The 1,153,433-nt window shown below is 37.7% G+C and overlaps 4 protein-coding genes and 1 pseudogene across 22 annotated transcripts; 3 read left to right on the forward strand and 2 right to left on the reverse strand.

The window, feature by feature from the left end:
• Positions 1-171,713: 171,713 nt before the first annotated feature.
• SLIT2 (slit guidance ligand 2) lies at positions 171,714-438,469 on the forward strand. Of its 5 annotated transcripts, XM_063336090.1 has the most exons (40): positions 171,714-172,480; positions 174,365-174,436; positions 175,648-175,719; positions 193,125-193,196; positions 328,326-328,397; positions 338,024-338,095; positions 341,996-342,067; positions 344,795-344,958; positions 347,264-347,402; positions 365,245-365,316; positions 365,982-366,053; positions 366,580-366,651; positions 368,559-368,702; positions 368,831-368,994; positions 369,746-369,769; positions 372,160-372,177; positions 373,283-373,433; positions 378,430-378,504; positions 381,589-381,732; positions 383,177-383,320; positions 384,445-384,611; positions 385,433-385,565; positions 388,608-388,676; positions 391,033-391,104; positions 391,331-391,402; positions 392,781-392,852; positions 395,381-395,544; positions 400,813-400,937; positions 401,071-401,168; positions 402,595-402,734; positions 406,782-406,808; positions 415,472-415,565; positions 417,484-417,621; positions 417,711-417,951; positions 418,287-418,417; positions 425,673-425,827; positions 431,087-431,375; positions 435,724-435,935; positions 436,271-436,359; positions 437,016-437,245. In XM_063336090.1, exons 1-40 carry the CDS (start codon positions 172,305-172,307, stop codon positions 437,106-437,108), a joined length of 4,572 nt encoding a protein of 1,523 aa, XP_063192160.1. In that variant the 5' UTR covers positions 171,714-172,304; the 3' UTR covers positions 437,109-437,245. The 5 variants fall into 5 exon arrangements, with proteins under 5 accessions (XP_063192160.1, XP_063192157.1, XP_063192158.1 ...); XM_063336087.1 differs by lacking the exons at positions 372,160-372,177; positions 436,271-436,359 and having other exon boundaries at positions 171,724-172,480; positions 437,016-438,469; XM_063336088.1 differs by lacking the exons at positions 369,746-369,769; positions 372,160-372,177; positions 436,271-436,359 and having other exon boundaries at positions 171,726-172,480; positions 437,016-438,469.
• A 23,987-nt stretch (positions 438,470-462,456) lies between these two features.
• On the forward strand, positions 462,457-477,101 carry PACRGL (parkin coregulated like). 4 transcript variants are annotated; one of them, XR_010071130.1, is made up of 9 exons: positions 462,457-462,788; positions 465,306-465,463; positions 467,081-467,148; positions 468,205-468,295; positions 469,418-469,552; positions 471,240-471,347; positions 471,430-471,485; positions 472,375-472,455; positions 474,644-477,101. XR_010071130.1 is itself a non-coding variant. In XM_063335363.1 (8 exons), the coding sequence occupies exons 2-8, from the start codon at positions 465,323-465,325 to the stop codon at positions 474,698-474,700; spliced, it is 681 nt and encodes a 226-aa protein (XP_063191433.1). In that variant the 5' UTR covers positions 462,457-462,788; positions 465,306-465,322; the 3' UTR covers positions 474,701-477,101. The 4 variants fall into 4 exon arrangements, 3 of the variants coding, with proteins under 3 accessions (XP_063191433.1, XP_063191435.1, XP_063191436.1); XM_063335363.1 differs by lacking the exon at positions 471,430-471,485; XM_063335365.1 differs by lacking the exon at positions 471,430-471,485 and having other exon boundaries at positions 462,457-462,682.
• Positions 476,137-929,401, reverse strand: KCNIP4 (potassium voltage-gated channel interacting protein 4). 12 transcript variants are annotated; one of them, XM_063335350.1, is made up of 9 exons: positions 817,040-817,255; positions 532,902-533,003; positions 527,253-527,377; positions 498,863-498,932; positions 493,198-493,268; positions 485,549-485,656; positions 484,365-484,469; positions 483,967-484,029; positions 476,137-477,718 (listed from the first exon to the last, which is right to left on the reverse strand). In XM_063335350.1, the coding sequence occupies exons 1-9, from the start codon at positions 817,125-817,127 to the stop codon at positions 477,671-477,673; spliced, it is 780 nt and encodes a 259-aa protein (XP_063191420.1). In that variant the 5' UTR covers positions 817,128-817,255; the 3' UTR covers positions 476,137-477,670. The 12 variants fall into 12 exon arrangements, with proteins under 12 accessions (XP_063191420.1, XP_063191426.1, XP_063191427.1 ...); XM_063335353.1 differs by lacking the exons at positions 532,902-533,003; positions 817,040-817,255 and adding exons at positions 883,057-883,205; positions 883,983-884,126 and having other exon boundaries at positions 476,144-477,718; XM_063335352.1 differs by lacking the exons at positions 532,902-533,003; positions 817,040-817,255 and adding exons at positions 883,057-883,205; positions 883,559-883,681 and having other exon boundaries at positions 476,144-477,718.
• A 99,774-nt stretch (positions 929,402-1,029,175) lies between these two features.
• Positions 1,029,176-1,086,949, reverse strand: ADGRA3 (adhesion G protein-coupled receptor A3). The gene is made up of 19 exons (XM_063336038.1): positions 1,086,590-1,086,949; positions 1,070,949-1,071,020; positions 1,064,554-1,064,625; positions 1,063,267-1,063,338; positions 1,062,306-1,062,377; positions 1,060,599-1,060,759; positions 1,059,500-1,059,713; positions 1,058,383-1,058,547; positions 1,051,616-1,051,817; positions 1,047,372-1,047,521; positions 1,044,477-1,044,638; positions 1,043,995-1,044,198; positions 1,042,836-1,043,049; positions 1,042,471-1,042,679; positions 1,037,582-1,037,706; positions 1,036,920-1,037,043; positions 1,034,925-1,035,070; positions 1,030,927-1,031,022; positions 1,029,176-1,030,748 (listed from the first exon to the last, which is right to left on the reverse strand). Exons 1-19 carry the CDS (start codon positions 1,086,871-1,086,873, stop codon positions 1,029,506-1,029,508), a joined length of 3,987 nt encoding a protein of 1,328 aa, XP_063192108.1. The 5' UTR covers positions 1,086,874-1,086,949; the 3' UTR covers positions 1,029,176-1,029,505.
• A 27,438-nt stretch (positions 1,086,950-1,114,387) lies between these two features.
• On the forward strand, positions 1,114,388-1,133,045 carry LOC134516711 (cytosolic beta-glucosidase-like; annotated as a pseudogene).
• The last annotated feature ends 20,388 nt before the right edge of the window (positions 1,133,046-1,153,433 follow it).

A 1,153,433-nucleotide genomic window follows, 5' to 3' on the forward strand; every position in this document is an offset into this window, starting at 1 on the left:
CCATAGGGAAAGCATATAAAGGCAATAAAAGTTTATTATTAATATACATGGGTTAAAGAAAACGAATCAAAGACATGAAGTGTTTTCCTTGTGCCTGCTCCAGGTCACTGCAGAATTTCACTTTCTGTCTTATTTATTAAGCAAAAGACAAATTACCCTGTTGTCAAGGAAATATAGCAGGGAGGAAAATGAAACAAGTGTCCAGTATACTTAAATATTTCATGTTGTTTTCCTGTATTTTCTTTTAAGTTTTGCTTTCACATTTCTTTAAAAAAAAATAAAATAAAAAAAAAAGGAAAACCAGACTTCGTGGAAGCATTTCAGCAACTAAAATTCCTCTTTTTCCTGTCAGCTTTAACAATCAAGGTTTGCAGCAGCACTGACATCAGTTCAGACTTATCAGCCCTTTGGCAACTTGTGCTTCCCAATATCAGAGAAATGTTGTCATAAAGTGGATCGTTATTATATTATTTCCCTTATTTTTTTCATAAAATCATAGAGATTAACAGTAGTAGAAATCAAAAGATCATCGTCTGACCTGCTTTATGTCATAAACTATTACTTTTCATACAGTTACCCTATTTTTGAACCCTGCTACTTCAACTAAAGTTTATATGTGTTTTCATAAAGCATCTCATCCAGAAACACATCCTGCCTTGATCTGAAGACGATAAAGAAGTCCAGTGCAGAATCCACTGGTTTCTTCTGACAGTTTGTTTTTCAAAAGTGCTAATAATTCCAAGCAATTTTTTCTAGATTTTGCTCAAAAGTTTGGGTGCCAGTTTTATTTTCCAAGACCCATACACGCATTAGTGTAAAAGTCCTAGGCTAGTTACTCCTCATTTTTCCTAATGCGTTCTTCCAAGACTTCTAATATCCCTTATTGTCACAGGCATCCCAAGACCTCCCAGCCTGCTGTGACTCCAAGTGCTTTCACAAATAATAATATTCCCTGTGCCTGCAGGTAGGACTACATTCCTTATTCTTATCTAATTTTTTGTATAACCAAAGTCGTCCTTTTTTCTTTATTACGGATTTATAAATTTCATTCATTCAGTAAGCTCATCTTGAAAAATTCTTACTTCTTAGCCACGCTTTTCTATTTAGGTATTCCTCTCTATTAATTATATTCCTAATTTTCATCAGAGGTGACAAACTGCCTCCTTTGCATCATGGCCTGTTTCTGTTATTTCTGCTGATTTTCTTTTATTTGCTTACATTGAATAGAAGTTATGATCACTAGCCAGCCATAAGTTTCTAGCCCAGTGATTATTACATTGTCTTTCGCTCTCGTGATGAAATTGAAAATACCTTTTGTGCTAGAAAATCATTCTGTGTGATTCCTTAAATACTTCAGTGTTGTTTAACTGCCTGTCTGAAACCTTCAACATTTATCTGAATGTGAGTCCTCCATTGCACATTTTTTTTCTTTCTGCACAACACGGACAGACAATAAAGACATCATGGGTTTGGTGTGAGTCTGTGGTCTGTCACAAACTCCTACAGATCTCCCTTTCTGGACAATGTTCATGAGCATGCTTATCTGCAGCTCTTCCAGGATCCAACTGTACAAACTATTAATAGTTTTACAATAGGCAATACCTGTCATAAAGAATGCCACCTGTTATGCCCTCTGTCTGCTCCAAATCTTACAGTCTGCTATAAATCTTACAGTCCATTATTTTAGGATAACAATCATATGAGTCACCCCAGCTGGTTTCACTGATTCCATCCACATTACATTTTTCTCACCAACAAGAATTTCCAGTTTGTCTCACTTTTCACCCAGATTCCTAGTATCTGGAGGCTGAAAAACACTCTTTTCTTTATATTCTTCATTGTTCATGATGCTCCAAGTCTTGGTTTGTACGTTGCTTGCCTTCCTCGTAATTTCATAGTGTGTAGTTAGGTCTTTGTGAAGATTAAAGGGAGTTTATAGCATAATGCTGCTTGAATGCCACAGTAACCACAGCAAAAGCTGTGAGATTAACGAGGATGTCCTGAAAATAATCTTTCTCTGGGCTCTGGTAGCAATGCCCACCTTCAGGATATGAAGACTACCAGCTGGCCTCCGCTAGGCAGGAGAATGAGGCTGCTTTACTTAAGTCAAAAGTCTTGGAGAGCGCCTCAAATGAGTAAAGCCCCTTGAGAGCTCAAGACTGAAAAAGAAAGAACTTGCCTCAGACACAAAAAGAAAGAACTTAAAGTTCTGATGTGGAGGGGGAAAACTAGTACTCTGAAGACCAATCTTAGACATCAGGACTCACATATACTATTTTCCACGTCCAGTACCTTAATGAAGAGGTGGGGTTCAGTGCCTGAGGGCCCCTACCAGATTCCTGTATGGTCTGGTGTATTTCTCTGAAAAGCACTGCTTGCATTCTGCGTTAGAAGATTTCTTATCCAGCTACACACTTTGTGTGCTTTTGCCTGTTGCTTACAGGGGGGCGGGGGTATGGGGAGGACGAGAAGGTGGAAGTGAAAAGGGAGACAGGATGTTTGCTCATGAACTGCTTACCAGAGAACTCGTCTTTCAGTAGCCACTGTCAGAACCTGGTAAAAACATGCCTTTGATTTTTCTTTTCTATCTTGAAACATGAAATGCTGCCAGCATACATTTTTCTCTGCCAAATATCCAACATATTTTACCTTTTGTGGAATGACTGAAACTGAAATCATCTCCCTGTACGACTAGGGTGATGTTCCCTACATTTTCAAATCATATTTGGACTTCTTCCATAAAGATGTTATCTGACTTACGCCAGTACCTACTGTGATGCCTGTTAGGCACTGACTTCCCACCTGACCATCGCCAACAGCTGCAGAGGAGTAACAAAACTGGCAACCCAATTCCAGCGAGTGGGAGGTCAATGCAACATCTGTCTTTCTTATCTTCTGCTTATTTGCACATGACTGCATTTTTTTTCTCTTTTGCTGGTCAAAGAGTCTTTCAAGCATTTCAGTAATGCTTGCTTCACTGCGTGTTTTGTTAGGTTGTCAGATTTCTGTAACTCATTTAGAACTTGTTTTATTTCAAACAGAGTGGGCAAAGTGGATGCAGATTTTTCAGCTTATGCATTTCTAGTATATCTCCCAGAGTTTAGATTATGATAATCGAATCAGTAGGAAGCAGGTTTATGCAATTTATGTGTACGAAAAAATAAGTAAATGTAGTTGCTACTTCTGCAGAGGTACATAGTTGAAAGCGTGTCTAATACAGCAACAGGAACACTAAGAAAGAGAAGAGTATATAAGTTAGGCTTTGTTGTTACTTGTCTGGTATATATTTTTCCCTAAAGCCTTATGCTCTGTCAGTGCTATGAACTGATAAAATAACATTTCAGAAATAACATTAAATCAGAGGAATCTGAGTAATATTGCTCACATCTCACCATTAAATATAACATGAAGCCTAATTACCCAGAGTTAAAGCACACAAATACCTTCAAAGATGGTGTCTCGATCCTCCATGTTCATTCAAAAAAAATTTGAAATTACTGAAGTTTAAATAGTAACAAGTTTACTTACCATTGTTGGTGCTTTAAGCTGTGAAAAAAATCTACCATTCTCTACCTCTGTATTGCCTAGAAAGCACAGTTGCAAAGGTGTGGTAGGTGCCAGACTTACCTCCCTGTCTGTGAAGCACTCACTTCACTACTCCTAGGATGCCCCTCAGAGCTGGCTGAGGTGTGGGTACTTGGGTGCATCACCCGTCACATTCACAAGGCAGCAAGGTGAGCAGAAGCAGGGTCCTGCACTTGGGTCACAACAACCCCACGCAGTGTCACAGGCTTGGGGAGGAGTGGCTGGAGAGCTGCCTGGCAGAAAAGGACATGGGAGTGTTGGTCGACAGCTGGCTGAATATGAGCCAGCAGTGTGCCCAGGTGGCCAAGGCGGCCAACAGCATCCTGGCCTCTATCAGAAACAGTGTGGTTAGTAGGACTAGGGAAGTGATCATCCCCCGTACTCGTTGCTGGTGAGGCCCCACCTTGAGTACTGTGTCCAGTTTTGGGCCCCTCACCACACAAAAGACATTGAGGTGCTGGAGCAGAGAAGGGTAAGGAAGCTGATGAGGGGTCTGGAGGACAAGTCTTATGAGAAGTGGATGAGGGAGCTGGGGTTGTTTAGCCTGGAGAAAAGGAGACTGAGGGGAGACCTTATCGCTCTCTACAACTACCTGAAAGGAGGTTGTAGAGAGGTGGGGATCGGTCTCTTCTCCCAAATAACAGGTGATAGGACAAGAGGAAATGTCCTCAAGTTGCGCCAGGGGAGGTTTAGATTGGGTATTAGGAAAAATTTTTACGCTGAAAGGGTTATCAAGCATTGGAACAGGCTGCCCAGGGAAGCAGTTGAGTCACCATCCCTGGAGGTATTTAAAAGACGGGTAGACGTAGTGCTTAGAGATATGGTTTAGTGATGGGTTTTGTCAGTGTTAGGTTGATGGTTGGACCAGATGATCTGAAAGAGAGAAAATACTAAAGCAAAGACTACAGATGAAAGTTCACAGAAAACACAAAGTTCTTAGGAAGAAATAAGAAAGTTTCTGAAGAGAATAATGAAACTGTAAGGACTGAATGGAATTTACCAAAACCAAAAGAGAGTATTTGACATTATTTTGACTGAAAAGTAAAAAGAAAGTGAGATATTCTACTGAGGCTGCTTGAAGAAAGAAACCAAAGCAGCTTGGAATTAAAAGTCAGAGTAGATAGGAAATTTCTCTACTAAATATTATCCAGCTATTTCTGCATCTAGTTTTTGAAAACAGGTCAATATTGGCAGTCAAGGGAATCTGCACAAGCTGCAGAGTGCAAGACATACTAGAAATATCTTCCTGATGGTAGTGGATGGTGTTCAGAACCTATTTTTCCAATGAGAAAAAAGAAGGTAAATGCAAGAAACCAAAAATTTATTCTCAGTGTCTGGGAAACATACAAGTATGACAGGTTTTATTAGTTGTGGAAAACAGTCCACCTGAGTAAGGATTTCAAAATTCAATTGAAAATAAGAACGGTGGAGTTTTGAGCAAGCATAGGTGAATATAAATGAAGAGGAGTAAGGAAGAAAAAAAAGTGAAAAGTAATAATGTAGCTACAGCCCTGTGCAGAAAGAATAGGTCTATGTGCCTAGCAGACCTATACAGGAAGCCATAGCTTAACAGTTAAGCAGAATCAAGATGGAAAGCATAGAATGAAGTAGGACAGGCATATACTTAAAGGTTTGAATGAATTTGTCTGTAATAACACAGAAATTGTAAAAACTAATGCATAGATATAGTTATATAGTTACAACTATATTAGAGTTAGAGTTATAGTGTTGGTGATATATTTGCTAAAATATGCGGTTTAATAAGGCTGGCTGAAGGATAGCAGAAAAGTTTTGGAGAGCATATGGAATGAGACCGAAAGATGGTGCTACTTGAGATGAGGACAAAGTTTGGATGTCTTGAGCTATTTATGATGGAAAATCTAAGATTGACTCACACCTGTCTGAAATAATCAGGAGGGCTTTGATTAAGTCTAATGAATCTTGGCTACGTTTTAATAAGCAAGTAAAGTTTGGCTATGTTTTAATCAGCATGACACACAATCAGACAAGATATCCAACACAAAACCAGAAATTATATACAACACAAAATAAGAGAGAGACTAAATCCAAAGAAATTTGAGGAGTACAGGAGCAGAAAAATGTCTTGTGCAACTGTCTGCATGAGGGACGCAATAAAGGGAGAAAAAAGTCTTTCAATAGTCACCTAAGTTGTCGAGCACAGACCAAGCACACTTTAGTCCTTACACCTTTTTGTAACTTTGCAGATTTCCAAGGTGGTATAAGTAAGTCTGATAGAAGTGAATGATGCGAGTTTCCCTGTAATCTGCTCCACAGAAACATCAATGTTAAATTTTGTTTAAACCACATCTAATAAAGACTTGTGGAAACTAATCAACTGTGAGGAGAAGGTTGTAAGATTTTACTTAGGTGCCAGGATATAGCTTTGATTAATAGGATATTAAATAACACTCGGTAATTTGACTGGTCACGAATTAATCTCTTTTCTTCCTGTTGATAGATCTCATACCTCACTTATCACTGTGTCAGACTTTTGATATAAGGTATTAAATCATTTTGAACATTTTTTAGATTACTCAATTATAAACCTTGTGACTGTTTTATCTCGTATCATTTGTTTGATGACAGCCCTTTACATTAAAAAGTCTAGAGGAATCTAATGACTCAGTTATGAAAATTTTGCAGTTAGCAGTAATTATCACAAACACCTGGTTGTAAGTAAAAGACAGAAAAAGAGTTTCTTAGGGAGATGCCCTTATTACAGAATAGAAGAAATACTGGGTTTTGCTGTTGGCAAAAATAAAAAAAAAAAATGTGCAAATCCAGAGAGACCACTGAAAAAGGTGGAAAGATGCATTGGAGGACACATCATATTTTATCCTGTAGTGCTTTGTTATGACAAACCACGAACACAAATAATAAAATGACAAAAATATGTGTCCATGGAAAGGTCCAGAATGTGCCAGAGTGGATACATTCCCATTCAAGGACAAGTCCAAAATAAAGGTATTTAATGGAGAAGTAAAAAGTGCAGTGAACGTGTTATTTTTCAAATAAAGCATGCATTCATATTAGACAGGTTATGCAAGTGAGTGGATACACTAATTTTTCAAGTAGGAAATTTTCAGCTCTATTAAGATGCACAGAATTTTGCTTCAGTTTGGGGATAGTTTTCTTAAGCACAGATTAGAAATGTAGCCTTTAATCTTGCATTTTATTTGACTGAAGCTGACTGTCTTTATCCTGATAGATCACCACTGAAATCAGCTAGGCCTGCAAATCTTTATGTAGAATGAAATGAAGGACCATGGCTTTTCTGCTCCAAGATAAGGAGAGGGGAAAGAGAGGAGAAGCGTGATAGGTCCTTATTATTTATATTGCACTGCATTGTTTCTGCAAGGGGGTCTACAAGGGATCTAGTACGGCTCCCAAAAAGATAAATGAGAGACCCAGAGACCCACACTCATCAGTTTTCCCTGTAGGCTCAGGATCATGATAGAAATTGCCAGTAAAGAGAACAAAAACATTTAAGAACAAACAAAAGTAAAATAGTATTAGAAATTCCATAATAATAATAACTAACACAGTTGACATCTGGCAGCAGTTTACATGTGCATAGAGTAATTGAGCTGACTAATTGAACTTGTGTTTCTTAATTTTCATGACAAGGCTTAGTATCTAAAATTTAAGCAAAGGAGATTTTCTGAAAGTACAAAAATATCCAGAATTTATACTATGATTTCCAGGAAGTACTGGAATGACTCATGACCTTGTGAGTTTACTAGTCCCAAAACATATAATTTGACTACATAGACAGTAAAATTACAGCTCAAAGTTGTCCTTGATTTTATCTCATTTCACCTTGCACACTCACAATCTTTATTTCCATTTTTTTCTCCTTTTTGCTGTCATGGGCCTGATTTTCCTTTGTGTAAATAAAGGCAAAGAGAGGATCTAGGCCTGAGAAAATATTATCCTAGAGCATAGTGTCCAAATTTAATTTCCTTGGGTAGTATCAACATAGAGCTATGTCGTACTGCTTTAGAGGCAAACTCTGATCTTGAGCTTTCGATGTCCAGCTGTTCTACATTTCCTCTAGAGAAAAGGCGGTGATCCACATTGGTGTGTGTCATTTTGAAATAATTTGAGTCACACACCACTGTTATGATAATCAGAATCTGGCATTAAATGTTTAATATGTTAGTCTAGAAAAGGAGAAAGTAGTTTCATAGTTTCATAGTAGTTTCATAGTATCATACATGATATTAAGCCAGGCTAAAGAGGAAATCTACTGCAAACACCACTGTCCAATTTCAGCAAATAGTGACTGACCCCATTCTGAGAAACCCATAACTACTAAATACATAGATATCTTCCTGGAGTATCTTTCTTATATACATCTTCCTCTCTGTTAAGAGAATTAGGCCAACCTAGTAACTTTTATGACAAAACCTTTATCTCCATATAAATAATGCTGAAAATACATCTACACAAGAGCTGAGGCTCTTTAGCATACATCCAGAGGTATAAAAAACACTCAGTAGCACTTAATCACAGAATTTTAGGGATTGGAAGGGACCTGTGGAGATCATCTAGTCTGACGCCCCTGCCAAAGCAGGTTCACCTACAGCAGGCTGGACAGGAACGCATCCAGGCGGGTTTTGAATATCTCCAGAGGAGGAGACTCCACAACCTCTCTGGGCAGCCTGTTCCAGTGCTCTGCCACCCTCAAAATGATTCAAAGAGAAACTCCATTCACCAACCACCTGTAAACAAACAAATACAGTTCACTGTCCCCCTCAGACTTAGTGGAAAACTTTCATCCATTTCCAAACTCACACACAACACACATGTTTTGCACTGTCCCCAGAAGAGCCTTTTAGTAGTATGTGGGAAAAATAAGGGCCAAAATATGTTGAATTTAGGGTAGAGGTGCTATAGCCTGATTCTTTGGGCTCTATAAAGCTATAGTAGTACAGCAACAGAGAAAGAGTACTACTTATTCGACTCATATGCTTTATGGGTCATAAAGAAAACAGCTGTTGACAAAAGGATATCCAGCTTGGATACCTGGGTTACATGTTCAGATAGGAATGCTTAATTCAAGCTCAAGATGCTACATTGTGGACCAGCACAAAGCTTTAAAACTATATCTTCATGTTGATTTTTCCTAATCTTGCAATAAGGAAGTAATAGATAATATGGCAAAGTTATCTGGCAGAGATAATTTCCAGTTAGAAGCTCCAAAAGCTAGTTAAGTGTATTGCAATGCAACTTCATTGAAAGCAGCAAAGACAAAGAGCTGTCCCAAGTTCAAATTTTTTAAACCGATGAAGACGTGTTCGGTAAAATGACTGATATTCCGCCTGTCATCCTTCATGTCCTTCCCCAAACCATCCTGATCGCATCAGTCTTATAAAAGTCAAGCTGAACTCATTTTTGTCCCACTTCTTGAACCACCAATGAGAGATTACGCTGATCTTTGTCCCAGCAATCCCTGATATGAGGATATGACAAGGTAAGCCAGTACAGCTCCCGGCAATGGTAAAGGCTCCTACTCTCCCAAGTCTTTCATCTGGTGTGCACTTACAAAGTGTAAAATTACAGAGACAAATTTCTTATGTATGATACCCATATTAGCATTTAACACACAGAATGTGGCTGGGAACAACAGAAGATGATGAACCGACAGACCATATCCCAACGAATATCAGCTCTTAACAAGGTTACAAGAAGGAAGAGCTTTTGATATAAGGTTGTGACATATATACCACATATCTATGTATAAGTGTGGCTCTGTAGTAATACAATGTAGTAAGGCAGATAAGATCTCCCTTTTGAGGCTTGTGGCAAATCTTCAACTGAAATTTATATAGTCTGTTTCAAATTAATTATTCTATGTATTTATATGTAACTCCAAGCTTAAAAGATGGTTTACATTAAAGTATCATTGCATTAAGAAGAAAAGCAATTAATTTAAAAATAGTTGTACAGAGTGCATAATTACCACTCCAGCTGCTCAGGGATGGGATTCAACAGAATCAACACCACCTTGGTGTTGTCCTCAAATTCCATTTAAACCCTCGGGGCCCTAGTATCCACTGTGAAGGCACTTAGGGGATGATTGTCCCTGACTAGCATCACCTGGGCCTTCCCCCACCCGGCCCATATCCCATGGCCCCATTTCAGCCCAGCTGGGGCTACCAGTCCCTGCCCCAGTGATACTGGAGGAGACCCAGTATCTGGTTCTTGTCTTCTGCTCCTCCTGGACAGATCCTAGGCCTGCTTTCTGCCCTTGCTGTGTCTGCTGTGGGACCTTGTCATTGGCACCCTTCTCTACCCATCATGGTCAGGTGCTTCTTGGAGAGGGCACCACTTGTGCTGGGACACCCTTGGCTCCTGGCTCATCCTCCCTCACGGAGCAGATGGCACACATTGCTCCCTGGCACAGTAGTCCAAGTCCTTTGAAGTTACCAGGATCATAGATGTTCATCCACTTGAATCCAAGTTGCCTTTGTGAGAACTTAGAAAAATCTGTTGAGTAAGGAACTGGGTATATACTCATCAAATTTCATACAGCTCTCAGGCTCCTGTAGGATTTTTTGTTTCATTTTAATCTTCTGGGGTCTTTTGAACTCCCAATTCTTTGGTTAGAAAGGGAAGTAGGAAAATTTGGTACGTTGAATGCTTTTCTTATGATTCATCAGTGAATTTATGCTTTAGGAAACTGTTTTATTTACAATGTGCTCCTTCCTCTGCTCAAGATGCATGTTCTCTGCACAACAATTCACAGTAAAAACATTATAAACTGCAAAAACACTGATCTGACAAGGTAGCTTATTGCCACTGGTATGTGATTGCCAAAGTAACAGGAAATATTTGCGTTTCTGCTATAGTTGTGAGAAGCCTTGTGGGATACTTTTCTTAAATAGGGTTAAACTACAATATGACTAAGATGAATTGCTACTTCATAAATAGTCTTAGATGTAAAAAGCGTTGCTTGATAAAAGGTCCAAATGTATGCCAGAGAAATGATGAGAGAAAAAGGAATGACATTACTCCAAACAGCTTCCAGCAGCTGCTGAACAATGAGCACCCTGAAGCCCCGTTCTTCAGCAGGCTCTCAGACTGCATATCTTGTAGGGTTAGAAAGAGGAAAGGCTTGGAAAAGAATGAATTGGATTTCCCTTCAGCCAAGAATAACACAGAGAACGTACAGCAGCATTACTGGATTCTGGATACTTAAGCACCAAGAGACTTCTTTCCACTAGCCTGAATGAATGGAAGAAAAAAAGGAACTTCTGCTCACTTTGAAGAGCTAGGATGAGAGCTCATAAAAAAAAGCCAAATGATCTCACCTGCCCTGTATACCATTACACTCATTGAGATGAACAGAACACAGTCCTACGTTGAGGAGGGAGTATTTCTCCACTGTTGTGTCACGTTTGGGTCAGCAGTGTGGCTCACTGAGAACAGTAGAGCAAGTGTCCAAGTACTGCTAGTGAGGATTCTGTCTTTGAGGGGATGGTACATCTTCCTACAAGGGCCAGAGAGCTTTCCACTCTTTCTCCCTATACATTCTCTTCTTAATGGCTAGAATATAGGACATGCAGATAAAAACTCACATATTTTAACAAAAACATTTTACTTCAGCAATACCATTTCTGTTTTGTGTTTGTCTAGCCGACTCCTTTTACTCCAAACTCTCTCCACTAGTGCATGAAAAATATAATTTTAGCTGCAAATTTAACATCAAATGGTTAAAATAAAGAGCAACAGAATGATGTGTTTGGCAGGGTGATAATGGTGGAGGGGGGATTATCTAAACGTCCTCTGTTAGTGCTAAGAATCAGGAACCAAAACCTTGGCTTTGTTATACAGGAATAAGAACAAGTAAACAAGATAAAAGAGGAAAAGGAAACTGGAGAACTGTGAAAAAGCTTGTTGGCATTACAGTGAATGATATTACAGTTTTGTGACCCAGTCATGTTTGTTATTAATAAAGTATAGTTTTAAAGAAGTATTTTAGATATAAACACATCTGTTGCATTAACAATGGATACCAGCTTTGACTTCTAGTTCACTCCACAAGACACTTTCTTAAACTTAAGGGAAAATATATTATGCCTACTCTTTCCTATACAAAGGTAAAGTTTACAATGAGCAAATTAATGCCATCTGTTTATAGTGTATTTTACTTTGTATTGCTAGCAGTTGTTTTATACTCACAACAGAATATTAAATAATGATAGAACTGTGGACCTAATATCTGTGCCTATTAGCGGTCATACCTTTTAATATATTTGACTTTGCTATAGATTATTAGGAAATATTCTGTCACCTGTAAGGCATGGAACGTGAAATGGTTACCGTTTGAATCTTTGTGGATTACTAATATAATATAATAGACTAAATGTGGCTACTATGAGATTGCCTCCGGCTGTGAAGGAACCAGCTTTGATATTGCTACATTCCCTTCCATTCTTATGTCCCTCTGTTTACTATTTTGGTACACTAATATAGATGAGACAGGTTTACTGAAGTGTAATGTCACAAGAATAAAGTAATTAATTTGTTGATGCATCTCAGAAGGAAAACACTACATTTCCTGTTCAAGCCAATGTAAATTAAAAATTAATTCCATTCATAAGGTAACTAACTATTTTGGGTGAGTACGAGTATGTAATTTGGTTGATATTAATCTCTCTGTTTCCATAGTGGGAACTGACACAGAGATTTTAAAAGTTCCTCTGATGGAAATAAACTATAAATTTATTGTTATGACCAAAATCGGTTGCATGCTTTACCAGAGTCAAGATATCCACACTGGGGAGAGAACTTCTTCCTTCTGTATAACAGCTACAACTACTCCCCAAGGTCATTCCTACTACTAAATTCACTAGGAGACACATTGATAGTCTTTTCTTGATTCAGAGAGGGATTTTCATCATTAGAAAATGCAATAGCATAAATGACTGCCCTGTCCTACTCCCACTGAACTCAATGGTTACAATAGGAGTGGGAGTGGATTTATATTTAAAAATCATTCTACTAGTTATGGCTTTTACACTATTATCTTTTGATCTCTACTACATTGGAGGTTTTTTGTTGAACTGTCGTATTTATTTAAAAACAATATTGTTATTAATACTGATACTCCCCAGTTTGGTAAAGTGGTTTCTTTCAGAACAGTACTGCTGAAGATACTAAAACTTAAAAAACCTTTGGTTGTTAGGTGTTCGGTTTATGCAGGGACCCAAGATTCTTCCTATATCCTGAAATTCAACTTTGAGGTTCTTGGTCCTCTTGATGTTGTGATTTCACAACATCTCGAAAGAGTCTTCTGAGCCTAATGGCTTAAAAAAGAGGCAAGCTCTTTCTAAAGAGCAAAGAAAATATGCCTACTCAAAACAACAAAGAAATCATTAGGTTTATGTTTTTCTTTAATAATAACCTTGCACATATTTGTAGGGCTACATGTTGAATAACTAGGAATAAACATCATTCTAGACCTCCCAGGAACATGCCCAACCTTGTTAAAATTATTAGGTTAGGTTCTATGACAATTATTATTTATCGTTAACATTTTTATTACTTTATTAAAATTTTTTAAGTCACGTGGATGTAAAAATTTAAAATGTGCATTTAAGTGAATTAATCAGATTATTTTTAAAGTAACTTGAAATACATTTTTTTAAACTATTATAGCATTTGTCCTTCTTTGGTAACAATTTCACATGTTTGTTTTGGAAGTTAATGGTGTAACATATGCATCTGTCAGTGCTATATCAACAAACTGTATTTATACTGCATTGTGTGTTCTCCTAGCCCACCACAGCTGAGGTCTGATTGAGACTATAGCCTCAAGTGACTATAAACCAAACAATTATTTTTGAGACTAATGTGCATGCTTCCTAACGATTCACAACATTAAACTCTCACTTGGCAAAAGAGCAAAATCCCTCCTTTTTTGCTCTAGGCATAAAGATTCTGCAGAGCATTTTTTTAAATGGTCGTGGGTGACCAAAATGCAATTTAAAACTTCAATGGTATTTGCTCAGGGTTTCTTGCTTACTTGTAATTGTTTCCAGAATGTTTGTTTGGAAATTTGTTAGATTATGTATCACACGCAATAACTCTATATGCCAAATTCACTGCTGTAATACTTGGCACTGCAATTGGTTATGCTTATTTCAGCACCACTTAAAATAGCTAGTTCTTTATGTAAGCAAGAATAAAGGTGATTTCAGCCTATGGTTCTTTTTTTCCGCATGTAATAGCATTAAACAAGTTGCAGCAGGAGTTATTTCTGACTATATGTTCTGCAATTTATTATGGTCACTTTTTCTCCTTGATAACAAAAGTAAATCTTTATTTTTTTTTTACTTCCTTTCTTTTTTCTTTTTTTCTTCCTTTTACTTTCTTTCTTTTTTCTTGATGTAATTTTTATTTTTATATTCATATCTGGAATAGGGTTCAGATTATTGTAACAGATAAATATTTACACATAGAAAATACCTCAAAACTACAGCAAGTTTCCTAACACCTTAAATTAATATACCTCCAACATGATTTGAGAGTAATTGATTTTGAAGAACAGCAGGAATAAGAGCGACATAAAAATTAAATTTGAATATTAATTTATGAAAAAGCGTATTTTTATGTTCTCTATTGACATTCTGAGCAACAATTACATGGCTATTGGAATTCCTACTGTTATCTGAATTTATAGTATCAGACTCATTTAGATTGGTAGCTACCTCTTGAGATCACCTAGTTCAATCCCCCCACTCAAGGAGGAGGCACAAGTTGCCCAGAGATGTTGGGAAGTTCTCCATCCATGGAGATATTCATAATCCATCTGGACATAGTCCTGGGCAGCCTGCTTTAGCTGAGCAGAACTTGTACAGCAACAAGGCTTTTCCTTTTTCCCACTCTGCCGCCCTGGCAAGTAGGCCAAGGGTGGACAAGAAGCTGTGAGGGGACACAACCTGGAGAGATGACCTAAATTGTCCAAAATATTCCATGACATATAATGTCATGCTCAGCAATAAAAACTTAGGGGAGATAGCCGTTGCTTGGAAATTGTCTGGGCATCAGTCTGCTTGAGAGGGACGACGTTTGCATCACTTTTTCTTTTTTTTCTCCTTCCTCTTTCCCTCACTTATCAAACTATCTCTATCTTGACTCATGCGTTTGCTCTTCCTGTTCTCTCCCTTGTCCCACTGGGGCTGGGGGGAGGAGTGAGCGAGCAGCTGTGTGGTGCTTAGCTGCTGGCCTGAGTCAAGACACCGCAGATGTCCACACTGTAAGTCCACATTTCCCATCCTGCTACCATTCTGATTTACAGGTAATAGAAGGTTTATATAGTTTGTCTCTCCAATTTTCTGTTACTCTTTTAATACACTGCTAAGAGCATGTAGTTTCCAACTGTATAAACATTTTATATAAGCAATACCTTTTAATAAGCAAAATCTAGATCTTTCAATTAAAAATAATCATAAAGATTTACTGTGGGTAACCTTTATATCACCTTTGTGTGGTATCAGCTAAGAGAGTTCAGCTTCTCTGTCAAAACTACTGAAATTGGAGGCAATTTACTAATGTGCTTTGCATAACTTTTCAGACTATAATAAATAAGTTAAATATGTATTATTCATGATAACCTACCACAGAAACATTATTGGCAAATATACACTTTGTTGATGTCATATTGACTTCCAGTCTGATATTCCCAATACAAACCTCAGAAATTCTTGGTTCAGAAAGAATAGATATAAGAGGAGTCAGAATGGGGTACTTGCCTTAAGAAATCTAGAACTTCAGTAACCTAGAGACAGAAAATTAATTAAATAGATAATGCATTAGGTGTTCACTATTCCCAAAGCTGTGCGATAAAAGTTATGAAGAAAATAAATTCATGTGTTTTAATGCAACACAAATATGCAATACATTTCATCACTTTATTGGTGCTATACAGTTGAAGAAGATTAAGCTTTTAGCTGAAGGAAAGTAAAGTCTATTAAATCCAGAATTCTGTACCTGTAGTCTATCAGGTTAGGAAATTTTACAAGCAAAGAAAGACAAAGCTTACAAAGCCTAAAGGGCTCTTCTTGCAAGTTGTATCAGGGCTTCTCACCTGAGAATATCCCTTTCTGAACAGTAAATAATCAACACATGAATGCAGTTTTCTTTCTCCCTTCTTTTAGATAATTTTAGACCTATCCACACCTTAAAATAAGGGAATTGAAGGTAAGCATTAACAATTTTTCCACGAACACAGATGAAACATTAAAGAAGTAGAAACCAAGCAAGAGTTAGTGATTAGTAGGGCACAATCCTAATTGTAAAATATGGTTTGACTTAACGGGAGTTGCAGAGTAGAAAAGACATTAATTAGTATTCTTCTGAATACACCTCTGAATGACAAAGGCGAAAGTAACAGTTCTTTTGTTTATTTTATCTCATGAAGGATTCACTATAAACAAGTTCTCATCCTTCATTACAAGTTACATTTGTGCAAATGATTTGGTTTTCCAAAATTGTCTACAAATGCGGCTGCATTTATTCACAGATGGTATTTATATATGAAATGGTACATTTCAGTGAGAGCATTCATAGTAGAATGTACTCACTTGTATATCTTGTATAAAAATGAAAACACAAAATATACAAAATGAATATAAATGATGACTTTCTCTTTGCCTTAATCGAGAATGCATACAAATATGTTTAAATGTGGTGCACAAATACACTTGTAATATATTGCTGCCTGAGCAAATGAAGATAGGAACACATTTTAAATATTCTGATAGTTGCAGGTGCTGCTTTTCACTTTCTGTGTTTCATTTTCTAATGATCTTGCACTTGCATTTCTCTTTGTAATGATTAGGTCCCTTTCTCAGTGACTATATGACCAAGCTTAGAATTTTTGCTACTGACCTTGAGGTTTGATTTTGTATTCCATCTACTCAAAGGTGAATTACCTATCAGGCAAAGACCATTTTTTCTTAATAATAATGAACAAATACATTTGTATAATCCACCATCAGTCTGTAGTTAACTGCAGAACATGCAGTTAGTTCAAGCATTCAGTTTCTAAGGTCTATGGCACAAATCTCCCTCTTCTTAAGGCGGTGCTTGATGGAGAATTTACTCTGTGAAACTTGCGTGGCTGGGATTGAGCTAACTTCCTTCATAGCAGCCTGTACAGTGCTGTGCTTTCCATCTGTGGCTAAAATGGGGCTGATAACACAAGTGTTCTGATATTTGCTTTCCCTATTAATCTGTCTTTATGACAATCCACACATCTTCTCCCGTACCTTCTATTTTCTTCCAGTCCCACAGGAGAGGTGTACAGTGAGGCTGGGTGGGTTTTGGCCGGGATCAAACTGCCAGAATTACATGACTTTTAACTAATCTGTAAATATCCTATGACTGGAGAAGAGCAGTACCTCTATTCAAAAACAGAAAAAAAACCACAAACAAACCCAACAGTGTCGCAAGCAATATTAGTCTGTTAGCTTGATTTCAATACTACTTTAAGTCATACAATGAATTTTGTAGGAAAGAATAATTTAGAATACGATGGTAAATAGAGTATGACGCATTTTCAGCATGATTTTATGCAGGTTATATTGTATCATTTTCTCTGGTAAAATTTGTTATATGGCCTGATGCTGTGGAGTTAATCTGTTTAAATTTAGGTACAGAAAATAGATAGTGCACTATAGGAGGTTCTTATTTCAAGTAGAAATGTCACGATTAATGAGTGCAACAAAACAGAGGAGATACCCAGAGAGTATGTGAGAATAGGGGACAGTTTTTATAATTTGTGAACTACACTAGTTGGAAGCTTCCACTAATACACAGGACGACAGGATCATTGTGTAGGAGGAGTTAAATGACAGTGTTGACTCGTGCAAAGTGGAGTGAAATTTAATAGTACAAACAGAAAAGTCATGCATTTTCTGTATTTTGTGGAGAGAGATTTTCAGGTTTACATGGCTTCACTTCTTAAAGCAAAGGCCTTAAAAAGAGATTATGATGGCATTTCAAACACTTTTGGAGGATAAACATCAAGATACAGATGAACTACTTAGGTTACAAAATAACACCAGCACAAGATCAAAAAAGTCATAAATTAGTCATGAATGTATTTTGACGGCAAATTAGAAGACAGTTTCTAACCATGTGAAGAGTGATATTCTGGAAGTGTTCCAATTAGACAAAAGAAATCTGAATGATTTTAAGATGGAGTTTGATATGCTTATGAAAAGGGTGAAAAGAGGTAAGAAATTAAGCGTAAAGTGGTAGTCTGCAGATAGCAAATCCAAGTCAAGAGGTTTGATTTAGAGACTGGGAGACTGGTGTTACAGTCAGGAAATATTGGAAGAGGGTATTAATCTCATTTGAGTGTAAAGCGTGGTCTATTTCCTCAGTTAGTCTGGGAGATTTGTTAGCAAATTCTTCACCTTTGTGGGGATCTAGGACACTAATGATAACTGTCACCTGTTCTGTCTTCCTATGATACATTAGCGTTGTGACTTTGGTCTTTTACTGCAGATTTAAGTTTGTTATAGGACATTGTGACATGCTTCATGGTCACTCTTGTGAGATGCTAAATAAAATAGATGTTTTGTGGTTCTTTCTGAACTATTGCATGTAGCGTGGTTGCTGGCCTATGCCTGATAAGCTCAGTGATGCAGGGTATCTTTCTTTCTTGCATTCTTTTACCATTATACATTATCTCTTATTTGTATTATGGTGCTAAGGAAACGAGAGCAAGGATCAGGAGTTCTTTCTACTACATATGGTCTAAGACCCTAATCTAAAACCAGTACCCTTTCAAAATAATTTCTAAAAAAATATAAAATGTGAACACAAGCAGTTGAAGAAGTGGTACTGTGGGATACTGTCTAGTTCAATTTTGCTTTATTTTATGTTTCACAGATAGATGCATTTTTGGAAATCCTTACCCAAGTGTTACCTGAGGGACAAGTAGATTTTGGAGTCTAAGAATAACCGATTATTTTACTCGTAGTCTAAACAATTTTGAAAATGCTGTAATCACTCAGAATTGTTACATATTTAAGTACATAAAAGGTAAATAATCTCTGAGATATATAAGCTATTAATTTTACTGAGCACTTCTTGCCAACATTTACACGCAGATAAGGAAATTTGTCTTACTTGAACTTAACATTGAAGTCAGAATCTGTCCTAAAAATGAGAACAAAAGGAAAATGTGCATCGTTATGGCTAAAGAGGCATTCACAGAAGTAAATATCTCCTGTAATGCCGTGCAGAAATGGAAAAAAGCTTTACTTACACTTCCTGGATTTCTTTGGTATTCCTACAGTATCCCATTTTGCACAAGTACAAAGGGTAAATAAGAGCTATACTCCTTTAAATGTTACCAGCCTCAAAAAAAAAAAAAAGACCCAAACAAAACCAAACCAAACCAAAAAACACACACAAAAAAAAACCCACAAAAAATCTGTTATCAATTAAGAACATTTTTAAAACTTTTCACAAGGATCTGATGTTTATAATATATGATGGAAAGTATTTTGGGTTCACAGAAAAGCTGCCTTGGACTTCTACTATCCAGCAGGAATACTTGAACAGCTTATACAGTAATTACTAGATTTGTAAGCATATGCATCACTGCTCTCAGGACTGCTCAAGTGTAAGTCTTAGGCTTGTCAATAGTTTGAAATTCTCTGAGACCAGCGCTATAGATCTGTGCTTTAGAAGACAGATTATCTGCCCTCTGGTCTAGCTTATGATATGAAATTCCCACCGTGCCTGGTGCCTGGCATGAGTAAGAGCCATTTCTGTAGTAAAAGCTAGCAGAGCACAAAGTCAGTGCAGGACAGAATTAGTACCCTATTTAGAGCTGGACTGTGTAATAGCTAGTATAATCATTTAACTGGAATATTCTTGACATAATATGGGGTCATCAGTGACCACAAATGTCAAAGGTTTCTGATTTCACAGCTTGGCTAATGCAAAAATACCTTCCGGGACATTGAACTTCCACCGGCTACATAAGATGATGTAACCTATTAAGTGAAAAGCACCGATCTTTTTAGGTTTCTCATGTTTGTTGGAGAACTTTGCATTGGATTTACATGTGAAAGTGCTGGCAGCAGGGGGGTTGCTGGGATGGCCTCTGTGAAACGAGACCAGAGGCTGCACTTTGCTGGACACAGCTGGTTCCAGCTGACTCCAACAGACCCACCGCCGGACACAGCTGAGCCCATCAGCCAAATGGGTGGCACCTCCGGGAAAACATATTTAGGAAAGGCCAAAACACTGCATAGCAATGTGTGGAATGAGGAAAAAAAAGGTGTGAGAAATATCAAGGGAGCCCAAAAGTCACTGAAGAAGGAAGGGGAGGAGGTGCTCAAGGTGCCAGAGCAGGTATTCCCCTGCAGCCTACGGAGAGGACCATGCAGCAAATATCCACTCTGCAGTCCATGGAGGACCACACACCAGAGCAGATGGATATCCCCTGCAGAAGACTGCAGCCGGTGGCCAGCCCGTGCAGGAGCAGGTTCTCCTGACAGGAACTGTGATGCATGGAAGACCCACGCTAGAGAAGATTTTTTCCTGAAGGACTGCAGACCGTGGAGGACCCATGCTGGAGCAGGGGAAAGGTGTGAGGAGGAAGCAGCAGCAGAGAGGAACTGCTATGGACTGACTACAACCCCCATTCCCTGACCCCCTGCCTTGTTCAGGGCAGGGGGGAAGTAGTGGGGATGGGAATGAAGGAGTGAAATTGAGCCTGGGAAAAAGGTGAGGGATGGGGGAAAGTATTTTAAGTTTTGTCTGTTTCTTGACATCCATCTCTATTTTAATTAACAATAAATTCAATTGATTTCCCCAAGACAACTCTCTTTTGCCCATGACAATAATTGATAAGTGATCTACCCATCTTTATCCCGACCCACAAGCTTTTCCATCTTATTTTCTCCCCCTGTCTTGTTGAGAAGGGACAGTGAGAGAGCAGCTGGGTGGGCATCTGGCAGCCAGCCAAGGTCAACCCACCACACACTTAAACTCAGATATTAATGACTTCTGAAACTCATAAGTGTTGCTTTTGTGTGGGTTTTTTTCCTGAAAGCTGGACAGATCAGACACCGTAAAGCTGCTAAACACCACAGATCTAGCAAAGCTTGCACTGGATTCACATGCCAGTGTTTATCAGCAGTATTTAATAGCCTGTTGATTGTAATGTGGAAGAGTAAATATGCTGATACTGATTGTCTTAATTGTGATTTTCCTAAAATAAGAAGTTCACACCCATAGTATAGTAAAAAGAACCTGCAAATTCCTACTTGCACTACAGAAAGTCCTGATTTAACCTAAAGCAAAATAAATCTGTATTTAAATAGAAATATAGAAAAAATCCATGGCAATCAAAGATAATTTTTAAGAGCAGGCAGGTCCTTGGCTTATTGGAGCAAATGGGAGAAGTGTTATTTACTTAGGTGAATCACCAAACGCTCAAATCTGCAACAGTGTATGAGAGTAAATTCAATATAATTTCTTTAGTACCCAGTAGAAGCTGAAAACGTTGTGCTTGTCCATGAGGCTTAAAGTTGAAAATATACATATTTAATTAACACACTTTCATTAGAAGAGATGTCTTCACTGACCACAGCTTATTACCTAAAAAGGATGATAACAACCCTCCTTAACCATAATGTTACAATACTGGATGGGCGGTCCAAAAGAGTGGTGGTCAATGGAGTTAAATCCAGCTGGTGGCTGGTCACAAGTGTTGTCCCTCAGGGCTCAGTGTTGGAACCATTTCTGTTTAACATCTTTATTGATGACCTTGATAAGGACATAGAGTGTATCATCAGCAAGTTTGCAGATGACACGAAGCTAAGCGGGAGTGTTGATCTCCATGAGGATAGGGAGGCTCTCCAGAGAGACTTGGATAGATTGGACTGATGGGCCAATGGAGTGTGCTTCAACAAGGCCAAGTGCCGGGTCCTGCACTTGGGCCACAACAACCCCATGCAGTGCTACAGGCTTGGGGAAGTGTGGCTGGAGAGCTGCCTGGCAGAAAAGGACCTGGGGGTTCTAATTGACACACGGCCGAACATGAGCCAGCAGTGTGCCCAGGTGGCCAAGAGGGCCAATGGCATCCTGGCTTGTATTAGAAATAGTGTGACCAGCAGAAGGAGGGAGGTGATTGTCCCCCTGTACTCAGTACCCTGTACTGCACTGGTGAGGCCACACCTTGAGTATTGTGTCCAGTTCTGGGCACCTCAATACGAGAGAGATGTCGAGGTGCTGGAGCAAGTGCAGAGGAGGGCAACGAAGCTGGTGAAGGGCCTGGAGAATAAATCTTATGAGGAGCAACTGAAGGAGCTGGGACTGTTTAGTTTGAGGAAGAGGAGGCTGAGGGGAGACCTCATCACTCTCTACAACTACTTGAAAGGACACTGTAGAGAGGTTGGTGCTGGTCTCTTCTCACAGGTGATTAGCGATAGAACAAGAGGGAATGGGTTCAAGCTGCAGCAGGGTAGGTTTAGGCTGGACATTAGGGAAAAATTCTTCACAGAAAGAGTGACACTGGAATAGGCTGCCCAGGGAGGTGGTGGAGTCACCATCCCTGAATGTGTTTAAGAGTCGTTTAGATGTGGTGTTAGGGGATATGGTGTAAGGGAGAACTTTGTAGAGTGGAGTTGATGGTTGGACTCAATGATCCCAAGGGTCTTTTCCAACCTAAATGATTCTATGATTCTATGAATAGATGTGGCAAGAGGCTAAGTGAAAAAGATGAGGGGGAGGTAAAAAGCAAAAATACTCAGATAGCAAATGCTTTGTAACTCTAACAAAAACTTGAGAACTTTAGGTGTTACTTCAATACTTTTATTTCTTTAGATAAATTGATTTTTGTTTTCTAAAGCTTTCTGTATAACAAAATATACTTTTCCAAAATATATAATTACTTATTTGTGTCTTCATAGTAAGTCCAAAGGAGAAATGTATCCAGACTTACTGGTTTGGATATTCTTTATGTAAACACTCTGGAAACAGGTTTTGGTTGAATACAGTTTTCTGTGAAATAACACCCTCAATGACTCCCAAGTGGTGGTTTGCCTCTCTTAATTTGAGCTTTTGTTTCCATGTCTCAGTTTTGTCCCTTCACAACGCAATCTTAATAACTTGGAAGGGAGCCAGGAGGTATGTCCTTGGTTTAACGAAGTAAAGTAATAAGAATATTAAAAGCACAACACTGGAATAACAAGATGATCTGTGAGAATTTTTCTAGTTCAATTGTGGCTTGGTAGCAAAAGTAAGATATTGCAGTACAACACAGCAATCTTTTCCTGATTAGAAGAAGAGTGAAAATCTGCAGAAAGTTTCTAATCTTTCTGTGTGATCACTTTCTTGTGGGCTTCTGGTCTTAGAAAAATATTAATATGAATCCTGGGAACTCTCCATTATCCTGAGTTCAGGGAGCTCTGCACTTCTGTTAATTTCTTTGCTGCCTTTCTCTTCTTAATCTTTTTAGCCACCAAAAAAAATTCCATATCCTGGAGTAAATTCAAAACTTCTGGTAAAGTTTACAATTCACTATATTCACCTGTATCTCATTGAAAAGTCTTACTTGTGTAATGCTGCTTAAAGCTACCCTGCAGGGCAGGAGGAGGAGTTGGATGGAAAAGAAAACGATTAACAAAAGAAAGGAAGACAGGACGAAAATGGGAAAATAGTAATTTGAACAACAGACAAAACACTGTTTTTCTTTTCGTTTTTATTGTGTGTAATAATCCACAAGTTAGTGATTGTCCTGAGCACTTAGCACTGGGGAAAATTCAGATCCAAACTCAACCTTGAAGTTTGAACTTCAGGCCCATCTCTATTCCAAATGGAGACCAGATCTTCCCACTATTCCAACATATGCAGAGTGCAAAAGAAAATTTTCATTTTCAGTCCCGAAGAGCCTGCCAGAGCCAGTACAACAAATTACGGGGTAAACAGCTGTTGTGCTCCTAACCATGGCAAGCAGGAGTGACATGCCTGCTGCCTTCCCCAAGGCACGCTGCCTTCTCTGAATGATAACTAACCGGAGCGGGGGGAGGAGGGTTGCTCCAGCATGTCAGCAGGCTTTGCCCACTCAGTCCAAACCCAATATAAGCCACATCAGTCGAGCGAGATGTCACTGGTCTGTAAAACACATCTGTGTCTTTAATTACTAACTTGGAAAAAACAACAGTGACCATATTAGTATGCTGGCTGCAGAGACATAAATGCTCATTATAAAATGTTCAAAAGTAATAGAAAAAAGAAATGGCTTGTGGTTAAAAGGCTTCCTCCAGGCTATTGAAAGCAAAGCGTAATAATTTACCTTGGTGAAATTAATTACTTTGTTCTCTCCTTTTGACTGAAATGTTACTTATTAATTTATTAATTTAGTAATTTATTAATTTTAGAGTAATAGGTGTTTAACGTCTTTCCAAACAGTGAAAATAGACCTAAGCAAGAGGATTTCAGGTTGTATTTGTTCATCTGTTTTTCTTTCCTCCAAGATCCTGAAACACGCTTTTGTAATTTTGTTGTTATTATTATCATCATTATGGCTATTGTTTGTGTAACTGTTTGAGGGAAAAATGTATGGATTTTGCCTCCACAAATTGTGTTGAATGAAAACAAAAATGGTCAAGTCATATAAGAGCACGGAAGTTAATTTTTGGAAGAACTGATTAGAATGTTCCTCACACTGAAATAGTTGCTCAATTTAAATTTAAATAAAGTTGATGAACCCAAGTGGAAGGCTTTCCTAAGGTACAACTTCTGTGAACTTCTGATTGAAGTATGGCTAAAAATGGAATTTTTAGAATGAAAGGGAAAATTCAAGGGAAAAAGAGTAGTACCAATATTGAATAATGCTATTTAATTATGTTTATATATTTTATACCCCTCATAATCTTCCTTGAGTCATATAGTTCTTCTGATTTCTTTCATGTCTTCATTTTTCCCTGCTACGCCCTCATCTGTTCATTTGAAATATCATCCTAAACTAACCCAATAAAGAACACAGCCAATACATGCCGCTTTTACAACCAAAAGTCCTCAATAGGATTAGAATACCTTTACTGTCACAGCTGTGCAATGCAGGATATGGAATATTCCACTCTCTCCAGCTCCAATATATTCATAGCTTAGCTTTGACGGTATTCATAATAACATATTTGAAGTATTACTTACGACACTCAGGAGGCCCACAGAATTAGGGGATTTAATAATAGATAGCTCTATCAGCCACATATAAAAGATCATAAAAATGCCGTATCAATAATATCTTGCCATATTGAAAGATAAGATCGTTTACATTATCGTGTCCACAGAGTTGCTATACTATATGGCTAGCAAGACAATGCGTGTGTATGCATGTGTGTGCACACAAGCACAAACGTAGATACATACACATAAAAGCACTTTTCACAGCTCCTCAGAAAATTCATGATCGCCATCTCCATTCTCTAGATACCAATTCTGGATCCTTATTCACTGTCAAATCTGAATAATCTCTTCCTGAAATCATCATTGACCACCAGTATGAAACAAAATCTCACTCAAACCATTTCATGATGCCACATAATTAGACAGTATTATCTGAATCCTGGTTTGGTTATGGATATTGGTAAACCTACAAAGTAGGCATGTGAATGTTCTTAGCACACCTAGCACTTTTTCCTTCAGTGAGTGTACAACGGTCTCCGAACTTTCTTTTCATAAGCATAATGCACTTAGAAAGTATCCAAGAAATGCCCATCTAATTTTAACAAGGAAGAGATCATTAAAAAATCCGCTGAGTGAAATGCTGATTTGTTACCAATATTACCTAAAAGTTTCATTCAATGCAAGGATTTAGAGGAAAAAAATCAATCCAATTGCTTTATTTTTTAAAATTACTAAGGTACAGATAATTTAATTCAGTTTGGGCTTTATCTTGATCTCTAAACACATAGCTGAGGAAAGAATCTAGTTCATTAGGTGATCCAAGAAAGTCATATTGTTTTGTGCTTTAGCTGCACAATTCACTGCTTGACCACGAATCTGTGCTTCATTAAGATGAAGTTGTAGAGGATGTGAGTTTTTCCAGTAATGGTGTATCATTTGCCAGCAACAAAGAAGACATTGTGCACAAAGCATAAGATAAAAAAAGACCAAATCTGAATCCATGAGGTACTTTTTGTTGTTCTTCTTCTTCTGTACTAAACTAGCAGTAATCCAGTGTAACAAGCCAATCTGCTTCCTCTTCATGGATACTTTAGCAATGAATTATTGATGTCCTTTTGCTCATCAGTTTAGGATTTTTAGGCAACTGAAGGGTATGATCTACCTTGTCATATGCCATAGTCAAGTAAAATAGCAATATTGTAATATATCCCACTGGGGGTGCTACTGGAGAGAAAATGAGAAATTAATATGTGGCTGTAATACATGCCAAGGTAGCATTTGCAGCAGTTAATAGACAGGAGATTAAAGTATAGAGAGCTGGAAAGATACCAGCTTTCACAGGTCCTGTTAATAATTCTTGCTTCATGTCACAACATTATCACTCTGCAAGAATTCCAGGATATGAATGCAGTAAGATCTTGTTCCTCTCCCTAAAGATATGGATTACATAAAAAGACTTTTTCCAGCTCAGCTTGGTGGACACATTTCCACTCTATCTCTTTTTCTTTAACTTGTCCTAACTTGTATCAGCCTTATAAATATTGAAGGGATACTGTTAAGACTGGTAAGCCTAAAATTAAATCTACCAACTTCATCTGGTTTGCAAGCATGACACACTGCCCCTCTGCTCTCTCTGTCTGTTTTGTTGCTGTGCACGAGAAGAAAAAGCAATGCGAATTGCAGGCACCGCTCTCTTGAAACCCAGTGGTATGTCAGCGTAGGTGCCAATGTGATCTGCGTATCTGCAAAACTTCAAAGGAATAAAGAGTGAGCAGAGTGTCTTTTAGTCTTAAATCTGTCACATTTTCATCAGTCTGCTTTAGCTTCCCATCTTTGTCTGTTCTTTTGTTGTATTCCAGGTATGACGCATCCTATTCTTTCCCCTTTTCCTTAAAAGCAGCAGCATGAACATTGAAACATGCAAGGAAAACATCTTCTTTCTTGTACCCAGAACCAAAGCAGCCTCCAGAAAGCAAGAAAAACATTACAATGAAAGTCCCGACCAAACCCTTCATTTCTGGGGCAGAGTACACTAAATTTCCCAGAAGAAAGAATCTTATTGCCATATAGGATCAGTCACAGTAGAGAATATGAAGTGTAAATACTCCACTGAGGAAAATTTAATCATCAGGGTTGAAGAAAACTCCGCTTACTAAGTGTGACCTGAGATTCCTCAGGGGGTTGCATTTCAGCAGAATTTTGTTCTATTTTCTTGAAGGTGGTAACAACGCCAAAGGTATTCTCTGGCATCAGAGTAAAAACAGTATCAAATCCCTGTGCCGTGGCACAAATTGATGCTGGAGTGTCTCCACAGAAATGTTGCAGTAACAGCAACATAACGTAATAAACATTTTATAAAGATGTTATAAATAATTTTAACTTAGAAAAAAACCCCACAAATCTTTTCACTAAACCTTACTCTAGAGTATTTATTTTTCTCAGTTTCATTAAAAAACACATCTTCCAGAACACTGAAAAAATTGGGAATGTTCTATAATACTTATTATAAAGTCTCATATCGGAAAGTTTCGGCTTGGCTGTTCTTAATTCAACTTAGAATAGAGGGACTTGACTATAAAAAGTGTTTACTACGGATGTTATGGAGAAAACTGGACTTCCTCTGGAATGAATCCATTTTGTCAGTCTCCCCAGCAACCTTCACTTTTTTTATACATATATATATATGAGAATGTGTGTGTGTGATAAATATATCACACACACATATATATGCATACATGAATGCTTGTATGTGTTTAGAACAATATGAAAAAAAAACGAGCTGAGTTAAGTTTTATACACCCAGACAGTCCTTGCTGAGAACTGCACATAATGGAATCAGGGAAACTGGAGAAGTCCTTAAACAAGACAGTCTCAACTCAGACAATAACATAAAAAGTAGCATGCTGCCTCTAAATCACAAATTAAAACACAAACAAAAAGAGCTTGCATAGAAAAGTTTAGTTAGATACTCTTCTCAAGTAGTGAAACTGAGAAGCAAAAAGTAGTTTTATGAGCAGTTGTATGCAATAAATTGAAAATAAATTAATTTAAACTTTTTTTATGGGAATGACCCATTCCAGAAAACAACATATATTTGTGAAGTTGGAAATTTCATTATGTTTGATAATTCTCTTTTGTAAACCAGAGAAAATCTTTAAATTTATTAATCTCCTTGGCAAAGTTCTACATGAAGCATAAAGTGGGATTTCCTATAGACTTTCTTCCTAGGTAGCTGCAAATTCTAACTAGAGTTTTTCTGAGTAGTTGGAGCACTTCTAAGAAGTCTGTTCTGTGTAGATTCTCAAATGCTTAATAATATCTGAGCTATGATGCTGGTTTTGCATCAGTTTAGAAAGTTGTGTTGGAGATTTAGAGAGTGTTCCTAAACACAGGCATGTAATGCTTTCTGAGGTATCCTTGTATCTGATACAGTCAGAGAGGGCCTATCTGTTACGGTAGCCGGAGGCTAGGCAAGAAACTCTAGGATAGCACAAATATTAGTACAACCCATGCTCAGGCAAGTAAATCATGCTGAAGGAGTTTCCCTCCTCCATCTAACATAGTTTTTTTGAAACTTGGAGAAATCTAATACATCTGAAACTTTTGTCTGTCAAATCTTGCTTAAATCTGTCTACAGTTTCAAACACACTGACATGATGGTGTCCCAAGACTCATTTTCTTATGAAATCATGCTCAAATGCCATGTTGAAATAACACGCAAACGCTCCCACATGTTACGTTAGGAACAAGCATGAGGAAAGAAGTTCCATTCAGCTTCTAGAAGTTCTCTGTGAACTGCAGATGCCCCTCTAACATCTGATTAGCCTTAGCAAACTGCAGATTCTCACGGAAAACTACAATAACAGCCCAAGAACTGGTTGGAGTCTCAAGGGTCTTTGCTTGGTTTTCTGTTTCCCTTTCACAGCAGTGAAGAGCTCATGTTCAGTATCTATCCTCACACCTCTCATTACTCAGACAGGATTGCCTGAGTCATTAGTGTGAAAAAATGAAATTTACACTTTAGGGGTACTTTCTCCCGAAAAGCTTGTGCCACATATCTCTTGATATGTTGCTTATGCATGGATAAGAGACCTTCACTTGTCTTAGGTGCCCAGGTCAACAGTATACCCTGCAAATAATGATGTTTATGTCATCGGCAATGATGCTTTATTCTCACAAGGCATCGATGCCTCCTGTTCGCTAATGCTTTGTAACATAAATAACAACAGACATCAGCTGCCCGCTCTCCACAGATCCCCAGCAAAACTCTGTAGTTTTGTTAACTCAACTAAGATATGTTATCTGTTATTTAATTTGGAAGATTTGGTTGGTTTTGGGGGGTTTTTTGTTTGGTTGGTTTGGGTTGGGTTTTTTTTGTGGAGCTAGTATTAACCTACTTCGATGTGTGACTAACTTATCACCCTGACCTAAACAATGTGACCAGGAGTTTTATGTGTTGGCACTATCAGAGCATCAATACAGAAAGAGGCAATTCTGTCTGCACACTGCCAATTAATTGAATAGCAAGATGTGCTGTAATAAAAAAATACAAAACAACCAAAGAGTCGTTTTGTCATGATTCCAGTTCTCTTCCTATGGTTTGGAAGGTGAAATTAAATAGCACACAAAAACGACTGTTTCTGAAGCAAGAAGCTGCAGGCTGTTTTATGGGAATCTTTAACCATAAACCACCTACTGAGCCCTGTAATTTACTTACGCTGCTTACTGAGAAGATGGTGTCCCAGGGATTTTAACCTGGCATCCAAAGCGTTCCAATGCCTCTTAATTATTTCCAGAATATTGTCAAAAATGTATGGGGAAGCAAATTGAACAGGAAGGACAGAATGCCCAAACAAACCAGTTACTTTACCAGAAGGAGAAAGTGTGACTTTTTTTTTATCACTGATTTACAAATTGTGAACACAACTGGTTTTTGTCAGACTTTCTGAGTTTTTGATCCAGTGTTTAGATTTGGATGATAAAGAAGTGGGAAATGAAAAGTAAAAAACTGCAATCTTGTTGCCATATATGAAAGACTTCTTAGCCTAGGGTTTTTCCTCACTATAAGAAGAAATAAAAAAAAAAAGACAAGAAGGCTACAGGTTTCTTCACTTGCTTGCACCAATGAGAACAGCTTCTGTTTTCTACACAGCAGACGATTGTTCATTTCTTCCATTTTTCTTATGTTTTCCTGCTAACAAATCCCCTTTATACTCCTTCCAGTCTAAAAGTTCCTATATTTTATTTTAAAACTTTCAATCTCAATAATATTTGTTTAAAAAAAAAAATCATAGCTCATTTCCTCTGAAAACTCTGAAAAGTCGTCAATGCTCATTCACTTTTTCCCAGGTTGCATCTTCAGACCAACTCACAAGGAGGAGAGCCTGGTACCCAACCCTACAGTGAACAATTTGGATAATTTATGTAAACAGACATAAATATCATGTAATGTTTAAAAACACTATAATAACAGTGGAACTGTAGAGAGAGACCCTAAGTCAATTGAATTGCCCTCTGGGGATGCCTATCTCTTTCAAGTAGCCTTGGATAACTGGAAGCACCTCCAACTGCCTCGTTTAAGTGCTTAAGAGTTAAGTGGGATGAATCCTGTCCCTGTCCTAAGTTTCCTACTGAAACATGGATATTTTTCAAATAGTCTTTAAATGTAGCTATGTAGTAAAGCCTTTCTTTCTTGCTCTGTTGGGAAAAATACCATTACCAGGTTGGAAAACAGGCTAGGGCATCTGATTAATAGGGCACAAAGAGGTCCCAAGACTTCAATGGACAACTTACATAGCTGAAGGCTGGCTCTTTTGCCATTAGATGTTTCCTGGATTTATATTTCTCAAGAATAATTTATATTAGCAACTTTTTCCTATTATCTGTCTGTTAATAATTTATCCCTGTTTTGGATGTGCAAAACAAAAACTATTTTTGAAAACAGTAAGGTAATCGTCTCTGAAATTCTCCACAAATTAAAGCCATATTGTGCAATGTCTCAGTTGATGTTCTGAATAACAGAATACGGATTTAAAATCTCTCTAGCAATCCAATTTTTTTGCAACTGATTGTGGTACTTTGGTCAGTAATATGTAAGAAAATGCTTTCTGGAGAGATTTCTCATACACAGAGACTAAGCTACAAGCTTATTCTGCATTCTAGGCAAGACTGCATGAATCACCTTTTTTTTCCTTCCTCTCTTTCTGGGTCTTCAAAAAGGTCTGTTTCTCTCACAGATCCAGAGCCCAGGGATTCACATTCTTTCCAGTAGTTTTGTTTTGTTATGTATTGACTTTCATTACATCTATTGCCTTTGCATGAAAGCTTAGTGATACACAATTGTTTTTAAGAACATACTGTATAAAAAGACATTAGTACTAATGCTTCATTCAGAGCATTCGTTTCATTTTCACAAGGATGACTAGAAACTGTGAGTTTACCATAGGCTAATCTAAATAACCATATGTTATATTTTGACAAACCCTTTGTGAGTTTTGAAGATGAGCGATATCCTTCGGTTGCCCTACTGGTGATTCTAGAGTTAAAATTTCAGACACAGATGACAAGATGGTGCAAGACAACTTTAGTTCCCCAAAGCTGTGACATGGTAAAAGATAATTTCCTGCATCTCAGGTAGCTGCATTCGAGACCAGGTATTGGGGAGTTTTTTGGGGGGGAGGAGTTGTTTTAATTATTACCAGTGTAGGCAAAGGCAAACTGAAAACTCAAAGCCAAATTTTGAGTGAGACACACATCTCCTCAGTAGTGTTCCCATTTAAATAGAGCTAAAATGAGTCACACTGGACTAAAAGCTAACTGAAAACCTATTCAAAACATAGGGTTTTTTCAAGCTATAACTAAATCCCAAGCCTGTATTTGACACTATTGTTGAACTTTAATTAAAACTGAACAAAGCAAGCAAGCAAACAATCAAACAAAATGGTTTAGTTTTTGGTTGAAAGCAACAGCATAGTGAAATGTTAATACCCTCTAAAAGGACTTTGTTTCCATCAGTGAGGGTCTGCAGAGTGCCCGTTAGCAGAGGGGCATCAATCACACCATCTCCCCCTCTCTTCCGCACAGTGCTCCATGAGCTTTACTGGTGCACTGGGGGACTTTCTGTGCAGCTCTGTCTGCCCCAGCAAGGACCTGCTCAGAACAAGGACGGAGGTCTGCCCAGAAGAAACTCTAGTTCAAACGAACCTAAGGAAAGGGTCTTATTAGACCCCTGCATTATTAGAACACATATTGAAATGCCTCATAATGTCAGAGTCTTATAATGTCATGATAGTAGGCTGTACCCTCACTCTAATTTCAAAATAAAAGGTTGCTCTTTGCTGTCCTCCTCTACTCCTTGGGCTGCTTTGGGTATTCCGTCTGTGCATAAGACCTCAAATCACTCACTTGACATCCTTTAAGGCTGGGTAAACATTTTAAAAAATCTACCAAAGGCACAATAAGTGTAACCATCCTTTCAGGCAAGAAAAGAGTTAAATACTGTGTTGGACTCATAGTATAAATGATTGCATCAACTGAAGTCTATGTCAAATACGATGTGATTTGCAGAGCTGCGCGTGAGAATGTCAACCTTCTTTGTTCCCCAGTGTAGTTTAGTGACAGTGACTTTATACAGTCTAGCAGCAGTGTCATGAATATTCTCAAGAGTAGGTGGGTGGCACATTCATTGAGAGATGTACAGTGGATTGCATACAAAACCGACAATATTTTTTGAATAATGTTACTAAAACTGTAATAAATCTGCCACCACTTTACATATTTTAAGCTCATTTGTCTCTATTTGAATCTTAACTATGTTTATCACAAGCCATTGTTTTAGCCGAGGCAGCATTATTTTCTTAGCCAGAATCTCTGAATTTGTTGAAAGAAATATATTTCAGGCTAATTTTTAACCTGAAATAACCCCCATACTATATAAACAAGTGATATAGCTGCAATAAAGCGTGATTGATCTCACATGTATTTTTGTTCAAAGTAAGTGTCCTTTGGGTCAATTATCAACCTTAAATGTAGCATCCACAGGAACTCTGTAAAATGCAGGTTCCTTCTAAAGAAGACATGAATTGTCTGGCCAATCTGACAATCTATATAAAAACCATTTAGCAAAACCAAAATGATCCAGTTCTGGCTTACTCTGTAATTTAAGACATTATAACCAGAAATCACTACAGTAGGGGTTTGGCAGATAAGCACGAGGAAGGGACTTGTGGTTGAAACATAGACCTAGAACACAGGAAAAGTGTTTTCTATTCTTGGTCTGTGCACTGACTTCTTCAGTCGCCACTTACAGCTCATGAAAGGTGAGTGTTCAGGGATCCCAGTGACTTCATCTGGGATGTGGTCACTCACCATTTCTGAAAAACAATCCCTTGCCTCTCTATAATTTAGTTTTCCTGTTTATGAAATGATGTTTAGAGATGGTCAGTTTGGGGGTGAGGGGAAGCAGTGCCCATTATTTTATCTCTCTTTAATAGCTCAGCCAGGGCACAGGAGTAGAATAGGAAAGATCGACATGCAACATTATTAAATAAATTATTTGCAGTTTATTTTCACTATTTATTAATGACACTACCAATACAAAATGTGCTGTTGATTCCCTCCTACAAACTTGGATGTTTTTTTCAATATTAGGCACAGCAGTGGGTTTATGCCCTTTCAGCAACCTTGTACTTCAGGAATCAAGCTCCTCTCCCAACTTCTCAGAACCGGAATTGAGAAACGGTGGTTTACGGTGCATTAGAGTTACAAGCACCCTGTTGGGAATATCTTTTATGTCTGCATTCTCTAGAACAGCCCTTTCTTAGACTAATACTTATAGTTATTCTTTAATATTACATTTTTTTCCAGTGTTCAGTTCATATATATGCTTTACAATTAGCATCCCACATTCACTCATATATACTCACACTCTCTATCACACACCCACACAGTGTAGGTGCATTTCTAGCTATAGACACATACAAAAAGATCTAACTTCATCTAGTAATGAAAAGTGGGAGACCTCTGGAGTACCTACTCTGGCTTTCTTACCAACTTTTCTACAGATACAGGATTATTTAATCAGCTTGAAATCCATTTACTTTGCCCTACTAGCATGCTTCTTACACAGTAAACTATAACAAAAGATTAGTATCTTGTCAGTACCTAAAAATCTTTGTATCTGATATTCCTTTTTCAAGAATCTTGCCCGTATTTTCAAGTGCCAATGGTAAGATTGTAAATATAGAATATTTTGTCAGTTTTGAGATTTTAAAACTTCCTCAGCGCCCTCTCAAAAGACTGTTACACCTTTATTAGCAAAGATCTTAAAATATGGAATGATATTTTAAAAACATTTACTGCCTAAGCATAGTCTAAATCACTTCAGTGCTTGATATAAGTCTCCCCAGAGAAAAAACATTATTAATAAATGTAATTAATTTGGTGAGGCAATGTATACAAAGATATGCAACAGTGAACTCATTAATTTCTGTTGAAATAATTATTTACAAATATTCATCTGGTTTCCCAAGACATGTTAATGAGTTGGAAAAAATGTTTATGTTTTATGATTGGCTGAAAAATGGCTACTGGCTTCTGCCTTCTAAAATAGTACTCCCTTTTTATGATTTCAAACAGAAATGCTAACTCAATTGCATCTGACTTAATGCAATTTTTAAAAGATAATTTATTTCCTGAAAACTGCAGCTTTGAGCCAGCTGAAATTAGTAATAGATTTACGTAAAAATTATCAAATAACTTAGGCTAAAAAAGAACACCTGTCAGAAAAATGTCATTTTGTCATTTCATTTTAAAGTAATATCTTCATTGGTAAGGTTGCCTACAGCTAATTTTCAATAGGGTTAAAAAGCAAATTAAATTTCTGTTTGTTATGCCTGAAATATGTTTGCTTTTGTTTCATCAAGGAAATTTTTGTTGACTTGATACAATTTTTAAAATATATTTTTTTCTGTAAGGTACAACATGAATCTTGTATTGTTTCCATGGTTTTGCAGCTTAGGTTATTTTCTGTTTTCTAGACTTCTCTTAGAGTAAACTGCTCCATCAGTAACATGCAATAGATGAGAAAGAGTTCCTTTGACTAATGTTTTCTTTCAGAAGGTATCAATTTGCTAACTCCATAGAGAATTTCTGCATAGACTGAAAATCTCAACACTCTCAAATGTTGAGACCAACACTTGAAAAGCACATTTTAATTGTATCCTTTCACCATCATTCTGCAAAAGGTTCTTTACACATAATTCTGCCTTTCCATTCAATGACTACTGGGAGTTGACAGTGTGAGAGTTTCCTTCTTTTTTGCGTTTTTGGCTTCCTGCTTCATGTTGCCACTTTTCTGGCATTTGCTCAGATAATTTTGTTTGGTGAATGTTGACCCAAGATCAAATCATGTTAATGGGCTTCATCAAGGGTCAGATTCAGTTGCCTAACTGCAGGCATCTCACGCCATTTTTTTACCCTCTAGGGTATCCAGAATATCTGCAAGGAGCTGGCAGATAGGTCATGGGCCCCTCAGGATACCCGTGCCTTTCTGGTGTGCCTGATGGAGGTCTGAGACACATCCTTAGAGGAAAATCCTAAACTGAGGAAGAAACAACATCCCTGATCGTTTTCTTGCAACATATATTTTTATATTTTTGACTCTCCTGCTGTAAAAGCACAATGCCATAATTTTGTCTGTTTTGCAATGTGTAATTATATTTTAAGGACCTTTGCTGATTCCTCAGATTTTAGCCTTATTTAAGGAAATGCAATCCCTATGGAAGTACCCAGATCACATTTAATGCTGATGTCAGTGATGACATAGATACTAGTGTGAGTAATAAAATAGGGAATTCCACTCACATGGGGTTTACCATGTTCATAGAATAATATGTAACCTTCACGGTCTCTTTACAATCAATCTTCCTCCTGAAAATTTTTCAGCATTATGAGGTCATATAATCATACAGTTCTATAGGATTTTGTTCACTAAAACAGAAAGCCACAGTTACAGAAAAGTTTGTGTTAGTAAAAATGAAATAAGACACAAGAGAACCGTTTGCAAATAAAGTATCATTAAGTCTCTTATGCATAAAGGCACTAAGTGACAGCAAGAGAAGGTAGAAAACAAGAGGTCAGGGTGTAATAAAAGTAAGCCACACTATTTTTGTTGAGTTTCAACATATGTACGGTAAGTTTTATGAATTTTAAGCATGAATGGAATGCTGTACTAGGCTAATTGGGGCTTCAGATTGGCTATGAGCCAGTCAGGACTATAGGGATTCAACGGCTAATAACACTACAAACCCGTCTATGTTTTGCAGCGCTCGCTATCCAGTTTTAGAAAATGATCAGAAAATTTGGGACTACTATGTTATGTTGAAGTTTCCACTTGACATTTGAAGATAGATGCTATTCATGTCTTCATTTTGTGTCAATTAATTATTTCAATTCCAAAGTCTTTATTCTTCAAGTCAGAAATTGTAAAGGCCATCAAAATTACGAACACACCTATGAAAAATTCAGGGATTTTAAGTGTTAGGCTGACAAAAACTGATCCGGATTAAAGATATCAATAACTTTGAAAGTTGGTATAGACTTTGCCAGAAAATTTGGGTTTGGGATTTTAATGAAGATGATATTTGAATCAAAATAAAGTAGGTGCTCGGAGACATACTTTTTTTTATCCAAAGTAATAAGAATTAAAGTCCTATTAGAGGTATTAAATACTAAAAATGTTTTGATTGTAAGATTTTTTTTAAGTGCCATTATTTCTTAAACTCCATTTCAGAGCCTTGCTTTTGTCTTAAAACTGGTTTTCAGTGGAATCAACAAAATCTAGTTTTCAGAAAACTGAAAATTCAGAGTTAGCTGTCAAAAATACAGCTAGAAACAGTAAGCAAGATTATGAAATTTTACAATTTATAACAATTACAAGTATTTCTGCGAGCTGCAATATTAGCAAAGCCAAGTTTCCTGCAGCTTTACATCTTTGGATGGCTTATCCTTTGTCTCACAAGGTCTGAATGTTCACAGCAGTTTTCTCCCACACAGATTCTCTTCTGCCTGATAAACTATTTGAATGCATGTAATACAGGATACTTTCATGAACTTAATCCCCCCACACACACATAAACATGCAAACAGCGCAAATCTCGTAACTGACGATTCCTTAGCAACAGGTTTTTTACATATAATCAGACACATTTCTTCTCCAAATATCTAACCCTAATTTTAATTCATTTTGTTGTTTTGTAATTATACCTAAGTCTCTTTTGGGTTCTCCAAATCAGCCATACAATTGTACCTTGATTAAAGTTCTTTAAACAGCTAAAATAATTCTGACTAATTGCGCTGCTTTGTTTAGAGGTAAAATCATAGCAAGGGAACAGGAAGGAAAAGAAATACACAGCCTTTCTACTTTTCATGGAGGTATATTCAAGGAAAAAGTAGAATCTGAAAAAGTTAAAATACTGGGAAGAACCCCACTGAAGGAGCAGCCAAGGCAATCTCCCGTGTCTCTCAGATGTACAACATCTGTACTGAGACTGGAGGACTTAATCCCACACAGCTATTCCTTTTTCTTGCTGTGGCATAATTTGTCAAAAATGCTAATTAAGTTGTATTTTTGTAGTGACTGTGACTGTTTAAAACAACATAACATGGGCTATGCTCTGTACATTGCAGTGGAGTTCAAATAGTAAAGCTAGGAGCAAAGCACACTCCTGAAGGTAGAACAAACAAGGAAACATGAATATTAATTTAGATATTAATGTGATTATATTGTGGATGTTGTCTGTAAACCAATAACAAGGATAAGGCTATGTACCAGTAGGGGCAATGGTGATGGGTAAATCAGTGTTACCACAGACTCACCGCTGAGGCATTCATTTGGTATTCAGATACAGCAGGGGCAAGCCCAAGTATCACTTGGGAAATGATGCCTCAGCCAGCATACAATGACATTTTCAACCTTTCTGCCTGCTCCCTCCTGCCCTGAACTTCTCATTACACCTCCCATTTAGCTCATTCAGATTGTATTACTGGTAATGCTAATATCTCCATATTTCCTCCAAAGCACATTTTAAAGCAATTATCAGAAATTAGCTTCCTATTTCACTTCTCATATCAAAGTACAAAGTACATCATTTTAATATAATTAAAAAATCCATTGGCAGTCAAGGCGTGCCACAGATGGAACACTAATCAGTTCATATTTTCCTGATGAGAGCTACATTTCTGCTCAATTTTAACCCAAAGAAAGTAGGAAAATGGACAAAATAATTAACCCTCCCCTGCTTTCCGTGAGGCTGGAAAGAGATGCAATGACATAGCATGAACAGGCGTTAAGACTTGAGAGGTGCAGACAGCACAATGACTACTCTGTGCATGGCAATGACACAGAACAAGATGACAGGATTAATTATATCCTCTCCACACGAATTCATGAACCTTCTCATTCTGTAAACCTCAAGAATTGTTAATTTGATATTTAAATGTTCAGTGAATTTTGCTGGTTTTCCTGGTTTCTGGTTTAGTTTAGAAAGAAAGATAAATCACAAATTCTTTAACTACCACTGAAAGGTAACACACAATGTTGTTTTGAGGGTTTTTTTTAAAAAGTTTCTCTATATCTGTCTTTCAAAATTACTGTTGTTTTCATGTGTGGGAAAATATGCAATCAGGGAATAGGCAGTTAAACACTGAGTAAGCTGATACCAGCAATAAATCTTGTGTGTACCGAATGAATCTTAAGCCTACGGTGAAATAGTAATACATTACCTGATCAGTTACAGAAACAGCCAAGCAGGATGAAACACAGGAAAGTAAATACTGGAAATACTAGATGAAAAAGGTTATAAACTGAGCAATTTTCTTGAGCGTATTGGAACTCAGGATATCAGAGTTAGAGATGAAATGGGTCAAGCTAAAGCATCTACCAGAACTGACATTCCTGGAGTCCCTGAGGAGAGATCAGGAAACTCAAAAGTGGGCCAAGCATCAAAAAAGGAACTATCTAGTCAACATCATTAACAATCATGACTTTATCATTGGTTCCCATTTTTATTCAGAAAGATATAAGAAAATAAGCAAATTCTTTATTCCACTATTCACACAGCTGTAAACTTTCCAATTCATTCTTTTAAAGCAAGATCCAAATGAAGAACAACTCATTAATTGCTTTCCAAGATACAACTCAAAAGTACAGTTTCCAGGAGAGGGCTCCAAAGCAACACTAGTACTCCAGGGAAACTGCATGGAAGTCACTGTCCCACTCTGAGAAACAGTGAATTAGTGATTAATTTAAGGGCTCATGCCCTTCTGAACCCTGTCTAAAAATTTGAGTGTGTCCTACACTAAAATGGAAAAAAGAAAGTTGTGAGCTAACGTGGGGTGTTAATGTTTTGAGTTAGAACCATATAACTAAAATGGAAATATGAAATGGAGGGAAAGATAATAAACCCTAATTTTTAAATGGTAAAATATAGATATAGAAGTAATATAAATATATAAACAATATAAATATATAAATAATATAAAAATTCATTACATACTCTAGAATAAGAAAACAATTATCCCCCATATATTTTCCGAAGCCATACATTTCTGTGCAAACAGAAGCTGTTTAGTTCTTCTAGAGGAGTAGCAAATAGCTAGACTGCAATTAACTAGACTGTAATCTATGCTCTTCAACAAGTAGAAAAAGGGAACACAGAGGAATTCAGATACACATATGAGTTATTTGAACAGTTTTTAACTAATGATGAGACCAAAATAATGGTTGAAACAAGCCTTTGAATGAAGCATATCTTTAAATGTTTTAAACATTTAAATGATATATAGCTTTAACGGAGATATACTTTTAAATCTTTTCAGGTATGCCATCTTTTCCCACTAATTCTACTACTATTGAGTTTAAGATTTTTTTCAGTAAATGGCCTGAATTTACACTTAGGACATACAGCCTCAGCCAAACAAATAAGATTTAAATTCAAATTTTCTTAAATGTTGAGTCTTTTGATTCTGTGTTTCATTTAGGCACAGCATAGCATCAAATTCAAGCCAAACAAGGATTTAGGTTTGAAACTAGGATCTAGGGTTTGGCCCTGTCTCCAATTAATTGCGTAAAGCTGGCTCAGGGATTTTTAAAAGTCTCTGCTGAACATTGTGAAAGATGGATGAAGTGAAATTCCCAGGCACAAAAAATAGAGAGGTGTAATATGTTACTGTATAATGTACTAAACTCAAAGACACAGCTTATTCCACTCAGACACAGCCAAAAGAGCCAGTGATGCCAAAAATCCTAAGGAAATATAAGGTTAGTTTTGAAATTTTTGGTTTACTTCCAAATATTTTCCATCTTCAGGCACACAGCTAGCCAGAGCCTATAAAAAGTGTGGAAACCTAAACATTAAGCCTGCCATGCTGACCTCCCGTTTGTAACACCCTTCATGTGATGGGAAAGGTTTCCCCGAGCAGTCCCTCCAGCCTCTGGAGCTGCAGGGTCTCTCTGCTGGACCTCACATTGACTTTGTTATGAGTTTGTACATAGCAGCTTGTAGAAGCAGGCCACAGGACTTCCTATTAAAGAAAACTGGGACACAAAATGTGCATGCCTGACATACGCTCATCTGTGGGCAACTGCTCGGAGGTGCAAATTTATGTCAGCTGATGCCTGAAGCAAGAGTAGAGTCCCTGACCTGCACTTGTGTCCTTCAGGAACATTATTTCTCTGCCCCTCTGAGTAGTGTTCTTGCCCATACACGTTTCTATTTATACATTTTGGAGGCTTCAAGACAGTCTCACCTAGCTTTTAGATGGTAAATTTCAAGTGATTGAATGTAATTTTGTGCTTTGAAAATCCCTTGTAGTAACAAGTATAACAGATGCCCTCCCAGACCTATTTGTGAAGCATGTGCATTTTATTAATGCTTATCTCATGATTTACAATGCAATACAAAATGCTGTGTTACCGGATGGGCGATCTACTAGTCATAATGCTGAATTCCAAAGAAAAGACACAGATGTTACCATGACAAAATCTATGTCTTCTGAAACATATTTCCTCATTCTCATGAATCTCAAGCTTCACTAGCACAGTCTAAGAAAACTAAAGCACGTTTCTAGGAAAACAGCTATGTCTCTTCAGATACTTCCAGACTTAAAACCCGACTCATTATAAAACGGCTTTGGATCATTTCAGTTCGTCTGGTGAACTGTCTATGAGGGCTGAGTTAATCCATCTGAACCGTTCTGCTCATTCCAACTGCTGTTTAACATTTTGATCTGACAGTTTAATGCTGTTTCATCACAAAATATATGTTCCCACTGAAAACAAACATTTTTCATATTAGCAATAGAGACAATTTCAAGGGATGAGGTTATCATGAGGCAATTATACCCCAGAGGGATTACAGGCACTTATATCATGATAACCTTATCTTCAGCGTGCCTTATTAAATAATTACAAGACTGCCACAGCCAAGTATAAGCTTCTCAGCTATGGGCTTATCACTAAATAAAGGTAAATGTTTATGTGAGCCTGGCAACCTCTACTGCTTGTGCTAAACCATCTAAACAAACCTCAGCTTTCCATTTTAATGGTGACAAACACTTAATGTTGAACTGGTTTTGCTCTAACAGGATGTTTGCCATTTGAGTGGGACTTGCACTGAAGACTGAGCTCTTTCTCAAGATTTGCAGAACCTTTTAGATTGGAAGGGATCCCTGCAGGCACACTCACTGCATTATGAATCCCTGTCGAAGTCCTCTGAATTGCATAGGCCTATGCTGATAAAGTTTATATTAAGAATGGCTCTGACTCAGAAAATCATTGCTCACAATTTTGTTTCCAGTGCTGTTTTCAATATCTGCACTGTTGCTTACTGTATAACAAACAATGCCTCCTCATTCCACCACGTAGTTTGGCACAAGTGTGGAATAGGTACTCCTGGAAAAGTAGAAATAAACATTTTCTATGCATACATATTCAAATTTCAAAACCATTGAATTTTTTTCATGTTGACAGCCCTTTCCTCTTCACTTTCCATTAAAATTTTAGTGACTGAATTTACTGGCAAAAATAAATTTTAAGTTTCAGTGATCCAATACCCACCAAAAATAAATTAGCAATGATACGTGATAAATCCAGCCTTCACTGGTTGATTTTATGACTGTAATTAAACAGGAAAATAAAATTCTAAATCATCCCCAACACTGATTTTTTAATGTATCCAGCCATGTAGTTATATTTCTTTTGATTAAAAACGCTTCTTTCCTTATATTATGTTAACAATATCAATAATAGGTAAGAGTAATAAACCATAGTAAGAACAATGCCACTAGGCTACTCCAGTTCAGTAAGGAAATTCAGATGCAACATATTTCCAAACTACTTTCAGAAAGAGATAAATGTCATAAGCAAGTCACAAGAACTGGGAATAGTAAATCAATCTGAGAATGGCTGGCACTGAGAGCAGACTGAGTAAAGAGCTGTTTGCGGCAAGTTTCCCATGTTCCATGATATACATAAACTAGCCGATTTCACAGAGTGTACAATGAGAAGCAGATTAGGAGCAGAACTCCTTTAGCTATCCCGCAGGCAGGAGTGGGGAGAAGAGAAAACTATTCTCATAAATGAGGAAAATGGAAAGAGAAAAATAGTTCATGTTCTCTTACAGAGCATAAGAAAGGCAAAAGAATACTCGGAGAGTAAGTATTTTGTTATACGGTGAAGGGCCTCAAAACATTGTGTTTTTATGTCTTATGCCTTCAGTGTTTTATAATACATCAGTAGATGTTAACACAATTTACAATGTGACCCTAAAAAACATAGTAAATGGTGGGAATTTGCCCCAATAAGCAGTGAAAATTTAACCTGTTTAAAATCTAAATCAAGGTAAAATGATTTGACCCCTTTCAGTTTCCTGTCAACAAATCACTGCCCTCTGGGCATGTGACATACCTGAACTTTTCAAGTAATTCAACATGGTGATAGGTTTCCCACATCCAGTAGTTGTTTGAGATAAAATATAACCATTTTATCAGCTTCAAGCATAAATCCTACTTGTTAAAATGGACACAAGTTTGAACTTATAGTCTATTCTGCTCCCAAATGTTCACTTTTTAAAGAAGATATGCTTATTCCTTTCTTAAAGACAGATCTGGTTAGCAGAGGAATATTTATGTATTGTATTTATTTTTCATAAATCCACAGTGCCTAGAACTGATCAACATATCCTCTTCTAATTGCTTACAGACTGACAGCTACCACCGTATTAATCACTCAGCTTGCTTGGTACGACAATGCAATTTACAGGTCTGTGGTCCCCTGTGTCCTCTTGTTTTCCTTACTGAAAATAACTCAGAGTGTAACAGCAATAATTTTGTCCAGGTTTGTTTTTTTTTTTACATTTCTTGACTAGACTTTACTGCAATGAAATCTCAGAAATAATTGACTCCTTTGCCTGTGTGTTCAACATTACATAGGAGTCTAATAAAGCTTTCCTTGCCTGAAAACCAAAATGTTTTCCTATTAATTCTTTTAAAGGATAATTCTGTTAGATTTAGACTGAGATTCCTAAACCTGGGTCACAACCTGACCGTCTTCATATCCTCTCCATGAATACATTAACTATGTTTGCCTATTTATACCATTCTGGAAAGCTAAATTAGACAGCTAAACTCCCTTGAGAAAGCAGGCAGTAACTTTGCACACCTATATAGTCAACATTGAATGTACATTCACTTGGGGGAAAAAAAAAAAATAAAAAGATTATCAGAAAAAAAAGCACATCTATCACAGATAGAATGAAAAATGTGATTTGACTTGCCCTGACCTGTAAGTTACCAAAGGGGAGCATTGACTTTTTTCTATGCTGCAGAGAATTTCTCTTGTCTTTTCAGCAGATGGTTTTGTCCAGACGTTTCTTCTCAAAGGCCGCTTTTGGAAGCACTGCCCATGATAACCAGAGAGCATGAAATGGATCTGAGCAGCATCAGTAGCTTGAGCAACCCCTCCCCCTCTCCCTGTCTGCATCATGGTGCTTGTTCCCTCCCTGTTACTACTCCCCCAGTGTCCTCTTGCTGCAGCATCTTTCTTTATAGTCAGCTGCCCAAGCTGGCTCCCTGTCCACCTGCAGAGACAGCAGCACTGGTGCAAGGGAATGGTGATGCACAGATAAGAAAAAACAGCCAGGCCATGGGCTGGGGAAGAAGGAAGAAAAGAAGAACAAGTGGTCTTGCTGCAACGCATCAAACCACAGCACACAAACCCCCAGACAAAGCTAGTCTGTAGAGACACCACCAGTATTTCCTGGGAAGGCAAACACACGGCACATGAGATGGAGTGTTTGTAAGAAGTAATATGCCATCCCATTATTGTCTCTAATGCAGTGCCACTTTTCCTATCAATCTGCTTTCCTTTGTACTACAATGTATAGTGGAGATAAAGTTTTCTGGGCCACTGACTCCTCTTTGAAAGAAAGGTCTGTCTATGGACTAGAGTATGCCCCTGATGGTTTTTATACATTTCTTGGTGGACCATTGATAAAAAATTAGATTGGTGCTACCAATCTTATAAGGCCTGTATTTTCATTGAAATAATACTGAAATTGTGTTTCATAACTGAGTTAGAGTTTAAAATAGCAAGGTGGAGTTGGTGGGAGTTAGGTGTGCAATTCTCTAGGCACTATTGGATAACATATTCTATGCTGTGAGGATAAAATGAGGAAGAGGAATGATCAGTTTTGCAAGCATCACGATATATTGTAGCACAGGCAGCTTTTGCTGCTTTGCTACACTATAGACTGTGACTGTGTCACAAGAGGATCAGTGTTTTAATTTACATCCTGAGGATTTTTTTTTGTTCTCTGAACTATATAAATAGATGCAAAAAAATGGAGAGACAGCATTTTTCCAGTATTGGTGCTATCCTGTATTGATTAATAGGGTGATTATGCAGGAAATTTAGGTAACAAGTTTTAAAGCTGTTCTGTGTAATTTTACCAGTATTCCTTCAGATGAACTGCTCCGCAGTTCAAACTGATGTGAACTCTCTCATTTTTCCCCAGCCCCAGTAGATCAACTCTCTCCTCCTTACCCTCAAGTACTGTACATATTCAGCATAGTCTGTAGGCCCAGCTCACAGAGGACCTCATTCATCATCTGTATCTTTTTCCCGGAGTGTATGTTCAATAATAACATCAGTCTTTCTACAAATAGCGTGCCTAACTACTCTGTAACTCCCCTCTTTCATAGCAGGCCCTTGCCTTATCCTACTTTCCTTGTGGGAGAAGGAAGGGAGACAGCAGCACTTTTTTTACTCTTCAGAATTTTCACAGCTTGGACAAATCGTTGGTGTTCTTGAAGACTTAGAAGACACTGGCAAAATGAGCAATAAGAACTTCTTATTCCTCCTTGGAGCAAGTACTGGCTAAAGCAGAAGAACCAGTGGGACCAAACCCACTTCTTTTGTTGGCCTCAGCTCATGTATTTTGTCTTTCAAGTAATTTTGTCTTTCAAGTAATTTTCTCTCTGAGGGAGGCTGGCAAAGAATAATGACCAGTAAAGCAGTTTTATGTTAAATAAACTGTCTAAGAGGAAAAAAACGTAAGGTCAAGAAAGCCAATAAAGCGATATTTTAAAGTATTAAGGATTTTGTCTGAGTAATCCTACCAATATAAAAATAGTAAACTATTAATTTACTCAAATTCTTTTCTATTGTGTAGAAAATGTTCTCATTTCACCCCTTAAAGAACATATATGTAAATCACATCAGAGGTTCGTACCATTGCTCCGAGGTATGACAACCTAAAAGCTTATCTATCTGAATCTTTAATTTTGTGAAGAACTGTACCATACAGCTTGGGAGTCACAATTAAAGGCCTGAAATGGAACAACGTGGGGTAAATACCTCAAATCACCATGCCTGAAAGAGTTGGTAGCAAAATTATTGCTTTGTTTCATTATTTGATTATCACAGAGCAGTTTCTGCTGTCCGATTGTCGCTGATGTCAAGAAACTACTCAGGAGTAAAGTTCAATCTATTGGGCCATAGTCTTTGTTGGCCTAACCCTTCTTTGTCTACAGTAGAGCTGCGGCAAAGAACAATGGCTGCAAATCTGTGCCTTGAGTAAAACCTGCAGAATTTGGTATGTTGTGCATTTGGCATCCCTGTGAGTCAATTTGGCTGTTGGTTCATAATCTGAATAAGCAGCAGCATCACAGATGTGGTTCCAAGAAGTTTTCCAAGTCAGTGAGAAACACTCCTCCTGCTCTCTATAGAAAGGAGCAGTCATTTTCCGATGGCTTTCAGCAGTAATGAACAATCACTCCTTATGTTGTCTCAGTTAACTCTGCCTAATAAAAAAAGTCAAAGTTTTGCCCAGCTTTTTGACTGACCATTCACCAGCTGCCTACCTAAAATAAGAGTGGTGCAGTCCACTTCTTTGGATGGACTGTTACTAGTACTTGCAGATTCTTGAGGGTGGTTCACGCAACTCAGATTATATTCTTGCCCTATGTATGCAATCATTTTCCTCACAGCAGCCTGCAATAGTATTAGAAGGGCAATCAACCTCGTTGGGGCTTTCATGTAGTAACTGTAGTGAAAAAACTCTCCAATAAATAGCAAAATGCAATTGAACCCATAACAAAAAAAAAAAAAAAGAGCAGCAAACTGTATAGCTACCTAGCTGACAATGTCCATTTAATCACTAAAACTCCTGATGTATATTTTAAGAAACCAGCATTAAAGTAGGACAATTTATTTTGGAAGATGCATGATAAACACATTAAAGTTTCAGCACGGTGCCTTTCACAATTCAGTCAAATATGGATTTTTTTCTGTCTTAGCTGCATATTTAGTTCTTTAAAGAACATCCATTTGCAATGTGTTTCTGTTTTTACATTCACTAGGGACCTGTGTGAGGATCTGGAGTACATACATGAAACATTCAGGACCAAATGGACCAAAAAGATTACAACACTAAGGAGGACACCTAAATTAAACATTTATTCAGCAATGATGTAATCTACTACTTGTCAAACAAGCACACACACAAAAAGTTGATTTAAAAACAGAAAAGATGACATCCAGTCTCACAGAAAGTGAAGGTTGTAGAACAATTTCAAGATAGTTATTAGCTAATAATATATGCAGAGGCATCACAAGATATTTTATGCATTTAGACATCTATTTTGATTTCTAATGCAGATGCTTATGTTGGTAACTATTCATTAATGTGAATAAAATGTTTTCAACCTGTCTCTTCAAATTTTGCTCATTACAGTCTAAAAGCTAACGTATTCACTCAAAGGGAGCATTTTGTATAAAATTTATAACAAATTAGTGATTTTGCAAACATTACCAGATGCTTGCCTCCAGAGCATATATATGCGGGTTACCTGCAAGATAAACAATCGCTTTCAATTTCAACAGCATATGATTTCAAGACAGTTCACTGTTCAGTATCACTGAGGGACAGGTTTAAACGTACAATACACATACTTGAGGCCAGATTTTTAGGAAGATCAATACTGAGCTCTTTTGACAGTCAGACCGCCTTGTTTGAGCTTGAAATGGGTACTGGGTCACCTGAAGTTTGACCTTTGAAAGGGCTGGCTAAGAAGTTTTGAAAATCAGAAGATGAACCCAAAAAGTGTGGCTAATTTTATACTTCCACAATAAGGTATATGGAATGGTGGTTGCTGCAGGATCCTGTGCCTGAGTTTAATCTAGCTTTAATTTTTAATACATTGTGGATGTGACTTTTAATTTGTGTATTTAATTTATCAGGCTTCTTCAATTTAGGATAGTAAAAGCTAGCGAAGCTGGCTATCTCCTTTGGCTGGAACCCATCCTTACGGACCCAGTTTTGTTGCATCACGTACTTATAGGCATCATTCACTTTCACATGTTTATTCAAGAGCAGCAGCTCTTAACATTCCGTACTATGCATCCAAGTGATCTTAAACCACTTCACAGAGCTACAGTGATGTTTTTTGTCATCTGACAGATGGATCATAATCTAAAGTAAGTGGAAGATGTAAACATGACTACCTATTTTGGTATATACAAACTGTACTAGTCTGGAGGCAATCCCCTTATTCAAGGAGGAGATATTAAATTCCATTACTTCCAGAAGACTGTCAGAATCACTACTGGATTCAGTATCACAGCTTTTATTGTGGTGTTTTTTTGCTTTGAATTTGCCAGAAATTTTGCCACTCTACCTGGCAGTTGAGAAATACCTTTACAAAAGACAACTATGTTTACTAGTCATTCAAAACATAGTATCCAAGGTTAGACCAGAGTAAAGTTAACAAAGCTTTCATGCATCTACTAGATGTGGAACAACCTATCCCCCCGAGGCCAAAAGAGCCAGAATTTCATTCTGTCCACTGTGGGAAGCATCAGCACTCTTGTCACCACCTCTTTTGTTCTTTGTTTCATACAGAACCTGGATACTTTAACATATTTCATTCTTTTCCGCCAAAAATCATTTAAGTGTAATGTTCTATCATATCACCTTATAGTGTATATGGAAAGTGACTTGATTACTAAGTGATGATTCTCATTAGAGCAGTCATTGTTACCAATATCACTCTCTCTCTTCAGCAAGAAAGAAACCTTTTTAATCTCAATAGATGATCAGATAAAAAAAGGCATAGAAGGACACTAGTCACATGTATTCTTCGCTAAAAAATAAAAAAAAAAAGGAAAGAAGAAAAGCATTCTGTATATTGTCTATGACAGACAGATCAAACCATGCGGTTGTTTTGAGTACTGGATCTGTTAGTGCAAGCACCGGATCTGTTAGTACAAGCACTAAAACAAAACACATCTAATTTCTTTTTCTGTGTAAGCTAAACCAGTACTGTATTTGTACTCTCAAAAAGTAAACAGTAGATTAAAAACAGCCTTCATATTTTTCATATATTTGTGGATCTTTTAAATGTACATGTGAAAGTGATACTTTGTAAACTCAGTTATAATGAGAGGAATATGCCAATTAAATCCCTTTTCTCTCATAAAAAAAATGTTGAAACAATTCCTTCATGTTCTACTGTTGGGTTAGCAACTTCACACTCATGCGATGTTGTTCAAGCCTTTTCATGCCTCACCTAGCAGTAGTAATTCAATTCAATGACTCTGTTGTACTCCACATTGCAGAATGTCAGAATGTGTTTCATGCAATGTCAGTCATGTGCTAATTTGACAAATTATTTCAGATTCAAATAGTGAGAATTCCTTTGAGGATATTTAAACCCAAAGTACAAAATACACATTTGCTTCCCAAAACTCATGTTTTTTAACCCCAGAACTAGAATGAGCAATGAGCAATGCCTATTTTGCTATAGATGTCAATCAAGTTATGCGGGGATTCTTGACCTCCCTTCTAGTACGAAAACATATCCACAGCATATATACTATATGCTAAAAAATCAGAGGACATTACTCATTTTAGGACACGACAACTCTAAGCTTTGAAGGAATGTTCTTCCTTCATACTAAAATGGTGTCCGAAAACAGTCCCTACCTCCTTGTAAAAGTTATGTGAACTTAAGATTTTTATTTTTTTTTTCAAATGTGATCCAAAACTCACTGAAGTCAAATGTAGCATTTCTATTTCTGAATGGAATACAAATAATTTGATAATATGAAAGCAGCTTTTTTCTTTTACTCACTGCTAACTTATTATTCTTGGTTACAAAGGAAACAACAACAGTTTTGCACAGTGCATTGACCTCTGACTTATTTTTCATCAGTTATTGCTAGCAAAGACCAACATCCATGTTTAAGTAAATTCATAAAAAAACCTCAGACTTACAACAAATGTTAAATATTTTAAGCCACAGATGCTTCACCAAGGCAATTAAAACTATAATAATTTTCTTTCCTGAAGAAATAGATGCGTCTGCAATAGGGACAAACTGGAGAAGAAATGGAACATACTTGCCATTGGACAAGGCAAAGCTATGAAATTGATGGATTTGTATTATATGGCGATTAAAAATTTCCTTGAGGAAGCAAGAGGAGGAGGGTATATTCTGGTAGCATGGTACATTTTATTCTTCAACAAGCCTCATATTCCCCATGAAAGACCCTTGTTTTCCTTACACAGCATCTGCAGACCCCCCCCGCAGTTTTTTTTCTGCACTTCAGGTTTTCCACATCTTGGGATGAAACAGGAGGCTTACATCGGATGCACCCCATCTTCTACTGTAGTGTTGTAAACTTTATGGAGAAAACTCTAGAGCTGAAAGGTTATAACTCAAACTCCTATTTCAAGAATGTAATCATTTATAGGAACTGCAGAAAGGTAATTTTCATAATAATAAATACAGTTTAACATGCTTATAGCACCATGAATCACCTTTCAATCTTTGGCATTATGAGCAACAACTGTACAGCCAACAGCATTACCTCTCCCAGAGCCATTGATTCCATATACAGCATTTATATCATCCAACAGCCTGACCCTGAAACACGTGTCATGGGATTTATATCAGATGTTAACTTGTAGGAAGTTTCATTGCATAATCAAAAATTGAGACCTGTAAAACTAACCTTAAATACCATTGACAGATCTGTTGTCCATTCAGTTCACTCTCACCTCATGAAGCTAAGTACAATCACACATATTTAAAAGATCTTGTAAAGATGATAAACACCACATAAGTGTTAAAAAGCCCACTAGGGAGCCATCAATTTGAAGAAGGGAACTTAAGAAAAAGCATACATGTATATGTATAAAACAAACTCAGCTAGAGGGAGCATATGATATATATCTAGCATAATCTCCCCAGATTTGTAAAAAAAACCCACACATCAGACTGAAGGGAAGTTGGTTTTCTCTAGAAGACAGCGCAGCTGGACATGCATAGTCATAGAAGTTCTGTTATTTGTGGATGGAATATATTCCACAATGGGAAACACTTGCTTTTCCACTAATGATTTACATCTGATGAGATGTTAAAAATTACACTGTGGGGGGAAATCCTCTTCTCTTCCTTAAATTTTATTTTTTTTAAATGACTCTTTTCAAGGTTAGTTTTAAAAATAATAATACAAAAAAACTTTACTTTGACAGAAGTTTTTGAAATGTCCTTTTCTGCTCATCACTATCCATCATATTTTCTAGGGTCATATTATGTCACATCTGACATAACTCAATGTGACATTACAGTTCATAACCCAATACACTCCACTGAGTGATACCATCCAATGAGTTTGTGCCAGACCTGTAGAGAGCAATGCACCAAATAAGCAAATTGGGTAATGAACAAAACCTTCAGAAGTCCTCAGATGGTTGCTGCAAGGTTCCCTGTGAGGACTTGATCTTTATTTCCTGCCTGAACAGGCAAAGAAATCAGAAATTCAATATATTTAGAATCACAAAAAGGCCAGTTTGCCAATATTCATTCGGTCAGCAGTAGGGGTAAAACTTTCACAGCAGGACCCACAGCTTTTCTTACATTTCATTATTAATTGTTGAAAACATCAATATGGTTTGCTCCTTTAGGAAAAAAAACTGGTACACTGTAGGCATGGGTCATTGAAGGACTACCCCATGGCTCTGCTATCTTCTTCTACGGGTCGATTAACTGCAAAGACCCTACAACACCTTTCTGAAGTTTTTTCATCTCCAGGACTTTCTGCAAAAAAGGGACAGATTTCCTTGTGCAGTCAACTCGCGCTACAGCTTCTAGTTTATAACTGAACAAAATGTCTCTGAACCCACCCCACAGCTGCCTCACATGGTCCCACTCTCTTACCTGGGATTCCAGATTTATACAGAGTGCAGACAGGCAGCAGTGGGAAGCATGCCATGCTTTCTATGATTCACCAGCCTAGACACAGGCATAGTCACCCCTAAAATAAAAGTTAATGTGGAACATCTCCAAAAGGAGCAAAAGAATAGCCAGATGACGGATGATTCCAGCTAAACCTCAAGGAATAAGGAAGGTTTAAGTAAACATTTCAATAACAGGGACTTCTTGGTTTCTCACCTTTACTCTTGAGAGCAATACCAAGCAAAAAGTCCGTGTCATTAAGGACCAGAGTTACAGCCATGCAGTGTTCATAGCTAGGTAGGATTTTTGAAGCAACGCAGCTGCAGCATCCAACAGCTTCTACTGTATCACCGAAAGCTAAATTTCCCAACGGTTATTTCAGTATCTGCTGAGGTAGGCATTTCTGACCAGGTAACCACTAATCTCGCTGTCTAATACATAACAAGGTATTTCTTAGGTTGTCTTAAGTCATACTAAGCCTGTCCCCTTATAGTAGCCTCAGTCCTGTATCATCTGTTTTGACCGAAAGCAGAAAGCACAAAATTTTTCTGTGAGTTAAGAGTTTTCAGTGCCTCAAAGTTTTTTATGCATGTTTTGTTAAAAAAAAAAAAAAAACGAACAAACAAAACAAACCAAAACACCACCATCAAAACACTGTTTTCATCATCTGGCTGTTGCTTTGATTTTCCATTCTTCATCTTACTGAGGCATGTACAGTTCTAAGGACTCCAACTTCAGAGTCTGATAAGGGAAGAAAAAAGGAAATTTTGGGTTTGAATCCTACTTTGGTTCTGCAGATTCCCAAGAATCAAAAGATCCTGGTAAGAAAAGTGTCTAAACTTGAGTTAGTTTCTATGGATAAGGTCCCTATAATAAAAACAGTGTTGCTAGATGTAGGTTAAGACAGTGACAATGTAAACCAAGATGTATTTACATCAACTTCTATTTTTTAGAATTACTCTTAAGAGCAATTTGAAGATGATATGAAAAGATATCAGGTCTTTATCAAATATAAACAGATGTGTATATCACTAGTTGTATACAAATATATTCATTACATATAACCTTAACATAAAGTTGTAAACAAATATTAATGCTGAGCAGATAGCAATGTTCATAGTAATTTCACGTATAAACAATAGTTTTGAAGAAACCGATGCTGAAAAAGTAATTTTTAGGTATGTGTTACAGTGCAAATTAAAATACAGTTCTAATAAATGCCCTTGGAAAAACATGAATTATGTATCTTTGGGTTTGGAGAAAGAACAAGTATTCACATGGTCTCCTCAAGCACTGGAATTTATCTGTAAGAAGCTTGCCAGAATAATAGTACAAGGAGTTGCTGATTTTTTAATGCTGTTGTACAGCACGGTTAGTGAATTATTCAGTGAATCAAACTGCCCATGGATAATTCAAAACTAACATCTTCTGGATACCAAATCCCTCATCCAAAGCATCCTTTCTGTTTTAATGGGTTATTTTTGTATTAATTTGAAAAATAACCAGGGTGACTTTCTTAAAAGAATATGTCTATATGTAGCTTCAGAGAAGAATATTATAGCGCAGACCTTATGGACTTTTTACCTACATTCCTCTCCACTGTTAAAGTAGTCCAAAACTGCAATAACTGGAAAAACAGTGAGGCAGTAAACAAACCAAGAAAGAAACAGATCCATTGCAGTCAAAGAAAACTGCATAGACAGAAAAAGTAAATGTTTGTATAATTGGTGTCATACAGCAAGGCTGTGTCCTGTCCTGCATTTAGGCCTGTTTCTAAGCCTGATGATTACCAGCTTAAGAAAGGAATAGTTCCCCGGCAATGACTGAAGTAAGACTACCAGCCTAAAGGCAAGTCAAACCCTAGGGACAGACCAAAAATTAAAGTCCAAATCAAGATCCACGTGTCCGAAATGTTTGCCTGGACGTGATATTATGGCTGTGATCCATTTCTTCCTTCAGCCTTGGTACTGAATTGCTTTATTTCAGGCAAAGTGAGCAGAAGTGAAGGGGGAAACCTCTTCCTTCGGAAGGACTGTGTTGCTGTATGGCTAAGCTGTTAAATTTTCTTATGGAATACAAACAACCTTCTGCTCCAGTCATAGCCTGTGTGGGAAAAAGCAAAACCACTGGATTCCTTTGCTAGTGTTTGTTCTCTTTGCACTATTGGATTAAAAAAAAAAAGGCAGATAGGTGTCAGATTTTCACACAGAAAATTCCCCAGACTGGAAGATTTAACAAGAAAAGCAGCTTAAGAAGCTTCTCTTCCTGTCACTGGATTAGGGATACATTAGGATGCTCAAAAAAGGAATGGCTTTTCTCTGCGTGGCCATTTAAGTACACACCCCACTCTTTGACTGACCTCACTTAAAACTGCTGGTAAAGTCCTGTGGGCCCTCCTCAGGAACAAATTGTAATTTAGCTAAAATGACAGAGACAGAAAACCAGGAAACGAATGGCGAGTGACGGGTTTCTGGATGTGTTATGACGAAATATATGGGAATTCTTCCCCTGGATTCAGTGTCCAAGTTTTCACCCAAAACATCTATGAAAATGACAAAATAAAGTGCAATACATCACATGTGAGTGAAGAAAGTAAACTTCAATCGCTAGAAGTCTGGCTCCTCGTTCATGCTAAAGGTAACTGTGCACTTTCCACAAATAGCTCTGACACCTCATGTTACTTGTGGAAAAAGAGGAAACAAATTCCCCGTTTTTTCACAACCTCCTGAGGTCTCTAGTTTGTATACTTCTTCATTATATTCAAATATTCACATAAGTAAAGAAGCATAATGAGGCTTCTCACTCTTTCATATGGTGATGCAAATTAGGGAGCAAGACTTCTAAAGTCACAGGTGGCATACCAGTGTACAGATGCTGCAAAGAAATATAGAATCAGCGATGTATTATAACAAGGGAAAAAAAAAAAAAGCACGCAAAGCATTGCAAGCAATAGGGCCATGAACAAAGAACATTCCAAGCAGATGTAGGATCGTTAGATTAAATATCACCAGCTAAATGGAACCACTTCGGCAGCCTAAATCATGTAGGAATTTTTGGCTTCATATCCATTTTTAAAAATATAAGAAAAATATCTATTAAAAAAATTATAAGTATATATTCCTTTTTCTTCTGGATGTCTGCAGTTATATATCACTTCTGACATTGGCCTCATTTCTAAAGTGCTTGCAGTTCCTACTAATTTCAGCCAAAACTGTCATTACTCAACTTGATAGTGTTTGTTGATGAAGTTGAAACAGATTCCTATGCCAGAAAAGATGCAACCAAGGAGAGTTTTGAATAAAGAAAGAAATAAAGAGCATATACATGTGGAAGGAGAAGGGGAGGTTCTGCAGAATGCCATGCCTGGCTAACAACACAGTCTGACTGGAATGCCATTTATTTGAAACCAAGATGTTCTGTAGTTGTTTCAGGGAAAGTTACAAGCACCCTTGAAAATCTGCCCTGTGAGGAAGCTGTGAATGTCCACCCTGTGAGAATATCACCTATGGGAGGAACAAGCACAGTGCTGGCCTTTTGTCCTAGCTAATAGACATAAGCTAGCAACTAGGTTTTCCACAATTAAGTCTTCCACTGTAATGGTCCAGCACAGAAGTATAATTGTGATACCCTTCACCACAATTTTTTTTCTACGGCATTGGCAGCGGCAAGAGTTTCTTTGTAGCGTGACATGAGAGTAATCTCTCCTCCAGGTTAGAGTCTCAGGGTTGTCTTTCACGCTTGCTTTGGCGAGCTTAATAGTTGCCTCCTCTCCAAGACCAGTAACCATTTTCTGATATGTTGTCAGACTTTCACCAGGATAGGGAAGCCACTCTACAAGTCTCCTCAATTCTCAGCAGTCCTGTGCTTTCCTCAAATTAATCTATTAAATGGGCAGTATTTAACATAAACAATTCCTACTCCAGAACATATTCATCTGCCAAACAGAGCAATTGCTGAAAGGATATACCCTAAATTTATCTACAGATGTCCTAGTTCCTTCCTGTTTAAGAAATGTCAAAAGATCTGAATAAAAATAAAGTCAAAATACGGACATAAACTTGGATTTAGGTTGCAGCCTTTTATGAGGCAATTTCTTACAGTTTTAGGTTTTATAAACGAAAAATGTTTCTAGATTCTAGCATTTGTATAAAGAACAGAATAATAGGCTACAACTCTAACTCACAAAAAGGAGTGACTTATCCTATAATGCGGCAGTAACACGTAAGCAGAGCACCTTCCCGTTATGGCACATCTGCATTGTAACCTGTCTCTGTATATTTACATAAGAAGCTTGCTGTACTATGGTAATTTCCCATCCTGGAGAAAAAAGAGATCGAAATATTTTATTCCTTAGAAAAATGGTTGCTTTCTTCAATCCCATGATTATGGTGGAAATCTCATTTTAACAGAAGTGTCATCAGTTCCATCGTGCCACTGGAAAACATGTGAAGTAAAATTTCTTTATAAGCGTAGCTGTCTTGTCCAGAACTTACCAGGGCATTTTGTTTAACAATAGGAGCAAAATTATTCTTATTCTTTAGGAGAAAAAATTAGTGGAAGTTATAATTAGATAAAAATTGAGTAATCATCATGTAACTAACACATTTGACATCACTTCTGACCTGTATTGTTTTTAATCAGGTGGCTATTATTCAGAATACTGAAAAGAAATTAAGCTGATTTCTTTAGGCATCATCCATTGTACCTGACATTTTCCCCCTATGTATTGCCACTGGATGGATGTGTATTTACAGTGCCATTTGACAGTATGCTTGATAGAACTCTCACCTCATGCCTCTGCTATTATCAAGGACAAGTTAAATTTAAATCCAACCTTTGTATCTGCATATGGAAGAATTATTGAAGACTCCTTTTGAAAATAAATGGAAGTTTTAAATATTAGAGCCCAAAAATATCATTTTGCTAATGACCAAAGTTATGAGATGTTAAAGACTGCTCATTAAGACCAGAAATTCAGACATCAGCAAACAGAAAATTATGCTGTATCATTTCAGCTCTGTCTGGGAAAAAGTATCGAACATTTTTTTAAATTAATGAAAACAGATTTTGAAACCTGTTCTAATTAAAGCCATTTTATTAAAATTTTTGTTGGACAGCAGAATATCATTAGATATATAGATATTAGAATATCTTTTCTGCTTGCTGTTACTAGAAGCCATAAAATGGAGCGTTGCAGAAGGTAGAGTGCTCAAAGTTACAATGCAGTAAACAATTAGCACAAAACACATTTCCAAAAACTCTTTCCATTTCATATAAGAGAGTGACATCTATTTCCATTCAATTGAAATCTTTTTAAGAATAAGAAGAATAATGCTTCAAATGAACTAAATTTTACTGTATGGCATCTGCAGAAACTGAAATTTAGATATATTACAACTGCAACTTGACGATAGTTTTCTGGCATTTATTAAAAAAGTAATTTGTGAGCATGAAGCTGAAATCATATGATCACAAAAAAAAAGAATGTTTTCTGTTTGAGTATAATGGGACAGTGACAATGTCATTCCCTGTCATTCCCCTGTCTCTAGAATGCCATATATTGTACCCATGTAGTTTCTTTGCTCCTGAGAAGCAAAAATTGAAATGTCATGTAAGTTTTACATTCAAAAATCATCAAAGTTGTACACTGAAGCTGAAAGTTACTCTTCTGAGCTTTGTATGAACAGCAGCCTTTTACAATCATTCATCATGCCCCCTTCACTGTGGACCTATTGATCAGGCAGATGTGTAAGAGAATAAAGAGAAGTGTAAGCCATTTCCAGTTACAGGTAAATTGATTCATTAAATCTGTCAAAGAACAAAATATTCAAAGGCGTGACAAGGTTCTTCAGTCACTGTTCAGCCCAGACAAGAATGTTATTTATATTATATATTGTACCAATTCAATTTGCTAAACTGTTTATTTGACATTAAAATATAATGTTAGGAAGATTAAAAAGGCCAAATTCTGACATCCTTGCTCAAAATGAATAAGGATTTTTCTGGAGGCAGTGAGACAATCTACAGCACAGAATTAATAGGCACAGGAAAGCTAAGCAATATATTAATGCGGAACGTGATAACAAACTGCAAATGTTTTACATTTGTAATTACTGCAGAGCGAAAGAAATTATTAACTTTGATAAAATGTTGTGTGTGTGTATTCTATAATCAAAGATTTTATAATTAGAAATAATGACAATAAATTAGAATGTATCAGGAAGAAACTGCTGACAATCATATTCATTATCTTACAGTAAATTCCTCAAACTGAGTACTTATTACATGGCAATTTCAATCTATTTTGGATAACAAAAAGGTAACAACAGTAAACCTACAATTCTGGTACTAGCAGGGAACTGGAGTCAATTTAATATACCAGATATTTTCTACCACCCTGTCATTAAAGGATGTTTGAGGGACGAATGAGGTATCAAAAAAAGTTACCATATTGAATTATCTTTTCATCATGTCATTCAGTGAATAATTTATCATCTAAATTTATTTATTACAAAAAAACCACCAAAACAACCTGGAAACTTCCTGTGTTGCTAAACCAGGCTGAATTCTTTAGCTATGGGATGGGAGAATAAAACATGAAAATGGAAGAAATTACTTTTAGTTACTTTTTTACTGGTCCTTATAGTGGAAAACAATTGAAAAACAATCTGAGTGATGAATATGGATCACATTTTCTTTTCATAGGAGGTACAGGATGCACTGCAGTAAAATCCTTTACTCAGCCATAAAAGTAATGTTACACGTTGTGAGATCAGGCAACCAATATAGGAAATACATACTGATAAAAAAGATAGGGGGACAGCATGGCTTTCTGGCTTTCCAGGCCTAGTATGAAAATTCAGTGTAGTAGAGCTCTAAACCAGTAATATTTACTGTATAAAAAAGTTATTCTCCTAAATTATATGGCCAACAGAGGTGGGTGATATAGAGGATGTAGGGAAATCTGTAGTCAAAACAGTCACTAGATCTTTTGCCCTCAAGCTCCCTCCTGCTGCTAGCAGGGTCACTTCAACTTCCCCACAGTGGAGTTATTGCTTTCAAGCACTTCATAAAATGAAGAAAAGCTGCAGGTGGTCATTTTCTTCTCTCTTCTAATACTTTTCTTGCTTTCACAGGAAAATCTAAGAGATATTACGAAAAACATGAAAAGCTTTGAATTCAAACCAATCTAACTTCATCAGCTCGAAGTGTTTTGTGAAAACACAGACTTAAGCTCCATTGGTTTGGATCCCAAAACACAGATTTATGGCTCACCAGGACCAAAGAGTAGGTGTAGCCATGACTGCAGCTAAAAACTACAATCCCAGTGAAACTGTTCTATTCCTCCTTAAAGCAAATAGATGTTCAAGATGTGCAAACCAGTGAAGTGAAACCTGGTCCTTCTGGGGTTTGGATAGAAGATTTGGCTAAAAGTAGACACACATGTTACATCTGCACTGCTGACTGTGATGCAGGGATACTGCCAAGCCATCTTCAAATTAGCCAGCTGAGATATCAGAAGCAGGCTTGCTGAGGCAACACGGACTTCAAAACCAGATGCCCAGCCCACATGAGAAGCAGACTCAGCCCACACTAAGTTCTTTGCTGCTTTGACTAAACTGTTTCTTGTCCCTTTAAGCAGACATGCCCTTGGGCAAAAGATAAATGACTCAATATTAAACCTTGAAGGTTAAAGGCAGAAGTACATCTGAGAACATATGGATGGTGGCTTTACGGGTAAACACAGTGATGATGTCTAACAGCCAATGTGCAGGTTGACATCAGGTGATTCTTTTCTCCAGGCCTGCAGCCTTTGTCTGGAGACCTTGGACAAATACGTTCACTTCTGCACTTTATTTTGAAGGTGGGATGATTGTCTACCTATATATCCCATAAATGTTTGAGAAAATTATTGCAAAACTTTTATGTCACACCAAACCCAAAGCATGTCTGTAGCAGGTGACTGGTAAGTGGTGTGTAGAGAAGAGCATAAGAACAGGATAAGTTCCCAGAGCTTTCTCACAGATTTTAGTAAATTGCAGACCCAAGAGGGCTGCCAAAGAATGTTTCTTCCATAAAATTTTGGGTCACCTTTTGAACACATACAAGCTTTTTAACATATGTCATGTCCTACAGTGAAGTTAGTGTTAAAAAGTACCTCTTTTTTATTATTTTTTATTTGCCTTAAACAGTTGTTTGCTGATTTTATTCGATGCCTCTCCAGCTCTTTTAGTGGAGGCCGTAAGGAGCAGTCCTTCCCTACACATTTCCTCCATGCCACTTTGGTTTTTACATTTTTCTATTATTTTTTTCATTGGTCTTTTCTTTTTCAATATAGAATAGGACATCCAGGCAATCTAAATAGAGCCCAAGTCCACTCAGCTGTTCCGTCTCATTGTTCCTATTATCCTTATCAAGACTTTTTCGATTCTCACACCTATTTTTTTAAAATGTGGGATGAAAACTGTGCATGTTACGGAGGATACTGATAAATGTACTCAGGGAAATTACAATGTCTGCCGTTCTGTTTTTTGACATTTTTTAATTATTACTGATTTGCATCATGATCAGTATTTTTCATTGTGCTAATTTTTCATAGAACTGTCTATTATAAATCCAAGATTTGATTCCTGAATAGTAACAATCAGTTCTGAGCTTATTACTGTGTACGTAAAATTGAGATTTTTTCCATCACTTTACATTTATATGTATTCATAATTTTTTATTCCATTTTATGACTCATTCAAAATTGTCTCCAGTGATTTTTTGATGATACCTCAATTTATCACCCTGATAACTTGATAATGCTGACAAATGTTTTTATCACATTGTTCATTCATTTGTCCAAATGTTGAAGAGCACACACCCAGCACAGATTCCTGAGACTTCATTCTCTCCTCTATGAAAACTGCCCTTTTATTTCTAGCCTTTATTTCGTACCTTTTAAATGGTTATCTTTCCTTGTGACTACATTCTCTCTATAGTCTCTAGACTAGCTTCCTTAAGAGCAAAATCTCTTAAACACCCCATCAAAAGGTAAGGGACATGGTCAACAGTGTTTTGTTTTGGTTTTTTATATTTAAATTAAAGTATATTGATCAACCAAAGATATATCTGAAACATACTATTAATACTGTAATGATGATGATGTAAGCAATCAGATAGATAATAAGAATGTTCCTAAAGCAGTCAGTTGGTCCATTGTAGTATCAAGGGGTGAACGAAACCATCAATAACAATAAGTAAGTTGCAAGAACAACACACAAACACCTTTAGCACTCTTAAACATTGAGGGGAGTGGTAAGATATTTAACCAAGGTGACTTCTTTCAGGCAATAAAAAAAGTCATCAATGGCTTTTGACTATGATCATGAAATGAAAGGTGCTTAGAATAAATTAAACAATTTAAAGTTTAGAAGATCACTATGATGAACACCATTTGAGTCGCGTTATCCATTTGTGAGCTCCACAGAACACAGTGGCAAACTCCTGGTGACAACGTACAGCTCTCATAGCCGGAAACACTGTACTTCTCTCAGGTAACCGCAAATATTGAGAAGCAGTCAGAAGACAGTTTCAAAAATTTATTTAATGTGAATATTCACAAAAAAATGCAGATTTAAATACACATTGTTATACTTTCTTTAGTTGTACATTGTTACATAGCTATACATGAACTGACCACAGACTAATCGTATGTAGTAGCAAACAAATTAATACATCGGCGTCTTATGACTGTCTATCACTCAGTTTCTATTAGAGGGATATTGCAACTTCTTAATCTTTCATTATTCTCATATAAAAGTTTATAGGAGACATAAACCATTCAGCTCTGATTCTAGATCATTCTCATCGAAGTGTGGTGTTGTGATGTAAGGACTGACTTCAGTATATCTACAGCTTGTTCAAATAGCATTGAAAAACAAGACAAAAGATGTAAAACTTCAATTTTATTTTCTGTGACTTAGAAAACATTATTTCTGCTGTATGTTTCACATTGGAGGAGAAAAATATTTCTATAAATAACTGCTGCAATTTCTTGTGCGCGCTTGACCAAAACTCCTGCAGACTGATTAGCAGCCAACACACTCCAATCAAGTTCTTGCAAAATTGAACTTGTGTATACACATACCTTTAGCACTTATCTAACAGGCAGATGCTGTGGCCCTAAACTGAGAAAGTTGATTTTACCTTTCTAAACTCGGTACTACATTTGACGGTTATCTGTATTCACTTTGTGATAAGTGAATTTTAGTTCACCAAAAGTGAGAGCAAAAAGATTATATTCTTGCCTCGCCTTGCCTCGCCTCGCCTTGCCTCTCTTACTCATACACAGTTTTGAAAAGTCCTGTTTCATTATGAAAATTTGGACAGAAATGGATCCTTTGAAAAGAATGTTAAGAATAAATCTTACATTATCAAGGGCAGCTGTCTCTTGTTTGTCTGTGAAAGTAATCTTCCTTCATATCCTGATATCTCAGACATAAGGAAATGATTCACCTTTGACACAAGAGAAAAGTGTTTAGTTCTAAGGCTGCATTTTTTGTAATACTGTGATATATGATTGAATTATATACACTGGTATTCACATAGCCATATGGGTCAAATAATAAAAGTAATTTTGTAGATTAACATAACAAATATTTATATATCTCATTGCTTTTGAAAGTGTAAGTTTCACAAGCACGTATTCTGTTTTATTTCAAATTCATGCTGTCCTCTTCCCATCTCTCCCAGGAGCTAAAATAAAACAACATCCAAATATTCTAATAATAAAACTTGTCAGGAAAGTGGACCGATATGTATTTGCTGGAAAACAATACTGTTTAAAGACTAAATCAAAGCTAAGTTCTGTCAGTCCAAAGACAGTGTGCTGTCTTTGATACTATCCACTCCCATAATCATACTTCTAAGACAGTGAACTGAATTTGATCTCTAGCAAGTAATTAAGCTTTTATGTTACATAAGAAAGCTAAAAAGTGATTAAAATATGCTATTAAATTGGTCTGTACAAAGCTGAGTTTTCCAAATTCTTACTATTGATTAATTTAAAGAGACAGATTTAGATATGAATTTAATGACACTTCAGGGAGCGTCTAAGAGAGATGTGAACAAATCAAATAAATGGTGAATTTAAGGAAAATACTAAAAAATACATCCATGGACTGATTTGGATAAAGACAAAGAAACATATCCTGATTAAATTAACTGGGTTGTAAATTGATTGTGCATTCCAAACCAATCACAGAATGCTTGGTAATTTAAAGGGAGCAACAAATCTAATATTAGAGCTGATTCAATGAATGTTTTCTTTAGTCATCATCCATTCCCTGCAAAGAATGTCTGAGACTACGATGTCTACTTTTGCAAAATAGTCAGCCATGGGCTTACATGAAATTTTTATTCAGAGAAAACGTTTGTTTAACCGAATGTTAATGATATTTTACTGACATGTCGTAAGCATTAGCCACGTCACCAACTAGAGCAGAGCAAAATGTAAATAACAAGATGGTCCGAAAAAAATATTAAGGGACATTTTGATGAGAAGTGTGAATTCACAGTGTTAAGTTGTCAGTCATGGTACGTCAAGAAGCTCCTGGCAGCTGGGGATTTGCAGCTTCATTCTGACTACCATCAAGGTGGTAGACTTTTTCTCTCACAAACAGGAGGAAGAAAGTGAGCATTTCTCCAGCTTCTAAATATAGAGTGGGGGCTTGTGTGTTTTCCCAGACGATGCTCCTGAAACACTCACCCATAAAGGAGGATACTTCCTCTGCCCCTTTTTTGCTCCCCATTTCCATTAAAATTCTTAGGGCTTCTACATTTAAGGTGTGATGTTGTTTGTGTTGCTTCATATGGCTAGATCTAGATTTTGAAAATTGTAATGGCGCCTTTTCCAAAATAATTAGAGTTTGGGAAATGGTATTCTTTCCCCTTTCTTCAGTTATGTAAATGGTAGACTTGCACGAAGAGAAACTCAGTACCAGTGGATTTAATTATTATGGTCCTAATTCACCACACTACGTCAGTGATTACACTGTTATCAGTTGTGTTCACGCTGATACAATTCAGTATTTTGCTGCTGAGAGCAATGGCAATGGCAATGGCAGGCGAGAGGAGGGAGGAGAGGAAAAAGGGAGGGAAGGGAACTGTTATTTAATTCAGCTGATGGTCTTTCCACTAATCATGAAGTATTTTGTAGAATTTGATATTTTACGAGCTTCTCACAGTCATGTCATCATTCCTGATGATAATCTAATCACCGAAATACCTAAACACATGAAAAACATTGCCCTTAATCAGAACATTGCCAAACCTTATATTTATTTTCATTAAGTACTTTTGGAATACAATATTCAGCAGAGGGACAGGGCAGGGCTCCTTTGTTTTCTTTTTCCTAAAATTATATTTTATTTTGAGAAAGTCATTAATCTGGAGAAATTATTTAAAAAATATGCAAGGACAATAACATTTATTGCATGTAGTAGTGATAAAGCTGAGAGAATGGGACTGAAAAACTTTTATTTAGCCTTTTGTTGTTGCCATAGTGCAGAGTAGGTTGGAAAAAAAAAGAATTATTTTCCATGCCAAATAAGTCTCTCCATACCACGCTGCTATTTAGTTTTTGGGAGACTTTTTCCCTCCAGTCACACTATTATTTGAATGACTTCACCCTCTCCATAGACGATTAGAGACTGGAACAAATTAGGATCCAGCTTCATATCATTCCTTGTCAGAATAATCAGCCTCACTGGCCATCTTTTCAGCAGAGAGCTCACCCAGTTCAAAACTGTTCAATGATATAGGCATGTGTAAGATACTGCATCTTCCCTAGCATGGTAATAACTGATGATTGCACTGCTCCCTTTTGATGCCCATGTGGAGGGTCTTCTGGAGTCATTTGTTAAGCAAGGCCTCCCAAAAGGCATTCAACTTCAACCGTGCGTGCCCTAATTTATTGCAGAATCAAGGCAATCTTTCTCAAAGTTTCCACTTTCCAAATAATAGCACAATTTCTTGTTTTCTTTGTTAACGAATAGTTTCCAGCTAAGAGCACAGATTTCTTTGTTATTCTTTATGCCTTCAATTCATAAGATCATGACCTTTAGGAGCACAGGCATGATACAGCTCCTTGCTGCCCAGCCATCAGATCCCTCTATCCTTCAGGGCAGCCCTTACTTGCCAGTGGCTCACATGCCAATTCATGCAACATGCCCAACTTTATTGTTCATTCCCTGAGTTTTTCAGCATCATCAGCCTAGATGTGTCCTACCACTAGCACGGAAAGAGAGAAAAAGACCATATTAGTACCATGAAACCAGAATTTTTGTACTGAAAGGAAGTACTGTTCACACAAAGCATAATTAAAGTGAAGCTCATTGCTACAGGATTTTATGGATACCAGAAGAAAGAAAAGGATGCAAAAGCAATTACAGAAATCCATGGAGGAATGGCCTATTGAGGGTCTACCTAGGAAACACAAAGGTGCTAGTTCAGTAACTCCACTAGCCACAAACTGCCAGAACGTACACTGGAGGAAATACTTCATATTTCCACTGTATCACTGTATTTGCCCTGTTCTTAAACTGTTTCCCCAAGTATCCCTCACCGACCACTATGAGACAGAATATCACCTAGACAGATATGAGAAATTCTCTTCTGGCCACTCACGCTTCAAATAATGGAAATAAAAACATATTTTTGCTAGCTATTCTTTGCAGGACTATTGAAAAGAAAATAATATATTGCCAGCTTGATTATCTTCATGACAGCAATGCAACGGTGTTAGGAATATAGCAAAGCATAAAAAGCCCCTTAGAATGCATAATATAGGAGAATATGCTACAGAAGTATCATCATTTGATCTGAAGACTGAGGAAAACAGTTTTCTTCATTTTGCTTCAAACGCCAAAAATGTTTCAGAATTATATTGCATTTTGTCAGGCTCGTATGGAAATGTTGAGGAATGTCTCCGTAACATACAGATGAAAGGATCCTAAAATCTTTTCCAACTATTAGAATAATTTTTTGGATATAAGGTAAGGATTTCTCAGCTGCAGCTTTGGATTCCTTATGCATGACAAAAATGGGAATGCTAGAAAAACATTTTCAGGGCTTAGTATTTCATTAACTAACTTGTTTATTAAAAATTTTAAAAAAACAGCAATCTAATATTGAATGCACTGAAGTGTATGTAGGTATTTTTTTACAGAAGGAAAACATTACAAAGAAGTATTGATGATACATACTTATGATTTTTCGTAAGTATAACTACCAAATCAGGGATATGTAATGTCAAAGGAGAAAGATGTAAGGAATTTCCATTCAATATTACACGCTATCATCCAAATATGTGACTTCATGGTTTGATTTTAACAAACAATTATTTTTATCTGATTCAGCCACTTCCTTTGCAAAAGTATGACTTTTCAAGAAATCATAAATAATACAGAAGGGTTGAAGCTTGTCAAAAAGTTGAATATGGAATGTTTGAGGAATATCGTGTCATGAAAGATTTAAGGAGGTGTGTGTGTATGCTTCAGCAGCTTAATGATAGAAATGTTCTCTCAATACCTTAAAACTTGTGATATTTATTATATTCACTGCTGTCACAAATGCAGCAGTGGAATATATACAATAAATACACATACATATATATGTTCCTTGTATAAATAGACTTGATGAGACTGCAGAAACCTACTAAATATTTATTCTGTTGGGGCTAAACTTTTAATTAAAGTTATTTTCCTTCTATCTGAAAATATTTTAGTGGATCTGTCTACTACATGTTTGTTGTTAGAAACAAAAATGTATTAGATATTTAAACTGAAAATACTACAGTTTTAAATTCTAAGTTGACTTTACAATAACCGAGTTGTGTAACTGAGGTCAAAAGATGGTCATCCGAAGGCAATGAATTCTGTATAGCTAATAGACCACATTTTGGAGCTTTTATCAGATTTCTTCTTTCACAGGCATTAACTTGCAAGTTTCACAGCGAGAATCATGTATTCAATGGCTCTGTTGACAGCCTGGCTATAGAAGCAAAAGCAAGTGAGAAGGATGTGTGTATTCCTACACGCACTGAATTGATTAGGGTCAGGCTCAGTGACCTGAGCGCACAGGCGGTTGTGCCTCCTTGAATTCTGGAGAAAGGTGGGCAGACTGGAGTGGAGAGAAGCACACCAGCACCACCTCTTTGCAGTCATGCTGCGGATGGCCATGACACTGCTCACTACGTCCAGTATTTCCCACTTGGGACTGGCAAGTGCTAGAATGAAAACAGGCCTGGCTCACGACCTCAGTACCCACCATTTTATCACTGAAATTGTTGCAACAAAGGCTTTTACCCCTTCAAGTCCAACCCCAGAGTGGCTGACTGTGTTACACAGATATAAGGACAATATGGACGTTAACACAGTCTAAAAGTCTGCTTAATAATTCTGCTATATGAGTGCTTTATTGACATCCTCCTTCAGAAATAGATGAATATTTGAACTGCTTGAGACTGCCTATTCCAGCCAAGGTGTACTTGTCAGAAAACCTTTGAGGAACTTAGTTCAAAGACCAACTTGACACAAACTCTGTTATGCAATGGTGGTTACAGTCTGAGTGCCACACAGGTGCATTGTGAGACAAATACAGGGCTTCCCATCTCCTCTGTCATGGGCAGATCCCCAGAAAATACCTCTCGCAGGTAATGTAGACTGTCCATCTGGATGTGGTGTTTTCACGGAAGGAGAAACTTTGAAGTAGAGCCAAGCTTCATGGGAACAATTCCTTAGCAGTTCAGAAGCAGTAAGGGTTCACAGGAAGGTAGCACAGGTGGAGTAAGACACAAACACAACTCTTTTGTTTTCCCTGTGTATTCAAGATACACGACTGTTGTACCTGGAGTCAAGTAGCTCTCTGAAAGCAACAAGAGCTCACCATTTCACCTAACCTTCCCATGCTACAACTCCAAACCAGGATGAGTGTAAGCAAAAATGAGTGGCCATTCCAGACAGTAGATTATTTTTTTTTATACACAGCTTGTTATATAGTGACAGCTTATTATGCTTTACAAAAGAAGGATGTGCTGAACAGCAATAAGAAAAACTGACTGATTATGTGACCTGGGCTGCTGCACTTTGGTTCAGGTCAGCCATTCTGGGAGGAAGGAAGACTGCTTCTACTTGAGAATAAATAATGGGCTTAGCTGGGAGATGCTGAATTTGAGAATGGGCCAGGCAGATTTGCTATGCAGGATGAATGAAAGGACATTGTTTAGAGTTCATTGGTAGTAGATTTGCTGGCAATAAAGACACAGCTAAGCCTCAGTGCCAGAGGAGAGAAGGACACATTCTTAGACACCCCGAGGAGACGATTTAAGGTTTATACTTTCAGAAAGCTACATGCAGCTGCTCGAAAGCCAGACTAGAAGAAAAGGAATTCTCTTCCAAGGGTACCATGGACACAACATAGATCTGTTTACAGTGGTTCTTATTTTATATATTTGAACTAGAAGGTTTGAGTTTCTTGCAGCTTAAGAGTTTTTTGTGTTCTACTTTAGTATTTTTTAGTATTTTAGCTAATAAAATCTAGCTTTAGGAATGGGAAGCCTCTTAAGTCTGTTCATTCTTCCTTGCTAATAGGAGAAAGCTACAGTGATGCTACTTTTTAGAAGCTGCATGAAGACATGTTGACAAAAACAGTGTTAAGACTTAAGGGCTACAAGTTAAGACTTCTAGGTCTTCTGGGAGGGGCAGAGTCTGACTTTTGGCATTTCATATCTATACATCCTTTCACAGCTCTATACTGCAAACACCAGAGTACCTTCAGTATTGTTCCCCAGACTTCCCAGTCCAGTCATCTTAGTAGCAACCCCACAGGCAACTCTGCAGGTTAGGAGCGATAAGTTAGCACACCTGGCATCAAGGTCGCAGATCAAAGCAGTCTTGTGTAGATGTAGCTGATGTGTTTCTGTAGGTGCCTGGCTGTTTTTTCTTTTCTTGAATTATTACACTGGTTTCGCATTGCTTATGCCTCGGTCAGCATGCCTCATTAGCATATAACAGGCCATGCATTTGATATGAAAAGTAAAATAAAAAACAATTAGCAGGACCAGATTTAGTTGCCACCTAAAATGGAGTTCAAGATGACACTGGTAAAAAGGAAACTCCTTCAGGAACTGGCACACTAACGCCAGAGGCTGTCTTCCCAGACTGTTTGTGGTGGGTCTATCTCTAGTGACTCTGCTGTCAAAGCGCTCGGAATGAGCTTTGGTACAAAATTAAATTAGCAATTTGTAGAAAACGTTTTATTTTATGAAAGAGACAGAGGGACTCTGCTTTTGACACTTTCTGTCAGACCATTTAAGATCACGCTATGTGAACAGAAAATCTTCTGTCCATTTTACAGGAGCATCTTCCCTGGAGCTCACTTCTGTCAGAGTACAGTGATCAGCCTGAGGTCAGATGGAAGCGGTCTCTGCTCCTTACCAGAACTGTTAATGCTGTGGTTCACAAGGTTTGGTTAAGACTATAGATTCCCAAATAACCCTCAGCTATAAGAACAAAAGAGTCTTATTATTTGCAATGTAAATTCTCAGGCAACATGTAACATGAATGACACAATGGAAATTTTCCACTGTGTGGGCTTGATGTAGTCTCTTGGGCTACTTAGAGGAATGGCTGCGACTTTGTGGGGTTTGTTGCAGTTTCATTTGCTCAAATGCCTTCAAAAGGAAATATTACCAAGTGTAAGATTTTTTCATTGGCTCTTCCAATTAATTGTTCCATTGTACTATCATTTTCTTACTGGTGAAAAATGGCAAGCGAAAGAAATTGGGTTTAGGTTAGATAAAAAATGTCAGTCTTACTTCTAGGGTGAATATATGGTAGAAAGATTAGCAAGGTATGCACAGGTTAAATTTTGGAGGGGACATAGAGAAGACATATAAGTAAAAAAGGAAATTTTTTTTTTCCTATGTGCAGATGTGGGGCTGCTTTCCAGATTTCAAGCCAGAAACTGGGCTACTGACGTCTATTACAAACAAATGCAAATTAAAATAATCTGAAACTTTCATAGTGTTCATAGGAAGGGAATAATTTACAGGCACTTATGATAAAGGTATAAGTATCTTTTTATTGAAGAGTGTTCTCAACTCTGAAGGTTTTATCATGTTTTAGTATTATTAAATATTTACCATTTATTTAAAAAAAATAAAATGAAAATAGCTGAGGTTTAAAGTTTCAAATTTTTGAGTCATGTGATGTCGTAAGAATCACATGTACCAATTAAAAAAAAAGTTTATATCACAACTTTAACTGATCTAAAGTATCAAAAATCAACAGAAAAATAAAAGTAACTTTTGATATATGTGTTAAGACAATTTTATGACTTTTAGATACCTGCTTTGACCTTTGAATATTTTGCATTAGAATTGTGAGACAGTCTAAAGAAATAATAGCAAAGATTTAAAACGTCATTAAGAAAAACTTTTGCAAATTAGTAAAGAAATGAATTCTTAAAATTATTTAATTCATTATTAAAATTATTAAAGAAACCAGTAATGCCTTAAATGTTTGTTACCTTGTTTTAAGAACATATATCAAAATCATTAAGCACAGTGATTCCAGATTATAGCCTTGTCTTTTTTCTTAACTTTTATAATGATATATGAAAAATTGATTCACGAACACATATGACTGAAGGCCAGATCACATTACTCTTCATCCATTTGAAGTACAAATTTCTTACTATAAATTTTGTAATGATACCTTGCCTATTAGTAGGCTGTCTTTGCCTTAAAAAAAGCCAGAAATTAATTTCATGAAAGTGAAGCACTCACAGGTGTGGGGTTTTAAAGAGCAAACTCATGTATAAGATGAGGGATACAGCATATTTGGTATGGGCCCGAAGTGAGCAGTTTTGCATCTAGCAGTACCACAGATAGGAGTGCTGTCATTATCATCAACTGTATTATATTGTTTTATACAAACAATATACAAATCCAGTCCATAAGCCTGATATGTTATGACTGAGGGGAAGCTAGCAAGTGAATCAATTGTTTTAGCATGTAAGTAGGTCTTAGTAACACAGACGGTGCTTTTTTGTTGTTGAAAACATGTTAACTAAACTATTTCCGTATGTTGATTAACCTGATTTTATTGCTGCAGATTGTAACACAGCCCTTGATGAGAGACAGAATAGATCTCAAAGCTCAGTGGGAAGATGGAAAATCGTAGCTACTGGTACAAGAAAAAAAAAAAAAAACACTTCTTGAATGTCTTGTGAAGATTGTATCAGTAGTATTTGTAATTTTGTGTTCAAACCATTTTAATATACAGCTTATTTCTTGGTATCAACATACCTTCTAACTGGCCTTGTTACTGACTTTACAAATTCCCATGAAGAATCCTGAATGACTGTCCTTTCATGCTGCTCTGCAGAGCAGGCTTATGCAACGTTACAAGCTCAGGAATCTTCATTTACAGGACATTCCTAATTAGTGTTGTCTTGAAGGCTTTTTTAAGTAGAGGGATCACGGACAAAGTTCCCAGACACGTTCTTCTGCCACCTTGCCTTCATTCTGGTTTGTGGGGAAGGCTTCCCCTTGGAATTGCCAATGGCTTTAAGCTGCCAAAGCTGTTCTATGGAATATGCAAATTCATGCAAAATTAGAGACACGAGTTTATGTCATTAAACCTGAAACTTTCAGAAGAGTTAACCAACAGACATGAGGCAGAAATAACTTTGAATCCCTGATGAGTTGCATGAGATTTACTATACCCACTTTACCAGGCTTGTAAAAAGAATTTGAAATCAAGTTGTTTTTTTTTTAAATCCTTGCTTGCAAAATCATGTTTGGGAAACAGGAACTAGATGTTATTGCCACTTGTCCCAGTTTCCACATTCTACAATGAAATGGTCTATTCTGTTTTTGGAGGCTGGTGTTGGTTAACCAGTATTTAAGAGTTCAAGCATCATTCACACTCACTTCTGAAACGCTATTTTACAATATAGAATGGGTACACTTATTTCTGGGTCCTTCCTAAGTAAGGTTCAGGTGACGTTAGATGTTACTGGATCTCATTATGAAGTGAAGAACCAAATAAATTCCCAAAAAGGGTTTTATTTGTTTAAACTGTAGAAGGAGAGACTGCATATAAATCATTAGGATTTGTCACTTGCATGTGATCTCAATGTTAAACTGCAGTATTGTGCCTTACAGTAGCAGATATATAAGTCTAAGTTAGCTCCAGCAGCAGTGAATTTGAGTATAGGTTTTTATCCTGATGAAGAAAAAGAATGAAGAGCAATATAGTCTCATCTATATATTTATATAGTCTCTGTCATACACAATTTGTTCTGAGAAGCCTTAAAAGTTTATTTCAAAATAGCAAATCAATAGCAATTTCATAACAGAATTAAACTAAATATTATGGCAGAAGTTCAAACTTAAAGAGGGAAGGAAGGGGACAGTTCTGTTATCAAACAAAATTGTATGACAATTTCACCTCAGTCTCAATTAAACATATCATTATATTATATTATTAATTGGGGATATGATTGATCCCTGGGGAAATTTAATAGAGACAGAACACTTTAACATATAAATTGGAGCAGTTGATGTGTGTGAGAGTATTCAAAATTTTTTTAAAAAAATATACATTCTCAGACCATCAGATGTGCAACTCCAGTTCTATTGCTCTCTTCGCATACAAGGCCTGCGGCAATTTGATCTCATAAGTAATTGGAATTGTAACGGTTCTCCTTGGAGCTAAGGAGAATCTTTTTGATTAAATATGTTTGTCATAAAGAGATCAATCAATTTAAAACATTTAAGAAAAACTATTTATTTTCCTCAAAACTTTAGTCATAAAAGGTTTGTGAGATCCATGATGAAGTCTCTCATCAAAGCCAGGTGCAAGCAAGTTAGTGGTCGATTACTCACAGTTTTTTTGTGGAATATGGATACCCCCTAGTGCCACCATCTTTGTCCTCTAACCATCCAGTAATCTTGCATTCATGGAAAATCAGAGAGATGCAGAAGCAGATGCTCAATGAATATTTCAGAATAGCCAAAACCAGAATAGTTAGAACAATTTTCTCCTCTGTTTCCCATACTGTACACTCCCTCTGCCCTCCAGTATAAAGCAAAGCCCTACTGTAGATTTTTGTGAAGATAAGAATTCAGCCTGGCATAAGTCCAACAAACAAATTAATAAAAAACTCTCAGCCACATGGACACAAGTGAAGTGTAATTAATGATAACACATTCAAGGTACCCAAAGGTATTATCCATGTTAAACCTTCCCTTGTGTCCCTCTTTTCTTCATTCCTTACTCACATCTACAGTCCTACCACATAAAACTGTGAAGTGCAAACTCAGATTTTTATGCACCCCATCTGTTCTTCCAAAGAGCTCAGGCTGTGATCTTACCATGTCTCTACCAGCATAGTATCTGTAGTATGTAGTGTCTCAAGGTTCAGTACAAGCTACCAATGGAAATTTTAAAGAGAAAAAGCAGGACATAGGACTTCTTAGCTCTCTAACTTCGATTTTTCCCAGTGGGGAAGTAGCAAAGGTCTTCTCTGCCCAGCCTAAATCCTCCAATAAATCAGTCTCTGGGATAGAGAGGAGTTCTGTATCATTCCTGCTGAAGTTTCTGTGTGAGCTGAGAAAAGTATGTCCATTCTAAACCACTGGAAAAGGAGGAAGAGGATATTACCAAGCAGCATGTGCTTAGAAAATCTATAACGGATGGCGGAAAACAAAACCCATAGAGGATGGAACATTTTACGGCAACTCTACTAAAAATCACTCACTTGCAATACAGCCTAATATATTTCAATTCCTTGGTTTAGTTTTTAATAAGGATATAAGGGTATAATAATCTTGTAAAATTTATTTTTTACAGGACTTCTTGATTCCAGTGCAAACTGGTAAGACCACATCACATGAGGATCATGTCACTTCCATATATAAATTTCCTTTTATACATTTGCCAGAGACAGTACTGTCCCTGATTTACTTATATATTTATTTTATTTAATAAAACACTTCTATTTCATGGTGGCCAAGGGAGACTGAGAAGAGAATTGTTCTGACAAGGAATCTAATACAACATGATGAATCCACCAAGCATTAGACTGGTTGTTTCGTGGTTTTGTTCATTTGTTTCTTTAGTTTCCTACAAAACTAGAGGTCAATAGGAAGGTAAATGTCTGGAAGAACACAGCGCCAGCACCATCAGCCAAGATAAGATCTGTGAAAAGGAGACAAAGAGAAAAAGGTGTTACAAAGAATGTGTGTGCTACTAGAAAAGAATAAGCAGGGGATTCACTTCACGAGATGCAAGTAGCTATCCTGGAGACATTAACACAGACATATAAGATATAAGGACCAAAATCAAAGATAATGAGCTAATTTACATATGACACTTTAAGTTTATGGTCAATACTCCCTCTCCAGAAGGACCACAACATTAGCAGTAATTAAGTTACTTGTTCAACCATGAAAGGTCAGTAGCAAAGTCAGCGGCAAAGTCAGCAACTTGATTCACATCAGTGAATTATGTAAATGTAAGACTAGGAAATATAAGGATTGCTGAGGAGCAGGTTAACTCACTTATGAGCAGGTGAGGACTTGGAAATATGTGGCAGAAAGCTACTAAAAGAGACTACTCTTATATAAAGTATGAGACTCTTGATGAAAGGGAAATAAGGTTATAGCAGCTTGGCTCCATTGCAAGCTAGGCTTTTGTGCCTAGTGCCTGGGCCAGTTATCAGAAGGGCAGAAGAAAAGAAACATGAGGGGAGTACAGAAACCTTCATCTTGTGCTGCTTCTCCTGTCCCTTAAACCAGCCACAGCCATAACCTGGCTGTTCAAGCCTGCCATGAGCAGGCAGGTAAAGCAGAAGGGAACACCGCCTGAGGATTTAGGTATGGTAGAGAGCTGGTATAATAAGACAACCGGAATAGTAATATAAAAGGAAGGAACTTGTCCTGCAAAGATGAACAGGGAAAAAGGAAGGAGTAGGGACATGGCAATATATATTATCTCCTAAGAGCACATTGTCTCTTAAGTGCAGAGAAAGTCATGGGCGATAGCAAAGGTGAAAGTACTGTATTGCTGTAACGGAACCCATCCCCTATATACCACCAGAGCCAGAAAAGGAAGTGAGTGAGGGGTTCTGTGAGCAGCAAGAGAGGTCATCCAAAAGACTGAGCTTACAAATAAATGTGAACTTTAATAGCCCGTAAGTCTGTGAAAAGGAAAATAGCAAAGGTAGCGACTCTCAGTTAACTCATATGCATCGATAACAATTTTTAAATATAAGAATTGGAGACATCCGTACAGAGAAAGTTCCTCAAAAGGCAGGAAATGGTTAAAAGCACCTAAATAGAAAATATCTTGGGAGAGAGTGAAATGATGGAGTTCATGATCCTTAGGAAAAGAATGAGGAACTATAAGAAAACAAAAACAAGGCATTTATAGAAAGTAAGCTTCAGTAAATTCATAGAACTGGTAAACAAGGAGTCCTAGGAGAGAAAAAAGAAATTAAAGTGAACTGTCAGCTCTGTAAAGAAACAATATTAAGGTCATGAGTGCAAAATATACTATTACAGAGTAAAGATTAAAGGTGCAATAAGAGATGAGTTTGATGAAATCATGGGCTTTTTGTGACTTTCAAACATAAAAAGAAAGTGGAAACTAGGTCTGGTTGCTGAGGTCAAATATAAAAAGTAGAATGAGCGCACAGGGAGAGAGTAAGAAGAAGATACCACACAAAACCAAAAGCCTTTAACTAGGTAACTAAATTATAAAAAGGAATCCTTCCATAAGAGGAAAGAGTTGGTTGATTACTTACTGTAGTGGGGGGCTATTACGGACTGATCCAGGAAAAGTGACGAGTTCAATACTTTTTTGCAAGTTATTACTGAAAATGCCATAGGGCTGTCATAATTAATACAAGTCACAGAGGGTAAGACCTCCTTCTCTAATAAGGAAGGAACAGGTCAAACAATATCTAAATGTTAGATGTTCTCAAAACAGTTTAAACAGCTGGTCTTCACTGCAGTGTAATTAAAAAGCTGTCTGATGAAATCACAGTATCATTTGTTGTTATCTCTGAGAAACTAGCAAGAATGGGGAGACAGGAAAACATACGGTTTGAAGAAATGGGAATGGGAATAGGAGAAACCAGAAAATAACAGACTAACCAGCTTAACATCAGCTTCTAGAAAAATACTGGAAGAGCTATTCAAATTGTTTTTAAAAACCTAGAAAGAAACAGAAAAATGAGTAACAGCTGGCATCCTATCAACAAGAAATAATGCCAAATCAATTTATTTCTCTCTTCCACAGGATAGCAAACTATACGGGTAGAGGAGAAACAGCTGATACATAGCTTGACTTCAGCAAGTTTTCAGTACTACTAGAATAATCTTCAAGAGCAAAGCATGGCCTCAATGAAAATATCAGAAGAAAGACACAAGTCTAGTCGTATCACATTCTGAAAGCAGTTATAATGAGTCCTGTGTCAAAATAAAAGCATGTAATTAGTGAAATTCTGATGGGGTCTGTCCTGAGTCAGTGTTCTCATTAGTTATGTGGTATAGGTTTATTAAATGTGTAGATAGTACGTGGGTGGGAAGACTGCCAGTATAGCTGAGGGTACATCTAGAACTCAAAACAATCGAGACAAATTGGAGGTGCCATCTGAAAGAAAAACAAGGTATTTTATAATGACGAGTGCAAGCTATTAATGCAAGTGAGAAACATGAGCTAGGCAGTAACAGTAAATAGATGTTTGCAATGGTTTTCAAATACATGGAAGTTTGCTGTAGGGAGCAGCAGAGCTGACAGTATTCTGTGTTCATTGCATGTAGAAAAGGAGTTAATGTAAAGCAGGTTTAGAAAAATACAAATAGTAAAGCATTGAAATCAAATTTGAGAAGTTTGTATCTTCACAACTTCATGAGCAGTGTCTTCAGTCTCAACAAATATCTGTCATCACTGACCTATGTAATTCTGCCTTGGACAAATCAACGGGCTAAATGATGCCTTGAGGTTACTTCCCTACAATTTCATGATTGTGTGTCTACCCAGAAGCTACTGCAGCCACCTTCAGCAGCTAAGAGGCAAACGCATACTGCTTTCCTACGTGAGAATCCAGCTGAGATGCAGGAATGCATGACAGGATCACCATATGCTCCGCTCTCTCACAGTACTATTGACAACAGTTCCTTCCTGCCAGCTCTAAAGTATACTTCATTCCTTCTGTATAAACCATATGCACAGGGAGAGTGCAGATAAGGAGACACCCTACAGTTAGTGCCAATAGGTTTCAGCAGATGATGCCCGCAGTACTTGCTTGTACTTTGGCTTTACATTTGGGATTCTGTAATGTATCTGCAATCACCAAATACAGCAGCCTGGCTAGGTAAGTTTACATAGATACAAGGGCCCACATAAAAAATGAAGACAGAAGAATATAGTAATGAGAGCAAGAGCTAAACTGCAGCACATGCAGAGCGCTCTCAGTTAATCCAGGTATAGATAGAATGTTCTCATATGCACAGCATGCCTTTTCCTTGTCATCTCTATAATCCTCAAAACATCTTTTCAAGATATTAGAAGATCAGTAGCTTTTAGCATCTGCAGTAATATAAGAAGAAAAAAAATTATAGGAACATGGTAGAATTTCTTTTAAAAAACAGATTTATATGTCAAATCTAACAGAAAAGACCCACTTGTCTATCACAATTAGGAGAGATATATTCCTCAAGAAATATTCAAATCATTAAAAATGTATTTTAAAGATTCTTTTTGATAGATCTATTACAGCCTGCCATTTAACGCAGGTACGCTTCTAAGATCTAGTAATTAACAAACTTCAGTAAGTCTTTTTTTTTGCATCCCTCTGATATCTGAAAATTAATAACAGCTAGTCTTAATTTCCTGTGTGAATAAAATAAACCTCTCTTTCCAAAGGTGTTCTGATTTTGAGCTTTAATCTATTGAAGAACATCTGAGCTCTTTTACATGAAGAAAGCTGAACAACAACATTCAGTCTAGATAAAATCTCTATACACATGTGTTGTTATAATGATAACATAACCAGTGGGAATATAAATTCACTGCCCGTGACTTTGTCACAGATATAAAGATCTTCTGGAGAAGGCATGTACATCAAGCATAAGAATATATGACATTTCTCCACCTCTGCAGGAATCAGTTCATCAGATATTCTGTTTAAGGAAATTCCAGCACTGTAATTTGCCTTTTTGCTTTTAAGCAACAATGCGATAATGCAGAAGCCGCGTTCAATGATTCAGAATGATTTAGTTTGCAGGAAGCCCATTAATTTAACCATATTTTCCCATACTTTTCAGCACCATGTCCTGTCATCTGGAAATAATAGAAACCACAGTAGTAAATTCTGAAAGCTAAGAAAAAACATGCAAGTACAGTTCACGTGGTATTTACTGGTATGCTAATGTTAGCCCAGCCTAACCAAAATGACAGTTTCTTGGTAAACCTGGATTAGCTTTCTAGTGAAAAGGATACTGAAGTGACAATCAAAAGCAAATGTGTCATAGTTCTATATTTGTTTATATGACAGCATGAACATAAGCTGGATATGTGGATCCTGAATCAAAAATATATGGTAAGTGAGCACTTTCTTATTGCTGCAAAGATATATAATACTGACTCTGTGAGTGCAAAATGGGAATAAGAAAGAGTATCATCTCAAGTGTCACTATGTTTTCTTTACCTCTTGCTCCTAAAAAATGTTACTCAATGTTTGTTTTTTTAAAATATATGTAATTACTACACCTTTATTGTAAAATTATCTTTTCTGTACTCTGAAAGAAAATTGTCAATAAAGTATTTGGACTTCACTGTGAGTAAATTTAGTCTCCTCGCAACATTTTTCAGTCAGAGTATCAGCCTGAAATGAAGCAAGACTTTCTAGTAAGGCCCATAACAAAGCTCACATGTTGGATTGTGTAGCTCAGCTATAAGCAGTAAATATATTTTTAGTTTTTGAAAATGGGAATGTGTTTCAGATGGATTTAATGTTCTCTAAAGGCAGTTCTCTTTCTTTAGAGTAGAAAATAGTCAATTAAATTGAAAAAAAAATCTCTTCACAAAAGAGAGGGGAAAAGAAAACAAGAAGAAAAGTTTTGCAAACCTAATGTGCTTCCACTGTTCTCATTACATCTTGTGATTTCTTGGAAATGGTGTGAATTGGAAAGTCTCTAAACACTGGGCCAGTTCTGATGCCAGTTAAGTGGCTCCTTGCATCCCCCAGTATATGTCTTTACATAAATATATATGTATACATTCACACATAAATATGTGTAATTTTTTGTCTATTTATATGAATATAGAGATAGATAGACAGAAAGACAGATAGATGGATTACATGGATACCAGTGTCAGACACTCCAATAGCTCTGTTTTGAATAGAATATGAAAGAAAGTGGAGGACAGGACAACTCAGAGGTGTCATAAAAGGCTGCAGCACTTTCCTTACTTACAGTATATAACCCTTAATGGCCAATTTAATCACAGACGTGAATCGTTAATATGCACTAATGTTAATTATATTAGAACAGTCAGAACGTAACTGCATCACAAACTTGATCTTTACTTTGCTTTGAAGTGAAAGACCTTTGGGTTCCTCATCGAATTTCTTACCAAATCACTGCAAGATCTGTAGTAAATAACAGTAAAGAAAGAAAAAGACTAACAGAAAAAAATTCCCAGGATTATTTGGCTTTATAAGGTGTACTTGATTCTTTCACACCTTCTTTTTTATTGTTTTCCTAATTGTTACTTATACCTGCGAATGTAATGTTGGTAGCAGAGCGGTCAGCGGAACTGATGTTAGTGTTGCTGGTCTTATAGAGGGGTGTGCAGCTACTCTGATCAAACCCCAGTTCCTGCTGAAGGGAATTTGAAATTAAACTCTCTCTCCATTTCTATGCCTGGTATCCTCAGATTGTTACAATCAAAACCTGAAACCTTTTATACTACTGAATTTTAGGCACATGAATAATCTATTTGAGAAGAGACTACTCGCAAGTTTAAAGTGATTTCCGAGATTTAGGTCCTACCCAAAACAATATGGAAAAATTGTAAAGCTGAGAGGATTAAAAGAGGGATTTTCCCTCAGGACTGTAAGTACAGCATCTTAATCAATAAACACTCAAAACCTGAAAAGTGAATAAAGGTGTGGAATAAAATATTTTATTTTCTTCTGTATTACTGTTTGACCAATACTCTCCACTAAAGACATTTACGGCCCATAAATACGCTTATGCTGATCAGAACCCCTAGCATGAAGGACAAGTTGACATATATTTTTATATAATTCAAGAAACTGAACTTAAATGAACTGAGAGAGGAAAAACAGAACAGACTGGAAGTTTTTCTGAAGATATTATATCTGTGTCATGGAAGTGGAAGACACTGTCAAATCAGAAACATGTAGTGATTTTTTTTTTTAAGTTATATTTGTTTTATTCACCTAACCTATGGAAATGAAGCATATGAAAACATGGGAATGTCTGCTATGAATTAGTTTGGGTTTTAGAAAAAACTTTTCTCAAATATTAACAATTATCATATTTTTTGAGCAGGAAGAAATAATTTATCATAATTAGTATAATAATTATTTGATCACTGCATCCATCTACATTTCACTCTTTTGCTCTCTTCATAAATAACAAGAAATTGAACGTATCCCTAAAATCCACAAAATATTTGATACACAATTCAAAGATGTAAGATGACAATGAAAATATTCGCATTGGATGCAGAATTGCAAACTATGGTTCGTTTGATCCTGTGTTCAGAGGCACACTTTGGTTTTAAAAGGATAGTCTAAAAAGAAGTCTAGGCAATGAAGTCTACTGAAACCAGAAACATCTGATAAAATCTAACTAAAATATATTTATTTATCATCCATTATTTTAAAGAATTTTGATACAAAATGAGAATTTGACTGCAGACATTTCTATAAAAATGAGAGAGGAAAATACATTTTCCAAACGAATAGCAACTTATGCCATATAAAGAATGTTGTATGTTAGTTTGAAAAAATCTGGTTTAGAAGGGAAAGAAAAGATTAAGGTACTAGTTTGCATGTGCCAAGTATTTAGATTACATTTATATCTTTGTTTCCTGTTCAGTAACAGGAACTTAGTTTAAGAATTCCTTTTAATCCTGACAGTCATAGTGCGTCAACAGAAAGAACCAGTCTCTGAGATACTGGGATCATAGGATTATGTTCAGCTTCAGAACTAATTATCAGGACTTAGAGCTAGAGGTACGGAAGCAGGCAGTATATGTTGTCCTTGTTGGTCCATGTGCTTGTAAGATCAGCAGCTGGATTCCTGGACAACTCTCAGTAGCCACAATTCCCTGTTTTTTTTTTTCTGAAGGACAACCCTAGCAACTCTAAACAGACAAAAAATCCAAAAAGACACTTCAGTATGCAGAATGCAAAATCATAGGCAGGTTCAGTAACTTACAGTAAAAATGGAAAACAAATACTCACAACAGACTCTGAAATCAGAATGCCACATACAAGCCCTTCATCATATACAGACTAAAATTAAATTTCATCCAGAATTTTTCCTTATATGTGGATTAGTATGCCTGGAAAATATCTTGGTCCTGATGCACAAAGGTGTAGTGTCAGACAACCTTCTGATCAACTTCTGACCAAATCTTAGGAAACAGCAAACATTCTGCCAAACAGTAAATACGAATCAATGAATAAAGAAGTGGTGAATTAATTTCATCCATTCTAAATAGTCTCCATCTGCTAGCATATGCGATAATGTTATTGAAGACAACAGATAAAATGGTGAAAGGCTGGTGTGTATGATTTCCATCCACAGTCCTGAAGAAATCCTCCTTCAGTACAGTGGGTGTCCTACAGTGAGCATTGTTGTCACTTCTTATTGAAATCAAAGCCTAGATGGCTGAGGATAAGCAGGCTGCAGGAAACCAGATGTTCCTGGATTTTACTGATGCCATATTCTCAAGAAAGTGAAGAAATAGACACATGATTATCTATGTTCCAGATAAAATAGCAATTCCCTGCTGTATACATACTGTAATATTAAATGCTGCCTCAAACATCGGTTCAGAACACTTGTCTGAGCACAGGTCCTCCCACAGACCTTCTTCTATGAGCCGTTTTTCTGGATTGTCCATGATGAGGTCAAACTGCACGTGGTAAAGCAAGCTGCTTTTCTCCAGCACCATCATATTTTTCATCCACAGGCAGAAAAGGAAGAGTCATTCAGATCAGAGTCAATCAGATCAATGACCTTCAAAGGAAGGTCATTCAGATCAGGACCTTTGTATTTGAGAGATTTCATAAATGACAAGGTGGAACTAAAGGTTACAGCCAGATGTGAAGCAGGATACTGACTGCTTTTAGTAATGGAATGAAAACTATCTGTACATCAGACAAATGTCCATAGCTGTTCAAGCTGCTTACTGGCCAGCTCAAACTCTACCTGTAAAATGGATTGAGTCACCTGTTTCTCAAGGCAAAGAAACTCCAACAGACGGTTAGTAGCTCACAGTCCGGATCTGTCCATAAAGGCAAGAAGCTCCAGTATGCATCGAGTACAGCCACCCAAAGGGAACAGAGATAGCCAAACTATTCCTTCCTATCAATCAGCGATTAGCGGCTTGGAAATGATGCTTTGGCTCGGAGGAGCCCATGAGGAAATGCAAGACCAAAGATGGAGAGTTGCTTGATCTCCTTGGGATGAATGTTTTGGAAGAGAGAGGGTTTCTGTTTAAAAAAAAAAAAAAAAAGCGCTGAGACTGGAGCAGTGGTAGGATATGTTTGTGTGTCTGCGAGTTACAGAAAAATTGTTTAGAAAGGAAATAAGCTGTCTGTGGCTGGTGGCTGGACATAGAGTCATGATATCAATATGGAAAACTCAAATTATTTTTTTGACAAAAGAGCATATTACAGTGTAGTTAACATTATCTGATCATTACACTTTCCTAAGGGAAACATTATCACTGGGCAGTGATTTTCAATGATCTTTGATCTGGTGAACCCAAAAACGTTTCCTAGGGCAGATGGAGGCCATTACTAGAAAGGTAAGATTTATGGCATATAATTATGGGAAATATTCTCTGCAATTAGGATTTCTGATGGCTTTTAGTAGATGGAGTGTAGAAATTTGATCTATCACCAATCACACACATTCCCAGTGAATGAAATATGGTGTATAAAATATCCTTGTAACAATGCATATTTGCTTTGCATATGTTAGTAAGAGTGTGAGGAAATCAAGCTGAAATAGCTGGATTCCAAATACTGTTTTATTAACAAGATGGAGATACATAAGGGCCAACTCTTGACGTAGCTAACAGCCCCACCAGTGTTTAGATGATTATAGTATTCTCAGGGGCCCCTACATTGTCATTTGTCATACTGCTGAATCTACAAATCTCCAGTATTGTTCTCAAGGGACAATAGTTAATTTTGCAGACTTGTATATTTTCTCTATCCCCTATTTCTGCACCATTTTGCTCTTGAACTGTATACATTATGAAACCATGCCTGACATTGAACTACACAGACAGTGAGTGTTTTCCACAGTAAGATTTCTGGTAAAAACATAGTTTTTCCTGCAGAGGCTTTGTGAAATTGTTGGAGCTCTCTGATATATTTAGTTAAAGGTATGCTTGCTTTAGGGTCAAACCAGACTCAAGCACCAACATTACCTTTTCATTTTTAATTTTAGACCAGATTTTACCATTTTTTGCTTGCACGATATTTTAAACTGTTATACACTTGACTTTGTTACTTTCTGCAATCAAATCCTATAAATAGCTTCATTTTTCTCCATGCTACCTGTAAAAATTACAAAGCTCTGTAGCCATTTAGTAGCTTGGGACAGGTTGTTTCGCAGGATTCATACAACCTCTGAAAGTATTCTCTTTTCTTGGTTAACTGAGCCATTAAAATGTGCAGCTGATTATAGGTTTTAGCCCCTAACAGAATCTGCCTGCTCTTTATATCATCAGTAATTTCATTAGCTATTATTGTTCAAAACTCTCATTATAAATGGCCAAGTCTTTCACTCAGCTGTCAATAATCCAGTGTTCCCCCAGCAAAGACATCAAAAGCTTTTCACTGAGTAGTCAAGTGTTACATGACATAGTTTTATAAATTCTAGCCCTACACTTCTCCATTTGTTTTTTTTTTCCTTTGCTGGCTTCCTAGAATAGATTCTCACCTTCTCTATCTGTGATGTATACGACACTTACAATGTAAGGAAACCACACGAACACATTTGACTTTCAAATTACCATGCTTATTAATTATAAACAAAGATACAGATCTATATGACATAAATAATAGCTGCTCTGCATGATTTAAAATTACAAATATAGTCATTCAGAGTAGAAAATTTAGAGGGAGCAAGGACAAAATCCATCCAGATGGCCTAGGAATTCAGAAAAAAATGTTTTCAGCAATATATAGAGAGTAATTTGGAGAACAAGAAGCTTCGTTTTCTGTTCCTCCAATTGCACAGCTAATTCTGCCTTCATAGCTGGATAAGACTCTTCATATTGTGTGTCACTTGTTTACTTATTTATTACTTTCTCCAAACAGCAGAAATGTTGACTTGAGGTTACAAATACCAGAGATAGGCAGGGAAAATTACAGACCATTTGATTTATATATGTTTTCCAGATGAAATGTTAAGAAGAACTCCTTTATTTGTACTGCAAGAATGAAAATATCAAAATGAATGACAGGCCTTCTTATTAGCTAAAAATTTCTACATTGCCTACTAGGAAAAAACAACTTTCCGAGGTATTGAATCCAGACCCCTCCTACAGTCACTGAATATGGCCAATATTCTCATTCAGAAACCAATCAAGTTCCTCTTTAATGCTCACTAGATATTTTGTACACCTAGATATTTTTATATACCCGTTTGTGGACTTTCTTCCTACCTTCCTTAAATTAGGGTGTAACAAGACCATTTTTTCTATGAAAGTCTATGTATAGATTCATTTCATAGATAACTATCATCTCATGAAAACCGCTAATGTATTGCACTGTAGGATTTTAAAACATTTTTTTTGTGATGACTCTCTGATCTAGTGAGTTACCTTTGTGTTCTCCAATGTGCAAACATTTTACAGAAAGCTAATTTTGAAAAGATTTCCATATTTTTAAAGACACCAGATATATGTAAAGTTGTCAGAGCACCAGCAATGTTCTTTCACTTGTATTTTGTATTTTTGGTAACATTGTATTTTTCATATGCTACATTCTTCCTTCGGACCAGATTTTATTTCTGATTTTGTTTGTTTGTTTGTTTGTTTGTTTTTTACTCATACTAGTTTTAATATCACATAGAAACCAAACAAATTGACATGAAAACACTGTGGGTTTTTTCCCACTTTACCTTTTCGCAAACATCCCTGAATGAAAAGAAAGTGCCATTTCTCCTCTCTAGCTTCACATGCAGTTTTCCATTCTGAAGTGGAGTGCTCTGTTGAAGCAGAGCTATATAGCAGTACAGTAGCAAGAGAACTGGTACCCTGGAAAACTAAACTTTTCTCCCTCACAGGTTCACAGTACAAAATAGAATATATTTTATAGCTTACTGGCAAAAGAGTTTCTTAGAGTATTTGGTAATATTTACCAAACCAACTGGCCTTCTTGACACTACATCAAATAAGATTACTTCTACAAGGGCCCAGATCACAGGTTGATATAAAATAAATGAAAAAGTTTCCTTGACATACAGGCACCAATTCATTCATCTACATGAAGCTTCAGGATATTAAAAAAATCTTTGTAAGTAAAAAGGATATCGCTTGCCTGTCTTGTGTACTCAAATTTTCAGCTCTTTAAATCAGTGTACGAACCAGCAAGAAGTTCATCTGTTTGCAGGGACCTTTGCCTAAGATGCATGCAACCAGTTTTAATTGGTAATTAGCGCTGCTGTAATTGATCATTGTTACAGATTGTCTTTGAAATAACGTCAGTTTATTTCGTACTATTTATCTCTTTAATATAAATTTATATGTGTGTAAATTTATATATGCATAAATTTATAAAGAAGAATAGTTTCTTTTTCTTTCTTCCTGTGATCACAACAAAGATAATGGCTTTTAAAAGGCGGTACCAGACAGAAAACATATGACACTGCATATTATATTTTAAATTAATCAGTTTGGCTAACATGATAATGCCTTCGCTCAGTGTGTCGTACTGTCAAGGACAGGATTGTTTTCTGCTTACAATCAATCTAGTTTTCCCAGAGTCAAGAATGGACACAATTCATGTGCAGGCAACAGCTCATCACTCTTTCACCCATCTTTTCTGAACTGTGATCAAGCTTTTATCTGGCAGCAACAAAGAGGAATCATTACAGGGATAATCACAAGAAAAAATGCACAATCGGTCTAGTGAGAATACTGGAAAGTACACACAAATCTGAAATACACATAACACTTTCCTGCCATATTTTTAGTCAAGATGTACAGAAATCTAAAATATAAGGGAAGACTGCAGATCTAATGTGGTTAGCTTTAAGGGAATAGCATTGGCAGAAAATGAGGTGAGAACTGATAATAAAAGGAATATTTGATGCAGAAAATTTAATGAACACACTACAAAGGCTTCACAAGTGCCATGGCCTTGCAAATATAATTCCATTATTTTTTATGTGTAGCAATAAAGATTTTGACAGCTAGACGGAGTCATTGCAAAATATGCTTTCAACCCTGAGGTAATTTATATTATTAAAGCATTGCCTCTGATAGACATTTAAGAGGTACAATAGTAGTCACACTTCGCATAGTAATATATTGCATCATTGCTAGGATGTAATTGTAGAAAAACAACTTGAAGATGAAGAGCTTCAAATAAAAGAAGCTTTAAAGTGACCGTGATTGCACGTATCTTTATCAGCACGTTCAAAAAATGTCATAATTGATCTTCACCATTGCCATATGTCCCATTCCCCTATCTGTATACCAAAAACTGTTGATGTGTCTAGTAAAACACTTAAAAACCTATTATTACAGACAGCTGTTCATCTGTTTTCTGCTTTCAAATTAATTTAACTTCAAATTTAGGGGAAAAAAATGCACAGATTGTAGACTTCCTAGGGAAAAATATGTTACTGTTTTAATTAAAGGAAGTAGCATAAATACATAAAATAGTATACTTAATTCACAAATAATATCAGTGTAGTCTTTAAGAAGAGTATGGGTCTATTTTATTGGTTTTTTTTTTTACTTATCTTGGGACCTGACAGAAAGCAGTCATGTAATTTGGGATCCTTCCTAGTAGAAGGAATATGAAAGGCTCATTGAAGTTCAATGAAATGGGAAAACTTAAGATTCAGTGAAAAAGAGAAGAGGCACATAGAGGAGTAGGGCCTCAGGGGAGTAGAGGGTCAGAACAGAAGTCTGAGTCCTAATGAATGGCTGTTCTTCTGCTTCCAGCCTGGAACAGAAAGAGCATCTGGACTCCTTGGGTTTTGCCTGCACCAAGTGAAGCTGGCAAAAAGGTCCTAACACTGTCACCAGGGAATGAAAAGAAGCCCCAAAATACAGAATATTTGATTTTTTTTTGTCGCTTATTTTTTTGATGATTTTGGAAGAGGAAAGCTTTGGTTAGCAAATTAAAATAATATGATAAGGCTAATTATGTCATGACCCCAACAGGACTGTGGACCACTGCAGGAACCCAGACATTATCTCCTTTTCAGCTTTTGCTCTGTGTTCAGCAACAATAGGTTCTGCAATACGTAACACAAAATAATTGTTGAACTCAGTGTTCTCCCAGTCAGAGAAGCAAACCTTCTCAAAGCCTGTGTTTGCACAGCTATGCCCAGAGATAAGCAGTGTATCATGGTGCATCATATGCTCTCACCAGAGACCTAGAGGGGTATCAACTTTCTTAAAAAATTCAGCTGCTGAGAGGTACAGATATTTAATGTCAATTGGCAGATTATAACTTTAATATCCTTTTATGACAGGGAAACATCTTGCTACAGCAACAAGCTGTACATATAAAAAAGGACAGGCATTACCACATGGTGCTATTCCCCTCACACCCACCCACCAGTAGCATCATAAACAGTTAAAATAGTAAATATAGCATAATTACCATGTTTCTTCAGAAAGCCTACTCACAAGAGTCCTATGGGAAGAGAGTCTGGCATTCATCTTAGAATAATTTTGTTCCATTTCAGAAACAAGACTTAACACGAAACCTTACAATATTCAATTTCAAAGAGATCAGAATATACAAACCATCAAAGACTGCTCTATCACTAGTATTATATAAATTTATGAAATATATGGACTCTGATTTTCTTTAATCATTAACAATAAAAAGCTGTGAGAATTATTGTATGAATTAAATGCTAATTTTCCTATTAAAACAAGTGGTCCCATACAGGTGACTAGATTAATCTATCTCAGGCTTACAAAACTGTCATAGAGCACATATAATACAAAAGATTTTGATCATCACAAGGAAAAATTGATATGATTTTTACTCAGAACATGGGGCTGAATTTTATCACAAATAACGCAATGCCTCCTACCGGCTGCTCGGCCTATAGCAGAGGAACACTTTTACCTTGGGTAAAAATCCAGCATGTTTGGACTTCTTTGCCATTTGCTTCTCCTTCTTTACAAAAATACGTGTTCTGTTTTCCCATATATACGCTCCTCCACACAACAGCAGATATTTCTTTCCAACGTATAATAGATGTAGTATTGTCCCTGACCCTTGGGTGTTCCAGCTGGATGCACTTGACAAGCTCCGGGAGAAGAATCTATTTGCATGACCTTAGAACTTGATATGTCGAATGTCTTAACTTCCCCATGATGCTGACAATCATGTTTTGATGGATAGGACTAATGAAACATAATTCTGTAGTTATGAAGCCCCCTTGTGCTAATAGTTGGGTTAAATCTCTTTGAAGCTGGTAGGCGTAATAGCTGCTGCTTAGAATAAATGTAAAGAGATATTGAGCTCTTTAATGGAAACAAATAGCTGAAACAATATGAGCCATGACCAAAATATGAGTACAAGGGAAGACTGCCGCAGAAGCTAAACCATCTGTCAAATCGCCAATATATGGGAGAGATAGTTTGGTGGAAAGAAATATAAATTTTGCCAAGGACACTATCACAGAAACATCCTTGAAGCTCTTGTGATTCTCAGGAAAAAACTATGGCAGCTTTGTAAGTCCTAACTCTAAAGAAAAACTTAAACGCTAAAAAAAGAGCATGGAGTGGTGACCACATAAAAGTTTCCTGGTTTTTTTTTCCTTAAAAAAGAAATATACACAAACATGGTAATCAAACTGATCTAATTTTAACTAATAGTTTAGCTCAAATAGAAGAAATGACTAAACAAGGATAAAATTTGAAAAACAAAGACAATGTAAGTAGAAGATAAATGACATGATAGTATTTTATACTTTTCACCTAGAAAATTTCCCTTCTGAAAGTTAAAAATAACCCCCAGAATCATTTTTACAACTCTGTCATAATGAAATGAAAAATAACATTACAGATTTTTAGATATAAATAACACCAAATTAACTGATTTACTATGATGCCAGCTAAGCTTAAAAGCTTGCTTCCAGAAAAAAAAAAAAAAAAGAGATCAGAACAGCTAGTAAAGAAACCTATTTTACTTTAAATTCTCCCCTTGGATATTTTTCAGTAACTTTCCAAGATTTCTCCTTTTAAACAAACACTAAGTATAAAAAGGTTCACTTCAGTATAGAGTTATTTCACTAACAATTTGCTAAGCCTTTTTTATTCTAATTTACCTGAACTGTTAACCTATAATTATTGAGTTACTATTCTGAATAAGAATTATAGAGATTGTTTCCTCTAAAATTGTTTTCAAAATTCTTAAAAGATGAAACTAGTAAAGTCCATATTCATTTCTGTCGCACAAGAATAGCTTAACCAGAATAAGGCACCACCTACCTCAAGGTCAAATTATGTTTTGGGATTCTTTCTACAAGGGTGTGGAGGTAGATGTCTGCCATGAATAAATGAAGAAAAAGAAATATTTTTGAAGATTTCTCGGTATTTAAGTTACAGGGAGCGGCACTGACTGGCTACAGCTCTGCATTTTAAGTTTCTTCTCTCTTTGCTAGTAGAATATCCACCTGCAAAATATTCACCCTGTAATACTGCTGCTTTAACCTTTAGAGATCTGATTTTAAATGCAAAAATGCAGGATTTTTTTTTATTTATTTTTATTGTTATTCATTCGAAGTACTGAACAAAATCAAAATATAAGCTGAGGACTAGGCTAGCAGCTTGCTGAGGAAACGCAGACCTACTTGTTTCATTAAAAGCAGAGACCTGAATATGTCCCTAGCTTTCCCTGTAGTGACAAAACAAAAATGCCACAACTCATTTACTTCAGTTTTGCAATGAATTTCTCCACAATACTTCATTGTTGTTCCTTGAGAGGCTTGACTGAGAGATGGAAGATCTGATTCAGAATGAATCATAACAATTTTTTCAGTCTTGATTTTTGCAATGGAGTGAACATGTCCAAACACAGAAGTGGAGTTCCCAACATTGATTCAAACGCATGCATCAATTCACTAGGCTTTGAAGCATACCCAGATGAGACCCTGTGAAAGACAGACTCACTGATTTTAACAAAAGTTTGATCTGAATTAAAAAATAAAAGAATAAGGAGCTTGTGATTAGTATCTCTGAATTTATTGCTGTTTCTTTTGAACTAAGAGCTCATTTAGGACAGGGGTATACTGTAGATCCAGATGTGTTGCTTGGTACACTGAGCCCTGATCTAGACTAGGCAGATGACTAGGTGGTGCATGTCATCATCCTGACTGATAGGAAGCCGAGATGTATCTAGCTATCACAAGCTGAGAAGGACTTCTACATCCTGCACTTTCGATGCAAACTTAGATTAATGATAGACAAACTGATACAAAATGGAAGGGTACATCACAGTTAAAAAATGCAAGTAAGGAAGTATTTCGCTCTATGACAAAATGAAAAATTCTTAAGTTCTTTTACCATAACATGCAAAAGTTCAACAGGTCTGATCAAACAGTGAATAAAAGAAACAAAAGGCATTTTTTCATCTGCAAAAGAAGCTGAGACACTATGTTGAAATGGAGCAAAGGGAACAAATTTGAACTATCCAATTGTACAACACTTCTGAGCTGCAGTTTGTGAAGCCTACAGCAATTTAACACATGTCATGGAGCACTTAGAGATGTAATAAAAATCCTGTTTATTACTAGTGCAGCTCTGGGCCAGAGCATTCATGTGAGACTCATCTGATCCTTATAGTTGATGACCTTAGAAACTATCTCCATCAGGAAGAACAAGAAGATTTATTGTTCTAGGGATTTTTATACCCTACAATACTTTCACAGGCAGATTTTATATAAATATGATTGTTTACTAAAGCTTAGACTCCTCTGTGTGTCTCAAAATAGCCCTCTGCAGATCTAATATTCTTTTAGAAAGATAAGATTCCACCGCAAGCACAATTTCCCCCTCCTTTTTCCAGATGGTTACCCTCCTCCTGAGGAGCAGAGACAAAGAATGGATAGGGTTGGGTGCCTTCACTCATAGATTTCAGCACAGAAAATTCAGCTGTCAGGTAGCACAGCTCTCCCCCTTTGTTCTCAATCTCCTCTTAATTTGTCTTCACAAGAGGAAGATATCCAGACAGTATAACATGACTGAACACAAGTGAAAAATCAGATTAATAGAATGGCTGGGACCTTAGCATAAAGGAGCCATAGGTAAACGTACACTGCAGAACTCGCCATCCCTCCAAACTCCTTACACTGTAAGAGTTCCTATATGAACATGAGGAATTTCACTACATGAAGCTTCTCTTCAGTATTCCAGCTTATTATTCCTTAAATGTTTCCGTACAGTATACCAGAACAAATACCCCAACAGTGAAAAACCTGTTGCAAGAGGAACTTGGGGAAATTTTCTCACAAATTCTTTTACACTTTTTCCAAAGTGTTCTCTCAGCAAACTTTTATTTATTAGAACTTTAAGTAGGAATGTAAAGCACCGGACTCAGGATATTGATAGCTGATCCTCAGATGCCCTTAGATTTTCACCTCAGCTGTTATTGGGGGAGCTCTTCATCAGCTGGATGTTGTTGATACAGTCGTGATCAGAAATCTGGTCTACCATGTTAGCTAATAAAATGAAAGCTGAACATGATGGGCTTTTGCAGAAGCCTGCTAGACAATAATGTTCCTATATTTCGGGGAATGACCCTGTAGGGGTCATTGCAAAGTAGATTTTGACTGGACCAACTGATGAGCATACGGTTAAACCTGAGACACACTCCAGAAAACCTTGGTGATCTATTAGGAATCAAAGAAGAAAGGCAGAATTGGGAGAGGAGGGAAGAATGACAGAATATTTCAATGTCTATGATCAAAATGCATATAGAATAATCAGTCTTTAAAGTCAAAAAAATGTGGAGTGTTACTTCTTTAGTAAAATGCACTGTATTTATTAAAAGAGGAGCTAGTACCATCAACATTATTGACAAACCTCAGACAGTTTTCTGGCAGTGGTGTAGAACAGGATCAAGTGAGAGAAACCCATCTTTAAAATCATAAAATAATTATCAGAATTTCACCTGGAAAGATTATTATAGTGGTCTACTTTTTCTAGTACGGACTACTGTATTCCTACATTGAACACTGACAAAAATGAGATGAGGCTGGCATTCCAAAAAGGTCCAGATAATACAATACCCAAAGTTTCGTTATTCTAATAAAAATTTACAACTACAAATACTAAAAGTTTTGAAAAGCAGCAGGTAAGATATTCAGCAGTATTATATCACTTTTAACAATTCATCTTTGTTTCTGCATTCGCTCAATCTTGGGTTTATAAATATATATAAACAAAAGGTCAAAACAACAGCTAGAAGATAAATTTCTTAAACAGAAAAAGGAAATGCAGTCACTTGTATGTTGATGAATGTATCATTTGCAGTGATGAGGAGATAAAAATATTTGATCACCTCCGGCACTGTATTTGAGGTGTTTGTGCATGTACACTTTGGCCTGTACCTCTCAGTCTTTCCTTGTACTTGCCAGCTGCAGCCTTTTTTTAAAATATGTCTTACTGGCAGACAGAAAAAGAAGTGTCTTTTTAGTGAGGCAGAGAAGACTGTTTTTCTGTAAGTTCATCACACACGTATTTCTATGGTGGTGCTGCAGAGTTAAAGAAAAACTTTTTTGAAACACCCAAAGAGCTGCACACTTCCTTAAAACGGACTATTTTAGGAAAAGAACAACAACTTTCTTAAGAGATACTGACACACCTCTTTAACCTATACTTGTTCTTTAACCTACATTTTCACTTTTTTTCCAAGAAAAGTCAAGACTTGGCACACTCTCAGAATTCTATTTGCATTCTGTATCTAGTGAGAAAAAAAGTATCTCTTCCTACACCTTCACCATTGAACTGCTGAGGTTTTCTTTCAAACTGTATGTTTAGCATTTCTATATTAGGTCACCCCTCTTCCTAAACCTGTCTTTTTCAAACCTTAAGTATAGTACTTCTGCAAATGTCTATTTAACCCTTCAAGTTAATTGGTTTCTGTTGGGCTTTGCCTATTGTTTTCAAGGAAGCAGCTTAGTTTGGAATTTTGGAGTGTTTTTCTAAAGCTAACATTCAGTTCCTAATCTCTCTTGATTGTTAAATATTAATTTATTGACAGACCACACTGAGTGTGTCATAATATATCTGATATTTCCTGTGCCCAGAGGGCCAACAAAAACTCAGTTCTAAGAACCAACGCATGCTGAGCCCTGCAGCGATTCTCCTTTTTTTAAATATGTGTTTATGTAACTGTTGTGCCTAGCCAGGTCAGGACCCAATTACATTAAGTGCTGTATAAATATTAGCATCCACTTCATCCTTCACAAGGTTCTCGACCACAACGAAAGGTGTGAAAGATCATAAAAATGGGTAGATTAATTGAGGACCTTGAAGTGATGTCATCGTGGTGGTATGCATAATTTACTGAGTAAAGGCAGAACAACATAGATGGTCTAAGATCTGTTCTAAAGGTTAGTCAATTCTTTTTCTACCTCCTCTTTTTTTTTTAACCATTGCCCCTCACATTAAGACTTACATCCACATCAAGTACTATAGCATCTTACAAGATCATTTATTTCTTCTTTATGCTGTAAATATTTTTGTGGCTTCTGCCATGAATTTGATTCACTTATTGCAATAAACCTTTTTTTCCACCATCCAATTAAAACTAGCTCTAGTCTGAAAAAAACAGTGTTCTTGCCAGGCAAGCATATCTAAGCCTTTGCTAAGTCTTCCAGCTTTACAGGAATTGATAAAGCTTAATTAAACTTGAGACACAAACATCGGTGAAAAAAAAATATTGGAGGAAAACTGAACAGCTACAATTGCTTTTTAGTCTGAATATTAAGGTAAATGCAAAAAATTATTCAGATGTGAATAAAATACGTTGGTGTGCTGTTTATTCTTACTATCTCACATTCCAGCTATCCTCTTATGTATTAATTGAAAGGTCATGTAGTTTCACTACGGCTTTGAAAGTGTCTGCGCTCTGCTGAAACTTCCTACAACAATACTCCTCAGTGAATGACTGTATCTTTCTCAGCTGCAGTAACCCAGGGAGACTCCTTTCTTGCTTTTCTTCAGATAGCAGAACAACATTTTCACAAACAGGTGACTGAAAAGCAAAGCTACACCGCACTGGCAACTGCCATAATTAATTATTTCTTGCACGGTGCTTTGAACACCTCAGACTGTGCAAAGTTATTGAGGACAGGTAGGTCTCTTTAGTGAGATTTGGCAGCAAATGAAAGTCCCTCTTAGGAGCCTGAACTTTTTTTATTAGCATTGTGCTGGCCTTGAAGGTCTCTCTCTTTTTTTTTTTCTTCTTTTTCTTTTTTTTTTAATTTCAGAATGAAAAAAAAGATTCTACTTCAAGATTCATTATTCTCTTGCATTGAAAATGACAAAATACATTAGTACATCTAAAATGCAGCATTTGAAGGAAGTAAAATGTATTTTGTTCAGTGTCCAAAAGATTTCAGTCTGAGAAAACAAAGGTTGGAAAGTATAAATGTACAATTTCAAACATCTTGTGAACTGTTCTAACCCTTAATCTTGAGTTTGATGATCTATTAATGCTCCCTCAATGAAGTGTTGTCAAACATTCCCAGTATAAAACCATCAATTTATTTGACCAGAGAGAATTTGCAGAATTTTTGCTAATTTGATATATTCACTTGATGTTCATTGGATATAATACTGGGGTTTCAGGTGAGGATGATTTAATTGTATGCTTTAATAACGAGTGGTCTCCTGATGTAAATCAGACACTATTTGAATTTTCAGTAACGAAATTCCTTGAAAACTTTTAAAACAGACAGGCATTTTTGTTATTCTCCCAGTTGATCCGCAAATGCCAGTTAGATAGTAAGGCATATAAGCATTGCCCCAGAGGAGTGACACTCATTTATGTTCAGCCAACAGTATAAATGAACTACTTAACTATTCTTATGCATTTTAAATCACAGTTTGGATAAAAATACAAGACAGAGCAATATTTGTTTTGTTGAGACAGTTAACTTGATTTCATTCAAACTCCTGGAAATATCTGCCTGTCTTTTTTCAGCATCATTAATCATTTTAGGAAATACAAAAAGAAGTGATGATATCTAGTAAAAAGACAATCGGAATTTTATTTTAACCATTCTGTAAGCATATGTAAATCATCGTCTCTGTTTTACTTAACTTTTGATCCTGAATTTATAATCTACTTTACTATTCATGTGCTTTTTAAATACTTGTGCTTTTAAAACACTTGCTAAAGGAAGAGATATACTGCAAGAATACTAACAAAGTAGCAGATTTACCTTTACCTCCTTTTATTCCAAAAACATTCTTAACAATTTTCTATTACTTTGACACATCAACATACTCTTACAAGGCAGGACAATCTGAAATTCACTGGCGCTTCTTACCCTGCCTCTGATGGAAAGTGTGAAACTAAAGTAATGCCTTCTCTGGGTGGGACAGGTAAGCTTCAACAGATTGTGGAAAAGGTATGGAAATGTCTGCTGGTGCCAAGCCATGTGAGGTAACTATTAATAATCACTTCCTAGTGCTCCTATTTCTGCTAGGCTGCTGTAATGCCAACAGGAAGCTACCAAAAGCTCTTTGCTACTACAAGTTGGCCTCTTCCTAGCACTAAAAGAATTATTTTATGGCATTAGGATCCAAACTATAGAGCACCACTGAAAGAACTTTTCAACTGCATCTCTCTATAGACCATAGAGAAGTGCTGGTAGGGTTATTGATATCACTGCCCTTCTTGATAACATGCCTCATTCATGAGAAATAATATTTATAAGCCTAGTAATGGAGGATGGGAATGGTTGCTATGAAGCACTCTTAACTAGATCATATATGGAACAGAGCTGGTGTTGCTTTCCAAGGGAGCTACTTACTCTGCTTGCTTGACTGGTTGCTATGGTTCAGAGAAAACAGCAGCTGCTCAAGGAAAAGGAGGGGGAACCTCTAACAAAAGGACATGAAAACCATTAGTCTAAAAATTGATTAACTGTTAAGGTAGTGATATGCTGGGCATATTCCTCTGGCAAAGTTGAGAGAGGAAACAGAAAACATGGGGGACAATAAAGGACAGAAGCATTATTTCATTCCATTCTGATACTAAAACTTACATTATTGATAATATCTCTCTCTGAGGCTTAAATGAATAATCAAAATGTGACAGTGGAGTAGTTTATCTTTCTATGTCCATATTGCTGATAGTTAGTAAACAAAGGTATTTGAGACAAAATTGTCATTTCCTGTTCTGAGCACTGGGAAACATGTGTGGTATTTCAGATGCTGCTGTATGGTAACTGTAGGAAAATACCATTTGTTTTACAGGAAAAAAAAAAAATCTTTCTTAAATAAATTATTACCTTTAATAGTTTCTTACTTAAAATAGCATGGCTTCAATATGAAAAATATCAAAGAATGCTGTGAAAAACCACAGCAGAGCAAAACTTTAGTTCGCATTTCCCACCATCAACAAGTAGAAAAGCAACTTTAAAGTGTATAATTTTAGTTTAGTTCAAGTTCTAATTAGTCAGTTCTACTCCAAACTAAACATGAGGTTGAATCAAGAAAAAAATCCAAAATATTTGAAGCTGGGAGAAGTGGATCATTTCTCCTTAAAGAAAGTGGAGAAACTTAGCAAAACAATAGCTGTATATGCTTTTTCATGTAGGAAGCAGTTAATTTTATTGTAATGAGAAACTTTCAAAAAGAAGACACAGGAAAGAAAAGCTGCTCAGAGGAATAGTTCATGATCTGACCTACAATCTTGGAAAGAGTGAATCTATTGCATGACTATTGTCACATTAAAATTGCAAAGAAAACTTTGTAATAGTGCCTGAGGGATTTCAGAAAATGGTTTCAAAGAAAGGCAACGTGTTCTAAAACCTCTTGAAATTTTCCCTAAAGAAACTATACAGTTATTTTAGCCATTCAGCCAGTTAAAGGCCAGTTATACAGTATTTGATCTTGTAGTTTTTTGGGTGATATTACTGTTGGAATTTCTACCACTTCTCTTGGGAAGATATTCCAAATGAACAAATATGTAGAGCTACCTGGAGATCTGTATCACTTAAATTCAAAGTAACTGAAAAGTAGGTAGATTGTATGACTATCTCTGGAATAAATGTGCAGTGTTTGCATTGTACTGAAATGAACATCAAGTATTTAATGGTACTTGCTATGGTTCTATTCACAGAACTGAAACAGCAAACATTTTAAGATCAGCTTATGAACTAGTGGAACAAAACTTTCACTGAGTTTTTCAGTTGCATCATGAATATCAAGAAATATTGAAGGTGTACTAATGAGCTTGTAAAGGCATAAGAATTGACATATAAAATGAAGCTGAGTCACCAAAGCAAATAATGTCATATATATTATTTTTTCTTTGATTCTATCCATAGAGGTTTTAAATGCTTACGGGTTTTTTTGCTTGATAGTTCTTTAACAACATGAAGGTAACAACAATTCTTTCATTTAATGTTAACTGCTTTTAAAAAGCAGTGCAGATTTCTTTGTTACCAGTGTCCACTGTTGCACCTATCTCAGTGCAGTTTATATAAACACCTTTTCCTTACAGATATAAAAAGTTGTGCAATTTTAGAGTTTTCTTTTATCCGTTTTTGATTGTTATGGCCTGCTAACCTGTTTCTATAGAGTTTGTGCATTCTTGGGAGGTTTGCAGCTGGTTAAGTAACCTGGGATTGGACCTACCCTTTCTTCACGTGTCCTGCAAGTAATCAGGGACTGACTTATTGGATCATGAAACATGCAGTGGCTTTTAGATACTCAATGACTGGTGATTTTTCCTTTTCCTTTTCCTTTTCCCTTTCCTTTTCCCCTCTCCTCTCCTCTCCATCTCTATTAAAGTCATAGGGACATGAAGATTCTTTATGGAGCATTTATACTTTTATCATAAAATAAGTTTGTGTTTTTTTCTAAATATCATCTCTAATTTACCTGAATTTTATTCAAATAGAATTAAGTCAAATTTGTCGTAGCCAAACTACTACTAAGATACTGGAAATACAAACAGTAACTGTGAGCTTCAGTATTTGCAAATATTAAATTCTTCAGTATATAGTAGTTTTGCCCCTCTGTTTTTCAAAATAATTAATGAACTTTGATGCTCAACTTAAGAGTCTTTAGTCACCTTGATTTTAAAAAAAATTTGAATATTCCTATCCTGTTTACTGTAAAAGTAACGAGTATTTTAGAAGTCAGATGCCTAAATGTCTTCATCTTGGAAAGAAAAAACAACAAAGCAAAAATATACGTTTCTGAAAGTGTTAAGAAAAGTTATGTTGGCATTTTTTCAGAATAATTTTTCTTAACAACTATTTTAAAAGTTTATCTAGTTTTCAAAGTGAAGAACCCAGTTGTCACTGCCCAGCATAATGCTCAATACTTTACAGGTATTTTTTACAAACAAGTCTGTAATTCTGTGATCCTGTGTATCATATTAATTCTGCCAAATAGAATGATGTAATAGAAGTCTAAGGTGATCTGAAGGCTAGCATACTTGCAACAAAATTAATCAGTAGTTTAATAACAGGATTGTCTTCTGCAGAAAAGAAAAACAACACAGAAAATTAAGATCTATACTTGTGTTTCTTCTCCTTTTGTTTACCCACTTCTTTGGGGTTTTTATATTTTCACTAATTTATACTTACTGCCTTATCTAGTTGGTGGTTGTGTCTTCTTGCACGCTTATATCAGCTGGTAGAAAAAGTGTAAGCACATTTGAGGAAGGTATTTACTAAAGTGTCTGTCAGAAAGTGGTGGGGCGGTGAGGCTTGTTCCCTTCCGCATACAGATCTGAACAAATGGGTCCAGCTGCAGCCGTAACATTTGCAAAGTATCATGAAAATTAGCAAATCTTTTGTCATTTTTCCAAGGACCCTCTCTGTGCTGTTCTTGTTTCAGTGAATATCATCTTTCAGTAATAATTTTTCAGCATATATCACTGCACTAGCCAATTAAGCTATCTTATTAGATTATCATGACCTCATCCATTCATGTAAAACCTATGACTATTTAAAATTAATGAAAAAAAATGTTTTACTTTAGTTTAAGACCTCCATATTATGTGAAGAAAAGATTATATTCATATAACTAGAATAGAGTAAGAAAAATATTCACCTGTCCTGGCACCAAAATTTCCAATAAACCTTAGGATTGTCTTGGATCTTTTGTTTTATGTTGATAAAGTAAGCTAAAATCTCTATTTTTTTGGTTCTCAATGGGGATCTTGTTCCCTTTGGGGTTTGTAGTCAAGATACCATCTGTTTCAATGATAATAAAAATAGTTCTTAAAAATTCTTATGGCCTGGAAATAATAAACAACATTTTAAGGAGCATGACCACACTGTGATTAAATCCTAGTTTTCCTTGCCACTGCTCAGTTATCTCTTTTCATTCTAGTGAGGACAGTTACCTAAAACGTGAAATCAATTGTAAGGAAGCTTTTGGTAATGGAAATTAGCACACAGAGGTGGCATAGCTGAATGGGAAAGATGCAAAAGAGAAATATTTGTTTTACCTTCCAAATGAAATTTTCTCAGGGGATACTTTTCTGTGCCAAGTAATGCCTCAAATGGTTTTGACATTAACCCATAGCATTTACTTTGAGGAGAAAACAATATTAAAATATTTAGAGATACTAGAAATGTTATACTAAGAAATATCTTGAATCCTCCTCTCTCTCTGTAACAGTGCACAGTGCACTGTTGCTGAGATATGTATGCTACTGTGGCTATCATGAAACTATGGAAAAGGGTTTTGGAGAAAAAGACACTGTGAGGAAAAGAACCCAAGGATAAGGCTAAAACTTGCATGGTTTTGCAGAAGTTGGTAATTCACAGGCTCGGAAATGCTAAAGTTACTCGTCAGCTACAAGACAATGAAAACTCTGGAAGAACCAGCAGAAAAATGAGAAATATTGGTGACAGCAGAAGAGCAAGGCTGAGCCTCTAAGACAGAAACATATTCAAATGACTCTCAAAACCAGCACCATAAACCTAACTTTGAAGAGTGCCCTATTTTTAGTCAAAGACAAGTTACTGAGTAGTTCTGTTTTTTCTCCAGTGTCTTTATACCAGATGTAGTGAAAAGTGAGACTACAGCATGACCATTTACAATTATCCCTGGTTAAGAGATGAGAACCTTCTTTTTAACACCAGTAAAGACTGCCAAAATGGCTTAGGAAATACAAAAGGAATCAAAGATTTCTAAAGTCAAATGGAGTCTCTGACTTCACTGCACTTGAAATTAAGCCCTGGTTTTGAAGTTTGCAGAAAATCTGTGTTTATAGAATTTAAGTGTTACAGAATGCTTGTGTTTGTGTTGTGGTTCCTCATCCTTCAACGGTGCAAGGAGTTTCTGCAAATCTTGCTGGGAATTTACATGGAACAAGGAAAGGACTGAAAGTTTCTGTAACTACACAATGATCAAATTATTAACAGGTAGCATTAAAAAAAGTTAATTTTTCTTTTGTCATAAAAACATGTTTGATCCAGAGAACCACTATTCTTATAATAGAAAAAGTAAAGGAATGAGAGGTTAAGGTTGCTGAAATGTGAAAAAAATACTCAAAGTGAAATATTATTTAATAGTTAATGAAGACCACTTCTATCTTCTCTTATGGGTTAGCATCAGGAAATTACCTCTGTCAAGGAAACTTTGAGAGGCAACAAAATTAGTTATTAACTGCTATTTTATTCAAACCCTACTGAGTCACAGAAGTTCCTCAATCTCTTTAGAGTGTCTCCTGTACTTCAGGAGTATTTCAGCAGACAAATTCATCATCGTAGATAGTGATTTATCTTTCTGCTTAACTCAAACTGAAACTGCTATCTCATATACAGTAAAAGTAGAGTTTTTGAACCAACCACTATTAAATGAATACACATTTTAAAATATTTTGTACAAATGCCAAATCAGTCCTTAATCATCTTTGTATCTGCTTACCGTATTTAATACTGTAGCTGACAAATGACGTGCCAAAAGACATATAAAGCCTCAGAGAGACTGGCACACTTGAGAGCCACGTAAATTTAAATAACCTCCTTATATCCTAAAATAAGTGGAAGTGGCATTCAGACCAGTCAAGTGCAACTTCACAGAGCAAAGAAATCGGAGTTAACTGTGAGAGAGTCCCAGGCCAGGAAGGATTATTTTGATTAATCTGTCCTAGGAAATTTTAAAATTCCACAAAGATATTTTATTAAATTACTAATAATCTGGGAGAGGGAGAGGAAGGAATTTTTCTTGCCATTTCAGATTGAGGACATTTTTCAGTCTTCTAACAAATTAAAATAGACAAATTTAAAATTTATGGCCTGAATCTAATCTGCATTTAATTAAACTGGAACAAATATTTTTAAACTGTTAGAAAACCTAAACAACTATGGTTTTAATTCTTTTCTCCTGTCAAAGGAATCCATGTACGCTTCCCATGCTAAATAAACAGTCACTGGCTAAGGTGTTTAAGAATGAAAAACAAAAATAATAACAATAACAAAAGCTCTTGCCAAGTTAATTGCAAACATCTGTAGTCTGATTTGTATTTCAACTCTTCAATAAACTTAGACAAGAAAAAATATCCAAAGAATTAACACTTTGTGGCATCCATTTATTGCTGAAATTTGCATGTCTGAAACAACCAAAACAATTTCAAATATGGTTTTCACATTTTTAGCAAGGCAGAATATGGAGGAAAATTGCAATAATGTCAAAGCAGTTCTCTTCAGAATGTTCAATAAAAGTTTCTGAAGAGGCAAGGAGATTCAGGCATTAGAGATTTCATATTTTGTAATTACAAAATGGAGTAAAAACAAAGCAGTAGAGAGCAGACACCACTCACTGAAACAGGCTGGAATCCAGCTGTCGTTTCATCCAGTTCAGTACTTTAATGATTACACTATGCAATGTCATTCTTATTCTTTTCCTGAATTAATATTTAGTTACATGAAGTAGAGACTCTTCAAAAGGAGACTGATATTTACTCATTCCAGAGTATCCTACAAGCCAAGAGTTATCATACTCTCTTGAGATGTGGAAGAGCCAAGTTCAAGTCTTTGCTCTAAATCAAGTGTAAAGAGAGTTTTGGTCCCAGTACTTCAGCACAGCAGCTAAGTGCTCTAGCAACTTTACAGGCTGTGGGTGGAAGTAACCACTGCCTCCTCCAACTTTTTTGTGAATGATATTGAAATCTGCTGGTGAATCCAGCTGTCTCTTTCCATAGTTGTCTTGCTTTTTTATAAAATTGCTTATGATGCATTAGATTTCACTTCATTCTGCTAAGATCTTTATTCACTGGGAAAAAAAAAACTGGACAGAACCATGAATAAGTACCAACACTTTTAAGGACCTACATAGATTAACAGATGAGTAGTGCATGTGTGACGGGTGGCTGTTCCTGAATAAGACTGTAGCCCATGATCACCATCAAAAGGTTAGTAAGCACAATACAGTGTTAAATAAGGTGAGTTTCTAACTATAATCAAGCCAAGGTTTAGTGAATTTAATTAGCTTACCTTTTTTTTTGAATGACTTAACCATTCTTAGTCCTTACGCTGATCAAGTCTGTGGACAGAAATGTGCTTTAGGTGACGGGAACCACTATGAAGTTTACTTTTCTGCATGAGAAGCATGAGGAGGAAAAAAGCCTCTTAAAAAGACTAGACAGGGCCTAACCTGGATAGGCACAGGAATTAAGAGAGTCCTAGACACAGAATTGAAGAAAAAAATAAGAATTTATAGATAGATTGAATGATGTCTCAAAACTGCTATCACAGCTGGCTGGATCTAAGGGAGGAACTTGCAGCAGACAGGCCAAAGTCTAAAAAAAGAACTGTAACTGTCATTATGCCAATTAGGTGTTCCCATAGACTAGTGTCAGAAAGCTTTGTCACTGCCTCTCTTCTGTTAGCTTCCATTGCTGTTAGTCCAACATATTCAAGGAGTACTTAGAGACAAGCATAAAGGAAATCTTTTTCCATTAATCCAGTTCTTTCTCTTCTGTCTTCTCTATGGGTGCTATTTTATAGGTGTAGAACTGTCCATGCCAAACATCCACGTAAATTTGCTTATAAGTATGGTAAACACTTCACAAATGAGTTTCTCCTACAAGTCTCTGAGATAATAAACAAGCCATCCTAGCAATTGAAACATGCTTTTGCTGTCTTTTGACTGCTGTTCAGACTCGTTTCAGCGTATAAGAACTGTTCACTCTTTCACTTATCAAGACTGTGTTTCTTTTTACTGCTCAGAGATCATAAATAACTATATGGAAAAAAACTTCCCATTGAAGAAGGAAGGTTAGATGAGGCTTTAAAATAAAATTTAAAAAAGCATTTTACAATGTTAACACAGATTATATAGCTTGAGATGTTGACTTTCTTGGTAACGGTTGCTATGTAAGGTAATCTGATTTGATGCCATCAGCTATAATGAGTGAATATTTCAGGATTATTGCACTACATTAAAAAAAGAATAATGCAGAGACTCTAAACAAATAAGTACAATGAATCTCAACAGTCAAATGAAGAGAAATACAATGGTGAGTTAAAATTACAAAAAGAGAGGAAAAAGAAAAGAAAGATGGGTGAAAAAGCAAAGATGTTAGGCACTGATTACACTTTGGAATTTATTTCAGGAAATTCTACGTAGAAACCATTATCAAATGATAAATACCAAACATGAGAAACAAACCATGATTCTGTCTTCAAGCATTTTTCCATTAACAAGACAAAATTATTTGGTGGAAATTCACTTATCCTTTACTCACAGATTTCTTCAACAACATTTTATTGTTCATTAGCCTGTGGATATTAGACTAAAATTCTCTGCATGTAAATTCATTAACAGTTTTTCAGTTTTTTCAGTGGCTCTTCATGAATGGTCAGCAGATACTGCCTTAACTTTTACAGCTTCCATTTGTTCACACTTACTGTTTTATCATTTGTATACAGAACTGAGATTTAGCTACATTTGATAAGGAGGTCATGATTCCGCTGTGGTTTTTGTAAACATTTTTCATTAAAGTCAATTTTTAAAAATCTATATACATAGTTTTGACATGACCTAAAAGATTCTCAGAATTGGTTTTCACCCTTATTCAAAGCTAGTATTACAAAATTATAGATGAGAAAACTCTCATGACTAGGTTTTCTTACAAGATGTGTGTGTCCTTACTTTGACTGTAATATAAAAAAGATACTCCTTAGAACTGTAATTTGATTCTACAGCTGGTGGGTGATACAGTATTCTGGTCATGGGAATATGTGAAACTAAAATATTGACTAAAAGAAAAAAAGAAAGATAAGAAAAGCTCTCAGATTTTTTTTAGGCTTGGTTTGAGGTGTTGGTGATATTTCATGTCAGCTTTCTTTTTTAACCACTTCATTCAGCTCTATACATTTTCAAATTATAATCTTTTAAGCATTTTACAAATTCTCAATTCTTCAAATATTTAGTTTCCTGCAGCAACCTTTTACGGTATCAAGTCTAATTTTTCATCACCATTGACCATTCACATACCAATAACTTAACTACATGGCTCCTTTCTTTGAAGTAAACAAATAAAGCTGTGGGTCTCTCTGGCTTTTCAAGCAGTACATATTACAGTGACTCTCAAATTATCCCCTTTCATGAACACTTCATGGTTTTCATACTTTGAAATGCCAGAGTAATGGAAATACTTTATTATAAGCATTGTAGTGCTTATACTTCCTGGTTTAGATTGTCATTCAGACCTACAAAGTCTTCAAAAGTTTCCTGTAATTATTTTCTTGGCATTTCTATCTTTCACTTCAGTCCAAATGGTTTATGTTGGCAGGAAATTTGCAAATGTCAGTCCTTTCTTCTGATATTCTCCTTTATACGTATTATACCACATGCTCCAGTCCTCCTGAATCACCCTTTTTAATGGGCTTTATATCTTTATATTTTAGGTCTCTTTTCAGACTAAGCCAAAAGTAATTTCTATGTAATTCATCATGTTTTGCTTAAAAAAAGAGGAGAAAAAAATGTTCACTTTATGCCTACATTTCAGCTACTGTGTTCTCATTATCCCTTCTTGTATCTGGAAAGAAACAATATTTCAAAGTGCTTTGGCTCCTTTTCTTTAGGAAACCACCATGTTTTTCTTTCTACTTGTTACTTTTTCCCTCATTACACAGTTCTGCTTTAACAACACTTACCTGCCATCAATTTCCTTCTGTCTCTTACTTTCTCATTCAGATGCAGTTCCTGTTCAATAGCTCTCAGCTTCTGCCTATGACTGGCAGGAAAGCTTAAAGTACAGCTCTGCACCTTCTTCCCCACAGTCTCAAGAGGAGATGTCTGAACCACGTTTTCAAAAGCTCAAATCTCCACTCTTTGTCATTTATACCCACATATACATTAGCTGCCTTCTCTTGCCATCTAAATTATCTTATCACTGAGCTGTCTAGGACTCTCTTTAGTGTAACAATTTCATTTCACAGCAAGTACTGCACTTTCCCTGTCAGCTCTTTAATTACGACGTCAGGAAAATTGGTGGAGGTTGAGGAGGAAACTACTATTTGTCTTCTGCTTCGAGGGTGGAGATTGTGTGTTGGGAGGGGGAAGAGGAAGATAAAGGCAGTGAAGGAAAAAAAAACAAACCCTGCCTAAAAAACGAGGAGAAAACATTTCTTTTTCCTAACAGGGCAATCACAAAAAGAATTATTTTTGTTCTTCCCTTCACTTTGAGACTCTCAGACCTAGGAAAGAGTCTGCATATCTCTAAGACCCTTTACAGTATCATTGATTATCCAGGTACTGCCTATAATTTTCTTGGCATGTTTTAACTTGTGCTTGGAAATAGGTTGTATAAACTTTCCTCTGAATACTTTCATCCAAATAAAAACATCTCACTATTCAACCAAACAAACACATTACAGACTCCATATGTCTCTTCTGTGAAGGGCTTTACTATTTTTTTTTCCAACTGTACAGTCTCTGCTTATTGAACTGATTCTACAATTGGTTAACTGAGAAGATACTGCAATTGTCCAGATCCATGATGAGTTTTAAATATTATAGTTCTCATCTTCAGTGTAAGTGATGGAGCGATGCCAGTTTGCATTGCTGAGGACTAAAGCAGCAGAGCTACAAACCCAGAAAGATCTGATGGCTTAGTTTTCTGTGTCACTAAGCACTGAATAAGATAATTTGAGAGTCAGATCTTTTGACCTTCCCTGGTACTTTTCTGATAATCATTCACAGAACATGATGCTGAGCAAGACCCTAATTGCAGATAAGAGATTTTGTCATTTACATTTGAAAGGGGTTTTTGCGCATATGAACCTTGCAGAAGGTACTGGAGAAGTGATGATGGAAGGATAGATCTGCGATTACAAACCGAGCCTTTTGCTCTTATTGTTCCCTTGATAGATAAACAAATAAACAAAAAAGCAAATGCATGCTTTACCCTGTCCTCTGTAAAAAATTGCTTCCATTTTTTTCCCTATGAGCATGAGACATTCTCTTTATTTCCTGTCTGTTGAGAGTGTTCATCTCTCTTCTCCTTTTGGTGATGATATAGTGAATCATACATATTCTGAAGCAAGACAATATTCTACCAATATACATCTTAAGAATTAGAAGTTTATGTGTGTGGTTTGTATGTAAGCATACATATTTCAAACTCTTAATTATTTACTTGCCTTCAGACCAGCAACAGTCCCATGCACACTGGGGTGGGTTGACCTTTACTAGACATCAGGTGCCCACCAAGCCGCTCTATCACTTCCCCTCATCAACTGGGCAGAGGGGAGACAAATACGACAAAAGGCCCATGCGTCGGGATAAGGACAGGGAGATCACTCAGCGCTTACAGTCACGGGCAAAACAGACTCAACTTGGGGAAATTAATTTACTTTATTAGCAATCAAATCAGAGTAGGATAATAAGAAATAAAACCAAGTCTTAAAACACCTTCCCCCCACCCCTCCCTTCTTCCCAGGCTCAAATTCACTTCTGAGTTTCTCTGCCTCCTCCTCCACCAAACAGCACGGGGGGACTGGGAATGTGGTTTGCCATCAGTTCATCATATGTTGTCTTTGCCGCTCCTTCCTCCTCACACCCTTCCCTGCTCCAGCATGGGTTCCTCCCACATGAGACAGTCCTCCATGAACTTCTCCAACATGAGTCCTTTCCATGGGCTGCAGTTCTTCACAAACTGCTCCAGCATGGGCCCTTTCCATGGGCTGCAGTCCTTCAGGAACAGACTGCTCCAGCGTGTGTCCGCCACAGAGTCACAAGTCCTGCCAGCAAACCTGCTCCAGCATCGTCTCCTCTCTCCATGAGTCCACAGGTCCTGCCAGGAGCCTGCTCCAGCACGGGCTTCCCATGGGGTCACAGACTTCTTTGGGTGCATCCACCTGCCCTGGTTTGTGGTCCTCCACAGGCTGCAGGTAGATATCTGCTTCCCCATGGACCTCCATGAGCATCAGGGGGACAGCCTGCCTCACCATGGTCTTCACCATGGGCTGCAAGGGAATCTCTGCTGTGGTGCCTGGAACACCTCCTCCCTCTCCTTCTTCACTGACCTTGGTGTCTGCAGAGTTGTGTCTGTCGCATATTCTCACTCCTCTCTCTTCCAGTTGCTGTTGCGCAGCAGTTTTTCTCCCTTAAATATGTTATCACCAAGGTGCTACCACAGCCACTGGTGGGCTCGGCCTTGGCCAGCGACAGGTCCATCTTGGAGCCAGCTGGCATTGGCTCTATCGGACATAAGGGAAGCTTCTAGCAGCTTCTCACAGAAGCCGCCCTTGCAGCCCTTGCCATACAAAGCCAACACACAAACAGAGCTCACGGACAAGATTATCAGAACCTGCCTCAGTATAACCACACAAAGGTGAGAAAGCAGTAGCATATAGTTTCTATCACAGGTATATATGCAGTGGTAGATATAAGGGCCGTGATTAGTTGTCAGTATTGTATAACGCATTCCTTGACTTTAGCTGGGTCAAATGGACAAGAGTAGGCACATCCAAAATGTTAAGTTTTTTAAACGAAGAAAAAAAAAAAAACTACACAAAAAAAATATTATGTCATACTACGGCAAACATAGAACGCGTGGCATATGATTTATGATATGTAAAGCATATCAATACAGCAGTGCTTCCCAGACATCACAGATCACTGAAAAATAGAAACTTAAAAGTCTGGTTCTGAAGTCCATGTTAGAACTGCAAGAGGCATTTAGATTTCAAAAATCTGTTATGACAAATAGTTTAAAATGATAATTTTCTGATCTAAGCACCTCTTCGAGTTACAGTGATGTGGATGGACATCACCCAAAAATGAGAAATTCAAAAGCCCACTATCAGCCCAGCATCTTATTGCTTGCTTTAAAACCTTACAGGCCTGCGTGACACATGAACTTTGAGCATTTATTACTGAAATTAAACAGTTGCACGTTTTAGTATTTTCAAAGGTATAGAAAGCTGGTTTTGAAAGACAAATTCTTTTAACTTCCTCTATTAATTATTTAGAATCTTTTTCCAGTGATACTTCTCCTTGATTCCTTGATTCTGATTTCTTGCTATTCTATAATTTGACTCTGGACACGATTTGCAGTTTTATTTTTAAATTAATATGTCAGTTTAAAAAAAAGGTGAGACATCTTTAAGGTCACAACAGTACCACGATAATTTATCACAACAATAATAGATTTAATATATAGTTTAAGGAGAAATTGGATAGGCTAAGAAGATGAATGAATAAAACAACATTTAAAGCAATAATACTTGACCTTTTTAAGGATGTTTAATAACTTATATGTGTAATCTTAAATATGCAAGCTCAGAATCAGAGCTGATATGGTTTATTCACATAATGTGCATTCTGACAGACCTAAAAGCATATGCCAATTAGTGCATACAGATGCCTTACTCAGTGCATATTAATCCATAAATTTTTTATGATCAGAGGAAGTTGGATTAAGTATTAGGACAACATGAGGGATTTTGAAGGCCTGAATTCCTTTCCATGTCCAAATAAAGGTTGAACATGAGCAAACTATTTAAAACCAGGTCTTCTTAGGTGAACATTTACTGACTCTCAGCAAATTAGAGGTTGTGATTTCTTTCTAGAAGTCCATAAATTATTGGTTTGCTTATTTGCTTATTGCCTTTTGTTTAATGTCCTTTTTTGTTTCATTTTGAGCTACCCAGATGCTTACAATTCTACCTTTGCACTGGGAAAGTTTAAGTCATAAACTGAGCATTTAAAAAAACAGGTACTTCTCAGGGACGGATCCAGCATGACAATATGTATGTACATGGCTATAAACTATTTTGAGGAACTTCATGCTACCTGCTAAAACTGTGACATGGTGAAAAAGAGAAGCCGAGGATCCCTGGTAAGAGGAAGCATTAGTCTAGCCTAGTGGTTAAGGTACTTTGGGTAGCACAGGAAGAGGAAAGAACAATTTTGGTTCTGATTCATACTGTAGGAATCCCTTCTACAATTTTTCCAGCGTCTACTTTACATGACATTCATACACAGACCTTGAACAGGGTCCGGTTCCCACTGCTTTCCCTTTTTGTAGTCTAGAAACTGCTCATCCGGCTAATCTTTCACTATATTTTTATATCCTTTTTATTTTACAGCACTAAGAACAGTTGAATATTCTTCTACAGGCAAAATAAACTCTAATCTGGTGATAAGAAATTTTCCAAAATTGTAGGATATATGGTTTCAAAACCCTCAATAGTTAAAATAGGATTGCCAGATGTCAAAACCCGTGCCTATCATGAAAAGAATAGAGCATGTGCTTTTCCCTGTGCTTTCAAAGCCTCAAGGCAGTTTTCCAGAAGCCCAGTGTCTTAGGATGGTTAGTTTCCAGAAAATATTACTCATGCAGATAAATTTTCCATGTAAAAAGTGACCACGTCCCAAGCACACTGGAACTTCAGTTATGCTAGAGATTAGCTACCCAGAATTGCAACAAATTACACATTTTAAAGCTAGCAAACTTTAATTAAATTTAACTCATTGATTAAAAATACATAGTTGCATGTCTTGAAAAAGAGACTGGCTCATGTAAGTGAGTTTTTAAGAGACTATCTAGATAGGGACCAGAGTTTCAGGCATAAATAGACAAGAAAATCCCCAGTGTACTCTAGTCTAAAGATTTAAAATGTATTTCAAGTGTTTATCGTTTGTTAGGTCTAGAAGTAAGAAGGCTACATTGGTTTGTGACCCACTTCCTTTCAATGAGCTGACTGTTTTGGGTATCTTTTTGAAGCATGCATCTCTTCTTAGAAAGCTTCTCAAAAGTTTTGGTCTAATTATATTCTGTTTTTTCCCTTTCCCATTTCTGTAGTGTAAGCTACACCAAATTCTACTCCTTCATGTATAGGTGGTGTTGCAAGGACAGGTCTCACAATCAAAGTTGAAGGACACCAGTCTATACAAATTTCCTCATATTGCATGACCTTGGCCCTCAATGTATGATGATACAGTCATCAGTGACTGCCTTCCCAGAGATGTGTGACTACATTCACCTGATCTGAATGAGTCAGCCTCCTTGGAGTGTGTAGCTCTGATTCTTCAATGTATAAGTCAAACTATGCTATTGACAAATTAATGCACTTATTTCTATTTATTTCTATGCAGGCTTTTACTGCATTGTGGCCAATGTTTTCAGCAGGGTTAAACCGAGACTAAAAATATCTTTTCTGTTTAACATTAAATAATCTGATGGATCTTTATTAATGGCAACTTTTCTTTACTCACTCTGTCATTGTAAGGTTGGTAGGTAGGCTAATTTATCTAAAAAAATGTCTTCATTCTGGAACTTTCCAGTAACCAGTGAGAGGTTTTGAAATGTGGCAACTTGGTGACAAATTCCTATTCTTGTCCCATTGCACTGCTGTTAAACATGGTACTAAGGTCAGTTGCACTTTTCAAAAGTAAACCTAGAAGGACAGAGTGCTGCATCAAAGATATAAGTGAATGGAAATTGGTCTTCTATTTTGATTTGGTGTCCAATATTGACTTTGCTGTTTACCATTCATAAAAATAAGATGGAAATATTTTGGTTCTGTGTAATTATGGAGCTGCATAAATATTGATTTTGGTCACTATTGGTAAAATATTAATTAAATTATGCAAATGCAAAAATGATTATTTTCTTGATTTTTATCTCAAAGTAGAATTTTAAAAGCTCCACAGTATTTTCCTAATTTGATAGTATTTAAAAAACACTGTAAAATAAAAAAATATAAACAACTTATGGCTAGTGTTAATAGCTTTTGAAAATCATTAGACATGGTTTTCCTTCTATTATACCTTTGGTAAAATATTTCTAGATATCAGTACTTATGATTATGTATATGCTTATGCCTAGAGATACTTTCAGTCTTTCCTCTGTTACGCTTTCTTTGGACTACAGAAGGGACACAATATAGACTATTTTGAAAGCCTAAGGCAAGTAGCAGAGCAGTCCATAACTCCTTTGTTTTTTTTGAGAAAATGAAGCACACTTTTTTTTTTTATTTATCCGTGTTTCTTCCAAAGTTTTATAAACAAAGAACAACAGTTTGATTTAGTAACAGCCTAATATGAGATTGTGCCTGGGGATCTGTGGTAAATGCCTATTAAATCTGTAGATCTTGATCCCAAGACAATGGAAAGACTTCTGCAGACCTGAAAGCAATTAAGACTGGTTCTGTTATCCTTAAAATTCTGAGCAGGGAAATTTTTCTTTTGGGGTGTCCTTAAATCCATATCTTACTCCAAGGTACAAAGTAGGGAAACAGCACAAGCCCACATAACAGCTTTGTGCATCAAGAGCAGAGGGTGGGAGATAAGCTGGGCCATTCAGATACTCTGCACTCATATGGAGCAAAAGCGTTGTGTTACACCACTCAGTTATTGACAAAGTGTTTTATTGTACACCTAATTATATATTGACTAAGTATATTGAGTATAGAGTATATTGGCCTGTGTTGACTGAGTATCCTGAGGTTCAACGAGTTGAAAGTCAGCAGTTCTCCTTTGCAGTGAAGGTGGCCAGCAGCATACTGGATTGTATTAGCAAGAATGCAGCCAACACGCAGAGGGGAATGATCCTTCTTGTGAGAGAGTACCTGAAGTCCTGTGTCCAGTTGTGGGGTCCCCAGTACCAGCTGGACCATGCCACACTGCAGTCAGTGCAGACAAGTGCCCAAAGAGGGTGAAGGCACTGGCACTGTACAAGGAGAGACTGGGAGAACTTCAACCCCCTGACATCATAGGATGTAGAGAAGGCAGAGCCAGCCTCTCTGAAGAGATGCATAGTGATAGGACATAAGGCAGCAGTCACAAGTTGCAAGATAGGAATTCTGGTTAAATATACGACATATTTTTTTCACTATGAAGATAATCGAACTTTGAGAAAGGTTGCCCATAGAGGTCATGGAAACTCTGGAGGTATTAAAAACTTGACTGGGCTTGGCCTTGTTCAGGCCCTCAGCAACCTGATCTATGTAGGTCATGCTCTGGGTAGGAGGTTGGACTACATGTCCTCTAGAGGACACTTTTAGTTATTCTATGACTGTGATGAAATCAGTGGAGTAAGCTGAACCTGAGAGAAGGAAGAGGTATTTCCTGATCTTACTGAGTCCTTTGCTTCAAGAGAGGGGAAAAGTGAATATTAATCTCGTTCAAACACTTACCCGTTGTCTCAATAGCATGCTAGGAAGTGAGTCCATCAGCTATGTCTCTTTGTCCATAAAAGACGTAATATTCCCTTATTTTACATACCAGTGCCCCATTCCACTGGGGATAGAGCCTCCAGATATATACTGGCCACATAGTAACTCTAATAAGTATGTGAGGAAAACACATTCTTGGCAGTTTGAGAAAAAAATTTTTTATCTCTACATCAGTTAGTCAGAACAGTTTAAGCATTATCTTAAATATTTATTGACTCTCCTAAACGTACCTTAGAGTTCTGGCTTAGAGTGTGCTCAACTCTGAAGTCTGCAGCAAATGGTAATAAATTGTGAACTTTTTTCAGTAGGAAAATTTAACAGCATGGTCCTTGGGACTTGCTGTAATATTGTGTCTAAAATACAATACTGCCTAAAGGGAGTGGCACTGGACAGTGTTTTAACTCTCTTCTTCCCCTGAAGTCTTCTAGAATTTTTCTATAAAATAAAATATTGTGACACCTCAGGTCTGATGCCTCGAGGATTTTCTGTTAGAGACAGAGTCTTACCTTGTCTAGTTGTAGGAAGTTCCTGCATCTATATGTGATTTTAAATACCATACCGTGTTATGCCCTTCATACTGTTTTCTCCATTGTAGCATAGGTAAGGGAATATTGGTACCGAATTTCATTTCGTAAAGAAATCCTGTCAAATATGCATGCTATTTAAAATCCTGAAAACTATCCTGCTGGTGATCGACCAAGATTGAATTGCATAGAAAAAGATTTCTCTGCTCAACCTCAGTACAATGCTTGGGAAAGAGGGAAAGAAATATTAATAGGCTAGTTACCATTTTTATTATAATTTATATTATTGATTCCAGTAGCTTTTTTTAGCATAATAATGAGGAATGCAGTCTAAATGAAGAAAATCTTTGGAAACAAAAGGCGTAGCGAATGCATATATAAGTAAATATACCACAAAAATTTTTTTCTTCCTATCCATTCATAACACATTCGATTGATTCGTAATTCAATCCTAATGGACTTTATGGGGTCTTTTCTCACTTTTCCTCAGTTGTAGGAATCTCTGCTTGGAGTATAACTATAACTGACAGGAGGAGGAAACTGGGTGCACTGATGAACTGAATGCTAATATTTATATATAATGGAATATATGTTGTGTGAGTGTGTGTGGATGTGTAATAAAAAACTTAAAACAATGTCACTCTATGCATGAATACCTGATGGGTGGTAGTTTTTTGTCAAAAAATGTTATTTAGGAACCAAAAATAAGCCAAATAAGAATGACAAAATAATATCAGAAAGCATATTACACAGGAACAGCCCATTTTGTATTCCACATATACCATGTATGTTTCAGAAAGATGACCGTTCTAGAATGTTTTATATGGTTTTTAAAATGCTAAAAGAAAGACAAGAATAACAGTCTTGCCTGTAAATCCCAATATTACAATCGCTAACATGAATCCAAATTGTACAGGGCACAAAAGGCACATAAAACTTCTTTAAATGATCCAAAGTAGCTACCTTCTTCCCCGACTTAAATTCAAAACTTAAAAACCTGATCAGACTGGAAGCTAGTTTCTGGAATCTCCTCTGTTTCAGTGAATTAAGTTTCATTTTCAAACCCAGCATGGGAAACTGGTATGGGACTTTAAAATGATACAGCCATAATGTCCAAAAAAGCTCCCATTGGCCCAGATTTGTACCTAATCGGGCACCAAGGAGATGTGAGGCTCTGTGGCAGACTGATTATTTTTTAAAAGAAAACTGCTTGAAGCTGCTGGGGATTTAGACAGTTAGAAAACATGTTCTGGTAAGGAAATTGATATTCACAGAGCAGATAAAGCAGAGAAAGTCCATATAAGTGAATTGCACAGTAATGCAGTAAGTTGAACTGTACAGACACTCTTTCCACCTGTGAATTATAAGACACTTATTAATTTAATAGATATGCAGTGTATTTGTAGATAGCATGAACATGACAAGCTTATTAATACTTAAATGCCACGGAGTATGAACAAATGCTTATAACCCTCCCTCTGACTCAATAAGGAGTATGGTTTCATTTGGCTCCTTTATCAGTAAAATCAACCACCGTGGACATTCACTGGACAGGCTTAGAAACTGCAGGAGTTAAATGATTCACCTTGGAATCTGCTTTCCAGCACCATATTATCTCTGTCAGATTTGCACATATTTTTTTTTCACATTTTGTTGACTTATTTTTCTGTGCTATTCAAGTTATTATGCTTATGAACATGGTATAAGAATGTTTTCCAGCTGCACAAATTTACAACATGATATTTATGTATCAAATGCCATTATTTCTTTTCCTTCTATCTCTACGGAGAAGAAATCAGATGTGAAAATATATTGTCCCAAGATACAGGGGGTCGGGGGCATAGAAGGACAAAGCAGCACTCCCTTGAGAGTGGCAATGAATGAAAAATATGGTAGTTTGAGATCTTGCAGAATTATTTCCATAATCCTTTGTGGGATCTCAACACTTTGTGGGGTCTCAAATCCTTTGTGGGGTCTTTGGGTGCATGATGGACATTCTCATTGTGACAAGGGACTTGAGTTGGCATCTGCCATTCTTCTATTGCTTCTCTTTGGCTTTTCCTGTGTTATTTTAGATAGTCTTACAGTCTCTGGAGACAGACTATAAAGCAAACCTCAAGATTATGAACATGATAGTGTAACAGCCAGTACAACAAACAGAGAATAAAGCAGTTTCTTTTCATGGCAATCAATATTAATGAGGATCATAACATTCTACCATGGCTTTAATTTGCTATCAGGTGAATGGCAATGCTGTGGAATGGACAAATACTTCTCATCAGGTCATATGGTCATGCTGACGACTGTGAAATTCAGCTATTTTTGTGAAAATTAAATACATGACTTACTGGCTTCAAGTTTTTGTAAAATCAGTAGTTTCTGTGCAACCTGTTATTTTTTATTTTTAAATAAGAGGTTTCAAAGACTTAGTAAAATAAATTTGCAATATTTTTCATATATATTAAATCCAGAAGGAACTATTTTGATTACAGTCCAAATTCTTGATCAATACAAGTATCTGATTCTTACTCAGAAAAATCTTACAGTCCTTATCTTCTATTTTGCTACGTAGCATGTTTTCAAAGCAACCTTTTCTCCTGGACGAAATACTTGAGGTGATGGAGAATCCAATGCTCCTCATCTAAATTTAGTCCAAAGTTTAATATCCTTAATTGTTAATAGAGAATTTTTTTAAAATTAAAAAATATAAAGAAATAAAGAAAAACAAAGAAAGGGAAAAAAAGAAAAAATCTACCTAAAAACTTAGTCACGTTTTGCATTTCTTCAATTTCTGTCTCTAGCTAGCTGGAAATTTTCCAGTGGAATACTTTCTTTTTTTTTTTTTTTAATTGGAAATGGCAGTTTGTCAAAGCCACAACATTTATTTGAGGCCTATTCCTTTTCTTAGGGAGAGTTTTCAGGTGCAGAATATGGAGAACTTAGAATAACCAAAACCCTGATGATTCAGAAATTTGCACTGAGTAACGGCGACATCAGTTTAAGCTCTCCATGATTTGCAACAGGGTTATAAACCTTAGTATGCCATATACCACACAGATGCATGAGACATACTGACATGTATTCATACCTTTTTCCAAATGACTTGTGAACGTTAATCCAAATACAAACAAAAAGAAAATATAAAAATAATGAAGTTTATTAAAATTACCCTTGCACTACTTCTGACCATTGCTTTTATACACACCTTCCCACCAAAGTTTGCCATCAAGTCTTTGCTCCATAAAGGGTCTGTAAATAAAAGACTCTCTAACTGATCAGGAAGCTGTGCAATGAATGCCAAGCAGCTCTTAGGTTATTTCGTGGATAGGCAGACCCAGCTTGATTGAGGATGAGGAAAATACTAGTTTAGAGTCAACTTTATTCCTTCCATCATTCAATATGCCCCAAAGACAGAATGTCATGCACCAGGTAAACGTACTCTACACAGACAGAGGATGTGAGAGAGGCAGACAATGGAAACTGTGGTTGCCTTAAGGCTTCGCTTGTCCCATCCCCCAAAGTGAATGGCCGGGATTTAGACAGCTGTGCTAACAAATAGCCAACTTCCACTTGCAATAGCTATTCAATATCATCCTGAAGAATGCGCTGCATTACTCAGAGTGGTATCTGTGAGTAAACTTGCTGTGGGAATTACTGCTACCTGTGAGATAGCTGAGCTGTGAGCTGCAAAGAGGCCCACTGTACTCTGCAGTACCACCCAGATAAAAAATCTGCTCTCTGTGAATATGTCATTTTCCTCACTTAGTGCTGAATTGGTTTTGTCTCTCGTGGACTGAAATGAGAAGATGGCATGACATGCTTCTCTGACATATGTATGCATCACTAACTTCCTGAAATAACAAGTACACTGCATGTCTGCACAGGGGCAATGGATGGTTCTTAAAATGCACATACATATTTTATAGCCTCATTATAGCAGACTGGCTTTATATTTCTCTTTTAAAGTCTTTTATTTTTAGTAAGGTATTTTCCCATTGTGACAGTGAATCTAACAAAGTTATGATAATTGGATTTATCAACATATCATTTGTTGCCCTCTGGGTGAAATACACATGCTCTCTAATGAACTGAAGAGATTGAATGAATCACATATTTCTTACATGTGAGAGAATCAGATATTTTCCAGTGGCATAAATATATACAGTTATAATTATTATACTTGATTTTATCTGAAATGTGGGAAGAGTTTATGTAAAGAAAGAAAATAACTTCACGTACCATTGCATTTTAAAATGAATAATTGCAGGTATAACAAAATCAGACTTATTAAGTTCTAGAAACCTGAAGAGTGGGTTTATGAATCCAAGGTTGAAAAGGTTTTCCTGGAAAATGTGTATCTGAATGTGCTGTCATAAGATTGGCACTGCCTTGGATGCCTTAAATCATGTGCTAAAGGTAAAGCTCACAAGAATTAACTTGGAGGAGGACCCAATTCATCAAGCACAGAGAGTCACTATATTTGCAGAGTTGCTATCAGTTTTATTTCAAAGGTGAGATTCTATAACAGGGAAAAAGTAGTAGCTCTGCACTGCACCTCTCTCTGATGGAATTAAAACATCAGGTGAGCCAAAGCAGAGAATTTAATCCACAATCTGAAAGACAGAAATTTCACTAAACAAAGTGAATAGTGAATGAAAACAAGCCTGTTATGATGGAAGCCTATCATAATGTTGGCTCGCTAGCCAATGTAGTAAATATTTGTATATTGACAGCACAAAATTGAAAACTGTGAGCCAGGCTTCAAAAATCATTGCGTCCACAGATCACAAGTTTTAATAATCAAGATTGTTATGAATTGGTCTGTTTTCTAATTTCTCAGGGGACTTCCTCTTCATATTTTCTAGTACAACACATATACGTGAATCATGCCAGCTCTTATTCATATGTATCTTGTACATTGTATAAAGTACATTGCGTCTCTCTGCTTCAGGGTTTCTTTCTTTGATGATCAAACTAAAATAGCTGACTCATTAGGGCTTTTTCTGTTAATAAATTTGCACAGCCACATTAAACCAACACCTTTTAGAGTAATAAGAAATTGTAAAGCACCAGTGTTACAGTTTAAGTTTGTTGCCCTAGTACCAGCAAAAAGACTGTATATGGTTATACATATACAAGCTGTACCCACAACAGCAGGACTAGTGAAGTCTAATTTCCAATATATCTCTGTCCTTTTTTCCATAAAATATGTCTCTTTGCCTATGCCTATTACAGTAAGTATATCTTCCCACCCTATCACCTATGAAACTTCCACAGATCAAGGAACAGCAGTATTGGTCTGGAACAATGTGCCTGTTAACTGGATGGCCACCACAAAGATGCAGACTTATTTGGGCATGTTGCCTTTACCCAGCTGAGGATAAATATCCCATAGCATGATTGAGTAACCACATCATCTGGTATGCTTCCTAAGTAAAACACATTGCATGTGAAATACTGTTCTGCTATATTAGCAGACTGACTTTCCTGTTCTAACTCAGATAACTTCATCCAAACTGTATGCGTCATAACTGATGAACGATGATGAGAGAAGAGGGATAAAAACTGATGTCTAGGTTGGTGATTTACAGCAGTTCTTCTAATTCATAAGGCAGTGAAAATGATGTAGACCTCTAACAGGCTTTCTAAGTATAGATTTTCCAAGAATAACTTCAGACTTCTATGATGAGGCAAGCCAGAAGAAGATATTGGGGAAACAAAAGCAAGAGAAATGCTGATATGAAAAATGGCATAGAAGTGGCAAGTCCTCTGTCCATGTCAGATCTTCTCTAATCACAAGGAACTAACTGAGACCAGCTGCACCCAGTTTTAACCATGAAGTAAGTAATTAAATTGGTACAACTACCCAATATATTTGTAGAGGTGTAGTTTTGTTTTAATGACAAAAAGATAAAATAATATTTCTGTCTTGAAACTGTGTTTCTCTGGCACTGATAACGTTTTCATGCAGATGTTCCCATCTGCAGGTATCATGAAATGCCTCATTTGTTAGGACTCTGAAGCTTGTCTTTCCTCAGTAGGCTAACCATCTGAATTTTATGGGACATTAGGACTTAGATATTTTAGATTTTAAGTTTTTTTTTCCTCCCTGTTAAGTTCATGATTATTGTACCACATGCATTCTTTAAACATTATTTGTATTTCATTGCTCCTTGTTCAAGACTTTAGCAAATTTCTTTTAGGCTAACTGATTTTGAATAGATTGGTTCTTTGGGCAGGTTCTTTCAACTTCCGTTGTCCACCCCAGGGTAAACAGAATTAGATTCCCTTCTCAAAATTCTCCACAATTCTGTCAGAGCTTCATTTCTGTACTTCAGGCATCTGACTGTAATGGTCAAAAATGCCCTCCATGAAAAAGTTCATAGCAGTGCTGATTACAAGAGGTGAGATAGCTGTATAGCTGCAGATAGCCACATAGGGACTTAAGAACACCTGAAACGATAAATCACAGCTATTGTCCCAGACTTGCCATTCTAACTGCATTATAGGAACAGACAAGCACCTACCATTCTGCCTGCTAGAGCTGAGCTGACATAAGACAGGTCTTACAACATGCCCCCTGTAAACAACTGCAGTACCTGACATTCCCTCACACTTGCTTTTAAGAATAACACTGAGCCCTTCTTGAGAAGCTACTTTTCATTGCTGTTCTAACATTGCAAAGCTCAAAAAAGGGGCCCTCAATGCAGCTGTCTGGGACAAATTCTGCCCCTGGATACATGTATCGGATTCAGACTGAGGTCAGCATTTTTTGAGTCTTAAAAGTAGATGGTGAAGGAATGTCTTATGTACCCTGAAATGAATCATCTCATAAAAAATAAATGAACAAAATTATCATCAAGGAACATTAAAATCTGCTCTTGAGGAGTACTGGGACAAGCAGAAGTCCAGCTTGCCAGCAAGTAATTGATCAGGAAAGCTTTGTTGTTGGGTTTTTATTTTTTCATTTGGTATCAGCATCTAACTATCAGATGTACATTTTCCAAATATAAGTGCCAATTCATGCTACTAGAAAACATCACATAATATATATTATTTTCTATTTTAATAAATAGCTTGAATGGGGATTCTCAGCCTTAAATACTCCAAGCATTAAAAATTAGTCTAAAATCTGAAATCTTTATTCACTCCTTAGGCAAAAAAATAGTAAAAACCTGCTCCTGTAAAACCTTGGTCTTTAGCTGCTTCACAGGACGAACAATGGTATTTTTTTCTAGTAAATGCATACAGAACTTTGACTTTAAAACCATATTTGTGGTAATAAAAAAAGATTTTTCTCAAAGTCATTAGGCACTTTTCTTATGCCTAAGTCTCACACACAGATAAAGCTGTATGTGCATGGGTTAATAAATTCTAATATTTTGAACTTTCAACTTAATGCTCTGTATAAGTCAAGGAATGTATATGGGAGGGAGATATTCTTATCTCTCTGTTTTTTCACAGATTGCAGTGTTTCTCATATATCCAAATGAAAGTCTTTTATTAAATGAAGTATTCCTTTTTTTAATAAATGTGGCAAGTGTTTTCATATCTAGGTAAGTTTATTTGTTTAAATAGCTCCCATATACAGTTGAATGATTTGAAAGGAAATAGGAAAGCTTGCATGATGGGATATGGTTGCTGAGTGATGTCTGTGGGGACTGCTTAGTGTTGATAAATAACTAAAGAATTTGTCTATCAACATTTTGCATAAATGTCAGTCATAGAATTTGTGGTTGGGTTGAGGCAGCTCTGAATGACAGTGTATTTCTCATTTACGTAAAAGCTTTAAAGGGGAAGACTAAGGAAGCAGAGAACTTATCTCAGAGCAGCATACATTTTTTGAATGTGGGTGTCCTCCAGGCGGGTCTTCTCCAATTGCTTCCTGTGAGACTGCAGAATCCAAACAAAACTCAGACCAGTTCATGCCTTTGGCAGGCTAGCAAAGTAATATGGATGTGTTCCATGCCTAAAATATTATATTTCAAAGAGTCCTTTACATTTAGTCTGGTATCAGATTTGTCAAGTCTATAGGCTTTTAAAAATGAGACCGTCATTCAGATGTGAGAGGAAGCTAGATGGAAAATGCACTGATAGCCTTTTTTAAATTGTACACTTATTCAGAAAATTAACAAGTTATATGTAAGAATCTGAAATTCCCAGATACCTCCACAGAGCTGGAACAGCAAGAAGAAATAAATACCGTAGGGATGGAACAGATATTTTAACAGACTATGTTTCTCCTTGTATTTGTGTAAAAATAGATCTTTCTATATTACAAGAATCTGAATCAGATCACCCAAAAGGCACATAGCTCTTGTCATCCTCCCAAAACACTGAGCCCACTCTGGGTTAGCTCTACCTCCAAAGCAGTTAGGAGCATGCATATAGCATTCACAAACAGGCCCCAGTGATAAAGCACAGTCTGATATTATTTCAGATTAGGAGGGCCTAGAGAATTTCTTTAGTATTCAACTTTTCCCTAATTAGTCAACTTAAAATAGCCTGAGATTGGTATGCATAGTAGTTATCACAACATCTTCATAGCACCAAACAACCTCTTTGCTTTTAAGATCCCTGGTAAATGATATATATGGGCTTATCTCTTCTTTCTTTGAAAATGCTGTAAAGCAGGGATAACTTGAGGTCGCTCTTGGTTTACATAAATACAAATGAGAGCAGAACCAGGACCAAAGGTCTTATGAGTATTGTCTACCAGACTGCAAAGCTACAATACGCAACATCACATAACTTGGCCACTGCTGGGCCTAAGAAGTTTCAGGAAGCTGGGCTAGAATTCCTTCTTTCATAATTTCCCAGTAGAAGAAGGGTTTTAAACTCTAAATGCCCCAAGACTCATCTTTTCTAGGTGAGCCCCAGCATTTGCAAACCCACAGAAAATCGTCTATCTGTGACTGTTTGAATCTAATACTCTTGCTACAATATAAAACAGCACAAACTGCAAAAGGTGAAGGTAGGATGTTTATGGGGAAGGATTCCTGAGAAATCACAATTAAATAATTCCATATATTAATTTTTTGCAGATATCTTAAAAAATACTACTGTTTTGGTTTGTTGGGGTTTTTTTGCAAAACTTCAAAGTGGAACTATGCCTTCAGAACCATATTTTTTTATTAAATGTAGGACTAAAGTGGAATTGATGGAGGCAATAGCACTCATAATACAGACCCAGATACACTAGCTCAATATAGAGAAAAAAATGATGCTGTGTTGCTTTTCCATGAAATTCTACAAGTGTTTAATTTTTATTTTTTACCCTAACTTCAGTAATTCTTAGCATCTCTAAACCACCATTGTTTCATTGATTGCCATGGAATTATTAAATTTAATAGAACAATGATACCTACTGAAAGCTTTTTACTCTCATATCCATTAACTGAATAAAAGCCTTGGATAAATCAAACAATGTTCAGTAATAGCAATGACTGCTTGTGCTCTCATCAAATCTTATCCCAAAGTCAGACACCTAAAAAAGGTCAACATGTGCACAAACATGTACACTCTGGTTTAGTGTGAACATTTTAGTCTGGGGAAATACTTTGCAGAGTAATCTGAAGCTTCAGGGAACAAAGGAAAAATACAGATTTAGTTAATTACAATTCAGATGCCAAAAAAAAAAAAAAAGAAATATTTTATTTGGCTTCAATACCATGGAAAATAAGACAATAGCTTTAGGAAGTGTGCGTGGGACTAGACATTTATCGAGACTGAGTTTACTGATGTACCTTTTAAGAATAACTGACAATGCTCTTCTTACTGCATATTTTTTTATCTTAGTAACTTTAGTTGAGTCAGATAAGCCCTAGCCTGAAAATACTGAAAACACTTCAAATACTCTGTTCTCTACTTAACTCTGTTGAGATACTCAGTACTTTTCTATACTCCTGTCTCTCCTGAAACTCAAACAAACATCAAAGATTAAACAGGAAACCTGTGTAAAAGGACTTACACCTCCCTTTAAGTTTATTTTCAGGTTTTTTTACCTTTTAAAATACTGCGTCCTTCAGTTACAGGCATTTCCTCCTAAGGAAATGACAAATCACTTCTCTATGGAATATAATTTCTGATATTAGAATAGTTCAACTAGAAAGCAACTCCTTGATATCTGTGGAAAACCAATTATGCACATATACATGTATTATACATTTCATGTCATACACACTTTCTCTCTTTCCCATTTGCTACGTATATACCGCTATAAGTTTGATTCTAGGTGCATTCTCCATTCTTACCTGATTAAGAATTCATATCATCTCAGTGGAAAATTGGTAAGGGAAGGAATTGTAATTTTCTTAAAACATTCCACCAATGATTAAACATGTCAGCTAAGATACTTAATTATAAATAGATAACTATTTTATTTGCTTACCTTCAGTCATTTAAAATAATCTTTTTTCTTTTTTTTTTTAGTATTCCTCCCCAGACACTGTGCATTGTACACATTTGTATTATCTCTAGTTTGTATACATTTTAGGTTTTTGAAAAAAAACAAAAAACATTTTAAAACAAGAAAAAAAATAATGACCTGATCTGAAACTTCAAAATGTTTTCACTCCAGTAGGCATATTCAATATCAAGAGCCAAAAAGCCAATGAAAACTAACTGGTAACAGCTAGTTAACAAAAATAACTCCGTTGAATTATCACATGTAAAGCGATCTTATTGTATCACTTAACCTTGCAGTGAACTAGAAAATGTATGTGGCCATTCTAAACTGGTTAAACCGGAAAATACATTTTATACAGATCTGTCTAATGTAGTTTTGTGACAGAGGAATTGGGTAAAAATCATAAGAGTTATACAACTGCAGTTTTAAATTAGAGTAATACCTTTAAATTAGTTTAAATCTGCCTTTTATTTTTCATTTTTGGTTATGCTTATCATCCTTTATTCATCATTTTAAAAGCTTTTACTTAAATGTTTCCTTTTTTCCTCTCCAAAGTCTTATCTTATTGTAGTTTTAAAAAAAGAATTTTATTCAGAATTGGAGAATTTTTTTTTAAATCTTCTCAGTACTGATTCATTCTCAACACTGATTATTTTCATGAAGCTCTGAGTGTTAACTGAGGATTTTCTCCTTTTCCCGTTGAAATCAGCCAGAGAATGCCTTTGATTTCCACATGACAGTACCCAGCACTTCTGAGGGAGCTGTGTCTGCCTGGTCCCTCAGAAGTTGTCCCCGTGAAGTGTCCCGGGCCAAACCACCTCAGCCGTGTGCCCGCTTCAAAACCTCGTAGCGCCACAGGCGCCCTGCAGTTGCCTTTGTTGTTCAGCAGAAGTGAGGCTTCTTTGTGGAGCTGGCTAGCGCATAAATTTCACATAAACTTTCACCTGATAAGGCCTTTAACAGCAGCACTATGTGGGCCCTGCCTGCACCACACGCTACTCGTGACCCTGCGTAAGGGCCGGTGAGGAGAGGATGTTTCCTGAGGCGCAGCTGAGCCCCCCCGCAGGCCGACACCACACCGCTACAGCAGCCGTAGTTAAATACACAGACGCTCATTTAAATTACTGTTACTTAAAATTTGAGTTAAGGTAAATTATGGCACTCAAACTTCCCTTTACCTCTGTCAATCCAGCGGTGCGTTGCCGAGCTACAGGTACTCTGTCGGGTGGTGTCCTCCGCGGCAGTGAACGGCGCTGGCAGCGGGTGGGCTGCAGGGGCGGCCTCCCTGAGGGGAGACCAGGGGGCGCCCTGTGCCGGACATAGACAGCTCCAGCCAGTTCCGCAATGGACCCACTGCCTATTTAAGAAAGGGCAAAATATTTAAGAAAGGGCAAAAGGCGCTGGGTGGGGAGAGGAGAAGGGAAGAAAGAGTGAGAAACATGAGCAGGAACCTTAAGATTAGAGATGGGGAGGGGGCACTCCAGGGCCTGGAGCAGGTATCTCCCTGCAGCCCATGGAGAGGACCACTCCAGAGTGGATATTCACACTGTAGCCCATGGAGGACTCCACACCAGAGAAGGTGGATGTTCCCTGAAGGACTACAGCCTATGGAGAGCCCATGCTGGAACAGGGGAAAAAGTGTGTGGAAGCAGAAGCTGCAGAGAGGAGCTGATATGTAGTGACCACAGCCCCCCCTGCCCCGCACCACCTGGGGGCAGGCAGAGAAACCTGGAGTGAAGCTGCACCTGTGAGAGAGTGGAAGGAAAGTTCTTGTTTTAGCGTGGATCCCCATTTCTCACTACCCAAATCTATTTGAAGTGGCGAAAAATTGAATTAGTTTTTTCCCAAGCTGAGTCTCTTTTGCCTGCACTAGTAACCGGTAAGCAATCTCCCTGTCTTTGTCTTGACCCATGAGCTTTCTTACCCCATTTTCTGCCCCTCCTCACTTAAGAGGGAGGGAGGGATGGAGTGGCTGGCTGGGAATGTGGCTGTTTGCCAAGGCGAAGCCACCACACAGTCCCAAGTTTAAATGAGCTGCCCAGATTACTTGGCAACTTGGAATTGGAGCAATCCACATTTGTGAGTTTTTTTGTTTGGGTGTTTTGTTTATTTGTTTGTTTGGGTTTGTTTTTTGACTAGCTTTTTGGTGACTTTCTGAGAATGATCCTGATAATGCAAGCAGATGAGGCTGGTTGACAATCTTCATTCAACCCAGACCCGGCATGTCTATGAGGGCAATGCAAGTGACTGCAGGTAAGTATACGAGTTTGACTGATCTTCAGGATGCTTCTAGATGCATTCTGTAAGCACCAGCATAGACAGACTGCCAGAGCTGGCCTTGGAGATGGATCAAAGCATGGAGGTAGGCTCACTCCAAGAAAGGAGTCTAGGGATTGTAGAGACCAAAAGCAAAGCAGCTCCCACTGTATTCTCTGAAGTTTTCTGAAAGCTGGCTGAAGCAATATTTTCCTCATTTCATTTTAGATGCCAAGAACAAACTCATGATTTTTTTGGCTCTCCTATATTAAGGACTATCTGATCATGATGACTGGACAAATGTGGTAAGGCAAAGGACTTTCAGGAGAGATAACTGCTGACTTGTAGTCAGCAATACTCAATATGCATTTTTGCCAATAGCTCAAATTGTTCAGGACAGGAGGATTGGAGAAAGAAATAAAAGTGAGAAGAGATCAGTTTTGGACAGATTAAACCTGGAACTAACCTCAGTAAACTCCTGAAGGAGTAATCCCATATTTTATGTAATGCTATTTCTGAGGAATTTTTTGACCTGTTTGGCTTGGAGACATGTTACGGAGACAACATGCTAATGTGAAAGCTGGCTAAGCTGAAACATGACCTAGCTCACCATAAGAGTGACTTAAACACTTAAGTTGTTAAACCATAAGTTTAAGCAGATGCTGTGTCTGTGCTCATCCTTCTAGGTTATTCTCCACTTGTCATTGCAGTGGAGACCTGGCTACTGTCAGGACTGTAACCTCTTGACTGTGTAGCACAGGGCATTCCTCTGAGGTATGGTGGTAAGGTTTTCCCCCCCTTGTGGGGGGGTGGAATTTGCCAGACAAGAATTAATGTATTGATGGTATTACAGAGTTTCTGAAGAGGTTCCCTGAGTATGAAGGTAAGCTGGTGGCAGGGTACAGAGTTGCAGGCTGTGGTGGGAGCCTCTGAGATAAGTGGTGGCAGATTCCAGGCACGACAAGGGCTTGTCAAGGATTGGGTACATTCGGGGTTTCTTCCCTTCCCAATTATAATCAGCCGTGACTCTTTCCTGATTCACTGGAAGAGTGATACTATTGTACATCCCCCCACTGATAATGTGGATGGGGCAATGACGGAAAAGAGGTGCCAAGAGTGATCTTACAGCACCTTGTTTGCAGTGTGGGCCAGACTCTCCTGAAATCAGATGGAGCACTTACAGGTATTTCAGATGTAAAGCATCAAGCACTAATTTTACTCAAGACAGCTAGGAAGTATTAAATCAGAACAGTTCAAATATACATTATGCTGTCCTGACAGTTTAGATGTTGCTGACAGAGGACTACCTACAAGTAAACAGGGGGATTTGGGGATGCTGTTTCTTGAAAAAGAATGAGTAATAACCCCCAATGGTTGCTTTTAAATGACTTCAAGAGTGGGAGTGTTCATTAGCTCAGCCATAGACCTGATATTTGTCTACCTACAGACTGCTGCCAAATTACATATTTTATGAACATGAAGTGGAAAGAAGGACTTTATGACTTCCTTTTTCTATTTACTCTCCTGGCACTTTGGAATCCCAACTACCCCAGTCCTGCCCTGCAGACAATTTTCCCAAGCATTTATTACATTAATTTCTTTAAATATTTTAAATACCTTTATATTTCCTTTTTGAAAATCAGATTGAATTTTCTGATGCATTTCTGTTGATGTTGCCTAGATCATTCAGCCCTTGAATTCATACTGAACTCATATCAATCCCCAAGACTCTCAGAATGATAGTGAATGCACTTGTAACTTTTTTTTTTTCAATTATCTTTTAGTTATATCAATTATCTTTTGGTGCATTTACATTACTTTTCTGGTGCTATAGCATCAGTCCACCTATTAACATATGAGGAATATTCTATACTGGCTGATAACAGTGTGCCCTTAGGATATGTTTGGATATCGAAGTCAATACCAGAGGCATGCTCACTTGCTTTTGGTGAGCACTGATTTTTAAATATTATGACATTAAATAATTTAATTACACTAATGGATGGGAGTGTCCTATGATCAATACAGTGATACTTTGATCTTAATCATTGATCCATTTTTCATAAATATGCAGATTTTTCAGCTGTCTAGTAACAATGATAATGGGAAAGTGCAGAGGTTGGTGGGGTTTTTTTTCTTCTATGGCAAAAGGGGAATAAAATAATTTCACATGCCTTAAAAGCATGATAAAATTGGCAGAGGGGTTATACTTACATCACATAAATGTATTAACGCGTTCTTGAAAAAGTAATAAAATATATGGTTATAGCTACTATTTGCTATGAAGGTATCTTATAGTGCCCAAGTCCTACAGCAATAAACTGATGAGGAATCACTCTGTATCCATAACTAAGAAACCATATCAAAGGTTCAGGTGACACTGTAAAGGAGATGAGCTCCATTACAGATGATACAGTTACAGTGAAATATTTAGGCCCAACGGAATGTTTTAGACCAAAGGAATACGCCTACAGGTACAAAACAAGCAACTGAAGTTAGTTAGAAAACAAATTTGCATCAGGCCTAAAGTTGGGCATGACTGGAGGAGGTGTTTACTAGCAGGAAGAGAGTCTTGGTGGTAAAATGCCAGAGGAAATAACAAGGAACAGGCCTTGGGTTTTACAGACACTGAGTTCAGCCAGGCTATGAAGTTAACCAAAAGGCTTACTCCAATGCTGATTAATACCCAAACTGAAATACTCTCGTGTGGCTTTGAAATGGGATGTATAACAAGCAACCATGTTGGGAGAAATTTTTGCTGAAAGAAAACTGAGGTGGTATAAAATTCTGAAGATGGACCAAGGGTGAAACTGTGAAAGTGCGATTTTTTTTCAGGCATGGAGACTAGCAGCTCTTGCTTAATAACCGCAGCCACCAGTTTGATGTCCTGCCTGCATACAGAGAAAAGCAGGAGCCAAGAAGCACCTGTAATCTCTTAATCTCATCAGTAGAATCCAGCTCTTGTATTTCTTCCCAACCACTTGACATTTTTTCCTAAATCTGTGTCCAGTGGTGACTAGCCCACTGTTATCATCAGAGGCCTTTTCCCTCTTCTCAGTTTCTTATGCCTTTCCCAACCGTCTCCTCAGTCTCTTTATCCTTCTACCTCTCACTTCAATTCTCATCACTTCTTTAACATTCATCTTCTTCTCCCTCCCTGAAAACTATAATCAAAACATTCAATTTATAGAAAGAGTTTCACACCAGCAGTGCCATCAGGTTGCCATAATCCCAGCGATTTTGTTGGTTTTATCCTTTTTTTGTTTTTATCCCTTGTTTTGGTCTTGTTCTTTGCACATATTTTCTTTATTTCCAATCTAATGCTGCTTTTTTTTTTTTTTTTTAGGAATTTGTATTATGTTTCACCTGAAAATAACACTTGACTATGATGTGAATAGGATGTGAAAATATAACTTCCAGATTTGATTTAGATAAAAATATACATAGTAAATTTAAATATTTATAAATTTTGTAAGTTGGAAAGAGAGGAGTAGAGGAGGTTTTGTACAAAGGAAAATCAAGGTTCAAATTTTGTCACAGATTCCAAGGCTTGTAAAAAACTTTATTATCATCCAGCCTGACATCATCTTTGATTGCTTGACAAGAGATGGAAGATTTTTTTTAATTAATTGATGTTTTAATGCTATGCTTTTTAGAAGGAAACGTTTCAATCTGTTTTTTAAAATGTGTGGCAGAGATGCACATACATAAGCTGTTCCAATTCTTAATTACTGTCAGTGCTATAAAAAATGCAGTGGTTTTTTCCAGTCTAAACTTGTCTACTTTAAACTCTTAGGCATAGGAATTTTTTATGCATTTATCTGATAAAGAACACTAATCGAGTTCTGTTCCCCATTAAATATTTTTACATCACTATCAGCCCACCTTATGAACTTCTCTTAGATAAACTTCAGCTCCTTTACTATTCTTTTGTAAGGAAAGGATTCTCCAGTCTCCTTTCCTCCTAATTTTTCCCTTGCAAATCTCCTCATTTTTCCCTCAGCACTTTAGCCATTCATATTAATATTTAAGCTCTTAAATATTACTTACTTGATTTTTTTAATGTCTTTCAGAGGTCAATAGAAGGTATGGAGACTTGGCTCCTTGACAGATCAGGCCAGGCTTTGTCACTATATTTGTGCATGTGAATTTAACCGAATTCACATGTTTTGGAGAGAGACGTTCTAGCTATGTATTACACCTGCAGAGAGTCTTGTGATTTCACCCATTTCCATGGGAGTAATTAAGATTTTTTTTTTTTTTTAAAAAGCAAACTCTTGCCATTGATCTAATCTCATTATAATGTTAATATTTAATTCACACAGACTCCTATCTCCTCTGTTTCACTGGTCTTGCTGCATTACTTTCAGTATTTCTGATAAGGAAATATCAGATTCTAAATTACTTCTACAAAGTAGAAGGGAAATGGATATTAAATGCTTTTTCCCCAAGGTCGCTATTTCACATCTAACTCCCATAAAATGCAAAGTTACAGTTGTAACCCTAACGCTGTCCTCTGGGTCTGCTTTGTTGATTCTGTTACTTCATTGAACAAAGATAAATTCATAACTCTCAAGCACTAAATGCACAGGTCTAGCCCAAGTTATTTTCTTTTGGTGTCGTTTTGTATTTAGAAGCCAATCATCATCAGGTTAAGCTTAAAAAAAAACGCAATAAAACACCACACCAACAAAAGTTTCCTAAAAGCTCCCAAACTTTTTGATGAATATGATAAATTTTAATGCTTTCTATGCAGATCTATAATGGTAGATATTATCTAATCTATCTGTTATCTACGCAGTTCTTAAAATCTTATAGTAAATATCAGCAAAATTGTAGGTATAAGTGAAGCTAGAGAGAGAGGGAAAAAAAGATACAGACAAAGCAACAAAATCAAGAATTAATTAATGCACAATTGCAACAGCTTACTAATAGATTATGGAGGAATGAATGTTAATGATCTCTTATATCATTACAATTGTTTTTATGGAGTACTTCTCATTGAGTAAGTTATTAATGTATTCAGGGCAAATGGCCCAAATATAATTTCGCTCTACATATATATATTCCAAAGGATGAATGGCTGGATATAAGGTACTGTGGTTGGATTGCTTAGTTACATTGACCTGAGATGACAAAATAGTGCCTCAGAGACTATTAAAAGGCGACATAACTTAAAGTAGTTTCCAGGCTGCTCTAGTTTAGACTGGGGAGATTAAATGATTCCAGGGCCTCTGGAATAAGGAAGGCAAAAGTAACTTGCAGCCACTTCTACCCTGATCCTCAAGTTCTGCGTCCAGGAGAGCCCGATCTGACTCAGAGATGGTAACCTTGGCCTGAAGACTCCAAGCTCGTGGCTTGGCTATTCATACCTGCATACAGATGGAGATCTCAGACACTGAATGCTGTGTAGGAGAATGACCAGTTCAGAAACACCTCTGTATCTTTTCTTCCATGTGTGACCTCTCCTCTCACACCGATATTCAAAGATATCTTGCTTTCTTTTAGTGATCTCAGTTATAAAATCCTTTTTAAAAATGTCTTCGACATAAAAGGAGAAAGAAATACTTTCTGGAATGCAAGTCATCTTCACCCACTTATTCACACCTCGTGGAGCTGTTGTTGTTGTTGTTTGTTTTTAAGGCCACTGGCTCAGTTCTACTGTTAATGTTCTTTTATCAAATACTTAGAAGAATAACCTATAGATAGATGTAAAGTTTCTCTGACACATTACAGTGCCAACAAAAGGTGACTTTAATAATGAACCGTGTAAGCAATTTCTTATTATTATTCGTGTTGAAGTGTGGCAAAAATTTCTTTCTTCTGCATATTGAACATCATTAATGAATGACATTTCTTCATGTATATTTCTATTAAAGTTTTCAGAAATAAGAGAGCTGATGAGAAATATGCCCTCATATTTTCTAGTCTTCCCAAATTTGATTAGCCCAATTGAATCCCAGGAAAGGATCCTTGTTGTCTTTGAACTGACTCTTTAAAGCTTAAGCAAATTAAGTGTTTGATGAACAGCATTTCTACTAAATTATTTAAAGCATGATTTCACAATAGGTGGTCAACACTCACCCTTACCCCACCCCCAAAAAAATTAGAATGAGTACAGGGGGAGAAATTTGCTTAGGCATTTCTATTTATCCCAAAGCAAAGTTTTTGAATACCAACTCTTGTTCCTAAACCAAAATAAGCTGCAAGAAATCACATATCATTTTACAAAATGAAGTGCAACGTACCATAAATGAGAAAACTAAGATAAAGCGAGGCAACATTTGTCATATCTAATATTGTCCAGAGGACACTACTTAATTCCTCAGAGCAAATTCATAGTATACACCCTACGTATATTTGAAACTGGAATATACTTAATCTCAGGAATGAAGAATGGATTAATGGATAAATACTCTGTCTCTGAGGGAAGTGTTCCTAGAAGCTAGCCATGGTGATGTAAGATATTGAGATAATTCTAATTCAGAAGGGTAATTAAGACCAAACATTTAAGGAAGACAAGAAATTAAATAAAGATTCTGAATTTCGTACCTCACCTTCATGTATCTTATATGAAATGCTATAGATAAGGAAGAGTTAAGGAAGCCACCATACTGATACAAAGCTATGACCTAGTTGCCATTACTGAAACTTGGTGGGACAAATCCCATGACTGGAGTGCAGCTATCAATGGCTACATCCTGTTCAGAAGGGACAGGTGAGGAAGGAGGGGTGGAGGCATTGCCCTCTAGGTCAAGAAATGCATAAAGTGTGAAGAGCTGTCTCCGAAGAATAGCCACAAGCAGGTTGAAAGCCTCTGGGTAAGAATTAGAGACTCAGGTAATAAAGGGAACATTGTGGTTGATGTCTACTACAGGCTGCCCCATCAAGGGCAGCCTATTGATGAAGCCTTCTTCCTCCAGCTATAGGAGGCATCACACTCACAGGCTCTAATCCTGCTGGACTACTTCAACCATGCCAGCATCTGCTGGAAAAGTGTCAGGGTGAGCTACAGGCAATCCGGGAGACTCCTGGAATGCATAGAGGATAGCTTTTTAAGCCAGATAATAAACAACACTACCAGAAGGGATGCGATACTGGACCTGTTGGTCACCAATACAAGTGAGCTAATTGGTGACATCAAGATTGGAGACTGCCTGGGCTGCAGTGATAATGCACTGTTGATATGCATGATAAGGTGATATGATCATGCACTCTCCATGATATTTGAATAGTCATGGCAGTCAGGTGAAGACACCCATGACTGGAAAAAGGGAAACATTTCAGTCCTTTTAAAGAGGGTAGAAAGGTAACTGGTAACTACTGACCTGTCAGGCTTAACCCCAGTGCCTGGGAATATCACAGAACAGATCCTCCTAGAAGCTAAGGCACATGGAGAACAGGGAGGTGATTCAGGACGGCCAGCACCTAAGACAGCCGCACCTAAGACAGCCGCACCTAAGACAGCCAGCATGGGAAGTTCTCCCTGACCAACCTTGTGGCCTTCTATGATGGAGTGACTGTAGCAGTGGACAAAGGAAGAGCTATCGATGTCATCTATCTGGACTTCTGTAAGGCCTTTGACACAGTTCCCCACAAAATCCTGCTTTCTAAGTTGGAGAGATATGGATTTCGTGGGTGGACTACTCAGTGGATGAGGTATTGGTTGGACGGTCGTACTCAGAGGGTAGTGGTCAATGGCTCAAAGTCCAGATGGAGGTGAGTGACAAGTGGTGTCCATCAGGGGTCTGTATGGGGACCAGTACCGTTCAGTATCTTCATCAATGACATAGGCAGTGGGATTGAGTGTACCCTCAGTGAGTTTGCGGATGACACCAAGATGAGAGGTGTGGTTGACATGCCCAAGGGAGGGGATGCCACGCATAGGCACCTGGACAAGCTTGAGAAGTGGGCTTGTGTGAGCCTCCTGAGGTTCAACAAGGTCAAGTGCAAAGTCCTGCAAGTGAGTCAGGGCAACCGCAACCCAGCTATCAATACAGGGCAGGGGATGAAGGGATTGAGAGCAGCCCTGCCAAGAAGGACTTGGAGTACTGGTGGATGAGCAGCTGGACATGAGACGACAATGTGCGCTCGCGGCCCAGAAGGCCAACCGTATCCTGGGCTGCATCAAAAGAAGTGTGGCCGGCAGGTGAAGGGAGGTGATTCTGCCCCTCTACTCTGGAGTAGTGTGTCCAGCTCTGGAGCCCTCAGCACAGGAAAGACATGGACCTTCTGCAGCTTGTCCAGAGGAGGGCCACAAAAATGTTCAGAGGGCTGGAACACCACTCTTATGAGGAAAGGCTGAGAGAGTTGGGGTTGTTCAGCCTGGAGAAGAGAAGGCTCTGGAAAGACCTTATTGCAGCCTTCCAGTACCTAAAGGGGGCCTATAAGAAAGATGGGGACAAACTTTTTAGTAGGGCCTGTTGTGATAGACAAGAGGTAACAGTTTTAAACTAAAATAGGGTAGATTTAGACTACATTTAAGGAAGAAGTTTTTTACACTGAGGGTGGTGAAACACTGCACCAGGTTGCCCAAAGACACAGTAGTTATCCCATCCCTGGAAACATTCAAGGTCAGGCTGGATGGGGCTCTGAGCAACCTGATCTAGTTGAAGACATCCCTGCTCATTGTAGGGGGGGTGGGAGCAGATGACCTCTAAAGGTCCCTTCCAACCCAAACTATTCTACAATTCTCTGTGATAACAGAAATTATTCTTTGTGTTTCAACAAATGCCAGACTGCTTTCAGAGCAGTGCTACTTCCTATCATATGAATGTCACCATATCATAACTTTCTGACACAGTTCATTGAATCTACCATCTCTCGTTCTAGGCTTAAACTGGTCACTGAAGTGACTGTCTAGATGACACAATTATTTCATTTCTCGTATCATGGAACCATATCTGTAGCATACTGTCTATACAAACGAGTACTAATAAATTATGAATCGGAAGAGCAGTTCATGGATTATCTCCGAAGTAAAACAACTACCATGAGAATATCTGATAAAACTTTCAGAGCATGAGATTATTTTTTATTGCTCTCTTACTAACATCTCTTTAAGTTTTTCTTTGTATCCAAACACAGTTGAATCAGTTGGCTTTCTAACAATGTATATATAATATAATTCTTTCCGGACTTTCTTTAAATATTCATCCAGTATCTTTCTGATGAACTTAAAATGGCCTGCTATTTTCTTTGCTTTATCCATGCAGTTAAAATTGTAAGCAAATTCCTGAGAGAAAGGAAGTAGGATAAAGAAAATAAAATCTCTTGAAATACACAAATGTGTTATACCAGAATAATCACAGATGCATTATTCTTTCCTAGACTTTATTTTCAAATATAATAATGCATTTAAATAAGAAGACATAGATTAAATTCCCTTTTTATTTTTTCTACTTTTTACTTTCTTATGTGTTTAAGAATAAAAAATGTCAAAATTCTTCTTTTAACAGATCAGAATCTTATTACAATAGATTGCTAAAATAATGATACCTCTCATGAACATATTTTGTGGGCACAAAGGTCATTTGTCTTATAAAACTAGTGAAATTTATTGTTATATCATGTATACTACACCATCTATACACCAAAAAGACTTTGAGAAAACTATTTTTTAATTTAGGAAACTATTTTTTAATTAATGAAAGAATTACTATTAGAAGCGGTTGTGATAATTGCATTAACAGTCTGGCCAGCACTGACCACATTCACTGCGTGTTCTGCAGATTTCTCCCCATGTGCCAGAGTTCCCAATTTCCCTTTTACTAAACCCTCAACTCTTTTGCGCTAGAAGCTTGTTTGCCTCTGCCAGTTTCCATCTGTCACGTTCTCCCTCACATCCGTGTTCCATCAATGCATCCTACAAATGCCTATGCCATTGTGCAAATTTTATTTATCCACGTCTCTCTTACACATGTCCACATCTTATAGTTACCCACATCTGGATTCCCTGCACTCCTCCCTTTCTACCTGTATCTCCATTCCTTGCTTTCCTTTGACATCTTCTTCTCACTGTTTTCTCCTGGAAATAAATAATTCAGGGACTGAAGATCTGTAAAGCGTTTGGGATAATGAATTGCAATAGTAGGTACAATGCTGTTAAGCCACTAGACATTTACAATTAACAATTGATTAGCTGACAATTATGCAGGTAAATGAAACAGATGGCTGTGCTAATCATGTGCAAGAGCTGCATACATTCCTCTTTTCTTTTCCATTTCTGTTTACACCAAAGTTGACTAGATTTTCTCCCCACTGTCTAGAACATCCCCTGTAGCTTTAAAATTGATTAGATAGTTTACAAAACTCACCACACTACTTCAAGACAAAAGAGAGAAATAACACCGAGCTGAGCCTCACCTCACTTTGCTGTATCAGACTGCACAGGTAATAAAACTGAGAGTGAAATAACATACGTAAATGTTTTAATAACACTCTGCCCTACAACTTGAAAAGGGTTAGGCAGCTGCTTCATCTCAAATCAATGAACATTGCCTGTGTCCTTATGAAAGACTAAATTAATGTATGGAGCTACCCTAGCATCTGTCCCTGCTTCTGCTGAACTCGGTGAAGAAACTTCTGCCAAGTTCTGGGGAAGCAGGCTCAAGACCTTAATATTATCCATTATAGTCACTGTTATTCATGGTTCTGTATTGATTAACCTGTCTCTAAAAAAAGGAAGGAGAAAACAGAGCACAGAAAGAATTGTATTAAGTGGAAAGTTGCTGATCCTAGATTCTGAAATGTGCATACACTGTTGACCAAATCCTGCTGATAGCTGATGTTAAGTAGTTGCAATGAAGCAAAAATTACAGCCTGAATATTCTTTTTAAGAACACATAGTTAATTTAATTACATCGAAAACTTACAGCCACAACATTTAAAAAATAGCTATCTGACTACTGTTGCTACATTAGCATCATTCAAACAGTATTTAATCTAAGAAAGAGGGTTTGTTAATGTCTGCTTTTGTAACAATGTTGCTGTGCTGGTTGACTGAGTCTTTCAAGGAAAGTTTTTCCCCGCTGAGAAAGCCAGTAACTTTGTTACACTGTGTAATAGGTCAGATTGGCTTCTTTAGTTCTTTTCCATTGTGCAGCTAGGAAGGGAGGCAGGTGATGAAAAATTTCCTTTGAAGAATAATGGAAGAAGGAAATAGCTGTGTTAGATTACTCAATTCCAGGCCATCTTCCCCCCCACCCTCCAAATCATTTCTTGTAACAAAGGGTCCTAGTCCTGACTATGAAAAAGCAGCGTGCAACATCCACTTTTCTTTTTAAATCAGCTTTTATAGAAATAAATGCAATAAAGCAAATGTTCCTTATGTCTGTTTAATGACCTATAACTCAAAAAAATGTTGAAACTATTATGCTGAAAACTTTTTTTCAGGAAGATTTCCTTCCAGACTTGCAAAACTACATTTTAGATCTGAATTTCTTCAGTACCTTAAAAACCTCAGTTTTGAACGGAAATGATTACATAACTCTATTTTTCAGGTGAACATAATAGGGAGATGTCTCTCTGAAACGAAGAAAATAACAACAGCATTGAAATTACTTCAATAATGCCCTAACATTTAAATGTTACGATTTAGAAAAATCATTCCATTTAGATATTAGACAAAAGTTAAAAACTTTTTATTTTCTGCAATGAATATTAGTTTTTCATGAGCTTCTTAAAATTGCTCTATAATGTTTATATCTGTGATTTCTGTGCTTTAAAGAGGAAAATCTTGGGTCAAATAACAAGGTACCTTATCTAGAAAGCCTGTATTCCAATATTCTTTTGCTCAGACTATATCCTCAACTAAGTGACCTGCATCTCCGTACATGTCTTCCTCAAATAAGTATAAACTTTCTTCTTGAATTCCATTTCCTGACAGATCAGATATTGGGAAGGCAGTTGAAATTCATGGATCTATGCAAGTTTATGCCAGCTGAGCAACTGACCCTAATCCCCCATTCCTCAGTTTATCTGAAAGTAAAAGACTTCTTTTCACACACCAGTTAAGTCTGCTAAGTGAGTACAGTGTCTTTATCCAGCACATCATTTACAAAACCCAAGTGCTTAAAATTGAGGAAATGAAATGTTAAGGATGTCATAAATCTTAGTGTTCACAAGGAGCCTGAACCAACCCTTACTGAAGTCCACATGAGTCTCTCCACTTGTTCCAGTCACAGCTGGACTGGGTCCACAATAAACAAGTATTTTGTCATATGTATGGCCAGATATGCCACTAACGGATGCTGATGTGTGCAAATGAATGGCTTAATATGGCAGAGGGAGTAGCAAGAGGGTGTTGTATTCTAGACATTTGGTGCAAATACAAACTCTATGGAGAGCCCAGGAAAATATGGTGTGGCTCTCAGCTATCTTTTTCTTCTCTGATTTATAGTTTTGCACCACTTACTCAGATCAAAGAATCTGAACACATGGGGAAAAGGCTGGCACTTGTTTCTTCTCACTCACCTAGAGTCCTTATTATCAAAGGTAAGAATGGACTATCACTTTTTGCTGCCTGTGCAATCTATATACTTCATACCCTTTCAAGGAAACAGGTTCTTTTTCAAACATTTGAATAATGCACAACTACATAATAAGAAATTGTAGCATAATATGTACAAAAGTAGTTCACCTTTCCATTAATTGAGTACTCAATTCACATATTAAACCCATGGAACTGGAGCACTCTTGTAATAACTTTATGTGAAGCTTTCTTATTCAAAATTAGCAATAACAAAGAATACGTACTCTCTACACGGCATGCCAGCACACACTAACTTTAAGCATCTTACAGCAACTAACCTTAACATTTTAAATGTTGGCAGAAGCCTTTCATCCTTATTCATTCTATTGCATGGCAAACTCCTATTAACAACATGATTAAGGAAAAAGGATTTGAAAGAATCTGAGCTTATTGCTTCTAAGGAAGAATAATTACTTCATTTTTTTTTTCTTAAGGATTGTTTTTTAAGATGTCATTGACCCTTCTAAATTCAAGTACTAAAGATATGATTAAAACAGAATACAAATATGCAAGCAGGACTCAATTTCATAGTTAAAATTTTGCTCTGTATGTGTAGACTGGCTTGCTAGTGGCACAAAGCTCTTGAATTAAAAGAAGTAATGGGAGAAGCACCCATAGAAACACCATTAAAATGCAGCTGGTCAAAACCTGTGAACCTGTCAAAAAGTAGATCAAAGAAACTTTTGTCAGACATTGGCAAAATTATTCCACCATAACTCAAATTACACAGGCCTGAAGGCTCTATTTTTCTACTATAATCTTGCAAAATTTGGTGGTCTGTATCAAACTCATGTTGCTAAAATATTTTTTTTCTTTTTCTTCTTCTAGGTAAATTGCTAAATTTACCTAGAAATTTCAGTTTTCATGATTTCTCTTGGAGGAAAAGCTAATATTTAGGAAGGAAAACTACAGGAAAAGATATTGTCCAGAACTGTTTGCATAATAGTATCATCAAATGATAATAGAACTTATACTTTACAGTAACACTGCAACTGGTTATATTTATCCAGACAACAGAGGTGGCTTAAGGCTATGATCTTCAACACTGAAACAGGTATATCCAGGAAAATAACAGATACTATCACAATATGCTGAAGAATTATTTTTTTCTTATGCAAATCACAAAGATGTTAGATACCACTTATAACACAGGAAATCCAGTTACTTCCTTAAGAAATAAAATAAATTCAGTCCCTGGCACTTAAAATCTGATTATAGCTTTCATACGAGTAGCGAGACAAGAAGAGAAGGTGATGCAACATACACATTCATTGTCTTCCTAATTTACTTACCTCCCACCCAGTTCCTGGTTTTATATGTTCAACTTATTAGCTCTGTCTCAGTACTAGACCTGTCAGACTACAGCTGGCTCCTTAAATCCATACACAATATATACTGTATTGTCCATTAAGCCTGATTCAGAGCACACTATGTTTTTACCTATTTGAACCCAAACAATAATTTTGAAGCACTCATTGGACATAGAGACAGACCTTGGTGCGTTGGGTTGGCTTGCTTTTGTCATGAATTTTAATGGTGAGAAAATCACATCTGTTCCTTACTGCCTTTCAGCTGTTAGTTGCTGCTGCGTAGCTGATACCAGAAACAGATGGAGAAGAGGAGAGTTCCTCTTTCTGTAATCAGGTATTGAACTCAGCTGGGACACCAGTGTGTGGAATTAATGGCAATGCTTTAGTATGCTTGACCTCAATCCCAAACTCAACACCCAGTGAAGAGTATCTGAGATGGCTCCGGTTGCTTGCAGAGTGCTGTACTTGAGCTAATAAGCCTCAGTGGAGATGGCACAGTTTTGCATGGAGTTAGTCCTTTTGAAGCAATTTCTGTACATGTGGAGCAATTAATCTATGATCCAGATAAACTATCCGTACTGACCTGTGCATGTTCGTACCTGTGAGTGTGTAGATGCACTCATTTGCATGAGTATCTATGTACAATAGGCAAGATTCTTAGCATTATTTATATTTAGTTTTTCTGCACTTTTACCAGATCTGATTTAATTTTTCAGATATTGTGATGAATGATATTCATTCTGCTTGTGAAGTCTGTTATGTTTAAAGAGAGCACCTGAGAAGCAGAGAGGAAAGTTGTCTGATGAATTTTTTGGATGTTGTACTTTACAGTGCTGTGGAGGATAGAATCCCCTGAAAGGAAGGGAGGGATTAGTCCTCTGCTGAGAGCAAATGAGCATAGAAAATTACTTTGAGTAAAAAAATTTCCAAAGCTTGGTGTCATGCAAGCTGGCAAAATAAAATATTGGGGATTACATATGCACAACCTGAATATAAAAACTTTTTCCAGGAGCCCAGAGAGGACTCTGGAATTGCTTATAACTTGGAAACCAATGAAAGGGTTTCTGGAATGATAGTATAACTTCTGGAAAGGTGACAGTAAATAAAAGGGAGACTTGGGTATGAATCCTTTTGTTTCTATTTTGTCTGACTCAAAATTCTCTTTATTCTGAGTTCATTGTGCACACTATACTCGTATTAATCCTAGCTTTACAGTTTTTTGAATATTTTTTGTAAAAGAAAGGTTCTGAAAGCACTGCTTGATCTGAATCTATGCACAGCTGTGTCAGACAGGGGGGATACGTACTTGTAGCAGCCCCAAGCCTGAGGTCAGAACCTAGTTTTACTATAAGCAAATAAATTTCCACTACTCTGAAAACTAGGGCTGAGACAAAAAAGAAAGGTATCATCAGAAAAGAACTTAAAACTTCTTAAATAAATAGAATAGATCTAAGTCTTTCAGTTAAGTAGCGACAGGATGGGAAGCAATAGGTTGTCAGTTTCAAAAGAACCTCTGAAAGACCTCTCAAGGAAAAAGCTTTTGCCATAAGTCTTAAATATATTTAAATGATGTCTCAAAATATTAAATTATAGCTTGAAGAAGAGATTAGTTTCAGGTATGCTTTTCTTTGGTAATGCTTTCCCATTTTCAAATCAAGAATTTAGCTCCATTGCTTTTCTGGTGCTGTACTACCCTTCTAAAGAAAAGTTTTCCCTAATATCTGATCTGAATTTCCAAGGTTCTATAAGTGAGATTTACCCATTGTTGTATCAAAACTTTGTTACATGTTAATATAGAGAGCTCGACTTCCTCATGTTAGTAGCATTCTTTTAAGTAGTTCTAGGGAGCCACTAGGTCACCCTTACTCTCCTTCTAAGCGAGCCCAGGTTCCACAGCCTCTCCTTTTAGCCCGTGTGGTCTAAGACCATAATCATCTTTGTAGGCACCTGCTGGATGCTCTCCAGTTTCCAGAAACCCTCGAGAGCAGGGGACTGGGGAGAAACTAGGTACATTTTTCCAGATGGAGCTTCACCAGTGCCAAGTAAATGTGACCATAACTTTCCTCAATCTGCTGGTGAAATGCCTCCTAACATAGCCCAGTATGTGATTTGCCTCACTTGCGATAAGAGCACATCCTTGCCTTATGATTCTCAACCTAGAGACCACCTTATCCTCCAGGCCCTTTTCAGCAAGCTGCTTTTCAACCTTTCACTTCTCAAACATGCACAGATGCATGGGATTTGTTCTGTGCTAGATGCAGGACCTTGAAAATCTTGTTAAACTTCAGGAGGTTTCCATACGTGCACACCTCAGTTTTCTCAGGGTAACTGTGGACTGAGGCTCTCACAATTGTGATGTTAGCTGCTGCCTTAAATTAAAATCATTCATAGGATGGTCCTGTGTGATCATCCAGGTAATTGATGAAAATGTTAGAAAAAAATGGGGCCCAATATCAATACTAAAGTGCCCTGCTGATAGACCATCTGCGTTCATGCCATTTTACTTGACATAGGCATTACATTTGATAACATTGTTAGTGGTTTTCATTTGAGGATTTCAATTACATTTTTGGGAATTTGATTTCGTGTGTTTGATTTTTTGTTTTGTTTTGGGTTGGGTTTTGTAGTGGTTTTGGTTGTTTTCTTTTTTTTTAATTAACTTATTTCTTAACTAGCCAAAGATGTTTTATTGCTGAAGATATTTTAAAGTCTTCTCTTTCACCCAGAAAGTTATTTTCTCTACCATCACATCCCCTCCTTTGTACAAGCTTTCCTCACTTCCTGACTTGAGCAATGTCTTTAATTGTCTCCGCAGTCTTTAGGGTTTAGGGCTCAGACAGCCTTGGGATGAAGATCTTCAGCTTCTGTGATACTCACTTTTGCTCTGTTCTGTCTAAACTTAAACTACATCTTTGAGAAGAATGGTTGGCCATTTGGTCTGGGGGTCCCTTTCACAGGAGGACTTAAAGGTATATTATGAAGTTAAAAATGGTACTGTGTGGTTTAGTATTTATTGGAGCTTGCTGCTTCCTTGTAACATAACTTAAATTTTCATGAAAAACAACAAATCTCTCTAATTGGTACCTCAGGGCAAATCAAGGCAGGCTGGAAAAGTCAGACTGGAGTCTTTGCTTTTCATCCATCACTATTACCTGTGAAGGCTTTAACACTTAGACAAGACCTCCTTCAGCGTGTGTGCTCATTTGTTGCTCAGTGAGCTTAACAATTACACTATTAAGCTATTTATCCATTTCCTAGTAGTATTGGCTCTACTGTCCTAAAAAGTATTTAAAATAAAATTTGAACAATGCATGCGCATATTGGGAATTATAAACTGATTTCTTAAAATCTCTTTTAAAAGTACAATAACAATTCAATGTATGCTTGAATTTGTCCTGTGGCCTATTCCTGAAAATAAGACTTTGGATTAACATCAAGCTTCTCTCCTCCAAATGGTGTGCTGTATTAGCCTTTGTTCAAAGGGTTTGTATTTGAGTGGTATGTTATGTAAGTGATTATAAAGTACTTCAGGAATTTTTAGATGGGAATTACTGTTCACTAGCTCTGCTTTTGGATAATTGGACATGTTATCCATTACTGGCCTTTGCTGCAAGTTCACAATGTAATACGTTCTGGTACATTTGCCTGATTGTTTCATACAAACCTTTTTAAGACTTAACTTAGACTAACAGTTTGCCTAAACATTGAACAGATTTTGGTAGCTTCAACTGCATCACATTTATATATATGTTATTTATGTATACTATGAAAGTAATACAATTCCCTCAGACTGCCATCTTTTATGCTGGTTCTTTCCACAGAGCAGGGTTCATATTTGCTTTGGGTAAACTAATGTTACCTAGACCATAAGCAATTTTCCCCATTTTGTGCAGTGATTTATCTATAAATTTTGTATAAAATGAGGAGGGGAGTACTGAATCTACAGTATGGCTCTTAGATGTAGTGAAATACAAAATATTTTTCAGTGAGATTAGTGAGTTATCCCCTTGACCTCAGAAAAACTCTTATTATTTTCATTTGATTTCCTACTACTTTATATTTTTGATTGTGAGCTAATTTATTATTTCAAGTCTTCAGAGGTTTGTAGGAGCAAACACTACTATCTTACTTGGGAAATTTTCCATTTGTGACAGAATTACTATGTTCTTTGGATGGTACATCACCTGCTTGCCTAACCCAAATTCTTTTTCTTTTACCTGGCACCTGTTTACTGTGTGGCAAATGCTTTCTTTGGTAATAAGTTCAAAGTTACAATGAAGTTCCCTGGAATCAAAATTGTATAAAAGCACAAGAGACTGTATACAGTCCAAACTACACTTTTTTAAGATAGTCATGGGCACGAAGTTGTACTGAAGAAATGTAATGAAATATTCTACTTTTGTATTTGTTTCTCTGTCTGATGATCACAACAAGAAGATCTCCTGTTGTTTCACAAAGATTTTCCAATTTTGCCTATTGTCATGAATAATATTTATCACCAAGGAAAAATGTTAATCATAAGAAATGACAATGAATTTATATTTATTCTTGTTTTATGTAAGAATTACTGAAAAATTAATATGGCTGCTTTCTATTTGCACTACAGAGAAAACCGATGTATTTCCAATAAAACTGACAGAATATGGCATTGACTTTTGAAGGAATGTTTACATCTGTGAGACATGACTTCTTTCTTGAGTGTACAAGAGGATTGTTTTATTAAAACGTAGGTAGGTGATTTTATGTCTAACTGAAAAGTAATTCATGTGAAGATACTTACAGCACTTTCACATCCTTTAACTCCTATGCCTGTGAGAAACTAAAAGAAGAAAAAACAAAACAAAACAACAACCTTACATGCTATACCTGAGTGAGATTATGTGCTTTAGGCTTTTACTATACAAAAGAAATTACAATTGCACATTGTAATGTCAAGGTCTTCCAAGGAATGGTAGTCTGCCCTTAGTGCATGTCAGAATAGAATGGTAAATAGTATCAAAATAAGACTCTACTCAATGAAATGGTTCTGGGCTGTGCTTGGATATACATGGCTTCTCATGACATATTTAAAAAAGGAATTTTAAAGAGTTTGGGTATTATCTAGGTTTTTCCCTTATACACATTTTTAGAGCTTGGGAGGGGCAAAAAATATGCAATGGTGATAGAATTGCAGAGCTGTTTAAAATTATAATGTGTTTTGGGAAGAGAAGCTACTTGTTACTAAGAACCTGACTTACATTTTTGGTTCCACGTGTGCAATCTCCCACTTATTTGCCTTACTCTTCTGTATAGTCTTACAGCAGTGGTGTTAGAGCAGCACACCACTTTGACAGAGCTGAGAATCAATTGCACAGATAACAGAGGTTGTGCCTGTTTCTTCCAGTGTGAGTTCTAGCCTGTAAGTTTACGTGGGGGGGATGTTAGAGGCTGGTTATTGTTAATTAGCCTGGCTGTTTGATTGGCTGGGTATTCTCTGAGACTCCTGTCCACCTGCAGACCTGTAACTACAGAATAGGTCGGTATCCCGGTAGCTGGGAGCTGCGTCCCACGAAATCTCCAAGCCAGCTGAGCCTAAGCCACACAGCAATGTCGAGAGGAAGTAGTGGGGGATTGCAGTGGGAGGCCCACTGCTGTCAGGGGATGGAGATCCCTGTCTGCTGATCTGACCCATCACCTGGGGAGGTTTGCTGGTAACTCATATCTGGGATGTGGGGGACAGGCTGTCAATGCTGTGCTACCCCATGCAGCGCTACAGGATTGGGGCAGAGTAGCTCGAAAGCAGCCCGGCAGAAAAGGACCTGGGGGTGTTGGTTGACAGCTGGCTGAATATGAGCCAGCAGTGTGCCCAGGTGGCCAAGAAGGCCAACAGCATCCTAGCCTGTATCAGGAATAGTGTGGTGAGCCGGACTAGGGAAGTGATCATCCCCCTGTACTCGGCACTGGTGAGGCCCCACCTCGAGTACTGCATTCAGTTTTGGGCCCCTCGCTACAAGAGGGACATTGAGGTGTTGGAGCGTGTCCAGAGAAGGGCTACAAAGCTGGTGAGGGGTCTGGAGGACAAACCTTATGAAGAACGACTGAGGGAGCTGGGGTTGTTTAGCCTGGAGAAGAGGAGGCTGAGGGAAGACCTTATCACCCTCTACAACTACCTGAAAGGAGGTTGTAGAGAGATGGGGGCTGACCTCTTCTCCTGGTGACAAGTGATAGGACGAGAGGAAACGGGTTCAAGTTACGTCAGGGGAGGTTTAGATTAGATATTAGGAGACATTTTTTCACTGAAAGGGTTATTAAACATTGGAATAGGCTGCCCAGGGAGGTGGTGGATTCACCATCGCTGGAGGTGTTTAAAAAAAGGGTAGATGGGGCACTTAGGGACATGGTTTAGAAGTGGCTTTTGTCAGGGTAGGTTAAAGGTTGGACTCGATGATCTTAAAGGTCCCTTCCAACCTCAGCAATTCTATGATTCTATGATTCTATGCTGCTTTGGCCCATGCGCTATTTACCCCCTGCAGTTCTTCTACTTGGGCACCATCCATACTGCTAGGTGGGACCTGCGGCATATCAAGAGTGACTGCATGGCGCAGGGAGTGAAGGCCAAGGACAAGACGGCCCAGGTGGTCTTCACCTCATTCCTGCCAGTGAAGGGGAATGGCTTGAGGAGGAGTGGATGAATTTTGTGGGTCAATAATTGGTCGTTGTTATGCAACTCATGTCAACAGCAGGGATTTAGTTTTCACATCCCATAGGATCAAGAACTGCTGGGAAGAGAAGGGATCTATCTTACCAAGTGAGGTGAAAGCATCTTTGACAATAGGCTGGCCTACTTGGTGAGGAGAGCTTTAAATTAGGAATAGAGGGAGAGAGAGAGGATGATGACCAGTTCAGTAAGGAAGTGGTGGTCAGGGTTGGCAAGCAAAGGGTACAAGGGTGGACAAGAGAGACCTCATAATCAAGAAAACAACACTGACAAGTATGCCACCCCAAGTCTTGCACACAAATAAGGAAATGCAGACAGGACAGCATGATGGGGAATGTGCTTGCCCATTTCCCAGGAAATCAAAATGAGTGGAGCCCCTCTAAAGTGTCTGTACACTAATGTACATGGCATGGGCAGTGAACAAGAGGAATCAGAGGAGCGTGCTGCCATGGCTGGACGTAGGATCTTTAGGAAGGGCAGGCCAGGATGGCATGAATGAGGACTCACCCTTCCCATGAGCAAGCAGCAGGGATGCATGGAACTCTGCCTGGGGAAGGGTGATCAGGGTTAGCAATCAGAACAGTGCAAGTGGAGGATGTCTGCTCCCAACTGCTTGATCAGGAACAAGTAGGTGAGGCCACTTTCAAACAACTGGAACAAGCCTCATGTTCACAGGCCCCGGTCCTCATAGGAACCTTTAACCACCCTGAGATCTAGTGGAGCAGCAAAACAATAGAGTGCAAGTAATCCAGGAGTTCTACACCCGTACGTGCTGGGGACCAACTGGGTGAAAGCAGCTTTGCAGAAAAGGATCTGGGGGTTCTGGAGAACAGGTTGATCATGAGCCAGCAATGTGTCCTTGTGTCAAAGAAGGCTAACACCATCCTGGGCTGCACAAGGAAGAGAGTTGCCAGCAGGGTGAGGGAGATGATCCTTCCCCTCTACTCACATCTGGAGTCCTGTGCCTAGTGCTTGGCTCCCCATGGTGGGAGAGACACGGACATGCTGGAGCGACTCCAGAGAAGAGCCATGAATATGATTAAGGGCTTGGAGCTTGGAGCATCTGCCATACAAGGAGAGGCTGAGAAGGCTGTGGCTGTACAGCCTGGAGAAGAACAAGCACAGGGGAGTCTTATCAGTGTGTATAAATACTTCATGGGGTGAAAAAAGAATATGGAGTCAGATGCTTCTCAGTGGCGGCCAGTGAATGGACAAGAGGCAATGGGCACAAACTAAAGCACAAGAAATTCCATTTAAATGAAAGAAAATGCCTTTTTTTCAATGTAAGGATGATCAAACACTGGGGCAGGTTGCCCAGAGAGGTTGTGGGTTTTCCCCCCTCAGAGATATTCAAAACTTGACTGGGCATGTTCCCAGGCTAACTGCTCTAGATAACCTTGCTTGAGCAGAGGGACTAGACAATGTCCAGAGGTATCTTTCACCATCTGCCATTTGGTGACTTTGTGAAATCGATCCTTTGCAGAAAATGGGAAAATAGATCTTGACATTCAGTTTATTTTGCAAGACCATGATCTGAGATGAATTTGTGAAAAATTATATTTTGTTTCCCAGGAAAAAAACAAAAAGCAAAAAAAAAAAAAAGCTGCTTGAAATGAAAAGAATTAAATGGAATATAAAATCTTTATTGAAAAAGTTGTGAAACCATAAACTAAAAGAGAATGTGTCGATTGCAGTTATACAGTAAATATTAGCCGGCTTTAGTGTATTTTCACCAAAGCATTATGTGTGTTACCATGAACGACTTGAGGGTGTGTCTCAAGATATAAATAAAGCAAGGATCTAGCTTTGTTTTACAACCAAAACATTTCTCATTCCTAGGAGACTGTGTGCAGAGATTAAGCACCTGCATAATTTAAAGGAGGAGAAGTGGTTCCATTGGCTTATATTGGTCTACTTTAATTAAAGTCACATCTAGGCATGTTTATAAGCTGAAACTTGTTAAAAATCAAAAATATATCATCTTCAACTTTATGTCTTGCTGTATACGATTACTATTTCTTTTTCCACTATCAAAAAAAAAAATCTTCTTGCTAATAATTCAAAAATTCAATTCTACATTTTTCAGTAAATCATTCCAAACAGCTTTTCTTCAAATATACATGCCAGTTTGAAATACAATAAATCTGATTTCAAAAAGGTAGGCTTTAATAAAAATCCTGTCTCAATTATTTAAGATTTTGTTGTTGCAGCTGATTATTTCCCTTGCCTCATTGTTCTCCATAGATAACATGCTTTAAAATAAAATATTGTGTAGAACTTCCAGCTCGATAGAATAGTAGAGCTCAAAATTACAGTAAGAAGTGTCATTCTTTATGTGTTAAAGCAAATCACAGACTATGGTGCAAACTTATACAATTTTAATATGCCCCATTGACAACAAAATATTTTTGCTCTATAAGCTAATTTAAATTTCTACAAGCACCGTATACAGTTTTAGATCCTTTTTCAGACAGGTGTATTGACTAATTAAGCCTAGCAGCTGATTTTAACTTAGGTAGTAGATTGTAACCTATTAATAACACCCTAAAGAGTATAACTAAAACAGATAAAGTATAGAAAAATAGGAATAAAATATAGATAGTCTAAGATATCTTGGGTTGAATAAATAAAAACTAAAAAGGCAATAAAATGAATGGAAAATATTATGGATGACAAACTTCTTTACTTATTTTTGTCAATAAACCAGTTGACCGTGAGCTACCTATATATATATAAGTATGTATGTATGTATGTATATGTTTATATGTGTACGTATTTGCTTTAAATCAGTGAAACAACTTTGTCTGAAGAAAGGATGGGAGAAGGGTTCCCCTTTCTATGTTTTTCTTGCACTGAAGTCACATTTATGCAGAATTTCTCTCCTGAAACTAAATCTCTGACCTGAACTAAATGACAGTAAATTTCTTCTCAAGTAAACTGGCCACCTGTTAGTGGCCTTCAAGGTAAAATTTAGCCAGTCTGAAAGCATATATTTAGATAATAAATGGACATAGATCTCATATCATTGCCTTGTATGAACTTTGTCATATCTGCATTTCACTGTTAGTTAGTCGAGACCTTAAAAAAAATGTATATTAAGTGAGTAAAGTTTGTTTTGTTTACTGCTGGCTTTCCTTGGAGCCAGCAGTTGTGAAACCCTGCTTTGCTCTTTACGGTGACCCTTGCCAAATATGTTAGTCTGTGATAGTGCCAGGAGAGTGGGCCTTCAGAGCAGATGAACTGAAAATATGTTTTTCTATTAAAACAGAAATAATCATAAAAGCTGAATTCTGAGGTTTTAAAACTGATATCTTCAGATCATTACAAGATCAAAGCAGCACTGGTTTTGTAAACATTATAAAGTTGCATTTCACAGGAAATATTTGTAAATAAAATATTTTTCAGGAGGAAAAATATGGGTGGAACACTCAGTTTAGGTCACCCATCTCTTTTCTTCCTCTTTGTGCAGGAGGCGATTGGTATAAAGAGAAGGAAATGGGGTTGCCAATCACTTAAGCCCACTGCCCAACAGATTCTTGGGTGACAACAGGTTGCACAACAGGAAAGGTATAAGGATAGTTTGCTTTGCGCCAGCTAAGTGTTGAAACAACAAACATTGAACCCCATGTGCTTCTAGCATCCTTCCTGAGCTAGATGAGATTCCTAGAAACCTTATGTCTAGCAGTAGGTACTACCATATGGCTCAGAGTGAGGTGCAAGAATTCAGTAATGCAGTGATGGAATAATCTGCTCATATGAGAAGCTTCCTCTGAGCATTTACAAGAGGATGTTCTTGGTACAAGTTCCTATGAATTCTGTTAAATAATTTATTTTAGTGACATCATCTGAGAAAGGCTTCACAAATTACATGAAGTGGAAAAAAAAAATAAGAACAAAAATCCTTTACAGAAATGTATTACATCAGTAAATGACTGTACCTAGAAACAAATGAGGCTTCCTGAGGGGAGAAATGATGCTTTTATATGTACCAGAGGAAATGAAAAGAGAGGTGTTATATAAAAGCAATAAACAATAAAGTAGGGAAGTATTCTTCTGTCTGCTATAGCTCTGAAAGAGAAAAAATTCAAGCGTAGTATAGTGACGATGTCATTATTCTACATGTGACTACTAAAACATTTACACAACCTATAATTAGATATGAGCATATTTTTAAGAAAGAAATGCATTTTGACTTGGTGAATCTGAATAAAGTAGAAGAGTTAGTTTGTTCTAATAAACATTCATAGAATCATAGAATGGTTTGGGCTGGAAGAGACTTTTAAAGGTCATCTAGTACAACCCCCCTGCAATGAGCAGGGATGTCTTCAACTAGATCAGGTTGCTCAGAGCCCCGTCCAGCCTGACCTGGAATGTCTCCAGGGATGGGGCATCTACCACCTCTTTGGAAACCTGCTCCAGTGTTTCACCAGTTTTGTCCCCATCTTTCCTGTAGGCCCCCTTTAAGTACTGAAAGGCCACAATAAGGTCTCCCTGGAGCCTTCTCTTCACCAGGCTGAACAACCCCAACTCTCTCAACCTGTCCTCATAGGAGAGGTGCTCCAGCCCTCTGATCATCTTTGTGCCCCTCCTCAGGACACACTCCAACAGGTTGATGTCTCTCTTGTGCTGAGGGCTCCAGAGCTGGACACAGTACTCCACATGGGATCTCACCAGAGCAGAGTAGAGGGGCAGAATCACCTCCCTTGACCTGCTGGCCACACTTCTTTTGATGCAGCCCAGGATGCGGTTGGCCTTCTGGGCTGCAAGCGCACACTGTTGGCCCATGTCCAGCTTTTCATCCACCAGTACCCCCAAGTGCCCCTGGGCTGCTCTCAATCCCTTCCTCCCCCAGCCTGTATTGATAGCAGGGGTTGCTCCAACCCAGGTACAGGACCTTGCACTTGACCTTGTTGACCTCAGGCGGTTCACACAAGCCCACTTCTTCAGCTTGTTCTAGGTCCCTATGCATGGCATCCCATCCCTCAGGCATGTCAACTGCACCACTCAGCTTGGTGTTGTCTGCAAACTCACTGAGGGTGCACTCAATCCCACTGCCTATGTCATTGATGAAGATACTGAACAGTACCGGTCCCCGTACAGACCCCTGATGGACACCACTTGTCACTGACCTCCATCTGGACTTTGAGCCATTGACCACTACCCTCTGAGTATGACCGTCCAACGAATACCTCATCCACTGAGTAGTCCACCCACGAAATCCATATCTCTCCAACTTAGAGCAGGATGTTGTGGCGGGACCATGTCAAAGGCCTTACAGAAGTCTAGATAGATGACATCCATCCAGGAAATCCATGTAGACATACATTCATGTAGGACGACTGCAAAAGACCTTGAGAAGACAATTACTTGATGGTTTAACTCATTGCTTTCTTACTTGACTTGTCTGTTCAGATACAGTTCTCTGAATTTTATCAGACTTGTTATTTTTAAAATTCTAGAAATTATAGATAAAACCATTTTTGAGTAAATTTTCTGCATGGAATTTTAAAAGTACCTTTCACAGGAAACCTTTTTAATTCAGCTGTGCTCCAGCTCTTCAATTAGCAAATTACTATAACCATGAGGACAATAGAAAAAAAAATCATCTAATTTTCTGGATCTACAGGAGAATTTGGAAATGGTCTGCTTCTCTATTGCACCCTAAGATATTGTTACATTGTTTGTGATTTTCAGCTACCCAGCCTGAATTCAAATGGAAAGCAGTATTACTAATTTGGTATAGTTATAAGCTACCTTGGAAATTTTACACAAATGAGGAAAATTAAACAGGAGAAATTAATTCTGTCATTAATTCTGTCAAAGAGACGCTTGTTCTCTTTGTGAGCAAAAAGTCAGAAAGGATCACAATGTGGAAGATACTGTTACCTGGAGGAGAAAGAGGTACTCCCGCAAAGTACTCAGGATGCTGTCAAATGTCACATAAACCTTAATTAATCTCACATAACCTAAGCATTTAAGTGAAATACCTGAGGAAAGAGATGATTCCAGCGTAGGAGTACTCCTACACTTCCTCTGTAGTCAATGAAGAGAGAAAGACACCGCTGAAGCTGAAGCATGACTCAGGTTTCAGATAGGATGACTCACTCTGAAGAGATGTCTTTCACTTTTTATTATTAACTATTTAGAAACACCAGGCTTGTAAATTGGCTGTCTAAATTTAGATGAGAGAAATCTCTTACTGAAGTTATCTAGTCAGTCAGTGAAAAGAGCTGAGCATCTCTGCAGCGTGATTCCTTCTACCCAAATAGCTAAGAGAACTCTCCAAGACACGTAGGATGTTTCACGTTCTAGAAATGTTCATCTCTCTGCAGTAGAGCAGTGAGAGCCTAGATAACTAGCTTAGGCTCTAGTAGTACTATGCTTTAAATAGCTAAAGTTAGGTGAGACTAATCTTTTCCTTTAGCTCCTTACCTAAGTATTTCACTGAGAAAGCTAAAGCTAAGGAAGACAAACTTCAAATACAATACAGGTGCTAGAGTGCAATTATTTTGTTGGAATAAGTTTGCCTTAGTCTAAGACGGTTGTCCACAATGACTGCTGAGTTTCTGAGGGTCGTGCATATTCTTGCATTTTTCCGAATGTTCAAATATGTCCATAATACTCACCAGAAAACCAAAAGGCTAAAAGCTATATTTTTTGAAGTGTTTAGGCCTCTAAAAATGTAGATACTTTTAAAAGATATCCTTAATCACCTCTCTGCTGCCTTAAAAGCTTCATTAGCTTTTAAAATCTGGTTCCATGTGGCTAGTTAATGCCCTTGCACTTTTTCGTCTACTAACTTCTTTAACTTTATGACCTTTGAATCAAAATTGAGCTATAGGTGAGTCACACTGACACGAATAAATCAGTTGAGAAAGAAATTCTCCCCTGTACAAAATTATAAAATATCTTTTAATTGTTTTTTCTCTGAAGGCAATCTTCTCTCCTTTCCCCTCCTCAGCAACAGAGCGTACTTCTCCTCCTAACGCAGCACGGTGACAGGTGTAGGGCTTCAATGTTGTCAGTTATAATCCTTTATATGTCACACCTTCAGTCATGCAATGGGCCATGCATTTTAAACAGAAGTCTGTTTTCTAGTCTGTGGCAACAGAGTGCCAGGACATACACTGTACAACCATATGGGTGTCTCTTTGCAGGACATATGTTGTACATCCTTAGGCACTAAAGCAATTAACAAGCAACTGTAAAGTAAATGTGATCTCCTCTGAAGAGCTCCAGAGCAGCTTTCAGTTTTTAAAATTATATTGCTAATTTATGCCATGAAGAGATTCAGAACGTCAGAGGCAGGTACAGTGATCATAAACAAAACCAACATTAAGAGGTAAATACGGGTTTCTTTTCAGAAACAATTACAGTTATTTTTCATTTTAGTAGAGCATTATGAAACTAAAGATGTTATAAAAAGTAGTAACATCCAAAGGATAATTCAGCATAAGAATATGGAGATACAGTAGCCGAAAAAGATGGCAAAAGCAGACTGCAACCATTGTGATCAACAGCACATTTTACTTGTTGGTCAGTGTTTATACAGAACAGCATGGGAGAAAGCTATTTTTATTTTGGACTTCCTACTGCCTTTGCGAAATCTACTGTTGAATCTGCTAGCAGTCACTAAATCCCACAGCTCAGCAGAGGCAGGGCTGCCACTGCTCCATCTGCCCAGCTCCGGTCCATAGTGGGCTGTTCCGCAGTTGCCTCAAGCCCACAGATGCAAATGGGTCTTCCTGGGACCTGGTCTAGACCTAAGACCTCACTGGTACCTCACCCCAAGCCAGTCCCTCCAGTACCTGTCTCGGACCTCCTATTTCCTCCAGTAGCCAACTCTCAAACCCTCTTGTCTCTCCAGTATCTAGCTCAGACTTGTGACCATTCCAATACCAGGCTCCCAAGCCTCTTATCCCATCCACTGCTGAGTCCAGCTTGGTATTCCCTAGCATCACGGACTGAGGTACACACTAATGCAAGGCATATGCACTCCAGCTTCTCCAGTTTTGCAGGGACACTGTGACCAGTGGTTCCCAGTCTAGGTGTCGGTGCTTAGACCTCCCAACACACACACGCACACACATGATACGCAGCTCCTCACACAGGAAAAATAGAGTTTAACGAGAAGATAGGACAGACTGCAGTGATCAGGCGCAGGGCATAGCCACCCAAGCATGTGGACCAGCAACCTGTCTGCACATACCTTTTATCCCTTTTTCTTTGTCTTTTTCCATGCTTTTTCCTCCCCAAACCACCATGATCCCTCCCTTTTCTCGCTTTTGATCCTTCCCCTAAGCATCCCATTGTACCCATTCCCCTTAACATCCCACTGTATATTGTCTCGTAAAATCCTCAAATGCCCCTTCCTACATCCCACAATGAGTCCCATAGGCAGTAACCCCCCCTCAGTCCAAAAGTAGTCTGGAGACCCTTTCCATTGACTCACCCTGATGGGCGTCACTGTCACCCAGGGGCTGACACTCTCCTGGGACAGCCCTAGTGGGGCTGGGTCTTGCTTCTCGGACTAGGTTATTGGGGTTCCCCCCAGCCATGCTGTGATACCTCTGCGGTCCTTCAGCTTTCTGTCACATAACTTAACATGCTTGCACCATAGCTATTGACAACTGTTGGCACAAAAAGGAAAAGCCATGCTGGATTAGACCAACAGAGAGTTTAAGACCACTATTTTGTCTTCATCACTGCCCCATTTTATTTACTGACAAAAATGTTCATCAATATTCTGTTGAAGGTAAATGCAAGCAAACCTTCCTTATGAAATAGATGTGATCTATAGTTAGAGATATTAAGCCAGTAATTTGAAATGTCTTCCAAAATTATGGTGTTACATTTTATTCTGGACAATCTTGAAATATGTATATGTAAATAAGTGAAGAGTTTTCAATCCTGCACGTCCTCAGAACTTTCTGTGACTAACAGTGCCGGTGAATAATTATGTACTATAAAAAAATACTTCTCATTGATTTTTAATCTGACAACTTTAACTTCAGTTGAATATGCTATTTTCTTATACTAGAAAAGAAGCTCCCAGTATGCCTTTCTTCCTACTACTCATTATTTTTTCTACTTTATTATAGCCTTTTATGCACTATTTTCTATGCAGGCAATCTTTTCAACAACTCTTCATGAACATTTTTTCGTACTCTTAATCACTACTGTTAGCTTTCTCTGAACCTTTTCTGGCATATAGTTGGGAAACTTGTGACCAAACATTCTTAGCACATAAATCAACATAGCACCCCCCATGCAACTGAGCAGAGAAAACATATAACATAAGAAGTGCATCATTTTGCCTCTAGGAAAAGCATGGTATAGAAATCAGATCATTTGAAAGATGAAAAATAAGATTCAGCAATTCATATTGGTGCTTGGTGATAAAACTGATATTAATTGATTTGCTCTACTTGTTGCACGGATAGAAAATGCCAGTTTTCAGGGCTGTGAGAAGACAGAGAGATGTATTTCATACCCAGGATGTGCAGAGTACAAAAGACAGGAAGGATGTGTGAAATTGGTTCTCTTCTTTTATGTGTTTGAAGCTAGGAAGATGAGAAGAGACTATTACTCACCAGCTTTTCTTGTCTGATGCTGAATTTCATTTCTGGAAACAAACTTTTGTCTTTAGGACTTCTAATTTGTCCTCCTCAGCCACAGAGTATACACAAAGTACTGTAAGCTAATGCTAATGTTTGCTGCAGCTGCAGTGGGGCAACATAGATTAGGAACAGCTTATAACTTCCAATTACAAGTACTGTTCTTCTAAAGATAGTTTTGTTTGAGAGAGTCCTCCTTTGCCATCCTCTGAGACTTCGCTCCCAGTGACATCCCTGAAGACACAGAACACTGATAAGCGTCCACATTATATTGTCTGTGAGTTTGTAATCATGGAATCTGAAGGTCCTCAGTCAGTAGGTTCACACCTCCAGGTGCCCAAACATACAATGATCAGATGAATGGCGCTTGGAAAACTAAACCCCCCCCATTAGGAGATTTACAAGGCCTCGCTTTACAAGCTTCACTTTCTGAAATGTTTATTTTTCTAAACTTTTCAAATGTAGCATGGAAATAACTTTGATTTTAGCTATGTATAGCTTATTTTTAATTGCAGAACAAAAATGCTTAACTTTCTCTCCATTTTGTGCTGTCTTATACTATTTAAAGAAAAGACTTCTGTGTATGAGGAAAAAATATTTACTCCAAAATTAAAAACATGTTTCCACATGGGTGTTCCAGGGTTCCTGTGGGCTGCCAGTTTTAGAAATATTTTGGCTGAAAATTATGCTGTGGCCTTCATGAGGTTTTGAAATTATTAAAATGTTTTAGCATTTTTCCATGTTTTAGTATTTCTTTTTAGGCATAATTTTTCCTTTCATTTTATTTTACTTTATGGCATTAATGTAATTTCTTATAAAGATTCCATTTAAAATAAAGATTGAGAGTGAGAAAAATTTACTACTACAGAATTCTTTTATAGGGGATTTCTATACTAGTGAAATGTCTCAAATGCACATGAATTTAAATAACAGCTAGAAATTAACCCAAGTACTCTGATGAAATTGAATTCCCATGAGGGACAACAAGAGTTTTACCACTGGCTTCAGTGAGGCCAAGAATTGACTCTATCATGAGTTACATCCCTGAGTTACAACCCTGAAACACTCCTGTTAAGCCAAGCAGGTAAGAACTACATTTAAGTATGAGAAATTGAAGTATTTATTCAATGTTGTGTAATCTTTATTAAATGAAGAATTAAAATGAAGTTAAGCACTTGCTTACATGGTTTGCTGACTTTGGTTTTTTTGAAATGGGCCGCATGAAGTGTAGCTAGAACAGAGAGCTAATGGACAAGAGCAGTCCGTTCCCTGCACCACCTACAACACGTGGCTCAGATCTTTTCTTCCCTCATGCTAGTCAGTTCCTCAGCTGAGCAATCGGTTCCTACGCTGGCTCCAAAAAAAATTGCACAGCTCCTCTTCTAGGTGCCTCTTTGTTCTCTCTTCCTTACCTTCCTCCAGTTATTTACTTCTTATTTTTGTTCTTCTGTCCTTCTAACGTCACTCCTTGCTTATCAGTCATGACAGCTGAAGTCCTTTATTCATGAGACTTAATGTCATCCTCATTGTTTTTGAAGCTAAAGGGAAAAGGGATAATTTATATTTATAAGCAAAAGCAATGATCTGTTTTACGCTATATACTCTTTCACCTGAAGTCTAATTATGTACTTCTGATCAGCAATTTGATGCCTTTTTGCCCTCTCAGCTACATCCATATTCTTCTGCCAGGACGGCTTGCAAAAGGAAACCAAAGGAGTGGATGAAGAGAAAATGAATGAGGTAGGTCACCTCTCCATAGGAAAGAGATTTAGATGGGTACCATGATTAGTTGAGGAATGGCATGCTGAAGTTTCTGGAAAAGGAAGAATGCTGCCTGTATATGGAGAAGTGAACACTGACTATATTTTTATATTACAGGCAGGGATGGTGGTCACTACAAGGTCTTCTTTACACTGCCATATAAACTTTGCTAGATTCCAGGCACCAAACCACACTTCATTTTTAGGAGCAGTTTTGAAGTTGTTTGGGATTTTGGGTTGTGGCTTTTTTCTTTCCTTCCCTCCCCGCCACCTCCCAAAGTTTTGGGGGGTTTTGTGGGGGTTTTTTTGAGGGGGGGTGAGGGGGAGGGCAGTAGAGCCTGATCTCTTTTGAAAAACTTTGTCGTCCATGGTTTGAAGGTTCGTCTTGAATTTCAGTCTTTGTGGGAGTAGTCCCTGTCAGAGGCAAGCCAAGAATATATATCTTCTTCTGTCTGAATCTGGATGGGAATCAGACATGATAAATCATTGAAAAATTGCTTTTTTATCCCTCAGATGGCACTGGATTGTTGCAAACCTTGTCCAGTGAGATTCTGAACCTCTAAATGGAAATAGGGGCTGATATCTCATGTGGGACTGCAACCAAGTACAGACAATGTGAAGCAGAAGTTGTATAATACTAATGACTAAAACTTCGGTCATATGCATCTCAAGTTGGTCACCTAAGATTTAGTAAAAACTTCGGACCTTAATTTCTCTGTGCATATAGAATGGTAATTAAATAGCAGCTTGTCATATAGTTGTTGTAAATATTTATGAAGTGCATCAGATGCCAGAGCGACAAGCAACGTGCAAAAACTCAGGATGAAATTCACCATTTTGTTTTCAGCGGAGGGTATGATTACTGTGCATACAAAAGCAACATGAGAGCTGAGAAATACTGCTGACCACACAATGAACAATAAGGGAAAAGCAAAATATTATTTATCCACTAAATACCACTTATTCTGTGTACCAAAAGAAGTGGAGCCCTGTGGAGAATGTCTTTGCTTATATTAGCACAATACATATACCCCAAGGACTGAAGTTACAGAGGCACTGGAGATTTTGCCTATGCTTCGAGCAAAAAAATATCTGTGATGATTCAGACACTACTGATTGCAAGTATGTATTTTTTTTTTCCAGCTGTTAACCTCTGTAGTGGTGATCTATAATTCATTGGTCCCACTGAGGTTTTCTGGGCTAGATAGAATATCAGAGTATTGCATCCAAATCGACTCCAAAGCATTGAATATTTTGTTCTGCCTTCTCCTGGCTACTGACAGTGAATTCGTGTGTTCAGAAAGGCTTCTCTTTAAATCAACACTCCTGTACAATAATATTGCCCCAATGAGAGACTTTAATAATACAAGAAACCAGCACGTTTAAATACATAAACCCCACAGTAGGACAGAGAAACCACAACAACCCAGCAGGCCCCTGCAAGAGCAGCAGTTACCGTACTGAGAGGAGGATCAAGGTGAAGACTGCCACATAAATTCAGCATTTATTAGCTCGAGGAAATTATTTAGTACGGCTGAGGTTGCAAAATGAGAGTGAGAGAAGTGGTAAAATGGAGTTTCCTGGCTGAAATAATCCAGGACTCTCAGCAGTTTGAAAATAATTTTTCAAGTCTGTCTCACTCTTCTTTTAATAAGCTAAGTCCTGATCAAAGGTATTATTTGGTTTGTAGATGTTGAAAGACTGGTTCTGGGGAAGTCAACATTCACAAAAACGGTTAAAAATGGTATTAGGGGAGCAAATACTTTGTAGTGTTTAATTTGCTGTTTATACACAGTAAAAAATGTCTTGTATTTCATACAATTTTCTTCCTGTTTCAAATGTAGGTGTGAAGTTCTTTTCATTCCTCATCACTGTGTTAATAGAGAGCTAAACATTTCTCTGATGTGGCGAAGAAGCATGCTGCACTGATGCCATGGACCATAAGAATTTCTTTCCAAACAAAGTGGTTAAGCTGTACTTTTGATTGTACTTTCGATTAAGATATAAGCTTTCGATTGCGCACTCTTTATACACTTCTCAAGAGAAACCTGAAGTATTTCTTTCCAAGTTGTTAAACTCCTGTTTTGGACTTTACATGAATTTATGTTCATATTTGTTAGAAAGACTATTGCAAAGTACCTATGATTCTGTGAGAGCCAGAAGAGGAGCCTCTTACTCAGAATTGAATTAATATGATGCCTTAGTGTCAGGCCCACTGGGCTGGTGGAAGTGATATATTTCAGATGAGACACATTGTTTTGCATAACTAAATTCTGGCAAATAGTACCCATGTTATCAGGACACAGGAGTATTTCAAATGATGAGTGAAATTATTCCATGATCTGTAATCCTACATGAGAGGAATGAGATTTGTCTATATTTTTAGTAAAAAAGGCAGAATCTCTATAGATTTCACAAAAAAGTATTCCCATGTTTAGAACTATACAAGTATCAGTCTTTGAAACACTGAACAAAGTCTGTTTAAAACTTCCATTTTCACCTAAAAATTGTAATAAAAAGTTGCAATTTCAAGTGGATGAAATAGTCTTCATTTTCTTATCCCAAATTTCCAAAACTACTTGTAATCCACTTCAGCAAAAATTAAGTATTCCTTATTACACCTGCAAGTTACCCTTAGAAGTAAGTTAACATACAGAAATAGTCTGATTCAGACTGAATTTTTTTCTGAATTATTTCTGAACAGAAATAATCTTGTTCAGCCAAGAAGCATAAGAATTTTTTCAAATGACCTTTTCTAATGTAACTTTACATCTTATCTGCTTTTTTCTTTGCAGTGAATTGCGGTTCCATAGTCATTCTGGTCCTTTTTCTTGTATCCTAAATGCTTATGTGTAACTACATGTCTAGTTTCATACCTGTGTTAACCTCTTCTCTATGACCAAGCTTGTACAAGCATAGACAATGTGGGGTTTTTTCAAGTATAACTAGAATATATTCAGTTTCACCTCACTTTCAGTGGAACCCCACTCTTTTCTCTGATCTTTATTTTTATTGATATAAACATTTTGCTCTTAGTTGGGAATTATAAAACATATTGAAGTCTGACTTCTCTGCTTTCATCTCACATTTTTTCAGGTGATTATTCACAAGTTTGGATCTGAAACCATTGTCCTCGGTCATTCTTACATCCTTGGAATGCAGATCAAAATAAAGCTGTCCACTTAAAACAATTTCAAGCCTCTCTTTAAGGAATCAGAGTTCGGAGATTAATCGAGTCCACAAACTAGTTTCCTGCATATATCAAATGATCCTATGCAGTTGGTTTTGTTTCTCTTCATTTAAGTTTAAAAGAATCAATCATTCAATCTACCGTTATATTCTATGACCCTTTTTTCTAGAAGTATTTCATAAAATAATAGCAAACACATCTAAACCAGTAGAATAATCCCTTGGTGGTTCAGGAATTGTTTGATGATGAAATTTGCTGCCTATCGCATTCAGGAATATTGGGTTCTTTTCAATATTAGTGGACAAGTATACTAGAATCACACAATTCTCAGTAGCGATCTTTCTCATGATGCTGAAGGTCTTTATGCAGTTCTGACTTCCACCCAAGGTGACTGTAACAAGCTCCCACCATTAACATAGCAAAAACTTCCTTCTTTACATACTTACCCCGGGTATTATGCAAAGGTTCTGCTTATAGATGCCTCAGGAGACTGGAGACTGGATTTATGTGACTAATTAATTTGAAGTTCAGTGGCTATACCAAATTCAGGGAAGATATTTAACATGAAAATTTGGGTCAATGTGAGGATTTTGCTTTCTTACTCTTTCTTGGGGGAGCAAAAAAAAATAAATCAATCAGGCAGCCAATCATCATTTCAAATGAAAAATCAAAATATTTAGGTTTGAGCATGTCAAAATAAAATTTGCAACTAAAATAAAGTATCACTTGTTATTTCAGTCAACACTGCTTATAAAATCATCTTGAATTCCCATATACCATTTGTTGATCAGAAACTGTATTTTTCAGTGAGAGAACTGTTCATCTGAAAAAACGTCCTTGTCTCTTCTCATCTTCATACCACTCTGTTTTCTCAGAACTACCTTCACAATTCTTGCTACAGCTGTGGAAAAACGTTGATATGCAATATGGACAGACTAAATATCTTTCATTATGCAATATTCTAAAGGTCTGCAGCGAAACTCGTACTCCATACTCTTAACATATGCTGTTAGCAACGGAGGTTTGGGTAGTGAAATGTTTTACAATTCAGAAATACAAATCACAATTTCTACCCTTTCCAGGGGGAAAAGAAGGTATCTACCTTTCTTCTCCGCTGTAGTCTTTGTTTTCTATCCAGCAGCTATAATGGAGGGGGAACAGTGGGGGAAAAAAAGGCCTTGATCCTTTCTCTTGCACTCACAATTTTTTCTGAAGAGCTGAATGCCGGACTGGCAGTTCCTTTTCTTGAGCATCTTGCTGTCCTTTGCTGGACATTTGAGTCCGCTTCGTTCCTCTCGAATACAAGCTGTTCAATAATCCAAGATACAAGTGTTAAAGGGCATGCATTCTTAACATTACTTGTTTTTAAATAAATATTTGCAGGTCACCCTCTGGCTCTGTTTAGGGAATCTCCTCCTTTCCAGAGCCTTTCCTAGTGGAACTGCTTCCACACTAAAGTCTTCGCTGTTGCTTGTGTGTTGTGTTTTCAGACAATAGAGCAAAGTGCCAGGTACACAAAAACAAAAGGAGGGTAAGAGGCAAAAATGTTTTGGTAAAAACACTGAGTCACCAACATGACTAGGAGGATACTTCGTGTTCCTAATAAACCACTGTTCTTCAAATGTTGTGGCTAATGAGTCAAAATTTGTTATGAATAGAATATACCCAGCTGAAAATATCTACCAGCTTTTATAGCTAAATATTATTTCTCGAGAAAATGTCTTTTAAGTAAGTTATCTACAGAGAGAAAGCACTTCCTTTCAGGAAAAATATGCTCTCACATACTCATTTTTAAGCAATAAGTGGAAAACAAAGATTGAGCAATATTCTCTCCAGGACTGATACAGTTTCAATCCTAATCTGATACAATTGAAATACTTTTTCCCATCCTATGTGGTGACAAAGAAACAAAAATAAAGAACACATACATAATAAAAATAGTATGTGTTAGAAAGTTTTTGTATGCTTAGATAAAAGCAGTTATAACAACTTTTTCTCTCAGGAAAACTGCCAGAAAAGTTTGAGAGATCTCAGCACTCAAAGTACCCTTATCAACTCAGACGTTTTACAAGCAGCCTCTCCTTCCTTCCTCAAAAAAAACCAAAAAACCAAAACCCTCTCCAAACCCAACTTTCTTCTCTCCTCTCACAAGGTATATACTCTACAACCCCCCAAAAACCAGAAATGTCCAGTGCATGTTAGGCTATGGCAAGTGGCAAGACCAGTGGGTAGAGTTATTTCAACTGTAATGTGTACTAGAAGATTTCAAAACAGATTTTTTTTCTTATTTTTTATTTTTTTTAGAATGGAGTTTTCAGAGAGAGTGGACAGAAAGCTCTGATTTCCTTGGTATGGACAACACAAGAGTTAACAGTGAACTGACTCCATTTTCCCTCACAGAGAGGCAAAGGGGAATGACACAAAGACTGCTCATGCTCGTTCACAATATCTTCCACTTAAAAAAATAAAAATAAAAAAAAGAACCAGCCATCTCAATTTAAAATTTCAGGAAAAGGCGCATCAAATTAATTATCTATAATTAACTATTATAATTAATTCATTGAATATGGATCCTGAAAGGGAAGGAAAAACTATATAAAATCTAAAATCTATTGTTTTCTAAGTCTTCAGTGATATTAACAACCATGAGGTGAATCTGGAGAAATCCTTTCCAATTACATTGGGACAGATATGTTTCTACAAAAATCTGAAGAGAAGCTGAGAAAGACTTGGAAAGGTCATTATGAAAAGATTAAAAAAATCAGTTGCAGCTTATTCCCTTGTGCCTGAAATAAGTGTTCTACCTCTGCTGCCAGATGACAGCGAAAGCAAGTTGTGAGTTGCGTTGATGGAATAGGTAACAGTTAATCTGAAGAAATAATGCCATTTTATCCTCAGATTCAGTTACAACAGAGGAAGCCTGACAAAATTAAAGTTGCAAGAAAGGGTATGTTGTCTGTTTATAACTACTTCAGGGTAGCAATCCCCAGGGAAGGAAAATAACAATTTAACTTAAAGACCAGACATTAACCCTGAAACAAATGAGTATAAAGTAGCATGTCTACGCTTGCTGGGAAAATTAGCTTTCTTTTTGCAAATAGCCAAAATGAAGCCAAACCCAAATTGTTTAAAGATTGAGTTTTCCTGGTTACTTTTGATGGCAAGAGACTAGATCCTCCACCCTGCCAGGATATGATTAGCTTAACACAAATTATCAGCCTTGATGCAGAAATATCAGCTTCAGTGGTCTGTCTCATGCAAAATGTCAGACTCGATAATTGGAATAATCCCTTTTACACTAAAGTGTAATGACTTCCTAAGAATTCGCACACAGTAAATTGGGAGTTAGGATTCTCAAATACAAATTCCTCATAAATTACAAGAGTTTCTTTTTCGTCGAAATGATAAAGTTCTTAAACTGCATGAGGTAGATGAGGTCCCTTGTGCCATCCCATGCAAGATAAGTAATATAGTGTGTTCATTAATCTATGTCATAGAAGTATTGAACATAAAACAGCTATCAGATTTTCTACATTTGATAGGACCTGAGAGGTCACTGGTTAGGGTTAAAGACTGTGCTAGCACAAATCACGAGACTTTTACTGGTAGGTGAAGATACACCATAAAAAATACTGACTATAAAACACTTCAATTTGGGGTTCAGGTAAATAATGAAATGAATTATCTTTTACGCAGAGCCTGGGGAAAAGACTGGCAATGTTAGACCAGTTTATCATCTGTTGGTTTTCTCTGCTGAAGCACTTCTTGAATTCTCCCTTTAAGTTTCAGTATCCCAATTGTTTATTCTTTGGAAATTCATCTTCTTAATACAGATTAGATAGATTTATCAACGTACGTAGTGTCACGTGAATATTGCTGGTTGGGCAGCCTTTCACATAGCTCCTTAATTTACTAGGAAGCATAAACAAAATTTAGCCTAGCTATCTTGAAATAATCCCATGTTGCCGTAAGAAATCTAAGCATAAGCAAAGCATATAACACCTGAATAAAGTAAAGTGCATACTCTGGGTCGTGTGATACGACTGTGTTCATCCAGCTCCAACACTTCCATTTCCTCCCTCCCCAGATTTTCCTATAGCTAGACATGAAGTATTGTAAATATTTTTCATAAAGGGGTAAATTCTTATGAGAACCCAGCTGTACAACAGGTCTGCATCAAGGACTTGAAGTTCTACTTATTTGAATAACTGGGATAAATCCACTCTATTCCATTAGAACAATAATGCAGTGATTCAAGGTTTTCATTTTCAGCTCCTAAAAACCAGGAAAATTTTCAAATAAATCTCCAGTCATACTTTATGGTAAAGCATTGTGAGACTCTAGATAGCTCCACAGGAGCCTAAAGGTTTTACATGTGTGAAATCCGTGACCTTAAAAATTTGATAGTGCCTCTTTGATATTGGATAAACCTCAGGTCACTCAGCTTTAGATTAAGGATACATTTCTGAAATATTTACTACCAGTTGTAATGTTTATTATGGGTGTTGTTTCAGAGAAGTCAAGAAGTTTGATCCTTAGCTCCCTTGGAGAAGTTGTACAAACACAGACATGGTCCTATACCCCCTTCCTGCCAGCTAGCGTTTGCTTTAATCTTGTATTTAATTTGGAGGCATTGCAGACCTGTTCAAAACTTGGCTAGCTAACAACTAGAGAAGATAGCCTAAATAAAATCTTCATTGAGCTGAAATCCTGTGTGGGTACACTTACGATTTCCAAGTTGCTCTTTAGGCTGCAGGCCACTGTGAAATATCAAAACAGTTAAAGCTCAGAAAATACAGGCTAGGATTAGTCCAATGAGACTGTCACAAGTAGCAAATGTTTGGAAGGATTCAAAGCAGAATACAATTTAAATAATATTTAACCACAGTTGCCAGTGGGTTGCACCTATCCTTTTGTATCTGTGTTGTAATAGACTCTTAGAGAGAAGTCCTTTGCTTTCACCTTTATTCAGCAATGCCATACATGGTTTCCCTATTCTTCTGTTGCAAGTTCATGCTTTTTGTTCTCACTGTTTGTCCCTATTTTTCTCCAGCGTCCTTTTTCTTTCCTACTTTTTTTTTTTTATTTATTTCTCCGTCACTCTTTTATCGTGTATCATGTATGTGATGCTAGCTTGTTGCTTGGGTTCTCCTCACGACTTCTTTCGCACTGATCATGGCACAATCTTCCTCCTCTGTCCTGATCTGAATGTCAGCATCATCCCTGCATTGCTTGCCGCGCAAGACCTATTCTTGCTTACAGGTAAAGAGCCAATGAAATCCACATTAGCTCAATAGACAAAAGGACTTAGTTGCCAGTTTTTAAAAAAAATTGTTTTGCTTTCCCTCTACCTTTCATACATCATATCTTCTTAAAAGGGGGCTTGTGACCATGTTTTTGTTGTACTACTCCACTTCCTAGCACAATTCTGACTGGAAGTACTGGATGATACTGAATTATAAAAGTGTGATAATAAATAATAAGCAACTAATACATACAGCCAGGTGTCCTCTTTGACAATGAATGTTACTGCTAGAAGGCTACTTATTTAAGAGCCCATGGAAAATCATAGCTAAAAAGAACCTGAAAGACCAATCAGCTAATGTCCCCGCTCAGACACTTCAGTGTAGTACAACTGGGTAATTCCTATCTAGAATGTATTTAATCTGTTTTAAAATTTCCAGTAAAACATTGGCTTGGAGGGATGAAGCAAAGACCAATATCGCCTTTTGGGTTTCACAGCCTTCTTTACTACCAGCTTTTCTGATAAACCTTCCTTCCTGAAAATGAAACCCTTCGGTGGTTGCGAATATTAACTGACCACCTTGCTGCTTACAAACGGGTTTTAATTTTGGGAAGTAGTATTAAGTCTCTCCTTTTTCTGGGTGGGAGTTTTGGGGAGGGTATGAGTGTTTGTGTGTGTTTGCTTGTTTGTTTTTAAACCAGCTAAGTGCACTTTTTTCAAACTTTTTTCATAGTTCATCTTTGTGAAAACTTTTATTCTAAGTTTTGTCCTCTGGAGTCTCTCTGATTTATTTACAGCATATTTTAGGAATGGTGTCCAAAATGGAACACTTTATTCTACCCATAAAAGCTGACAAAAGCTTTTATGAAGCTTTAGGAATTGGTAAGCATTTAAGAATGTTTACCTCCCTTATGTAATATATACCTCATCAAAATGATGTTTGCCTTTTGTAATGGAATCTCCTTTATCATGAATTTAAGATGACATGTTTTCATCTCCACGTCCTGCTCTGGAGTGCTGCTGCCCTGCTAGTCATTTTGTATTTACGCATTTGAATTTCTTTTTTGAATGTAATGTTATGTTCGTGCCTTCCTTAAGATTTACCAATTTCATGTGTTCTCTCCAGTTTATCAAAATAATTTTGAATTGTGGTTCTGCATTGCAAATTCTTTAAATCCCTTTCCATTCTGGTATAATCTGTTATACATAATTTTCAATGACTAATGGAATCATTCAGTGGCATAATAGTCTTAACAGCTTTTTAAAAGACTTTACTTTCTATGCACTCCCAGGCTGACCATCAACCATACTCAACGTTTGGGGTTTTTTTACTCACTTAAGTTGTCCACGTTCCAGCAATTAGGTTTTGACTATATTTAAGTAGATTGCTTAGAAGATTGTTAGTGTGCATGGTGGCAAATGACCTGCTAATATCACCATCTATCATGCTTTTCCCTTACCCACAAAGCTAGTTACCTTGTCAAAGAAGGAAACTACGTTAGTTTATACTGTTTATTCTTGATATTCTGTTGGCCGTTTTCCTATCACCTTGTTGACCTCCAGTTATTTACAAATTGATGAATCTTTTAGTTCAGTATCTGTCAGGCATACTGTCATTATAAAGCTGTAGTGATACTCACAGAGCTGATGTTCACCAGGCTCGTTCAGACGTACCTACACAGCACACAGCTTTGTGCTCAGCCGTAGCCGCTCTTACCAACCTCAACTGCGAGTAGCAGCTTTTTCTATTTTGATGTTCTGGATCCTGTTCTGAAGATGTTATCTGTCATTACTGACTTTGATCTCCTTATGCTAATAGTTCTGATCTTCTTATCTTTTTGAGTATCCCCTTAGACTATCCTCCAAAGGGTGGAATGTTGTACAATGAAATCTGGAGAACAGAAAAGTGCTTTTAGCTGCTGTCAGTGTTTTCTGAAACAGCTGTAAGAAAATTTTTGCTCTTCCACCGATGAATGTTTCTAACTGCTTTTCTTTTAACATATCTTGTTGTTGTAATTTTCCCCCAGCTTCTTCCTCTGTGGGAATATTTTCCCTTATAACTTTGGAAGTGGCTTAGAATTCATTTCGCAGGCAACTGAGGCAGCCAAAGGGCACTCTGGGGGGCAAGGTTCATACCCCAGCAGTGATACTATACCGTGTCTGACAGAAGGCCTCGTCCTCAGACATTTTCAGACATTGGGAGTTCTCCCATTAAAGAGTTTGGATCACAAAGAGAGAGTTTCAATGTGCTGGCAGGCAAGACACTCAGGAAAATCAATCTGAATGAATGAAAGGTATGCTTCAAAGGTGGGCATGTTAAAAATCAATGAACCCCCCAAATAGGAATAAAAATTGATCTTGCTTGTACTTAGTATACTTCTCTTTGAAAACAAAGTATATTAAATTAAGACCAGTTTAGATTTTAGATCAGCTCTGCATAGAGTTGTTTAGCAACATTTAGCACTTTAAGAATTGATTCAGATTTTCTGAGAATTACTACCTAAAAAAGATTTATTATTTCTTCTCTTTCTGTCTTCTGAAGCACTGGGCAAATTGCTGGTACTTGAAACAAATAATGAAAAATACTGAATGGTTAACACTTGTATTTTCTGGGTTTTGTCTGCCTGGAGTTATAAGATAAAGGATTTTAGTAGCAACATGAAAGCAATATGTTAGATTAAGTTCTTTTTTTCTTTCCTGTTGCTTGCTAGAAAGTTGCAAAATCCTTTCTAAATCCTTTGTAAAGACCTAAAACAACCAAATGGGAGAAAAGAGTGAAAAGCATTTATACATAGAGGCTGATGTATTCCACTTACAGTCACTGAATTCTCCTTGTCTCTGTATCTCTGCGTTTCTGTAAGACCCAAGATACCATTATCAGCATTTGAAAACAGTGCAACGATCATATTTTCTGGAGGTTGTTTAAACAAATGGATCAAAAAATAAAACAGGTTTTTGTAGGTATGTACGTTTTCAGCAGTTTTCATTTGGGCTGAATTTCTCCGGCAAGAGAAGTCAGGAGTAACTTTGCTGGCTTCCACTTCAGCAGATTAACTCGTATCTAGAATAGCGTTTCTCAGAACAGAATTTGTCCTCCTGGTAACGGGCAAAAAGAGACAGTAAGCCTCTTGTGGGGATTGTGCAGCAGAGACCCCAGGGATGAGGAGACTCAGCTGGACCCAGCCATATGGAAGAAACTAGGGACTCCCTTGAGCATTTACAAACTACACCTTGCTGAAGGCTTAGTCATCCCTGCTGGGGGCTGCCATCTATGAAAGACAAATCACTTTCACCTATTACCAGGGTCTCAAGAGCTGTTATAAATCGCACAGTACGGAATTCACAAGCAAAGAAAACTAAAACCAGTTAAAATTTATTTAAGAGGCTGATGCACTTAGTATTTTCCTAAGAATGCTGAAGACGGGCTGACAATAAACAACACTTCAGGAAAATCTATTTCAGGAACATTGTGTGTATTTAGAATACAATTTTTTGAAATGGAAGGTGTTTTCTAGACGAGCACAGCAGCGTTAATGTTGCTCCTCGACGTATTTTAACGTATGGAATAGCACTCGCCCATCGTATTTTGTTTTGAAAAAGAATTTATGAGAGATTCTGGTGAGTTTCACATCAAAACTACAACCGAAGGGAACGCCGGGGCAATCCTCGTCCTCCCTCCGTAGCGGCTGCTGCACGGAACAGAGGACGAGCCCCCCGGTGAGACGCCCAAGGTACCCTCAAGTGCGGGGGGCGAGGTTTCAGCCCCCCCCCCTCTCCAGGCAGAACACACGCCGGCCCCCGGCCCCGCTCCCTCCATCTCCCCCCCTCCCCTCGCGGGGCGCTTGACACCCGCCGGCCGCGGCTGCGTGGGAAACTCCGCGCAACAACTCCACGCTCCCCGCGGCGTGGGGGGGTGGGGGGTGATGGAGGGAGGAGCTCCGCCGCCCTCCCCGGGGGATGGACTGTGTGTGTGGGGGACGACCTGTCTGCCCCCCACCCCCTCAACTTTCATTCATTGTTGGCTTCGCCGCAAAGCGCCCCCCCGCCTCCCCCGTCGCTTCCCCTCCCCGCCGCCCCCCGCGCAGCCGGGCCGGGGCCGGGGCCGGGCCGGGGCGGGCGGCGGCGCAGCCAGTGAGCGCGGCGCGGGGCGCTGCGGGCGGGGCCGGGGAGGCGCGGCCCCGCCATCCCCTATATAGGGCGGTGCGTGGGGAGCTCCCGGCTCCGTGGGAGCGGGGCGAGCGGCGGCCGTGGCCGCCGCGTGGGGAAGGTCTCGGCGAGGGGCCGGCGGCGGCGGGGGGGCGGCTCGGCTGGCGGCCGCTGCTGCTCTCGGGGAGCACTTTCGGCGGGCGGCGGCGGGCACCTTGCGGCGGGGAGGACGAGCCGGCCTGCGTGCGGCGGTGCCATCCTATTGTTCAAGCGGAGAGACTCGGGGTGCGAGGGAAAGAGCCGGCGTGTCGCCTCCCTTCTCCCGCTTCTTCACCCCTCCCTCCCCTTCTCACCCCCCCACCCCCCTTCCCCGCCCTCTCCGCCGTTTCCCTCTGCGCCGGAGGAGCGCCGCCGCCAGGGAGCGGAGGGCCGGGTTGTTCGGCGGCGGCACCGACAGCTCAGGTGCACCGGCGGGATCGGGAGAAGGGGGCAAACCCTTCCCGAGGCGCTGTGCGAGGGAGAGGAGGAAAGTTGCTCCCTTTCCTGCGGCAACCCCAGGAGCTGCTGAACTGGCCTCACCTGGAAGGACTGAGCAGTTCCTACCTTTCCCATCAGGTGCCTTTGCCGCAGCAAAGCCACGGTATCCGGGAGACCACGGGGAGCAGAATAACGCACCCCCCCACACCCCTCCCGCTCTCGCCGCACATCGCTTGTTGTCTGGTCTGTCTCGCCGTGCTCCCGGGATCACAGGAGGATCTATGGCTGTGATCTGTCACCGAGGAGAAGGAGGTCGTGGATGAACTCCCTTCCAGGAGGGCAACGAATCCCTTCTCGACCTGCTTATTATTATCGTGCTCTAGGACCAGCCCTTTCCTGCTAAACTTGGCTTGGGAGCTTACAGCAGGAGGGGGCGCGGGGGGTGGAAAGCCAAGCCCAACATCATCTTGTGTGTTTGACTTTTTTTTTTTTTCCCCCTCTCTTCCCCTCCCTCCTCCTTCCGTGAGACAGTTTGATGAATGCCTGCGAGAGGGGTATGATTTGCTGAGGCGCCTCTGGCAGGGCGGTGTGTGCGCGGTGTCAGCCCCGCCGCCGCCCCCCGTGGGGCTGTGAGCGGCCCGCGGCGGGGGACGCGCGTGGGAGCGGCTGCCGCGCTGCGCGGGCCGCCGCGGAGGAAGCGGACGGGGCTCGGCGGCCTCTCTCCGGGGGCTCAGAGGGGAGGCACGGCTTTGAGAGGGGCGAGGAGGAAGATCGGGAGCTAGCCCAACTCCGCCGTACCCTCAGCCCGTGGGTTTGCTTCGCCGGGAGCGTGTGAAGACGAGACCCAAGTGCCGTCGCCTCTGCCCGCCACCCGACGGGCTAGCGAGGGAGGGCCCGGGCCCGGCCCCCCCGCCCTCCCAGCGAAGTTGCCTTCGGCCGCGGATCGGTGCCACCCACCTCACTTTGCCGGGGTTGTTTTCTTGGCGGAGCTTTGGATAGAAAGGACTTCGCTTTCTCCGCACCCCGAAAGTTGCCCGAGCGCTCCCCGCGGCCAGGAGGAGGGCGGCGCGCCCCGCGCCTCCCCGGGGCCAAGGCCGGCGGGCCCCGGCCGGGCGGCAGCGGGCGGTGATGATGTGCGGCTGGGGGAAGCTCACCCTGTCCCTGGGGCTGCTGCTGGCGATGGCGGGCGAGGTGGCGCCGCAGCCGTGCCCGGCGCAGTGCTCCTGCTCGGGGAGCACCGTGGACTGTCACGGGCTGGCGCTGCGCGGCGTCCCGAGGAACATCCCCCGCAACACCGAGAGGCTGTAAGTAACCCGGCCGGGGCGGCGGCGAGCGCCCTTCGGACCCCGGCGCCCGTCAGGGCTCCTGCCAGCCGGCGGGGCAGAGGTGGCCCCCGGAGCCGGCCCGGTTTGGGGTCCCGACGCCCTTTGGCGGGGAGGAGGTGGGGGGTTCCCTTCCCTTCCCTTCCCTTCCCCTGCCGCTGGCGGTGCCCGTTTCATGGCGATGCGAGGAGACAGGGGAGGGGTGGACGCTGCTCCCAGCCGCAGCCTTTCATCCAGGGGAAGCCGCGGTGAGGAGCGCGGTTCCCGCCGCCGCGGGGAGCGGGAGCGCGGGGGCGGCGGGGCGGGCACCCACGGCGGCCCCGGGGGGCGCCCCGAGCCGGCGGCGGAGCGGCCTCTCCCCCCCCCCCCCACCCTGCCGGCGCCCATTTCCCGGCAAAGTTCGCTATTGCGGCTTTTCTTTCCCCGAGGCGCTGGGGGGGAGCCGGGCCGCGGCGCCCCGCGGGCGCAGGCAGGCCCCGCGGCGGAGCTCCGCGGGCGGCCGCGGTGACTCCGCGCGAGGGGGGCGGGAGGCGGTGCCGCCACTCGCTGCCCTGGCGCGGAGCTGGAGCCTGGCTGGGCTCTGTCCCGGCGCAAGCACGGGTCTGCCTTTGGGCGAGGGCAGGCTGGGGGGTTCCAGCCTCTTTGCCTCTCACACGGCACCAAGTTGTGCCTTAACCGTGATCCCTCCGCCCCCCACCCGCTTCTTGAGACCATTCCTGTGCCCTCCGGCTGGGGTATTTTATAGTCTTGAGGGAGGGCGAGCATGTGGTCGGGTATCTATCATCTCAGGCTGCCTTTCAGGAGGGTCTAAGGAGTGGAAGAGGTGAGCAGGTTATTTCTTACTCTCTAATAAGTCATTTAAATGTTGGCATACCGAACGCTTGTCTCAAGTGATGAATTTCACTCAGGAAGAGTATCAGGGACACTGATTTCTGCTCAGGCTTGTGTGGTTTCTTTACAGTGGTGTTTTGGCCACATGTGGTATAAACACCTCCAAAAAATAGTGATTTTTTTTTTTTTTTTCCTAAATACGTTGGGAATGAGCTGTAATTGTTAGGGTAGTTTCCATGTAATGCCACTTCCTAATGGCTTACCTCAGGAATTGCAAAGTCTGGCTTTATTTGTAGCGATTGGAATTGAGGGAAGTTTATATCTTGATCCCAAATTAGTATGAAAAAGGGGCATATAACTCCAGAAGAGAAAGTAGTGCTGAAGTACCAACAGAAATGTTAGGGCCTAAATACAGTTATTGGTTGCTTTTGTGCGCTTTGCATTCTGCAGCCAATATAGCTTCCCGCTGGCAAGTGGCATTTAGTTTTTGTAAAATCATGTTTCCCATCACTTGCTCTCCAATAGTCTCATGATTGTTTGAAAGCAAATATTTGCTATAGGAAGGTAATCACTGTTCTGCCTTTGTGGCAATATTATGAAAGCTAGAAGTTGCTTAAAAATGTAGAAAATTGTCTTGATTTCAGTCACTTAGTTTTTGTAACTGTCAGTCAAATACTGTAGTGTATATATATATATGGTAGCTTTAGTGGTTTTCTAAATGCAGTTATAACCACGTTCAGACAGGTTTTGACTCTTCTGCATTGTTAAAGATAAATATGAGCCTTACAATGTCAGGCAGAACTGACTTTGTAAGGGTCTCTTATTACAAAGTTTGAAACTACAACTTTCAAGATAAACCTTCGTTCAGTCACTTGGAAATCAGGAACTTGCACGGTGTTAGTTGTAGGAATGGTTCGTTGAGTTCATTTACATCTCCTAATTTCTGCAAATGCTCTGCCCATGAAAACAAACAAAACAATTCAAAAATAACTTTTGAATGTTTTAATTTTGCTGCTTATAAATTATTCTTCTTAGGGATCTTAATGGAAATAACATCACAAGAATCACCAAGACTGACTTTGCTGGTCTAAGGCACCTTCGAGTTCTGTAAGTTTTCTTTTCTGTCACTGATACCTTTTAGGACTGATGCTACTGAGCTAGTTATCTTTCAGTTTATAAAATGGATGAGTTATCACTTTTTAACTATTGTGCTACTGCATCTGAACATACAGCCCCTCCCCCATGTGTTATACACCCATATTAATAAATTAGCAATCACCTTAAATATAATTTGTTTAAAATTTTTTAATCTCTCCTTAAGATTGTGTAACTTGAGGATTTCATTTGGCATGTAACTTACAAATTACAGTTGCTAAAATTGGTTGAATAACTGTTGGAGTGGCTTCAGTTTAAAGTTATCAAATTTACAATTCACACTGAAAATGGGTGCTCTCAACCTTAGAAAATTCATGAAGAAAAAAAGTTACTCCTTTACTGAATTTAAAAGCAAGTCCCAGGTGATGATTATTGGTTTTCTACAGTTTCTGGGCTAAAAGGAAACACTTTACCAGTGAATTTGAGGAAGGAATGATTTGGTTGGGTTTCGTGGTTGGTTTTTTTTTTTTTTTTTGTAAAATGCTTTTGTTTCAAGCATTAGGAAGCTTTTAAAATTCTGTGGCGTTTTCTTTTTTGTTGGGAAAAATTTAAGTACTTAGTTTAAAGTACTGTGGAATTTGCTTGGCTTATTTGTTAAGGCTGTTCGGTTTGAGCAAGCAGTCATATAAAATCCTTTTCCGTTTCTCTCTAGAACAGAATATGTTGTAGTAACTTTTATTTTAATTGTTGGTTTTTTTTTTTACAAATCAAAACTACTGTTACAGTTACAATCTCTGTGCAGTCTTTCACTGCCGTTTTTTTCCAACATCGCAGTTCAGTATTTTTGTTTTGTTATTCTCATGTGAGACTAATGTGCCTTCATACTGTTCAAACGGAGTCTTAAAACTTGCCGAAGAGCAATGATGTATGTGCATGTGTACACACAGCATGTATGCACATGTGTAACTTTTTAACTTGGGACTCTTAAAGTAGATGAGCAAATGTAATATCTATTCCTATTTCTTGAATGAGAATTATTTTTACCCTTTTGGGTATGTGTAAAGTGTTGATGACAGGGGTCCGGAAGGTTAAAGTGGATGTCACTCTAGAGTAACTATTGTGCTGTTTTAATGAATACGTGGTTGCCTTTAAATGACTACTGTTAATGCAACAAGTTATTTTGGCGCTATTAAAACGTATATGTAAAATTTTCTATATTTCAGTCAGCTCATGGAGAACAAGATTAGTACTATCGAGAGAGGAGCATTCCAGGATTTAAAAGAACTGGAGAGGCTGTAAGTATTTTTAATTCTAAATGTATGAGAATGTCTGTGTTGTTTTTTTTTTTTATCAAATCAATTGTGTGTTAAGGTACCCAGGCCTCTGATTTTTTTTTTAATTATTTTTTTTAAACTTGGGACATCAATCCTTATTGAGACACAAGATAAGTAGGAAATTCTCAAGCAGTATGTATGGGACTTGGCGGGGGGGGGGGGCGGGAGAGCTTTCATGAGCAGTCCAGATCTGAAGTGTAAACTGCAATTATTTTGTAGGAAATAGCTTGAATACTATCAAATATTTTCCCTTGAATACACAATGGCTTTTTCAAATATGAATACAGCTAAAAAGCCTGTTCTCTGAGGTACAGTGTTAGATGTTAGTCTTGGGGATGTTGGCTGTGTTATACAATGACTTAGTGGAAGTAACTGCTGGTTACAAAGTGTTGTCTTGTTACGTAGCATGAAAGTAGTAATTGAATTCCCCTTCAGTTTTTATATGATTAAAGCTTTTGCAAAGACTTAGGAAAAAAAAAATGAACTGTTAGCTTTCAAAAATTAATTGGATTTGGACTTTAAAAAAAAGATTGAGTGCTGTGGGGAGAGAGGATGGAGCAGGGATGAGAGGATCTTGTCTGGTGAAGTTGAAGTGCAAACACCTGCTTGGTTGCAGTTGGACATAAAAAACGAGTAATTCCTAAGCTGGTTTAGCTTTTTGTAATAGTTGCTTAATTTTCAGTATGCGCTGCCTTATTTTTTTGTGTTTCCTCAAATGAAAATATTTTTTAAAATGTATTGTACAACTTGGGACATTTGACTTGTTAAAGGCAAGATGCTGATTGTTGGATGTAGTTTCATTTTGGAGCTAGGGAGCTCTTAAGAATGCCACTGTATTTATGTATGTTCATACAGAACTTTAGTGTCTTCGTTATCAGGCACCTTAGTTGCGGCATTTGCATTATATCACCTTTTCTTTAAGCATGCCCCTCGGGTCTTGTTTAGTTTTTCATTTGGCGCTGCTTTAACTTCATAAAGGTATTTCTACTTCATTGAAAAGCGGCGTTGGCCTAAATATTCTGTTTGTCTGATAGTTGTGCTCTGTATCCACAGCTGCTATGCATTTAAAACAAAAATCCCACAAACCATTATGGTTTGGTTGGTCACATACACAAAGCTATTCAGGAGACTTAGTAACCCACCAGTGTAATTATGACATTTCTACAACAGTTGCAATATCATGTACTTGAGGTAATTACCTCATTTTTACAAATAAACCGAAGTAACTTTTTGACCTAAAAATTGAAAGTGTTGTTACCTAGTGCAACCTTTTCTGAATAAATTTTAATGAGATTGATTGTTCTTAGAAATGCATAGTCAGATTTTCTTCAAAGTCGTATTAAAACACTTAATGCAATGCTTTTTTACAATGTGTTTTAAACTTTGTACAAAGTATAGGGATTTAGTACAGCTTCTCCTGCTGGGGGATATATTGGAATAATATATACACATTCCTAAATTTGGTTTATAGGGTCTAGCTAAAAAATTAAACAGTATGTTCATATTGCAAAAGTACGTACACATACATGAAACATTAATAAACATTAAAAGATCCATGCTTTCACTGTGAAAGTGGTTTGACACTAAGATACCAAATACTTGCTAAGTTTTAAAGCAGTATATAGTCAACTTCATTTCTTGATTATCTTGAAGCAAGATCCTGCTATGTGATTTATTAATAATATCTCAAAAATTATTTTAACTTGTATTTTAAGGCATTTAGTGTCAGATTTCTGAAGTATAGAACTGCAATACTAGGAAAAAGGAAGAGAACTTTAGTTGTTAAAACTTAATTGTCTGATGTGTTTGCATTTTGTCATTACATTTTCTGGTGGTTTTTTTTTTCTTTGGTTTTCTCTTGGTAAGTCTGTAAAATCTTTGGAAAACAATAGGTGTTTTCTGCTTGTATAAGATACTAGTTCTGAAGAGAAGTTCTGATAATTGTGGCTACTTTGTGCGGGTTGTTCTTGTTCAGCCGTCAGCAGGCAAACTATGACATTTGAAAGTTTAGTCATTTAGACCTACAAAGTTAGATTCTGTTTTGCTTTTAGAATTATTTTGCATTTGCTCCAGTACTTGTCAGAGTTTCTTTAATTTGCTGGAATTCAGTCAGTGTTAGGTGTGTGGGTGACTTGTAATTTGAATATATATGCAGGATGTCTTTAAACCACCCCAGCTGTTGGCTAAGAGCAAATATTTCATATTTGTGAGGAAAAGCTGAGAAAATTCCTCTTGTTTACAACTGCCAAGTCCATCTGATGAAGGCGCATTGTTATCTGACAGCCAATTCATCTCCTTGGGATTCTGAAATTCAAAACGATTTCTCAGGCAACTTGTGGATACTTCCTTCAAGTGTTTTCTTTTATACATTAAATAGCAAGCACTTTAAAGCTTTTTAGTTTTTTTTTTTTTTCAATGTGTAAGTGTAGGATGTAACATTTCCACTGTAAGTGTAATGTGCCAGGCTACTGTCAAAGAATACCTGATGCAGTCCTTCTAGTGTGCCAATGGAAGGTATAAGTGAACCCTACTGCAACTTAAATGAACTCAGTTTGGTTTATAAGATTGTTTACATGTAATATTTCTTGTGTTGGAATATCTCGTGCTGACACACACAGTCTGAATTTTAAAATGTGTTTCCTGTAGTTCAGTAATCTCTTTAATGTGAAGAACAGACTTTTCACAGTAGTTTCCCTTTGGGGAAAAAAAATAAATCCATCTCTCTAGGTGAAGTGGTGTTCTTGGGTTTTTTGTTTTTGAACTGGAATTTCAGTTACAAAATCACTGATTTTTTAGACCAGTTATTCTGATTTCCAAGGAACTGTTTGGTTGATCAGTGAGTTACTCGTCGTGAATACTCATTTGTAGCTCTAATCATGTGAAATGATGAATATCCTCAGCTCCCTCTAAGGGAAGTGAAGACCTGAAGCACTTTGCAAAATTAATGTGAGAGAAGAAACTCCTCAACCTCCTTTTCAGACAAGAACTACTTAAGATGCGATTTGATTAAATCTGTGTATGCCTCTCTTGGGTGGATAGAAATGTTTCTCCCATTAAGCAACAACAAGTCTCTAGCACAGTAGATATACGTAGTAGTATGTACACAAAGCTATTTAGACCTAATATGCTTCACAACAGGAATTTTGTCACACCAGTGTAACTGTAGAAGTGGAATGGAAACCAAAACCACAACAAATAATGCTGTAACAAGTGATTGTTACTACAGCAGCCTTGCTGTAATTTTAAAGCAAAGATGTTCAGTTAGCAATAAGTAATCGTATAGCAGTGCCTACTATTTAAGAACTGGGAGGGAAAACAAGATGGAAACCAGCAATTTAACCAGATAAGTTTTAAGTTTGTAGAAGCTTTAGTTGCTGGAGAGACCCTGGTGAAGCTGAAGGTGATTTTGCTATAAGCTTTTTAGTTGGATACTTCTCTGAAAAGTCTTCAGAGAATACCTGAATAAATGGGTACACATCGCAGTGTTCACTTAGTTACAATCCCTGACTGTCTTGGCTGAAGACTCATCTCTTAAGCGGGTACTAGCTCTGGTCCAAACGGGTTTGGTACAACATTGTCTGAGCTAGTACGTCTGCTGTGAATATGGCTTTCTTCACAGTCTGTATTGTGGATGGCTGAATCACACGGTCTGTTGTGTTGTGTAAGATGCTCTGTCTGCTGAAACAACCCTCTTTCCATGGCAATACATGCAGCCCATTTTTCAATCCATGGGACAGCTTGTACCTTTGTGGACATCCTGAAGCAGTGTCAAAAACTCTTGGATTAACTATGATCTCGGCTTTTGTGTATTTAATGTCTGCAAGACTTTCTATATTAACTAGCAACCTGCATGATGAGCCCACGTTCCTATGAGTAGGGCCTCTAAAGAATATATGGCCATTCAGTGCATGGTGGGTCCCACAAAGGAAGGACTGGGATGTGACCTGTTAACGTTGTCTGAATCTCTCTTATGTAGACCATAGTAATGTATCAGTGGTGGGTTTCAGTATGCTTCATGGCAGGAAGGCACAAAGGGTCAAGGTATGGAGAATTTCCACAACGTTTAAGACTTTCCAGAGACCACTGCTTATTATGGGAGACAAAACCTTTTGAAACGATTCCTTATGAGAATGTGAGATTAAACACTTGTTTCTTCTTTCTTTATAAAGCTGTCATCTTGGGTGTGATGTTTATAATAGTGTGAAATAGTCTCAAGAAAACAAGATGAAGATAAACTGAAAATCTCCACTTTCTGAATACTAACAGTATTATTAGACACAGCTTTAAAAATGACTTTTAAAAAGTGTAGTCAATTGTTATCCCCAAGACCACCTTCTTCTGTGGTGCTCAAAGTATCCCTGTGTATTTACAAGCTATTGTTGTCTGGAGGGATGTATAAAATTTGGTTGAAGACAGACAGCTGCTGTAGACTGTTGAATTGGTTCTATTATAAGCTGTTTAAGTCTAAATTTTCCTTGCAGGTCTTTGTACTCCAGAAAAACAGTGCAGTCAGATTTTGAGGGCTAAATATACTCTTTACTTGTTTACATAGCGGAGCAGTTACCTTTTCATTTAGGAATAAATGTTTTTTGGCTGATAGGAACATAATTTTTATCACAGTTTTTCTGTGTCTAGTAGTTGAGATGCCAGCTATGATCATTCTGAGACTATGCTAAACATCCGAAAAATGTCAGAATAGGAAGAGGTTTCTGCAATAGTTTGAAAACTACCCACATTTTTCTTCCTGTATTTGTGAATAATCCATTGAGGCAGCAGTATGCCCCTAAAATGCTAATTTGGAGTCTGATTCTGCAGATATTTACCACGTGAATAACTTGGTTTGCATGAGTAGTCCCACTGATTACTCTTGTGAGAAAGGTTACTTGTGTGGCCTAGAAAGTTTCTAGGCCAAGCCTCTACACTTTTGGTACTTGAATTAATAGAATTTATTTCTAAAATGTCCATTTATTGTCTTAGTAGCTCTAAAGAGCTATCTCTGTAGACCTAAAAACAAAGAACAAAAAACCCCCAAACAAACACAAAACCTACTTCTGCTGATAACTACTGTGGAGGTAAAATGTTACTCTTACAGGCTCTGGAACAATTGCAACTTCTGATCTAAATATCTACCCCCCCATATCTCCCCCAAAAAACAGCCCCCCTGAGCTACATGGTGTGAGTAAGCTGAAATCCTGAGTTCAAGAAAAGAATGCTGTAAGGGTTGAACTTCAAGTTGGTACTTGAAATGGCTTTTAAACTGAAAGCTATTTATGTTGTATTTTCACGCTTCTTACAATGCATCACTGAATGATGGAGAAAGAAGTATTTAAAGAATTAAATGTTTTGTAACAGTTCATACATTTCTCTAAATTTTTACAACACGATTCTAAAATAACAAACTGAGGAATTGTCTGTACTTGCTATTTATTGGGGCTCCATCTCCACAAGTACATCAAAACAAGTTATTAATATTTAAGATGAAGAGAGCGTTTTCTTAGGAGTGTGCTTATGAGTGTTTGAGTAGTATTGAAAATTATTAAAGTTTTGTTTATGCTGTGTGTGAACAATTGGAATCTTATAGATGTGTCACAGCACAGAAGGAAAAGTATATTTCAACTACATAGTTTCAAGGAAAAGTTTTTTTTCTACTTAGTAAACAAGCTGAGTACTACTTGGATTTCTTTTCTGGATATAAATCTGTATGTGGAATTGCTGTGTTTGCAGCTTCTGCAGCAAGGGCTTAATTTTAATCTCAATACATAGGAGTCAATCTTGTCAAAGATATTAAACAGGATTCACTGTAATAGTGGGTTTTAGCTGTATTTCACATATTACGTGGTTAGAGTTATCTGTTTGGGCTCTAATCTAGTCTGATAAATGTGGTAAATTCTTAGGCTGTATTAACAGGTTTTGAAATTGCAAAACCAAAACTCGGTTATGAGTTACTGCGATCTCTGGAGATATGGTGTTTTACAGAGCATCTCATCTTACAAAGGCATGCATAGCAGACTGGACTAAGAAATAAAATTTTCCATCTAAGATAAAAACAAATACGGCTTGTCTTGGGCAATACTGCCTGCCAGGCCTGGGCAATTACTGGGGGAATTAGCGGTTGTTTCAAAATAGACTACGTAGACTAGTACTGCTCTTTTTGTCCAGTATAGAAAAGGGCCACACTATGTTAAGTGTATGTTCTTTCTCAGAGTGTGGACTTACTGTATCACTGATGGGATAAAACATGCTTTACAGAGATTAAAGTAAACCCGTGTGCCAACTTTTTATTACATATTGATATGCAGCATGGGACTGCAGTTTTATTCCAATTATTTGACTAGATCTATCCATAAAATGTAAATTCCATGTAGGAAAATAGTAACTTTTAAAAAGAGGGATAGCAGGATTTCCAATGATTCTTTAAATGTGAGCTGCATCAATGTTAATTCCAGAATAATTAGTTTTGGTCTGAACTTTTTTTTTCCTGGGTTTTGAAAATTTGATAGAATATAGCCCTTTCAGTTGCAGAAAACAGGCATTAAACCCCCCAGATTTCACTTCTACAGAGCTACATGATGAAAGTTCAGGAGCAGAAACTTCTGGAAAAAATGCCAAATGTTGCAAAAGTTCATCATAAAAATAGACAGCTTTAACTGAAGCAAAATCTGATTTTTTTTTTCCAATTAAGAGGCTGAGATGTGAAATTTAAAGGCTAATGTGGAATATTAGGACCCCTGGTGAAAAATGCTATGTTATATCAGTGGAGTCACCACTAGTGTTCCAGGAATCATTTGTATCCCTATCATACCTAAAAGAACAGCCAATAAATGATACATATTTCATCTTGTTGAGCTTGACTATACATAATATCAATAAATGTAGCTTTTTTTTGGCAGTTTGTCCTTGTATAGTGTGGAAGTTGTACTGAGGTCTTAGAATGAGTTCTTAGCTCTTTAGCTAGAGGTTAGTCTCCAGTTTCTTTTCTCACTGAATCCTGGTCTTTATTTTGGTGTGCAAGTTCATTACTGAAGCCTGAGAATTATTTTTTCAGTTGGGGTACATTCTGAACAGTTTCTGACTACTGCAGCCAGGAAGGTCTAAATTGGACTGCCTACAACCTGAGGTGCTAATGCATACGCTTGTTTTTTAAGGCTGTCTGGTGTTTTGACTTTTCTCATGCTTAAAGCATTGATGCTTAATCACCTGTCTGGCTTCAGTCTGAAAATCTGAGCATTTGAAGGGTTAATGCCTTAGCATACCTGTGTTAGGTAGCGGAAGAATAATGAGTTCAGGTAAAGAATACATATTTGAACACCCCTGAAGGGGGTGAACAGTTATTCCTTGTTAATCACGGATGTGAAAAATCCTTCTCTTAGCTAATCCTACATAGTTAAGGGCAATGCATAGCGCATTCCTCATTTTAGAACAAGGAGGAGACCACAAAGCCTGCGGTGCTAATCACTTACCAAAGGAATGCGAGACTATCATACTTGAATTGTACTGGGGCACCTGTATTTTTAGTTCAAAAATAATAATAAAAATTGCTAGAGTAATTATTCTGTATTAGCAGACTTGTGTCGAAGCCACTACAAATATCTTCTCTATAAAAATTTCTGGTAAACTAGAAATAGACAAAGGCCATCTTTGAAGACAGTATTTAAAAAGATGCAGTGTTCTACTAGCATTTTAAAAATCGTCTCATATAGCTACACTTTGATTGCAGAATGCTACAAAATGTTTGATAAAACTTGAAGTCCAAGAGCGATGTTCTTTTAAAAGCCTTGTAAATGTTCGCTATTATTTTTAGTATATTTTATTCATCTGAGTGTCTTTTCTCATGGGACTCCTTTCATAGGTCTAGAAGTCAAATTGCAGTGAGAAGTCCTGTTTGCTCTTTGCAGACCTTTTTACAAATTCCAGGGCAGGAAGGCTGTTTATTTTTCCCACATCTGTTTTGTGCTCATCCTTTGTGACATTGTTTGCTGGATGCTCGTCTTTCTTGCTTCCTCTGAAATGGGTAATTTGCGCTGTTGCAAAATGTTGAAACCAAATCTAATTCTACAGAACTGTTGTGTCAATGTTTTTGTTTCAAATAGTGTTCAGAATCTATTCTAAATTGATGCTATAGAGCACTGATATTAAAGTTAAAGCTATATGTTTTAGTTTTATTCTTTAAAAATCATATCTATCTGTTGCGGAACCAGTTCAATATTTAAAAAAAAACAAACAACAACCAAACAAACATTTAATGTTAGATGGCCACAGGTAAAAACTGAGTTGTCATAGCACATTACATTTTAATATAGCATATTTCAGAGAGCATCTAACATGCTCCTTAACTGCAGAAGCCACAGTTCTGTCTGGAATTTTACAGTTAAACTCCAAAACGTATGAGGGATCTGCCACTTCAGTGACTCACACTGTTATATTACCTCATCTACGCTGAAGAGTCTGGTTAAAACTTCAGCAGAAGAAATGTTTTATTTTCCTTCATATTATGTAGTACATTGTGTTGGCTTGTCTTTAATAATAGTCTAGACCGATAATCAAATACAATGTGGCAAAGTCTCCCTTAATTTTTTTAAGACACATCAGCCTTTCTGAATTTAGTTTGGCAGGATGCCTGTACAGGTGCTACAGGAAAATACTTGAATGAAGACTTACTGTGGTGACTTGGTGCCAGAAAGGCAGTTACAAGCCTACCTAGACTATTTGCAGGCCCTCCTTGCTTTTCTAAACAATCTGCCCAAACTCTAGCTAAATTCCATTTAATAGGTCAACTTCCCCTCCCCTCTTTCTCTCCCTGTGTTTTTCTTTGGAAGTAATCCCAAGTGTTGTCAAAGATCATCCTTGCTTCATCTGATACTTGATCCTATATTACTTTATGGAGGTTTTATACTTCTGTTTCCTTCTTTGTGGTATACTTTATAGAATAAAATCCAATGAATTAGCCTCACAGGATTGTAGAGGTTTAAAGGAGCCTCTGTAGGTTGTCTAGTCCCACGCCACTGATTAACACAAGGTCAATCAGAGCAGGTGGCTGAGGGACGTTTCCATTTGTGTTTTGAACGTCTCCACTGATGGAGAATCTGCAGCCTCTCTGGGCAACCTGTTCCAGTGTTTGACCACCCTCACAGTCAAAGAAAGACTTTTCTTATGTTTAAATGTAACTTCCTGTCTTTTGATTTGTGCCTGTTGCCTCTTGTGCTTTCACTGTGCACCCCTGAGAAAAGCCTGTCTGAGTCTCCCTTACTTGGGAAGGAAGTGCATCACTTATTTATACATGTGATGTATTTATACACGTTGAGATCCCTCTGAGCCTTCTACTCCCCAGGCTAAACAGTCCCAGCTCACTCAGCCTCTCCTGCTGTGACAGGGGCTTCAATCTGTCTGCTTAATCATCTTCATGGCCCTTCTCTGGACTTGCTCCAGTTATGTCTATGTCTCTCTTGTAGTGGGAGTCCAGCACTGGGCACACTCTCCAGATGTCTTACCAGTGCTGAGTAGAGGGAAAGGGTCACCCACCTTGACCTGCTGGCAACATTCTTTCTAATACAGCCCAGGATGCTGTTGGCCTTTGCTTCAAGGGCACATTGCTGGGTCCAGTTTAATTTCTTGTTCACCAGGACTCCAGGCCTTTCTCTGTAAAGCTGATTTCCAACTGGTTATTCTCCAGCATGTGCTGGGCCATGGGGTTACTCCTCTCCAGGTGCAGGACTTTGCATTTCCCTTTTCTTGAGCTTCATGATGTTCCTTTTTGACCGGTTCTCCTGCCTGTCCCAGTTCTGCTGACCTGCAGTGCACACACCTGGTGCATCAGTGATTCCTTCCAGTTCTATATCATCTGCAAACATGCTAAAAGTGCACTCTGTCCCATCTTCCAGGTTGTGGATGAAGATGTTGAACAGTACTGGCTCCAGTACTGAATCCTGTGGTATACCAATAGTGACTGTTCTCTAGCTGGATTTTGTGCCACTGATCTTTGATCTTTCCATGCTTTGAACTTGGCACTTCAGGCAATTTTCAGTCAACATCTGCTTTTGTAGCTTGTACTTCATCAGTTTGTCTATGAGGACAACTGTTACGAGAGATAGTGTCAGAAGCTTTACTGAAGTCAAGATAAACAACATCCACTGCCTTCCCCTCATCTGCCAAGTTCCTTATTCATTGTAAGAGGCTATCAGGCTGGTCAGGCGTGATTTTCCCCGTTGTAAATCCATGCTGACTCTTCCCAGTCATCATCTTGTCTTTACTGTGTCTAGAAATAGCTTCTGTTTTGCACTATCGCCTTCCTAGGTATTGAGATGAGGCTGCCCAGCCTGTAGTTTTATGGGTTTTGCTTTTTTTTCATATTTCTTATAATGCCATAGGCAGAATTAATAAGAGTAATGACCAGCTATTTACAGAAGTATTGTTTCTGTTCAATCAGTAATACAGAAGCTTCCAGAAAACAACAGCCTCCATTTCTCTATTTTATTCATAGCAAAAAAAAACCAAAACCCAAACCCAAACCCAACTGAACAAAGAGCTTGTCCTAGCTCTGCTCGTATTGGAAAACCTTTTAAAAAAAAAAGCAAATTGAGTATAGACTCTTGATTCTCTGTGTGAAATAGTGTTCTGCATAATGTATGGAGAATTGATTGGGGTAGTGGAGAAATGTGGTAGTTTTGGACTTGACATCAATGCTGTGTGAGGAGAAAATGAAGGACAGAAAATACATTAGGGTTCAAGCAGTGTACACTAGTACAATGTAGTACCATAGTTTGCAAAGTAACTTTCGCCCTTTCCTACACAAGTAAGAAACTGAGTTTGCCCCAGTGTCTGTCCTGCTTCCTTTCAGATTTTTTTTTTTTACTGAAACAAATATCTAATTGGTATTTGATATTAAATTGAAACTTACATCTTTCTTAGCTAGTCATTATTTAGCCTGGAAAATGGAGCCCTGAGTAAATGGTTCTTGTCCTGGGGAAAACTTTGACTTAGGCATCCAAATGCTGTAAGATCAGCCCTGAACTTCTCAGATTCCTATTCTTATTCATGTGGTCAGTAAACTTGATATTGCTAGGTTTAATGAGATTATGAGTAGTTTGACTAGAGACGAGAAGATCTTTGCAGGGAATTCTTAATGGAAAAACTGGCACAATCTTTTGCTTAGCTCTTAGTTCTTGTGCCGCCTTCTCACTTGATGACATGTTCGTGCAAGTCACATTCACAGACAGCAGTTGCCAGATGTGTTGAAGTTCTGTAGATTGTGACTTTGGACACGGATGCACAGATGTTCGCTGCCTCTGGCATATATAGCAACATGTTTTTTGTAAAAAAAAAGTAATAAGGCTTGCTTTCCTTGCAGGCATAAGCCTAAGTCAAGCTCCATATAAAGCTCTATGGTGGGGAAATAGGCATCACTTATTCTATGTCTATTATTCTGACCCTATGTATCTGGGGTCAGTTTTTCAGGACTTGATGGTTAAACCAGTCCGTGGAGATGATTTGAGTGCTGTGCACTAGCTTTCTGTTTTAAGATACTTGGATAATTTTGTAGGTTGATTTTTGTATTTCCTGGGCTCATAAAGCCTGATCCAATCTTAAACCTTCCCAGCAGATGCATACCCCTGTAACCTCGCGGAACTACTTGAGGAGCCTGGTGGGTTCTCATTGTGAGTAGACAGTGCTGTTGCGTGAACACTCAGCAGTTTGTTTACTGACACATCCTTTCATTTAAAATTGACGTTTAGTGTAAAAAATGTTTGTGCTTTTCACATTTATGCATATTTTGCAAATGAGCTTCAGTGAAAAGCTGTTACATGGTATTTTTAAATGGGTGTGATAGTAATGTCTTCTGCTGATGTGTGGATGTGCTTTTTTGAAGAGCACAATTTCAAAGCTATACAGTCCTGTGTGTTACTATGTGCAGATAGTGTATTTACTTCTCGCAGCTAAATTCCAAGAAGGAAATGAAAAATAATTACTTCTGCTATCATTAACTTTGTGTGAGTTGGAAGCCTTCTACCCTTCTTCCTGAAGTGATGGTGGTAAAATAAAATGCATCTGTGCCTTGTATTTAGAGTTTTGGAAGGCTCTCAGTCTCTATGCACCCAATGGGATAAGCTGTTTCTAATTAAAGAGTACAGCTGACATAACTTATTTGGAACAACTCTTAATTTCAAGTTATCTTTGAGGGCTTCTGTTATTTTAGGGGGCCTATGGATAGAATTGCATCTACTTGAACTAAAATCCACTGGAAGACAATTTGTGGGAGGAAAAAATAGCAGCCTTCCAGTACCTGTGAGTTCGTTATTGAAAAGCTCAAGCCAGGCTCATCGCTGTGGTGAGACTACAAGCATGAATTGATATGAGAGGTTATGACTGCGTATAAGGGCAAAACTTCTTCACTGTGACGACAGTCGAGCCCTGGAACAACTTTGTTGCCCAGAGAGGCTGTGCAGTCTCACGCAGCTTCTCTGGCTGTATGTAGTTGATCACAATGGGATCACAAGCAAGTTACAGTGAAGGTTATAACAAGTCTGGGAAACAAATACAGACCTGCTCATGAATTATAGCAATTGCAGATGATTACATTGCAGACAGTGTAATTAAGAGTTGTTTTTTGTTTTTTTTTTCTCCTATCCTCCCCGTGCATGATTGATACTGGATCACAGTTATTGCGGCATCAAAACTCGAGAGACATCAGAATGGATTGGTGGCATGGCCAGACTTCAGTGGGTTAGGATATGTGTCACTGGGAGCATAATGTGCTCTCCCTGCAGTTTACTCTGAGATCCTCCGCATATCCTCTGGCTGCATGCAGAAGACAAGTAAAACCTAGATATGCACCTATTTCTGCAAAGCTAGCCTGTTCCCTAGAACCAGTAACTTAAATCAAGCCATTTTTTTTGCTTACCTTACAGTTGTTTACTTCACAGTGGAACCTGTTACTTGTCTGTAGCTACTTTTCATCTGCCTATTTGTGATTGAGCTTACTTAAAGAGTACTTTCACCTGCCCATCTGTCATAGATTTTTTTTCTTTGTCTTTAAATTGATCCTTCTGTATATTTCTTCCATGTCTTCACTTTGAAGACGCTTTTCTAGTCTTTACTGTGTTTAGAAGACCGAGCTCTGGGAGCTTTAAGCTGACATATTTAAAATACTTTGTGTACCTTTGATAGTATGTGGACTTTGCTTGAATTCATCATGAAGAGCTCAAAAATTTACCTGTGCCAGTCTCAATTTGCCCAATCTCTTCCTAAAGGTGCATTCAGTAACAGAAGAAAAAGAATTTTATATATATTTTAATTGCAACTGTGCCTCAGTTTTGTTAAATTGAAAGAATTCAATGATGTTGGACCCTCATCCATTTATTTCTGTCGACTACCAAGGGACTTTACGGTTCAAGGTATCGTAAAGTTAGAAGAGATTCTCCCATACATTTTCTGTTGCTTACACCACTAACACTTCTCTTCTGAGCTCTCTGCTTTTGCTTGAGAAACTCAAATTTTTCTAGCCCAGTTGGGAAACTGAATGGCAGCAATATGGAATATCTCATCGTTGTTTCTTCAGTGCTTCACCTTGAACTTCATGCCAGTTCTGGGAGAGCAGTTCAGTTGATGCAACTGAAATTTCTCCTCTCGTATTCTCCTGGGGAAACACTGGCTGTGAGCTAGCTGTGGTGAGGTCTCTGCCAAGACACACTGAAAGAAAATGTGGCGGAGTTTTACTCTGCAGTAGCTATAGTTCTTTGCAATCTATAATCATGGATTTTGTGATCCATCTGTGCTTACCTTGGGTTTCAGCTCCAGGGAGAAAAGGGATCATGCCTGTCTCTCTTGTTCCATTGTGTCTGTGTGTTCTGGATAGGTATTGCTATTTCAGGTGATCATGAGATCACCTGAAAAAGTGGAAATCTTGTACAACCATGTACATTAGTGAACTGTTTTAAAATAGGAATGTGTTTTCTGGGTTCATTGTGTGGCTCTGTCTGAAAGACTGAAAACTCTTCATAGTGACTGTTGAACTGGAAGCTGTTGTGTGCTGTGATACTGGTCTGTGTAGTCCAGATTTGCCCTGCATCCTTTCTCATGTTCACTTATATGTGAATTCATAGCACTTTTTTTAAACAGAAATATCTGTTGTAGTCTTGAAAAATTCATTTCAATGAAGTCCAATTAATAAAAAAACTCCTTGTAGAAAACTTAAGAACAGTAAGTTGACTCCTTTGAAAGCATCTGTTATAACTAGCTAGATGTAAAGAGTAGCTGAAGCTTCTTTCTGAAGTATGAGAAAGGACATATTTCCCATTATTGTTTTCATGAAAATTGGTAGTGTTTGATATTCTTAAGCACAGGCGATAAGGAATGGTCAGATTTTTGGTAGAGAAAGCTTAATTCTAAAAGGAACTCCAACGAATGGGATGAAATTATTCAAAGTGGAAGCTACAAAATACAGGATTCATTAAAGATCAGTGATTTGTTACACTTGTGTGAAATAAATTCAGTTCACTCAGTCAAAGAACAAATGTTTTGATTTTGTGAAAGGGGAAGTAAAAATGTAGGTTGAAACACGAGTTCTAAGTGCCAAGCTCACTTAGTAGGAGCTGTTGAGTCATGACGGTAGTGCAATTTATGGTTAGGTTAATTTATGAACTTGATTTTGTTGTCTATAACCTAGATTGTAAAGTCTGTACAGCAGCACATGCATCAGTATGTTAACAGTATACTCAGTGGTGTGGACCATGTGAAGCATGGGTAATAACAAACTCCTGATCTAACGTATTAACTGCTTGTATAGAAAGTTATATACTAGCACAAGTATTTTGCCTGTGAAGGATCCTTCTAAAGTGATGCTAAGCGTGTCCTTGTAAGACTGTTGTTGCCTTTAGCGAAAGGCAGCCTGCCTGAAGAACTTTATCTTCAGTTAATTTTATGTCATTGTACCATAGTGCCTTTTTTGTATTATACAGAACTACAAAAATACGGATACTGAGTGATTTCATTGCCCCTTCAGATACAGCTCGCCATTATTGTCTAGTATCTGAACCTAATAGAGTGCTTAAATATCAACAGAAATTTTTGTCCCAAATAGCTTATGATTAGACACTAACTTCCCAGAATCTTTACACTGCATGTTTTCCCACGTACCTTTTGATATGTAATCATGGACTTAGAGGTTTAAGTCTGAACTTAACAAAAATAATTTAACAGAACAAACAGAATTTAAAGAAGACCTTAATGAAGTCTGAATTTAACAAAGAGAAGCAATGAATTTTATTTCTCTTTTTATTTAACCATTTGTTCAGGTTCAGTGTCTAAGAATTCTGTTTTCACATTATTCTTTTCTGATCACAAATGTTACTGTTACTTTGAAACAATTTTCTTCCTACTACTTCAGTTTCATGGTCTTAGTATATACTTTTATACGTAAATTTACTAAAGGTAAGAAAACGTCTATTTATAAATTACCTTATTTTGAAAATACCTTACTTTTGAAAATAGATCCACAAACACTAAAATACACTGCTTTCTTGTTTATGTAGGCAACGTTCAAATCAAACTTCTTCCTCTAGTCATTAACTTCTTTATAGCTCTATCCTTCTTTTAATATAAAAACTTTCCTTCTACTGATTTGGAAACATGACTTGCAAGATCACAATTCAGATTTTTTTTTTGTTGTTCCTGAATTAAGCATTTTTTCTGTTTCTTACTAAACTGCATCTTCGCTCATCTGACTTACCCCAGTACTGTAGTCCTTCCTTTTCAGGTTCTCTTTCATTCACTCTAAATTCCCTTTAATCTTACGAATGTGTGATTTAAATTTCTTCTGCTGAAAGAAATCAGAATTTCTGGTGCTTGACTAACAAAAAGGAACCTGACATTAAAGCTGGAGAATTATGGATATTTAGATCTCAAAGCTAACTGCTTGCTTATGGTTTGAAATGTGGGAGCAAACCTGTGGGTACATAAGAATATTTTCTCAGGTTGTTTTGCTCTCATCATTGTCACATTGAACTTTAAAGGAGGAATAATTAAGTGAACTAAACCATAGAGCTATGTAAAACTGGATCTTGAGTGTGTGAGTGTCTGTATCTATATGGGAATTTATGGAAAAAGCCTTTAAATTGGAAAAACCTTTAGATGGAACAAAATTTATGAAAAATGAGCCCTGAGAGGTTAAACAGGCATAATTGTTTGAATTTAGCCCTAAGGCTAACAAACAAGAAATTCTGAAGCTTTATGAAATTTGAAAATTTAATTTTGTGAAACTGTCCAATATCTTTTTTTCAGCTTTTTTGAATTATTGCATTGAGAAGCACCATGCATTGCAAACTGGGACTTGTGATGAGGTTGATGGGACAAAAGAGTTTTTTCAGTACATTGCTTTTCTTCAGTAGCAGGTGGCGTGTGCGGTGCATTGCTTAAAAACAACCAAAAACCTGTTTTGAGCTTGAATTCTTGACTGGTATGACTTGGTGTTCCAGGGCTGTCACTTACACACATTAGAAAGAATAATCTGCATTGTATGTTTAAAAAAAGATAATGAAGATGGAATATATTTGTCCTGGGTAGTGGTTGTTCTGTTGCCTATGGCTATACTACGGTAGGCTTTGAACTTGTCACCTCAAACTAAGTCGGTTTGACCCTGGTCAGCGTGTTTGGTGAGAAACTTCATAGACAAATGGGTACCTCCCAGATTCCAGTTGCAGTTTTTCCTTTTGTACTGTCTTATGCGCAACTGATTGTGCTTTATTTTTTTAATTTAAATTCTTTTTGGTGTATCTCTACAGCTATGGAAAAAAACTGTATAGAAACCCCCCCTCTGTAATGTCAAATATAAGCTGGGACTTCTTGATTTTTCATGAATTTTATTTGATCAGGGTTTCTGTAACAGTTGTTTTTTTTTTTTTTTTTAAGAATAGGTTATATCGATCTTTGGATATGTTCACATGACTTAACTAAGTGTATGCATTTGGTACATATTCCCTCAAACCTTTTAATGGTCACAAAATGTCTGTTTGCTTCATTATACCAGGAGAAAGACAGAGTTAGTGGGGAATTGAAGTTATACTGCTGATTTTGTAATTTTAGTTTTCTGGTTGTTTATGCAGGATAGAGTCCTGACTTAGTGATTGATTCACACGACAGAAATTCAAAATCTTTCATAAAATAGGTAATACGGCCTGTTAGGGAAACCAGAAAATGTAATTAGTCCATGGTAAATTTACTGCTGGACCATGTCTCCGCTAATGGACCGGCATTACATAGCCTTTCTGGTCTTTAAAATCAGCTTGTTACAGCACTGGGATGCCTGCTCAAAGTGGTTGCATTGCACTGTTGTAGCATTTGTAATTTAACACAACTTTTTCTTTTTCTTTCTGAAGGCGCCTAAACAGAAATAACCTCCAGTTGCTTTCTGAACTGCTCTTTCTGGGGACGCCGAAGTTATACAGGCTGTAAGTAGGCACAACCCAATAGCTATTATTCTGGGAAATTTGGAATTGGTCTGTTATTGTGTCTTGCATTAGGCTTTTTTGTGTCTTGCCTCAAATAGGGTTAAAATGCATCTGTGAACATTGATGTTTTGTTTAAGCTGAGTACTTTCCTTGACTGCTTTGCAAGATTTCTTATTTCTTAAATCTAGGTTAGATACTAATATTGTTTCATCCATTCCCACTTCTGTAATGAAGTTTTGCTGAAAGAATACTTTGGCGTTCCTTTTCTCCTGTTTGGTTTTTTTTTTTGGTTTCTGTGTTAAAAGAAATAAAAAATGTCTGTGGAGTTGTTACCCAGAGGTATAGCACTGTGTAAACACTTTGGTTTTGTGATGTGCTGTTTTTGTGGCTGTGCACACTTGACCAGAAAAGTCATAGCACTGGCAAATGGTAGGTCTCTCCTGTGTCACAAGGGTAGTTAAACTCTGGGAAGAAAAAACTATGAAATGTTTTACCTTAAAAACTTTATCAGATTGGGTAATGAGTTTTTGTTTTGATCATATTCTTTGGTTTGATAATGTTTTACTCTTGGCATTATTTTTAAATTAATGTTTTGACCCATTGGCCCTTTTAAGAATCCACTTATTTCTGTTGCAGTAAAAATGTGGAATGAAGTTTAGGTACTGATTTCTGTATTTATCTACATGATTAGTTATTGTAACAAAATAAATCTTAAGGTACCTTTTAAGTTACAGTATGTGGTGTGGAAGGGGTACAACTTGACGTGCTTTGACAAGGTGGTATAAATTCAGCCCTGTTTTTAATTGGATACGTATTTGACATATTTCTGTAGACTTTAGGAGAGATTTCTGGTATTGAAATTGCTGATTTTATTGAGTTTTTTCCCTTGTGCGCTTTGAAAAAGAAAGTGAAGGTGTAAGAAGGTGGGGTTCCTCTGACTTGTTTCCACTTTAGTATATAGAAATATTCTTGAGAACAAATGGTATAATGAAGTTTTTATTTTTAGGAGCTGATTTCTGTTTTCATATTGTGAAATAATAGTTCTTTTTACCTCTGTCATAGTGATATGAAATGGTAAACTGAAAATTACTCTGTTATTAGTGTAAACATTTAGTTCTGTGTATTCTTGTTTCTTTCCTTTGCTTTGGATGTATGCTTTGTTTCCAGAACTTCCCTGTAGGTGCAATGAGTTGCTACATTACTAGGCCAGAAAGCTCCTGAAGGCTTTTGTTCTGACAAACAAAAATGTTTTACTCTGCTATAATAATATTATAATATATTCATATGTGGTTTTCTGTATTAATAGTTGAGTCTCTTTTATAATTTCCATCAGGCATGATAAAGATATTGCTTCCATCGGGAAGGAAAATGAAAGGGATTTATGATCATTTTATTATTCCACCTATAGTGCAACGGTTGTTATCTAAATTCATATAAAATAGAAATGAGCCCTAATTTGCAGGCAAAAAATGGATGCATGCTTCAGGCAAAAATCATACTTGAATATATTTAATTCAGAATTGTATATTTGATAGATGCTCATCTTAAATCTGTAATGTCCTTTGACATAAAGCACACAACTGCTCATAGCATATATGGTGGAAAGTAAGAGATCACTGGCTTCACAGTATTAAATTTCCTCTGCCTAAGGGTTATTGTTGATCAGACCATGAAAGTGAATGTCTGGTTATAATGTATTCACGATTAAAAGAAAATATGAGCAATACTGAGAATCTGCAGTTGTTTAACACTAAATTTGTAATAAAAAAAATGTCAGGCCAACAAAAGGATTGATGCTAGTTAAATGTTCTTGGTCATTTTTCATATTATGTGTAGCTTGATCACTATGAAGAGTATGAAATGATTTGATTTTTTTACATGTATCATTGTATATGCTTATATGTATTTACATCCAAATAAATATATATCTAAGGAGAAGAAAAGTTCCCTAAACATGATCAATAAAATGCATAATATGCTTTAGTTTTAGCATTTATTTTTGGCATTTAACAGCTAATCAAACAGGGTGTGCACTGCGAGATTTCAACATAGTATTGAGCTTCTGTGAATAATAATTACCATTTGACCCTTGGCTGTAAATGAGATGCCAGGTGAAGAAGCACATATGCTTGTTGTGTAGCCTAAATGCAATATAAAAGAAAGAGGGTACACTCTATATGAATTATGATTAGACACAGTTGGTTGCAGCCAGCGGCCGGCTATGCTTTCCCTTTGCTGTCTGCTCCAATTTCTCTTTGGACGGGTTGAGAGAGCACTGCGTGTTCAGGTCAAGATGTTTGCCTAGAAATAGTAGTACAGTTGCAGCTGTGTTTGCTGGAGCAGGAGACTAGTTTAAATAGCATTACCATTTATCCAGTCCATTAACAGAACTCTGTAAAATAATACCAACTCTGCATAAACTACAGGACAGTGTAATAAAATTACAAGCACTTGTTGACAGATGGGAAGTGTAAGTAAAGGAAAGCGATAGGTTGAGAGTTTAAAAGAGACAGTGCGTTATTTTCTGTGTCTAAAGATACTTGATTTTCAAAGGTAATTAAAAGAATTACTTTTCAGGTTACTTTCCTTCCGATTTAGCAGCCTTCCAAGAAATGTCCTGGAACTAGTTAAAATGAATAATTTTAGTCAAAGCAGGAACTGATTTTTTCCCATTAAGAGTTATCTGCGAAGGTGTTTTGACATAAATATTTCAATAGGAAGTAGTTAATGCTAAAAATAGCCTAAGTAGCGCCGTAGGGTATATTAATCTTACCTTGCAAGGTATCTTTCAAAGCAAAATGTACATGAACCTCTGTTTTGATCCAATACTGTTAAAATAAAGGTGCCGTTGTAAATCCCCTGGGGTAATACAAGTCCTTGTTCAACAAGTATCTTCCCTGCGAGAAGGGGATGCGTTGCTTTCCGTGACACGTACGCCCACTCACACTAACTTGTCTCGCCTCAGCGCTGGTACCTTAGTACGGAGAACTCCTACAGCCTCGTGAGCGCTTACCTGAGGCAAATGGATTTTGACTGCTTACTTTGGCTGGTTAGATCACAGGTCATTGATTGCCGTTTGCTGCAGGATACCAAGTGCTGGATCCAAAGCTGTTTGAAAATTTCGTTTTAAAGGATACCTTGATTAATCAGTGGCATGTAAAAACTATTGAATTCCATGCATGAAGCTTGTCCCTTTCGACTTACATTTCTTGTGCTTGGAATGAGGTTAAGTTTCCTTACTGACCAATATTTGCTGTGTAAGTTAGGCAATATTAGCTTTGAAAAAACAATTTTTCTTGTGGCTGTGGTCTGATATTAGATACATTTTTCTTTCTAATATCTATACTTGAGAAGATATGCATTGTGAATAAGATGTTTCACCTCTAAAGGAAAAAAAATCTTACTACAGTCTCATTACACTCAGTTTTGAGATGTCTGTAAGTCACTTTAAAAAAATCTCTAACAGCTAATAATTAAGGGAAAAGAAAACACTGAACATCAAAAAAAACTTTTTTTTTTTAAATAATCTTAGGCCAGAACAGCAGTAGCAACAACAACAACAAAACATGCTGCATGGGGGGCCCTTGCAAAAATTCCTCCTGAATTAATTTCTGCCAGCTATGATTAAAGTGTGTGGTACTAGATGTGTCAGACACCATAGTTCTCCGCTTCATTTTACTCTTGGCCTCTTTGGCCCCTGCCACAATAAATCCCACAATGGTTAGGCAGGAATTGCAGGTTACAGTTGCCAGGGTTACCGTTGTCCGGTCGGAGCGACATCATTACTCATCCAGCCCTGCTACCCCGAGCGCCGCTGCCCGCTCCGGCGTGGGGAAGGCTGTGGGCAGCAGACGCAAAGAGGAGGAAAGTTCTCTGGGTGACGCTGGTTTTCAAGCTGCTGTAGGAGAACCTGGGATTTGCATCATTTGTTGAGCATTGGGTTTTGTGGGTTTTTTTTACCTTTGCCAAGAAGAAAAAAAACAAACCCACCAAAAAAACCAACAAACCATCAGCTAGGAAATAAAAAAAAAAGAAGATGAATGTAAGGTGATAAAACAACTTCAAAAATATTTTTTTATGTGCTGGTCTCCTTATTAAGGCAGCTCCATTTGAGGCTTAATTTATAGTTTTGTCATATTCCATTTAACAGTAATCATGGCAAGCGAGACACAGTTTTGTAGAGAATATATTTATCTGCAGTCTCAATCCATTCTAACAGCTCTGGAGAAATTGCTTATTAGAAAAGCGCTCATTATCCCAGAGCCTCTGAAATCTTACTGCAACTGCAACCAGGTGGCCGTGGATGTTAAAAACCCAATGAGGGGCAAGAATGAGTTTCCTCGTTTTCAAAAGGCAATATCGGTGAACCTCTCTCCTTCTGCAAGTAGGTCTGCTGTTGGATAAGAGCAGTGGGTCGGTTTCCCCTGTTGTATGTGCTGCAATAACATTATGGTGCGCTCCACCTTGTCGCGGGAGTGCGCTGGATGTGCAGCAATTACAGATTTATTTTAACATGAATTGTGAAGCCACCTTGTTGCTTGACCCTTCCCCAGAAAGCGTGTCGGTTTCTTAGTCATTTGTTTCAGTTTTTATGATTTGTTATGGGACATTCTAGCAGCTTGCGTACATGGACACTTGGTTATTTTTTTGTATGACTTTAAGTCTTATCCTTTTAGAGTTAAATAGAAACAAACAAGTCTTCCACACATTGTGTCTACCCTGCCAGTGTTATGACTTCTTGTGGTTTTCTACCACAGTGGTTTAGTTCAAATACAATGTTTAAATTGTTTTATCTAAACAAATAATATGCTCATGAACAGAAAAGTTGGTAAGAACATACCAATTTTAATATTAGTTAGTTTTTGATTACGGCATTGTTTTATTAGCATCACTTTTGAACAGTGACTATAGTTCTTAGAAAATAAGTATCTTTCAAAATTATTAACTAAGAGCTACTGGATATAGTATATGTATAAAACGAGTACACAGTTTTGGCTTTGTGGTATTGTAACCCAGTAACTAAAACCAAATCCCTAATTTAATACATAACAGTAATTACTACTCTTTCTTGCAGTGTGGAAGCGCCACTATCATAATTTTGCTATGTCAGTGCATTGTTAGTAAGACAAGGTGTTACTGCCTCAGTCGAGGATGTTTTTGGAGTGAGTTTGGTCCCATATGCTGCATGTCCACTGTCAGTTAGTTCTGAGAGTTTTATTTTTGCTATAATTACAATCCATAGATGAAGATAGGACTATCTAAAAACAGGTATTAAAGACGTTTGTCGAGGTTCATTACCTGTAAGAAGAAATTAAAATAACTAAAACCATTTTGCATCTGTGCTAAGTTTGTCATACCTCATCTCTGGCATTCATTTTTTGTATGGAAGATCTTTGTCACCTGCTCATTTTTTAATCTAGAGAGAAATGTCAATTAGGAGCTTGAATATTGTATGTAATCTGGCTTGCCTGTGCATCTCTTCTGTTGTCCTATCATCACTTGCTTCTACCTTCAGTTCTCATTCTCTGTTAGATGTTTCAAAATTGAAAACTTAGTCGTCCTTTATAGTGTCGCGAGCAAAACAAAAATACCACTGCAGCTTTGCTTCAGACATAAACCCTACTTATGTAGGGTAAGAGATGTCAAGATGACTTTTCAGAGACTTTGGAAGTGCTGCGAAAACTTGTTCAATTCATCAGGTGATTTATTTTTGAGCACAGAAGCAAGAATTATGTATAAGCATTTGGTGTACAACTCGCAGTACTTATATCCTAGCAACAGCAAACATTCAGCCTTAGATTTAGCTGAGTGAAAGTGTTGGTGGAACCAGAATGAACTTTTGAAATGTAGTCAGGAAAAAAAAAAAGTAAAACGTATTATCACTGTATGTAATTATTGGATTCAAACTTCACTACATTACTCTTCCTGCCCTTTGTTTTAGAATCTCTTAATCTGTAGGCTTTTCCTGAGCTATGCTTTCTTTTTGTATTTTCACAGCACCTGCCATGATGCTGTGCAGGAAAAAAATGGTGTACCAAATATACAGAAATCAGATTAAATGTTATTACTTGAAGTAATAGTATGGGTTTTTTTAAAATTCAAAACAAACTTTTTTTTTGTGAAATGGCTCTCTCAAGGTGCTTGTATTTTTAATTTTGACATAATTGGAAGGTGTCTTTTAATTGCAGTTAAGTTTGCCTTACTTTAATTATAAAAACATAATTTCAAGTCTTTTTTTCACAAGAAATACTTCCTTTGTTATGGCATAAAATGGCAAACTTCTGGGGCCGTAAGCTAATTCTGCTACCGGGCAGATCACTAATCGTTATGTAATCTCTATTACCAAGTGACAGAGTTCACTAATTTCAGCTAAAGGCATCTGTAGAGATACTTAGAACTATTGATTTTTCATTAGAGCAAACACTCCAAAACTGTTTATAGTCACTTTGAACCTTAATTTGAAAATCATGTTAAACACCAAGCAAACAAAAATGTGGTTTAAGAGTGATTCTTCTGGACCAATGTAAATATCTGGCATGCAAAATCTTTTATGCTATTAGGTGTTGATACTTAAATAAGTCTAAGGCAAAGCAAAGAATCATATTAATAATTACTTAACTTACTCAATCTGAAGTAACTTAAAATAACGTGGTGGTATTCAGAGTAACTGAGAGATCTACTGTAGCTATTATGGCTTTGCTACCTTGACCTGTTTGGCCCCAAGCATAAATAATTATTCTCTGTAATTTTGTTGATATGATAGCAGTCAAAGCAGAAAACTGAGATAATTGCTTTTCTAGTATGAAAATGAAAGTACCTGGGTTTGTGTCACCTGTAACCATATTCACGTCCAGTCTGAATCAGTCCCTGAGTTGTTCCTGGAGGGTTAACCTTGAAAGCTTTGGTAAATTGTGATATAGGAAACCTTTTAGGCAGGAGTTAAGTAGGAAACTGAATCTCAGTGAAGGAAGTAATGAAAAGTAAAAAGGCATGTCGGAGGAAATGCCATTATTATGTGGTGCAGAAACATGGTGTGAAATGTTATAAAGAGGACATCTGTAAGTCTCGGCTTGCACAGAGTGGACGTTTAAGTGCAGCCATGTCATCCTGATTAAAAAAAGAATAGAAAAGAGTAGTAAATCAGGCCAAGGGACGATGTGAAAGTATAGAGGCTTGTCCCTATGATGGTAGGTTTCTTCTGCAAGTGGAAGATTAAAGCCTAAAGTAACTGAATAGCTGAGAAAAGTCCAAAGAAAGGTTGATTGCTTCCCCTCCAACAGTTCCAATTGATTGAAAAAAGCCTAATTTAAAGTTCTGTTTGTTCTGTGTCTTAAACCATCAGAATTTTCTTTTAGAACTGGGGGAATGCTCTGGAAGAGAAAGAATCCAAGGATAAAAAGTCATTGCAGGCCAACAATTGTTCCTAATCCTCACAAAATGCTGCAGAAATTAAATTTATTCTTTATTGCCCAAAGTGTTACCTAGGTCACTGGGCGATGGGAAAATTGAACTGGAAGTCGAGTAGGCACAATCTTTGTTTTGTGTCTAGATGCTTAACCTTAGACACGACAAGGCATCTTAGCGTGTTGTGGGAACTTGGTTCAGAGTATTAACACCAGGACGTTTATTACCCTGGATTTATAATAGGCTATGCTGTCAGTAGATGAAAATGTTGTGTTTACATTTCAGTGTTAAATGATCATTTAATTAACACCTAAGGAAAAAAAAAAAACCCTTGTGAAATTCTTAGCAGCTTTTATTGTTGGTTTCCTTGGAGGTTTTAATATCCAAGTTACGCTGCCGTTGCTTCTATAAGTACAGCTAGAAAAGACATTTATGAATGTAGTCAAGAAGGACAGACAGTTTAACCCCTCTTGACCCTTCATCCTGAATGTTGATTTATATAGCATTTTAAATGCATTGAATTTGTTTTACAGCTTCTCTAAAATTACTCACACAGCATTCAAGCACATGTATTTTTCTTTTTAAAATATTCCCAAAATGTACAATTTTATAAAAGCGTAGTTTTTTCCTAGAAAATTAATAATACGTATATAGAATGTATCAACAAATATTTTACAGTAATAAAAAAAGATTGTTGTTTTACTTGATGTCTGTATGTTCTTGATAAGAATATATGAGCTTTTATAAAAAAAAAAAAAAGGTTTGAAACAGGCAACATATCGTGCACTGGTTGTAGTAGCCACTGTCTGAATTCTTCAAAAGGAGTAGGAAATTGGCAAGGGAAACAACATTACTGCAAAAATGCATATCCACTTTAACCAGCACAGATCTACTTTCATATGTTCCATTGTATCAAAGAAAGTCAAGGCTATCTAAAAGCTTTAATTTTGCTCTTGGTTCTTAATAATGCTTTTTTGTTGTAATGCTGATCTACGAATGCTTTTTGCAATAATGTTGCCCTACAAAGCATGTTTGAATAGTTTTTGCATCCTAGAGCTAAAGCTATATGAAATGTTCTTTGTTAAAGACCAGCTGCTCTTCAACTGATGTGTTTTTATAAACACGCTGTAGTAAAAACTGAAATTACAGTTAGGTTTAGAGATTGGGTTTTTTTGGTTGTTTTCTGGGGTTTTTTGTGTGTGGTTTTTTTTTTTTCTCAAAGGGTGCGTTTTTAATCAGTCTCTGCTTAGGGTATAAACCACCCAACTTTAAAGCATGCTAGATTAATAATAAATAACTCTGCATAGCTTAACTCAGTTATTGATGACCCACAAAGATTTTGGTATACTTTTTGTTTTTACTGATGATCATTTCCTTTACGCGTGTCAATAACCGAGCTGGAAAACTTAGGAATTTGCTGATACAGTAAATGTTCCTTTTTTCCACACAAATTACATAAACCATCCAACACTTGATGAAATATTACAGCTGCAGTGTGAGTTCTATCTGCCAGTGGGATCTCAATGTTTTTCAAACTTGCTCTGAATATATTTATTAAGTTGAAATTTAATATTCAGATAGAGACTTGACAGAGGTACACTTGCTTTTGTGTGAAATATTTGACCACTTACAATTAAAGCAGCGTATCACCATTTGAGTACATTTTTTCAGTGCTTTTAATTGGGGAAAAAAAAAAGTCTGCAATATCCATTTCTTGAATTGACATGTCAGATGGAGTGCTTAGGATAGATAAGAGAGGCTTACCCTGTACCACGCTTGGATTACTCTCTCTTCCCTTCGCAGTCCTGGTAGAGATTTTAGGTTTGCCGAACTGGTGAGTGGTTAAGATGAGTAGTGTGTGCAGGAAAACACAGGCTTCCCACATGCAGACCCATAGACACTGGTTGAAACTATAACTGTGTGGGACTGAGTCCTGGTGGGCAGGTCGCATCAATTAACCATGTACCAATTGAAGGGGCTCTCATTACGGTAAGGAAAAGTGCCGAGATACAAAGTGGTCTCAAGGAGGAGAGCTGAAGCAAGGGCTGCAGTGATGAACAGCCCTGAGTGTTGTCCTGATCCTTGTAAGGATGCTGGAGCCAGGGCTGGTGGTTTTATTTGGGAAAGGCTGCTGGTGAATACTGAGAGGAGTTTATTCTCTCCCTCAGACACTTGAGGGGCCTGCTCTGCTAATGGCTGTTCAGACCCACCTCGTGGGGAATAAAGCTGGGACCTGCTGAACTCTTTTCATCTTTACAGCCAAGCCCAGGTGCAGGCCCTCCCTGGCTCAAGGGTGTTTAAAGGACCAAGCTCTGAAGGCTTCTTTCCCTGGCCCTTAATCTTCAGGGGAAAGAAAAAAAGGGGTTGAAATGGGGGGGTAAATCTTTTGGTTAAGTACTCCTTGGGGATTTGCAGGGCAATATGTACAAGAGACAAAGTCCTTGCTTCTTTCTTTTCATTTCCCCTTCTGTCCAGACAGTTCAATGACATTTTTATTTTTGCTGTGAATGTGTAATCCATACAGTTGTAAGGAAGGGCTGCTTGTACTTTATAACGCACCATGTAAGAGGGGAGGTTTGATAGCGGCTGTTCAGTGATTTTAGTACTTTAATATGGGGGAGATAGAAGAAATAGAAACTCTTTTTTTTTTTTTTTTTTTCCTCCCCCCTTCTGTGGACTTTTGTAGGAGTGGTGGATAGCTGGAAGGGATTTAGATAGTTGATTGACCTTGAAACTGAAAAGGTTGCATCTCAAGTTTGATAAGGCCCACGGGGAAGGGTTGCAAAGATAGGATAACAGCTAATGTAATGAAGGGGTATTTGTACTAGCTGCTTCTCACAGTATAAAGATATGAAAGGCTAAATGGAGAAATGGAGTGCAAATGTGTGTCTTAAAGTGGGAGGAAGAAAACCTGAAAAGCTTAGCAGAACTGAAGAAATTTATGTGAACTAAAAAAATGACACACTCAAACACGTACACAGTATGTTGCAAGAAAGCAGTGATCTTTTCTGAGATTGGAGAAAATTCCTGTCTGATCCTTACTACTTATACATTCGTGTTAAATCTACCCCGTGATTAATTGGTTCTGTCATATTCTGTTTCTTTATGAATTGTACATTCTTTGTAAAAGACAAGATTGATTGACTTCCTTGATTTTAGTCATGTGTCTGTAAATTCAATTGAGCAAGTACTTTTGTGTAATTCTCTTCTGCTGTAACTTGTTATAGCAATGGTACTCCCCTCATCATTTACGACCCTACAACACAAGAACAAAATAAATATATCAATCAAAAAAAAATAATCTCATTTTCTAGGTCACAGTGACTTTTAAAAATGAAAAACCAGAACCCTTACAAAGTGGAGAGCCTACCAAATCTATGCAGGAGTGCTTTGCTGCTTGATCTCCAGTACAGTGTTCATGTCAGAGATGCAGAAGCCAAAACTTCTGATTTGACACGGAGTGCAGAGATGTTTTCTCACAACTAAATTTTAGTTTTGTATGTAGGTTTGGCAGATGTCAAACTTAAATTTCATCTAGAAAAAAGAGTCATAACCCTAGTGTTGCTATTCCTTTGGCTCACCAATGAGGATAGCCAAACATGTTCAGATTTGAGGGTCTAACTGCTAAAGTATGTCATCTTCACCATTTTGGCTTATGACAGTGCCTTTATCTGTGCAAAAGAAGAGAATCTTTCACCATGTTGTAAGACTTACTGGGCTAGGAAAGAATCAGAAAATTGTAAAACTGTTTTAGGATCCAAAATAAAGATTACTTTTAGTTAAACTTGTTCAGCTAGCATGCCTTATTAAGGTGAAAGAATTTTACAACACGCATTGTAGAGTCACCTTTACTTTGAAATTGTGCGCATAAAATTAGGTTCAAAGCTGCTAGGGTATGGCTGGTTGTGCCACATACTGTTGAAGTTTTAGGTAAGGTACTGGGGTGAAGGATTTACTATTGGGTCCGTTGTTTTGTAGCCCGTTGATTACTGATCTAAACTGGGTAAACAGCACACCAGTAAATTTTGTTAGAGGAAATGATACCGAGGGATTTAAATAATAAATAAAGTGTGCCAGAATTGTTTGTCCTGTGGATATGGACTGGAGAATGCGGGACATGCAAACTACTTACAGCAAAATCAAGATTGTGATCACTGGGGAGAAAACTATTTTAAGAAAACTATCACGGTATTAATAATAATAATAGTCTTAAATGTACAGAGTGGAACAATATGATCACATAATCTTATGCATATGTATCAAAGACACTGCAGGACATGGAAGAAAAAATATTTTTAATTACCCTATGTAGTTTTGGAAAACCATCGGCAAGGTGGGTTGCTTTTGTAGCTAATGTTGTGGGATGTTCACTTCAAATGCATTTTTTCCATTTTGTTGCAACATGAGAAACATTTCACTGGGATTTTGGCTAAATGGAGTTTTTGTCTGTTCTTGTAATCAGGTTGCAAAACATATTGTGTTGGGTTTTGTTTTTTCTTCCCCTCAGCCAAATGAAATAAAACCGAACTGGATTCGAGTTATGGGGAAGGCTTTAGAATGGGTATGTGCTGTTAGCTTAGTTATGTAAGACCGGAATAGCGGAAGAATGGCAGTATTGTGTGTGCGCATATATGGGGGGAACAAAGAGCAAAACTGGGAGAAATGTAATTGAATTAGGAGGTTGATTGGTCAAGAAAAGATTTCTGCAGCAAGTTGTGAGTCTTTGAGGTGGGTGACCTAAGAATGATCATTTGGCATATATTCGGTACTCTAGTTAAAATACTAGTAATGCTTCCAGATATATGAGTTCTTATTAAAGACATGGAACTTGACAGTTTTCTGGAATTACAAATTCTCAAGATTTAACATTTAGTAGTAACAGTGGATGTTGGATTTTCACTGTAGTAGCAGAAAATCAAAGCTTTTTCTGCCACTAATTTTATTCACTGCTGGTCTCCTAACTGCTCTGTTACAAGCTGTCTTCATAGTGATTTTACCCACAAAGGTGCCAAGTGGGGAGAATGGCCTAATTCTATTTTGCAGTATGACAGCTTGCGCTATTGTGTTTCATCTAATGTGTTTGACTAGGATGGTGAAATGGAGTCAGATGGAGCACACATTGCTAACAAGCAGTAGTTCTTATACCTAGATAGACCCTAGATGGTGAGTTGGTTCATTTTCTGAAACATGAAAAAGCTAACACTTAACTGAAAGTGGCAAATACCGTACTAGGAATCTGCTGATTGCTGATTTGTCTTCTCATCCAGGGAAGACTATTTGTCTTACAAGAGGTGTAGATAATCATCATAGTTTGTAATGTAGAATTCAGTCTAGAAAGCCTTTCAGTACTAGCGGAAAAGTGTTGAAGTGTTATCAGCATATTATTTCACATGCTTACTCTAAAGAAATTTAGATTAAGGTACACAAGAATTGTTGCACATTTTAATAAACAAAAGTAGAAAGCATTTTGTGTTGGGGAAAAAATAAAAAAGGTATGGCTATGTTACTGTTGCTGTAAAAGACTTCAAAGTTTGTTTCCTGAAGTAAAGCACTGTTAGCATACTCACTCCGTTCTGTGTGTTCCCCGGAATAGGAATTTGAGCATTCATAACTCTGTATTTCATGCATACAGAAAGGCCTTAGCATGTGATGTGTGGATATGCAAATGCATTAACACCGGTAATTCTTTGTGCCTTAATTGTTGATGCTTAAGATGTTAATGTATTAAAACAAACAAAAAAATGGACACAAAAACCAATGCCAAGAAACAACAAGTAACCCCAGTTTTTGAGAAGCAGTCAAAGGGAAAATGCAATAAAGCTAGAGATGCCCGTCTCAAAAAGTTTTATTTGAGTTTGCCCAGAAGAAAGTAGTTAAGAAAAATATTATCTGTCTCCATTAAATTTTGCATTATTATTTGATGAATTAGAGGTACGCATTTTGGAGAAAATTCTTACATTTCTTAGAAATGTAAAACTATTTGACTACGTACTTTGTTGAAGTGGAACTTAAACTAGATTCCTGTAACAATATTCAGTGCCTCTTTTTTTGCATGATCTAGCTGTGGGTGGGATTGTTTTGTAAGAAAGACTGCTGTTCTTAATCTGTCTCTTTTTGTTCACTTTACTTGCATTTTTTAATTATAGTTGTATGACTGTATTTGTCCATTGTGTTGTTATTTTGGCTTCCGAACTCGGGATGACTTTCTAATTAGTTTGCTAAATGTGAATGTTGCAGAAAGCTCTTTTTAATGGTGTAACATCTCATTCTGCACAACAATAGTGCAGGTCCCATGTGAATTTGGCAAGTATTTAAACAAAAAGGGAGAGTAGTTTTGGTATGCCCAAAGGAAGATATAGACAGAAGATGATTAATGTATCCCTACTGCTCAAGTGTTTGCTCATCATCGATTTAGTACACCATGGTTAATGAATTTGCCTGGATCTGCTAGGAATCTCTTTCCTTCTACATCAAGATATGGAAAACCCTGGGTCTGTTTTCTGTGAATGTAGATAGAAGAAACAGTGCACACAGAAAGCTATGACCAGAAACTAAAAAAAAAAAAAAAAAAACCAATCAAGGAATAAACTTGGAAAATGTTTCAGTTTAAGTTGGGTGGTCCAGAAGAAGATTGAAAGGATGTTCCAAATTTGGTTTCAGCTCCTCACCAGAGGAAAATATTGTATAACTAGAAATCACATATTAATTGGTGCTTTGTTTTGCTTTATCCTTAATTACAATATCCTGCTGGGTGTAGTTTTATCAGCAGTGCTTTTGAGATTGTGTAATGTTTAGAGAGGATTACACTACGTAAAATTTTCCAAATATGAGACTCTTTTAAAAAAGGAAATGTGGTGTGAATTAACTGTAGTTTTGAAAAGGAACATGGTAAGCTTTTGGGGGGAGTTTAAAGCATGTATGATAAATATGTTGTTTTGGTCTGTTTTATGCTTTTAGTTTTGTTCTTGGATGCTAGCTTGGAGATGTGAATCTGTAGAAACTGCTTCAGAAGATACGAACTGTAAAGGGAAAGTAAGGAAATATTTATTTGTGCTGAAGTTTTATATGGAATTCGTACTCTGAAATAAGCCTAGGTAGTGTTTGAACACATGGGAATTTCTTAAAATAAACACAGCCATGAAGGGAAAATGTGATAATGACTTGATGATGATGAGTGTCTGCTGTTACGGGTCCAGTGAGATGCAAGTGCCAACACCCCAGCCTCTACACCATGATCCAAATTGTAACGAAGGAATTTGGCAGCTCTGATGCCTTTATGTGAATGTATTACCATGGCTATGAAGATAAATAGTACCAAAGTGGAAATACTAACAAATATTTAGTCATTTCCAAGCAGATTAGAAGTGAAAACAGGCCTACTATAGGAATCAAGATAAATAGGAAATATATCTTCTGAGTATGTGTGTTCCATTCCTGTTTCCCTGGGCTGGTTCTTCCTTTTAAAAATCAGTGCATTTAGACAGATTGTGTGTATTCTCTTTGTAAAGGTCACATCCCAATTTCTTAATTTTTTCCAACTTCCTTCCTGCTCTTACCCTCCCGTGACTTTCCTCTTATGCAAACATTGTCCCTGATTAAAGCCTAAAGCTTGCTGAAAATTTTCTGTACTAAATTGTAGGCTGGTGGGCTGTCTGATAACCACAAACTGTCTAATGAAGAGCAAGAGTTCAGATTTATTCTCAAGGGCAGGCTCCCCCTTGTGGGTGCTGAGCCGGTTACTTCCCAGCCTTCCATGAACTTCCTAGCACTGCACTAACTTAACCTATAATTCCATCCTATTTTTTTTAATATTTGTATATAATTTTAAAGTAATTTTTGCATACTCAAGTAGTTTTTAAGCTCGACTGGCCTGAAAACTCTTAATTCAGAAAGCAGATCTGTAGAGTGGGAAAAACATTGCCAGAACACACAGATTTTAGCTTTTTTGCTGTTCCTGCTTTTGATGCAATCCTGTCTGCTGCTTTTGGATATAAACAATTCTCATATAAACTGGATATATTTTCTTTTTCTGAATGCACTGCTTAGCTTCTCTGCTAAATAGGTTCATGTCTTGTAGTGGATGTCTACCATATGGTACTGATACCTGTGGTGAGCATCAGCACTGGCGTCTGGCGGATTATTTTCCATCAGGTTCTTAGGTTCCTCTGCCAAAGATTAGGGAGAGCTGTATTGCTTGGGTGGAATGAGGCATCTTTTGTTTGTTTTGAATGATGATGCAGGATTCTGCAATGGAATCTGGGCTGTGGCAGAATTCAGAATTTCAGAATTTCAAATTCAGAATTTCAAGGTTAGAATTTCAAACTGAGGTGAAGACAATTTTCCTGCGCTCTCCGCTTGGCTGACTGTTTCTTGCAAGGTGTTTAATGCAGCTCACTGAGTTGACTTCTTTAGACGGGCTTAAGAGGCTTTTCTCCTTGCTTGCTAGCCCAAGCTGAATGACTCATCTGAGATCAAGCTGTTGTCAGAAGAGATGCTTTTGGAGCTGCAGATGGCACTGCCAGCATCTTAATGAAATCTGGTGCCAAGGGAAGCATATGAAAAATGTAGGAAACAATACTGTAAATTGTATGTGAATCTTGAAAAATAATGATGTGTCTGTAGATGAAAGATGTTGTGCATCTTTCATAATGATGAGGAAATAAATCTTCCCCACTTTTTCCCTTCCATCAGTGCCAGCTCTAGCCCTGAAGATTTCTTTATGGCCTACAATTAATTGGGCTGATCAATACAATGTCCTAGTATTTGGACACTGTCTCTGAAGTGAATGACAGTCTGGTGGCAATATGCTTACCTTTTGAAATTCAGAATTCTCCCGGTCCTTCCAGTTTCCTCTTTTCCTATAACAGTACTAGCCAGTACTGTTCTAATGTACATATATGGGATCCTGGCTAAGGGAGCTAAACTCTGTAACTGTCCTTTGTTCTCAGATAGTTCTTATTATCTAAGTTGTTGTTTGCTGTTTTCACACATTTTTTCAGTATGAAAAGGGTAAGATAATTCTGTAAGAAGAAAGTGGCAGACTATACAACAGGCAAATTATATAGCTTCTTTTCATGGTCACTTGAAAATGCAGATTATAATTCCCAGGAATGTTGGTTAGATATAAAATATTTGTAAAGCATTCCAGAGATGAGAATTCACCTGAATTATGACAGGTCTTACTTACAAAATCATCATTGGGTTTATATTTGAGAAAGATGTTTTGGTTTCCTCCTGGTTTTGTGGCCAGATATTTCGTTTGGCCAGCTGTTAGAGTTGCAGCATTTTTTGTTTCTTCAGGAAATGCAAGCTTGCCAAACCTGAACCCAGAGTCACAGGACAGGGAATACTTCAGTGCAGAATTTTGTATTTCCTCACTGATACAAACTCTGACTGCATATTGCAATCAAGCCCATAATTTGACAGTGTTTCAGATTGAGTTTCCTGGGCAGTCAGGAGGAACTTTAAGCTAGTCACATCCCCTCTTTTAAATGTCATGGATCAATGAAAGAAAAAATTGTGTGTGAAGAAATAGAGGATCATTTAATGGATAAGATATCTGCAATAATTTCTGATGACACTCGTTCTTCTTGTATAACTTGTCAGAGCTCAGGGGATATCATGTTTAGTCATGCTTCTTCCATTCTTCAGTTATCAACTTCATCAAATTCTTGGGCACAGTGAAAGCTTTTTGTCTTCTCAGTTTCTTCAGCATAATATTTCTTATCACTGTTCTGAACCTTGGTCTGACCTTACTTGTTGGTGACTTGCACTGTAATCTCAGCTAGTAGACATTGTGATGTCTAGACTTCTGTCTTTTCTGAAGATGGCTTTTTCTCCTGAACAATTTTCTCTTCTGCGTTCTTAATGGAAAATCCATTTTTAATGGAAAATCTTAGTCTAATTTCTGTACTGTAAATGATTCCAAGATGCTTTGTGTAAAAGAAAGTATTTTCTTATTTTTTTCCATGGGAAGCATGCAGTGGAGGAGAAAAATAAAAATTACCTGCTGACTCTGAAGACACATGTGCTTTTAATACTTTTTTTTTTAAATGGAAATAATACCTGAAAAAACCCCCGCGTTATTTCAAATAAATACTATAGGAGATTTTTTTACATGTAACCTTCCTAATGCAGGAATGTAACCATGACATTACTTTTTGTTCCTTGTGCATGTTAGTGGCTTTAACTTAGTAGATTTGCTAAATGTGTCCATCATTGTGTTAAAAATTTTAATTACTGAGGCCTGTGTAACTGCTCCCAAATACAAGGGGTATTTGTAGAAAGCTGGGTAGATTGACAAGTGATTGACAGGGTAAACAGTCCCACTGTGTTCTGATATCCCATGCTGTGGTACGATGCTACAGATACCACATAAGCCTCAGGAAGTAGCTGCAATCCAATTTTTATTAAACTTTTACTGCCAATGTATCTTGACATTATTGTTAATTAGGAAACTAAGTGTACCACTGTTGTCTTTTTCTTCCTTTCTTTAGAAAGCTTCACTGTTGTGTTGCATTTCTAAAAAGCCTTAGTATGATATAAACTAATTGCGATATATTTGTCCGTATTAATAAAAGCAGTGTTGGCAAGAGGAAATTCAGACGTTGCACATTCCCATATTTGATTCGGATAACTTCATTCTCCTATTCTTGTAATGTGAAAAATTGTTAAATGAAAAAAGCCTTGTTTAGTGTAAGAAGTGTAGAGTAACACCTATTGTCCTAATATGCCTCCGAAATAAGACCCACCTAGAAAACAGCTATCAAGTCTGTGTAGCCCTTAATGTTTCCTAACAGAGCGAGGTATAGCTCAACCTTCTTCTCACCCTCTTCTCCCTGCCTCCCCCTCTCTGCCATACAAGAGAGAAAGGGAAAAAAAGCCAAACCAAAAAATCCTGTGGAAAGATAGATAGCTTCCTTGGTTCACCCTTGAAGATCTTTGCTTTGTAGCATGAGGACGAGATTGGTAAATTCCCAGATCAAAGGATCATAATGAGAAATACTTTGTTTTGCAGCTGAAGATGATTATTGACACTATAGCAAAGAACAATAACTCATGCTTTGCAGCTTTAACTTAATACCTATATTTCTCCTAGGGAGCCAGGAGGCAGCTAGTGTAAAATTTGGGGCAATGCTGCAACTAATCTTGAGGTATTACATGTGTATTACATAGACACACATCTATCACATCGTTCCCATCTCAAGTTAAGGGGACTGGTGACTTTATCTCACTAACTGGGTCTTTTCGTGCCAACCAGGCTCCATATTTGTTCTCAGACTAGGCTCTCATTTCAAACAGCCCTCTTGTCCATGGTGGCTAGGGATTTCATGCAGTTTGGCAACTTTGCTTTTCCTACTGAATCTGAACTGAGTGCAATGGCCAACTATTAAACTATGTTAAGACTATGATAAGAAGCATTGTAGTCGGGGTGAAAACTTCTCTTCACCTTTTTTAGTGCAGAGAAGTCAAAAATGTCAAGTGAATAGAGCCTTCTCAGGGTGCTGTTTTATTTTAAAAAATAAATAAATAAATCTTTAGGTTTTACCCTTTTAAGCATCTTTCTGTTAAACATAATCAGAATTTTCACTTTACTTCATAAAAAGTCAATGTCCTGCTGTAACCTTGCCATATAGTTTAAGAGATTTTGCTTGTGGACGATTAGATAGTGGCCTGCATAGTGGACTTGGCCCTAAAAGTATCACTTTTGTGGTTGTGCTAAATGAGCCAGCGTATATGGGTGAACTCTGAACATAGTACAGAACATACAGCAGCAAAATTTGGTATGACTGAGTTAAAGGGAAAATTGATTTTGGGAATGAAATAAAAACTTCCTTTACACAGTATATTCTACTATCTTCCATTGGACCTGTCCATTACCTTCTCCAAGTACTTTGCTGAGTAGCAGCAAAACCTACAGAACTAGGTCAGGCTCATTCTGCTGCCTCTTAGGAAACTACTGGGCAACAGCAGAGATGTCTGGAGCTCTCAGGAGAATGGAGGACACAAGCAGAAGGCAAAGGAGGAGCACACTACCATTCGTGCCCTTTTTGCTTATGAAGAAGCAAAGATATTTCTGGCAACAGGGAAGAGGAAGGCAAACTCTCCTTTTTTACAGTTACTTTTCAGCTGCAAATGTTTTACTGGCTCTCAAGGAGTTTTTAGAAAAGACCTTTCCAGGACAAGCTGAGGAGAAATATTAGCTGTCTTCCGACTTCTGACTGCAAGTCATTGTTGCAGAAAACTGGCTTCTTCATTTCTGTTGCCTCTTGGATGTGTTGGGCTTTGTCTTTGAATGTTTTTGATCCACTACTGCTACTTCTTCAGATACAAGGTAGTAGTAATTGTAAACACCAAGAAAGAAGAGGATGACTGAATAAATGAATTGATAATAGGGTAAGGAACATTTCACAAGAGGTATAAAATAGAAGAGACCAGTAAAACTGCATCTAGAAATTACTAAATTGAGAATTGACCAACTTAAGTGTGGCAGTTAGGTTCTGGGTCTAATTTTTAATGCTTTGGCAAGAGTTTCAGCATATAGAGTACTTTTTACTTTGGTGGTAGATAGTAGGATATTTCTTATTGCCTTGTTTATTTGAATCTTTCATAACAGAACTCAAGTATTTTAAAATTTGGAAAACTCCAGAAGCATTTTTTTATAACTTTTTCCAGCTTTATGTGCATTAATGCCTCTACCATCCAAACATAAAATCATAGAATGGTTTGGGTTGGAAGGGACCTTTAGAGGTCCTCTAGTCCAAGCCCCCTGCAATGACATCTTCAACTTGATTAAGTTGCTCAGAGCCCTGTCCAACCTGACGTTGAATGTTTCCTAGGATGGGGCATCTACCACCTCTCTGGGCATCATATAACTTAATATGAAAATAACTACATTTTCAAAAGGTTTTAGGCCAAGTACTCTAAGTTATCTTTAACCCGCAATAAACTTAGCAACTAGCAACGCTTTGCAAAAAAGTATATGGGTTTAGAACATAGAATTAGTATGAATAATTTCTTGCCCTTCAGAATGATGCTGGAACTAGTACTAATTCTTGACACTTTTTGAATCTGATTGCATTGGTTAAGTTGGGCATTTAATTGATAAAAGAATTTAGAATTCACAGACTGGATGAAATTTAAAAATAGTTTCAGAAGCTATTTTGAGTTAGCAGAATCGGTTTGCCTGGTACATTGTTACCACAGGCTATTTTCTGAGCAAAATAATTTGCTTTGTTTCTTTTAGATTATAGAATATTTTAGTTTTAGAATTTGTAAGCTAAAACCTGTTATTTGGGACTGTGCTCCTCATTCAGTGCTATTTTTGTAGTCTGTATTTTTGCCTATGGACAAGGTTTAATAGGTAGTGACTGCTGTTCTGTTCTAAAATTATAGAATTGTCCTACTACTTTATCACTCATCCTGTTGATCGCATGTATTAATGTAAAATTATGTTGTCTCTTAATGTTCAGATAAATACCTGCCTGATTTCTAATGAAAGTATTTTTGTTGTGCAATAGTTACTTTAGGTGTTTTGTGGGAAGGTAGCTGTAGTTATAAATAGTATTTAATCTTCTGATGACTTGCGTTAATCTGCTGTTATTTTATTCTTTGTGCTGTAAAAATACCTTTAATAAAACATGACTTTAAAACTGCTTTTTTTTTTCCAGTGGAGTATTCTAAGATTCATATGTTATGTCACAAGTGTTTGGGGAAGAATGTCCTGGATTCTGATGAGAGTTGGATAATAAAGCAGATTATTGTAATTGCCACAGAAGGAATAGCTTGGGTTGAAGGAGAGAGGGAGAAAAAAAGTTTTTAAAAAAATAAATAACATATTCGTTGAATTTCCTTCTGCTTTCAGTGTTCCCCATTTCCGCTTGCCTTTTCCAGAGGCTAATATACCTGCCACCTTTCTGGAAGTCTAAGGGTTTCCTGGCAGCAAAAAATCTTTTTGCAGACCTCACTCTAAATTTGGCTTCCCTCACCCCTGTCTCCTGATCTGCTACTGGTCTCTTACTTCTCCCAGTCTGTGTTTTGAGTTAGCTAAGTAAAATGATTTTTCTATATGTATTTGTGAAGTCTGGCCCTATCTGGGACCAATCTGTTCTCAAATGAAAAGGGCAAGGCTGGAAGGGTCATGTCATAAAAGCTTCTTTCTGGCTCCTTAAATGGATTTAAGGAGATGGGAGCAGAGACAAATGGGCTATCCCCTACAGTACATTACTTTGATCAAGCTGTCTTTGCCACCACCTATCTAAATGATGGTGACATTTTAAAAATAAATTGTGGAACTCAAATGCTTCAAGTGAGTTTGGTAGCTCTGGGCTACTAATGTTTATATGTAAGTGTGCATTTCTGCTTGAAGCTCAGTAGTGCAGTTAGGATGAGGGTAGGGCTGCTGAGAACCAATGTTGTTGCTAAGTTTCTCTCCAGTGAGATGCAGCACGATGTTTTTCACGTGTTTGTGTCTTAACAGTGTAAGGCCATGTTGCACTCCAGTACGCTGATGTACAGTCATTTCATTGACGTCACTAGTTTATGCCCTACTTTTAAGTGTATGTTGCATGGGAATGAGACATGAAAACTGGCCTTCTAGAAAAAGGTAGAGCAACTGATGTGACCTACGTACTATTTGTTATTTGTTCTGGTTCCCGTGGCATTCTCATAAATGGTATAAGGAAATAAGATTAGATAGAACACTACCAGCTATCCTTCTAGTTGAAACATCTCTCTTGGGAACACTTCTTAACCATTCATTGTTAGGCTGAGAAGGTGCTGTCCTAGATCTTCTTATGTTTTAACTAGCTGGGTAATGGAGTTAGCCTACCTTTGTAACATACAGGGCTGCAGCCATGTGGGTGGTGAGTGGATGCTGCAAACACCTTGGTTGAAAGTGGAGTTCATGGCGTCTGTGATGTGTTGCATAGATGATCTGAAATAAACTCATAAAATACAGTGAGGACTAGTGTTGAGAAGGGGAAATGAAATGCAGAAAGCATAGACGGGTAGCATGGCAAAATAGAACGTGTGAGTGGTTTGGGGGTGTCACAGGATGAACTGAGTCCTAGTTCTGTTGCAAAAAAAGGGCATATACTGTCTATGACCTACTAAAGGTCCCGCTGTATATAAGAAGCTGGATGTGATTTATCCTCTTCTGTTTGGTAATCACCTGTGTCTACTTTGGGGAACTGTTTTTAAGATTGTAGAAAAATGAGTCTAAAAAAGACTATAAATGACTGTTACACAGTTTAGGAAAAGTAGCTTATGAGGAAAATCTTGCAATAGTTAGGTTTGCTTATTCTAGAGGGGAGAAGACTGAACAGTAAGAGAAGGACGTTACAAAGTTATTGGCAACTAATTGTTTTTTTCATTTCTCTCCAGCACCTTAATTTGGAGTGATGAATTTAGGTTGAAAACTAGGAAACACTTTGTAACGTATGAATTAGTGAAAGGCTACCAGGGATCTTGGAAAATACACTTCAGTGGATATTTTAAAGAATGGGTTCATAAGCATCTGGTAGTGGGTGGTTTAGCTATGAACTGATTCTGAGGCAGAGTGATGCTTTCCCAAGATAAGCATTAGAGTAGCTTTTTTTAAAATATTTTTCTGAAATTGTAAGAAAACTGTAGTCCTTTTAGTAATTATTGATGATGTTACCATGTTTAATATGAAATGATATTTCATCATACTTAATATGAAATGATTTCTTATACAAACTTGGTTAATTCATAGATGAAATCTTCCAGATGATAAACAGGTTTTTTCTTCATTTTAGTTTCATCTTGCTAAGCCACAAACTAGGTTATAGAAAAAACTGAATTATTTATACTATTGTGACTTCATTCCTATTGCTCTTGTTAATAATGTAACAGAAGAACGCAAATTTATTTCCTGAGCTGTTAAAGGATCTTAAGCCATCTTTTTTTCCCTTCAATGGACTATTCTTTTTTTGATCTGCATGTAAGTTACAGCATCGCTATATTAAGTGCTCTGATCTGTCATATTTTAATTCTGTTGTTGAATACATGAACTACTACCTTCCTGAAGTAGTAAAAGGTTTTAGTAGGTGGAACATTTCTTTTATGGAATATAACTATGAAAAGCTATAGAATGGCTTTTGACAAAGCTAAACATAGTGTTCCAGCAGCAACAGAGAAGTTAGGTGGCCTTTCAACCCATTCATTAAGCTCCTGCTTTTGACGGAGAAAACATCATTAACAAAGAACACCACTTTTTATTCAGAGTAGTGCAGAAATGCAAACCTTCTGAAATACTTCAATAGTGAAAAGAGGGTGAAAGTGGAAAGAAAGGCTCTATAATATAAAAAAAAGGTTAGAATTTTTCCTGAAATTCCTCAGCTATTCCTTATTTAAAAATTTCTACCAAAGTTTATGTTTTTCTGCTATGCCTTTTATATTTTATTATGACTGGAAAAAAGAGATCATTTGAATTGGCATTAGAATCATAAAAAAAGGTATCCAGTTGTTTTTATATTTACTGGCCTCTAATTTTTAAAATCTCACTCCCAAATAATGCAGTGTGTTCCACTGAAGATTTTCAGCTAGTTTTCAGGCTATTGTTAGTTAGCTCAAGGATCTGGCAGTTTCTGGAATGGAGGGGGTGAACCACACAAAACCACAACCCGACACAACCCCGCCATTCATTTATGTATAGAGCATTCTATTTCCATCCTTCCGTATATTTCATTGTGAGAGATGCAAATGTTTTGCGTTCTTCCCCAAGTGGTTTGAACAGTGATATTTTGTATCACCGGTTATCTGTTTCAGATTATTTACGGATTAACATGTAGGACTATTTTCGGAAGAGCAGAGCACTCAATGTTCACCCATTAATTTCTTCTGTTTTCTTACAAGTTCAATAATTTCCTTTTCTTTCTGTAGCACTTAAAACATTTTTTCTCTTTTCTGATTGATTTCCTTGTCTGAGCCTTGATTTTCAGCTTCTTGGGATGCTGAAAGAGAGGTGTATTGTACCTGTCTCATCAGCATCAAGTAGCATCTTTTTTACAGCAGCCATGACATAACTTCAGGCTTTACTTGTGGTGTTTTTATTGCATTGTGATTCTGAGATCTTCTGTACTAATGTGAAATCATCCTGTTCTCAATTCTTATTAACTATTTTGGGTTATGATCTCGTCTTTGCATTTAGTCTACAGAATACCTGAAAAAATAAAGTAATCTCCCTGGCACCTTGTTTTAGCAATAACATTTTTCTTTGTGTAAGAATTATTATGATGGGAAGGATTGTTTTTGTTTTAGTCAAGTAGAACTTTCTAGAACCTATTTACAGTATACTTCTGGGATTTTAATTCTGCTCTTCTGAAACGTAGAGGTGAGGGAGAAATTGTGGTCATCTGTAGTACGGAGCGAATACAGCAGAGGTGATATAGCAGATCTGAAACCGAATACAGGGATCTGGGATCACGTGTTTCTAGTCTAAAATGGCAAAAGAAGAGGTCACTGTTTACATGCTGCACTGTAGGATTTTGAGAAGACAACTATCTTCATGTCTTTCCTAAGGCAAGGAGGCTAAACGTTTCTTAACTTCTTGAAGGCTGTCTAGAACAGTCAAGATGCAGGGTTTTCTGAGGTGTTTCACTACTTAGAGAATCTACAGCAAACTGAGTCAATGTAACGCAGTGTTTTAATGTTTAGTCTACAAGATTGGGTCTCTGCTCCCTAGCCTTTTCAAGACTGGGGTGATTCTTGGCATGAATAAAGGCAGAAGTGTGGTTGTGTGATATATTACAGGTAGTGTGGTGCCTACAAAGTTGAAGTGGCAACTGAGAATGATTTAGGTTTGCGGTTTGCACCTACATGCCTAAATTTTTCTTGAAATCCCATATTTTTGTGGATTTAACTTCTCGCAAGTCTTGAGTTGGTACCCAGGTCTCCATGTTTCTTAAGAATTTTCAAGCTGGCAGGGACTGATTTAAGAAAACCAGTAGGAAATGCTGAGGGAAGCAGCATGGCATAAGCCTTCTCCTTCCAAACCAATTGGGTGCCTCTCTCTCCTGTGCTTTCTTACCAGTGTATTTTCTCTTGATGTTGGGATAGCCATGCTTTTCTCACAAAAAAAAACCCAAGAGAAAGCTAAACAAAAGTTATCTTAACAGGAGAGATGGCTTCTTAGATTTACCCACTAGAGGAAGAGGATATTCCCATTGTTGGCTTGTTTTCAGATGCCCCCGTATCTTGAAGAGACATACAGTGTGTGCCGGGACTTGGTTCTACTCAGGTACTCAATGGTTTGAAATAAGTTCTCTTAATGTTTAGTTTTGAAAAAGTTCCACTTCACAGCAAAAATGTAACTGTGGCTGCAGCATGGTTTTAATCCTTCTTTCTGGCATTGTAATACTATTGGTAACTCCCCTCTCCTTCTTTTCTCCATTCCTTCTACTGAGTAATTGGCTGCTCTTGCAGAGTAAAGTAGTTTGTACAAGAGGAATGAAATTGAGTTCAGAAGCAGCCTGGTGGTTAGGGCAACCTCCTGGGATAAAGAACATCTATGTTTAAATAAATTTTTGAAAATGGTGATTTGAGAATGACTGTGTGGCCTCTCCAGACACTAAAATCCGCCTGAATACTGATCTGTTCCTTGAAACAGAGTGATCTTCTTATGCCTAGCTATATTTTGCACAAAATTGGTAGTTTGGGGAGGGAGTTGCTTCATTTTGTCAGGCACTAGAATGGGTGCAAGTGTCTGAATGTTAGAACTCAGGTGGTCTTGTACATAAATACCACTGTCGTGGAGGTTTTAGTTGTGTAAAAGGTTAGATTGCAGTTGAGCAGGAAATTTGAGGACATCAGTGACATCTGAATATTGGTACCTGGAACTAATTTTGTGGATTTAGCTCTTGGTGTTTCTTACTAATTGACGTTATTCTTTAAAGCCCAGCAGTTGGAGTCCTTTTGTACCTAGAAATCTTCATTGTTTTGTTATTAACATTAGAAGAGCTTTTGCAGTTTGTGATTTTAGAAGCTTTATATGGCTAGCCTGAAAGATGATGCCATCTTAATATATCATAGCTTTAAGATACTTAGATTCCCATCATACTTACGTTCCTTTATTGAGATGGAATGGCATCGGTATTTATGGAGTTCATGACTTATTAAAATGTTGTCATATGTTCATCAGGTCTTGGAATAATCTATTTTAAAAGAAAAATCTTGTGTCTAATAACTTAGCGCTAGATATGTTATACAGGAATAAGTTTTTTTCCCCATATTTAATAACATTTCACAAAGAAAACATACAGAATGTATTTATAATAACAGTTCACTGTATGTTTTTATACTACTAATAAAATACTGGTATTTGACAGAGAGCTTTCAGGTGCTAGATTTATTAAGAGCTTTTTTCTTTTCTTTTTCTTTTTTTTTTTTTGAAGGCTAGTTTTGGAAGAAGGCCATTTTGAATTTTATGAGGAGAAATTTGTTACAGTTGGGCCAAGATGTAATATCTGTGATGCAGTGTTAGAAATAGAACCACTAGCAGAAGTGTCTTAGAGTATTTTTTAGGAATTGAAAGAGTTTTGGTTGTTTTTTATTTTTTTTAAATGTATATTAGAAATAACTTTAAGTATTGGAGATTTTGCATGAAATTGTGTCTGATTTTTTTTTATGATGTCTGAGGGCTTACAGAAAAGGCATAGAGTTTCCCTCCCTCTTTCCCCCCTCACAACTTCTAGTGCTTTAAAAAAGCACACTAAAAAAGACATCAGAAGAACAGGGCCCAATCCTGACACTTGATTTGTGCATTTCACAGGTAGCCTAAGGCACTTCAAAAGTAGGCAGCAGCTCCCATCCTCACTCAACACCAGCTGTTCTCTCGGTGTAGCTCTCCATTAAGTTTTGTGCTTAAATTGCGGTTCCTTCTGCTTATGTGAGTGAGTTGGTCCGTACGTGCCACCTTCGTACATAATAACTCTCTTTATTGATGCAAGCAGTGTATTCAATGTTGTATCAATGTAATTTTTCCTCCCAAAATTGGAAATACCATTCTCTTGACAAAGGATAAGGTTTCTGAACGTAAGTACTGTATCACGTCTGGAATTTTTATGGCAGTGTGGGATAACTGTGCAGAGTCAGTTAATCCAGAACTGGGTTAACATTCATACATTTCAAAGCAAAAGGTAGGTTTTCAAAGCCCAAGATAGCTTTTACGCTGAACAGTTAATTATGCTGCTACTACTTTGGACTTACGCTGTGCCTTTCATCCCGGGATTTTCAAACGTAGAACCAACATTAGCCTCACAACATCCATGTCATTGATGTAGGTAACAGTAATAAATCACTTAGAGGCTTGATTTACTTTTTTTGTGAAGTAGGTAAATGGGCTTGTCCAAAGTATAAAGAACTTAACTTCTGATCAAGAACTGTATACAGTCCTGATTCTCAGCTTCCATTTGTATAACTTCATGAAATATATGTTCTCAAAGAAAGATTTTGGCACTTTCAGAGGCTGGCTGAGTTGATCTCATTTTGTGTTCTCAAACAAACTTTGCGACATATCTGCATCTCAGGTGTCGAAAGTGCAGCTTCGGGCACCTCAGCTTCCAGCAGTGGGAAAACTGTATTAGACTACATACAGATGCATTGATTTTGTCTGCTTTTTTCTTAGTGGAAGAGTTTGTTGAAAAAACAGCAACCAATTTAAGAAGCCAGCCAGTTGACCTGTTGTCTGCTTAGGCCACCAGAATTGCCATGTTTAACAAGCAGTCCCAGTGGGTTCATGCCTGGAAAATGGATACATCTCTTAGCAAGACTTGACAAATGGTAGCTTGTCATAATATTGATTCTCTGGATTGGTCCCACTAAAAAAGAGGTTTCCTATGAATAGCTGGTGGTTAGTGCCACACATGAAAATTCCGAATTAATTTAGTTTAGTGATTTATTCAGCTTGTAGTGTTTTGCAATAGGTATTTCTGGATTTGTTGCATTGACTTGAACTGAACATATTTTGTTAACTTAATAGGAATTTTTAGGTGTTACGTAAATAATGTGGGTGTTCATTCTGGTAGTATTTGGATATCCCTATGCCAGCAGAGATATGTAAATGTCACTTTTACTGACATCCCCCTCTCAGTGCTATTAGAACGTAGATTAGTTGCGCATTTTGAGAGATTTGAGTTGATAGGAAGGCTGAGGATAGTGCCTTTTCAGCACTTCGCTGGTTCCGGGTAGGTATCTTGAGTTATTATCTGATTATGTTTTCTTGTGAAATTGTGGTAATTTGGCTTAAATAATGTGCTTGTCCTCACTGGAATTGCACTGCAAACTCACCCTTTACCAAAAATAATGGGGGAGCGGAAGCACTTTTTTCAGTAGGAACAAACTGAAATTATAGCATACTGTTATTTTGGCTGATTCTGTTTCTTTATCTGAAGCACAAGATTAAAAAATAATAATTGTCTTCTGCAAGATTCCCCTTCAAAAAAAGAACACAATACCCAGAGCATTTTGGGGTAAAGTGAGTGGTTTAAGCATAAAAGTACGGTAAGTGGAAAAGATATGCTTCCAATCCAGTATCATGTACAGAGACAACCATATGAGAAAACACCTGTGTCTCGTTCTAGCCAAAGATGAGCGTTTTTAATCTGAGAACCCATCTTTCTCTTCCTGCAAAACAATTAACTCAGAATTTTTAATTGATACTATTTATCCAAAAATGCTTTCAAAATTATTTTCAGGTATTTGTAATTGTTCAGCATGACATGATAGAGTCTAGTTTAAAGGAAATATTGTAAGAGATGCATTTACTTTTCAGAGATCACCTTCACTTGTATTTGTCAATGAAAAAACATATGTTTTAGAGTCTCTGCTATAAAGTCTTGGTTTAGATTAAGAAAAAATACAGTCTGAGAAATGGTAGAAATACTAACTTGCATAATGCCAGTAGTCTTAATGCAACTACTTTCTTGAAGCTAAATCTGTGTCACCCTGTTAGTTTATTTCAGATTGTTCAATTCGAAGGAAGTTATGCAAGTAGATTAATATTTGTAGATCTCAGTAAATACTTGCCATTTCTTTGCCAGGTGAATCTTTGATCTGGATCTATTTCAGGATGAGCAAGATGAGTAATACCAAAGTCTATAAGTTTTCTGAGAGCAGGCTATGTGTCTGGTCTGGCTTGCAGCCTCCTGCACTGCTATATGCTAGACATTCAATACCTCTCTGCAGAAATTTGCATGTTTTTTGCATTTTTAATTCCAAATTTTTTGAAAGCACTGCCTTCAAATTATTTTGATTCAAAATCCTCACTTCCATAGTGTTGTCAAGAGCACAATAAAAATAAGGACATACATGAAGAGTAATAAGAATTTTAAAAAGATTTCAAGGGAATGAAAAAGGGAATTTTCCGTGTGTATGTCATTCTCATTCTTAAATTTTAGGTTTTTCCTGTGTTTCACATGGCAATGCATTATTTCTGTGTCTGAGCACAGCTGTGGATGTTTTATTATTTTAGTGTTGAAACTTGTAAATGGATATGTATCTTTGTGCCATGTAGTGTTGTGTGTCAAATCAATGACATGACTATTGAAGTTCTTTAAAAAAAGACAAATGGAAAGAAATGTAAGTACTGTCTAGATAAACATTATGTGATTGATGCTGTCTTTTATTCCAGCCTTTTCCTTCAACAGATTATTCATGTGGTTACAGTTATTTATAGTGGTTTTGATTGTACGGTCATAAATATTGAAGATCTGGACACTAGGTATCTCAGACCTATCTCAGAAGAAGGATGCCTTTCTCTGTATTCCAAACCGACAAATTCAGTTTATCAGGTGGAATTCTTGTGGAACTGTAATGCGGGAATTTCCTTTTTACAAGTTGTAGGCTGCACTAATTTGCATGCACAGAACATGAACCCAGTTTGTCATTGATGTATTCAGGGCCACGTTCTTGCTTGGGTGTGTTTGGCTTGAATCTTTCCTTTTGGCTATCGCTGTTGTAGGATCAAAGAATAGTTGGAAGGGACCTTTAAAGGTGATTTAGTCCAAACCTCCTGCAATAAGCAGGGACATCTTCAACTAGGTCAGGTTGCTCAGAGCCCCATCTAACCTGACCGTGAATGTTTCCAGGGAGGGGGCATCTACCACCTCTCTGGGCAACCTGTTCCAGTATTTCGCTGCCCTCAGCATAAAAAAAATTATTCCTTATATCTAGTCTGAATCTACACCCTTTTGTTTAACAATTATCCCTTGTCCTATCAGAACAGATCCTGCTAAAAGGTTTGCCACCATCTTTCTTATAAGCCCCCTTTAAGTACTGAAAGGCCACAATAAGGTCTCCCCAGAGCATCTCTTCTCCAGGCTGAAGAGACCCAACTCTCTCAGCGTGTCCTCGTAGGAGAGGTGCTCCAGCCCACTGATCATCTTTGTGGCCTCCTCTGGACGCACTCCAACAGGTCCATGTCTCTCCTCTGCTGAGGGCTCCAGAGCTGGACACAGTACTCCAGGTGGGGTCTCACCAGAGCAGAGTAGAGGGGCAGAATCACCTCCCTCGACCTGCTGGCCACGCTTCTTTTGATGCAGCCCAGGATACAGTTGGCTTTCTGAGCTGCAAGCGCACACTGTTGGCTCATGTCCAGCTTTTCATCCACCAGTACCTGCAAGTCCTTCTTGGCAGGGCTGCTCTCAATCCCTTCTCCCCTAGCCTGTATTGATACCGGGGTTGCCCCGACCCAGGTGCAGGACCTTGCACTCTGTGCAGATCTGTACACTCTGTGCATATGCAGATACACTGGAAGATCGAGAGATGTGTAGTAATTACTGTAACTTTGGGTAAGAATCTTTCTCTTGGCCCATGTGGCCAGCAGCCGGGTAATGCGTTGACTCAGTTGTAGTGGATAATTGCTTGGAAAAGTCAGATAAATTTTCTTACTAAGTTGAGAACTTAAAAGGTAATTGTAGTGTTCACTGCATGACTAAAATCACTATTATAATCAAAACAATGCCTTCACAATTGTATGCATATATGTGTGTGTATCCAAACACAGTGTTCATTGTATTCCAGGAAACACAGCATCTCTTAACAGCAAGTGTGTTTTTACGTGCCTTTTTCACATTAGAATCAGTTAATGTGTGACCAAAATTTTCAGGAGTACTAGTGACTTGGATATTTTGCCTTAAGCCAATTTATATTCAGTCAATATAGCATAAAACTGAAAAGAACACACAAATGGGAAGCAGGGAGGTTTTGAGAACACATTTCAAGTTCAGAGGCTAAGCAGCTCACAAACAAATAGGGGAAAAAATAAAGGATGAGAAGAGAAGGAAAAAAATGGTTAATTCTACTATATATATATATGAAAAAATACACACTTTGTCTGACGTGAGCATTTTGATTAAAAACATGTAAGGAGTGCTCTAGAAACACTAATACTTGAAGGTGGTTTGGTTTTTTAAACACTATCAGATTTTTTTGGCAGACGCCTCCGTTTGAAGTTCAGAGATTCTTTTATATTAAATATCAGGTGCTTAATTAGAATGGTTTAGAATTGGAGGAGTTTCAGTGTAAGCAAAGAGGAAACTTTAAAATGTTAAGCTATTCATTTTTCTTTGTGTATTGTCTTAAAGCAGTAACTGTTGAAGATGGAATAATTTCAGTTTTTTATTGAATCAGTCCTCGCTTATGAAAGTTAAAATGGAAATCACTGAGAATAAAATGCGTGTGAATTTGTGCACATTTATTTATAGAGTAATGATTTACTTTATCTTTTTTACATCACATGATAAGCAGTCTTGTTTTGTGATTATCTATTTTAATTAAATGTTTACATTTTTATCAACCTAACCCACATTTCATTTGTAGCTTATACAATGCCAATATAACGTATGTTTGTAATAAAGACTTGCTTTATGAGGGCAGAGTAAGAAGCAGAGTAACTGTTTTGTCACCATCACTGTGGAGTACTCTGAGTACTGTTAGTTATTCAGACAAAAACCATATTTCAGGAGCAATACTTTGCGTTACTTTAGTGGCAAATGTTTTTCATAAGTATGTTATCATTGAATGAAAGGAATTATAATCTTATTTTGATATACCAATTTAGGCAAGAAGTGAAGAGCATAATTAGAACAAAGATGGCATTATAGTGAAGTAAATTGGAATTCACTTATTTCTGTTGTAATCAACCACACTTTTTCTTTTTAATCTGTTTGTGCATAATCTCTGTATTATACATTTTGCTACTCTTCAAAACAAGTTCCAAGTAATATTTAAGGCTAATAGCTGAATATAAAATCAAACCAAAACAAGTGAGTTTAGGTTTATTTACTGTTGTGTGAATCCTGCCCATGACTGGTAAAGCAATCATAGAATTTATAGGATAAATCAGGTGTACCTTTAGCCCAAAGCAAAAAAAACAATGATTTCTGAGCACGTTGCTCAGGGCTTTATCCAGGCAGGTGCTGAGGACCTTCACGGCTGGCCATCCCGCAGCCCCCTGGGGCAGCCTGGGCTAGTGCTTCACCATCCTCAGAGGCCTTGCCTATGCGGATTTTAAAGAAACTACTTATTAATTGAAAGTCATAATGCATGAGTGACATACCCTGTTTAAGATTTGCCCTAATTTCATCTGCCTGACTATTAATGTCTGTGTTTCGTTTCACTTTATAATAATTCAGTAAAATTAATAGCTACACCATGATCATGGAACCTGCTTCCTTCCCTACAGCAGCAGTATGTCTCTATTAATGAATTTTGTATTTATTGGTCATTATATCAATCAAGTTGAAATACTTTAAAGTTTAATAAAGCATAGCTGATTAGGATGAAATCCATTCAGAATTTTTCTCCTGCTATTTTTCTATTCCTTGGTATGGGATGGCATGACTTGAGTCTTTTGTTCATTTAATACTTTGGACTGCTACTTGAATTGTGCTACAAAGCTCAAAGTTGTTATGAACTGACAAGACTTTGTACCTTTACCTTCAGATTTTCTTTGCTTTAAATTGCGCATTGATATAAAGTCATTCAAATTCACCACAGACGTGGTTGGGTTCCTTATCGGTGATTAAATGTGCTTGCATTCCTTCCATTTTCTTCGTTACTTGGTTATCAGTTGCATTTATTGCATCATTTGCTATGATGCGTGTCATTCATTATTTTGATACATGAGTATCCTCTGACTCGGTGACAGCTTCCTCATACCCCTTCATCAAAGGGGACAGTGCATGTTCCAGCTTGTACTTACAGTCAGGTGCCCGTTGGCATCAACAGGTCCAACTCCTTAACTTTGGGATACTGTGGTTATTTCCATCCTATTCTTTTCCTACCAACTTTTCACTTTGCTCTGTGGGTACTGGGAAGAGTCATGCAGTAGTTGTTTCCATTCAATATCTTTATTGAGCTAGTTTGGTGGTTTGTGCCAAGGGATTAGTCAGTCCTACAAGGATTTTTTGCTCTTCTGCCCAGTGATGTGTCTTGATTGATTTGTGCTTGTATCGTTTATTCTCTTCACAATTCAGTTTTTCATTTCAAAGACATTTTTCTCATGTAAAACTTGTATTTCTCTATGCCAAGGCATATGGAGGAGTTGTTGCTCTTTCTTCTCTTCTCAGGAGTATGTTATTGTGCTGACCATTTAACAAAGCCCAGTAGGTTCCTTTTCACACTATTGCCAGTTCACTGGACACAGCTTTCTCTAGTTCAAAGAATTAATATCAGGTGTTTGATAGATATCCAAAATAACAAGCGGTTATGTTATATGCATCTTCCAACAGAAGCATTTTTCCTATATCTCTTTCTAGTATGTAAGTTCAATGTACTCTCCCTCATGTCCTTCAGAGATCAGCATACTAAAATGAGGTCACCCTTCCCTAAATGCCAACATGAATTGGCCAGTTTTATTTTGCTTCCTCTTGCTGTTGTTGAAAATGTTTTAATTTTGACCTTTCTTCTCGCCCTTGTAAGCAATTAATAATTCTATTGAGACGCAAAAGAGGATTCTGTACTACCGTTGCATCCCAGTTTTATTTCTGATTGAAAGAGATTGGGAAAGGGAAGTACACTTATTCACACAAGTATTGAAGAAGCTATTTTAAAAGTAGGATAGGAACACTTGGAGGAAAAATTGCATCTTATTACAATTGTATTTTAATGTCAGACAAGTGAAAATTGCTCTAGTATAGAATTCCCTTTTTAATATTAACTTTTATTTTTAGACAGCTTGATTATTTATTTTTTTCATGGTAACAAATAACCAAAAGATTAGTGAATATGATAGAATTGAGGCAAGGAGGTGAAAAGATAATAAATCTAAAGATAATTACAGAAATCTCCTAGAAAGGCTTTTAGCAGTTCATGTATTTTAGCCCGTTCCTTTGTTACTTTGAGAAAGTTAATACGCTGCTTAAAGACAAAAGAATGGGACTCCTTAGGTATATTGAAGAGGAACAGTATAAAGGGGAACATCTATGAGGCAGGCAGTGCCTCTTTACAGAGCGTTTCTCTGTCTCTTGTCATCAGTCCTAGCTCATTGTGTTCATAGGGACACTGCAGCAAAAGCCCAGGGACAGCTGAAGGTCTCTGTGTCAGCCTGTAAGCCTCATAAGTTACCTGTGAAAAATTGTTGTTGTGTTGTTTCTTAGTGGGTTAACTCTGAAAAATACAAAATAATTCTGTTATCTGTGATACATAATTTTTTCTCGGTGTCCTTGAAAACCAAGTTTAAGATTTCTTCCTTTAGAGCAATATTGCATTTCTGCTGCTCAGCTCTACTTACTGGAATACAGACACATTACAATTTCTGTTTCCTTGTTCCTCTTCCAAGTTGCTTGCCTGCAAAAACCGCTGTGTAGCTGCACAACGGAGAGTGGGTCTGTAGTCAGAAAAATGAGGGTATTAGGTCAGTGTTAGTGACATATCTGGGCCTATTTATGTGTGTACTGCGTATGAGATGTCAAAGTGGTCCACAGGGCAAAGAATTGATTACATGTCAGAAAGAATGCTTTTGGCTACTGCAACCAGTTTGCTCTATTCCAGTCAGCTTTTTAGAAGATGTAGCAAGAATAAAGGCAAAAGAATATACACTGTATACGAAGTTTTTCATATTGTTTGTCAAAGACTTTTTTTTTTGCTTTCAAGAAATGGCAATTTTTTCTCTTTTTTGTGTTTTTAGTTTATCTTCTATGATGCTTAATTTATACTTGAAGTGCTAGCAAAAAGACTATGTTCTGAAATTTAAGCCACAGAGAAGAAGCCAAATTAAAGGAGTAATATTCTAACTCTTCAATTTTCTTAAGTAGGTTATTTTCAGTCCATATTTATCTCACCAGTAGATGATAGGGTAGCCAAACATGTAATTTATTTGTCACACATGGATGCAATTTTAAAGAAATTCAATTTTGTGTGATCTTTCTGCACAACTTTTTTTGAGTGTTCTGATAAATACATTTTAAAAATTAGGGAAGAGCTAACATATTTTAAGAAAATACTAGAACATCCTTAATGAGAAAAAGGTAGGCTTATCAATGCAACTGTATCACTTCCCCTCCCTTAAGGAAGAAAATCTCTCAGGCAGAAAAATGAGAAACCTTGTTATATATCTTGAAATACCATTAGTGCATTAATCATAAGTGCATTATAGTTGCTTTTGGACAGAGTTTGAGAGAAAATGAGGCCACGCCACCAGAGATGGGAGGAGAAAAAACCTTTAGAAACTCGAATCTGTTCTGATTTGTTAGAATATATGAGTAAGGGACAGTGTGGAAGGAGTTAACCTGTTACGCCTTCTCCTATCCATCCTTCAGAGGATCCAAAGTCTGAGATGCAAAATGTGAGATACTAAGAAGATTCTAATTTTAAAAGCTGGGGAATCAAATTTGGTATAAAGATCTTCTACCCCTGTTTAAATTAATTGCCCAATTTGCAAAACTGCTGAGAGTTCTCGGTACTCAGTCTGAGTCTTGCAAAACCAACCTCTAAAAACTAACAAAATTCACTGAGTTCATTTTTCCTGTGCTAGGAAAATTACCGTTCCATGTGTGAACTTCATTACTTGTGCAGTCATAAAAGCATCATTTAAATAATGATGCTCTTTTTAAAGTAAACACAGAAGACAAATGTCTTAAAACCTGTTCCTGTTAACAGTTTAAAAACACTTCAAAAAAACAGAACCTGTCTGCAGTAGTCCGCTTCAGCTATGATTAATGTTAACTCTTAGACTTGCACAACTTTTCAGTAGCTGATCCAATTTCAGTTCATCAAGACAGAATTAAAACAAAAGCAAGTTATATTTAGAAACCAAAACTGTAGAAATGTTGAATGATGCTTTCCTGTCTAGTTGCGTCTTGAAGAAGCTTAAATATGGTCCTTAAAATACGCTGGTTTGTGCTATTAATATAAAATAATCACTGCTGAAGAATAGGATTTCTGAAGAAGGTTAGGAAGTTTTCTGTAGTTTAACTAGCATATGCAGTGATTTACTTATGAGTTGGGACTACATTGAATACAGTTATATTCATTTACATTTATAGCATCAGAATTTTCCACTGTGCCAGGTAGTTTGTCAGAAAACTTGAACTCTTATATTTGCAACTGGAAATAGTAATGAGCATCTTCATCCATAGCAGAGTGTTTGGGAAGATGTACTTGCAATCTGAGTCAGCATCCCAAATCACAAAGTGTGCTCAACCTGGGCTTTGTTAATTTGGTTTTTTTCATTTGTTGTTTTTTAATTTTGTACAAGACAAATTTTAGTGATGGATTTAGGGAGCATAAGAGGAAACACTGAAGCAATCCAAAAGGATTCTGCTAATATTTTCAAACTTGATTTAATGAGGTTTGAGTTCTGACTGGCCAGATAAATGGATATGTGTTGAGAAACCTCAGATTCCACTGACTTTAATAGAAATTCGCAGCATTTAGCGCCTTTGAACATCAGGCAATTCACTGGGGATGTAAAACCACAGTTTTTTACAAGCATGCTTGTTTCTTCCAGTCTTCATTCCTAAATTCAAGATAATTAAATTGCTTGTGTCTAGAATAAAAGAGAAGACAAGACTTCCTTTATACCATTTGATCACTTGCAGTTATCTGTTTTGTCCTTTTCTCCAAGTTTGCTGATCTTGTCAGGAGTTCATGATGAGCTTTTTGGGGAGGCTATTTGTCCATTTTCATGTATTCTGTATGGCTCTGAAAATGTGAGTCTGTATGAAAAGCATGTAGTGTTTGCCTTGTTCTTACATCAGAAGAATTTTTTCTTTTGTCCATTTTATGCTTGTTTCCAAAGGCTTAAAATGCAAGCTTTGTTTCTGCAATAATGGCTTAGTGTAGGCTTACATTGTTGATCCCCTCAGTAGATGCAATGTAATCCACTTTGGTAATGTGAATTTTTAAACAATCATCAGCCTTTGCTATTAACCCTGCTATACTAATGGTAATACCCTAGAAGAACTACAAAGGAATTTGGTGCTCAAGCTTAACATAAGACTTGAAGGACACTTAGCGGCATTTACATTCCTTAGTCTAGTCTCAATGAATTGCAGAACTGATGTTGAACTTGATTGGTACTGTATTCAATATAAAATAGTTGATTGTGAAGCTGATGTTGAAATACAACTTTACGGGGGTTTTCTTTTGGAAAATATGAAAAATTCCTTGAAAGGTCCTTTGCAATTAAATGCTACTGGAAGACTCTTCTGTCCCTTGCTTTTCTTTGCTATTTAACTAGGTCAGTAGCGTACTTTTCTCAGAATGCTTGTTTTTTCATTAAACTAGATACAAATACCTGCTGAAAAAAGGATATGCAAGAAGTATTCAGTCATTTTTTTTAATTTGTAAAGCTATTTGAGAATGACTTTTGGATATAAATAGGAAAAATACTTAAGACATTCCTTTTCCTTTTAATTAGTCCTGTTACATTTTAGTAGTAGATCAAAACAATTTTCATTATGCCTAATAATGTGATTTTTTTTTAATGCAATTTCTCTCCATCTTTTTTATTCTTACCTGTTAACCGTTCTCCCTACCTACCTCCGTTCTTGTTTGAGAAAGCTGATTAGCCAAATAAAAACTGACTTGATTATATTGCGTATGACCTTTATTATGAAAAGAACACGGATGATTGGATTTTGTGTCTCAGCAATCAGAATTACTGCCCTGGGTTTCAATAGTCCCACTGCAAAGACCTATCAAAGTTAATCTGTGCATTCTGTCTCCCCTTGGAGTAGTTTGGGTATCTCTTGAGGTGCAGTAAAATGAAGAGCTGTCTTCTGTTTCAGCGCACTGTGGGGAAACTACTCCATGTTTATTGGGACCCAGGTTTTACAAGGAATCAGTGAAGGACTATTAACAGTGTCAGTAACTTAGCTCACATCCTCACTGCAAAATTATTAGCTCAGTTTTGTAAGCTGAACTATCTCACAATCAAAAAAAAAAAGCCACCTGGCTTTGTTGAACAACTCAGTTCGTAGTATGATTTTTGTGTTTTGGAAGGTAAGAGCAAGAGGTTAGGCCCAGTGCAAGAGGGAAGACTAATTCATCAAGAAACATCAGCTCATGTAGTGCAGATTTTCACTATGGTCTTACAGTGTAGAGAGTAACTCAAAACAACATGCACCTTCAAAAACTTTAAGAAAAATTGTTAGTGTAGTGTTTTTAGAAATTAGCATAGATCATTAGCAAGGACAGTGCGAGCCCAAACAGCTCCAGTCTTAGAGTACCTGAAAACAGCTGGACAATTCAGAAGATACAAAACATATGCTAGAAATAAAACTTCCCCCCCGCCCCCCCTTCAGACTGCACCAAAAAGGACAGTCATTATGGGATAATCAAACAATCAAGGAGTCTGCAATAAAGTTAACTAATAGGCTTTATTTTACAGCCTATGTGAATGGACCAGCGGAAGGCAGAAAGAGGGATGTCTGTAAAACTGTGCTCCATAATACAGGAGTAATCACCAGTGGGAGATTACTGCCTGTGAGACAAGAAGTTTTTTGTCCTCCCATAGCTATGTCTACATAAAGTGAGTTTATTATTTTGCGGTTTTCAGTTATAGAAAACTCAAGTTCCCTTACAGTTTAGTCTTTAATTAAAAAAAAAAAAGTCTATAAGGAGAATATGCTGGGTGGGAATTAGTTGGTTGTAAGTTCTGGTCTTGTTAGTTGGTCTACAGATGAGTTTGAGGAACAGAATAAAATTTTCATTCTAAAAGGAAACATTTTCTACCTAAATAAATTGAATGGTTCGTGGATTTTTTTTTTAGTCCTGCTTAAATGTTTTGAAGTTTTTGTTTTATAGCAAGAAATTAAACATTGCAAAAGCATTTTGCCTCACAAATGCAAAGTTATCGCATTGTTTAGGTCTTAGATCCTGTGAAAATGTTGTATGTAATATTTATTAAACTTCTGTCTCTCAATTTCAGGAAATAATAAATTGGTGAACTGAGGAATTCTCAAAACAAAAAATAAAACTAAGTGTGGGTACCAAAGCATAGGGTATTTTGAAAAGTTGTTCCTTACTCTTCCATTATTGCATAATGAGTAATACCTATAATTTTTTTAAACTTAAGAAGAAAAATGAATACTTGAAAAGGCACAAATAAAAAAAACAAGAAATTCCATTTAGAGATTAAAAAGTTCTTTACAATAAAGGTGATAAGCACTGGAACAGGTTACCCAGGGAAGTACTGGAGTCTCCATCCTTGGGGATATTCAATACCTCACTGGACCCAGTCCTAAGCTACCTGCTCTGGTTGACTCTGGTTTTGAGGTGGGTTGACTAGATGATCTCCAGAGGTCCTTTCTAACTTCAACCTCAATTCTGTGATCATAAGCACAGATATTTAACTTTATAACCAAGCAAAGCAAGTAGGGTTCTATTCTAGCTCTAATGAACGTCGGAACTCCATGTGCCGATTGTAGGCTGCTATGCGCGGATTGGTTTGAGGCAATCATCTAACTGTGGAATAAACATTACAGTAACTGTCTTTTTCTTTCTTTTTCTGAAATGTATTCATTTTGTCTGTTATGGTACGAAGCACTTAATTTTTTATGATTATAGGCAAAATAAAATTTCTGGAAAAAACAGCAAACAGATTAGGGTACTAAAAGGTCTGGATTTACAAGGTAGACTGTATAGGATTAATACAGCTGAGGGATCTTAGAGGAAATGTGCAATAATCAGCCAAGCACACAATTAGCCATTACTGTGTGCTAACATATCCAAATGCTGGCTTCTAACTTCAGTGAGTAGGTTTTGGAAGGTATTGGAAGAATAGGGAATTATTTTGGAAAAAGAAGTAACAGTGGCCCATTGCTTTGGAGCAGCATCTTCAGAATCCAGCTCGGAAAGCAAAAACTGTCTGATAAACCTATGCATTACATTTAAACAGCTTTTTAAACTAGTTCAACAGCATCCTGAAACTTAAAATATGTCAAGATAGAATTCATTTCTCAGATACCTGGGCAGAATAATTTTACAGCTACTGTCTTTTGTTGTAGAAGTTGAAAAGGTATAAAAAAAGCTCTGTGTGTGTTTAGCAAAGTTCTGCTGCATTAGGTGGTTCTGTGTCGTGGTTATGCCCATGGCAAATGAATTTTAAAAAAATAAACATAAGGGAAACCAATTAGGATTTAATAAAGGATTTCATGCCCCACCCCAAAGTCAGTTCTCTGTTTAGGACCATGTCTACTTTCACACTTAGGCAAAACTTGAGAATTGTAATGATTATGGAAAAGGAATAATCCTTACAGTGTAAGGCTCAGTAAATAATTTTGTTTCTATTTATTCTTTAAAAGTTGTTAGTTCTAAGAAGATAAATAAAACAGTCAAAGTAAGCATCACTGGATTAATTGTATGAATGTTATGCTGGTAGCCAAATACTGTCATTAATGTTGACCGGCAGCTTTGGGTTGTTCGAATCTCATGATTTAACTTCAGAAAACAAGAGAATATTTTAAGTATTTTGCTAGTGTTCATTTTTGATATTTTTTCACAAAAGGCTTATTTCTGAAAGAAGGTGTAATTTGAATGCCAGTTAAGATAAAGGTGCCAAGCTTGTTTTACAGTGCAACCTGAAAGGACATAGATAATGGAAACCTTGTCAGTAGTTGGAAGTACTGAAAAAGTTCAGATCTGGGTGGCACTGGTCCAGAACAGCTTCAATATAAGAAAGATTGAAACTTGGAATTTGTGGATCTGTGTGAATATGTATGATAGTATTTCTGATTTTACTGTCACCCTAAATGTGGGTATTGCGCATGTTTTGTCTCTTGATGCTCCATCCTCTCTGTGAAGTCTGTATAAATTCTGGAAAAAGATTTATGGAGTGCCTCTCCAAATGGATTTTAGTCCTGTAAAGTCTCATAAGCTGTTACTACCTTTGGTGAAGGATGGAGATGATAGGGATATGTCTGAAAATTATAGCCAAGGGGTGATGAGTTGTGAATTGTTTCTGGTTTTATACCTATGTTTGTCAGAGACTCTGTGTGCAAGGGAGACTACAAATGAGTATGGTACTTTTCCTGCTTTTTTTTTTAAAAATGTCCATTCTATATTCTAATTCCTAAAAGCAGTTATCCAGAGCTAATAATAGAAATATTTAAAACATCATGAGCTTAGTTACATGGATTCAGCCTTGTATGATTTGCTGGTTACTGCCTAGACAAATTATTCTGCTTAGTTGTCATCCTACACAAGCAAAGGATTACACATTGAGAAAATCTCATCACCTGAAAGTGATGATCTGGGGTTGCATAATGTGAAAAATTATATTTAAAAGAAAGGGATAATCACTGGCTGTTTCAGGAGAAGAGGCCAGAGGGGGGATCTAGCTGCAGGACATCCTATGTTTTGAGGTGAATCCAAGTATAGGATGGGTAAAATAAGAAAAGTAATGCTAGACTTTGTGAAAGGCGTCTCAAAGCATTAAGAAAGGAGTGAGATTTGATAGGAGTCAGAGAATGACAAAATTGCTGTGTTGCTCGATGAAGACCTCCATTTCTTCTGCTGCATGAAATTCTTCAGGAGATAATACTTGTGTACAAAATGATGTCATTAAACTGAAACTATAAATAATGTTTATAAATGGGGGAAAAATACTATTAAGAAATGCATTTAATGAAAGATGCTATGTTTAAAAGGGAAATGACAAATGCACTTATTTTAAGTGTATGCAGCAACAGTATCCAGGATATTAGTGCCTTGCTGCATATTTAGCCAGGATGTTATTCAGAAATGCAATGTTTTTTCTATAAATTGTATTTTAGACTATAGGGTACAGTATATGCATTTCAGACATAAAGTAGACACAGTAGGCTATTTATTCCAGTCAGTTTGCTACTGGGGGGATGTCAGTGTTGTGAATTTAGATTTACGATTTTGCCAACTACACCAATTTGCAAATCTTGATTTTACACAACTTTGAGTTAGCAGCAATTTAAGATTTATTGACATTGTTATCGTAAATCACAGGATTAGATTGTGTGACCTAAGTAACAATACTTAATGATTAGCCAATCAATAGAGTGATTTAACAAAATTTGCGGTAATCAACACAGTGACTTCGAGACTCGAAAATGGCAAAGTCTGGAGCCCCCAAGATAAGAAGGACACAGACCTGTTGGAGTGAGTCCAGAGGAGGGCCACAAAAGTGATCAGAGGGCTGGAGCATCTCTCCTATGACGACAGGCTGAGAGAGTTGGGTTCTTCAGCCTGGAGACGAGAAGGCTCTGGGTAGACCTTATTGTGGCCTTTCAGTACTTAAAGGGGGCTTATAAGAAAGATGAGGACAAACCAGTGAAACAGTGGCACAGGTTGCCCAGAGAGGTGGTGGATGCCCCATCCCTGGAAACTTTCAAGGTCAGGTTGGACGGGGCTTTGAGCAGCCTGATCTAGTTGAAGATGTCCCTGCTTAATGCAGGACTAGATGACCTTTAAAGGTCCTTTCCAGACCAAACTGTTCTATGAACACGATGTTGGCTTACCCTGACATTGCAATGTGGCCCAGGGGAAGATGCACCACTATAGTCAGAGTGCTGTAGCCAGTTTCAGTAAACCTCTCTGGCACAAAGGTGTGGACAAATTAAAAGAGGGGTCCAGTGGAGAATAAAATAAGTTGGAGGTTTAGGAAAAGCAGTGAATTGAGATAAATTTGAAAGAATTAGTTTTGTTTAGTTTAGAAAAGATAAGATTCAATGGTAATATAGCAGCTTTCAAACATGAAATCTTGAGGGAAATCTGGTACTTTGATCAGGAGGGGAAGCAGGAAGGGTATTTAAGTTAAACATAAGAGCAAATAGAGTTGATTGCTGAGATAAGCTGGTTGTGAGGAATACCTACTCAAGACTACTGAAGGTGGACCCTTCTCAGTAGAGCTGAGCTTAGAAGAGAAGTTAGGAAAACAGGAATTCTCTAGAATGGGTAAGATATACTGGGATGTTCTTGAGTTCCTTCCAAATCCTTTATTTGCATAATTTTTCATATTTTGTTATAACTTTAGAGTCATACAGCAGGATGCTATTACAGTAATGATTTCAGATTATGCATTTTAATTGTATTAATATATATTATGTAGGAAAGAACGAATTTTAAAGATATTACACAGGAAGAAGATGAGAATTTTTAGAGAAAATTGGGAAGAGGCACTCTTAGCTACCACTGAAGAAGAATTATGGTATTAGAAACGTTTGCAAAGCTCTCTGCTAAGAACGTACGGGTTCAACGTGCCTAGTGTTGAAAAATAGTGTTGACAAATTGGGAGCTTGTCATACGTACTGTGAACTGTTCCTACTGTATGATCCAGAGGACCCCAGACTGGTTGGAAGTGACTGCTGATCTCCAGTGTCCTTTCTTTTTTGCTAAACGAAGCACTAGGAACAAGCAGCAGAGGAATACTGTCACCTTGAAGAATTAGAGTTTAAAAGATTGTGTGTGATGATGTTGAATCTATTTGAGGGAATAGAAATCATCAGACAAGTAATGGGCTGGATGTTTCAGCCTTAGATTTTAGAGCTTTCTCATTCATTTTCCCCTCAAACTACTCTTACTCTCTTCACTTTTTTTAATCTTTCTCCTCTTTCTGTTGTTGCTTCAGTCTGTTTGGCTACCATGAGATCCTATCTGCTATCACTCTGCTTCTTTTCATGTTTTACTTTGGGGTACAGATGCTGTAAGTGTAGTTAAATCCTGTGTATTCAGTGGTGCTACTCCATTCATTAACTGAGTATAGATTTTTTTCTTCACATGCCAGAGAGATCAATATTCCAGTAGAAAGGATAGAGAACTGTAGCAGTTCGAAAGAGGTGCCCATCATAGTACACCATTGATGGGAATTTAGCTTGGTTGGAAGTATTGATGTGCCACTGGTATTGCATATCTACCATCTTCATAAAAAGTTAAATAACAAACGAACCAGGTAAGATTGCATTAGTTAAAAGAAATATAAAATGATAAATACAGATAACTTACATAGCTTACTCAGTACTATATGTTCTGTGTCAAAATCCGGCAAGTTGCTATTTTGTTTCACTTGGCCTTTATCTTGAGCTAGGTATGAGTAGCATGGAATGGACATGGGGGAGGTTGTTGATGTTTGGTAAGGCATTATAGTGAGAACTCTTGGTTATGGTCGTCCTTATCATAGGTTGGAGAAAGTGCCAATACATTGAAAAGTCTTGTCTTTTTTTGTGCACTTGGGTTTTTTATACACAGTACAGATTGTCAAAGCTTGAAAAAGATACTTTTCTGTGTATGTCCTGTGCTAAAGTAGTATTTAGCCATATGAATACATTGAAATATGACAAATGTAATTAAATTGATAAAATGGACTTCCCATACCTGTAAACCCATTAGGAAGGATGATCATCACTTCAATTTATATTTTCTGAATAAAAAGTATCATAGCAAGCTAGGAATAGTTGTAGCTAAGTTGAATCTTTAAAACTCTATAAAGTTGAAAAAGTCTTCTTTATGATAGCATGATAGAGTAGTTCCTTCAGGTGGCATAAACACAACGGGGGAATATGGCATCTCACTGATTTATACTTTAAAACATTAAATTAATTACTACCCTTTCTTCTGGATCAGTATGATTGTTTCCAGTAATGTCAAGTGCCTACTCAACACTTCTTGTTTATTGGTAATTGAACAATTTTGGACAAGTCCCAGATTGTTTGGTATTCATTTTTTTCATCCAACAGGACTGGTTCTTGATCACTTCTCTAATCTTTGTCCAAACCAAACCAGCTAATTTTACACAAAGAATCAGTGCAGCTGATGAAGCAGTGATCTAATATAGCAGAAGCAGAAGTGATGAATGACCATATCAGCACTTGGTATTCAGAGGATGAAAACATAAGAGTGAAGTTGTCACTAAGAAATACAATACTGTGATAAATTCAATGTCAGATGATGTATGTTGTGATTTTTCTTAAAGAAGAAATAAATGCTTGTAAACTACAAAATGGCAACGTGTTACTACAGTTTCTCCTAGCATTCCCTATTAATTAATCATTTTCATGTCAGCAGTGTCAAGCAGATTTTCTGGGCACACAAATGAGGAAAAGCCTTATCAGATGCATGGCATATGTACCTGATACGCAGTGAAGAGACAGGCATAAGCATCAAAGGCTTGCCAAAGCTGACTTCCATGTTAATGTTTTTAAACAGAAATTCAACTCTGTCTACCAAAGATGTTTCAGAAATATAGAAGAGAGAATGAATCACTTAAATGTGCACAAGTTCTCATATCTGCCAAGGATGAGAGTTCATTTACAGGGGTAATTGCATATGTGGGCCTGAAAAAGAACCATTATTTATGTAGGACATTTTGCTCATTTATAAATCTTAAAAACCACTGAAACTACATTGTGACTGTTTATTAGAAAATGTAGACCTGTAACACAATAACCTATTTAGTATGCTTTATTCCTCTCATTCAGTGCTCTGGTCTACCTTTGGCAGTACACATAAATATCAGGGAATAAAAGTGCTAAATACAAGATTTTCATAATACATTTTCTGAACAATGTTGTGATGTTTTTTTGATAATATAGGTCAGTTTGCTAGGAAGTTATTGCATATTTATATGAAATGCAGAAGCGTTTCAGGTAGACAGAAGAATTGCTAGACAGTGTGTATAATCTTCACTTTTAGACTCTACTGGCTCAAAAAGTAGGATTGAAACTGTAATGCTGGTGACTTTTCGTGCTAGCCAGCAGCCTTCCCAAAGAAAGAAATTCAACTGTGACACCACCATAACCGTAATAGCTGGATGATTTGGACACCACTCAAAAATGTTTCTGTCTTAGTGGCATACCAGAAGAGACTTTGTGTCGGTGACTTGTATGTGCATGAGTACTGCTTTGTCAGATGTAATTTATCTGGAGATACTGGGAATAACTCTCCCTTGCATTGCAAGAATGCAACCCAGTTTGTTTCCCCTCTTTTAAGCCCAAGTCATTACTATATTATTTGTATTATGTTAGAGACGCCAGTGGGTTTGCAGGGAAATCCACTTTTCTGAGCACTTGGCAACCGTACAGCGAGACAGTCCACAATCTCAAGAGCATGCATAGATAATATGGGAAGTAAGAACTCAGGGAGGCATTTTGATTTGTTCAGTGTCATGCTGCTCATTCATGCTGGTCAGAAGTACTCATGTTCTTCACAGTTTACAACCCTGACAGTCTACTGTGTTGTCAGATTTTCAGGCTAAAAACAATTTATTTGAACTTGAATAATGCAGCTCTGCTGACACAATGAAACTTAAGGGTCTAAAAAAAAATAATTGCAAATGAAAACAGTAAAGCTGTATAGTTTACTTGTGAGCTATATAGTTTACTTGTGTACATTTTGGAAAGTTGAAGGACTACATTCTATTCAAGGTAAAGGTGGTTTGCAGGTGGGAATTTGTAATTTTTCAAGACACCTGAATAGACTTGATCCACTAATGGAAAAGGTATTTATTCTCAGTTCTTTTTTCTTACTCTCCATAAAGGCTAAGATGCTTTCTAAGTTTTTGGGGGTTTTTTTTGTTTATCATTTTAATCTTTCTTTGGAGATGCAGCTTGGCATATGGCTGTGTTCTGATATTTTAATCTCTGTCCTTCTGCATGCTTCATGTTTTGACATGTTTTGTGAACCAGTAGTGACAGTAGCATCTCTTGGAGGTAGTTTTTATTGCACCTTGAAGAAAAGCCATTGACATTTAGCAGATTGGTTAAGTTGGTTGACGCTTGTCAAAAATATATTTAGGGCCATGTCTTGACCTAAGAGTAATAAAAATCTGGATGAAGCAAGTATGTAGGTTAAAGAAAAACAAGTAAGTAGAAGTAACCAAGCAAACCCACCCAGCTCAGTGGGATTTTCTAGATGTTTGGGGTTTTTGATTGAGATCATTGCATTCTAATCGCATAATTTTACAGGGCATGATTTTAGGCTCCCAGAACTGATAAAATCTCAATGACTGAGTTTGTGGAATGCGGATATTGTTAACACTAAATACCCTTAATGAATTTACTTTTCTTTCCTTTTCTTAACTTTTCTTTATGATCACAGGTTTTTTTTTTATCCTAGCTGTACAGACTGGGGACATGGCACTCAATCCTCAACTCCATTCTTATTTTTAATCTTTTTATTCTGATTCATTGATCCCTTTTTTTTCATCATCTTTTCTTTTATGGTATATATTGGCCATCTACTCTTTCTTCTGTCTCTGTCTTGGTGCTTCTTTTCTTGTATGGAGGAGGGAAACTCTTTCTGATTTCTGTCTTCTTCCTGATTATCTTCTTGGACTGAGCTCCTAGCAAATTTATTCAGGAAATAATTTAACCTAACTTAATCTCCCACAGTGCTTATGTTCAGGACAAAAAAATTTGCAGGGTCTTCTGAGGAACTCAAGAACAGACCTGGTTATACCAGTGGTCTCATCAGTGCAAGATGGAAAAAGCTAATGTAAAACATTACTGATTATTAGAATTACTATAATTTAATGTGTCACTGAAGCAGATATATTTTTCTGTCAGTTAAAGCACGTTAGCCTTTAATAACCAATTAAGGCTAGTGTTCACTTTGGCTATTACAGCTATTACAGCAATCCAAGGAACTTTGAATTTCCTTAGGTAAAATATGCTTTCGGTGCCATGAGTGGACTTTATTATTGCCTTAGATTTGTTTTTACAGGTCTTGGTTGTGACAGCTAAAATCAGTGAAGCAACCAGATAATGAAAAAAGCCAGCCTACATAAAACTCTGCTTTGGTCTGGTAGAAACGAGAATTGTTTTGAACAAAAATTTAGTAATTCATTAATTCTGAAAGTGACTATGTTTCTTTCCTTTTTGAAAGATAATTCATAAAGCTTTCAATGCATTACTCGGATAAAGCCTGATAGGTACAGCTGAAGTTTGCTATCTAATTTTGGAATTTTGACTAAAGCATTTGTGTATTTAGGTAATTTTTTTCCTAGCATATTCTTCTTTTTCTTGAGAAAACATGCTTGAACTGTGTACCTCTTCAACAAGGCTTTTCTATTTGATATGTTTGCCGTGATGTTTAATGAATAAATGGTTATAATCAGTCTTTATTAGAAGAAGACAAAAATAAATGCTGGAAAAAAGTCATCCTTTTTTCCAGTAAAGGAGTGCTAAATAAGCAGGCTTCCACTGAAAGGCACTATGTGTCAGAATGTACCCCCTTTTAAATGATCAGATTAAAGAAAATTTATAATTGCCTTTTGAGTGGTTTTGTATTCATCCCTGCAATTAGCAGTGCTGTGCTTAATAGATAGGTTGGCCATTCTTAATGGATCTAAATGTTTGCATTTTTTTTGAAGGTTGAAAAATGGTTAGGAGGTGGAAGTAATAGTGAGTATATCTCAGGATCTGAATGTTTTTAAGGTACCCTCTTGAAGTCCAGATACAGACAAAAAAACTTAACACTGCTGTTTGAATTAAATAAGTGCTAATAGTGGCATTACTGCTTTCTGATTGCTCGTATTTAGGGAGCAACATATTTTGTCTTACCAATTGACAGTAATTGGTCAGAATGCCCCCACCAACGCTGTCTTCCTGCAGAATTTAGGGGATCTGGAGACTGCCAGTAGCAGGTGTTAAGTTTATAACTTTCCCTATGGCCTTCTTACTCTTAGCTAAATTGTGTCAATTTTGTACCCAGCTGTTTTTCTTGTTTTCTTTTAATGACCTTCATTTGCACTCTTACTTTGTAAAATCACCTAACTTGAAAGAAAGGTGAAGTTCTCCTGGTGAGGTTAATATTCCTCTTGATTCGATCTGAACTACATTACTTTTTTCTCTCTGATCAAATGTTCCTTATTGTTTGTTAGAGTACAACAAAGCATTCAAGGATAGCCTTACTCAATAAATCAATGGTTTTTTTCTTTTTTTAGCAAAGTAAGTGTCTTCTGGTAAATTGGTTTAGAGCCTTTGTATGACAGATCACAGAGGTGGTGCGCAAGTATCCTTGGTGTTGGCCATGGGGCAAGGAATTAAATGGGGCTTTCGATTTGTCTGAATGCTGGTGGCTACTCTCACTTTCCCCATCATCATAGCCAATTGTGTGGAAAATGGGCAAAATTATTAGCTCATTTGGATGAGCCAACAGTCTCTTTTCTTGTGTTGATCACACACTCGTGCTTTCAAACATTCATCAGCTTCTGGCATGGCTGCCTTGTAGTCCAATTTAGAGCTATTTTTACAAGATGAGCCCCTTGGGGATCGCATGGGGTAATTCCTCTGGAGTTCTTGGTTCCAACGCATTTTCACCTTATAAAGCAGATCCATGCCTTTAAAATACAATTAAATCATAAAGGTATAAAACCGTATTAAATAAACAATATAAATAAATCTTAAACAACTGCATCTAGTGATTTGGCAGTGTACCTGGGATGAGAATAGCTGATTTTAGCATCTACGCCTACCCCACTAATTCTCAATGTTCTTGATTGATTGCTTTCAAAAGTTTCCATTTTCCAAACATTGGTTTAAACAGCATATGGATACCTTTCAAAAGGCTACCATCCGTCTTATTCTCTCTGCTTCCCATGGAAACTGTTGACTTTTATAACTTAATACTGCAGTGTTTTGACTTCTTTTACATAGATGGAGTTCAATGCTTTATTTCATAGAACATTTGAAAAAATGCTTTCAGTGAAGGTTTTCTCTTGTCAGCCATTTGTACTCACATAGCGGTCTAGCGTTACTGATCTCGTAACTGTTGTACTTCGATACTAAGTCCTGTAGAGAAGTAGGACATGAAGTAGGTACATACTATCAGTCTAATTTGCCACATATAAATAATACATATTATAAATTTATATAGATAAAAATAGTTAAGGAGACATCCCTCTCAACCCTTTTTACCATCTCCCTACAAATAACATTATATTTAGATTAATTTTAAATTAATATCATATTTATAGTTTATATTCACAAAGCAGTGCATTCAAAATCTGGCTAAAAATGTCTCTTTATGGTTCGTGATCTTGCATCTCTTTTCCTACTTCCAAGTATTTAACTCACCCCCGCCCCTATCAATATATTACCAGTTAAAATTCATTATTCACCTTCAGATGTAACATTGTGAACTTTTGTCCAGTTGGTTATTACCTTCCCTTGTTTGTATTCTTTGTATTTTAATATACTTCTTTGCATGAGTTTTTAAAATAAGAAGTGGTCTCAGTATTTGTCATTCTTTATTTAGACAGGAATTAACTTCAGTAGAATAGCAAATGGATAAAATGAGCTGTTTTCATCCAGCCAAAAGTTTAATCTAGCGGAACACTACTGATTGTATTCACTTGACAGGGTTAGTAATTATATTTAGGGAAGGCACATTGTTTCTTTCTGCCGTGCTGCCATAAAAGAAAGGTTTGTTGATTGTTGTTGCAAAAATCGTCCCTCTTTGTATTGTAATATTCTAAAAATAAAATTGAAGTTCCTAGCGGAAGCTGATACTCTCTGGGCAACCGTTATGGCTTATAGCAACTGGTGTCACATAGATTTCTGAAATTATGCCCATGTGTCGAACACCCAGAATTTTCAGGCTTCTTTCCATTTTAATCAAAACCAACTGTGTCATTACTCTGTTCCCTCTCCCTTTTCCGACCAATGTTTGGTTTCTGTTGCATGATTTATGAGTACCTGTTGTAGTCTTTTGTGTTGATACTGTTTACCCATCTGGGCTGTCTTAATTTTAGCCCAGCACAATGTGTCTTTTGGCCAGCTCGCTCTGTGCTGTCGGTCTCTGTTTCCTGAAATCAAAATGCACAAGGAATTTAGCACCTGTGAAGTGATTCCAGAAGGAGGTAACATCAGTGAATTCATTACTTACTCCTGTTGTTGTTGCAATAAAGTAATGCTTAAGATCAAGAAAAAGCACAAACCCAGCGATTTAACAGTCAGTAGGAGTAATTTAAAAGAATCAGGATTTACGTCTTGTTTAACATACCTAAAGAAAAAAAGCTTTCTTCTCATGAAGTTAAAACGATTTTCTCTGTATGTTTCTGTATTTTCCTTATTGTAGTCTATGAGAAAGGATATTTTCATTGAAGGGTGTTTTTCTGTTCTGTGAAAGTTCTGACTATTTTACTGGAAAATAGAAGAAATTTATATAAAGGTGGAACGCACTCTAGATGACAAAAGAAGCTTTTCACACTCAGATGTGAATTCAGTGAGCCAGATTGCATTTAGAAGAAAAGAGCTTTATATATATCCCTTAATTCACAAACTTATCACAGACTCAAAAATCATGAGGTAAAGCACCCCTTCTTGTATTTGAGTGCCATTGTGCATCAGAGGTAATCACTGATGATCTGGTTAAATGGTGATGGATAAATATCATCTGGAATTGTTTGTTGGATGGCAATTTTGCCTGTCTTTCCTAGACCATAAGGTTTTTCTTCTCTACGTTTGCAAGCTTTGATAAATGAAAAATGTACATGTGGATAAAAAGCAATATGAATTAGATTACACTAAAAAGTTGTATAAATGAAGAAAACTTAACATAAGCACTTCCTTTACTCTTTACCTATCATTCAGTTTAAAGCTCAGAAAGGAATGGTTTCTTTCTTCAGAGTGCCCCCAAATGACATCTCTCCAGTGGCTGAGCCAAGGAACCTTGAATCTCTTTGCTTGGTGATATTGCCTAGTGTTTTTTAAATAAACCAACCTCTTTTTGTAAGCATTTTAATGTTTCTTTTAAAAAAATCCCTGCATAGGTTTTACATAGACTACATATTTATTATACATATAAATGGGATGGAAATAGGAAATATCTACAGAACTTATTGAGAGAGGATGCTCAATATCTTTTCATTTTATCAGGGAAACAGCAATTCTGCTAGCAATGTTTTTTTCATTGTAGCATGGGAAAGATCTAAGAATTTTTGAATCCTCATTTGTTTTCTTTGAGGAGTTGGTTGCAGTACATAATACTTGGTGTGTTGGTATATTTACACACTATATTTATTTTTGCGTTCATATAGGTCATAGGTATGCTTATCCTTATGCACCCTAGTTGTTTAATTTTTTACATCTTTGCTGTCTTTTAATAAGCAAGTATGTCTTTTAATAGATATCTGTAGAAATATCTTCACATTGGTATATTGTTTGGTTTTTTTTTTTTATTTAAAATGCCTTCTATTTATATAAGGCTAGGCAGATGGAAGGGAGTACGGCATATTACTGGGGCCAACATGATTGAGTGTTTTATCGTACACCTGAAGAAGCAGATAGGTTGTATGATGAATCTAGTGACTAAACAGACTTAAAAATATTCATGCTGTAATGATCTGAACCTGATTGATGATATGAACCTGATTGTTTATCTGCGCCTTTTCAAGAGATTTATGAAAAATTCTAATTATCCCATTCATATGAAAATATTACATTTAAGACTCATCTTCATTTACATCAGATGCGCATTATCAAAAGATAAACATCTGGGATTACTTCTTTTACAAAGCCAACAGAGTTTATTAGCAAAATGCTTGAACATTTCTGACACTAAGTATTTTTAAAAAATACAGCTAAATATTATGCATTAATTATCTTAAATATTAAGATGTGTGTGTACTGTTTTGTCCTTTATCATCAGCTTCCCGTGTATGAAGCTGTAATAGCTTAATCACATCATAGTTACAGTTTATTCTCTAGAAATTAAGCAAGTATGTCATTCAAAAACAACTGTTGAAGTTGAGAAATTCAAGAATTTTACAGTAGAAACATGTTGGTTTTCCCAGGATATGCAGGTAAATGCAATGCCTTGAATAGATTTGAAAAGTCAAATTTTATGAGCATAAAGTACTGTAGGAGCAGTGCATGCCTCCCAGTCAACTGTTCAAGGAAATACTATAAAGCTTCCTGAATTGTATATAGTAATTCAAATTGAGTCCCCTCTTACCTACACCCAGCAAGTGTTTCTTGAGGATCCAGTACATGTCTTTTTCTCTAAATTTCTTGGCTGCTTTATCTTTATTTGTGTCATGGAGGTTGTGAGCAGTGATCCTCTCTACTGCTGTTGGTACGTGTTTGGGGAACGCACATTCTTTCTACATGCTACATTCATAAAGAACTTTCATTAGTGTAGGCCCTAAACATGAAATGTGCTGCTTCATCCTCTAAAGCATCCTATCACTTCATTAGTTATTACTGGTTATTTTCCTATGGAGACCTGTTGAAAAGCATACTCTTTTAGACTTACTGGGTTGTATTCGTAGCTCCCTGGCAGTGTTGCTTTCTGACTTCTACAGACAAGGTCAGTCTGTGTTTCATCTGCCCCGTCTCTCTGTCTTGACATTTTAAATTTGTTTTAATGAGGAACACAGTGGCATCTGCCCTGTGAAAAATAACTGTTATATTTGTTGCTTGTAGTTCGCTTTTTAGTGAGTGCAAACACAACCTTATCCTTCAATGTGAAGCTTCTGCCAAGCATCTAAGTTGATATTGAAGCATCAGTACTTGTATGTGGTGTAAGATGTGGTCTTTGTTTCCTAATTACCCGTTTGTGGGCTCAGGGCATGACCAAAGGACTAAAAGTCTGGGAGATGTGGCTTCACCATCACCTGTACTCAGTCACACAGAGGTAGTCCAAAGCCATACCTTGTTCTGGTAAAGGATCAATGAAGCAGATACTGACTTTGCTTAAATTGAGATCCTTGTAATCAGTGTTTGTATTATATATGCAAAGTCCCCTGCTACAAAAATCGCTTGTGATATAATTTCTGTCTACACTGTTTGGATTACATCACATCTCAATAGTGATATTGCTGCCAATGGGATTTGGAGAAAATGAGAATTTTGCATGTTGATATATTCACTGGATAAATTTCCGAACCTTCTTCGTTGCTGCCTCTTTGAGAACATGACATTAATATCTGTCATTATGTTGGGCTATGGCTTCTGTATTGCTTGTATCTTTTAATTTTTGTACAAAATTAAAAGGACATAACATCTGCTTTTATTTGTTGAATGGTCTCCCCGTTGCTGCTGGCACAACACCGACATATAGATATTGATATCTGTGTGAGATTTTTGTTTGCTTCTTCTCTATCAATTTCCTTCCAGCTTTTGGTGCTTGATTGCACCAGTGTGTCATAGTGATTGGTTCTTGGTGTCAGTTCACAGATCTGAAAAAAACACATTGCTGTAGCTCATTTTGCTCTTGCTCTGCTGAACCTGTCCAGTTCCTGCTCAGAATGTAGCGGAAAGTTTTTTTCGGTGGATTAGGGTTTATTTAATACATATGTCTTCTCTGATGATATTTTTTTACCTTTTGTATAGTCACAACTTTGCTAGGTAAAAGTTTAAAGAGGTTGCGTGATTTTATTAGTATGTAGAATGAGTTGTAGCAATTATGCCTAAAGATTATGGCTATATAAATGTGTCAAATTAAAAAAAGAAAATTTATTATTCTTAAAATAAATTATTCCCGTGAATTATATGCTTAGACTGTTTTTGTGTTTTAATGCTGTTTAAAAGCTTGTGGATAACATCTAATATCTTTACTGAATTCTGAGCACCATGGTATCTTGTCACAGTACTTATTAAATTTTAGAAAGTAAATTTGTGAATAGAGATGAGCAAGAATCAATTAGTTCTCGTTACTTGGCTCTGACTTCTGACCAGGCTCACGTACCCTCTGCCAACCCATGTCACACACAGGTACAAGAAGCGTGGTAACATGAGAGTCATCACAACAAAAACTGTTTTCTTTTTTATATACAATTAGCAGAAAATACATTTTGTGCATTTGTAGAGCTTCAGATTTTGGAATGCATGCATGTCTTACTCCTCAGTTTGCATTGGCTGCCTTATGTTTGGTAGGTGGACATAAGGCAAGGGAACGAACATTTCACTTCTTTCCTGGGGAAAGAATAAGGAATATAAATAAAACTGACTTTTGCAACATAGCATTTAAAACTCAAAGTAAGCTTCTATTTTATTTATGTTATTATTTTTTTAAATTTTATTTATCTGAGGATAGAATTGTCATCTTCCCATTTTCAGTTCAAAGAAAAGCATTGAAAACATTAGCCTGTGTTTTCTTGTGTTTTAAATTCAGCTGACATTTTCGTATTTCTTACAACAAAACATTTTTTGGCTCTAATGATTAATTCAAATTCAGTTCTGAAGGTGGTACTTCCTCAGGAGTAAATAAAGTAATACAGTATGGACAAGAATGAAAATGCCATGTTTTCTTTTATAATGAAAACTGAACATGTCATTTATCTGTGAGAAAAAAAATAGTGCATTCTGCCCTACACAGTGCTGTGCATCATGAAGTATCAGAAATTAATTTCAAGTAGTGCCAACAGCTTGTGAAGAAAAGCAGATACAGAACTGATAAGATTTTGTTGTCATTATTTCTGAAATGAGAGTTATTTTTCCTCTAACTTTCAGTGCGGTACTTACAGCTCATGACTGTAAATACTGGAGATCAAGGATTCCACTTAAGAGGATAAAAGCTTTGATGACTAAATGAATATATTGCAAATATGTATACAGTTTGGCTGAAATTTTTCTAAATAGGTACATTAATAGGAAGCAAGGGCACTCCATTGCAATTACAAGTAAATCAATGACACGTTGAGTAATCAACCCTAATGTTTTGAGGATCCCTTCTGGAGTTGAAACAATACCATGGCATCTAAATGAGCAATCATGAAAGTGAGCTTACAGAAAGTGAATGGTCAAAGATGCTGTTGACATACACTTTGTGAGCAATAAAGCATTTATTTCTGAAAGTGTCTGTTGGGTTTGTTTGGGTTTTTTTAAAGTAACTTATTAGCCTGAAAGGCAAAATTTTGACAGTGACTTGTTAACTGGAAAAAAGCTCTTCCAGTTCTGATGATGACTGTGGGAAGCTCCCCACTTTGTTACGTGTTTTCACACTCCCTTAACTTTTAAACGGGGAAATATTGTGCAGAGAAGAAGCAGGAAGTAATGACAGGAATGCCAGACGTTTTGACAAGTGTAGCCAAAGTGGAGCAAAAGTGCTTAAAATACCTATTTCTTTCCTTCTTTTTCTTAATTTTAAAAATGGAAGATTAACACTAAACACAGGTAAGCACTTCTGAGTGGTGCATATAAAGTAAGTACAGCTGCAGTTGCAGTTATTTAAAGAATGGGATGCAGCTGGCTTCCCTGTCTTGTCCATGCCAGATAAGGAAGTGGCTTTCCTTGGAGAAGAGGATTAGGAATGTCTCTCCTAAAAGAGAAAGGAAAACTAGAACCAGATTTCTTTCTTACAGACAGGAAGAGCTTGCAATGGGTATACAAACCCCCCCCCTCACTGCTCTGAAATAAAAAGCTATGAGCAAAGCTGTAATGCCATATATTTTTATTATTTGCCAGATTTCCACTTTCTAATAAAAGCTGTGGTAAAGCTGCTGTTATATTATTGTAATTTGATTAAGACAATATGAGCTGTCTGTTACTTAACGTATATTTTATGTCATTTTAAGTTTGTCACAGTGATTTTATGAGCATCTCTGAGTTACAAAGGAATAAAAAGTCTGGAGTAAAGAATCTATAATTTTTTCCAAACATGGAATGTATCTTTAGAGTGTTTGACAAAGAACACAATATAATGGCTCTCTAGTCCAAATGATTGTTATATATTGTAAAAATAATTAGACATTTAGGATGAGTTTTCATTGATGTATTCTCATTATATTGCCTTTACCCACTCTTACAGGCCTGTGATAATAAAAATGACCCTACACATGGCCTTCTAATAAATTGTAGTAGTTCTAGTGAAGTTGTTCCCGATTTTGTTCAAGATACCAAAAGTAGCGCTATGGGGGTGTTTTGGTGTATTTGAGGGGGAGGGGAGAAAATATTTAGCATTGGGTTTGCTTTCTATTGTCTTTTTTTTTCCTCCTTACAAATAATTTGTGGTCAGTGGAACCCAGCAAGGAGTCTCCTTTTCTTCCAGATGGTTGTGACATTTGAGTAAACCTTGGAGGATTAAAGGCACTCTAGTGAGCACTCACTGCAAACTCCTGACGCAACATGACAGTCCTAATCTGGGTTCCGGGCTGATTAGATGGCTAAGAGCTCGAAGGGGGGGGGAAAAATTCCAACTGTGCAGTAACTATTTACACTGATGAAAGACACTAAAAAAAGTCCGGTATCCTAAGTTAGGACTAAAGATTCAATGTATTTACAAACTTAGACAAGTTAAGTTTTCAAGTATAATAATTTAACAACTCGCTTTACAATAACTTCAGTTTGTGTAAAGCTTTTCTGTGCGTGCCTGAACGAGCACAGCTTGATGCAAATGTCTTTTCTGTATATTAAAGACGGTTTGCAAACAATCTAAATGGTTAAATGGTGGTAGAAAATACAGAAATTGATCTGAATGAGACTCTTAAATCTGATTATGCATCATCACCATCTGCTGTAATAGGATAATAGAAAGATAGCGAAAGACATATTCTACCTTTATTTGGAATAATGCAAAAAAAAAAAAAATCACTGTTTAACATTTGTTATGCAAAGAGAACTTGTTTGCATGATGGCAAACTCATCAGAAATTATGCTCTTTATCGCTCAATATGATTCTGAAGATCTAAGCTGAATATTTGATAAATTATTATTTTGATTTGATTAAAACAAGAAAATAGGGGTTAAAAAGATCCCCTCGCCCTCCGAAATTTAAAAGAAGGATATTGAACTTTCAAGCAACAGGTGTAATTATTCAGCATTACACATGTCTTGATTTATTTGTTTTGGCTGAATGAATGTTAAATTGTACTGCTCAACACCTCTCCTGGTACAAGAACGATGCTTCAACCGCAGCTTCTAAATTGGCCTCACTTATCTATAGATTATTTTTACTGCAAAGCAACGGACTAATTTGTTCCTTTGTGTTTTTTCTAAGTCTATCAGTGTATGACAGACAGTCCAGTATTTTATTTACAAAGGAGAACCTGTGATATTTTCAGTTTTACAGTCTCTAGTTTTCTCAACTCTTTTTTTCTTCGAAGATATTTTAGCACTGTGGTAAGGTGTACCACAAAAATACTTGCTGAGAACAGGAAATACACTTGATGATTTATTCTCGCAAATATAATTCCACTGACATTGTAGGAAATCGACTACCCTGTTTGGAGCCAAATACAAACCCAAAGGTAGTACCAAACATTTCAAAATCGCATTTATTTGTTTGGTATTACAAGATTTTGTGTTTCTGAAAGGTGAAAAATTCCCTAGTTATGGTTGGGTATTTGCTGAAAAGAAAACCAGTTGCATAGAAGCTGTGAGAGTTCAAAGGAAGTCAGGTTGGATTAAGTTATTTAATGAAATCTTCTAAATTATTTCTCTATATACTGAATTTCCTTTACAAACGTTTCAATTAAAACATCAGGCTTCTTTTCGAAAAGAAAGAGACAAGCTTCAAGGCTTATGCAAATTAATCACAAATGCTAATGGTGCAAAATTGTAGGATTTCATATTAGGTTGCTTCACATAACATAATTTGCAGTGTTTAAATGGAAATGCTCTTTAGCAGTTTCATTAAAACCATGTCTGTAAGAAGTAATAATAAAAAAAAAATATTTCGCCGTATTCTTTCTTCTTCTACCTATCTTGCAATTTGCAGTCTAAAGCCACTGAGTAGCTCTCCGGCATCCGAGTTGCTTCTCTTCAGAACCACCACCAATTCACTCACATGTGTGGGCTGGATTTCTTAGATTTTGACAAAACCTCTGTAAGCATGAGATAAGAACAGGAAAAAGACAAGCCTGACCTGCCTTAAAATGTCCCAGCAAGAATCTAAATTATAGCTTTGAGGGGTTGAACTGGTAATGCGTTGTGAGACAGATTGGCAATTTCGCAACACCTAGTTATCTTTGCTGTGTGTCAGGACTGGGCTTAGACCAAAACTCCAAATGTGTTAGAAATAGTATAGTACAAAGTTTTGTGCTTTAAGCAATGCTTTCTAGTCCTTTTACTGTATTCTGCAAGAACTGGAGTTAAAACAATGCTAAAAATTAGTCAGTCTGCACAGCCCTCTGCTCACTCCATTCCCAGGTTTGTTTTCCTTTTATTTCTTATTCTATTTAACGTGGCCTGTATTTATAGCCGCTGGTGGTGGGAATACAATGGTGTTGCTGCAGGCTTCCCTTTAACGGATCCTTGCCAAAGATAGCCATTGTTCCCATTGCTTGAGGCTGCTCAACTGTGCAAGGTTGCTTGGAAACCCTCTACTGAGTAAAACCTTCCAGTCACTTTCCTTTACCTCCCAAGTCACACCAGTCGTCGAGTGCTTAGGGATTCAGAGGAGGATCACAGTCAATGTGGTTGCTTTTTGTGACCTTTTTGATGCTAAACCAATGACCTCTTAAATGCAGCAGTGTAGCTGCACATTGTAGCGTGCACGACTATCTACCTAAAAAACAAACACTGCACCAGCCAGGACGTAACGTCATCGGATGCCCACAAAGGCAGATAGCTCATGACTTAAAAAATGCTGGAATAAGTCAAAAGCCTAACTAGTAGGTTCTGCTTTAGATTACACTATTGGGAAAAGCATTACCTTTAAGTTGTGCTGAGGTGGTTTGGCTTATGTGGTCTGTAATTCATGCTAAAACAACACAGTCTGGCCCCGATGCTCAATATACCCAGGTTTTCCCTAACATACACTTCTGTTTATCATGTTGTTTCCTTTTCTCCCATTGCAGAAATCAATTGTATTTGATACACCATATCAAGTGAATCGGTCATTATTATCTTCAGCAAGTTGGTCAACAGGACAAATCAAATCCCATGCTTATTTAGGGCATTTAATTTGACCCACTCTTCTAAATAAGTGATATAAATAATCTCACTTGCTTTTTGTCTGTGATGTTAAAGCAATGACTGTTCTCAGTATCTAGTATGCTAAATCTTTTCAATTGGTTTATAAACACGTTATTTATATATATGATAACTGCTGTGGCACACCATCTCACCATCTTGCTAGTAGTTATCCCCTTAATACTAAAAATACAAACAGTCTGTTGTAATATTATTAGGTGAAACATTGGCTGGTATTGTATTTTCTCGCTGGGGAATTGAATATTGCCATTGCTGTTCTCTGAGTAGCACGAGCTAAAGATCTGTGGAAAAAAAGATGGGTATTCCTACACGATAATTTCATGTTTTCTATTCTGATGGTTTTCAGTTCTCTCTCTGACACTATTTTGAGTTAGTGGATTTAAGTATTAGGTTATAAATACACTTTGTCCTGTGTATCAGGATGTCACTGCTAACTTGGCTCCATGAGTTTTCAGGAATAATTTAGTGCTGGCCCAGACGTCAGGACATTTTGGTTTCTTTGGAATGTATTTGCCTTGTGCGTTTCTCTTCTTCCTGACACCCAGCCTTTTCCTTTCTTCTTAAGGCTAAACCTTTACTGATCTAACTGGCAAATATGTATTTTTTATGCATCCTTAATCTTAATATTTTAGGAACACAGCATAATGCTGTGCATTGAGTTCTGAAATTATAAAAAGACGAGTGAATAACGCTTGAAGGATTGTAACTAAAGGATAAATTACACGTATTGCCTCTTTTCACCTGCACCCAAACTTTTCATTAGTTCACAGAAGCAAAGGGATTGGGTCTTTCCCCAAAAGAAATTCAGTCCAGTTATAAACATAAGGTAGCAAGTTGGACTGAAACAGTAAGGCTTTTCCTGGATATGAAAGAAGAGAGAGCTGAGTGACTCAGAGACTTCCTAGCCTGGTTATAAGCTCTGCATGAAATGGAAGAGATAAGCTAGATTTAGGATGTGCTTGTTTCTTTCCATCATCTCTAATGGAATAACGGTTGTGACTTGGGCTTCCTAACCCCCAAGTTTACATAGTCACATGTAAAGTCTAGTCATATGTTAGCCAATAAGTATATAACAGAGAAACAATGGATTTTAAAAAATAAAACTAGAATAAAAAGAAGATCCAGCATAGCTACCTGTCCCACTGCTGGTGTGCTGGAAACTTTGTCCTGCAGTTCCTCATTGATGCAATTTAATAAGATATATGGGGGTCCATAAGCAGCACAGATGCTTGCTTCAGAATGAGATTCACAGCTGTTGTATCAAATGCTTCTAACTTCTCAAATCAAAAGACTGTCTTATAGGAACATCTTTTGTGTCAGTAAGAATCCCAAAGTGATTTTGTTATCTACTGCCTGGGAGATTGCCTGCAGCATAGCTCCAGGTTACCGGGATAACCAGCAATTTCTGTAAATGTGTATGGACAAAACGCCATTCTCTCTTTTTTGTTTTGGGTTTTTGTTTTGCTTTGTTTTGTTTTGAATTCTGCTAATTTTGAGTGTAGATTTTAGTGTCGTTAGTCTATAACTGTAGTAGCAGCAGCTTAGTATTTTGTTTTGCTATAGATAAAACCATGCTTACCAAATCTTTACTTAAGTCCTTTAACTGTTCTTTTAGGCACTGTGAAAATAATAACTTAGCAGTGTAATGTCATGCACAACTTTGTGAATAGAGCAGGTTGTGCTCAGCTGGAAAGAGCAACTATGATGCTATAAAACTTGGGACCTCTTTGTTCTTAAGTGGTGCCTGTTAGAGTCCTAAACGGTCACCTGTTTCTCTCTGCTTGTCTTGTGTATTTATAGGATGTAATGATGTTTACTTCAGTATCTAAATTAGCCTCTTAATTTCATTTTTTTTTTTCCTGAATTAGTTGAATAGTACTTTGCGTGCAGGAAAATTGTAACAGCGTGAGTGAACTTGGAAGGCTTCAGTCACTCCAGCTGCATGAACCCCCAGGTGCTAAATGCATTTTAATACAGAAAATGCAAACCAATAGTTCTAGGACCCAGAAACCATCACGGAGAAGCTGGGCTAAATGGAGCAAAATCCATTCCTTTACTGGGAACCAGGGGCTTAGTCTTGAGGGGAAAAAAAGAAAGCTACACATGCAATGCAGACACGGCAGGGCTTATCGGGAGTGGGAAATATGAGCTTCAGGCCCCTCATGGAAGCTCCATGTGCTGTATTTCTTGCTGGTTTGGAGGCTGAGCAGAGAACTGTAGTGACTATAGGATAGTACAAAGACTGTAGTATAATCCTATCGGTCCAACAGGATTAGTTGTTTAGCAGAGTTATGGAGATTGGACCGTTAGTTGCCTTGAATTTACACGGAAGTCATGAAACTAAGGGAAATAATTGATGCAGTGGATTATGTGATTCAACAAGGAAGCTGTTGAAGAATTCTTGGTCTCAAAACATAGGTCAGCATGCCTCTAAATTTGAGAGGGTTGAGAGATATTTGTGGAAAATCAGAAAATAAATTTCTTGCAGTAGATACTTAAGGTGATATAGATGGTTGCATTGGAAAATTTTTTTTTCTCAAAAAAGTATTCTTCTGTTAAAATGAAATTTGTTTTCACAACTATTTGTTGCCTTAATACCATTTTATTTAAAAGTGTTCAGAAAGCTAAATGTAAGAATATAGTTTCAGGTTTTTGCGTCAATTTTTTCTATCTTAGTGTATATTTGGCTTTTTAGTTTTTCTGAGTGATTTTTTTTTTTCCCCAAATAAGTAGTCTGTGAGAACAGTCAAGCTGTACACCTGATTTTTCACAATGAACTAACTTTCAAAAAAAATACATTACAGGAAACAAGTTATTTTTGGATTTTTATATAAACCCCTCAATTGTGATATTCCATATCAAAATGACGTATCTTCCCTCCAGAGTCACTCAAAGCACTATTGACTGTGTGCGTACATAAAGTAACTTTGTTCAAGAGAATTCACTCTTAGAGACAAACAAGAACTGAAAGAAAGGGAGATTCACAGACCTTCAATCAACCTGAGCCATTGTATATGCTGTCATTCTTGAACTAATCGTCAAGGTTCAGGATCTATCTTTATTATTTTTAATCACTAAAAGAGTACCTGGGAGATCTTGATGGTATAAGCGGCTCAGACTAATACATTCATTATCAAAGTCTTCACCCTAGAGTTTAGTGATGCTCCAGGTGAGGAGATGGGATGGTGCACTGAGGACCAAGGTTCAGCTGAGAGAGGAGTGGTACAGGAGGAAAGCTGACAAGGACGTTTATATATGAGAGTATAGAAGAACACAATGAAAGAGGCCTGAGACTCAAAGAATGACAGTATATATATATACAGGCAGAAGGGTATAAATGAAGTAGGAATTAGAAAAAGGAGGAATGCAGCTTGACCCCATGAGTGCTGGGGGAGGAGTACCGTTTTGTGTTGGGAGTTGAGTCACTCGTTGTGACTTCCCAAAACGGAAACTATAGTTTCCAATGCCCAGATTCACACTTTGAACGCTGAACATTATTTCTCTTTATTGCTTTGTGTGCATACGTGTAAACACAAGAATAAAAGCAGCACATCTGTGTAAAAATGCAGGAAAATCTCTCTTTTTGCCCTGCTGTGTGGCATGAGAATGAAGTCCTTTTTACAAGATAAAATAGTATTTTAAGGTGGTCTTTTTCAGTCATAACTTTGCCATTACCCTAAAAGTATCTTGGCATTGGGTGATTGTTTTCAGCTATGATCTCATACACCTTAGGTCTTTTATTTTAAAAACTTGCTTCTATAATTCTCACGGTAATGTGCAATATGTGTGTTCCTGAGTTTCCTTAAGAATTTCCTGTCATAAAGGTACTTCAGTTCTCTGGCATTAGGTCTTAAATGACATATAGTCCCTAGATGAATTTACTTTTATTGTCAAATACAACCTTTGAGCAGTACTCTATGTGTTTATACAAGCCAACTTGGTTTCTGATCATCTATCAAGACTTAGTAGGAAAGTTTTAACAATGTGCAAGGAGGCTTCAATCACACTTTATTAACAGTTGTGAAATTCTCATGGGGTGTGTGCTTCATGGCATCCGCAGAGTCCAACAGGAATAGGTATGTAATGCTCTACAGTTGAAGAAGTACAAGGAGACAAGAGCAGATTTCAGCCCTTAATTCAGCAAAGATTGGAACAAGCATTAGGGTCATTGCCCTGAGCTCAGAGAGGTCTGTCAGTAGAAGTCTAATGTTTCAGTAAATGTCCCGTTGTGCTGATGTTGCACAAGGTCTTATTCCGTTGATTCCAGTAGGATTACCTGAGCGTGCCAAGGTATCACCCAGAACAAAAAAAAAAATAAAGTCTGGTAAGAATAAATACAGCAATACTTTGAACAAAACATTTAATTATTTTCTTATGTAGTGGAAAAAATCTACTCAAAATAAATCCAATATATTTTTGAAAATGGAAGTGAAATCACTGATAGCTCATTTAAAAAACTTTGCTCATTTATTGTCAGTTAAGGAGGAAAAGCTGGAATATTTTAGCACTGAAAACAGAGCTTCAGTTAGTGCATTTTTTTCTTCCTATACACACATATCCTTGGAAATACTTAATGCTGGCAAGGGAAGGAGAGTCTACCTCTGGTTCTGCTTGCTGTTGAATTTACTAATGAGCTTGACCTGCACTACTAATTTGAATTCTAAATGGATACATCTCACATCCTTGCAAGATAGAATCGGATTAGCATGAACGCCATGGTGGGGGGGGGAATGACATATGAAAGTATCAAACTATCACAAAAAAAATATCGAATAGAATAACGTATGGATTTCATTTCAGAAATAAGATCTTCTAAACCATAGGTTATTCATTATGAACTTGAAATCTTTGTGCAAGAAAAATGAGTCACTCTGCACCCAAAAGCAAAGAGCTTCTGAACTGTTATGAGAGGAGTTTAAAGGAAGGCAATAATAGCTCTGTATAGTTGTGAATGAAGTTACATTAAAGCTCTGTTTTTTAAATAAAACTGCAGTTACACATTCATTGTATGCCAAATTAAAAGGTTCATTTTTAACTGGAGTAATAGATATTGAAGGCCAGATCAAAGAATTGTCATTAAGCATAACTGTATTCAGAGACCAGAATTTCATGAAGTGATTCCCGCGTTAAACTGTATTTTGTACTTAACTGAGATAAAGTGGTAGAAATGGTCCAAGATAAGAGTTTTCAATTAGCCTCCTTGTCTTTTTTGTCCAAATGAAGAGAAAAGGCAGTGTGTGTTTTTAGAGTTGGGAAGTCGCAGTTAAATGTGCACCAACCCTTGAAGCCGTTTCTGCTCTCTAAGCCTCCATTGTCTGAAACAGTGGGAAGCAAGATTCTCAGCAATCGAAAGATGTAAGAAAGAAAATAATCTACATTCATAGAGATTCCAAATAGCAGTGAATAAAAACTGAGCCATGGATTTTGCTCTTGGATTTAGCCTCCATTAGCTGGAGCCTATTTGGATTTTTTAATCTCATACTTCTGTTTTTATTGTCAGCTTTGGTATGGCAAGGAAGCTTTCCAATGGAGATTAATAGAAACAGTGCAGGTTTGTTAGAAAAAATTTCTTTAAATGCATGTGAATTTAAAACAACTAAAAAATGGATATTATGAACAATGAAATGAAGTGAAACTTTGTGGATAGCTGTTGCTCTGATGTCTCATATGAGTATGAAATGTTCCGCTTAAAAATAAAAGGAAATCTTTAGGATTAAGTTTTTTATTAAGTGAGAGAGAAATATTAGGGAGCTATTAGTTGTACAGACTAAACAATCCCAATACTATAAAACAGAATCCAATATGTGTGGTAATTTTTTTATAATGTAAAACACTTGCATAATGTACAGCATAGTCTGTAGGTTAAGAAAAATTGGAAAAAATATGTAGTCTGCGAGTCTGTACAAAGAAAATGAGGAAAGAATTGGGGTCATGCATGTATCATCATTGCTTTAGATTTCACACTAGCAAAGAAAATATACTTGGAAGAATTTTTATCTGCTATTCTTAATTTTGTTTTGTTTTTTTCTTGAGCTTTAGTTGTGTCCCAGAGTGATGACTAAAATTGGGGCCACCTGTTTTCCACTGGGCCCTTTTTAGTTTCCGTAAGTTCATAATACAACATGCAAGTATTCCTTTCAGAGGCATATAGGAAATCTGTTGCGAGTTAATAAAAAGTAGATAAATGAAATAACAAACCACTCTTCTTTCTAGGTGGCAAGGAACACCCTACAAAAACGGTTGCTTTACAGTAGAAACCAGTGATGTTTGAGGAAGAAACTTGTTTAGTGGCATATGAAAGATCAAGAGTGTTTTAAAAATTACATCAAAGTATGTTGTTTTACTAACCTGGATTTTTTTGCTCTTATTTTGCAAGGGTGCAATGTGAAGCTCAGCCTCCCTAACTTGCCAAAGCAGCAAGATTTGAGAATCAGGGTATTGCCTGGGGGGGAGGTTTGGAATCCCCCATCCAAAATCTCACATTTGGTATTTGAGTTGCTGAAGACATTGGGGTATATTTTGGAGTGATGTTGGGGAGAAATAGTTGGCTGTTTGTGAATCCTGTGGGGCTGGGCAAATAACATTCAAAGACTTCCTGGTATGTCAAGTGGCAGTTTGTGTTTCCTGGCCCCTTGAGTTGCAAGCGGGTGCAGGAAGAGGATGGGTTGCAAGCTTCTCCTGCCCAACCCAGTGAAGACACAACTTTCTCATCTCACGAAGTCTCCATAGAAAAGGCAGTCTACTACAAAGTCACTCATGAAAAGGAAGAACTTGATCTGTTTCTAGGAAGTTTAAATGACCTATGTAAGAATTCACATAGGACCATATCTTTATTGAAAAAAATAAGGCTATGTAAGTCAAAATTGTTGAAAATAAGTTTTGGTAGTCTGAAACACAAACCTTTCTCTTGAGGAAATAAAAAGGAAGAGGAGCTATGTGCATGTAATGTTAATGTGAGGAACACTACGTCAACTGCACGCATGTCTTTTGCTCTGCTTTTTTGAAGGGTGGTGCTATACCCTGGGGATCACTTTTAAATGAAAGGAAGAAGCTCAACCAGTCGGGTACTGCTACTCTGTCACAACCATGGAGGGGTGGAGGGGTGAGGGGAGGAAGAATTAAAGGTAGAAAAAAGAGAAATTATTGTGAGTGAATATTTTTATATTTTTCCTAAAGTTAGGAATAACATCATTTTCAAGGTGTTGTTACTATTTTGCTTAAAAAGAGAAGGATCGTTCATCATATCATATGGGAAACAGAACTTGGAAGTGCATCCGTGATATGGTATGAAACTTTCTTGAAATTTCACTGAAAATCTGACTTACCCATCAAAAATTCTCAAATATTATATTAAATAAAGCCGGGTTTAGTTTAAAATAATATTTTTGAAAATTATATTTAAATTCAAACTTTACCTTATGGGTTTTTTTGAAGTTTTTATTCCCATTGTATCCTGCAATTGTCATTCCTTAGAGGATCACAGTTTCTGTAATGCTATAGAATCATAGAATTGTTTGGGTTGGAAGGGACCTTTAAAGATCGTCTAATCCAACGCCCCCTGCCATGGGCAGGGATGTTTTTCACTAGACCAGGTTGCTCTCAAAGCCCCATTGAACCTGACTTCACACACTTCCAATGATGAGGCAACCACAACTTCTCTGGTCAACCTGTTCCATTGTCTAAACACCCTCATAATAAACAAAAGTTCTTCCTCTAATTTAAATCGACCTTCTTTCACTTTAAAACTGTTACCCCTTGTCCTGTCACTACAGGCCTTGGTAAAAAGTGTCTCTCCCTCTTTTATAAAGCTCCCTTTTGATTAGTCTTTACATCAGATGAAATATGGGACATAGTGGCAGCTGCAGCCTAGCTAATAGAAATTGCTGAGGTACCAGCTTCAGCCAGTTGCTGTATTTCACTTATTTCAGTTCATGACACCATTTTCTGTCCATGAGTAATGGTGAGTGGATTGCTGAAGGAAAGGATCTTGGCCTCAGCACTGGATGTTGCAATTGGCCATACCTGAAAAAATCACAAATTGGGAAGAAAGGAAGTTCTGCAGGTTGAAATAAAGGACTTGGCAAATGTTCAATAGCTGGGAACATTAGAACACTTGTGAATGGTTTTCAGTTTTTTTTGAGTTCTGAAGTTCTACCTAAACATGAATATGAAGATGTAAAACACGTTGAAATGTCAAAATTTTCTGTAACATGGAAAACTTCTGTGTTCAGTTCCATTTTGTTCTGTTTTGTACATCACTACTCAATTTGCTTTTCTTTCAAATATATTTTTGCATTTGCAAATGATAGTGAAACGTTTCACAAAAGCCAACAGTCGTCTTTAAATTTCATACTAGTTACTAGTTCTCATTTGGTTGATAAATGACATTTAAAAGTAGTATCTTTGGTTAATGTTAAAGTTTAAAAATCTGTTTTCATTGATACTTATGATCACACACGATTTTGCTGTAAATTTTGGTTCCAGTTTTACTCACTTAAATGTTAATTAGGTATACAGGATTTTTGTTTCTTTTTTTTTTTTTAATAGGGAAAAGAATTGATCAACTGGTGTTTTATTTGATGGGTTAATCTGTGGATTGCATGAAATACGAATAGCATTGGTAAAGAGGGATTTTTAGTTTCACTCATCCTTACAGACGTGTATCTATGTATGGCTGGGGAATAGAAATTCTTGAGTTTCTCAGTTCTCAGTGAAATACTGTCACTTCCCACAATTTTCCTCTTTACAGAGAGGTTTTATGGAAGCAGCTGAGGTAACAGTTACTGGCTGAGATCCAGTTGCCTGTACCATACTGTATTTAGGCAATAAGACATCTTTATCTGCTGTTAGGCAATAAGTAGTTATTTGTACTGAAATTTTTGCATGACGGGATGTAAAGAGGGAAGTATCAGTTATACTGATAATTATTTATATGAGCTGGAGTTGTCTCCCTCTACTCTTTAAATCTTCCAAGGTTTTCTATTTAAGTATTTGTGGTTTATTTCTTCATATAGGAGATAATAGCAAACACCTCTTGAGAGAGCTTTAGGGCTTTTTTATCATTCTCTGACTCCTTCTCAGATTTGGCTGCTGCTAAAACAGCTGTGAGAATTTGCTGCATTAAGAGCTAACTTTCTTTACTGATTTAAAAAATGATAGCAATAAATCCATGAGCTTACCTATGTCAAATTTATTTGAGAATTCAGTAGGATTAGCGCATCAGAACTTGTATATTTAAGGAACTTCTGTGTCTGCACGTTATAAAAAAGAACTTCCAGTCATTAATGCACTCTAGGTATATCCTTTCATCTACCCTTAAAAGTAGATGTAAAACGTTTAGTCCAGATGAGCAGTCAGTAACACCTGATATAAAGGTGGTGTGTGGGGTTTTTTTTGCCACCTTACGGCTTTTTCCTAGTCAAATAGTATTCTCTTTGTTTCTATATGTGCAGGGCCCTGAACAGATCCGGGAGCTGATAAAAAAGTTAGTGGTCTTGAAGTGTGGTTGCACTAAGACCCATAGATGTCAAAGTCCTATTGAAATCAAACAAAAGTTCCATAACTAAGTGAGTTTGTTCTTTACAACTGAATTTAATTGCTGGATTGGAAAGGCAAGCTGCCATGAAGCCTAAGGAAGCCCAAGGAACAGAGTTGTTCCCTGCAATGAAGACATCTGATTTAGAGCTATTCATCTAAGCTCCTTTTAAGTCAATTGGGAGAAAAAGGAATCAAAGGTATACGTGAATAATGGGATAATTTGTCTGATACTGAGAAAATCTGAAATTGTTTTCATTATTTGCATCCTCTAAATTTCTGTTGCTCTCTGATTATAAAAGAAACATAGATTAGTCACCCTGTAGAAATCCACATTACATACACTGAAAGGTCAGTGAGATATCTTTGTTGCTCACTTGTTTTCATAACTAAACATCCTTTTGCACTTAGATGTCATATTTCCCTGTATAAATATTGGTGGGGTTTTTTTTTTCTGATCTGATACACAGCTCTTCGTTTTTTTTTCAGTTTCTGTATAAACTCGAATTTTTTTGTTTGTTTTAAACTTTTCTCTTTGGAATGTATAAAAAGTGCACACTCTTAATGCTTCCTTATTTTCCTTCCTGAAGAGAATGAAAACCATTTTAGATAAAGGTTTACAGATTAATCTGTACTGAGTGCAGAAAATCAGAGTCTACCTAGGAAGAGAAAAGGAGGGATGATATATAGTTGTTGATGTCATGGTAAAAATGCCATGTAGTATAGCACACACAAAGAGCTCACTGGAGCATTCAGGTATAAAGAGCGAGTCTGAATGCCTGTTAGAGGACTAAGTACTGCTGCCTCTGGGATATTTAATACATGCCTTGCATTTTCACATTTCAGCAGTTCATATGAGCTATATCTAACCCCTAGGGTTTAAAGAGGGGAGGTTCATTCTAACTATCAAGTTTGAAGATTAACAATCTTTTGAATTAGTGAATATCCCAAATGCCTTTGCCTTTATATGAGGTGTTTTTATTGCTCCATAGTTAAAGTTTCACTTGGTTGCATAAGTGATTCATTTACTTAATCAGCTCTTAGTTCTGTGCACTATACATCGTGCCAACAAAATCCAGTTTTCTTTAACCCTAATGTTGTTTCTGTTCTATTTCATGGCTATTGTGCGTTAATTTTTCTTATTTATATTTTCAAAAAAGTTTGTTTAGTTGGGAGATTCGTACTTCTTATCTAGAAAACCTCTTTGCCAGCAATTCTGGGGAGGATGGAAGGTTGGGAGCGATGATTGACTTTTTGTTACAACTTCACCTAGTCATCATCGACCTGCTCGACGGTGAGTAAGTAGGTCGATGCTGTTGATAAAGAGCTTACAGAGGCTAGACACATTCATTTCATCCTTTTGCACTTCTTAAAACTGTAATGGGGCCAGGAGCCTATTTCATGGGAGCTTGCTCTGCAAGAGTTTTTGGCTGATTCTGCTTTTGAAGACTGGCTTGGGGAGAAACAGAAAGAGAAGATGACTCCTTTTCTCACATCCCAACTCTTTTGTAAGTGATCTTTCTGTCCTGGCAAAACTTAATGGTCCTCATTCACAGAGACCCAGAATAGAGTCAGCAAATCGCTTTCTAAATTTAAAACGACATTGCTTGTTCACAAGTCACTGTTCAGGAGCAAATGACCTCAAAAGTGTTAGAATCTGTGGTTTAAACAGTTACGGGTAATATTAGACAGTGGTCAATGGTTGCTACCAGCTACCAAATCCTAAGTGAGGATGTCTTACCTTGTTCATTAAACATCAAAAAAATCAGTGATTATCACAAACTGGTTTTCATTTCATTGATAACTGAGGATGGTGGTAAGTTATAGCTGCTAAAAATAGGTGTTTTTAATCTGCAAGTACAGATTACTTGCATCTAAGTTTTTTACTGCTTTGATGAGGAACTCTGTTGCTTTCAGATACATCATGAAACACTAGGAAGCTGCAGTAAGCAAACTAATTTTTAAAAGGATAAATGGATTTGCACCTAAAATCAAGTTTGTAAGTGGCATTTCTTCTTAGGATTATGCAGTTTGCAAGTAAATCCTGAGGATGGTGTTGGAAAGGAATGAGAGATGAGAACAGTGCTCCTTTTGGCTTTAATACTCTGTGAAGCTGTGTTTCAGGATCCCAGAGAAAACATGGAAGGCTTGTTTTTTTAATAAAAGCACTTAAACTAACTATTAACTTCTTTCATTTTGATGAAGAGTGAACAGGAGAATTAGAAAGGGTCTGATACCTGAAACTATCCTGCTAATAATTTGCAGATCTCTGTCCTATAGTTATCTCAAAGTCAATTTAAGTTAATTTATTTAATGGTATTTCAAATAACGCTTAATTGTCTGAAGGTTGTCTGATCTTCATCTCTGTGTGGATCTGGCAGCCTTACAAAACATTATAACAATGTGATGAAAAGTTTGGCAGAAGAGATAAGCTCTACCCCAAAAATATAATTTGGGGTTAAAAGCAATTTTGTATCTGAAAACTCTTTCACCAAGGTGGCGGGAGGGGGGAGGACGAAGCAACCAAAAAACCCTAGATCATTAGATTAGATTGTATGTATTGACATAGCTCCAGCAAAGTCTGTGAGATGAAGATGAGTCTTCCTATAGGACTTGAGCTTCTTGCCTGAGCTGGGTTAAAAAAAAAAAATGTATTTTCACCAGTGAAAATTTCATTATTTGCAATACTCCTGAGAGCAGCATCAGTTAAATTGTTTAAAGCATAATACAAGTCCTTCCACCAAGCATCTACTGTCTTTGTGTTATCAGCAAACTGTATTGACAAAACATCCTCAAATTTAATAACGAGCAGAATGCCTCAGATAGCCAAGAGGCCTATTCAGCATCTCAGTAACCTGAGATGCAATTTGTTTTTTTTCCTGCTTCATGCTCTGTTTTAGTTCTTCTCAGATCATCTGTTCAGATCTTAAATACATCCTTTATGTATTCATGTATTCTGTGGAGCATTTTCAGACACCCATAAGCTCCTTTATAATAGTGCAAGGGAGATCTTACAAAGAAATTAAGAAAAAACACTGTCATAATTTTTTCTACAATATTGCTCCATTGCCTGAGTCATTTTGACTTCTATGACAATTTTCAAGCCCATGACATCATAATTTCAGGAAAGAGGACAGAAGGAAAATAGAAATGTTTAATCAAAAGACCTTGCACGTATATAATTTGAGATGGATTTTTTATCTTTTCTCCTCAAGGCATTCACGTGTGCTATATAAACAGATACAGTTCTCCTTGCCGAAGGTTCTTAAAACTTCTACTAACTTCTCTGCTCTATGATAATGATACTTTTTTTTCTTCAAAAAGCAATCTCCTGTTGTTGTCTAAAGAGGGTTCCTTTAGGTACAGTCATTCATGAGTCAGTCAGTAGGCAGTCCCAGGCACATAGTGGGCAGCTGACATTTCACTCATGGTCTATCTACATCCTTTACTAGGAGAAGATTGCAAAGGGGGAGCATTTCAGTTAGCAAATTGAAAACTTCATTCAAATGCATACTTATAAGTGGAATAATGCAGCTTTTTTCAATATGAAAATGATTTCCAAACTCAAATTAAGGTATCTTTTAATTATTTATTTTTAAGCTCTGAATTCTTGCTGCAGACAGAGGAATTTGTTGGTGCTGTGGAAAAAAACCCTTCAAGCTGCTTAATTTAAGCACCTATAAATATGCTGGCGGACATGCATAAAAAAATCTCACCACGATAAGCTAAATTTCCATATTAATAAAAGTAAAAGGTTAAGATACTAGAGTGGATATTTAAACAGGTTTTTGTGTAGCTTTTGCGTTTGAATCAGAGAAGGTCAATATAATCATGGCTAAGACAAGGCAAAGCATTTCTAATTTATAGTAACACATGTAAACAAAAACTAGATTGTAATTATTAGACACTTTTGCATATTTACAGGAAGATTTTTTTTGTCATTTTATGCCAAGTGAGTTATTTCACTACTTGAATCTTCTCGTGTTCTGTCTTCTATGACTGCATTCATTGCACACACATACACAACACAATTCAGTGTCAAGTAGTATATTTATGTTTACCAATATGGTCATTCTGGCTGTCTACATATGTGTACTACATATTTATATGGTTGCTTAATACCCCAGCCCCGGGTATTTCATATAAAAACATCTCAGATAGATTGCCAACTTTCTATGTTCTTTCTGGGGATCTTTTATTGGCTTGTGGAGAAGATGCTCTGTGGAAATCAGAATGAATTGACTGCTTTTTCCGTTCCACTTTTTGCTTAAAAAAAGCAGTCAAGCAGAGCTTCTACACGTGCTAATGTGTCGTCAGGTCTCTGAAAGTGTGTAGAAGGCAGAATCCTATGCTTCTGCTGCAAGCTGGCAGTCTCCAGCATAATAATGTCTAAATACAAATTGCTTCTAAGTTGCTGTTGAAAATAATGAAACCTGTTGTGTGTTAGTACAGCGGTGAACTCTTCGTTTGGATGGAGATCTTAGAACTGTCTTTTGATTTACATTTCAAAACAATCAGAAAATGCAAAGGTTAGTAAAGCCATTGGGCATATCTACCTTTTTTTGCTCCAGCTTTCAAGTGGAGGCTTGAAAAGACCCTTTCCACTTGGATTAAATAAATAAAGAAATAAAAATTATTTCTAGAGTATGCTATATTCCTATTCCCCGTAGACTGAGCATTTGAACTCAGCTACCGTTGTTATGATAGCTGTGTCCCTCATCTGATTTCTAAAGGTTAGTTTGTGTTATCTTTATCTCTGCAGAGATTTCCTAGGAAGGATCATGACATGGTTCAGTGATCACAGTGGGGTTTTTCCTTCTACAATTTGTAATATTAAAAAATACCAGAAGATTACTGTATAGACTTTATCTATGTCCTTTAGTATGTACAAAGAATAGCACAATTGTGGTTGTGCATTGGTGTGCAGTGATATGAAACATGAGCAGGATTTGAAAAGGTAGCACTGCCACAAGGAATCTATGAAAAAAATGATGCATATGCATCAGATATAGTATTCTGGTAATGTCCTGTGGCACTAGTTTTCATCTCTGAATACAATGATTAATTAACAAATAACTGTGAAAAACTCCGTTAATAATTTCATTTTGTTTGTTCATTGTACTGGGACCTCAAATAGTTGAAATACAGTTTGTTAAATCCTGACTTGAGCGAAGATTACATTTGAGTACTGGGTATTTCCCTTGAACCTTCTCAGGACTTCAGATTTTTAAATGACAAAAATTAGTAATGATTGTTTAAACATATGGCCGAAATCAGAGAAGTAAGTATTGTGGTTTTTTTTCTAATTCACCCGTCTTGTGCAGGTGTTGCATGCATTGAAACCTTAACTCTGGAGAAATTGTGTTAAAGTATACATGGACTGCAACGTCTTATGTTTATTTTCAGAATTGGGTTCTCCCCGAATAATTTACGAAGTATGTTTAAATCCTGCAGAATATTTTCAATGTATAAGATTTTAATATTTCTAAAAATGCATAGGAAGATTATCATTGTATGTATACAGAAAGTTTATTGATCTTTTTAAAGACTTCTGAAGAGGTACTGCTTGAACAGTAGATACACTTACATAGAAAATGTCCCTGAAAAATTCATTACTGCGGGTAGGAGGGCTTCTGGGATTAGTGGACACCAGCTTTTCGCTTCTAGCAAAACAACTGAGTTCTGATTTGGGTCAATGGTGACAGAAACTCTTACTGGGATCCCACCCTGAGCCCATTAAAATCAATGTTGCTGTGTCACAATTTAGTCGGAGTAAGGATGAGGCCTCGGATGCAGCACTCCCGTGCCCGTGTGCTGTTAGGTTCTGACAGCTCATCGCGGCTTTCCTTTTTTCAGCTCTGCAAGTGCAAAACAGAATAAGCTTGCTACAGTATGTGTTAACAAGCTTAACGTTTTTGAAGTTAGTTATTTCACTGCAGTGTGATCCTCTCTATATTTAGAAGTCTTTAATGACTTTTACCATCCTTGTGTATTTCTGTCATCAGAATAATTTGATAAGCTTTCGTGTCATTCTGCAATTTGTTTTGTGTGCACTTTACATGAGTAGTTTTGTGACCTTTCTATTTTTGAGAGGTAGGGCCGTAGTGGTAATGTAATTGTGCTCTTGCGTACGCTTTGTCAGTGCCTTGGGTGTGGGCAGGGGTTAGAGCTGGGAGCAGCTCCGCTGAGAATAACACGATGTGCAAGAGAGAAACCTTAAGAATTCCTGTGCAGTTCGTTAAGAGGGGGAAAAGTCCTTCTGCTCTTAGGGGTTCACCTTCCTAAGTCGGGAGTAGGACATGCTGGTTATTCCCTCAGCAGAACAGGCTGGTAGCTGATCGTATTGCAGGTCACTGGATACTTGCCTGCTATTCACTTGGTCTTTCTTGGATTATTTTGAACAGCTCTGTGTGTTCGGTAGCTAGCCGATGGGGAGCTCTGAGCACTTAGAGCTTGTTACTGCATCTCAGCTGGATACCAAAAATTAGACTTCGTGGATTTGTCTTCTGCTCCGCTGGGAGCTCTGTTGAGAGGATGTGTTTTGGGTTTCCTTTTCCACTTTAGTTTTTCCTTTCTTGTTATTGGCATGGTTTTTAAATTGCTGTGTGCCCTCTGTTTTCTCCTCGGGAGAAGATGCTGTGCTGTCTTTTACCCCTTTATTGATTATTCCATAAAGTCTTTCCCATGAGTATACTGGCTTAAATACAGACATTCAGGGGTCGAAGATAATGTGGTATTTTGTTCTAGCCTATTGATATTAACAGTTCACAACGTACTTTGTAGGTACTCATGCAAAAAACCTAAAACCTGTTAGAGGTTCTGACAGTAAGGCATAAGCAGGGTAAAAGCTGGATCAAGTTAGGCGCTCACAGGAGAATTAAGTCTGCTAGTATTACCTGAATAATGTGGTTTACAGTTGATTTCAGAAAGGAAAGGAGGTAAGTCTGTGTGGTCCTGAAGCACAGTGGATGATGTTGTTCTAATGCATGTTTTTATGAATAACATTTCAGTGGATAACGTTATGAGCACAGCGTGCATTAGCACATCGTTGTAGTTGATCCTGTGTTCATGTGATTTACTACCGCATATTCCTGTGGCAAGGTTTGGTCTGCTGTTTGGTTCAGTTTTGCTGGGGATATAATTTCCCATGGTGATGGATCCAAAATAAAGGCACGTTGCTTCTAAAAGGTGGTGTTCCTCTCGCTTCTCAAGCCTGTGGCCATGCTCCTGGTGCTCAAAAGGTGGCATAGCCTGAGCTGGATCCGCAGACAATTCAAAAGAAAACGTAATTTGTGTTTTTTCTCTGGATCAGCGATCTGATCAGACTGGCTGCGCGTTTGCTAGGTCTGATGCAGGGGAGGTGGCTGTAGGTAGGTACATGGGTACCTACAGGGTCTGCAGGGAGAGTCTCCTTTCCGCAGTCCACAGTGAGACTGGCTTAAGCGTAGCGTGAAACTTTGCTCTCTGTTTGTTATTAAACAAAAGCTGCAAATAGTTAGATCCCAGTGTAACAATTACTATCTCAATTAGCATTCTGTAAACAAGCAGATAAGCTGCTTTCGTGCATCCGTGTGTCTGTTTCTGCAGTTTTGCATTACCCATGTAAAACTTGAACTGATGGTGGTTGTGGATATCTATATGCACAGCTCTACATACAGACTGTATACATCTATGTGTATTTCCCATGATTTAGGTACGAATAGGGTTTCAAGATTGGTACTTGAAAAAATCGCATAGCTATGAAATTCATGCAATGCAGAGAGCTTAAATAAGCATGACTTTTTTTTTTTTTAAATATTCTGCTATATAAATAATACTGAAATGGATCTTAGGGTCTTTTCTGCTCTTTGAACTGAGGTTAATAGAATTCTGTCAGTATTATTTTGCACACTCCTATTTTTATTGTAGATGTATGTGTATTTCTACAGTCTGTTGTGGCATAGTAGTGAAACATATAAATATTGAAAGATTGCTTTTCAACAACTTGCTTTTTCTACTGAGAATTTTTAATGCCTGTTTCATTCTTCAGACTGCCTAAAGAGCAAGGTAAAGGATATCATACATTTGGAAAGAGATAATATAAATGGCTCTGAATTATATGTTAATTAGTGTTGCGTATTTATAGGTATTCGGTTGCAATATTAGCAAAAAAGGGAAAGTGGGATACATAATTTTCTGCTTCAAGTTTTGGAATATGTGTTTGAAGTATGTACGTGTGCTGCCTTTTGTGTTATTTTTTTTAAATTTTTTTGTGGTTGGGTTTCAGAGCATATATTACACAGTATGCTGTAATATTTGAATTGAATGATTCCTTGTGGAAGTGCTCATCAGGATTGGTGTTAAGCTAGGAGGAGCTGTAAGGTGTGCAGGCTGCTAAAAATTTAGAACAAAATCATCCTGCTTCTGTCCCATTATAAATTGAAATTAACCAGTATAATTTCTAACTTAATCCTATTGGAACTTTTTTGATAAACTAATGTACTTTTCTTATTCAGACAATCTTGCACACAATTTTCAGTTTTGTATTTCTATCTACGCTTCCCCATAAGTCCTCGGAGTACTTTCTGCTAACCATAGTTAGATTTTTCTTTCATAAGAATTGTATTAGTCATGGTTTGCATTAGATTTTTCCATTTCCCTGTTCCATGCTTCATTGTAAGCCAGAATGATTGTACAGAGATAAGAGCACTGGGAGGAGGCTTAGAAGTTGTTGGATTTTTGGATCTAGTCTGGCTCTGGAGTACACCCCCACGTACCTGAAATTGTCTATGCAGAGGGCATTGTTCTACACAAAGTATGGCCTCCAGTCTGTTTTCTGGTTTTGCAGCTCTTAAGGGCTGACTGCAGGCAAAAAACCATTGATAGTGGAAAGCGGATTCCTTTGTGCGCTAGAAGTGGAGATTCCCCTGTGTCAGCCAGGTATACCCACTGCAGCCTTCAGCCAGTTTTCATGAAGTCTTTGTCCTTAATCTGAAATGACAAAGTATCTAACTTCAAGACAATTAGGGACCTTTGGCAAGAGGTGGAACTCATATTGGCAATTGCCAGAAACAGCAGAAGACGCAGCTGGCAGCTGAATGGGATTGAGCAGCGTTATTTGCAGTTAGAGGTGGAGGCGCTCTGTTTTTTGTCTGTCTCCCTTGAAACTACTTGATAGTGGTAGTCCAAACCTGTTGATTTAAAATTTAACACTGAATTTAATCTCTGCAGTTTTTCACATTTTGCCAAAAATGATACATTAACGCTGCAGACGTTAAGTACTAGATATACCTGAATGTAATACATTTGATAAGATTTTACTTGTATTAAAATACCGAAACCTAGCTTTTTAAAATTGCATTTATTAGTGGAAACTTTTATATTAGCTCTACAAAACCCCAGCCCATTAAAAAAAGGTATTTTATTCATAGTGGTTTGGATAGTGAATGCTGTTCTGTCAGCTTTTAAAGCTAGTAAGTGCTGTCCTCAAATTTATGCAGCTTTGGAAGTGAAGAAACATTTTCTAGTTGTCCAGCTTTAGATGAGCTGGTCATTGAACTAAATTACTTGAATAAATTAAAATGAAGGATTTTTATATCAACTGACAAAAATACAGAGACGCAGTTGGACAGTTGGCATGTAGCAATAAGTTGGTGCTGCAGTAAATATTCACCCCAGATGCTTAGCTGGAGTTTTCAACAGCTAAAACTCGAAGTGCAAACACACAGGTATTACAGCGTAGCCTCACTGAGAGCTGTTTTCTAAGAAATTCAAGGAGCTGAGTTTACCTTTGCTGGAGAAGGACTTTGCGGAAAGCTGCCCGGTCTAGTTGCTGCTGCTTGTCGAGGTGCTGTATTCTGTACCACAGGTTGCAGCAGTACAGAGTTTACCCAGTTTTTCAGTTTCTTGAATCTGTGGAATATGTAAAGAAGCTTTACAACTGCACTGCTCTTGATGTGGCATCACGGCGCTCTCCCCCATCCCTGTTCCTATTCAGATTGAAGTCGAGGAGAGTTAGATATTTGTTGTATAAGATTTGATTTTTGGCTGTAACTAGATACTACGACCTAGTACGAGTAGGTTGTAATAATTGCTTTCTGTAACTTCATCAGTATCCAGTGATAGATCATAGAGACCAAGGTTTCCTTTAATGTTTAGCGTCTTTAATGTTTTATTGTCTGTAAATACATTTATCGGAAGCTCAGGTAACTACATGAACTCAAGACTAAAACACTAGACTACTTAATGTTTTTCTTTTAATAAATAAAGATACACTTAAGCGTCACTTAATAGTAACATGCTCTTTCTTAGTGTGTGTTGTAACCTGTTTTAGAGTAAATAAAATTTTGCTGATAAGTATATTCAGTTTTGGATTTGGCTGAAATTTCTATTTGGGGATTCCCGCCAAGGAGAGGTTAGCCCCGTTCTTCCTTATGCCTCAGGGCATCATCTCACTGGGAGCTCTGGTTTGGCTCTTGTACGGCCCTTCTGTGATTATATGTAATGACCACCTGATTCAAATGAGTAACAGGATTTCTTCTTTCAAAGGAAGGGCACTGAGCTGCTGTTTGCTAGACTACTTCAGATGTAGAGAAAGACAAGATCAAACTTCTTTTCTGTTTAAGAACAGACTATCTAAAACTAGAGAGCAGAGATAATCTTCCAGCCACTTCCCATACTGGAGGAAAAGCAGTTAGCATTTTTTTTCTCTCTCCCTTTTTCATTTCTTGATAGAAAGAAAAGACAGACAGAGTTGGAGAATCTCCTGTAATTTCTCTACACAAATACTCATGTCTGCTGGCACTTTTTTCAGTATGTTACATGCCTGAAGTAAACAAATATTTAACTTGGTCAAACCTCCCATGGTGTGGAAATATAAACCTGAGACAGTTATTCTGCTTAACTACATGAACTGATTGTTTTAGAGTTAAAACAAACCTTTACATTCCTTTTGGAAAAAGCATTATTATTAGACCAGTAGAAACTGAAAAGCCCGCTTTTCAAACCATTCAGATTAATTCAGTTAATGTTTTTCCCTCAAGAGTGTCAGTCAGTGAGACACTGCTATGTAGATAAATGTAGTAAAATGCTACACCATTTCATTTGCAGTGTCACAAGATTTGGACCATGAATATGAAAATACACATATATATACACACAAATATAGAAACAGACTGATTGCACAGTAAGAATATTAGGATGCATGCCACGCAGTCTTTGATAACTGCTGGCACACGGCTTCAACGCATGAATTTGAGTTCCTAAAACCACCTGGTAGGTTGAGTTGAAAAACCTTTTGAAAAATACATCAAAAAGTTGCTATGGCACTGCAGGGGATACTTATGCATAGAATAAAAGAACTAGTGTAGTGTTCTGTTCAGCGATTCTTCACCCACAAACATTTCTGAATTCTAAAAGCATTTTGATACTTCTGTGTTAAAACACTACTTAGTGTTAGTGCTTAGCATTTTCCTTTAACTCTTTTAAAGTAAAATCACAGTCAAACACTTACTATTAGGTTTCTTTCCTTTTTCTTTTGCATCTTTAAAAATATCTTGTAAAAAGTTTTGGACAAATTCTCTGGTTCCTTTCCTGAAAGGCAGTGTGGGTGCCTCTGAAAAGTAGTAATCTTTGGCGTTCTTTTAATAGAATTCTGATTGTATTGTTGGGAAAAGGGAAATATAGGTACGTATATGAAAACCAAGGAGAAGGGAGGTTTTACCAATTCCATATGGTAAAGCTATCTGAAGATTGCAAGGGCCAGAATTACATGGCTGGGTGTTTCTGTCGTTGACTGCAGGCAGACTTTGCGTAAATCCAGTTTGAGATGGGGGTGAGGAAGACCGGTGGGATTTGCCTGTGGCATATCCAATGGCCCAGATCATTTGCATTGAAATCATAGAAAGGACATCAGTTGTTTCTCTGCTTCATTGATAGCTGCGGAAAGCGTAGATGATATTGAGGTTTTGCATTGGTTTACATGTCTATGCAAATTGCTTTTTCTGCCTCTACTCTGACACACCTAATTTTTTGGAGGTATTTTTGGCTCAAAATTGAAAATACCAAAATAAATTTAAAAATTATATTTCTGATTCTGACTCCTTTCTTGGAATTTGTTTTGCAAACATAAGTAGCATGATCATCAGGTAACTTGTAACTAACTAGTAGCAAAGGCAGATATTTTCTGTATTATATTACGAAATCATATGTGTATTCCAAGTTGTCATTTATGTCAATGTTTCAGTCCTTTCTTAAAGTAAATTGGTATAATGTACAGACTCATCCAAGAACCATCACAATTTTCTTGATGCATGAAATGACTTGGATAAACAATAGGAACACTGTGTGGTATGGACATGTACCAGACAGGAAAATAGAGAAGTGCTGAGACCACCAAGTGAAATCTCACTAGCCTCATTGCTCCAAAAATTAATAAACATGAAAAATAATACATTTTGGCATAATGCTTTTTTTAAAGAGGTTGGTTGCATTTTTTGTTATATGTCTGCTGCTGATTGTTTATACGAGGCAATTTTACTGGACATTTTAGGCAAGAAGCATAAAATCTCAGAATCAGCTGGTAGAGTGTTCTTAAGTACCTAAGTGGTTCTCAGCATGTTTTCAAAAGGGACATTAAAAAGAAAGTGTTATAAAAAGAGAAGCTTTGTTCATGTAAAGACTTCATGAAAAGCTGCCTTTTCCCCAGTAGGCTTTTCCAACATCTATTTATTGTTTACTGTTAAAAATGTACCTTGTTTTCTATGGGTTATCTATATTCAGATTCCAAGTATAGGATCTTTTTTAAAATTTTACATAGTGTCAGTGTTCAATTAACCTTCAAAACTTCTCAGTACGCAATTCGAACATCTAAAGTATTGTAGTTACAGAGCCTGCTTTCTAGATCTCATTTAATTTAGTTTTCTCTTTTTCATTTTTTCAACACAGGATTTAGAAATGTTGCAACCAGAAATAGTGTATTTGCAGAAGAGTTTCTTTTATGCCCCAAATCATAGTAGTGTCACTGCCTGCGTTACACAGAGTTTACAGAAGTCTCTTGCATTAATGCCATTGTCTTTGTCAACTGATCTGATGGGTCCATCAGACAGGATGTTTTGACAAGAACTTTTTTCCAGAGAAGTCCATCGGTGGGGTGCATTCATCGTGTTTGCATTCTTCATATACAGTTTCTCTGTGTGTTAGACTGAATTTGAAGTCCAGAATCAGGTGAAATTGTGGTCATTGTTAAACAACAGAGAATCTAGGACCTAAAGCATTTTCTAATTAAGTAGCCAACATCGTATGACCATCTCGTTATTTAGAGCAACTGTCCACTTGTGTGGTTTAACTGTCGTTTAAAATGATGCCAAATGCAATTGAATGATGGTCTGAAATTTATGAGATATGCTTTCAAGCCATTGTTTAAGTGGTTCTCAGACCAAGCTTTTGAGTGTGGAATCTATTGTAGATAGAAATAAAGCGATCATCTGAAGTTCCTTGAGCTAATAACTGTTAATAGGCACACAAATGTGAAGACTATAGGGCAATAATTAGTGCCCCTGACAGCTGTCATACAGAAGGATCATCAGACGTAAAGGACACTTGCATGTTCTTACAATAAGGACAGCAGCCTATTTATAGTTTTCGGAATCTCTCCTCCTCCTTCAAGGAAAATTTAAGAGAATTAGTAGAGAAAACTGGTTCTATCAGGATGAATGTAATCAATCTAAGGTTACAACTCCACTTCCCATCCTTTCTACTGCAATGTATGAAAAAAGATCAGATCCCAATATTCATGTGTGTAAACTTAAACCATCATCTGATATGAATTACTGGTATAACCTGCTATTAGCAAGATGTTTCACACAAGTTTCTGTGTCATTATTTCTGCTGCTTTGCTGGCATCTGGAAAACCTTAGGACTGTGATTATGATGTTTGTATTATATTTACATACTCTCTGTTGATCCACGTGAGGCACTCCAGGCTTGTATTCTCAGCCCCACCTGACACAGTCTCTTAGAGTTGACAGCAGAGCATCGTGCCTCAGAACGTAAAGTAAATTGTTACGGCGTGTAAGTTTAGGAGCTAACCTTGTAGTCTAGCTCAGGTTTACCTTCCTCTCATCATCTTGCTTGTGCTGTCACACGGGTCCTCCTGCCAGAGCACCCTACAAAAGGACTGAAGTCAGCATCATTTCCTCTTTGAAAGGTAAGAGTTGTTCTAAACAACAAACGTCTTTACAGAAACCAGGTTTTCATGGAACGTGATGGTTAGCGGTTGCTCCCGTTAGGTTATCTTCTTGTCTAGCTTCAGTTTTGTATCAGAACAGCTGTGTAATTGATCAAATCACTGTGGTGATATTCTGGTTGTGTTTGAATCGAAACTCAGATTTCCAGAGTAAAAGGAGACTCTCGCATCCAAAGGTGCTGCTTTGATATCTTCTATGTGTCAGTCTTACAGCAACAGCATTACCATTAATACTCTAACTGCTAGTGCTGAGTTTAGGATGCATCATCTTCTGTGACTTTGTTCAAAGAGCCACATGTATTTGCTCCATAGAAACGCTCAAAAGATTTCAAGATGCTGCAAGTAAATAATGACTTTTTAAATTACAATAAGCTAATTAAATAAAACAGAAATTCTAAAACCTCTACAGGACTGATAAACAATTAAAGTGTTATTTCTAGACAGACAACACAAATAGTCTTCACTTAAACGTTTCAGTGCATGCTTTTGAATTAAAATTAAATTAAATCTATTCTTAAGGCCATAAAATTAAATATAATTATCTAAAGATAATATTCTGTGAATAGAAATCATCGCTTTAATCATTCTTTCAAAAGAATGCATTCTCTCGTAAATTGACTGCGTTATTGTTCCATGCTATTTCATCCCACATGGCCAGAGAGAGAGGGAGTGCAGGATCAGAGTTTCATGAAAAGGTGAAGCTTAAATTTTCTTCCCTTTCTCTCTTTTTAATGCTCTTCGGGATTGAATCCATTAGGAGCCAAACAAAGCACATCTGTGTTGTTGTCCCTACTGACTGTCAGCATACAGTACATTCAAATATTGCAGCCAGAAGGCGTTTTACAAAAACAGCTTTCAAGATGTGCTCTTGAAATGCGTTTGTGTACTCATTATGCAGCGCTATCTTTTGTCAGTGGGGAGTTCTGTAAATAAAGCACCAAGGTCTAATATTGCAGTAGCTGATAGCAATAAAGTAAACTAAAATAGTCCGCTTTTCTATACGCAACTTCCTCGTTTACAACTGTGATCAGTGTATAGAAAAAAAGTATAAAAGTCTTTTTTTTGTTATTTTTTCACAACCTTGGCATATCTAAAGTGGCTTTACAAGAGGAAACGCGGTAGATGATTATAAACATTACAGGATTGACATCAGTCTGCTACATTAACTACCTTATGTTTGACCTGTTTGAGTAAAACAACTACCTTGCATCTATATATGCAGTCGGAAAGAGTACAGCTGCCTGGAATTTATAGTCCTTTCTGTTCCCCAACTCAGAACTGTTAATCCCAGAGTCCCGCTGCGAGGCTGGTAAAAATGAGTTGTGTAATTCAGATTCTATAGGTTAAGAAAACAAAATGGGTGCTTGAAGATTTTGGGGACATTCATAGGACTATAGGTGAAAGTTTGGAGTTTAAACAGTCTATTAGACCATGTTTTCTTTTGAAACATATTATTCTGGCATCAGAAACAGCGCTTGCAATTTATAAAATTAGCATTCAAAATATAAAGGAAAAAACCTAGCACAGGTGCATATATTTGCTCTGAGTGCTGCCTTAAAAATGAAAATTAAATGCTGTCTATTACATTACAGTATTATTGGATGGCATTGTAAGAAAAAAGTCTTGTTAATTATTTTTGCCACATGTTTGTAAAACAATACTATGTAATAAGCACAGAACATGAAATAATACTAAGGTTTCTGAATATTGAAACGCTTTAAAAGATACAACCCAACAGGTGCAGCACTGCACTTTGACTTCCCAGAGAAATGCTTGCTTAAAGGTACTTACCTCTTCAATAACTAATTTAAGAAGGAAACATTTGGATGAGATGAACTTCTTTTGTACAAGGAGCGTTCATTAGAGACCTTACAAAGGTGGACTGCTTCTGCTGCATTCACATGAATGAATCTGGCGGTACGGGAACATCCCCTTGGCTTTTCAGTACTGCTGCCCTATTTTTATACTCAGTAAATGTGCTTTTGCCGAACCTAACAATAATATCTACTGGAGACTGCCTTACAACTGGGCATTGAACTTCACTTTTTCAGACCTTTGTTGGTGGGACACTGCTTTCTGGATTGCTATTCTGTTAGCATGATGAACTAATTGACCTAGCAGGACTCCCTGTGGAATTGCAGCTTCTGCTTAGATCATCAGGAGTACAATTTGTTGTTTCATTTCCTCTTCGAGTCCCATCAGGGAAATTGAATTGTGAAAAGACTACCTACTGGGAGCATTCAGCCCTCATGACTGAATAAGTAACTTTATTTTTTTTTTTTTTTTTGGTACTGTCTTAATTAACAACAAAAAAGAGACTTTGTTATGAGGGAGTCTGCTGTGATTCTGATACAGATGACTAACCCCAGTTATAGGAGCACTTGATCCACATGGCCTCCGGGAGGCTGGGGGCCCCGTGCAGGTGCAAAGTTAACACAAAGCTTCAACAAGCTCTAAGTGCTGCATTCAGGATAACTCCTCAAGTGTTACTAGACCATCACCGAGACTCAAGTCTGCAGGTATTAACTGTTGGGCAAAAAAACATTCCAGGGTGAGAGGTCTGGCTTGTCTAGACTTTTAATTAGTACTGTTAATTAACATTAATTGCTCGGAGCAGTTTGTACGTATCTGTGAAAAGATACGGCCCTTAGAGTTTTCTGCGCTCTGACATCGTAAGACAGTGATGTGATCTTATTATTGAAAAGGCTGCCTGGCGCCTTTTATTAACAGGACACACACATTTGCACATCTCTCACTTTTTCCTGGCCCTGACCTATATTCTGTTAAAATATGCTGACAACAAATCTCTTCAAATTTTTCTTTGCACTATTAGACTTATTTTTCCCCCAGTCTTTTCAAGTTCACTTTTGCGTACAGGTGAAAAAGAGTGATTTTGTAGCAGTTCACTAAAAGGAAAAATTCCTAGGTTTTCCTTAAGGAAACGGGGGAATAAATTCTCCTTTTTGGAAGTTTAATGCTGACAAACCTTTTCAAGGTACCAAATTCCAAAGCAAAAAAGCAGAGGGAAAATAATATTACAGAAAGCTATCTTGGCGTGGAGGCAGTTTCTTCAGCATAGATGTTCTCTGTATTCTCAGTTGTGAAATTTAGTGTTTTGAAGTAATAATAACTTTGAAAATGTAATAGCTGCAGATTTACTGTGGGAAGCTGAAGGCCAAGGAGAGATGTCATTGAAGAGACCATATCCGTCATATACTAATCAGTCTTCATAATAAAATGAAATTTACAGGGAGGAATCAGATTTTATGTTTGTTTGGCACAAGTTCACATTGCTAAGCTTATGAGGTAAAAATAATCTACGATGTTGTGTCATTTTTGACTTCTGTGCTGATTTTTAGAGGTTCTGGGACTGAGACTAGCATGAATAGCATGCGGTTTATCGAGGGAAGGCTTTGCCGGCACAGAAGAGGGCAGATCCTACCTACATCAGTAGAAAGACAGTAGCAGCCATCTTAATTTTGTTCGCTTCCGTGCCTGAATTTGGTCTTTGCTAATGTGATGTTGAATTCCAAAGTAAAATAATGCATTCATTTTTCTTTCTTTTCCTGTTTGTTCTCCCTGTGCTTTTTTATAATCTTTTCTCATTATTTCTGAATGTTAGATGTGAACATACACAGAAAATACTGAAATGTCTCCAGAGGGGCACCTAACTGACTTGTCCATCACATAAAGGCGATGCACAGAGTGCCAGCCGCTGTGCGGGGGAAGGAGCAGGACCTTGGGGCTGGGAAGTAGGAATTGGGGCAATGAAGCAGTGAGGCTCCAGGAGAGCAAAAGGTTAGGAAAGGGTAGGATGGTGAGCAAGACCAGCCTCATCTTTGTGTCTGAAAGGATGGCATTTTTTGAATATTCCTGGAGAAGACAGAATACAAGCTTCTTCAAAGGCAAAGAATAAAGATACGAGTTAGCTTCTGAAACACAGCATTTTTTTGCCATGCTTATTGGTCATGGCTCAAAATCAAATGTGCTTATTTGGATGTGATAGTTTAAGGAGTACCATTTCCAGAGATTTGTAGGTAGCCATTCTCTGAGTTTCGTGTTTGTTCCTTTCCCTTAGATCCCTGTGTTTTCATCCATAAAATATACAGATATTTAAAAGCAGGGACATATCAGAAAAAATTCTTTGGTTGCAAAGGCTGGAAAACTGCCTGTAGTGCAGAAGATGGGATTAGAATTTTGTTGAGTGTAATTTAGTGATGGCTGTGGTGTACGGTGTTTGGGGTTTTTTATTTTTCTTCTATATTATTCCAAATGGCCGTGTATGTGCTGCTGAGTTTCAATGCCTATCAAAAGACCCTCCAACAATGTAGCTGGCAGCTTTTTGTTAGTGTTACACGACTTCCCCTGTATTTGGACCTTTGGGCTAAATAGATTTTCATCCCAATCTGTGGTATATACAAAGATCCAGGAATACAACACAGGCAAACGTTCTTTTCAAAGGAGACAAGCATCTGATAGAAGGTAATCTTTGGCCACAATGAAAGTGTTCTTCCCAGCCTGAGTTACACAGAATTATATGTGGGCCGCTAATCGTGTTCTTTTCTTAGAAAAATTTTCCTATCATTTTCTTTAGATTTGAATAGAAGTTACATAAAATATGAAAATTATTTGGCTTCCATGTGATGAATAGGTGTTGCAGACATTTTTCATGTAAAAAATTATACTGATAAGTGCAATCTTAGTGAAACCAGTGGATCTCTTGTAGGTTCACTTTTCTAAATAGTAGCAGGGGTTTTCACTCCTATAAATTGATACCTAGTTATCATCCCCTTCTCAAGCAGCTTCAAAACTGAGCAAGTTCCCTGTTCGATCAACTCATTGAATGTCTTTTAAGATTTCAATTTCAGGATAGTTGAATAAACATGTCTGGCAACTTTATTAAACAGATCTGTCATAGACTGAGAATGCATTTATATCAGAGAATTTCGTTTTTTCATTTTATAAAGGAAGGTTGACAATCTAGGCTTTTTGCAGAGAAGGAGAATGTATGTGTGTGTCTGTGTGTATCTATGCACATATATCTAAATATAGACATATAAACACACATGTATGCACACCGTTTTAAACATGTGAAGCACAACTTTTTGCCTATATCAAGTTTATCAGTTTCATAAAAACTTCATTATCTCTAGGTTTCGTGTTGCCAAATAAAACAAATGATCCCAGTTCCCAGGCAAATATTAGCAATCCAAAATAGCCCTTTGAGATCTGGACATCCTCAGGCTCAGTCTGCGGGTGAACCGTTATACATTTGAGTGAGGAATGATGTCTTTAAAACATATTTACTTATCCTTGGTGGGGGATACTCAGAGGCATGACTGGTCTTGGTGAAAGTTAGGGAAGCCATTGCGTTCCTTAACATTACGTTGCATCTGCTTCTGTCCCAAGTAGTTGTATTCCTAATACATCTGTCTCTGTGGTGGAAAATCTTAAATGAGAATGCGGATCTGGCTAGCAGTACTGCACAGTTTCTAATTAAATCTTGTACGTCACTTCTACGATACACAGATTGGGCCACAGAGACATTTTTCTTTTTGATAATTAGTTCAGTCTATATGCTGCCTGCGGCGTGGCTGGTTTATAGAGGTGCAAAACAAACATATACTAAACTACAAGAAATCTCTATGTAGGGAGTTTTGGGAAGTATTAATATTGTTTGCATATATGATGGAATTTTCCAAACTGTCTCTTTTTGCTGCTGCTGCTGTTGTTTTTTCTTTTCCCTGGCTCAGAAGAAATCTGCAGCTGAAATTCTGATGTAATTGTATTTTAATTTATGCCAGTAATTTTCAGGCGCCAGGATAAGAGGTGCTTTAAAAATTACAAAGGAAAAATAAAGGCAAATACTTGCTATTGTATAAGAACAGACATTAATGTAAATAATGCTATTAAGAAATCTACTATGTTTATGCACACAGGAGGTTTTGTTGCCAAAGAATTTAATATTCAATTTTCATTTTCTTTTTCTCTTAAATCAGATACTTTGATCAAAGCAGGCGGCTTGCCAAATAGCTTTTTATCTTACAACAGAAAAAATAATGTAAAATATGAAGTAATTAAATTTGAAGCACCTCATAATGAGGTGAAGAAGTGTATTCAAGAGGTACTGTGAAATGAATTAATTATTCATGCGCATGGGATACTTCCACTGCCTTCTGTGGCAGGTATTTGTGTTCCTGGAAGGTCAATGTCAGTAATATTAAAAGTTGCCAACTCTTTTTGTTTCAGATTTTAAAGTTTTCTTTCTCTATTTTTATGACAGTATTGTTGAGAATTAGTATATTCCTGGTTTGAAAAATAGAAGTCAAATGGGAGAGGATCCTTTATAATGCGTATAAAAATGTACTGAAATTGCAACTTCCTTTCTTATAAGTCTTTTTAATGTAATTTTACATTCCTCGCCAACTCATCTGTAAAACAGGATTGCATTCCTGCTAAAAGAAAGCTATGATGCAATTTCAAAAAAAAAAAAAAAAATTAAAATTGTGTGAGTGCTAGTGTGTCTGAGAGGACTTTTAAGACGCTACATAACCATCTGTACAATGTAGCTTGTCATTACTGGGCTCTGTTTTTTACAGCTTTTTGCCTATGGAAATTTTTAAATATTTGCATAGAGAGCATTAATAGTAACTTGCATCCTAGTGCTGCAGTTGTGTGATTCTGAAGTGAGTCATTTGTATGCAGAGCTAGCAGAGTTCATATAATTGTTTCCTCCTGTATTTGATACAGGAGATAAGAGAATCTTTCAAGCCAGGGGAATTCCCAAATAGTAGTCCTTCCCTTACTAATTACAAGTTATTTCTCAGTTCAGAATTTCCTTCCCCTCTTCCACCTTAGTCTTGTTTGATTTGGTTTCCCTGAACCATCCCCCCTGCCTCGCCCCCCAAAGATTAGCATCGTTGCGATTATTTTATATGTAATAAAACAACTGGGTTGTGCAGGTACAATACTCGTGAGAGCTGTGAAGTCTTTTGAGACTGGTCAGAATAACTCCACCACAGTCGTCTTGTCTCCATTCAGAGACAGTCTTTCTGCAGTGTGACGGTTTTTTTTCCCTGAGTTGTTACGGTGGGCTCTGCTTGGAAGGCTTTGAACCCACAGAAGCAGCCCCACACCAGAGTGGGCAATCTTCGTAACCTGTGTTTTGTATACGTGCTTCTTTAATGTTATTTCATTGTCAAATTGAGTGGACATCTTTGAACCTTTTGGATGTAATGTTCTGTTAATTTTTGTTCACTTCTATCAACATTGTAAGTATTTAGTCAAACCTCATATACCAAAACCCAAAGATATTGTATTGTTTTGTATTAGTGCTTAGATGCTTAATGTGTAGACAATTTGGCTTCCATAAACAAATAAAACCAAAGAATCTAAATGGCATTATTCATGTAAACATGATGAGAAAACAGTTTCTTACAGTACTTATTCTTACATATTTATTTATTTATATTAAGTTGGTTTCTATCGATTTTTGGCAGGCTCGAAAAATAATAGGTTTATAAGTGAAGGAGAGATACAAAGGCAAAAGGAGCTTATATCTGTGTTTTACTAAATTAGCAGCAGCTGTTGGTTTAAATTGTGTTGCTGTAAGTACAAATAGACATCACTGCGGTCATTACTTAGAGTTTGCGGTGTGTAAGAAGGCATAGTGCTTAAGCAGGAAATATTCCTGAGTTCCTGCAAAGTAGCACGGACAGGCAAAAATGCTCAAATGTTTTTAAATTGTAGGAAAGAAATTTGTGACTCAGCATGCGTGTTCTTTTGTTTGAGACTTTTTTTGCTGTGATTTTCTTGCGTGTTTTGGCTTGAACTGAACATGTTTCTTTGCCGCCTCTTCCTTCAGCCTCCCTTAGACAACTGTTTTCCTTCTGTTCTGTCTCACAGCTATTCAGTCTGAGAAGGATCCTCCTTAGCTGATCTGCAGGAATATATTACATGTCATGTGCAGTATCCCCTGTAGCGAGATCAAGTTCCTGCAGATATATACATAGTTCATATTGAAATAGGTAGTGCCCACAGATTGTTCTGTCTTGTACTTTCTGTGCTTTTGGTGGCTTGTTCTGTACTTCTAGAACAGTGCTATCACTCTTGCATTGATTAACTGATGTTTCAAGCTGATTGGGTAAGTCACTCAGATGAGCATTTTAAAAAGATTTAATTTAAACTCCAAATTACATTTTCATACACCATTAAGTGCCAGTTGCTATGTGAAATAATACTATGTTGGAGATTAATTTGTTTTAAGAATGCGTTTGAGGGAAGTATTACGAGCATAATGCAGTGGAGTATATTTAATCTTAGACATAGTAATCCGTGCTACCTCTTTCTGTACCGATAGAATTTTGTTGGCTCCTTTGCATCTTTACCTGGATTTGCATTTTTTCAGTTGTTGATAAAGTTCTTCTTGCTGCCTAATTTTCGTTATACATTTTAAACTGTACGTACACTTTGGGGCTGCACGAGAGAGTTATCCAGGCACGGCTTTGAGAGGGACAACTGCATTTTGAATTTTTGCATGTTATCCTATAGAGATCGTCATCCTAGGTTGAAAGGGAAAATCTGGTACCTGGACCTTCAGGGGAGATTCGTGCATGCCGGCTGGGGGGGCTAAGCTGTCTATTAAGCAATGGTAGCGGCAATAAAAATTAGGGTTGCATTCCTGACCATCTTTGAGACTTCTGGCACGGACAACTTCAGTTTTCTTTGCTCTTGCTTCCCCTTTGCTTTTTTTCTCTCATCTACCTGAATCCCTTGCTTGCTGTGCATTTGTTAAGTGCTGCCAGGCACTTCTGCCTTCCTTTCAGTTGTGGCCTCCAGATGCTACTGGATCCAGGTGAAGGAATAACAACCTTATCTATAAATAGAATATGATCTAAGCAGAAGTGAGCTACCTTAGTGTTACATGTGAAATGTGTCATATACATATAGCTACGTTAGGAATCAAGACCACCCAGTGCAACAATTTTCAAATGCCAGTGATTGTCACTAGACACCATTCAACTAAGGCGGGGGGACCTTTAAGGCAAGGCAAATGATTAGCAGAATACTAATTTGGCCTAAAATGCATAATTGTAAAGCAGTAATTCAGTAGCCAAACTGGTATTTCTATCTATCTACCAACTCACCTAACAGCAAAGGACTATAAACCATTAACTCATATTTGTACTAATCCAATTCCAGGTGCATGCTGCGTATTTTTGTAGTAATAAATATTAAATGGCATATATTTTAAAGGGCAGCATTCTTGGTAGGAAAAAGGAACTCATAAATTTTAGTCCTGGCACTGCCGTTGATTCACAGCATTGCTATGGGCAAGTCACTTAACTTCTGTCTGTGTTTCTTTAGCCATAAAATAGGAATAACACTGCTTATTTTCTTGCTTCCCACAGGAATTGAAAGAAATTTTAAATTTGTGTAACTCTTCGGAGAATGTTAATTTAATGTCCATTTAAGCTTTTAGCTGTATCCAAGATAAACACGTCCAATGTTATTTTAAAAGAAATTACTTACAATACTTTTACAAATTTATTTGGTTTGATATTTTACCCAAGTAATGGTAATAGAACATGGTAGGTTTTTGTAAATAAGAAAGCTAATTAACCTGAGGGAAAAAATGAACATATTCATATTCTGTGAATAAAATAAGAAATGAAAAAGTCAGATTTTTGACATTTCAATATTATATGCATCAATTCCTGTAAATGATACTGCTGTGATTTCAGAAGAGTATGACCATACAGATCATTGTGTATGCAAAAAAGAGGATTTTAGATATTTCAGTTATTCAGCTGAAAATGGATAAAAATAACATTCCTGTTATTCATGCAGATTTTCAGAGGATTGCTTACTGCATACTTCTTTCTTGAACCATATATTAGTAGTGAAGAGATTACTTTAACCTGCAGCTGGAGATGGAGACAGGACTAGGAGGAAGATTCTGGAAAGTTCATGTGGGTTTTGGCATATGTGTGTAGAGTAGCAGTTTGAGGTCTACATACATACGTAGAGGGTAAAGGAAAGTATCAGTAAGATGTCGCGGACGTTTGTATTAGTAGAGTGAAAAATTTGGCCCTGGAAATGGTATTGGATAGAATGAGAGCTGCAAACGCTTGAGGGAACATGAAAGAATATGTTGAGCAAGCAAAGTTACATTTTGAGTGGGAAGCCCTCAAGATGACACCAAATAAGTTTCCCACAAACGTTGGCCCAGGAATAGCCCAACTGTGTCAAAATTAATAGCTTCATAATTGAAATAATACTTAGAGTCTGTATTCTGCAAGTCAAAAAGGTCAGTAGTGTTGCCCACTGACAGGTTGACTTATGCATAAAGTTGGTGAGATGATCTACAGCAACTTAAAGTTAGTTTTTAGTTCTGCATACTACTAAAACTTGAGAATGTGAGAATAGGAAAATGTGGATCTGGGAGCTGAAAATTGGCATTCCAAGGAATTGGCTAGGAGAATACTAACATCATAAACTTACTAGATTTCAGGAAATAAAATTTTTGCAAATCTTAAAATATGCACTTGAACAGCAGTCACTGGGTAGACCGAAAATCACCTTTGTAAAATAAATACTTGTATTTTAAGACTTACTAAGCTGAGCACATCAGCAAATACAGTTCTAAAAGGTAGTAACTTTGTTCTGGGAAAAAAAAGGAAGAGGTAGTCAACATGACTTGATGAAAAGAGCTCAGTTGACTGGAAAGGGAATCGACTCCATTAATTTTGAAACGAAAATGAGGTGAAAAAAAGGAAAAGTATCGTGAGCTTATGTTTTTGGGTTTTTACATCAGTTTCCAAAAACATGAGGATTAGAAAATTTAAATTAGTTTTCAAAAGAGATGCTGTAAATTTTCTTCTCTCATCCTTTCCTCTAATAGACGCTTGGCAAGTCATGTCCTGTTACACCTGCACAAATCCAGTCGCACACGTATTGCTGAAAACACTTTATTTCTGTGACTGAAACTAAAACAGCAACAGAATGAGGAAGCAAGAGAGTGAATACTTTTTTCCCCCTCGTTCTGTTGCTGTTTAAAAAAAAAAAAGGGTTTGAAAAATTTTGTAGAAAAACTTGCATTAATAAATACTAATGAATATATCGTTCTTGCAGAGTTATGTGTAGGTGCCTAAAATTAGCTGCTGTGATTAATCCAGTGTAGCTGCTGTGAATCAGAGGATGAAATCTTGGTTCAATTGAATTCAGTAATAGAAGTCCTGTTGAGTGCATACAATGAAATGCTTCCAGGATTAGGACACTCAGAAAATATTTAGAAAATTTGAACATCTGTCTGTAAGGTTCCATTTGATGACACTCTTGCAGAATGTCAAAATTAGCATGTATTTGACTGCTTTACTGTACCAAGGTCTACTTCATCTGCTGTAGCTTACTTATATTCAGCATAGTACCGTAATGAAGTTAACAGTTTTCTGTAGCTCTGAGAATTGCGTATTGAAATCACAGGTTTACTAGGGAAGTGAGGGGGGGGTCGGGCGGGGGAGAGCAAAAAAAATAGTACTGCTAAAAAAAAAAAGGGTGTGGTTGGGCAGAAGAAGTTACAAATCAAGTCATATATACCTGTCATCTAACAAACGTTTCTAAAGCTATCAAACAATAGGAGAAAAACCTGACCTTATTTTCAGAGCACTGAGTACTCGCTGTTCCTATTGACTGCAGAGAAAGCTGCAGGTCTCAGACTCTCGGTGAGCAATTGACTGCCATAACTGGGCATCTGTATGTCCAGAGTTCTTTAGAGTAAACAATTGTAAAGAAGTAATCTGGTTAACAAAATCTAAATACAGGTTAAAGTTTCTTTTTCCACAACATGTTTTTTCCCCAAAAAAAGACAAAATCCTTTTAAACGACTGCAGATACTGGAGTTAAACACCCCACTTTCATGAACAAACTTTATCATTTTCTATAGAACTTCTATGGTACTTCATCAAAATCTTAAATGATGCCTGGACATTAGTTTTAAAACAATTTCTTCAAGAGCAGTGGAAGCAAAGATTTCCCTTTTTACCGAACATAAATGCAAACACATTTAAGTATCGCATGGCAAATTATTCACTTTTCAGACAAGCCTTGGCAGTAGGCAAGCACATCTGGCCTCTTCACCAGAATCACTGGAAATGCCTAGTTCTTTTCTTCTGCTCTTAGAAAAATTGTGTGCTTTATACTGCTGCAAACAGTAAACATTTTAATGCCAATTGCCACTGAAGGTGGAAGGAGCGAAATGGTTTTAATTTATCCTTGTCTAGCTTAACTGAGGGTTGTATAAAGCTTCAATGACCTTGAAAGTTAAATCCTGGTCAAGTTCCAGGTGCATGGGAGAAATGCATCATTTAGGGTGAAAGACATCTGAAAATCTGAAAAATCCGACAACTCTTGCTGAAAGTGAAAATTCATATACAGTAATGTTGTCAAAGATCAGTCTTGATTTTCTTCAGGGGAGCCCTAAGGAAAAGTGAAAAGGTACTGAAAGGCCTCGGAAGTCACACGTGCTTTCAGTTTTTCCATCTTGTTTCATGACTATATGCGGTTCTGAGAAGTTACTTCCATTTAAGTTGACCTGTGATGAGTAACAGTTAGAGGAAATAGTTTAAAAACAAATCCCAAAATGTACAAATAATGAGGCTTGAGCATTACTTTGTTCTTCTTTTAATGAGATGATACTAATTTGTAATTGGTAATAAGTAATTTGTAATTAAATAAGTTTAATTTATTTTCTGTTAATATATAATCTGACCTCCAAGGAAGAGACAGTTCATATGCATTGCTTTCCCTATTCACTTTAAAGTCAGTCCGCCAGTCGTGAAACTTGATATAGCAAGAAAAAAATAATGCAGAGAATTTCAAAATAGACCTGATTCTGCAATTTTTGTTCACAGATGAAACAACAAGTTGCATCAGGGGAAGTTTTGTATGTAGCAGGATTAAAGATCATGTCCTAAATCTGAAGGGAGATAAAAGGGCATAGAAATGCTCTAGCAGTCCTTTTGAGCTAACCTTTAATGTCTATCAGTGCTAAGATTGTAAAATCAAGAGAAAAATCTAAATAATTTTAAAAGCATATTTTTTCACTCATAAAAAAATGGAAAACAATTGCTCATGGATCTGTAATGGAATTTGGTTGTTCATGGTAACAGTACCACATATAAAAGACCCATGCAGAATGTAATTTAAACTTGATTTTATGGATGTGGGAAACTGGCCTTTGAAGTGATCTCCATAGAGATTCTATTTGGCATTCATAATATCTTGTGAAATGGTCGTCTTAAGGTCTTACTTATCTAGTGCCTATAAGATGTAAAATTGGGATTTTTTTTTTTAAATTCGATCGGCATGTTAACATCCATAGCATTGTTTGGAACTGTATTCTTTATGACCATACATAGTAGTTTATTAAAAAATTCTAATCAATGTTTTATTTTTCTTTAGATTAACTTTGAATCTTTAAAATACTTAATTATGAAAATGTGACCCAAAAGATGACACAGATTTTCAAAAATCTTGTAGGATACTAATGCTGTCTTCCTTCTAGAGTGTGTTTTAAAGCTGTACTTCAATCAGCCATCTCTTCAAACGTGTATTCTCAAATAATCCAAAAAACTGTGTCCAGTTTTGGGCTCCTCGTTAGAAAAAGATCACACCCCAGTGGTTGGGAGCTGGAGCAGATGAGGCAGAGGGAATTGGGTCTATTAAGCCCAGGGAGGAGCAAGTGAAGGCAGACCTTACTGCTGTCTGCAACAACCTGGTGGGAGGATGCAGAGAAGGTGGAGCCATGCTCTTCTCAGAGGTGCACAGCGATAGAACAAGAGGCAATAGAGAAGCTGAATATATGCAATTCTGATTATATATTAGGGGGGCAAAAACTCACCATGAAGGATGGCTGAACACTGGAGCAGGTGTCCAGACTGGTTGTGGGATCTCTTTCCTTGGAGGTGTTCAAGACCCAACTGGGTGTGTCCTGAGCAACCTGATCTGATTAGACCTGCTGTGAGCGGGGAGTTGAACTAGAGACCTCTGAACATCCCTTCCTGCCCAAATTATTCTATATTTCTAGAAGCTAAAATAACAGAAAACAGCAGTGGAGAATATGTGTTAAATCATCTAACTCATTTCACTGCCAGGTGAGGACTTCTCTTTGCTGAAACTAATTTAAAATAACAAATTCTAGGGTGAAATATATTTATGTTATGTCAGAACTATTTTCTGTGTACGTCTCACAAGACACTTAGGTCATTACTATTTCCCAAACTCCTCTCTTTCTGTAGATGATTGCCAGAAACCCATATGGTCACATCCTTGCCTGTGGTGTTCTTTTTTAAAAGGATATTTTTCATTATCTTCAGAATATGTGGATTCTGCATTTGTTATGACTTTTGTTGGTAAATCTTCTCCAGGATGACATTGACAAGCTATACAATCAAGAAGGCATTACGTATGTATTGCTCGTCCGTTCCCCCCACGCTATTGCAGCCTCAAATAGTTAAGCATCTTAGTTGCTTAAGGTACAAAGTTATGTACATTAAATAACTTCCTAAAATTACAAATGCTGTCAATGTCGTTTCTGTATACAAATTCCGGCTTCAGAGCCTCTGCTTTAACTCTTTGAGAGGATTCCTCATCTCTTCTTCCACAGAAATTGATTTTATAGCCAGTTTTCCTTTATTCTTACCGAATTCAATTTGTGGGCAGTTGCAGAAGCTTTACTAAACCCCTTCCGTGCAACTGTGTTTATAGTTAAGCAGTTTTGTGGATTACGGAAATTATTTATTGTGTAACACCTGACGCCAAGAACAAGCTTGAAGAAAATTGGAACAAATGGACTCATGGCTGAAGATTTATTTAGGGACCGTAAAATATTAATTTGATTAAATAATTTTTTAAGTACAGTTCTATCTGTGCAGATTTGAAATAGAAAGGAAAAGAATAAGAATTGTAAATTTTCAAGTGTGTTTTCATGAGGTTTTGGAGCAAGATATCTTAGAGCTATTACAAGCATATTTATTTGCTATGACATGCCGAATATACACGTACTAATGCATCTGCATATATAGCAAAATATTGTATATGATTAAGTGATGTAGTTGGTCATGGGTCTACTTCTGTGGTCACCAAGTGCAGCACTTCTGTCTTTTTCCTTCCACGTTAACTTAGAAAGCTTTTGTGCTGCTTTGTGGAAAAAAATACTGTAATGATTCACAGTCTGTGAACTGTTGTCAGTATGGGCTATTGGGTATCCCTTATAACGTGTATCAGACTTTAAAACTGTGTTTTACAGCGCAGAGGCATTATTCTGAAATAATGATTTTCTCGGTTGTTTGTTGGTTTGTTTTTTTGGTGGTTTCTGGTTTGTTTTTTTTCTTTCCCCCCAAATGTCACTTCCTTGTCTCCTGATACTGCTTGGTCAATTTATGACAATAGAGGTGTCACCTCCTCTGAGCTTACAGTAATGCTCTTTCCTTCATTAGCTCACACTAATTACGTATGCAATGCCTCACCAAGGAAGGGCCTTTGGAATCTCATTGAATGGCCGTGGTATGAGAAGCACAGCACCTCAGTTTGTGTCTTAGGAACTGATGAATCTTATAGCAAAAGGAACATAATCTGGTTAAAATCTGTTAAAGTATGTACTACTGGAGTTGATATAGTGAGGCTATAGAGTTGGAGATGAGAAAAACATTTTGAAACCAAAAGTGCAGGTTTCTTTCATTCAATGCAGTAATTGATATGGAAGCACAAAGACAATACACAGCCCAGGCATTAGGAAATATTAAGAATTTTCTCTTTAGAAGTTGTTTACCTAATCTTTAACTAGTAAGATGGATACGTTATTCCTTACTTTCAATACATTCTCATGTGCCCACTTGCAAATCTAAATAACGTAGTGAACACTATTCCAGTTAATTCACGTACGTGTATAAGCAATATAAGTTTGCTAAGCCAGAGAAATAACTCCGTGGTAGCTTCCAGGGACTGGCAATGAAATGCTCCCTTTGAATACTTGGCGTAATACTATTTCCTGTTCTTTGAAGGCATAGCAATACTTATGGTAACTGTGGTAATGCAAACCTCTCCAAATCCGAGGATTCTGAGCTGTCTGGCTTTTGGCATCCGGATTGAGAAGATGAACGCTCTGACACTGGAAGTGAAGGATGAAGGCTGATGTTACAAAGCCTGACCAGAGCTGCTGCTCAACCAAAGCCTTCCGAGCACTGCTTGAACTCATTTATGTCCAGAAATTTATGTCCAGCATTTCCAAGAAATGCACTGAAAGCCAGATGTAAGATAACCTCCTAGAGATTGACATTTTAGGAGGATAATAAGATAGCTGTTTATTTTCTTCTGGCGTATGCATTGGTAGAGATAAAGATGGGAACATTTTGTACAAAACAGCTTCAAATACAGAATGAAATGAAATCGCATGTGACCTTTTTTCTGAGGTAGCTGAAGGGCTTAGGTCTTTGCACCTACTTGGAAATCTGTTTTTATAAGTAATACAAGAAATATATCACTAGGGTTGTCTAGTGAGATGAGAATTCTTTCTTAACCTATAGAAAAGATCTACAAATAGCGTCTTAAAAGTGAAAATTTTTTTTATTTAGATCTCGAAGCATGTAAGTCACTGATGGCAAAGGAGAGACAGCTCTTTTGTGAGCTCACTGGTATATATATTCATAGGCAAAATTTTCTTCAGTCTGAGAGGAGCATGAATCCTGTCTCGGTTGATATTTCAACTTCTGACAGTCCATGGTTTTTTAAGAAATACTGTTTTGTGTTCACCAGTTCCAACTTTACCAGTGTCTTCTACCTATGTAGATACCCTATGAGGAGTAATGTAAATTTTAAATATACTAATAATTTATAGAAAAGCCATATTTATATGCTGGGAAACTGTCATGCTTTTAATATTTAAAACCCCTTTCAGGTCTATATAATGCTCACTTAAATAGGCCATATATAATCAAACAATTTGTGTAATCCCAAAGCATGTTTTTCTTGTGTCAAAAAGAGTGGGTTTTATAATGCCGTTCAAGGTCCCCTTTGGTAGTCAGCCATTTGGGCCAAGTTAAATGGCTTTCACACACAACTGATCTTTGCAAGAGGAGCAGAAGAGAACTTGCCAGTGTTTTAATAGTTTTAATTGTAAATACCACTAACCTGCATCTTTATAATCGCATTATGTTTTGTCTTCCTTCTCTTTTTGCTTTAAATTCAGCTGTAAATTCTCTGAAAGAGTGGCCGTATTCTTTTGCACAGTATTTTCCGTGCAGTGTGTGACAGCATAGAAACAGCTCTAGTTTAGGGCTATGAAGGGTTAGAATTAGATAGAAATAGGGATGTGGTATGGTTTTATAATAGCTGTGGCATATAAGTCATTTCTGGGTGCGTCCACAGTGCGCAATTTCAGTGTTCCAGGGTGACTTATTAATTATTGTGAATTTGCTAATGATGGTTTCTTCATGGTATTGATAGGCACCGTCCAGACAGACACAGTGCCATAGTGTGTGCCAGAGAGCTCACAGAAGGGAAATAAAATCAACAGGGAAATATTTCCAACACAGTAGAGCTTCTGTGAGGATAAAGTCATTAATGTTTTAAACACATTTGAGGATTATCAGATAAGGGGCACGATGTAAGTGTGAAGTAATAACATATGTATGTGTATTCATAATGTAAAATACATTAGAGCAGTTCTGTTTCCATTAACTATCTTATGTATGTTAAGTATTTTCCATGGGGAAATTAATCCTCATTTCCATTCTGCACTGGCATGAAATTTTTTAATTTTATTTAAGTTAAGGTAGGATCTGATGAGTATTCTCTTTCTGAATTAAAAACTTCGCTATTAAACTGTAAAATAAATCCATGTGGAATATTAGTTTTGGAGAATAACTGTGAAGACTGTTAATAATGGCCAGGAAAGGACTTTGAAAGTCTTACAGTTATTTTTAGGGACAACTCTTTGTAATAGGGAAAATAATACTAAAAATGTTATGTAATTCAGTATGGAAATTTATAGTTTGACTCAGTTGGAATTTGTTACAGATTTCCTTGCTACCTGCTTTCATTCCCACTTTGATATACGAGGAGGCATTCTGACAGCTCGGAGAGCCACTCTGACAGCTACACTTAAGTGATTTCCATGGAAAGTTTTGCAAGGGGACGCATGTGCTTTTCCCCATTTTCCCTTCCTCCTTGTGCACCCTCGGGAAAGGAAGAGGGGAAATCTCAGCAGCATGGTGAAATCTGAAATTGTGGTTGTTTTAGGGAACAATGTGAATTTTACAAGACTCCTTTCACTTATAAGATCTTCAGCTTTTTGAAGAGAGAGCTTGAGGGCTTGTAAGCATAGAATCATAGGATCATTTAGGTTGGAAAAGACCCTTGGGATCATCGAGTCCAACCATCGTCTCCACTCTACAAAGTTCTCCCTTACACCGTATCCCTTAACACCACATCTAAACGACTCTTAAACACATTCAGGGATGGTGACGCCACCACCTCCCTGGGCAGCCTATTCCAGTGTCTGACCACTCTTTCTGCGAAGAATTTTTTCCTAATGTCCAGCCTAAACCTGCCCTGCTGCAGCTTGAACCCATTCCCTCTTGTTCTACCACTAATTACCTGTGAGCATCCTCCAAAGAGCTGTTACTTCTAAGGACCTGGTATCCCTGGTCCTGGTGTTTTCCATCTCTTGCCTGAGAAGTTCCCTGGGAGCTTAAAAACCACAGCTTTGCTCAAAGACTGCTTTTTCTCCATGTTTTGTGGTCCACAGCAGCCTCTCAGCAACCCTTCCAGGTTAAATCTTTGCCTCTCTCCCTTGGACACATTTTGTTTGCGAATTTTTTCCCATGCTTCCCTTTTACGTTCCTTTAAACAAATACAGGAAACTTGAATTTACTTTCAGTCAATTACTTTCAGTCAGGCACTTCCAGGAGAAGTAATCTAGGCTCCAAGGAGAAAATACTGAAATGTGGTGTACTTAACTCTTCATAGCAATCTCTGGGCTCTGGGAGAAAATGTCAATGGAGCCCTAATGCTCTGCTCAAATGGCATTTTTATGAATGACCTTGACTTACATAGAATCATAGAATGGTTTAGGTTGGAAGGGACCTTAAAGATCATCTAGTTCCAACCCCGCTGCCAGGGGCAGGGACACCTCCCACTAGATCAGGTTGCTCAGAGCCCCATCCAGCCTGGCCTTAAAAACTTCAGTAATGCAGTCGGATTTTTTCCCAAAGGTTTATTGGGACAATGGCAGTCATCTGATGTCTTGATGCTTTGAGTAAGTCCTGCAGGTTTCTGGTAACACATCAGCATCTTGTAAAAGCTTAGGTTTGGACAGGTCTGTGGTTTATAGTTGATGCAAATAAGATGTGTAAGGTCTCTGCTGATTGCATGTGTAGGCAGTTTAACTATGGTCGCGTGTTGACACGTAATCATATTGTGTTCAATGTTTTTCTCAGATTCTCTGAGCTGGTCAGTAATTGGCTAATCTCTTTGTCATTTTGTGTGCCAGATTCAGGCATAGCTTGGTTTCAGTTCAACACCGAGAGCCCATATGATTCTGATTTAGATACTCAGTGCTTTCGGGAGTTAAGTGGTGGCTGGCAATTCAGATGTTTTCTATACAAGATCATTTCCCAGGTAGAAGAGACTTTAACCACGAGAACTAGTAGACTCGAAGGTTGGGGGACAGATTTGCTTCTAAATTTTGCATTGTAGGCACAGGCAATCATTAACAATACATGCCAAAAAGGCAGTTCTCTTGAGTCTTCTGGTTTTCCTTCCAAGGTTTTTCCTCCGTCCTTTTTATAGCCTGTGAGAGGGAGGGGATCTCCCCTATTTGAGGCTTTATAGAAGTTACTAAAACACTAAAAACTTTTGAAAACACTATTCAGTTCTGTTTTCTTCTGAATTGTCTTGTTAGAGCTGGTGGGCTATCTCATATTGAATTGAAATACATATTTTACAGTCTAACTTTGTAGTTTCTGTCTCTGAGCCAGTTTTTATGAAATTGAGGAAAACAATTCAGTCAATGTTAAGCAAATCTATATACTGCCATAAGCCATGATTATAATTCAACCAAGTAAGGGTCCTACATAAATAATTAGGCTAATTATCGATGGCTTTACACGCAGTAGAGGTTTGGGGTTTTGTTTGTTTTTTGTTTTTTGTTGGTTTTTTTTTTAATTTTTTTAATTATTGCTCAGTATAATAGTACCTCAGGTCCAGAAATCAAGCACAAAATTGTATGCTGAAAAATTCCCATGTGACTCATACTCTCACCATGTCACACTACAGAGACTCAAGAATTAAATTCTTGAATGGAAATTCCTTTCTCAGAGAAGCAGATGCATGCTATTCCTTCCTCTCCTCCACCCTCAACGACAACTTCAAAACCTCTGTGTTTCTTGGTGTTATAGTGCTCTTTGAAATAGATTAGAGTTACAGGGTGAATTTTATTATTTCCTAAACTTGTGAAGTAGAGAAGCATATCACAATCATCTAGAATATATTTGCATAGAATTCTTAATAATATGCCATCTCATAACATTCTTTAAATAAATGAGAACAAAGCTGAGAGATCAGTTATCAAAACATTCTATAGTTTGCTAGGTTGTAAATATTGAAAGAGTTTGATATTAATGTTAGGAAAGTACTTTTATTTAGTATTTCAAAAACTTTTCTTCTCTACTTAAGCTTACATGCTGTCCTTGGAATCACTATCAAACCTCAAAGCTAACTTAGTTTTTAAGATTTTTTTCTTAATGTCTAGCAGTTTAAACTGTGTTTACCTTACTACAAATTGAATCCTTTAGGTCAGTACTTGCTAGGCTGGCTGCTGCTGCTCAGCTCTAGAGTAAATTTTCAGTTTAAAATTTTTTAGCAGAAATACCCTTGGGTTGAAGTATGTGGGAAACAGGGTTGTAACTGAGTAGACAGAAAGGTGAGATCAGAAACCTTGGTACTGACTGCAGTTTGTCTCTAGGTCCCTGCATGTGGAAAGGTTATAATGAAGTTAATCTAAAGGAATGTTTATGACTGTTTATTCTCTTTGTTGGAAAGATAGATGCTAAGTACAGAAATAAGAAATATTCATTTTCAGTTTATCATTTAGCTTTCCATTTTTTTCAAGTTGTGTATTCTTTCCTGAAGATTTCAAAAATAAAAATGGAAATAAATTATTTTTTTCTATTGTGGACAGGAAAGAGAAAACCTGATTTAAGCTGATAAGCATCTTGTGATTCAGTAATGTAGTATATCAAATCTGCCACAGACAAAAATTGGTATGAAGTGATCTGAAATTCCCCTTGGCAGAGTTTCCTTTTTCTTTTGCTGCTTTTGTAGAGCTTGCACATGCCCTCATGGCACGTATGACACATCTTTGCTCTCATTTCAAAACTCATGATTGCTTTGCTTTTCCATTGCAAGACAGATCACTCTTTTCAGAATCCAGCAGAAATTGTTTTCAGTGTTTTGCTGTTGGTATCCCATCAAAGCTTGTGGCTGTTAAAGGAACATGTTAAAGTCAAAATTTGGAGTTTCATTATTTTCACTTGTGCATATTTGTCATTTGTTTTCCTCTGATGACTTCAGAATGGTGACTTCTCTACAAATTCTGGTTTTTTTTCTCTAGAAATAACTCTGTGGACATACGTGTCGAAATTAGACTTGTTTTATTATGAAGCAGAATATCCCTGACCGTTGTTGAAGGTGTTAGCATGACTCCGGTTGTTGCTTTCTTTTTCCATCTCTCTCATAAATAGTCAATAAACAATTCAGTATGGAGCTATGAAAGCAAGTTTCGAGGAATAAGACATATTCACACGGTTGCCAACCTCTTGGGATAGAGCTCTGGTCACAATGCAGAGCTCAGTTTAAACCATCACATGGCTTCTGATACTGCATTTGAAATGTGAGGGCAATTAGTTTAACATTGTGCAGATACAAGGGATAATTATGCCTTGCAGTACTGCTGAAATCGCCAAAGAGCTTTCATGCCAGGATCCCTGAAAAGTTGATTGCTAACATGGAATAAGTAACAAAAGAATTATACATAGGAAAACAATAATTATTGAAAGAAACCTCGTAAATTTTCTTGATGATATTTACTTATCACCTCTCTGTGCAATAACTTCCTATTGCTTGTTGGAACAGGAAATTAGGCTGCATTTACTCTAGAAAGCTGTTGGTTACCCATAAAAAGTATTCTCATGATTGTTATGATATCTGTGGCATGAAACATAATATTTGTGCAAGTGACCATGAAGCCATGATTGTTGAATAGCGGATTTTCAATCTTTGCTTAGTCAGTTGTGTGACACTGTACGACGCTATTGACATTCGGATAAATAGGCTAAGCCTGCACGGTGCTTAGCTGCATGAGATGGAATTAGCATCCCCCAGTAATGGAGGTGCCTGCTGTAATAGTTGCCCTGTTTTAAATCTAAACCCAGGAAACAACACAGAGGAATAATCCAGTAAAGAATGCCTGTTCCTTAAAGAACGATATTTTCTCCTCTCATTCAAGAATTGCTCATATTGACAAATTTGTACTGATGTTAAATCATGCATGAATTAAAGAATTAGCGCATTTTTCATATGTTCATTAGAAATGAGTACTTCAAAACATGAATGGAGAGGTTGAAGTTTAAACAGATTACCACATGTTGACAGTCCTATTGGTCTGAGGACATTTTGTTCATTATCTTTTTATTCAGCTTAATCAAGACTGATGCTTTCCAGGAGCTGGTGAATTGGGCCCCTCAACCAGATTATGAGAGTTAGTAGATACTGCCAAAATAACTTCATAAAATATAACATGCTTGCTTTTGTAAAGAATAATGTATTTTAAGGTCATGTAGTGGGTTCATTAAATTAATTAACTTTACAATAACTGAACTTATTGTGGCTTTCACTGATGAAAAGAGCTGTATCTAGGACATGGTGTCTTTATTAACTTCAGATAAAACAAATGTTCCTCCTAAATCACAAGTTTCTCCTATATTTAGCTCTGTTACTGTTCAGATATACATTTTGCCATCATATAGGAAATATGTCATATTTTGCATTGCAATAAAAAAGGTCTGTTCTCTAAAGAAGCTATTTGCTTAATACATCTTACATTTGATGTACACTGTAATTGTCAAATGTTCTCTTTCATGCCTGCAAGTATGTTTAAGACATAGAACACTTTTATCATTGAAAGTTCCATTATAGAATTAAAACCTACATTTAGTTAAAATATAAAAATATTATGAAGTTAGGCAAGATGTTGTTTTGCCCTTCTGTAGCTCTCCCACTCTCTTTACGGGTAGCAAAATGCTTTGGATTTTAAGTAAAGAGTTGTGGCCTATTTTTACCAAGCTTAATTAAAATCCTTGGGTTACTTATACAGAAGAAATTGTAAAGGACTTGCTGTAAATACTGACAACTTTTTAGACTAGAATAATTGTGAGTCGCTCAATAGTGTCACATAGAGAAACATATGAAGACAGTAGTATTGAAAGGACTATTTATTTTTTTTTACTTTTGTTAAAACAAAGGTCCCTATTCCAAAAGCAGTAAAATTCCAATACCAATAAAGTGCTTAAGGAAAATAAAGGGAGATAACTTACACTATGTACTACTGGCTAAATACTCATCGTGTATGGGGAGGAATGCCAATCAGAATATCCATCCTATTTTTATGGACAATGTATCCTACATACATCAGTATGGGAGGGTAAATAAATTTTAATTTGTTGCTTTAGTTGGCTGATACTCCTTTTGGAAAAAGACATGAGATTTATTGAAAGGTTTCAAAAGTATCTCTTTTTTTTTTTCCTGTTAGAGTCACTCATACATGTCTGAAATGCTTTTAATATTTTGAATAAAAATACATCTTTTTCTTTCTTGATTATGTGTTTTTAATTTTGAAATGTTCTGATGCTACACAGAACCAAAATAAGGGGAAGGGTGTGTTAGAAATAAAGGCCTAATGATATTTTGAAAGTTCATTTTGAGACTTTGCTGCTAACGGATCTTCTTGTATCTTCTATTTTGAAATATTTTTATTTTTTTTTCTCAAAGAGAAAGCATAAGCTAGAGGTTTTTAAATTACTCCTGGAAGGTCCACCCCGAACATTTTTCCAGACTGAAAAGATTCAAACTATTATGTTTGACGGTTTTTTTTTGCAGGAGACCAGAAGCTCCCATGGCTGCCCTACTCCCAGAATTTGTCCAAAAGCCAGATTAAAACCCCCCCCCACAACTAAACAAGCACACAAAAGCAACCAAATGCAGCCCCCACTGTCATATTTTAGTGCAATTTCACCAGAAAGGAATGTTTCCATAAGTTGACAAATGCTGCAATACAATATAAATAATAGGTAACAGGTTCTCTCTGTTAGGAAGTCCTTTTGGCCAGCTTCCGGTGAAAGTTTATGTGGGCATTCAATAGCATTGTATTTTCTAAATCTTAGCAATTTCTCGTCATATTATATGGATGGAGTTCATTTGCAGAAAAGGAATGGTTTTGAGCTGGAAGTGGTAAGTGGATTTGCAAGTTCAAGCACTAACTGTTGATCCACCTATAGATTTAAATGAAAAATTTGGCTGTATTGGTGACTTAAGTGCAGGTCTGACTGGTAAATAGTACCAAATGCTACAGGATGCTAATCCCGGCCAACTCTTGAGAAATGGGTAGGTCGTGTTGCTTGTATTTAACATAAAGATATATAGAGCTGGTGTTTGTTTAAAAGTTCTCAATTAAATGTCTCAGAGGAAGGGGGAGTAAGACTTTGTGGTAGCTGACAAGGCCTCTAGCATTGAGCAGTTGTGGGTTTCCTAGTACAGGCTGGCCTTCTGTCATATTTTAAAGCAGTTTGAGGAGTTCAGGAGACATACGTAGTTTGGTTAGAGGAAGACAGAGTGCTGGTTTCTTTCCACTACTCAGAAAAATCCTGGGTCATAGAATCATAGAATGGTTCGGGTTGGAAGGGACCTTAAAGATCAGCTAGTTCCAACCCCCTGCCCTGGGCAGGGACACCTCCCACTAGACCAGGATGCTCAAAGCCCCATCCAGCCTGGCCTTGAACACTTCCAGGGATGGGGCATCCACAGCTTCCCTGGGCAACCTGTTCCAGTGCCTCACCACCCTCACAGTAAAGAATTTCTTTCTGATATCCAATAAACCAGTACATTAGAGAATGCCCTCTTATAATGTCCCAATACTTAGGGAACTGTCCTGGTATTTTGGAGACATCAGTTCAGTGCATGACCGACATGGGCTGCTTTCGCGACCTTGGCTGGGCAGGGTGCCAGTCAGTCAGTCTGTGTGGATTTCTAGCTTGACCTTCCTGAAATTGAAGTGCTGAGTCCAAGCTCACTTTCAAAACTTCTTGTATTCTCAAATGCGGAGACAGAGACGGAGCCACCCTTCTTCTAAAGGTGCCTTCACTGTTCTGTAGGCACCTAATTTAAGACTAGATTTCTGATTTTCAGTTGGCTACAGAGAGGTGAGATGACTCCCACTTTTAGTCCCTTGGCACTGATTTCTTTTTTTCCCATCTTGAAAGTATTATACTGTATTTTGTACTTTGCAGGGGGAATGTTCATTTTATTATTGTTTTATTATAAAAGTATTAAATATGTATAGTATTTAGGCAACTTGATAACAGCATTCTGCAGATGCTCAAGATAGACAGCAAATTATCCTTTGGTGGCTGCTTTTCTTTTTCATGTACAGTTTGCTTGGGTTGGACAGAAACACTGTATTTCTCCACATTTATCTATATATAATTCTTGGTAGCTCTAATAGTATTCCTAATGCAAATTCTGTTATCTGAGAAATAGCATATCTGACACATGGAATATCCCTGGATTTTGGGAAAAATGGCCTGGATTTAAATACAGAAGGTAAAGCTTATTATGGTAGAAGAGAATTTAAGTCTCCTGGGCTTTTCTTGTCATCCGCTAGAACAGTAGCTTGGATTCATAAACATATTTCTGGTTTATTGTTGATTACAGCTTAGAATATTTGGCTCCAACATAAATGGGAAAACTATCTTGCATAAGGTGATTGATTACATGGTAATGTTTTTTCATCTACCAGTCCAGATAGGCATTTTAACCCACTGATAACTTCAACTTAAAAACTAAACTTCCGTTGATACTCAGTGATATTCCTCCAGAAACTAAGGAAATCTGTACAGTAGCTATAGAATCTGAAATCTGTGAATTCATCTCTGATGTGTGCTGAACAGACACTCGCTAAGATCTTTACTAAACACTGTTAAGGTATTTTTAGAGAATCACATGAGAACCTATAGAACAGATACCTAAAAGAGTTCAGCAAATAACTGGGTTTTTTTGTTTTTCTTTTCATTTCAACAAGGTTAGAAATACTGAATATCCATTCCAGGCTATGTATGGTACAAGGACCGGAACAAGTACTTCGCTGAGTGAGTTAGAAAGGTTCTCTGGAAAGCATTACTTGCGTTATGAGACTGTGCGTGTCCAGAGAGATAATACCTTTCAGTAAAGCAGCTGATCTATCTGGGAAAAAGGGACAAGGAGTCAGGCATACAGACCCTTCTTCAGATCTGAACTGGATCACATAATTGAAAACTAATGTAATGTATGCTCACGTAAGGCCAAACTGAACGTTTAATAAACAGTGCTAGCTTTAGCTTTCATTAAGGAGAGAATGCTTTCTGTGCAATAGAAACATTCTCATGACACAGATTTTTATTGTTATTTAATCCTGGTTTTAAGAGTGTGGTGGTTTTTAATTTGTGTCCAGTAATAAAGCCTGTTGAGATCTTTATACCTATAACCAGTTGCTCCTTTCATTGAAATAGGCTCCTGCCTTTGGAACACTACAGTACCACTGTAAAAATGAAATATATATTTCATAACTGTAGGGCCGTACAAGATAGAAAGAAGTGTTGGTTTATGTGTAAATTGATTTGTATTTTTAAAGTAGTGAAAGGGGGTTTTGCTTCTTTTTCTTTTTTTTTTTTTTTGAGCCTTTACATTGTAGGTTAAAAAAGCTGAAAGCATATGGTAGCAATTTTTTAACCTCTCTACATGAGGTGCTTGTCAACGGAGGTCCATACGTCCAAAGCTAGTTAATAACAGCTGCAGGCCAAAGTTCCTTTAAGAGCTATTGCCGTGTTCCAAGATTCTCAAAGACTTTGAACAAGTGAAGTTGGCCACAAGGGAAAGCAGCAGGTCTGCATTCTGCTTGTTAAGTGAACCCTGTTTGAACAGAAAAAAATGTGGCAGAAAGTCAGAATTTTCATACTATAAAACTTGACCATAAAATATCAGATAGGATTGCCTAGTAGGCTGCTGCAGTTTAGTCTAAATGGACCATTTGCTTCGATCTAAAACTTTATTTTGCTGATTGCTTCAATGAACATATTTAAGGTTTTTTGAGGAAAATTTGGAGTACTAATTATACCAGGTACTTTTTTTTTTTTGAAAGAATTCAGAGAATCCCAAAACATAGGAATACGGTTCAGTTTCTGTTTACATTTTGTACATATAAAATATGAAGTAGAAAGGGAAGAATGTATGTGAAGAAGAAAAAATTGCAATTCTCTTGACCTTGTGCTGTTTTCTCAGTTTTATGTTCATTTCCATTTTTACCGTGTTCTTTTCAAAGCTGTAGTGAATTATAATTAAGAGAATTCCCTCCAGACAGCTTTCCATGCAGTTTGTAGTTGCTTTGCAGTTTGGAAAAAGTCCAGACTTAAAATGTGAAATCACTTTCTCAAAAGATATGGTCTGTATATTTTTGCCTATCGGTTGAAAACCTTCATGGTATATTAAAGCCTTTATCAGAAAAAGCTCTTTAGAAGCGTTTAGGGGGAACAAGGCTGTCTGGTTGGTTATCTGCCAGTAATAAGGTATCAGTAAACAATACTCATCATTGTTGTTCAAGTAGAATATAAGGCAGGATGCTTGACAGAGAATATGTTCTGTGCTCTGCGCACCAGAATGGTGCTGGATCAAAAACTGAGATTTGCGATACATTTCTAGGACGCTGAGTGCCCCTAGGTGGTCACAACTAAAAGTACAGCAGGAACAAGTTTTCCCTGCTCATCTCGTCCCTGCTGATGGACACCTAACCTCTGCTGGGCACTGGGTGCTGATCTCAGCCTCTGTGGCACATTTCTGGGAGGCGTTGCTGTTAAAGAAGCACTTCCCTTCCTTTGATAAGGCTCTGCTTTGCAGAAGAGCGTTTATGTGGTATTAATTTTAATCTGGAAATTGCTGACATACTGAAGTGGCAATCTATCATTACTCCCACTTCTGGCTCCAATTTATCCCTTGTCATTGCAGTTGTCAGTATCAATTGGGGATTAGATGGGGTTATGGCACGCAGAGCGGACGGTCAGTGGATCAGCACCACTTTTCATTCCTTTTTAACACAATCTTTTTATTATCAGGCCCATTGATACAATTTTCTTACTGCTTTTCATTTTTTTATATACATAAAATGTTTTGGGGATAAACTGCTTGCGGAGTTCTTCTTGGATTCTTTGCGTTCCATTTCTCTACTGTATTTGAAATATGTAAGTAATAAAATGACACAGAAGTGGTACCACTTCTAAAATACGCATTTGGTATTCAGTCACACAGTCAGTTTTTTTGGAAATGCTTATTTATAATGCATTTTTCCTTAGAAAATGTGTGCATTGTAAGACTTATCCTTCCAACTTGTACACAAATGTGTTGTTGATTTGCAATTGTAAGGGAGGCAAACATTGATTTCCAGCGATTACAGAGACAATTTCAAATATTAAGGGTTTTAAACCAAATAATGGAGTGCTGTGTAATGATACAATTTATTTCAATCTTAATCAGATAAACGATGTCTCAAATCTCTTAATTACAGTAGGTGAGAAAACAAACTTTGTATTTTATCCTAAGAGTTAGGTTTTCACTGAAATCGACATTTCTGAAGGGAAGGAGGGGAGAAAAAAGGTAAATCTTTCTCTTGCTCTCTGAGAATTCTGGTGAATTTGCTTCTATGGTAACCAATTAGCCAGAGCTTATTACTCATGTAAAACAGGAACTGTTTGCATTTTTAAAACCTTCATTTGCAAAACAGCATGTCTAAATGATAAAGTTAAATTTCTTTCCCAAGACCACAAGTCGTCTTTGTAGGTGGAAACAACTAAGTTTACAGTTTAAAAGGCAAACGAAAAGGCGCTCCTAGGCAGCCGCATCCATCCACGCTAAAAGCAAATATTTGTTTTTGGAGGAGAGAATGGCTGTCCCCGGAGCAGCCAGCTTAGCAAAAGCAGGAATGGAAGGGCAGAGCTCATCTTTTATGGAAGTCAGATAAATTTCATGCTCTTTAACATCGACTGTGACTGCAGGCTTTTCACTGAAGCCTGGCTCCTTCCCCAGTGTGAACAAAATAGGAAAAGTGATTAAAGTTCACTCAGTACTGGACAGCAGGAGGCAACCGCTCCGGTATCTTCAGCTGAGGGAGAGGGCGAGAGGGCTCTAATAAGACTTGTGAGGCTTCTTTGAAGAAAAGAAATAGGACTCGTAGGGCCTATAGATGCCTACACCAACATTCATTCATTTCCTGTACTTCATATGGCTTCTTTGACACATTGTAATATTGTCATCCCCTTCATTAAAATGTTCATTATGAAAGGGGAAAGAGGGAAAATGTAACTGCTAACTGGAGTCAAGGGTCAGCAAGTTCTGCTGCGAGCAAAGGGCTCGGAGCTGCCTCGGATAATAGCGGCAGCTCTGGGGCAGATGCGACAGACAGACGGAAAATGGAAATGCGGACCTTACAAATTGTCCCCTCTTGTGACGGATGGGAGCCTTGAGCGTCCTGACAAGTCTCGAAAGGCTGAAGTGGCCACCAGATCCTCCTGGATCCTGCCTTTTGGCTTTTTCCCTCTGTCTCTGTCTCTTTTTCTGTTTCTCCCTTTTTAAAGTTGTGCAATCAGTATTCACACATTCTTATAACTAATAGGATTAGAGGCGTTGCAAAGGGATTTGAACAAGATAATTAGTTTACTGCTTAGCCCACAATATAACAGGCAAAACCCCTCTGAGAAAAGGCAGACAAAATGGGTCAGAAAATGTGTGGGAAATGAGGTAAGGCCTCTCAAACAGGGCCTCAATCAGCTGTACCATTATGAAAGGGTCCTGGAGTATTCATTCATTACTGCAGACTGTTGACTTTTTTGGCTTGGCCACCAGAGGTGCCAAGGAAAGAGGCTGAGCCGAGCAGTGGGGAGCGTTGCTGGACACCAAGGAGTCTGTTTCAAGTGCTTAAATGCAGTTTCACGTTCTTTGCTACCACGCCACATACAGCAATGCTGGAAAATCAAAGCATGCAGCCTCAAGCACTTTCCAGAGCTGAGACCATAAAAGCAAAGCTTCTTGTCAACCGTGGGCTGGGTCGCATGCTTAGAAGGAGACGGGCATCTGAAATATGGAATCAGAAAACTTACTCTATGTTTAATATTTCGTTTGAACCTCTATCTAGCAGAATTATTTTAAAACATAAAATTTCTAGCAGTGGGTTGAAGTGTTCCATTTAAATATATCTTTTCTTCTTTTAAGGTGTGCCACGCATAAAAAGGCCCCAAATCCAATCCCCACTGTCCCTCCTCAGGGAGACCAATGTGGTGTGTGAATTACTAAGTGATGGTACTTGGTTTCCAAAGGAGCAGCAGGAAATACTTCAAAGTTCCTGCCCAGTTTTTTTTTTTATTTTTTTTCCCCCCCCTGTGAAACTTGCATGAACCACCAGCCTGATCAAAGCTGCCAGAAGTTGTTAGGGGACGTGTCAACCTGGGCTTGCCTGTGTATGGTAACTTAGAGGTGCCTCCTCTTCGATGGAAGAAACAGCGGGAGATGCCCTAATGAACTGTCCGGCAGCTCCATCTTGCAGTGTGTGTACAACCAGGGGTGAGAAGAGGTTAATCCAGAGGGGAACTGGTTAGGAAAGCAAAGAGAAAAATACCAGGGAGTTGTATGACCAAAATTCGACTTGAAGTCAAAGATGGTTGCTGACATTTTCTGTTTCTTCTAATGAAACTCTCCTTTCAACCTGTTGCTTTTTGTGTCAGCTTGTAAGTTTTAAATACTTCAGCCGCAGTGCAGGAGCGTGCATAATGTACAATACAGAATGTCATGTTGCCTGTAGCAAATTGACTTCCCATTCATTTTAAATACCTGTATCTTATTTCTGATGGAGATTAGATTCCTAATCTTAAGATTAGCCTCACTTTTATTTCAGCATAGGGGTTTATTACTATAATCTTTATCTGCTTATAAATGTAAAGAAGACAAAGACATTCACTATTAGACATGTACATACCTGATAGTAATATGAAATCCTAGTACTGTAATCCTAGCTGTTGTGATTTTCACCATTTAGTACGTTTACCCCAGAGTTTTATCCTGTTTTTATTTTTTAAAAAATCTGGCAGTTTCCCTTTGTTATTTAAATGCTTTTTCTGCAGTTCCCTGTTCAACTGCAAGCTAAGATGTCACCTCTGTCCCACTGCTGGGAATCTCTATTTTGTGTTGCTTATTATTGTATGTATGTATGGAAAAGGGAATCGTGAATATTGAAAATACTGTGGAAAACAGACCCTGTGAGATATTTGCTGGTTCTTCAGGTCAGGCATTGTACCATACATACATTTAGATACATGGAGGGTCATTTCCCACTGGGGATGAAGTGCGTCCCTAATTAAAAAACAAAACAAAATGAGATCTTGGCATAGGTATGCAGGGGAAGTCTATATAAGACTCTTCTTCCTGTTCTATATGAAAAGAGGTGTTAATCAACGATGAAATTTCAGCTACGTTGGAGGAAAAGGAAAGTTAAAATAGAAATTCAGGGTAATAAAATATATATCTTAAAGTTCATCAGCACATTTATTTTTAAGCATATCTATAAATCAATACGACTGACACACAAACTTATAGTTTGTTTAGTATGGCCGTGCTGTTTTGAATACTGGCTTTGAATCTGGTAAGTCCTTTTCCTTGGGGTACCAGGATTTTAAGTTCTATTTAGGATAGGATTATCTAATGTCTCTTTTCAAGTCTATGTTTCTATAAGATTGTTTATGTTTGGTTAAACTGTTCAATTAGTACAGCTCATCAAAACATTTCTGGACGTATTTTCCCTTCAAATATTTGTGTAATACATGATATCAGTGAGGAAAATTTGGCCCATTTTCATTATTTATAGATGTGGATGGGAAGATGGTTAACAGAGGGCAAAAGAGATATGGAAGAAGAAACTGCAAAAAACCCTATAAATTTATTCTGCAGATCAGGGCTTAATTAGATATTCTGTATCTCTGCTGAATGCTGAATTTGATCTTTTCGTTTTCACAGATTGCAGACCTTTCATTCTCACCCACGGTCTAGTTAAAATTGATACTAAGGGAAAATATTTGAATATTTTTATCCCTGTTTGGAGCAAACATTTGCAGACATATCCTCATGACTCCTTGGTTCCTTTGGTGTTTTAAGTGTATTTTTAGTTTGCGTATCCAAAGCACTCAGTACCACCGCAGTCCAGCTCTCAGACTTAGTTGTAAGTCAGGGATGAATCCTTATCTACATTTACTGCAGTTCTTCCAGAGTATATTTAACTATTTCTGATTTTTCCCGGAAGACCTACCGCCTGCCATGCTGTCCTTGGTAGCACAGTTGTTGTGTTACTCTACAGGGACGCAGACCTGACGTAAGATTTTGAAGTATAGTATTGCCTTGAGTGGTCAGTCCTCCTGAAGTACTGACCTTCTGCCCCAAAGCTTTCCTCTACCTAGCCAGGAGCTGGAGGAGATTTCTTTCTCTGAGAAAAATCCTTTAAACATTGTCGTAAGGAGTGCTGGGAAGAAGCATGTGAGGACTTTGCAATTTCAAAATGAAAATCACCATTTTTTTACGGGGGTAACTGAGAACTTGGCAAGATCCACCCCCAATCCCCCAGAGAAAACCCCAAAAGCGGCACCAAATCCCTATGTTTTGTTAAATGTAAAATATAATTTTGTTAAGGACTTTTACATGGTCCAGTTGCCTCAAATGTTATTTGTGGTGTCACAATGATAGTTCATCATAGGGTAAGATGAAAATTCATAGATTATGGAAAAGAAAACTATTTTCTTACTTTCCTGTTCTCTCTCTCCATCTGAGTGGGATTTTTTCTTTGTTCCTATGTGCTTAAATTAGGGAAACCTATAATTAAAATGTGTTCGCTGCTGTTTTTCAGTAAGTAAGTAGTTTGTGATTCAAAGATATATTTGATCACATGTTTAACACTAAACTTGTGAGTAGTTACAATAAATTTCATGAGATTTAAGCACATACTTTAAATTGTTCAGGCTTCAGTGCTTTCCTGAATTATGATGAGAATATTTGTGTGTTTGCAGTTTAATAAGAGCTGTGTTAGTGTAATTTTCCATCCTACACCTCTGAAGGTGCTGTATCATAACCTATATACTTCGTGTTGTCACAGTCCATTTTACGAGAGTGTATTAGATTTTTATGTAGTTGATAATTAAGAGCTTTGAAGAGTAATGCTTTTTTTTTGTTTTCAGAACTGGTGGGGATAAGGAGCATTTCCATAAATGTACTTCATTCCTAACATACTAAAATTAGGGTTATCGATTATTTAAAAAAAAAAAAAAAAGAAAGAAAAGCAAACCAAAAAAAAAACCTAGAAATTATCACTAGGGAGTTTGGGGTTTTTTTTGAGTTTTGGGTTTGTTGGGTTTCTCTTAGGGTCAAATAATAGTAGCACTGTTTAAGTACTCCCTGTTTTTGTGAGTGAGGAATGAGAGGTAAAGGACTGGCCCAGGCACGTCTAGGGGTGGGGGGGCAGATGTGCAGCAAGTGGTTTTGCCCATGCGATTGGAACACGTATTCATTGAAAAAGTTTTTCACTCTGTAAGAGGTAGGGCAGAAGCTGAACTCAAACTTTTCTGCCTGTTTTCAAGACAGACGCTTTCTGTCTTGAAATTTCTTCAAAGGAGGTAAAGAAGTTTCTTCCAATACTGGTAAATAGTAGGTGTATATAGAAACTACTTACCATCTCTATCTTTCTTCCAGATCACCTTAAACATGTGGAATAGGTAATTCAAACAAAAGTGTGACTGACCTGAATTTACTATAAGCATCTTGGTTTTAAATTAGGAAGATCAAGTGGTGTATTTCTTGTGCACTGGTTAAGAATTAGAGCAGGAAAATCATGCTGACAAATGAAGTGAATGGGAATGGCATACAGAGTTACTCTGTGATTTAATACATTGTCCTAAATATGTTAGTTGTATATCTCTATAGAAATTTTATCTCTTTACTGCCATAAAGCTGTGACTTTCTTAAGTGATGTATCTTCAATAATTCTACAGTATTTTTATTCATAAAAGTTGAGTAGATTGGAAGGGGCTTAAAAAATGCATTTTAGTAGGCCTTTTGACAGATATGATTTAAAAGCTTAGAGAAAGCAATGCACCTGTCACTTTTAATTGCAGAAAGCTTTCCATCTATTAACTTTATTTTTCCAGAGCCTTCTAATGAAAAAGTTCCAGTATCTAATTTAATTTAGTTTTCTTTGGGTTTGCCAGAAGAGCAATTAATTTTTAAAACTTCCAACTATTAAGTTGTGCTTCAGAAAGCAGCCTCTCTATCTTATATACCATTAAGTTTCATCATATGCTTGTCATACCTTGGGAACATCTTGATATCCTTGAAGAAACGTGGCAGTGAAATGTAGACATATTGTCTGTAGCACCAGGTAGGGTTTACAAATACAAATGTTCGTATGATTGGGTTATTCCTATCCATCATTAGATTGCATCTCTCTGGAGCTATAAGTACATCTGTGCCTGGCAGGCTTGTGTTATCACCAGTGCATATGGGGACCATGTGTCAGTCTTCCAACAAAGATATATAGCCTTGTGTAGAAGCAGGGTTGGATATGCTTGTGTTTCAGCCTCTAAATCAATTTCTGGGACCTTTGCTACAGATGTTGGAAGCTGCAGGTCTGTAAAACAGTATACTGTAATATGAACTGCAACAGAAGAATAAGCATAAGAGGGAATTAGCCATATGGCAATAGATAGCGAGTGCAGTGGAGCCTGTGTAGAAGCAAATCCTCGCACCTTCTCAGCTATCTGTGTAAATATCGTTTAAATTCAATCACCTCAGAGCTCTGAGCTGGCCCTGTTCTCAGAGGAGATCTGTTCTTACGCAGCTGAAAGAGTGAGTACAGATACATGCGCTTGCTCTTGTAAGATACATGTCCTAGGATTTTTGAGCTGGTGAAACTCTTACTGATTTCCTTAGAAGTGCAAATGGATTTACACAGACTGCTTTAGCAGAAAGCCTGGCTGTATAGTGCCGAGATGTTGTTGTTCCCTTTAATGGCTATTATTGATATGAGTGCAATGTCATGTGCTCTTACTTAGGCTTATTTCTTAAATCCCAATTTTTTCTAATTTATGCTTTGAACAAAATGTAATTATTTTAAGTATTTAAATGTTTCATGATAATATTTCAGAATTAGTCCTCAAGCAATAGGGAAGCTTATGCATTATTTGTTGGGGTATATATTTAATAGCTCTTTCTGTTACCTCATTACGATAACTGTCCTCATTCTCTGTACGGTTACCTGGACCTCTCTGTCCTGAAGTCATCTGTTTATTCACCACAAGAGTGTATAATAGCTTGTGAATGGGGACATCAGTGTCGCCCTTATTCATCCTAAGTATGCTGGGCTGTCATTTGATTGCAATTACTTGATTGATATCCATCCCATCCAACTGCCTTTCTGCCCCTAAATAGCAAAACAGAACAACCCCCCCTCCTAAATTGAAAACACCTCCATACAACAAAAAGCCCCCACTCCACCACACACACAATCACTTTTTATCCTCATTATTAGAGCCTCTCAGTAGGATTTTCTGGATATTTACTTGAGCAGAAGCTCCATCAACTACTTAGATGAGCCTGGAAAATGGTTGAAGGGAAAGAATTTTGAATGGAAGCAATTTGGAAAAAAAAAAGACGTGAAAACCTACAGATAGAGGAAAAAAGTCTGAAGGAAGGAAGGGAGATGAGTTTTTAAAGTGCAATTAAGAGCAGCCACCCTTTGATGGTGTCAGTGGAAAAGTGAGGTCTTGGAACAGAAAATCTGAGCTTTGTGGACTTCAAGGTTAAAAAGATGTCTGAATGAAAATTATTACTAGTGCAAGCAGCTGAACTCTTTTGTAACTTTGAGGGGGGAAAAAAGAGATAGATATGGCAGAAGCAGCAATGCAATTTAAGCTTTTCTTTAAATAATATGAAATTCAACATTGCATGGATTATTTTATAGATGAGTTTTCCTAGAACATTTGAGTGTAATTTATGTACTGGTGTTGTGGCAATAGCGTACAGCCAGGGCTGTAACATCCAATGGGATTTTGCACATTCTTACACTTGGGAGCACTCTGATCGAGTTTTTTGTCCTGGATTGTTCTTTTCAGTTTGCTGTTGATGAAGAAATTGGTTGTGATCGGTTCGTTCTGGAATTACCAGTTTCCTTTTCACTGCTTATGTAGAGTTTTACCATTTTTACAAGGGTTTTCAATTCTAAATGGCCCCAGCGTTCAGCAAGGGTACACTGTTCTTGTTTTACAGATGATTGTACTGTCTCTGCTGTATTCTCAGCTCCTTTTACTAAAGGAAACCGTGTCTTGTAATTCTGATTCTTTGCACGGCATTGAGAGGAACAAGACTGTGGTGAAAGGAGCTTGGGGGAAGTGGCTGGAACAGCCACAGAAGGAAGAGACAGGCTCAAGAAGAAAGAAAAGCGTGGAGCCCTTGAATAGAACCTTCTGAGGTGCTCAGCTAGACTATTAAAGTCATTTAATCCTGGTCAGTGCAAGTTTTAGTTCCAGAATACTTGAATATTAATATCAGTAATTGCCCTGAAGTTTCCCAACAATTTTTTTCCTTCTTCTCCTAAGAGCTTTTAATTGACTTGTATTAACCAGCCCATATCGAACACACAAGATGTAGAATAAAAAAAAAAATCCAGCCCAAAAAAGCTATCCAGTTGCTCAATTAATTCAGCTCGTTCTTTCTGTTTTGTTTTTCATTATCGGTGAAGTGGAGGATGATCATAGAATCATAGAATCATAGAATCATAGGGTTGGAAGGGACCTCTGGAGATCATCTAGTCCAACCCCCCTGCCAGAGCAGGGTCACCTAGAGCAGGTTACACAGGAACACGTCCAGGTGGGTTTTGAATGTCTCCAGAGATGGAGACTCCACCACCTCTCTGGGCAGCCTGTTCCAGTGCTCTGCCACCCTCAGGGTAAAGAAGTTCCTCCTCATGTTTAGGTGGAACTTCCTATGTTCCAGTTTGTGCCCATTGCCTCTTGTCCTGTCCCCGGGCACCACTGAAAAGAGCCTCGCCCCATCGTCCTGACACCCACCCTTTAAGTATTTATAAGCGTTGATAAGGTCACCCCTCAGACGTCTTTTTTCCAGACTGAAGAGACCCAAATCCCTCAGCCTTTCCTCATAAGAGAGGTGTTCCAGTCCCCTAATCATCCTCGTAGCCCTCCGCTGCACCCTTTCCAGCAGTTCCCTGTCCCTCTTGAACCGGGGAGCCCAGAACTGGACACAGTACTCCAGGTGCGGTCTCACCAAGGCAGAGTAGAGGGGGAGGATGACCTCCCTTGACCTGCTGGCCACGCTCCTCTTGATGCACCCCAGGATGCCATTGGCCTTCTTGGCCACAAGGGCACATTGCTGACTCATGGTCATCCTGTTGTCCACCAGGACTCCCAGGTCTCTTTCCACAGAGCTGCTCTCCAGCAGGTCAGCACCCAACCTGTACTGGTGCATGGGGTTGTTCCTCCCCAGGTGCAGCACCCTACACTTGCCCTTGTTGAACTTCATAAGGTTTCTCTCTGCCCAGATCTCCAACCTGTCCAGGTCTCTCTGTATGGCGGCACAGCCTTCCGGTGTGTCAGCCACCCCACCCAGCTTGGTGTCATCAGCAAACTTGCTGAGGGTGCACTCTATCCCCTCATCCAGGTCATTGATGAATATGTTGAACAGGACTGGACCCAGTACTGACCCCTGGGGAACACCACTCGTCACTGGTCTCCAACTAGACCCTGTGCCCCTAATCACAACCCTCTGAGCTCTATCTTTCAACCAGTTTTCTATCCACCCCACTGTCCATTCATCTAACCCACACTTCCTAAGCTTCCCTATGAGGATGCTGTGGGAGACCGTGTCAAACGCCTTGCTTAAGTCAAGGTAGACCACATCTACCGCCCTCCCCTCATCTATCCATCTAGTCATGCCATCGTAGAAGGCTATCAGGTTAGTCAGACATGATTTCCCCCTGGTGAATCCATGCTGAGTACTTCTGATAGCTTTCCTTTCCTCCACGCGCCTTGAGATGACACCCAGAACGAGCTGTTCCATCATCTTTCCAGGGATGGAGGTGAGGCTGACCGGCCTGTAGTTCCCCGGCTCCTCCTTCTTGCCTTTCTTGAAGACTGGAGTGACATTGGCTTTCCTCCAGTCCGCAGGCACCTCGCCTGTTCTCCAGGACTTTTCAAAGATGATGGAGAGCGGCCCAGCAATGACTTCCGCCAGCTCCCTCAGCACTCTCGGGTGCATCCCATCAGGGCCCATGGACTTGTGAATATCTATGATATGAACACGCATGTTTCCGTCATCCTTTTCATTATTAGTTTACTCTCATAACAGCTTAAAGTCCGAGTACTTTGGGCCAGAAACCCAGTGGTGGTAGGCACTGACTGTCCAAACACAGAGTAAAAAAAAATTTAAAAAACAACCAGCACTCCATAAAACAAAACAAATTGTTTCTGTGAAAAATATTACAGTATAAGAAATGACAGATGGGTGTGAGCAGATGGGTGAAGCCCAGGAAAACAATGATATAATATTGGTCATCTTGATAAGCAGTAATTATGACGGTAGCTTACCCGTTGTCAATTTTTTTAATCATCCATGGTAATCCTTTTATAATTTGCTTCGGTTTCTTTCAGTGTTCTTAGCGTACTTTTTGGCACTGACAGGCAACAGCCTCAAAGCCCGAAGCATCAGTGCTTCACATATATTACGTGACAACACACATATTGTATAAAGCTAAGACTGTACAATAAATCTGTCTTGTTAAGCAATCAGCCCGTCTCGAGAGACAATGCCCAAATTGCATCATTCGACTCAAGCAAAGGAAGAGTGAGCACAGTGCCATTCAACATTAATGATCTGCAAGATCATTTCTAGTTCACTCTCCAAATTTTGGCTGTCCCTTGACAAACTGTTCAAGGTTAGTTTTACTGTTAGGAAACACTTGGAGTACTCAGCTTATTATTAGGCTAACAGTTTGGAGTTATGCTTGATGAAAAATGTCTGTGTCCAGGGATGTAATTATTACTTACCTGAATTGGAATAGCAGCTATGCATAATGGGGCTGGATCAGGAACCCGCTCTGCTCCGTTCTGAACAGAGAGAAATGCCATAGTTTGCTGAGTGATAGTTCAGAAGGGAATATACAGGGTTATAGACTGTGTAGTGAAACTAGACAACATACCAGACGACCTTTCAATCAGTTTCTAAAAGTGCTTACGGCTTCAATTCCAAAGCAGATGAAACAATATTAAATATTAAAGACATGTTGACAGCTGTAAACTCCTGCTAAAAAAGAAGTTTTGTTAGAGGGAAAAGTAGTGATAGGTTTTTCAGATACTGTTGAAGAACTTAACTTTTGGAAAGTTAAGTATGCCATCTCATCTATTCTTAATGTGAGCTGATCCCCAAACCAAGCCAAATGGATGTTTCAGCCATGCATATGCTGAGTGTGTAACGTACCAGAAGAAGTGAAAGTTACCTGGCAGCATCTTGCTTTATCTCTTTTAAGTCCTTAACTTGTAGGGCATTTTCAAGTCTATCAAGTGTAATAGTTGATTAAAAATTAATGACCAAATCACCTTTTGAAGACTGGTTGAATTAAAATAGCAGAATCTTCACACTTTTCTTTCTTAGAAAGAAATGGTCTTTTGTGGCTTTGTATGAAATAATAACACATAAAGGTTAAAGTTATTTTCTACTTTGCCTTCAATTCCAACCTGGTTAAATAAAAAGGAGGGGGAAATGCATGAACAAAAACCATATATGCTTTACAAGTTATTGACTGGACTAAATTTTCATTTTTGAAACATTACATGAAAGATATGCATCCATATGAATAAAAGGCATTTTCCACTCTGCAAACTCCGAGCAGGGTTGTAGGTCAACGGTACCCTCACATTTCACAGCTGTGCTGCTGTCTCAGGCATTGTTAAGGGAATGGTACTGCCACTAGAAATGCATGACAAGCAGCAGTCAGTAAAGGTTGCTCAGTATCTTCCTTCAGCTTGACCAATTTGAGACTCTATGGCAGATAAAGAATCATTTTTTCTTTTGGTGGAGGGGGGAGAGTGTTCTTAAGAGCTTCAAGTTTTTCTTTCAAGGGTCTTTTTCTATCCAAAGGATTACATTGAAGCCAAATTTGAAGTAGTATTGCAATTCCCTCTCTTTGAAATTGTGGGTGGTCCTTTCCTCTTTAGGAGCTACACTGTGTAATTATTTCTATTTTTTATTTTGTAGCCCTAAACAAAAGAGAGTTACATATTAATTTAGTGGAACAGACTAATAAAGACTGCTTTCCTTTTCAAAAATAAATTCTAAGAGTCCAGTAAAATACATGTGTGGTCCTAATACTTCTATTTTATTTTACAATTAGCATTTGCCACACTAGGACACTCTAGCACAATAAAGAATAACTGCTGAAGCTCCTTAAGCAATTATTTTCAAATGGTACCAGAATATACAAATTGATTTAAGTGAACTGTTGGAGACATTGTAGAGTAGAATTGATTTTGCGGCCCATAGATTAACTTTCATGCCAAGACTGAGATTGGAGGGTTTGGCTTATTCCAAACCCAAAATGTGATCCTATTAAAAAGTCAGACAGGCCCAGTACTTGTACTCTGTGCCATTTTCATTCCGCAGAAATTACCAATTACTACTACTCAAAATTATAAACAAGTTAATATCATATGATATTGGATAGTTATGAAGAGTCGGGCTGTTTCTCAAACAAAAAGGGCTAGTGCTAATTGTCATTTAAATTTTTGATGACTTATCCTAAATGTTAAGGTTGAAGGTACTGATAAACTCTCAGATTATCAGGCTGGCAGTACTCCTATTGTTGCGTTAGTTAGTTTTACTCTTTTTTATATATATTCTGTACTGATACATAAATTATCTGCACCTCTGCTTTAATAAATAAATAGGTAAAATGGATAAAAATGTCTGCTACTTAAATAATACAGATAATAATATATGAATAGCCATACTAAGAAATTTTAGATAGATAAATGGATCATATTTAAACATTAATAGTAAAAGAAACTTCATTGTTATCATTAAAAGCAGTATCATTAAAAACTGAGAGATGAAAGTGAGCAGGGAAATTTAGTCTGAATGTTCTTAGAAAAGTGGGAGATTCATTCCTTACCATAGAAGTCGCTGTGACTCACATCGTTTTGTCCATATTGCAGTGGTAATTGCCCTATGTTGTGAGATATGGAATATTCGCTTGTGCGATGTAGCACATGGTGGCACAGGGAGTGATCCTGCTTTAGCGGGGGAATAGATTATGTGTCTGCTGTGTACAGCATCGGAATCTCTAGGGAGTCAACAGAGCAAATGGAAATCAGTGATGCAGAGAGAACCTGAAATTCTGTGGTCTAAATTTTTCTCATGTGCTTTGTGCTCCCCAGCACGGTACTGGTACATACTACCACTGATATATACTACCTTGATTTCTCCATCTGTAAAAGGAGGTTAATAGTACCTCTCTCAAACGTGAAATTTTATTCCTCTTATGGGAAGCAGGTTGGAATGATGATACGACCAGCAATAATGATTTACAGAACTAATGCTAGGATTTATAATTCAGATTTTTGATCTTCACAAGGAGATAAATATGTGCCTAGAGCCATATCGGCCCCTGCTGATACTATTGGACTCTTGTTGTATCTTCATTATGAGGAGAAATAGCTGCATTGGATGCTTTACTGAAGAATAAAAAAAAACCAATTGAAATCAATAAGAGGCAAAATTGTTTATCGCATATCCAAAGAAAAATCATACAGCAGAAGTCGTGGGTTTGGTGTTTTTTTGGTTCTTTTTTGTTTTGTGGTTTGGTTTTTTTTCAGAACAGCAGTTTAGACTGAATTGTTAAGCATATATTTTTTTAAACATTTCCTTGTTCTGTCTGTCTTACTTTATCTGTAGACCAGCCAAAAAGCTATGCCTTGCTAAAAGAACATGAGAAGCCATTTGGGTATAAGATTATTTTCATAAATAAGTGATGCAGTACAGTAACTTGTTATACGGTAACTCTATAAAGCCAAACATATGTCAGTATTGTATCAATTAACGGGATAAGCCTCATTTGACTGATGGGAAAGGTACTTACTTGTTTGACTATATTAATATATTTGCTGAACATGGGATAAAAACCTGTTGTGTTCTAGATTAAAACATTCGCATTTGTTTAGTAAGCTTATGCTACAATGTGATACTTTTCTACCATGATGGAATTCTAATATGCTTCAAGAGGTTTGGTTCACCCGAGCTATTAATTCTAGAGGATACTCTCCCTGCATTTACACCGTAATGTAATAATTCAGTAGTAGCATCTGTATTCTTGAAGGCTGTACTTTTTTTGATTCTTGTTACATAGTTCTGAGAGTAATTTTCATGCTTACATACCTTATCCTAATACAATAAAACTAGCGGTTGCCAAAGCGTGCCTTTGTAGCATTCAAAAAAGGTCTTAGATTAAATTCCTAGTCATATTGCAACTTTGCAATTTAAAAGTATGGTTGTGTGATGATAAATGAAGGTTCATGAGCAGTAAAAAATATCTGATCAAAAGTTTTCCCTTATATTGCAAACCACCTAATACGGAGTAGAAGTACATATTTATTATTCAGATCAGAAAGTGGAAAACTGTCTGGCATTTTAGGAGTGAAATCCAAATCACAAGTCCAGCAAAACAAAAAAAACCTACTTTGCTGTTTCATTCTGTCCTCTTTACATTGGAAAACCCACTGCTACAGCAGCTTTTGCAAATAGAGGCAGCTGCCAGCGTTAATCATATTAAATAATCTCTTTCCATCCTTCTCTTGAGACATACAAAGACACAATTGAAACTTGGGGCCGTGGCTCACTTCTCTTATGCGTCACGTCGCAGCGTGCTCTCGCCTTCCGGGAGCTCAGGTTTTACTGCTGGTGTCTTCACTGCCTCCCAGTGAGGCAGAGTACTTCGTTTTCCATAACATCCAAACCAGGGGAATACATAATAGCTCTTGCAAACCTGGGTCTTGCTTTGGAATATGTTCATGATTTTAGATGGCATGCCTCATTAAGGTGACTGTGGCTGGAGAAGTAGGAAAGCCATGGACCTGTTGGAGCAGGTCCAGAGGAGGCCACAAAGACGGACGGAACACCTCTCCTGTGAGGACAGGCTGAGATAGTTGGGGTCGTTCAGCCTGGAGAAGAGAAGGCTCCAGGGACCTTTCAGTACTTAAAGGGGGCTTACAAGAAAGATGCGCACAAACTTTTTAGCAGGGCCTGTTGCAATAGGACAAGGGCTGATGGCTTTAAGCTAAAAGATTTCATGCAGAATATAGTTAGCTAACATTAAAACTATTATTTTCCAGTAAGAAGAAAGTACTAAGCAAGGCTTTATTCGTGTCAGATATATTTAATTATTAAGGATGCTGATCATGGAATAGCCACCTTCTGAGCTGTTTTTATGAATTGGCGTAAATAAACTGATAAGTATTGGATGCTTAGTTTGACTCAGTATTTCTGCCTTTTCCTTTAAAAATCAAAACACATGACTCATTCTCAGTACACAGTATTTTACAAAGTAGAGAATGGCAGTATAGATTTATGATATCGCTGGTCAGACACAGAGGGAGGTTAAACCATAGAGGAAAATAAAATTACAAGCAATTAAATTTAGAAGCAGGTTTGCCATCTTCAAAAGATTTATTGTTTCAGAACAAACAATGGTTTTAGCCACACAAGAAAACTGTGACACAGCCGTAACATCATATGATATAGATATTACATGTGGTGTTTCAATTTATATAATTAAAAATTTAGCACTCCTTTTAAGGGTAAATGCGATATTCAACTGGGAACCATACATGGTGAGTAATAAAATAGCTGCAATGCAGTGCTGTCTGCATTTTTTAAGAGCTGAAGCACTCTATCAGGCTCATTAACATTGGGTTATCTGAGGGCTTTATCCTCAGATAAAAATGCAACAGTATATATGTTTTCGAGGTTTTCTATGGGAATAAGTTATTATATTCTATTGGTATGAATTTCAAATGTTAGCAGGATTCTAGGCTGGGGTTTTTCTCTCTGATATACTTCTATCTACTAACCCCAGTAAATATGATAAATAGAAATTTCCATCCTGTTCTTAGGAAGAATTCAGTAGTAGCAGGGTTTTGGCAAGGTCTTTCTGCTATTTCCACAAAGCATAATGCATTATGATTACTAATGTACACTGGAGAAAAAAAATAATAATTAACTGAATACATAAAATGAAGCTGATTTTGGGGGGAGGGCGGGGATGAGAATTTTGATTATTTTTTGTTATTGTTGTTATTACTTTTTTCCTATTTCATTGGCTTGTGAAATACAGAAATCTACATTCTTTTGGGCATAATTTCAAATTAGAAAAGTTCTACTGTAGTGTCATTGAAAATATCAGAATTAAATCCTTAATCTTTGGAAATCAGTTTAAAAGCTGAGGCATATACGATTGTCAGTATACATAGCATGTAAATTGCCTTGACCTGGTTTGTTTAAAAATAAATTATATTTTATGTAAGCACGATAATTCCAGGACTTACTTGATCACGGATCTTAGAGAGGCTATAGTCTTTCCCTGGCTTTATTACTGAGTTTGAATACTTGGATAGACTATGTTAATTTAAAAAAAATAAATATTTAGGTGCAACATATTTAATCTCTGATTTAGAAACACACACCTGACCTTCTGTGAGGGGAAAAAAAAAAAAAAAGCATGCAAGTTTTTCAAAGAATCACTCTAGTTGGGCAAGAACTCAGAAATCTTTGTTCATTTTCCTCTGTGTGTCTTCAGCTTTGTTTGGTATATGGATTTGGTTTTCTTGTTTTGCTTTTGAGAACATGGGATTTCAGACAGAATGTTACAATTCAGAATAAGGCTTGTCATGTACTCAGCTTAAATATATCTGAAACAAATCACTAGAAACGTGATGGTACAGTTGGGTCTAGAGTAGCTCAGGTGCTCATCGGTGCCTTCTCTGAAGAGCCTCTTTCAGCTGCTCCCAGGCTAACTTGCCTGGATGGCTTTTTGTGTGAACATCTATTTAACCCCAATTACGGTGCCACCTTTTGTCTTGAGGACATCTCGAACTAAAAGTGACTGAAGTTATTACGCGGCAGTTCTGGCCCCGCGCACTGTTTTGGTAATGGGTGAGTGGGGCTGGGAGGTTGAAGGTGCTCTGCTGGCAAGTGAATGTAATGAATGAAGCCCACAAAGTTGCACTAATGAATTTTCTTGAAGGGTCAATGTCTATAGTACTCCACTTCAGACTTAATAATTTGGAATTTATCTCTCTAGGAATGATACAGTAGAGTCAAAATATTTTAGTTGAAAGAAGGCTGTAAGACAACTAGAATCTGCATAAAGATGAATTCATCAAAACATCTTACTAGACCATTGTGTTTTATTAAAAAAAAAATCTTAATCTTAAAAAATCTTGGCTTTTTTTACTCTACCTGTATACAAAACCTTTTAAAATCAGTCCTGCTGTTCCAGAGGAATGCTGGATTTTCATGTAAAGTCGTGGGCTGTAATAAAAATGGAAAAGAATTTGTTCCAATTGAAGTATCTTGGTCAGATTGCTCGTTTCAAATGTGAAGACAGGTTCCAGCTTTTTCTTTCAAAAATACAGATTTGTTCTTGTAAAAGTAGGATGTTCTGTTGTTTAGTGGCTTAAATTTTACAGAAGTGCTTAGAGGCTCTTTCATTTTAGGGGTACCAAGTGCCATCATAAATTATACCCAATATCCAAATGCTGCCTGTTTTTGAAAAGGGACGTGAAGTTCATAGAATTATTAGTGCAGGAAAACAATGACCTCAGGCTGAAAAGGGGTTTGCACCTTTCTTCACTACAAAATATAAGCCGTAAAGTCAAATCAATGGAACATAATGGCCTGCAAAATTGCCTAGTTTTATCTACAAAACAGATACTTGCCCCATTTCCCCAGAAAGTCACAGTGCACCCTGTGCTGCTTGTGACCTTCTTTTCTGTGAGCAATCTAAGAATTGCAGTGGAACAAGTTAAAACATCATAAAAGAAGACCACACAGCAACTTCTTACCGAGTCCTGGGTCTGCAGTGTGAAATGTAGGTGTAATTTATGCAAGAAGAAAAAGTTGAATGTTTGTTTAAGCCCCTCAAGGTTTTTATAAGGAAAACTTTTTAGACTGAGCAGATGAAAAGTTGAAACAATCAATAAATAATTACTAAAAATTTTTCCCACTATAAGTAGGCATAAATTGTGAGTTGAAAATCAGTTGTTATAAGAGAGGTAGAATTTTGCAATGAAGGAAGGAATGAATAACTTACACTTTTGTTAGATAAACAATTCCAAGAAAGTTTCATAAACCAGCAGATGCGTTGCAAAAAAATTTCTCTTGGAAAATGACATTTGCAACGTAACTTAGCTCTCCCCATTTTAGAGGGATGCTTTAAACAAGTGCCTTGCACAGGAAGGTTGGGAGCCTTTGCAGTCAAGTAGTTCATATTTCAAATGTGCTAAAATTAGCAGGGAACGGTGTACTTTAGTCTACATGAGCCTGTCCTGGTGTTGACTGTGTGGCCCCAGGGGTAAATGTGGCATGCTGTTAGTTTGCTCTCTTTCCCCTGTGCATACACACAGACATATGTATGCATACATACAATCACGGAATTTTTCAGAGTTGGAAGGGACCTCTAGAGATCATCTAGTCCAACTCCCCTGCTAGAGCAGGATTGCCTAGAGCACATCACTCAGCACTGCATCCAGGCGGGTCTTGAAAGTCTCCAGAGAAGGGGACTCCACAGCCTCCCTGGGCAGCCTGTTCCAGTGCTCTGTCACCCTCACCGTAAAGAAGTTTTTTCTCATATTAGATTGAAACATCCTATGTTCCAGCTTGTGCCCGTTACCCCTCGTCCTGTTACTGGGAACCACTGAAAAGAGTCTCCTTAAACCCACCCTTTAGATACTTGTAAACATTAATAAGGTCTCCCCTCAGCCTTCTCTTCCCCAGGCTAAAGAGTCCCAGCTCTCTCAGCCTTTCCTCATAAGGGAGATGCTCCAGTCCCTCAGTCATCTTTGTTGCCCTACGCTGGACTCTCTCCAGTAGTTCCCTGTCTCTCTTGAACTGGGGAGCCCAGAACTGGACACAGTATTCCAGTTGTGGCCTCACCAGTGCAGAGTAGAGGGGGAGAATGACCTCTCTTGACCTGCTGGCCACACTCTTCCCTATGCAGCCCAGAATTCTGTTGGCCTTCTTGGCGACAAGGGCACATTGCTTGCTCATGGATAATTTACTGTCTACCAAGACCCCCAGATCCTTTTCTTCAGAGCTGCTTTCCAGCAGGTCCACCCCCAACCTATACTGGTGCCTGACATTCTTCCCCCCCAGGTGCAGGACCCTACACTTGTCCTTGTTGAACCTCATTAGGTACTCCTCTGCCCAGCTCTCCAGCCTATGTCATGCTGGATGGCAGCACGGCCCTCTGGGGTGTCAGCCACCCCACCCAGTTTGGTATCATCAGCGAACTTGCTGAGAATACACTCTGTCCCCTCGTCCAGGTCATTGACGAATACGTTAAACAATACTGGTCTAAGTATTGACCCCTAGGGGACACCACTGGTTACAGGCCTCCAACTTGACCCTGCTCCATTGATCACAACCCTCTGAGTCCTGTCACACAGCCAGCTCTCAATCCACCTTGCTGTCCCCTTGTCTAGTCCACACTTCCTCAGTTTCCTAAGGAGGACGTTATGAGAGACAGAGTCAAAAGCCTTTCTGAAGTCAAGTCTCAGTGCATTGTTTATTGAGGACCCTGGCTCAATAGCTCTTACTTTTGAGTCCTTGCATTCATGCTAAGATTTGCATTTAGTCAAGAAAAGAAAGTTTTTGACCATTGATATTTTTTATTAGATTTTAAAAAATAATTTACATATTGTCTCAATCTTATTAATCTTCTTTTTTTAATTATATAAAATGGTGAATGGTGACACTCTATTATCTGTCATAAAAAGCGTAATGCACCATTACCCATACCTCCTGCAGTATATATTTATGAGTATGGCAGTGGTTTACGTAGATACATACATATATCTGTGTTATAAACTAATCATTGATCATTATAAAAATCACTACTGCTATCTTAACTGCTTTACGGAAAATTTTTATATAGCTAAAATGTATTAGTCAATTAAACAGAAGTGTAAATATAGATATTTGCTGTTTATACTTACAATGGAATTTTTTTCAAAGGAAGTAGGCTGTTAAATCATGTTGCCGTAACAAATGCTGAAGGCTGCTTTCTCATTCATTGCCATTGAATTTATTGTCGGAGCAGTGCAGTCATATCCCATTTCAAGATTACTTAGGTGGCTTGAAAATTAAATCACAGCTCACAGATTCTCTTTTTCACACATGGTTAATAATAGTAAAATTGGGTCTAGTTTTAAATACACCTTGCAAGATATTGCAGTGCAGTTAGATGAGTGAACTATGAAGGATTTAGTAAATAGAATGATTTTCCATAAATTCAGAGTGAATTGGATAAAACAAAGTTGCTGTCAATGTATGTAGAATTATTTTCAAAGGGATTATGTTGATATAAGTTTTGTTAGACTCAGGCAGTGTGGGATTTTATAAAGTCCTCGAATTATTTTTTTTAAGTTCATAAATCTGAATGAGATCTCCGGGAGTGATTACTAATAACTGGAAACATGAGCTCATGCTAGATTACGTTTTAGGGAAAGAATATGTTAAAAGCATGACTGTTTATATTTAATCAACAAAATGATTCTTGCTTATTCACTTCATCTGAGTTAGATCTCTTATATCTATGCACCATTTTGTAATGTTTCTTCTAAAAGCTGTCTCTGAAAAGGTCATCTAAAAGATGTCTCTAAAAAGCAAAACATTGGACAATTTTACTTCTCCTGTTAAGGGTTGGAGTGCATACGATGTACTTTTGGAGCGAAGGTCCTGATTTGGTTCTACCAAAATGAAATCTACTTCTGCTCTGCAGACTGGCTGAAAACCCTAGTGTAGACACAGCTTGTATGCATCTGATTCATTTCTAAATTTTATTCCGATGCTCAAGTAAGCCTCTTCATATAATTTCTCGTATTCTTGTGTATACGTTATCTATAGAGATATGCATCTCTGAATGCCTCCAAAAGAAGATCTGATTTTATAATTTTAAGACTACAAGGCAGATAGGTCCTTTTGAAGGCCATCAGACATTTCTGAACCATCCGAGTAGTTTGATCCAGGGTGCCAAACTATAGTCTGAAGTTAAACCTTCAAACTGCACTAACGACTTTAATCCACTGATCATGTCACTGAATTAATGGGGTTAATAGGGTATAGCATACATGAAAAGTACTGGATTGTCGTTTAGGTTTGTTTTCCTTTTTTTTTCTTTGTTTTTTTTTTTTTTCTGTCTCTTTTGCTACTGTCGTTACTTCAGTTCTCTAGGTTCTATTTCCAATATGGAACTGCGAAGGCCAAAAGTATTTCTAAAATTTTAAAAAAAGTTTGGTTGATATTGCTAGCAAAAAAATATTCATGAATATCTCTCTTTCAGAAAACACACTAGTTTCAGTTGGCCGGGTCAGCTGGTCATGAAGGAATTTTGGGGAGGAGCATTAGGTATCTGGTGGAGGATGGTTTTTAATGCCTTCTTTTAACATCTATGGTGCTTGCCACTGAAACAAAATTCAGAAATATATTTATCTCAGATGTTATACAGATTGATAGCTGTTTCTCAACAGCTTGCTACTTGTTCTTTTTGCTTGTTTTCAGTCTTCCTTGCATAAAGCTGAACATATGATCAAACATTGGATGTCATGGGTTTGGAATGGGTTGAAAAGTAAAATCAAACAGTTAAAAATTAAATCAGTTTGGCCTTTGTTGTTAAATTATGTAATGCTTCTTTTGTTTGGCATATATATTGTTGCTTTGTAAAGGAGATACTTAGTGCAAGACAGATAAACTAATTTGGGTATTATTGCTGCTCCTATTTCTTCAATTACAAATCAGTTAAGGTAATAAAATAAGCTTCATTCAAAACACTGACTGAACTGTAATGGCTGAAATTATTTCCCTACATGTTCTTTTTCTTATATACAGAAATAAATATATATGGCAGATTCTAAGTTTAATTTAATTTTTTTTTTTTTTTAGTGACCTCAGTGAAAATCAGATTCAAGCAATACCAAGGAAGGCATTCCGAGGAGCTGTAGACATAAAAAATCTGTAAGTATTTTCCTCCTTCATGCACGTATTCTGATGGTAATGCTTTGTCAATACAATGTGTTTTCGTTGTATCAGATCTCTGTTTCCTAAGCACTTTTATAGCTGCTTAAGGAATCTCTGCATAAAATCAACACGTACCATTTGTTTTGGCAAAATACTTTAACGTATCTTAAGCATCCTAAAATTACCCTATACAAAATCTAAAACATTGAAATGGAGTTGAATGCAACAAGGCATTATAACTATTTGCTTATGGTAACCAGAGTTTAATATTTGAATGTCAGGCTATTTTAAACATTTCATTGTTTCATGTGGAAAATTTCATTTTGCTGTGGGTCTAAGAGTTTGCCTTTTGTCAGGTTGTATAAAAGAAAGAAAGAAAAATCGTGCTATTATCTAGTTTTGCTAGCATATATTTTTGTACTTCTGTGACTACTTTTCTTACGCAATTTTCTTCTGTGGCAAAATAAGTCTTTTCTAAAAGACAGATATTCGTTTTCCTGGAGATAGTGACCCTGAAGTTCATGGGCAGGTTTTGAATTCTTATGTCTTCTAAATGTGGAAGTATGTGAGTTTCAAGACAAAGGAAAGCAGTGACTTTTCGACTTTCTGTTTAGAGTGGTAGATCATTTTAGTGGACTGAAAGACCTGAACGACCTGAAGACTGTGATGAACTTGCATAGTAGGAAATGTAAGGTCATGCACTCAAAAGCTATAACCCCTGCTGTAAGCTGAGGACTCATCACTTATAAACAATCAACAAAGACAGAGGACGTATACTAGTGGGTTCCAGAAAGACTATGGAGCTGCCAATGTGGTGCAGCTGTGAAAAAATATAATTGCTATCTTATGTGGCATCAATGAAAATAGAGAAGTATTAGGCTGTTATATGAGGGTTTCACATCATTTCTATTGAAATACTTTTTATTAATTGAAGTTGCCGGGGTTAAAACAGATGAACTTTTTAGTTGTATTACTTGGAAAACAGACTGCTCCATGATTACGAAGGAAACGACATGATGTCATATCCCCAGTAGGAGGCAACTGGACAGGGAGCCCTTTGCATTTCCATCTTCCTGTGATGGACTCTGCTTCATTTTGCACAGCACTGCACAAAATTCAGTTAAAAGGATGTCTTTTCAAAGATTTAGCAAAATGCCCACGAGTTTGGCCTAGTTGACAGGATATTTAGAAAATTTTAATTTTTTTTATTTAACCATGTTTATGATCTGGTTCTTCCCTGCAATGAAGTCCTACCACTTCTTAACGGAAAAAGCACTATGTTCAAATCTGTTCTGTTCAGAAACATGCAAACGCTTCTCAAAGTAGCTCTGTTACTTTCTTTAATTGATGTTTTATGAGTTTGTATTGAGAACTGGTCTGGTCATTATTTATGGTCTAAAAGGGGCTTGGCTACAAGGAGAAGCCTGCATTTTTCTGTGTGATCTTTTATATTTGAAAATTGATACAGCTACAGAAAGGAACTTTGGTAGTAAAAATAACAGCATCATCGAGAATTTTCTAGTGACAGGGCAGTAATTTAGAATGTAATAAGTATATATGGGTAGCTAATTCCAGACAGGCACTTAATTAGGATGCTAATCTTTAGCTAAGATAATATTTATATCTTGGTGTGCATTTTCAAGGTAAGGATCCTGAATTATGCCTAAAACATGCATAAAACAGTAGATATACCCTTTAAAGTCTTTCTCTTTTGGGAGATAATAAAAAAACCACATTCATAAAGGCCATTGCATTGCCACAAAGGCCAAATCATGTCTGTGGCATATAGTTTATTGTGACAGCATAAATACTACAGTTACATCCTTTATGGGTGGTCCCAGGGAGACCAAAAAAAAGGAAAAAACGATCGGAAATCTTTATAATCCCACTACAATTGAAGGTCCTAAGAAATACATTTCTCTGTCTTGTAAATGCTAGCTACGCTCCTGGTCATTCAGGAAGAGCACCTTATATTGTGTGAGGTGTAGATGTGAGCATCAGAATGACGAGTGAGTTTGTGGGGTGAGTCAGGTGGATTCTAGCACAGCATTTATGTAACTAGATCAGGCCGTGGAGCCTTTTCAGAAGCTTGGGCAAGAAGATTTGAACCTTAGCCTTCCATTTAGCCTTGGACATTACACTTAGAGAAGGGTGATGGCTAGAATTGTGCTATTTTTATTTCATTGTTGAAGAAAATTGGGACAATTTGTGAGTGATAGCTGTAGAAAGCATCATTCTGCAAAAGAAGAAAACTATGAAGTGTAGGAATTTAGGATCTATTGGGTGAGTAATTTAAGGTCCAGGAACGAAATATTTGTGTATACTTACTGAGAACTGTCATATCGGAATGAATATTTGTTCTAATTTCAGCATTTGTTCTGTAATTGCCTAGTGGTTGAGCATAATGTTAAAGATGTTAACCAAACATATAGAAGAGATAGGTGAAGGTACAACCTGTATTAAAACATGTTGTAAATTCAGGATTTGCTTTTTGTACCAACATTAATTACATCAATTTCAATATAAATTACAGAGACCTTTTTTTTAAATGCAGTGAGTGGTAACCATCCCATCTAGTAAGCTTTTTCAAAGGTAGTTAACAAATCTTACAGAAGTTGACCTGATTACATGTTTTGTTTTCCTCAATGGAGACTCACTGTTTTCTCACTCTCTCTAAGTATTTCCCCATCCAAACCAGGAGTTGGAATATTTGGAAAACATTCCTTCTAGTCTTCACAGATTAAAGGGAATTAGATGTTAACACAGCTTATCTGAAGGAAATTGCTTCCTTTAGGATTGATGATACCACTGTGATCTTTTGATTTCCTGCTAATATGTTAGCTCTAGATGTTTCTCAGAAGAAGCTGTCTAGTTTCCATAAAACGAGGCCATCATACTTCCTTTCTGGACATCTTCTTAATAACATTCACAGTATAAATTCTGTAGAAGATAAAAGCAAAATGGTCAAGGTATTATTAGAATTGATAAGACAGGAAACCTGCCACACCTTTATAGTAAAAATAACAAAATCCCGAGGAACCATTAGCCCACACAAACCAACTTTATATCTAATTGGAATTTCCCATTTTCCCTTGTTTCTTGCCTCTTGTCTTATAACTGAGAAGAGTCTGGCTCTGTCTGTACCTTTCCTTTAGGCAATTGTACGCAACAATAAGATCTCCCCTTCGCCTTCTCTTCTTAAGGCTGAACAAATGCAGTTCTCACAGCCTGTCCCTGAATGTCACCTTCCCCAGCCCTCCCATCTTGGTTGTCCTGGTTGGACTCAGCCCAGCATTATCAGTGTCTGTCTTCTACTGGGGAGACTGAGACCATGTGCACAACTCAGATGTCATCTCACAAATGCCAGACAGAGCATCCCAGCTTCACGCTCACCCATACAGCCCAATTATTGGTAATGAATCAAGTTCTTCAGAAGTGACAACAAATGAATCATAGAATGGTTTGGGTTGGAAGGGACCTTGAAGATCATCTAGTTCCAACCCCCCTGCCATGGGCAGGGATACCTCCAACTAGACCAGGTAGCTCAAAGCCCCATCCAGCCTTGTCTTGAACACTTCCAGGGATGGGGCATCCCCAACTTCCCTGGGGAACCTGTTCCAGTGCCTCACCACCCTCACAGTGAAAAATTTCTTCCTTATGTATTACCTAAATCTACCCTCTTCCAGTTTGAAGCCATTATCTCTTGTCCTATCACTACATGCCCTTGTGGAAAAGTCCCTCTCCAGCTTTTTGTAGGCCCCCTTCAGGTACTGGAAAGCTGCTATAAGGTCATTTTGCACTGGGCTTCCAGTCTGAGGAATATGGGATACTGGGAACTGGAACAGTCTGAGGAACTGGAAGCCCAGTATCCCATAATTTGGGAGTTCAAATGTAGGAAAAAAGCTAGCTATTCTGTCTCAAAAGTCTTGATTTTCTTGTTCAAGGGCAATGACTTGAAGAATTATCCACTTTTAATATAGATGCTGATCTGGGACTTGACAGAAATTAGGGTGCAAATTCTGGAAATATAATTCTGAAAGTTACTCCTAACTTACTACTTTTTCAGGGAGAAAAACATGCACCAAGAAGCCAAGGTCTTCAGAGAACACAGGGGCACCCACTGTTTTTTAAAAACAAATAGAAATTATCATATAAATTGGAAATTACATACAGATTTTTTAATATACATGTTAATTATGGTTTCATAACCCTTCCTGGTGATACAATGCTCACACTGGATGTGAAAGATGTTTAAAATCTCCCCAACCTCAGGAATCTTATTTAAGATGGTAAGAAAATGCTTTAGTGGCACAGATTTTAAGTTTGGATGGGTTGTTTCTTGAATCTGGTTACTAGGAAAAAAAGTAATTAGGCTTGAAAAGCAAAGAAAGAAAGGGGTGTACACCACTGAAAGAACAATAGTGCTATGCTCCGTTTTTGAGAGGTAGATTTTTGCCCCTGCTCTGATGATTTTGATAAAATTATGTGACAATGTTAGTTGAATAAAACCTAAGCAGCTGAAGTAGGTGTGGTTTCATCTGCTAAGAAAAGTGCCAATACTTACACAAAATTTCACATGGTGTCTGAATTTACCCTAATGAAAAATGTGGCCTATGCTTTTACAAGGAAAAGTACCAAATGTTGCAGTGGTTTAGGTAGTTTCCCATAGATTTTTCTGTGATAATACAAAGCAAACTGCGGTAGATTAATTTGAACTGAGCTGATACTCTGTTGTAGGAAGACTTGGATTCAATCTTATCCTTAACTTTTATTTGGTTATGTCAAGTACTGAGAATAACGTAAATCCTCTTTGAAGATTTGAATTGTAAAGAAAAGCAGTTTATGCTTCTGTTTAGTGTTAAATTCTCATGCAAAAGTTAGTTGGGCTCTCAGGAGCCTTTAGGCCCTCCTGTATCTATGTGGCCTTAGGAAGGGAGGCTGCTCTGATTTACTAAGTAGGGTGACATAATCACGTCAAGGAGACTTGCAAGGAGGTTTGTTGACATGTAGAGTAACTAAGGAGAAATGGTTCTACAGATTTTCTAATAAATATTTAAATAAACTACTCTAACAGAATTTTCATGGAATATGTGCTGAATATGGCTTCCATGCTAGAACAGGAATATATTTGCTCCCCATGTTATAATAGCCTTGATGCTGTTTTTCATCTAATTGCTAAGTTGCATTATTTCTGGGAAGTCATACCGATGTGATAGTATCTTTCCATCACATCATAGTTTACAGATTGTTCATTCTGTGTTCATCCTCCTTTTCATGGCATTCTCCTGTTTCATTTTGTTCTCCATATTTTTATTTTGCTCCTGGAATATACTTTTTTTTTTAATTTGCTCCTGGTTTAGCCAAGTAGAGTGCTGGATAATTTTGAGGGCACAGAGCTGTTGAACTGTAGATCCGTTCTCCCATTTCTTCTAGTTTATTCAGTAAGTATGCCTTACTTGGAAATATTTGTAAGTCTTGCTTTTTAATTTTGGATAAAAGAAAAAGGTTAATCATTTACTATATTATGCATATTAGGAAAAAAAAGCATTCAAAATGTTTTACAGAGAAAATTTAACAAAGAACAAAATGAACTACATTAGCAAAATAAATGATGAGTAGAAAAAAAGCACTTGACTTCCAAATTGAAGAATAATCACAGTAAGTAGTAATAGTCATGGAAAAAAACAGTTCTCTGAAGTTTGATAAAAAACTTAGAATAAATTCTTACATGATTTTGTTACATCTTTCTCAACTAATGCCTCTGAAGTTATTGATTCCTCTTGAAATTGAAATTGAGAAGGGAATTGAGAAATAGGAATCATAACTCAGTTCTGTTGTAAAAAATACAAGGAGACATTAAAAACAGTGACTGTTTCCAAAAATTTTGTTGCAGTGATAAATATTGTGCACTCTGTTCTTTTCCTAAGGAAGAATTTTAATGATGCAACATCCAGCGTATAATGTGCTAAACTGGAAACATTTTTCTAATTGTTTTTTACTGGGAAGGAGGCTATCGTAGGGATCTAGAAAAGCTTCTGACTTTTTCTCATGACTTCTTAAACAATGTATACCATTAAGTTGATACACTAAGGGAATGTAATTGTTTCTGAACAAAGGAGAACGTAAAGCTGCACAGTGCGTCTCTTGCATGGGACCACGGAGTGTCCTCAAGCCGTGAAGAACAGGAGAGGAAAGCAGACAGATCGGCTGAAATTGCCCCAACTTTTAACGCAGCCTCTATGAATGAGTAAAGAAGGGGTTTTGTCAGTCAGATAACAGTTTTTTCTGTGTGAGGGTAGTAGTTTTCTAATGTATGCAACATCTTCTGTTAGTCACTAAATGCTCTTCTTGTGGTATAACACAGTTTATTTTTAGATATTTATTTATCATTATCTGGTAGACAACATATGCTAAAAGGGAAGAAAATGTAAGTTAGCAACATGTTTCTACAGTGTAAGATGCATCAGCAAAAGTAATAAATGAAAAGCATTTTAAAGCAGACATTTTCTTATTAGGTGAATGCTTTTTATGTAGCTCTTACTAGTTCTTATAGCTGAACTCACATAAACATTAACGTTTCAAATAGCAGAAGATTCATAAGCATACGAAATACCCACGTAATGCTGCACATATGGGTGCAAAATCTTTTTAATCCTCTGTGACAACGGAAAGATTTTGAATGTGACTGCTGGTTTTTGGTGTTTTATGAGCCTTCACAGGAATGGCACTGCCAGAGGTAATCAGCTGGCCTTGTGGGAGGAGGGGATAGAAAGGAATAGTGACTTTCCAAAGGGATGGAGAGATCCCGCACAGGAAAGATCCAACATGGAGATGGGGCAGAGGGGAAGGTGATGAAGAGAGACTCGGGAGAAGGGAAGTATGAGGATGGGCAAAGTTCCTGGTCCATCTCTGATCAGCTTCTGTTCTCAGGGTGTTTTAATAATTTGAAAAGAAGAAAAGAAACTCCTAGGGGAAAAAGCATACTGGTATGTTCAATAATTTAGTGGTGAGAAAAGTTTCATTATAGTATTGTCGATTTTTATGTGTGGTTTTGAAAGTCATTATGCTAAAACCAAATTATAAAACATAACTTAAAATTAGAGAAGTGTGTGCTTTTTTTCTCTAGTATTCTTGTTTATGTCATAATTCATAGCACTCACACAGATTTGCTATCAGGAACCATTCTTATCCAAAAAAATTCAGACTGCTTCAGTATATCTGTTAGAGGGACATCATAAGTTAATGATATACTGGTCGTGAAATATTGTCCAGCTTTCCGTTTGGATTATATATGCAGTGGATATCTTTACCTTAACACAAATACCATAAAGTACTATTCAAGCCAGGCACACAATCTTCAAAGTCATGTACCTTTCCTGGCTTAAAAAATATATATCATGCCAATTGTTCTTCATGGTGTGTGTCTGATCGCTTTATATCATGGTTGTAACTGATGGAAGATCATATAAAACATAAAGATGGTAGTATCTTTCAAAGCCAGTAATTTATAAAACTAGGAAACATTTCTCCTCTCTCACCCGCAAAATTCTTTTCCCCCACACCGAAACCAACTAATTAGTTCAGTGCAAACAAAGTAATCTTTCTGCTAAAAAGATTTAAATGAAAGCAACTCACCCTTCACTAAGGTAGTGGTCATGGTGACTCATTAAAGGAAGAAGTCCAAAAGTTTTCATGTGCACCACAACTGCTGCCAGTCTAGTGGAAGAAATCTGCCTTTCAGTTTGTGTAGGACAAGATTTGCTCAAGTGCTTTCTCTACTGTTAAAAGATTTTCCTTTGTGTATAATATGGATGATTTAGAAGAAGCTGTGTCAGCACTGATTTATACATTGACAGCTAAGGATAATAAGATATGGGCAAACATACAGCTCACCCTTTTACAGATTAACCTGCAGACTGCATTAGGCAAATTTGATGGCATTAAAAGATTTTTCCAATTTGTCTGGAAACAGTTTCTCTTTTGTATCGTGTCAAGGGTAACATTTCATGCCATTGTACTAATTTAAATAGCTTTGATAAATTGTTCAAGAGGTTAGAGAATTGTACAGTGTATATATTTTACCTCTTTAAAATAAAAAGGCTATTAACTTAATTGTTAAATGAAATTCATTAGTAAAAATTGAAGGAGCCTGAGAAAGTAGGCTTAAATATTCCAACACTGCAGCACCGGTGCTGTAACATTGCACCAAAATGATTAAAGATCATATTCAGGAAATGATAGTTTGCTTTTAGCTTTCAGTGTACAGAAACACAGGCACTGTTACAGTTATGACAATATTTAATTCCTGTGTAGTAGTAATTCAGATGAAAAATGTGGATGAAACTAGAAGAACTTTATAGAAGTTGGTACATTACACTCAACAGTGGGTGTGATGATTTATTAATAAAGTAAAGCATTATCATAGATTCTGAAGAATCACAGAAAATGCTTTAGTAAAAGCCTCATTAGCCCTGCTAGCTAATATATAATTGAAGACAGAAGGGCAGAGTTCATTTGTATTTTGTTCATTTTCTTAGTATTGTTCACACACATTTACTCATATATATTATCCAACACTGACAAGTTACTGGCTTGGAGAAGATCTTTTGGTGGTTTAAAGTGAGGTTGTATCATCTTTGCTTTGCAAGACGTGCCCTGAAATGCGCAAGGCGTGTTACAGTATTTACAGGAAATCCTTTTATCAGCAGAGAAACCGGGATTTTGTATTTGCAGATGTGTTAATCTCAGCAGACATTTTTTAATTGGGCAGTGTGTACTGTATCAATGTTTTGAATTGAAAAGGTAATAATATTCTTCAGGGAAAGGAATGTAAATTTTTCATAACTTCATACTTAAAGATTAATAATGTATGGGATGGATTGCTGAGTTTTATGTCCAGAATTCAAGTGCTCCGTTGCAACATCCTATCTGCATATAATTGCAGAGAGCACAACATACTGAAGGTTACAGCAGAAATACTAGTTTCATTTGGAGCAGAATTAAAGGCGATAAGTACCCAAGTAGGTAAATGCCGTGGACGCTATTATTTGTATGTTTAGAAATATTCCAGAAGGTAATTATTCTAACGCACACACACACACCCATCACGCCCCCGCACCTCCCACCCGGTCCAGGCGTGCACACACGCAGAGGGACCCCTAAAAGTGGTGTCTCTCGCCGGTCCCTGCCGCGGCGGGTGGAATTAACATGCAGCTGGGCTGCTCTGATAAATGGATTCTGTTAGGTCACCGAGGGGATGCGTGTGACATTAAGTGATTTACCGTCCTTTACCTTAATGAAATTGTTTCAGCAAGATGACGCTGAGAGCTTTTAATGGATAGCTTTTCTTGATGTAATGAAATTGCATTCCTTTGGCATTTAATATAAGGTGCGGTTATTATTTACTGGAGCTTTCCCAGAGCTGCTGTTTTTGCGCAGACAGTTGAGAACAAAAAGGGATTTCTGTGGCAGCATCCAGGCCAGCGCGCGGCGTGACAGGCTCCAGCGTGAGAGCGGTTTTGCGAGAGCGTTTGGGTTCCCGTGGCCCAGCTCTGCCACCCCTTCCGCAGGGCTGCCGACGACGCTCCTCTCCCTTACAAATACCTTCCTAATCTCTTTAACAGGCAACTGGATTACAACCAGATCAGCTGTATTGAAGATGGGGCGTTTAGGGCTCTGCGCGACCTGGAAGTGCTGTAAGTATTCCTCTATCTCTTACTTGTAGCAGGAGCTCAGTATCTGGGGAGTACTAATGTAAAAGCTTATCTACGAGCTGCAGCCTGGTGTCAGAATAGTCTCGTGAAAAGATGTCTTAAAATAAGCCACTGCGACGTGCTATAAAATGGGAAAAATGTGTGGAGAGGCAGAGATATTCCTCTACTCTGCAAGACAACCATTACACACAATTTAAAAAAAAAATAAAAATGCAGATGGCAGATACTGTAAGAAAAGAATATATTTCCTTTTAAAATGGGGGGGGGGTAGTATTAATGAATCCAATTAATTTTGTAAATTATCCATCACTGTTGAAGTGCTGAACATTTTCAGGATTGCCTTTGTTGTGTATTCTGACATTGATTTGATATTTCAGGCTCTGTTTAAGGAACAATATACTAGGCACTTTTCTATCAAACACGAGTGTTATGTGTTAAGATGTTTAGCATGTCCACATTAACTCCTTTTTTAAACATTCTAAACCTTATGTGTATGAATATATATATATATATAGGTAGAAAAGTACCCTTTTTTGTCACTGAAGGTTAGTATTGCAATACACTTTTGTATACTTTTTCTCACTGTCTCGAAGTGGCCATCAGGGAGGTTAAAGGTAACAACATTATCATCAGTGACCTCTGACCTGAAAACAGTTACTGTAATGAGCAAAGTGCCTCACTTCCCAAAGAATTTGAGGCACAGGACACATTCCTGAAATATTTGCTCTGTCAGTCAAAATGTCACATTTATTCTGGTCTTTCTACATGAAGAGAAGTGAAAGACTGTGTTTCGGTGAGTTACTTCATGGTAGTTTGAATCACTTAGTAAATCACAACAGCTTGTGAGGGGGTGAGGGAAGGTGAGGGTTTTTTGTTTGTTTGTTTTAAGATTCTGAAATAAAGAAGCTTCTCTGGCAATAGATAGTGTCTGTATGTCCAAGAAACTAAATATGTGAGCTGCTGGCGGTAAAGTTTTTTATTATTAAGCAATAGTTGCTCTTTCTTATGAGTGAATGGATCTGACAGCTAAATTTGATTTTTTTATGTTGTAATTATAGAATAACAAGCCTATTGTTAACTTTCTGGTATAAAGCCGTGTAAAATCTACTGTAGGTTCAATATTACATCTAGTTGTGAAGTTGATGAATTGTTGGTTGTCTGTCAGTAAACCTGATGTTCTGTGAGCTTTTTACCTTCAGAACTCATATATATGACAGAATAACTTTTCCAGTGATGGCTTCATCTGGTTATTATGTTTTTTTAATACAAGCCTTTCATCACAAGTGAAAGTGTTAAATGTATATTTAAAAAAATAAACAAATATTTTCTGCATTTTTTAATGCTTGCAATTTGTGGTGTTCTGAAAAGGTCATCCTTGACAGTTGAAGTCAGTGGTGAAATTTTCACATCGATTTCAATGAATGCAAAGAAGGAAAAAAACTTTGTTAAAATAATAATCTGCTGCAAAAGTAGGCTGTTAGAGTTTTGTGAATGAATATACATAGAATATTAGCATTGTTCACATATGGAACTAAATGTTCACTATCTTGAATTAGGTGATAACCAATGATGTAAAGATTAAGTTTTTAAAAAATTGAGATGGATATTTCAAACAGTACTGCAGAGTTTGTATCTAATTCAGCTTCTTTCCAATATGGCTTAGAGAATGAAAGATCAGACCATAATGTATATGCACTGAGTAGCAAATAAAACTACATATTTTGTTTTCATTTGGAGCTAATTATTCTACCTAAGCCCAGAATTTGTATATTACTTCAAGCTACAAGTATGTGATAAAGCTTTTAAATAATCTTTAAGGTTACTTAGGTTGTAATCCTGTTTAGTGACAGTTTGAAATGTTTTCCAAAGTAACAGGTCTTATATATTGGTTAAATAATTGCGGAATCTTAGAGGCCGTTAGTGTTAAAGGTACAAAATCAACATGAAATCTGGACAATTCTGAAAGACAAAAGCAATTATAATCCTCCCTGTGAATTTCTGTGAAATTTTGTTTTTCCTTTTTCTCTTTCTCTTTCTTTTTGTCTTAAGAGAAAATCTGCTGTACTGGGGAAACAGTGAATATAGGAAAATATATAGTGCTGTCATATTAAAAAAATGAAAGTATCTGTGAAATTAAAAAAATGTCTTTCAGTCATCGCACTCTTTGCAATAATATGTAACACTTAGGAAAAAGTATTGAGCCAACTTTTTTTAATTACATCTCTGTAATGTAATTAAGCGTTTTCATCATTAGAAGTATTTACAGAAATTATTTAATTTCTTGTGTATCCCTTACATCTACTGCTGATACGTTTCTGTACCCTTGCAAAAATAAATTAATAGCTCATATATACAAAATAGGGAGGCAAACATCAAAATCTAAAATTGAAAATTAAAACATTTGTAGATATACCTTCTTTAAACAGCTAACAGCTACTGATTTCCATTCCCTTCATTGAAAAGATATGATTTTGAAGCCTTGTAAAAAGTCATGCAGGAAGAACTAAGGGAGCTGTCATTTTTCATGGGGACATTGTAAGAAAATCCTGCCAACATTTATGGATTGTCATTTACTCATTAAGAGACCTTTTGCGGATATACCCACTTGGCCATTTTTTTGTTGTTTCATTTTTGTTCTGTTTTGAAAAGGGCACAATTCTCCCTTTTTCTTCGTCTTTTGATTATTCTCCTCTTTGTTTATGAAGCCCTAAGGGCACACAGGGGAGATCCCTTATGCACAGTGAAGAAAACATTTAGGACGTGGAATGAGTAAGCACACAAAGGTAAAATGCAGCACATTGCACCAGTAATTAATTGCTTGGTTAGTGTGGAGGTGGGTAGCCTGATCCTGATTGGGGTGCTGCGAATTTACCTTTCTGTGTTTTAAGATCAGAGTGTACTTCAAAATTTATTCAAAATGAGCAAAAATTACACTTTGTGGTTAAAAAAAAAAGAAAAAAGTCAAACACTGTTTGTTTCAAAAGGGAAAAAAGATTTGGTCCGTGGGAATTATTAATTTTTAGTGCCACAGTTACGTGTTTAAAATCCCAGAGCACATTCTTCATTCTGCTCAAATGAGTAATCTCTAAGTCAAAACTGTAAATTCTATCGCTTGTTACCTTGTTCTGGAGTCAAGCTTGTTTGCATTTTATCTGCAGCCTAAAGAAAATATTTAACTGCAGGATCATTCATAAAGTTTCATGATCTTTACAAACTACACTCACAGAGTATGACAGGTCTGTGTTAGCCAACAATTGGCTAAGATTTGTTCCTAGTTTCTATATCAAATTCCAGGGACCTTATCTAAAACTTAAATTATTAGTTTACTAAAGTATTAAGATGCCTGACTCCTTCCATTGTGTAGCAGAAGCTTCCCTATTGTTTGTGCAGCTCTGGATCATCTATAGCAGCTCTGTTCCATATAAAATCTAATTGCAGCCCAGAGTTAATCTTTTCCTAAAAATCTTGAAAAAACAGGATCCTCTTACATCCTCTGTCAAAAAATACAGACTCTCAGAAGCTAGAAAGAGAAACCAGAGCCCTAGAATCTAGTTATTTTCTCCAAGAACTCTCTTTTTTACATCAAGATGACAAGCTTAGCTTGAATGCCATAGATGTTCTCAACATTGGTGGAACCTCTGTTTAAGCAAGTCATAGGTTACTGGGACCTCACATTACTAAGGATTACTAATGGAATGGTCAAACCATAGTGTTTTACCAAGGATTGAATAGGGAGGGAAAGTATATCTAAAACCATGGTTTTTTTCCTGATACCTATCCGTAAAAACAGTACACTGTGATCTTCGTGAGCTATGCCTTTTTTAAGTGTCATAAATGTGACGTAACTGTAACATGTTAACGTGCTTCTTCTTGACTTCGCAGCACTCTCAACAATAACAACATCACTCGACTGTCCGTGGCAAGTTTCAACCACATGCCCAAACTCAGAACATTGTAAGTAGTCCCAATGAAACTGGCTGCCATTTTTATCAGTCCCGTATATCATTTTTACCTCTATCAAGTTTTGTCAGTGGTCTATAAATAGGTATACAGGCAAAGAAAGCTCAGTTAAAACAATATTAAGGTAGCATGAGGTTGATGAGTGTGAAGTCTGTGTGTGCATGGCAGCTAATTCTGAAAGATAAAGCTAACAAGTGACCCGAAAGCTGATACTTGGGGCTCAGGAGATAAAGAAGCAGTTGCATCCTTTTCCAGCTTTTTTAGGATGTGGGGTGAATTAGTCTATGAAAATGGTTTCATGGCCTTTTCCCAACTGGGTTTTCCATAGTGCTGTATTCAGTCACAGAAAAGCTTCACCTTCTAACAAAAAAGATGGGTGCAGGGGGGATTCTCTTTTGTATGTTACAGCTCTATAGAGAAAGAAATTGATGTTTTTTGAAAGTCAAAAATTTGTTTTACTTTGAGCTATTGAATGGGTCACATTTCATTTAGGAACATGGAAGGATCTTTGATTGGCTGTCAGATGTGATAAATGGGAAATCTTTATGCTTTTATTACTGTACTGCTAGCAGACCTAATTAAACTAAACTGGCTCTCCAACATTCTTTGTAACATAAAATTATAGCATCATCCGGTAGTGCTATTATAATTAAAGTTGTGTCAGCATTTACAATAAGGTCCCCAATTTTAGAGGTTATGACTTTCACAGAAGAACACTTCAGGCTTCTAAAACAAAACACAGTGAAAAGAGTGTGTATGCAAGTGTTACAGTTTGGCGTTATTTCTTTTGTGTGTTTATACTGAACTAAGAATAAACGTATATTGTGTTGAGTGGCAAAACCAGAATGTATCACGGTTTAGTCCTGAGACTCTCTTTCAAGCAGGTTTTCCAGTGAAGTGGGAATCAAAAGTGAATTGGATGTTTCTATCAGAGTTCAAGAGTAGCTCTTACTGTTAAAAAAAATACTTTTACAAAGAGCCTGTCCATTTTCTTTTATGCATGTTGGGTTGCACAAATGTTCTGAAATCAATAGGGCTATTCACTAGAGTTAACATACCTTTCGTAACTGAAGAGACTTCAGTGAGTAGTTCAGTTGATTTCATAACAGAATTGTAACTATTCTTGCTCGGACAAATACAAGAGTACTTGAATTATGGTGACCATGGACTTTTGGTGGCCTCGGTTATATTTTGAGAGTAGAATTTCATTCCACTCTTTCGGGTCTGAGACTTCAAAATGTGAATGTTTGTGCCTCTTTCAAACCTTCAAATACAGTTTATATTCTGAACCACAAATTACAGTGAATCAAATTAGCAACTTTTACACTTTTTTGGTGGGATATTCCATCTTTTGAAAATCTGGTTTAGAAACGAAAGAAAATGGACACACAGAGTCCTAGATTATAGCCGTACCATCCCATTTGCAGTCAGAATAGGCTTGTATAACTGTATTGATTTCAGTGGCATTAGTTCTGATTTGCAATGGTGTTCTTGCCTACAGCTGGCCACAGATTGCACTGAATGACTGTGCCGTATTGCGAGCTGTGTTTGCAAAGCACCCTCCCAAGAATTAGTACAGGAAAATACATTGCCTTTAATTCCTAGTCATTTATGGGGAAAAAAAATGTAAGCGAGTTAAAATCTTTTGTTTATGTTGGTTAACCATTTCATGTTGCTTTACAGTTGGCTTTTTAATGGATTTATTAGACCCCTTGTCTAAATTATGATTTTCTTGCACTTCCTTTCCAGTTATTTAGTCAGGATTGAGCACATTAACTAAAAGGGACCAAAATGACATTACTCTTATGGATGATTCTGAGTAAGGATTTGATTTATAGCAGTGGACATCCTTTTCTGTAGTTTGAGAAAATGTAAAAGCCAGAGAAAAGTAATTTACCTAATTCAGTGAATACATTTGTCTGATATTTTATCAATGGCAAAGTGCTTTTTGCCACTTGGCAAGGAGCCATGGTCTTGTGTTGGACCCTGCCAACAGAGAGGCGACTTACTTAATTCCATCACTTGCTGCCATTTGGTCTTTTAATTTCAGGCGTTGCTTAGAACGTAGGTCCCTAGGAGCCAAAAGCAGCTAATCCCCCTTTCTGTGTTTAAACAAAAAGAGAGGAAATCAGAAGAGGGATGTGAAAGAAGGTATTTTATATTGAGTTATTACTCTGTCTTGTTCAGCAGAAAATGAATATGACCCGTTAAAGGGATTTTGCAGGCTGTTTCTATAGAGACTAATAATGGCCAGACTTACAGATATATCTAATTGGAAACCAAATCTTTTATTAACTCTTTTTTTCTGACAGTATATTATCACTACAGGGCAATTTACTTGAGCCATTTTTTTCTTATTCGCTATTCGTACAGATCTGGTCTAAAGAGTCCCACGGTAGCTTTCAAGCTCTTGTATATTTACTTCTTTCTCGTAGACAAGAGAAGAGAAACCACGGATAGGTTACTTTATTAGGAAGCCTTCTTTTTTTTCCCAATTAATTAAACCACAAATAAGAAGTAATTTTGCTGCTTGTATAGTTTTATTTATTAGCATTTAACTCCCAGGCTTTCAATGAAAGATGTGAAAAATTGATACCTCATTCACAATTTTTATTAATAAATCGGCATAGTTGCTTGCTGGAGGGCGGGGCTGGGAAAATGGGTTCCTTTTCTGTTTGCTCGTCCTAATTTGAAAGTCTTGACCTGTTTCTTTCCATGCAGTCGTCTTCACTCCAACAACCTCTACTGTGATTGCCACCTGGCCTGGCTGTCCGACTGGCTGCGGCAGCGGCCGCGGGTCGGCCTCTACACCCAGTGCATGGGGCCGTCCCACCTCCGGGGACACAACGTAGCCGAGGTCCAAAAACGGGAGTTTGTCTGCAGCGGTAAGGGAAACGGATTCACACACCGAGTCCTCTTTTAACCCACACCTACCGACAGCTCAGCCGTGATTGCTAGTGCTGCATGGTGACTTTTGCTAGCTTTCGCATAACCCGAGCATTAATGTTTATTTAAAAATAAACTAAGCATTTTTATCCCTATTTGTATCTTGTGTGGGGGTGTTGCTGGCCTTACAAATTTTGTGTAAATGCTGCATTCACATAGATTATGTAGCCTTCTAAAAGTGTAATTATGGGGGAGAGATGTGGAAAACGAAATAAAAGGTGCACTGGCTGAGAACATAAGGCCTTCAGTAATAAGACATTATTCTGTTTTAGCTTTACAGGTTGTTGCTTTTTCTTGTTATTTTCTGCAGTTTAAATAATATTATGAATCCCTGAGTAACTTTCTGAATGTTATTGGATTGCTTTAGTGCATCAGGTTATTTTCTGATATGAAATAATGAAATGACTAACAGTTCATTACTAATCAAATTTCTCTATTCAATTTTTTTCCTTTATTCGTATCTTCTAGATGAGGAAGAAGGCAAGTTTATTTTTCTTACTTAAATATTTTTTGACTCAGATTGAAAATTTTCTGTAAACTTTGACTATTGTTTCCTCACAAATGTTAAAACCCAACATGAATACAGCTATCTGTCTTTTCAGTGATTCGGCAGGGTTGTTTCTATGGGCTGATTTTCTGCAGACCCCCAGAAGCCTATTGCCAAATATGCCAAAATTTGCACAGATCTCTGCTTAGTCCTTATTAAACAGCCTCTGACATCAAAGTGTAAGGCACTGCCATCTTTGCATGGCAAATGCTAACACTATTCTTACCATTAATTCTGGTCTTATGTACACTTTAAAGGGTTCCTAACAAGATCACTTCATGTATCTTGGGCTGCAGAGCCCAAGTGTCAAGAACAGTTTTATAACTTGGTCATTATAATGCTGGTTTTGAGGAAGGTGAATAACCATGTTTTCTCCCTGGATCACTATATTTTTGTTTAATAAAAGCAGGTGAAATATTTCCTGCCTCTTAGTATAAAAAGAGTTATATGTGTTATTAGTTCTGGCAGCTGTTCGTACTTTTGTAATGCATAAATAAATGTGAAATCAAATTATTATATTTTAAACTAGTATCTCAAAAGACCAACCTTTTCAGTAATTAAAAACTTGAGCAGTTGTCATTTGAGGTCGTAAGTAGGAACAACTCTGGCTGCAAATTACATTATCAGTGAACTCTTCCTATGTTAATATATGACATTAAATATAGTAAGGGAGATCTTAGGTTAAGTTGTGGTTTCATAGTCAAGAAGTTTTTTTCCTTGAAAATTTCAAATCAGTCTCTAGCTTTTTTTACGTTAGTTAAAAAAAAAAGAAAGAAAAGAGGGCTTCAAGCCTTTCTCATCCCTTTGTGCCTTTCTGTATCATTACAAAACAGCAATTCTGTATCATCAAATCGGTACAAGAATGGTGCATTAGTATATTTTAAAATGTGCAATCTGTCTATTTGCAGGAAAATAGAATAGGTTGTTAACTTTCGAAAACATACCTAAATATGAAGCGATTATGTTTAAATGCAAGTATAAATGCAGAGTTTAACATACAGCACAAGAACTTGGCGGGAAGGGGCAGTCATATAAATTAGCCACCTGAGTTAGTAAGAATGGCAGATTGTGGGAGGAAGAGGTCTGCTGAGCTAACACAGAGAGTGAGAGTATGAGCTGGGAAGGCAAAGTTTTATTTATTCTTGTGTGACTGAAGGAAAACGTCGTAACTCCAAAATTGTCATAAGTGATATATAATTGAAGGACTATACTCAAATAAGTATTTGTAGAACAGAACAAAACAAGCAGGACACCTTCGGTCTTTGTAGAAAAGTTCATTCCTTTCTGTGGACAGGCATTTTTAATAGTACACAAAATTCTGAAAACGAAATAAATCAGTAATTAATTTTTAAAACCACAGAATAAATAAAATATACCTGAAAAATGGATCACACTTAGCCTTTTTTAACAAGATGATTTTAAATGTGAGTTGCTAAAGAAGCTGAAAAAGGATGTAATGCTAGCACAGTAATCGAGCACTTGTCTTTCATTTCTCAGTATTGTATCAACATGTTGCTATTAATTGGGTATTTAAATTAACGCAATTCAAAAGTATTGATAGGCAACAATGTTTATTTTAGAAGTTCTGCCTTAAATCTTTCAAGAGAGTGAAAAATGTGATGTTATACTGTTGAGCTAAACTGGACTACTGTTTGACAGTATTGTGCAATTTTACGTAAAACTCTTTTCCTTTGCAGGTCACCAGTCCTTCATGGCTCCATCCTGCAGTGTCTTGCATTGCCCCACTGCATGCACCTGTAGTAACAACATTGTGGACTGTCGTGGGAAAGGCCTTACTGAGATCCCAACAAACCTTCCAGAAACCATTACCGAAATGTGCGTAATCTGACTTTTTTTCCATGAACTTGCAGAAAACATTTTTTCCTATACATTCATTTTTGTTATTTGTATAAATTCATGAATATGAATATGAAAATATTTAAGACATATGTTCTCTTCTGAGTTAGTTTTGTATGTACTACTCACAATCCATAGTTAAAACTGCATTATGAGCTGGTTTTAAAAGAGTCTGGGAATACTTGCTTTTCTGCAAGTGGGTGGCTTTTCACTGCGGGCTGTAAACCCCGTTGCCTTCAGGCTTGTTCGCTGTGATGGTTTTGGCTGGCATAGAGCTCATTTTCTTCATAGGAGCTGGTATTGGGGCTATGTTTTGAATTTGTGCTGAAAACAGTGTTGCTAACACAGGGATGTTTTACTGCTGAGCAGAGCTTGCACGAAGTCAAGGCCTTTTCTGCTTCTCACACCACCCTACTGGCGAGCAGGCTGGGGGTGCACAAGAAGCTGGGAGGGGACACAGCTGGGACAGCTGACCCCAACTGACCAAAGGGATGTTCCACACCATATGACATCATGCTCAGCAATAAAATCTGGGGGAAGAAAAGGAAGAGGGGACGTTCAGAGTGATGGCATTTGCCTTCCCAAGTAACTATTATGTGGTGGAGCCCTCCTTTCCTGGAGATGGCTGAACACCTGCCTGCCGATGGGAAGAAGTGAATTAATTCCTTATTTTGCTTTGCTTGAGCACACAACTTTTGCTCTATTTATAAAACTGTTTTTATCTCAACCCATGAGTTTTCTCACTTTTACCCTTCTGATCCTCTCCCCATCCCACTGTGGGGGCAGTGAGCGAGCGGCTGCGTGGGGCTGAGCTGCCTCCTGGGGCTAAACCACGACACTTGCTTTCAGTCACTTTATTCGTCAGACTCCCTATTCGAGAAGCATATCTTTGCATGAAAGATCAGCAACCTATACCACCCATAATAAGTGTTCTGCTAAAGCGGTGTCCTCAGCGGGTAATCTGAGAAGGCAAAAGTAACGTGGTTGAATGGGATCTGTGGTATAGTCTTTGTGTTAATATCATAGTACCTGTGGATAGAAGAGCATGCATGCTGATAAGCTTCTGTGACATGTCATCTACAGCAAAAGCATTTACAAAATGTATGACCATGTCCTGACCATAGAGCAGAGTCGTAGCAAAGGTGCTATAGGGCCTGCAGGCTTCAAGGGTGACGGGACTGAGAGGTTGTGTGGGCACAGAAGGAAAGTTACTGCTACATTGTCTTCTGTGCAGGGGAGGAACAAAACCAAAAGGCGAGCTTGCCGGCAAGACGGGCAGGGACTCGGCAACCTTGAGCATCTTTCTAAGCGGGGGACGGCAGAGGGAGTGTTTTGGAAGGGAAACTGGGAATTCCCTTTAGGGAAACAGTGGGAAAGTAGCTGTGCCTTCAGCCTGGCAAGGAGTGTCTGGCTAGAAGTAAATGAGTTAGAGAGAGTATTCAGAATGAAAACCTTGTGAGCACCTTGATGTTACAAGATGATGTTAAGAATTTCGGGTAAGGAAGGCGAGGGGGTGCCTGAAGTGAAAGTACCTCTGTCTATCTGTTGTATACAAGATCTTCTTAAAAGTTTAAAAATCAGGCCTCCGCAATGAGATTTTCAAAGATAAAGTAGAATTTTACAGTTTTATGGCAGTCCCATGTCTTGTTGATATCTGACCTGTATTTTTGAACTTCACAGAATTAGAAATACTGTGGTTTCTTCTTACAGTGTGAATAATAATCACATCTGTCAGTTCATTATTACCGCTGTTAAGACTGACCTGGCTGACCTTACCTGACCCAATTCAGTCATTCGGCTATATAATACAAACACTCTTCTACCTTTCACCCCTCTCAGAAAAAAACCCACTCTGCTTGCAAATAAAGGGACTACTTAGAAAATCCATGCACAGTGCCTGGGAAGGCTGCACAGAATGTTTTCTTTATTTAACTAGTTGTGTACTGGCTTTTTTACTTGCATATGTACATCTGTGTGCATAGAGAAGAGGGAAAATTATTACAAGAAAGAAGTAAGGAGTATGTCTCAAACATTCCCCGCTACATTTGTGCTGATAACTAGTGCTAACCACTGGATTTAACCACTGAATGGCAATCACAGATACTGGAAGACTGAGTTTTGCATCACTATCTTCTAGACCAACATAGTTCAGTGGATGTACCTGCTGTTAACATCTGTACTCCCTTGAGAAATTTGGTGCTAGAGATTGCAAGGGTGTTTCTGAATCTTTATTTTAAGTGTCATCACTCCCAAAGAAATCATAGAATCATAGAATGGGTTGGGTTGGAAGGGACCCTAAATATCTTCTAGTTCCAACCCCCCTGCCATGGGCAGGGACACCTCCCACTAGACCAGGCTGCTCAAAAGACCCATTAATATAGATAAATATGTGTGTGTGTGCTCATATAAATACGTGTAGTATATGTAGTGTGCTACTGTGTATATAGTTTATAGTGTATATAGTTTATAGTGACACAGTGTAAACTATCTGATACCTATCTGTATTGTGTCTAGTTTGTAAGTGCTGGCTAAAAAAATAGCAGATCACAGTCTTTTGCAGAGTTAAATAACATCATTCATGCCATGAGGCATATGAACATACGTTCATTCAAAGTCTGGTACCAGAAGAGACAGAACATTAGAAAGCCAAACCAGTAATTATTTTATGTTAAATAGATACATACCAGTGAATGCCAGTGCGATGAGAAAACTGGACTCCAATGTTTGACTTCGCTTTTAAGTAAAGTAGACAGAAGGATTGAGATATGATTTGAGCCAGCGGTAGGCTGCACTTACCATACAGTGAGACCAAAACTTTGCAGTTGAGTGGAAGGTAAGGAGAGAAATGTACAGGAAAACAAAGAAATAAAATAAGGCACATGAAAGGCTCGAAACTAAGGGATAAACTGAGTGGAAGAATTACAGTAGAGGATCTAGTGAGTATTTGACAAGATTCACGTGATCTTTGCTGCTTCCTTGTCAGTAGGTTGAAGAGGAGTTGAAATTTTTACAAGCATATATTTAATGGTTGTAAGGGAAAGTTTTACACTGTACTGATTGCTTTAATGTGAGGAAAATAATTAGTGATAGGTTTTTTATGAATGTCATGGGTAGCAGGTATATTTACTATCTTAGCATTGAAGAAAATGAGAGAGAGAGAGAGAGAGAGAAGAGGCTGGAGAATGAATGTTTTATGGAGTAAAAAGGATTTTATCGATAATGGAAGTGAGGGAAGTGTACAAGGCTGGATCAAACCAGCACTCCACCCTGGCCCACATCAGTTTTCCCTGAAGAATGTTTTGGAAACAGCAATATACAACTTCAGAAGTAAAATACCCATAGGACAAATATTTTTCTTGTTCCCAATGTGTGTTGGAATTCTTTTTCTAAAACTTGAAAATTTGCATAGCTTTCAGCAAAATAAGGTTTTACTTGAAACATCCAATTTGCCTTAAACCCTGTTCTTAATCTTCACGTTATTGTAAGCTAATAAATTTTGGGGGAGGAGCTGCACTCAAAATCTTCCAGTTTAAAATATAGTCTTTTAAAATTCCATTAATTTTCCCTTGTCTTTGCAGAGGGAGGGAAAATGCATTTAGGTTCATAATTTGTCCTGCCACCTTCTATTTAGCATGCTACCTTCATTCATCTCTTCTCTAAACTAACTGTTCCAAATCCATTCAATCCTTTTGGATGCCAAAACCTTTCATGTCTTAATTAACCTCTTCCTTTTTCTCTGGACTCTTTGTTTTCTGAATTTTTTTGACCTGCAATGACCGGAGTTGAATACAATATTCCAGATGATAGTGAACCATCACTTTATATTAATGCAATTTGAGTTTTCTTTCACTTGCCTTTTGCAACCTAATATTCACTTTAAATGCTAGTACATGTTGCACCATGTGTTCCATTGAACTATGCATGGATATATATGAATTTAGTTCCATGAACTATCCATGAAAGGTCCTAGGCCTTTTTTCTTAGCTCTTACAGTTTTGTCAGGAACCAGAAGTTCCTAGATGTAATCCTCTTATTCCATCCACAGACATTTCTGAACATTGAATCCAGTTGTATGTTACTTTTTAAAGCTGCTCTATGAAAGACTTCCGTCCTCTCTGCTTTTAACGAACTTCAATATGCAAAAAGATTATGACATTCCTATATTGTTAGCATACAATAAAAAATGTTTTAAAGCTTCATTTTTAAAGTCCTTTGCAACTGTTTGTTTATAGTAACCCCTTGAGATTAGAATAGAGTAGAGTAGAGTAGATTAGATTAGATTAGATTAGATTAGATTAGATTAGATTAGATTAGATTAGGAAGAATTCTTTTATCCCATAAAATAATCTGTTTTTTCACTTATTCCTTATGCGATAATGTTGTCGGTGTGCCAAAATGGTAGCTGACAGTAAACATTTGAAGAGATGAGACCATGCTGTCACGGTAGCATGGAGAATGCTGAGGAGCTGCTGAACGCGAGGGAGAAGGGTACAGTGGGCACTGTGTTTTCACCACCGATACACAGTTCCCACACACGTGGCTTCATTATCTTAATCACCATTTTAAGCACATGCTTTGGCAGGAGCTCCCCAGTTCTCAGGGAGAGAGGGAAAGAGAAATGTGCTGGATCCCTGTTGTTTCCTGAAGGACGTACAGGCTTTAACAGCCAAATTATTATTTATTCACTTATCTTTATAATACTACCATTACCAGCTTCTTGTGCACACCACAAGAAAATTGGCATTGTACTTCTATTTTACATGTGCCAGGTGTTGTCCAGTCTTTTCAGTACTTTTCCATATTTGTCAGTCTTTTTCTGCATTTTCAACTGAACGTGGTCATCTGATTTGCTAAACATTAACAGGAACATTTAAAAAATCCATGATATTTTCAAATTCTCTTACTCTGGACAGCTTTCTCAGCCCTACAGTGTTGTGACCTGTTTGTAGGCTGCATTTGCAGAATCCAGAGCTGAGTACTACCAACCTGGCATGTTATGCTTCAGCCAGCTTCATGTTCCATAAACACCTCTGGGCCCTGCGTCTTTCCTGCCTTTTGTCTTTGCTTTATTCTCATGTGAATAACCTGTTCCTGTGAAGCTGACATTACACTTTATTGTCAGCCTTCCTTTATAGAGATACTTAAAATTTCACAATTTATTTTTGTGGGATGTCATTTTTCCATGCATTTCTAGCTCTTATTTCTTTGTTCTTATCGCCTTCATCACATGCTCATGGTTTTGTGATGTTTTACCATGCTCTCCACGCATTTCTTCCATCCTTTGTCTCAACGGGAAGCCTGACCTCATTCAACTCCTCAGCACCCTATGAAGCACTGATTTCTTCCTCTTTGCCCAACACAAAATTCTTTTACATAAAATGTTGTCTGATCTGTTTCTGCATGAAAATACTTTTTGTTTGTTATGTTGTCAGTCCATCTGGGACAATGCTGCATAAAATCTAAGTGGTGTTAATAATGTTGTTATTCTGTGTCCTTCTGGTGTGTATAATTAAACTGCAGGTTTAAAGTGTGTATTCCATGTTGACAATTTTATGCCTTTTTTTTTCCCAGGGGGTGGATAAATTAACGTGTTTCTAAATAATGTGCTAAAATCCCCTTTAAATGGAATATTGAAATTCTTAAGTATTAAACATTGATAGTTTCAATTCAGTAAAATGTTGCATGTTGAAGCTCTGAGTTAGCACTTCCAGGAAAAGTTAAAGAAAAGGCTTTCTGTTTTGAGTCCAATTCTTGATGTCATGACTTTGCATTGCCTTGATAGTTCTGCTGGACAACTCTTTTGGGATGACGTTTTAAGACAGTAGGAGCTGTCTTCTCCGCTGACGGCTACTGCTTCTCTAGCAGAGCTGGCCAGGAGACTATGTGCTTGCACTGCACTGCAGCCTCCTTGTCTCTGAGTTTGGTGTAATAGCCTAAACCACTGAAGAAAATGAGTTTGCGCTGGAAGCTGATGTGGTTGAGGAACAGCAGGTGTTCTGTGAGGGTGGGAGTAGGAGGAGGCAGAGCCAGTTGCCGAATGCTGTTTCATTCCAGTGCAGCTGAATTTACCAGTAAGCATCAGGGTGTTGCTGAGAGGGTTTTGTCGTACCGCTCTGTCTGACTTCTCAATTGGTGCAGAAGTCAGTTGGCTAAAACTAGCAATTCTCATTGCGTGAAGTCAATTAGCAGGCAGTGCATTGTCTGCCGAGTGCCTCTTGGGAAGATGCCTTCAGTAACAGCACTGCTTATCTCCAGGTTGCTGCCAGTGGAAGTGGAAGGGGAATAAAGCCTGTGGTGGTCCTCTCTTTTTGCCTTCTGGTGTGATAAAGCTCAGAGCAAAATTAAGTATTCAGCATCTCAGTAAATGTAATTCTTAATCTTTATTGACTTAGTACAATTGTATCTGTACCAGTTACACCCTCCCTGCAAAATTAATTCTCCTTTTTATTATCTACATAAACTCACACACAGCTAAATAAGAATACCTACGCTTTTTTTTTTTTCCAGGGTCTGTCTGATAAATGTGATATTATTTGAGAAAGAAATACTTTATATTCCATATGGATTTAAAAAAAATATATCATTGGACTCCCCCAGTTTTTTTAGTGCACCTACTAATTCTGCAGGAAGCACAGAATTAAGAAGGTGCAGAGATGCACCTTTGCCTCTGGGCCAAATGAAAAGGTTTCATACTTTGAGTGACCTACAAGAAACATCTTGGGAACTTAAAAAAATTTCCCATAGCTCTATTATTTGTCTATATTGTAAACGTTATGAGGTAAAATACATTCCCCATAAATGTTACATATTAATAGTCTTCAGCTATTTGTTAGTTAGCATGCCTTACTTTAGCCTTTTTCCATTGACTTAAGCAAAGCATGGTACATTTATTCATTCATTAGAAACATCATAATTTGAGTTGATTTACATTTTTTGTTTAAACCTCTCCCCTTTTCCAGAAATTTTTATGTGATGCTCTTTCAGTGGCGTGTTCAGTCTATTGAGCTTAACCAACTCCAGGGGTATAATGCACCTAGCGCTTTCCTCCTTTGTCATACAGTTCATATATTAAAGCCATTAAAGGTCATTCTTAAGGTTCAAAACTATTACTTTAATTGGTTTTAGAAAGTATAGCCTTTCTAATGGCGATAGCATTTATCAGCCTCTATGCAGGCATTTCTTCCACGTTTTAGTTTTTCAGCACCGTTAATCTCTTTTCACTTGGTTGCATTTCAGAATTCACCTTCTGCGTGAAAATTCATTGAATGATCGGCAGAAATAACTCTGGTTCCCTTCAAACAGAGGCTTTTTGCCACGTGTTCAAACAGACGATCAGAACCCTTACAAATAGTCACCCAGCAGCAATTCTATTAGTTGTACTGGTACCTTCTCTCAGAATGGTGTAAGTGACAGGCTCTTATTTCAAAAGAATAGGCCAAAAAGCCATTAATGAGCTTGGACTACCTTTTGAAAATGCTGCTCTTGCATTCTTCTGATTTTCTGTTCTCTTCTGTGGCTTGAATACCAGTCAAAGTGGTTCTAAAACCTCATTCCTTACTGTAGTATTATGAATTAAAGAAAATAAATACAATCGCAATAAGTGTTTCTAAGCAAGGGGGGGAGGATTACCTGCTCTGATGACCACAGCTTTGTATAAATGATTATTAAAGCAAACAAGCATGGAATTAAATTGATTTTCATTTATATTAAACAGCTTAAGTAATCAAAGGAAGAACTTAATTAAATCTCCTTGTGTTTTAGAAGGCTAGCAGTCACTACAATGGTGTTTTGGGGAGGAGGAAGGTTTGCTGGAGGGGAGGGTGACTGGAGCATTGCCACTGTTAACTAAGCAACAGTTGTATAAATAATTTTAGTCTTTGTCAGGGGCAGAAAAGACCCTAAACCGCATAATATATGAAATGAAAAAAGCAAATAGGAGTGAGGAAATTTAACAGTTCACCTTCATAATCCAGCGTAGCGGAAAGTCACTGGCTTCCTAGTGACCATGGCCTTCAGGATAAAGTTGTTCTTTCTTGTGAATGGAGCTTTCTAATGTCTGAATGCCAAAACTAGAAGCTGTACAGTTGTTTCATGATAACTTTATTTACATTTCCCATGAGTTTCCTAATTTCTCCCCTCAGTCTTGTCTCATTTTACCTTCCTGATTTCTGCTATTTTTCTTCATGTTTTCATCTTCCTCCATCTCATTCTCCCTTATACTTTGTTTTCATAAGTCTGTTGATTAATGATTGTGTATTATGCCAAGCACTCAACTACACCTTTGTGAGCCATGTGATATTAAGCAGGATTAAAAGCTCTTGAGATTGCTTCTCACAGTAACACTCAAATTATATTAAAGAAGAAGGGGGGAAAAAAAAGGAAAGGAGAGAAAGGGCGAAAAGAAGAAGGAAAAGAGGGGAAAGGAAATGAGATCTGACAGAACTGAACTTGACAGATGGACTTAACCAAGATAGAGTGACGAGTGACCTGATCACACTGCAGACACTGGGGAGGTGCTTTGCGTAAATGCAGAATTTTATTTGAGAACTGGGAGCTCTATGTTTGTATCTTTTCCAAGCTAAGCTTGGCATGTGTACAGTTTCACCATTTCTTTTGTCTTTTAAAATTCATCCTTAGCTAAAAGTCCCAAGTACAGCCTTCAATAAATAAATAGTGAGCAGAGAGACTCTTACAGTGAGATGCAAAGATGATTCTAGGGATGACCCTTTACAGAGAAAAGTCACTTGGGAAGGGTTTGGACACATTTATTGAAGACAATTCAAAGACTCGCAGAGCAGGAAAACTCTGAAACGTGAGAGATAAGGCAGCTTTCTCTATTTTTAGCAGCTCAAAGTGTGATTTGGCTATCTACAGTAGCCTGACAGAAATGAGAGCGAACCCTGCATCTTCGCAGCTTGGAAGGAATGGGTCTGAATGCTGAGGGGCGGATGTGATAAGTTACAAGACATTAAATTGATGATTGTTTTCCAGTCTCTGCATTTGTTTCTGCTTTCTAGTTTAAATCAAAACATTGATCATTTTGGGACTTATACAGAACGTTAGCTCATAAATATCACTTACCTCTTAAGCAGTTAAGCTGTCAGCCAGAAGTCTTACACATCCAGTGAAGTTCTGGAAAGGTTTTGCCAAGTTGGTCTGTATATATATACACACACACACATATGTATACATAGTCATTGGTCTTGTTTCATTGTGTATTGTTAAGATTTTTAGTAGGTTGCAAGAATGCTCTCCAATCGTATTTATCTTTTTCCAGAAAATATGTGTTAATCTTCCAGTGCTGCCCTAAAGAGATGGGTCTCTTTGGTCCTACTGTAAAATGTTTCACAACCATTTCATTTTTCTTATGGATCTTTTTGCAACTTTTCTGATTTATCAAAATCTTTTCTTAATTCCTGACATAACAAATGCATACATATAATACTGCCGGTGTATGCAGGTGTCAAGTGAAAAGATGATGTCTACTTATGGATTAAAAAAATATGATAATTATTATAGTATTCATTTCCTTATGAATACAGATACATACTTTGGTCAGTCAGAAGCCAGAAAAATGTGACAGTTTTTGAATTTTCGGAAATTGCTGAATTGAAATAAAGTGCATTAAAAGATGCATAACTATGTACCTTGTGGAGACATTACTATTCGTGAAGTGCCCCTTTGACAAATTCACGTGATCTGGCTAATATTTTCTCAGCTCTTAATCCAACATTCCAAACTTTTGAGAAGCTTCATATAGCTGCCATGTTTTTAAAATTAACTTTTCTTGTATATGCTTCTTTTCAACTGTACTTCATGTGTACTTTTCTTCAAATATTCTCTTATCTTCCTCCCTTCCCAGAGATTTTTAAGACCAATGTTTTTAGACCAATCCTGACTAATGCATTGGACTTGATATTCAATTTTTTACCAGTGGACTAGGGAGGCATTCTGCTTTTCGGTGAAATATAGAGCTTTTGCTTCTGTTTTGATTAAAGTTACTGCATTTTTATGTCCAGAAGCTTATATCAAATAAGAGCATATGATTTTCAGATGCATTATTATTAGTTACAATGTATTAGTTATACTCTTACCTTTTCCCTAGAAGTTTTTTCAAAAGAATTCACAGGAGTATGGCTTTACATATGGAGGAGGACCAAAAAGGGAACCCAATGAAATGGAAATATCTGGTGCGAAATAGCTGACATGAAACTAAAATTTTAGTGTCAATATACACCATGACTGAAGCTTCCCACATACTGCTGCACCTAATTTTAAAGGCCACCCTGTTTAGTCTGTTAAGGCAAATACGGCCATTAACTCTGAAAATCTTTGCATGAAAATAAACCTAACCCTACTTTATAATTTTGCTAGAAAGGTTTTATGACTTGCCACTCCTTATCCTAAGTGACACTCGGTTTAGACTGGTCATCTGTGGCATCAATGGTGTGAGTAGAGTTCTCCCTATACACTTTCTTTTTGATTGTGGGAAGGTCAGTGTTTTTTAGTAAAACCAGTATTTATGCTCATTGCAATATAAAACGTTTGTTTTCTTTATCAAAAATGTGGAAATTTCCTGAAATCTTAAGAACTTTCATATCATATATGCATATTAAAACACAATCATCACATGTGAATAATGAAAAATGTATTATCCGTGGCAGAATGTATTGAATAATTGTGAAACGAATTAAAATTGGGCGAAGGAATCTATTGAGGTATTAACTTCTTTACCTTATTATGTTTAATTTGCCAATACAGATTTCATTTAACTTCCCTTTGGGTTTCCTACCTTAATATTTCGTAGGCAAAACTTAAAATATATTCCATTTGACTGCTTCAAAAATAGATGGTTTTGCTAATTTGATAGCTAATCCTGTCTGCTTAACACGCACGAGAGAAATGATTTGTCATGCTCTTACTCAAATGTCTTCCTAATCTGAAAATTACTGGTAAATCATGTGGCTTTATGTTTTTTTGAAAAAAAAAAAAAACCAAACAACAACAACAAAAAAAACCCCAACACCTTTCTTATTTTAGTTGTCAGACATAGCAATTTTTGTAGGTAGAATATTTAGTCTGTTGTCTATTAGCATGTGTTCTATGCTGCCATAGTTCACGTCTTTGATTTCGTCATACCCCTGTGTCCTATCTTAAAAACTAATTAAATTCAGAGGGCAGAGGATAAGATAGAGCATAAGAGGACGTAGAGACACAGAACACAACAGGAGAAGAAACATGTGAAACCAGTGCTGGTTTCCAGAGACGCTGGAAGTAGGTACTGGCTAGAATGAACACCGTTCCACCTCTGGGGGTTTTGTGCAAGTTTCTGGTGGGTATTGAAGTAGAAGAGGCACCTTGAGGGACTTCTCTGTACTCTGCCGAGGGAAAGAAAATAACTCAAGCATGGAATAAGTGAATATTTTATACAGCATGAAGGGAAGCTGGAGAAGGCCCATCTAGCTCTTCCAGAAAAACCCTCCTAGATCTCTGACAGCTGTGCCACACTCCAAAGGTGTTGTTACTCTTAGAATTTGTTTTCACATATGGCTCTTCACCACTGATAACTTTTCCTCAGCGATACTGTGAGTGAAGCTGCTGTAAAAGAAACTATGGATACTGACTTCTCACTACTTTTTGTTTCATCATCAATGAAATGCTTTCTTCATTATTTACATATTGCTAAATAAATGGTCCAGTATGCAGCAACCACTTGTGAAAAGTGTTCTCAGTTAGAAAACTTTATTTACATTTTTGTGGCAAATGTATGGTTTAAGTCCATGTATTGTTCAACAGGTGGTAAGGACTCTGCCACCTTGTCTGTCTTGCACAACGGTGGGATTCTCAAGTTAGTGTTTCTGCTCAATGAGAAGAGGTTGACAAGTCACTGCTTGTGATAAGCCAAGAGCATAGCAGGATTACATCTATTTCTTGTGAACTTAATGCAGTTCTCTGAACAGCTTGAGTAGTTTTTGTACTATAACAACTCTCATCAAAAATAGGCTAATTAGAGAGGCTTTAACTTTAGGTGACTCAGGCTAATTTCACTGAAGCCACGCTCTGACAGATGCCAAAGTACTGAGCAAGTAATTCTTTAAGAAGTGGTGCGTTTTGCCTACAAAATGAATCTGTAACCATTAAGGAATGTAAAGCCTATCATCATTAATGGTGCTGTAGGGTTCAGAGCACGAGACGGACCTTTCTGTGATGAAAAATTAAACAAATGCAGGTTTGGGACTTGCTTTTGAATAAATGCAATGAATTGTTTAATAGCTTTAGAATGACAATTCTTGTTACTTTTTTGATGTAATGCAGACTAAGGAGTCATCTGTCATTTACAATCAATCCCTTGAGGAAATATTTGATAGAACAATTAGGCTGGATGTTAACAGTTTGGCAAGCTTTAGGGCAACATTGACAGTGATCCTTTATATGCAAATATTTAGGAAACTGTCAACCAGATTTATTAATACACAGAATTAGAGCCTGAAATTCTAAAGCGCAAGTAATACAGTCGTTCAAAATGCATCTTTTGTTTTGTTAGACATGGATGATATCACAGATTTCAACAGAATTCTTTTGCTGCTAAAGTTAGAAGCAATGTTTAGTGGATATAAGCACTCTGGAGGTGCAGTTGTTAAGAAAGAAAAAGAGGTACTTTGTTTAATAGCCTCAAGGATTCCTGTAGCAAAGGGAGACCATTACTGTTTCCTTATTTTAAAAACAAACAAAAAAACCCCAAAACCTGGCAGATGTTGCACATGATGAGAGATGTGTTGGCTGTGTACTGCAGTTCTTCAGATTCAGGAGCTGCACTGAATCCCATCACTGAAATCTATTTTCTGTTTTCTGACAGCTGTTTTTGCCATTTACTTTAAAAGCAGATGGGGAAAATGCAAAGAAGAGCTGTCAATTTTATTACCATGTATAATCAGCATCTGTGCAATACATCAGACTCATTGCACAGCTTACACTTTCTTCTCTGTGGTAAAAATTCTTTTGGGGTTTCTTGACAAGCTTCTCGCAGACTTTTTGTAGATGAGTAGATGCTGGCATTAAAAGTGTAGATTAATTAACTGCTAAATCTACTATCGTGTTGGCCAAATTTACTTAATTGAGATGTTATATTCTGATTGTTTAATTATAAAATATATAAAATTAAATAAATATATATATAATAAATAATAAAAAAATAAAAATAAAAATAAAACTATAAAATATATGGCTAATTTGCCATGTTCAAATTTGTGTTTTCTTAAGGAAGATGTTTCATTTTGTTTTATCGTTACAAAATGCTTTTTTTTAGATATATGTCTGACCCCCTAACACCCATTTAGGTGCAGCACATCTCTGTGCAGTATTTTTTACCTTTTTGTACTGAGCAGGCTTAGTATACTGTACCCCATCTGCATGACTTAAAATAAAAATGATTCTGTGGAGAACAGGGTGTTCTTCATTCCCTGTCTGCCTTCTTTCCTGCTGCAGAAGTCTTTCATAGAAATGACTTTTTATAGTGGGAAAATAAGCTAGTTTAAAAGTGTCAGTATAAATAAGGATGTTGTCTGTCTCTCTAAGTGCGGAAGGAGTAATCAGTGATGGTGTGCTGCGGGCTCGTAGTAGGGAACAGCATCCTCCTGGAAAGTGTCAAGTGATTTACATGTCACAGGGCTCTCTGGGGACCGGGTGGGAAGAATCCGTCTGGTGGCTGGGGACCTACTTTGATTTGATTTGATTAGGTTGGAAGTCACAACTGCAGAAGCACCTTTGTTTCTTAGAACAGTAGGTGGTTGTACATTACGGCGTCTGCAGTGATAAGCAGAGGGGAAAGTTTTAGAAAATGAAATGCTCACAGTACATTTCCTAGATAGGAGAGATTAGGGAATAGTCTTCAAAAAAGGTTTCAACCAGTTTGGCAGCGTTAAAAGACAGTAAAACACTTATGTATTGATGCAGGACTTCTTTGAAGTGAAACACTAAAAGGAGCAGGAGACTTAATACTAAGAGCATTAATTAGCGTTTGCGTGGTGGTGGGCAGAGTACTTCTTATACACGAGGCAGTGCAAGCTTTGATGAAGCATGTACTTAACTGTCTTCCTCCATTATCTTATCTTATTAAATATGCTACTAAAATTGACTGTGGCTTTTGAAAAAGAAACCACCGAGGCACTGTTTATGATACATAGATGATCATTTATAAAAAAGAATGACTTCTGGGATGACTTTGAAAGGGGATGTTGTGTACAAAATTTAATACAAGTTCCATGGAAAAATACTGATATTAGCTTTTTGTTCTTCTGTAATATAATAGTACTCCTGGCCATGTCATTCGTGAGCACTTAATAGCTGATTTTTTCAGTAATAGATAACTACCACCCATACTATTCCAGAATTAAAAATGTTTCATTTAATATGAGGAATTAATATAAAGGATTTTTTAATTACTGTGGGTTTTATCAGTAGAATGCAAATTTCCTTTAGATATTAGTGTGTCTGTGCTTTGTGACCCTGGAATATATCTAATTAGATTTTCTCTGGAATAGTGGATGCAAATTTGCACTCTGTGAAATTCAGCTGATTCTAGGAAGATAAAGCAGAAGATTAGAGGATAACAAAGCTTGAAAATGTGAATTTGATTTACTTTCTTTACAGACAAAGTAGGATATAAAAGATTTTTCTTCTGTGTTTATATAATCTTCTTTTTCCTTTCTTACACTAATCTCATTTTCTAAAATGTGATGTGTCTTAGTACGTACACTTTGGCGTGAGTTAAGAAAAGACATACTTAGATGATCCTACTATAACAAATCCTTTATCCAGAAGAGCTTGTAAATTTATCCCAACACTGCACAGTCTGTCTATTAGACTATAAATTTCTCACTAAAAGGAAACGTTAGGTAAAGTTGACATGGAGTTCATTTTACATATCCACCAGTGAATTGGTCGTTCGCTCTATTAGAACTGCTAGAAAATTAGCTTTCAGAAATATACTGTAGTAGTACTTCTTCAGGTTTTGGACCAATGTAATTTGTAGACAAATTGGGCAGCAGTAAATTAAATCTGCTATTTCATCTTCTCATACAAAATGGCATGCATGTATCCTGTAAGGTACTTCAGTGTATAGAACTAACATCTATTTAAATTAAGAGAGTAAACTGGAAAATACTTTGTGTCTTAATTTAACACTAGACCTTGTCTTTCTCGAGTTACATGCCACCGCGTGTCTAGTTAAGAGCATTATATGTTTAAAGACAGGTGAACGCAGACTGGAGCCCCTCCAGCGCTAGGTCACAAATCTCTACATCATGGGCTAATAAGCAGCACTTATAAATGAGGCTTGTGGCAGCCTTATGTGGGAGCACTGCCGCTGCAATATCTATCTTTTCCAATATACACTGAGGCATTTTTCCCCAGTGACTCCCTCCAGCAGTTCAGGTCCTCCTCTGTAATATGGCCTAACCCTTCCCTGTCCTTTTTACCGCCCCCTCCCCTTTCCAGTCCTCTGTGTGTGCCCTACGCGTTTCCCTTTCTTTGGCTGGTTTTCAAAGCCACACACCTGATAAATATCTGGTCAGGCTGTCCCTGGTGGTTAGGCAGTTGGTTGCTGCCAAATACAGTGTGTAACAGGGATGGATGGATGGCTGCCATTCCCTTCATGGATGGGTTAATTTGGTTTCTCAACTCCTTCCCATTGCTAAAATAAGGAAATTTTTAGAAATTTATTATCTGAACGTTTTACCTCTCTTTGACCTAGCCAGCTGAGTAGAAAACTGTCTATCTAGATGATGAGCGTGCATAATCTTTTTTTTTCTGTGGAAACTAAGCTAAAAATGTAGCGCAAGAACAAAAAATACTTGGGTTTGGTCTAACTTGGTGTTGACCTTTAACTTAAGCAAGTTTGTATTTATTCAGATGTTTTTACATCTACTCAAGGGTACTGGAGAAGGGTGACCTTGTTCCGTTATGGCCTAGCCAGTATTCCTGGTCTGATGCAAAATGTGTTTCATGGGTCCAAAAGGCTCAGCCAAGGTGAAGAAAGCGTCTGAAAGAATATCGTGTTTATGGAAAAACTTAACAGTCTTGTGCCATGCGATTCCCTGCAGTGTTTAAAATGTACCTGAAAACTGTAGCAAGGTCGCAACATTTTCCTAGTTAAGGACTTTTTTTAAATATGAGCCCTGCCTAAAACAGCTCCAATGAAGTGAGATTTTCTGTGTGTTAGGAAGATTTTTTCGAGGCTTTTTTTTTTCTTGGCTTCTTTATAAGCCATTTAAGAGCAAATTCGGCTAAGGTAGAGCATGGTCAGACTTAAAAGAGATTTTGAGTATTAAATGTATAAGTATCTCCATCTGAACAAAACTTCACAAAAGCAGTAAAAAAACCTTAAGAGTTTTTAGCTGAACTAAAGAGTTCAGCTATACTGTGATCTCTGGAGAAACTTTTACTTTTAAGAAATAATTGTTGTAAGAATAGTTTCTTGGAAAGACTTACTCAAAGTGAATATGTGAGGTTATTAGTTACACTGTGCACACACAGAGACTGGTACGCCTCTCTAGCAGAGCAAAAGTGAAACAGAAGAGAGTTAATAGTACAAGGGTAAAAGGAAAAAAATAGGCTAATATTCCTGCATCTAGATTTAAAAAGGCTTTTTGACCTTAGATTCTGCATCAATGTCTGAGTGATTTAAAATAGTGCAGTAATTTCTACAGAATTTCTATTCTTTATCTGAATTAGATTTTTGGCATTGTCTTTAAGTACTTAGATGACAGTAAGAGTTGATACCTGTGCATGGAAGAGGGAAATAGAAAGCTTATTAGATAAGCATGGTATATACATTTGAATAATACTGCCTTTTCCTGTTGTACCTTTTTGTATAAATAGTTTCATTCCTTATGTCTACATAATAGAAGTTCTTGCACTGCCATAACCATGAAATACTGTGGTGAGAAGAAGTAGCTTCTATTTTAAATGTGCTTATTGCTGAATCTTTTGAGTTGTTGGCAAGTGGGCCGTAGGTCTGTATTAGCATAGATTTCCCATATGCAAAGCTCTGGAAGTTGAAAAAATTCTTGGAAAACTGTTTCCACCAGCAAATTCACACTTTGCGGTATGGCAAGTTTCAGTCACAGTCACTATACATACAACGCAAACGTGGCCTACAACATAAACTACAATTTTAGATAAAGATAGTTGTGTAAAAGAAGTTAGAAGTGTCTCTGTGCAATCCTAGTATTATATCTTAAAGAAAATGTGTTACATAGTGTATCTAAAGAAATCACGTGCACATGTTTAAAAATACGGCATTTGCCTTACTGCAGGTAGCAACGTATGTTATTTGTTCTCTAGGAACATTCCTCTCTCCTTTCTTATGGTTTCCATATTTGAATGATTAACTCACAGAATTCTTTAGACATTTCTAAATAAAACTTACTATAAAAATTGCTCTATGTGAATAATACATAAAGTGTCAACTAACACTAACTCAAGTCTGACTTTTTTAATGACAATTCTAGCTTAAATTTTACAAAAATCTTGTGTGCTCTTAAAATAAGTTTTCTTTAGATACAAAATCAAGATTGGATTTTAATTTACAACATTTTAATTACACTCAATTAGTTAAAAGGTTTGGTTTTACAGACAAAACCTGATTTTTTGTAATGCAAACTGAAATAAAATGACCTTGTTTCTCAAGATGAAAATTATACTGAAAAAGAAAGCAAAAGCAGCCTTCTTTATTAAAGTCTATCTGTTCTATTTTGTTGTGGCTTTAGATTGCTGTTTGGCTTTGGGTTTGTATTTTTATGTTGTTACTATTCTTTTGCAGACGATTAGAACAAAATTCAATCAAGGTCATACCTCCTGGAGCTTTCTCACCATATAAAAAGCTTCGAAGAATGTAAGTACCCAGTAATTTAGATTTAATTTTTTATTTTCATATACATATACACACACAGAGAGATATATATAGATAGGTAGATAGATATATAAAAAACAAAAAACAAGTCGAGGTCATACAAGGAACTGCAGTCAATGTGTGAGCATTTAAGAAAGTTTGACTACTGGAAGATGAACTGATACGGCAGCCTAGGTATTAAGACCATATAGCATCTTTGTCACATTAATAATAATTGTGTTTTTACACAATTGAAATTATTTAATATTGTTCTGCGTAGAAGAAATATGCTACTGTAGTGAATGTTCTATTAAAAAAATTCATTAATGGGGATAAGCCTCTGTTATTTCAGAATACCTTTGAGGCAATATAGTCCTGTAGCCATGGCAAACAGAGAATTCTTTATAAAACGTACTGAAGCAATTAGGAAAAGTAAATCCTATTGTAAGTTTTTTTCAAACATTTGAAAGGTCGATTTTTAACCATGCATTTTGTTTCAGTGTACTGGCAATTTTAGTGGTTTTTTTATTAAAATTCTTTGGCAGTGTCTCACATAAATATTTTAATTTCTCTATCTCTTCCATGACTAATTCTAATTACATATTATTTTAATGTTTTCTCTTTTCAAAATAGCTTGGATTAATTGAATCAAATTTCATTTATTTCAGTGACCTGAGCAATAACCAGATCTCTGAAGCAGCTCCAGATGCTTTCCAGGGCTTACGTTCACTCAATTCACTGTAGGTATCTGTTTGACATGTAAAAACAGAAGCAAATTTCTCACATTCTTATAGTGAAATTATTCTGGATTTTTGACTCTCTGCAGAATTTTCATATGGATTTGATCAATTCAGAAAGCTGTAAAAATAATTTCAGAATGTTAGAGTGATGACTGAATATTGTATCACAGCTGGACACTAAAAATGTATGTTTTTTTTATAAATACGTTCATGGCAAAGAGTTGAACAAAAGCAAACATTTCTTTTATTCCCCAGTTAGTTGTTCTTACAAACAGCAAATCCACTTACCAAGGTCCCTTGGTAAGGCTGTAAACAGTGAGGTGCTGATTCTGCTGAGAGCTCTTTGGGGAACACACCTGTTGGGACAATGCGTGACCCTGCTACCTCACAGGACCGCAATGCATCAAGTTGTTGCTGTTAAATTCCCTTCAGGAAAATGGAAATTTCTTTATTTTTAAAGTCAAAATCTCATAGTATATGCCTTTTATAATGGCGACTTTATTTGCTTTGTTATTTCCTGGTGCAGCGTCCTCTATGGCAATAAAATTACAGAACTTCCAAAGGGCCTATTTGAAGGACTCTTTTCTCTGCAATTGCTGTGAGTATTTATTTATTTTTTTAATATTTATTCTATTTTTGGATGACTCTGAGGGGTAAACTTGATATATGCCTGGAGAAGTGGCAGAAAATCCTGTATATAAGATCAGAGTATAATAAAACCAAATTACGTTAAAGCCAAAGGAGTCAAGAGTGTTGTAGGCGAGCTTGACAGTCGTCCACAAATTTCATCATATCTCAGTTCACGTGTCAGCCTAAAATAATTAAAATGAAACTATTCTTTTGCGTGGAATTGATAAGGATAAAACATGTAACATACTGTCTTGCCCTGTAAACAGTTAATAGTATGTATGAAGTTGTGTGGAAACCATAGAAGGAATATTGGAATGTTTTATACAGAGAAAATATGTAGGGGGAATGCTATGTAATTGTATTTCTCGTTGTACCCATAGAAGAACAGAGTTGCAGTACAGTTTCATTGATGACTTTTAATGTTTTCTGACACTCTTCTCTGTACAATTTTTTCACTCTGTGAACTTCAGATGCTGTTTCATTTAGCACTTCGGAAATGTTCATGTATAGTCTTATAAACCATTTCTATTTAGATTTAATACTGGGAATAAAGAAGAATGTCATGCTGATATGTTTACCAACTATTTTCAATATTTAGCAGAAGAGGCTGTGCATTAGTTGTACCATGTAGAAGAAATTCTTGAAATAGGCCATAAAAAAATGGTGGAAGAAGTTGTCCCAGAATAACTGACTCGTTGATTTAAAACTTCTTCCTAAAGAATTTAAGACTTCTTCCTGCTTGATTCGAAGTATTTAATGTCCAGACTTCATAGTGGAGTGATTGGCAAAATGTCTATTACTAACAACTCATGGAAGATGGCAGATCAGTAAGCAAACACAAAGAAAATGCAAGTTCTAGCACCACCTAGAGGTTTACTTTTTGATTTATTTTAGTCACAAACTAGTATAGTAGTGGGCGGTTATGCATTCCTGTTTTCCTTTAAAGAGATTTTAGCTATAACAACATAATTCAGGTTTTGTATAAAAAAAAACAAACAAAACCAAGAAGAGACATCTCTGAGCTTCTGTTTATTCTGTATGAAAAAAATGCCCATAGCTTGATATACTTTGCATAGACAATACATTTCAGTCTAAAAGTAAATTTCTACTTGTGTGGTGAAACTTTTTATCAGAGCATTGGTTTTTAACTCCACCAGTCCATTCCATTTCTGGCTGGAAATAGGAAAAAAATCAAAAATATTTGGTTATAAAAATGCATCCAGTTGAATGACTTTGTTGGTGTTTTTTTTCCTCTTCAAAAGCATCAAGGAGTTGGTTTAGATTGGCGTGTTTGTTTTAACTTCAGAAGTCTGGGAGGTACAGGGAAGAAAAGGTTCCCTTTGAAGATGGAGAGGAAAAGGGATCCAAGACAGATTTGGATATATTCCATGCCACCGGTTTTTACTACAACTCTGTTAATGCGGCAGCATGCTGATTAGTAACATATAATTAAAAGTGCCACTGCACATCTCTTCCAGCTAATGAACACAGTGTTCAGTACCCTTTTTGTTTGTTTATTTATTTGGCAAAAGGAACTAGTTTTCCTTGCAGATACTTGATTTTTTAAGCTTGTTTCTGTGCACAGACAAATACCACACACACACGTTCTTACCGACACACACAAGAAATGTGATTTTGGCTGAACAAACCCACACATTTCAACCCCAAGCTGCAAACATATAGGAATAATTACAGAGTACCTAAGTAAGATATTTCAATTCACTGAAATCCCTTATGTCACCATCAATTAATATTTGTTACTATGTCTCTTGTTCTGGTTACAAATGTGCACAAAGACTTATCTGTGACAAATGCTGAAGCTGCAGCGACACTGAGCGAATTCTTTCAATTTTATAATTGTATTCTATTAAACAGATTATTGAATGCCAACAAGATCAATTGCCTGCGAGTTGATGCTTTTCAAGATCTGCACAACTTGAATCTTCTTTCTTTGTATGACAACAAGCTTCAGACCATTGCAAAAGGCACCTTCTCACCCCTACGTGCAATTCAGACCTTGTATGTATGCTCGTGTTTGTGGTTGTCTTTAGTATGACTTCCTATTCTACGGTGTACTAAAAATATCGGGAACTGCTGAGACCAAAGGGAAATAATGTGTGAAATTATTATTTTTTCCTTCATGAAAGGCATTTGGCTCAGAACCCATTTATCTGTGACTGCCATCTGAAGTGGCTGGCGGATTATCTTCATACAAACCCCATTGAGACCAGTGGTGCCCGTTGCACCAGTCCCCGCCGTCTAGCAAACAAAAGGATCGGCCAGATCAAAAGCAAGAAATTCCGCTGCTCAGGTAATTTTCTTCATTCAGCTGCTATTTTTCTTTTATTGGCAAACACCGCGGTTATAGAAGTTCTAATGAAGGCAGCTGGCTCTCTACGGAATTATTAAACATTGCAGAATCTTTTTTAGTTCTTTGACTGAAGGGGGGGAAATCATGGAAGTCATAGACTATTGGATCATGGAACATTACTATAGTTAACACATTTGGCACTATTTCTGAGTAGCATTAAATCTAACAAAAGAAATGCAATATATAATACTTCAGAATGAAATGCTAAAGTTATTCACTACAAGTATCACCAACATAAATCATTTTGTAAAAGTTCCACAAGGCTCTGGAGTATGCGAAAGATCTAAAAATTTCTAGCTAAATATGGAAACATGACATATTCGTTTTATAACAGGGAGCTTACCTCATACTGAAATTTACTGTTTTCTTTTTCTAATCTTATTCCATTTCCTACTTACATTTCTCTAAATGCTAACTTTTGTCATATGGTATCCAGCTGTTCCAGGTGCATTTCACATTCTACAATTTATTCAGTCTCAAGTGCAAATACCAGATGAGAACTGTTTGCTATCCATGTTCCGGATACATTTATGACTATTCACACTTTGTTGTTTATCAGCTCTCGTTGTGAATACACATTTTTTCACTTAATTATCTGTAGTTAACTGTAGTCCATACTTAATCTAATAAAACTCATTCTTTGCTTGCTGACATTCAGGTGCATCTTCTATTTTTTTTTCTCTTTATTTAGCTAAAGAACAGTATTTCATTCCAGGTAGGTTTGGCTCTGCAGTGAGATTGACTAACTGCAGATACTCTCTCCCTTTCCCCAAAAAAGCAAAGTTTGTTATAGCTTTTAGGAAACTGATGCATGTGTATTAACATTAGTCAATACCTGTAGCTAGACATAGTTTTCCTTTGTAGATTACTAGTAGCTCTGTTTTCTGAATACTAGAGCTTAGCATGCAGCTCCATTTACTTTTTTTTTTTCTCTCACAATTTTGCACAGAACCTACCAAAAAGTTATACCTCTGCTTAAATTATTTAGAAGGTTGCACCTGCTAGTTCATATTACAATTGACACCTTTACTTACCTTGTACTTTGCCTTTCTGCCACTACTGTCTTTAAAATGTAGCTCTCGAGCTGCTTTTAAACACAGGAAGCCATACTACCATCAAAGAGCTAGTACAACTTTAAGAAACAAACATTTTACAAATGAACATTTACTTGCCTTGCTTTCATGCTGTACACTGGCTGCAGCTACCGCTTGCTCGCCCTCCTTCCGTTTGGAAAATCGCAGTGGAATGCTTGGAAAAGAAAGCTGATATTCTTCATTAAAGGCATTCTGTGGTCACATGGATACAGTGAATCAGAAATGCTTTCCATTAAAGAAAATGCGACTTCAGAGTTGGGGTGAAACAGCAATTTACACACCGCTTTGAGCGACAATAAGTCTATGATATTTTCACAAAAGATTTACTGATGTTGGCCCTAGCTCTTTGAAATATGTTTCTGTCTTTATTTTACCTTGCTTGTCAGGTGTGTGCACTGATTTCTTAATAGAAAAAAAAACAACGATGCACTTGCATTATGTTCCTAACAGATTATAAATGATTGATTGGCAAAATAAACAAGGGAATAATGAATCTATTGATGAATTACAGTATGTGATTTGCAAGCAGGGTTTTCTACCGTAGTTTAATATCTAGAAAAATATCTACAATAATTGATTATGACACCAGTGCACTTGTTCTTTCAAGTACTGCAGGTATATTGTCATTCTGCACTGTCTGAAGTACTGATTTATTGATTGGTCTTAGTCTTTGTCTTTTAAGCTGGTACGTTTCACAGCTCTTCTCCTAATGCTGTGTGATGTATCGCCTAAATTTGCAGCAATCACGTGAAGTTCTTCATGCCCTCATACTAATATGTTGGTTTGAATATGAAGAAAAGACAAAATGAAACACAAAATAAGGCAGCAATTTGTCAGCATTGGCAGCCGCAAAAATGTGTTTTAAAGCAGCATAAAACAGAGGGGGATTCAATTTCTCAAACCTGTAGTACCACTCAATTCCTTAATGAGTAGAACAGCTGTATTCCTGCCACAGAGTGACTTCTACTCAACCTTGCCAGCACAACTTTTGTCTCTGAGTTAGAAGCATTTTCTTGCCAGCAAATGTCTTCACAGCCTGTTTGTGATATGGCCACACATGCAGTTTCGGTTTGTTTACGTACCCTTTAAAAAATGCTATTCCTGGGAAAAAAAATAATTAAATTAATCAAAAAGTGCTACAGACTTGCTTCTTGAAATACAGCTTTTGTGCTTTCTCTTTCTATTAGGTTATCAGGGAGATGCTGCATAAAATTCTTTTAGTTGCTGAAGACCTGGTCCCTGAATATTTTAGTTGTTCACTTGAAACTGCTAACAGTGATTTACTCTGGATGCAGGAGGAAAAAAATGTATTTGTAGCTTTGGTTTTGGGTAATAAAAAGTGCTAAAAAGACTTATTTACACTTCAGTAAATACTATAAAAACATTAGCATTTCTTTAAAAACTTAAATATTTTTATATTTGTTTTAAATACTTTATTGGGAGATCTTGATCTTGACAGTAGGAAGTCTTAGAATTTCATTAAAGTAATTTGGAAGACTAAAGTTTATACAAGTATTAAATCATTAATTTGAAAAAATATCATTTGTCAACTAAATCATAGTAATATTCCATGTAGTTATATCACGTGTGTTACTTAGACATTTACAAACTCTAGAAAACATTATATGTGATGACTGTTGGGTTTTTTTTTTTCTCCCCTGAGGAATCTGTTTCTCCTGTGTTTCTTTGTTTTATTAAGGTTTTAAGTGGCATGGCATATATGTATGTTCAAGGGAGAAGCTTTTAAAGAATACATTCAAAATAGTGAAGAATGATGCATGGGGGGCATTATCATCCTATATGAAACCTGTAATTAACCCCAATCTTTTCTTCATTTTTAAATGCCACTTAAAATGAATTATTCTTTCTCTCTGATGAAGACGGTGCCCCTTAGCAACATCTTCTAATCAAACTAGAGTTGAGTAGAGAACATGAGAGCTTAGTTCATGTTTTTGTCTTAATTGGGATTACTCTGTCTTTCTTTCCTTCTTGGCTATCTTTACTTTTGCAGGAGTTCACCATTTTGGCTGTAAGTAAAGTTCAGTGTCTGAGCTAAATCACAATGTACCTCCCAGCCCTGATGCACCTTCTGCTAGTCTCAGTCTTTTCACCTTTGTCCAAGAAGAACCCACAGGTCCTTTCAGCTTCTCTTTGTTTTCTTTGTCACCCACCCTCAGTTCCTTACTGGATGTTTTCTCCTGATATGTTTAGGACGTTTTCTTTGACTGACTCTGGGAAATGGTGGAGGAAACTTTCCATGTGGTTCATTTTTTTTTTGGTACTTTTTATTTAATCTGTGACAGTAATACTGTTACTCTGGCACTGGACATTCAGTAATAAGAATGCCATGTCATGTAAGCAAGTATTAAGCTTCAAATGCTTCTGTAACTTATACCTACTCCTTCCTCTTTTCCCTTGCTCTTATCCTTGGCCTAATGGATGCAGTTTTGATAATGTAGCGAGATTTTCTGTTGTGCTTGATCTAACCATGTGGTTGTGAGGTATGAGTAAAACATGGTTCTGTCAAGCACCATGGAACGTCACGCAGCTTTCTACAGCATGGCAAGCTGCTGAGGCTTAAGTCAGGATCACACATTTTTTAAATTAAAGCTGAAAACAGGGCTTTCAATCTTACGTGTTTCAGACGATGTGGGGTATCAGGACTATTAAAAAAAAAAACCCAAACCCAAACACAGAGGTTAATGAAGTCCGGTCAACAATACAAATTTGTAACAAGAGAAAGAGAAAAGGTGGCATTCAGGATCTATTTGTTATTGATACAGAGAAAGAAAATAAATTCTAAAAGAATCAGTGGCATTTGTGTGATTAGCTATGAACAAGGCTAGATTGGCTGACAACATAATCAGCAGAAAGTACAGCTGTGAAAAGCTCAAGTTAATGTTATCCTGTTACGTGAAGTTGGTCACAGTTTCTTTTTCCAGCATATCTTAAGCCCCTATATTTAACCCTCTCTTGAAGCCCTTGTGTCTGTTCAGTATCACAAAGTTTATCATACATTTCCCAAGTTGACCACCCGTTATCTGCATTGCAGACATCTTTTCAACCTTCTCACAAGAAGCAAATCGTAGACTTTATTGACTCAGTATCTCTGTTTTGACTTGACTCTTCCACAGGCACTGAAGATTACAGATCCAAATTAAGTGGAGACTGCTTTGCGGATTTGGCTTGCCCTGAGAAATGTCGTTGTGAAGGGACCACAGTGGACTGCTCCAACCAGAAACTCAACAAAATTCCTGATCACATCCCCCAGTACACAGCAGAGTTGTAAGTTGAACCTGTAATAAAGCATTACTTGCTTATGGAAAAACTAAAATTTTCAAATGTAAAGGCACAGCTTTACTTTTTTGAACGACAAAAAGTAAATGTAAACTCTGTGGTGCACTTCAAAGGACTAAATATTAATAACATTTATTTATGCATCATTTCAGTACCATGTGGCCTTAAAAACTTATCGTAAATAAATAAGGTAATTATTCTATGTTTCTAGTTCTCCAGTACATGAGCTACCCACTTGGATTTTTTTGAAAGGTAGTGGGGTTTATTTTGCTTTTTATTACAACTACAAAAGCAAGTAGGACATCCAGTAACCAGGGGTCTGTCTTAACAAGTGCGACCTAGGTGTTTAATAAAATGGAGCTGATTCTTCTTATGCAAAGCACACATTATGTGTGTCAGGCAGCAGACCAGAGGAAGATAAAGCAGACAAACAAGGCAGAGTTAGGTTAAGAAGATGAGATAATAATATAATGAACAGAGATGAGCAGAAAAGAAGTCACAGATTATTACTTGCTTAATAAGTGCCATATGGGAATGATTTGTAGGCATTACAACTGAAGTGGTCTTCAAGGAGGGATTGAAAGATAAAATTAAGGCAGCTTTACAAGGTTTTCCCCTGTGCAAAGCATAGTATGAAAGGGAATGCAGAGATGCTCGAAGGATCAGCAGAAAGGCAGGAGATTTAAGTGGCCGTCATTGGCAGAGTAAAGGCAGGAGGAAACAGCTGTTTTTCCTAGGAGATTTCATGTAAAGAACAAAGCAGGGACAGAGATTAGGAAAGACGAGTACTGTGATCAAGTTGTGACTCACAGGGGTGAGAAGCGCAACAGCATGGCACATCTCTTCAAAAATGATCAGTCTGCGACTGGCATCAAAGCGACAGTCCAGCAGCAAAGGTATGAAATAATGAGACCATGGTTAAGGATTTGGACTGTCTGGACAGGAAAAGGGACCTGAAACTGAAATATTGTGTAAATAGAGATGGAGATTTTTGTCTGTCTCTGAGCTGGGAGAGAGAGTTGAACTTACTGATGTTCTAATTACAAATCTGAGTGGTAATTCTAGTTGTGCCGAGAATGATGGCAAATTCAATTGAAAAAGTGACATGTGGGAAAACAAAAGTTCAGCTTTTGGCCGTGTTCACACTGCTGATTTACTGTTCATAACGTACAGCCAGTGAAGAAAAAAATGATACACAGTCTTCAGTAAAGGGAGATAGATTTCAGTGGAGAAATACATATTTATTTATTTTTCATATAGGATTTGCTAGAGAAGAACCAAAAATGAGGGGAAAAGAAAGAATATTTTAGTGTGGAGGAAAGTCCACGAGAGGACAGAAAATACTCATCGAATATATATAATGTTATGCTATAATATTTTGAGATAAAATTACTGCAGAATAAAAGCTGATGGAATGTGTAGCAGGTTAAAGTGTAGGAGGAGATCATAAAGTAATGGTTGTAAAAATTATAGTTACTAAACCAAGAGATGAAAAATGGAGTTCTTGAACTGACAAGCATACGTTGTCTTGATTCTTAGCAGGATTCATGTATAATTCTTTCTGCTACGAAGAAATAATAATCTTAGTTTACTATTTTAATTGTTGATTTTCATATTCATTTATTTACACGGTGGAAGCTGTCAAGTGTTCTCTTTCTATAATTATGATTCATACATATTACATTCAGAAGAAACAATTAAATCATCAAGCCTCATCTGATGTGTATCCTAAACTCTCAAAATTCAGTCAACAAAAAAATTGTGTTTGACTAAAGCATAATTCATGTTTGGTTACAGCACTTCTTTCAGAAACCATCCAGTCTTGTTTGAAGGTATCAGTGGATTTAAAATCCACCATTTCCCTGACAGTGTTACAGAAGTTAATCATCTCCCTTCACTTCTGTTAAAGTCTTTTAAAATGTGAACTTTTACTTCCAGATGGAATCTACTTCTCTTCAGTTTCCATCACTGCTTCTTTTATATTTTTTTTCTGTTAAAGAGCCCTTTTCTATCCAGCACTTTACCCAAGTAAAATGGTTTGAAACTGTAACAAAGTTACAATTGGACCTCCTTCTTGATAAGCTGTACAGATTGTTCTTCAAGTATTCTGATGTAATAAAAAGGAGGACAGAGGGAAAAGAGAAATTATTTCTGGTTTTTTTTTTTTTATTTCCTCTAAAATCCCAAGTGCTGTAGCTAAATAGGGTTGCCTCACTGATGCAAGAGTTCCAGCTCTTTCTCGTTTCCTCCTGTTATTCCTGGTCTTTGGTGCGCTGCCGTTGTTGCTCCTCTTAGGACTTCCCAGTCTAGTTATAGGGCTGATCTGTGATTTCCAGTCCACAACATTTACTGGCATATGGGAGAAGAGCAGCTAGTTAACCTTTCTTTTACCTACAGAATTTGAGATAAAGGTACTTGTTAGAGTCAAATGACATTGATGCCTCTCTAACAGTGATGAGGAAGGCTGGATTATTCTCTTCAGGGTGTTGTTTGGAGCAAATATCTTACCCATCGTGTTAATAAAACAGGAAAAAGCATCAAATAAAACAGAGAACAGAATATTAAGACATCATTATCAAATGCTTCTTTGGTTTGGTTTTTTTTTTGTTTTAAGAATGGCATTTCAGTACTTTTCAAAGAAAAAAACAGATACAAGTATTTTTAAGATCTTTTTCATGACTTACAGATAACAACTACCATTATTGCCAAAATAATGGTATTAAGATCGAGAGGGAAGATATCACTGCATCTGTTAATTTTCCAATAATCTGTAATATTTTTGAATTCTCTCTAGATTTTTAGCAATTCTAGATCTAAAGCCAGCAATCTCCAGCTATAGTAATGCCATGTGATCCATGTGGTCATTCCTCTGACCACAAACCCATAATTTGTAGCTCTTGGTGTCCCTTTATCTGTGGATCTCAGTGATGATGCATGAATTGTGATATCATGGTATACACAAACTTAGAGAGAAGAAATGATTTGTGCTACAGTTTTAACCAAATTGTGATAGAGTGATTCAACCCATGCTTCTTTTCTATCCTAGAGAAGTATGGGGAAATTTCTCAAACACTGAAAATCTTCAAAACACATGGAAAATTCTTAAAATTTTTCTGTGCTGTTGACAGTAGACAAAGACTAGTTTAAATAAAATAAAAGTTCAAATTCTACGTATGGCGTTTGGTAGGACTAATTAACACCACAAATACAATATTGAGGAATAACCAGCAAGTAGTTCAAGAGAAAAGGCTACGGTGGTGTTATCGTAAGTATTAAAGATAAAGGAGTGCCATTGGGTGCTGCTGCAAATATCATTTTGGGCTGTATGTACTGGAGTGTAGTATGTAAGTTATATGAAAGAATTGTTTTACTGTACATAAAAATAGTAAAATGTCATCTGGAATACTCTGTTAGGGACTTCGCTTTTCAAGGGGGATATAGATCACCTGGAAAAAATTTCAAGGAGAATAAGAATCATCTAGAAATGAAGACTTCAGAGGAAAAAGTGAAAAGATAGAATACATTTGTGTGATGGAAACTTGAGGGAGAGACAAAGTGAATTATTTTTAATATATAAAGGATTATTGCGAAGAGGAAAGGAACAAATTGTTTCAGTGGAGTTAGAAATGAGCACAAGGAAGAATTATTAGATTCAAATGTTTTCACAAACAAACTTTGTTAATTGACACTGTGCAAAAATTCATTTGATATGGTCCCACTAAAAATCACATTAAGTCATCTGGCTGATTTTCAGAGGTGGTAACATCTTTAGAAATTCATGTTTCTTGTACTTCAGCATGGTATTCAAATGTTCCATGTATATCCAAAAAACTCTTCCTGTCTTCTCTCAGTTTGGTTCCGTGCTGAAACTCTTGTACAGCCATACTTTCAGATTTACAACCTTAATTTCCCTTCTGGCTATCATTGAGAACAAGCAGGAAGAAAGGTTGAATGAGCAGCTTTCTTTTATTTTCTAGGGGTTTTTTAATCTTGTCTTGCAATAAGGCAATTCTGAAAAGCATTCTGGGTTTAGAATTATGCTGAATTTCATTTCATGGTGATCTTGTCAGTCATCTTTTTTCCTTCCTATTTAAGATCTCTAAATAAAAGCTGGACAGACTCCCTTCCTTAATAAGAATGACTCCATTAAAACATATAAAGAATCTAAGACTCGTAATTTCCGTTTTCTTTTCAAGAGAGGAAATAGGGAATACTGTGTCAGTGCAGATATTTTTTGAAATATAGACGATCCCCTAACCTAGCAGCTGCTAAAGGTATACTGTGTAGGAACAGCCTTGATATCTGGACAGGAAAGATCAGTATCAGCTAGGTTTTGTTGCTCGTTGTGTACCTTCGTGTAGTGTTACAAAGCAACACTTAATGCTTATGCTTATGCAATATATGCGTGTTAGGGGTAGTGGTCTGAAGATAAACCATGGTCAGAGAAGCGTTTCTAAATTCTCGGGAAGACCTACGCAGTGTATTTCAGTCCCTATTCAAAAGAAGCACTGAGAAAAAGTAATTATTTCATTCTTGTAAATAGTGTTCTGTGAGCACCTCCAGATGTCTGGCAGACCCCACCTGATATCCTTTAAAGAACAGTAAACTAATCTTCAGTGGTTTATATGTACTTCTTAAAGATTTTTATTTATAAGTTGCCATGGAATCCTTCCTTAGTTACATTTTTGTTTTTCTTCCCTTAAAAGAAAAATTAAAAACATTTTCTTATATTTCTCAGTAGTTTTAGTTGTATGATATTTTGTGATCTGGTTTTGATTCTGTTTGTCTTATGTATGCCTAAGTTTAACTAATGAGAATGTTCATTCACAGGAATTACCAGAATTAGAAATATACAGAATAGTTCTTCAGCTACCAGTTGACTACCAACTATTCAGTTAAACCAGTCTGAAAAGATTATTTATTGTGGAACATTCTGTACCAGTGCCTGAATATTTTTTTCTGAAATCGATATCATTTCTTCTAGGCGGCTAAATAACAATGAATTTTCAGTCCTGGAAGCTACTGGAATCTTTAAGAAACTTCCTCAGTTGCGTAAAATGTAAGTGCGACTTCAGTGACCTTGTCTATTCAGATAGCATGTTAGCTCCTTGCTGTGTTTCTCCACCTTTCCTCGTTCTTATCTATAAAAGATTCAGTATATTCTAATCAAAAATCAGGAATGGGTTTAAATTAATCACGGAGGTAGATCAGAGTTGACAGCTCTTCTCTATGGGACCAGGCACTGCCAGTAACAACTTGACGTGGCGTATAGCTCCGGCACCTTCACTGCAGTGTCCAGACAGCTGGGCTGTTACGCAGCCACAGCAGGGAGCTCACAGTATAAGCTGCTCAAAAAAGGTTCCAGTAATCTTTTGTAACTTCCTGTACTACTTTCTAACCAGGCAATTTTGCCTCTTTCAGCACATTCAAGACATGCCTTTGATTCTGTGCTTCATTAAACTGTCATTAGATGAGGGGAATATCAAAATTAAATGACTGAGAAAAAAATGGTTTGATAGCTCATCCATGTAAGTCCATGTTCACAGTTCATGTTCTAAGAGGAGTTTATAATCTTACCAGTCACAGATGTTATTAAAAATAAATCTATGAAAAGCTTTTCTTTCAGTTATGTAAGAGACATATTTGAGGGTACATCATTTAGTTAGGCTTAGTGACTCTGTGCTCAATCTTTTCAGGATTAAATCCAAACATAAATACTAAGTGAAGAAAAATCCAAGTAAAAATAGATCAATGAAAATGATGCACTGCTTTTTTGAATGTAGTCACCAAGTTACTACCATTTGTAAAAGTTCAGTCTACATTACTAGTGACCAAAATCTCAGGGCTAACAATAGTATTACTTAAACTATTGTTAGCCTTATCCAGATCCTTGCTGGCAGCTGTCATGATCACAAATAATTAAATACTTATTACTGATTATTTTTTTTTCAGTTAGTAGGCCAAAGATTAAAAAAAAAAACCAAAACACCACCAAAACCCAACTTTGCTTTTGACCTATCCACTTAGTACACCTTGCAACTTCGTATTGGGCTAAGATACTTAAAAAAAGAACGTAGGAATGTCTGACACAGCAGTGTTCTGGTGCTATACAGTAGATAGCCGGCTCTCTTCATTCCTCAAGGATCTCAGATTAGCCCTTTTTACAGCTACAGAGTGCCTTTAAAATAAATGAAGTACTTGATGCAGCATACATACACATGCACACACACATATCAGTTCTTTGTATTTAAAGAAAATGGGAGCAAGGGAATACTGTCAGTAATTACATATTTTCAGGCTATAAAGGTAGCATAGTAAACATTTCATGTCATCTAAAGCTAGTTTGCTGCTTTTTAGTTAAGGAGTCATTCAAAATGAAAGAAAGAAAAGGAAGAATATTAATCAGTCTCAGTGTAGCTGTCTGCCGGAACTCCCAAGAGCTTTGAAATGTGGATAATTGAGGAGGAACAAAATTGAGAAAACGTTAATGAAAAGTTAACATTTTGAATAATACCGCTCCGTAACTTCCTAATATACTTATCAGTTGTTACAACATTCTTCAATTTAGAGAATAATACAGTGACTGGTTAAGCATGACTGGAAAGCAGTGAAGCAGCGATGTTAGAGGGACACCAATACGAGTGAATTCTATATTTTTGTGGAGCTCATATTTCTTCTGGAGGTTCAAATAGGTGCAAGGTCTTTCTGCACAGATGACATTGAAAAATTGGGGCCTAAATGTTTAATTGATTTGATGGTTCCTCAGTCATAAAGCACGCGTATGTACTGCATCACTGATTAGCTATGCAGCATTAATCCTTAAAATATCCCTGTAAAGTAGTATCCATGTTACACCGGGAAAAAACAGGATTTTAGGAAACTAAGGGATTGACACAGATAAGCCAGCTGAGATGAGAAATAATGAGTTTCTTGCTTCCAGTCTTGTGCAGCACCTTACAGGAGACTCACAGCTCCATTGTGAAACAAAATGAAAGCGATTATTATATCCTTCATCACAGGCAATGTGTATGTTGAATTACAGCTAGGCTAGAGATTAGTAGTCAGCACTCAAGATTAAGCCACAACTCCTTGTTTTCTATGGCTTAGATAACGGCACCAGATCATTCTGGCAAGCATATGAATTTTCGTTGTGACAAATAGTATCTTGATTTGAACAATTAAAATGCTGTTCTAGAAGCTGCATCAAAGAACATTTGCATTTCTTCCCAACACCATTAATTCCATCAAATAAGAAGTTTTTGGCTTCACTTCATTTTGCGTTGTCTCAGAGCATTTCTAAGAGGTTTTCAAAAATAACTAGTGAATTATAACACTGTTTAGCATGTAGATAATGTCCTTCTGTAATACATATAAATAGTTATCTGAAACAAACAGAGCAAAAGGAGGCAAGAACAATATGAAAAATCTTGAGAAAATGTCTGTTGTTGAGTATGTATGCTTTTGTATATAGAGTACATCTACTACCCGTTTGGAATGTGATTTCCATATTTCAACTAAAAGCTATAAACACTAAATATTTTGGCAGTGTTTTAGGTCATCTTCCCACATTTTAATCTGCTTTGCATGTGAATTGCAGCTAAATGAACTCTCTTGCTTATAAACCCTCCTTTTTAACTAATGTCATAAGTGATTAACATTTCATTTGCTGTTTACATTCACACATTTCATTTACATATGTTGCTGTTTATACTGTTTTTTCATATTTGTGTCTACCGAAATGAAATAAAGAAATCAGAGTGGTTAGTTGTGCTGGTACTCATACAGTATCATTTTGTTGTTAATTCATCTAATAATGCTACAAGGACCAAACACATGAAAAAAATACACAGTCACTGACAAGATTCAAAATTATGAAAAGATGTTTTTGTGTGGCAGCAGCACGGACTAGGTAATTGCCATTATTTAAAAACATCTTCCAATGATTATTTTAAAAATCTTTACTTCTTTATTAGCAGGGCATTGAGTTTTGCTTTTATTAGTTTGAAGTTGAACAATACATTTGTTGCTTTTACACAGTAACTCAGTATCTTGAAATCTATACAGTCTGCAGAATTTAACAGTTTATATATAGGGTATTTGAAAAGAAAACGTGTTTTTCTCTGCCTCTGTTAATGTGTAATAGAAACCTGAGCAATAACAAGATTACCGATATCGAAGAAGGAGCGTTTGACGGAGCCTCTGGTGTGAATGAACTATTGCTCACAAGCAATCGTCTGGAAAGTGTTCGACACAAAATGTTCAAAGGCCTAGAAAGTCTCAAAACACTGTAAGTGTAATTATTTGAGTGGTTTTATTCTTTCTGCCACGTATTTTTTAAAGTAATACTCTATCTAAAACCTTTGCTTTTGGAGGATTAGCTATGGATTATTCAAGTTTATCTTAGTTTTTGTTCCTATTTTTACAAAAAGTTTATCAGAAATTATATTAATTCATTAATTATTAATTATGGATATAATGTAGCTCAAATTCTTGTTGTGGTTACTTGACTACAGAAATAATGAGTCCTCTAAAACGATGAAGCGGTTGAGAGTGGATAAACATCCAACTGCAGCAATAGGAATGGGAATAATCATCTGCTTTAAAGTAACACAATTTTGCATGGGAATTACACATTTTACGTAATGGAGTCTGATTTAGTGCAGCTCAACCATTACTGGGAATTTTGCTAGAGGAAAAAATTATTCTGGTGGATATTGAAATGTGGGAAATTATTCTCAGTCCTAAGTAATTTTAATGTCATTTCAACAGTGAAGGGAGGAGTAAAGGCACTATAGCTCAAACTCATTTCATTCTTTCCATGAAGGCAGTTTAGCTCTTTCCACTAAAAAAAAATGTTTATACAATCCACAGCTTCTTGGCCTTCTTCAGAGGGCCTGTCCTTCTGATCAGCAAAGCAGAGCCAAGACTAAATGGTCTTTGGGGCTCCAGCTGTCTATAGACGTCAGGTATTTTTAATAAATTAGGCCTATAATTTCTAACTTTGCATTTAAAGCTGCTAAAATTGTTAGAAGCAGCTATTCTTAGACAAAAGTGTGAGGAAAAAAATACTCCTCTATTGAAGAACAGGTAGGAAAACAGCAAACTTCAAAGCCCTTACAATTTACAGAAATATGACAGATTTTAGAATAGGTGTTTCTTGATTAGTAGTCCGAAATTTTTACTAAATCTTAGAGTCATGCAGAGAAGGAGTCAGGGTAGCCTGATTTAATTTAATTGAAATGCTTGAGAATGCAGTCGAAGTGGTTTCCAGAATTTATCATAAGAAAACTCAGGTTGAAGGGGCCTCAGGAGGAGATCAGCGGCTACCACCTTCTGCTCCATCAGAATAGCAGTTCTGGAGTCATAAGGCTTGGAAACATGAAGAAGGGGCTGCTGTGTATCTCTGATTTGGGTAATTTCAATCAGTTTAATTTGTTGTCAATTAACGAACTCATAATTACTGATTCTGGTATTGAAAGGAACAAAAAAATGCAAATTATTAGGGGAAACACCCTTTGCCTCTTGTGAAACCTCTCCACGCCCCCTTTCTGTTTTCCAGTCCCCTCCACACACACTGCACTCTGTCCCTTCAGTGAGGGGACGGGCGGCACAGGGGTCACTGCGCTGTGGTCCCTTTGGACTTGTACCTCTTGGCCCTTGCTCGGGCCACCACTTCAGCTCCAGCCCCTGGCTGGGGCTAAGCTGAGAAATGCCGGTCCTTCCTTTCTCAGGATGCTGAGGAGCAACCGGGTGAGCTGTGTGGGAAACGACAGCTTCACGGGCCTGAGCTCAGTCCGCCTGCTCTCCCTGTACGACAACCAGATCACCACCGTGGCACCCGGCTCCTTCGATACACTGCATTCGCTCTCTACGTTGTGAGTCGTGTTTTACCTTACCCAAATTTAAACCTCTAAGGTTTTGGGGACATTTCTGTTAATCGTTTACTGTATAATTTCATGGCTTGAGGTAAACTTAAGGGAAAAAAGAGTTCATAGAGGGGTTTTTGAGAAAGTTTATTTTCTGGACCATCTTGGACACATCAATGGTGCCCTTTGATGCAGCATTAGAATGGTTTCCAGAAGTGCCTGAAAAGACAGGAAGAATGTCCTGCTCACCTCCCTTGCTGAAGCTCTCTGATCTGAGCCAGGGTAGAAACCCACATTTTGGGTAGGCATTGCGCAGTCATGGCTGGTTGAATCACCACGTTGTCTGTCTTTTTGCCCTGTGCCATCCAATTATCTTAAATTTCCTCAGCCTACTGAGGATCTTAATTCGTATATGTTTTATAATGAAGCTTCAGTCTCATTTTCTATAAAAAGAAGCATCCCTTTTTATATTTAAATGCGATGTAATTTAAGGGAAGGGAAAACGGTGAGTGAAGCAGCCGCTCAGTTTACCGAAGAAATGCTTTTTGTAGGTAGCATCATTCAGGAAAGTACTTAATCCCCCTTTTACATAAAAAGTGACACTTTGCACCAAGTGACTAATTTGTGCATATTAAGGATGACATGTTTATAAATAATGGAGTTGTCGATAGGTTTGTGCTGAAGTAAGGAGGTGCCAAAAGTAGTGAGACTTCTAGAAGTAAATTCATTTTTATAACTGGCATGTAATCAACTTAGCTGTCACTTCAGATAGGAAACTTATTCTCTGGAGCAAATAAAAGATGGAAATCTTGAGATGACAAATTAATGGAATAGCTGTTGTCAGGTTAAAGCTAATAATGTAATGTAATCGGCCTTCATCTCTATATGAAATTATTGCATTATCAGTACAGAGTGGCTTGACAACAAGTCAGGTCTTTGACAGTTTTAAATTATTTCTAAATGAGTTCTACCAAGATTCACCGCACAGAGCCTAAATTACAGCTTTCACCTATGGTATGTACATAGTATTGTTTGAAGAACGATATTTAAGCTTAGCTTTTTGAAAAATAGAAATAGAATAATTAGGATGAAAAAACGGTGTCATCTGAAGTAAACTTTCCTGTGGTTCTCAGAAACCTCTTGGCCAATCCCTTCAACTGCAACTGCCATCTCGCGTGGCTTGGAGACTGGCTAAGGAAGAAACGCATAGTGACGGGGAACCCTCGCTGCCAAAAACCGTACTTCCTCAAAGAGATTCCCATCCAGGATGTGGCAATTCAGGATTTTACATGTGATGATGGTAAGAAAATTATATTTGAACTTTTTAGAATTTCAGCTTTCGTATGTATAACTGCATGATTCCCATAGGTCCCAAAGTGGTTTCCTTTAAATAACTTCACCTGCGCTTCATGCTCAGTTTCTATGTCGGTTTAAAAGTCCGTCACCCATTTTTGTGGGTGATCAGCAAGCACGCGGCTATTGTATACATGTTTTCCAAAGTTTTTCTTGCCTATGTTCAATACTGTAAATCATAATATAGAGATAATATAAAAATTAAATAAACTGATCAAATGATGTAGTTCAGACAAGAGTAGTTTCAAATGCTGATGCTTGAATCAAGAACTCTTTCAGGTTACTTGATCAACTAACGTGCCATTTTGCTTAGTTTGTGACTTCCTCAACACAATAAAAAAAGAAGTCTGCTATCTTGCATCTCTGTTACACATTTCCATTTATTGCATTACTAGTTTGTCAATTTTCAAGGCTGTACCTTTTCTTTAAAAAGCCTCTGTTTATTTTTAATAATCTCTTAATTTTGAAAATCAGCATATTTGCTTTATTATCTTTAATTTTAAGTTTTGTTCTTTCTTTAATGATCTTTGTTTCCATATAATAGAATTTTTACCTAGTAAAACAGCATTGTACTAAATAAAGTGTCACTTGAAATGTAAATTCTTGGAGCGGTATTTTACAGAGATGACTTAATGTTTTCCCTACCTAGAGATATCATAATGCAGAAATGTCATGTTTGCTTGTACGAATTCCAGGTGGGATATTATGGCTAATACTGAAGTGACATTTGTGTAGCAAGCTTAGCATCTGTTTGTTTTTATTACCCAGGAAATGATGACAATAGTTGCTCTCCACTGTCCCGCTGTCCTGCAGAATGTACTTGTCTAGACACAGTAGTTCGCTGCAGCAACAAAGGCCTAAAAGCTTTGCCTAAAGGCATCCCAAAAGATGTAACTGAACTGTAAGTGGCACACTTTTCACTTTTATGAAAATCAATGTCAGTTTTATATTGTCAGGTTTAAGAACGAGGGGAGAAGAAAATGAAGAATTAGATTTAGGAGATCAGTTGAAATTAATATACAGCTTTACAGACTTACACGGTATCTTGAGAACTTTTGAGGTTAAGTTTGAATTAGCAATGCTCTGTAAGTCCCAAAACACTCTAAGAACTACCTGTTACTGGAAAGTTTTAAAAATACATGTATATAAAACTGTAATCACCCTCAGAATTTATATCCCCAACACTGAACCATCATATAACTGAACGTGGATGTCCTGTAACAATGGGTTAAATTATGGGCAACAGTGAATCTGATTAGTCGATGGTCACTGTTTAGAAAGGAATGAAGAATTTCCGTTATATGAAAAAGCGAAAAGCAAATAACCTATTAATGTGTTTGCATATTTTCATAATGAACATGGTTTTGTGGTATTTCAAAAAGACTGATTCTAATAGGAAGTCTTACTTTTCATATAGTCAGTCTTGCACAATCTGGGATATTTTATTAATATCTTGATAAGTTTTTATGTGAGAAAAATGGTTAAGATTACATTTTATGAAAAGATACGATCTGAATATGCAGATGGACAGTAACATTGATATAAAAAAGAGCTTGCTACCTCACATACTGTTTGAAGATAAGAACTGAATAAGCTACTCATAATAGTAGATAAGTCAATTTTTATTCATTATGAAGGGGAAAATATAAACCTACAAATTGTGTTATTAACCTGTTTTGAATCTTGAACAGATAGGTCACAATATTGAAAGAAATAGATAGAAATTATTGACAAGAAAAAAAGTTTGGCTTGTGTTACATGTGGCCAGTATTTAATATTAAATTACTAATCTTTCATAACGACTGATTAATGGAGTGCTTTTTCAGAAGACATCATAACTGTATATCTTAAGTCACGAAAACAGTTTTATTGTTTTACCATTTGGTATTATATAAAAGAGTCTGAAATGTCCACCACTAGTTTGCTGCTTAATAGCATCCAAAAGGCTTTCGTCATTACTGAAGAGAAATTATTAAGAACTCAAATTAGCATACAGCTATATAAACCTATAACTTACTTCATTAGGTTTTGGTGGTGGTTTTTTTTTTTCTTGAGTAGAAGATGACTTAATTAAATGTAATCTGGCCTAATAAATACAATTTGACAATTTAAAGGCATCAATTCAATGTAAAATTAAGCAGCTAAAGAGAGATACTTTTGGAATTGCAAGTGGAACCCTGACTGTGACTGAAAACTCATTTGTGTACAATTTTGTATGCTTTAATTAGTGTCTAAGCATGCAATTTAGCATATTTTTCAAAAGGATAATGGAGATGGTTCCTGGTAGCACTTGCATACTGATTGATTCTTCATGTTCATTTGCATTCATGACCCTTCCAAGATGTACTCTTGGTGTGTTTTATAAAATATCTTAATAGTTGCTTCATTTGAACAAGGAGGAATTTTTATCAGCCAAGTGGATACTTGTAGTACTTCAATTCTAATGAAGCTAAAGCAATATATCCTAATTTATCTGTTGCTAAAAGAATTTTCTCAGAATACTTACTCCTTCAAAAAGTTTAAGTGTTGTTGGTTTCTTTTTTAATAATTAAGTAACATGAGCCCATGCTCCATTCACCAGCATTTATGTAATGCCATTAACATACCGTAAACATAAAACTTCTTGAGACGTATATTTTGGATTTGGCAAGCAGCCCTAAGGAAGGCATGGTCCAAGGGAAGAAAAAAAAAAAGAAAGAAAAAGCTTTTTGATTAGATGTAGATAGTTATTTCATTAAACTTAACTGTGTTTCAGCCCATCCATTTAGTCAAGAGTTTCCAAAGATGCTGCAGCGTACTCGAAGACATTAAGCTCAAAATTAATCTAAGAATAGCTGCTCTTAACTCAAGTGTGTTCCAAGTATTTGGATGGCTAAAGTATCTTCTTTGTATAGGGAAAATGAGGGTGTAGTTTTTACTTGGGTTCCAGGAGACAAAAGTAATACCACCAAGCAGCAAGTCATTTGCTCTAGTTGAGAAACTAAAGACCTTTAATCTTCCTGCCAGTCTCTGCTCTATTTCAGAGAATCAGGTAAATTCAGCACTTATTACCACCTCCAAACTACTTGCCCATGTTACGTGAAGAGCCAGTCCACTTGCACTTTGTACTGACTGGCTGGACACTGGAAACTTTTTAGGCAAGGCTTGTTACCTTCCTTCGCCTGTAACTCCTGTTACGCCTCTAACGCCTGTGACTGGTACAGGTTGATGGCTCTGTACCTGTTAACTCTAAGGATGAACAAGTCTGTTACTGAGAATTATGAGCATGGAAGAAGAGCAAGCAATGTAATTAATATAGGAGGAATATAATACAAAGAGGGGAAAAAAAAATATCTAACTTTTCTCATGAAGGGTAATTGATTACTGTCTTTAGTCCCTAACATACTCCATAGGAACTGGCTTGTAGAATGTCATGCTTGATGTATCATGAAATAAACAGGAAGAAATTAGGGAAGATGACCTGAACTGCAGGCATGACAAATTAATTTGCTGTTAGAGCTTGGACCAGCCCTCGCTGTTTCTACTGTAAAGGACTAACTCTGCAATGTCAGGGTCTGTTTCTGTTTACAATAGCTCAAAATCCACACTTAATGTTACTTGCAGAATTCAGATTTACTTTTCAGCTGTAGGTGTGTGTGAAGTGGAGATGATAAAGACCTTTTTTTGCAGTCTTTACAAAATAGTAGAAAGTACTATGTAAGAGTTGGTTGTTATTACTGTTACTTCATAATATTCAGAATATCTGATACAATAGCATTTGGATCTTAGGCTACAGGTCTTCAATTGTGTGTCTAAAAACCGAAATTTGTATGCAAGGTTTCTTATAAATGGAAATATTACGTGTTCGTTACTACTTTTACTGTTGGATTCTAAGATTAGTGAATGAAGATGGTACTGTTTTAATGAAAAACATAATGCTCTATGTTTTATTTTTCTATTTTAGTTATTTGGATGGAAATCAGTTTACCCTTGTTCCAAAAGAGCTCTCCAACTACAAGCATTTAACACTCATGTAAGTAGTTTTAGAGCAACATTCTCTACTGAAATGAAAAAAAAACCCAAACCAAACCAAACCAAAATACCCAAGTCCATTATACCTGGTTTTAGTTATAAGAGAAAAAAAACCATAAAATGTATTGTATTTTTTAGCAAATAGGATACCCAACCATATTTTATAATGGAGGATGTTTTATTCTACTTATCACATCCTACATATAATATAGTTAGTTGGATTTCCTTCCAGTGGTTCCATCACAAACAGGCAGAAATTATAGTTAACCTGAAAAGAGATGTATGATCGTAAAAAGTTGGGGTAATTAGGGTGAGGTGTTAGGGGAATACAGCATTTTGTTACGCTTCACCCCATGGTATGCTTCACAAAGGAATAGCACATAGTGTTGCAACACTTGAGTGTAACCCCTTCTGTTTCTCCCACAATATACGGTCTAACGACTCAAGAAGAGAGCTTCTCTACAACACCTTACTCCCACCTCTGTTGCTGACTCACTCTGTGATTTGAGGCAAATCACTACCTGCTCTTAAAATTTATTACCTCTACTTCATGAATGATTTGCTTATGATTTCTGAACCTCTTAAGAGTACAGTGAGAGAAGCAGGAACGTGTTGATGTAAATGGCTGTAATTCCATGGCCTTTGTTAGGACTATAAAAATTTATACCAGCTGAGGTTGAGCTGTGTAACATTCTGAAAGCAGTTTGTGGTTTCATTATAATCAGAATAAAAAGTGGAAGGGAGTAACAAAATCCCTTAAATTTAGAGCTTTGCTGCAAAAATTGAAAATGGTTTGGCATTCAAAAACAAGAACTTGATTTCCTTTTATTTACCTCATGCTAGAGAAAAGTGGTCGTGGTCACAAATTTAGAAAAAATGTGTTTCCAAAACTTCTTGTATTTTGCAAACATCAGGAAAATTCCTATAGGAAATATTTGTGGATTGTTTAAGGAAGTTATACAAGGTCTAACTTGCAGCACACAGAAAATACAAACTTTGGAACCTCAGTACAAGAAGTAAGTGTATAGATTGGACTGTGAGCAGTAACAGTATTGGCGGAGACTAGATATACGTCTGGAGATTAGGTTAATTAGAGGCATAGTGACAAGGCTACCATCACAGAAATTAGGTACTCACGGTCTATTTTTGACAAATGCAGCCAGAAATCATATAACTTTACCTCCTAATCAGAAAATACACCCAATCAATTTAGCAGACAAATGTGATGCACTAAATTATAGATGAACAGTAAATACAATGCAAATAAGATGAGTATTAACAGTCTCCATTTATAAGACCTGTGGGGCACATTATTGTAATCTCTTCTGAATGTATCCTCATACTGCTGTTCTGAAGTTGAGAATGTTCCTCATCTGTGTTTGGAAAACCAAAACGCTATGCATAGTTCTTCTGTGGCCAAACAAGGAATTACACACAAGTCTCCCAAATTCCAGATTAACAAGGAAAATGGTTTATTTCTAACTTTTTCTGTCTCTTTTGAATAGATTTCTCTGTTGTACTCACCTACTATGTTTATTATTATGAGTCAGTGGTCTTACATGCTTTAATGAAATTTCAAGCAGAGAAATCCGTATATTGCATAGCTATTCAACAATACTCTTAAGTTGAAATATCAAGGTCCCCTCGGAAACAAATGCTGTATTTCACCACAAAATACAGTAAACAATAGTGAAATAGTCAACATAAAATGAAAACTAAAGCACAATATGAGAATAAAGAACTAGCAGTATTCACATTTAATACAGCAACTTCAAAGCTTCTTTGAAGCTACCATCTTTGAAGCTACCAGCGTACCACTCCAGCTTCCATCATACTTATGCTTAGGATTTTGTTCATTAGAATATCGAACAACAAGAAAGATGTTAAGGTTTTCTGTATAAATCTTAGATAGTGTTCTTTATAATAATAGCTGTGGGCTTTGATGTTGTCAGCATATAAGTGTTAAGTAGAGTATTAGATGATATTTACTCAGGTGTCATTAGGGACATGACTAGAATGATTCCCACTTTAAAACATCACTTTCATTTCTATACTGGGGTTCCTGTAGGATTGCATTATTAACTCAGGAGCATGATGGACATTGCTGTTGTATAAGAATGCATTGCGCTGCTTTTTCATCTGTGTTGAAATGAAAATGCTTTTCATTGATCAAGCCTAACACTTGCTGGGCTTGTATATGGCATGTGAGAATAAAAATATCTGCTGCTTTATATATTGATACCAATGATGATACTACTTCTACTAATAAAAATAATGTGTCTGTCAGTTTAACTTACAGTGTTTCAGGACTGGGGCAGTCATTTTAAGGTCTGAATTTCTGAATTTATTTTTTATAGAGATTTAAGTAACAACAGAATCAGCACTCTTTCTAATCAGAGCTTCAGCAACATGACTCAGCTGCTCACCTTGTAAGTTTAAACATGTAACAGTGACTTTTTGGAAGCATTACAGTATTTTTTTTTTGTCGTGGAAAGAAAGGACATTTAGTTTGTATTAAAGCTTGCTTGTTGTGGAGGCTGTAAAATAACTTGTTTCCTAACTACCTATGTGTGCAAAAGCTGGTTTTGGTCGTGCTCTGCATTTTGTTTACTGAATGGCTGGTATACTTGCTGACAGTATTTTATATATTTTCAGAATTCTTAGTTACAACCGCTTGAGGTGTATCCCTGCACGGACTTTTGATGGGTTGAAATCACTTAGGCTGTTGTAAGTATTATTTTTCTACCCATTGCTATTTTCCAGAGTTTTAATTTGTGTACAGCAGATAGCAAATCTGTAGGAAATTACTAGGTTTTCAAACCTATCAGGTATTTGAGAAGTGATAATTACGTAGCCTTAAAAATCTAGGTGGCTTATTTCTGGGGAATTATATTCTCAAAATGCTGCACAAGAAGTTATGTGACCCTGGACAACATTGTATATACAGACATAGGCTTTTTACTTTTCTGCTTTTTAATCATGGCTGTATTTCTTTTTTGTGTTATGTTCTTCCTTGTTACAGGTATTAAAGTCTAACAAAAATGCCGTATGCATAAATTCCTAAGTGTATATGAGAGGATTTTGCAGTTGAATTTTGAATATTTGTATTCCAATGATAAATTTCTTTCTTTCTTGTTTCATTTAATATGGGAGTATTTCCAAATCCATTACATCATGGTTAACTATTGAAAATCAATAATATTACTTTTTGCTTCCAAGAAATCTTTCCATTTTACCACTAGGAAAAACATGGTTGAAAGAGCACAAAAAGGGACAAAGGAAAATAAAGAACAGTCAGTCTAGTTTACTGCTTCCCTTTGCCATTAAGAAAAAAAAAACTGCAAAAATTCGTTCTCAAAAGTCCCCAGCAGGACATGTAATTTTTGCCCCCATTTGGGTAGTTTATAACTATTCAATAGCTTAGTTGGCTTAAGTATCTCAAGCATGGTATTATTTAAGTCTGCTCACGTAACTTCAATTATTTTATATAAATATGGATAATTTCAAGAACCATAATTGTATATGTGTTAGATAAAAATGTAACTGAATGGATTTATAGAAAAAGGAGATATATTTTTGTGCAGGTTTGCTTCAAGGGAGATAACACGAGTCCCAGTATTGTTGCTCAATAAGGTCTTTAGTTCTTTAACTTTACTATCAATTTAGGGCAACAATCTTAATACTTATATTAGTGAACAGTCAATGCCTGTATTTTCCATTAATCCATGAAAGATTAAAAAAAATGTATGAACATACTTAATGGGAATTTCAGGGAATTGCTGAAAAAATCAGAAATACTAACTTTTCTGCTACCCCTAAATCCAGCCGTTACTTTGCAGAAGTGTGACTACTTTTAGCAACCTTTATTCTTTCGGTTTAAAATAATTGTATTATTAATATTTCTTAGGAAAAATCAGGATGAAAAAATCAAATGACGAGTAGGCTGCCAGTTAGAGCTTAAAAAAAATCACAACATCTGGAAACACTGAGGACTGGAAGAAAAAAAAATGTGAAAAGCTGAAAACTGTTAACAGAAGATGAAATTTGCAAATTTAACCTGCTGATTTTTATACTTATATATTATTCTGCTTGTTTTCTTTTTAAGGTCTTTACATGGCAATGATATTTCTGTTGTTCCTGAAGGAGCTTTTAATGATCTTTCAGCTTTATCACACCTGTGAGTATTTAGATGTACTTTTTATGGCATGTTTAGCAAATTTCATATAGTTGAACTAAGCCAAAATGCAAAGGTCGGCTCTGGAACAAGCTCATGCATCAGTCCAGGCTGGGGACTGGCCAGAGAGGTAGCAGCTCCGGAGAAAAATCCTGGGCCTCCTGGTGGGCAGCAAATTAAACGTGTCTGCCATGTGCCCTTGTGGCAATGAAAGATAAAGATGCTCTGTGCTGAATTAGAAACCGAGCAGCCAGGTGACTGAGGACAGTGGTCACTCACTCCCTTCTGCTTGGCCCTCCTAAGGCCACATCTGGTATATGTGGTCCGTTTCTCCAGTACAAAGCAGATGTGTATGAAGCAAAGCAAATCCAGGATAGGGGCAAGCACGGTGGGGAAGTGGCTGGATCCTATGAGCTGTGAGGAGAGGCTAAAGGCTATTTAGCCTGGAGAAGGAGATGCCAAGGAGGGACCTAATAGTCTTTAAGCCTCTAAGGGGATTAGAGCAATGATGGAGACAGATTTTTCTTAGAAGTGCGCAGTGAAGAATAAGAGTCAAGAATCACAAGCTGCAACAAAGAAAGTTTGAACATAATGAAAAACTCTTCACTGTGAGTGTGGTTCAGCGTTGGAACGAACAGGTTGCCCAAAGACGCAGAAGAATCTCCATCCCTGGAGATTTTCAGAGCTCAGCTGGAGACAGCCCTGAGCAATCCCGCCTCTGACTTTGAAGTGGGCCCTGCTTTGTGCAGGAGGTGAGACTAGATGACCTCCAGAGCGCCTTAAATTATCCTATGATTCTGTGTCAGCTAAGTTGACATTAAATACATGGCATCTGATTTCAGAACATAATTTGAGGCAATACTTTTCCTGATTTTAATTTGCAGTGGGAACCTAGATTAGAACAAGTTACTATCTATAAACTTCATTGTGTTTATAGATAGTTATTAAATCCTTGCCTGCAATTGAGGAGTAAGTTGACTAGTGCCTTTAGGTGTATCTGGTTTTTGTGTTTCTGAACAGCTGCAGTTGTTAAAAACTTAATTATCTGTTTCTAGTTCAGTATTAGACATTTACATTTAATTTACCATTTCTCAGAAAACTGATGATACTGATTAAGCTTTAAGTCATTGACAATCCATTCAAATGCCACTATTAAACTAGGTTATCTGCATGAAACATCAGTAAAACTTATATAGATTTGATTACCGTTGCTGTTATTTGTTTCTTAATGGCCACCAGTTACCCTTGCTAACATTCTGATTTTAGCAGAGCAATGGTGTTATCTCCATTCAGGCTGGCATTCAGTCTGGCAAATGTGGAGTGGACAAGTTCTATGTGTTTCTCCTTGCATGGCAAGTTTCCTGTCGCTAGGTCTGATTTTGTTACTACTCTGGCTTAAGCCTAACTAAACAACTAGATATATATTTTCTTGTGTTCAGCTGGAATTATGTAGCAATGCTCGAGAGGGATTCCTGCTCAGTGTGGCAGAAAAGAGTGTTTCAGCGGTGGTAGTTTCTACCGCTGTTGCTTGTCAAAGATTTTCTTGTATCTCTAGAAGACCTATCGATCCAAAGTTGTGGAACAATCTGAAAAAAAGCACTGAAACATCTGGACAATGAGGGTGTTCTAATATTGCCATTTGACAGTGCGTGCACATGTCAAGATTATCTGTTGAAAGTTCTATGATTACTGTATTTCTTAAAAGGAATATGAGCACATCTTTAAAGAATAGCACAATGCTTCGATCCTCCAAATTAACTACACAACATATCATTGTTCTCAGAGTTTTAAGACTATTTATAGTTTCTAGCAGAGAAAACAGACACTTAAAGAGCCTTTACAGAAATTAATTCTGAAAATCTCTAGCTAAGCTAAATTATTTTTAATTTAAAAAAAATCATATTTATTTAAAGAAATGGATTTGCTTTCATAACAAGGCAATTCTTATGTAAATATCACAAAGCTAGGATAATGTAGTTTTATTTACTTACGCAGCAGAGACCTCTTACAGAATTCTGCACATAGCTGTGAGTTCAGTGGGAGAGCTCCAAATAGGAAATAATTAAATCAAATTTGGAAGCTTAGAAACAGATGGTTTGTACCAGCCTGGGAGCCATAAACTGAAAAGGAAAAATATCAGGGTGGAACTCTGTGGGGTTGCCTTGGCTGCTTCGGAAGAAATACTTTATTCTTGCTAACTTAATTTCCCAGTATCAGTTTCATTCCACTGATGCAGCTGATCTTGGCCATTACATGCCCAGGGTGAAACAGAGCTAGTTAGTATTAACTCTGCAAAGTTCACACATAATGCAGCTAAGAATAGCTAGGTTTCTGGACCAAGTTTAGTGCTAAAACCATCACTTCTTGATTTAGAACACAAATACAGACACTTCATGCTCTTAGGGTCAATGTGGTGGAGGGAGGGCAGGTTTGTGCTTTGAAGGTCTTTTTGCCAATCGGTTTTCTGGCTTCCCTTTTTAAAAGCAGCCATTTAAAACTTTATTCCCTTTTTGTTTGTCTGTTTTCCACAGGGCTATTGGAGCAAATCCTCTGTATTGTGATTGTAACATGCAGTGGCTATCTGACTGGGTAAAATCAGAATACAAAGAACCTGGTATTGCACGTTGTGCTGGTCCTGGAGAAATGGCAGATAAACTTCTTCTCACAACTCCTTCTAAAAAATTTACCTGCCAAGGTATTGTTGTTGTTTTTTTCTCTTTGAGGTGTCGATTTTGAATTTTTACAAATAGTTGAGCTGTGAAATAAGAGTCCCGTGTGCTCTAAATACAGTTATTATAGCATCTTCACCAGCCTTGTCATCATTCCTCCTCATATTAGGGATGTAGCCATTGGTTCCATTCAGGACCTCTGTTTATTTTAAAGACTTCAATACCTATTGCTTTTCAGATAGATGGAGAACAAAGTCTTTGGACTTGCAGTACAGTATTCCCCAGCACATGGATGTACAGAGGTACTTGGTACTGTCTCAGTCATGAACTACAGTTTAAACGTCTACAATTCCCTTAGTCCTTTTCCTTCAGACTGTTTACAGTAAAAACTGTAAATACATCCATAATCCTTGCAGTCTGCAATTAATTGCACCAATATGTCCAGAATGCTTCCTTTGATATTCCAGAAGAAAGCATTAAAAAAAAAAATTAAAAAACAAAACCCACCCTGTAGATAAAGGGATGTGATTACCTCTATAGAGGTCTCTTTCTAAAATGTTGTTATATGGGGAGGTTTCCCAGGGTTTGGACCAAGACTATTTATGTCCATGTTGATACCAATGTTGCTGGCATTTATATCACAACTAATATTATTGTCTGTTAATTCCTAGGTTCTTTTTCTGGCCCTTACTATTTTTTTTTTTTGGTTAAAAAAGTACCTTTTTTACTCACGTGGAGAGAGAACTTGGTTTGTTTTATCGTTTAATCTTCCTCTATTCCATCCATTTCTGCCTTCTTAAATATGTTGAAAACACAGAAAACTTCTGCTGTAGCTTCATTTTTCATGGTCCTGATTTAGAAACATTGAAATCCCCAATTGAAAAAAAATAAAAACCAAACCAACAAAATTTACATGTCCTTATACTTGTAAGCTGTTATTAAGTTTATAGTTATTTCTGAGGCATCAGATAAATATGATTTTAAGTCTTGTAGAAGTCTCGCAGTCTAGATAACCTTCAGGCTATTTTGACTTACTCATCTCTTAATGTATCTTCAAAGGTGAGCTTAATCGCTTTGTAATTTTTTCCATAAAAACACAATGGGACTTTGTCGGAGTTTGTCTCATCCAAGGTTGTTCTTTACTGCATGTTCATCCTATTTAGTCTTCTTAGGCTTTCTGTCAAAAAACTTTTTTGTAAGCAAAAATCACTGGAACCCATTTTGTTGGTTGTGGCACCAATGAATTATCCCTCCCTCCAAATCCTTCTTGCAGTTTTTCAACAGTACGTCTCTGAGGTCACGCCAGTGTTCATTGCATATGACGCTCATCTGTTGCAAAATCTCTTAGTCTGATTTCAGATATTTGCTGGCCAGGCTGATGGTTTTCTCTACAAGCATCCACTGAACACTATTGCAGATATGCTCTTATTACACCCTGTTGAAGGAATATAAGTGAAAGAATATTTGCATGGACATGAAGGACCTGTTTGGTTATTTTCCAGCTCTGTCAGTTTTAAAAACTGTACCACCCCTGCCTACAATCATTGTTACATTTCTGTCAGACAATCCAGCAAATACATCTTAGTCCCCCTTGCCCACCAGAAAATATCCTTTATATTATTATGCAGGGTAAGAACTGTATTTGTTTCACTTCCAAGAGTGGAGATCTGGTATTATGGATACCTTTGAGAGAAAATAATTTTCCTGCCACTGTCCTATGAAGATGCTCATAATTACAGATTGCAAATCAGCAGCTTTTCAATGACATGATGGCCCTGTAAGACATTATGTGTCTGTTACTCAAAGATAAGTAAATTTATCTTTTGCTTAAAAATGAACTGCTGAATGGAAATTAGGAAGATGCTATATTCCTATTAGAAACAAAATTTCAGGCTACGAGTGAGAGGGCTGTTTTTGGAATATCTGTTGATGGTCTGCTATTGTGTATATATTTACAGGAAAAGAGTAGCGTGTTATTCCTTCTTAGCAGTACCTCTGGATTCGACTGAAAGTGAAATGGATGCTTGAATTTTACTTACATAATGAATAGTTCCCAGTGAAAATGAGCATTTTAAAATGAAGTCTCATATCAGTTATAAAGCTCCATAAAATCACTGTACCTTACTCTAATTTTATGAATTTTTTCACTCCAGGAATCATTCCTTAGTATTTTCTTCTTTCAGCTGTTTTTCTACATTTATGGGTGTTCTTTTCTTTTTTTATGTGGCCTCTAACAGATTCTCAATCTTTTACTTTTACCCCTTTACCATCCATGCCCTGCTTCTAGAGATTCCAGGGCCTTGTGGTTTTCTGATACCAGGTAAGGTTGTAAGTAGATCTGGAATGGATCATCTGCTTAAGAACGGACCTTCTGACCTTCCTTTTGTGTACCTCAAGCAAACTTCTTTCCTAAGACATGCATGTTTATTGTTTGTTTTCCCCTTTGATGAATTTACAGCTGACTCTTCATGATATATCATTTAACGTATTGTATGAACAGTTTTGTTCTTTCAAAAGCCTGGGTTTAAGGTCTGAAAAGTATCTGAAATGATCGTTTCCACTGCATTGTACTAAAATCAGTGATTTAATTAGCAGCTTTAGTATAAGTGAGGCAGTGTAGATACTGATTTTGAGGCCATATGCAAGAGAGAATAGGACTCAAAAAATGTCAGAGCTCAAAGTTTTTCTTGCAACAGGTTTATCTAGAAGTTGGTTTTGGGAGGGTTTGTGTCATGTTTTTCTTCAAAAATAGTAGATAGCTTCATGTGTGTGTCTATGTCAGTAAAATACAGTTAGGTTTTCACTGTTTAGAAAAGAATACTGCATATTTTTTTCTTTTATTTTAAGGATTTTTTTTCCAGTTAGGGCTTATTCAAAAATATATATGTCTACATATGAAAAACTAAACAATTCTTCTTCGTATACAAGTCTTTTAACACATGCAAGCAGAAAGAGGAATGGAATGGTGTAGTGCAAATCAAAATAGGTTCCAGAACGGCCTTTTCATTAGACTTCTAGTAAAAATATCTGGAACACTTCAAATTTTTGATCTTAGAACTGAAGAATGATGAATCAAAATGTTATTTTTTATTGGATACTACATATATAATAGTTTGAAATAAACGTTTACAGCACAAAATCATATATAGTGTTGCTTAGTATCTTGTTGAGACTTAGGTTCCCATTTTCTGGCTCTGTTTTGGAAGTGAGATGTAGATTGCTAATCTGTTTGGGAAAATAACCATAGTTACTGAATATTTTTTAATTCATGCCAAATAATTAGCATTTTATTGCATGAGACGTAGACAAGAGGATGTAATGTTCAGAATAAACAGTTGACTCAAGGAAGCATAGACTTCCAAGCTACAGCAGTGTTACAATTTATTTTTTTTTTTTTACAGTATGTGCCTCTTGCACCTTATTTTTTTTTTCACAGAACCTCTTAATGTACTCTAGCAATAATCAGCAATAGTCTAGAGTACACAGGCAGGGCTTTCTAGATACTATGGTGTTTGTTTCAACTTTTATACCTCTGCTGTTTGCTGGTCTAACAGAAACTTTAATTAGGTATAGATTTCTCTTTCAAAATAAGGTAATAAAGACAAGAATAGTCAATGATTCATACAGATTGTGGCTTTGGCAATCTTATCACAGATTACCGTGTTCATCCCTTTGGATTTGCCTGCAAGCTGTGACATAGAAGGAAACCAGCAACTGCAGATTTTAAAAAAAAAAATTAAAAAAAAATTTCAACCTCTCATTGTTTAACATGCCCTAATGAATCCTTATAATCCCATGGCTTCCTTCCATGCCACATCCTTTACAATGGCTTATCTGAGATTAATTCTGTAAAGATAGTTAAGAAATCTAAGTTTAAAAAATACAACCCCAAAGCCCAATGTCTCAGTAAAAGTGCCCTGTTAGCTTTGGGAACTTTGCAGTCTGGCTCTTTTTGTGTTAAACCTGTTATGGGGCAATCAGGCAGTTCCACCAGTAGGTCTCAGGAGTTTGGCGTTTGTGTCTAGTTAGAAGAAAACACTGGTTATTCCTTAAAATGTGCAAATCACTTGTGGATAACTGAAGTTTATTTTTGTAGGTGAAATTAAAATTAAGCTGGAGGCAGTAATGTCATCAGGCAATAGAGCTGGCGATAGTAGAGAATGTATGTTCATCCTCTTAATAGGCATTTGGACAAGTCACACATTTTCTTTTACAGTAATCAAACTTTTTTCTATCGCAAAGTGTATGAAAATGCATCCTTATTTATATACAGGTGATTTCTAAGTTTTAACAAAGAACCAGCGATTTCTTTGACAAAAAAAGAAAAAGACAAAAACAAAAAACCCCAAACAAACAAAACAAAAAAAAAACCAAACCAACCTGATGGTTCCTAACTTGAAAACTCATCATGAAAAGGCATTTCAAAATTGTAAAACAACAGCAAAATAAAGAAATATGTCAAATATATTTATATAATAGCGATAAGATTTATGTAAGCCAAAGCTCTAAGTCTAGCTCCTGAAACTTAAGGTTTTGTCAATATTCATTTCTGAATTCTGTTGTTATAATCATTAATATAAAAAAACTAGACTGCAAGCATAGATTGCAGCCCTCATTTGCACATAGATTCACGGTACAGTTTGCATTATTTGTGGGCTCAACTAATGCAGTAATGCACAGAACTGTGGCTGACTCCATGAGGGAGCAAGGAGCAATCCAGAGCTATTTACAGTGAGATAGCTTGGGCAATGCAGTTTACGTTACAGTTTATAGATGTTCACCCAACTTACAGGTAATTTTAGTGGTTCATTTTGTCATCTCTGTGATCCTGCAGATAAAAAATAAATTAAAACAAAAATACATTCAAAATAGTGTTCTCAGTAAGACCATCGAGGGAAGGATTGCAAAATGTGATAGCCTTTTTTCTCCTGGGCAATTTTTACCTCCTAAAGAGACAACAGCTGAAATCGTATTCTTCATTTTGTTAATACAAAGGAAAGGTAATTATCATGATCAGAAATGTACAGATTTCAAAGACTGGGGTTATGGAAATGGCTTTAGAGTCAGCTTCTTTTTTTTTTAAAAAAAATGATAATTAAACCAAAAATCTAACCCCAAATTTATTTGGTCACGTCAAAAGAATGAAGGACAGCCCAGCATTCCATTCATATAGAAGCACCACAAAGTCTAAAATATAAATTTCATTTTAAAATTTAAAGCAACATGGCAGATATATCCTGTCAAATATAAATTATTAGTTGATTGTTTCTGACTATCCAATTTCTATTTTTAAGGGCCCGTGGATGTTAATATTCTCGCTAAGTGTAACCCCTGTTTATCAAATCCATGTAAAAATGATGGAACCTGCAACAATGATCCAGTTGACTTCTACAGATGTACTTGCCCATATGGTTTCAAGGTAGGTACTGAATGAAGAGGAAAAAGCTTACTGAAATGTAAGCTTCTTCTTATCAACCTTTAAGTTTTTTTTGACTCCCTTCAACTAGTCTTTGCATTTTCTTCTTAAATTATAATTGTTGTTCCCTGCATAGGGTCAAGACTGTGATATTCCCATTCATGCTTGCATTAGTAATCCGTGCCACCATGGCGGAACTTGTCATTTGAAAGAAGGAGAAAAAGATGGTTTCTGGTAGGTTATTTTTAATTGTAATAACAGGATGAAAAAACCACTGAGTTTTATATGCTGAAATAATTTTGGTGTTAATCTTTGGGTTCTCTGTGTTTGCTGGTAAGTGCACCACAAAGGCAGATTTTTCAGTGCTTCTGAAGTTTTCAGAACATGTCATCGTCCTTGGAAGGCTTCTAAAGCTTTGAAACTGTTAAAAACAATAACAAATGATTGTGATTAGTTGAGGCATATCAGGTCAAGACAACATAGTATTGACTTCATTATGCTAATTAATAGCTAGCTAGTTCCCTGCTGAAAAAATCTCACAATTCATCTGTTGTCGTCTGTATTACTTCAACAGACAGCATGTAAATGATAAAATGTAAATCCCAGTGAAACAGAAAATTAATGATTCATTTGAAACTCACTATGCCAGCAGATAAACATGCTGTGAGCGTTTTTAATCTTGAGTTATTTAATCACACAGTACAATTACTCCAGATGTACTTCATGAATTATGAAATAAAGTTCTTTAGCATTCTTATGTGAAATTATTAGTCATTTAATAATCTAGACCTCAAGCTTGTTAGAAACGACACTTCAAAAAGATACAATTCATTATCCTGCAATTCATTATGACATTATTCTTATTTTTAAATCCAAATTCTGCCCAAAGATTAAATAGTTTTCTATTAAAAATTAAGTGTATACATCTTAATATTATGCCTCTTGAATTTGAAGTGATGTAGTCATGCGTCAGAATTTGACCTTTTTCATTTATTTGTTTAAACACTACATATTTTGAAAAGCAAAGCACTCTCATAATGAAAGCTGCAGAAATTATAGATAGTGCATATTACATGAAAATGTATGTGTAGTCATGTTTAGGTGATCTTTTACATTTACTATCTATTTTGATGTATTGGTTTTGTATAAACATACTTAAAAGTAAAAAAAATTACAGCTTCGAAGACTTTATACAAGCTTTGTTTTTATCTATTAATGCATGTATTGTGCATGGAATGTTAAACAGAGCTTTATATTGGTGCTTTTAACTGAATGACGGTGGAATACTACTATTACATCCTAATCCCTGATTCCAGTCTTTTCCACGTGTTTAAAACAACAAAAGCATCACTTTCCATAAGAAATATAATCTAATCTTATAATATATAGGTAGCACGCTTTCAAAAGGAATTTTAAGTGACTTAATTTAAGAAGCTCCTTAAACTAAAGATTAAGACACAAATTTAGAAATTTTTTTTTGTAATTTAAAAGTATGAAAAATATTTTGGTAACATTTATTATATCCTTTTTTACACTATATCAACCACATTCCTTTATGGGATCATGATTATGAATTATTGTACCTATTAATTTTAGAACTTCTTGTCTGGTCTCCCCAACTAAAATGTCCACGTGGTTAGTTTTGTCTTCTGTATTACAGGTGCACTTGCGCAGATGGATTTGAAGGTGAACACTGTGAAGTAAATGTTGATGACTGTGAAGACAATGACTGTGAAAATAATTCTACTTGCGTGGATGGAATTAATAACTATACTTGCCTTTGTCCACCTGAATATACAGGTAGGAGTATAAGAGAAAGTACAGGAAAATGAAGGATTGCCACCAGAACAATATTATTTTTCAGTTTGTAGGTGAATTAGTAGCTACTCTACAATTGACTTAAAGCCAGGTTTCCCTCCATATTTTTCACCTCTATGGTTCGTAGTCAAAAGTAGACCTAATGACCACTCATTAATTCCTTTGTTAATTTTGAAATGACAGCATTTTGATATTCAAAAGATCATTCAAAATGCGTCCCTCCCTACTGTTTACCTAACCCAGACACCCCAATGAAGAACCTCTGTACCTGCAGAAATCTGAAAAACACTCTGCTGTTATCCCGTATACCTCATGTTACTAACAGGCCAGAAAAGGATCTGTCTGCCAGTAAGGAACTGAATTTGGCACCCCTGGATGCTTTCCTGCCCTCCGTTAGAAATATTAATGCAGAGTGTGATGCCTTCTGTTCTAGCACACACACAAAAAAAAGGAAGGATCATTAAAGAGTGTCTAATTATTTGTTTCTATCAGTTGGCGGCCAAGCCAAAGCACTCCCTTCTCTTTAAGACAGAGGGTTTCTTCCTTGCTGTCATCATCCCTGTGGGAATGGAGGATAGTTAGAACAGCAACACTGGAGAACAAGAAGTAGGATCTATTGTTTACATTGATCTGGTTTATAGTTTTACTAACTAGACGGATCTATTTTCTGTCAGCTAGTTGACCACTAGGAGAACACAGAGCTTTAATTCACAAAACCATGATTTGAAATGCATAAAAAAGAAACGTAAAATCCACCATAACTTGAGAATTAACTCTACTCAGTCGTCCTATATCTTTACTTTAATCAATCAATCAAATTGGAGCTCTGGAAAACTGAGAGGAGAGGTGAATTCCTGAATTAATTTCATTTATTGAAAACACAGCTAACTCCTTTTTAATCCAAGGTATTTTCACCATTAGTTCTACAACCTACTGGATTGCTCAAATGTTTTAGGGTATTCAAATTTAAAGTCAATATTTAAACCTTGGAAACCTGCAGTGAGTGGAGATGATAGAACACAAGAATAAGAAGTACAACTTCATAATCTAATATATGTATTCATCCAGTACTTATGCTGGATTAATGTTTGGTAGAAATTTCCCCATACAGATTAAGCTACAATACCTACAGCAATACAGGTTAAAAGTATAAGTAGCCAGAATAAGGTATTTAATAATAAGTGGATGGTCCAGGTCTGGAAGAACAGACATAATCTTCTGCTTAGACAAAATACTGTTTTGCCAAGCACTGATACCTTAATACCTAAGAGCAATTGACAAATCAAGCCTTAGAAACAAATAACAGGTAACAGCATCAATAAGTAAAGACAGGTGTTTGCTATTTCTCCTATAACTAGTATTTCAGCTATATGTGAGATAACCTTCAGCTCCCCCGGGGTCAGTTGCTATGTCCTTTAAAAATGGGATCAGATATTCTACTGTGTAGGCTGGCAGAAAGCAAACCAAAGTCCCATCAGTCCAGTATTGCTGTTCCGTGGCTTTGTGCTAAGAGGTTTCATAGATCCATTGGATAGTGTACAATTCATTTGCAAGTGCATTCTTCTTCTGCAGCTTTGCAGGTGTTTTTACCTGTGTCATTCATTTCTTCATTTTCGACAGTGCTCTAGGTGCATTTAACTGCTAGAGTCGATAACTTCTTGTATTCACAGTATGCCATGGGGGGGACTGTTTTGTATTAAATATGCATGGAGTGGACACAAAGGCTTGTTTATATGTGCTAGCCTAAAACTTTGATTAATTGCGCTGTTGCATTTCTGTAATATTGTAATTGAAATGTACATTTTACATTTACAACTGAAACGGCAATCGTAGCATTACTCTACACATCTATATGGTTAGAGCAAAAAGGAGAGTGTAAACATCGGTAACGTCTGATGTTTGTATTGCGGTTGTACTTCTTTAGTCAAAATACAAGAAAGTGTATTTTTAATTTGATTCCTATAATTCTAAAAGGACAATACTATGAGTTTGCATGGCAAGTGTTTTGTTTGCTAACTGTAATTCTTTCAGAAAAAGAGATTCGCTTTTGCAGATGCAATGACTGCTCATAATCGCTACCAAAGTCAGTAGGTCATGTGAGTAGGTGAGAATCTTTTCACCAACTCGAAAATAAACCAAAACAATCTACTTGTAATCAGTAAGTTTAGCTGTTCTGTTTTTTAAAAAATGGTGAGAATTTACACTATCTCATCGGATTTTTTTCAACATGTTATCAAATACAAAGACACGTGTATTTTTAAAACATACAACACCAGAGCCTCAACTCATTTTATTGATGTTGGGCAAAAATTGTAGCAAAAGTTCAGGTTTTTCAATCCACAGGATACTACAATATGCTATCTATCTTACAAAGCATCTGAGGATAGGACACAATGGGCGAGAGCATAAGTCATTTTTGAGATTAATTGTAAGGAGAAAATATAAAACATTGAGCTAGTCAAGAGGTCTTCATGTCCATCATCCTTGATCTTGCATAATAGTTAAATAACCTTCAGGGTGAAGAATTAAACTGACAGTAGCCTGGACACATCAGGATCTAGAAATCGTAGTGTTCAGAATAAAACGTAATCCTACAGTTGCCTCAGGTGTGTACGAGGTAGCAAATTATTTCTAGGATTTTTTTTTCTCTGGCCTATAGTCTGATTTGACGGATAAATAACAATCGCTGTCCGGTATGGATACATCAATTTTCATGAATGATTTTCATTTTCAAATCTTATGTAAACGTTTAGATTTTGGTATCTGTTCTAACAGGTTAAAATCAGATATGTGTATTGCTAATGTGTTTTCTTACGAAAGGTATTTTTCACTAAATGAATTAATGTACTAGCTGGGAAAAGTAGGTTCACAATCAGGAAAAGAGGCTAATATATTCAGTAGGAAAAAAGATTTTTAAATTCGGAGAGACTTGTCTCTAGCTCAGAAAGTCCCTGAGCTGTAAATTGTTGGAGACTGGGACGGCATCCCTACCAGGAAAATACCACCATAGGCTTGTCCGGTTCTCTTTTCATTCTGTTGGCAATACTTCAAATTGTCTGTGTTCAAGATGTCACAGCATATATGTACTGACTGTGGAAGTGCACCAGATCACAATATTTTTCTGTGTGAATGCTTATCTGCAAATACGCTTTACATTTCAGTAGCAGAGTATAAGGAAAAAGTCAGCTGAAACCTGCTGCTATGAAATGTAAATCATTCTTCTCTAAAGTTTTGTTTACATGTGGAGGCCTAGTTAGAATCTCAAATTAACTCTCAAAATACATATAAAAACTACAAAAACTGTTGTAAAGAATGTTGCAGTGAAAAACCAAACAGACACTTTTCAACTTTTGTAACAATCCCTTCAAAATAGACACTTCGCAAGGGCGCACTGTTGATTTAAAACCAAACAATTAAAAAAAGCTTATTATGTTGTTGCCTCAGAATCAGTAATCCATTTTTCTCTGCCTCAGTTAAGTTTTACAGTTACCTCCACAGTTACAGTTGGCAAGACAAAGAATGGTATTTGCACTATACGATGAGCTTTCTTAAAATCACAGACTGTAAGCGTGAAACAACAGTAAGCAAAAGGAATCAGCGGACACTCAGGGTGTCTGATGAAGCCTTGAGAAATAAAACATTTAAAATACCCCACTATGTCCTGCACTCTTTAACCTTGCTATTCTCTTAACATTATCATCTCCTTTATTTTAACCTCAGCCTAATAAACTTCAGGTCATTTTATGTACATTCTATAGATTACAGATGATCATTTCTCTTGCTCATTATCATCAGCCATTAGATCACAGATCTAATTGATCCAGAAGTAAAGCCTTTCTTATGCCACCGGTGGCACGTACTTCTTACCTTTTCTGTTTGTTTTGCTCCGCTGTAGGTGAGGCTCTGAAGCTTGCTTCATTTTGCTATATCAACCTCTCTGCTGCTATAGTTGTGCATTAGCTTAATGTGCTCTGCTGTTGTATTACAATGTAAAAAGTCTCTTGTCTCTTCTGTCTTTGTCACTGCAAGCTGCTAATCTGAATGAAGTGGAAAAAGGTCAGTTGTCTTTTAAGCCTATTTTCACTTACTTTGGTTTCTCACTTTCCTTTCCTTAAAGGTGCATGGATTTCAGTTCTTACAAATGATCAAATAAATCGTATATAGGTATAATTTAGAAAGCTCACTGCAAATCCTCAAATTAGGCTCTTGCTGTGAATACATGTCAAAAGAATGTCGTTGAAGATACAAATCACTGTGCAGGACTACTTTAATACTACCTTCATTGTCTTTTTTTCAGATGTATTAAAAATTTGTGCAGACACTGGTAGAACTAACAAAAAAGTTTACGTGGTGATCTTCTGAAATCTTTCTTCTCATCACCTTAAAGACGTACCTTGGTTCCATTTTAATGTATTCTCTGTTGTATAGCACTGTCTTGCTTTAATTTCTTCATTAGATTATGGTACTGGAAAGCAAGCTGGAGTATAAAATGGCAATCTTCTTGCTCGTCATTTCTGTGGCTTTTTTTTTGCTGTAAATACCTAAAGAAACTGAAATGACCACATTAAGCTGAGGCTTTGGTACAAGAAAGGTAATAGTGGAGAGATTTATGACAGTAACTTTGGGTGGTCCTGACTTTAAATTTGTTTTAAAGTCTCTGCGTAACACCTGTCTCACTAACAGAGATAAACCATCTTCTGTACAATCTGATCATCTATACAATCTGGGCGCTAACATAATCAGTGACGACATATTTATGAAGTTACATATTTAGTTTTAAAAGCAAAGGAATCATCTTGTGGAGTATTTGCCATTAATTTAACTTGATAAATATATTGTGCAGTCTATAAAGCAATATAGTATTTCACTAGTAATAAAAATATGTTCATTATCCATGAAATAACATGTTGAGCAAAGCTGCAATTGTAACATCTATGTTGATTAAGTTAGACATCTGATGAATAATTTCTTACAACTTAAACTCAGATCCCAAATTCTCTCTGTAACTGGCAGAGAGAACTGGACATTTCCAGAAAGTTATTCCAACCACAGGTGTTCCATACTTAAAGCTGTATTTCATTTAGACCTGTTGCCATGTTTGCATTTTGTTATTACTTATCTGGACATCAAAGATAGCCTCCTGTTTTTCTTTCGCCTTGTCACTTCCTGTTATTTTTTCTACATTGTGCTGTTGCTATTGCAGTACGAAACTGGTTGATTTTGTAAAAGAGTACTTGTCCCTAGAAAAACAAGGAAAAGTTCAGTCTCAGTATAAATAAATATAAAAGTTGAGTTCTTTGTTATTCTTGGTTTTAGTCAAAAATAAACCAAACCAACCAACAGACAAGCCCAAGCAGATTACGATAACTAGTTCGACATCTGTGATTCATGGATAAAATTTTGCTTTGTCACTGATTTCCAGTAGCGTAAATTACAGAATTTCAGGATTTGCTTCTGGAAATTAATAGAAAAACTTAATTTCTATGTTCATGAAAAATAGCTTTTCAGATGGAATGTAAAGGGAAGAGGCTACTATGAAGAGACTCCGGTCTCCATTTCAAGTTGAAGCAGCTGCTACCTGTGTATAATTAGTCTTCTGATAGTTTAAATGTCTTTTAATGTGATTAAAGGCAATGAATCCTAAACAGAACTGTATTCACTGTAAATGTATTACACAAGTGTGAACTATAACATATTAAAATTATTGATTATATCAAGAACACATTCCTCACAAACAAATTATCAAACACCCAGTGGAGGTGAACGAAGTTCAGCACCAAAATTAGGCAGATATGTATGTGATACATACTTGTATTAGCTTGCCAGCTGAACATGAAAGTTATTAACGGTCTATAAGTTGCTTGGAGGATCACTCAGTTTTATCATGCCAGACATGTTTTGAATTGTGACAGTAGTAGGGGAAAAAAAAAAAAGGGAGAATTTTAAGTAAAATCATCTCAGTTTAGGCAAGCCATAGACACAGATAGATATATATATGTTTCAAAACTTCATTACGTGGCCTTCTTGCTACTACAATAAAGAAGTTGAGTTATTACTTTCAATTCGCTTGGTAATCAAATAATTACCTGCCTAAAATTTAAGCATGCAAGTAATCAAATGCAAATCATGTCATATCAAACTTGATAAAATGTTTTATTATTTCATTAAATTGAGATCATAATCCTCATTCTTGTAAGAACTACACGTGTTATATCTCTTAGAATAGAGATACCTTTGCTACTCTTGCTTTTCATCACTCATTGTAAAATTTTCATCTAGCTTAATATACTTCAAATGACTATTCTATATTAAAAGCTCAGGTATTGAATTAATTTTACTTCATTTTCATGAAGGGGGCATATATGTTATATCCTTGACAAGCTGAGCTACTTGCTACTAGCTTGATCCCTGCCATTACTAATTCTGGTCTATAATCTATCCTTTTGTTTTCCTTAATTGTCTTAAATCTTACCTGCCTTAAAGTTACTATTTCTTTGTTGTTGCCAAACGGCATATGTAAAACTAGAAATGTTAAACTAAATAAGCACCACCTTACACTAAGATCCATAAGCATGATGGATGGGTGAACAGAGTTAAGCAATGGTGAAAGATAGGAACAGTCCAGCAATTAATTGGATCTAGAGTTTGACTTAAAAATTAAATTCAAAAAAAACCTTCAGATTTGTGGTTATAAACTGCATCCTACAGTGCCTGTGAACTTTTTTTAATTGTCAGCAACTTTGTCCCTCATATAGTAGATATTTTTATTTGCCTTTTCTGAATAATGAGCTCAAGACTTGACATAATTTATGTGGTCTTCTGCTCATCAAACTCAAGACTTCATAAAAATGCAGCACTTTTCTGTTTGTTAAATGGCACTGACATTTCCCAACCACTCCTACACTCTATTGGCTATTTGAGTCAGAAGTAATTAAACAGAGACCTCCAGTCAAAGACTCAGATAACAATACCTGATTGATAAAACATAAATACTGCAGAAGTTGACTCACAAAATATTGCAATCAAGGTCAGAACCTGGAATGTACATATACGTACACATATAAAATCCTGCTATTGTAGCAATTACCAATCAGTCTGTAATATATATTTGTTATTTTAGCTTTGAGACAGTGAATAATTCTTCTAGCAAAAACCTGATTTTCATAATTAAGACCATTCTTTCTTTTGCATTCTGTTTCTAGTTTTTATTCTAATATCATACTCAGCTTTACTAATACACTAGTGATTTTAAGCTTGTTTCTTCAGTAACCTTGCCTGTAATTTGTAATGTGCTATTATATTCAGAAGCCCGTGTCCATTTGTTTCAGAGCTCTCCTCTTCATTCAGAAATACAGTGGCTGACATTGCTTTATTTGACTATATTTTGAATTTATTGCCCAATTATTCAAAATAACAATGATGTAAACCCTTTTTCACCTCATTGCCTTGTTCCTCATTATTTGTTGTACTACATGTATTGGAAAATCCAGAGTTAAGGGTCTGTTAAAAAGGGTCTGATAAAAAGTTTTTTATCACCATGTTTCAGTATTTAAAGTGTGGCAACAAAGAAGACGGAGACTTCCTTTTTACAAGGAGTCACATGGAAAAGACAAGGGGTAATGGATACAAGTTCCTTCTGGGGAGATTCCAATTGGACACAAGAGGAAAATTTTTCACAATGAGAACAATCAGCCATTGCAATCATCTCCCCAGGGAAGTGGTGGATTCCCCATCATTAGACACTTTTAAGATTCATCTGGACAGAGTGCTGGGCCATCTTGTCTAGACCGTGCTTTTGCCAAGAAAGGTTAGACCAGATGATCCTTGAGGTCCCTTCCAAGCTGGTATTCTATGATTAAGTTTTTCTGTTATTTATGATTTCATCAAGTCATAAGAGTGAATTAGCATACACAGAGGAAACACAAACTGACCTGGGAGTCTAGCAAACTTATAACTTTGGTTACTTTATCAAGGATTACACGCAATTCATCATCAGTATGTAGTAGTGTTGTCTGGCTGTTTAAGTCTGCATCATCCTCTATATCTAGCTGCAAAATCTCAGTAAATATTCCAGTCTTGACTTTGGAGGGTTTTGTTCATTTGGACTGTGCCAACCACGCAAAATTCCGCTGGTTGCAGTGTTACTCCATACCACAATTCAGACTCCCTAGATTAATTAAGCAAGATGTCTTATGAAAAGAGTTATTGCTGGTTCTAATTAAACTTTGGAAGCTTTTCATAGGATTTTTGACACTTTATCCACTGCTTTTTTTTAAACAAACTAGTCTGTTGCTTATTTTCCTACATACAGAAATGTTCCCATCTTTCAAAAACATAATTACTTAGTCAAGTGCTTACAGAAGCCTCAGTTACAATATTATTAGATGAATAAAAGAATGTACACACACATTGGTGTCAAGCTTCCTTGAATTGAGACATTTGTTTCACAATCTTTTTTCATTATTTTGAAGTATTTGGTTTTTTAAAACATTGCATTACGCTTCCCAAATCAGGGAACTCTCTAAGATTTCCTTTCAGTGAAGCCAAGGAGCCTAACTTGGTAAATCTGATATTTCCTTCAGTGAGTGTTTCACTTTCATCACTATCTTTCCAACAAAATTACTTTCTCCCCTTCACCTTGTCTCAGTTAAATTCTGAATAACACGTTGGTTATTCAGTATGCTAAGAGAGATGTTGCTTGATCGGGAAACTATTCTTCAGGGGTTCGGATTCCATGTCACATATTTTTACTTACCTTTTTTATTAACTTTTTTGCAAACAGTAATATTTTAATTATGGGAACGCTCCATTCAGAATATAAATCTGTTAACAGTACAAATTAAGACCTCAGACTTGTGTTATTTTGGTTTTTTCTTCTGGTATTTGTATTTTCATTCAGAAATTCAGTATCAGATATACATATTTTGGATTCCATCTTGAATTTTTCTTCTTTTTACTGATCCTCTGTGCAAGTCTGTCATGAATGCTGCACTTTCTTTGTAGTGAAAGTTTGTACTTTAGGTAAAACTGACTTTTTTGTTCATAAGATTTTTTGCATTATTATTTCATTACATGGACCGTCATGCTACCTGGTCCAGTGGGAGGTGTCCCTGTCCATGGCAGGGGGGTTGGAACAAGATGATCTTTAAGGTCCCTTCCAACCCAAACCATTCTATGATTCTATATTTACCAGGTCCTTTTCTTGAGTCCTGTTTCCTTCCCTAGGCTAGTCACTAACAGACTCAAACTGAAAGCTCCCTCCAGTGATACGATTCTGACTTACTTCACAGTTTGCAAATGCCAGGAGACACTTTCCTTCCTTTTATGCTGTCACAGCACAAAAAGTCCTGTCTTTTAAAGACAAGGGGGCTTTTGAATCATTGTTTCTCTTCTTTCTCAGTCTGCGCATTTTTCTACAGAGTGCTCAGATCAAAGTCTGACCGTAATCTCAAAAATACCTGCTGATGTTTGCAAGCCATTTGGCTGCAGGAGGCCTGGTAGAGAAACACTGCTCAATAAAGCTGTTTGCCACACAGGAAATTTCAGAGGTCTGTGCCAGTAATAATCTAAGCCATGGCCCAATTACTACGCTGTAGCAAAATCAATGCCAGTTCAGTAAAGTGGACAGCAATGGTGACATTGCTTGCTTCTGTTATGCCAGTCCTAAATTGCCTTTTTCTAGGTATTTGGGGAGTTTTCCACTGAGCTTTTACTGTGAATCTATCTAGAGACGGCAAACCTCCAGCCCTGCTTAAAGATAGGCTCAATATGTCACTTTCAGAAAGTCTCTGATATACTGTTAGAATTAATAATCTTGGGAATGTTTAGAGGTGTTTTTCTCCAAGTCTTGTAAGTCCTGAACAGCCATATTTTTATTATTTTTAATTGGGGTGTCACATATTTTTCAGTTCTGCATGTAATTTAATATAGAATATATGCCATAATTAGATATTTGTATGGGAGGGGGGTGTATATCTATGCATATATACACATATATGTAGGCACATATATACATTTCTAAGCCATAGGAATGTGTATAAACTAGGTTAAAAAAACAGTTATTTTTGCTTATTCTACTCCGTGTTCCTGGAAATCTGAATTCTCTGTTCCCATGTTTATATCTCACTTTCAAATGTTGCTGGCCTTTGAATGGATTTCAGCTATTACAAGTTCTGCAAATTGACTAAATGCTATGTGAAGAATTACTTCCTCTTGTATATGTATTTGTTTGAACAAAACCCTTTGAAAAGAGAAAGGGATCTGGGTTTTGTTTGATATATCGTGGGACGCAAAGAATCCCTGGTATTTCAGGATTCCTTGTGCACTGACCTAGTCATAACAGTTGCACATTTCCAGACTAGTAAGTCCATTGAGAGTTTGAAGAGGCTTTGAGGACAGAATTAAAATCCTTTGTATTAGTCATCTTCAGTGGCCTGCATTTGATCGTCATTCAGTTTCCTATATATATTGACTAAGTCACATTGTTACTGACAGTTTTTCTGAGGACTGTTAAGTAGCCTGTGCTTGAAAGCCATTTTTTTACATTAACTCAAAGCTTTATTTGGTTTTGTAAGGAAAATGCACTACTTGCGAATTGGTAATGTGCTATCAATTACTTTTTTCTTTTTCTTTTTTTTTTTTAAATCTTTGTGGAGAACCAGTCTGGATGGCTGCAAAGTACTTGTTGAGCTGGTGTTGGCCTCTCCTCTCATTTTTGAAGATGTGGAGGTCCCATGTCTTGTCACACTAAGCATACATGTTTCAGATGTGTTTTTAGCCAGCATAACCATCTTTGACTCTGGTTCAGTTTTGCCTTCTTCTCTATCCTTGCTTTAATGTAGACTCTTCCTCAACTCTTTTAAGTTTTTGTTTATTTGTCCATCATTTGAAAGAAGTTCTACATACCCTAAGACATAAGTCCTGGCAATAATATCTCAAGTCCTAGGTAGTCAGTATTCATATTCACAATAAGCAGTTTTAGACACTAGTATGTAAGCACACTTGCTGTGGAAAGGACAAATTTCTCTGGAGTATCTGTTGAACCTGTAAAAAAAAAAAGAAAAAGACAAATAGACCTTTAACCATCTACTATTGCTTTCAGTTTATTACGATGTGTACTTCTATAATTCCAGAGAAGCCCATGTAAGCAAGAAGGCAGCTTCTGTGTGGTGCTAAGTACTTGGCAAGGAGCCATGTAAAATGTCAGAAACCTTATTGCTTAATGACAGTAGTAGCTGATCAGCTGATACACATACACACGCACGCGTGTGTATGTATTCTGGAAGATATCTTCACTCATATACTCTCTCCAAAATCTCCATTCCAATGTTATTATCCTGTACCTTTCTCCCTTTTGCCAATCTACCTGTTCCTGATTCTACCCTCATTGTGTCCCTACGTGGTCTGTCCTTCTTTCCCCATACCCTGTTCATGGTGGTGCTGCCCTCATCCTCAGTACTGAGGACAGTTGCAGGAAAGAGGTGAGGCCACTATACGCTATTTTAACCTCGGGCTGCCCTCCAGCACATACTGATTCTTCAACTAACTACACTGCAGGCCACGACCACACTCAGATAAGCAAAAGTGAGGGATACCAAATATTGTGCCTCTTTGAAGGAAAGTTCAACTGGAGCAGTGAAAGTCTTTGCTCATCCACTGCTCTTCTCTTCCTCATTTTGGTGTACGGTTCTACTTCTCTTTGCTCACTAGCTCATGTTTTATTGCTTGATAAATGACAAGGGGCAACCCTACTCCTTTCATAATTTTAGGGCCTCATAGACCTGTGAGTCCCTGAATTCAGCAGTCATAGGGTTTATACCCATTGATTATACATATATGCTTCATAAGGATGCTGGAATAAGTATATCTATCTTACAAACCAGAGATAAACTTTGTGAGTGCACTGTTCATGGCATCTTCTGATTAGTTAGTCAGGGAACAAGACATTGTTGATCTGTTTACACACTTGTAAGTGTTTTCTTGTCATAAAGTTGCAAATAAAATCATAATTTAACCATATTAAAATATTTTATAGATTATACAGCCCATGTTGGAAATTAGAACCGCTGCTTCTAGCAGCAGGGATGGGTAGACATTTGACAGATTTTTTTTGTTTGTTTTCTTTTCACAGAGCAGATTATAGATAATTATGATACATTAACAATGCAAACATTGGAGAGTCATATTTAAGAAAAAGTAGAAAGCAAGTTTTCATTTTGGGGAATTGGAATTGTATTGACAGGCAGTGATAATAACAGGTTTTTTTCAGGTAATAGATTATTTATAGTGCAAATCTGTGTATTTCTAATGTCCTTAGAAATAAGTAAGAGAAAAGCATATTGATGGCTTGTTCTAGGGAGAAGAGATTCAATCAGTAGTGTTTTGCTATACAGCAGAGCTAGATAAATATTGCGAAGAAAAAATATTTTTTCACAAAATTGTCATTTATATCCATAGATAGATGATTGACATTGAACTAATTTATTTTTTTAATAAAGGAGTTATCAGACAGACTAGTATTTATTGTTATTATATATGTATTAATATTTATTTATTTATTAGTATTTATTATAAAGGTAGTATTTATTATGATATTGTGAAGTACGCATTTTTTCAGTGTTAACAAAAAAGAGTTGTAGCAGTTACTTTTAACATAGAAACAGCTATTTTCAGGCCACTGTGGTATTTTCACTGAATTGACAGCATACATTATATTTCAGGTGAGCTCTGTGAGGAGAAACTAGATTTTTGTGCTCAAAACCTGAATCCTTGCCAGCATGACTCAAAGTGTATCTTGACACCCAAAGGATACAAGTAAGTCCAAAATATTGTCACAGTCCAACTGAATCTAAATTTCTATTTTTTTATCCTGCTTAACTTCTTCTCCTTTTGTTTTAGTGGAAACACATTCTGTTCTCAAAATACTAATTTCAGTTATTACTAAGCATTATGGCAGAATAGACCATTATTTTCCTGTAGATCTATATTATTATTTTAAATATGTCTTACTGAATTTTACTTATCCTTAACAGTTCTAATTCCAGTCAGATTTTAAATAGGAATGCAGAGTAGAGCAGTGAGTCTATGTGACAGTCTATACAAAACCCTTTTAGTAGCTTGGACAGTAGGAAAATAATTGCATTTAATTGAAGTGGAATAATGATATTGCTTTCGGAGAAGTAATTGTGAAAGAGAATATTAGGAAGGAACACTGGAAAGTATGAACTGAAGTCCATCCCCAGGAAAACTAATCTTTAATTAAACCATATCCTTACCATAATTAATTAGTATGCACAATTTAAAGTGTTTTTAATAGGCTTTAGGTTAATACAGAAAACCTGCAGCTTTCAATTGTTGTGATAAACATCTGTTTTATGCACAGCATGGTCTTGTTCTAAAATCAGATTATTTAGTATCATCCCTACTACTTATGAAATGACATTTTAAAGTACAGCAAAAAATATTCAAATATATTAAATATTCAAATGAACATGAAATCAAATTGATAGTTTTCAGCTGGAAAATAGAAAACTTGTTGGAGTTCAATTGTTGTGTGTTGTGTTTATTTTCTTCACGCCATTTCAGTAAACCTACTTTGGCATCTTATACTTTACTGCCTAGTTCATTAATCTTCACTGTTACTTTCTGACATTTTAAATCAGAAAATAGCACATGCAGTAACTTCAAGAATGTATCTCACTTAGTCAGCTTTTTAATAGCACGCTTTATGTTCTTTTTTCACTGCTCTTATTCGTATACGTTGTTGAATAAAAACTGAGACATAGTTGATTGAAGTACTTAATTTAAAGTTACACAGTTATTTAAAATCACTCTGGCCACTTTAGAGCAAATTTTAGATACTAAAAAAAACAACACCAAGGAGGGAATCACAAGATCTAATGAAATCAATTACATACATATTAATTAAAAAAAAAAAAAAAAAAAAGAAAATCATGTGGATGCATAAATTTGTAATCTTTTCCATTCATTTTTCATGGAGTTATGGACATTCATGCAGTCTAATATATGAGAATTCCCTGAAGAAGTGCCACTAGCATTAACAATGAGAGTTGCCGGGGGGGCGAGGGGGGAACAAAACCAAAAAAAATTATATAGTGTCATGAGGATATGCTGTTTCTAGTTCAGTGGGGGCTCAGGGAGGGAAGAGGGTGAGTTTTGAAACTTTGTTTGTTCACTAACCATGGAACTATTTATGGCTGGTGGAACTTCGAGGGGAAAAAAATTATGCATAACCTCTAAACTGTATAAATGGATGATTGGTCTATTCATAGCTGTTAAGTCGACAAAGAAAATATCCATCACTATAATACAAACCTTGGATTATTTGTCTCGGTTTCAGCAACTAAGCATATTGATTATTTTTAGTGTTCACAGCCACTTACAACATGCTGTAACATTCTGCGTTACTCATAAATTCCAAGAAGAACTGTCAAAATGATTCATGGAGGCTCTCTAGATTTAAACCACAATTCTTCAGTATGATGGCAGATGAGTAAGCATGTGTAACTAGCAAACCTGTATTCATTACATATGTAGATTCCCCAAATAATAACATAATTAAGCTAGAAAGTCTTTACACACAAAGTCACACTAATACTTTTTTTTTTTTCTTGAGTTTTAAACAATTCAGTAGTTCCTTAACTGTGTCATAAGCACACTGTGTTGTTAAAAGGCACTGTGCTCTCTCACTTGCTTTCCTGTTTTTTCACAGATGTGATTGCACACCGGGATATGTAGGTGAGCATTGCGATATTGACTTTGATGACTGCCAAGACAACAAATGTAAAAATGGAGCACAGTGTACTGACGCAGTCAATGGATATACATGTATTTGCCCAGAAGGATATAGGTGAGAAAGATCTGAAGAAAGTACAAACATATGTCTTCTGTAAAAGTTGGGGTTTTTTGGAAATACTAATTTTTTCTGTTTGCATTTAGTGGCTTGTTTTGTGAGTTTTCACCACCAATGGTTCTACCTCGCACCAGCCCTTGTGATAATTATGAATGTCAGAATGGAGCCCAGTGTATCATAAAAGAAAGTGAACCAATCTGTCAGTGTTTGTCAGGCTACCAGGGTGAGAAATGTGAAAAGCTGATCAGTATAAACTTTGTCAACAAAGAATCCTATCTACAAATCCCTTCAGCTAAGATACGTCCCCAGACCAATATCACTCTACAGGTAAGATTGCTTGTCTTGTAGATTCTGATCTGGAAAAGAGCGTAAAGGACTCTTCGTGGTGTGGAAAATCAGCCAAAGTTGTCAGTGGCTTATTTAAAGAGCTTTTCACAGTTCGAGCTAAAAGCGTAGAAGTGTCACTGTTATACCTCTGTATTCATGTTGAAGTAGATGGGTTTATTGATAGGAAGTGAAAGAATTTGTCAGGTTGTCCTTCAAGGAAGAATTTTATAGTGAAGTAATAGACTATGGCAGTAAATTCAGACATTCACTTAATACAGCATTTTGATTTAATATTTATTTTTAGTTCTTTCTAAATGTTTCTTTCTTTTAACTAGATTGCCACAGATGAAGACAGTGGGATCCTGCTCTACAAAGGCGATAAAGACCATATAGCGGTAGAGCTGTACCGGGGTAGAGTGAGGGTCAGTTATGACACAGGATCTTATCCAGCCTCTGCTATTTACAGGTGAACCCAGACAAAACAAATTTCTAACTGAAACACAACATGTATTAATTCCTTACATCAAAGTCACATTTTGGAATAGATGGTTAAAAGAAATATATGCAAATGAATGTATTGTCAGACATTTAAAACCTCTTGCCAAAAGACATGACTTGGCTTGGAAAATGACTCTAATGCAGAAACGTCAGAAAGATAATATATTACTTGATCCATTAAAACTGAGTAAGGGTTAGCTTTCAGCAGAATATTTATACATTTGTGTAAAGCTCACGTGTGGAAGTGGAGTTTTTTCCACGATGTTACTGCCAAGTAATTTCCCAGTGTGCAGGGTAAAGTGCAGAACTATACTGCATAAGCAGAAACGACATGGAAGTTTCTCTTCTCCTCTGTGTTAGGCAGTCCTATATGTGGGACTTCTCCCTGGCAAGTGAAGAGAAAGCTAAAAACTTGATTCTGAAAAAAGGCACAACCCTTGAAAAAGAAATGGGTTTTGCCTCCAAAGTCATTAAGAGACAGAATCCACATCTGCTTCTGAAGCATAATTTTTCAGGGTTTTTTTTAAGTCAAATTTCTCTGGTTCTCTGAAAATTTACCACCTCGATTTCTGGGGAGGTTTTATGTACCTTCTCAAGAATTTGCAGACAGACATTGCAAGAGTGAGCAAAGAGACAACAGGCATCACTTCTTGGCCTTGATTGCCCTACTGTTGCTACAAATACGTTCAGAAATGAAGGGGAAGTGTTAAATGAGTTTTCCTTGAATCTTCTTTTTGTTGTGTTTACACCTTTTTTGTTGTAAAATTAGTGCATATTTACTTGCTGGAGTTCGTAGCAGCTGACATTGATCTGCATTCTATTAGGGACATTTCATTGAAAATAAATGATTTTTAGAAATGATTGCACTCTAATGGCAATATAAAACCAAAAGCTTAAGTTTATATAGCAGGGAAACAATGCTAAACTTTGTTAGGTAATAACACCAAGGGAACTGTGGTTTTAGTAGATTACTAAAAGCATTCCACAGAAAAAAAATCATTCCTGTAAAATACAATATAAAGTTGTTTAGTAAAAACATAGCCCTTTACAATAAGCATCTTAAGGTTGCTTTTATTTTCTGATGCGGTATGTATTTCATAGGGTTTTTTTACAATTCCATGAAATGACTTAACATGTGGAAATAGTATATGTATTTTAATTGTATAAATGTTCATATATTAAAAATTGGATTTGACTTTACAGGAGACCTAAGTATTTAACGCAAATTTAAGATTGCGTGAAACATTCACTTTTCTCAATGACTACAATTCAAAATAAGATTTTTCTTTCCTATCTGGGATAGTGCTAAGAAGTTTAGATTGTTTTGTCAGGAGTTTAATTATTTTTGTTGATTTTTATTTTGATAGGTACAGCAGTATAAGAATAGGAAGTGATAGGAATCAGGATCATATGGAATTTCAAGTTATTTTCACTCCCATTTGTTTAATCTATTGAGAATACTGCTTCCCATTCAAAACATATATTTCCTTCCAATCAATTTAATGCTTTCTCCAGTATTAGTGCAATAAATACTGGTAATTCACACTCGTCCATTTTAGTTTTCTAGAAAAAGATCCCTAAAACAATACTCACACAGGTAAAATTAAAAACCATAAATGTAGAAGGGATAAATAACAAAGTAATCAAGTAATAAACAGTCCCAATTAGGTTAGTGTTACAGCACAATTAGAAACATCTCCCCTCCGTAGCTGATGAGCTGAATTATGTGACAAGTGGAGAATGCTGGCAAAGTGACGAAAGGGATGGGAAATGTAGTGAAGTGTTACAGGGTGACATGGTCGTTTAATGAAGCAGATACACACTTGTATAGTATTATTATTATTAACCTCCCTTGCATTTCAAATAAGCATGATGGTGAGTTTCTAGGAGATATTTGAAAATTGTCATGTAATGGTACTGAGATCAACAGTAATGAAGTCTTGCCCTTGAGGGAAGTGCATGGGTAGGAAGCCATGTATACATTTCCACATTTATATATATGATTGTGCATCTAGTGATTACTGCACAAATTTGATATTATTTCGTTTCTATTTCTGATCGGTTGACCCTGTGCCAACCAAAGCTGCTTTATCACTCCCCTCCTCAGCTGGAGCAGGGAGAGTAAATGTAACGAAAGGCTTGTGGGTCAAGATTAGGACATGGAGATCACTCAGCAATTACCACCATGGGCAAAACAGACTCAACTTGGGGAAAATTAATTTAATTTATTACCAATCAAACCAGAGGAGGATAACGAGAACTGAAAACTAAATCCTAAAACACCTTCCCCCCCACCCTTCCCTTCTTCCCAGGCTCAACTTCACTCACCAGTTTCTCTGCCTCGTCCGCCTGAGCAGCGCAGGGGGACAGGGAATGGGGGTTGTAGTCAGTTTATCACATGTTTCTGCCGCTCCTTCCTCCTCAGGGATTCACTTTTCCTTTTCTCTATTTTGTCCTTCTCAGTCTCCTCCTTGACTCAGTTTCCAGTCATGTTTTCTTTACAATCCGCTACCACCCATTACTCTGATTCTTGCTTTATTCCAGCTATTGCTCGCCCAGGCCTACTTCTTTCTCTTCTTTCTCTGGAGGCCTAATTTTTGCTCCTTCTGAATGAGAACCACCCAGTTCCTTACTCTGTCCGTTTTACCTTGAGCTAGCTAAGGCAATACCTTCTCTTGGAATGGGCTGGCAGGCCCCGATCCAGCAAGTACTACTGGAGCCCAAAAGTACAGCTGGAGGGAAGGTTCTAATCATCTCTGTGTTGAAATATAGCCAGCATGGACAAAGAATTTAGGGGTATAGCCCTACGGTTTCTGTAGACTTCCATGTTTTTGAGATTTTAACACTTTGTCTAAGTTGATTTTCAGAAAGATGACAAATGGATAGACATGGTGCCAGCCCAATGCCAAATGTCAAGACCCGCAAAGCAGGGTTAATACAAGCATAAGAGATAGGAGTGTGTTCTCTATCTGATCTGTTCAGAAAAAATAAAACCCAGTTTCTGGCACCATTCAGTATGGAAGATTTTAGAAGAAACAGTTGAAGTTTACCCAAATTATAAATAGCTAAAATAATATTGTGAAATAGTGTTGTGGGTTAATCCTGGTAGGCATTGGTGATTGGTGATCCCATTGGTGATCCCATTCCCCCAGTGGGACAGGGGAAGAGAAAAGGAAGAGTGAAAGTCAGAAAGATCATGGGTTGAGATAAAAATAGTTTAATAACGAAAGGAAATTTGGAGGAAGAAAGAAAGAAAACAGTAGAAGTGGTGCTATTGCAGTCACTCACCATCTGCCATGGGTAGACCAATGCTTAATCAGTTCCCAAGAAGAAGATGGCTAACCTACCTAACTCTGCCCCCCACTCTGTTTTACTGCTGAGCATGACATTATATGGTATGGAATATCTGTCTGGTTAGTTCAGGTCATCTGCCTACATGTGTCCCCTCGTAACCTCGTTCACACCCCTAATCTATTCCCTAAGGGGGCAGAGTGAGAAACAGAGAAGGCCTTGACACTGTGCAAACATTATTCAGCAATAGCTAAAACATTAGTGCATTATCAGCATTGTTTTGGTCACAAATCTAAAACACAGCATCGTATCAGCTATTATGAAGACTGTTAACTCCATCCCAGCCAGATCCAGCACAAATAGGTCATGAATTATAACGGCAAACAATTTATTATGTTTTATCAGACAGATATGAAGAAGACAAAAGAGCATTTTAACTCATGATGTTTAAGAACAATGAGATTTAAGAATGATTTGGTAACAGGGTATATAGTTTTGCAAACTAAGATGGGAAGTTGTTTACAGTAAGAAGGACAGAAAGAAAATTAAAAAACTGAGAAGTTTATTAAGAGATTTACAGATTTCATTACGTAAGTGAAGATTCATGGATATTATAGGAAAAAGAATAAGGCAAGTTGTAATCCACTGAACAATGATGAGATGCCTGAAACAGAGGCCAAAATAAAATAAAAAAAATCCAACCAGCCAATACAGAGATTGAAATAGAAGTTTTATAATATAAATGGCAGTCAAGAAATGGTGTGTTGAAAAAGAGTCAAATGGGAGCTGTAAAGCCTACAGAGGTGCTTGCAGTAGCAACAAAACAAAGTTACAAACAGATGATTTAATCATGATAAATATGGAGAATAAACAATAACAGCAGTCTAGCTGTGTAGAGTGAATGAGAATTGCTTTACCAATGGGAATTGACTGCAGAAAGAGTCATCATCCCAAAAGCAATCATCAGTCAATCTGAGTAATGAGATGATGGCAGTGCCAAGACCAATAAAGAAAATTAATTCATTGGAGATGGTTATTTGGGAAAAGTTGATCCACTTGGGTTTTGTTCTGTCTGGATGTCCATTTTTAAATGTTAAATATTTTCTACACACAAAAAAAAAAACAAAAACAAAAACCTTTTCATTCTGTAAACTAGTCTTCATCATATATTTATGGGAAATATGGGAATATTTCTTCCCAAATCATTATTCTTCCACAGAGTTCCAGAAGCTTTAAATCAGGTTTTCTTACTGCTTTTCATTAGGATCTATGAATTCAGCTCTCATTTCTCCAATGGGAAATGGGCTAGAAGTAACGTAAGTGCATTGGCAGGAAATATTGCACAGATATGCCTTGTGTTTATTTCCCCTTTAATTTAAACCACCCTTACCTAGGAGGGCTCCTCTTTCTGCAGTAAAATTTTACCAGCAAAACAGTTTAAGCTAGAAGCTTTTAATAATCACTCTTAACAGAGACACATTCCCTTTACACATTATGTTTTATACATCCCTGGAATGACCTCTTGCTATAAAAATGCATGTTCTGTGTTGCTGTCATCCCTTTAAATACTATTGTGTGAAAGGTTAATAAGTTGTAAAATAACAGAAGTTTCCTTGGAACAAGAACATTATTTTAGGGTTTCTTGCTTACTTAAGTCAATAAGTCATATGCATTTCGATTTCTTAGCACAACTTTTTTCCCAGATTCATTGAAATGTATTAAATAAATTAATCCTGGCACTTTTTGTGTTGCTTGATCACAGCAAATAAACCTCTTAATACCTTGAATAGACCTTACTCTTTAGGAAGGATGAACCCTGACCTTTTCCTTCCCCCCATGGATCCTGGCAGTCCCGCTCTTGCCCACTCCCGAAAAGTGTTTATTCTGCTTTGTTGTGTTTGCACTTTCACATAGAGCTGAGTTTATGTAAAGCATCCGTGCTACCACGCAGATCTTTTATCCGTATTGAGCTGAGCCTGTCCACATAGTTATCGTTCGAAATAAATAGCTAAGAAGCTATTTAATGTGTCACAGCTGTAAATGACCATGTGAGTGCTTCTGATCTGTTCCAGGACAAAAGCAGTTAGGTTAATTAAAACATCGCTAAGGATGTTATAGGGTAATTTGCTTGATTTTTGCCTTGAGATTTAGGAAGCTAATCCATTTCAGCTATACTGCTTTCCTAATGAGAAGAGCTAACTGACTGTATGACTGTTCAGTCCATCTCAGGCTATCGTACAACTGCTTCATTTAAATAACTTTTTTCAAAGGCTTAAGCTCACTTATTTGATGGTGCCCTGAAGCAAATAAAGGCTCTCATGGGAATGGTTATAATGTCTGGTCTCTGGACTACAGCTCATTGTCATAACTTCCATGCAGCCATACATTCAGCTTTTTAATTCTCCAGTGGAAAATGGGCTAGAAGTAATGTAAGTACAATGATCTATTCAGTCCCAGCATTGAGTAATAATATTCTTCCTTCTCTGATGTACTTAAACTGTGTTCAAGTGCGGAGCAGTTACCCTGCACTTAAACATTTGCTTTGTAGGTATTGAGGCTGCTGAGCATAGGCAGCCATTTCTTGTATCTGGTGACATGCCCATGGCAGGGGGGTTGGAACTAGATGATCTTTAAGGTCCCTTCCAACCCGAACCATTCTATGATTTTATGATTCTATGTGTAGGCTTGTCCTTACACAGCGCAAGCACCATGCTTGAAATAAGCCTTTTCTGCGTGACACCCTTGGGGCATTCTCTTACTAGCGAGTTCCTATCTTGTTAGTAAGCAGAAGGAAATAGTATATGTAGGTAAGAAAAAAAAATAAAAATAATACTGTATTCACTGTACTAGCCAGAAGCTGAACACACAAATATAACCATGCCTAATAAAGATAACAAATTACTTTATTGTAGCATCAGTGGAGCTGTCTGGTCCAATGACGTGATTTTGTCTGGCAGGACTAAGGTTAGGTGCATTTCCATATTCCATGAAATAGTAGGTTTATATATCACTGGAGTTAACACAGGCCTTCAGACTTGCAAAATATGTAAACCCAATACTATGTAACATGTAGGATGCACAGACACGCACAAAAATAATATATTGAAATAACATTAGAATCACAGAATGGCTTAGGTCGGAAGGGACCTTTAATGATCATCTAGTTCCAAGCCCCCTGCCCTGGGCAGGGACACCTCCCACTAGACCAGGCTGCTCAAAGCCCCATCCAGCCTGGCCTTGAACACTTCCAGGGATGGGGCATCCACAACCTCCCCGGGCAACCTGTCCTAGTGTTTCACCACCCTCATAGTAAAGAATTTCTTCTTTACATCATCTTCCTTTATTTTACAGATGCTATCTAATCTAAATCTACCCTCGTTTAGTTTAAAACCATTACCCCTTTTCCTATCACAACAGGTCTTATTAAATAGTCTGTCCCCATCCTTCTTATAAGCTCCCTTTAAGCACTGAAAGGCCACAATAAGGTCTCCCCAGAGCCTTCTCTTCTCCAGGCTGAACCACCCCCAATTCTCTCAGCCTTTCTTCATACAAGAGGTGTTCCAGCCCTCTGATCATTGTTGTAGAAGAACTCCAAATTCTTTTTGCGTTCAACTTCCTGCCTAGTAAATGTGTTTCAACTGATGTTTAGAATATCATCTATATTTACACAGTTCATTACTTGATGAGTACAGGAATAACTTTGAATGAAAAAGGGCTATTAATTTACAATATGTATTATTAATAGGGTACTGGTGGCAGGGTTTTATATTGTATTAGCTCTTAAGCATATACGCATGTCCTTGCTTAAAATCTAGCTCTCCTGGAGAAGTTCTGTTCTGAAGCTGTATTAACTATTAAAAGCGAAGAAGCGCAAAAACTGTTCTAACCAGACCATCAACTGTTTAAAATTAATATTAATGTTTATTTTGCAGTGTGGAAACGATTAATGATGGCAATTTCCACATTGTGGAGCTGTTGGCTATGGATCAGATTCTGTCTTTATCTATTGATGGAGGAAGCCCCAAGATAATCACCAATTTGTCCAAGCAATCCACTTTGAATTTTGATTCTCCACTGTATGTAGGAGGTAAGCGAATCTTACTGCTTCTCACTAACAGTATCATAGCTAATTTACTCTGGTAAGATATATTAATAAACACATGTTAAGAGACTCATTCATTGAGATAACACCTTAAGATGAAACTTCAGCATTTAATCTCAAGAGTTTCAATTTTAACAAACAGTATCTCCTCAAACTGCACCTGTTGCTTTTTTATTGGGACAGAGATTCGATGCCTACTGTAAAATTCTGTAATTTTCTACTGTTATCTAGCTTCTTATTATACCAAAGAAGTGTGTTTAACATTGTTTAGCTACCTGAAGATGCAGTACTGCCTATTCGGAAAGCACAAATGGTAGCATTCTGTTTCGATTATGTTTTACATTTCTATTTCACTGCACACTTATCTGCAGGAAATAAGAGCAAGGTATAAAACCATGAAGTATAGTTTCTGCCTGGAAATCTTATTGCTTAGGGCTGATAGAGTTGTGACACCAGGTAAGAAGGGAAACAACTGGAAAGTTGTCTTACAGTATGTGGCAGGGTTTGTTGTTTTGTTGTTGTTGTTGTTTTGAGAAGAAAGAATTGTTTGTTTCAGTGAAACTGTCAGTAGGTGATTGTGGAGATAAACTATTTGAAACATTTTTGATCGTTTGCCGCAATTTACTCTGGAGAACTATGGATTCAAGCCCATTGTTTTAGCCACCATTTTCTGTTGGGCCTGCATAACCTATGTAACAGAGTCAGAAACTTCAGCCACTGCTTTGTGCCTTCTTACTGTCCTTGGGAGCAAGTCTTAAGTTCTTAGTGATGAGCTATTCAGCAAACTTTTTAAATACTGCTGATCTTCTACCAGTCTTCATCTTCTATTTATGCTCTGGCAGAAGACATGTAAGGAGTCTCCTTCTGATCTTTCTGTAAAAAGAATACCTACTGTCTTTTTTATTTTGTCTAATTCTTAAGAAATTTTTTGCGTCTGAGAATAAGTTTTTATACTTGAGGATCTTGCCTCCTTGCAAAAAACTATGCAACCAGTAATACATTCGTAAGATGTCTGTTTTCTCAAAGGTGCTATTTATCCTCTTTCTAAATACACAGAAAAGCTTAGGGTAGCTGCTTAGATTTATCTCTAATGGGAAAGCAAAACAGGAAGGTGCTGTGATTCACATGAAGAAGTCTATTTCTCCTAAAAAAACAGTATAACAAATGCCTCCGTTACAAGTGATGAGGGGTAAGTTGACTTTTGTCTCTAAAAATCCCCATTCTTCCCTTGAAACACTTCCGCTTTTTTGCCAAATCTTTTCAGATTTGTCATTATCTCCTTCCATCTATGATGGGAAGAAGTACAAGACATTAGTTATCACTCCCCATACCAGCAGAAAAAAGAATTAAAATTATCAAATGTATGAGCTGCCTTTAAAATTGCGTCATATCATGACCCTTCAAAGGAGGATTGCCTTGTGGAAGCACATGTGCATTTTTTCATGTGTATCCCTTCTGCAGTGTTGTTTACAGAGTTTCCTATGCCACATTTTTTGGAAGGAGAGATGGTCCGAGATTCTAAGACGACACTGTGTGCTTGCTTACTTGTATCGTCAATATCAGTTTGTTATTTAATGACTGCTAAGGCCAATTTTACTATTTCTGGAAAGCCGAGCTTAGTGCAGAATGATCCTCCTGTCTGTTATGGGCACCTTTTAATGAAATGAGGCTAGACTGCCAACCATAAACATTTATTCGGTGCAGTGCTAACACTTACTTGTTGATTTGTGATGTGTGCTTCTCCTCCTTGCTGCTTCATCTTGCAGATCTGTGTCTTCATTGGAAGGATCATATTAATCTGCATCGTCATTTTGAAGTATCAGCAGAAATAAGTTTTGCAAATAACCTTTTCCTTTAGCGGTTTGATTCCTAAAAGCAGGAGTCTTTTTTTGTCCCAGTGCATATTCTTTAGAGAGGCTTTGTGTTCCTTCTATTTCTATTCTTCACGTGCAGGGTCCAAGCAGACAATTATTTCTGTTGTCACACAAAATGTTGGTCCAAAACAGAATGAAAACCATTATTAGAAGCACATTATTACAAAGTAAAGCAAAAAAACCCAACCAGTAGGTTGATATTCAACACTTCAACTTTTCTGTTCTTTAACTATGTTTATCTATTTATGATCTTTAAAATTCTTGAGAGAGTTTTCATTCTTACATCTTTATATTACACATGTTTTTGAGATTCATTCAATTTTTTCTTATCCAACTGTATCTAGAATTTTTAGAGAATTTAATCACACATTTCCATCAGTTAAGAATTCTCACTAGGATTTTATGCTGTATTTTTATCTTTGCCAAAGTCTTGGTTTGACACCTATATCATCATGTAGCTTACACTTACTCTTATCACCTCCCTGTTAAAATGGCATTTCTGGTAAGCATCACCTCAGCTGGCAGGATGAAATTCAGACTTGACAGCAAGCCCTTGTATGGTTTTCTGTCTCTCTTTCATTCTCTCTCTCTTTCCTTCCCCCCCCCCCCTTTTTTTTTTGACAAAGTTATTCTTGGGTCACAATATTTGCGTTGGTTTAGAAAGGGTAATTTAACTTTATTTTTACAGAAAGTGGGCTAATTGATTTATACTCTTTTTTTTTAACCTTTTTCCAACTGTATGGCTCTCTTGTGTTGTCAGAATACACACGCTAGATATTTTTCGGTCTTTCTATAACAGATTTCAGTAAATCATATTGAAAGCCCATGGCCTTTTGTAAGAAGTCTTAAGGGGCAATCTGTTTCTTCTCAAAAACTCTTCAAAGGGGTCACAGACTTCACTGATACTTCATATTCTTCTCGCAGAAATTAGAGCATATTTTGGTAGTTGAGAGTGGCACCTTGTTTCACAGAAGTCCCTATTTCAGAGACAGGTAGGGCATCAGCTGCTTTTCATTTGTGCTTGCTCTGTTCTGGCCACTTCTGAATGAGATACTCATTCTGACAGTGTTACTGTATGACTGTTATTTAATTGGGGTCTTACCATGTGCCTCCTTGAGCAGTAATTTGGTAATTTACCTGTAGTCAGGTTCAGTGACCAAAAGCTTAAAGGGGGACAGGAACTATTTTCTTACCTTTCAGAAAATAGAGCTGAAATATTTGTCTGCATCGTTTCTATGGCAGTTCTTCCCTACCTGATAAAGAACCTTAATCTAAAAATTATCTAGGAAATATTGCTAAAGAATATGAGCAGCTTTTGCACGCACTTTGGCTTTCTAACACTTGGAAACTTGCTAGAAGAAGCAAAAGCGTATAGACTAAAATCTTGTGTATATGCTTGCGTTGAGTTTCCAACTGTCTTCCATATTAGAGATCATAGACAAAAAATTCTCTGAATCACATGTGATATATCTCATACTATCTGGTGTGATACATGTTTATATGGTTCCCAGAAATCATATCTAAATTTCTTGACAGAAGCATAACATCTAGTTTAGCATTGCATTGGTGTACTAAGTTTTGTGCAGCTTTTATTTTTACAATGGATAAATTCAGTGCCTGTATTCTGCTATTTGCAGACATTTGCTGAGTGTTGCTTTCAAGGGAGACATCAGGGTGAAGAGGCCTTGATGACTCTGCCTTGTCCCTGGATTTTGAGAACATGGCAAATAGTTTTGAGGAAATGGAAAGCAATGATTGTTTGTAGTCTGAGTCCTTTAATATAATAGTCCCAAGATGATTTTACTTAACTGATAAGATCAAAGAAGATTAAGCTCTTCAGCAGTATGGATGCAATAGTGTTCATTTTTATAATCACTGAAGCTTAGCACAAATGAAATTGCAATAACCCCTAAATGAGAGGCACATCTACTTCATTAGGTTGCGTAGCACTTCTGCATTACTCTTAACTGTTCAGAGTAACTCCATAAAACCATTAGGGGTATTAGTTTACATGGTTAAGGAGCAACTATGCAGAACGTTTTGTCTTTCTCTGGTTGCGACTTTACTAAGTGCCAGAATGAATATTGTTAATTTTGCCTATGAATAAACCTGTGCAGCTAATAAGCGCATTGATTTTCAGGTAGACAGATCCTTTTCTAATGCTCAGTACACTTTGATTTCCTTTACTTATTAGTCTCAGGAGGTATTTAGGCATTTCTGTATTAATTATTTTAATGTAATATCTTAAGGACTAATATAGACCAATATGTTGGCAATAAGTTTAAAAAAAAAAAGCCAAAAAAAAAAAAAGCAGAGGGTAGGAGGAGTAGAAGAAACTTAATTTTTACAAGGAGACAATGTTTGTCAGTAATGCTCCTTCTGAATTAGTCTTAAATATTTTAACTGATCACAACAGGATAACTACATAGCATATACCTCCTGCTCCAGTTACACCTGTAACAATTATAGACTACAACAGAGGAATTATTCTGAACATTGCCAACATCAGGGGCATTTGCACTATCTAGAAATATCTGCACATAAGTATTTTGATGTTAAATTATTGTTCTTACTGTCTGTCTTTGTTAAAAACTGCAGTGGAAACTATGAAAGGCTTTTTTATTTATCTGTTTTTGAGACACGCTGAACAAAAATATTTTTCAAAGTAATGGAACCTCCTCCTCTTGAGTTTTTCTTTCCAAGAATTTTCACTAGCAAAGTTTCACATTTGAAATGTGTATGCCAGCTCCAAATTGATGGGATGGTCCTACTAAATTTTTCTGGATTTGAGAATCTTAGCAGCTTACAAAAAATCATGTATCAACTGCTAAATTTCAACAACTTTTCTTTTTACAAGATTCAGAAACTATGTACTATCCCACTGGAACAGGCTGCCCAGAGAGGTGGTGGAGTCTCCGTCTCTGGAGACGTTCAAAACCTGCCTGGATGCGTTCCTGTGCAACCTGCTCCGGGTGACCCTGCTCTGGTAGGGGGCTGGACTAGATGATCTCCAGAGGCCCCTTCCAATCCCAACCATTCTGTGATTCTGTGACCCTGGACTTAATTGCAGTAGGTCAAAAACAGGCCTGTATCTGAACCTTTTCACAGTTCCGAGCTTCCTGTATGAAGTCCTATATACGTCTCTTTAGTTGGACCTAGAGACTTACAGGTCTGGAGCTGGTTTAAATGCATGCTTGACAACTAGGACAATTTTCAAATACTAGATCATTGCTTAAGGTTGTAGGCTGAATACCTAAGAATAATTAATTAGGAAGAAATGTTTCTTTAAAAATGCTTAAACAATAGGGAAAGTGGTAGAGAAACTTGTATCAAAGAATACATTGGTTATTTGCTATTATTAATTTCCTAGGCATGCCTGTGAAAAATAACATAGCAGCTTTACGCCAGTCTCCGGGACAGAATGGCACCAGCTTCCATGGTTGCATCCGTAATCTGTACATCAACAGCGAACTCCAGGACTTCAGGAATGTGCCACTGCAAGTGGGAATTCTGCCGGGTTGCGAGCCTTGTCATAAGAAAGTTTGTGTGCATGGAACATGCCATGCTACCAGCCAGTCGGGCTTTTCCTGTGAGTGCGAAGGAGGATGGACTGGACCCCTCTGTGATCAACAAACTAATGACCCATGTCTTGGAAATAAGTATGTCCTTCCTCAAGACACTACAGTAGTATAATATGCATATAAGCCTCCTGTTATGTATATTTTTTTTCATGAAAGTTCGCACTTTTTTCAGCAGGAAAAAAATATCCTGGGCATGTAAAAATGAAAACAGCATCCAGGTTATAGTATTTTCTTTCCATAAACTTAATGAGGAAAAGTTCCCAGTTTAGGGGAGCAGATGCGCGCATCTCACTGCAGTCCTGCCTAAAGCCTGGGGTACGCTCTTAGGTACTTCTGTATGGGCTACTTCTGTAATGGGCCACACCGATGCAAGATGCAAGTGTTGGTATGACATTTGGTACAAAAATCATTTAGAAGAAGTTGCAAATGAAAAAACATATCTATTTGCTTACTTATAATTGTACAGAATGAGGAAATACAATTATTATTTTTCTCTGCTGTGTTTAAAAGCTTGATACAATAGAAATATCTAATATTTTTTTTTTTATTTTCACAGTACCCCAGGTTTTAGCAGGAAAATAGATTTCTACCTTTATGGTAAACTTCTGTTTAAGTCCACATGTGCTAATTCTTTTTGCTGATTTGACTAGAACATTTTAGGTTGGACATTTTATGTATGTTTATAGAGAGGGTCATGTATATATATGTGTAGAGAGAGAGTGAAAGATATGTATATATGCGTATATTGATATCTATGCATATTCATCTTTTAAATTGACTATAGAGATAGATTCAGGGTTTTGGCTTATGGTCTCCCAGCACAAGAAGATCAGAAACTTCAGAAGTTCAAAGTTCTTCAGGATTTATTGGTTATGGGCAAGAAGATGTCATTCTGTTTCCCCTTACCACTGTCCCTACTACAGTTTGGCAAACACTGGTTTTTTCTCTCTCTTTTTTCGTTGTTTTTTTTTGGGGGGGGGGCAGTGAGGGGTGGGGGAGGGGTTTTAAAGTAAACGTGCTTGGATCTTTTGGCTGCTGCTTTTTCAGAGCTGTGGCATATATAACTTTTGATTTTTGAGGACCAGTGGCCTGAGTTTGCTAAGAGATTCTAATAAGATGATTTTCAATTCCCATATAAAATGTTGTTTAAGTGATCTTTTCACATAATGTGTATGGAGAGTCTAACCCTTTAAAGCTTTATACACTAGTTAGCATGCTTTACAATGCAGTTAACATTGTTTACATTGGTTGTGGACTCCTTCAGTACTGTTAAGTTTTGAACTCTTCCCAAAGCCACAGCAGTGATTTTTTTGAGGCATATCATTATAGCACTTCATTGTTTATGGGTCTTTTTCTTACCCTGTCCTCTTTCACAGTAACTTAAAGAAAGGAAGTCACAGCAGATTGAAAAATACACATGCAAGTCTATCATATCCATTTTATACTTTAAATAACATGGAACTGTAGCCACCAACTTCTATAATAAGAAAGCCCAAAGAATTTCTTTGAAGTGTCCTTGAAAAATTCTGTATAGGTTCTTATAACTATATACATCAGCACCCAAACGGAGTGCTTTTTGCAGTAAATTACAAAACTTGGCAAGTATCAGATACAGGCAGCATCAAGGGTAGAATTAAGGGAGCACAACATTAGTATTTTGTTAGCTCTTGAAAGTATTGGTTTTGTTTCAGCTGTATACAGTGCTGGGAGCTTTTAGGAGAGAAAGCCAAACCAAAATTGTTTATTTGGAGTGAAGGAGGGGGTTTTTGTTCTTTAGTTCCTGGGGACTTTGATTCTGTATTTCTTGATTCATCTCTAAATCCTGTCTATTGAATAGATGCTTTTTGTCTGTCTAGGTATAACATTTCACTCTATCTGAGGAACAGACTTGTCACTGTGATCTCCATTTCGAAAATGTAGGGGATCTTTTAGAGATCCCTGCACACCATGAAATGGCTTAATGCTTAGATTTATTTAACCCAAGTTTAGGTGCTTGACTTCGGAACAGAGCGACCGAAGTTTCCTCTGCAGTCAGTAAAGGAATGAACACATTTCTGAAGAGTAAATTAGACCTCAAGTGGTGTAATCACCCTCTGCATAAGCTCGTTTCACTCCACGACTGTGTGGGGAGCTTATGGCAATTATACATCTGACTTGGGTGCCTAACATAGGTACCTAAAATTAGGTAAGATGAAACTGTGCTCAAGAGTTTGCATTTTGCTTGATGTTCCTTTCAGTACAGTCTGAAGATGAAATTTAGGGCTTCAAAGAACAGGTGGAAGGAAAAGTATGAGAGTTGGCATTAGCTAAGATTTAACCATCCTCTAAGTCAAACAGAACTTTACCAAAGATCCTGACACAGATTGCTTTGATATCTAAAACAGCCTGTGTAGAACATGGCATGATGCCAGCATCACCTGAGTAACTTTATACATCAGATGTCCTAAAAGTAGTTGTTTTGTAAATGGTGAACAGATCAAATGCTAAACATACTGAAAACTAAACAAAAGCGATCTGCTTTTTCTGGTACTCCTTAAGCCTTCAATTTTGAGTTGCTTAATCTAACAGTCTTGGAATATCAGACTTCAACCATAGGAAAATTTGGAATTTTTTAGGGAACATAGTTGCTTCAAAAGTACGGACTCTTGCATAATAGGGAAGTTGGGGGTCCTTAAGCTATTAGTTAAGTTTTATATTTGCGGTTTTTAATCCCAAACTGGATATGTGAATGGAGGCTACGTGTTGCACCTTTCGTTTAAATATCCTGTGATGAGAATGACTTCCCATACTCTTTTTTCCTCCAAGTTACATCGTGCCTAAAGTACTTGCACAAAATTAAGGGTACAGTTGGAGAATTGTAGTGTAGGTTTCACTGATGAGGGAAATTTGTTGATGTTTATAAACTGAAGCAGTTTAAAATAGTTAATGCAAGTTTGTCAAAGTTAAAAAGTGTTGTGCATTCTTTTCAATTTTACCAGATTTCTTACTGTACTGCAGGAGTAGCGTACAAAGCAAAAAGCTTCCAGACTGTGTTATCTAAAAAATTTCAAAATGAGATATTGTTCTTAGCAGAACTCTTCTTTTACTATGAAATGCAGTTTTATATGATTTTTTTCACCATCTTCAAATTTAAATGAAGGATTTTATTTTAGATCGAATGGGATTTATTTATTTATTTTACTTTTTATCTAAAGATTTTCATTTATTTATATGTTTATTTAGGTGGCTGCCGCAACCTACTAAGGAGGCTGTGGGCTCAGGGATCTTACAATACAGAGAGGAAAAACATTAGAGAGGAGAAACATTAGGGAGGGTGACCGTGACCTTGAACGTCAGGATTGCTTTTGCCCTTACAGAGGAATCTTCACTGAGGTTTCCCTAGGAAACAGTGTGTAGACAGAAAACTTGTGTATCAAGACAACAGTTAAAGAAAATAACGTTATTTCTAGGAAGAAAGTTATTGACCCTGTGCCACCAAATGAACATAGGGAAGTGGTCATTGGTGATGTTTTCAGAAGATGGATTCCCTTAGCCTTCAGCTTACACTTAGGAACAGGTAATTAAACACCCTCCTTTTGGGAAACACCAGCTCTCTCTCAAGAGAAGTAAAACCACTGTGTGTTCCCATGCTGTACATCAGAACCGAGCAGATGAGTTAACCACAGCCTTTTTTTGTCTAACAACAGGATTTGAGCCTGCCACAAATGCTTACCGAAGCTCAACTGCCAGAGTAGCTAGTTTAATCACTTGGGTGAGACTTGAAAATGTGCAACCTCATCTAGTGTGAATTTCCGCATGCGTACTAGATGAGTGCTGGTGGCTTTCAGTGAAGCGAAGACCTGCCTCATACGTGATATGACCACGCTACTGGCAGCTGGCAATGCAGACTAATGTATTTGATGGGGGAGCATGTGTTCAGCTTTGAAACTGCCATTGCTGGGTCAGAAATGCTTCAGTTAGGAAGTGCCTGACCTGTCTTTGTGCTGGGAGCCCATATTTCATGAGTGACAATTTATTTTTTTTCTTAAGTGATACAAAAACCAGATTTTCAGGTGAGTAACCTTTTTCTCTACTTAATTCTAGTGGATTATGGTTGGGCTTGATTTTGCCGTGTTCTTCTCAAAAGCATACTGAAAATTTAGGTAGACAGGAAATGTTGGTTTTAATAACTGTGGCCTGTAAAAGTCTTCCATAACACATCTACAGTGGCTGTTTTCTGGTGAGAGAGAGTTCTGTACTGCAGCCTGTTTTGTATAAACCTGCGTACCAATTCTAACCCACTTCACTGCATCTCGCTGAAAAAAGTCCATTAGAAACAAAAGCAATTTCTTCCAAGTACAGTCCAAAGTATTTGTAGTCAATGTTGCTTAGCCTGAACTTTGATGAATAATTTATTTTTATTCTCTTGGGCTTGTTTCCCCTGTAGATGTGTGCATGGTACCTGCTTGCCGATCAATGCGTTTTCATACAGTTGTAAATGCCTGCAGGGACATGGGGGAGTCCTCTGTGATGAAGACGAAATGCTGTTTAACCCCTGCCAATCCATCAGGTGTAAACATGGCAAATGCAGGCTTTCAGGACTTGGGAAACCATATTGCGAATGCAGCAGCGGATACACGGGGGACAACTGTGATAAAGGTAAAAAAAAATTAAAAATCATGTTGTTTCGGTCTTAGAAAAGAGGTTTTTTTATTAAAACATGAACAGCCAAAAGCATTACCAACTTTTTTTTCCCCCACAATACACATTTGTTGCTTTTTTTTTACCAATAGAATTCATCTCAGTGAGAGACAAATCAAACTCTTGCCATGAACTTGTTTCCATTTTGAGGATTTTTTCATCAAATGTTTTGCTGTGAAAACATTTCTTTTTTGCCTTTATTCAGAAACACATTTTTACTATATTGAACTATTACCTTTTACCTGCTGTATCTTTCTGTATTTATTGTTTCTCTGCCTTCTGCAACTGAGAAGCCAAATCCAATGATTCTGCTCCTAGTTTTATCACAAACTCTACTTTTGACCTCTCAGCTTCAACTGATTTATCACAGCGAATTATGCAGGTGAGACGGATGAAAACAGGATGACTTTTCCCCCTACCTTTTTCTTTTTCCTTTGTCTATCAAAGCTCTCCCTCTCCCTCTCCTTCCCTTACCCCAGATGGCATTTATTTTGTATTGTACATAGATGTGAACAGAATAGAAGAGTATGGTTGTAGAACTTTTAACAGATGTCTCATTTTTAGCTGCTTTTATACCTCAGTAATTTATGAAGTTAGTGGAATGTAACTTGTATTAAATAACAGTTTGAATAATATTAAACTCCAGGTCTAATAAATTAAATTGCATGCTCTCTGAAACATTTCCCTATGGTAAATAGAACCAGCTGCAAGCAATGTAGGAACAGAAGATGTGTATTTTTATAAAAGAGGAAAAGATTTAAGCTTCCAATTTTCTTGTCATTGTAATAGCTTTGTATTTATGGTTTACATATACATAATATAAACTTTGCTGAAAATAGGAGGTATAGGAAATAAAACTCAGCATTAATCAAATTACGTTTGCTAGAACCCCTAGTTTCTGATATACGGTCTGAGTCAAACTTTAAAATATCCATCCCAACTGCAATTAGAAACACAGCATCTTCCTTAGCAACGTCAGCCGCTCTTTGACCTGTGTCTCAGAAGTGTCTCTCTTATTTTAAATGTTGTTTTCTACAGAAATCTCTTGTCGAGGGGAACGAATCCGAGATTACTACCAAAAGCAGCAAGGGTATGCTGCGTGCCAGACGACCAAGAAGGTATCGAGACTAGAATGTAAAGGAGGATGTTCAACCGGGCAGTGCTGTGGACCACTGAGGAGCAAGAGACGGAAATACTCTTTTGAATGCACTGACGGGTCGTCATTTGTGGACGAGGTTGAGAAAGTGGTGAAGTGTGGCTGTACAAATTGTCCCTCCTAAGTGTCCCTGTCACACTTGTCTTTTGAAAATGTTGTATACTTATTGACCGTGTCGGACTAATTAAAGCTTCATAGTGGAAATATTTGAAATATATTGTAAAATACAGAACAGACTTATTTTTATTATGAGAATAAAGACTTTTTCTTCATTTGAAAAAAGATTCAAGTGCTTGAACTGAGACTTCTCATAACCAAGAGGAGCTTTGAAGAAAAAAAAAAAAAAGACCTGGTAACATTGCAACAGAGATGGGAAACTTTAACTGCTTTTAACATGGATTCTTCTTTATAACATGCTGAAGATACACTGACACTATACACATGTGACTTTCAACTTCACAGCTCAGAGATGAAATATTGACCAGAACACGAGGCTTGTTTTTTCACTTTCGTATCAGTATATTTTATTGTCTTGACAGGCCATACAAATCACTTACCTATGGAGGAGGAGGCATTATGAGTGAAAAGAATCAGATTATACAGAAGTAACAATTGTATGAAATACATTTTATCCTTTGGAATTATTAAGCATCTTGAGAAGACGGGGTCCCATTTAATGGATGGGAAACGGGAGATACGAGAATATACTATAATCCTGAAATCTCCTGATGATGTATACTTTTATGTCAGCATGTTAGCAAAAGAAGCATAAAAAAGTGTTTATCTGCCCTTTTCCAGTATTAATTTTTTGTAATATAAATGTTTTTTGGGGATGATAAAAATAGATTATTGATGGATAAATTAGTAATAATATGGATTTCTGTTTCTATGAGTTCTAAACAACTCTATACAGTATTCGGTTTCATTGAGAAATATTTATTGTATCAAAGTACATTGTACTTAACCCTTTTAGGCCATCCCTTTTACTGTTTTTCAATGCTTTAATATATATTAATTTATATTTGTCCCAGTATTTTTGTAATTTTTTTTATTTTTTTTTTTAAAAGGACTTAAAATCAGGATTTTTTGCAATAGAACTAACGTAGCATGTCGTCTTGGGGTAAATGTTTTTGGTCTGGTTTTTCCTCCCCTTCCCTTTTTCTTTTCCTTAGAATCTGTCCACTTGGTGTCCCTGAATCTGAAAGTGATGACAATCTGCAGTTTTCACATACAGCAGATATTCAGGACACCTTCCAAGAACCTGTAATGTATGACAGAAAATGTCTTTACAGTAGGTGGCAATTGTAGAGAAGTTAATTTTCCCTATATTACAGTACTTACAGAAAATAAGATGGCGTGTAGAAAATGACATTAGAAGGTAGATCTTTATAAATTAATATTCCCATGGAGCTCTTTACCTTTTTTATAAAAAAAGAAAAAAAGGCTGTGCTATCAAGAACTGTGACTTTCCCCAAATAATAAAACTACTTTACTGCCCTAATGTTCCCCATGTTAACATGTTGCTGCTAAATTATAATGTAGAACTGGTAATTGATAGTGGGTTGTGTTCTTCTTTCAGTAAAACCCAGGGTACCCTGTAAAAATGCAGATGTTTTTCAATTTTATTTTATTATTTTTTTTACAAAAAAGTTAGATGTACATGTGTAATGCAGTGTGCTTTGTCTTATTTGGACTGATATCAGTAATGCTACTGATGTTTGTAAATTAAACAGATATTTACTTCATTAACAGCTTTTATTTGTATTCTTCTGAGAAGTTTAAATTGTCTAACAGCCTTTAATTAAACACCTGTAGTTGCAGAGAATATTTGGTAAAAAGCAGAATAAAATCCAACCCTAGATCTAGTGTATTCATTGCTGAAAATCCGAAGAAGGAATTAACTTGGGATTATTACACCTACAGACAGTGACATCTGAAAATGTCGGTTCATTACGAACACAGCTGATCTCATACCAAAATTAACAAAAGACTTATACATAAAGTACGCTGCGTGAAGAGGCAGACTGAGTCTATCCTAATATTTTAATGGTTACACAAATGGCAATTTGACAGTTGTTTTAGCAAGTAATTGGATTCTTCAGAGGGATTAATTTTCACTAATCTTGGACTAAATATTTTAAATTTAAGCAATTGGATGGGATGATACTTAACCAGGTTTCTCTTCTTTAATATAATTTTTACAGATACCTCTGTATTTATTTTACTAGCGTACTTCAGAATTTGTCTAAATATCCAATGAAACAACCTTTGAGATGAGGCCGCCTTTGCAGTTTCTATGACTTCTAAAATAATCTTCTGTAAATAAGGGAAGTTTTGCGGAAAAAGAAGCCACTTTTACACAACAGTACTTATATGGCATTCTTGGATAAACAATGTTCTTTTTCTGCGTATGATCAAAATCCCCGTACCAGGTATCTGGAGTTGGCCTGCTTTCTGTCCTCGCGCTGACCGAGAAAGAGGAACCTTGCACTGCTATTCAAGCAATGCTAGCAGCTACCCGTGACCATGAGGCCATCAAGACAGGGTCTTTTTGTGGTCTGTAAGCTGAACAAAACAAAAACTTAAGAATTAGGAAAACAAACAAACAAACAAACAAACAAACAACTTTGGCACCCACCCCTCTGGAGAAATATAATGCAGCTACATCAACCAGTGACTCTCCTTAGAAACCTGAGCAGCCCGGCATTCTCACCAAAAGTCCTTAAGCACCTACAAGGTGTGCCACCGTGCATGACAAGAGGTAACTTTATCAGTGGGATGGGTCACCTGAAACCTTTCTCATGCCTACATCAAGTTTCTTGTAACATTGCTGTAACAGGCTGCCTCGTGGCTGTATTCCTCAAAGGGGAAATGGGGGTCTGAGGGAACTGTAGCTATAGGTGTAGCTGGCACAGTGGAGAATTTAGTTCAGTACAGAACACTCCAGGCACAGGTTTTCATTCAAAAACAGAAGTTATGCAGCTTTTAACGCAGTGCTCAGGGATTAGGTTTCTCCTCTAGGGTCTGCTTCTTGCTATAGGAATTGCTCTCATACAGTCTGCTTTTTAATGGATTGAATAAAATGCATAAACAGCATTGAGTCTGAAGGATGCGGCTCAGTACAGTGACCAGTTTCCTCACTTCGAGTTAACACTGCATAGAATTCAAATTCTTTTTTCATTAGAAACCAAGAAAACTGAAACTTGCAGATTCCATCGTTTTCTGCCAGTATTCTTAAAAGCTATAAAAAAGAAAGCACATGAATGCTGCTTAATTTGTACTGGCTCATGCACAGCTCCTACTGTCATCTCACAGATGATAAAAATGTGAAAGAGCATGGAAAAAGACCATTCTTCTTGAATGAAACGTTAACAAAAGTCATTGCTTTTTTTGTTCAACACTGAAAGTCAATTCAGAACAGGAACTATCACACAGGGAACCAGATTCTGCAGCCTGTATTAAAGTTTCCGGGGTAGGTGGATATGTGAGTGGTAGAAGTACTGTTTTAAGCAAACCAATGGTAGGCTTTGAATAAGCTTTGAGAGATACAGTTTCTTTTCTAAGCTCTACTGAAATAATAATTTTGTCTTGTATTCAGAATACTTTTTATTGCCATATGGGGGTACCATGAAGCGTAGCATGACAAGAACCATTGTAATATGACGATGCTCGGTATAGGTGTGTCAGTCAGTATGATATTCATATGATTTTATGAAGGCATTGGCCTGGAAAGACCCAAATGCAGAGTTTTTGTAGATAACAACAAACCTGGCAGACCTGATGATGCACAGTGTACTTGCAGGGACAGCCGTAAGGCAATAGAGAAGGTGGATGGCACCATGCTACTTTTGATGAGATGAGTGGTGATTGAGATGAGGGGGAGAGCGGTACATTTGGAAAGGAGCTTGTTATTGAGAAGAAAATGCCCAGAAGTTTTGGGAAAGCATCAAGAATGTTGGGAGGCTGTTTGCATTGAAGCTCTGGGCTTTGGGAGCTTTATCTGTTATTGCTTGAAACTGATTTAAAAGAAACCTCTTTACAGTTCTGAAAAATGCACACGTGATCTTTCTATCTTGGGTTAACCTTACTGTTTGAGGAAAAGTTTACCTTTCGAAGCTGTTCAAAATCCCATCTTTTGGTTCCTCTTCTCCTTTAGAAGCGAGTGTTATTCTGGCAGTAGCTGATCAGGCACGCAAGTGTCTGTGCTTCAGCTCTCCCACCTTACAGTGGAGAGCCTGGCACATCATTTCAGTTCCCATAAAGTGCAATTCCCCAGCTGAGCCATTCAGGATTCTTGGCTTTTAGAAGAAATATTTATACACTGAGCTGGTATCTCCAATCTATTTAAGATTCCTGGAGTGGAAATCAGGAAATCGTTGGTAGTTGTGACTATGGAGGGGTTGTCAGGAGTAAAGTAAAACTGAAGTGTTTGCCTGCATGCCTGGAGAGCCTGGCTCATCCTGGAGAGCCTACTGTTTTACTGTGTTCTTTATGTATTGTGTTCCTGGCAGAGCGGGAAGTAGCGGTGCTCATCCTTTCAGAAATGCCTGAGAGCAGAGGGATTTTGTGTCCTTTCGCAAACAGTCGAGGGCTGGAAATCATAGGCCTCTCTGGCCCTCAGCCAGGTTAAACTGTGTATGTATACCTTAACATCAACCATCATCTTGGACACCAACAGCTCCCGATGTTAAGAAAGTGAATAAATCTTGCTCTCAGTTTAATAAAACACAGATGGGAAAAGCAAACCAAACAGAGAGTTAACAGCTCTATTCACTAGTCTCCTGGGCTCCATGTGATTAAATCAGAGTTGGAGGGTATGTTCCTGCTGCTGCTGTTCTGGCCAGTGTCCGTAGGGGTGATGGCCAGCAAAGGAGAAGTATTCTGTCAGTGCTGCGTGTCATTTGTCAAGCTGAGAAAAAACAGCCATCTCGCTGAACAGCAAGACTTCTGGCTATCCACGGCCCCAGCAAACACGCTCCAGCTCTACAGCATGACACCCATGCTGCAGGAATTTTGCTCAGCCATGGGAACTGACTTTAAAACTGCCTCCCAGATCCACAGCTTAATTTCCAAATGTTGATCTTAGTAATGCTTTCTGGTCTTTGCAACGCCATCCTTTTATTTCCTTCCAGCTCAGAGGTAAACTCCTTTAGTTCTAAACATCAAGCCTCAGTACTCTCAGTCGCTGCCCTATACTACATAGGGGAGATTAAGGTTTGGGTTTTGTTCCTTTCTTACATATTCGTTAACATCTGTAGCGGGATCAGAGGACCTGCCTTAAAGTGAGACAGGTTACGCATCCAGCTACACAGATCAGACATTTTCATGCCCTTTATAATTTGGAAAATGTTACCTCCCGTGGAACAGTCTGACATATATAGATATAAACTTACATATTTTATGGATTTATAGACTCAGACCAGGAGAATTGTTATCCGCTTTTGTCTGCTAGAACTTTTTCTTTTTTTTTATTTAAATTCCTTTTAGGATACTTCCCGTATCACAAGGAACAAGTACAGATAGAATTAAAGTGCCTGGGTTGCTTACGCTGTCATTAAAGTTCCTTAAAAAGATCCAGTAGCCTTTTTCCAGGACGTTTTTCTTCTTTCTCATAGTTTTTCACATTCTGGGCTTCAGTCTGTTGTTTCTGTATGATGGCCCATTTGTCCACGTTGGTTAATGTCCAGGACAGATTTAATTCATCTAAAGAGAGGGAAAGGATACCTTTTTTTTCCTGCAGCTGTGCCTAAAATCTCTCACAGCACATCTTTAGAAGTATGTTTTCTTTCAAAGTCCTCTGAGAATAGGTTAACTTGAGCTGTTTTTACTGCAAACTTGTTTTTTTGCTCCTGATCAGCTTTATTTATTTAATCACATTTCTGTGTTTCTGCTATGGTAACAGCAATAAGAGCAGTGCCGGCTGAGCTGTGCTTTAGAAGTTGCTTGCTGTTTTGAAATAGCAAGTTTAAAGAGTATGAAGTTTGCCTGTTTTCTCTCTTTTTATATCTTTTTCAGTATTATTATTTTAATTTTTATTATTAAATCTCCTTTCCTATCAGTTCACCCATTTTTGAGCAGTTATATAATTATTTTCTAGGAAAAAGGTAAGGACACAAATCAATGTCAACAGCAAATAAAAGCGACCGCAGAAAACACATAGATCTACCAAAAAGCATTGTTTCTAAACTCTCAGAAAAATCAGAAGGAATTATTTATTAATTGTTGCCTTCTTTTTTGCTGAACAAACTTTTACATTATTATCGAACAAAGCTATTAAGCCAAGTACACCCCTAGAAATAATTAATGTGGTGTGTCCAGGGCTAGAGGAGGAAGAAGAAGGGGCCTAAGAGTTACCTAATTCTCGTATGCCTTTTGTGGAGAGGAAGGTTTGGGCACGTTTCTGTGTCTGAATAGCCAGTGAGACCATGGATAGACTGCATAGACTGCACTGCAAAAAAAGGTTCGTGTTATCCTGAATAATAATAATAATAATAATATAACAACCGCCTAATGAGAAACTTTGCAAAGCAGCTTCAAGTTGAGAAGCAAACGGTTTGTTAACTCCCACTTGATCAAAACAGCGCTCACCACCCCCTATCACAAGCCACAGACGGGCCTTTGGCATTCACCCCCAGCTTCCCTCCAGCTCCAGGCACTCCAGAAGCTACTCACTTCCCCCCGCCTTCCCACCCACCCGGCTCCGGACCTGGCTGTGCCTGCCATTCCCACAGCCCTCCCAGATGAGACACTTCTTCCTTCCCTTCCCTTCCCCATGAGTCACAGCAATCACCTTCCTGCCTGTGCATTCACTCAGATAACTGGTGGCATCTGGTGGGGGCAAAACACCATGCTGGTGATGGAAAAGAACACTCTGAAGTTAATCAATATTTAAGCATTGAAAAAAACAAGCATTATTTATTAAACTGTTACAGCAAAGTGCTTGTACCAATCAGCAGGAACGGTGGCTGACAAAATGTTTAAGTAATAACCCCCACACACACTCTGTGTGTGACATGGAGAGTGAGGCCTCTTCATTTTCACTCTGAAAAGCACTCGCAGCTTCAGGTTAATTAAAAGGAAGGCTAAAGAGACCTAGTCCTACCTGAAAATCTGCTCAGCAACCACATTCAAAAGCTACAAACAAACAAAAAATATGCCCAAACCAATTTTTTTTTTTTTTTTTTTACTAAGAGAACAAAGAATAAACAATCAAAAAGGTAAGGTACGAGTGCCTGGGAAATAAGAATGATAAAAAGGAACGAGCTCTGGCTATATCAAATTGCTAGGCAGTGAACGTACAAGGGAATTAACTGCTGCAATTGCTCATGGGTAATAGATACAGCCCTATATTTTCAAAATTTTGTAGAAAGGACACTTAACAGCCCAGAAAGTAGTGGCGAGCCGCAGAAGTCATCCTACTGTTACTTCATGCTGACATGAAAGAACTGTTTGGGAATAACTCCTTTTGGCAGCAGTGACCACAGTCCATTCGAATTTCACATGGTAATGAACAGGCTTGTAAAATGGAGAAAAACAACGGTATTAGCCCATAGAGAAGAAAATATTACAGATTTAAGACATCTAGGGCCAGATTCACTATAGGCTCAAGCTGCTTCACGCTGTTTCAGTGATGCAAAGCAGCTGCAAACCCAGCTTCGCTGGCCTGGAGCCACCACAACGTCTATCTGCTAAGAAAAAGGAGTTACGGTTTCAGTGCAGCAAACCTGGGTTTAGAACGGCGGTCCATCCTCCAGCCTGTTGGCTAAAGGAGCCATTGCTTGCGTTACTTCGGAAAAACCTTTGTGCCCCTCTCGCTTGGCAGTGCCCCTCTCCCCCATGTACGCCCTGCCGAGGATTTGTGGGAAAGGAGCTCGCTTTTCATTCACTGCCGCCCTCCAAGCTCCAGAGGAGCACAGAGAATTGGCAATTCCTCTTCAGCAACAGCAGTCAAAAATGAAAGACAGGAGGTCTTTAAACAAAAAAAAATTAAAATGAAGTGAGTACTATTGTAGTAAAACTGCTTCTAGTGAAGTCATTCCTTTAATACTCACTTTTAAAGACTCATTTAATTGTGGCTCCATAGGAAAGCATTATGGAAAACAGATTCTTGTAAAATCTTTTCTTTAGTGTGTGTGTATATATATACACACATATACAGGGTAGAAAGTACATACTGTTGTTTGTTTGTTTGTTTGTTTGTTTGTTTTTCAGGATGTGAACTTCTTTGTGCTTCTTGGTTCCCCCGAGCAGCTCTGAACAACAGCGGGGATGGTTCAGAATTCAAGGCAGCCGGCAGTGAGCGAGGCAGTTTGACCTCGTCGATCTTGACTTTGCGCCCTGTGCGTTTAACTGCAGCATTTCCGCGTGGCACGCACTGGAGTTCACCGGGGTACGGCGGATCTATTTTAGTCACTTGCACGCACTGGAATAGCTGTGTGCACATGCAGATCGCTTCTTTATTCTTGTTCTTTTTTTTTTTTTTTTTGTTTTTAGCCAAATTAGGGGATCAAAGCCATGTAAAACCTTTTGTAATGAAACTTGAAGCCACATGTAATGAAACCAGATAGTTTTTCTTTTCTGATCTAAAGTCTTTCCTGTTTTCAGGCATTACTATAAACCTACCTCTTACATCTTGGACCAGTCTGTAACTTGGTCCAGCTTGGATTAGATTTGCAAACAGTTTGATGAATCTGGGATGATTTATAGCTTGAGGTAGAAAGAAAACAAACAAGAGAATCTAAAGTTTGGCCTGCTGGAGGCTCAAAATCAAGCGTAACCTCCTACTGACTCCTTTTGGATTTTTGTGTCTTTTCAAATCCCAAAAGGAAAGCACCCCACTGAATCTTAAATCCAGCACAAAAACCATAATTCAGTGGTAAATGTAAAAGCAAGTTTCACAAATATCCTTTCCTTTTCTGGGAAATTTCCATTTAGACTTAAGTGAGGATTTTGTACAGAGGGAGATTAAGGAAAATATTTCTTCCTTAGTACCAAGAGCTGAATGTACTCTTCTTTGTTCAGAAGACAAGAAGTATATCTATCAAAGAGCACTTTATTCATGCCATCCACAAAATTGTTCATTCTCTTTTAATTCAGCTTAAAAGGAAGATGACAAACATCAGCAGGGAGCTGTTTAGCTAAAGGAAGTGTAACATTCGGGAAAATCAATGCAGATTTGCGAAGAGAGCGTGGCTTAAACTTAGCAGGAAAATAATGTGAGTTATAGCAGCTCTAAGGGTTCCTATTTCCTATCTACTTTTAAGCGTAGAGAGTCTAGACGCAAGATATGTCTTCAGAGAATAAGGGAGTGTCTGTGAAGAATATGGTACACCGACATTTCACAAAGTGGATTCTTTCAAAAATGCTTCTTTACTGGTTTAAAGAAATCCATAGGACCAGTTTTTTCTTTAGAGATCGTGGCGGTTATTGGTATTTCTACCTGCTACTAGTGCACAGGCACCAGGTGACTCTTCTCTGGGCCAGGCCATCTTCGCTTTCGGCATCAGCAGGCAGAAGAAGAAGAAGCCAATCCCACAAGAAACAGCTGTGCAAAATATGCCTTAAGCAAAATCCGAGTGAGCAGATGCTCTGCTCCGTTGGACTGGTGTGGGTGACACTCTGTCCCACTTAAGGGAGAAGCTCAAACCAGGAGCCGATTGAAGCTGTTTGCGTATTCCAGTATTTGGCCAGAAGTAATGGAGCGTGTATTTTGAAACACCTTAATTCCCACATAACTAGAAAATAATAGTATCAAAAATCACAGATTTTTAAGAACAGAATAGCAAAGGTAGCTCTGATTCTTGATTTAAAAAAAAACATTTTGTGCCCACAAATAAGACAGAAATGTGTCCCTACAAGCCTGAAACCACAACTCTTTCCGTGATCAACATTTAATCCCTGGGTAAAAGAATTTAAATCTGTATCACATTACAATACATTCAATATTTAAATTATCTTTCTTATTTAAAGGCAGCCTAAACAAGAGACCAGTGTTCATGTTCCAGCAGGTCATGTTTCCTATTATTATCAATAGTGGGTACTCTCAAAGGACAGACGGACAGTTGAGGCTCAGCAACCTAGCCATGAAATCTATCCACACCTTGTGTAAGGTCAATCATGCACAAACCCATTTAGCCACCCTTTAAAATACACATGAATCCTTTAATTCAATCTAGATCAAAATGCTGTTTTCCTCCATCCAAGGCATGAAAATGTATATAACAGATTCAGAAAAAATCCACATAATTATCCTGGCTGGATGTGAAGTTTCCTTCAATCTTTGATCTATAATGTAGTAATGTGTCAGCTCGACCAAAGTAGTTTTATGTGCAGGAAATAAGACAAGCTGAGTAGCTTCATGGTTAATTGATTAAAAGGTTCTAAAGAAGGTGCAAGATCAAAGAGCAACTTAATGGTTTTATGTTACTCTAGAGAACTGTTGGTCCACTTGTCTGACAAGACTGACCTTGGGCAATGAAGTAACAGGCAATTAAAAAAAACCTGCAGGACTAAAACACAGATCATATTTATCTAGTTCAGCATCCTTATTTCCTTTCGCAAGTAATAGGTGGCACACCCCAGTGCTCTAAGACAAGTTGCATTTTGTTAGCCTTTTATGCTATACAGTCTAAATATTGAGTATACAAAATGGACTGTTGCCTATACGTGCCCTGAAGAAAAAAAAAAAAGCACAGAAACTCAGAATCACATGATGCCGTGCTGTTGGTTAAAAACCTATAAAAGCAAACAAATGTCAAACTATACCTGAAGGACAGTTCTTTGTAGAGTCCTTGGTCTGTGGAATCACCGAGCTGCCTTGGCCAACTTCACTGACATTGGGAACTGATGACACCTTGTAGCTTACAAGATTGGCTCATCTTGAAAAGTATATTAGGAAATGGGAGCTGCTCTAAAGTAATATAACTGCTTGCAATAAAGGAAAAAAAAACTGTTAATGCATTGACTCTTAAAGAAGAATTTAATAAGGCCATTGTCTATATGACACACTAAACCACCAATACTTTCTGTTTAGGCTGTCATCACTGGGCTATTCAAGACTCTCATGAGCACAGTTTGGTTTATGTCTTCTGAATATGAGCATTATACTTACACAGAGGTAAAAGAGAAATACTGGGAATATTAGGCAAAGGAAGGCAAGAACTGCAACAATAAGATCTCCGCACCGTGACCTGAATCCAAAAGTTTTCTTAGTCCTGATCCAGGGTGGTATTTTGTACCCACAACCAGATAATTTTTTGCTTTACTCGAACAATTAGGACAATCAGTTAAGGCACCAACACTCATACGACTGGAGTTGGACTCAGCCTGGCACTCGATTCTACCAATAACTCAGTCTCCAGTGCTTGGGCTTCTGGAAAACGGTACTCCAGGTGCTTACAAGTCAGATGCAGCCTTCCCTTCATGCAGCAATGACTTCACAAGTCAAACACACAGTTACTTTAAAAGAAAAAATAAAATCACGTTTCTCCTGTTTTGCATTAATCCCGTCCTCATCAAAACCAAGGTTTTGTTACATCTTTTCCCATATATTTTCTAATGCTTATTTATATCCTCACCTCATTACTGTGAATTAAGGCCCCTTCCTAGGCAGTCCTGCCACTGTTTCCACCTTGGCAAAGAAGAGAATCCTTTCTCTAAGCATTTAACTCCACTCCAATATCATCAGGAGACCTTGGCCATGTGACAAGAGATATCACGAGATGCCCATCACTTAGAGCAAAAATATGAAGGCATCGTTGAATCTGAAAACAACTTCCCTTGAAGGAAAGCCATTCTGTTAGAGGCCTCTAGCAAATGACTTGAATAGCCTGAGCTATCGCAAACAGAGATAGACGGTCACGGAAAATGTCACAAGACAAGCAGCTTGGGAAGACTCCTCTCATCTATTGATTATAAATTAATTAACACATCTGACCAATGTGTTAATGACACTGTAGTATGGTCTACCATTAATGTCTTTTATTTACACGAACATGACTTTCAGGTCAAGGATGTAAAAGTTCCCTGTTGGTCTATTTACTTAAAACAAACAAACAAAACCCTACTACTGCTCCTGCTGGCCTGCTTTGCTCCACAAAGAAGAATACCCTACTTGAGCTGCCCAGCTGACAGCTCTGCTAAGTGCCTGATAAGCTGCCTTTCCTGGGTCACCACTGAGTGGGAACTTCTGAGCTGTGTAATGGGATTAGCTTTCCCACACCATTCCCGGAGAGCCCATTGTTGAAAGAGGAATAGTTTTATTCATGGCAACAAGTCAAACACAAACCCTTGGCAAGTCAAATTAAGAAAAAATAAACAAACAAATGGAGTTTTGGCAGAATCTGGGATTTGCTCTATTGGAAATTTCTTTGTAAACTGATGGAGAAGTTGACTGATCTGGAATGGACCACTACAAGTACAACAGAGCTAAAGAGTAACTCGTTAAAGACTACCCTTTTGTCTTGATAAAAGATCTTTCATTACCTCAAAGCCCTTTCCTTCACAAAGGCCCTAACAAACAACCCCAACCCAGCAGCACATCTTTGGGATGAGGGGGAAAAAATACTAACTGTTCGACTTTCTGGGAAGTAGTCTTGAATTAGTCATTTTATAGTTTCGCAAGTACAAAAGCCAGGGAATTGTTGTGATTTAAGGATATAATAATTTTCAGTGCACAAATTCCCTTTATTGGAGTATAAATGGTGCCTTGAGGGCACATAAAAGCGCTGATCTGAGCCTGGCAGAATCAGTTTTATTGTATTCTACTGCGCAGAAACAATTACTTTAGTACAAATTGTCATATGCCATTTTTCAGCCTGATCAAGTTCAGTCTCATGATTGTAAATTACTTTGTAGCTGAGAGGTACATCCAAACGTCTGTGGTTAATACTGTCTTGAACCTTTTATAATCTAAAGGTCTTCTCCTTTTGTTTTGCTCTAGCCATGAACGCTTTTGTTCCCATGTAAAATTTTATAGTCATACTTCCAGTGTGAGCCATTTTCACAATGCTTTTCTAAATCTCAATTCCATTCCCCAAACGGTTCTGCCTCAGCGCTTAATAGTACTTTAAAGACCCACTGGAACTGGTACTTCCTATTTTGGTTTTCGAAATCTTTGGTGGACCTGATGTTTTTCCAACGTCTTGTTATGAAGAGATTGTCTCAGAGGATTTGATTGTCACCTCTGCTTTTTGGTGCTTCTATTTTTCATAATGAACCTGTAGCCACACATCTGTAGTTATGCATGTGTATGTGCAGTTGGACCTTACACTTCTTCAGCTTGGTGAACACCTCACAATTTAATTAGCAATTACAGTATCTTCATATATGTCATGGTTTGGGGTAGAGCAGAGACAACCTTCTGTTCAGTGAGAGGCTCTTGTACACGCTTCTTTACCCTGTGGAGGAGTCGCACCTGTGGGGAGGAGTGGACAGATCAGGTGACCCAAACTGACCAATCGGGTGTTCCATCCCATCTGCCATGCTCAGTGTAAAAGCTGAGGGATCAAAGTAGTCAGGTTGGCTCTTCTCCAGTGGACTCTTCTACATTGGCTCTTCGTCTTTGGCTGTTCTTCTTCAGCTGTTCTTTGGATCTTCTCCAGTAGGCTCTTCTTCAATGGATTTCTCCATTGGCTCTTTGTCTTTAGCTTTTCTTCTTTGGATCTTCTCCAGTGGGCTCTTCTTCAATGGACTGCGTCTTCAATGACTGACGTCTGAGGAGGACCCTGTCAGCTCATCTGCCTTTTGATCCTGGTCAGTGTGTTCCCATTTGTCACTGAGTCCAGTCTGGAACTTTCCCAGTGCCTGCCCGTGACATCTCCCTGGGAGCTTGGTATGGTTTTGCGTATATTTGTATATATTGCATCTATTTCATTACTTCCTTTTTATTTAATTCTTAATATTTCATTAAAGTAGTTTAGTTTTTTCTAAACTCGTATATCTCTTTATCTCTCTTTCTCTCCTTGGAGCGAGAGGTGGGGGAGAGCATCTGTTGTCTTGTCATTGGCCAACCCTGCACAAATCATGACAATATATAACTTTTTTTTTTCATTTATGCATCAACCAAGCACCTGGGGAAATAGTCAGGGCATTGTGCAGAGTCTCACAAACTAAGCACAAGTGAGAGGCAGGGTGAATTGTGCTGGGGCAGGGTCACACGAATGCAGATTTACCACTGTAGGGATTAGTGCAAAGCTCTCTGAAAGGAGTGGGTTATGCTGTGTAGACATATCAGCTCAGCTGGGACTAATTTGGGAAACCCTCATCACTACATAGTGTGATTTTAAGTCTGAAATATCTCAGGGTCTTGCAAAAATAAGAATTTTTCTCTTATTAAAATAACTATTGAACTTTCAGATTGCAGAGAGGTTTTCTTCTACCTACAGCCACCACAACAGGAACTGGAGAAATGTGGTGTTGAGCTGGAGCTAACAAGCCCAGTCAGACCTTGATGAGAGATAACAAACTCTTACGGCTTCTTGCTGACGGTGTGGCACCACGCAGTTTTCTTGCCATCCTTTTCCTCGTGATTTCAGGTCCAGGGGTGCAGTGTTGGGTAGTTGCTGGCATGAGTCCATAGGCTTATTAACACCACAGCCCCTGCTCTGTGCGGCGTCGGCACACAGTGCTGCTGGGACAATGATGGTTCTGGAAGCCAAATGGTACTACATTTGTCCCTGCTCTATCCCTAGTTTCACAGACTCTAGATGAATGAGCACAGTCTCCCTGGCACAGCTGATGCTCAAGACCCAGCTCCCAGGCTCGTTAGTGGTCAGGGAAGAGCATTCCAGAAAATTGCATTTGTACCTGTAAAAATGAAGGGAATAATAATATAATCAGATTTTTAAAAGTGCATATGTCAAAACTAGAATACCTAGATATGTTTGTGTCTATCAGATTCAGCTAAAGAGATCCATCTCACCAGTAAAATACCTGGTGCTCATCAAAGCTGTGGACTAATCTTTTTCATTTTCCTTTTGACAAGGTCCAGCGTCTGAGAGTAGTAAGAAATAGAATATTCGTAGCTGAGATTTGAAATGTTGTTGTAAGTAAAAGACCAGTTAAACAGCAGAAATCAAAGAGTAGGTTGAAACGGCCGTTGCCTCTTCAATTTAAAAACAAAGTATTAAATACGTTCCTAACTACTACTGTCACTATTCAAAGCCATATCGTAAAACCAACTCAGTGCAAATTTGCACTTTGGTGGTGAAGGATGGTGTAAATATTATTATTATTATTGTTATTATTTATTTAGAGTCAAATGATTAATGTAAATGATGAAAAACCACTCATGCAGCTCTCCTTGCCCTTGATGGATAATTAGTATTCAGCAAAAATCCCAAAGCATTAAAATACTTATTCAAACAAGAATGTAGCTAGTCAGAATAAACAAACCCAACAATCTAAACAAACAAAACAAAACCCAACTGGTGACCTAACCTCCTCCCGCAACTCACTGCTTTTCTTCACTACTTGGGGAGTGCACGCAGTATCTGTCTTAACAGATACAGTCCTTTTGTGACTGTGCAAGGACACCAGTGTATTTATTGCTATTTGTCCCCCCATTGATCGCTTCACTTTCCACGTGAATATGAAAACTATTTTAGTTATTTGTTGAAGTTGTCTTTAGAACACTGTACCAGTTTGGAAGACTGAACTGCACACTATAACTTAAGGAATCATTTTCGAACTGCATTTATGGTATATACACTAAATGAAATGGATGGACGCACAGAATGGAATAATACAGCGGGACTGAGTCCATATTGCTCTCAAGAATGTTTTACCAATATTTCCAGTGGGACACTGCTTACTAGGTTTGGTTTGTAACGACAGTGGTGCTGTTTTCAGTTTTGTGGATGGAAATTTACACAAATAGTAGCTGACAGAACAGGGAACAGACTGGAGTGGCCTGTCCAAAAATTTTATCTACTTCCAGAGTACAAAATAAGTTAATAAGCAAAAGAAATAGCAAAGGAAGGAGGATAACAGGAGAAAACACCTTGGGGGCTTTTGTGTGCAGCAAAATTTCTGCATATAGTGTGAGCCATCTGACAGTTACAAAGCATACTGTGGCCCACTAAATACAGACTGAACTGCTTTGCATCACTGATTAGGAAAACTGTCATAATTTAAACGAACTGTAATTTTACAGAATGTCTAGAATAGTTAAAACCTAAAGAAGTTTGGGACTTTAGGAACAAAGAGATGGTAGTGGGATTCTGAGAAGTGACACCACATTTTTCATTATCCAGTCCGAAAAATAACTGTGGAATGAGATAAACTTGTCCTACTCTTGCTGCAATCTTGAAAGAGCCTGAGCAGAACTAAAATAGAAGAAATAAAGCTAGCAGGTAGCAAATTCACAACCAACATAAGAAGGTGAGGGTGAGCCGCGAGACTCCTTGTCACAGGCTACTGTGAATACTAATAGTCTCCTGAGGTTCAACAGGAGAAATCCACATGAGAGAAATCCATTGAAGATTACTGAATATGCAGCAGTCGTCCCTGGCTCAGGATGTTCCTGAATGGCAAATGGCTGAAAGCTGGGAGAATACTCATGGGAAATGTTATGTACAGTTGCCCTGGCTCTCCTAGTCTTCCCTGGGCACTCAATGGCAGGACACTGTGATGCGTTAATCTCGGCTATGACCCAGTATGCAATTCAACAAAATTCTTTCTGTTAGACAAAACCTGCAATAATGTTAAAAAGATTTTCTGGTGAGATGGCAAGTTCATAAAAAAATTTAAATACATATTTCTCCTGTGGACTGAATTACTTTTCAAAACTCAAAAGCTAATAGTTATACTGACTATTTGTCTATACCTTCCCTCATGGTATATACCCAGTCCTGGCAGGCTCTCACTTAAGTTTCCTCTTTTGCATCCCATACTGTATAACTATTAGCGTTTACGCTACAGAGGCTACCGAGTTTCCAGGCTCTTGCATTCCCAGCCTTTCTGACAACACCACTACTCTTTTCGACCTACTCTTGAGAGAGCTGCTTACCATCCTAAGCCTTTGAGCTCCCACTATTGCCAGAATCTGCTCCTCCACGCTGCAGCACTTCCACAGGGGCATCAGCCCATGAGATTCACCAGCCAGCGCGAACATGCTGGACTACCTACTTTGTCATCGAGGGAGAGCAGTGCAGTCTGCAGCAGTGCAGTGCGGCGCGGTACTCATTCCCCGCCCTCACTTTCCCCATCCTTTCCCTTTCCTTCCTCAAAAATACACATGCTCAAATTCTACTATTGCAAGTAAAGAATACAGAAGTGTACCATGATGAGGAATATAGCAAAAGCTTCTCTGCCCCCCCCCCCCCTTTCTCTCTGATTCATTGTGTAGTTCCTCCTTCAAATCTTTCCCATCCTCCCATTTCTCTTTCCAGGTCTCTTCACGTATCAGGAAGTAGAACTGTGGAAAACCAGAATGATGTCTGAATCACAGGAACTACAATCCATGAATACACGAATCTAAGAGTCATTAACCTGAAGCCCTTGCTGTGCTCTGCTTGCGGTTCCCATCCGATATCCTCATTTTTAATTTCCACCCACCCCCCTTTTCTACACCCGTTCCTGCATACTTTCTCACTGCTTTCACTTGGAACCCCGGTGCACTGCCCCTTCTCCTCCCTCACCTCCCACCACCTTTCCTGGAAAAATCTTCTTTTTCTTCTTTTTTTTCTTTTTTTTTTTTTCCCCTTCTGTTTTGTTTGGTTGGGTTTTTTTACAAAGAGGCTTTAATTCATCCTCCTCCAAAGCCCAGTAGACCAAGTGAGAGCAGGGCAGCCTTACTCCCCCCACTTGCTAGTCCTATGTGGGCAGGGACAGAGGGGCTGGCGGCTGTTGCTACACCGCTTTCTGAAAACAGAAAAAACGATGAGAAAACTATTACTACCACCACCACCTTTGGTCCTATCTAAATCACTTAACCATGACTGTTACCGCAGCTCCCATCCTCATCACCATCACTACAGCCAATACTCCGAGGCTGTTACTAGCTCTCAGCCACCAACTTGAATTGAGTGCTGTGGACCTTAAGGTTGTTTTCAAACCTCTGTATCATAAACAAAGAAATTTTTCCTACCATTCCTGGACTTGTTATCTCATGTGCCAGCTGTGCTTGGTGTGTGGGAGACATCAAATGCTTTTGTGAAGCAGTACATCCAAGCTGCATGTTCCTCAGAAAGGAACCTTACTGCAGCTCTCCCCTCTATCTCATCCAGCAAAGGGAACCTCACGGGCTCAGGAAAAAGCTGAAAGGTCTGTTAATGTTATGAAAGACAATGTCGTACCCAGCTACGCTTCTGCAGATGTATGTTTGGTTAGCCAGAGCAACAGCACCCCTGGCCCGCCATGTTCTCTGCAGAAGTCCTAATCACATGGATTTATTCCTGTCGTTGGCAAAAAATAATGAGGAAAGAAAAAAAAAAAGGAAAAGTAGAAATACTCTCGTGATGCTTTGTGAATGCACGGAGGACTTTTTTGTACTTATTATTATTTACCTCATTCTGTGCAGGGCTATAAAGTCCGGTAAATTTGTTCTTAATCGATGCTTTATATACTACTACTGATCTGTGCCCTACAGCAGGGAAAAAATGGTAAAAGGTTTCCTGACAAAAAACCCAATTTCTCTGACAACCGAACTATGAAATACTTCCATTTCCACTTAACAAACTCTTCTATTTTGCCACCTTTGATATTTGAAGTAAGAGAAAAGTTTTGATTTTTCCCTTGTTTCTTTCCCCAAACGGAGCGAGGCTGCAGAATGCAGAGCAGCAGCTTCCCCGGGGGAGGCGCAGAGGTGGGAAGCAAAGCCAGGGAACGATTGCCACCACGTGGGGAAATACAACACTGCAGCCTGGCTCCCGCAATTGGTTCTTTCCCTCGGCCACTCTGACAGGGAAAACCTGTCAGTCACCTCTCACAGCAGCACCCTAACAATCAGCTGCAAGTTTTCAACTTTGCCTTAATTATTTCCCTCTGCGGAATATAAATTATATTTATCCCGCCGCAGAAGTTTAGTAGTGAGTTTTGATTTTCAAATAATTACAGAGAAATCGTTTGGTGAGCAGTTTAGCCTGTGCATGTCTGTCTTGCATTTAAAGAACACTACCCCATGAAGACTTTTTTGTGGGTCTAAAAGCAAATTCTAAGTCCACAGAAATCAGCAGGAAGAGAATAATGGCATTCTCTGTGGGCGAAGGAGAGGGGACCATCCCACTTCTCTTTCTTCATTTGCATGATGTGGCACCCATGATATTATAGACAACTGACTACCTGCAATCTAAAATAGTGGTGAATGTTTCTGAATGCACCCACCGTTGTGACAAAGCGGTCATCTTTGACTATCCTCTCCATTTTTAGTGGTGTATTCTGGTTTATGTAGAGAATATCGTGTTTCTAGTTCTGTCACTGCTTTCTCTGACATTGGGTACCATTTCATCTTTCAGGCTTACTGTGCTCACAGGTATATTCTCTCACTATGTTTCTGCTTACAGGCACCTGCACCTGTTTGGTGAAAAGCATAATTAATAAAAGCTGGTATTCTGGGGGAGTTCTCAACATCATTGGGCTATCCTAAAGCAGACGAGAGTAACACCTGGATATATCACCACGTGTTCGTCAGGTTTGAGGGACAGGAGAGCCTGGGTTCAGGCCTAAGCTCCCAATCAGGCAAAAGAAGATTTTGAACTTGAATTTTCCATAACCCAGCGATGTTTCCATAGCCCAGTGAGTCCTCTAGCTCCTGGGAGCTAGTGCTTCCAAAACCTTTTGTTAGCTTTGAATGGTCTGAGCACTGTGAATTCTAGAAAAGAATTCACAGATCGCTACCCAACCCACTCTTTTCTCCCCCCAAGTGTTTGGCTTTTCTCTGAAACCACAGCTGTCTCCTTAACATTTTCCATGAACTAGTGCTGGCCACTGCCTGCTCAACTTCGGTACCTTCTGTGAATCTTGTTCTTAGGTATTTACCAATTGATGCACTGTGGTAAGGACTCCTGAAACAAATTAGGAATGAAGATCCCAGTGAACAGCGGGGAGGCAGGAAATCAAGTATTGTAAAACTCAGATTTAGGTCCGGTCACTCAAAAGAAATACAGGTTCCTAACTCTTACTTTTTTGACTGTACCAGTGGGAGTGGATCTCCCTCCATAAATAAACAAAGTACCTTGGCAGAAATAGCTGTGATTGTGCCACCATCTGAGAGCTGGCAATGGAATGAATTCTCCTTCCTCAGCAGCTGGCAACACCAGAATAAAGAACAAATTCAAACTGCCATTATTGATGGCAATATGAAAATTTAGAACAACAACAAAAAAAACCCCAAACAAATCCTGATGTGTCTCATTTTAATCCTGATTTCATTTTTGAGGTAGCATAGTTCATTGATGGGTGGGTATAACTGGTCTATTTTGGCTCCTGAGAGTACTAGCTAACTACAGCAGATAGGAACATTGGTTTTGTGTGGCCGTGGTACAAGACGATTACAAGTATAACCAAACCATTGCACAGCTGCTCTAAACACTTCAGTAAGTAACGAAAAGTGAAGCGATGGCGACTTAGCATCTGTGTATCTATTTGGGTTTAACTTTCTCTGACTGACTCAAGTACTGGTGAAAAATCTGACTTTCCTAATTATTTCAGATCAGCAGGATATCCTTGAGAGCAATCAAAAAGCTGCAGCTGTCCCTGCAACTACTTGAATTTGCTCAGCCTTGCACCTTAGTTAACGATGACACCCAAAGCACCGTGTCCGCGTGCTAATGACAGAGACCTGTGTATTCCATGAATGAGACTCAATTAAGAGTCTTGTTCAGTTCCTGAATTTGGGTGTCATACCTGTATGCATTTTTGTTACTCTGCAACATGAAAACTTAAAAAAAAAAAAGTATTCCTGTAGGTCAGTCTGCTTCTTGGGAGTTTGCCTCTGAGTTTTACACAGGACTTTGATCTGCTAATCCGAAATCCTTGCAGCAATTTATCACTTAGTAACGGGCAAACAAGTAATTTCTGGTGTATTACAGAAAAAATTAAGCAATCCAGCAGTATCTATGGACTGTTATCCAGAATTGTTCAACTGAAATGGCACTGTTTCACACCAATTTTCACTGAGGATATAAGGGAATATTCACAGGTCCATCAGCTTCTGGCAGGCATTGGGCTAATCATCTGATACAGCACTTGATGAAAAAGCCTGGAGGCAGAGGAACCTGAAAACTACAATTAGGTGTCTACAGTCTCTTCTGTAGCTCACGTTTATTACCAAACCTTGTAAAAGAACTTCTCTTTTTATAGAGTACTATTTATAAAGCATGTAGAGTGGTTAAGTCAGGATAAAAGCCCTGGGGAATGGTATTTGAAGACTAAGGAAAACATTCCTAGAGACTTCAGTTTTAAATGCGCGCTTTTTGAGAGACCAGTGCGAATTTCTAACTTTTCGAAGTTATTAGAGAAATAAAAAGAATTACCAAATATGTTGAATTGCAGAAACATGTTTTGTTCTTTTACTGTTCCTACTAGGTTGTGAGAGTTGTTAGCCCCCAACTGGGGTTAAAATTGCACTTGGTTTAGAAACTTCTAAAAGAATCTGAAATTAAAATATATCGGTCTGTATATTATTAGGTGAATATTGAAGAATATAGTAAGATGCAATATGAATCCATTTTTAAGGCTGTTGGTAATCCCTTTATTATATTTAGCAAAATATAGCAAACACCTATTGTCTAAATAAAAGGCTGCTACAAATAGAGAGGGAAGTGTTGACAATACAAATTAATGAAATGATGACAAAAATGCAAGTACCAACTCCCTCCCTCCCACTTTCAAAAGCCTGTACTTGAAGAAATGTTCTCCCCACCGTTCCCAACTGGCACTGGCCAAATGCCAAGCCTAAACCATACCAAACAAATTAGCTTAACAAATGTATAAATATGCTCAGACGAAAAGATCTAACACGTGACTGCTTTATGTGATGTTCTTTTAATTAGCCATATTCCAATAAGCCTCAGTTTTAATTTCATAAGCCCAGAATCCATTTTGCTTTGGTGAATCCTTCTCCCCCTCAGTAATTAACTATTTAACTGTGATAATTAAAAAAGAAGTCAAATTGCATGTTGTTTTTATCAACAGTGATACCTAATTAATTAATCATTGGTTCTATTTAAATTAGTTGAGTATTGTTATTATGAACAGAATGCAATCAGTCTGGAGTTAGCTTTCATTTTCATATTTCTATATGCTCACCTGAACACGCTCACATACATGTGACCACATTTCTTTTCATTATAAAAACTCCTTGCAAATTATTCATATTTTTGTCTTTTACTGATTTTCAAGCATTTAGAAAGGCTTATGGCAGTTAAATTAAACAAACTAAAAAGTACCTAATGGAGAAACTCCTAATAACTGGAGCTAATGCTACATAAGTAATGATAGTGGCTTATGACACCATATTTAAAACTATGAAGTGGTATCATCATGATGGAGAGAAATGCTAAAATTTGTCATGTTTTGTTGATCTATACACAGGATAGATCTTACAAAAATTTTCCTTCTAAATTGTCCATCCTCTAAGTATGTTTAAAATGTCACAGAATAGTTCCTATTACAACTATCAAAAATAGTGGGACACAGTATGAAAAGCATTTTATTTTAAACAAACACATTTTATTACAAGTATTTTGGCTTATATTCTCCATGTCAACATTCAGCAAGATCTTAGAAAAATACAAGGCCAGGTATAATAATGAGGAAGCTACTCAAGCAGCAGGGGAGCTGCAAATTCATAGGCAAAGAGTAACAAAAACCATTTTAAGATTTTACTGTAGGAATCAGAAAGGACTGAATGTGTGTTTAACCTTAGGACTTCTCTTTTCCCAGTTCTTAAAATATCATGTGAGTTAGGAAAAGATATCCCTAGGGGCGTAGTTTCATCCTACCCAGTTCCAGGAACTTAGGATCATTTCAGTCTGTGTTCCTCCCATAGGGGAGGGAGAGAGTTGGGCTCCTGCACAAAAGGGTGAATCCCACCCAAGACCAGCATGTCCCCAGCGCTCAGGTGCTTGAGCCTCACAGACATGTGCCACGGGGCCAGTGTGTCTCTCTGCAGGCAGGCAGTGATGCCTTGTGCTGGGAGAGATGTGGTGGTGCTGCCCCAAAGCCAGGCCACCACCCCTGGGTAGGACCTCATGCCTGAACGAGCCTTGCGTGAAGGCAAGGCCCCGAGAGCCAGATGTAGCCATCTGTCACAGTTCAAGAGATGAAACGGAGGGACACGCGTCTATCAGGCATCCACGATTCAGCGGGTATCTCTCAGACCCTGATTTCACACATGACATCTCACTGCACGGCAAGAAGCGCAGTCCATATATTCAACGTTCAAAGTACATCAGGACTGCCTGTCATACCGTACACATCACTGCACCGTAACACTCTTATTTTGCATTTTTTCAGGAAACCGACTGAACTCTGAACTCAGCCCTGCTCTTGCACAGAGACTGGAGTCTGACTTGTCCTTTCATAACCCAGTCGTTTCTGTGCCTCCAGGAACTCAGTGGGAGCTGCTGACTCCGCAGAGCTCATCAGTGGTATTTTGCTTCATGAGACACAGCGGTTCATACCTCCCACTGACTTAGGAATTGTACTACTACTTTCTTCCACGCTTAAATGTAGCTGTAGTCTGTTCTGTACTCACAAAGCAACTATAGCAGATACATGTAAAAAATGATACTAAAACCAAACCTTGCTCAGAAAAGTAGTTCTTTTTTTCTCATGATGGAGATGAGCATGCTGGTTTGTGTTTTGTAGTGTGATTTTTAAGAGACTTGCATGGTCTGCTTTACAAATACTGGATTCTTCTGACACCATTATCAGCTAGTAAAATCTATGGATAAAAAGACATCAATTCCTCTACTGCCTTCAGTATTTTGGAACAGTAAAATAATTTTGTGAAAGTACTGTAATGTCTGCTGGGTATAGTTAAAACACTTAGAAATAAATTAGAAATCTTCCTTCCTTCTCTGCTTCTCCTGCATTGTTTTCATCATTTTTTTCCTTCTGTATTTCCAAAAAGTCTCTTGCGCTAATGCATTTCAAAGGCATTCAGCTATGCAGCCCTATTTTAACTCTGAAAACGGCCTCACTTACAACTTCCCATTATCGGCAGATAAAAACTATTTATGTTGGATAAAACTAATTATGAAATGCCAGCCTTGGCCAAAATCTAAGGCCAATGGTAGTTTTCAAATAGTCAACATACTTTTTTCAACGCTGTCAGTGCATTTTCCTGGTGTGTTGTTTTGTTGTTGGTTGTTTTTTTTTTTTTTTGTGGAAAACCAAGAGAATAACTTCCCTCATTCATTTCTGAAGTCCCATTCAGTTCCTTAGTATAAATTACTGAAGTGAGAAAGAATGCGACAGTGGAAAAACTGTATCCCACACAATTTAAGCAAACCAAGAAAACGTCTTATTTGGAGGTTTATTGTTGAGTGCATGAAAGAATAAACGCATCTCTTGAAGAAAGTGACAAAACACTCATGATTAACAGGATCCAGAGAAGAAAAAACTGAACACTTTTACCCAAAAGATAGTTTACCACGTTCAGATGTGATGGTGTATGAATAAATACTGTACTTGTGAGAAACTTCAGTATCATATGAGTGGGTTATCTGAAAAAAAGAAATAAAGAATTAACTTTCTATCACTGTATTTGGAACAAAACTGATCGCAAATGGGATGTGGCACTGCCCCTGAAAGCCAAACTTTTCTCACGTAAACATAAAAGCAAAATGAAGTATTTCCCAAATCCTGTTTTCCCTGTGAAGCTATTAAGAAAGAGGATAGAAATGAGTGGCAATGCCTCCTGAAAATTTACCATCCCCATTCTAATCACAAATATGTATGATAGGTTGAAAAAAAAAAAAAAAATCAGCCTTTTAATCTAATTTTTGCTCTTCAGCAAGCATCGCAGCTCTGATCAGTTGAAGACGGCGCCTCAGCTCCCCGGCACTTCCCAGCGGCCGAGCTGGCCCGGCAGACCCGCCACCACCTTCCAGCCCGGCAGCACGACGCCCAGACCGAGCCGTGAGGGGCCATTCCCGGCCCGGCCGCCCTGGTCGCCATGTTACCTCTGCCGACGCCACGACCGGGAGCTGAGAGAGGCCGAGGAATATTGGTCTCTCGGCGGCCCGTAGTTTCCCTGGCAACGGGCAGGAAGCGTCGCCGGCACGGAGCTGCCCGCCAGGCCCGGGGGTGTCGGTGCGGCCGGTAGCGCTGGGTCGGGCCTGGACCCTCCCGAGGGGCCCGCTGCCCACCGGCCCTTGATCTGGGTTTCCCCGCGGGGGAGTGGGAGCTGTAGGGAAGGGAGCCCGGCGAGCCGGGTGTGTGTCCGTCCTTCCTCATCGTCTCGCTGGGTGTTTTGGTGTCCCGCGGTGTTGGGGAGGGTGGGCTCGGCTTTGCCGCCTGAGCCGCCCGGCGGTGGTCGGTGCCCCTTGTCGCTGTGCCGCTCTGCCCTCGCTGCGCCCCGGGAGAGCTGGCGCTCCCCAGGGTAAGGCAGCAACCTCGCCTTTGAAATCCTACCTACTTTCTACAGCGACTTCCAGCAACCAGACTCCAGGCCACACTTTTCCTCCTTTGAAAGCCGTCTTTTAAAGGTGCTTTTTCTGTTTCTGTTTAAGGATTTCTGTCTTTTGCTTGAAGTCAGTCATCTGCCAGCAGGGTGGTTCACTTCTGTATCAAGCCTTATATGTCACTTGCTTGGTTCCCAGCTGTACTGCTGCTGTCTGATCTCTCTGCAAATGCCTGTGACTCTCCCAGCTCTTGACTACACAAGAACTTTCATCTTGCTCTGAAGGCTGAGACCTCCTTATGAAAAGTCCTTTTTTCCACGCTCTGCCACCTCCTCCTCTGCCAATGCGTAGGCATGTTATCTCAGTTGCTTTTTTATAAAACTTAACTCCTGTCTTTACTTTTGAGACAAAGGGCTAACATTATTCCAGCCCGTTGTCACACCTTTTGTTGTTTACTTTCTCTGATGGTACAACCAGTGACTTTTCAAATGTGTCTAGATTTTTGTTGTTAGTTAAAACCATAGTAAAGCCCTTGGGATATATCTTGATTTCTTCTTGGAAGAGAAAAAAAAATTGAATACATCTGAATTACTTCTGAATAGTTTTCTGAGAAAAATGCTTATGTTATTAGCGAGATGACTGTTCGCATTATGAGCAATTGTGCATTTCAAAGGTTGAAACTGATAGCACTATTTTCTGATATATAATGCTAATGTCAAGAACTTATCTGGTGTTTTTATAGTATAAAACCATTTTGAGTCTTACTTTTCTGATAGTTAGAAATGTGTTTTCTAACTCTAATGTGATTAGAGTTTTTTAATAATAATCTGGCACTTACAAAATCAGTGCATTTTCTTTCTATGTTATTGTTTGTCTTTTAGGGCTTTGAATTATTTTTACAAACAGAAATATTTTTACAAACAGAGTAGTTCCCATAAGTGTCACTTAAGTTTTTGTGTGTTCTGAAGAGACTTAATTGTCTAATTGTGGTATGTGAGTAGTTCTTTTAAGAAGACAGTCACTGGAGACAGGCTGTATTATGAAAATGGGAAGAAAGAGAATCCAAGATGTACAGTGGGTGAACCGATTTCAATTGCTAGATCTGATTAAATAATCAGTCAAGAAGTATTGATTTAAACTTTCAATTTTAGTTTTGCTTTGTATTTGTATTTTAGCTAATTTGTTCATCATTACTATGTGTTGTTTCTCAACATTCAGTAAAACTTAGGTGCCACATTTAATTCTTTCTACAAGTCATAAGGACATAGCATATCTACACAAGTGTCGAGGCCTTATCACTTCTTACTAGAGGCAGAAATAATCCTAAAGATTTAGTAATTTAGATAATGACAAAACTGGGAGTTCTGCCTGAAGGGAAGAATTAGAAGAACCAAGCTAAACAACAAGGGCTGCATGTACATGATTCTGTCAGAGATTAGGGCAGGTGGCTTATACAGCTGAGGGAGTAGAAGTAGTGTAGCAAAAAAAAATCTGCCCCTCTAGTTCGTCCTGATCTCAGTATTTGGAATTTAATCATGTTGTTGATAAAAATAGGTGTCGTCAACTTGTGAAAGGTGCTGGCTGGGTGGCAAGCACCCTACTCATCCTTGTGACAGTGTTTATTTATGTGTATTATTTAACTGGCTTCCTATTGTTTTCATTTCTGCATAGTATAATTTCTTGTTTACTAAAGGAATGTACTTTCTTATTTACTAAACTCTTTTCTCCACCCAGAGTACACCACAGCATAAATTACTGAACAGCAATAATATTCAAAATTACCATTTTCACACTTTAAAATTTTATCAGCATTTATAAACCTATCTTTTCCCAAGAATAATTTATGTTATTCATCATAGCATGAGGCTTGGTATGTTAAATAGGCAGTAGACTATTATTTTTCTTAGGGACATTTTAACACAATTACATACATAGATAGTATTAACACATGTAGCTGGTGCATTAATGTTTAGAAGATATGTGTACCTAAATCAGTATTTAAGGAAGTGTACAGAAAGCTATTTTTGCATTCTTTTTAACAAAATACTTTTTTTCTTCTCCCTGGAATTGGAATTAGTTTTCTGTGTTCTTTCTTTGCTACTTTACAATTCTTTTCTCTTCTCTTATTGATTCTGCTTTGGTTTTTGTGTCCTGAATCTACTTGCTCTTCTCTTCATTCCTTCATCCTGTTCATTCCTCAAATTGTTACTGCCTTCTGCTGTAACTGTACCCAACCAGCCTATTTCACTCTGGGCTGTTCTACCGAGCACTGTGATGCTGCTGGGATTTCTGTTGGCTACCTTAAAGGCAGACTGTAGCTAATTTCACTTTTGCTGCAAGTCTCAAAGTACAGAAGTACAGGGGAGCAGCACAGGATTAGGAAATGTGTGCATTTAAAAGATGGAGTGACAAGACTGTCAAAATTATCCCATGCACTGCGTAGGATATATAAGAATAAGCGTTTATTTTTCTAGTACACTTAGCCAGATTCTGATGATTGGTTGTTCATGTCAGTCTTTGGACCTGGGGATTCTAACCCTTGGTATTCTGTCATGTAGGAATGAAAATTATTTTACGTTTTTAATCTTTTTTTTGTTCTAGGAAGTAATGTTCCAAGAATGTCGTCAGGAATCCAAATAAAACCAAAAACTGCAGTACAGAAAAGCAAGACATCTTCTCCTTTGCCATGTTCTCCAGAACCTCCAATTAAACCACAGCCAAAGCCTAGTGACAAGCTGAATCCTAAAACTATTGATCCGGTATGTATAGGTGGTGGGATTTCTGTTTGTTTGTTTAAAACGGGTCTCTTTTTGGAATAAATTTCCTTACTTTATGAAATACATGCCGGACACGCTTCTTCTGGTCCTGTTTTGTAAATTTAAACTAAACTTTTGTTATCAGTCATACATTCTCTAAGCTCATACAATTATATAATCATACATATACAATGACATAAGTCATACAATTTCTAAGCTCAAATGCCTGAGGCCTAACATGTTTATTACTTTTTTAAAAACGGGGTTTGGTACAATTGTGCCTTGGATGGCAACTTTTTTATTTTTGATGTACTTTTGCTCTAAAAGGAGATTTAGACCTAAGAGTTAAAAAGGGTTGGGGTTTTTTTTTGGTGTAGTTAGAAACTTTGGAACCTGATGCATTAGAGGAACTGATGTCAGTTATACAATGAAACCAAGAATCAGGTAGCATCTCGAAGATCATCAAGACCTTATAAAATCTAGCAAATTAATTGCTAGTGAGCATTGCTTGAAGTTCCCAAGTACTGTGAATGTGTAATACTTCAGGAAGAATTTGGGCTCTCAAGAGAAGACTGATGAAAGGAGTCGTTTATTTCACCGAAGTCGTGTGCTTGGAGAACTTGCTTTGAGTGCGTGAATTATAGCTCACCATTGGGCCATATCAGCCAAACAATTAGCAATGTCATAGACTTTTTGGAAAACGAACTAAGTGAGGGAGTGCTTTGGTGAGGTACTAGTTTGCCGTAAACAGAGGCTGAATAGTTTCATGTGGGCGTTATTTTTCTTGAAACTTTTTTGCAAGTAGTACAATGACTTAATTAAGGCAAGAAGTCATCAAACCATGCACACAATTTTAACAATGTTAATGTAGGTTCAGACACTTGAAATATAAAAATTAATATTTCAAGGTATTTCCTGCTATATGCTTTGTGATAAGATGTTTAATCTGGGAAGTAGCATTGAATGATCATGCTAATAAATAATATCACAGTTCACATGCATAAGAAGTATGTATATGATAAAAAACAACTTTGTGCGGGCTTTCCTCCTGCGAAGCTCCTGGTTTCCTGCTCCAGTGAGTCCTCCCTAGATTCTCACTTAGTATGAACCTCCCCTCTGATCTCCAGTGCCCTCATACCATCTTGCCCGACATTTGCTGTTTCTCCCACATCTTGCCGCCTTGTACTTTTTTCTGCCCTCAAATCAAGATGGAACAGGAGTAAATCTGCCTTCTGCATGTTACCAATATAACAACAACAAGAGCATCAGGAAAGTGAGAGGTCCTTAATCTGTTAAAGAGATTACTCGTAAGAATTCAGTGTTAAGATTTGCAAGACAAGATAGAAAGAAAAATAAGGGTATTCCATCAGGAGAGGACTAATTCTACATTATTTATTCATTTTTACAACTTCCTAGCCAGACATTCTGAAAAGCAGTTTTCTGATAAATGTACCAAATATATGTTTTCCATCCCATAGCTGCAGGGTGGTTTTTTGATTATTTTTAGAGTCAGATGACTAAGTTCCTTTTTTGGTAAACTGCAGTTTTAACATATTGAAAATAGTAACCAAACCTTACTGTTTGAATAAATAATGCTTGCTTTTTTTTTCTTCCTCACAGTTTGGTGCTCATTCTCGACCACCTTCTGCATTTGCTGCTATATATGCTAAAGGTGGCATTCCATGCAGGTGTGTTGGTTTTGTTTATTTTTTTACTAAATATATTACGATTAGGTAGATTTACATAGATTAAAATACATCTGTTCATGTTTGATCTTTTAGTTAGGCTGTTTGATTCTGTTCATTTCTGAAAAGATTTCTGATATTTAACTCATTCAATGCAGAAAGCAATTTTCCATGCCTTTGGAAATTGCCTTCTTTTGGTTCTTTTTTTATGCTGTGTTGATACTGAAGCTGCATTTTTAACAAATAGCTAGGTATTTGCAGATTTGGTTTGCTAAGCTTCTTTCATGAAAGAAGTTGATTTCTTCATGTAACGGTGTTTACTTCTCCCTACTAACAAAGATAATAAAATTAATGCCATTTTAATAAGTAGACATCTTGCAGTCTTTTTTTGTCTGAAGTAAGTATGATATTTTCTTGAATGTTCCAATTCTGTAGTTGTCAGCAATACCAGATATTAACAAAACTACTTGTAAGCAATAGTTTGTGGTATTTTAACTTTTGTCGATTATGTATGTATTTGCCTAGACATTAAGCACTTTAGTGTTTTGTCAAGTGGATGCAGAATTATGTACAAAAATTTAAGTAATCATTAATACATTTATATACATGTATAAAACAATTATTAATACCTAGCCTTTATTTGTATCTTAGGAGTAACTGATGAATTCCAATATGATTTTCTTTCAGTTTCAACTGCTTTCCCTTGCCAATTGTTAATTGATTAAAATGTTTCTTGGTATTTATCAAAATAAGTAACTTCGCACAGGGAGCATCTTCTGTGTTGGTGGGAGAGGCATCTATAATTTTTATCACTTTTATTTTCTGATATCTATGTGATTAGGAGCAGAATTTTGAAAACTGCCATATTGAGGAATTACAATAATTGCACTGTTAAATACCATTATACATTTCACTAAGGAGAGCAGTATGCATTGAAATTGTGTATATAACATTATAGTAATATTGCAGACCAAGTGGTGATATATTTAAAGTGGTCAGTGTTAGCAATAAATTATATATTACTACCTGTTAATTTGTTAAAACTTTATTCTTTTATAGGTTGGTGCATGGCTCAGTAAAGCACAGACTACAATGGGAATGCCTTCCTGAAACTGTTCCCTTTGATCCTCTTCTTGTAACATTGGCAGAGGTAAACACAATGTTCTTGCGAAGTTAAGGATACAGGATTTAATTGCAAATGGCATTTTGTAACAAGCTGAGGTAGCTAACTGAGCCTCACCTACTAGGGAAATGCAAAAAACCAAACATTTGTGAGGATCTTGTATGCATGAAGGTGGTCAAGGGCATTGCCATTTGTAGCTCTTTAGTTAGAGCATTCTGGGAGAGCTAGGTAGAGCCCTTTAATTTTCGAGATGCTGGCCAAATAAAAGACTGCATCTCAGATTCCCAGCTGTTGAAGAAAATACTTCAATCCATTTGTGGCTTTGCACGTTTTATTGTAAACAAAATTGTTTTGATTCTTTTTGTATATAAAGCCTACCTATTGAAGTAAGAGTCTTCTCCTCAATAGGTTGAACATGGGTTGAACTAGTACCATGTAAATAGGATCCTGTAAATAAGCGAAAGAAATACTATACATTATGTTCAGCCTTCTGTTTCTCGGAAACATCTGTGATATTTATCACCAAATATGTTTCAGGAGTGTAAATATATGTTGAATCTAGTGTGGCAGATGGAATAAAGTGCATACTCTATCTAGAGGTGGCTGCTTTTAAGATTAAACAAAGCCGTGAATTCCTAAAGTAACTCAGAGCTCCCACCATGGAAAGAAGAAAGACTTCAGCCATAGGACTTTAAATCTTGAGTTCTGCCAGTCAGGTCTCCACTAGAAGTGTGTATGTGTAGCGTCTACAAGTGGTGGGGAACATGTGTCTCCTTCACCCTCTATTTTTTTTTTCCCCTTCAGGGTATGAAAACCATTTACAAAAATAGCCTGTTCTTGTTCATGCTCTTGTTGAAAAATTACCTTGGGTAGTTAGATTAAAGGTATTGAAGTACAAACATTTGATTGAATTGGCAGTATTCATAATGTGACTTTTAATATTCAATGTTTCTAAAGAAAAATGAATAAGGATCTTCTGTAAGCAGAGTTGTACTCAATGGCTCCACATGGTGGAGTTAGTGTATTTTAAGTTTTGAACTGATGTAACAAAATCTAAACATTATCTTGTGGCTATATGGAACTTTTTTAATGTGTTTTTGTTTAAAAGAAGGCTCACTGTTAAGCAAATATGTTTTACATTTGCAACAGGGTCTAAGGGAGACAAAACATCCCTATACATTTGTTTCAAAGGAGGGTTTTAAAGAATTACTTATGGTCGAAGGTGCTGCTGAAAAAGCAATTCCCTTGTTGCCTCGTCTAGTTCCAGTGTTAAAGGCTGCATTGGTATGTCTTGCTCATCATGCAGGGATTTTAATGGGCTTGATTTTTTTTTTTTCTTTTTTCTTCTGCTGCTGAGGACTACACAAAAAATATTAAAGTGATAAATCTATTGCATGGGCTTTTGGTTTGGGGCTTGGGGGTGTGGGAATAGTTTCTTTTTTTCATGTTAACCCTGCATTGGTTTTATTAGCTAAATGTGTCTTTAACTGTAAATTCAGGTGGGCAACTTATTGTATAGCCGTATGACGGTAGCTATGGGCAAATTCTGTGGAAATGTTCTATTAGAGATCTGAATATAAGCAGAAATAATATATGGGTTGGTGGTGTCTTTATATATCCAGATAATAACATGCAAAAAAAAATTGAGGTGAAGTAAAATGGAGATGCGAGAATAAACACTCGTCTGTTACATTTAAAAATTCAAAACGTGCTACAAAGATAAAACAATATGCCAGTGAGGAAAAGGGAAGAATACAGTTAAAATGTTTCAGGTCATGTTCTTAATTTTTAAAATGTTTTTAACTTTTCTACTCCTTCAGAAAATAAAGTGAGGTAAAAATATGTAAAGTGAGGTAAAAGCCTCAAAGGTAATCTCTTTCGGATTTTTTTTTTTCCTATCTTCCAGAGCCCTGTTCTGATTCAGCTACTTGCTGTTCTTTAATCTAGCTGTGTTTCAGTTCTGCTTTTATGGAGATAGCTGAAAGCTTGAAAATTCTTTGTGATCCTAGATTAGACGTGTAAAGAAGATCAGAATGGTTTAGTTTGGAAGACAAAATTAGAAAAATTATTCTTGTCTATTCTTCCAATTACTGCTATTAATCTGATTATTTTCATTGTTGCACTGGTTTGGTATAAGGTCTTGTTAAACCTTCTACTACACAAGCAGTCAATGACTTCTAGTTAAAAAAAAAACATTCAGGGCCCAAATGTCAGAGGAGAAAAATGACTGTTTAACTAAAGGTCAGTATTAGTAGGAGAGCAAAATAAATTGTCATGAATCAATTTCTCTGCTAAGGGAAGAGTGAAATAACTAAACCATTAGAGAACTCAGGTATAGAAGAACCTTCCCATGGGACTAATAAAGATGAGAAAGCACCTTAGAAATAGATAAAAGCCTGATAATTGCTGGCAGGTGACAAAGCTGTAGTTGGCAGGGGACTAAATTAATTGAGCCAGAAAGTCATTGGCTCCTGTGTTTCTCCAACAAAGGCAATTATTGTATGAATTACCTAGAAATTACGCTGAATTCATTACATTTGTAACTGAAATGTTGTCTCCCAATTTCAGCGTATCTGCATTTGAAGGGTTCTGTCTAATATGCTGTGAAGCACTGAAATTGTTAGTGTAGTAAACTGTTTTACCTGCTGAATTTTTAATTTAATCAATAATAAAATATTCATTTCTTTGTCTCAGAAGTAATGCAAGAATTTCACTGACATTTTGTGGATACTTTTGTTTTCTACTTTAAAAATATACTTCTGTTTTTAAATGTTACCTCTAGATACTAATAGTCAGTCATATTGTACTTGTGTTTCTAAACTTGTAACATTATAACAATTAGCAGTTGCATAGTAGTTTTAATTTTTAAAAATACTATATAAAATCATAATGCAGAGATTGCAGTTTTGAAGAACTTGTGCATTTGTCTGAGTATCACTGACAGGATTTTCTTTTTTTCCCCCCTCTGAAGGCCCATTCGGATGATGAAGTATTCGGAAGGGGATTGGATGCTTTAGTTCAACTGAGTGCTGTTGTTGGCCCATCACTTAATGATCATCTTAAGCATCTACTCACAAATGTAAGTTTTTAATGCTGTAGTAAAAAATCATCTGTATTTTTGTGGTAATTTTGTTGAGATGTTTACTATAATATCTGCACAGATACAGTGGAGGACTCAGCAGTTCCCTGAAAAGCATTACTTCATATATTCCTCTACGTAAGTCCATCATTTTCTGATATGGTGACTTATAAAGTTCTAGCAAGGTCCAAAAGCTGTTGTTAATGTAAATTGGACAATACTGGAAGTGTTGTCTCTACTATTTAAAAAAGATCCAGCTTCAAGCCTGAGGTGAAAGAGATGCTATGTTTTGAAGGGAAGTTTATGTTTATTGCAAAATGAGTTTCGCATTTTAAGTGTGACTATTTTAACAAAATCTGTGAAAGTTTCAATAAATTAACAGAAGCAAATATTCCTACTTCTTTCAGATGGGAATTCTGCACAAGGAAGTTTTCATTAAATAAACTTAGAGTGGGATTATGTGAAGTATTTTTATACCGAGTCCTTCTGTAGAAATCCTTCTTCTGTCAGATAGCCTTTTCATGGTTTCGTTTAGCCTGTTTCCAAAGTGCCCTTTTACAGCAAAATAAATGGACCTTTTAGACATCCAGTGCAGAAGAGAAAAATTGCAGTAGTTTTTTTAAAGTATTTCCACTATAATAAATCTCTTTTCAGTGCATGTGAAAAATGTGTTAACTTTTAGTGTGGATAGCACTTTAAGAATCACTTTTTTTTTAAAGATTGATACCGCTCTAAAATTTCTTTGCTAAAAGACATTAAAGTAAGTATTTTCTTGGCTAACAGTTGAGCATTGAATCAGTCTATGATTCTTTGAATTTAAGTTTCTCATTAGTTAACATTTTATTCCTTTTGCCTTGACTGAGTTTCATGCTTTGACACCAGTTACAAGCTCTAAAGTAAGGTTTCTTTTAGGGTTTAATTTTCCAAAGACAAATGAAATAAAGTAATAAAATAGAATTATATTGGCCTCCTTGCATATATTGTACAGTATTTTGCAACAAACCTTTTTATTTTACTTTTCCAATAGCTTTCGAGGAGGTTAATGGACAAGAAATTTAGAGAAAAAATTACTGTTGCTTTACAAAAGTTGGAGCAATATGGTGGAAAGGTGAGTTGACCAGATGATTATTCTCTAATCTGCACATATGAATGCAACTTTGCCAAAATGTCTTCTGTCTCTGGTTTTCAGACTAAAAGAGCCCCATTCTGAAAACTGCTTATTTTTACATGTCACAACTATTCATATTGCATAAAACACAGGATTTTGCACAGCAGCAATCAGCACAGTTGTGTCCAGTCCATAGTGAAACAGTTGTTTTAGTCTGTTTGACTTACTGAGTGGTAATAGAAATGACATTAAATCTACTCTGGATGATCCCTATTCTGCCAGTTAGGTTTTGTTGTCTCCCATTTTTTTTATCACCCACTTTTCATTTGTACTCTCCATTGTTTTAATCTCTGAGCAGCAAATATAGGAGTATGTCTCGGTAAAATATTCTAAGGGAGCCATACCCAGGGGCTGGAGTCTTACAGCATACCAAGCCCCATTCAGGAGAACTCTTTTTGGGAGCAAGTGTGCATCTCTGTGGATCCCTACCCATGACAATTGCTTGGAAGATTTTATTTTCCTTGGTGGGAAGTTTATGCAGACTTAGTGATTAAAAGAGATACTAATCTTTTTTGAAAATTCTCCATTTCCCTAGAAAGCCTACATTTTTTTTTCCAGGGTTTGAAGTAATGTGACAAATGGGTTAGTAGCGTAGGGTAAGATCCAGAATGCCTAAGTAAATCCTTACTCCAAGTTCAGCATTGCAGCACTTAGAAATATAGATGCTTATGCTAAGTAAAGCATGTAAGCTTCTTGTAGAGACCGTAGCATAGGGCAGACTAGATGCCTATGAAAAGGGATACAGGAACTTACTGAATGTCAACTAGTAAATAGCTTCTGGCCCCTTCTGGAGTATTGACACCTGACTCGCTCAGGCTGAATAGTCGTCTTCCTTCAATATGCCTGGGATGCAGGCTTCGTGTTCCTTTTTCTGAGCCTAAATACTTTTCTCAACAGGATTTACTCTTGCTAAAAGATACTTTTTGCTGTTATTGATGATGCCTGCCCATTCCCACTAATAGCTTAGTGTTTAGGTCACTTACTGAGGAAATCAGATACTCACATTCCAGCCCACACTGGTTAACCCAGAGGTTACATCCTCAATTGCTATAAATCAAAAAAAAATTGCTTTAAGTGGCAGAGTATTCTTCTGCTGAACATTCTGTTGCCGTTTTCTGTTGTACTGTACATTGTGCAGAAAGGAGGAGAGAAAAAAAAAAAGTAAGAGAGTATTGGCTTAGATATTCATCTAGAAGAGAAAATATTTGCTTTCTTGACTCTATGAACACTTGCATCTATTATATAAAATGGTCATTGCTAAAGAATAGGAATAACCTAAAGAGTAGGAACCATAAATATAGGCCTTACCAGTTCTGAGCTTGTGTGCCTTAATCAGTAGGCACCTAAGACACCACTTCATTTTTTTGGTCTGTGCGCTAATATTCGTGCAAGGGCAGTAGCAATATTCGTATTACAGACTTGAAAAACATCACAACAAATAAAGAAGCATGGAAGTTTTTTATTTTTATGTAGTGAGACAAGAAAAGGAAAATTACGTCTCATTGTGATGTTATGAAAATCTAGGTCTAGATAATGTAACTAATCCGGTGAATCATTAGCTCTAATTCTTCTGTCTGTTCCCCAGTTTCTTGTAGTCTTACTGGTTTTGCAAGTAGGTCTTTCTATGTGCTTTTTTAAAAAATACTATAATAAGATAAAGCAGAAAACCAGAAACAAACTCCTAAATTGTGATTACAAGCAATACTATATAATCCAACTAATGAAATTATCAAATTTCTATTCTAAATGAGTTATAATGTATATGATTCTTACTTTTATTGGCAGTCCCTTCCAGAATATCACTCCTCTATTTAAAAAATCCTTATTATTTCATGTCTATATTTATGTCTGAGGTTTTAGGTATGAGTTTCATGTCTCTTCTCTTGGACGTTTACACTCCATCATTAGTTATCACCATGCTCCATTTTTTCAGTTCATTATTTTCACCCCCTTTGTCAATAAATTTCTCAACAACCACTAACTTTTTAGTTTTCTACTGTTTGATTATAACAAAAATAACTAAGTAAAAGCTGTGAATTATACTATTTATAGAGACTATGTGAATACTCTCATTATGTAGTGCTAGTGCTCCTTATTTTGTTTAAATATGTTTTATTTTCATCAACAGGCAACTGTGGCTATCATCAAATCTAAAATTCCAACCTATTGTTCTATCTCCTCATGATCAAGAAAACTGTAGTGATTTGTACTGTAAGGTGAAGTTTGGAAAGAAACTGCCTGTGAACGTCACTGACACTTAGTTGGGGTATGATATATTCTCTTAAAATAATTACAATTCTTCAGTATCATGAAGAGTGGGAAAAGTCCTATCAGTTTGTAAATATGTAATTATGGAAGGCTATTTAAAATAATTCTCTCTGGCTGCTATTTGCGTATGCTTTGTGCTTACAACGATATCGCCTAACTTGCTATTATTTCAAAAGCAGAGTAAATATCGATTCTTATTTTGTTGTAAATTACAATTTCCTTCAATAGATCTGCAGTGCTTAATATGTTTGGTACATTTGTGTGATAATTTGGCTGTAATTACTTAAATAGTAACTAACTTGGTGTTAAATTACATATGTCTACCCACTTTTGAAACATGTAACTTAATTTGCGCCACAGGCACAGATGGATGCAGTTTGGGTTCATCAGGGCTTACTGGGTTAGATGTAGAACTATAACTCGTCTGGACTTCTTGAGAGGCAGCTTTTAAAAGTTTGAAGCTGAACGCACTGAACAGGTAGCACAGGGTGCAGAACTGAACTTGCTCAGTGCATTCTCAGCACGTTGTTTGGAGAAGCTGGAGAGGCTCTGGAGAAATACAGCGCAGAGGCATCAGGGTGCTCCTTAGAGCCGCAGCCTAGGTTTTGCTCAGCTAATTAGTTCCAGTTAGCTTTGAGCCTACTGAATGTGAGCTAGATGTAGGAGGCAACTTTGGAATATTTACCCTGTGCTCCCTTTGCATTGAGTTCTGTAATGCCACAGATATGTTTGGTCTAGCGTGTGCATTCAACTCCAGACAAGCTGATAAACTCCTGAATGGGGAAGCTATGAAAAAAATATGAGTTAATTAAAAGGTGGCAGAAGCCAGCTTACCTGGCTGTCAAGTTTTGTAGGGTGCAGCATTTGTCCCTGAACATATTTGGACCTGATTGCAAAATAATGCCTAACAAACAGGTCTTGCAATAAATACTGTTCAGGGTTCATGTTGTTACAGGTGTATGAATTACTCCGTAAGGGAGAGCTGACTGAAGTAACAAAATTTGCCATAGAACTTTTTCCCCTGAGGAAAACTCAATTCTGGAATTTAAAGTTCTTGGAAGGGTGGGGGGGTGCTTTTTGTCATCAGAGGATGCTGTTGCACTGGGTATTAGAAAAGTCTGTCAGGTGAAAGCAATTTCAGAATTTTTGTAAAACTGCCACTGCTTGGCTAAATTAAATTTACTTCAGGACTGTGCTAAGATTTCTGTTGAGATCAGAACTGTGCTAAGTCAATATATACGTATTTAAACTTTTTCAAAAAAAAAAAGGCAATTTTTTTTTTTTACAAAAAAGTATAATTTGAAGAAATACAAGTATTTGTTTAACAACTCAAAAAAAATCGATCGTGCTGCTTGTTTTTCTTCACGTTTACTTTATTATTTTTTTACAAAATGTGCACATTTAGTTTACACAAACACACTACAGCAGATTTCAGGTGTACATGTATTGTACTACTCTTATCCTACACTGGTGATAGCAGAGCAGCCTTCAACATGCCTCTAACAACCCATCTCTACACCAGAATAGATACCTGATTTATTTTTGCAAAAGAATGCTTGCAACATTCTTTCTACTTCATTAATCCCCCTTCTGCAGCAATGTCACAAGATTGGCCTGTCTCTGATAGCATTTCACCTATTTTGAAGTATTGGCATAAACTGTGGACAATGTATCTTAAAAATTACATGTACGGGGGGGCAGTATTCTATTTTAAGTACATACTTTTTTAGAAAAAAAATCTTTCTAGGTTCAGCATTAAGGTAGCTCCAATCTTAATGAAGAAACGATCCTAAAAAATATAATGCAGTTATCACACATAGATAATATTTTTCCAATTTTTTCCTGTTTCTGTCTCCTAATTAAAGATATTACAAAAAGCTGAAACAGATGTTAACCTGTCTAGCAGTTATTAGTAGTAGATCTTACTACATAGTGATATTCATTCTGAGCACTGAAGTTTCAGAAGTTGTTCATGCCTTTTGCTTCATTAAAGGCAGAAAGATATGTACTCATGAAAACAGTGTTAGGAGCCGGTTAAGGTTTCTTCATGAGAAATTAGGAGGCAGAAGATCCTTAATTTTAAGCAAAGAACTTTGCGGACACATCCAAGAAGAATTAGAAATACAATGCGCAGGACTCTTAATATTCATGTCATGATAAATTAAATGCAGATTTACTAGGTAAGTGTGATTGATAGAAGCTTACTCGTATTTGTTCGGGAGTAAATCTACCTATAAGCAATTTCTTTTCTTGTTCTGTAACAGTTCTTCCTCTCAAGTTAACTATTTTCTTAGGTTTGGGTTTGTTTTTTTTTTTTTTTTAAGAGAAAAGCAAGTCAAAGGTGGAAGGCAATTGGAGCAAGATGTGCATTGCACATTGATTATAGCACTTTAACTCAAAGTATTATTCAAAAAATGAGACCTACACCATACAAATGTGAAAAGAAAATATGTGGTAATGCCTCTGCATAAATTAGAAGCTAAGATTTAAGAAATACACTCAAACACCTGGAGCTTAATCCAGTATAAACGAGTAGCAAAACTAAGAGTATTTATTTAATCTCTGTGTGATAGTATCTATTTTATCTAGGGGTTGGAATGATAATAAAGCTGCATACTGTCAGGTCTTATTTTGTTTGGGTTTGAAGCAAAAACCTGACTTTACAGAACATTCTTGTTAACTAAGTAGCCACTGTTGAAGTGCTAAATTGTATAATTCAGAAAGTTTTTTTGGGGAAAAGTTTATGATAAAAAAATTTATTTGCATAATACATGTCTCAGTGTAAAGCTGAGTAATTTTATTTATGATAAAGTGGGAAATCCATCTTTTAGATAACGTTGCAGAATAGCTCATGTTTTGTCCATTAGTTGTAGATCTAATGTCTTCATTAAATTACATTTTCAAAGAGCTGCATGGATCGCATTATATTCTCATCCTGTAAGAAAGACAACAAAAAAAAAATCAAAAATCATACACCATTACAAATGTAGTTGGCAAATATCTATAGAGAAATTGGGTAGAACTGACTGTATTTTAGTTAATGACAATGTTATTTTTCAGCTTGTTAGGAAAAATTGCGAGCAGAAAAAGGCTGTTAACAGATCTATGCTTAAATAGATTTTTGTGTGTATTAATTAAATCAAAACTATTTCCTCAAGGATGCAATAGCATGTTAAGAAAATTAAGTCTGCAGTATTTCAGAGGTTATAAGTTTATATTCAGTATAACAAAAGACATATAGACAATAAATACTCAAGGACTAACTGTTGTATATGAAGTATGAATCCGTACCTAAAATTGCTTGTTGTGTATCCTACACAGGAGCCTTTTTGCAATTCTATGGCATCCTGTTGCATAGCTAGGGATGACTCTAAAATAGATTTAAATGTGCATCTTTGTATGAATTGAAGAATCAGTCAATTCTGTAAATATCACTGCAACACGCTGACTCCGCACCTCAGATTTTTGGTGTTCACAGTGAAAGCTGTTGACTGCTTTCCAATGCTACTTCTGCTTTCTGATGGCGTTGCGTTAGGTAGGTAACAAAAGCTTCGACTTCTAAGTTCTGCATAATGCTTGCATCACTCTGTACTCCAGTTGTCATCAGTACCTAACTCTCAGCACAGCAGTCAGGAAAAAAATAGGGGTTTTTGGTAACATTTACCTTTCAGCGTATAGAAGAAAGTTTACTTTTAGTGGCCTATATTTGATGGCACTTCTGGATCAACAGCTGATTGCACAATTCACTATATATACAATACAAGAGTATATCACATGCTCATTTAGCATTCGCTGGTTTCCACTGTGAGGATCCTCTTTTTCAGTCCGAATGCACACCAGTTAGTACTTTGTTGAGAGACAATCTAGCCACCTTTAATTCTAGTGAATAAAAAGACTGAATTTGATATAATATTTTAGGAAGTCTCATGAAAGAGGCATAAAGCCCCCACCTCTTCGAAAGGTTATCTCCTAGTATTCCCCACTACTGATAGGTATGTAGGCCTTCTGTACATTAATGTTCCAATAACACACATTCGGTATCAATTTCCAGTTAAATTATTCAGTGTTCAGTCTAGTGGGTGATGTGCTTTGTAAAAATGACAAGTCTGAGTAATTTTCTTAATTTAAGTTATGAAACGTGCACAGTGGGGTTTTCATCTTTGATTCCGTATGTCATCTCAAGTGATGGTGTGGTAAGAAGTGATCTACACGGTATTTTGTGCTGATAAACTAACTTGTGAAAGCAATGATAGATAATTTAAAAAAAAAATGTTCTATAGATTAATGCTTAAAAAGTTTGTATAGGAAATTTACTATATTAAATTACTGGAAACTAAAATAAACTAAGTTTTTCCCACTGTGTTGTTTTGAAACATCAATATACCATTGAGGATCACTGACACTAATGTATGGTTAAAATTTGGTTTAACGAGAATCATTTGTCATTTAATTATTTACAAATGTATTTGTATATACATTGGCACCTAAGCTTAGCAAATGTGCAAAGCAAACAACATGTTCTTAATTCAGAAAAAGCGTTTTGACGCTTCCTACCAATTCTCTATGTATCATCACTAATGAAACCGGTAGTTTTCTAAAATCAGTTCCGTATTTCTGCAGTTTGCTGTTTCTATACACGAGACTTCCAATGCCACTCCCTTAGTCAGTCAAGCGGGAAGAGTCTTCACAAGAAAATACAGCCTTGTCATAATATTTGGAACATGGTGACTGTTAGTAGCTTCTTTTTTTTCCAATCTTAAAAAAAATAATAAATGCAGATGCTTGCATTAGAATTCTTTGGCAAGCGTACCTCTCTCATTTGTCTCTTTCTTCAGTACATTTTTTCTAAGCAGTTTTTCATAACAGATTTCTTTAATGATTCCTAACTCAAGACATTAGGAGATGTTAGTGCATAGAAGCACTGTCCATATGAAGCACAAAACATGGATGAATGAGCTTTGCCAGATCTGACCTAACTTCAAGCCAACTTTGAGGGTTTTTTTCCTACTGAAGTTTGAGACAGCTACTTTGTTATCAGGCTAGCCCAGACCCAGCAGCATTGTGTATGGAATGGCTTACTCCTGCAGGAAATATCTATCCCAAAAGCCTTTTTATCATGATCAGGAGCTTTAAGTCATTCACCCTGACATTCACCTATGCACCACGTATGCCTTAGACCTTCGTGTCTGTTCTTCATGGTGCTGCTGTAGATACGAAGCAATGCCCGAGTCAGACCATTTCCCACCAGTGCTGAGCAGTGAGAGGAGGCACGTGTGGAGCTGGGTGGCACCTCGCCCTTGAGTTGGCCACGATACTGCTTCCCAAGACCCATCTCTGCTATTTGGTAACTTACACAAAGCAGGACAGACAGCAGCTGCTTTCTGGGACTCAGTCCAGCATAGCTAGGGCAGGACAGCCCCTTTCTCCTGTGGGAGCAGGGAGACTCCTGGAGCCTGGATTGCAAAGTGGCATTCAAGCACATGGGTATGTGGGGTAGGGAGGGCAGGGGAATCAGGTCACAGACATTCCCTGTCCAAGATAGAGAGAGGATGAGGGGAAGCACCTTTGCTGTCCTCACTTAATCATGGGCAAAGATAGGTCCTTATACCTAGTGACCAGAGAAGACCACACTCAAAGCGTGAACGCTCTGCAATACCTGACATAACTGATTAAGACTTGGTGAACAGACAGGCCATTCTTTGCATTGGGACTGTGAATTTAGAGTCTTGAACTTCCTGAACATCCTGGTTTGAGGTAGAACAGAGCCATTTTTCTTTTCAGTAGTTTTACTTTTCAGTTAACTCTCTTCTAACTAACTGCACTTTCTGACATTAATGGCATATTCTTCAGACAGTGTCTGCTTCCAGAGTGATAATGTCTGATGTTTATAGTGAATACCAAGGAATGGTACGCAGAGAGGCTCCTGCTTGTACTTACTGCTATAACAGCCAAGGTCAGCTGACTTTGTTATATGCGCCGTTGCAGGGCTGGTACCTCAGGCTGTACAGTGTACAGTGTGCCAAACCAGTACGCAGCGCAAGGAGGCAATTTTAAAAGAGGGACACAAGTGTATAATGAGTGTTTAAGAAGATACCAGAGGCTCTTGATGCTACAAAAAAATCTCAGGAACCTTTCCCAGGAATCTTTCCTATGTTATGATGAAACACCAGTAAAAGGGATGCCAAGTTCTCAGAGCCTGGCAACTCTTGCTTGAAAGATCATTCAGAGAAAAAGCTCCTGCAGCCTTTCCCTGGCAGAACAGGCTTCTAGTCCATTTTAAGATGCAGATTGGAGGGGATGTGAGCTTCAGAGTTTGGTTGAGGGGTATTTTGTAGAGCGCTTGTCTCTTGGCACTGTTTTGACTCTAATCTCACAGCTTGAGCTGGAACCTAGGGGCTGGCAAACATGTCCTCCCTCCATCCTTTAGCATCTTTTCAGGCGCAGCAGATGCTGGCTGCCATATTCATCAAGGGGCCTTCCCATTCCAAGGTCAGTCATTTGTAATGCAAACTGGCAGGGAAGGTTTTGAGCAGACGTGCTCTGATACAAGTCTTAATGCCAAAGGAGCGTTTGTAGGGGAGGAAGCTGCCATAGCTAGGTGAGACTAGGGAGCCACCAAGACTAGGGAGCAGCAGGCGTGCTGTGCCCCTGTCCTGAATGTCCTGATCCTGGTAAACCAAAGTTAACAGTAAAACTAGCAGTGGTCTAGAGAGAAGGACAAGGATGATTAAAGGTGTGGATTGGTTTCCCTAGGAGGAAAAACTGAATAAATGAGTACTCTACAGCTTGGAAAAGAAATACTGAATGAAGGGCAGTAACGATAACCACTGTTTTTCAGTAACACAAGAACATATAGAAAACATAAAAATATTGCATAGCAGGTCTAAAACACAGGCAGATTTACTACAGGAAGGATCACAAGATCATTTCATTTTGCTTTTGTCATTGTTAAATGCTCATGAAAGATGAGACTCCTTGCTCCTGGAGAGACGCGACTCATTGCATACTGAGGAAAGAAAGGAACCTGAACCGTACCTTTTTAGATCAGTCTCGTACCCATTAGGATATGAAAAAAAAAAAAAAGGTTTTCCCTACAGCCGTGTCTTAAAAGGAAGCAGCCACTACTGTTCTTTGTGAAAAACGTAATCCTGAAAAGGCTGAAGCTACGTTAACTCCTGAATCAATTTTCTTGAAGGACTTGGATGGAATCCTAACCCCAAATCTCATTTCTGAAACCCAATCTTGATATAAACATAAATTACACACTTTGCAGCTCACAGGCCTTAATAGAAGAAGAGGTCTTAGTAGGTAGAGAAACAAAAAGATTAGGCAGCAAGATACTTTTTGTATCAAAAAACATTGCCACCTTTGAAGTTAAAAGCAAGTGAAGGTGAGGTAAATGGCAAGATGAGAATGGTGTCTCTGTCATGTAGTCGTTTAGACAGCTTGTCTCTCACATGTATTCTAAATACCAGAAGAGCTAAATAAGAAATTTTTTAACAGAATTGAGAAACCGTGAATCACATTGGAAAAGGAGAGCAGGCAATTCGTTACTGAAGGTACTAATTTTCTTTGTAAATTAATCACTCAGCCCATCACCATAAAGGCTGTCATATCCAGATTAATCTTTCATTTAATTTCCAGAACTCTGCAGACCTCAGCCAGGAAGTAAATCTCATCTCTGTTTCTGAGGATCACTCAGCTTTAGCAGAGCAAAATGCCTTTCATTCCTATTGAACAAGACTGACAAGCCAGAATCACGGTCAATGCAGTAGAGCACTGCTGACAGATAAGGCGCTACCCAATAGCCATTGCTAAGGATATCCAGAACAGCCACATTTAGAAGAGCTGTTGTCTTTCTTTCAGCCCCCGAAATCAGTGGATTAAAATCAATCAGAGAATCACTTACTAGACAGCTGCACTCACGAGAGCTATCCCAAAGAATAAGTACAAATACATATAAAAATTTAGCAGTTCTACAGCATCTTTGCTATTTCCTGTTCAGCTTTCCCTATTCCGAACGGTTATAAATCTGTCACTTACTAACTGCATTTATCTTGCTAGTCTTGTTCTCTTCTGTCTCTTCTCTACTACGCTCTTCTTGCTATAGGAGATAAGGAACACACACAGCTATGTTGCTGGTCTGTATCAGCTGCGTATTAATCGGAGTCAGCCTGGACAAAGCTGAGGTACCAACAGAATGCTACTATTCCATATATTTCTCACTGTAACAAACAGCATTACTTTTATTCGCCATATCATTTTGCATAGCGTAATCAAGTCTATCTTATCACTAAGTCTAATGTGACACTTTACAGTACATAACAACCTCTTATCACGCCAGAGGCTTGTCATCCTTATTTTATACTATAACATGTTTCTTTTTCCTGGGTTTTTTTAACTGACAAATTAACAGCAGTTCCTTAAATTTCTGAAAATACAACTTATCTTTCCTCATGTCGTCTCCTGGTCAGAGCAAGCCGGTGTCTGAAGAGCAGAGGAGTGAAAACAGGCTGCAATTCCTGCTGCAGAAGTTTGTTACCATTCCTGGCTCAAGAGGCAATGAGCTGCTTTCAGCCATTGAAGGAAATTAACAGCCACCTGGCTTGTGTAAACACTTGCAACTGATAATCACAATCAATTCTCGCTCCCTTGCCTTGAGAAAACCTGCCTGCTGTTAACTCCTGCCATCCAACACTTTACAAGCTCCATGCGTTCCCCCTTTTTAAGGCCTCCAGCAGGTCATGACTTGCTGTTTGAGAAACACTTCCACAGATGATAAATTTTCAAGCAATATTATTATTATTGCTGTGACTATATGCCAATTGTAACAAGGATGTGTTCCCCAGCATGGGCAGAAGACAGCAATAAATACGTAGCTGAATGTGAAGAAATGTTTGCTGTCAAGTAAAAACAAAACACTGTTAAAGAGAGAGGGGATGCGGACAGAGTTGTCCAATAAGCAACAACAGCTTGTAGATAACATCTCTTCTACAGATTCAGGTGACAAATGTATGTACATTGTCTAGTGTTTTTGTGTAATGGTGTACATACATGCTCTACTTTGGGGAAATACCGTCCCTGGTATTAGCATTACCATCACTGTCACTCCAGAAATCTGTGCAGCAGTAGGATGGCATTAGCCAATAGATACAGGTTCAGTACTTATCACCGGGTACTTACTTTCTGGCAGCTCTCAATGAATTCGTCTATGGTAACTACTCCATCTTTGTTTTTGTCCATTTTCTGTTCAGAAAGAATAAGAATGTATGTTTATCCTCCTGAAATCCTGTGTAAAACGGGTCCTTTTTATTATTCATTTCAGTTATGTGTCAGCCTGGGAACAACCAGGCCAAAATGCTGTAAAGATGTAGTAAGTGGTATCTAGAATAAGCTTAAGGAGTTCGTTGTTAAAAAAGCAAGGTGTAATGAGTAAATCTGAGAAACCTGGGACAGAACCACAAAAAAGAAAAAGGATTGCAAAATTGGTAGGATACGCAAAACTGTTACAACGATGAAAATCTTTCCATACCAAAGGCTACCAGAGCAGCCTTTTTGGCTCCCTGTGTTACCCGACCCACCTGGAAAAATGTTTCCACATGTTGTCTAGGTGCATCCTCCTTGAGAACAGGATAGGTGCATTTCCCCATCATGTCATATATTGCTTTCATGATATCAAGCATTTCCTGAAGAGAAAAAAATATGTCTGTGTAATATGAGGTGCATTATAAACACTGCTTTGACTTTGAACACATAAATCATTTTTAGGATTTACCTTTTAGAATAAAATTTTGAGATTGTGCCTGTTATTTTGTGACCAAACAGCTTCAAGAAGGAACTACTATGTTCCTAGCAATTCTAGCATGTTAGTTCAGCTTTCATAGATAAACTTGTTAAATGGATGCAGATGTATGATTTTGATTTAAATGATGTAGAATATGTGCAAGTTCATGGATTGTAGGGAGAATCTCCTGAGGTCTTGGGAATAAAACTGAACAGGAAAAGTTATTCCGTAACAGCAAGTGAATGGTCAAAACACATCAGCTTCTTACAACTGAGTTTTCCCTAAAGAAAGTAGAAACACCCATGCACACAGCTGCACGTATGCAAAGGCTTCTTTTATATCAAAAGCTCTGAATTTTGTTAATAGAGTGCCTTGTGAAAACTATAAAAATCATTATAAAAGAAGCATCTGCCAGTATGCTGAGAAATTATTCTATAGATTACCTTTTTAAAATAATCACGGTGTATTTCTAAAAGTGTAAAATTATAAATGTAATACATATTTATATAAAGACCCAATTTTGAAAAAAAGTTTATTTTTATGAAGGCACTCATTTGGTCCCACTGTAATTTAAGTGTGTTTTTAAATCCTTGCAGAATGAAAGATGTAGGAATCTTTTTATATAAATTCTGTTTCAAGTAAAAAGTTTTACAAGTAGATTTAGAAAACGGGTAACAATTGTCACGCGCTCACTCAATTCATTTTTGGCCAAATGTCCTACTGAACTACTTTGTTCTAGTGACCATATGTGCCAATACACAGGCATAAGTTGAAGCCAAATGTTTACAATTTCTGTGATGATTTTCCCTTTTCAATTTTTATATATAAATGAGAAAATGACTTTATTTTTTAGCATGTATAGTTTCATAATATATGTTTATTTTTTAACATGTGTAATTTAAGAATGAAGCTATTCTTCGAAAGCAGGACTTACATACACAACCTTTAGTTCCAGTGATTAGTGTAAAAAGTAGACCTTACCTCCTTAGTTATATATCCATCCTTATTTATATCATACAAATTGAAAGCCCAGTTCAGTTTCTCCTGTACTGTCCCTCGGAGTAAAATTGAGAGACCCATAACAAAATCCTAAATAGACAAAAGGTCTTGGTCAGTTTGGAATTAAGCAGTTTTTCACAAACATTCAAAAATACAGAACAATGCATTCGTCTGAAGTGCGGAAGTTTTGAAAGATGGCTTGTTTCTGTTTCTTTTGCTTCATAGCAAGTGTTAAGGATTGCTGGTTATTTAAATAATTAAAAATCTAGGTACTGTATGCTACACATAATTAATAAGTAAATTGAGTGATTTTCTATAAAATAAACCTAGTAATTTTCTATAAAATAAACCTCACATAAGCAGTTGCTGTTGAACTTAATACCAGGGAAAAGCAATCCCCATGGTTTAATGGCCCAAAAAAAGCTTAAGTGGAAGTTAGACTAATCTAAGTGCAGGAGACCAATTTTGAGAGAACTATCTACTAAGGAACATTAAATTCTTGTTAAATCTATATGTTGTTGGAAGTGGAATATGTGGTTCCCAGACCTCTTAGATCAATCCATGCAGTAAACATTTGAAAGTTCGTGTACGCTACAGTACACCTCAATACTTAAACCTTTTATTGGAAATATCATAGGAATAATATTTATTATGTGTCCCTGTGCCACCTTGATGGTTCTGTGACCTGCCAGTGCTCTATTGCTGTAAAGCTATTCCACGGAAATAAATGAGAAGACTTTTGAGATTATTTGCATATAGTATTTGGTTATAGATTTTTGTTTCATAATTAATACTCTTTTGACAGCACAAACCTCATTTACACTTAGTGAGCATCTTCCAGATTGGAGAAAATATTGACTGGACATCACCTGTCTTCTGTATTTCTTAGCATGTCAACTTTTTTTTTTAAACAATGGCTTTTTTTTTTCCTAACTGTCTCCTCCAGCTTTTTCTATTTGATAAGCTTGTAACACATGTTACAATGTTAATTCTTGCCTTAATAGGTTTAGCAGAATATGGCAAGAGTTTATATTTAAATTTGCATTTCTCCATCATTGGCAAAGACATACAGGAAGTCTTAGAGTAACATGAAAGCACACACTATAAAAGCTGAAAAATTTCTTATCAGCACCAGCAAAGTTTATACGTTTCCTTAAAACAGGAACGATGGAAAAGACTGCACTGAGGTTAGACATGAAGGTCTGAGGTACCACACAGTCAAGTAAGTACATTGAAGCATACACAGACATCACGGCCTCAGATGGTCTGGTAGTCCTAGCTCTTTTGACAGCTTCAGACTCTTTAACAATTCAAGTGGTATGCTCTGGGTTTTCTTAGTCTGTCATAAATTTCTATCTTGCTGGTATATGTGCCCTTTGGGGTAAATGGTTACATGAATCTCGAAAGAGTTTTGCTCAACTTGTCTTGTCTACATCTCAATGACTAATTGAGGGTTACAGGGTTAAATCTCCAAACAGCTCTTTAACAATGTACTATTAAGTATTAAAATGTTCAAGAAATTCAGGACAGATTTGATCACATTACAGCATTAGCAATTAACCTTTTTAATTCAGTACCATTTCTTCACATCTTTTCTCCACTGTTTTACATTCTTGATGCAACCTTTCCTGAAGTCCTTTGCAAAGGTCTCCAATAACTTTATTTTCTTAGAGAATTATATTTCAGCACTGTGGATTTATTTTTAATTTGGCATTACCAATATTTTTGCATTTTTTTCTAGCTAAACCATATATTTTTTTCTTGTCCTGATTATTTCTCTTTCTTCCTTTCTCTGATGCATCATCTGGATGTTAGCTGGCTTACTGGCGTCATTTATATCCCCGTTTGCAAGGCTGCCCTTCTATCATCGGTGCTAAAAACCACACATCAACAAAACCCCTTGACTTTATGCTGGTTTGCATAGAACTCAATGTCCTTATAAAAGCTGAGGCAACTCAAAACCTTCCAGATGTGTGCTCTAAACTTTGCAAAAGCAGGTCATCTTCTCTGTATTGCATCAACATGTTTGGGAATCACACGTCGTTCAGGTGCATTGTCTTTGTCTTAAGTTTTGTGCAGGAGTCCATCTCAGGAACAACAGAAAGAACTTGTCATAAAAGAAAGTTGTGATGAGCTGGATAAGAAGCAGTTAGAACGAGATATCTTTTCTACACACTTTTGCACAATTGAAGAATACAGCAATAAAATCATAGAGAAACGGAAAATCCGATTCAATGGACATAGGCTAAATCCACAGGGTATTTTGAGCTAGATCCTCGAAGAGAAAAAGGGTGTATATGGTGGACGGCGATGTGTGTGATAGTAGCAGTACAGCTATGCTAGCTGTTAAACTAGAAATCCAGTGCAGAATGCCATAGTAAAGCAACAGTGCGTAGGGTAGCAGCTAAGCTCAGAGAACGTCTATATGCTTGCTACTAACAACTCAGTGACGCACGAATTGGGCACACCATTTAGCACGGAGCACAAGCCCAAGTCCTCATTACAGTATTTGAGTATCCAGATGTGTTTTCCTTCCTGGTTTAGACATCTGATTTCTGGGGGGAGAGGGATTCTACTTTTAGAGCTTGTTTATTTTTGAAGCAAGATTCGCAGTACCGCTTGGACACTTACATCCCCTAAGGATGCAAACACTGTCCCCTGAGGGGGACAGTCCTGCTCAGCTGAGCACCTCGTGAGGAGAGATGCGTCTGATCTGGGGTCACAAAGGCGGAGGTCTGGACTCAGACACAGCTCTAGGTCAGGTCTCTCTTCAGTCTGTGACAGCAAAGTCAGAAGCACAGAAGCCCGTGCTGTGGTACTTGCCTTTACTGCTTTCCACGGCTTCCTATTTCTAACTTGCTAGCTTCTTGCTGAGTGTGCTAATACCTGTGAAAAACTCCATTAAATGCCAGACTCTCCTATGTCTAACTTTGATTCTGCGAAAAAGGGGGATGTCTCACTGAAGGGCTGCAAAATGGAGCATCACTGAACCTCTCTAGGAGATTCTGTGCCCTCAGTATCACAGCTCGCTCACATTTCAGTTCTGCACTACAGCTGTATAGAGACTCTGGTTGTGATCATTAACTCATATTTGATTTTTTTTCCCAGCAGTGATTAATTATCTCTTAGCAAGGTTGTTGATGACTTTCTGATTGCTTTATCCCTCAGTAAATCTTTGGGGATAACTAGTTCATTAATAAATTAATTAACAAGCTTAATAGTGTGCTGTCTCAAATCCACAGGAAAGCTTAAAATTATTCCACCTGACATGTGTTCCCTTATGTCTTGTTCAAGGCCAGAAGAAGTAGGTAGGCAGGCACCTAAATCCATTTTTGGATTTAGCCCTTAGGTTTTGGGAAGGATCACCACTGTCCTGAGAAAAATTAGCTCATTTCCTACATGACATGAACAAGACTTTTTGTGTTGAACAGAGAATTACACTTGCATACATTCATTAAACTGCTACCCGATATTACTGCCTTGCAGACAATGACTGTTTATCACTGTTATTAGTGAAATACCAAAGTTGTGTTTGATCTTAAGGTCTGGACTCTGCTATAGAACTGAGTTAACATGCTTGTTAACTTATCACCTAATGCAGACTTCTCAGGTAACAACTGAGGAATAAAGCAATCGGAAAATCACCAACAACTTTGCTAAGAATTATTAATTTTTTTTGAGAAACAAATACAAGTTTGGTTTTGACTAAAAATGACAAACGTCTTTAAACATCTCCATTGCATTTGGGCACAGCTCTGTACTTTAAGGCGTTGAGAATTAACGGGATTAGTGGGTGACTTTCCTCTCATCAAGACCGCATCTACAACAAACTAAGGATACTGATTTAAACATTTGCATGTGGGTGCAATGTGCTTTACCTTTGACTATATGTCTGAACTTAATTAGCCTCAATTTTCCTGACTGTGCTGACAGCCTTGAGGCCCAGATCATCATTTTGGTTTCAGTTACAATATTCATGCAGCAAGTGGAAACCTTGCTTTCACATCTGTCTCTGTCTGATGGGAAAAAGAACTTCAGTTCATTAATATGCCAAAAGAGCCCTTCAATAGCTGGGTCGCCAGGTTTTCTGAAACACTGTTTGTCCCTCATGGTAAAACAAAACTGGTTGGCATAACTAATGAAATAAGTTAATCTCAAAATTGATACAATCATGGGATAAGGAGAGATAGATTCAAGCAGCTAGTTTCACGAGTTTGTTTTTATGCTACCTAAGATGCTTCAGTTGGAGAGCCTGACTCTTATCAGAGAGTATACAGATTTAGGGATGACAAAACTCTATAAAGACATAGCAATCTCACTAAGCAATCTCATCCAATGAAAGTGTGTGTTAAAGTTGTGCTAAAGCCTAACACTTCATTGTTGATGGTTGAAAATTTGAGGAAAAAAGAGCAAAAGCTAGAACAAATTCTCTCTCTCTTCTGCCCCGCAACTCCAGCCACCACTGCTTCATTAGAAAAACGGGAGTGCAACACAAAAAATACCATTCTTACCTACATTCTTTCAGTACCATTTCAGATTTTTCTATCCTTTTTACATAGAAGAAAGCCGAAGAGTGTTTTCATCAAAGGTCATTACATTAAATTTTATTTATTTCTACACTTTTATATAGAAAGTAAATTGGGATGAATGATTATTTATTATCCAAACGTTTAAATCACGTCCTTTTTCTCCACCTTTTGTGCTTTCTTTTTTTCCTAATGGAAATTAGAAAACTAGAGTATGGATTGGTATAGAAAGAATACAGCACAGTTGCACCTAGGATAAAAAGGAGGAGGAAAAGAATTGTATTATTGTATTTTTCACATTTCAAAAAATCTACTCTCACATTTTGTGGCTACTTTCTCATGATTAGAAAAAACCCTAAACATTTTTAACACAAGGAGGATGCTTTTAGGACAGATATCACACAGTTTGCAAGTATGCTGCTACATGGTACAGGGACAAAGAGAAGAGTCTTTTCACAGCAGTAGAGTTATGCTGGATTCACAATTAGTGTAAATAATACCAAAGTCTGGATCACACTGTCTGAGTTGACATTGAACAAAAGTAAGCCGGAAATTTCTGTTTAGGCAATGAAAAAAACTCTTCTTCTTTTATTTTCCTGATTTATTTTATTCCAAAGCCTATTTTTATACACAGACCTGCACTTTGAGATATTCAAATCCCTTAAAAAGGGCTTCATAGCTACTCCATTTCTTAATGCTTTCTGTCTGAGACACAAATGTCAATGAATTGTCCAGGAAAGATACAAAACCTTCTTTAATTCTCATTGTTCTTAAGGATAACAGCAGAAATACTTCTCAAATGGCGGTGCTAAAAATATTTTCTTTCATTGCCTCTGCTGTTGCTGATTTGACCAGAAGGTTTCCTTGCAGAATTAGCCTAGGTACAGAAGATGTGAATAAAACCTCCATTCCCAATTCTAGTTTCACACGGACCCCATTGATTTCAGCTGCTCGCAAAAAGGTAGACAGGGTTCATGTTTTTAAAATAGATGTAAATAATCCCCCACAAAATGATCTGGTTATAGTCCCAGCTGAGGTATAGATTTCCAATTGCAGTGCACCTGCTTGGCGAGGTTTCTCCTTCCATATTACATCAATAATAAAGCAATGAAAATGCTTTCAAAAAACCACTCTGCCAGACCCCCCAACATCATTCACTCAAGTAAATAATAAAAACATGTACAGGACATTTAAATAAATTTAAAGTGGGTGTATTTATCACAATCAAATCTCAAGTTGTCCACTTGTCTGTTATAAACAAAACAAAACAAAACAAAGCAAAACATGACAAAGAAAACATATCCTTTTGCAAATTAACTGAGATATATTTTTTTTTAATACTATAGCTTAAAATAATGGCTTCTTCACAGTATTTTGTACACCCTGTTTTCATCTAAACTACTGCAGTGAGTTGCCCTTTTTACCACGTTATTGCACTGACGACTGTCTAGGTTTGTGTGGCAAGGTTTTGGTAGTGGGGGGGCCACAGGAGTGACTTCTGTGAGAAGCTGCTAGAAGCCTCTCCCATGTTTGACGGAGCCAATGCCAGCCGGGTCCAAGACAGACCCACTGCTGGCCAAGATCAGTGGTGGTGATGGCACCTCTGGGATAACATATTTAAGAAGGGGAAAAAAAACAACCCACAAAACTGCGCAGCTGAAGCCGGAAGAGAGGAGTGAAAACATGTGAGACAAACAACTCTGCAGACACCAAGGTCAGTGAAGAAGGACGACAAGGAGGTGCTCCTGGTGCTGGAGCAGAGATTCCCCTGCAGCCCATGGTGAAGACCATGGCGAGGCAGGCTGTCCCCCTGCAGCCCGTGGAGGTCCATGGTGAAGCAGATATCCACCTGCAGCCCATGGAGGACCCCAGACTGGAGCAGGTGGGTGCCTGAAGGGGACTGCGACCCCATGGGAAGCCCATGCTGGAGCAGGCTCCTGTCAGGACCTATGGACCCATGGAGAGAGGTGCCCACACAGGAGCAGGCTTGCTGGCAGGACTTGTGACCCTGTGGGGGACCCATGCTGGAGCAGTCTGTTCCTGAAGGACTGCAGCCCATGGAAGGGACCCATACTGGAGCAGTTCACGAATAACTGCAGCCCGTGGGAAGGACTCACATTGGAGAAGTTCGGGGAGGACTGCCTCCCGTGGGAGGGACCCCCACACTGGAGCAGGGGAAGACTGTGAGGAGTGTGGCAGAGACAACGTGTGGTGAACTGACCACAACCCCCATTCCCTGTCCCCCTGCGCTGCAGGGGGTGGGTAGAGAAACTCGTGAGCGAAGTTGAGCTCGAGAAGAAGGGAGGGGTGGGGGGAAGGGGTTTTAAGATTTAGTTTTTATTTCTCATTATCCTCCTCTGATTTGATTGGTAATAAATTAATTTTTCCCCAAGTTGAGTCTGTTTAGCTCATGACGGTAATGAATGATTTCTTCATGTCCTTATCTCAACCCATGAGCCTTTTGTTATATTTTCTCCCCCCTGTCCAGCTGAGAAGGGGAGTGACAGAGCAGCTTTGGTGGGCACCAGGTGTCCAGCCAGGGTCAACTCACCACAATGACACCAGCCTCTGCAAGTGATGGCATCGGCCTTAGCATGGAAAGGCAGAATTTTGAAAACCGTTTGAGCAGTTAAATGGAGGAGGATGAATTTCAGACACTTGTGCTTTTAAATACATTTGCGTTAAAGCCTTTTTTTTTTTTTTTGTAGAGCCTTCTTCTGAAAACTAATAGAGTGTGAGCAATCCTGTTTTGGCTGAGTCATCCCCATAACATTAGTTGTAGTTCAGAGCCCTTCTCACCTTGCAGAGGCAGGGAGAAAGAAATGGATTATTTCATGTAACTTGCATATAAATTGAGTTACCTTTTAAATTTACAGATTTCTAAAAATACTACATAGCAACACAGTCTGAGTTACCATTTTGGGATATACAATTGGAAAATAATAACAATGACTTTCATTAATACATTGGAAATACTTGAAACTTGAGTCACATAAGCTAAAGTTTTCATAATGTGAGCCAAATAATAAAAGCCACCAAACTGGATTAATTACAAGGAATGGCAAAATATTCATTTGCAGAGAAAGAAGTAACGGCACCACTTACCTCAAAACTTACAGATCCATTGTGGTCAGTGTCAAATGCATTAAACAGAAAATGTGCATAAGTTGTGGAATCTACAATTTAAAACAGTAAAAATAGTTCATAGTAAGCACATCTTATTTCATTTAATTTCATTCCATGAAAAAAAAAAAAGATACCAAGATGTATTTTGATACCAAAATTTGATAGCAAGACTAAATTTTCAATTCATTTTAAATTTCTTTTTTTGCAGGGGAGAAGGAGGGATAAATTATAAATGAAAGTATGTGGATAGCTACACTGTTAGGAACAGAAAATTTAAATTTCTAGTCTAGAATATCTTTATTCATTTTTATTACCATTTCTACTAATCACTGATATCTGAATGAATACCAAGTTATTGTACTCTGAAACAACCTGTGTTAATGGGAATGCTACTTTATCAGTTAAATGACTGTGACAGGGTATCTATCTCATATGTTAAAGAAGAAAAATATATTCATTTGTTCACTTTAAATGAGGGAAGCAGACACTACCATCTGTGCATCTGGCGTATCGTTTTTACTCTGAAGAGAGGTCTGTTACCCAAGTTGAAGATGATCTTGTCCGGAAGCTGCAGCTGCACTCGGGTGCTATGCTCACCCACAGGTGAGATAAAATCCTGTCCAGAGAAGCAGATTCTTAAAGCTGGTTTGCTGCTTAATTCCCATGAACATGGTATGAGAGCTAGGTGCCTAAAAATCTTGGAGAAACTGGCTGTGACTAGCTGAAGGGGTCAATAAGACTCTGAAAGATGACCTTAAACAAGTGATCCCTTCACTAATTATTTGTATCCTTTTCAAACCCACTGGCCACTGCATATCGACTCATTTCAGAAACAAAAGACAGCACGGATATAAATCAGTCAAGCCTCTACGTTTTTGTAAAGATCCATCCTTCCATTTCCACTGAATACCTTCCGAGAGGCACAACCTGCTCCAGGAGTAATACATTGCGAAGAGAGAACTTCTCCAGAGACTGCCCTGTTGATGTGAGGTACAAGCTGCTGGGGTTATGGGGAAGTCAGCTTTCCTCAGGCTCTTCTCCCTCCCTCAAAGCCATGCAGATTAATGTAGGCTGAGGTATTGTTTACTTTTAATACCCATTGCTTTGCTCTTTCTATTTCATGGGTTTACATTCATTTTAGGTTAATTAACATTAACCTCACAAACTTTTACTAAAGTGAGAAGTGTTATGAAATCGGTGTGCCCCTTGCAGGACTAACCCCGCCTTAGCATGGAAAAACCTCATCAGTGCTGAGGTGCCTTTTTCTGATTTCTTGGCACTCAACTATTTTATCTTTCATATCAAACCTGAAAACATTTATTTGTAACAGCCCAAAATATCATTTTGAATTGAAGTGAGTGATAGTCTTGGATCACTCACCTGAAATGCCACATCGACCCCAAGGAACCATATATACCAAAACTCAAAACTTCGTACTTCACAGATTCAGACCTGATATTAGTAACTAAAGTCTCTGGTCTTAATATGGTAATTTCATATGATGTTAAATACTTGTAGCAAAAAAGCCCTCTGCAAACTTTAAACCCTGTGTCTGTTAATGCATTTTCAGAGAATTAAAAAAAAACCCTCACTACTGAGACATGTGTTCATTCATCCATGTATCCAGTCATCACTGTAATTGCTTAAGCATGGCCTAGCAGATAAATTCCCACTTTAACTGAAAAATGTACATTTGTTGACTTCAGTTTATATTTAGGATTTTAATAGTCATATTTTCTATGATCTACTGAGACTTCTGTTGTGCAACAGAATATGCTATGCAAACCATCTTCAGGGAAATAACATATTATAGAGGTATAATTACTGTAAACTGAATTTTAAATTCCTATTCTCTTGGCATTCATTTCTTAAAAATATGTGAAATATTCCTAATTATTTTCTGTAGATTTACAGAAAACACAAAAGTAAACACAAAAGTTTTTTATTGTTTGTTGCCCATTCTTGATACAATATACTACTCTTTTTGCATGATGGTATATGAAAAAAAAATCTCTACTTGGAGAATGTTTTATTTCTAGTAACCCCTTCTAAAAAAAAAAAAAAAAAAATCAGAGGTCGTTTTCAGGGATGTTTGTTCAGGCAGTTCTGGTCTGAAATTTTGCCTTCAAAGCTACAGCAGGATGAGGTACACTACTCTTTTAATCAGAGCTACTTAGTGTGATTTCTCCCTGCCCTACCCCGCTAAATCTTGAAAATTAATCATGTGAGACAAAAGCTTAACTTTTTAAATAAAATATATTTTCTTTTCAGGGATCAGATATCATAACTAGTAGGCTAAATTGATATTTTGACAGGTTGAGACAGGAACAGATATTAGATCAGAATTCCTTTGAAATACACCATTAAAACATTTTAAACATCAGAGACAAAAAATGGTAGTCATTAAACATCCAAGAGAATGCTTTATCAAACCGTGAACATAATCTGTTCTGTTCAGAACTGAGGAGGAGTGTAATAATTATTCAGTGTCTGGATTCTTATCTACAACCTGCCTGTCTGGAGAACAAATCCAAGTTATATTTCAGGTGATCCATTGCATGAACACGGGGGCACCTATTCTCCCGTATTTCTAAAAAGAAGTAACCAGAGTGCATTTCCAGCTTGGAAAGCTTTTCATAAAGCTCCTTCTGCCTTTTAAAATACATCGATTTTACTGCAGATCTGTGTCATCTCCTTTGTTACTCTTAATGCGTCTCCCTTATGTACTTTCTACTCCTCCTGTCCCTTGTCCTGAATAGTCTTGAAATTCGCTTGATGAAGTGACTTGCTGGATGACATCGAAAAATGACTTTATGGTGATTGCTTAGTCACCCTGAAGCTTAAAATCTTACACGACTTCATTCTGTTTGCTCAGATATGAATTGTTATAATGATACAACATGTTGCATCTGGTTTTGCATTACACAGACAACTGGGGCACAGATCTACATGTACCACACATGTTTTAATGTGGGGACAACTTTCAAACTTTTTTTTTCCTCTTTAATATTCAGACATACATAAAAACAATATTTTAAGTGCAACTGAACTGTAAAGGCCTCAGCTGCACACAATATTTTGGCAATACATTAAAAGATTTAAGTACCCAGTCTAGCTGCTTAAAGGGACACTTAAATATGATGATCTCACCCTGTTGTTACCAAGCAGGGATACGCAGATATAGACAACTGATTGGACTTTGAAGATACCTTGGCCAATGTGAGGAACAAAGAATAGACTTTGGCTCCCATACCTCTCACAAAATGGCAAAAAGTCAATGCAGGCACCTACAAAACAGCACAAAACCTGCACAAAATTTTTCAAGTCTCAGTGGGACCCCAGAAATTCAAGGATTACTGATGTGAGATGTTACTCCTCCAAGGAGCTTCAGCTCTTCTGCTGTTTCCCCTGAATATTTTTCCTGAAATTTTGAGGAATACTGCATAAGGCTTTCACATTTTTTTGTGCTGTCTTTATGTACTGCTTAGGCTGCATGCCATTGCGTGGAGGCCGTGGAGGATGGGGAGAGGAAGGGGATAGCTTCTGTGGTCGCTCCTCGGTGCTCTTCGCTAAGATCTCTGAAATGGATTTTTTGAGAAAGCTAAAAATGCTGTTACTAAGATGTTGCTACTAATACACAACATCTGTTACTGATAAGTGAATTATCTGGATTTGATACTTTTCTACCCTGCTTAAAAATCTAACTTTTTACTGTATTTTACTAATGTTAAAAGAAGGAAGAAATTTTTTTTTATTTTGTTTTTGTTTGTTTGGTTGGTTTGGTTTGTTGTTTTTTTTTTTTTTTTCAGAAAAGTGTAACTCCCTTGTTGCAGACAGAGGAATGGCATTGTTGAAATAGCAATGAATATCCAGGTGCCCCTGGAATACAATATTACCATTGCTACTAAGAAGCCGTAAGTTTTATAGGGAGCTTTCCCCAGGGCGAAGGCTCATCAGCTTGCAGCTTTGTTTCCCGTGGTTTAGCTGTGACAGCAGTCTCTCCAATTGATCAGGTTTCTGATTGGCTTTACTTTTGTGGCACAGCTATAGCTTTATACAGGTAGCAGAAACATGCAGTTATTCTACGTAGAATATGTAGAATTCTATGTAGAATATATGTACGCCTCTAACATAATGATGCAGTGGAGAGAAGATATTTTTGCTTCATTTGCTTGCAGTGCCCTGAGCAGCAGGGAGATGGGATGCAGTGCAGAGGAGAGCAGGTGTGGGATGAGAGGGAATGGGGCAAATGTGTTAGCAAACATGTAGAAACGACCCCAGGTGAATCGTAGAGTGAGGAAGAGGAAAGCACCAGTATGAACATCCTATTCCTATTAGCACCAAGAAAAGGGGTAGAAACTAAGAACTGTGTTTATAAAATCATTATTATTATAATGCATTCATATTCTTTCATTTCTGTAACAATTAGGTCAGGACTAATAAAGATTAGGAACTTAAGGTTACATTTATTCTAGCAATAGGTTTTAGCTTTACTTGTGTAAAAGGTGAGCTTTTGCTTTGCCCGTAAACAATTTTAGGTGTAACAACAGGAATTTTTTTAAATTATTTTAAGTGTAGTAAAGGTGTAGTAAATCTCATGCAAAGAATTATTTTCACTAGCCAGAGTAACTAAAAAATACAATATCTGAAGCTGTAATTGTTACCTTGCTTTAAAAGCTTAGATACAGAAATAATCGGTAGGCAGGTCAACTTTTTTAGCCTTTTTTTCTTCCTATTGAGCGTGCCTACTTGTTAAGGATTTCAGTGATGGTAATCCACACTGAATGCTGCTCTTTCCCTTTTAGGTCTTTATTCAAAATAAAACTAATTGGGAGATGTTTTGTTCCTACCAATTAAATGCGCTTTTTGAAAAATACAAGTGAAAAGAAAGAGGTATGAACAGTCCCAGGGAAACATGCAAATCTCCAGAGCGGTGGGAGAAGATGAAGAGGCAGGACTGAAGAGTTGTAGGAGAATATGAAGAGGCAGGACTGAAGAGTTGTAGGAGAATATGAAGAGGGGAGACTGAATAGTAAAAGCAAGAGGCAGAAAAGAGAGGAAAACATTTCAAACCGAAAGAAAATCCAAGGTTCAATGCAAAAAAAATATTGCACATTTTTGTGTTACCTTCATTGCACTAAAAGGTTGTTAAGATAAAGAAATTAATGAAAGCCCTGGAAATTAATCAATTGAAAGTAAGGGTAGCAAAAAAAGCCCTCATTTAAGTAGAGAAACCCCATAGAAGTCAAGGGCGTTCTGCCATTGATATTAGAGGGTACCCTTAGTGCCTCCAACAGTTTTCATTTCTACTGTGAAAGGTTCTGTGGACTAAAAGAGAACGGGGATGACTGTGTCGAAAGTTTGAAAGGAAAAAGTTTTGGAGAAACCTGTTTTTCAGAGCTACCCATAAACAAGTGGTAACATCATAACAGGATACTGACTCCTTGTAGATATCACTGCACTTCATTCAGAAATACATACCTTAAAATGTGTCCAGCCATCAAGTAAGTACCCCATGAGTTCAGACAGAGCTTGAGACAACAATCTTGTTAATTTGAACAACGGGCTCTTTTGTCAGACTTAGGCGTTAGCAAACATAACTCTCTGTACACTGTAGCACTAATTACATCCGCCAAGTACTCACCTCCCTGTGGAAAGAACTGAGAGTAAATCTCTTTGAAGGTTTCTTCATTGACAACACCGCTGGGGCATTCCTGAAAAAAAAGCGAAAGGCAAGAAATAAGTAGCATCCAATCTAGTTGAGTCAAATCATATGTTCATGAGACCACACAGAACATGGCTGTAGTTCTGAGTGTAACGTGTCTGATTGTGCACTTTCAACCAAATATTAATGCATTAAATGTGTATCACTTTGAAGTATCTTCCTAAAGAGTTCCCATGGCACAAAAATTTCTTCTGTGCCATGTATCTAAACGTCAGTCTTGGGACCAGAGTGACAGACACGAGCAGCAACTGCTCTGCTGCAGTGCATGGAGCTATCGGTGTTGCTGTGGGCCATGGGTGGTTGTTGCCACAGCCGCTAGCAGCACTTGACCAAGCAGGACTGTGAATTGCAATTGCACTGATGAGGCCACACCTTGAATACTGAGTTCAGTTTTGGGTCCCTCGCTAGAAGAAAGACACTGAGATTCTAGAGCGAGTCCAGAGAAGGGCAACAAAGCTGAGAGAACAAGTCTTATGAGGGAACTGGTGGTGTTTAGCGTGGAGAAAAGGAGGCTGAGGGGAAACCTTATTGCTCTCTACAACTACCTGAAAGGAGGCTGTAGAGAGGTGGGGGTCGGTCTCTTCTCCCAGGTAACAAGCAATAGGATGAGAGGAAATGGCCTTAAGTTGCACCACATGAGGTTTAGACTGGATATTAGGAAAAACTTCTTCACAGAAAAGGTTACCAAACATTGGAACAGGCTGCCCAGGGAAGCGGTAGAATCGCCATCCCTGGAGGTGTTTAAAAGAAAGGTAGACATGGTGTCTAGGGACATGGTTTAGTGGTGGTTTTGGCAGTGTTAGATTAGTGGTTGGACTCGATGACATTAAAGGCCCCTTCCAACCTAGACGATTCTATGATTAATGATACAACATGCAGTCATATTCTACTTGAAGAGCTATATTCAATTAACTTAAAAGACCCTAACACAGAAGATCTTACTCAAACCTTGCAGATCCTTCTACCACTTTACATCTTGTTCACAAACCGAAATACATAAGAAAGAAAAAGCAGAAAGTGTCCGAGTAGGGCGGTTACAGAGAAAATGAAAGGAAGTGAAGGAGAAGAAAAAAGAGGATTAGAGCAGTGACTTTACAAAAATGACTTACCTAAAGGGGTAGGAAAAGCAGAAGGAATACTGTATTGTTTACTGAGTCATGCACAGAAATCAAAGACCAGACAGGTGACTTCTAGCCCTGAATTTGCCAGACTGAGCAGATGACTTTGGGCAATGCACTTCATTTCTTTTTGGCTTAATTCCTTCTTTAACACAGAGAGTGAAAAAAGCCTGGCAAACTTTTTAAAAGGTAGGCATCTATTACTTACCTAAAGAAAGGTAAGTAAGAGAAGACAAATTAAGTGTTAAGGTTCTTAAGTGCTTAGTGCTTCTTGTCTTAAACTGGAAAAAGGAAATAGCTTTAAATGAAGATAAAGAGCAACGTAACATATTTTACCAGTGTAATAACAGCTTTTCCTGTGGGACCAAATGATATTTCTATTAGATCAAATAGGATTCAATTAGATCAAATTAGATCAAATAAGGAATACTGAGATATTCATAGTTCTGACAGCTTCTGCTAAGAAACAAATACTATAATCTTGCTAATCAAGAGATGAATGCACCACCTGAAAAACACATCAGATCTGGTGATCTATGATTATTTTTATGTATGTCACTATCCTCAGCCAAAATCAGATCTTCACCATGACTAAGCACATGCAAACACACAGTAAGAAACAACTCTGTTTGATAAGAACAGACAGACAAAGAGCTGTCACAGAGACAGAAGTACAAAATTATTTGTTTCTGGTCACGGAGGCTGTCACTGATGGAGGCAGAATTAGAGCAGAGGTCTCTGTAAGACCAGATATACACTGACTGCTGGGCCCCACTGCCTTTCAAACCGAAGCCCTGGGGAGTGGGGGGAACAGTGAAATGCATCTAGCATCTCTACCCTTTGTCAGGTAAGGAGCAATCCGTTAATTGAGGTGGCATCTCCCTGCCTGTCATGTATTTGGGAGTGAGGGCATTCTAAAACATCTCTCTCTGCTTTACCAGCTTCCCAAAAAGACTGTAGTCAGGTGGTCTAGTGCCTCTGTGGTCCGCAGCAGGTTTACTACACTGCTTGTCTTTTTATGCGAAGCCTTTTGGAGTTGTGTAAGTGCATGCAAAAAAGCAGTATTTTTACTTGTATTGTACTTTACAATAAAGAAAACATCAATGAAGTATTCAGATACTCATTGATATAACAATATAGTTATTGTTATATGTAGAAAATATAACAAAGGTATTTCACAAGTTCCTCGTCCAAGCATACATCGATATATACTCTACATCATTCACAGACCTGCTCAAGAAAGAATATCGCAGCCTTTTCCCTGAGCTGGGTGGGAATGTGACAGGACAATGCAGTATTTTAGAATTTTGAAAAAGAAGCCATGGTTTCTTTCTGTTCTGCATGTAACTTCTTTTCAGACAAAAACCTAGGCACATTTTGCGCAAACTAAAAAGAAAAGCTATACATTTGAATTTTTACAACTCAGATTTTGCATTTTTTTTATTTTTCTGAGAAGCTTAATAAATAAGGAATGATAAAATGTGCATTTAGGTTTGTCTAACTCTATGGCTTATTAAGATGCAAAGTGATTTTTCTACCTTTTCCTTGTATGAAAAAGACATACAAAATATGTTAATTTTGCAAAGAGCGCTCTCCCCTTTTTTACAGGAAATGCCAGCAACTCCAACTGGCTGGCAGTCCTTAGTCCGAAGCTGTGAAGAATAAGACTCCCATTTCCTGACTTCATTTAAGTGTTACGATGTTAGAGGAGAATCAAAGGTACTCTGGAAAAATTTGTCTAATTTATTCTTTGTTAGTTCAGAAAAAGTTAGCAGCCTGTTTTTAGAGAAATCCACGATCTACATACCTTATTAAAAGGTAGTACTTTTTTCTGATGCTTAATGAACTCCGGTTTCACCATACTGTTTGAAAGAAACGTTGCTTGAAAAGGTAACCTACTTTCACAGAATTGCGTGTTAGTAGAGCCAAAAATGACCTCTTGAGTTTATCTTGACTGACTCTCTGCATTTTCCTCTGCTTTTTACCACAGCATTGCCAGTAACGCCTTACCTTTTCCATCCTTGGAGATCTGTAGCCATTGTATCCTAAGGACATTCATCAAAAATCCATGATGTTGGCCAATTCATTTTATCAGAAATATTTGGTTGAAACTTTTATTTCTTTAGCTTGGATTTTCCCTCTGAGACTATACAAGACTGTGAACACTTCTGTTCTTAAATGATTTTAATCTAAATATATATGTAGCCAACATCATTTACCTCTTGACTCATAAATCTGGCTTTATTGTGTTTATCAGGAGATTTCTCTAGTTCAGTGAGAGAGATTTAATATTGTAATTAAGTATGGCTTTATGTCAAGTTATTGCTGACTTCTTCCATTGAACCAACTGTAATTAAAAAAAAATCTTTCTAACCTTTCATTAAACTCTTATAAAAGAAAGGAAAATAAATAGTTTGAAAGAAAAAATGTAAAACATTTCCTATATTCTTTTTTCCTTCAGCTGTATAGAATTCGTTTTGTTACAGAAAATTTATGTTTGACGGTCTTTTAAAATTGAATTAATGATGTATTATTTTCATTTTGAAGAATAAAAAGGAGGAAAAATTCATCTTGATCTGTTTTGCCTGAGTCCAGTCCTCTCTCCTTTAAAGGCAAATAAGATAAACTGACAGAAAGAAGAGACAGAGAATAATAAATATCATTCTGCCTTTTGATGCTTTCTCTTGCCTGCAGTTTTACTGCTGGGGAAATTACACCTCCAGCACATAGTCTTATGAACCACTCCAAAACCTGTAAATTATTTACAAGCTTCATGCTGTCTAAACTGTCTTTTTTCCAGTATTTCTATGAGTACTGCAATAGGTGGATTCTTCTTTCCTACCTAATCAACACCCTTTTTAGACAAGAGGCAAACCAAAAAAGACACAAAAAAAAGGAGAAATAGTGAAATGTAGGAAAGAGAATGAAGGAGAAACAAATTCTAAACTCAGACTTTTGTCTGTATAATAAACAATTTAGTATGACGGATTAATCTGCATTAGGAGCTTTTGCAATTTTAAATATATTCTAATTATGGGCTTTTGCATGACAGGTTCTTCATCCTATGCTTTATCTGCTGTCAGTATTTGTTCTGCTTCATTTTAGGTATCTGTTCATGTCCATTGAATTAGTTATCTCTGACTGACAATATTTTCTCTTTTTGCATGTACTTCCACTGTGACTGAAAATTTAAATTTTCCATAAACACAAAACTTAATGGAACAACACATGCACAATTTTGAAACAGCATGTGTGTACTTTAAAGCTAATTCTACCAAAAATCCTACAACCTAAACCCACAGTGGATTTCCATAGCCCAGCCCAGTTCCTGATTTTTCATTTGAGTATAATAGGGCTTTGGGCAAAACAGCATGAGAATTTAACAAATGGGCTTGATTTAATAACATAATCTAGGTCAAATTGATAATGAAATTTGGGCCAACAGACACCTCATGAAGCTCAAAAAGAATTGCAATGTTCTGCGCCTGGGAAGAAATCGTCCCTTGCCCCAGTACCATCTGTGAAGTGACTGGCTGAATGGCAGCGCTGCCGAAAAGGATGAGGGGTTACAGTGGATGTCAAGCTGAGTATGAGCCAGCAATGAATTCTTACTGCAAATAAGCTAAACCACCTACTGAGCCAAGCAGTGTTCAGGACACAAGGGTGTGGGTTACAGACTTGAGACAATAGGTTCTTAAGCTTACATTTTTTCATTTACATTCACTTTTAATTTTATGCACTGCCTACTTCCAAAGCTGCATACTTAAGGTTGATTTAAATTTGCTATATCTAATGTTTATTCCGATGCATATAATTGAAACATACGCCGCCTTATGAGTTTCATATTTGCAGAAAACCAAGCCAAATGATAATTATACAATTCACATCGGTTGCAATACCAAATTAATTTCTCCCACTAAGAAAGACAATTAGTATTTTTGGACTAAACATCTAGTTTTATTCTGAAAACACCGCCATGTATTTGATGTTTAATCAGTGCACATTGATGTGCATTTAGCCTATATTGGCCTCCCATGGCAACACATCAGTAGCTATAGATGGCCTGCAGATAGAAGGGTTTTTTTCAGTGTGACTACACTAATGCATTATATCAGCAAAGTTTATACCTGAAATGTAAAGTGTTTTTTCTAGGCTTATAGAAAATGTAACCACAAGAGAACTCAGATGATCTGAAAATTCATTCCCTAAAGTATGTAAGCACTATATAAATTATCTGGAATAAGACCAGTGATACTCAGTTCACGAATTACTCCTATCTTGAGCCTCCTTCAAAATAAAATGTGTCAAAAAGGAGCACGCACAAGAAACTAAGGTACAAACAGTCCCTCTGAGGGGGGAAAAGGTAGGGACTTCGGTGAAACATGTCTAGTGTGATCTCACTATGCCTCAGAAGAAGGAGAAAAAGAGACAAATCTCACTCTGAGAGTGCCCCTTCGTACCCTGACACAAAGGCTGACACATCAATATCAACATGGCATCCACCCTGAAGACTTTGCCAGAACAGCGTTGATCAGGGTTGTACTGCAGCTGCCGAGCCAACCAGGTATTTGTCGTACAGGTACAAAGCTAGATCCATAAAGAACTAGCCTTATAAATCTTACCAGCTGCCACTTTCAAAACCTAAATCGACACGTCTGACCTCAATAGCCTCTGTATTTTGCCAATTTGTGACAGATAACAGTGTTCTCACTTCCCCAAGTTGCTGTTTGGGTAATGGCTCTGTAGCCATAGGCTGATTGCAACCAGGAGGGTAAGTGGTTACCAAAGCAGAAGAGTGATGGTGGGAGGATCAAAGACGAACAGAAAAAATTCACTCAAAGAAGCAGCGTCACATTAAAAAATTTTTTGCATTTGTTGAAATGAAGAACCTAAGTGCTGTTATGATTAAGCTGCTGGGTCATTAAAAATACATATACCTCGTGTTTAGATGGGATAATTGGCTGAGCAGGGGTAGTAAATTTATACTTCATGAAGTTAACACTACAGAAAAAAAAAACAAAAAAATGAAAGTAACATGAAAGCCAAAGAGAAATGATGGCATGGAGGTGAAAATTTCCATGTCAGGGTTTCTGAGGTGTTTCATTTTCCTTCCTACAGCTACAAATCTGCAATAGCTTGTTTCAAATGCCTCCTTTGAGTGCCTGTAATGTCCCAGTTTGCATACGACACAGGGCAGCCCAACCTCTTTTTCTGAGATTTGTCAATCCATTGGGCTCATCCGGAGCTGCTCAGTTCTGCTGACGGATGGACCTTGCTCCCAGTCATTTCTATGTCCATTTCCCTCCACTCCGCAGGGAGAGATCTCCCCAGCGCCTTGAGCCTCTTCTTGGTTCCTCTGGCTGCTGCCTTGCTCCTGCCTGTCTCTTTTCTCTTTACCGCTGCAATAGGGCACCATTTTCACATAGTCTCTGTTTCCTAGTCCTTGAAAGAAGAGGTCTATCAACCTCTGCTCTGAATCCCCACATCTCAAAATCTTTTCCAGAAAGAGTTAGGTTGATGGTTGGACTAGATGATCTGAAAGGTCCCTTCCAACCTAGGCAATTCTACGATGTTATGATTCTATCTTTTCTTCCATTTCAGAAGCTCCTTCACAGATAACCCTTAATCAGGTTATCACCAACTATTACCCCATTTGTCAGACAACTGTCCAAGATCAAACCAAGGCAGCATCAGATAGATGCAAATTTCCAGTCAGACAGATCCGAAGTCCCAGCTCACTCTTAAGGGCTAGCACATTCTGTGAAAAGCATGAAAGAGTATCTTCCCTAATATTATTCTTCATTCTCACTTTGTGTCAAATCTTGCCTTGTGCTGTCTCTGTAGCATAAGTTAGAGAAAGGATGCAGAGACAGAACCCTTCTCGGGAAAGAAAGCAGGTGCAATTCAGGATTGTTAGCGTGAGGGAGTGTAAGCGATACCATCCCATTACATTGATACGGTAAATTCCCACAGCAAACAGGAAAACCCAGTGTGCTCTCAGCAACTGCAGCACTTGTGGGCCATGAGAAAGGGGTGACCTTAATTTGGCAAGGAGAAGCAATATTGAAAAATTACTTGTTTGGACATTAAAGAAAAATATTCAAAGATGATATAAGTAGGTGTGTATGCTGTTGATGAAAACAAGGTTTATTTTGACTAGGTGTTTTATTTAATTGCAAGTAATTAATGGTAGTGAATCGTGTCCTGATGTGGACCTGCACAAGCAAAATGTTACTTAGGAGAAGTTTATACACTAAATTTGTCTAAAATTCTCATAGCCTGCAGACACAGGAAGAAGAGTATTCAGTGGCTGCTGCACCGTATTCCTCTATGGCCAATATGGGAATTGGCTTTTTACAGTTTTAGTATGTCTTATGGCTTTGAAATTTAGCTAATATCCAGCTGACACGCTATAAAACAATTTAGTCATGTCTGCAGACCACTGAATGTGCTTCAAGCAGAGCAGAAAACAAAACCACAAGCTAATACACTTCTAGACTAAACTTGTTTATATTTCATTTATACTTAATAAAACTGTTTATATTTTCTAAGAATGCTGTTCCTGGCGGTATGCTGGATTTTGTTCGGTTACATGGTAAAAGCCTGTCTGCACACCTGCGGAGGAGCACAAAGAGACAATGGCAGATTGCAGACCCCTAACTGCCCTGTCCCGGCTGCTCCCAGGACATCCCAGGAGGCATCAGCCCATCAAAGGCCCAGCTCCACAAGCCCAGGGGAGCACAGGGGCACAACCCAAATTAAGGACAGACATCCTGGCCCTCCCCGGGGCTGTCCCAGTGCAGTCTCAGCCCCAGTGTCTGGGCGTTGAGTCAATGTTTGGACTGAAGGAGGTTGCCACCTCACGGTAGGGGACGCATTATGGGATGCAGGGGAAGGGCATTTGGGCATTGCACAAGATTTATTATGGGATGTTTAGTGGGCAACCAAAGGTGGGGAAAGGGAGGGATTTAGGTGAGTTGAGGAGGAACGAGTGTGGGAAAATAGTGGGATAAGGGTATATAAAGTCCTGGTCGTGTATACAGTTGACTGGTAAGTTTGTTTGGCTGGCCGTGCCCTGTGCCTGACCAGGGCAATCTGTCCTGTCTTCTTATTGAGCTCCTTTCCAGGTCTTTCCTGGGTGAGGGCTCTCTATTCTGTGTGTGCACGGGTGTGCATGGGAGTGTGAGTGCAGCAGCTGGGGTCAGACCACGGGTTGGAGGACCCCTGTGTCCCTGGTGCAGGAAATGGAGCGTGTGTGGGAGCGTGAGTGAATGTGTGAGCACTAGGGAAGATCAAGTCGGATAAGCCGGTGAGCTAGTGACATCACCTGGGAGCCAGGATGAGAGTGGGTCTCTAAGGGTAACACAATGGGGAGGTTGGCTACTGGGCATCAGGGAAGTCCAGAGTCTGAGCCCAGCTGCTTGAGGGATCCACACTGTACATATGTGTGTGTGTGTATATATATTCTCACCTCCACGCTGCTCAGCCACAGAGGGGATTGGGATGAAGCCATTGGCGCTGCTGTGTTCATGTGACTGCTCTGTGTGTCTGTCTTTGACCTGTGTGGCTGGCCATGTGTATAGGTATATGTGTGATGTATACATGTGTTCTATGTGCATGTGCCTACTGGGAACACATCTTCAGCCCCGCTGCTAGTTGAATTTGTAATTTTGTAACTCATTTCTCTGTAGTAAACACAAATCTATCTCGTGCTTGATATATTCACCATCAAATAAATTTAATTGCCTATTTATTTTGAAGTGATAGCTACTATGATTAACTTTATGTCCTGAAAGTACTCTTAGAATACAAGGTTTATTTTTTATACTGATATTTTTTGTAAAAAAGCAAAACACGTATCAGAAGTGATCTTCATGAAAAGGGGCATGGTGGCATCGCTAGAGTTCAGATCGCATTATTGGCCAACATCGGAGAAACACCAAGAGCAGGGAAAAAAACCAGCAGCAGCTAATGAAAATGGAATTATTTTAGTGGGACTTCAAAGTAGATGGTACCAACAAAATGAGGTTTCTGGGGGAAAGAAGGTTTTGATGTCATTAAAGGAAAAGCAAATGCAGCCTGAAAAATACCTCAAAAGATATGCTTAAAAGAGATGTGATGCACTAGCCTCTGAAGCAGCCTCAAAAAACTAATTCAGAGAAACCCTCTCTCTTGAAATATTTGAAATGTGGCTGAACAAAGCACTAGAAATTAAGACTGGGAAAACTAACCTGGGAATAGTTAGACAGTTCAAAAGATCTTTTTCTATTCTCATTAATACAGATTAAAAAAAACCCAGACAAATATATTTATGATCCTTTTCTTTTTTCTTTTCCTTTGCTCTAAATACATCTACAAGCAGCAATAATGGAAGAAGATGTAGGGAGAGGAGAGCAGCTGTTTTCCTGCCACAGTTAGATCCCCCCCCAAGACAGCAATGAATTCAGAGAGACTGAACTGTAAGCAAGATATTGTCCATTAGGTGTTGGTAAAATTTCCAGGAGTTATTTCTCCTATGGATTAAAAGGAAAAAACCCATGTCTTTGTAATCTATTATAGACAGTCATTTCTCTGAACAACGTCTTTGAACTTGCATCTTCTGGACTGCTGTATTGTCAGTATTTGGGCTCCTGCTTTTTAACACATCTTTTTGAAGCTAGATGAATGACAGAAACATTTAATTTCCTTTGTATAGATTTATCATTCAACACCTCAGCACATCAAATGGGAGCTCTGAGGGAGTTTTTAGGAAATCAGTGCATGTATGAGATAATTGCAATGACTACAGAGAGAGATCTACTTTGGCTCTTTTGATCAGGCAATTATATTATTCCCCCACCTCTGTGTTCCTCTTAAACTTTGCTGTTTGCCTACTATAAAAGCCAGTTTATCAAAGGACTGGGAGGACGACTGGCAGGACAGTGTCTCAAACTACTCACAAAGGATGCCAATTGGTTTTATTCTATCTTTAGACCTATCATCTGGGGTCTGTCCAGGCCTACAATACAATGGATCAAGTCCAGACCTTACCTGCCTTTCTTCTGAAAAGCTGTTGAAGGACCTGCTGTTAATTACCAAGAAATATGCAGAGATGGGAAGATGAGCAGAGGCAGGCTGTGGTGGGAGACATGGGTAAAAGAAAGTATTGAACACGTGTGCATTGGATGCTTGGTCATCAGTCACGGCAAATAAACAGGCTCAACGGAAAAGTGTTTGTTCGGGGTGTGATCTGTGCAAATGAAACCATAGGAGTGAGCAAAACCTGTATCATAACATCTCAGATTAAACGCATAAACCACACTCGGTATACTAATAAGAATGTGTCATTTCTTTCTTTCTGCTAGACAGGGGAGCCCCCTCCAGTTTTACATCCTTTTATAAAGGTTTAATGACTGGGTTACCAGCTACTCTAGCCAACAAATACAGCTGCCTTCTTCATGCCACTTGCCCAATAATAGAACACCAGTTAATTTTCTCAGAGAGAGAAGATAATTCCTCAGACAACTCAGAAATATGGATTTTTTACTCAAATCAGTTTTCATATTCCCTTAAATAATTGAAATCTTTTGCTAACTTTCCTAACATTTTAAAATTATTTTCTGTATTTATTTAAATTAATGAATTACTAATACTGTGCTGATAAACAAAGAATTTCCAAGCTAATGTAGATCTGGGTATACCAGAGAAACCAGAAATGGACTCAATCAGGAAATTTTTCCGTGTTTGAGCATAATTCATGCTCGATAATTACGCTATGTCTATTTAAAGTAGAACACATACAAAGTATAGGACAAAGCGTACTTAAAACATAGTTATAGCAGAAAGAATTTAATATAATTTCTGTTCTAAAAAAGCTTCCTGGAGTAAAATGAAGATTAATTAGTACATTAGTGAAGCCTTTCCTAATTTGTAGGAGAGCTGAGAGTCCCAGTACATTAATATGTGTAAGACACATGAAGATACTCAGAGAGTAGAAATTTTGAAAGTCCAAAATACAAGATAGTGTGGGGTTTTTTAATTTTTATTTATTACACTGCTTGAAATTACTCTTATGAAAAATTTAAATCTAAGTCCAGCATTAATATTCTTCGCATCTGTGGGATATTGGCCCCACTACATACAATAATATACGTGTTATTTATATATGTATATATGTATATATGAATGGGTATGTTTATAATGACCTATCTCTAGCTTGATGGATTTTCACTCATTTTCTCTAATGAATAACCTGTGTTCAATTCAATTACATTGAAAACCGCTGGTGTTTTTAATTTCAATTATCACTTCTACTTTTCATGTTATCGGGAAAGGGACAGCTATTAATTTAACCTCCTGTCTATTGAAACTGAATTAGCTTTTTTTTTTTTTTTTCTGATTAGGTTTCTCATCTTAGTTTTCTCAGGACTGAGCTATAAAAAAAAGCTTTCACAGCACCCTTTCTTTATGGAAATAGTTCTTGGTTTACATTTTTAAAAATAACTTCTGTGCAACCCCATAGAAAGACGCTGTAGCCAAACAGTGACGAATGATGAAATACGTTGACCAAAGCTACACCTGAGATCAGACTTATTTGTTGATTTTAAGAGGGCTGAATAGTCTTCCTAAAATAGCTTACTATTGTTTTTGGTTATTGCAGAATTTAGCCTTACAGATCAGAACATAAAATAACATACTCTAGTCTTGTATTACTTGTGAGTAATACAAGAGTGAGTATTACTCAAATGCTTGTGAACCTTGGGAGCTAGTAATGGAGGTGAAGCAATATTTTCTCTATTGTTTGTAGAAGCTGTATGGGATGAAAGAAATAGGGAGTAATAGAAAAGGAAGGTGTTTTTTCTGAAATGGTTAGTGGTGGTTGTCTCAGATAGTCTTTTGTCCCATTCCCTACTCTAAAGCCTTACTATGATTTTTCCTACTTATGGCTACAGGTGTAAAGCATAAGCAGTTTTTAACAGAGGACCTAGAACACAGGAGGCAAACTAACAGCCCCCAAATGCCCTGATTACTGGGTGTAAAGGGACATCCTTCCTTTCTATCTTTCCTCCCTGATCTAAAGTACAGCAGAATTACTTCATCTACAGGCTCGCAGGGGCAACACCGCAGGTTGTTGCATTATCATTTCTGTCACAGAAGTTACAGACTCTTTTTATAGCTCAGTGGCAGCAGTCTACGTTTCTAGGAACGTTAGTGGATTTGACAGCATCAGTGTCCATTGACACCCATTGGTGAAATACATGTAAGAACTCATTCCAAGCCTTGTCTCATCAGGTGAACCACAAAACTTCTTGCTTCTATTTAGTTACCCGTAGAAGAGTTGTGATAAGGCTTCCCAATGGCACAGAAAAGATGTACAAGATTTTGAGCTTCCCATCGAAAGATGCTCTAATGAACAAAAGCTTCTTCCCACCCCCTGCTTACTGTGGTAGTTTCAGAGGAAAACAAGCAGAAATAAAGGAACTGGCTCACATCCAGCATGTGTGGCTTCACACAGTAAATAACAATCAACACTTTGGCTGCTTCCACGATGCAGCGGGCGAGGTGCCAACAACGCTTTTAATCAGCGCCGCTCTTTGTTTAGCAATGCCCACTAACTAGTGTAATTTTTAGTTTCCTATTATTAGCACTGGCAGTAAAACAACAGTAAACAACATGACTAAAGATTTGAACTTAAAAGCTTGCCCCAAAGCTTGACGCTTTATGGATGAGTCCCCGGCATCTGAAAGGTGCTTACTGTTTCTGCCCTCTCTTGTCACTACAAGAGGGCATTTTACAATCCTGACTTCACAAATAGGCGTGAGTCATAATTAAATTAAATGTAGCAGAACCCATGCTTCAAATACTGATGAGTACAGTTTGCTGTAAACACTTTGGCAAAGACAAGGTACTCAGCCCTTGGGAGAAGACGTATTTAGGTGGGCACTGCTTCTGTGACTTGCCTTTCACACGTTCCCCTGTGTGGGACACATTTGATCAAGTCCCTTCAAATTGACTGAAATCCTAGGTGAGAGGAGGAAGAATAGGTCCTTGCTGGCAACTGCTGGACACTCAAGTGCACTCCCTTAGACCCACTCAAGTGATTCACTTGAGCAGAATGAAGGACATCACCAGTCCCTAACAGCCATATTTGAATATAGGTCAATTCTCTACTTTATGTATTTGTTATTCTTACATGAGGGAGTTAGAATTTAGAAGCTCAGCTTTGGTTTTCCCTAGAAGCTCCTTGTGCCCTTAAAGAGTGGAAGATTCACTGCGGAGGAAGCTGTACTAACAACCTTCTCTAAAGGTTAGAAGACTGGCACCATCAGAATAATTTATATTTTATAGGCATACCTGAAAATGAGAAAGCCTGACTTTAGTACAAGGTATTTATGAAGCAAACTCGGTTTGTCAGGGGTGAAAAGAAAAGAACTATGTTCTGTCTAAAATGCTGATCTGATTTTTCGTGTGTGTGTTTTTCAGTCAATTGGATGTTGATATTAAGTACTGACACCAACTCAAATTTTCATTTTAATCATGAAGTAAGAATACTGTGAGTTTTGCATTGCTGGGACACGTCTGCATGAAAGACACTCATCCTGAAAGCACATCCTAATTCATGTTATTTCACTACTTTTCAGAGTAGTGGTTCTTTGTTTCCTTCAAAGACGTACAGTAGTAATAGCAGACAGATCAGTATTTGGTTAGTGGTAGCTAGGATGAAAAGCACTGAGGAATTTCAGCTCACAGAAATGGTGAAGAGCAGAAAAGTCAATGGGGAGCAGGTTAGAAACTGGAAATCAAACACTGTACTCATTATTTATATTTTATAAAGGTTTCTGCTTTCTCCACTACTAACGACACTTTCTCTCAGGAGAAGGGCCCCAGCATTGCAAACATAAGAACAAAAGTGCTTACATGCATAAATATTTATAAAACTGAGCCTGACGTTAGCATAAATAGGACCTGATTCACCAAATACAATGGTGAAATTCAGAAGCAATTGAGTCAATGACGTGTATGAAGCTGCTGCGAGTGAAAGAAAGACGCGGTTCATGGGAAGAAATGCTTCCTCCATGTTCACACTGTGAGGGCAATGTCCCTCATCCTGGAGGCTCTCTGGCACTCAATGTCTGCCACAAACTCCCCTCTCCATGTACCAAAAACTCACTGTCACACCTGTGCTCATCCAGCCAGCCACACTGACATCTCCTTTACTCTGTTGCCCAAAGGCCTCCCCAGATCATGGGTCCATGATATGGAGAAGACACTTCACCACTAGAGCTCTGCTGTTTATGGGGATCATGGAAGGGCCACAGTGGCCTTCGTGGCAATGCTTTCGGCCATAAATTTAAATGCCTTTGAGAAGGAGTGAACAGTTCCATAAGGCAGGGGAAGATATAGCATTGCTACTTACAAATTAGATACTCTTTCTATAATTCAGTAAAAGACACCAGGAAAGCATCAGAATGTAATTTGAAATTTAGTAAGGAATACAAACTGATAACTTTTTTTAGCACAGCAAAAGTCCTAAAAAAACTACATAAATCTCCTTTATACTGTTATGAAGCTTTCCCTGTCTCATATGTGGATACTTGATACACTGCTTTCAGTAGCATTTCTAAAATTTGTAGCACTAGTCAAATCATTGTAACTGAACACTGAGATAAACCTAAATAAGTGTTCATCGATATTTGCTGGTATATTTTTGTGAAAACATGAACAGCATAGAGAAACAAAAAAGAAGCAGAAGAAATCTCCCAGTTAAAACAGACCACAAGAAGGGAAAAGATAACTAGAAAGTTATCTATCATACAGGGTAGGGCCTGAGAAAGATTCCATTTCTCATAGTGGTATCATTTCTTACGGAGATTCATTGAGGATGAAATTGCTGGGCATAAAAACTCCTTGCAAAACCTGATAAGTTTATGGCACATAAAGTTTGTCTTTATTCCATAACTGCAGCTTCAGAGAATGGAATAAGAAAATAAAGCTGTTATAACTTGGGCTCCATTACAGGGGATGGTACTACATCTCTTGTTCAGTGAAACAGATGCTCTATAACTTGATTTATTCATTTTTAACAGTACTGGAAGTACAGTGGATTTTTTGAAAATCAGATACAGTGTGGTTATTTGATGAAGCCAGAGGAATGATATGAGACTCAAATCTGGAGAATTATACTACTTAGAGATAAGAAACAAACAAAAAAAAATTGATTCCTGTGCATAAGCTTCTAGACTGTTCATGGACTGTTTACTGTTGAGACAGTTAGATTAATGGAAAACGGATGGGTTTCAATCTTAGGGTCCTAATTAGGTCTTCAATGGGAAAAGGAGCAGAAAACTTCCTAGAGTGCCCTGAGATTTCCCAAAAGCTGCTGCTCCCAGGAACTCTGAATGCAGAAGGCAATGACCAAATGGAGAAAGGCATCTCGTTTGCAGAGCAAAACCTGAAACCTTCAGTTTCAGGTCCTCTGGTGAACAACTGAGCGCTCTGAAGAGGCCCAGCATGCTCCCAATTGAAAGGAGGGTATACCTTGACTGGGATGCGTACTCTTTCATAGCTTATAAATATAGGAGGAAAGAAAAAAATATTCTGAAGAGAATAGAAAAAGTATCAGATTTTCCAGCACAGGGTAACAGGGACAGGTACTTGCTTATCTACTGGTAAAAACCCATAATAATTAGACTACATTTTGGTATTGCCTCATGGGAATATCTTCCTCTGGGACTGGACTGGAAGATTTTAGAGCCAATTACCACTAAATTATGGTTGTCTGACAGATTGAAGGAATGTGCAGTTCTTTTCATCACAGATAGCTAATGTGGTAGTGGTGGACAAATCAGCTGAACAAAATCTTAATTGCCACATTTCTACCTAGAGCTCTGGAATCCACCTTATAGTGAAAAAAACATTAAGAGGGTAAAAAAATTTTCATGACATTTGGTCATGGTTCATTAAAATCAATGAACTGACTTTAAAAGAAGCAGGATTTTTAGCCTGGAAAAATAACATTATAAATGTAATGAGCTAAATTTTAAAAGTATACACAATTGGTGAATCTACAGGAGGAATTAAAAACCGATAAACAAATTTTCTATTACTCTCTAATGTCAAGTTGAATCTAATTTTGCATCTGCTTTCATTTTAAAGTTCTCTGTTGTTTTCTATTGTGTCACTTTCTCATCTTGCTCTGGAGGAAGATGACAAACATTGCCTGTGTTAAAACTTTGTTAATAGTAATAAATCACTCATTGTACTGGGTGACATGGAAAAAGACTGACAAAGAGCTTTGGTCCTAAAAGCTTAGGAAACAGGTGAAACTGTCCGGCAGGACAATATGGCAGTTAGTTATTGAACCTGGATTTCCTGTATAATAAGTTTCCTATGCTTAGTTTCCAGTTCTTAGTGCTGACATTTTTAATCACAAGCACAATCACATATCTCTTGTCCAGATACCTCTAACTGCTGGTAGATCGCATGTCAGAGACAAATATTTCTATATCTAGCTACCGGGGGTTTACTTGTGAAAATTATTCTTGACACTTCTTTTTGTGAGGTCACGGTGAATGTGGTCACAGCATCAGAGATGCATAAATGGAGCAAGTAAATCATTGTTAGAAATACCACGTAGAGTGATTCCTACATCAGTGCGTTTTCACACATGAGCTTACTGTAATTTCCACTTGACAGATATGGAGCTTAGTCATGGAGGGGTAGATGGTCTTGCTCACATACACTGCCAACAGAACACACATTTCACTCTTAACGCTGAGGAATTCAGTGTTCATTTTTCTCTCCTGTAAGGATGAACTTTGCTATCTCCAGCTCCTGGGAAAGTTCAGTTTCCCACAGCCACCAGCCCCCCCACGGGTGTTCTCCACTTTTTTCCCAGGGCATGTTTAAGAAGACTTTGATCAAAGGCTGGGAAGCAATCTCTCACATAGCCAGGGACACTCTAAAAGGTTTTGGCTGTCAGATCAGAGACATTAAATTAGGCAGTTGTCAATGTGGAGCCCATGCAGGCAGTGAACCACTGGTATAATGCTCTCTTGCAACCCAGAAGGCTTTTTAGCGTGATAGTTAAGGCTTTTAAAGGTGTGTGGCAGTTAATAAGCCAGCCAGAGAGCTAAAAGGCTAGAGTCTTTAGACTTCTAGTTTCATGCTGTGTTTACTGAATCATGCTGTCCTTTGAGTTATTGGGTCCTCTTTCTTCTGTTATACTCACCATATCTAAGGTCCTTTAAGTATATTTCACAATGGGATTGATTGGGTTGAATAAATTCCCTTACTTGAAAGTTAACATGAGAATCATTCACATAATCAGAGTGAAGAGCAACTGCAGAAATGTCCAGCTGATCTAAAGAATATCGGCTCTTTTAGCTACTGGATTTTAGACTTTCACTCAAAGATAAATGCAGGTTGGCCCAAGACTTTTAATAAACTTCCATGCCACTGAAAGGCTTGACCTTCATGCTCTGGCACTTGCGATTTGCAGTTTTATTTGAAGATTTACCAGTGTTTATATTTAGCACAGAAGTAGATCTAAAGAAATTTCAAATCAGAAATTAATTCTGTTGAAATCAAGAAAAGATTTTTGATGGTTTCACTGCTTTCTGACAAAACCTAAGTATTGCTGATTTTGTTTAAACTGATCAGGAATTTAAACAAGAAAAAAATTGTAAAGATCTAAAATTACTTGGAAATTCCTGGGATCCAGAGCAGATCCCTGAGTCCAGCACAAATAAGATTTTCTCTGTGAAGCTTTGAAGGAAGCAGGACCCAAATGGTTGAACTGCACCACCCAGAAGTATCACCAGAACATATATTTTTCCCTCTGCTACCATTTTGCAGGCTTGGGACACCCACCTGAAAATATGCGTGTCCGCTTTGTGACTCTGAATTGCAGTGTAATACGTAACTTAGTACAGGATTTAATACAGAATTATCATGTTTTATATAAAAATTCTTTAAGAAAACCGGTAGTAAGAAATCCAAGTAGAAGTATTTTTTGAACACGGTTTTCTCAAATGATGAATTAGCTCATTAAAACATTTTATGCTAAGCTGTGTGTTGTAACGTCCAATGTTTATAGCAGTTACAATTAGTATTCATCTCACCTTGTGAAGAAAAGGGGACAGGTAGGAGAAAGGAGAATAAGAGGTGTCTACTCACTGCATTTTTAATTTACAACCTCATCAATGGTGCATGGCACCAAATTTTACTTCTCTAATGTTAGTGATTACCCAGAAACAAAAATCCAACAATTTCACATAATTCACGTACCAAGCTTTGTAATGCTTAGTCCAATTGCAGCAAAAAGTAGCTGCAGTGAGCTGCAGGAGATATTTTGCTGCTCATATTCTAGTACATTAACATTTATACTCCTCAGATATCACATACTGACACACATGAAAGCTCTGTGGTAGAAAACAGCTCTAGCAGCAGATGAGTTACACTGAGCAGTTGGTTAGCAGAGCAGAAGGTATTTACCGTGCATCAAGTGTCAGCCTGGCATGACCGATGGCACACTGAGAGCACACCAGAGCACAGGACAGGGCACTGCCAATTTCAGACAGGAAGGGCAGACAAGCACACAGAGCAATACAATTCCACCAAAATGTAACACTGACTTTTTTTAGCATAAAGAAGAACTTTAGAGGTACTTGGTACTCTGCACTATTACTGATACTGAGTGCTTAAAATCACGGTCTTCTTATATGCTGCTTAATTAGCGACTTGGCATCTACATCTTTCAGAGACAATTCAGAAGTAAGCAATCACTATTATGAAGACAGTCCTTGGTATGCTAGATGACAGGTTTTCCCTAGTGAACACGACGTGAAGTATCTCCATGAACAGCAGTAAGTCAGGAGATGAATAGAAGTGTAGGGACTGAGTTCATTATTAATTTTCAAAAAGAAGATTTCAATCTCTGCCAGCAACTGTGAGACTAATTGAAATGACTATCGCCACTGAACACATTAAGGTCTGTAAATTTGTGACAACTGACAACTATACGCCAGGTCTGTCAAACTATAACTCCAAATTATTTTTACTCTTATATTTGAAAAGCTTCAAGTTTCTTGACTAACTCCTGAAGGAACTATATAATGAATTTAAGCATTATTTATTGCTCAGTTTGTTAAAAGATTTTTACATAGCCTTGTTTGAAATATGGAAAAGTTCCCTCTAAGCCCCTAGTAAACGAACGCCAGTGCTTTTGAAACATAATAACAAAATTCTGCCTTGGCAAGGTTGGGGTTTTTTTAAAGTTTTTCTTCAGTCATCTAAAATTGAGAAAACAATTGATCTGAAGCACAACTAGTAAATAATAACTCTATTTTAAAAAATGGAGGTTTGAGCTATGTGCATTATACATGTCTTCAGAAACTCTCTAGACAGAAAAAGATGAGTTCAGAAATCTGTCTCTTGACAGCAGACATGATACCCAGCTTCTAGGTTTACTTGCTTGGAGTTTCATTATGCAGTTGTCTACTGTTTAGTTTATTAAGGCTAAGCAAGTCACAGGAGTTTTCTAACATGGGGAGATGTTAATTTTCAGTCTGAATTATTAGTATCCTATTTTCTAGTAAGATTAATAACTTTTTTTTTTCCCTATTTTATTGGCATTTCTGCGCTGCAAATTTAACAAGTTTATATGCATGAGGCACAACCTGTTGAGGTGTCATCACTGCATCTATTTAAAAAGACAAGTTGCTGGTGGTGCTTTGTGTATATATCCTCTTCATGCCCACAACACTGTTCATACACTGTTCATACACAAGTTCATACACTGTTTGTGCAGAGGGGTCAGAACCTCTCTAAAAACTTTCAGCACAGTGGGCATTTTTCATGCCCCGTTACCCAGTAGAGCAACTCATCCCTTGTTTGATATTCAGAGTCACAGAGGGATATAGGTCAAACGGTTTTCATGGTGTTTCACGTTAGCCAGGAGAGCTAGGTGGGAACCTTTAACTGACCTACATTTTTCTTCCAGGCTCTCCTCTTTTCTGTTTGGTCAGAAAGAAAGTCTGCATCTGGAAAGATCCCACTCTTGCTAAGATTACATGCTGTGTAACCCAAGGACTTCTACAGACACTCCTCAAATCTTGAGGGAAAAGCAACTGCACTGACTGCTGGTCAAACGAAATCTTCCTTGCTGTCCTAGGACTCTGTGGGGGAGGGTGAAAAACATATTTAAGTTCTGAGCCACTTCATCTGCAAGAACAAGCTTTGGAGGACCGACGCGTGCTTGCACTAGTGCCACGGTCTGTCATGCTCACTTTTGGTGTTTTCTTTCTCTTCTGACCTGTATTAATCTTGAATCGGCAATTATTCATTACAACAAACCCACATGGATTCAGTGTAGAACTGAATGGGATCACAATGAACTGAAGACATTCTATCAACTCTGTGAGACAGGGGAAACTGACGACTCAGATGTAGCTGATCCAAGCCAAAGTGTTATTTCTCGTAGTATGAAACCTTCTGTTCATAATCCACGGTGTTCCAGAGACGTAAACTAAGAGGATTATGTTGTCTTTTCCCCTTGTCATGCTTTAGAACAGGTGGAAAAGGTTAAGTGAGGAAGCAAGGAAAATGGAATGGACTTTGAAAATCTCTGTTTGGTATTCAAACTCTTTGCATCACCCATTTTTTTAACCTCTTTTCTAGTCAAATGCTTATGTCCCTTGTCAGCTTTTATTGTTTGACAAATATAATGCAAGGGGACACAATTTCCATTTGTACTAAATACATTATAATCAAGACATTGATTATTTTAGAAACTATATTTGAAAGACAGAAGTGAAAGACAGAACTATGCATCTGTATGTATCATAAATCAGAGGCTGGGCAAACAGAATAGCTGTAAAAGCCATCCATGTGCAGGGCAGATATACATTTCTCATACTTCCTTTCTTAACAAGTAATTTCCAATTACAGTGACCAAAACAAATACATTCAGTGTTCCTAGAACATCATAGATACAAATGTATAAGAAAAGTTAAACCAGTCTGAAAACTTTAACTTCAGAACCCTGAAAATTACATTGAGGTGTTTCAGGTTTTGCACAAGTTAGTGCACATACAGCAAAATGCACGGTAGCTATACCTAACCTTCACCTTCATCATTAAACAAAAATTTGCAGGGGGAGAGAAATTATTTATACAGTGAAAATTATTTTTATTCAGTGCACCAACTCATTTTTACTCTTCAAAGTCCTGATTTCTTTTATCAAATTTATAATTTGTCTTTCACTTTTTAATACTCCTATTAAATGGGAAAACGCTCTAACTACCATGCTGTTAAACAAATGTGGATAAAGCTACCTTGTTCTTTCATGCACCTATTCTCAGCAGATCAGTGTAGCTCATGAAGGTGGCTAATATTTAGACCCACAAGCTTTGGAGAGGGACATAAATTCAAATAAATATATTTAAGTGGCTTCCTTGTCATCCTGAAGGCTTTCTTAATTGCAGTTCATAGGCTCTACCTCTGAATAAACCGACTTTAATTTTTATAGACCATACCACTGGGCCTAGCACAGATAATTTTAGAGAGGTTTAAGTACATAATATGAGCGCTTATCATACGAGGTCTAGAACCAATGTTTGAAGATCAGCATCAAAACTTTGAATTTGACTTCCTTGTCAGCTAATGCTAATGATGACATAAGATTCTATGCCTCAGTGATAGCAAATTCTTTTTTAGTGTCAGAGTGCCAACATTACCTAGACGCAAAGCTATATCAAACAACAACCTGAATTTCCACAGTAAGTATTTATGCAGATTTCATTTATTTCTGGACACATTTTACAGCTAAGAATGTGAAAATTCACACTGTAAGTGTATTGAGGTTTGGAGGGGATTGGGATGATGTACACAACACAGAAACAGCAATTAGTTTCAAACTATTAGCTAGTCTTGTTTATTAAATTACTTGTCTGATCTGAATGTGGGAAGTTGAGATCACAAACTGATGGAACTCTTCACTGGAAGAGACCTCTGGAGGTCATTTAGTCACCCAAAAAATCAAAAATATCCTATGAATTTTCTTATAGTTGGGTAGGTAGATATACCTTAGACAGATAAACTCACATGACACGAGCTGTATGGTTTTATTTCCTACTCATTAGATTGGAAATATACTTAATTAGATAAAACAAGCACTTTCTCCTCACTTTCTGTAAGAGATTAACAGAAGAACAAACAAAAGGAAGGAATTTTCCAGAAAATGACAATGAGAATAGTTGTATTTTATCATGCAAAACTCAAATTCTCTAGACAATCAATAAATGAACTTTATAACCTATAAAACGAGCTTTCATTAAACTTTCTGTGAGACTCACAAAGGCAACATAGAGTAATACAATGCTTCCATCAAACCATAATTGAAATGGAAAAATCTTTGAATAAATTAGCATAGTTTGAGTTATGCACAAACGTATTCTTACATGGATGGGTAGTGTGATGGGGGAACCTATCTTTGAGCTGCAACATTATCAGGGTTATTATCTTACTGTCATTGTTTGTCTCATTTGCTAACAGCAATAGGGAAGAAAGGTATCTTAGAAATGTTGTTTTCCCAATAAGTGTCACAAGTATGGAGCTGCCTATTTAAAGCTACAGAATGTATCCAGGGACATTTTTATGCATGCATGACTTCAATTTACACTTTCTCTGATATACAGCTGGGTAAGATCAATGTTCATCAAAAATCCTTTCAGTTTTCAGGGAAAGTCTAGCAGTTTCCCAACACAGAGTTTGACAGAATTTTTGATGAGAATAATCAACCAAAATTAAAAGAACATTAACATTTAGGTTTAGCACCGGAGCATCTTTTGTGCAGCAAAAGCATTATCTAAGTATTTTAAAAATGGAAATGCGCCATAGCTCAGGGACATTTTTAAAACTGTGAGAGACCTATCAATGGACAAAAGAGAAAGAAAGACCACATGTTGAGTGCATGCTTGATAGTCTGTGCAATTTATTGTGAAGTACCACTTGTACTAGGCCTGCCACAGAGCCATTGGTTTGAAAGGTTAATGACTGCAGCAATCACAATTTCAATTTACAAGAAATGGGATGACAGGAAGCCAAATACAAAATGGAGAGGTCCCACTGTGATGGCAGCTGAGCAACAATTCATCAAGAAGAGCACAGGAACACTGTAAAACCAGAGTGCTGGGGACAACCATTTGAGCCTGGGGAGGACTTATGACTTCCGTTAAGCTCATTTGTCAAGGATAGTATAGAAGCTTTAAAATGACTGAATTACTGAATATAGGCATAAGTTCTGCCTTGGTGCTTTTCCTTGTAATAGCTGTTAGGTCATCTGAAGGTACTTGCCCCTCCTCCTTATGTTTGCTTTACTGTACCTCCTCTTGTATTTTAAATGTTGACCTTGACTACTACCAAAACAGCCATTGCCAAGATAGGCATTTCAATACTCTTTGGGCCTTTCCTGCAGTTATCCCCTACTTCTTGTTTCCTAGAGTATCAGCTATACTACAGTGTGATCTGAGACTCTCTTGAAACTTTCAGGTGTGTACATACACACAGCAATGCTACCTGAGACCCTATGATCATTCTGCTTGAATTACTTTTTGCTGGATTTGGCGTGTAACTTGCCTACGCTGGAAAATCACATTGATGAAAATATCTTTAAAGGTTTACCTTCTTATTTTTGTATAAGCAAAAACCACAAAATAAATCAACCTTTGTAATCAAAAACACTACAGCAATACAGGAGTACTTGCTTCTTTCTCATTTGAAGTCCGTCAGAACTACACGTAAGTAATTTGAAGTCATAAATAATAAATAACTGGACGTAAACTGTGAGAAGTTCTGGTCATCCCTATCTCAGAACAGACATCCTAGAACTAGACAGGATTCAGGGAAATCATCTGGCGGGACTGAGATTATATAGACAAAACCTTTTCAGTTAGGAAAAGAAGGGACTAAGTAGGAACTGTGTAAAACTGTGAATATCTTGGAAAAGTAATGGTAATGGTTACTCATTTTCTCATAGCAGAAATACTATAGATATCTTATTAAAATAAAATGCAGCAAGTTTGACACAGAAATGAATTCTTTTTCACAGAAGGCATAACTAGGTATGGAGGTAATTTCCCACATTATGTTGCAGATGTCAAAATACCCTGGTAGATTAAAAAAATAATTATCACAGTTTATGGAAGAAACTTTGGCTAAAGTATGTAAAATACAAAGACACAGTTACAACTTTCAGCACAGGAAGTATTTCAGTAGCAGAGTGCAAGATGAGAGAACAGTATGTTAGGGGAACTATCACTAAATTCACCTTATTGTTATATTCTTTCCCTTATCTGTTCATTCTTGAAAACAGGATACTGAGGTAAAGGGGCTGAGTACTGCTTTTCTTCTGTTTCATCAATTGTTTTTTCTTTATCATGTCTGGGACCTATTCTTCCTACCACACTTGCATAATGAGAGAGGGAAAAATGTGCATAACAGAAATGTTGTTGAAAATATATAGAAATAAATTCCACTTTGCTTACTCATTGCTTTCTGACACACCTCAGGAATTATTATAATATAGAGATACCCAAGTTCTTCAGAAAGAAATGTCAGTTTTGAACTTATATCTACTATCACCATAGTAGGTATGGAATCTCGTCCTGCCTAAAGCTTAAAGTTTTGTCTTCATTAAGTTTATTAATATTTGCAGTAGTACAGATACTATATCTTCTGGTAGTATTACAGTTTAAGTATTGAAAATCTTGCATTTTTTTTAGGCTCTATATAAGGATAGAGTTGCTGTCTGTTCCTTCTATAAAGTAATAGGCAATCTGTGGATTTATAGATGGCAAAATGGTGCCTGAAACCAACATTCACTCCTAGACTAGCAGTAACTAGTTTAACTGATATGGTTGAACTAGCTTAACTACTGCATGTTGATTCCAAATATCAAGGGATCACATAGCAATAGTTTTTCTATAGTTCATTGGTGATACAAATACAGCTAAAATCCACATATAGGGCATAATTCTGATGGATTAACCAGATCACATGTAGTGACTATGCCAGCTGATACCAGCTATATTGCCTTTAGTACAACAGTCTGTACTACAGCTCTTTTGAGCTCCTGCCCGTGCACAGTGCAAGGTTGATGGTGTGGGACGTTGTAAATTTAGTCTAATAGGAGTATAATAGCAGCAGAGCTACTGCACCTTAAATTCATGCCTTAACATATCTCGCTTTATATAGTTAAACTGTTGAAGAGATAGTAAAAGAAGCAAACATCAGGTGAAAAGCATAAAGCACAGAGATAAGATCTGTACAAGTTTTCATAGAATTATGGAATCATACAATAGTTTGGGTCAGAAGGGACCTTTAAAGGTCCAACCCCGCCTACAATGAGCAGGGGCATCTTCAACTCGACCAGGTTGCTCAGAGCCCTGTCCAACCTGACCTGGAATGTTTCCAGGGATGGGGCATCTTCCACCTCTCTGGGCAACCTGTGCCACTGTTTAACCACCCTCATCATAAAAAAATTCTTCCTTGTATCTAGTCTGAATCTTCCCTCTTTTAGCTTAAAGTCATTACCCCTTTCCTACGGCAACAGGCCCTGCAACAGGTCCTTAATCTCTGAGTTGGTCCTCATCTTTCTTAATTAAGTACTGAAAGGCTGCATTAAGGTCTCCCCAGAGCCTTCTCTTTTCCAAGCTGATTGGTTTGAGCTCTCTCAGCCTTTCCTCATAGGAGAGATGGTCCAGTCCCTTTAGTCATCTTTTTTGACTCTTCATTGGACTTTCTCCAGTATGCCCATGTCTCTCCTGTACTGGGGAGCCCAGAACTGGACACAGCACTCCAGGTGTGGCCTCACCAGTGCTGAGTAGAGGGGAAGAATCACCTCCCTTGCTTGCTGGCAATACTTTGCCTAATGCAGCCCAGGATATCACTTTCCGCCATTGTCACAGGGCACATTGCTGGCTTACGTTCAACTTCATGTCCCCTGGGAATCCCAGGTCCTTTTCTCTAAAGCTGCTTCCCAGCTGGATGGCCCCCAGTATATATATTGGTGCATGAAGCACACACACGAAGCACACAGGGGTGGAGAAATTGGCAGGAGAATGTTGAGCTGCATCAGAAAGAAGGGGAGCGAGAAGGGAGGTGGCCTGTGGCAGACAGAAGTGGATGATTGAGCACTGTCAGGGGGAGACCAGCTGAGCGCAGACCATGGGAGGCCCTTTAATGCCATCCTGCATCAGTACCCTCCAAAGCCGCTCAAACTGTATTTGTTAAAAGCTAGACATGTGACAGGAAAGATGAACTGATCCACACAGCCATGCTGCTCATAGAGCTGTAGAGCATTTCACAGTAGAAACTGATAAATACAAGAAACAAAACAAATCCCAACTCAACTGAACTTATTAAAATCCTTCATTTCTGAAGCCTAATGCTTGGGCTAAAGACTACGGCTTTAAACTGATTTATTTTTATAACAGTCACCAGTGCTAGGCATGCTTTACAGCATTTTGGAAAGTAATTGATAATTTTGCAATTATATTAAACATAAAAAAACCCCTGAAGCTCACGATCATTAGCTCTAAATAGTCGAAGATACTTATAAACACGTCTTGAATTATCATGTCCTTATAAGGAAATGAAACACCTGAATAAAGATTTATTACAATGTATTACCACTGACACTCCTTTGATGTAAGTAGAACTTATATCTTAGAACACAAAAGCATATGAAGAGCTGGAATTCCTCTTTTTGAAAAATGGTAAAGCTATAATCAATTAAAAGACTTTCTTATAACCTATTCTCTTTTTCCATACCTCATTTTATGCAGAGAATCATCAAGGTCCTTAATCTCTGATACTCTAAAAATAATTATTCTTAGAGAAACAGACAGAAGGCTTATGTTATCCACTATACTTTGTACCTTTTTGCCTTAGATAATTAGGGACATTAGTTCACGATTCGCAATACTTAGGGAATACTGTCATTAGCAGGGGAATGTTCTCTGGTACCCTGAGGAAATGAAGAGCTTTTAAGAGCAATCACTGCTAATCACTAACATGCCAAGATTATATACCTTCTGGAACTAAGGATGATATATTGACAGGACACATTAAGTGACTCTATTTTACTTCGTAGCATTGTAGGCTTTCAATAATAATGTAGTTCTAAAATATCCATTTGCATGGCTTGCTTTCATGACAAAATACATGATATCTACGAATTCTGCAAGATGTAAGATGTCTTTTTGTACAAGCTATTGAAAATATTCTCTCTGATTCCATAGCTGATCTTCATTGTGCTTTTAGCATTATTATACTTTGTTACACAATATCACTTGAGTGGTAAATGCTAAGGGCAAGAAGAAGGCCCTTTTGTAAGGGTGAAACAAAAGCTAAATAAAAGGTGATAAATGTAATTAAATTTATCTTTACCTCCAGCTCAGCAGGAGACTTATCACCTGCATAGTTGCACTACTCACAACTGAGTACCTAGATTAACATTAGACACTCATGATTTACAAGCAATTGCTATTATTCAAGTTTTTTTTAATATCAAGCATTTTCTATCCAATGTTAGTGGCATATAATATCAACTACACACTAGAAAAAGAGGCAGACTGCACTCATGCACGTGGGGATCCCTGCCAACTCTAAACATTGCCAATAGAGTACATATATCAGCAAAAAAAAATCACAAATAATGACTCCCAGTAAAGGGATCTGACAAGTGTATATACTGGAGGAGCTAGGAAGGACTGAAGAAGTCATCTACTGCTGTCCACCTGATGAAAAATTCCTCTAGTGCAATCTGTGCCAGTTACTTCTTGTGATAGCTATTGTGAACGCAAAAATCAAAATCTTTCTTCTCACTGACCAAATTCTCCAGGACTTACGTTCTCTCCCATTATTTCATCTTTCAACAAACAACTCCAATACAATTTTCAATCTGTCCTTGAACAAAGTCCTACTGTACTAAGTTATAATTATTCTCTTCTGGATGCTTTGTAATTTGTCTGCATCTTTTGGTCATTAAACAGCCCAGTTGTTGCAGAATGACTGCTTCCTCACCTGACCAGACATGCAGTATTTAGCTACTGAATCCCACGAGCTTCATTGCCAGTCATTCTTATAATGCTGGAATTGCAGTGGCCTATCCTGTAAATAGATGATAAATTAAAAAAGGAAGTGCTTACATTCTTGAAACCTCTATATAAGATCTGAAGTTCCTTCTTTGTGAATTTGCTCTGTGCTTCCAGCAGTTCAAGAGCTTCAGGTCTATGTCGTACTGTGGCCATTTCCATTTCATCTTCTACAGTGTCTGCAGAATACAAGAGACAGAGAAGTAAAGCTCACCAAGAAACATAGGATATAGAAATATCTAACCCTTGCAGAAAAAAAGAAAGTAAGTTAAATAACATCCTTTTAAAAAACAGCTTTTGCAGCTTTAAAGGCAAATGGCATGTTCCTTTTGAACTCATAGGGAAAGGGTATCTGTCTGCTTCAGTAGCTGCACTGAACGTGGAACAGCAGTGATGATCCAGCAGTCTGGATGTTATCACATCAGTACAAATAGCAATAAACTGCAAAGCCAACATTCTGCAAGGGCATGCATGACACATTCAGAATGACTTTCTGTTTCTATGACAGATTTTATAAAACTTCAGTGACTCCAGAATACCAGAAATTTTCCCTTGATTAGTTACTGGATGTGAATTCACTGTAACAGTCTGAGATTCTCAGTGTCCTCCTTTTACCAAGAAGTTGTGCTTTGGAAAGTGTGAGATTTATGCTGCATATTCAACAGTACACCTTACTTTGAGTGCCATACAACAAATCCCTCAGGGTAACATGATTATTCACGGTGAGCAGCGTAAGTGGGGAACATGAGTATTTTAGTGACCTCATAATTAGGTGAATAAGAGTGTGGATATACACATTCAAGGCTTACAGCTGAGTCCATCCCTAAAATAATGTGATATAGCAATGCATTTTTTTCCAGGTAGATTTTTAAATGTGAAAGTTCAAATAAAGCAGCTAAAGAAACTTACAGTATGAATTTTTTATATGGGGTGCCAGCTGTATACCTAATCAAAAATATGAATGTGTGCATCTGTTTTTAAGTACTAGCAGCATTAAACATAGTTTATGTAGTACTCCAGGCTAATTTAATCAAATCACTGCCTCATCCTGGCTTAAGATTTATACCAACTATAGAAATGTAATTTGAAAGAAAACAAACACACATAATGTTTACAATGCTGAAGATATATATTTTATTTCATCAGAGTGTGGGATCTGCATTCTTAAAATAAAGTTTCATTCAGTTCAGTTTTCGTAAGAGCAGAGTATTAGAACACTCCATTAAAATCGTATTATGCTTACATCTTCACATATTTTTGTTCTGCTACAATGCAGTAATAGTAACTTTCAGCTGCTTGGGAGAAATCTGGCATCAAGAGATATAGTGCAGCTATATGATGAACAACCTTTAAATAGATATAATCAAAATATACAAACTATTTGAATAAATCTTCACAAAATAAATCTTCACACAAAAAAAAAAGGCCTTGTCTTTTCTCCTGTCAAAGAGATGTTGCTCTTGTCTCTCATCTCAGGAAGATGGTTTCAGTGTCACCCATAGTCTTATCTCAGAATGTCCATTGTGTGTTGGCTTATGGACAAGCTATAACGCTTTTCTCTTTCATTTTTTTCTTTATAGGTTATCTCAGATGGCTCATAGACCACTACCATATTTGTGAAAACTTGCAATCTAAATGCTATTGACAAAAAACCCAACTGCCACAACTTTACATTGACATTATTATGTTGATGTTTGATAATAGTTTGAAAGGGTCAGTATCTGAACTCACAGGATTATAAGAACATTTCAGTTCTCTTCTTAAAAAGAACAGTTTCTGACATGCGGAGGTGCAAAGGGGAAGTCTTGAAACTGGAATAAAGCTGGTCCAGATTTAAGAAGATGGCTTCCTAATCTAGTTCCTTGAATTAGGTGTTGAGTTCTTGAGTCCCATTCTAATTCTGCATAAGAACATCCAGAGTTTATTTTTCAAGGTTTTTAAAACCATTCCATCATGTTTTAAGAGATTTATCTTTTCTATTCTTTATATAATTGCTAAAGTCCCTCTGACAATGTTATGCTGTAGATATGCAGCTGAATGTTTTGTTGTGAACTGCAAGTCAACACTAGGTGCTTACACTAAATTGACAAAATAGTCAACCTGAGAATAGATATTGCTGAAAAGTCACTTGTGTTTTATATGCCAGGAGTTATATGGGTTTTAAATGGGCTATTGTTTAGACAGAAAGGGACTTAACTGGAAATGAGCTCTCTAAGCATCCATTTGTGAAACATCTGGCTACCTAGAGAGACATCTACAAGCTGTTCTAGAAGCTAAATGAATACACGTAATAAATGTGAGGATAGAGATAAAAGCCAGACAATGTGATTCTGAGCACAATATTTGGTATATCCTTAGTAATAAACATTTTCATTGTGTTTTAATGATTTGGTGAGAATGTAGAAGACTGCAGTGTGCTTATGTTGTCTTTCAGTTAATGAAAAGTTTCAGTGTATGTCTTCTCACGCTCTATTTCTGTAGTTTCTATAGATATAAATAATCCCAAAATAAGATCACCATAAAGTTCCTCATAATGTGACAACTTTAATGATTAAAATACTATAGCATTCATGAGTCACTTGCAGGTTTTTAATTTTTTTCTTCACACTTACATTTAGCATTATCCAGGCTGGAAAAAAAAAATTATACTTTTAAAAATGTGTGAAAATATATCTATTTCTAAACATTAATGATTACTATGGCCTTAATGAAAAATTAGTTATTTCAGTTCTCTAGTTTCTCCAGTCTAAGAAATTTAAGGGGTTTTTTTTTTCCCCCATAAAAGGCTAACATATGTCAACTGAAAACCACAAAAAAGTTCATTCAATCATTAATATATTAAACAAAATATTACTACTGATTTTATTCCAGCTAAACAGTAAGGACATTTTTTTACTGTATTTGCCACAGGAGCTATGCTTTGAACCTTTAAATATTCATTAAAGAACAAAATGGTAAAAGTAATGCAAAAAGCAGACATACTTTTCAAATACTGGCAGTTGGAGAAACATGTCCAAAATTAGGGCTTAATTCTTATCTGTAAAAATTGTGCACAGGCATTTGCCTGCAAAAACCCCAAATTATATCTCCCCTATCTGTTTAATAACTTTTATTTATTTTCCAAATAATTATTTGGAAATTTTTATTTTCTTTTATTTTCCAAAATCATTCCTGAGTGTAGTTCAGCACATGCATTTAAAAATTTAGCTAAGGAAGAATGGATTTAAGTTTAGGTTTACTAGATTAAAGCACACAAATAAGAAAAAGCATTCTTTGATGTGCTTTGTTGAATGGGAATGCTGGAATAAGATTTTATTTATTCAAGTAAGCTTTTTCTGCACATATCGATAGAAGTTACGGACAGAAGTGCAAATTCAGGCTGCGTATATTTCAACAAATTACTTGTTCTAAAAATATGCCCATTAAAATTTCTAAGAAATTCACATCATGTGGTTACTATTGTAGGTAGTGCTGGCTTCGCTCCTAGTACGCTACAATGTTGCTTCTTTCATGCTAGCAGGAATCAAATAGCAGATTATGTCAAAATGGGATAATAACAATGGGTGTCTACAATGATATTCTTATTTAATATAATATTTTCATTTAATATAAAATTCTTACTTAATATAGCATTCTATTATTGATGAGCGTACAGAGAAAAATGCTGAATGCATCTTTACTACTTGATTCTCAAATGTGAAATATTTAATGCAAGTTTTGACTTCTCTTTCAGTTTATAAAACACTTTCATCAAGAAAATACAAGTTTTTCCACATTGAAGGTTATTAAGATCAACTCTAAATATTTTTTTTTACCTATGCAGACAAAAAGCTCGCATAGAAGTGTGAAAGGAATAAGGATGTGTTGCTCTCCAACCAACTTCAAACCAACAGATCAAACCTTTTATATCTTCCATTCTGTTTCCTTTCTCTATTTGATACCCCATCATTGGAACTGTGCAAGGCCAGGCTGGATGGGGCTTTGAGCAACCTGATCTAGTGAAACGTGCCCATGGCAGGGGCGTTGGACTAGATGATCTTTAAAAGTCTCTTTCAATTCAAACCTTTCTGTGATTCCATGATTCTATGATTCCTTTTATAGTCTAACGCTATGTTACTTAGGGCATGTAGCTGAAAGCGAATTCTCCATAATGAATTACCAGCAGGTGTCATGACAGTACGTGACATTTTCAAACCTCCCTATTTTCAAGTAAAACACATCAGCTGAAGCCACCATGAAAAAGTCACTGTGCATCCACATCTTTAGTGCTTTTCGTCTTTGAGATCTCAATTAGTTAGAAAGGAAAGCAAGCATCACAGTCTTCTCTATAGAGGAGCATATGAAAAACAGTGAAGTGGGGTAGCGAAAAGAAAGCCTAGATCCATACCACTGAAGTCCAGAGACTTAATTGGGGCCTGTGTTTGTAGCCAAGTTGCCTCGGGTTGTCCCATAATCACTGAAACAAGGAAGTGCTCTTGGAGACATTTTTTCTACCTTAGATTGATTGATACGCTTTACCAGAAAACTATACAGGAAGCATGGGGACCACTCAGCTTGTAATTTTAGTTGTTCAGATTAGTGCCTAGAATTAAACCAAATTAATATAGACTGAATTGGGTCCACAGGGATATTTTAAAATCAGTTATAGTAGCCAGTAGTAGCATAGTAGCCAGTATCAGTTATCTCTATCTAGGTGTAAATATATGCATGTATGGAGGTATCTATGTATGGATTTCTCTCCCTCCCTCCCTTATTTTTATCTGTTAGCTACCCTGGACAGATTTTGTTTCCTCACAGCATATCAAGACATTGAAGGTAGTATCAGTGTGCTTTTCCTTTAGTTCTACATTCCTATACTTTGTTTTCAATCTAATTTTTATTTTTCTTTCAGACACTTATCCGGGGAGACCTTACTGCGGCCTTTCAGTACTTGAAGAGGGCCCACAGGAAAGATGGGGACAAACTTTTTAGCAGGGCCTGTTGTGATAGGATAAGGGTTAATATGGTTTTAAACTAAAAGAGAGCAGATTCAGCCTAGATTGAAGGAATAAATTTATTACAATTTGGGTGGTAAAACACTGGACCAGGTTGCCCGGAGAGGTAGTAGGTGCCCCATCCCTGGAAACATTCAAGGTCAGGTCGGATGGGGCTCTGAGCAACCTGATCTAGTGGAAAATGTCCCTGCTAATTGCCAGGGAGTTGGACTAGATGACCTTTAAAAGTCCCTTCCAATTCTATGATTCTATACCTTAAGTCTTGTTCCCTACATAGTTTGATGTTACATAGTCAAAACCTGTAGAGCCATGCCTTTACTCCCAGACCAGTATTGCAGATACTATCCTGTGCATAGCAAGCACACAGAGACACGTGCACACATGTACACAAAAAGATACCACTTCTCAAATACATTGAGAGCAGGATCTTAATTAACCAGTGAATCACTTCTCAGATAGCTTGTGGAGCGTAAGTGCCAACCCAGCAGCTCCTATACAGCAGACCCTGGCACTGGTATCTTGCCATCCTGCTCTGCACAGACAAATCTGTTACCAGCCCATAAATCTGTTCATCACCTGATTTTAAACCTCAATAGAGCATACAATTACTTCAGCAGGTATCTTGTGTCTCAAATGAGCAGTCAATGGAAGTATAAACTGTGATGCATGCAAACCTAAAAAAAAAAATCAAATGAAAAATAAAACTTGCTTTGAGTAACAGGAGATGTCGTTTTGGCAGCCGAGCAGGGCAAGAGCTTCATAAGTCGCTCTTTAATGCTGCGTTTGGTACTGTTCTGAGCGTAGAGGAAACCTAAAAAATATATTATCAGTTCTGTTAACATAGGCTTGAAAACAATTTCTGTACATGCTGCAGAGCTCATCATTATAGCAGAATACTGATGGGAAAGGCCAAACAGATGGCAGCCATCCTGAATCGCAAAGGGCAACCAGAATTTTTGAAGAGGACAACAAAATTGGTTTGTCTTTGTAACTTTCCAATAAAGGGGATTATTTTTTTTTATGTGTGCATCTCTTAAAAAGCTCTTAAAAAGTAAGAACTTAAGTTCTTACAATCCACTATAAAACACCTAACACAGAGGTATCAGATTATGTATTTGAAACAACACAAGGTACGAGTGTTTGTGAAAATTTTAATGCTAAAATATTTTAAAGGCTTTTAAGTCTATTTGATTTGAAGTTTAATACAGAAAACAAAACCAAAACCAAATAAAATCTCAAAGATATCTTTTGTTGTCCTTTCTGGCAGTCTTCTAGTTCCACGGCTGAGTTTTCCCATATAATTCATTCAGCAATAACCAACCTGGTACTTTTGCCTTTTCTGAATATTAAAATATCAACCACGTTGTGCAGCCAGTCTCCCTTTTCTTTAATATTTGACATTCTACATGTATCTAAAAATAAGTATTATTTATATTTTCATCTTTAAGTACTGACATGGTTCAATAGTTAATGCTATTGTGCCATAAAGCAGGTGAACAGCATTACCCTTACTTACTGTGAAGGAAAGTACCAGAGTTACTGTCTGTGAGGTCTAACTAACCATTTTACACAAAATGGGTGACATAAGCAAGCACCTCCTGGATGGATATTTGTTGCAAATGACAGACTTAACATCTATAAAACAGTTGAGTAAATGACTTATGTTCCTGAGAAAGGCAGAGCTCGGTTTGGACATTATGCAGCTCCAGCACTTTCCTTCTCGACCGCATGCACTCCAACACAAACACTGCTCTGAGATGGCTCTTGCCACAATAAGAAGAATGCAAAACAGATGGGACAAGAAATGAAAGACACAACTGACGGTTCCTGTGCTAGCGGCACAGTCACCAGGACAATCCTGGGTTATCCCTGCTACTGCACTTGTGCTGAATGCTGCTTTTAGTGACATGATGTAGAATAGTCTCTGTCACCAAACCAGACAGAGTGGGAACCTCCCACCTGTAACACTAAGCGGAGCCTGTAGGCAGTCTTGAGAAAGTACGTCCCTGTATTTGGGAACAGAAGGAGCAAGTGAGAAGGCTTTAAGGATATTAAACTTTCTAACGGATAGAAAAAATATTTCTCAGCTAAACATTGAAATAAAAAATATTTCTCAACTAAAACACTGAAGGAAATGAAATTAAAGAAATGGGGGAAACCAGGAAAGACTCAACCACAGCCTTAAAAAAAATCAACCAACTATTACCAGGTGAATTCTGCCTCTGTGAGAACAGCAGCTCTGGTAAACAGATGAAACAATCCAGTTTCAGCACAAGGTCAGATGGACCTAAACGACCATCTCCAGAAATGTCAAAACCTTTTAGTACAAATAATAAGAATGAAGACACTTATTACCTGCAGCACTTAACCATCAACTCAACTACTCAGACTCACGGTGCAGATAAATGCATAAAATCTGATGGGTGATCTGAGGGATATCTTAAACTCTATACTTTTAGTTTGACTACAAAAACAGCTTTTAAATGGATACCTTGTGGTCTCAGCTGGCAGTGTCTGCAGTACCACACTATGCCTGTACTGCAGGTATCTGAACACAGAGGAAATTTGTTTATCTTAAATATTTTTTTCTTTATTAGATATTCTTCCAGCATAGATATGATCTAGAGATATCTACTTCTACCTTGTTAATTTGAGTTAAGGTTTGCAAAGGTTTTCTGTCCATGTATTACTTACACAGTTACATAGGTCCACAACCTATGCAATTACCGAGGATGTATAGAGTGCTTTTCAAAACCTAAAGGGACGTATTATTTCCAAAGGGTTTGAAGCAGAAAGCCTTGAGTCAGCAAACAATTTTGCTACTTTTATGCTCGCACAAACGCTCATGGAATTCAATGCGGGCTTTGCAGTGGTACGATCAAGGTCAAAAATAAAATGAAGCAACACACTGATAATGATGGACTGATGCTGGTTCCTTGGAAGTTATAGAAAAAAATAATAGTAATTCTTATCCTGTAAACAGATTTTCAGAAGAAGATGAATTCTCCAAACTGTTCTTGATTATTAATTTTTTTTTTAATAATTGGTTAACTAGAGAGTTCATAGCTGTTATCCCTAAACCAATCAGTCACAAACTCCTCTGGGCTAAGTGTGAAGATTCTTCAAATTCAGGTTAGTTAACTGATGCTGCTTGCTTTTGGGTTTGGTAATTCATTCCTCTGCAATGAAAATTAAATTCTGAGACACACTTTTCCCCAGAATTCACTGTGGGAGTGTCCTAGAACTCATCTCAGTATGACACCACCTGTAATTGTGGGTGATTGTCCCAAGAGGTGCTCATGTTTCACAGAACACTCTGTAACTGGAGCATGGCTTACATATTCTCATATCTAGGTACTGCTGTGCTGATATATGTGCTGCATATAGATACCGGGCATACCTGACATCCTTTAGGAGTGACTGCTATTTCGCATGATTTATATCTGCCGTTGCAACTGATAAATGCACCAATGGCTTAAACCTATGATTTACAGATATTTAAACTAGAGAATTGTATCACTACAATTTTATTAATAAAAGTTGAATATGGAGAGTACCATGCATACACATGGTCAGTACAAGTGTTTTCTGAATTGCTACTTTTAAAAATCATATTTGGCCAAAAGCATGCAGATCATTGTCATGTGTGTGACCTAGTCACTCCAATATCACAATGTTGACAGGCTGATGTAGATCTGACACTGCTTGTTATGATAAAAATACACAAAGAAGCACAATTTTTTTTCTCATTAAATAAAGAATTAATATATTCATAAAAGACGTTAAAAGATAAGAAAAAAGGATGCATTAGAATATAAAAATTATTATTTATAAATTATAAGTGATTTATAAATGACCATACATTCCTAAACATATGCATCTATACCTAGACTATCTTAACTCTTTACATATTTACTTTTTTCAGAGGTATGATCCCTGCTTTAGAAAGACAGTACATATTACATTTTGCCCTGTTGTTACAGAGACAGGTGAGACTACCCCAGGAAAAACTATCAAGCCAAGGGATTTTTGTAGTTTTTAGAGGCAAAATATCTCTCTTTCAAAGTGTGATTTTTTTCTTTGCAAATTCTTTGTAGTCAGCATGAAAGCGAGGGCAGGCAGGCCACTTTTCGCTGGTGTAGCAGATAAATCAGATTGTCTCACATCCCCACCAACTGCACCAGATGGACTCTGCTGTAGCTGCCTTTGCCCCTCAAATTTTACCCACCTTTCCAGCCTGCAGCAGACGCCCTCTGTTCGAATAAACACAAAAATCTTGCCTTGCCTCCCGCCTCATTGCGGACTTTTTATAATGGGATTTGGGTGATACACGTTAACCTAGAAAGCACACTCATCTGAGTACTTAAAAGAGCTTTTTGGCCAGGTAATCATCCTATTTAGTAGGAAGTTTAAAAACTAGTAACAATTCTCCCAACAAATTCTTCCTTCCCTGTCCATGAAGGAGAAAAGTCACCTGTAAAACTACCTTTTATTCCCACTCTTTTTCCCTCTATTGTTTTTTATTTTTGTTTACTGTTTTCTTTCTCAAAGCCTCACTCCTTTATTTGGCAAAGACAGCAGATGAGCTCCCACTGTCTAAGTCTCGCTCCACTTTTTACTCAGTAGTATTAAAATCCACTGGCCACACCCAAAGCCTTGGCATAACAGCCAAGATCCCAGTAGTGCTGGAATTTGGATTTTGTTCACTTACAGGATTTTAAGTCTTCCCATGAAAACGGGGAAAATGCCTACGTTGTATGAGTTATGAATGGGATCTTTTTGGAAGAGGGTTAGTATAAGACCTGAAAGCCAAGCTGCATAGGTCATTTTGCTAAATCTAAAATTTTGGTAGGAAGTGACAAAGATTCTGAAAACCAAAAAAAGAAATGCATGAATGTGCTTTCTTGGCATAATGGTTTAAGCTCAGTTTCAGCTGTTTGATGGAATTTCTCCCAGGGCCTTCAGGGCTGGCAGCCCCACTAAACTGTTAATGGTTCAGCACAGATGGAGAGGCAAGCGCGACAAAATGAAGTGCAGATTTCATATTCACAGTTCAGGACTTGTGGAAGAGAGCCAAATGAAAGTACGTGTTCCTTCTGTATAGTGAGTCTGGGAATGAAACAAAATTATGTATAACATAAATATTTATAAGTCTCAGCCTCAGTTCTTTGGGAAAACCTGCTGAGGAATTGTGTGAGTTGTCAGTCGGCTACTCTACATATCATCAGCATTTTTTGCCAAGCCAGGAAAACATTCATGCCAATCTCATTTGTCTGTACATATGTGTTTTAGTGATTCTTCCTCTACAGCCCCTAACTCTCTGATTTTCATCAGAAAATATACCTATCAGCTTCATGGACTTTTAAAGCCCTATAAACCACATCAGAACTGCTCTAAGGAGAAGCCATCAAGGTATTGAGCTGAAAAAATTGATGGAAGCATTTTAAGGACTACTTTGAAACACACATTCAAGAGTAAGATTGCTCTTCTTCCCTTTATGTATCCCTTCTATGTACTGTTTTAAATCAGCCTCCCAATGGCAGACCCAGATTAGGAGCTTGGTAGTTACACTTCTCTATGAACAAACTAGAGGTCAGGATCAATTGGGAAGTCTGGAGGCCAAAAAGTACTTTAGCATGGATTGAAGTCAAAAACGCTAACTACAGTTGGGGACTGGCAAATGGCAAAGGATGAAAGAAGAGAGGAAAAAAAACCTAATGTCACAAGAGACAAGAAAAAGAGCAGAGAAGTGTCAAATTATAAAAAATATAAAACAGCGAAATGGCCACACTTTCGTCCTTAGCGTCTTCATTAAATTTCACAATTACAGCTTTATTATTCAGACCACACCTTCCTATGACATATATGCAGCTTTTCAACCTGAAAAAATGCTTATGTCATGAACGGTTTCCATACAAATGTTTAATGCAAAAATTATCTAAAACTATTATAAACATCTGCCAGAGCATAAACACTGAAAATTGCATAGATTTTCTTCAGTGCAAAGCTTGAAAATGTGCTAGTTTTTCAATACCACTTCGTTCATTCAATACCACTTTACACACTTGCACGTGCACTGCCAGAGCGTGGGTAAAACTAAGCTGGTCCCCTGTGACAGGAGACATATTTATACCAGATTACTTGCTTTCTTTAGAAAAATCTCACTTGTGAGAATACGAGAGAACGCACAATGAACCCGATGTGTTTGATTGCAGTTTCTGAACTATGCAGCTTCCCTCATTTTTTCCCTTCTGTTGTTTATGAGAACGGTATAGATTTTTTTAACTAACTGTAATATATACAAATTATCACACAATAAATGACAGCAACAGAAAGTTAGTTGCCTTGTGGAGGTCTAAGGAGGAGATTAGGAGGAATGGGCTTTTAAGTCAGAGGAGAGACCAGACGAAAGGAAAATAATATTTGAAGAAGAGTGTAGTAGATGGTGCAGAGAAATTAAAAAAACCCAACCAAACAAAAAACCTCATCTGTCCAGTACAATAGTTTTAAGTCAGGATCTTTTACTATCCTGAGCATAGTAGCATGTTGTGTGTTATTCTTAATGAAATTCCTAATTTAGTATTGCTCAAAAGGATTTTAGGATCGAAATAAAAATGCTGAACTACAGAACTTCACAGCTAACAGCTTTTGTACGCAACATTTTCAAACAGACTTAAAACCCAGTGTGTAAGTAGGAAACAAAAGAGATAAAAGAACTATTTTATTTTACATTGGGCTTTGATTCAAACATGTTTGTATAGCTTTAATGGAATGACAGCTTCTCTCAAAGAAACAAGGAGCAAATATACACTCTGGGCCAAAGAAAATCTTTATGTTGCTCGAGAATGCTTTATTTCCTATTCAGGAAGGACACTCAACTTAGGAAAAGACACTGTCTATGTCTATTCACAAGAAATTTGGTACAACAAAAACAGATTGGCAGATGAAAGCATGTGATGCTGAGGAACTCAACATCTTCCAGATGGCTTATGGATACAAAGACTGAAGAACAAGTGTGTTTTATCACAGCCTAAGCAAGGTGGATACTGCCGTAGCAGTGAAATGGGCCCTAACACTTAGCAGACTCATCTGGACATCTCACTGGCAGTGTCCCTGGTCAGTGAAGAACCTCAAGGGCTGGCAGCAGTGACCAGGAGCGAGAGACCCTCCGAGCGCTCCTTCGCTTACGGGGCTGGGAGGCCCAGCATGGCAGGCATGGCAGCGCGACCTGTAAAGAAAACCTCCTGAAGAGTTTGAATCAATTTTGATTAAATAGTGATAACAAACTGAGTTTATCTGGTTTAGTGGAGATTCACTGAGTTTCATAAAGGAAGAAAACCAACAGATGCTTCAATCAAAAGCAAGGATAATTTCTAACTGGAGAACTGAAAAATAGTGATATGCAGTGCCTGTGCTGAGGAATATGAAAGCAGAGACAGAAAAATGCCGTTGTAAAAAGACTGGAGAGAGCAATTGAAGACAAAAAGATGAGTCTATCAAAAGTGAGTGACAGGTGATGGAAAGGAATCAAATGGGAGATACAAGATGAGCTAGAATGAAGAAGGGGGGTTCAACAGAGAAAGGATAGAGGGAATAAAAGTAAAAATGTTAAAAAGGAGTTAAGAATTAGAATAAAAAAGTAAATAGGGAGATACTAAAAACGGTGAGAGACCTTTCAAGTATTTATTACCTCCATATTTAGCTTCTTATCTAAACTGTGTGCATGGTGTATGTGAACATGCACAATGCTGGACTCAGATATGCTCACATTTGCCAAAGGGCCAGCAGCCGGAGTCAGATTGAGGGTGCAAATGTCCCTGGCCTGTGGTGTCATCTCCTGGGGCCAGTGGGGTCTCTGTGCCACCCACTGGAGTGGGTGGGAATCTCAGATCCAGCCAGTGGGGTGGGACTGGTGTGTCCCCTGAAAAGCAGCTATTGTGGGGTCCAGTGTGAGCAAGGGGCTCAGCACCAGCAGCTGCAGTGGGACCACAGCAGGTGACCCTGTGACTGAGCAGGGGTATCAGGCAGGGAGAGGGTCTCTGCTGCAATTTGGGTGGACACACAAGAACACGGTGCCCGAGGGACGAGTGTGTGAGTGTGTAAGTGTTTGGAGGGAGCACTAAGTGGAAAAGCCAGCGAGTTGGAGACCTGTGGGGTAGGTAAGAGGGGCCTGGGATATAGGCTGGTTGAACATGCAAATGGAAAAGCAGCAGCCACATCCCTTGGCCTGGGCTGGAGACCCCCTGGCACGCTGGGCTGGGCTCCAGCAGCCAGGAGGAAGAATCCCCGGGCCCCAAGATGCTGGAGATGGAGGCCACTTATAACGTCCCTTAACAAGCATCTCTGTACTTTGTAGCAAAAAGTCTTTTCATACTCATTAGGAAAGTTAGAGAAGACCAGAAAGAGATACTTTTAATGAATAATTTGTGGAGTATACCTTCATAGTGTTCATACTATTATCCAATTATTCTGAGTGGAAATAATTAACCTGCAGTGCTCTAGGCTGTCACTGTAATGCGTTTTTTAAATGCTTTATAGGAATTTAGTTCTTAGGAGACATGTCTCATTGCAAGCTCAGAGAACTTTCACAAAACAGTGAAACAAAACTAGCACACGCTTCTCAATTCTGCTGAACTAGCCCCAAGTGAGTCAGCTCTGACCTAGATCATTCAGGATTAGGTCACTTCCAAGCCCACTGTCAAAGTCAACAGCAAATTTTCCACAGAGTTCAGTAGGACTTGTCTGTAGCTTAAGTTTCATATTCCATACTTGGATTGCTAACGTTTTTCTTCAAATTTTGGTGGCTTGTATAAAGCCCATTTTGATTCAGGGTGATAGTGACATTACACCACCTTTGTAGAGATGCCACCAAGCCTTTCTTAAACACTGATAGCTTTCAGATGCTGTCTAAGTTGCCTGTCTTGAAATAAACTGCTTTATTCTCCATTGATGATCTGTATTCTGTTTCCATAAAAATAACAATTTTGAACAATAGAGAAAGGTGCAAAAGAAACTAATGAAGGATGCACTTTTCTCTTTTGCAATGAGATTTAAAGAAATCATAAAAAAATAAAAAAAATATTATAAAGAAGAAATAGAAGATATAGTATGAGTCCTTCCTGTTGGTCAGCTAGCCTTAAAAACGAGCATAAAATATGATGTTTGTATTTTCATTTCCTTGCTACAGAGCTGAGTTATTATAAATGTCTAAATATACATATTTAGTAATACTAAATATGCAGCGCAGTATTCCTACTAAAAAGTAGTAAGAGCAGTGTTTTATTTTGAGTCTTCTGGTTTCCTTAAGAATGATGCAGCTACTCGTAGCTTTTACAACTGTGTGTAGAGTTTCAGCTTGAAAACCACTTCTAATCACACACCAGATGACATTCTTAACAAGCACTAAATTAACTAAAAATACCTAGTACGTGCACATGATGAATTTTAGAGGCTGGGTAAGTGTGACAGATTTGCCATTAGGCTGCCCAGAAGTAACAAATACACTCTTGTGAATCCCATCCTCTGTAAGGACTGGTGTGTAATCTGTTACACAAACATGACCCTGTGCCCAAATGCAGAACTTCTACTCAATCTTCTAGTCCATCTTGACTACAATTGCATTGTGACTATAATTAATCTCAGATGTAAGAATTAATGATCTGGATAGCACTGTTCCAATACTGTCAATTTTTCACTAGTGTTCTGAAAGTCATAAGTAAAGAAGCCACTATGAAGCAACAAATTCTCCTTGGCAGCGCTGAATATAGGAACTTAGCTGATAAAAATTTCATGTGCAGTTTAAAGGCTTATTAAAATTCAGGAGTCACATATTTACAAATGCCTAAAATACTAGGATGCATTTGCACCATTTTGAAATAATGCTTAAATAATTTACAAAGTGCAACGCACAAAAAAAATGCAAAATGTCTTCCTCTTAGTAAAACTGTGATTCAATGGCAGACTGGAATTTCATGAGCTGAGGGTCCCTGACTAGTCCTGTCTTCCCTGACACCGATTCCCATCACAGCATCTCACTGCTTAAGAACATCCCTTTCTTCTGCAAACCCGGTTCTCTATCCTGAAGCAGTTGACAGCACATCTCTGCAAATAATGTTGTCTGCGTGCCTGGGACAGTGATGTAATCGTGTGGGATGAGAATGGATGGTTAACCTGGGAAAGTGGGATCTTCTTAGGCCTACACTGCTGCCAAAGTTCACTTAATGCTGAACCATGATCTCATTTCCTACATCACAGAGCTGGGGGGAAGGTGCAGAGTCTTATTCAGTACTGAAGGAAGACCAAAAATGTTTGCCTACTAATCCTTGCAAAATAAAGAAGGTGAGGTATTCCAAGCTACTTTCTGAGATTTGAAATTGCATTTATTGTCGGCTTTGTTCATGACTGTTCTGAAAGACATCTATTCTATTTCAGCTGAAGGTTATCATGTGTAGCAAAACTATGAAACTATTAACTAACAACAGCCTGTAAAATGTTAGAAGATTATACACTGTCATAAGAATGAGATTTATCTAACATGTGCAATAGGTATGCAAAAAAAAAAATCCAAAAATCTAATTCTGTTCGTTTTTCTATGAATTAACATTTAAATGCTGGTTAAGTCACAGAGCATTATCAGGACAAGTGGAGCAAAGTCCTTTTGTTTTCACTGTCTAAAAATCCTCATAAAATTAGTTGTTTGAACAAGGAGATATGAAATCTGACTTATAAACTTGGAAACCTTTACACAAAAACATTAGGAAAAAAGTTTCAACTGATCACTGGCTTTCCATCCTCATGTTTTGCTAACTGTTGCGCAGGACCTAAGTAAGGAATAACACTGAAAAATAAACACTGAAAAATAAAAGAAATGTCACTTACTGAGCAAGAGTTTAAACCTTTTTTTTTTGGATAGCTTTTTAAACATGCTTTTCTCTGTGAATCAACACTTGCACACACAGGCACACACACAAACACTGACCACAGCGTGCTGATGCTGATTACAAGTCTTCCCTGGGGCAATTCAGGCTGCAAGATAAAAGAAATAAACTGCTGCAACAGGTGGGGATGTTTGATTACATGGTCCTGATTTTGTAACTATTAAAACATGCAGTTTTCTGCAGTTGCAGGGCTTTTCAGTTGCTAGTGCTCAATTTCTTCTCTTTTGCCTGCAGCTTCCATTTCTCTAATAGAACCTCACTTTTCTCACTTGTTGAGCATTTATCACATTCCTAGTTTTAGTGAGTATTTCCTGCAGTCTTTTCAAAATTAGCTGCTAAGATAATTTTCTTGCCTTGACATAAATGTATCACCCTGACATAAACTTATTGCTTTCTGTTCTGTAGCCTGGATGAACATCTCAAACTTCCCTCCCTATGTCTGTCCTCCAGCAGCAATATTCCCTTCTTGCCTTGTGGAAACTCTCCATAGTTGAACTATATATAATTCATTAGACTAGCTATCTTATTATAAGGTTGATGTCTTCCTTTGTTCCCTTGGTGATCTCAGCTTTTCATTACCCAGTTCTCTGAATTTCTAGCCAAGACTTTCAGTCTTTCTACTCATATCACTGCCTTCACAAGGAAATGAGAAGTGGACCATGTTCTTCTATAGCCATCCCGTTAAATTTTCTATTTGTGCACTGAGCTACAACTAGACTGAATTTTTACTTAGAAATGTGGAGAGCTGTGAATGGCATGAATACAGGCATTTAAAGCATCCATTACTTTGTATTTTATTTGTCTTTTATTTCTGCTTTTATCAGTGGCTCCTCATCTATCTACTGGTCGCTTTGGCCCCACTTTGTGTGGGAGGACAAAGACATTGATTTATGTTAGCACGATACCTACAACTTATTTGCTATACAACTTATTTGCAACTTATTTGCTATACATAAAATCCCTATGTCTTTTTCATTCCCTGTTACTAAATGTTTTTCCATTTATTGTTCAAATTTTTCAGCTAAACCAGAGTAAAGTAACCATGTGCGATAACACATACCAGCTTGTGTTAAAAGGATCAACCAAAGAAACGTCAATTTACGAGGGAATAAATGTGGGAGGGAGAGAGTAGGTAGGAAGATCACTGGGTATTGTAATGCTAGCACACAAGAAGAAACAAGAAGCAAGCTTCCCATAGAAAACACCCTGCACCGAATGTCCTATCACTAATAAAAAAAAGTATTTGCAAAGTCCCGTTAGAGCAAGGATTCTTGATTTGGGAGATCTTGCCAGGGAAAATCTGTTCAGTTCAGCGAGATTCCTCCGGGATCTTGACAAACCACACTCTTGCCATACTTCAATAGATCATCCTACTGGGCACTGTTTTTTAGCAGGCCTAAACTGAAGCAAATCCACTTGCTATTTTATTTTCCAGAAGGCTCTGATAGGGTTCTTTTTCCCTAGTTTTCTTTTCCAGACCGCTTCCACTATTGACTGCAATTAAATAAAATACCTTGGGCTTTTTTATTATTATAGTTTGGCAATTGTCCTCACGCTGCTCTCTTCTCTTCCGATAGCCCATTCACACATGGATCTCAGCCATCTTGGGCACAGCTGGAAACTGTTGCCAAGGATAAACTGAAATTCCTTTTGAGTTCCACAAGACTCCTTCAAATTCTTTGTTTCCCAGTGGAACACTAAGAAGCCATATTTTAAAGAAAGCAGTAATTTCACATTATTTCTTCACAGTGCTCACAACGTGTGACTTCAGACACAGTTAACTCTTTAAAGTATGAAATATAGAGACTTGACAATAACTCTCACACAACAGAAATAAGGCAGACACAATAAAGTAGAGAAGTAACAAAACTCACTATGGATTCTTACACATACATGCACAAACCCAAATAGCACAGCTGTCTTATGTCAGCTGCTAGAGACAGGAGCCTTATGGTCTAAAAAGCTATCTGCGAAATTAAATGGTTTTTGTTGCTTAGTTTAAAATCAGATAAGCAGATAGAGATATAACCATATTTATATTTGGATAAATATATGTAGTTATAGAAATTCTCATAGAAGTACTCAAAAATCCAGAATGACTACATATATTTATTTATTTTTAAAATTTTAATAATACACTTTCCAATTAATACACAAAGAAATAAATATTATAAGTAGATATGCAAACCTGTACTAATTTCTTAAAAAGGACCAAATTAAAAGAAAATTTTATACAGCCCTTGACATATAATTCTCACTTTATGTTTGAATAAAGCACTCAATTTTTCTGGTCTAAAGTAAATCCAAGCAGAAGAAGTAGTACTCCATTTTTTATTGTGTACTTAGCTGTTCATGCACAAAAATAAAAAGTAATTTGTTTCTAAGAAGTTAACTAGATGCCTAATAGCTTGGCAGAGAAAACCTCTTGATTGCTCTTTAAAACTATGGAAGCAAAATATGAGTAACAGTAACCTGTTCAATTTGCAGTCCTTTTCGCTTGTGGAATTTAACTCCAAGAAATACCTGAATATAATAAATAGTTAATTGTAGGTCTTATTTTACATAGAATATGGTGTGATTTTAACTCAATGGAACAAATCCTTAGTACTGTTGAACAAAATCCACAGTCAAGAAGATTAATATATGATTATAAGCCATTTTCTTTGGTGTTCTGTACTTACAGTCATCAAACTATGGTTAATTACTATTACTGTAGAGCACAGAATACTTGATTGCCAATTCTAGTGTAAAAGTTTGGTAAAAGCACATAAGCAAATACTTCCCAATCCAAATCCAAATCAGTTATACAAAGGTTCTCATGCTTTTCCACTTTGTCACCCAAAACAGAAACTGATAAAATAACAGATATTATTGATCTATGTAAATGAAATAAAATGGATGACATACTTATTTATAAATGAGTTAAAAGAGAAAGCAATGGTTTGGCAAACGAGAGCACAGGAACTGTACTATAGATACAGTAGAATCATAGAATCATAGAATTGCTGAGGTTGGAAGGGACCTTTAAGATCATCGAGTCCAACCTTTAACCTACCCTGACAAAAGCCACTTCTAAACCGTGTCCCTAAGTGCCCCATCTACCCTTTTTTTAAACACCTCCAGGGATGGTGAATCCACCACCTCCCTGGGCAGCCTATTCCAACGTTTAATAACCCTTTCAGTGAAAAAATGTTTCCTAATATCCAATCTAAACCTCCCCTGACATAACTTGAACCCGTTTCCCCTCGTCCTATCACTTGTCACCAGGGAGAAGAGGTCAGCCCCCATCTCTCTACAACCTCCTTTCAGGTAGTTGTAGAGGGTGATAAGGTCTCCCCTCAGCCTCCTCTTCTCCAGGCTAAACAACCCCAGCTCCCTCAGTCGTTCTTCATAAGGTTTGTCCTCCAGACCCCTCACCAGCTTTGTAGCCCTTCTCTGGACACGCTCCAACACCTCAGGTAACTTGTAGGTAACTTGTAAAAAGATACAGAGGCTGCTTTGAAAGAGAAACAGTAGAGCTAGAGTCAGTTGCTAAAGATTGAGAAGCAGAATTAAAGCAATAAGATCATAGACTGGAAAACTGTTTGCATAGAAAGTATCTTTCATTTATAGTCTTGAACGTGTATTGATAAAATTATATATATCAGAATTTGTAATACGGGACCATACCAATACTTAGACAAGGACCAATAGTTCTCACTTTCTCTAATAGGAATTAAAAGAGTAATGATAGCAACTTGGTGACATAGTATACACTGAAAGAAGCCAAGGGCAGGGTCCAATTTTCATTTATTTTAAAAAGCCCATACACATCCAATTCATCTGATTTTATTCATAGGCAGTACAAATTTAAAAGAGAAATCCAGAATTAATCAGAATTCTTGTCACTAATGCGGAAGAATGCTCCCAATTCAGACAGTAACTTCCCAACTATGGCATTCTTGCAAATGTTTCCATATCTTTTTTGCAACAGGCTGCAACAGAACAGCCTTTCTATTTGGCTGGCTTTATTTACTTTTAAAGAAAAGAACTCTCCTAAGTATTTCTTTTGAATTGAAAAAAAAATCATATTAAAACAGGCATAAAAACACCAGCTGGTATTTTATAAGGAATGCATAATTCAACAGTTTTCAAAGGTCTACTAAGAGTTAGTAAACAAAGTGATGCTGATGACCTATAGAACTAGGACGCTGGGGACACTGACACAAGTTAAATTTGTTTAAAAAGGAGCAGTAATTGTTTCAGATATTATTTCTAGTATGAGTTTCTAATGATGTTTTTTGTTACTTATATGTACATTGCCTTATTAAGAAATAAAATCTCTCTACTGGTTCTGGTGTCCTCAGAAACAAGAAAAAACAATTAAAATAGTAATACAAATCACAGAGTAAGCATACTGAAACAGTTAAAATAGTGTCTTCAACAAAACAAGGAAGACTTTTTATATATGTGTGATTGTTAAATCAATGCTGCTATACCAGGAATGTTTGCTTGAAAGCCTGATCCTGTGAGTAGGACAGAAACCTCCCAGAAAATGTCTGTTTTGCTGACCTGTGTCACAAGGCAGCTTATTAGCCAGCTCAGAAAAGCAGAGTAGCGCTCTCTTTCTTTCATTTTTCTTCCAGATCACTTTGGGGGAACTGGCACCCTGGACAGGCAAACCCGTTTGAGTGACTGCACTCCACTAGGCAGTGATACAGTCAGGCTTGTATCATTCTGTGTGTAATTACCCGGAAAGCTGGGTCCTGAAACATCAGGAAATTACTGAAGTTCAAGAAGTGGGCCAACTGTAAGAATTTCCTTCACGATACCTTCTTATAATAAAAGAGTTTGGACTGACTGAGAAAAAAAAGATGTCTAATAAAGCATCTTTTGGCAATCTTTTTGGCAACTGTTTGGAAAAAGTAATCAATGATAGATATATTAGTGCAAACTTATTAAGCTTTTTAAAAAATATATCTGTAGGTATTTAGTATTACTTTCACTTGAATGATTTAACATATTATGTTAAAGTGTCATTTCTATTTATAATTACGGATTTTCAGAAGGTCTTTACACCCTTTAATCCTTGTAACTAAAAACTCTAATGCTTTTGCCATCTATAGCACTGGTATTGGAAAACTTCACATACTTGTTAGCTAAATTTAAAAAAAAAAAAAGAAAAAAGGAAGGAACAGGATAAAGAGCATTGAGAAAGCAGCCTGATCACCCATCATCGGTCAGGGTTTCAGAATCAATAACCAATTTACTATAGCACTTTATTACTGTATATCTTAATGAGTTCTTGAGATCAAGCCTGGTTATTTTTCAAGGTACAATATACCCCAAATTAACATCTACCATTTTTCTTTCTTTCCTTGAGTAACCAGTGACACAAATGTAATGGTAGTTAATTCAGAAATAAAATCTCATTACTCAACGCATATATATCCTTAGACATGTTATCAAAATGCTATTGAAACTGCTTACACTAATGTGGTTTATTTTTGAGACTGAGCTAATAGATCTGGGAGGACAATAACCTCCCCAGAGTGACAAATGGCTGTGAGGAAGCACTGGATAATAATCTCTCCTGCTAGCAAATATGTAGTTGGAAGTGATTAAGCCTTCAGGGTCCTACTGATGTCAGGGTTGCTATGCTTTCTTTTGTCATGTGGGATAACTATCTGATAAAATTAATATAAATACGTACCACTAGCTAATAGAAAATACACGCACCAAAATAAACAAGTGTTTACATTTATATACAGAAAATCCATTCCTAATTGCTCTTCAGTTCTGAGTCAAGTATTGTTTGAAACCACCCTCTTCAAAATAATTTTATCTTTTAATCATGGTTGTAAGAAAGACATATCAAAGAAAAGAAAGCATATTTTCCAGTGAAATCTCTGTTCCTGGGGTTTCTCTAAGTTGGAATGCTATTTTTCTACATGTGATTTTTATGATATTCTTCAAAATATTATTAAGTATATTCACCCAGGGAATTAATCATTGCAGACTTTGTCCAAATTTTATTTATTACTGTTTTCAAATGTTCCTTACACGAATTTGTGGGACTAACGTACCTCATTTGGCATTTGATATTTTCATCTCATCCCCCCAGACAACGATGCCACTAAACAAGATGTTGTACCACTTTCATCAAAACCCCTCCTAAACTGCCTTTAGCATATAATAACCACTAAGTGAATTCGTAACAATAACAAAAGAAACATGTTATTTTCTTCCCTCAAATTACTAGTTAATGCCATCTAGACTGTGAGCTTTTTCAGAATTGCAGAAACTTTATCTTTGTGCCTTATATACTGCAGGGCTCATTACAGCTGAATAAATGAAATTCTAACAACTACTGCGGTAAAATTGCCTTCACTAGAAAATGTATGTTTAAAAGGGCTCCTCTCCATTCTTAAAGGGCTTCTTTAAGAGATGGTTCCAACTGACTATATGGTAATTCAAAGCAATGTCAGTAATTCTTCCAAAACAATAATGTGTAAGAGAAAATTCTATCCAAGCTTAGCCTAGAGATCAGGATTAAACCTCTTGGGTGACACATTTGAGACTTGTTACAGCAGAAGCCCGAGCTTCTTAAGACAATCTTCTGAAATATTGTTAGAATTTGTTGAAATTTCCCTTAGTGTGAAGTTTGTGAGACTGGTTCAGCAATGCTCTGACCTTATTGAAGAACTGTGCAAGCGTAAATCAAAGCCTGCAGGTAGCACATACAGCTCCTATCCCTATGATGCCTCACACAAAAGCAATAATTCCAGAAGCATAAAGCCAACAGCAGCAGGAGAATGAATGAAAGAATTCAGCAGCTACCTCCTACCTGAAAAAAGAGAAACCAAAGATTTTAGAGTTCATTTTTAGCTTTAGGGTCCTGCAGAGCACGTTTACATTCTTCACAAACATTGCCCAGTGTTTTGCTCTAGGATTCTACTCAAAACAGCCAGATTGTCCTAGGACATTTCAGGATAAATCTGTTGGAAAATTTCAGATTTGGACAGAACTGGGCCTAAGCAAGACAGAAAGTAAAAGAGTAGCAGTCTTGTGTCTTCATAGAAGTGGCTTGAATGAAGAAAAAAAAAAAAATCAGCTCTGAATTAAAAGCTTCTGAGGATGCTCATCATTTTGTACAACAGAATTATTTAACTGCAGAACGCTTCTGCAGATTAAATGGAACTAGCAACCTAATATTTAAAAAGTCAAAGAAAATGTGTCTTTATAGGTTAAAAGCTATGCTGAATTATTAGCCAGATCTTCAATAAGAAACTTAGGGAAAATGATGTCAAGGATGCAGAGAATGTGATTATACTTTCTCCTTTAATATGTAAAGAAATCCTTGAGTTTTCTAAATTTAATCTTATACAAGGCAGAAATATTATCTAGTGTGACTTCCTGATACAATTACTAGTAGAAAGAGTAGCGATGTCAGAAGTTTACAATGTGTTTAATTGCAAGCACAATGACATTTTCACAGCTAACATGCTGAATAACAGAAGCACAATTTATTTATAATCATAAAATCATATTATAAAGTCTGAGCAAAGTCAGACTGTGAGGACTGTTAAATACTGGGCTGGTGAGTATTCTGGGCATGAAGACAGCAAAGCCTTGAGGCATATAGGTTTTGCTGGATTAGGGGTAGAATGCACATCACCTTTCAGGGTTAAGTTATGCGTTGATGAGATCTCATCTTCCTTTTGACCTTACGAATGAAAAGACATCAGCAACAATATGCTGGAAACCTAGGCTAGTTAGTCCTTTTATTCTTAAGCTGTTCCTGATCAACTGGTCCTTACTCTTTATCTGTCTATATTTCTACAGAAAGACACTGAAAACCACTGCTAGAGAATTCTGGTCTTATTACAATGTTCTTTACTGTATTTTGAATGTTAAAAAAACCAAAACGGGTAAGAGGATCTGTTGCAAGAAATTCTATCAGTTCTAATGAAAGAAATACAAGTAGCGTAGTAGAGTAGCTACTAGAGCTGTTATTTCCTTCCAGATCACAAATCCAGGGGCAGATTTATTGACATATCTGGAAGGCTATCCTCCTCCTCCTCCTTTATTGCTGGCTACTTGGAATATACACTGTGCTGTAATGACAGAGAAATTTCCAATCTATGATCTTCCTTATGAAGGATGCAGTTCAATATTCAAAACTGCCTGCAGCTGTGTTTTGTTCAGTAACACCTACTGTGCAAAAAGAAACACAGCGAGAAAAGTTTTTACCGTTATTTCACTTTGCTAAGTGTTATAACCAAAAGCAAGTGAAGCTTTTGGCCAGACTCAAATGGGGATTTAGGCACTTCTATAGGGGACATACATTTGTAGCACTGGACTGCTTAAATTTGAAAGACTCACATACTCTCCGAAGATCTCCCCTGACTACCTAACATACAGCTTCTTTTCACAGACAGAATATCAAATTAGCCTAAATTACTTCATTAAAAATGTCAAAATGGGACTCTAATAGACTTTGAACCCCTTATAAAATTTTTTTGCCTTTCAGATCACTACTGGGTGTTTTCCATTACATTTCTTTCTGTACTGCAATAAGAATCACACTAATGATCTGAAATGAAAATGTGCCCAAGGGAACATTTGATTAAAATGTATAATATTAAGGAACAATGATTCACTGGTAATCATAAATTTATAATACTGATGGCAGATGAAATTGTATCATTTTCCTGCAAGCAATATACTCTCCAAGAACAGGTGAATTTGAAGTCATTCCTAACATTGAATTATATAGACAGAAACTATATGGAAGAGCACATGAAAATGACCTTTAGTCTGATGGTCTATCACATCCTATTATGCATACATGTTCATAGAGAATGAGGTAGCTTCACTGATTTAATAGATTAACATCACTTGGGTATCACTATTGCATACCATTGTCTGTGTAACACAGATGAGTGGAATTACTCATAACAATTAGAAGTTGCATAAAAAAGCTGAGGCGCAGACACTGGACAGATATAAACCAGTGTAGCTACAATAAAGGCACTAAGGTTATGCTGGTTTGGATTCAGTTGCTAAAACGCAATTATAATACAGAACTGGATCCGTATTATAGCACTCTTGATCAGGGTGTAAAAAGGACATTCCAAGATGCATAAAATAACATTTTCATAGTAGAAAATTTACCTTAGCTGTAAAATTTATGAACCAGAAAGATTTTTGCAAGTTATTTAATATCACTTATAAGATAAACCATTTGCATTTTTGTTTAAATAATAAAACAGACATTTTGTTTCATTACGTCAGCTGAAATGTGTTGATGGAGCAAAGCTGCAAAAAAAGCCCATCTAGTCATTAATATTATAAATACCTTGCGCTGAGCTTATTGATGGTATTAAAAGCAGGAAAAAACCCCATCTAACTCCCTATATGGTATAAAAAGCTGATCTTGCAATGATTAGAAGGCTTTTCTGCACAAAACTTAGATCTGCTCCAGATGATCACAGCCCAGCACCAGTAAGTTACATGAAATAACCACACAGATAGTAAAATTAAAATAACTGTTCTAGCAATTGTTTGGGAAGACCTGGAAGCACACTGGAGACAGGATTACAATTCAAAGCGATTTGGGCAAATCAGGAAAAAAAATTTAAATCCTCAAGAATACAAGTCTTTTAAGACGAGTGCAAAGTGCTCCCTGAAGAAAGAATGACTTGGCAAAATTAGCAAACCTTCACATATGGGTTTATGTCAACTTTATGGGACTGTTTTTCAAGGACACAAACCTGTACAAGTGAGTTCACAGACGAGTATCAGGAATGAAAAGGACTCTTAATAGAAACAACTTGAAAAAGCAGGGTGTTTTGCTCTAGGGAGGGTAAGACTGAAGGGAAGCAATATAACAGTCTTTGCTCTGTGCAAGGTTGTCAGAAAAAGGAAAAGAATTTTCCAATGTTTGTTGGGTAACAGGCAGTAAGTAATAAGCTTAAGTTTCACAAGAGATTAATAGTAAGTTTGTTTTTTTTTAAATCATGCTAATATAATCAGTCAGGTTTCCTAGGCAGGTTGTGAGCTCATCATTTCTTTATTTGTTTCAAGATATTTTTCAGAAATGGCTCAAGCCTTAGAGCAAGGCAACAGACTAAATGACCACCTGACAACCTTACCAGCTTTGTTTTTGTGTTTCTATGAAAAATGACATTGCCCTAAGAAGAGCAAATGACCCCTCACAAATTATACATCTCTTTCTCTAAGTACAGCCCACCAAGGATCTTCAGTTGGGTCAAATGTGATTTGGGATTGTAAAATCTTTGAGGCAGGGATTGTGCATCTACTTGAGTCTGTGATACATTAGCATAGCTGTTGATAAAAAAAACCAAACTAACAAATGATACCAGTAACCCTGGTTCAGAAGAGGTCGGTATAGTGCTGTGAGTGAGCTCACAGCAAAACACATACACGAGTTCCTGATGATGAGCTCCTTCCATTTTCTTCCCTTCCAGGTACTCGGATAATGGGTGACTATTTAGAAGCTATTGACTATTTCGTATTCCACTAAGTTAGTCACTAGTAAACATTTATCAAGACTGTTTTATCAAGTGCAGAAAGGAATATAATGATACATAACATAGATTTAAAGAAGATAACAGGATTTCTAATTTTACAAACACACAGAATTAATGATTCATGTCAACCTTCACCTACATTAGATACTTTATTACCTGAACCTAATCTGACTAATGCTTGCTTAAAGATCCTGTCACTAACAGCTGTCTTTGAAATCAAAGTCTATGATTTGGTTTTCTTTCGCATTTGGGGTGTTTTCCCAATCAGCATCAGAAAAAAAATTAAATTCACTAATGACCCAAATAAAGACAAAAAAAATGCATCTTGGTAGATACATTTTAAAAGTCTGTCTACTGTTTTCTTCAATAAGTATTTGTGTGCCTCTGTAAAGAATAACCACATAGGAAGCATAATTGCCTTTAAGTTTAATGAAACAAAACATCTGTATGCAAAATCAAGTGCATGGTTTCAATTATTAAAACAACATTCCTTCTAGCTTGTAGGAACATTAAAGTTGCCTCCTCCAGGGTAAAGGATGGAAAAAGCAGTTATTTACTGGTGTTTGAGTTTTGTAATGTTTCTTTTCAGCACTTAGAAAATCTAATTTCCTGTGAACGGGGCTTGTGTTATCATCCATCACAACCCTTTTGAGCTGGCTCCTCACTAATATTGCTCATAACAGCTTAGACTGGTAAGATGACTGTGGTGTCTTTTCCAAGAACAGATGCTTGGACCCAAATCAAAACAGATACTAGTCAAACAATATGTGTTAGGGCAGTACCAGCAACCCCCAGCAAGCTTTCTCTTCTCAGTTCTCTGACTTTAATGAAATATCTTCTTTATCTAATTTGTAGTGTTCCTGGAGTATAGCCCTACTGTGTCACTAGACTGTATTATTATAATTTAACAGCACTGAAAGCTGAATGAAAGCAGCTGTCAATCGAATTGTAAAATTACCCAGTTATTTGATTTTTTTGGTGCCATACAGTGGGAATCACACCCCAGCACTTTTGTGTGTACAGTAGGCAGAGACATTATTTTTTCACATGTCTTTCTATTCATCTCTTGCAACTCAAAACCAGGTATTTTGATACTGAGATCTGTGCCCTGAATGATTGGAAGCACACAGGCAAAACTGAGACATATGAAAAGTTTAAGTAGAAAATGCATGCAAACCCAGTCAATTCTGCTTAGTTCTGAAAGATGAACCAAGTTACACAACAAGTTAATTGCATAAAAAAGGCATTTAAGCTAATTTTTCATACCACTATTGCTTGTTTACAAGTTGGCAGACTATGCTGCTTTAAGGGAGCAAAGATAACACTTTTTAAGGCTGATTAGCTACAAAATGCAAATTTTATTATAAAGAATTATTGATTGAAGAACTCGGCAAGACTCTTTGAAAGCTGGACAACTACCACGTTATTAGCCAGAGAAGGTTTTTCAAAACCCTGGGATAATTTCTTTATTAGGATAAGAGACTTAAATTTATCAAAGTTATGATGATCTTAGAGGTTTAAGTTCTGAGCAAAGAGCTACTTGGAGACAGCTAATAACAAAGCTCCCAGCAGGGTATTTGGGCAGCTATTTCTGACCTCTCTGGAATATAAGCACTTTACCTCCCATTAAATCATTGGCATAATTTGCTTAATATTCTTTGTACTCAGAAAGCAATCGTTATCATTAGTAATTGATACATGAAAATATGTTTGAGATGTTCAAAAGGAATAAGTTTATGGAGATTTACAAGCAAAGGGAGAAAAACAGACTCTGAGGGCAGAATACAATACTTCTCGTCGCATTCAGCCTTCTGTGCCTGAGAAACCTTGTGCGTTTAAGCCAGGCCCCCACCAACAGGTTATAAAGATGGGACTCCATATAGTATCTGCAGTGATTTCAGCAGAGCTCTAGACTTGATTGCTGGGTCCTTAAAACTTTTCAAGTCTTCTCCTAAGTCTCCTACTACGCAGCTCAGCTTTGCAAATATTCATGTAAGCTGTGGAAGTGGCACTGGTTCCTTCTCAAATGTCTGAAGCACAATTGGCTTCAGATGGGGAGATGGAATGGAGTGAAACAGAGGTCAAAGTCAGAGGAAATTTTACTATGGCATCAAATTTAAGAATTTTAGCATGGGAGTGGCATCAGGGAGGAAAACTTAGCAAAGCTTAACCCCTCACAGAAAAATGGTATTTTCATGTCTGTTCCCTGATGATATCTAAATATGATATCTAAATCCATTTATTATATTTAATTTATTTAGTTTATTATTATACTTATTATATTAAACTGAAATAAAAATAGCCAGATAAACCACACTATTTCCTGCACCAAAATTTTCCCTTTACTTAAAACAAAATGCCATAAAATCGTCCCATCAAAGTGAAAAGTAAATATCGATTGTATTATTCCATCTCAGGTTGACATGGAAACAGAAAACTGTTTTCTTCTCAGTCTATCTTACTGTATAGTACAAATGTAATACAATGGGGGATCACCATTAGGTGTGCTTTCAATCAATATGGCTGTATTCAAACCTTCTTTTTTTAACTCTGGGAAGAGCCAGACAACACCTTCTTGCGTGATATACAGGCTTACAGCAGTGGCTATTAACAGAAAATGGCATTTGTTCTAGTCTTCAGTGGCACTGTAAAAAGTGATGTGAATTATAAAACAAGATGAAAGGTTTAACAGAGGCCTAACTTTAGAGAAGATTCTTGCCATTTTATCATTATTTTCCAGACTTTATTCACAAAAAAAAGCCTGATGAACTGAAACCAAACAATGTTTCTATAATTTCTTCCTAAAAAAGGAGTCCTAATTTAAATGAAGAATAGCATCAACTAATGTTGATTGGCAGGGACAGAGTTCAGTATAGTAATTCCTTATTTGTAGAAATAAGTAGCATGTGACCCCTTCATAATATAAAAGTTTTAAAGACCTTGAAAATATTTGATTCATGGTGTCCATGAACCAATTAATGTACCATTGACAAAGTTGCATACAGATTTTTAAACTAATGCAGATGAGTGAATATACAATGGAAAAAAATAACTTACTTTTAGAAAATTGTATTAAACTGTCAAAAATTCTAAGGAATTCTCTAACAAAGAAAATTAATTTATCTCTTTTATTTTATTTTTTTTTGTCAACATATTTATTGTATGTATTTCATTTTCTAAGGAAAATAGCTTATCTGGTAAATTACAAATTGACCAACAAAAGCAAACATAGTGAGAACTAAAGATTTCTTTAAAATCCAACTGTAGCATTTTTAGGAGGTTGCTTTCCAAGTGATGTTCACTTCTTTGTTCAGTTCAGTTTTTAATATTTCACCTTTTTTTCTTACTATCACTTGATATGAGCAACAAAATGCATCTTCACAGGTAAAGAATATGTGAAGAAACCAGAAGTCCCCCAGAAACCATAAGCCTTAGCAGCACATTCTATTAAATGTAGTAGGATTTGTGCTCTAATGCAATCTGTCTCAAATTTGGGGTGACTAAGGAGAGAAGAGGAATTCCCTGAAGTGGGTGATGGCACATGTCCGTGGGAGTAAAAAAGGAAGAAGAAATGAGAAATAAAGGAAATTCTGATTTACTGGGGTAAGGAGGAAGGGGGTGAAACAAAACATAGTATTAGACACTGGGGAGAGGGCTGTAAAGCTCTGTTCTCGCTGCCAGAGTAAGCCCAGCAGTACTGGTAGATTGGATGTGTCAAGGCGCAAAAGATGTGCTGAAGGGACCCCCAGGAGAACCATGCACAGCACAACACGGCAGCGTGTCACATCTCTTTCCATCTGACACCGCTGGACCTCACTGCTCTGCAGACCTTTCCAACAGCCTGTTTGTCACGGGGACCCCTTACAACTACTGAAAGTGTTTGCTGTGTTGTGAAGATTTGTTTCTTTCTGTTCCCTTGGTACGTGGGCTGAGGCCAGAGGTTCTCCACCTTGCAAGACAGTCTGTACTTCATTCTCCCAACAGAGCTGAGAGACAAACTGTTTTAATAATAAAAAAGGAGAATCACAATCTAAAACATTTGCAAACCAAGTTTGCTCCATTCCGTCATCACTTATAGTTAGAAAAATACCATCAGGGATGCTTGTGCTTTTCCTGATAACCAGAAGACGTGCTTGTTAAAGGCATTTCCTCAAGCCCGAGCAAATTCAGAATGTTTCTGATTGTATAGTCTCTGAAGGAGCTCTTCTGGTCTCTCCACTGCTTCTTTTGTACTGACTTTTGTATTCATTTGACTAATAATAACTGAGACTGATTAGTTTGCTGAGTTAGTGTTTAGCTAGATCAGTGAGCTGAACTCAAAACAAGCTCACACAATCCCTACTTTCAACACAAGGAAGACAGAAAAATGTGTGGCAAGATAGATACTTGTGGTTGGACATCCTGATGGGATCCTCGCTTTGGTATATCTAGTTCACGGTTAGATTAGATGTAGCATATTGTGAAATGGCACCCTAATGATCCTTTTAAATGCATTAATTACCATTTAGTACTAAAGACAAAGCTATAGGCTGTATTAGCTGTGAATGGTATGCTTTCATTCATATTCTAGTGGTATCTATTCTACACGAAGATGAGTCTGATTCTTCACCTTACTCTGCAGGAGAGACCGTTCCCTACAATATCTAGCTGAGAATTAACGGAAGAAAGAAAGGTATTTGAGCTAACACTATCAGAAGTCACATACCAAGATGAACATTTTCATGGTGGGATAATCACTGTTTCTGTTAATAAGTTCTTCCTAGTCAGTACATGTTTACAGACAGAGCCCCAAAGTGGTAAATTTCTTGAATCAACATGTCTCTGCAACTTCAAGCTTTTCAGAGCTCTGAGATAATTAAAACAGCGCTCTGTTCCTTTAGAAGGAATAGTATTTCTTGAGAAAAAAACAGTTTCACCCACAATGTGGCCCTTGTGATCTAAAACATCATCACTCATTTGGGCAGCAAATACACTGAAACAAAACAAAACAATATATTGCAAAACAGCCTCCGTGGGAGCTGTATGATGTGCACTAAAACTTTACTGTCAAAAATAACTCTTGGTGTATTTCACAAAATGAACACCCAAAGATGAAGCGTTCAGAATTGAAAAGCACCAAAACCATTCACCTCTAAGCCACTGCTTTTCTGCATGCAAAGCAAATTACTACGCTTATCAACAGCTGAAGCTGAAAATAGACAGGGCTCAAGATATTTTCAGGCAGAGGTTACATAAATTATTGCCATCCTCATTTTACAATTTTGAGAACTAAAGAATAGAAATTACATATTTCAATTTTAAAGGAAAACTTAACAGAGTGGAAGAAACTCATGTATTTTCTGAGTTTCATTCTATATCCAGTCCATGAATTCTCATAAATTTAAACAGCTAAGAGACATGCTGTTCAGGTATAGTTAGGGTCCATTGAGATTTGGGTGCCAGACCATGTATTTGCTTCATATTCCAAATCAATTGCATGTTGCCTTTCCAACAGGCTAGAAAATAGAAATAACTTAACCGTTAATGAAAAAGCTACAGGTGCACGGATTTGGTCAACTAACAAACCTAAGAAGGTCTGGCATAAAAACACCTGCGGCAGCTTCATTAATGGCTGTTACCATGGAAACACAAAAAAATAAATGGCAAAAAAATTGGGGGATAAAAAAGGTGAAAACAGCGTATGTGACTGACACTCTGTGGTTATCATCTTGGTAGCTTACAGTCAATTTTATAACAATAGTAACGTGCCAGACTATTTCTGTGATCTGCAAGTGGAAGCTACCCTCTCTTTCTTCGTTCTTCTTTTCAGGAAGGAAAGATGAACAGATCAGTTTTACTGGAGATCACAAAGGTCATTCAAGAAAAGACCACCTCAGTATGTGAAGAAGGGTATACGTCAAGCCTTTGCTTTATTTGCTTTTATTAGCAGCATTAAGACAGTTAGCCAGTAAAAAATACTTCTTTACAGTATACCTACAAATATTGCACTTGTCCAGCCCCTAGCCTACTCAGCTGTTCAAGTTTCTGCAACTTCCATCTTACGTTTGATAGCCTTGTCTACCAGGGATGTTTAGTTATATATTTTTCTTTTCTTATCTTTCCATCATGAACTTTTGCTACAGTAATTGTTTCACCTCTTTTAATAGCCAAATTTCTCCTTCACAGATATTCACATCAGTTATACTCTTGTACAAAATATTAATACCAAAGTAACAAGGCCATCATAAAAGATTTTGGCACAATAAGCAGGAGTGGGTTAAATATCCTAATAGCAGGAAACGTGAAGTGGACAAAGGATGTCCTTATTTCGAAATGACAAAGAAAGTAAAGACATGCATGTATTATTTGATCATACAATGGCCATCAGCCACCAATCCGAAGGGGCCATAACAGAAGATACCTAAAATGCTTCAAAGAAAGTTTTTCCATTAAAGCCAGAAAACACTGAGTCTTTGGCATCAGGGAGACAGACTCACCAATACCATGCAAAGTTTTGCTCAGACTTATTTGTGAAGCACAAACTGCAATTGGAATACATGAAGACAAAAATTCCCAGGATGACCTGGAGCTTGTTTAGCTTAGTGAATGCAATGCCAAGAAAGGATATGGCTACTACCTGCAAATATACCAAAAATGCAAACTTCAGAACTGGAAATAACACTATTTAATGCAAAGAATAATATTGGCACAAACAGATATGAAATGACTGCAAATATTGTTAAGCTGGAAACTAACATAACATTTTCAGCTACCATGAACCTGGAGTCCCTCAAGAGCATCAGTAGGGACAAGAACATATCTAGCTTCAAGGGAATGCTTGATTAAATGGCAGAAAAGATTATACGATTTTGGCACCTCTAAGTCTATGGGATTCGTTGACAAGGAATACGTCCAGTTTTTTATTTCTATTTGTATCGGGTTTAAGTTGCACAGTTTTGGTAGCAGCAAGGGGGCTGAAGGGCCTGCAGCGCAGAGGACCCCATGCCAGAGCAGGAGAACGTTTCATAGAATCATAGAATGTGCTGGGTTGGAAGGGACCTTTAATGGTCACCTAGTCCAACTGCCCTGAAGAAAGCTGCAGACTGTGGAGAGGCCATGCTGGAGCAGGCTCCTGACAAAAACTGCAGGTCATGGGAAGCACCCACACTGGAGGAGGGGAAAAGTGTGAGGAGAAAGGAGAGGCAGAGAGGAACTGTTATGGACCTATTGCAACCCCCGCTCCTCATCCCCTGCACAGCTCAGCACGGAAGAGCAGGTAGAGGAGTCAGGAATGAAAGAGTGAAGTTAGCTTTTGTTTCTCAGTACCCAGTTCTATTTTAAATTAAATCAATTTTCTCCAAGTCAAGTGTTTTGCCCATAATAGTAATTGGTAAGTGATCTCCCTGTCTTTATGTCCACTCATGAGCTTTTCCGTCATATTTTCTCCCCCATCTTGTTGCAGAGATATTGCTAATTGCTAATCATTGGATATTGCTACTCATTTCCTACATATCATTAATTTACTGTAACAAAGTAACTGGTATTCACCAGCTGGTTCTCTTTGGCTACTTGCAGCACTGAGAGACCGCTGTTGAAATCTAAAATGCTAGTAATTATGTAACTACAGGGAATCAACAGTTTAGACTGAGAACTCAGTGTTGTCCAGCGGTATCTGGAAGATTAAGAAATAAAGGAAGGGGAAACATTGACTAAAAATTAGATAGTCTGAACTAAGATGAGAGTGATGTTATTTGAAGTCATCTGTCCTTGCTATACTCCATTTTATTTGCAAGAAAGAGAAAAGCACCCATTTATCTTGATGATTTGGGAGAAACTATGAGATTTGATATGATGAGCCAGAACAGCCGAGGCATAGCAAACTCCATTAGGTCTGCAAGCTATAACAGCGTCTGAGCTGAACAAGACCTTCAACATGGAAACATGCTGTAGCACTGCAGAAGAACAGAGCTTCTAAAAATCTCTTTTTAATTCTTACAGAAAGTATAGCAAAGTAGCTATGCTAAGCAGCATTGCTAAGGGAATCCAGCACGTTCCGTCTGGAAGTTAAAGAAGGGAATCACTGTTTCTATAAGAAAATATGCAAAGATGAGTGCCGTAACTTATCAGTCAAGATTTTATAACTCCTTCATAGTCCTAAAGTTTTTCCTCTGGAAAGGAAGCAACAATTATTCCTCCTGAAATTCTCCTAATTCCTCCATTAGTTTTTAGTGCAAGTTCTATCAGGACTATGCTTACGAGAGGACACAGCCTTTAGCTAGCACCAAGTCTTATAGTAACTGCTTGAGAATTTGTTAGAGTAGCTTGAAGGAACTAATTTTCTCCTAGCCTCCCAGGAGATCACATTGCAAACAATAATTTCCTTTAGAAACTGTTAGTGTTGCAAACACGTCATGAAATACCAGCTGATTTAAAAGAATATTTTGTGTTTATATTTTGTTTGGTTGATTTTTATAACTGGCAGTCGTCACAGCTTTGGTAAATCTCCCTTTGCTGAACGCTCCTTAGGCTATTGGTTTGGACTTATTTACAAAGATGATATTTTTGAGTTTTCAAAGTTTAAGTATGCTATACTGTAAATATGCTTTTTGGCCTACAGATGCTGTCTCAGGGTTTAACATTCCCCAGACAGCACCCTACTGTGAGAGGTAAGATCTCCCACAGTCTGGCTTCCTAGGCCCTACAACTAACACAGACTCTCCAAAATGCTTCAGTTATTTAAAAAAAATCCTTTCCAGAGCACCAGTTTGACCAACAATTTGGTTTACAATTTATCTCCTCAGAATCAAGCATAGAATATGTGCAACTTGCAAAAACCTCCAACATACTTCCTTCTTACTTTAGGTATTCCATCAAATATATATATATATTTATATATAAAGGTGAACAAATATTCTATTTCTATTTCTTTAACAATGAATTTTTCCTTTCTACTTGGGTTAGAGTTCTGTAAGTAGTGCAGGGTCCTTCCTTGCCTCTTGGATATGAATTTTTACCCCTCAACGAAATCTCTCTTGTCCACTATCCCTCTCTCCAAAACACATGGTCAGGAAATGCCTTTTACAACTTCCATGCACGTTCACCAAATGATGTCCAATACCTTTCTCAGGTGATCAAAGATAAACTGTGGCAACACTCAAAATTATTCAAATTCATGTAAATAATGATAACTAAAGCTTGACCATCCTTAGTTAGTGCTTTTTCCAAAATAGAGGTGAAAATATAACAAAGCATTCTCGGAGAGGACCCGGAGTGAAAATGGGCATTTCAGCCTGACACAGATACAACTACAGAGTTCATATTCTCAAAGTGAATCCAGAAATTACACATAGGCAAATTCCCTAAATCACCACAGTAATTATTGTGACCTAGAACAAGCACCTTCATTTTAAAGTAATTTTAATTATGAACATTGGTGAATTGAAGAGGGTTGGGAGAGAAACTGGGGCAAAGGTTCGCCATATCTCTGGTGCAACACAGGTGCTCCAGAAGAGTTCTGGGAAGGAAGCCTGTGTGAGAATATGTCAGGATTGAAGTCCTACTTCAGTCTTGGTCCCTGGGGTTTATTGTCCAGTTAGCACTTTGCGACACCCACAGTTTCTTTATCACTTTTCAGTATACTTCACTAAATTGCAGGGTTAGATTATGTTTTGGCCAAAAAATATGGTTTGACAAAATAATCTTATTGTAAAAGTGTTTAACTAAGAGTTTTATAGGTCAAAATACTCATGTGAAGTGATACCATGTAAACATCTTTGTGGGTATATGTAGCTCTGAGGAAATACCAGAAAAAATAAATAGCTAACAACAAAGGACTTGATTTTTTTTGGTGACCATTCTCATTCATATTTAATAATTTTGCATACCTTTTTTCAATGGCCATTTTTGACAGTTTTAAGTACGCTGTGGCTACACTTCATTCAAAAATGCATATACTATACTCAGGCTTTAGCTTCTTCATTGCTTGTTAGCTGAACTCACGGTTTAAGGGGAACTCTTGGGCTACCTCTTTAGACATAAATTGGCTTTTGAAGCTGTAATTTGCCTGTTATAAATGACAATTTGTTTATCTAAACTGTTTTTCCTTTTAGCTATGGAAAATACCTCAAATATCTGTTAGGAAAAGGCATGTGACATAAACCTGTTGAAAAAATAATAAAGACTGTGTCACTTACACACGTCCCACATCATGTTTTACTAACATTGAATTTATTTTTCTACAAGTAATACAAGCATTTTAATTTAGTGGTTTTGTTAGTAATGAATTAATTCTTTAGTGAAGAACTCCTTCAGAGTTAGTCAGTTCTCCCTTTTTTTTGGAGTTCAGCACCCCACTGTATTTCTTGCATTAGTGGTAATACAAAACATTCCTGTCTACCAAAGGCAGATGTGCTCCTATCTGTCCTCATTAGGAGAGGTTTTCTGTTCAAATCCTTACATTATAAAAAAGAGAAAATCAGCTCATATAATCAGCTCATATAATCAGCATGACATAGGTTTTTTCCCAGTTTTTGTTGTACCATCTTTTTTGATGTTTCAGAGATTCACTGTGCTTCAGGCATTAACTGAAAACCTTCTCTCCCAATAAATCAGACACTCAGTGTAACTGCTCTTTACCAGTCAGATGTAAATGGAGCATGATACAAACTACACGGAATCTGACCTGCTCTGGCATCAGGACATAAACCATGGAAACATATACGACAGACATAAAGAAGAATCTCCTTCCTGCTTGTGTGGAAACAAGCATAACGGATGTACCAGAAATGACACTAATACAGAATATTACTGTGTGCTTCTTTGACCAGTAGGAATTGGTATCCCAAGCACTGGGAAATAAAGGTTAAATTCCTTACATTGTCATGGCCTTTGAAAGTGATCTTCATGAATCATAACTTCTTGTGTCTTATAATACATATACATAATAGTAATAAACCATGCTCCATTTGCCTGCTGTGCCTATCTATTTAAAGCAAGGATTGCAGAGATGAATACATTGGAAAAATCAAGTCAGTAGGCACCTGCCAGTCAACAGAAATACTAATAAAGCCAGTGAGGATATCAGAATGAAAGACAGAAAGAGAATAAAAAATACAAGCAAAGAAAAACTCTGTAACTACATTTTACTGAGGAATGCAGCGAACTTTGTAGATGCATTATAAATGGTGCATGCAATTGCACCTACAGCTTAGTAAAGAAGTCAAGAGAGACAATATTTGCAATTTTCTTTTTGGGAGGAGGGTATAGAACTGGCAGTAGAAATCTGCCTCTTGTTTTGTTCACAACATGCCCTGGAGCCTCGTGTACATCCTCAGCAGTTTAACAGGGTATTAGAATGTATGTAAGCCCTATACTAGCAGAAAAAATTATCAAACAAAAATAAATAAAAATCCCCCCATCATCTACAGCCAGCAAAAAACTATAATGTTGCTGATCTGACAGTAGACAACAATGTTGGCATGAGATAAAGAAGGGAAATTGGAAATGACAATTCTTATTAGACCAAGACAGAACAAAAATGAAATTGCTCACAGACATAAAATGAAATGACGGAGATAATTTAAAGCCAGAGTTCAGAAATTTGTTACAAAATTAAAACACAGCTACTGAAGGTTTCTCAGTGGCCGCAGATAAAGTCCTTATGAATATAGCAATATTTGAGAAGGCTGTGAATCTAGAAAACTCTCCTCCACAACTGCCAGAAATCAAAGAAAGGACCAGTAACATGGACCACAGTTTCCAGTGGATTGAGGGATGTCAAGAAGATATCAGACACCTTCAAGTTTAAAAGAGATGATCTAAATTAAGACCCTCGGGAAAACATTTTTAAATGGAAACAGAAAGTTGAAGTTTGTGGTAGAAAAGGGAAAGAATTTCTCTGCTAGAAATGGAGAAACATGCAAGGCTTTACTGATAAATTTACCTCCAATTTTAACTCAAGAGGTTCAGAGGGGGACCAGATTGTTCATCTCATTTTACAGAACAGGGGGAGAGAGGAAGCTTTATGTCAGTGTTTTAGTACAAAGGATTGTTCAAATTTATGAATGAATGTATGAATAAACAATAAAATCAGCCCAACAGAGAAAGTGACATATCCTATGCAAGTAGAGATTATAAATTCCTGATTATTGCATCTTTATGTATGTTAGTATCAAGAAGACCTGAACCTATATTAAGATCACTAAAATATCCTGTAACAGACTGTTAAAGAAACTGTGTTTTCCAGAGAACCAGACAAAATATTGAAAATAATTTACATTGACAGCTATTTTACCTTGAAATAGAACAAGAGATATAACTGATGCTCAGCCTGGCACTTGGAGTAGAGCTTTGTAGGGTTCTGCTTCCATTGCAGAAGCGTTATTTGTCTATCCAGAACACAAGACCCATTGTAGGATAGAGATTCCCTTTTAGGTGTTTGAATGTAATCTTCAGAATGTCTAAATCTGAGAAACTATCTTGCAGTCATTCCCATATCCATATTTTCCTCTCAGACACCTATTTAACAGAAGGAAATGCCAAAAGAGTGACACAAAAAATATAAATCCAAGTGTGATGACTAATTATAGCAATTTTCTTTGAGTGTTCTTTTGCCTTTTATCTGCAATTCAGCCTTAAAATAATTTCATCCATATACTCCTGCCTCATAAAATTCCAAGTTAATTTGGATCATTACATTTAAATAATGAAATGAAGGGGGTTTTATCTGTGATTTGTAAACTTAAGGTTATAAAAGTAGTTCATAAGATGAATAAAACAACACAGAAATAAAAAAGTGGGTGATTTACAAATTGCATGATTAAAGGAAAAATTGTTGGAAAACTAAGCTGCCTACAGCAATTCTGATGCAATTAAATGGAAAAAAAAAGAAAAAAAGAAAAAGAAATTGGTGAGACAGATTCATGTCCTCGAAGAATCTGTTGTCAAAGATGCCAGATCTGCTCAGGGTTCTGCCAAATATGAGATTATCAGCTTCAGATTCCAACAATCATTCTCAGCTGCTAAGAAATAAGAAATGATGTGGCCATAACCTTTCCCAGTCCAACTAGATTGAACTGTGTTTAATTAAGTTTTAAGAAAAAAGGATTTTTGGTCTGCCAAGAACATAAAACAGAGTACAGCCTTCTCTAGACAGACGGTCCCTTTGGCACAGACTGACATGATATTGCCATGAAGTTCTGATGTGAAAACTGTTAGTGATAATACCACAAATAGCAAAATTTTTGATAGAGTAGAATGAGAAATATCTATTATATTCAGTGAACTTCCATTAAACTGGAATATATATATTTGTACACATTCTTTTATTTATCCCTATATTTATGAAACCATTATCATTAAGCCTTTTAGTGCAACCAAATGCTGAAAGTAATTTTTGTGGTGAGGGATTTCTACGAACCTTCCACAAGTAACAATTGGTTGCACTGAAAAGGAAAGTTCATAAGCAGAAAAAAGTACAGGAGAAGAAAATCTTCAGAGCTCATGACAAAATAGTGCTTAAAAAACCTCTAGTAATCTCTCATGCCTTTTCCACAGGTGATAATACTACTTTCTAAGCACTTCTTAGGCTATCAGAGTGGCTCACAAAACATCCAGGAGCTATTCTGGAGGCATTTCTTCCTCTTCTCCCTACCCCCGCAGAACACAGCTCTACAGGACCTGAATATTTTATTGCATTCTCTAAAATAGGAGAAATCATCTATGAGTTAGACACCATTTCTGTACTAACCTGCAATAATACCATTGCCTAATTCGTTTTTTACTGTGGCAGAGCAACTCTGCCTCTGCTTATTAATATAGTACATTTTTAACATGGTTTGTTGGAGACCAATAAATTTCCACAGCGATCCAGCCGCTACATCATCTCTAGCACAGCCAAATGCTCAGAGGTCTGCAGAATTTCTGTTTTTCAACTCAGCAACAGAATGTATGGTTTGCAGAGCAAAGGCTTTTATGTGTCCATGAAACAACTGCCGTATCCATGTATCACTCTGTGGTAATTGTTGGGAAAGTTTGATTTTATAATGATGACGAATACATATTTCTGGGTATGTTGGAAGCAACATCAGATGTAGTTTAAATGAGAGGGGTTTTTATAATCAATGTGTCTTGCAATCTTCCCTAATTTTTTGTGCTGTAATGCAGTGACACCACATGTTAATGACAAGTAGTGTCTGAGTTGCTGATTTTCACTAGTGTTCACTTTACACCTGTCATCTTTATCACTGACATTTTACAACACCATAAATTAGGTCTAATGAATAACCATAGATTTGCCTCTACCAAGCTCTAATTACTCTGATGCTATCCTAACTTTAAGCTTAGTCTAAGCATAGATCATTCAACTGATTTTTAACTGCACAGAATTTAATGGAAATAATTGCCTTTTAATTTACATATTTCTGTAATTGTTTTTCTGGAGAGAAGACATGTGGTTAGCACCCTGCAGCACCAAGTAATCTCTTTAGAAAGATAAGGGTCAGCTGAAAAGTTTCAAGCCCCCACACAAAGGGTCTAAGTCACATTTGAGGCATGTTACTACCAACACTTGTGCCACAGGAAAGCCTATGTCACCAGAGGACAGACAATGCTACGGTCTTATTTGGAAGTAAAAAAAGCTCAAGCACAGTATTTTTATAAACACTGATTGCATGTATTTTCTTGTTTGGTTTACTGCGGTCTCAACTGAAAATGTCAGACTGACATCCAGTCTTTCTCCTTGATCAGCTTTTTTTAATGTAGAGAGGAAGAATGAAACTCAAAAATAAGACAATATATCTCTCTCTGTCCCTCTCTTTCTAAAACTTTCTTCAACACCAGTCATTGCAATCATAACAGTCATTTACGGAATCGACCAAGTTCACAAAGCTGAGAGGTTAACATAAACCCTAGTCATGGCAATAATTCTTATTTAGACTGATTCCTGTAATGTATGGAAATATATTTAGAAATAACTAAAGTACCAATTTTTCACTGTAAGCAGGAACTTCATGAGCAGAAACGTTAGAAGTTACAGTCATTGAAAAGGTGCACAGTGGTGAACATCTACTTGTTTACCATAAGGGATCTAAATATAAGAAGTTATTATGGCCTCATACTCCGAAGCTTGATAAAAAGCTTTCAGTAAATTAGGTTTGGACCTTTGACTGCAGGCAAATTCCAGATTTTAGTTGACCCTGAGTGAGGGTAACTGATTTCTCTCTCAAACAGATGAGCTTTCTCTGACTCACTGACAAATATTACTGATAAAATCTCCTTTTTGGAAAAGAACTGAAAGCCTGACAGTCAAGATAACTTCTACCTTGGCAGCTGTAGCCAGAATAACCTCCAAGCTTGAAAAATGTAGTCGCAGACTGCTTCAGGAGAATAGTTATCCCTTTTACTCTCAGCACTACGTATAGCATTTTCACCATTTATCTTAAAAAAAACCAGGAATTGATTCCAAGGGAAAAGTTTGCTTCTTGCTAAATCAATCCATTTTGTCTGGCCTTTCTCAAAGAGGAACTTGTAAAATATATTACTTTCCAATTTGTTGCTGTCTGTGTTATAAGTGTTCATATAAAATAGCATGTATACTGTATTCAATTATCTCTGTTATTTATGCAGAAGGTCAATGTTGCATCACGTTTAATCATCACAGTATTGTAAATTTTCCTGACCATTTTTTTTTCAATGAGCAATTCTTATAAATTTAAAAATTTAGTTATATCTGTCCCATTACTTGTATCTCCGTCAGTACTTAATCAAATCCGGATATTTGTCCTTTGGACAGCAACTTTAATTATTCATTTTTCAAATTAGCAAAAAGTCCAACATGACCTTATAGTAGAAGATTGTGCAGTTTCCTAACAAGAAATAAAGTATTGAATAAATGAAAAAGGTTACAGCTCAACAAACTCTTAGACAACTTTGAAAAACACATTTGTATGTGCATTCAATGCACCATACTTACTCATCTATTTGAGATATTAATTTCATTTATGATGTACATTGGGAGGTTTGGAAACACTGCTGTGACAAAGAGTAGAAAACAGCCCAAGTTTTCCCTACATGAGGTCTTTTCCACAGGAAGGGTAGGAGAAAGGTGAGAAAGAGAAAGAAATAATTTTTATGATAATACCCCTATGTAGACAAGTTAGCCATGTTATAGATAAAAGCAGACCAGTTAACTTGCATGTTCACGTATGACAAAGCTACCAGTTGTTATTACTCCCATTCTGATATGCTGTTTTCAGTTATGACTCTAATTTTACAAATCCAAAGGTGTTTTAACTAAGATTTCTCATTACTTCCAATGCTCTATAGAGAAGCACTGGTGTTATTCCCATCGCTAGGAAAATATACTTTGTTTTCCTGACATAAAATGTTCCTGAAGACCTTTGTCAAGCTATGTCAGCTTTGAAACTGGGACTTGACATTTAGCAGGTAGTTGCCCATTATTTGAACAGGTTTTTGGAGTACCCTTTAAAATCTACTAAAATGTGGTCATGATTGAAAACCTTTGACATTGCAGTTCACAAAAACACACTAGCAATTGTGACAATTTTATTGTTAAATTCCTTTTGTTCAAAGGTTCAGAATGCAAGAAAGCCAGGGATGAACAGGTTTTTCTCAGCAGTAGGCTGCCCACACATAACCTGAACTGAGAGTAAGGAATAAAATCTAGGAAACATGAAGGAAATGTCTTCCCAAATTAAAAGCTCCAGGGACAAGAGCTGGACTGGTTGAAGTAGTAGTTTGAGAATCTGAAGTTAGAAGACAATGGAAAAACACTGAAAATACTATTACTAATCAACTGTGAAAAGAATCTGGATTAGAAATGTTAAATAGAAACCCTGCAGAAAATCTTAGAAATAGATTTTTAAAATAGGATCTAAATTAGATTCCAGCTTCAGAACAGTTTTGGCCTGTGAACTGAAAAGAAATCTTGTGAAAACTGACTTTATGTCCTGATTACACCAATCATTCAAGTATTTGAGTCATTATATATTAAGCCAGGTTTTATGCATGTATGCTTATCTGTATCTCTGTTGAGAGAGGAAGAGTTTTGGCTATGAAAGAATATTTTTTTCAGGTATTTTAACATAAACCGGCTATATCCTGAGCTTGCATAGACTTCCTGATTCCAGATGGACTGAACAAAAAGTGAGCTAAACTACATAGACTTTTGCAGTCCCCAGTTCAGTATAATTAAACAATTAAAAGTAAATAAGTAATAAATAAAGAATCAGTTTAAAATTAGATCTTACTTTTTTTCTGAGTTAGGTTTCCTATTCTTTGTATTAGGAAATATTACACAGGATGTATGAACGATATAATATTTCATGTTTTACTCAAATATTGAAAATTTGATGTGGATTAAATGTGTCAAGAGAGCCAAAGCTTTATTTTTCATGATTCTTATCTGTATTTTCAGGCTGTTAGAAGTCCTCAACAGAGACAAATCAGAATAACAGACCAGCTGATGGAATACTGCTTCCCTATGAGACCTATACTCTGTACAGAACATCTTCCTTCACAGAAAAAAGTTTGCATTCTGCCTTTCTTTTTCTTTTCATTCTTCACCCGCAGTAAAAGAAACATGTTTAACATTTAAAATATAGATCCAAATTTAAGAATTTAAAGAATTAACTTGCTTACAGTACACCCATCAAAGCAAAATCTATGCAGAAGCACTATGAAATAAATTTTACATGAAAGAAGATATAAGTGCATGAGAAGTAAGACTGAAAATAGTTCCCCCTCCAAATCCTGCCAAGTGATTATCCATTGAAAGTTCCTTTATGCATAAGTGGTTATTTACATTGAAAAAATATCTTCAAAAAAAAAAAAGGAAAGGGTTGTTTCGAATCTAATTTTTAAAGAACAATTTTTAAAGAAGAATTTTTTTTTCCCAAATAAGGAAAAATAAGAAAAAAATATCCCATGTCTGGCTTACTCCTTATTTGATTTTGTAGAGATTTGTAGACATTTGTAGATATACATGTAGACACCCACATGTATAAAGATGAAGACATGCGTTTTTCTTTGAAGAGCTTGAATTTCATGGTCTTTCAAGGGTTTTTACCCATAAGACTGAGAATGTCAGGAGAAAGCTTAGCATCCCAAATGATCATTTGTTTGTCTGGAAGAATTCCACTGCTCCAGGGACAAGCAGTTTCTGTGGAGGTTTTGCTGTACTAAGTAACTAATATTGGTTAATCTCATTGCTTACTTTGGTGGAACAAAGCCATAAAGATTGTTGAGCATTTAGCAGCAGGGCAGTAAATATAACAGCAACGTAATTTTTGCTTAGCATTTGAACTACTACAGACTGGATGGACAGATGAAGACTAATAGTCAGAAAGCCCAGGGAACATAAATCAACAGTTAGAGTTATGACATGCAGACATTTTTGGAGCCTTCTCCAAATAGCCTGATAAAAAATGCAGTGTGTCATGCAGAAACTATAAGCAAATTCCTTCAAGAATGATTGATGCTGCTGCATAGGAGCAGAAGTTCTTTACTTTCCTTATATATTAAGCTTCATGGAATATTTCTTTACTACATGCAAAAACCAATTAATTTATACAAAACATTAGTCAAGTATAACAAATATCCATTTGGGGGGGAGCAGTGTAGAGAAATCAGCACAGCAGGAATTTACTCTTGTGAAATCTGCAACAGCATAAGAGATCGAAAAAACTGATTCCTGAGAAGTCTTTAGCACATGTTCCTAGCAATTTTTTTGCCTCTACACTTATTTCGGACTATGTTAAGGTTTAGCTCTCCAGTACTCTGAAATGGGAACTGTTTTATACTGTCTTGAAATGCTGCATTCAATAGCACTTGACACTCACTTTCCACCTTTAGGCCTGACTTTTAAAAATATGAAGGCAAGTGTGAAAATATTAATTTTAATTAAGCTGCATTTCAGGAGGATGATGGAGAAGGAATTGTAAAAGTACAAATTCTGTTTGCTTTATTGGAGATGACAGACAGGGGAACAGAAAATGATTAAAAGAGCTAACTGGAGAATGTAAGTCAAGTCAGTTGAAACAGTTCAAATTTGCAGCAAAGTCTGATGGAAAAATGAATAATGTCTTCCACAGAGGCAGGGAGTAAGATTCAATTACTTGTCAGACTGGCTGTCTGCTTCCAGGACACACATAAGGCAGTTACCCAGGCTATTTCTCCCCTGGGATGCCACATCTCTACTGTGGGAGAGAGGGTCCCGCAGAGGGTTGGGGAGAGCTGTGCTCTCCCCAGGCATCCCAGCTCTGGCAGCCTGCTGCTAACTCATGTGAAAGGACTGGAGCCTATTTGTTCACATCGCTTTCTGCAGAATTCCACTATGGTAGTTTAGGATCAGAATGTTATCCAATTTGTCCCTATCAAGGGGCACTGACAGCTGGCAGAGGTGGCTTCACCCATGTTGCTCCTGGACTGTGGTGCTTGGTGGCCCGTACTCTGCATGGCTGAAAGTCTGGGTGGCAGCCTGTGTTCCAGCTCAGAGAGCCAGGCAAAGCCAATTACCTTTGCTGAGGTATTTTTCTATGCTAGCCTGTGACCAAGGAAAGATTAAAGGTTGCAGAAGAAGCCAAGAGGTGATTTTCCTACAAATAAATTGCCCAGAAAGATAGATTTCTTCACAGCTGTTATAAGAGTTGGCCACTGTGATGCAGCAGTTTGCCTAAGGGATTTGCTTAAACCAAAGATGTCTTTCAATGACTATGTATGTGCTAGTAAAAAACAAAATCAAAACCAAAAGATAATTAATATTTTACAGCAATAAATAACTCATTTTCAGAATGCAATTTTGTGAAGGGTTAAGTTTGTGCATCATCTGAAAAGGAGACTGAAAATCCTTTGACATTCAATTTCTTTTCTCCTCACAAAAAAGTTTTTCATTATTAATAGGTCTTATTAAACTAACAGTAGCAAGAGGATGATTTCACTCTGTAAAAAACAGACAGGTAGAAGCTGACCTTTATACTCTTTGAAAAACAGTAATTTATTCATATTACCTGAAGATTATTGTTTTGTGGATAACAATAAGGAAGACCCATTCTGCATTTCTTATTTATTCTAAACTCCTGGGGAATTTAACAATGAAAATTATCATCGAGGGTTCTTCATGGGGAAATGGGATGGATATACAGGATAGGACCCAAGTAGCTATACAATATGAATGTATAATGTAAGCTATCACAACTGTGTTTTCTTGTTAAAAATAGCTTTTACATGTAATAGCCATTCAGAAAAATAACGAACATATGGTTCACTGCATTCATTTGAATGTGACAGGTAAAATGTCTCAGCATGTATTAACCTGATTTAAAATAATATTGCAGAAGGAATAATAAGAGATAGGGTTTTTTAACCTAAAGTTCATTTCAATTACACTGAAAATATTCTTCCTAACAGTCTGTGCTGTCTGAAATTTGTTTTGGTGCTGAAGTGTTACACAGCGTTGCACATATTTTAAATACATATAGGAAAAGGGGAGTGAAGAGGTTGCGTCAAGAGTGAAGAATCTGTCTCAAGAGCAATGTATCCCGTACACATCACAGGCACTGTCCTACCCCCAGTTCACTGGTCAGTGGCCTGGCTATCATATGGAGCCAGTATTAGACTAAAAGTTAAAGTGTGCTGAGATATAGCTTCGAATGGGTACAAAGATACCCTGCAGATCCACCCAGTGAATGGCTATAGGAAGATAAGGCAGCACTCTGCATTACCCAACACTTAGGGAAAACAGAAAAGTATAATCCAATAAATATTGACAGAAGTTGTACCTTTTCAGTTAGCTTTGACAATGACCTTTATTCTTCAACTAATTAAATCAGTTTAGTTCTGGAGATTAATAATTAGTCATAGGTTTTTTTCCTCCTTTTTATGTGATACTTTTTAATTAGAGTCCCTAGTGGTGTTTCAAGAATTTGTGTGCAAATATTGTGTTGGTGATGTATCTTCCTTCTGGCTAACATTTACAATACTTAGATCGTTCATGCTCCAGGAAGCTTTTTTATTCTTTATTACAATGTACAACAACAAAATAAATCACCATTAAAGGGTTCTGTTAGCAATTCAGATCATTTTGACTCAACTTCTACATTTTACATAGATCGTTGAAGTATGGTCATAAACTATGGGACTGTCATGTGATGCTTTTGACATACGTGCGCTTACTGAGTCCTGCTTCCACTGCATACCACATCTTCACAATCCTGTATCATATAGTCTTAACACTCCAGTCCAGCCTTTCTTATTAATCTGTCCCTTTCAGGAACAGTTGTAGATGACAAACCTGTCAGTTCATTTTTGCTTTTCAGTTTTTAATGTCCTACTAGTTTTAGGAGGCTAAGGAAACAAATTAAAACATGTAGCACCAAAAAATGCTACTTCTAATTATTGATTAAATTAAAACACTACATGATACCATGATGTTAAGAAATGCATCGGTTTTGATACTAATTTTACCTCTAAGTTTAGTATAACAACCTGACCTTTAATGTGTTGCTTTACATAGAAGACAAGTAATAAGGTATCATTAAGCTACTCAGATGTTTCCATCCTCCTCTCGTTTGCAATTGACAGACTTGGTGTTTCTGAGAACCACAGGATGACAGCTGTGGTGACTGAAGAAAAATGTCTAAGCTTTCAATTCAAATTTTACAATAACACTTTCAGAGATACTTTCCGTCTTCTATCCTGCTGTCTAATGACAAACACCTGATTGGTGTCAAACACATGAGGAACTGACAGACATTAAAAGGAATATAGTTATTTGGCATTTAGTGTCAGTTGATCTTCCACAAAACAAGCTGAAGCAGCTGACTGCTGTCTGAAACCAAGATCACATTTTGGGGGGTAAGAGAAATTTGCAACTAAGATAAAAAATTATCTGCAGAAATAGATAGTTCCTTAGAAAATCCCAACATCTATTGCAAGAATGTAATCATAGTACTATGGAAGGTAAATATGCAGTGTACATTTGCATTCTTCATTACTCATGGAATTTGCTCCCCTTATTTTGTTAAAGATATGTTAGATGATTCACTTCACGTACCTGATGGACATTAACACATTTAAAGATATGGTAATTCAAGAAAGATTAATGATTTCCCCAAAGCATACCAGTCAGGAACTCATTTTAATTCTCACAAAATGACTATACATATAAATTACCCAGGTTGCTCTCTTTTTTCATTGTAAAGCAATGTTTCAGAAATGGGAAGTTTATTATTTGGAAAAGAAAAACATGCAAGAGGGATAATATGCATATACAGCTGTATGAAAAATCAGAGTGCAATTCAGGTCTTTATAGAAGAACGTTAAGTTCAGGAGCTATAGAAATCCAACTTATGACTTAGTCTAAGGTCTTAAACAGTTCTCTGTATCTTAACTTCCGTACAACCTCAGTAGAATTATTTTCAAAGAGCTTTCCACTCTATTATTATATTTAGGCAGACAGATACGGGCAAAAACTTCATAAAAGGTGAGTTCTCACATAAATGTTCTCCATTAGGAACTGCCCATTATGGAGTTTTTCTGGAACTCTAGAGCTTAAAGAGCGAGTTTGGCCTGCTTTTAAATCTTCCACAGTCTCATCTTGAAAAGTGCTAACTACTTAGGATGACTAGAGGATACATTTGCGACAGGAATCTAGAGATTCAAATTAATTCCTTTAATTTCTTCCTTTTTTTATTCTGCTAGTCTTGCAAGTTTGAAGAATGAAAAACACTATTTAAATGTAAAATATTTATCAAATATTAAAACATATTAAATAAGATAATCAGAAAACATTAAATCAGGTGAAACAACCATATTCTATCAATTCACATTCCTACCACCCCCATGAATTCCTGAGTTTTAGTTCTGTGAAAAGTTTGCATTTTTAGTTTCTCCATGACTGCTAAAGGAAAATAAACAAACCTCCAATTCTAACTTATTCACTTATTCTTCCTTCCTCCTTCTCACAATGAGCCAGAAAGACTTACAGCAAAAATCCTCTATATAATTTTTTAGGAAGTAAGATTTCAACTCAGATAGAAGACTACAACTTCAAAGAAAGCAATAGAAAATATGAAAGGTATTACTTATCTTTTAAAATATCCAAGTAGAGACAACACTTTTTTTTTCATTCATTTTTAGAATAAGACTCTCTTAACCATTCTCAAATACACTGCAAAGCAGAAGCAATACTCTAATTTATGAATTCAATTATAATAGGATTAAAGTAATAAAACTATTATTAAGTTCATTTTTTTCTCAGAAATGTGCAACTGTGTAGCACAATAGTAATACACTGTGAATCACTTGGTGTTAAATAATGCTTCTTACTGCCTGCAGGGTAAGACTAGTCTTTATTGAAATGAGAATGAGAGAGACTATTCAAAAAACAAGTCTATAAAAACTGTTTTCTCAGCATGAAGTAGCTTAATGTATTTTCCAAGCAGCTTCCTGGCCATCTGAACCTGCAACACACCAATCCACCAAAATCTGGATAAAATAAGTACCAGGGTATGCTTTAGACCTGCCTAGATTCATCTTACTGAAGAGGTTGATCATACAGCTTAAAAGTCTTAAAACCATCAAAAAATAAAAAGATTTTCTGCTGAGGATACATAGTACGTGAAGAATCACCAGTGCTTAAACTACACTTTCAAATGTAGGTGTCTAAACTGGGTCACAAAGATCAGTATCTAGGAATTTGAATTGAGGTGGTCTGATTTTCAGAAAAATTTCTTCTGAAATCCACAACAATTCTTGTAGTTCAACACTTCTAAAAAACTGAGCATCTTTCTTTATATTCCCTCATTGCCAACTATAGGTTCCTTAGTTTGAAAGCAGTGGTTTCTCAAATGTTCACTTATAATCCAATAGAGTAAATGAGAACCACAGAATGATAGGGGTTGGAAGGGACCTCTAGAGATCATCTAGTCCAACCCCCCTGCCAGAGCAGGGTCACCTAGAGCAGGCTGCACAGGAACTCATCCAGGCGGGTTTTGAATGTCTCCAGGGAAGGAGACTCCACCACCTCTCTGGGCAGCCTGTTCCAGTGCTCTGCCACCCTCAAAGTAAAGAAGTTCCTCCTCATGTTTAGGTGGAACTTCCTATATTCAAGTTTGTGCCCATTACCTCTTGTCCTGTCCCTGGGCACCACTGAAAAGAGCCTGGCCCCATCCTCCTGACACCCACCCTTTAAGTATTTATAAGTGCTGATAAGCTCCCCCTCAGTCTTCTTTTTTCCAGACTGAAGAGACCCAAATCCCTCAGCATTTCTTCATAAGAGGGATGTTCCAGACCCCTAATCATCTTGGTAGCCCTTTGCTGTACTCTCTCCAGCAGTTCCCTGTCCCTCTTGAACAGGGGAGCCCAGAACTGGACATATACTCCACATACGGCCTCACCAGGGCAGAGTAGAGGGGAGGGATGACCTCCCTCAACCTGCTGGCCACACTCTTCTTGATGCACCCCAGGATGCCATTGGCTGCCTTTACACTGCTGGCTCATGGTCATCCTGTCGTCCACCAGGACTCCCAGGTCTCTTTCCACAGAGCTGCTCTCCAGCAGCTCAGCCCCTAGCCTGTATTGGTGCATGGGGTCATTCCTCCCCGGGTGCAGCACCCTACACTTGCCCTTGTTGAATTTCATAAGGTTCCTCTCTGCCCAACTCTCCAGCCTGTCCAGGTCTCTCCGTATGGCGGCACAGCCTTCTGGTGTGTCAGCCACCCCCCCAGCTTTGTATCATCAACGAACTTGCTGAGGGTGCACTCTATCCCCTCATCCAGGTCATTGATGAATATATTGAACAGGACTGGTCCCAGTACTGACCCCTGGGGAACACCACTTGTCACCGGCCTGAACAACTATACTTCTCTGGGAAAATGGCAACAACAGAAAATACCAAACAGTTTCAGTTTTGGTTTGTTTTGTTTTTTCTCTCACAGAGCTCCTTCTGGTTTTTGTCTGCCTGTCCATATGTGCATGTCCACAGATACATATACATACAGAAGAGCAAAAATGAACAAGAGCTATAGCTTTCTTGCCCTGAGCCTGTGAAGTCTGTTGTAATGGTACTTCAATCTTATCTACGCTTAAAAGACAGATAATATCATCAGGTCCTAGACAAACCCTACTGTGATTCCTTCCTTGCAGTTCCTTAGGTGTTTAACTCTCTTTATGAATTAACCCATGATTCTTCCAAGCCCTCCTTAAAAACTACATTCAAAACATGCTTCTGTTTCAATGGCTCTGGACCTATGCAGCACACAGAAAATCTCCACTTGCCTTTGCATATTGTTGCAATGCAAATATTGGTTCATTCACCACCTCAACGCTGGGGAAGATGCCCCCAAGGACCCACTCTCTCCTGCTCTCTATTCATCTTCCATCACCTGCCCTCTATTAGCATGACATGCAGAGTGAAGAAAATGGGAGCTATCATAAATATTGACCTGCTGCTAGTTGTTCCTTCTCAGCAGTAGAGAACTAGAAATGAGAATGCGGCTCCCTGACTCTCTGGCTGCTTCTAAAGCCGTACAAATAGAAACAACCCTTGAAGTGTGAAGACTTCTGGCAGAAACTCTTATTTTTTAAATAATAACCAATAGAATGAATGCAACTACTGTCTCTGGTTATACAAATAATACAAAATTGCACAATTTAGTAAAATTCATAAAAGCATGAATTTGCTACTAAAGATTTTACTTAATTATGACTTTTCAGATGCTTCTATTCAAGTGTTCATCCATGAGATACATGTTTAACCTGGCACAGATAAAAGAAATCTGAATAAAAGCTTTTAATAACACTAGTTTCAGCAATTTCATCTCCATTTGGAAAAAAGCTAGAAGCACAAATTCATGGTAATATATGCCTACACAGTGAAGCATCCATTTATTGGTAGTACTTTGAGGTTCTCTACTTTTATGAAAGCAGACTATACTTTTGTGTTGATTGCTGTATTTGGAATGTGCTGTTTGTGCACAATACTCTACTGAGAGAATAAAGTGATGGACGCGTATAACCTCTGAAGAAATCAGCTGGAATTTTATATAGGACAGTGCATTAGACTTGTTCATCTGAGAAAAGCAAGTAAAAAGGTTACAGTTTTCTGATATATTTGAGGATCAGGGGCTGAATCGAATCCCAAAATGATTATTGTGAGTTAATTGATTGGGGTCCCTTTTAGTGACTTCAGTAACAAGGATGAAAAATTGCCCAGAGGTAGACAGAACTGGAAACAATATTTATTTATTTTTTTAGCAATGTAAATCATATTACTTATTATTGAAATATAACAAAGAAACATTTATTTGCAGTGCATCATTATTGAAACACAACAGAGTCTATCTGCAATACCAAACTATATAATATTTTCCTTCAAGTTATCATTTGCAATTTATTTTCCAAGTTTAAATCAAAATGAATTCTATTTTTTGTGTTTGGGAAAGCAGAATCCTGTAGGAAATCTCCTCTCAAAAAACTGCATCTTGTGCTAAAATTAAAAGTGCATTCATATTACAAATACGTTGTATTAAAAGACTATTCATGTTAGTATGAGACTGAGAAATAGGGCCTGTATTTTGAAATATTTCAAAGGAAATACAAATCAGGAAAGAATTATTTTTATAATTTGCAGTGTGTGAAATACTAAAAATCCATCTACTTGCACTCAGTACACCATAAATTGAAATATAAAATTATTTTCCGTATATATTTCATTGCATATGTGTATGTATGTATCCTATGTGCTACATATCTCATAAAGCAGTGTATTCCTCTCTATACATATATACATATGAGTTCAAATGAATTATATTTTGCTCATAATAACCAAAGAAGAAACACCAAGGTTTATCTTAAAAAGAATATGTAATATAAAACATTTATAGCTGAGGAAACTATAAAGGAGTTAAACAGAAAATACTATGCTACAGTAAAAATCTTACTGTAATTCATTTTACAATAGCTTTTTATTCGAATCTGAGATGAGACTACCTGCTTTCTCAACAAGAAAGTACATACTATTTGTAGTAAAAAATAAAGTCTTGGGTATTGACTGATTCCAACACGTTTCTGGGTGGATTCGGACTGCCTTTTTTGTATAAGAAGTCTCAACAGGTTGAAGCTATTTATAAACCTATCGCTCACCATGATCAAGTTTCTAACTTGGGCTCCTAGTTTTGACAGTGAGATTAAGAGAGATCCATCAATGTGTGTCTCCCAGCACCGAGAGACAATATGGCCTCCCTGCTCTAGCATCTGAAACAACTTTTAATCTATTTACGCTCACAACAGACAGTGAGTTAACTAGTACGTTTTTCACCATTTTCTAGAAGATTTCCTAAGGTCACAAAGGAGAGGAATCATAATGGGGGTTCCAAAATGCTAACCCAACTTTCTTACGATTTAATAGTGATTCTTCTAATTATGCAATGAAGTTGCTGATAATTAGTACCCATCTGACTGAGAAATAATGAAGCACCTTATAAACAACTCAAAATACAGAAGAAATACAGGGAGAGACTGAGCGCAGATTAGCCCATAGTCTAAGGATGATGATCACATGTATTCTTGGGAAAAATAACTAGCAGTAACTGTTTCAGTGTTAACAGTACCACTGCGCTACCGCTTGTTGAAAGGGATACCGCCCTGGAGTGGTATTTCAGGTCAAGTGAAATATTCTTCTGTTGCCATCTCAGAGGGAGGAATTCTGATTATTACTTCATAAATATAACTTTGCAAGAATGATGCCGACCTACTCAGTTTGCCTTAGCTCAAATTTCATAGTGATGTGTATATTCTAGAACTCCATCTTTTATTAAGAAACAAAGGAGCCTAAAGAATTTACAGTACAAGAAGGACAGAAACCAAACTGCTAGTACACAGGTTAAATATTATGGCTGCAATCTTCAGATATAGGTAGGCTGAAACCAGTGCTTCAATCACTGGGGATATCTGGAGAGTCACAACTTAGTAAAGTGACCCCCATTGGATCACAGGGGAATATAATCTTTTTTTGAGCATGGAATACTACATTTTCTCTCCTTACACAAAAGCGTATGCTCGAATGTAATATGATTGACACATGACATATAAAAATCTAATTCACTGAAACTCATGAGTCTTCCTATTTACTTTCCCAATTATTCTATTTTATTCAAATTTTTTTGAGGTCCTCCTTACCTCACTACTTATTCACTTGTTGATAGATCCCTAAGCAAACTAGACTTTTTTTCCCCTTCTCTCCTCTAATTCCTCTAATTTCACTATCCCACTCCAAACCCAGCAATTTTATCTGCAAGGAACAAGCCACCTTTGGGAGAATCATGAAACTGTCACCAAACTGTTGCACTTCATTTTGGTTTGACTCATTTCAGTGAACTTCAATCAATATTCCTCCTGCTAACTTTTGAAAGCCCTGTTGTCAGAAAAATTATTTCTTTTATATGACATAACTCATTCTTTCTTAACTGATCAGTGGAAGGCTGAAAATAAATTGTACCCAAAATATGGGCAGATGTTTATCAGAAATTTTCAAGGTCTGTTCATCTAAATACATATCGAAAAAATCAGGCAAATGCACATACGGAATCCATACATCTACTTACAAGTAAGTATAAAATAATCAATCTGCACAACAGCACAAATACTGAATTGATCAGTAATGACAATTTTTTTTTTTTTTGTTAACATTAAAAGTGACGTACTTGAACCTGTGTCAGACCTTCCATCATACAGTTGTCCCCTTGGGCTACTATAGCCATTAAAAGTTACTTGGTGTTAAAATTTGGTACACAAAGTCTTAATTTTAGATTATTTCTCTCTCTTCAACAAATGTACACACATTCATACACACATACACTCAATTTACTGTTAGGGTGTTTCTAAAAGTTCATAGACTACAGACTTTGGAAGGACATATTAGATTTCTACAAACAGAACAGTCTGATTTGTGCTTCTTTATACTGCTACAGTAACATAAAGCAGCTATACAGCATTACGCGTCCAGATGAGACTGCAAAAACAGCTTTATGGCTGCTTTTGTGATTTTTCCCAAAGGTAATTCCATAAGAATTTTTATTATGAGCTAAAATGCATACTAGAAAATGAAATCGTAGCAGAATGGCTTTAAATTATGGTATTATTTTCACATTATTACATGGAACATATTCAACTGCTTTGTAAATCTTCATGTTTCATACAGGTCTACGTGTAATCTGAATATATAAATCCCTACAAATTTCACTGAGTACCTCCCATGTCTCATTAATATCAAAGGTCAAAGAATTCTGGTCAAAAACTGCGTCAAACATGGAACAAATAATTTACGAAGTCAAGAGACCAAAGGTGACTACATTATTTCTACATCAGTGCACTATCATGGATGTTTTTTTTCCATTCAGTCATTCCGTCATTGCACATATTTAATCTTGTTCTATAATGTCACTTTAAGCAATGATTATTTATGTCTTTGCAAATATCATATTCTAACAGTAAAGCCTGCTATATTCTCAGCCCTGAAGTACATTAATGATTAGCCAATGCTTTTCTCTCCTCACCCATACTCAGCTGACCGAGTGTAGTTATTTTTCAGAAGCATACTTTGTCATACCGAATCTCTGTCATCTTAAAATGAATCATTTTATGTGGAGCTACATTTTAAAAGCAGCTTGAGCCTGAGGCAGTGGCAGAGTGCAGAGGGAAAATGCCTAGGCAGGGCATTCTATAGGAAGCTCCCAGTATCCATGCTCTGGGATGCACAGTGGTTAGATGCAGGCTTTGCTACAGGTATCAAATGCATGTTACAAACCTTTCTTTGGAGTGTTTTTCCTCTATATACTGGCGGAAAATAGCTCCTTCCCTTTGAAAAGATATGAAATTTTGGCCCAGCAATGGTTGTTATGACTGAATACTGAGTGCTTTCTGTGTGATCTTTCCTTCATCTTCTGATTTCCTTTGTTGATAAAGGATCTATTTATGTTAGTATTCTGTAATAGTCAGATGGAGTGTTGGTCACATTTCAACATGCAGTACATCCTGATAAAACCTAGTACTCTGTTTTCCTTCTCTGAGTGCTAATTCAAATATATTTTACTCCAGTTCCTTCTCAAATGTGTTTGTACTCAACACAGGTTTTCATAATGTACTTGAACAATGATAGTAAAATGGTCCTGAGAAAGGGAGATCTGATCTAGTCTGGAGGGAAAAGGTTAAAACCCAGACAACTTTGGATGAATGATGTGCTTAAGATGAATACTCAACATCTCTTAAAGAAAGTTCAAATGATGCTCAAAAGTAACTATGCCTTTGCAAAGATGAATACAAGGAGAAGCTTCCCTAGCTGCTTGTCATTTCTGGTGTGTAAGATCATAGCAAACCTAACACTACTGTGTACCTTGATGCCATAAGTTGGAACTTGGATCTCAGCATCCGTGAACAGAATTTTTTGAGGCAGTTGATACTGGCTTACTCAGAAGAAAGTAGTTCCCTTAATCCTACAAGTGTCTCTGGAGGAGAAAAAAAGACAAGAAGGAAGTGTACATGTGTACGTTTCACCATGTGAAAACTGAACAGCTTACTGATAGCAGATCCTAATCAGGTGTTACAAGCAGCTGCTGAGAGAAGGCAAGGCGACGTGTGGTATATTCTTTCTGTTTATTGTGGAGTTATGCTATATTGCATCCCATTTGGCTGAGAGAGGAGAGGGAGCACCACAGGAGAGTCTGCTGGAAGCTGGACTTGCAGCACAGCCACCAGTGCATGGGTAGGACATCCAAATTTGGATAATTCTTACCAGCCGCATGTTGACGAGGAGAAAACTCCATTACTTTTTCAGGTTCTTTCTCTTAGAAAAGTACAAAGCAACAGAGAATTTGTCAGCATTATGTCTTTCCCCATATCATTCATTTTCTAAGGGGGAGACTCATACTGTATTCGAGATGATAATTTAAACTTTACTGGTTTTGCTAAGCCATAAGGGTAACTAACAACACGTTAACACAGATGACTGCAGACAGACCTAACCTTATCCTCTCTGTGCTTTTAAGTACTTGAGCTACAAAAGAGGCCACATTTTAGCATGTTAGTGTGACAGAGCAAATCAACTCAAACGCAGTAACATGAGTTCTGGAGTGGAGGTGGCTTCTGCCCATCCAAATTAGATTAGAAAGAAAAAAAAACCTAAAAAACCTCTTTCTGTACCTACACAGAACAAATATATCCTAAGAGCGAAAACTACCTGTTTAAAGAAAATATACCCCTTAGACAATTTCCAAATTCTAGCCAAAGCAAGTAATTACTCTATTTACACTCAAGGCAGACTTTACAGCCAAATATGATTATTGATAACTGTAATTGAGCTGCTCTTTGCTTTGCATCAAGCAAGAGAAGCTAAAGATCAAATATTCCTACACAGCCTTGATGGCCTATTGAGTTGAAAGACATGTAGGGACCAGAGGGGCCTACTAGGCAAAAAAAATTGAGTTTATGGGACATTCGTATATGACACATGAAATTTACATCTGAATATGCATTTGGAAACATAATAATAACACGTTCTGGAAACTGTTAGAAATTAATGGAAGGAAAAGGGGAGGAATAGCAGGGTCTAGAATAAATTGCAACACTGGTTGATTATATTCACAAACAAAAGAGAAACACTTCTGTATGAGGTGTTATAATTCCAAACATAATCAATGCACAATGAAGGAAGAGGCACAAAGTTTGTCCTATTAAAGATTTGGATTTATGCAGTCCCCTGATGTTTACAAAGTTGCTCACACATATTTACATAATGTCTTTATACAGCTACCACTTGAGAGATATTCTGGACACACAAATGCAAAGTGTATCCTTCATTTTGCCAGTTTCTCCCCTCCAAGGTCCTGGTGGATGAATTCCCTCTAAGCCTGGTGCTGCTACTTTACTGCTCTGGTCCTTTGCTTCAGTTCTGATTGCCTTCCTCTGCTCCCCTTCCAGCCGAGTAACAAAACAAAAGCTTTGGAATGAAGCCACCCAGCAGCAAAAGTTTCAGGCAAGGAAGCTGGAGGGAAGATATTGATCAGTGTCAAACCACTTTCAAAGTAATGGAAGGAGAGGGAAAGGAGAGTTTCATTCTTTTCCTAGTAAAAGTGGTATTGATTCAATTCTGTCCTTATAACTGAAATAGCTCGCTGGCTTCAGTGAAGCCAACTTTCTCCTCATTCTGGTCTCTCTTTCCTGCTTATTGGAAAGTGGAGGATGGATGAAGTAGAACATAGTCCCTAGTCTGGGACACAGGATCAAACCAGGTCCCCTGTCCTGACAAATGTTGAACGCTGTAAGAAAAATAAGCAGATTTCCTGGATTCTCCTACTTTCCCATGGAGGAGTGAGGGCAAGTCAAGCTCTTCTCCACCATAACTCCTTCGCTGTGTAAACTAAAGGAGGGTGGTTGTCCATCATAGCACACTGGGTGACCAATCTTTTTGCCTGTTCAATTGAAAGTCAATTTTTGCACGAGAGATGGCTGCACATGGCAAAAAAGCTGTACTGGGTAGAATGCTTCCAGTAGCTGTGTTAAAGAGGAAATTTTTCTCTAAGTCTACTATTATTTTAAAAAATAATACTGAAAGCGCCTGGAATACAAGATGTAGGGTATTTTATGTCTAATTATAAATGACTACAAAAATAAACAATGAACAAGCTGTTGCGTTTTCACAGTACAAACAGATTGAGGAGTAGTGAAGCTGAAGCTACCTCTACACTTCGGTGGACAGAGAGGATGAGTGAACTGGAAGGATGGAAACACTCCAATTAGTCAGTCCATGATGCTTTTGTGGATCACAGTAGTTCTGCTCCCATTTCTGCTCTTGACTCTTGGTTTGGGCTTAGAGAAGTCACTCTGATGGGTAGAATTTGCTGTAATGCATCGTAACAACCTCACTAAAATCAGTGGAGTTGTAAGAAGTTTGCAACTAAGGATTTGTCATTTACCCGTTTTCTCTGTCCTATATTGGCAAACATCAGGACAAGCATGCTGCCCTATCTTTCAGTGATATTTTCAAAAGAAGTCAATATATGATTATGATGATTCTACGATATCAGGGATGTTAAGACAAGCATGTTAAAGCATCAGAAAGCCTAACTACTGGAACAGGTTTGTTTCAGCATATGGCTCATGCCCTGTCTCCATGGGGTAGATGGGGAGACCTCATTGGTCATTTTGGTTTCAGGATTAACACTTGTCATTCAAATATGGTCCTCCTTACATCAACAGAAAACCTGTCCTTGCATTCAGTAGGAGAACAGCAGACCATTAGTTCTGAATACGCTATAAAATATCCCTTAATCATTTGGGGCAGAATTCTGTTTAATAGAAAAGGCAGTACCCAAACACGGAAGAGTTAAATAGCACAGATCAGCCATAGGGGCACAGGAAATCCCCTGAATCACTGGAGCTATTCACACTGCGGATGTTATGAACGTATCTACTATGTTTAATCTTTTTACATTTAGAGATCAGTTTTATGTTGCTAGGTACTTTTGAGTGAAAATATTACATTATCATGTGAGGAAATACCATGGCACTAATGGGTGCATTAAAACAAAATATTACACTTCAATTGATGCATCATCTTGAACTTATTATTTATATTAAAATCAGTATAATTTCTACCAGGGGGATTTTTTTAAAAAAGTGATTTAATACAGTTGAAATTACATGAAACATTTTCCCACAGACTTAATGGCAGTATCACACTGTGAGAAATCAAGAAAGGGATGTAGCTGTACACCTGCTGAAAAACCAAAATTGCATTTTAATCCTTTTTTCCTATATGTTACCATACGTTATAAAGTTGAAGCTAACACATATCTAGTAAGAAGATTTTTTAGGTTTTAAAAACGTTACACATCTAGAGCATAAAAAAAACCCAAAAAGTGAGTACTGTTATGAAAAAAAGTCACTGATTTGTTTAAAATTCAAAAAGTAATTTTACAGTTCCAGAACAAATGCATTATATAGTAACACAGCAAATATTATACATTCTCACCACAGATGGTTTTAAGGATGATTTATTTCAATAGTTCAGTAACTATAAAAGTGCTGTGTTAAAGATTTCACATTTTATCAGCTGAACAATTTTATGAGGTGATGATGTGAATCTACATCCATCAGAGATCCTATTCCATGATAAAAAGTTAACGTTTCAGAAAACTGGAGTGCTCTCCTTGGCTGTGTGATTCTGACTGAAAGCAGAAAGGATTGGTTTGTGTTCACGTGCACAAATATACTGACAAAAGCAGTATTTTTTGAGCAAGGACCTCAGGGAGTTAAAAGCTTTTGTTTGCTACAGCAGTCCATACAAGACATTTTGTTAAAAAGTTGAAAAGTTGACAGCAAAAGTTCTCATTTATAACTGAACTGAAATGGCCTATTTCTATAAAATGTGAAATAAACTTCACTTTGTATAGAAATAAAAATCCTGTTAAAACTAATTTGAAGCCCTCTTTGAGAGTAGATGAAATGATATGACCCATATAGTAGACAGCAGACAGGAATCTGAGCAAGCAAACAGGAATTTTAAAACATATATTAATTATATATATTTAAAATACCCACATTTAATGTTGGCATCTATGCACTTTTTTGAAAGGTGTCAAGCAGACTTGATCCTAGAGCTTATCCTGTAAGTAAGCGTGTTTTGCATTTATCTCTAAAACAGATTTTTAACACATAAATATTGATACAGAACAAAACTCTAATTGCATCATAAATCAGAAGAGCAAAGTGTGTTATAAATGAGAACTGAACTAAGATCCACTTAATCTATCAAGTTTTATAGCACTGAACAGCTTTCAAAGGCAACTGACAGGTGTTATGTTCACTATTTTCAGTCTTTCTAATAAACATCGACCCACAGACACTTGGAAATTCACAGCAAAATACAAATCCTGTGCTAGCATCTACTTCTGTTTTACAATAACAAAGTAAAACCAGGGGAAGCAAACCAGGATTTTTAGTCTGAATGTTATGTTCACTTTTCAAGCCTTTTCATTTCACAGCTTTTATACCTGATGCTCTCTAAGTCTATTTTAGCAGATCAGACACCACACCTACAAACAGCACAAACCACTTTACCTTCTGAAAAATCAATCAGTCCCAGCAAATGAAGCAGCTTCAGAGATGCAAATATAATCACAACAATACCCACTGTTTGCAGTCCCTCTGACTCCCACTCGAGAGTCAACATTCTTCCAGCAGGCAAATCATTCCAGTCTTCACACCGGTTCGCAATCAGAGGGAAATTAGAGGATTTTACCAAGAGTTTGCTTTGAAGAAAGTTGCAGTGGTGTAAAGCAGTGCAGTACTGAGCTGTGGCAATTCACCAGCCACTCTAGCCGAGACAAAATATTAGATAAAGCCCCGCATCTCATGCTTCCCTAAGCATTTGATTTCATCAGTAGCGAGTCCTCTGAGAAGGCTGAGGTGGACCACGAACCCCTGGGTATGACATTGTATCCGGCAAGCAGCGTTACTTCAGGGCTGCTGGAGGAACATCTGTGTCGGAGCTGGAGACTTGGCTGTGTCAGTGCCAAGAAGAAACACTCCCTGGAAACTTGCACTCGGGAGCAGGCTGCTATCAGCTCTCTGCACTCCAGCGCTCCCAGACCCAGGCTTTGCCACTCTCCCCGAGCCTCGCAGCCCTTCCCCAGCTCCTCTTAGCACAATTCTTGCCAAGTTTGACAAATGACGGTTTGCTAAAGACAGACATCTGTTTTCACCTGTGCTAAATGCTGCACATCAGAAAACTACTGCCCTCTGCATTAGAAAGAATAACGTTCAGAGAAACACTGTCCCTTCCTCCTCTTAAGCATCACCAGAATCTAATTAGAATCTTCAGTGGAAATGAGAATGGAAATTAAAAAAATCCATATCAGCATGATCCGTGCCCCCAGCTAGCAAAATACAGTGCTGTCAAGGAGACATGCACTGCCCAAACCCCTGCTCCGTAGCCAGGAAGAATGTACTCTTTATTGATTGAGAAACAAAACAGTGTTTTTCTGTCTAAGGATGTGAACCTAGAAGTGTTGAACCGCAAACTCTGATATATACAAATGGGAATTAGGCGTTTTCCGCAGCTCCTGGGAAGATTTTGCCCAGGCTGTGCATCAGGGGAAAAAGAACAGAGGCTTATGATCCCAGCTGGTTTATTGGATAGTCTGTATAATACTAATTGTCCTTTGTTTATTTATGTGATTACCAAGAGAATACCCAGTGTGAAGAGTAGAGTCTGAAGAGTATTTATTCAGCGCGTGCATAAATATTATAAGGTTAGACCTAAATGCTTATTCTTGTGCCCATCTTAATAATTAAACTAAAATCTGTCCACTGGTATGCAAGGCACTAGAATAACATGAAAAGAAGTCTCAGAAAAAATACTTTTAGACATCCTTATACAAAAGAAACACATATGATCTAGCAATAAAACCAATCTCATAAATTATATCTGATATTGACCGCTCATCTTAGGTTGCTTAACTCTTTCCATTAGAAACAACTTTTACTAACTTTCAAGAAGCTCAGAAACTTTTATTCTTGTTCAGAAAGCCATAATAATTTTAAATCAGCATAATAACAAATTATAACATTAACATTTTATTGTTTATGGAATACCAGGTGGAGAAAGAAAAACGTAATCTCCAACTTACTATCAGCTTTTTTCCTTTTTTCTTTGAAGGCCATCTGTATTGAATTACAATAACTAATCAGAGAGATTTTTCCATACAGGCAGGACTCTAGAATCTGCATATTTTTGTTAATTTGAAAAATCACACGTGTACTTCATTTAATTTTAGGTTATATCTAGGCAATATATAAGCAACAATATTCTTTGATTTTGCTCTTCTGGGTATTTAATACTAGAACGTCAAGAGTTCTTTATTATTTATATATGCTCTCAATCTGAATGTCAGTTCCTTTCCCTATTAACCTATAGAGCTAAAACAGTGCCTAAGAGGAAAGCCCAATAAAAATAAATCAAAACAAATACACTATCCCACATCTGCACCTTCCAAATATGTCAATACCTTTGCTTTATATTGTAAAATAATTATTCGATATATTTTCATGCTAAATTCTATTCCTTTTAAAAGAAAATTAACATTTTATTTCCTCTTTTCAGTTTCTAGTTATTCCATACCATTGTCTCCTTTTAAGGCTCTGACATATTCATCTTAACTGACTCTCATCTCTGATGTCTACTTTCTCCTTGATTTTATTCCTATTTATTTTTTCTTTTTTCTCAAATTTTTCTTCTTTTTCTCAAATGATGAAGCATGGCCAAATGTTCACAATATTTCAAGGCTTAATGTGATCCCACTTTGATCCATATTGTTTTACAGGCATTACAGAAAAAATAAAGCTAATATAATGCAAACAATCATACCATAACAGTGAAAGCGGCCTTATTTATTGTTACTAAACAGTATCAGGGAAACTATTACAATGGAGAAATCTGTCAGTCTAAATTCTCCCTCCCTGCAGTACGTCCAGGCTATGTTGTGTTCTTGAGTTGTGCGCTCCTGGGATCAGAGTCCCTTCTACTCCACTACTGAATGTGCCAACACACATGCAGAAAGCCACCCAGCGAGAAGTGGTGTCAGCCATAACCAGCCTTTTGTTTTCTGCTTTCACACAAGAAGAGACCTGGATCCCTTCTAAAAAATGAAAGGGTCAGAGATCATTAATTTGATGAGTTTAAGGGGCCAATTCTACCTGCGCAGCAGAAGAGTTACAGAAGAATTTTTAAAGAAAAAAACCCAACAAACCTGAGAACATCCAGTTGAATTAATGTAACTGATTACTGACCTCAAAGATTACCTCCTTAAAAAAAGAAATAGACTTTTCCTGTTGTCTTTCATGATAGTTCTCTAAATTGGGGGAACCACATACAAACTTTTCGAATCTCTAAGTCTTAGCACTTAAAAATAAAACAGTAATGGTAAGAAACTATGTGTAAAGGAAAAAGAAGTGATGTATGAAATATTTTCTTTAATACACCATGCAACCGATTCAAACAACAGTGTTGCCTACAAAGGTGAATTCTTCTGGAAATGGTTCAATCAAAAAAATCCCATTCCTCAAAGCATTTGAAAATGAAATCAATCTTGTACAAGGAGATAAAATTCAGTTATGTATATAGGGCACCTGAATTCATAGCCAAGTGTAATTTCTTTCACTTCGTATTTTGTTCAATTATTTCAAAATAAATATTTCCGTAACATGTCCTTATGGAGACCCTGTATTAACACTACAAAAAAATTTTAGATGCTCTTCAAAGAAAAGAAATTTTTCATCAATGCCACCCCCAGGATACAAAAGAAAACACCATCCTTTACATGAATCAGTGAAACTAGGGGCTGACAACTTGTATTATCCAAGCATTGCTTTGGCTTGTTGACTTTCCCTAATTCCTGCTTTCATTTTTGACATTGCAACGCATCTGGTAGTGATTTAATAATATATTTAAGTTTGCATAAACTTTCTTATGATTCTCCAATAGGTTGCATGGAGGGGGAAAAAAAAAAAGTGCTAACATTGCTAGGAAGCTATCCCATCTAAACAGTGCATCTTGCACTGGCTGTAAATTCCTCTCCACAAAGATTTGAAGTGGAACCTTTATTGTTTGCTGGACACTCAGGCACTAACACCCTGTGGGTTTACTGAAACGTTAATTATGGGAAAGCATAACAATGTTAGGACTGATCTCCAGTACAGAGCACTCCTGAATTAGGAACAAACATGCACACAAAAATACACCAAGTAAGGAGGGAATATGTTGCAGCGTAAGGCTGCGGCAGGTGCTGATGCATGGCAAGGCATGGCATTCCTCAAAGGATGGAGTGCAGGAGTTCATGGCTATGGACCTTCTCCTGCCAATTCCTTCCCCCAGTGATTAGTTGTACAAGCATAAAAAGAAGCCCAAGTTTTTCTCTCCTAAGTAAGCAGACAAGAGAAACCTTGTTGAAGTGCTGTAGGAGATATATCTTATCTCTGGAAGCACAAATCAGAATTAAGTTCTGAACAGAGTAGATCTGGGGTCTCTGAGAACAAACCCATTCTGGAGTCCTTACATTTTTTCCACAAACAATCCCAAGGAATTACTGGCTACTCTAACCATTGTAAATAGAATAATTTATGGATGGAATGTAATTATTATAAAAAGCCACCTTAAATATGACAGTGTATTTTGTACTAAATAATTTTTAGATCCGATTGCTCTATGCTTATAGAATACCTACAATTTTCTCCTACTTTCTGGAAAAAGAAAAAAATACTCTGAAATATTATTTATAAAGCTTAGATAAGGGAAATTGAATTTTAATGATTTCAAAGTTGACTCAAAGCAGAGAAGATCTTTCAAAACAAAAAACATTCCACCTAATTTAACATATCACAAGAAGTAGCAAACGCTTGAGAGTAACGTGTAGGATGTTATGAATTGAACAATTAAGGAATAAACCATTTTGAAATCCTAAAAATAGCTAAATAATACTTCTGTGACTAGCGTATTAGGGTATAAAATTTTCCTATAATTTTATATGATGACACAGTTCTTAAAAAATTATCTGGTATTGTCATACTTCTTTTATATATATTGGTAAACTACTTTAATTCCAGTACACTCTTAGTTTTTAACTATAACCTGTCACTGTAATTAGCACAGTAAAATGAAGCATGTATTTCTCTTTTAATTGCTGTAAGTTTCATAAAGAATTCTTGGTTCACTTATTTTATTTCTGTGTTTACAAGAAGGTTTTACTGTGATTTATAAACTCTTCCTCTTTTCAATTTCTCCTGATTTTTGTATGAGAGTAGAGAAATATGAATGCCTACCTGATCCCCAAATACATTAGAGTGTTTTATGTCTTTCCACTATATTTTTTTTTAATATCTGCTTGTAAAAAGTATCAGTCTTCCCAGGCTTTTCTCAAAAGAAATCTCTTCATACTTATAGTGATTTTCATTTGTCTTCTGTGCAGACGTTCTGGATTTGCTGCTGTTTAATGTAGAATGGGGCTGATCAAAATGGGATAGTTTTTCAAGGCAAGAATGCATTATTATTCTTTAATAGACTTGATTTATACTGTTTTCCTAAGTGAGTAAATCTGTTCAGTGTTGTAACTAATTTACTGGGGGGGAGAGGGGAGAAGGGGTAGTCTTAATTGGCTAGCAGTAATAGTTCATTAGACTCTATTTGATAATTTCCCCCAATGTAGCTGAAAAGGGAAACTGCTGATGAGTTAGAAATAGAAACAAAATTTGGAAGTATTAATTAGCTGCCCTTCTTTCTGTACTCTCTTTTTTTTCCAGAGGGAAACGTCAGTCAGCCAGAAGAGAAAGAAACTGTCAAATAAACACAGAAAGGGCACCTACATACAGGTCATACGAACCACTAAGCTTCAGCTTCTTGTTCATGCCAGATCTGATCTTATTAGGAAAGTTATCTGGTGGATAACAAACTTAATCCTCCTATTAGTTAGCCAGTGAGAAATCTGTTCACAGGCAATACTAGTTTTCTACACAGAAAAGTTTTTATCTTAGATCTGCAGAATAAAACTATGTCCTGCTAGAAAGCATTTGGAGAACGCGGAGAAGCTATTAATGTACACATATCCTTTCAAGAATTATTCTCGGGGTAAAAGAATTCATATTTTACAATGCAACACTTCCTGCATAGGCTGCTACAGCCAATCACAGTATATCATGACATTTTCATAAAATGCTTAGAAAAATTAGACTAATGTATGGAATCACTTTGTTCGTCTCATCAGTGCTTCAGCTACTGAAGAGCACCGTATTGCACTAGCAGATTACTTATCCAACGAAAATTGCAGAGAAATTTTTGCTAGTTAGAAGAGCTATGTAGAGTGTAATTACCCAAGATTAACTTTCTCAGGCTTCATATATCATCTTTAATATTTACACTAAGTGCCCTAGATCTTTAATGACTGCAAGTGAATATAGTCTGAGAAAGAAAAAATTCAACACCTGTACAGGCAAGATAAGATTCACTGGTTTGTACTCAAGGAAGAAAATACGATACCCAAGCTTCTGAAGGTTTGGTCTCATCCTCAGAAGTAAATTACACTAAAATAATGTTGCAGCTATAGCTGTAAAAAGTTCATTTTCTCATTTTAGTAGTTTAGTTCTAGGCTATGGTATGGGATTTTATAACTTTTTTTCCTCTTCATTTTCACCTTCTGACTCTCACTTGCTCCTAAGAAGCTTTTGTTCTTGCTTTGATCTAAATCAAAGGACTGCTGCCATTACTGATGTGAAAACAAGAGCTGAAAAGAATCCCACAAGACAACCATTAACAACCCCCTCCATGACACAACAGCTACAGGTGGTTTCATTTTTCTATAAAATTAATTGATAAAGCATATTATACAATTATGCTTAAAATAGCTAGTGTGCAAGTGGATTGTAAATTAAACAGCATGGCCATGGGAGTAACAGTAGCATTTTAATTTATTAAGCTTTAGCAAAGCATTACAGAGAGGCTATCTCTTTCCTAAACAAGGTTAAATTACATTTAGTAATAGTAAGTAATCAAATTCGGGTTTGTTTTACTGCAAAGCCCACTGGCTTACTTGACAAATGAAATTATCTCAAAATTATGTGACTGTGTCTTCAGCCTACAGACCTGTTTTTTCTTTTTATATTAAATCATACTTATCTTGCAGCAGCAGGAATTGCCACTACTAAGTTTGTAAGCATAAATGTATATCTACACAGGAGAAGTGCAGTATAATGGAACCACCTACCAGGGGCCAGTCAAACCCAACAAGTTTATAGGCTATAATACAGCTGTGTTATCTTAAAGCTCAGGCTGGGTTAACCTAACCAGCAGAGAATCATCAGTAAAAGGAAACTTGCCCCAAAAGAGCTTGCTGTAGATTTGCTCTAAAATTGAATGATTGTTGTTTCTCTGGCCACTGAACTACTTGACTGGGAGCGCAAAGAGTATTTTTAAGAAAGCTCAAGCCCAAGGCATGCCTCACCTGTACATCCTTAATTTGCATCCCTCTTTTTGAAGTATTATCTGAGTAAATCTTTGACCTACTTTCCTCTAACATTGCATGCAAGACATACTTTTCCTGTTTACAACAAAACATAATTTTTTTTCCTGCATGACCCTCCTCTTCTGCAGTCTTTCCACATTTGGCAAGAACTCAGTAATAGCAGTATCTGACCTGCTGATTTTCTTCTTTCACTACTATTTTTGTAGTTATACATTGAAGCAAGTGGACATCATTACCAACCGTTTTATTTATGCAAACAAGGAACTACTGGGAGGCCTACAGATCAAGCTGGTAGAAATGATGAGACAGAGTAGGAGCATTCAGACTCCATATTAAGCCATTTTCTGTTAGCCAAATTATGTAGCCACTTACACTTGCTCATACGTCTAGGAAGCTATCTTTTTATGGACTGTGCAGTTAGATGACCTCAGATGAGTTCCTAAAGAAAGGGACAGGTGTTTTCTACTGCGATGAATGAGAAAACAAATGAACTATGTATGCTAGTAATAAAAGCTAACATTCTAGTAACCAACAGGAATATTTACTATCCCAACCTCCAAACCAATCATCTATGTATTTAAAAACCTCAACCTACCCTGTGCAACACCTTTATTTCAAAACTAGAGTGTCTGTCTCCCTATCATTGAACAAATGGTTAGCAACTAAAGAAAGAAAATGTATTATCAAACATGATCATCAGAACATCACTACTGTGCAGCTCTTTTCTCGGGATGCACCTGTCTTTCTCTGATATAAAATAACCCATGTACCATAAATTTCTATCCTTGGCTTTTAGAAAGGTAAAGCACTGTATTTTTCCATAGCAACAGGAAAGTATTATAAATGAAGTCTGAAGTGGGGCTGACATATTTCTACATTTGATGTACTTGTTAAAACACGAGTGCATCTGTCCTATAAAGACGAGCTACAATAAATTAGCCCATATTACATGGCTGCAGCACATGCAAGAAACATAACTAAAAACATCCTCTAATCATGATCTTGTCCCTTAGGACTTGGACTATACTTAGACTATATATAACATATGCAATATTCAGAATGAGCCCATAGCAATTGCTTATATATTATTGTTTGATTTATTAAAAGCTTATGAAGCATATCGTTATTTATTTTTTTGTTTATGACTGACAAAAAAAGATCCCTCATCAGATGAGGCCACACCTGGATTACTGTACCCAGATCCCAGTACAAGGGAGACATGGACATACTGGACAGAGTCCAGAGAAGGGCCACAAAGATGTCTAAGGGACTGGAGCATCTCTCCAATGAGGAAAGGCTAAGAGAGCTGAGACTGTTTAGCCTGGAGAAGAGAAGGCTCAGGAGGGATCTCATCAATGCATACCAATACCTCAAAGGAGGGTGCAAAGAATGGAGCGAGACTCTTTTCTGTGGTGCCCAGTGACAGCACAAGAGGCAACAGGCACAAACTGGAACAGGAGGTTCTCTCTGAACATCAGGAAACACTTTTTTACTGTGAGGATGACTGAACGTTGGCATAGGTTGCCCAGAGAGGCTGTGGAGTCTCCATCCTTAGAGATATTCAAAAGCCATCTGGACACAGTGCTGGCCAACTAGCTCTAGGTGGTCCTGCTATAGCAGGGCTGTGGGACCAGATGATCTCCAGAGGTGCCTCCCACCTCAACATTCTGTGATTCTGTCATTTGCATTCCTTCCAATAACATTTTAGAACTTCCTTTCCTGAGCAAAAACTTTTTCAGGTGTTTTTCTAGTTTTTCATTATACAATTTGATTCATTTTTCTAGGCAACGATTTTAGGGTTAAATCTAATCCCAAGTATACCTGAAAGGAAACCTTTTTAGGGCCAGATGTCTTCTTGCTTCTGGACACTGAAGATTTTTTTTTTTTCTTCAGCGTAGGGCCTGAAATTCACCCAGAGTGAATGTGTTTACTGCTGAGAAATGGCAGGAGTAGCAACAAAGGGAAATGAACAAGGATACAGGGATATAAATGCACATAATCCCCACAGTGAAAAGGACCTTTTTTTTTTTATTCTCTCTTTCTTTTTTCTTCCCCTCCATTCAGAGCTTTCACTCTATTGGGAATCTCAGAGGCTTCTAAAGCCTTCTAATTCCCCCATCAAAACTATAAGTTAGGCAGTGGACTAACAGTTCACATTTAAAGTTTTTGTGAGCCAGACTCCCATTCTTTCACAAAAGAGCCAGAGGGGGAAAAAAAAACGGGGAAGAGGTTGGAAGAAATAGCATAGCTTGATGTTTCTCCACTCCTAATGCAGTTTTTTCTTGGCCCTATCCCAATATAGGAACTTACAGTGATATTTGAGGATCCATGCAACACAACGAAAAATTATCTGCTCCAGCAGTTTTGCTATTCTACCACTCTGGAAAGCAGCAGCAGCATAAAATCAAACCCTGAAGGGAGCAATGAGCTTACAATGCCTTGTTATCACTTAAGTAAGTACAAGGAAGGTTACAGCTCTTCCCTGAGGAACCATTATAATGTCCAACTAACTGCAGCATCATGAGGTTCTTGTAGATCTTGGAATGCGGGAAGTAAAAAAATACAGAAGCACACTATCTTGAACCTCCAACATATCTTTAGACACCATTTTTTATTCATAGGAATCAGGGAATACCAGGTTGGAAGGGACCTCAAGGATCATCTGGTCCAACCTTTCTTGGCAAAAGCACGGTCTAGACAAGATAGCCCAGCACTCTGCCCAGATGAATCTTAAAAGTGTCCAATGTTGGAGAATTCACGACTTCCCTGGGGAGATGAGTGCAACGGCTGATCTCATTGTGAAAAATTTTCATCTTATGTCCAATTGGAATCTCTCCAGGAGTAACTCGTACCCATTACCCCTCATCTTTTCCATGTGATTCCTTGTAAAAAGGGAGTCTCCATCTTCTTTGCAGCCACCTTCCACTGGAACATGGTGATAAGGTCTCTCCTAAGCCTTCTTTTCTCAAGGCTGAATAAACCCAGTTCTCTCAGCCTTTCCTCATATGGCAGGCTTCCCAATCCTTTGATCATCTTTCTGGCCCTTCTCTGGACCCTCTGCAGCCTCTCCACATCTTTTTTGCATAGCGGGGACCAAAACCGACTTCTTTATCTCTGCCGGTGATGCCCTTGTTGATGCAACCCAGCATCCTGTTGGCTTTCTTTGCCACAGCAGCACACTGTTCGCCCATATCGAGCTCACTGTCCACCAGGACCCCCAGGTCCCTTTTGCCAGAGCTGCTCCCCAGCCAGGTAGATCCCAGTCTGTGCTGCAATCCTGGATTATGTTTTCCCAGATGCAAGACCTCACACTTGTGTTTTGCTATTGCAGGTATCGAATCTTTTCTTCTTTAGTAGCTTTGCAGGGTTTACCACAGCTTCTATACTATCCATGCTTACAGCTTAGATAAGCAGATATTCCATTATGCACAGCAGGTTTGTGAGTCATGAGAAGTTCATTTTCACGTGCTTCTTAACACGCACATGGCCATACCCAGTTCCATAAATGAGGCACCTGCATGTCTTCCTCACATTAAAACAACATAATTCAGAGCTGGCTGGATTTTTAAGCCATTTGAAAGCTATTTTCAGCCATTTTTAAGACAAAGAATATTTTTGCTGCCATTAATACTTCAGGAATAATTTCCCCCCAATAATCTTCTGTGCACCAGGCTATGAATTTTAATTTCTCTAATCTTCTCGGAAGCAATTTCCCTAGCTTCCCAATCATGCTGCTCTTTTCCGAACTCATTCTAATTAGGCAAAACAGTTATATGGAAAAAATTTAGAAACTAGTTTTTAGGTTGTGTTAAATTAGTCATGAGCAAGATTGTATGATGAGACAGACAGCCATAGTCTTAGAATTTCATTAACATCCCCCTCTCATAAAAATAATATTTAATAACATTTTTTCTTGTTTACTACTCAAAAGCAAATGAACTTCAGCACCCCTTTCCCCCCCACCCCCCAATATTAGATGTCCATCTATGCCCTTAGTTTTCAGGAACTTGTATTTCAGTTGAGGTACCCCAAGTGTGTGCCAAGACTTCAGCCCATTCCCTCACTGCAACTGATGTTTGTTTTGGTAATGTTTATTTTCAAACTTATTCTTAGAGATCTGTCTTTGCTCGTAGTGACAGCAACACATGCTGTCTTTCACTGAAGCAACTCTGGGGTGCACTGGAGAATAATTAGGCTGTTCCAAGACTGCCTGAACGGGTCTGACAGTTTGTTGCTCTGTCCTTAGCACAATGTCCCTTCTGCACTTGCTTTGGTGCTTGTCTGATACTGTGTGAGATTTCACAGAGCGTTAAGCCAGACAAAAAATAATTTGACATAAACAAAAAACAGAAAGTGGAGCCTTTGTCCTCAAGATACATTACACACAGTGCTCATTTTACTTTGAGTACTGATCTCACGGTTGTAGGCCCAAGACTTGCAATCCTGTGCAGGCTCAGGAGAAGGACAACAGCCAGACTCTAATAACAAAAGAGCAGGCAAGCAAGGAAACGAATCCTGGGCGGGTTTTAACTGACATAGCCAGCACGAAGATATTGCAAGACAAAGTCAAAAGTTGTTGTCATACCATATGTATGCAAAGAAAAGCAGTAGCCAAGCAGCAACAACATTCCTTACTGTGGGGGATACAAGGAGAAAACACAGCCCGTATGCTCACACGCAGTAGCACAAAAGCACAGTTTAGTCCAGCTTTGTATTTTTAATGTGTTTTACGATTAATCCTGAGTTACATTTCTTAACATAAGTATACAGGACATGTTTCTTGAACTAGTACCTCTGAAAGGTATTCCATAAATTTTCTTATTTGGATCCTGGCTGTAGAAAGAAGTTAAATTTATATCATATGGTGTTCAGCCAGCTAGTAAATTCTCTTGGCGAATTCAAGTCTAGTACATTTTTTCTTCCTGATGAATTACAGTTTCTAGCATACCAAAAGAGATACATACGATATCTGCTTTGAGCCGCAAGCTAACAGAGTCGCAAGCTAACAGAACGCAGTGGCTGTCTCTCTCCTTCACTGCCAGAAGGTTGTTTTCTTTCACTTTTAATTGTTTTGGGGGAAAGGGAATGCAACTGCAGTAAAGGTTAAGCAATACTTGCTGCCTTATTTGTTGAACTGAGGTTCCAATTTAGCAGAGTGAGGGAATTTCTGATCCCCAAAGAAGCTCCTCGGTGGTATTAATGAGTTAAGAACTATAAAGATTTTTAGTGCAGATAGAGAAAAAATGCAAAAATAATTAAACAGTTTGAACAAATGCAATAATTTCACCCCATCCCAAACCCCAGTACGTATTAGATTGCTTGCAAAAACATTCTCTATGGATCACTAAGTTTAAAAAAACGTGTATCTATCAAGATTTTTCTTAAGGATTTAATTTCTTAAAAAATAAATAGGTCAAGATATTGTCTTTTCTCCAAGGCACTACTTAAACAGAGTGTTTCAGAAACACAAAAGTTAAGGAATAGTCCCAACAATCTCAGCCTCTCTGGAACCTTCAATCTCCAGTGAAAACAAGATGAATATACTCTAGGCGTGGAAGAATGGTGTTCAGCTCACTTTTGCACTTCCAAACTTTCTGGTGCTTGAATCAGTATTTTGCAGAGTATGCCCTGTGCTAACAAGCAGTAAGGGTGAGTAGAAGTTCTCAGACTGTATATGACAGGAGGGGCAATTTTAGCCCACTTGTGGGAAGAGGAAAAGGGTCGTGGGCACCCTCAGAGGACCACATCCAGATGCCAGACCCCAGCTGCAGCCCTATCCACAGTCTTGGTTCAATGATCTGTGCCATACAGCTTTCCCGAAGCAAAAGAAGAAAAGTGCGGGTACCACCACGCACTACAGGGGATAATCCTCTAATGTTTTAGGGGTGTCTGCAGCATTTTGAAATACATCAAGAGCTGTTTGCCAAAGAATAAAGAGACTGAAGCTAGACACAAGTGTATCTGCACATTGCTCTATGAAGCAATTGGTGGCCAGTGACCCTAGTGATTTGGTACAGTGTACTCTTTTCAGTTCAAAAGTGACTCACACTTTGAATGAGAGTTTAGCTTTCACCTTAACGTTATTTTCATTTTGTGCTCTGAGCTATCAACTGCCCAGCAGTAAAATAAATGTTGAAAATCATTTTTCAGCCAGAATCATGACCTGATGTACCAAAGGGCACAAAAACAGCAGTAAGAGAATGATTAATACTAAGAAAAGCTTTTCAAGTTTATCTGTCGTGGGTTTTTTTAAAGGAGACTTTGCTTAGGAATTTCTTAGTTTAAATTTGGAATTAAACCCCTTACAATTCAAATGACATTTCTGTGCAAGTGTTTGAATTTTAACATAGAGAAAAGTCAATCTTTAGACAGACACTGCTCCTATATGTAACTATCGCATGAAACTTCAGAAAACTCGAACACTGTCTATACCAACATACATCAACTTATATTAATCCCTATCCTATATAGTTCACTGGTAAAGTTGGTGATTTCTGTTAGAAGATATGGTATTTTAGTATTTTGAAGACTTTTTTAAAATCAGCCTTTTGCCCTTGGGCAAAATTACTAATACCCTTAAAATCATAACACTGTAATCTAGTATTAGAAGTTTAAAGTTGAAGGAAAGATTGCGTAGATTTTCGGTTTGCTTTTCTTGTTTTTCTTGAAGAAAAAAGTAATATTTGTTAACAAACTGCTAAGTCTGTTAGACTCAAGACACAGAAAAAAACCCAAACTATTAATGAATTGTAAATTTTTATTCACTTTCGACAGGGATGAACTAGATAACCTGTGTAGACCCTTTACATTTCTTTCCCTACTCCTGTACGTCAACCAAACCCCTCTAGTACATTCATATGCAATACTTAATTTCACCAGTGGAAGTACCTATTAGAGATGCAGACAGACAGTAGGTAAATATACATCTGACATCTAAAGCCTACTTTTAGAGAATCAGGAAGAGCATGTATTAAAAAAAATGCATCCGCCTATGCTAATGTACTTTTTAAAAACTTGTAAAATAAACTGACAAACAGACATAGGAGCACAGCAAACAGACAGACAGGAGACAAACGAGTTAGGAAAGCTAGAAAAAACAGGTCTCAAGGTGGACACATAAAAATTTGTGGAAGAAAAAAGGAGGTCCTTCTGATTTAAGGATGCACACGTCAGAGTGCCTCCCCCAGCCCAGGAGTTCAGCTGTCTGTGCTCAAGCCAGCTCCCTGGGGAGCCAGAGCTGCTTGAGGAGCTGCGACTGACCACGAAGCTGTTCGAGAAAGAGCTGGAAGAAATCACACTCTTTCTCTCAGGAGCTGCACTTAGATCGAAGACGTAGCTCCCTTCCAAAGCTACAATGCAGTTATACCCATAAGTAAAAAAAGATACATCTTCTGTATCAGCAAAGTTTGCACATGGACTACTGATAAATTTAATAGGAGAGTGAAGGCAAATATTTTCTATTTCACTATGACCTCTAATATACAAGTAAATATGCCATGAACGTTTGAGAAGAGAGATCTAAGCCTTATTAACCAACAGCTATACTTATAAGATGAACACAAAATACTTGTGCATCACTGGCAATCTGGTTGTACGCATTATAACAGACAGAAGATAATACATTTTTCATTTCTGGAACACTAGCCAATTGCAGAATAAATACCAAAGAAAATTTATATTGTTATTGCACTGAAATATCTGAGGAACTTAGGTCCATAAAATATGATGCCACTTTTCATCCGTGTGCCATCTTTTATCTGTCGTTTTCATTTTCCCTGAGAACTAAGAGCAGCCTTTCTCACACAGCTGTAATCGTTCTAGCTGTGCCTCCAGCATTCTATAAAAGAGTGACTATCTACATCTGTTAAATCTCTTTATTTTTCCCCTCAAGTTGCAAACCAATTTATAATGAATAGCAAGTACCAATCTGCTTCTCAATTTAATGGAAGAGATATCTTCATTGTACTGCTTCTTCCTTCCACTACCACTGTATTTTTATCTGTTAGCAGATCATGATCCCTCTAGTTAAAGGCTCTTTCTGCTAACAGATAAAAACACTTATTTTTCCAATTCTGTACATCAGACACACCAGGTACCACTGCTGACACATCAACAGTTCTGCTTGTGCGTTGTTTAATTCTGTGGTTCACTTCTGCTGCTTAGCAAAGACAAACTGGTTATGCTTTACAAAACTGGACTGGACTGAAGGAAAGGAAAAAGAAAAACAACAGAAGTGGGGCAGAAAACCAGATTATCTGGAGGATTAGCTCAAACCAAGGAAGACCATGCGCCTTTATCATATTTGGTGATCCTACCTTTATTTTTAAAAGGGTTGGTGGTGATCACCCTTCTGGAATTACCAGGTATCACTGAAGAATACCCCTCCCTTTCCAATAGTCACTGCTCCTCCTTTGTCAGTAGTAGTGGACAGTTAATTAAAATCTCAAAGTAAAAAAAAAAAAAAAAAACAAAATTAAAATAGAAAGTCCTTGCTTCTAAATTACCAGATTTTCTAACTTTCTGCTCCAGACAACTAGCCCATCAAGCCCCCACATCTAATACTTAATCAATCTAATTAAACTCCAGGTGTGTATACATGTGACCATGTATACAGTCAACAATGAGTCAACAATGAATCAACAATGATTCCTAGCAGTGCAGATGTAAGGGCAAAAAAGCCCTTAGTGAAATTCAGGATCCACCTTTATAAGGAGAGTTATATCCCTCCTCCTGTAATGTGCTACCATTTTTCTTCTGAATAAACTCTCCAGAACATACCATTTGCCACTGAGGACAAGCATTGACCCTCCCATAACACTAAGTCTGTTTTTTTCTTAAGATGTCTTTGCAACAAAGAATCAATCTGCCTAAAAGGACAGACAAAAACCTGTTAGTTTCTCAGCCGTATTTTATCTGTCACTGCTTTGTGTTCATAGCCCTTTACAGATGAGACAGCAGTACAGAGGCTGAAAATCTTACTTCAAATGGAAACATTCCGTATGAAATAGAAGTAAGGTTTTTCTCTTTGCTTGGAAGCTGGAATGTCTTTAATGAAGTTACGAAATTCTAAGAAGCTTCATCCTGGTCTATTTTATTTCAAATTAATAAACAAAGTACGTGAAACTAAAGTGTGGTTTTACCTCTTATTCTGTACATGTTAATTTCTACTAAGGTAGCTGCAGTACAGTTGTGTCATAGTATTATGCCATTTCCATTTTGTATTTTCTGCTAGATAAATACTGCAACTGCAAATTAGTTTTGATTGGTACTGCCACCTGCTAATAAGGAAAGCTACTTTTGAATGTAGCAAGCTGTTGTGATGAATACTAGCACTGAGAATGGTATTTCTGCTAATAATGACTCAGGTAACTGATAGGATAAAGAACCACCTTTTTCTTTTCTTTTTTTTTCCCCTCTTTTATTCTTGCATACAGAATATCATAATGAGGTGACATCGAATGGATCCTTTGAGGCTATGCTGTTTCAGGCATTAAATACAAATTAGGCAATACTAAGCTTCACTTTCGCAATTGTATTGCTAATATATGGGGAGAGTGAACCAGGCAGTCATTAACAGATGACTGAAGACAGGTAGTTAGAAAGTACAAAAAGTAAAAGAGGAAAAATGAGCTCATAGGAAGGAAAAGGGAAAATACAGCAGCAGTAGGAGTGATTATCTGGCTTCTGGCATTATTTGAGCTTTGCAAACTTTTGTTTAAATAGCATAAATAGAATATAAAAGTTAATTATTTCTGATTCAGTATAACAATTGAAGTATACCCACTCAATAAAGGCAATAAACAATGTTATAGGAATGAACCAAGAGCAATGCACAGTTGAGGAAGACAGCATCAAAGGTGAGAACATTCACAGAGAGAAAATGTTTTTAGCACTCATGAATGTAAAGAATGGCACCAAGTCATGTCTGGGGTCAAAGTTATTCATATTGGAATAACTGATATCAAGGCTCACATTCCAATTACTATTCATAAAAATGAGCAAGTCCAATAGTGCTATAGCCCTGTAGAGTATTTTGAAATAGGTACGTTCTAATAATCTATTCATCCTACTCTTTCAAAGGTTGGGGTTTTTTTTCTGTTTTTCAAATGAATATGAAATATAACTCAAAATATATTAATAAAACATATGAAGAAATATATATATATAAAAATATCTCTTCTGGTGATACACTGTGCTTTCTACTTACAATTTTTGAATCTTTCTAGATTTAAAATATGAAAGTAACAGATTTCTACTGATGCTAAAAGGGGCATCTATCCATAAGATTTTAACATCTTTCTTAAGATTGTAAAAATTAGCACAAATTAGACTGTTATCCTAGATCAAGAACACTAACAGGTACCACGACTCAGTCTCCTGCATTGAAACTCGCTTATGCTATCTACCTTGAAGTAGAACTTATGAGAACGCACTGACAGTAAATCAGATAGGTAGAGCATACCGATGCCTACCCCTTTCCAGTGATGTCCTCAATGCTAAATGTCATCAGCTAAAATAAGAAAATCCGCAGTTACTTCAAAAACTAAAAAAAAAATAAATAATAAAATTGCTGTGTGACAGAAGTTCCTCTACTTCTCATGCTAGGAAATAAGCCTCTGGCTTTTTAGTTGGTTTCATGATTTTGATTTTTTTGGACATTATGTGACCAAATGACTATGGACTTCAGTACTTGTGACAGTCCCTTGTACGATATTGCTGTGTCTTAATAGTAGAACTGCAAAGGCAAGTTATACCAACGTTGATTAATATGTACTCTACATAATCCTTGTCCCCACTGATTTACTGTTATACTTGATAAATGGAATTACTAAGTATTTTAACGCTACAAGAACCTAAAGATTCACATATTGGTTTTAGATTATAGTTTTTAATATTCATCACTCTACTGGAATAATGACACTAACTCTGGTTCAGGACATCATCTTTAGCCAGGATAGCACTGAAGCAGCACGTCCTCAAGACGTACTGAAGACAGTGAAACTTGAACACATACATAAAGTTAGCAGAAGGAATTACATTTCTGTATTCATTGCTTGCATAAGCAATCTGTGGCACTGATATTACAGAAGGAAGTAGAATTAAAGGGCATTGCTAAATGTTTTGGAAGAGAGTCTCATTCCTCTGAAGTTCAAGAACAGATTTACTTGATTCAGAAAGAAAATCAACTACAAACCTCACCGCCATCAAGATATTAACTTAATACATATTTTCTGCATGTTTTAAAAATTGTATTGAAAGTTTTAAAGAGGAAAAAAAAAGTGGGAGAAAATCCACATCCATTGGTGTGACAGACAGGACAGGAGCAGAACCTGAGCTGAGCTACATCCATTAGGAGATACTGCTAATGAAAAGAAAGAAGCTGCACACCCTGACAGAAATTCTATTATTTACAAATACTAGTCTATTTAGATGTATTAACAATAATAATTTCACATGAGTATTGAACAAAAGAATAGTTGAAGAATACTCCTACGTTTACAGGTTGTAATGGCTGTGAATGTGGTACAAAATAAAAATGACACAGCCTCCTTGTACACAGGATAATTCCATTATTTTATGATTTTTTTGCTGCTATAGGCATTCCAAGATAAAGGATGGAAAGTATGTAAAGATAAAAAAGGTGAAAAGTATGTTGCTTTTAATTTAAGACATTTAGTTCCAGATTTTTAATCATATTAAACAGATTGTCCAATTAGTGATTAAACCAAGTGGAGAAAAATATGTGAAATAAAAAAGTATTCATAGGCTGCTGTGCAAAAAAAACCAAAAACAAAATCAAAACCCACTTACCACTACCTCTTCTCTTCTGTTACACATCACCCTTATACAGGAGATCAGTGTTTTGAATCCCAGACGGATGGACTAATACTCAGAAGTCCTAAATCAGACATTTATTCAGATATGTCTTTGTGCCTATTAGAGAGCTGAGAAAACTCCCTTATACTTGCATATTGATAGGTCTACTGTATTTCAGAAATAAATCGAGGGCAAGGTAAAGAACACAGGCAGAACGAAGTAGTTTTCTCTGTATGCTCTCTTTCCCAAAAGGGAGTCCCAGACAGAGATTTCATGGTTTCCTTGACATCTATCTGTCCTCACAGACCTCAGTTCCCCCTTCTTCCCCCTCCCCACAACCACCCCTCACCTGTTGTCACCCCAAATGCCCAGCCATTTGGGAGATGGTACTGTTGTTCTCCTCCTTGAGATTTTTCACTTTTCCCAGATCATTCACTGTCCCACTGGGAATGGGAATTCCTTTTCTTGCTCAACAGGAGCAGTGGGAAACAAGGAGTGTGCAGACATGGGAACTTTCACCCTTCCATCAGTTGCCTTTTTGGTAAGGGACACCGATTTCTTACTGGACCTCCCAGTAGGAAAATAATGCTTAAATTTACCCAAGCTATTTCTGATTGAATTACTTGTTAATATTAATATAGTCTCTGCCTTTTACTCTGATTCAAGTAAAGTTGGATTCAATTTTATACTAATGAAAGGCCCCTGACTTCCGACCAACAGCATTCTTGCAGAGGTCTGGGCACAGCTGCTGATATATACAAAAGCACATTCAAGAGACAATTGTCTAATCAGCTGGAATTGTGAGTCATTAAGATTCAATCTCCAAGCACATTTAGTGTGCATCCTGGCATGTTTTATTAGGGTATTATTTCTTTTCTCTAGTACAGTTATTTAAGCAGAGAATCCAGCATGATCAATGTAGTGGTAAAGATTACTTGCTATAATGGTTTTGGGGCTTTTTTTCCACCCCTTGCATGCATTCCAGGAAGCATACTGCCAAACTGCCTTAAATTTCATGAGGCATTTAATTGAACAAATGCAGAACAGAAAACCGATCACAGCGTTGTGGAGAAAAATCCTGCCCTGACCACCCACTATACAAATACTGAACTGACTTGGAACTGTGCAAAGTTTCAAATATTCTTTTCCATTTCTCTAGATTCTTACTATTATAATTACAGTCCACATTCAAACTTTATTAATTCACATACATTAGGAGTGCAGCAACCCTGGCTGTTTTAGCAGCAGCGTCTCCTTACATACACAATTGCAGGCTTTCCTGCCGCTGCATTATATAGATGAGTTTCATAAATAATAGTACACTTTTAAATAGCTTGCTTTCACTGTCTTATGCAGTAGAAAAGGAGTTTATGAAAGATGAATAAATATATTTTTGAATAATGTATTAGTTCTATACATTCCCATTGCATCTTCTATATCAAAAACAATTATCAATGAATGAAACATCCCTGAGAACTGGTAATACATTTTATCATGAGAAAAATCATAGGGATTAACAAATTATGTTTGAAAACTTTTTGCAGCTCTTTAGCTTCGTTTTGTCATTAAATTCCTTCGTTACAAGAAAGTTGACTGGTATCTCACAGTAAGCTGACAGGTACATATTCATAAATCTGTTCCCATCTCAGACAGATCCTGCCTGTGTGGATCATCCTTGTTGTGCTAAGTTTCATGCTGGGTAATAGAGGCAGAGAAACAGGATCACTGTTAGCGGAGCTGTTTTAAAAGCAGGTATGGCATGTTTGACATGCGGTTCTTTAGATCAAAGTTTTCCAACATGGCTTTTTGCTCAAAGGCTGTTCCAGTGTTCTCATCATGAACACCTCATTTAGAGCCTCATGACTCATCTCCTCAATTTCCTCAAAACTGAAGAAGGTGCTAAGATATGTTTAGGATGATAAAAATTTCATCAAATGAGACAAGACAGAAAAGACCAAAAGGTTATTTTAAGTGTAAAAAGTGTGAGCAATCCAACTCTGAGTGCATTTGTTTCCTTATTTCATTTTTCTGAATATCTCAAAGAAAATCTTCAAATTGGATGAATTCCTGGCCACAGACATCAATGATAAATTTGCTGTTGTTTCAACTAAATTAATGTTTTCGTCTTCTGCAGTTAAAGATTGTGCCCATGAACACATACCTTAAAAAACAAAAAAACCATGTTTTTTTATTGCATGCTTATATGGGCTGTGTGAATTGGCTTTCAACTACTAATGGAAGTTTTGTGTCTAATTCATCTAAATACTATGATTTTTTTATCCAGTTTATATCTCCAGATATGGACAAGCCTGAAATAAGTGATAATCATAGTACCATCTAAATTAATACCTTCCAACATAGTATTGATTTAAATGGCAATGCAGAAGTGCAGCAACTGCCTCTTGAATGATCCTTTAGCTGTTGTAATGTGTATCACTTGCTAATATTCTATTTAAAGAATACAAGTTGTACTATTATTAATTAACTACACTATTTATTAGTCCTATTTTCCTAACTAAACTTTATTTTCACCCTGCAGAATTACTGTGCATGCTCTGGTATGCATCTTAAATTCATATTTTCATGTTAGATAAGAACAGTTTCCTCTTGGTGTATTGCATAATTTATATGCTTTTTAAAAACAGTTATAAACAGAAATTACCTATAACAGATGTGGTGATATCTTAGTAGCAAGAAATACAAGATTTATGAAACACAGACAGAATTAGTAGAGAGGACTGTCAACTTTGAAAAGAAGTGGAAACTATCTTTTTCCCCCCACTGGAACAAGAGAAAAACATGTGCACGTTATCTCTGTACTGGTTCAACAATCAATCCAATTTCGATGTTTTCTGATAGTGCATCTTTGGTTAATATTACATAGGAGTTATGATCAGTGTGCAGTCATTCGAAACAGTAATTTTTATTTAAACAAAAAGATGAACTTTTTTTTTCCCCAAAGAAAATGTTTTTGAAATGCTGTCAAGATTCTCTTGCAATGCAGTAGCTCTCTCAATGTTATATTAGATGAGATGCATTTAATTTCATGCCAGCATTTTGCTGAGGGGTGGCTGGAAAAGAAAACTTGCCATTGGAGAGGGCTGCAGGCAGAGCACCGTAGCTTGTGAATGGTGCTTTGTTGCACAGTTTGATGTGGTGGGAACTGGCCAAAAGTTTCACAGAGGAAAAAGCAATATCCAAAAAAGATTATACAACTTTGATAAGTCAAAAAAAAAAAAAAAACACCCCAAAATGTCATGGTCAGTGATATTGAAAGTTACAGATAAATCTGAATGGATTCATACATTTGAGTTTTATTACCTACATAAACTAATTTGACTTGACGAGCATAGTGCATCAGGCTAAAACAAGAGTGGAAATGATTTTAAGAAATTGCAAGTGATGTGCTAGTTGCTGTCACAGCTGACTCGATTACTGTGTGATAAGAAAGGAGACAGCTTTAGTGGTTGCCTCCTGGCAGTAGGGTCTTATAACTGATGTGAAAGAAACATCTAACCTTTAGCATGACAAGGTGGTAATGATGACAACAAATCTCTCTTGATCTTTATGACTTTCCAGGAGACTCACAAATCCATGTCAAAACCCTAGACTGTCTCATCAGTGAACCTCAATGACAAGCCAGGTACCAAAAAAATAAAGTAATCCTCATAACTCCACTTCTGAGATTTACTGTGATAAAAAAAGGCAGTCAGGATCCAATTAGTTCTAAAATACTATCAAAATAATTGGAAAGAGTCAATTCTGAGAACTTTCTGTCAGGAAGAAGCTATACACGATGTAAAAGCTATCTAGACACAGGCAAAAATTAAAGGATTGCTTCCATGACTTAAAATTCAGGTAGCTGCTTTAAGCCACTCTAATAATCCATAAGGTCCTAGGAGTATTTTGTCTTCATAGAGGTTATGGCTGTTGATAAGTATATTGCTGTAAAACTTCAGACAAAGAAACAATGCTTGGCTATACCAAATTCACTTTTCTCTTCAATCATTATGTCATGAAAACATGGAAATAAAAATTACTAAAGTATATCCAGTGATACAGGAGGCTGATTTCATGAGCATATTAGCAATGGGGACTTAATCAAACTTTACGCTGACATTACACATTCCAAAACATTATACAGAAATTGATAATTTTCTTGCAGTTTTTGCCTCATGAAAAATACATAGAACAGAATAGAACTTTTCAGTTGGAAGAGACCTACAACAGTCATGTAGTCCAACTGCCTGGCCACTTCAAAGTTAAAGCATATTATTATCATTAAGTGCATTGTCCAAATGCTTCTTAAACACTGACAGGCTTGATCACCTCTCTCACAAGCCTGTTCCAGTGTTTGACCACCCTCTCAATAAAGAAGTGCTTCCTAAGGTCCAGTCTAAACTTCCCCTGATGCAGCTTTGAACCATTCCCATGTGTCCTGTCACTGGATATCAGGGAGAAGAGAGCAGCACCTCCCTCTCCACTTCCCCTCCTCGGGAAGCTGTAGAGAGCAATGAGGTGGCCCCTCAGCCTCCTTTTCTCCAAACTAGACAAGGCTAAAATCCTCAGCTGCTCTGCCTAGGACATGCCTTCCAGCCCTTTCACCAGCTTTGTTGCCCTCCTCTGGACACATTTGAGTACCTGAACATCCTTCTTAAATTGTGGGGGCCAGACCTGCACGCAGCACTCAAGGTGAGGCTGCACCAATGCTGAATACAGCGGAACAATCACCTATTTTGACCGGCTGGTCGTTCTGTGTTTGATGGACCCCAAGATGTGGTTTGCCCTCTTGGCTGCCAGGGCTCACTGCTGACTCCTGTGGAGCCTGCTGTCGACCAGCACCCCCAGATCCCTTTCAGCAGGGCTGATCTCCAGCCACTCCTCTCCCAGTTTTTACTTATGCAAGGCATTACTCCCTCACAGGTGCACAATTGGGCACTTAGACTTGTTAAATTTCATGCCATTGATCATTTCCGAATGCTCCCGTCTATCTAGATCCCTCTGCAAGGCATCTTGTCTCTCAAGAGCGTCAACAGCACCTCCCAGTTCGGTATCATCAACAAACTTGCTAATGGTGCACACAACTCCTGCATCCAGGTCATTGATAAATATATTGAGCAGAACTGGCCCACGGACTGAGACCTGAGCAACACTGCTGGTGACCAGTCACCATCCAGATTGTTCACTACAATTCACTACTTAATTTTCAGGCGTTGAAAATGCATGCCCTTAGGAAAGAATAATTAAAAAAAAAAGGCAGGCTTTGGTTGCTTAGTGAGGTGAGTGCTTAATTTGTGCTGCAGCATTTCTGGCTATCTTTGAGCAGGTATTTCACTTTTGGCCTTAGTTTGCTGATCTGTGTATTGAAGCTATGCTGCTTTACAGAAAAAGGTAACTTTCTGAGATCTAGTTTGATCAAAATGTGAAAGAAGTTCTGAATTAGTGTGATGATTATCTTTCTCCCACTGATCTAACATGATCTCAGAGAATTCACTTTATCCTCTTCAGTCTTTCACATTTATCATTGTAGGGCCTGAGGAAGATACAGGAAAAAGAAAAAGAAAAAGATGGATTTTGATCAAATCTCAGAAGTACTTTTAGAAATGTTTACACAGCCTACTATAATAAAGCTTTCTTATTAGTACATTAATACCCTTGTGCATTAACAGGCAAAACAAAAACAGCAAAATATCAATATTTTAACTTTTTATTTATTAATAGACTGTCAGAAAAAGAGCGCACCTTGTTTTCCCACACGCAAATGTACACATCCAAAACATTATAGTGAAATTAGTGGAAATGCTGGCAACAAGGTAGTAATGATAACCTTAGCACTAAGTATCTAGTTCTGGTAAACTTCTGCAGGTTTTGTTCTACCAAGTTTGTATACAATTTTTCAAACACAATGGGTTATAGCTACAACAGCCATGAGTAAAACTCACATTGAAAAAGTTCTGCATGAACTGTTTCAACATCAGCTTTTTTAATAAATCTCTGGAACAGTAAAGATGCAGATATCATAGTGAGACAATATTCTGCAGATACAGGTCTTTGGAAAAAGTAAATCAATAGAATTTTCCTTTCACTGGGTATTGCAGTAGTCAAACAGTCTAGCTGAAAATGATGAAAATGCACTATAAACGTTGCTTAGGGTTTTTAAAAAGCATCTATTAACTAATTAATGAACAAAAAAAGTTGCTGGTGTAGTTTTAGACTTATTTTGTCTTAATCTTAAAGATTAGGTAAATTTGCTGTTTTTATCACATTTCCCTTGGGAAATGGAAAGCACAATACACTTGTACTGGCATAAATTCATACATTGAAAAAACATGAAAAAAATATGAAAAATGGAGTCTGACTATGCCCACAATAACTGTGGGACCTCTGAAGCATAGGAACACATTCCATCGGTTGTCATAAGAAATTATGACTTGCACATTATGTTGCACAGCATGTTAAATAAATATTGGCTTCTCTGTGAAAATCAACTTCAACGTTTTCAATAATCAGATCTTGTGAGGCATTCACAAGATATTTCATAGCCGGTTTGAATGTATACGGTCTGTTTACATTGTGTTTTCAGATTATGGATTAAGTTAAGGACCAACTTCCAACAGCAGTAAGTAGAAATGAAAGAAGTTACCTTGAAGTCTCAGGGTCATTGTGAGGCAGAGACCAAAGGTGTAAGCACAGGCTCATAAACATTTAGATTACAGAATGAAACCACTAACTTTGTGTGCTTAAAGACTTTTCAAACCTTACATACATCAAGCTAAGAAGGATGACTCGTTAGTGAGCAATCTAATATGCAGATACGTTACATTAATTGTTCTGAAATCAGTCACTTTATATGTATCATGGATTATGCAGCTACGTGGCACCATTCAGTGCAGAGTATTTAATGGGTCATAAATCTTCTCCTTAGTTCGTCTGTGTCGATTTACAGGTGCAGCATAAGCAGTAAATGCTGCTCACGAAGGGCCAGATAAGGCATTGTCAAGTGACTCACCCGCAGCAATATCACAAGTCACAGGCTGTGCAGAACATCCCGGTTCCTCATCTGTACTCCCTCACCCAGTGTAACACAACTTGTACCAATACTTTTCATGCAAACCAGGACACATGTACTATCTATACTGCCAAGGAAGCAGGCAGCTAGGAACTGATGAGAGATTTTTTAGTTAATATTTCAAAATAGCTTATTTTTAATTTACCTATTATACCTAATCTGGACTTGGACTCACTCTTAACATATCTTAATAAAAATATTGACTATTACTGTTGCCTTTTTCCTCAAAAAAAAAAAAAAAAAAACCAAACCATGAGGTACTATTTACCAAAACCATTTAAAATGAAAGCAAGGAATGCACATATTCTTTCCATCTTACACTGCAGACAAGAACTTTTACTGAAACGAGAAAATGGTTTTGACTAAACTTCACAAAGGGGAAAGTGTTCAATGCAGTTTTGAGGATATAATAACAAATAATCACTGCTGTTACACTACAATGCTTATCAGAGATTTATTCATTTTTGTAATTTTTACCCATTTGTGGGTAAAATGTGAGTAAAAAATTCATTTTTACCCATTTGTGGGTAAAAAGAAAGCATTTACAAAAAAATCCTTAAAAATTGGTGTTACAGATTTTCAGAACTTTGATACGGTTCATTTACAGAACACTGTAAACTACTTATAAAACATAACAGAGAATACCACCTAGAAGTACTTACAGCTAACATGACAGGGATAGTGCCTTAAAAACACGCAAAAAATCCCTACACACAAGTGGGGAAACAAGTGAATGTGTATTGTCATAGATTTTGTATGTCAAAACGACAGCTAAAGAAGTTTATTACAGCCAAAAGAAAAACTGAAGAGAATTAGTGGTGATATAATGCTCCCGTTCTTATAAGAAAAGCCATATCCCCTATATTATATAACACTGAGCAAAAAAAAAATCTCTTGAGAAGCTTAGGAGAATAAACAAATTGCATGCTATAAATACTTTTGAAAGGACTGCTATCTAACTTAATAAAACACATTGCTGATTTGGCATTGAAAAGTCCACTTTGACATTGCTTTACCAGTGTCCTAGAATTTGAAGAGAGGCCTTGAACACCCACCATTTAAAAAAGGTTATAACAGAAATTAATAATGCTATAATCTCACTGACATCAAAGGGCAATTACTGGACAAAAACCTAATAACAGTAACATTTTGCATAGAAATTGGATTATTTTAAATTTCAGATTCCAGATGCTCATTTGCAATATTAATTGCAAATTTATTATCTTTTGAATGAGCTCTTTCAAACTCACCTATAGACTCTAATTCGATGCATTCTTCACACACATACTGAATCAAACCTACTACAAGATTCCTGTTTTGACATAGCTTTAATGTAGTAGGAAAAAATAAAACTTCACAAAATCCACTTTCACCCAGATTAGTTTTCAGAATAGTCCTGAATAATTTTGCTTGTTGGGAAGTAGGGAGTTCTCCAGCTATGATGAAAAGTTATGTTTTAGAAGCTCTTTTGAATGTGTTCATTTGGGATTCAAGGGCCCATATCCTCAAGCCTGAAAGGTAGCCCCACTTACCCCCAGTGAAGCAGATGACAGTTATTTATACTTTTAATGGTATATGGAAAAATAAATGCTAATTCTCTGTGATTAAGTCAAAATAGAGCATAGCATGTTAGTCTCAGCAGGTGACAAAATTGCTCACAGCTTAAAGCAGGTCTGCTCTGATGTTTAAAAAACAATACTTTGCAAGAAGCTTTTCGCCTGCTGACATGACTTTAAATATGCTTTTGAGTTTCTCTGCACTGAGGTTACCCAGATTTCTTTTGCTTCTGTCCTTTCTGGAGCTATTTCTATGTTTACTAGTTCGGTTAATGAGGGGTTACATACCATGAAATCACATCTAATACGCTAATGGGGAGCTGAAACCATACAACCAGCTGTGCCTCTCAGGTAAAAATAGACCAGTAAAGATGCTGAGAAAAAGAAGGGCCCTTGACAATTCACATAAAGTGAAGAGTTTCATTTGAAAAAAACTAGGGAGATTTTTCTTAAAGGTGTCATGCGAGGAAGGAAAAGGTTAGGAAACACTATTGATGCCCAGAAGTAGATACTAGAGTGGGTGCAATTCCTCCTCTGATGCACACCTTGCTGAGAGAAAATTTTACTTTAGTTTTTAATTCAAATCACAAATATCCCTGGAAAAATTTAAAACAGTGATTTAATCACCCAATGAAAACACCAGACATGCCCAAGTGGAAACCTACTGAGACTACGGAGTAGCAGAACTCCTCAGCCAATTTATTTGTTATTTGTAAATTCTACCTGATCTGCATTGCAAGAACTAAGTCACACTCAGCAAAATCAACAGTGGTTAGTGAAACCACCATCAAAGTAATCTACATATACAGTTTCTACACAAGGAGGGAAGAAAAAAAAAGAAAAAAGAACAAATCTGTCATCCAAGATCTTGAAGCTGTCATAGCAAAAATAAGATAAAAGCTACTAGTGGTGCAAATACACTTAATTTTACTATATGTATCTGATAATTACTTGATAGTTATTAATATTCATATTTGAAAGTTATCTACAAATGCAGTTTCTCAGGAACGTTTGTTCTTTCCCAATAGAATTGAAAATTACTACAATATCTATCTCCAAAGAATAATTAAAGTTTTAACTCTAACTTGTTTTAGAAGTAGTCACTTTTAGTCTAAGAAAGTGCAATTCATACATACTCAATTTTCTTTTTGTTACATGAAGGGATGAGTAACCGTATCTTAGGATACAGCTGGGAAATCACATCTTTTGTGAAGATGACGAGAACAAGAATTGCAAATGTTTCCTCTGATAGTTTAGTTACTAAATAATTTGGCATGACCCAAGAGTAAGTTTCCACTTCTACGAATTATGTTGTCTTAGTAATACAAACGTTTCATTCTGATATACCTGAATTCTTAATCATTGTGTATCTTGAACAATATGGGATTGCTTTCTGCATAGACATGCAAACTCTCATTTTTGTGATCTGCTTATCAATGAAACCAGTTAACAATTTTCTGCACCAGTTTGTAACCATTACATTTATAAGTAAGCAGATGTAAATGGGGAATCAACACCTAACTGTCCATCAAGGGCCTCCATTATACTTATACTTGTAATACAAGTTTTTTACATTACTAGCATTTATTTCAACATTGGTTTTCTTTCACCAAGATGAAGGGCAAGTGCAGGGATGTCTTGCTGAAAAGCCAAGCCAAACTATCGAATGACCAAAACATAAAATTCATTTTGTGAAAGTACATTATACTCCTCTGTGTTCAATACTCATTCATAAATAAAATAGCCTTAGTTTGAGTTACCTTAATGGAGTGCATCATGCCTTAATTTCTTCAAGGCAATGGTGGTTTGCGCTACGTATCCAGCTACTGAACCCTTCCGCTGGATTGTGAACTAAAAGAAGTCCTTCAAAACAAAAAAGTAAACAATATAATGACAGGTAGGGCTATAAAATAGAAAGTTCAAGATGGTTCTCTGAAATGATACCAAGAGAAAAAAACCACAATTTATGGCCACCCCATCTGTGAGATGATCAGTTTTCTGCACCTAAACACGGCCAGTAAATTAAAGTGACAATCAAAGCGGACACAAATGATGTATTTTATTAAAAATTGTGTTTTTTCCTGTCACTAAGAATTATGACTAGTGTTCAAAATGTTTTTAAACCTGCAGTGATGCTTTGACCTTAGAAACTGCCCCTGTTAACATGCGTTCCTTGTTGAACCTTATTGGTTCCCTTCACAGGAGCAGCCACAGGAGCCCCATCAGGACTGGGGAGCATCACCCACCCGAGGCCACTCCTGCCAGCCACCAAAGCCTTTTGCTCAGACAGGTGTGACACCAGCATCCCACAGAGCTCTGCACGTACAGTACACCGAAGGATTCCCAATTTAACAAAATTAAATAGTCCAAACACGAGAACTAGTTAGGATTATATTAATGGCATATAGCCAGGTCCCTGAGTGCACTATTAGGCTTTGATGGCCTTGAATGGCCTTACCTGGGATCTCCTACCCACTGCCTCTGCTCACGGGCCCAGAGGCTGTAGCGCAGCCCAGGCCTGGGTACCTTGCCTGAGCTACGTCATGGTTGTACTCATTTCTAGCCCCGTTTCCTCGGTGAACTTTGAACCTGTGTTAGATGTATCGATGGCTATCTCCCCTCTGTTCCTGACTGGACTTTCTGGAATGACCTCCCAGACCTGACTTGTTATATTACCTTCTCTGATGACATATGCATGGTTAACAGCAACTCTTTGCAACAGCACCCCTGCCCTGATCAGTCCCCGTGAGACCATGCCCTGGTCCGTGAGGGCACTGTTTGTGCTGAAAACAGCATCAGCTCCTGGCTTGTCTCCTTAATGGAAGTAGCCCCTCCCTTTTGATAGATGATGCTTGTTTGATCTTCCTTCTCCTCTCCATACTTCCACAACTGCTTCCCACTCTTTTTTTTTTTTTTAAAAAAAAGAAACACAAACAAAAACAACACACTGCCAAGCCAGTGGGCTCACATCTGCAAAACCAGAGAATGATGATGACTGAAAAACTTAAGAAAAGGCCATTAACAAAAGTAACGCAAATGGTTCCTGCAATCATGAAACAGTTAAGTGAACTTTTTTTTCTGTAAGGAATATGAGATATGGGGATCTGTGCCCTGAAAATATGCAGGAAAAAGGGAGGGTTAAAAGCACACATATAGTTTCTTGCTGTTATGAGACAGAGGTAAGATACAGGAGCACTACATCAAATCTCTTTTTACTGTGATTTTAGGACACAAAAAATTTACACTTGCATGGTCAGGATCATTAACTGCCCTCAGAAGATGCTACTACCCTTCAAACAAAATAAATTCCCCAAGGAAAACCCAAACCACCCCGTGACAAATCCGTCTCATTTATAAATACATAGCTGCTAGATAACACAATCCTTTCCTCTCTTCAGTACACCGGTATTCTCCATCACCCACAGTCCACTCTTCCTGCTCTCCTAATCAGGTGAAGCTGCTTCTGCCTCTTCCTGCTCTTGCACACAGCTCTTCAACTCACACCCAGTCAAACCAAAGCACGTGAACAGCTGCATACACTTAGGCTGCGGGAATACACATTCACATCCTTTGAAATATGTACTATGTTGCCTAAGAGAAGGAAGGGGGCATTGAATATGGTTTCTGCACAGTCTCTCTCCACAACAGGCCCTCAATGCCATGGGTGGTACAAAGACAGTGGGACTGTTAAGAACAACTCTCATCTAGCTGAAGAAACATCTGCTTTCTCCTAGCAGAGAGAGCATATGTAACAGCAAGAGGTAATGGTAATGGTTGAAGGTCGGCTTCTGCTTCAGAATTAACATCAGTTTCCAGCACTGTTGATCTTAGAAGATCAAAAAGTGGCTATTAGTGAATTAACTGCCAAAATGGTGCAAGCATCAGATGAAACTTCACAAGAGCAGATGTTTTGTTACTTTCCTACAGTCACAGACAAAATCATCTTCTAAACTAATACAAGAGAATTAATTAATGATGCAGTTAATTTTACCCAGTGAAAAGCAGAATCTTCTCTCACATTTACAGCATAAACATAATGAAGTTTAAGCAGAACTTTCAAAATTAATTCTTATGAAACTAGACACTAAGAATGATGTTGGCTGTTGTGAAGAATGGAGAGTTACTTGTTCCCGCTTTCTACTACCAAAATGAGTCTAGATTCTATCAGAAGTTTGCATGTTAAGTTGTGCAAATATTAAGAAACAAAACATATTATCAGAAGCTGCATTTGATCCTTCTGATAAAAATTACAGGATAACTAAGGTTGGAAGTGACCTCAGGAAGTGTTTAGTCCAACCTCCTGCTCAAAGCTGGGCCAGCTATGAGATCAGGCCAGGGTGCTCGGGGATTGACCCACTTGCACTGTGAAAACCTCCAAGGATGGAGACTGCACCTCGCTGCGTAGCCAGTCCCACTGCTTGACTGTCAAAAGTCAGAACCTCTCTTATTTCAATTTGTGTCCATTATCTCTCGTTCTTCTGCCATGGAGCCCTATGAAGAGGCTGTTTTCTCCATGACCTCCTTTTAGGTGCTGGGGTGCTGCTGTTAGGTCCCCTGCAAGCTGTATGTTCTCCAGTCTGAAGAAGCTCAGCTCCTTCAGGCTCTCCTCGGTGGGCACATGCTCCAGCCCCTTACCAGCTTAAGGGCCTCCATTCGTTATCAAAATTTTGTATTAGAGGACCCAAAACTGGATGCAACACTCTAGATGCAGTCTAATGAGGGTAATATTCACTTTCCTCAATCTACAGTCTGTAGTCCTTCCTTTTAATACAGCCTGGGATGCTCCTAGCCCAGCCTTGCTTGAGACAGCAACATGCAAGGCAGCACATTCAGCTTGCTGTCTACCAGGACCCCTAGATGCTTTCCATCAGAGCTGCTCCCCAGCATGTATCCCTTCCCAAGTGCAGGATTTGGCATTTGTCCTTGTTGCATTTCACAAGATTCCTGCTGGGCCGTTCCTCCAATCTATCTAGGTCTCTCTAACTAGTGGCTTATCCAATTTTGGCCTCATCTGCAAACCTGTTGATGACAGCTCACTTCTTTGCACGTTGCAGGTTATTGATAAAGCTGTGAAACGGGACAGGGCTCAGGATAGGTTCTTGTGGTACTCCACTTGTTATCAGCCTCCAGGTAGAGTATGACCCACTATCCAAGCCTAGTCATACAAGCAGGGCTTTTTTATCCACCTCATTGTCCAGCAATCCAAACTGTAATTTCCTTAATATAGTACTTCAAGTGCATGCACACTTTCAGATACCTTTACCCATGGACAGAAAAGAACACAACAATTACAGAGCTGCAGGCTGAATCCTATACCTGGCTGCACTGCTAGATCTTTAAGTGCAGCTTGAAGAGTACAACAGAGATGTACTGCTGCCTGAAGAGCTGCGGGATAAAGGGTCTGTCCAAATAATTTGACAAAATACTTCAGTACAAAGTGGGGCCTTCTAAAGTTTCTGAGACCTGTTACTAATCTGCATTTTTGCAGTCTACGTAAGAGGATAGCTCATAGTCTAAGATGCACTTTTTGTTAAAGAGAACTTCTAATTTTCAAAGAAAACTACAATCACTGTTTTGTTTTTGTTACAGCTGTCTTATTGACATGTTTTACAATGATCTTTAGAGGTGAGCTAGATTACAGGATTACAACAGAGTAGTGTGACCAAATGTTTGATTATATTTAAAGCACTTGAAGAGGCTCAATATGGACACGCAGAATAATTTTTCTTCCAGAAAGTAGCAAGACGAAGTAATTTGCTGCTGAGCAAATTAAGTATGTGACTGAAAAGCCCAAACATTAAAGAGAGTCCTGATCAAAACAAACTGGAATCAAAAGCACATATTCATGAGACAAAACATTTATATTTGGAAGTGCTACAAAAGGGTGCTAGCTAATTATATTTATTACAAAAACTTAAAGTGAATTACAAAAGCCAAGCTCTTTTTAACACATGTAAAGATGACACTGATTGCTGCTCCCCTAAGTCATCAATAATTGATAAAAATTAAATCAATGTTAGAAAATGAGAACTATAGCAAAGTATATATTTTCACTTCTTAAAGGCACATTATCTAAATGTAATTTTGTTTTTCCTAACTTGTTCTGAACAGTGATTGCCATCCAGTGGGGAAAAAAGGAGGAAAGCTCTCCTATTCACTACCTTCAGAGGTTCAGTTGGTACCTCACAGACCCTTGCTTGTCACCTCTCTAGTTTAATAAAAATAAAATTAAAAAATGAGTCTATTTCTTCCACGGTTATTTTCTCAATCTTAGTCCCTTCTCTACACTCAGAAGTACTAAAGTACTCTATGCCTACCAATTTTTAACACAAGAATCTGCTTTTCTCCAATAGCATTTTTTTCTTGCTCTTGCTTTTAGTTTTTTGACTCTTCTCAGAGCCTCAAGAGCAGTATGTTTAAGACCTGTGGTTGTGGACTGGTAGCTTCCTGGTCCACTTTTTTTTTTTCTTTCTACAAATTTACACATTATTTGTATATAGCCTGCTTAACACTATATTGCTTATCTATTAATTGCAGGATGTGTGAGTGCATATGCACGTTTCCAACCAGTGACGCAGAAGCACTTGTTTTTGCTATTGCTAAGCAAAAAGTAAGAGCACAGTACATGATAATTTACTTTGTATTACGCTTCTCCAAAAACGTGTGCCTTCAGAGAGATACTCAAGTTGACTTTTAGACTGCACAAGGGTTTCTGCTAAGATTGTCCACTGGAAAAAAAACACAACTCCAAACACCTTAGTTGTGTTGTTCTGCTTTTAATTCTTAGTGCAACGCTACCGTTATATGAATTTTAAAAAAAAAATGGACACAGATTCTATACAACTGATGAATTAAATAAATGAAATTAAGTCCTTTATTTATATATGTAGATTCATTGATTTTTACTGTGTTATCCAAGAGAAGATTGTGGCTTAGTCTTTTCCTCATTATCTTTTCTGATGAATACATAGCAAAACAGACACAAGCATGGAGTACAGACTCAAATTCAAAAGTACGATTTGCTTTTTTAAGTGGCTCAGCTGGTCATAGTTTCAGAAACTATAAATAACACCATAAAAGGATCAAATCTATAGATCCCAAAAGACCATTTAGATGCGAGCATTACTCATACAATGGGATACTTCCACTCTATTTAAGTGGCTTTTTTCCCTTAAGTTTGCAAGATATAAGATGCAAGACTGCAATTAAGACTAAAAAAAAGAAACAAAAACTATTTTATATTTAAACATTATAACATCTTAATACAATTGATCCAAATTTTGAGCTAAGAATAAAATTGCAAAAGTTACAAGACAAACACACATAAAAAAACGTTGCAATGGATGAAAAGTATTTAAATAGCAGTATGAAATAACTGCATTCTCCCCTTACTTGTCATCTTATATTGCCACTAAAAATAGACATTTTCTTACTCAAAAGATCATCCAAAGGACATAAGAATAGTAATATTTCACAATCACTGTTCCATAACATACTGCAGTACACTTTCATTCAGATCCACAGAATATTACCTGCCGTATCTGTTAATCATTTGTAAAATCCTCTTCCTAGCTCTAATTAAAAAAAAAAGTTTCCTTAATGCCAAGAAACTTTTACCATTTACAAGTTTAGAAAAAAGAGTGTAGCTGATGCTGCAGCTTTATCATTTATCTCAGGTGCTGAATTAACTGTACAGTAAATAAATAGTAAGAAATACATCATTCAGGAAAAGTCGGTCCCAACTGACTCAAACCCACAGTACCCTAAAAAATGAATTCAAGTACAAACTTAGCTTTTCAACATACAAAGAGTCTCCAACTTCTTTATCTATTTTGGCTAAAGCTAAGGTTCCACTTAAGCATTTTGTTGGATTAGGAACAGATTATTTAGAAGTCTTCAGAATTAGACTCTAAGCTACTTGGCATTTACAAGCCCTTGCATGTGTCTAAAATTGTGTATTCTTTATTCAAATGTAAAGCTGAAAGGAGTTCATGATCAAACATTGTAAAATACACTTTATTTTTTGAGATTAGATCTTGTGTATAAACAGAACAGTAAAAAGAAGCTATGGAAAAAAATCACCCCACAACCAAACCAAAAAAGCACTTCATGTATTGAGTTTGGAATGAAAGAAGGTTGTTTGTGTTGTTTTGTCAAAAGTCTCAGTGAACTGAAAACTAGTTAAAGCACCAAGTGACAAACTACTGACAAATTTCTCTATCCAAATAACACTGCAGGAAATAAGCTGTGGAAAAACAACCGGATTGGATTTTATAATGTGGCACAACAAATCACTACTGTCTCCTATAAGATCCAAATTCCTTGAAACAAGGTCCAGATCAAAAAATCATCTCAATGCCTCTGTCACTGCCAAAGTTTTGACTTTCTTGGCCACCACAGTTCACTCTAAGAATAGATTCATAACAATCAAGGTGAAGGATCATTATTTTACAAATGAGTTAACTGTATAACACTTCACTCTTAGATTTCCTTCATTTCTAGAGCTAAAATAAGACTAAAAAGACAGCTAATCATGCTTCCCTTTTTGCTTTATACATGAGAAAATGGAGGCAAAAATGAAGAGATCTTCTCATCTTCAGGAATGCAGACAATGGTCCCAGTGGACAAGCCTACAGACTGAAATCTGTTACTAGCTAGTCTTATATAACATTGAACTCAAGGTTTGTGAATTATAAGACTAGTAATTTTTTTTGCAAACAAATATGTCCTGAACTTCAGATTAGCTTTTTTAAAAGACAGTCAAAATTAAATCATCACACTGAGAGTGAAGTTTATTAATATTAAAAATTAGGCTGGATCCCACTCTTCAAGCATCATTGCTTTATTATATCAGCGTTCAGAGAAATCAAGTTTATACAGCCATAATAGCAGCCTGGGTGGCATTACACTACAGCATGTGGGCTGCTGGAGCAGCAGTGAAGGTATTGAATAGAATCTAGCTACAGCTTTTTATCCCACAAATATCATCCTCACACTGCGTAAACTCCCTTGCATGGCCTCAAGGAGGCAGCATGTGGCACCATTAGAATGATGGCTGGCAACTTTTCCTGTGGTATGCTTTCTTTTCAGCATTGTTAGATTAACTTTTTTTTCCTATATTAACAACATGACATATACAAAGAAATAATCGAGTTGTTTGAGCCAGGAGGCTTTTTTTTTTTATTATTCCATTAATTATCACATACCTACACAGGCAGATGATCACTAAAGATCAATTTTATCTAAAATAAACTCATTCAGTATTACTGTATATCCTCTTCACTTTGGAAAACCAGAGAAATGAAGAGAACATGCCTAATGTAGAGGAGTTAAAAAAATCAAATGGAAAATTTCAAAATACTTGGCAAAGCACATCTTCTAAGAGAGAAGTGATGTTCAAAAGGAAATCAAGAGATCATCAGAACAGGAGTCCTGGGTTCTCCATCAGGGAGGATTGCTCAGGGAGCTAAATACGGCTTTTATACTGTTAAATCCCCTAGTGTCAAAAGATTCAAAGCTAGTTACAAAAAGATTGACTTCAACTTTCACAGAAATACAGCACCAAAAGTAAGCATTGTTCATTATCACCACACATTCAACAATTCATTTAATGAACTGATGAAACAACTCCTTAAAACTTTGGGATTTTTTTTCCTCTTTCTACTCCTATTGGAAAATTGTCTCAGAGCTTCCTCAATTTCCAGCATTAGCTGACTCACAGAGAATTTAACCTATTACTCGTGCCAACTTAATCATTTACCTTAGATACAATTTTTTCTGCCTCTTGATCACATCTCACTCCTTCTCTCATTCCTTCTCACTCATTTCTGTTTTGCTGTGCTACATGAGTCAGCTTCTTTCAGCTTCCCCATCTCCCTGGTTGTCCGAGTACATTCATTACACCTCTGCCACTTTGAATTCATCTCTCAACCTTTAACTGATGAGCAGAGTGTCACAATCCAAAATGAGATGTCACAGGCTCTGATCTCTGTATGCAACTGGCCAGTTGCCCAAGAGCCACAGCCCCAGACCTAATGGGACAGGAGTTACATCCATCAGTCTTATGTATTCAGCAGGAACACCAACCCTTCAAAGCCTTCCTCATCCTTCAACTCAGCCACTTGCTGTAAGACTCACCATTGCAACAGTTCAGCCTCTGAGGGGAGCAGCCACGGGGCTTGCATGGCCCTGGAGTAGAAGAGAAGCTACAGTAAGCGCAGGGCTACAAAGACGATCAAGGGAATGGAGCACCTCTCTTATGAGGAAAGGCTGAGAGATCTGGGTCCGTTTAGCCTGGAGAAGAGAAGACCAAGAGGTGATCTCATCAGTGTTTATAAATATCTAAAGGGCGGGTGTCAAGAGGATGGGGCCAGACTCTTCTCAGTGCTGCCCGGTGATAGGACAAGGGGCGACGGTCACAAGCTGGAACTCAGGAAGTTCCATCTCAACATAAGGAAAAACTTTTTTACTTTGAGGGTGGCAGAGCACTGGAAGAGGCTGCGCAGAGAGGTTGTAGAGTCTCCTTCTCTGGAGATATTCAAAACCTGCCCGGATGCATTCCTGTCCAGCCTGCTCTGGGCGACCCTGCTTTGGCAGGAGTGTTGGACTAGATGATCTCGAAAGGTCCCTTCCAACCCTGACCATTCTGTGATTCTGTAAGGTGTACAAGCCAGTGTCAGGGCACACGTTGGGTGCCAGGGCTTCCTTGTCTCAGGATGGCAGGGAGAGCAGCAGCCGTGCTCCATGTGCCAGTGCTCACTGCTGCATGGCCATCCACACCACAACTACACTAGCCGAGTCAAATTCACCTCAATTTGAGTGCTAAGTGTAAAACCAAACAAAAATAATAAATACAATGCAGTAATTAAACTGCCTAATGGTGCTTTTCAACTTTCGCAAAATAATCCATTCTTATAGAGATTGTAGTGCTACGTTTTTGAAACTAGGGTGGACTCTATCTCTCTTCTGTCCCTGCTGCTGCAGCTTAAGATATTCCCTTCAGAGGGAGGGACCTGCATTCAAACCCCTCCTGTACTCAAGGCAAAGCAAAGATCTTCTTTAGAGCGCCCACCACACTGACATATGAATTTTTAGGATGCCTCATTGCTGTTAGTCTTCCTTTCTGCACTTAAAAAAAAAAAAAAATTAAGAATCCAAAGTACAGAATCCCCCTCAAAATTTATTAGGCCACAGAAAAAGAAAGTATGAGCATAAATTCATAGCCACTAAGTTGCTGAAACATCATATGCCATTCCGGATTGGATGTGAAACTGACTTGGGCTGTAAACAATGCTAATTTCAAGAAAAAACACATTTTGGAGACTGTTAAAGAAAATTAAGATGATTTTGAGAAGCCTGACTGTCAGACACATACATAGAGTCTGGCAAATACAGGAGAAAGCTGTATAAAACTAAAATGTTTTTGCCTTTTCAATCCAACATTTCAGTGTTTTTGAGCATGACTGTAATAGGCAGGATACATCTGCTCACTATCATCTGTAGTATTTCCTATGTATGGCAAGAACAGATGGAGTCTCAGTAATCCTCAGCAGATCTTGCTGAACTATGTTTTGGAATGATATCAAAACTGGAAAACACAATATTTCATGGATGAAAAAAAAATTAAGTCCCAGTTACTGGCAAAAACAAAAGGACAAGCCACAAAAGAAGCCAGTGTTAAAAGAACTTCTTATTTTTCTGTAACAATTTATCCCACTGAAGTCTAAAATTTTATTGAAAGAAACTTTTTTTTTTTATTATGAACACAGATATTTGAATTGGAGGTTTTGTTCCTTGGATGTTTCACATTAGAGCAGTAAAATGGCAGAGCAAGCAACTAACCGCATTTAGAGCGTATTATTATTTTTAAACTGCTGGTTAAGCAAAGCAGAGGATAAGCACCTTTGTTTGGTTATTGTAGGTTTATGCGTTTCAGTTTCTGTCACTTACTAGTGACATCAGAAAATAATTTTTTTCAAGCAGCTTAGATGTAAGGTACAACACATAGGTATTCCACTGAAGGAGCAGTTCAGGGAATGAAATACAATCCAGTCTATCCTGTCTCCCTTCTTGTTCTTAGCACAAGGAAGATTGCTATGGGACACTGGGGTATGACTGGACACGTTTGGGTTTTTTGACTTCTTTTTTTTTTGGGGGGGGGGGTTTGGTTTTGGGTTTTTTTGTTTGTTTTTTTTTTTTTTATATAAAACAAATCACCTACTCCCAGCAGTTTCATCTCTGGCATAAAACAGCAATTTAATGAGCTGCAAAGGAGAAACCATTTCTGCCCTCAAGTCCTCCATACAGGTGCACCAGGTTGCCAACTTACCATCTGGCTCAATGCAATTTCTATGTTTTCCAGGCAAGAGAAACATACAGCCTCTGTGTGTGGCATTTAGACATAGAGCCTAGCTAAATAAATTAGCATTCTACCAATGCATAATAGCAAACCTTCAAGCAGAACTTAATGACTATGTGATTACGTGTTCCAAAGAGCCTTGTTACAGTCAATAAAAACCATGTGAAGAATGATGACAGTGTTAGGGGAAGAATACATTTCCACAGAGAGAAATGTATAAATTATGGTCACTAAAATTTCAACGTAGCATTTATGGTAATCCTTAAAGATAACCTAGGATATCACTGCCCTATATAGTCACAAGTATTTAAACAAACCCAATTCTTTTCAAGTTTTCTCTTTTGTGAACATACATAGGATAGCACATATTTTTAAAAGTGTAATTAGAAGAACAGTTGTCATTTCTGGCTGTTGTTCTGTAACTGTTCCTGTTGCAGCAGATTAAATAACAGATATAGCTTGCTTATGGAAAATAGCTTACTGAAGTAACAAGGTCCTTACAAAAGAAAAATCTGAGAAGTAGAGTCTTGAAAGGAGATATTACTAGGTAGAGAAACACAAAGAAACCTTTTCTTTAACCAATAGAATAAAGTATATAATTCAAGATTCTGCACTCAGAGGAGTTCATGATGGGGTTTTCCCACCTAGAATATAAACTTGGGTATTACTTCACATGAATACAGCAGTACAGTCCAAGACTGTATTCCTTAGAGATGAAAATTTTGGAAACCCAAAGCCAGCATGACTGTAATAGCTGCCCATCTCTTTTTACTCTTTTACTTAAAGTGCTCGAGAAGCGTATGCTGATAGAATATCATCTGTTTGCCCAAGGTTTTCCCCCAGTTCTTTACTTTATTCCTACTCCAAGACTAAAAGATCTAAAGCTTGCAATGTGTCTTACCCTATCAAGCTATCCTAGACAACTCAGAACCCTTTCTCTAAAGTTGAGCAGGATTTGCCATCCATAGTGTCATGTCCCCTTCAAGAAAACCTCTCCCTTTTGTTTAGGAGAAATCGCAGCTGCACAAGTACTATGAATCTTCATCCAATGCACTTCTTCCCAAGTCTTCCTCCACTCCTCTATTTTGCTCACATCCTGTTACTGAGTTTTGGGAAAGCCAATTTAGCAACAGCAAATAAGTTTAACAGCAAGAAACTGTTATAAGCATAGGAATTGTTGGTTGCAATCCAGTTAATACTTCCCATTTTATCATGCAATAGTTAAAATGGATTTTGCAATTTTCAGAGTTCCTTGTCTGTTTGAATGCGTAGAAACCTTTTTAGCATGAGCCTTGGGTTGCACTAAATAACTTTTTATTAACTCATAAACCATGACAGTTCCTTGAAAAGCTTGATTACTATTCAGACTTTTCCTTTTGAGTCTTAAAGCAACTTTATGGGGAATAATCTAACTATTTAAGAAAACATTAGGCTTGGAAATTTAGATGCAAATTTTTTTCAAAATGCTTACTAGTTGCTTCATGATGTGTTCTAGCTTGATGCATCTTAAAAGATGTGAACAATCACCACTATCAAATCAGGTATACATGTGGTATTCAGCGTTATGACCATTTCTAGAAAGATTCTTTATGTACAGTGAGGTAAGCTTTTTTAGTACTGCAGCAGCAGTTAAAATGCAAGCTAAGAACTTAGCGTTTAAAGTAAACAATACTTGCAGGAATTTCCACAAACTTTCAGACCACTGGACGAATCTAAGTAGCAACTAATAACCACAGTTTGCAATAGTTGCTGTAGCAACTGTTCACAGAAGCGTGACAAATATCATTTTATAGAAGTTTATTCAGAAAGCAAAAAGTATATTTTGGTTTGCCACTGCCTTCATTATTATAAGACAACATATCTTAACAATTAATACTCTCCAACGGCTTTTCAACAATCTTTATGAAGCTAGCTGATCTAAGTCTAGTTATTAATTAACAAATAACCATCCAGTTTAAAAAAAGAGACACTAATCAAATCAGAATTAATGGGTTTGAAGACTTAATTGCCGCTTCATTCGAAACCCAGCCCAGCGTTTATTAAACTGATGATTACCTCTCCTTTGTCCTCAACAGATTTTCAATCAGAATATCTATCATTGCTCCTTTGTATCATAGCTGGCCTGCTCTAGCACACTCTGAGAAAAGCAGCTTAGGCTGTTTGCTTCTGCTCTTTAACTTTTTGAAAAATGAAGAGGTTTCATTTCTATCTTAATGAGGATTCCTTAGAAGAAGGCAATCTGGAATATGTAAACACCCAGGACATCTCCTTCCATTTTAGTGGCATGTTCGCTAGACTATAACCATGTCTTATTGATCTTTCTTTTTCTTGCCTAGTGAGTCTGGCCATTTGGGCTGCACAGACCTACCACTTTACTGGCAGCCCTTGAGTTAAAAATTTTTTCCCTGAGCTAGATCATACAATTTTCAATTCTCTCAAATCAGTGATGGAATTGCAGAGCTGCCAACACCTATGGGATGCAGGAGAATTCACAGCATACACAGTACAACCCAGCAGTACATTATTTGTATGCTTGCATCTATAGCCTGAACTAATAAGAATGCCAGGTCTTAAGTTGAACTGTCTCCCGTTTTCCAACTGACACTCCAAAGCATTTAATGGGTAGTATTATGGATACAAAAATGAGGTCCACGAACACTCTGCATGTTAATTAAAAAAAAAAAAAAAAAAACACCAACCAAAAAAGCCAAATATATTTATGTGTGTGTGTGTGCTTATCCACATCTATCTGGCCTCCTTGCCTAAGAAGGCACGTAGAGCCCACACATAAGATATGCTTAGTGTCCTGGTCTCAGTGGCCAGTCCAGCCCAAACCACAACATTCAGAAGTTAAGTTTTGCACAGACTAACCTGTATGTGCCCAGGTCTTTCATTGGATTAGAGTTACTACTGATCTTGTAACTATTTTTCCCCTGCAGTCTCAGTTAAGTTAAACAACTGTCTAAATACCACATCATGAGCTGCAATTTCGCAAAAAGAAATACCTAAAAGGAAAGTTATTATCATTAGCAAGCTCATTGAAATCTTTTTGTAAGAGAGCATGAAATTAGAGAAAAGATTAAGTATTTCTTACTTCAAGTGACTAAGCTGCAATAAGAAATTAACCTTGTTTCTGCCAACATTCATTGTGCTTCTTTCACATACCGGTATTTGTTTAAAAACCGTGACTGTTGGGTACACCAACAGTGCAATCCGGTATTTTTAGAGCTATTCCTAAGTATATCCAGAAATCTTGTGGTTAGCATGTGAAAGCACGTAATAATTACAGTAATTTCACTTAGAAAAAGATAGACTTCCCATCTCCTCAAAATTCTACCATACAGTACTATTGTGATTTGACATTTCATTTCTGTAAGTTATTTGAAGGCCCACAAATTTTTTCTTTTCCAGTTATAGACAGCATTAAGGAGTTGGATTTCAGAAGCATTCAGCATTCAGGTCTGAACAATCAGACTTCTTTAAAAAGGATTCAAGTTTGAAATGAGAAAAGACAAAGCACTATTTTTTTGTTGTTGCTAGACCTTCATTTGCATGTGTGCAGAATACCTAGTATTCCTCATTAATATCAGTTACAAGACATGTCAGCCTATGAATATTCAGAGGACTTCAGCAACAAGAAATTCACTGCAGTTATCCAGGGAGCTCAATATGAAATTAGAGACTGAACTACTTAAAACAGCTTAAAATATACAATTTCAAAATTGAAATTGCAATTTCCTCGCTTTCTGCACCATTTAGAAACAGAAAATTGGCTTTGTGCATTTTTTTTTAACTTGAAAAAGAGCTTTACCAAAAAGATAACACCCAAAGAAAATATTGTAATTTAAAATTATGTTCTGTGGGACGTCATCCTGATTTAAAAAGAAAAATAAGAAATCCTAAAATGGTTAACTTAACATTTGGGAAACAATACCTACAGAAATTGACTGAGTCCAGGCTTTCAGCTTAGAAGAGCTGAATGAAATCAACTGCAAGCAGGGCTGGGGGGGAGCGGGGGGGCGCAGCAGAGGGAGGGGGTACCAAACAAATGGAAAATTTGTTGTTTCTAATGTGGAAAAGAAAAGAATCCAGGATAGAAATCCAATTCCTCTCCCAGCCTTTAACTCCTTATTTTGCAACCACAAAATTTGTATTTTGCCACACTTTTTCACTACAACCCTCAAATGAAAAACGTGATGTTGGAGCCCTCCCGCCTCCCATTTACCATCAGAATACTCTTTCTCTTTCCAGTTGGCTGTAACATTCTCTGCAGTAGCCAGCATCTTCTACTGGTAGCTATAAATTATAACTGGAGGTATTTAGTTCTAAACAAAGTCATATCAAATAGCTTTTGCATAATTAGACTTCTTAAGGCATACATCCAAATAACCAAATAGCAATAAATCAAATAATTCAGTGATCCCCAAACTGAATTAGAACCAACTTTTTCATAAACTGAAGTTATTACACCCCTCCCTGAATCTTAATGTCATAATATAAAATTTAATTTTAATCACTAGCAATTGTTGCAAGTGTATATTATCTCTTTATTACTACAGAGTGAATGAGATCCATTTAATCTTCATTGTTATAATCAGAAGTCATTAACCTAAACCAGGAAGGTGTGAAATTAATGTTGCAACAGTCTCAAATTTCAGTATGTTTGCTCAGGGATTTTTTAATTTTTTTTTTTTTAAAGCAGCAGAGCATAGGTTAATTGCTTCAAGAGTTGAAGAATATATTTTCTCCAGATTACTCAACAATCTTTAAATTTATTGCTTTTAAACAAGGGTGTAAATTAATCCAGTTATTCAACTTTTGCCAGCAATTTCACAGTTTAGCATAACATTTGCAATTTAATTAAATGCTAATAAAATACATCACTCATATCACCTGCAGACCAGGATGTGGGTGGCTCAATTACTTCAGTGTTTACAGCTCACTGAGTTGTGAAGGGCAAATGGAAACTTTTTCACATTACTAAACAGTGGTTATTCGAGAACTAGCACCAGAGGAAGATATGAATGTTTTGTCTCATATTCCAAAAATGGAATAATAAACAGAGAGGCAGAATGGATATATCAGTATTCCCTTATGATAAAGGGAAAGAAAAAAAAAAAGCAACTCAACTCTGATTAATAATTAGGATGTCTTTTAAAAATGAGAGAGGTAGCATTTCAAGAAAAAGGAACCCTGATTTTTGTTGTGCTATTAATCAGTCCATGTCTGTAGAGATCTTAGTCTCTTATTTCTTCTCATTTTTATCTATATATTTTTAAGGCAACCTTTAGGTGGCTTGCTAGAATTATTAATTGCTTATTTTCTCCCACCATGTTGATTACTGCCTTTTTTTTAGTCATTAAAATATACAATAGCTCATCAAGGCCTACTGAAGTTCACAGGTATCCTTTGCTTTTTTCTCCAAGTTCCTCCTCCAGGTATGAGAAAAGTCTGTTCTACCCCAAAACATCTTTCATGTCCGCTGAACTAAGGAAAAAAGCAGTAAGGCTTCAGCGCAAGGTTCACACTTTCCCTATGTAATCATTCCTCTCTTGGACTGATGCTAATGCTTCAGTCTGCATTCATCATGGATATCCTGGGCATCAATTTATTCTCTATCTCTTTCAAAAGACAACATATTATCTTAAACAGCTACCACTTCAGAAAACTGACTTTAAGCATTCCTATTTTCCAGCTGCAAGGGCCAGATGTTGGCCATTGGTGTGTTAAGCATGGGACACCAGGACACCACAGGAAGAGTCTGAAACTGCTGCCAGGCAGTCTCTGCGGTCCTACTGCCCCTCTGATGGGGCACAAGCACAGCTGAAGGAGATGAAGAACATGTGGTGATGCAGTAGAAGATGAATGGCATCATCCTCATACTCAGTTGCTATTCAAGCGGCCAATGGCATGAAGTAACTTAAACAGATATGCTTTGAAGGGTTATCTGTGCTTTTCTGGTACATAGGACTTCTATAACATCAAGCCTGGGATCCAAGATTTGAGCACAACCAAGGTGGCTTTGCCTCCAGTTCTTTGTGCCAATGACTAGTGTACTTTGGTTCACTGTTGAAGAGCAGCTGTTGGCAAGACTTCCAAGACTTCTGGCAAGAACAGAGATTTGAACTTCTATCTACAGCTACAAGATAAGTACTTAATTACCTTATTTGTATACAGTTTGGGATCTACCTAAAACTTATCAGTTACCTTCTGTTGTTGATTCATCTGAGAATCCCAAACTTACTTCAAACAGTGCTGTCTACTGACTAGTTAATGCTGTATCTACCAGGCTATCATTTTAGCTGCTGTCTTCACTCAGCTTTAAAACCCATCTTGAACAATAAGCTACTTTTCTCTCTTTGATATTTTTCTCCTTGCTGTACTTTCTCCATCTGTATATTCTCTATTTGAACAAATTCATCAATCTCTCTTTTGATAAAAGCCCATTCTCAAGTACCATATATACTGCAGCATCTATAACAAATTGATAAGTAGATCAAAATTGCACTGGATTATGCCACAAGGAAATCCTAGGAAAGAAAACTATTTTTTTTTTTTCAGTCTTAAATATGATCATCTTTCATCTTGATATGATAAGAGGTTAAAACTTCATCTGATCCTGACCTAATAATCTCAGTGAAATTAAATAATATTCTAAACTAAGCAAGAGATGAAAGTGAGAACTACAAAACTTTAGAAGAATTGCATCTTCAGAATGGAAGTTTCTGACACAATTAGGGAGGGAAAAAAAATACATTGTCCTGGAAAGCAGCTCTTCCTGTGAAATTTGTGCTACAATCTTTAGTTATAATGCACTTTTACCCAATAATAGGGAAAACAAAGAAACCAGCACTAGTTAAGAGAAAGAATTAAAATATTTGTGGATTTTTTTTTTAAAGACAATGATATAAAAATGACTGTTTAACAGTAATTAACTAACAAGCATCACTTTGCAATATCTACTGCTCCCCCAGCTGATTTGGGTGCTGTAAATACTCTTCAGACTGATGGCAAAGCAACTAGAAAGAGACTAAAGAAACAGACACTGGAAAACTTAGAGGAAGACAGAGGCGAAAAAATATTTCATGTATGATCGCAGCTAAAAACATATATGTTGGACAGAGAAAGAGCGTGTATTTATTTCACAGATTAAGCATTCAGAAATGGGAAGCATTATATTAAGATAATGGAGACTAGAACAGAACATTGTAGGGGGAGCATTGTAAAAGAAACATAGAAACAAAACCAGAAGAAAGACGCTAAAGAGAGTAAACCAGCAAGATAGCATACAAAAAAAGACAAAATAAATATAAAGTGTTCTAAATTTGTTCTCAAATCCTGATAGTATTGATTTTGATTTATTATTTGTATTTTTACCTAGTCTGGTCAGTCATATCCAGGTTTTATTCTTTTTGTTTTCTATTCCTTCCCTTTCCCCTTGCTTTGTAACCAAACAAGTGCATGACCAAAATCTGACACTGTTACATACTTCTAATTTTGTGGAACAAGAAAAAAAAAAAAAAGTATTTTCCTTACAGGTTTTCACACGGTTTGTCAAAACTGGGAAGCATGGACTAGCATAATCAGATCTATTTTTAACAGAGACTAACCCTTTACACAGAGGAAAGAAGAATCAGACAAAATATTTCGCTAAGTATAGTGTCACCCATTATACTCCCCTTTTTTTTTAACTCCCACTGCATTTTTCAGCTTCCAGATTAAACTGTATTTGGAGGCACTGCATTATGCTGCACAAGTTTTGTCACCAACCATACACCATCTATGACATCCCATAATTCAGATGTTCATCCTAGCAACGTACATGAAAATGGATGACAAAGAACAGATAACAAAGGAGAAAGCCAAACACGTTGGAGGGTGATACTTCCCCATTTAGGAGCAAGTTCCAATAAGTAAACACATCAATCTGTAACAACTGCAACATTAGGAACAATAGATTGCAATAAACAAGTTGATTTTATTCCTTGTGTCATTATTAATGTAAACCATGATTCAGTCATTTTTTGACTAAATACTTGTAAAATAAATTATTTCTAAGAGCTTATTCCGATTGCATCATTCCAAAAAGCTTAGAGGACCATCAATATTGCATGAGCTTGACAGTGACTCATAAGATGCTCATACATATGTTTTCATTAGTTAATCAAGCTTATCACCAAGGAGAAAATATTAAAATATGATATAAGCTACAGTATGGCAAAGTCAAGGCACAGCAGAAAGTGTTATGGCTACGTATTCAAACATTTTAAGAAAGACTGGGTTCTTAACCACAAAAAAAAAAAAAGTGAGCAATCAGTAAGCGTAAAAAATTAAGACAAGGAGCAACGTTTTACCTTGAGGAGTTCTTATTGAAGTAGAGTCAATAAGCCTGAAGATAAAGCATGCAACACTTGCAAGGGAAATTTTATGGAGTGTTCTGTGTAGAGGTACAAATACATAATAATCTCTGAATAAGGTCAAACCAGGATATCTCTGTGACGTAAAAAAATTATGCCTCGCTAATCTCTTCAATACTTCAAATGAGTCAATAAAACAGTGGCACAGGGACAGGAAAGAGGCAATTAAACTAAAAAACACAGCCTTAGGGAGTCTTTAATATTTCAGATTAATCAGATGAGGATCAACTATTTAAATAATTGAGAAGAATTAGTTATCAATTCCAAGATTTTCACACAGAACACAACAGAACTTATGATTGAGAGTGTATCTGATGTTACTATAGCCTTACCTTAAGTTAAAATGTCCTATTTAGAAGTAGAAAGAGGCTAAAGTGAGTTTTGGGTTGTTTTTGGTTTTTTTTCCCCTTGTTAAAATCTCCAGGCATGAAGCCTCTGTGGTTGATCAGAATTTTCTTGAATTTATTGTTTTAAATTTTTGAAGTTACTGACCTGTTTTGCAATCAGCAATAATAAATCAGTTTTGTCTTAATAGATTTTCTGAAAATGAATGAGTGAGCAAATATCATTTTAAAAGCTACTGTAAAAATTATTACAAACAATCATAATTGAATAATAAAGGCCACAATATGATAATTACTTGATAAATCAATGTACTAACAAATTATTATTTTACATCCCAAAGTAACACAACACATTATTATTGGGGTCAACAGAAGAATGAATTACATAACATTAATTCAGTATCAGAAAACTGAAGCATTATTTTCCTTTAATCTAAAATCCCAGATGCTATTCTAGCCAGAATAGTAATCCTGACCTAAGTGGTAAAGGACCCAAATAGCCCTTCTGGACCTTTTGCTCGAGGGAGGTTTCCCAGAGCAAGCAGTGAAATCAATTTAGCTGGTCTTAAAGCACCAAAAATAGCTATTCCAGCTCAGCACTTCCTCCTCAAATTTCTGTTCAGGAGTGAGTATTCTCTTCTTGCTTTCCCTTATTCACTGCAACACTAAGCAAGTACAAGGACCTCACCTGGGGTGAGAAATAAACTACTCTTGCAGTCTAATACCTCATATTCCAGTAATCCTTCTTTAACCTTGATGGCAATTAATGACTTTCAGATGCCAGTTGTGAGGTTTCAGAGAGGTATTCAAGGTGCAACATAAATTGTGTGCTTATATTTCCATAGTTGGTTGTAACATGGAAGGCACTCACTCCCGTAAAAAAACCCAAACCCTAAATGAACTAGGCAATGCACTGCTGGAGCCCTGCCCTGACACACACAAGTTACAGGAGTTCCGAAATAACCTCGAGAGTTAATCAGATAGCAGCACTATTTATTTCTTCTCAGTAGCTTCCTGAATGTTGCAATAAATGCTACTGAGCAACGGTAGCTACAATAAGTGGCTACTGAGAGCTGTCTTGGTTTTGCACAGAAATAACAAACAAACAAACAAAATAGTCTAGGGAAGCAGACGCAGGACATCATTCATCTACATTTCAATTTGTCACAACATAAGATGTATTATTCTGGGTAAAGATCCCATTTTCACTGGGGTCTTGACTTCTACCACCCATTGCTGGTAAAAGCAGTACTTCAGTAAGCAGACTGTGTTGTAAAATGCTATTTCCTTAAGTTCATGTTCTCAGCTTTTACAGTAAGGATTCCTTGGTCTCATGAACCTTAGTGTCAGTAGTAAGTAATTCAAAGGTTTACAGGGACTATTGAGGGGGAAAAAGTATATGTTTAGGCAAGAAGAGGAAGGAGGGAGGCGGACATGATTTCTGGTCCAAAGAGCTTACAATTTAGATATTACATGTGACCTACCAAAACGGTTTCGCTTATGCAGCTGTACAATGCACAGCATGGACAAAGCACCGCTAATCCAGCCGCAGCGGGGCAGCTGCAGAGCTTCAGTTCTGCTAGAGCAGGCAATCCCAGTCACAGTTCACTTCCCAAGTGAAACAGCACATAAACAATTTTTCCAGCATAACAGATTCCATGGTAATGACTTTTGGCAGCACAGCTGCGTAGGTCAAACTCACCTACCTCTAACCGTACCGCACATAACCCTGTAACATTCAGTCACGGCGAGAAGTGCATGCAGATTAAAAAAAACTTGTAGAAAACAAAAGGAAACAGTGAAGGGATTAAAAAAGCAGAATAATACAGTAGAGTTCACATCAGACTTGCTACCCAGTCACTCAAATGTTATGCAGTTGTGACACAAAAGATGAGCCTTCCTTCCTAAAGGGTAGCTCTGAAGATGTTTTGCAGAGTATCTTCAAAGCAGGAGTTAGAATATTCAGTAAAATAAGAAATACATAGGAAATCAACTCCTAGACTCTTTTACTTCATTTTTCAAGTTGTAGGATATATAGTTGTTTTAGCTATTTTGTGCTTGCACAGTCTGTGATGCTTCTGACTTTGTAAGAAAACAAACAAAAAAAACATTCTAGACATTTTCTCAGAACATGAAATAGATACTTTTCTTTCTGATGTAAAAAACATCTAAGCTATGGAAAACATTTGGAGACTCAAAAGCCAGTATTTGAAACTGTTAGCTTTTCCTTAAAATCTGTTTGTTTGTTAGAAAAATAAAGAACTGTCAGAACAAGGACTTCTAAGCACAGTTTTAAAGGAATAATGTCTTTGGCAGTTTGTAACCCCCTAGTGAGCAAGCTTGGTTTTCAATTTTGTTAACAGATTGCTCATACATCCTTCAAAGGAGTAATATATACCTAAAAAACTTAGATTTCATTATGTTGATTACAATACTTGTCAGAGCCAAGAACCATTTATAGTAGTTTTCAGCAGAAATTGACAGTGGACTTACACTCCTGGTGGTTATAGAGTGAAGGTTTTGTTAAAAAGTACTTATTAGCACAAGTTTGCAGTGTAGTGTTTCTAGATATTTTCCAAATGAACATCCTTCCTGCTGGAAAACAGCCTGGACTGGAAACTTAAGATTGGCTGGCAGCAATATTTAGTTTTTTTAAATAAAAACAAATGAAAAAGATGACAAAACATGAAAAATTGCAGTGCCAACAAGTTTCGGGTGGAGCTTTGTCAAGTGAAACATTTAAGTGTATGTAGAAACACTTTAAAATTGTAAGATACAAACCACTCATATTTTCAGTACACATGACAAGCAGTGAAGCCTGTGAAACTGGTTGTGAAGCTTTGTGTGATAAACTGGTAAAAAGTTCAAAACAAACAAAAAGTTTTACTTCTTCACGCATTAGTTATGTTGTGGAACTCCTTGCCAAGAGACAATCACACCAATTAAAAAGTTACAAGACAAAGAAGAACAGGGAAAAATCCCTCCAGACATATTAAATGCAGAGAGGTGATGTGTTTTGACTTTAGAAGTCCCCAGGGTACACACCGTTTGGGACTGGAAGATCGGGGAAGTGCCAGTATCACATTTTTCAATGTTCTTTCACACCTTCCTTAACCACTGTTAAGCCCACTCACAAAGACTGGATTTAAAGTGAGCAGAAGCTTTGACACTAAGCCCTATAATACCCCCTACACTCCTAAATCAAAGAAAAGCTAAAACCAGGACTGCAAGACATATTTAATCATCCATTTCTACTAATTATGTGTTCACAATAGGCTGGTAAATGCTAAAGAAAAACTCAGAGGGAAAAATTGTGCCATTTCCTTTACTAACTTTGTAATAGGTTGCCCCAAGAAATAAGTGAGGAAAACTTTGAGAGATTATATTCAATTGGAAATCTGAGAATTATTGAGAGGAATTTGATCTATTCATCCTCCTGCTGAATATAGTAATAATGTACATCAAAAAGCCAATGCAGCTACTTTCAAAGTATAGATTCCTTTCATAAAGGAATCAAATAGCTTGATAACAGGCAGCACAAGAAGAAATAACTTGCATAATCTGAGTAAATCCTGAACTGCTGACAGACAGTTTAGAGACGTTATATTTTTTAGGTTTATTTGCAATTTTCTCTCTACAAATTTAATACCTGTGCTAAATTTACTAAAATGGGGTGGCATCTCATTTATCACTGTATTGGAACTCTTGATAATGTAAGCACTTTTATAACACCACATTATGCATCAAATAATAGGAACCGACAACGATTTTATTCACACCATCCTTAAATAAAAAATGAGAATGCAGTAAAAAACACGTTTCTTTTGAAATTCCTATAATAAACAGCTCTTTGTCCATGTTGCTAGTACAGAATAATTCAAAAAGCAATTTCAGAGATACTTGCAAGTCTGATTTCAAGAAACAGAAAAGATACATTTTAGTTACCTGAGAAAACTAGCATCCATTTGTGGAAAAGACAGATAACACTTGCAGTTAGGTAATATTTATAATTTGTCTAACCTTTTTAACTATTCCCTTATGCTTCCCACCAAATTTGCATATTTTTAGACGATCTCTTTTACTAGCTCCAAATTTCTTACAGAGCAGAACAGTGGGAGGACAGCCAGCTTCCACTTGGTTTATGACTTCGTCTTTCTAATCTGATCTTCTCCCTTGGTATTGTCTTTTGAAAAAAATATTCTGAAGGGTTAAGCAATTTTCAAAATACAAAAGCCTCCTCTCCTTATACTCAGGAGCAGATGTGCCAAGTCAAAAATAAGACTGAATGAAAACACACTAGCAATCTATAGGATAGTATTAAGACTGCCTAGCTTAGTTGTCATGACAAATTTGACATCTAAATTCAAGACACTAATTAGAGTCTCTACATTGCAAAAGAGCTGATTAAGTGGTTCACCGCTGCAAAAAGGGTAATGCCATTCCTCCCCCTCTTCTCACCGTGTGACCCTGCCTGCTCTCTGTTATTAGCTCCGGTACTTACCTGATTGCACAGTAAACTTATTTAACCATCAGCACAAAGGGGAGGAGGGAGAGGAGGAAAAAAAAAAAAAAATCACTTTCTATGCTGAGGTAGTTTTCTGCAGGTTACTGAATGGTGTTGTTTTAGCACATGAACAGTTAAGGAACAGAACTAGCAGAGAACAAGTGATGGGATTATATGGCCAGAAACAGAGGGGAAAGGAGGAACTGGTGCATGGTGAGCTGTCAGACGAGCCCTTAGCCATAGCACCTGGATATCGTAGCTCCTTGCAGCACAGGCAAAAAACCAATTGTCATGTTTGTGTTACCATTGATTCAGGTGGTCAGAATTCACTCTATGCATTTTATATAATGCAGTATAATATAGATAACAGATTCTCATCTCTTATTAAAGATAACAACTTACATTTTTTGACTATATGTTTAAAAAGACCCATTGAGGACATGTTTTACAGAAGTTTGAGCGGCAGATTCAGTAGAGAGGGTGGGTTCTGCAGAGATGCTTGGGTTCAGACAGGAGGGTTTATATTAGTATGTGACAGAGAGGGGACTTTTGGCATATACAGTGAAATGAGTCAGTTCAGTGACCACAAATACCTAAATAATCCCCTGAAAACAAGCGCAATAAACCCCACAAATAAAAGTATGCTGACATTCTATGGTATGTTGACACATATTCTTAACTTGAATTCCTTGCAAATACACATAAGAGAACAACTATCAAAATAAATGAAAATAAAAACTAACCATTACCTTATTAACCTGCTGGATTTCTTTCTATTATTTGGGATGATTTCTTTCCTTAGAATATTTTAGTATTGGCAATGTAGTGTTGAATTTTAGTTTTCTAAACTGTTTTTATTTTTACACATATATATACACACACATATACCTATATAAAAAATGAGATGTTTAATAGTATCTTGGAAAGTTCCATAATTTTGGAAACAAAAATATTCTTAAAATCTGTTACTTCTGAGTCTTCAGTGTTTCACCTGAAGCTGTTTTACAGGACAGTTTTATACTTACCACTTGAAATGCAAATTGTCAATAAAAATCCTTCAAAATCACACATTCAAAGAAAAACCATGGTGAAACAAATGGCTGAGCAGCAGTACTGCAAAGAAGATTTCTGATAACTCGATTGAACTATACATTGTACAAACTGTTCCTACTCTGTTGACTGTGATGAGCTGCAGGACAATCCTCCACTGGAGTACTCTGACAAGTTTTAGTCAAAGAGATACATATAAAATTAGACCAAGCTGCAAGTATGACAAGAAAATCAATAAGCTTAGAAACTGTGATCTAAGAGGAAGGGTTGAGCTTAGGGAGAGAAAAAGGAAGAAGATACATGGGAACAATATTCAAGTGTTTGAAATGATATTACACAAAGAATGAACAATACCAAGATTTACTGGTCTAAGGCAGTATGAGAAGTAATTGGTTTACCTTTTAATGAAGGACACTTGGGTTAGGTACTGGGAACCAACCCACAGTGTAAGCTATTAAATTAATCTAGCATAAAGAAAACACATAAACCAGGGAAAATGGTGAACTGCGAACATGGAAGATTATAAAAAAACCAGATATTATTCTTGGTACTCATCTGTATACATACTCCCCATCAGCCTTGAAATTAGAGTCTTATATGCCTTTTTTGACAGTGACTCCTCCAGCCACACACTTCTGATGTTCTAACGCCAAAGTATAGTTATACCTGAGAATTACTGCAAGAAAGTTGGAAGAATTGGGTTGGGGGTGTGGAAGTACATCTCGTTCTATATGTTAAAGAAATAGTATTCCTAGCTGGGTAGTAAAAGAGAAAGTCTAGATTCTTCTGATCTCATGTGGGAATCTAAGCTTTGTCTCCAATATATTAGAGAAATATATTGCAATGCACTATATTTTCCAATATATATTATGTCTTTGCTCTCTTCAAAAGAGAATCAATGAGCCACAACCATTTTTATTTATTCTTTATCATGCTGCTCTTCACAGGGACTGCTATTCTCTTCTTTTCAATTTCAGTGGCAAAGCAGACTTCAAGTTAAGTTTGACTGATGAAAAAACATTACATACATTTTTTCATAATAATAATGTATGTATATATATTCATTCTACAGTCATGCTGAGAGCAAGTAAGTTTCTGCTGTGAACCGTAGCTTAAAATAAAGCAACAGTTTTAATGACAACCAATAAGCACCAGCTTGTTTTCTCCAGAGAGACACAGGCTTCTCACCCTGGGAGAGAACAAGGAGTCACAAAAAAGTCAGTTCTTCCATTCTAGCCACAGGCTTTGCACTTGGGAATGGTGAATGTATGCAATAAAAGTCATTAGGTTAAATATTGGATAAAAGAGAAATCATGCAGGTAATAGATTCCCAAGTCTAAAGAAAGTTTGCATCTTGTTATAGGTTTTGCATTATTTCTATAGAATTCAATAAAACTTTGTAGCGCTCCATTTGTTTCATCCCAAGCTAGTCTGTAATTATTCATTAAAGGTAAAATAAAAATTAAATTTTAAGATCTCTGCAACTGTAAAAAATATTTATTCCTACTCTTCTTTATTTTCACATTCTTAAAGTTTAAAAGACTATATTGCTTCTGTAGACATTAATTTTTAATGAACAATGGATACATGTGCATTTGACCAAAAAATGTCAAATCTAAAGAGCAAGATTATTCTTAGCCATCTGTGGCTGTCCAAGAGGATTAAGTGGATTTATTCAGAAGAAAGGCACAGCTGTAGCTCCAATACCAGCTGAGCCAGGGGAAGACAGGGAGCCCAGAAGGAAGAGCGCCATTGCTCTTACCCAGCTACAAGCAGCATTGCCCTCGCATAAGAGTCTGCCAGTGGGTATGTGCCTTCTAACTTCTAACATAACATCTATATTTTCCTAAGCCTTTATGTAGCAGGACTGCTGTCTGATTTTTCCTAAGGGCATTACGTAGCTCCGAAACTAACATTAAGTTGTAATGTTGCACAATATTTACTTCACTGAGTATTGGGGGGGGGGTTATTTGCTTTCTGTGTGATTAACAGAGAAATCATTAATTGTGAAGGAGAATGAGAGAAGAGTTATGCAGCTGAGCACAGGATTACAGAATCACGATACCCTTCACTGATATACACGATGAGAATATTGAAGTTCTGATACTTTATTAGTTTTAAAATGGTTTAATATTTTTCTAAGATGTTCTGAAATCTTAGTGAATAGTTCTGTGAAAACAACAACAAGAAGACTAAGAAGAATGGCAAATGAACCATAATGAATCTGATTCCATTTGAGGTTGAATATGAGACTACTGATCATCCTTTCAAGGACAGGACTAATTGTTTGGGTTGCAATATATTATTCTCTGTGTATCAGGAAAGTCAAAGAATTCTTTAAAAAAGAAGCAGGTCTAATTTTAAAGTGATTTTCCAGTCAAAGAGGAAAATAAGAACTTTTTAGGCTTTTATTATATGAAAGAAGAGCACAACTGACTCCAAGACAATGAACTAGTGCAAATTAATATCCCAGCCTGATTTGTCAGATCCTATATAATTTAGCACATTCCATAATAAGCTATCAGTGTTTTTTATTTTTTGCTATGAATGCGCCACATCTTGGAGGTTTTCAAACAGCTGGATGCACCTTGCCACTAGCAAAACCTTTTTATAGGATTCTAAAACTCCACATGGAATAAATAGCATAGCATATGACGTTAGCAACATCCCTAATATTTTCAGCACATATAGTCTACTCTTTTTTCTTTTCTTAAATCCAAGCTAAAAGTCTTTTTACTGCTCTTCACACACCAGACTTTTTCACCAGCAAAAACTTTTGCATGCAGAATTTAACAGCCAATGTTAGGAATTCTGAGGCTGCTTCTTTCTGTCAGATGGCCTCCACCTTAGAACCACTGCCAACTCTTTGGTACGCTCTTGACAGTCAACCACGAAATATACTCTTTTTTAGCCCTTTGGTCTGACAACTATTCTGGCAAAGCAAGTTTTAACTCTTCATTAGACACAAGGTACGAGATCTCTAAGAACTTGCTCATTGTGTAAATCCAGTTTTGTATGCATGATTTAAACAATTTTAACATAAATGATATCAATGCCAGCACATAGGAAATTCTTAAATCCAGTACATAATGACTTCTCCCAGCTGACCAGTCACATGTAACAGTTCTGAAACTGATAATACCATGAAATGTATTTAAAAAGCTTCTGAAACATCTTTAATTAATCTACTTTTTACCTGGCAATTACAATATAACTAGAAGATACACACTTCCAGATAACGTCTCAGCTGAAAATGACAACTTAAAAAGACATAATCTGTTTATAGCGTAAGTATAAATTTATGTACTAACCAAAGCAATACAGCCAATTTAAAAAGACATTAAAGTGTCTGCAGAAGGCTTGCTCTACTCTAATTAAATCCTTTTTAAGTAGATTTAAATTTAATTAGAGCAGCCTGAGCATGTAAACAAATTTTCTGATACTTTAACACATTGAGGCAGCACATCTAAGTTCGTGTATGCCATTAAAGAAACTTAAGTTTTCACCTCCAGAACTAGTGAACAGTAGAATAACTTCCCTGCAAAAGTCAGGTAAAGACACAAATTCTTTGAGAATTTCTAGTTCACACACACAGCTGCAGCACCATAAATTATTCCTCCTCCCTCCCACAGCTCCACCGTCAATACACTACACAGCCTTGCTTCTTAATTGCTACCTTTGCTTCCTTTTCATCAAACATTTTCTCTGCCATGATAACCTAACGTATTTTCCTAGATTAAACTCCTGAGAATATTTCTTGTAAAACCTGAGTCCTGAAACCCATGTTTCTCTTCTATTCAGCATCTGCTGCACTTTGAGACCAGGGGAAGGTTTTTTAAAACTTCCTGAGGTAAATTCAGTTGCCTTTGCCTCCACCAAGACGCCTTTAAGCGCATCCACCAAGACACCTCACACAAAGCCAGAGCACCACATTGAGCATTTAGGTACATCCACTGAGCTGAGTCAAGCTTTACCTGAACACCAAGGCGCTGAAGAGAAAAATATTTCCAGACCCGCCTTTCCTCAGGGCTCAAGGCACTGGAGGGATCCCATACCGATGGCTGCGGCCTAAACAGGTTAACTCTCCCTTAGGCCTAGATAACTTCTCCTTCAGAAGGTAACACCAAGATCACTTTCCTTTCCCATGGGAGATTCAGTCCATCCTGCTGTCATGTATTAGCTAAGCAACAAGATTTGAGAGATCTAGGGTCTCACCCTTTCTTCCGTCAGTGAAAATTCAAGCCTGTTTCACCCATTTTCCAGGCAACTGACCGCCACCCGTGCCACTCAGTCAGTCTCTAGTCCAACCACCTCACAAGCTACGGACTGACAAATCCACCAGTTTCACTCACCACTGGTACTGAAGGACACTCTCCTTTCTTGCTTGAATAAATTTTCTGCTTCTGGATACCATACTGCCTTGCTGAAGCCAGTCTTTTGCCTACAGAAAGCACCAGGGTCACTGAAGAGACTAGACTAAAACCCTGCAAACTACAGCCCACAGCCCAGGTGCAGCTCAGAAGAAATCTTAACTAATTAGGAAGCAGGTCCCCTCATCTGTCCACTAATACACCTGTTGGCTCTCCATGTTGTCTGCTTCACACAGCATAAAGGGAAATCTTTTTTTCAGAGCAACACTTGCAATTTTTCCTGTAAATTATCACCCATAAAATAAGAGTCATCAGATTGTAAGAGTAATAGAGGGGAAACATTTTTTATTTCTTTTATTACGTGGAAGTTCCTTGTAACATTGTTGTTCTTAAATTTCTTTAAAATTGCTTTCAGCATTTTTTTTCCCTGAAATAGTCAACATTGGTCTAATGGATTCCCACTGATATCTACTGTCATCTGACTTTAAGAAATAAATACTTAGGCCAAGAATGTTTTTTCTGAATTTATACATGGTACAGCTTAGCAAACTTAATTTCTCCCTCTTGGAAAACATATGCCTAGATAATTTCATTAGAAACGTTTAAAAGCTTTTCAAAGCCTTCTCTGAAATTTTCTGTATTCTTTCTTCCCATATCCTATGTATAAGATAAAAAATGCTTTAAAAAGCATTATTGTTTTAACTTTTTTATTTTTTCACAGTTTTATAATCACAACTATCACTTATAATTCTATGGTTGGTTTTAATACATAGTACAGGCCACCTAATTGCATCCAATCCTTTTTTATTAAACTTAAAATTTCCATTCAGATTTTCTAGAAAGGAATAAATTCTTGACTTAAAAGTTAAATCTGGCAATGTTTCCCTTTATGAAATTTAATTAGAGCAAACCATGGGTTTCTTCTCATCTTGCTTTACACTGAAAGCTTTCCTATATTGCTAATAATTTCTGTTACCCTTCACTGACTTTTTCTTTTCCTGCAATAAGCTCATAGTTTTACTATTTTTACCAGGTATCTTCTTGTAACATTCTAACAAAGCCATATGAAAACGATGCCTGTACTCTGGGGAACAAGTAACTTCAGATTCTCATTATCCTCCCTTCAACCAATATTTACCACATGAAGAAGAAAGAAATTCTAAAATGAAATCCTACTACAATTTAGTTTCAATCACATTTTATTTGTAGAATTAAAGTTTATTAAAGGAGCATAGATTTGCCTCTGCTTAAATTTGACCTTCAAGTGCAAGATTTAATAGGCTACAGATTAAAGTAAATCACAGTGGTTTGCTCATTCTTTTGTGTTATGAAGAGCTGCAAAGAGGAAATAAAACATGAAATAAAAACAGAAATCAAAGTTAGTTTGTGAAGTCAGATTAAGAAAAAGTATGAGCATTAGAAAGAGTAAGTTATAAGTTATTCAAAAGGAAAATAATATCTTTATCAATGATCTGGATGAAGGGATTGAATGCACCCTCAGTAAGGTCACAGATGACACTAAGCTGGGCGGGCGTGTTGATCTGCTTGAGGGTAGGTTGGCTCTGCAGAGGGATCTGGACAGGCTGGACCGATGGGCTGAGACCAATGGTATGAGGTTCAACAAGGCCAAGTGCCAGGTCCTGCACTTGGGTCACAACAACCCCATGCAGCGCTACAGGATTGGGGCAGAGTGGCTCGAAAGCAGCCCGGCAGAAAAGGACCTGGGGGTGTTGGTTGACAGCCGGCTGAATATGAGCCAGCAGTGTGCCCAGGTGGCCAAGAAGGCCAACAGCATCCTAGCCTGTATCAGGAACAGTGTGGTGAGCCGGACTAGGGAAGTGATCATCCCCCTGTACTCAGCACTGGTGAGGCCCCACCTCGAGTACTGCGTTCAGTTTTGGGCCCCTCGCTACAAGAGGGACATTGAGGTGTTGGAGCGTGTCCAGAGAAGGGCTACAAAGCTGGTGAGGGGTCTGGAGGACAAGCCTTATGAAGAACGACTGAGGGAGCTGGGGTTGTTTAGCCTGGAGAAGAGGAGGCTGAGGGGAGACCTTATCACCCTCTACAACTACCTGAAAGGAGGTTGTAGAGAGATGGGGGCTGACCTCTTCTCCCTGGTGACAAGTGATAGGACAAGAGGAAACGGGTTCAAGTTATGTCAGGGGAGGTTTAGATTAGATATTAGGAAACATTTTTTCACTGAAAGGGTTATTAAACATTGGAATAGGCTGCCCAGGGAGGTGGTGGATTCACCATCCCTGGAGGTGTTTAAAAAAAGGGTAGATGGGGCACTTAGGGACATGGTTTAGAAGTGGCTTTTGTCAGGGTAGGTTAAAGGTTGGACTCGATGATCTTAAAGGTCCCTTCCAACCTCAGCAATTCTATGATTCTATGATTCTAAAATAATTATAGTATTCTTTTACATACTGTTCATCAGATATGTGCAAAATGCAGTCTACAAAGAACAGTATTTATTTGTAGGCAATCTCATGGAGAGTGCAAAAAATCCAAACAATTTACTTACAATATTATAGCTATATTTACTAACAAATAATTTATAAGAAACGTATAATCCACCATTAATTACACCTAACATAACTGCATATAATAAAAGGTAATATAGACATGAATTATAATAAGCATCTTGTTTCAGCAAGTAGATACATCATTTTATCATGGTTATCCTCACAGTTCTCTTTCTATTAATATCTTTGAAAAAGATGTTAATATTAGAGAAACACTGTTTCTAATGCGCTATCTCTGCATGAACGATGGAGCCACTGATGTTATGTCGTTTTAAATAAAACAGAGACAAACAAACCAAGAATGTCGTTACTAAAAAAATCCAATTACAAAATGGCATATTGATCCTTGACCCAAAATAACAGAATTTCTGACTTTCAGGACAGTCTTCACAGACTTCATTTATCAGAACCTAGATTTGGATGTCGCTTATTTTTTTAAAACCAAGTTCAGATTTGTATTCAGACCACAAAGGCCTCTCAGGTCAGGAAAAAAAAAAGGTACGAAAATCTCATTAGAGAACCGTGAGATGTTTCAATTGCTTCAGAGGATCTTCAAGCAGAAAGTAAGCACACACCTTTGTATTGCAACTTGGTATTTCCATTTCTGACTAAACCTCAAAAGTGTCCACTTGGGTGAAAAAGCAAACAAAGAAGTAAAAGACAGTGGTATCGGGGGTAGTCAGGGCTTGACACCAGGCAGAAAGAAGGTTCATTTTAGGCCCGTACAATTTCTTATTTCATCCATAATGATTAAGCCACCCCAAGGTGCTGTGGCAATCTCTACTTATGTGCACTTCACCTATTATCTCCTCAACAGGCTCAATTGGTCAAAATAATAATCAGCAAAAATAATCAACAAAATTGCTCCATGTGAAAGGAAGGGGGGCATTTTCAAAGCCGCATGAAGCAGACACTAGTAAGGTCTCCTCAAGACAATTATCAGGTGGGGGATGAACAGGGGAGCAAGGTCTATGTACGAAACCTATCCAAGGCACTGGTAGGAGCATCCTGGCAAAGCAGAAACTGAAATTGAACGGGCCCTATTTGTTTAAATAATGCCTGAGAAGCAAGGAAATCAAGAAATAAGGTGAAAATACACGCTTTCATGTTTAATCATCCCCTCATCTGTATTGTTATTTATATCACAATAGTTGTGTGCTTAAGAGCATTTACAGAATTTTGCACTCATGGCTCGCTGTAGCAAATGGGGGCATTTAATTTAATCTTTCCTTTTAAGTGAATTTTATTTTTACACTCTGTATCAATGAATTTGAAATCAAATGTTAATCAAAGCTTGAAGCATCAAGAAAGTAATGCGAAAACCATATAGAAAGTTAAGTTTACAAAAGATGCTGAAGAGTAACCTCTTCCCTGTTAATTCTCTGTGTGTTTAGGGCTATCTGCTCCCAATCCCTCATTCGTTCTCTGTCTGGTGGCCCACCATACTCTTCTCCCCTTATCCAACATTTATTTTTCATATCCTTGTAATTTTTTTTTTCTTCTTTACATTCTATATAGTTAAGTCTTTCTGCGCAAAACTCCACCTAGAAATAAAATTACTTAAATAAAAGGAAATCCATTGTCAGAATCAACATGATATTTGCACGCACCCCAGTTTTTCATTTACCCTCCCTTTTAAATGTCTCATTTTCTACAATTTGCCCTTGCTACTTGTAAAGGCAGTAACCTCTCCCCATCCAGGACAGTATCTCATTCTGTCAGTGTACTATGCCTGGCAAAGTAAGAATCTAATATTTGTTCAATACAAATACTGCTGTGACAATAATTGTGGAAATGACCGTTAGCAATATCTTTATATTTAATAAAAGAAGATTGATGAACAATGGATTCATTAAGTGGATCTTGTAATTTTTTTAATAATCTTCCAAATAATTAAATCAAATTAAGTAATTAAAGGGTGAGAATTATAATTTAATCAAAACTAAACATGTTCCATTCCTAATTTCAGTGCATTGCAGTAAAGCAATTTGTTAAAAGAATATTACTCAGGTTGCAATATCATGCGTTCATGTGATGAGATGCCAGAACTAAATTTCCCATAGAACTCTAAGCCAGGTGCTTTGGGCATATGAACGCTGATATGATCTTTAATTACATGATTTCATTATTTTCCTTCAAGACCTTTTTTCATTACATTTACAGAAAGGATGGTACTCATTTAATGAAGAGCTATTTAATACTTTCTTTCCCCCTGTTTATCCAGTCTGTGGTCTCACAACTAATTTGTTGCACACTATTCAAGACTTGCTCTGAAGGAAGAGAGTAATTTTCCTCACTGGCTTTTTTACGGAGCTCATCATGATAGGACCTCAATGTTTCATAAACACGACCAAATTTACTTTTATAAAATCTCTGTGACATGACTTTGCAATAAAAAGTCATGAAGCAAAGTGAACTAAATATAAGTTATGTTAACACCCAAAAAAGGGGAGAGCTAGTGCAATTCATGTTGCACGAGAAATTCATAATGCTTGCTCTCCAGCATTGCCCAAACCTAGTGTAACCTAAATTCAAACAGCATTTCTAGTTTGGACCTCAGAGTTTCCTGCACACCAATATTCAGGCAATAGCACAGAGGTCCTTCAGTGTAAGCAGATAAATGCTAGCTGCCACTCAAGCTTCTTTGAATTTTGTAAGCATGAAGCAGCATGAACTCCCTTACCCAGAGGGGCCTCGGCGTGGTGCAGTATACGTGAATCGGAATACCTGGCACCAAGGGGATGTTATTCCTACATACACATATATTCATATATTTCACAGGCTTGTTACTCTGAACTACCTGCAGTATGTCCCAGATCTGACTGTTTATTAGTGGTTGGAATATATATTCTAGTTATATATTCTCTGAAAGTAACACAGCTCCATGTGGTAGCAAGAACAGAAGATCCACTCCTGAACCACAGTCCTGATTTGAACTAAAATGCTAATATACTCACAACATATAGAAAACACTGGGTCAACCAACAGGAATCCCACTTTCTTTCCAAAAGTGACAGCATAGTGGCATTATTAATGCTTCTCCTTTGCTACTTTGTAAACTAGTTCTACTAGGAAGTGTGATGTAAAATTGCAGGTTTTTCTTAGTTGGTTTTTTTTTTTTTTAATTTTCAGGATTAGCTAAAAAAGCTTGAGAACAAAGAATGGCTGTCATCTATTCTGCAGTACTACTACACAACCAAGCATGCAAGCGCCACAAAGCCAGAACAGGGAATACAAATCTGTAATGGCATTGTTAGGATGCTCGAGAAGAGGAAAAACTGAGGTTCTCATCCTTCCTATGCAGAGCCTGTAAAATTGCACAAGTACCCTTGTGATCAGAGAGAAGAAAAAAACCAATAAAAGCACTGCCACAATTTTTTTTAACCCTATGTTATTAATCTTTTTATAATGAACTATTAATATATATGTCACAAGAATGGTGAAATCCTCACTTGATGTAAGTCAGTGGAAAAAACTCATACTGACCTTCATGGGGCTAAAATTTTACTGTAAGAATTAAAATACAGACAGTGTCCAACAAAACCAGAGAAACTCCACAGCAAATCTTCAGATTAATATGAACACACCCATCTACTAAGAATAAGGGTGACTTAAAAAGAGTTTAGGCTAAGTAATAAATCTTTGTAGCTTTCATATAGACAAATAAGAAATTAAACAGAAAGTATTTGGAACTAAAAGTTCTATAAATGAATGCAATTAAAAGAGGGCATATTTTGCCCATTGTTGATTTCATTTTAACACAATTTTTCCCATAATTTCGTGTTCATTATAACCATACACAATATTATCCACCCTTCATGCCAGTTTAGAACTGCAATAGGATTTTGCAGGGCAGACTCAGTCCTTATACAGTATATCATTGCTGCTCTCTGCTGGTCAAAGGAATTATTCCTTTATTTAAAACCTTGTAGAGGAAATTCAGAAAATTTTTTAGAAAGCACAGTAAACATCACATGAATAGGAGGATCTTTTATGGCATTTAAATCACTGTCTCAGTCATCACAATGATTTGTTTTCATTGGTAAGTCTGTATTTCTGAGACAATCAAAATTAGTAATAAATACTGGAATTACATGAACAAAACTCCACCTTCACAGGCCATGACATTCAAGTTCATAGATGTACACATCTAAAATCACTTTTGCTTATAATACTTAAATTTCGAAATCACAAACACAGCAGAGCCTAAAATTCCTCAGAAATCAACAACAATGAAAATACAATGCTATGAGGTTGACCAGACATGATGGGACAGTGCAGTGATTGAACTGAAGACCATTTCACAGATCAAAGACAATAATTTCCATCTCAAGTTCATGGTATTCATCACAGTGAGCAGTGTGCCATTATTGGTGTGTTTTAGAACAATGTTGATCCTACTTTTTTAACTGTGATCTGTTAGCAGAGGCTGCTGTCTGAAATTACACTGGCATCAGGTTTTACTTCATTTTTATATAATTAAGACAACTGTTACTAATTTTATTTTTTGATCCTATGTGGTTTCTGGTATTTATGGTATATCTGACTTGTATTTCAGAGTTACTTTTTTTTTCCAGGTCACTAAGTAGCACTGTAAAATTTTCTTTTCATTCTGTAATGTAATGTGGCCCAGTTCTACACTCAGAACTGTAAAAGTCCAGAAATACATAATTTAAAGTTGTAACTCACAGTTCTGCAGGAGCGTCACAAAACAGAGGACAACTGTCAGATTCATTCTCGATGGATAAACCGTATGGCACAGAAAGAGTAAAGTGAGAATGAGAGGAGAAAAAAAGTGAGGTGCATAGTGCAGTTGCAGAGAAGCCAGACTGACAAACAATGTTTGCACGTAATGGAAGACAAAGCAAGAAGGCTGATGAATGCAACAGGGTAGAAGCTTTGTGGTGCAAGAGTCAAATGTAAAGAGAGTAAAGAAAACATTTAAGTAGTTAAAATGTAAAGCAACATGGTTTAAGTTGCGCCATGATCTCACTTAAAGGAATGAAGATTTGTACAAGATTGAAATACCAACATTTTCTGAAATATAAAGGCATTGTGTCCAGAATCCCTAGTTATTAAGGAGGAAAAACAGACAAAGGAAGCTACAACAATTATGAGTCAGAGTCTGAACAAAACCTCCAATTGTATGGATTATCTGCAAAAGCGGTAGTTTCAGATACAGTCATTAAGGAGCAAGAGCAAATTTCGCTTCCAAATTTCACCTGAAAGGATCAAATTGAATCTGTATATTAGTATTATGACAAGCGGTACAAACTGTAATAGAACTCATTTGTAATATTCCTAACGTGAACATTCAGAACTTCGTAAGCATGAATTTCCTGGCAAAAGTACCCTCTGAGACAGAAGGATGGCTTATGTGTGAACATCCTCTTTCCCCAACCTGTGTATACTTTTTACTCTTAGAAGTTCATGCCTATTTAACAAAATATATTTCCCAGCGTGTACCTAAGACACAAGCAAATGTCTGATCAGCGTTATCTTGTCAAAACCTGTCAGTAAAGAATAAATAAATATAAGTTTCCTACTGTTTCTAGTTTCAAGCATCTTTAAGATCTTACTGGACTGCTTAATTTCTGTTTGAATTTTGATATAATAGAAGTCTCACTTTTGGAGCTCAGAGCTGGACAGTCCTTAATTAAGTGGTCCCACTGGGTAACTATTGCTCAGTATGAATTGAGGTTTCAAAAGCATCTCCAAAATAACCAACCATAGTGTGAAAACCATTTTCTCTTTTCATAAAGAAGTATTTTATGGTAGACTAAGCTAGTTTTAAAATTTGCACAACTATGAGATGAAAATTATACCCAATCAGTATATAAAAAAGTAAGACTCTTTCCACAAATCGTATCAAATAATATAATACTGTACTAGCAAGAAACGCAACTCGGTTTGTTCAGTTATTCAAACAATTTATTTTGCAAAGTACTGAAATATGAATAATTTATTTGCTTTGATTGCAAACTTGTGTTTTTCTCAATGAAATTTCTCAGCACTTGTACATGGACACATTTAGCCATAGTCTGGGATTACAAAAACTGAATTGCTTTGAGCATAGAACATTAAAATAAATTGCCAGCTAAAGAATATATTCCCAAATGGCTTAGAGAGCTTTACTCGAGGTAAATGCACTTCACTGACAACATAAATAAGATGCAGGAAAACGTTTTGTGATTTCTGTGACTGTTTTCTAAAACTCTACTTTGGATTAAGTACCTTACAAAACATACTGAAGCAACTGTCCAATATATTGCTACAGAAAGAAATCTCTGGGCTTTTTTGTACAAATATATGTGCATAATATATGAACTTTTTATTCCAAAAACATCATTAATGGTTAAAAAATGTACATAATTAGAACAAATACAAAATTAAATTTTACTTCCTTTTTTTCCTTCATTTTCAGTTTTATGTTGTCATTGCAAGTTATCGAGACATTGATTTCAAATTGTTTATTTTTTAATTGTTAATATTAAAATTTAGTCAAACATTCATATACCAACATTCTTTAATGACAACTGTGAGATTTCAAAATCTAAGCCTCCTAAATCTCTAAAATTTGTGGCCAATTTCATTTCTCAGGAAAGAGCCAGGACTTCAAATCCAAATATGAAAAAGTACTCAATCATTCATTGCCTTTATTAAAAACAAAAATTCATCCTATCCATCTTTATTAAGCAAGAATGCTTTTTCAACTGGTTCCCACAAAATTTCAGATAATTTTCTTTTGGATCATCTAATGTAGACAAAAACCTTTTTCACATCAGCTGAGGAAAAAGAAGATAATTCTAAACCAAGTCAAACCAAGTAAAGCTTATTTGTCACTCAAGCCCTTTACCTCACCTCTCTGAGCACAGCTTCTCAAAAAGACACTTTTTTTGGTGGCTTTGTGGTGAGTGATTGAGATGATGTGATTGGGATCACAATCACTTGCTTCACCTCTCTCCAACTGTCTGAATATATGGATTTAGATGGAGAAGTCAGGTTCAGCCTAGGAGAAATTCTGAGCAACTAATTTAGGCTGTTACATGAAATACAGAGAACTTCTGTCTTCTACTGTGTTCTTTCTGAATGCATCTCTTTACTGGATTCCCAAACACAGAATCAGCAAGTCTGCCTCAATTCTGCTTCACCACCTCTGCATCACCATGGTCAAAGAGACTGCATCTCCTCTCCGCAGCTTTTTTTGACCGTCAATTTCTTTATCGCCACATGCTCATTCAGAGCAACAGTACAAGGGCAGGCATCTGGATGTGGCAGAAGTGGTAGACTATGGTATACTAAAAAAAGTATAGTACACATCTTATGACGTACTTTTTACCCGTTCACCAGCAGATAATGAAAACATCAAGACTTCGTAATGATGTCTCTAAAGATATAAACAATCCAGAACCCATGTCCAAAGAGATGGTATCCCTTTCTATAACCTCACAGCTGAAAGCAACTAGAGAGAGTTTAATTCAGCTACCTCTCTCATCATCTACCTATGCATAAAGTTAACATCTAACTAATAAATATGTGATAATACCGCCTTACAAATCTTTACTCCTCATGACATTTACCGTTCTACCTTTCATCTCAAGCTGATAACCCATTTTGTGCCCCTGAAGTCTGAGCTCAGCGTGAACCCGGAGGAGGCATGAATTGCACTGTGCTCTGGGTTAGACTCAGTGGTTTTAAATGAGTACCCCAGGAGACATAATGACAGAACTCAAATGAATGCTTTTCCCATTATCATTTTCTGTAATGACTTTTGTCGTGACTGATTAGCTCCATCTTGTTAAGAGATATGGTAACCATTTCAAATTCCAGTGTGGAGAAAATGAAAGTATGCTGAGATCAGAGAAATGTAACTAAAGGAAACTGAAAAAAGAAGAGGGGAAACTTGCTGTCATGCTGTTAGGTGTTATTTATCATATATGCTCAGGGTATCTTTGGGACAAAAGCACAAGCTCCCCAGTGGAAATTCAGTTCCTACAAACATTACAAAACCTTAAAACTTCCTGGGGGGGAAACAGTGAGGAGCTGAGGCTCCAGCAGGGATCCTAGACACCCGCAGGATCCTGCCTGCTCCTTCATACTTACGACATTGCTCAAGGGGAAAGCAATGCGACACTGACTGAGGATGGGCTTTCCTTGGGCCTTTCTAGGAGCCATGCACTTGCCCCAGGTAATGCACCCACTGTAACGCTTCGTAAAGGGGGTGTTCTGGCATTTCCTATCCCCCAGCACCCACTAGTGATGTAAGGCTCATTTGCGGTTTTGCACAAGTTTTGAAGGGCTCACCAGACCACAGCGAGAGTCTGCAAACTTGCATTCAACTTATCAAATGTACCTCTTCATAGGTCATGAGGGAATCCACTGACAGCAGCCAAGGGCTCTGTGTAGATCACGTCCTGACCAGGCATGAAAATAAGAAGCAAGGGCTTACAAGTACATTGATCTCACCAGTGCTTGTAACCCTTGGGCAGGAAGGCAGTTTCCCTGGAGGAAAGCAGGTAAGGTGCAAAAAGCAATCAAATGGCCTGTATGCATGGCAATCCTGTGACTATAATGGATATTATGGATGCAAATTGCCACTTATAACCTTAAAAATATGAACAGGAGCCATTCCACGTCAGTTGACCTCACTGCTGAGCCCATCAAGGTGGTCTAGACACAGCCTAAAAGTGCTGAACTGTTCTACTGTATACTGCTATTATCAGCAGGCTTGCTACCTTGACTAACTTAGCAGCCTAACAATTTAGCAAGTTAAATGTCAAGTGTTCTGCTTAAAGAACCAAAGAGGAGACTGTAGAAAAGCTCACAATACATAACGTGAGCCTTATCATAGGGTGGCAGATAAAAACCATCATGTCACTCAAGATAAATTCCCACAGGGTAAAGCTTACTTTATCTTATGTGCAGGCACTGCAAAGAAAAAAAAAAATGCCATTTTATTCATGTCTGCATTTGTTTCTGGCTTCTTATCTGCAAGATAAAAAATAGAACTGTACAACTACTGCAGGCCTGGGTTGAAAAGCCTGGAAGTGCTCTAACACCCTATAACTCTACAGCAAATTTTCTTTAACTGGCCTTATCAAGAGTGAAGAAATTACATGCTGCAAATTTGCTCTCCACCTCTGCCCTCACTACAGTGCAGACGTTAAGTTTTCTCTGATATCTCCCATCTTTCAATGCTAGCTGGATTTAACACTTTCAAAGAATTTAACTAGGGAATGCCTTGAGGTAAGAATAGGAGCTTTTCTCTAGTGTATCTTTGAAGACAAATCAACAGGGTCCTTTGCTTAATATCCTGATAAACATGAACTCCTACCATTGCAGCTAAGAAAAAACATTTGGAAACAGTGGCTCTTTCTCCCACTGCATTATTTAGGCCAAGGTGGCAAATTACACATCATCCTTTCCATTAAGAACAAACCCTTAGACAGTGGCCTGTAACAGCAGTTCTTCATTCTGCTGGTGATGAATAAAAGACCAGAGAAGCCCTGAAGACTGAAACTGGGGAAACTCATTATCTGCTTACTGGAAGGGGACAGAAAACTGTTTTCCCTTTAACAGAAAATGCCCAAGAAACAAAGAGCTGCTGGACAAATATGTGGCAGTCAGCGGGTTACCTTGATGTGCTAAAAGTTCACTGGAGGTAGGGCTGAGTTTCACTAGCAAAAGCAGTTCTGGATCCAGTGCTCAGAAGCTGAAGAACATGAGAATATTTTGCAACAGCTGTATGTATAATAACCTGAAAAGCTATCAAAATGTATTAGTGTAAAAAATCATGTAGAGATAGATTATACTAAGGTTAATAACTACAGAGGTCTTGAATTATATGCATTTATTCCGATACACAAACAGATGCTTAAACAAATTTGCCATTGAACTGACTACTTATTCATTTATTTATTACTGATATTTTTCATAGTGGGCTTTCTGAGATTCAGTGAAGCAAGTGAAGCATTTTTCTCTTCTCTGAGACTTCTTAGTATATCACAGATAATAAGGAGGTTATTTGTATTGTTTCCTGCTAGCATTATGCATACCTCAGTTTGTTTCCTTGATTTTTAGCCTCTTTGACTGCGTCACATTACAGCAAAAACATCACAGAGAAAAGAAACAAACAGAAAAATAAAGAATTAAGGAGATACCCGGCATAAATAACTTCCAGAAAGTTATGGTACTACTGGCAGAGGTTGGGGGTTGTTGCAGCTCGGATGTGATGGGATGAAGCTGTGCATTCACACAACATTATGTGATGTAGGCCCCAGCTGGTGTTAATGGAAGAGCTAAAGCTGCCTTATCCTCCTCTGGCTCAATAAATCAGTGTCTGAGTTAGACTAATAAAAAGGAAAAAGCTATTTTCCAGGCAACAGGCATAGTTACCCAGCAGGTTTGCCAGGTCTTCAAGTCTAAAAGGCATTAACAATGAGAGACTCTTCCCCAAGAGCATTTTTTTTAACCCCTTTTATCTGATAGTTGAGCAATACAGCACTTAAAACACGTTTTATCCAGTTCTCTACTTTCCTAGCATTCACATTAGCGCATACAGTTGTAAACTGAGCAAGCTGTGTTTTAGACAGTACTGACTTCTGCGGTATGTCAGATTCTCAAAATTCTGCTTAAAAAAATAAAAGTGTATTAAAACATGGATAATCACTTCCACACCATTCCCCAGTGTTCCACATGATTTGAAATCAAAAGAAAATCTGATGCCATATCCATTTATAAATAGGCCTCCTTTTATATAATTGGGTGTGAATGTTTATTATTTTGGTTTAAACATATGCTTTCAGCACCATTTCCTTGGTGCTTTCAGCACCATTTTCAGCACCAATTTCTTCTTATCTCTTTTTGGTTTAATTTTTCAAGCAATACCTTCAGTAGCTTTCTTGAGCCTGGGGGCTACAAAAATGGAGTCTTGAAACAAACATGATTCATGAGAAATACTAAAATTTTTACCTCAGAAACAGCTCTGAGTTTATTTCACAGAATGGATAAAAATTAAGCTATTTCCTCAGACAGTGATATCCACAGAGCAACAGTAAAAGCATTCAGCTTTCATTGCCATCAGCTTCCGTGCAGGAGATGACAAGACTTCTAGTTAGGGATAGGTCCCCATTTAAAGTTGGGCTGAAAATGCCAACTACTTTTTTTGCATGGGCAATTGCAATATTTAATGTGTTTTTATTTAAGCACTTCCAAAATTAAGGCTTGCAGCTAACCAGCTTCAATAGCAAGCCTTTCTGTTACAATGCTGTTAGTATCATAATGTTGTATATTTCAAGAGGCATCTACTAGCCGAATCACAGAATGGTTCGGGTTGGAAGGGACCTTAAAGATCATCCAGTTCCCACCCCCTGCCATGGGCAGGGACACCTCCCACTAGACCAGGCTGCTCAAAGCCCCATCCAGCCTGGCCTTGAACACTTCCAGGGATGGGGCATCCACAGCTTCTCTGGGCAGCCTGTTCCAGTGCCTCACTAGCCTTACTGTAAAGAATTTCCTCCCAATATCCAATCTAAATCTGCCCTCTTTCAGTTTAAGGCCGTTGCCCCATATCCTATCATAACACTCCCTGCAGATTATATATACATATATATACTGGATATCAAGCACTTGCTCTTACTACCGTTCGTAGCTGCTTCAGCCTTTGGGACAGACAAACCTGACCCTCAGTTCCTGTGCTAGTGGCCAGCCTCCCTCAAACCTGGGATGTGAGCCAGGATGCAGGACAGCCCAAGACCCATGCACCCAGCCAGAGCTCAGCCTTCCCTCTTTTAACCTAGGAGCCAGGAAGCATCCCTTTAAGTGGAAACGATGCTGTAGGTTTTATGCAAATCCTTTGTATTGCATTCACCTGAGCAAAGCAAGAGCAGGATCAGATCCACTTGCTCTGCTGTAAAACAACTATAGAGAGCAGCAGTCCTCTCCCTCAAGCTAGGTGAAGGGCTCATTTTCATTCAAATCTCCATTGTGGTGCTTTAATTTTTCTTTAACTGTGAAGGTCAGTAGAAAATGTTGATTATCATAACTAAATATAAAATCTTTTCAAAATGAGCACCTGCCACTCTACATATTGTCAGGTATATCATTTTCTTATGTTGCCTGACAAACAAAATATGGCAAACTGTAACTCACTTATTTTGTTAAAGCTCCAAGGGACAGCTCTGCCAAGACCAATAAAAAGCATACTTACAGTTTATATGTTTGTTTCTATGTTATCTATAAATGTTGTCTATATTGCAGCATTTGCAGTGCCATAAATTAACAATTATATATTAAACTACGTTCTGCCAGATCTTGAAAGTTTCCTTCTAATTAGAAGAAAGACAAATCCAAGAAAATCCTAAAACCTCTGACTCTGGAGACGTGGCTATACAGAAAGAACAGTCCCAATACTTGCTAGCTAACTTTTTTTTTCCTAAAAAAAAAGAATTAATAAGATGATGTGACAAAATTCCTATGTTTACAAAGTCTTCACCCTACTGAAGAGTGATATGAATTAATATATAACCTAAAGAATAAACATTTTAGTGCTCTAATTGAACACAAATGAGTGAGATACATTTAAAAATATGCCTTGAGATTCCTGTAAGTCATGGTCTCATAAAATCAACCTTAAGCACAAAACCAGAAATTTTCAGTAACGTTTTGCTTTCCATCAAAACATTGAAGTTGTATGAAAAGAGGTAACAAAGTATTATCATTCAGTGCTTTCAAATTCAAGTCAACTTCAAGAAGGAAATACACTACCGAGAAGTTAAGACTACAAAATCACTGGAGACCTTGAAAGGATATGAAGAGTAACGTTCTAGAGAAATTATACCTCAAGCTTTTTAATTGCTAAGGAAAACCTACACTTATCCAAGGCAGCTTTAACTGAATTGTATCCTTGTCTTGTAATCAGTGATGAACTGTGTACTGTTTTCTTACCATTAACTATTTCTTAGAACTGTTACGAAAGTGATACCTCATTCACACTACCTGTATGAATACTTCACATATTTATTAATCTGCTGTTCGGGAGTAGGGCTGGATATCAGAAGGACATTCCTCAGAAAGAATGGGCGCAATCTGGAAACGCACATATCATTCTAGTACAACAGAAAAATATGCTGCCTCCAAGAGAGCTAAACCAAATAATTTCCTTTACAATCTTTATTAAGGATGAATTTGGTATTTAACTACATGAACAACTTTTATCATTTAAAGGTATTTTCTCATTATTTTGTTTGGAAACATTAGACAGGTCCACACAGTGGAATTTAAAAATAAAACAGGAAGTAGACTTTTAAAAATAGAACAAGAAGTAGACTTCTTTTATAAAGTGTAGATAAGCCTTTTAAAATCAGAAGCTCAATGGCTTTTAGCAAGGAAGACACTTATTTATATTCTTTTCCACCCACACTAATTCTGTGCAAATTAAAAATGTAATTATACAGCTGTTTTTTCTACTAAATTCAGCTTCATTTCAAATTCTTTATATAAAATCTGTGAATGAAAAAAAAAAATAGTTGGAAAGACAATGTTGGAGTTTTGTCACCAGAAATCCTTCCCTAGACACAAAATGTTAAATATTGGCATATAAGAGAATTATGGTTTATGAATGTAACGAAACACACAGTCATTCAATCTTCAAAGATTGCCAACGTAAGTCATCTCTGTGTGTGTTCCTTTCTTTGTCATTTAGTACACTCAGAAGCAAAACTGCTCTACAGGGAACATTACAAAACAAGCGGAAAGGCTTAATATGAAGAGAAATTTATGATACAGTGTCAGATACAGTGTAGAACATTGACAAGTTACTTGTTCTTCAGCTTAATTTTAGGGGCTTGTATAACTGTGTCTTCAAATCAATTCTACCTGGCTTTTTAAGGCAAACAACCGCCTTTTTTTTTTAATTTTAAATTTATTTTAAACATTCTGGTTTTATTCACTCCTCACTCAACCCCCTCTATTCCTCAGCTTCAGCAGGGATCACAGCCAAATATATGACAGGAAAAATGGGCCCTGTTAAAGACGGAGGTGTTGAGGCTTAGGTGCTTAGGATGACTGAGGCATTTTACATCTGCGTAAAACAGTGCAGCCAGACTCATGGTTTGAGTGGACTTGTTTCCCTGTTAAGTATCTTATTTTTCTTGTCAGATGTCATGCAAGGAATGGCAGGTCACTGATGACTGACATGGTATTTGATTTCAAGCATAGAAGTGGATGAACATCAGAAAGACAGTTCTTGATATTGAAAAGATTCTGCTTAATTGCCACAGATGACTTGTGCTTTGCAAGAAACTTTTGATTCAAACCCAAGAATAGAAATGTGGGTCTCGCACTTCAGGAATGTGGAAGGGTATGGAATGTACTCATAGCTACCACTTCATTCTCCTTTCTAACACAGCTCTCAGAGAAGGTAATCAGCTTAATAGTTCAAGTTAGCAAATTCAACATTTATTTTGAATCCATTGATCTTTTACTTAATGCTCCTATACATAATATTAACACGAAAAAGAATTTTTAATACACTTCCTAATTACAGACTGTAGACAATAAGTGTTACAGTTACTGTGATGCTCTTTGTGGAATCATGGTTAATGAAAATACAAAATATGTTCACAGAATCATAGAAAATACAACTGAAAGATAATTTGATGGGTCAGAGAGCCCTTCCCTTAATGAAGAAAAAAAAAATCAACTTACACTTTGCTAATTCCTATTCGTGGTTTGTTTTTTTTTTCTTTAAAATCCTCTTCAAGCAGTGGGGTGGATTGTCTATGTACAAGATACATAAATCGATCCTTCTATTAGGCTTTAATAAGGTTTTAGCTGGAATATTAATTCCAAGGAAGTTGTGGACTGCTTGGAGAAAGACTGGAAGAAAGCAAGAAGATTTAAGACTAGAAGAAGACCTAAGGACTAGGAAGCTTGACCTACCAGGAAAGACTGAAAGTACCGGGGTTATTTAACCTAGAAAAGAGATTGAAGTGACAAAGGGTGGGTATGATAAAAAATTTGCTGTATGAAACAGGGCTACTCTTTGAATCCATAGCATCTAGGAAAATAAATGCTTCCATTAAAACTGGAGGTATAAATGCTCTGTATTCATATTAGGGAAATCTTTCAAAAGCCAAACATAGTGAGTCACTAGTATGGTTGAATCTCTAGCCAACCATTTCCCTGGAAAGAGGCAAGAACAGTTGACTCCTTACGGGAAACAGGATGGACTAAATGACCTCTTGATCTTCCCTTCTGTTGTTTTTTTGTGAAGACTTTGTCCTTTTGCTAAAAAGTTCCTTCTAATACTTAATTTAAATCTCTCTCTCTCACATTTTCTACTCCATCCAACTCTGGTGGCACTGAGAACAGTTTCTATTTTTCTACATTTCAGCAATATTTCACTTGTTTGAAACTCTTGCTCTCTTTCTCCTCAGCCTGCTTTCAATTTGTCCTAATGGCCTCTAAACCTGAAATAAATATGATGTCTACTTCCCTGCCATTCCCTTTATTCTCTATGGATAATGTAACTTGTTCTGTTGCACAATATTTAGTAGTACAATTACAACTAGGGCTACAGTTGTATCAAACTAGTTACTAAGGAAATTCTGCTATTTTGCAGATACAGACGAACATGTAGTCAAATTTTCAAAAATTGTCAACAGAAGTCTGCCAAAGAAGGATGCTAGTGAAAAACGTGTATGCTTAAACATGTGTTAAAAAATTGCTATGGCTGTCACTGTCATGGATCTTTAGATTTACAAACAGCAGATGTAGATGTTTATGTAGATGTTTATTCTAGAATGATACGCTACTGCATTCCAACTCTTTTATAAATCCATTTGCTAACTGCTTGCTATTAGATAGTTTTAAAGGTCTTCTCTTTTTTCCCCCCTCTTTTTTTTTTTCTTGGTGTGGTACAGCTGGAATCATAAGCTAGAAAGATGGCTCTGAAATTCCAAAACAATATGATTTGAAGCATCTAATGACCTTGTCAGCAGCATAATTTGAATGGTGCTTTCTCTAAGTAATATTTATATGCATCTGATAAAGGCTACTGAAGAAGTCACAGAAGCCATCACAATTCTCTCAGATGATTACATTTTGACAGGTGTAATCATTCAATGTTGGCTGTTCTCTTTTCAGGCTAAGCTAATTACCACTGCACAGTTTTCCCGCTACCAGAATGCATGCAAAGATCCCTGTACAACCCTGGTCTGTGCATTGCAGGTATAACAGCTTGTTCAAAACTATATTGTGTATGTTCAATACTGTTAAAAGCTTATGATACTAAGTCGCACTTCATGAAACCTGGAGGGAGGTAATTGTTTAAAAAGCTTCATGCTTTTTTCCCCGTGTTTTTTTTACCACTTTGGATTCGGGTTGGTTTTGATAGCGGATACGTCAAAAAGAGAAGAAAAACTCTACGTGTAATAACCGCTAATGATTTGACTGGTAACACATGATAACCCTCTGAAATGTTGTTTTTTTGCATAGTTTCACCTGTGTTATTGTATAGATAAGAGCTTTGGTCAGTGTAAACAATCATAAAAACTTTTGTAAGTAACTCTCAGTAAGCAGCAATGCAACCTGAGCTTTGGATTTATTGGAGATTTTTACTAATATCAACCAAGCTTTCATTGGTCCACACCACATTACTGTAGTTCAGAGTGTGCTGTTGAATAGCTGCCTTATGTCTAGTTGGAGTAACTAATAGAAAACCATTTAAAGACCAGTGTATAAGGAATGGCGTTCCAGTGCAGTAACGTAGGCAGCAATAAATAAAGAGGCAGTGAGAAAGCCAGGTAGAATTGAGAAAGGCAGGGAGAAGAGATGCTCTCAAATTCAGACTGTGAGATTGCAAATTTATTATTAGAGGATTTTGGTATAGTGAGTGGGACTGAAACAGCATTTGTCAAAGAAATTTGTAAGTGGTGGTTAGGTTTGGAAGCTGTCTTTTGGTCTGACAGCAGTAATGCAAGAGAAGTAGGTAACCTCCAAGCTGTGAAAACAATGCGAACAGTCCTCAGGATTAGTAAGAACATTTATATCACAGTTTTAGCTTATACCAAGGTACAATTTTATTTCAAAAAATGACCAGATTTTTGAAATGCCACTTTGTCTTGCACCATTTGTGTTACCATTTACCCTTGAAGTAGAAATTTCATGTCTGTGTAGTTCAAGATATTCATACCTGTGCATACAAATGCGTGATGTGCAGTTTAGTAAACATATAGCGGTGTGATTTCACACAGCAGATGTAGCTTTGTAAACACATAGTAAAGTCACAGAAAATCTGTTAGGTAACTTTTTCCTACAGGATACAGACATGTTAGAAGGCATCTTTAACACAAGGGTTAAAGTATTTTTAAAATGGTTGGAAAATTAACTGTGTTCTGGGAAGTATATTTAATTGAATACAAAGATCTAAGCATTTCTTAACTGTCAAAATCACCTCTATTCAGGATGTCTTTCTCATTTCTCCAATTATTTATCTTAAACAGTAGGAGACTGGAAGATTTAAGAGAGACCCTTAACGATGCAGACTGAACTTTGTGCAACCCAACCAAGTTTCGACTACTCTTATTTTGTGCTGCTGAGCCTTTAGGCAAGGAACTGATGCTGAAAATGCCAGTTCTCAGCAACTGCATCCCTGAGGCCAGTAGTTGACACATATTAAAAGCACTCCAAAACCACAAAGACAATAGATGCCAGATAACAGCAGAGTGAGGATCAAATGCTAGAGGATTTAGACATCGTTACCTATCACAAAATTATTCAAGCATCCACTGCAACAATACCTGCTGCAGCTTCAGTTTTTACATGAATTATAATAAGTCTAGAAAGAACAGAGTGCAAGTGAGATTGGCGTAATTTTCCTCAAAAAGCATCAGTTCCTAAACCAATTCCTTTTGAAATAAAAATCCTTTTAAGTTGTGTGGGAATCAGATGCCAGGTGGCACATATCAGTGCAGCAGTACTTAAGCAAAGCTATGGTGGAACAACTAACTGAGGACTTCTTGACATAGAAGAGTTCCATCAGATACAAGTATGTTGAAAACATGACATTCAGGGCCAATGTCGTAATGGGGAACTGATTATGCTGTGCAAGTTTACCCTTTCAAAATTGGCTTTAACAAACTCATTTGCAAACTTCTGGTATTTGTGGGAACTCCCCTCTTTCTGCAGTGGAGATCTAAGTGAACAACACTTGGGTGTGTGTACACACAGAAGTATGCTAGATTTTTTACTTCTGTCAGAATTCATAAATCTTCACATTCGAAACAGCTTTAAGTATTGATTCTTCCTCCATTAAACTAATTCTGCATTCAGATCGAAATGAATAACTCTGCTTTCACTTCACAAGAGTGCTGTAAAACATAATTAACGTTCATAAAGTAAACTGACAACATCTTTATCAATTTCTAACCATAGAATTGATCTTTGTGGTCATCCTGAAACCTTGTGAGATGATCCATATGACTGAAAACTTGCTGGCCTTTCCTTCCTGTGGATGAATTTAGATGTCAGCAAGGAGAGCTGGAGAAGTATCACCTACCTCAAAGTTAGTGGCAGCTTGGAAGGAAAAGACTTTGGATGCTCTGAATGAGTCTCCCGTGAGACACACAAGCACAAGCTCCTAGTCCCATACAAACTATCACGACTTCTCATGTGTCACATGGAAGCAAAACAAAAGCAGAGCGAGTAACATCCATCTTTACTGCACTGAAATGTCACAGCCTCACATAGCTCAAGGCAATAATGCTCCTAAACAAGAGAACTGAATTAAAAAGTGAAAATGATACAGGGAACTGACAATATATATCTCCGTGCCGGAAAAGCCACAATCTCACAATTGTGCAAAGACACTACAGAAAGGATTTGCATAAAGGGGAAGCCAAAACAAATCTGCATACACAGCAAATGAAATATAAACTAGAAGATGAGGACGAAAGTTTCACTGGTGACATCAGTAACACACACTTGAAGCTATACTATGCAAGATTCGCACCCAGAATTGTTAAAGGAATTGCTGTCAAAGGCCAAATTCGGATTTCCAATTGAAGTCCAAATTCCAAGCACTGAGTTGTCAGTCAGTAAACATGGAAGTGAAAGAAATACAGGGTCAGTATTGTGAATTATGGATGAACAGTACATCAGGCTGAAATGGTTCTAAACTGGTTTTCTATGGTTCGGCCACTTCTACTCATTACAGGAGTTCTACTTCATATTTGCTTTCCTAATTTTGTTCAGAAGCTATTACCAGTACATCCAAGGCTAAGAACTCATCCTGTTCCTCTGTATCTGTAAGAATCAATGCCCAAAATAGATTGCTTGAGTCAAATATAAAGGTTCTTTTTTTTTAATCATTACTTAACTTTATAAAATAGTGCCATGTTTTATAAAGGTTAAATCATAGTGTAAAGTCCTTCGAGGCTTTTTTGCTGTGCTCATAATGTGGAAGAAAATAGTGGAACAAATTACCTTACCGTAAATTCTTTTTTCACTCCCTACTTTAAAATGTTTTCTCTTTCTAGGAACTGTGCGCTGTTCTACAGGGTTTGTCCCTCTCCTTTTTCAAATCTGACTCCTTCAGCTTCTCAGTTTTCTACAGCTGCTTTTTATTTTCACTAAACAGCAACAAAAACTTTCCCCACATTTCTTTGCTGTTTAGGGGTTTACATAAGCATGTAAGTTTTCTCCCATAAAATTTTAGTTTTAAAGTTTAAAAAGTTTTAAAGTTAAAAATTTAGTTTTAAAGAAAACACTTTTTTTAAGCCAGACTCCATTGTTTGGGACCTTACACAGACTGGTACCTGTTCTGGAATCCATTCTGAGCTTCCACGAGACTGCAGTGACTGTCAGTACACAGACTAGACAGCAGATCCCATTGCCTCACTTCTTTGGGAGACAGAAGAGTAACACAGCTTGGCTTTTTTAACCTGCTCTCCACCACCAGTGCTGCAAGAGGTAAAAGCACCTTCCTTTCCAATCAACAGGAGGCCACGATCATCAACTGTTCCCATGGCTCCTCGTTCCCTACCTCAGCCTCTTGCTTTTCTTACATACTGCTATTAAAACAGCAGTTCTTAAATTAAAAAACACCAGAGGAGAACACTTGGGCATGAAATGGAGTGGGGAACTTAGTGACAAAGAACTTGGAAAGGCTGAGGTACTCAGTACCTTTTTTGTCTTGGTCTTTCCTGGCCACATTTGCTCAATGGCCTCTCTGGTCCCCAGTGCCAGTGCCAAGTGAAGTACAGCTTGGGTAGTCCTGAGGTAAACGAGGGCCCGCTGAACGCAAACTGCATGTACACCAGTCTGTGGAGCTGGGTGGGATGTTTCTAAAGCTGAGCTAAGGAGAAGCTGAGAGCACTGCTTTTTTTCAGCCTGTACTAGAGAAAGTAAAGAAGATGTGTCCCATTGCCTAGTGGGTGGCTGGCGAGAAGATGAAGGCAGACTCTTTTCTGAAGAATGCAGTGAAAGGACAAGAGACAACAAACAAGGCGTAACAAGGTAAATTCTGATCACATGTAAGGAAAAAACTGTCCACTATGAGGCTGGTCAGACACTGAGACAGGCTGTCCAGAGGGGTCTGGAGATACTCAGACCTCAACTGAACAAAGCCCTGACCAACCCTGTTTAAGAAGTTGGCCCAGTTTTGAGCAGCAGGTTGGTGATCTCCAGAGGCTCCTCCCAACTGAAATTGTCCTATGATTCTCCGATTTTACGAAATGCCAGCCTAGCTACAGCCCCATTTTTCTAGGACAAAAGGTTATATAAAAATTCAATAGTTTTTTCTGTGATATATTGCTTTCAGTTGAATGACAGTTGTGCCTTCTGTGTAAAAATTCATATGCAAATTTTCAGTTTGTGAAGCTTTTAATTCTTCTGGGAGAGAGCTTCAATTCTAAAGCTGTAGGTCACAAAGTTCTGTTCCTGAAGCATTGCACATGTGGTCAGCTGTTGCAATATTCAAAGAAATGTGATCACATTCAGCTCATGTTTTTATTATTCACACTGCCTTCACCCAGAGTGTACATATATAAATAAAGAGAAGAAGCCAAGGTCTAGTAGGGGCAAGCAAAAGATGTGATGAAAACAAGAAACAGTCAATAAATTAAAAAAAAACTGAAAGAGCAAGCTGTTGCAATGCACTCATTCATTATGGGAAGAGGAAGATAACATCTGGTAACTGTAGAGCATACCTAATTAAAGCCTTTCGATAGTTCAGCTGCCAGCTGAAGTGGGCCCTGGCATCTTAAGGACCAAGAGAAGATTCAGCAGTATAAATGGATCGTGCGTGTAATTATCTCAGAGGGCTAAAATAACGCGGCAATTTCAGTACTTCAGAAAAGATCTCAAAGTCACTCATTTTTGCATTCTGTTGAACAGACCATGCCAGTCTGGCATCTCTGTGCTTCAGTACGGGACACTCCTAAACTTGTTTTACCTGAAACCTCTAGTAAATCAGACTAATTGTCTATGGTTGTATTCCGAGTAGTGGCATAAAAAATGCAAAAGGGTCTGGAATGTACTTCAATGTAAAAACCAAATTGCCAAGCGAAAGACCTTTTGCACTAAGGACAAAAGGAAAAGCCTTTAGTGACTGGTAATAAAACCATTCCACGAGCATAAAGTTACCTTTACAACTTCTTGGTGGAAGAGACGTCTGGATGTTTTTCACATTCCCCTAAAACACAAAACATCTTGAGCTTGTTCTTCTATTTGCTGTTTGCATGGTTCTCTTTTAATACAGCTGCATATATTTGGATTTCTCAGGATATTGTCTTTTTGTTCTGGCCAGAAATTTAATCTATGTACATATTTAGGATACTATTCCTATGTTTTGGAAAGTCAGGTAAGCCAGCTGGAGCAAGAAAAGGGGCTCTGACTTGCCTGTTGGATACCTTACAGCCCTGCACGCGGTGGCTGCATGGCCTTGTGGCAGCTTGGCAAAGCCCTCACAGTGGGTTCAGTGCTTTACAAAAATGTGCATGATACAGAACACGCATGTGAAGTTCTTTCTGAAAGAAAGCTCAGAAAGAAATACGGACATTGCAGCTTCCCTTAGCTAACAGTTTTCTGCTTCCCTTTTTATGAGGTATTACATTCAATCATACGACTACTAAGGGCGGGGGGTGAGAACACGCTTTGAAGTGACCAATCAATGTAATAATGAAAAGCATGAAAAACACAATAGAACTTAAAGAACTAGTTAGTGGCAATACAATGATTGGGAAGGGTCTGAAGAGAAAGCTGAATCAATCCAGGATGCTGTTTACAAAATTAAGTCCCGATCTCTTAGGTAAAATGATTGCACCAAAATTTAAGCACCACAGAAGCACCATGAAAGGAGAATAAGACAGACTAACAATATCTGATATAATTTAAAAATCACTGGCTTCCTCATCCATGAGAAACTCCATCAGGAACTATGAATAATTTTAGCAACAATATTAAAATCTAATTTCAGGCCTATTCAACTGATGTTGCACAAACAAGTCACAAATCAATCATTAATGGCAATACTATTAAAACAGCACTTTCCTTTTTGGTTTTAAAGCACTAACAATCACACAGGTGTGAAAAGGGAATTAATCAATGCTCATAAATGCTCTTGGAGTTTGAACTGCAAAATAAAAGTGCCAGAATACCATAAAATCCCATAATGACTTTGCAATTAGTATATGCTGTTACGGTTGGACACAATGGTGCCATATTTGTATATTGTGAGGTAAGTACAATGGTTAAAAAAACCCAGATGGGTCTCAAAGGACTCAGATATTCACTGGTATCTACATACACTTCCGCTCAATAGATTGTAAGAGTACGTGTGTGTTTTTTAATTGTCAGTAGACGAATGGGGACATTTTATCTAAACTCCACCAGCATCAAATTAATTCTTTAACAGAACAGAGAAGGACAAATGAATGTTAACTTGTAACTGAAGTCCAGGAAAGAGAAAATAAGACAAAGCACAGGTCAATGTTAGAATAAATGGAGAAATATCCTTGATTTAGTCTTTATTGAAAACGCCCGCAGTCACACAAAATTTTGATTAAGAATTCTTCATCCAGTCGAGGTCAGCCACCTAGCTAATTTTATTTATCTATGTTTGCCACTAAGATAAAGTGTTTACGACATCTAACATGCATTAAGCAAAAGTTTATGTATGCCAACTGTAAGGCAATTTGGACAACGGAAAGCTCAAGTAATACAGGTAAACTATTGTGGGTGGAGAGACTGTAGGGAACAAAAAACTTCCTGCAATAAGATTAGTCATTCTAAAGGCTAGAGCTGGATATAAAATAATGTGGATGTAATAAAGAAGACCAATGTGATATCCTGTTATATATATATAACAGGAAGGACTTAAAAGTTTGAACCTTTACCACTTTGAATGAAAGAGAATGCTTGGTGTGAAAATACTTGATGTTGCAAACACATGGGCAATTTTAAAGTTTGGAGAATGAAACAATAGATGTAGTGAGGAGTAAGAGCAACATATAGACTGGAATGATTATAGTAAGAGGTGAGACAAGTAAAGCAAGTAGCTGCAATATGAGTAGATGTTACAGAACAAAGAGGTGACTTTAGGTGAGCAAAGAAGAAAATTTTGATATCTGAAAAAGAATAAGTCAAGTCAACCTCTTGTAAAAAGAGTAGAAGTAATAACTTCCTTAGAGTAAATTGAGGAAAAGCAGTTATCCATAGAGATGCCACAGCTAAAATTTCAAGAATGAAGGGAAAGACAAATAAACAAATCACATCGTTCTGTTTTCAATTGTGTCCCAGAACACAGACACATGCAGGGATGGATTCCCATACTAATGCCTTCAGGGAAAGCACGCTGTGGAAATAGTTCAGATGAAGCAGTAGAAACTCAGAGTTTCAATGTATCATTTCTTGCTTCAGAACACACACCTGCGAGGATGACATCCAACTTGGCATTTAAATAACAGGACAAAACCCAGCTGCATTCAGCCAATCTGTCCTGCCAAGAGTACATCTTCTTTATTTATATAAATATAGTCAATTGATACTCCTCCATGTGATTTCCTTTCTTCTGGCTGACTCCTCAGAAGAACTGAGTCACACGCTTGTCAGGTGTGTGATTTTTCAGCAGCTCTGGAAGAGGCAGGCAAGTCTCCTATGAGTGCTATGGTGTATCTGCTTCTCCAATTTAATGATCAGGGTGTCTGGAGTTACTTATAGAGGGAAAGACACTGGTGAGAAAACTACTCATCCTGCCAAATCCACGGTATTCAACAAATAAATAAGGACCAAGGATGGGTCATGGATGGAAATTATATTATTAGTTCAAACACTTTTAGGAGTGTTACTATTTATGCTTAATCTTCATCTTTAGTTCAATATCATGTTACCATTTTACCTAAAGAATGAAAAAAAACACCACCACCTTTTTTATAACCAAGAAAATACTATGGACTTTTAATAGTATTATTTCTTTCTCACGAAAGATATTAATTGAAGAAGTGTGCACTTCACAACTGAAAACATGAGATTGCAGGGTGGGAGAGCTGGACCCTATTCCTAGAGGCTTTCTATGCTGCAATTTCTGTCTTCAAAATGGAATACCGAGGTTGTCATGATTTACTCATAACTGGCTTGTGGCTGGCATGGTCAGACAGAGAAAAAAAATTAGAAATGAATTAATAATGTTAATACGGGCCACGTGCCTACAGAGAAGCACTAAAACATTAAAAACTAACTAAAATGTATGGGTCCCAACTCTTTGTAACATCTTCCCCCAAAAGTGATGGAATTATCAATTCATAATCTCCACGTTGATTTCTTGATTTGTTTATTCAATATGCCTAACTGACATATTGAAAAACTACAGTGACTTCAAAATTATCTATTAAGGTTTATGTTTTTGTTTCAATTCCATGAACTGTTAATCTACTTTAGTAACAGGATCTCCAGATTACCTGGAATTAAGTTTAGTTTTTAAATGTCACATGGACCTCTGTTATACATTTTGGTATTTGACCTTTCAGCTTTAGTTACTGTATACTGTAAGGGATAAACTGTATAAATGCAACTGCTGTGGTTTTACGTTGTTTTTGTTTTTAAAAAAGATTGGTACAATACTATAACGAAACCCAGAGCCCAAACCCTTGTATTTCAAACTCAAAGTAAAAGGTGAAGTGCAAGTCTTGAATACATTAATTTTTTCTCTTTTTCCTGATAGTCAACCAGCACACTTCAAATATACGTTTTAAGGCAGCAGTCAGATGTTCATAAAGGATTTTGCACTTTGCTTGTTTTCTTCTTTTACTTATATGAGCTACTTCAGCCGTTGCCCATGGAAACACATGCTGCACAGCTGACCACTAGGCTCAGTGCACGTGTCAGATCAACAGCTGGGAAGGCAATATTATTTATTAATACAGTCGCCAGAATTAAAATTGTTTTAAAATTTAAACACTCGCTTAAAATTAAGGCTTAGAGTTAGAATCACATTTCTAAAAGCAGATCAAATCTCTGAACATCCTCATTACACTGACTAGATAGAGAAAGTCCCAACAAAGGCAAATTTTCTTGCGCTTTGAGAAAGTTTGGCTCAGATGAAATCTGAATGACGTGACGCCTTATAAGATATTGCGCATAGAAATAAATTGTTCACAGTGATGCGGATATAGCCTACATATTTCTTTAGAATTTGAACCAGATACACTCAAAATTTATTAGGTACACAGCTGCGGAGACTGATCATTTCAGTTCCATGGATTTTCTATAAAGAGACTCTCTGGCTAATAGATCTGCCTAATTAACCACTGCCAAATATGCTATGGGTCAAGGACACACTTGTAGAAACTTCCTAGGCTAGAACCATATGGATTCATCTATTAATTTATTCTAATGCACATTAGGTCAGTAACATTTTGTTAACATATTTAAAAATTATCTAGGAAATGAGCACAACCACAGGATGTGAAAAAGATTTAAACAGATGGTTAACACTGAATTGCTGCTCACCAAATGCAATAGCTTGACAGATGACAGATTGTGTATGTCCTGCCAATTTGGCAATATTACCTGGACTTGTTCTGAAACTGTTCATGGCTCAGGATTTTTTATTTGTTTTGTTTTGCTTTCTCCTTTCGTTTCACTTGGAAGCTAACTGAAATTCTTGATGTAGAACAAACACAAGCACAAGTTACATATACAGCATATCTCTAGTGCAAAATCATTACACTGTAAAAATTACTCTGCCATTTACGAGAAATTTAGTAAATCCACAGTTTTGTTAAAGAAAATACATCATAAGGAAAAGGTTCAAGGTCAAAGATACAGTCTGACTTTAAGGGATAGATGAGACAAGGGCTACTATCGTGTTAAGATACTGATTTCTGAAAATCCAGAGAGTTTTCTCTTTTTTTTCTGATGACTGTTTTTTATTCTAGTTATTGATGTTAAAGAGCAGCAGGAAACATTATTTCAGTCTAATCTCCTAGAGACTACTTTTTCTTGCACAGCTTTCAATTTGCTGTTCAACCTAGCTAAGTTTAGGCAGCATTTCAGATACATTGGTACAAAATATGCCTTTTCCAGTTACACAGTTTGAATTTCATTAGAGAAAACCACCATACAATACAGTGATAATTATCACTTTCACAATTATCACAAAAGTGAACTAAAAGTATATCAGCCTGTCAGTTTTGAGGGAAATCGGTTGAGATCCAGATTCAGTTTACAAAGGAGCAAAGGGAAATCCTATTAATCCATCCAATTTGTGACAGATTTACAAAGTAATCAGTTGGTCCATCACAGTATTGTATATTTGGCTACATTTTCCCCAGTCTCATACTAGACACTTCACTTTCTTATAAGTAAAGGTAAAGGAATAGAAAAACTAAAACCTAGCTGCCTCTTACTGACTGCAAAATGTTGCTCTCTATAAACAGCAAAACCTCAATCCTCTACAGGTAAAAATATTTTTCCAGTTAAGCTTTCTAGCAGTTCATCTCTGGAATTTTAATTCTACCTTAACGTTGTCTGTCTCTGAATCTAAAAATAGCCCTTTTCATGTGCCCTGTGATACTCAGATTCAGGTTTATTTGAGCTGATTAACAGATAATCAACGTTTGGCACAAATGCTTGATTAAAACTTACACCCAAAGCTGTATGTGCAGAGCTGAATGTTCACTCCTGTCATTTGATTCTAGATGCTACAAACCACCAAATGCTGTGGTTTATAAATAATGCATACATATGCATTTGATACTGTCTCTGTAAAGTCAGTTCAACATCCAAATGGGAGGGGATAGTGTAAAAACCTTTAATGGAAAATTGTGCATTAGAAACTTGGACACCATAGAAAAAACATACCAAAATAAACCTAAATAAGTCATGTGGCATGTGCCTAACCTTAAAGAGAGACAAAAACTTACCCATTCCATTCCAAATCTTCCAAGGAATTCTCTCTCTCCCTCACGCATGCATGATTTCACACACTTTTCAATAAGGAGGGGAAAAAAGATAAAGCAAAGCATCTGTTTTTTAATAAACTGAATTCAAAACCATTTATTGTTAGGATGTTATTTTAAAGCCTTTGTTATTAACCCATGCAGGAAACTGAACAGCATGTGGTTTTCCTTCAACATCTCACTGTCTCACTGCATTTTCTTTGTTTTACATTACCCCCATTATATAATGTTACCTAAAGTTGACTCCAACACCAAGTTAAAATCTTCAATTCAAAAACAAACAAACAAAAAAGACGACCAAAAGCTAGCAACAAATAATTATGCATTCTGTTACTACATTTTATTACAGATCCACTATTTGGATGACTGGACACAGATTTTATTAATAATAAAATTATCAAGTATTGACCTTTGGCCAGCTCGCTCTCATATCTCTTTTCTCCGAAAACTAATCTAAATTAGAAAAAACTCAGGAAAACATAATAAATCGTCTCACTTCTGAGGCAATATTTGGTGTTCTGGAAACGTTCTTGAAAATAGTTCAATAAGGGCTGTGTTTGTTGGGACCATCTATGTACACATTTCTAGAGAGCTCCCTGCTAAACTAACTAAAAATCACAAAGCAGACAGCCTGTCAGCATGGCACGATTAACTCTTGCTCACTTCTTCCTAAAATCTATAACTTTTGAATTGAAAAGAGCACAGCAAGCATAATGTTCCTGTAGTCACCTTTTCCTTTCCTCCTTTTCCCTCCATGTGAGTGTTGACATTTCTTTCCAAACCATCAAATTCCCTCAAATGAAAGAAGCGCCTTCAATTTCTTTCCATGTTTCCAGTTTTCAGTAACAATTTCCTTCAGCTTTGCCCAAACCCATATGAAGGATACACTGAGCTAAACTTTTAACTGCACTTCCTGAATTATTTCTGGAATACACGTTGCATTCAACAACCCACATAAAAGACCCATGGAGAACTGCATAATGGGAATTAGTGATACAGGTTTTTCATGATATATGACTCGGTGGTCCCTGGGACTTAGTATATTTTCAGTAGAATAGTTTCTGCTTTAGACTATAGCTCCAAAGTATTAACCTGCCCAATTTCTGGGATAAGAAATCACAAGATGTCAAACTGACATGAACTATAATCATCTTTACTCTGTCTTTAAATGAAATATATTTCGTTTAGTAAATACAGAGACTACAGTAGTAAATACACATTTTAAACGTAGTAGGAGTCAGTGATGTATGAAGATCTCAGTTTGACAAGTACTGTGTTGAACAGCTTTAACAGCCAGTAATACGCACCTCCTATCAAATAATTGCTAAATGTCTATAATGTTTGGAACACCATTTTTTCCTCAAGCAAATATTGAAAAGCTTTATAAAAACAGCTTTCTCTGAAGGAATTCTGCTGGGTCATAAGTAGAAATTATTCTTTTATTTGCATTGAAATATATATTATTCTATAATTAACTATTGGATGTATAAGATTAAGAAGCAAAGGAAACTAAGATCTATAACATATAGAAATTTTTCTGTGCTGTAAAGTAACCTACTATGTAAAGCATTAACATGTATGCATTCAAGCTGTGCGAGCGTTATATGTAATTTGTTTTATATAGGATCAGGTCTCTTCTTTCTAGAATTCTTCTAACAACACAGGCACAAACACCTGTGCTTACCAAAGTATGACTTTCCTTAGCATGCATTTTACCACTCCAGTATATCATGCTGTCACGTTAAATCACAGGCTCTTCTCCTTTCAGATTGAATGTCAAACTGCATATATTGCTTTTTGTTTTAAACTTGGAGTCACTATTAAAGCACAGTGGGGAAATAATCACAGGATATACTGAATATCAGACTAAATTTACCAAAGGATTTTGCCAGACTTTGCTTTTTACTTTAGAAAACATGCATTTAGTCCCAGAAAATTCAAGATAGTAAAATGTCTGCTTCTCTGCCTCCCAGTTTCTTACTTTCCTCTTTCCATCCTATCCTCTCTAAATATGCAAAGTAATTCCAGCTTGACAAGAATTAATATTGAAGGAACTCCCACTTTCAGAATGGTGCTATTACTGAGAAACGGTAGTACTGAAAAATACCGAGAACACAGCAACTCCTTCCTGCAGCCTAGAACTGAAACACTTGAGAAAGAAGAAAAAATGCAATGCTTGTTTTAATAACATATAATAAGGCCAAAATATGCATTTCATCTGAGGATACTAATTAATGTATTGTTTAGAACCAAAATTGTGCTGCACTTTAGGAATCACTTTTGGCGGGGTCTGATCTGCATGATACATGCAACCGAGGAAACTTGCTAGAAAGCCAGAGATGTCCTTTCACAGTTATAATGACCATGAAAATAAGAGAGAGATTACAACCTGGTCTGCTTTGCAAGCTTGATGAATCTTTCTAAAGCTACACAGAAGAGAAAAAAAGCTAATTATCAGTTACTATAATGTTGAAAAAATTGTACCTACTTTAGGGTAGAAACCAGCCCAAAATGGGATGATGCGAACAAGAAATACAATGGTTTTTGCCGAAAGACAGAAGAAATTAGCAACTAAACCCCAAATGTGATTGTTGGGTGACAGAGGAGGACTGAAACATGTAGTCTAGCAATTGCATTTCAATTTCTATAATGGATAATTACATGTTAGGCTCTAATGCGAAGGAGACTCCTTTATAATGCAACCCCTTTATCATGCATTATACATCACTTGCAAGACATACCAGGAAAAAATTCTCCTTTTTCTTTTAAACACTGAGCAGTTATTTCTTATATAGATATATTGGAAATAAAGTACCACTGCACACAGTGGAGCCCTTATAAGCTTTTATTGCAAATAATAAAAACTTACTATGAAATCTATGAAACCTTCATGAGCTTTATATAACAATCACACGTTGAGATTTTAAGTAGAATGCTGTATTTTGGAGTCAAATAGTAATTCCAATTTATAACTATTTTCTGCTAAAATTTTGGTAGCCTTTTCATATTTTAAGTATACATTCTTTCTTCCTGAAATAGAACTGCCAGCGACAGAACACCAGTGGAGATCCTTTTGTTTGTGAGAAAGGCTGCTTAGAGGATATGAAATTCTAGGGGAAGTCCTGGTTTTATTTTTTTGTGGATGGTAGGAAATCGGAGCTTCTGGATATCGGCTGCTCCTAAGACCATCCTATTCCACAGACTCTTCCTAGGATCGCCAGTTGTGCTCTAGTCATTTGCTTAATGCAAAGCCTCACCTTTGAGCACCTTTGAAGAAACCAGCTAACTAGACGGTTGTAATCAGATAGAAACATAACAAAGGAAGAAGTTTTCCAAAGAGTATGTTTATGCTCATTACATACAAGAGCACCAGATCCTGTTACAGTGGGTAATTTGTTGGGAAATCACAATATCAGAATTTGCTGATATAAATTCCTTAGGGGAAAACCCTACCATTATTTACTCCTGTCATAAATAAAATGCTTCCTATCGTAAATAATTTACTATTGCAGCTGGTTTGGTTCCACTGATCCAGGTGACCTACTAATGAACCCAAAAACGCCGTATCAGGACTGCATTGATTCCTACACCAGAAGAGAGTGGGCATTTCTCCAGTTCTGCTTTGGAGAATAGTTCTGAGCTGCTCCAACAAAAATTAATTAATCCCAGTGATTAATACTGAGAACAAATAACACTAGTTGCTGCTGTTGTAAAATACTGTCCAAAAACGTAACTCGAGAAGATCTAAACCAGAGATGGGAGTAAAAGATACTTGCTAGCCACACACAGATGAACTGAATGTGGTATTGCAGTGTTGTTGCTGGATGGTGGGGGCTATTTCTGAGAAATGGAAAGCAGAGCCCCCATGATATGAATTGACACATCAGTATGTTTGGTCTGCACTTTTGGTTTGACACATTAGCAGCCTTGCTTTCCTGTCCCACACAGGACATTTTTAAGAGGACATTATTACAAGTAGTTACAATAATTCAGAGCAGAAGAGGGTAAGAAATACCCTATGCTGAACTTTCTGCTTAAAAAGGATGAGTCTGAGAGATTGACTATTCAAGGAAGGCACAGTCTGAATTCAGATGAAACATCAGTAAAAAAGGTGCTATAACAATAGAACAAATGAGTAGTAGCAAGTTGTCAGGATTATATCCCTTCAGCCAGGGATACAGTGGGGACTCTAGTATGAAACTGCAAAATCTGCACTGTCTACAGTATGTTTCTTATGCCAGACAAATGGAAGGCAGCAAATGTAATTCCAACACTTGGGATGAGCCTGGAGAATTAATCAGAGTAGCACAGGCTGTTTCTTTGAGCTCTGTACACCATGGTCAGTGACAGGCTGCCAGGCTGAGATGAGCCTTTGGAGTGACCCAAATATCTATTAATTTTTAGTATAATCATTTGGCTCATTAAAAGCCTAACTGAGTGTGAAATCTCTTCTTCCTAATACTTGCTTTGGGTAGCTCGAAAGTTATGCTTTCTCCAATCACTTCTAATAAAGAGTATGTGAAAAGGAAACCTCTTCTGCCTATGCACTCCATCACTGGTTTGTGTTCTACACACGTTTGCTCCCAGATGATGAACTGTGGGCTATATTCCCGTCCTTAAGCAATTATTGCCAAATTGTTGGCAATTATTGCCCAAAATAAATGTTATAGGTAAGCATAAGGTACATCAACCAAAAAGACCATAACCTCTCTAAGATGTCCTGTGATCACATTCATGTGACTGGGGCTGCAAAAGTACAGCAGATAAAACCACCTGAGGCCATCTCAGAATAAAACTAATTAAACCCTGTATTAGAGAATGATTTGTGCTTGAACTGCATCTGGTGTTGCAAAATGCTGTAGCCGTTGTGAGTTGGACCAGCTCTGCTGCAGGATATAAAAACTGGTAAGTCAGGTTATGGAAGTGTTGTTTAAACTGGGCAGACAATACAGATGTGATGTAAGGTACAAACCATCAGGATTTATACTACAGCAAACACAGAGCTAGGATCTCAAAGAAAAGCACAGGAAGAACATCAATCAATGCCCATAGATCTGTACAAAACAACTGTAAATTGCAGTAGATAAACCACAAAAGAGGCTCACTACAGAGGAGACTGGATTTTGCTAAGGCATACCTCAACTCTCAGTTACTTAGCTACTCTAAGCAGTAAGTACACAAAGCCACTCTATGAAATGTAACTATTTTGGCTGTAGATAAAAGCAGTCCCAAATGCATTATCAATGTCATTATCTATATTGTTAATGTCTTTGCCACATCAAGAGACAGCCATAGGCTAATGGATTAATTTGTGACAGTGATTTAGCAATCTCTGTTCCCTAAATCCATTTGCTTGTTACACTTTGGAAGATTTCTAGCTGAACCTCAATTACACCTTCAGATGTCTGAGGAAGAAAAACTTTTACTTGCTTACTTCTGTCTTCCATTTACGGGTAAATAACCTTCTTTTCTCTTTGAAGTGATTATGAGGACACAAATTCATTACAGGGTTATCGCTGTCATTGTTCCACTACTTTCACCAGACTGGAGCAAGCTAAGAGGGTGTCAGGTGCGAATTCCTTAAGAAAACAGTGTGGAACTGTCTTGCCAAGAGCTACTTAGTAAACAGAGACATCTGCAGTTCCACAGTGTCTGGTGACGGCATGGCTGGAAGTTCCAATGGTTTCTAAGGGATGTCAGGACTAGACTCACATCTTGTGGCTCTTCCCTATCACTGTCACGGCAGATTCCAACACAATATCCTGCTCTGTGTGAAAATCTTCTAAAATAAATAATTTAAAATAGCCAGTCTCTTTATGGTGAAGACTGCAAGCACGACTACTGACAAGATAGCAAGAAAATAACTGGGTTTACCTGTATATGTACTTTAGCTTAATGTCCCTGTTGTGTGGAAGATGCTTAAATACTGGAAGTTACCCAGTAGGTGTGAGAATCACTGCGCTGAGCTGTGCGAGAGCAGACTTGGAACAAAGACAAAGAGTGAAGCATCTTCACTGAAATGCAGAGCAGATTTCTGGAAGTAAAAACCAGGCTAGCACTTACTGATTGTATTTATTTTGCTGAGGACATTGGTAAAAGTAAGGCTGTAAGGCAGGCATACGCTGGGAATCTTAATCAGAAAGGCATTCAGCTGGGATCCTTGGGACAACCCAATGCTAAAGGAGTGACACTTCTGGCCTGCTCTCAAGCAAACAAACTGGTCACAGCTTCAAAAAGTGAGGAACAGTTCATCATTCTGAATGAACTTTCCCCTCACGACCTCCTCGTTTGATATGAGTTAGACTGCCTAAGAACACATTTAAGGCTCCTGGAAGGTAAACATTTGAAGGTAACGTATCCAATATTCTCAAGAGTGGTTGATTCCCAAGCCTAAAGAAGGGACCTCACACTTCCATGCTGTTGGTGCTACCTGACAGAATATGAAGTTTACACGTGCTGAAGTCCTCCAAAAGGTAGGCGGGATTTCTGAAGGGCCTGCCAGATTAAGCTTCTTAGTCCAAAAAAAGACTGTAAGATTGGAAGTAAATGACTGAATTTGATAGAAAATTGCCCCTCAAATCATTCCAAGTGCTGACATTCTGCCAGTGTATAAATTAAACAATAGAGAAAAGGAGTAGTTATGCAGAGACTCCCAAAGTTTTTGTGACACAATAAAGCTGGAGTCACAATTACATGCAGTGAACATAAAATATGGTATAGAGCATAAACTTAGAATATTCTGCAGTACAACCCCATAAAGCTAGTTCAACCATTAGGACCTTGACACCCCTAGATGTTTTAGGATCTTTCAGCATTTGAAAATCATCCCAAGACAGGTGGGATCCAGCTGTAGGAAAGTTCATGAAGCAATCCTACTAGTAGTATAGTACTAATAATAGTATAGAGAGCTCCCGTTACCTTGTGTTCTTCACCAGGAAACTGTTAGCTGTTTCCATCTGAGTCCTACTACCAGGACACTAATGAAGCCACATGGAAACACGGAAAACTCAAAGATATTTCCTAAACTTTATTATATTACCATATATAGTATGAGACAAAAGAAGTTAATCTATTAAAACCAGTTGTTTCCTCAAATAATGGATTTGTAACAGTCAGTACCATCATCTCAGATTTGAATCTCAAAATAAAAATACTGATCCTCTTTAGGCCCAAGGCGGATCCTCTTTGGCACCTGAAAGTGTCTGCTGTAAATGTCCTTCCTCCTGAAGTGAGAGATTTGGATCCTAGGACTGAAATATCAACTACTTCCTGCTTTTGGAAGCATCCCTGGAGAGAGACAGAATAAGTAGTATAAAAGAAAAGGAAATAATAGAGTAATCACATACACTCCAGGACACAGATGTTAATTTTCCTAGAATCTGACATTATTCCCATCCTTATTTACAGGGACATGAAAACCAGTTGCCAAAAGGTGAGAGCATCCAATCTTTCGATTTCCAGATGCCTTCATTTTCCTAAAGAAATTGATCTTTAATAGAAAAAGACAAAAGATTAAAAAGTCAAAGATAAAACAAAGAGAACTGGTGGGTTTGTTTACTGGGTAGTATCAACACATTCCTTTTCTGCTGCTCTTGACACTAGTGTCTGTACTGAGGTAGCAAAAGTGAAATTATAGAATCACAGAATCATAGAATGGTTTGGGTTGGAAGGGAGCTTAAAGATCATCTAGTTCCAACCCCTCCTGCCCCGGGCAGGGACACCTCCCACTAGACCAGGCTGCTCAAAGCCCCATCCAGCCTGGCCTTGAACACTTTCAGGGATGGGGCATCCACAGCTTCTCTGGGCAACCTGTTCCAGTGTCCCACCACCCCCATTGTAAAGAACTTCTTCCTAATATCTATTCTAAATCTACTCTCTTTCACTTTAAAACCATTACCCCTCATCCTATCACCTCACTCCCTGATAAAGAGTCCATCACCATCTTTCTTGTGCGCCCCCTTTAAGTACTGGAAGGCTGCTATAAAGTCTCCTTAGAACCTTCTCTTCTCCAGGCTGAACAACCCCAGCTCTCCCAGCCTATCTTCATGGGAGAGGTGCTCCACCCTCTGCTCATCTTCGTGGCCCTCCTCTGGACTCACTCCAAATTCAGAGGACTTGACTCCTAAGTGCAACTGCAAATGCATTTCCATTCCAAAATTCAAATGAAAATTACAGGTGGATACAGAGTGGCCCTGGAGTCATTAGGGGTGCTCAAGATGTCATGAGGGGAAAAGAAAAGAAAGAGTAAAGTGAACAAGAGTGGAAGGTAGGACTGAATGGGCTTTTGCACTACCAATGTTATGTGATGTCTGATGATACAATATGAAGGCCTTTTTCAATAAGACAGGAACCCACAGCTTCTCCTGAGAGAGAAAAGTCCCAGCATTTCTATAGATGGTAAAGAAGTTTGTGGACATAATGAAGATTTAACTCCTAATGGGTCATGGCACGAAGGAATACCAAAGCATAGGCTTTTATTTCTCTGGCACTATTGCACGCACTTCCCTTATCCTTAAAGCAAGACATCGCAGGTCTAGGAAAGAACCATGTTTGTTCCATGAGCGCAAGGACTCAATAACTGATTTATTCTTAAGATTATGGCGGTACAAAACACAGTTGTAAACAGGATCGATTCACCACCTGGTGAATTTTGCCATTCACTAGGATAGCCACTCACAGCTTTGTCCGCTGTTGAAAAATATCTAGGAGTCCAAACCAGGTCACGCTGAACCTGTGGTTGACTCAGAGTGAGGTAATCATTCCCCTCAGTGATTATTTCAGAAAAGACCTTGCACTGACAACCTATCTGATGGATGAGCGGGGATGTTTTTCACCTTTTATCCGCCTGGCAAGGGCAGTACATGAGGTCTTGAATTACTTGCCAATTACAGCTCCCTTCCAAGAAACAGGCTGAAGACTGTAATCAGCTCCAACTAGACCCAAATAACCATGTACTTGGTTACTGAGACCATCATATTTTAAACAATGGAAAACTTTTAATACTATGATAACAAAAAGTTACAGTTTCATTACCGTTCTTCAATTACAACAGAAAAAGCTTCTCCCCTCCCCAAGAAAAAAAATCTGCTTTAATCCGAGTAGTGACACTGAATAGCACAAGGTGTTGCATATGGTACTGTTACAATTCCTCATTCTATACATCCACATAAGACAGTGATGTCTAAAAATGTTAGTTAATATAGAAAATATATCAATATTGAATTTGTTACTTCATCACTGCAATAAATATTCACCACAGAACTTCAGAAAAACAGAAAGCTGTGCATGAAAAGTTACATTTTATCATTTTTCCTGACTGCAAAAATATCTTTCTATAAATTAAGAGTAGTAATACTGCAGGTTTATAATCAGAAGGGAAATTCCCAGAGTAATAAATCTTTAAGAAGGAACAAAAAACATAAAAATGAGAGGAATGGGGATCTTCCAAAGATGAAAAAAATACATCTTTATACTCACCTGTATTCATAAACATAAATAACTGCACATAATTTTTTTTTAAAAGTTAGCTTGATAACCCAGTAACAAATGGAACAGTTCTGAAGCAGCACTCCTAATTCAACATGTTATTTCACTTTTCATGGTAGGCTAATTAAAGACGAACAAAACCACAGGGGGTGATACACTTGTACTAATCCATATTAAGCTTCACAACAGAAGGTCACATCTTTCATACGATTATTTCAAAGAAAAAAAAAGTACCAAAGATTTTCTAATGAAAAAGGTAGGAATTCACCCTTGTCTTTAGTTCTGTGTAGAATCACTAATGTGAATACCCCTTTTTTACATGAAACTACAAGATGAGCTAATTATTGCTTAGATGCATTAGTGGTAAATTATCGAGTATGGTCAAGGCAGGAATATTACCTCTTACCTCTGTCCTGTCTGAGACCAGTTTTGAATCCTGTGTCATTTGAATACCCATCCTCTAAGAAGTTTATTAAAAACTGAAAAAGGTTCAGAAAAGAACCGCAAAACTTATTTTGAATCTGGAAAGCAAATGATACCAGTGCTAAAATAGTTTTACTTAGTTTTTAAGAGAAAAAGGTGAAGAAGTTCCTATACGCAGATTAAAAATTAATTTACAAAGATTAAAGTATCTGATGTTACATAGTATTTAAATCTGTCAAAGAACAGACAAGGGTATTACATAGGTAGCTCTTGAGCTAATCAGCAACAAAAGCCAAAAGTGAATACACATTCCTGGCACTGAAAGTAATTAAATGCTGGGCCAGCTTGTCAAAGGATGTCACGATGAATCTTTAACTTGGGTTTTTACAGTGAGAGTACTTTTTAAATAGGAATGGTTTAGGTCCATTAATTATTGGCTCAGTCAAAAAATTCTAACATCCAGAAAGTGATTGTTTCTTAAAATAGCCCTGTAAGAGAATGGTAAGGAAGCAAAGAGAAAAATAAGTCACATTTAAAGTATGACTTTTAGCAGATTATTATGATTTTTGGAATGATAATTCAAAGGTGATGTCTTCTTCCTGAATGGGTCAGCATCTGAGCTGACTGAAAATTCTTTACCGTCTTAATGACATTTTTATTATTGCTGAACTATTAAAGCAGTTTTGAATGTGGGCAAATGAACTACATTCATAGAATCATAGAATCATAGAATCATAGGGTTGGAAGGGACCTCTGGAGATCATCTAGTCCAACCCCCCTGCCAGAGCAGGGTCACCTAGAGCAGGTTACACAGGAACATGTCCAGGTGGGTTTTGAATGGCTCCAGAGTTGGAGACTCCACCACCTCTCTGGGCAGCCTGTTCCAGTGCTCTGCCACACTCACAGGAAAGAAGTTCCTCCTCATGTTTAGGTGGAACTTCCTATGTTCAAGTTTGTGCCCATTGCCTCTTGTCCTGTCCCCGGGCACCACTGAAAAGAGCCTCGCCCCATCCTCCTGACACCCACCCTTGAAGTATTTGTAAGTGTTGATAAGGTCACCCCTCAGTCTTCTTTTTTCCAGACTGAAGAGACCCAAATCCCTCAGCCTTTCCTCATAAGAGAGGTGTTCCAGTCCCCTAATCATCCTCGTAGCCCTCCGCTGCACCCTCTCCAGCAGTTCCCTGTCCCTCTTGAACCGGGGAGCCCAGAACTGGACACAGTACTCCAGGTGCGGCCTCACCAAGGCAGAGTAGAGGGGGAGGATGACCTCCCTTGACCTGCTGGCCACGCTCTTCTTGATGCACCCCAGGATGCCATTGGCCTTCTTGGCCACAAGGGCACATTGCTGACTCATGGTCATCCTGTTGTCCACCAGGACTCCCAGGTCTCTTTCCACAGAGCTGCTCTCCAGCAGGTCAGCACCCAACCTGTACTGGTGCATGGGGTTGTTCCTCCCCAGGTGCAGCACCCTACACTTGCCCTTGTTGAACTTCATAAGGTTTCTCTCTGCCCAGATCTCCAACCTGTCCAGGTCTCTCTGTATGGCGGCACAGCCTTCCGGTGTGTCAGCCACCCCACCCAGCTTGGTGTCATCAGCAAACTTGCTGAGGGTGCACTCTATCCCCTCATCCAGGTCATTGATGAATATGTTGAACAGGACTGGACCCAGTACTGACCCCTGGGGAACACCACTCGTCACTGGTCTCCAACTAGACTCTGTGCCCCTAATCACAACCCTCTGAGCTCTATCTTTCAACCAGTTTTCTATCCACCCCACTGTCCATTCATCTAACCCACACTTCCTAAGCTTCCCTATGAGGATGCTGTGGGAGACCGTGTCAAACGCCTTGCTTAAGTCAAGGTAGACCACATCTACCGCCCTCCCCTCATCTATCCATCTAGTCATGCCATCGTAGAAGGCTATCAGATTAGTCAGACATGATTTCCCCTTGGTGAATCCATGCTGAGTACTTCCACTGTATCTCAAGTGCCAACTCACTAAACAACAGTTTCAGCATCATATTCTGCCTGCAGTTATACCTTTCTACTTCTGAAAACAATTACTCATGTTCTGGTAACCTGATTCATCTCAAATTCCTTATCCAGCCTTAAAATTTGCCAGAACGTGAACTCTGAGCTTTGTGACAATGAGCAAGAGGGGAAGAGCTCTAGCTTGTCTTCAAATCCCAAATGGTTTTCAGGCATGGCATTTACAGAGCCACATTTGTCTAAGAGCAGAACTTTTATTTGTAAAATAAATCTTAGAAGTCTTAAACTCAAATTAAAACAATCCAGATTGATGTTGTATAAAATATACATAATGAACATATTAAAGTAATTTGTGTTCAAATACGTTAAAAACTTAGAAAACTCCAACTACGTAAAATCACCAGCTGCAAGTTACAAATGAAGCAAGGCAGACCCCCAATGCACCTCCCATCTTGCTACGTGCTCAGTGACAAAAATTTTTTGAGAGTACAGGTACCCTCTTGCACATACAAATCTAAATCTCAGACTTCAAAGGAGGCACCTCAGATGGTATGTTAATATATTTTAAATATTTAAGATGTATATCCTAAGGCTAAATAAAATTTGACTCTGTGAAACAAAGTTCTTTCTAATGAAAAGATAGTCAAGGACTTTACTCAGATGATAGATTACTTTCCAAGTGAGCAGACTACACCCTCCTATAGTGGCAGAATATGGTTTTATCCTCCAAGGGAAATGGATGTGAGCATTATGGATTATCTGCCCAAGTTTGGGCTTTCCAGAAATATCAGGTTCACCATACACATTACAAGAAAAATCTCTGCCTGCTTTTTAAGCACAACAGATAAGCATGGGCTGCCACCATCAGAGAAACTTATGTAGGCTGTCTCTGCTGTTCCTGAAAGCTCCTCAGACACAGCCAAGAGGTGACTGTATACAGAAGATTTTTTCCACCAGTAGCAATTGTCTTTCCTGGTGACCTACTCCATCACCATTCCATCACTTGGTAGTAGCACAGTTAGAAAAAACGCTGATTGAGTATGAGCTTCTGCTCCCAAAAGAACAGATCGACTTGTAGATGGCTGGTTAACTACATTTGAAATCCTTGGCCAGGTATTTGCCAAGAAAATGGGTCTGATAAGCAGCAAACAACAGGTGAGCTGCAAGATGACTGATCTGCAAAAACCTTTTGAAAAGGTGGGAGGTGAGAATAGTTCATTTCTGGGCCTCACTGATGTGACATGCTGTCTCACCTTATCAAAGTGTTACAGAAAGTTTTGGATAAAATTATTCCAATACTCCTAATGCATACAGCAGATACATACACATACTTGAATAATCATTTATCTTTAATACAAGAGAGGGCATAAGGTTTTCTAAATAGTAGCAATTAACCTTGAAATGTATTACATTAGGTTTGAAATATTTGTAAACTAGGTAATTAGAATGTTTTAATATGTGTCCTTATAATGCATTAGTGGACCCAGACTGTTTTTCAAGAAAATGCCAATATCAGTAACAACAGGATTTTGACAATACTGTAATATACGCACAATACCTATACTTATGTAAATATACTTATGTAAATTGGATAGTTTAGGTGGAAAAATGACGTTCTTGAGGACTCAGCTGGAAGAGTAGTTTCTACAAGAAGACATCTCTTATCAGTTAGTCATTTGTGATAAGTCAGAGTGACAGCGAGTATGGATAACATAAGGGATCCAAAAGGCATCTCTTTTTAAAAAAGAAAATGTGTGTGGAGAAGCATATATATTCACGCTTCTGTAGTATTATCTGAAAATATCAGTAAGGGCTACCAGAAATAAAGATCAGACAACCACAATCAGAAATTACTTCTAGAGATACCACTAGGGAAAACAACTGCAGCAATCAAAAACAGAGATGTTGTATCAGATTAAGTCATCTGCCTCATTAGATTTAGGCAGCATTCAGTCTGGCTGGGCTGAATTTCCTACCAGGTTGAACAATTCATCAATAGCTATCAGATAAATAGGTCATACAACTAAAGCAAGAACTCTCCTATTAAAAAAAAAAATAGCTAAACCACAAAATCTTCTTTATAATCTTAAGAAGATATACAATCATTTTTAATCATATATGAAGAGATTTGGGCAGAGAATTCAGAAAGGGGACACAGGGCAATGTGAAGATACAAAATATAATACAAAACAATAAGGCCATCTAGCACATTTTTGGTGATGCTGCTTAATCTTTCACCACTGACAGAAGAACATATAGGACTAAAACAATTTAGCAATTTAATTGACCTAATACGGCAAATGAAAAATTAAAAAAAAAAAAAAAAAAACAAAACAGGAAAATTCAGCAAGGTAAAATAATTTTAAATAAGCCATTTTTATGTGATTTTTGTGATTTTGATCCATATGGGTCGACCTGAATTGGATCATGGAGTCTTACACTGGAGTGCAGAAGACAGTATACTGGTTAGAGATAGCCTAAGCAACTAGCACACTGTTTGAGTTAATCATAATGCAAAGCTCATAACCACGACAATGCCAGGACCTACCAAAACTATTAACCCACTGAATCAAACTACAGAATATAACGATATATGTAGTCTGTGCTGTTAGGGAGACACCAGCATAAAACCACATGAAATAAAGATCCTAAAACTAGGAGTTAGTATTTTCTAATAAAAGAGACACTGAGCTAAATATTACATATATATATATATGTTATATACTATATGATATATGTTATATTTTAAATGTCCTTAAACTAGAAAGACATGAGGTCAAAACTGGACTGCAAACTAACATAAGGGCATAAGGGCCAAAACTGAGCATCTCTGCACTGTATGTGAGGAAACGGAATCCAGTCTGAATTCAAAGTGTGTGTATCTACATATCTAAATCCATACATCCTAGGTGTGTCAAAAAGCCTGACTTTCTAAACCTGAGGAATATTTTCAGTGAAGGTGACTGGAAGGAAAATGAGACAGAAAAGTATAATAAAAGTTAAGAATTCTATAGGAAGATGCATTAGATGTCCAAAATGTATTCCTGCAATAAAGAGAGAAGCTTTCATTAAAAACTCATTTTCCTTCTGTGGTATAGTAGCTACATTAGTTATAAATATGAGAGTAACGGTGAACACATGGAAAAAAGGGAAATAACAATGTGAATGAATTATGATGTATAGAAATCTTACCTAGGAAGCTAAAGACAAAAGAGAAAATCCATTATTGAAAGCCCTAAAGCTCTGGGGATAAACTTTTAGCGTTTATGTTTGGGTTGCATATTACCAAGGATAGCGTCACAGAGACAATACAGCAGGTGTAGATGATCTTCCTGATTCCTGAGACATATGCCAAATGGCTGACACTGAGCTAATAGCCAGAAAACACACACAGCCTATGTAAAGGGAGAGTAAATCTAGCAGTGATGCAGAGAAAGAAACAACATGAATCACTAAGTAAGATAAGGGGGAAAAAACTGGAATCAGACACTTTTTTAACAATATTAAAAAGGAAGAAATTGTGAAATGAAGTGATTAATCCTTCTTCCCTTGTCATCTCCAGAACATACCAAGGCTTTGGAGTCATCCCACCTAACTTTAGAAAGCCCGTGACTCTCGCAATTTGACCCAAATGGATAGATCCCAAATAAAATAATAATAATAAAAAAGATCACTTGTGCTCACTTGCTTTCTCCATTCAGCAAACAGATTTCATAGTTTAGTTAAAACATGCTATGGGGTTCATCACAAAAGACAACGGATGACAGTTATTGCCCTGTGGTACACAGGAATTTAAATCACATGATCTGACAACTCCTTTTTACTTCATGTATCAGCCAGTGAAATTTACTACTCTGTGGCTTCATTTTCCTGATATATTTGCATACATCAGGAGATAATTCTATTTACTGTTGTAAAGCATTTTGAATTATACAGAAGAAAGTGCAGAAAGTATTAATAGCACTAATAAATTTCTAAACAGAATGGGTACACCTGATTCCACTACTCAGATTGTTTTCTTCTGCCTACAAAGTCCAGTACGCCATTTTCCCCCAAATCACTGACAAAACTGAGTTCTTAGAAAATGTTTACTACTTCACTCAGTAGACCATGAAATTAATTAACTCTAAATATGTTTCTTTGAAAAATCCATAACATCAATTTAAGTTTTATTGTTTTTTTAAATTGAAAAAGACACAGATTTTTTTTTTTTTTTGCTTTCAGCCTTAAGTACTGAAAAGTAATAAGTGTTCTCAAAACTTGGAATAAATCGTGCATATTTCGATTTGTACCACTCATATTTACTGATAGCTAAGACAGTGCAATAGTGAAAAAAGAGAGTCCATAAACGTAACTAGAGGGCATTTATAGATTTTCATTAAAAAATAATTCAGCCTTGTGGAGAATAAGTAAAAGTAAAGGCATTTACAGTGATAGGCAAACACTGTGCGGTGTGCAATTCTCCTTTGCTTATGGTGGCTCTTTGACGGTAGGAATGTAGCATTTACTTATTCAAAGAGAATAAATTAAACATATACATTGAAAATATAAATTCTATATTGAGTAGCCAGAAGGAAGTAGAGGAAGTAAATATCACAAGTTGTCTCCTTGGTGGAGATAAAACAGACCAGAACAACATCTCTTTCTCATACCCAGACTGTCTTCATAAAATTCTCTAAGTTATCACCTAAAATTACAAAAGAGTAGAACTGAGCAATAAGGTTCCAGTGTTCTTCCAGTTTATAGTAGATGGGACAACTTCCATTTTTTCCAGGTCCCATTCCGTATCAGATAACTAATAACCAAACTGCAACAGGAATGAGAACCTTGTGCTCATGAGCTGACTATCCACCGCGACTATCCGCTGCAAAGTTGAGAGTTCTCTGATCAACTCTCTGCTTACTTGGGTCTAATATTTTCGTTCTTTTTTAAAAAAGGTTAATTATAAACTAGTAAGTTTACAAAAGGTATTGTATTGACAACTCAGGGTATAGCGCTCTTCATCCATCTCTATCTTTGACATCTCTTCAGTTACAGTATTTAACTACTTTTGATCTCTGTGGATGTAAAGCACTAGACAAGCACCTTACCACTGGGAGTGAACATTAGCCTTGAAAAAAGCAGCTCTTCAGCAGACACTGACCTGGGAGCACTAGAAGCCTTTTCAGCAACAAGGGGCCAGACTTCAGAGGATGATCCCAAGACATCAGACTGCTTAAAGCTGGCAACTAAGGGCTGAAGGCACCTACCACAAATTTCCTTGGCTAGCAAGCTTTTTTCCTTACCTGCCTATTTCTGTCTTTTTAAAACTGTATCTGTAACTTGAGGCTCCTACTATGAAAAACAAGAAGGGGAAGAGCTTTCCTCTTATTCATTCTGCCCAGTAGCGGCCTTCTGACCAGTCACGCAGGATGGACAAGTTGGTCAGATGCGTACATGTGCATAGCTACAAATCAACTACAATACATGCCGCTGTCTGTCGACAAATGACTTGCTTGTGCTGTTTGAGCAGAAATATTTAATCAAGTAAAACTTCACTGGAGCTCTGTGTTAAAGATTTCTATCCACTGCTCACTCGTCCGCATCTGGGTAGTTGTTTCAACAGCTGTTTTAATTCAATTTATCTTGTTATATATGAAGACTTAATTGAACAAATTACTTCTAAGGAATGCCTGGAATTGCTAATATTAAAATTTCTATCCTCTCTTTTTCTTTTGCACACTGTCAGCTCTGGCTAATCATTTCACATATTGGTCCCTGATTGCTTTCGTACTTCATAATTCTGCACATAACTCTCTTTGACATCAAGACTGATCTTAAGAAAAGAATAATGGCATAAAAGCCCTTATGTTTATTACAAGCCATTTCTATTATGAAGTGCTAGTGATTATGAATCCTCTGAAACGAACATTCCTCTGTTTCCATCCATGAACAGTACTGTGAAGAGGGACATCATGGTGGAAATGTTGAAATCCCCAGCAGATCACAGCCTGGATGACACAACAGCTTCAGTGGCTACTAATTTCAGAGCAACTACAAGTAACTTCAGTCTCCTTTCCAGTCATATCCAGTCCTTATCAAAACCAGTTGTAAATATCATAAGCAATTCCCTATGTGTCTCTGGTTTTGCTCCGTTTTCCAGCTGATGAATGGGAAGTTGTCAATAGCCAGGATTATTAAAATGGGATTAGAAGCTGCTTTGACATTTCAGAGGAATCAAACGTTTCAGTAATTTAACTCAATTATCACAATTTTAGCTGTAAAGTTCTCCTGCCACTCTGGAGGCTCCTCAGCAAGGAGATTAGATAGATATCATTAATACAGAAACATGGAACCCACATTTCACAGTACCATATATGATTATTTCTATGCCATTTTTTCCCCTGTTAGAGATACTAATTGCTACGAGTATTTCCTAACAAACAGGGTATTCTTATGTATTTTTGATCGCTCATACCCTTCACATTTCTTCTCTGAACCTTATCCCAAATTGGTGTAGGTTTCTAGCTTTTATTGATGAAGAGGAGTTTAGTTTGCTGTTTATTTAATTAATAAGTGATTTAGCTTTTGAAAATCAGTCCAGGTTTACCAAGAAACATTAGGACAAAACTATTTTAACTTAGGAAAGCCGTGATCTCATGATGCTTCAACCACTCTGTCTCCAACAGTTTACCCAGAATAACTGACGTACAAGGAAGATATTCACATACAAAACCTCTTCTATATCTTGATCCTTACAGATAAAGATCACTGTCTTTTCAGAAAAATACAAAAAATATACTGAAATCATATAAACTGATATCCTGAATGTTGCATAATCTGAAGGCGCTAACATACTGTATATTTGACTTGCTCAGTTCTTGTATCTCATTTTAATTGTGAATGACTTTTGGAAAAACTTGCCCCAAAATAAATTTGATTAAATTCATACTTAGGTGTGAAGACGCTTTCCCCATTAGGTATCAATACATTACTTACACCTAATACATTACTGTTTTAAAAAATCAGTAAAGTTTATTAAGGAGATCATAACCTAATTCATGAAGAGTTAAATATCTAACCTAGAGACAAACTCTGTGCAATCCACGACCCATGAGAGTGAATAAATCTGTTCTGCTACTTATCACTTTAGGAGCTGTCATACAATATTAAAAACGTCTATTTGAAAATACTTTTATAACAACAGTAGAACCACTCAGCAGTTAAAGGCGGCTATGAAAAACCACAGAAAGCACACTGTTATCTAAGTGAGTGCAATACATCATAAAATAATATTTAACCTAGAGATAAAGTCTCTGCAACCCACAAGCTACAAAAGGGTATAAATCTATTCTGCTACTTATAACTTTAAGAGCTGTCATACAATATTAAAAACATCTATTTGAAAATACTTCTCCTACAACACCACCAGAATCACTTAGCAGTTGATGGCAACTGGGCAAAACCACAGAAAATACACTGCTACCTGAGTGAGTGCAGTACATCAGAAAATAAGTATAAGCAAGTATATACAATTTTTATTCTGAAAATATTTTATTTTCATAAATAATGAAAAAATTGCGTACTATTACTATACACGTAATTCGCATTGAAAAGTCTGAAGAAAGCGGAATATTGCTTACACTTAACAATAGTTTTAATGACACTGAAAAGTGGAAAATGAGGTTTTGCTATTGATTTACATAAATTGCCCTTGATTCTTCTGAATTCATGTGGAAGTGGTTCACAAAGTTCAGAATCATGATAAACCAGTGTGGGAAGGAAGGTGAGTTAGCTTCAAGCTTTTCTTACCGTGATAGGGGCTAATTCTGAAACCTAGATTTCTACCAAAGCTTCAGTATGGTTTAGAGAGTTCAGATTTAGCTTTGGGTGCACTGTCCGACAGATTATTACTGAATCTACGGACGATTTCCAGACAGACAAAGGATCTGTTTTATAAGCCATAAACTATACATTTGTATGAAACATGGAAAAGGATTTCATTGGGACATACTAACCTTTGAGGAAAAAAAAAAAAAATTAAAAAAAAGGGATATAATCTATCCAAAACCAGACAGCTGCAAATATCCTTATAACAAACAACATTTTGAGAAAACTGCAACCAACTTCCTCACCGATTTCTGGAAAAACACATGGATAGTCCAAGTATACTTGTAAAACTCCTTTTTTCTTAACATCCTACTTAAAAACATCTCTAACATTTGCACGATTTTATGATGCACATACTCTTTATTCATGGGTGGAAATTAATGGCCTTGATACTTAAAATCATAACAATTTTTTCAACTCCCTAGTAAAAGAGTACAAATCATCTTTTTTTTCTATTGTAACCAATTCATATCTTTAATTCTCAAGTTTAAAGAAAAAACAGGGAATAAACCTGCCCTGTTCCTGCACTATGAGACAACAAATTCATAAATCTGTGCAACTTAGTTAAGCCTTATTGTCATACATGATTGTTTATAGCTATTACTTGATTCGTGTGTAACGTGCCTTTATCTCATTCCCAGCAGTTGAACCCCACAGAAAAATGGGGCATACACATCTTCCTGTGCTTTCATCTAACTGGCATGCTGGAAACTTGCACTGCACTGGGTCAGAAGAAACTTCAAGACTCCATGCGCACGCAGACTGCCAGATTTTTGACCACTGAGGCAGACAAAACAGGCAGCTGCACGAGAAACTGACTTCTTACAGAAATCTTATAACCCCTTGCAGGCAGCCTCACTATATTTCGAACTGTCTGTCCATTATCAGCTTCCCCAGCCATAAAAACAAGTACAGACAACAATCAAGTGCTGTATTTTGCCAGGGAACTTGACCAGATGTGGCAATCAGACCCGACAAAGCACACAGAAACCTACTGACCCACCCAAAAAGTAAATATCACTTTTTTTCCCGAATCTCAGCAGCCTTTAATGCAGGAGATAAGTTTTACCATAACATTTCTCAAGTTGATTGACATTTCTATTTACAAGTGAAGACAAAACAAAAAGAAAAGGAGAAGTTCACACATTTGAAGGGAATCTCTCCATTGTCATTTCAACTCAATATAATGCACACTAACGGCTACATAAATTCTTTATAAAAATGCACTTGATAATACATTTTTGTGAGTCCCTGCAGGGTTTTAGATTCTGTAATCAATACTAGCAAGTCCACACAAGACAGCAACACAGGCAGAGAAACAGTTGAGTGAACTTCCTTATTTAAAATAACTTGAAGACTGCGTTTCTTTAAAGGGTTACATAAACAGGACTACTTTAGACCTTTTCATAGGAGCAAATTTTGCTTATATTCTCACTCGTTAGCACATCAAACCACAATCTCTCAGTCAACAAAGTTCCCCTTTTCATAGGCATAAGTATATACACTGTACTCAAATGCTAGCTTACAGGAAGATTTGAGAATACAATATTTCTTAAATATTTGAGAAACAGACCATTTCGGTCTGGAACCTAATAAAACCCTGGGATGCAATGAATACCGTCATGTTATCAACCGTGCTGCAATCAGTGTTTTTTTAGACTAACTCCTCTTATGGTAAGAATAACAGTGCTTTTAGAAAGATGGGAAAAATAATCAATATTCCACTACCTTTTATAAATAAAAAGCACATTTAAAATAAGGTAAGCTTCTAAATTTTCATTTTTACTAGTTTATACACAAACAATATTGCTAAGAAGAAAGGTGATCTGTCTAAGATAAACAAAGCATCAAGCAATAAAACTTGCACTTGATTGCCATAAGTGAATGTTAAAGTTGTTTATTTTGAATCTGAGTGTTGTGGTTCTTCCTCAAGCACATTTTAAAATGCTATCAGTAAACAAACATTCAACAGGTTTTTAAATACAATAAAATATATATCTTGGTATTACAACAATCCCAGCACAGATGATGTTAACATGAATAGATTACAAAACAATTTTGAACAGATTACAAGACAATTTTAAGGCAATATAACTGTATTTCATGTTAACACCCTGAAATCTGCTTTGACCCCTGCTACTTTAGATTCACAGATTTAAAACAGGAATAAGAGATGCAGATTTTAAGGCATTTCTCTCTGCTTAACAACTACGTTTATACTTGCAGTATTCAGGATACCAGTTTATTTTTCCTGCAAGAGAAAAGCACCGCAACTTAAACATCAACAACACACAGCCACTGATGTGCACGTCGCTTTCGAGGTGACTCAGGTAGTGCCTTACATCCAGTTTACAGGTGCCCCTTGCCTCGCCGCAAGAGAATAACCAGAACAGGGGAAAAAAAAAAAAAAAAAGACAAGCCACTGAAAAGCACTCCCTTACCTTCTAAACCTGCTTCAATCAGCCCGAACTGTTCCAACACTTTAACAAAAAGCACAATCACGATCAAAACCGCTATCATTTCAAGCCCTTCCAAGTTCATGATGAGTTAGGTCATGGTCTGACCACCGCCACTGAGAAAAGTGCTCTTCTGCCTGGCTCCCTTTGCAAAGCCATTAAACTAGGCGCAGAAGGCTCCTGCGAGGGAAGGGGGCGAGCGGGAGGGGAGCGGCAGGGAACGCATCCCGTCTCCCCGCGCCGAGGCCAGGAGAAGCAGGCGCATCAACTCCGGCCTGCCGGCGTTACCCGGCTCCGGCAGGGCCAGGCAGCCACGCGGGAGGCGAGGGGGGCTCCCCCGAGGTCACCCGGGAAATGTCCCCGGGAAAAAGAAAGGGGGGAAAGAAGAAGGAAAAAAAAAAAAAAAAAAAAAAAAAAGCGGCGTGGGGAACGCCGGCGGCACATCTGGGCAGGACGCGCCGGCGCTGGCCGGGCCGGCGGCGGGACGCAGCGTCGGTGGGGGAAACCGGTTGCCCGGGAAACGCGGGGACCGGGATGCGCCACGGGCGCCCCGGGGGACAGCGGAGGCCTGGGAGCGGCGGGAGGGGAAGGTGCCGGCGAGCGGCTGGAGATGCTGCGGGGTTGAAACCGCTGCCATTCGGCAGGTGCGCTCGCAGCCAGCCCGGGCGAGAGTCCCCCCGCGCCTCGACGAGCTGTGGCGTTCTCTCCTTGTGCCGGAGAGAGGGATCCGGCAGGGTGTGACTCGCCAACTTCTCCCTTAGTTTCTCCGGGTAAATAACTAGCAGATACAGACTGTTGCATGTGGCAAGCAATACACGGCATTTTATAGATAGCAGTGCATTAAGAGTCCTTTTTCTGTAATTAAAACCCAAATATGCCGTCTCAAATTCTTTAAGGCTTATTATGTGGGCTTATTTGGAAAACAAAATTTTAAAAGAACAGATTGAGAAGGAGAAGGAGAAGCAAGCTCATTATCTTTGATGGTTTCTCACTTCAGTAATATTTGCTAAACAAAGTATTTTCCTTGGAAATTATTAGCGGTGGAATACACCAATACTAACCACCGAACTGATGTCTTACGCAAGTAACGGCCGCTGGCCTATCTACAACAGTTTGCAGTACTGGCATTGTCAGATGCAGTGCACAACGCTATTCATGGTTAAGGATTTACTCTTTAAATCCCTTAATAATTTAGCATCTAAGAAGGAATTTACATTAGAAAAACAGCGCCTCTATTGCAGCAAAAATGAGCAGGGGAACAATTCCAACAAATTTAATCCTGCATGGTAGAGTACTGTCCCCCACATGGTTAGAATCAATTACTGCCAAGGGCTCGGTTTTCTTTCTTTCCTTGGATAAGATTCAAAAAAAATCATTGTGTCATGTGAGAACTGGCAGCACCTTCTAAGTCCCCCGGGTACACTTGCATTATGATGGGTCTTATCACTACTGAAAACAGTGGAATGAAGTGGGAGTTCGGGGGCTAACAGATATAATATAGGTACCTGTTTTTCTACAGTATAGATAAATCCATACAGCGTAATGTCACTATTCTGTGCTTTATTGCTCGGGACTGGAGTCCCGGAAGCTGCTTAGACTGCTCCTGTCAGAAAACCTAAGGTTTAACATTCCATCCTACGCATTGTACTTGTTTCGTTTCTGCAGGCCGCTTTTCCTTGGGTTTCTCTGCCTGTATTTGCTGCAAACTTTTTCCTTTCATTCTTCTTCTTTCTGACATTTAATCTTTGTTCCAAACAAGGCTAAACATCTTTCCCCTCTAAGCCATCTTATCAATGGCTCTAAGGACAGTAGCTCTATCTCTCCTTCAATGTGGGACTAAAATGGGCTAATTTATCATCATCGGCAACATAACCGATGTATGCCTTTACCCAAAAGGCTGCTACAAGTTGTGTTTGGGTATGTGCAACATTGGCACCTCAACTGACATATTCATTTTCATTAATTGCTTTCATTATTCTTTGTCTGCTGAAAATGTTAAAATGAAAGCACTTTTTTAAAAAGACCTAGTGTTTACTACTTTTGTGACAGTCGCGCCTACTCAGAGCCGAGAGCAGAAAACTGGAAAGCGGAGCTTGTGGTGGCGGTGCTGCAAAGGCGGCGGCTGCCATTGCCCGCCCTGACCCGTACCCCACGGCTGGCAGTGACCAGACAAATAAGCACACAGGGATCTGCTGTCTGGGATCTGCCTCCTCAAGTACGGATACAGTTAACAGTTTTTCCCAGAGGTGTAGGTCTACTGCACTGATGGCTAATTCTGATTCTTCTTCCACGGCAGATCAGAGAAGTACAGAAGAAAGGAAGGAATTAGCATTACTCCAGTTTTACAGATGGATGCCAAAGCACAGTAAGAATAATAATTTCCAGGGAAGGCTAGGACTTTGCAAGAAAGCTGTGACTAAACTCAGGTTTCTCAAGTGCTTTGCACCATCCATGAGAATCTCCTTTTTTTATTTTCCTTTTGATACACATACAGGTAATCTAATATGCAGTTAAATATACCTTCCCTAACTAGGTCATTGCTTTCTAGCAAAAAAGGTTTATAATAACCTTACAAAAGGTATTTCTCCTGTAGGAACTCAAAACAGTGCAGAGCTATCTCTGATCCTTTCATTCCTACCTGCTTAAAAATGCAGTCGATGCTATTGACAGCTAGGGTTACAAACTGCATGACATCATTATTTCTCTCTCCAAGTACCTTGCCAAAACCAGGGAAGCAGCCTGTTGGTTTCTTCTTTGCCTTCAATTAAAAAAAAAAAAAGAAAGTGATCTTCATTTACCCATACAGGTTTAACAAAACAGAACAGGAAGAATGTAGCTAACATACTTGCAAATATTGAAACCCTGTTTTCTCTCGTCTAACTACCCAAGCTTTAATATATTGTGGAATTAAACTTGGAAAAAGTCTACAAGATAAGTAGGAATGGAGGAAATAGGAATGGGAGGAAAGATATTAATGCATAAATTACCATGCCATATAGGTGTTTTTTACACAATAGCACGCAAATGTTTTTTTCTTACGTACAACTGCACGTAAAAGGTTTCAGCCTAGGAAGTGTTACAGAAGCTGTCTCCTTTTGTTCAAAGCATTTTGCACGTTCTTAGTGCATAAGAGTAAATATATTAAATTGAAGTCATTGGTTATATTTCGAGCTATGGACATATATAAATGGTCACTTCTCATCCTGTGATGGAGCTCTAAACAGTACAGTGACTCTATTTACATTACTATGACTAAGATCCTTGATACCATTAATCTTACTGCTATTGCTAAATGCCATATATCATGACATGTCAATGTTAAAAAAAGATCAAATCAATTTAGACTGAAAAGTGATGAGTGGGTCTACTGATGGAGTCCCAGTAATGGTTATATTTCTTGCTTGCATTTCCTTTTCTTATGCACTCTATTCATCCGGATGCCATTAAGCCACTCTCAAGTTTTCATCATGGCTTCCATGAGGATGATTACTATCCACTGATATTCATAGAATCATAGAAACATAAGATGTGTTGGGCTGGAAGGGACCTTTAAAGGTTCCTTACCACCTAGTCAAATAGTTTATGGAAGCCTGGCCTGCATAAGTCAAAATCAGTTGGATTTGTTTAAAAAGTTCAGATTAGAGATCTGAGCTAACCTTGATGACTTCGCATGAAGCAAACTGGGATGCACACGTGCACTGCTGCAACAACAGGTGTGGGGGAAGGCTATCATTGGCAGGGGGTAGCTAGCGGTGGAGCTAACGGGCAGAGCTGGGTGCAAACAGGACGTCTACGCACAGCAAGGGAAAGCCGAAATGGAGTAGCACCAGTGGGAGTCCCATGTCATACATAATGTCTGAGAACAGAACCTCTAATAGAAGCTACAATTTCTTAATGTCGGCTGAGAACAACCTAAATAATATTTTTAAGCATGTGTATGATAAGGGTGAAAATCATGCTGTAGAGCTAGAGCAATCTAATGATTGCTTTAGAAGTGATGTCCCCGTATCTTATTACATAGATAAATAATATTTTTCTCCTATCTTTAATAAGAATAGCTTTGAATAAATATTCCAATATCCAATAAAAACATTAAAATATTTATTCTGCATAGCTATTTAAAAGAAATTTATATTTTTTAATCTTAAAAGGGTGTAAACTCCTCTATCTTTCTAAAGGAGAAAATGGGCGAGAAAATCTTGATGTCTCACAAGTGCAAATACTTTATTATCTCAGCAGCTAACTGCTATTACACTTTAGTGTCCCTTTTTCTCTCTTAAATTTACTACCAGCATAAGAAATTAAGAGAATAAAATAAAACATAAATATAAATTTCTTTAGCTCATCAAATCACTGAGCAAATCGAGCAAAAAGATACAAGCTTTTCTCTTTTAGCTTTAATTTAACCCTTTTTCTTAGTAAATATTTAGCGAATCCAAAGAAAAGATACCAAATGCTGTGATGCATTCAGCCATTATAAATGTTAAATCTTATAATGGCCCACACCTTGCAACTTTCCTCTAGGCATTGAGCCAATGTGGCTTGACTTCCATTGGATCTTTCCCAGATTAAGCACTGGTTAAAAAAAAAAAAAAAAAAAAAAAAAAAAAAAGAGTACAGCAGTCTGACATCACAGTGCCTTATTTCTACCTTTTCACAACTTTTATCTAACTTTCCATCCCAAGCTGTGTCCAATATTTCTCATTTGTCACAGCTCAAGGAGTTGCCGCTGTGCAGACATGATGATGCTTACGCCATGTCAGAAGAAGACTACTTCTTAGTCCCACCCAAAAAACCGTACTACATGATGACACCCTAACCAGGCATTTCAATACCATGTCAGCAGGCAGAAATAATTTTATGGGCTGGCACAGAGGTTGTATTTCACCCAATTTGTCTCTGGTCGTGGAAGGGGGGCACAATGTAGTCACAAAACAGAAGTTCTGGCTCTTCACACTTGGTGTGTATTTAGATGGCAATGCATAAATCCTGTGCTTCTACAAAACGGATTGAAATAGAAAAAGTTATGTGCCTCAACATTCATAAGCAGGCTTTTGAAGGACTCTGACATAAAACATCCTCACCAGCCAACTGAGACATAATCCCAGTTGAAAAGTATACCCGAAGATCTGGATAATATCATAACATCGCTCTTCAGAAGTTTTGGGTTGCTACAAATGTCAGAAGCAGCACAAAATCTATCCACACGTCAGTTATTCAAAATTGTCTTCTAAATAGCATGTGGGTATTCTGGAGCCCTTGAAATGGAATTATGTTTCCATTTTATCCCTTATGTTATTATCCCTTATTATGTTTCCAGTTTATCCCTTTCCATATAGTGAAAATATGGCTCCCTGAAACTGGTAGCGTATATGTCTGGAAATTGATGCAGACATTAACTGTGACCATGAATTATCTGTCATTAGAAGACAGAAATTTTCTCATCACATGGAAAAACACCATTCCAATAACTCCATCTTTACTGGAGGTCCTTAAGCCTCATTAAAAAGAAAAAATCTTCAAAAAAGTTCAGTCTTAAAGATGTCAGACAACTATATTTTAAAACTCTCCGTGGAAAATGAAAAATACTTGGCTCTTGTAATTCCACAGATGAAGCTTAGCTGTTCTCATGATTTCTTTGTGCTACCTATTTATTAGCAAGGATTTTTCTCCTAAGAAACGTCATAATTTTTCAAGTGTTTCCACTTGAGGGAACATATTGATCATTTTCCAAACTACAGAGAAAATCTTGTCACATAGAATTTCAAGAGAGTTATTAACTGTCATTTGTAAAACTCCTGTGCATCTTCAGCAATGGAGAACTAATGCAGCAAGCTTCATTTTAAATTTTGAGATAGTCAGTGCGTCATGGGATGGTGTTTTATGGTATTTGCTTTAATTTGCTCTAATAGTTCGTGTTCAATGCCTCACACAACTGTGGGAGGCCACAGGTGATACTGGGTCCCCAGCAGCTTATCTCACTGTGCCTCATCAGGCCTGTTGGTACAATGTGACCTGCACCTCCAGTCGGTCAGTATCGTTCAAGAGACTGTTATTCTGCCAAAGTGTAAGTGCGACACAAGTAGTTTCACTGAAACTTTCCTAGCCCCATCAGTCCTGCAGCCCTTTAACCTGGGTATGACCTCTTCCTTATTTCTCCCTTTTTGCTCTCAAACCCAGGGTATATCTAATGAGTTCAGTGCAAAAGTTCTAAGATTCAATGTTTTTTCCCTGTCAGACAACTAAAATTTTATTTTAGACTTCCATGGTTTTGCTCCTCGACTATTGTGACCTCTTTTCTGTCCTTGTCAAGTGCTATCTTGCTCTTCTTTTTATTCACTCAGGATGCTGCTGCAAAGATCATCATTCTGGATTACCACTCCAAGTATCTCAGCCCTCCTTTTACATCTCTAATGAATCCACTTCATCATATACAAAATATTTGCCATCACCTTCAAGGCCAGTCCTAATATACTACTGCCACACCTAGTCACTGTTGATTTTTAGAGAATATTAAGCTGTTAACCCACTCAAGGAATAATGCTAGCTTTACTTATGAATAAGTTAGTCTTTATTCATAAGAAACGTTGCTGGCTCTAATACAGACCCTTATTATCCTGAAATATTACTCCAGCTGTTCTCCCTGTGCTACAAAGTTTCTGTGATACATAGCATGGATGCTGACATTTTTGAACGCATTGCTATGGACAGTGAGAATTCTGTGACAGAACGTGGCAAAATTTTCATCCAGCTAGCAAAGGATGAAGACACATCATTAATAATTAGAAATAACATTAATAATTAGAAATACACCCTGCTTTTTGCTACATTTTTTGCTTCATATTATTGGAAGACTTCCTGCGGACTTTAGCTGTGAACGTTGTATTAACTTTATCATAAATATGATTAGGAAACTTATCTACAGCCTCAAAATAAGAGACTGACAGAAGAGTTCCTCCAGTTCAGCTGATGCAGCATGGGGATGTTTGCCAGACTTTTCCTCCTAGTCCCTTGTTGGTTCATTAGTAGCTCACTGCAGACAAGAGACTGTTATGCCAATCAACAGTAAAGAGTCACAGGAAAGCCCTGCTCATGCACCTGTGGAAAACAGCTTGAGACACTGGAGTAAGACAGCATCTTTCATAGTTCTGCTTAAAAAAACCCAACCAACCACAAAACAAAACAGAACCAAAAAGCTAGGGAATCTGAAACCAGTGTCTACTGAACCTTACAGACTGACTTAAGCACTAGTGTGCTGTTAGCGTGTTTGTAGTCCAAAGGGTGAGCTTCTACTTTGCCCAGAGTTTTTATTAAGACAAATAATAGAACAAAAGAGTGACAAGTTCAATGTCTTTTTCCAGACCGGTTATACCAACATATATAAAGGAAATAAAGCAAGCTGACAGATATACTCAATTTCCAACTCTGTGCAATTAACCTACTTAGCGCACTATGATGGAGCCCAACAAGTTTCTTCCTAACAACTTGACGTTGTCTCTTAATTTTTTTTTCCTGCAGACCTCTACCATGTATGAACTTGATACAAACAAATCCACGTGCCTAAGAAAAGCTTGTTATAGGTTAAAATATCAGAGTCTTAGTTTTGCTAGGAGTTTTGATTTGGTAGGAGGGTGACATTAAACCATCGTTACAGAAATACACTTAAGTCACATTAGGGTGCCTGAAGAATCAAGGGGTATTGTACCATTTCACTCATGGTAAAAAGAAATCTTAAAAATAACCGATACCAACCATATATTCAATAGTAATGTTTATCTCATTGATACGCAATGATTGTTAATGGTTGTTCTAAACCAGCTGACAAGGATAGATGGCCCTTTTATGTGAACAGCTCTACAGAAACAAACACTTGGGTTAGCACTCTCAGAAGACCGTCCTAACTAGTCCAGTCGCATATGTGGTCTTTACAGCACAGGTTTGAAGAACATCAGTGCAACAGTCCAGAGAGACATAAAGCAGTGACATTTGCTATTTAAACAGAACAGAAGATTTCTGTGCATTGAGCACCAAGACTTGGAGACTTTCAACATTGCTAAACTCAGCAGAGCTACCCTTAAATTAATAGGCAGGAAATTCTTCTTGTTATCTAAATTCTCTCTCCCTCTCTTGTCTTTATGCAATATAAATGCCTTTATTACCACTTCCATCCCCTATTATTACATTCTTTGGTGTCCGGTGAATATTTTTCTTTATAAAGTGGTCATTTACATACCAAAAATATGAATTCTTTTTCAATAGATTAGTAATTCTATTGGTTCTTCAGTCATCATCACTCTATGTTTTCTGAAAGCTGCTTTTATTTAAATTCAGATTTGCTGCCCTGGAAAGACTAAGTCTTGACTTATCTCCACTTGGGTCTGGAAGGTGAACATGTCTCTGTGTGAGTTGGTAACCTTCAAAAATGGCATGGAAATTTCAGGAGCAAAGACAGACCCAATGGAGACACAAAGAACAAACAAGACACTGAAATTTGTTTACATATTAATCATTAAAAGTGTCAAGAGTGTTGCTCTTTCATTTTAATATCTTATGAGAATTTCTACGAGAGGCCAGATAATATTTGCTTTGCTTTTATATTCACTGGCAATATATAATGAAGAGAGCTCCGAATGTTCATGGGAGTTCAGAAATTAAAACAATATGAAATACAACATTTAATGAACCTCACTTGTCGAAACAAACAAAAAACAAGTGGGATGTCTGCAAAGCCTTGCTACAGTTACGTATTTCTTTATTTTGTGTTTCCTATTGCTTTTTCTGAATACCTCATCGGTGTTCTGATTGATGTTCAATCCCCATATTCTCTCCCACCACGAAAATGACACTAGGATCTGTGGAAATTCATTACTTCACTGGGGATAAACTAAGCTGATAGGCAACCATAGCTCTCTTTTGTGCAATTTACATGAGAAAATAGAGATAAGGGGTAGACGACTGTGAGAATGTTCTTGTTCCTCAGGAAAAAGAAAAAGAAAAGGAACAAAGAATGAAAACGCAAAACCAGAGTTCAGGTAATTAAAAGGGAGACCAATAAAAGAAGACAGCAGGCACAGACATATATGGTATGGTTGCTTCAGGGCTATGAATGGCCCAGGTCTGTCATGTTTAAAGCACAAAGAAAGATCAACCTTTTTCCATGAGACTTTTTGTTACCACTATTAGCAGTGCTAGCATTACAGTGTGTAAGAGAGCCCATATTTTCTTGTTGTCTGTTGAAAACATAAAAGAACCTACTCAAGTAGCAAGGTTGAGCACTGTAAGGATGGGCATCAGAGGATGCGTGTGGTGCATGACGACCCAGTAAAACTCTTTCACCCAGCTGTCTGTCAGTTTACATGACAGAGAAAGGATTAATTTCCACAGGCTATCAGGTGATTAAAATATTGTGCAGAGTAAAACAAACAAACAAAAAATTGAATACTTTCCTTCACATGGAAGGACTTAAAATATATTTGAAGCAAGTAGATTGTGTCTGTGCTCTCTGTCTGGAAAAGTGCTCTGTCTGAAATTGTGCTAGGTGGGTTAAAAAGAAAGTAATTTAAAGAGCTCCAGACCAACATTTTGAGATGGCCTGCAAAGACAGTAAAGTATAAAACCGAACAGAGCTAAAGCAAGAGCAGTATGGAAGAAGGAAAAGAGATTCTGAAACACTTTCTTTGCCCCAAGCTCGGAACCAGATAGGGTTCAAATGGCATCCTAAGACTGCTACCTGGAAATTAATTTTAGAATGTAATTTAGATTCAGCCATGAATATAGCCTTATCAGAGAACAGCAGAACTGTGAAATTAAATATATACATACTTATACACACAATGTGGGAGTGGCTGGAGGTAACAGTGATTCACGTCTTACATTCTTCTTTAGCGTTATCAACATGCTTCAAACACAAAATTGCTCCTTCGTAACTTCAGCCATTCTCTGGGTTTTCTTCCCTCTGAGAAATACCCCACTGACACATTTGCAGTGTTTTGCATCAGAAGAGAAAACTTGAGCTCCGTATCCAAAGCCAACAGCAGGGTCTGGCAGAGGGAGCCCACGGGAGCAGAGGCTGTCGCCAGTAGAGAGCTCTTCCACAGAAATGTAATGCAGCAGTACTGGTGGCTGGAGTAGAGTCCACCACTTCTTTTCAGTCTTGCTGCATATGAGGAAGGCAGCCCATAGGAAGATGGCAAAATGAGTTTGCGTCTGTTTCCCAATATCCACCTGCTCCACAACGTAGGCTCCACTGCTTCCTCAGTGAAAGGACCCTGCAGAGCTGAGCTGTGATACACATCCATCCAAATCCTACATAGTATCCCCACGGTACCCCGTTGCATAGAATCATAGAATCGCCTAGGTTGAAAGGGACCTTTCAGATCATCGAGTCCAACCATCAGCCTAACTCTGACAAAAAACATCACCAAACCATATCGCTAAGCACCATGTCTACCTGTCTTTTAAATACCTCCAGGGATGACAATTCCACCACTTCCCTGGGCAGCCTGTTCTGATGCGTGCCTTCCACCACCCGGCAACAGAATCAGGATCAGGATTTTTCCCATGGTTATACCTCTAGAAACCCTACAAACTTAAAGCCGTGACTTTTTGATGCCTGTTTTACAGACTGGTTCCCATGGCCTGTGGGCTTGACTATTTCCATACTGGCAGAGTTTTGTGCGACTTTATTTTTAAAGCAGTATTTCCATCTCATTGCTTGCAGCACTTTTCCTTTCAGTATAATGTTTCTTCATCTTCTCTGGCTGTTTTGTATCTTTGCACTATTTCCTGCTGACATTGCCAATCACTAACAGCATGTGTCATTCTGTAGCTTTCTCTTATCAATACAGTTCTCATTGTTCTCCTTTGTCCCCGGCACTAACCACTTGAAATATGAATATCAAATTACAAGGAGAAAGTTTGCCTCTGCTTTTTACGGGTTCTATTCTGAACTGTTATTGCAGTAAAGACTACCTTGCAGTTGAGCCACACATTACTGTATTTTGACAATTCAGTTGCCTGTCAAGTGACAGTGATCTCAGACCAGTTCTTTATCCATGACACGCATTAACCATCTCTTCCTATCTGGTATCTCACTGTCAAAGTGAAACATCACTGTAATCTTTTCCACGCTGACTAGCAATGGATGGATCAGAAATACTGGTACAGTAAAACAAAGCATCCTCTTGTAATTTCTCAAAATACAGAAACATTCATTCACTCCTCAGTGAATAACATATTGGTATGAACTGCATGTGATGTTCTACCCATTCAGTACTAGGATTCTATTCCACTGTCTATGCTCCACCATGGCTGCGTGTACCACCTTCAGTCCATTACCAATGACACCCTAACAAACATCTTCTTTCCTGTGGCTTTCCACCACGATCTTTTTGATATTTCTCTCACTTCTACAGAGGGAGTTTCTCCATATTTTCCAAAAACTTACATGCAGATATAATATGCTGGTTTTGACTGCAGGAAGAACCGAACTTCTGTCACAACTTTTTTCACAAATCCATTTACATTGTATCCTTGCTAGGTGGTCTTACAACACCTTAGTTAAGTAAGACCCTAGCAAGCACAGGATAAGATGCTACAAAAGAAATCCCAGGATGTAGCTTTTTTGCTTAATAACAGATTTAACCCAACTGCTAGCCTGTAAAAATAACGGAGTGCCTTGTTCTGATAAGTGTAGGGGAAATAGCCAAGAACTACTTGATGCCATATCCAGAGAGTACCCAGAATGACTTTTAAAGCTACGCCATAGTTCCTATAACTGGTAAACTGTGAATTATAGGTACAAAAGTCTGTGGAGTCTAGAAGTATGATGATATGACCCTAAGCTAAATATCTGTTTGCCAGCTCTAACAATATTGTTTGTGATGTCTGAATAATGCTGATGCTTCTTCTCAATGAGATGTTACTTAATGTGCTTAATAGTTGCTTAGTAACAGTGGCTTTGAAAAGTCATTAATATTAGGCATTTCACAGCTTCTCATTTAAAAAAAAAATAAAAAAAATCAAGTGGCCAGTAAAAGAACTAAACATTTGGCATATTACAACCAATACTTAAATAGGTATGAGAGGTTTTGAGATATTCCTATAATCAAAGAAGTTCTGCAGGGAGGGAAGGTCAGCAGACTGTATGGGGGTTTTTTTCCTTTCATATGGGGACAATTTTCAATGAACCAGAGTAAATTCAGAGACATTTTGAAAAACTGTACAATTTGCAGGGAGCCATTCCTCATTCTGATGACTTACATTGGTGAAACTTGTTCTGTTCTTGAAGCTTTGAAATCTGTCCTATTCCCAAATCACTACTTCATACTATTGCAAAAGTAGTGGAAGTGTCAAGTTAAAAATTTAATATAATAATTACCTGAAACCAGAGCAATATTTTAGTGATCACCATCAGAGATGCACATAGCTCTGCTGAGAGTTAAATACATATAGACCTTACACTTCAAGTTTCAAAAGTGGGATCACTGAAGTTGAATGAACCTTTAGAAAACATGGCCTACGCAAGACAACAACAGCAAAACAAAAATATTCCTTTAGGAAAGAAGACTTAAAATACAGCTAGCAAAAAATAGTTGTGAAGCATCAACTAAAATGTATTTCAAAGAATTCTGCAGACTCAAGATTATAAAGTTGTAGAAATCTAAGGGCTCTCAGGAATCTGCCTAATGCAGTCTCTTGCATTGTACTTTACTGACAGACATTTAAAAAAACCATAAAAATAATTACAGCCCAACACGCCCCCCAAGAACTTTATCACTGTCTATAAGTTGATCCTGACCCCAACCCAGTGTTTCCCCCAAACTCTTTTGCTGCTATTTGAGCCCATTTATTCTTGTCTTATTCATACATCTCTGTAAATCTGTCCCTCACAGAAGCAGATCTGGTCAAAAAAATTTAAACTGAAGCTACTAGAATTCTTTGAAGCAGTCACTTAATTTTCCTATGTCCTTTCATGTACATCCTACTTATGATGCTCTGGTGCATTTTTTTTTTAACAGAAAACTGAATATCTATTTTTTTCCAGCTATTTTTAAAACATTTTTCAAAAAAGGAAATAAAAAAAGTTTTAGGAAATGCATTTTTCCTAACATACAAATGTAGACATTTCAGAATCATCCAGAATAAATTCTAAATAATCCCACAGCTGTGGAAAACATATCTCATTAAAACTGACTACTTTGCTTTTACATTGTACTCTTTCCTCTATTTTTCCTCATTTCAGTTACAAGCTTCCCTAGACATTAACTGTGTTGTTGTATACATTCAGAAAATCATCCCAGGTGTATCATAATCTAAACGATAAATTTGAATAAAATGAAGCAAAGCATCTAAGCTTTCTATTTAAGTAGAACATGACTGAACAGAAAGGTCCAGTGGGGATATGCTTTCTGTTTCGTTTGGAAACCACTGAATGCCACTGTTTCTATAAGCTCATTTGGCCCCTCAGATTCAGATGAGCTACAGCCAGCAAAATTATCTGAGGTATAGAGAGTTTAACAGAGGTCAGCATGTATCCCTGACTCATATGCACACGTACTATGATCAGGTTCACTGAAAAAAAAAAAAAACAGCACATGGAGCCTCGCAGCCTGTTTGTCCATCGTACTGGGAAAGAAAGTCCTGCCAAAAATCCCGCAAATACAGAGAATGCCTGTGCACAATGATTTTGCATCTTGAGCACTGCATTAATTGAAAGATAAATGAAATTAGGGATAGTCATAGAGTTCCTGACCTGCTAAAACAATTATATATCTTGTATACGTTATTTATTCATGAAAAGCCAGTGTCTGCTGTATGAAATAAATTTAGCATCGATATGGTAGCTTTGTCTGGAGAGACCACTTAATCTATAATATATGCTTAAGCCAGGACCCATTTCAGGGAATTTTGATCAGAAATACGTATTTCTGACCTCATGAACTCTTTTGGAGGAATTCAGTATCCCAACAGAGAAACTGCTTTGTACTGAGGGAGCTGCTGCCAAATATTCAACATATAAATTATTCTGCTCTTGAATGTGTTGATGTCTTGGCAGAGATGAGCCCTAAATAACTGTCTCATTGCATATTAACAGTTTATGTGGCTGGATTTCAATTCCATGTAATTTACTGAACACTAGAGAGCTTTATTACCAGGTTCAGGATAAATTAAATGAAAATCAAGTACAAATGAAGTATGGGTCATCCATGAGCAGAATTCAAAGAGATGCTGGAAAGCAGAATAGCATCTGTTGCAGCTTCCAAAAAGACAGATGGATTTCCAGCGCATCTGTTTTCAGAAAATAAAATGGTTTGGCTGAGGTTGGACCATGTCTTGTTAGAGAAAAAGAAAAATGCCCAAAGAAACTGGGCTAAGAATCATCCAGACACACTTTTGCCTCTGCTTTAGTGTAGACCCAATCCCATTTTGAGTACAGAGAAAGCGTAGCATGAGATTTCACAGAGATCAGGGGAACAGCAGATGAGACAATGTCTCTCTTCTCCCAATTGAAAGAGCTCACCTAAAAACAAACAAACAAGCAAGCAAAGCCCCTATGCAACCTGTAACACGATCTGTGAGCAAAAAGACCTACATAAAGCAGCCTTCCCAAAGGTACTGGACTTAATTTGCTATTGGTTTGTCATATACACTCATTTCCTGAAGTACAAAATGGGTGCAAAATGTTACCAGTTTAAAATGATACATGACATTTATTTAGTACTAGAGTACTAAATGGCATGCTGGCATTCCCGCGTCTAGTATTTAAGTGTGCCAGCATGAGAAAGAAGGTGACCAGGGTCAGCTGAAAACTGCAGAGCAGAACTTCTCTCTGTTTGAAGTTGATGCTTACAGTTTTAACGTCAGGATTTATGTTTGACTTTACTAGCTAAAAATGAAAGGGAAAAGACAGAATGAGGTATTTAGGGGACTGGAACACCTCTCTTATGAAGAAAGGCTGAGGGATTTGGGTCTTTTCAGTCTGGAAAAAAGACGACTGAGGGGGGGATCTTATCAATGCTTATAAATACTTAAAGGGTGGGTGTCAGAAGGATGGGGCCAGGCTCTTTTCAGTGGTGCCTGGGGACAGGACAAGAGGTAATGGGCACAAACTTGAATATAGGAAGTTCCACCTAAACATGAGGAGGAACTTCTTTCCTTTGAGGGTGGCAGAGCACTGGAACAGGCTGCCCAGAGAGGTGGTGGAGTCTCCTTCCCTGGAGACATTCAAAACCCGCCTGGATGAGTTCCTGTGCAGCCTGCTCTAGGTGACCCTGCTCTGGCAGAGGGTTGGACTAGATGATCTCCAGAAGTCCCTTCCAGCCCCGACCATTCTGTGATTCTGTATTCTGTACTTTTACTCTCCAATTGTGTTGTGGCCTTGGAGCACGTTGTCTGCGCTTTTGGAGAGTGTTACGGTCACAAGGAGCTTTTCTCTGTGGAGCACTCATGTATTGCTGGAGACTGAAGGTGGGGGATTGATTAGTCTTGTTACTACTAATACATATTCCTGTGTAACTAGTGGACCATTCCCAGCTGACAGCATCTGCATGGGGCAGCACAAACCCTAAAGGAAAGCCTGCTTGCCGTAACTCCTTTGTCTGCAGAAACAGATAAGCAAGGAACACAGGCCTTTAGTCACCCTGAGAACAAGCACCTTGTATTTTGGATTACTGTAGTCAAATAAAAAGTTTATCTTATTAAAGTATAATTCAGTTCTTTGAAAAAAATTACCACCCTCCACACCCCCCCCCCCCCCCCCCCCAAAAAAAAAAAAACCCAAACCCAACTTTGATTGAAACACAATGCCTTATTTAGGCTGGGCTTTCTTAATGTGTCAGATAATACCAAATAAAAGATATTCACAAACAAAATTCATCTCTAAATTTCTGCTTGCTTTAACACAGGCTGATGGAGTGCCTTAGAGTATCATTAAATTTTTAAAAATAGAAGGTACATGAATAGGCATGCACCTCATTTTTTAAGAGAAATGAGTCACAGCTCTTCAATTATGTTTCTTTTCTTTGCTCCTTTATTTTAAATTTAAGAAAAGACCTTATTTGTACATCCTATTGCATCCTTATCAAAATCCTGTGAACATAGTTAATCTCACTTCATGTGATTGGGATAATAGCGATAACACTGTGAAAAGCAACAGACCTCATTGTTAATATTGTTTATTGAAGCAGATAATGAGATCTGGTATTTTACCTTGAGAGGAATATTGGCAAGTAACACTTTAAATATTCTTGTCTATGAGTTGGATTCTAAGCAAAGGAAAATTCAGTTTCTACTGTGAATTCAACCTCATGAACATATTGTTAGTGTACTCTGGAAACTGCTTAATTTCTGTATATATGTGCTCTTCCCATATTGTAATCAGTAGTATATAGGACTTGACACCTTCCCCAAAATCTCAAAGTATTTCTCAAAAGTGTTTTGCAGGAATGTTTGCTGCTCACCTTTAGAAAGGGAAACAGACCAAGAGGTCTAATTTTGTTGTTGCAATTTCTGTAATTGCTTTAAGTGTGTTAGTCTGCTGTGAAAGATTTAAAAGAGAAGGAAGAGTACTGCTCTTGCTGTGAAAAAAATGTAATTTGAAAAAGGCAGAAACAGAATTTTACTTGATAGAATAACAGCTGACTATGGGGTTAAGATTAAAGAGCCTCCAAAATACTTTTAAGTTTGTCATCCTAAAGTTTCTTCATAAGGACTCTCAACTGTAGTGGCTTAATCAACTGTTGAAGCTCACAAACTCTAAAATCAAATGTGTGAAAAATGTTCTGGCTGAAATGGCATAGGATGCTACATGACATAGGGGCTTCTGGTAATCCTGCAGCTAAAAATAATCAGGAGTCAAAGAACTCAGCGCTGCCTTAGTTGCAACCTCTTCTCAAAGTGATACCAAATCTCGATCCAAGCATTTTGAGGAAGAAGTGGAAGACATCCCAGAATGAAGGAGATGAATCCATTGTCTAACTGTTATCGACTAACTCTCCTTATTTTGCACTTCATTAGTTGGGCTAGATAAAGCGTTAGAGTGGACAAACTTTAGATTTTTATGTTCAGTGAATGAAAAAGGGACAGTTTAATAATGCAATTTCTGACTTCATAGTAACAGCAGAATCTAAACATCTTCGTTCATAGCTCTCTACCGATGTTGAATGTGAGAAAGTAAAGCCTGGAAATAACTTAGAAATAACAGGCTGGTAAACTTTTGAATTCACGCGCGCAGTGTATAGCTATGATGAGTTTTGATTTGAATCACACGTGCTATTGGAACACCTTCTGGCAAATGCGTCATATAAACCCATAAAACGTATACAACTAATAAAAACCCCTCTGGATTTTGCCATCCCCTAAACCTGACCCATTACTAAATATACAGCGAGACGAGTGAGCTGGGAGATGTCCTACCTGCCATGCCTGTACTGCTTTTGATCTGCAGAAGTGCAGTAATTTCCATGGCAAGGAGAACCCCTTGGGCTTTTGCACAGACCTGCCCACAGCACAATCACATGGGGCCCAGTGAGGAGCACCTGCCAAAAAACTGACCTGAGCAAGTCTGGTGGCCGTGTATCCAGATGTCAGCTTCACTGGAGCTACATCTTTAAATTAGCTGCCTGATGTTTAGGAGATTCCAACAAATTGCTGTATCCCCCTTTTTCCATCCATGCTAAAATTTGCAGATTATCCATGGGGCTCTGTAAAGTCTGGGATCTCCAAACAAATCCCAGATTTGTGAAATTGTTTTCAGGCAAAGACATACCCCTTAAATCACGGAATAACTAGATCCTGTGATAATGCATTCAACTCAGAGAAAGACAAGACCATTCTAGCTGGATCTGGTTGTCACACTCCAGTTAAAATTACGGCACTGCTTGCCATGAGGAGCAGTTATAACCACTACAAATGTAAACCATTCAAACAGATGCATATTTATTTTGTAGGTTCAAAACAAAGCGAAGCAGATATTTCCGGGACTGAAGCTAGTGAAAAATTAAGTAGATTTGCTTTTCCCACCCCAGACATTTATTTGAAAACGTCTAGTGTTTGTGTGTGAGAGAGCAAGATGCTTAAATATAGCAGAAGAACATTCCAAGGCAGAGAGAAAGACTGCGATGGATTTATCTGTGTACTATCGGAGAGGTCAAAGCAAATCTGATTGAAAGTTTCACCTCTCTTATTTGGGTTGCGGTCAACAAAAATAAAGAGAAAAGAAATATTTCTTTGGGGCTTAAGTACTGAGAAAAGGAACAAAATTATTTGTCCCAGAAAGAAGACACTCTAAATACTACCATTTACCTACCTGTTGATATGCAAAATTGTTTTTAATCTGAGGCTAATAGAATAAAAGAACTGCAAAGAGAGCAAGCTCACTACAGCCCTTGCCAGATTTCTCTGTTACTTGGTTAAGAAAATAGGAAGTTAAAAAGGAAAAACGTTCCTATCGCCACATCCACTCTGGCTATCAACAGGTGTGAAAGTGCAATATTTTAAGTCTTAAAAGCCATTATTTCCTCCACACGCACTCTGTGAAGATGAAAAGACAGAATACAATGTTAGTGTGTGGAAGAAACTCAGGAGTGGTTCGTCGAAGAAGCTGTGGGACGATCGCATTAAACAAGAAGGTATTTAAAATAAATACTGTATGTAGCCGAAGGAAAGAAAACATATTGAAGAGACAGAAAAGGAAAAAAGTTCAGAGTTATATGGATACTATGAGGATGTGTTGAACTGAAGGGTGGGCGAGAAATGGAATACTTGTAGACCACAAAGAAACTGGCTGAAGAGATTTCAGCAAGAGATTTCACTTTTCCTTATTTTCTCTGTCTTTACATTTTCCTTCCTTTTTCTTTCCTCACTGGGGATCTTTTCCTTAAATTCTGACTGTGTAAATATATTTACATTTACATACATGGACATTTATTTACATTTCAACTTTGCATGCCTACTTTTTTGCCTCAGAGACCTTGGCAGAGGTACCTCCATTCTCCTATGAGAACTTATGGAATACACATAGCTACCTAAATCACATCTGACAGCTTCCGTTAATGTGGGCAGGTAGATGTTACACTATGAAATACACTTCATCCATAACAATTCAAGTGTGCTGCACAAGTTAGTTGAGCAAGAGAGATGAAGGGAGAGTAAAGAGTTAAAGCTTCCATGGTAACCTTGGCAGTGAGGATGCAATTGGCTCGCCTGGTCCCTTCTGTCACGTCTTGATTCCATGCCAACAAATCATGAGCTGTCCATCATTTCACACGTCTATTTTTAGAGCATCCTCAGCTGCTTCCAATAAAATGATAAATGATACATGCCCACAGAGGGCTCATACTGGTCATAGAAAGGGCTGTTTCCATCTGAAATGCAAGCTGCGGCGTTGGAGCAAAACAACGTGACAAAGGTACTGACCTTCAGCAAAAGCAAATTAGAGGTTTCGGTCAAACTGCCCTTTGCTTTTCTTAGCAGCAACACATTCCTAACTGAAGGCAAACAAAATCTATGCCAAATATGCTCAAATATGCTCGTAGCTATTAAGGGAATTGTTCCAAAGGGCTAGTATATCTGCAGAGTCACTCTCAAGTGAGAGACATTTAGGTATTGCCCAATCTATACTGAAGTAGCTCCTCTTTTGTACTTTAAAAAGGAAAGCTTGCTAAATGGTTAAACAATGATATATGACTACTGCAAACATAGAATCTTTAATAATGCATTTCTCTGGGAGACAGCTCTATTCATACAGGATGCCCAATGAATATAGTCAAACAACGAACAGAAATTGCTTATGTTGTACCAGCAATTCATTGCAGTGTCTGCACGGCAAGAAAACAAAAAGGCAAAATATATTATATAGAGAGAAACTTTGTGGAAGGAGAAACATGAAAATAAAGTCCTTGGGTGGTCAGATCTACACCAGCAGAAGTCATATCATACCGTGCAACAGAAACTCAACACACAACTTTCCACCTGAAGTGCCCTCAGTGCCTATGGATGACAATGCCTGAAAGAAGTAAGGTAATACCTCCGTGTCAGCGCTCTTCAGAATTCTGCTTCTCATTGTTTGACTTCTGTCACTTTTCTCCTTATTCTGAATGCTCTGCCATTATTTTGCCTGGCTCCAGCATCACTTGCTAGGCTTATAAAATATATCCTAGACTTCCAAGCCAACTTTTACATACAAACTCAGCTTTCTGTATCATTTCATAATATATCCTGAAGACACACAGCTCCGTCATTTCTAAGCATAAAGAATTATCTCAGTATTTTAAAGGTTACAGATACTGATCAGCAACTAATTTTGAACTGCTGTTTATTCCCAATAACTTTATATAGTTTAAAATATGGACGGAAAGGTCTTTGGAGAAGAGACTGTAGATTCTTAAAACTGCAATCAGTCCCCAAACTACTGAAATTTCACACTAAATTTAAAGCTTTTTCTAAATCAAGTCAATTTCTTTTAGTGTCCAAACATTTTTCACATGTATACCAATGCACTCATTAGACCCAGGACAGCAAACTGCAGCTTTTAGATGGTTTTCCTGACAGACAGAACATATTCTGAAAAATCAGAGCAGTGATATTATTTCAATTCCTCTATTCCATTTGCTAATTTGCCTGTTTATGTGACAGCAACGAGCTTTTTCATACAAACAGGTAAGTTCCTATTTTAATGCATTATGTTTGCTTTAGAAGCGAAAAAAGCTTGTTTTATTAATATTTCCTTTTCTGTATATTCTTTGTCTGAAAACAATAAAAAAATACTGATAATTGAGGTATAATATACTTTTTAAATTTTAGATTTTTTTCACAAAAGGATAGATGGAAGTCTTCAGTACTGATTTTGTCTGAAGTGCCAAAGAAAACTTTAGAAGTGTTACTTCATCAATGTCACTCTCCTGTTCTACAAAAGAAGTCTTCCTTAGCTATGAACAGGGCTCATTTTAGCATTTAAGAAAAGATTTCTTCATGTTTCCACGCCACTGGGAAGCACTGGAATTAGACATGCTAAAGACATTTCGTAAGAATGGCTCACTTGCAGCTATCTTAATCAAGAGATGTTGCAGGTGCTTAGTAATGAAAATAATTCATAAACTTCGCATTAAGCGTTTAAAATGAAATGAAAAAACCACCAATTCCACAAAAAAACCCAGAGAATAACTTTCAAAAAACAGCTAAACAATTTTATAAAATCAGCTTTGTTACAAAGCTCATTATAAGCATGTTCAAATGCAATATTCTGTCAGTTCATAAATGAGTAGGATTATGTCAAATTACTTTTGTCTCAATCATTCCACATACTGTTTTGGCACCAGTAAGAATTAATTTTCAAAGCTCATTAAAAAGTTTGCATTTTTTCAGTCTTGCAAAGCCACTCAGGCCCTTAGTACTAAGCTGACATAAGGGCATAGCAAAATAAGCATCCTGCTCGTTAGTAAGATCAACAAGGACAGAGGTGTTTTCACTGTACTTATAAACACAATGTTTATACGCCAGAGAGTCACCTCCATTGAATAAATCGCAGACCCACATGGGCATAAAAGAGCTATCTCCTCAGAAATGTTATGGCATGAGGCAGGGAAAAAAAACGTACCCCTGTAAGTCCTCATTAGAGTATGCTGAAGTATACTGAGTGCATGCTTTGATCGCACATCTTTCCTTCACAAAATTTCAGTTAGCTGCTCTCTCTGTCGCTGCCATAAAAAAGCTATAAAGGGAAACAAGCGAAAGAAAGGAGGAAGGAGGAAAACCTAGAGCTGTCCTGCTGTTCACAGGTCAGGCTCTGGTTCACAGTCATCTGGATCTGCTCAGCTCTGTCTGCTCATTCCTGCCCTCCACTCAGGTACCTCCTTCTCCAGGAGGAGGGGAAGGGACTTCTGACCACTTCCCAGTCCCTCAGGGATCACGAGAGAACACAGACACAACTGAAGGGAAATTACCAGCCAGTCCTTAGAAAATAGATATTTTATAGAATCATAGAATGGTTCGGGTTGGAAGGGACCTTAAAGATCATCTAGTTCCAACCCCCTGCCATGGGCAGGGACACCTCCCACTAGACCAGGCTGCTCAGAGCCCCATCCAGCCTGGCCTTGAACACTTCCAGGGATGGGGCATCCACAACTTCCCTGGGCAACCTGGTCCAGTGTCTCACCACCCTCAGAGTAAAGAATTTCTTGCTAATATCTAGTGTAAATCTACCCTCTTTCATTTTAAAACCATTACCCCTTGTCACTACACTCCCTGATAAAGAGTCCCTCCCCAGCTTTCCTGTAGGCCCCCTTTAAGTACTGGAAGGGGCAATAAGGTCCCCCTGGAGCCTTCTCTTCTCCAGGCTGAACAGTCCAAACTCAGTTTCTTTTTCTACTGTTTTCTCTGGTATTCTTTTTTAATTCAATGCAAATTATAGCATTTGTGACTCTTTTTAAAAATTATAGCTGCTTAGCTGCATCCTGGCGATGCTGTCAGCGCTGCTTATTTTGTGTGCCACTCCATGGTGTTCTGTGAAAATATTGATGTACAACTGATGGAATCGTTCATTTATGTATTATTGATACGGCCCATATGTATAATTTAAATTCGCAGGCAGTAATTCTTTGCTCCTCAAAACAGCTAGATTTATTAACAGAATAAGTTTCTGCTCCCTGTGAACAAGAGTGGTAAAATGATGCTTATAGAACAGTATTTTCTTGAAAAAAAATGGATAAGCATGACCCTACTGATGCTATCGTTAATAATTTGGAATATTTGCATAAATGTGAGCGAAGATGGATGACTTTAAACAATGGTCACTAATTAAGAGACCGAAAGAAACAAAGGACTAATAACACCTTATAAACCAAGATAGGCATATTAGCATACTGTGTCTCGTATCATTGTGGTAATGTCAGAAAGACAAATAATCCTGATTACACCTGAAGCAATACTGTAACTAATGCAATCAGTCACAGCAAGGGACTTTTGCTTGCTGTTCATTTCTTACATAAACTCTGATTTTTAAATTAGGTATGTTGCCGAAATGTATGTATGTATGAAAGTTAATAAAATTTGTTGCAATAATATGCAAGCTGAAGGATCTCCCTCCAACTGAATTATTAGTCACCATTTCCTAAAAGTAGCTAATCATTATGCAGACTTACAATCTAAGTCATATTGTTGGAAGAGAATGGCAGATCATTAGAAAAGTCTTGTTTTTCAGATTTCTTGCCAGAAAAGCTGTTTGCTTTTTACACGACAACAAAATCTCCTCCAACTCAACATTTGTGAGATTTTTTTTGAATTAGACAAAGGCTGAAAAATTACTCACAAAGAAGTAACAAAAAGTCATTTAACTTCAGTTAGCACTCCTCGGTACTAATTAATATGTAGCAACTATTTTGAGTTACGTGCTTTAGGACATGTGCTGTGTTAAATCCTGAAAACTAACGGGAGAAGCACAGGTGATATTTAAATCATAGAATTATAGAATCTTCATGGTTGGAAAGGACCTTTAAGATCATCGAGTCCAACCAAACAACCTACAATCGCTGCCACTAGAGCATACCCTGAAGTGCCACATCTAGGCGTTTCTTAAACACCTCTAGGGATGGTGACTCAACCACCTCCCTGGGCAGGCTGTTCCAGACTGACCACTCTTTCAGTAAAGTAATTCCTCCTAATATCTAACCTAAACCTCCCCTGCCGCAACTTCAGACCATTTCCTCTGGTCCTGTCATTATTCACCTGGGAGAAGAGGCCAACACCCACCTCTCTCCAACCTCCTTTCAGGTAGTTGTAGAGGGCAATGAGGTCTCCCCTCAGCCTCCTCTTCTCCAAGCTAAACATGCCCAGCTCCCTCAGCCTCTCCTCATGTGACCTGGGCTCCAGAACCCTCACCGGCCTGGTAGCTCTCTTCTGGACACAAATATTCTGATAATTTTTCAGTGGATTAGCCTCGGAAAAGCAGTGGTCCCAATTTTCAAGGACTTCTTAAAACTAAGGTCCTGCATTCTTGTACATGATGTGACGCAGTTGACAAGGTTACTGGGGACTGAGAAATTATTGCCAGATTTTCTACAGGGGATGAGACCTGTGAGGGGATGGACGTACTCTTACTCATAACTTAACCCTGAACTTAGTGAACAGCGCTGTCACCACATTTCCCATGCACAAATGGAAGGGCAGTCCATCAACGAATAATGTCAGGTACTGTTCTTATTAACAGTCTACAATAATCTAGACCCTTCTGAGCATGGTTCTTGTAGTACTTAAAAGATAAATTCATTTTGTCTCCCAGTCAAATGTAAGCTTTAATGTCTTATTGTCACATTGCTGGCAACGTAAGCTCCTATACATAAAGGGGGGAAAAAAGGGGGGAAAATGAGATCAGCGTTCAAAAATGTCTTTTCTTTCTGGACCTCTCAGTTTTTCAGTGCCATTCGGGATAACTTTGTAAATATGTTGGCATTTCTTCTGTACATTTATACCCTTGTTCCAGGAATTTGGCTAGGCCCTGGAAATCACTGCAGCTTTGGTTCCGGTCCGCATTCAGTAAAACCAAATAAAAGTGCATACATTAATTGCTGTTGTTTCCTACTCAGTATAGAAGGTATGGGCATCCATTCCTCAGGCTTTTTAGACTATGCTTTGACCAGACACTGACCTGTCTACTGACATTACTCCTCTTACTCTTCATTGAGGAGAGAACATGATGGTAGTTTTCTTGCAGCAAAGTGGCATTGTGATAATCACAAAATTGTTTCTTCTCTTACAGTTTCATGGAAGTGAAAAAGACAAGTAAAGCTCAGAAGGTAAATTCTACTTAAAAATCTGGGGAAAACATGTGCCAGCAATGTGACAAGAAGAAGGAAGCCTTCAAAGACGCTGTTTATTGTATCTTGGACAATCTCAATAACGAAACTTAGGGCTACTCTGATTCCTTCCTACCTCTTCAAAACATTCTCTATCAAACAAATTTGACCTGTACTGCATATTTAAGTAGGTAGGTAAATACTAGTAATAGCAGAACCCTAGTTCTTGAATTCTTTGTACTATTATCTGTGGTTAGAAATATTTCTTTTTTTAAAAATGAATATTATTAGAGTAGGATAAACACTGAGACATGCCAATAATCAAATATGGAATAAGAAAATACTTCTTTTCCTAAGTGATAACAACTTAATTTCATATTGTTTCACTATGGAGAAAAAATATTAGTTTGATTTCAAGTCGAACCGTGAGTGACAGATCCAAGTTTCAAATTCAGTTGTTCCATTTTATAAGCCTCCTTAGCCCCAGCCCCAGATCCAATGGGAAGTCCTTGGAAGGCAACACAGTGCAATTTGTCTATTTTGGAGGCCAGAGAAAAAGAGCTGTGTTTTGTGGGTACTCAGTGACAAACACTCCCCAAATGACATCATAGACTTATAACCTTGATGTGAGTGGAGATTCATCCTGCAGGTTCTCCCCGGTAAGTACAGAAATAAAAACTGCTATCATTTCCGTTCTTAGTTTACCTGTCCATAGCCAGGAAAAGAGAAAAAAAGGGAAGAAAAAAAAAAAGAAAGAAAAAAGAAGAAAAAAAGACATAGTTCATACAGAGAGAGCATAAGAAACTATTGTCTGTAAGACCCAGAAATGATCTCTTGCTTCTGAAAGACAGATGTTACACAGCTATTAAACTGATAAGCAAAGAACTGGAGACAGGAGTGTAAGTCAATACATCACTACTGTCTCTTTGCACTGAGTCTGTCTAGGAAAAAACAAAATGTGTATGACAGCTCCATCATATATTTGACATCAGTGACTAGCAGTGGCATCTGGCACATTTGCAGTGGTTCTGAGCAATACCAGCTCTCACTGACTATGCTCATAGAAAGCAACAACCAATCTGAGTTTAAATCAAAGGAATTTTTGGCCAGCTGATAGACTCACAAAGCAGAGTTATCTCTGGATGAGCTGAAATATCAGAATTCACAGGGAGGATGATCACTACCAAGAAGAAATCACCTCCCTCTCAAGTATTTCTGTTCACTCTCTGCGCTTTGGCGCGGGAGCATACAATTACCCGTGCTGCTGCTAGCGCTCCCGGGGCTCTCCGTATGCTTGTTAGCACCAGCATTTGGAAATGCAGGGACCCGAGTGAAAAGCTGATCCTTTCCTCACTCCTAGATCAAAGAGTTGAAGGAAATTAGGAGTTGAGTGCCCTGCTTCCTCTCCATTTCTTCCATAGATGTAGTTGCCACTGTCTCTGACAGAAAAAATGATGTAGGGCTGTATCTCCTGCTGCTCCTTGTTACTGTCTGAATGGAAGGAAGGAGAGAGCCCGCCAGCTCAGCATCCTGCTTCTTCACATCTGTGTGGCTTGTGCTGTGCTGGGTAAAAAAAGGCTGATACTCTGTTCTCTTCTATTACTTACTGAACAATTCCTACAGAAACAAATACAGAAAAAGCATCCTGCTTCTAATATAGTCTTCTTTCTTAAAAACGTAATTATAAAACTCTCTTTTTCACATACAGCCAGTGCAGTTCAAAAGATGGCAAAGCCTTAGCTCTCCTCCCCAACACTGAAATCAGTTTAAACAAGAAAAAAGTCTGTGCCTGCTGTTTTAGGAGTAGGAAGGAGAACTCTTGAGAAAAGCTGTGATAATGAATCCATCCCTGCTTCAAATCGGTTTTCTTCTTCAGACTTCAGTCATTTCTGCCTCTGTTTCAATTTGCTCTTTCTTCATTTATTGGCACTCTTTGCTTTCCTCACTCTCAGGCCACATCAAAAGTCCAGGAAACTCTGGGAAGCTAAAGGTTTATTGGTCTAATAAACATTAATTGACAAACTCTAGCATGGGCAATTGTGTTATGAGGAGATGCATACATGCTTTTTTTCTCCTTCAATACTGATCTGATGCTTCAGTTTGGACTCCTCTTAGAGAGAGATAATCCTATTTTTACTATGTTAAACTGAGCAACACTGTACAGAATAAAGACCAAAAAGGTTATTGATATCCAAAGAGTTATAACACAACTTTCAACCCCTTCTTTCTGCCATCTGTATTTCAGCTAACTTCATCCATAAAACATAAAACAGTTCTTTTTCTTTCAGGATCTCTCAAAATTACAGCCATGATTTTCTTTTCTCTGAAGTGCTCTTCTCAGCCAAAAACTGTTTCACCGTCCTTCTACAATGGCAGGGACTGTTTTGAACCAGGAAATTCAGACCAAGAACATCGTCAGCAACCTTGTAACTATCCATCAGGGACCAATGAAAAACTGGAATGGGAGAAATAATGACGCAGTAATCTTCCCAATTTGCATGTAATAGTAGAAATAAACTTCTTACCAAGTTTGCTATATTTCATAGATTTAAAGAGCAGTCCCTTAAATCCCGTTCTGCAAGAGAAACTTTTCACTAGAGGGTAGAAAATGTTCAAGTAACACCTGAGATAGTTAAGATGCTGCCGTGCTCTTGCAGACCTGACAACTCATTTTTGTTTCCTGACTTGTTCCAATCAATTGTCAGAAGCTGCTCCAGCTTTTGTTAGCTTTCTGTGGATGAATTATGCCTGTTTATCTCATAAGTACTTAGCATTTAAGTTTTGACTGAAGTCTACATTTATTAACGAATTAGCAATGCAGATGAGATGCATTGATACATTGTTTGCTTGCATGTTGAATCTTAAGGTTGACAGCAATGCAAGAATAAATCTCTAAGAGCCATTCCCAACCTATGTGATCTATAGCATATGCAAGATTAAGCACACACAGAGAAATAATTCAAAAGTCAGAATTTTAAATTAATTACTAAAATCAAAATATACAGCGTAAAATGATGGTAAGCACCATGAGCACTACAGTACGAGAATGGTATGAATTGCATGATATTTCCTTTGGCACAAACCTCTTTTTTCATTTTACTTGCATAGGATTCTTCGCTGAGGACAGTAAAGTTGATGGAGGTATGAGGCCTTTTCAAATTTTTAGTGATGATCAGTTAATTAATACTATACAAGGATTTTCAGAACATTCTAAATTTTTTAGCAATGATATTTCTGAAGATGAAGGGTTCAGGAGCTATGACAGCATACTTCTTATTAGAGAAAACCTGTAAAAGTAAAAATTCTGCAAAAAATAGTGAAACGAGAAATATTAGAAGTATGTGACTACAGTATATACAAGGACAGTAATTCCAAGGCAGGAAGAAAGTATAAACACCATGGACTGAGAAGCTAACAGGTTATATAACAAAAAGTACACATCTCTAGTCATCCAAGTCCAAGAAAAATTAACTTGAACTGGGTCAGAATAGGTGAAAAGAGGATTTCACTGTTCTTTAAAATCCTGCTCTCTTCCATGAAGAGACATACATTGCAGCCTTCCCCTTTGTGAGAGGTCAGGAAAGGTTGGCTTGCTTGTTACAGGAAAATGATGGGTAAAGATACTAACTCTGGCAATAGTTGAATGAAAAAGATAAATTCAAGGAAGAGAGAAAAGCTACTTAGATTGAGGGAAGCATCAATGATTAAACTTCCCATTAATAAGTTTTGACAGGAAATCAGAAGATTTTCTTAAAGTTCATGAAGACTTAGCCATACTGCTTTTTTTTTCCCCTTCGGTAAATCTGAGTCTGAACTGCAGTCACTCTTGCAAGCTTCCTACCTTTGATTGATAGCTATTAAATTAGGTTTTACCTTTTTCATTCTGTCCAGATTAAATACATTTATAGCACAGCATGACACAATGAGACAAAGGAACATGCAGCAATTACTTTGTCTGCTTTAGTCTCCTACGTGGTTAACCATCATTTAAACGCTGAAAAGGAGGTAAAGAGATCTCTGTGTGTTTGAAAAAAAGCAAATTGAGAGAACAGAATCAGCAAACTGACCTGTTTAATCTATAATAGTTTGCAAATAAACTTCTTCAAAAAGGTTTTTTCTTCTAAATCCCAGCAATGGTTTTTCAATGAGAAGCCAAAGAAAGAGGTACTAAACAAGACCTTGCCAAGCTAAAACATTTCATATCAAAAGAGTAATAGAGGATGAAAACAGCCTCCTGTACATCACCTGCAGAATGTTTTTTATTTAAAGCACATGAGTTTAATACCGATATGAGTTCACGTGGTTACAGAATACTGACTAAACATAATAATGGTTTAAACAACATTTCCAGTGCCATGCTCCTGCAAAGCACAGAAATCTATTTTCTCCTTGCTGGTAACCATATACCTTGTTTGCAATTACCCAGTAGGACGTATATGAGAGGACCACGAGACCTTTAGGCAAAGGTCTTTGGGAGAGACGGCCACTTCCCATGCAGTAGATGTTTTCAAGAGCTTGTACAGAGGTTTTAATTAATGCACTTGCCAGATGACTGAACAGGCGCGTGGTGGGTGCCCACCAAAGCTGCTCTACCACTCCCCCTCATCAGTTGGACAGGGGAGAGAAAATATAATGAAAGGTTCATGGGTCGAGATAAGGACAGGGAGATCACTCACCAATTACCGTCACGGTCAAATCAGCCTTGACTCAGAGAAATTAATTTAATTTATTGCCTATTAGAAGTCAGAGTAGGGTAATGAGAAATAAAAAACACATCTTAAAACACCTTCCCCCCATCCCCACCTTCTTCCTGGGCTCAACTTCACTCATGATTTTCTCTACCTCCTCCCTGCCAGCAATGCAGGGGGACAAGGAATGGGGGTTGCGGTCAGTTCATCACACATTGTCTCTGCTGCTCCTTCCTTCTCAGGGGGAGGGCTCTCCCTGCTCCAATGTGGGGACCCTCCCACGGGGGACAGTCCTTTTCCATCTTGGAGCTGGGCTGGCATTGAGTCTATTGGACATGGGGGAAAGCTTCTGGCAGCTTCTCGCAGAAACCACCCCTGTAGCCCCCTCAGTACCAAAACCTTGCCATGCAAACCCAATAGAGGGCAAATGTAAAGATAGAGAAATGTTCAGCTGTTTCCAGATGTAAAACCTAAACCTCTGGACAGAAACTTCTTGTTCATATCCATCCTTACAGAGTCATGGCACTCATACAATTAAACCAAAAATACATATACAGGCTTTGAAAATATGGCAGTACATATACATGCTACTTTATGGTATTTGTGTTACACAACCAATTAGATAAATGGAAAATCTAGCTTTTCTTTTCTCAGACAGCAGAAGGGTCAGTATATGTATGGATGGAAATGGTTATCTGAGGTGACGATTTAAAAGTGCAACAGACCTGCAATCTCATTCCTTCCTTTGTTTTTTTGTTGGGATCTTCCCTCTTGTGAAGAGATTCAAAGCCTCACTTTGCCAGAAAGTTTAAATGAGAAGATTTTATTATTGTGATTTGTGGCACTAACGGTAGACTGTATGGGGCTAACTCTCTGACTTGTTTCTCTCTACCGAATCACATACATACTCAAAAACTTCAAAAGCCATTTAAAATGCTTTCCTGATAATTGTCCCGTGTACATTGTTAGGCTCAGATTTGCTGGCATGGTGGTGCTTTTGTGGATCTAGGTCTTACTATTAGTTAACATTTTGACATAGGCAACAAGAGGACATTCCTCTCTCATAATAAAGCTGTGGTGATTTTAGGTATTTGCTGTTGACAAGTCAGAATTGCTTTTATTTTCAATCCTGAAGACATTGTTCACTTGAGATAAAAATCACAGGGCAAGTCAAACTTTGATAGGGAGCATGTTGTGAGTTGCTGTTGACAGCATGTCACGAATACATCTCTACTCTGTAATTTTTAAGTTTGTTATTTTCCCACTAGCTCCACTGGCTTTCATAGTTATTGCTTTTAATGACTCAGGCAGCTACTGAATAGCTGGGAGCCTCCAGGGGTGTGCAGTGAATCACAGCAGGGTGTTCAAGCAAATTGGATATATGGGTGTTCACTGAAAGTGGGAATCATCTCAAAAGTTTAGGTGTGATGTGCATTATTTTGAGAGGAACTATCATAACAATGTGCAACTCCTACCTTAGTGAGAGTAGGGGATGATTTAATCAAAGAAACAATGGGTGGTTTTTTATTTATCTGGGAGCTTTGGCAGTCTTCCTCCTGCCAGCTAAAGTCGCAGGCTCCTTGCTGAGGCGATCCAATCCGCCAGGCAATTTCACCCAAAAGAAAGGAGAGACATTTTACCTTACCCTGCGCAGCACTGTGCCACTGACATCAGTGCCAGCGCCCACCACCTCTGGCTTGTTAGCTCCACATATTAGAAGGTGTGCCAAGTGGCCCTGAAACCATACATATCCCTCAGTTACCTCTATTTCAGCGCTGATTTTTTTTGTGGTTGAAACACTTCGGTAACGAGCAGGGAGTGCGTGTCCTCTGCAGGAGCTTTTAACCCTTTCTCTTATGTCCCAGCACTGAATCCCCACACTGATGCTACAGAAGCAGGAGGAAGGACCTGAAGTTTAGCTCCCCGAATTGGAAAGTTACATTTTCCGCATGCCAGGCGTACGTATTGCGAGATCGCTTCAGGACTGAGCACAGACCTTCAGTTGTGCCTAACGGCATGCAGTACAAAACGCATTTGGTACAAAAGGCCAAAATAAAGACTCCCTGCCCCTTTTTCAAAGCTACTTTCAAACTCAAAATCTGACCTCTAACAAAAAGAAAAAAAAAAAAAAGAGAGACACAGTATACCACTTCCTTTTTTAATTCCTAAATTATTGCTTTGAATGGCAGTATTTCTGGTAGCTCACATGCAGGAGGACAAAAGCACCTCCCCATAAGCCAGATTTTTAGGGAATATAAATAAGGAGCCCAGTAGTTCGACCATTAAACAAGAATCAAGTTCCCCTGCAACATTCTCCTTCAACATGCGGTAGTTTAGAACTTGAGCTTCTTCCCATTTTGTCTTCAGGTATATTTAGACAGATAGGGGAATCAATAAATTAATGCTGAAACAATTTCAGAGTATCAAAAGCTGCTAATTGATAGTTAAATGTGAGCTTATTTTTCATGTGAAACGTCTGTACTATATTCATTGTTGAAATAATGGTAATCATTTTCTTTGTGACATTCTCTTGAGGAATTTTAAACAAAGCCTTCAGTAATTGCTTAGTTATTTCAGACCTGCCTGGTAATTTTCCACTGTATTAAAAGGCATTTGTTACTGAGAGTGATGGAAAAAATGTACATGTCTGCTGGATGGAGCTTTTACTTATTTTCAGTCAACATAATTACCTTTTATTAACACACCTGGTATCTGAACAATAGCCTACTTTTTATTTATTTGACTAATACTTTCCTGAGTTCATATCTGTGGGGTATCTATACCCTTCAAATGACAATGAACAAATAAGACTGGTTATGTGGGCAAGACTATGTTTTCAGTTTTTTTGAAAAAAAATGTTTAACCCTACTCAAAATAAACCAATTTTGATTATATGCAGTTTTAGAGGAAAACCTAATCCAACAAACTGAACTTTTAAGCAACATTTAGAAGAACAAAAATAACAGTATTAGTACTAGAAAAGCAATTTTTATAGCACATGTATTATACTCTGGTGACCCTGTAAGGTAAACAATATTATGAAAGGTATTTACTATCCAGATATTGGAGTATTAAACAACAGGTATTATCTATCTAAAGGTCATCTAGACCACTAAATGTTACGTGATGTAATTTATTCTGTTTATTTTGTTACTAGATCCGACATTGTGATGAAAAATAATAGCCCTCCAATACTTTCAGTAACCTGCACCCCACATAGGAATTACAGCAAGGTCAGACAGGAGACCTCACGGCAGTGGCTGTGAGCCAGGACCCCACCAGTCTGAGCTACAACAAACGTAAAGTAGATCCTTGTACTTTCAGCCACCCATGGCCTCATAAACTCTAAAAAATAAGTTCTGTGATGCGTTCTGAGGCTTCACAGGAGTAGAGGGCTTTTGTTACACATTGCTATTTGTGACCAGCTTTTAAGAGCAGCTGCCATGCTTACATTGATCAAAGATCGTAGAATCATAGAATCTTAGAATGGTTGGGGTTGGAAGGGACCTTAAAGATCATCTAGTTCCAACCCCCCCTGCCATAGGTAGGGACACCTCCCACTAGACCAGGCTGCTCAAAGCCCCATCCAGCCTGGCCTTGAACACCTCCAGGGATGGGGCATCCACAGCTTCTCTGGGCAACCTGTTCCAGTGCCTCACCACCCTCACAGTAAAGAATTTCTTCCTAATATCTAATCTAGATCTACCCTTTTTCCATTTAAAACCTATCCATGTCCTATCCTAGGCACAAGATGCCCTGAACACCACATCCTCCTCCCTTCTACCTCCAATACAGACCCAGACCCACACCTACAAGAACACACTGTACTGTTTCCTGCTTTTCTCTCTGCTTCTATTTGCTTTTGTGGAATGGGATGAGCTTTGTCTGCAAAGGACTCGGGGTCTCCTGTAAGGCACTGATTCCATGGCACAAAGTCCCTCCAACCAGGAGGACTGTGTAAAGCTGCCAGACTGCCTGCTAGTAGGTATGGCGAGTAGGTGGTGGGTCTGTAAACATCCCCTTCAACAAGTTTTTAGGTATCATAAGTAGGAACGCTATTGTCACACTGGTAACAGCATATATTCCAGCTTTAGCAGCCTAGATCCAGCTGGTTTAACCTCATCACTGACATCTGAATGTTCCTTCATCATCTTGCCATGTTCTGGCCCAAAGAAACAACCTTATCTCCCTCAGTCAGCAGATATGCTCTAGCTGGAACAATGCAAGGAGCAGAATGCCATTTAATTACATTTATTGAACACTGAAACACTGTTTCCTTGACATATTACTTATTTAGGAATATTATAGCACATTTTAAAATGAGTTATTTAGGAATATTGCAATACATTTTCAAATGGCAAACAGTACTATTACAGCAGGAGCATAAGAAAATGGATTCAAATTAATGTCAGACAATTTCTTTTGCTTGGTAATTTAACTGAAAAAAATACCATCATTTTACTCCCAAATTTTAATGCAACCTATATAGGCTCATTTATCATTTTCCTCATAACTCTGGAGTTATAGATAACTTTGGGTTTTGATATTATTTAAAAAATAAACAACACAAAAAAAGTAAAAAAAAAAAAAAAGACCTAAACCAAAAACAAACAAAGAGGATTCTTCAGTCAATATAACCAGAAGCAATTATTTACCATGTGGTGCATTTGTATAATAGATATGTCACACTTCTCATATTCACCATCTCGTTTACGGTATATGCATTTTTTGAGGAGATGCAAAACAATCCAGAAAAGCTGATTCCTTACTTCTCAACATTAAATATCTTTTGTTCTCCATTAGAGAATCTTATCATTCCCATGCTTTTTTACTTTGTACAAGAAAAACATGAATTTATGGTTGAAGAACAGAAGTTAGTGAACCAAATTCTATTCTATTCTATTCTATTCCGTTCCGTTCCGTTCCATTCCATTCCATTCCTAACTATTTTTTGTGTCAGTTTCTTTTCCTCCAGAATCTTTTTCTTTTTTTCCTCCTTACTGTTATTTAATTTAACCAGAAGTCTTCAGCTGTAGTGAACAGCAAGGTCGGTTTTACTGCAGAGCTATTCTGAAGATACAGTGTCAGACAGTTCATGCTATATGAGCAGCACCAGAAGGGAACGCAGAGATTAATTGTCACCAAACGTTAAAGTGTTGCCTCAAGTTGCAAATAGTTTAAACATTTTTAAAATAGTTAAAAAGATTAAAAAAAAAAGTCTTTAAAGTGCTAATTTGCCACAGGTGTCTCTTAGTCTAATCAATGATAGTAAGTTGAATCTACTTGGTGAGTTTAAGAATACATTTGATGGTTTAAGAAAGATACAGCAAGAAGTTTTGCGGTACTCCGTTAAGACGCTGAAACAAGGGTGTGTTGTTAAGGTTGGCACGGAAGGAGATCGGAGGCAGAGGGAGCACTTCTTTGAGCCAACTCAAGTCTGACGGGTCGCTCTCCTGTGGTGCAGCATTTTACAGGATGAGGGTCTCTAAAGCCTCTTTCCTAATAGCACACCAACATCTTAGAGCACCTCCTCTTTTTTTAAAATATCCTAACATGTCAGTCTGTAATCATAAAATTTCATTCATTTACATTCTGGGCATGGCATAGATAGCAGACAAACAAGCTTTCCTATATATAATTTTCACAGAGAAAAACGCAGCCTAATGATTTAAGGACTACCTCTCTCCAGAGAGAGATTTGTGTTCAAATCCTGCTTAGCCACAAATGCTTCCATGACTCAGGGTGTGTTGTTTAGGCTGAACTCAAGCATCAAAATCCCAGTTTAGATAGGATGATGTTCATGTTTCCAAAAAGCAATTCGATTGCCTGAGCCAGGAGGCACTTTAAAGCCCCTGGATTCCTCATTTGGGACTGCAGGGGACCCAGCGGGCACAGCTGCGGTTTGGAGGGGTGCTGGGAAAGCCTCATCCACTCGTAGCTGGGGACAGCATCCAGCAAAGTACTCTACTTTCAGTAGACTTGCCAAAATCAGGATGGAGGGAGAAGAAAAGGAGGCAGGTTTGTTTTGCACACTAACTAAGTAGGTCAAGCCGTGACCCAGGACGGCACGGTGCTGAAAACCCTTTCCATCCGTCAGCTCGTAGCTCTTGTACCAGGGGACCCTAATTGCCAGGCTAAGGACAGGTCTCTGGCAGAGCACTCCTCACCCGCCTGTTGAATTGGACCCCAATTCTGGACAGCAGGAGCCACGCTGTCAATGAGCATAAAGCACCGTGTCCAAAACAGCCCAGCAGACTTTCGGGGACCGGGGACTTACGGCTGTCGCGTCTCTCTTCACAGTATTACTTGCACATTTTATTCAACAAGTCTTCAGTGCTGCTGCTGCAAGCTGTATTATTTTTCATTCATCATGACTATAAGGCAAACAGTATTATTTGACTGTATTCCAATAATCCTATTAGTGGTAATACAAATATGCAGCAGGAAGATGACTCTGGCTGTAGAAAAACACATTTTCAGGAATGTTCTATCTATTAGCTTCACAATCATTATTTCTCAGTCCCTTTATAATTTCAGTCTTTCCACTGAAAATGGTTATTAGTTTATATTTCTTTCCTAATAAAAGCGTTTTTACTTCTAGGAGCTTCTTTGCTGCCCTCTTAAGCACTTTCCTAGAACAGCAGAGCTGAATGAAAAAAGTTTATGTTGTTCAGCAACAAGGTGTTTGAAATAGTTCCTGCTTTGACTCTTAACTACTTCTGATGACATAAATACTTTCTGATTATATAAAAAAAAATCCAACCAGAAGTTCCTTAGCTTTTCAAATCATATTGTAAATCAGCATTATACAACAGTATTATAATCTTTCCAATATAAACTATTATAAAGTGCAATAGAGTTAGAAAATGAGGAAATTAATAATATGGACAAAAAGACAATTTTTTGTGGGCCTATTTTGTTATTTTTGTAGTACCCTCTTCATATATATATACCAAGATTGTGTGTCAATTTTAATTTTTATCCTCTTTTTTTACTTCTTCCACATATTTCTTTCTTAATATGTTTTCCTGCAGTAAAACAGATTCCAATAACATTTTAAATTTTTCTCAGGGAAGACAAAAATTATGGATCCACTGATTTGGCATTTTTTAATGCCATGGAACCCTATACTTGCTAATAGAACAAAGGAAAACAACATTGTAAATAATGGCAAAAAGTGTAAGAGCTGTTTTTATCCCAAAATTAAAAAAAATTGTCAATTGATTCATATCCACTGTTTTCTATATTAACATTATTACTAATTTGCCATAATCTAAAGCCTAAAACTAACTTTTTATGGAACAAAAGCTAAACCTACTTATTTTAACATGCAACTTGCTTGCTTTCAAATATTCACTTCGGGTGACAATCCAAAGATCAATGGGAGACAGAACAGAAAGGAAAATTCATGTTTTCTTTTTCCTCACACCTCTTCCAGTTGAATGCTATCTGGACTTATGACCAACCGTATACTCTCTGTCAAAGTCGTTTATGACTCTAACCTCTTCTAAAAGCTGTCTTTATTTACAGTTAAACTCATCACTGCTGAGACATCTTAAACTGCCCGGTGTACTTCACCACGCATGCAGGCAGAGGGAGATATCAAGGCAGATTTGTACAAATCCAAATATCGCCTTAAAGGGGGACAGCGAGTAAGTCAATGCCAATCCAACAGTCCAAAGGCCTTATCTCTGGCACCTTGACTGCTAAGGAAATTACCCTTGAGGAAATTACCAGGGAGTGAAACAGTGGAGATATAATTCTTTATTCGTAAGTTACGCTTTCAACCCATCTATCTCTCCCTGCAGCCGGAGAAACACAAAAAGCAGGCACTGAATAGCAGAGTAACGCAGTCAAGATCATGGAGCAAACCAGGCTTCTAATATCTCCTTTTGAGGTTTAGGCTGAGAAAGAAGCAGTTGATGCACCAACGTGAAACCCACAACTTCTCGAGTTGCTCCAGGCTAACTCATGGGACACGGAGCACAATGGCAGGTCTGATCCATGTTTCCCTCAAAACGCTGAAAAAAAGTATCCCAATACAAAGCGAGTTTAGCTTTCTCATCCCCCATTTCACAGGTATTATATCATGGTGTAAGGAATTCCAAACACAAAAAAATAATTTTCATCACTTACAAGTGTATTTTTGCACCTGAAATTTGTTTAAAAAAAAAAAAAAAAATCCATGCTATGCAGTTTAAAACAAAGATACAAAAAATTATGCAGAAATGCTTAATGAAGTTCTGGGAAGACTTAATTAAGAGAAAATATTGACCAAACCATCAGATCTTTCAGAAAACTAAGTTTTTTTGCAGGAAATGTTTTATTCAATTCATAACTGTGCATCCAAAAGGCTGATACAATGGTATGTGATCATACCCAGTCTGAGAAGATACCAAAATTCAATTTCAAAAACCTAAAACCTTCCTGTTAGCAGTGCATTTTTATTGACGCTAACTTTCTGTTTGGTGGCACTGGTAGTACAGGATGCTAGGTAAGTATGCTATGAGTCCGTAGGATAATTCTGAATTCCACTTACGAGTTCTGCTTGGATGACTTTGTATCAAGTAAGCATTGTGTATCAGCCAAAAGAAATACACTCTGCATGACAGAATGTGTCTTTCGAAAAGTTAAACAGTGACACACTAGAAGGTTAGAGAAACAAAGGGAAGAACTGCGTTTAAAGAATCAAAGAGATGGGAAAAGACGACCTTATTGACACACATCAGTAATTCTATTTCCATGGGGTAAACAGACTTCAATCTGGATCAAGGTAAGAAACACTAATGATCTGCCCTGGGAAAAGAAGCTAAAGCACGTGTGCGAAGAGCGTCAGCTGTGGAGGAAAGCCTAGAGGGAATACAGATGAAGAATTTCACAGGTGAGTTGCCTTAAATGCTACTGGTTTCCTTCCTTATTTGAATGATTAATAGGAGAGTTATTTTTAGCCCCTATCTTTGTAGACAGAATTCTTCACTAAAACATAAGGGATCTCTGTCACGCTGACAGGAAAAAAAGAAAAGTCCTTCAAGGAAAAGTTGTGTGGAATTAAAGTTTTTAAGATGAAAACTGTAAGAGAGCGAGCATCATGTGGCCATCTTGCTGGAGCTCTAGCAAAATTTCTGGAGATCCTAGCTAGAGCTTTCCTGAACGAGAGAAACTGAAAGTAGCTGTCTTAAGAGCACTCCTTTAGGGCCATCCAGAAAGCCCTAAAACGTGTATTAGCTATATATTTACGTACAAATGGCAGTCAACTGTCTTTCTCTGCTATTCTATTACCTGAGCAATGTTTGTTATGATTTTATGCTTTTGCTGTTCAGTCAAAAATTTAAGAAAGAGATGGAACAAAAACTCCTGAAGCGATAGATGCAATGTATTTAGTTTATCACTAATTTTTATGAAACACGGTGTAATTTATGACACATACATAATCAAAGCTTTAGTTATAATATTTATGATGACACTGTAAGAGCAAAATCATAAAGACTGCGGAAGTCATACATTTCACAGGGTACAGCAGCTACACTATAACAATGTAGTTTATATCGTATTCATTTAAAGTAAATAAATTTAAATTTAAAGTTCTTAATTAAAATAGAGCAACTATTAAGTAAACTGGAAAATAATAAATGTAAATTGATTATATCTTTAATGCTATACAATGGATTAAATCCAGTGTTTTAAAATCACATTACAGAGGATGTGAAAATTATGTTCCCTTTTCCAGGCTTTAATATCATTCATTTAAACACTTTAATTAAAATGCAAATTCATCTATAGAGCAAATGTAAAGACAAAAGCTTTGATAAATATGGAATATCTGAGAAATCATTAGCCAACATCACATCACATTAGATTACCGCTACTGAATTAGAAATATAATGTTTACCAAGATGAAAACATTATAAATTAAATCAGACGGCTGTACCACCTAGTGTTTTAATTTCTGCAGACTTCACTCTGAAACACTTCCTTCTCTGAGTAACCACTTTCATTATCGTCAAAGGACTATTAAATCCTTAGCTTAAAACACTGACTGTTCTTTGTATGATTTTGCACCAAAGGAGTCTTTCTTACGTCACATTCCATCGTGTGGCAAGCAGTGTAATGTAATGCAGTTGATGTGTCATATATATATCTATATATGCTTATATAAATAAATTAACGATAGAAAAGTAAAACAGTACTTCCTGGGAATGCGAGAGCTCGGCAAGGGTACAAAGTGATGGACTCAGGGATGCACTGGCTTTCAATAGATTTCATGAACTACATAGTTTGTAGCCATGAGTAAGAGGTCTACAAACCAAACACACGCATGCTCTTTCTGTACAGATGTGCAGGCACATCAGCACCCACTGCTGCCCACAGCTGCCGAGGCACCCATAGTTGCGTTCACGCTGCTCAGACCACACTCTCCAGCTGACAAGGTGCTGAGATGTTTACAGTGATCCACACTTTGCCACATTGCTTTGTTTTGTTCTCTAAGCAGGCACCTTAAACGGTAGTTAGATATGAACATTCCTGTGCTTCTCTCCGTATTTGTGAAGCCAACGTAACTAGGGGACATGGCTGTACTTCCACAGATGTCATCGAAGGGACACCTCCCGGCTCTTGTTCACCCACCCGCACCTGTCCACCACCACATCTCTCTCATTTATGTGAACACAACTGCTTGGCAGCTGCAGTCAACCGAGCTCTGAACTGACCCAGCTTAAAATACAAACTGCTGTTCCGGGCAAAGTGAGGGGACAGCCCAGGCTGGAAGGCAAGGTGTGTCTCCCAAGGCACCTTAGCCTGCTTAATAGTCCTCCCCATGGAGGGGCACAAGGCCCGCTCTCCCTCTGGTTTGTGGAACACCCCCTGCTACTCGTTTGGACTTTGAAGTTCCGTGCAATAACAAGTGTAGCCAGACTTTCCAGTTAATCTGCGAAGTTTAGGCACTTTACTTTGGAAGTTTATATTAATGCAATATCAAAGCCTGTAATAACTTTGTTAAATATGTGACCATGAGCACAAGCATGATTTTTTAATGTTTGGGCCATGCTGAGTGTTGACTGCATTTAGTTCCTATTATCGAACTCTCGAGTGCTCAGTAATTCACAGCATCCTGTAGAGCTCAGAAGTGCAACATATCACATGGTCTGGTGTCGGCAAACACAGCCATGTGGTACATCCCACACGCGGGATGTGCAATTTAAGAGTAAATGCCAAGATCCACAGGGTTTCTTCTCACGAATGAGCATGCCAATCTCAATTAAGGCCACAGTGTTTATTTAGAAAGTTAGATCTTAATTTCTGACGACAGTTTAGGATGTGAGCCACTTTCTTCAAATACAGACAACTGCAGTTCAAATTCCCTTATATTACTTTTCCAGACTCAAAACTGATAGGTGAGAATACATCTAAAAAAGGGAGTGACTCTAGTTTTCATGGCCCCCTCCATCTTTGCTGACAAGGGCAGACTGTGGCATCGTTTGTGACAATACTGTGTACTGCAGTAAGATTTCAAAGGGTTCTCTTTAGTCGTATGTAATCCAACTATTGCCTAATAAAATATTCAATACGCTACTGACATCAACTGGATGGAAGGAGATTTTATGCTTATAATCTATTGCCCAGTAAAATTAATTCCTTAATTCGTCAGCCTAGGTTATTGTCCCCACTATAATCGAAACACAGCTGCCACCCCCACACAAATTTGACCTATCGTAAAGGAATGGTGCATAGCCTTTGCGCTCCTAAAGCTCTACTGGTGTAAGCACCTTTTGATTCCCTGCCTTCCTGTCCTGGATCTCTTATAAGCCTTATAAATCTCTTACAAAGTTTTCTAAAGGAGACCCTCTGTGAAGAACCAAATATGAAATGTTGAATATATAAAAGGAATATAAAAGGAATACAGTTACTGATTAATAAAAGGGATAACTACTTTATTTTCCCTGCAATTATCCCCTCTTTGTACAGATAAGATTGGATTATTATTATTACATTAAAAAGAGAAAGGACATTGAAAAACATCACCTTGCTATTTCGCACCAACATTATTAAATGAAAAAGTAAAAAGGAAAGAAAGAAAATCTCAAAGGCCATAATTAATCTGAACTCTTTAGTGAAATGCTTAGAATTTTCTAACAGAGACTGAGCGCTGACAATTATTTCCCTGACTACTTGGGTGATTTGTGCATTGTTCATTCCTGTACGTCTGTTACAAAGCAAAAGGTATTGGAATAGAGTTGAGGACTTGACTCTATACCAGCAATTGACTCAGATATGTAAAAATTCTCAAAGGCGCTCAACTATGTTCAGCTGGAACGTAAATAAATGCATGTATTAATCAAGACAAATACAGCTCTAGATACTTTGCAAGATGTTAACATGAGACTCTTGCTTGAGTTGCAACTTGTGGCTGCCTGGATGCTCCTAGGTCATAGTTCATTGATCCGCTTTCTTGTGGCTTTCCCTCTGAACAACTATTAACAAGCTTCTTTCCCTGCCTCAGTCAGGAATTTTCATGAAGCAGGTGGAAATTTAATACCTTTGTGAAATCCACCCTCTGCCAAATTTGAATGAAATTACATTTTTTCAAACGTTACCAATTCAAAGACAGGCCCCACACAACACATGTGTGCATCCAATTAAACACACACAGCATAATATTACCAGATACTTCGTTTCCATAGGAAACAAAGTTAACTAGATTTCACTTAAAAGTTTGACCAGAGCTGGTGAGCACCATGACACAAGGTATGATCAGAACATGACAACTGCAAATTTCAAAATTATCTACTCCTTATTTTTTTTCAATTTAAAGCATGAAGCTTCTTAAAATTTCCCTTTGTGGGTGTGTTAACTATTCCAGGACATCCCTCTTTTCAGTTGCACACAGTCCCTGCAAATGTTGCTGTATTATTGTGCCTTATAAATTTACTATTTCTCTTTAAACTGACAAGCAGATGATGGAAAACATATTGATGCTCCATATGGCTTGAAAGCTCATAAGAAATCTCGTTGCTAAAATTGGCGTATTTCAATGCTTTTAGAGCTCTGAAAGGCTTTTATGTCTGCCAGTTTTCTATACCATTATTACAATTATAATGTTTACCACTGGAGGATACCACCTGGTTCCAGGATCCTGTATGCTATTCTCCCACATTTCCCTCCGTGGGTCACCTGCCAACGAATCACCAAGGAAACTCATTACCAAAAGCACAAACTACACGGAAGGGCAGAGCTGACTGCCAGCAGATAGCGTTATTCTCTGGACCACTCAAGCCTGTTATTTCTTCAAATGCTGCACTTCTGTCTTGCTGAACGGCTGGGCTACGCTGTTTCTCATTCTCATTTGTTATTTAATTTTAATCGCATCTGACTCACTGGTGTGGGTACAATGTCTGAGCTGCTGCCAGAAAATCTGTGTGAGGCTGTTTTAACAGCTATGAAAAGACAAAATGCAGTTCTCATTCTTTTAATTTGTCTTTTTTATTGAAGAATTTGCTTTTTCATTAGCTCAGCTTAGGCATGTCATGGTCTGGACGAATTAGGAAGAAAGTGAATCCTTCTTTCCCACTGTTTAATGTTTACCTCCACGTCAGGCTGTGATTTTCCTATTTCTGTGCTGCCAGTCTTCAGAAAGGTTTGGAGACTGCTGCACATAAAACATAAAGATCATGACGCCATCCTAAAGTTTAAGCTGCAGCCTGAATGCTTCATACCCTTTTCGAGATGCCTGCCAACACCAGGCAAATATTTTCAGTGAGAGTCTGCAGGCTTCCAGAACACAGCCTTCTGATGCTTGGGTCAGCTCCTGCCTTTCCCACCTTACTCCCTATAAATTCCAGCGTTCGGTCCCTGCGTTTTGGACACTCCTTTGTGCAGATTTTCCCAGGGGCTCTTCTGGGACTGCAGCAGTCAGTTAGATGTCCTGGCCAGGTATCTGCACTGTCCCACTGTGGCTTATTTCTTTTTGTTGGACTTCAGGAATGAGGAACATCTCCTTTGCTCCTGGACACCCACTCACAATTTAGGGCAGAGGCTTCTTCTCATTAAAGGCGCTGTACCCATTAGCCAGTGTTCCCTTACTCACCACAGCTCACAGTTCTTCAGTTCGAAGCTGATCCCACCAGATATTTTAAACCACCGAACGTCACTGCTCCCTAACTTTACTGAGTACAGAGACCTCCACAAACAGCTTGGTTACCTTTCATCATGGTGAAGCTCTGAATAGTTTTATGAACTCTTTTCCGACTTAAATGAATCCATCATATTAGCGCAATAATTTAATAGCGGTTACAGTTTCAAAATTCCAAAATCGAAATTAAAGAGATTTTCTTTTTTGTTATAGCTAAATTTCTGTTAGTCCAAAAAAACAATCACTACTTGTTATTTTAAAACCTTAGACTTACATAATTAATGGTACTTGCTATTTCTCAGGTTTTGCCTTTCTCCACTTCCACACGTATGTAGGGCAATTTAATACATCTTTGCTTAATGCTGCCAACTTTATCCTTTTTTTGCAAAAATCCAGCAGTCAGGGACACTGACGGAAACAGTTTAAATGAGGAAAAAATTGGAGTGAAAAATGGAGGCTAAAATGGCTCAGGCATACTTTGATTAATCTGAGAAATTCACTGACCTGAAAAGCGTGGCAGCTATGGAGATAAAAATCTATTTAATCTATTGATAGATTAAAAACTTAGATGATAGTTACCATCTAACCAAACAGCATAGATTTTTAATAACTGTTAGAAAATGAAGGGTGATTTTAGATTATGATGACATTAAAAATAATGGTATTCCTATCTGGGGTGTGCATTGTATGCCAACAGACATCTGACAAGATACAGAGATTCTGATGAAAGTCATTTCACTACGTCATCATTTCAAAATGTCATCATTTTAATCAGAGACTGTCCTTGATGAATACTTAAATTCAGCATAAAATTAAACAACTGTTTGTTATTCTTCCTACTATTGATAATAATGCTAGCTAAGAAGTGTATTTAAACGTACTGTGAATCAGGCATCACTGTAACAATATGTAAGTTTTAGATTCTTTCTCAGTACAAGACTTGATGGCAAACTTACTGCTTCCAGTTCAAAAAATGAGAAAATAATACTGTTTTCACTCCATGTTCAGGCACTGAGTTTAAGAGGTTGGGAACAACGGTCCTTAGGTCTAAGGTCCTTCACTGCTTAGGACATTCTGCCTGGTAACAGATATAATAGAACCTTATTAAAGCAAATGGAAAAACTGCTACTGACTTCAGTGTAGCCATAGAGCTTGTAAAATACTGCTTTTCCACACATGTAGCCCCACTCATTTCTGTAGGTCTGTTAAGGTGTATAAATTTTGACGTGGCTGTCTGGTTAAGAGGAATAATAATAATGAAAAATGAGCGGTGAGGCCGTGTCCCTGCTGAAGGCCAAATCTGCAGCATTTATTTTGAGTGGAACATCCTCCCAAGACTGAAAGTTTTAAATTGCTTTTGAGAGGAGTAAGAATTAACACATGTGCAAGAAACAGACTGAAGACCTGGCAAAAAGTGCTTGTTTAGAACAAAGCAGAAAGCTTTAATTATAAAGGTGGAAATATTGTATGAGAGACTTTAAATTGGAGAAGTACAGGAAAAATTTCAAACACTTCTGAAGTATCAGGAGTTACTTCAAAGATAATGAGTGTTGAGCAGAAATAGCATTATCCTTTAATGTTGCCTTTTTCTTTTTTTTTCTAGGGGAAGAAAAGATCTTTACATTTATGTTATTACTCGGTGATCTACTTCCTTTCTTCATAGATGTTTCAATGGCTTTTCATTGACTTGAATAAGAATGCATTTTAAATCAATAAGACGGATGCAAAACATGGTATAACCTTGACAATCTCTTGACAATTGTCAAGACTGTCTTTCTTGATAACCCATTTTTTTAAAAAAAAATAAAAATAAATGCGTTTGCTTCACCCTAGGGTTTCATCACAACTGATATCGTTCACCCTCCCATGTCGCATAAAGGTGACGGAGAAAACAGTTCCAGTCTAATTCCAGATTGTCCCTCTGACTAAAGGGACATAATATGATCATGAACCCAGGTCTGATCAAGACGAACCTGGTACTGCTGAGTAATGCGGGAGGACTGATATTATCATCATGGAACCATGCCTGTTGGCAGCTGAGCTTAGATGCTATTAAAGACTTAAAAGTATAACATCGAAAATCCTTTGGAATTTAATTTAATGTTGTAGTTCTATGCAAAGTTTAATTTTTAGTAGAAAGTTTGTGTTGCTATATATTACAAAGCAGGTGAATGCTCCTTTCTTACCCTTTCCCTCCTTCCTTTTGCTTTTAGCCATGCATTTATAAGATGTGGTATTTACAGAGAATTTAATGTCAGCTATTTTAGGATTCATTCCTTCAGTGCCCATACAACTATTTAGTGAACGTATTCTCCTGTACTTCAATTATTCAAGCCAGAGCTGCCTGTACATAATTGTTATTAAGAAACCTAACTAGGATTCCTGTTCATTTTGATGTGATTTATGTCACTGTGACACAGCTTTCTGCTAACAAGTCATTAGTGATTATTTCTGAAACAGCAAGGTCTAAACAGCAGCAACGTTGCTTAGACAAGAAAAGCGAACATTCTGACAGTTCGTCTTTCATTTAACCTGAATTTTCCAAGAGTGCATGATACTGTAACCTAATTTATCACACCGCAACCTTTTAATCTCTTAAGTAAGAAATTCCCCAAATGCTTTAGTAGTTTTTGATCCACTTAGCTGCACAGTAGCAAAGATTTTAAATGTGAAAACAACTGTTAGAAGAAACAACACTAGGCTAAAAGTACTAAAAAAGGACTGAAACCTTTAAAGTCTTCCTATTTTTATAAAGATGCTGAGAGCAGGGGGAAGGCAATATCTGCTCTCAGCTATCACTAGAAGGCACTAGAGCATCTGAGCACTCCCCTCAGAGACAGGACGCTATCGAACATGAACTTAATGCAGCTGTGGTTGCACATCTTTTGAAAACTAAGGTTTTATAGATTATTTACTCTTTGAAAAATAAATGTCTTTGGGAAAGCCGTGTCTTTGGGGGGAAAGTCCTAAAGCACAACAGAATCTTTCCTATTACACACCATAAATGTTTTCTCATTCTGTGATAGCTGCTGGGCTACTATAAATCAGAAAAATAACAAACGTCCCACATACTCTCCTCACTCTCTACAGTTCTTCCTGAATCATCCCCTCTTTGGCTGCATACATATATGCACATGTACACACACACTTGCATATATACATCTATGAGATATATCACTTGAAAAGATTTCAGTGTCTGTCTGGCCTAGAAAACTCTTGAATGACTTCATTTTAAAGTTTTCCTTTCTTCTTTGCTTTACTTTGTGGTTGGTTTTTTTTAATGAAAGTTTTGCCATCTTGCTGTGGTGTTACAGTAACATTTACTGCTGCTGGTGTGATGAATCGTCCGACCCAAACTGCTGGTCATCAAGCACAGAATGTGACAAGGACATCTGACTGCCTGCAGCCAGAGCCCTGGCAGCCGTGACTCTGTCTGTAATATCTTGCCAGAGTGTCCTTGCTGAAGTCAGTTTTCCCGTTATATCCTATTAGTTATGACTTTATAAATGGCGAAGTCAAAACTGAAAAAATCTTTTTACTCAGATAGAAACCCTAAACCAATAATCATGGCTTCCTAAAACTAATAAAAAACTAAACAGCATCACGGACTCAACTTTCACTGTGCTGGAGCTTGACTTAGAGACACAGTGTATGTTCAACATGCTTGCTCCTCAGAACTGATGTACAACTAGACTTGTATAACTTGTCCTTCTGCTAAAGAAACTCCAGTGTGAGGCTGGCCATGCATTGCAATTATATGAAATGCAAACAGAAGCACGGAGAAACAGCTGTTTTCCCAATATAGCAAATTCTTTAGGGAAATTTGTGCAGAAGGAAGCAGTAAATGCATCAGCAACCACTGACAAACTCTGATAATTACTGCAAGGCAAAAGAACATCTGCATGCAAGGAGTAAAAACAACACTACAGCTAATGGAAAGAAAAATGAAAGAAAAATCCCCAACCCCCAAATGGGGAGTGGAGGAAAAACATCCTCTTTTTCCTGAAGAGATCACTAGCTTATTACTTGAGAATTTAATTCTGGCACATGGTTTTGTTGCTTGATAGCTTGTGCTTTTTTTGATTGAAATAATCTATGCTACACTCAGAAACAGAAGCTTCCCTACCCCTTCAAAAAAACCAAACCAGGACCTGAGAAAGCCAGCTGTGGTATCCAGTGGAGTCATTTACTACCCAGTATCCGTTCTTGGGCCAGCCTATAGCGAGCCAAATTCACCTTACAGTCTATTTAAATCAAATGAGCATTCTAGATTAATCCTAAAACAGGACGTGAAAATATTATGCAAAATAGCAAGGCAAGATATACTACCATGTCATACTGTCTGCCTGGATAACTTTGTAAAAGTTCCCAGGAGAAGAGACAGAAATATGTTAAAGTTCATGCTGGAAGGTTTGAGTAAACCAGCTGATTGGAAATCTTACATTTTTCTCAGAAAAATACTTAAGCTTTCCAGTTGTAGGTTGGTTAGGGGAAAAAAACGTCCAACTTACTTAGCTGATATGCTTCTGCTTTGTCTTTCACAAAGAAAATGGAGCCAATGGACACACAATGGATTATTCTGGATGTGAGCTGTTGTGGCAACTATGGTTTTTTGTCATTTCCAACTGCCGTTAGCCACCCAACCCACCCCAAAATACTTTTGCTTAGTTTTTCTTAAATATTTCTGTGACTGTGTTTTTTGGCTTTTCTGGTGGGTTTTTTGTTTTGTTTGTTTTGTTTTGCTTTGTTTGTTTGTTTGTTTTAAAGAGGCCCATAAAGAGGAATTAAGTACTTTTGGAGAGAGGTTCAAAATCATCAGTACTTTTTCATGTTTTACATCACTGCGAACTTTACAGAACCAGACGGTGACTACAGTCACCCTACGTCTACTTTAAGCTTTCTAAGATTCTATTCCCTGCATATGTTTTTTTTTTTTCCACTTTTAAAATAGTTCTAAAACCAAAATGTTATACTGGAGATACTTTAGGAAGTAGATATATCTAACGTTTATGATCCAGACAAAGTAAACCATAATGACTAATAATTTGTAAAGCACAGAAATAAGTCACATGAACACACAAATAACAGAAAAAGAAAAAACCATCATGTTCATAGCTATAACATAAATTCCACGTTCTGCAAACCTGATTCAGAGAGAATGGTGATGATAGTACCAATTTTACCAGTCAATTGAGTCTTAATACTTCATAAAAGCTTGTTGGTTTTTTTGATCAGGGGGTATTTTCATTCCTTGAGAAAAAAAATAATGCATAATATTCATTTTAGGCTGCCCTCAGAATCTTACACGTTTAAGATTATTTGCACCTCTTTTACACAGACAACACTGTCAGTTTGGAATTATAATTTCCATAAGCCAGAGATGGGACACTGATATCACCTCATGGGCTCTGAAAACCAAGGAAAAAAATTATATTTTCTGCCAGCCAAGTAACTGTTTTTCTTGTCTTCGCCTGTTTATATTGGTAGCTCTTCTGCTTGTTTCCCGGTACATAGAGACTACCTGCAAAAACTGAAAGCTGATCTTAGTTCCTAGGCACTGCTGTAGAAAGCATGATTATCGCTCTTGCAAACATCAGCTATACTTTTTTAAGCTACAACCCAACTACATGCTCCAGGATCACGTGAGTGCTGACATGGGCGATCAGTGTCATGTCTGCGCTGACCTTCATCTCGGGACCCACAGATTTTCTTATCACACTACCTAGTACAAGTGCGTACAAACTCAAGGAAAGGTGAAGCTCCAATACGGATGGGGAAAGCAGCAGCAAGGAACACACACGTGTTATAAAACACGCAAATACACGTTAAGAGGTTCATCACAAATTTGCATGAGTAGGAAAGTTAATTCTAATAAACATACTAATATGTTTTTTTTTTCTGATACAATTTTAGGATGAAGTTCTCTTTATTTCAAATTCCTTGGAAATTTTTTTATCTACTGTTGGAATTTTCATCCACTCTCCCATCCTTTTCACAGCTCCCTGTGGCTGTCCAGAAACTACACCAACGTTAAGTTTCTGAACAGAGAATTAAAGCGTGCATGGCATTTTTGGTAAAGCCTGTATTTAATCATTTGTGTTACATACAATTTGTTTTAATCAGTTCTTTAATGGCAGTTTGTTTAATGTACTCAGCACAGCTTACTTTCAAGAAAGTGGAATGAGAAACTGAGCACAGTATTGATTACGTTGATTAATAGTGGTGGTGATTAATATCTTTCTTGCAACTCTCAAAATCACTCCAGATGCAAATATACTTGGTCAGGCTCTTCTGCCCAGGCATCTTGTTGTTTGTGTTAAATTCTCCCCAGTCATCTTCTCCTGTGCTTTGACTCTTTCCAAAAAATACTAGGTTGTGATACAGTTTTCAGGGCAAAAAAGGCAATACAGTGGTGGCAGACGAGAATGAATGCACAGAGTGTGGGCAAAGAGGATTTCTCCATATTAAAAATAAATGCAACTCTCTTCAGTAAAGATAAACCCCAAATCCCTCAAATTTTCTACTCCTCAGAGGCTACATGTCTGGAAAGTGAGTTTGCAGATGTTCAAGCAAAACCTGCGTAAAACACAACTGACATCTTTGGCAATTCATTTTGGGGGGGGGGGGGGATCAATCAAAGAATTTATTTAAATAAAGCTGAACTAAGCAACATGTACAGCCAGAATACGGCTCAAAACTCTGTGACCAGTCAAACACTCCCGGGCACCCTGCATTGAATACTGAGATTCATAGGCTGCTCTAAGCACTGAGGGCTTTAGGAAATGAACACTAATCCTGTTTTTTAAATCATTTTCAGACAAACATCAATGTGTTTGGAAGGAAGGACAGATTTTGCTGTACTTCTTTTATTTCTTATTTGTCTAATGTTAAATACAGGGTCTCAGGGATACTCTGTAACTGCATATTGCATAAACTCCTAATGGGGCCTTTGAGCAGGATTGCTGCTAAGAGGCGGAGTAATCTTCTCTCCACTTCTTCCACTTGGACAAACATTAAAATAGTTGATTCTAGATGCCAGCATGGATAGTATATGTGCATTATACATATCAACAATACACTTCTAAATAAAAAATGAGTGCTCGGACAAGACATCTGTAATTTAGGAGGAGCTTTGTTACCACACGCTGTCATCTGAAACTGAAAACTATCAAAAGTTAAATCAGGAAAGAAACCCAACACATGTATTTCTGAAAATTTAAAAGAGATAACACAGAAAACAAGAGTGGAAAGTAAATTAGATTACTGGAGTGGTTAAAGGACAGCAAGAAAATGTACAAGGAGGTGTTTCTAAGCAATCTCTTGGTGTTCTCTTCAGTGAAAGAATGCAATTCCAGATCCCAAAGCGCCTGAGGAGGCCCTGAAGTTAAGATCAAACCCCAGTGGAATAAGATAAATTATGTGCATCAAACTGAAAACTGCATAAGCAAGGAAACCAAGGGAAAGGTATCAAGGGAATACCCCTTGTTAGAAGAGTAGCAGAACATGACCTCATACAAGCACAGCAACAGAGCCTATCTTAATCCTGTGATGTTTATTCTTCCAGCAATAGACAACAGTTTACTTAGAGAACACCATACTTCACTAGTTAGGGAGCATATTTGTTCACTATATACCAAGACTTCATCAGAAAGCTATATGAAGGTACACATGAAACCTTACGATCATTTTATCTGCTGTGTTACCTCAGTGGGGAAGCTCCTTTAGTCCTGGCCACATATCAAAGAGGTCCATTAGGAACGTCCAGCAGAGATTTATCACAATTTATCTGCTGTCCATGACCAACTGGATTGCCTTCTGTGATGAAGTGACTGGCTTAGTTGATCTCATTTACCATGACCTTAGCAAGGTTTTTCAGACGGCCTCCAATAGCATCCTACCAGCCAAAGTGAAAAGGCTACAAGGTGGGTGGAAACCCCAAGCAGTGGCGCTGGCCTAAAGCCAACTGCCTGCAGAAAGCAGCTTTGCAGGAAAGGACCCAGGGCCCTGGTGGACAACGAGCCGACCATGGATGAAAGCCACCCACACCCTCAGCTGCATCACGGAGGGAGTAAGCAGCAGGGAAGTGCTTCTTCCCTTCTTTTTGGCACCTGTTAAACCTCATATGGAGGACTGTGTCCAGTTTGGGGCTTTGCAGTACAAGAAAGACACTGGCGAATGGAACAAGTCCCATTTGTGACTTGTCACAACCCAAGGCCAGTGAGATTTTAAGGGGCTGGATTATATGACATTGAGGAGCGGTTGAGAAAGCTGGGATTTTTCAGCCTGAAGGAAAGAACATTAAGGGTCTCCGTTGTTAGGGATCTAAAAGCAGCCTTCCGCTACCAGGGTGCTCATAGAGAACATGGAGCAAAATTCTTCTTGGATACACACAGTGAAAGGACAACAGGCAAAGAACAAGTTACAGCAAGGAAAATTCTGACTAGGCACGGGAAATTACTTAGACATATAGTTTTATGTTAAAGTTCACCATGAGAGAGGTTAAGCGCTGGAACAGCATGCCCAGAGAGACTGTGAAAGTCCATCCTTGGGAACGTCCACAACTTGAGTGGACAAGGTTCTCCACAACTTGATCTAATTTCTTAGTTAGTTCTGATTTCAGCAGAGGTCCCTTCCAACCTTAAATATTTGATGATTCTGGTTCTAAGACTTGAAAATGCTCAGAAGTTCAGCCTTAGCAAGGTTATTTATTTATCTGGTAAAGAAGAAAACATGTAGATCCAGGACTGCTATCATTCCTTTCCATAGTTCTAAGAAACTTCAGCATTTTTCATTACAGAAAGTGTATATTGGAAAAGATTGGTGAAGAAGAACATTGTCATTGTTTTCATACTGGAGATTAACCCCAGACTGATTGACTAAAATGCCTCTTAAGGGTTTAGAAATCACCTTGTACTCTCACATTACAGTACGTACATGACTATTTCTGGAATGAGTTACTAAAACAATTAAAAAAACAAAAATAAATATACTATGTTCTAACTACAAGGTTACAATTTCTCCAACCGTATATTTGTATTTTTACAACTGATAAATTTTTTTTCCATGGTATTAGAAAGATTGGAATAATGGAAGACTATGTTTTTCCAGAAAATCCCACCAGATTTCTAGGTGTCTTTTTTCCATGTGAAATTTGTCTCATTTCCAAAACTAATATTACCCATGTCTTTGCAGGTAGGACAATCTGTTTTTCTATACCTCACAACTATGATTATCATATGAACTAGTCATGAGATGGAAAAGCAGAAAATTTCATCAAAACACCAGCTGATTAACTGACAAATACCTTCTGTTGCAAACCTCATTCCAAAAAAATCTAACCTTGAGGGAAATATGTGAGAAGTGCACTTACTGCATTCTTCTGTCTCACACGTGCTCACAATAAACCAAGATTAATGTTATTTTTTACCTTTTTTAACTATAGAGAAGTGAGCTGAATCCCTCTGGTAGCTAAATTAACACTTTCATTTTTTTGCTTTTTGATTTTTAATGAGGATGCATACTGAGATGTACAAATTACCATTCCAAATGTCTCCCTTAGCTTTTACCTTTATTTTCTCTTCCAAAATCTGCATTTTAAAAGTTTTCTCATGAACTTTTTCTCTATCCTTATGGCTTAACATCATACTAGATGGTAAGTAGATTTTATGTTTAGTGATACAGTGAGTAAGTTTTCAGTATAACAAATTTTTCATAAGTTTATTTCTGTAAAGAGATAGTTAAACATATTCTATCTTTAGACATGGACATCAGGGAGCTTTGTGAAAATTCTAGTTAAAAAATAGAAGGAAAAATGAGGCGAGACTGATATTTTTACAAGCATCATTTTCATTAACTGTGAGATTTTGTTAAGTGGTTAAATCTGGTTCTAATATTTCTAATTTTAGAAACAGATTACATTATTATTTAACTGTATGCAATCCCAGTTATCTTAATTGCTTCTATAGACTGTTTCTATACTGAGGTGGTTACAATGTGCCAAGGTTAACCAGGTTTGGGAATCTAGAAATGTATTTCATTTTTTACGAAACACATCATGGTTTTGTGTTTTTATGTATTTAATTCCTTTACTAAGAACTCTTAGTGTAGATACCAAAGTCTTGAAAGTGTTACAAATTAACACAACTCAACTGTGTCATCTTCAGCTTCAATGTTACCTGTTTACTGTGGCTCAGCCTATGATTAATAGAGCCAATCCTTGCTCGAAGCCTGAAAGCTACTCTTTATTAATTTCCACTTTCATGCCATGCGCTGTAGAACATCATATAGCCTGGAGTGCACTCCTCCTCTTCTCTTTAGCTTAGCCAGAAAGTTCAATTTAAAAAATAACTATAAAAGAAACTAGGAAAAGGACAGAAAATAAAATAATACCTGTAGAAAGTAAAGAAATAACGCATGAAATGAAAGGCGTGATAAGGGTAACAAGAAAAATGTATTGAGAACAATCCTTTTACTAAGTTTAAAGTCTAGTAGTTATTCATGGCAGGAGTCGCTACGCTGCCTAAGAGTTCTGTCACGTAACTTTGCTTCATCGACATCCCATGTAAGATGCAAACAGTATTTTTAAATTAAGAATGTAGAGAACACCTTAAGCCAGCCCAGTAAGATATAAATATCTAAAGGGCGGGTGTCAAGAGGATGGGGCCAGACTCTTTTCAGTGGTGCCCGGTGACAGGACAAGGGGCAACTGGCACAAGCTGGAACACAGGAAATTCCTTCTGAACATAAGGAAAATCTTCTTTACTCTGAGGGTGACAGAGAGGCTGTGGAGTCTCCTCCTCTGGAGATATTCAAAACCCGCCTGTCCAGCCTGCTCTGTATGACCCTGCTCTGGCAGGGGGTTGAACTAGATGATCTCTGAAGGTCCCTTCCAACCCGACCATTCTGTCATTCTGTGATCTAGTGCTTACATCCCAGCTCCCAGGTGTAGGTGTGCTAATGGGAGGACATTGCCCATGGAAAGATAATGATCCCCCTGCCAGGTGACCTGCGCACGGCGCAGGGATGTGCCATCCCGCACACAGCACAAACTCCACCAGCTATTCATACCCAGGGAGCCTGCAGGCAGCTCCCTCTTGGCACCAGCAATTACTCCATCTGTCTGTGCTTATCTTGATGTGAAGCAGCATGTTCTCATGTGAACATTTGCTTGGCAGTAGAAATGGTGCATAGAATTACTCACTGCTAGGAAATTCCTACACAAGCGCTAAAGGCGGGATCTGCAGTGTGTTTTGCCCATCAGTCCATCTGAAGGGTTGTAAAAATACCTACACTGTGCTCTTTTCCCTTCTAGTGTTAGCACCAATAAATGGTATTTTTATTCAACGCTTTAGGGAGTCTGAGTGCCTTTTGTACTGAAATCCGTAACAAGCACTAGCCCCGTTGCATTACACCAGGCTAGCGTTATGGTCACTGAACTAATGTTTTGAAAGTGAAAAGGAAGAAAATAAAGCAAAACCCAAGCCAAATTAAAACAACAACAGAAAAAGGAAAAAAAAGCACGGTGAATTCCTGCCTTTCAGACGCTCTTTACATCGCTCACAGAGAAATCAGTGCCTTGGCTCACTGAAAGCAGAAACCAATCTAGACTCAAAAAAACGAATTCAAGAAAGCCATATCTGAAAACTTCTTTTGGTACTATTTTAAAAAAAAAACAAACTTATTTCCAGGTTCTTCTTAATATCTACTAATATCTACAATGACAGTGCCTTTGGGTATCATCTCTTCTATGTAACTGTTTTTCTGAACCTGTCATTTATAAATAGGAAGAATCCTTAAACTGATGTCTATCACTCCTCATGCACTTCATATTATTGTCATCATTTTCCTTCTTTAGGGTATACAACTAAAGTCAAAGTTGACACTGAAACTAGATTGTTAGCTTTCCCAAGATTTTACTTTTAGTTTATGGTTCTTTGACTGTTGTTTTGAGGGGTGGGGTGAATGCTGGGGAGAGACAGTAACTGAACTTCTGTTATTTGTAACAGTATAAATATTTTTTTCCACAGTGTGGCAGCAAAGCCACAGAGGAAGAACTGACTCATCTCAGGAACTTTTTGCTAAATCAGATGAAGATTATGAATGGCTAAAGTCAGAGTACATAGACTCCTCGTCCTCAGTGAACTTTATTCTGTTTGGAAGACTAAACCTCTGCTCTAGAATTCCAAATCACTGCAGGGTCCTTTTTCTTACTTTACCACAGTTATTTATTATTTTAATGGTCCTTTTATCCATAATAAAAGCCTCGAAATACAAAACAGCTCACAAAAATTGTGAATGCTGTTTTGCTGTCTTATACAACCATGATGCAGACCCACCGGCAAAAATATGAAAGAAACCATCGCCTGTTAATGCCTGATAGGCAGAATTCAGGAACATGCAGGCAGGCAGGCAGTGTCCTGCAGTTCAGCAAATGCATCAGATATGGAAATGGCACGGAGCATTCAAAGGCAAATTATGTTGGTTTTTTAACTTCCCAATGTCATGTCTGTGTGTGTGCACGTGCAAATGAGCAAGAGAGAAGGCAAATGTAATCAAATCTAATTCCTGGAGAATTATATGAGACAAAACATTTACAGCCCCACTCTATAATCCTCCAGATTGAGAATCACTACATAAAAAAAGCAAAAATCATGACCACATTTCTGTGATCTATGGCTACATCCCTCCTGACTGCAGCAATGTTCTAGCCCGGTTTTCCATCTCATTTGAACGAAATTAAGGAACTGAGCACTCTTCATTCCTTCCACTCTCCACCCCTGTTTACTGGGTACTACTTTTCTTCTCATCAGGTTAAGGCTGTGTAATTTTGAACACATCTATTTTGATCGTCAGTTGAATTTTTACCTTTTTACAACGCTATTTATTTTTCAATGCCTGAAGTCAAAGGGTGAAATTCTTTCTCAGACATAGTGATCTCAGTTTCTTAAAGAAGATTGTTGCTATTTTGGAAAAGGTAAGAATTATTTTTTTTTCCAGGAAAATTAGTTATTCATTTCAGTATGTTTTGAGACAATCCATCACGGAAAAGACTTTGTATAGTCATGAAAGTAATCAAAGATTCAATTATGGCTATACCAACTAAGCAAGCTAAGCAATATGGTTGATTTATTTTCTGCAACAGACCACAGAAAAACAATTACATTTTAGGAAATAATGTCTAATGTGAAAATGACTTAAAACTTATTAGTCTCTGCATTATAATCAGTTAATTAAAAGTATTATTTTAGATGTAGATTATCCTATGTGACATCTAGGATATGGATTATTTAGGCATCTGGCTAAACCTACGTCTACAGTGTTAACTGAATAATTAAATTACTGGAGGATCTCTTAAAATAGATGTGCTCAATGTGAGCACACATGTATGTACTTTCATATGCTTCAGTTGGTATTCCTAAGTATGAATCTAAATCTTATTACGCTAAATTTGGATTTATAGAAATTCAGACAAGCCGAAATGGACACGACGTGTGACATTAGAGAGGTTCATTTCCCATCTGGGACTTGCTGACTCATGATTTAAATACACATTGATAAATTACTTCTGGGGAAGAGTCTAATGGTGTGTATTAGAAACAGAAGAAGCTATTAAATTCTAATATTTAAAACTGTGGGAGGAAATAAATATTTGGCTACACTCAAAACAGTCTTTAAAAAACAGGGAGGATTTTTTTTTAATTAAAAAAATAGCAACTTCCTTCAACTTTTAACCTCAGCAATGCATGTAAACAGCAAACGACCCACAACATAAATCTTTTAGGAATTACTCTATTCTCATATTCTTGCAAATCAATACTGACTTCCTGCCTTGCCACCCTCCTTTATCTTTGATAATGGAACAAGGTTGTTTTATCAGTATAAATCAGATTTATCCATGCTTTGTTATGAATAACTTTAAGTCCATTTACTATGAACCTACTGCTACAAGGTCATCCATAATCAGCTTGTAACTTCAATATATTCTAAAACATTTGGATTTAATTTCAGAAACATTTCATGAAAGAGGTTAAAGGAACAGAGCACGGTAGTTGCCTGCTTGGTGCCTGCAGCTATGACATGACCTGTGGATTTTAGAGCAAGGTATTATCTACGTTCAAGGGCTCGTTATTAAATGTCAGAAGTTCATAGTCATTTGGCATAATGTGAAATAGACATTTTTAGCTAATGCTTTTTAGGTTTAGTGTAGGTTAAATGTTCTACTCTATTAAATCTCTGAATTTAACAGGAATAAGGAAGAATATATAGCCAATACTTTGTAAGAATACCACTGATCGCTCCTACTGCTTTCTGAAGAGAGTTGTAATGATGCATGTATAGAACTGCACACTTAAACTTGTGCTGTCCAACATCTACGCATACAAACACACAAATATACCTGCTAGATAGTTACTTTGGTTTTTTTTACAAACAGAATCTGGATTGTTGTGTTATTTCCTGAGTCTACTAAATACTGCTTCATTTCGCTTAGTTAAAGGAGGCTGTAGTCTTTTGTGAACTCCTGCAGTACTAGCAGTGCTCCAAAAGTACGTAAAAGGAAATTTATAAGAGAATATTTATTATCGCTATGCAAAAGTTCTCTATGCAGTAGTCTATTACAGAAATAGACTGTAATTAATTAGAAATTAAAAAATACCCCCACAGAAATTAAAAAATACCCCCAAAATCACTGTTTCAGTAAGATGAACTAGGTCGGTCGCTTGGCTGATTAAGAAGTAGTCACCATGTATGGCCACTGAAATGGAAACTGCTTGAACTTAATTAGAAGTTGGAATAAGCTTGAGTCAAAATTGGACTTCTGTTTGGCTTAAAACCATGTAACAGCATCTCTTCTTGCCACTGCTTTCAGTGTCCATTCTCCAGCAAGGCAAACTAAAGCTAGTATTCAAATAAACCAAGGCACGTACCCAAAGCATCGCAAGCACATTAGGAAAGTGAGCTAACTTACCTCATGGAGCTCCATGCTGCTGCAATTGGTTAGTTTAAAGTTGAGTCAGCTATTTTTTACACTATAATGCAGTCATCAGGACAAACGTTCTTAAAATATCCCTGCATTGTCTTTAACCAAGTGGTCCCTTCTTATGCTCCAGATGAGTACCAGTGAACCCGTCCATTGCAACCAAGCACATGCACTGATGAGTCCTTCCTTGCCACACTGGGAAAATATGACCACAGAGTTCTCCTTGACTATTTAACAGATTATCTTCACTTCCAAATCATTAACAATCAATTTAAAAACACACATATAGATATAAGAATCAGGTTTTGGGGTTTAGGACATGCCTAAATTTCTACTTTTCTTCCCATCCTCTCCAAGTTTGCATATTACTTAACTTCAGGATAGGGAAGATCATGAAAAAAAAAATTATAAATTGAAGTCACTTCATGAAAAATGGGTTTAGCTTGCATGAGACAGAATTAAAGCCTATCTCAGAGAAAAGCAATTAACAGAATTCCAGGATCTTGTGAAAGACTATAATTCCTCTAGAGAGAAGCAAATGTTCCACAAAAGGGATGTGATAAATTAATGACGTGAGAAACTCTTTTATGTATATATACGTATATATATAACTTGTGTGTGTGTGTGTTTGCACACAAACACAGAACGCAGTCTTCTTTTATTGGCTGATACTGCCTCCAGAAACAAGTTTTCAATAAAACCACACTGCTGTAGTTTATAGGGTTATTCTAATTGTCTAAGCAGTTTCACAACATGCAAAATAAACTAAGGAACGGCAGAGAGATAAAAAGTAAGTAAAAATGTTTTGAGAGTATTACAGATATTTTTCAACAAAAAGCTAGAGTTCATTAGGCAATATTTCCCTATTAATCTATGAATTTACAGTATTATACATACATATATGTACTTGATATACTTTAACAATGCAATAATATTTTTATGTTACATGGGTTTAGAAGATACTGTGAAGCCACAATTTTTGTCTGATAGATAGTATCTCTACTTATTTGTCTTTAAGTGCATAGTTAGACCATCTTCACAAAAGGAATGAGACCGTGTTTAGTTGCCCTGCCTTTTTTTCTATACGCCCTCAAGGTATACAATGGATCCAAACCCATCATTCCATGTGGCCTTTCCCACAGTTCTCATCACCACCATGTTCAACATGCATGAGTCAAACACTGAACTGTAATTAACTACAACTGAGGGAGCAGTGAACAGTGAAACTTTCTAAAAAGATAAAAGATTTTCCTTCTATTTCTCCATAACTGAAGTAAGGGGAGGTTACTTTACTAGATTTTGCAAAACAGTTCTTGGAGTTTACCCTGATCTCTTCATTTTGCTTATTGTTATCCTCTTTAATTAATCCTGGGTTAGCATATTTTACATTCATTTACTCCAAATGGACTGCAGCGAAAATATGAAAAACAATCAGCATCTAAACAGATGTGCAGAAACAAAGGCATTTCTGGAGCATAACCGTCCCCTTTCCCAGCCATAGACATAGTAAGACAGTTGTTCTGAAGAAGCATCTTTTAATTCAAGAGAAATATGGGATCCTGGAGAATAAAAAGCAAAAAAAGTCAAGACTGAGCTGGTGGAGGCATTTGTAAGATTCAACATTTTTAGCTCCGTCTCCCTGCTCTGGCTGTTTCTGCTACTTGCCACATTAGAAAAATAGGTTTGACAAGGCAAATCCGTGCATTACTTGACGAAAATAGACCGTTTTCATGTATTTTTATCACATTTTATTCACTGAAAAGTTAAAAAGTTCTGGCTAAGTTATTATCCAGAAAGAAGTCATTAAAAATTAGGAGGCATTTTTAGAAATGTAGGTCCAGAAATGTGCTTAGACATATCCAGCAAAATTAATGCCATTACTCCTGAATAACAAAATATTTATGTACATCTGTAGTTACAGAGAACTAGAACACGACCTTCAAATGCACCAGTCTATTCATGGCAGCATCTTTTTCCTACGTGGTTAAAAACTTTCCATGGATGCTTAAACTACTTCATATTTATCAAAGGGATAAGAGCACACAAAGGGGAAATTACTATGTTTACTAATTTTACGGTATCTTACATCTTAGTAAAATTTAATGAGCCCTGTCTTTGTTTCTGTAACAGCAAATTAACAGCGATCACTTCAAGAAATAAAGGTATGTGTTAATCTTTAATTAATAGAACAATTAAGTTCATGGAAGCCAGGAATATGCAGGGGTTTTGTGAACTTGGAGGGGAAAAAAGGTACTACTAGTGCACTGGAAAACAAAAGAACGAGTATGCCAAGCATTAATACCTTCACGCTCAAAGAGCAAACCAAGTATAGAAGAAATTACGTAGTGTGCTACAGATCTGCCAAGACTTTTGAAGGATTCACAGTACCTCTGATGTACGGAAAACCACACAGTTTTGGCAGAAGACAATTTGGTGCTGCAGTGTGATCTCCCCCTGAAGGTAAAGGGACGCTTATGCCTTGGCAGTGAAGCACCACGTGGCCAGGATGAACCACACAGGGCAGACGCTACAACTTCTCCTTGGCATGTTACAAGACAGCTACAGACTTACAGGGTTTTATTATGAAACAGGTATTCATCTCAACACGGGCTGCCCAGACACCCACTGGCACATCAGCACCTCCCCTGCAGCCCATCCACCTCATGATGAAAGTATGTGTTTTGAGCCCATGGCAGGTGTGCTTCCAGCCACGTGAAGAAAGGGCCCCCCTAGGAAAAAGGGCATCCAGCCCTGTCCTTTGTCACCATCTTCTCCAGCGGCAGCAAACCTGATGCGGACAACCCATCTGTCTCCTCTCAAGTGTAATGCTACTTTCATTCTGTGCTAAGAAGGCATACCGAAGGGGACATATAAAGTATTTGCAGTTCCAATAACAGAATTGTTTCACCAAAAGTGGCATATTCACCGATTCAATTTTCATGCTAGTTTAAGAAGGCCTAGCTCCCAGATACCCGTATTCCTTTATGAATACTACTGCATATTTGTGACAATAACTAAGTGGCGATTGCCCTTAAAACTTCCCTCTCGGAAAATCATGGTTTTTTTCTGCAGAAATTCATTGCTAACCCACGCTCATTTTCTTCTTCCCAGCTTGTTCTGACACTCAGAGAAGACGACCATTTGACACTGGCTCCTGAAAGCACAGACCTTCGTCTGAGGCAAAGGAGCGCAGAGCACTCCACTGCTTTACGGTGTTGTTGTCTAGTGCTGATCACAGCGCTGTCAAAATGTGCTTTATTTATAGCAGGCTGCTGAGCCTGTCTGAAATTATTCGTATCTCACAAATTATGCTCCATGACTGGCTTTGTTATGGGAAAACACGTCTGCATAATTGATAGCAGAATACAGGAAGGTGCTAACAACTATCAATTTGTTGTCAAAAAGCAGCTGAAGCTGAAATGTGCTGCTTAATGTAGTGGCAAGATTATCTGATACATACATAAAATTGTCTAAAACCCTATCATTTGGAACCAATTTTATACTTTTTTAAAAAAAAATATGGAATAAAACCCAATCTACTACTCATATTAGACTTTACCCCGAAGTTTCAGAATTTGATTCTAATTGCGTATTAAAAGATATAAGACTTTCAAACGTAAAACATTTATCAAATAGAGGATCCAGTTAGAAATACAATACCATAATATAAGTGGTAGAAGAAATTAAAATATTTCTTGCTTTTCTCCAATGAGTGTTTAAATATTGGATATTTCAAACTCAGTCTTTCACATAATGAATACTTCTTTAATAGTAGGGACTAACCAGTCACTTCATCTTTTGCTGCAAAGATACAGGAAACTTCCTTTTTGAATTATTAAATACCTTTTGAATGCAGCTACGGTTCACAGATCTGACAGTCTGATGAATCTCACGACTACGTTGCATTACCAAAAGACTAAAGAACCTTGGCAGCTTGATAAAAAATGAATTTCTCTCTCTACCAAGCAGAAGGATAAAATCTGGCAAAAATTAGATAAATCGGTATTTGTTAATGTTCCATTTTTTCACATGGATCTTTAGTATTCTGCAACAATTAGTAACCTCTAAAATCTAAGCTAAAAACTGCTTTTCTCTCTGGATTATGAATTTAAAAATTAATTTACATTAATGACTGTAAGTTATCTCTAAACTTGTGTAACAGGAAAGCATATGACAAAAAAGCCTTAATTTCATAATTCCAACAACTTTAAAAAAAGTTTTCACAGTTTGTACCAGAGAGGAATTTTCTGACAATTTTCACTGAGATAATTACTGTTCTTCCCAAAACAACAATGATTTATTTTAGTGGAAGCATTGTAAATGCAGTTTCCACACTGCAAATGGACCCGCCAGTATGGCCACATACTGCTCAGAAGATTCTGACGTGGAATTGTCCTTAAATGTGTACTTTCTCTGTTTTGAAATAAAATTCCATTTAATGGGCTTAAGAAACTTCTGTGATACGTGTGTCTGTGCCTGAAACAACATCCAGGTCTTTCTGTGATTACGTAGCATAATTCAAGCCCCACTTACTATTTAATCTTACCACCTACAGTAGAAGTGGTTCTCTGGCAGAGGCTCTGGCCTCATTTCTCCAGACCCTTCAGGGTTTCTTTTCTGCTACGAGATGGAGAAGACCTTCTGATTCCTCTGTCCCTCCATGCAGGATTGCAGCTGCTCCCGTTAACCTCACTTTTCACTTGCTGGGTAGAGTCTTTTATTTACCTGGAATATTCTTTTTTTTTTTGTTCATTTAGCTAATCCTAACAGAGCAAAAAGACTTATTTATCAAAACTAGGGGTGCTTGAAAGGCAAAAACGATCTTACGGTGGGTGATGATTGGATCAGAGGCCCAAAAATATGTGGGCACTTGACAATTTTAAATTGGATGTGAGGACACAAGTCAGGGTAGTAGGAGTCAATGACAGTATCATTGAAAAAAAAGGCAAAGAAAAGAAAAATAAGGAAAAAAAAGTAAAATTAAAGAAAAATAAAATCAAGACAAGCAAGCGTTTGAAATGCAGAGCTTACTGTCCAGGTTTTATTTTTACTGAGAATACACATTTTTATCAATATGTGATAGAAGTTCATGTTATTAGTATCATACTAAGTTTTTGGTCTTACACAAAGCATGTACTCATTAGGAAAGGACAAAATAGCTGAGGAAACATTTGTAGGTGCCTTATAGCTTTGGTAGGAGTCTATAAATACTGTACAGAGCGGAGGTGAAGGTACCCAATCATATCACAGTTGACACTACTGGAAACACTGCTGCCACCTTAAGGGAACACCGAAATAACTGAGAAGGTCAGGGTGTTTACATATGCAAGACGCAGGAGAGAAGAAGAAAGGAAGAAAGAACAGAAAAAAGAACAAGCCAACCACTCAGCTGACCATTTGGTCACGTAGAGACCCAGAAGGTTTAGACAAGCAGATAAGAACTAAGAAATTTCTTTCCCTACAAGGGGAAACCTTGTTGTCAGGACAGCTGAAAACCTGTGCCCGATGCATTAAGAGAGTTCTGGCAGCTTCCTTTAGATGAACAACATGTTTGTGTACATTTGATGTTCCCTTTGGGAGAGTGTTTCTTCAGATTACCATTTAGGTTCTACTCAGTTTTCAGACTCAGAAAATTTGCAGGAAATCATGAGTTTTTGATGTATGAAACGGTACAAAAATGACTTTTTGATCAGTAAAAAAAAGTTCAAAGACATAACTAGAGGTTGTGATAAGGACAGAGCCAGACCTCTTGGGCTAGAACCAAATGCACGCAAAAATATTGTGTTCAAAAGAAGAACCTACTTTGCAAAAAGTTAACCTCACACAGTATGGCCAAGCAACAGCTAAGCTGGCACTGTCATTGACACAAACAGCAAAAAAAAGGTCCTAATTTACCTAAGTTAGATGCCCACATCAGTTACCTGATAGTAGTACAGAGATGTCCTGACGGCTCCAACGCTTACTGAAGACTGAAAGTATTTGACTGAGTTGGTCAAAGTCTTCAAGCACAATGACTAAGTTTCCTTGGCACACAGAAAGAATGGCATGACAACCTGGTGAACACGAGAGGGACCTATATGGGCTACAACTACAGCAGAAAGAAAGAAGAATGAGACATTAATGGCTTCACAAGTGAAGCCATAACCAGCACGGCAGAGCTTTGTGAGGCAACTCACAGGACTGGAATATTGGTGTGGAACAACTCGCTTGTTTAGCAAGCTCTCTTAATGGAATAAAAGTGCAAATGTGCTTAGTTTCAAGAACACGTATAAATGCTATAATACAGATAAACAGATTTTAAAAAGTTTGTTGAAAATCTTGGAGAGTAGGTGCAAAGAAAAAGAGGAAAAGACCAGACATACTGAACTGAGGCAGAAAGTGAGGAGGACTACATCTTTTTCTCTGGGGTATGTGGGTGTGGGTGTGTGTGTGTTGTTTGTTGTGAATAAGAAACTTTAAAAGCATCTAAAGGAGATGTGACAGAGACTTTGAATACTTAGGTACCATGTGAGAAAACTAAGACTTAACTTGTCAGGATGCTACGTTGGATGCAAATTGACATTTCAGAGTGAAGAAGTTACTATGGTTATTGTAAATTTGGTGCTATCTAACAGGAAAGTATGGATTAACAATATGAAGAGAGGTCTTCCGGTGGAAGTAGTCACAAACTGATTTGTTAGGAAAAATGACATACAACAGCTACAGAAATAAAACAGAAACAGCCTCCCATCACACCGCCACCATCAAAACCAAGAGATTTCAGCAAACTTTGGAAACTGGTTAAAGGTCTTTTTGAAAAATGACTTGAGGATAAACATGTGCAGGTATGCTCACAGTTTATGCAGGAAGATTACATTAAATGGACAAATTGTCCCAAATAAGGGAAAAAAAAAGGAAAGCAAGGTCATATAAGAAAGGAGGAATATAGAGGAAAAGGATATACAACAGAAAAACCTGAAGTATAAAATGAGTTTCAAATTGCAAGAGAGAAAAGGAATAAGAAGAATTTTAAAACACCTGGTAAATAAAAAAAAAAAGAAAACAAGCAGGTCAGCAGTTAACAGAAAAGGAGAGAAAACAGTGGAGGGAAAGGTGAAACTTAACTATCTAATACCTCCTTCACTTCAGCCTTCACAAAATGGTAAATTCTTGACAAGACATTCAAGACCACTTAAAGAAAAAAATTGGACTGCAAGGCAAAGTATGCACAGAATACATTAGAGAATATTTAGATAAGATAAATGTGTTCAAAATTGGCTGGGCCTTATTAAATTCACCTTAGAGAAACTAGACAGTGATTTCTGAATCATTAACAATTATCTTTACGAGCTCCTGGAGGACAGGGGAGGTCCCAGCGGACTGGAGAAGGGCAAATATAGCATCCGTCTCTTAAGGAGGAGAAAAGGGAGGACTGATAGAATGACAGACCAATCAGCCTAATTTTGATTTCTGGAAAGATTATTAGTAACTATTAGACAGATCTTTTGCCAGTGTCCACTGGCAGAATCGGTCAGAACAGACCTCTCTTATTACAAACTGTAATCCTAAAAAGAAAAAACATCCACACAAACCAAAAATACCCAAACCAGTCAAACCAGTACAAAAAAAATTTTTTTTGATAGAGTAGGTAACCTTGTGGAGTACAGAAGGTATGGCAGTTCACAAAATACACAAGTAAAACACGTATTTCTGGTATTTGTGTGCCAAGAGAGACAGACAAGGTCAATTCTATAATAGTCTTCAACACAGATCATGTCCACAGGAATACAGTCATAATGTAAGAGAAGACACTTTTAAAACTGATCCAGGAGAATTACTGTAATTGCAAAGGAGAGGCAGAACTTACAGAATAATGGGTTTTCCCCCAATAATGACCAAAGTTTTGTAAACTGATTTCAAGTCCAAGAGTAATATGGCAGTTGCATATTCTCTGCAGGCCATATAGGGCTAGATTACACTGTTCTCATACATTCACAAAACTGTAAAGGTTGGAAAGAAACCTTTGGTAATGGTCCGGTCCAGCCTCTTGCTGGAAGCAGGGCCAACTTCAAAGATAGGTCAGGCTGCTCAGGGCTTGTCCAGCCAAGTTCTGAAGATCTCCCAGCATGGAGATTTCACAGTCTCTCTGGGCAACCTGCTCCAGCGTCTGATCACCCTCAGAGCTGAAAAGCTGTTTGTATTATAACACAAAATTTCCCTTGCAGCAGCTTGGGCACGTGCACAAGTCTTCCTCCACCTTCCCTATAACCCTTAGATAACACAAGTTCTCCTTTAGCTTTCCCCTAGTTCAGACTGAAAAAGGCCAGCTCTCAGCTGCTCCTCAGTATCATTTAATCCAACCTCTTAAACATCTGGTTGGTCTCAGCTGGACTTGCTTCAGTTTGCCAACTTCCCTGTTGTACTGCAAAACCCAAAGCTGGCCACAGATGACAAGTAGCACTTGTCCTCTACTGTCACAGAGCAGAAGGGAAGAAGTTCTGCTACAGGGGCAGATAACCTGAAACACAGAAAAAGCTAAATCTTCCTGTCTTATTAAACTTGACTGCAAGTGCTCTAGAGATGAACTTGTTTCCTACCCCATAACCACTGATACAAGTTGGGAAATCACTCAGTCCTATTGAGTCCCCTGAGCGGAATTATAGCTAAAGGACCAACATCACAAATGTTTAACAATTCAACAAATGTATTTTCAACTGGTGAAGGAAATCAACATGAGTTTTAATCACTGTACTTTTCCATACATTTCTCTAGACTAGTATAGGAGAAGCCATCTCAGGTAAACTGCTGATTCTATTTTTTCCTCTTTTTCATGTTCGGAAAAATAAAAATAACACAAAACAAAAACAGCCTCTCTCTTGTAGTGCCTCAAACAGCCCTCAGACAAAACAGTGCAGAAAACATCTAGCAAATTCCCACGTCAGTGCAAAGATGTCACGCAGGACAAGTTCCGCTGCGAAGTTTCTCCCGCAGTTGGTCTGTTCAGAGGCAATGAGCCTTCAGTTGCCAAAGGACTGAATTCACAGTAACCTTTATACATTTACGGTTGAAGTATTAAAGCTCACAGCGCATGACTAAAGGAAAACCAACTCGTCCCTATTTTTAGACTCTGTCTCAGAGGTTCTGTCTATACTCTTCCATCTATATTTTAAACTCTTTTGGCTCCAAAATGCATGGCTTTTGGCAGAGAAACAAGCCAAGGTGAAAAAACGTCTAAACATCAGCTAATCGTGCATCTTCATATGCCATGATTCATGTAAGCACTCTTAATACTGCACAAACCATGGACGCAAGCAGTCCCTTTGTAAAATCCAAGAAATGTTCCAGAAAAGCCATAGGTATTTGGAACCTGCATGGTCTGAAAAAACACAACCAAAGACACGATCAGTAATAGCAGTCAGCTCTACCTGTTCTCTAAAAGAGTTTCAGGCTGAAGCATTCGGTACAGGGGTCTTTTACAGAACAGAAAGCAGAAAATTAATTAAATTCCTTGTCTTCACCTCCTACCACAGACTGTAGGAGTTACATTCAGGTTTAAGTTCATAGTTTCTATGGAGGGTACTCATCCTCCACTCACATGAATTCAGAGCCAGCACAGGCCAACTCTCTAACATAAGAACTTCTTGTACTGAGGCAGGGCAAATATACCTCCAACTTAGTATCCTGTCTCCACTAGTGGCCAGAAGATGTGTGGAGAAGACTGTAAAAGAAAAATAAACACAAAGTGATAGTTCCTTCAAGATATCCTTGAAGTTTTCAGGCAGGGCTTTCTGTTCGAGAGGTAAATTTCTTGCATAGTTGCCTTGTTGCATTTCTCTTCCATGAGAAGAACATATATAAAAATGCTTTTTTGAATCCTTCTACGTTTTGGCCAAAATCATTATCAGCTAACGAAGTGCTTTATAAGTTGACTATGTGCACCGTGATAGGTACATCCTCAGTACGTTCTGAATCTGCCACATGATAATTTCACTCCTCATACTTTAATTATGAGAAACAATGAACCTCTTTATGTCCCTTCATGCCACTCACTCTTATAACCTCCTATATCATCTCCTGCCTTCCCCCTCATTAGTCATTTTTTTCAAGGCTGAAGAGCCCTGATCTACTTAGACATGTCCTTGTACTAAACCCTGTGCAGATCTTTGATCATCCATGCTGCCTTTCTCTGTACCCTTTCTAGCTTTGTTTTGTCCTTTTTGAGACACCAGAACAGCATACAGGATTCAAGATAAAGGCAAAAGATTCATACAGTGATATAATGATATTTGCTTTTGTTCTCTTTTCCTTTCCTAATAATTCCTAATGTCATATTTGCTTTTTTGATAGCTACTCAGCACCGAGGTGACATTTTCAGAGCACAATCTATTATAATTCACAGATCTCATCCTTGAGCGATAAAACCAACAACACAGCACACTGTTGCAGACATAACGGGAAGACTGTTTTTAACATGTACATTACTTTATATTTATGTGTACTGACATTCTATCACCCACTCATTCAACACTCTTCTGCAATTCTTCAGTGTTGGCCTTTTGCCCATCCCTAAGATAAACTTCTCCCTCCCCTGCAATCCCCTTTTTCTGGGATCCTGACAGCAGCACTGAGGACGAGATTTCGATTTAAGGAGGTCTCTGCAAAAAAACAGTAGTTATAATCCTTTCATATAAAGCTGGAAACCTCTTTAGTTTTTCTGGTAACATGAGCTATTTTTCACCACTTGCATTTATGAATCAAAGGGTTAAAAAACAGTATTTTTTTATTAAAGGCAAAGAGAACTCTCTGAAAAGGTAGATGAACAGGGTAACAGACACATCCTTAAGCAAAAATATTTCACAGCTTTTTCTTATGGAGAGTCAATTGCTATTTGAACTGTTTTCTACTCTTGTAGAATACTTTAACCAATTTTTAAGTCATACTGGGGAGCAAAGGGCTTTAAAGATCATTTGATCCATTAGTTTAACTTTGTGTGGGTAGTCTGCTCCGCCAGCCACTCCTGTCAGCTCCTCCTGTTAGAGGTACCTTGCACCTCTCCCTTCTCTAACAATTTCTCCCTCTAGTCATGCTTTGAACTGCAATTTGCTTTGAGAGTCTCTCCTATTTAGTTAATTCCAGCACCTTTGCCAAGAGTTGCCATTTCTTTGAATTTTGTGAGTAATGTAAAGAATCAAACCGTTTCTCACTTCACAGGAGGCACTAAGATGCCTCTGGAGAAGACTAACCTGCAGGTCTTCTTTTCAGCCTTCGTACTCCCATGCTAGAGGATATTGCCTCCGTTTAGGGAGGCCTAAGATGTATTGATAAAATTTTTTGTATCCTATTGTAAGTACAAAGCTGTCTGATGATAAAACTTCATTTTTAAAAAAACCAGCATCTCTCTGTTGAGGTTACATATGCAATATAAAAGTGTTTCAGGCCTGTCACTGACGATCTCCATTTATTTTATTTTTCACTTCAGAAAAATCAATAATTTCTGAGGCATGATTTCCCTTTAGAAAAGCTTTGTAAACTCCACTTAGCGGTGCACCTACAGCCTACTTGCTTTAGAAATTGTTATGATTCATATGATGGATTTGTTCTTCTCACCCTGTAATTTGAAACACAGCCTGTAGTGAGTGTCCTTGCATGGGGAAATATCCTGAGCTCTTCCCTTGTGCTCCACATGAACGTGCAAACGTGGATTCATTTAGTCTTTCCATTTGCTCATATATAAGCACTCTGTGATTATCCGTTGGTCCTGTAGACTCTCTGTAAGGCTTTCTGTTGCTTATACACAGCGAACAATTTTTTTAATAGTTTTTTATGCCTTTAGCACGTTATTTTTCAAGATTTTATTGGAATGTCATAATATCTTTATAGTTAAACACAGTGCACAGATTTTTCTAGTTTCCTTTCTTCTACCTTCTGAATATCGATTTTCTAGCTAGTAATTTCTTTGACCCTTCTATTAAATGACACCTTTTATTTTCACACTAAAATCTGTTTTGATATGGTAGTGTGGATTTTTACTGAGCCTCTAATTTGATATTTTAAAATTCAAATTATCCCCATTACATCTGAATATGCTTTACCCTTCTGAATGGTCCTTTAATTTTCTTTTGATGAACGCCTCGTTTTAACATAGATCTTCTTTTTAAGTTAGGCAGTAATATAATGAATTCTGCTGTTCTTGTCAGAATATTGAATCTAATTACATTATAGTGACCTAAAGACTTGGACAGTAGCTCTTTAACAGTAACATTCTGAACTGGATCCTATGTCCTCGTTCAGATCAACTCAAATATTTCTTCTTTTCTTGTGGTTCCCTGAGTAACTGTTACATGGGATAGTAATTTGTGGGTTTTAAAAATGTACATTTGGAATCACATTTAACCTATCTTCAATGAGGATAATGGAATTTTTCCATTATAATTGTATTTTTTAAGTGGCACGTTCTATGGCATACTTCATTGAATACGTTTCTTAGATTCAGATACTAAATTCTTACATCTATGGCTGAATACTAAGAATAAAAAATGACTCTGAATTACTATTTAAAATTATTCTTCAATATGGAACATATCCCTCAAAAGTGGAGGGAGTGGAAGTGGAAAAAGGCATAATGAAATAGGAGCAATATGTTTTCCTTCGAGTTAAAAAAATCTTTGACAACTTTGTCAGTACAGTGGTATGTTTTTCCTCTTTCTGTCTTTTCTTCCTCTGTCCCATTCTGTTTCTGCCTTTTTCATCTGCCATTCTACTTTAAATTCTGTAATTAGTCTTGAAGATTGATTTTTGTATTCCCATTGATTAAATCAGGAGTAAAGAAAGACAATTCATAGGAAGATCGAAGTACTAAGCAACCTTTATCCACAAGCACCTAGTACAACTAGGGGCAGCTGCAATGATTTAGAAAAGAAATTCTATAAAAAGATTTAGTTTGAAAGACACATTATTTGACTGATACACTGTAGTGGTCTGTTCAACAATGGTCTCTGAGAGACTGCCACTTTCCTATAAAAAAAAACATAGCTAGAGGACAAAACTAATATTTTAAAGGAACACAAAAGACTTGTTTTCTCTTGCTTAGTTCTTCATCCTTCATTAGGACAAAAGTCAGAATTTTGTCCAAGTAGGTCATTAGCTTATACCTTGAGAGCCCAGGCATCAGAAAAATGTCTGTACAAAATCATCCTAGAGCTTGATTCCTATTTGTGACTTTGAATGCACATGGAAAGGGAAGTTTTGATTTACAAATTACATTATTTATTAAAATTATTTTATCCATATGAAAGAGTTTAATGTTTGTAACTTAAGGCATTTTACATGAAAAGCCCCATGACATAAATTGCTTTGTAAACAAGGAAAGTTAGAGTATTGAAAGTTATACGAACATTGTTAAAATGTGGCAAACCAGAACATAATTTTGCTTAAAGTACTATTTCCATTCTTCAAGAACACAAAATCTCAAAAACTGTTACAGAAAGGTAAAGACTCCTAGCTGTTCTCATATTCTCCTTTTTGTTTCAACAGTTTTATATAGGGTGATGAATAAAGGGTTAGTTTTACCCATCCCTGGGACTGAATAATATACCCAGGGACAGGAGAAGGAGAGGCTCAGATCTCCATTCTCCCAAGGTTTCAGCCCGTGCCATTCCGAGGCAAGCTGTTTGCACCTGCTATTACACAAGGGTTACGAAACCAATAACAGTGACTTGCAGTTAAACCTCTTCTGCAGATAAAAGTGTGAATGTACATCCCTCATTCTGTGATATGGTTCAGTCACTTTCGGGAAAAATGACCCCAACAGCAGTTCCTCATTCTCTAAAAGGCTTGTGAATTTAAGCCAGGCTTTTTACTGAACGTATAAAAGAGAAGCCTCGCTATTTGAACACACATATTCATTCCTTGAAAAGTCTAAAATCTTTTTTTACTTTTGCTTGATTTGATTCAGTTGCTAACCAAACCAAAAATATATTTTAAAAGAAACATTATTTATATTCAAACCCCTTTTATCACAGCAATGAAGACTGGAGATGCAGCTGTAAATGACGTGATGAATTTATATAACCTTAGATGCCTATTCTGTCAGTGCTCACCTGGTCTATCCATGACCGATGCCTTAAAAGAACAAAGCATAGTGCTTCATTAAACTCCAAAAAGCTATAGACCTATGTGTCTATGTGACCGCGCAGGAAGGAAGAAGGTAAAAATAAACAAATACCATTTTATTTTAATAAAAAGATTTAAAAAAGAAATGTCTGTAGTCTTACGTGCATACCCTCATAAAAAATGCAAATAAACTCTATGGCAGCCAAAAACTACATAAAACATTAGAGTTTAGCTCACAAAGGATAATAAATCTCAATTTGTTTGTCAGAGAACCCTTATGTGTAATGAAAACGTATACTTCTGTGCCACCTCTCAATGTGTCTCTGAACAGTTATTGAAAAGGTACAATAGTCAAACTCATTCAAAATAAATAAATAGATCATACGGCTTAAATGCTCTCGAGGGATAAAGCATTCGATAACATCACTGAAGAGTCAACTAATCACAGTAAACCAGATCAAGTTACAAATAGGACTTATTCTTTACCCTTGATAATGACCGAAAAAGAAAGAAATCTTTATGAAGATATCTGCTCTTCAGCACACCTTTTTATTGCAAAAGACACCTGTACAACACAAAAAAGATGAATGTTTGTTTTAGAAGTATAGAAGGATGGTTTCAAATTCAAACACCCATTGCTCTTTTACAAGGGAAATGAGTTTCAGAAAGGTAAAAACAGATAGAAAACAAATTTTTAAAGTTTTTAAAATTTTAAAGTTTCAGATATCCTGAAATAAATTTAAAAAAAAAAACCTAAGGCAAATAATTTGTTCAGTTTCAATTTATAGCAGAAATATAAGAGGGAAAGAGCAGGGCAAGGAGCATGACCAAAAATAAGGAATGGACTTCTGTACAAAACGTGACAAAATATAAAACTAAAGAACAGTTGCTCAGTAGCTCTTCCAGCTGAAAAACTAGAGGACACCCAAGGAAATTAGCAGGTGGAGAAAGAAGTATCTTCGCACAGTGCACAGTTAAGATAAAAAGTTCTTTTTCACCGAATGCTGCAGATGCTAAATAAAAAGATTAATCAAAAAGTAGCTTTAAGAATTCAAGGATGAAAAACATGTCAAGAACTATTAAATAGAATGAGATTATCTCCTGTTCAGCAAGTCCTTGAATTGTAAATTGCTGCGAATCAAGAGAGCTTTCCTATGAGATCTCATTATATGCTTTTCTTATTTTTTACCTTCTCTAAACATCCTGACTTTTGACAAAGCTAAGATATAGAGCTAAATTAACTTCCCTCTGACCTACAAGAGATTTTTATGTCCTGTATTGTCATTTATATGCCAAACTGGAATTTTATTTATACGCCCGTAAACCCTCATGAACCCTTCGACGAGTATAATAATTCTCATTGCAGTTAAACAGCCCTATAAAGTTATATTGCCTTACAAAATTAATAATACTTGACAGGAAAAGTTTGGAATCACTATAGTCTACTTTAAGGTGAAGTTATACATGTTTTTAATATTTTACAACCTGCACTATGTCAATACCATGCAAGACTACACGGACGTGTGCTACAATTTAGTTTCAAGTATCTATATAACATATAATGTATTATGCATTATAAATAGTTTGCAGTACTATGCACAAAATTGATATCTCTGCTAACATGACATAGGTTGACATGAAACTGGTAAAGAAATGGGGAGAGGGCCTTACTATGTCTGGAGGTGTTTTCTATCAGCGACCAAGCAGGCAGCAGAAATAAAGAATCCTCTCACCTTCTTAAAGCTGCTGAAATGAAATGTTTATTTGACTAGTAAGTGACGGTGTAGACTGTGAAGCTCAACAAACAAATAAATTTAACACAGCCTCCCAGAGAAGTAGGTCACCTCATTTCCAAGGAAGCAACGTAAATAAAAAAAGAAACCACCTAAAATACAGGTAGATGTTCTTGCAATCTGGGTAAGATTAGAGGCTGGAAGGCTGTGTATAACTTAGCCTCTTTTCATTACATATTGAAATTATCGTGTATAGTTTACACTTGGATTTCTCTTTCTTCCTGTAAAAAGAGTTTATGCATTCCATACTATTGAATAATAAATTGTGGTGCGATTATCAACCTTATTTCTTTATCTACTGCTAGTAAGGAAAGTCTTTGTTTAACACTTCTCACCCATGTTGTGGCTCAACTGTGCCAACACAGCAAGACACCATTCCTTCATCACTGCCTCAGAGAGCTTATTCTCAAAAAGCATTTCCCGGTGTTGATGGATTTGTAAGGAGAAGCTCATTAAGCACAGTGGAACAATCCTTCTCATAATACTCCATTTTTATAATTGTATATGGCTTACGAAATCCCACTGAAATAATTTGCTAAATATGAATCTTAATTTAATCTTTACCAAAGGCAAAGACTGTGTACTGTTAACCTGATGTTTCTCGGGCTTAGGTTTTCAACTGTAGCACGTGCACCCTCTACCTGATCATAGTTGAATGCTTTTTGTGTGACTTTTCCTCTCCAATGAGAAGCAGACCAAGCCTTTCATGGGTCTTTTTAAAAGATACAGATCAACTTCTTGTTACTCACAAATCTACTGTGAGGTTTGAAGAGTTACCACCACCAAGCCACTCTCACAATTAAGAGTCTGAATGACAAAATGATGAAATAATATTGCAAGAAAATATTTGAGGAATCAGAATTTGCAGCTGGGAATCCTATAATTCCTGTTTCAGTTGGTTTTTGCCCAGCAGATCACACAGGGATATGCAGGCTAAAAAATAATAAATCAATAAAATTAAAGCACTTAAATCCATTATTAACATACTGAGCACAAGAAGGAATGTTTATTCGCAGTGGTTTACTTACATCCACTCAGAAGAGATTCGGGGGTCAATTATCAGAAAGTATCACCACAGCGACTGACAGTGGTTAAAAAAGCGAATACAACAATTGATAGGAAAGAACAAGAAAACAGAAGAGCATCATTGTGCCTTTATATACGGCACTCATCTCTTGAATATTGTGTACAGTGCTGATTTTTCAGTCTTTGAATATTGAACAACAAGAAACTTTCGAGGAAAGAATAGCAAGGACAGTCGGGTATACAGAGTGATTTCTGTGTAACAAGAGTTTATCCCGGAAAAGAGAGACCTACAGACAAATGGACCAAAACCATAATACACTCCATGAAAATATCAAATGGCAAGTTTAAAACAAAGGGAAGGAAGTCCATTTCCTATCTACCATATAACTAACTGTGGAATTCATAACCACAGGATCTTGTGAGTCCACTCTGGGGGAAAAAAAAAAAAGCTTTAAAAGTGCTAAAAAAGTCAGACAAAAGATTGTAATATTCACTGTGATCACAACTGTAAATTAGAGAAAATCTACAGCTCGAGAAGTTCTTAAATGTCTGCTTGCTGAAGCCTAAAAAGCCACGCTAAGGAAGGATCATATTAAATTTACACTCAATTTCTCCTACACTTTCCATGACTGGTTAGTATATTAATCTCATTGAATACTTAGTCTGATGCAATGTAATGTTGTTAGGTTTTCATTTCATTATTTTATCACCACTTTTTAAATTTTTTTTATCCTTGTCTTCATTGCTATATCATGATATTTATTTGAAAGTTTGGCTGATGTCCTTAGTACGTTCTCTTAGCTAGACAGATTTTCTTTTTCCTGATTTAAAAAGCAAGAATCTAAAAACTACAGGAATACAAATCAGTATTTCTAAAATCCTGTTCTGACCTTCACCCCGCTCACTGCAAGTCCTCCTTTTCTACTTAACACTTTTCTCTGACAACTCTTTCTTTCCTTGAAAATCATCGATCCACAAAATTTAAGTGACAGCTATCCTCCATTAGAAGATTAAGTCTGCTTAAAAATTATTCTTCATTAAGAAGTACTATTTAACATGAAAATGAGATGCTTGGATGAACACTGCAAAATTTAGAAACACGATTATTGTATTATTATCATTTAATGATTTTCATTTTACAGCTAACTTTTTTATAAGAAAGCCATTTCTCCATTTTACACTCACACTGTACATACTGACTTAGAACTACACATCTAACTATTGTGGAACAAAAATAGCATAAAAAAGAGTCTGCTCAGAAAGAGAAATTACCATATTCATGACTTTCTAGATCAATTTTTCAGAAAGCAATAGAAGACAGAATTTAAACCAGAAAAAGTTATTGTCAAGTTTCCTTTAATAGCAAAACTTGTTAAAAAAAAATAAAGGAACATTTCTTTAAAAGCAATTTAAAAAAATTACAGAGCCAATAGGTCTGAAATCCACATACAAAAACGTTAGATAATAGACAGATGTATTTTGTATGTGCAAATCTAGTTCATTAAAGCCTACAAGAAAGGAATAAAAGATAGATATGTATATTAGAAAAGCAAAGTAGATAATGAAAAGCAATTTTCCAAAGACACAAACCGAATTATTAAAAAGATTATTTAATCACAAGTCCGTTGAAGTAATAGGGTGTAAGCAAGCAACCGAAGAATAGAGACTACTTGGCTTTTTGAAGCACCACCTCACTGCCATACTTTATGTATGTCTTTAAAAGCGTCTCTATCACGAGAGCTAAAGAAAAAAAGTATCCTACAGCTATGTTATAAGAGGCTGAGAAATGTAAATTTATTTTATGGTTTAAACACCTATTTAGAGTCTGAGCTATTAAGTTCCTGTATAACGGATTGGTCGATACCTTTCAGAAAACAGTTTGAGTGAGAAAGCTTGTCCTTTTTAGGTCTTTAGGTCTGAAATCTTTTTCATAATGAAAAGAATACAAGGAGCCAAATGTCAAAATAATCCTCTAATAATAATTACAGACGGGCCTTTAAAATCCATTGACAAAATTACTTCTATTTTAACAGCCTAAGTTTCATCATGTACATCTCCAAATCTGTATAGCTAACTATAGATAAGAAACAGACTGAAGAGAAAATCTGTTCTCCTTGGACTGTGAGCACTGTTACCTACAGGAAACAAAACAGCTTTGGTGACTAGGTGACAAAAGGCGCCTGCACCAGAGCACTGTTAGTGTTGCACAGGTTCTCACCAGCGGGTACAAGAGCCTCATTTCTTCACAACAAACATCTGATGTTTGGGTGCATTTCTGCCTGCCAGGCTGGCAACTCCTGAGTGTTTCGCAATATCTTAAAAATTAAAACATTTCAGTATTAAGATTATTTTCTTTTTCTTAAATTTGTTAAGTTTCTTGAATTCTCTTGATTCCCAGTTTATGTCTGCAGTCCAACAACGGAAAGAGGTAGTACTTAGACATTTAAGATGGAACAGCATTTCTGAACAAAGACCCTTATGCCTTCCCTCAGTATCTAATGGACCATGATTGACTTGCTTGATGCGGAAACTAAAAAAGAATATACGGAATAACATCAATTGAAACAGGACCAGGTAGACACACAACTATAGAAAAAGACTATTCCTGGAGAGCTTGTGCGTATCCTTAAATCCTTATGCAGCAGTTTGATGTACGCGGGCAGCAGAACCTCATTACTTCAGTACAAAAGTGTCAGCGAAGATTGCTGTACTTACTCATTCCACACTAGACTCGCTCTTTTTGCCACTGAGAACATCAACATTGAATGAACAGAAAAGTGAACACATCAGCATCTCAATTTTGGTATTTTATAAAAACGGAAACTGATAAAACCACCTTTTAAATGGGCGCCAGTCATCTTGGAGAATGACTCAATTCACTGAACAAGGTTATTAGTTTAACAACTAAAGCTGACATTCTCCCAAGCTGAATTTCTGTACTATGGCTACAATACATTTTCAATTTATTTTTTATCTAGCACATTACACTCTGTCACCATACTTGCAGGCATACAATATGAAGCTATGGAGTGAATCAAGTTTTCTAAATATCTTTTTCCAAGCCAGGATTCTAGGTGAAAACTGAAGCCCTTAAATAAGGTGGAAATATTTATTTTTCCAAGAACTTCACATCAGAATCTATTTCCTAAACCAACATAGTTCTCTCAGATTATCAGAATGTATGATTACATACATTGTCAGGATACTTCACTGCGATGATGTAATAACTGCTCTACCGGGCTTATGGCCTCTCAAGATTAGCAAGAAATAAATACAACTATAGTTGTTGTTCTCACAGTATCATGGCTGAACGTAAAGACTGATAAATACCTTCATTACCTTCCTACTGGCACTATTTATTTTCCTCAGCAAACTCAATAACTAGAGAAGCACACCTTAAAGTAAGGGCAAAGTAAATACCAAAATGTCAAAAATCAGAATAATGGAAGTGATTTTAGCAACACAGAACTATTACTGGGACATTGATGAGCTGCTGACAGAATCCAAATCCTTCTCACGCAGGAATTTGCAACCATCTGTCCACAATATTTAATTCATTCCGGTGGAGCCACTTGTGCGATGGTCTGGTGCCCTGAGGTATAAAAGTACTCAGATCTTCCTACGAAATCCTCTCTGTACACCTGGGAACAGAGACATCACCTGTCAAACAGTAGGGTATATAACATCAAAGATTTCCTGAACTGAGTGTATTAGCGTCCTTTTGACTGATGGAGGAGAAGATTTGCCAGACTTGGCTGGAAAGACCCAACAGCTACCATAACGGAAAAGTGTTCTACAGAAGCACAGGTACGGCACCTAATGGGGTATTGATGGGGTACCCTAATGGGATATCCATTTTCTCTTCTCCTCAGCTGGCTCCAGAACATTCCAGTCACCCAAGGAACTGTCCTTAAACCTTCATACACTCTTTCAAAAATTTGCCCAGATGTTAACCAACAGAAAACCCCATTTCTCCTATGTGGGCATTTACTCTGAATGGTACTGCCTATTCAGAAGCAATCTCAGACATCTACAAATGGTCATGCTGCCATTAAAAACTAATAAATATAGCATGCTTCAAGTAGAAAGTGTCCAGAGCATTAGTTAATTCTGTGTATCTTCTATGAAACAATACTTCTGGTTCTTGCATTTTGCCAGTTAAGCCTAGGGAGGGTGAAGTAGGGTTTGATATATTAAAGCTTTAAACTAATTGAAGTAGGTGCTTAATATATTAGAACTGTAAATTAGAGTAGGTGCTTAATTTAAGAGACTGGGCGCCTTAAGGCTGTACAAAGAGCAGATGCAACAGCTGTAGTACTAAACGTCAGAACGTATCTCCTGTTTTTTAAGAAAGAATGCTTTAGGTCAGTATAACCTTGTAGTAGAAGCTTACCTCTCAAAACAGGGGGCCCAGGGTTACTGAGGAATGCAGAGACTAGTCAAAACTAACGCTTTTGATGCATCAGCAAGAATAAAGAAGTAGAGCAGAGGCCTGCAGTTCACCCAGAAGTCACAACGATGAAGAGGAGCGGAGGAAGTAAACGACCACCAGATGTCTCTGAAGACCACCCAGAGACTCTAGTGCGCATGTGGGAGTGGGCAGTAACCTGTAATAATGAGTTAATGAACAGGTAATCATTTCTTGGAAAACTAGTGAATATACATACATAGTACGTATTTAAACGGTGCATCTAAATCAGTCGGGGCGCACATTAGGTGGAGCAATCCCCTGTGCGCCCGGCGCTGCAATAAAGAGTATCTGCTTAATAGTCACCAAGTTCAGCATTTCACGGCATCAAGGGAAGTGCTGGAAACAACTCCTAGGGAAATAGGATGACTTCTACATTCTTCTGAAACAGCCTTCTAATTAAGAAAGGCCAGATTTTCTTCCACTATAGAGCAGATAGAGGGGTTTCAGGGTGAAAAGTAAACCAAGCCCACAAAAGATGAAACTGGAGAGCAGCCACAAAGGCTAAAGTACTCCCCTAACGCAGAAATGAAAATTCACACAAGATCTGAAACAGAATTACACCTTGTGTTGAGAGAAACAGCAAGTCACACGAACAAGGGCAACAGATACCTTGTTTACCACAACCACAGTGCAATTTAAGCACAGTTGTTCTGCTACACTGATTTGTAACTGCGTTGTCTACCTGTACTGTCAACTGAAACAGCTCGCTGCCGGTTTAACAAACCCTGCGTGTGTCTCTAAGGGGGGCTCTGTGGCACCTCTGCAAATGCTCCACTCCCAGCGTGTGCTCTGCAGTGACTGCAATGGCATCAGAGGGGGTTTCACATTAGCGGCCGGCCAGGCAGAAAGCCCACGCAGTAGGAGCAGGGCAGGCAGGAGCATCACGTTACTTTTGTAGGGTACTGCCATGTGGTTCGATTTCCAGGTACGCATAGGAACACCAAGACCATGAAGAAAATACCAGCACTGCTTGGTAAGAATAGAAGATATTTAGATGCTGTGAAACAACTTCTTAGACCATTATGCCGTGAATACTGGTAAAGAACCTGCTCAACAACTGAGATGCAATACCAGGCAAATGTTTACGTGACCAGAATGTGAAAGACGGATAAAACCCTGCAGGTTGGCTACCTTTGCATGACTCTAACCTGTTAGGATATTTTTCCCTGACATACTGAATTAGAAACTAAGAATCAGGCTAAGTATAGTTTAAGCTGCCTTATTTAACCGTATCATAATTAGCGATGATGACTCGTTTGCACAATGAGGTGATGGAAGTCTCTTTGGTGATAATACAAAATGAAATTTCCCACAAAAATTTTAAAGAAATCTATTTAGTGGTTAGTGAATAGGACTTAATAAAATGTTACATGCATTCATTGATTTATCCTGCCTCATTTATTACTGGCTCTGTTCAAAAGGGATCCTCTCTATTCATTAACAATAGCTATTCATATAGTGTCATACATTCTGAAATACTATATACATACTTAAGATTGCTTCCCTTCACGAAAGCCCCAAAGAGGGAGAAAAGGGACTTTTCTTTCTGGAGCTTTATTTACAATTCAACATTTGCAAATATAAATATACTAAACAAAACGCCACAGGAGAGCTGCGGTGGCAAATCTTTTAACTGCTTAAAGTTTGGTTTTGTACTGCGAACCTTATAGTAATTTGAACTCTGCTGGCCCAAACAAAGAAAGTAGACCTTTTCTGGTGTACATATGTGGAAGAATTGTTTCAGCAGGCTTTTCTCAATATGTATTACACTTCACTGCACACTCTCCTCTCACCGGGGAGAGGATGGAAGGAACAAACAACCGTTGACAGATGTTAGTCACATCGCCCAATGCACCGGCAGCAGGCAGGCAGATAACAGATAGCACAGACAGGAGCACAATGTGACACTCTCTGTATACTAACACACTCTGTTAGTTCACTTACCAATATGGAGTTGGGTCACTCAAGTATTTATATACCGTGACAACCTCACCGATTAAATATATTGGTTCTCCCCTATTAGTTTCTATTCCCTCTCTACCACACTGCAGGAGTCAGAAGCAGCACATTTATGCTAGTAACTCCAACATGCCTGGGAATGTCCCCGAGTACTGACATGCTAGCATGGAATGACCCATGGCTCTGTTAGCAGCCTCTCTCACCCACCAAGGCAGCATAGCTGTACGTAAACTGCAGACTGGGAATCATCCCTCAAAAGTTTTAACTCCTGAGTGATGTCCAGGGAATTGCTGGGGAGAGAATGAGCTGGCACACACCAGAAGCTTCCCAGGGACCACGATACCAGTACAGATGATTAAGTCCCATATCTGGGACACTCCTGGGTAATGTTTAATATATTAATACAGTAGCAGGGGAGTAATAAAGGGAAAGCCTTGTACTTTGAAGAAGTCTTTTTATTTCATTGTGTCGCAGTGCCTACATGTTCTACTTGTGCTATGTCCATGCACCAAAACACGGCCTCTGGAAGGCAAATGACCTTCACCCAGCAGAAAGTCTAAATGCTGGCAGCCACCTGAGAATCATTTCAGTGATAGCATTACAAATCTGTGAAAGATGCTACAAAGACCTTCTAAAATATAACCATCCTAGAACAAAAAAGCTGCCAGAACGTTAGTGGCTATTGCCACTAACAGTTAAAGTCTGCTGGCCACAAGGTGCCTGAGGTTGCGCACACCACTCTTTATTGCGTATAATGGTGAAACAACACTGAACACTTCTGTCTATATTAATATTTATAAATCTAGAGGAGCAAACAACCTTTAGCTAGGATAATGGGAGCAAGGACATGTGAAAGATGGATGATTTATTATGTCAAGCAGACGCAAGAGACTCACTACTAAAAGCAATAGGCCCAGTGGGGATAGATGCTTAACAGCTGCAATTCATTGACTACAGATACAATAAAAGAAACAATGTGACATTTTTATTGGTATCCCACTAATGCCAGATTCAAAAGGAGTAATTTAGTTTAAGCAACAGGTCACGCAAATAATCTTTGTGGTAACTCAGTCGCAAGCCTGACAAGTTACATAGCACTTCAACATAAAAAGATATTTTCTGATATTATTATTAACAACATCCTTTTTGGTATTCTAAAGTTCTTTATTTCAGCTTGTAATCTGAAAGTAGAAGTTTCTCAGAGTCTTTTGAAAATCAAAGCAATTGCCATCCACTGAGTTTCTCTTTGTCCTACCAGTGATACCTTCAAAGTATTACAGCAGCTTAGTTAGACATGACATCCTTTGATTGAATTCATACATTTTCCATGAACAATCCTTTTATTACTGTATGACTTAAATGACCGTAGTACCTCAATTTCCAGTAACCATTACTACCTCAAAACCAGATCAATGTAACAGTAACATAAAATTGTGATTTCAGGTAGCTACTGGGCCATCCTACAGTATCAGTCCAATTACTAATGAAAAGCAGAAAAATCAACACCATCTCTCTTCCCTTTGACACCGTGCCTATCAGGTAACATCATTAATCCAGCTTCTTAGTGTGTATGTGACAAATAATATTATTCATGCCAGTTTCAAACTCATGGCGTCAGATCTGTGGCAGATCATGGACTGGTGTGGATTTGTACCTGCCTTGTCTATACTGATTTTTTCCCAGGAAACTTCATGTTTCTTTCTGGTACTGATCTTCAGCACCAGTTGATAAAGTCACTTAAATGGTCTCTTCCGGTGCTAACCAATTTAGAGCGTCTCTGAAGCCTTGGTGTAGCCAGGAGCTCCTAATCCATTTTATTGCATTCACATAAATGACATTATTCTGCCTCTCTCACTCCCTTTTGCAGCCTGTAATGTTGTTTGGGTAATCACAGGGCATCAGCAATACCAAACCGCTAAACTTTCATACAAACTTTTTGGGCCTGACCTAATTTCACGATATCCAGTGGAGCGGCATAAAATGTTATCGCGCATGCAAAAAACTAAGGGCGTGTCAAAACTATAAATACCCGCTTGTCAAAAAAAAAATGGTGTAAGAATATGGTCATGCTGCAGTTGGTAACACCTGTTTCTTCTTTGCATTGTAGATGAGATCCAACATTAGCTTGCGTCTTGCAAATCTTGGTTCGGTTTAGTATGTTTCAAAGTGCAAATAAAACAGTGTTATCTTAAAACCACACTTAGGTTCTTTCTAAGAATAGGAAAGTGCTGGAGGTCACTATGTAGTGAAGGGAGCACACGGCAGAAGAGCATAAGTCATCAAAGACTACTTGGAGACAGCTTTCAACAGAAAATCTGCTTCAGTTTGGTGATTTCCATCTGCTTCTTGGCATGTGTCCTTTAAAACTTTCTAAAGGATATTTGAGAAACTGAGTCTGTTTAAGAAATAAACCAAAACATTTTCTGAGGGGAAAAAACATTTATTAGTATTTTTTGATGATTTTTACAAAGCAAAATTTTAGAATTATTTTTACAAAGCAAAAGTGGCACTAGTGTTATGTTATACATGTTGCTGTGCAAATCTTAAAGATCTGCAAGAAAATGGAATGAGGAAAGAAGCACACTTTATACAATGTATTAGACTAAGTGAAAATGAGGTTTTACTATTTCCTTTCCATATATATACTTCAATAAAAGTGGTGGAGCTCCTAAAGTAGAAAAAAAATGAGTATGGATTCATTGTGACTAGGCAACTACTGCCCAGCATTCACACACATGCATTTTTATCTCTGTAGAAAGGTCCAGGCAAGGTCAGATTCAAATTTGTGGCTGGTTTTGGAAGTGGGTTCTTGTCTTTACCATTGATTTACATTTCGGACCTTAATTAAACTTTATTCCTTCAGTAACTGCTATTATCTAATCCAGTTTGACTGAATTGATTTTGTAAGCTGAAGATATCAGTATGAATCACAGAATCATGAATCAACATTTGGCATGTTGGAAAAATAAATATAATAAAAACGAAAACATTTGAAAACTAAAGAGCTGGCTGGTGGGCAAATACAAACCAAAGTCGGACTATATTCACGATGCAGGCTTTTGTTGCTCAGAGGACGGTCCTTCTCCAAATGCAAAAAGCTTGATATCCCTGAAGGACATTACCCTCCGGTTTACTCCTGTCTGTTTTGTTAGAACGAACGTGCCTCCGGGGGAGCCATTCACTTGCATCTAGATTTGGAGTGGTTTGCTGTTATGATAGCAGCTGGCTTGGAAGAGCTGGTAAAGACTGCTGTGGCATAAGAAAATACGTCCTGGAGCATATAACATCCTCCAAAAAGAAGCCCAAAGCAGGTCAGATTGCAAGATTATGTCACAATTTTTGTTATTCATAATTTCTTACAACACATTATTAGTTTACAAAGGTTGAGTAACTTCAATATGCTTTGCTCCTTTTTCCTTTGCCTTAAAGAAGATTATGACTCCCCCGTAGAAAAACATTTTCTCTCCACGATACTTTCAAACCGCTAAAATATTAATCCTGATTTAGAAACAAAAATTAAGGAGGGATGAGCTGTGTTGCAAGGCGGTTGCACAGCAAGGAATCTTAAAGGAAAACAAAACCAAAACAGAACTACTTTAGTGGCAGCTAAAATCCAACACCTATGAAATATGGAAGGTCCCCACTCACGCTTAGGGTGATGCCAGGATTCTAAAATACCACCAGTATTACAAATAAAGCCACCTGGGTCCTGAGAAACACACCCCAGGGTAACCAAAGTTATGCCGCTGGGAAGACAGTATATAGTATTAAGGTGGCACGACTGCAAATAGGGAGTTTGAGCAACTAACACACTTACCCTTACTTCTGGGGAAAATACAGGAGACCTTCTACTCTCCTTACCTCCTCTAAGTGACTGCACTCTCTTAATTAGCCATTTAGAGTCTCTCTGCATTTCAACCCTGCCTTCTCCTTCAGGAAATTCAGATGATTCCACTAAGTACAGTGCCCAGACCTGCACCCTTCACTTGCTATAACAGCAATAAATTAATTCCAGAACACTGCTAAGTTCGCTTTCACATTTAGACAGCATCATAAACAATGTAATGTGGCAAGGTTATGTTGTAGTTTCTATTTAGCATCATTGGCCTTGTAAACTAATTACCAATCTCATTTTAGAGTGCCGAATTTAAATATGTCCTCAAAACTGTCCTCTAGGTTAAGAACCATGCTGAAGTCATTGCTCACTAGTTTCAATATTTTCCGCAAATAGTTCATTTAAGCTGTTCTGCTTTCACCAAAATAGTTATTTCTTATGTCAGACAAACAGTGATAAGCAGATACTGACTGAAATACAGGCATCAGATTAAGTGCAGAGAATGGAATATATGACTGTATTCATGAAATCCCTCACAGTCAAAACAGGATTTCACATAGTATCATAGAAATATCTAGGTTGGAGGGGACCTTTAAGATCATCAAAAGTTCAACCATTAACCTAACACTGCCAAAACCACCACTACACCACCTTCAGCATCACGTTTACCTGTCATTTAGATACCTCCAGGGATGGCGATTCCACCACTTCCCTGGGCAGCCTGTTCCAATGTTTGATAACCCTTTCGGTGAAGAAATTTTTCCTAATACCCATCCTAAACCTCCCCTGGCACAATTTGAGGCCTTTTCCTCTTGTCCTGTTGGTTGTTACTTGGCAGAACAGACCAACCCCCACCTCTCTACAGCCTCCTTTCAGGTAGTTGTAGAGCACAATAAGGTCTCCCCTCAGCCTCCTTTTCTCCAGACTGAACAACCCCAGTTTCCTCAGCGGCTCCTCGTAAGACTTGGTCTCTAGACTAAGTCTAGACAAAGTCTTAGGTGGACCAACAGTGTAGAATTACATTAAGTTCAAATATACTGGAAAATTTACAGATGAAAGCCTAAATTTCCCCTCCGTAACAAAGATATGTGATTGTATTATGCTGTCAAAGAACCAAACCCCACAATGAAAAATAATCCAACGTTTCCACAAAGCATTCAAAGAACTCAAACACTCACTAGCCACATTAATTCCTCTGCTAGTACACATCCCAACAGAATGAAAGGCTAAAATAAAATCAGAATTATCCAACAAAATGTACTGTTCCTGAAAATAGTAATGTGAAATATCGTAAATCCAGATACAACAATACACATACTTTGTGCTTTGGTATCTGCAAGTCGTCAACCAATTGATCATCTTATTAAACAATGTCAGAAATTGTACTAACACCTAAACCAAAATTACTTTGACCATCTGTATGGTGTATGTATTTGTATTTAACAATTTATTGTGGGAGCACTCATAGGATTGCAACACGCTGAAGGTATCTTCTAAGGTAACTTCTAAGCAGTTAACACAGTATTTTGAAAACATATCCTTCAAGGGCATTCACTACCCTTTCTTAGACATGTCAGACACCGAAAAAGATTTTTTTCCAATCAGATATAAAATATGAGACACCTCCTGCATGATTCCTATTGGCAGAAAGCATCATTTCTTTGAAAGCAGGGCAACATATACATTGACATCTCCTGTATCAATAAGAAAAGCTTAGCTTGCCATAGTGAAAGGGCTGAACCAGATGCATCAAAAATGAAAGCCTAGCACAATTATACAGAAATGTGATAGGAAAACAAACCGACAGGTGAATTATTTCTAAATCTTGGTTGCAGATGATTTTGCTACCATAATACTGAATGTGACCAAGACTTTCCCATGAAGGGAAAAATGAAGAAGAGGCATTTGTTTGTGGTAGAACTAGGAATACTTTCTATCTACCTACATTCACATGGTGCATGTCAGTGAAGAAACTGATCCTGAAGTGAGATTCATCAACTTCTGAATCTCTAATAGCTTAAAAATGTGCACCAGCAGACACTGCTGTGTGATGAAACAGTTTATCAGTAGGAGAAATTATTTTTGTCTTTAATCAAGCAGGTATAAGTGTATGTAATCTAGTATTTCAACTCTCACCCCCCCAAAAAGCGCCCATCCAGAGCACATTTCCATAATTGCAAATGTCTTTTTCAACTTTGCAGGAGAAAAAAGAAATACAAGAGCTTTTTCAATGCGTCCTACATCTAACTCTAAGGCTTAAAAGGAAAAGGCTCGTATTTTTATGCTTTAAAAAAATAAAAATGGATTAATCTCAACAGGCAGTTGTCTCCCATGGATTATTAGGTCTCTCAAGAAAGCTTATATAACACACATAGGTCTTATGATTAGCTTGAAAACCCAAGGAGACATATTATTATCCTCTTAAAAGTAAAGGGCCAAATTTGCAACAGGGGTTTGAAGATAAAAGTTATTCCAAGTTTTTCTGATTTCAACACTGCTTCTTACTTCAAAAATTCTTTTGACTTTTAACTCTACCATGCGTGGAAAGTTACTAGTGGGAGACACAGAAAGCACACCCTGCAGTACTAGACAGAGGAGGCTGCTGTAACTGTGTAGGAACTTTTGCTATGATAAGCCTTTACACAGAAGTCAAAACCAGTGAAAATGTCAACTCATGAGCCCAGATGAATGACCAAATAACAACTAATCTGTTCACCTGCACTACTTATTAAAATAAAATGGAAAAGGGCGTTCTTGAGTATGAAGGGCCAAGTCTCTAAAAGCATGTACTTCTGCACAGAGTCATACAACACCAGAAAAGTACAAGTTTGAGATTTTTTTATTTATCTGAAAAATCAGACTGGATCCCCCTTTCTACATTGTTTGCTTTCTCTACTTTCGTTTCTTTCTACATTTCTTTCCTTGTATATTTTTGTCCTTACCAGTTTCAGCATCTAGTGCTGCTCCCTTTTGCTGTTGTTGCTTTATGCCCCTTTTTCTACACCAGTTTATTTATCCTTTGAAAGCTCTCCAACCCTCTCAACCTCTTCTTCCATTTCCGGAAAATCTGCTCAGTTACCCAATAACATCCGATTCTGACATTGGGAAGTATGCGTGGACTAACTATATATGAACTATACTAACTACATGGAAGCATATTCTAAAGATCCTTAGGAGATGCCAAGAACAGGAGAAAGGAGGGGAATTTGAGTCTCCTTTCTCAGTCACCTCTGAGAGGTTGTCCTGAGTCCTACCAGATCCTGACAGGGCGCAGCAAATGCAGTAGGTGTCATGCTGGAATGACTGACTGCAGTAAAAAGGACACTTAGTGGTTTAGACCATGCTGATGATTAGGTGGACAAGGAAGAAAAACGTCTTCTAGTCACGATGATAAATAAATGCTGTTTCACCTAAGTAAGGAAAAAAGAAAAACTAACAGCAAAGCTGAAAACCAAGCGGAGAGCAAAGGAGAGGATCCTCTGTGCTTTTAACACCAAGACAGAGCCACGACACCACACTTTCCATCACAGATAGGCAGAGGGAGGTCATTGTATCCCCCCCATTGCAGAAAGGCATCAGGGCTGATTCTTTCCCAGAAGGCTGAATTGCTCTTTTGACCAGCTCAGCAGAGATCTGTAGGCCTTAAATACCAGCTTGTATCTGAGATGGCATCAAAACTTTCTGTACAAAGGCTACCCAAATTTATACTTGGAATGAAATAGCCTAAAGCAACCAAGCAGCCTACTTTGCTGAATATTTTCAACTGTTAACAGGACATATGCAAGTATCACAAAAAATCATAGGTATCTCCGGCCTCCTAGACAGCAGGTGTAAATTTTGCATCTTCTGTAAGTTGCATGAGATCAATGGAGCGATTAAGGACGACACAGTTCTGAAATCTTGAGGAAAATATTATGCCCATAATGAAAAGACAGATGCCAAGTGACCCATTTGCGGAAATCAACTCTCTCATCAGAGGTGATAACTTGGCCACAGTGGAAACAGTGCAATTGCCTCCTTCCTGTACATGTAGCCTTTAATACTACTCAAAAGCATGCATCGCAAAGTTTATGAAACCTTAAATTGTCTGAGAAGTGACTGAAATTATCAGAGGATTTAAAAATTTAATCATTAATGCTATTACCTTAGACCGATAGACTTGGATAATCCTCAGTGACACTTAAAACTTCCATAAACAAAAAATATCCTTGTAGTTTGAAAAATAAGTCCATTCATGCAAAAATAATCCACATTTCCCAATCAAAATTGGCTCAAGGGGTTTCTGCAGTTTTCTTCTTTTGCAAGCATTCATCTAGCAGATGCTGTCATTTTAACTCCCGTGAATTGATTCTTATCCTATCTTGGTTATTGCACATTGTTTGTGTTCCTCTTAACAGAACTTTCTGAGAGTTCTAACGAGGAGAAATCAGTATTGCTACCAAACCAGCTGTTAAATGTGAGATAACAATTGAAGAAGTCATTTCACAGGATATTTTCTATGATAGCATCTGTGCTTGATTGTCTTACCAGCAAATTTTACAGATGTAAAATGTTCAATGTCTAAAACGTTGTGTCTGTCTGTATGGCTATAGACACACTCACACACACTCCCTAGTGCAGCATGACTGAAATTCAGAAATAATCCTACTAAAGCATAAATGAGACAGAATTTTTTATATTATAAAGTCATGTTAAAGTCACTGGCTTTAAAAAAAAAAAAAAAAGGGCTTGTAAATTGTTGAGCAAGTCGTTTTCTGCTCCAAGGAACACAGTAATCTTACCTCAAAAGCTCCAAGGAGGAGATTAATTCTGTAGGTCTTTGTGCTAACTAACTAAACATCAAAAAGGCCAAAATATTGCCTCAGCTGATGCTCAAGTTTCTTTTTCCTTATCAATTAAACCAAAGTTCCTAGAGGAGAAAATGAGAAGGATAGTTCCTCATGGTTTCTCTGGGAAAAGTCTTGACAGGACAAAGTGCTGCATTGTTTTAAAAATAAACAAACAAAAAACCACCACCAACAACAAAAAAACAAACAAGAAAAACCCTACTCTAATGTTTCTTATGTTAATGGAAATTGTTCTTGTTTTTGTGAGTTGTTCTCTTCTGAAACTCTTCCTCCAATCTCAGCAGACCAAAGGTGGAAGCGAGTACATTTATAAGAATTACACTGTCGCTAGTTAGCAGTTCAAGCCGTAATCAATTCAAGAAAAAAATAGGAAAAATGAAAGCACAGGGCAGCATTTGTCGATACTCTTCCAACAGAGGTCAGGAAAAACCTGCTGAAATTCTTTTGACTTTCTCTATAAGAACAAAATAGGAGCTGTTACGGATACAAAATGCTAATATATATTGTTCTGAGTGTGTGTGTGTATTTTGGTCTTACATGCTATGAGAGCAAAAAGCCTGCCAGGAAAAACCTGCTACATTTTTCTCATCACTGAGTTATGAGCCACAAACCTCCAGCCACAAATGCACGAGCTGCCCACAAACTCTGAATCTGCCATCAACACGCTGCAAGTTGATCACCCTCCTTTCTCAAGCAGAGAAAAGTAAAGTTGCCTACAGAAAAAATTACATGTAAAAAGGCAGAGCTATTTCTAGTCTTCTTATGCCAAGCGGCAGCCACGCACGCAGGGAAGAGGAAAAACTTGTAAGTCCAGAATATACGGCCTCTATTGCACTACTGTACCTAAGGCACAGAAGTTTGAAACAGACAGTCAAGTTCAGGAGGAGAACAACAATTTAAATATTTCACTCCAAAAGAAATTGCTGGACAATATAAATATAAACATGTATACTGCCTGATATTAACACCCCATTACTTAATTTAACTTCTTTAAGTATAAACAAGTGAAGACAGTTACTTGGCTGTACTGTGTTGTGTTTTAACAGAGGGCAACACAAGGTCCAAGAAAATAGAAAGTTGAGCTGCTAACTCTGACATTACTCCATTTCACTATCTAAAAGAGTAAAACTAGAATCCTTACCAAGGAAGAAAAAAAGAAAAAAATAAATCAAACTTCATTACAAAATAGTCTAAATACAGATAAACTAGGTCTGACTGAATTATAGCAATTTCTGTAAAACCACTTTACAGGGCTTTGCATATCTATTATTTTAATAGCGGTATTCTTTTTTCCTAAAAGGATATCTTTGAGTTGCTCTGACAGGTTTATCTTCATGATATATGGTCCCCCTGGCCTATTTTGCATAGTACAAATGAGACTATGGAGGAAAATTTAAATGAGCAAAAACAGTATTAGCCCTTGTTACTGAGTCATTCGTTCACTGTGCTTTATGGTATATATTTTAAAACAAAAGCTCTGCAGAGAAGAATGTAGGCACCTAAGAAGTAAACTTAATTTTCCATTAAAGATTAATTAAAACATATAACTGCAGTTAAAAAGAGTGAAACGTCTTCTCCATGTCCCCCACCAAAGCAACCATAGGTAGTGATGAGGGGAAGGAAAACTCTGCGAGTAAAATAAGAGTCTTCCCCTAGAAGAAACTTATTTCCCCAGAACCTGTGGAACACAGGTTTTTAATCCAACTGAACTCAGCGCTGAGGAGATCAACTAATAGCAGCAAACATCTCTGTGGAGGCTGGGTCTCTCTGAACCTGCAGAGGTCTTATCTACGGCCTCCAGCAGAATTCACCCAGACTCCTGGCTGGCAACCAAAGCCAAGCACCCGTGCCCTAAGATCCCCTCCGGAAAGTTACTGCATAGATTCACATCCATCATAGCTGTACCCTCTGCTGAAGGGGAAAAAAGAAACAGCAGTATGTGGAGAGTGCCCTAGAATATTCAAAGATTATGAATGCTGGAAAAGATGATGTTGAGCAATTCTTGACTTTAAAAACAAACTTTTAAACTGGCCAGGAATTGACACATGGAGGTAAAATAATCTTTTACCCCTTACAGACCTGAGAGCTACCCCAAGAAATCCGGCCATTGCTTGCAATTTCTGCTAGTATTTACTTAAGTTTTCCTGTTTGCAGAGTCATGGCATTAACTGTTTACCTACCTCACCTAGGATTATTAGGAAGGTTATATGACTAGGAAAGTTTAAATGGTATATCTACTCTCAATACACAGTATTTAACATGGGAAGGATACAGTAAGAAAGTCTTCAGTTATGGAAATTCATGAAAATGCAAGCTAGTATTTCACTCGAGAGCAATGAAGGCAAATTATTTTACTTGGTAATTAAGAGTATATACACAACACTCACAGGACTGCCAGAACCTGGACCTGAAAACATGGCAGTGGAAGTAGCAGCAACAAAACAACGTGGCCTGATAATCTGCTACTACATGCTTTTTACATTCTCAAAAACCAAGTCGAAAAGAGATGGGGCTCACTGTACAGCATCTGCTGCGGCTGACCTTTAAAAAAAAAATAAAAAAATGCAGCACACAAGTTGGCCATTCTTCAATCCAAAGCCCTACTCACCATTCTATTCTAGACTGTGAAATAACCATTCAACCACAGGGTTACAATTTGCTTCACAAATGTATTAGCGCTTAGTTCTTGCTCCCTTGTTCGGCACATCAAGCTCTCCCACGTACTTCCTCACTTCATTCTCGAACGTCACTTTTCTTCAGATAGGATCCACTTATATAACTTCAGGGCAGGAAAAAAAATTTCTGTTTTCCTTAATCTTAAGAAATCCTCATTCTCCTGGATGTTTTTTCAGTGCTAACGAAAATTCGTAGGACATCTGTTCATTCATAACTAGAACAATTTCTACCTGGGAATTTTCTTTCTGCTTAAAAAAAAAAACCAGCGCAAGAAGACCAATCTATTTAAAGATTCTCCCAGGGATTATACTCAATCATCCACTTCCTTGTGCTTTTTGCTATCAGACCTTATTAGCCTCATCATTTCCTATGCTTCTGAAAATCTGTTGTGCTTTTCTGTTTCTCCAAAACAAGCCGTAAATTCTTCTTTCACAGTTCCCTGACATTTTTCAGGTCAACATGAAGAGCCATCTGTTCTACTTGGCATATAAACCCTGTTTTTTCACTTTAAAAGCAAGACTATTTACTTACAAGCCTTAAGCTTCAGGAACTTCTTCATATTTTTCGTTCAAACTTTTTTTATAACATCCCATTCATCATCTTTGTCAGACTTAAAAGTTTAACCTTATGACATGACTTAATCGTATTAGTCTTTTATTTGCAGGTTGCGGTCAGAATAATTTGTGATGCATTTTGTAACATACGCTCAAACTGAAAATTATTATCTAGGATATTCAAAAGTCTATTTCTCTGTCTTTTTTTCTTTTCTTAAAATATATAATAAATTGCATTTTCCGGCTAGTAGCTAAATGATTCCAGACATTTTCCTGCAACCCTCGGTCTGTCTTTCTCTAGATCTCAAGTGAGAAATAAGGAAATGTCACTGGATAGATTTTATGGAAAAAAAAACAAAAACAAAAACATGGGAAAACACAGCTAAGTTTACTATCAAAAATCATCATAAGTATTTTAAGCCCCTTCTTAAAGGCACCATAATATCCTTTACCAAGTAGTTCAACATATCTGAGGAAATAGGGAGAATGACAGTCACAGTTCTAACAAATAAAATAATACAGGAGACTTGTAGTTCTTCTGTACTAGCTAAGCATGAAGTTCCGCTTGAACTGAGTCCCACCAGCTGTCTCAAATCTGTATCCCAGGCTTGTTTCTACACGACTGTGTTTTGACGGCTCAGAACAAATGAATCCTGTACCAATCCGTTCAAAAACACACTATGTGGTAGTTATCAGGCACAGGCTTTACGGCAGCGAAAGTCAGAGTCTGAGTTACTCTGAAGTTACGCTGTACAACCAGAACCAGTGTCATCGCTTCTAGATGCCCTGAAGTTCCCTTGCAGCACTGTTGATTAATGTGTATATTAGTTTGGAAGGCTAAGCAGGCAAATGACATAGGTCCAAATGGCATAAGGGAAGCAAAGATTTAGGGGGGAAAAAGTATGTAAGTGAAACAAAAGTTTGAAAAAGCAACAGTAACCTCAAAGGGAAAGGATATGCTAATTCAGATTATTCTTATAACGACAGATTGCTAGCATTTTGGGAACAGATGTACAGTTCACCATATAGAAATAACCACAACATCTACTCATTAACTCAAATGGTGCCCTCATTAACCATAACATCCTCTGTGGACTTCAGGGAGTGTAGAAGACTCCTTGACAAATTAAGTTGCCTGTTTTCTAAAAAAATGGAAATTTGGGTTAAAGTAAGTAGCATCAGAACTACCTGAAAGTTCTAATTTAGCAGAGATTGTGAAACATTGTGGGAAAAAAAAAAATCATAATTATTCTGGATTTTCCCTGGGATTTCCCTCATCCAGGAAGCTCTGTTTAAACCCCAGGAAAACAGCAATTTTGTAGTTTATTGTAGAGAACTTGTTTGTTCATTTGGATTTCAGATCTGTTAAAAGAAAATTCCATTCAAAATTTAATCTTAGTAATAAAGTGATAGTTATATACTGAGACAATTAAATAATAACACCATTAGACAGCAATAAGCATGAGCAGGTCACGGAAACTTTGGCAGCTTTTCTATGGATTTACACTACTATACCTTATTACAGAAAATGACTTGGAAATATTTCATTCCCAGTTTTATGGTTTTTTCCCCTTAAATCCCAGTGTCTTACATGACTGTAGAACTACTATTGCTGAGTCCCATATTCAGTGTTATATGACAATCATTGTCTTAATATGATGTGATTCTGTGTAGGGTCAGCCAGTTTTGTAAGAAAAGTATTTTTTCCTGATAAAATTATTGTGTTAATACTGGGGATCTCACAACAGCAAGGACACTAAGAGTCCTCAAGACATCAGAGCCAGCATTTTCTTGTTGCTGAACTGAACTACTGACAACAAAATTCTTGACACAGGCAGGAATAACTCTCTTATATTTTTATCACATTCAGAAGACAACATGACACCTTCCCTGAGATGCTGTTAAATGTAATAGTGTTTCTTTATTCCTAGGAGTCTGTAGAAACACCCAGCCTACGAAGGCAGAAGTGCACTCTGTTTTCTAGAACAAAGGGTAGGCAGCATTTATTCTCTGAAATTTTCACACAGAAATATGATGCATAAAGAAACTCCTGCTTCAGGTGGCAGTGGGAGTGAGACTCTATTCTATTTTACTTAAACTTACTTAAAACCTTCAGAGTTGTTTCCTATCCAGTATAATTTTTTATTCTCTTCTGCCTTCATGCCTTCCATGTAGATTTCCTTCCACACTTTGCATGACAGGATGGTCACTGCCAAAGCACTTTTATCGACCTTTCTGCTTTGAAAGCTGCTAGAAGCCCTAATGCATTCTCTCTATCTTGCTTTTTATCAACAGCGAAGCAAGTTCCTTCACACAAAACTCAGAGGAATAATTGGCCTCAGTTAAAAACTGGCAAAAGGCACAAGCCTGTTGGCTTTCAAAGCATTCATAAAAAGACCAGTTGTTTACACTAGGCTTTTCAGAAAGGTAAATGAGGATGACTTGTAAATTAAGGGATAGAAAAAAGCAGGGCAACCAATCTTTGAGAAATTTGACATAACCACCTGGAAGCATCTTCTACGGAGCTTCCAATTACCCAGTGCAGATCACTCAAAAGGCAGAATGGAGGAGGTTATTGTAAGGCTGTTTGGCTCGGAGCGATTTCCAAATAGCATTTAGTATCAAGAATTGAATATATGATGCAAACAAAAATAAGTCTCATAAATGAATGAAGTGCAATTTCTGTAGAGACAGGGAGGAGAGGCCCAGAGTGTTCAGAATGAACACAAAAGCATAAATAACCAGCTTGTCTATCTGTGCCTCTTCCAAGCCAGAGTTAATTTCATAAATTTGAGGAGTTCTGATAAGAGATCAGACTGTGATTTAAGACACAACAAAGATCAGTAGAAGACCCCAAATAAACTCCTGGCAAGGAAAAAGTGTCCCTTAGTTCCCAATCAAGCTGTCAGAATGAAAATGCTCTTTGTACTGAATACAAAAATACAGAAAACGGATCTTGAAGCAGAAATATATGCTTACCATCAAGTCAAAAAGCCTGTAAGTCAAAGCTCAACAGTAATAGACAAAAAAGGTAACAAAATTAGCAATTTCAGCAACCCTCTACAATAAACCACCATAACTTGACCTAGCTAGTGCTTCATACGCATCATCTTTCATCACTGTCATGTCCAAATTACTTTGTTTAGAAGGATCATTCTGCAAGATTCTAACAAGAGGGTCACTGCATGAATGTCATTCCACCCCAGACTATTGAACAGTACCTGCTTAGGACATCAACCTGAAAGCAAACAAGACTTATTTTAAGTGGTCAGAGCTGTATAAGCCCATCGGAGCAGGAGGAAGGTTAAAAGCTTTGACGAGTCAGGAGATTAACTCATGGCTTCCAGGTGCTAGCTAAGGAATATGCAAATTTAACATATGACTAATAACAACCCAGAAAGACACAAAAATACCCATTGCTCTGTTACAAAGCAAAGCAAACTTTTTTCTCAGTCAAATAACTGCTTGCATTGCAGGGGCAAGAGAACAAAAGGGTAAGAAATGTGAAGAGCTTTTCAGGTAACAGACATCTCTCAAATGAATACAGCCGACAGCTGCCAAAGCTAAACCACCCAGAAGCAAAGGGCGGAAGGGTGAAGGACTGAATCCTTCATTTCTATTTAAACACCAAAAAAACCCCAACACACCAAAGAATGCAGAAACCGAACAGTCTCTTTAAGAAAATATATTTTTGGGGTGGAAGCAGATTAATATCTTTCTACTATACTCAATGCCTCAGCAGAGTCCTTCAATTCCATTCTGAAGACAGGCTGCTTGAACATACTCTGAAGCTTTTCTTGAGATTTTTTTTTTAAATTCTTAGTTCAGTTCTATTTCTTAACTGAGTAAAACCAGGAGCCGGAGGTCTAAGGCAGGGAAACAAGCTTCTGAGGGTACAGAAAGCACTACACAGGACCTGCAGAAACGAATTACATACTTGAAATATTTATTATGTATTTATTAGATATCTCAAAAAAATAAAGAGACAGCTACAAAATCCTTGGAATTTGGGCGCAGGGAAATCTGAAGAGAGAGTACTTTCTACCTCATTTTTCTCCTCCCACTGACTTAGAGCAGTATTAAACAAGAGAATTCAATATATACTGGAATAAAACCTTAATAAAGGGTTTGGGAAATTGATCAGATAATTAAAGAAACCCCAGGCCTGAGGTATCCCATCAGTAAATACACAACAAATTCCACAGCCTATAACATGCTGAAGATATTTCTAATGCAATGTTCTAAGTATGCCTTAATGTACATTCTTTGCATTTTTCCTAGGCTGAACTTTAATAAACTCCTTGCATTTTTCCCTAATACAGGTTTACGTAACGAAGGCAGAAATAAATTAGCACAAAAGAAAATAAGCTTTAAATTCAGTGACTTGAGAGAAAAAAAAACAAAGAAAACCCAGTAACACTATTTTCTATCACTGAACCGCTTTTTCCTATAAGCTGAATTTCTGGGAGCAAACCCTTGTTGTACATTGTAGGAGATATCACACAGAAAAGCGATCACCGGTTTTGACAGCTTACATGCCTTGCATATCAGTAATTGACATTCATTTGGGAGCCTTTCTTTATTTTTTGGAAACATTTCTTTTACTTGGTGCTTGATAATTAGACATTTGAGAGTAAGAGCAACCTGCCATCTTAATGTCACTCCACAGCTTGACACAGGAGGAAAAAAAAAAAAAACCAAACCCAGAAGCCATAATCATGCGTTCCTATGAATGCTGAGAAATAAACAAAAAAGGGACTATATGGCCTTTGTGGGTAAAATTATCCCCTTGGAATTTTTTCCCATTGCAGTTTTGTATTCCATATCTGTAGAAAAAGGGAAATGTCAAAATGCAGATCTTGAGTTAGAGCCCACGCGCTTCCTCTTTCCCCCTGTACCTGTAGTGCCAAAGCAACTTTGCTTTCTGGAATCCCACTCTGCAATACAGCAGTTACTGCTGCATGAAGGACATTTGTGACCGAGCGAAAACCAAAACAGCATTCACTGGCACTAGCGTGAGGCGCACATACCCTGTTGTCAGCAGCACTTTAAAATTAAAAAAAAAACAAAAAACCAAAACCCAAACAAACCACTCACCCTACTTTACCAGGAGTTCTATAGTTGCCTAGTTAAAGCGTTAAGGGAGGGGCAGAATTTTTCACACCTTCTCGTTTTTCTTGCAAGTTATTTTTCAAATTATGACACAGTATGATGGAATCACTCAAAATACAATTTTAAAAGAAAAATACAACCCCCCACAAAAATTATCTTCTAAAAACAATGAACTAAATATAAGTTTAAAAAGAAAGGACATGTAATAACTTTTTTCTTCTCTCCCCCCCCCCTTATAGTACAGAGCGAAACAAATTAAATTTTATGAACATCCATCTGGGATTCAGGATGTTTGATTGCATTTTTACAACAGACGGAAATGAAAATGAGTAGTTTACTTTAGCAGTTGGTACAGTTCTATGCCTGGAAATGCCTGGAAATTTATCATAGTTTGCCACGTAATTTAAGCACTCAATTTCCAACAGCTACTGCTCCCAGCCTGGGGAGGCAGTGAGGAGGAAAAAAAAAAATCTACAACAAATTACAAGTGATGAATTTTTAGTAGCCTCCATATGATTTTTTGTGCCGCTAGCAGACAGGATACCGGGCAACAGACTCCCTGAGAGAAGAGAAGGTTAACAAAGCGGGTAGTAAAAAGAAGAACCTACGTTAAAGGTGACCTTCTCAGAAGAGGTATTCCAGCCTCTGGCTGGGATGAGGCAAGGCTGCAACTGCTACAGAATTATATTAAAAGTAGCTTATCATTCATTTCTGAAAGAGAGTTGTCCTGGCAACTTTGCTTTGTATTGAGTCATTTGCTACGGCACTTATGCATTTGTATGCCTTTGACGTATTTTCTTGATTGGACTTTTCAGGAATCTAGTGCTGAGATGCTAAGTCTTTAATCCTACATCATAAGACAGATACCAAGCTACTTAATTCTACCAGAATGACTTCTGCTCCAGGACTGCAAAGGATCAAAGCACAGGCAGCAGTTTTATCAATGTTTTCTTGGACTTCAGCAGAATGTAGGCACCAGAGTCCGAATGTACTTACCCATGGGCTGAAATAACTTGTCCTTGTCAGGGCACTAGTGGAGAAACAAAAATCTGAAATCATCGTTTTGCATTCTAGCTAGTCAACAATGCCTTGTTTCAGAATGACAGATCTTTATGATTGCCAATGGCATCCGTGGAAGAATCTCTGCAAGACATTACTGTGTCTCCCAAAGCATTGGACCGAGAGATTCTTATTTTCTTCATGTTGCATTTAGAAGAAATTCACAGTGGCTTACATAGATATGCTCTGCCTCGGTAATGTGTTTTTATACCTTATTATTCCAGTTGAAAGCAAAGGGAAAAGATTTAAAAAGAAAGAACGAACAATCTTAAATTCATTTAAGCAAATGAGCAGCATGCCGCAGACTGGACGTAAAGAGAACACTGATCTCTCAAGGCAGGTCTCGTGGCATCAGTCACCTTCAGGGTGCGTATGACCTCTGGATTTGGATTCAGTACTTTAAGATGAGAGACAATCTTCAAAGTCTTGGTTTCACTCTGCTCTCTCTTAGCTGCAAGTTGACAAAGTAAGAGCAAAACAAAAAGATGACTTACTAAGCAGGATTTACAGATACATTAAAAAAAAAAAGCCAAAAGAACAAAGGCAGGAAATGGAGTAGAAGTAACTGGTCAGACATCGTAGCAGAGGATGGTTACGATGGAGGGGTCCCTACGGGATCAATGCAGAAGCTCCTATGTTCAACACATTTATAAGTGTTCAGGAAAGAGGATGAATAATGAAGCTAGCAAAATCTGTTTATGATATTCAGTCATTTAGGGACATGAAAGCTTAGTCCAGATACCACATGGAACTGAATGAATGGGTGATAAAGTGATGAAGGATGGCGAGCAAATGAAACAACGTAGACAAACAACATGAGGCAGGTAGGAAAACCAACTTTAACCCACACCACAGGGCTGAACTCACTACAGACTACAGCCACTGAAAGATGGTTGCATTATTCTCATAATTCATACTTCTAAGAAAACATCAGCCTATCAGCACTTTAAAAAAAAAGCAAACAAAACATTAAGACTGATTACAAAAGTATTAAAGAACTGAAGAGCAAGCATGTAGAACTATGAAAACAGGGGTTCTATACATTTTAAGTACTACAAGACATCCGATAGTACTTTGGGACTCCAAATCTGGTATTTGATGCAGATCAACTAAATGTAAAAAACTAGTAGTACAGAACACAAGCTAAAACATTGCATTGTTTGGCAAGAATAGTGTTGTAAAAAAAAAATGTCTGGAACAAATTTATTTTTTGTTCGCAGACAATGAGACAGTACCTATCTATCTTATGGGTAAGATGTAATAGAAAGAAAATCCAAATTCCCTCAAATCTAAATCTGCTCACTTAACAGCAATGCAGGTAAAAATCCCATTCTTAAATACGTGTATTTAAATAAATATTCTTCTTATATTGAAGTAAACAGTCAACATAAAAGCACCGAAAATTCTAGGTACTCTGTTTTCTGTTATTACATAAAAAGGGGCACATATGAAATTGCCTATTACAATGTCAAGATGAGTATTTAGGAGAATTCTATCACTTTTTGGAGGGCAGTTTTCTCCCCGATGAAAATGATCATCTTCTGCTATACGAGACAAATTGATTGATTTCAGCAGACCAGTCGTGAAAGAACTGGCCTTATTCTTACACTGTCTCAAAAGGATGACATTTCAATTACTGACACAGTATGATACTGTGCAGACAACAGGTAAGTAATTTAATAAGATCAGTCCAGAACTTCCTGTAAGCGATACATACAATTCAATTAGTTTCTCACAATAGACTACAGCGGTTATTTGAGGAGCTTCAAGCACTTCATCTGGTAATTCTTCACAGGGGCAGGAATGCCCCACTGTTTCCATTCACATCTGTCACTCAGCATTAAAGTTTCAGAGCGCCATGAATGTGGACACTGGGTATGTGGCAGCACTTGGATTCACCTGTGTGTGGTGCGAGGGAAAAGGCTCGAATCACGATGATACTTCCAAAACCATCACTCGGGGTAACAGATGCGTCAAACTGAACAGGAGCAGTGATTGTCAGCCACCACCAGCATTTCAGTCTTTCCCAACCTGGGTTTTAGTTACTGATGTAACTCTGTGAATTCAAAAGCCAGTTTGTTTTTGAAGGAATACATATTTCTACACTGTATTTTAGAAAAATCATGAGTTTGATCATTTTGCCTTACCTCTCAGCACTTTTAGGGCTGTAAGACTGGAGACATGACACCAAGCTGTTCCCTAGCTATTTCTCTTGGTCCAAACTCTTAGTTGGTACAGCTTTGCCAATGGCTTCATAGCACGGTACACAATAACATAGATGTATCAGTGCCTGTGCATATACACGCGTTGTTAGATCCTAGTGTCACTCCTACTCCCTCTTCTTTTTCCTTCATCTTCTCTCCACACCCTCGCCCTCCTAGATATGTGCAACTGTTTTACTTCAGGCAGGTTTTTCCTTAAAGTCTCGTTTTGTGTTTTCACTTCTCTTCAGCATTAATTTGCATCTAATTTTCTTTGTTTGGCTGCATTTTTAAAAGTTATTAGCTGATTGAAGAAATTAAAAATCTTCTTGCTCTCACTAAAAAGCCTTGACACCTTCTCAGGGCTCCTGAGGAGCTGTGCACACAGGCTACTCAGGATAGTTAAATATTAATTAATCAGCAAGGTGGAAGAGTTAAAATGAATTCAGTCTCTGTTGAGACCCTTCTAATTCAGAATTAAAAAAGACATTGTCTGATTTAATTTCCTTGAGAAATTAATATGCTAAATTAAAGTAAGGTCACTTCAGTTCTGGCTCTTCTGAAACGTTGCAGCTTTACTTAATTTGAATGCGATCTGCAGGTGAAGACATTCCTTAGATTTCACTTATGTTACTAGTCCTTTCCTGAACTGATAATAGAAGTTTACAAAAGTTGTGTTAGTCACCAGTACGGTAATTCAAGAGCAGCTTATCACTGGTCGTTAATATTTGTTTGTGTGCACACAAAACATGGTATTTTGGGGTAACTGACTACAAGAAAATAATCATTAGACTCACGTTTACAGTAATTAATTTCACATGTGTTTTCTACAGAAAGCTCTACAATTTTTACTGTCGCAGATTCCAGAGGCGTCATTGCTAGACAATCTAGCAATTGCTAGACTGTACGGATGGTACCTGACACAAGAGATGCTTGAATATGAGTGCATTTAAAACTTGTAAGTGAACACAAAGAAAGTTTATTTAAAAGTATGTTTGTTAAAAATGTGTATTTAAAGATTTTGAATGTAGAATATAAGTAAAAATCATAACTTTTCCATAATCTAGGAAAATCTGCATCATCAACATTAGCACTTACTATATGTACTCAACTTGATTAAAAATGAACTTGACTTTTTTTTGCTCCAAGCTGGATGCACCCAAGCACACGTGTCAGCACCATGTTTGACCAGCAACTCTGCTCTCTCAAGTGCTGCAGAAACCAGAGCCCCCACATCAAGCTCTTGACCCAAGGGATTCAGCCGAGGAAAAAATCTGACCTGGTATTTTTAAGAAATTTTTCTCCAACTAACATAATGAAACGTAGCCATTAAACTGTAGAATCCATGGACAAACTTTTGAGGAGTAAATGCCATAAAAGCCTAATTCATATTTTTAGTGTTGACCCAGGACTCTATGTTCTGCTGACCTCTACAAATTTTACCACAAATCACATACAAGTGATCAGCTACACTAATTTTTCCTGAAGTTAACCGAAGTTTACCATGGCTGTATGCAGAAAGGCCTGCGCATCACAAATGCTAGCTGCTGTGTCATTTTAATCACATGCCTCATATAAGAATAACAAATCTCCTAATAAAAAGTAGACTAATGGAGATACAAAATTTAGTACCTCGTCTTAGATTTACTCTATTTCCTAAATAAATGAAGTATGAGTACTGATGAAAACAGACTTTTTTGCCCTATCCCAAGCACTTTCAATTTATGTTTAAATTTAGTTACATTGCCTAGATGGGGACTCCATAAAAAGTTCAAGAGGGCAAATCATTACCAGTTTTAAAACCTATAGAGCCTATTTGACACCCCTCCCGATAAGACTGTATATGCTTATTTTCAGATGATGTATTCTGAAGACACAGTAATAACAAAACTTCATTTATAGAATTATGATATCAATATTATTTGGAAAAGAACTTCAAATGCAGAATTAATGACATGTTAGAGTTCAGCACTGAGGGGTATTAACAGTAACACAGGCTCCCAAAGAATACCTGCTGTAGCTTTAAAAAGATGCTTGGAAAATAAAATCTTTAATTTCTTGCTGGTTTTTGGTGAAGTGATCCCCATGCAAAGGTCAAAGTGTACACATACTTTCACCATGCTACAGACTTCAGTGAAAAACACAGGAGGTAAACTGGCACTCGAAAACCAGAATCGACAGGTAGTATCTTAGTCAATGTTAGAGAACCAACTGATGTAATTTGGACAGCTTTTTGCAGTGGGAAGTTCAGGAGTTCAGTTCCAGATGGTTGTTGGTTTATTTGGTTTTGTTTTAAATTACCTCAAAGTAAGTATTTCAGTATTGGAACGGAAAGAAATATTAAAGTGAATTGCGTTGTCTTCCCCGACAAGCTGTCATTATGAGAAGACAAGAGGCAAATTAAGAGTTCAGTGTCACATGAAGTGTGTCACTATTTAGTCAATATCTAAACAAATTCTGACACACAAAAATCTGCAAGTAGAATTTAAATCAATTGGGTTATACACGGAAACAATAAATGTTAAAAATAGATACAGCCTGAAAACACCTTAAAGTAAAGGCCACCACACCGCACTGGGAAAGAGAATAGTGTGTGTGACAATCAGTGTCACTGTTATTGCACATGAACAGGTGACTGCCAGCGTAATAGGGCATGAGGTTGGCTTTCACCATGGCCACAAAGCGGTGTTAAGTTTTATCATTTCTGTAATTTCTACTTGGCTGTATTAGAGCCAGTCATACAGAATAACCCATTAAAGACCAAAGCGCTGTTAGCACATAGTTCGGTGACGACGTATTTCCAAGGTAGCATATTACTGCCATTTTCCAGATTGTCCATTTAGTTTATATCCAAACACAGTATTGAATTGGCCATCATCTATTTCGAGCATTCTTACAGAATTCAAAAATTAAACTATTAGATGGGGAAAATATGTTTGTTAATGCAGGTTCACAGCCAGTATAGCCCTTGCAGACTGTTTGTTAAATATGAACATGTGGTTATCCCAGTTTTGAAGAGACTGACATTCATTAAACTAAAAGTTAAATTATATACTATCACTACAGTCCTCTAAGAGCATATGCATATATTGCCATATTAGGGTAAGTTAGATTATCAGGGTTTCTCCTTTTTATTCCTAGCTTGCATCTTTCACTTAACAGCCATAAATAAAACTACAATTCCAAAATAAAACAGATTCAAAATACGGGGGTTTTCATTATGTTTTTTAATACCTTAATTTGAATGATCATCTATTGACACTGCTACCGATGGGATGAGTCCATCTTCCCTAGTTATCCCTGCTTTAGCTGTTACATACTCATCTTGTCTTCCATCAGGAAGTTTCAGGTCCCTTTTCAGGACATTAAAGAGAACGAATTGCCAGAGGGGGTAGGAAAGTATTTAGACTTAAGGCTAGACTTGTGGATTTGCACTAGGTCTTCAAATATAATCATTCATATTCTCATTCATAGCCGATACTATGACAATGGGGCAAGAGCATTAGTTTTACTCCAAGGGGAAAAAAAAATTATATAAGTTCCTAGAACTTATTCTAAGGCTATTCCATATGTGAAGCCTAACAAACCCAAGATATTAAAAAAGCACATGATTCTTATAATTAGGCTGTAAAACACTGTCTGGGGGGGGAAAGAGTTTCAATTTACTTCACATTAGGTTTATAACTCCATGCAGACTACCTGCTTTAAACTTCTGGTGGTTGGAGGAAGGAGCTCAGGAGAGATGATTTAGTCAAGAACACTGTTTAGGAAGAGGCAGCGGTTACAACTGTTAAACTGTGATACTCCACCATCCTTTGAAGCAGTGATATTATCCTAATTGCAGAGAAGTTTATTTCAACGTGAAGAGATAAAAATGATTGTATTGGTTCAGATTAAGGATCCATCTAACACAATATTCTGTCTTCAGCTGCAGCTATTAGTGTAGGCCCAGAGAAGAGAAAGGGGACAGGCATACTGAACACTTTCCTAGCTATAGACTATTTTCATCTCAGGGAATTTCTTACGTATACTACAGTAAATCTAGTTAGCGACTCCCAGCAGATTTGTTTTCCAGGTGGTTGCCTGGCTTCTCCCTCTGAACTCATACGGAACTTTTTGCACATACGACACCCTTTAGTAAGGGGTTTCACAGGCCCCAGGGTTTCATTCCTGACTGGCAATGGTAAATTCACCACCTATGCATTTAGACATAAAGCTCATTTTGCCCAGTGTGCACCACTTCACGTTAATCTACGTTGAATTTTATCTGCCATTTTACTGTCTTTGAGAATCATTGCACAAAATCTGTCCATGATAGAGACCCCCTATAAAACGAATAGCAACTCAACAACCAAAAAACAGTCTGCGTACACTAAGGTAGTATTTATTACAGCTTGCATCCAAATTTCTACTCTAAGTATACTCTACTCCTTACTGCTTCTATTACTGCCAGTTACTCTGTACAATGTTTTGCAGAAAAATGCACACACATTTAAGAACTGCATTAGATCGTACAAGGCTGAGATAGTCTTAATGCTGCCATTTCCTAACACTTTGTCTGCATAATTTGGTAACTTTCTGAGAGTTCCTTTAAGAGTTATTTTTAAACATAATGTCAAGTGCTGCGTCCTACATAGAGTTGAAGTTTTAATATTATCTTTATAAATTATGTCAGTAGTTTGGACTCTTACAAGAATGTTACAGAACATAGGACTTCCAAAGAGAGATCATTAAGGATGGCTATGGGATGCTTTTCAATGTGTCGTTTGTAAGAGAAGCCGAACTGTATCTTTCATTATAATTAAGATTCAGATTTGGAATGAGAGAATAAAAATTCAATCTTTTCAAAAGAAATGGTATCCAGCATGGTAACTCTGTCAGTCCTTTTCCCATTAACATACCACAAGAAATCTCAAGACTTCAAAGAAGACTCTTTGGGAAGGATCTGGAAAAAAAACTTTTTGAAATAGGTTACATGATGGAGTTAACGTGTTAAAAATATGGGATGTTTAAGTGAAATATTTAAATATATTCAGGAGAATATGCTTAAAGATTAGGGTATTGCTTTTAGATCCCCTACTTCAAGATACCCTTCCACCCACACAAATTTTTCACTACTGCTTCAGTCTTCTGTGATGTTCAGTCAATCTGCCACATGCAGGATTATAAAATTTGAAGTTGAAACATTTTGTACAACACTGAGTTTTGCAGATATTGCTTAAAGAAAGTGAGGGGTATGCAAATTGGTGGATGCAAAGGCAGTCTATCTAGACCATTTTCTGAAGAGGGGGAAATTTATAATTTGTGAGTGATTAGCAGTGGTTTATTACCATATATTTTCTAATTAATTACATTACTTAAAATCTAAGTGACCCTCTACAAAAAAAATCACTGGAAGTTCACAGTAGGTCTGCAGCCGTGGCATGCGAGAGGTACATAGCTAGGATGGATTTTTTGGGGTGAACAGAAGAAATATTTATAATCTACTCCAGCTTGAAGCAGAATGTAGCATAAGTGCACTAATTTATGGCATTCTCAGCATTTCCTGGTATTTCTTCTAAGCTAACTGCTGCTAAGTTTAATACATCTTGTTCTTTTTTCTCGGAGTACTGTCTAGAGCTCAGTCTACTTCTAAACAAAAAGCCTGTAGGAGGGGTCCTATTTGTTTACGATAACATAAAAAGGTGTTTTCAAAAGCCAGGTACTCAATTATGCAAAAAGCCAGAAATCATAGCAACATATAAGAGGACTCAGGAAAAATTCAACTAGTATATCTGCCAAGACGACTTACAAAAAATAAATTTAAGTTGGGGGTGGTGATGGTGTTTATTTCTTTTAAGGTATTTTTCTCTCAGTGTCTGATATTTTACCTTTAGGCACCTCAGTCAACTAGTAGCACGAAACCTACTCAGAATCCAACTTTATAATGTTTCTGCATCCACCACACCCTTTCACAAAAGTGATTTCTCTCTGAGGCAGATTAATGCAAAGACTGCATAGGCAAAAGTTATCAATGCTAATCAGGAACTTGAGAAAGCATAAAGTACAATGCAAGAACTTCAAATGAAATCTCATTGGTTTCTTTGAAATTAGTATGGTTTCTTTCCCTAAGCAGGGCATGACAAAGATTTCACCCTCGTGCATTAGAACTTGTGCAATTATAGAGAGAGAGAGAACAGCACGCCTCTGTATATGAAAAATATCTGAGACCCGGAATGTTCAAACTGCCTCACACAGACAGACAGAGATGCAGACCTTAAATCTGGAGTTCTTTGGCTTTAAAAAAAACAAAAAAAGACTAATCAGGTTGATGAAAAATACTGATTTGGTATCAGAGGAAGGAATATTTCAGCAATGCAAATCAAAAAAAAAAAAGGCATTTGGAAATGTATAAAGCCCGTGTTTTCCCCATGAATATTGACATTTTAGCTTTTTCATGACATCTTCAAGCTACAACCTCCTTTTAAAATAATTTTATTTTAGACCCAATTTGCGTAAAGAGGAGAACATCTTTTTCATCTGTTCTCTTTGTCTCATGTTGTTTAGGATTATTTTGACATTTTAGATTACTGTTTTCTTTTAATTTATTCTACTTCTCATTTCATTTTACATGTGTTTTCAATAGAAGGTAATAGAACATTATTAGCCTTCATGCAAAAATAGTAGTTCATCTTCCCTGGTTGTTAAGGTTCCTTATTAACCCCATAATAACAGAGCAGCCTTGAGTAAAGCTTTCAAACCATTGTTCTTCTGCTATTGAATAGATTTTGTCCAACCTGTAACCACTACTTCATCTCTGGCTTGAGATGAGCATCATTGTTAGATGTTTAATGATGAGCAAAGTGCTTTTATTATAATTTGGCTCTGTATTTCAGAATTTCATCCTATGAAATCAAAAGAGAGAACTGAAGAAGATGGTAGAAATTCTATGGTCACATTAGAACTGATGAGGAAAATTTTCAAGCGTCATCAGGAAGATGGTGCTGAGAACTCATTAGAGTGAAGTTTCTTCACTGTGCTTTCTTCATTACACACTGTAGGGTAATTAAGTGGCACAATTTTTTTATGGATTTATGCAAGTAAACAGTGCTGTAAATTGTCTTCTCTCAAGACTCTACCCTGTACTATTTCTTCCAAAAAAAAAAAAAAAAACAAACCTCTCTTTGTGAAACAAGACAATATTTGAGAAATGAAAATTCATTACAGTGGACATACATCAGTGCATCACCATTTGAAAATTGTTTCATTGTGAGATCAGCGAAAAGAAATGCAGACTCATTTTCAGGGGGCTCATAACACATAGTTTTGCGTGAGAAGTATTCCTCTTCTTAAGTAGGACAAAGCAAAAGCTTTTTTTCTCTTTTACCCTGTTCAAAACAGTTTGAAGTGCCAGGAAAAAAACACACAGAAAACTCCAGTGCTGTCTTTCTGTCCACTGCCACTTTTTAACGAGCATTTATAAATACACCGAGAGAACAAAGCCAGGGTTATTCAGTTGGTAGCACACTCCTGACTGCTGAAGTCATTCTTTACCAAAAGACTTTCGACGTGCCATGGTGTGCCCTAAACTCATAGCAACGTGTCCCTGCAGGAACAGCACGGTGACTGCTCCATTGTGAGAGCAAGGCAAGAGCACAATTAAAATGCCGGCTTGATAGGCCTCATTTTCCCACTTAATCAAATTCACCCTAGAGCGGAGACAGCTTTGCAGCCGCAGCACTCAAATCACCTCGTGAAATTACAGAAGAGTGGAGAAGAGATGAGCATAGCACACCTCCTGCTTAGGAAGGAGCCCATGACAGCTCAGCACGGGAAGAAGTTTGGAAAGGGCTGAAATAACCAGCAGTGAGAGCCACAGCCGCAGCTCTGGCTGCTCTGGCAGAGAGCAGGGTGCCCTGAGCCAGCACTGCGGTGGGGTCCTCAGTCACTGGGTCCGCACATGCCTTCGTTACAAGGTTTGGAAAAGAAAGGGAACAACGCAGAGGTCCAAGTGTAAAAGCGCAATGCACTGAGGGATGAAGGACAGCAGGTGAAGAACATATTGGTTGAATTACCTTACTTACTCGCTGTGATAAACTGGCATTCTCCTGCACGCTCCTGAAAAAGCTTAAAAAAAAACCCAAGCCTATTCAAAGATATCTGATGAGCAACTGACCATTAAATGCAACTAATCCCTATATTAGACAAGGGCAGATGGAACATCCAGATAAGCAATGACAACAGTTCATCTTCCAATGTTTCATACTAGTTTCTCAACATTTGTTGCAATCCTCTTTGCTTGGGAGATGCAGATTTAAGAATACTGACGGAACGATTAGCTGACAGATTTTCTTAGCTGACTTCAGGTGTGTCTGCGTTGGTCCATGGACATCCATGGAAGAGTTCTGTGAAACATGAAATTCACTTGCAGGGGACTCAGGGACCATCATCTAACCAACAGTTTCTGGTGCTTCTGGTTTGTGAGAACCCACTGCTAGTACCTCAGAAGGCAAAGATTTATAAAAAAGGCAGAGACTCTATTGAAAAGATAAAAATCTTCCATTTTTTTATTACCTAATTGTATTGCCTCACTGTGGGTTAATAGATCACAGACATCTGTCACCATTTGTAGGCCTTGTTTCAATAAAAATGCTTCTGCGCACGCTCCACAGCTTTGTTGAGAGATACAATTGCACAATTTGCTTTAAACACATTTTTGCTCATGTAAAGGCAATGGCTTATTTCCACTTTACTTTGTACAACTGGATATAGTACAGCAATATAGCTTTTGCACTTCTGTCTCTTTTGTAAGGGCAGCTGGGAATTATTTATTCCCTTTCATGCTTTCTCTTGAATAGCTGCAGTTCTTACATAATTTCCTTTAATCTTCACTTTCAGAAAATATAAAAATATTCCTCTGACTCAGAGGTGGCCTTAACAAGTGAGTGTAGTTTCTCATTCATTTACTTTTCCATGTATTAAGCTAATAAATCTAATTGAATGCAAAAATCATCATGCGTCTTTCAGAGGGTTACATCAATACAATTAAACTTGAAATCAAAACTGAACCAGAATTTTAACAACTTTGTTTTCTTTGTAATTTTTTTTCCCTTTTCCATTAAATCTTTATCCTATTAAAAAAATCCATTAACCAAATGCTTCACGTATTCCCATTTCTGTTTTCCAAACTTTTTTTTTTATTCAATTGTCAGTCTTGCACAGTGTACCTGAAGAAGCTTCCAGAGGCTGAAGCCCCGGTGGTGAAAAATTTCCTTTTCCTAGAAATCCCATCTAAGGGGAAAGACGCAAGGAAGTTTCAATTGATAGTTCTTTTCTGTTCATCACACCCCTTTTAGTAAAAACTGTGTCAGGAAGCATAAAAAGAAAAAAAGCCTCTCTTTAGAGCCGCAATTCATAAAGTCTCTAAAGGAAATGGATTTGGGGATAGAGACTAAAGGGCCGCATGGATCTGTTTTTCCACGCTCTATCACAGCAAGTATCTTGGCAAAAGCACAGCTCTATTCGCTGAAGACACGAAGCGCCTCTCACTTCTGAGCTCGGAAATTCAAGAGACTGGAACTAGAGCACTGGGGCTTTTAAACTCCTCAGCCAACCTAACGGCCAGACATTGCTGGCCCAAAAGGTGTTTGATCGAGCCATTAATTAGTGTCTGAAGTGCCCAGCCAGCCTTCAGCGCAGCGCGGTGAAGCCGTGCGGAGGCAGCAGCCGTGTACCCGTGCTTGCCTGGCCGGCACCTGGAGCAGGACGGGGTTTGACAAACGAGCAGCTCGGAGGTCCTGAGCAGCAACTTGTGTCAGAGACAGGCAGATGCCTGGGGACTAACTGCTGCAGCCTTCTCTTTTTTTTTTTATCCTCCACTGCTTGTCTGCCAGAATCTCCAAGTTCCTCTGAACTTACTTAATTAAGCAGCACGTATTAGAATTGGCAGCATGTATGGAGGCTACCTGCTCTGCAGTTTAAAATGCTGTTACGTGAATATTGCCAACTATAAAAAAAGCAGCACAGTTACAGATTTCTTTTACAAATTCGTAAGAATATCCTGTCTTCCGCTTAGGAAACTGGAAGCAAAATGCCTTATGAATATTCACATTAAATAATCAGTCAACAGTAATTCCAAGTCTTTAGCTTCACTGAATAGTTTTTGTGACTTTTCACAAACAAAAATTAACCAGCCAAAACAACATGGAGGAAGACACGCTGCTAGAAAACAGAAGTAGTAAAATTGATGTTAATAATTCAGGAATTCATTGCTATTCAACTTCAAGGTCTGAACAGACCATCTGAGATACAGCATGAGAGTTGGCTCCTACACCTATTTAAAACATACAGATTTTCAGCATCAGAATGCTGGAGAAGCAACTACGTAGACAGAAGTACACTAAATTCCTTTCAGGATCAGTTTTATTAAAAGAGACACTATTTCTTTTGCATTAAAGTACAATACTTTTTCATCTCTAGTAATTCTTCCTAAGACTCAGAAAATTATTTAATCAATTGTTGGAATAATTTCATTTGCCGCATTTAAGATGACAGTTCTCAGATTAAAAGTAAAGTATTTTCAAGTCCTGTCCTTTAAATCTGAGGGGAAAATGAGGAAAAATGCAGTATAATTAAATGTAAGAATTAAGAGCTAATTATTCTCAATATTCTCTTTCACATAATCTCTTAACTAAAGAAAAAAAGTTTTCGGGAATATTTACCTACTGTCACTAGTCTACTACATTTTAATTATTCTCTAGGTTTTTAAATTTTACACAGCTTAATTGAAAAAGTTGATAATGGTACAACCCTGATATATTCCCAGTAAGGCTGTTTTAAATTCACAGCCCAAAAGCCGGATCCCATCTTCCGCTAACTTCTGTAGAAAGCATCACTCCAAGAATAAAAATCACAGTGTATCACCCCGATTTTTCAGAATCATTTCATCAATACATCCACAACATGCACACCTAACAACTGAAGGCTTGAGCTGAAACTTTTTATTATAACAACCGTGGAATGGATACCATGCACTGGGAGCTAGAATGAAGTTTAAAAACTGCCTCATGAATAGATAGAACGGGATAGGAAAGGGAACGAGGCAGAAAACATGTCTAGTGGGACATTCAGTCTCAGCATTTCCCTCTCTTCCTGAACTGGGTCATGAAATGAGGCACCTCATTCAGGGTGTTTCAGTCTATCCTTAACAGAGAGCCAACACAAACCATTTGGGATCTCCATGTGGTTGGGACCTATTCTTACGTGCTCTCTGCTGAAGATGATCATCCGTAAGTGCTGTGATGATATTTGATCTTAGAACAGTTACAAATCTCTTTGAATGATTTCATGGAGAGGAGTTTAAATACCAATTCTACTCTCTCCCAGACGATTTCCATAATCATCAGAAAAGACTTAGGCTCCCTGTTACTAGCTCTTTGTGGTCCTATGATATTTACATGCCTGGCTCTATGATGGATTAAGAAGTGGAGTGAATTCTTATCCATACTACCAGATTTTGGAAGTATGGACATTCTCTTTGGACATGGAGGAGACCTCTCAGTCCTCTTCAGGATAAGCAGAGTCAGCAACACAGATCATCTCCTTCCCCGGCAGCCAGCCTAACCAATAGGTGTTCATATATTTCCAGAGCATTCATCCAATGAATCTACAAACCAAAAAAGTGAGCAGCCTTGTAAAGTGTCCATAATTGCTGTCTCAGACTTGGAATTTAGGTACTGGTAGGCAGGTGAACTACCACAGTCACAGGAGCACTGTTGTGAGCCTCTGGATGCCCCTGTGCTAGTGCCTCTCACACCTTCAGGTCTATGCTCAGATGACGTCTTCCTCTTGGCAGTAGGCTAGAAAACATTTCTGTGCCCAAATGCAAAATCTAAGACTCAAGATTACCTTCTGGTAATCTCATTTGTCAAAGTGCCATCAAAGAGTACATCCTGCATTCACCAATTTAACTAAGAAAAATATCAAGCCTGTGATCGGTGTCATTTTACCAATAGCATCAATATCTAGACTAAAAAAATAATAAAAAAATCCATCCATAGTTTAATCTACATAAACCTAGAAGAGTGAGATTACTCCGGTTTGTTGGAGAGACAGTACAATTCCACAGCCAGGGTTGTTCTCCTCTTCCTTCTTTCTTTCTAAATGCATATACTAAATGCCCAAAAAGGACACACTTGTGAAAATTTACCACTGAAGTCAATTACAGTTTTGTTTCTATCACCTCTTTAATCTACATACTTTATCAGTTGTGACAGTTAAGAAAAAAATCCTAGCAATTGCTCTGAAATTATGTTTTTTTCTCCATTGCAAAATAATTTGCGATCTATTTCTTGATCTCACAATGATTTATCTTGTTATTTATAATATACACATTCACACTGCATCCAAAAACTGAAACATTCTGAACAGCAGCGCTAAGTTCTTCACGACAACATTTCAAAGACCAGGCACTTCCAACACAGCTCAAGTGGCAGCAGGCAGTAAAGCAGGAATTGGTGTGTTATTTGAAAAATGCTGTCTTCAAGCATTTGAAGGAGTCTCTTTCACTTGTGGAAACACATCAACTTAATATATAGCCGAAGTTACGGAAAGTGAAAAATTTTGTTTAAAAGACTATTTCTTTTCACTACTTTTCACTACATTTTGCTGTCAATCATAGTAACTTGCTGTAAAAAAAAAAAAATAATAATTGGAAGAGATCTGGATGTATTCAGGCAGAGATCGCAATTTAAAACCCCTTGTAAAGGTTTATGCAGCATTTACCTTCAGGCAAGGGGGTAGTTTCATTAATACTGATTACAGCTGACTTGAATATTAAGATAGTCCATGTTTACGTACTATCCCAGACAGCTGTATGAGATGATTTTTTTATTTAAGTATTGAGACTCACCACAGAACGTGTCTTTAATGTTGTAAATGGTTATGAAACGCAAGCAGTTAAACCAGTAATCAACAGCAACTTCTTAGCTGGGCCTATAGCCAGTAAACCCAGTCTCCCTCCTAGCTCACCTTCTCTTGCTTTCTCACCAGTGTAATCACACCAACTGCAGCAGAGCTTTCACCACTCTGTACTCATTTAGATTAAGTACATATTCAACATGTCTACCCATATAGAAAGAAGGAACAGATTAGATTCAGTGCATGCGCTTTCAACAATGTTTAGTTCCAACTTATTAAGTGTAATCATAGAATGTATTGGGTTAACGGTCCCTTCCAGTCCAACACATTCTATGATTCTAATTTAAAGAACACCTGAAAAAGAAACCAGGGGCCAAATCATATCAAGAAGGAAGTTAAATTGTTTTCACCATTGTGCTCCTTAGTAAACATCTACATTTTGAAAATAATTAGTCACTTGAGGGAGCAGATTGCCTGCTTGTAAAAACCTAAATAAGCTTTCTGATAGCTATCCCACATTTTTTGAATGCTCAAGACAGAAACAGCAATATCTTTAATATAAAAATTAAAGTATAACTTTCTAACACTTTTCAACTAGGCTTCCTCATTCATCTTCATTAATTACCAACTTATTATCAACACAATGAATTATGCATTAGATTTTGCAGGGGGAACAGTACCTGGTATCGCAACAGTTGAGGTTAACGACTGGGCTACGCAAGAACTGAAGAGTGGTGCTCTACCTCTCTTAGCGGTTCGATTATTATCACATTATATTGGCCTTATTTGCTACATCATTTGAACACGATGAAGTCTATTAACCTAATGATAGTAGTAAGGTATTGCTGCCCGTAGTAAAAATGAACTGCAAATTTCCTAGGAATTGTCTCAGTTCTTAAGAGTTTCTAGGAGCAGGGTTTTTGTTGTTTTTTTTTTTTTTTTTTTTCCTTGCTTGTTTCCTTTAAGGAAACATGTTTCATACAACCTCTACTTGGCTTTCCAGTAATTTAGCATTGACAATGTGCTTCTTAATTATAAATGAAAGAACTTCTTTTAGTAGTAACATAAGAATCAGTATTCCGGATTAATCACAATTCCTGAAAACAGTTCTGAATTGTGAGCTTAGAAAGCTCGCAGCACAAACGTCAGTCTGAAAAATAACGTAGTGTGCATCATTTCCTGGGTAGGAAAGCTTGGTTGGCTTTGTGAAAAAGGAGTATTGGTGTTCATTTCTAACATACCTTTCTTTTTGCATCATATATTATTTAATTTCCGTAGCAACCCACAGGAGCAAGAAGCCAGCATTTTCAAAGAACTCTGAATTGATACAATTCACAAGAGAGATACCACAATAGACTAGGAATAGTACAGAAAATAGTCAGGCAAACTCTTTCTTACCAGACACTTGGACTTACTAAAAAGCTGTATCAGATTCCCACAAGTCACAAGTATCCTATAAAGGACCCACTGCCAGTGTTTATACCATGACCTTTATAGCATTATAACCCCAAATCCGATAAATTGCACACATCAATTCTCTGTTACTGAAGAGTCAACTTTGCTCTCACATCTTTCCAACAGTGCATAAACTGAAAGAAACCCAACCCCAACAGCAGAAACTTTCAGAATACTTGCAGTAAAATTAATGGCTTTGAATTCTCAATAATCACATTAGTATAATTGGTTATCAACTGCTGATGCTGGACTTGCACCTCTGCTTGATGATTTTTCCAAGGAAAAAAAATAAATATATTTGAAGTCTAGAAAGAAGCACAATTATATTTTATAAATACAGAGTGACATCATGTAAGCTATCATGTTTGTCAGCTGTTAGGAACAGCCACAGAAAATGCTGAATTGTGAGAAAAGTATATTTTCCAAAGTGCTAAGAAGAAAACTATACTGTTTGTTCAGTCTAGCTTAGAAACCTTATCTGGTACTGTACAATTTGTCCAAGGTTACAGAAAAAAATTACCTAAATAAAGTTGATAGCCATTTATGTTTCAAATTCTTTAACAGCAAAAAGCACAAGTGTTACTTAAAGTTTGCAGCAAGATACTATAATGTCATATTGACAGTTTGCAGCTGATTTACACCTTAAGACAAGCAAAAACAACCCTCCGAGAAAAAGAATGTGGTCTGCTTGTCAAAGTAAACCAGTTCAAGAAATGGTGAAAACAAAAAGCATGAGATTCATCCTTTATGACCATCATGTGGATACTCCGCATTACCTTTCACGTACACAGATGGACAGGTGAAAGCACGTACACTCGCATTCCGATTTGGATTCAGGTGTGTGAACGCTTAGAGAACGTTACACTGTCTAAGCACTGCAACATGAAGACTATATATTCTGGTTTTATTATGCTCAGCCACAAAACAGTTCACAGCTTTCTTTTTTTTATTATTATCATTTACAAGATGAAAGAAATAATAACATAAAACAATGCCATCACTATATTAACCTGAGGCAATTTTCTCGTTATCACGCCGCACGGCTCGACCACAAAGAAAAACAGTCATTACCTGTGTGAAGAGAACCTGTGATTAGCCTGAGAAGGTACTGGGCAAATTTCAATATTTCACGCTTACACCGCTTCCTACAGCCACTCATCTTAAGCAATAGGGTATTCCTCTGAGAAGCGCCAGAAGACTCGGCCAATAAAGAGCACGGTTTCTGCCAGCAAACTTCTGGGGCAGTTTACAGCCTTCTCCCAACTCCTCGCCTCCTCGCAGCCGAGCCGCCAACTCCCCCCCACCCCTACCCCCCCCCGCCCGCCCCCGCCGGCGGACGGCACCCCGCGGCGGGCGGGATGCGGACGCCGCCACGGCTGGGCACAGCAGGGCTGGGCTCGGCGCGGCCGCCGCCGTCCCCACCGCGGCCGGACCCGCCGGCAGGCGCTGGCCGCGGGCGGCTCCGCGGGCGCGCAGCCCGACGGGGCGGGGCGGGGCGGCCCGCCCCGCGCAGGCACCCACCGACACGCACGGCGGGCTCCCTCCTCCTCCTCCTCCGTGAATCGGCGCGCAGAGCGGGCGGGGGGGCGGGCAGGGCACCGCGCCCCTGGGTTTACATTCCGCTGCGGGGAGGGGAGGACACGCACCCCCCACACCCCCCTCCATCCAGCAGCAGCCACATCCCGGTGCCGGTACGGCGCGGCGCGGCTCAAGGTCAGGGCGGAGGACGGCCCTGCCTCTGCCCCACCGGCGGCAGCGACATCGAGCGGAGAGCTGCGGGGGGGCGTCCCACCGCCCTGCCTTTGCCTGACGGCCGCAGGACCCGCGTGTAGCCAGCTGGTGGCCACGGGCACCCCCGGGCGCTGGAGCGCTCTGCGGAAGGAATGAAGTAGCAGGAGCCCGAGTGGGGGCTCTGGGCAGGGAGCTCCCCTGCGCTCCAGGTCGCCCACCGGGGACAGGTGAGGAGCTGGCCCTGGCACAGTTCGCGTGGTGTGGTTAGGAACTCTCCAAGAAGGTCTCCTTAGAAAACTACACGCATTCCTTACTATCCCCCTGTAAACTCATTATTTCCCATCTTGCGTGAGAAGCGTTTCCTGTTAATAAAAATGGTCTGCTGAAGCCTTTATCCATGACCAAAGAACACAAAGAATATGTTTTAATTTCCCTATCAGTACTTCCCTGTACTACATAAACACAAACTCTATTGCATTAGATGGTGATGCAAGACGTAATGCCTAATACAGTTAAAAGAAGACAAAGAACCCATTAAGGAAAAGCTTAACAGATGAAAATCACTGTCTGATCTAATTTTAATGACAGCATTGGCCATAAAACATTTTGGTGAATGCCTTTAAAAATTACAATAAACACAAATGCACATCTTTCAAGCTATTCTTTATATAACGCACTGAGCAGAGATAAAGACGTTATAGACACAATACATCAAAGCATTATCAAAGTTGCAGTTAGATGACATAGTTTCTGTGTCTGCTGTCTAGAACACAAGCATGCCGTCTTATGCTTCCAGTGAGGCTACACAGTTAATGGAAACAACCAAAATGAAATAGCTCCCAGAAGCCTCCAGCTTAGCCCAGCAAAGGGTTTTGCCTGAGAAGGAACTGGGCAAATTTCAATATTTCATGTTTACACCACTTCCTATGGCCACTCGTCTATTTTTCTGAAAAGACACAGAAAACATTGCCAGGAAGAGTTTGACCAAAAAAGAAAAAAACACCACCAAAAACAAAACACCAAAACCAAAAAAACCCCAACAAATTCTGAGGCATTAAAGTCTGCTTTACAAGTTTCTAAATGCCTTTTGTCTCTAAAAAGGCAATTCCTCAAATAGCTAGTAGAGGTAGATACTGAAAACAGGAGTGCATATCTCGTCTTTAGAGGAGAACAGAAGAGGCCAATGCAAATAGTTCTCAGCTAGAGTCCTTGACCTTCTTAATCCTTTCAAATTTTTAATTACTTTATACAAATTTCACTGGCAGTGTTACTTCAAACTGAAGAACTGAAATATTGGTTTTTCTAAAGCCTCACACAAGGCTGTATCACCAACACCATGTTTTGTTGTTGGTTCCCCTCCCTCCCTCCCCCCCAGAACAAAGCTGCATCAGTTCTGACACTTTTACACTTTTCCCTAAACCTTTTACATTTCAGTACAGCAATAACAGTAATTACCTGTTCAAGAGTGCATGAAAGGTTTCTGACCAGTTTCACTAAGAAGCTTTTAACAAACTGTGCAGTATTCAGATAGAACTGGATCTGAATCTAGCTCCCAATATTTCTCTGCTCAGCAGAAAGGCTGACTAATCTTTGGACTAAATTTGCTTACCCCAAATCAGAAAAGCAGATCAGGGAAAAGTGGACAGAAAAATTAGAATGCAAAACTGTAGGAAAGACACCATGGTTTTGTTGACAAGTATATTATAGTGAAACAATATGAAGGGCAGATAGAGAATATCAATTTCTATATATTGGTAATATGCATTTTTTTTATTTTTAATTAATGGGACACACTGAAGTTCTCAGTCAGAAACAGTCTCTTTGCGCTGAAGTATATAAATAGTTTTTATATCTATAAGCTATATGTGCACCCCTAATAATTCATAATCTACAGACCTAAACTAAAACCTGTAAAAAAAAAATAAAGAAAATTCCTATTGATGTCAGAGGGATCTGGTTCAATTCCTGTAAGTTCTGACTTTGTAACCAGGTACTTAGTTAAAACCACTATCTAAGCACAATGGAGAAGGAATGAAACACACGCACACAAAACAAAAGCATTTTTCAGATATTATGAAAAGTAAACGGAAGGAGAAAGTAGATATTGTTTGTAAGCTCCTGGATTTTCAAATTATTTTACTCAAGTCCATCTGACAGGCTCCTAGAATGATATAAAACACAAAATTATTTTGTTTTGAAGTACTTGGAAGACATTAAACAACCAGAGAGGAAATATACGTGGTTTTTTAAAAAGACTGTCCACGACAGCAGTCCAGTTTCCCTGAACGTGCAAAGTGTATTATAGGGCTGTTAAGAGAAATTAATTTATAATAATGAAGTATTTTCTTCCTTTGAGGATTTCTAAAGAAAGCTTCAAGAAAAACCTTAAAAATCTATATCACCATGTCAAGAAAAAGGGGCAAAACCATCAATTTATGAAATCCAATTCTATTCAATCCATAGATGCAATTCCACATGCATTATTGGAATTTCAATCTGGGCCTCAGCATCACTGGTCTATGCCCCAGGCACATGTGTTGGCAACTGACCTGCACCCTCCCCATATCCATATTCAGGGGTATACACTGATGGAGCTTTAGTCTCATGGTGCAGAAGACAAAGCTACACAAATCCTGTAGTTAAGAGCCGGTCACTATTAGCAGGTATGTAATCAGTGTTTCTTTTCTTGTTCCTGTGTAGGAATACTATTTCACCATAAAACAATCAAAACCAAAGCAGAAGTCAATTAACAGCAATATGACAACATATTTTAAAATAAGGAAGGAAGAAACCTGATTTTTAGATTACATAGGTTTCCAGGACAATCTAGTCTAATCTTCCTTCAAAAAAAAAAAAAACAAACAACCCCACTTGTCTGTCTCAGAACAGAACATTGTGATGGCCTGACATAAAATGACAAATAATACCGAATTAGCTAGCATTATAGTTTCTTGTTGAGAGAGAAAGAGTTACTAAACACACATTTAATTACAAAGCAAAGTTAAAACTATCTCTTAAAATACTCACGAAGAAATTAAATTTGGCTGTTGTCATATTAACTAACAATGGCAAAGACTCAACTTGCAAGAAGCACAGTATAATGGTTTAAGGAGAAAAAAAAAAAGAGCTATCGCAAATATTTGATGGAAGAAGAAACCCCTGAAATAAGGACGACAGTGCACGCCAGATATAAATTTGCCAGTCTGGTAACAAAAAAGCAACAGTGCAAGTTGAAGTGACATATACAGAGCACAAGTCGATTGGCTTCTTGGAGACAGTTTGCCTTAGGTACTTTCATTTGCACACGTTGTTTAACCATTCTTCCAACTTCCAAGAGCAAAATTTCCTCCTGAACTAGCCTGTGCTATTGCCTAAGAGCAAGTTGAAATCTTATAACGAAGCATCTAATTGAGTCAATTTTGTTATCAACCTGATCAGAAAGGGTGACTGCAGGAAGTCAACCAGGAGCACTGAAAACCTGTGTACACAGAGTTTCCTCGCTGTTGACTCCAGAGGCTTGTGAGGGCTTTTGTTCTTAATGCAAATGCCGAATTCCACAACTGAACATTTTTATCAGAGGATTTCTAAACTCCTTATTTCAAAGAACAGAGATAATATTTACAACCTAAGCACGTGGCAAGAAATAACAGATGGGAAGAAACAAACAGATGGGTGAACACAAGGTAACAGCGAGATGTTTACGATCAGCATAATAAACAGCTGCCACAAGTAGATGACCATCACCCAGTCTCCTTTCAGTTGCTCCTTGTCTGTCATAAAAGTAAGGGTCCTTCTAAATCACAATCCCTAATGTATTTCTTTTAATGGCTCTTCCCTGGACTTTTACTTCTGGACAGTATTGTGTACCAAGGTGTCCAAATTGGCCACCATTATTCTGAAGAAGATGCAGCAGGATTAGAGTCCTTTGTCAAAGAAGTCACGGGAAACTGCAAAACTAAGTCCAAATTACTCATCATTTCCATGAAAAGAGCAGCCACCACTTTTAGCCACAGCCAGTGAATAGCGACAAAAATTCTCCTGCACCTCATTTGCCCAGATTTATAAACCAGAGATGGTTATATGCTAGACTGCAAGCTGGGGAAGCACAGACGCAGATGTATGTTCCCTTCCTAACTTATTAGTAAATAATGTGCTAGCTAAACGTACTTAGTTTAAAATGGTTAGTGCTCATTGCTGTCTGTCCTGAATGTTACAGTGACAACAAGGAACAAAACTTTGGCTTCAACCACTCCATATTAAAATGGATGTCTACATGGCACGTGGGCATTGATCTTGTGTGGAAATAGTAACTTCCACAGAGACCGGGACAGGTAGCAAGGGGACTGGTGAGGTCCCTGGTTAGGAAGACGGACTTTTTTTTTTTTTAATTATTTTTTTAAACCTTTCATAACACAATTAAAAACTTTCTAGTAGCCCAACCGTTACTTATCCAAACTGCATGCAATGTTTCTTAACGTGGAACACAAAGTAATAGTAAGTCTTTATCCTGGCCTACGCCACTGAAAATTAATACATTCTCCCTGCTTTTTTCTATAGTTTTTAACTTCTCCTGAAAACTTGCTGAGAATAATATTCTCAAAATCAAACATTTCTATTGCTGTGCTTAAAATAGGACGACGGAGGAATGACTGCTACCTCATGCTGTCTGCATAATATCAACAAATGATACATGTGCTCCATTCTAATAGCTAATACCTGCATAAAATAAATTACTTTCATTGCTGTTATAGTTCCAGACTCTGTAAGTTCAAACTGCATTTTCTGTTACATTTATGGATCTTAATAAAACATGGTGGCTTAGCCCACCAGAACATAAAACCTTTGACCAGTGTAACAACAGCACTTAAAACATTCGTCTCTTATTTCTAACTTCCCTGTAACTAGCTGCGCTGTCAGAATGCCTTTTTTACTTACTCGTTGTCCTTGAAGCTTACCCCAAGGATTCATTTTCACACAACACACTAAGATGATACTGCAGACAGTCAACTAGGAGCTATGGCTGCCTCAACCTCCCACATGGTCCTCACTTGCCTAATTAAATATTCATCACTCCAGAATGTTGCTGTGTCAAACATGAGCAGCTTCCCAGCCTGACCTTCCACAGCCAGCCTGCGGTTTGTGCTGGAGAATAAACAGGACTGGGACTTACCTGCTGAAACAGAAAATGGCATAATGCAGTTTTCATGTTGCACGTTAAGTTCTGTGCATGCACGGTAAAATCCTCACTGCAGAAGCTAGAGTACCATCTTTTATGTTCACTATAAATTGAATATCTGTATGCAAAGCTAACTATAAAACCTGCATGGGCAGCGTTATCAATAATCTTTCTGCAGAGCACTAAAAAAAAAAAAATCTTTTCTTGCTTATTATACAAATCCTGTTTTGTATGTACGGTCCTATCTTCCAACTTAAAAAAATAAACCAATGCTGATTATTCTCAAATAAAAAAAAAAAAAAATGAGGCATACTACTATCAACAAGTATGTGAGATTATTTGTGGCTTTGGACTCCTACTTCAGTTTCACACACACTATTTATAAGAACTTTGCATTCTGCCTCCAAGACAAAAGAATTTATTAATTCCAAATCTCTCTCCTCTGTGGAAAGAATATCTGGAATTATTATAACTCATTTTAGTTGTACTAGATTCTGCACATATTTATATCTGTATTTAATGGAAGAGAAAGCTGAACAGAAACTTCACTGCTATAGGCAGCACAGCCTTAATAGTCTATAGGTTCCATAGATCTTCGAGATTTAACTAAAGCATAACTATACCATAACCATACACAATAAGAAAATTGAAAAGCTTGTATTTTGACCCCAAAAGCTACATTAACCTGTTAAAGAAGAAAAATACATCAGAAATTGCATGCAAACATCTTTTATTTATGCATACTAGGTATGCAGCATTCTTAAGATGACAGAATAGTCATTGCAGCAAAGCAGCCATGAGAATTCTTTTAGCATAAATGTGTATTTACAGCTTGGGCCAGTAAGTAAATATGTTCATGAGAATATATGTAGCAACACATATGTCTGTATATATTTATATAGAATATACATATGGTTTTAAAAAGGTTGATTTCATAGCTTCAATAATTTATTTAGTCATCTGTGAGAAACTTTTTGCCTCTAGGATTTCCCATAAATGGTTCAAAACTTACATTTCATCTTCTCAGTCAAGGGCTTCCCTACGGTTTTCAGGGATTTTCTGTCCCCTGGCATTTTTTGCTAGCCCAAAAACAATTGTGGATGCTGTAGAGGTTGCAGATGTGGCTTAATGCCCTGATTAAACTGAAAATTAAGATTTCAAGGTGCAAATCCTTAATCTGGTATGAATTGCAGTGCATTTGGGTGAACATGCTGCAGCTACTACATTAGGGAGGAGAAAGATAGGAAACAGATGCTGAAGCCCAAGCAGTTCTTCAACGCCTACATCATGGTTGAAGTAATTTTGAAACAGCTGTACCAATGTTGAGAGCAAGTTAAGTCACCACACTGCTAGGCCTATGGTAACTCTCTTTTCCCTCCTAGGAGGGTCCTGCAGATATTGAGAAGAAAAACAGCCTGTCAGCATTCCTGTGGGATCCTTCAGTAAAGTCCTTTGGGGAACATGAACAGTTACTCGTCTACTCCAGATTTTCCAGAGCTGTTATGACTGTAGTAGTGGCCCATAGATCTTCCTCCCACATAATACAGGTGATTAGCTCTCCCAAAGTATGCAGAATTTAACTCTGACAAATAGAAAATCATTTTAAATAGATTTAGAATTGATCTGATCATATCTATGGTCTGATAAACCCAAGCTGAACCTTGCTCATGGGTTAATAAGAAAGGTTTATATATGCTCAAAACTCTACCCCTCTAATCTAAATTACAATTTTTCTATTCTGCACACTTATTTTCATTACAGGCAACTTAAAAACACATTCCAAAAATCATTTTATGATCATCTCTGGTCAACTGGAAAATCACCTAGGTTTCATGCTACGGACAAAGCCTGAAGAAGCTACCCACTGTGTGCTTCAGATAGGAACCAGAGACCAAGGATATAAATAGGAGAGTAGCATACCCATTTAGCATTGCTGGCCCTGTAAAGGAAACATCTGAGTCTGCATTACAGTCTTGGAGTCGCATACTACATATATAAGCTGGTAGATTTTGATGGCCTTATTCAATATCTCGGCAGTATCATCATTTGTCTTCCTACCGCATGTTCTTTTGTGACCGTATATAGCACTGCTTCTCCAAGAAGTATGGCTACAGCTACTTGCTGCTTCAAGCAAGCCTCCTTTGTCTGTCTTTCTAATATTACTTTACATTAGTCCCCAAGGACTAGAGATGGAAGGAGGCAGAATCAAAGTAAATCTTGAAGATTAAAAGCAGGGAAACAGAGCAACCAGGGAATTCAGTCTCACAGGTGACTCACAGGCATTAGTGAAAGACAGAAATTTTGGGTTGGGACTATGAAACAGTCAATGGCAGGGCAAGTACTTGGGACCACGTGCTTAAAACCTCAGGAAGCTGTAGAAGTTGAGTATGAAATCACTGTAGTCTTAGTGACAACAGAGTCTAAAAGATCTGATCAAATAAAGGCCTTGAGCATAAATCCAAATCATTTTCCAACTCTATAGCCTGTGGAAGTGTAGTTCTTATTATGAACTCGGCTATTATAAAGTTACAAGTAGTCAGTGATAACGGTAATAACCTGTATACGGTCTAGGCGAGCAAAGGAAAATTTCATTAGCTGGCTGTAAATAAGTTTCCAACTCTGAAGCCTAGAACAGGAAGTTAACCGCAAGGCCAGTAATGAGCATTCCTCCCATCTCTATAGATCAGTACAAAGAACAATAATTTTTATGTAATACACAAACAAACGTATGTATTATATTATCAGCACTGATGCTCAGGAACATAAAGATACAGTGGAATACTGCCACTTGTTTCTCTAATCGTGAGGGGAAGAAATACTACTAGAAGAAAACAACTCCTAAATACTAGAAGAATGTGGTAAACTTTTAAGGTCTTATAGAGTATGGGGTGAACATGAATATTATTTCTATTTAAACCCTGCAGAAATTTCTTAGTTCGTATCAGCTACTCTGTGTGCCTGGATATAGAGCTTCAGTAACCAAGTAGAAATCATGTTTTATATTACATAAATTATGATTCCAAACTTTTCCCCATCAGAATAGGGCAGGTACCTGTGCTGCAGAAACTGTATTAAAAATGGAAGAGATAAGCTCTTCAGTCAAAAAAAAAAAAAAAAAAAAAAATCTATTAGAGTTATCTTATGTCCAAGGAACTAGACTGGAAAAAAACCCACCCACCTCTACAATTTCCAATATACAGGTAACTTGTCAGGTATAAGCATCTTAATTGCAAAGTTGCCCTTTCCAGTTTTGGTCAATAGAGAATTTATGGCATGTCGTACAGTTTTCATTCTTGGCTCTTGATTAAACTAGGTAATTCCACTCCCCTTAACTTCAAGTTGCTTTTGATTCAGTAATCACATTTTACCCTATGCTGTTTTATATTACCATTAGCCAGACTCCCCCATATGATGTCTTCAAAGATAATTCAGGTTGGTCACATTTCAATAGCTTACCTCTTTTTGTTTTCCACCCAGTGAAAGAGAAAAAAATACAAGATGGAGATAAACGTGCAATAGATGTTTTAACCAGTTGATTTTTTCTGAAGGTAAAACATTTATCTGAAAACACCCATAGGATTTCCTCACCTTTTTAATATTAATGTTTCTAAATAATATATTGCTTTGGCTTCCCCAGGAACATTCCATCTTTAAACACACAATCCAAGGAGGGAAAAAACCCACAAGACTGGTTTGTGTGTCTCTCTGCCTTGAAAATGATTTATAGAAGTAGAGTAGTACCAATAGGAGGACACCTTATTTCAAAACATCCCACAGTCTCAGGGAAGATTATGATACTATCTAAGGAAGGATGATACAGACCCAAGTCAAGTTACTCCTGAAGGTCTCTAGTCACAAATCTGTTGCACTATGAGATCTCATATCAACATGAACTGTTAATATTGTTGCAAAACAACTTTTTTGTATTCTGTTTATACTATCAATGTTTAAATAAGCTAAAAATAAACTCTCAACTCTGTAAACATATGGATCCACTATAGATATGTGGCATGTTCCCTCTCTTGTCCATGGCAAGATTTCATGTATAACACATTCTCTTACCACAAGAATCTGTTTGCAGTTTGCTTTCCTTTCAGTGGCTTTTTACAGAAGGGTGTCCTTATGATCCAGCCACTTGCATTGTTTAGGGGCAGTGCCAATTCCTGAACTTGCTCAGCAGTATAAAAACAATTTTGCAGAACTGCACCCACTCTGAACTTGCAATTCACTCTGGTCACCAGATCACATGCACTTGGCACCAGACAACAAAGACTGCAAGAAGTAAATCAATTTTTGCTTTACATCATGCAAAACATTCCTACATCTGAAGTAGTTAAGGTATCTGAAGGGGAGTAAAAGACATAGTTTCTACATCACTCTTTAGTTGTTTCAGGGTAAATTATTGGACTATGACCATTCTGAACCTCCTGTCCTGGTGTCTCTTACAAATTGATTCCCAATCCTTGCAACATAGAACTAGTTTACTTCTGTTGACATGTCCAGGCTTCATTTACTTCTCCAAAGAGCAATTAAAAAAGAAAGCATCTGGTCCCTTACTAGATAATCTATTGCATAGTTATTACCATCTGATATTTAAACTAAAAAGCGTGGTTTGCCAAGAGCAATTCCTTTTCCAACAGTGCTTTCCTTAAAAAGGAGGTGATCAAATTTTAACGATCCTCTTTTGTTAGCTTAAACCAAGTGCAAAAATTCCTCCTGTCACTCCCCTTGGGTTTGAAGGGTATCAGCAAAGTTATCCATTTTAAATGACAAACCTTTTGGTGGTGAAAATTCAGATCTTTTACTTTTAAAATAATGATAGAAGTTGTAACAAAAATGCTACAGAAAACAAGAGTATAAGCAATCAAATAATTAAGGCTGAGACATTTTTCCAACAAAAAAGTTAAGGACCCTTTGGAAGCAACACTGAACCCTCGGTGGTTTCCTAGATATTGTATTTTGTTCTATACATCAAAAACTTGCTCTAATCTGCATTTAAGGCTGGGGAGGAAGGTCAAAGCCTAGACATGATCATTAGCTCTCGTAAACGTGCACAGAATCGAGGAACTCTAATTCTCACAACAAACACTTCTGTGAAACTCAGGATTGCGCGAATAATCCACATTGCAAAAAATGTGATTTATAAAATAGCTGGGACTACATGTCTGAGGCTGTTGAAAAAACAAACCTTGAAATAATTTGCCTAGAAATATATGTAAACGGTCATGGCTATCAGAAAGTGCACATCAGGATAATGCTTTAAAAGTTCAATAAAACTACAACTGATGTCATTTGCATTAAAAAAAAAAAGAAAAAACCCAAACTTTTTGCTGAATCTCAAAGACAATACAAAAGTTGACAAAGTTGCCCTATAAAATTTTCACTTTCAAGAAGTTCCTTGCCTCAGACTCCTTGGCAAGGCAAATTTTTATCGCCACTCTTGCAATCTGAAAGGTCCATCAAGTCTGTACAACTAAAACACATATTTCTTTCCTTTAAGGACAGAATAGCTGCATTTTCTTTCTATTCTGGGGTTTAAACAGCTTCCCATCTTTAAAATTATAACCACCTTAACAAGATGCAACACGAGTACAGTTCTCACTGGTTCTTCGAGAATTGGCTTCCTCTATCACTTTGAAGAAGAGACTGTAAATTACCTCCTGCCTTTTTTTTTTGATAACTCAGTGGGTAAATTTAATAGTAGAGTGATATGCAAAAGTAATCATTAAAAATCTTTTAGTTTAAAACCAGCATCAGCTCAATCTGAGCTTCTGGAGGTCTAACGCCATGTCCGTTTGCTGTTGATCTTGACTCACAACCACAAACCGCTGCTTGTATGGCCAACTGGCTCCAAGGCACAGAACTGAAATGCTCGTCAATGACTCATATTGTGGGGAAGTAAACAAACAAAAAAGTCATCCCCACCTGCTCATGCTGTAACTGGATAGAAAGACCCAATCTTTAAACATATTACACCAAGAACATAGCTATTATTGAGAATATTTCCTCCAGAATCCCAACAATTATTAGACCATTGGCCCCGTAACTATTTGTAAGTACAAGCAGAGACTGGAGCCTTGACTTGTGGAGACAGAAATCCTGGCATTTGAGGCCAGAGAAGTTAAGTTAGAAACTGGAAAGGACTTCCCGGGATATCCACTCTTGATTGTGCTGAAGATGACTTCTATCTCTTCAGCCAAACCATTTGGCGCAACTTGTTCCAGACCAATTTGCTATTACTGTTGTGCAGTGGAGTCTCGTTCCTTGCTGCTGAATTTAGGTGGAGCACTCCCTACCCCTCTCCCAACCCTTCTCATCACTACCTTCAAGTTCAGCCCCAGACCTGCAGGGAAAGGGAGACAGGAGGAGCCCATTCTCTTTGCTGCTTCCCCTCCCCATTCAGGTTTTGACTGAAAGCCTGTGGCCAGAGGTGAAGGCACATGGATCTGCAGCAAACCATGATATAGACCTGTATTTTGCTATATGAGATAATCACATCAGCTTTTCTCCCTGCTCCCACGCTTTTCTTTTAAAGAGGGTTTCCATGAAGAAAAAATGTACATTAAGAGCGTGAAGGGCTCTGTAAGAGAGAAGGTAGCATTTCCCATTACATAGCAGTATGGTCGCAAGCTACTGGAGCACAGTATCGTAGTTGACAATATAACATGAGTGACCCCAGAATTACTTCACAAGTGTGTTATGCAAGAGATTATGCCAGCTTCAGAAGAACAGAATTGAAGTTCAGGGCAAACATCAGTTATTGAAATTGCATAGATTAGATATGTAGAAATTACTGTGATTTTTAAATTTTACCTTTCCGTATGCCAAAGCAGGGCAGGGGTAAAAAAACAACCAACAAAAGCCTCAGGTACGATTACAAGTCTGTGACCAATACAGAATGAAATTCTGAGTCTTGGGGGAGAGCCACAGAAACACAGAAGTGCTCACTTCACCTCTACTAGTTGTAGCGTTTAATAATTGTGTGCAAAGGAGGGTAAGAGGTCCATCAAACAAGAGAGAGGATTGCTTGAAGACGAACAGCTTAATCTTTTATCTTATTGTGCTTTATCTTTTTCAGTCTACCCTACAGAGAAGGAAAAACACTTATTCAAAGCATTCCTACTTCAGTTTAATTTCTCTAAACTGCAAAAAATACAATTTTATTTATGCATATAGTAGTCTAGCAAATCTTATATTTATTTCCAAAATTGAGGAGAACCTGAAAACTAAGCAAAAATGCTGATGTGTAAACTTTATGAAATTACATTCTATCCTGTGATGAACACAAGGGAGGAAACCAAGGAGTGGCAGAAGACAAGTGAAGACATACTGGACACACACTCCTAAGCCAAGTCTCTGACCACAATGTTACAAGAAGCAGCTGATGTAAATAGAAGACAAGAGAGAAATATTTATGCAACAGTTTAACATTGCAGATCCAAGACTTTTTTTTTCCCCCTGAGCATTTTAAGTTAGAATCCCATTTCAGTTTTGTTTTAAATGAATGTCATTGTTCATAATTTATATTAGCTCAATTAGATCACCCTGTTCCCTCAGGATCCTATTCCTACTGAGAACAACAGATGCCTTCTGTATTCAGCCTTGTTCTTTTATGTTTGTGTCTCTCATAGTGCAAATATTTCCATATTTTAGGGGGAGTATATAAAGCCAGAAAATGAATTATGTCTCAAGAGACATTCTGAGTATTAAACTATGCAGTTAATTCCAAATTAAAGTGAAACATGCAAGAGCTGAAGGGAAAATTCACATTTGGTAAAGCCTCAGGGACTTGCTACCTGGCCTTGATTTTACTGTTCCCCAGAGCTTCTATGGGATGTGAAAAACCTTTATACCGATAACCTGTCAAAGTATTCTTTTTTTTGGTCACGCTAAGTAAAAAACAGTATCAACAGGGTCTTAAGAAACATTTGACAAAGTACCATATTCAAACATAAAAATCCCCTCTACAATTTCCATATGTTCTTAGGTACACATTGAATTATTACTGATCATTCTGCCTAAGTTTGATATTCCTTTCTGCGTCTATAATGTAACACAAAAGAAACTTACAGTAAGAGACATCTGGCAATCTGATTCATCCTGTCTACTCACCCAGATTTCCACTTATCACAAGTTTAGTCGAGTACTCTGGTCTTTTTTCAGCACTGCAGACTTCCCTCAGCTTCTTTGACCTCTCTTCAGTGTATTGAACCTCACCGACTTTCAGCTCTCACCATCTAACCAGCTCTCCCCATTGTAGCTAGAACAATGCCTTATACTTAAGAACTTGGGCACAATTAACAGATTACTGTCCTTGTATATTCCTATATGTACAACATCTGCGTAGCTCCCTTAAGCATATGGACGGAGGAAGCAGAAGCCTATGTCTGTAGGCTTTGTTGGGACAGAGAATGATCAAAAAACACGTTCATGGAAAACTAAGTTTGTGATTAGAGACTCAAGCCGAGGCTGGAAAGGGAAGCTTACAGGGAAAGGGAGTTTCAGTTCCTTCATAGCCATATAGAAATTCATTAGCAGATGGAGAAACTAAGTAACTTAAATCAGATATAACCTTCCACCAACTTCAATGTGCATCAGATCTTAAAGATCAGTTCTTGAATCAGCATGGGTATCTATGCACTACCGGTGCTCTTTGCAACCATCTTTCCCTCTGGGGAATTTTCTGGTAGAAATATTAAGTTCAGAGATAATTTTTACCTCCATCCTTCCTTTGACATTTACAACACTTTAAGATTGCATTTGCTCTTCAAGGATATTTTCATCTATTAAAGAATATTTATGAGTGCTGCTTCAAAGAAAACCACTGGAATGAGAAGCCACACAAAAACAGAGAGTGAAGATTTGCATTTGCAACTATTTATAGGTTAACTCCTAAGCAAGATAACAGCTAAAGTGTATTAGAAATTTGGGTTAAAAAAAAAAAAAGAAGATATCAGTGCATGAATTATATTCCTTTATCCGTTCAGTGTTTCAAAGTTTGATACCAAAATACACCTAAAGAACATATAAAAAGCTTAAGATATTATTTCAATTTAAGTGTGAGGAAATTAATTCACAAATCGATTAAATTGAAGGCAACTAAAAAGAGTTAAAAAGCTTGGGTTTATTCTGCTGAAATTCAGTGCTGTCCTATGTAAACCTCTCACTAATGATTTTGTGAAGCAAAGATACTATGTTATTTCACAAAAGCCTCAGAAGGATTGAGAGGGTTTATAAATGGTTCCATTCTTACGTATCACCAGCATACACCCTGTGGTAAATTCAATAGAGGGTTCATGCCCTGGAAGTCAGGGCAGCATCTGAGGTTTTGGTTTAGAGGGGATTGCACACTTGCGCGCACGCTCCTAACCCTTGTAAACCAGATCTTATGATACTGCCCAAAGACGTTATTTTATTCCCTCTGATTGCTGTTACAAAAGTTTATTGATATCCCCGTACCATTCATGGACTGGCACTGGAGCTCCAAGGTGTTTGCCACACCTGTTGGTCCCAGGCAAGTGAACATTAAGTACTGAAGGGACAGGTTATGTTTTCAAGGAAGAATAAGGAAATTACTCTTAAAAAACAGAGCCCATTCTTGCCATTGTTAGTAGTACCATACTGCACTTACTTCTTTCCAAAAAAATAATTGCACAAAATCCAGAGCTACTTTCTGTGCAAGACTACACTCGTTAGAAGTTTGGGCAGAAAAATCAGGCTCCTAAAAACACCATCTGTGCATATATGCACATACCTCCTTTGAAAACAATTGGAAATTTCAGATGTTCAGCTTTTTTTGGAAAGGGAGAGTAAATCAAGCAAATGCTTTGTGTACTTGTAGATATTTATATAACGGTTTAAGAGTTGAATACAAAACACTCATTTTGAAAGCTTTGATGAAGAGTATCCTAGAGAGTAACAAGAGAAATACATGAATTACTAAAACGGGAGTCACGTTTATCTAACTATTCCTGGTGAAGCTTAGAAGCCAACGGGGACGAAAAGAGCATATTTGGCTTACTTAATTGACTTGGAAGATGGCAATATGTGTATCATGAAACTCAGCAGCTTTCTGAACAGTTGGTGCACTGACATTTTAATGCCAACCCTAAGAACACTGTTTCCAGCAATGACATTTCTAGGGAAATTGTTACAACTTCACACATTCAGAGGCAGGTATGATCAGTTGTTCTCCAAGTACAGAATTGCCTTATTAAAACAAATTAAAATTGAAAAAAAAAATCTTATAAAAGCCTTCATCAAAAACCTCTAGTGAACGATTATTCATAGCAGTCTTTACTACAGCTCAGAAGGCAACACTATTTTCAATCAACCTAGACTTTGACATCATCTAAGTAAAACAGCATTAAAGTCTCCTTAATAATCGTATCCTTTATTAATCAACAGTAGCAAAATTACACTGCCCTCAAAGAAAGAGGGTAATGATTTTTATTTAGATAATATTTGCTTTGCTAAGATTTGAATTTAAGAAATTACTGAAAAGTCCTTAGTTTTTATAAAATGTATTGCAGTTTTATTTTGATAGCCAGCATTTTTTGAGTGTTGTAATCATAAGTCTGTAAGTGTTCTAGGTACTTTCCTGCAATAGGAAGGCTTTGTTTTCTCTTATCTAGCACAATTACTTCCTTTGTAGCAATCAGAAATCCACCAAGTACTTTGCAAGTATAATGGCTCATAATAAATCTCTCAGAAATGAAAATATATACAGAACTCGGGCACTGAAGACAAAGATGCATGAGGAAACTAATAGGTCTAATATGTTTATTTTATTGTATTTTTATTCAAGATGGAGTGGCTTACTCCTATCTGAATCAATTTTCCAATATAGTCAAAATGATGTGGAAAGTCCCGCTAGTGCCAACTACAGTGAGGATTTAACCCTGTTTATTACCACAGGAGATTGAACAGTGCATTTCAGGTTACAGCTGGCAAGGAGCTGAACAACTTCTGGCAGCTTTGAGCAAACATCTATCAGTCTAATTAATTAATTACAGTTTCTGGAAGTATTCTACTGCACTGTGTGTTTTTCAAACGTAAAAACAGTGGGAGAATTATCCAGTCTGAAGAATTTATATTCTTGGAGAGTCAAAGCAGACAGATTGGATTTATTAAGAGAACGCAAATAAGCACATAAGACTGAGTGAATTTGGGTATTTTGTGTGATAAAATGAGGTCATGTATATGGTATTGTAAAAGCAGAAGACCTTTGCTATCCCAGACAACCAAGCAGCCAGTGATCCCAAGTCGCTATCATACCATTACCTGTACCAATAATTACAGGTATTTGACCTATGAATCATTTTCAACAAGCGTTATGCTCTCTGCAGCATCACAAGACATTTTATAGAAAAACAGATAAAGCCAAGGTAGAAAACACCTCATAGAGCCACAGAAACACTCCTGTATTCTAGAAAGAAGGAACTACAGAGAGAACCGATAAAAAAAGGAAGATTGAAGAATAAAAATAAAACATTAGAACTCATAGTATTGCTCTTGTCCAACTTATAAAGAGAAAGGACTTAACATGAAAAGTGTTTTTGAGAATGTTTCAGCAAATTAAAGTTTTATACCTCTCAAAATTTGTGTGTATGAGAGTTTAAAAGGCTTTACTCTAGTACTAGTAATCTTTTAGTAAGAAAAAAAATAAAAATCAAGCATTCGAACAATACAGATGACATATTAGAAGATTTGGCTTCTTCGGGTGATATCTGTTCTTTAAATGTTTTTCATTTTCTTCTGCAAGACACAGGTATGACCAGACTATTTTAAAAGGTAGATTTTTAATCCTTCTAGCTGTGCCAGTCAGAGAATCAGGTGTCCTTAATTTCATTCAAGAAATTAATTAGCTATAAATTGCTATTTATTTTCCATTTGTATGTTTCTACATTACACAATACTTGCATTTTAAAGGCCAAATCTCAAATTCTTAGGTCAGCAAAAATCCCAGTATTGCCAAAAGTGATTTTGGTCCCATGTGAACTTCAGACAATGTACGCATAGCTGTAGAAGTTGTGTTCTCACACAAACAATCCAGAACTAATTTCCCTTATGTCAGTAAAGTTAAATTACTGACAATTAAAATAATTGTTCTATCAGTTTATAAATATTAGAAAACTAAATTTCTAACAGTAACCTTAATTTTTGAGAATATATTTTGAGTAAAATGAGTTGCCTGTAAAATTTTCTACTATTAAAAAAACCCAAAACAGTGATTTTACCACTGTATAATTCACTTAAAGGAGAAAGTATAATTTTAGACACAACTCAGCAAAGCCACAACTTTTAAGGAAATATGACTTGAATAATAAGTGTCATCCACTATCAGAGGTAGAGACTGTGACAAGCTCCAGGAAAGGGCACTGCTAAAGGCTTTTATTACTTTTTATGTACCATCGCCCAACTGTTGTTAAGGAAATTCAATTACCAATTGAAGGGTCATTTATCCAAATTATTCAGTGCTACAAAGGAAATCTGACATGCAAACAATTTAGATAAGGAATCCTAGTGGATCTACCTCAAATTGTCTGCAATTTGTCACTTGGATTCTACTTTTAAAGGTAAGCCTTCGTTTCCCTTGGAAAAAATAATTCCATTAAATGCGTGGTGACAACTACAGTAGCTGACAAAAAACAGACAGGTAAGTGTTTATATCTCTAATAGTATCTGCCAGAATGTTTCCTGGTTTAAATACTGAAAAAAAAATATTGAAAGGTTACTACTGTACCTGGCACTAAACACTATATATTCGTTGTTCCCTCATACTTTCACAAATATTTTTTTTCCTGTAAGTATGTATATTTGTATACATAGTTCTCTCTATGTATATATACGCACAGAGACACACATAAAAATACTCATAACAAATAATTTTTCAATAACCATGCCTGGTTATTGAGGCATTGCATATCTGCCCACAGCAAAATATATACGCACTGCAAATGCATGGAAGCAGTTTAAAGTCATCTTTGAGTTCTCAAGTTCCCATCCTTCACCCAATTTCTTGCTGACATATTAAAAAAAGGCAAGCTACAAGTGTGCAACATACAGTATAGGACTATAGTATACGACTGAAAACTCAGGACTAAAAGATGACGATAAATCGAGGGCATCACAGAAATTCCTTTTTCCTTCATCCTGATCCTCTTTACTACCAACCCTTTTCAAAAGGGAAGGGATGAGAGTACAGAAATCCCCTGAACCATTTTATGCCACCACAGGGATCACCCCGGGCAGGTTGAGCTCAGCAATAATCCCTCACCAGGAAGGGAGCAGAGAAAGGCTAGCAAAAGCTTTGAGCAGGCAGTTAGAGCAGATGACCATCAAACACCCTTTCCGGCCTAAATTAAGTGTTGGTTTTCGGGTGCTGATGAAGTGGTAACAGGGAAGAACATCAGCTAATTGCCCAAGCAGCATATGGACAGCTGAGTGCTGCACAGCGTGTCATCTCTTGTCTTTTTGCCTACTAATTTCTGTTTTGTTATTAGTGCAAACAATAATTAAGAGATCAGTTTTCTGTGACCTTTATTTCCATCGAGAGCCCTTGTGCTCACATTCAAAAATATTCTTAAGCGAATAGAAAAAAAAAAAGTCCTAGATCTGAGGAACTGACCGTATTCACAAGGAGGACATGATTTGCTCTGACAGTTCACTGGTGAAAATAAGTTAGATATCTAAGATCTACTTTTCAAGAAGACTTGAAACAACACTCACAGTAAAATAAGTACAGGGTTTGGGGTTTTTTTGGTTGTTTGGTTTTGTTTGTGTTTTTGTTTTTTTTTCTTTGCAAGTGCAGGTGTTATAAAAGCACTGAAAATAAAGAAGGTTAAAGCATAAAGCTTTAAATCTTAATTATGTAAACTCAAGGTGCCCTGGGCATGCCATTTCTTTTCAGGATCAAATGTGGGAGAAAAAGCATTAAGTAAAATCCAAATAATTTTAACAAAGCCTGGTCTTGACTCGCAAGTAGGATGTTTATTCATGTTTTTTTTCCTGGCATTTCTAAGTATTAGAACACAAATAAGAAATTATCAGCGGTCCTCAGGAGTCAGGAGAAATTGAAGCAAAGCAATAATCAGTCTTAAAGAAACTATACTTAATAGTAAATTTTGAAGAGTAGATTTAGTGAGTTATAAAGAATCTGTATTTGCTTAGATGTCACTGCTAGCGTTCTAATTTAAAAATAAAGAGACTTCGTAAGGGGAAATATTGTAATGCGAAAAAGGTATTGGCAAAACAGACAAAGAGCTGCTTTCAGAAACAGGCATTTAATACTAAAATATGCAATGCTAAATATGTTCACATATTTTAGTCATATTCATACATAACGATAAAGGTTTCTGCCAAGATTAGGAGAAAACCTGGGAGAGACTTCTTGTTTAAAAGTTATTTTCAATTTTGTCAAAAAATGCATATACGTGCAAAGAATTGCATGGGTATGTGCAGCACAGTCCTTGCACCAGATTTGCTAAGCTGGAGGACACAAAGGTTTCAGTTTGACAGGGGCTGTCTGCACATTTGGGTTGAAAGGGTGAATTGGTTCAGCCAGAGAAAACACAGGGGATGAGGGACTGAAGAGTTCTGTGTTACTACGACATTTGCAAAATGATGGCCAAACAAGTCTCTCTGGTGCTAGTTTTTCATGTCTTGTCAGTGAACTGACAAGGTAGCTATGCCATCTTACCCAGGGTGGACACAGCAAACATGCTGAGGGAGAAAAAGCTTAGCATCTCCATGGTCATTTCCTTACTACATGAGCCAAAGCATATGTCCTACTAAAACTTATCTGCCCGTAACACAAATATAAATTCAGTCTTGTCTCACAGGGATGTCGTGAGCATTGATCATCCCCTAACATGTCTTAGGTCCTTCCAGAAGGACCACTAGTTTTAAATTTTACATGTAATTAGTAATCTTATACATCAGCAACATGAAGAAGGGCAATGGATAGTCAAAAACCTGTTCAAACAACTTCCTTTATAATATGGAAATAGGTTTTTTCAGAATCAAATGAGATCCTACTTCATTTCAAAATCTGACAAGAATTTATCCTTTCATTACAACCAACTATAAACTTAATAACTTCTTTTCCAATTTTAAATTGGAAACAAAGATCACTGAACATCACATTTTTGTAAATTGGTATGCCTGCACTCACAGCAATCTCTGCTTTTGACAACATAATGCATACAGAATTTGTTCTGGTAGCAAATACCTTATATCTTTAGTAGTTACACTTACTGTTTAGTATTCTAGGGATAAGGATAGCAGAAGAATATGAACTTTTTTTGTGCCTTTTCTAAATAGTCTACATCCTTAGACATTTATTCCTGTTTTCTAAAGACAACATAGCATTCGTTTACATGTGGATTCATTCTATTCAATACTTTAAACTCATTGTTCCTTCCTTCTCCTGTGTTTCCTCTTTTTAGTTACAACAAGCTTTAAATTAAACCCAGATGCCACAGATGACTACGCATAAGCATCCCTTATGGATTTTACCGTGGTTCCAGATAAATTCAGCACACATCAGCACTGAATCTCCTGTCCAGCATGCGATAGTACCATAAGCATCCTTTCTGGATCACAGAATCTACGGCAGCAGTCTGAGTAGGTACGAACTCTGTTGGTCCAGGGTATGACCAGTGGCGACAGCGTCAGTATTCTGCAAACCTCTACTTCTACCAGAAATCACAGCTTTTGTCATCACTTTAATAGTATCACTTGAGTTTCACATGACACCAGCATGCAAACCACTCTGGGGAAGATATTGCAAAGTGATGGTCAGTGACTGAAATAGCTATCATCAGGTTTGTGCCTCTGGAGAGAACAAGACAGATGCATATCTCTGCCTGCATATGGAAAACGAGGACCATGTTTGTTTTAGAAACATCCCAAAGAAAGCCATGCTGGAAGAGAGTGAAGCTTTTTACATTCTAGAAATGCACTTCTGAAGAATCTGAAGAAACTTGTAGAATTTTCTAGAAGCTGTGATCCAGATGAGAGATTCATGGATAAATTCATAGAGCATAGTACTATATATATATATATAAAAAAATCAGATTAGGAACAGAAGACAGACAAATGCATGTGGCCTGTCAACTTCAAACAACAGAGTCTCATGGAGCTGGCAGAGAAGTAAACAAAATCTACCAACTGATGCGAGAAGTACTAAGCTATGTATCAAAAGACAAGAAAATGAGGACCAAGAAGTCTGTTTATGAGCACCTGACACTACAACCCAGCAGGACAACAAACCGATACAGGCAGCAGCACAAGTCTACGCACCTGAGAAAACAGCCTGCCAAGACATCAGTTCTCTAATAGTGAAATGCGTTTTCCCATTAAACCAAGGATGCATTAGCAGTATATTGCACAAATAAACCAGACCACAGAGATAATAACATCCCAAGAACAATATTTTCCTCGTACATTTAAAAGGCATGGAATACTGACCTTTACATACCCACGTTCACCGTCTTTGTTCATTGTCTTATAAAAGGAGAAGGAGGCGGACACAGGGGAGAGGGAACTGAAACGATCCTGAAGATATCCAAGAGTGCTATTGATTTGCTTTTTTATTCCAGTGCATGCTCAATGAGAAAATTAGATTAAATCAGTCAGCTAAATACATTTTTGGAACTGAGTTGATGGTTCTAGCTATTAAAGTAATAGGAAGGGAAACAAAACAGAAAAAACAAGTTGCATTTTAAAACATCGTCCTTACTTCAGACAGCTCATGAGATCTAATTTCTTTTACTCTAAAAGTAGTAAAGATTCACTACTTCTGCAATGAGGTTGTGTTGGTTTCATCTAACATTATTGTAATAACATAGAAGGTGCCAGTTTTTATTGGCCCTAACAAAAATCCCCAAACGAAAGATAAAATATACAAAAAAGCACAATATATTTTGTTAAGGTAACTGATGGGATCACTTCATGTTGAACTTTAGAGAAAGTTTTTACTCATTAAGAAGACTTCTGAAGTTACCTGTGTATAGCACTATTCTATGCGCAATTCATATGCAAATAGACAAGTAGAATTCAGAAAGCAAATACAGAAAGGTAGAAAGCCACCTGGTAATCAATGGTGACAGCATAAATTCCATTTAACTAGCTGTTAGCCTATCAATAACTTGTCTTTTAATGAAAAAGAGCACCAAGCAAAAGAGTAAACAAACCCCAAATCCTCCTCAATCTGTCTAGGTCTACAGATCCTAGCACACTTGCAAATCAGATTCTGGAAACCCATCTGTCTCACTATCCTGTCCATAATTTGGTGGATTCCTTCTTTAGCAACACTGAATACTCCTGAATAGGTTTAATATTGCAGCTGATGCTCATAAAATAGATGTTATTTATCCTCTAATACAATAAAAAGATATATACTTTCTACAGAAGACTTTTTAGATAGAATTCAAGGTGAAATCCTTCTGATTATCTAGGATATTCATTAAACTGAAACTTTTTTTGCATGCATCTTTATCTTTCATGCTTGTTCAGGTCCCAAAGGATTCAATTAAAGTATGGTTCTAGTAAATTAGTAATAACACTTTTTTAAAAAAAAACTTTTTTTTTTTTTTAAGAAAAAACAAGCTGTGAAACTTTTTTTTTTCCAATCAGAAAATGCCGGTTCATTCAAACTCAGCCACGTTGTGGAAAAATATACCCCTTTACATGGAAATCTGCACAACTACCCGTTTGCTTCACCAGCTCTCTAGAAGCTCGCTGTGCAAACTCCTGTGCTTTTCCAGGGCTGTGTTTCCAAGCAGTTGTTTCCAGGTTTCCAAGAGCACCTCGCACCACCCAGAACTCACGGGATGCCAGGATTCACTACAGTTCCCTCTGAACCCACCATCCTCTGGCCCTCTCGAGCTGCCAGGATGCAAGACTGGCTTCCACTGGAACTCTCCCCAGATAAGCAAGTCAGACCCAGACTTCTTTCACAGGACCCACCAGCTCAGTATGTAACAGCTACAATATGAGAGGATTCAGCGTTGCCGCATGGCTGCTTTGGATGCCTGTAAATCTGGTTTTGCAGGATGCTTCTGCAGTGGGAGAACACTGGGAAGCACAAGCTGGCATGCTTTCATCTCCCTGCAAATACAACATAATTTCTCAGTACCTTGCCAAGGATTTTGTCAAGTCTAATTTTAAGCCTTACAAATAACCTGGCTTTTACCACTTCCTTTGGGAAATGAGTCAACAGCCTATTATATTTCACTGACAGCCACCCAGCGTGAGGGTAGGACACTAACATCACTCCCCAGGAGTCCGCTCAGAAGATGAAACCCAAGGACTTTCCTGAATAATTTCCCTATAGCAGATATATGGTTTCCTTGCCTCTCAAAGAAGCTGCAGATTTTATCCACTTGTTCCCCCTCACACACGCACCCCAGTTGCGCACAACCCTTCTGTGTGCCTCTGCCGCTGCGATCTGTACTGCAGCTACTACAGCTCGTACAGGAGACCTGCTTCCAGACACAATTTCCCAGGCAACTTAACCCCAAGGACACTTTAGCATCCTAAAAAAAGTTGGCTCATTGCTTGTGCTTTGCTACTTGTGCTTTGCTGCTACGTATTTGGGGATGGGCAAGAATCCAAGTGAACTGTGGCATCCAAATCCAAATGAACCGAGTTTCCCTCTGCTCCATCCCACGGCCGAGAGGGGCAGTAAAAAGGCTTCTGCAGAGTTTAAAGAAAGGACAACCCTTTGTGCTTGGAGCCATAAAACAGGTGACACAACTGCGCCACCATAAATGAGTTTAATGGTGTTTGGCACAGATTTAGGAATGGTGGTGCTGTAGATTTACAAGCTGTGCCATTAGGAACAGACACTTAAATTCACAAACAACAGATGGACATTAAACACATTTATAATACTATATACAATGTCCCCTACAGGACAAAGCTGGAGAAACTGCTGTAACTTGCCTCCATATTGGCATATCTTACAGGATACATATATATCATATGGATACAATACATTTTCCTATTGCTAATATAATGCAACTTTTTTTTTTTTTGGGGGGGGGGAGGACGGCAGACACAGACACCCAGGTAAAAATATGAAGGTGTCACTGAAACAAAATCATTGCAGTGATACTCTGAACACAGACAAGGCGTATTTTTTTTTTTTTTAAAGTTTTAATAGAACTTTAAACTCTACAATGAGCATTTCAGAAATTAACATTAGATCCCCTTTATTATTAGAGAGCAGTAATGAGCCTTTTTTTGTTATTTCATGGTTCGATTATTAGACTAGATTGGGGTTTTGCCAGATTTTTAGACTCTTACTTGAAGCTGCAAGGAAATGCTTAATGGCTTCAAAAACAAAGAATCTGAGAAAAATGCACAGTTTGTTGAGCCAACGGAACTGAATCTCAGATGACAGTCATGTTTTATGATTATTTCTGCAATTTATTATTATAAGCCTTGGGCAATGTATTGGTAAGTGAAAGCATTAAATTATTTCCAAAATAAATGAAGCATAATTTATCACCCTGGACTATGTTTTAAGACATTACATTTCTCCTTAGAAATATAAAGGAAAGGTTTTAACAAAGATGGTAGGTAAGTTTCAAAAATACCTTTTTGATACGTGAATAACCGTTTTAAGGAAACATTTAATGTTGGCTGATAGAAAGCATTAAAATACTGGTATGGAATGACATAAACACATTGGTTTATATTTATTAGCCACAGCTTCAGAGGATCCTAATTAGTGATTATGCATGAAGCAATTTCAAGTATGGTGTGCCAGTCTGCCACCATGGCCACTTAAAAATTCACTAAACCATATTAGCGTTTCTGAATGTTCTCTAGGAGAGCAGCCAAGGCCTTTAGAAGAAGAGCTCAACTTCTGGATCCGGTCAGCAAAAGCTGACAATGTATTTCAAACAAACCACCACTTAATTGAATGATATTTTTTTAGCTGAAAACGTTCAACGGGCAATACCACTTTTTCTTAGAGGAAAGCATGTGATGCAAACAGAAGTGCTTTTGAAATTCAGCTCTGTGCTTGGGCTCTTTTCCCTTTAGGGAAAACTCTGTCTGGGGCATTTAAGAGGTCCCATAGCCTGGGCAGGTTATTGGCCTGGGGAGCTGCACTAGTGATGAGCATAATCTCAATAAGAGATACAGGTGCCTCCACGCCAGCACTTCTCTTACACCCCACTGCAGTGGCCAGAAAGCTTTCACCAGTGGTACTCCTCTCCACAACACCTCCTCTGCCCTGACCATGCAAACCTGGGTAAAAAAAAAACCCAACTGTTTGTACCCCAGACAGTTATCCACAGCATCGAGCAACAGCTGTTGTTTATGCTGCAGAAGTTGGCAGACCGGGAAGGACAACGTTATTCTGGCACCTGAATAATAATTGTACTTTTTCTTAACTCTAGCATTTGACATTGAGGCATTATTCACAGCAACGAAGCCATGATGCCGTTATGACACATGAAACTGCACTGCGTGACCTACACTAGGGTAATTTCCTGATGCAAGAACTTAAAATGCATCATTTATACGCAGTTGAGCACATTTGCACTGCAATGTGACATCTAAAAAACTAAAGTTAGTCCCTGAATGCATAAGCAGGGAGGAATAGAGTGCAGCATGTTGCAAAATAGTTTCCACTGTATTTATTCTAGCACAGCTCTGTAAACCGCTGTGCTAGCACAGAGTCCAGGTAAGAAATACAGAGTACGAAAGCACAGCCTGCTTTTAACTCGAATATGTGCCAATTTAACCAAAATATCAGATTCTTATATTGGCTAGTAGATCATGTAAGGCATAAACAATCAAGAAACTTTTTTTGCAAAGACTTGGAAATACACAAAGCTCTAGTCCTGACTCTTCCTCTCAGTTCTTTTGTTCCCAGGTGGAATTCTGTCCTCTGCACCTGTCTGCCTGTCTTTCTGCTTATCATCCTGTCTAAAATGGTGAAGGAAAAGCAAGAGAGATAAAAAAAGAAAGATTCAACAATGGAGGTTAAGATGTAAGGGGAGAGGACAAGCAGAGTGATCTCCCTAGATAACAGTTCCGTCTTGAATAGCTGCTTATGGGCTAAATTCCAGAATTGCCAATACCATGTACTAAAATACTATTAATTAGACCTTAAAAGAAAGATTAAAAGAAGTTTCTATATAGCTTAGCATACTTTAATCCTTAAGAATGCATAGTTTGCTTTTAGAGAGGTTTTATCAATTTAAAACAACAAAATAAAATAAAAATACATATATAGAGACCGTGCTAGATTTGCCAGACTTCAGCGGTTCATTTTAAAACCATTGCCTTACGTTGCTACGATCTCCTGTTTTACCTACTTCAAGCTAGCTAGCAGAAGTTGAGACTAAACTCAGTCTACCAAGCAAGCTTCTAGTTTATAAAGGTCTAAATTAAAATTCTACACAAAGGCCAAGAGGAGCTGAAAGCAAGTTTAGGTGATGCTTAGCGGCTCTTCTTTCTGCCCCTCCCGTTCTCCTTCAAGCACTTGCTTCCTATTTTCAGTGTTATGACAGGCAGCAGTTAGAGAACATTTAACAGATAATGAGAGTTCTGAGTGGTTTGAATACTAAGCCATATGAAAGCTCACAGAAATCAATAAAATCTGACAGCTTCTCTCCTGTGCTGCATTTCTTAAAGAAGGGCTAGGGAGAGGGATTTATACCAGTTTTAGTTTGGAATACCTTTCCCAGCACCATTCAATTTAACATAAAATGAGCAACCTGGGTAGTCTAATTTTATCATGTCACCTTCAAGTCTCAGTTATACTTTTCTGATTCATAAAACTGCGTGGTTTTTCACAGAGCTGTTTTGGCACGAATGCTTTCAGTACGTTTAACAGCATTTCCCAAGTACCTTAAAGTTAGATAAGCAATTAAAGTGAAGATGAACTTTCCTACTTTTCTGTACTTTTAAACATAGCAAAGAACTTAATAAACAGTGAACGTTATTTCCGTAGATTTGGTTCCTGCCTCAGTTTCTCCATCCTAAGAGGAAGCGGGTGATTGACCTGTCCTACATTGACTTGTGACACGCAAAGACAAAAAAAACCAAACCACTTTTATATGTTTTGCTGCATACCCATGGGATATACCCATGAAGATTACAAAGTGGAGTAGAGCCTTCAGTTGTATCCTTACTGGAAGGATAGGCAGAAGGAAGGAAAGCTGGTAACCACCAGAGGACAATACAAGTGGCCACAGACAGCATCTCCCTGGTTCTGCTTGCTACTGCCAGGGAAGATCTGGGGGTTAACCTGGCAGCACTTCAGAAATATGGGGGGTGGGGGAAGGAGGTAAAAAAACCAAAATGACAAAACCAACCAAGATGAGAGTTACTGCCTTCAAAGCTGGATGCAAGTACTCCATCAAGGATAAGGAGGATGATCTTTTGCCCTCCGCAGGATGATGCGTTGGTCATACAGCCACCAATACACACAAGCTAACTTTCCAAGTTGAACTTTAAGTGTCAGCCTTTGGAAACTAGCAAAGTTGTCTCAATCTCTATCAGCTGCTCCTGTCTCTTCTTTAAATAAGCATGGCATTTTAATGCATAGTTATTCAAAACATACAATTTCTTAGGCTCAATACAGTTACTTGATGAATAGCTGACTGTTCTTTACAAATTCCTCTTTCTTGAAGAAACCAATTTTAAAAAAGCTGCTTGAATAAAATAATTATCATCCAAACCAACTCAAGACTTTTATCAATGCCTTGAACAAACACTAAATAAAAGTAATCAAAAGCCCAATAGAAGTAAACAGAGAAAGTGTGACATGTGCGCAACCTGAATAAGCAGGAAACTTTTTGCACCACCTCTAGAAACCTGACTAAAGGCTAAACAAAGCAAGTCCAATATTTAAAAGCTGTTGACAAAGAGCTCCAATAGCTTTTTCAAAAGTAGTAATCCAGTTATAGCCTGCCCAAGTCTACCAATATTTGTACAACATGAAGTTAGATAATCACATGCAAGTTTAGGCAGCCACATGCAAAAGTTAAGCATAATATGCAAAATTGAAAATGAAGCAGTCAAATCAAGTAATGGCAAAGAAGTTTTTCAAAGTCCTTTTTTGAGTGATAAAAAACCCTACTACTTTATGTGCAGCTAGGGATAGAAACCATGAAAACTGTCTTTAATCCTGGCTCTCCCAGGGTCACCTAATGGAACTCTAAGCAGATCAAATATTTCCAAAGACTAAAATCCTAAAGTTTGCAAATGTATAACTTAATGCTAATTACACTTTTTAAATGGCATTAATGAAGATTATGTCTACTAGTCTGTTTTACTAGAATTTGAATAATTTCACATTATATACTTATATGGACTTACATTATATATTTAGATGAGCTTGTATCATAGAAGCGTTGATGTTTTCACATTGTGTACCTGCTAAACACTTCTGATTTAACCACATATGCATTTAGTATGGCTAACTCTTTCCATTAGATAAGAAACATGAAAATAATTTACTTTGATTTTCTCTTAGCATTGCTGAAGAACAGGCTGTCCATAATTAAATTACCTGGGCATCGTGGTATATCAGTATTAGTGCTCCTCTCTGGAAATAGCATGCAGTTAGGTGTGTTATCCTGCAGTCACAGCAAAACATAACAAGCAAAGGACTATATTATGAGAAACTACTAACCCTGTATTTACACTTTATAGTAGCTATTTTCTTTTTTTTTTTGTTATATAGCTAATATCTCTTTCCTTTATATACTCCCATAAAAATTTTAAGAACTCTGGGTGGGGGCGGGGAACAGTGTCATGCACTGGGCTCATTTACTACTATCCACAAATGAGCCAATATTCATTGCTCATTTTATGGACAGGCTAAAGTTGGGGATGGGGAGTAATCTAACTTTTCTAATGGATTTCCAGGGAACTAAAATCATGTGTCAGCTAAGGGTTTGTTCAAGGTCAGTCAAAAGCTAGCTAGTATATATGCATTTATAACAAAATGCGTGCTCTCTCTTTATAATCAAGGAATTAAAATTAATTTCAAGGTTCACGCAACAAAATATCATTATAAGTAACAGCTACAAGCTGGCCTGCTTATTTTGAGAGTGGCAATAAAGACTTGATTTTTCATATTGCATGTCACAGTCCGTTTTTCAGTTGCAGTAGAGCCTGAAAAGTCAGGCATCACATTAAAAAAAAAAAATAAAGTCACAATGTGGCATCTTCTGATTATCATTTGAAAACATAAGGGCCTTCTGCAGACCTTGTATCTTAAACCACTGAAGTCTTATGATAAAAATAAACTAATATTTGCAAATACTTCCCCCCCCGCCTCCCCCACGGAAGAATAAAGGACAGTGGTACAAAAAAGACAAAGCTGGGAGGGAAGGGGCTGAGAGTTGTGGTTCCAGCCCAGGGCCCGCGGGCGCTGCCACCTGCCGGCTGTGGGTGCGTTGCTCGGCTCTATTGCGGGGCGGGAGGAGTTTAAAGCCAAATATTCGAACCCATGTCCCTTCTAGCAAGCTATAGTTGCATTGCTTTCATTGCTCCATAAAACGATCAGACTTAAAACTTTAGTAAGGTAGCCAAATTCAGCCTGATCTATTTTCTCCCTCTAGTGACTATGGGCAAGATGCAGCTGGAGGAAGCAAAACTCTATGCCAAGAAGTATCCTCAGGGCAGGAAGTGCCAGGAGTTTACAGGGTATATGGTAGCTCCTGTGTATCACCACCAATACAGCAGAAGGTGCTAATTTAAGCCAGTGTCAGCAGAAGCGTAAAGTACGCAATCTGAGGCCCCATGGTCGCCAGCTACTTGACGTGACAGGATTTTGGAGATTTGATGAATATGGGCATCTATCTGTGCCGACCCTTGTAAGATCAGAACATTAAATTCTGCAGCCAAATCTATGGAGGGCTAGGTGCTATAATGATATTTTGGTGCTGCAATCTCCAGCCAAGAGCGGATCTCTAAACATACCTAAATATACAACACGGAGAGGACCAAGAAACTCCAAGTTATTCAAGTGTATCCCTTGAGACCGTCAACTGGGTCCCCTTTGCTGAACCTGGATGAATCAATAAGTAAACAGGGAGTGCGCAAACAAAAGCTCGCGTGCAAGACAGAAAGAAAGCAAACGCATCTGTGATAAAATATTAAGAATAATAGAACTGGTGTACTTTGATCAAAGATTTCCCTGTAAGATTTAAAAAGAGAAGTCAGGGCAAGTAAACAGCATTACTTCTCCTTGTGTAGCCTGCCATCATCAGTTATCTGTGGCTTAAGGGTAAAGACAGGCTTTATCGAAACAATAGCACTTAATGCATTTTTCTTACTTGAACTTGTCTAATGGCTTTTGAAGCTATTAATAAAGTGGTTAGTAGAAGTGAACTCCCTTATTTAATTGTGCATTGTGTGGAAAACTATTTATATCTGGCACTTTCATTAGTTATTCCCTAACTTGTCTATCATGAGGAAGGCTGGACAATCTTCGCTATTTGCTTTCCTCCCTCCATTTACATGCCAGTGTCCATTACCTTGACATTTGTTTTCCAAGCGGTGTTATAAACTTATTAGTTTCTTGTCACATGGAAGCAGTCCCATTAAAAAAAAGAAAAAGAGAAAAAAGAAAAATCAATGTACCCTTTTCTCTTACCTTTCCGATTTACCACATCCGTTCTGAAGTGAGTGGACATAGAATTTACAGAGAGCAATAGTGATATTTTGTTACATGCTTCCTTTCCATTATGGTTCCTAAGGGCATGCATGCTTCCAGAACTATGAGTGTCTAATTCTGAATACTTATATTCAACATTTGCATAATCGACATGTATTAATACATTTTATTAATACATTTTCTTCTTTTTCCTCTTTTTTTTTTAAACAGGCTAGTCATTAAGATTTGTAACTTCTGCCAGTACCTCTACTGAGATTTAGATTTAAATATGCTGATTAACTTGGGAAACTTCCATGAATTTGTCATTTTACCATTCATCTTCTCTCCCAGATAATTTATTCACATGGAAAAAGCATAAATCCCTTTCCATTAATTCTTAACACTTTGGTTCTTATATTTAGTCTCTTAATAATCTAGAAGAGCACCTTCCCTGTTATCCCATTAAAAGTATTTGGTGAGAAAACTTACCAAAAAGTTTTTCAAATCCTTATCATACTTTAATCAATTACATCAATTTTAACCGAAAGCCTACCCTAAATTCTACCCTAATTGATGCCCTAGTGTGCAATTTCTCTCTATAAAAGTAACATTTATTCTTCCCCTTTGCAACACATTTCTACTAGTCTGATCACTTCCACTTTTTTTGTTCTATACATCAGATTTATTAGTCTGTAATTTCTGAAGTGTTGTTAAAAGCCATTTTTACTGTCTCTCATTGCTCTGGTACTGGAGTCAGTTTAAGCAAGAAGTTAAGCACCATACTGAGTGGTGTGGCAACTTCATGCTTGAAATTAAAAAGTGTCCATGTGACTCTGGTAATTTGCTGCTATTCATTTTACCAGCTTGTCCTACATCTTTTAGTGATATTTCATTTTGATACAGGCATACATTGGAAGGATTAAAGATCTGTGGGAAAATCAAGGAGCTCTTCTATAACAGGTAAGCATATGGAAAGTAGACTTAAAACATCACTTCTCTGACTCCTTTTGACAAACAATTTAATTCCACATTATTTCCATGTAAGCAAAAGCTCCAGCCATAAAGTTACCAGGCTGGTTACGAAAGTCATTCACTCTGTCCCATTCAGATAATACCACTTTTCACAGATAAGTATTAGATTGGGGCTGAGCAGAAGAAAGGTCAAGTACTGACCGCAGAGAGCGGACAGATTATTGGTGAACAAAGAAAACTGCTGGTACTTTCTTTAGAAATGCTGATTAATAAGACCCTAAATTTTTAGTATTTTATACACTTTAATATTTTAAATGCAAGATAAGCAGCTTATAGAATCATAGAATGGTTCGGGTTGGAAGGGACATTAAAAATCATCTAGTTCCAACCCCCTGCTGTAGGCAGGGACACTTCCCACTAGACCAGGCTGCTCAAAGTTCCATTCGACCTGGCCTTGTAAGCTTGACGCTATCAATTCAATTTTCTCCATTTAATGTTTTTGGTTTGCATTTTTCTTCAAAAATAAGGTAATAAAATTACCCTGCTTTTATTTGTGTGCACTGTCGCATTACAAACCTTACAACAAAAATAAGGATAAAGTGACTTCAGGTTTCACATAATTTTTTAGTCTTACTGTGCAGTTTTACATAAGGAAGAGGTATGATTTCAGGATAAAATTAAAGAGGAGCTACAGCCATTTTTCTGTACTAAGACCATTATGATGCCTGTCAGTGGCTACGGAGGGACTCCGTTATACATGGATCATTAACACATTGAGGCATTAATGACTCCTTTGAAACTATTCCTATCTGACTTGTCGATTTCTACTAAAGAAGCCCATCATGCATATTAACAAGATTACCCAAATCGTTACATCTATAGAGGTATCATTACTCAGACTCTTGACTACAAGAGTATAGCATTTTAAAAAACCTCCCAAAGTAATAGTTCTGCAGTAAACTGTGACTCTGCTGGAAGGTAAACGTAGCATTGGGTAAAGCCTCAATCTGCAAATGCTCACAGGACGTGTTAAAGCTCAAGATCCCCTTAAAGCAATTCTCATTCAGGCCAAATGAAAGATAGTGATACAGAGATCAAAGGGGTTGGGGCTTAACGTTACTGGTCTCCTGGGTTGAGCAGGTAGTGAGGAAAGAAGTTATGATTGCCTGGGACTACTCCTGCCACATACTTAGTCCTCCCTTGCCCCCATCTAATCTCAGTCACCTAACTCCCAAATCACATCCTGTCCATGTAGGAAACATGCAGCTTACCCCAGACCTTTCAAAATTTTCCCCAGAAGCAGGACAAGAAGCCAGTTCTGGAGAAAGCGGAGACCCCAAGGTCAGTCATCATGACAGCAGGAGAGCCAAGAAGAAAGAGGAGGAAATTCTGGGGACTTGCTTTTGTTCGCGTGAATGAGGTTCTGGTGTAGGACACAGTTGGGAGGATAAAAGACTTCAGGACGAGTTGAGGAGAGGGGAAAAGACAGATTCCTTCAATTGAAATGGGCTGTACCCTACCTCCAAGGCTTTTTGAGCTCTGCACAACAGACAAGGCTACAGAATTGTTTATCAAAGTGTACATGAAGTAAATTAATAAGTCACGTAGATTCATTTGTCTTCACTGCATGTCGTAAATCTCTAATCAGTGAATATACCCAGTCTGTAAGAAAGAGAGGTGTGAGGCTGAAACATCCTATAACTCTTGAATAAAAATAACTTAAAGCCAAACATCTGAGGAGGCATATAATCTCCAGTCCTGAGGCTATTATTTGGAAATATCTGCTGTTCTGCATAGTTTAGTGTACATTGGTTTAAGCAAGAGGCAGGCTTATTTGGTTAGTACCTGATTGTCTCCAGCAAGAGAGTGGAAAATACCATGAATATAATAAAGCTTTATATAAAGGACCTGTATCTGCCTGATCCATTCTTCATGCTGCTGAATTGCAAGAGGCTAGCAATGAAAACAACATCTGAAAGCTTAGGGGGAAAAAAAAAAAAAGAAAAAATAAAAAAAAATTCAGTATCAGATACTGAAGTCAACTTTATTGGAAGAAATCAGAAGAAATAATTAATATAAAAATAGGTCAGTGTGATTTGGGGCTCAAGGAGCTACTGCAATCTCGTGCAGTCCTTCCTCACTGCTTAGGAGTTAACATTATTAGATAGCTTCATAAATTAAGTCATCCTTATCCTTAGAAGATTAATCTGTGTTCTGAATAAAGATTTTGATTTTTTCAAATTTTTCTTTTCAATCCAGTCACAAAGGCAGGAAGGTTAATATGAAAATGCAGCATTTGCATGGTGCCATATGAAGAATAACGTTAAAGTCTCCATGCAAATTCAGAGAATAAAAGAATTCAGAGGTCAGAGACCAGTGGAATGCAACAAAACGAAAACAGCTAAAATACCATGCAGCAGCTTTCATTTACTGCAATTACCTCAGTTACTAAAGATGTATCATTGTTTCTTTAAGGAAATGCAACATAAACTGCCTGAGAAAACTATCCTACTGGATATACAGAGCATTTTAATTTTTCTTGCTGTGGCAATGATTAAGGCAATATACGGCTATCTAGATACAAATGAGGTAGTATGTAAATTGCATCCCTAAGTTAGCATGTTTAATTTACCGCCAAATAATAATATTAAAGAACTACAAACAATTACAAAACTGTAGGGATACAGTCCTCCTTCAGTTCCAAGCACAAGAGCTGACAGTGAGGTTTTATCCACAGCTTTCTTCTGGGAAAGAAGCCTCAAACATTTTTTTCCAACTTAAAATTTCAGGCACATTTTCAGTTACACTGGTACATGATTGATGTAAAAACGATTTCAATTTTACTATGTTAAATCCCATTCCAAAGTTATCTTCTAGTTAGGTGTAGTTTTAAGATACTCTAGGAAACATAACCGTTAGTTTCCTTGGACGGCCAAGGAAATCCACACAGATGCCCTTAATAGAAATCTTTCAGAGACATCTTAAGTGCTCTTACCTAGGCAAAATAATAATAAAAACCCCGCTAAGATATCTAACTGATCACAGAATAAAATGATGCAAAGAAGTTCGCTGGGTTAGATCAACTGCTGTTGCCGCTTTGTTTACGTTTAGGTTTCCTAGAAGGACTGAAATCTATCATCCTGAAACAGCAGAGAAAAACCCGTTCTCCATTCTATACTGAAATTTATGGAACAGTAACTACCAACTACCATCCTCCCTTAATGAAAACAATAACAAAAACCTAACAGAAAGAGGCATGCCTTACTATAAATTAAACATTATTTTTAATTGAAAGCTTATGCTACTGTATTCGACCTTTGACTGATATTATCTTTTTCCATTGCTATCCAAGGTGAAAACTGCAAATCTGTCAAACGTTACGTGCAGGATGACAGATTATGCTGGGGTTTTACATTTTAGTATAAATTTTTCTCCATAATCCTCAGCAGACAGCTACATTATTATCATATATTGCCAAAAGCCCCATTATACTATTGCATTTTGCTTATTAGAACATGAACAGTAGAACTTTAATCAATGTGATTTATTAAATATTTCTGCACACACATATATGTAGCCTGTTCCTGCAGACTACCATATTTTGTGGTGTTTACTGGAGCTTTGTTTGTTTCAAATATATTAGGGTTGTATTTCAGAACTATGCACCTATAAGGGCACGTGCTGTTAGGTCCCAAGATATTTAGTTATCCCAACTCTGGATGGAGTTTTGTCAACATGGCCTAAAAAGGGATGCCTGCGTACATTCCTGGTTCAGACCTTTTCCCAACACTTTGTCTTTCAAAGAAAGTTGACACTCTAAACATTCACTGGCCCAAGACATCCCAACAGTCTCCCCACTAAGAGCACTGTCTAAGCTGTACGAAATCTCAGCTTTCTTTTCAGGAAAATGTGACACCTGACAAACAGACATGTATTAAAATAATTAGCTCCTCGAGGAGCAAAACTCCAGAATGTTGAAAGCATCAAGAGCTTCAAGATAAGCCTTGTTCATTGTCACCAATGCAGAACATTTTGGCCTGGGTAGAATACCGCTGGCTTACTTTATCCTGAAAGACTCTGAAAAGTGCTTCTTTCTCACTTTTAATGTTTAACCTTTTCAAGGGATATTTTACCCTTCTACCAGTCACTCAAGTACCATTTTCAGACCCTGCTGGCCTCAGAAAACTTTATCCCAAGCCGTGGGTAGGGGGAGAGAGCAAATTGGTAGTAAAGTCAAATAGAACCACAGGAATAATTTCTCATGGACAGGGTCTCAAAGAGCCAAGTATCTTTCAATGATAAGGCATCATCTGGACAAAAATCAGACTAGGTTTGGGCTCAACAGACAACAACACAAAACATCTCAACTTGATACCAGCAAACCCTGTTCTGTCAACAAGCCTGTAGCACTTTCATGCTACAGAAGGCTATTAAAATAAAAAAAAGTTTTAACGGCTTTGCACTCACAATTTTAATTCCATTTTAAAAACAAACACACCTTGCCTACCTTTAGAAAGCAAGCCAATAGAATAGATTGGATTTTCCTCTCCCTCATAACAGCTCAGCAACACTAGAAATAAAAAGCATCGGAGAAAACACGATGCTTTCTAGGCAAAGTCTAGATTTGTTCTAGGAGTTTCAAGGATTCCTGCAGCTTAGGTCTCACCTTTCACACAGTCTTGGGTAGGCAAACCACATAGCCAACATTTGTTGTGAAAACTCATATAATCACTAAGACTGTCAAAAAATGAGAGCAGTAGGCCAGACAATTACCCTTACAGCCAAATTTTCACTCAAGACTTCAGATGAAATTATTAACTTCAAATAGAAGTAGAGTTTACCAGATGGTAGGCAGTGCTAGGGGGTGCCACCTAAAGAGCTTTTATTTATTGTACACTGACCTAAATTTGTGCTCTGTTTCCAGAGCAAAGAACATTTACTTGGTCACACACGTTTTGAGAAAGTATGTTCCTGTAAATAAAACTATTAATTAAAAAAATATTTCTGAGAATTACAATTTAAGTCACGGGATGCTGTTTTAGTCATTCATTCTCATCCTTTAAACCATAGTCCTTTCACTGCATACTTGCAGTCTAGTAGAAATAAAACTGTTAAGCTCTTTCTCCCTTTAGACCCATAATGTTCAGCAGCCAGACCCCCCGACTGTTATCTGTTTGATGGCACGTAAGTGGGTGAAACTTTGACCAAGAACTTGGGGTACTTCCAGTACACATTACAGTTGTATTAGCAATTCTTATATGTGGCCTGCTTAAATTCTTAGTTTGCCACTGGTGAAGGACAAATTAATTCACTCCAATGTGATGGAGAGAGGCCCTTCTACTTCACAGATCCTTCTATCATTCCATCAGGTACCTCTTCACAGTCATCAGTGCCATCAAGCAAACTGAGCCCAGGAAGTATCAGTAAAACTACCCCACTGTGCTCTGTTGGAAGTTACTGGGGGAGATTTACAAACATGCATTGTCTTCCCCAAAGCCTTGAGAGGCATCACAGAGGAGAGAGAGATTAGGATACTATAAAGTGTTGGCAAAAGCAATGGAATCTAGCAGTTAGTCATACTTTTTTTCTATTACTTTGGTTAAAGAAACATGGAAAAATAGAAAAAGGATGCATTTAAAATGAACAAAGGAAATCAAGCGTGTGGCCAGCACGTGACAGTGTTGAGGGAGGAAAACTAGGATTACAACCAACCTGTAGTATCAAGAAGCCCAAACTGTAATGCAGCATTACCACGATCTGGATGCAAATGATCCAAGTCCCTTGTTCCTGCTTTTTCTACGATGCCAGGCCATCACTGGTACCTCCAGCAGACACCAGCTTGTCTTGCCTTCATCTACTACCTGCTGACTTTGTATATCAATACAATAGTCTCGTTCAGTCAGAGGAGGAATGCAGTGTAACGTATGTAACTGGTATCATGAGAAGCACCTACCAGGGTGAGACATATAAGCCCACGTGCATAGGAGAGTGCTGAAAAATGTTTTGTTAATTCTTGAAATTCCCACTTTGTAACATGACAGCAGCTAAACCTCTTAAAAGATGGAGAGTATCATAATTAATTCAATATACTAAGACATTAAAGAACAATGTATCATTTAAAACATTACAATCTCTTCACACGAGATACTAGTAATCAGTACTAGCAAAAAAAATGAAAGTGAGAAGGGCAGAGATAAAGCTAGACCACATTATATCAATTTGCCTAAGCTAGCAGCATACAAGTTGATTTTGGTTGAAAAAAGTCTCATTAGATGTTCAGCAGAAATAATTTCAAACATAGTACAGCATTTATCTTATCCTCTCTTTTCCTTTTCCAAAACGCTACTGAAACCATCACCTGAATAATACCAGTAATTTTAAAGTTAAAAAAAAAAAAAAAGGTTTTGGTATTTGTCTTCCTCATTAAAACAAACAAGCCTTTTATTTAGAAAAGGAATCTCAGGTGTTTTATATTGAAAATTTTAAGCACACAACCAAGCAGCCACAGATTTATTCCCACTAGTGATAAGTTTAAAATTCAGAGTAAAGAGTCAGAAAAGGAGAGGTATGGGAGAAAATCTTCCCTGCAAACATATCCAAAAAGTGCATAGTCTAACAAGGCAGCGAAACACCCTTCTAACACACAGAACCATTTGTGGTCAAAGAAAACTGCTTCTATGAGTGGAACATAATTTTATTTTATGTTCACATTTGTCAGAAAGATGATAACTAACTACTTGTACTTCAAGAAATAAAGTTGCCACTTAATCTGAGGAACAGCACATGGCTTTTGTGCGCTCAGCCTGTGTGCTTGGACAAAAAAAAAAAAAACAAATCTGTTCTTCCTCACATTTCTTATTAGGCAATTTCATACTTATATAACAAATCCCAACAAAACTGAAACAAAGAAAACAGATACGAATTTTTGTAAAGCAGTTATATTCTAACAACATAAACAAGTTTAAAACAACTACTGACTTTTAGCACTGTTACAATTTTTATAAAAGAACCATAAAAACAGATCAGAGATCACATTCCTTTCTTAGTTCATAGCATCCAAGATGGTCTTAATGACCATCCAAGTCATTAAGATAGTAAAAGACCACATAACTCTTTTTTCAGAGACAGTCACAGCTTACAGAAATCGAAAATAAGTTGTTCCTGTTTTGGCAGGCACCACAAAGAAGCGGAAGCCCTTCCAAGAAGACACCATGCGTATCATTTGAGGGACAGTGAACACAAACAGGTGGACATAAGCACAGAAAAACTGTCATGCGGTATTATGCTTTTGGTTGGATCAGTGCACTAAAAGAGTGGTGGAGAAGGCCACTTCTGGGTTGTGAGGTAGAATGGTTGGCTGTCTTGCTTGGTTTTTAGGCACGTTGGCTTGGCTTAGTACAGTACCTTGCGAGACTTACCTGATAGCTCAGATGTCTCAATATGGCACAGTATAAAGCTATGTAGATATAGTGGCTTTTGGCTCAAGGATGTACCAACATGGCTCTGAAGGATGTCAATTTACCCTAGCCTATGTAGACACAGATTAAAACAAAGACATGACAGCTATCAGCGATACACATCTCTCTGTGTACGAGAGGTACAGAAAATAATGGGTGACCATAGGTTAAAAAACGTCCAAAAACCCACCACATTGTGTTCATGTTTCAGGGCAAATGTTCAGAGAAGAGTTCCCAGGATCACCGATCCTAGCACCGACCCACTATGACAGAAAATCACATCTTATTTCTTCTGTTGATGCACCAAATTTCAACTCTGAGGTAATCACCCTTCTTGCCCTGTCACTGGCTAGATGTCCACTTCAGACACTTGTCTCTTTAATGGCCAGAAACCTGGATTTTTTTTGACAGCTAGATTGCTTCTTACTTACTCCTGAATAACTTTGCTTTTCAGCTCGATAGCTTTTTCCACTTGCCCCATGTTACGATTACAAGGCATTCAGAGGCAGCACCACATTCTCTCTCCCTCCCCACAGCTCAGCTCCTCTAGGCTAAACAACTCTGATGTCTCTAGCCAGATCTTCCATTTTTTTTACCCTACAGTTATCTCATGCAAGGAATAATGAAAAAGACAGTTTTACACAGCATTAATGAGGGTAACTATTCACACTAGGGGACTGAGAAAAGACAAGCCCCAGTAGTTGGCTTAATGCAGGTGTAAGCCAGTCTCCACCCCAGCTAAACACAGGGGGAGGGGAGGGAGAATCTACATTTGTTGCTCAAAAAGGTACAGAAATGGAAACTTCTTACACAGGCAACGCACACATATTCAAGGAGGTGTTAAATTCCAGGACTCTACTACCAGCCTGTCTCCACTGATGAGCTTACACATTGCTTACTCTCCATGCTACTAAGAGTGATTTTTATTTTTAAAAAGTGGAAGTGTTTTTAATAAAACATAATACATGAAATAGGTACATATCAGGCAAAACATGTATTCAAACTAGTCAGAACAGAGTAGACATAAAACGTAGTTAGCTGCATTTGAAACTTTTCATTACATAATACAAGAAAACTCACCCTCTTTTAAACATCAAAGCTCTGTTTACAATCAGCACACAGGCAAGAACAGGAAACTCGTGGACTAGCTAATTACATCTACAAGCAATATTTTAAAGAGAAAAATTATTAAATAAGTAACTACTCCTAAACAAGTTATCGCACAATACAGAAAGATGAAGCTAATAATGGATTATTACCGCATTAATTTTTGTATCCAACAAAATTCATCAGTCCTGTTGCTCCTACTTTTTCCCACAACACTCTACAAAAGCACAACAGCCAACAAAAAATACTTGAGGTCTCCAGGTTTTATTTTTACCGTTTCTATTTTACCACTAGGTGGTGATAGCTCAACACAGATCAGCTTCTCGTCTGTTAAAATAAGCGTAAACTGCATACGCAGTTTAACATAAATTTTAAACCTGCTCTCTATGCACTAAAAAAAATGAACAGTTAATCTCTTTAACTATATAAATTGCCGTAGCAAAGACTTACCTGCTTCAGTCGCATCCTTTCACTCTGTTCCTTCTCCATTAAAACACTCATAGATGCCTTGAAAAACTCGTCCCGGATCATCCACCCAAAACAGTGTTTCACCTTGTTTCTGGCTGAGTCACACAGCTCTTACATACTCTGTAGTCTTGTTGCAGAAAACGCTTCTAAAAAATCATGACAGCTCTATCTTTGAATCCTCTTTCCACAGCACTATCTGTAAGGCAACTTCCACAAGTCCATTAAAGCCCTCAAAGTAGTACTACCACTTTTTTTTTTCCCCCTCAAACGCTCCTCTAGATTCCTAGAGCAGTTGAAATACATTGCTTTTTAAAAATACCCACATCACTGCACTTTTTACCAGAATAAACCTTCAAGTCACAGCTTTCTCCTCAGATCGCTCAGCCACAAAACCAAATCCTGACCCCCACTGTCCTCAAGTAGCTGAGCAAAGCTCAGGTGAAGTCACTTCTGTTGAAAGGCTTGTCCCCCAGCAGGTACACGAGACACACCTGTGCCCTGGTACCGTCCCTGAACATAGCTGTAAAACACCACTTGCTTTGTGTGCGGATGGGATGTACTATCTAGCTCTTACTGCAAAGACACCTACCTACTTGCAGAACTTTTTTACCCAGTTTTAAAAATCGCCTCTTAACTGTTTTGGTTACAATAAGGATTTTGCATTTCGTAGAATTGCCTAGGTTGAAAGGGACCTTTCAGATCATCTGGTCCAACCATCAACCTAACTCTGCCAAAACCCATCCCTGAACCATATCTCTAAGCACTACGTCTACCTGTCTTTTAAATACCTCCAGGGATGGTGACTCAACCACTGCCCTGGGCAGCCCTTTCCAATGCTTGATAACCCTTTCAGTGTAAAAATTTTTCTGAATATCCAGTCTAAACCTCCGCTGGCACAACTTGAGGCCATTTCCTCTCACACTATTGCCTGTTACTTGGGAGAAGAGACCGACCCCCACCTCTCTACAGCCTCCTTCCAGGTAGTCGTAGAGAGGGATAAGGTCTCCCCTCTGTCTCCTTTTCTCCAGGCTAAACAATGCCAGCTCCCTCAGCCACTCCCCGTTTGCGTGAAGCTGCTTTTGCTGATAGCGTTCCTGCCTGATACATTGCCAGCGATGTTTGTTCCCAATTCCTACACCACCTACAGCGTGGTGAGGCTACAGACCCATCTTCAGTGTGCTCCCTGTAGCCCCTGAAATGGATCATTTCCTTCAGTGTCTGCACCACACTTGCTCAGTCCTAGGTATTTTATAAACTGCATTAGTAGCTGCATCTGGATGCAGTCCAGCTACTGAAACCATAAAAAGGTGAAAATATGGTAAAAAATACATGGCTTCTCTATTTTCATATTGCTTACAACTGTATCCATAATAGATAATGCCTCTGAAAGACGATTATGCTTTTTGTATGAGTAGAAATAAGTTAAATTAATTTGTTTCTTAACAGGTTTATATTTAAATAGCTGCAACCAGTTGGTTTTAATTACATTCCCAAATATATTATTATATATATTAAAGAAAAATTATTAATACAGTAAACCCATAAAAATATAAATTAATATTTCTACCTCCAGCATCATCATACTTTACTGCACCAGTGAGGATGATGTTGAAAGAGCAGTGCTAAGACTGGTAGAATTTCTTACAGAAATTTACTTCGGGGGGGGCTGGGGAGTTGATGGCAAGGGTAAAGACAAAACAAATTACAGAAGATACATGAAAGGGAAAACAAACAAAAAATGACGGAATGAGTTTGTTTCCTTTTTATGACATCAACCTTTGCTTGAATGTCTGCATGAAAGTTATTTGTTAACATAAAATATTTTCTAGAAAACTCTCTAACTCACGCCCAATTGCTGCCCTGTAGTTTATAGCTTAGTGCACATAAACAGCTTGGAATGAACTGGCTAAGTATAATTTATGTCAAGGAAATGGGGAAGAAGGATGTAACAGGTATATTAGCTAACAGCATGGCTTAAATAGGTTTCAGACTGAAGCAGAGAAACTTCTACTTAAACCACAAGCAATCCAACATTAAAAATCAATAGGAAATCAGAGTTACAAAGCAGTAAAATACATGGACCATTCCCCAAAAGGGATAGGCTTTCTCACTAGACTGTGAAAGATCCCATGCTGTTCTCAAGTTTGCATCAGACCATCACCCTAAAGAGCACATAAGAGAATGATGAACTCATGAAAAAAAAGGAAAGCAAATCCAAATCCTTGATGAAATAACTTCATCTCCTAAAAGCCTGCTCTTTCTCAAGGGATGATCAAGGGACTGGAGCATCTCTCTTATGAATAAAGGCTGAGAGACCTGGGTCTGTTTAGCCTGGAGAAGAGAAGACCGAGAGAGGATCTCATCAATGCTTACAAGTATCTAAAGGGCGGGTGTCAATAGGATGGGGCCAGACTATTTTCAGTGGTGCCTGGTGACAGAACAAGGGGCAATGGGCACAAACTGGAACACAGGAAATTCCTTCTGAACGTAAGGAAAAACTTCTTTACTCTGAGGGTGGCAGAGCACTGGAACAGGCTGCCCAGAGAGGTGGTGGATTCTCCTTCTCTGGAGACATTCAAAACCCACCTGGACGTGTTGCTGTGCAGCCTGCTCTGGGTGACCCTGCTCTGGCGGGGGGTTGGACCAGGTGATCTCCAAAGGTCCCTTCCAACCCCGACCATTCTGTCATTCTGTAACCCATAAAATCATCTGACAGTTCTTAACACTCTGGTGCCAGGGCCCAAGCTGGTGCCTCTTCCATGATCTGAGCTACAGGGCGTGAATAGTGCCGTACCGGTGTGCCACAACATGTACAGCCTCTCAGACTTTCCACCTGGCTTCAAAAATGGAATAGATATGGACTTTAAGCAGCCCAGGACCTTGGCCTCAATTCTGTCCTGCAGCAAGGAATTCCATGGATTGATTATGGCACGTATAAAAACAAAATGAAAAACCGACCATAAGAAAATCCAACCCACAAGTCAGGCTTGTATTTAAAAAAAAAAAAAAAATGTGCACCAAGTCAAATCTGTCTTTTTCCAGTGCTTAATCTGTTTCCTTTCAATTCATGGATTTTCTTCTTGGCCTTCTATTGATCTAAAAACCACTGAAGTGAACAGAAAAATTCTCACTGGTGGCAAAGTTAAACTCTCTAAAGGAGGAGTAATTAGCAACATTCAACACAGGTCTGCACCATTCAGCACCTGGTCCGGTCTCTAGTAGCTCTTAGTAACCCTCAGTCGTAGAAGAGCTACTTGATCGTGTTGGGATTCCCAGGCAAGTTTCCACACAGCTAACCGTTTTCACTCCTTGTGTTTCTGCTGCATTTTTATAGGATCCAGTTTCAGGGAGGAAGTTTATGTTGCTATCTTTTTTGTTACCACCTGCTCTGCTCCCTCACTTCATTTCCAAAAGAGAAATAGGGGCTGAGTCTCATTCCTTCAGGCTGCAAGAAACATCACCAGCTTTTCTGGGTTGGTATGATACGGATTTTCTTCCACTGAATTAAACTCACAGTACTGTCTGTCATTCAGTGTGAATGAGAAGGCAATGAGGGCATTTTAAAACATTCCAAGCACAAAATGAAATAAATGTTTGAATAATATTCTCAGATGCTGTTTCAAAAAAAAACCAAAAAAACCAACCAAAACCAAAACAAACCATGAGGGAAAATAATAATAACCTCAGGCACTGTCCTCAGTGAACTACAAAGTAAAAATAGCTCAGCTGAAAGCAGAACAAAAGTTGGTTTGCGCTATCATGCAGTTGAGCCAAACATAAAGCTTCTTTGGAATTGCTTTAGAGAATCTCATAATTCTTACAAATCTTAATACCTTAATCTTTTCCTTTAACCTTTCTCCAGCTAGATAAAAGGAATTAAAATAAAGCTTCTGATTCTGACGAACAGAATGTTTGGTATCTATTGTTGATAAACAGAAGAATACTAAGCCTTTGAACATTGCTTGACCTGTCCCATTGTATCAATCTAAAGATAGCATTTTTTTAGGTATTACATAATTTCAGTTCTAAAGTAGAAAAGTTCTCCAATAGACATTTTCCTTAGGTCATTTTTCCACAGTAGTTCATGTAAAAAAGCCAAGGCTATGAAATAAAAATAAACGTAAATATTTTAATATTTGCCTTAAATTTTAGTTGCTAAACCAGTCAAGTCTTAAGACAGTCTGAACTACAAAAGACTCAAAGAAAATAAAATTATTTTCACTTTATTATGACCAACATCAATCATATAAGCCCAATCCTTTTCATGACAATGGGGCTGCAAAATGGCACAAAAGAGCAGTCATCCCTGTCCATTATATAGGCTTCTTTCCATTTCCATCAATTGTAAAAAAAAAAGGTGGTATACAGTCTGAGCACTCCCCCACCCAGTGTAGCTTATTCTGAATACTTGTTGATGCTTCCAGAAGCAGAAAAAAAAATGGTCCTCTTTTTCTTCTCTTTCATATGATAAAACTAGAATTATATGGGATATTTAGACTACCTTTTTTTCTTCTCTTTCATATGCTAAAACTAGAATTATATAGGATATTTAGACTACCTTTCCTTTTGATAGCAGGAATGGTGTCTCCTTTTATCTTAAAGAATACAGTGGGTCTTTTCATTCATTAGCCATGCCTACTTTTGTCTTTATAATTTTCTGAAACCAGATAGCAGAAGATTCCCACTAATATGATGCCAAGATATACAAGATGTATGATAAAGGATCTTATGTCTCAGAATAAGATTATGTTAGTCCATAGAGTACTCTGAAAATGCAGGAGCCGGTGAAACATCTGATTGACTCTTAAATCAGTCACTCATGAACAATGCAAGGTGGAATTTATTACCAATAACAAATGGTTAAACAAGACTGTCTCCTAAAAAGTCTATGTATGCATTCCTCATCCAGAAAATGCATGATGATTTAGCTTCAAACAGTGAGAAAAAGTTTATATTACTGAAGGGGAATATTTCAGAGGGGCTAATTTTTACTGCATTTTCAGAGCTGAAAAGACTCTCCTTTACCAAACAGGTGACAAGTCCATCCTTGCACAGAACTAGCATGTGCAAGATTTCCATAAAAACCTCCATTTATCATCCTAGAACTGTTGGTAAGAGATAAACAGATCGTTTTCTGTGGGACATGATAACATTGGAGCCATGGAGGACACCACTTACTGACATCACCTGAGTCAGAGAGCCTGACCCAAATGACATGGAGAGCCTGAGAGATGGCAGGACCGCGTGTTATGACTTGAGAGTTGCTGGAGGCCAAAAGGCACTATCAGACTGTTTCTTATTGCATTTTAGCTTGCAGAATGATTTTTTTTCCCAAGTGAATACCATCTCTCTATATTGTATATACTACTGATTTCATGGGGCTTTGAATATATGCGGGAAGTGGTGCTGCTGTAAAAAGAAAAGCAGAGTAAATAAGTTATTAATCATAATTTACATCCATTAATTTCTTCACAAAGTCTTTGACCAGCTGGAAATCATGCCAGGGCTTTCCTGAAGATGATAAGTTAACTACAACTCATTAAAAAAAGGTATGGAAAAAGCAGTATGTATCTAATTTGTTAAGGGAGGCATTAACATCATGATAGACTTCAGTACAAAGGAGAAATATTTTTAATGGTATCTTCTGAGTATGGCTTACTCTGAATAGCTGCAGTTTTGGTATTCCTACCACCTACTCATTACAACTGCTCCAAAACAACTTCTAAGAACATTTTTCGCTATTAGAGAAACTGACTTACAAAGGTGGAAAACAAAAGAAATTATCCAGAACTTTTTTCAACAAAAAATTATTATTTTATTCAACTGAAAGATTTTCTGGCTCTATGTTGACACCAGTCAAGTTTTCTCACTGTAAAGAAACAAACCCAAGTTACTCTATTTAAAGTTATTTTCTTTTTAACTCACATTTTGTACCAAACATCAATTTTCTGAGCACTTCAAACCTGAAAAAAACCCAAACATTTGTCTTTGGGGTGCATTAAGCAGTTCTTTCAATCTCAAACCATGCTTTTCTAGTAGTTTTGGAACAACCGTCAAAACTAATCATAGAATCCTAGAATAGTTTGGGTTGGAAGGGACCTTCAAAGGTCATCTAGTCCAACCTCTCCTGCAATAAACAGGGACATCTTCCACTAGATCAGGTTGCTCAGAGACCCATCCGACCTGATGTTGAATGTTTCCAGGGGTGTGTCATCTACCACCTCTCTGGGCAACCTGTACCACTGTTTCACCACCCTCAGCGTAAAAAATATCTTCCTTATATCTAGTCTAAATCTTTCCTCTTTTAGTTTAAAACCATTCCCCCTTGTCCTGTCACAACAGGCCCTGCTAAAAAGTTTGTCCACATCTTTCTTATAAGCACCCCTTAAGTACTGAAAGGCCCCAGTAAGGTCTCTCTGGAGCCTTCTCTTCTCCAGGCTGAACAACCCCACCTCTCTCAGCCTGTCTTTGTAGGAGAGGTGCTCCAGCCCTCTGAACATTTTTGTGGCCCTTCTCTGGACCCATTCCAAAAGGCCCATGACTTTCCTGTGCTGAGGTCTCCAGAGCTGGACACACTACTCCAGGTGGAGTCTCACAAAAGCAGATCAGAGTGGCAGAATCACCTCCATCGACTTCCTGGCCACACTTCTTTTGATGCAGCCCAGGATACAGTTGGCTTTCTGGGCTGCAAGCACACATTGCCAGCTCACATCCAGCTTTCCACCGGCTAGTACCAAGTGCTTCTCAGCAGGGCTCCTCTCAATCCCCTCATCCCCCAACCTGTATTGATACTGGGGGTTGCCCTGACCCAGATGCAGAACCCTGCACTTGGCCTTGTTGAACCTCATGAGGTTCACATGAGCCCACTTCCTGAGCTTTTCCAGGTCCCCCTGGATGGCATCCCATCCCTTAGGCATGTCAACCACACCACTCAGCTTGGTGTCATCTGCAGACTTGCTGAGGATACATTGGATCCCACTGTCTACATCATTGATGAAGATATTGAATAGTACTAGTCCCAATATGGACCCCTGAGGGACACCACTTGTCACTGATCTCCATCTGGACATTGAAATGTTGACCACTACCCTCTGGATGAGACCATCCAACCAATTCCTCATCCACCAAAGAATCCATCCATCAAATCCATCTCTCTCCAATTTAGAGAGCAGGATGTTGTGGGGGGACCATGTCAAAGGCCTTACAGAAGTCCAGATAGACAACATCTGTAGCTCTTCCCTTGTCCACTGATGTAGTCACTCCATCATAGAAGGCCACTAAGTTGGTCAGGCAGGACTTGCCCTTGGTGAAGCCATGCTGGCTGTCTTCAATCACCTCCCTGCCCTCCATGTTCCTTAGCATAGCTTCTAGGAGGATCTGGCTGTTTGCAGATCTCTACTCACTAGCACTAGCAAAGTTGCTACTAATGTCTCAGTAATGCTAATTATACGAAAAAATGGAGATTTCCTTGGACAGTTGTTGTAGTGTCTTCCTTCCAAAGCTGTAGGGAGCTACCCAGTTTGAGAGATGACGGGAAAGAAAATGGCTTGCTCACACTCATTGAGCGAGTGGCAGCCTGGCAGATCTGCCGCTGAGGCAGATCTCGGCAGTGATGAGCCTGAGACTCTGTGTACCCCTCCAGGAGACCCAGCCCATAGGTGAAAGAAACTCAATGCCATTTATCTCTCTTTTAAGTTTTTCTGTTGTTTGAAGCAGTCTTCTTCCCTCCCCGCTCCAGAGGAGAGCTAAGATGCATGCAGCCAGCTCTGAAGAAGCGGGGAGGAGTTCACAATTCCCCAAAATAGCATTGTGTATAGGCAGTAGCTGTGTCTCAGAACACACAGCTCTGCTTATGTGGCATAATGCCTGCTATAGTTAGCATTGCTTAGTTGGCTAATTAGCCTAGTGAAAGTCCTGCACTAGCACTTGCATATTATTTCCCACTGCAGAGTTAGCTCAGCTGTGGAATCTCTGCATAGTACATCACTGTCCGGAAAAACAGCTGGATTCCTGCTATGTCTGTATGGTGATGATCAAGCAGATAAATAACTAATATATATACATATATCTTTGTGGTTTGACCCACATTTCTCTAAAAAAATATTGCTCCTAAGCTTATCAAGTGAAAGAAGAAATTCTGTCCTTAGGTTTCATGCCTCAGCGTAGCATATTCGGTGAATATTTTAGCTTATGTACATCAGAACATACACTTGTACATAAAAAAAAAAAATTACTTACTTATTACAGCTTCAGAAACTTAAATTGCCAATTTTCAACATATTTTCATAGTTTAAAACCAACTACTGCATTGGAAATCAGTCCTCACAGCAGAAGGTATAGCAAATTTAAAGAATACTTGTATTATATGATAGAAAAAAATTGAAATGGAATCATTGAGCCTTTCCAAAATATAATGATCTGATACCTTTAACTTAGGTAATTAATTCAAATATGACTGCTTTATTACATGCTTTTGACAGTTCATTTGCTAAAATAGTACATGATAAGGACCCTAAAATATTACCTGGGGAAATTTCTCATTATCTTACCCATGTAAGTGGACATTTTTCTCCTCTAGCAATGACTACCTTATATGGAATAATTATAAATAAAGGATTTTGCTTACAAATTTCTTACTTGAAAAAAAAGACTAGAGATTGCCTAAAATGACAACATTCATTAAATTAATGAAAAATAAAGGTAGCCAACTTCTTACCTGGAACTTGAGAAAAGTGAGGATGAAATTAAGATTACTAAAAAAATATTTAAAAAATCACCCAGAAGATCCCATACAGCATTGCTAGGTGTTTAAAAAGCTGACAGATTCAGTGTCTATGAAATGCAGGTGGTCTATTTCCCCACAGCCTTATCCTTAGTGAAGTAATTTATTTCTGGCATAAATAGCGTTTTAAGTGTTATTTCTCATTTGGCAGATTTTTTACTCAATTTGCAAAACTGCATCTTACTACGAAAAGTGAAAGGCAACAAAAAACTGAACTCAAGCTCTGCTGCACAGCAATGAGATGCAAGAAAAAAGGTATCTGCATTCCTCCAGGAAAGGTTAAGAATATTTCTATAACTGACATTGAGAAAAAAGAATAAATCATTTCTTGTGCACCCCTCCAAGAGCATAATGCAGAGAAAAGGCAGCTAACAATCAGACCTTCTGCTCTGACAACAGATGCTACATTGTATAGAATCACAGAATGTGTTGGGTTGGAAGGGACCTTTAAAGGTCATCTAGTCCGGCCCTCTGCAGTAAGCAGGGACATCTTCAACTAGATCAGGTTGCTCAGAGCCTCATCAAGCCTGGCCTTGAATGTCTCCAAGGATGGGGCCTCCACCACCTCTCTGGGCAACCTGTGCCAGTGTCTCACCACCCTCATTGTAAAGAACTTCTTCCTAATGTCTCACCTAAACCTATTCTGCTCTAATTTAAAGCCATTACCCCTCGTCCTGTCACTACATGCCCTTGCAAACAGCCCCTCCCCAGCTGTAGGCCCCTTCAGGTACTGGAAGGCTGCTATAAGGTCTCCCCAGAGCATTCTCTTCTCCAGGCTGAACAACCCCAACTCTCTCAGCCTGTCTTTGTAGGAGAGGTGCTCCAGCCCTCTGAGCATCTTCATGGCCCTTCTCTGGATCTGCTCCAACAGGTCCGTGTCCATCTTGTGCTGAGGGCTCCAGAGCCGGACGCACTACTCCAGGTGGGGTCTCCCAAGAGCAGAGTAGAGGGGGAGTATCACCTCTCTGGATCTGCTGGCCACAGTTCTTGTGATGCAGCCCAGGATGTTACTTCAAATTATGTTATAAGCTACTGAAACACAATGATATATGTCCCTGTTATGTTAAAATTCAGTAAGTTTTCAGTTTTATTTCTAGTTCAGTTCAAGTTGAGGAAGATCAAACCTAAAAACTATGAGTAAGAAGGATGCAAAAACAAAGTTTAGAATTTAGCCTGGTAATTGCTCAGAAAAATCCCATATGTGTCTTGCACTTAGAAACAGGACCAGGGTAGCCTGCTGGTTACTGTAAACAATAAGTTACCAGCCCATTTTGAGGTCTCATGCAGCGGATGAGTCCTTCAGCAACTGCATACAACTCTATTGTGTTGACCAGTGGCTCAGAGGACAAAGTCTTGCATCAATTTTATCTGTAGTTCCCAAATCTTCAGAATCTCTAATCCTGGTGTAAAGTAAACTGTACATTAAGCAATCAAAATTTGGCAGCCAAAGAAAGTACAACGGTAGCACGCTTTTAACAGTCAGTGTAGATATTGTGTGGAGAAGAAGCAAGACATATGTTTGCCTGAAAAAATGACCTGGAAACCAAGAATTTAATTGCTGTTTAAAAATCAACATGTCACTGAATTTTAGTACCTCTCATAATTGTGGTGAGGTTTGTACAAGTTGAAATCATTTACATAACACCAGCTTTACAAAACCAGAAAGTTTATAATTTATTGTGAGACATTTAATAAGCTAAAGATTATTGTTATTGTTATTGTTACAAATTACAAGACTGGAAAATAAAACAAATGGCATTTCCAAGGTCTGATCAAAAATCGATCAGTATGCTTTCTGATACTGAAGGAAGGCTCTTCTGCACTCTTTTCAAAGAGAAGTTCATAACTTGTAGTTTCTGAGCAGAGAAACAAAATCTACATAAAGTAGAAAACGGACAAGAAAACTAATGGAAGATTCAGGTTAATTTTTCATTTCCTATGAATGAAATGGAGAAATTTTACCAACTTTGAATCTACAGCACCCCAGTGAAAGTGAAAAGACAAGTGGCAAAATAATCACCTGTTATCTTTACTCTGACCCAAAATTCCTCCTTCCCTGGTTTTGCAAATGGTAGTGTTGACTTATTTCCTAATACATTAAAAATAACTCTATTTTTAATAATACAAAAACCATGGCAATAGGATTTTAATTCACAAAAAGGCAAGAACATCAAACTCTAACAAAGGTTTCTTTCTGAAATGAGCGCCAGTAAAGTTTTGGCCTATGTCAAAGCACTTCTGTCCCTATACAAACAACAGAGTCAGCAGGATCTCGCTCCTAAAAAAAATAAGAAACACTGATGCTATTACAGAAACGTGTTCTGTGTGGGTAGACCCACTGGAACCCACTAGAGAATGGTGGTTTAATGGGTAACTCCCATTAAACCCCATCATTGCCAAGGTCCTTAGAACTAACTGGAAAAAAACATGGTAGCAAAACCAGGCTTTCTTTCACAGTACAAGTTCAAAGCTAACAGGCTATTTCCAAGAGCTATAAACACATTTCTGAAATACAAAATAAAGTAGGGTTTTATCCCCTACCCTACACACAGAATAATAATAGCAGTTCTCGCAAATTCGTATTTATTCATATTTCATTTCATGATATATTTGAATATGGAAAAAAGTATTTCTCATAAAATGAAGGGAAACAGAACAGACACACCAGCTACATGTGACTGGAACAGTATTTTCAGTAAAGATCTGAAATCCTAAAATTTTCGGAAACATCATTTACATTTCCTAAGCGTATGAGAAATCTGGACGCTTGTACAATACACATGCTCCACTGCCTTCTGTAGGACATACTCACTTATTTCTCCTAAGCCATTTGCTTTTTGCCATTTATCAACTCATTTATGGGATTCTGTCAACTTCTAGATAAAGAACAGATGGTTTGGTGTTCCCAAGTAGGCATAATCTCCTCTGTCTAATGTTCAAGGGTTTATTTCAGTGCATAAACTCAAAGATCTCTAAGGCAGGATCCAGGATGGAGTTTAGGTACTCTCTTTATATACATTTATATCCAAAGATAAAATTAATTGCATTAACAAGGGCAACAATCACTCCTGTCTCCTTGGTACTTACACGAGGACCATATGACTACCACGGACTTAAAGAATACAGAATTTCTAATTACAAGTGGGACAGTCACACACAAAGAAAATAAAATACATCACTCTAGGGGAAAAAAAGCAAGAAAATTCTCCTTTTCCATTGCAACTTTTAAGAACTTGGAAGAAGGGCACATTTTGGGTATGTCTCCAGTCACGTCCATTCAGATGAATGTTACAGCTTCTGACCAGGAAACCAGCAGGGTTTGCCCTGTCCTGAGGTTGTGTCTTCCTTCACAAGTTTTCCCTTGGGGCGTTAAGCTATACAGTTTTTCTTTTGGATTGGTGACGGAATGCAGCGACTTGTTATCCCAATCAAATAGTTTTTGCTAGCTTTGTTTCACTATATCCTCACAATCACCAGGCTCAAGATCTGTGTGAAATTAATTCCAAACCAAGGTTTCCATCACTAAACAAATCCTAACACCTCTAGCCACATTTCTGTATGATCTGGAAATGTCTGTAAATACTGGAGTAGTGAGTCTTTGGGTATAATATTCTATTAAATATGCTTAGCAATCCAGGTGTGGATTGCTAAGCATATTTAATAGAATATTATACAAAAGCTTAGATACTTTTGGAGGTTTTGTCTAACCAGAAAAGATAGAACAATTCATTTGTGATGAATAGAGCACCTCCGAATATCGAAGAATATAGAATCTGGATGCAATTGTCTAGAGATTAATCAAAGTGCCCACTGGCAACTTTTGTCAGTGGCAGGTAGGTTTATTACAAGGCACCAGGGAAAAACCTAATCTAGCAACGTCTTGCCAGCTTCATGACTGAAAGCACCACTGTAGATATCCAGTCTATAGGATACGCTGTAGATAGTTCTCATGTCTTGTGCAATTTACACAAAATAGAGAAGTGACAAAATAAAGTTCTGAATGAGGTACAAGTAAAAATCCTTTGAACTCAACACTATTTTATTGGATATCATACATATAAAGAGAAATTAAGTCCAGTAAAACCCACACAATCCAGTGAGGCCGTTCTACTACTCTCAAGAAATATCCAGCCACACTGTCGATCTTCAGAGAAAATAATTAGAGTGATTTCCTGATAACTCATCATCAAAATTATTCATTACCAATACTACTATCATAGTTTTTGCCATAGCTACACCAATATCAAAGCTCACGAGGATAACATCTTTCTGAGGGATTCAACCGTTTCCATAAATTTCTCTATTAATCCCCTCTAAAAATGTCAGGTAGACCATTTAAATAATACCCAACTTGCCTTGCAATTCTTTCTTTTAAACTGCAATGTTTAATGAGTTGTTGCCTACTATGGTATATGAGATTTTCCAGAACAAAGTAAGGCTATACTAATGTCACTGACTGCAAAGTATTGGTCCTAGTATTTACCCAGATTTGTGGAATACAAATGTATCAATTGTGTATCAATTAAAATTACACTGATTAGACAGTTTATAATGGGAAAGAAAAATCACATGTTCATATACTCAACTCTCTTTGTGCCAACACATTATCTTTATCCCATTAAAGAGCCTTATGCCATCTGTACCATCTGTGATACCAGCTGGTACATTGGTCCAAAAATATCTCTTCAATTATAGTATACTGATTAGTTTTTAGTACAGAATCAATTGTAGCTTAACTGAATTATAAAAATATTTTTTTTTCTCATTTCTGTGATTTGATTTTGGTAACGAAAATTCAAAAACTTCCTGTTCTTTTCCTAAAATTTGGACATTCCATAATTTGCTTCACATAAAATGAAGTAAATACAGAATTGAAGTGGGGATATCGGTTAAATAAGTTAGGTATTGGGACCTCATTCAAAATGAGATACTAACCATTTCTAGCAAAAATCAAATAAGGAGCTGTTTTTCCCCAAATTCTCCTTCTAAACAAATATGGCACACATTAAAATGTAACTTTACAAAGCCAACAGATGGGTGATATTTTGTTTTCCTTCTGCACCCCTCACGCCTTTCACACTTAGGGCCTGATCCTTTGATCAATCACATTACCCCTATTTTTAAGCAGAACTACAAGCCAAGAGCTGAGTTTTATGCCATAAATCCTTCACACTCGTAAATTTTGCTATATATATTAATTACACAGGAAGTATACATCAAAAGAACTGTACTTTGATCATAAATACTAACATTAGTTCAGCCCCTTTCTACATATGCATTATGGTGCAACCTTTTAATGATATGATCATGTGCTATAGTTGGAACAGGAGTTTCTTTTGATAACTTAATTTAATTCACAGTTATTTCTTATTTACCAAATTCAAAACATCACTCTTCCACATTTTGTGACCCCATAATTTACTTACCAAACATTACTGCAAATCTGAGCTAAAAATACAATTTTCTGTGACTACAGTGTCTGAGTGCTTCACAAACATTACTACATTTATATTCACATCATCCCTGCGAGATGAGAGGGTATATTGTACCTACTTTATGCAGAACAGAGGCACAGTGAGATTAAGATCAAAGGTATTGACTAATTTGGGCACTTGGTAGGAAACTCATGGAAGCTCATTTTCACCATGCTTAATACACAGCCTTTCATGTATGTTCAAAGCCAAGTTAGTAATGCTGCAAGGCCTCAATATTCTGCAAATCAAACCTCAAGGATTCACTCAGAAAACAAGAAAAACACAGTGTCAATCCCTAAATTTTGTTTTAACTGACTTCTCTAACATCACATAGGAACTCTGTGGCAGAAGAAATCCAGTCCTCCAGTATAAATTAACCATATGAACCTCTTTTCTTTTCTGCATCCTGTTTTGTTCACTACTTTCTAAATTGTTCCGTCAACAACTAAGGAATCGCACTGTTGACTTTCTTACAAATAATTCTATAATTCTTTTCATCACCTGAGAGCTTCCACTCTCTTTACTAAAATCTACCTTTTTTGTGGTTTCAGGCAAAATGAACCCATAAGAAACTTATAGTTATTGTGCTCCCATATAATTCAAAACTAGAGGTAGATGGAATAATTTCTGTGTTTAGAGAGATTTTCTCACAGCAGAGAATATTGAGATTCAGAAACACACAGATCAGTTTTAAGTTATTGCCGGCACACACTGTCATCTTTCCCCTCCTCCATCTAAGTTTGATTTTTCTCATTGGTCATTTTCATCTCAGTTGCATCAGAAGTGGTATGAACCAAGAGATTTAGTTAAAGCAGTCAGACTGTCACAGCTTGGGAAGGTAGCTCTTGTCAACTGAAGGGTCTTAAGTTAAAAACTTTTACCAGCAAAGATAAACACAAATGTGCAAAGATAAATAAACACAAACCTGTGCAAAGATAAACATAGGGACATTTATAACAGCTCAGCTGATAGATGCTACACTCAAAAGCTGCAGTATTTTTATGGCTTTAAACATATATATATATACATGAGATATAACAAGGAAGACAGATTAAGTGATGCTAGTTCTATTCAGAGGAATTTGGTGACATGAATTGACAGGGGTTTAAATACAGAGGTTTAAATATTCTTGCTGTTAGTCACTCTTGCTGTTACATTCAAGACAACCTTAACCTATGCATCCGCTTAGGCCAGGAGCAGGTAATGAAACCAGCTTCACATTTCTTTTGTTCTAGACCCTGAGTTCTTGTATTATCAGAAATAGGTTTTCTCTACTGTTGGGAGTGATGGCACCAACTCACCCAAGTATCTTGCTTTTGCATTCACAGGGACAAAGGTATCACAAATTAAATGATGTATTAGAAAAGGTCTTTTAGTATTACAGGTATGAAACTTTTTAAATTTGCTCACCTACTATAATTCTCCTTTTCCCAGCCTGTGTAACAAAGAAATCAGGTTGGCCTCTAAGGTGGAGGGTTACAGAGAACAGTACAAAAATTGCTTAGTACCTCAGTTTTTCCAGCACCATTTTCTGTGACATATGTGAAATCAAGTATGCCTTCTGCTTTGCTACATAGTACAGGTTTGCTGGCATTTGGTTGAGGTGATCCGCAAAATTCAGTTGCGGCGTTGCCACATATGACTAATGACTAGTCATTGTGCCCAGTAAACACTTAAATGGCTCGGTGAAGAACTTCAGCTCCTTACAAACTTTTTCTTAGTCCGTTGCACGCAGAAAGGATGAATAAGAAAATTAAAGACCAACTGAGAACAGAACTCCTTGCCAAGAAGATAATGCTACTCGAAGGAACAGCAGGGAGGTCCCAGCAGGATGGCATTATTGCCGCAGTGAACAGCACCAAGTCCTCCCACTTACCCCTTTTTGGGCTGAAAGGAGGGCAAATCTATCCTGTCAGAACTGTCGCCTGCCAGAACCGTCAGGACCACACTACAGACTCCAATGGAAACAAGCATTCAAGCAATAAATTAAACGAAAACAAGAAAAAAGGCAAAAAAAGCAACATGTAATTTTGTTGTTCTAGTTATTTCAGTTTATTTGTTTCTACTGTTTTTCCCTCCCTTCTTCTGCCCTAACTTTCCACTTCTAAGATATGTTGGTTTTCCTTTTAATTTGATCTTTTGTGAAAAGTTACTCAGTCATAATGCTTCATCATGCCACGAAAAAAAAAAGGGAAAAACCTGGCTTTGCAAACTTTAAAGAAGCTGCCTCCTACAGCTTACTTGATCTGCAGAAGTGCTCCTTCTAGTTGCAGGATTTTTTCCAGGGACAGGTGCTTGCAAACACAGTTGTGTTATACTGCTCTAATGTTCAGTACCCTTCGGTAAACAAAATGCAGATATCGTTAACCACCACAACAAATTCAGTTCTTTATGGGCCATACCGTTTATAAAAAGACGTTCAGAGCTACCATTTAATCTGGAATACTCTCAATATACTTAGCCATTTAAATTGCTGGAATAATGCCCAGATGGAAAGTGGCAAGATATTTAAAGATTGATTCCATTTTCTAAGTATGCCATGAATATAAAAGTCCTTCCACTTAATCTAATACACTTCTTTGGCCTATTAGTTTTTGATTGATAGAATGTCTTGAAATAAAAACGCGTCAGTTGGCAGACACAGTAGAAATCATAGATTCTGTGAGTACAGAGACTAAATAGAAGTATATGTTGGTTTCATAAAGGATATATTTTAGTTTCCCAAAAGTGGTGATCCTCTGCATTTATTATATTCCAAATGTTTGATTGTTAGAACTTCATTTTTAAGTAACAGAACCTCATTTTTGAGTAACCGATTTTCTACAAATTAGCAACCTTTTTTTTTTTTTAATGGCACACTGACCTTTGTATAACAATGAAGGAAAATCTGGGGACACAAAATTAGACATCAGATTTTTAAACGGAAAGGTCAGAACTTCATAGTTTGCTTGCATGTCCACTGCATAGAATTTCTGTATTGTATTGTGATGGATCATTTTTAAATGTCTGCATGATATTGAAGCAGCAACTCCAATTCTACTAGAGAAACAAGGAGAATTAGAGCAACAATTATATTTCTGATCTAACTAGCTGATTAAAGAGCAGTTAATCAGATATTCCTTTTATTCTTTGGCCAAATTCGAGAAGATGCTAGGATTGTTTTCTCTAACAGTTTAGACTGATTGATGAATAAGGTGATCATTGATAAGTAGGATTAATGATCTCAACGGAAAAATAAAATTTCATTATGCAGAGTCCAGAGTGACAACCCTGTAAAGGTTCCAGTCAGCTCGATGATTCCTCATGCTTTTTATATTAAAAGAAAACACATATTCACTATGATTAATCAAAAACGAAGTAGTTAAAAAAAAGTATCTGTTCAATGCTCTTAATTAGAGCTAGTTTAAAACTGTGCGCTGTCTCTTAGGAAGCTTATGCAAACCGCTTGGTGCTAACACCGGTCAGTAAGAAAAGAAAGAGATGCAAAGGGCAAAAAAAGGCCTGGGAGTTCAACATGCTCTTCTGCAAACTCGAGTTTTTAGGCAGGAATCTGCCATGAGTTAATGCTTCATCTTCCAATATCACGTCCCTCCCAGTAACTGCTGGGATTACAAAGGTGGCAATTGCAGGAGACCATAAAAATCTATTCTCACATAAAGGAAACAAACTTCCAAGAGAAAAGGAGAAACATACCTTGTTGTGTTGTGTCTATATAGCCAGGGAACCATAAAGAAGAAACTCCATAAAGTGGCGCACTCACATTTTTCTGACTATGTTTCTCGGGGGTTAACTGTGGAGCATATTTAATCCTTTGAATGTCAAACCCCGAGGAAACCTAATTCCCATGAAATATCCTTCTCCTTACAAGCACATTCACTCTAAAGAGAATTGACTTCATAATCTGCACTTTGCAACTTGCTACTTTGTATTAAGCATCTTTAAAAACTCAGTTATGGATAATACTTACTTTTATAGGCACTAATAACTGTTTCAAGGGCTCTGAAGAGGCGTGTATGAATTCTCCCCAAACTGTAAACTAGTGGTTATTGCAAGATTTGGGCAATTTTACTTTTAAATTTGGAAATCCTTAAAAACCTTCATCTATGTATGTACAAAGTAGCAAGTGCTTTCGTCATGACTGAAGTCTTTAAGTATTAATTTTAAAACTTTAAGAGGTATTAAAAACTTCAGAAGGTTTGGGGTTTTTCTAAGAGAATTCAGGAGACTGATTATTCAACTTTCTCAAGCCCAAGCCAAAAATGATGCTACATGATTTTGTATGTACTTGTCAAAACCTCACATTTTCATTAGCTACACACATAGCCCAATTTAGCAAGTCTGTACACAAATACACAGTAAAAGCACTTTCCAAAATATTAATCGCTCTGGAATAATCACTCTGGAATGATTCTAGGTTGTAAGAATAAATGTTTTTCCAACTCCTCTTCTAATGACCTGAAGAATAACAAACACTCCTGCATAATATACTTTCCTGTTAATTTGTGCCATTAAGTATTACTGCTACCCTGGATAGAGTATTAGAAGTCTTATTGAGATTACATCACTCTGTGCTAAAAATTTAAAAGAAAATCACATTCATCAGGGAGAGCCTCTAATTGCATTGACATGATTTGTCTTTCAGAGTTAGCATTTCACAAGAAGGGAACAAACTACAAGGCTCCCCTTTTTGCCAGGCCTCTTAATACGAACTCCTTTATCTGAGGTTATAATGGGTGAATAGGGTTTGCTGGAAAACAAAACAAAACAAAACAATATTAATAATAGATTATTTTCCCTTCCCTTTTTTCCTTCTCTTTCCATCATGTTTTATTAGCATTTTTAAACAAACTTTTCATGCCCAGTAAATGTGAACAACTACATCTCTATCTTAATACTGTGAATTATTTAGCTAGGAAGAGTGTCCTATATTGGTTTCAGTGAAAAAATCTGAAATAAAGAAAAATGCTCATTACTTGCAACACTTTGACAAATAAGTGGAATATATCCACATTTTTCATCCTGTTCAGTGACTTGAAAAGATATGTATTTACAATGTATGCAATATTTGTTGAGAAAGTCAAATTTTTGTAATGTAAAATGGAACATTTGCACAGTAAGCCAGAAGGTATAAGGCACCACAAAACCTTAACTTAGATCTGAATAAGAAAACAGTGCTAATTTATAGTTCATTGTAATTAAAGAAACACCTAAAGCAATACTGAGCAATGTTAATTTTCTCTGAAAACAGTTATTAAAAGACACAAAGTGAATACGGTTTTAATCCTGTAACTTTTCCTGGGTTTAGGAGCTAGCTTACTTAAGATGAACATGTGCACTGAAAGCATGATCATCAAATTGTAAAACATTTTCATAAATATTTCAAATAGACGAAATGGGATAAACATTGCTCATTTTGAATTCCTAAGTAAATTTCTCTTCTTGTAGTTTTTACAAAGTAAAGATTTCTGTGTTGCCTAAAACCATGAGAGGTTCCATTTTTAAATGGATTTCTATGCTTGTCTTCATAAAATCTCATATATGTTAATCTCTTCGATGGTTAATACGTGTAGCAATAGGCTACAAAACCTGCTTATTGAGCATTCAGGAAAGATTTCATAGGGTATGGTCTAATTATCTACACATTCACCACCTGGAATGGAAAGGTGAAAGGGGGTCTGGCAAGGGACATGGTCCTTGGTCTCTCTCTCTCTTTCTCCCACATCTCCTTCCCTTCCTTCATCTCTTTCTCTCTCCTTTTTCTTCTCCTAGAGGCTTTCAGTCTCAGAATAGCAAAATCATATGAATTTCAGTTCTATAGGCACATAAAACAAATTATTCCTAGTGCCCATATGAAGTTCTGTGAAGTCCTCTCATTATGTAAATTTGTAAATTCGACAGAAACCCAACATTGCTCAAAGCATCTGGGAGAAACCTGGGGAAAAAAAATCCTAGGAAAACTACATCAAGTAGTTTGACATGACATGAAGTAAAAAATGACACATCTGACCGGACAGTTAAGATCTGAACAGTGTACCAGCAATCCTGTAAGAGAGGACTGTTTGTGAAGAGCTGCTACTGAGACACGGGAATGAACTCAGGAGGACATGCTATTCTTGACACTGGATATCTATTATTTATTGTTGTTTTCTGTCATTTATATCTATGTTGTTTATTTCATATTCATCCTGTAGGGAAGGGTGACTAGGACCAGGCAGATTTCAGTAACTATCACTCCACGCACAAGAAAACAAAAAGAAGATGCATTTGCTTCAGTAACAAAGTTAGGAAAAAACTCTTGTCTCCTAATTAGTAGTCATGACAGTTTCTAATTAAAGCAGTTGAGGGCTCTGATACTGGAAAAGACATATACTTTAATCCCTGTATGTAATCCTGCTGTCATCAGTGTCTAGCTTTCATATTGTCTTTGCCCCATCGCTTCACTGCTCAATAGAAAAGGGTTACAAGCAGGAACACAAGTATTAATGCTGAGAGACACAGTGGAAGAATGTTTCAGTCCAAAGGACCCCTGTTCAATATTAATAAAGATTCTTGTTAATTTTGAACAACTGGGAGTAAAATTTCTTTTCATGGTCTGAGATGTGGCTGGATTGCAAAGTACTGCTCAACATATTTGCATAGAAGAAGAAAAGGCAAACGGAACACAGGGGACAAACTATTACCCTGTTCCCAAGAAATCCATATTTAAAAAACAGTACTGACAATATCTCCAGCAGGAATTTTTTGAGTTATCCAAGGTCTGAAAGTATAAAGTACCCTAGGGAGAGCAGAAAGTTTAACTAGTTCTCAACCTGGGTTGTTTTTTCCTTAAATATTTTGTCAAATGTACTATTTGACAGGCAAAAATACACACATTGATTGACAGCTTGGAATTATTTCTAAATTATTCATATCTCAACTCATAAATACGTGGTTTGAGGAAACACAAACAATAAAAAAAAGGTTATAAATAGTTGATAATCTGTAATATTTTTAGCAGTATTTAATGCAGAATGAGTAGTACAGTTCCTCCAAATTTTATCTTTGTGAAAACAACTTGTTGCCCTCTTGGCATCTCTCACTAGCGCTTTATAAAAATTGCAGCTGACAATTCATGGCATGGAATAACCCAGAAAGACTCATAACTGCCCTAGGTTAACTGAGGATGTTGCCAATTTAGTGAGAAGAAATTTTGGTGCTGTTCATTTTTGAAAATAAACCGTCCAGTTTTAAAATGCATGAGTTAAACTTGGGCCCAGAGCTCATCGCAGTACCGAGCTCCAACTGATGTACACCGGGCAAAACTCACAGTATGTTCCTCTAGTCACAAGATACCTGCTTTCTCAAACTACCGTGTGAGGAATTAGTCAAATTACTGAGCCTTGAGCATCGACTAAAATAGTGTCTTTAGCGTGGAATTGTTTCCCATTGACAACTACGTTATTCCATTTTCTTTCCTTTAAAATAAAATAAGCCAGGTTTTTATTCTTTTGTTCTTCATTCGGAGCAGTTGTTACTGCATTAAATTCATGCTATTTAAATACTGCATAGAAAAGGGTTGAGTGTAATTATCTTTCCAGTATTTATGTTATAACATTCTTCTTAGTCCTGTGAGAGATGTTGAAGCGGGAAGAGCAGCAAGACATACCCGCTGCCAGGACATTCTAAGATTTTATCGTAAGAGTGAAGATTATTCATTCTGAAAATAGAGTTAAATCATCTGAACATTGCAGTAAATCAAATATTTATTTGCCTGCTCCAAATTCATAAATGGATATTGTCTCTGAAAGTATAATTAATTCTATAAAGTTAAAACAACATGTTGACAAACTCAGTTTCAAGATCATACAAATAAACTAAAATATGAAAAACAAATTGTAGAGTAGAAATCATTTGTTTTAAAAGAAAGATAGAATATGCATGATTTTACAGTATTTCCAGCTATAAACTGTTATAATGGCAGTGAATTACCAAATAATTCAGTATTTGCAGCTTTCATTATTTTAAAAAAATATTTCAGTTATTTTTAAGTATTAAACTGTAATCTGGAACTGCCTAATGACTATTTTTATACCACCTTACTAGTGTAAAGTGGCTTAAGAAAACCAATGGGGAATCTGAATTGCATAAAGGAATACCAAAGTGGGAATGAGCCCCCACAATATCCTTTGCAAGCCCACCTTCATCCTGCCAACAGAAAACAGTAGGTATTGACCAAGTATCTCAGGAGCCAGCTGCTCTGTAGCTACTATGGCACTGTCATGGGTACTCAGAGGAAGGTTAAATTACAGCAGACCTCTGGCTGACCTCACTTATTCCAGAGAATGGGTGAGCATCTCCATGGCCAAGCCTAGGGGGTTTCAGAAATGCCCCACTTGTATGAAACCTTACCTAGCAGGGGATCATGAACTCAGTGGGATACGCCATATACAACATGTGTTACAGCTGTCAGTAGGCCCTAGCACTTAAGTCCAAGAAAATCTATTCAGCCGGTGGAATCACCTCGGACAACAGAAGAGTGCTGAAGAAAGTACGTCAAGACGTCAGTCTTCTCAATTCTGATAAATATTCAAAGGTTCTTGCAAAGGTATCCCTACGCTTTCTATCACTTGGTACTAGATAAAGCAAAATTACAGCTTCATTTTGAGTTAACTACGTGTCAGATTCTGATTTTTTCTCTGTTGGAGTAATGCAGAGTAGCTTAATTGAGCCTGATTTTACAGTGATTCATATATTTGCTAATTCACTTTACCAAGACAAAATAAATCCTTAGTTCTATCATTACCTATTAACTGTTTTAAGACCCTTTCCGGAGGTGTACATGATTAGCCAGTTTAAAGGTACTGAAGAATTAGATCTGTTAATTTCAGTGCAAGTTGCTTTAGATTCACACACTATTTCCAGAGAGCTGATTCCTTAGGCCTACTGAGATTGCTGATAAATAAGCCACTGAAAAAAAAATTCCCATGAACAAAAGGATGAGTGTATTGAAAGGATTACAGCAAATTCATTTTTGCTTCATTAGCTCCAGTAACAATACAAAAAATAAATAAAAGTGCAGAGAATTCTAGGTACAAAGTGATATAGTAGTCAGAAATCAAACATATATTTAGTAAACCATAATATGTGTGGTGATTAAAGCATCCGTTTGTTGGAAATATTAGCCTAAATCTTTAAAAACGAGTGGCCAAGAATAGCTAAATGATTGTGCTTAGATTAAAAGGCATATCAAACACGTGTTTACTTGGATAATACAGGGATAAAACAGGGTTTAAAACCAGAAGTATCTTGTATTTCACCATCTCTTTTTTTCTAAATGCTGAAACTAAACTACTGGAGCATGTCCTTTAAAGTTAATGTGTAAATAAAATAACACATGACTCAGGATATGGTGACTCGGCTCTTCATGACAAAACAATGTCATGCATTTTTTTCCATACTGTTTGACACAAATTCAATATACTGAGGACCTGTTTTTTTATTGTCATAAAATGTGTGCAAGGGGATGAAAAATGCTGCCAAAGCACAAGAGAGTTGTTTGGGGCACTGTTTTTTGTTTTGGTTTTACATAATGTTGCAATGTACAAATATGATGGTAAAAAGAGAAATCAGTGCTGAATAAAATCCTTAACTGCATGTGTGTTCCTGAGGAAAACAATGTGAAGCAGATTAACCATCACTTCAGTATGGTTGCCGTTTAATTTATTATTCATAAAAGAGTTAGACTTTCAATGCATGAGGTATTTCACAGCCAACTTCCAATTTAAAAAGAAGTATTTCTTTCAGTATTTATTAATAAATACAGTACATAGCATCATTATGTATAGAAGTGACAGGATGTTACCTTTCTCCATTTCCTCAAAGACAAAGGGATTGATCATGTAATTTCCATGTAAATATACTATGACAGTGATCAAAGGAGGTTTTACTCATCAAAACAAATTTTTTAAATTGATAAATTTAATTACTTGGATTTTACATTTATTCATTCATCTTCTCATTGAAGGATTTTTTTTTCTGCAGAGCTTTTCTGCAGACCATGTATTTTGATGTGCTGCAAAATGAATGCTTATGCAGTACAATTATTTATATCACATTATGATAAAGCACCTTCAATCAAAGCTGTACCATTTTTAATCTCTTCACACAATAGACTCAAGACAGTAGAAACTTTTTGTACCTGTAACTTGACTGATGCTAAATTCAGTAATACCACTGTATCAAAAATTCAGAATTCTTGCAAAGACAACAATTTCTCCTACACTAAAAATTTCAACAGGAAAGGTACCTTTAGAGCTCAAACTTTTCCAGGCAAAAATTCGCTTTATCAAGCAGCAATTCCTAAGCAATTTCTTGCAGTTTGCAGGCTTCTGATGATACTGTTGCAAGTCCTCATTCTCTTCATGTGTTTTCTTCTCAGGGGCTAACATTTCCATCCTAAAGAAAAACTTAACCTTTAGTTTTCCTGAAGGATATATACACAACTTAAATCCATAAACTGGGGGTAAGGGAGATGGGGGAGAAGGGAGGAGATGGACTTGGGATAAAGGCAAAAGCTTCAGGATCTCATTAACCATTAGCTCATAAATTCTTAGTATTAATTAACTTAAATGGAATTATTATATTCTTATTCTTTTGTTTCAAATTATTTATCTGGAACATTAATGTATTTGTAAAAAATAGAGAGAGGAGAGAAAAATCAGATTTTATCTGCTATTTTAAAAAACTTTTATTTTACTTAAATGATACAAATAACATGTTTAGAAGGTAAATAAATATTTACCTCTTACCTTAGTTAGTTGTTTAGGTAAAGGAAATAATGTAATCCTCTATGCGTGAACCTATTCTCCTTCCTATCTTAGCTTGCCTTACATCAGTGTCATAGAGGAGAGCTGCATTCCTCTAGCTGTTATTGAAAGACAGCTGCTCTACCCAGAAAAGATGAATAGTTGGGTTTCTGTGCTGCCTTAATGCCACTGTCACTCAAAGGCAGAAAAGCAGCTGAGCCACTTAAAGCCAGTTGCACACTTGGGGACCATTTCTTTACACCACCTTCTGATTCACACAGGCAGACCAATAAATTTCTATATGACACTATTTTTCTTGATAGACTGCCACTTTGAAGGAGCCAGGGGCCATTAGCAACAACCAACACCGACTAGGACCTAACCAAAGCCCTGCTTGGGGGCCACAAACCGAAGAAAAGGCACCTACCCAGAGCTCCAGGACTTCTATGCCACTCCAAGGTCACGCAGGAGTTCTAAACAGCATTCCTGTTTGCTCTTCAGCGAGCTCCAGCCCGAGATGCCAAGGAGATGACTGCTGCTGGGGACAGAACCAAACTGCAAGCCGCGGCAGCCCTTTGACAACCAGCCATAGACTGCACCAGGGGAGCTACTCTAATTACAAACAATAACTGCGCTCAGCCAGGAACAGGACACCAAAGTGGCCCCTCTTTCACTCTCCTCCTTTTCCCTCACACTGCGCTCTCACCCACAATCTGAATCTAACAGCATTTAACAATCTAACACAATTTAAGTTCTGGAGACAGAAAGTAGGAAACAGTCAAAGAAAAAAAAATATTGGAATTGGTCACAGTACACACCAGAGTCTGAGAAACAAAGCTGACTTTTCAATTGTAAACTTATTACTTCCTAAAGAAAGAAAGCACAACGTAACACATGATCTCACTGTGACCATTTGCATCAGGAGTTTCTATTGATTATGCAAAACAATCAATGAACAAGTTTCCATTGCCTAAAATCTATTTTTAAAAGACACTAGAACTCCAAAGTTTTTTTATTCAGTCCGCTTCCCTTCTAACTGAATTAATCTTAATGTCGATTACATAAATTTGCAAGTTTCATGTATATGAAACTTCTTGCATACATTTGAACTATGACTTAACTATTTTGCTTTGTGCAAAATGTTACACAACCCCCCCGTACCTATCTATAGCAACTGGAGACATCTCAGATCTACCAGCACAGACGTGGAGTTTTTTAAGCACACTAATTCCACCTCTGGAAACAGTCTATCAAGCAGCAGGGAATTCTGTTCATAACAGCAGAGAAGCATGGGCCGTAACAACGGAGTTTTAGGGAGCCAAAGTAAAGGGGAGCACTTCTATTCAGATTCATATCTAGGGATGTATTTGAGGCCCATTGCTCCTTAGAAGTGAATGAGGCTTGAGTTTGCACCCCTGGAACACAACTTGCTGGTATCAGGTCCTTTGAGGCCCACGGCATGACACAGCATTGCAGTTATGGCTCTATTCCCATCACAGGCCACGACCAAACTGAGTTGAATTTCAATCTGGTAACAGAGTTTCTGAAACTTCCGCAACTTCATCAGAGAAACTTCTTCCAGTTTAAGCATATTTCACAGCTCTCTCATCTTATCTTTCAAAGATGCCATTCTGAGAATAAATATTAATTTTACATTGGTGTTTTACTCTTCTAAGAAATACATTTTCACAACAAAAGATTCAGTCTGGATTTCCAGATGACTCCTGGAACAGAATTTTGAGTTGCAAGAGCAAAGCACAAATGTTAGTTGTTGCATAGAAATAATAGCCATTTTTAAAAGACAATGCTCTCAAAAATTTCTACATTCCATCTTCGAATGAAACTAATGTACTCAAGAAATTAGAGTTCATCACCCTGAAAACTGGAGGTTTGCTTCTGATCAGAGTCTGTGCAGGGCATCCACAGAAAGTCACCCATCATCTCTGGTGGAACACATCTATATCGCCTCTGTCCAGTGCGCAGAGAAAAATAATATTATGCCCAGCAGCACTGGACCATAGCATCGTGCAGTATAGCTCCAAACAGCTAAAACTTGAAAGTGCTTCAAGAAAACTTGAAGCAATTTAAGTTCAAGTTTTCCTGATAAAAACCTTCAGAGACACTGCCTGCCCATGTAAAGGTCACCTACGAAACCCTTGATCCTCCAGCTCAAATGCTAGCTCTCATGACATATTCTGTCACACTCCTCAGAGTACCAGTGCAGAGCTGCCTCCTATCAGAGACTCATTAATCCTAACGTAGTGTGAATGGGGAAGCAGACACGGGAGCTGAGACAAGCATCTGGGAAAACTACGCCATGACAGACTAGTAAGCAGGAAGGCTTAACTGCCTAGACGTTACATAGGAGCATTTGAATTAGGTCTTCAGGAGGGACAAGAATACAGGAGGAGCTTTGCCAGAGATGGGATATATGAAAACACAAATTCAACAACACTACTAAAGAGAATATGGAGAGGTAGAACCCTGGCTGAAATCTTCAGGATTTGCTTATGTGCTGCTGAAAACCCTGATTTATTTGTCATGATGTGAAGAGTTTCACTTGAGATTTAATGACAGAAGGAAGTATTTTTTCTAAAAATGGTTCAGAAGATGTCAAGGGTTCAGATTACACTGTATCTGTTTCCTTACTTCAAACCTTAATCAACTGCATAGCAATTTTCTTCTATAATATAAGTGTACATGAATCAGATGTTCTTTGTGGTGCTAATCATTATGCTAGAATTTCGTACTGCATTTAAAATAAACTTAAGCTGTAGAATAGTAAAGTTCAAGGCACCATTGAATTTTTCCAAGCAAATGATACTGTACCTCATATATCCACAATACTTAATTTATAAAAGGAATTAGCATCACTATTCTGAATCAATACACTTGATTTGCTCCCTTCTCCTCTGCGAATCATGTGCTCTGACTTTGAGAAAAGAAAATGGGTTGGTAGTGAATTCCACATTTACAAACCCAAGGACTGTAAGAAATTCATTATGTGCAATACTGGAAAAAAACTGGCCACGTTGTAAGTAAAATGAGAAACATATCATGTGTGGAAAGGATTTCAATCGAGGCTGCACAGGATCCTTCCTTTCCCTAAATACCCTGAATCACTGGATAGTTTATGCAAAAAGAAAAAGGCAGCCAAAGAGCACTCTGGGACTACGTTAACTGTTGGTGATCAGTGGAAGGCTGAACCCTTCAGCATGTTCAAATGAACAGCCAGTTTCTGAAATTAATGCATGTTGTTCAGGGAGCACCTATAGGGGACTGGTACCTAGAAGCTACTGAGCCTGAGCAATCTCAGGATCTAGGGATGGGCGGATCTTCCAACTAGAAGTAGTGGAACAGATAAGAAAGAAAATAAACAGAACCACCTACTAGTGGGAGTATCAAAACCAAGACAAATGTGGAGAAATGATCTGCAAAAACCCTGCAATGCCTTCGGTCTGAGCCATTACTTACATGTTACTGCAGAAGTAATGAGGAACCTGCACTCATCCTGACCACATGCCTCTAGTCAGGGAAGGCAAACTTTTTACTGCAGCAGGAACAGCGCATGGAGATCAGGGCTGCCTAAAGAAAGCAGGTTTTTGCTATTTTATGTTATCAGATTTCATCCGTAATCAGTTGCAGCCAAAAATAAAGCTGGGTTTCTGTATAAAAAGTTGCTAATTTCCTATTGATGGTTAAAGAACTGCTTTTATGAGTGATCTAAATAACGTCAGTTAAAAACTCCAGAGAGTCACAAGCTGATGAATCATATAAGTGCTATGAGATGCCACACAGCTACAGACATTTTGAGGAATATTTATTTGAGCTACTGAATGTCTTTTACCTGGGTGTACATGAACACGGCTGCAATAAAAACGTGTGTGCAAGTTGTCTCTTGCTACTGCTTGACCTGATTGGAACTTTGGGAATATGGAACTGAACTTTGGATGGACTTACTGAAAACTAAATAATTCCTCACTTGATAATGAAGTTGCAGTTGGAAAGACCAGAGGCATCATTATAGAGTGAGAAACGGCTCAGAAATACTCCACATGAAATAGTCAAAACTGACATGGCATCTACATGGTTTTTTGGGGGGAATCTTTACAGAACTGATTAGTTGGTGTAGTTGATTACTCTAGCACAACTACTTCAAGAACCTTCACTGATGACTATGTGGTCTCGTATAGGTCTTGAAGAAAGAAATTGTTTAACACCAAAGATGAAGCTAGGTTAAACCAGTGATGTCTGCTGAAAACTTTAGACCACTAGAGATTGCAGCTATAAGTTACTGAATACTGAAGAATACTGAAAAATGGGGCAAGGTTACAGAATCCAGTCGTGGATGAATGTGTGGGGGACTGCTGACGTAGTAAGGCATATTACAATGAGATGCTTCAGAGAAAAAGCAGGGTTTGGTTTGGTTTTGTTTTTCTCAGCAGAAGCAGTTTTTAATAGTATTTTGATATTAATGATATTAAATTTTGGCAGATGAAGGTAAGGATTTGTGAGTAGAAAGGAAAGTTTAATTCTCTTTCTGTAAAATGAAACATGTAACAGAAAAATATTGGAAGCAAAAATATATCAGCTATTTATTTACCCCCATTGTGCAATGCTCTCTAAGGTTTTGCTGTTGCATTAACTTGACCTCCATCAACATCTTTTTATGAATATCTTTTCAACATGCTTGTTTGTCTATTTATAGGCAAATAATGTCAGTCAGATAAATACCAGGAATCAAAAGCTTCCTATATGCTTTAATATTGATTAAAATTTTGTGAGAGAAAAGAGAAAACAAACAGGCAAATCTTAATTTAACTTGAACATAGTGAAGAGTGAAACAGTGCAAGTCACTGGAAAGTCTGTGGGAAGCATTTGAAAAGATCCTACAAATATAGGCAGAACTGCTATTTTTGCTCTTTTCTCATCTCAAAAAATGTCATCCACCTTGAGGTCTTGCCTGTTTACGGATGGTGAATCTCTATATTGTAAATGAAGAGCAAAGAAAAGAAATAAGAATAGTGGGGCAGCACTCCCCTGGAATTCTTTTGGTTTATTTAGCTCTGGACCTTTTAGTGGATGTGCAGGTTAATAACTGATTTCAGGTTGTATTCAGGTTGTCTGGATTAGAAAGAGAACATTGGCATCCACACACATTATGTCACAGTACCTGTGGGCAGTGCAGGTGATAAGAACACATTTTGACACCATCAACAATTATTTGACTGCAGCAAGAACAATGAGCAACATAAACCAGAGCAAGTATTTGTGGGTGGGGATTTCGGAGAGCTCCTTCACTGTGCCAGAGGAATTTCATGCTGTAATGAGCCCTCTTGGGGTTACAGATACGTTGGGATGAGCTCTCACTGGATGATTCAGTAGTTGAACTAAATTGAAAGAAAGGGTTTACCTCCTGTCACATTATAGTGATAAGAGAGATGACAGTGACTTAGATATGGGCAGAAAGGATTTTGATGTTAATCCATTGTTAATATTAATTAAAACATTCCTGCTTGCTCTTAGCATTTGTCCTGCATGTATACATGTGTGGCAAGTGCACTTGCCCTGATAAGGACCAAAACTTCTTAAAGGCCTGGGGGTTGCAGTTTGGGCTGCCCAATTCGCGTGGTGTCACGTCCACATTTTGGTTGAAAGACAAGGAAGTTAAGGCCCTCAGCCAATGATGACTAACATGACCATCTATGACCCACAGGTCAGAGTCGACTAAGGTGTAAATGGAGGCTGCCGGAGGGCCACTTGAATCGGTCCTCCTCGGAGCAGCGGGTCTGCAGTCGGGGACTCGCTCTGTGCGTTGGGACACCACCCACGGTAACTCCTGTGGGTTGAGAGCCCTTGCCTTCCTACGTGAGTGAGTGCACATTTTTGGATCCTCGTTTCTAAAGCTCAAAAATTCTTAAGTTGGCTGTATAGTATCAATTCCACTTAGCATCTTGAAGCTATCTGGAATTCCGTTTCTTTGTGGATCTTTATTATTTGCATGTAATTTATAACTAAAGGACCATGAAACAAATTGTCCAACCTTCTTTTGTGGAATGGAGTTTCCAAAATGCAACAAGAATAAATTTGGCCAGGACATGTAAAATTTTTTTTTTTTCTCGATACTTATAGATCACTCAGGACTGATAAAAGGTGTTCGATTCTCACATATCCACTTAATTCTTTTTTTATAATATCACAAAATTAAGAACATATTCAATAAACCTCATAGGGAGAGTAACTTATTTATGTACGTCTAAGTAATCAAATGCATATTAAACTAGCTTGCAAAGCTTTCACAGGCAAATTAAATACAAGAGAAAAAAACTTCTTCTCAGCACAATTGAAGGTTCCTTTCTTATCTACTGGAAGTTACATCTTTCAGCCACCTTTTGGCACCACTGAATAACATTTAGTGGTAGCATAGCACTGGTAACATGAAACAGCAGAAACCTCCAGCTCCTATCCAAAAAAAAGCTGCTTACCGGAGAGCATGCAGGAGTATGAAATGAAGCTAACTGAACAATGACAAAACATTTCCATAACCATTTTTTTGCCTCCTTGTTTTTATAAACAATTTATTACTAGTATCTGAAATGATTATTTCTAAGGTATCGTCCCCTTCATCCAAGGTATTTTCAGACATAACTGGCTTAGAATAAGAAAATGCCATAATAAATCATCTACAAAATGAGCTCCTAGCTGCTATGAAGCAATCATAATTTCTGTCCTTTACTCACTGAAGATCAGGAAAAAAATCTGAGTGATTTCAGATGCTATAATGTCATGTTGATAAATACAATCCTTTAAATGGTTAAAAAAGAGAAACACAGAAAAAGAAAGCAAAAGGGGGTGCAGCTGAGCAATTAAATGAATAGCTGAAATCAGAAGCTTCTAAAAATTGATTTGACCATGAGAAGCGTTTTACCCACAATATGGTCACTGAAAAAGGAGCCTGAGGAGATAGAGGAATGCTACTGCACGATACACTTGGGAAAGGAAGAAAAACGGGTCTCATATTTCATTTGAGTTTCAAATAAAATTGATTATGAACCTGTAGACGAGATGTTTTATGATTTCATATTTCAGTGGAACATAACTCATACATTTCCTCAAAAAGACATAGAAGTCTCATTTACCAGGGATATATACATTGCTTGGAGACAGTAGACATGAATCATTATGAACATATTTGTCACTTGGATCCCTGATGAAGTATCAGCTGAACTCTTAAATGATCCTCCCAATTTCAGAGAAAACAATACAGCCTGGGTACAAACTTGCCTTTTTAGGCTGCCATATAATGTTGCACTAAATAAAATCATGTTGAAAATTATTGTCTCATTAAACTTCATGCCTATTGCCTTATGCTCAGCAAAATAATGATAAATATCTCAAGGGCAATGGAATAGGAGATAAAAACAATAAAGATGTTTTCAGACAGGCTTTAAAGCCATTTGTTTATTTGGATACACATGCAAAGTGAGCAAAGTTATGAAGCAGACGAAATAAAAGTAGTAGATATTTCTGAATTTTAATACAGGCTTTCACATGTTATCATAAAATTTTACTCTTATGAAACTGTTCACAAATAATTTATGTTTTCCTAGATATGAACAGCCTCAAAGATTGAACTGAGGTTGAGAGAATATAAATTCAGAATATAATCAACTGCACTATATTGCAGTCACATAAGCATCAAGGCTTGATTCTGTGATATGCTGAGGACTTCCAGCTCTTACTGTATATAACTGAAGGATGTAGTGTTCAGCATTTTGCAAGATCAGGCTCAGGTGATTATCATACACTGACAAATTACCATTTGAATCTATTTTAGGTATTTTGCATGTATGATTTCTTCCTTAGCAGTCCCGATGTGAGACTAAAAACTATAGCAGGTGGAAATTCACATCGTGGTAAGCTGGGAAGAACTCAGGAGGCAGAAACAATGCTGGCAAGCAAAAAAAGTCATTTATTATTTAAAAGGGTAATAGGAGGAGCCTTTTTGTGCAGCTTTGGAGCGACTACATTTTACGTATGGTATTTAATCACATTATTATTTAGTAAGTTCAATTAATAAGTGACATGCTTTCTACTGCCTCATGCAAATAAATTTACCGGTACTATTGCATCTGTTAACAGATCGCAAGTTAAAACTGTCTCTTCAGAGACATGCAACATTCTAACATAGCAGCTTTCTCTATTTCTAGGGCTGTCCGGCAGAGTTTAGTCTTTACTAAATGAGACAACATGCACAGCAGTCAAATATAGTTGCATGTGCCATGGATGTTAAGAAAAGGGTTCAAGTTGTTTATAAATATCCAGAGGCCAAGCTGATCGATACTTGCAATTTAGGTTCAAGCTGAATCAGCAGCTAGTAGGCTGAATGCTCCCACCACTAATCACTTGGGCCACAAATACAATTTAAAAGTCTTACTTTACAAAGATTAAGTGTTTGTTATGAATGAGCCTGACAGCAATGGGAACAGAAATCTTCTGTTTTGTCACAGAACAGGGAAAGCACGAGCACTGTAGGAGAGCAATACCGGCATTTAGTTAGCAAAAGTGATAGTTGTGGTGTCTTTTGTGGCTGCAATTTCTCAGAGAAAATGAACTGAAATCACACAAATAGGTTACCAAACAATTAACAACTACAGGCTTACCATTAAAAGAGACAGCTTTCCTCAGTAATTAGCACACAGAATATCAGCAACTGAAGAAAAACTCTTTAATAGCCATGTTCTAGCTATTGATTTTCTGTAATAGCCTGATGATCCTTATGCAGGACTAAAAGTGTGGATACAAGGGTGCCACAGGAGTTACAAACTTCCCATCCATTTCTTAATCCCTATCTCAGATTCAAACACACATAAGAATAATAATTTTGAAACTGAAGTACGAAAACACTGTCTTGTACACTTATGTAAGTGTACACTTATGCACTTATATAAATGCACTTATACATTTGCATAAGACTGTTCTCACACTTCTGTCCACCTAAAATTCCCTCTAGAGCATAGTGTAACCAAAGTGTACAGCACAGACTATCCACAGTTGCCAACACTTTCCAGAATTCCCATAACTGGAACACCTGGGAGACTCTTCTCCCTCAACATAATCTTAAAATATTAAAAAAGAACTTTTCATTACAGAAAGAACTTTATTAGCATAGGCCTTAATCTAGTGATACATTTACATGAGATCATGTCAGTGAAAAGCTGATTATAGTATTACTTCTGGGGAAAAAACAGCTTTTTAAAGGGGTTTACCAGGCCAGCACTATTTAAAAGAGAAAGTTTGCAATTTGTGGATATTCAAGGTGTGGTTTTATGTTTGATTATGTACTGTCAACATATGTTAAATGCCTGTCCAGGTAGAGCAGTGACAGGGTATTTACAGTGTTTTTGTGGAATTCTCAAAGGGACCGGTGACACAGGGTACTCAGAAACCAGAGAAACAGATTCCATCAACAGCGTGCCTTATTCTAACACTCCGCAATGACAGAAAACACTCTGCAAGCTGCCTTCCAGAAAATCAAAGTTGTCACTTCCTAGTGAACTAGTAAGCTCTCGGAAATCTCCATATTGTGCTGTTGCAGCACGACAGCGCTGCGGGAAAGAAATAGAAAAACCGTAATTTGGTAGTCTCACACTTTTGCAGTCCAGCATTTTACATCATTTGGAAGATGTACTTGAGAGACAAACAAAAGTCTCATCTTTATCCATATTTATTAAATGAGACAAAACTCAGTTATTTCTCATTTTTAATGAATAATAATTTCTCATTTTCCTCTTTAGGCACATACATAAAGAACCATTTTATTTCAAAAAGTGAGACTGGAGTTAGACTATGACAATAAAGGATGCAAAATAAGGTAAAATTTTATGTATTTTTACAGTGCTTATGAAGGCAGCATAGCTGGAGACTGTTCATCTTCGATGAATTATAATAAACCTTAGATTTGGTAACTGCACATTTTGACAGGTGAACAGCAAACAATTAGCTTGTTATGAACCCAAGGAGCCTGAAAAGATATCAGCAAATTCTGTTACCTGTCTTAGACATAGGTATTTTCATGTCCCTTCTCTATCAAAGGATATAAAGAGATCTGACATAGCACCTGAGCTACCTGCCCTGCCGTCACGAGTGTGATCACCTCCATCAGCTTTCACGGCTGTCTTTCAGCTGTGTCTCTGTTCATTAAGTGTTATTGTTTCATAATTAAGATCCTATTAAAATTGAATGGTAGGGGCCACTCATTAATGAGAATGCACCTATGAATGGAGAAGGGACTGGCTCTTGGTCCAATTCATCAATGATTTCATCAGCAATTTAAAGGACACTCTTAATTCCTCATATGGACAAATGCAAAGATTGATGGGATACATAATCAGGAGGACATTTTACTGTTAGCGGATAAACTCAGTAGTTTTTCTTTCAGGTCAGCAGAACGCAAAACAACACTTCTAGGAACAAAGAATACAGACTCTTATCTTTGTTCAAATGAAAAAAAACCCAAGACTATACCAGAACAGCATTCTGGTTTAGAGTGCACACTTCCAAAGAGAAGAAAAAACAGAGTAACTTCAAAGGATGACTACAAAGTAAAAGAAGTTAAGGGATGACTACATCTCTCCGTGAAGATACTCATAAATGGAAAAGGGATCTGATTATGGAAAGTTTTTGAGGCTGATGGACATGGACCAAGTATGACGCAAAAGGTGAAAACTGAAGCTAGATGAATCTGGAAAATAAGATGAAATTTTAGAGTAGTTAAATATTAGCGGTGATCTCTTTATTGGTTTGTTTGTTAAAAAGAATAATCATATTTGAAACATAAATTATGATCCAGTCTCTGTGGAAAAAAGACCTCTGCCTGAAGAAGGTCAGTTTAGAAGATTACTGTGATCATCTATGGATTTAAAAAAACGCTATGTTTTGCAGATGGAAGGAAAGAGCACTACGTTGTTCTCCCCTCATTTCACAGGTTGTTTGCAAGGTTACTTCCATTGTCATTAAAAGCTGGAAATATAACTGTAAAAACATGAATATGTAACACAGTTCTGAAGCAATTCTGTCAGGTTTTCTGGCAAATTCCAGAGGTTCTAACAATGCTTCCAAAACCACCTAAATTCTAGCAAATGAATTCAAGATTAATCAATTTCTCTGGATTAAGTAATTTGTCTGCATTTGCCTATGTTGTCCTTCAGCAAAGCTCCATACAAATCTGTATTTAATCAGATGATCATCATTTAGCAGTATGTTAAATGCCCAAGTGATTAAAACACCTGAATAATTGAAGGGATTCCTAATGGAATAATTACAATAATGTTCTTTAGTATATCCCTATTTTCGTAGCTTTAGGCAATATCAAGTGGTTCAAATTAATAAACCATCTCATAGATTGGAAGGCTTTCCAGCACCTACAGTTCAGTACTTGGAGCTATTGGTTAGGAAGCAGTCATAAACACTGCAAATAATAATGAGATTTTTGACCTTCTAGTGTCACGTAAATTGATGCGTGCCTGACATAGGCAGACTTTGCTGCTAAACTCAAAAGCTTTCAGTTTTGTCATTGTCCCCAGCCTGTAATTGGACGTGTTAACTCTAAAGGAGGCTAAAATAGATTAAAACCAGGGAGCAGAGTTAGGAAGAAATGAATATTCCTTTTCAAAAATACACATGTTTCTAGTTCTTGTAAAAGAAAAATGATTGTGATTTCTCAGTTAAATATATCAAATGAGGCTGTATACCACATGCTGGCAATTAATGCATATAGATCTATAATAAAGCTTATTCTCCAGTGCATAGCATTTCAGATTGTAAAATTCAGGTCCAATTAATGATAAATAGGCATTCATGCCACATATTTGACTTTTTTTTCCCATGCTTTGTTTCTGATATGCTGATTTTCTTTCTTCCATTTTCATTCTGACTTCTGTTCATTTTTCATTCATTTATGGCAGTTCCTAGTTCTCAGTAACTGGGGCCCACCAGCTGAAATACTGTGATTCTCACACTTTGATACAGCCACTTTCTGTCATACGCTGTATAGTGGTCAAGGAAAACAATTCCATTTTATCTTTTGCAATGATAACTGAGCAGATTTCAACTGCAGAGGTCGGCAAGCTAAACAGTATTGTTTAAGCACCATTATTGTCATAGAATGGTTAGAGTTGCAAAGGACCTTGAAGATCATCTAGGTCCAACCCCCCTGCCATGGGCAGGGACACCTCCAACTAGATCAGGTTGCTCAGAGCCCCATCCAGCCTGGCCTTGAACACTTCCAGGGATGGGGCATCCACAACTTCTCTGGGCAACCTGTTCCAGTGTCTCACCACCCTCATAGTAAAGAATTTCTTCATAATATCTAATCTAAATCTCCCCTCTTTCACTTTAAAACTGTTACCCCTCATCCTATCACTGCACTTCCTGATAAAGAGTCCTTCTACACCTTTTCTGTAAGCTCCCTTTAGGTACTGTAAGGCCGTTATAAGGTCTCCCTGGAGACTTCTCCAAGCTGAACAACCCCAGGTCTCTCAGCCTGTCTTCATAGGAGAGGTGCTCCAGCCCTCTGACCAGTTTTGGGCTCCTAACTACAGGAAAGACATTGAGATTCTGGACTGAGTTCAGAGAAGGGCAACAAAGCTGGTGAGGGGTCTCAAGGACAAGTCTTATGAGAAGTGGCTGAGCGAGCTGGGGTTATTTAGCCTGGAGAAAAGGAGACTGAGGGGAGACCTTATCGCTCTCTACAACTACCTGAAAGGAGGCTGTAGAGAGGTGGGGGTCGGTCTCTTCTCCCAAATAACATGCAAAAGAACAAGAGAAAATGACCTCAAGTTGCGCTAGGGGAGGTTTAGATTAGATATTAGGAAAAATTTTTACACTGAAAGGATTATCAAGCATTGGAACAGGCTGCCCAGGGAAGTGTTGGAAGCATCATCCCTAGAGGTATTTAAAAGACAGGTAGACATGGTGCTTAGCGATATGGTTTAGTGATGTTTTTTTGTCAGTGTTACGTTGATGGTTGGACTTGATGATTTGAAAGGTCCCTTCCAATGTAGACAATTCTATGATTCTACGATTTTATCTTCATGGCCCTCCTCTGGACTCACTCCAACAGGTCCATGTCCTTCTTATGTTGGCGGCCCCAGACCTGGACGCAGTAGTCCAGGTGGGAGTATTATCCCATATTACAGATGGGAAAACTAAACGACTAAATTAAGGGACTAGCTCAGAAATATTGACAGACTGGAGGGACATCAGCAAGCAAATAAAAATACTAAGTATGTGCATTGGTAATAATAATAAAGACCCAAACATTCAGGACGTTATGCAGGTACTGTAAGGTATGACCTATACTCCTGATAAGGAGCAACATAGCAGTACTTGGTGTGTATGTTCACGGCAGGCATTACCAGCAAAATGGTGGCACACACTGATACCAATAGACTATGTTGATACTGCTACATACTGCAGTACAATTTAGTGATATATCAATACCTGCATATATTAAACAATAACACAAAAATTCTTTCAACAGACTTAAAATCCCAACTGTGATTCTGTAACGAGAGAGGGAGATTGAAATAGGGACTGGGGGAAGGAGACTGAGAAGGAAGGGGAAAGGAGAAGAAATGTTGCTGCAATTAGGATTCTCCCTACCATACCTTTCTTTTTGAATTGAAAATTCAATTTGTGATGCAAACTAAATAATGAGAATGAGAGCTAAAGATGCAGGACTTGTGGCGTTATCAAATTCCTGTTTTAATTTCCTCATATTGAAATATTCATAAGAGGAAACACTACCAGCCCTTGTAATTAATACAACAGTTGTCCCACAGCTCTCCAAACTCTTCTTCTGGTATTGCTGTTCCTCTACAAAGAAAAATACTATGAGTTCAGCCCGTATTTTGAGAAAGTGACACTTTGCAGAAGGATGAGAAGGTGATTTAGCATCCAGATACTTCTCCCAGACCTAATTCTGTGCCATATTAGCGTAACTAAGGATCCTCTGGAGTTCTGATAACATGGGGTTAAGTTATAAAGGATAACTTAGTTAAGTACCATGGCACTTCCTATAATGACCGCATCATTATCACAAACAAATTCTAATTTAGGTGACTCTATTTTGCTTTCCTGTAATTCTTTGACAATTCTTGGAAACTCTACTGTAGCACTGCAAGAGGTTCTCTTCATATAACCATCACATGTCCAAAGGGACAATTTGTTATTTAATATCTAAATAATGATCCCAGAAAGCAAGATTTTATTATGTATGAACTTTTAATAGAAGGATGAAAAACATGGGAACTCAGTTCATCTTCATGAGGCACCACACTAATTTTCACCTTACCACATTAATACATACTACTTTCTACTAATTCAAAATGGCCAAATGGATCTAAAAAGAGGAAACATTTGCACTACTGAATAATCTCCAACTTTGCTAAACGCCTGTCAAAATACTATGTTCTCAATTCCATTTTAAGTCATATATTAAAAAATGAGTATACACAGATTTTTACACCATGACAAATTACTTCTTTCCAGATACTAATTACAGACAAAAAATGTACTTATTGTATTAACAACTTTGTGCTAAAGGATCATGTCAGAAGATTTTCAGAGGGTGTTTTCCATGTAAAAACTATGAAAACTAAAAACATGCATCTACTACACATCACTACATGCCCTAACTCATCTGCAGGAATTTATAAATTGCAGTTTTTCATAGTGGTAGCAAATGAAGTTTTTATGTTGGAAAGAAATGCCCACCTAAATAAGAGAAAAATTACAAAAACTGCTGTGTTAGAGAGGAGTAGAGAGTAGAAAAGCCATCTGACTTTTGGCACAAAATTTCCCTTGTTAAATTGAGCGGGGAAATTCCAATTCAATCTATAGTCCTGCAGAGAGATGCCCCATCAGAGGGTGATGCAGGATTCCGGCATGTTCTGCCCTGAACTGCCCTCTTCTGGCTACATTTTTGACCTGATTAAGTGCCTAAAGTTTGGCAGTGTGAATGTGTTTTGCTATGTCCATTCAGTTTCTATCAAGTCCTTGCACTCATAGGCACTGTGGGATCATGAAATGCAAAAGAGCCATAAAAGTGAAAGTTATATTACTAGCAATGCAATGGAAGCCGTTAAAAAGCCATTAGCTATCAATAGCTGATGTACGCTAGTTACTTATAATGCCCTATTATAAGAGTGTTTGTGAGTGGCGAGGGTAGGCAGGATGGGGTAACTCAAACAATAATACCTCAGGGTGGTAAGCGCTGAGAGTGCTAATTCTTTATGGCAACCACAATATGGGAACCAAAGAATAAAATTTATAATCTGCCAAAAAAAACTAGGAGAAAGTTCTACACTATTTCAGGACTGGTCTGAAGTGGATTGCAAAATCATTTCGCAGAATGGACATTAAAATGCTCCTGCCTAGGGGCGGTTGTCCCTTACTGTATTATAGAAGTACCTAATGGCTTCAGTATATTAAGTACTATACAAACACATTTTAAGAAACATTTCTTTTTCCTCTGAACCACAAAACAAATAGGCAAGATGAAGGCCAAGCAGAAGGATGCATCCATTGTCTCCATTTGACAGATGGGGAAGGGAAGCCCAGCGAGACTGAGTGATTTGCCTGAGGCAGCGTGCAGCAGAGCCAGGAATTTGACCTAGACAGCTTGAGTTCCAGACCAGTGCCTTCTCTCATTAATACCTGCTTCTTTATGCATTTTTTTTGCCATAATCTAGCAAGTAAAGGAGCGCTGCTTTGTTCCAGGTTTAATAGGATCACAGTCTTAAAATGATATACAGGAATCAGTAACTTCAAAAATCAGACAATAAATTTTAGGCTGTATTGATTTTAGATTCTTCCCTCAGCTCCTGTGTTCTTTAAACCATCTCCAGTAATTTGATTCAAGCTTTGCAAGGAAGTCCTTTGAGAGCACATGAAACAGTATTTCGGTTAAACCACTAATGTGATTTTTCATCAATCAAATATTAAATACTTGAAGAGAAAATAAACTTGAACTATGAGAAATGCTTCTGATGGCAGCTCAAAAGACACGCATCTGTGCAGTTCTGGAAAAAGACAATAGATTCGCTTTTGTGTCACAATACTGAGTGATTAGGTTTTGTGTATCATACATCCATCTTCCAAAGTGTGAGAAATGAAAACAACTGTAAATATGGATTAAAAAAAAAGTACTGCCTTTGATAAGGTAGCTGCAGACAGTATTTGTACAAGAGATTGCTTTACCATTTGTTGCAAGGCAAAAATCACATATATGAACAGTAATGGCCAAATTTCAAAGAGTTCAGAGAATCATTACTTCCCTAAGTTCTAAGCCTGTACAAAGTAATGAATTACATATCTGTGATTTTTGTTTGATAGAAAGACAGAGAGATTTAAAAAAATAAATAAATTAAAAAATCAATGTGACAAATGTTCAGTTGATAGTAATCAGTACAATTGGGGGAGTGAGGAAACAGAACTCCCTTAAACACTAGACTAGCTCATTATTTAACGTTGTGTAAAAATTCACAAGAAATTAACATTGTAAGATGCACTAAAACTGTTTTTTGTTTTAAGAATAGTGTTTCTCCGAGTCTTGGGAAATGCACGGTACACTCTGAAGTTTTACTTCTGGGATAACTGCAAAATGATATCCTCATCTGAAAAAAGTAATGATGGAAGAAGCAGGGCAAATGAGGCTACAAAAATAGAGAGGTTACACAATCACCTAGGCGCCTATTGATTTTCATAAGTGAGTCCTCAAAATTTGATCCTATTTACTGCAAGTTAATTATCCACACCACTCAGTATACAGAAAGACAAAGCATTACCATTGCAAAAGGAATCAAGACCCTTTGAAAATAATATAATAAATGCAGGTTCTGCACATATACTACAAATGATGAGCAAATTTATACTGGAAATAAAAAATGTGAGAGAAGGCAACCTGATAATAAAAACCCCAAAATATGAGGAAAAAGTAATAATCTTCTACCTTCTAATTTTATCACAGCCAAAAGAGGCCTTGTGGCAAAAAATGCCAATTCCAAAGCCGTAGCTTTGTCACCCTGACACTTCTTATAAAAACTAAAAATGAATTTTCAGGCTAGTTCATGCAACAATCTAGGGAACTTGAGTGAGAGACTGAGCGAAGAGAAATGCTGGTACAATAATTGGTTAGGAGTAATATTTATCAAAACTTTTGGGCAATTTGCAGAGAATAATTATCCATGAATAAAAGTACCTCCCACCTTGACAGCTCAAAAATAGGAAAATAAGAGCCATCAGAACATGGCTTTTCATCGGGGTTTGGGGCCTTTTTTCTTCTAATAATGAATGCATTAAGAGCCATACAACCTGCCACGGAAAAGGGAAGGAACAATCATCACTGGTTTGGGAGGAAATCAACATATATATTCCCATCTCTTAAATAAGTCATTGCTGTCATACTTTTGCCTTGCTTGCCAAGATGATTTGTTTCCTGGTGCACTTGAGTATTCAAAATTAGACAAATGAACCAGTGTCAGTTCTAGGCTACCTATATGGTTGGAGGGGAGTCTACAAGAGTAGTCTGGGGATAATTAATTGATCCTTCCAGTCTATTAGCAATAAAAACTCTTGGTTCTTTCTCAAAGTTGTGGGGGTTATAGTTGGAGACTTTTAAGCTGAGCACGAGTTGGTTCTCAGCTGAACAGCTGGGTCTCACATGTGCTTAAACCAGCTGACATTGAGACCATGCAGAATCAAACCTTTTCTGAACATGTAGAGTGTAGTTCAACCCAACCCAGATCTGTTTCCACTGTGAAACTCTCAAGTATTCTTAACCATAGTGGCATTTTTTCTAGACAAGTCTCAACTTTCTGTCTTAATTTACTAATAAGAAAATGTCTCTCCCTCCCCATGCTTCATGAGGAAGGATGAACATTTCTCCCCTTAATAAAGACCTGTAGAGTTTCATCCTAATGCAATCAGAATTTAAGAAAGTTATAAGTAGAAATGAAACATCTGCAGATAAGCATTATAGTTCATCACTTGCAGCAGCAGATATAGTTGATTACTGGAATCTGAAAATAGAAAATGTAAACTTTTAGATTAAAGTAATTACGCTGGAATAATTATATGGGACTGAGATCATTATATTACAAGGTAGTTTTAACATCTGAGCCATTTAAAATACATATGCTGACTAGTAGTGAAGTTGAAGTCTTCCTCAGATACAATATGGAAAGCATATTAAACAGATATTCTGAAAGTATCTCTGTGAATGCAGTCTGTTTTGTCATCTGGTCAAACACAAAGTTAACGTACAAGAAAAAAAATAATGGTTTATTCTATTGCACTCGTAAGGTCCAAAGAAATTTAAAGTAGAACGTATTAAACAAATCAAAATATATTAAGGAAAATTAATCACATTTTGGACTAAGAGCAAAATATTAAGGAATTATTACTTCAATTAATGCAAAAAGGTATCAGTCTTATGTTATCAATTCTAACAATGTGCAAGTTTAGTAATGATTATATCAGAAAAACACAACATTTAGTAAATGCTTTTGGACGGTATTGAATTCAATTGTTATACTACTGTTAAGACTTCTGATTCTTAATATTTATTTCAGTCAATCACCAGTCTAGTAGGTGGGGGGAAACAGTCAGCTTTAGGCAACTGCTTAAATCTTCATGATGTCAACAACTTTGGAGACGTCACATATTCTGCATGTTTTACAATAGTACATAAAGAACAATTAATCCTCATCTGTTAAATGTAAGACTATCTCAGAATCAGACCCAAATGCATCCTCTCCAATCCATGGATCTTAAAGCTGTTCCTCTCCTCTGAGGCTTCATAGGAAATCCTTCCACACCTTCACTGTTCAGAGGTTATAACAGCTCTGACTCAACAAAGTATCTGTATTCCCCTTGATTCCAGGATTTATCAAATGCTTAACCCCTACAGAAGACAGTCTAAAAGAAGCACTTCTCTAATTGCAACCCTAGGTAAAATGAAATGGAGAGTGAACATTCTCTTCATGACTCTTCAACATGGGTTAATAAAATGGGTTAATATGAAAGTGGATTGATTTTATGTATTTGAATGCTTGAGGAACTGCAGTATTAAGGTGTCTAGAAAACCTGCAAAGATGGAAACCAAGCCGGAGGACACTTTTTGGCTGTCTATGTAGTTAGTTCTGAGCATAAAAAATTTCTGAACCATGATTAGCACTCAGTTAACTTTGTGCCAGCTGCCTGATGTTGGCACATAAAAAAAATATCTCCTTTTAAATAACTGATAAAGGGAGAGAGGCGGGTTTAACGCTGCTGAGCATTAGGATACTCATAAAAATAAGAAGGTAAAGTTCAAAGAAAAATCATTTGTATAAGCCCCAGCAGTGCACATTATTAAAAGCTATTCATATACTGTGCACTGGACTGCTACTGAATTCTCTCGCTTAATTTGCACTCAAATTGCCACAGCAGTGAGCCTCCAAATAAGAAGGTAGAAGATATATAGGAATCTATTGCTTAAAACAATCCAGTACATTGATATGGCCAGATGGTAACAGGAAATCTAAGAACCAGGCAGCAAAGTGAGACACAGAAGTCTCTTCATTTGCGATCTGAAGTGGCTTTTCTGGTTTCTCAGAAGCCACCTGCAGCAGTTCTCCCACTGCCTTTAAATAGTTCTGAGAATCAGATCTTTGGCTCTAAGGGAGCTCTGGAAACTAAATGTCTTTCCCTTCAGAGTTTAAAAGATTTTTTTTTGCCTTTTGTTTGCACGGTGTAACACTAGACATCTCTTCCATCTTGTCTAAGAAAATAAGTGGCTTTTCTTCTTCTTCATCTAGACCATATTTTTACCTTTTTTCCATATTTGCATATAAAAGAATAGGGATATTTTATTCTACATACAATGCAGAATGAAACAACCATTTCTGTGGTAGTAAATTCCACAGTTTTGATTTTACTCGCACAGGGAATAAAACCACATTTCTTTATCCCAGGTATGGATTCAAATATCTATGTATTCAACAATATTTTTCCGATACTGTTAGGAAGAATTTCCAATAATATTGGAAAAATATCCAATATTTGCATATCTGCTATGCCTATTTCTATTATAATATGTTAACTATCTATGAAAAATAAACTGGATACAGCTCTGAATACAAGCACTTGCACCATTTAAAAATAATATATCTAGGGCTTCAAAACTAATTTGCTGCCCATTTTTGATCAACACTTCTTAGAATAAAAAGTAACATTTGTGCAGTAACTATGTACTCATTTATTAGCTTGCTAATTGCCCAGTTTATTAGAAAGTCTTTGAAGTTTTTTAATATTTTGACAGTAAAATTACCAAAACTTTTTGTACATCCATTTTAATTTCTGAGTTAACTAAAAACATATACAGTTGGAAACAATTGCACAAACGCACCACTGCATCTTCTGATGTAAGCAATTCTGCTAAATTTAACAGCCAGAAAATATGCAACACCAGACTTTTTACACATGAAAAATTACGTGTTACCATTTTTAACCAATCCTGCACTTCATTGAAAAACTCACCTGATATTTTAAATAATAAGCAGGATAAAAATACGCAAAAGTATTAAATAAATTTCTAAGCCCCCAAAATCCACTAAAATCTCCATTAATAGATCTCTGATTAGGTGTTCAGGAAGGCATTTTCATCTAGTGAAAGGAAGATAAGTCAGTTAATGCTGGTGCTCTTCAAAAATCATTACTAAAAGACAACACCAGGGTTATCACACCTTTCTAAACAATGGACGTGTCCCAGAGGTGCCCAGATCCTTGACAAAGCTACTTAATACAATGAAAAAAATCAACAAAATCAAGACATCTGGTACTACCCAGCTATCACTTGGCTAGGAAAGTGTTATAGAAGAAATGTCTCTTGGATTCAGCATTTTTGCTTCCTTCAGGCATCCATCTGATGGAAGCCAGAACAGGCAGACACTAATGATAACAATGTAATCACCTTTTTTTAAAATTGGAAGATTAGGATAGTTACCAGTGTTCTCAGTGCTATGAAACTGGGCACTGTAAAATTTTCTTGGTCATCTGAGGAGGATCCAGACTGTGGTACAGATGCTATGCGATAGTCCCATCCCCAACCTTGGCATAAGGCTTGGGAACGGGAGAGGAGTGCAAGAAGCAGGTGACTGCATGTAGCAGCACAATCGTGTGGAAAAGCATTGCCACACAAATCACCACGGCCCTTGAGGAGCCCACAGCAGCTGGAATTAAAAGGCTGCAGGTACGGCTGAGTACACACTAAAGCTTTCGGTCCCCTGGGCTGCAGCTTTTAGCTTCTCCCCACAGGCTCTCAGCCCTAAATTTTGTGTAAACCTTAAAGTGTCTGCTTGACCGAAAAAAAGATTCAGATGAATTCTGCTGTGCACAGTGAATTTCTTATTAGTATATTTAGCATCACTTCAAAAAGTCTACATTGTCATGGCTCGTTTAACACATTTACGGTTCTGTTAAGCAGTGGTCTTTCCCAGTGAACTGTATGAACTGGGCAGAATATTCTTAATTTGTTGTGTCCAAAAAGCATCCAAAACAGAGAGAAAACATCAGATGATTTTAGTATTTCAGCCAAACCAGCATATTGAAGTTTAATCACAAAATTATGTCAATTATGGGCTTTTCTTACGTCTGTGAAATTTCAGCCTAATCCTTTCTTGCTGTAAAGCACATATTTAATATTCTTCTCCTGAGTCTTCAAAAGAATCAGGCCAAGCAATGACAGTAGTTGTAGAAACAGAGGTTGACATTACTGGTAATTTTATATCTCCAAAAAATGTCAAATCAAACCCCAGTTCCTTTACACAGAAGGCTGAACTTGCCGTGACTATAAAAATAATACTGGGCCCAATAGAGATAAAACCATGTGTTGTGAATGAACGGTTTTCAAATGGCCACAGGGGGTTCCTAAGAGGCAAAACGAGAAAGCAAGTAAAAGATTTTTTCATTCCCTTAAAAATAACCGGATGGGACTAGAGTAAACTTGCCATAAAGCTATGATTTGACCAGTAAAATCTGGTAATTTATTTCTTCCTTATGTTCAGTCATTACCCAGTCTGAAAACCTTTAATATTCATGGCAAAGAACAGACATTTCTCTTCCACATTTGCCAAAACCCTGTATACTTGTATGAGGTACTGCTGAATGTCTCAATCATAAAACAAAACACGCAAACTCTTCTGTTGCTCTTGCTTGATCTTTACTTTATTTGAAATTCATCTTACAAAGCAGTTCATAATCTCAGAATTTACTCTCAATCTTCTTTTTATAGAGGGAAAACTCACAGGAGAATTTAGGACCCTGTAGTACACTTTGAACAGTACAATTTTATTTTAGAACAAGTGCTACTCTCTGCAGAACCCTTGAAATTTGATGTCAGCGAAAAAGAGTCATTATACTTGAAGATTTCTACAGAGGGAAAGGATTCAGGCTACTACTCTCCCTACCAAAGCCTACAGATATTTTTTTCTTTTCTTTTTGCTATTTAAGTAAACTATTGACATTAAGAATAGGAAGAAAAAACTCTCTAAAAATAGAATTAATCATCAAGGGAAGTTAAGCACCATAATACCACTGAAAGTGAGTCACCCTTACCTAAGTTATCCCATTAAAGGTTTCTGAACTGCATCCAGCTTTAGTAAGTCGAACTTTGCAAGTCCTCAAGGGTGCAGAACTCTTACAGGAATCTGCAAGAGCTCTATGAATCGAGAATTTGTAAGGGGAGGACCTACCATCAATATTTGATTGGTTTTGCTGAAGGCTGAATTAGAATTTGAACAGAACAGCAATGCATTTGGGTTATTCCATCTAACATGCTGCACATGTTTATTACTTAGATGGCGCCCTAAACTTTGCTAGCCTATAGAAAGAAAGTTCTTACATTAAATAAGCAGAAGGATCAACCAGGCAGCCAGGTAACTGGCAAGTTGGTTTAAATACCCCATTACACATGGACTGTGCAGCATCAGACCTACCCTCTTTCTGCTTGGTTTCTCCTTGTCTGTTAAAGGGAGTTACATGTACAGCACAAATAAACTGCTGGATCAAGATTTTAAAGACTAAGTCACATAGGTATCTGGTCACTGTAACCACGTAAGAAAGTACTTATGATCAAAAAGCAGTGGCAAAGATGGGAAGCTAGACCGACTCTCTGCCCTGTTTTCTTCTCCACCATTCCTTTTTTTTTTTTCTATTTTCCCTTTTAAATACAGATCTAGTAAGGCCTGATGCAATGTGTCTTCATATCAGAAATATTTAAGTGTACAGAAAGGGAAAGAAAAGACATGAAAATTACCCCTTGTTTCAAAAGTTTAAAATATAAAATATGCTTTAAGCAAGTGTTTGTAGCACTCATTTCAACATTTCTCTACATATCTAGATCAAAAGATAGAAAAGCTATTATAAAATAATCACATAAAACGACAAGAAGTGGCTCTTCAGTAAAAACAATTTAAAATCTAAGTGCTTCCACTATTACTAGCTATCAGAATCCTTTGCTAGCTTAACTGCAAATTAATCACAGCATAGTATCCAAGCCTGCTATCATCCACATTAAAGTAATTACTGGCTCATTAGCAAAAAACTTCAGTTTTAATAATAAGACATTTAAAAAAAAAAAGAAATAAAAAAGTACAGTATCAACTTTCAGTACAAATTATGTCTCAACCTGAAAAACTAAAATTAGTTGCAAGACAGAAGAAACAATATAAAAATAATAAATTACTTCAATAGCTCCCTACCCAAAATCACTGTCAGTTCACTACTTCCAGAGCTTTGTAACTCCATTTAAGCACTTTAAGTTCCTAAAGGTGATGCCCACATACAACACTTAGCACTAGCTTTAATTAAGGTTTCATGTATCCCCAGATTGCCCCAAGCTAGTACTAACAGTCATCTGATGTAATGAATGCAGAAACCATGGTCTTGAACTGTCTCTACATTAATTTGGTAAAAGGTAGCAAAGGAATATAACCAGACTCTTCTAAATGTTCTTTTTGTTGCAGTCTAGAGAAAGGATTTCCATCTTCAGTAGTGATGACCATGCCTTGGAGCTTGAAAGAGTCAAGCAAGGGTGCAGGCTCTCTCCTGATCACAAATACCTTAAATTCCTGATTATTTTCAAGCATAAATTCAGTCAGATTTTAGGACTTATGTGTCTTTGAATACAGTTGTTAATAGCAAAGGAGTTCCAAAGGTTCATATCTCCCCTTTGAGATGTGTTAGTAGGGTTTTCCAGAAACAAATAATTATATAATTATACTCAAGTTGGGTCTCTGTAATTCCACATACACTGTTCTGTGCAATTATGACTTTATGAGTTTGAATATGACACCTGTCCCAGGCAATTGTATTACTGCCTGCAAAATCCTAAGAGCACTTCCTCCATCTCTGGCCATAAACTTCTTGGGACTTCACTAAGCAGCACCGCAGAGGTGTCTACTGCAAATACAGCACATTCCAACAAGCTGGGGCTTGTCAGCCTGGACAGAAGCTGTTTTTCGGTTGTCCATGGGAGATTTGGCCAGTAAATGCCAGTTTCCTTTACTATTGTGGAAGGGTATGAACATTCATAATATGGTTATACAGTTCTCATGATCAAAATAAAAAATCAGTGAAAAGACTGAAGCATTCTGAGCATAGTCGATATCTACAAAAAATGAATGAGTACTTATGGTGCTCAGTTTAATTTATCTTTTTTAGCCAAAAAAGTACTATCCAGTTAGCAGATCTAGTATAGATAGGTGGCATATACTAAAAAGCTTAGCATACTAGTTGCAATATTTCCTGAATATCCTTTTGTGGTGTTAATTCTTATAATATTCGGTGGTTTATTTCAGGCACAGCTGTAGCCATGTTTTATTATATGGAAATCATAATTTTTATTTTTGAAAATTAAGGATCTTGTTCTTATTTGCACTTTGGAAAAATGTGGTTTTTTGTAATAAGCAAGCTGCTAATAAATAAATTGAAGTGACTGAATGTATATCTCCTCTCTACTAAAATAACTGGTATAGTATTGACAAGTTCTAACAGGATATTTTTTCAGCACAGAAAGACACTTTGATCAAATGTGCCACTGAAGTCTTTACTATAGGGCATACAAGTCTAAAGACATTTATTAAAGCCTGCCTTACCTTCAAAACTGTTAGAGGACTAATCTGCCCCCATCAGGACCATCTCAGAGTACTACTCTTTTTAAACTCCCACGAGTTTGTAAAATCTAACAGATATTTTTCTTATATGTGCTTTCAACACAAAGTATAATCTGATAATCAAAATTTGAAATTTAAACTGTTTGGAAAGATTTAAGAGGTTGGGTTTTCTGTGGGCTGGGGCTTTTCCCCCTGATTTTTAGCTATGTAACAAATGCTTGCAAACAAGGTTAAGTTGATACTATGTTTTAAGAATGAACAAGTCTCTATGCAATACCAGTTTTGTTTACAAGAAAAGAGAGTTCTGAAAGGTATAAACATTTCAGTTCGTGCTCTTCCCTCAAACATTTTAATGTGTTTTTTATTAACACATTAGTTTTCGGTATTTAAGAACTAAAGGTTCCCTTTTCCATTAGTATAAAAAAAAGAAAAAGAAAGAAAACCATAATCGTATCGGTATCCCACCTAGATTAAATAAGGCCTTAAGACAGAACTCCAGTTTAGGTGAAAATTTCCTGTATTTTCAAATAAAGATGAAGAGAAAAACTTACTACTATAATTCTAAAGTAGTAGTTCTGGCTTATGTTATGATACAATCACCAAATATTTTTCCTTAAAAAATAAGCTAATATTGAGTTGAGCTCAGCTGTGCAGCTCCCTGTGTTCTAGTAACTGCAAAATTCTTCAACTTGATCAGAGACATCTTTTCTATGCAAGTTAATATATCTTACAGGATATGTTCTGACTGCATTTCTTAAGCGAGTCATTATGTAATATCTAGATGCTGCTGCTGTGGGCTATAACACATTAAGAAACTTTCAAAATCACTTAATCAAAGTGAAAAACGTAAGAGAGTTCCAGAACCCCTAATTTGGTTCACATTTTCCCTGGGAAAAGATGACAGCTTAGTATGCGTCCCAGACTTAGGTTTTGAAAACTTCTATAAAACCTAGTATGAACAGATACGTTTATTTTAGCCCACCTGACCTACTCAGTTCATTTAGAGATACAAGACAATCAAGAAGTACCACACACACAGACACAGTGAAACAGAAAACAAAAATAATTTAATTTTCTTGCATCTTATATGTGCATATGCATACAGATGCGACATTTTCAAACTGTGTTCAAATCTGCAGCTATTGATGCTCACCTAAGCCACTGAAGGCTCTTCACAAAAACGAGAGACCAACAAGGTTGAACAGACAGACCAAGAGCTCTAGAGAAATGGCAAAAAGGGACAGATCCCATTCTACAACGGTTCTACGTACAAAACTAACAAGAGTCCTAAAGGATAAGGAAATTATACTGATACAAGAGTTTACTCTCAAAATTAGTTTCAGATAGATCGTGGCAATAGTATGTAATGCTTGAGTGCCTACATCTTTGAGGATGTATTAAAGAAAACTGTTCTTTTTGATGTGTCTATGCATTGCTGTAATTGAGAACTGAATTACTTAAAACTGAACACCTAAAACTATTAATTTCCAATCCATTAACTATTAGTTACGTAGTGCATTTTACAGTGCAGAACCACTCTTCCAATTTAATACGTAACTACAGCTTTCCCTGCCATTTCCTTAAAAATATTCATCGAGTTTTCTCTTCTCCTCAGTGAGGACCATCCCTCGAATAAATTTTAAATACAAAAGTATGCATAGAAATGTAAACAAAGATGAAAAATGCAAAACCACAAGTATCCCTAGAAATTTAATTACAATTAATGTACTATAAGGACACTTTAAAAAAACATCCATTTCAGTCACAGCATCACCGAATGGTTGAGGTGAGAGGGACCTCGAGAGGTCATCTGGTCCATACCCCCCTGTTCAAGCCGGGCCACCTAGAGCAGGCTGCCCAGGACCATGTTAAGGTGGCTTTTAAATATCTCCAAAGATGGAGACTCCACAGCCTCTCTGGGTAACCTTTGCCAGTGCTCTGTCACCCTCACATTAAAAAAGTGGTTTCTGATGTTCAGAGGCAACCTCCTGCATTTCAGTTTGTGCCCGTTGTCTCTGGTCCTGTCACTGGGCACCACGGAAAAGAGCCTGGCTGTGTCCTCTCAGCGTTCTCCCTTCAGGTATTGATCTACATTGTCAAGATCCCCCCTGAGCCTTCTTATCTCCAGGCCAAACAGTCCCAGCTGTCTAAGCCTTTCCTTATAGGAGAGATGCTGCAGTCCGTTCATTATCTTCACGGACCTTCGCTGGACTCTCTCCAGTATGTCCATGCCTCCTTTGTACTAGGGAGCCCAGAACTGGACACAGTACTCCCTCCAGGTGTGATCTCCCCAGTGCTAAGCAGAAACTTTCAGTCACTTTCTAGCTCCAAGAAATTACCATTAATAATTTCCATTTTTAGCTTCCATCATGAAAGAGCTTTTTGCTTATAAAACTCTTGGAAAAACAAACCTGTGTGATTTTCTTAATTTAACTGAATATAGGAGACAAGGAATGAAGACTTCAAGATTTTAAAACGTTTTTAATAGTAGGCTGAAATGGCATTTACATGAGCTAAGAATAAACCTAGTAGCTGCGTCATCTCTGAAATAATTGGATTTAGAAGCAATTTAGCAATGTTTAAAAGAAGTATAATCACTCTGAACATAAATTTGATTCCTTAACATAGAAAGACATTGCAAGGTGTAGTTTTTGAGCTTGCAAATAAGACAAATATTTGTCTTATTATAATTATAATTAACTTACAAAGCTAATTTGGCTTTGTGGCCATTTCTATAGCAAGCAGGGATAATATTAGACTTCAAAGTCATGGTGTGCAAGGAAAACCCTACCCAATTGCTATGATCAAACTCTAAGTGTACTTACAAACATTCCTGAAATATTGAGCGAGCTGTGCTTTGGCACAGTATTTTAGAAGTTCCAATTCTAGTCCCGTAACAAACTAATGTCATTTATAAAATTAGCCAACCTTCACACGATTTATACTCTTTGCAGTGCTATTGATTTAATTTTCTCTCTGGGTTTTAACTGACGCTGTATATTCTCTCTGGACAAGTAATTGCATCCTGAAACACAGAAATTACAAAAAGTTACCAGGGTGTGTCTGCATCGTGCCGCAGAGCGCAGCCTGCGATACAGCCAATCTAAGATGGTGTATTTACTAAGTCCAGCACTGAAATTCTAGCACACACACATGTATTCCACTTTTAAAACCTGTGATGCTTATTTATGAAACAGCTATATGTTTTCCTATTCAAGAAGGCATTTAGCTGATGGGAGTTCTGTACTATGTTCTGCACATATGCTGTTCCACAGTCACAACTAAACCAGCAGCCTGAATACACACAATGAGAATTAATTGCAAATTGTTAATCAGGCAAGTGATAGCAGCTATCAAATAGTGAGGAACAGCTTCTGCTCTGTCATGCTGATGCTTGGTGACAGTGATTAGATGTTAGGAAAATCTCTGACAGAGAATTTGGCTCTTACAAGACACAATTTTGGTGAAATTAATATCTGCTCAGAATATCCTACTGTATTTTAGTAAATCCTAAAATACATAGGTCTAATCTTTAACAAACATCCCTAAAATATTAGGATGGTCCTTAAGCATGCCTCCATAAATTCACTGAGCTAGGAAGGATCAGATTTGAATTCTGCAAAAGAGATGAAGCTGTAATTCAACAAACTCACCCCATTTCTGGGCCCCTGGAGATTACTCAGTAACTTCATTTCACACTGCAAGTCTGAGCTACTATTTCCCAAATTTAGGCATAGCCCAGATGCCTAGACTGAGAAAGTTATGATCTTCCTACTAAGACTTCTCAATTTCATTTCTCTACCACTTACAAATTTTCTTCAAGACTTCAGGAAGTGTTCAGTAATTTTATTTTAAGATGGTGAGAATTCTGATTAAAAAGCATTGTGAAACTATCATCCAATGAACAATGTAGTTCTCCTCCTCACAGTACTATCAAAGGTACATGATTACTGGCTTAAAAGCTTAATAAAAGACTAATGACTAGACTAATAAAAAGTTATATAGGAACAAGCACAACAAATAGAATTCATTGCATGCTTCATTTCCAGCTAAGGTCAAGTGTCTGACAAAGTTGTTCTGAAGGAAAAGGGCAATGCTAGGCTGATATACTTGTAGAACATTTAAAATACAATTCAAAGGGAGAATAAATGCCATGAAGGCTAAGACACATAATGTATAAAATACGCCAGTTGTGATGAATGTTAACAAAGTCATTGTCAATCAAAACACTGTGAAGTTGCCAAAGTATACAGAAAAGAAGATGATGTTATATATACATATACAAATCAAGCGTAACATTTTCCCAGCAAGGCCAACACAAGGAATGTTCAATGGTGTAAAGTCAGAGCACCGGCTCTGTGCCTCTAGAGGACTGCCTGATAAAAGCCTCTGACGGGGCTCGTTAAAATAGCTTTATCACATCCCACAACTGAATTCAAACATACAGTTTAATTTATTAACATCCACAGACGAACTATCACAGAACTCTCCTGAAATTACAAGCTTAAAGAACCATATCCCTAAACTATCAAATGAAAAAAAAAATGAATTTGGAAAAGATATATAATAAATCCTCTAAGGTCATTTGTATGCAAGTGCCATTCTAATGGTGGTTTTAATCAGGCACTGGACAAAAGTTAAACGCTTTTGGAGAATGTACACTAAAAAACTACAGAGGCTCAAGCTGGTACAAAAGTTAAAATATATGACATCTTTCTTGATTAAAGCCTCCTAGATACATCAGCCTTGAAAAATGAGAGAGGAATGAGCACACCCTATTTTATCATTATAATAATATTTGGTAAAGACACTCATACAAAGCAGAGGCACATCTTTTCAAGTGTGAGATGGTACAGCACTGATAAAAATAATCTGAATAAGAAGTGTTTGAAACTTCAAAAGCTTCGCTATTGCCTGTGACATTGACTTTTCATGTTAAAAAATTGTTTAAAGTAACTGTCTTCAGTTTTTATTTATGGAAGAGAGAACTAAGATGTTCATGCTACATATCAAATGTTCAAGAGCTGAAATATCCTTAGAAAAGATACAGTTCATAAAAAGGTCACTGACAAAGTTTCCTCCTCATTTCTGTAATTCCTTTCTGAAGATCCAAATCCAATAGCTGGAAATCTGTGCAAGTTGAAGCTGTACTTATCTATTTTATTTATTTGGAATGTCTTTTCAGATCATAAAAGAGGCAAGTTTTGGAGGCCCTTGAGGATCCCTGCAGTCTTTCATCAAGCTTCCCACAGAAATGAGGTAAAGTTGATGGTTGTTATTTCTTGTAAGACAATGACTCCTACCCCATCCCAAATTCTTGAGGGCTCCTTCATACAAAGGCAAAAGATTTGCTATACTACAAGTATGTAACTTTGCAGCAATTGCTCCTCAGACCCAACAGGAAGTGGAAGCTGCTGATCTCACCTCCATGGAAGCAATAACTCCTACAGAGGTCTTGGAGGATGGGAAGAATTACCATGAATAGGGGCAAGCTGCAATCTCTCCTATGTACAAGGCAGAAACTCCTGAAGCTAAGTTGAAACCTGTACCCTACTTCTATTTTTCCAATTTCAAGCACTGTAGTCAGTAAGCTTCCAACAGGTTTGGAAGTTAGAAGATAAAAAGCGACACTCAAAGACTAGTTATCATTTGTAAAGTAGAAGACATCGAGTTCCAGGGAAATAATCTATCTTGTAGAAACTGAATGGAGAAAAACTATTTAGGTAACACCTGTGTATCTGGAAAATCTGACACTGCTGAACATGTTAAATCACAGGCTGAAGACAGGTGGAATGCTGCTGTGAAATGGGCAGCAGTTCATCATTGAAAGTGTAAACACGACAGAAGTCTGTAAGACATAACAAAAAATGTTTTTGTCCTATCCGGTACTGTAAAATGTTGGCCATGTATTTCATCCATTTTGTGTACCAGGCTTTAAACGTAAGATTTACTTTAGAACTACAAAAAAGTTTGTACCAGGAAAGATAAATTCTGGAGTAGATTACCTACTGATGTTACGAAGCACCCAGTACTGGTGGATTTTAAGTACATTATACAAGAAGCTGTCTGAACTACCATATAAATATTTGATCCTGCCTTGGGCCATCAGGATAAATAATAACTTCCCAACTTCTCTTCTAAAATATTTCTCTGTGATTCCATGTTTTCTAATGCTTTTATCTGAAAAGTACAAATGAAATCCAATGTAATAGACATTTTGAGCTGGATTTTGCATCAGCCTTCTGCTCTGAGTAGGCTGCATGGATAACATACAACTGTATGTAATCAGCTGGCTAGTCCCTGTCTGCCTAGCATTCAGAGACAAATATAAACCTATAAACGTGACTGAGTATATGCCTATTTATTTTATCTTCAGCCAGAAAATACATAACTTCATCGGTAGTGTTGGGTTTTTTTCCTTAAAATACAAGTTTCTCAAATCATGACATTGCACAAAAATGTCAGCATTCCTTGAAGAAGTTTTGTTTCCCAGAAAGCAAATAATTAATTGACTTTTAAAAAGAAAAAGTTGCAGTTTTGGTAGTTTACATTGGAAATACTCTCCAGAGTTTTGAGCAGGGAAACAGACTCTCTTTCGATCTCTCTTTTTGTTTCTCATATTCTTTCACGCTACATTGGCATTACAAGATTTCAGTAGCATTACAAGGTGTACTGTCAATGTAGCTGGGTATCCTCTAAAGCCACAGCCTTTATTTTTGGTTTATGAAATTATGGACTATGCAAGAAGAGAGAAAAGCTTTATTTCTTCCCTTATCTGTGAGAGGTTTCCAGAATCTGAAGGACTGAAGTCAACTGCTCAAACACTTATGACCAAGTATATTTCTTAAGTATAACAGGATGATTCTCAGTTGTAAACACAACACTATATTGCAACTGTTGTAAGGTCAGGCCTTCTAATCATAATGAAAGAGGCACTGATGGATCAAGATGATCTATATTAATTGCTTCAGTGCACGGTGCATTTAATCAATACACACTCTTCTTGGAAGACAAACCATCGTTTCAGTATTATTGCAACAAGGAACCAGTATCAGCGGTAGCTAATTAACTCTATGTTTACTATTGAATAGATATTTATTCTAACACTATCCCTGCAAAATGGATAATATACCATCTACACAATCAGCATTGTAAGTTGCCGCTTACCAAATAGCAGCTTGATAATGCTATTAACTTTTTCTTGGTTTTTTTTTCAGTGAGGAATTAATCTTTTAACTGACAGCATTTCTGTACGTATTCTTTGTGATGCAGCATACGTGAAAACACACCATTAATGTTTTGGGTTCTTGAAAGGAAAAACACACACACGAAAAAAAGCCTACTTTCTTCAGAATTCTTTAATTGAAAACGTCCTAACAGATTGTCAGTCTAGTAGTAATTTAAAGTGCTGTTGATTAAAGTGACTGTTGACAAAACACTGCTTAATAAGATGTTAGAAATTTACTGACACCTGTCAAATAGTTTTACGTTCCATTCCGAACAGGTCAAAACGTTCTTGCTTTTGCATTTCTAAGTACAGGGAGTTAGTTTTGAACCCGGGTAATGTAAAACATACAGTTAAATTATGAGTAGAGTTGTGGGTTTGGTTTTTTTTTATAAAACAAGGGGGTTTAGCTGAACACCCCCTGTATCTTCAGGAAGGAAAAAAGTTACTGATTCTCAAGAAGTCTGGGATGACTCAAAGACTTTAGAAATAAGAAGTGATCTTTAGAAGTCTATATTGAAATATAGAATTGCTCTATTCTATTTTACTATAAGAAAATCACCTGAATGCAAACAAAAGGTGCAACTGAAGGAAAAAATTTTGAGTCTAAATAATGTCTAAATGCTGTATAACCCTGCAAGCCAAGTAACTAAGCAAGCTATTCAAGTGTGAATCTGTATAATTTTAAGCCCTGCTAGATCATACATTTAATAAAGATTTAAAGCACTAGGGGAAAACGTGACAGTAGGTGTGCCATGTAAAGAGCTATGTCACTGTATACCCTCAGTCACATCTGTTCCCTCCTCACCTTAACCTCAACGTACTATTTTTCCTCCAGGTTACTGGAATTCTATTTTATAAAACATGCATTAGGGTCCCACCAATTCCACTGGAGGCATCACATACTCTCCCTTCCTTTGATCAACCAACCTAGAAAGAAGTGAATAACCTCAAAACAACATCACTCTTAGGTAAAAAATTTCACAACAAAGGTGAGAAAGTGCTCATTTAGCTGAGGGGTTCACGTGTGCCTTACAAGTGGCAACTAGAGGCAGAAGCAGGGAGCCATTGCTTGAAAGAGCTGGAGGTTTCAGTCTCCTCCTGCAAAGAGGATCTTCATCACCATGTAATGGAAGGCAGAGAGGGCAAAACCTACCACCTATTCACCAAACTCATCCTGCTACTTCACCTCCTCTTTCCCCTGTTTCCCAGGTAGGGAAACAAATACATAGACCTATAGAAAGACAGACTAAAAGCAATGGCTTTGAAGCAAACAACAAAGTGGGTTGATAGGTCCTAGCCACAGAGGTAGTTCTTTCATTTTCCCAATTCTGGACAGTAGGCTGGGAAGGTGGTTGCACAATATGGCATATTCCAAAAAGCAAAACAGGAAAACCCCACCTCATTACCAACACAAAGACTGAAGAATTACATAGTATATAATGTAGACCTAATTACTGAAACAGTAGCATGAAATTCTCTCTATCTTAATCATACTGCACACTCTCACAAGTTGCAGGTATATCTACTTTGTTTTATCATATTTTTTTCTTAGGCATACTAGATTTCATAGACTGCAGACCCTGGCTGTGCAGAAATCAGGGCAGCACCTAAGAGATAGTGCATGTGTGTATTCAACTGCAGCATCTTTTTAAAAACAACAATGAACTTTATTGTGTACTTGTTTCAGTTACCAGCAGGTGGATGCTGCCAGCACACAATATTCCGGAGAAACAGTCTAGATTTGTCTTTCTCCATAGACAGCATTACAACATGTGATACCTTTCATAAAGTTGCACCTCAGAATACAACAAAATAACCTCAAATCACAGAAAGAGTGGTCAGACACTGGAATAGGCTGCCCAGGGAGGTGGTGGAGTCACCATCTCTGAATGTGTTTAAGAGTCGTTTAGATGTGGTGTTAAGGGATACGGTGTAAGGGAGAACTTTGTAGAGTGGAGCTGAGGGTTGGACTCGATGATCCCAAGGGTCTTTTCCAACCTAAATGATACTATGATTCTATGATTCTATAAATCAACATGGAAAAGGATACATAGACTAGAAAGAGGGAACCATTAGATATGTAGGGTACCGCTCACTTGCTGAGCAGTAGAATATAAGTCAATAGTCAGAATGATTAAGGACATCTGGGTATCACCTGGTTAAAACCAGCTACATTGTCAAAACTCAAGACCGATGGTGACCTAAGGAAACACCTATCATACTGTTAGCAGCGTGCAATGAAGCAAAATATGATTCTATGGCTGGATCTGCTTGATATAAATCTTTTATATTGCTTCAAAAGAGTATTTTTTAAGGATTTTTCGCCTACTTATTTTAAGATAAGCAGGATTCATTTATCTCCAGCTAAAGGTAACAGAACAGCAGATCCCAGAGTCCGCTTGCTCAGGTACCACTGAAGCCACACACAGAAGAATGCATTTCTTGATCTTTTCCTCTCCTTTCTTTTAACTGCTCAGGCTGGGACTGCCACCCCACAGCCTGCTTTTCATTCTCCCAACACCCACCCACACTGGGAAACCACGTGCAGCCACACGGCGTGTCCCTCCCAGCACCACTGCTAACTCTGTGTGTGTGCAGGGGCTTTCCCTGGCCCACCTCAGCCCCCCCTGGGCAGAGAGGGGACACCTGCGCCTGCAAAACACACAGGACCAGTTGGTACAACGCACTTGGGCACACTCTAAAACAAGCCGTCTCAAAAAAAGGTCACTCCTTTCTAGTTCTTTGAAACTATGAGCAGTAACATTCATGCAAAACAGCATCATAGTAGTACTGGTTCAGTTATTTTGAAAATGTGACCATAGATTGTTAATTTACGGTACTTAGCATGTACATAGACATCTCTGCACACTGTAAAATTCCAAATCTCCATGTTCAGTTGCAATAATGCTTGTATGTGACAGATGTTACCTAGAATGTGACTTTCAGAAGATCATAATTTCAAATTGCATTACATAAGTATGTTAAAACATAAAAAAAACAAAAACAAACTGTATTTTTCCTCCATTCCAACTTAGTCCATGCATTTAGGACATTCTCCATTTAGGATAGTTCTTTTCGTCATATTATGTTTATCTTTTCTTTGGCACAATGTTTTCCTTCAATATGTTTTTATTATAACATACACTGTACTATCATTAAAAATGCTAAGTCAAAAAAACTATATTTCACTTTTAAAGTGAGAATTACATACATTTGGTAAATTTTTCCATGGGTTCTTCAACACTGATTAAGCCACACTCTACTGATAAATGCTTGTGATGTCGAATACAATGTAAATTCTTTGTTTAGAAAGTGTTACATTGAATTAAAACGCAAAGCAAAACACTACAGCCGTAATAGAAGCAAAGAACAGAACATATACAGTAACTCTTCAGTAATTAAAGACTTTTGGAGCACAACCAACAAAATTAATATTTAAAAAAAAAATCAATATTACTGCTTTCTATGCACAAACAGGGATATTTGTCAATATTGCAGACTCCATGTCTGCAGTGACTCAATGATTTCATCTGAATCATATTGTTTATCCTCTATTTAATAGAACTGTTCAAGGACTTGGAAATCAATTGGTACAGATTACCAGAAACATTTCTGTGAGAGCGTACAGTAAGCAGAATTTCTTACCAATAAAACATGTTAGGGATTTGACCCATGAATTCCTCAACTAGCAAAGCACCAGCATGACTAGCTTCAGCAGTTCCCACGGCCGTGCTTACACGGTAGGGAAAAATAGCCAGAAGACAGTACATTACTGCAACGCCTGGACAGTGAGTGTACCTTTGGCAACGCCAGCCAGGTGGCACAAATTAGGGAAGCTCCCCAGTTACTGTATCATACAGATATTAAGGGACTGGTGACAGGGTGCTTAGATGTACTTTACGTTTTACTGTAAAGCACGTAGATGAGTGATTCAATAAAAGGTTTTGGCTATTTGACTTTATTTCAAGATATACCAAAGCTATAGAACTTTTAATAACTGCTAAGTATTTCCAGTGCAGTGGATTCCTTCCTTTGCACAGAATCACATAAACTTGATCTGTGTTTCAGTTCCATGTTTAGTGTTCTTCTGATTTTCACAAATATTAGAGCCAAAATCCTTATTCATTGCAATTATTCCCATAACAAAGAGTTTATAGGAATAGTGATGACAGTCAAGTGAGTTACTGTGGTGAAGTGCTGTTCTGGTTGTTCCCACTTTGGGCAGGGATTACAAAACACCCTGCACTGTGAAGAATCAGATCCATGATCACATTTTATGGATACTGCTTACCTCTCTAATAAATCCCAAATGTTTCTTCTGGATTATTAACAAAAGTAAACTCTGAATCAAAAATAAGAAAAAGTGAAGGTGGTGAGCCACTGGAACAGGTTGCCCAGAGAAGCTGTGGATGCCCCATCCCTGGAAGTGTTCAAGGCCAGGCTGGATGGGGCTTTGAGCAGCCTGGTCTAGTGGGAGGTGTCCCTGCCCAGGGCAGGGGGGTTGGAACTAGATGATCTTTAAGGTCCTTTCCAATCCGAACCATTCTATGATTTGTTATACTAAAGCATAACGACTATAGTGATATTCACAAAAATTCTCTCTGACGGCAAGGTAACTGAAAATTTTGAGAACAAGTCAATGTATTAGTAAAATTGGTCATTTTTCCTATCATTAAAATAGCAAACCCTTTCTTACTGACTGCATGAAACAGAGCAACCACCTTGCAGTCTATATCTTAGGACATTCAAAGCCTTTAATTTTGTATTGCTGTCACCACTTAGTCATTTTGTGGCATACTGATATAAGGTGCTGTACAGTGCTAGACATTTCACTGCGCTCAGGGAAGCTTCTGGGTACGCTTTATTTCATGAAAATATCTGGCCTAGAAATAAAGACATCTCCTAAAATAAAATCCATACATTTAAATGTGAATCGTTGTTCTTAACAGGGCAAGATGTTTATAGTTAAAAATCCCCTATTATCATGCCTTCCACCTGTAGTTTGTTTCTCCAATGGATGGACACATAAGCATCTATGACTTTCATACCACTGTTTGTGTCTATGCAGCGTAGATTATAAACATACAACAGGTGATCACAACTATAAACCATGCCCCCAAGGAGATTTGTCTTATAGGTGAAAAAGAACATAAAAGAGAAACAGTATATTTATTTTCAGACCTCTGACAGGAAGTTCCTTTTAATACCATATTAAGCCTCTGCTAGGCTGCCAGAAATAAAACACAGTATGTGTTCAGATCTACAGCTTTTATTCTGTGTTTGGGCTTATTCTTAGTGGTGAATGGATTCAATATACTTTCAACCCAACCACATATATTGAACTGCTGCTAGTTTATGGTTGTCTACAGACCTCTCAAATTCGTAACAGCAAGCCTAGAGCCCAGCCTCCTCTGCTGCTGCATGCATAAAGGCAATAACAAAGAAATGATCTCTCCTGTAGAGTGTGAGAATGGAAAATTAAGAGAAAAAAAAGCATATACGATCTGCATGATCCCAAGACCCTTGTAATACAACTACAAAATAATAATTAAAAACTTCACAAAATAGTTGGATTCCATGCGTTCCATAAACTCCAAAAATATACATTCCATAGATTTTTGCTACTCTTCCACACTCTACCTGGTGTACTCAGTGGGAAATCTAGGCCTAGCCACCAAAGCAATAGCAAGCAATGATCTTGCCAGAGGAAACCGGATTCTGAAAGGAAAACTACTATCAAAACCCTAACACTTATGTCCACCTTTTGTTCCTTTACTTTTGGCACAACCACACATTGCTGTCCAGGCCAAACATTACGGAGATATAATGTCCAACCTAGCCCACTAACCTCCCTATTAACTATCTCCAGCTGTGCTGCCACACTGTGCTCCAAAGAAAGAATGTTTTTATACCTCCACTCCTCACAGCCCAAAATAGGTCCAAGCCTATTAAATAAAGCGTGTGCTAATACATAAGAGAATCCTACTTGGTTCAGATCGTATTGACTGCAACTACTGAAAAACCGATTTGGCTCCTGGCCCAGTCCACAACCTTATGCCAATGTTTTCTCTCTCATCTCAAATAGGAGTAATGGCCTCTGCTAATAGGAGACAATAAATGGCCAGCATTTGGCAAGCAAGATTTCGAATGCAGTCTATTTCGGTACTTGAAAGAAAGAGAGGACAAGCAGAACTGTTGGGGGAAGGATAGTAGGACAGCCTGACAAGAATGTACATATCTATGAAATAGTGAAGCAATCAGGCATTGCTGTATTTTTAGATACTTTCTTTTTCAAGTGCCAAAGATTCCGAATAAATCACAATGGCAAACTGAGTGGCTGAGATGGGACAGATTACAGCTGAATGCTGCACGGATCAAATATTCAGCTCCAACCTAAAGCATGAGTTCTAAGTGTCTTATCTGATACACTGTAAAAGCCTTCCAAGACACACACTAGCTACGTCTCTTACAGCTACATTAACTGCTAGATACCGTATTTACCTCTATATACTTCATAACATCTAAAAACACCTGGAAAGAGTCAGTTCTCTAAGCCCAATATACCTGAACCTTGTCCAGATGTTCAGTTATTTATGTATCAACTCTCTGACCATGGGTAGTAACTTTGAAACAGAATAACAAGAAAGCAAGCTGTGTTTTGTGCAAATTTATAATTATATTTGGATTTATATTGATATAAAATTGATATTGATGGAAAGACAAGCATTCATATCAAATACAACTCCGTATGTACTAGAATTTTGCATATAATTACTGCTTCACGTGCTCCCTGAACACAGGAATTGGAGATAGAGGCAGAGACCAAATTTTACACAGAGGCTTACGCCACCGTTAATTCTCTCAAAACTTCAGTTATTTCCTCCACCCTGCAAGATCAGGACATATATTTTACCTTAAAATATTTGCATCTATTTGCACATGCATTATAAAGATACTTCCTTTATTAGATCACGAGTCCATTTCATTTATTCCTTCCCTTGTGCATTTGCAACTTTCACTGAAACGTGTGGCATTTGGAAGCAGCGTTTCCAGCTGACTGTAGCTCCTCAACAAGAACATGTCTGTGTTACAGAAGGCTCAGGGCAGAGACAGAGGATCCACTGGGATACAGGTGCACAAGATAAAATGGCCAGAAGGTGTCTCACATCTAAGGAGACACGAAGAGTGTTTAGGGACAACAGACCATTAGCAGAAAAAGTGACACTGACTCTTGACTGACAGCACATCCTATGGATGGAGCTCCTAGACGAACCAAAGCTTTTGCACCGATACAAGTATTGGTGCAAATCACTTGGGAGAGTCACAGCTGGTGAAGGAACCTACTAGGGGAAGTGCCCTACTGGACCTACTGTTTGTTAACAGAGAAGGTCTTGTGGGGGATGTAAAGGTTGGAGGTCGTCTTGGGCAGAGTGACCATGAAATGATAGAGTTTTCAATTCTTGGTGAAGGGAGGCGGAGAGCCAGCAAAACTGCCACCTTGGATTTCCGAAGGGCAGACTTTAGCCTGTTTAGGAGCATGGTTGAGAGTGTCCCTTGGGAGGCAGTTTTGAAGAGCAAAGGTGCCCAGGAAAGCTGGTCATACTTCAAGCAGGTGCTCTTAGAAGCACAGGAGAAGGCCATCCCCATGTCCCGAAAGACGAGCCGACGGGGAAGAAGGCCAGCCTGGCTAAATAGAGAGCTTTGGCTGGACCTCAGAAAAAAAAGGAAGGCTTACATTCTCTGGAAAAGGGGCTTAGCAACTTATGAGGATTATCAAGATATAACAAAGCTATGCAGGGGGAAGATTAGAAGGGCCAAAGCTCAATCAGAACTCAGCTTGGCCACTGCAGTTAAAGACAACAAGAAGAGATTTTTCCAGTATATCAACAGAAAAAGGAAAACTAGGGAAAATATAGGTCCACTGATGAATGAGACGGGTGCCCTAGTGGTGGAAGACACAGAGAAGGCAGAGTTACTGAATGCCTTCTTTTCTTCGGTCTTCACTGATAAAGCCGTCCCTCACGCATCCCATACCCTGGAGGCAAGGGGGAAGGTCTGGAGAGAGGAAGCTTTTCCCTTAGTTGAGGAGGACCGGGTCAGAGACCACTTGGCCAAGCTGGACATTCATAAATCCATGGGCCCTGACGGGATGCACCCGCGAGTGCTGAGAGAGCTGGCAGATGTTATCGCTAGACCGCTCTCCATTGTCTTTGCAAGGTCATGGGGAACAGGAGAGGTGCCTGAGGACTGGAGGAAGGCTGACATCACTCCAATCTTCAAAAAAGGCAAGAAGGAGGACCCAGGGAACTACAGGCCGGTTAGTCTCACCTCTGTCCCTGGGAAGGTAATGGAGCGACTCATTCTGGATGTTGTCTCCAAACACATAGAGGAACAGGAAGTTATTGGAAGTGGTCAGCATGGATTTACCAAGGGTAAATCATGCCTGACCAATCTGATAGCTTTCTATGATGTTATAACGGGTTGGCTGGATGAGGGGAGAGCCGTAGATGTCATCTACCTTGACCTTAGCAAGGCTTTTGACACTGTCTCCCATAACATCCTCATTAGGAAGCTGAGGAAGTATGGGCTAGACGAGGTGACAGTGAGGTGGATTGAGAGCTGGCTGAGTGACAGAACTCAGAGGGTTGTGATCAGCGGCACAGAGTCCAGTTGGAGGCCTGTAACGAGTGGTGTCCCTCAGGGGTCAATACTTGGACCAATTTTGTTCAATATATTCATTAATGACCTAGATGAGGGGACAGAGTGTATCCTCAGCAAGTTTGCTGATGATACCAAGCTGGGAGGGGTGGCCGACACTCCAGAGGGCCGTGCTGCCATCCAGAGTGACCTGGACAGGCTGGAGAGCTGGGCAGAGAAGAACCTAATGAGGTTCAACAAAAGCAAGTGTAGGGTCCTGCACCTGGGAAGGAAGAATGCCAAACACCAGTATAGGTTAGGGGCGGACATGCTGGGAAGCAGCTCTGAGGAGAAGGACCTGGGGTTCCTGGTAGACAGCAAATTATCCATGAGCCAGCAGTGTGCCCTTGTCGCCAAGAAGGCCAATGGCATCCTGGGCTGCATAGGAAAGACTGTGGCCAGTAGGTCGAGGGAGGTCATTCTCCCCCTCTACTCTGCACTGGTGAGGCCACAACTGGAGTACTGTGTCCAGTTTTGGGCTCCCCAGTTCAAGAGGGACAGGGAACTACTGGAGCGAGTCCAGCGTAGGGCAACCAAGAGCACCTCCCTTATGAGGAAAGGCTGAAAGAGCTGGGACTCTTTAGCCTGCAGAAGAGAAGGTTGAGGGGGGACCTGATTAATGTTTACAAGTATCTAAAGGGTGGGTTTAAGGAGGAGGGAGCCAGGCTCTTTTCAATGGTTCCCAGTGACAGGACAAGGGGCAATGGGCACAAGCTAGAACATAGGAAGTTCCGTTCAAATACATGGAAAAACTTCTTTACAGTGAGGGTGGCAGAGCACTGGAACAGGCTGCCCAGGGAGGTTTTGGAGTCCCCTTCTCTGGAGATTTTCAAGACCCACCTGGATGCAGCCCTGAGGGATGTGCTTTAGGCAATCCTGCTCTAGCAGGGGAGTTGGACTAGATGATGTCTAGAGGTCCCTTCCAACTCTGAAGATTCCGTGATTCCGTGATTCCGAGTCACCACCTGCTTTTCATTGTGTGAGATGAATCCCAACTAGGATATAAAGGAATTGGTCCAACACATAATAGGGTTCCAGTGTTCCTCAGTAAGACACTGTTTAATACCAGTTGTATCTCAAGGTGTGTAAGAAGCTGCTTTCTCATTTCCCTCCTCCCACCCCTTCTTTTTTTCCTGAAATTGTTTTCTAGTGCATTTTTTCCTCACTTTCATCATTTATCTTAGCATCTCTTTTCGTAAATTCCTATTTTCAGCTTTTCTCTTATGTAGTTTCTTGTCCTTCTAGCACTGCTTCTTCTTCCAAGAATGCCTAAAGCAACAAGAGCAAGCCGTTCATTAAAGGCAAAAGTGAACACTATTGCACAAGGATCTCTCAGAGGTATGGCAGAGAATACCATACTCTAAGTAAACTTAAAGCTGGATAAATACTTCTCAATAGTACTATTTGGTCCATCTTCTGCACACGATGTAGAAATGACAGCCTCTTTCCTGACATGCAGAATTTGTGACTGCCCTGTCTAATCAAAGAAAATCTTCCAACACCCATCATAAATGACTCCATGGCTTTTGTAAATATTTCTATTGTTTGAATAAGTGAGGGCGCACTGGTCAACACGATAGCCATTCTGAACTCATGATACCCTAAAGTAAAGCAACCAGTTGCTGTCATAGTGTCTTATTCATATTAGTATTCCCAACAGCTTAAGTTTGTCCTAGATACTGAACCCACAGGACACCTTGTAGTTAAACTTAACCTTACCCACACAAACTCTTTCTGATAATCTCCCTCTGCTCTTTTTGTTTTGCCAATACCCTTCATGCCTTTACCCACTAGCAGATGAGTTTTGGCTATCACTAGCACAAATACAACTTTCTCACAGGTAAGACGTTGATAAAGATTGTTTCATGGGGCAGAGGGCTGAAACAGTTCATCCTTACAGTGGCTCAGTATTTAAAAGAGAAGCATTCTGTCACTTCAAAACTCTCAGGGGTGCTCCAACTGACATTAACTCAAACGTAAAAGATGCCCTGCAAGTTGCAATAGAGTAAATGTAAGGGGAAAAGGAGCTGAAGGAAGTCATTACTTGTCAAAACGCACAAAATGTTTCCTTTGTCATTAATTTTCATCATTTAAGCTGCTTGTGTGTTACTTGGGCTTTATTTCACTTCAAAAAATTAAATGGAGGAACACTCACACTTCTGTTGGTTTAATTTTCTGACTCTCACGCACTACCATCAAATCCCTGTAACAACTCTACTGCAGGCATCACCACTTAAAAATAAATAACTTTTTAAGCATTGTTTGTATTTGAAGAGAAATAATGAGAAAAAATCCACAGAATGCTTCCTCATTAAGTAACCAACAGACAGGTACATTCAGAAATGCTGATGGCTCTGAAAATGAGTTGAAAGTTTAGGAGCCTGGGGGGAAAGAGCTACAGAAGAGAAGGGTGGAAAGGGAAGCTTAGATGAAAAAGGGTGAAACTTTTGGGAAGATGAACATACATGTGCTGTTTCATATCAGGAGGAAGGCCAGAGCACTGAAGCTAGACACTTGTTAGCTTCACATCACATCAAACTAGTGACAAGATACAAGTTGAGTGGCGATCTAACATATGTCATTCTCCAAAAGAAAGGACGTATTTTCTTTTAGCTCTGTCATTTTTATCTTTCTGTTTTCTGTTTCTGGCATAAGAACTTATTTTTGAGAAACATTTTTTCCTACGGTAACTCATGTTTCAGTTAGAATTTCTTTTTATTCTAAAACAGTGCAAAAGTGCATCTTACTACCTCTCACCATTACAAGCTTAAAATGAATTAAAGCTGTCATTAATTTCTAAAAGCTACAAGGCATGCACAGTAAGAGAGCCAAAGGGAAAACACATCTAACACACAGTTCAACTGAAAACATTTTCTATAAAAATATCATCTTGATATTTCATATTATTTGTACGACATGGATTCAGATCTTATTTCCCCAGTTTTCGTATAGACACTTTCCCGTTACTGCTAACTGTAAGATAAAACATTAAGCATCAAACTCTCTTCATGCTTCAACACCTATAGTAATGATCCATAAACCAAATTATTCCTCAATAGCAGCTGTGCAAATCCACTGTGTCTAAATTATGACCTTAGTTTTGTTTAGCCCAAACAGTCCTGCATGGTGGTTGCACAGGTGTAGCTAAGAGCCTGCCCGGTGTTTGTCACTGATGATGTATGTGTTATGGAAAAACAGGCTGACTTTCAGATCTCTAACAGAATAGAGCTGTCAGGCTGACAGTGGTATGTGGAGGGAAAAGTCTTAATTATAACTTGGGGGGGGTTGGGTCTGAAAAGCAGTGAGAAGTATCACAACATCACTTTGGCAGCTGAGTCCCTCATTGGATAATCATAATGACTAAGTGTGCATTTTTTCTGAAGCTTTAAAGAAATGCAAAGATGGATTAACAAGTGAGCTGATAGCCTAAAACTAATTGCATACTCAATTACAAAAGTTCCCTATCCCCAAAGCAAATGACCTAGTATCCTATCTGAAGGGCTACAAACCCTAACACATCAGAAAAGATGGGTTATTAAGGAAAGAGAAAAACCAAGTACAATCCAACTCCACAGTGTCTTTCAAGCAACTTGATGGTAAGGTTGCTGTTCTATACTGGCATCACACAGTTTATAAGAAATCTAGCAACACAGCAGGAAACATTAAATAGTTTTCCATCTTTTCTTAGAAAACAAGTTTCCCCTGGTTTTGATCGGCTATTTTGCAACGTTGTTCATTAACTGTCCAACTGTCCTCCGCTTAATTGGCTACCTTGAGCTGGGCACCTTCCGCAGCAACATCGCACTCAAGCAGCTTCATTTCTAAATAACTCTGTTTCCTTCCCATGCTGGGAGAAAACTCTTAGCACTCCACTAGTCACAGTCACCCTGGAGGACAGCAAAGCATGCTTTTCTCCTCCCTAAAATGCGAGTTATTTTGTAACCTTTCTCAGGTGAATATGCAATTGCATTTTGCAATATAGAGAAGAGAAAGGCACCAGATAGCCTTTGGCTTACCAGAAGAGGCTGGCCTCCATCAAATAGTTGTTACTTAGGCATTAGGAAGGTACAAAGGAGACCAAGCAGGGAGGTGTAAGTCGGACTGATCAAAATTACCTCCTAGGAGTCAGTAACGAGAGAGGATGTGCACTGTTCACCCGGTAGGTTCATACCCAGCCCCCAGGTCATTTCAGCGAAGGCAAAAGTACCAGTTTGGTCACAGCAGGCATCTTACGGCAGGCTTCGCAAAGCCTTGAATGTTTCTTAGCCCGAGATCCCTGGCATTAAGCATTTGGTCTACTGTCCCCATAGACACACGTTTTCCCAAGACAGCACAGATGCGTTTACCCCATGCGAGCAGGCAACTCCCCCCTCCCAGCCCCACGCCAAGTTGCAAGACTTGCCGCTTAATTGTGGGGAGGGGGGCGAGACCCCAAAATAACTAAGAAGAAAAACCCCGCGCCCCCACGCCGCTCGCGTCCTACCGCCTGTGGAGCTGGCCTCCTCCAGCTGCGCCGAGATGCTCTCCACCCTCCTCACATTCATGCTGGGAGGCGGGAGGCGCCCGGAGCCGCGGCGAGGCGGGACGCGGCGGGGGAGCGCGGCAGCACCGCCGCGCCGGGGCCGCGGGGAGCCGGAGCGGGGGGCCGCGGCGGAGCGAAGCGGAGCGGAGCGGGGCCGGGCGAGGTGCGGCGGAGCGGAGCGGGGCCCCGCCTCGGCGGCGGCGGCGCCTCCCCCGCCACCCGCGGCAGCGCGGGGCGGGCCACGGCGCGGGGCCCCGGGGCGCCCGCCGGCAGGGGCGCAACAACACCCCGTCCCCGGCGGGCGAGGAGGGGCTCAGCACCGGCTCCCGGCCCCGCCGGACTGCCCCCGCGGGCCGCTCCCCCGGCGCTGCCTGCCCCCGCGGGGCTGAGCCGGCAGCCGCGCCCCGCGCCAAGTCGGGAGCGGAGGGGTCGGTGGGAGCTGGGGGCTGCGGTGGGGAGAGCCCCGAGCCAGGCCGGGCCGTGCTCCCCGCTCGGCTCGGCGGCCGCACACAGGTGGTTCCTGCACCACCTGTTAGCCAGAGGGCTGCCCGGGACAGGCGCCGCAGGGGAGCTCCCACCCGGGCTGCGCTCCACCGGCACCTCTCTCGGGTCGGCGCAGGCTGCGGGGCTGGGAGCGCTCCCCGGATACCGAGGGGGGCTTTTTGGAATTGCTGGCTAGCACTGCCAGCACCAACGCGGCCATCAGCTCAGATCTGAAAGAACAAGCCCACAGTGTATCAACCCCCCTTTTTTTTTTTTTTTTTTTTAACAAAACAGTGTATTTCATTAAATTATGGTAAATTGTACTATAGGGTATGAAATGCTAGGAAGCCATGTACAGAGTGCAGAAACACCAGACAGAAGAGGATAATGCCAGACTCTTTTCAGTGGTGCCCAGTAACAGGACAAGGTGCAACGGGCACAAACTGGAACACAGGAAATTCCATCGCAACACGAGGAAAAACTTCTTTGCTTTGAGGGTGGCAGAGCACTGGCACAGGCTGCCCAGAGAGGTGGTGGAGTCTCCTTCTCTGGAGATACTCAAAACCCACATGGACGTGTTCCTGTCCAGCCTGCTCTGGGTGAACCTGGTTTGGCAGGGGGTTGGACCAGGTGATCTCCAAAGGTCCCTTCCAACCCCAACCATTCTGTGATTCTAGGAAATCATTTAGTCAGGCACTTTGAACAGCTCTGGTGGAAATTCATATAATTCCACTGAAACCAATGAGGTTCTACCAGGTGATAGCAGGACTGATTTGGCCATTGTGCTTAAAGAAAATGGGAAACGGCATTTTAAGACACCTTCAGAACTGCTCTAATTCATAAAGGCCTACTGTGACACAACTTTAAAAGATGCTTCCGTTATGGCAGTTCTCCCAGTTCAATTTTACACAGATAACTTTTTAGCCTTCTTTACTATTTCTCATATATGAATAATGACTTGTTTCAAAAATCTCAGTTATTCTTCTCTATGTGTACATTCCCAAAAGATTACAGTAATTTTTTCAAGGCACATAAAGGTTATAGGCTTAGCTGCCTAAAATCTTAAATATTATTTTGATGTTTAACTTCATATTATTTCTTGAAACAGGTATTGTAAAGATTCTTATCAGCTGAAAGATAAAGGAGTAATTCCTACACCGCACTGCCAATAAATGCTTTAGGAAAATACCTCTATCCTCTTCTGTTCCATGGGACAAACTTATGTCTGTTTTCACTCCAAAATGATGGGATGATTGAAGACTTGAATGGGCAGAGATACTACACTGTAGTATAACACTGGCCAAGAACAACTCAATGTTGAGTAGCTGCTGCCAAGCGTTCTTTTTTTGATAAAGACGCATTCACTGCTGAAGGTTTAGGAAAGACTGTGAAGAGACAGGATTCAGAGCACTGTATTTGCTATATGCCCTCAAAAGATTTCCCTTCTATAAGGTGAATCCTCAGGTAGACAGGATATGGCTTTTCATTATCAGAGAAATTCGAAGTAGTCAGAAGAGAGATCAGGATTTGGTTTCATTATCCAGATTTGAGCTTACGTATTATCAAGAAGCTAACTTTACAGATAACTGTAATTTATCACAATTTTGCAGGAGTCCTTGTTGTCACATATATATAGTTTTCAGAGTGAAGCAGTTCTGATTTATGGCTGTTACTTGCCTTTGCTTGCTTTGCTCTACCCCAACATTGTATCAGAACTCTGTGAGTTATGAAAACACTCTAAATATACACGAGCAGCTGGTCATAACAGTGTGAACTAAGGCAGGAATGGTAGTAATACATCAAAAATACCTTTGCAGTTGCCAGTTAAGCTAGACATTCATCTTGTGTCTTAGAAAGAATTACAGGTAGGCAGTGCAGCACAGAACATAAGCTCCAGAAGCATCTACCAAGTTTGTACAGGTAAGGTAGCGTGTGTCACTGCTATGATCAATTGTGTCTGAGGCAAAGAAAAAAGAAAGTGACCCAAATAAGCTGAACTGTCTCTATAAATCTGCATGTTTCTCTCAAGCTCATCTTCTTTATTTTTCTGCTCCCTCTCTTTGTTTCCATCCACCTGCTCTTTGTCTCCTGTTCTTCTTGATAGGCCTTGCTTGAAATGATTTGATCGATTCCCTCTGCATACTCTTTCCTTTATGTTCTCTCGGGATTTAAATACTTGTCTTGGAAAAAGCTACAGTCTTTCCCAAACTTCCTTTTGAACTTTTCCATTTCCTGTCTGTTTAGACCTGTTCATTTTCTCTTACCTTGTAGATACCTATTTTCCATTTTCACCACCACTGCCAGAGAGATCTAAATGTTAGCATATTATTTACCACTTACTTACAAATTAGGGGCGCAGTACATAAAATTAAAGTCTATTTAAAAACTACTGGAAAAATCCTCAGTTAATACAGATGTGTATAATTTTCTGACTTCATAAGAACTATAGCAATAATAGAACTGTGTAGATTTTCAACCATTGAGCATCTGGTTTAATGTTATCTAACTCTAGATTATGACAATTATTGGCAGTAACTGACAGACAGAAAGACTAAATATGTGTCATTTTGATGCTCTATGTAAAACAAAATATACGTCAGAATGTGGGGTTTTTCCAAATTTGCTTTGAAGGTCAAATTCTTTATTGTTTACCAAACCTGATTCAGTTTCCTCCAATTATCATGTCAAGCTCATGTATCTGCTCTATATAACATTCAGTAAAAATTGACATCAACTGTGATTTCATCCCTTCTATATAATTACATTTCAACATATAATTATATTTCTATGAGTATAGAGTTCCATTCTAGTTTCTACTTTTCAAAACATATAACTCCTTCCTTTCTTCATCATTTATTTCAAATATTTATTTTGGAGCTAAATGCTAGTAATACCTTGAGCCTGTATATACAAGGTACATGCATGGCTGAAGATTTCTTCCAGTCACCTGTGATAAAATTTTAATTTCTTCCTGAAATAGTCCACGAAGTTTCTGTCTGATTTCTTTAATTAGAATCTGAATCAGCATATTTCTGTTAGCCTCAAATGTAAGCTAATTGGAAAGATTTAACATCATTATGATTCAGTGTGTCCAAATCAAGCTCAGATTTCCTCAGCTGTTTAAAATACATAATATATAAAATTAAGTGTCTAATCGTGAACTAATGATCAAGGAGGCATTTTCATCAAAAAAAAAAAATCATCTTTGGTGAATAAAAATTATTCATCATGATTTCTAGTGGTAGCACCTTCCTATCACGGAGGACCTGTTTTTTTCCTACCTATTTGTGTGGATGAGAAAAGGCTCAGAGTCAGAAAGTGTATAGCAATACCCAAAGATTCAGTCCTTTCAGTCACTTCTGCTCCCCCACTGGTCTCGGGACATCTGCAATGGGCTAACACAGTAGTTCAGCTACAAAAATTGTATTTACACTAAGGAACTGAATAATTTATAATTAAGCAGTTGAATAGAACAAATATAAGCCAAAAAGGTTCAGCATGTCCATGTTACTTCCTAGGCCTCCAGAGAAGCCATTTATTTTTGCAATGCTTCCTCTGCTGGAGAATGGCCCTCCAGGTGGGAGCTTTCTTGATTCCCAGAAGAATTTGTCATTGAGTTTATACTGCATATCACTTACAATGTTTTTCACAAGGAAAAAAACCCAGCTAAGTCAGTCTGTTTCTTACTTCTAGGACAAATATTCCTCCTCCTCCAAAAAGTAATATAATTCCATTTTGCTATTTTTTATTCAGGCATGAGAAAGAAACTGTTCTTCACGCTAGAATACATTTCTAAGAGTATTTTTGTTCTCAGAAGTGTATTTTATTTATTTTTAAGTCATACTGTGTGAGAATGTATCCTACAAAAACATTTTATTTGTACTCTAAATCACAAAACATTAACCGTAATTTGGCCGTACTCAAATATTTAGTGTGTGTGATAAAAGCACTTGATCTAAACGAGAAGTCTCCTACACCTTTAAGAGTCCTCTGGCACCCTGTTGTAGGGTGTGCACTAGGTGTCAGCGACAAGGCGTTGTTAGGGGGGCTGCAGGGTGGCCTCTGTGAGGAGAGGCTGGGGTTGCCCTGTGCCAGACAGTTGGCTCCAGACGGCTCTGGAACAGACCCATGGCAGAGCACAGCTGAGGCCATCAGCCAATGTGGTGACACCTCAGGGAAAACATATTTAAGGAAGGGCACAACATGCTGAGGAGGTGGGAATGAGAGAGAGAATGCCAAGGTCAGAGGAGAGGTAGATGCTCCACGGTGGAGCATGTACACTCGCAGAGGACTGAGGCTCATGGAGTACCCAATCTAGAGGACATACGCCACCAAAGGACTGTGGCCCGTGGATAAGCCCCTGCCAGAACAGAGGAAACAATTAAGAATGAAGAAGCAGCTCTAGAAAAGAGTGAGAAACAAGGAGCAGTAGAGAGAAACCACTATGCACTGACCCCAGTCTCCTGCACTGCCCATCATCTCACTGTGCAATCTGCAGGATGAACAAGGAGGAGAAAGAAGTGTCTGGAGTGAATCTGAGGCTGGGAAAGGGGGAGGAAATGTGCTTTCCCTAAGCGTTTAATTGTTTTTCTTCTTTATTTCCCAATACCCAAGTCAGTAATTAAATATTTATGTTGACTGTCAATAAATTAAGTTAAACTCTCCAAGTCTGTTTTACCCAAGACAGTAACTGCTGAGTGATTTCCCTGTCTTTATCGTGACCCCCAATTTTTCACCCTCTTGTTCTTCCCATTTTCTCCTCCATCGTGCTGGGGTTGGGGGGTAAGCAAGAAGGTGTGGGGGTGCTTGGATGCCAGCTGGGGCCGACAAACCACAAGGCGGATATGGGAGAATTCAAAATAGAAAATGAGATTGTAGGTGTAAGAAGATGTCACAGACTACTAACAAGCTGCATGTCCCTGAAAAAGTGGAGCTCCAATATTCAAGATTCCCTGTTAGCACACAAAGTTTTAGAGGATCGGTGCTTTCAGAAAGAGTTATCTTGAATATTCTGATTTTTGTGCCTATTAAACCTTAACCAGGACACTTCTTCAAAAGAAAATTGCGCACTGTGTATCCTTATAAGGGTATAGAAATAAATAGTGAGAAACAACTAAAGCCAGCCCTGTAACTTGGCAAAAATTGGCCATTAGTTGCTATACCTTGTTATAAAAATGACGAGAAGAAAGGCTGGGAGCCTACTTTCCTTGAGTCTCAATTTGTTTTTTAAATTAACATTTTGTAATACATTCTCTAGGGGTCAGAAGAAATTTTACTTACCTTAAATGAGTAAACAAGTCAGAATTTCTATGTGGTAACCAAAAAGAGAAGAGAAAGCGATTGTTTAATAATCTTCCAATTTAAATGTTGTCTCCAGGTGTATATCAGCCAAGATATGGATTGACTTCTTTGTTGGGGCTTTTAGAGCAAAAGTCAAGGAAGTAGGGGTCCACCCTTCACTTGGTGTCAATGGGAAATAAGTAGTCAGTTCCTTCAGATCCTAAAATCCAGCAATATTTTTTTTTTTCTGCTGTGTCTGTTGGCTTCACTTCAGTGTGCTGCAGGTGACTGGAGCGGCTGGGTTTTTGAGCAGCAGTATTTAGACATTTGAGTTTTGATTTGTAAGAGTCTTCTGGTTTTATATCTCATTTTAACTGTGATTCATGGTTTATAATAGCCACACTGCAGATATTTTAGAAGAAAGTAATTACAAACTAATGCAAGGTTGTATTTTAAAAAGCACATGCAATATTCACCATGACTCTGATGTGCTGCTTTGAGACTTCCTTGGCATAATCTGTATGACTTAATCTAAATTGCTGTCGAATTGTTTGTTGTCATTATTAGACTGTCACTGAAGTTATTTCATTAGTAAACCTGAGTCAATATATGGTTTCATATTTACATAAACTTCATGTAAAATAACAGCACTGTAGTTTTTAAGCACCTCATTCTGAGCCTGGCAGATCACAAAACATTTTAAAAATAGAAGTATACCGGGAGCAAATTCACCTGCTGCTGAAATGTAGCCAACTTCAGAGGACACACGGCTGAAAAACAGTGCATTAGACAGGTGTAGGTTGAAGAAAAATATTGGCTAATTATACCATAGCTAACCTAAGTTCTTGGGGGGAAAAATCTATAGGTTTTTTATATCATAGATCATAGGCTTTAAGATCTTACGTGAAATACCTGCTCATAGTGATCTGCACTGTGCTCAGAAGAGGCAGAAAAAAGAAAAACGTAAACAAAAAACAGGAGCAAAACTCTCTGAGCTGACCCTGGTGTAGGGCAGTGCCCAGACTGAGCTAGTTTATGGCAGCGTGATTTCTCAACAATTTTTCTGGCACTTTTACATTCAGCTGTATGTTGGCTTCCCATTGCTTTTTGCCCTCCATTCTCATCAGGTAATTCTGCACTCTCCTCCAGTAAACCCTTCTCCCACTCTACTTCTCCCTCTCCTTTCCCTCCACTTCCTTTTCCCTTTCCTATTTACCTCACACATAATTTCTCACAAAAAAACTGAATAACAGCAGAAAGGATAATGGCTTTTATGTACAGCTAGTGGAGATCAGAGAGCAGTAGTGCTCTGTACAGCCAACGACAGGATGTAACTGAATGCAGTGCTTCATATTTTCCATTTTTAAATCCACATCCACAGACTTGCCAGATGATAAGGTTTAAGAATGAAAGTCTAGGGATTCCTAGCTAACTCAAAAGCCAGTCTATAGAATATCAAACCATCATTAACAATACAAAATTAACAAATTTCAGAATGCTTTAAAGCATTTTGGTTCCTATGATATTTCCTCCAGGGAATATGATTACTAGATTTATGGCACTAATGACTCATTTATGGAAATATGTAAAGCCAGTAATCTCATCTTTTGTTCGTGCATCTAAATACAGAGACAGGAGGCCAAATTCTCTTTTCAATGGCAACAATTTTTTGTTTTTCTGAATGAGCCCAATATATGGGGAGACTAAAAGAGCTTGTTCGTCCTCATATAAAAAAGTCCAAGAGGGCATATGGTTGCTATATAAATACATCAGACAGGTAAAAAAAAAGTGGGAAAAATAATTCTATTTCAGCTAAAGGTCAATGCTGGCACCAGAACAAATGATATAATTTATAATCTATAAATTCAGGTTGTAAATTAAACAAAAGTCGCCAACCATTAAAGAATTCAAGTACTGGAATGCCCTTCCAAAATGAACGGGAGGAAAGACAAAATAAATGTTTTAAGGCAGAGCTTGATAACTCTGTGAATTATGTGATGTGATGTCTGTGATAACACAGAGCTCTATGATCATAAATCATATATATGTTTTCCTTTCCTTAACAAATAAAGCTCTTGAACATAATGCCAAATTCCTAATACAGCATGGGTCATAGGAAAAGGGCTACACTATTTCAGAGATTACATAATATAGTATATAGAATAACAAGAGCCTCTACAATAAACATTAATCCCTTTATGTAATAAACTGAAAGCTTACAGGATGTGATAACAGTCTTTCACATTTATAAGGTTGCTACAGTAATCAATTGTTCTCCATGTCCAATGGCAGAGTGTCACGGGAGAAAGGGACTTAAGCTGCAGCAAAGAACTAGTTAAAATTCAGGGGAAAATTCCTAACTTCTAAGGTAGTCAAATAATAGAGCAGTTTTATGAAAAGCTTAGTGGAATCTCCATTGTTAAAGAGTTTGTTTTAGCTGCTGCGTAGATGACCTGCTGAAGACAGTCTAGAGCTTTTGATCCTGTCACAGCACAGCATTACTATAAGTCTTCAGGTATCTTCTGTCCATATGTATCCTTATGCCTGTATGATTAAAAAAATAGTACTGATTTAAGTGAGAGGGGAATTTGGCAAGCAATGGCCCTATTTTCTCAGCTCCCCATCCCCATTTCTCCTGTAGAACTAGTGCTCCTAAATTGTTCAGGTTTTATTCTATGAAACAGAGGTGTATTTCCTGATTATTTTTTAGGATGCTTTGTTTCTTAATTTGCATACCTAAGTATTCTGTTGTCATGGAAATCTCTTCTCTGAAGCCCTTGAAGACCAGCTCTCTTGCTTCAATTCTGTTTCAAATTTTCTGCATCAACTGATTTTAATTCTTACTCCAAATTTTCCATATATTGTCTTGCAACATCTAAGTGACACAGTCGTGTCACCTCTTGGGCCAAAACTTTACCCTGTCCATCCATAAGAAAATAAGCTTCACTTCAAAGAAGTGTACTAAGTCTAGTACAATGCCATTTGTTAACTAAAATGAATGCAGATTTTTAAACTCCTTCACTGAAGGAGCATCCACTTTGATAGATGTTTGGCAGCTCAGCAAACAAGGAAGAAATTATAAAAAAGGATATAGCTATAGCATTGGTACAATGAAATTCAAATAGAATTGTTTGAATAATCACAGTATAAATGCCTTGTTTATGCCTGTCTTTTTATATTGGTTGGAGGGAGTCTCACAGTCTGTCCTGAAAGATGAAATAGTTGATTAATCCTCATAGGGAAGCTTAGGAAGAGTGGGTTAGATGAACAGACAGTAAGGTGGACAGATAACTGGTTGAAAGACAGAGCTCAGAGGGTAGTGATTAGGGGCACAGAGTCTGGTTGGATGTCAGTGACGAGTGGTGCTCCCCAGGGGTCAGTACTGGGTCCAGTCCTCTTCAATATATTCATCAATGACCTGGATGAGGGGATAGAGTGCACCCTCAGCAAGTTTGTCAATGACACAAAGCTGGGGGGGGTGGCTGTCACACTGGAAGACTGTGCCGCCATACAGAGAGACCTGGACAGGCTGGAGAGTTGGGCAGAGAGGAACCTTATGAAATTCAACAAGGGCAAATGTAGGGTGCTGCACCCGGGGAGGAATAACCCCATGCACCAGTACAGGTTGGGGTCTGAGCTGCTGGAGAGCAGCTTGGTGGAAAGAGACCTGGGAGTCCTGGTGGACAACAGGATGACCATGAGTCAGCAATGTGCCCTTGTGGCCAAGAACGCCAATGGCATCCTGGGGTGCATCAAGAAGAGTGTGGCCAGCAGGTCGAGGGAGGTCATCCTCCTCCTCCTCCTCTACTCTGCCCTGGTGAGGCTGCACCTGGAGTAGTGTGCCCAGTTCTGGGCTCTCCGCTTCAAGAAGGACAGGGAACTGCTGGAGAGGGTGCAGCAAAGGGCTACCAAGATGATTAGGGGACTGGAATACCTCTCTTGTGAAGAAAGACTGAGGGATTTGGGTCTCTTCAGTCTGGAAAGAAGACGGCTGAGGGGGGACCTTATCAACACTTATAAATTCTTAAAGGGTGGGTGTCAGGAGGATGGGGCCAGGCTCTTTTCAGTGGTGCCCAGGGACAGGACAAGAGGTAATGGGCACAAACTTGAGCATAGGAAGTTCCACCTAAACATGAGGAGGAGCTTCTTTACTCTGAGGGTGGCAGAGCACTGGAACAGGCTGCCCAGAGAGGTGGTGGAGTCTCCTTCCCTGGAGACATTCAAAACCCGCCTGGACGCATTCCTGTGCAGCCTGCTCTCGGTGACCCTGCTCTGGCAGGGGGGTTGGACTAGATGATCTCCAGAGGTCACTTCCAACCCAACGGTTCTATAATTCTATGATTAAGGACAAAAATTAATCACATCAGCTTTCCTTCCACATAAAAACTAACCTACCAGTCTCTTACTTTTAACCAGTCATAGCCAAAGTGGGTTTGAGTGTCTTTGATGATCACACGTAAAAACACTGAAGAGATTCAGGAAGGTCAGGTTAGGACTTTCATGGTTAGTAATGACATTATTCTGTTGGATATTACTGGAAGTTTGGAAATAAATAGTGTCTTTCACAGAAGAAACATATGCTTAATATGCCGATAGGAAAAAGACAACTGTATGAAGAAGCAGGCCACCAAACTAACAAGCTTTAGTTTCTGGAGGGATTTTAGGATTTGATTCACACTGAGTTCATCATATGGTCAACGAAAGTACTACATCAGAAAAAAATAATCTTAGTCTCTGAGCATCAGATAAAAGTTGTGCTTGCAGCTTTATGTTCAAGAAGCTGCTAAGGTCAACCATACAGTCAATGACCTAAATCAGCTAAGGGCAAATATACATCCTCAATGAAAGGTGCAGGAATATATCTACCTTACTGTCCAGTTGTTTCAGCAGTTGTCTGACCCAATGTCACCTTGATTTTCAGCCAAATTGCATTTATTTGTGCCACAGCTCCCGCAGGAAGAGAAAAATATAATCTTCTTTCATCGGGACTTGGAAATGCAGATATAAAGCTGTGTGTTTTCTGCATGCTGAACCATAACCTGCTTGCTTATTTTTTTCAACAGCCTCCCATATGTGCATATAACTTGATTAATTAATGACTGAAGTAGAGTATAAAGTAGTGCCACTGATCGTATTTTTATTTATTATTAAATCCATAAGGCAGGCTTTGGTCTCTTAACTGCTGTCATAAGCTTTCCCGTCCTCTCGATTTGATCCACTAGACTAGGCAAAAAGCCAGAATTCTCGCTCTTAATTACTTTGTTCCTTTAGTGTAAAATTCTAACTGCTGCAGATCAAGTCAGTCCGATGGTAGTAGATACTTATTTTTGTTTCCATAATTAAAGAAAATATATCAGCATAGTGAAATTTGACTTAAGATTGTGTGTCTCTGCATTCGAAAATCAAAGTTATTATCATGACAGGACACTGTAGTGAATAAGTACAAATTATTGTTCTTATGAAGCTGTACTTATAGTCTTCCAGTTTTAAACACTTTACTCCTCCATTCTATATATATTACAGGTTACCATCTGTGTGCTTACCCTATTGCATCAAATTCTTACTCAAATTACCTTTCCTGGCTTTCAAAGATTATATATGCATTTTATTTTTGCATCTTTCAGAAGAGTATTAGGATCTTGAAAATAAAAAGGTAAATTCTCAAATATGCCATTCCTGCCCCAATGTGCTCATTTATAAACTAATGCTGAATGTAAAATAACTAATACTACGTATTAAGAGCTTACTACTAAGTATTGCCATTCTGACCATCGAAAACCATGGGGTTAATTCCCCCTTCCCATCAACAAAGCATGGCATTATCTGAAATACTTTAAGCTGAAACTCATTTTTGTTTCCACTTGCACATCCTAAATGTACACAGAAATCACATTTTCACAATTTCATGCTCTTCTTAACAACTGTAATGGATAGAAAACTTCATTTTTAAATAAGTTAAAGATAAAATTGATCTGAATCTCAAAGATGTGCCTGTAAGAAGAAGGAGTATCACAACCTGTATGATACAGTTTATGAATATACTAAATGTGGCACTACTTACTGCTTTTGAGATTTGAGGGATGCTTGCTGCTTTTGAGATTTGAGAGATGTGAATATTTATATTTCCAAAAGAGTTGGAAAAGAGAAGCAATTACCAGGTCATAGTCTAGATTAATATGCAAGGGCATCCTTGTTTATTTTTCACACAATGCTGACCTCACTGAATTGGATGTACAAGGTACAGATATAGGTGGTGCTGAGGAAAATGTATTTATTGACAAGAGTTAGCTTGGAAGATCCAATAAAGCTAGACTTCCCTCACTGCTTCACATTTTTGGGTGTCACTAGAAAGAACCTTCATAGGTACCATCTTCTATCAGTTAGATGATTTATATCAGCTCCCTCAACTCCAGATTCACTGCTCTTCTGACATAAGAATCAAAATTGATCCAAAATTGACAGTTTTAACTCGTAGGCCTCCTTTGCTCTTGGAAATACTGGGGCTTGATTATCTAAAATTCATGCCATGAGGTCTTTACAGCAATCACACAGAATAAGTACATCTTCATTTTCCTACATGAGAATATTGGGGGGGGGGGGGATTGGGGGGCAGATTCTACAGCAATGAGTTTGCCTTTTTGGATTTTACTTGCTCATTTACTTACCTCTTCTATTTTCCTCCACTTTCTACAATACAATTATGATTTACTTATTATAGAGGTAGAGTTGTACAGTAAGTGATTCACTGAGCCAGCTGAATGACCCCATACTATCAGCCCGGGCTAGTTCCAGTAAGATAAAGGCACATATAAACTCAATAAATGAAAGGATCCATGACAATAATTCCCAGAAGTGACACAGACCCTGGTAGAAGCAAGGAGCAGGAAGCTAGGAAACCATAGGAAAACTTACAAAACCAGAGCTAGGAAGGGACTATAGCAATTTTCCAATTTCTGAAAGCACGTTTAAAGGATGAAATAAGTTATGTGAACAATATAATTAACCAATAAGAATTGTTCAAGAATGAATTATTTGCCACTTTGAACAGGTAGCACAAACATAGACAGCCTTAGCCACTGACCACTTTCCAACATTTCTACACCATGCTATTCCCAGCTTTAAAGGGAAGCTAACATGGAAAGGGAGTCCCTACTTTCAGCTTCAGTCTGGCTTTAAGGTATATCAGCAACAAAGACAGACCACAAAGACAGTTCACTTCTGGTTCACTTCCCTCCCACTAAGGTTAAAACACTTTGGAGACCATTTCAGGGCTTTCACATTCTTTATGTTCGGGGGAACCAGCCAATAAACCAGAAAGTGAGGCTTAAAAGGAAGTACGCATAAACATTTTTCAGCTTATATCAAGTGTTCCTTAGCAGGACTTGATCCATCCAGCTGCGGCTACTGCAGGATATAGTGAAAATATTAACTGGTTTATTAGTATAAAAGTTAAAATTGTTAACTTAAATGTTGTTCCTTTTTTATGTGAGCCTTAAGGCACATGTTTAGTCACCACATTGTCTTGTCACATCAGGTACCTCAGTTCTGTCACAAAAGTAACAACCAATCTCTAGCAAAAGCAAATATTTCTCCATTAAGTGGACCTTGGGACTTGTTCTGAATACCACTCGACAAAGCCTGTTTTAAGATTAAAAACTATATAAAGAAAATACTGCCACTCACTCCTTAGGGATGACCTGACCTAAACCACCTACTGCATATTACTTTTTTTTTTTTTTAATGGAGCGAGGTTGTGACTGAATTGTTGAATCAGAAACAAAATTACAGGTTTGTATTCTTTAAACTCTGACAGATTATTTCATCTTCTCAATCCTGCTTTAACAGGAGAAAGAGAAGGACAGTTTACAGAATAAAATACTTTTAAAATGGCATATGTACACATTTAATACTATTAGGACACAAACTGTCAGACAAAATGGAATCAGAAATGGAGATGGGAAGTTGCTACCATGGCCAGGGCAAGTAAGGTCAGAAAATGGGGAAGAAATTGATTCCACAAAGTCAAAGGTCTATGCAGCAAATATTGCCAGGAACAGTGCCAAAGTCTAGAAAAGCAAAGATTAGATGGGGAGATCAGGACAAGCACCAGGCAAAGTAGGACATAAATTTAGCTAGGAAACAAGTTTAATAAACAAAAGCATCCTGTGTAATAGCCTTGAAAATCTGACAAGTTTGTGGTAAACCAGCCATCAGGCTCACAAGCCCAGCTTCAGCTGCCAGGACTTATCAAGCCTTCATTATCCTGTGACAAAGATGTGGCTCCTGTGCTCCTCTGTCTGTCTGGTCACGTGGATCCTGATACATCAACGAAGATGATTAGCAAACAAGTAGAAGAAGAGACTTCAAGCTCATGCTGGTTATATAGCACCATATCTTTTAAGATTGAAAGACAACTTCAAAGCATAACTTCAGCTCTACTGTGGTGCCTACCTTGCCACAGGTACCTCAGCTAGCAATATGGTATTGCAAGTCTTTCTGCGTGGCACCATCCTGCATCATATAGAGCTCAGACTACCAGTTCTTGCATTCTGATTCCTAAACCATTAGAAAGAAGTCTTATAATGCTCCGAGGAAAACTAAAAATCCATGGATAAGAGAAAATGTCTACTTAACTTAGACACCTAACAAGAGAGAGACAACAATTTAAGTAGTTAATTCCTATGTTAGGATTTATAATTCGAAACGGCCACTTTCTACCATAAATAATTGGAAGACTATATGGACTTTGTACATGTGATATGACGGAAGCAATGTTTTATAAATTGTCATTATTGTTGGTTTCTTATGTTTTACTCTATAATCTTGTTGTCCGTTACAGTTATTCTAAAGTTCTTATGATTAACTATGTACAGTCTTCATATGGAAGTAACCCTTGGTATTCCTGGGCTTTTTATGATAGTCGACTGATAGCTATGAAACTCTGACAGTGACTGGAAGTTTCAGGAAAATGCTGGAAGTTTGCTTTTTGTTTGTTTGGGGTTTTTCTTCTCACATTCAGGGAGACCTGTTCTCAATAGACTTTCATGTCCTGATTCCAACCAAGGAAACATGAAGCATCATAACATATATTACTCTCATTAGACTGAAGTTACCAAACCTGAAAATCCCAGGGAAAACAGTCTAGACTAGAAAATGCCAAAAATGCAAAGATTGAAAACAAGTGTATTTGCTAATACCATTCCCCGAACATCAAAAACCAGTAAAGTAGTTAGTATAAATTCAAAGCTTTTTACCTAAGTAGCAAATAATGCATGCGTTTTCTTGCTCAGGAAAATTCTCCTAGTCCTTCAGCTGCTTCCTGATGACACTCACCTACTAATTAGCCTTCTTCCAATTCCCAGCTTTAGCCAAACATTTCATAATTCAGCTCTATCTTAGGTGGCAGACGGTGGCTGTATTTCACCAATCACTAAGAAATATAGTGATAACATATTTCTTGAACAAAATTGATGAAAAACCAGTAACTACACAAATATAACCTTCTGGAGCAACCTGTCCAACATCAGGAAGCTGGATTCATGACCTTGAGAAATAGTTTAAAAAAATCAGAAGGAACTCTAGCTCAAATAATTCCATCTCCAAAAGGCTGCCAGCATTTCAAAAATGTATGAGACAGACAACAGATCTTAAGGTATAGCATGAAATTTGTTATTTGTTGTTTAGCAAGATCATCAGACATAAAAGCACAGGTGTCAGAATACTGCTTGAGGGGGAAGTTTTGATGTAGCTTCCTGAAGGGAAGACCTAATAGTGTCCATCAATTACTGAGCCAGAGATCCATGTTGCACTTTCTAGTCAGTTCAGAGGAGGCAATCTGAACTCTTTGAAAACTTTTTTGATGCTAAGAGCAGATTCAGCATTTGTTTCTTTAAGATACGCCTCTGTGCCACAGAAATATACAGCATAAGCTAAGTCCATGAACATAAATCCACTCTCCAGCAAGAAAAATTCTCATTACCATCATATCTCATTCCATTCTGAGAGTTAAAAAATAATCAGAAAATAAGCCATAAACTGGATATGAAACGAGAAATTTCCTTTTAAACAGCTTCTTGCTATGGGAATACATTCTCTAACAGTTAATACAGCTAATAAAAATACAGGCGTTATTGTTTTTATAGAATGAAAGACATTCACTGAAACCTGTTATCTTCACACTAATATTACAGGCCCCAAGACTAACTACATCTGATTTTCTTAAAAAAGATATGCATGCAGATTTATTTTTTTTAGCTTTAACTTGTATAAGACTGTCTCTGAAAAGGGAGCTAGAAAAACCCTTTGGTTTCAATGCTCAAATGCTGTTTTAGGCATTTTACATAGTAGTAAGAAAAAGAAGCATAGATATTAATCTCAACTCAGCTCCAGTGACAGGCAATGTGTTGCTGTAACTGCCTGCAACATGCTGATTCAAACTGAGAATGTCATTATAATTGTGCATTATCATGTATTTTTGAAGAAATTGAATTCTGGAATAGGTGTAAAAGTTTAACAACCCACGAAGTCACATATACGGTAACACATAACAGGATGCAGTAAAATCTCCATTTATGTCAGATGTATCAGTAATAGGTATTGGAATGACAAGTAATTTTCAGGTCTAAATGCATTAGGAAATTACATCTCTGCAACGGTAATACCCAAATCACCAAAATTATTGCTTTTTTCCTCTGAATATTATTTTTCACCTGGATTACTCACTCTCAATTTTTTTTTATTAATGTATCAGAAGTAAACAGATAACTTACTTATTATTTGCATACCTTACTAGTTAAGTCCTCTAACTTACTAATGGATCATCTAACACTACTACTGTTTGAATGTGGACTCTTTTACCATTTCCCTTAGTGAAGCCTGACAAATCTTACCTCCCGTGTATCCTTATCTGCAAAATGAAGCTAGTTTGAGTGTCAGCAGAAAAAGACCTCTAAATTCTTACTGGAACATTCCTGTTGGATATTTTTGAATATATAGAGAGCTACATAAGACCAAATGGGTTGTTAGGCTTTTGAAGTACAGCGCAGAAGATACTGTAACAAAATGACAGAAGACAAAGCCAGCTATACTGTTTCAAAATAAATCTCTTTTAAGACTGTTTTGTTATTCAAATCATGCAATAAGAACCAATTATTTGTTTCATATGAAAGCAGAAGTCCTTCTGATTCGAGTAGATGAATGGGCTTGCCTAAAGTCTGTAAGTTTTGACTCAGTATTGAGAAAAAAACTAAACCAAAATGAAGCCATCATTTTTACTTTCAGTACACTGGCTCAGGCCAAACAAAGAGAAAATGAATGAAAGGAATTTGTCATACTGAAAACACACCTTGGATGGAAAACCTGATCCAGCTGCTTATCACTATATAGAAAATTTTAAGGCATTTTTATTAACTTGAATGTTTTTTGAGCTAGCCAGAAGATAATGTAAAAACCATCATAAAACCTATGTATTCATTTATTCTGTGTTTGGAGAAAGAATACTAAATTTTTGTTATATCTCAAATTATGCGGGGGGAGAAAAATCATTTCCCAGAGGGACCCTAAGGTATAAATGAAAATTTCCACCTGCAAGGAACTTTGTAACAGTGACGGGGAGTGGAAATTATGAATTGTTGCAGTAGGGCTGACTGTGTTCCTGCATATCAATACACAGGAGTGAGATCAAAGATAAACAGCACAGACTGATGACTCTGTCATGGCACGGAGTACTGTTCAATAAAGAAAAGCCAGAATGAAAGCCGAGACTTCTGTACACACAAGGCAGCAAAAACCAAGTTCCTTCTCCATGAATGAGCTAGAACTCTTTACCTAATTTCAGGTGTGACTATCTGCAAAGACGTATGCAAATTTCAAATGCAGATACACCAATTTCATTTGCAGCTCTGCTCATTAAATAGGTGATTTTCTATTATGCTACTGCTTCAAGAACTTAGGCTATTTTTTTTAAATGCAACGAATATACTCTTTAAAGTTGCACCATAGTATTTAGAATGGAGTGAAATTAAGATGTCAAATTGAATGTTATATTCTGCTAGCATATTAGTATAGGCTATTATGCATTTATTAGATTTATAAGGCACATGCTGCTAAACCTATAGTCTTAAATTATTTGTTACACATGTGCTTAGAAGTTTTGCTTGAGAAGGGACTGCACAACTGCCTATTTTTTCCCCTGCTATGGCTTTGTAGCAGTGCCTTGGTCAGTAGTAGGGTGTTTAAGGGTAATTCATATGTTCCACAGGCTGTTACTTTTGTGATCACACCATATTTACACAAAATGGAGGCATTCTTTGTGTGAGTATAATATGGGAAAATAGATTACCTTTAATCAAATATAATGTGAGAATTCAATAATTTTCAACTGCTTGCCTTCTGCAGTAGTTGTCTAGAAATTTGGCAAGAATTTTACCTAACCTGACTGCTAATATAAAATAAGGAATTCCTGGGATACGTTGCAAATGGCGTAATGAATTTAATTGCCTAAAGCATATGTAGAACTTTTTAAAGTAACCTCTATAATATAACCTATAGCTATACAGAATATTATTTCTCAAGCATTTAATTCTCCTTTTTTTCTTCTCTGACAGCAGTGGGATTTCTGTAGGTAATTGTCAGCTTTTATATGACCTTAGAATTCAAATCACTCCTCTCCATTAGAAGGAATTTTGGGGTAAAATGAAAATAAGGCAAATACAGTGCTGAAGGTACAGCAAAGCACAGCTGTGACCAACTGGGCTTTAATGTAATAAACATATATAGCAGTCAGCACTTAAGTTCTTTCAGTTCTAGCAATTCAAAAGAAAATACTATGTGGAAACTACGTTTGCTTAAATAGTATAGCTTCAGGAGAAAAATTTTAATCAAAACTGCATAATAATTTTGCTACAAATCTACGTCTAGAACAAGATCATTGCATAGACATTGCTCTGTTGCTTCTGCATCTCCTTCAAATGAGAGTTACTCTGTTTGACACATTTTCCACTACAAGAGTGTCTCAAGAAGATGTCCTATTTTGAATTCTTTGGGTTAATTTCAAAAGTTTATCATACATTTATCATCAATCAAAAAAAATAAAGAATTGATCATGCTTCAAAATCAGCTTTTGTTGAAGGAGTATTCAACAGAAATTCATTTGACAACAAAATTTCGGTAGCTTATACAGAACCTCATGCAAAGGCTGCTACCTGTATTATCTTTCTGTAAATTAAGAATTTTGCTTCCCTTTATTAAAAAAAAAATGAAACTACCTGAGAATAGCAGAAATTAGCATTTCCACACAGAATTTTTCTGGTCTTATTGGAGGATTGGTGTCTTTTTTGCTTTGTTTCAATGAAAAGGGATAAGACGATGTCCCTGTACAATAAATACTGAAGAATGAAACCCTGGGAACATTTTCAAAAGGGTAGTTTAAAATATTATCAAGTATGCGATAGGCATATAGAACTTGGCCATGTAATGAATGGCCATATTAACTGAACTATTTTTTCATTAAATATGTAAATTGAAGATGACTAAAGCTGGACTGTTATTTGTAAGGGAAAGCCTTCTTGGTTCGTGGAAACCCTGTTCATTCAAGTAAGCCTCTTCTCTGAGTGACTGCATGTCTGTCTTCTGAGGTTTCCTCTACTGCAGTTCATTGGAAAACTGTCCAATTTAGCATTTCAGGTGCAGAGATGTCATAACTTTCACTGTAAATATTACCAAATTTTAAAGATTCCCTATCACTGACACAAAGTAAGGTTGAAGAATAGAGAGCAGAAAAGTACTTGGTTAATCTATTTGATGTTTATGATTAAGACATAAAAGCACAGTCTGGTTTAATATGAAATAAAGTTTTCATACCACAGGCAGACAGTGGCACATAATATTTCAGTGCATTTAATTTTTCTGTGTGCAAGTGGTGGAGTTCACAGAGGCAAATGTTGTTAATTTATAAATGGACTTGTGTAAATGCCTTATATGTAGGCATACAGTCAGGCAAGACACCCATCACTAGATTTTATAAAATAAAAAATACAAAATAAATTAACTGGTAGGAAAGCAAGTCTCATGGGGTAATACTAAAGGCAAATTTATTACAGCCTTTAATTTGCTGAAGCCTTAAAAATATGAAAATAATTTTAATTGCAGCAAATACAATAAAACCATGAACTTGTTCAGTGCTTTGCATCTGCATAGAAAACCTGATTTAAAACCTCTTTTTACAGGAACACTAAAATTTTTTTTCTCCTTTTCTAATCTGCACTTAGACTATGCTTCTGGAAATATCTAGATTCAGGTTAGTCTCAACTGTAGTCTCAAGGACTGACCTGTGCAGTGACTGAGGTTTCCAAAAAAGTGCATTAATAGAGATTCACGGGAATCAGAAAACTAAGGAAGATTTGCACCAGGTATAGGAAATGATGTTGACGTGGTGAATAACTAGTGAGATTTCCCTGAACACGGATGTTATATGTCTGGCTGCTTCTGAAAATACTATGAAGTACCTAACTAAATAATACCTTTTAAAAAACTTTTATTAATATTATTTCAGTGTACATTCATAAATCATCTTCCTCTGACTTCTGAAAAGGGCAATCAGTTTTTTATGTAAATATTAGAATGACTTCAAGGAGTCTTCCAAAGCAGGCATACAACTCCATCATAACCCCTCAAATACTCCTAAAATCTACTTAGAGACTTAATTTCAGAGCTATCCTACACTTAAGAAAACAACATAATAAATTGAACTTTGTACTTTCTGTTGCAAGACGACATTCATCTGCTTCTAACCCTTTGCTCCAATAAGAAACCAACAGTTCACTTACTCTGTTGGTGATAAATAATCCATGCTACCATATTCTGTTTGTGAGAAATGGTTACCTAATGTGAAATTAAAATAATTTTAGAAAATAGCATGGGTTTTTTTGGAAGCTCTGCAGCAACGACAGTATGTTTACAAGGCTCAAGAAGCCTGTTACTAATTTTACTACACACTGTTCATTAGTGAGAAGGACAAAATATAACAGGTAAAGAGATTGTGCTGTCTTTTATTTTCAGCAGGGTATCTTAGTGCTTCACTGTACTGCAAATTTTTTTGGGTGTGGACTGATGTATTTGTTATGAAAGTGCTTCCTTTTTTTCTTGTCAACTATTTTTAGGTTATATACTTCAGTCACTCACATTTGAAAAACAGGTTTTATGTCTAGAACCTCTTAAGAACAGAAAAATTTATTCCAGCTCTTCAGTCCCTCCCTGCTCCCTATTCCCATTCTGTCTCACTTGTCTCAGTGTTGTCTGTGGAATAAAGGGTTGCAGTCTAATAACCAATGTAGCAGAATTAACAAAAACTGCATGGGGGTGTAGTGGTGGTACTGTTTGACAGCTCAAAGTTATAATTTTCTCGTCAGTCTTGTACCATGGCAGGAACACAGAAAAGAAACATTTCTGTGCTATGTATGTTTGGAAGAAAAGCAAACCTGAGATGAAGTACAGGTAGTTCACCTTTGGCTGAGTCACAAAAGGGTTAGGCTGCTCTGCTGCTCAGATGAAAAGCCCAGCATGGGTACACTGCCGTAGCTGGCAGGCTGGGGGAGATGAGGGGGAATATTTGGATGACTGTGTCAGCCAGGTGGGAGGATGAGCCCACAGGTGTGCTTCACAAAGAAAAAAAACCTCTTAAAATACCAGGTTTTTGATGGAACATTGAGGGGGAGCAGTTTCTAAAACAAAAGTAGAGCTCTTATCCAAAGGGAAAAGGGGAACCACTGTGGAAGAGGGGTTATAAATCTCTTTTATTCATAAATACTCAGGAATGGATTGCAAATCTGCGGCTATGCCAACAGATGAAGTACTGTAATAAACAAGCAAAACCCGCTAACATAGGGAAAAATTAACATTATTTTATGGTTAAACTTCCATTCCACCCTGTTGGTAAGTTTGGTGGGATGCCAGAGGAATTATGTTATACCCTTTACTGTAAGCAGATTTTAAGTACTCATTTTCATTTTATTTAATAAACAAAGGCCTTAGTGTCAAAACAAATTGTCCTTTACCGTAAATATCAAAAGTATTACAGGATTTGCTAAGTATGAGGACTGGGACACCAGAAAACAATCAAAGAGTTCCACAATTGCAGACTGAATATTTTTGCAGCCTCAGTGTTTTAAGTCTCAGTTAATTTACATTTTAATGGTATCACTGATAGTGTCCATCTCTATCATCTCTAAGAAGCTCAAAATAGAAAAATAGAGGACCAGATTAGGTTATTTTAGCCTGGAAAAGAGGAGGCTGAGGGGAGACCTTATCACCCTCTACAACTACCTGAAAGGAGGTTGTAGAGAGATGGGGGCTGACCTCTTCTCCCTGGTGACAAGTGACAGGACGAGGGGAAGCGGGTTCAAGTTACGTCAGGGGAGGTTTAGATTAGATATTAGGAGACATTTTTTCACTGAAAGGGTTATTAAACATTGGAATAGGCTGCCCAGGGAGGTGGTGGATTCACCATCTCTGGAGGTGTTTAAAAAAAGGGTAGATGGGGCACTGAGGGACATGGTTTAGAAGTGGCTCTTGTCAGGGTAGGCTAAAGGTTGGACTCGATCTTAAAGGTCCCTTCCAACCTCAACAATTCTATGATTCTATTTTTATAAAACTTTTATTACATCATGAGGATTTCTTTCCTTAAAAAGTTATGAACTTGTGAAAATAAGAAATTAGGAATCAAGCTTATTACAACCCTTGTTTCAGTTCTATATTGCTCCAGTTGTTACAGCTGTAACAATTTACAACCAAGTTGTAATTTGTTGATTTTCAGTAGGTTGGAGATGGGGGGAGCACTTCTTGGCAATGCTAACAAATTTCTTTCATATCATGCGGTCATGTTAAAAGACAACGCGATTTTGTAAAGCATAAATCCAAAAGATGAAGTCATATAGTATAATATAATTTAACCAAAATTCTCTTTTAGTAATATTTTAGGCCAGCTGTCAAAGTCAAGTAGCTTTGCTGTTTTTCCTGAAGCCTACATATGAATTATGAGACACTGCTTCATCCCTAATGATTGTTATTATTGGAAATACAGTACCAAGAGTCTCTCTACAAACTGTCATTAAAACCTTCCTTATCATAGGTAAATAGTAAAACCATATGTTTAAAATGTCTTTTTTACAGGGGATTAAAAATTGATTACAGGGAAAAAAATTGAGACAGATCTTGGACAAACCTTTTCAGCAAACAGAAATGGAAGAAATTGGATGTTACAAAAGGCTGAAAAGAAAGATTAAGTAACTGAGTGAAATTATTTAAGCATTTTCATTGTTTAACAGCAAGTCTAGTGACAATCTTTGTATATTACACTAAACAACAAACACTGTAATACGGAAAGAGATATTGGTCGGTGTAATACATGTATACATGGCAAGCATGTGTAAACCAGCCATGTACTAATGCTATGTAATCATATATAAACAGTTTTGATAAAATAGTCTGCAGAGAAATACAGATTCTAAAAGACCTTGAAAGGACCAGACTGACTGGGACATCATCAAAGACAAAGAGAACCATTTGACATAGATCCTGTACATCACTGACAATAACAATTCTTAAGATGGCTGCATATCTCCAGCTCCCTTGGAGACACAAAAAATATCCTAAATGGAATAAAATAGTGAACTATCAGTAAGGCAATCAGTAGAAAATTAGAAACCATTTAGCAATATTAACAGTGTAACTGAGTTGAAAGAACTTGATTTCTTGATAAATACAGCAATGAAGTTAATGATAATGGTAAAAAATCCAATATGATAAAAAAGGAAAATAACGAAAAAATCCAAATAAATGCATGCACATTTAAATGCTTAAAGTTGTTGTGCCACTAGATAATTTTGCATAATGGGTTTACTACTCGCAGAATAAACTCATCATAAAATAAAATTAGTTAATGAGCTAACAGACAATCAGCAGTGGATTGCAGAAGCATAGTTTTGATACTGTCCTCTGTTAATCAACAGACTAATTGACTGGATTGAAGAGAAACTAAGAGTAAAAAGACCATTTCATTCATCTTAGCTTTTAAGACAGCCTACAGTGATGTCTGCCAGGCACACCCACTTCAAACTCATTCCAAAATGCTCCAAAACACTGAGCAGAACCTGAAAATCATACTGGAAAAATTCCCTGTATGTTACACTCTGGTATGTGATTAGTCAAGGGTTTTCTCCCACCCCCCTCAATTTAATACCAAACAAAAAGGTGTCTTTCCTTCAACTCCAACACCTTTTTTTAAATTTCAGTTTACATATGGAAGGATTCATCAGCCAACAAATACTACACATTTGGATGGTCAGTTATGACCTTTTTTGTGCCAGAATAGAGAATAAACAATTGTTATTTATTTTTTAATACTGCTTTGAAAGGCTCCTATTGCCTTGAAGTCACAGATCCAAGCCTACATCCTGATCAGGATGCAATTATGGAAAATTTAGACCTCCAGTTAAACAGAAATTAAAGCCTTGGTTCAATCCCTGTGATAGAAAAGTTAGTTTATTCTGTTTCTTGAGGTGATCCCTACATTATTCAAATTAATTCAAATTAATTTTTATTTGTGGAGAACCAGTCAACAAAGTGTTAAACAGTTTCAGCCCTTTCTAAATTCAGGTTAGTGGATGAGATGAGATGACGACCTACAGACCAAGAACCAAAGATAATGAAAAGCAAAACTACCATAGAAAGAACCCAGAAAACAGTATAAGCAAATGTAAGTACAGGGCAGCCAAGACAGTTTATTTGACATGCAAAAATTTGATTTGACTAAATGAAAGAAATGAGGAAAGAGAAGTTGATCAATTCAGTAGAAAATAAATAATGCTGAAAAAAATATTTTTCATTAAGTTACAAATGTTAAGTGGAAAAGAATAAAAACTTCAGACCTATAAGGTACCAAAAGAAATCTTCATGAAAAAACAAACAGTCCCTGGGTTTAGGAACACGAAAGTGCAGCTTGCAGCAGCTGCTACCAAAGTATTTCAATCACCCTGCAAAGATGAGCACCTCCTAAACCAGCGGGGCTCAGTTTTTATCCATGCAAGAGACAGAAAGCAATTGTGAAGCCTTGGCATATGCAGTACTCGACTCACGCAAAAGGGGGCAAATTGTTATTACCTGCCAACTTTCTAGGCCATCTTCACACAGCTCCACTATGATACATCACGTTGACTGAAGATACGTAATATTCACTTCAACTTGTAAATATTCAAGCTGGTATATAACTAAGACAATAGTCTGAATCCCTGAAAATGTATTACTTTTCTGAATTTGGATACCAGTAATGAAAATAATGCATAGTTACCACAGTGTCGACAGTTATTATTTTCTCCGTGAATAGGTTAGGACTGTTGCCACAGAACTTAACTGCAAATAGATCTTGCTCTTATTCAGCTCCAGCTACCTTCCTAATCACATTTTGCAGGTACTTTAAATAACTACTTTGGTGATTATGGCATGAAGTATATTTCAGAACTGTAGCGTTAGTAATTGGGACAGTGATGTTTTGTATGTATTGAAACACTTCATTGACAAATTCTTAGCAGCATCTTTGATAAAAGATAACTTCTGAACTGATTCACACTATTTATAATGTTATAGGTTTTTCTATATTTAATGCACATATTAAACTCAACACTCTTGAATATTCATCATTTTGTAATAGTTTACCAGTTATGCACAAGTGGAAAGAATATTGTGGAGAAAAAGAAAATGTACTAGTAGAGGGTCTCTACTAATTGCATCCTGACCACCAAGACAAGAAAATGTACTAACTTCCTAAAGAAAATTCAAAATTTAGTACTTTCAGAAATTGTTACCTGTGTAATACTGTTCCTGAAGAATGATATTATGCAAATGGGAAAAGACTCCATCCATCCTTAACACTGCAGAAAAAGAGCACATAGGATGGGGATATAAATTAATTTCCTTATTCTTTTTCATATAAATAGCTCATAAGATCTACCTCTTGAAGTCATAATACTTCTTAAAGAGTGAAAAAATGTACATCTAATGGCTTTTCTTCAGCAACATTAAATCAGTGCAAGTTTAACCTTTTTCCTCCTCTTTTTTTTAGTGAGAGAAGATGTGGGTAAGCCTTTATTTATCATATATTTCTAGGAAAATAAAAAGGAGTTATGTCAAATTTCTTAAGCTTCTTGCCTGGGAAGGCATCCTGCATGACATGGCCACTGCCATGACAGTGCACTGTAGCTGGGACTGGCAATATCTATCACATCTACCAGTTTTACTGAAGTCCAGACCCTACAGACTGCAGTTGGAAGTCTTTGCTATAAAAATCAGTGTGAATAGGTTACAAGTCTTTCCTGTCAAAATAAACTTGTTAGTGCTAAAGCAACAGATCTGCTCATATGTGAAAATTCAAGATGAGTATTGTCTGCTTTTAAAGTACACAAACATTTTCACTGACAGATATTATTAACATTCACTCAAATCAAAAATGTTTTTACTTCATAGTGAAAAACAAAACAAAAATCTAAAAGAATAACAGCAGCTGTGGAAATATTATTAGAGGAGATTACTGTACTAGTGTCGTAAGTGTAAGATCTTTCTGCCAGATAACAGTTTTGTTAAAGCAGAAGAAAATATGGATTAAAGTGAAATTGCCCATATTACCCACTTTCTTGCTGTAGGGAATTTGAATTCTTACTGTAGAAAGTAATAAATTACATTTTTGAACACTTTTCTTGAGTAATATCTATATTTAGTGTGTTGAAACAGTATCTGGCAAAATCTAATAAGAGGATCACAGGAATTTTGTTGCCCATTTTTCATTTCCCTCTTACATAATCTGTGTGATTTGGACTTTTTTTAGATAATTTTTGTTTGATAAAACAGTGCTTCAGTACTCTTTTAATGTACTTCTTTACCATACAAAATTATCCATTGTCTTTCATGAATTTCATTCTGAAAGCTGAAATTCTTATCATTATCTACAAAATCATGCATTTGAGCACAATTTAACAGACAAAATTTGAAGCAGATTACAAGAACTATTAAATGAAAATTATGTTAGAAAACGCTGTGAACAGATGCTTTTGGATAACTCAGTAGCTTCAGTCTTGGCCAGGGTTCTATTACCTATATCTATTTTCTCTCTGTTTATTCTGCTATTATCCAATAAACCAGTGTCCTACTTACTACTATTGCTTGTTTTATGCTGAACTCATAAATGCAATTGAAGGTTATTAAGGTGAATGGCAAGGTAAAAATGGGTAGTTTGGAATGCTTGGACTGAAATGCAAGTATATGTTACCCCTGTTTTCCAGGAGATAGTAGTTGGCTCTACACTTGCATAATAATGATAATCATAAATTAGAAATATTTCCACTCTTTAGTCTCGTGACTGCTAATATAAATGTATAAGCAACTCTGAGAACACGGAGTGAAATCCTGGCCTCTCCTTTTGCAGACAAATACCTAATAGCAGCTGTATAGAGACACCCAATGTTTTGAACTCCACATCTCTTGGCTTCTTGCTGTAGTGTGCCTTGATTTCAGTGACAGGAGTGGAGAGTTTCCCATTACATTAGTTGTTTCATAGTTCGATCATATCTTATGATTTCTTGTGAATCCCCCTAAGCTGTTGGTGAGCTGAGTTGATGATGATCAGAACATTCACAGTAAACACATGGGTTTAGGTCCTCTCAGACAAGGAGGAAACTGAATTCAGGCCTGCTTCCCGAGTACATGCTCTACCTGCTATGTAATTATTGAAAAGGTCACCTTCCCCTCCAACGTTTTAAAATGAAGAGTTAACACTGCTTACATGTTATAAGAATAAGTGTAGATACATATCCTCATGAAAAGATTGCAGATACTGCCCTTGCTTGGCTTGATCTATACAAGCAATATAGAAATCCAAGGCTCAAATTTTACCTTGGACTCATTTATACACAGTTTCTGTAGCTTAACTTGCAGAATTCTAAACCATTTATTAGGTGGAGGCTTTCCATGGCTATTGCAATCATTTATATTGACATATTTGTAAGATTCAAGAAGCATGATTTCAGAGGGGGGATCAACCAATTGAATCAATAGCAAAACAGAGAGCCGTAGCTATGTGCTGGTGCATATCTCTCCCTGAAATAGTTGGGGGTGTTCTTTTATGAGCCTACAGTTTTCAAATAAAAGAACAATGACTTAAATGCATCTCAGTATGTATATCATTAGTCTAATGTAGCATATTTTCTTGTCACTTTTACCTTCATCTTCCTTCTTTCCAGCTCATTACAGCTTGTTTCCAGCTTGCCATCACTTCAGCTCTGATGCTGTTTCTGCAAAGACAGCACTTCTATATTAAGTTCTGTTGGTTTCAACAGAATTCTCATTGGGAGCAAAATGTTCACTTGTAGAATTAGGACTCTAGTTTGTAAAGTCTTCTGTTATGCAGTAACTAAATTCAGTAAAAGGATAGTGCCTTGTTCTCAGCTGCAGATCCTTGACAATTTTGCAATGCATAGAAACAACATCATTAATTACAGATCAGTTTAGGAAAAACACAAATCAAAGCTCAATTGACGTGACAGTTGAAATATTAGATGAAAATTCATTGGTTCCTCCTCTGATGTTTTTTGACAGTATTCATTCCTTACTTGAGTTTTAGATTAACTACCTTGTTTTCTATGCTCTTCCTGGAGACAAATGTCAAGTTAGGTGATGCTTATGTACGTAAGCAAGTTAAATCACTTTTCTGTTTAGCTATTGAAAGGACTGCATTACTATTAAACAATGAAATATCTACATCCTACAAAAAAAATCACATAAAAAATGGATGGAGACAATGCTGGCCATACTAGCTTTTGCTGATACAGGTTAAAGTTGTTAGAAACATCTTTTTAGCACATGAAACAATGCCGTGTCCTGTCATATCACTGGAGTAAGGACTACAGCAAGATTTGCCTTTGCCTGTTTTCTGTTCCATCGGGCCACTGTGAATTGCAGCCTAGCAATGCCTGGCAACTTTCCCCAACAGAGCGGACGACAAGCGCCAACACCAAGCTGCAAAATCATGAGGTACAGCCCTATTTGTGACGAAGTCAGTAGTGCAGCACTCAAGATCAGTGCATGAGGTTTGAGAGCTCTATCGTTAATCCTAGCTTCTACCTTGTTCTGCAGCTCTTGTGCGCTGCACTTCTGACCAAAAAAAAGAGCCATGCTGAATATATTTAGCAAAAAATAATGTGTCTTCCTGTCTAAAGAAAACATACCTAGAGAAGTCTTCAATGCTTTTGCTATGGTATAGCTAGTATCTATTTGGAATAAGTCATAGCTACATATTCAGTTGTATATGTGCTCTTCATCATGCAGGGTATACTTTTTTGCTTCTTAGTCCCGTGTGAGACACCTACCATACCACGTTGAGTGCCCTCATTAATTTCAAGGGAGATTTTTAAAGACTTCTAATTTATATTTTATTCGCCTTTAAAATTTTGTTATCTTTGGATAGTTCCTGCAGAAATTTTTTCATTTAATTTTATCTTCAACCTTAAAAATTTTTTTTAAATTTTACACTATTCATTTCTGGTTTACACTACGTGCTGGGCATCTCATCACTATCAATAAGAGAGGGATTTCTAGAAATGAGCAGAAATACTTGTCACCTGAGTCTCAAGTGATAAAAATCAGCAAAAGCTCCTTTGGAGACCATTTAGCTGCACTAATACTAGTGCAGAATTTTATCGAAAAAGCCTTACTTAATTGTACTACTATGAGATTTATTTACAAAAAAAATGAACATATTTGTTGAATTCAGCCTACTTGCTGCAGCAACGATACTTTATTTTCTGGATTCATTTAATTTCTTATTTCTCAAGCAATACTTGTTGCTGAAAGGCAATAGGTAAGTAAAACTGATGAAACACTACTAATGCTTAATTTCCTGTTTCACTTTCTTCTCCCCAGTTGTTACTGTTTACAGACTCCCCAATGACTAAAACAAGGTAACATTAAAAGTCATTCACATCTGAAATTTCTAGTTTTAGCTAGAAGTTAAAGGAACGAGAGAGTACAAAAAAATTGGCATCATTTTGGCTAGCATACCTGAAGGTAATATAGCTTTACTGCTAGCGCAATCTATAATAAACATTCTATAATAAATACTTATAAATAAACATCACATCTCAGATATCAATATTTTACAGATAAATTTCTTTTATAGTTTTCTTTCAATAAAACTTGAGAAAACAAATAAATAGTTATTTTGTTTTAAGCGCTGCATGATTAGAACCTAGACTTCTACAGTGCCCCTCACATAAACTGTTAAATATGCAGGGAATGCAAAGTTACTCTGCTATGACAGAAGGTTTAACTGCTATTCCATATCCTATCCAGAATTCCCAAAGCCCATAGATAGAAAAGTCTCTTTTTCAAATTAGAAAGCCTACAGCTTTTGCCATGCTCTGTTTCAGTTCCCCTCCTCCTCTCTTTTAATTGCTTAGGGAGATTAGCAAAACTGGCCCAGAACCCATCCTGCAGCGTTTCAGAGTGCTCTCTGTTCTTAGTCATGTAGCCAAACTGATTTTACCAATAATGTCTACTTTTACATGTTCTGATCCTATATAGCCTCTAAATTTATGATTTAATTTGACTTTATTTGGCTCCTGTTCTTAAAAGGATCATAAATTTGCCATTAATCTTTGATGGTATTCCATCTGCTCTCAAGGTGACTTCTGTTGCTTCAGTATGTACTACAGAGCTACCGGCCAAACAATCTTTCTGCTGCAAGGCTGTGTGTTTTTCCAGGAATAGTTGTATCAGGGTATTTCATTCTTGTTTCATAAGCTGATTATCAACAGCACTGGGTCATAACATTCAATTCATTTGAAGCATTGTATTTCGGCTTCAGAAAGCACCTTTAACTTCCCATTTTCTTTCAGACTGACTTGGCCCAGTATCCAACATTACTATCACTGAAGAAACCATCAGTATTCCCCAGAGTAGTAGTTGAACCTTAGCTTCTAGTTAGGGCAAGGTGAGAACATGTATATTGCATGGCACATTTGAAACCAAACGCAATGCTTCTGGCACAGGAAACCTCTGAATCACAAACTTCTGTAGCTGGAAGAGTATTCTGGGAAAAATCACTATAAGCTTGCTGTACTCCTGTTCTCTTTCTTAGAAAGTATTGCGTTGGTCAGCATCATCAACAAGAAACTATAAGAGACAAACTGTGGGTTTGACCTGGCATAGATATTTTCCTGGGTTTGTGTCAGCTGCTCCAGAGTAACTGCCTCTGCGTGTGCTCATTTGTACACCCCAGAAAGCACGCTGAGCTGTGAGCGAGACCTTCAGTCCTGCGGCTGTAATCCAAACCCTAACCTTAACAATAGCATTCTACTCAGTTAGGCAACACAGTACCGACAATGGAGGAAAAAGCAATGACACTGAGTGATAACAGTTTCTGATTTGCTTATAGAGAATGAACTGAAATTCAGCAGTTAATAAACAGACTCTCTAGACTCTTCACACCAATGTCTTTATTATTCCATATGGGCCTTCATAGATTATCATATAAGCAAGATACTAACAGTTGTCTAAAAACTGAAGATAATGTTTTTATAATAGTTGGTAACAGTTTTTTGTTTTTTTTAAAGTATAAACTTAATTCAATACATTGGTCTGGAACCCACCCCTAACCCTAGCTCTATACCTACCATTTCAGGTAATCAAGGACAGTTAAAATTGAGAGGAAGCTTCTCCTGGAAACAGGTTTTTAGTCATCACTGAATTTATCTGAACAGATGCTATTAGCTTAACTTTCTGAATTTTTATATGGGGAAAAAAACCTTTGACATCAGCCACAATCTTAACTCCAGCTTTCTAGATAGGCAAGGTTCTCAGGACTTCTGTGTATTGAGAAAAAAAATGGCTCATATGAACGAGCTTTGGTACACCATTTACCTCTTTGAGCTTGACAGTTTTATAATAGAATTTCTCCATGGACCACATTCTCTGTAAACAAAATATTTAAGCTATTTCTGGACTTATTCATAGGCAAAGTTCTCTGAATACCTTGAAAACTGAGAATAAGGCTTTTTTTTATTACCCTCTAACAAGTCCCTATTCATATGCCTGGCCTACTTAAACTCCTCAAAATCACAGCTTCTAGTCTCCAGGACTTTAACCCAAACTATAATCCTAAATAATAGCTTCCAGATGGGTAGGAAACCCAGGACTACTAGATAATTAATGGGAAGTGAGTCACAGCTGCAGGTAGCATCTCCCAAATTATATCTTCCAGCCCATCTGAATTAATTAAATTCACTTTAGCAGCTACATTAGCTCTGCAGAAGCAATTCTCTATAACCATATTCCAGCCATAAGCTTATTCTTCAGAAGGAGAATGCTGTCTTCAACTCCTCAAAATTTCAGAAGCTGTTCACGCTAACTGGCAATAACTCTTCTTTAAGACCTGTGCCTACATGTGGCTTTGCAGACCCTTTCTGAAACTCTTGATTGTACTTCAGCAAGATACCCAACGTGCTGTAGAGGTTGAGAAAGCAGCCTCGTGTGACCTGCTGCTTGCCTCTGGCATTACGGTTGTTAAACAACTGAGGTGGTTCTCTACTTCAAACCTAGCCTTTCAGATAAGCATGTTAATCAGGAATGGGTGAAAACTTAGGAAAAGTGAATTCCCAGAGGCTGAGAGCAGCTATGGGTGATGGATTAATATTTAAATGGGATCAAAATGCTAGACTTAAGCACAGGGTGTAGGCTGGGCTCAGAGATGCTGCAGGCTGCCACCAGTTCCTCTCATCGGCCCCCTCGCAATTCTCAGTTTCAGGGCCTGAATCAATTCACAAACTCTGTGATCTCTTCCCTACCAGAAGCTCAGGTTAGGAAAACTAGCCACTGTACCACAGCTGTGTGCTCAATGTGACATGTCCCGCTCCTCAAGCTGGGCTTTTAGGGCCCACACAGCCCCAGCTACAGCAGACCCCAAGGCTTTCCTGAGGCTGCTGTGTCAAAGCTGCCTTGCAACAGCAAGATTTCTCTTTGGTACTTTTTGTATGTACCTCTGTAGATAGAACGTTAGACAAACAACTTGTAATACCTTATGGAGAAGCAAGGCGAGACTTCTGCTGGGTCCAGCAAGCAGCAACCTGCTCATTCTGTGCTCGGCTGCTTCCCCCACCTCACGGACGGTGTGGTGCTGGAGCTGTCCTGTCCGTGACAGAGGTTAGATTTACCTCTTACTGTAATCAAGGGAAATCTTCCCTTTGCTCTCAGCTCAGCGGTTTTCAACTGGAAGAGTGCAGACTGAGTGAAGCAGCTCCGGCGTACCCACCATGCCTGGGAGCAGGAACACCTCCTGGCAGGGAAGACCTGAGCAAGGGAGCGGGGCAGGCCCGGAGTCTGTGGCTGGATCCAGAGAGGAGCCCAAGATCATCAGGCAAGTTCGGTGGTGACAATAGGGCTAGGACCAGGCTGGGCTGCCAGCATGTGGGTCAGTATCAGGCCTGGTGAGGGGAACCGAGGTCACATCCAGTCCCGGGCATGGGGCACCTCACTGAGGTGAGCAGCAGGCAGAGACCAGGCCAGGACAGGGGCCCACAGGTGGTCCTGGCTCAGTGGAGCCCATGGCCAGGCCCTGGCTGGGGTGAGCTGGAGCCCGGCCCTGCTGCGGCATCACTGAGGCAGGCACTGATGGCCCCGGGGGGAGCTGAAATGGAGTCCTGGGCCCTGGGCAGGGTGGAGGAGCCTCGGAGGGTGTGGCACAGGCAGCCGTAGCTGGCAAGGCCCTCAGGGCCCAGACGCACAGTTACCTAAGCACCAAATGAACATAAGAGATTCATTATATTCACCTTGGTATTTGCCATCAGGCAGCAGGGACCTCATAAATATTACCCAGATTCTTGCTACAAAATTTCAAAATTCCTAACTGTGACAGTAACAATCTTATCAGCATCTTTTATTCAGTGGATACTTGGAAGTCATTTGCAGGCTGATCATGAGTCTCCCCTTCCCTCCTCTCTGATCTTCTATAACCTCTCTAAACCTATTTATATATGTAATCTATCTAAATTCAGCCACCTTTAGGGTCAATTGCATCACTTGCTCAAGTGTCTAATCCAAAGTTCGTTTTATTTAGTGGCTAGATTCCCAAAGATGGACTCCCTCCATAAAGCAAACAGCTAATCCAAGATATCATTTGGCCATGCCCTCAAAGGTAGCTTTACATGAAGTGTCACAGTCTTTGATAGATGTGAGTATTCAGACATTGGTTTTAATTCCCTCCCAAAGGGCAGTACCTCCCACCAAATGATCTGCACTTCTGCTTGGGCAGGGCAGGTCAAAGAGGAAAAATGACAGTATTCGACTATATTTAAATCCAGGACCAGCTGGATGTTCTGACATGGTTTTTCATCCACACCTCAACCCTGTCTCCATTTATTTAACTGTGCATTTAACTCTTACTGTGAGGTTACCTTTATGTACCTGAAAACACTAACTGTGCATAAATCCTTCTGGAAAGGTGTATGCAATGCAAATTTTTGTTGTGTTAAAATATAGAAATTAAGATGGATGAAGATGACTTGCTGATTAAAATGTATGATTCTTTCTGAATAGAAGGTAGTTGTAAACACATTTGTTTATTTTCTTTTTATAGTTAAGGTCTATGCCATACCCACAGATATAATACGAGTGGTTTCCTTAGCAACCATCAGATTCTGAAAGAAAACATAAATTCAATATTTCTAAGTAACAATACCAGAGAAAACCAATTAATTTCAGAATATTAATTTCCATCTATCCTAAAATTATTAGCAGCTATTCCAAACTGAATTACAGTATACATTATTATCCTTCAGAGAATAAATTTCTCCAAATTAGTTTAGTAAATTTTCCAAATTAGTTTGGAAAATTACATGAAAATCATTTGCATATAGGTGATAGTAAACAACCTTTCACTTTCTACATACCTATTGCAGCATTTTAAATTTCTGTTAGTATTTTAAATATCATTAAAACCTATTAATGATAACCAAATCATTTGTGTATTGTTAAAACAGCATTTACCAGTGTTTTGCTCATAAAGAGTGGAAGCAGACAACAAGCTGGTTTACAATCTCTGTTTGCCTTTGCTGGATCCACTAACCTAAATTTACAAAAATTCAAAATAACCCTGCTGACTCCCATCTACGTGAAGATAAATTTTCAAAAGGGAACTGAATGTGTCCTTTGTAATGAGATTTTTCCTAAGTGTGCAAACAAACAGGGTGAAAGAATAACTGCTCTGAACTTCCTCAGCCTATCTTAACCCACTTCTGACTTTGAAGCCAAGAACAACATATCGTGTTAACTCTTTAGCTACTGATGAGTTTAGTAATGTGAGGAGTTTACTAAATTTAGTAAATACTTTTTCAGTTTCATATTAGCTAAAGGAAATTACAGATATTTTGTTTACTCTGAGAAGTACAGGATGCAGACATATTAATTTTTTTCAGCATTTCAACTTGCATAATTTAAAAACAAAAAAAGCTGTCTCTGATACAAGTCTCCTGAGAAGAATAATCACAAACATCAAAAAAAGGCCTTGCTGATTTTTTTTATCATCCATAACCCTCATTTACCCAACTTCTTTTGTAATACCCTATAAGTGATCCAACAGATTTTTCTCCACCCCGTCATTGGAATGAAGTCATTATACTTCACACTGCAGTTTTCAGAAAAAAATATACCAACCCTTAGCATGGACTAAGCTGGTGCTGCGCTCAAGGTCTTGATTTCTACAACCTTCAAGAAACCAGGCCTGTTCAAGAAACCAGGCAAGAGTGACCTGGGCAACAAACTAGCTGGACTTGTAAACAGAGCTTTAAACTAGATTTATCAAGAGGAATGGGGTGGAGTTCTAAGCACTCGAGAAGAGCCAGGAGCTGCTGAGGCACTAGGAAGCAAAAGGGCAACACCTGTGACTTGCCCTAAGGGAACTAGGGTAAACTCCTCTAAAGTGGGGATGTGGCCAATAGCCCAGCTGAAGTGCCTCAATACCAATGCATGCAGCGTAGGAAGCTGGTAGCTGCTGCCTAGATGGAAAGCTATGGCATGATTGCTATCACAGAAACTTGGTGGGATGAATCACATGACTGGAGTGCTGTGATTGGTGACTATAAACTATTTGAAGCGACAGGCAAAGAAGGAGAGGTAGGGGATTTTTGCCCTCTATGCCAAAAATGGGATTGATTGCACAGAGTTATCTTTGAAGAACAGCAATGTGCATGGTGAGAGCTTGTGGATGAAAATTAGAGATCAAGGCAACAAAGGAAACCTTGTGGTTGGTGTCTACTACAGGCCTACTAGAGGCTGATGAAGAGTTGTTCTTTCTTTGACTGCGGGAAGCTCACAGATCCTGATATGGGACTTCAATCACCCAGACATCCACTGTAAAAGCACCACAGTGAACTGCAAGCAGTCCGGGAAACTACTGGAGTGCATTGAGGACAACTTCCTAGTACAGGGGATGGAAAGCCTGACTAGAGGAAAAGCACTGCTCGACCTCTTGATCATTAACGCAGAAGAAGCTCTCAGAGAGGTCAAGATTGGAGGTAGCCTGGGCTGCAGTGTTCATGCCCTGGTAGAATTCTCAATCTTGAGGGGTACGGGGTCAGTAAAAAGCCAGAACCCTAAACCTCAGAAAGGCAAACTTTCAGCTGTTTAGGACACTAGTGCATGGGATCCCTTGGGAAATTGTCCTCAGAGAAAAAGAAGAAATGGAGAGCTTGGAGCTATTTAAAGACATTTTTCTTAAGGCACAAGAGCTCTCAATCCTGATGTGCAAGAAGTCAGACAGGGGAGGCAGGAGGACAGATTGGCTAAGTCAAGACCTCTTAGCGAAGCTACAACACAAAACCAAAATGCATAGGCAATGGAGACAGGGATACACTTTCTGGGGAGATTATAGGCATATGGCTGAGAACCGGAGGGAGGGGATCAAGAAAGCCAAGGCACAGCAGCAGCTGAACTTGGCTAGGGACATAAGAAATAACAAGAAAGGGTTTCTTCAGATACATAGGGCAACAAAGGAAGATGAAAGAAACTGTACTGCCCCCCGATGAGTGAGATGGGACACCTAGCTTGCCTTGATCTTCACCAGCAAGCACTCTAGCCACACTGCTGATTTCACAGAATTGGAAGGCAGGGACTGGGAGAATGAAGTTACTGTAGGAGAAGATCAGGTTTGAGACCATCTAAGGAACTCGAATGTGCACAAGCCCATAGAAACTGATGAGATGCATTCAAGGGACCTGAGGGAACTGGTAGATGAAGTTGCTAAGCCACTATCCATCATGTTTGAAAAGTTGTCGTAGTCTGGTGAAGTTCCCAGTGACAGAAAACAGGCAAATATAACCCCATGTTTAAAAAGGGAAAAAGGAAAGACCCAGGGAACTACAGGCCAGTCAGTCTCACTTCTGTGCCCGGCAATATCATGAAGGAGATCCTCCTGGAAACTCTGCTAAGGCACATGGAAAACACACGGGTGCTCTCACGTAGGGCTTGATCTAAGAGAATTTCCAGTCAGTGGTAATGCTCACTTCAATCCCTCTTGAGTTTCAGTAGGTGTCTTTGGATTTGAAATGCATCCATGCAAAAATGCTGAAATTGCAATTTCTTGGGACAGAGTACTTCAAGTTTACAGGATTCTCAGCTGTTAAATCTGAAACTTCTCCCTTTCCCCCCTGCCTCCCCTTAATCTCGAACACCAAACTCAAATCTAAATATGGGCATTTCAAGAATTTGCTTTGTAATTAATAAAAATAAAATACGTAGCTATGGTTTATATGGCAGCTAGAGCTTGATGCTCTCAGTTAAAATGTGGCAGAGCGTTTCAGAATGTGGCTTTTTCTCTGTGAGTGAAAAAAACATTTTTATATAATTTTGATGACAGCCAACAAATGCTGATTCTTCCCTCTGTCTCAGCTATGTGTGGGATAGAAGGAGTGATCATGAAACCTGTTAGAATCATAGGATCATTTAGGTTGGAAAAGACCCTTGGGATCATCGAGTCCAACCATCAACTCCACTCTACAAAGTTCTCCCTTACACCATATCCCCTAACACCACATCTAAACGAGTCTTGAACACATTCAGGGATGGTGACGCCACCACCTCCCTGGGCAGCCTATTCCAGTGTCTGACCACTCTTTCTGGGAAGAATTTTTTCCTAATGTCCAGCCTAAACCTACCCTGCTGCAGCTTGAACCCATTCCCTCTTGTTCTATCGCTAATTACCTGTGAGAAGAGACCAGCACCAACCTCTCTACAGTGTCCTTTCAAGTAGTTGTAGAGAGCGATGAGGTCTCCCCTCAGCCTCCTCTTCCTCAAACTAAACAGTCCCAGCTCATTCAGTTGCTCCTCATAAGATTTATTCTCCAGGCCCTTCACCAGCTTCGTTGCCCTCCTCTGCACTCGCTCCAGCACCTCGATATCTCTCTCGTATTGAGGTGCCCAGAACTGGACACAATACTCAAGGTGTGGCCTCACCAGTGCTGAGTACAGGGGGACAATCACCTCCCTCCTTCTGCTGGTCACACTATTTCTAATACAAGCCAGGATGCCACTGGCCCTCTTGGCCACCTGGGCACACTGCTGGTTCATGTTCAGCCGCATGTCCATTAGAACCCCTAGGTCCTTTTCTGCACAGCCATCCAACTCATTTTTTATGAATTTAATACTACAGATAAGGCCATTCTTCCTCCAATAGCATAAGACATTTCAGGAAATTCTTACTGATCTAAGATGAAACAGAAGAGTTACTGTCCCATACATATTTTGTCCAAAAAAAGCCTACCTTTACATTCAATTGGATATGGCCTATAAATTCAGCATCCATCTGAATGTTCATTTGAGTAAGAAGCAAGAAGAATTCATATGTCTACCTAAGAATAATTCCACAATGACCTTCTCTGAATGTTTTAAGACCAGTTTGCACTGCTAGTAATCCAGCATGAGATCATCCTTCACATAGTCAAGTAAAAGGCCAATGGCTTGGACAGATAATGTTATTTTGTACAAGCTCAATTGTTGGAAAACTTCCATTCACTCCCTGTGTGGCAGATGATATCTTAGCAATGGAAATATTAGAAACACCAAAAATTAAAGAAGTCTTAATTTTTGCAGGTATAGAAGTGAACAATCTTTTCTCAATGCAGATTCTGAACAGCTTATGCAACAGGACAAGGATTTTTGATAAATGCAATTACCAATTTTTTCAAACATTACAGAAAACTTAATTCTGACAATCACAGAGCACTGAGTAGGCAAAATGCAATTTATATTAATACAAAACCTCATAATTTCTAATCTCATAACAAAAAGAAGATAGTGGAAAAAAAAGACAGAACTAGGTCACTCTTCCGAGAGGTGTAGGAAAGTGTGATGATATGGTGTATGCTAACTGGTTTAGAATTGGGGGGAAAAAGGTTACTGTCTATTTTTACTACACCTGGTAACACATATCATTTAATACGCGTGTATTTCACAAATACTGATTATAAAGGCATATAACATTTTGAAATATTTTGTGTAAAATAATGGATTGAGCTGTTCACACTCATAGGTGAGATATTTCAGTAGATCTGTACATTTTACCCAAGATACCAGGACTCTATGAAAGAACTAATGCAACAGCTGTAATTATTTTTCCTTTGTTCAAAACCAAATTAAAAAGTACTTAATCAGTGGATGCCAGATTATAGACCCTCAAAGAACTTTGATATGATACAAATACTTAAAAATTACATAGAAGCAGGCAAAAACCTTTCTTTGTAGGATAAAATTAAGTCAAATGAGTTATATGAGGACTGAAATTACATTGGTCCAATTATTAATTCCTGCCCACACACATTTGCCAAGGGGTATTAAGTCAAATCTTTCCTCATCCTTTCAATTAAAAATAAGAGGTTTTAGAATCTCTCCTTTCATGTGCCTTGATATTACTGACTACAGTTTGTCAGAAAACAGAAAGTTTTACTCAACAAAAGTAATTCTAGTTGGCACATTTTCTGCAGAGAATATCAACACTTTGCCTGGGTTTTAATGAAAAAACATGCAAGTTTTCATTTTTTTCCTAAGGTTGTGCTATTTTCCCAGGGAAGATACATTTTCAAAATAAAGTTCCTTTTTTTTTTAAATCAGCTCTGTTGTAATTACTCTTAAAGAGGAAAAAAGTTAGAGTGAGACATACCTCTATTGTTGTGCAGTGTAGAAGGCACAGTTTTCAGATCTACCAGAAAATCCAAATGCTCCTCTAATTACTTTGGACACTTTCTGTACTGAGTTTAATAGTCACAACATTCAAACTTTGTGGAACTTGCTGCATTCCAAGCTGTGCACCCGTTGAATGAATTCAGTCTGTTATTTATTGTGAGAACCAGCAGCAGGTATATCCTAGAACTGAGTAATACCTGAGAATGAGAAACGCACGTCTGTGTTTTGAATTACTTAATTAACGGAAACAGCATAGTGAAGTGAGAAAGGATACATGGGAAAAGGATAGAAACAGAAAAGTTGGGAAAAGACACTTGGCAACAACAGCAAGAATATGTCCATTCACACCCAGGAAAGACAAATCTCTTACATTTCTCAGAAAGGGACAAGAGAATCATCCTTTCTTGCAATTAAAATTTCACAGCTGGAAGTAGCAGTTGGAAGTAAAAGGGTCAGTAAAGTCAACATTGTACATTACCCATAACCCAAGAGAAGAAAACTCAACATTTTTTATCAGTCATAACCTTCATATGTTTGTGATTCTTAACAGGCACACTTAAGTGGTTTCCTGAGCAGCACAGCTAATGCAACCTGCTTTCCCATGGTTCATGTGCATGTTTGATCGCAACATCCACCTGCTTTTTCGAAATGAGGTATGTATTCTGACATTTTCCCATTAAGACTGTCTGGTGTCTGATATGGTTTGGTGGCATCATCTGTAGCTTTTCCCTCACTCAAAGCCATTTGTGAGTCTCTTTTATGGACCAGAAAACTCTTTTTCATGAAATATGCATAAGTGTTTTAAGAACTTTAGTCCCCTGCCATGTTTGGTTGAAGTTGGTCTCCTTCATGATCATTATGTTATCTTCCAGAGCTACCAAACATGTAGGAAAAAATGAAACTTTGTGTAAAATGCCTAAAAAATAATTCAGTAATAACGAGCCCTGAGTATTACTGATGTAGTAAATCTACTCAAGTTTATCAGGTTTTAACATAAGGAAAAAATACGTATGTAATGATTTACAGTTTCAAAGGTTTTGTTTGTTTGATTTTTAACTCAGAATGAACAGGAAACAAGGGGAGAGTAAAACCAACATCAGATTTTAAAACTATTTTTATAAAATCCCAAGCAAAGTTACTAATTTTTCTGCAGTGTGTGAGAATGTAAGAATAAGATGAAGTAGCAAGTGACAACAATATAACAAGGAATAGGGACCATATTGAAGGAAAACAAAAGGATCAGTGAAATAATTGTTGTTCATGCTCTGTTCACGTCCCATTCATTCACTAGAGTAAGAGCAGCATTTTGTTTATTGACCTCAGTTAATGTTCCTGGGTTATAAGTAAAAGAAGACAGACACAGCAGTATAAAATGTAAACTTCACATGCCACAGAAGATTCGGCCTCCCAGTCAAAAGCTGTTCCTCAGAGTCATGAAATCTTAATTTTCTGAATTACTAAAATGACAAATATAGGTCAGGAGGAGCTTAGAACATGCCCATAGAAGAGAACTGCCATTAGGTGTGCTTCTTAGTACCTGCACTACTGCAGGTAACTGCAGCTACAGTAATAGAGTCTCTCAGGTACTTACTCTGATGCTGAGCATGAAAGACTGACAGACTTTATGTCTCCTTTGCATAATACTTAATAACCGAAAGACATATCAGCATTCTCACAAGCTCAATAACATTTTATTCTGCTTAATGAATTATAATATTTCATTGTTTTTAAATTTTCTTTTTCCCTTATTTTGCCACATCAGAGAAATTACAGAAGTTCTCTTGGTTTAGAATAGGCATAGTTCAAGAAAGGCCAGTTTATGGAAATACAGCATCTTTTTTTTTTCTACATTTCGATCTTGCACAAGTGGGCACCATTAGGCTGCCATGTTAAAATTACTTCCTGCCATGCTGGGCAGAAGTTAATAATTTGCCTTAAGATGACTCAGTCACAAAAAAAAAAAAAAAAAAGAAAAAGAATCAGAAATATGCATTGCCAAAAAAATTAGAAAGATCTCATCTTTCTTTTCTTTTTTTTTTTTTCAGCAGCATTGAATATCACTACTCCATGCTCTATTTTCAAGTGGATTCAATTTATTAACTTGTGTTTATAAATATTTATCAGACATATAACATGACTGGCTTGACAGGAACAAAACAGATGGAGCATATCGAGTTGTAAATATAAAGAGTGAGACACTGGGATCATTAAACTCAACAGTACTTTACCATTGAATTCAGGCTGAAGTGAGGACAAGGATCAGACTTCAAAGCATGGCAACAATAGAAGAACTACATATGTTTTTATAATAGTTCTCAACTATTTTAAAAGCACTATCAAAGTGCAGAATAACAGAACAGTATTGCAATGCTTACAAAGGTTTGGGGTTCTGCTGGTGGGTGGCCAGATGCCACAATGCTGACAGAGCTACACTAAGAGCTTTCTTCTCAGACTGATACACAGGAAGCCCCCACAAAGTCTAGTTTATTGCCAAGATCTTCTGAGAGGAAAAATGTCTTTTTATATGGATAGCTCCACTGGGTCTGGGATGGAGTTAATTTTCTTCATAGTGGCAGTGTGGTGCTGTGTTATGGATTTGTAGCTAAACCAGTGTTGATAACACACCAGTGTTTTGGCTATTCCTGAGCGGAGCTGGCACAGCCTGGAGGTTTTCTCTTGTTCACATTCTGCCCCTGCTCCCAGTGAGAGAGCTGTGGATGGGCAAGAAGCTGGGAGGGGACACAGCTGGGACAGCTCACTGGAATTGAACAAAGGCATATCCTGTACCATATGATGTCATGCCTTGCCATAAAAGCTCGGGGTTAGGAGGAGGAAGGGGGAAAGTTCGTGGTTATGGCATTTGTCTTCCTAAGTAATTTTTACACATGCTAAGGCCCTGCTTGCCAGAAAGTGGCCGGACTTTTGCCTTCCCATGGGAAGTAGTGAATAAATTCCTTATTTTGCTTTTCTTGTGCATACAGCTTTTGCTTCACTTACTAAACTGTCACTATCTCAATCCATGAGTCTTCTCACCTTCCTCCTCCTTTCTCCCCATGCCACAGGAGAGGGAGTGAGCGAGAGGCTGTGTGGGTGTTGGCTGTTGGCCAATGTCAGCCCACCATGGTGGAACACAGCTTAGATAGTTGTTCAAGCTAGAACGAAAGTAGTCGATGTCTGTGTCAGGGAATCCTCTACAAGGTTGAATTACTATGCTAAATCACACTGCAAATGCCTTACGATACAGCAGTAAACTGATTTCTTTTAAGTGTTTTTATGCCAAATGATGTGATTGTTCTCTTCAGCTCTGTGGTCCATTTCCAGACACAGATATTTTCTACTAAAAGCTGCTTTATAATTCTGGTTCAGAAAACAGAGGGTACCATGAAATACTACAAAAGGGGGTGCAAAGTATAACTCATGCTACATATCTGTGCAGGAGAGATGATGAAGTAACATTCTACACTCTTGGCTATCTGTATTTAAATATGCCTTTCAAACACCTTTGGTGGGCTACATGTAATTTATAATTTTTTTCATTTTATGGTCATAATAACTGAAGTTGTGGGCCACCTCAGCTTCAATCAGATGATACGTTCCCCATCCCTGCACTCAACATTTTCCCCTGATCCTTACCATAGGTTTCTAGAGCCGTGTGAGTAGTAAGTAGGACAGATAAGAACCATCCCATTTTGTGGTCACGGATGCACAAAGGATGTTGAATAGTCTGGCAAACGCAACCCTGTTGAGGCAAGTGGAAAGCACAGATGTGGTTATCTAAGTCTGTGTGTTCCCTAGCAGTTTCTTCCAGAGCGTGCTACCCTGTTGTTGCTTACACTTGTCCCAGCTATGTATACATGTGTTCGCACACAGAGTATGCACTGTCATTCTGTAGTAACAAAAAATTTGGAAATAAGGCTGAGAAGGCTACCCCTCTGATAGACAGCCATAGTTATGAAGCAAACTATTGGATTCATTGCAGAGGTACTAAAATAAAACTGTGTGATGACCGTGTGATACAGGAGGCTTCTGTCTGGCCTTGAAATCTTTGAGTTTGCGGCTACATGGCAGAAAGTCAGCAAAATCATGTGTAGATTTGATTTATAAACTCAGGTGAATATCTGTTTAGGAAAAATTTATTAAAATATCCTGTAATCATGCATCCTATTCCCAACGACCTTTACAGCCACTTGATTTTAACATTCATACTATTCACATTTTCTGCACTAACCTTACTAAACATATTTTTAATTCCATTAAAATCCTCAGCTTCAAGTTCTGCATAAAATATCAATATTATTGATTCATCCTTTTTCTGTCCTCAGGGCATGGTTTAATTTCACATCAATTTGTATAATGAAAAAAGGAGTGAATCTGCCAGAAATGAATGCTAAGGGAAAATGATAAAAAAATCAATTAAAACCTCTTATCAGCTACAAAGATAGTCATGTCCTTTTACTAATGAAGGAAGATACATTGCAACATAGAAAATCAGAGCTGATCTGATACCTATTTCCACTAGCAGATTGTGTACTTCAGTTGTCTACAATGTTTTTATGCTGGTGTATTAGAATTTAATTTGCCCATTATCAACATTAAATTTGTGGAAGATTAAGTAGACAATTAAGTCCAATGGAATGAAAATTTAATTATTAAATTAAATCATCAAATATATTTTTATCCCTTTGTATTTTGTTAGGTATATGTTTTTGTTTCATCAGCATAAATCATTTGTACAGTATGACTTCTACTCACAGCCAGTACAATCAAATGTAAAAACAAGCACATGTATTTTAGATACTCAAGAAGACCATTTTAACAGTAGTAGATGTTTTTCTCAGAATGAAATATTGCTCTTGATTAGTCATTGAAAAACTTGTCATTGAATTTAGTGGTGACAGGAGTTTACCCCATGAAGTCTACATAAAAATATATTCATTGTAGAACCTTAGAGATGTTGACTGGAAGAAACTTCTAGCCCAACCTTCCACCTGAAGTAGGACCACTTGTCTAGCCAGATCTTGAAAACTTCCAAGGTTGAATTTTTTACAGTCTCCCAGGGTAGTTAGACTGCTACTGGATCAAAGTGATGCTGTTTGAAGTCTGACCTTCAAAACCCTTAACACTGGGAATTTACATGAAGTTAAGAGCATCAGGTGCTTAGCTCTTCTCAAAACCAGATCCTTCTTGTCCTCAGAGAGTTAAGTTCTTAAGTTTTTTTCAGTTGCAGTCTCTCTGTTTCTTTAACATATGGTTTACTGTTATGATTGGCATATATTTTAGGATCATTAAGGTCATGTCAACTTTCTGGATAACATGGTCCAATTCCAGGACCCACTGTATTGCCAAATACCAACAACATAAATGTAAACTAGTCTTTTCTTAGGATCTAGAAAAGAGAATCAAAGTGTTGGGTATTATGCCATCACCAACCTCTATTACCTAGATGATGCGTAACTGAGATCTGAAACCATATTCTGTTAGCTGGGACCTGTGACAGAAATTTTTTATTAGGAATGAGATTCCATATGGAAAGTTTTCAGTGTAATTCAAAAAGTTAGTTTTCATCCCTTATATAATGTGATGTGTTCTTAAGCTGCCATTGCATTTTACCCCAGTGGCAGTTAAAATGTAGTAAGGAGGAAAGGATCCCTAAGTATATGTAATGTTCTGATTGTTATATTTTATCTATGTAAGGCCATGAACATTAATATTTCAGAATAATATTATTTTATTAAGTCAATAAACAAAGCCTTTGAGAACTTACTTTTACTAACTTTTAAAAATTATTGTTGAACCTTTTATTCCCTTCTACTGCAGCCTTTTTGAACACTAACCCTCCAAATCTTTAGTCTTTTAAACATAAGCTTGCTAGTGTATCAAAGTGGAGACCAGTAGTGCACAAAAAGATAAGCTTTTATGGTGGCAACAGATTTGACATACGGTGTTTTTGAAAATCCCAGCAGAAGCTGCCTACAACTGTTGAATATCTATTCCCAACAGCCTACCTAACATAGTACAGTAGTGAAACTATCACTGAACTATCACTGAAAAACAAAAGCATATGCAGGGCTTTTGTCCCTTGCTATGTCTTTGTACCTTCCACTCACTCCCCTAGGTGATCTACAAGCCAAATATCATCCTAATTCTGAAGTTTAGCAGTTAATCGTGAATACAAATGCGTTTCAATGTAAGAAAGACAGGTATGGAACTAAAAGGTAGATTTCTTTCTTTTTTTCTTTCTTTTCAAATTGGTATAGCTTCGTAGAGTTTAAAATCAGAATAAACTTTTACAAATATCTTTAGTGACCTCTGTATAGCACAGTTCATAGGACTTTCCTGTTTTATCCAAAGGTATCCCAAGGGAAAAAAGTAGTTTTCTGTCAAATGGTTGTGGCTTGCGTTTCCTCTTTGTTAAGAAAGAACCAGTTTGTTCAAATCTGTCCTAGGGGAAATATTCAAAAATATAGCTAGTATAGAATACAGACAATAGTAAATTGGATTTATGGCCCTTAAAATTTGGCTGTGAAGGCATGCAAGTTGAAACTAAAGAATAGCCTAGAATAAAAAAAAAGAAATGGTAGAATTACTTTTTATGATGAGAGTATCTTCTTCCTTCTTACGTCATGGACGTTAATGTCATCCTCCTTCTCTTGGGCATTTATAATTAGGCAATAAAATCGTAATTGGTATCTGTATGCAGGGTGTTTGAACTCATAATCAGGACTGAAAATTCTATTTCGATCTCTGTATCTCTAAAGTCTGATAGTCAATTAGAGACTCTATGTAAATATACCTTCTTCCGTCATATCTGTGCCCAAAGTTGGAGTTATTTTGATGATAATCTGAATGCATCTGACATATCCTTGACAAGAGCAGTCAAGTGAGTTCACCAAGATGTTTTTATGGGACAGACCATGACAATCCTTGCAAGACCCTATTTTTTAAAAAGGGCTTATTGAACTAGATCATGTTCTTTGATTTTTCTTCAGGTTTCACATTTTACAAACAAGACAACCCAAGTTAGAGAGCAATATATTTACAAAATACCATATACTATACATTGCTCTTTTTAATGCTTTTGATATAAAACTAAGAATTTAAGCTCTTGGTTTTTTTCAAGCTTTTTGTCTAGTTTTGCTTTCAGAGCTTTCACTGATGGCAGGATAGACCTGATTTGTAAGTTATGAACCTGTATTTGCCAATGTGACAGCTTGAGACTACTAAAAAGTAGAATCATTGGGTTTAAAAATATGTGGAAAGAAGTCATTATGAAATATGTTTCTAAAACATCCGGAAAATATATTTAGGGTATACAAATACAAAATTATAATTGTCATTTTTTATATAAATTACATATGCTTCCAAACAGTTAGAAACTGCAAATTAATGTTTCTTGGGGAAACAGTCTAAATTTACCACAATTCCATCAATTTTCTGGCAGAGATTTTGCTGATGTATCTGGTAGCATCTCAGAAACCAACCTCTCAGGCAAAGGAAGAGCACAAAGGAAGACACCAAGACAGTTCACCATGTGGACAGTACCTGAGCCAGAGTGTCTCTTTCTTAGCATTTTAGCATTTTAGAACAGAATAACTTTTCCCGGTGCTGTTCTAAATGTTACATATTTATGCAGAAGTAAAACTCGGCGATTCAAGTGGCAAAATCCTCTTGTGTATACTGAGTGTCTGAGTCCAAGTTGACTGTTGCCTAAATAAAGATGAAAGACAGAAAACAATGGAAAAAAGGTGAAAGCAGTAAATCAGTTTTATTAAAATTTACACAACACAAGTCACAACGAAGCAAAGTCTTTGAATGTGAACACCATTTTAGGATTATATTCAGTATGTTCAATTTTAGGAATATGCCTGTTTTCATATCCAAAACACCATCTAGGCCTAAAAGCATGCTGAAATTAAATTTCTCCTGCATTGGCTTAGTCCTAATTTCAATCAAAACGCTTGAGAAACATAACACTTGTTTTAATGACAGATAAACAAGTGTTATTTGTGTGATCCAAGTAGCCTTAATTTGTGTTATTTGATGGTTTACAAGTATTTCATCAACTGGTACTTTCACACCTTTTTGTGAAAACAAATGTAACTAAAGAAGTATATTATATTTATATTATAATAGAACTAAAATATTACATCATGAATGTTTAGGTTTTAAAATTAGGGTTTTAACTGCTGAGAAATCCAAGTGAGAATACACAGGGCTACCCATACACACCCACCAGATACCCACATGGCTGAGAGACAGAGACTCAGAAAGCAATAGAAAATGGGACTTCGGTGCAGCGTGCAGAATAACAAAAATCAAAAAATTCAACTTACTTAGCCACTACTTGCTTAACAGTTAGCCCAAATCTCTCTAAAATCCCATCTTATGCATGGTACAATCAAGATTGCAGAGAAGTTTATCGATCCAGTTGAGATCCAGATGCTGCAACCTGCAAGTGTACTAGCCCACTTTCTCTGGAAAAGCAAAAGAATGAGTTACTTTTTAAATGTAGGTAAGTACAGTAAACTAATACAGGAAGCACATACTAAGGAAATAGGAAGCTCATGTTTCCATCTTGTGCCCGAGGAGACTGAAAACCGTGTCTCCTGTGTCCTGGAAGAACACCCAGACTGTGAAACCATAGGGGTTTTCTGTGTTTTTTTACTGAAACTGTGCCAAAGGCAGGAAAACAAAAGATTCATTAAGCACAGAGGAGAACCTTCTCTGTGTGCAGTACCATTAAACTGCAGCATTTTTCACCTTGAAGAATAGATCCTCCAGTTCTGGTTTCTGAATGAGAAGCAATGTGTGTAATTTAAAGCAAGCAGCTCTAACTACTAAACCATTAAATAAAGGGCATTTTGGGGATTAGATGACAGATCAGTGGGGTTTTTTACGACTTCAGGATCAAATTTAGGCAAAGTACAAAGTCTCCCTGCTTGTGGCTTCTGACAGATGTGGCCACCAGCAGATACCTTTGAGAGTCTGTCATAATACAAATCAGTAAAATGGCTAACAATTCAGGGATGGTCCTTACATTTTCTGATGCCACAGCAATCTTCTAGTATATAAGAGACCTATGGAGCTAGTTTCTTAGCAGGTATATATTCATTTAAATCTGAGTTGATAGTTGTCTTATTTTTGTAATGCAAACTGCAGTGATGTGATCATTTACTAGCATCCTTAAAGGATGAACCTGATTAGAAAACAATATACTCAATAGATAACTTGAATATAGACATCAGAAGATACAAGTACTGTCTAGTTTCTGTTTTATTAAAATATGGCATGTTTGAGACATCACTTCCTTTCAATTGTAACTTTAATTGACAAATGCTTAGGAAGTATTCTTCTGAAAGTGATTAAGGATGGAGGCTTGAGGCTTCTTACTAAATGAAATTAGGAGAGTTCCTTTTCAGCAACCAGACTGCACTCCAAGATCAGTTGTTCTACAATAACATAACTTACAGACCTCTACTTCTTGTATCTGGCCAAAGATTCTCTTGTTTTTGTCTTTCAGTCTCAGAAAGTAAGTTGTCTTTCATTAATTTCAAATTATTTTGATTTATGACTGATGCAAAGGAAGTCCTAACTTCACATCCAATCTGCAATTACTACATTTAATAATTTTTTTCATTACCATTTATTGCAATCATTTGTTTTAATACTTTCTCTCCTCCCCAGATTAATGTTCAGTGCACAGAAAAATTCTGTCTTGCAAGCCTCTTAATTAACCATTATAAATAAATAATTCATTCATGCTTTAAAACAAAGCATTTAATGCTTTAAAAGAAAGAAAGAAAAAACCAAAACACCTCCCCCGCCTCCCCGCCAAGAACAGACAAATCCTAACTGCTAAAAGCTCAGTTTTAGCAGCAGCTGGGTTTTGGGTATCTGACAAAGTGAAAGTTGTGAGTTAAATATCTAGAGAGAGTAAAAGATTAAATCAAATGTGCTCTCTTCCAGCAGTAGTGATGTTTAAAATGCCAACATACCCTGAGCACTCTTGTTTGATTTAGATCCTTAAACTGCTGTCTTTTGGAGGTTTTCTGCACAGAGCAGAAAACCTCTCCTCTCCCTAATCCCTCCTGAAGTGCCTACAGCTCCTCTGCACTGTATAAGGAATTTGCATGCCACTTAGGTCCAAGAATTTTATTAAATTCTCTCCTAAGCACAGGGGAAGTTTTGGATGCAGCAAACACAATTCAGAATGGACATTCAGCTGCATGAGAAGTCACCTAAGGTGGCCAGTAGAAAATACTAGAAATGAAGACATCCACTAGAGTAGTCACTGAAACCAGTATCCCCTACTGGATATGCCAACATTTACTTTCTCCCCTCGTTCTTGTCCAATATTTGGTTCTGTGTGGTATCCAGTTCCTTTGTTATATCATTTTTCTGAAATTTGGACTTGTGTTACCACAGACAGAAAAAGAAATTTGGGCATTTATATTCCCACATTTTCACCCTACCCTATTGGTAGGAGGATAAGAGTCAGACCTGAAGGACTGGGGAGAAGATACATCTTTTCTGGGGTTAGGCATACTTTGAAAACATAACAAATGATGCTCTGCAAGCAAACATGGCAGGAATGCAAGGCAATCCTAGCAGAGTTAGGTGCAGGCAATGTATCTGGCTTCTACCAAAATTTCCATGCTGCAGCAAAATCTCTTTATCAGTCATTCGGGTGCTATGGGAATTAATTTAGTGGAAGTGTAAGAGTCAAGAGACTTTACATACCAACATACTGTCATTTCACAGTATGTGTGTATTACACACTAATATTTGGCTGTGTCTCCAGAGCATTTCCCAATGAACAGGTGAAATGCTCTGTTGGTAGCAGACATGAAAGTATTTAAAAGACAAAAAATATAAATACGTGTGAACTCAATGATGTACTGATTGAAAACAGTGAGTATGTGGAAACTGATATCTGCAGTTAAGAAGATGTAAGTTTGGAGAAGTAAGCATAGCTATTCCTAATGGAATAGCTAGAGCATGTGTATAGTTCAGTGCAGGTTTAAGGTCCCAGAAAACTCATAGAACATTTAATAGATAATTAAATTTCATGCCGTAACATTTGCATTCTTTTTAAGTGGTCCCGGCTACAGAAAGAAAGAGTTACAAGGGAAAATTACCATTTATTTTGAGACATCACAGCAGTTACTAACATTTCCATTCTGTTTGTAGGACTGATAGTTATAAAACAGTATGCATGGCATTTAATAGACACATACTCAAAAATGGAAAAATAGTTAATAAATACTTTACTCTAATCAAAATAAGAAAATAAGATTAGAGTAACTTCCCTGACATTCATTAATCTTATTCAAGAAAAACATTACGTCAGTATAGTTTGTTTACCTCTTAATGTTTTTGACAAGTATAAAATACTCTGCAAGAGGCTAGATGATGGTCTAGTTGATAAAAATCAACCAGACACCACTGAATTAATTCATTGAGCCATATGGTGATATGTGTCTACCGAGGCTCTCGCTCCCTGACAGTGATTTTCTCATATCCAAGGTTCCCACTTTTGCAAAAATTAACTTGCAATAAGAGGGATCCAAAGCATAGCATGAATAAACATCTCACCTTGGGTCTGTGGGGTTTTGTAGTGTGTGAGCTATTTCTAGTTTGAGCTCTCAAAGAAATTTTTCTTTTTGTCTCACATGACTGATAAGGTGCCAGTGATATATGGGTCAGTTGGTATCTGCTGAGCATTGCCAATCTATTACAAACAGGTAAAATTATGACTTTGGTATAGTGACAATTGATTGTAAATTCTAGCTCGATAAAGTTAATATCTCAGACAGAAAGAGCCAGTATCTGTCATTCTATTCTATTCTAAAATGAAAGCCATAATACCCTTTAATATAAAACATTGTCCGGGTCAGCAAGAATCACAGCAGAAGGTCCAACAAACAGTTCACTCATTCTGCTATTTGGCAGATTCCCAACGTATATTAATTGTCTGATACGTGTGACAAAGGCTGGGATTTCTGGTCCTTCTTCTTACAGCCCAAAGCAGAAGAGGCATCTGAATGGTCCCATCCCAAAAAAACCCCAAAACTCCCCACCTTTCTCTACTAATAGAGCCTTTTTACTTTGTCTCTGTTTCAAGTGATGACTTATTGTAACCAAACAAAACTGGCAGCATTTGTCAGTCTCCTTAACTCTCATACTGTCAAACATCTTCTTTCCCCCACAAACATCTTCTTTCCCCCACCTCTTCCCCCAACTACAGCCATACAGCACATTCACAGTGAAGCAAAGCAGTATGCCTCCCAGTACGAGCTGCACCCAGCGCACAGAGCCTGAGAGCGGGGACGATAGGCAATGTTAAGCTGCAGGCAGCACTGTACGTCACCCTGGGTCCACATGGTCCCATGGGACTCTGGGAGAAACACACTTCCAGTCATTGCACTCCTGCTGTTATCTGTTGGCAAGGACACTCATCACCTAACCTCAGCAACCTGGGCAGCCCCCTTCTTGCATGATCCAGCTCCCTGTCCAGAGGCATTGAAATGCATGTTGATAGTCACTTGTGCAGGAGGTGTGGCCTGGGGACTGGCTTTTGGACAAGTATCCTCTGGGAGGAACATTTTAGCCTCCAACCCAGATGTATCCTGGTTTCCCCTTTAGCAACTAAACCCAGATAAACCTATTATTCTTCACATAATTTCCAAGGACTAAGAAGAGTATGTGATCTTAACTCTTGTCAGATTTTGTCAGAGTTGGTGCTCCTGCGAAATAGGCCAACAGTCTCTTTAACAAGATAATTAAAGTAGCTGGGTAAAAAATGCTTAATGTAGTAGCTACTGCAGATACTGTCCTATCACCCTGCTACTCAAATTTCACATTTTAAAATCCCTGACGTGTCCGGAAATCAATGAGCTGTTTTTATTTGTTTACCTGTTGGTAAGCTGGTGAAACTTTGAACATATTTATAAATGCTCGTATCTCCTGTATTAAGAACGGCAAGTTCAATACGAAGCACACCTGAGCCCACAGAATTTTGTCAGATGTTTATGTCATCTCATTATCCATCTTTCCAAACTAGTTCACCTCAGTTTCAGTATCTTAATGAAAACCAGCCATTTCTCCTGCTGATTTGATTTAGTATCTTACTGAATTTCATACTTGTTTATGTGTGAGATAAATTCCCTGTTCTGTTACATCTCTTCCTTACTCTTTAGAGTGTTATTGTCAAAAAGCGTTATGCCACTTCTGCTGTCTATGCAGCTGAATATTTTAACAAGTGATGAACCTGAACTAGGACATGAAGTTGATGCTTCCTTATATTTTAAATACATGGAGCTATAGTGCAAATTTAGATCAAACCTATCAAAAATTAAACATAAATTTGTGTAATTGTTACTTAATTTTATGTTATTTTTTCCCTTAGATATAATTGTAAGCAAAGTCAAAATTATGCATAGTCAGAAAAGTTATTACTGGGGAATTGGCATAATCCAGATCATATTCTAAGTTCATTTTCAAGAGTGAAGTTGGTGTATAGGGACCATTTTATCCAAGAAGCCTCTCCACCATGAAGCTGTTCATTTTGGGGAAGATTTAAGCCTGAGAGAATGACTTGAAATAGACAACAGCTTCCCCATGGCACAGCCCAAATTATTTGAGGTATTCAGTAGAGCAGGAAAGGGCCTAATTGCTACAGCTGCTAGTTGCTGCTAGAAGGTAATTTGGACACAAGGCAGGGTGGGTAGTTGCACATATCCTTGGTACAGAGGCTCCGTGACAATTTGGAGTAAAATCTGTGCGTCATGTTCTTTGGGGAAAGTTTAGTACAGGGTAAAGGCAATTTTAAAATAGGGCCTGTCCACTCCTTTTAAAGATCTGTTTTTCAGGGTCAGATTCTGTTTTGTCTTGGTTAGTGGCACGTACACACATACTCTGCACAAACACTGATGCGCACACACGTAAACTTACACACAGGTTCCTGTGGCAGAACTTCCTAAACGACAATGTTCTAACTGCAGCAGATCTAAGTATAAAGGGTTGTAGGAGAGCAATCTCATTTCTTGATCTGGGTTAACTCACTGCCCAAAGCATTATTTTTATGATTTCTTTAAAAGCCTGTGCTAGCTCCAAGCTCTCTGTCCCACACGCTTTGAGGCTTTTCTCTGTCTTACCTCAGCTTCCTTCTGTAAAAAGGGAATCTGCCAGCATCCAGCTACAGCATGTTGTAAGCAGTTCTCAATTCCTCCTTCTGCAGGGCTCCTGCAGTTCACAGTTTCTCTACAGCCTGCTCTGAACTCCATTCCAGCCAGCCCACGCTGCACCCAGCATGTCCTAAGCTGTTGCAGCAGCCCTCCTGTTTCTCTGCTGCAAAACTTCTTCAGCTTTTCTGCTTTCTGACAGTTTGCCCTTGCTCTGATTCCTGCCTTCTCGGAGTAGGGTGTCACAGCCTGCCAAAGATGATGTGCCAAGAAAGGGGAATGCATCTGCTTGTACATCCTAGCTAGGTCAGCAGAAAGAGGATTGATTTACTAAAATTTATCTTTGCAAATGCTTCCTTTCCTCCATCCAATATAATCAAATAAACCGATGAAATAATCCCTAAACTGCCTTTTTTGCCTCCCGTGCTTAAACCCATAGCACAGCTTTTCAGTTCTTCCTGATAGGTGTTAAAGTCACACTAACTTAAAAAAAAAAAAAATTGAAGGCACTTTGGAATGGAATTAATTTTAACTCTAAATGGTTAACAAAATACAACTGGATTTTCAAGAGCTGAATTGGATCTTTAGTTAGGAATAAGACTTAACTAATCCATAGTCAGGAGCAAGACTCAGTGTTTGGAATGGAAGGCTTCACCCAAGCAGACTTTTATTATCACCAACAGAGTTAGACCAGGTCCTTCTACTCTAGAAAATGCCACCCTTTGCCTTTGTAAAATGTTAAAGACTTGGCGGTTTCTTTATACCGAGCTTATATCTGCTGAATAAGAGGCAGCTGGGGTTTGTACGGTAATAAGAGTTAGAATTCATTGCCAGGGGCAGGAAAATGAACACAATAAATTATAAAGCCCAATAAAATTGTCAAGATGCATTTTTGAAAACTCAATGATTTTTCAAAAAGATTTTCTCTACCTTTCACAATGATTAGATGCGACCAAACAACTGGAAGAAAATGAAAGTGCTAATTGTGAGTGTCTGGGCAGCTACACAAATTAACAATAAATTTGCGTTCACTGAATAGGAAAGAAATTCAAAGACTGTCCTGGTGGGAGAATGAAGTCTGACTGCACAGTACAAAACTGTAGGTTAGGGAGCATGTTCCATGAGTTAGAGGAAAAAACTTGCTAAAGTAGCAGTAGAGCAGAACCCCAGAAAACCATTGCCAAAATTCACGTTTAAGCCTCGTATTTTAGCTAGTTTTTGTTTTGATCACTTATTACCTTTTTAAGCACTGTCTACAGTTATGCAAAAGTGATCATTGTGTGGAGGGAACTTTCGCAGCCTGTCACATCTCCAGGTTTGCTTTGAGTGGTCCCACTGAGTCAGGAGACACACTGTGTTGCTATCAATGTATTTCTCCTGCATCTGTGCTCTGACAGCTTCTCAGCAAGGCTGGTAACCCTAATTCTAGACGTGTTCAGCCCCAGAGGCCTCTGAGATGAGGGAATGTTCAAGAAATTGGTTCCTGGGTGCACAAAAAGTGCTGATTCAAAGGATACATTCCCTGTTTCTCGTATGCTGCCTGCCTTGCAGGACTGGATCGGTTCTGCTGCAGCGTATGTCACGGCTTTACGTGGAGCAGTGTCACGGGATTTAACTTGAACCGACTACACACCATTTTATAGCGCAGAAGTTAATCTGATACAGTACAAAGATTCTTGACCTTACTATTTTTTAAATTAATGACTACTGTGTCTTAATTCATCTGATACCCAGTATCTTGACTATTGATAGCAATGAGATGAATGGCATCTCGTGGAATATGGCTCCAGGATAGTCAAGAATCATGTAAAATTTCTTAGGAATTATTTTCCACTGAGCTATCACAGAGGGAGGATATAAGCCAACCTCTAACAAATGAGGGTTTTGACACAGTTCTTCTTGTGGGGGTTCCTAGTTACCTACCGAACATTTTTTATTCCATTGTCTGATGCAGTTACTGATTTCTGAACATGTGATACTCAATCGTGTGGCCTTGCTGCATCTTTTCCCATTGACTACGTGGCTGATCCTTCACCAAACAAGTTGCAGAGGCTGAAACAAATTGACAGTGGAACTACTTATATTGAGTGACCTTGCTTGGGGTACATTTTTGAGGATGAATTTTGGAATGCATCCACTTCTGCGAATAAAAGATTTCTGCCAGCAATGGCTTTAAGGTGGCATCCAAGAAAATAAGCATATAGACAGTTGAAATGGGTAGGATGTACTACGTACAGAAGTGCAAGGTATATAAAAAAATGACCTGTCCTTAAGGTGGTTATTCTAGAGCCCATAGAGAGATGCTCTTATAGCTCATGGATGCATGTATTTCATTGTCGGTTGATACACATAACTGAGAATCATTAAAATAGTTCTTCATGAGTAAGACGGACAAGGTTCATAGGCAAATTCATGAAACACAGACCAAATTTATCCTAGTTATTTCTAGGAACTTAAATGGGTTTCTTAAGTCAGATCCTGGTTGACAGAGTCTCCTTTTCTAATCAATGGAAACCACCTGAAAAAGATTTGGCCCATAGAAGGGTCAAATCATCTTCTGGAGATACTTAATCCACTTTTCACTGGAGGTGTCTTATTCTGTCAACTGTAGAAGTCATCCAGAGCAACTAGGCTCCCGGGAACCTCAATTAAATACCTAAAATTTTTCAGAGTAAAATGGCCTCAGGAAAACAGTTCCAAAAACTTCAAATGCACCAGGCTCTGTTGTAATTCAGTTAACTTTCAAATTAGTTAGAAAATGTGATCAAAGCATCACATTAAGGCACTATTAAGAGGAGTAGACTTTGATCATGACTAATGAGGTGCAAAAGCAGAAAAAAGATGAAACTTCAATGAAATAAAAAGATAATTAAATGTAAGAACTAATCTTCCTCCATACTGTCTTATTGACAGGGCAGAGGTTAATATTAGTGCATATTTAGAAGACATTATTATCTAATTCTCTAACCAGTTATTCTCAGAAAAGCTAAGGCTACTTTTCCTGAAAGTAAAAAAGATGTAACATAAAAATGAAAGGGTATAAGCAGATGGCTATGGTTATTCCATACCATTTCAAGGCTCGAATATAAAGTTTAAATTCCAGGGTTTGGAAAAACTGGTGAGGCTTTACTGATTCAAGAAAGGACTAACACCAGCAGAATACTGTACCCATTAATTAAGCTTTGTATATCTCTGCGAGAGATAAAATGAGTGCCCTATTTATTCACAGAAAAACATGGATTCGATGGTTTTCATAGTAAGAGAAATAATAGTTTTAATTTTTAGGTCTATCATTCATTTGCCAGATAACACAGTTCTGGTTTATTGATAAGAAATCTGATATTGGTATGTTTTGTACTGCAAAGGAGTTGCTGCTGGAAAGCTGCTGGAAATGAGGGATGAGGCCTCTGGGCTCTGAAGAACTAGCACAATAAATACGAGTGGTAATAAAGCTGGATTTAAAGGGAATTTAAAAACCGTTAATTTATCACCGTTTATCTTCAGCTTTTATTGATCTGAAAAAGGCTGTGCCACCACAAAAACAAATGCCTTATAAATCACGCTGAATCAGCAGCTCCAAAGTATAGTCACAACTGTTCGTAGTATGAAAAATAATAAATATAACACTAATAATACTCAAGGTCTTTACTTAAATTTCAGCAACAACTGTTTATAAATAATACATTAGAAAATAAATAGTATATAATTATATAGCATAAGTATACTATATTGATACTATATAACTATACTTATACTATATAATTACGTGGCACATAATTTATAGTATGTACATAATTAAATATTAATAGTAAAATGTTACTAAAACATGTATTATAAAAGCCAGGTTCATGAATATTTATGTCACCTTTTACTAATATGCATGTGGTAATCTAAATAATGATATGGTTCTATAGCCTGAATACAATACAGGATTTTACTGACCACTTCTTTAATGAATTAAAATATTCATTTTTTAAAATTTAAATATCTGAAGGAAACACACCTGTCCCTTTCATCTTGTAAGCATTAAAGCTGTAGAAAAAAAAAAAAGTAATTTTTTCAAGTTTCTTGCATAGGTAGAATTTGATTTATACCTGCTGAGAATGCCACACATGACATTAGGTTTTTTGACCTTTTCTCATTGGTGAATGATGGACTGTACCATGAAATAAAAGAAAGCAAAACCAAAAATGCTTTTAAGCTTGATAAATGGAAAGTGTGAATTAGAACTGCCCTGTGAAAATTATTGCCAGAATATCACTGATCCTAAAAGTTTATCAAGCATTATTTGGTGTTGGACAAAATGAGCTCCAGAAGTCCCTTCCAGCTTCAACCATTCTGTGATTCTATGATTAAAATGATTAACACTTTAAATAGCAAGAAAAGTAGTGTAGTCATAAATTCATAGGAATTTGTAAAAAAATGTTTATATCTCTATCTGTATGCCTTCATCATACATTCTTCTCTGAGTATGAGAAAAATTAAAAATTGCCTTGGGAAAGCATGAGTAATGTTCATGGACGAAGAAACATTACCTGTTCTGTGAACCTGAGCAATGTCTTAGTCTGATATAGACACTTAAAAACTAATACCTGGAAAATTCAAGAGTGTTCTGTTGTAAGCTACTCCATGCTGTGATTAAATATTGATGTTTCGTATATATATGCGTCTTATGGAGAAAACTGCAGAGCTGGGCGTTACTCTTTATACCAGACAAATGACAGTTTTCAAGCTAAGAAAAGCTTTGGCTGGGAGATACTTTTTTAAGCTGAGTTTCATAGCCATATTTTAAGCAAAAAAGAAAGTAACAGCAATCCAACTATGAGATGATAATGGAAGATTTGACAGCTAGATGCTGCTGTAGGTAACTAAGGAACCATTAGCGTGCCTCTTGGTATTAAGAATTAAGAGAGGCCCATCACATCTTCCGCTTCCCTCTTCTCCTGCGTCTCGGAAAGAAAGGGTGATATACCCAGGCTTGTGATGCTTTCTGGTGCTTTTGTTAACAAAGAGGTTTTTCAGGTTGGAGGCTGATGATATCCTTATATTTGTATTCGCTTTCTTTGAAGAGTCCCTCTAGGTATAGTTATTCTCACTTTTAACCAGATATTGGAAACTTTCTGGAATCCAAGTTAGAATAAGAAGTCTATCTTCTTTTGATTTATCTCTTAATCACTTCTATGCTATAGGAGTTGTATTACCTTCTCTTCATTCCTCAGTGCTCCCTTTGGTTACCCATAGGCAGTAAGCCCATCCTTTCATATGGGCTCCAGTAGCTTTTACAATTCTAAAATGTCCACCTTTAGTCCTGAAACTGTTTCTGTTATAAGCTGCTATAATTAGCAAATGGAAAAGAAAGATTATTTATTGAAATGCTGGGGTTTTTGGTAAGGCAAGACATAAAACATCAAAATTACCGAATTAGTTGACTAAAGCAGCAGCTTGTTCCTATGTCAAATTATCAATGAATTTCTTAATTGTTATTAAAATGTGTTGTGGAGCAGATTTTTTTTAAAAAAAGAAAACAAGTAAAAACCAATGAATATTTATTTCAACGTGTCTAATAACCTTTGTTAGCATTTCCATGAGCAACTGTGTTTTTCGGTATTTCTAAATTAATAAATTGCTCTTTGGCCTCAGAGTTTATGATTGACAGATGGTGGCTGCGCAATGTATTTTGGAACAAATGCAGCTGACAGACTGTAGGTGGGGAGTACATATAGCTGGCCAATCTCAGTGTTCTGTCCACATATTAATACCACAGTTTATAAGGTAATTTCTTTGCTTGTTTCCTATTATTTAAAATAAAATTAAATACTCTGACTGTGAATACAGAAATTTTTTAAAAAAGGACCGGTTCTTCAGATGGTGTAAACTGTGCTCACTCGAGTGATCAAGCATGGAGCTAATAGAAACATGTTGATTTAGATCAACTGAGGATGCGACCGCTACTGCATATATCATGACTCACAGAAAGATATAAAGAAACTCCACTGCAATTTGTAAAGGTTTAGAATTTTGTCTTCTCCATACGGAATGAAAAAACTTTGGTGTGTTCTATTGGTTTTATCCATTCAGATAGCAAAGCGGGATCTCAGGCTCTGATTACACTCTGCAAGATGCTCTCATAACATGAATAAATAATCTGTATTTTAATGCAAGGGCAACAGCAGGCCTTTGGAAAGGTAAAAATGTGTTGTACAGCATTTAAAGCTTTTCTTAAGAGGAAAAAAAATTAACATGGAGAGAAGGTGTTTGAGCCTAATAGGTATGAAAAGCCTATTGATAAAATCTTAAAGTTAGGTAAGCTTTGCCTCGTGAGATGCTTCAAATGGAGTGATTATAAGCACTGGACATCAGAAAGTACAGTTAGTATAGTGCGTACTACACCTAGTAGTAGATAGAGCTGTTTAATGAAGCTAGGGGGCAAAATTTTTTCTTCTGCAACAAAAGCAGAGTTAAAAATGGCTCTGATGATTTTATTGCTCAGAACACCCAAAGGGTTTCCCCTGAGAGAAATCATTTTTTGGAACTCTTCTGTTCTTTGAAAGGTCAAACATAAATCTTGCAAGATCTTAAAAACTTTGTTTCATGTTTAGTTCCAGGATAATGACATTTCATCTTATTAAGGGAATTGCTTTTAAAAAAATTCCTATGACTAGAATACACAGCCTTCAGACTTTTAGCAAGACTTTCCTCTGCTTGTGCTCCTGTTTAGGGAAAAAAAAAAAAAAAGAAAAAAGGAAATACTGACATAGCACTAGGAAGAAAGCTGCATTGCCTGTAGCACTCATCAAAATAATTAGGAGAATGATGTGGGTTTCTGTCTACCTGCACAGGGCACAAACTTTTTAAATATTGACACTGTTGCTTGGGGAAACATGAACTTAACAGCTCAAACCAGAGATACTCAAACTAATTAACTATTTCCGTATAAGAACTGCAAAGGGAGTTCAGTTACAAAACTCTTTTATAATCACATTATATTTTACCTAATTAATGCTTAAGTAGGAGCTCAGGGCCAGTTTCATTTATAACTATTCATGTGTTTGCTTCTTGAGTTGAACTGCTGGTGCTGTTGTATTCAAGGATTTCTCTAGGTATAACCAACAGGATACAGGGTATTCTCTCTAACTAAGCCATTTTCTGTACAAGCAAGTTGTCCTGTTTTAACTCTGTCCAAAATACTGCCGGCGCGAAGTGCCTTATAAGAGGATGAGCTCAAAACTATATCAGGTTTTAACCAGCTTACATTAAATCTGGAATATAATTTTTTTGTTTGTTTCTTTCCTTCTTCAAGTAGACAAGCCAGCATCCTTAACACTTTCAGTTCACATGAGCATCGATGTTGCTGGGAATAATATCTTTACAAAATAAAAAAGTTGTTGATCTTTTTTTAAACATATGTAAGGGGACAAAAAAGTCCATGAATGCTTTTACAGGTGGTATTAAGCCAGATAAGAAAATAAAGGTCTGGTCACAATAATAGTTATAATTGTAATATATATATGTCTGCTTCCCCAGTGTAAGTACAAGAAGCATACTAATTTATTAACCTGGATTTTTTTCCCATAATACACCCCATACCTATGGATCAACAGTCTTCAGCTATCCCTGGCTAGGTCTCATTTCACTATCAATAGTGATGTCTACTGTTTGAGCTTAATGGCTGCTTGCAGCTATCCTCCTTCCATCTGTAGTTAGTTTACAATAGATTACTGTAGTACAATGTACAATATCTGGATAAGGAATGGAGTTTCCTAATGGCTAGCAGCAAGAAAGATTCTGATGGAAGAATAAATTCAAATGTATTGACACTTAGGCAGTTGGGTTTTTTTAATTCTGAGAGTTTAGTAGCAAATCTACAGTTTAGAAAGATTTTGTAAGACACCATACTCTGTTTTATTGTGTTCTTTTGCACATAACAAAGGGTTATAAACAGATTAGAATGAAACTGTCTTTCATGCATTTTCAGAATATACTGTGTATGCTTTGGGGCAATTGTGAGTTATGTGTACATAAAGCATGCAAATGTAGGAAAGGTCGCTCAAAGCTAAGCTAAAATTTATATTAGCAATATGATGCTTTAAATCTTAGGTTAGTTTGAAAAAAACCGGCATATTCTGTTCTGCTTCTGAGCAGGAGTCAAAACCAAAACATTTTTCCGTGTATCCCAACAGAATGCTTCATTGTACTCAAAGATGAGTAAAGTTTTAGAGAACACAGGGACAGAATCTAAAAGAATTCTAATTTATACAGATTCAGTTCCTCAGATGCAGACACCAGAAATGCCCTTGTTCTCTGATAATTCCTATTCTAATCAAATTACAGTCTACCTGTCTGTAACAGGGTTGTCTGCCTCATAAGGTCCAAAAGGTCTACGTTTAATTCACCCTGTTCAGCTGCCCCGTCTAACCAGTGCATGGTTTAAGAGGAAGAAGGTAGTTTGCTCCTATAAGGAACTGGGTGAATTAAGGACTGGCACACTGTGATTTGACAATGGAACTGAGCCAGTTGTGTTGAATACAATGATCAAATGAGTGGTAGGTTGCTGAAGGTAGTTTTGGTCTTGACTTCTTACAATGGGTTTGGGTTTTTGGATGCTGAGAGGTCAGGGAAAGGTGGAGAAAGGAAGAGAAACTTTGTGAAGAGGTGTTTAAGAAGCAGAGGGAAAAGTGCTGTTTGGAAGCTGCAAGCAGGAAAAGTCTGTCAGAGGGAATGTGGTCACCAAGATACCATGCAAGAAAATGTGGCAGATTGATAAGAATTATCGTCAGGCAGGAGCTTTGCAGAATGCAGAAGTCATAAAGACGGTCATAATATCAGTGTCTTCCATGTTGGGAAAGTGCTAAAAGCTGCTGGCAGAAGGGCAAAGGGCAGCAGAAACGTATCTTTTCTAGCACTCAGAGCAGGGTAGGAAGCAGAAAATGAAGCAAGGATGGAAGAGAAGGGTAACACACTTTCCCTTCATTTAAGTTCATTTTGAAAGCAGGCTATTGTGCAGTGTGACAGAAAATGCTTGACAGCAAAGGAGGAAATATAAAAAATTGTAAGTCAGGAATTGGCAAGGACAGGGGGCTCTGAATTTGTAAAGACACCTTTCATGGTTGCCAACTCATTTAACTACAGAAAGAACTTGAGAGGTGTGTTTTGTAATTAACAAGCATGAGGTGGAATTGGCTGCTGTAGATGAGAACTGAAGGGAGACCCAAAAATAAGGTGCTAGCTGGAATCGGTCTTACTGTGCCAGGTGGGTACATGGATAGGTGACTATTATACACATGGCTGATGTGTGAGATGAACTCTGAGAGACAGAGGCCAAATCAGGGAGCAGCTGAGGGGGCTGAAAACCGTCTGGCAAGGAATGAGGGAAGAAATGTATTTTTTGATACAGGATTTGGCCTGTTTTTGAAAAAGACTTTAAGAAGGATGTGTATAATAGCTAGCTAGATTCTCCGTGGGTTGTGAGGTCTCAAGACTAGCTGTTCAGTTAACTGTGCTACTTCACTACTGTGGTGAACTTGAGAGAGAGGAAACCAGGCAGTAAATGCCTTGTGGGTGGTTGGAGGAGGATGATGAAAATCACTAGACACATTTTGCATACAATCTGTCTAGAACTCATCATATGCCATGAGGTTCTGAGGTATACTACTGCCGTATGGTGTTCTGAGAGACATGGCTGCCCTACACAATGAAAAAATTGAAAAACGCCCCCATTTGAAGTCATTTGTACTGAACAATGTCTCAGTATGTCTCTCTATAACCCGGAGCACAATCTAACAGCAGTAAGCGATGGCTACACTATTTACCATGATGAAGATTAATGTCAACATTTTATCTTTTTCCTCAGATAATTCATTCCAGATAAAAACTTGTGATTCACTTCTCCTCTGGTACAAATAGATCAAGACTATCATGTAATTGGCTGAGTTCATCAAGTTCACCACTTACATAAAACAAATTGGCATAATTTCTTCCTTCTTCCTGTCAAATACAAAATGTCCAAGAAATATGGCTGAAAGCAATTACATTAATGGCAAAATATGTTTTACAATTGCTTAGTTGTTCTAATTTTGAAGGTAATTCAACATTTTTGAAAAAGCATTGAAGTCTTAAAAGATGAAATAATCTTTGGCAAATATCTCTTGACTTTTGACTTAACCACCTGCAATGACTCCAGCATTTGAAAGAACCTTTGTGATGCAGCAGCAGAATATCATGATTGATCCTTTCCTTTGGAGATGTATTGAATAGAAACTTAGGCCTAGAGAACAAGCAGGACACAGCTTGGTTTTGTATTGAGCTTAAAACTGAAATTACCATGGCAATTCTCCGGGATATGAAGTAGATAGATAGTATGACTTTCGACCTTTGCAGATATGTGAGCTTAGTTCTTGAGGTGTCTCTGTAGAGGCAATCATGGATGTATCCATCTCAGTGAACTAGTATTACGCAAATATGTTGTAACTGTACCTGGTGGGAAGGAGATTGTGTCTGATCAGTAGGACTCAGGCAGTTTTTTCCTTAAGGGAAAGACATAATCTTTTTGGACAGTCGTGCAAAGAAAGCCAGCTATCATATTTGTTTTAACAATGTGTTACTAAAAATGTATGTGTTTGGGAAGAGCTTAATAGATGGCAACAGGTGAGATGAATTGTTTGTGAAATTTTGTTAATAACATGCTTCATGTTAAGAAGGGGAGAGGAAACACAAGGGTTTTGGAGCATGTGAGGAATTTATTAAAATTCACTTTTATGCTAAAGAAAAAAAAGAGACTAAAAATCTGTATCTAAAATTAATGGCTTTTCAGAGCCAAATGTCTAGCAGAGATCTAACGGTAGTCATACAACTAGACATTAAAGGAAAGGGCTAGCATTTCACTGTAGTACAGAGGATGACCACTGGCATTTGAGCAGTGGTAATTATCCTGAGTTCTGCTGGATAAAGCAGCTGTGGAATGAACCTCCGCTAATGAGCTGAAGGTTTAAGTTACACATTTTACCTGACTTCTTTTATCCAACTTTATGCCTTCTTTAGAAGTCTGCCCCTTCCCTGTTACACCCCTATATATCTCATATTTGATTTGCAGTGCTGTACCTCAGAGACATCAATGCTGAGTGAATGAACAGCCAGCATTTGGAGTAAGGTCATTGATTTACTTTGACCAAATCACTTGTGTGAGCTCCACGCTCCTTGTTGCCCTATGAATTCCAGCCCACATTTAGAGGTAAGCTGTTCCATAACTGCCGGTCTGCAGAATCAGCCTGGGATATGGCAATCATGCCGTGACTTTTTTTCCCCTCCCTTCTTCCTTGTCAGCTACCACAAAGAGTCTGCAAGGCAAACCGATCTTATGAGTATCTATGCCTGAGGATAACTTCAAAAATGTATCTGAAAAGTGTTTCAACAAAATTGATGATTATGAGAGAACTTGCCCTCGACTTGCACTTCTTTGGCTCTAATGGCTTCAATGGGAAAAAGGATTGTTGAAAATGTCAAAGAAAAAAATTGACTGCACAAAGGGAAGAGGTTTGTTGGATACAAAAGTACTACTTTACAAAGTTCCATTCAAAATAAAGTTGAATTATTATATGGAACAGAAGAGTTTGACACATTAAATTGAATACTCACTACGCAACTTCTAAAGAAAAGTGAGTTGACAATTTTTAAAAATAAGAACTAATGCTTGCCTATTAACAAGCAGCATATTAGAATATTTTCTTTCCCCTAGAAAACAAGTAGCTGTGCAGTTGAGGGAGATAACAGCTGGCACGGCAATCAGTAACATTTTTATCTCAACTTACAAACACATTAAATAAGCATTTAACTAGAGTTCGTCTGGCTAATGGCTCCTTGTATAACGTGTGAATGAATATACCTAAAGGTATATCTAGGTCACATTTTATGACCTAAAGGGGCATAAAACCCAGGAAATTCCCCAAATACTGAATAGAGGGAAAATCATGTCTGTTTTTCAAGAAAACCTGTTTTGTTGTTGTTTCTTAATGTTAGAAAAAGTTCTATCGTGGGCTGAACAGGTAGGGTATGCTACTCCTGCTTCTGGTCCTGCCAATTGACTGAGGTTCACCACAGTCTCCCAAAAAGACTTTGAGGTCAGCAATCCCTGTCCCTTAAATCTTTACAACTGAATCTCATCATTACATCCAATAAACAAATGGTAAGGATGAGATGATACTGATCATTGGAAGAAGCAATGATGCAAATCATTCCTAGTGCATTATTTATCCAACTAAGTACAAGCAATAGTTGCTTGTCACCCACTTACTGTAAATAAATTAATATGACCCATGTGGTATTTTTATAGTTACTGAATGTATCCAGATGTGGACACCTCCACTTTTCCTGACAGCCTTTGGGAATTATTACTTCAATAAGAGGTATTGAAAAGGACTTGATGCTTTTGACAGTTATATTACTGATAAAACATTAACTGAAGTCTGTGGAAAGATTTCATTAACTTTATGACATTTTGAACCAGCTCTGACAGTATCCATGTAACATCTTTTTGCATGTTACTGACTTCTCAAACCAGAAGCCAAACAAGGCCTTTGAGCTGCAGGCACCAACATGTCATGAATGGGCACATCTGAAGTAAACGCCTCCCGCATCACACAACTAAACAGTCAGCTTGATCATCTGCTGCTCTTCTTGGAGCTCAGCTACCTTTTATAGGTGACAGAGAAGACACGTTACTGGCATACCTAGCAAGTGCCCAAGTCCTTTCTGTGCTTTACTTCTCCCTGTTCGTTAATATCCTTTCCTTAGACATCTTACTCAGGTTGTAAATCGAGCATGAAATCTCAGTTCTAAACTTGACACTGATGCTTGACCCTAGACACTGCAAAGGCTAATTACTTCTGAGAATTATCCCAAGCGCCTTGTACAGTGATCAAACAGGAACACAGTGCTAGTACTGTAAATTGAGAAGAGGCCTCCTGAGTCTGAGTCTTAACTGCAAGAATTTTTCTGTTGATGCAGGGAACTTTCTGCCCTTGAACATATAACCGATGGCTTTGTGACCTTTTTCTCTTAATCAAAACCTATCCGTCATTGGAGTTTTTTAATCATAAAGGTCAAAAGCTTTTCATACGCCTTCTGTCATTATTGCAGGCTCTAACAGTGAATGTTATTATTGAGTATGTGTAGCTTACAGAATGAAATATGCACCAGAAATAGTATTTGACTTAATTATTTGTATATTTCTGAATAAAACAACAAATTGTAGATCTGTTACAGGAGGAGTACAGAGGAACCTAAACGTAAAAGCCCCTGGAGAGAGACAAATTAGACAGACAAAGAGAAAGAGGAGAGAGACAAGTGCCCTGAATATATACTCCATTATTAAAATGTTTGCATGCAATTACAGGATGTACTGTAGAGGCGTTTTTAGACCTCATCAGCCAAAGTGGATGTCAGGTACTTAAAATATTTCAAATTAGGCACAAATATTTCAATGAGGCACTGTTCTCCCTTCCTTATGATGTTTGAATGTGTTGACATTGAATGTGTTACAGTCTCTGTTTAGGGATGGCGACATTTGAAACATCATACCAGTTTATAAATCTCAAAGTGCAGTAACAATTCATCAATATCTCCCTTTGCTTCTTACTCTGTTTCATCTTATTTTCCTTCTATATTTATATCCATATTACGTAGCTGTTCTGCTTTGGTATCTGTGAAAACAAGAAGGTAACCTGCCTTTTGGAAAATATACTGAAGATGGGATATAACAGATCACTTACCTGAAATATTATTTTTCATTGCTATGTGCACAGTACAAACTTTTATACAGTGATGCAAATTTTCAAGTAGACTTGAAGGACAGTAAATGAATGGTTTGCAAGCACAGACTCCGTAACATATCAGGAATGATGAAGACTCATACCTCTTAGTTGTGTACTTCCACAATAGGCTTGGGGGTTTGGCTACCTTGATTCAGTGGGAGATGTTTCTCTTCTCTTTGCACCTGTAGAGAACTCACATCACAAGCTGATTAGAAACCTAGAGATTCAGAAAAGCTTGATTAGCTTTGAGAACACTGAGAAATGCCTCCCTATACCACCCACCCTGGTTCTGCTTGCTGCTGCAGGTTTTTCTTCACGTACTCACAGTTTAGTTTTTCAGGGCATCGTCTCTTCACTGTTCAAGAGGAAAGAATAGCTGCAAACCCATTTTCAATTGATTCACCAAGGACTGAAAGACACCGAGATTCCTGTGGTGCTCTAAAGACAGAGGGTGTTTACCAATAGGATGGGAAATGCTGGATGACTCGTGTCAGCGTTACTTCGGGTACCGGAGCTGCAAAATGGAATTTGGGTGAGAAAGCACAGGTTGGAAAAGGCACCAGCACATCTTGAAAATGTCTCCAGTGTTAGCTGCAGTGTCTCTGCTAAGAGTCCTTTCAACGAAGAGCAGCATGTACAGCCTCCTTTCATGTAATAACCGAACAGATGGCATATCAAAGACCTGTATGAAGGGGCAGATGGAGTTCTGGAGAGAAAAGGAGGGTCCCATAGCACAAGAGATGTAGGAATGAGCTGGGAGAAACCCGGGAAGCAGGCAAGTGTCCTTACTGTTAATGGAAATTCAGATTTGAAAGTGCAGTGGAATAGCCAATTTGGTGTAATCGACTGACTTTATGTGCTGGGAGATGTGTTTTTTTACAGGCAGGAATGGGAAGCTGCTTTGGCAGTTCTGGTTGGTTACTGAGAACTCTCGAACTCTGTGAGAACTGTGTGCTCTGGATTGTATTTCCAAATATTTTTTTTAACCTATTTGACTGACTATATGTATTATGTTACCATAGATGTCTAATTGAGTTGGGGGAGGGATAGGCAGGGATGTAAAAGTTTGCTGGGGTGTTATGTGTTTTTTATCAAGCAGAACACAACTTGCTCCTTTGGCAAGTGGTTCTTCTGCAGAATTGCAGATAAATACCAGATGGGTACTTACTTTTTTGGCTCACATTTTTTGTTTTGAAATGTGTTGAAACATTTTTCTGAGAAGGACATGGTGCCATCCAGAATTTCTGTCAGCCTTGCCTCATTGATTTGACTGGATACGTGCCTAGTTCAACATACCTCAGTTAGCGGTAGACTAACCAGTACAATTTGTGGGTTTAACATTGATTTATTTCTTTTTTTTTTCCCATTGAGAAAGTAAATAAAGAGGAAAACTCACTTTTTTAATCATTCAGGACGGGCAATAGAAGTTAAGTAAATTCTCTGTTACATAAACTGGAGGATGGAGTGCTGCTTCTTGCTCTTGATGCCATCATTTTTCTGAAGGGTGATAAATATGGAAATATGGAAAATTGATAAATGAGACTACTGTCTGAGTCAGTATGAAAACATCCCTTGGGGCTGTGGATATCTGGTTTATCTTGGGAAATTCTGAGCTTCCTGATACTTCATTGCTACCGGAAATTGTCTGAACCATTCTTATTGTGCCTTGTTCCAGAAAGTTTGATCATACGCATAGTATTCTTCCTCTATATTATCACAGATACTCAATTTATGCCTCCCTCTGACCATCCAAGTCCTAAATTAGCACATACAAAAACTGTGGGTAAGGGCATCCAAATTAAGCAATTGTGTTTCCAATGAACAGTGTATTCCAGGCAAACTTAATGGTCTGGAAGGGATAACTTCTGAGATAATGAATCTCACCTGAGAATAGACTATTGTAATGCAAAGTCCTTATCAGCAGGCTTTTCTCACAGTTGTAATAACTGGCTCTTCACTTGAGTATCACTGATGACCTTCCCAACACTGGACATGGTAAGGGCTAGGCTCATTCCGTGGCTAGGCTCATTGACATTTCCTTAAGAAATGAGCATATTAAATACACAGCCAAGAATAATACTCAGCTACTGTTTGCTGTTTATCTTACGGTCCACCCTGCTCCCTCATCCAGTTTTTGCTTGTTTGCAAATCTGTTGACCTCCTTCACCTGTTTGTAAATCACTTGCATTGTTTTCTGGGTGTGGAGGAGAGAAAAGGGGAGAGATTTTGGAGAAAAGTGGGAAAACAGGTGTAGGAGTAAGAAACTTTGTATGGTGCTTCTGAATCTTTTTCTGTTCATTTAAGCTTTTGTGGTATGTTTGGGTCTCTAGCACTGATATTTCTTTTTTTCCATGTTATAAGAGTTTGCTAATTTAAAAATAAAAAAGTACTACTTTGAGAAAAGCCCACTGATAAGGACTTTGCATTACAATCTTCCGTTCTTATGTGAGTTCCATTATATTAAAAAAAAAAAAAACAAGCAAAAAACTTCCATCCTTCACTGTAGCCTTTCTAGAAACACTTTAGAAACTGGCCGAAAGTTACACACTGCTCCTTTTGATGAGCTATTGATTGTTTAAGTAAATCAGTGTTAATTAAAGTAGTGTGCGGTCACTGCACCCCATGTCTCTCCCTTCCCAGGCTAGTCTCAGCACCTTTGTCAATAGGACTTATGATAATTAAGCATATTGAAGGAATGATTTTGATCACTGCAGCAACAACAGATTTCTCTGTGCACAAAATCCTTTTCCCAGAGAGCTTGCAACAAAAACAGACAAGTAACAACAGACAACTGCTATGCTGTTGGGCAGAAGATGGGCGGAAACGATATACAACTCCAAGTTCAAGGAGCAAATTAAAAAATTGTTGTAACTTCTGATGTATACAACCTGAAATGTAAGCATGTCTCCAATTTAGCTTATTGATGTTTTTGACAGAAATTTGCCTGCAAGGTTTGAGGATGCGTTTGCATGATCCTCAGCTTTGCCACTTGTGACTTATGGGGCTGGGAGCTGGGTCCTCCAGCAAGAATCAGCGTTAGCCAGAATGTGTTTGTCTCTTTCCCCTTCTCTCCAGCTTTAGGCTTTCAAGCTCAGAACAGGACAGCTGATATAACTTCACCTAAACTTTCAGAGATCCCATGTTCCTGAGCTGGTGTCCTGGGAGCAGTAGTTCCTGCAGGACTTTGCTCCTGGCTTCACCACAGGAAGCCAGTATGAGATGCTTCCGGTAACTTCCTCAATGCAGATACTGATACTGCAAGCAGTTTAACAAATGATACCTATTATGCATGAATGCATAACCCTTGGTGGTGTTAGACTCAAATAACAATCACTTCCTTATCTTGTGCATCTTTCTTTTAGGAAGTTACATCTTTTGTCTTTGTTTCATTGGATGCCTGTATTATATATGTAGTATAAAACTGTTCTTTTCGAATAATTCTTATTAATAAATAACTCGATAGTTGTTTAACGTGCCAGCACTGTAAATCTTCTTTTGTCCAAAAGTTTTGGAAGAATAATAGTATTGCATCAGTTTATAATGACACATTCTGACCTTCTTAAGAGAAAATTATTAGTACTAAATTACTGAAGTTAAAGCAAATGTCAGCATCACAGCAAGTGAAATTGGCTTCTTTTTTTTTTTAATGCTTTTGTTTCTGCTACTTAATGCAAAAGAGAATTGCTGCCTTATAAGACGACTGACAAATCCTATTGCAAAACTTGCTTAAATAATTTTAACACCATATATCCTCTTATCTACCCCGTTCTCTTCTGCAAGTAGCAAGCTGGGAAATTAATAGGAAAGAGCTAGTGTCAAAACCAGCTTAAGTTCTGTCTCTGCCCTCTGAACCTTGTGTCTCTACCCTCAAATCAATTACTTTTCCCAGATGACAGTCTCTATTAATGAAGTTTTTCCTCATGTGCAATGTATATGCTGAGCTAATTGCCTTCTAAAGAGGGGAAGATTCTTCTCTATTTCATAATAGCTAAAAAACCCAATTGTGATCCCAGCCTCAGCCATGTAGGGAGAGCTTAGTGAGAACTAAACTCAGGAAGGTAAAAGGGATACTCTTCAACAATAGTGGTCTTCACATACGGAACTGTTTGACAGTGACAGGTATCACAGGAGGCAATTAAGAAAGCAGGGCAGGATAAAGCACTGATTGCAATATCTGTGTGAAGAAGCGAAGTGTTCCTCATAGGTTTTGCACAGAGTTCAGGAGAAGTCTGAGCTTCCTGTCTGTTCAGAAAGCTCCACAGGGAGAAACTGGTGTTGATCTGGGAATGAAGATATGTGTACGCTTTGTAAGTAAATAAAGTGAATCAAAGAAATGCCAGATCCCTATCAGACCGATGCAGTTGATGGAAACAACCTGTTGAAGACCCATCTGGTAGTTACTAAGGGCCACAAGGAACAAAGTCTATCTTCATCTTTGCAAAAGCAAAGGGCTTACTAGTATAGTGCAAAACTATATTGTGAGGCAGAAATTACTTTAAATGGTGTTAACATACCTCATCTTAAACATTCAGTTTGTGTATTTGGACATTTAAGACTGGGATATTTAAGCCCCAATTAAAAAAATAAAATAATCAAAACTCCCACAAAAAAAACCCCAACCCCCCCAAAACCAAACCAAACCAAAAACCCCCAAAACTGAAATGCACACATATTAAAAAGAACTTACTGTAATCGAGATTTGCATCATCATACCTTAAATGCTTTCCTCACAGAATATAGCTCTGAGTTGACTTCTTGCTATGCATGAAGTCAACAAATCATTTGAGGACAAGTTTTGCAACAATCAGAATGTAAAAAGTAAAAAAAATGCCCAATAAAATTAGCCACTGTTTTTATTGCTTGCTGAATCAGAAAATGAAGCCTAGGGACCAGGACACCATATGAAAACACCTTAGCCATGAGAAAGCCATAGCTACATTGCTCTGAACCAGGGTCATATTCTTCATAGTATTTTTATAAATAAGAATATTTATTATTATTTTTATTTTTTACTTTAGTTTTGCTTTTCAAAATTTAATACCTTCAGCAGAGGAGAGTTGGGGCATCCATTAATGCAGTGCATCAGGAAATCAGGAGTATATGTATTGCCTTGCTATGGACATGAGGGGATTAAAGAGTTTTGCCACATCTTAAGTGTTTTATACAGTCACTCGCTGCACAAAAGGACTCCTTTGTGATCAAGCTCATAATTTGAAGGGAAGGAACAGAGTCTTGTGGGTTTTATTCCAGTACAGTAGATTGATATCTGGGGAGTCCTGTAGGAAGACGTAGCTAAGATCTTGTGGGAAAATGTCTAATCTATGTGGATCCTAACAAGGCATAGGAATATCAGCACTGGAAAAGGTTTAGGAGTTTTGGTTTTGTGCTATGTGCAGTACTACAGCGACTGCAGAAACTGAAACTGCATTGCTCACAGATTAATTGGTAGAAGTAATAAAAGTTTCTTAAGTTCATTTTTGGAACTTTATTACCAAATACCGCCTCTATAGAAGTGTTAAGAGAGACATGTTAAGCAGCAAGCAAGATTAGTGCTCATTTCTGCATGGACTTTTTCCATTTATAGCTGGCTTACTTTAAATAACATTTCCTGCTCTAGTGTCTTGTGCTGGCACATCCACTATAAATTGCAAATAGAGGAGGAATAACGTAGCTTATGGTATCTTTAATAAACTTTAATGGCTAACAAAAGATAATGTCATAAAACAATCTCATCACTTTCCAACTGAAACCGATTTTCCCATCCGAGATCTCTAAATAGTATTTGGAATCCATAAAAATGATATAGCGTTTAATCAGGTTCCAGTACAGAAATCTCTTGACTCTCCTTTGAGACTTTTTTAAATTACAGCATGTGCTCTGTTAATCAAGCTCCTTGTTGCTGAGAACAGAAATCACTGTCCTCTCAGTAATGGATTTCTGTGCCCATTAAATGCAGGAAGTGACAATGTACACTAATCTTATTGTATTGGTAGAGAGTTAGACTTAATGCTTTTACTGTCTAGAACTCAAATTTTCCAAAAGAAATTGACTGTGTTATTTAGGCTTGTGGAATTTCTGTGCGAGGAATGCAACTAAACCTGCAAATCAACTTGATGGATGTCAGAAGTTCCAAAAGATACCTCAAAACTATTCTTTCTTTCAGCCATGGTGAAACTTTTTTCTTTCATACCAAGTTCATCACCGATAATTTAGAGCATCTCTCAAAGTACAGTAACAGTGAATGACATCTAAAAACACTGTGAAGCAGCAGTTTGAAATTGTCCCAATTTGGACACAACAGAGTGTTCAGTTTTCCTTCTGATATTCCAGAAAATGCATTAAACGGGAAAGACGCCTTTCCTCGCCAAGTTCGGACTGACTGAGAATCACATGGATGTTAAAGCTGTCATCCCTTAATTACACCAGCTGAAACATCTTTAGGACCTGCCTCGTTATATCCTAGCCCCTTTTCCCCCCCTCCTCAGAATCCTATCTCTGGCCACCATCCCGTAAGAATTGTGTGCTAATTGTTTTACACATCCATCTGGAGAAACGGCTATTAAGAATAATGGGGAAAATGCTACTTTTAATCTTTAGCTGGAACAACCAATAGAATTTGAACTGTAACAGAAGAAACAATTACTGAATAAAGGTTTTCGAATATTTCTCTTATCAGACCACATTGTTAATAACAATGGCTCATTCCTTTTGTAACTGGCAGGAAAGTGATGCTTTGAAATAAAGATGAAGTCTCATCTTTATTGGGGTTTCTCTTCAGTACGGGTGATTTTAAATTTATTAATTATATCTATGCTCCACCCTTACCATATTAGTATTAACAGCCAACTATAAACACTACACACATAAATGCTACATCCATTTCATCCTGTATGGATAGAGCACCGACTTTCAAAAGCAAATCTTAAAGTCATGTTGTATGTGTTTGGAGCTGGGATAACAGTATGTGTCAGCCAGCAGGAGAGAAAGCTTTAATAAGTTTTGGAATTAAAACTGAAGCATACAATATAAATTCAGCATCCTATTCAAGAAAACATTAACATTTTATAGGTCTTTGGTCTTGTTCTCCATTTTCTCCATTTAGGCTCCAGGCAGTTCAGGATGTTCAATTTATACCAATTACATGTGATTGTCCTATGTACTTTGTAATGCTTGGGACAATCAGGGGATGTAATCATCTCTGTTTCTGAAGCAATAATGGGTTTCATTTCAAATGTGTTCATTATACAGCACGTACTTCGAAAGCCAGATAAATCTGATGACTTTTTTTGTTTACATCCAATTTACAAGCTGGGACATACCTTGCCTGTTAACAGTCTGGTTGTGGATTCTTGGCAAGGTAAAAATCAAAGCAAAATAAAGCTCTGACAGATTTTTTCTTTTTTAAACCGGTAGAGATATAACCCAGTCAATAAAATACTCCATTTATCAGGGAGTGAATTGTGTTCATCTAACAGAAGTCCAACATTAACAATTCTGTAAGAATGGGCTATGCACCAGGCTAATGCTGCTTCAATGCCTTTTCCTCAATTCAATATGTTCCTGTATTAACTAACGAACAAAGAGGCCAATATTCTTTAGATAAGATCTGCCTCTATTGTTAATCTTCCTATTACAAATTAAGGATTTGTATTTTGTTTCTTTGACACCAAATCTGCTCTTGACTGGAGTTTCCTGAAACTGACTTTTTCTGCTCTGTGAAAACTTACCGACTTACTTAGTAAAAAAAAAAAAAAGAACCCATCACCTCAACTTCATCCTTCCTTCTACTAGTAAAGGCTGGTGCATGTGACAGAAGATATGGTCATGCCAACTAGCCCTGCTCCTCCTCTGCCCTGCAAAGCTCCTCCAGCCAGAGCTGATAATGGTAATGCCACAAACGCAGCACTGCAGTGCTTGAACCTGAGCATCGGGCCCTCCTGAAGACTCCAGGGGAAGTGAAAGGCGCCTTGGAATAAGATCCAGAACAGTCAGCTTCTAGAGCTTTCAAAACAGGAAACATGACCACAGCGATGGCTGAAATGCCTTCCTTTCTCAGAGCTGAGGTGCTAGATACAGGTGTCCAGTGGGAGATCCTTAGAAATAATTGCTCCTAAAAATAAGTGGATGCTTGCTTATCTCACAAAACCTTTCTGGGAGTGTATGGAGGCAAGGAATGGGCAGCAGAAGGGATTTCTTCTTTAATTGTTTCTTAACAAAGTTTCTCAAGTGCTACATCTGGTTGTGAGGCACAGGTTAATTTTCCAGGTCTGCCTGGAGAAGCAGACTCTTGTCCTTCTCCTTGAACAGTGCGGGAAATGCCAGGCTTTGAGTGTAAGCCATTCTCCAGCTCTCTGACGTCACTGTGGATTCTCACACTGGCAGAGTGTGTCAGAATGTGCAAGATGAAGTATGGAAACCCTCCTGTTGCTGCTCAGAGCATGCTGATGGAGCAGGGCCGTGAAGACACCAGCAAGGACTGCTTGTGCACCTGACCTGTACAGAAGTCCTGGAAGGTCAGGAGCAGTGACGACAGCAGGACCCTGGATGTCTCCTCTCGGGACCCGCACTGCATTTACAAATGCTTGCTGTCGTATTGCACTCCCTTGTGTATTTGCTCCTCTGCTGTCTTGCGCTTGGTTGATCCTGGTTCCTTTTCCTTCAGCCACAGAGAGGGAGAAAACTCTTCTCTCCCTGAGCGTGGAAGCTTTCTCCTGACAAGTGGCGTGGATTTGAACTTCTCAGCCTGACAGTGAGGGCTGAACGTAGCCTTCCTGCTTCCTTACACTCTGCTGTTACACAGAACATTGCTGCTTCTATCCCAAATATGACCGCTAGTACTGTTTTCTGTGTATAACCTCTCTGCTCTGTAAATACGCATAGCCCGAGAACACACACTATTTGATACCTCAGCACAAAACCACTTACTATTTGGATCTTGCTGAGTCTTCGGTATGGACTGGTACAACAGCAGGGCACGTAAGGAACTTTCAAGTAGTGCAATTTGTTATTGAAGCAGTAGCTGAAAAGAGGATGAGAGAAGCGGAAGGTGGCCTGAGCCCTTACGTGTGCCAAAACCCTCAGACATTACAAGGGTAGGCCACGGATTACAGAGTCGGGGGGGCTGGTGAACTTAAGAGAGCTGATCATCCACATGGCAACCTCCTGACTCCTTAATAACTTGAGGACTTGCTTTTGTATAAGGCTTACCAATAAACAAAATCCCCTTTTATTGCTCTGAAGAGCTCATATCTTCTGTTCTCTTCACAAAGGATCTGAAATATCTCCCCCCACCCTCCTCCCGCCTAACTCCAGGCAACCTAATTTGAAAATATTTTATTTTAACCTGGATTTTTTTTCCATATCAGAGGTATAGCGCCTTTGGGACACATCTCCTTGGATATGACTACCAAGTTTACTCTCTGCAGGAACTAAGAAGTTCTGAACAGAATTAACTTTAGGAATTATTAATAGTGACTCACACTCACTCATAGTCTCAGAGAAAAGGAAATTGATTGAGTTAATGAATACTCAGCATAAGGGTTTAAAAGAGCAGGGCCCCGGACAGCAGTCTTCATCAGTTCACTTCCTTTCAGATAGTTACTTAGCAAAAGGTGCATTGAGACTCTGGCTTGTTTTTCGAAGATTCAGTTAAATACCTTTATGCAATTCATCAAGAGGAATTATCAAAGGTCAGTTGGCAGGTTGGAAAAAAAAATCTAAATCTTTTTTTCTGAGCAGAAAAATATTCCTGTCTAGCTAATCCATTAGTGACTTAAATCCTGCCTTTTGTGTTCCACAGCACTAAGTCCAATTTTATGCAGCCTGTGTTGCTCTTCTGGCCCTCTAAATCTCTGTAAATGTGAAAACAAATGATATTTTTATATAAAGGACAATGTAGTAGTATAGTCATTCAAATTTACCAAAGTTTCTAGGTTCATGGTTCATGACATTCCCCTTTCCCTTCTTATTCCCCTCTGTTCCCACAAACCTATTGAATTTTACTTGATTTAAATAATCCCTACAATTTCATCTGAGTAATAAACAAGATTCTCAAAGACTAAATTATCCTTGCTCAAAATATTACAAGCAGGTTGACTTCAAAATTTAGAACACTTGAAAGTCAAGAGCCCCAAGCGTTGCCTCAGGCGGTGGTGACTGAGTGTCACCAACTTTCTCCCAGTGCAGCTTGAAAGTGCCTGCTGCTTCTCTCTGCATTTCCTTGGTATCAGCTTCAGGTTTATTTGCTTTTTTTAAAATTGATTTCCATTGGCCATTCTCTGTACTGGCTACAGTGCAGGATTTGGCAGTGGAAGGATATCTTCATACCTCCTGCAGGTTTTACGTGTGGTGAGATGAATAGGTGCTCTGTCACTGTTCCTCAATTATAATTGCGGCTCCTGAGGCTGGTCTGGTCCTCTCTGATTCCTCTGGACATGGCCGTTTCGGTTAATCATAAGTCAGGCTGTTAGACAGTTACTGTGCTAAAATAGATGGCATTAGCTTTCAATCTCTCCACGGTTACTGATTACGAGGCAGTTCTTAAAGGCTACTGAGTGACATATGTTAAAGATGACTTCTTCACACATATCAAGAATTTATTGCGTAGGAGTCTTGTGAAAGTAATGAACAGAACAAGCACTCATTCCAGATCTTTTTCAGCATTTTTTCTGAAATTAACAGCTGGAGACTGCAGATTTAACCATTACTCAGTGGTTCATCATCATGACAAGTGTCTGAATTCAACAAAACTGACTTAAGGAGAAGCGTTGAAGTGAGTTGCACAACAGAATTTGACTTAGAAGCCTGTCTATCTAGAGCCCAAATAGTGAGAAGTAGATTTCAATACTGAAACATTTTTTTTGTCTAGAAGTGCATCCTGAAAGTTTAAACTTGGAGAATTCCGCATACTGAAATGGAGATTAGGAAAAGACGGAGGAAAAAAAATGCACTGAATAGGGAAACAGAATATTTTAGTTCACTATATCTGTGGAAATGCAATTGAAATCATTGCAGAGAATGATTAACCAGGAGAAGGCTTGTGATCTGTTCTAGAGGCTCAGTGGAGGAGCGAGAACACTCGCTCGGCGCTGTAACTGCTCTCTCCAGCTCTGCAGTTTCACATCTGCCAGCCCAGTGGAACATCTGCTCCCATGCCCAAAGTGGCAAATTTGTGACTCCTTTCTCCCTCTCTCCATTTCTTGCCAATGCATTCGCTGTGGTCAACTTTTCTTCTTCCCTGTGATTTCGTACACATTTAAATTAGACAAAGGTGGGCGGTTCAGGCCTCACTGGATTTTGCAAAAACATTTCCTGGCACAGTTGGTAAACTGTGGGAGTTTTTTAAGGGTGTATGAGGGAGGTGGTGGCTTGCTTTTTGTTTAACTTTGCTTGGAACAGAATTTTTTCACTCAGCTGATGAGACTTGATGTCTTTACAATACCTTCAACAATACCACCCCCGCTAATCAACCTGTTAATCTCAACGCATGTTTGCCAGTTCATAAAAAACAAGTGTATGATACTACAGAGGTTTTGCTGTAACCTTGAAAACCAAACGGTTCTCTCAGCAGCAAAGCTTAACCACACTTCAGAGCCTTTGTGTCCCATTGGATAGGTATTAGACCAATTGGAAAATGGAAGTTTCTGAGCAGGTTTTCGGTTTGTTGGGATATTTCCTGGTTCGGGCAGAGTTGGATGGGGCTCTGAGCAATCTGATCTAGTGGGAGATGTCCCTGCCCGTGGCAGGGGGGTTGGAACTAGATGATCTTTAAGGTCCCTTCAACCCTGACAATTCTATGATTCTATGATAGTCTGTCCTCGGTGTCTGCATTAAGTTGGCTGATTTTGTCTATACTCACACAACGCAAAAACTTACCATCTCCTGAGATATTTACCCCTCTTTAAGTAGAGCTGAAACAGCCAAGAGTGTCACCAAGTTTTTGGAAAGGAGAAACAGACAATGCAATTGTATAAGACACATTGCCCAAGGAAACCAGCCTGAAGACACCTTTGTTTCCTTTGCTTTGTTTTAGGTCTGGCTTACCTATCAACCCAATTTCATTCTGAATTGAGGTCAGGCTTATCTGAAAAGTTCACAAACGTCTTCAACGATCCTAGGCTGAAGTCTTCAAATATATAACAATCAGAATCTCAGGCTCAGATTCTGTTTTGCTGTGAATATCTTGCACAGCTCTGTTCTCTCCCTTGATAATACGTGCTGTTTGCTCTGAGTAGGCTTCTAAGTGTGGTCTGCAATTGCTTGAGCACCACAAATCAGCTTCTCCTCAACTGCAGCACTATTGCCTCAAAGGGTTTCAGCGTGCATTTCTAAAATTGTTACTGAATTACTAAAAGGCTTACTGAAAAACCCTGGCATCAACCGCTACATCCATGTGGGAGGTTTCAAAGTCTTTGTGCATCTGCTCATTTTTTTTCTGAGTGTTTTGCAGTTTTTCATCAAATTTTTCTCCTGGGCAATAGTCTATGGATCATCTACCTTGCTGATTCAAGAACTTAAACCTGCCATTTTTAAAGTTACTTAAGAATGTTGCTATACCTAGAAAGCAGTTGAGAAAGGTAAGTAAAATTGATATAATGGAATATAACTTAACTATGTTTATAAGCCACCACAAAATAAAACCAAAGATTTTTTTTATCTCTTACGGATTTGAGTCCTATGAATTCATTTTTTCTGCCCCCCAATGCCTACCATAAATAACAGCACAGTTTACTTTGCCTCTCTCTTTTGGGTAAGATGAATAAAAATAGACCCCCAAACTCACCAAAGCCAGTATCAACGTGTTTTGGCCCTTTCCTCTGTCTCACCCCCTGCAGTTGTACATTGGTGGCAGTAATTCCTTTTTTTGATCATCCTGGGAAACATCTTCGTTGTAATCCATACAGCCGGTTATTTATACATACCGAGGTATGAAAGTTACATTTGTGATCATTTGTTTATCTGCTCATGTTAATGTCTGTGGAAAAACAAGCAAGCAACAATTAGTGTCATTAAATTTAATGCACTGACCTCCTACTTGTCTATGTAAGTGTGATGCAAAAGGAAGAATTGCTCAGTTGGCTCATATAACGGCGCAGACTGCAAAAAGGAGATAATCAGTGCGACCTTAGGGAATTATTGTCTGGTAAAAATGCGTGGGTGTTTTGAATACAAACTCGCCTGAGTAGAAGATGAACTTGTCTAGCAAGCACTTGTCTGTGAAAATCTGAAATTACCAGGGTAAGTCAAGAATGTTTCATACAAACTGAAATAGGTGACGGTAGACACCTATCTGAAACTAATGTGCCCCAAATGGATCTTTTTTCCTTCTGCTTTTCTAAAAAGAAGGGAGGTTTATGACACAGAAAATTATAAGGGGAGTTTAACAGGCAGAAAGGATGAAGACAGACTTTCTTTACCCCCTCTCAAGTGAAAAATCGCTTTGGATGCTTGCACGCAATTTCCCTGATATGAAGGCTTACAGGATATCCACAAATTACTAGATTCTCCCTCAAACTACTTCCACACCTCCAGAAGAGAGTGCTTTCCCTGATGCTACCTGCTTATTGCGAGCATCGTGCTTAGTTAAGCGCATTATGGCTCTTCTCTGGGCTTGTCAGGCACCTTTAGCAGGAAAGGGAGAAAGACAGTGGCATTTTGCCCTATCCACAGCTGAGGTTTGGTGGTTCCACTGGTTGCAAACACACCTTTTGTGCCTGCTGGGACCTGGAAACATCTCTGAACATGCTACGGCTGATCCTTTGCAATGGAACACTTTGGAGTGTGGAATACGTGGAACAAAATACGTGGAACATTTTGAAGTGAATTTGAGATAGCACAGAAAATGATCTAGAAACCTTAAAGCTGGTTTCAGAAGTCATCAACTCACTCTTTAAAGAGAGGGAGTTCTGAAAAGTGCCTGGCTAACTCAGGTCATTGAAGTAAAAGGGTGAGGCATTGAATGTGATGTTGCTGCAGGGGAGGACACTGGTAATAGCAGCAAAACAGTGTTGTGTCGGCACTACTTGGTCTTGCTCAGAGGCAGGACTTGCCGACACAAGCCCAGCATCACGCTGCTGTAGCCCTGCTGTGTCCTGGTGTCCCCCAGTAGCGTCTCTGAACAGTACTGCCCAGCACATATTGGGGGGGTATACCATTCTGGCTGGAACTACCTCGGAAGTCTGACAACTGTATCCCATTTTTCTGACGTGGATGTGCCCCATAAGAGTAACTCCCTGTGTCTGCTTCTTTAAAATGCTACTACTTGAAGCAGATGGCTTCCTAGTCAAATTCTGGTTGACAGAACCCATTTTAAATATTTACTGGGAACTTATGATCTACTTTTCTCTTTCATATCTTATCGCTTACAGTTCGCTGTTATCATAAAAGTATGTTTTCATTTTGCATCATTGAAAAAAAGTCTATAAAACTGTTCAGTATTGCCATTTTTATTACCCTGTCCAGTTTTATGACAACAGTGCAATTCCAAACCTTTCCATTTATTTTCTGGACTTGTTCATGTTTCAGTAATTAAATGGAGAGATTACATATCCAGCTGGCTTTACAAGACAAAGCCAAGATTTTTATAGCAAAGTGCTTAAAATCATGTTTAAGTATGAGATCACCCCCAAAATATTCTACTTAAAATATCATTAAGTGTTAGTTCTGTGAAGTTCGTCAAGTGATTCATCATCAGCCTTGCACTGTTTTGAAGGGGTCATGAAAATGTCTTCCAGGAATACAAACCACATACCAAACTCTATCTTGGTATATTAATTAGTATGCAATTCACACTCCTTTCTAAGGACACTTTTGGTTAACGTTCCAGTGACTGGATTTGAAATGAATCTGACTCTCTTCCTCCCAAGTTTTGAAACAAGGAAAAACTAAAATGGCCTGTAATGCAATTATTTTCTTTAACGGACCTTGGAAACAAAGAAGTTATAATAACTGTGCTTCCAAAAGTAAAGCTGAAGGACAGGAAAATTAAATTATCAGTGAGGAAAATATTCAGTTCTCTGTTTTGGTGCTGCTTCCAGGGTGCTACAGGGTCATTACAAGTTGACATCTAGTACAGAGTACCAAGTAATGTGCAACAGAAGCCAGCAGGATAAAGATCCTTGTGGAATCAGACAAGAAACTCATGCAAAAAGTGCCAGATTTGGTGAGGATCTTCCTGCACAGAGCACCAGTGAACTGAACCAGGTCTGCCTCCTGCTGAGGACAGATGGGGAGCAAGGTGAGAGCATTGGCGATGGCAGAGAAAAAGACGGAATATCCTCCTGCTGCTAATCACACCGATCTTGGGGAGAGAAAACATGGTTTTTCTGAGGTGGTGATATTAACTGTCCAAAAGTATTGCTGAATTTCTGTAGAGCACAGCAGTAGCCAGTGTGTTCCAGCAAGCAGGCCCTAGTCTCAACCTGATGAGAAGGCTTCAGTCACTAGGGTCTAATGACCACTTCATAAACCAAAGCCTGCAGCGTTATAACTGCATAAAGGAGACCTTGATATGGACTGGCACAGAGTAACTCAGATTTAAATCCACTTAGTCTCTGTCAACAATGAAAGTTGGTTCACGAAGACTTGTTAAACAGATACTCATTCTGTTTTGAAACAAACTAGAAGTTTGCGTGATGATGTCCATAACTTTAAGAGTAAGGTTTGGAGGCAGAGAGTAGATTCTCTATTTTTTAAGAAAACTGTTCTATCAGGGAGCTGGCTGATGCTGAGGTATTCCGAGGGCTCTCATTCCATGACAGTAATTTCTGTCCAGCTCTTTCACAATCCATTATGAAGTGAATGTACCTTTGATTGGAAAATGCCGTCTAAGGGTCTCTCTTTATTCCAATATAGTTTATTTAAATGGAGGCCAAGGCAAGACCTTCCCATGCTTTGGTTCTCAGCATGGGACAATATTACACTGAATTGAGCAGTAGCTACCTGAGGAGAGGCACCACCATAACGTGCCCATAGCAACGGACAATACAGAAAATCTCTGAAGGTATATCTGGTGCTGTGTCAGTCTGCTAAACCTTCTCATGGAACTAATAGCCCATTGCCACATGCCTCGCAGACAACAAAAAGGGGTTTCGAGATGTAAGTTGTCAGCAAACTTGTCTATGATGAGTTCTAAGAGCTCCTCCCTCCAACAGAAGGAGCAAGATATCCGTTTGCTTGGAGAATAGTCTAATCATTAGCCTAGTTGCAAAATGCTCATTAATTCTTTTATTATTATTATTGCAGTGCAATGAGGTACAAATTCACATTCAAGGAATTTCATGCTACTTTACACATTTGGGATGCAACCCTGACTGCCACAACACAAAGTAAAGGTGCAGCAGTTTCAATGAATGAATCCATCACACGAATCCATCACAGAGTTTCTATCAAAACAACTTTTATAATGGCAATAAATCCTAGAATTGCCATTGTTGTTCCTAGGAAAATTCAAGTGAACAGTAAATTAAAATGAAAACCCCAGATCCATTAAGAAACCAACAAATTTGAAGCAAAGTTTTGGAAATAGTGAGTTAACCATTGCTGTTTTACTTTAATTCATGTATTCTGTGACCTAGTATTGTGGTTCATCTTGCTCAGTGCCAGCTCTTTTCTTGGAGCAATTCAATTTGAGACAATCAATCATGGTGTGAGATCATACTTTTGTCTTCTTGGGCACGGGCTGGAGGTGAGAGAAAATTCAGTTTTGCCAAGGTAAATTAAGTTTCTCTCCTTCTTATTGCCACTTTTGCTTAGGCAAGTAATAGGATTTGCATTTTGTTAATTGTTTACGGATGAGAGGTATAAAAAGATTTTAATTTAACAAAGAATCTAATTTTGGATGGAACTTATCCCTTCTCTCATCAAGATTAATCTGAGGCTTTACAGTATTTTTAAGGATTAGCAGTGACTTGGGAGAAAGAACTCCTCTTTAAACCATGTCGCCGTGGGAGGAAGACAAGCTAAGTGAGCGATTCTGGGGCAAGCAGAGCTCCCCTTGCCACAAAGGTTACCCACGAGTTAGGCGAAGATTCACTGACTGTGGTTTTTGCATTAAGGCTACCGGGGCAAAATAAAGAACTGCACCCGAGGAAGTATTTGCATATTGGCTGCAAATTCCTCTGGCTCGGCTGCCTGCAATATATCACACATGAAAGGATTTCACACTGCGGTATAGAAAAATGTGCACCTTGCAATATAGCCTTCAGAGCCACCTTCTGGGGAAAAAGTGGGCATTTGCCAACGTAGTAAATTATATTTTATAAAGAAAAAAAAGAAAAAAGCAGCAGCAGCAAATAAAGCCACGATGACTTCTTCAAAAAATTCGAAACACCAGAATGTGAGATGGGATTTTACAGTGTGCATTTTGAGGCGAAGATCTCTGTGGAAGTCATTTATTAGTTCACCTGGGATCTTCTGAAAATATCCATCGGAAATTGTACATTCCTTAATTAACTACCAGGGGATATTTGGAAGAGGGTGAAGCCAATCTATTTTATACACACACACCCACACACATGCAATGCCTGTTTTGATTTGCAACAAATCCTAAGAAATTAGCAAAAATTCTAGAATGAGCAGAATTGCCCAGAGAATTTGGGTTCAGTTGCGACATCGACAAACACACAGGCTTTTGTTAGACCGGACCCAAACGTTTGTTCTTTATTCTTAGCCTAAATAAAGCCCCTGTTTAGCAAACAACAAAACCAGCAAACATTTCCTTGATAGAGGTGACCAGTTTATTTTTTGCTCCTAGCTCTGTGTTTCCTTGCTTATTTCCTGTCTCAAGTTTCAGTGGCTTTTAAGCACAGCTGAACAAGCTTTCACCGCTACCGTCGGACCTGGGGAACCACTGGAGTCCATCACATCTACCAGTTTGTCAGGACTCCCCCTCAGATGGGTACGGTGAACACAGATGTAACTTTTGCATCCATAAGCTAACGTTGTAAAATTGCTGTTTGATGTTATTCATGCAATGAATGCTTGAAACTCCTGTTTTCATGCTTTAGGCAACTTAGTAGCAGTTGATAACACACTTCATCTACCTTGATAATGAAAGAAGTTTATGTGGTAAAAAAACCCCACAGTAATTGTATGAGTGCACAGGTTTAGAGATGGCATTACTTGGTTTTCTGCACGGTTTTCTGCACAATATGCTGTTAGTTTCAGAGTTCGAAGAGGCTTAGCTAAGAAGTAAAATTACTGAACAGAAAGCAGGTTCTGTTCTACCTCAAACCAGGACAAACTAATACCTTCCTCAACAAACAATCCCATGAAAATTGGCAGGACGACTCAAGACCTAGGAGATTATTAAACAGAATTCAAAACTGTCTCCTCTAGCTCATGCAAGATAAATGCATGTACGTTAAAATCCACTGGTTTCCTGGTATTGTGTATGGAAAGTTTTGATTTCCTGGTGTTTCTTGGTACCTTTATGACCATTTCAGACAGAGTCTTAATGAATGCTACACTTACGTAAAAATGACCATGAAAAATCCAGAGGACCAAATTTGTCATGGCACGGATATTATGGCAAGGGTTCTCTTGTTGTTGTGTCCACATCTCTATCTTCTGAGTTTGAAAGGTGAATATTTCAGCACCATGCTCCTTCAGGAGCGCTAGGTTGCACTGAGATGAGCGTATTCCCGTCCCAGCTTTGAAACGATTTCAGAATCGGTAAGTGTCATTATGTTACAGTTAATAACAGAAAAGTATGTCTTTCATCTCCAAAAGCAATTTACAGCTTACAATAAACTGGCACATAGACTCTTCAGAAGGATCACTTTGTGCATTAGCTTCTACTGCACTCCACAAATATATTTAGCCATAAGAGTCCAAAGGCTTTGCTGAGTGGACATTTGAGCCTGCTGTTCTTTGATTAAACTTCTGTGAACGTTAGAATAGCAGTATACCAAAAATCCAAGTTATGCACACTGATTTTGAGTGAAAGCTCCGATTTTGTTACTATCTGATAATACAAGAATCATAGCATCATAGGGTTGGAAGGGACCTCTGGAGATCATCTAGTCCAACCCCCCTGCCAGAGCAGGGTCACCCAGAGCAGGCTGCACAGGAATGCATCCAAGTGGGTTTTGAACGTCTCCAGAGATGGAGACTCCACCACCTCTCTGGGCAGCCTGTGCCAGTGCTCTGCCACCCTCAGAGTAAAGAAGCTCCTCCTCATGTTTAGGTGGAACTTCCTATGCTCAAGTTTGTGCCCATTACCTCTTGTCCTGTCCCTGGGCACCACTGAAAAGAGCCTGGCCCCATCCTCCTGACACCCACCCTTTAAGTATTTATAAGTGTTGATAAGGTCCCCCCTCAGCCATCTTCCTTCTAGACTGAAGAGACCCAAATCCCTCAGTCTTTCTTCACAAGAGAGGTGTTCCAGTCCCCTAATCATCTTGGTAGCCCTTTGCTGCACCCTCTCCAGCAGTTCCCTGTCCTCCTTGAACTGGGGAGCCCAGAACTGGGCACAGTACTCCAGGTGCAGCCTCACCAGGGCAGAGTAGAGTAGGAGGATGACCTCCCTCGACCTGCTGGCCACACTCTTCTTGATGCACCCCAGGATGCCATTGGCGTTCTTGGCCACAAGGGCACATTGCTGACTCATGGTCATCCTGTTGTCCACCAGGACTCCCAGGTCTCTTTCCACCAAGCTGTTCTCCAGCAGCTCAGCCCCCAGCCTGTACTGGTGCGTGGGGTTATTCCTCCCCGGGTGCAGCACCCTACACTTGCCCTTGTTGAATTTCATAAGGTTCCTCTCTGCCCAACTCTCCAGCCTGTCCAGGTCTCTCTGTATGGTGGCACAGCCTTCCGGTGTGTCAGCCACCCCCCCCAGCTTTGTGTCATCGACAAACTTGCTGAGGGTGCACTCTATCCCCTCATCCAGGTCATTGATGAATATATTGAACAGGACTGGACCCAGTACTGACCCCTGGGGAGCACCACTCGTCACTGACATCCAACCAGACTCTGTGCCCCTAATCACTACCCTCTGAGCTCTGTCTTTCAACCAGTTATCTGTCCACCTTACTGTCCATTCATCAAGCCCACTCTTCCTAAGCTTCCCTATGAGGATGCCGTGGGAGACCATGTCGAACGCCTTGCTGAAGTCAAGGTAGACCACATCTACTGCCCTCCCCTCATCTATCCATCCAGTCATGCCATCATAGAAGGCTATCAGATTAGTCAGACATGATTTCCCCTTGGTGAATCCATGTTGAGTACTTCTGATAGTGCCTTGAGATGACACCCAGAACGAGCTGTTCCATCATCTTTCCAGGGATGGAGGTGAGGCTGACCGGCCTGTAGTTCCCCAGCTCCTCTTTCTTGCCTTTTTTGAAGACTGGAGTGACGTTGGCTTTCCTCCACTCCTCAGGCACCTCGCCTGTTCTCCAGGACCTTTCAAAAATGATGGAGAGCGGCCCAGCAATGACTTCCACAAGCTCCCTCAGCACTCTTGGGTGCATCCCATCGGGGCCCATGGATTTGTGAATATCTAATTGATCCCTCACTTGATCCTCCTCAACCCAAGGGAAGTTGTCTTCTTTCCCCGTTACTTCCCCCAATGCCTGGGACTCCTGAGGGCTGGGCCGAGCAGTAAAGACCAAAGCAAAGAAGGCCTTCTCCACATCCTCCGTCACCATGGCTCCTGTCTCATTCAACAGTGGGCCCACAACTTCTCTGGTCTTCCTTTTGCTTCCAATATACTTGTAGAAGCCCTTCCTGTTGAGCTTGACATCCCTAGCCAGGTTTAATTCCAAGGTGGCCTTGGCTTTCCTTGTTTCATCCCTGCACGTGAAGGGTAATTTTGCATTTTGCTGGTATGAACACTGGAACCAAACTTAAGCTTTAAAACCCAGGCCACCTGATACCTGTTTCCCTACAGTTGTAACTTCAGTGTTTTTGTACATGTTTAGGGAATGCTGGTTTTTATGGACTGTGAATCACTCTAATGTATTTAATTCTCTGGCTCAATTCTTAACACATAAGATGTACACGCAAGAGCCAGACATCACTTACCATCAATGAGTTTCCTTAGTACAATGATTGCATTGGCCAGGGCTGGGCAAGCAAGGTCGCTTTCTGCGTCTGCGGGTTTCATAACTAGACCTTTTAAGTATTTGGAGTTTATTGTTCTCTCACTTCATAGGAGATCAATGAAAGCATCAGAGTAGTTTAATAGATAATCTACAAAGTAATGCAATTATTGCTGTAGGAATACACGTGCATTGTTTTTCTAACAGGATTTCTATAAGAACACAAAAGCAAAAACCTTGGGGTTTTGGGCAGGGGGGAAAATTGGTTTATTTGAAGCCTTTTTCTTCTACGGGCTCAGGTTCAGAATAAGCATTCAGTGTTGGAAGTGCAGGATTTTGAAGAGCTAATAACAATATAAGGAACAAAAAACAATTACATGCTTATAATACACATTAGAAAAAGTAGAAATAATAAAAATATTTGTTTATGAATGCAGTATTACCTACCAGTTTCCTGCATTTTCTGTTTCTTATCGCAGCTGCACTGTGCTCTTTGTTTTCTCTGCCACCACTATTACCGAAGTCGGCTTTCATTTCTGGAGATGATCTTGAGCGTGCTCTCATTTGGGAACTTTTTCCATTTTAATGTGACCACACGAAACTGTGAAAGTCTGCTCCCTATTGAAATCCACGGCAACACTCTCTCTGTGACTGAAACCGTCCATTGTGATGGGCTTGCACTGTCTTCTTACCATTCAGCTACTACTCACATTGTTACTTCACATCATTTATTATTATTATGCCTCTTCCATATGTTTGTGATGAATTCCCATTCCTTTATTTTGCCCAACACTGGTACAAGCGGCACGTCACTAGCAGTGTTACAATACATTTATACCTCTGTTTTAACGTTTTTTCTCAACTCTTCTTCCTTCTCAAATCTTCCTGGGCTCCTTTCAGGCCCTTGAAGTTATTTCTGCGGTCGCAGCCTGCGTTGGGATGCAGAAGCGGGAGCAGGCAGTGGAGTCCAGGCCCGTTGGCACCAACCACCCCTCAGGGCTGTAGCTCAATGAGCCTGGCCTAGATGTAAAAATCTTTCCATGAACCGCCTTTTGCTTTCACGTTTTCTTCTTCCATGGACATTTTCATTCTCATTTCATCTACCCTTTTATGTTCCTTTGCGTCCTGCTTGCTTTTGCACTAATAAGTGGGGCACGGTTCTAGGGAATTTTCGTCTCCCCACTGCCAGATAGATTGAGTTGTAATGCTGCCGAAAAAAGTCCGCTTTGCTTAAGTCTAAACAAAGGAAACCTCGCAGAACTTGTAACTTGAAACACACCGGCTTTAAATTTGTCCTTGAAGTGAAAGGAATATTTGCATGATGAAAGGCTGTTAGTTGGTTTTATTTAATAGCAACCGTCCTTAAAACAAAGGCTTCACATCAAGAATGAAACATTTTCCCAGTAGTCTTGGTTCAGTTCTTTGCTCCTCAAAAGCAATATATCTACACTATCGGCTCCCCCGGCTTCCTGTACTCGTAGTTGCTCTCCCAGGTCAGAGACCAGCTGTTGTCACTCAAAGCCCACAGAAATTTGTGGGAAAAGTAAGTGTTGCCACCTTCTTCCTTGCGGGGGTGTGGGGAGTTCTCTTTCTTTGCATGTAGCCACTGAAGCTTGCACTTTTAGATGAAAACAGGAGAGTTGAAACAGAGTACAGTACTCTGCATCGTATGCTCATAGTATTAACAATGGATAAACAATTTTGTTATTATTATCGGATTTCCTCTTTCTGTAAGTAGTTCGGTTGATATCCAATATACACTGTTTCTTTTCCCCTGTGCTTATTGCCCACAGGTCAAATAATTCCAAAGTCTGTCTTTAATTCCGCTGTGAGCTGAGGGCTGCCAGGTGATGTGCTATAGCGAGGGCTCTCCCAGGGCCAGCTTTTCCAGAGTTAAAGCCAAGCTTGTTGCTTGCGGCTGTTGTATGGGGCGGGCAGTTGTGCACATTAGGTTTTGGAAAGGAACGTGCATTTTCTTCCTGCTGAATTTTTACATGGTACGCTATTCTAGGTGAGCAATAACTTACAGTTGGCAGGTAGCTCTGACTGCCAAGGCTGGATTTGATCACGGCTAGAGCATCGATTCACTGAGATTCTACAGCCACGGAAACAAGGAGTTGGGGCCTCATTATCCCAAAGCAGAGGGCAGCGGCAGCTCCCCTCCAAACGCCTGCCTGACAGCACCCGGCTTTGATTTCCTCTGTACGGAACACGCAATGGAAATGGCAGAGCACGAGGGACAAGGTGTGGGCATTAATAGGCATTCGCTATAGCTTTGGGGCTCTGGACACCTATTCGGTAATTGAAAAGCTTGTCTTAATGTAAAAATAAACCCTAGCAGTAACCTGGATTTTTTCAGCAGGCGTAGTTTGAAAAGAAAAACTAATTTCCTTAAGGAGGTTTGCATGTGTCGCTTTTAAAATAGAGCTATATTAAACAGCCTTTCTAAATTTATGCCTGCTTGCCAGTGTAACTTTAAAATCTCTGCCGTGTACTTTCAGAAATAAAAGGGCTGGGCTTTTTATTTTCTTAAGCGTTCTCCTGTGCATTAAGAATGATGATTTAGTATTCTCTTGAGAAGACAAGGCTAAGGTGATACTTGTTGAAAAGCAGAAACCCTAAGGAAATTAACAGGACTAATACAGCGGCTCTTAGAAACGCCTCCAGGCAAACTTCTGACTTTCTGATCCAGACCAATGATGATGTTGTGCTACCACAGGGCCCACTTTCTTTCCATAGGCGAACAGTTATTGTCTCACAGAAGTCCTGTGGCCTTCCAGAGATTTATCATCTCTGCTTTAATTTCAACAGTGTTGGATAAAACTTCAAGAAAAAAAATGCTTCCCGATTCAATAAAGCCACCCTGCAGCAGAAGGCAGTATTCCTGGGGGGGGAGGGGAAGGGTGTGCAGGGGACATAGGGTGGGCTTTTGGGGGTTTAGCTCATTACAGTACACATCTTTGGGGGGGAACGTATTTTGGGAAACAAGAAACTTAGATGGACCCTGTTTGGCAAGGAAAGATACTTGACATATGTGTTGGACAAACTGAGCTACCAACTTGCTGAGTTAACAGCTGTTACCTGTTAACTTCGGGGGGGGGGGGGGGGGGGGGGAACCCACCCCAACGAGGTGCCTGTTCAATTCGAGTACAAGCTGTCTGACAGCGGGGAGGAAATAACTCTACCCCAGTCCTAGGACTGTGGTCATTACACTGTTCAAAACGAGACATTTTAGGAACACGGATCACCCCTCGGATAGCTTTGGCCATTAATTGCAGTGGTATTTCTAGCACGTAACCTCACTCCAAGGAATTGTTTCGTGATGCTCCCGGGTCTGCCTGCCTGTTTTCAGACAAAAGCTTCGAAAATAGTCCAGCAGGGGCTGAATTAGCACCATCCGATCCCAGCAATTAAACTCCAGCATTATCACCATGTCTATACACCGGGCACTCAAAGGGCACCTCAGTGCAAGGGGCAGCTTCATCCTTGCCAGAGCAAACACATCTTTACCTATTAACCTGTATTAAAATTTTGCTCTCGTTCCTTTTGGAAATCTGTTCCGTTTCCTTGCCTAGGAAGGGGTTTTGGTGATTTTCCAGCATGGGGTTGTCTTTTTTTTTTTTGGTGGGTTTTGGGCTTTTTTTTTGGCAAGCATTGGATTAAAACTCTTCCCATCTCCTTTATCAGAAATATTGGAGAGGATTAGGAAATTCTCTTCAGGTTCCTCGAGCTTTCCTTTATATATGAGATTACTTAGGAGTTCATTACAAAACTCCTGATCAAGACATAAGCTGCCTTTCTTTCCTGTTCTTGAATCCAGGAACACTAAATGTAAGGCGGGAAACCTAACAGGGAAGGGGAGATCACACTGGTTGAGCTGGTAACTTTAATGAATGAAACTCACCAGGTAGCTGTGTTGAAACATTTGATGAAAGGAACTTACATAAAAGAAAGATGAGAAAAAAAACTCATAAAGTATAAACAACTTTTGTCAAAAAGATGCAGGTAACAGGGTTCACGTCTCCTGTCACCTTCAGCAGCCAACAGAAAGCGACTGAGGCACGTACTGGAGGGAACAGCTGACACGATTCACTCCACATGCAGTTATCCTTGTGCGCCTGCCTTCATTTTAGATGGAAAGATGCATTTCTCTGAAACCCATAACATAAAACTGTTCTAACTCTATACTAGATATTTTTAAAGCTAATTTGCACTGTCCACAAGGTTCAGAAAAAACTTCAGCTATGGGATAACCAGATGGCCTTACTACACAGGCCAGGAGAATGCAAGTCATTATCGGGGATGTATGGAGCCTTCCAGTACCTAAAAGGGGCCTACAGGAAAGCTGGGGAGGGACTCTATCAAGGAATGGAGCGATAGAACAAGGGTAACAGTTTTAAACTGAAAGAGCGGAGATTTAGATTAGATATTAGGAAGAAATTCCTCACTGTGAGGGTGGTGAGGCACTGGAACAGGTTGCCCAGGGAAGCTGTGGATGCCCCATCCCTAGAAGTGTTCAAGGCCAGGCTGGATGGGGCTTTGAGCAGCCTGGTCTAGTGGGAGGTGTCCCTGCCCAGGGCAGGGGGGTTGGAACTAGATGATCTTTAAGGTCCCTTCCAACCCAAACCGTTCTATGATTCTGTGATATACCGGTGACAGCTCCCACATCCAGATGGTCTTTCATTTGAGAGGTACTGGCCAACTGCGTATGCCACTCCAGTGTGGCAGCATTTTAGGGCAATCTGCCAGGTTGTTCATCATCCACAGGTGGAAGGAACAATCTACTGGTGATCACACCCATTTCTGTTTATCAAATCTTGAGACTGTAATGGCCCAAGAATATCTATTCTTGCATCTACAGCCATATTTAATAAAGATGGCCTTTCAACTATCCTTTTCTGTTTCACATCAAACTCTTCTCCCCTGCAAACACTATCTGCCTTGTAATTATCAAGCCGTCATTAAACTCAAGCACAGTTTTACTTGAACATTTGTAACAATAGTATGATAACAGCCCATCAAAGCTGAAGATTAAACTGGGATCTGACCTGGTTAACTGTTCTGTGTCAACAGAATCAACAGGTTCATATATTACAGCTCCTGCAAGAGCCTGTAGAAGTTGCACGTCCAGCACCTTTAGTGATAAGCCTGTTAATGATTAAATGCAAACTACACCCAAGTATTTATTCTAATTTTAAATATCTTGCTCAGCAGCTCTGGATGGTACCAGGGATGCCTCCTCCCCCGGGAGGAAACACATCCTTCCTACAAGTTTCCATATCACCAGTTGCATCCAATACAAACATCATCAGCTAATGGATGAAATTAAGTCTCTGTGTACTGCATCTTTCTGCCGCTCAGATTTAGGCTCTGTCTGAAAAGAACCTACTCATTTGGGATTTAAAGGAAAATCACTGCAAACAGTTCAGGAAGCTGTTCTACACCTTAACGATGTAGAAGGGTGCCGGAGGCTGCAGCAGACAATCTAACACGGTATTAATTTGTAGCTGGGCAGACATTTGATGTTGAGAGAATCAGAATAATCATAGTCAGCAAATAGAACTTGAAGTGGATGAAGTGAAAATGTCAGGTATGTGTTATATGAAAAAGGTCAATCGTATCAGGAATTACACAGTGATTCTACGCAGCAGGCCCTTTCGGCTCTGCAAGCGCGCTCAACTCCTCCTCCTCCAAGTGAAAACTGACATTTACACCTATGATTGTTTTTTCTTCTGTAGAAGAGTTTTTTGTCTTCCATGTCTTTACTCATTTTATGAGAAGTATGAAACAATCTCTAGACACTAAAAAATTAATCTATTTATGTTATTTTAACAGTTAGTATTCTCTTCCACTCATGCAAGTTAACTACCAGATTTGAGGCTTTTCAGTGATGTACCACTGGAAGAGGCGTATGAAACTTTTACTATATTCAGCGCTTAAGTATCAAGGGCAAAATTTTCTCTTCATCTAATAGAAACTAAATTCCCCCTCAATTTTATCTCACTAGTATCTTAACTCTTGCCCCATTTCTTTCACTGCAGAGCTTGAAGCGTAAGCAGCACTATCATACTGAGTAAATGCTGACTTCAGAGAAAATGCTACGTTCAGATAAGCGCTTCATTTGTATACTCAAATTGTATATTTGGGGATTTATTTTTGATTAATTTTCAAGGACTTCCATCCCCGTTGCAGAGTGCTGCAGCCATTGAAGGTTGCTTGGTTTTTTTGGGTTTTTTTTGTTTGTTTGTTTTTTGGGTTTTTTTTTTTTTTTTTTTTTTTTTTTAAACTAAAGTCATGTTAGAGATGCACTCAACTGGCTGTGGAGCGCGCTCTGAGAAAGCCAGCAAGACACATCTCTGCACTGACCTTTCGACTGCGTAGACCCGTCCTCCGCTTGCCTCGAGGTCTGGTCTGGGACACTGGGGAGCCACAGCTGCAGTCAGCAGAGAAGCCTGGTCAGCAGCAGCACTTCCACACGGGCTTTAAGAAGCGGCCAGGTTCGCAAACACCAGGAGCGCAGCCGCTTTCCTCACCTCCGTACCCAAGGACTGCCATCTTGCCTGGAGGCGAGTTTCAGATGCGAGGTGGTGCTGGGGGGCTAGTATTACAAGAAGAGAGTTTATCATACTTAGGATCTTGCTAACCTAATAGCTTTCAAATGTTAAGTCTTCCATATAAAACAAATTTTTACATCTGTATTCATAGATGCCACCACTTCATTTCCTCCTCCATCTCCCCAGACGTCCATATTCAATCAATCTTGGAACCAGACAAGGTATATAAACATAATTTACACTAAAACCAAACTCCCACAACACAACAGGTCCCCCTGTTTTTGAAAGCTGGGATTAAAAATTATCAGGGCGTTTGTTTAAATTAGAAGCTTTCTTCACGTTTTATCTGTCAGTCTTGAACTGTAAGGACAACATTATTTCTCAGAGATGCCTATGCTATTAATTGCCAAGATCTATATAAACAGTGACCCAAAAAACCCAACCAAAAAGGCCCAAACAAAACTGATCCTCTGGTTCGCTCAGGGATGTGGAAAAGCAGCAATACAACATACAAGAGAAACAGCTTCAGCGAGCAGCACCGTGTTAACACACAACTGGACAAAATGGAATAAAGCAAAAATGAAAGCACAAGTAGTAATTGTTTCTTACCCCCCAACACCTGAAGTATTTCTTAACCTACAGAAATCTAAAATAACTAGCATCTAAGGTGTTCTGATAACACATTACTTATGAGTAAACAGGGAGCTCCTCATTCAGTAAAGAGGAAAATACTTGCACCTTCATGTCTTAATCATACATCCAAGCAATGATTGTTTGCGTGTGGGAGTTTTGTAGGCAGATGTTCATCAAAACAATGAAAAAGTTCCTTTTGAAAACTTATCCTTTTTGGTTATGAAAGACACTTTCTTCAAAGAAGTTTGTCTAATCAAAAGCGACTTATTTTCTACGTGTTTTTCAACACATTCCCTGAGATCATAGTTAACAACATACTGACACGATGTCTTTCTGCTACCCTACCTGTGCCGCTGTCACTTGTGTCATACACCACGAGGGCATCACAGCTGCTGGAGATACTCTCCTCGTCTCTTCCATTATAAACGCCTGTGTTAGCTCTCAACTCCAGAATTGTCAATCTGGCTGCAAAACTCTAATGAGTACGCCTCACACCAGTCAATTCCTTGCTCTTACTAACACTCTCAACTTTTTTCCCCATCTCAGTCCCTATCTTTGATATCACCCCCAAAACCGCTTTAGCCATAAACCAGGGTGCGCTTATCTAGAGCCTTCTTCCTCCAACCTGCAACCCTGGCTTTTCACAGTCTGCTTTTGTCGCTAGTGTGAATGGACAAATACGCTGACTTTTATCACAAGCAAAGTTACCTCAAAAAAGTCTGTTTTCACCTCAGTATATTATCTACTCCCCCTTATATATCTGATTAGTGATGGCAGAACAATGAGAAAGTAGCTACAAACAGCCAAAAATAAGATATTTTTTTTTTCCATTGGAGTGATTTAGGTGGCTTTTCACACAAAGTTTAATTACAACTCTGAAAATAAGCTTGCTTTACACTGTTAGGAAAGAATATTTGAAAAAACTTGAAGATTTTCTGTTTTCAATTTCCTTATAAGATACTACACTTAATAACTCCACTTTTTCACAATCTAATAACCCGCCTTCCAACTTCAGTTACAGAAATTCTTTCATTTACGATTCTTCAGGAGAAACAGTGGAGATGAGTGTATTCTTCAGTATGTGTCTAGACTATATCTGAGAATAATGGCTTCATTTGTCATCATCTGAACAAAAGCACTTGTTAGACTAAAAGCAAATGTAGCTACGTACGGAGCTGTAAGTGAAGTACGCATGTTTATTACTGCGGTGATGTAAGAAATATTTTTACATTAAACCCCTGTATGTAACACGGCTATTCATAATTTATTAGGTACTCAGCAAAGAGGGTTTTTTAATCTCATCAAAACTTGAGGCAAGCAATCAACCTATAAAGTAGTATTAAATATAGAATTATTTTTAAAGGCACTTTTAAGATCAGTTTCAAGAAAGACTAAACAGATGTTCAATTCCCAACCTGTGCAAAAGGTGTCAAGTGCTAAAAGCAAAGGGGAAGCGGACTCTGAAAGGTAACTGATCTTATCCTAAGTCACTATCATACCTTGTTCAGATAATAAGAAATAATCTGTGAACTATTTCGACATTTTTCCATATTACTTATGGATTATATTTTTCTAGATCTATAATTTTAAAGAAAGCACAAAGTGGCCTTAAATTACTTGCATTAGTACACATATTTGTTACTATAAAAAAGCAGCACAACATATATTCCTGATTAAATATAATCTAAAAAAGCGTGGGTTTGGAGCTACAAACTACGTGTGAAGGAACCTCAGTGATTATATTGCTGCTAGTTGTGTAATCTACAAATCCAGCTGAGAGATGCGGGCTTCTCTTAGCACATGCCCTTACACTTACTGTCTGCAATTCAGCTTTCATTCAACCCGTCACTGAATCAGGAGAGAGACTTCCAGCATCAATAGGATCAAGTTTTGACTTCTAGGTCCAAAATGTATTTCTGCCACCAAGAGGAACTCCCCCTACACCCAATAACAAGAATTACAAAGCCGTGAGTTGTCCAAGATGCTTAAATATCTTGTCAAAGAGCTTAAAACATAAATATTATCCATACATTTAGACAGTTCGTTTAGTACCTATAAATTCCTTTTTTTGAGCACCTATCCATACAGTAGGTGTAAGGTCAGTTACAAGCTAAACGCTGCCTCTCTTGAAGCCAGTAAAATAGAATAGCAATCAAAACTGAGGTGTACACTTGTCAAACTGTTGCTTTAGGAATTCTTAAATAGCAACTATGCACAAGAAACAAAAATAGAATCCAAATCCTAACAACCATTCTCCTGGAGAAGTTTGTACAACGCATCCAAGATTAGTTCAGACTATCAAGTAGATGGTGTTGTAAACCTGGCAAGCAATAATTAAACATACCTGCATGAGTCCTCACATTAAAAATTATTTAACATAATGTTTGAGTGCTGAGAATGTTAGTCCTGTATCTGTATTCAAACAGATACACTTAATTCAATACTCACCACAATACTCAACCGTGACAAGTCCAAATTAGGTAACCAAGTAGCCAAGTATATACAATCCAATTCCATTTGTCGCTTAAAAATTGAGTTGTGGTATCAGTACCAGATCATACAGAACCATTTTCTGCTATTTAATACACATGGTTTTAGCGACCCAGGTATCAGTACCGGAAACAGAGAGAGCCCTAAGCACTAACCCACAAATACAACCTCAAATTTGCCACAGCAGCAGGATGACGCAAAATGTATCTTCTTTACATTGAAATGTCAACAATTTAAGTATAGAAAACTATACTCATAATTGACAAGTAATCTATTCTATATTATTTCATTTTACATAAAATATTTTGACCTCAACTCTAATTTTTGTAATTATCTGCAATTAAATTTAAATTAACTACAACGCTTATTTTTCAATATTTACATTATTGCAAAATGTTGCATGTTTTCGATATTTCTACTGCAGGAATTTACATGTGTTTTAAAATTGTTAGCCTCATTAATTTAGCTCTGCTCCTGAACTTTTTTTTTTTTTTTTTTTTAAGCACAGATGCTCTATAGTATTGGAGAAGATTACTCTGCAAATTGCCCCATACAGGTGAGTAAAAGTGAATTTACAACTCAAAACACTCTCTCTCTCAAGAGAGAGGCAGCTTCTACAGTGACAGTGAACCTGAAGACCCCGATTTTGCGTATTGATCATACTCTTAACAGGTTATCCCATTACCATCTATCAAAACACCTGCGCTACTATTCTTCCACACTATCACAACTGAGTGAGTTTTCACAGGTACGTACTGACAACCTTTGCAAATTAGCACCTGTTGCCTGTGAACATTCATAACCTTCTCAATTCAAATAATCAAAACAAATTAAAAAACCAAACCCATCCCAGTCAGGTAATTATGAGGGCAAAACAGAGTATTATACAAAAACATTAGCAAGGAAAGTAACACTAAGCAAGTGCACTAAAATAAGCCACAGCCATCTGAAAATATAACTAGCTTATGCAGCAAGTACAAGACAATGATTCTGGAGTAAACAAGTTACCCGTATACTAAAAGTCTCTTTAAAACGTAGCTTCTGCATTTCAAACAAATTCTAGGCCCTACCAGGTATTCGCATTGTCGAGTTCAGACATCAAATATTTTCTTCAGTAATTGAAACTCATAAGTTTCAGATACCGAAGTGGTAAAATCAAGATGACATTCAGTGCAATAATCTTTAAAAAAGCCAACAAACAATTGCAACATCGAGCTGCTGGGGAAAATACTATTTATTATACATTTAAATACAAATTTGAAATGTGTTGTGGACACATCTGCAGGGTTACAGGTAAAAAATAAAAACGTACAAAGTTATGTTCTGCATCTCTCCAGATTGATGCTTCAAAAATTTTTTCACAAAATACCAGAAGTTCATCTTTGTAAGAACAGCAAAGATAATAACGCACGCCATCTTTTGCTCGGCAGATTATCTTTGTTCCCTCCCTGCATAAAGTACCTAGAGTCTGTAAACAGTCTTTAAAAGTGTTAATAGCTTTAAGGAATGTGTAATCACAGTTCATATGGATTCGTCCCGCAATGAATTATAACGCTACACAGTAGTTTCGTGTTTCCACAACCCAGTTCTGATATTACCAGTACTGTCTGCAGTGAGCAAGGGTCCATCCTGTCCACTGCTTTTAAGGGGTCCATTCTGAATGGCTAAATTTAAGCCATAAGATTTTTGTTGGTTTTCAAGTTCAACCGCTATTGGTTTCCTTAGAATATCTTTTTTGTTGTTGGTAGGTAATGTTTTTTCAGTATTTCTGCTACTTTTTGGAAGCGTACTGCAAGCATCACTGCTGTCTTGTTGGGATTGGTTATACTGACGTTCTCTATATGCCAGATAGGCTCTTCGGCTCCTTGAATGCCCTTCGCTGTTGCTTTGCCGACTTTTAGGTAAGCCATTTTGCACGCTTCCTTCCACGCTTGTGGGAACATCATAGGCATATTCCCTCAATACTGCAAGCCTGCTGGCACGATGTCCCTTGCTCCTGTTCTTATGATGCCGACTCGGGTGTCCGTTTGTCCGAAACTGTACCTCTAAGGGCGCCACATGCATTTTGATGTCGTTATCCACTGAATGTTCAGTGAGACTGTTATCAAGTTGAGGACCCGTGTTCAACGGCAGAGAAGCTGGGTGGCACTGAGCTGCTGCAGCTTGTAAGTTAGTTAGTTTACAACCTTGAGAAGAATTTTTCAAGCTTGATGCACTTTTATTTGTGCACGAAGATTCTGCGCTACTGTTGGTGCACTTAGGGGCCTCTCCGTTGGTTCCACTGGAACTGGAGGGCTGAACATTTACTTGCACTGAATACGTACTCCTTCCAGGGCAGCAAGTCGTTATCCAAGCGTGCCTGACATCTTCCCTGTTAATGCAATGGTGAACCATAAGAAAGGCACTGAGGCTTAAACACGTTGCCCCAAAAAAACAGCTGAAGATCAGGTCCATGGGATAATACAGGGAAACCGACAGAGCTCCGAAGATCCACAGAGCAACATACAAGAGCAAAGTAAGGCCCACTCCCAGCAGCTGGGCCTGAAAACTGTGCTCGTTCTCCAAAGCAGATGTGGAAACTAGTGACACCGACAAGGAATCTTGGTGAGCCAGTTCCCCGTGTTCATTGGTGGCCAGACGCTGCTGTTCCTCAACAGGTTCCTTAAGTTCATATTTACGTTCAGGGTGGCGTTTTAGTTGTATGAATATGCTGAGAAAATACATACAGTTTATGAAAATGATAAAGCTAGCTGGTCCATAAAATGCTCCCAAGCTAGGTTCCCAAGTCATCCAGCAACTGAAAAAGAAACGAACCAAAGAATCAAAATTAACATCTTCTCACAAGTCACCTGCTTTATCAGCTCATAATGGTACTTTGACATGTTACATTTTCTGGAAGAACCAGAATTAATTGCAATGAGTACTTAGAAACCAAGGAAATCTTATGACAGAGCTCTCAGTTATACAGTACTTACTAAGGAGCATTAGGTCTGCTGCCATAATTTCGGATGTTTGCTGCTGCTGTTATTCCACAAACTATGATGGGGATGCCTCCGCCAATAAGGTAGAACCTAAAAAGTAAAGTCAGTACCTCAGTGGCTGCTTAATGGCAATGGATTTTATTCAGTCACCACGAAGGAAACGAGAGCTTTCCAGGATTCGGGAAATACGCAAGTTCTTGAAGAAAATAAACATAATTAATCAGGTTTGGGCTTTGGCAGTATCGATTATTTTTAAGATTTCCTCACTACAATTTTTTTCCTTCCTGTTCTAAACCACCTCTCTCAGAGCTGCTCCCTGCCCCTCACAGGCACTGAAGAAAGGTACACATGGTTAGAAGGAAGAAACAAAAGCTGGCAGTCAAAAGCATAAACTGCTGGAAGAGAAAAAAAAAAAATTAGAAGGAAAACAGTAAGTGGTAGGTCTCTTGCTCCAGAGATGAACTTGCCCAACATCATGGATACTTATGTTTGGAAGATCAGCCATAAGAACTCTGGCTGCTTGTTTTATTTGTGTGGAAGGGTTTGGGGGGTGGCGCTGGTGTTTGTTTTAGTTATTTATTTTTAATGGACTCTATAATTTTATAGCGTACACCTCCTGCTTCCCTGTGGTGGTGTTAATAAAAACTGTATGCCTTCACAAGGATGACGACATATGTTGTTAGAGCATCTAACTTTTCGTTCCAATTTCTGTGAATTCACATTGAATTCATTAGTGGTAGATCAATAATTACCGACAGCAGATCAATAATTATCAACAATCATTCAAATTAATGGCACTCTGTCCTGCATCTCACGTTAATCCAGTCCAAAATCAGGTCAGAACATGCAGTAAGAACTACTACTGTGACAAACAGATGAGCAGTTGGTTTTGTCAACAAGAGACACCTATTCCGACGGTCCTGGACCTTCCCACTGCATTTCAGATTATTCACCAGCAGTTACTGCTGTCTCACTTGAGACACATAACAACAGCCTAAAATAAATTAAGTCTTTCTTGGAAGCCTAGGTACACTTAATACATTACATCGTCGCTGAATCCTACAAAGATCAAATTCTGCCATTGGTTTATTCCGTATCTTGATGCAGCAATCGGGAGCTGGCGAGATGAAACACATCTTTGTGGCAGATTTTACTCTACTTGTCTCTCACTAGAAATTACTAAACTGCTGCCTCAAAGATGCACCACTACTCACACACGAACAGCCTGGTGAAGCTGGTTCTACACAAGGCAAATCGTTACTGGTGAGAGAGAGAAGCAGTAGGGATTGTTTGCAGCCATAGCCCAGTTCACTGTATTGAAGGAACATGTTCACAGCTGGCCTTGAACCATACCAAGAACCAACACACCCCCAACAAAAAAGCACCTGTGTGTTGCTGTGTCTAACTCTTCAGCAATTCCTGAGCCCAAATTACAAACCAAAACTATCATGCAGCAAGGAGCTGTATGAAAAGAATAGTAACTTAAAAACCATATACAAAGCATGCTAGAAGAGATGAAGTAGTATTAAGATTTTGGGGCAGAATGCTGTACAAGCTAAAATTTTAAGTTAGATTAAAAAAGAAGAAAACAAATCTAGTGACATAGGTACACGAGAGGTGTTACGATGGTAACAGAAAAAATGTAAATAGTGAAATGTTGTGTTTTTAAGTACAACATTCACTCAGTATTTGTAGTATAGTAATACAAATATTTATATTTATTTTAAATAAATTTGCAAAATACAAATATTTGTATTTTTATTTTATTTCATGCTTTACACAAAGTATTCCATTATTAAGATCTTCAGCAGGGTTCTTTGTGAAGCAGTTCTTTTATGTGAAAAAAATTGAAACTGTTTCATTTTGTCTTAGTTGGAGTCTGCTGAATAAAACAGCATTTCTGCATGACAAATTCCATTTCCTTCTTGTGACTGGCAGCTGAGCACCTCAGTTATTTTTACACCCTCTTGCCTGGCCTGGCAATGCAATATACTTGGCATAAAGTTTGTCACAGTTAAGAAATTCCAAGCAGCGCCAAGTGCTGCACTGTCTTCTCAACATGGCTACTGTGAGCCACAGCAAATTTCTTCTCTACTGTCTATAGCAGCTTTCTGCCCAACACCAGATCCCTTTCAAAGTCTTTTTCCACCTTGTTCATGACCTGTGACAAAGTCCCATTAACACAGAATTAATATCACCACCAGCAAAATTGTCTTACAGGCAACAAACTTCCCAAAATAAAGAATGAAGCTTACTATGCTAGAGGGGAAGGAAGCTTAACAGGTATAAAGTCCACCCTCAGAACACACCTCCAGGAACTGAAGCTCAGCATAAACCTCCTGTCTACCTATCATCTGCAAGGTGGACTACTTTAAAACAAAAGAACACAGCGCAGAATAATTTACATATGGCAAATAAGGAGAAAAATGCATACCTACATACATTTATCAGGGTTTGTTTGTTTTTTTTCTGTTCCAAAAACCCCTTTGTAATTCTGAAGAGGTATGGGGAGGAGAAATATAAACAGCATGGAGGCAAACAAAGAATTGGTTGTTTTGGCTCCTTGAATTCAGGAAACAGGGGGCCTGATAACAGTAGGTGACCGGTTCCAAATAAGCAAGAAACTCTTGCACAAAACTATGCTCCATGCCGCTATGGGTAGTTTTGCTTTGAACATAAGTTTAAAAGACAACTGAATGAAAAACAAAGTTTCTTCTATGGCTGGTTCCATGCAAAAACATCACACATTTGACTGAGGAAACGCCTCATCTGCAAGAAGCTGGACATTGAGAAAATCTGAAAAATATGAAGCATGTTTGCTCTGTTCTGCTACTTTCTCCAGAGTTACTGCCGTTGTCACAGATGAGACATCCAGATCTGAAATGGTGTCTACACATTTATGTCTATGCAGAGCTGAGCCTGTGAGGCTGGTAATTTTACTGTAGCATTTTCCAAAGCAAGAACTCCATGACAGAGGAGGGGGGGGGAAACCAAAAAAGTCACAACAGATGTTTAAAAGGCTACTCGGTACCCTGCTGGAAGGTACACACTTGGCGATGGGCATGATATCCTACAGGGAATAAAACAGATTTACTTTTTTCTTAAAATAAAAGTAATAAAAGATAAGGAAAGCAAAGACAGCACTTAAGTGGTATAAATATTAACCTTCTACCTTATAGCTTATTGAATATTTCTATAAACTTGTGTATAGTACTGACAATTTTAGTTGATGATATTCAGAAAAGCATTTCTGATTTTCTGCACTCTCTGTACTTTAAAATCAAGCTTTCTAAATATTTGCCTATAACTAATCAAAGTTAATCAACTTCTGCCACCTTGTGGAGAATTTCAGCTTAGCACTTTTTAATTACTATCCAGAGGCTCAGTAAGCTATATGAACAAACTACATTAAATGTTTTCTATTAAAAATATTTCACACACAGTGAATTTCACAGGTAATTCGTTTGTCCCACTTCAGTGATTTCAGAAATAAAAATTCTAAGAGGAATGCCGCACAAAGAACACTACTTTCATTTGAAAATGAATGATACCTATTTTTCAAATTATTTGTAAGCAATCTTTGGAAAAAACAGATTTAACTTTATTTACTTAAATCGCAGCGTTTGTTAATTGCGTGATAACACTGTTCTCCATATCCTTTCTTCTATGATAACTTAATGGGAAGTGTTGCTATCTAAAGTCCTAATCAAAGCCCCAGTGGTGACGCTGAAATACTACCTATTTCTTAATTTACCAATCAGGAACACAGCATTGCAACAGTGATATGCTAAGACCAACCAACCTTCACCTCATCCTTAACATAATGCTGAGGAACAGAAAAATCTGAAAGGGACTTTAGGGACCTGGAAAGAAAAATCTTATATGAAAGGCACTTGCAAAAAAACCAGCAGTGACCTGTTATATTTTCTGGCGAGAATATGAGCATAGCGACCTGGGGAATAACGAGCTGCAGACACAAACAACAGGCTCACCTCAGCATTGGTCTGGGGGGAGGAGGCGGCTCATCAGGATCTTGACATCTTTTTGCTTTTTTGGTTACTTGCTTGTAAATATTACGAGATGTCACTCCCAGCCACAGTACTGTCGCAAGAGTGGAATAATGGAGAATTATCCCGACCTTAAAAAAATAAAACCAAAAATGAACGCCCAAACGTTTCCTTTATATCAAGTTAAAAATTAATCGTTTAACACACAACTTGCATAAAGCCTGAATTTTCAAAGGGTCAGTTCAAGAGAAGAAAAAACCCTCTTATTTTAATATAACTGTTCTAAATGCCAAGTCATCATGGTTTTCAAAAAGGTAAAATGCATTATGGAAACCCGTCTTCCTATCAGTTGAGCCTGGAAAGGGGATACATAGATGCAGTTTCCTCTAGTGGAAGGAAAACTTAATAATGCGGGAAGAACTTTGCTGGTCAACATTTTGAACATCACATTATCAATCATACACTTTATGAAACTCTGTATTTTATGAAACACTTTCATAAAAAACTTCTTTTGTTTTGTGTTACAGATATTATTCAACTTGAAACAAGTAAGGGAACAGGAAGCTAATGATTTTGTTGTTATTGTGTAGCAGGCAGCAAAATACAGGCAGCTAACAAACTCATCATCAATTTTAACATAATGCAAAAAAGAAAAAAAGAAAAGTGTCATACTTCAAAAATTTAACCAGACCAAACATTAATGCAGAGTCATCCTCACAGACCGAGTGGGCGCTACTGTTAAGAATATGGCCGTCTTGTCAGATCCTTTTCCATCGACAGTATTTTATAAACTGAACATCGTTTTCCTAAAAAAAGTTCCGTGAATTCGCAGGTCCCCCGAGTTTTGTCATAGAAAGGCCCAACCTGGTTGTCCTGTATTTCCTTACTTATAAGCCAACACTGAGATTAGGTGACTGCAAGAAGCAGGTTTCATATCTCCCTGAAGTGACGGCACGCATGCATGGAAGAAGCGACACTTCAGTTTCTGTTAAGATGATTGGAAGTGGGGGTTTTTTGCAAGTTCCAATCAACAGTAAAAAGCACAACTCTTCAACAGCCCATCCATACCACAGAATTTCTCTGGGAGGATTACTGTCTCCAAGAAGGCAAGAAAAAAAGATTACAGATTGTCAAACTATTTCCTCATCTCCCTATGTGTGTGTGCACGCACGCATACGCATGCGCATAGACTAGCATTCTCTTTATATTTATAGGAGAAAGATCAGGGACATATTTTATTGCAACGCTTTGAATCACCAACCTAATAACTACTGTAAATTCAAACAGAACGCATTCTAGAATATTATGGTGAGGGATTAGAAACTTTTATGAATCACTGGATGGAATAAAGAAAATATTAAAAATGTTTCACTGATATGATTCCAAAGCAGCAACTGTTATTATACTGCAACACTGCACCTGCATATAGAGATGGCCAAGTCTTAGCAGAACAAGTCATTATAAAAGAGGAGTCTCAATAAAGCTAGTGATGTTTGTTTAGAGAAATCATGGATCTTTGACTTGAAACACTTCTCTCTCCCTCCCTTTAGGATACACTGAGCAAATGGAAAGAAATATTTTAATACCTGTGGAAATCAGTTTTCACATGGTCTGTACAGACCATATAACAGGCCTATAAAACAATTTCATAAAAAAAGTTAAGTCTTAAAAATAAAACTAACAGGTAAAGCTTATTTTTTGCAATAGCATTTTGAGCAAAAAAATTTCTGCTGCACTTCTGAACTACTTTTCCAGTTTTCAAGTAACAAACTAGTTTTATCTTCATGGCTGGATGAAAATACAAGAGAAACCTTTAAGGTAAAAAAAAGAGATTGATTTTTTTTTTTTGGTCTAAATTTTACATTCTGGTGAAAATGCCTGTACAGCACTACTGTTCTGTAGGAGGCAAGGGGGGTGTATACATATGTATGAGTATGAAACTGGTAACTCATTTTTTCAAGTGTTTGCATGTTTACTTACTGCTTGGCAAATGCTGGCGTTCCTGGTCTGAGTTATGCCTCCTATAAACATCACACATGTCAGGAAAATATGAAAGCTCAGGTTAACTAGCATATGCCAGCTTTTTACACTGATCCTGATCACACTGTTAAAAGAAACAAATTAGACAACATAAAACACAGCTGCATTATTGTCTTTCAGAAACTAGCAAGATACACTTGTGATAAATGAGAGATAATTACTGTTAATGATTGTTTGACTACCACACACTTTGTAATCAAATATAATCTCTGGTCTTCATCACAAGAAATTAAAACACCCTCCTATTAGCTAGCTTTATACAACTATTTGGGGCCTGATTCAAAAATTTTAGGCTTTGAGCTTTCACATCAACAGAAATGTAAAAGGCTGAATAGTTTGTTAAATTCTACCCTCATTCTTCAGTGGTCTCTTCTTTCATCATGATGCAAAAGTGAAGAATTAAAGAGATACATGGTTAAGAGAGCTAAACTGTCATACTGTAGACAAGATGAAATAGCTGCTTACTTGACTGTTTGCAGCAACAAATTTTACAGGAATAAAAACTCAAATGCAGATTACTATATTGCGTTCCTATCAAAAAGGAAAAGTAGTCCTAAGCAGTATGAAACTAATTTTTTCAGCCTAGTCATTTTGATTCATACCTGTGATGGTATACGTAACTGACTATGATCATCAACAGGCACATTAGCAAAACCATGGCAGTGGCGTAAATTACTGGATGCAAAAGATCAGCTGGCTGCGTATATAACTCTGCTCCTGTCAAGTCCTGACAAGAAAAACAAAATCAACATTAGTCCACCTTATTTCTTCATTTTGTGAGGGCAGGGGAAAACGGCAGAGGAAACACAAAATAAAGAAATAGAAACCTTCTAGATGAACCTTTCCCCCCACCCCAACCCTCCAGTTATTTATTATTTGATGCTCCTGGCTTTATTCCACAATTACTTGCTATTCTGGCTGACCTAGACGCAGTCACGCATCTTACAGAACACTTAAATTTCATATATACTTGAATATACAGAGAAGTTAGCTGCTTATAGACACACACCATTTTTTTCTTCTTAAAATACTTATATGTATAGCATGTAGAACTGTGGTTTAGTTACAATTATTGCCTTCTGCAACAACCCAAAGAACGTTACAGAAAGTGCCCTCAGCAAGTTTGCAGATGATGCTATAGGGCAGGGAGACTGATCAATAGACTGGAGGATATTTAAAGGGATGTTGGTGAGCCAGAGAAATGGGGCTGATGAAAGATCACAAAATTTAACAAATGAAGATGTGAAGAGATCTGCATCTGGGATGGAGTAACGTAACAATACAGGCTGGACACTGGACTGAACGTAAAGCAACCACAGAACCACTTGAGGGTACTGGCAGACAAAAGTTGCCCACAAGTCCGCAGCGTAGCCTGCGGCCCAAGGCCACACTTCGCTGTACTACCAAAACCACAGCCAGCGGGTGGACTGATTATTCCCTTCTGTCCAGCACGGCAAGACCACCTCTGTGGAACTGTCTTCAATTTGAGGCTCTCCAGTACCAGAAAGGATCCAGTACATACTGGTCTAACAGATCAGGAGGATGACTAGTGGGCTGAAGCACACAATGTCCAAGGCTGGAAAAGCTGGGTTTGTTCATCTTCAAGAAGAAAATGAAGATGGAAGAAGTTCCATTACTATATTGAACTACCTACTGGGATGGTATAAAGAAGACTGAGTCAAACTCTTCTTGGAGCTGAACCATGAAATGATAAGAGGCAATGGACATTACCAGCAACATGGAAAATACTGATTAGATAGTGGAAAAAAATTCCAATGAAAGTGGTCGCATACTGCCCAGAGAGACTGTGTAATCTCTGTCCTTAGAGACACTCACAGCTTGAATGAATATGACCTGGAGCAATATAATCTGACTTTGAAGCTGATGAGACTTTGAGCAGGTAATTGGACCAAACGACACCCAAATGTTCCCACCAGACTGTTATTCTATGATCACTGCTTGATCAGAATAGGTAGTTGGTAACTCAAATACAATTCAGCAGCTCACATGCATCGTTTAAGTTTTCTGAACCCACCCGTCAAAACATTACTCAAAAGTAAGCATGAAACAGAACCTTGGACTGTTAAAGCATGGCAGTATTTCAAATAACATCTAAGATGTAGTTACAGTTTACTAGAGTTCCATTTCCGTCATGGTAATCAACGCTGAAAAAACCCTTCAGTCCCCTCCAGCACAAAATAAAACAAATTTGCTTAACTAAGATTAGCAGAAAAATCTATTAAAAAGAATTTTTCACAACAGACAGGATACAGAAACTTCTCTCACCTATAATTGTGAGTGAGTCACTCAAACTTCTAGAGTTGGCAAAGTTCAAAAGTGTGTTGGGGGAAAGGAGAAGAAGTTTGGCACTCACAAAGAACGGCAGAACATTAGGAGAAACCTTCAGTTTGTTTTGAGAAAAATCACAGTGATACACAATCTCTTTTTAAGGTTAAGATGGGTAATCTGATTTCATGGACAGGAGAAGAGTTCTTGAATTGAGGCTTACAATTAAATTAAGAGTCAACAGTCTCTTCATCACTCCTTCAATTGTTCTTTCATCACAATATAAATTTGTTATTCCTAACTAACTCACCAACCTCATTTCAAAATAATTTAATCAGATTGGCAGTTTGATTTTTATGTATCTGGTTTTCTTTGGCACCTGGAAAAAACACTTTGGGAGAGATCATAAGACACTATGCCTCAGGCGGCCAGTGTCAGCCAATTTCAACACTACCCATGGCCTGGTTGATCTCCAGCTGGAGATCCCTAGGAACTCATTGCTGCTACAAGCACGAGTGAATGCATCATCATCTACAGCCAGTGAGTACTGGAGAACAGAAACCGCAGGAGAATTCCGGTTTCTGCTTCCAGATGGGTGACAGGTAACAAGATGTCACGCATGTATTGGTGTGGACCTAGAGAACAAGAGCTACAAAATGGCAAGATTTACAACAGTCTTCTAAAACACCTGAGGACACTCAGCATGCCTAGCCTAGCTAGCAAAGGCCTTGACCCAACACCCACTAAGCCAATGGAATTCTCACCGACTGCACTGACTTTTTTTTAATCAGGCCTACTAAAAGGAGTGAGGAGAGCTCATCATCTTATTTATGAGCTAAACTGACCCTAAATAATAATTTAGTAGAAAAGAATGACAGTAAAATAACAGCAGAGATGATATTAAGAACATTCAGGCATTTATAGCCAACCAGCAGAACTACGATTCTTCTCAACTGCCCTTGCTGGTTGTTTTCCTCTGCTGCAGGCCTATAATAATGAGATTTCAGCTAAGCCTCCTGGTTTTCACTTTGATTATTAAATAGTGGTAAAGTTATTTCCAAATAAATACAAGTTTTTTTAACTGTATTTTCCTAATCCACTAGATTATAAAACTAGGCACTCAGTTATGAGTTTCCTTATCAGAAAGGACTTCACATGACACTCTGCAGTAAGACGAGCAGTACGTTACAAACTGCTTTCTTATACATACGCATACTAAAGTAAAGTAGACCCAATAAAAAAAAAAAAGAGTGAAATAACTCTGGTTAAGTCATTTGCCACCCAAGCAGGATGATTGAATATTGCATTCAGGTCCCTCCTGCCAGTACTGTTCGTTTACTTGATGTTAATGACAACTGCTGAATTAAAAGACAAAGTTCTAAAACTTTCCTATGAGCCTGGGACCAGAACCCAGACTTTCACAACACTATGACAGACTACAAATGAAACAGGCTATTATGGTTTTTTTTGGTTAATATACAGATAGGCATTACGAAAACCTTTTTCAGCAGCTACTTAAGACATCCCAAGCTTTTGCAGTGTGCAAGGAACATCTAACAGATGAACATTATTCTGTTGTCCTCCACCAACCCTCTCCTCTCCAGTCCCTGCAGCCTAACATTTTGGGAAGTACCTAAATGTTTAAGGAATACCAGTTTTGAGCAAGCATACAATAAGAGGCATCGGCAGAAAAGGAAGAAAGCTGCCTCTTACTCGAACTTTTTTTCATTCCTGTCAACAGTTCTCTATACAACTCTCAATAAGATATTGATTATAATCTTACCATGTATTAATTTAGAAACAGTCATTTACAGCAGCGGATTAGAATATGCTCTTCATTTTTCTTCCTCCAGATGGCAGGAAAGTGACCCATTTAAAGCATACTCTCTCTTTACATGCATACTACACATGCAAATGAAGTTTAATTCCTTTTTAAAGACCGCTGTTATGTTTTAGGAAAGGATTATATATTTTAAAAATATCAAAGGGAACTATAGGATTATAGCAGTTTGAAGTAATTTAAAACGGTACCTTCAGAGGTAAAGTGAAAAGTTGCTCTCTTTGAGCTCTTTTAAAAAGCTTGGCATGTAAATCTTAATTTTATTTCTGTTTAGCTTTTTGGTATTCTACTATTTAATTCTCTTAACAGAAAGATTTTTGAAAGTGTGAGTTGCAGAACAAAAATAGCAACTTCGTATGCACTGATCATCATAAAGGAATCATCTTTCTTCCACATATGATTACATAAAAGTATATATTTAATTCCACACAGAGCACCTTAACTACAACAAAACCCATATCAAATTTACACTTAAGTTAACGATATTTCCTAAATGTCTTCCTATTTCACTCACCTTCCTACTACCCCTGCCTTTTTACATATCACTTAGCACCTGTGGTGATGACTGATGGGCTGGGTAACAGTCACCGTCTGTAAAAAGGGAAGGCCAAATTCTGAAAGAGAGCTTTGGGAACAGACAAAGAAGAAATGCTACTTCATAACCGAAGAGCACTAAAACAAGGTGTCTCACTCCCTTCTTCTTTAACCATCACTATATTTTAGAACCAGTTAACCATTTTATTGACATCAATATGCTAAGACTGGAGTTCAGATACTATTTTTGAAGCAGTATTTCAAAAATATTTTGGATAGTAACTCAGTGCTTTGATTTTGTTTCCTTTTTCAATCAATGTCTTCTGGTAACAGACCTACATACTAGTGAATGAATAGCTAATTTGCAGTGAAATAGCTATTTCTGGTTATGGATCACAGAAAGAAAACACTCCTGTCAGACAAAGCTAACAAATTCAATCTAAAACAGAGAAGATAGTGTTTGTTTTTTTTTTAAAACTGCTACTTTTATTTTAAACTGCCATTACTAGACTAAAGTTCATAAAAGCCCATTTGATCATGTAGCTCATTAAAATGGCTTCCTATAATATAGTGCTTTCCATATAAAAATTCTTTTGCATCTAGTATATTCAGTAATAAATTCCACTTTGACAGATTTCCACTTAAACCTCACCTTACACCAACATTTATATTAACACAAGCAAAACCTGAAGATTTATTTCTTAGGTCTAGTTTTATGTGAAATGGAACATGGGAATTCTCATTCTCTTTAATGCAAGGAAAATATAAAACAGAATTCTATTGGAATATTTTTAAGTTCCAGAAAGAGACATGTAATTCTAAGTGTCATACCATTAAAACGGCATAGTTGCTGAGGGAGTAGCACTGAATGGTAGTAATATTTTCATCGGACAGGAGAATGCGACAACCATCAGATTTCCATCCCCCTTGTCCGTTCAGTAGATCAAAGTCCCACTGAGCTGCAACAGCATCTGCTCCATGCGCAATGCGCCGCAGTGTCACATTTATAGGAACGTGGTGACTGGCTAGGTTTAAACCATCTGTTACAAAAGAAATGTATTTGCACATAAATGTCTCAACATGTAACACATTAGATGCTAAAAACCTTTCATTAGGTATACGCTAGTCGAAACAAAGGAGTCAAAAATCGTTCTTATTTTTATAGATCATAAAAAAAGTAATAATAAAAAACAAACCTATCTTGGTAAGAATAACTGGTGTTACAACTGTACGACGTTTTCCATCATCAGCCAGATTTGTTGAATTCCCTGTTGCTGGAAAAAGCTTTCCATTGCGAAACGCAATAAGCTGAAGCTTGTAGACAGATTCATCTGCTGGTCTGATTTCTCTTTTTTGCTTTTGGGGGAAAAGGGAAGCTGGCAACTGGATAGAAGCCTCCACAATTGTGTTCTAGAAATAAACAGATTTTTTTAATTTTTAAAATGAACAAGAAATTCTTCACAGAGATTAAATGAGCAACTTCTCCACCTGAACGATGTCAGAGATGAATGCATTTAGCAGACCATGTATTGTGACGAATCTATTTGACAGTGTTTCCAAATAACCCAAGATAAAATAGTTGAGTCAGGTTATTAAAGTCTTAACGCTATTTTAAAGAGGAAAAAAAAGAAGTTAAGTTTCTGTAGTTACCTTACTTGATACAGAGAGTAGAGTTCAAGTTAGTATCAGTAAACCATTACAGAGAGTTTTCCAGATTAGACTATTGGCAGCTAGAAGCAACAGCCACGAGAAGCAAACAAAGAGAAATGCTGTAATTGTGCATTAGTACATTAAATGATAAAAGCAAACTGATGCGTAAGGGAATGTAACTGAAAAATTACTTTTACAGAATATGAGGAAGTGTTTCCATTCTATACACACTCCCATAAATATATATATACACACGTGTGTGCGCGTACACACACCCACAAATAAAATTAACCTTTCAGGTCCATCTTCTATTTCATGCTTAATTACTCTGAGCAGAATATTTCAGATATTTAAGGAGACTGGTAATATCTGATTTAATAAGTAACAAAGGTGAACATACAGCAAAATAAAGCCAAATATTATTATGAACTAGGGAGCATTTCAATTTCCATACTTATGAAAAGATCTGAAAGCATCTTTCAACTTAAGATGTTTTAATAAAGAAAACCACACCTACTCATTAAAAAATTATTCTATAATCAAACTTTATTATCCTTTGTCACTTTAATTATCTCATCACAATCATTCTGCATTATGTAAAAATGCTACTTTGACATTAGAAATTAATAATATAAATTTGCTTGCCAACTGATTCATATTTAAGATATTATTACAAAGACAGTAGGGAAACAATGAGTATCTGACCTTTAAAGCCAGACTTGACAGCGTATTTGAAACGTTGCACTTAAAGCTTAATTGTTTATCTAGATTTCCATCTGGATCTCTTCTCCCATAATCACTGAGTCCTGTACGGTCAGATGTAGCCACTTTCTGAAATACGGTGCATGTCATCCCAGTGAAGCCGGCAGCCTTTATTACATAAGCCTCAAGAGCAATATTTGGAGAATACTGTGATGACAAAAATCAAACGTTACATGATTTTACACATCACGGGAAGAATAATAAATAACCTTAAAGGGATTCTCCGCCAGAAGCAAAAAAAAAAAAAACACCCAGAAAAGTGTTTCTGTTCATCTGTCAGGGATAAATCTGTTCAGAGTATTTCTCTTCTCCCTACAGAAAAAGTAGGCATTTCAGATAATGCCAACATCTATTAAGAAAAATAAAAAGCTATTGAAACTCAAGAGCCAGCAAAATGTCTTCTAAATAAATAAATTTATACTTACAGTAGAATAAACTTGAGCTCCATTTGCAAGGCGATACATAGCAATTTTCTGCAGACACTGTACAATTCTAGTGCAAGCCTTGGCTTCCCTTTGTGCCATCCACAGAACACGTTCATCGGCTAACATAATGTTACTTGCTATGTCCACCATCACGTCACCAAGCTAACAGGGAAGAGAAATAAGACTACTTTATATCTTTGAAAGCGTTCATCAAGTAGGATCATTCTCAGAAAATACAAAGCAACCTGTCGGCACAAAAAGCAAAAGGAAATTGGTTGTTCCTATCTCCATCACCGCTTGTCAAGCTGAGATACTGAAACCTTTGACATTTACTTCCATCCAAGAAAAATGTTACGCCAATGTAATTTGTCTGTTTACATTAGACTTAGAAAACAAAAACATCAGAAATACAGATATTTCATTAAAAGCAAAGACTGTAATACTCCACATTATACTGTACTAAATGTTTAAAAGAACTATTTATAATCAAATTTAAACCTAAAAAACCTAAAGAAAAATTTAAAAACCTATAAATCATCAATAATACAGTTTGTGTATGTGCAGGAAGATAATAAGAAAAGAGTATTACAGGCAAAAAAATAACACATAACCCTTCTGCTTCTCTTCCTTTTGCTACTTCTGCCTTTTCTTTGGTTCCTTCCTTGCTTGCCTTCAATTTTGCATGAACTCTTTTAGGTCACGGGTTACATATCAGAGAGACAGCAAATACCCACGGGTACCAGAGCTGCTTTCAAACCACCACTTACATTGCTGTAAGTTTATGCTCACACTCCCTAACCTGTCTTCTGTATGACAGACAAATACAAACTATAGTGGGAATTCATTTATTTAGGCCACAACTCTGCCAAAAACTAATGAGCACCTACATTGACAACAGTGACCTACACCGCATTTTCACAACATTTAAGAAACAGTGACAAATATTGGACCAAAAGTGAACATATATGTATTTTCTAGTGGAATTAACTGAAATGCAATTCACAGTGCCTAAATTTAGGGACTGGAATTTTCTGCGTAAAGAAAGACAGGGGAAGGTGGGGAAGACATCTCCTTTACCATCCAGGCTGCCCAATTCCTTTCCAGAATATTACTCATAAGGACAGAACAGCAGCTTGTCCTTCTTTTTTTAAGTCTTTAAAAATAAAGGCAAGAACAGGAATATAAAAATATTCACTGGTTTAAGAACTTGGATTTTTTTAGGGGACAGAAGCTACAATCAGTAAACATTCTCAACAGCCAACACACAGCCTCAAGCAGCATTTGCAGACTGTAGCCCTTTTCATTAAATTCTCAAGAACAATCAAAGTTAAATTAATTGAAGATGATTATTATGACTTATTACTACTTGAAAAGCGGTAGCTGTTTTACTCATCAACAAATGGTGGTTTTCCAATAAATTATCAGCATAAAGATCCTTAAGTCACAGGACTTAAGGTGTTTCATACCTTTAAAAAAATATTACACATCATTCTTTCCCCTGTTTATCGAGGTACACAAAAGTTTTTCCAATTGCATTCTAACTTAGGACAATATGCTAAGGACTTTCTGAGCATTTGTCTTCAGTTTGTTTCTTCTTCTGACATGAAAAAGCTATTAAATGAAGCTTTTTATAATTTATAGTATTATCTTTCAGAACAGCCACTGTAACAAAAACTAAGAACTGACAATAAGATGGTATAAGTGAATACAGCGTCAAGAAAAGAGTTTGTAGAGTAATACCCTAATAAGAAATAACTATGTCTAATTAATAGCTACTAAAAGTTATAAAATGAAATTGCACTCATGTTCCTTGAATATACCAGCACATCAGAGGTTGACTTCAAAAGATAAAAAATACATCATCTAAGATCAAAACTACCTATGAATTTGACTTAGATTTTTTTCATATCATCTATCACCTTCAAACATGGCAAAGTAATGCCAGATTGTGTCACCCTACAGACAATGAATCACAGCTGAGAAAATAATACCCTTATAATGTAACAAATCAAGCAGCAATCTAAAACATATTTCTATTTTTGACTGGGTACAAAACCATGCATTTAATGAACTGCTTGTATAATTCCAAAATATACCAAAAAACCCCAAGCTATGACTGTAAAAAGGAGATTTAGCCTGAAAATTCTCCAAGGAGTTCTACAAAGAATTTACAACCAGCATTTATGGTTTGCTGAGGGTGGACGGGGAAATTTGGCTTTTTTTTTTTTGCGCAAGTTTAAAATTGACGCATTGTGGTCTCCAACTTCCCAACATGCACTGTACAGTGAGATCAATATAACCTCTGTTCAGCAGTGAAACAGAGAGTTCCTACCCACTGGTGGGACTACTCAACCACTCGCATTTTTCTCTCCAACAGTGAGCGTTCTCTAAGATTTTATTTTAACGTCTTATCTTATATCCTGCAAGATATAGGAATACTGAAAACCTTAGAGATACAGCTCAATACTGAATAAAGACAGCCTACCATGGTGGGAGGGGAGAAGATAAGTCTTGTTTTATTCATTATTGAGAGGATCTCTGAGGCTTTCATTATTTGTATTTTTAGATAAGAACATACCAATGAAAACCTGTGTGACCCACTCCATATTAAATAAAAACAGACTTACTGTACCCATCTCCCTGCTCCAGTGCTGACCAGAGGTGTTACTCACATTACAGGTCCAGTGAATGCTGGATCATCTCAGCGCGAATGCAAAGTCTGTGACCATGGGTCAGCAACTTCAGGGACCTACTAAACAAACAAAAACATGGAATAGAATCTGATAATCCACTAACTGAGTGCCTGCATCTAACGTTGAGAAGGTTTCACTGCTCAGAATACTTAAGGACAAACACTTTGATTATCTTTAAAGTGATGGCAAATTATCCAGTTACCTCTTTATATTTTTCAGCAAATCTTCCAAATTTCTCTATCATTTCAGCCACAAAAATAACATCCATCTTATCAGAAAAATTTGCTGCTTCAACAGTGTAAGCCAAGAGCTGTCTTGCTGTTGCCACTGCATTGGTAAGGTTGAGCGGCATCTACACAGAGAACAAACATAAGCATTTTGAAGAAGGGAAAATTAAGCACAAGACAGAGACAACGCTTCAACAATTAATAAGCAAGCATTTTCCCAAAGAGGACAGCAATCCCCATGGGGATCACAGTGTTTTAAGTAGCCAGGGACTACCACCTTATCTATTAGCAAAAACATCTCCTACAAGCCAGAGAAACAGCATTTGTATCTGCAGCCAGAAAACGTGTCACATCCTCTTGTCCTAGAAGAGAGAGAGGTTGCACCAAGAAAAGCAGAAGAAAAAAAAAAAAAAGTATGTCAAATGCTTATTTTCCTATTTACCAGAGCCTAGACATGACAACACAGAGCTCCTATAGTATGGCATTTTATAGCAAAAGAAGCCAAAAGAAATTCAAGCACACTACGGCTGTAGCACTCCTTGTTGATTCTGTAATTACAGAAAGCATTCGGAATGGAACACACGCAAAACAACAAAGAACAACCAACAAGACAGATCCTCTCTATGATAAAGCTCATGATTTCCTTCCTGAAACAAGCACCATGCTGGAAAATTCTTCACTAAATAGTACACAACATCAACATGTCTCTGAGCTAGCAGGGACCAAAAATGTGGAAATTTCCGCAGTGGAAAGCTGTGCAAATGTTATCAGCTCATGTTCAGATGCTGTTTATCCACAATAATCCAAACTAGAGATGTCCCATCTCTACTTTTTTTTGGTGTACAGGTCTCTTGTCTGCCCTACTGGATTTGCAATGTGCCACATAAGCACAACTATACATATGTTCCTGCTGGTCTTGATAATTGTACATAGATTTTAATGCAATTAATGGAAGATTATTCTTTTTCCAAAACACTAGAAGTCATGCATTTAAAAGTGTAAATGAAGTTCAAAGTCATAACACACATTAAGCAAAGTCAACTTTCAAATTCAGATACTCTTTTTAATGTCTTTGAACTTTTTCTTTAAACATTAATTTCTTTTCACCTAAAACTATACCTGTACGATACAAAAACAAGAACAGTGAAATATAAATGTTCTTGCATAAACATTACAGAAGTTTCACTTCATTTTCAACTTATTCCTCTACTTGATTTAAATTGCTTGGCAGAGTTCTAGTGTTCAAAACGGCTCAACTGCCTTTGCGTTCTAAGGCTCTAAAGATGCTTATTATATTCTTATATTTAATATTAAGTCTGAGAGACAATAAGTTTCTGTACAGAATACTGCTAAAAATTACAGACCTACTACACCTAAAGAGGAAGGCTCTAATGAGTAAAAACAACTCTTAAAACCAAAACATGCCACTTCTCCCTTAAAAAAAAAAAAAAAAAAATTTTGAAACCTCTATTTCAGTGTCCCATACCTGTGTGCATGTATTTTTAAGCAGACAATAGAAGTCATCTACTTCACACATGGAAATTATACTTCTGCTTTCCTGAAGACACCAATCTGACCCTCACATTTTAAACTTCTTAACACGAAGGTGGCAACATTCTTCCGTGACCTAATAAATGTTGGCTAAGCAAGAGGAGTTCTAACAGGCTGAAGTAATCTAGGCTCTTCAGCAGCTGGGCTACAGTGCCTAGGCAGGAGTAGTGTCAAGCTGTTACAGACCACGTGGAAAAATGTAAATTCTCAGATGAGGAAGAGGAAAAGGAAAACCAGCAGCATCAAAACTCTCAATAATCAAACGCTTAACCTTGCTGTGTCCCACAAAGGGATTCCCAGCATTATCTCCCAGCTGCTAGCCAGTCATTAAGCACCACTGCTCCCCCTTTCAGCCCTCAAACATGTTTCTTGTGACTAAGCCATGGCACCCACCTCTAGTGCTAGGAATGTAAAGCACAAGCAGTTATGTCAACCCTTAAGTTTAACTTGAACCAGAACAGGCAGTACTTCCCCTTTCTCTCCCTCCCACCGTTCCACGTTTCTTACACCAGTGCTCATGGGTCACAGAATCACAGAATGGTCGGGGCTGGAAGGGACCTCTGGAGATCATCTAGTCCAAGCCCCTGCCAGAGCAGGTTCCCCCAGAGCAGGCTGGACAGGAATGCATCCAGGCGGGTTGTGAATATCCCCAGAGAAGGAGACTCCACAGCCTCTCTGGGCAGCCTGTGCCAGTGCTCTGCCACTCTCAAAGTAAAGAAGATTTTCTTCATGTCAAGATGGAATTTCCTGTGTTCCAGTTTGTGTCTGCTGCCCCTCGTCCTGTCACCAGGCACCACTGAGAAGAGTCTGATGCCACCATCCTCTTGACACCCACCCTTTAGATATTGATAAGCATTGATAAGATCACCTCTCGGTCTTCTCTTCTCCAGGCTAAACAGACCAAGGTCTCTAAGCCTTTCCTCATAAGAGAGGTGCTGCATTCTCTTGATCATCTTTGTAGCCTTCCACTGTACTCTCTCCAGTAGTTTCCTGTCCTTGAACCGGGGAGCCCAGAACTGGACACAGTACTCCAGATGCGGGCTCACCAGGGCAGAGTAGAGGGGGAGGATGACCTCCCTCGACCTGCTGGCCATGCTCTTCTCAATGCACCCCAGGATGCCATTGGCCTTCTTGGCCACAAGGGCACATTGCTGACTCATGGGCAACTTGTTGTCCACCAGGACTCCCAGGTATCTCTCTACAGAGCTGCCTTCCAGCAGGTCAGCCCCCAGCCTGTACTGGTGCATGGGGTTATTCCTCCCTGGATGCAGGACCATACATTTGCCCTTGTTGAATTTCATAAGGTTCCTCTCTGCCCAACTCTCCAGCCTGTCCAGGTCTCGCTGAATGGCAGCACTGCGTTCTGGCGTGTCAGCCACCCTTCCCAGTTTTGTATCATCAGCAAACTTGCTGAGGGTACACTCTGTCCCCCAAGGGCACCAGATCAGGAAGCTAAAAAGCTGTGTCTGCATTAGTAAGGAACTGAACACAGAGGGAGCAAGTCAGCAACAACCAATCTACACAATATGCAGCAGTTCGATGCTTGCACCTCAAACTAGATTTAGTCCAAACCGCTGGACATCAAGCCTTCACCATGTGAATAAATCGGAGACATCCAAAGGGCAAATATCAGTTTAGATCCCAATTGTCCCAGTTAGGGGCTGCTGCTGTGCTTCTGACACACAGAGTGAAGTTTCCTCTAAAAGAATGTGAGCTCCCACACTAAAAGACTCTGAACACATGCAACACACAGTAATCCTACCCTGAGGTCACACAAGCACCATGGTCCATGTTAAATGTGGATGGTGCTACCAACATCATCAACTCAAGTGGCATAGCCGGATCATTAAAAAAAAAAAAAAAACCAACCAAAACCACAACCCCAAAACCCACCACACCAAAAAAAATCCCAAAAATATTCTCACATCTCCACAGTTTCACTTGTTGCACTGATGCTAGCAATCTGACAGTGTGCACTGGAAAATACCAAGCTTAAATCAGAAAGTTTAAAGCTTTATGGAGAAGTTTTTACAATAGAGCACCTACACATACAAGGTTGGGTACATCACTGTAGAATGGTGTTTGTGAAAGTGTGCACTAACTATAGGTAAGCCTCTAAATTAGTTTGGAGCTGTAAAATTTTGTTTCATAGCTACATTTAAAAATCCAGAATACTCTCCTGTATCCTGGTCAGTACTACCAACTTAGAGAAATCGAGTTAATACTCACCACTTTCCCTAGTTAACTCTCATAAGCCCCGCCAAGTCTATTAAGAGGTTTACAGCAACAGAGGCAGAGCAGTTTGACTACTCTCTATAGCTGTTCTCCATTACAACTTCAGCCTGCCTTGTTTCTTTATAGGGTGTGGGCAGGGCAGGGCATCCAGTTGACAAAAGCAATAATGACAAGTACTATTCTCTTATGCTTTACACAAGTACACCAAAGAATAAAATTTTCCTTGCACTTCCAGTCTGGGGGCGCTCATAATTGAATCAAACACTAAACATAGACCTAGAAGTTCTAGCGTTGTACTCAGAGGCGTGTGTTCATCACAATTCATCCAGGCCACCTGTATTACCAGCTTAAAAAAAAAAATAAAAAGGAGAAACAGACTTTTGAATTTTTATTTTCATTAAAGAATTTGATTTTATAGAAATGCACAAATTACCTGGTTGAACATATAAAGAACGCGAGTCACATCATTCGCATATTGGCACCTGGAGTAGTCCTCTTCTGCCCAGTAGCCTCCCCTGTCGCATCTGCGCCATGCTCTTCTCTCATCTTGTGAGTTGCCAGGATATATCCCACTGCCAGCAGAATAACGTGTACACAGCAGGTATGCTGTGATGCCTGCCAACGTTCTAGGCCACCTGGGGAGTCAAAAGCAAAAAAAAAGTTAGACAAATTTACATGACAAGTAAATAAAAGGATTAAGCACTACAACATGAAATAAAGAGACACTCAAAACTAAGCATCTCTAAACTATTTAAAGGGCCACCTTGGCTCGCCTTCAGTATTTTCAAGCTGTTCATATTTGTGTACTATTAACAAAACAAGTTCTAATGCTAGCATGCTTTTTTTTTTTTTTAATTCTTTCATGAGGCTGCAGGTGGAGAGAAAAAGGTGTTTATAAATTTACTAAAAATAGTTTACAGGTTTTTTTTATACAAAACCCTTGCCTACTTCATGAAAAATTCTGTATTAACACTATAAAACCAGTTAAATACATAATAGAAAACCCTGCAAGCTTTCTAGTTGTCCTGTTCACATGCATCGATGTAACTTTCAAATGACTGCATTCATATCAATACTAAACCACAGATATGAACAGAAGAATACACTTATAGTAATTAAGAAACAGTAGCAGTAGTACAACCACTTGAACAATTTTGCAACCAAACATAATATCTAATAGAAACTAAATAGGAAAAGAAGGTGTTCATAAAGTTAAGAAAATAAAAAAGAATTCCTTTCACTCAAGGTAGGTGGAGGTAAGCACTTTTTAAGAAAACTTTTAACATTCTCTCAACTTCCTCCTCTGTAATTTTATTACATACTTTATCTGTATAAACATATACACAGATAAAAGTGAAATAAAGAATAAATAAGCACATTAGTTAAATTGCAATATGCCTTTAGTGCGCTGATCGCTCATGAGATCAGAACTGATTCAAAGTAAATATAAGAATAGAAGGAAACCACTTCTGAATTAAGTTGGAATGCTGAGAAGAGGGGAGGACAGGGACAAGGAATGCCAGCCAGTCTGCCTGCCCCTGCTACGATAGGCATAAGCAGTATTTTATCATTCAGAACACCAATACCTGAAGTTTAAAAGCAAAAAGCATACATACCTACACTGCAGAATGCTAAGTGTCTCAAATCCAGCAACCCAACATATAAGGTTTAACTAAAACTAAGAACAAGAGAGCTTCATCTGATCATCCCAGGCTTTCTGTACCATAATTAAGGTTAGCTCTTAAGGCTGTTCAAGGAGCTTAACATACTTTTCCTCAGTTTTAAGTATTTCAAAGGGCCTTGCACAAAGCAGTTGTCTCCAAAAATTGAAATGGTCAAACAAATCAGTCTGCTAGATTACACTGGGATTTAAAGTTTGCTTTTATATCCGGACTGCATTTCAGTAAATGCCTGTTTAGTCTCTACTATCATTTAAATTAAGAGATGCTCAGAACATAACTATATTTAAAAAAGAAAATAAATAAATTCTGTGTTCACAGAAAGATAAAGATTTCCATTTCAGGAAATTAAAATTTAAGCAATACTACCACAGCAGAGACACTGAATGAGTCAGTTCCATTCTTCCTCCTCTTATTCATCTGTTAAGTAACTTCTCTTACTGAAGATGCTGGGATTTACCACAGTTCCTCCTCGAAGGAGAGAGTAACTCCAGGGATGGATGGACCAAGGCAAAAAGCTACACTTTTCAATTATACTAAATGATGCAAAAGGTAAACTTTTTGGGGTATACTGAAAGTCTTCTCTATCTCAAACTCCTATTTATTCCTAATCAGCTCTAACAGAACAATTTCAGCATGTTCAGTAATGGAAAACAGACTCTTACTTCAGGCCATTCTGGCAAAGATTACTTAGGTTTGGGCAACAAGCAACTCAAAGATAGCTGCTGGTGGCACCCTTAAAATGCACAGGTCACGGCAACAACTACGAAAGAATTCAAAGTCAGTAAGGTAACTAATGGAAAAGCCCAGACAATAATTACAACAAACCAAAATAGAAAAACAAAGGCTTTGGCATTACAAATCAGTTCTCCATATTGTAGTGACATCATTTAGTTAAGAAATGGAGAATTATCAACTATGGCCATCACCATAAGATCTGAATAGCAGAAGAGACACAAGATTATTTGGGCATCATCCAGCCTAGCAAATATGCATACACTTATATTCAGAGCCTCAGCAGACACTTCAAGAAATTAACGGAAGTGTCACCATTCAACCTTTATCAGAACAGAACTTATATCAGAACTGGTGACAATGGAGATGGTTAGATGAAAGAAGGAATAAATAAATAAATAAAAACAATTAGCACAGCTTTTAAATGCTAGGAATTACACACAGTTATTTTAGAGAATGCAAATTAATTCAAAGAACAGGTATAGAATCTACAATGGTAATATAAATTATTTACCATCTTTTCTCCCGTATAGAAGAAAAACCAGCAGAAAGGACAAAAGATAGATAAGAGCAAGTTATGGATTTGCTGGGAAGGGAGAAAGGGATAAGGGGATACAATACATGTAAATTTATCTAAGTCTCTGAAATTTCTGTATGGACAAATTAAAATAAAGTCTGATCAACACAGACCAGGGGAAAATCAAGCCCAAAACTAAGCAACTTCAATGCTCCCGCTTCTTAGGGGTACGTAATGAGCCTTCAGAGAATGAAGCCGAAAAGAAAACAGGCAGATGAGGACAACTAATAAATCAGCTGGCACAGCAGTTAGAAGACATGCAGGCCCACAAATGCCCTGCATGATACACCCCAAACCTCAGCTTCCAGAAAGCAGACTCAGGTTTCCAGAAACCCTGACGCTGGCATGCCAAAACATCATTTCCAAAACAATTCTATCAACACTGAAATTTTTGTATTAAATTTCTACATCAAAGATGCCACTTTGAAAGGGATTATTTGTCTCCCTCTTTACAGACAGTTTTCTAAAAGTTTTATTTTTCCAAAGCATTTTAAGTTAAAGTGTGGTCAGCTCAGTTTTGACTGGATGTATTGCCTTACAGACCGAGTGCCACATAGCCTTAGGATAATTTAAACTCTGCGGTCCCGGCAGACGTTGTATGACACAACCTCCAAGACAAATATTTTCACTGAAAAATGGCATGCGCCATTCCTTTCCTCACTATTCACACCTAGCACTAAAGAATTAGAAAAAGAGAAATCAGAGTGAAACAGCAAGACCCAAATGAAAAACAAGTTTTTCAGGAGAGCTTTAATTACTATATTTTTAAACAAGTATAAATTCTAAACTATATAATCTGGAACTTCTGTAGCCATCAAATGGGAAAAAAAAAAGAGAGTTTCTGTGTTTAACACTATTTCAAAGGTTATTAGAGTTTCACAAGATTATTTGCCTGCTCTCCCCATTCTTCTTGCCGCTTCCCCTATTTTTTTATCCATCTCTTTCCCTTTCGTTACTGTCCCTTTATTCCTACTGCATTTACTTTTCATTCATCTCCCTACACAGCATTTTATCATCTTTTACCACAATCTTCTCAAAAGAATATTAGCAATGCCAGATAGTCATATAGCGTGTGCTACCTTTATAACAAACTTACATATCTACAGAATCATTTTACTAATAAAACTAATATATTATTCATCTAATGATTCAGAGAGCTCTCCATTAAACCAGACATAAAAGGTGGGCAATTTAAAACTGCCATAATTTCACACACACAGAAAGAACACCAATGCGCAGTACCTTAAAGAGAAGCACTCTGTGGGGAACTGGGTCCCTTGTCCTCTTTCCTCTGCCACTGATACCCCTTGTTTGGGTACAAGTTTCTTTACAGCCCAACAGGGGACCGGTTTCAGCTGTAACTACACTTCCCTTATTCCATTTTTTTTTTTTTTTTTTTTTTTGCTAAATGAATGTTAACCTGGACCATTCTCAGCCAGGAACTGTTTCTTCCCAATACCTGTATAAGATGAGCTGATGAGACACACTCCACTTTCCATGAAGCCAGAGAAGACATTCCTCCAGACTAGTGACATGAAATTCTCATCATGCAAACACAGGCTACATAAGTTTGGCTGCATTCTTAATTTCTTGTGAGCCTAAGCTTGAATATCTTTCACAGTTTACCCAACTGCTAGCAGAAGTGCAAATTTGGACTGTATTAACACTCTTATTTCATCACTGTTTATAATTAGGTGCTCAAAATTTATCACATATACATGAGAGTAGACAGCTGTGGGGGAAAAGATGGTTCATTTACATTTAACTACTGTAATTTCATTTCAGAAAAAAAAAGCCAGACCATGAGATTAAAAAGGAATCCTTTCCTTCATGCATATTAATTCTGTTTTGAAAGCATTCATTTCTTTAAACTAACAATAACTTTCAGTTATAATGAGTTTTTATATTATAATTTCATTAGCTTACAGGTAGCCTAATATTTCTTATTACATCTTTCTTATTACATCCTAGTAAATCTCTAAATTGAGCATGACAACTACAGTTTTAAGATTACACCCAGTGTATAACAGTTTTCAAAAGGATAATTCTTATATTTATGAAAGAATTCTATCAACTACCAGCATAAAATTATACCAAACACAACAGTTGAAGGATTTACTGGAGCAGAAGCATTAGGTTACATTTTAACGTGCAAACTGTATTTTCAATTTAATCATGGATAGCAACATATTCAGGGACATTATCTAAGTAAGACTTAAAAAAAACCACCTAAATTTAAAAAAAATAGATTTGATGATGAAGACAGTTTTTGCCTAATCTTTATAAACTCATGCTAAACTACTATTACTGAGCCAAAGACACTGAAGACAAACTTCCTCCCCTTTGCTACACTTTGCTATCCCATCTCTGAAGGGATAAAAATCTGGATGCCAGTTTTGAAACAGCTTCCAAGCTAAAATGACTAACCAGTTCCAACTAAAAAACTATAAAATCAAATTCACCTAGGATCATTTACAGCCATCTGCTCAGAACCATTTTCTCACTAGTCAAAGCCTTATTTCCATATGGTCTCAAAGGTGAAAAATTACTCTTTATTATTACTCTACCTAAACTACAAATGGAAGTCTGCTATAGTAAACCCAGACATAGTGAACTTTTTGATAAGCTGAACATTTCCTGAAATCTTATTTCTTTCCACTGAATTCCAGAGGGGGGAAATCCTATTACACTGAACAGTCACTGAACAGCACAGGTTAATTTAATGGAAAACACTTTGAAATAAGCCTTTACCATCTGTTTTCACCTCTAATGGCAAATCAAAGAAGAACGATTCACACTTGTATCATTAAAAAAATGCATAAGTGATTTAAATAGATGTGTTCTTTGATGAATACAGCATGCATCTGTTTGACTTTCTTCACCTTTTATCTTAAGCAGGAAGTTCTCATTTTCTAATGTAATGCTCATCCCTGCAATTGAAACCACCACAGTGTAAAAAGAAGATATGCACAAAGTTTCTTATATAAATAATTCCTTACAATGTGAAAGTGAAGCTCTTCAGTAGTTCCAAATTGCCCCTGTGCAGCAAGTGATCTTAACACTACTTCCCTTACTGACAGATCCTCATACTCAGACACCAGCTACCCTTTTTCTCAAACTGTCCAAGTGATGAACATAAAGATGAACTCAGAACAAATGCTCTCAGCCAGGACTTTACCTGAATTTCTGCTACAACTGGAGAAGGCCTTCTGCACTTGAAAGCTTGTCTTCTCTCCCCCCAGCAATATACTTTAACTTACCTTCCATTTCTTAAAATAAAATATTTATGGTCTTAGATTAGCTGTATAGGAAGAAGGTGACTTTAGAGCACTCTAATGTACACAGGCAAAAGAAGAAAATGTTGTAAGTGTAAACAAAAGATCAAGCAGAAGATCAACACAGCCAAGCAGCATAAGAAAACTGAAAATGAGTGGGTAAAAGCAGTTATTATAACATTAATAAACCCTACAAACTGTAGTGAAAACATATGCTATGACATACGCTAATTCTCAGTAGGAGCTACTGCAGGGCAGCACAACACAGAGTAGTTATAAAGGGCATTACCTTACATATAGAGAATCTATACAGAAGCTATCTGTTACAGCTGGCACCTCCAGGAGTAACGTGTTGTTAGAGTAACCAGCAGCAGAAAGATCAGAAAAGGGAAAACAGGTGAAGAGGTAAGAACAAAACATAAAATACTCTGTAATACCCAACACAATGGAACATCAGAGCTACAACTACAGTCCCAAGAATCATTAAGAGGAAGCACCATTCTTATTATTTACTCTAGTACTCACAAGGGAGGAATCATCATCTGTTTCCGAGACAATGATTTTGTTGTACGGGAGCAGGAGGGTTTTAAAACCCTGATGGGAACTCCCCCTCAGTATGCAGTCCAACTCTAACTTACAGATCATCTAAGAAGTTTTACTCAATTCCAATAATTTCCTGTATATATTTCAAATATCATCATTTACTTTCCATCTATTCCAAAGATGTGAGTTAAGAGGCTCAAAGTTTAACATTTCATGGCATAGCTGTGTGCGCTTCTTTCAACACATACTAATTTAGAACAGTTAAGAATGTTACACACCATTTACAAATGCATGTCCACATAGGTGCCTTTAAAGGATAATACCTTAGTTAAAAACAAAACGAAATGGATCTTTCTTTTCTCAGAAAAAAATAAAAATCAAGGTTACCAACCTGAAGTCCCCTTTATTGTTCACAACCCTCTCTGGAGGGCAGTACTGCGCAGAACTTTCTAACACCACAATGTCTACTGTCCTTGTGTTATTCCCGCGTCTGGTTTGTACATGGCAGCCCCAGTTTCCTGTGGAGCCAGCCTGAATGTTTGAGATTGTCAGTGCACTGGGAAGATAAAATAAACAAATAAGAGGCAACAGTCTTGCAATAAAATTTATGTAAGCTTTTACCAAAAGATGAATAAAGTATAGAAAGACAATGGAAGAAACAATCAATTACATACAACTGTGAGTGATCTTACAAAACCAGAGCTGTCTATGAATCCATGTACTATAACTAACAGAGAAATATTTACTATTCTTCTAGCCCTCAATTCTGCCAAGGTATGAAAAAAAAAAAGAACAGCCAAAGAAAAAAGTTCCTTGACTTCAGAAAGAAGAGATAATTCCCCAAGCGTTATCATTGCTCTTCAACACAAAATTTTTATAGTTGTTCCAGAAAGGCCAAACTACAGTAACTTCCCAAATGCATAATCTGTGATGGTTAGGAGCCCTAATTTACTAATACAATTACAGGATATATAACTACTCCGTAGATGCTGAATGAGTCAAAAATCTGCTGCAGGCAGAATAAATTATACTTATAGATCTCTGCTGGAGAACTTTGATATTACCAACTGTGGTGTGCTCAAAAGGAAGAGGAAAGAATCAATGAGCAGTTCACTTAAATGTCTTGCTTTCATAATTTTGATGTACCAAGAGAACAAATGTATCCTACCACAAACATATTTTACATGAACTGCAATGGGTAATGCAGATAACTAAAACCCAACTGCAATAGTCCTGGACAACCTGCTATAGCTAAACCCGTTTTAAAAAAGTAGCTGGGTTTGACTAACCAAATCTCTAAACCACCTTCCTGAAACTTGATCATTAGTAACAGTGACCAAAGCCATGTAATTTAAGAGACACGTGAAGTTACAGAGTACTTGGGAAGTGTCTGCCTGCATAGGTTCAACTCAGCAAGGATATAAGAGGGCCTTACAGGTTATGGAAATGTCACTAAATCAGAGCAGAAAATAAGGAGTGGGAAATACATTTTCTCTTTAGAGATTCACCTTGCAATCAGTGAGCAGTTATGAATCATGTTTTTTTCAACAAAAATACCCTGGGACTCATCAGTTTCCACTATCTTTCCATCCTGATACCACAAGACTTGCATGTCTTGATCAATATACGAAGCCATGCATTGGAAGGGTAGACTATCTCCTTCAAAGACAACCTGACGGTGAGATGGAGTCATATAGAAAGATGGTAATTCAAGCGGTGGTTCTAGAATTCAAGAAATAAAAGCACAATTAATAGCAAGAATCTGATATAGACATACTTTTCAAAAGAGGAGGAAAAATACACTAACTGAGAATCAATTATTGTAAACTCCTTGTAAATTGCATCTTGCAAGATTTATATAAAAAATACATTTGATGCATCGGACATGAAAAATACAAGTTCTCCTCATATTCTTTTTCAAAAAATGTATTCCTTTAACGTAATACATTTCAATAATTTTTTTGCCGGCCCACATCCAAATTATGTGAAAAATATAAACTTGAATGAAAAATATATTTATGCATTTAATTTCTTCACAATTTCTCACTATTAATATTTCAAAATCACAAATACATATGTTTTATTGTTTTGACAGACAGAATAATACAACAAAGAAGTTAAGTAAGTTGATCATGGTTTCATCACAACAAGGTGGCTAATCAACAACAGAACCACCATGTAGGGAAGTCAGTCATAAAATGAAGATCTTTTAACTTCAGGAATTTGGGCTTGGAATAATTAGCATATCTGAAGTTAGACAGCTAGACTTTGGAAAAAAATATTAGTTTCTGATTCCTCTTGAGAATTTTAAGTAAAAATGCCTGGAAAACATGGATCACCAGGAAAAAAGAGTTTATCTTCAGGGAGTGCTACTCATCCTTAGTTTCCATGGACTAACATCCACAATCAACAATTTATTTATTATTTATTTCCAAAAGCAAACAACACTACCACAACAAGTGATCAGCCTCTGAAATCACTATTACCACTATCACATAGAAGTGCTGAATTTCAGGGAAATAAAATAAAGATATAAAGCCTGTTCACTAATATTAACACAATACAGAATGCGTTAGAAAGTAAGTATGAGTTGTCAGGAGTGCTTACCACAGGTCAGAAGCTCCTGCTTAACACCGGTCACTGTTTGCGACTGAAGTGACTTGGGATAGGCACATTTAGTTTCACGTACAGTTATATTTCTTTCTTTTAACCACTGATGCATCCACAGTATGTTGCAATCGCAAAGAAGATAATCAGTCTGAAATTCTCTGCAATACAGAAATAGGTATTCACAGCGACAAAAAGCAACACCCTAAGGTCTGAAAGCTTGACATCAACAGCTGTACAACGCCTCTCATTCTCACAGACAACAAGCCGTCAAACCCCAGAATACAGTGGATTTGCCCACCACTACATACTGGAAGATACTCTAACACCCTGCAAGCTGTGGTCCGAGAACAAAAGTACACACTCCTCGAGAAAAGGAATCCTCTCCGTAAATATGAGGAACATCTAATACCTGTACGTGAAAAAGTTTCTAGTAATTTCTTTCATGGAGGGAGTATACGTTATTTAAGTGAGCATTAACAAGCAATTGCTTGAATATGCATCACCATAAACTTAAGAACACACTTCATTACTTCATTTTAGCAATCAAATGCTTTAACGGTAAAATAAACAGAAATATAAAAATAGCCTCTCACCCATTTCTCTTTTCAGAACCACTATTCACAATTTTAATGATAGTTTTATTCTGCTTTATATGAAAGCCCTATAAGGCTTTTCATTGATTCATAAAGTCTTCTCTGTATAATTTAATACTTTTTACTAAAAACACATACCAAACACCCCCATAGGTGTCTGTTGTAGTCAGCTAAATTAAAAGAGATCATAAATATTTTATCTGTTTAGAAACAGTTAAAAATTTATCAAAACATATCACTGTGTCTACATTGTTTTTTACCTCTAGTGAAATATTTGATTTTTATTTTTGCGAATGTCTAGAGGATAACACAACATCGCAGGCAGAACACTTCAAACACTAAATCAACATTCCTGTGAAACTCTATTTGGTCTTTGTTCACAGAAATTCCTCCAGACATACACATTTTTAATAGCGACAGTAATATCCAGGTTCTCTTGTCAGACCTGTGATGTTCTTGGACAGCACCCTTTATGTACACAATTAAAATACCAGGAATAGCAACTTATGGACAATTAAAATAAGATGGAGGAAGGAAAGAAACATTTGCCTTTATAAACAAGAAATTAACTCGGTGTCGAAGCCAGAAGTCAGAGCTTTTGTGAAAGCCCCAGTACAATGAGCCAACGGTCATGACTACCAGGGAAAAATACAAGCTAATCATCAGCACTGATGAATTTTTTTTTCCCATTTACTTTCTTCCTTACACAGGATTACAACTCTCATGAAATTAAAGGGGAGAAAAACAATATGAGGCTGAGATATACCCACTGTTATGTATAACAAAACTATACTGTTCTTCAAGGACTAAGAACTTCCTTAAAATATTTGTTCCCTTTGTTAAAAAAGGTGTAAAACACTATTTATTAAAAGTAATAGAACTTTCAGAAGCCCAGACGTTGTTATAGCTTTGTTCTCTCAGAACTGTAACGAATACTGAGCATCTTTTGAAGGAACACCCAAATATCTTTCCAGTGCACCTACTCAGATAAAGAAACCACTGTTATGAGGTTTAAAAGTAAAAAGGCAAAACTGTAGTACCAGCGTATATAAAATTTTTTTAAGAACACAAATGATCATGCCAATTAAGGTTAGATGCAATAAGTACTTACAGAGACTTTAGTGAACCGAGATGATCAAATGTTCCCTGTGTAAGTGTAGAAAACAGATTTCCAGAAAGATTCCTAAGAAGTAAAAGTATCAAGATTTGATGTTCAAGCAACTGACGTTTGAACTAAGAAAATCCCTCTTCAAGACAACATTATTTTAAAACCTACGAGATACCATTACAACACACTGTCATAGTTCACAAGACCATAAGAATAAAAATCAGGTCTGATGGCCTAGCAAAAATCCCAAAATAAACTGTTCCCAAATAGTTCTTTTTTAGCTGAAGAATTTTAAGATCAGAAACAAGGACTGAAAGCAAACTTTTTATTTAAAGCAACAACTAGCACATGTTGAGCATGTATTTCAAGTTTAAAAGTAAATTTGTTGTTCACAGTGAATTGATGTGTTGCTATTAACATGCAGTAAGAAGCATGTTTGATCTAGCCATATTTTTTTTAACATATTCTACATCCCACTTTCTCTGTATCAGTGAAAGCACTGCGTAAGAAGCTAACAACCACCCCAAAGAAACATTCCATAATCTTACATGTTATTTTCTTAGAGTAAATAAAGAACTACAACACGTGCAAGAAAGCCAGCACAACAGAACCACACTGATGCCATTGTAGAAGGCACGGATGTTAAAATATTCTGTAACTCTGTAATATTTTTATAGGGAAATATTTCGTACAGTCTGCTACTCCCTTCCCCCCACCTCCCGCTATATCTTCTAAGAAACTGAAAAATGGCTCCAAAGCAGACAGAGCATTGTGTGGTTTTCATCGCCCCCACTGTCCTTTGGGTTTTTTTTTAATCTTGCTACTGAGTAGCAGACCACAGTCATAGCCACACCGCATGTCTTTCAAGCACACACTTAAACTATTCCCACTGAAATGAAGAATGGTAACTTACATAAGACTAAAATGTAAGAAATTAAATTATATACAACAAAATTATACTTACAATCTAATAAGACTTACAAGTCCTCTAAATATATCTGCATTCAGGCAGCCTATTCTGTTATTAGTTAAGTCTCTATAAACAAAAAAAGGAAAAATCAGAATAAACTGTTTTATTTCCAAGTGACACACAGGCTGCAAACAGAAGTATTTCAACTAAAATTCATGAGTAACAGATTGCACCATATTTAGTCTTTTTCAGCAAAATCCAAGAGGTACTGCTATATGGGTGTACACACATGCACAGAGTCCTTATCCCATTTCTAAAGTAATAAAGGTTTGCCCACATACACTTAAATGAGCCCAGCCTGACCAGCAAATCCCCTTCAAACTGTCTTGGCTTACCCGACTACAAAGTAAATTTTCATATTGGTACAGTATATTCATCACACATGCTACATCATTTATTTTTTTGATGTCCCAGAGACCTATACTTGCGCACTTTTTGTACATAAACAGGAGACCACTTCTACATTTATACTTACATAAGTCTTTAAATACTATATTTCACAACGTAGGTCTTAAATCAAATTGCCAAAAAATTCTTAAAGAAATAAAAATTAAGCTTGCAAGTAGTAATGGTCCAGAACTGGTCCTTCAGCTTTATTTTTAAGGTTTTCAGAAGTGCAATTACCACAAATGAACATAAATACGACAAAAATTTAAGAAGAAAAGCTGTATTCTTTGGAGCAGACAGCAAAATCACTAAGACTTAAAAGCTTTCCCAGATATTCCAAAAACCTGAAGAGTGTTTTAATAAAAAGGAAAAAAAGGAATAAAAGCCAAGGTATAAATCCCAAAAAATGTGTTAATGCGAACGTTGGCACAACCGTCAATAAAGCAGCATTAACGGTGCTGTAACTTCAGTGTATTATTAATAGCAAGGAACTCTGTGTTCCACTATGACTTTGGGGAAAAAAAAAAAATCATGAGGAGTTTAACATTTAACAAAGCAAGACTTGATGGCATCAAAGCTCTGAATGAATGTTCACCCAGTGATGTTTCAAGTCACTGAAATACAAAAAGGGAGGAATAACACCAGGAGACTGTCAGTAAGAACAAGTGAGACAGCCAAGCCACAAGCAGCGGATGTTCTTCAGTCACAAGACTGAAAGCAGACTTTGTTTTATACTTACATATATGTGTGTGTATAAATTTAGACAGCATATACATATCCAGCTTTTAATACATAATAACTTTGCTGTCTAAATTTCCAGAACCTAAGACTTACTCTACGCTCAGAGGTTTTTGTTTGTTTCATTTAAATTGACTAGCTAGATATACTACTTACAGTCTTTTCAGAGACGAAAGCCCCAGAAAAGCTCCTGGATCTATAGTACTAATAAGGTTGTTCTTGAGGTCTCTGTGGAGAAAATTAAGACATTACATTTATCACAAGCTATGCTTTAAAACAGATATAGAAGCCTGAAGATACACTTGTCTCAACTTGTTTGAAAACTGCCCAAAAAGCCCATACAACACATTTCTACTTTCCCTAACATAGCTCCTTTCAAAATTTGAAAATCTGTGTGTTTTAACTAGAAAGAGGAATATAAACAGCACATGTATTCCTGTAAATATTCTATCAGTTCCTGTGACCCACAGTGTCCCAATAGCTTACAGCTGCTCAGGGCGTAACATTTGCTCATTACACAGTACAAAGTTGTTTAGCACAGTGCTGCCTCCTTCAGCCTACCCGGTTTTAAATACTTCAGTAGCTCCTAGTACCTACCAAAAGAAGCAAAACAAGATCCTAAAAATACACCAAACACACAACCACCAAAAGCAAAGACCTGGTTGAGAATCCCAAAATAAAGCTGGTGGAAAAAAAAAATAAATCAGAACACAGATTTTTAAATCTTAAGTTTCCAGAATAGAAGATTGTAAGGACAAATGTAAAGTAACTATGTCATTAAACAGCTTTATTAACTGTACAAGGGATATAGGAGTTTTAACTCCTAACTCAAGATATTTTGCAGATACAGCTTCATTTGAAAGGTCACAGAAAGCACCCGCCTGCATCTACAGAGTTTTGAACAAACTTTATCACTGCATGAATGCTAAAATTTCTACCTCCTTATTCATCCAAGATTTTTACTATACTATTATCTGAAACTTCACAGGCATGTATTATTACAAGAAAAATTTCTCATTCCTTTGTAACATGTGAATGTTCTGCATTTGAAAATAAAATCAGTAATTTCAATTAAAAGCAATGTTTTAGTAAGCAAGGGCAGAAAAAAACAACCTCTATATCTACCACAACACTAATAATTCTGCCTGAAAGAGAACAGTACAAGAGGATTACATCTGCCATCACACAGATACGCATGAGTGAAAATATAAATTCATCCCAAAATTTCACAATAGCATTTCCTGCAGCCAGAATAACAAACTGCGGCACAACAGATGGTGTCATGGCACATAGAGCATGCTTCAATGCCAACCTAACAAACATTTTAAATACCTGAAATACTTTATATACTTTAAATTTACCTTGCAGGACAGTAAATTAATTTTCAATAAAACTACAACATATACACACTTCTCTTATCTCAACTTTATTTTCCCTGTAAGGTGGCAGGGACTGCCAACTACTTCCAGCGTCAAAAGCCTGAAGAACTGTAATGTTTTTAAGCCTCTTTCGGCAGGCTTATAAAAACAGTACCAAAGCCATAACAAATCTGAGAATACTAAATACTTTGGGACAGTGAAGAAAAATATTACCTACTGCTCATATTTTAGATTTCAGTTTAAAATCATGTAACTCCCACTTAAAATCTCACTGTGCAAAACACTCATGGAAAAAAGTAAACCTTGACAACATGCCTTGGAAATTCACTAGTCTGGATTATCAGTGATCTTCAATTTCATTTCTTAAATTCAAGGCATACTCCCTGATACACCTCTTCCTTAAATCCATTGCTTCAGTGGAAAGCAAAACAATACAGTTTTAAAATTAAAGCAACAGCCTTACTACTTCTACAACCTGTTTATACATTTTTTCAGATCAGTTGATAAAAATGGACTAGTCTATTCTTTATGTAATTTTGGGGGGTTTTCCCTCCCCTTAGTAGGTCTTAATACCAACTCCAGAAGGATAATTACACTAGAATTAAAAAAATCTTTTTTAAAAGAAATGCCATCAATTTTCATGTTTTCATAAAACTCATTCAATGTATATTCTGTAGTTTGTAAATCATATAGCAAAGCATCAATGAACCACCATGCAAAGTAATTTTTCAAAACACTTTGAACGCCCAAAGCGTTAGCATTTTCTCAACCCCTGACTACAACAGTTGGGGGAGTCTGCAGTTCCCCCCCCCCCCCCCCCCCCCCCCCCGCCCAGTGACAGTCACAAATAAGCACTAGCTATGGATTCATCTATCAAAAAGTACTAGCAGATGAAAACTGAGAAATAGAAGAGGTATTTGAAGATCTCAAAATTAACACAGTGCTGACACGTCTGGCAGCTCTTCAGAAACAGTAAAAGATGGTGATACACAGGCTGGTGCGGTTGTCAGGCAAATCTATCACCGACTTCTTGTCTATTAGAGTAATAAAAGAACGGAAAGCAATTGAAGAGTTCAGGTTCATAAGGAAACACAGAAAAGGAGACAACAAACAGTTACGAGACTTGGACATTTTCCAAATGGAAATAAAAAAGTCACTAAAAAAAAAAATCATCTCTTGACTTTTTGAAAAGTTCTTACGTATGCTTTTGACACCCCCCTGGGTCTAGAGAAATAAACAGCAAGTTCGATCACTTTACTTACTCCATCATTTCACCTGCGACATGCATTGATGAACTAAACGGTCAAAATTTCTTGTAATGCAAAAAAGTTTAAAAAAAATGCTTGAAACTAACACACTACTGGAAACTAATCAAAAGCTAGAACCTAGGCCAGAAAATCTTTGTTTCCTTAAAATAATTTCTGTATTTCCAACAGTTCGGAATACTCCAAAGCATTCACTTTCACAGCACAGATTTTTCAGAAGAGACTAGGAGCGCATTTACCCTCTCTCACCACTCATCTTTCAGAAATTACCTGAGAAGCAGGTGAGGATGGGGAAAATAAATATTTTATTAGCTCAACACACTCAGTCTTCTCCTGAAAGAGCCACAGCTAACAAAGAGATGGAGCTTCCAGAACCAAAACCAAAAATAAAGTTAGAGTGGAAAACAAGTTCCTGAATACTCATAAAACTGTTTCTCTGCTCAGTACTATTCAAACAAGAAATACTGACGCTTTCCAAATAAAGACTTAAAAAAAAAAAAAAAAAGAGTTCAGGTCCATTAGGAGCACACTTTTTCACGTGCTCTGCTGCACTGTAACAAGAATTAAAATCAGAAATTGTTACTGTCTGAAAATGTATTAGATGCTCCTATTTTTATTTAAGGCATCCATTTATCTGTAGATTGGTGCTGTAAAAACAGGAGAAAAAAAATGACACTATCTACAAATAACACTGCATATTTTTCTTTTCGAAGGTATATTAGTATACCCTAAAAAAGTCTTGCATTATTTACAGTTCAATAAATACCAAACCCTTCTTTTGCTATCTAAATATCTTACTGAATTCCATGCCTGTCTCTTCCTCCTCTCCCCCTCATGTACAATGAAAAATAATACTTCATAAATACATGAAGTAATCTCCCTTATCCTCGCAAAAACCAACAGGCAGCCTTAGCTAGCTTCCAGATGGAAGACAGCAGTTTGCTTCTAAGTTGACAGGCTTTGAGTAATGCTATATAAAGTCAAGTATCTACTAGATGAAAAATTATCTGTCACAAATTACTCATGACAAACTAATCAAAGAAGTTACTTCAATATTTAAACTGTAGGAAATTCATAGCAAAACATAGCATTAACAAAGTCAGTGGACATTAAAATGTTTAACATCTTTTGGTACGGATGCTTTAATTACCACTTATGGCAGTAAAAAAACTTTGACCTGCTTACTGCTATTCAGCTATTATTTGCATTATATTTTTTCTATAAGAGTAGATATCGACATAGCATAGTCATTTTCTACTGTAATTAACAAACATTTCACCCACTAGTAAAACAAAATTCCTATTTTGGTAACCTTATCACCCTTTTTACAAAATAATGCCTTAGCAAATTCTACATTTTCATAAAATAACATATGTGCACGAAGTTATTAAACAGATTTGAAATTCCTACTTGGGGCCAGCATTTTAAATGTACTTCCCCACAGTTTTGGGGCACACAGGCAACAAATAGAACAATCTCTCCCTTTCAATAGTAACAGTGAAGAATTGTCAGATGGGGATGAGGTCAAGAGGTAAAATGTTTGCACAAAACAGAAACCTAAAGGGCAACAATTTGCCAGCTGCAGACACCATGTGCCCAAGAACTCAAAAAATAACAGAAACCATTTGAAAATATGTAACCTTTCATTAAGATGTCTAAGAACCAAACAGGAAAATACAAGTTTATAATTGATCTGTTAACACACTGAAGTTGTGAATCTGTATTTCAGGATTCAAAATATTGATTAAAATGTGATTAAAAACAATTATTATGCAGGTACATTAGTTTGGGTTTTTTACTTTTTTTTTTTTAAAGGCTTTAGTTAAATATGTCTATACAACTAAACTCTATCCAAAAACTATTAAGGAGAAATGGTAGAAATATTTGCCAAGAAGTATAACATTACAAGGAATGAACAAACAAGCGCTAAATTTATACAGAATCTCTCCCCTGGTAAGCAGTAATGTTAAGTGTCAATGCTACTGTCTGAATCAACTATTTAAATGCTGACTGAATTTATTTCTTTTTTGTCCGTTTCATCTCTTAATTTAAAAGTGGGGAAAAGATCATATCCACAAAGAAAGAAAAAACTGATAAGGAAACAAGGGGGAGCACAAGTAGTAAGAAAAAAATAAAAATAAGCAAGAAACTGTCAAAAAAGTGCAATTTTAAAGGCATGCAAGTTATCACAGTGAACATCAAGGAATACAATTTGAAACTGCTGAACATAATGTTAATGTTTAAAATAGTAACCATGGCTTTAATTTTTTTTTCCTTTTACTATTCACTATTCCAGTTTGAAAAATTATTTTTATTACAAAAGTAGCTTCTGTCCAAGGTCACAACAACATTTAAAGGAGAAAAGTTTACTTTTACTGTGGTTAAACAGATTTTTCTCATCAAGTCTTGCGTGCACACACACGCGCGGAAAAAAAAAAAAGAGATGGTCATTAACAACTAGTGTATCATGCTAGTTATCCATTCCTTTATGATGAAGACATCTGTCCATTAATAACCATTTCTTGACGTATTAACTCCTACACCAGCGCACAAAATGCATGTTATCTCATTCAGATGAGACCACAATACCATTTAACATAATGCTATCCCAGATCACTTTAAATGCTCAAAACTTGATGCCTTACTGTTTTCTTTTCCTTTTCATGAAAGAAGACATTAAAATAATCTTAAAAATCCTCACAAATGGCAGGAGTTTAAATGGAGGAAAGCTGGGCTCTTATGATTTTAAAGAAAATTAAGATTTGGATCCATAAAGCAAATGTAAGTGATCATCTCAAGCTAATTAGAGTTTCAAGTATTTCCTGTCTGAAAATTATAATGAGTTACAACAAATAACAACTGTCAGCAGATGCCTTTATTACCTAAGCAAGTACGCCAAAATAATGTGTAAAGATCTAGAATGGCATCACTGCTGATAACCTTGCTTCTTTGGCACAGTAACTAATTTCTACAATAAAGCTCATCTAGCAGTGCAGAAGACAAATCTTTCTTCTGGCATGTGGGGGATGGAATGGCGCAAGTATTTGATTTTATGTAGGCCAGGTGACCAGGATTGCAGCCTTCAAGTTTTAGAGGAAGAATAAAATACTTTTAATCCCCTGAAGCCAAAAGTCGTTTGGAACTCATCCTAGATGTTGCGAGATGATTATGGAACTGGCTACTTTCCCAGTCAAATGGCCTAGAAAAATCCTTATCTCTGAAGTTTCTGCTTGCTCCCAGGTAGATCAACCTGCCAATCCTGACCTTCTACCGGCTGGAAAAAAGCTGACTGTAACAGAAGCTACAATGCCGCTTCTTATCCCATAGGTGATATATCATCTGAAAGGGAAAGTGAAAACAGGAAGCAAAAGGTGTCCAAGAAGTTACTCCCATCAGACTCACTCTCATTTCCCTCCCCCCATACACTGGGTATACACCCACGTTATAAGGTAAGCAGCAAAACTATTAAAATAAATGTCGACAAGCTTACAATGAATCTAGCCCCTTCTAGAGGCTCTAATACACCTGCTTCCCATACAAATATACTTTACAATGGTTTGATAAAAGGTTTGAGACTTCATAAAAAAAGAAATACTTTTCTTTACAACACAAATTTTCATATTATGAGACCACAACAACAAAGCAAATCCAGTCATCACAGCATTCCAGTGAACTTCCCACTGAACCTGCCCTAATCCCATCTGCAGGTGAGATTACCCCTTTATGCTGACACATGACATTCATATTCATGAAGAGAATGCTTAACTATGTTAACTCTTCAATCACAAAAAATACATCAAAATAAAGTAAGAAAACATCTCTTAAGACATTTTGCTCTCAGAATTATTAATGAAACATAACACTTAATTTTTTTTTAAGAGAAAATAGCTTTTTAAGAAGTGCTTACAATCTTTCAAGAAGGTGTAATCCAGAGAAGGAACCATTCTTCAACTCTGTTATTTTATTGTTACTCAGAATCCTGTAAACAAAAACAGGAAAGAACAATATATTATAAGTTTGGTAACAACATTATTTGCTGCAGTTTACACTTCTGGTGTAAATCTTTTCATTAACAGCCTTTATATCAAACTACAATACCTAGCTCATTGTCTGAGGTATACGTAACAGCAATGCTTAAATATTATGAAGGAGAAAAAAAGGACTCTCTATGCAGTGTGCCCTAAGTGCCATGCAAGTTTACATAATTATCATATGAAAGAAAGTACACTCATATAGGATTATCATAAAACACCCGAATTGGCATAATAGAAAATGAATTATTAAACAACCAATCTACACATTCAACATTCTGTTCTTTTGTACCCATTTTGGTTCTCAAAACCATGCAGGGTATCGCCTGTTTCCCGTTGCCTTTGCTGCCACCCTTACAAAAGGTTTCCCAGTACAAAGTTCTGTTCCATAATGAACGTTTCATGTCATTAGTTTTGGACACGGCTCCTGCTAGCTTCATTTGATGCTCCCCACTTCTTAAACTGAAACAAGCAGTAATCAGTCCCTACCTACCCTCTCCTTTACCGCGTGTAATTATGTCAGAACCTAGATGTCTCTTGCCAGAGGGAAGATTCATATTTTGCTTACTCTTCACACAAAAGTCATTTTGTGCCACCTTAATAATTTCTGAGCTCTTTCCAGCTTTATTACACCCAAAAAATTCTGAGATAAAACCAACAGAACTGAAACAGTATTCAACACACAGACAAGTCACAAATCTACATAATAGGATAATGATGTTCTGTTTTGTTTCCTACTGCTTTCCTAGCAAATCCTAACCTATGATCTGCCTTTACCACTTGTACTAAGAATCAAAGATTTCTGGTCAGCTCAGTGCCCATCATCTTATATACGGGGACAGAATCATCATCATCCCCAGTACAGTTTTCATTTTTCTACAATGTGGTGCTTCTCCATTTTATTGCCCAATTATTAGTTTCATAAACTACTTCTGAAATTCTTCACTTTACCCTCAACCTTATTATACCAAGCAACTCGCCAAAATCTGTCAACCCCCTACTAACACTGTTCTACAGGTCATTAAGAAATATGTTGTGCATTACAAGTCTCTCACTCAACTTAGAAGGCTAACCATTTAATTCCACATCCACTTCTTAGCCTTCACAAGTTAGCTGTTCATACAATGATTTTCCATTTTAGGCTGACATACTATTTTGGTCAAATGCCTTTGGTGAGGGACCAAGAGATGCCTTTTGGAAAAGCATCTATGTCTCACTATATCCACTGGATCATCCTTGTAAACGTTTTGCTGATTTTGAAGAACTCCAAAGGTTTGTGGGGGAGAGCTTCCCATTACAGGAGACGCAAGTTTTCCAGAGTACATCCCTCTTTATCCAGGTATCCAATATATTTATTATAAATTCTACTGATTTGTTCAACACAAACATCAGACTTGGAATCATGTAGTTCCCCCTAAACTCCTAACACTCTTATAAAAAAAAAAAAAAAAAAAATCAGCATTTACCACGCCTCCAGTCCTCAAAAGTCAAGTTCATTCTAAGCAAGACTTCAGACACTTATTTGACTTTTTCATCCCTGAGTTCTTCTAAAAACTCTCCACTGCACACCATCTTGTCCTGGAAATTTATTCACTTTGTAAGTTTGTTCCGTAACTTCTGCTACAGTCACTTCGATTTATGACAGGTCCTCTATCCAATGCAACCTGCAGATCCAACATGTCCATGCACTTCTTCATATATACCAATTACATCTTCAAGGCTGGATAACTACTACTGCACTTAACTGCCACTAGGACATTTCTTTCCAGTCTACTACGTCTTTCAGATACCCTTTATATTGGCCATAAACCAAACACACATACACACAGCCCTCTTTCCTCCGATACATAAAATTTATTACCTAATGACAAGGATTAGTACTTCAAAACACATCATGAATAGGATAAAACTAAAATACAGAAATACCAATCTATGAAAACAGCATTATTTTGACACAACCATATATTACGCTAAGTAGTTTTCTTCTCTAGGTCTCTCAAAGATTGCCTCAAGCCTCTGTGGTTTAGACAAACATAGGGCAGGCAATTTTTTGTCTCAAAGCTCTGGCTTTGAGTCAGTCTCTCCCTCTCAGCCTCACACACACAGAATCAAGACAGCTGAACAAATTATTTGAAAATCTTTCCATTTCTTGAAGTTAAGATTAAATCACTCAACCAAGGTAACAGTTCTGGTGCTAAAAGGAGGAGAACCCATTCCTTCTCCTCCCCTTACAGCCAAACCATGTATTTCTGCAGCGCATCTCATCAAGTCATCCCTGGTGTCCGCTGCTCCATCAGCAACAACACATTTATGCAAAGCATCATCCAAGAGATTAATTTATACGGCAACTGCAAAAGCGTCATCAACACAGTACACTACACAGCTAATACCAGGTGAAGAGTGATCACAGGAATGGTGGACAGGATGAGAAAAAAATACAAAAAATATTCTGAGAATTTGCTGTTGTATGCACCTATAATGCATCCACCAGTGTCAGCTAAGAAGAAAGTTTGCTCTTGTGAAAACACAATTCTAGAGTCTACCTTACAGGAAGGAAAGAAGGAAAATTGCCCCGTGGATGCAGCTGTGATAACCTAGATGACAAATGAAATGCAGACAGCAATTTTTTAAGAACAGATATACAATTCAAGGAAGCCCAGGCACTCTTCAGAAATCTACATGTATTTTAAGGAATCCTTGCATTAAGGAAGGCCCAACACGTAAGAGAAAACCAGAATATACATTTGTAAGACCACAAGTTTGGTAAATAGTATAATAATATACATCTTGGAATGCCTACAAAACTAGTAAAATTTAACTGAAGCATTAAAATCACCCATCCTAAAGTCTTTGAAGCTACTTTCACTTCTACTCAGGGATAAAGAGGTTTCAACCTAAATAGTAAGTATTATTTGTAGAAATGGTAGGTACGGGATTCATTCTGCAAACCAGATCTATTCAGAGCAAAGTATCCCTTTATTTCAACATCCTTTCTGGTTTCAGCAGTGTATGTGGGAAGAAAAAGAATAATATATTTAAAAAAAAGAATGAAAGAGCTTATAAAAAACACCTAATTAATAGTTAATACAGACCAAACACAAGGCATAACAGTAGCAGCAAGAAAAAAAAACAGACCAATTTCAGACTTACAGACAAAATAAGAAGAAAAAGCAGGAGGTTCAGAAAACATCCAAGGCAACACAAGCAAGCAAGCAAACTACAATCTTTGGTAGCACAGAAATAATTCGTCTTTTTGTTATAATTGACTTCATCTTAAGATTTATTGATTTTACCTGTACTTTTTCTAGAAAAAGAAGCTATTCAAAATGGAGCAGAACCACTTCAGAAGTAGCTATAACTGACCAAACTAAATAAAAATTACAGTCTGTAAAAAAAAAAAAAAAAAAAATTAGTTTTCTGACATTGCCTATAAAATAATAGGCCTAAAGTAGAAGCCTTTGAATATCTGTGCACTAGGTAAATTTCTCTCTGGAGTGTGATGTACAAATTATAGTCAGACTGATTTAGTATTTTCTCTGCAGAGGCTGTTAGTTGCTCAACCATAAAGGTTTAGTACAATAAATGACAGATTTTACAACACTCCATATAACCTAAAACATTTCATCGCACTTAAAAATGTTGTAAGTGTAATCTTTAAAAAAAATGCAGTTTAAAACTTGCTATTAATATATTTAGTCTATACATTATTTGAAGTGTTAAGGGATGTGGCATAAGAAGACAAAACACAATAAAGCATTCACCTCCAAGTATAAGTTTTATAGTCACTTTCACAATTTCTGTGCAGTAATGTACAGTGAAATGATGGACTATTATGTACCACTTAGACACAGAAAATTATTTGTGATCAATAATAATTCTAAGTTACTAGTTTAAGACCATAATTTTCCCTAAGAGGCAAGTAATTCTGAAAATACACGAACTTTTCCATCATTAAGAAGTTTAAAGGGAAAATGGTGGGGAGCTACAGATGTCCACTCATCCCCATGTTGTTCAACTCCTCTTTACCATGTGACTTAGCAACATAAATGATGTACATGGAGATTTCATGAAGCGGTTTCCATAGCCTAATGTCATTGTTGCTCCTTACAAGCTCCAGATCACATTTATTTTTTAATTTTTTTAATTTTTTTTTTTTTAAAGAAACGATCAACGATACCTGTTTGGAACAAATGCATTTTGTTTGTCCAACCCTTACACAACAGAAAATAAAACGTGGAACTATCACATGCAAACACACTCATAGCCACAGGAATTAACACAAAGAACTTGGAAGAAAAAGCAGATGAAAAGTAGGCTGTAGAAAGCATTATGGACAATGTCTCAAGTCACCTTAAAGCAACACATTTCCCTCTCCTTTGGCCAAAAAGAAAGAGGTGATCTGCAACAACGTACCTCAAGAAAAAAAACAAAACAAAACAAAACAAAAAAAACAACAAACCCTCCCATAAAACACCCCAGCTTTTCACCCATTCCAAGAACATTGCTGAAATGTTCCTTTCTTGAATATGGCTTGGATGTGAAAGCCCTGTTTCCATTTTGCTCCATAAAGCGGCAGAAGAATTTGGCAAAACTCTGCAAAAGAAACTCAACTCTGACTCCAACATACTGGCAAGACCTTTGGCAATAGTTATCCAGTTGCTAGCATGCAGAACATAACTATGCAGTCAAACCAAAAGTCTGTCCTTTGTGCTAAAAAGAGTTTTAGCAACAGATACTAAAGGTGCTGTAATCATCCTTAATCATCCTTTTTTTTTTTTTTTAAAGGTGGCATAATCATCCTTTTCTTTTTTTACAGGAGGAAAAAAAATTTAAAAAATAATCAAGGCTTGTTTTCTTTTTAACATTACAATAAGCTAATAAGCACTAAGTGAAAAAAGTTTTGTTCTATGAAACAATCTTGGCTTGTCAGCTATTTAACAACCAGCACTGAGGCAGCAGTCAACTAGACAGGAATTCAGAATGCATCTCCAAACTTCACCAATAAATCCTTTCCTGGGATACTGTTAAAATACACACAGATCCATTAACACTATTACAAAATAGTCAAAATGGCCTCCAAGAAGCCAGTAGGAAGACCGGGAGACAGTGTAATTTTTAGCTGAATGCTGAAGTAGCTTCCAGAACACATTTTAAGAGACTCAAATAGAGAGTCAGGAAATAGAAAATAAATCAGATCATTTCATTATGATGGCTGTATACTCTAAGGACTGGGAAAGCGGCCACCAGCAAAAATTGAACTAAAATAACCAACTGTACAACCAAGAAAAATGCTTTCTGCTGAAAGCCATGAACATGCAAACAGAAATACATTTTTTGAAGTTTATCTTGCAGAAGCTGTGATTTAACAAGGATATAAACCAAATATTTTTCAACAGTTAGTTTCTTGCCTTCTAGTGAGTTACTGGTGTCAAAGGGAAAGAAACATAAGTAATGGACTGAGCAGAACGTGAACAGTACTTGCTTAAAAGTAACTCTGAAATGAAAACACTCCCCAAGCTATACACAAAGAATTATGAATTTTTCCAAGGCCCCTAACAGAAGGAGACAGTATTTTCCAATTTAACAAAAACATTATAATTGAGGAAGCTTAGCAATGAAACATTTGCAATACAGAAGTTTGCAACAGATAAAAAGATTTCCTGTGCTATTCCATTATTACGCACATTAAACAATATAAAGATTGTAAACTAATACACTCAGAAGTAATAAAATTACAGAATTAAAACTGCGTCTATTTATATAATTCCATTTTTAACTGAGATTGTGATAACTTTATGTGATGCAATGACGGACGACTTTTTTTCTACACAATCCCCGCATCATTCAAGCAACAATGCTCACTTCGTGCACTGCTATTCAAGATAATTTTTTTCTTGATATTCAGTATGTAGCCACATGCTTTATTTATTGCTTTTCTTTAAGGACAAATCTTTCTTTAAGGACAGAATTCTTTATTTATAGTGAAACACAGTGCCAACCACTGGAGTACCTCAGTCAATTTTCTACGTAAAAGTAACAAATGAAAATAATCTTGGAAAAAGGACAGAACTGAGGGGCAAAACAGAATACAAGAATGAGTAGCAATGTTGCTGAAAATGACACTACTATCAAAAGAAACCCTTGTGAAATTATAACCTTACCAACCAAACCTCTCTTTCTAGTACGTACCCTAGGTTGGAAAGCCTTCCTAAGAGAAAATTAAGAGAATGCAGCAACATTCAATTTCTTCCAACACTAACTCTGAGCTGCTGTTCCTAAAGCTAACCAAAAGCACTGGTTAGCTAACCTTTGGGACCATTACCTTCTGGGAAGCTTCCTCCAAGTTCTCCCCCCTATCTTTTTATCTCTAGCGTGTGTATTAGTTTAAGAGATGATGATCAACTTTTTTCTGTAGTAACCAGTAACCCCCTCCTGTCTTATTCCCCTCCCTTCTGGCTCCCTCATGAGTTTCCCACTTGTTATCCAGCAGATGTACACTTACTAGGATTCTCCCAGACTTGCAGTTTAGTGCAAGCTTATTCTACTCCAACCTCCATACGTACATGCAAGACAGTAACTTGCTTCACAGGAAATACTGCATACATAGGCATCTCTATGCCTAGCCAGACCCTCCTAACTTAAGCGGTTACAGACAATACATTCTGTGTATCATATCACAGTTACAGCATGTGCTGTCACGCCCAGCCTCACATGTATTTACATTTCCTATCAGGTGTATGTGCTCTCTAGAAAGCGCTTTGTCTAGACACGTTAGCAAGCACTTCCTGTCAACTGCTGGCACACGAAGACACATTTTCACAAAAATTTATACCCTAAGCCTACAGAAGTCAACAGTTTTGGGTAGTTTAGCTCCCTGAACTGACTAGGCATGGAGCCAGACAGCCAAGGGACGGGGAAAAAAAACCAACCACCCACACAGCCAGAGACTGGGAGGCGAAGGTACAAACGCTCCAGCTCAGGCTACAGTTTTACAGGCAGCTGGATGGGGATGCAACTTTCTGCACTCAGAGGGGGAGATCTCCTTTCCCCTGCCCTTGCTCCTGATCGTGCCCGTGCCAGATGCAGGAAGAGAGGGTGGAAGAGGACCTCCCTTCTCCAGCACAGAGCTGTAAGGTCAGATCACTTTAATAAGCCCACTGACACAATATTGAGGATTGGTTTAAATTCCTGTTAACTCCAGAGGCTGTTATCCTAAAACAACAATTTGAGGTATTAGAATCAGTTGTTTAGGATGCCTTACAGGATGTTTTCAGAAATCTGGGAAAACTTCCAAACTCTGCCTGATACTAAGTTTCAAGGTAAAACCTATTCTGTAAACCCATGTGCTAACTAATTAGGAGTCCTGTCTGACAAACAAAAGACTTGATGTTCATCTTCCCAGATGGAAATAGCATATCATGTGGACAATACCAGAAGAGTTCTCCCAGACCGCGTTATACCACTACCATTTCCTTCTTTGATCCATCTTCTCCTACTGGCATCCAGTCACTAATCCTGCCTTTACTGATTTTGTGGGTAGCTGTTGAATTTCCAAGAATTCTTGCTGATTTCTTGGTAAGCCAGGTGATAGAATCCTAGAATAGTTCGGGTTGGAAGGGACCTTTAAAGGCCATCTAGTCCAACCCTCCTGCAATGAACAGGGACGTATTCCACTAGATCAGGTTGCTTGGAGCCCCGTCCAACCTGACCTGGAATGTTTACAGGGATGGGGCATCTACCACCTCTCTGGGAAACCTGTACCACTGTTTCGCCACACTCAGCATAAAAAAAATTTCTTCCTTATATGTAGTCTAAAGCTACCCTCTTTTATTTTAAAACCATTACCCCTGTCCTATCACAACAGCCCCTGCCAAGAAGTTTGTCCCCATCTTTCTTGTAAGCCCCCTTTAAGTACTGGAAGGCTGCAGCAAGGTCGCCCCGGAGCCTTCTCTTCTCCAGGCTGAACAACCCCAACTTTCTCAGCCTGTCCTCACAGGAGAGATGTTCCATCCCTCTGATCATTTTTGTGGCCCTCCTCTTGATCTGCTCGAACAGGTCCATGTCTTTCCTGTGCTGAGGGCTCCAGAGCTGGATGCAGTACAACACTCACCCTTCAACACCTTATCTGCTCTGCCTTCATTCCCTCTGAAGTCCTTATTTTCCATCTCCATAAGCAACACATCCATTCAAAGAAACCCCTCCTCCCATCTCAATTCCTGACCAACTCCCAGTAGTAGTTTCTGCCTTTTAATCCATCCTCCCTGCCTTTCTTCACTCCCTATCTAGACCCTAACCTCTCTACCTCAAGGCATCTTTTTTCCCCTACATTGAACTGACCTAGCAAAGGACACAGACTGTACTCTTAGACAAAGCACCTGAAGACCGTGCAGCCCACAACCACCTAGAGCTGTAATGCTGGAGTCTTGCCTGGAGGAATCCTAGAACACACTGTCCAGTGCAGACAGAATTATGGAATTAGGCTATTTCTTAAACGTCTTCAATCAATCTGCATTTATTATGTTTGGTTTGTTTGGGATTTTTTCCCCCACACAAAAAGATCTCATAGTTGGTCTGCCTTGCCAAAAATGTCAAGTTCCTACTCCAAAAGCAACAATTTGACAAAACTGTCTGACTAGCTTGGATCACATGCACCACCAAAGCGATTACGTGACTTTGGGACCCAGCAGCTCTGCGCTGCAGCGTACTCACATCCCATTGACTCAGGTAGCTTGGAGACCTGTAGGACAGTACTGTACTGCACCACTGGACATGCCCTGTGTCATTACCAAAGGAGGAGTCACAACACAGTAACACACATAAACAATAATTAATGCATATGTGTCCCACTGTAGCGCTCTAAGAGCAGCAAGACATTGCAGTTCCCACTGCTAAACAGCCAAACAGTGAAATCCAAAGGTGAAAATAAAATTCTCACTCAATTACTGTGTTAAAGACTAAAGATATTTAATAGATTACTTAAGATTTTACAAGCTATTATTTAAAATTCATTATCTCACTGCAGAAAGCAAAACTCAAAAAAATATACTTCAGTTACCCTCTCTGAAGTTCTTAAATCTAAAACAATTTATATTACTAATGAAATGAAATGCTCAACCGTTTTTAATCTTCATGGATTAACTACTAGTACAAAGAACGCATTTAAACTGTACAGATTGAAAAATTATAGAGACTATTATCAGGGAGTGTAGTGATAGGACAAGGGGTAACAGTTTTAAAATGAAAGAGGGGAGATTTAGATTAGATATTGGGAAGGAAACTCTTTACTGTGAGGGTGGTGAGGCACTGGAACAGGTTGCCCAGGAAGTTGTGGATGCCCCATCCCTGGAAGTGTTCAAGGCCAGGCTGGATGGGGCTTTGAGCAGCCTGGTCTAGTGGGAGGTGTCCCTGCCCAGGGCAGGCGTTTGAACTAGATGATCTTTAAGGTCCCTTCCAACGCGAACCATACTATGATTCTACGATTATGGCGAAGATAAAGACTAAATAAGGCATTAATGACAAATCCATGAACCTGCAACATATCTGGTCCATGCAAAGTACATATGGGAACCATTAAATTCTGAAAAATCTAATCTTGCAGCTCCATACTCGTTTTTAATTACAAAAATAACCTTTGAAACCTTGAACAAGCTACAAGCAAAAGGAATGAGATACATGTAGTTGTTCATTCTTCATTCATCATTGCAGCACAAATTCTAGTTCTATTTCTTTAACTCTTGTCACTGACATTTTAATTTTAATATTTTGCACTTTTGCCAAGCTGAAACAAAAACAGGAGTACTACTGATCAATAAAAGACAACAATAAAAGAAAAAAGTATTAGTCCCAAAGATTAAAATCTCTCTTCTTGAGGCTAGATACTGCGTAATGCATTGCACATCTAATACTCACTGAAGGGACAGTGAACACATAAAGGGCATTGCTTATGAGGATATCTTCATGGGAATAAAGGTATTAGGCAAGTCTACATTAACATTGTGGCTCAGAGAATTAAAAAGTAAATTTCCCTCATTACAAAAATTTAAATTTGCTCTCCAGAATTTTGCAGAACACATCTCTGTCCTCCTCCCTTATTTTTAAGTCAGCAGTAATCAATACAGAGATCTCACTCAAAATCTGAGCCCCAGGCTCATAACAACTGCCTATAATTGCATCTATGGTACAGAAGCCATATTTCCAATTACTTCATGTATTTAATCAAAACTACAATCTCATTGTGAAAGACAAAACAAAAATACTTATATAGAAGAATAATCTTTTTAAAAAAACAGTATGCATTGATACAATCATTATTTCATGAAGACTCTTACCAGTTACAACCCACCATGTATGTTAAAGCCATTACTGCAACACTAAAAGAAACAAGAGAACACTATTCAAACTTGACTGGGTATCCCAGTGGATATGTGCTAACAACGCAACATGATGTCTTCCGAAGTTTAATAGTTATTTAGGTAGAACAAAATATTGTAATTTAGAAGAAACGCCTGTGACCTCAGAATTTTCTTGCAATACTCAAATATACACAGACATATCCACAATCATAAAAAAAATACTGTATGTATTCAATATGCTGTAATAATAACCCCACAATAACAAATCAGTGTTGGAATAGGGCATACAACAAAGCATTCATCTGCTTTTGAGTGTGGATTGTTATCTATCTTCTCAGCAAGGTAAAAGACATACACAAAATCTGATAGATATATACTGAATAGGTCTACTAAAATACAAGCCTAACAGAAAATGAAACACTAATGATTTTTAGGAGTTGGATGACACTGGTAAAGAGGCACACACAAGTACTTGCGAATTACTAAATTGTGGATACAACAATTCTGAAGTACTGTCTCTGTACTGCCACATGTTCATGAATAAAATATATTTTGCATACTCCCTGTATCCACTGACTGAAGAAAATTTTAAGATAAGTTTAAATAGGAGTTATTAGCCCTTTGTGTCTTCAAAAAATGTTATCACTGCCCAAGTTATTAGTACTGAGCACTTATAATAGTCTAAAATAGACTATCAACCAAAAAAGGGACTAGCTGTCAAGAGTACCTTTGAGTTAATAATGGAAACGTACTTTAAAAGAAGAGGCAAACTTCACAGAACTTCCACAGAAAACATTTACTATCCCCATACTTCCTGTTTGTCCATGTCTTGGTAAAGGACGCTTTTCTTTCAAACCCATAGTAGAGAAAGACTCAACTACGTAAAACAAAGGACCATGCCTCAAAGAAGAAAATAATATTAAAAACCCCACAAATATAAGTAATTATCTAGTATCTATTTGCTTTCTTTTTAAAACTTAAAGAGTACTTTTCCTGTAAGAAGGAAAAAATTACTCATGTAATTACAATGTAATCACACACTGTGATACAAGTGACTCCTTGCAATGAGTGACCTTTTGCTTTGAAACTTTTGGACTTCACGAATTTGTGTTACAAATGGAAAGGCCGCACAGGTATCTGGAAGACCAAATAAGTATCACTTTCAGATGCTTAATGGCTGTAGTTTGATATGATTATATTTAGGAGCTGGACAAAAAGCATGACATTTTCAGTTGTTTCTCAACAGTAACCCAGGTAACCATATCTATGAACAGTTCTGAACACAGATCCAGGCTCCTCCTCTGGCTTCAAAATTCTAACACTTAAGTGTAAACACTGATACTTACATGTTCCTATCAAGATATGTGGGTAAGTGAAGTTGTTTACAGACCAATAAGGCTCCTGCTTCAGAAACACAATTCTTTACTGCATATATATGCTTTTCCTCTGTTTATTTAGACTCCTATTGCTATAGAATAACCTATGCTTAATGGGTAACTAAAATTATCAACAAATAACAAGGATTACAACTTCATGGGCTTGCCTTCAATGGGATTACGCATTCTCTTCCAAACAACAAAGTAATGGCTAATATCCAACGCGTTACGACATCATCAACTGAGCTTGCATCAAAGAACCACAACAGCAATGGATATCTTATCTCTGACTTCTATTACAAGAGTATATCGCATTCCTTACTTAAATGTGAATCATGGCAATGGCTTCAGTATCTTCTGAAATACTGAGCATGTCAGACATAGTACCGAGTTACATTCACCCAGTTATGTTATCTTCACACCAAAAGCATCTCATTGGGCTGGTTAAACTACAAAGGTCAAAGCCATCTGTGGTGTTCACATAGATACACCCCTCATCTGCATCCCAATCAGTTTTTTATTATATAGTTATGGCTACAAAAAAGTCCCTTCCTTAGCTATTATCAAACTTGAATTCACCTTGGAATTTGACCTAACTGCTCAGTAAAGCACCAGCTAATTCTACGTGGATTCTAAAGGCATCTCAATTTATAGTACTGCCAGAAATCCTAAACTTTACTTATTCTCCCACAGACATCTATCTGTATTCAATACTCTTCTTCCAGTGTTTGCTTTCCTTCCTCAATCATGAAACAAACTTAGTCTCTTATCAACTGAAATCAAGTTAGGATACTTCTTCTGAATTGTAACTAAAGATTCTAACTAGTACTGACCTGAATTACTAGGGCAATAAAATGTTTTGTGGCTAACATGCCAAGGCATTTCATAAATTAAGTGACCTTGCCCAACTTATCAATATCATTAACTGCTAACTACAATGGTACACAAAAATGAAATAACCTGGCCAGCATCCTCAGATGCTACTCATTTATTCTAATTTCCACTATTTCCCTTATTTCCTCACTTTTTAGAGACTTCTGTGCTCAAAAATATTTCACTGGGGGAAAAAATCATAAACGCTAAATGCACAGCAGCTGATCTACTGAAAGTCTAAGATTTTGATCAGTGATGGAACCAGGATTTCCAAAATGAATATAATCACTTAATTTGAGTCATTCCTAGCTCACGCAAACCCCCAAAAGTTGCATAAAACTATATAGGTCCTCATATTTAAAATTGGTTTGTGCAAAATAAGAGCCAACATAAAAGAAAATTAACTGAATTAAAATGCAGCTGATCTACACCACACTGATCTATTTTCAGCTACTTATCTCTGTGGTGATCCACTAATCCAAAAAGCTATAATAGAACTAGTACTTATCTTAATAGAAGAATCCCACAAGAATCAAGATTCAAGATAACTTCAGGCAGTTTGACTCTAATCAGACAACCTTCCACTATCCACCAAGTGCTGCAATGCTAAGCATCAGCTTGGGAAAAAAAAAAACAAACTATTTTTTGGCAAAAGATTAGATAACGATTAACCCAGCCACTACTAATCAACACATCAGTGAAATGGCACCTGGCAACACACCCCATAAATCACCAAAAATTTCTAACCAGGTTAAAGAGGATTGAGAAAAAAAAAAATCTCTCAGAGATACGGAAAGTCAACACCTCAAAAGTCAACAAACTTGAAAGATCCTGAACCACAACAGTTAGAAAAAGTAGGCGCATTGGTTTAATAATCTTTGCCTTATATTTAAGTAACATTTCAAAGTGTCTGTTCATACCAATTGTATCGGCACAGTTATGATACTTACTACAAACGACAATTAAAAAAATCGTATTGTTTCTTGCTATGTGTTAAAAAGTTTAAAAGGGAAAACCAAATGTTTCGGAAGTTGTCATGAACTTCAACGGCCAGTTAAAACTAAAAGCAACTATTTAGTGTACATTGATATGCTCTAGATAATGAAGGAGTACGAAAATGAAGACAAAAGATGAACTACTCTTCCAAATTCTTCTGTCACTGCAATGATGAACAAAGGTCCATTCACAGCAAGGCTGCTGTGTTTGACACCTGCTTGTCTTTCACAGCCATCAGAGCTGTGACTCCAAGTTTTTTGAACCAAAGACCCGCACCATCAACTTTTGCATATCAACCATACTACTATCTACTTTTATCAACAGTTTAATGGATAATACTGTACTTTTAACAGTTAATTGGCTGCAAAGCATTTGAGGCCAGCGACAACTAAAATGAATTTGTTGATCAAACAGATGTCACCTTCTACTTTTTGTGTTCTCTTCTACTTCAGAAACTTCACACATGAATATTTCTGGTCACTTTCACAGGCCATTTAGAAATATTCTCTGAGCCCCTACAGATTGCCAAGCAACAACAATTACTGTAGACCTTAATCACCTCCCTCTTTTTGCCTTTCCCTTTTCTCATAGGTCCAGATCCATGCATCTGACAGCTGACTGGGTCCACACCTCACTAAGACTTCATGAAGGAAGCCCTTCCTTGGTGTTTCAGTGCTGTCAAAGCTCACAAAAGCAGCAATGAGACTGTTGTTCTCAGGACAGAACTATATACATTCTACGCTCATTAAACTTGGATTATTGGTAGATCTATCAAACCTGTGATTTCCAGTTAAGTACATAAATATCTTAAGCTAGACGCCATAATTCAGTTTCTTTTCATTGATTTTCTTGCATTCTACTTGGTTGCGCTTGAGCCTTCCCACGGTAGCACAGGCACTTTAAGGTTCTTTTAGGAAAGGTTCCACTTTTAGGGCCATCCACCCATGAAATCAGTGCTGCTGATGTCCCTGCCCACGGCCAGGGGATTGGACTCGATGATCTTTAAATGCCCCTTCCAAACCCAAACCATTCTACAAACTTCTTTGCTGGAGCAACCGATTAATGTCTCGGGAAGAAAAAAACAACTTGCAAATCCTTTCTTTACACGCACACACTCCTGTCTAAGTAAACAGCAAGATATTTCTGACTTTGGAATAAGTTGCACATCCTGTTTGAAACTTGTTATTCAAATGGATGAGCTAGGATCGCCTCCGCATAAAAAGCACTCACCTACTGCTACATGGCAGTAAACTGACCTTTTTTCTTTTATTTTTTTTTTCCCCCCCCCAAAGAAGAAACAAAATAAAAACCGAGTTGCTCTTTGCTACCGGGAAGCTTCAGGCCCACACAGCCCCAGCTCTCTCTTCGTCCTCGGGCGTTAAAACTACCTCAAAAAAAAAAAACAAAAAAGCAAAGCACGGCAGAGTAAAGCTGACTTTCTCCTGAGAGTTAAAAAAAAATAATAATAAAACAAATCGAGGGAAGTTTTCTTAAAAAAAAATAAATAAATAAAGTTGTGGAATTGTTTTTACTAAAGGAACACCTAAGCCTGAACCCTTGGAGGGGAGGCAGCCCCATGAGGGAAAGAGGAACATGGGGGGGGGGGGGAGGCGGTGCGGGGATGCTGCTCCGCAGGGGCGGGCGGCGGCGCGGGGGGGCTGCGCGGGGCGGTACCGCCCCGCGCAGCCCCCCCCGCGCCGCCGCCCGCCGGTAACGGGACACTTTTCCTCCCGCCTTCCCCAAAAATCACCACCCCGGGAAGCTCAGGGAAAACACCGGACCCTTCCCCCGTAGCAGAGGGGGTCAAGACCCCCCCCCCCCCCTTCCCCCCCGCCATTTTACCTCAGGCCGGCGCTCCCCCCCCCCCTTCCTTTTGCCCCCACGCCCCGCCAAAACGTCGCACCCGGGGACGGTACTCACAGGGTGACCGTCCGGTTCGGCAGCGCCTCGGGAGGCAGGACCTGAGCGAGCTCCAAGTTGCTGCAAACTACCTTCACCTCCACCGGGCCGCCGCCGCCGCCCGCCGCCGCCGCTTTGCCGGCGCTTTTGGGGCGGCCGTCGTACTTACAGCCCGTCGGCAACGCGACCCCACCGCCGCTCCCCCTCAGCGCCGTTAGGAGCAGGAGCGCGGGCAGCAGCCCCGCCAGCCGACGACGGCGGCGGCGCGGTGAGCGGCAGAGAGCGCGGCGGCCCGGGGGCAGCATGGCGGGGTTGTGCAGGGCCCCGCTCCACTCCTCCCGCAGGCGGCGGGGCCGGACGGGGCGGGAGAGTAGCGGGGGTGGGGTGGTGGTGGGGGGACACCTAGTTCCGCGGGGGCGGCGCCAGGCGCGGCCGCAGCGCTGCCACCATGCGGCGCGGTGGGTTGCGGGCGGGCAGGAGCCGCAGCCGCCCTCGCCTTTGTGTCGGGGCCGGGCGGGATCCGCGCAGCAACAGCAGCGCCGCCTTACGCCGGAGTCGGTGCCGGAGCTCCGCGGCCGACAGCCCGCCCGCCGGGCCTCAGCCCCACCGCGCAAGCGCCGCGCTGGCGGCAGCCGCGCCTGCGCGCCGCCGGGTGAGGGGGCAGTGGCGGCGGCGGCGATGGGTGAGCGCCGCTGAGGGGGGAAACCGCCTTCCCGTTGGGATCACTCGCTCTGTTCCGCCGTCGCGTCGCCCTCGGCAGGGTGGTCGGCAGCGCTGAGCCTGACCCCCGTCCCGCCGCAGCGAGCTGTAGCGGCCCTCCGGCCTCTCTTTGCACGATGGCCCGTGTCTTTGGGCCGCCCACCCCAGCGTTCTGTGGAGCTGAGGGTCCCTTTGACGCTTCGTGGGCCCTGTCCCCCTCGGAGGAACAGGGTGGCGTGGTTTGGGTTCCCTCTCCTCTGCTTCCATGCCTCGCCTCTTGCCCCCAGCCCTAAGTCGTGGTCTTGCTGGAGGGACCACGGCCGTTCATGCTCCATGGAGGGAGGATGGTCTCCCGCCCGGGTGCTAAATGGCTTTCAGTGCTTTAACAGCAAGTGTCTTGTGCTTGTGAGACATTTGTCCTCAAATCATCCCTGTGAAATGAGGTAGCCCTGTTACTCCCACTCGACAACCAAAGGGCCAAAGGATGGAAAAAGTTATTTCAGTACCATCAATCTCAAATGTTTAAAAAAAACCCCAACTACCTACAATTCCTCTTTTCATTGCGCACTTGGGACTGCTTTTCTGGGTGTAGTCAGGTCATGTTCTCACATTTCTCTGCTGCCAGGAGAGCTGGGCACAAATGCCTTTGTGAGAGTGACAGCTGAAATTTTCAATACGTTCTTTGCCTCCGGTAGGTGTGAGGATAATAAAATAACTGTTACCTAACTCGCAATCAAATTAGAAGAACTGGCAGCACCTACTTCAAAATTTTTAAGAGAGACTTTGCAGAACCTGTAGGAAGTTCTGGTCCCTAACCAAGAACTCAACAACGCGCCATCCTTACAGAAGAGCACTGGCAAATAACACCTTGCAAAATACCTATTATTACACGGAAATGCAATTTTAGGCGTTGGCAGTAACAGCTGCCAAAATGAGTCTTACAAAGTCTTTAACCTAAGGTGTCCTTGAATAATGTTTAACACTCAGCTTTCAACCCAGTTTTAAATGTAACCTAATGGAACTTGTGGGCAAACAATAGGAATTGTGTATTGGGGCAAGTGGAACAAGGTTACATTAATAACATCACAATTACTTGGGCATGTTGTAGATACTTTTTAGCCACCATCATGTTTTCTCTCCTTGACTGTATGGCCTCTTACAAGTGCACGTGGAACCTGGCCCACCTGCTGAAATTGCTGACCAGAATGCAAAGAGGACACAGGTCCTTGAACTTTAATACTAGGTTTGCGTCACTGAGCCACTCAGCAGGACCGACCTGATCTGGGTGAGATGCGAGGCCACTGTTACACTTGAGCTAAATTAGGTCAGGACACAAAATACAAAGTTGACAATGCCTTTGTGCTCTTAGGCTGCTGTTGCGTCAACTGTGAGAGAAGAGAGATCTAATTAGCATAAACCTCACCACTGTAAAGTTAATTCTTCCGCTTTGGCCTTTGTTTTAAACAAATTCAAACAGCGGAGTGAATTTGTGTTGTATCAGTGCTTTGTATCATGGAGCACCATCATTTTTGACCTGGCACCAGGAGTTTTAAAGCTAGATTGACTGTATCAAACCACAGCCCAAGATACTTTTTTTCCGTCAGAAGTAGTGCTGGGTGAAACAGCTCTTCCCAAGGTCAACAGCATGATCCAAGTCACTGCACAGCTACATAAAAAGTTTGTGCTGGGTTAAGGATCAACACAGAGATCGGGCACACAGCTGCCTCTTCCGGCAGCTGAGCCGGTTTATGCCAGTTTGAACCATTGATGCCACCAGAATTTTGTCTTGGCATCACCACAGTTTCAGGATAGCTAATCACGATTGCACTTCAGTGCTACTGAAGGGAACAGTGCCGTGTTTTTCTGAAGCTACTTGCTTCTCGCCCTTGTCTTGCATTTGTGGCAATGCGTATGTTTTGACCCCGTGAGTCTCCGTTTGTGTCAGTGAGATGATCCACGTGGTCACATGTTCTAAAGATGGTGATGGAAGTGGTGAACTGTTGCTTCTGGTGGCTGTGATCATAGACCATCTTAACTCCTGATTTTCCCATAATTCTGGAGAGAAAAATTTCTTGCCACTGCTTTTCATCTAAATGTCACGTCCAATTCCTTTCCTCCTAATTTATACATTCGAGTGCGTTACTTGCCCTTGATGTTTCTGAACTATCTGCTCTGTTCTTTCCACTCCACTGAGACCACCCCTACTAATATCTCTAACTATGGATCCCGGTTACAAAGCTCCTACAATTGTAAATGATGCCTCTGTTTAAACTGCTACTCTTGAAACCTTGAAGTGTTGTTCTCCATTGATTTATATTCTCTTAGTTTTTCTGCTTGTGCAGTGAATCTAATTCCAGGGCATATTGTTCCTCACCTGTTTTCAAAAAGCTTGAAGCCTTCAAGCAAAAGGTTCTTCTTGAAGGCTTGCGCTTTTACCCTCATCTTTCCTCTTTCATGCAAATTACTGCAACTTCCATTCTGTGCCAAAGATTTGAAAATGTATTTTCTGACATATTGATGCAGGAAAGCTCTTAATCCAAAACATATGTCCCACAGGAGTCACTTAACAAATTTCATGTGTGGTTTTGGTGGTTTTTTTTGAACTGCGATATACCTTTGTCAGGTTTATTAGATCACTACCTTTATTGTAGTTGTAGTGGTCTAAGGATGTAAGGATAAAGTTACATTGTACATCTGCTTCAAAAACCAGAAAGTCCTGTTCCTCCTAGCTTTCCAACAACCCCTCTACCTTTAGGTTATATGCCCTCGCTCTTTCTCCACCTGTGGTATTCATCTTATTGTTCAATAAACTGATTCAACTCAACAGCTAAGCTAACCTTTTTTTTTTTTTTTTTTACTTTTGTTTTCTGCCAGGTTATTGAATTGAATCAACTCAGGGAAGGGTTAAAAGAGCATTAGAGCTGGAGGACGGGGAAGACACTAGTGAAGGGAATGGAACCTCCTACCTGCCATTGTAAGTAACTTCAAGAAAGACAAGGTTTGTAGAGGAAGGCAGTATCTTATATTATAGTAGCTGATATAGCTGCAAAAAAGGAAGCAAGCTGTTCCCAAAATTTAGGGGTAACAGCTACTCTAAAATATTATCTCTTTCTGGAATCTTGCTTCTTTTTCTGAATTGAAAAAAACAAAACTTTCTTTCCCTCAATCCCCACAGTCTCTGACCTTGTTGGTAGTCTTGTTGGTACTGGTAATGCTTTACTTGAGGTGAGGCACGTAACTTGAATTTTTTGAATGTGCTTTGCTTCCAGATTGCAAACAAGTATACTTTGTCCTTTTCTGTTGTTTCCCTTGCCTTCATAAAATTTGCCACTGGTACATTACATTTTGAAAATATTTTTTTTCCTGTCTTCTGTCTAGTCTACTAATTACTAACTTCTTGTGTCCAAGATATTAAGAAGGGTGTGGGAAAGAGGGGAAGGCAAAGAAATTCTTATCAGTGTTTATGTGTAAACAAAGGTAGCCTTGGCAGTACTTCAAATCCTTCATTTGTCCTCAGGACAGAGAGATAAATAGGAGCTTTTAAGTGATTTTTGTCTGTCTTTCATTCTGATTCTTTTCTTTGCTTACTCCTGTCCTTTGCTTTTATCAGTTCAGGTTTCACATCCCTGCACATTTTTCTGGGCTATCATCACCTTCACTGAAATGATTTCTCCCTAATTCTCCTCTCAAGGGACTCCCATGCTGCGACTATCTTCATATCTTCTCCTTTGTTTTTTCTCACTGCCACTTCTGCCTACCACATTTCATCTCTGCCCTTAATGGTCTGGGACATCATCAGTTATGTTTTGTTTGCTACAGCAATTGCCAAGGAAGAGGAAGAATTTGGTTGCCCTCAGCTATGTCTGCGATACTGTGGTTATTTGCTATTCCAAGTACAGGGAGGTGATGATAACTGCTGGCACATGCTGGCTTGCTGTTGGTAACCACTAAATCCGAGTAGGCACAGAGTCACCTTTCTACAACAACTATTTCTTACACAGCTGCAGGTTGTAGTATTATACTCCTGCCTCTGTCAGGCAGTTCACTGAGTTACCCCAAGCTCTGCTGTTGCTTGTGACAAACACAGGTATTCCCAGATGCTTGGCTGATGTTTGTCATGTTGGACATCCTCCATTTGTTCTCAGACACAGAGGTGCTCTCTGCAAACCCTCTCCCTAGTCTACTGCAGTCAAGGGTCAGAGATCTTCGGTGTCAGTAGTATAACTCGGGAAAATACAGTTTTTACACTCAGCTCAGAGTCTGAGGAGAAACACTGTTTCCCTTTACCTGGTTGTTCCTTTAGGTAGGCATATTTCAAGAATGCTTTGGCAGAATACCAAACATTAGTTGGCTTAGTGTGTGTACTTCTTATGGAAAACTTTTTGGAAATGCTTAAAAGGAGAATGCTCTCAAAGCTGTTTATTTAGAAGTCTCTGGGTTTGGTTATCAACAAATCCCAAATTAAGCCAGAATTCTACACTGAAATTTTGTATATTAAAACTTGAAATATCACCAGATGCACTGCTGCAGAAAGAACAGTCAGGCCTGGAAGGTTTTCATGCTTGATTTTCATTATTTTCTTTGCCTTGAGTGAAGGAAAAAAAACCCCAACCATACTGCGTGGATTCAGCAGACTTATACAGGGATCTCACTCCTCTTCTGCTGTTCTAGTCTATAGTTGTAGATGGAATACTGACTTTGAAATACTGTCCCATTTCTAAATTTTAGAAAGCAATGTATGCAGCTCAAAAATACGTCAAATATGCTGTGCAAGGTTTCTTTTTGACATGCAATTCCATACCCACTGTCATGGTTTGGGCCAGACTGGCCACTGAGACAAACGACAGATGCTCTCCCCCACCTCTCTCTCCAAGAAGAGGAAGGAGAGAGAGAAAGAGACTTATGTCCTCAAACCATGACACCCACTTTTTCAGTGTTTGGCCTCCAAATAATTGCTTTATATAATTTCGAAACCTCTTGGCTTTCTATATATCTGATGTGAATTGTCAATAAAATAAAAATAAAGCTATAGAAATATATATTTGCATGGAAGAGGAAGGGATAAATATAGTTTTCATACAACCTTGCATTAAAAATTTTGTTAAAATGTGTAACTGTCACTTCAGCCCCTTTTGAAAAGATTGTCATCAGTTAGGCAGATTACTCAGCATTAATAAATTTACAGGCTTCCAAGCAATAATCTACTAATAAAAAAGGAAATAAAGTAATTTTCCTTCTATTCCTTGTTATACTTCGTTAAGTACTTAAATAGATGTTACATTGTAAGTAGGATCCAAACACACAGAGTTGTGGGGAAAAATTAGTAGGGAAAAGAACGTCATTACTAACACATCAGTGAAAAGAAGGGGGTGGTATTCCAAGATAGTAGTGATTATGTCTAGCTAGATAGATGGGGATTTGCACTGTTGTGTGAACAATGCATATGAAAGAAAAGCTGTCTGATGCTTAAGCAATTCAAGTGGTTCAGAAGTTAAACTTCCTTAACATGAATACTTTGAAGAATTTCCTTCACTCCCAAATCTTATCACCTTAGATTTTACAGAACATTAAGTCTAGAAAAGTCCCAATTTTATTGGCTGTGTAATGGCGCCTGAAGCAAAAGATTCTCTTTCTCTTCCCTGCACTGAACCTCAAGCTCAGGCAGAAAATTCGGGAGGAAAAACAGAAGGGAAAAGGCTAATGTGGTAGTTAAAGAAAATAAAAAAGGCTACACTGGCCAGAGGCAAGCGGCAGCTGAATCCCACACTGACATGGGACTGTCGCTCAGACAGTATCCTACAGGACTGAGCCAGGCCTGGGTGATAGCTTACGCTCAAGCAGAAAGGGAGGATGATAAGACGCACATCTGGGCTCAGAGATGTACCTCCAGCTGATGGAGCAGGAGTTACAGACATGTTAACGACAACAAGTAACACTGAGACAGAGGCTGGGGTCCTTCCTATCAAGTAACCAAGATGCATCTGCACCCTGTATGGCATAAAGACACATGGCACAGCCAGTACCATGCAGAGATGCAAAAAAAGCAGTAAGTGGACAGGAGAAGCAATGTATCTTCCTGTGGTACTCCTTCTGAACTCAAACCCCTACCTTTCAGCAGGTGGAGCCACAGCAGTAGGTTATAGCGTGCCTGTCTGGTTGCAGAGCTAGCGCTCCTGTCATTAGAGAAGGGATCTTTGTGGCACTCTCAATTACTCAAGAAAAACACAGTCCAAACAATCTGCAGTAGACTCGTGCTGCTTTTTTCTCCTAGTACATTTTATCCATAGGATTACTTTTTAGTTCTGGTAAGGAACCACAAGCTATAAAAAATGAAGCAATAGGAAGCATAATAATTAATAGCAATTAATACATCATTATAGGTTTGCTTCTCAAGGCAGAAGGAAATGGGGAAAACAATGCATTTTGATGTCAACATCAGCAAAATTTCTGGATCCTGCTTTTTGGGTACTTAATCATCCTGACATCTAGGCACTTTCATGGGAGTTTCGGTAGTGAAACTATCCAGGGAAAACTTTGTTCAAGCAGGCCCCACAGAGTTGTTGTTTGTTGTTTTCAAAACCACATGATTTTATCTTGATGACCACAGCATGGTAAACGTATTCCATATTGTGTTTTGTACTTCCCAGACATTTTTTCTATTGAGATGTAAGTATTTAATTTAGACTTCATTAAACAGTTATTATATATTAAACAACTAGCAACTACATACTAAAACATATTTGCAGAGTATTATGACTATGCAATAATACTCCATATCAATTTCACAGTTATGAATCTACTACATAACTTTTAATCCTTGGTGAATGTTTAATAATCAGTATTCAAGTAACATACATTAACTGTCCTATTAAATCTAAATTAATTGTGGCTCAGGGAACATTAATTTAAAAGGTTACCTATTTTCCCAGCAGATCTGATCTTTGTTTCATATTTTTCCATTAAAATTAGTGTTAAAGACAGAGTAAATTTGTTTCATTTAGAATATAGTTACTAGGTGCTCTGAATACCTGTGAATCACCTTCTGCCAAGCTTTTCTGATAATAGAGATATTAAAGATTCTCTCCCATTTTCTTCCAGTGTAATTAGCATTACCTGGAGATAATAAATTATCACATATTTGTTTAGGAAAAGTAATCCCTATTGACTGAAGGAACTGACATTCAGCAGTTCATTAAAATCAGTGAGTCAAAATTTGGCTGTGGGATTTGCATATTTTGAATTTATAAAATTACCCGCTCTCAGGAAGGGATGTAAGATTGAAATTTTTTTAAATGCTCCGTTTCTTTAAATGAATCAGGATCACCACAGAACTGATCTAAAAGTGACTGTATCCCTTGCAGCCCTCTGCATAAGACATGTGAGAAGCTGGAATAATGATGGGTTTAGACTTTGGATTCTGTTATTTGACGAAGACTGCACAGCCATGAGCAATAACTGGCATCCGAGCATTTTGATCTGTGAACTGAGGTGTTTCATTGGAGAAAGGAAAGAGATTCCTTGAAATTAATGCTAGAAGAAACTGTTGAACATATAGTTTAACACATAAGAAGCCATCAAAAGCCTGTATTGACCTCAGTAAATGGCATCTGATTCAAACTCTCTAGAAAAATATTTCTGCAAACATCCGAGATAGAGAATCCATCGCTTCTCTTAGTAATCTATTCCCAATGACTGCTGACCTTCCTTTTTAAAAATAAACATACCAATGTGAACTTTTCTGCCTTCAGTTACGCTATTCTGTACTAAAAGTTAGTATAAAGGCATTATTCAGCACCCTGTATCTAATTCTTATGATTGTATCCATACACCCTAATCATATCACCTCTCGGTATTTTTAAAGCCGAACAATCTCTGTCATAGAGAATTCTTCCCAGCCCTTCTGTGGATCTTTTCTTCACTCTCTCCAGTTTCTTAACACCTCTGAAAAACGCAGGTGCCAAAATTGTATACAGTGTTCCAATACTGGTCTCATCAATGCCATACAGCTTCTTTGTTCCTACTTATCATTACTTCCAATTATTGTGTTTTGGTTTTGTGCCACTGTGCATTGAGAATCAGCATTTCAGGAGCCCACTGAACAGTCTGTTGCTTTGTAGATCTACCTTGAGTTCTTTGTCCTATCTAGATATTATGCCTAGATATATCTATGTATGTGGCAATATGGATGTGCATGTAAATTTTTTAATACAAACAGTACAGCAGGCTGCTCCACATATTGCATGTTAGTTTTGCATGAAAGACTCCATGTTTCTGAAATCAAACTTTTGATGTTCTACTGATAGATCTATTAAATTGATGCTATAATAACATCTAACATCCAAACCACAAGCACAGCAGAACAGTGTTCTGGCTCTTTTTTCTAAAACCATTCCCACTGAAACCTGCAATTTTCAAATTAGACTCATAGTGTAATTTAGATTGGAAAGAACCTCTTTATGTCATCTGGTTCAGCTCCAGCTCTGAGCAGGGCCAATGTCTATGTTAGATCAGGTTGCTCTGGGCCATACCTAGTTCTGTACAAGTTCTTATCCAAGTTCCGTAGAAGTTCTTTCCAGGTTCCATGCAAGTTGCCATGCTACAGTCCTAAGGGATCAGTATTACTACCCTGTGTATCTTATCCATTGCTATCATGTGGCATTATTTATTTTCAGAATTGAAATTAGAATGTATAGTACCAGAACTGAGTCTCTCATGAGACACACTAGAAACATATCAATGTAAGGAATCTTTAAATGTATTATTTATTGAAGGCTTATCCTGAATCCTGTTGTTAACATATAGCACTGATTTCCTTTAAATCAGAATGACGTTTGGTATGGTATTACAGCGATCAGAGAATATATGAAGTTACATCAATCATTCAAACTTTGTGTCAAGAAAGAATAAGCTCAAATGTATTTTTATATATATATAGATGTGTACTTAAAAAAATGACAGATATTCATTTGTAATTTTCCCTTGTTGATCAATTCAATCCTGCGTTGACTTTTGCTATACTTTTCCAGATTGAAAGTTCACATAGGTCGTTATGCTTTGAATACTGGCACAACAGGAACACTGCTTCTGTTCTCTGGAATTCATTCAGCTTTACAAGACATATTAAATTGAACATCTCTGGGTAAGAGAGATGCTTAGCAGACTCTCCTTGGTATCTCAGCCACAAGCTAATTGAGCACTGAAAAAAAAAAATAGTATCCTTTATAGATGTTGTATGACATTCTCCATTGCCACAGCAAAGAGGCAAAATCAAATGTGTTATTTTTACAAGACACAAGACTTCCAAATATGAAATATGTAGTTTTCATCTGAATTTCCTCCACTCCTGTGCAGACCTGTGAAGTTTCTCCAGTAGTTCCTATTTTGCAGCATCTTGCTGCTGGTCTTTGTTCTCATAAGTTTCCAATGCCATGTTGTACTTTTCCTCCCACTCCATAGCAGTAGGTGCCAGATGTGTCAACTACCTTTCTGTCGCTGGCAGGCAAAGTCACAGAGCAGGGTGGAGGGTGGCATGATATGACACATAGCTGAGCAATCACAGGATTGCTGTTAAAAAGCACATTCCCGAAGTGCAGGCTAGCATTGGGCCCCTCTGGGTAGCTTCTCATTTGGGGCATAGAACCTTACTAGAAATTGAGACTGTATTTGCTGCAGAGATAAAATAGTGTTGGTGAGGACTCTTCCACAGCTCCTTCTAGAGTCTTCATCATCCGTTGCTCCCTTTCTCATGAAGGTTGAATATCGAGGGAGCTGATGGCAGTCACTGCCATAAAAGAGTACAAGCCTCATAATCTTGTCCAGTCTGAGAAAATAGGGAATGTTTAAAAAGAGTTAAATTGTGTTAGCTAAAGAAATAATATAGACAGATTTACTACCCTTTACATTGTTTATCTGTTTGTGGCTGACCATTGCGTTTAAGGCCAAGATCCAAAATGTTGATGAGATTTAAGTAATAAATGTCTTTGTGCGTTAGTCTTCTGCTACTTAAGAACCAGATATTTTATTTTTCTCTGCACTTTTCAAACAGTGCCCATTTTCTTTGTCTTGATAGGACTCAATTTTTGTTTCTCATGTAAAGCCAGAGATTACATCATTTCTGGCTCTTACCATCTATTTCTTACTGTACTACCATGACACTGATGTTGTAGCCCTGCCTCTAGTTTGGCTGGAACGGTGATCTTTAATCTCAGCTGATTCATGATCCAAAAATACCATGCAAACAACAGTGCCAATGTTTTACTTTACCGTCCCTCTCACCCTGAAGAAATACATACTTACGGAAAACAAGAAGTACAGGCAACAAGAGAAGGTGTGGTGGTGTGAGCCAAAGATGGAAGCCACTTCTCTAGCCCAGTTTAAGCAGAACTTTTTCTGCTTTGCCCACTAAAGTCATTTGTTGGTCCAACTAGATTTTATTAGTCAAGTGTTAGTGTTTACTGCTTAGTTTAATACCCATCTCCATTTCTTTGCCTCTGGAAACCAAGGGAAGACTAAAATTATATTACAATTTAAAAGAAGAGAATAAGTGAAGGTTGAGGAAAGACGAAGAAGAATTATAGGCCACTAAATTTAACTTCAATACCTGACAAATAACTAGAACAATTAGTAAAGCAAGAGCAATCAGTATGTAAACAGCTTGAAGAAAATGCAGTGATAAATCAGTAACACATTTGGAAAAAGCACAAATCAAGTGAAACCAAACTAATTGGTTTCTTTGATGGAATAATGAATGCGTAAAGGAAAAGTGGTAGACACAGAATTTCTTCATATTAGTAAGACACTGATACTGGTTGCACATGGTATTCTCAGAAAGCAGCTAAATAAAGTCGGGTTAGATGGAACCAGCATAAAATGAATACACAGGTAAATAAACCAAACACTTTATGCACAGTTGATCAGGAAGCTGGGGAGGAGATCAGAACCACTTCAGATGATCTTACATAGCTCAATTTAGACGTGAAGGGGTTTTGTTTGCCTTTTTTTTTAAAGACCAAAAAAATCCCATGAAACAGCGTCTAGTGTAAGAAACACCTAAAAAAAGAAACAGCAGACCAGCAAAATGACAGCCATTTTGGTTCTGTGCCAACACCAGAATAGCTTATATCAGCATCGTTTTTCTGCTACACAGCTGAGTTCCTTTATTTAGATGTATTAAATACTCCAAAGCATATCTAAATAGAGCTTTGATTACTGCAGGATTATCTCGAATTTATTTATTGACGTTGCTTCTGTTGACTTATATTTCTGTCCATTCATCTAAAAATCGCACGATTCATTAAATGTTTATGCCTTTTTGTTGTGACTGAGAAAAGATGTCTAGTGGCATCACATGTCCCTGGGAACTTTTGCTCTGCTTTCCTTAGAAAAGCCAATAAAGATTCTTATAATTATTCATTTGTTTTTACCATAGCAAATAAGCATGCTATTGGCAGTTATGGCCACCTATGCATTTGGACACCTACAGGACAAAAACTTGTTCTTGTCCCAAAAGCTGACATGACAAGAGACAACAGCTGATAGAGACATGAGAGCCCAAGATATCAATCAGAGGTCTTTTGTAAGCCTTGTAGACAGCAATTCTAGCAAGAACATCATCTGCCTTATTATTGTCAAGATTTTTCACAGCTATTAGAGGAAAGGAACATTTTTTAGAGTCTTAAAGGAGGATTACAGGCTGGTTTTGCAGATTCTTATGAGCCAACCTTCCCAAGTAAGAAGGGCAGCACACACCTGAACAGAGAGCGAGCTAATAAAATCTGACAATAAAACACAACAAATGTATTTTGGATATTAGAATAAAAATATAGAGTTGAAAGGAGACATCAGTTGTAGAAAAAGATTGAAATGCAGAGAGCAGACAATAAGAGATGCAATTAATGAAGTGTTTTACACAAGAAAAAGCAAAGACCGTTAATTGTTAAACAGTTGGTTTTGTCTGCCCATACAGACTGCAGTAGTGTTTATTTTAAAGTATAATGAATAGAACCAGCAAGATATAGGCGGCAAATAAAATCCTAGTCAGTAAAACTTTTGCCACAGTCATTTCTGTACCCTTAATATAGTCTAGATTGCATTAAAGTTGAAATAAATGCAAAATTGCTTCTGACTTCACCAGGAATGGCTTTGCACTCATAAGCAGTGTGCCTTCTAATTTCAGCAAAGTACCACATGACTTGAATAATTAATTTTAAAAAGGGCAAGGATAAAATAGCATTAGATAGGTTGGGGTTACAAAATTGGGAGCTTATATTTAAAATAATAGAAAAATACTGCATTGAGTTTTTTCAATGGAAGTATCACATGTAAAGATGCAAAGAATAAGGTAACTCTTCTCCATAATGAATGTTACCTCAAATGTGTGTACTAGTACAATCACAATATTATCTTAAGATAAATTTAAGAGTTCAAAACATATAATAAATATTAATGGATTTAGGTTTTTTCCCTTATAACTCAGTTTCTAGGTAGGCATGTTCACTTCACAGAAAAAATTGAAAGCAATGTTTAATAGCCTACAAATACAAATCTGTGTTAGATTGGAAATACTGCTTGCTGAGAACAAAATAAAGAATACAGGCAAATTACAAATCAATGAGTGGACTAGACAGTAAGCAAGAGTGACTGTGGAGTTGCTGTTACTGGAGAACCACATGGCTTGAGTTGGTGTTGCAGGCACACGAACATAAGAATAACAAGATAACAATTATACCTGTGTCCTTCCTGAATGCCTCCAAAAAAAAAAAAAAAAAGCAACTGCATAAGGTGATGACAGTTGTGTGATACCCTGAAGTTGAAGAAATTGGAATTACAGCAGTGTATGAAATTTCAGGGTCAGATTCTTATTGTTCAAAATTACTATTCTCTAAGTGCCAGTCTACAATGTGAAAGAGAAAGGCACAAACTTGGAAGATTTTTAAGAGAACTATCAGCATAATTTATTTTCAGAGACATACCTCCCACAGATCTCTACCAGCAATTTTTCCGTCAAAGAGGTACAGCTTCTTCTGAGGTGTAGCAAAGAGTGCCAGACAGTGGTCTACTACACAATGGTCTAAACCAAGAATCAAAGACAGTATCTGAGTAAGACCAGGTGGCAGGAAGATTTTAAACAGGCAGAACTGTATTACTGGATGACATTTAGCCAAGGAAAACAGTATAATACATATTATTTCAGTTTCATTGAGTTTAGTCAATCTAATTGCCATTTACAATCTGGAAGAAAGCATTTCTAACATAGCCATGATTCAATCCTCTTGTGGGACATATATCCAAGATATGCAAGACTCTCAAAACATCAATGCTGCACTCAAAAAAACCCCTAGAAAACTATCTTTTGCAGATACTAGCTGTAGCAGAGTCAATCTACAACACAGCTGTGGACAGCTGTATGGCCATGGCAGCACCAACATACGTGCTGGCCTGCCGTACAAATATTTATGTGAATCTTTAGTAGATTGCTAAACACAATTGCTAGCATAGTAACACCGCTAACAGCACTTAAACTAGTTGGCTGAAACTCCAACCTTTGTAAATGCACAGAGCTAATCACAGCCTTCACTGTAGCCTAAATTTACTGCCAGAAGGAAGAGCGTCACTCCTGACTTGCTTCCCTGTTTTCTTAAAGTGGCTTCTTGTTCAGTTACTGGCTTTGCCTAATTCTGCATAGAGTGAACAGACTTAATTACATGCAATTTTCAGCTCTGGTCCACAGGGCCTAAGCCTTCTCCAGCCATTAGTTTAGACTGAGAGAAAGTTCATTTGCTCACCGGGAGTTCGTGTGCCTTCTTCTGAAGTATCTTGTGCTGATCATTGCCGCACACAGAATACTCACAGAGGTGGATGCGCTGAATCCAATCCAGTATGTCACCCCTTACGATCCTAGCTCATAAATAGGTTCCAGTGAAAAAGTAGTAGTACTGAAAATCCTAAGAGAAATGGGAAGTTGGAATGACCTTCTCAGGCCATGACAGCAGGCACTGGGAGGCAAAGCTGCATGAATTACAATTAATTTATTCATGACACAGGAAAAAAATAGTACTGAAGGTGCCGAAAAAGACTTCAGCTTATGAAAAAGTAAATTGTCTAATACTAGTATACTAGAATCTTATCATATATTTTAACATAGCATTACCTTGTTTGTATAAATAGCAGTGACCTAAGATAGGTAAGCTCATCCAAACTTTACTCAAGCCTTCAATTGCAATAATGTCATTGTAAATCAATGATCTAATTTTACCAGCCTTCCCCATCTTTCCCACTAGAAAAAGCCCTTTGTAATCCACTACGGAATGATGACCATGGCCCTTAATCTTTGTAATATAAAGGTAGTTCCTTCCACTAGATTTTCACAATGTTGAGAAAGCTGAGTTCCCCCAACGCCCATCCCCTTGCTTTCTCCACACCTTACCCCACCAACCGGAGACGCAGTCAGATTTTATCTGACTCTTACCAGACAGGAAACTTAGTGTTCTTATCATTTTGTTTTAACTAAGAGCATAACCATATCTAATCCACTTCACATTGAATGATCTAATCCTTTGTGATTTTGGAGCCGGGTAAAAGAGCTGTAATCGCTAGCAAATTATATTTCTGGCTTAAAATGCCTGGGGTGCTTGAGATGACACTCTGTACATCTGCCTTGCTTAGGTAGCATTAGTCAGTGGAAGACCCTCATCCTCAGCATTTGTGCCCCAGATAGTCTGGCAAGTCATTGTCAGCCTTGCAAGTTCTCCTGGGCTCTTTTCTGAGTAGGGTATATACCGTCAGGAGAACAATTCTTTCTCCACAAACAACGCCCATGTTGTCGACTGTATTGTTTATATAACTCACCTGTTTTATAGTCAAGCAGTATATTATATAAATGTGAAAATAAAATGCTTACTTTAGGGTCTTAAAGACACACAGCTGAAGACCTCCTTCCTCTCCTAAATGCAAATGCTATTAAAATCACTTTTTCAGCAATTAAAGAGCATTAGGTAGACTCTCAGTTAAGATAAATTTACCTCAAAAATGTATTCATCACTCTCTTCAAAAGTAAAGCCCCAAAGCAAAATGCACATAGTTGCCAGCAGTTTTAGTTAAAGCTAAAATTAGCCATGCTGATTAAGTGGATTTTGCATAACCTTAACTATTAATCCTTCATATTGGTCTTCTTTTCTTTGAAAAATCTTGAAGTACCAATAACCTAAAGGTTTATAGAGTCACTTTTTAATACTACTTAGTTAAGATTTAATCCTCTGTATAATAGTTAACATTGGCACCATCTTTTAATAGCCCAAGATTTCTAACATGCGCTTGCTGAACAAAACAGACATTTTAAATTCCAGGGAAATAATGGCAACACACATAGAGTAGAAGAACTTTGATTCAAAGAATTAAAAAATGTACTTAGAAGAGATAAAATGGAACTAACACTAAATTAATCTCTCAGTTTTTGCCCTTTCTTTAAATAGTGTTCTTTTCATGCTTAATTCTTTCCCCTTCCATTTTCTTTAACTCAAGTCCTTATTTTCTAACAGCTAGATTGCCACCATCTTACCTGGCTAAGCAAAGCATAAATTACATTTTCCAGTGAGACCGATATGGAATTGGTCTCTTTTTGAAAGCAGCCACCATTTTATAGATACTTTCTCTGAAAAGGCGAGATAGTACTGAGTCTTGGATCATTCTCTTGCTGTCAGAGGGAAATTAAATTGCCACCTGTAAAAGTTGAAATAATTCCTATTCTCAGATCAGGACAAGGAGGAATGAGGAAGGTTGCTCTTCGTGAAGTGGTGCGTCATTGCAAACTTGGCTCTTGTTTAGGGCTGATCCTGCTAACAGAGGGTGCTCTCCCTGAAGATTTATCGAACACCTTTTGCTTCAGATTTGCTTGAGGCTAGGAGTGCAAATATCGTTAGTTACCCAGGCTCAGCCGACACCTGGAAGCTCATTAGTTTACTGTAATTCCTTTGTGTGCCCCAGCCCTGCCTCAGCATTTCATAGCATTTGCTCATCTGCCCTTTTTTACAAAAAATAATCAACCTTTACATTTTGTATTAATTGGCATTTTCTGATATTTATTTTTTTAGTACCAATAATTCAAAGAGAGTTTGGCATCCGCAGTGATCCTGCTTACTTCGCTTCAGAAATAATTAACAGAAATGAAAAAAATGAGCTATTATAGGTAACTGGTAATTATAGTTTACACCTCTCTTTTGCCAGTCAAACAATTAAAAAAATCAATTATAAGGAAAATTATTAATTAATTGAGCACTAAACATTTTTACTCTTTTATATCAGTTAGGCTTTTTTCCTCTGTGCTCAAGTATTAATTCATTAATTGTTTTAAACATCACTTCATCAGCAGTAAACACAGAGCAGCTGACAGCTGTGTTTTGTTTATATATCTGATCAATATAACCAGCTGAAAACTTTCAGATCATTGATCATGTCATGTTCTGCTGAGTAATTGGCCAGTAAAACTGGATATTTGGAAACTGATGACTTGGTGGTTGAAGGGTCAGTCCAGTAAGAAACTGAAGCTGACTAAAACAAACTTTCTTTTCCTCTTTGTATTTTTCTTCAGTAGGTGGTCTTTTGGATGATCCATGATCTCATCTCCAGTCTTCATGATGTTTTTCCTCTTTATTAGTGACAGATTGTTGTTCCATAGATCACCTTACTCTGCTGTCTGCACTACGTTGTGAAAGTACTAGCAACGGTATTCCAGATGGAGAACATAGTGACATTTATGGTTTTCTTAATGTTTTCTTTCTGTCCTTTTTAGTTATTTATGACTTTGACAAACTTTCACCTTCATAGCTGAAATTTCTAAGATATGATCATTGACCAAAGGTCAGTTTTATCCTAGGTCACTTATTAATTTTTAGAAAAAAAAAAAAATCATCCAGCTTTGTGATCTTACATCATGTAACAATTTCTTTATTCTTATGTGAAGGGTTGTGGATTTTTTCTTACAGAGCTTTAAGGAACACTCATATCTGAAGACTTTGGAGTTTATCTCAGAGAACACTTAGTAGAGACATGTTCTTTTCAGTGCCTTATTACCAGTCTATTCCTATTTGGTGGAGTTATACAGATTATCCAAGTCTTTTCAATGGTATTGGCCTTGTGTGGAAAAAAATAGAACTTTAGGAGACAAATGAAATTACGAGATTGCCAATGTTTGGAAATTTGAATTATTTCCTCTCCTCTTGATGAGGTTCCTGTCTCAGAATAAATGCATGCAAACATGCATTTGATGCAGTGACTTTGAGTGGGAAGCCAGGACCTAGGAGGGACTCCACAACGGTCAAAGAACCATAGAGACATAGTGCCTGAAGAAGTGAGTGGGATGAGTGAACTCATGGGAGGTTACAGGTATCCGATGCTGAGTGGAATAATGGCATTACTCCATAGATTTCCCTGAATTGGGCTCAAATAGCCAATATTGGTTTTGGCTATTTTCAGCTTTCAGAAATGCTTTCCTTCTATATATATATATACAGAGAGAGTGTGTATATATACACAGTACTACATATACATAACCATAGTTTGAGAAGAGTTTGTATTCAAGTTTTAATGATTGTTAAGAGGATAAATTTTAAAGTGCTAGGTGGGCAATAACTGAGATAAATCACAATGGGAAAGCGTAGCAGTTTTTTGATGCTGTCCAATGAAAAAAGCTATTGTTTGCAGCTAGATTTGCTGCATCTGTTAAAATTTGAGTCCTACAGTCAAACAGTTATCCACTCTTTTACTAGATTGTGATCACATCTCACTTCAAAAGCAGTTATAATTATGTCTTTTATAAAATCACCTCCTTTCTTTACAGATTCACAGAAGAAATTTGAATGATAAAAAGGTAATCTCTAATGTCATTACAGCCTTCGTGTTTGAATTGGTTGTATACTGAACACAAGCCTTTAAGATTTCCTTCTCCACAGGAGCTGAGATTCTATGGTATTGACTTTAATAGGCAATCATTCAACTTTTAAACTTTTAAAATACGAGGTAAATTTAGTACGGAAAACTTGCTATTGCAAAGTCATGGATGAAAAGATATGTTTCGGCATCCACTCAGCATTCATACAGGTTACTGCATATAAAATGTTGAGAAAGGCAGAGCTGGGATACGTGATTTTGAGTTTCAGGTCTTCTTTCTGACATTGTAACATTTGAGTTATAAAGCTCCATTAATGTCAGGTTTTGAAGGAATGTACAAAGTTTTATATTCTGTAGAGCATTTCTACAGACATGCTTTCCAGAGCAAAGCAGCACTGTAAACTTACTTCAGTGTCTACATAAATACAAAAGACAATTAAAGCTAACAAAAAAAACCTTCTAGCTTCCTTTCTTACAATTGTATATTGTAAAGCAAAACATCTGTATCTGCACATTTTCCTAACTCTTCAGAAATGTGCTCAGTGCCAGATAATTCTGCAGTAGATGTGAGAAGGTACAGATAGGTATTGTGCCCTGAAAAGGACATTTGCCTGATGAAAGATCTAAGCGTTTTCCTAATCCTGATATTGATCTTTTGTATGGCTTTTGAGAAATCATTTCTCTTTTCTCTAGGGACTCTGTTCTCCTTTATAGTGTCTTTTCAGGGACAGAGGAAGATCTGTGCATAACAGCACTGGAATCTTTTTGCACTGGAATGCTTACTGTATTGTGGCAGGAAACAATTGGTATCATTTGATATTTTAAGGATTGTTTGTCATTTGATATTTTAAGGATTGTTTGTCTTTTGATAGTGCTATTTCCTACTTATTCTATTCTCTTTCCATTGTTCCGTCTGTGAACTCTTCCCATTTGAAAGCTCAGCACATTCAAGGGAAAAAAAATAAAAATAAAAAGTTAAAAGAATTAATATCAGCTTTTTTTTTTTTAAATAGAGGAGAGAATAAACCAATGCTTAGAGAAATTAATGGTTGTAAGATGTTCCATGCAAATAACCAGATATTCCCAGAAACAAAAGTTATACTAGTCACAAGGTCTTCTCTTAGGAAAACATTCCCAACTTGTTTTTTCACACTGATATTCTCATCAAACTTTCCTAGGAGAACACGGGTTTTGTTTTGCTTAAACCTTCTCCTTGAATGGCAAAGGTATGCTTAAGGCACTAATCCAGCTGTATAACAATTGCAAGCTTTATAACCAATAGCACATGACAGAGCACGCTGAGAGATACACATCTTGGGTCTGTTCTAGGCATCAGTCCAAGACTCTGCCGTAATTGCAAGAGAAATACAGAACCTGCAGTCTTTAGAAATCCCTTAGAAATCTTATATATAGCATACGTTAATGAGGGATTGTCTAATCTTGATTGGGAGAGGGAGAGCAAAAGAAAAAAATCCCCATCCCTTTTGCAATACCCGCTTAAGATCCCATTGCTGTAGTGGAAGTTCAGCCATGTTGAAAGAAGACTGAGAAAATAGCTTTTAAAATAGCAGTTACAGTTATAGGAAAAAAGACATATTGTTGGAGGAAAAAATCTGGGTACTGTTCATGTGTTATATTTTCTTCTCCTTTTATTCATGATGATTAAATGGTTTATTTTGGTGAAAGCTGAGATCTGATCAACTTCCAATGACTTTAATGGAAAGCTTGTGTTGATTTTGTTCGTACAGGCTGTGTGCATATAAAGTCCAAAATGGGAATCTTTTTGTATTCTACTTGTCAGAGGTGTGGCAGAATTTGCATTTTTCCACTGCACTCTGAGGAATTCCACACTAATACATTTAAAAGGCAGAGAACAGTGAATATGGAAAGATGGTGTTTAAAAACCAGGGACTATTAATGACTTTTTAAAATTCTTTTTTTATTGTTGAAAACTGACACATCCATTAGAACCAAGATATTGGTTCTGTTCCTCATTGTTTTGGACCACGAGTCTAAACGCCTTTGTCTTTTCACTCTCAAATTAGCGCTGGTATAGATCAGAGGTGTCTGAAACATGAGATTTTTACAGGAAGAAAACAAGATAACTTCAGCATCTGCAGACACTAAAGGAGCAATTCAAAATTGGGATGCCAATGACACATGCTTGTCAGCATACTTCTCTTGCCATACCTGTTAAGATTCATTAAAATCTGGACCCAGTGTAAGGCTTGGTAGAAATACATTTTACATAAGTTTAATGCAGAACTTGTTAGAGCTTGGTTGTGTAATCTGTGAAGATTCGGTCCACTTGGAGAACGCTTCAGCCCCTCTCAGCTTCTTTGCATTAACTAGGTTGGGCCGTTCCTGCAGAGATTGAGCAGGCTCTGTGCTAGAGTTCAGAGGCCAAACAAAACTTTCCCTACCATTTTCCTTCTGCTGCCAAAGGTTGTTTTTTAAAAAAAGAAACAGGCGCTAAGATCAGGAATACAGGCCAGAAGCAGAGTATAAAAATAATTTATAATCAGTAGAGCACACCGCTGCAGAACTTGGAACTCAACATAAAGTTACTCAATCTTTGGCAAGAAAACAAATAACTGAAACCAATGTCAAGCTGTAGTAATAGTCCACATAAAAGGTAACGGCTTTCTATTGCTGCAACCTCTCGCCTTGGCTCAGACTGAGAGGAAAGTGATGTGGGTCCACAGCACCCCCAGCGGACAGTTTTTAAATGTGCTTAATAAACTGCTATATGTATTCTGCTAAAATAATGGTAATTTACAAAATCTGCTTTTCAAAGGCTAGAAAGTAAAAGGTTGCCTTTGTGTCCCGCATCCCATCTATGTCATAGATCATGATGTAGTCTTTTAATGGCATAAACACCCACTATTTTCCTCCCTGGCAATATAAGGAACCAGAAGCATTTCCGAGAGCTGGGTATGTATGTTCACCCAGCTTTCACGTCCTCACATCTTTAGCTGTTGCCTCCCACTGGATAACGGTCAATCAGCAGCCGAAAGCTTTAATACAAGGACCATTACTAGGTCTATTCACCAGCCTAGTTTGAAAGAGGCAGTTACTAGAGAGATACATGAAGGAGTCTGATAGCAAAATAGACTTCCTTACCCATAAACTCCACTTTTTTTGTTGTGTGCTTATAAAATTCTTTAGTATTTCATCAGAAGGGGAAAATGTGTATGACTTCATCTATGCTGTGCGACTGTTCAGTTTTCTCTGTGCCAAGCTGAAACATGAGGAAAGATCTAAAGAGTTTAAATTGAATGAGATACTGTATTCATCCATGTGACTTCTTTGTTAAGTAGACAACCTCTGTGATGATAAAAAGGTCAGTGCTTCACCATTATACCTACGGTATCCTTTAATCTTTTTTTTTTTTATTTATGTGTTTAAATCAAGCAAGATAGAACTATGTTAAACAGTTGTATTGATTTTTTTCTTTTGATTCTATTAGTTTAGCTTCAGGGTCAGGTACATGTTTTGTGATATTCCCAGAATAACATAATCCTGAGACATCACTGCACATCAGTAATACTGTTAGGAAGACCAAATATACATATATATATATATATAAAGCACAAGTTGTTTGAAAAATAACCTGTATTTACTGAATTCCAAATAGGTATTTGGATTACTTTGTCAAATTAAAGTACTGCTGTACTACTTATCTCCCTTTCCAGGTGCAAGCAGTAGTGTTCACTAATATTTTGCAGGATAAAAATGAAGAGTACAATGGATAGTATTTCTTGCAAAAGGAAAAAATATTTACAGCATAATGGCATAGCACAAATCTTTTGAAAAGTAATATCAACTACTGTCTCTCATAGTGTGCTGCTGCTTAATAGTAGATAGTTCCATATTGCTGATATAGGGAAGTGAATTTCATGTAAATGCACTAATATAATGGGATTTCTTAATCCTGACTGGTGGAAGAAGCTTTTCAAGCGTATTTGCTAAAGTCATAGTCAATGTCATTAGTCATAGCCAGTGACATTCGAAACAGCATTTCTGTACGAAAGGAAAATGAAAGACAGTTTCACTGCTATAAAAACTAGTCACACTATTTCTAGTTAATTCTGCAAACAAAATGTGAGACTTTACAGGACTTAATACATATCGTAAATGTTGAAATCATTTGGTTTAGTCAATATATCTCCAGTATAAAATTGGTTTGAGCAGAATCCTTTCCTAGTTTATTCTATGCATGTGTTAAAATAAATAATATTTTAAAAAAACTTGAGAGGAAAAAAAAACCCAGTAAAAAATGTTAAGAATTTTTCTAGGTTATTAGTGTTTTGATGAGAAAACCTGCATATAATTGAGGGGAAAAAAAATGCTTCTATGATCATACAGTTTTAAAACCAGGTTTATCTGAGGGGTTTGAGTTTTGATTTTTTTGTGGTTTTATGCATCTTGCTTGAAGTGTTTCCCATAGTATCGGCATCCGTAATGTGTCTCCTCTGAGTATATACTCAGGTGCCTAATATTATAGTTGCACCTCCTTTTCAGGCTTTCCATCAGTTGCAACTCCAGTGTCAGTCTGTCCATTCATTCAGCCATGTATTCTCACAAACTTTAGTTTTCTGTCAAATTTGGTTGGTGTTGGCTAGTGATTTCCACTGATATCAGTGGAGGGTTGAAGGTCTGTTGAGGACAAAGCTTCATCCTCCCTGTAAGCATTCGAACTTCTCAGCACCGTTTTTTGCCATGGTGGGATGTGATGGGGGCACACGCCTCTGCCTCCCGGGAACGCGATGGCAGCAGGGGCTGCGGGGGGATGTGTGCCTGGGGTGGGGGCTGCGTCTCCCCAAGCCCTGCCCTGCTTCACCGCCTTCTTGTTGATGGCATGTGGGGTCAGAAGCAAGCAAAAAAAAGATCCATGCTGTGCTGGGAAATATGTAAATTGTGAGTGTTAGAGTGGGAGAATAATACAGACATCACCTATATAATCTCCCAGGAATAAAACCCAAGTGATATGGCAGGTTTCTAAGGGTAAATATGATTTAGCTGTTATAAGGGAGAAGTTTCAGAAGCATCAAAACGACCAGATACTGGGCCCACATTTTCAAAAGAGTCAAATTTGACCTTTAGATTTGTATTCATATGGACACTTAAATGATGGTCCAGAGTGAGGTACCCCTTGGGTAAGGTACTGGGATTTCAAAGTGCACGTACTGTAAAAACACGGGGCATACTGGTTTTAAAGCAGAACTTGGTATGTGTGGCGAAGATTATATGTACATGATTTTGAAAATTCAGCTGTGTAGTGAAATAGCCTACAGATTCCTGACATAAGTAGGGAAACTATACCGCTTTCACACACGCATAAGACTTCTTTGCCTTCTTTTTTAAAAATGTGAGCAAGTTTAGTTTAAAATCATTCAGATATGTCATTCTAACGAGTTGTAGCCAATATGATTAGGTACAGCAGATACTTTCCTGGCAAAATCATATCAAGCAAGTTTGCCAGTAGATAGCTCTACAAATGTCTTGAAACTCTGAGTTTCTGCAAAACAGCACATCAGTGAAGGGGTGCTGTCTCAGCAAACAAGTTGCATTCATAAGGGACCAGGGGGTCTGTCTATGCTTCTGGTATTTTTTATGTTGGTTTTCATATATATATCTCCTCCTATATTCATCCTGACATTTTTGCCTGATGGCTCATTGTTTTCCAGTTTGTTCACTTAGAAGATGAACAATCCAGAAGTGTGGAACGGCCGGACATGCCGAGATGTAAAGGAATAGAGCATGGTTTTACATGAAAGGGCTTTTGTCGGGTTTTCTAGTGAAGTGTGCAAATTTAAAGCTGTGGATCAATGCCCTGCTCTCTGCACACTCAGTGCTGGGTCACAACGTAGTGACAGTGACAAACTTCTGAGCGGCAAAGCCCACTTAAAAACACCGTATGGAGGCACTCAGCAATAAAGGATGATGCCTTCAACAGCTAAGAGCTACCAAGGACTTTTGAAGACTGATGACCAATATGGAATATAACTTTACATAACTGTTGCGTGAAATGGGGCCAAGCGGTTTTGGCAGAAGATAAACCCCCTTGCGTTCTAACATTCCTCACCGAGGTGGGATGCTAGGTGTGGCTAGGTTTAAATTCTGAGTGATGCCCAATTCAGCACTATCAGTCCAATCGCGTTTACTATGTATTAAACTATTACGATTTGGATACACTAATAGTGGACTGCACCTTCAGTCTAGTTGTGCTCCTGAACTAGCACGGCCTCTCTCAAGTTTTGGTCGCGTTCAGTGAGAAAGCGAAATGACTAGCTACTTAACCAGTGCAGTTTATTTAAACAACAGATATACAGGTTCTTTAGGATTGCACTGTTTGCAAAGCACGTGCAAATAAAGATATTGTTAAGTATACAAATGCACGACAAATTATAAACGATACAGCCTGGCTATAAATGTAGGGTAGAGATTCTCTAAAGAAATTTCTAAATCCCGAGAAAGCACTCAGTGTAATCGAAGTCTTACCCAAAGGCGTCCCTATGGGGGGCAAGAAAGGCTCAGCCCGTCGACTGATCCCGGAACTCAGCAGTGGAATTCTTCGCGATGGTGTCTTCCCTGGCATCCCCTCTCTCTTGGGCTATTTTTATACTATGTTTTTATCTTCAAAGTGGAGTTTGAGTGACTTTAGTCATACATACTTTTATTATGATTAATGTATTCAAGGAGGAGTGTTCACACCTTGGGGGCGGATAGCCTCCGGGATGGAGGTGTGTTTTAGTACATTGTGGTGAGCAAAGTTCGCACAAAGGACAGCATTTCATCAACATTTGATGAAATGTTGGCTTGGGTAGCGTGTAGGCTGCTTATCAGTTCCGTAGTACCATCTCGTCCCCATGTCTGCTATTCGTCACAAGGGAAGGCCACGGAACAAGCGCGTTCCGTTCCATCCCTCGTGTAGTTTCGCAAACAACCTTGTACAGGGAATCGCAGATGTTGCATTCTTCGTGTGCCGGCTGCGGCTGTATTCTACCTCAGAAGCCTCTTGATTTTATGACTTTCCTTAATGTGTGAACAATGCTGTATTTTTGTATTCTTGGCCAATTTAGTAATTATTCCACACATAATGTAGCATACATCCTAATGGTGTGCCACGCAGAATTGCTGAAACTGTTTCTGGTACAGGCAGTGATGTTAACACTGGTTTGGTGTTCGGCTGTAGTTTGTGTAGAGTTATTCCTAGAAAGATTAATTTGTGTGAGCTCCTCAACTGGAATTAACTTGCTCACAACTAGCTTTAGCTTTCCAAGATATTGTGCACATATATCTGGTATTGGAAAGCTCATAGCAGCTGGCATTACATCAGCAGTTTCCTCAGCAATATCAAAAAATTCAAGCTGCACGATGCAATTACCAGAAGCAGTGGAAGAATATTTTATTTCTTCAGTCTCATGCTCTTATACTGTCTTTTTGCCAGTGGCTCACTGTTATGTCACTCACTTCATGAAGGACAACACTCTGTTTGTTAAATGGATGGCTTTAAAGTTTTCTTCTAGGAAAAAAATTCTGTAGCTGCAAAATCTCTAACCATCTGACTGATAGTCTGTTTTTCCAGTGCACAGACTAAATCCAGAAGAGAGCTGATGTTTGTAGATCTGCTTTAAGATGAGTCATCACTTCTTTGCTTATTTAACAGTTTTGCCCAAATTTCACTGTTTTTTTTTCTGCTGCTCAGTTAGACTCTTGCCTAGTTTTCCTGATGTTCTTTATTTTAAATCTCTTCCAGCATTACAGCTTTCCAGTTTTTTACATGCTACCATCTGTTGATTTTTTTTTAACCCAAATATTATTCTTCTGTCTTCTAAACTGAATCTCATTGCAATATTCTGGTTGTGTTTCTAATCTTCCCGTGACCCCTTGTATTATTTCTCCATTTTCATCAGTGTGCTCAGCTCCTCCTAGTTTAATAGATCTGCAGATTTCATTAATGTACCATTTACTCCCTCTTCTAGCTCATTATTGAAGCTATTAAATGAGATCAGAAGTAATACTAATCTTTGTGTACTGCACTAAATGCCTCCCTTCAAAGTTATTGTTTATCATTACCCTTCATTGTTTGTCATCACCCTTCATTTCAGTCAACATGATAGTTCATTTCCAATTTGATTTAAGTTTGGGAACAGAATTTTGACACATCGGAGATGGGAGAAGAAAGGCTAATCAACAATCCAGCAGAGGCTTCTAATTAAGGCTCAATTTAGAGGATCAAAGTTAGGAGTCCTCTGCTGCAGCCACAGTGTGAGTTGGAAACTGTCTCCATAACGTAATTGAGAACACCTTAAGCTTGGTGCTAACATATCCTAAGAAAACCCAGTATACTGCAAAAATTCAGACACGCGACAGTATAGGTTCTGCTCTCTATTCATTAATTTTGCATTACTATTAAAAAATCAAGTTTGTCTGGCAGACTTCAAAGTGGTTTAGTAAATTTGTTTTCTCAATTGCTGTTCCATTATGTTGCCAGGGAGGGAAGCTAAATTTATGAGTGGCAGTTTCAAAGACAACTCACAGAATATGGAAACTTCTATCTTCGGCTGTTTCAGAGATGTACAGTCTTGCTTCCAAAGCAACTATATCCTTCTTTTGTTCCTGCACAGTGTCAAATTTCAGGAAAGAGATTTTAATTTTCACACCCCCTTCAGAGTCTAATTTATAAATTCTGTAGTAAATACTACTAAACATATTTATAATATGCCATTAGGAAACATCTATTCAGTCAGGAAAAACTCATTTTGACAAGATACAATTCCTCTGATAGATAATAATTAATCCCGCATAAGTTAAGGGTCCAATGCCAAAGCCTGTTCATCCTTCACCTTACTATAATACCTAGCATTTTATAAAGTTAGGTTACCAACCCTTAGCATCAGAGCCAGTTACTCATGGTCTTTATTGATTTGCCAAAAATATTTTTGTCCGAATATGTTTGGATATCCAAGAACTGCTCGATTTTTCCTAGGAATACTTGGCTTGAGCTCATTTAGTTATGGATAGTCTGTGTCAGCGCAAATGTAAAAACCCTAAACCTAGTCTGGAAAAAATTTTTCTCTTGGTAGAACCGAGATATCTTATAATTTTGTACTTATATGTGTTGAACAAAACAATGGGACAGTGAAATAGTGAAATTCAGGTTGGGGCCAGGTTATTTATTAGATGTAGGGCACATTGTGAGAATAAGAGGGTGGGCGCATCCTAAGGGCCATGACATGCAGTGGGTCTAATGGAAATATAATTGCAAGTCCCGCTACTGCAACAAGGAATGAGTTCAGGAGTCCAGAAATACAAGCAGAAGTGGGGTCACAAATCTAGGAATTGGGTTGCCAGAAGAGTTTGAGATTAGCTGCTATAAACTCAGCTTCTCTGAATTTTGAAGCTCTGCATCTTTCAGTATCTGCCTACTTATCTGACATAGCCTGCTATCTCATTACTGTGAATCTGCCTTAACCTCTGAGGCAAAATTTGTTCACTCTTCCCCAGGCTGCTTATGGAATATTTTCCTCCCACTCAATCTCCCCTAGAACCCATCTCTGTCTCTGTTGATTCCTGCCAAGGAATCAGCAGTGACACTTTTTAGCCTTGTTTTTATGGTTAAGCATTTTTATAAAACTTTTTATTGTGTTTTTATTGCTACTAGCTCCTGTCTGCCCCTCTCTTGCTATTATTAAGTTACATATTTCTTATCTCTCTTGTGAAATTGAATTGTATGATTTTCTGGGAAAAGATTTAATGTCACTTACATTTTCAAAGATACCTACCAAGAACATTTAATGATGTAAAAATATGCATAATTACTCAGGTTCATTTAATACCTATTAATCACGATTTACGGTGTCCCTGATGAGTTTTACTGTTAACTGTCCAATGCTTACCTTCTTGCAAATGAAAGCCTGAGGAGGCTGCTTCAATCAGAGAACATTAACTAGTCCATTGCATCAGCTTTTAGTCATCTGTATAAAAGGTGTAAGGGATATGTATGTTTGCCTAGACCATGTGTCAGCGTGTGTTTTGGGAACAAGTTGGTATGTTGTGCCTCATTTCCCCCTTTGTTCCTTTGTATTCAAGGGGCTTTTACCTTTCCTTTGAAAGACACTTGAGGAAATGCATGCCTGCTGTGAAAGCCTGATTTATTTTGCATTGCATCTGCACTGTCTGGTTCTGCAACGTGCACTTTGGAATTATATCAGCTTCTCTGCATCTCGAGGATTTTTTTTTCCTAGGAAGTTGACTCTTTCGTTGTGTGTATTTCTGAAAAAAGTATGTGCACTAACTGTATTAGTGGCTTGTTATGTGTATGGTAAAGTTTGTCTTATTTTCATTATCAAAGAAAATATCACTTATGGGTATAATGCTTTGCAGGAGTAGGTCCTCACCCAAAAAGATTTGAAAACCAAAAAGGCGCAAGAAAAGTAGACAAGAAGAAAAAATAGTGACAATCATATGTTATTGCCTGGCAGTCCAATAAGTGCAGATACTGACCTTGGCAAAAGCAGTGCGAATGTGGTATTATAATAAATGGGGAAAAAATACCTGTAAATCCAAAAAAAAAAAAAAAAAATCGCAGTAGTGCCATCTAGTGTGCCAGGTGCTGCAGTTTTCTGGGAAGGGACAGTAAACTACTTTCAGCCCATCCCACTTGTTACAGTCATACCCGGACTCCTGCTGCTGCTCCCTTCTCAGCCCGCTGACAGAACAGTAACAGCACCGACAGAAGGTAGAGGAGAGACCTGAGGGCTGTTTTGCAGATGCTGAGTCTGGCACACATGCCATAAGGTTGTCATTGCTGCTCTAGAAAAAATGAGCATCCATGGGATTTTAAAGAAGGAGAAAGATAGCTGTTCTGTCTGTACTCCCACACAAATCTTCTTCTTCTACTCATTGGTTTCCACTGCTAAGGATGTAATAGCTAAAACATCCTTTCCCACCTATGGCAGGCCAGCTGTTTTGGTGTTGGGGGAGAAAAGATACAAATTTGATGCCAGAAAAGAAGAGGTGCTGCTGGTTTTCGAAGCTTACTGAAAGGGGTGGAAATGACTTTTTGCTTGGTGGCTAAAGGATTTATGTCGAGTAGAGGGTCCACAAAGTCCTTTGGCTGGGAGGCGGGAGGTGAGATGGAAGTGAAGGGGAGCAGGGATCTGTTCTGTGTACTGATGCTTTGTCCTAGGTGGAGCCCTTTTACCGTGACCACCCTCAGCTTTTCCACTGCTGCCTTTTCCACTTTCACTGTTAGCTGACTGAACCTCTCCGCTTTAATCCTGAGATATGCAAAGCGCATGGCTTGCCCTTCAGTGTGTGAAGCTGCACAGGGTTTATTTTTGTCTTCAGTATAGAATCTGCTTGTAACGAGTGGAAGAGTGATCGAGCCAGAAGCCGTTGTCTGCAAATGAAGCCCACATCTCCATAGCATTGCGTAATGTTATGTATTCGCCTGTCCTCTGCAGCCGGTGCCAGAGGATATTGCTTTTCCAGTTGGATTTGCTTGGGATGCAGCTACAGCGGCATATCAAATTGAAGGTGTCAATTTTTAGGTGCCAAAGTGTTAAGGAAGTTTTAAGTGAATGAAAAGGCTGGATCTAGGCAGGACAGTGTTTGATCTTTCCCTCGTCAGGTAGATACTGCCTCTGATGCAAATCCATGTAGCACTTCTGTTTAAACACCTCTGGCCTGAGCAGTAAGAAGAGGGTAAAACATGTTTCAAATCTCAGAAACGTGGCTAGGTAATGGAAATGGAGGAGGAACTTTACTCTGTCTATTGAAGTGGGGAAAAAAAGCAGAAATAAGTAATTTTCCAACAAGTGCTTGTGTATTTCCTTTCTCTAGAGCTAATTTAAGTAGATTACTATCAGCTATTCCAAAACTGGATGGGAGAGCTACCTCATCAGACATTGGTACTCACAAGGGGTCCTCAGTTAGGAATTCGTCTCCAAAGAGTATGAAAAACAGTGAACTGAGAGGACTCGTGGAGGCCCTCCCCCAGGGACGTGTGTCGTGTTCCCAACTGAATGGAGGTGCTGATAAAGTGATTTTCCCAGCATGATATGAAAATATGTGGCAGAATAGGAAAGGCAAGCCCATAAGGTACAGGGATACCTACAGCCATAACCCCCCCTACCTTTATCCCTTCATAAATGCGTGTTTAGAGACCTTTAAAATACACATAGATCTGATTTTCTCATATTATACCCTGCAGCAAACAGGCACTTAGCTCCCATTGATTTCGGTACCTAAATGGGAGCTGTAGATCTAAAATTGTCTTTGAGGATGTAGCCTTTAGTTCTTGGTTATTGCTGAAAGCGAGAGTACTTGCCCATGTTTGGTACCTTTTAACGAGCTCAGTTAGCTTCATCTAATAGACTGAACAGCTCGCTGTTCCCGGGGAATCAATATTCTGGGCCAGATTCTAACTCGAGTCCTGCAATGCACATAGCTCTACTAACTAATTTTTAAAATGTGAATTGTGTGTGCATATAGAATGTCATTATGATTTCCTGTCTTTTGAGTGGCTAGATGTGCAACTTTAATGTTCTCTTAATGTATTTTTAATGAGCTTTCCTAAGGCTTCTGAGTGGGAGAAATGTTTAAAAAAAAAAAATCTATAATGTGGTCTAGACACTACTCAAATGACCCTTTTCCCACAGAAGTAAGAAACTCAACAGGGAATTCCTCCTCCTGAAAGCTTTGGAAGCTGTGCAGCTTCTGACTTAGAGGCAGCATGATTGAAGCAATGGTTCTTGTAGAGTCCAAACTCAGTTGCTGCACATATCACAAGATACACAGTGGATGAGGCAAGGGCTGACAGGCTACTTTATTTTTTACTGTCAGCTATGTATTTATGCACAGCACAACCTTCTCCACTCTGTATATTTCAAAGTGCTAAAAAATCATACCAATTGTACTCTGCATGCTCAAAGTGCAGATTTCAAAGGTTCATGACTCAGTCAAATCAAAATCAATTTGCAGCAGAACACTCAAAAGCACTTCTTCTTACTGAGGGCCATTTCTATGCTAAATTTTAACTCTCTGCTTGATTTTTTTTTTTTTTTAGAGAGAGAGAGAAAAGTTGCAAAAAATTCTCGTAACGGCAAAAGTGGTTTTCTTCACTTCTTTCATATGCCAAATAGTTGAACTGCATTAATTCAAACAAAATTTCACCTTTTGGGCAAAGACCTGGCCAAGAAAATTTCACTCAGAAAGGTGAAAGCACAGTTGAATTAGAAGAAAAGCTAACTTGGAAAAGTACATGAAAACTTTACTATTCTGATCAGTAACATTGCTGTTTCACGAGCTTCACTTAAAGGGAAAAACATTCTATCTTATTCTGTTGTAATAATTGCAGAGAATGGCGAACATGCATCACGTTTTGCGATAATTTATATTAATTATTATTATCAGTCTCACCTAAGTGTTTGAAATGTAAAGTCACTTCCTCATTGCGGTTCTTTCCTGGCCCTGAAGCTCACGAAAACTGGGAGGGTATGTCTATGCTGTGAAGTGCCATGCAGCGTGGAGATTCCTGAGCAAGCTTAGAGGTGCAAGCTCAGTTCATTGAAGCAGAGCAGAGCTCTGTGCGGACTAATTGTGGCTCAGCGGGATACGTTAGTCCATGTGGAGCTTTCTGTTGCCTTGCCTAGATTGCTTCCTGCACTTTGTTGAGCTAGCTCGGATACTCTGCACTGTACAGAGAAGCTCTTCAAACAGCATGAGGAACGCTTGGAAGTGGGTCTGTTTGCCACAGCCCGAGTCAGTGCTTTATAGTGGCTAACGGCCGCTGGAGTAGTACTGTCATACTCTGATGAAAATCAAATGCTTCTCCCCCTCCCTCCCACCTCCTTTCCTGGGGGAAAGCAGACAAAAAAAGAAATCTTTCAGCATCTGCGCTAGCTGATGATTCTTAAATGAAGGTGTGTTAGCTGCCCATTACGGCAGCTTTTGGGTTCCCTTCACTTCCACCGTAGTGAAAAAGGATCTCTATCATATCGATGTGGTGCAGGAAGCCTGCTCTTGAAGGCTTCTAAATTCTAGGTACCACCAAAGAATCACTGTTATTTGTTATTTCCTGCACTCCTCTGAAATGACTATTTATTTCAGGAGGCATATTTGGAATCAGAAGCAGGATATAGAAAATTTTTGGTACTGTATTTTTCCAAGGAGCATACAGACAGAGCACAAAGTCTGTGATAAAATCTGAGATGGAGAGAAACTCAAACTGTCTGGATCTAAAATTTGACCTACATTGAAGGTTGTCCCATATAACAGTTTAATTTACTGACCAACCAAATGTAGATGTATTGGTGTTCGTGTGCTGCAATAAAATTCTGTAAAGAACATGAAATGTGACAATGATCTTTGAAAAGCTAGGTTATAGAAGTGATATTACAAATTTTAGTAATGCTTTAAATTAAGTGTCTTCAATATGCTTAACCTTGCATTAAACTTAGATTTAATAAGACAGATGTGTATTAAGTACTGAATATACTTAAGGGAGCAATCTTGCGTTGGCAGGGGATGGACTCAATGACCTCCTAATAGTTCTCCTCCATCTCTAATTTCTATGATACTAATTGATTATTAAAACACTTTTATTGAGGATTGATATGTAGCTATTATATCGTTATTAATCTTACAACCCAACTGATATTTAATTTATACATGATTTTAACACACAATGTCATTTTAGTTTTTAAAGAGTAACCCTGAAATAGTGCATTCACTGTGGCTCTGAAAAATCTTGCTGGTAAACGAGGTTGGCCATTTTGGGGTTATTTGGAATTTTATGATAAAATCACACTTTTCAGGGGTGCAAGTTTACAGAGCTCTCCACATTAAAAATGAAATGTTTGCCTCAGCTACAGCATTGCTCTGGAAAGACAAAGAAGCTTGTCATGAAGAAAGGTGCGTTTATTAGGTTGAAATACTGTGTGATATTAGTACTGTGTAAGCTCACACAACAGCTAAATTTTGAATATTTTAAAGATAATCTGTCTATCTCAATTTTGGAATTGGAAAGAAATTTCCCCAAACTATGAAAGTGAAGGAAATGGTGCAGGGAGATTGGGCATTCAAAATTCATTTCTGTGAACGTTTGGTGAAGCAAAAAGCAGAAGTTTTGCAGAGCTGTGTTATTAATTCAGCTTGTATATGCCTAGGGCCATGGCTCATAATGGCATTCCTTTCTTTTTAACAGACTGTCAGGATTTTCAAAGGACATCCAGAAAGCCATAAGTGCCTATTTGTTGGATGTATTTCTCATACCCGAGAGGCTTTCTTTGATATGGACTGATCTTTTACATTTATGGATGGAAGTTGCATTAGAAAATGCCCTTTGTGAAAACCTGTAATATCTCAAGAGTTGCAAACATCTGATTTTTGGCTAAGGAAGTATGAAGAGTGTCAGAATTCTGAATGCTTTTTAAAACAGGATTTTCAAATAATTAGTAGCAAGCCAAATTATGAATAAATGCAAAATCTCATGCAAATATATACTAATGCTTACAAGTTCCTAGTTACTTTAAATGGTATGAGGAGGGGGGAGGGAATACAGCTTGATTTGCTCATAGGATTTTGAGTGGTGTGCCTACTTTGTGATAAATATTTACATTCAACATATGTCTTTTGATGTCAAAAGTGTAACGACCAAGTTTTGTTTTTCAAGCAGAAGGCTGGAATGCAGATGGAAAGGGCGCTAATGTCTGGGACACATTCACCCATCAGGGAGGAGATCGAGTTTTCAAGAACCAGACTGGTGATGTAGCTTGTGGCAGCTACACTCTGTGGGAGGAAGATTTGAAATGTATCAAACAGCTTGGATTGACTCATTATCGCTTTTCTCTTTCCTGGTCACGTCTGTTACCTGATGGGACGACAGGTTTCATCAACCAGAAAGGCAATTGTTTCTTAAAAATAGAAGGTTGCAGCTTTAATTCAAGGTTATTGCTGCAGTCTGGCATAATTAATCCAGTATGCTATTCTGCAGTGTAGCTTTGAAATTGCAACTTTTTTCAGAGTAATTATGGGATGATTTTTTATAGGTTTGCAACAACTTACTAATTAATATTCTAGATCCCCTTGGATAGCACAATCTTTTGGGATAGGATTAGTATTATGTTTCCTATGTATCTTTTTGCTTACTCTAGTTTTTTTAATTGTAACTCTAAATCATTTTGCTTCATCAGAACGTTTATACTTACAGGGATCCTAGCCATGAGGATATTTTTGGATGGCTTACAATAGACAAGTATCTTATTTGGCAAATGCATTTAGATAGTTTATCAGCATACTCTGATGTACTGAACTTCACATCGACTATTTTGCATTGAGGGACATACTTTTCCCAGATATTTTCTTTAGCAAATTAGAGAGCAGTCTTCAGACTCAGCTAGGAACTGTGCTTAGTTGTCTGACAAACACAAGACAGTCCCTACTCTGAAGAGAAGAGCTTTCACGGTCTCAGCAGATGATCTAAAAGTGGAAAGGAATACAGTACATAAACAAGCTGGTCAGATTGGTAGAAGTCAGATATAACACTTGCTATACTTCTGATTTGTTTATTTTAATTCCATTGGTATGGACTGGGGGAAAGATGAAGGTGACTTACTAGGAAAAGGTAGGAAACGGCAGCTTTGCCTGCAGAAAGTAGGGAACGGAAGAACAAAGAAATAAAGAGAATTGTGAAGAATAAAAGCAACTGAAGCTGAACCAGAAAGGACAGGAGAATGAAAGTAGTTGGCTGAGGTCTCTTGTATGCTGGGAGGATAATGTTCCGAGGAGAAATGGCAAAGTAGATTTGGATGAACCTCTGAATCTGAGTTCTGCCTCCTACTCTTCTGCATCTCAGTACTACCAAGAAGATATATATCTTTATACTTCTGGGGCAGTGTTTGCCTTGGCAATTCTTTTCTTCCCCTGGTTTGAAGATTACAAAGATGGAAGGCTACAAAAGGAAAGAATTTCTTAGAAAATGCTCTTCAGGTTATTCTGATCTGTACTAGGAAGATAGCAGCAGAAGCAATATTTTTCTGTGGATTTTTGGTCATGTAGAGTTTGGCTGTTCAATAGGCATCAGCCTGTCCTCTGCATCCTGCAGATTACGGTTTTCACCAGAGAGTGGAGGAGCCTTTGTTTCAAGAATTCAGAAAGGCGGGGTGGGGGGGGCTGGTGAATCTGCTGTAAACAGACCAACCAGCCATTTTCCCCTGCAGAGCATGACTGCAAAAACGGCGCCAGCATCCTGGAGAGGCTTGAATGGAAGCCTTCCCTTTGCCACCAAAATTTACAATATGCGGCCCACTTTCACTGGCACAGCTTGCCCTTCCCTAGGAACGCTTTTTGTGGTGTGTCGAATTTAAATTTGGCTGAGTCCTTGTGGTTTCTTTCCTGCACTGATATTCCTTCAGCTGGGGCTGCAGGCACTGTACAACCCCACAGAGCTGCCTGCCGAACGGGCTTTGTTATTTAGACGTCAGAGTGGGAGATAGCAAGCAGGCATTCGGAATGCACTTGGTAAGGAAAGCTAACATTTTGACAAAACTCAGCTGTAATTTCAGAAAATGTTCGCTTGATCCCCAATATAAGCAGTTGCCTGATTAATATTATGAACTTTACATTTAGCAAAAGGGCATTGGAGGAACTCCAAGTAGGCCAGCTTTCATTAGGCAGGAGTTCACTTCTCTTGTGCAGTGATCTGTTGAAGCAATTGTAACTGCATAGCATGGAAAGGCCATCATCTTCTATATAAACATTTTTACAAAGAGCATGTGAAGAATTAGAAAGCTTAGAGCAATGTCCTTTCAAATAAAATCATTCACACCAACTGATTCACTACCAATTTCACACCTAAGACGTAGGACATTTGAAAACCTTTAAAACCATTCTGTTTCTAATGCGATGGGGGTAGGATCTTTTAAAGCAGCAATGTTGTAGGCGCATTGTTCCTAAGACGTGTCAGGTTTTAGGTTAAAACTTACACCAAGTTTGTTTTCAAAATGTTTTTGTACAATTATTTTTACCCTAGCAGAGCAGAAGAGTTATCCGAGCAGAACAAGTTAGCTGCTCAACACCAGGTGTCAGTGTGGAGGGAGACAAAAAGAGTAGGCGTGGGGGTATTGAGTCTGGGAGAATTTGATGTTACGCTTCACTTCAGCATGAAGGTAGAGAACCAGGATGGGGAGAGAAGATGACAGAAAGGAGAAAAGAACAATCCTTCACTTTCCAGTGACAAAATGCTCCTTAATATCTGTAATCCCGAAATTTTGGGGTGTTGCCACAAAACCCTTATATATACACTTTCTCAGAAGAACATGTTCTTTATTTCTGCTTCTAGGTGACCCACAGATACAGCCATGGAAACTAAATCAGGCAACTCTGGAAGGTATAAGACAATCTGGAAATTTGACTTGATATTTACATTTTTCAGGGATGCGGTTCTATTTCTCTTCATTTCCTAACAAAAAGCATAAATCTTTTCCAATGTTAGTGTTTAATTGAGATGTAAAAAATGAATCATAGCTGGTTGCACTTCAATGTTATTAATTGTACTAAGTAATTTATAATCTGAAAATTAGAATGAGGAATGCTAGTGTCTTTTAGGGAAGCACTACTCTCAAATAGTTGAACAGGATCCTGGACCAGCAAAGGATTTCTTTTTTCCCAGTTTAAACTTATGTAGTAAACCTTGCTGTCCCGCCAGCAAACAGTTAACATACACCGAGTCCCATTGAAGTGAAATAGGTCCCTGTTCAAAAGTAACAGTAAAAAACTGTATTTGCTCTTAACTGCACTTGCAAATTGCAACAATTTGCTTTTCTAAATTTAAAATTCTGGTATGTTCCTTCCTTTTTTACGTGGGTACATTCTCAGGCACAAGCACGTAGCTCCCTCCTTAGAATTTAATTTGTTTTTCTGGTGCTGCATTCCGAAGGAAAAGCAAACTACCTGTGAGATTTATTGTGAATTACTTTGTAAACAAACTTATTGAGTCTTGCTGTGCTAAAGGATGTGTATGCACCTGTTTGTTTAGGAGAAGGCTCTGTCTAAATCTGGGGTTCATAATTGATTGCTGCAGTAAATGTTGTCTTAAAAAAAAAAGCCATTTGACAGAAATCCTTACGATCAGTCACTTGAAGTTAGGATAATTTTAAGTCTAATACTGTCCTTTTAAGAAGAAGGTAGTATGGGGTTCTGCGTTAGCATTTTTAAATATCAATACACAGTAAGCTGAACCTGAAAATACCAGGGAATATATAGTACAATGTAGTACAGACATATTTACTAATGAACAAGTTTTCTGCTTTGGATTAAACAAAATCTCTGGTTCTGAAACTGTTAAGAATAATAATCTAAATCATACATAACCTCCTCAGCATGCATTTTGTTAACCTTTGTAACTTTGTCTTACTCCTCCTCCTTTCTTCTGTGTTTTCAACTTCTTTAGACCTTTCTCAGTTCTGGGTTTCAATGCAGCGAGACCTTGGGATAGACATTTCATAGGCATCTATGTCTTATTAGGATATGTGGTAGTCTAGGACCCATGAAATTTTTGTGGATTTTAAGTTTCTAATGTTCTTAAACACTTTGGTATATTTAGCCCAGGTCTCTGAAGCAAAGGCTGACTGATTTCTACATTCCATCAGCATGATGGAAACCTATTCCTGGCTGGAGCCTCTTAGCTTAACAAATAATAATTCAAGGCCACTGTTGGCCTTTTCCAATTACCGCACTAAACCAGATAGTTCAAGTAAAAGAGCAAGCTAATTGATACTCTTTGAACCAGAGCTTATGATGTGTTTTGCAATATCCAGTGTTTTCAGAAGGCTTAAAAGCAATGTAGTTGTGTTTGGATGTAAGCAAAATTAGAATTGCCTATATGAGAGCTTAAGGTATCCTAATATTTAAACTTACAGTGACCTCTCAGCAGCATAAAAATAGTGCTTTAGGAAACATTCATGTCAGCCACTGCTAAATCTGAACAGAAGGTGAATTCCTTTTAAGCCTCTAGAAATACATCCCCAGTACTGGTCAGCTTTAACAACACATCCAGGAAATTAAAGTTGATCTCTGTCTTATCAAGGGCACACGAGAAAGGTTGGAAGTCATGAGCTCTTAGAGAGGTGAGCTAATTCCTTCTTGCAGTTAGAGGGACTGAGCAGTCTGCAGCCCTGGCAGTGTAAAAGGAAAAGAGTTACTTTCTTGGATAAACTATTAGCCAAGCCATTCAAGCTGGTGGTTGAAGAGACCAGTGCCCTAAGCTCCATTTAAAACCTAGTAGAGCCCAATGAAAAGCCTTAAATATCATATAGATCTAATGAGGTAACCATTGAATTCACACCATTGCGAAATATTGAATGCATTGACAATATCTTCTTTGTCTTGATGCTGGCACAGACAGTGATGGAGAATGGAACAGCCTGGAGGAAACAGCTCATCCAGCTAACCAAGTTCAAATCATCAGAAATCAGCTTATTTACCTTGCTGTGTGTGGCACTGAACTTTTTAAAAGGCACAGTTCTTTCATTAGAACAAATCTACCTGTCAGGCTCTCAAGTGTCAGGATTTTTCCAACACGCTTTCGTCTTGTACATGCAGCCAGGCTGCCATTCAGGCATTTAAATGAAAGGATTATATTTGCATGTGACCAGCACCCATCAGAATTATGTTTCTGCTGGGGAGTTGCTGTCCACTGATCTATTTTGAAAATTTGCATCCTCATTTCGTTTTATGTGCCTGGTTGGAAGATTTTGTGTGCTGAGCATTTTTGCCAACTCTGGGGTCTTGTAACAGTAGTCAGCATGCAGTTGAGAGGAAATATTTGCATCTCATATCAGAGAAAATGTGCAGTAAGGTTTCTTCATGTGTTAAAATGTAATAAAGTTATGAAGTTAACCCCTTTTTTTCCTTTTAATGTATTCAGGAGTCAATTATTAGAGCAAAACCATTAATAACCTGGGAAATGTCATTCTGCTCATATCACTTTGGCTTACCTCAGTCCTTAGAAGATGAAGACGGCTGGAGGTCTGAAAGGATCACTGAGACCTTTGATATTCATACGAAGTATTGCTTCAGAACACTTGGAGACTGAGTGATCACTATTAATGAGCCTTATGTTGTTGCTATAGGTGGTTGTGAAAAAGGTATAGCCTCAGCATTGATACCAGGGCTTACAAGGCAGCTTATAATGTGATAAAAAAGCATGCTAAAGCCTGACACAGTTGTAATAAGATATTTGGAGAAAAACAATGTGGACTTGTGACTGTAGCTCTGAACTCAGATTGGTAGAACCCCTACAAATTCTGTAGCAGTTGAAAAGCAACTAGAGGGTACTTGTCCTTTGCCTTAGATGGATTTGTCAGGACAATGTTTACTGATGGTGAATATCCAGCTGTCATGAAGTCCCAGATTTCTTTAATGCATTCAAAGCAGGGTTACTTACCATCAAGGCTTCTGGAATTTACTAAAGAGGAAAAAAATTATGATCATATGTACTGCTGACTTCTTTGCTCTGAACTGTTAACTTAAGACCAAGAAAATGCAGACAAGAGGCGAAGTGTTTCAATGGACTGTGAAGCTGAGCAAATAATGGATCCTTCTTGGCCCGTTGCATCTGGGAGTTTATGGCTGGCTGTAGTACCATGGGGTTTGCACTGACTTCTGTGTTATATCAAGGAATGACCTAAGGCTCACAGGACCGTTTTACCGCTATTAGCTGGCCAATGAGGGGATCTGCGAATCCAATGAGTAATACTGGTGATTTGTTTTTTTTCGAGGAGCCCATCTGGATGGCATAAGACATTGTACAAGATATAAATAAACAAGTCACCTTGGGATCCTTAATTTAATTTTTGCATGCTGGCTATAAAGAGTAAAAGCCTTAGTGTTTTCCTATTGCCTTTGTACTTGATAGCTATTTTACAGTTTGAAATGACACACCAGTGTTATATCATCTTTTGAACTCCAGAAATGATCTTTCTGATGCCAGCAGTAAGGCTTTCCTGGCATGCATCTACTCCTGGCAGGGGACATGTGGTGGCTGCCAGTACCAAGGGGTTAAGGAGCAGTGACAATAAGCAGATGCTAATGCAGGAAAGATATTTTAGTCTTCTCATTAAAATAAGTCATTTCACTGTCTTCATGGATATTTGCACAGTTTTGCTTTTCCATTGTTAGTCATAAAAGGTCAGCTCATGGAAAATTAAGTTAATAGGGTCAGTGCAATTTGATGAAAACTAGTTTTAGTTTGTAGCTTAGAAAAGATAGAGGGTAATGCATCTGATTTTATGGGCTTTCTTACATCTGTTCTGAATAAAACTTCTGCTCTCTTGTTCTAGGATACATATAATAACCCTATAATTTACATCACTGAGAATGGGTTTTCCCAAAGTGACCCTGCTCTACTTGATGACAGTCAACGATGGGAGTATTTCAGGCTGATTTTACAAGAAATTTTAAAAGGTACCATTTAAAATGATGAAAGATCAATTGTGCAAACTTAATATAATTTTACTTGGTCCTTATTTGCATTCACCAATGACCAATGATTCTTGAAGCTAAGACTCATGTAAATCAGAGTGAAGTGATGTGATTAGGAAAAAAAAAAAAAAAGTTTAGCTGAAAGGAAAGCAAGTTGTTTTAATCTTGCTCCCCCAGCTTGGGGTGGAAACAGATTAGAAGGTACTCCATAAATACATTATCTCTAAACTCAGTTTTTTAGAGCCATAGTTCTTTGTGGAGCAATGCAACCACATTGATCTTCAGAAGTGCTCATCGTTCATATTTCTCATTATGAAGGATGTAAAGTTGAGTGCACCTGAAAACCTGACCATTACACCTCATAATATCCTTACAGAATACAGCCTTCCATACACAATGAGGTCTGTGTAACAATTCATTCCTGTACAGGGCCGTTAAGTCAGTTATAGCTCAGCTTCTGCCTTTATGTCAGGATGGCCAAGAGTGTTCAGCACTGGTGAAGCTCTTTTTTTTCAGAAGATTCTTTGCCATTCCTGTTGATAGAAACAAAGTTGGTCCAATTCCCAATTTTCTGGAAAATCCTTCCCTACCTTTCTTCTGTTGGTAGTGTCTCTGAGATAGTTTACAGGGAATAGATCTTCTTACTATGTATCATAGAATCATAGAGTGGTTTGGGTTGGAAGGGACCTGTATTTTAAAATGCCAGTTCATTTATGTAACAGCTAGTCTCCCTGTTACATTTGTCCAAAGTGATCACAATCATGAATGTCATATCATAGTTTAATAGTTTTTTGTAGCCATTCTTCCATCCTCATTATTCTTCATACTTTCATTCAAATGTTCATTTAAAAGCTACCTTTCTTTTTCCTTTTCACTTAAAGTTTACACTTGTCATCCATGCCAATTAACTTTAGTTCTTCAACTAAGTAGAAGATGTAAAGGACTATTTTCTGGCACAGAAACCAAGTGGTAGGGCCTGCTTCTATGTGAAGCAGGCAGACCATCTTCTAGCTGCCTTTGGAGAGCACTTCTTGGGCTGTGCCATATGTGGCCCCAAGTCCTGTCTGGAGAGTAATAGTTGGCATCAGTCAGCACTTCTGTCAAGGAGTTTTGTTTACTTATATGGTTGTAGACATAGGATATCTGGATTTGACTTTCTTTGAAGACATAAAGAAATGAATAAACATTTGATTCTTACTGTTTGATGAAGTGTGACTAATTTACCAAATCTGGTTGGTTTACAGTGTAAAATGGCTTATCCTGAAGTAAACATTTAGAGGAGATCTGATGAATCACGCCTGAGTGAATTCATTGACACAGTTCTCTTCATGCATAGTAAGGAAATGAAGGCGACACTGAGGTAGATGCCTGTATAGAAGACATCAAAAGTTGGCCGAACTGAACCTTTGCCATTTGTTCAGTCCAACAAAGCCTTTAAACCTGTATGCGGGCTGACTGTAATCACTGCAGCCTTACACAGGCTTAGGTATATATGCAGTTTGATATTAAGTTGGATTGATCTTTATCATTTTATCCCCTACAAAACGTGGTGGAACACTGGTTGAAACAGGTCCTTGTATGCAAAGATAATATAAATATTAAATCCATCAGCTCTAAGGCAGTCTGTGAAGAAATGCCAGTGACATTATCCCTGTCTAACTTCCCCCCTGCTACTCTGAGTAAACAGTTTCTCAAGACCACTCCGAATGTACTGACCCCTGTGCAACCATTTCAAGTTTTCAGCTCAGATATCCTGCAAAGCAGGATATTTGAAGACGTTCACTTTATTCAGTGCTTAAATGCTTAACCATTTATTAAGTGTCATGTGAAGCAGAACAGTTTAATTGCTCTGCATGCAGTGTCTACTCTACAATAATTCCTTATCTTTTGAGCTAACTTTTGAAATTATTAGTACAGGCTCATCCATGCAATGCGCTATGGGTCATGACAGAGTCCTGTGTGGATTCTTCTGTGGGATTTGGGCATGCCTACTTACTTTTTTGTCTAACCAAGAAATAAATATGCTTGACTACAAAGGAGAGGATATCTACAGCCTGTTACTGCACTTGTTAACAGAAATATTTTAATATGTTATAATTGGATTGATAGTACCCTCATTTTATCTTTTTGCATTAAAAACCCTCCTACTTTTTAGAATACGTGCTTGCACTAATCATGTTAATTTTGTCAGACAAAATTTTCAAAATAGTAAGGAGCTTCCCTTTTCCAGACTTTGTGTTCTAATACTCTGAAAATAAAATACATCAATGTCTGTCAAGCTAGGTAGCAAGACTGCTGGTGTCCAAAATTCTTAAAATTTTTACTAACATCAGGACTATTTAAATTACAAGATTTTGGAGGGCAGGAGAAGTCCTGAGTTGGTACAGCAACCTACACCCACTAAGGCTGTGATTACATAGTATGGATAAGTAATAAAACCACTGTATGTTACCCCTATAATTTATTTTTAGAAAAATATTTTGATGCTGTCAGAGAAAATTGAGATTTTTATTTTTTGGCCACTGTTACTTAATAAGACCAGAAAGAGCAATGTAAATATGAGCTAGGAAGTAGAGACTGAACAGCGTGCAGCTACTATAAATATATCACATTATAGCTATTATAGATGGAAAATAGTTTTTAAATGGGTACAAGTGCTGCCATGTTGCTTCTGCACTCTATGAAAAGATAAAAGCATCAATATTTTAATAAATGTGGATATACATATTTAGCATCTCTACAGAGCCATAAGCGTGCATGGTGCTTTACAGATAAATGAAAATGATGTCTTCTTACCCCAAGGAACGGAAAATCTAATTTAGATACAATGCATGAAGAGATGACGAACAGAAAGCTGGATGAGAGGTAAAAAGAGAACATGGATCAGAGTAGTGAAATGCTTTTTACTACAGTTGCTCTTCCTTAATTTTATGTAATGTATGTTAAGGATGACATCTAGACCAAAGATCAAGGCTGCCAATAAAAAGGTAATTGAAACTACTTAGTTTTGAAAAGTGGAACCTTCTAAAAGAGATAATAGAGTTTCATACAGTCTATGGAGGAGAGCAGTGCAAATAGTGGGTAAACTATTGCCAGAGACAGCTGGTGGAAAAGAGCAATGAAGTTATCCTTAATCTGGCTGATGGAAGATTATTAATAATGCTGATGGGAAGGAAAGAACGAATTAAATGAATTTTAGGTTGCAGAAGGCTGCAAAAAGTAGGCAATGGAAAGAGAATTGAAGTTAGTAGGAATAGAAAGTAAAGAAGTTGAGGATGATGTGATGTGATATGGGCAGAGGCAGATGAGCAAGAATAAATGTGAAGAAGCAGGACTAGATTTGGGAGTAAATAGAAAACATATGAACATTTAATTTGGAGTCAGCTAGAAGGTCAGCAGTAAAAAATGCAGGGCAAATAGGAGAAATTATAGTGAGGAGAAAGGCACGGGTAAAGCTTAAGATTCAGACGGTGTTAATTTTCTCCTTAAATATGCTTGAATGAAGCAGAAGAGAAAATGAGATACGGAGAATGCTGACTGCAATGGGAAGTGCAGAGCAGAACTAAAACTGACAGCAAGCAAGGTGGTGCAGTTAAGAGGATTTTTAAAAAATGCACCTAAAGTTAAATGCAGTCCCTTCTGGACAGCTTTTTTTGTCCTTTTTTTCCCTCAGACTTCTAAGAGTTGTTATAAAACATTTTATATATTGTCGTCACTGTACACTTTGACCTTGCTCTCATGAACTAACCATTTAGTCTGTGTTGTAGATACGTACAAGCCTCCTTTTGCTGCATTCCCACGCACATAAAACAGTGAGGTTATAATGCAATACTGTAGTCCATGAAAATATGATTTATTGTTAAATTAAATATGGATGTCATAATGTGAGCCCCTCGGGTCAACTATAAGCTTGAATGTTATTGAAAGAGCTGCAGCAGCAGCTCTGTTTCTTCATTGCCGCTGACAAAAATGCCTCTACAAATAGAATACAACAATGCAGACATCTTAAGGAGTCTCTGAGATGTGCTGTCCCTGGCATAACATTGCCATGTGACATTTTCAAGAACTATAAATACATTGACTGCATTATAGTGTAAAAGTTAAGAAGCTTTGCCGTAGTCACTGCAGAAGCATTAAAATCAAGCTGAATTTACTGTGAACACTATGAGGGATTCAAAGCTTTAAAAAAAGACCCAACCCAAACAACAACAACAAAGAAGAACCAGAAACCCCTAAAATCATAAAGATATAGCTAGAACCAGAAACCCCTAAAATCATAAAGATATAGCTAGCATATGTCTCTATCAGATTTTTAATACAGTTTTAAAATGTCCAGAATACATAAGTATGATTCCATAAAGTTCCAGTTAAATGTCAGTTTTATAACTTCACATTATGACAAGAACAGCCACACTTAATTTCTAAGGAAAGAAATCTGAGACCACCTCTAGACAATAGAAATGACCACTTTGTAGCAGAATTTTCATGTTACTGAAAGTTTATGCCTCATTTTTTCACCTTAATCCTTTAATCTGAATGCTTTAATCTGCAAAAGTGAGCACTTTTTTTTCAACTCTTAATCAGCAGTTTTCCAATGCAAACTTACGAAGGAACATCATATTTCTCAAAAACGCTCTGTTATCTGCCTTCGAAATATCTTCAGTGAAGATGACAAAACACAGCTGTGTGATCGTGTTGGGAAAATTTCTACTGGAGACAGGGTAATAGGAGCCTGGTCAGTACACCAACAGAAGAGGATCATCTCTCTGAAACAAAGATATGTGAGTGTATTTCTTGCTTGCCAGTGTCTTGATTTGGAGTGAAAAGATTAAATGGAAAGCAAGATTATGCAAGAGCTGCTAGATGTCTACGGGCTGGTCAGATGGTTCCTGGGGAAAGGGCTGCAGAAGACATGGGAGCTTTGTGAGCACTGGTAGAAAGAGGGTTGCTAGGCTGGGCAGTGCAGCAGTTTGTTCAAGTTGTTGGGAATCTGGATATAACCAATATTTCACATCCTCACGCAGTGCCTGGGATGTGCTTTGATTCAAAAGTAACCAGCCCCCAGCCCCCAGTGAACTGTTAGTTTTCAAAAGTGTTAGCGACTGCATCACTGGAATAGATCCTGCTCTGTAGAGGTGAGATACTACAGGGTGGGAGGTTTTGTGACTACTAGTTACCTCAGAGAGGATAACCTAAATATTTAGGCACTGTGGATGTTGTATTGCTGCCGGATAGCTTGTGAGCAAGTCCCTACTAGAACCCCCTTTGGGGATTACTTTTGTTATAGGCAGAGGATCTGCTTTGCTTAGATAGCAGTACTACTGCATTGTTGAAGCAAAATTCAGCTTTGCTGCTGGTTGCCTCACTTGTGCAAGCAGAGATTGGGGATCTCAACAGCTAACCAGTCACTAATCTCCAAATCATACCTATGTGGCCAGAAAGTTAGAGGCAACAATTACTCACCTGCACATTAGAGATTTCCCTTAGGAAATGATTTGTACATATAAAGCATAATCCTCACATCAGAAGTAGCTACAGTAGTTGTTTTTATTCTGCCTTTTTATTGTACAAGATGAAAGATAATGGCAACTCCACAGGAAAAAAACCTCACAAATAAAAAAGAGGGATTTTGGCCTTTGTGATGAATAAATAGACTTTTATGAAAATTGTGAGTTTAAATTCATCAGATGTGGATTGCACATAACATCATTGGGTTTGATATCAGTTCTGAGCCACATGCTTCATTTGGAGTTACCTTTCGGGAGAAAATATACTGAATCCACAGAGGCACATCAGAAAAAAACTACTGTGCTAGTGTTTTGTCTTTGAGACAGTTTTTAATTTAAATCTCCCCTTTTTCAAGATAATTCAGTTTTAAATAACTCAGCCACTGTGCATTCTAAATGCCTTTTCTAGGATAATACACAGGATCACTCATAGGAGAAACTAAGTTAGTACATAATACAGTTCAGCTAAGCTTTTCCATATAGGTGTACATCTTTCCTGGAGTTGAGAGATAAGTCCAGTTTATTAGAATAAACATCTTTATTTAGATAACTATCACTCCTTAGTCACAGATTTCTATTCCAGAAAATGAGATTTTACATTTTAATATACAACATAAAACATCATATTTCTTCTTAGGGCAGAGCTCATTACCAAAAATATTATGAAAATTGGTTCAAAAGGTATTAGAGAATTAGTGAGAAAGCTGTTAAATGTAGTAGTGCTGGTACAAGTTTTATCTCAAGATGTTCCTAAATGAGGATTCCTGAGTATTTTCCATGGGAAGTATTCATGCCCTGTTTCTCATCATTCTGTCTAAATATCTGACCATTTAAGTAGACGGACTTGTGATACGATTGTCCTTATGTTCATTTGACAGTTACTGAAGAATGGATCTTTTCCAAGACATGTTTTTAGCAGTGCAAATAGGAGAATGAATGAGAAGAAAACCTTAGTTAGGGTCTACCGTATTAAAAAAAAAATAAATCTGTGTTTTGAAGTGCTTGTATAGCTAATATTTGCTATCCAGCTTTCAAAGTAGTTATTTTTCATGATGTTTCTGTGATAATAATAGCTCATCATTTGATTTCATGGGAGTTATTGTCATTCTAAAGGGCTGAAAATGATGTAAATGCAGCTGTACAGGGAATATTACAATGTCAAATGAAGCAGTGTCATTGCAGTTCTACGTATATGCTGCTACAATGTCAAGATAAAAGGAAAGAAACCATATTGATCAATAGAGCAGAGTATCAGAAGTGATTGGATAAAAAGCAAACAATGCATTATTTGTTATAAAGTCTTATTAAATGAAAATGCAACTTTCAGGCTATAACAGTGCATTGAATTTGAACTCACATATGTCTGAGTGTTTAAAGGCACTGCAATTTTTACTGGGCAAGTATATGTTCCTTCAATGCATTAACACATACATTCAATATGACCTACTTTATAATTGCTGTGGGAGTTTGCCTTTGCATTTTTTGATAGCTCTCTGTTCAGATTCTCAACCATAGCATTGCATTAGTTTATTTGCATTGAATCAATTTTGCTAAAGGATCTCCCATTTTTATATAAAGAAATACTTAGCTTCATTACACAGGGAGTGAAGTATCTCGATCTCAATTTTAAAGTAGAGAAATTGAGGTAGCACAAGTTCAGTGTAATTTAGCTGAGGTCAAAAAGCAGATGGGGTAATAATAGGTATAGTACCTGGATTTTTCTGCTCTCCTGTTCTGATTCTGTGTGTGCAATGTCACATTCCTGCTACTAACAAACACATTTTGAAATAAACATTCATATCAGAGAATAGGAAGAGCTACATGAATGCACGGTATACATCTATCAAAAACACTAATGGGAAAGTCATCTACTGAACTCGTATGGTAGCTGGAAATTAAATACAAAATGTTACTATTTCAAATATATTAAAGACGCTTATCCTTAGTGAGGCAAGTCTGATGTTTGAACAGAAGATTTTTGAGGACTTAATAATTCTATTATACGGTGGAATAATTTGCCCAGGAAAAAGGTGGACGATTATATTTCTGGGAAATGAAAAATCAAGCCATCAAATAGTAAAATAAGTGCAAGGCATTATTTCTCTATAAGAATGCTGCATCTATCTGAATACAACACAATTTAGAATATATAAATTGGAAAAAAAACATGTCTTTTACTTCTTCATGCTAGGGTAACAAAAAACCCAGCTACATGAATTTTTCTAGACTTCCCTAACAATTTACGTATGGAAAGAAGTAAATGTAAGAAAATGCAGTTCTCTAAAGCAGAATTAATTTGATCATGTTCATGAATGCTTGAAAAGAATTTACTTTTACGTTTAATTTTCTTATAATAATGTAACAGTTAAATGTATTTTCCTTGTTATTCCCTGAGAAGAGGAATCCTCTGTTGGTGTCTATGTTACTTTTGAAAAGTAACACCTGAAAGTAAAGACCTTCTTAATATTTATAGCCATCTGTGTTCCGCTCTCCAATTGTGCGTCCTGGCACATTTACACAGCGTAAAAGTGACTTGGAAGCATCAGAATACAGGGCCCTGTTTTACCATCTTGTATGGCAGACAAAATCTGGAGTGAATTGGATTTGCATGACAAGCATTTGCTAGTGTTGGGCTCAAGGGGTTAATTGCCATTTAAAGGAAAGCAGAAAATGTCCTGCAATGGCTGTTTCCAAAACAAGGGAAGGATGGCTGGAAAAATTCCTTCTCCTGCATCCCACACCATATCTCCTCTGTGTTTCAGTTATCAAGAAGCCTTTAAGATACTTCCACGTTAGTCTTCCTTTGTTTGTATTCCCTTGGTGACACCAATAGGTTAGACATAGCTGATTTTTGAATTCCTAGAAACACTGACTGTCTCCTCAGCTAAAGTGTAATTTTTGCTGTTGATGTTCTTTGTGTTGCCTAATTTACTGGAATTCAGGCAACGGTGGTACAGAATGATAAAGTTTATATGGATATTAGCAGGGGCTATGGGAGCTTTAATAAAGGGCTTAAGCAAAACAGAAAAGCTTTGATTTTTCGTAAAGGATCAAGTGTAGTCCATACGTGCCTTAGGTATTTGAATGTTCCTAAAAAAGAAGTCAGATGGCCAAAACCAAACAATAGTACTTTGCACTCCCCTTTCTTGGAAGTGTAAGAAATTATATGAAGCGTAAGTTTACAAAACGTGTTCAAAATTGCATGGTTTTAAATACCATATGTCCTTTAAAATGATTTCTTATTGATTACTCGGATGATTAAAAAAAAAAAAGGCAAACCAACGCTTGTGCTACTGTGAATACGGGGTCAGCACTTAAAGTGAAGAGCTCATGCAGTATATTTTCTGCCTGGGCTAATACCTTCACAGTAGTAAGTAGCCTCCTGCTGTAACAACTGAAGCTGCCGTGCACTTTTCAAGTTTATTCCTCAGTCACCGTGCATTGTAGAAATCCAATCTAAAGATCATAAAGGAATGAATAAGCATGGCTGAATGCAGAGCCAGAGACAAATGCTTTAGTTCTTGCGAAAGGGGGGAAGAGGGTGCTTTTGGCTTCCGCAGCTTCTGAAACAGTCATTCGAGAGCTCTCTTGGACTTGCGTGCCTTTTATATCTGCAACTCAGACTGTCGCCTCTGATCTCAGCAACCAGCTTTATGCTTGTCTGGCAGTCTTTTTCTCATGAGCTACCCCAGCGGTTATGATCAGCTGGGTGCATAAGTAAACAGTTCCCAGGTTCTACATCCTGCCCTTTACTCAACATCTTTATAAGCTTCTAAAAAGGATCTTTCACTAAGAAATGCAATTTGCAGAGCCAGAGTGGGGCAAAATCATCAGTCTCCTCTCTCAGGTGTTGGCTCTGCAGGGCAGGCATTGACTTGAAAACTGGACCTGCATCCTGAGACTTCAGTAATTCAATGCTTTTTTAATATAGGATATGACATCAATTAGGGTAATGAAATCCCCTTTCTTTTTGTATTCTTTTGGCTGTTGTGGATTTTTTTTCTGTTCTTATTTGACTACCATGGCATTTCTCTTCTTTTTTATTCCCTGCTTCCCTTACCCCCATTACTCCTGTGTTTTCTAGCAGGCAGATGCTGATTCTCCTCATCCATGTGTAATCCCAATGAAATTTTCATTTTCCATATTTTATAGTCTGCTGCTATTCACCTTTCTAAACACAGGCAATAGGAGTCCAAGGGAGAAGAATTCACTAACCTCCTGGGGAAACTAAAAGTGATCATAGTCTAGCAAGTCAGTCTTTAAATGTCCTTTGCCCATTCCACCCTCCCCTCTGCTACTCTTTAAGTATTTAAATCTGCCCCCTACTAGTCAGACTTCCTCACCAGATGGTGCCTTCTGACTAGCTCTGCCGTTCTTCAGAGGATGAATAAGTACAGCGAAGAGCATAAGGAACTGGTGAGACAGCTACTGGAATATTTCATCAGTGCTAGTGTCCACTTTTTTAAAAGGACGGTGAAAAATGGGAGAGAGTTCAGGAAGGAGCCGCAAAAATGATTTGAGGGCTGGAGAAAATGCCTTACTGTGGGACTCTAAAAGAGCTCAATCTGTCTACCTTATCAAAAAGAAGATTGAGAGGTGACTTGATTACAGTGTACAGGTACCTTCATGAGGAAGATATACTAGGTACTAAAGGCCTCTTTAATCTGGTGGAGAAAAGCATAAAAAGTGCCAGACAAATTCAAATGAGAAATCATACATATTTTTTAACAGTGGAAGCGATTAAACATTGGCCCGAATTATCAGAAGGACTGGATTCTGCACCTTTTGCCTTCACATCAATGCTGAACCTAGTTTGGAAGATACACTTAGCCAAACACAAGTTTCAGTACATTCCAGGGAAACTGGTGACATTTAAGAGCCTGTGATTCTCTGAGGGTCAAACTAGATGGTCTTATGATCTCTCAGTTTTTAATTCTATAAATTTAAAAGTGCTGACTACAACGACTGTCCATACATCGTGAAAAGCAAGCTGGTCTAAGGTGTACCCTTGGAATATTAGACACTGGTTTTGCAGAAGTAGATCTGTGTAAATAATTATTTTATTGGTCTAAAGACAAATCTAAAACAAAACAAAGCAAAACAGAGTACATAAATTTAATATTTAGATTATTTAAAATTATTATAATTTTTCGAGTCAGGACAACTTGAAAGTGTATACCTCGTTTTGTAAGAAAAGTCAAGCTGTTTCTTCTGGGAGATTTTTAACTTGAATAGTGATACTTTCTCCGAATATTTTTTCATTGCTTTTTTTCTGGCTGAAAGAATTCTACCCATCTCACACCATAACTGCATTTACAGTGTGCTTATTTTCAATGAGAAAACCACCCGAGATTTGTCCAGAAAAACGGGGAAACACGTTCCATACTAATGCTCATTGGTTGTTCTCACTTGTTCTCCTCTCTGAGAATCATTGTCATTTATGCAGGCAGTGATAGGTTTTTAAATGATGTAATCATATATAGGTGTGAAATGGTAATGGCTTTATCTTTAAAGATAAAGATTTTTTAAAAGGTTAATTATACTCCACAAATTGTTTTAAAAGTAGCATGTTAATATTATTGTAAGACTCAGACAGCAATTCCCCTGTCTAATATATGTCATTTAATCCCAATATGCTTCCTTCTTTTCTTCCCATTATTTCTACTGTTTCCAAGTCCTGTGCTAGATAATTTCTCTCTTTCTTTTGTGTTTATTCATACAACTGTCGGTAACTGTGTTTCCTCTCCTCCAGCCATAGACATCACTTAGCCAGGCCATGCATGTTTATCTTCTCTCTTGGTCTTAACTCATAATTCATTTTCTCCGTCTCTTGATCACTTCTGTTTTTCTTTCAACTTTGTTCAATTTCTCACCGTCTCTCCAAAGAAATCATACCAGAACATGAGAGCATGCTCATAACAAGTGTTGCGTGGTTGCTGGTCTGACAGCCGATAACGTGCTTCAAGCAAACTCCAATGCAATTTTCAGCCAAGGAAAAGACAAGGAGCAGCCTCAGGTCTGAGGCTGGGGAAGGGACAAAGGAAAAAACATCAGCCTGATGTGGAAAGCAGATTCGTATGTAGCATGGGTTAATGGCTGAAGCTGGAAGACAGAGGTCTCAGGAGTGTGGTCACGGCAGGCTAGAATGAAAGGAGCGGTAAGGAGGAGCGGCTGGCAGCAGTGAACCTCAGCTACAGAAAAGTTGGAAACTCTGCTGTGACCATAATGAAATATTAGGCATCACAATTTTATGAGATGAATTCTCACACTTCTCCACATGTATTGCTGGTATTATCTTCTCTCTTTTTACCACCCATATAAATAAATAGTGGTAGCAGCAGCCATAGTCATCCTCTTTATCTCACCAGCTGCAACTCTGCCCTCCTTGTTTCACATGTATTTGGATAACGCTTCTCTCCTCACATTGGCAAAAAAAAGGCAGTGCAGTCTTTCAGTCCAAACCACCGCCTCTATTTTCTGTGGGTCACAGACCCTCATGATTTGGCCTGACGTTCCCTCCCTCTGTGCATTTTCCCATGTCATAGGCTCCCCTCGGAATTTTATAAATATTCAAGTAGTAGTTCATCCTAGACAACTAGACAGCAGTAACGTATGGAAAATGGGAAGGTAGATTCCCTTTCCGCATACTGAATGTAAGCTGAGTGGGGAAAGTATTGAAGTTAGAGATTAGAGTCCTTAATTGAACAGTCCCTAGTCATAAGAATTTCACTAACACGGCAACGTGCTGTTTCTAGTATGCGGGGAGTGACGGTTTACTTGTTTCTGTGGTATCAATTTCTGTTATTATTTTTTTAAAAGTCAGCTGTGATCAAAGGCTCAAATGTGTATGTGTCTCTTCAGTGGCAGTCAGTCTGAGCCTGTTGCCAGAGCTTGTGCCTGTTTTTCATTTATTCTGAGCGTCTGAATAATATAGACAGTCTGTTCTGTGCATGATCTGTAACTGGAGGTGGCAGTGTTCTGCTACATCCTTTCTATAGTCAGTTTTAGTCATGGAAAGTCCATTTTAATTCTCTCGGTCTTAATCTATTGCTTTTAAATAAGCAAAGCGTGTGCACCTGTTTGAAAGTTGTAATAGAGAAGATTAATATGATATGAAAAATATCTTTACTTAAACAAAAGGCTTTTCCAGAACCTTAGTTTTATTAATTTATAAGCAGTATTTATAAATTACATACAAAACATACTGTAGGATAGCATCGGTTCTGTGTGCAACAAAGGCAAACGGTGTTCTAACACAGGAGACATCCCTCTTTGTCACGGGTAGCTGCAAGTATGAATATGCTGCATGGTTGTTACAGGGGGAAAAAAAAAAAAAGGCAAGCTAGACACTGTGAAACCAAACCCTTGTTTTAGCCCCCTACAAGTAATAACCACAGCCCTACTCCAGAGGTGACCTTTTTTGCCTTTCCGTGGGTGAGAAGCGGTTCACTGTGTGGAGCAATGAACACTTTAGTAGTCCTGCAGAATTTGACATATTGTGGGAGATTTTAGGACTGGCTGGAGATGAGCTGAGGGAGAGACTCTGCTACTGCGTCCCGCTGCCCTGCGCCGGTCCCAGCTGCACAAATGACACTGTGTCTGCATATTGATTTTTTTACCAGCCAAACCACTGAGTGCACCTCAGTCTGTAAAACAATAGAATATTGATCTATTAAAGAAAATCATCTATTTAAAATATCTATTCTTTTTACTAGTCCAGGGTGCAGAGAGACATCTATTTGCTAGTGTAGCTGGGCATATCTTCACTGCAGCCACCGGTTTGCACCATCTGGGTATAAATTTAGCCCTTGTCTCCTCTTTAAAATTGCCTAAATACTGGTTAAATCTTCCACTATCAGTTCGCAGATATGCCAGGTGGGTTGTGTGGAGCCATTTGAAACAGAAAAGCTATTAACAGGCAGAGTTGGATTTTTTTCCCAACTAGCAATTTGTTTAACAGGTTTCCACTGCAACTCCTAAATGATTTCACTTAAAAGGACACTGTGAATGTTAATTAAAAACATTCATTAGGGTTTTAATAATTCCTTAGAGGCTTTAAACGCAAATCTGTTTCTGTACCAAAAATGTTTTTCTTCTTGTCTTCATCCATCTATTTTGGGGAAGCCAGTGTGTATTGCTGGACTGTTAATACTGCTTCTCCTCCTCCTCCCCCCGCCTTGCTTTGAGAAAAAAAGGATACATTTGATTGGTGATGGGGGAAAAATCTCCCTCAAATTTAAAGTGTTTCTTTTACAATGAGAAAGTGGAAATCAGAACTGAAACCCAGCCTTCATGTCAATTCAGTCATATTTGATTAGGATGTGGTTTGTGTAATATTGGTGAGGTGTGTAAGCATGATATGGTGAATCTGTCCTTCTGTTTCACCAATACAACCTTGAGGTCTCCACTGGAATGGTATCGGGATAGCTGGGGCAAAAATTTCTAATCTACTCAAGTGTGTATTGATCATTTTTGTGAGTGGTATTGTTAAGCATGAATTGCAGTCTGAAGATGTCTGAACATGCCACTTAGGAGAAATTCAGGATTCCAAAATCAGTGGGAGGTTTGCCATTAACTTCAATGTGACCAAAATGTAATTATACGTGAATATACATCTGTTTAGTAGGAGGTCCTAAGTCCCTTCATCGTTCACAAAAGGGAATGGATATCTTTTGAATCTCAGTGGATGTACAGATTTGGAAACTTCTTTAGGTATTTTTTGACAGTATTTCCTGATTCTTTCTGCATATTTCCATACAGAGAAACATAATTCAAATATTTAGACTTTTGTAAAGTGTGACAATTGTGCTGCTGTATGGCTGTCTTTATGTCACACTTCTATGTTAGCAACCCAAACTGTCACTTATATTACTGGAATTTTGCTTTCCTTTTTTGGTCTTTCTCTTATGCTTTTTTAGTTTATGCTGTTGAAATCTAAGCCTCAGTCTAATCTCATTCCATTGTTCAGGTCAATTTTTTCCCCTTTGTGTTTCTGTCAAATTTGCTAACTCTGTCCAGGTATGAGGCACAGTCATACACATGGCATTAAATTAATGTTCTTTTTTATTCTCTTGATTATTAAACGTCTGTTTAAATCCATATATATCATTTGTCTGTACATTTCATTTGCATGATTGAATGCTTTTTGGTGGTGAGACAGAACCTGTATACTGTAATATGCCAGTTCCAGAAGTTTTCAGAGAAGTGTATTTTATAGTTTTCACTTTGTGGTCTCTGAGGAATCTTATTTTTTGAATAAGTATTGATTGCATAGTACAAACGTACAAGCCTTCCTTTTATTCAGAAAGAATGAGCTTGGTTGATGATGAACAAGAGCATTCATAGCAATCCAATAGGAAAAAAGTACCTTGACGCTTGCAACTTATTAATTGTACTGAGTGTAAAATTAGGTAAGTACAAATGTTGACGTGCAACAACTTCTGTAAAATCGGCATGAAACCCAAGAGTGGACATTTTCATTTTAAGTATGGGACACTGTCTATGGGTTTCTCGTTCTCACAAATTTGAGTGAAATTTCTCGTTCTCACAAATTTGAGTGAAATAATCCAGTTTTGCTAGCTGTATTGGTAAGGAATAGCCAATCTCTCCTTAAAGGGAGCCCAAAGGGACAAGAAGAGATTAGCAGTGAACAAGTATTCTCATAGCAGACACTATATCCTACCATTTTTGTTGGTGTACTAAAGGCAGAATAAGCAAGGGAGATACAAGCATCTCTCAGACTAAATACTTAATGCAGATGAACTCAGGTTGGTCTTTGTCCAATGTTTTTTAATAGTAGCATCTTAAAAAGCCAGGAGCGTTTCTAAAGACACTCTAAGGTAGGGAGAGCAGAAGGTGCTTTGTACAGAAAAAGGTCAGTCAGGTTGTCATGGTGGGACACAGTTCAGCTCTGAGCATACCTACCCCTTCCTCTATAAATTAACCCTCCATGCTGCCAATTGTTGCCAGAAATGTCAAGGTTAGTTTTTTTTACACTTTTAAGATCCGCTATAGATTCCTGCACAGTCAGAGCTTGAGGTCAATCCCTTTATCCATGCCTGGATAAAGGCCTGCTACTCATCTGTTCTGAATATTTGTGGTCCTGGCCACCGGTGGCTGTACCTGGAGGACTTGCCAGTTAAGACTCTAAGCAGATAAAAGCTGCAGAGTTGTAATAAACAGGTTTATTACATTACATCCAGGGTTTCCCCCTGTTCTTTCCCTCATTAATATACCAAGTGGTTCATTGATAATGTTTGCTTTGATACTTACAAATCTGCTTGTCCTGCAGACATTAGGTGCTATGAAGTTGTCACTTTCAGAGCAGCACTTTGAAAATGCTGTACTCAGGAAATTTTTGCTATTTCTCATTACCCCTCTTGACTGATCTTTGGTGTTTAACTTTGCCGTGCAGCTTGTAATACGAAAGCAAAAATAGAGGAAAGTGGAAAATACTCAGCAGTAGAGCTGTTTAAAATCTCTGAGCAGTCACCAGTAGACTTTCAGTGTTTAATACCTGCAAACCATGTCAGCTGGTAGCTGAATGAACTACTAACACGATGAGTGAAATCTGACTCAATGTACTTAAAATGACCGAACATTTACTCAGCATCACCAATTACAAAACTCCCTGTTACATGCCTAGATGCCTTTGTTGTCTGTCAGATAAGTCATTTAATCAACTGTTCCCATTCCTATGCATCTATATAATTGCATGAGACAATTAAAAAGAGTTTTCTCTGTCTATTTTCTGACATGACGTTTGCCATTTGCAAAATAAAATGTTCCACTATATCTACCATCGCAGAAACTGGAACCGTAGTCAGATGTGGCCTGTGAGAATATTTGCGTACGCTGTGCAACACTTGGGTTGAAAGTTCATCTCCGCTTTCTCATCAGTTCTGGGAGACTAGACAGAGACATCAACTTTACTGAAATTTCAGGCTGGAAGACGACATTCCCAAGCTACTGGTTTCTACAGCTGTAAGTTTCAGATGAAAAGAATCAGAAATTGCTGTAAAACACATTGCAGTAGAAAATCTCATACACTACTATCACATAGACACAGTTTACCACTGTGGTATAAAGTAAACATTTTTGATAATGTTACGAGTATTCATTGTTTTGACCATAATGGCTTAAAAATATACTACATTCTGAACAAATAAACTCTTCTACATTTATCAAATTTAGTCGCAAAAGACATAAGCATACACATATGCTAAATTTGCTGATTTTGAAAGGAGGTAGGGAATAGCCTTGATAAACAGGTTTTATAGCAAATAAATAGAAGAGAAGACAATGCCAAAGGAGATTAAAAGTCAGAGAAAGTTCAGTCCATTGAGAAAGAACTTGGATAAAATTTAGGCCTAGGAAATGGAAGAACAGTGATGGGAGGTAACCATATTTTAGAAGGAAATGATTGCAAAAAGTAGTCAAAATAACCGTGGGAAATGGAAGAACAGTGATGGGAGGCAACAGTATTTTAGAAGGAAATGATTGCAAAAAGTAGTCAAAATAACCGTGGGAAATGGAAGAACGGTGATGGGAGGCAACAGTATTTTAGAAGGAAATGATTGCAAAAAGTAGTCAAAATAACCGTGAGCCATGCATAAGCTGGTGATCAGGAGGATAGCTGCCATGGATAAGGCAGCACCTTCATCCGTAGGCATGCAATATCTAAAGAAGCTGTGGGGAGTCCAGTACAAGGTGCCACCGAAACAAGGCTGGACAGGCAGAAGAGCAGATTTAAGAGTCGTTTACACTGGGAAATAAGTGGGTCCAGGACAGCTGGCAAAGACACCCAGGCAGTAGCTGGGAATAGGGAAAAGGGAATGATGACAGAGCCTTGAGAGGTGCCAGCAGAGACAGGGGGAGAAATAGAGGATCCATCAGCACTAACTCTCTAATGCTGTCAGCCAGATGAAGAAACTATAAGTTGGTGTCACATAAACCTAAGGGTGGGAGTTTCTTGTGGAGCAGTAAGTGGCCTATGGTGTCAAAGGTAACAGAGCTATCAAGGAAGAATGAGCACAGAGAAATGACCCTACAAGAAATAGGCACTTAACGTGAAGGATGACAAGACAAATTAGATACTTGGCAGTATACCTAAAGCAACTCCTTCAGCTACTGCGACCACCTACAATGGCAGAGTAATTAGAAGATCTTCCAAACACAGTGATAAATGGTGTGATAGGGGCAGGGAGATCTATGCCTATTTATAAAGTGCCTGTCATCATAGTATCCAGATATCACAGCAGCCAGTTAAAGAAAGATAGTGGCTATCCAGCAGAGGAATATTTTCTTCAGTTTTGGTTAGACGTGTTTGGTATAAAAAGATATCCCAAATATGCAAAATTTTGTCAAGCATGACAAAAGCAAGGAAGGCCTCTCTACAGCGATGTACTGTATACATCTTCAGGAATAGGAAATATTCATGCTTTGAAGCTGAAATAAAAACATCTTTTATAAAAATGTGTAATGGTGACCCTCTTCCTGAAGGAAAAAAAAAGAAAAAAAGTCTTGACTAGCCTATGCAGGGAAGAGCTGGTGCACAATTTAACTACCAGTGTTAGAAAATCGTGCTTAGGGCTTAGAAATAATGAGCTCCTAATGTGTTTTTCTAATCAAAGTATCAGCATGAAATTCACTGTATTTGGAGACCATCCTATTACCAAGACAGCAGTGTATCAAAAGTTCATGTGGATATTATTTTTGTGTCTCATCTTTGAGTTAGATTTGCCTTTACCCCTCCCTTTTAATAGTTTTAAGTCAAAAGCAGTAGAAACAAGAGCAAAGCAGTGCTTATCACATCTGTTCCAGCTTCCTTGGACCAACGGACATCCCTGGCAGTCTCAGTTAGCTTTCCGTGCAACACTGTTTTGAACAGAGGTTTGATACGCAAAAGTTTTTTCCCCCCCAAGATTTTGGCACATTGTAAATGAAACAGACAAGTCACATGATGGGACTTCTTGCCCTATTTAGTCTATTGGACACAGACAGGCGTGTACGGTAGGTTCCTCAATAGCTTATTTTCTAGCAAAAGCATAACATTGTGCAGTTCACATGTAACAGCAGGCTTTTCGTGGGTTTTGCCCAGGCAATATTTTCCTGTCACAAAAACAGAGCCATATTTCCGCTACTGAGTCCACATAATTGTAGCAGGCATGGACCTAGTGGTGCTTTTAAGGACTAATTTTTTTCTGTTTCTCCCTTTGCCTTATGGTACTAACATCCTTCATTCTTCAGAGATTGATCTTCCGTGTTACATTTTGCTAAAAAATTATGCATATGGATAATTAGTGACATGCATGATTATGTTTCTAGGAACATGGAAAAGAGAAGCAACTTAGGTTTGTTTCTATTTTTCTTTGTTAAACTAGTCAAAGGAATCCAGGTTGTCTTCACTTAATTTTTGCCTGGTTTTGAGTATCCAAGTTATATGAGCACTGTAAAGTTTCATGAGATTTCTCTCAATGATTTTTCCAAGAACATCTCCAAACAGCTACCCAGGCAATTGTTAGTTGATCGTTTCTGTTACACTTGTCTCATATCCATCCTCACATTTATGTAGACAGACGAATACAGATATGGCCAAACCTTTGACATATGATACAGGGGAGTGCAATACGGACTGTAATTAATGAAAGAATAAAGACCTAGAGTGCTGCTGGAAGTTCTTTAAACCCTGCCTTAGTTATCTAACGAAATCTGCACCGAAACATATGTAAGGACAGAGAAGTCAAGCAATAATGTGGTTATACTGGTTTGCTTTGTGGCAAACCAAGTTTATTACTTAAACAGCAATTTGATAGATAGAGGTTGTATGGAGGCTGGATCATACATGCTGCTTGTCTAGTGTGCTGCAGAAAGTAACTACTTTGTTAGGACTAGGACTTTGTGTGCAGCCTTGTCCTTAAAATACACACAGTGCGCTTCAGACAGGGATCCCATAAAAGCTGTCATGTTGAGAGGAAGTTGTGAAAGGTTCCATTAACAAAAATCTGAAATTACGTGCTTTACTTAACTTGAACTTCACAACACTAAACCATTGCCCAAATTAGGCTCCCAAAGCAACCCATCCTTGAAAAAAATTTAGATAGTAACAGGAGAAAACACTGTCTTGTAGTCATTAGCTTACAGGACAGGGGTAGAAGGATGCTGTGTAGACTAGTTTTAATAGACAAAGGTGAAGCAAAGGGACAGAAGTTTAAGGCCCTACAATAGTCCTCCAACCCACTCTACACCAGAGCATGTGTAGAGAAGGGGAGTTAAACAACCTCCATGAGTACAACAATGTTATGTTCAGGTCTGCCAACTTTACTGCCAAGGATTCTTTATGAACAGCAGGGAAAGACTAATCCTCTGGATTACATTCACAGAAAGGTTATAAATAGCAAGTGTTGCATTTTGGGGCTTTGACTCATTTAAAACTGGAATATAAAAACGTGAATTTATATACGCTCCACATTTGCAGTTAATTCCAGCCATTTCTCTTGATGTTGTCCAATTTACAGTATCTTTTGTGTGATCCCTCTGATAACTTTGATAACAGGCTTCCCCTTCACCAGAGAAACTCTGTGAGAAAGAACAGCAGATAACTGGAACAAAACCCTGACTCTTCAAAATGCCAGTGCAGTACTGATGTGGGGTCTCGTAGCTCCAGCATCAAGTCACTGCCCTGGCTCCTCACTTTCTTTGAAGAAGAGGGAAGGAACAAGGGAAATCTCTCTCTCAGGTTTCTCTGAGATCAGTGTCTCAGGCCCGTTTAATTTCACAGAGTACCAGCCTAGTTCAGGGCCGCCCCAAATTAACCCCAATTTAGAAAGGCACAATCTAAGCTGGAGTAGGCAAAAAGTTTTCAGATCGAAGCAATGCAGCAAAAGTTGATGCACCATCCCTGTAAAATACATTAACATAGATTCAAATTTTCTGTTAATGACCCCTTGCTTTATCACGCTGTTACGGTAAGAGGTTCATTGCAATAGCTAAGCAGCTGCCGCCTTCTGACAATGGCGAGAAAAAAGTTGAACCTTTTTTTTAATGAAAAGGATTTACAATAAGAAAAGGTAATGTGAAAAGACTGTAACTTGCTAGAAAAAAAAAAATCACATAGCTCTGATGCTAAGATTAAAAACAAGTTGTTTTACCCTTATACACAATGCTTGCAATCTGCAGCTGTTCACAAAGGACCAGAAGACGTAATATATAAGCAAGTAAGGTTGTTGGCTTTGTTCCCTTCTTTACTTACAAAGGACATGTGTACTTTACCTGTTCCAGAGTTACATCAAGGTGATCTCCTTGAATCAAGACTTTCTTTTTCTCCTTTTGGCATTTGGGAGGGAGGGGAAGAGGAAAAAAATAATATATTTTGCTTTTACTTTTTATCTTTCGTGCTTCACCTTTAAAGCACTTTTCTGAGACTCAGAGTGCCAAGTATCCCACATTTTACAGATGGGGAAGGAACTAGATGAAAAATAAGTGCTTTACATTCAGATCTTACGCTGATGGTTAATCTTACAATTGCTCTTTCTTTTGCAGTAGCTGGCACATGTCACCTCTATGCAGTTCAGTTTCTCAGGATCTAGGAATCAAATGAGCTATGAGCTGCAATAATATTTCAATATTTGGCCAGCTTCTGTCATAATGTTAGCTTCCTGACCTTTGATACAACTGATGGCAGAGTTGATTTTAACACCTACAGCTTGAGGTTCCTTGGCAACCATTACTTTACAGTGGTGCTGGGATCAAGATTAGACTACAAAACTGTGGTTTCCTCATCTCATCTTAAAATCTTCACTTTTTCCCCCTACGTTTTTGTCTTGTTCTTTGCTTCCTCACCTCCCATGCCCCTTTTTAAGATACGTTGCTTCCAAGAATGTCATTAACACTATACGTTTTTCTGTTTAATTTTATGCCATTTTTTAAGTTTGGCTCTTTTGTTGATTTCAGAATTAGGACACCTACAGTGGACCATGTAGCCCATGCTGGCAATGATACAGGAGACCATTGTACTCTGCATACAGAAGACTGAGTGTGTGCTAAGAGCACAATCCCCGTTAGTATGGATATACTCAGTATCACTAATTTGATCAAGGTATCTTGATCCCTTAAGGCTACCACCATCCTGCACTTTGGAGAAGCTACACTTCAGTGCTGAGTCCTGCACTTGGGTCACAACAAACCCATGCAGTGCTATAGGCTTAGGGAAGAGTAGCTGGAGAGCTGCCTGATGGAAAAGGACCTGGGAGTGTTGGTCGATAGCCAGCTGAGTATGAGCCAGCAATGTGCCCATGTGGCCAAGGTGTCCAACAGCATCCTGGCTTGTATCAGAAATAGTGTGGCCAGCAGGACTACGGAAGTGATTGTCCCCCCTGTACTCAGCACTGGTGAGACCACACCTTGAATATTGTGTTCAGTTTTGAGCCTCTCACTACAAGAAAGACATTGAGGTGCTGGAGTGTGTCCAAAGAAGGACACGAAACTGGTGAGGGGTCTAGAGCACAAGTCTCATGAGGAGCAGCTGAGGGAACTGGGGTTGTTTAGTCTGGAGAAAAGGAGGCTGAGGGGAGACCTTCTCTCTCTCTACAGTTACCTGAAAGGAGGCTGTAGTGAGGTGGGAGTTGGTCTCTTCTACCAAGGAACAGGCGATAGGACAAGAGGAAATGGCCTCAAGTTGTGCCAGGGGAGGCTTAGACTGGATATTAGGAAAAATTTCTTCACCAAAAGGGTTATCAAGCATTGGAACAGGCTGCCCAGGGAAGTGGTTGAGTCACCATTCCTGGCAGTTTTTGAAAGACGGGTAGACGTGGTGCTGAGGGACATGGTTTAGTGGTAACTTGGCAGTGCTAGGTTAACAGTTGGACTCAATGATCAGAAAGGTGTTTCCCAACATAAACCATTCTATGATTCTATGACTCCACATTATTCTCTGGATACTTCAGCCAAAGAACCAGATCATAAACTTGCAGCCAGCATCAGACTTTCACTCTGGATATTTACACACAAGTTTGTCTGGAACAAAGCTGGACAGGAGAGGTCCTAAGAAATAGTCTTCTTCAGAAGCAGGATAGAAACAATTAAAATAAAGGTCACCCAAATCAACATTTATTAGTAATTAGTCATTACCTTGTCTGTCTTTACTATCCTATTTTCCTACTGCTTAAGCAGTGAAATCCCAGCAAAGGCCTAAAAATCTACTTTCATATTCTTTTTCAAAGGCTGCCTGCTTTATTTGTAGTTTCGCATTAAGAGCCCTAAGTGTGTTATATGTTTTAAATGGGGGTCTCCCCATATGTATCTTTTCTGGGACAGAGCTTCACTAGCAACCCCCATATATCACACACAAACCCTCGGGGATTGACTCCACTTGTGACACCTTACTGTGGTCATCTGCCTTCACCTCACCTCTCATCTTACTGTTTCAAACAATAACTTTTCTTACCCTCGCATTGCTATAGCCCAGTGCATATACATAATATAATAGCAGGTATTCCACTTGCACAGATGGTTACTTCCCTGGAAAATGCAATGTGATGTACTTCCATTCCTCTGTTACTAAAAAGCTAAAAGTTCTTATCAGATTTCCAAAGCCCACAGCAATAATACTGCATGAAAAATCAGCCTCCAGAACTACAGAGGGAGCTAAGTGTACTTTCATGTTTACATGTTATAATGATACTATAATGGTACCATGAACGAGAATCAGGATTCTTATTTGTGTAGATTATAGCGTGATCACTAAAGACTCCCGATCTTGCTCTTAAATCAAAGTCACCTTGAGCCTTTGGTAATTTTCTGGCAAAGAAACTACCCTAAATGACTTGGTTTAGAGAGTAAAAATGACCATACCAATATGTTATACTGGATCTTCTGGAAAATTTGGTTAAGGTATATCGTTTTAACTGTTACTTGATAGTTTTTAATGTTACTTTTTGTTCTTTCAAATTTTTAATTACACAGCAAAAAGGTTTCAATTATGCTTGTTTAAAAAGAATATCTGTTATATGGTTTTGCGGGTTATTTTTTTCAGTTTTATAACATTGTCCATTTACCTTTCCCCTCCTGTGTTGCATATGAGACAGTTGTACTCTTTCTTCTGGTTAGGACAGCTGGGCAGAATATCATCTATCCTATAAAGGATATTTGCGTCTTTTGCAACAGGACAAATAGGCAATGCATTTTTCTTTGCAGAAATTAATATTCTCCATTGTAAACAATATAATCCATCATGTTTGGTCTACGTGGTGGAGTGAATATCCTGATAGTTAGCATGAAAGCTTGCGGAAAGTACAGTGACCATCTGCACCTCTCTGTTGGGCTTTAAAGGCCAGTTCTCCCTTCTAAAGATTTATAATACAAAGGGCAATTCACTAATTAGTACTGTAAATTAGTGTTGCCATGAGGTTAAAAAAAAAAACTAACAGCCCCTGCAGTATTTCAATTAATGTTATTTTTAATTGCTTGTATTAGCATTTGAGAACAAGATTGATTAGCTTTTGACTGTCAAAGAAACAGAACTTGAAGCTCTTAAATACTGAAATGGAAGTTGTTAATTATACTTAAAAATCCATAGATACTATACATGTAAATCTGGAAGGTCATCTGAGTACCAAAGAGGGTATGTTTCATTTCTGTTATGTTTAAATAAAAAATAAAAATGTTTGCGTAGGGCCACATGTATTTCTCATGCTCTCTACTAATTGATCACGCAAATTACCATCTCCAAAATCACTCTAAAAACAAAACAGCTTTAATAGTGCATCTGTTTATAGAAAGTAATTTTAGAAGTTGTTTAACTTTAAAGTGATTAGTTAATTCTCAATTTGTGATTAAAGTGGCAAGACCTGAAATTTCTCCTAAAGCTGTCATGAGTTTTCCTCTGTAGACCCCAATTCAACAAATAGTGGCTCTTCACTAGGATTCGAAAGCTAGCTCCAAGACAGGACTTGTGCTCCTTCCTCCCCAAGTTCAGACCCCACCTGAGGTAGATTCAGAGACCTCAGAATGGGACACAGAAAAGCCAGGAAGCAGAGCAGAGATCTTCCTGTAGTGAGCTAATAAGGATCCGGAGGCTAGTGGTGCTTTGTAGCACCTTAGAGAGCTGCTCGCGTCCAACAAGGTACCACAGGCTGATAATCTTTCCAGAATACATATGTAGTCATTGTTTGAAAGAAACAACCGGTATCAGTATTTTCTCCGTTATTTAATAGGCCCATGTTAGAGCAGTAATCTGGGAAGTAGAACACCTGGATTCATGTCCTTCCTCAGCTAGAAAGGATTTAAATACATCACCCCTCTCACAGGGATATATGTTAATAGCCAGACCATTAAAGAGAGGGGATGGAGGAAATGACAAAAGTTTTTTCTTCTAACCAGGTGACTGAAGCTGTGCTGCTTTGGAACAAAACATGAGTGATCCACTAAACCTAACTATGTAGCCTTGTTTAGTTCTGTAGCTCCTGAGTCCTGACTGGATTTGGGAAGAAAAGTGATATCTTGTCAAAGTATATAATTTTTGGCTGTAGACCTCAAGCACTTGCTGAGGTCCTTTGTCATTAATGGGGCAGAATCTCAGTTAATGTACAATGTTGGACCTCTGTGCCCATTTGATGAAGATCTGCTTTCTTAATGACTCTTGGATGTGTGCTTATGTGCTTTGCTGAACTGGAGCCTTCACCCCAGTTCACAAGTGAAGTGGAGCTTGTAGTTCCACGTCTGTTTTGTCAGCAGCTGGGCTGGTCTAAGCAGGTGCCCTCTCCTCAGTGCCTCATCCCCACCACTCACTTGACTCCTCAGGCACATATTTTGATGAATAGGATTGTGGAACTAATGTGGCTAAGAAATCTTCTGTTTTCCCCTAGGCCAATTATTTTTCAGCCGGATTATCTGGGTTGAGGATTGAATCATCAAACTGTGGATATAGCAGACATACCACTTTCAGCTTCTGCTTTTAAATGCAGTGGAACCTGATACTCTGGCCTTGGTCCCTTTGCTACATTAAGGCTTTGAGATAAGTTTGCTGGAAGAACATCTAACTGTAGATTCTTGTTGGCCTTAAGCATAGGGCAGGTACCAGAGAGAACTGGTGCACACTGGGCTACAGAACAAAGTACAGCTGTCAACGCATGAAAAGCCTCAATGACTATCAAAATTTGTGGCGCTTAGGAAATTCATGTCTCTAGCTTAGGTAGCAGCCAAGTGGCAAACTTGAAGGCTGGATGGTACTTCAGATCTTTCTTAGTCCTGGTTTTCATATATCTTAAAAATAACACATGGAGTAC

Source organism: Chroicocephalus ridibundus, chromosome 5, assembly GCF_963924245.1.
Source record: "Chroicocephalus ridibundus chromosome 5, bChrRid1.1, whole genome shotgun sequence".
Taxonomy (NCBI): domain Eukaryota; kingdom Metazoa; phylum Chordata; class Aves; order Charadriiformes; family Laridae; genus Chroicocephalus; species Chroicocephalus ridibundus.

Excerpts from the sequence above, each read along its gene's own strand:
- ADGRA3 (XM_063336038.1), bottom strand. The coding sequence starts at position 1,086,873 with ATGCTGCCCCCGGGCCGCCGCGCTCTCTGCCGCTCACCGCGCCGCCGC. Across the intron at positions 1,037,707-1,042,470 it reads GCAACTATGCCGTTTTAATG|GACTTGACAGGAGCAGAGTT; the intron begins GTATGACACTTA and ends TTTTCTTGTCAG. Across the intron at positions 1,035,071-1,036,919 it reads ACGCCAGCATTTGCCAAGCA|GTCGGGATAATTCTCCATTA; the intron begins GTAAGTAAACAT and ends TATTTTTTTAAG.
- PACRGL (XM_063335363.1), top strand. The coding sequence starts at position 465,323 with ATGTCGTCAGGAATCCAAATAAAACCAAAAACTGCAGTACAGAAAAGC. Across the intron at positions 465,464-467,080 it reads ATCCTAAAACTATTGATCCG|TTTGGTGCTCATTCTCGACC; the intron begins GTATGTATAGGT and ends TCTTCCTCACAG. Across the intron at positions 469,553-471,239 it reads CAGTGTTAAAGGCTGCATTG|GCCCATTCGGATGATGAAGT; the intron begins GTATGTCTTGCT and ends CCCCCTCTGAAG.
- SLIT2 (XM_063336087.1), top strand. The coding sequence starts at position 172,305 with ATGATGTGCGGCTGGGGGAAGCTCACCCTGTCCCTGGGGCTGCTGCTG. Across the intron at positions 174,437-175,647 it reads CTAAGGCACCTTCGAGTTCT|TCAGCTCATGGAGAACAAGA; the intron begins GTAAGTTTTCTT and ends TCTATATTTCAG. Across the intron at positions 401,169-402,594 it reads GGAGAAAAAGATGGTTTCTG|GTGCACTTGCGCAGATGGAT; the intron begins GTAGGTTATTTT and ends TCTGTATTACAG.
- KCNIP4 (XM_063335350.1), bottom strand. The coding sequence starts at position 817,127 with ATGAGTGGCTGTAGGAAGCGGTGTAAGCGTGAAATATTGAAATTTGCC. Across the intron at positions 498,933-527,252 it reads TATATAGAGGTTTCAAGAAT|GAATGCCCCAGCGGTGTTGT; the intron begins GTAAGCACTTCC and ends CTTTTTTTTCAG. Across the intron at positions 477,719-483,966 it reads TCATTGAGAGCTGCCAGAAA|GATGAGAATATAATGCGATC; the intron begins GTAAGTACCCGG and ends TCTTTCTTACAG.